The sequence below is a fragment of the Lasioglossum baleicum genome, chromosome 14 (genome assembly GCF_051020765.1).
Source record: "Lasioglossum baleicum chromosome 14, iyLasBale1, whole genome shotgun sequence".
NCBI classification, from domain to species: domain Eukaryota; kingdom Metazoa; phylum Arthropoda; class Insecta; order Hymenoptera; family Halictidae; genus Lasioglossum; species Lasioglossum baleicum.
Window position 1 is genome coordinate 6274037 of NC_134942.1, and position 847190 is coordinate 7121226.

At 46.8% G+C, this 847190-nt stretch overlaps 19 protein-coding genes, 1 long non-coding RNA gene and 1 other non-coding gene across 72 annotated transcripts; 15 read left to right on the plus strand and 6 right to left on the minus strand.

The window, feature by feature from the left end:
* Positions 1-5550: 5550 nt before the first annotated feature.
* Abi (tyrosine kinase Abl) lies at positions 5551-21487 on the minus strand. Of its 5 annotated transcripts, none has more exons than XM_076438344.1 (5): positions 21196-21487; positions 19962-20627; positions 19557-19889; positions 19210-19467; positions 5551-15269 (listed from the first exon to the last, which is right to left on the minus strand). In XM_076438344.1, the coding sequence occupies exons 1-5, from the start codon at positions 21206-21208 to the stop codon at positions 15265-15267; spliced, it is 1275 nt and encodes a 424-aa protein (XP_076294459.1). In that variant the 5' UTR covers positions 21209-21487; the 3' UTR covers positions 5551-15264. The 5 variants fall into 5 exon arrangements, with proteins under 5 accessions (XP_076294459.1, XP_076294456.1, XP_076294458.1 ...); XM_076438341.1 differs by lacking the exon at positions 5551-15269 and adding an exon at positions 17679-19152 and having other exon boundaries at positions 21252-21484; XM_076438343.1 differs by lacking the exon at positions 5551-15269 and adding an exon at positions 17679-19152 and having other exon boundaries at positions 21232-21484.
* Positions 21488-21781: 294 nt separating this feature from the next.
* On the plus strand, positions 21782-24217 carry LOC143215819 (TELO2-interacting protein 2). 2 transcript variants are annotated; one of them, XM_076438346.1, is made up of 5 exons: positions 21782-22951; positions 23018-23146; positions 23221-23379; positions 23450-23656; positions 23733-24217. In XM_076438346.1, the coding sequence occupies exons 1-5, from the start codon at positions 22433-22435 to the stop codon at positions 24000-24002; spliced, it is 1284 nt and encodes a 427-aa protein (XP_076294461.1). In that variant the 5' UTR covers positions 21782-22432; the 3' UTR covers positions 24003-24217. The 2 variants fall into 2 exon arrangements, with proteins under 2 accessions (XP_076294461.1, XP_076294460.1); XM_076438345.1 differs by having other exon boundaries at positions 21784-22951; positions 23218-23379.
* A 290-nt stretch (positions 24218-24507) lies between these two features.
* Positions 24508-27187, plus strand: Cyp304a1 (Probable cytochrome P450 304a1). 2 transcript variants are annotated; one of them, XM_076438338.1, is made up of 7 exons: positions 24508-24679; positions 24804-25228; positions 25293-25562; positions 25746-26035; positions 26097-26353; positions 26420-26644; positions 26725-27187. In XM_076438338.1, the coding sequence occupies exons 1-6, from the start codon at positions 24589-24591 to the stop codon at positions 26599-26601; spliced, it is 1515 nt and encodes a 504-aa protein (XP_076294453.1). In that variant the 5' UTR covers positions 24508-24588; the 3' UTR covers positions 26602-26644; positions 26725-27187. The 2 variants fall into 2 exon arrangements, with proteins under 2 accessions (XP_076294453.1, XP_076294452.1); XM_076438337.1 differs by having other exon boundaries at positions 26420-27187.
* A 500-nt stretch (positions 27188-27687) lies between these two features.
* Twr (signal peptidase complex catalytic subunit SEC11 homolog C twr) lies at positions 27688-29504 on the minus strand. The gene is made up of 4 exons (XM_076438351.1): positions 29317-29504; positions 29103-29212; positions 28652-28801; positions 27688-28568 (listed from the first exon to the last, which is right to left on the minus strand). The coding sequence occupies exons 1-4, from the start codon at positions 29374-29376 to the stop codon at positions 28334-28336; spliced, it is 555 nt and encodes a 184-aa protein (XP_076294466.1). The 5' UTR covers positions 29377-29504; the 3' UTR covers positions 27688-28333.
* Positions 29505-30520: 1016 nt separating this feature from the next.
* On the plus strand, positions 30521-398591 carry Kdm3 (Lysine demethylase 3). Of its 6 annotated transcripts, none has more exons than XM_076438307.1 (18): positions 30521-30571; positions 121069-121323; positions 123092-123205; positions 134564-134758; positions 135437-135521; positions 136169-136257; positions 168891-168990; positions 271901-274049; positions 362975-363122; positions 386816-387202; positions 387335-389506; positions 391178-391400; positions 392295-392704; positions 392795-392996; positions 393244-393392; positions 393600-395037; positions 395132-395387; positions 395468-398591. In XM_076438307.1, the coding sequence occupies exons 1-18, from the start codon at positions 30536-30538 to the stop codon at positions 395778-395780; spliced, it is 8721 nt and encodes a 2906-aa protein (XP_076294422.1). In that variant the 5' UTR covers positions 30521-30535; the 3' UTR covers positions 395781-398591. The 6 variants fall into 6 exon arrangements, with proteins under 6 accessions (XP_076294422.1, XP_076294417.1, XP_076294421.1 ...); XM_076438302.1 differs by lacking the exon at positions 30521-30571 and adding an exon at positions 66185-66341; XM_076438306.1 differs by lacking the exon at positions 30521-30571 and adding an exon at positions 66185-66341 and having other exon boundaries at positions 393262-393392.
* LOC143215815 (uncharacterized) lies at positions 30923-63011 on the minus strand. Of its 7 annotated transcripts, none has more exons than XR_013010452.1 (9): positions 62854-63011; positions 44703-44775; positions 43927-44006; positions 42312-42546; positions 37625-37742; positions 36902-37061; positions 36644-36800; positions 34729-36309; positions 30923-34210 (listed from the first exon to the last, which is right to left on the minus strand). XR_013010452.1 is itself a non-coding variant. In XM_076438332.1 (9 exons), exons 2-8 carry the CDS (start codon positions 45009-45011, stop codon positions 34906-34908), a joined length of 2463 nt encoding a protein of 820 aa, XP_076294447.1. In that variant the 5' UTR covers positions 45012-45143; positions 45722-46451; the 3' UTR covers positions 30923-34210; positions 34882-34905. The 7 variants fall into 7 exon arrangements, 1 of the variants encoding a protein (XP_076294447.1); XR_013010451.1 differs by having other exon boundaries at positions 44703-45143; positions 62854-63000; XR_013010449.1 differs by having other exon boundaries at positions 44703-45143; positions 62724-62865.
* On the plus strand, positions 168997-239918 carry LOC143215823 (uncharacterized). Its single transcript, XR_013010454.1, has 3 exons — positions 168997-199477; positions 201900-201944; positions 239834-239918. It is a non-coding gene; the product is annotated as an uncharacterized LOC143215823 (long non-coding RNA).
* On the plus strand, positions 392147-392218 carry LOC143216041 (small nucleolar RNA SNORD36). The gene has a single exon (XR_013010500.1). It is a non-coding gene; the product is annotated as a small nucleolar RNA SNORD36 (small nucleolar RNA).
* Positions 398592-401805: 3214 nt separating the features above from the next.
* Ptpmeg2 (Protein tyrosine phosphatase Meg2) lies at positions 401806-423903 on the plus strand. Of its 3 annotated transcripts, none has more exons than XM_076438335.1 (10): positions 401806-402291; positions 406074-406307; positions 406389-406478; positions 406704-406844; positions 413069-413332; positions 414064-414452; positions 414981-415220; positions 415581-415731; positions 415823-416030; positions 416551-423903. In XM_076438335.1, exons 1-10 carry the CDS (start codon positions 402259-402261, stop codon positions 416778-416780), a joined length of 1980 nt encoding a protein of 659 aa, XP_076294450.1. In that variant the 5' UTR covers positions 401806-402258; the 3' UTR covers positions 416781-423903. The 3 variants fall into 3 exon arrangements, with proteins under 3 accessions (XP_076294450.1, XP_076294449.1, XP_076294451.1); XM_076438334.1 differs by lacking the exon at positions 401806-402291 and having other exon boundaries at positions 416551-416829; positions 419332-423903; XM_076438336.1 differs by lacking the exon at positions 401806-402291 and having other exon boundaries at positions 413069-413260.
* Positions 423904-424309: 406 nt separating this feature from the next.
* Boca (LDLR chaperone boca) lies at positions 424310-426202 on the plus strand. 4 transcript variants are annotated; one of them, XM_076438347.1, is made up of 6 exons: positions 424310-424551; positions 424796-425058; positions 425146-425220; positions 425310-425470; positions 425547-425691; positions 425773-426202. In XM_076438347.1, the coding sequence occupies exons 2-6, from the start codon at positions 424906-424908 to the stop codon at positions 425824-425826; spliced, it is 588 nt and encodes a 195-aa protein (XP_076294462.1). In that variant the 5' UTR covers positions 424310-424551; positions 424796-424905; the 3' UTR covers positions 425827-426202. The 4 variants fall into 4 exon arrangements, with proteins under 4 accessions (XP_076294462.1, XP_076294465.1, XP_076294464.1 ...); XM_076438350.1 differs by lacking the exon at positions 424310-424551 and adding an exon at positions 424559-424653; XM_076438349.1 differs by lacking the exon at positions 424310-424551 and adding an exon at positions 424574-424714.
* On the minus strand, positions 425814-426797 carry LOC143215822 (mitotic-spindle organizing protein 1). Its single transcript, XM_076438353.1, has 2 exons — positions 426612-426797; positions 425814-426506 (listed from the first exon to the last, which is right to left on the minus strand). The coding sequence occupies exons 1-2, from the start codon at positions 426626-426628 to the stop codon at positions 426272-426274; spliced, it is 252 nt and encodes an 83-aa protein (XP_076294468.1). The 5' UTR covers positions 426629-426797; the 3' UTR covers positions 425814-426271.
* An 882-nt stretch (positions 426798-427679) lies between these two features.
* Positions 427680-448736, plus strand: Hppy (MAP4K3-like protein hppy). 17 transcript variants are annotated; one of them, XR_013010447.1, is made up of 22 exons: positions 427680-427957; positions 428032-428089; positions 429135-429290; positions 429366-429598; positions 429680-429943; positions 430040-430235; positions 430300-430400; positions 430714-430781; positions 431234-431317; positions 432244-432282; positions 432933-432986; positions 433778-433845; positions 434093-434239; positions 434922-435097; positions 435180-435384; positions 435658-435841; positions 436452-436729; positions 436806-436889; positions 436958-437050; positions 437976-438102; positions 438179-438408; positions 441306-448736. XR_013010447.1 is itself a non-coding variant. In XM_076438314.1 (21 exons), the coding sequence occupies exons 1-21, from the start codon at positions 427847-427849 to the stop codon at positions 438276-438278; spliced, it is 2826 nt and encodes a 941-aa protein (XP_076294429.1). In that variant the 5' UTR covers positions 427680-427846; the 3' UTR covers positions 438279-448736. The 17 variants fall into 17 exon arrangements, 16 of the variants coding, with proteins under 16 accessions (XP_076294429.1, XP_076294431.1, XP_076294439.1 ...); XM_076438314.1 differs by having other exon boundaries at positions 438179-448736; XM_076438316.1 differs by having other exon boundaries at positions 430300-430394; positions 438179-448736.
* Gefmeso (Guanine nucleotide exchange factor in mesoderm) lies at positions 447701-496899 on the minus strand. 3 transcript variants are annotated; one of them, XM_076438309.1, is made up of 13 exons: positions 496066-496899; positions 455989-456507; positions 454882-455093; positions 454573-454673; positions 454381-454497; positions 454152-454302; positions 453612-453950; positions 453452-453547; positions 452836-452965; positions 452603-452760; positions 452419-452523; positions 450954-452032; positions 447701-450297 (listed from the first exon to the last, which is right to left on the minus strand). In XM_076438309.1, the coding sequence occupies exons 1-13, from the start codon at positions 496145-496147 to the stop codon at positions 449220-449222; spliced, it is 4167 nt and encodes a 1388-aa protein (XP_076294424.1). In that variant the 5' UTR covers positions 496148-496899; the 3' UTR covers positions 447701-449219. The 3 variants fall into 3 exon arrangements, with proteins under 3 accessions (XP_076294424.1, XP_076294426.1, XP_076294425.1); XM_076438311.1 differs by lacking the exon at positions 496066-496899 and adding an exon at positions 478868-496050; XM_076438310.1 differs by lacking the exon at positions 496066-496899 and adding an exon at positions 466709-478841.
* Positions 496900-499301: 2402 nt separating this feature from the next.
* Positions 499302-506223, plus strand: LOC143215989 (serine/threonine-protein kinase 11-interacting protein). Of its 3 annotated transcripts, XM_076438666.1 has the most exons (18): positions 499302-499460; positions 499687-500480; positions 500720-501016; positions 501107-501303; positions 501407-502088; positions 502154-502232; positions 502311-502485; positions 502561-502684; positions 502748-502930; positions 503343-503420; positions 503797-503932; positions 504009-504133; positions 504213-504353; positions 504426-504616; positions 504689-504786; positions 504853-505058; positions 505136-505434; positions 505512-506223. In XM_076438666.1, the coding sequence occupies exons 2-18, from the start codon at positions 500048-500050 to the stop codon at positions 505704-505706; spliced, it is 3639 nt and encodes a 1212-aa protein (XP_076294781.1). In that variant the 5' UTR covers positions 499302-499460; positions 499687-500047; the 3' UTR covers positions 505707-506223. The 3 variants fall into 3 exon arrangements, with proteins under 3 accessions (XP_076294781.1, XP_076294783.1, XP_076294784.1); XM_076438668.1 differs by lacking the exon at positions 503343-503420; XM_076438669.1 differs by lacking the exons at positions 503343-503420; positions 503797-503932; positions 504009-504133.
* Positions 506224-506367: 144 nt separating this feature from the next.
* LOC143215991 (carbonic anhydrase 2) lies at positions 506368-509062 on the plus strand. The gene is made up of 7 exons (XM_076438671.1): positions 506368-506692; positions 506775-506813; positions 506887-507054; positions 507133-507289; positions 507397-507502; positions 507566-507793; positions 508059-509062. The coding sequence occupies exons 1-7, from the start codon at positions 506656-506658 to the stop codon at positions 508242-508244; spliced, it is 921 nt and encodes a 306-aa protein (XP_076294786.1). The 5' UTR covers positions 506368-506655; the 3' UTR covers positions 508245-509062.
* Positions 508611-527363, plus strand: Vps13 (vacuolar protein sorting 13C). 7 transcript variants are annotated; one of them, XM_076438659.1, is made up of 61 exons: positions 508611-508856; positions 508933-509200; positions 509672-509758; positions 509833-510030; positions 510103-510335; positions 510396-510534; positions 510604-510850; positions 510924-511158; positions 511240-511357; positions 511435-511681; positions 511760-512014; positions 512095-512194; positions 512397-512636; positions 512701-512884; positions 513097-513185; positions 513251-513371; positions 513436-513668; positions 513728-513865; positions 513925-514072; positions 514157-514374; positions 514451-514606; positions 514667-514801; positions 514880-515052; positions 515126-515424; positions 515498-515631; positions 515715-516003; positions 516075-516343; positions 516412-516534; positions 516613-516715; positions 516790-516939; positions 517026-517222; positions 517295-517432; positions 517497-517616; positions 517674-517853; positions 517926-518105; positions 518193-518354; positions 518427-518590; positions 518672-518792; positions 519023-519199; positions 519876-520100; positions 520174-520389; positions 520852-520893; positions 521297-521362; positions 522109-522312; positions 522391-522528; positions 522587-522733; positions 522805-522953; positions 523018-523129; positions 523193-523431; positions 523503-523665; positions 523738-523954; positions 524032-524207; positions 524355-524474; positions 524539-524660; positions 524728-525041; positions 525119-525240; positions 525310-525479; positions 525747-525861; positions 525933-526064; positions 526134-526301; positions 526372-527363. In XM_076438659.1, the coding sequence occupies exons 2-61, from the start codon at positions 509101-509103 to the stop codon at positions 526417-526419; spliced, it is 10005 nt and encodes a 3334-aa protein (XP_076294774.1). In that variant the 5' UTR covers positions 508611-508856; positions 508933-509100; the 3' UTR covers positions 526420-527363. The 7 variants fall into 7 exon arrangements, with proteins under 7 accessions (XP_076294774.1, XP_076294773.1, XP_076294775.1 ...); XM_076438658.1 differs by having other exon boundaries at positions 508611-509200; XM_076438660.1 differs by lacking the exon at positions 521297-521362 and having other exon boundaries at positions 508611-509200.
* Positions 526494-530212, plus strand: LOC143215992 (protein lifeguard 3). Its single transcript, XM_076438672.1, has 10 exons — positions 526494-526635; positions 527603-527747; positions 527818-528062; positions 528142-528195; positions 528267-528357; positions 528460-528585; positions 528658-528807; positions 528898-529030; positions 529811-529917; positions 530000-530212. Exons 2-10 carry the CDS (start codon positions 527664-527666, stop codon positions 530210-530212), a joined length of 1203 nt encoding a protein of 400 aa, XP_076294787.1. The 5' UTR covers positions 526494-526635; positions 527603-527663.
* A 97-nt stretch (positions 530213-530309) lies between these two features.
* On the plus strand, positions 530310-534978 carry LOC143215988 (tetratricopeptide repeat protein 21B). Its single transcript, XM_076438665.1, has 6 exons — positions 530310-532438; positions 532517-532833; positions 532906-533237; positions 533320-533527; positions 533836-534149; positions 534211-534978. The coding sequence occupies exons 1-6, from the start codon at positions 530310-530312 to the stop codon at positions 534841-534843; spliced, it is 3933 nt and encodes a 1310-aa protein (XP_076294780.1). The 3' UTR covers positions 534844-534978.
* A 9-nt stretch (positions 534979-534987) lies between these two features.
* LOC143215598 (malate dehydrogenase, cytoplasmic) lies at positions 534988-536866 on the plus strand. The gene is given in 7 exon segments (XM_076437869.1): positions 534988-534993; positions 535074-535361; positions 535364-535567; positions 535639-535791; positions 536113-536274; positions 536351-536557; positions 536643-536866. Coding segments are annotated over 7 exon segments (1119 nt in total). The 3' UTR covers positions 536742-536866.
* Lovit (loss of visual transmission) lies at positions 536778-540904 on the minus strand. Its single transcript, XM_076438670.1, has 8 exons — positions 540651-540904; positions 540284-540546; positions 539954-540202; positions 539273-539634; positions 538908-539195; positions 538382-538512; positions 538046-538220; positions 536778-537583 (listed from the first exon to the last, which is right to left on the minus strand). Exons 1-8 carry the CDS (start codon positions 540848-540850, stop codon positions 537353-537355), a joined length of 1899 nt encoding a protein of 632 aa, XP_076294785.1. The 5' UTR covers positions 540851-540904; the 3' UTR covers positions 536778-537352.
* Positions 540905-670811: 129907 nt separating this feature from the next.
* Bi (T-box transcription factor bifid) lies at positions 670812-791052 on the plus strand. Of its 4 annotated transcripts, none has more exons than XM_076438591.1 (7): positions 670812-673050; positions 687409-687727; positions 717944-718057; positions 722177-722330; positions 773867-774013; positions 775595-775671; positions 783734-791052. In XM_076438591.1, exons 1-7 carry the CDS (start codon positions 672333-672335, stop codon positions 784542-784544), a joined length of 2340 nt encoding a protein of 779 aa, XP_076294706.1. In that variant the 5' UTR covers positions 670812-672332; the 3' UTR covers positions 784545-791052. The 4 variants fall into 4 exon arrangements, with proteins under 4 accessions (XP_076294706.1, XP_076294704.1, XP_076294705.1 ...); XM_076438589.1 differs by having other exon boundaries at positions 670813-673050; positions 722177-722339; XM_076438590.1 differs by having other exon boundaries at positions 670813-673050; positions 722177-722339; positions 783737-791052.
* Positions 791053-847190: the final 56138 nt, after the last annotated feature.

An 847190-nucleotide genomic window follows, 5' to 3' on the forward strand; every position in this document is an offset into this window, starting at 1 on the left:
AGCTGGAAGCAGTTTTGATTTTTAATCGTATTTATTATTAATTCGTGGCTCTCAGAATTCGGTGATCATTTGCAAATTGATTTGGTTTCCGAAATAATCTCCACCATCATCGATTTGGTGGATATTGACGTAAATAACTTGCCTCAGAATTGACCTTGAGCTTGAAGAAAACTAAAATTTCAACCTTGCACAGGAACCAGGTGGCAAATAGTTATTTTATAGTTGGGTGAATAAACAACAATTTTCCTCGACAGCGAGGGGTTAAAGGGTCAGACTGGTGACAGATAAGTGTCTTCCGAACAGCACCGGCTGTTTTGCTTTTCGTCTTGGTCCCGAGGTGAAATCTCGCGAGATGAATTTCTGTTGGCTTCTTTCCGTATCTAACGAACGGAACTTCCGTTTTTCCTTTCTTCCGTTCTACTGGAGGATCCGCGGGATCCCGCCGGAAATTGACTTTGAAAGAAATGAAACACGTAACCCGCTCGCAGATACGTTCGTTCGTTCCGTGGGCTTTTCGACGCGTGCGTGAATGGCGTAGAGAACCCCACGGAATCCGGTTCCTTGAAAAGAACCAACGTAAATTGGGTCCGGCTGAAATCCTGGTGTTGCCCGGCGGAATGTAAATTCCTGGTGCTCGACGCGGTATTGTGGCCGTCGGGTGGTTCTTTAAATTTCGTCGGACGCGAGTGCAGAAACCACGCGAGACCGGCCCTGCGAATCCTAACGAGACTCTTAATATGAATATAGCACCGGGAAACTCGCCCTCGAACGGTGCAACCGGGTCTGGTTTGATCGCGCGGAAAAGTAAAGGGGTGAAGCTCCCCGAAGGAAAATCTGCCTCGAAAAATTGCGGAACTGTACGGGAAAATATCTTCCTCGGATTTCTCGGGATTATTCAGAGCGAGGTTTCAACTCTTACGATATTATCTACCAGCGATTATTCCATAATTTTCAATTGATCTTGTTCAACGGCAGAAGTAATTTCAATTGTGAAACAACCCTAGTTGAATCAACTTGAAGTTTCACAGTATTTGGAAAATGGATGAATTTTCTTCCCGAACAATACGAAAATGTTAAAATTGAAAGAATTAGATTTTTATGATTTTTGAAGACTATTCGAAACGCAGCGAGTTCGTAAAAATCGTGCGGAACGTTCCCGTTGATGAAATGTCGAGCACCTCTCCGGAGGCTGAGCGCGGAGCGATTTCCGAGGGAAAACAGCGCGTTCCGTTGAACAAGCGGAAGCGATTTGATCATCAGCGACGGTGATTAACGTTCCCGGGCAGCTCATTAGAGCTGGGAATGGTGCGGGCGCGTGGTCGGTTTGTCCGCGGGCAGCTGCGAAAAATACTTTGATGCCTTTGAAATGAATTTTGTTTCGCCGCGAGAACCATCGGAGCCGGAGATTTTCGGGTACGTGATGCTCATGCGAGCTGGTGGTGGTAGCGGGCCGGCACGGCGTGCCAGCATCGCAAACATCAAACTAATAAAATGTGTTGGCACGGATCCCCTTTCGGACGCCGCGCGTGTAACTGCAAACTGCACCGTGCACTGCCGTGCACTGCTACCCCGTGCTTTTTTCCCTGATAGTTGCGCGGGGGATTAGCAGCCGCCACGAGGAAAAAAAAACCCCGACGAGAGATAGAGAAACAGAGAGGGAGATAGTATTTCGCGAGCAGCGACGTGCGAAAAAGTGCAAAGCGTCTGATGACGGCTTTTAATTAATCGAGACACACCCACGCTTTTTTCCAGAGGCGAGATTAACAGGAATGGGGCTGATTGCAGGGAAAATACAAGAGGTGCAACGGTCGGCCGGGTAACATGATTAGCTTTCAACGAACATGCTTGATACAGGCGAACGCGTTTCCGGGAATACAAGTCGCAGATAAAATCAGACACTGTAGCCTCTGTTAGCATGCGTTTCGCTGGGTAAACGAGTTCTTTACGGATGTGTACAAATCCACTGTGTTTTGGTGTTGCTGCTACGGATTGTATGCATTTATGAGAAAAACGAGGTGCAATTCAAAAGAGCGGTAAAACTGAAACAGTTTAATTATTCCTAGCTTATTGAAGTTATGACAGGAAGAATAAAATTGGTCCGTGTTCCTTGACCTGAAAATCTGCAGTTTAGTGGTGACGAATATATAAAACATTGTATATTTATAATAGTTTCCTTCTGTATTATCTCCAAACCTTTTCGATACGTGAAACATATGAAACTGACTTTCATGTGTTTCATAATTTTGACAGAGGTTCGCGGTGGCATGAACCTGTTCCGACCCTCCAGCGACTCTGAATAGTTAATTCCCCGCGAAATAATCGAGAAACTCGGCAAACAGGCCGATGTTTAACAGGTCTACGAATCGCTAAGCAGAACGTTTTCGTCCGCCATTAGGCTCGTCGATTAATTAACAGAGTTCCGACGTGATTGTAGACTGTCTAGGTTCAGTTTCAATTTTTCTACACGAAGAGGTCGCTGTCAAGGGTCGAGATATCGTGATAATGCGTAAGGGGTCCCGAAAATTTGGCTGACAAATGAAAATTTGTTCGAGCGGTTCGGGGGTTGTAATGGCGAGCGCGAGGACCGTGACATGGTTTTTGATTTACTGTGGTGATCGAGCGGGATCCAATTCGAAATATCGGGGAACGCTGCCAGTCACGGTCGTGATCGCCACTTTGAAATATGGAATCCGCGGCGAACTGTCGTGTTTTAATCTATCGTTAAACGGAGCGCTTCGAAAGGGTACGAACGAGCTTCGCGATTCAGGAAATATAACTGTTCCTATTTATATCCAGAAACGATTAAGACCGATCCAACAGAGAAACTTCGAAGAGAGTTTAATCCAATCTTCATAAAGCGATCCATAAAAATCTTGTGATAAATATCCATCAGGTATCAATCGGTATAAATCTTAGAAAGATACCGAATTCCTCCGGATCTCTTCGAGTTCGAGTTCGAGTATCGACTTGGAGTCCCGACCGCCACCAATAAAGAGAAAAGTATCGTAAACGCGGAAACGTAACGGGCGTGGTTAAGCGCAAATTGCGGTCGTAAAGTCGGGAATCCATGGACGGTCTGTAATAACAGAAAGAAATGGAATCTTTATCGTTGTCGCCGGGTTAACGCTTCAATTACAAAAGTTTATCGCGACGATCCTCGGACCTATGAACTCACCTGGATGGAAAGAGGGCCGCGCACCTAACCCAGACCACCCCCCACCCCTCAGATCCGTATGATATATTTTTTAATCATAATAACTCGCACGCAGGAACAACCGAGCGGAAAGGGAGGGTAGTTTATGTACCGGCACACCGGTTCTCTCTTCCCTTGGCCGCGAAAGAAAGCCACTTTCTGACCTCCGCTATAACTCCGGCCGTCCTTCATAAATCTTTGACGGTGGATCGTATCTTTCAAAGGCTGACTACCGCTATTCCGGACCTTTGGAAAATAGTGGCCGCCCTGATACAAAATTTACGGCCGAGACCGCGCCCGGATCTCGCTACGCCTTCGCGAAAAGGGCAACTTGATCGACGTCGAACCTCCTTATCAAAAATATCCGTGAAACGTCAGGTTCCATTCCACCTGATTAATTGAACAGCTCGAGTAATAAAATGTTTGAAGCAGTCTTTGAAGTAATTCAATTATGCCCCGACGAATTTTCTCTCACAACTCTCGCTGAAAGTAAAGGCAGTTAAGTTGCTAGACCCCTAGCACTAGTAAACAAAATGTTTATTTCCGCTGGTAGGTAAGCCGAGCAGAAATCTCGGGTCCCAAAGCGTCCTCAGCATCTTAAAAATTTTTAGAGCCGCCCCGAAAGGGTAGCTAATTTTAAAAAAGCTGTTGTGCTGGTAACGCCGAGCGAAGTCTCGCTTCCACCAGCTGGCGTAATATCTTTTGTTGACTTCCGTTTATGCTCCCGTTGGGTTTACTACCTCACTGCGTCGTTACTCCCAAGCATACACTGAACTGCACGAGCAGCTGTATTGTGCGAATTGTATGTAGAAATTGATTGGCAGATGCTGGTCGCCGTGAATCCTTTTACTCCCTTAAGGACACCGAATAACGAATATACTGAAGCCCTTAACGAAATAACGAGCATAAAAATGTACCTGTTAAGCAGGTTTTTGTGGACGATGGTGCAACGGTGCATTCAACGAGTGCGGAATATGTTCTGCCGAACAGACATCTCCGTAGAATATTTTCTGAGGGCCAGGAAATAAAGAAGAGATTCATCCTTTCAGCTAAAGAATTCTTGACAATACAAATAAAACTGGTACTACACTTTTGCCTGTCAAAAAGAAAACAGAAGAAAGTCTTCCCTATTACAATAATTTTTGGACTGTAGTAAAAAAAGTCTCCATGGTGTGCGTTAACAATTAATTAATTAATACTAAAATGTGTGAATAACTGCCAGCAGAGAAGATCCCACGCAAGAATACACGTAGCTGACAAAAGACAGAAGTCTTGAGTGCCTAGGGGAGGCACTATCGCAGCCCCCGCCCCAGCTAAAATACGTGGATAGAATTGTTTGTAGCTCGGGAGAATCGTTTCCTTTGAAGGACCTCGTGCATTCCATCGAACAGAAGTGTCCGCGGGAAGCGCGAGACACGAAACTCCCGCACAGCGCGATCTCGCGCGGAATAAAGACGCACTCGGGCCTCCATTTTCATCCTTTTTCGAGGCCACTCCGACGTTCCGAGGGAAGTTACCTGTGAACGTGCACGCGTACGAAATTCCTGGCTCGAGTCTCGCGGCCTCGGCTCGCTGCGAAAAATTTCCGCCCCCGTTAAAATAAGAGTTGCCGATGCGAAAGTTCCTCGCGTCGCGTCGGGGGAAAAGTTCCTCCTCCAAGGGGCAAGCCGCCTCTTTGCCTGGCGGTCGAACCTGGTTCTGTATTTCGCATAATCGAGACAGCAGTTCTCATATTTTCTCTTTCGATCATCTTAAAACGTCGAAAATCGTACAAAAATGTCCTTAAATTCTTCTAATGCCTTTCACTAAACTTCTGAAGTTTCAAAGAGTGAAAGACAGAGGTACGTGTGCTCATAAACGTAGAATACCACAGACTCTCCTGAGTCTCACAATGGTCCTTTCTCTCTCTCTCAGCGAGAGAGTTCTACTTGGGAAAGAAACTGCCCGCGGAGACGTTCAAGTAGAAGCGTAATCAGCGTAATTACAGTCGAAGGCCATCAAGGAGCGGGCCCCGGCGTTTAAAAGTCATTTTCGCGTTATTAAACGGCTATCAGCCCTCGGCTCCCGTGTAATTAGTCGAACCCGGTGGCGGATCCAGGAATCAGAGCAAGAGCGGGGGATCTTGACCGACAGGCAGCAAATCGGATCTGGCTGTCGCTGGGAGCGTGTAACGCGATACACGGCACCCGGTATCGTCGACAGGATGCACTGTATCGATTGCTTGACAGTACTGTATACGGGTCAGGGATGTGGCCCGTGATCCACGACAGGGATCCTGTGGATGTATTTCAATAGCTGGCAAGGATATCTAGAGAGGGAGAGGGAGAGAGAGAGAGAGAGAGAGAGAGAGAGAGAGAGAGAGAGAGAGAGAGAGAAAGCTCGTGGAATAATAGCGACGATTCAATAACCGCGGGACCGTGAACAGCGGCGAACAACGGGGGAACCAGTCCGCGTTGGTTCGAGAGTTAGAGTCCACCAACCCGGAGCTTTTCGTCTCTAATTTCCGCGGGGCTCGACGGTCGCCTCTCGCGGCGCTCGTTAACTTTAATTAAATTGTTTATTTAACAGCCGGAGAATTTCGTTGAACGAATGCAAACGGGCTGCGATAATGAAAGAATCCGACCGGGGCCCTGCTGCAAAAATAGAACCGTTCCAGTCCTCGGGACCTTGAAGACTGTGGGTGTAACAATAATCCACATTATGAAGGTCGTTCAAACTCGTTCGTGATCAACTGCAATAAGAATTTGTTAAGACATGCTCACATACAATCACTGTCAACTAATGTTTGACAATTTCAGGATTGCGCGAGCTCATAAGCCGTTCGCTGCGAAACGACTTCGTTAACTCTGCGGATGATCGACGATCAATTTGACGGCGATCTCGGCCGAATGGTGCGGCTTTATCGTTTAATCGTCGCAATCGGATGTGCGATAATGATCCGAGAATTTCAACCAGGACGCAAGCACCGTGAAATACATTCGAGAACTATACTCGCCGGCTTGTTCGCCGTGTTGCACCCATGGGGGCGGTCTGGTTGATCGTTTACTATCACTGTCGTCTTCACGAGCATCGTATCTCAACCGTTATGCCAGCACCCGCGCGGACCGGACGATATTATTTTCCGTCGAGCACCCGCGGCAACGATCATCGCGCCGCTAACAAAAGGATTTGCGATTATTATCGCCATCGTGTAACTCTGTTAAAGTCTCGGCTCTGTTCGTCGACGAGATCGGCAGCGATTCTCAAAAAGTTGCAAGAAAGGGATTTGGGCTGTAACTGTGTCGTGGATTGTAAAGCGAGGGGTTAATTCTTGTTTAAGACTGTAACGTTGCCCGTAGAGTTCTACGGTTATGGTCCTCGGGGCGCAGAATTAATAAAAGCGAGGGAGAAACTATGTTCAAGAAGTTTAATTAACGGAACCCCCGGCCGCGCTTCGAGCGAATTAAAGAAATTGAAAGAGGGAAATCGAATAGTCGCCTCCTCGCTAGAGCTTCCGTATTTGCATAATGGGACCGGCTGAGATGATAATTAAAAGGGCCGGGATCAATTATCCGCGAGCGTTTCCGACAAATTTTTAGTCGGTGCTCGAACATCGGACGTAACAATTTCTCAGTTCTCTCTCTCTCTCTCCCCCCCGCCCCCCGCGGAATTCCGCGTATTTCGTCCCGGCTGAAAAATTATTGTTCCACAGTCCGCAGTGATAGAGATAAGACCAAAAAAATACGGAACATTTCCGGCGCAATATTCCCAACGTGTAATAATATTTTGACGTTATTTCCCGGGCAGCGTTTCCCGCGGCCAGGCCGAGGTGTTTGCAAACAAAACGTTCGAATTGGTGGACGCGCGTCGCAAATAAAATGTTTCATGCGAGCCAGTGCTGTTCGTCTCTCTCCCTCGGCATCTCTGTATTTCTCTTTCTGCGTCTCTCCCGCGCCAGCCCGTTCCATTTTTTCGTAGCCGTTAGTGTTATTTTTCCAACGGATTACGAAAATAAATCAGACCGCTAGAACGGCCGGATTGACAAATAAATTTAACGAGACCGTGCATTTGCATAGGTTTATCGTCGACGCCGACCATATTTTCCACCGCGGAAGCTCAATAATTTCACTGCATTTCCTATGCGACGTGGCTGCGGTCCGATCAGGGGTTTTATTTCCGTGTCGACGGACACTGGCTCGCAAGGATTTGTCGCGTTACTGCTGGACGCGTATTCGGTCGCCTGAAAAAGGATAATTTCAGCCGACTGCGAACATTTTCATTAATTCTCAAATATATTATTCGAGGTCCAAAATGGCCCTTCCGACCGACCTGGGAATAATCGTGTTAATATTGATGGTGATCAGAAACATTCTGATGGTATACGAGGCTAGACAACGATCTCCGACGTTCCAGATCAGAGTCCAGATCGGACTCGTTTAATTCCCTCTTTATTCTAATTCTTCCTTGGTCTATTCTTTTCTTGGACCACCTTAATCGGCGGAATTTGCTCTCTGTCCGATTGTGAACCCGACTCACGTCTAGATCTCCAGTGGACCCGGTCGATCGCGTTGCGGTGGGTTCCATCTGATGAAGCATCAAATTTGATTACCTTGTAGTAGATCCGTAAAGTTTCCCGCGGCGAGTATTTACGCCGACGATGCCCGTGCCGAGTTTACGAGTTTTATAAGACGTTTCACGTCTGAAAGTTTATTCATAGAGAGAGCGTAGTGGCTCGAGCAGCCGGAAAAATATTACAAGCCGAGAGAGCTCCTCGGGACCAGCAGATAATTAAAGGAGGAACGAAAAGCTTTCAAAAGTTCGAGCGTAAAAATTTCCCAAAGATTCTCTTATCGTGCTTCGGCGGATAGAGAGAAGAGGATCGAACAGACGAGAGAGAGAGAGGAGTAAAAAAAATGGGAAAGGGTGGAAGAAAAACGAGGAGGAACCGGAAGGAATGCACACGTAGACATCCTCGAGCACCTACCGGGATCTCTAGAATTCCTCTCTTAGCGTGCTCGAATGCACGCGAAAATTGAACTCGAATTTTCACGTCGCATCGATTTTCCAGCCGCCGCGGAAGAATCTCCTACACTTGCGTGTAATCCTACAAAAATTCATACGACATTCATCGATGGGTTCTACGACCAACTTATGCTGTGAAACGTTCGATTATCAGGCGGAGCAATCACGACGCATAGGACTAATTCCTACGCGTTTGTAATAATCCATGCGTTACAATTTCTACACGTTTCAACAGCGGCGCGTTTCAAACTCACCGCATCCTAATCCCCGTGCGTTTGTAACCCACGCATTGTAATTTCTACACGTTTCAAGTTCTGCGCGGTATAATCTGTACACGTTCCAAATTCTGCGCGTTGCGAATTCACCGAGTTAAAATTGCGGCGCGCCGAATTTGAAATGCGTCGAAATTTCGACGCGCTGAATTCGAGACACGTCGAAATTTCAACGCGCAGAATTTGAAATGCGTTGAACTTAAAGTGCGTCGAAAATTCAACGCGTTGAATTTGCAGCGTGAACAATTTGCATTTTAAATGCGTCAGAAATTCGGCAACTTTCAGAATTGTACGCGTTTTGGATGTGGCACTCGGCATATTCCGACGCGTTGTAAACTGGCTGCGCAGCAATCCATCGAATTTCGCGAATTCGGTCGGTGTACCGAGCGGGAAAACGCCGGGGCCGACCGGAGGGACGATTGTGGATCGTCTCCAGGAAATTAGGCTCCATGGTAAACTACCTGGTATTCTCTCCGGCATCAATTTCCATTCTGGCGACCGCCTTTCCATCGTCCGGTCACGTACCCGAAATTACTTACCGACTGTTCGGCCAATTACCACGGCTCGCTGCTCGGCCCTCCCCCTTCTTTTTCATTTCCCTTTGTTTCCGCGTTTTCCCTCGTCCCAACCTCCCCCACCCCAACGGTCGACCTCTATTTCGATCTTGTTGGCTCGGTTACACGGGGAAAACCAGTCGTCCTGAATCCCTTCGCGCACGTCTTCCGAAAACTCGAGGATTATCCGCGAGATCTTGAATTTCCGGCGTCTTCTTCTTCGATTAAAATGCTCCGACTGACGACTCTTCCGCTCGAACAGAGGGCGAGAACCAGCCAGAGTATCTCTTTGACGATCTTCCCACCGTGTGTAACTCGACATTAACCGTAGCGTGCTCCTCCAGCGAAAATTCGCACGTTTTCTGTACCCAAGTGGTGCGAATGCTGTTGCGTCTCTAGCATTGTTATCTCCGGTGTCGTGTCTCCAGTATTATCTTGGGATTTGATTACTTCGTATCGTATTTGTTTAGAAGACATTTTATTCTTTCTCTTTAAAAAGCTTCCGTACTATCATGTACGGAGAATTACCGAAAATCTAGAATCGACCGAATCGTCGCGAACAAAATGTTCTAATCGCATTCGCAGCTTCGTCTGCGGGGAGGACGTACGGAAAAATCTCGATTGCAGAGAGTGCAGGTTGCAACGGTCGTTCCGAGTGCAGTAATGCACGTTACCCGGCGTTCCCGAGCTCGTTAAGTGGATCGTCGCGATGATCGTGCGGGAAGGAAAGCCGATCTGCCGGCTAACAGTGTATGTATGTACATACCGGTAACCGGTGGCCAGGACTAAGTGATAACGCGTTACGATCGAACGTATACGCGAGTACACGGGGTGCTCGGTCGAGGATTCTAGCAGCCGCCGGAACGTTCTTCGAGATTAATCGCGCGCGATAAGAAGTTGATACGGCCCGGCTCTTAAAGGTCTCACGGGAGGCCGCGCGTCGCCCGGAACTTTTTCAATTCCGCAGATACGGTGCCGTGTCCTGCCAAAAATCGTGAGAAACCGGTAGATCTTATCTATCTCCCACCCCCACCCTCCCCCGCAAATTTCAATTCTCCCGCTCCGACTTTATTCTGATTTCTCGACCCATCGTTCTCCATCTTCCTGTTATTTCGTCGCATTACTTCCTCGAGATTCAAGACCAGTTCAGTTTGAATCGTAATTCGCTGAAGGTCATCCCAAGGTCTTATTCTCCGAGACCTTACGAACGGTTACGTTTGACAAGTTGAATATAATACACCAAAACGTTTTAATTCTTCGAATGTATGTACTGTTTTAAATGACACCCACTTATTTTTCTTATAAATCCGTGAAATCCTCATTGTAGCCACGAAGAAGATCATACAGCAGAGGGTAAAGAACAGAGAAATTCCAATCATTCTAGCTTTGAAGAAGACGATGAAGAACAAGTTTCAATCATCCTGTAAAGAAGACAATTCAGCGCAGGGTGAAAAACCGAGCGCCACGGGTCTTGAAAGATTCAGTTACCGGCAATTAATTCTAATACAAGAGACACTACCATATCTCGGGGAACAGCGGGGTCTGTGCAGGTGCTTCAGAAGCCAATCTGTATCAATTCCGGCGACGTCTTCATGCGCCGAGGCAATCCCGGGGCATGTAACGCGTAAAACCCGGGCGTAAGATCGCAGTATCACGTGGGATCCGAGTGGGATCGTTCTTTTCGATGGAGTCGGATTCTCGGCAGACCTGATCGATTCCTCTCGGAAAACGCGTCTTCAATTTCCGGGAGCGTTTGAGCGTGGCGGACCTCAAATTCCGCGTTTCTCCCGCCCTTCTCCCTTGTGTTCCGTCGACGTTGAAGGCCTGCCGAGAGAGACGGAGAACATGGGAACACTTTGAGGTCAAAGGGAATCCCGTGAACCGGGACACTCTGCGGCTGGATCGATGATCGCGATCGCAGGAACACCGGCCACGTTGTTATTTCGAGAATTCCAATTTTGACGAGCGGATTCCGCGCCCTGTCCCGCCTATCTGACGCTTTTCCGCGGGACCCGTTTGCACTGTCCGTTTTTTAGCGGACGTGTTTGCTCGGGACGGTAATAACCGGCAGCCACGAGCGAGAACCGCGGCCACAAACCTTCAAACCGTGTTTTTCGTCTGCCCGGATGGTGTAGTTTGTTGACATGCAGGGTAACTGCACCAGTAATCAGCCATTTGAACACGTTGGAAATGAAGAATAGGCTGAAGAGTAATTTGTCATTTGATCTTTATTTTTCAACAATTTGTTTTCAGGAACACTGACTATCGGATAGGGGTTGGAACGAAACAAATTCTGTTTTGTTATTGTCGTTCCTAATCGCCACAACCGAGAGGCTATGCTTCAGATGTGGCATATCGTTGGTATACAAAAGAGAATTGAGGGAGGACTTTAATTAAAATGAATAAGAACAGCTGCGCAGACTTTGCCGGAGGAATTAGGAAGACGCGAGGGATTCTTTATCGACACCTGTCGCCGACACGCAGTTCTTTCGCTTCTGGTTCTTTCCGCAGGAGGTATCAACCCCGGGATTCAGGGTCCTTAGTTTCTAAAGGGTTCCTTGACCCTTGTGATCGTTCCCGGCGAGGGACATTGCGCGCACCGGGCGAGATCCGTAGAGGATCGAGGAACTTGTAGAAAGCATTTGGCTTGTTTACAATGTTCTTCAGGGACGTTGCAATTTTTTCTCAATACTCCTGTTAAATTCTTGAAAATCTGAATTGACTGAACTGATTTTAAATCTGAATCGTGATAAATGTTGGATACCGAATGTTCAATCGAGGGTTGAAGGGAGACGTTTCCGTCTGATTTTATCTTTGCAAAATCGACAGGTACGCGAGCGTCAGGATAGTTATGTGTGTCAGTGAATAGAGGGGGCTGTCAGGCGACGATTAACCGCGAGAAAGGTCCGAGGGAATCTTTGGCTCGTCTGCGGTCTCCCGATTGTCTGATCAGCATTCAGCCAGAAGGCAGGGAAGAACGGATAGAAATCCGGTCCATTCGGCACTGTCTTTGGGTTTCCCGGAGACTTATAGTCCTTTCAATCAATCTGCTCGAAGACGTCCCCTTTATGCGGATTCCGGGATAGTCGGCGGATCCTAGATTAATGTCGCCGGGGCTGTACTGGACATACTACCGGAGGCAGTCCCGGATAGCGGACGATAGTGGTTTAGAGATCGAAGGGCCAACAGATGGGGAGTGTTGGGATGGAGCAAGGGGCGGGGAGGAACACGAGAGACGACAGAGTTAGTAGAGCAAGAAGACGGAGAGACAGCGGAGACATAGTAAGACGGAGAAACGTAGACGAAGAGGGAGAGAGAGATATATACATAGAAATGGAAAGAGAGCGGTGGTGTTGGCAGCGGGCGAATCACGGGGCCTTTGTGTTTCGATCAGCCGAAGGATTACGAAGAAACGGAGCCGGCTCAAGTGTTCGGGACAGCTTAACGCCGCTACAAACGATACGGTTTACTTATTTGTACCTGAGGATCGATCAACGCCCGGTCGCTTTTTACAAGCACTCTCGCGGAAAACGGGTCTTTTTGCGGGTAAGCTGCCGCGCGTCCGTTCAATGGGACGTGTGCGGCCGAGGTCCGTGTATCGAATCGATTTCCCATTAAGAGAAAAAGGGCTCGAGTGTCGCCGCACGACACACGGACAAAACGTTACCCCGCTCGCGAATGGATCGTCTTTTTTAATTGTTTCGCCTTGGACCGGATTTCTTCCGAAGACTGCGCACAGTTGCTCCCGTGTCTTCATCCCATCGGAAACGTTTCGAGAATTCCGCACGGCAGGTGGCAACGAGAAGTTCGGTCCAGGAATCGACCCAGCAGGTCCGCCCAGGACAGCCATACCTTTCTTTTCTCGGGCCACATACATATGAATAAACACCATAGCCTAAAAATTTAGATTGCCCGTTTAATTACTCGTTAAACCCATTTCATAAAAGCTTGGTGGGCCGGTGGTTGATTATGGCTGACCTAGGAGCACGCGCTCCCAGAGGTAATGTCGCAATGAAATCTGGTTTAGTCCCCCTTAGCCGTGCGAGGGGGCTGCGATACCCGATGGTTTATCCGTGAACCCGTCGTAATTCCGGGTACCCTCCGACTCGTAACACGGTACACGGTGTGCGTAATACAAATTCATGTCGGCGGAGTGTTCCCCGTCAAATTAGGGCCGACCATAACGCATATATTATGGAAAGCAGCGAGCGGCTCCCACTTGGACCATCTTGTCCTTTCACGATACCCCGATGAAATTGCGTTTCATGGCGGGACGGACCCGTTCGAAGTTTGTTCGGCGGGATAACTATCCTCCATTCCTCTCTCTCTCCTGCAGACCCCAGAATGCATATCAAGGAGATCCCTTTGAATACAGAAAGGAAATATATTTATTCCGTTTTTTTCTTCCACCCCCGTTGATCCCGGGGTAAACGGTAAATTTCTGTTGGGTGAATCGTTGCCGACTTTCTCGCGAGAGGGGTGGAGGCGAAGATGGATGCTGCAGTGGTCGCGAATAAAAGCAGCGGCGAAAAGATTGTTTAAAATACATGAATATTAATGGCTCGTGAACACCTCGGAATGTTTACGAGTCCGCCGGCAACGGAGGCGGCCAGCGAACGCATTGTGTTACAAATAAATTCCGGAGCAAAAAGAGCTCGGTAATGGACAGGGCTGTTTACGGGGCTTGACTGTATTAATTAACCGCGGGTCCGCGAGCCGCCCCGGACGCTGAATACATCTGCTAAACGATACAAACACGACTCTTCTGCTAATTTATCTTGAACCCTAATCTAGCTAATAGTTCCCTCCTTTCTCCCACATTCTCCTGCGGAGAAACAAAATTAAAACCGTTACGGAAAGTCAAAGCGAGTTAACAGTTTGACGATACTCCCTACACCTCGTCTTATAATTTTCCGAAGCCACGCAACGCGCCACGACGATCGTTAGTTTAGGAAAGCCAAACCGAAAGGCCTTTATCGCGCGATTAGCATACTGGATTCACGATAAAATTACGACGCACAAAGGGCGCCCGGCATAATCCGGCAAGGGAGAGCGTGGCTAGGTTCGTTAACCACGTTAGCGAACTAGTTACGTTCCGCGAAGAACCTGATATAAAAGCAATACGATTACCCGAAACCGAAGAAGAGCTAAGCAGATTGAATAACGCAGTTACGATAACAATTCGCCGCAGAAACGGGAGCATCGATTCTCCGTCGATTATCAGCCTTAAAGAGATTAGAGCGGGGCGGTGTATGCGCGCGCTAATTCCGAGCCGTCTTCCCCTCGCTCGTACCGTAAATCTCGTTAGTCTTCAATTATGGTCAAAGTTTCGAGATATGAAAGTGGAATTAGGAGACGGCTGAGCCCCCACTGCGCTGGCTGAGATGTCGGATGATAAATATCCGGTCGGATCGTAAACAAACTAATTACGAGATTGATGAATGAGTCCTAACGATCATCGAACTTTAGAGGATCCGAACGGATCCTCCGGGAGGTCGGAACGAACTATGAGACGAAATCCAGGCGACTTGGAAAGCTCTCGTATAGAGGCCACAGTGTTCCCAAGTCAGCCATTCGGGCTCGGAACTCCGGGAAACGCGATGACAACTGGCATCGCGTCTCTCATTCAGTCCTGCGTCGCTTAGGATCCCACAGGAACCCGGCTCCAGCAACATCTGGCCTCCGAAGCTTGGCAACTCAAACCAAGACCGATGACGCCACGAGACAGAAAGTTCTTCGGCTTGCTTTCCCCCGCGAACTATGCGAATTCCGTTCAGCCTTTCGACAGACCTGGGAGAACTGGCGACTGCTCCTTTCGAGACGGATCGACGAGTTAGAGAGCCAGGCCAGAAGCCACGACGAATATTAATCCAGCTCCCATCGCCGACACCGAGAACCTCGCATGATGTACCCCGTATAAATCCTCGATCCCGTCCTCACACCACCGCCCACTCACAACCATACGGGAGCCAGTATTATTGCAGTCACGTTACGACAGCAGGCTGCCAATAAAAAAGAGCGACGCTCCAGGCGGAGGATATAAAACCCGAATCTCTCGCGGATAAAGCAGACGCGAATTTGACGACCCGCCTTTTGAACTGTCTCACGTGTTGCAGGGTCAATACCGAAGTCCTGGGAATACGCTTTCGAAGACATCTGTGGGATCCAGGAGGTTCTCGGCTTTTTTCGCAAGACGACTGTTGAGACGGAGCTTGTCGGCAAGGGATGCTTCCCAGGTGAGCGACTAGTCTGAAAAAAGATAAGAACACATGCAGCTTGCTCGCCAGAGTGATTTACAATGAGCAGGACAGTCACGTTTGCATTAGGCAACTTTTTAGGCGGTCAAGTCAAAAATTGCCTAATGTGAATGGGGTTCAACACGTTCGCTACCCATCTTCACTGTTGAAATGTTTCATTAAATGCAATGCACTTCCTTTACGAAATATTGACACCAAATATAAATAATTTAGATCGTGGTACGAACGTGTTAAAGAATGAATACTTTGCGCGCTAGACAATTACATATTGGCCGATCAAACAGTACATCGCCCCCGACTTTCGTCAATTCCAGGAAACTCAACCAAGACAAATAATAAATTGAAGAATTGTATCTTTTCGCAACGAAGAAATTTGCATTCAGCAATCGGATTGCAATTTCCGCTGGAAGATCGAGCTCCCCCGAAAGCGAGTCGGCCCAATCCGGGCGACTTTGAAGGAAATTAACAAGCGTCGATCGATTAGGCGTAGACGGCGAAGACAAGGAGTGTCGGCAAGAAAGACTATTATTCACCGGTACAAAGGACTGCCCAGCTACTGTGCCTCTATGAATTGGAGCGTCAAGCAAAGATAGGGCTCGATGGAAGGAATATTTCATGATTCGATGGGGGGACGAGCGAGATGACAGACGGGCCTCGGGTTGAAAGGGATATCGAGGCCGAGAAGTTGGTCGCGGCTGCCCGGAAAGACGGTATTAATCAAATGAAGCGGTTTCTGTTACAAGCCGGGCGAGGATGGCTCCGAGGAGCCAGTTGCCTGTACCCCGGGGATAATCAATCTGGAGAATTAGATCAGATAGCTGGGACTGTACGTGCGCCGGCTCCGTCTCCTTAGATTTATCCAGTCGGCGGCGGAAGCCTGATAAAGCGTCGCGCGCTTCCTCGATATCGAATAAATTCCACGCTTTTCGCTTATCGGACAGGCACAATCGTTCGCGGTTTTCCCAGGGATTTATTAAGCGAAATTCTCGCCCGCCGTCGTCGCCGCTTGGCCCGCGCTGAAATGCCGCGTCATCAGCGTTTCTCCGTCGCCGATTTACATCCCGGCTATCCATGAATATTACACCGACAACCGGAATTATTGCTGTCTGCGTCCGATATCGATAAATTCGCGTTTCCCGCCGGAAACTCGAGCACACCGAGACGTGTTCGAACTGTTTCATCGACTAATTAGAATCTCTCTGTACTTCGTAGCACAGAACCTGTTACTACGACAATTTGCTAAGATATAAATAAATGCCAGATGTTCAGCTCAATACATAATTTTGCCGTTAAATGAATTTAATAACTCAACCACGCAAGAATCGCCTCGCCGACAGCCCCCGATTTCACTTAAAATACGTCGACACTAACAGGCGAAATAGAAAGCTCAGTAAACGCGCGATCTCGCCGGTCCTCGCTCGTTAACTCGCGACCGAGCGGTTTCCCAAATGGAAATTTCGAGGGGAACACGAGGTGAAAAGAGTCGAGGTATCTCGTATCACGGGAGTGAATAATAATAAAAAATAACGTTCCTCCGCTTCCTTTAGCGCTGTCTTATTTTCGCGCGACCTCCTTTCGCCCGTGATATACGGGGATGGCTCGCCGGGACGCTCTCAAAACGGCGCCCTGTTTTCATCTTTCCCGTTTGTACGTACGCCACGGAAATGAAAAAATTCACGAGGATCCCAGATATACGAGACCCGACTCTCCTCTATCTTTCTCTCCCCCACCCCCCTCCCTCGCTCTATCTTTCTCACACAAGTGCCGGGAGAGGACGAATCTTTCACGACCGAGAATTTGTGTACGGTAACTGTACAAAACTGGATCCCGGGGGTGTCATTACCGACTTAAAAGGGAGAACGTTCCCAACGAGAAACTGGTCCCCGCGCTATGCTTCTTATTCGTTTACGACCGGAAAATCTCGGTATCGTGTCCGGGAAATAATCTCTAGCTGAACGCGAGAGGAATTCGTCGTGAACCTGACTTAAAGTGACGTCTAATTGTAAGATGGGTCTTGATTTCTAACAAAATAAAAAGAATTTAAGATCAATATATTATCTCCAGCCTGTTACAAGAAGAAAGACATTTCTATCTCGATCATGTTTCTAATTATAACACATGTTAGGGGTTAAACTGTGAAATGAGGGATTAAGGAATCGGGACCCCGAAAACGCGCGTTTTCTCGTGAACGGTAAAAATTGGTTCTCCCAACGAACGGCTTCGATTCGCGGAAGCTCTTACACGCGAGTACACGCTGTTTCGTGACCGCGATCGTTCAACCTTCATTTCGCCGGTTAGATTCGCCATTTCCGGTGTAATTGCAGGCCCCCATTCGTTTATTTCTAGAGCGGGCGGGTTACGTGCCCCTTACGTGCACGCTGGTTGCGGGAGAATAATTCCGTTCTATATTACAAGTGTCTTTTTATTTGATTATAAATACAATCGGTACTGGTACACCAGTTCGCCCCGTTGCCACTGAATAACAACGATGAATGGAAGGGAGAAACTTCCTGTGACGACCTGGAAAAAAAAAGATCTGTTCGCCCGTCTCCCCCACGGACACACGGTGTCTCTCAGTTTCTTTCATCCGTATGAATCCTGCGCCGGCAGTAATTGCGAACTGCATAATCCTCGCGGAAAACGAGCCCCTTATTGTCTATGCAAGCATCTCGAAGCGTATAAAGAGAAATTTAAAGTACATCAACGGGGGAAACGAGGGAGGACACGACCGGCACATTACCTAGCCAATTACACAGTGCTTATGACTGTTTCAACGGTGTGCTAATGACTTAATTAGCACCGCACAATGTGCGAATATTATGCGAATTCTCTTGCCACCTCGGCGGCTGATTAAACCGAATCATTACGCCCTAAACGATACGTATCTCCTGGTGGGCGGACTAAAGAGTACACAACAAATTTCGAGATCGAATGCCTTGTGTATTTTGTAAGTTTAATGGAAGGAAACGTATGTTACTAACACCAGATCCATCGCACTTTAAACTATGCTTTACCATAATACTTCTAACTTGCACTCCTTCCCTCGCCCTGCATCACTCTAGTCGACGTAACGAGCAGGATTGCACATTTTCGCACTTTATTTTCGAAGAAACAGAATACTGGATACAGAATCGACTACCGTGAAACGAACTTACACTAAGTTGTTAAGGCGCCAGGATTCTCGTTAGCAGGACGTTTGGTATCTTTTGATTACGCGACAGCCTATCGCTGTCGCCGCCTCGATTACACTTAAGACGTACGTATAAATACAGCTAAGTGCTGACGTTATCGTATAATGGAGCGACAATTACATGTCCTTATCCGTAGGTATATAAATACGATCCACGAGGGCGGGATCGAGATAAAATAAATGTTCACCGAGGGGAATACTATTTACCGAAAAATACACTTTCTCCTGTTGATACAAAGATTAGTTTGATTCTTCTTTTTTCTCGTTTTTTGTTTTAGAAAACTCGCGTGATATCCGAGGTTCTTAGGAATACGATCGTCGTGGTTCGGGTACCGTACTGGTTGCACCGTGTTACGCACTGTCGCCTACAATCGACGTCGAGCTTAAATGCTACACCTGTTACACAGTGCTAAATACGACGCTAAAACCAGAGACACCAGAGGATCCCTTTTAATAGCCAGTCTTTCCGTGAATGATTACCGTCCACCATTTTTGATATACTCGAGACGTTATGGGACCGCTTAGACACATGGTTCCACGTAATTCCCAGGGAACAGGCCCGTTATGCCGTCCATAACACCCTCCCACCACCCATCGTCGTTCTTCTTCAATACATAAATTACAGAGCTCTCCTGGAAGCTCAACTCGTCCTCCTTGTCAGCGTAATAATCATAAATCGCGACCACTGAAAGCACAATATTTCATTCCGTTCCTGAAACAGTTCCGTAAACAACCAACATACCTTTCTCGATGTAATTCTTCGGCACCCATCCCGGCAGGTCCTCCTCGTCGGGAACGATAGGCATGATGGCGCCGCTGGATTGCATGGGTCTGCCAAATTGTGGGTGTTCTTCCTGCTCGGGAGGCGGGGGCGGTGGTAATGGCGGACTGCTCGCACCACTGCCCCGACTGATTTGATGGGACAGTCGGTGCGGTAGGGTATGGTGACCACTATATTCCGCCAAGTCACCCGTGATGCCGACCAACGGGGACGGTGGAGCTGCAAACGGACGTTAAAGATGAAGTATCGATCCGAGTGAAATGCATATACTAGTATCACGCAATTATTTCAATAAACCAGATACTTACGAGGCATGCTGCTGTGTGGCTCTTGGACATACCCAGCAGTCACGCTGGATGGTGCAGGGGGTGGAGTCTGTGGGTGGCTCTGCAGAGGGTGAACCGTTCCTACCTGTGGCGGGGAGGTGTGTTGGTTTAAGGTGCTTGTGTTGATAGTGTTGTGATTAGCATTATGAGTAGTATGAGATGTGGTGTGAGCATGTAAGGGTAGGGTACTGTAACCAGGGCCACGGTCCCTTCGAGGGTGGCCCAGTGGGTAGTTCGGAGCATAGTGACTAGGCACTTGAGGTGGGGCCACTGCAGGTGGTGTCCTGTACTCTCGTGATCCTTTGCTCAAGGTTCCTGTGTACAAAAAAAATCAGATTTAATATTCAATATACCAATATAATATATACATACAATTTTTGTACCTACCGGTTCTGACTGTCTGAGGAGGAGTGGGTGGCTTCGTGGTAGGTGCGGGTCCTACCATTGCAGCACCTAGTCCTGAACCAGTGGATGCAGCACCTAAACTCTGAACACTCCCTTGACTTCCACCCCGTTGCTTGCTCCTTGGAGTACCACTGTTACGTACGCCGTGCCCGATTTCATCCAAGACATTGTAATCAATACTCTTTCTCACATATTTAATCGGTTTCTCAGGGATCGCAGGTGCAATGATTTTATACTGGCGTACTGTGATCTTGTTTGCTGTCAGCACGCCTATTTCCCTTCTAGCCACCTTCTCCTTGTGTATCATGACCGTTTGAGCAATATGATTCATCTGGCTCTCCATTTCATCCAATTGAGATGATTGCAAGTCCAGCAATTGTAAAAAATTATAGGCAAGAGTGTTTATTTGGTATGCGACACTGGCCAACGATTGTGTCGTGAAATTTTTCGTCTCCTCCAAAGCAATTCGTTTGTTTTCCGCTTGGAAGTAGTTCGCCTCGCAGTAGTCGGCCACACGCTCCAAATTAATATGATTGTCGGCCAGGTTACTCCTCCCCTCGGGGATTTCCTGGCCCAGAAAAGCTGCTAACTCAGCCATCACTTCCGAATCACTGCCGACACCCGATGATACCCCGTAGGAACCAGCTCCTTTCAACACCAGAGGAAAAATTTTCTCAGACACCAAAAGTGACACATCTCACGAGCATGATTTGTGAACAGTGCTCATCCCAGTCACCCGCAATTTCCCGTCATCCTGCCATTCGATCTCACTCCCGATAGAGGTCGCGGTTGAGAACCGCTGCCCGTGACTTTACGCCAGACTAGAAAATAGTTCGACTTTCCGACACCATAGCTCGCCCAGCCCACTGTCCAACAGAAACGACTAATAACAAATGACAAATGCCATTAAAAAATTATCCGAAATCGCAAAAATTCGACAGATACCGTCAAGTAAGGTTATGTAACTCGCAAAATCTTCCACGAAGCAATGCAAATGAATAAAAGAGAGCTTCAACGAAAGACCGACGAACCAAACGAAGCGATCAACATTTTCTGGTCACGGTAAACTATAATAATCGCGAAAAGGGCGGTGTCGTAGCAGCAGGGAGCAAGATGGTGGCGCGACTAGCGCGGCCGACTTTACGGTTTATTAGTTTGTCCAGAATGAGACGAATGACAGTCGTAAATGATATGAGAGAATAGAAAATGAACTAACTGTACTCAGCCATATCGTAACTACCAGGTACTACACCTTCATTAATTCATAATTACCAAGCCTCTGGGTATTAGACGGTACGTAACGAACAACGTTTACGTGAACGCGACACGACGCTTCGCGCAAAGCGAGGGACACCCATATGGGCACGCTACTGGACGGCGTTTATGCGAATTTTCCACTGGTGTCGTGCCAGTGATCCGGAAATTCCACGATTTCGGAGCACTAGAACGAAAACAGCGCGGATGGAGAAAGGCGCGCTAACCTGCGCCACAGAATACACCAGAGGCGAAGCTTCAGGTTCCCAAAAATCGATTTCCAGTTCGCATGCGTCTGGAAGTTTGTCTGCCGTGAACATAGCCTCAAGACTCGGTATATCTGTTTTTCTGCTGTTTTTCTCAGAAACCCCATGTACCCAGTGAACATGCGTGCACAAACAGTGCCCAAATTTGTGGGCCATGAATGTGTTCTGATTTCTGAATAGAAAATTCGTCCTGAATGTATGAAAATTTCCTTTCCCCGCAGCCCTAAAAGATCTGGATTTACGAACTTGGAAAAGCGGCAACATTCTCTGTTCGTAGTACACCAAGGCTGTCCAATTTAGAGTCATGAATTCCGTAGGTTCCAATAGAAATTTCGCATTAGGCATAAAATTCCGCGACTCTCCGAGCCAAGGGAACGAAAAACAGAAACGGCGTAAATCAAAGACGAGGAACCCAGCTTGCAGAAACGCAGCCTGTTCCGAAAAGAGGAATATGACAGACACTTAGATACCTCGTAGCACCTAAATACAGATTGTATCGATCAGATTCCCGAGTCTTCCAGAACACGTCCGAAAATCGGAGAAAAAATCGCATCCGTGAATGATCGAAGAGAGGGCGGAGGAAATAATTTTGGTCGCGGTCGTCACCGTGAAAATACTTCGATGCTTCCCTAATTGCGAGTTTTGCGTCGAATCCGTCACATGCCCGAGCCTCCTACAACAGTCGGTACACTCTGCCGTTGTTGAGTGGTAACGTTCCGCAAAAAGGATTGTCACCAATTGTCACATTGTCAGTTGTCGTCGGTTTCCCATCGATCAGGTCTCGACCGTTTCGATTGAGGTGTTGTTTTTTCGATTCGGAAAATGACAGTTTCAACGTGCACCGCCGATTCGAGCAGATCATCGCAGGAAATTTGATTCGCGAGGCGGCGATCGTTATCTCTGGCTGGGACTGAATTGCAGACCGTTCGCAAAATGAATGATCTTCTGGGGGAGCTCGAGGCCATGCGAATCTCGGGCGTTCCGCTCGAGAATGGCTTTTGGACGGCGTGCGTCGATCTCGTACAGAAGACCTACGTTCCTGAGAAAACGATCGGTGCCAGTCGTCCTTGCGAGGAGAAGGACTACAGAGAGTACAGACAGATCGTCGACAGGAACCTGAGGAATATCAGGTCCATGCTCCCCCATGTCTCCCACAATTGTTGCCAGGAGAACGCGTCCTCTGTTAGGACTTTTACCATTAACTTGTTGTTGTTGATCGGCGAACACCATGAGAAAAATATTTGGAACACCGCAGAGTCTGTGTCAATCTCCAAAGAGCTGTTAAACAGTCTCCTGGAGTTGTACAAATGCCAGAGCATAGCTCAGTTTCTAATGGAGCAGGATAATTTTGTCACTGCACTGGTCACGTTAAGACCCAAACTGATGAAACACACTTGGAAATCTTATCCCGCTGCTGTTGCCTGTTATAAGTGGCTTTTGCATCAAGTGGAGGTCTGTAGAATCATTCGATACTTGTGGGCTTTGATCGTATATTAAAGCTGATTGTTTGTTCCACAGAAACCAGCTTTACACGACCATTTGGGCGATGTTCTTCCAACAGCTTTAATCATTATCGACGACTATGTGCCATACAATGTGGTGATAGGTCTTGAATGCTTACAGCAAATTATCCAGCACTCGCATTTAGTAAGATTGAATTTGTTTGTAATCTGTATATTACTTGTCTCGTTACTAATTGCTTGATTTCTTGTGTCTAGAAGAAAGGACTAATAGAGACCGGGTATGCCAAAGTAATGTTCCATGCTTTAGAGCGCTTGACTCATCAGAGAGAGGACAAATATGTGATATTGGTATATTCGTGTATAACTAGTTTGTTAGCTACCATGGAACTTTGGGACTATACATTAAAGGTCTTCGAAGTAAGCTCCATTATATTTGATAATAATGTTCATTTTAATGTATGTATTACCATATTATGCATTATCGCAGTGGACACAGCGGGACGATGTTCTGGCTGTTTTATTGGATAACATGGAGTTCGAGCAAAACGTAGAGCTCAGACGAGTTTATATGCTGAGTTTACCCCAACTTTTGACCAACATTGGTTGCGCAAAGTGGTGCGAGAGACTAACTAGAATACTGACTGAATATTGCGAACATCACACGGACCTTCGAACGTTGAAAGCGACATTGGAGGTGAATATTTTCGAACGCTTTCTTTTATTTACGTTCGCTTATCAACAGTACATAAATATTCGATTATGTTTTTCAGACGGCCAAAACGTTTCTGTTGATGTTCCATCAGCGAGGCGCGGCCCACTGTGTACCTCTGTACACCGCGTTCTTGAAATTACACTTCGACCTAACAGAGACCCCTGTATTCGACAATGAGATCAAGCGAAATCTGCAGGACTGCATCTGTTTGTTATACAAACTGTCCCCGAACGTGGGTTGCGCAGTCATGAGGGACGATCGTACACGCTCGGTGATAAAGAATAGTCTGCAAGTAGCATGCCTAGGCGATACCAAATATTTCGAGTGAAATCAACCATAAACAAGTCTGTTCTAGAATGAACTCCGACAAACTGTGTGTATGGGCCGCATTATTTAAAACCGGAAAGAAAACATTATTTTTTGTAGTTTCTTAGGGTATGATACAAAATAAAACATAACGAATAGTACTTAGAAATCTCATTTGTGATTTAATGAATAAATGTATAGCACTTTGTATTGTAAAATAAAGATTTTTGTTAGAACGTCTCTCGATCAAAGCTATCCTTTCACGGGGAATAATAACATTAAAACCGAGCGATTATCTTTTTCCGAAAACTGGAGCAACCATTTGCCAACCTTCATCAAGAAGCTCTTATCTAACGGAAAACACATGTGCGAAAATAATTTGTTCAATCTTCCACTGTTTATCCGTATTATATTTTTTGTATCACTATTAACGACTACCCACTATTAACGATAATGTCAAAACATTCGACTTTGCACGGGAAGATAAGGGTGGGAACTTATCATATAAACAGCCGGCCGACATACATATTTTTAATATTCACTCGTCGCTAGACCGTCGAGGTTGCCAGAAATTAAGGATCTATCGTTGATTCAACAGTGGCTTCGCCATGTCGCCTATCCTAATTGTTATAATACTATTAATCATAGGGTACAAGTTCTACGAGTTTCTTACGTGCGTGCCACCGAACGTCCCGCCAAGTAAGTGGAACTAAAAATCGGAAAACCTACTAATTTAGGAAGACTGGGGAAAGTTGATACAGGGACTGGTTGAGCCTCTTTTAGATGGACCACGATTTTCAATAATCTCTTCGTGCACTAACAGCTCTGCCGCGTGTGCCGTTCGGCGGGTCCTATTGGCACCTTCTTTGGGGAGACTACGCGTTCCCCAGCAACACCCTGCGCTACTACGTTGACAAATTGAAATCGAAAGTCGTGACTTGCTACTTGGGACCATACTTGGCCGTGATCGCGAACGACTACGACAGTATCAAGGAACTGTACAAGAACGAAGCGTTCGATGGCAGAGGGGTCGACGTGGACGTTCTAAAAGTGAGAGCCTTTGGAAGCAGTTATGGCATCTTCTTCACCGAAGGTTCGTTTTGGCAACATCAAAGACGTTTCGCTCTTAGGAACATGAGGGACTTCGGTTTCGGTAGACGACAGGAGAAGTACGAGGCAGATATGATGGCGGAGGTCACCTTACTGGTCGACATGCTGAGGAATGGGCCCATCAACAACCAAGAGAAGGTGTTCTGCGCAGAGCTATTTAGAAGGTAGCTTTTCGATCAGGGATTAACACGGTGTCTTTTAGACGTTCCTGAGGAAGGATGAGGCTTATTTTCCCGACATCCTGTTCCCATACTTCGGGAACAGCATTTGGGATATCATGACCGGCGAGAGGTACGGTCGCTCGGAACACCAGCGGCTGAGAAAACTCTGTGGAAGTGCCATGATGTTCCAAAGGGCCGGCGACACCACCGGCGCTGCCCTTTCCCAGCGAGCGTTCCTCAAGTACTTTGGGAACTTGTTCGGGTTCACTAATATCATCAAGGGAAACGCTGGCATGGTGGAGTTCGTGCAGGTACGTCCTCTGCTACATTGGGTGTGCGGAAGAGAAAATTAAAAAATCCTAGTTTTAGAAAATAAGTATGAAAAATTGGGATTCTTCTTTACGTAAATGAGTGATACAACCCTACGGGAGTAGGTAGTAAAAGTTGAAAAGATATTCGTTCCTATCAATTCAGCAGCGTTGTGATTGACGTAGGAATACATAGACAAGCAGAGGACATTGAACTCGGATGGCAGCGACATGGGGATGGTAGACAGGTATCTAACCGAAATGCGTAACCAGACTGGTCCGTCCGACTTCTCGGAGAAGCAACTGATCATGACTATGGTGGACTTCATGTTCCCATCGCTATCAGCGATGCCGAGCGCTTTAACACACCTCATCAAGTTCGTCATGCACAATCCGGAAATTGGGAAGAAAGTACAGGATGAGATAGATCAGGTGGTTGGGACCGGAAGGATCGTGACTTGGGAGGACAGAAAGAAGTAATGCACTTCCCGAAATGGAAAAATAGCAAACATATTGATTCGATATATGTTGCTTCAGCCTGCCGTACACCGAAGCCACCATAAGAGAGAGCATGAGATGCGAGACGCTGACGCCTCTCGGCGTGCCTCACAAGGCCATGAAGGATGCCACTCTCTGCGGCTACCATGTCCCGAAGGAGTCGTTTGTGATCGCGAATCTATCAGGCTTGAACTCTGATCCTGAACTATGGGGAGACCCTGAGAACTTCCGGCCCGAACGGTTCCTCAAAGAAGATGGCCAACTAGGCAAGGACCCAACTTTACCTTTCGGGTTCGGTGCGTATAGAGAATTTGGCAATTGCCAGCGATGTTTCGATGGGGAAATAACAATTCTGGTTTTAGGACATCGTGTATGTGCTGGGGAAACTTTCGCCAGGTATAACATGTTCGGAGTATTCGCTGCGCTAATGCAGTCTTTCAATTTTGGGTTCGTCGAAAGTGAACCTACGGGGATCAACGATAAAATTCCTGGGTTGATCGTCACCCCCAAGGAGACCTGGATTCGAGTGGAGCCACGGTACTGAAGATAGGAATGGAAGTGGACTTTCTTGTAACAACATTGATTGGGTAATTGGTAATAGTAGCAAATGGTAAAATCGAAATTATATCACTCGTCAATATTTTTGAGACGACTTATTGACTTATAGGTCTTGCTTTATCTTGTTTTTAATGTCGTATAAATCGGTCCCGAAGACGTCGCAATAAGGGTAATCTATCTTGGCAAAAATAGATAGTAAATAAACAAATTTTATCAAGAGGCCGACAGTATATCATTGCCAATGACTCATTGGTCATCTCTTTGTTATGTCAGGATAGAATGAAAACAGCACACTGTACGTTTTAACATGCTATAGATTTATTTTTATAATTCGTGACAGTCTGAGACAAAAAAATACATCGCATCGGACTAAATGTACTTAACATAGAAAGGTTCTCGAAATTGTTGCCTACAAGCAAGTACCCGTTTGTCGATGCGTACTTGCATTCTAAGAGACGTATTCTTATTAAAATATTCAGTGACTGTGAAATAAACGTATTATGTACAGATATTATTATGACGGAGAAGAGAGGGAAGATGCTCTTACTCTTATGTGCAGTCAAAAGTAAAAACTCGCGTGCAAAAGCGACGGTATTTATGTTGAGTCAATCGCGTTCGCAGAAGACACAATTTCCTATCCTTGACTAACATTTATACTCGATGTTTAATCATATTCTATAAAATCAAAATTAATTTCAAACATCGAGTACAATCGTCAGCGTGAAAACACAAGATTGCGAGTTCTCGTAACGCGAACGCACCGACACAAATGCCGACGCAGTTGCATATACACTTTATTGCTAAGCTTCCCAAATTTCCCATGTCCTCCTTTCTCCTGTTAAATACAGGAGAGCGTTCGTAGTTCTAAAATATTTGGTGCCACTCAATCGTAACTTGGTAATCATACCTGTTACAACGGCTTTGCATGTTGAGTATCTAATGCGTTAGAACTGTTAGAAGTAATCGAACGATGCCAATCGAGAGATTCCATTGTTGTGTATCATCATTGTTGCGCCGACAGAAGTCATTAACCAGCGATAACGATAGAAATCAATTAGATACACGACAAACGTATGAAAAACTTCATCGTTCTTTATTACAATTCGTTATGAAATTGATATACAAATAGCTTTCAATAATTTCATATCGATACAGGAATATAATTCGAATACTGTAATTTGTTCGTTAATAAAACTTTGCGTGCATTAACGACTCGCTGGAAGGAATGCGTCGTAAGTGTAGCACAGAAATGGCTGTAAGCTTCGATGCTGGATCTGACAAAAGTATCCATATGATCTAACATATCTTCGCATTGTACTATTTAAATGAGTTAATGAAGTTTGGCAAAACAACAATCGTAATATCTATAAATACGGTGTATTTGTACATTGAACGTTCGCTAGACGGCGGGCACGAAGCTTTCTTTCAACGCAATGTACATATAAGTACTGGAGCATTACAGACACACGTTAAATATGTTCTCGTTATCATGGATGCAAAGACACTTGTGCAGAACTGTTTTTTCAAGTACTAACTTGTCGCGCACAGAAGGTTCCTCGAGTATGGTATGAAATCAATAAGACATAACATCACATTGTACATAGCTCCACGTGTGTATTTGAATAACCAAGTAAATAGCATTTCATTTTACAATGCACTTCTCTTCGATAGATGTTCAATGGCAGTCTATTTCACAGAATTCCCTAGCCGAGATGCACTTATTCCCTGTGTGCCAAAATATACATCCCCAAGAATGCTAACACCGCACACTTAAATTTGGGATACTCGTTCATGTATATTGTAATCATCCCCACATATGGTAGGAAACCCTTTGCTTTACCAACAACATCTTTATTGGTCAGCCATAGCTGACCAGCTGCGTACAAACCTCTGTCATCGACAGAGTTGTTATCACCTTTTGTCAGAAATGTAATAGTATTGTTTTGGTCACCCCTAAAATTCATGAATTCTCGTTCATTGATTATTCTAGCTTATGTCCTAACCTTACCATTTCTTAGCAACTAGCTGATACTTACTTTTCGTGTAGTTTAAGTATTCTGTGGACAATTGGAATATCCCTACCCTCAACTTTAAAGACAACAATTTCTCCTACCCTGACTGGTTCGTCGTGGTAATTGGTTAAAAATAATAAATCCCCCCTATGAAATGCTGGCTCCATACTACCGCTATAACATAGTTAGGTAGAAAATGCGTAAGGACGGTGCATTAGCATTGTTAAATTACATACAAAGTATCCTAATGAAACTTAAAAATAATTAAAACCCTTTTCAAAAGACAACTAAGTTGCATTAAATAAGAACATAAGTTGGAAAACCAATATCGAGATGCAGTGACATTTAGAAGTTATTCGGAAATAGCGTGAATAAAATTTGACGCAAGTAAAATTGAAGATCGCCAGTTTCGTAAGTTAAAATTATTCGCGCGTAAGATGCGTTAGCAAAATGTTAGGTTAAGTGTTGGGAATACCTGAGAACGACCACGATCGGGCTTTCGGTACCTGTTACGACCATCAATCCTTTCCACATCATCAACGCTGAGGAGACGATCATAGCGAAACTCAGCACTTGATACAGACACTGTAAATAATAATACGAGAATCGTTGTTATACTCCATTCCACCGACCATATGTGCTTGCTCGCCGAAAAACTTGCGACGCTTGAACATGCAAAATTTCTTTACCTGACGTTTATTCATCCTCCGGACATCGTCGAACACAGACTGCAACGAGGCCACAACCATTTTTTTCTACAAATTACGTGAACCAACTAAACAAAACAGCCTCAAAACTACGTTTACGTTTCCCCTTGAACGCAACCGGCAACGACCAGTCGCATCACCACGTCACGTAAACAATGAACAGGGAACAATTGGAACAGATGGAAGGTGGAACTGACGGAACGGACCGAGTTCTATCGGGAATGGCGGGACAATTTCAAATGATAGACGTACATAACACAAACAATAATCAATAATTATTCATTAGTGGCCATTCCGTGATTGTAATTATTTTGTTTCAAATTGTAATTCTTACAGAATGAATAGAAGTCAGTACTATTAGGTTGATTCATATGAAATGTCCGATTTTAGAATGCAACTCTTAGAAAACGTTTCGATCAAGAAATGCTATTATAGTCTATAGGCACAGACAAGATATAAGAGTAGATCAATCACCCAACATATTTTTCTATCTCACGTTGTGAGTTGTGACACCATTCCGTGTCACATCCTACCAAAATTTGCTATTTCTGTTACAGACTCGTAAAATGAATTCGTGTCGTGCGATAGAGTTTATTGAATTTCCGTTAAAATTAATTTCGATTTTATGTACAAATTGAATTGTTTATTTACTATTAATTCTTATTTAGTTTCTGACTGTTTGTCAATTGTAATTAATGGATTTGTCCTTTCTGTTACAGATTCCGCGGGAAAAGAATCAATCGTTTGAAAGAGCATCTTGGTAGCGAGATCGATGCTTTCGAGAATCGAATCGTGACGTAGCATCATGGCGGACTTTCTTGAAACAGGAGAGGACGCGAGCGTGAGTACAAATTATTTTTTAAATTAAACTGTGTTATTCAACATTTTATTTCAAACCATTAATGAATAATTAATAAATATTCAAGTTGAATTATTTATTCTCTATTAATTCCAATTTACTCTTGTGTCGTGACGATTAATTGGCTTTGAATTCGTGTCGTGCGATAGAAATCGAATTTATTTAATTTCCGTTAAAATTAATTTCGATTTTATAGTCAACTTGAATTATTTATTTATTATTAATTGTTATTTAGTTTTTGACTGTTCGCCAATTGAAATTAATAAATTTGTTCTTTTTGTTACAGATTCCAAGGGAAAAGGATCAATCGATCGAAATCAATCGAAAGCCTGACGTAGCATCATGGCGGACTTTCTTGAAGCGGGAGAAGACGTAAGCGTGAGTACAAATTAAATTTCAATGAAAAATTGTACAGCATTTAAATTAAAATGTTTTTATATGCCAATGATATTGTACGAATCGATTTTAATATGTTTTTGTTTTATCTATTGATTTCAGGACAACAAGTAGTAAGTAAATAAACAATTTTTGATTGCTCTATTATTGCTTTCGTAGATCATTTTGGCAGTCTTTAATAGCATCTCGTCGGTGTACAGGGGCTGGCAGTCTTAATGTCATTGCTAAAGATCGAACATTTCGAAAAGAATCTGGGAGAGTTTAGATTTCCAATGGGAAGACATGGGGAAGACAGCAGATTTGCAGACTGTCGAATAATGATAACACGTAGAATCACTTTAATGTCACTTTATTGACTACAGACATACTTAAACCGAAATACTGTGATCCGACCTATCCACATCCTCCGTAGAAGTCTCCGAATATTCTTCACTCTCAGAACATGTTTTCTCCGTTATGCTGCCGGGGTTTGTAACTATAAAACAAATTAGAAAGTTCGCAGCACCATATAATTCGCGGCGCATCATCGTCGCGCCGGAAACGCTTAATAATTACAAAGAACAAAGCTCGAGTAATGTCGAGATACTGTAATGAGTCTAGGAGTTTTTTTTCATTTCTCTTTCTCATTCTCCTTCGAGTATAGGCAAAGAGATTCTTACTTGAGCATTTTCTCATTCTCTTTCTCTCTTTCTCTCTCACACATGCATTTGCACACTCTCTTTCTCTCTCTCTGGTACACCATATACAGGCACACGTATAGAATTCTCATTCACACCGAAATATCAAGGTGGCTAAAGATTAACGATACATATATTATATATATATATATAAATTGCAATTGTTTAGCTTTCTCTGACGAGCTTTCGAGCCGTTATCCATAAAATGCAGCGAACGCTATGAACCGAGAAACGTCCGAAAGTATCTTTACTCGAACATTTTAGACCCTATTTTGTCACAATAATTTTATAAATTTTACACAGTTTTCGCTGCATTTTCTTTCGGTGATCTAGCCGTGAACATCGCGTAGAACGTGCATGGTAAACTCAACAATTATACGATATAACAGATCCTAACTTAACGGTGCGTTCGAAATTCCTCGACGCGGCGATTGGTTCGTCCAGGACCAGTTCGGTTCAGAGGTGGCACCGCCCGATTGATTATTCGAGTTAAGTACAGGTTGTCCCAAAGAGAAAGATCAACGTTGAATCGGAAACAGGTCCAAGTACAAAGTAGATTGGAACAGCCTTATATGGCAACGTCAGCTGCATCCAGCTGGATGCAATGCACTCCTGTTAAAGGGTCCATTCCGATTCACGCATGATGCGCATACACTGTATAGTGTAGTATAGGAGTCTCTATGCATACACTATACAGTGTATGCGCATCATGCGTGAATCGGAATGCACCCAAAGTCATTTATCAGTCATTCCCACTAGGATGCTTGACCACACCTCTTTTATGGCGATAGCAACACTTTGAATGCCTTCGTACATACTAATTTCCCACAACTGTTACAATTTCAATTAATCGTAACAATCATCATTTAGAGCAAAAATTCTAAAATAAATTTAATACTTAATGGGTTAATATTATTCCGGTAGACAAACTGTTAACATTCTAATTACTCGTGGTCAATCTGTCCTCAATAGATGCGTTGAAAAGAGTGGCGAGGCAGTCAAAGTGTTCGTTCTCATGCACATCAACTTCGAACAGGACTGGCCGAGGGCTCTCGACGACAATTAGAGTATAGCACGATAAACTATATATATGCACGAACTGGTTAACATCTGTGATAAAACACCTTTCCGAAGTTCTTCGACGTAATTGCCGCACTTGTGCGTGAATCATCTGCACGGCTGGCCGTGCCCGATACAAAAGGGAATCTAAACGAGACGCAATTATCATCGAAAACAATAATCAACGCGTACAATGGTTAAGAAACACGTGAGCAAGAAGTGATTCACAGAGGCAACACTCTCTCCCTATCGAAAACGAAACGAGCTAAGTCTTCGACAACGAACACAGCTTCTTCAGCTTGCTCTTATACGGAAATTAAGTCGTGCAATTATCCTTCTCGAGACGTAACGAAACTCCGTTGCATTCGAACCCCCTCGAAAGCACACAGAAGAGAACATTCGCTGCGCGATTTGTTTAAGCGTTGTCGTTCACGAGCTGCTAGCTAGGATGATCTACTACGGTTTCGACAAACACGCGCGCCACGTCGACGCTAATCTCCATGAAAAAGGGGGATGCCTCGATATCATACAATCGATTACAGCAGCCACGGGCTGTCTTAAAGTTACCCGTGCCTGATTACGGATTAACCGGCGCACAGTAGGTCAGAATCGCAACCTGGACGAAATCCAAAGCTAGAGAAAGTTACAACATTCTCGGTCTGATAGAAAAAATATCGAATACTTTTCTTTTTAATTTTCATTTTAATAGGAAGTCAAGACACATAAGTAGACTGCGGGCCATTATGCAAATATATTGATACTCTTAAATGCTTGTTATCTTTCTCCAAATCCGCAGTCTATACATTACGTCTTTGAGGAAAACGATTCGAGAGACTAGCGGCTGTTTGTTTAACAAACGCGGTCAGATATACCGCGAGCAAGGTCCGTGCTCAGTGCATCTCAATCGAGTGTACAACTACATGAATAATCCTAATTTAAATTTGTTTCGTGAACATTTTTGGACGAATTCCGCCCATTTCATAGAAACTGGCCACTGTGCGCCGAGCGGATGTCTAGCAGCTAGGGTCGCGTACACAAAATCTAGAAAGTCAAGTGGCACTGGTTTACCAATAGTAGCCTGAGTCGTGTCAGGTGTGACTAGAATTCGTTTCCCCCCTTCTGCAACTCTAAGTTGCTCCCGTGGTTTCACGGCGCGCCGATCCTCAATACAAAGTACCAGAGAGCTACGGTTTTTAGAAAAAGCTTAGGAAACGGAACTCCGTGCGAACTCCTGGATGGACAACTGCATGATCGTAAGCGACACTGATCTAGGGCGCAGCAAGCACAGGTGTGTTGTCTCAGTCACGTATAAAAAAATGTCCGGCGAGTCGGGCCGCGCGATCAGAAGGCGTCTAACGAGTAATCTAGGATCGACGAGTTCAGAATTAATCGCATTCCGGATGACTGTGAGCAACGGTGTTCCCCGCGACCGAAATTCTTTTTCTTCGTCAAACGAAGAGCAAAAGCCCCCGTACCCGTTGTTTCGTCAGCGAATACTAATCAAAATATCGGCTAAGACCCGATTTACCCTCTCCCTCAGTTTGCGACTAGCTTAGCCCGGATGCTTGGAACAGAACCGATATGAACGTTTCGTTTGCCCCGCGAGATAGAACTATGTACAAACGAACCCAGTTTATGGCGCCTAGTGCTAAGACACAATGTTTATCAATGCGTGTTACGCGTCCTGTGTATGTATGTGTGTGTGTCTGTCTGTGTGTATGTGTGTAGCTCAACGGCGCTCGCTGCTGATGCCTTCAATCAGATGTGGTCGACAGAAACGTGGTTGGTCTTATTCCTTGATGCGATCAGCAGCTGTCCCCAAGTTTCATGCAACCTTCTTCTTACTTGTCTTCTTGCTGCGGGGTAGGGTGGCGGAGCTTGTTATCTGCAAACAAAGGAATGCGTCTCAACGATGTGACTTCGGATTAACTATCTTAGCTGGGGGCAACAATCCTCAAATAAAAAACCGGTCGCTGCTCCCGTGGGCTCTAGGAACTTCTCTAGTCCTTCCAAAAAAAGCAAAGGAACACTTATTTGGTTCGTCGATTGCACACCACACGCCAGCGATATAATTCGAACCTGGATCTTCCTCGTCAGTAAATCTTCTCGCGGAAGCAACGGTTAATCGTTACACAGCGATTCGCGGATTGTTAACAAAAATACGGCTGGGCCTCGTTTATCCGGACCCAGGGTAATCTAGGGTACCATAGAGAACATAGGATACCGTAGAGAACGTAGGGCAACCTAAAGAATAGCGTACACAACTCCACAACATACTAGAAAATGAAATCGCGCTCTTCTAAACGAGGACCTGCCGCACCAGCATGCAAACGGGACACTCGCTAGATGATTAGTGACTAAGATTACGGAATCAGAAAATCACTCTAGAAACCATATCCATACGATCTGAACGTGTTAATCCGTTTCTTCTCCCAGACTCGCCAGTGTTTAAACAATGAGAAGGATGTAGGGGGTGGGACAGGCCACAGAGGGTTCGGTTTAGTATGCCGTCAACAAAAAACCAGTCAATGAGACCCGCCTAATTCTTATCATTACGTTTTCCATCATCTCAAGCCAGTCTCAGAAGATATCTGACTCCAGTTTCTTGCCGGCTCTCGGCGATTGAGACATCTCTCTGATATCCGACTGGGAACTCTTCGCTGTCGTTTCAACCTTCTCTTTCGTCTCAGCTTCGTTAGTGTCCACGCTGGGAGCTAGGACGTAGGTATCCGAGCTGTTTGAAGTATCATTATCACTCTTGTCGTCGGTGTTAGTGTCCTGGCTCGAGATAGACAGCTTGGGAGCGAGTTCTATGATAGTTTCTTGCGGTTCACTGCTCACAGACCTGGACTCTGCTGCGCTGATCTCCGAAGCAGAGTCCTCGGACTTCAGGGAACCTCTGTGCTCTCTATGGAAGGCGCTGTGGAAGATGTTCTTCGGGATAGTTAACAATTTAGTGAAACCCTCTTTGGTCCTCTGTCTCTTAGACTTCTTGCTCTTCGATTTGTCAGCGACGTGGGCAATGAACACGTCCTTTGTCTGGCTGGTGTTCGAGAAGGTCTTCACCGTGCCAGTCTTGATCACCAGCGTGGCTTTCAGCGCATTTTGAGAATCAACCTCGGTCAGGTCGGCCTCCTCGTTCAGATCCTCCTCGCTCTTCGTCAGAGGCGCTTTTGGCGCCGGTTTCTTGTTGTACTTGCCAGCTCGGCTCAGACTGTCCGAGCTGTTTTGCAGCGCGTTACCATTCTCCGCTATTGCATCATCGACTTCTTTCGATTCGTCGGTCTCTTTTGACGTTTCTTTGGCGTCGCTCGGGCCTTCGTTAGTGTCTACGTTCGCCTCTGTTTGGGACAATGAATCGGGGATACTACTATTACTACCTTTCTGTTTCTCCTGCGTGTACACAATGTTGTTGACAGCCTTGTGAGCCTCGCTCAACAGCTGCTTCAGCTCGTCGAACTTCGTCTGGCAGAGCTCGTCGGTTAGGCTGCGGTCCGACTCGCTGGTGGGTCCCTCGGGAACAGTATGAGGTTCCTGATCAATTACAGAGGCTTCAGGGATTATCTCAGGTGTCTTCTCTTCAACTTTGACCACCTGATCATCCACCGGATTGTCCACGATTTCTTTGTCTTTCACTTCTTCTATCGCTACCACTGTCTCAGGGACAGTCTTCACCTCTATACTCTGAATTATCTGAACCTCAGCGGTCAAAACAGGGTCCGAGGAGTCTTGAACCGACTCCTTGGACTCTGTGCTTGTCGCTAGAGGTTCTAGGCCTGATTGACTGGTGTTTTCGATCGGGTCGTCGTTACCTGCGACAGAGGATCCACGATCGAGCCTGATATAATCGGCTACATTACTGTTTTGCGACAGCAGGAGCAAGATCTCGAGAGCTTGCTCGGGGGTGACATGACTCAAAGGTGTCGGAAGTGAGATGTTTATGGAAGGAGGGAGGTCGTTGCTGTCGGAATCCTCGCCGGTGTCCTTCAAATACCAAAAATTATCTGATTACAACCGAACGGAAGTCGTGGGAGCGCCGCGAAGAGACGATCGATGGTGATCGAGGCTGAAAATCAAGTCCGCCCATTTGCATCGTCCACGTTCATTCACAATTAAACACATTTGGACGTAACAATGTGCAGAACAACAATGTGCAAATCGCTGGAAATGCGATGCTGTAGCATCGCTGTTTGAAACTCTTGTGCTTGAACACGACACAGAAAGAATTGGTGATAAGGACAGTACTTTTCAGTCTTCCTTACGATGCAAATGAGTTGAGCCTTGATTTATATCGTCGCGTAGGGCTGCCATATAGTACCTCTTGCGTCTTCTTCGTGGTGGAGCGAGGTTTTGCGCGTGTCCTTGCTCCGACGCTCGCCGTTCGAACCAGAGAATCACCCTGGGACGAACGAGTCGATTGCAGGGCTTCTCCGCTGCTGTATCCGCTGGATATGTCATCCGAGGATCTTATGTTGCTGAAATTGATAGATTAAAGTTAGCATCTCGTAGGTACAGTTCTCAATTTATTCTCAAAGGGAAGCTTAGAGAACAAGGAAGTATTATAAAAGATACGCACGTTAAGCTGGCTGTGGGCTCCCTGGACGTGGGCTCCTTCACGTTTATGCACTTGTACAGGTCCACTTCAGAGAAGTACATCTCTACCCGATTGCTACTCGACTGTGTCCGACGAGGGCTATAGCCTCTCCTTCCAACGTGCTCTCTTCGACGAGGTTCCACTAGAATTGACAACAAATTTTCAATAATCTATGCAGGTCGTGATCTGTAATTTTAATGTCAGTTCGATCATGGAACTGATGTAGCGTTGGTCAGACAGTCCTCTTATACTTGTGAAAGTTTGCAAGCTACACAGTCCTTCGGTAGCAATAGCAATTTTAATCGCGATCCAACAATGAACTTTTCATAACATGATATAACAATTTCTTTCTTGAAATACTAGAAGACTTTCTGACCAAGCCAACACAATCTCCAGAAAGTGGTCGCCCGACATAGAACGTAGCAGCCCAGGTAGTCGTAATGATCGACACAAGTCCACCAGTGTCAAAGGAACAAGTAGATCAGCGAGTATAGGGGAAAATGAGAATGAATGGGCCTAAATACATCCCGCAAGTCCTCCGTCGTCCGAGGATTGCTTAGGAATCGAACTAGACGAGTTAAACCAAATGGTGTAACGACTAGATTGCGTGTTCCCCTCGTATCGTAGCATTCGAAAAATCATCTTGCAAATGATTCTCTATCTAAAAGTCACGCGAGAACAAGCGGTCTAGCATCGTCGGGCAACCTGCAATGTCCGTCTCGTCGTGCAAGTGCGACGTGTTTCTATTCTCGTCTTCCTTCTCGCCGGTCAGGTCGCTCAGGCTGTAGCTCTTCTTTAAATGCTGCACCAGTCCGCCGCCGCCCTGAAAGACCAATTTTTCGGTTGTTTCAGCGAGGCCGGCAGAACGCCCACGTTGCTTTTTTTTTAATACTGTTAAAGCGTCAGTGCAAAAAGAGAGAGAAAGAAAAAGAAAATCAACAAAACTCGACCGAGAGCAACGAAAGACAGGGTGTACCAAAAAAAAAAAGAAGAGAGCAAAATAGAGAAAAAGAAGAATGCGACAAAAAAAATAGAACTGTCTTACCAAAATACCCGGAAAAAATAATGAGGTGTTAATTGTGTTATCTCGTCAGCCGACCAGAGATCTACGGGACCATCGTCTCGTTGTTGTATAGTTGTCTATCGATCGATCTAGGCCGGGTTTGCCAGTCCTAAAGCTCTATCCGGATGCGTTTCTTTTCTGGCTCTCGCATTCTGGCACGGGTTAACGGGCAAGCGTGCTCTCGCGTGATCCAGCGACAGAAGAAGAAGAAGCGGGTTCTCTCGTTGATTAACTGGCCCGACCCGTTCGACGGGATATTCGACCGGCCCGCAGTCGGACGAAACGATCGAAAATCGATTTTCGTGATGTTGCGAATCGATGTTACTCGAGATAGAGAGAATTAATTGTATTATGTTATACGCTGAACTCCATTTGTTAATATTTGCTTTCGTTTTCTCGTGACCGATGCTCCACTATCCTGCTGTTTACTCGAAGGTAACTCTTTATTTTATCCACATACATATGTATCGCACGAAGGAGGAACGTTGCATTTATTAAAATCATTTTTGTCTACTCTTTTTCTCCCCAGGTGTAGAGGATGTAACAACCGTTGTGTTCTGGTTTGTTTTTTTCATCAGTAGAATGCGTTTATTCGTGAAAAAAGTGAAACGATCAAACATACCACATATCGTTGCGTAAATCTTTGGGATCGGGTATAAAAAGTCTTACTCTCTAATTGTGCGCATCAATTAGATCTCTCCGAGCGATCGTCGTCGGCGCACAAGCAACGAGAACGCGATCGAAAAAGAAATTGAGGGAGTCGTTCGTAAAATGTGGGGAACAGTGAAACTAAAATGAGTGTTGTCTTTGCGTTCTGCGTTACTTTTACATCGACGGACGATTCAACGTCGGACGCAACAGTCTTGCACACTTTCGCTCGGTTCTATCGTATAACAAACTTTCGATTATACTCTCGCTACGAATTCGGTTATACTCTTCTCCCTTGAACCACCCTGGCGCTAGGTGAAGTTTATTAAACATAGTCTTATTCTAGGCGTATGCTCGTTGCAGCGACTGCACAGTTGCACAGGATTTGTCGTACAAAACAGTCGTAAATCTGTAGAAACAAACTTAACGTGTATTATTCTCTTCATCGCTTGGTAACCAGGGCTTGAAAGACCTCGCTGTCAAAATAAGTGTTACAGAGAACCGGAATTTGCAATATTCAAATCGGCGCTTATTTATTTTCTGCATTGATGTTCAGACATCATAAATGATCTACGAAAAGCGCAGGACAATATCTGTATAAAGATTTTTATATTTCACGTTTCATATCGAGTACAATACAAAATGAAATACAAATTGAAAACGGGATATCGAAGCTTCCATTTATTAAACTTGCAATCCTGAATATAGATGATATAAAATTCATGAAAAATGTATGTACCTTTATCTATTTCAACGTTCCATTCGAAATCAATGACGCAAGTGTTTCTTCTGTTTCTACAACGATCTAGTAAAAAAATGTGCTCGAGTGAAAAATATGTAGCTTTATTTTCGTTTCGACGTTCCATTGCGAATGGAAGACATGTACAAACGTTTCTTCTTCGACAATGATTTGGTAAAAAAAACGCGCATAAATACAACAAGCCAGTACAAAAATTCACCATGGAATCATTACAGAGTGTATTAGATTGGTGCAATAGTTCGTGCCCGATTCTCCGTATTTTATTACGGAACGAGTCACGAGCTTTCGCACTGGCCTAATAAAACCGGATAAAGTAAACAACGCGTCTAAAACAGATAACAGTTGCAAATTTCGGATCTACCTAACAGCTACTCGTAGTAGACATTCTCTGTGCGCGTTTCCAAGCCCTGTCGGTAGCTCGCAAGTGGGTCGACCTAAATTCCCTGTCAACATACCGAAACGATTGCCCAAAGAAATCGGGATGATCCTTTGGTCGCAAGGGATCCCTTATCACTCAATGACTTATCCATCGAAACGGAGTCGGTTCAAAAAATCACGTGGCAACCCGAGGTCGCTAAGGCACCGAAATCTCGCCGAGTTTATCACGGCTCGCGGCGAGTCACGCGAGAAAAATCTTAAGTGTCGCGAGACAGAGACTCTAAATCCTACCGGTACAGCAAGGCACGTCACAATATTGCAGACATTATGGAAAGACACACACACGCACACACACGCGTACACGGTTCGAAAATCGTTCGCCTAAAAGAGACACCGGTCCAGGTCGCAACGGACCGAGTGACCACTGTCTCTATACTAACACGAATACCCATAATAATCCTTTGGAAAGATACCTCGGCGGCGAACTGGACCGGACAATAGATCTACTTAAATGTCGATACAATGGTAACACAATGGTTAAAAGTCGATCCTAACAAGCAAGTTCAAACGAGGATTCGCCGAGTTAGCACCGAGGGGAACGGTCACGATTTTTATTCGGTCATTCGAGTGCCACAAAACTGAAGCTTGGCACAAACTCGGATTTAGACACAGGTAGACGAAATTTAAAAATCAGTTCGCGACTCTGAGGACGGTACCTTTTACATGATTAGACCTAAACTAATTTTACTAGGATTTTTAAAATACGAAAGGATAAAGGTTTAACTTTCTAGTAGAAGTCAGGCTTTCGATAGGTTCCTGGACAGGAGAAGCTCGATCGCTGCGCGTGACACTCGAATGGTTAAAGGATACGTTTCTGTTGGAGTTGTGTAAAAGTGTAGAAGACAGAGCTGTGTGTAGGAGTACATTCTATCGTATCGAAGGTGTGTACATTGGAACAGCGAATATAGCCTTGCTTACTTGTAGCTGTCATTTCCACTTTTATCATTGATTAATAATTTAATCGATGATAGACGTAGAGAGCTGCACAATCTTCTCCGTTATGAACGCACAGAGACAAGAAAGACAGCTTCCAACAGCACTAATGAAGGTAACCTTCACTGCTGCATTAAGATCGCTAGGCTGCGGATTTAAGCCATTACAGAGATGTAAAGAATTGTTAGATGCAGACAATTGTTATTTTGTATAAAGATCCGCCAAGAAAGTACAATCTTCACTGCTCCATTGTGGACACACAGAATCAAGAAAGATCAGCTCTATGAGCTTCTACCGTAGCTCCAACGCAAGGTACCCTAGGAGACCAGATGTCCCAGGACTATGAAAGACCTCGAAGGGACCCTAGTCCGTGTAGATCGCGTGATGCTCGGGCTCGTCGTCGCTGTATTTCGCATAATTAGTGGGCCTCTTTCGGCTAGAGGACCTCAGCCTTCTCGCGGTTCCTCTGGACTGCTTTCCTCGTCCTCGTTGCCTCTTCGCCGGCACCTTGAAGCAGTCCTCGTCCTCGCTGACAGATCTTTCCAGCGCCATCTCGACCAAGCTGGTCGCCTCCTCCGCGGAATCGAAGTCTTCGTAGCTAAGGCTTAGGCGACGCCGCCCCGGAGACGACTTCGTCACGACGCTCCCGTCCGTTTCCGTCTTCGTCTTGGGTGTCGATGTTGGAGGGTACTTGGCTAAGCTAGAAATCGCCGAGTCTGATTGGCTGCCAGGGAGTACATATAGCACGCTTGGGTCTGCCTTTGCGATCAGCTGACCCGGTATGGTATTTTTTTTTTATATTGATGTTGTTGTTGGTGGTTGGTTGGTTGGTTGGTTGATCGGATGGTCGTAACAAGATTTTTGGTTCGTTTGATGGCGCACGAGTTTTTTTGGTAGATCGGACGGTAGACGCGGAACATGGGCACACAATTATGTAAACGCACAAACGGACACGGAGTTTGTTTGTTCGTAAGCGGCGACACGTGTTGGTTGTTTTTTTTTTTTATTTTGTTAAGGGAAGGTCGGTTGATGATTTTTTGGTCAGTTTGTTTTTTTTTTGTTGGACGATGTTGTGTGATGATGACAACGGTGATCGGCGTTGATGGTGGTATTTGATTAGAGGCGGTGCGGCGTGCAGGATAGGCGTGCGGGACAACGAAAACATAAAACCGAGAAAAAACGTCGAAGATTAGCCGCCAGGCTCTCCGAAGCGTTGCTGCTGAAGCGGGTTAGGGCGACGAAACGAGCGTAAAATGGGCGACGGTCGTCTCGAGCGAAGTATAATGGTTCTTTCGAATCGAATCGCGATAGAATCTCGTGTATCCACAAACTTTTGTTGTATGGAGTCTGAGCCTGTATCATCCGAACGGTCTATAGTTCGGCAACAGGTTTGGATAGACGAGGTTCTGCCGGAATCTTGAGAAGGAGTTGAACAGTTTGGTTCCCACCGAATCTACTTACAAAATGGTCGCGGCGTCCACGAGACAAGACGACCGTCCCCAACGTTACAGCGTGGCTTGAATCGTTCTAGACCTGGGTAAGTGACTTACCTTGATGGCGGTCTGCATGAGCACAGTGGTGGCATAGTTGACGCCCTTCGATCCCAGGTTCAGGACAGCGCTGTAACCCTGCTCCGTAACGCGCTGCAGGGTCTCGTCGATCTCAGCTTCGCGGCGGATCAAAGCCGGATGAACGAAGCGGCGATAGAGGATGCTCGAGCCCTTGGTGGCTGGGCTCAGCAGCCAGATCACCAGGATAGTCTTAATTTCATAGTAAAATGGGAACCTAGATCGGACACAGCGAAAATGCAATCTGTATTGGATCTCCCTTCCATCCACCTCGGGATTCTATTAATATATCCATCAGGAAACGATTGGGGAACACAATTCGGGAAATGGCAAGCTGTTCCAAAAGCGACAAGCTTCTGTGCAACGTACAATACTTATGGATCTCTTTGTTTCGCGAATTCTTATTCGTTAAGCTAGTCCTGCCTTCATGGTAAAGGGGGACTATTACTATAATCATTGAGAGAACAATTGGGGAAATGGTGGCGTATATCAAAACTTCTATACCAACTTCTGTAAAGCTACTTCTGTCGATTTTGAACTGCTGAATCCTGATTCGGGAGCTCTCGATGGTCAAGCGTGACGCATCCGCGAGTCTTCGAACGGAGAAAAAGGAGGATGATCGAGGAAGGGAAAAATCGACGGGGCAGGGGCGGGGGTGTGGAAAACGAGAGGGTATTCCCGGCCAGAAATACACGGGGTCCTCTCCGTTTCGGTTGTAATCCGAGTATGAAGGGAGAGATCTGGCACAGCGCGGCGGGGAGGCGAACGGTATGGCAGAAACAGAGACGGAAGGCGAGCAAGATAGGCTCGGTGGAGCCCTCAGAAGTGCATGTAAGCCAATATCCATCTCGGCCGAAATTAGACTTTCGGAATTCCCGGTGGCGAGCCGCGTGCGCGCCGGTTCACGTCGGTTTATTGGCCCCGAGGCTCGTCCGAAACCGAAAATTTCCTTCGCTTCCGCCGAAAAACGGGGCCGTGACCGACCTCACGCGCGTTAGACTGTTACACAGGCTCCACCAGACCTCCTGCTTCGCTCTCCCACTCTGCAAGAACGTCTCAATAAATTATTCAAATGCGATACGAATTTCTTCGAACGTTCAACAAACTTCTGGAGTTTACAAGAAAATACTGGCATTTCAAAGCCGGTTAAACCCATTGCACTGTAACTTATTTTACAGGCGCAGTGAGTGAAATTTCTTTGCTGGTCATAATTTCCTCGAAAAACAAAAAAGTTGATTAATCAAAAATATTTATTAGACCCTGTTCAGATGTTAGTTATAGTGCAGGTTCAGTTATAGTGCAAGGCGTTAACAGACTTCCGTTCGATAAAGTGTTAACAGAATATTGTAACTACGAAGGTTATTGCTGAACTGAGTGCCGGTCGTAACCGTGTTAATTTTTTAGCGAGCGCGACTCAACACGAAAAATCAATCGCGGCCAATTCGCGTTCCACTGTGAAATCGCTGGTAATTTCCTTTTCAATGGAATCATTCGACTGCGTCTCCGCTGACGATCCATAATTCGTTGATTCGAAGGGGCACGTTTCAGTTTCGTTTCGGACACGAGCAATAAAGCGTGCTGACTATAAATGTCTCACCAGAAGCTAAAGAAGACGTCGGTGAAGGTTTCCGCGCACGTGAACAGCGCGAACACGATCCAGTACATCATCCATTTGACCTGGAAACGAAAGAACGCGCGGCTTAACATAGCGACTGCACACCGACCGCTACCAATAAGGACATATTCATGGTCGAAAAGGAGATCAGGACGGTCGGACACGGGCGAATAGACCTCTCGGAATGTCTATTCCCGGCAATGGCGAATTCTCGGACACGCGAGAAACACAAATGTTATTCGCGGAGAGACGAAAGAAAGACGCGGTACTGAGCATTCGGAAACTATCGAAGTGAGATGCGACTTGAGACCTGTCCGAATTCGATTTTAACTTAGAGCTTCTGTGGAATGCTATACAAACAATTTTTATACTCATTAAAATCGAAGATGGACTCGAGAGAATTCGCCAAATTCACTGAACTCCCCTCAAGACATCAATGATCCTCAAGTCTTGCCGAGATTACATCGACATGCTAGCTAGAGTTCGTTCATGTTGAGAACGTGCTGAAGCTAGGCTGATTACAATGAAGAATTCGACTGGAATGACAAGTGCTTCATTATTAGACTGCGGATCTATTTATGATAAAACCAAGTATATTACTTTCGACCTACTAAAATGATTGAAAGAAGAAAGGAAATTGCAAGTGCTATTTGATGTATAAAGATCCGCAGTCTACAAATGAGACTGAAAGAAAGGAGTTATTCCTAATTAGAAACAGCTGAGACCAGGTTCACCAGGTGCAGGTGTGTCATACTCACGTATTCCTTGACATTCTTCGTTCTGACCGCCTTGTAGGACGCGTAGGCCGGGTACAGATTGCCGAAAACTAATCTGAAAATCGGATAGAGTAGAACGTAAGTGATCGTTCTCGGTAGAACGAAGACCATCAGCGCGGCCAGGACTCCCAGTCCACCGAGGGACACTTTCTTCGGCATTTTGTCCGTGCAGAACTGTACGCAAGCGAAAAAACATTGGGTGAACAATCGAGGAGCGGTTTTACTGAGCATCCGGACGAGCGGGTCTTCCACGAGAGCACCCGACGGACGTGCGAGCTCTTCGGCTTCCATTCCTTTTTCGCGATTTCAGGAAAAATCCCTTCTCTCTCTCCGTCTTATTAATCCGCTGGCCGCCTGGTCGCAACCGCTCGCTCTCTAACGTTGCTCTTTCTGACTCGCGTCGGTTCGACACGACGCATCCAACTGCAACATCGAAGCGCAACGTGCTTGAGAGACAAACAACAAAAATCAAGAATAGATCGAACAACCGAGAAAGCAGAGAACGAAAGACTCGAGCGAAACCGTCTAACACGAGAGAACGCGGATTTTCAAACATTTCAGACGGATTACGCATCGTTCAGTCTCGCAGGGCACATAAAGAAGGTAGAGCGTCGTTGAGACTCGACGATATATTTACAATAAAAATGAGTAAGTGCGATTTAAAGTAGAAAGAGTAGGCAGAATAATAGAAAGGTTCAGAACCCCTCGAAAGATTTTCAAAAGTATGAATGATAGGGAGAAATGTTTCAGACAAAAATTGTACGATGTCATGGTAGACGTATCGGAATCCCATTTATTTGACCTTGGAACGACCTTGGAACGTTCTGCGACCGCATATGTGCACTCTATCTAAATTCTTAACTGCACTGCGCACGCCTATATATTTTCTTGCGAAACCAATAAACAAATTTACGAATTGGTATTTCCTTGAAAATTTCGTGTTAGCGAGACAGTTTATGATTAAGCGGTTCCCGAGACTGGTAAAATCGAGCTGGGCTTACAGAGCGAATGTTTCGATCGTCGTCAAAATCGATCTCTCCTCGGGGACTGCATCGAGCGATCTTTAATCGATCATACGATCGAGGAGTCCTCTCCCGAACAGTTTCATTCTACTTCGAGGCTCGGATCATCTTGCTCTCCGAGACAATTCGCGAGTTACCGGTCTGTCAAATCGAATTCGAAGTTCGCTGCAGAAAGAAAGAGAGTGTCTGCGTCTCACGGACTAGCTCCAGGACATCGCGACGCACTTGTTGCATCCTTGAGTGTTCACATCCTTGCCCGAGACTGTCGATCTAGCCGAGAAGATCTGCCACTGGGATCGTCGAGTGACGACCAACGCGAAGCGAAGCGGACCCGGCCCGTTCCGCTCGCGGATCCCTCCAGTTAAAGACTAAATGCGCAGCGTACCGCCTGCACCGTGCACCGCTGCACGCTGCAACCGACGGTCCACCGTCTCTATTTTAGCGCCTTAAGCCGCCACCGTGCCGCCTGACACAGGGATACACGCAACCACGCACTGGAAACATCGTTTACGCTGGTCGATGAACCAGATGGGCTTGGTCGCAGCCTAAAGCCTCGTACGCACTTCGATCGGATCCTCCCGACGCGACTCGAATCGCGATTTTAGTAGAAATGATAAATTGGGGACCTTGCAAAAATCGGACAGACCCATTTGTTAGAGAAAAAATGATTACTGTTCAATGCAAGAATTTACAAGTTTTCCGAATCTGGACTCACCCGAACTTGCACCAAGGCTTTCAATGGAAATTTTGTCAGACTTCGGAACGAGACAACGCAATTGTCAGAGGCAGATTACCCACTCACGGAACAAATTTAGGCTATTTAAGTCACCGGGAGGTCCCAAAGTTATGCTCTTCTTAATTCCACCACGGAGACCCGACTAATCAGCGGGAAGCTCGTCCCGCGAACTGAGATCGCGCGGCGGGAATCGCGCGAAACTATGGTCGATTGCGCTTCGCAGGTAATTCGATGATTATCACCAATGTCGGTGTCGGATTGCGTAACAGGGCGTCCTTTGTCCGACGAACGTGGATGTTATTCGCGCGCTAACGAGCATCGCGGTCACGACTTTTTACGTTTCTAGAGGAATCCTGTTTCTTTTGGCGTCGTCCGATATGTATCGCGATCGCGATCGGATCTATCGTTACCGTCGATTATTATTACTAGACTGCGGATCTTTATGCATTTGTAACAAAATTAGAGTAGATGAAATTCAAAATTGTTGAAAAATTTGACAAATTGAAAATGTCGATAGATGATTTCTTCTCTATTATGGTGAAATCATTAAGAGAGTAAGTACAATAACATTCAATTTAGTTTCTGTTTCTTGCAATCGATGCAGACAATTTTTATGTTACATAAAGATCCGCAGTCTAACTATTACCATTCATCAGACGATTATTAATTTTCCACGGATCGGAGTTGTTGTTGGACTCGTTCCCTTCCCGAAAATCTGCACTGTTTTGAACTGTCTTTTGTCAGCGATGACAGACACCGTTTGATTGGGATGCCGAATATGTACTGACTACGAGTCGACAGTTTTCGAACGACCGGCGACCGTGTTTGTAAATATTAGACCCTCGTTGACTCGCTTCGATTGTCATATCTCGCTGCTCCGGAAGTATAATGACGCAACTGTAAGATTTTGTGAAATTGACTTTACTGTGTTGGCGGGCTCAAAAATGCATTTACTAGATGTTTGTAAATCGACATAATTGTACTTACAATGGTATTTATTATTTTATAAATTGAAATAACTTAAAAGTTGCAATAACAACCCACAATGTCTATAAACTACTTTCATAGAAGAATTAAATCGAATCTATAGGCCATTCTATTAAGGCAAATTGGAATTATTTTTCTTTTGTCATTATACTTCCGGAGCAGCGATATATAGATCGTCCATTCTATTGACCTGGCCAAAAAGTTTTCTTCTTTTGTTCCGATATAATAATTAGATTAATTTTATTCATTTATGACGAAAATGAATTGGTGAAAACATTTGAAAAATTTCTGAATATTGATACGCTATATTAGACCGATTAAAATGATTAAAACGAAGAGTTATCTAAATGTATACGTGGCTTCAATATTTCGTACGTGTTGCAGGGAATCCATATGTGGAACGTCGATTACCTAACACACAATTGACTGATCTATCGATTATCCAACACATAATTCAGTTGGCCGTGAGCGAGTTGTGCATTGTTTCTACGAGAATGCATGCATGTTCGGTATGCAGAAAACACATTGTCTACCATCTAAACACTGTCATGTCATTTTCCCAGAGGAGCAAACTCCAAAAACTGAGACTACCCTGTAAATGCACTAATGCAAACAGCGTCGGCAAATGCTGTTACGCAAACGGCGTCAGCGAAAACAAGCTAGAGGTTAATTTATAAGAAATTTTAATTTTTCTCCACAATCTCGTTGACTTGCATTATTATGCATCTTGAAAATGATAGAAGATTAAGGGTCACGAGAAACGGCGTCGGTAAACATAAGATGGAGGGTTAATTTACAAGAATTCTTTACAAAATCTCGTTAGTACGAAGTGCATTATTATGCATCAAGAATATTTCAAAGAGGTTCAAGGCCAACGAGAAATTAGAAGAAGGTACACGAGCTTCCGAGGAGGGCCAACGAGATTTTCGGCAGCGAAAATTATGGTTCCCGTTGGCGACAGCGGTGTCGGCGTGACATGCGCCACGACAAAGCCACGGACGCGATCCACGAGTGATTGTTCGCCTGGTCTGCGGCTTTCATGTTTATTAATGCAGCCGCGTAACCGAACGCGCTCGCGCGCTTACGCGGAAACGCGGAGAGGCGGCCTCGGTCGACGACGACGCGTTTATTCGTACGAGGTCAAGATCATTGTCGTTTGTTCGTTCGTTCGAGCGGATTCTGTCACGTTCCGCCGCGAATCCTCCTTAGCAGTCAGCACTTTCTTAGTACTCAACAATCTACGCAAATAGGGAAACTTGAACGCTGGAAAGCGAACTTGCGACGCAAGAATTTTCGAGCGTTCGATTAAGGAACATCGAAAAATCGAGGAGTCGTCAATGAACTCGAAAGAGGTTGCGGAGAAAGCGAGGAGAATAGTTATTGTTTTATATTGTCGCCGGGGAAAATTTATTTCGCCATTGTATTCCGGTAACAGGTTCCGACGCCGGACATGGCTGCATTGTGCGGCCCGCAAATCCAAAAGGGAGTAAACGCTGCCCTTTTTGTCCGGGACACGAATTTCCTGGACCTTCGATTTTCCTGTTGGCGACACTCGTCTGAGAGGGCGTTCCATTTTAACTTTGGAACAGTAATTAAAATTATCTTGTAGCAGTGTAAAAAAATATACTTTTGCTAGCTTTGCGATCGACGTCTGTTGAAATTTGTTTGGCGCTCTTTTGGAATATGAAGGGAACAAGAAAGATGAGAAATTTTTGTGTTGTGTACGGAGTGGACCAAACAGGCTGGAAGAAAATCTTTTACAATCTGTATAGAGTTAGCCAAGAGCTGGTGAATCAGAAAGAGGGAATTGTTAGCTTGCAGATTTTATGCATTTTTGCATGCCACACATTTCTTACAACTGAATAAAACCAGCAAAGAGAGAAATAAATTCCTATTCGTTTCTTATGTCATGCAACGAATGTCTAATTCTTATCTTTGTGGCTCGGCTAAACGAGGACAATAACAAGAAATACACTGAGCAAGCTTCACCTGGAGAGTTCACCTGTCCGGATCGGTAATGACTCGATGAATAATTGCTGGCCGGGCCAAGCAAGTTGGGGATGGCGAAGTTAAATGAAAAATCGTCGAGAATAGCTTTCGGCGACGGACAATAGGCACACGTGCTCGATACTCGGCCGCGAGGTGACTCCTGGTCGGGCTTCAGGGTCGACCCAGTTTTCTATTTTAATCGCGGCCCTTCTCGGACTTTCACAGTTTCCCTCGAGTCCCTCTTTATTATCTCTTCGCCATTAATTAAAAGCCTGACGGATACGAAAAATCCCTCGATCGCCCGGCTCTCGCGCGCGCGATTCCGCGAGCGAGTGCGCTGTCGGTATTAAGCGGACTGTTAACTTTCCTGGGGCGGGCCGCAGCGATTCATTTCGAGCGCTAATGAGCGGGGAACCGACGAAATCGTCGTAACGAGGGCGTGCCCGGTTATTTCGAGACGGGGACAAGGAGCATCAACCTGATCCATCTCGCAACGTGCTGGCGAACTGATACTGCCGACTGAAAGCGCGTTTTGAACTTCTGTTGCATCTTCCTTCGTGTCTTTGCTACCTTCTCAACTCTATCAAACTCTTTCGATCGTCTCAACTCAAAACGTGCTTTATAAAAAGAAATATATAACTCGTGTAATGTTTATTAATTTTATAAAAAATAGCCCGTGGACTTCAGATACCAAAAAAATATGTGTGCAAATTCATAATGCAAAACGTTCGGTAGATTTTCTGAAAGGTCCGCACAAGTAAGGACACCTCCTCAATGATTTCTTAAAACAAGAAAAAACATATAATGTTGCATTTTGGGAACTTTGTAACTAAACACAGCCGATCAAAATGAGCGATAAGGATAATTGCATCGCGATCGTAATTTCGATCGTGCCCGAAGCTCGACACTGCTCTCTCGGCCAAGAGGAACAAAGAATCGAAACCGCGTTTCTTTTTCTCGTTTTTCCAACGGGCTTTGTCATCGGTTTCAAGGACGATGAGCTGGCAGACCCTGGTGCAACGTCTCGGCCGCACTGTTCCGATGCAGTCGCAAAGTTCCATGGTCGAATGAGACACCGAATTTTGGAGAAGGTCCAGGTTTAGCGAAGAAGTCTTAGACGAGCGAAAGATTTTTAACATTGATCACCCATCGTTCGAAAGTCTTGTGCTATCTGGAACGTGTGTGCAGTTCCTTGGGCTCCTGTCAAGATCTGGGAGCGATAAATTCTGCAGTATTTGCATTGCTGTTAGCGAAACACGATTTGATACTCTAGCCATATTGCTCGCTTCTGTTTGGCACTCGTTTTTACGAGAATCGTCGTTTAGGAACTTCGACTAGTCAGAGATACAACATTACATTATTGCGATTAGTAGTCTGCGGATCTTCATGCAAAATAAAAACTTACTACCTCAACTTCAACAGCTGGGATGAAATAAATATTTAATTTCTTGCTGAACGTGTTTAATAGGTTGAAAACAATATAGTAATATGTTTAAATGCTTCACAACTTTTTTGCATAAAATCCGGAGTCCAGTAATTTTTGTGTAAATATCTTCAGAGACCTGAAAATAATAGTGTTTGAACATGTTTAAATGTCTTTCTCATTCGTGTCATGGATGCATAAAATCAGAAGTCTGGTTATAACTTATTTCATTTGTCAGCAGACAGTTTCATGCAAAGTTTGTGTAGGGTAAATGTTTCTGCGGAGATTTCATTGAAGCTCGTCGAATTTTTCGAAGTTGTAATGTGTACAAGTAAAATTCGATCCTGCGGCTGCCAGTAGAATCAGACAGCTTATGGGAACCGACAGGGCTTCCCGACAATGCTCGATCGTGTCCCGAGATTAGATTCTGCGCGTGTACCGCGAGATAACAATCGACGACAGGGAGGTATCTCGGCGCGACAGCCGTGTTCAGAAAAGATTGGTTCGGAGATCGTGTTCCCAGCGTTTCATTAATTTCGTGTTCCCCTACCCACCCCCCCTCTCTATCCGAAACATTTAATAACTTTCACCTTCGGGATGACGATTCGCGTTGGCGAGCTATTGCCGTGTCGCATGTAAGCAGTCGCTTAATTACTAAGATTAATGGGTGCGACGGGGAGACATGCGGGTAATCCATAATGACGACGCGATGGGATCGACGTCGATGAAACGGGCTCACATGGATCCACAGCAGGAGAAAGGGGAGACCAAGAATGGTAGTGTTGATCTTTCGTTTATCCTCACGATCGATTTATTGCTGTCGCCGGCGTCACCACATTGTTCGACGCTCGACTTCATCGACATTTACAATCTTCGGTAGAAAAATATGGTTGGACATGATCGTGAAACAAGTTGTTGGTACACATATAGAACAATATCATCTTTTTAACAGCTGACACGGAGTCTCGGACCCGGTCTGGCAGTGAGAACAATGTTATACAATGCTGTCCACTGATTTTAGATCAATGCCACGCCGATTCGGTGTACTTTGCGCTCGTTGCGCAATCCGATACATTTTTTTACGATCGACGCTAATGCTCGGAAACAGAGGCTTACATAAAATCGCGCGGTGATTTCCGCGGGAATAACGACATTTACCAACCGGCAAAGTCTCAGGTCTTCCACGCGAATCTCTCCAGAGTGGACGGTCCGCTATTTCCAACATGATTCGCGGATTCACGATTCACCTGCCACGCTGACACATTGACCTAGCGGTTGTTGCGCAACGAGATTTTCTAAAATTACGAGCGCCGCGAATACACGCGTTCTACTCTGGCTTTCATCGGAGCGAACGCACGCGCTCGAACAATAACGTCCGAGGCTCACGAGCCGGAAACGGTGCTCGTTAACACTGCTCGACGACACGTATACGGCTCTGTCGCTATTTTCGCACACTGACCGGTCCAGAAAGTTAATTGTCCGACGGTTTATGCGATATCTTCAACGGAGCAGGTAGGATCACCACCGAGACCGTGTTCACGATCGTCACTCGCTTGAAGATCGGCATGTGAATGTTACGCGAGTAGTAGCTGGCAATCGCGGGCACCAGCGCCGGCGGGCTGGACTTTGGAGGCAGGGGACAGGTCATGGTTGATACAAGTCTGCTAAGAAACTATGCGAAATCCGATTAGCCGCACCGCGAACCGCTTTGAATTGAAGTTTGGGACAATTGGAGTTGGAATCTCAGAAACTGGACAGTAAACAGGTAGATGTAATAGGGTTGGACGCTACGGAGTTGGACCCTAAGGAGCTAAGAGGTTAGAGCCCCAAATTACACCCTACCAAGTTAGATCCTAAAGAAGTTAGGCCCCGAACAGACGCTCGATGAGCCTCCGCGGCTAGATGCAAAGCATGTCAGACCCGAGAAAATGACGGAGACGCAGCGTCCGTGAAGCAAGCCTGTCGGTCGGTCGGTAGGGGCAGTCTAACGACTGCAACATTGGCCTGAATCGCTCGGACCGTTCACCAGCTGATCGGTAATCACTCGGTAACTACGGCCGATTAGAAAGTGCGCGCAGGATGTTCCCTGTAAATGGTCTCGCGAAGGATCTCTCGGCTGGAATCCTTCGATAGAATTGATGGAGTCTGGTTCAGCAGCTTGCAGCCACGTTCCCGTGCGAGTTGCGCAACGAAATCTCCCACGAAACGTAGTGGTCCTCGCTCGAGATCACTTTCGAGTCGTTTTTTCGGCTTCCTTCTACGCGGCGACCCGGTGCTTTAATCCTCAGACCCCCAGGCTTTCGATTCCGGTACTTGAACAAGCGCGCGAAGCTTTCCAGCCCCCGAATTCCCGCGAGAACCAGAATCAAGACCGCTTAGGGACAGGTTTCGCTTTCTCCCGACCAGGTCGCGGAATTTTTTTCATCCTAGGCTCGCGTTGTTCCGTCGTATTGCGCACGTTCGACCGGCCCCGGCCTCTCTTTATTGTCACGCCGACCGACGTCGTTCCGGTGCAACGACCGGCTAAGTGATTCAACTAACGTTTTCTAAGTGGCGAGTCGAAGGAGCGGTTCCTTTCTTGCCGAGAGCCGCACCCCTTTCCCTCCGGTCCTTTTCCCTGGCCGGCTATTTTTCTCCGGCCCTGCCGATCCTCCGGGACCTTGTCCCTGACAAAGACAAATGGCAGCCGAGGGGACTCGGCCCGCGAACGAATTAATCAGACCGCGCGCCGACGAATTTCGGGAATGTCACAGCCGAACTGCCACCGGTCCAAACAGCGATAATACTTCTCGGTGACGACGAGCAACTCTCTCCTTGGATTGTTGCTCGTGTCCTCGGATAGGGGACTCTCCTCAGATGTAGATCACCACGACCCCGTCGTGGAAGAAGATCGTTATGCGATACCGTTGCTTCACATTCGAAGACATTCTCCGGACCAGTCCTCTCGAAACATTAGCGAAGGAGCCGGCGCCGTTGAATGCAGCCCTTTCATCGGGCTGGCTCGATTGTCTCGCGCGCACAGTCCCTTTTAGACGCGGCACTTAGGCCACCGACGACAATCGGCCCCGACTTCCCTTTCCCGTGACGCGGCAATCGCGAAAATCCGCCGAGCGATTTCAGTCGGAGAGCTTCCTGCTCCGTCTCACTCCAGCTGCCGCTCGCAGCGCCGCGCGTTCGTTGGAACTTGGAAAACTTTTCAAAAAGTTCGACTCGCTCGGGGAGCGAGGTGAAAGCCGATTGAAAATTTCGTTGAACGGTCCGCACGCTCCCTTGATAGTCCGTTTCCGAACGCCGGGAACTCCGAGCTGCCAATTAAACTCTCTCCACTCGGAGATCTCGCATCGATTGTTTCACCCGGGGCTGTTCCATCGTCGTGCCGCGGATATTCCTTTCGCAGAGGCAGCAAATAGCAACGCGAAGACGAACAGAAACGAACCCAATCGAGGATCGACTAACACTCCCGAGACTCCCCAGCTGGTCGTGCACACAAGGGATCTTTATTAATAAACGTTATTCATCGTTCTCAGCGGCTTGGTCGACGAACTTCTTGGCGTGCGTTTAGGCGCCTGCCGATGATCCCACATCCGATCGATCCGCTATCTCGTCCACGTGGCTGACAGTCCGAGAATGATCAGAGAAGATCGAAGACTGCAGTTTCAGGGAGATCCACGAGATTCTTCGACCGAGGAAGGCACAATGATCGCAACGGGGATCGTGCAACCGAGCTTTCGGCCGACGACTGTATGTTCCACAAGCGTCGCGACGCCCGAACTGGAAGCTGGCCACTTCTGCGCTTGGGTTTATATTTAAACAGAGTGGTCGACGTCTACGACCGCTACGTCGACGCGTCTTTCTTCGGGGATACAAGAGAGAGGGAGTGTAGAAACAAGAGGCACGCGGGGCAGAGGAGGACGACGAAGGGCAGAGGCGGGATGAAAAATACCGAAGAAAAGAAAGATTTCGAGGCGGATCAAGCGAAAACAACCGACCGAGAAATATGGGTCCGCGTGGCTGATTTATTTCTGTCATTTCAGGGGAATAAATATACATTGCGAACCTTGTGCCCAATCCCGAGTCGCGCAGACTGAACAATGGCGGTAATGAATGCAAATTCGAGAATCTGGACCGTTGCGACTTGGTGTGATTTCTTCAGCACGTGGGCCTTGGAGTCAATGAAAGGTGAAATTCTTAGGACCTTTGAAATATTCAAGGACCATTAGATATACTAGACCCTATTGTCCAGGAGATCCTGATGGGCTTAGGACTCTCGTGAAGAATTCTTGGGACCTACCAAAGATCTATACACACTCTAGAGACCCCGTTGTCCAAGGGTCTTTAAATTGGTAAGCTCAGAATAGCTCTAAGAGTCGAGCTTTTGTGACCAAGACGAGTCAATGATCCTAGAACGCCCATGAAAGAGGAACGCATCATGTGCACGCGTGCAGAACACGCGCGTCCTGTTCCCTGATGAGGAATGCCGGGAAAACCGCGCTATAAAAGATCCGGCAACGCCAACACGGTGAATCGCGGACCACCCACGTAGACGTCCGCGTCTGAACTTTCTCAAACCCGAGCCAAGCCGCGGAGTCGCACGCGGGCACGCTCGTTTACGAATGTGCATCGCGTGGAGAGATTTAAGAACGGGTTGAAATTAATGCGGCCTCGCGGTCCCAAGATTTATTCGGGACGCGGCCAGCTTCGGTATCGAACACGCGACCCGCGTTTCTGCGGGATCGAGATAGACCGGTGGACGAGCCATTGGTCACGACACGTGTTCCAAATTAATTGCAGTGCGTCTCGCTGAAAAAGAGAATCGGTAACCTGTTGGAAAAGTCTACGGGACCGTCGCGAGAGCGAAAGTGGTCATAAACCACACCTCTTGCCCACAATGGAACAAGTTGGAGTGTATTTCTGGATTCTGGAGAATCTCAAGCACAACCTCAATGAATAGTATCAATGCAAGTATAATTATTAGACTGCGGATCTTTATTCAAAATAGAAATGTTCTGCATTTATCGTGGGAAGCAGCAATAAAATAAAAATTGATTTCACCCCTTAATGACTTCGTTCCATTAAAAACAACATTACGGAATTCTCAAATTTTTCGAATCTTTTACTGTTTTATATTTCGCTCAATTCCTTTACACATGCATAAAGATCCGCAGTCTAATATTTATATTCAAGAGGAACGTAGTCTTGTGTATTGCTCGCAGTGGCTCATGTTTACAGAGTGTCCTTTCCTAGTGTATTTCCAGGTTCTCAAAATTTGGGGAACCTCAGTGTCATGCTCGAACTGACTGAGGACTGAACAAAATCGACTACATCGAGAACGACAGTAAAGACAAAGAATCCATTTCCAAAGTGCTGTAGATGGTATACATAGGACGGCATTGAAAGTGTCTTTCCCAGCGGCAGATCCAGGGTTCAGGGATCCCGGAGGACTGAAACTCGGGCCCCTCGCCGCGGTAGCCAGACCGCGGGAAAAAAAGTCTCCTGGAAAAGGAGCAACGAGTCCAGCTTGCTAATTCTCTCGCGTGTCCCTCGGCCGTCAGCGCCGAAAACAGAGCAACGCGAAAAAGCGTTCCGGAGTTCGGCACCGCATTCCGACGCGTCGTTCGAATCCTCTTTCCCTTCGGTGATCTAACCGCGTCGATCCTCCGCCACCACCCACCCGCAAAACGGGTAAAAAGCCGTGGCGGAGGAGTGTCGACCGAAAAGGAGGAACACAATGATCCGGGGAGAGCGAAGGTGAGGTAAGATAAAGAGGATTGTGGAGAAAGAGAGAGAGAGATGGAGGTAGAAGGAGAGTGAAAGAGGGATATATATATACATATCGCAACGATACCAGGAGCGTAAGGTCTCAGGGTACTCCCAAAGGGTCATCACCCTGGCGAACCCCACGATGCTCTTGGGTTCTCGCCGCGCCACCCTCCTCGGTCTACGAGCGAGGTGCTCTTTACCACACCCTCGTGACGTGCACTTTTGCTCCCTGGCGCGTCTCCAGGGACGAAGAAATATGGGCTGGCCTGCGAGAAAATGGCGTAATTATATACGAGGGCGGGAAAAAGGAGGGTGTAAATCAAAACGGTGCGGTGCTCGGCTCTGTGCCTTGGTTCTGCGCCTCGGCAGCTCGGGGAGCCGGAGACCCGAGTGCGAGAGGAACACGAACTTGTTATCTGCGAACTCTCTAAGCCCCGATACCGCCTTCGATTCCTCGGGGAGCTCGGCTGGTTGCGCTGCGCCTCTCGCTTCAGCGATATCGCCCCGGCGAATCGAGCCTCCCGCGAGTAACGGAAATCGTGCCGAGTAATTTTTATCGACGACTTTCGCCTCGGTTTCAGAATCTATTTTCAGTCGTCGACGCGACGGAGGAAGATGGAAGTCGCCGGTGACCCGGTTTATTCGCCGGTGGGGCGATCCTTCCGTTCTTCTCCGCGGAAGAACAAAAGATCCCCTATTATGCGAGTAATACCTTGACAATTGGTCGCGAGGCATCCTCCTTGTGCGTTCAGTAATTATTTTACCAGAGAACAATTCTTTAGCCGTCGGGGATAATGGCGCCCGGCCTGGGAACAAGCTGACGCGACTAACAAACCGGTGAAAACAGATCAATCTCGCGGGAGCTTAGGCGAGCCCGTCGACGACTATGGTCGGACGATATTCGACTTTTCACTTCGGTCACTTCGGGAACATGTCGGGCCAACGACGGTGCGCGCGAGCAGCCGTATGAAAAAGTACCACGCGAGCCAACCGCATCGTAATTAGCGAGCGGCATTCTTAATTATTCTAATGAGGGCAATGACGTCACGAGGTCGAGGATCTTAAGTACTCAGGCATATTACCGTAACACAGACGCGACCTCTCTCTCTCTCTCTTTCTCTTTTCCTCTCTCTCTCGGTTGCTCGCCTTGGCTGGGGCGACGCGCGCGCGAACGTCGACTTTCCTCTTTTTTCCTTCCAGTCGCTGGCAGCCTTTTGAAATCCTCGAGACCTCTTTACCGCGGATTTCTCCACAACGAGAGAACCCGCGTGTCGTACGCTCGGTCGAACGCGACGTAATAACACGTCAGCCGGCTGGAGCTGCGATCGCGTCGAACCGTGGCAAATACAGTAGAACCTCGCTAGTTGGAACTCAGGGTTACCATGTGTATTCCCCGCTAAATGCTTCCCCCCCACTACGTAACGCTGTTTACACCTGCCAGCCAATCGCTGTCGCATATTCTCGCGCAGAGAGTCGCTGGAGGGAAGTGCAAAGACCTTTTCTAGCACAACTCTGGTTGCAACCTCGTTTATCGCAGGGAAAGTAGATGCTCGGAAGGATTAGGAGCTTGAGATGATTATAGCTGATGATCGCAGCGAATGGTAAAAGAAACCGCGCGCTTTCAATTTCCAAGAACGGCGTCGCAAGTTATGCGATCGGATCGTCGCAGGAAGTGTGCGACAGTGACGGTGATAAACGTGTGAACAGGGACAATGTTAGACGCACGTCCCGGTGCAAAAATAAATGTTGTACAAGTGCGGAGTATTGTATTCCAATGAGCCGCTGTAACCGCGCACAATCGCTGAACGAAACTGACACGAGTGTTCAATTGAGAATCCGGTTTGCAGCGGCCGCAACACGGAAAGAAACCGCTGCATCCATAGAAAATGAGATACCTTTCAGCAACATCGGGGATATGGGTCACGGAATGAAACACAGTGGCTAGGTAAATAGATTGAGCGTGTGTGCTTGCGCGGCGTCGAGGTGTGGGAGAGACAGCGGGAACAGAGTCGATAGGTTTTATCTCGACCCGGTTGGCATGGCATTTGTAAAATTAATCATCGCCCCGCGTCATTCAGACCGTCGCGCGCTACTGCAGTCGGTTGCTGGGGGCAAACACCCCCTCGGTATTTTCAAAAAGCTCGCGCCGAAACTTTCAATGGATGCTGGGCCCAGTAATTAAAACTTCAGCCGGATCACCTATGATGAAACTGGCCTAGAAAGCTAGGCATAGCCTCAGCATCAATAACCCGATGCCTGCTCTCTTCAGTAATTACTCGATTTACATTTGCGGTACAAAAATGTGCTGCTGGAACTGTGAATCGATGATTATGGGTAGATAGCGGAACTTTATGCAAAATAAAAATTGTCTGCATCGATTGCAAGAGATAGAAACCAAATAGAATGTTATTTCTTCCTTTAATGACTTTAATAGAGGAGAAATCATATATTAACATCTTAGATCTTTAAAATTGTTCAACAATTTTGAATTTCATCTACTCGATTTTGCTATAAATCCATAAAGATCCGCTGTCTAATTATGGGTATCGACCAGACTGCGGATTTTGTGTTCGGTTGTTACCGGTGCCAACGAGAAAATATAGAATCAACAATCATCCGCCATAGTTGGCTGGCCTTTCGCTAGATTATAGATAGCTCCAACGGCTGTAAAATCCGGAAAAAGTTTCAAGAAATTCTGAAGTGATTTTTATCTAGCACTGACTATCCTCTAGCATCGTGATGCGTAATGTAAAGGGGGAAGAATCAAGCAACAGCCATCGCTGGCAAACTAGCTGCCTAGGAGAGGTTCAGAGACGCCTGTGGCGTGCACACGCGAGAGGTTAACGCGGGATCTCTTCTGAAACGAAATATCGATTCTCGGCAGGCCGTCGGAGAATCGTGCCACCCTTACAGCTGTAACGGGAATACCAGAAGTGAAGAGAAAAGAAGAGAAGAGAGAAGAAAGAGAGAGAGAGAGAGCGCAAGAGAGAGAAAGGGCGGCGAAAGAGAGCGCGAGGGGTGCTGCACGGCCATCCTGCCTCGTGTACACCAGCAGAACCACCCTCCTGTTGCCAACCGGGCATCGATCCAACGGCCAACCACGTTCTCCTCTGGTCTATGAAGAAAGCATCTCCCGAGCTGCCTATTTCCTTCCGCCGGTAGATTTTCTCGCTGGATCCGTCGCGATTTTGTCGATACTGGACAGAGGCCGAGGGAAGGAAATTAATCGAGAGTTTGATTGCAGTCGATACACTTCGCCGTGTACTCGTCCGTCGCGGTTGAGAGAGCTCCTACAGATTTTGAAAGGCGCACACACGTGCACAGGACACGGCGCGTTCCGTCCAAGTGAAAGGAAAACGGTCTCGCGTGTGTTTCTTGATCGAGACAATGTGTCCCCGGCGTACAAAGGCGGCCGAGCAAACGTGAATCACACGACTTCGAGAGCACAATGAGTCGCGAGGAGAGATAACAGTCCTGCGTGATATTATTGAGAAGCAAAACACCCGTCAAAGAATGACGCCGCGATGCCCTAATGAATCAACCACCACCATGAAGCGCACCACGAAGCCAGGAACCTGCCTTTCCCTTCCGGTTCGCTATGGAACCGCCCCCCATACCTCAGAAGTCGCACCGAGTCCCCCGTGTACCGCAAGGAGAAAAATTCGGAGCAGAAGGCTCTCGGTTGCTTGTACCGCGATTTTATCCTGGACCCCGTACAAGCGTACAGGAAACGAAAGGAAGAGTGTCCGAGAAGTAAGCGTGCGATCGCTCGCAGTGCAACAAGGTCGTATTTCGCAATCACTCGGTGTCAGCGGGCTTTTTACCGAATCTATCCCGCAGTTTAGCCGAGGGAGCCTTTCTCTCTGCAACGTGGTTCGAGTAATTACGGCACGAAATCGACGACGATAGATCGTTCCGCTGAAAAACTGTAGCTTGTAAGCAAATTGTGCATGTCCCGTGCAGCGGGGCTAAAAAAAGAACAGATACCGGGATATCGTACGGTGGCGCAAGCACCGGCAATGTCCTCTGGACCGCTAGATAACTTCCCACGCGTTTTATTTGTGTCGTAGCAATAAGCAGACGGACTTTAGTATTTGGAGATTGACCCAAGGCAATGTAATCATCGCGCAAACAAGTTTCACGAAGAAGAAACGTCGGACCACCGCTCGGACCAAGATCAACGTGTCATCGCCTCGTTCCAGTTTATTGTCAAGTGCAGCGTGCATGAGTCACGGGCTCCGCGAGATCGCTAATATGCACACGTGTAGATACGACTGGCGGCGGCGCGAGGTTGCCAGCGTGTCAAGGAACGCCGTCAACAAAACGTGCTCCCTCGACGGGAGTCCGCGCGACGCCAGGGAGGAACGTGTCCCCGTCGTGGTGACGTCGACCGAATCAGCTGACGTCCGAGACGTTTGTCACCAGCCGAGAGCGTGTACATATGAATCTGTTACGCGTCGATGCCTCGTTACCATATGCGCGCACCGTAGGGCCCTGATAAAAATCGTCGACGCGGGAGGACCAACGGTATCTCGACAACCGATCCACTGTTTTTGTGTCGTCAAGCGTAAAAATCGTAGCCATGCTCCCCTCCGAAGCGACCGGGAAGCACTTAGAGGCTCGCAAATCTTCGGACTGATAAGATAACTGCGTCGATAGACTGTATCGCTTTGTGAGGCAACGGGACTCGATCAGCTGACACCGAGGCCACAAAGGAGCCTCAAGAGGATCACAAAAGAGCCCCACCCCCTCGGCCGCCGCGTTTTGTCCTCCTTCGAGCGCGTCCGGCTATTTTTAAACGCACTCGGCACGCCGCGTGGAAAATGGGTACGAGGAATAAAGAGCGAGAGCACATGCCTATATCAATCCAGAGCATGGAACATGTCCAAATGCGCCCGAACTAGTTCTATTATGGTATCGACTAGCGGGCACCCGACGTGCTCGACCGGGTGCGAGAGGAGCGAAGCAAGTCGTCATGGAGAGAGTGCTCCTAAAGGGCAGGCCAACATTCATACATACATCAGTTAGATTAGAAAGATATTCTGACAAAGCGGCGGTACAAGAACACGGTGGGTCCGAAGTCCCAAATTGACTACCTCTAACGTCTCAATCCCGAGGCATTGCTATATTTGTAACTCGGTGGATGAAGCTTTCGACACCACGGAAAATAGGAAATAAAAATAAGAAATTTTGTTCTCAGGGTTCTCACGTTTGTGCAAGGTGTTTTGATTATGAGCAAGGTGTCGCAACCCGAGGGGTACGTCCGCAATGGTGGAGTAGGCGCCTGGCGTTGGGACCCGAAACTCGGTGGTTAGGTTAGGTTCGCAGCGTACGAGCCTCCAAGTCTAGTAAGCGAAACAGATGTCGAGGCGATGATCGTGCACTTTCACCACCGTCGCAGAATTTCGTAGCTGTCTATCTAGAACTTCGCTCGATCGAACGTACACGGCGTCGGTTTTCCATAGGGGGAAAAAAAGATCCGTTTCACGGTTACAATTTCGCGCGGCCTCGTTAAAGGCGACGGACCTTGCTTGTTTACCGGCCGTTCTCCAAATAAGGATATGTATACGAAAGATGTTCCGCTTACCTTCGTTAACCTCGGCTACGCGAACACACGACCCCTGTGAGACAGAACTGTGAACGTACCCGAGGAGCCCTCGAATCGATAACCGTTCGACCGTTACTATTTTCAAATGTAACCGCAGTGCAACGGCTAGAGCTCGTCGTGAAGCTTGTAACCAAACATGGAAATCTTTCCAGCAGGATTGGACGCGGTGCGGCGACGCGATGACATAATTCCGTGGACAACGAAGCATCGGCTCCCCCTCGGATAGGGACACGATCGCTTTTTTTTCAACAGATCACTGGGAAAAAACACTGCACCCCGATTCGCGTATCGTACGGCAGCGTCATCTTTGCTCACCCCCTACGTCGCCAGAGGGGTGAATGCGAAAATGGACAACGGCCGTGGATACTCGGTGTGTGTGGGCACACAAAACCTATTTTTTTCGCGAGTTAGAGCGAGCGGAAAACGTGCGCAGACAGTATTGGCCGCAAGAGAGAGAGAAGCTTTTAGGTGAACTGACCGTAAACCGACAAAACAGACTCGAACAACCCTGGGTCAACGATGGCGAGAATCCAGGCGCAGCTGACTATGTACTTCTCCCCGCACTGTATTTCCACCGGCCCTCGGTCCGATTGAACTTGAATACTCACATGACGAGTCGCGAGACGATCGAGGATATCATATTAACGGTTCACGATGGTTAACGGGGCGCGCGCGATCGGAAGAAACTAGCGATTAATGCGGACAGCCGTTCGTAGCACCGCTGCTCACAGGTCAACCATGTTGGACTGGCAGCTGGCTGCTGCTGCGCGTGTGACGTCACGTCGTGTTTTCGTCACGTGACCGCAGGGACGTAGGAACCGCGGGCGCCGCGCACTGGGGGCACTCAGTGCCTGCCGCTACGATTCGACCAGTGAAAATATCTGTAGTTTTCATCGCTAATACATTATTGCAAATTGCATTATATTTTTGAGCCTTTCGAATTTATTTTCATGACTGTTTTTCTGGTAATTACGGAAATCCTATTTACAAATTTTTGCATACAATTATTATTGCGTACTATTTATTGTGACCGTTAAGGTGGGAGATTCATTGTTAGACTGCGGATCTTTATGCGAAATAAAAATAGTCTGCATCGATTGCAAGAAATATAAACCCAATTGAATGTTGTTTCTTCCCTTGATGATTTTAATAGAGGAGAAATCATACATTGACATCTTCAATTTTTTAAATATTTCAACAATTTTGAATTTCATCTACTCAATTTTACTATAAATGCATAAAGATCCGCAGTCTATACATTGTAATACAGATGGTTTGAAGTTTGCAGTAGCATAACGGTAGTCCGGTCTAGTAACACACGAAAATAGCATGCATCACACGGTATGTTTACACGTATGTACCTGGTGACTGACAAAGGAGCGGATAAACAATGTTTGTACACTTAACGCGAAGACACGTCGGGGGTGGATGGGTCCAATGAATCCTCTTCCGGGCCACTAACCCTGCGCAAACAAATAAATTGAGCGGCGAAAGCTGAGAAGAATTTCTTCATGCGTGATGTGTTTTGCCAGCAACGGCTACGACACCCTCTCTTCTTAACCCCTTGCCGTATTTTAACGAGTCAGACTCGTGACGAAGATTTTAACGAAGTCTAACAAGTATGAATGTTACGCCTTTCTTTTTCGATGAAGTAAAATTTGATTCGTTTGCGATCAATATTTAAGTATTCAAATAAATATAACCATACAAAAAATATAAATTTTCGTTTCTCTTCTACGACATTTTCGGGGATAAAGACGTTTTAATCACTGTAACCGCGAAGAAAACGTTACGGCAACGGGTTAAAACGAGAAAAACAATGCTGAAATGTAATTAGATTAGGGCAATTAGTTGGCTAGATTTAAGGTCACTGGCCTTCTAAAAAAAACATTTCCCCTTTAGTTCTCTGGGTCGGGGGTAGTTTTAAGGTCACTGAACTCACCGGCAACATTTCTTGACTTGGAGGTACAACTGTGATACTGAGCTTCCCGGATCAGGTATAGATTGAAGGTCATTGTACTCGTACATAAAAAAACATTTGTGGAGCAAAGATTATGGAACGAAGGGAACACAGCGGTAGATAAGGGAGGAGCGCGTCGTGTTCGAACCCATAGGCGCGAGAATCGCGGGGCCTGGCGCCGCGGAGAGGCCGAGTAGCCATGGCTAGCGGCGACAGCGTAGGCGCCGGATCCCCCCGAGTCCGCCCTCGTAATGCGACCCTCGAGTCGGCACTTCACCCCTCTCCGTTTCTCGCGGAATTGCGGCCCTGTGCGCCTCGTTCGCGGTCGGTCGGTGCTACGGCCCTAGACTGTCTCACCCCACACGGTCGGCGTGTGGCGATGGGTGGCAGCAAGGCGACAGAGAACGTCGGCGGTCGGGATGCCATGCCGTCATTGCGAGAAACAGAGAAACGAAAAGACTTGGAGGAAGAAAGAGGAGGAGGAAGATGAAGAAGAAGAAGAAGTAGCGGAGGAAAAAGAGAAGGAGAAGGAATAGTGAAGAGAGAACCGAAGGGAGAGCACGATGGCAGAGAGAAGAGAAGAGAGAAACGAAGAAAAGAGAACAGATGAGAGAAGAAAGATGTAGAGAGGGGTGGGGGGTGCGGGGCCGCAGGGTGCAGGGAGGACGAGGGGCGGTGCGCAGGGGGTGAAGGAGAGCGAGAGGGTCGGGAGAGGGAGGGTGTCGGTGGTGAGATGTGCGGCTAGAAGGGAGAGGAGTAGTGGGTAGGGGGGAGTATCGGTGGCGGCGCGGTGCGGCGTGGAGCGGTACGGCTTGCCTCGAGGGTGAGGCGGGGCGAGGGGCCGAGGGGGCGGCGAAGAAGGCGGCGAGGTGCCATGGGAGGGGGGAGGGACGATGGACTGGAAGGCGGGGGAGGGGGCACGAGCCGCGGGAAGGAGCCGTGCCTCCCTGCCGTCCGCCCGCAGTGCGCGCTACGCGATATCACTGGCCGGTCATGTGTGCGTCACTCTCACGTTCACACTGGTACCGTTCGGAGTGCTTGGTTACCGCGCTGCCGCCGTCACCGTCAACCGAATAGTGTGCGGCCAAGTAATACCACGGTGTGCGGCCGGAAGTTTGAAAAGTGTCCCCCCGGCGTTCGGTTCGGTCCTGGACGTGGTGAGGGACCGGGTAGAATTCTGTGTCGTTCCGGGGATCATCATCGTCATCGTCATCGGCATCGACACCTCTGTCGTCGTCGTCTTCGTCGTCCTCGTCGTCGTCGTCGCCGTCGACAACGGGGAGACGGGGGCCGCGCAGGTGGAACAGACTGTAAAAGGAGCGCGACCGAGGAAACGGAAGAAAAGAAGGAAGGAAAAGACGATACATCGCTCGCCCGGCAAGGAACGGAGCGCATCGTCCGAAACGGCCGGAGAGTTTTCGGCCGTCTTGTCCAGACGTGCATGTAGGAGCAAGGAGTGGCTGTGCCCCGCTGGTGTTGGTGCTTGGCCGACTGTCGAAAGAAGAAAGGAGGAAGAGGGAGAGAAAGAGCAAGAGGGAGTGATCGGGAGAGAGAGAGAAAGAGATAGAAAGGGGGATCGTGCGCGCCTCATGGCCCTGTTGTTTGTTGGTCCGTCGTGATCACGAGGAGAAGAGTTCTCCGAGTGCAACTGTGTTGTTTCTGGTGTTCTTGGTGGAAAAAATAACGAAGTGGTGATCGGTGCTCTCAGTTGTTCTTCACCGCGGTTCTGTGCTACGTGGGGTTTTCTTTTTTGGGGGAGAGGCACGCTCGCCGGAGGATCGGAATAGAGGAAAAGAGAACGACAGAGATAGAAGGGTAGAGAGAGAGGGAGAGAAAGAGAGAGAGAGAGAGAGCGTGCGAGGGAACCGGAGAGGGAACGAGAAGCAGATAGATAGATAGAGGCGGAGAAAGGGTGATTGGAAGACCCGGCTGGCGATCCGAATTCGCGGATTCGACACGCCGCGGTTGCCGATCCATAATATGGCGTACAAGTTTCGCGAAGAGATCGTGGGAAAGAGGTTTCTCTCGGTGAGTGGTTTCACCAAGCTAAAGGTGAATAAGATCAGTGAGTGGGGGTGGCGTGCAGGGGTGATTCGTGCTGCCAGTCACAGGGATAACGGCTGTCATGATCTGCAGGTAGGTCTTGCCGTTTCATTATTTAATTAGGTTGCCCGTTTCTCCGTTGCGGGCTAAGCGCGCGTCTTCCGCACAACACCTTCCGAACTATTATATGTACACAGAACAGTAGAGCAGACCCCGTTTCGATGCATCCTGTCTATCTGACATCGCGCGCGACACGCCGTTTCTGTTTACATTACCGACCGACCTTCCCAATATTCGAACTTCGCATTCTATCATCTATCACCTCGATCTGTAGACGCGATCCAGCTTCGAACTCTCGCATCTTGCGTAGCCTACGTTGGACGTGGTCAGGTTCCATGGTCAGCTGGAGCCTACCTCAATACTACAATTGTATCGCGACATTACTACGAAAATAGACCTGATAACCCCTCTACGCTTCCTAGAAACATTCTCTTACTTACATTCTCATATGTCAATCATATGCGTCGTATTACGGCACAGTTGTAGATAACTCGGCTGCGAGGGTTAAACCAGCAAATTTGTTCTCTCGTACGAACTTAGACTCGACATGTTTGTGCGAGAATGAATATTATCTTTACGCAACCGGGAATGGGGGTTGTTCATCTCTCGCGCTGTTTCCAAAAGGTAGCCCTGGGCTCGTCGTGCTGGGACTTCGAAACAGAAAGCATGGTTGCATAAACATCGCGTATTTTCGCGTATGCTCGCGTTCGTTCTGAATGTATGTTTACCTTCGGTGCGCAGAGGACCGTCTCCGCCGGTATTAATATTAATACTCGCTCACGCAGTGACGTGCCATTTGTTATTCAAATTTCCGGTGAAATTTCATGGCTAATCGTTTCCATGCACGCGCGCGCGGCGTGTATTCGGTTTCTTTTTTCGCGAGGCACCGAGAGTAGAATCGTGGAATTTTGTGATCGCGTCGAAAAATCATTCAGGGACGAAGGTTACGATAAACCTGAGCGAGGGGGGTTATAATTGAGAAACTTTACGACTACGGGAATTTCGAAAGAGACAAACATGTTGACGAACTATTTATTACTCGCCGAAAAAATGTTACTCCGCGTTCTACGCATCGAGGCGTGCTGGTCCCCGTTCTTTATCTGCTAAATACGTGCTCGAAAACGCGTTTATTCCGCGTCGAGGCGTATCAAACGAAATTATACATCGTCGTATCATCGTTTAGCCGGCTGAATCGGAAATAATTTGCGCGGGAAATGTTCAACGCGTTTCCTTAGACTAGCACATTCCTCGAAGAGCCGCGGCGAACGGTATAAAACGGCTCCGCGACCCTGTTTTCGTTCGATCATGGATTTGAAGCAAGCTAAACAGTGTTTGAGACGCACTCGTTCACGTTCCAGGGAAAAATACAAGCCAACGTCGATTCTCTTCGGCAAGACATGATCGAAATAGGCTCCTATAGTCGTGAAGTCGCGCGGACCACGTCCAGATAGCCCGAGCACAGCTCCGGGTAACTTGAATTCTTTAAACCATCGTTGAAGTTCTTCAGTCTCTTTGACTAGGTTCGAAGCTCGACGACTACGTCTTTGTTTTGATTAAATAATGGATTCGAAAGGAGTTATACGGAATTTCGGACGGACTCGTTCGAGTTCCAGTGAAAAACACAGTCCACCGTCGATCGCCTTCGACAAAACATGATCGAAGTAAGTGTCTATAGTCGCAAAGTCGCGCAGAGACCTAGTCCGGATAGACTCTACTGCTCCAGTATTCAGGGAATCTAAATTCTTTAAGCGGCCGTCGATCGTTGGCTCTACAGTCTTTTCGAATAATCTTGAAGTCTCCAGTACGAAGACGATAAGATCCAACAGCTGTCCACAAGCCCGCGTGCATCGTGTTTACCACGAATACGGAATTGTTGCATCATGGTGCGTGTCCTCGACGGTGGACAGATATTATCGAAGGTCCATTGAGGAGGTGGAGAGCGCCTGGTCGAACTTGATCGGCGATAAGCAAGGTTAAACGGCCGCGATATCTCGCTGCCAAAACGCGAAGTGGAGCAACAAGCTGCTACCAACTTACCAAGAAGCATAGGCGAACCGTCCAATCGCGGTCGTTTCTGTCAGAATTACATAATCCCCTGATCGAGCGACTTACCTGGGAGCTTCGTTTTTTCCATATTTTTTTTCTTCTCTCTTTCCTTTATCGCGACGCCAGGTCATAACTATTTCAGTTTTCGAGGACGCGAGCTGGAGGCGTTACGCCACTGGTATTTGTCAGGAGTGCGGGGCGGGGGCGCCGTGATTGTGCCAGTCCAGATGCGACTGCTGGAAAATTAGCATATCACTCATTTTCCTCCTCGTTTCGGCTGCCAAGAAATCCTACGAACATCTTCGCTTCTGGGTTTCGCAATCCGCGGCCTGTCCGCGGAAATTCTCGACTGCCTACACCCCGAAAGCTTCAGGGGTAGTTATTGCATTCCCCCCCCCCCTGTCGTGGGAATATTAAAAATTTATTTCTCGATTATTTACATTCCAACGAAAACATTGTTTCTTTTAAAAATATCGTGGACAAACAACTTCGTATACGGCGAAGCTGTTTGTCCTTGCATTGAAATGCTTAGAATACACCGACAACATTATTTATCGTCATTCGTGTCTCCAAGAACGATATTCGAGAATTATTTTTACCGAAGCAAATATAGTATCTCGTCTTTCATTTTTAAAAATCAAGGTAACGATCTGCGCAGCGAAGTTGTTCGGCCTTGACAATTGGTCATTCCAAACTTGAAATGCTCGAGCTATATCAAGAAAATTATTTATCGCTCTTTGTGTCTCCAAAGAATTACATTGACTCGAACAAAAATACTATTTTTCATTAAAGAATGAAGATAACGAACTCTGTACACGTAATAGTTGTTTGTCCTTGACAGTCGCTCGTTCTTGGATATAAATGTCTAGGACCTATCAAGAAAACGATTAATCGTCATTCACGTCTTCGAGAATGATATTGCGAAACTTGCATTTTACTTTCAATAAAAATATCGTGTCTTACAAAAACAATGCAGATAAAGCATCTCGTACGCAGGAAAGTTATTTAGCCTTGGGAGTATCCACTGTAGGAAAAAATTCTTTGAAAAGACTATACATTATATGTATCGTCAATGTCGGTAGATATACATACTTGAACAAAAGAATTTTTTTTGCATATTTACTGTACATTACATAGAATACACGTATAAAAGTATTTGTCCAAACAATTGTTTTTTAATATCGATATACAAAGAGCCACTATACCTTTTGTGTACAGCAATCTCGAGCTCGAATTTTCCTGGGTATTCGGCAACTTTTTATTTGCAGAAGTTTCGAAAATAGTACAGTTTTGTAAATTCAAAGGGGGGAGGTGTCCCTGGCGAACAATATCCAGGAATTGCGACCGAGACCACTTGCAATTCCCGGCGTTTCTGTTCGCAAGAACAGAAACCCCGGACACAGTCGAAGGAGATCGCGTCTCCCGGGGAATATTAATTTTTCCGTTATGCAACCGAGTCTGTCGAGCTTTTGCAATCACGTTTGTCCGATCCTCGAACGCGTCCAATTGTTCTTGCCGACACGATAACGGCACCACGTCAACGACGACGACGACGATGACGACGGAGACGTCGACGTCGGTCCTCCACACGATGCTAATTACAGTTGAAATTTACCACGATTATCTAAGAAATGTCACCGACGCATTCTTTGTCCTTCTTTTCTTTTCCATTCGTCTTTATCGTGGAATTTAGTACTCGATGAATTATTCATCGGCAGATGCTATCTGCTCACGGTTAAAGGTACAAAGTTCTTCGTTCGAGTGGCCTCCTTGTTTTCGGAAGCACGCCCACGCTCAAACTCACGATTTTCGGATTTGTCGTCGATTTGTTTCTTAAAATTTTCAGAATAAAAATTGATCGAGACCGCAAAGATCAGAGGGACATTCAATAAATCTATTTATTCGAATATACTGATCGGTAACTGGTGGTGCGGCTGAAGAGGTTGTAAGAGAATAGCGTCACTCTAATTTATTCTTCTATTTAATACCAATAAAAATGTTGGCATTAATATTACTATTTACGATTATATAACGGGAACATTAATATTCCGGGAACCTAGCCGCGCACGTAACACCGGCAATTATACGACCGACAAAATTGTTTTGTCCGAGGGACATTCGTTTCGAGCGCCACCGTTCAAATCATTTAAATGTAATTCAACGGTCAAGTATAATTCCCCGATCGGCCCGGTGTTTTCTATACCGGGTCGCGAAATTTATGCCGAGATGCTTTACGCGGTTAAATGGCTCCCCCATTAACATACAGACCGGCTTCGTTACGAATTTTATAGACACGCCCCGATTTCCATACGATAGCACGTCCGCCGGATTTATAGTTAAATTTATAGTTGAAATTCCCCGATATTGTTCCATGAGATTTCACCGATAATTCTTTTCCTCGCTCCGTGTTCGCCAGCGTTGAACGTTTACACGGGCGATGCGCGTTATGCGGTAGACGCTAACGTTTTAAACACTCGAACGATGTGTGCGCAGTGATTTTGTGAATTCCCGAGCAATGGAGTGCTCTTCGATCTCTATTAGTATAATGCACGGGAAATGCTTAGCTGCAAAGAGGCAGGAAACTCGAAATGTTCACCCAGTATTCTTTTCAACCTGTTAAGATTGTTAGAAAAGAGTCTAATAACTGGACTGCTCGGATCATTATGCAAAATAAAAGATGTCCGTATTGATTGCAGGACACAGGAGCCAAATAAAAATTGTATTCTACTTTTAATTATCCTACTATGTAAGCTGAAACTAATACATTGATGTCCTTAAATATTTTCAACACATCCACTGCTTTAAACTGTACGTGCCCATTTTTGTCATAAATGCATAAAATCCGCAGTCTACTAATAACAATAAAGCAATATCTAATGGCGTCTTAGGATTTAGCAAGAGGAGATCGATACGTTTCGGTTCGATGCAGTATTTTTATGTCCGGTTGAAAAATTCTTTCGTCCCCGCTGTCGTCGTGTTCGCATTAGCATAAGCTGCTTCGTGTTTGTATTTTTTTGCCCGGTGAGAAACGCAAAAACTTTCCTTTATTTCTTTTCCCGCGGACGGTTTTGCATGTTCATTGCCCGAACGACTAAACTCGAAAGCGGCAGAAGAAAATGGCTTTTTTTAAGAGCAATAATAAACGGTCTTCTTTTAAAGAGACTGCAGCGTGCTGTTCCACTGCCATCAGAAGGCGAACTACCAGCTCGATTTTTCTTTTAATAGCACTTGCCCCAAATATCTAGTTGGGGCATTTTAAACAGCAGTTCAGTTGCGTTTTGTCCAATCGAGTATTACGTACAAAAATAATCTGAAAAATGGGAATATGGTGTTGAAATATTTGTTACTTCGATTAGAGTCTTGCTGGTTTGGTGCGGCCTGTAGTCGGGCAATCTCGAGGATTCGCAATGGCGCCTAGCTGCCTCCGAGAATGTTCACGCGAGCCCCCGTGAACGTGTTCACGGTGGCGCCAACGTACCGTGCGTCTCCGGAATGAATTCAGTTGACATCTGCTTACTATTTACCACACGGAAGTCATTCGCTGCCGCGGCCATTGAGCCACTGTTCCGAGGTCATTGAATCGAACTCGCGGCGGATGTGTGGATCGCGTTTTCGCTTTCTCCTACCTCGAAAATGATACGATTCCTTGCTCTGCCGGTCGAATAAGAAATCCCACCTTCATCCGGCTTTTTCGCCTCGATTCATCAATTCTTCGTCGAACCTGTCAATTCTCCAATCCAATTTTAAAATTCGGCGTTCTTCAGACTTCCCTCGCACTCGATCGACACAACAAAAATATGTCGATCCTCGAGAAAGACAGCTCTTCGATCGTTTCCGGGAACGCTGTTTGAATTTAATTAAACCGCGGATCTTAATTGCTCTTTTCTAGCGGAGAAAGGTGTGTCGGAGATTGAACCTCCCGATCGATAGTTTCTCCATTTATAGCGGCGACTATGATCAGGTGCGGGAAAGACTCGGGGGAATTCGGATTTTTATTTGCTCGTTAGCGTCTGTGCTTCGAGGACTGCGTGCTCGTGTATAGATATTTTCTATCGATGAAAGTATCGATATTCTCGCCGAGCAGCAAATTGAAAAAACAAGTTTTCGATACGATTCTAACACGGGGTACAGGAGGATCGCTGGAAAAGCTTTGTCCGAGACGACCTCTCTTCACGAGTGCAAATTAGTCGGCGGAATCGTAAAATAAAATTCGACAGGTGACAGCCAGTGAGTTACAAGTCGCAGCACTCTCGATATTAATATTCATTCGGTTCGTGACATGCGTATATCTCGCAATTGACATTCTGCATCTAAAGTTCCACGTACATCGGAGATAACAGCGCAAAAAAAGAATTCCGATTACCCCCACCGTTGTCAGTGTACTTCGATCGTAACTGTAATTCGACTTGTTCGAGTCCAAAGATGGAGTCGACCGAACGTGGACGTATTTCAGGTAATCGAAGAGTGAAGATATTTTCGACGTGTTCATTTAAGGAAGAATCGTATAGCTGTCTCCGATCTCTTGGAATCAACAAAAACAATTTTTATCATGCATAAAACTCTGTCGGAACAAGTGCAAATGCCTAAAAATATCATGATCCGCGCCCGTGGAACTCTTCCCACGCATTTCACGAATTTCTTGTTGTGCTGTGTACGCGATGGCGAACCTCGTGGGCGATTCGGGTTCGTGCAAAACCTCGAAACGGTCCGGGAATTACGCGAAAGTGTTAGGTTCGTGGGCCGAGTACGTTGCCAACCGCAAATTTCGGGGCCCGTAGTTGCCGATAATTCCAGGGGATACGTTGTTTTTCCCTGGGCCGTTTCTTCCTGCGTTTGGAACATGTTTTCTCGGGCGGTTCGGTGCGCGTCGATGCACTCGATGCAAGCCCGGGCTAACGGTGCTTCCACGCGGGCATAGCAGGTGCACGAAAAAGGCGGTCTACCGGTGTTCACAGGTGGGGAGAGAGCGAGAGAGAGAGACAGACAGAGAGAGAGAGATAGGTTGTCGTTGCTGACCCATTTACGATTGACGGAACGTTGACACTCGCCCCGGGAACGGTCCTTGATGCCGAGCGAGCTTCTACGGAGGTCCTTGAAATTCTCCGCGCGTCCCACGAGCCGGAATATTCGTCCCTGATCGACGATGATCTTGACAATGACACTGGCGCTCGGGGTTTCGGCCCCGCTAACTTTGTCGCGCCTCTGTCAATGGAATTCCCGGCGTAAACCGACGACGCTCTGGGGTCTTTGCCCGAACAGCTGACTCGGCAGCCTCTCGGAAAAACGTTTGCTTGCGTTATGCTGCGCCTAGCTCTATCGCGCTGTCTTTTTATCGTCATTTATTATGACATCCCGATGAGACATCTCGCTTCGATTAAAAATGTGCGACGTTTACAGAAAATTTCTTTTTTTGATACGATCTAAATTGAGAATTTGTTCATAGGAACAAACGATTAAAAAGTTTAAAGGTTTTCTAACATTTCAAAGCTATATTGATTAATGTCATAATTAATTCAACTTGGGAATTTTTTTCTGCCTTCAACAATTTTCTCCAACAATCCTGTAATTTTGATCCTTCTACTCTCGGAAAAATGTTTGCTTGCGTTATGCTGCGCCTAGCTCAATCGCGCTGTCTTTTTGTCTTCATTTATTATGAAATCTCGATGAGACATCGCGCTTCGATTAAAAATGTGCGATGTTTACAGAAAATTTTATTTTGGTACGAGGTGGTTTATTTTCATAGGTGCAAACGATTAAAAAGTTTAAAGGTTTTCTAACATTTCAAAGCTATATATTGCTATTATTTTCCTGCCTTCAACAATTTTCTTCAACAATCCTGTAATCTTGATCCTTCTACTATTTTTAGTTTCTCCTACTCATGCTTCTTACAAATGCATGGAATCAGCAGTCTAATAATTACACGTTGACTACCGTCACGATATTCAGACATCGCAGAGTAATTTAAACACACTGTCGAATCGTTGAAAAACGTCTCGACTTTTGTGCAGATATACAGCGACATTCGATTTCTCGCAACGCGTAGAAACATCGCGCGTTCTGCTCCCCGTTTTATTGCACATTAAGGTGAATGGAATCTTGAAGCGCGAGTGGGGGCGTCCACGAGAGAGGAGAGGCAAAGGCAGAAGCAGAGGTAGAGGAGAGGGTCGTCGAAGGAGGACGAAGGAAATCTCGGCCTCCTCGCAAGCCAGGATTCTCCAGGCTTTCCTTCGGATTCCTCTCAGCAAATGGAGCATAAATTACGAAAGACCTCGGCCTCCTGGCTCCGTCGATTTTCCGAGGAGGACGTAATCGCGCGACACCGAGGCTGTCGAACAGCCGCGCGTGTCACTCGTGCTAACTTATCTCTCCTGTCCGCTTCTGTCCGCTTCTGTCCGCTCCAGATCAAGCTCGAAGGCAACGATCACCTTGTGAACTTTCTTGCGGTAATAACGATGATCCCTTGTTTGATCGAGCGGCTATAGCGCTTTAGAAACCTGCTAACACTTTCTATAGTGGGTCTCTAAAGTTCCACCTTAATAAGGTCTTTGTGCATCGTGGAAAGTTTCGCAAAGAATACGATGAAAAGGGAATTCACAAAGAAAAACCAGAAGAAAGAGAAGTACGATCTTGAATTTAATTAGCGGGTTGCTTATTGTCGAACTAATTTGAGGTGGCTTTGATCTTGCAAAGGCTGGGAGAGTAGTCGCCGAATTTCGGTCTCTGTTGAATCTAATTTATGATTGTTAGGTAACCAGTGCCATTAATAGCATAAATATTTTGTACAGCTACGCCAGCCCAACAGTACACGGATCAATACACAGACGAAGATAATCGGTTTAAAGGACGCCCGCAATGGAGCACTGTCGGGATAGTATTTTGCTCAAGGACAGAGCTTCAGATCGAAAGGAGAATTTAAGAGATCCCTTAGGCATGAACGGAGGTTCAACCAGCAGACAGAACTCGGTCTCTCCTTGTCGTGTTCTTCGACTAGGAAGTGCATATTCTGCCTTCTTCCCCTGTCGTTTGCGGACCGTGGAAAAAATCTCTGTCATTAGGTACAAGCCCCGAAGGCGATGGTTCAGGGCTTTAAACGGACCCTGCCTCTTTGCGTCACGAGTCTCTATCCTTCTCTTTCTCGATCCTCTCTTCTATCTCACTCACGTCTCTCACACTCTGCTGCTCAGAGGATTGACTCACCCGAACGATTCCGAAATTCTGGCCAAGAAAGAGAGACTCGTGGACGAGCACGCGGTTCGCTCCCTTGGCTCGTTAACATGATCGTCTCTCCGTTCGACTGAGCCTAATTAACGAGCTTTATTTGGAAAAGTAGAAAGGAACGGGACTCCTCTGCGCACTTTTCTCTTGACATGCTCTTCGATCATTCAGCTCCGCGCTAGCGTCGTCATTGAACGACGAGCTTCGGTGCCCTTAATTGTGCTTTATCCTCGGTGGGGCCCACTGGGCTGAATAATTATAGTTGCGCGACGTGCAGCTACAATTTCCCGCATTTTTGGAGGGTGCGCGACGTCGGGGATGAATCTTTCAATTTTTATCAATTTATCATCGAACATCTATGTCGAACATCATTCTGAAACTTTCATTTTATTTAATTTATCATCAAACGTCCGTGTCGAACGTCATTCTGAATGATTGACGTGCTGCAAGCATACGTAACTTCGTCAATTTTAGGAATTCGGGAGCGCTATGTTCTTTAAGAACATGCCAAAAGCAGATTCGATTTTCTCGGTCATAGTGTCGACCATCTTTCTGAACGATCAACGTGCTTCAAGAAGACGTAACCTCGTTAATTTTAGAAATTCAGGAATACGATTTCGCACGTGTATCTCCCAAGACATGTTCTTCAAGAACGTGCCTAAAGAGATTGATTTTCTCAAACGGCCCCCACACGATACCACTCTTAACAGTTTCGACCATCTTTCTGAACGATCAACGTGCTTCAAGAAGACGTAACCTCATTAATTTTAGAAATTCAAGAATACGATTTCGCATGTACATTCCCGAAAATATGTTATTCAAGAACGTGCCTAACAAGATTGATTTTCTCAAACGGTCACTCCAGGATACCACCCTTAACAGTGTCGACCATCTTTCTGAACGATCAACGTGTGCCTGAAACAGACCCAACTCCTTTAATTTTCGGGATTCACGTACAAGGTTCTGCAAGAAAATATGTTCTCGATCTGTCCACTGGTCAGTGTCTAAAATGGAGCCTCGTGGATCCCATCGCAAGTTCCGACACCGTGACTCCAGTCGATCTTAGAGTGACCGGTGTCCAAAGACCGGGTGCGGAACCGATATCGAGCGGTTGTCAGCTCTGTGCGTAACGTGTGTAACGCGTGTAACGTGCGTTCGAGATTCCGGAGTGCAAGTGGATTATTATTCTGTCGAGCGCGGCAGGCTGACATGACGGGGCGGGTACACCGAAATTACTACTAGATTCGACTCGGCAAGAAGGGTAACGGATTTCGCCACTTAACCGAATGAAGCGGTTAACCGACTAAAACGGCTTCCTGCCTAAAACGGTTAATTGGCCAAAATAGTTAAGCAACGCAACTATAATGCCCGGTTAAATAGGATTGCTATTGGTTCCAGCAGCGGCTGCGAGACGGAGAGAGAGAGAAAGAGAAAGAGAGAGAAGGAGAGAGGTACCTAGTAGGTATAACGTGTATATATTCCTGTACGCGGCCATTACGCCCCGGGAGAGTGAAACTCTTTGCAGCTCCTCTCGCGTTGTCTTTCCTTCTTCGATGACGCACGTCGTTAATTGATCGCCGCACATCTTATTATCCGCTCTCGTCGTCCGCCGGGGATTACGAGCTTATCCGATGAGATTCCACGTTCGAGAGAAAAAAAATTCACACACACGGACACACACACACACACACACACGGAGGAAAAAAGATTACGATGCGAGCACAGCACGATGCATCTCATCGAGGATTTTTTTTTACGCTGTAAAACGTTCGTTCGTTCGTTCGTCGGTTCGGTCGCCTCTCGCGCGCCTGGGAATCTTTCGTATTCATTCCCCGAGGCTACTCCACCGTGTCAGAATCACTGGGTCAGATGATTGAATACCTTCGCGTTGTCCTATATTTCTGTATTTCCCAGAAAAACGAAGCACACCTCCCAACGTTTCAATCTTACTGCTACGGCTCTGGGAAACTGGAATTTTCGTTCTCAGGTGAAAATGCACGCGGCCACGTCTACTCGTTTGCTGCCGCACCACCGTCGTATATATAGGTGATCTAATTTCTTTGTCCATCTTTAGAAATTAATTTTGCCACGTGGCGGCTCCTATCGAGTTCCATTACGATTCGTGGATCCTGGAAGGATTGAGCCACGGTAATATTCGGACACTTTTAAAAGGACGACAAACTTTTTAACCTTTAACTACCCGTGCCCTGAATTTTCACTTAAGTACTCGCACGGTGTATTTTGTACACCATATGTATCACTGTGTGATTAAGTACACATATCATTGTATTAGTACAAGAAAATACATTGTCTTGATGAATTATGATATTTATTGAGAAAATAACGATAAATGAATATAATAATTGTTAATAAAAAAGCAAATCTGGTGACATTCTTTTCACATTCGCTTTATTCGCTGCTCTGTTCGTCGATCTTGCACGAATCGCATGTAACAACGCTGGTCATATGTTGTTTACATACTGATCTCTTGCAACTGCCGCAGATGATAGTGGTTACTCGATTCTTCTTTCTACCGCAGATAAAACATCTCGCTCGTATCAAAATACCTGAAAAAGCTGGTGGCGGCTCCTATTCATCTCCTTCTTCTGTACGAATGAATACACGGACACAGCAGTTCAACGTGCCGCCACCAAAACAATACATACATACTTCGTTTTTATTTTGTGGATACATTGGGCGTAGGTTACATGAAGCGGCAGTGCTGGGGGAAGTCGCACTGTGATGGGACAGCATTTTTTGAAATAATGCTGTACTTTTTACACCAGCGCGGGTAGTTAAAGGTTAATATCGGATTATACGACTTGGACACACTTTTTGAGAAGTTAGAACAATTATTTGACTACAAGACGGGAAAAAATTTTTTTACAAAATTGCAATTGGTCGTAATTACAGGGAAAATACTAACAGGTACAGGTTGTAGTTTACAAATTCTTCATGGGGTCCTATATTGAAAATTTTATAAATACACAGTAGTATACGTTTAGTAGTATCTCTAAGAATTAATTTTGCATTACGCGTACTTGTAAGGCTCATTCGAGGATCAGGGAAAGAGAGACACGGGTAGAGAAGGATCGCTGAAACTACTTGGAAGACCGAACAGGTGACATTGAGCCGAATGCAAAATTTATCGCGTTTTATCTCGCATGCATAGCCGCGTCTGGGAAATATGCATGAGAGAGCGAAAAGAAAGGGAAAGATCGTATAAATTATTGAATGGCACTGAACCAAAGGCTCAGTTTTTTCACACTTTATCTCACGTGCACGGGCGTATCATATCTAAGGAGGCGCGATAAAGCTTGAAAACATTCGAGATCGAAAGTTAAAACAGGGCGACGAGATATAATGTGATAGATACACTTTATTCAGAACGTTGATGGAACACACAGGTATGTATGTACAGTGGCTCCAGAAAGTATTGGCAAATTGGAAATTCTGGAAACAGGTTCATCGTACATTTAAACTGCTGAAGACCGAACCTTTTCCTCGTTACGATACAATTTTTTAAAACTGTTTTATGAAAAGGAAACGAGGTGCATCTCACGTTCTTGTTAAGTTGGCGATACACTCGTCACTCGAAGCTCCGTAGAACGGTTAAAAAAAATCGTACATCATTTCTTGAGAGTTCGTTGTAAAGAGGATTCTTCAATCTTCAAATGTATGGTAGATTCAGTCTCGAGAAAAATTTTTCAAAGTTTTTACAGCAGCTTGAATTTGTACCACTTTCGACGAAAAACATGTCTTCAGTTTCCCATCTGCTGTATCATGGAAGAGCATCTCAGATTAATATGAACAATTTGTGGTAAAAATAGGTACTTCAGGCTGTGAAACAAGTGCAGATTCATCGTCCCACGATTTTTTATCTGGAAATTGTAACCGTCTGAATGTCGACGATTTCTTAAAAATTGAAGTCTCCTGTATATTCTTTGGTGCCCGACACTTTTCGGAGAAACTGTATTTTTCTGGAAACGGGGATCCAGAGGACGACAATGCAGCGAGCGGGGAATTGATACTTGAAACTTTAATCCGCACTGCCACGAAAGTGAAAATGTGCGAGCGCGGCGTCGTGTTGCCTTACGACCGCAGATATAGCGCTCTCGGAACTTTCTCCCTCGTTTCATTATCAGCGATCTCCGTGGCTGGGATATCCGGACAGATTAAGCATCCCCGGCGTGTCGGGCCAATTTGACACGTTATCCGATTCCTGGCGGCCGGGCCGGGTCCGCGAATTATGTCACGAGCGTCCAAGGGTCCAGAGATCGCTGGCGAATATCGTGAAACGTTCTTGGAAAATTGAACTCGCCAGCTCCCGGAGCCTTTTCGGCACGCACGACCCGCAGATAACTCGAACTGACGCCGGACGGACGATAAGTGAGAAAGCTCTGCCGGTGGCGAAAATTTTCTATGCGCGTGTTCTCGTGAAAATTGCACGGCTCTGACACCTCCTTCCGTCTTTGTGCAGGAAGTGTCGCGTCGGAAACCCTGTTCATCGAGACTCGATCATTTTAAAAGCTTTTGAAATCGAGTCTACGTTGAATGATGGCTTCGCGAATTTTTTTCCAGGTGTCTGTTGATGTTATCGAGATAAAATCTTTTGGAATCGAAAGAGCAATCCTTTGAGTTCACGGTAGAAATGATCCGCTCACTTCCAGAGATCTACAGATCTTGCTATGATTCATAAGAATGACCGAATTTCTTCGAAAACGATCGAGACTCGAGAGCTTCGGTGAAATTTGTGAATTTTTTGGGGGGAGATTATTGATGGTATCGAGATGACAATTCGTGGAATCGAAGAAGACAACGTCCGACTATGACAGACTACATTTTTGGTTTATTCTTTTCGTTATTTCTTGGATAATCCACTATTTTGTTAACCATCTTAGCGGCGGAAGGAAAAGGAAGCACAAATTATTTGTCCTTCCATTCGAGCACTACAATTTATCGAACCTCGTAAATAATGTAACAAGGAAGTTGAAATAAAGAGAACACGGTTTTGTCTTTCTCGGTTCGCGGTATCTCAGCTTAATGATCGGTCCTAATTCTACAGTTCTTCTTTATGCAGTCGCGTTGCTATATACGTAGTAAAAGTGGGGTCAATTAAGTAGGTTGGAAGATTCTTCTTGAGTTAATTGGGTCAAGAGGTGCATTAGGGAAGACCTCGATTTTATAATGGAAGTTTGTGTTTCTTGCCTGAATTTCGTGTTGCCAGACTCTTTTTAAGGTACCCGTGCTTTAACGTTTGCAGTTTATTCAGAAGATTGATTAAACCACTTCCCAACTTCTTCAATTATTATCCGAATCTTCGAGATTATCTTTTCAGTAAACTGGCATGAATGAATTTTATCTGTGGAAAGTATGAACGATTTTTGGACCCTTGAATGGCAATCTTTAATGAGTAATCTTCTGGTTGGACGGCTAATCACGTCGTGTTTGAGAGAAATTCCTCAACGCTGATTAATCTCTCCACTGAATATTTCAGTAGATCGTGGCTCTACTGGTCAGACCTCTACACAAAATTCACGCTAAAAATTTTAAAAAATTCTGGAGTGAGAGATGAAATAAGAACCAGCAAGGAGAGAAAATTTAGTCACGTTTAATTCAATGAATAATTTTTTCCATTCGAGTTCAGGAAGTTCATTCATGGACTTCAGAAGAAGTTTAACTTCAGAGAAATTCTTCAACGTTGCTTCCAGATGAATTTCTGCAGTCTTCGCTGAATTAGGTCGTTCATCAAGTAAGAGATCCACTTGTCCGTTCTCACCGCAGAATTTACAATAGCATCACAGGAGAATAAATATTTCCGCAGGATCTGAAGCACATCTCGGACGCGTCTAAAAATTGGTTGAACAGAAGAGAACAATTTTGCGGTGTGTTAAAATATAGAATGGATGAATTTTCGTTTAGCGTAAGCTGATGAGGGTTAATTTTGGCGATTGATGATTTGGAGAATTCGCGCGACGGAGGTACGCGTTCGACGTATGAAAAACGCGAGCCGAGGCATTCCTGTGCGGCGATGTAACGAGTCCGGGACAGATTTCGAAGCGGCTCGAAAGCCGAAACGCGCGCGGACCGCCGCCTTGCTGTTGTGTGGGTTCAACGGCCTCGATCGAATGTCGGAACCGCGTGAAATCCCGCGTCACGTTTCGCGTGGAGGAGAGTATCAATTTCGTTGTGCAAATATCGAGCTGGTAATAATCGACGTCGAAACCGATGGCGAACGTTATTTCGAGGGCCCTATCATTATCGGGAGCATTCTAATATTAAAATCCGGGTGCAACGGCCCGTGGCACGGCTAGAAGATGACATGGCTCGCTTCGATGCACGCCCTACCGGCCTACGGGGATATATCGCTCTGGTTCAACCAAGTCGGTCGCCTTCGTATATTTTCTCGGACCAAACGCTCTCTCGGCTCTTGCTGTCTAGAGTGGCTTAAAGGCTCTGCGATAGAAACATTTCGGTGCACCGCGTTGCGCGCTTGTTCGCATTGTGTTATGCAAGCGTGCGCACCCACGCGACTACGCGAACACGCTCGCGCGCGACTTTCTACCGCGCGAAAACCGCAGACTCGCGCCGAACCGCGTTCCGGAAAACGTTTGCTACACCATGATACCCTGGAAGTCGTTAGGTCACTGTCCGCGACTCGTAGATCCTGTTCATAATAATCATCAATTTCTAGCCAAAACTGCGAACATCGAACTCGACAGTTTTGCTGATCTTTGCGAATTATTGTTGGGGATAGTCGAATATATTGTTAAAGTTCGTTCTTCTTGTTACATCTTCTATCTTCTATATAATAAAAATCAAATGCTTTTCGTTGGTCACGACATCACGGGAGAACGGCTGGACCGATTTGGCTAATTTTTTTTTAAAACGTTCGTTGCAGTCCGAATCAGGTTTTTAGATTTAAAAAAAAATTGGAAAAGTTGCCCGGAAAAACATGAAAATTCTGGAAAAACTAAAAGTGCTATTAGAATCATATTTTAATACAACAAAAAAACGAACGTCGTAGCTTTTAATCAATATTTCAATAGAACGTCGCAACTTTTAATCAATATTTCAATAGAAATTTACATTATCGACGTCGGTTAAAATAAAATGCGTACCACTAACCCTCTCGCGAGCTCGTAAAGCGAGCGAGCAACAACTCCCCTCTAGTCTGAAATAATTTACTATTTTTTGAACCCTGTTTGACGACGTGCTTATTGGAGATCTATACAGTGAATCAGCTGTTGAAAATGCTGAAATACAAAAAGTTTTCTTATTGAAATTTGATAGCTTACGCAGAGACCATTCTATCTGCTTTAACTCTCTCACCGACGCTGTGCGAGCCCCTCTATCAATCCGACAGCAGCCCAAGGTAATTAAAAAGACCATGACGGTTTTTCCAAACGGTGTTCCCGTCGGTCTAAGCGAGGGATGTGTTCACGCGGAAACTCTTTCGGTGGCCAGGAAAACTCGGGCTGTTTGGGGGAAAATGTACGGGGGAGAAAAAGTCCGTGGAAAAACGTCGAAGTCGAGTTTCGACCGCAGACACGGTCCCGGCGGATTTCCTGTCCGCGAGGCGCGGCCGAAATTCCGCGATGAAAAATAGCGTGGGCTCTTTCAGCCGGGTGAACTGTAACGCGCGCGGACAATGCCGTTCCGCGGCCGCGTTTCCCTCGTTTTCCTCGTTTTCGTTCGCGAAACAATCCTGTTCGGCCCGCATAGTTTCGAGGGCCACTCCGTCCCTTCGGGGACACAAAGCTAGGGTCGGACAGCTCCGCGCGATCCGTCACGCTGCTCGACGCGTTTTAATCAACTTTTTCGAGAACCACGGTATCGAAACTCGAACCTGTCTTCCCGAGAACTGTACCGGATCCATCCCGAGAACTTGAATTCTGTTGGCCAATCTGTATGTAAACCCTTACCGGTTCTATTCAACACTTTTATGCAGTTATGCAGTATTATGCAGTTCTGACAAAATTGAGATGGCGAAACTTCAAATATCAATTTTAAGAAAATATATAAAAAAAACTTTAAAAACCACGCTTATATTAAAATGCACTAGAAAGGAGAAAATAATTTTTTTCCTGCTTCTCCATAACATACCGAATCCAGTTAAATGATTAATGATATATTTCCCAAAAATTTTAAGCAATTAGTTCAAAATTTTTGGTGTTATAAAATTAGTGTTGAAATAGATAGAAAAATGTAATATCTTAAATAAAATCATGACATTAGCGACTAGAAAAATAAAAGCTTGGAGCGCTAAACTATATTGACGTAATCTTCGTGAGCGCTCCACGCTTTTATATTTATAGTCACTAATGTCATGATTTTATTTAAATTTATATTAAATTTTTCTATCTATTCCGACACTAATTTTATAACAGAAGAAATTGTGAACTAATTGCTTAAAATTTTGGGCAAAGATATTATTGATCATTTAACTGGTTTCGGTATTTTATGGAGAACCAGGAGAAAAATTATTTTCTCCTTTATAGTGCATTTTAATGTAAGCGTGGTTTTTAAAAAGTTTTTTTTACATATTTTATTTTCTACTTTTATTATCATCGGAAGCAAGTGTGTATACAAAATTTCAGCAAGATTGAACTATGGGAAGAGTTTTAAAATTCGATTACAAGATTTGTCGCATACAACAACAACACGGCAAGTTAATATAAGCGTTGTGATAATAATAATAAAAAGAGGTGAGAACGTCAATACATTATTTTCAATCTATTAAGATTAAATATTGGAATTGAAGAACTACATTCCGAGTGTATATCGCAAATTCGGCTGACAACGTTCCGACAAAAGGGATTCACCAATTGTCAATTGCAAAGGGCTGCGTTCGCCTCGTGATCGTGGTTTTGTGTTTCTGGTACACGTGTTGTTCGTTATCGCGGGCCTGATAGCGCTGTGAAAATAGCTCGATAAGAATAGATACTCGTAGACGTGTGGAACTTTAATCCGTTCACAGCTTTGACGGTACAGTCTCGGCGGAAAGTCTTCGTGGGCAGGTTTGTCGGTGTTTGCGCGAAGACATTGAAAATAGGAGGCGTAATTCTTTTTTTTCGTGTTTCCACGCGTTCTAAAGTTAGCTGGCTAGTCATAAAGCACTCGTTGAGCCGTCAATTAAGCGATTCTTCGATTGTAAACACCTACGACGCAGGAGAACATTGTCGTATCTTGGATTTTTGCTCTCGTACATCGGAGGAAACTCTAAACTCTAGAATGATGGAGAAGACAAATTTGTTTTGACAAAATGGTGATCGTGTAAAGAGGAGATTCACTAGAGTTTCGCTTTTTCAAGCGATAAAGAAGTCGTCGATGTTGACATAATTTTAGTTTACCAAATAGAGGAATGTCAGCCATGGAAAGTGATGTTAAATGGGAATTGAGAAAATAATCCATCTACTATAATGAGAGGACTACAGCCATTGTAAAAGAGACTACAAACACTTGACTGTTGGGTCACGTGCGTGGACAATCGCGGAGGAATAAAAGCGTTTGCATCGTTAATGGATGCGAATATTAAGCAGCTTGTAAGAATGATTCGAAAAAAGGCATCGGGAGACACCGATGACGACGTCTTGACTCTTCTTCGCCTTCGAATGGGTCGTCGGCAAGTGTGTCGCGTCTCCTCATGTCCTTATTAATCGGGACACGAGAGACAAAGAGCAAAGAGAGAGAGAAAGAGAGAAAAGGGTTCCGAAGGGATTCTGTCGTCGTCGATCGTGCGGCTCGCGAGGTAGACTCGTTGCTCCGTCACATAGCATCAACCCACCTATTCAACGCCGACTCGTTGTAAACAATGACTTCGTGTCCGACCCAGATTCTAAGCCCACGTAGAAAGCGGACTTGCTTGCATAATCCGAACGCGCGGCGGCGTGTACACATGCACACGCAGGATGCAGGCTGTGCGTTCGTGGCTCGTGTGTCGACCCCACGGCACGACGACGAGGCTTACACCTGTGCAGGACACCCACATCGCGCCGGGACTCCAAAAGTTTGCCCATCGACAAACAAACTGCGAGTTTCCCCATAGTTCATACTCTCTTCCTTTTTCTTTGGCTGACTTGGAGCTGCGATGAAAAAGGGGTTACCCTCTGTCCAAAGTTCTGGGAGCGATTTGGGTAAATTATGGTTGATGACGTCGACGGTTGGTCGACCTAAACGAGCTTTAGAAGGGAACTAGTCTCATCGATCAAGAGGAAGAGTCAACTTTAAAGTGATTTTGGACGTTAGTTTTAGTTTGTGACGTTAGTTTTGATGCATTTTGGATCGATCATGTTCGTTGTGGGATCTAGGGTATTTAGTTGTTCCTCTAGACGAGTGCATACAATGTCCCTAAATCCAAGAAAGACCTGATGCTCTTCTAGACCGCAACCTTTCCAAAAACAGCTTCACCCTGAGAGCTCGCAGAAGTTCTCAGGTTTGCTATTCCACACCCACAGAAGACTCCTCCATCACCGATTCTCCAGCGTAGGATTCCTTTTCTACGTTGGAGCCGTATGCACGGTCGAGGCCGAATGTGGAGCGCGGAGGAATCTTCTAGAGAAAGAAGCGTTGCAGTTTCGCGGCTCCTCGCGTTCTATCGGCATCTAGCAGGGTGAGAGAGGCCGTTCCCGTTAGCTCAGCACTTTCACCCGGATCATCACGACCCAGATGATCGTGTCCCTCTAACGGACCACCTTTTCTCCTCTTGGCTTGGCGCACGAATCCCGTGAAGCGTCGGGCGTATGGGGCCCCATCGTTCCAGACCTCTATTTCATCCTGGCCGCGAAAAGCTTGGCGGGGTCTGCCCGGGCAGGGTTTCCAGCCGAAAGAGGGAGAGAGAGAGCGGAATATCAAGTGAGAAAGATGGTGAACGGAGAGAGGAGGATCACAGAGAGGATGGGAGAGAGAGGGAGAGAGAAGGAATGGTCGGGAGAACAGGTTCCCGGCAGACCAGGCGACTAACCGCCGTGGCCGGGGACCCAGGTCACTCACCCAGATTCTACAAACAGCCAAACACTGTCGGACCTCGACGTGGTTCTCCTCGTTCCTCCTCGGCCACGTTTCGTTGTCTGCTCCCCCACACGCTGAACATCCCCTCCTCGCGTGAACATTCTGACGTACGAGGTCAGACTCGCCTTTGGGGTCTACGCTTCTTTGACCCTGGCGACCAGACACGAACCCGCCGCGCCGGAGAAACCCGGAGAATTTGGGTGGAGGCCAGATTCGACGGACATACCTGGTCCCGAGACCTAAACGACCCCAGCACCAACAGTTTCGAAAGGAATCTCTCCGAACAGAAGACCCCTTCCCCGAAATATGAATTGAATCCTCTTGTGAAAAATATTTGCTGCGATTTTTAGCCTTCAACTCGATCGGCTGTCGTTTATTCCGTGGACTGTGTCTCTTTAACTCTTCGCAGTCGTCGAATGATGACGCTCAGTAAGCGCCGTAATAAATCGAAACTGTTTTGACATTATTAAAACGGATGAAAAACATTTGCGACGCGGGCACAACCGTTGATTATTTTAACCAGACTGAACCCCTCGCACTACGATTTATTTTACGGTTTCAGTGATTAGAACTTTTTTGTAGATCATAATTTCCTAAAAAAGGAGAAAATTTACATTAACGAACCCAAAGTAGGATTTTATTTCGGTTTAAAGGAAATTATCAACATTTTTATCAAAATCTGTGCACAGAATCTTAACAAGAGGAATGATTGAGTTGGCAAGAAAGTAATTTCGGTATTTTGAGATGAAATGAAACCCAATTTTGTTATTCAATGTGTAGCTGTTGCAGATTGTCGTAGCTAAAGCTTCATAAATGAAAATAGCCAATAACTTTATTAACCTATCAGAAAGATGGCAAAAGGTCATCGAACAAAATGGAAAATATTTGATCGATTAAAGTTCATTGCTTAATGAAATTTTGATTTCACTTCGAAATACCGACATTACCTTCTTGCCAACCCATTATGGTAATGGCTTGTTTCATGATTCTTCTAATGTTATATTCACGGTAATAGAGAAATATTGTACTAGTTGATCTTACCCAAAATTCTTTCCTGGGGACTCAGAATTGAAGACTGGGGTGAGTCAAGGTTCGCGCAGTTTCCATGTCGTCGCGGGCCCTCCCAGGAGGATTTTTATGAATATTACCTCGCCCGGGACACATTGCGAACCTCGCAGCTAAGAGCTCGTTTTAGAGTCTCAACGTGCTAGCATCTCCTCGCGAGATTGGGCTCCCCGAAGTCCGAAGATCGTGCTCCGCTGATCATTAGAATTACAAAGACGTCTCTCGGCCGTGTCTTACGACGTATCGTATCCTCGTCTTGCGTAATTCCAGGCCGAATCATTTTTTTCGCTTAATTACAAATAATGCGGGGATCGCGTGCGTGCTCTTCAGACGCTGTGTACTATATCGCGTTAGCGTGTCTTCTGCTGCGAGTCTGACGGAGAGGACTCTCGAGAGGAGACCTGGCAAGACTGTTTTTCACGTGGGATGAATTTCTGCGAGATGGAAGTTCGATAGCGAAGCTGTCAGTGAAACTCGGTTTCCATCTCTCTTTGCTGTCCACGCACGATCTGTCAGGCGACTCTGAAGTCCGTGCTCTGCTAGGTTCAAGTATCTCGTTTTGCTCGAGTCCATTTTATCTGGAAAATGTAGGATAGGTGGGGCACTAAATTTACATGCAGTATTTAGGAAATTTATGCATTTATATTTTAAGAAAATTCCAATTGGGTTACGGCAGACGTTCAATTTTAGAAAGAATGAGTGCAATCTATATTTATGCAATTGCGATCTATGTTACTGCGAGATAAATTGCAATTAGAATGCAGAAGTTAAGTTAACAGAAAATATTAAGGGGAATGGGCAAATTGTTTAAATTTTACGATAGCCTATATTCTCCGCAGAACCGTAAACATTACTTGTGCCTTTGGTCCAGATTGATTGAACCGTTCCCGAGTTATTATAAATTATGTTAAACTCATTTCTGATCAGCTGTCGTCGAGATCTCGATGCGCGTGCGTGATGGATCACGTGACAGTAACCCATTGGTTGTCGAGGTTAAAGGGAGATAGAGCGAAATGAGAATGGACAATCGGATGGATGTCTCAATTTGCAGCTATTCTGTTAGGTTTCGGTTTCTATGCCATAATTCGATTCAGTTTAGTTCTGTTTGCCCATCGTTGGAGCGCGCATAGCCCCGGGTAACTTGTTCTGTTGCGACAGTGACGTTTACTCGATGCTGTCTTGACATTTGGCCGCGGCTCGGGACCTTTACTATCGTTCACGACCTGGCCTGCACACTGACTGCACACGGAGGGTAACACGCATTCACCAGCCAGCCGGGAACGGGCGAATTTGTTATTTGTGTGCTCGATGCGTGTAAAATTTATTTGCGCAGAGTGATTCACTGATTCGGGATCCGGTATCTTCTGCGAGCAACGTGTTGAAACGAGCGAAAGGTTCGCTTGGGAATATAAAAGAAAGAGTTGTGTAATATTTATAATTTTTTAAATGTCATGTATAATTTCATTTTATTCAAGCAATGAACTTTAACGAATAAAATATTTTCCTTTTTGTTTGATGATCTTCTGCTGAAAAGAACAAACAACAAACCATTTTATTGATTAAAATTCATCGCTTGAATAAATAAATTCGGTTTTATTTCACCTTAAAATACCGAAATTACTTTCTTGTCTCAACCCAATATGTATATTCAAGTTATTCATGGTTTATTGGTGGCTGAAAGCCACTGCCGTGTGCAATATTTACTTTTAAGAGACGATTCCGAAGGATTTAAGCGAATTTGATTTATGTTAATTATTCACACGTGATAATTTCAGATTCCCGAAGCTGATAAAAAATGTCGAGGGATATTTATCGGTTTAAAGGAAAATGTGTATTTTTATGGAATTTCTATTCTTTTTCTAAGAAATGACGTTTCAAAATCTAGGTAACTTGTTAACGTTGATTATTCTTCATCATCTGATTAAGGTGTTGTAGTTTCTGGGGTGAAACTTCGGATTCCGAAAGAAGTGGGAAAAGCGTGGAGGGAAATGTATCGATTAGAAGGAAAGGCGGGTATTTTTGGAGGAGACCGAGTCCTCGTTAGCGACACACATTCTTTATCTGCCGGCTTATTGGTTCTAGGCTGGCCGGTGCTCGTTATCGGTCAACCGTTCAGGGATCGCTCGACGTTCCGGATCAGCGGTAGCGTGAGCCGCGTCTCTCCGGATCTATCGAGCCGCTCTTCCCCGAAGCAAGGGTTTCTCGATTTCATTTGTCTCTTTATCTGAACGCGTGCCAAATACCGCGCCGACCTGCCAGCGATAACGATAGCTTATCGTCAATTGCTTAACTTATCTCGACGACCTCTTTGCCCTTGCGTCTCGAACGACTTCTGTTGGTCTTCTCCTTCCCTCTCGTTGGTCTTCTCCTCTCCTCCGTTGATCGTCGGGACGGGGATCACCAAGCTCGACCGATCCCGAAATCACCGATGGATGATCGACCCGTTTAGACTCTGGAACGTCTACGTTCTCATCTCAGGGTCCATCCTCGGGTCCATCTTATCGCCTTCTCGGAGACACAGCCGCGAGAGCTTCTAATCGCCTGGCGCCACCGTGACTCTCCTTTTCGACGATTCCTAGTACTTTGCGAATTGACCGTCTCGACTCTGTCGCAGTTCGCCGAAAATGCTGGTTCGACATCGGGCACCTGAATGTAAAAATTGTTAGCTACTTTAACACGTTCACTCTATGGAAACAGTGTTTATTCAAAACACATGGAAAATAAAATTCAAATAATAAATAGAAACGCGTTTCAGGCAATCAGGTACAAAAATTTACCAAAATTGTACTTCGAGATGACCACCAAATCTGTGGCTTACAATACCGGATTACAAAATCGAATCTTGCGACATTCATGCAATAAATGTTTCAATCAGTAAATCCAATTCCAAGTAAAAATGATTTATTTCCTGTATCCTGTTCCTCTGTACGATAAAATGTTGTAGTTCAATGAAAAGAGTCGAATTGTACGATTCGTGATTTTATTCGAGTGATTTAGTTGTCCAGGGTTAACGTTCCACAGGATGCTGAATTCCTGTGAACCTGTTGACTTCGATTGGATATAAAATTGTTTGTGTTTCGTGGACGGGGCTTGTTTTTTCAAACCGCATCGATCGGTACAATTTCGAATCGCGGTCGGGAGGTAGTTCTGGATCCTGTGGATCTTCGATCGGGCAAGACAGCGTTCTTTGAGCCGGCCTGGGCGATATATATTCGCCGCGACAATAAAATTACAGGCCGCGCGGAGGCACGTGACTTGGAATGCACCGAGAACTGCATTCTTTCGCCGTATACACCTCTCTTCAGGCTTCTTTCTCCTCCTCCCGGCAATCCTCGTTCTGCTCTACCCTGTTTCTTCCGCTTCGACGGTGGTCAACACGCGCCGGCCCCATGGCGCAAGCCAATAAATACCGCGCGTCGGCGTGACGTTTTTATTTTTTAACGTTATCCAGACAAGGTCGAGTAACTGTACATCCTGAATATCTCTCTCCCAGGTGTGCGCGTGCGCGCGCGCGTGTGTTTCTCTCCGTGGAGAGCGCGCGCTCGCTAGCTGCCTTCACCGGCAAGCACCTTCGCCAGATAAGGCTGCGTTTATAGTTCCTGACTCGCGTGCTTTTCGTCTCGCGTGCTTTTGGTCTCGCGAGACAGCGGGTCAGAAATTTCGAGCGGGGTCGACGGGCCCACTGTGCCCCCCGCTGTGCGTGGCACAAAAAAAGGTCTCCGAAGATACCCTACCGCCTTAAAGGAAAGCTATCGGTAGTTTACCTAAACGAACCGTGAAGCCGTAGAGACCTTTTTTCGTGCCTCGCACAGTGGGCCCGTCGACCCCGCTCGAAATTTCTGACCCGCTGTCTCGCGAGACCAAAAGCACGCGAGACGAAAAGCACGCGAGTCAGGAACTATAAACGCAGCCTAAAGCCTACATAATCCTCGGACGATGCAGCGTGCACCGGGCTGCATCCAAGGGATCCAACGGATCTCCTCGATCCTTGCGATCCTCCTTCCCCCTCTTGTCGATCGTTCGCAATTTTGATCGATGCCACCTGGGACACGCCCACGCGATGAATCTTCTTTAGCTACCGGTCCTGTTCTCTTTTCTTTGCTCGCTCCAAAGCTGCGAACGAGATAGCGAGTCCGGCGAGCTCTAACTTCGAGCTTGTTCTCGAAGAGGGATTGTTTTGTGAACATTTTTTAACGCATTCCATGTTGTTTCGTCATTCCAATGCTGTTTAATGCGTTCGCTGCCACAAAATATCAACGTGACAGCAATTATTGAAACTATAGAAATGTTCCCTTGAGAAATTATTTATTCAGCTGCCTACACACCAAACAATGATTTTCAAGTAGGGAAAAATAATTGTGTTATTCATATACCACCAACAAAATGTGTTGACATGTTCAGTAAATCATCGCCACAAGAAATTCCATAAAATTAATGATTGCTCATTTGAATCTTTTCAGATCCAATCAATTCTAATGAAAATCGTCTTGTGAAATACACAAGCGCGTTACGACAAACATTAATTCTTGACTGTGGATAAAGAATTATGTCTCTTGCGTATAATTCATGCTGCAATCGAGGTGGTAATTATTATAAATTATTTGAAGACAGCGAGAGAGAAAAACTTCGCAATTTAATAGATCCATTTACAGCGATGTAGGTTACTTTAATTAGTGTTTGTTCGCTTATTTATTTGCCAGGAAATGCTGCAACCTATGTGCGAATTATAGTCTCTCGTGTGTTGTCTTAAATGAAAACAGTTTCACTCGTATTATCATGTGTGGAAGCGATTAAAGAATGATCCGAGTAGCAAACTGTCTGTGTAATTACAAACTCTTGCTACGGTACACCTTGTTGACTCGAGTTTCTTAAGCATGATATTACAAAAATTACGAACGAATGTTTTACTTTCCAACAGGGCCCTGAACGCTTAAAAGATACAATAAATGTAGTATGATCAATACAGTGCAACTGAAAACAGAATAGACATTACGACAAATTTTAAAATATTGTATTATTTGTATTATTATTCAGGTAGAAAATTTTAATTCTGCAAAAGATCCGCAGTCTAAAGATCAGTGTGGTCAGTGCGATCAAGAAAATGTTTAACACTTACCCACCATGAAAATGACCGGTTCCAAATATTTTATTTTACGATTATTGATATAACAAAAATAATTTCATAATGATTGTATAGATATCTTCAATGGAACACATGTTACAATAGGAGCTGCACGAAGTCTAAATAAAATCAATCTTGTCATTTTTATAAGGGAACATCTGCCAGCTATTTTTAAGGCTCGGTAGGTGTACTGTTAAACAACTTCGCCACCGAAATTAAAAATTGAACAGCTCAGCCAGCAGGTGGATTTTCTTCATTTTCCACTTTTCCCGCGATAAGGAGTCTCGTTTGGGAATCGATGACGACTATCATTTTGTAGAATATAACTGAAATATTTCGGAGGGTTAATGGGGCGCGTCGTTGAATTATTTCGGCGTCGTCGCCTCGAAAAACGCTCCGGAACCGGCGGTCCACGCGAGCGGATTTCGAGGGAGGTCGCGCGATTCGTGGCTGCGGCTGGTGCACGCGTGCACCGATGCACCGATGCACACGTGTCCCCCGTGTACGTCACGAAGCAAGCGCGAGAGCGTGTCGTTCCTGTGTGTGTATTGGTCGTTTGGTCTCGTGTTGCACGTGTGCGGCACCGCTTCGTATTATGTCACGGTGTGACCATGTTGCTTGCGACCGTGTGCGTGTACACACGCGTGCACGTGTGTGCAGGGATCGAGGTCAATGACCCTGACGTGTGCACGGAGCGTGCCGACGACCCTCGAATTTCCATACGTGGCGCTGTTAGCTCGCTTGCTCGCTCGCTCGTTGCAAACGCCGACAAAAATTCGAACGTGTCGTAGGCGTGCTGCCGTGTTCCGGTTTACGGGCGAGTTTTGATGGTCCGGTTGATAGCGAGCCGCTATATTCCGCTGGAACCGCGGCCCCCGGTTAATTAACCCCCGGTGTGCCACCGTGCGCCCCGGCCGTATTCCGACCCAGCTGCACCTCTCTCGTTGCACTTATTTATTTATGTATCTGGGTGAATATATGCCGGCTCTCAAAGTGCGCCGGAATTTTTTCTCTGCCGCTCCTTCTTCGCGCGACGCTGACCACCACAAGCTTGGCGCGGACATCCGTCTTTTTTTTTAAATTTCGGACACTCCGTAATTGCATCCAGTCATTTCAAGAACCTGAAAATATATGCGTGATCTGGTGATTAATTTTCAAGTTTAGTAAAACTACGCAGCCATCGGACAGTGTTAACATTGAAGTTACCGTTGCCGGTCAATCGACCGGTCTCTGGTTTTTTAGTTTATATTATGATAAAAATCACACAGAAAGTCTATATCGGTACAGAGAGAGTGCCTGAATCGTTCTTTATCTTCTCCGGAAGAGAATACCGTACCTGTAACCCAAAATTCCAAAAATCCACTACGAAACCAGCATTTCCAATGCAACTGCACCAACCAAAAATCGTGGGAAAATTCAGGCCAGCTTCTCAGAGCCTTCAAAAGGCCTCGCGGTAGCCTGAATGGCAGTCTGAATGGTATCAAAGAGCGCGTGTGCGTTTCGGGCACGCTTCTCCTCGAGCAAGAAACGGGAATGCCGGCATCGGCGGCGGCGCGTTAAAAGTGCACGCTCCAGTTTCTTCGGGCGCGTTTCCAGCGGAGTTTTTTTTCGCGAACAGTCTGCCTCGACTAGTCGCAGGAGAGGGCCGCTCGCGTATTCGCGAGGAATGCGTGGCTCACAGACGTGTGTACGCCTGCTGCGCGATATTCGACCAAGCCCGTTTGTTTGCGGTGCTCGCGAGATCGGAACGATCGGAAGCGGCCAACTGGAGGGCGCGCGACTAGCTTCTCTCTTCTTCTTCTTCTTCTTCTTCTTCTTCTGCGTCTTCTTCCCGGTGCTCATTAGTCGGCCTGGGCTTTCGCGGGCATTTGCAATTCAGAAGCCGAGCTGCACGCTCCGATCGTCCCTCTTCCGATGCATGTTTCGCGGAATCCCTCTGCTCTTCGCCAGCCTGCTCTCCTCTAGGCTACTGTTAACCGGCTGGGACCAGCCAACTCGTCATTCGTATTCGATCGCTGCTCCTCTTCCCGCTTGCCTTTTATTTACATCCAGGATTCTTCGAGTTCTCGTTCCACCAGACGCTGCAGTTCTTTTTGCTGCCGCTTTGCTAACTAGCTGGATTAGCGCATCGAATCTTTTTTTTTCAGTCGTACGCTAGCACAATATCTTCACTTTACTTAACCTTCTCTCTGTGTACTGCTATTCTAATGTTAACCGTGTACAGCGGTGTAATTGGATCTCGTAGATTTTCGGAGCGAACAGTACAGAAAAAATTTGTCTGCAGGGTATTTGTGGAATTATATTGATTTTTATAAGGTAAATATACAAAAATGTAGGATCAAAGATGTGTATTTCGTCTGAATATTCACAAATCTTCGTCTGAGATGTACAAGAACGTCTTTCTCTGTCAACCGTCACATTCCAAATCAAATCAATCAACATCTGAAATCCGCAATCAATAACGGTAACCACGTCGCGTCGTTACTGATCCTAATATCTACATTCAGCAGAGTTCACAACGGCATCACCCCGGATAGCATTCCTAGAAAGTCTTTGGAGATTTTCCCTTCGTCAACTTTTTATCACCCCATGCATAGAGAGAAGGTTAACATGAATTCACTGGTACCTACTATATTAATTTTTGTGACTTGGATCCATCCTGATCTAGAATGTCAATACGCTTCTCGAGAACAGTTCTATAAAAGAGACCAGGGTAATAATTCACCCATTATTGTTCTACGCGTTAAATCAACAAATTATGTTTCATTTATAACGTGACATTTTAAAGAAATACATTTGACAACATAGAGGTAAAGGGATCGATCACTTTGCAGTATGTGAAAATAGTAAATGGGTGAATTTTTTTCCCTGAGAAACGTAAATACGAGGGTTAAATCATTCAAAGGGCGGTGAAAGGCCACAAGAAGGTAATTAATGACGCTTGAAATCCAGAAATTCGCGAAAATCAGACGACTAAACAACAAAACTGGAAAAAGTCGATTTCCGGCACCGATGTTAACGATTCTATTTGCGGTTGTACCGAGTCGAGTGCACCGTCGACTGTCAGATTAAAAATCTAATCGACGAGGCGTTTCTGTCCGATACGGGGACGGTGACAACTCGATTCGAAACAACCGAAATCCAGGGCCCAAAGTTAGCGCTGTCAGTGTGTCTCTCGGCGGCCGCGGCCGGTCTCTATCTCGACGCCGCTAAATTTACCGGATCTCTGGTCACCCCTTTCCGATCCGGCGTTCTATTATTAATCAACATCTGCGCCTCCTTCTATTATTACAACCGATATCGTTTCGCTGTCATTCATCACTGGCACTAGGCCTTCATTACGCAACGCCGGCTTAATATTAAGCCAGCGTAGAAACCCGCGGCGTGCTAGTCACTTTCGCTTATTCGAGCGGTGTCGAAGGTGTTGATCAAGGTGTCAGGGTGAGTGAGTCACGCTCTACGTGTGTGACAGGTGGTTTTCACTCGTACACAGAGGAATTGTTTTTCCGTATCCGACGTCACGTTTCTATAAAATAGCTGAAAAACCAGTACTAAAAGCACTCGTATATTATTATCAACTTTTTAAACGGTACGAAAGAAAATACATTCCAGTTTGTATCGGGTGGAATATTTTTATTTTTGAATCCACTGTCTAGTAATAATTGTCGGAGATTAAATTAGGGTCCAGCTTTTCGCGAACGAAACCGTCTGCGAAATCGATCCACGTTGCGGTTCTACGTCGGCTCGCGATTAACTATTTAAAGCGGAACAATTATTTCCAGCGGCGGCACGCGACCCTTATCACGTAGTTCGTTTTTCTTTTCGCCGGACTATTCGTCTACCTGCGGTGGCAACATCTGACATTAGTCAACGGAATAACCGGTCCTCGTAGAACGGTCCGAGTCATCAGTCATTCTACCAGAACCGGGAGACTGTGAAACGTAGACGGGAATGATGATACTAGTCGGGGGACAGCGGGGAACTGTAATTTGTATCTATCATTCCGGCGATTCTTCGTTCTCAGAAGCTGTTGCGTGCGAGTTCGATGTAAGGCTAGTGATGAAGATTGTCTAGCTGATGAGTGATTGATGGTTACGAAGTTATGTCGGAGAATGTGATTGGGATGGCTTTAGGGGCTGGTTTTAGTCTTCTGTAATGATTCTATGCGAGGAATTTGTCGCCGGATGATGAGAAGTAGATTGTATGTAGTCAAACATTCCAACTATGTAATCAGACAGTCGGGGAAAATTATTTGCAACATCTTTCTTGGTTGTATTATTGTTGGAGTATATTATCAAGACGGTAGAAGAAGATTTTAGGAGTTGCGTTTTTATGAAATCGATCTGAGAAAAAATTATTTAGGATTATTCTTCTGTTCCATAATTTTTATAGAGATTGATTTCACTTCTTAAAAACAATTTTCTACAAAATATTCTCGTTCGTACACGTCAAGGAGCTGCACCAACCTCCGATTGCTTTCGACAGCCAATGAACCTGTCACAACGATCAACGTTATAATTATATATTTATTATGCATCACACATTCGTTGCATTTCTGTCCAAGCCATTAAATCACCTTCAATGTCCCACTAATATGAAAAAGCTGTTGCGGCCATTTAAAGAGACAAAGAAAGACAAGTTCCAATACCATCCACTTAAGAGTCCCGAAAATATTCGATCAATATTTCAAGCACAAAAGTCTCCGAAAATAGTCGTCGCGCCAGTCGGGACGATTTAACTAAAATACACACGCCACATCAAGCTACACAAAATCGTCTGTCATCCACTGCTCTTTCCACTTAAAACTCCTCCATTCTCTCCGCTATTTTCCAAAACTTCCCCAATTACCATCTTTGCTCCCTGTTCGACTGACTTCTCCGTCTCTCCGGTGCCGTTCGCCGCGCCGCGCCGGTCGGACAATACCAGCGGATGAGCTGCAATTTAGACAGCTCGAAGTCGAAGCGAAGTTTCGCGGGGAAGAAGGACTTCGCGCAACACCTGCCGTAAATATTTGACGAGATTACGACGTATTTCTCGGAGAGGTGGGATAGTGGCTGGTGGCTGGAAAGGGGCTGATTATTCTGCGTGAAAAAAAATAAAACAAAACTGTCATTTGAGGTATCATTTTCGAGAAAATCGATTTTGCAAATCAAGCTGGCGAAGTAGAACGGAGCCATGAATCGATTTCGGGGCTAAAGTTCGATTTTTTTCGGAAAATCGGGCCTCGTAAAAATTTTATTTCTACATTTTCAACATACAGTGACTCCCACTAATATTCGGACACTCTTAAAAACATCATAACTTTTTTAATATTGGACTATACGATTTGAACTTTTTTAGGAAGCTAGAGCAATTAGTTTACTACAGGATGTGGAAAGAAATTTCTTCAAAAATTGCATTTGGTCGGAATTGTAGAGAAAATACTAAAAGTTGCATCTTACAACTTTTTTATGCGGGCCTATAATGAAATTTTAAAAAATATGTTTTGTAGATCTGTGTCAATTACATATGCACTGTGAACGTTTCATAGAAATCGGTTGATGAGGGAAAAAACGACAGGCATTGAAAATCCTTAGAATTACTACAGTTGGGGGCCGAAAATCGTGAGAAACTGCAATTTTTACCATCTTTGAACTTTGTAGCTTATTACAACGTCGACCGATTTTGATGAAATTTTCAGAATATGTTTAATTGATACAGATCTACGAAACGTGTAAATTTTCCATATAAAACCATATAAAAAAGTTGAAAAATACAACTTTTAGTATTTTCTCTGCAATTCCGACAACTTGCAGTTTTTTTCAAAAATTTTTGTCACGTTGTGTAGCAAGCCAATTGTTCTAACTTCACCAAAAATTTCAAATAGTATATTCTAATATTAAAAATGTTATGGTGTTTTTAAGAGTGTCCGAATATTAGTGGGACTCACTGTATCTTTTTATGTAGAATCATCATCCCCTTTACTAGTGACCACCCTGTGTAGGCTCGCGCGTCTGTCTCCAGGTGAATTGGACTCTCGGACAAAAAGGGGAGGGGTTAGGGAAAACGGGCCAGGAGAAAGAAAGCTCGGGAAGACGGGCGGAGAGAGGAGGAGATCGTTATGGAAGGTATAAAAAGCTTCGCGACGAGATAATAGCTCGCGAAGAGCGACGGGGGCACGGGGGCCTCTCGCGATGCATGCAAGAACGACGACGGAGAAAAGGGGACCGGCAGAAGATGTGTACACGGACAAAACGTCCGGGAGAAGGAGAATAAAGAGCGAAACGAGGGATACGGTTTCGTATGTAGGCCAAAGGGCTGCGCCGAGATCAATAAATTCCTCCCCGCCCCCAACCACCCTCAACCGCCGCCGAGTTAGGCCTACCGGCTGGCTCCCGAAACGCTCGATACTCCTCGATCGTGATTCCCTAGTTCCGTCGATACGCTCGAGATTACATCGGTCGTCGATCGATATATCGGGAAAATTCTCCACATTTTTATTAGGACAGTCTTTAATTATTTTCTTCTTTCTCTTGTAAGGACAATAAGCAGGTGTCATTTAAAACAGTACACACATTGGAATAATTTAAAAATACTTTGGTACACTATTTTCAACTAATCAAACATATTAAGAAAGAAAATTAAATTCTACTTCAGTTTGTTGCAATAATGCTCTTACCATTGGATGTGAGTCTGTGATACAGGACCTAGATGTGCTGTCCTAACATGCCGTCAATATATCGACATTAGTCTTCAAAGAATGAAACGTCAAATCCAATCACCCGAGCGGACTGAAAAGAAGTCCACTTCACCTCATTCCACTTCTATTGGCTTGGTAATTCCAACGAACGCTCCCGCAGCATTTCCACCTAGTATATGGTCGATCATGAATGAAAGTGAAGAAGAAGAAGAAGAAGAAGACTAGCAGGGCTGTGAAGTTCTCGGTTGATTTCGGTGAATATTCAAGAAAGGGACTGTTCGTTCTCCGGGAGTCTACATTGGAAAAGTTTCGAACTATGTCTCGAAGGTCTGCGCTCACGTTCGGGCTGTAAGGGAGCGGATAAAAAATGGCCGGAGTTAAGAGGATGTAATATAGAATTCGAGCGTGTGGTGTAGAGATAGCGAGCACGCGATCCGCGGCTCCGCGAGAGACTCGTAGACGACGACGACGACGACGACGACGACGACGACGACGACGACGACGGTTCACAGGAACTCTTCGATCAATTATTCAAGCCGCGGAGAAAAAGATCTCTCCCGTCTTTCCAGCTCTCTCTCGTGTTCGATCCGTACCACTACCAACACCACCGCTAAGCAAGCACAACTACTACCACCACCACTCGGTGTTTCCCTTTCTTCGTTCCGCCTTTGTGTCGCGCTGCCTCTTTGTCTGGCTTCACTTTCTTCCACGGGCAACTAGGCTAGCCGTAACACACAGCAGAAAAGTTTCTGCTCGAGCCAGCCGCGAGACCGGCCGAAGTTCTTTCGTTTAATTCTCGCTCAGCTGACTACGGACTCGCTTTCACTGGCTCTGCCCGAACGACGACCACGCACGTGCTTCCTCCCCCTTCCCCAGATCCGTCCCATGCTTTTCCAATTAGGCCCTGATTCCTTCGTCGTTCGATCCACTGACGATTTTTGTCGGGGACGATTTCATGCGGTTCGGCTAAAAATGGTAAAAGTTGAGGTGCATACATCTTTCTTACTTTTTATGGATTTAAATGGTATAATCTAAGGTGCCTTGCATTTATTCTTGCTAATGTTAATGGTTAGGAAATATGACCTTGATGTTCCTAAAAATGGTAAAGCCTACGGTGAGCTTGCTATTATTTTTCTAAATTTTCATGGATTGGAAAATTGGATTGAAAATTTTAATGGTTAGGAAATAAGGGCAATTTCTAGGGGCCCTGACGTTAGAAGGGGTAAAATGGTGACCAAAGCACTTCGCATTTATATTTTTGAACATTTTCATGGACCCGTTTTCCATTTTTTTTAACTAGAGGCAAGAGCGCTACCCGCAGAAATCGATGCAGTCCTCAATCAGCGGCAGAAAGCCAAGTATCCGAGCTTGCCCACTTTCATTTTTGTCAGGGGATATTTCCGAAGCAGGGAAAGGCTTACGGTTAAGCCGAGGCCGACATAGTCGCGTGAAATATTTCGACGGCCTTATCCGCGTCTCCGGTGCCAACAGTAAAAGGTTTAGGGAACGTGCGGGCGCGCTGGTCGGGCTAGACTAGGGAGACCTAGGTCAATTTCAAAGAATGCCGGTGTGTGTGTGTCGTGAGTGCTCGTAAAAATTTACGAGAGCCTCGAACATTTGACTGACCTCGCGCGATATACCGAGGCTAGGAGACGACGACCACGAAGAGAGGCAGCCGCGTGCACATCCAGACGAGATTGGACTTCGTCACGGAGCGTAGAGAGCAACAAAGGGCCAGGATGAAGGAGCAACGGACGACGATGAAGACGCGCGGATGAAAGGACAGGAGAAGACGGAGACAGAGAGATAGAGAAGCAAAGTTGCCATGGTGACCATCAAAGGCGCCGATCAGACACGAAGGGATGAAGTCCCCTTTTACCGTCGACTTTGTTACACAGAAGCCACCACGAACCGGAAAATGGGTTCTTCCCTGTCACCCGCGCACCCTCGAGGTCCATCATAGCCCTGAGCCAGCCGTCCAACTGCCGCCGGAGCGGAAACTATTTTTGAAATTGAAAGGACTCCGAAAGCATCATCCTTGCAGGAAGACATCCGCAAGATGGAATTGTGTCAGACCTTTTCTACCAGTTCTCGCTTCCTCCCGATTCTCACTGCTAGCCCACTGCGGGTTCACACATCAATTTTTTGCGAAAACCGATGATAAGAAAGATGTGCGCTACGAGTTCGATAACCAGAAGCTCTTTAAACAACCATCGGGAACGTCCCTACTATTCTCACGTGACTTTAACGTGCGAAGGAACGGGTGGGGAGAACGCGCTCGCGATAAGCAACCGCTAGGAACGCCCCATGTTCTCAGACCCAATCACACGCGTCAGCTCCCTACTCTGACACCTAGATGCCTCTAATGCCTGCCTCCACAGCCCCAAATTCGCGCATCTATCGAGTTACCACTGTTTTTACGTAATTTGTACATTTCGCTTCTAAATAACACCTCGCCGGTAGATCCAGAAATTACCGAATAATTCGAGTAGATAATTTATTAAGACGCTTTTCACCCGTGTTCTCCCAGGAACATGCTAATACGGGCTCGCAGGAGCTAGCAGCTCGCGAAACTCGATTACAGGCGCCGTTGATTGAATTCGATCGCGGGTGCGAGTTCCTCGAAGCGGCATTAAGGAAATTGTCTTCATATTCTCGGAAACAATGCGTTGCAGTACGCGAATAACGGAGAACTTTTCCACGGATCCGACGGAAATCTTTCTGGTTATCACAATGGCGACGGGAATAGTCGAGCGAAAGAAAGGTTTCGGTCTCCCGCCGCCGGTTTCGCTCGGCTCTCGTCCTGATATTTTTCCGAGGAACCAGAGAGACGAGGGACGTGAAAAAAGTACAGGGACTCCCACGTAGCTCGCGGAGGGCCATCTCAAAAGAGTCGCACATAAAAATAGAGCCGGACGATGCACGTGCGCCCACCCCCGCGACCCCGACGTTCTCTTACCGCGAGCACTTTCACGACTATTCTCGTCCCGCCCGCGGACATCCTTGCCCCAAGTTTTTTCGCCGACTAGCTCGCTGAAATATTTTGCGCTTTTTTCCTTTCGCAAAACGACCGCTCGCTATTTTCTCGTTTGCGGCGATCTCTCCGAGTCCCGCCGAAAAACTTCAAACAGCCCCCCATCACAGTTTTCATGCGGAATTTCACTCGCTCAGATTCTTCAATTGATTATTTTTGGGTGATTTTTAGTATTCAAGAAATATTTCACTCGCTCAGATCCTGCAATTTATTTTTAGGTAATTTTCAGGTTCAATTTCTACTCGAGGAATTATGCTGTGTGATTCTCAGGTTATCAATGATCATGTCTCTCAATCCTCTGAAATGTTCAATGGAGACTTACTTTCAGAGTAAACTGAAAACCCAACAAAAACATCCTGTAAACAGGAGCCAAGTTCCTATGGTCGTAAAAATTTGTGAGATCAAACAAAATACGGCCAAGTTCGTTAGCTTAGAAATACCTCTTGCAATACTGAAAAAAGCGTTTGTAAAAATTAGTTGAAAAGAACGCTATTTAATTTTTAATCTATTTAATTCTAATCTGCAAGACAAAATCAAAATTCAATGTATCGTAGATTAACACTTTGCCGGCGACGTTTGGATCCGTTTGCCCCCCGCCGCTATAGACGATGCTCGGTGCAGTTTCTTTTGCTTACGTTCGGGTGATTGTTTTTTTCATCAGTATTTGTTGCGACTTCGAAGCTAATAAAACGTATACTCATGTACGTTATGCTGCTATGTTCTATCCTACGTATTTACCTATTTCGTAATTTTTTTTTTCAATGCAACCCCTTTAAGGTGTAAAATTTCAATCTTCGATAATTATTCTTTTGAGTGTTTGTTATGGTGGTCCTATGTACCAAATTTCAAGCTTGTAGGTCAATGGGAAGTACCCAAAAAGTTTTGATGATCTGTCAGTCGGTCAGTCAGTGACCAATTTAGCGATTTTTGAGGTCCTATATCTCGAAACCTACTAATGTTGGAAGATTAATGTTTTGTCAATATTGAGACACGAGAGCATTTAACAAGTGTACGAAATTACATCTCTCTATCTCCCTCCAGTGCCGAGTTATAAGCCTGTAAAAAACGGCTAAGTTGTTTCGTGTAAAAGGAGGTAGTGCGAGAACTTTAAACCACAATGCAAGAATATGCAAACATTCATGCTACGATCCTTCAGCAACGATTCTCGTAGGATCATGCAAGTGTCCAGTGACACATGAGTATTTTTTAATAGATTCAGTCCGCGATCACGTGGATGCGACCGTCACTGTTCGATGAATCACAGACTCGGTTCAAGGATTACTGGAAGACGGAGTGGACGGTATCGAGCAGGTTTCATGATTTTAGTTAATCCGCGTTCGGACAGGATAGGTCAGGGCTGGTGATAACAATGTTTACGCGATCGTCGCTTGATCATTATCGTTTAAAAGAAAAAGGAACAGGGTCGTGTCTCGGTACTGTTCACAGCGCCATTAGGTATCGTAAGATGCCATCGTCGTCTCAGACGGAGAATGACTCATTTGGGCATTGCTATTCAGTCGGCGTGCGACTGATGTTTTTTCGGTCGCGGACGAAAAGTCAAGGCTGCGTTTGCGAAAGAACGGTTCGGGGAAAGAGCGCCGACGAACGGGACAGGCCAGGTGTTCGTTGCAACTGCACAACAAACGGTGAAACGAGTCACGAACGTCATCACGAAGAACCGGGCGAAAAAATCTCGTTTTTCGGTCGAGAATGCTTTTTCGAAGCATGACGCTGACGCTCGTGAAGCTACTTTTCGTAAATCGACGACGAATCTCTTTGAGACGCCCGTAATCCCGGAATTTACCGAATGATGGGCAAGTCAATTTCATACATTTTGTTATCTAAAATACATGGTGTAATATAAATAATAATTCTCGATTATATAACAGTAATCTAATATATGGGAAATCTTGATTAATAATTTTCATTGTGACTAAAACAAATTATTCTTCCATTGCATTCATTCGAGGTTCTCTATTTATATAAGAAATAATTCATATATAAGAAAACTGGTTAGACAATTCATCAGAATTATCTGAAATTTGTTGTATATAAATATTAACTTAAATTCATACTGACCCGAACATAAATGTGCTGTTTAAATTGATACTATACCACCCTCAGAATTCAGTCGATTGAGACATAGTGGATGGAATTAATATAATATTGCAGCCAAGTCCAAGACTGCAGCCTCGAACGCAAATCATCTTAAAACCGAATAACCATTGAATCCAGTGGATATTGACATTGCACTCGAGATCCTGAACACCAAGTCGCCGCATAAATCCACCAATCCTCGATCAAACAGAAGGGAAGTGCTTCTTTAAAAATTCTTCTAGAGACCAAGTGTCTGTCGGAGTGATGTCTCCGTCATAGATCGAGAGATTCTCGTTAATTCGGTAGTCTACGAAAGATCTCGTACAATTTCATCCCCTATATTAACCTTCGTTTATTTCTACCGACGTCGTTCAAAATCGTACAATTTTAAATGCAAAACGACTCACCCTCTGGTAGTTCTTCTTTGAAAAAAAAAGAAATGGAAGCGTCTTCTCGGCCTGGTCGCAGATGGAAATATGCGACTGTAAAAATAGCCGGTTGTGTCGTAGCTGTTTCGTGGGGTTGGAGGACACGGCGTGGGGGTAGGAGATTCGATATTCCGAGTCCTATCTGGGCGTTGCCCGACAAAGCTTGTCGCGTAGCCGGACTCTGGGTGAGATAGGGGATTCCGGTGGGTTGAAGCGGGGGTGTCAAGGGTGCTGGATAACCGCGGCAGTGCAGGGAAGGGGATGTGTTCTACGGCCAAAGGCGACTGGATTCGTTTTAATCAAACCCGTGGCCGCCCAACACCACCCCTCCTGTTGCGGGAGCGGTCAAAGCCACGAGATGTGTCGGGGGTGTCCGGGCGGCGAGAAATTGTGTCTCGTTTTTTGCGTGAACAGCCCCTACGAACCTACTGCCGCAAAAACTTTCGTTACCCGGCACCCCTGACACCGATAGACATATTTTTTCGGGACGATTGATTTTTCAAGACGGTGGCTTCGAACAAATTGCGATGCACGAACATAAAAAAATGGGGAAAGGATTCGACATCCCCTGTGACACGCCTGATATATTTTTGCGATAGGGACGATTGATTTTCCAACCCCGAAGTGAGTGTCTTTGAAAAAGTCTCCGTCCAAGAGCAAAAATTAAAGAAACGGGTTGATATCGGCGTGGAATTTTTGCGGAGTCGTCGGTGGATGGTTGAAGAGTAACACCAGTTTGTTTTCGATGGATGGCGGCTTCGCAAATACCGTAACATCCCCTTTAAGGCCGGCTTCCTCCATCCCCCGCAAACACCAGTTCGCCCATTCACTCGCGCCGCGCCACCGTGACGAGCTCTGTCACGGGGAACACCGTACAGGGGTAATTTATTAAAGGTACGTCATTGGAAAACTCATTAGGCATATCAACCTTTTGCCCAGCTCATCGGACCGACACGCGGGAAGAAATTGACGGTGTCGGGGGTGAACGAACGCGATTCCTGGACCCACGATGTCTGCACAAATTTTCATTGGAAGTGCCCAAATTTTCTTCGCCGTGCGCTCCAGATCAACCCTCTGCAATATTCGATTAATTATTTTCCATAAAATGGAATAAACTCACAAATATGACTGTTTTTATCGAGCAATAACTAGGAAATTCGTTCAGATTGAGCAGAGAGAGAGCTAACGAGGAGGGAACGTTATTGAAACATTTTCCAGCGCAAAATCGGATCGTTTCGTGCGAGGAACGTCTCTGCACTGTGTGATCTACGTAATGTTTGGATCAGTGGATCACGGTTCCCCAAATGCAGAGGCAATTAAACGCAAAATTAGCACGTGAGTCGAATAGAAATCGCGATAATATAAAATTGAAGGCGTGGAACGCAGACACAGCAATTAAATTCCGTCGTGGACGACTTATTCGTGTTGTTCGATCACCGGCAACCATTCCCGACGTGCTCCGCGCCGTGTGCTCGGCTACGAAGCCATCGGAAGCGGTTTTTGCGCGAGCTTTTCGTTGCTTGTGTTCCCCGTCGAGTCGCTTTTTTCGCGAGCTCTAATTATCGAACGAAGCTGTCGTGACTCGGACAATTTCTCCGAGAGTCCACGCCTCGATCGAACCGTTTTTTAAACGGTCCGAGTGCTCCGAGTAATTCTGCGAGATCGTGATTAATATTAAAACGGTTATCTTCGAGCCGCGATTAAATGAAATTGTACTGTTGCGGAAAATGTTGACGGGAGAGTTTGTGGCCAAGCTATTTTACTCCGCCTCGATTACAGAGTACGTACGTGGAATTTAGGTTAGTAGAGTCATTAACTATCGGCGGTTATTTAATGTTGCTGATGTAGGTGATTTGAAGCAAGGATGTTCTCCATCGGGAACCGATAAATCACTGCCGATGACAAAATCTGAGATGTTTATACCATATTACTTTTTTAGAAGAATATTTTCGAGAACCTTTCTGATCTGAAGTATATTCATGGGAAATCTGATTGATAGACTACATGTTTTATTTATGGAAATTATTTACATTCATGACAGAGTCAATTAAATTGTAATTAAACTGTGAATTGTCCACCCCCTGTTTGGAGTACCACGATATTGAATTTTTTATCAAACACGTCCTTTTAATCTCACCACTATTTCAGAAAAATGAGTGTGTTTAACACACTGGAAAATTTAATATAGAGGATGTTCTCGTCCGCGAAGTGTTCCCTTCCATTTTTGCGAATCGTTCTGGGAGGAATCGGGTGCACAGGATGTTTTCGTGTCAACGTTGTTTTCGACTTGGATCTTTTTTTTCGAGTCTGCACCTTTCAACCCTCTTTACGTAACGAGACCACCCTGCCAGCGCGGCGTCACCGTTTTCGTCCCCTTTTCTGTGTGAACAGCTGTGTCTACGGACGCGCGCGGCTCAACCACGAGCGTTATAGCCTCGATCTTTAAAGCGCCGTTTACGTGCCAGCGGTTATCGATTGCCCGTCGAAACACACTTTCCCGCGGATTTTTATTTATTCACCGGTCGCAGCGCGTCGCGTTCCACAGCGTTCCACACCGTTCCACCTTGCTTTCGACATGCGAATTCACCGCGATCCGTCAGTGACTGACCGGACATACTCCAAGGGACGACGGGCTAATTATAATTTGTGTACAAACCTGTGTACAGCTTTCCTGCTCGCAGACTGCGATCAAATATCTACGGGGTGTCGCGAGAAACCTTCATTAGAACACAAAATATAGCGAGTAACTGCAAAACTAACAAACCAGGGTTAGGTGGTGTTAAATACTTCTTCAATTTCAAATTTAGTGAATCCTTCTTCGTACAAGTTTCGTGAAAAAAATGGAGTGATATATGAATTCGACATTCATGGTATTTTCATAAGAAAAACATTTTCAATTGGTTAAATATCTCGTTTTCTATTATATTTAATTGAATTCAATGTCCTCGGACGCTGAGCGGTTTCAAACAAGGTCCATCGTTATTTTTTGATGTCGTACGTCTCGATAATATGTACCATTCTCGCGATCACACCTTGTAGATCGATGCTGGAAAAAGAAACGGGCTCGGAGCCGAGACACGCGAGTCGAGAGATTTTCCTCGTCGATGCGATATTTCTCCTCGATAATTAATGGAAACCATTCGAAACCCGGCAATTTCCCCGCGGCGCGTTTTCCTTTCCCGTTCCCGCAGCCGTTTTCCAAAGAGACAGACTGCGGCTGCGATCGTGCGATCGTGCGCGCGAGGAAAATGGCAATTGAAGTGTCCTCAAGCGTCCGTCAATTTACGCGACCGACAGACACGCGACGCGCAGACGATCTCGCTCGCGGTTTCGAGATTGCGAAATTCCGTTTCGCGGGGATCCGATGCCCGCGGACCACGAAGAAATATTGTGCTATCGGCTTGAATGGCCCATATTACAGTTTCAATCTGTTAAAGGGGTCCATATCGGATCTTTCCGAGCTGGCAATGTTTTGTCCCTGTCTCTCTCGCAGCTCGACGCGGCGATAGTATTGGTCCCACGAACGTTGTTTCTCTTCGATCCCCCAATACCCGCGCAACGCCTTTCTAACCCTCAACCGGTTGGTGGATCCCTGCCCTCGAACATTTTCTAAAAGTCATTTAGAAATCATTAATGTAAATCTAGAGAGGCAGACGCTGAGGATAGATGACGGAAGAGGTGAACTAACGAAGAGAATGAAGAAAAACCAATGCGGATTGAGGTTAAATTAACTCTCAATTAACTTTATGGTTATTGTAGACTGCAAATGCATTTACAAATCATTCTAGATTGCAAAGTTAGAGAGACAGAAGAGGACGAATGACGAAGAAAGTGGAGGAACCACTTGAGAGTCAGATTTTAAGGACAATTGAGCGATAGGGTTACACCAGATTCTAGATTCATTTAGAAGTTATCATTTAAATTGTAAATCTAGAGGGGCAGAAGCTGAGGATAGATGACGGGAAAAAAGTGACGAGGAAAATGGAAAGGAACCAATTGGGACTCGGATGATAGCTAGACTTTTCTGGATCGTAAATCTAGAGGAGCAGAAGAGCAGAAGTAGCGAAGAAAGTGGAGCAACCAATTGGGACTGAGATTTTGTGGAGAATTGAGCAACCAACGATGATAGCCACTCTAGATCGTAAATTCATTTAGAAATCATTCTAGATTGTAAATCTAGAGGAGAAGAAGAGACCAATTGGGACTGAGATTTTGTGGAGAATTGAGCATCCAACGATGGTAGCCACTCCAGATTCTAGATTCATTTAGAAATCATTCTAGACTTCGAAGGCGGAGAGTTAGGAAAGAGGAAAAAGATCGGTGGGAAAACTCGAGATACGGATTTCAGGTGTGTGTGTGTGTTCAGGTGTCCCATGCCGCGGCGACCACCGAGCCAGCAGACGCCGCGCCAGGGCAAACATTGAACAGGTTTTTCCTTCCTCTCGGATGGCTCCTCGAGATTAGCTGTTCGTGGTTCTGAACGAGACCTGTAACCCTTTTCTGCTTTCCTTCCTTTCCCTTTTATTCCTCTCGCGCCGCGGTTCTTGTCGCATCATGTACCCACGAGACAGAGAGAGAGAGGGAGAGCGCACCGGCCCGAGTATCGATCATGCCAGCCGCAGTTCTCTCGAAGTGTATATAAAACGTCAAGGCTGTTTATAAACTTCGCCGAACGGGGTAGCTATAAGCGCACCCCGAACGAGAAGCAAATCGCTCGACGGATGGCCTGAATTATTCAGACGCACAATGGGAACCAGGTTGATCGCTTGTTCGTTGACTCGATTAGGATTTAGAAATTTCGATTCGCACCAGGATTGGACTGCTGTGTTGCTTGCATGAGTGACGCGACCGGCGTCTGTGGAAGTCGGTTTTATGGTTCGTTTTTGTATTATGCGTTCCATTCGTTTGTAATGATAGAAAATACTGAGCGAGAATACTAAAAATACTAGAGAACTCAATCATCTATCAGAATCTTTTGCTCGAGATGAGATATAATTTTTTGGAGACGAGGCTTCTCTAAAATATTGAAAATACTCTTCTCTCGGAAGAATAAATAATCTATCAGAATCTCTCTTTTGTTCGAGATAAGATCTAAATAATGTCTCAGAATCTTCTGGAAAGAATAACTTTGTCCTGCAGTATGTGACCTGGGGGCAGTCGATGACCTTTTCGCACCACTCGATTGCGACGTTTAATGTTCGATCGTTGCAAGGAGTTCACATTCAGGAGGAATCGCGTTCGCCGTCAACTTTTCATCATGAATGAGAGCCAGTCCCTCGAGTAGTCCACGTTAGACTGGCGTTTCTATTGGCGGCAAACTCCCGGGACACCCGGTACATATAATCGAGTGTTGAACGGGGCTGCTAGCCGGAGTTGAAACCGACCGACCGCTGCAAGGTCAGGCGGTGGCCTCCAACTTCCGGTGGTGGTATTCACACACATGGACGCATCATACGTACGCAGACATAAAAGGGGCCGTTCCCCTTCCCCTCGGTTTCCCCCGTTCCTCGAGATTCCCCCCTCCTTCCTTCTTCTCTTCATCCTCCTCCGCAAACACCCACACTCCCCACTTCTTCTTCGCCTCGTCCTCCTATCGGCGGCTCCTTCTCCTTTCGCGCTGCGTGTCCTTCTCTCTACGAAACCGCTCCGAGATCCTCTCACTCGCTCGACCACTTCCTAGAGATCTAGCCGTCTTTGTTCCACCATTCACTTTCTCCCTTGATCGAACCCACGCTCATTTTTTCAACACGGATCTTCTGATACCCCGCTGCCGAGGAGACGAGGCTTGTCCTAGTCTAGGCTCCAGAACAGTTCTTGCGATGGAGGATTGTTCAGATACTTTCAATGCTGACGAATCCTCTCAGCATTTTAATTGTTCAGCTGACCAGTTAAAAGTACAGTGACGACATAGTCAAAGTATCCATTTCAATTTATTGCAATTGGTTGTTGCAACAAGGTCTGGGTTAGGTCTGATACAGGACTGTTTGGATTTTGGATACTTCCAATGCTGACTGGTCCTCTCAGCAAATTGTCCATCAATTAAAAGTACAGCTACGACATACTTAAATTGTTTAATTAAATTTATTGCAATTGGTTGTTGGGACAAGGTCTGGGTCAGGTCTGATGGAGGACTGTTTAGATACTTTCAATGCTGACTGGTCCTCTCAGCATTTAAATTGTTCATCAATTAAAAGTATAGACACGATATACTTAAATTGTCTAATTCAATTAATTGCAATTGGTTGTAGCAACAAGGTGTTTGTTGGAAGCAATATTTTAGGGCCGTTGCTTGTTTCATAACACTTTTCACGTGCACTGAAATTTTATTGTCGCTCAAAATAACAATTCAAAGTTAATCATACAAATTCTAAGTGGAGCGTTTCTCGAGTTCGCGAAACAATGGCATATTGATTAAACATTTTCATTAAAACAATATTAGGTCGATACATATGAAATGTCACTATTGTTACACTAACGTTCCATTTTATACGCACCGATCTGATAGTACGATTAAAGAGTTCCACAGATTCGATCAGCTCCGCTTTTCTACAGAGTCCTCTTTCTGATCGCCAGCTGGTAGAGGGTCACGCTTGCACACGGTTGCTCCTTTCTCCTTGCGTCAGCGGGTCCGGACTGCGATCACCTGAAAAAAGTGACGCGGCCCGTTGCATGCCGATGCACCTGGAGCACACGGGTGCACATCGGCGCGGCGTTTGCCATGAGGTCATACACGGCGGCGGTGGTCCATGCGAACGTGAACATCGCGCACACGGTGCTCGTACACCACGGTCGACTTTCGAGGCCGGGCACAAGCACTACGGGCAATTTGTTTCGCGGTCGCTTTTCGAACATGCCGCGGAAAATCGAGCGGTGTATCCGATTAATTGGAAACGATTCGCCGAAATTGGAGGGCTGATTGAATTTTAGTCGCGGTTGATTTTCTGTTTCCTCGGATTACCGAAGTGTGAACCCTGTCGTCAGTTAATTGGATGCACGGCCCGATCGGCAAGGATCGTGCTGGCACTGGCTGGTTTCGATGGACCACGGCGGAGGCTGGGTCTGCGGCGACCCTAGCCTCGAAACCGTCCACACTGAAATGCACGGATCTGTAAACGAGAGAATTTTTGTTTTATCATAATATTCTATGCGTTTGTTAAGAAACGTGAGTCACATACATTTATTTTTTAACCCTTTGCACTCGGAGCTATTTGATCTCGAAAACGAAACATTTCCTCCGGCCTAGAATAATTCGATTCTATATCATTCTTTTCAATTTCATGGATATGAAACTCGAGCGTCTCGGAAACTCGAAAATCCTTGGCAGTTAAAAAAATCGGTTTGCATCGCGAGGGTGAAGAAGGGTCGAGCAAGATACGGAATTCCGCGGTCGATTTAAAAAGCGATCGATGTCGCCGAATTCGTTAGACTCTGTGTTCGGCTAGCCAGGAGGATTGGGGGTTGGCAGCAGCGGCAGAGGAGGGGGAAGGTAGGTGGTCGAGCAAATTATCGAAGCGTGCTCGAAACACGCCCCGAACGCAAGACACTTGATTATCGCGCGGGTGATCGATAAAACCCGTTCCCCGGGCGTCGGGTGATCCCATCAGGGTTTCGACTCGAGGGGGTGAAGGGGTCGATACCGATTTGGTCCGGGTATCTCTAGGCTTGGGCAGAGCCGTCGAGGTAGTCGCCGCGGGTGGGTATACACCGAGGAAGAAGCGAGAGTGCTAGCTGCACCAAGAGTAGGATGAAGAGGAAGAGGACGACGAGGAAGAGGGTGGGAAAAAGAAATAGCCCTTCGCAACACCTGCCAGTCGTCCGGCTCTCTCTTTCTCTCTCTTTCCATCGCTATCTTTCTCCGTCTCTCGCCGGTGTTCGATCGTTGGCTGTGGTGTGGAGCTCTGAGCCTGTGCCGGAGCCGGAGCCTGAGCGCTCTGGGCCCGGCCAGAAAGAGGTCACCGCAGCCAGAGTCACCGAGCGCTCTCTTTTCCCATCCTCCTTCTGGTGTTCGCGGTCCTCGTTCGCCGCTCCTCTCTCCACGCTCTCGGCCTATTTCCGCGGAAAATACACGAGCCTCCCCGGTGTATGAAAAGTGCGCGCTGCAGCGAAACAGGAACAAAGAGGAACGAGAGAAACTGTGCGGGCGGGGGTGGCTGCGGGAGCTAGACGAGCGGAATGGAAGGATTGGAGAGGGACCGAGAGAGAGAGAGAGAGACCTAACGACGCCACGAGGAATGGAAAAAAGATCTTTTGTCGAGAAGTGCGCGCCTCCCTCGTGTAACCACCCCCACATGCCCCAACCCCGGCCACTCGTAATTCCCGGGGAAATAGGGTTCACGTTTCGACGAGAGCTCGTCCGCGCTCATATATCTAGTTTCTACCGTGCGTATCACTGCGCTCTCATATCCCCTGTGCAACCTCACCCCCAGTCTCTCTCTCTCTCTCTCAACCCTCCTTCTCTCTTCTCTTTTTCTTGTTTCTTCTCGCATCTCGCGCGTTTTTCCCGCGAGTCTCCTCGCCGCGGCGCGGCCGCGCTCTAACGAGTTAGCTGGCCGATTTTTCCTAGGACAACTTGAGAATTTCCCGACGAGCGAACGGGAAATTTCCTCCCTTCAAACGGGTTCGGAAAAGTGTTTCTAAAATATGCAGTTTCCTTGGCTCGGCCGCGAGACACGACCCCGCGTTGATTAACCTCATTCACGGAATTGTGGAGTCGGGGATTCTGTCTCTCGATTTGCTCACGGATTCGTTTGCCGCGGCTGACCGTAAAAGATTTTTGACAGATGAAGATCAGAATACCATATTTTCGTATGAAAAATAGCTTTGACCCAGTGGCGAGGAAACTCGAGATACTTCTGGACCGTTAAAGGTTAAAAGTGCTAGAGAACTGTAAGAGTCGGGTATTCGCCAAGGGACGGGTGTGAGGTTTATCCGTAAAACCGGAATCGCTAGCATGAGTTCTGGCACTTTAATCTTCCGCCCGCCATTTTCCCGTCTCGCAACGGTTGAAAAAATTTTTAGCGATCCCGTGGCATTCGGCTGTGACTTCGACTTCAATGAATGCGAGGGAGTATGAGGGAGAGAGAGAGAGATTCCTCATTGTTTCGTCACGTTTCGTCTCGTCTCGTCGCGTTAACAACGTCCCCCGCGAATACCGGGGGCTGTTGGCATAAAGGGGCTAGAAAGGGGAACGTAGGATTCTGTCGCCGGCACCATTCTTCCGTTTGCTCCCCCGGCACCGGGGTTTATTTCGCGTCCTCGCTGCCCCGAATCCCTCAGTGTGTCATTAGTTTTGCCTTTATTCGCCGCACGTGCTCGCGGCTACGTCCCCTGCCGGCACACAATGCGTTCTCGCCCCCGAGAACAGGTCGCACAATGCACCACCGCACACGATGCTTTGCATCTCGATATTGCTCGACCCGATTCCCCGCGAAACCTGCGCGCGACCCACGATTATTTCGAGAGCCTGAATGGAAAGAACGATCGGACACTGGTCGAGGCACACCTGCGGGAAATCGAGCCCTGCTGCGGTCATCGGTCCTCGACATACCTGTCGCCCCTTCGTCCCATTAGATTCCCCATTTTTGCATTCTGTTTCATCTTTTGTTCGGTTCAGGGCTCGAATAGAAGAGGTCTCTCAAATTCTACAGAATCGCTGTGCCAATTTTAACACTAAATCTATCACAAGGAATCGAATGACCGATTTTACATTTTTTATTTGATAATTATTTAGATTGTAAAGGTGATTTCATGCAAATTGATTGAATACATTTTTTGACTCCAGTATACATATATTATAGTAAAAATCGCACAAAATATAAATAAATTTAATATGTTGTTATTTTTATAATACCATACACATTAGTCACTTTTGATGGTCGGTAGGTTTAGCGTTAATAGTTGAACAGGATTTGGATAGAATTTATTGTTATTTCATCAATATTTGTCCTCCGTTCACTGTTTTACACAATTGATGAAATAGTACAGAGGCTATACGAGAAGACAATAATTAATTTTCGCGACGAGTAAAACAATTATTCCGGAAAAAATATTTATTTCGCCTGAAATCGTACCTGTAACACAGGTAGCAATTTTTGATGGCTCGCGTTGGATTAGTCTCCGAAAATTCGCACAAAGATCCGCAGGTCTGGCGCGGATTAAAAAAGATGCGTTGAAAGGTGCATTCTCTGCTCGAATTTCCGCGTTGCGCTGGGGGGGGGGGGCAACTCTGAAAGCACGTGCGAGTCGAGCAAACAGCGTTGGAATTATTTGCTTCCTCCGCGTCGCGTCGCTACCGTTATTTAACCATAATGAAGATCCGTGACGGACGGTTTTTCCGGAGCGGACAAGAACGGGAGCGGATTCCATTTCTCGGACGGTGATTATTACCGAGCGTGGAATTACTACGTACCGCGAAGCGGCGGGGATAAGTCCCGAAATTAAAAGAAACTCGGCATTCGATCGTTCTATTATTAGAAAGCGGAGCATTATGGTATAAAACGCGCTAGACTCGGCGATTCCGATCGGAGGGGCGAGAAGAGGTTGTAGGAAAAGGGGGTGGAGAGGCGCTCATTGGTTCCGTGCTCTGGTTTCCACTATTTGACGAGGAACTCGATCCAATATTCGATCGACAGACGTCGGGATGACGCAAGCTACCCTTTGATGCTGCTTTCCGCGCGAGTGGAATGCAGGCTTGTTTGCCGCAGGAAGCCAACTTTCCCTATGTCCCTGTATTCCGGTGAACGACGCCCTCCTCTCTCTCCTAACCCTCCTCTATTTCCCCCCTTGCCATCCCAATACTTCCCCTCGCTCGCCCCATTTTCTTCGTTCGAAAAGTTCGAACTACCACCGGCAAGTTTGTCCCGCGATACGATCGAAAGATGCCGGCGCGACTCTTTCCTCCGTGAACTCCTCTAGCCGGGGTTAACGTTCAAGGTTGCCGGCCAAGGAATTAGGATACACCCCCGTGAACCTAGACGGCAGATTCTCGTTCCCGGAGAGGTCTGCCCGATATCGGTAGATCCGCTTGAAAGTTAAACTGGCATGGACAGTTACCATTTTCTATTGTTTTCGATTTATGGCGGCTATTTTTTCTATTGTTAATAATCTGCGATACTAGTCGCTACTCCGGATCTTTATCATGTTCTGTTACCAATATTTAAACAAGCACTATGCTTGAAACATTAACTACATAGAACTCTAATTATCCGAATTAATTAGGCTAACAGTATTCCGCTAATAGAACGGTTATTTAGTTACACAGCTAAATGAATGAATTCATTGATTTGTATAATATCAATTGTATCGTACACAGATCATTTTCGACTAAACTGTTGCCTCTTCGGGAAAGTACACTCGCCATAATAGAGAATACGATATGTTTGGCTACGGTCGAGGTTCCTACTGTGCTTGTAATTATTTCAATCGAATTTGTATGCTTATTGTTTGTCATTTCTACTTGTCGATAGAGTGAACACCTACTTACCGTACTTTCAATCATTTCTGTCGAATGCGTCTGTGCATGGTTTACCATTTCCACTTACTGCCAGAACGAATATCTATGTTTAATTATCTCAGAACTTGTCCCCATTCATTGTTTGCCGTTTCAACTGTCAGTGCAAGAACAAACGTGTACTGTACTTCCAATCATTCCAATGAAACTTTTCAGTTCACTGCTTACTGTATGAGAACGAAGAACTCTCAATAGTTTCATTTAAACGTGTCTGTTCATTATCGACCATTTCTACTTACTGCGAGAACGAAAGCTTCGCAAACACGTCAGAAATCAATTTCCCTGACAACGATCGTATTCTTCTGCAGGTGTGCATCACTTTACTATTTTATATTTGCCTCCCTGTGTACATTTGACCGATTTCATTCTTTGACTCCTGTACGATTGGAACATCCTGTATATCATTGGTTTCTGCAGGAAGAACCACCCACACTAGAATCCCACCGCGGTTGCTGTGAACGAGTCCGAGCATTTTCTGAGTTCCTTGCACCCTCGGTGCATTTACCCATAATTACCGAGCATGATCTGCGAAATCCGGAGGAACCCCGGCGCTCGCGAAAGGGCAGCGCGCAAAAGTGAACGTGAGCACGCGAGACGCTCGAGAGCAGCGTGCAGAGGCCGGAGAGCCGGCTCTAACGTAATTCTTAATGAGCCCTTACGCAACGCGTCGTCGTCGTCGTCTAGCTGTTGATTCGATCCCACTCGAGTCCAATTGCGACGGTCTTCACTCTCTAAAAATCAAATCCAGCCTAGCATTGCTCGAAACACATCCACAACTCGAGCTAAGAAAATCGAGGCAACTATAAAAAAACATATAAAACCGTAAAACACCGTCTCAGTCGCTGACCTAGGCGTGACAGGTCGAGCTTTAAAAAGCAAGGAAACAACGTGTCGGTTATATCGGTAGCCCGCGATCTAGGGACAACGAGGCTTTTTTCCACGCCTCCGGTCGTCGTTACGCCGCTGGAAAGTGGAAATGACAGTGATTAGAGTCACGGAAGGCTCTAACGGGGGTTGGCGAGCTTCCGGCGCACCGTCGCGTCGACCCCTCGTGCATTTTTCCTCGTGCACGGCAACAACACCGCTCGGAATTCAAATCTCGAACTTTAAAGCAGATTCTTCCGCAGCCTGTCCTAAAAATCAATTTTAAATTAATTAAACCTGTCTAATTTAACACGTCCAGAAACTCTAACAAAATATTTCATCTGTCATAATCTAATGATTGATGCACTACTCGCCAGCAATGGTTGTTCTGCCGAGGAGAATAACGATTGTATGGGAGTTGGTGTAATAATGTTGAAAAGATGAATACAAAAAATATTTATTTTCTAGGTTTTGTATGTATATTTATGCCCATAAATTTATTATTAATTTATGCCCAGAAAAATGTGAAAATAGTCGATTTTCCTGGTTCACACGAGAATCCCCCCTTAAGGGCCTCTTAATTTCTGTTCCCGCCGCTTCCCGATCGAAAAATCAATTCCGAGCCGGCCAGGTTTCGTGCCTGGAACGATTATCGGGGCTCTCCGGTGGAAGTCGTTCGGCCAGCGGATTAAAGATCCCGAAACTCGACGTTCGAAGATGGTCGATAACGAATCCGGGGGCCGCGCTGTGCGCCGGAGGGAAACAATAACACGCGTGCACCGTTCCGGTCCGCGTCCGAGACAAGAGGAACGCGAAACGAACCGCGACGGCGCGCGTCGCCACGAGGTCGAGGGGAAAGGAGGTGAATCGCGGTTCAACAACGCCGAATGGAGGGGACAAGGTTTGTCAGCTTGGTAGGGGAAGGTTGTGGTAGGTCGCGAGACCAAAATGGCCGACCCGCCGTCGCCATGGCAACCGGTGGGAGGGGCTAACTGCTCCTCGGAGGCGGAGCTTGCGATCCCGGCAGCCATTACGAATCCCCTCTCCGACAGCTATCGCCGTCTATCGGGCGAATCCTCAACTAGCAGGCTTTGGTTTCCCCGCGCTTTTAACGGACTCTCTGATCTCCCTTCAGCCGAGATTATCTTGATCATCCTGCCTGCACCGGTCTTTGGAGCCATGTTAATATTTTTAGGTTAGTTTGTGCTTGTTAATGGAAAAGGGGGAGATATTGCCAACCCTCGAAAAGAAATGTGTTACTTTTTTCTGTGCTGGAATTTTTATAAAATTGCATTCGACGAAGTAGAGGACGATTGTAAGAGTTGATTTCACCCACTTGAAATGATTTTTGACGAATAAAACCAATTTTTCTAATTACGGCAGACCATGAAACAATTATTTACAATGTTGTGCTGGCATGTATTTTTATAATATCGTGTTCGGGAAGGTAGGAGAAGGTTATAGGGGTTGATTCCACCCGTGAACAAGTTTTCCCTACATACGATCTTAAAGGAGATCGTTTCAACTTAGTCGGGGTTAACAAGAACAATTATTTACAGCTGTTCTCTGGGGTGTATTTTCATGAAAGCGTACCGAGGAATTCGATCAAGATTATACGGGGCAATTTCAACCCTCTACAATGATTTTTATCGAATAAAGGAACTCTCTCTTGTATACGAATTGGAAGTAGATCATTCCAACAATAGTCAGCCCGCATGAAAAATTACCACCGACTTATCTCTAGATTGTATTCGTGTAAAATCATATCGATGAAAGTAGAAGAAGATTATGGAGGGTGATTTCACCCTATTAAAATGATTTGCGCCGAGAACATTGTTCAACAATCAAGATCGCAAGTAGTTCATTCCAACGTAGTCAGCCTGCAAGAAAAATTATATGCTCGCGCGGGAACAATGATTTCGAAGTTGTGCGACCCGTGGCAAGAATTTTGCCTCGGTTATCGCGACATAATTATCAGCGATTCGCATAGCAATTAACCGGCGTGTTTGTACGTTAATTATCCGCGTCATCGTTGAACGGCGTCGCAATTATTCGACCGACCGGCCGGCCGGGCTCGAATTTCGAGTAGGGGCTGGAAAAAAGGGGAGGGGAGATAAAAATGCGAGCAAACAACAAACGGGGAGCGCGCATTCGCCGGCATCAATTCGGCCCGGGAGCGAAAGGAAATTCAATCGGTGGGCACGGTTTATAAATGAAAAAATCGACGACGACGCTGCCGACACGCCCCGGTATTAACATTTATGTTATTTGCGCGGAGGCACCGCGCCGGTCTCGATCGCGCATTAATATTTATCCGGCAATTAACTCGCGGTCGTCTTGCGGCTCCGCATACACAATATATCGACGTTGGCTCCCATCGGTCGGTTTTCATCGCGATTTTTGCTGCATCGATCCCGCGCCCGCGTTCACAAACACAAATGTGTCGGTGATTATGAATAGTGTATGTTGCGCATTTACAATATCAAATATTTAGAGACAACAATTATTTTCAACTTACTGAAATTCGTAGATGAAGAAAGAACTTTTTACTTGGCTCCTGTCTCCTGCAACTGATGCACGAAATTTTTATTTTTATTTTATTTTTATTTTGAATCAGAATATATATTCAAACGTATTTTCGTGGAAGGAAATGTTTCGTAAAATATGCGATCTTGTAACATCAAGTTTGTACATATATTAAATATCTAAACGACTTATGCCACTTTCACAATTACCGGAACGAATAGCTAAGAGGAAGAGAGAAAAGCAGACTGATGGAATTCTGTGTATTCATCAATCGGGACCGGTTTGTCGATGGCAGGGCGGAGCCGTGGAAAGACTCGGTCAATTTTATCAGGACAGTCGGACACGGTGATCGCATTTATTAGGCGACTCGTGGCCAGGCCAGGCCGACCTTCAATTAGCGAGCGTTCGGCGACGCCGCTCGCCGGCGCGGCACGGCGTCGAAATCATCGCGTTAACGAAGCCCCGCAGTAAACCGACCGTGAGAATCCGCCCGTAACACCCGCCAACCCCGCCAACCCCGCCACCGTAGCCCCGTTAACGTCGATCCAGCTCGCGGTTTATGAATAATGGATAACATTAATCGGACAACATCAACCTTCCGTCCCCCGACTCGTGTTTTCCGTCCTGCTGCCGATTTAAGGGTCGCGACCGGACATCAATTATTGTTACGCCGTTGCCCGCGATCTAGGTGCTCCCGAGCATATATTCGCGATATTCAAACGCTACTTCGTCAATTAAGCTTTCCTACGCAAAATTAAAATGCCCCTTTAACTGGCAGGTCCCACGGTGATTCCTAATTTACCCTCTCTGCGTATCATTTTCATCTGCAATAAATAAATCGCACAAATTTCGAGAAAACCAATCTAATTTCACTTCCCTTTGTGTTCTAAATAAACTACTGAATCTCGTTTAAAATTATTGCAACCCGTATTTGACAGACGTGACACTTAATATGTTAATAGAAGTACCTAGTGATTTTGGGGCGAGGTAATAAATATTGAAAAACTGTTCTACTGTCCTGTGTTTCCCCCATCTCTTTCGCTACATAAATCCAGCGATGATCCAGCGATATAGCTAGTCTAATCTAGCACTCATAGCTTGGATTATTTACAGTGGAGGATATTCGGGTTTCTTTTCTAACGAATTTCGACGGTTTTGGTTTCAGATCCTCGTAGAGTACGACGACGTCGAGTGGCAAAGAAGAGAATGGCTCTCGCCGCACAGGGACGCGGTGTTCTCGTTCTTCCTGGTGGAAAAGGGTCTGAATTGGGCCGAGCGGCCTGACCCCAGGCATGCCAGCCTTATCGCCATCGATCATCACAACCACGCGAATAATAACCACCACCACCATCATCGCATCAACGGGAAACCCTTGAGGGGCGCCACCGCAGTCGCGAACACGGTCGCCTGGCCAGCCCTTGTAAGCGAGCCCTTCCTCTTCTGTTTAACACGTGTCTAACTCCTTCCTCGCACAGGTACCTGCCCCTCTAACCCAGCTGGTTCATCCACAGCCTCTTCAACTATCGACAGTTCAAATTTTATGTTAAAAATTCATGGAGCTTCAAAATTGAATGGATGCCCAGTATAATAAGAGGATGTTACATTTTATTAAATTCGCGGAACGTAAAACAATTCCGTGTTCGCTGTAACAATGAAAGAATCAGCTATATAGCTTCGACAAACGAAATTGTCACTTTCCAAAGGAGAAGAAGGATTTATTCATTTTGTTATATTTAGCAACGAATTGTCTCATCTTATAAATTTCATGAAGTGTAACATATACATCCATTTAGACACCCATTCAATTACTTGGTATGTCCCGCTTCAACGGGTACAGTTTTCCTAAAAGAAGTACTTCGGTTTGTATTATACAGGGTGTCACAGCTGAAGGAGGCCACCTAAATATCTCCTTTATTTTTAATGGCACAAAAAAAATATATTTATGGCATAATTTAAATGGTATCGAAGGTGGATATTTTGTCCGGTTATTTTTACAGTTTTTTCAAGGTCATCGTTATTTTTTATCGGGAAAACTTATTCTTTTTGTTCCATCTCTTGTTAATGACTTAAGCTTATTCAAACGTATTTTTTCAGCCGCTATAAGATGGAGTAAAAAAAGTAAGTTTTCCCTATAAAAAAGATAATGATGACCTTGGAAAAACTATGAAAAAATAACCGGACAAAAGAAATTATTCTTCTATGATATTCCTCCTTCGATACCATTTAAATTATGCCATAAATATTTATTGTGCCATTAAAAATGAAGGAAATATTTAGATGGCCTCCTTCAGCTGGGACACCCTGCATTATCTTGGATTATCTCTATCTTACACATTCTTCCCGTCGTTCAATTTCCTTGACCATTCCATTATTCCTACCGCAATCTCTGCAGACTTACATTTTTATCCTCGCACCTGCAGAAACGTTCCAACGTTTTATATTGCCCGAACTCTATGTAAATTCTATAGTACGTGCGATTTCCTCCTATTCTGCTCGCAATTCCGATTTTTTAATAAAACAGCGAGCAGCCGCCATGCCGCGGTCGTCGATCGGATAAGAAACACGAAGTGCCGGTGTCTGGTGTGTCGTCGAAGCGATTTCAGTCGATCGGTCGCGCCCAAAGGTGTCGGTTCTCGCGAGAACGCGCCTGGAAGATTGCAGTTTCGAATTTTCCAGCGGAGCGAGCGCGAATGGTTCGCAGTTTGCATAGAAAGTGGCCCCGCGATCCCGGTGTCGTCTGAAGAATCGGTCGTATCCCCGGGGCCGCTATTCTGCAGCTGTGTTTCGCCACCCTTTCTCTCCCTCTTTTTCAGTCGACGCGAGTTTTAATCGTAATTAGCTGGAACTTTTAATTATCTGTCAGGCCGACACTCAAGCCCCGACGGTTATTTCCTCGGTGTCTGAGACGCGGTTTTGATTAAACGGCCGAGACGACGGAAACGCGGCTTAATAAGCGAAATACGGCCGCGCGAGCACCGGGCAAATTAGATTCGTTAAAAAATTACGCGTCGCCACGTGGTCGCAAATCCTGCACCTGCTCATGCTTTTACTTTTGCCACTGTCATAATCAATTCCGCCGGGATCTTAATTTGGCTCCATTGTCGCGTCACGATTGTGCCCGCACAACACAGAAAAACGAAGTCTAATTGCAAAAACTGAAACCACCCTCGACGCTGATTCTGTTGCAGACATTCTACCCCCTGGTGGCGCGCGCCGAGCTCCCCGAAGACGCCATGCCGCTCGAGTTCATGCAGGATCGACGACTCGACTTCGTCGATTACTCGAAACTCAAACCGTTCACCGTGAGTATCTCTGCATATGTTCTATCACCATATTCCGGGGCCAGAAACATGATGGAGCAATGTTTATCGGGACCTCTGCGCGAGATGAGCTTTCAACTTCGCGTTTAAATTTGTACCTGCAGCAACAAAGCTCTGTGCATCGTCTAAAAAATGTTTTGGGGCAGTTCGCGGCAATTAAACGCTCATACTGGTTCATACGAATTTCAACACGTTCCTCAACTACTCACAGAACGTGTACTGGGCCGCGTTAAAATGTTTTCGTGCGGCAAGCTCTGCGTTTAAAAAATATTCTGGAGGATTGCGGTGGTTTGTGCGAACCGTCCGAGGTGGTTGCGTTAATCAACGTCTAAGTCAGGTCCGAAGTTGTCTGGAACGAGCGCCGGTTACGTTGGCCCGTGTCATTTTCCTGACTGCTCGCGATAGAATTCCCGGCCGATTAAGAGCCGTGCGAGTTTCGGGGGCCGGGCTCGCCCCTCGAAACTTAGTTCGTTAGGGCGGCGGGGAAACTTGCTGTAGGAAGTTTCCGAGGCTGTTGACCTTCTCCACCCTCGCGCGGCCCCCCCCCGGGAGCCGTAGCTGGTTCGTCTGCGAGAAATCTTTCCAGCGGACGACGATCCCTCGTTGCCAGTCGAAGCACGCCAATAGGTCAGCGCCGAACTTGCCGACAGTTCACGAGTGTGTCACACCATTCTATCTCTCTCTCTCACTCTCTCTTTCTCGGTGACTCCGGCGCGACCTCCGTTTCCGAATGATGAGGGAGCACCGCTCTCGAATATTGGTAATTTTCGTTGGTTAGCCGTGAGACCGTCGCGCGATAAATCTCTGCGAGTGACGTGCGTGACAGTTCGTGCTTCAGCCCCCAATTAAATGGCAAATTGACAGCCCGAATGTCTCCTCGCTTATGCATGAGCGACAGGTTCTTCGCGATCCAGACGGAAACTGATGTCTCCGGATATTGGTCCCGTTGAACCCGAAAGAATATCTGCCCTGATAGAAGAAATTGTATTACTTATCGCGCTAAGATTCCTTATCAGACTGCTCGTCACTGTCTTCGTCCATTTTTCACCCCTCTTCGCTTTAATCTCGGCATACCTTCGTGTTCCTCCATTTTTCATATTATTTCCAAGTTCTTCGCTTCCTATTAGCGTTCGTTCAGTATCCTTTGATGGTTCATTATTCTACGCTGGTCGGTAATTCGCTGTTTGATAAGTTCTAGGATCTAGAGCTTCACTTATCAAACTGAGGATCTTGTTCCTGTAGAGGTAGTTTGATTACCTAGAATGGAATTCATTGGGAAGTTCGCTGACGTTTGACTAGGTTTGACTTCTGGATGCTGATGGAATCTTCAGTGGGCTCCGCTAACAATAAGTTTTATTCGATTCACTGTATCTATGTATCCATCACCGGTGTTTGCACAAGCATCCGTAATCTAATCACGACTTTCCACCCTCGACTGGACTGGAACACTTCTAAAAATGTTCGTGACTTCTTCTGACACAATCCTGGATGCATAGGACAAATTTCTCTGCGATTCTAAGCTGTATCTATGGATCCGTGGCAATCCATTTTTGCACAAGCATCCGCGGCAAGAATTGGAAAATTTTCCACGAAAAAACGCCGAATTCATTGTTTTATGACTTATGCATTTACAAAAATGAGTAGGACTCGGAGTCACCACTCAAAATTGCTGTACGATTATTCAAAATATTGTTTACACTATTAAATATGTTGGTAAACATTTAAGCATTGCATGAAGTACTATGTCAATTCCATATCCACAAAAAGAACAAAATCATATAGAATGGAATTATTCAGTTTTTGTATTTGTAAAATTAGAAAAATAATAAATTGATCCTAAAGTCTAAATGAAATCAATCTTGTCATTTTTATAAGGGAAATGTTTCAGTTATTTTAAAGGTCGGTAGGTTCAGTGTTAAAATATTTGGTTGTTGCAATTGAAATGACCGTTCTTCACATTTGAAACTTCCCGCCTTTCTAGTTTAATTTTTCCACGACAGATGAGATTGAATAAAAAATTAAAAAATTGTTTATATCGATCGTATTCTTGTTAACAAATGTTAAATGATATCGGCGCTACGGTTCGATCGTTAAATACAAAAATATAAATGTTTAACTAAGCAGTTTTGCTATTTGTCAAAAAAATCGACGTTTCGGTCCCATGATTTGGACCATTTTCAAGATTGAATTGAATTGCGTCTGTAAGAAAATAAAGTTAAGTAAAGTATATTATTATATGGAAATTACTTTATTTTCTTACAGACGTAATTCAATTCAATCTTGAAAATGATCCAAATCATGGGACCGAAACGTCGATTTTTTTGAAAAATAGCAAAACTGCTTAGTTAAAAATTTATATTTTTGTATTTAAAGATGAGGTTGAAGTTGTACAATTTGAAAAGTACATATCTCGTACATGAATTTGCGTGTATAAGATTATTAATATTATATAGTATACATGATTCAAAATCAATTTTCGTTCACCATGGAAAAAAGTAAATTCGTATAATTTACTTGTACGAGTTCAAACTTGGACATACTGCGTCTGAAGCAGCGAAAAACATAAATGCCGCTTTCGGTGAAGGTATAGTAAGTGATCGAGACATTGGTTTGAAAAATTTCGTTCCAGAGATACAAATCTGGAAAATGAGCATCATGGTCATAAGCCAGCAGCTATTAAAGATTTCGATTTAAAACAGATAGTTGAAAGAGATTCACGCGAAACCATAATTGCTGATAAATACTATCAGGAAATTGATATAATGTACGAAAAACACTGCTTGTTCAACAGTCGGCATTAGTCAATACACGTGGTGTAATATTGCTTCACGATAATGCTCGGCCACATATTGCGAAAGAAACAGTAAACAACTTAGCAGAGTTGAAGTGTGAAGTTCTTCCTCACCCTCATTATTCGTCTGACCTGTCACCTACTGGTTACCATTTTCTCAAGCACCTAGATGGCTTTTTGAATGGAAAAATATTCAAAGAAGAACGTGCTGTAGAAACTGCATTTGATGAATTGATTGCCTCACGTTTATTAGATTAGTATCACGATGGAAGAAGTGCATTGATGTCGATGGAAATTATTTCAATTAATGGAATATGAATAAAGCTTGTAAAATAAAAGTTTATGTTAAAGATTCAAAACGGCCATTTCATTTGCAAGAACCTAATAGTTTCGACTGCAAAGGGTTAAAAATACGATCGTTGCTGAAATTATTAAGAAAAGAAGTAAATGCCTATTGAGTTGCTATTATTTCGCAATGGACGCATAAAATTTTACATAAAAATCCGCAGCTAGTATCAACATCGATTGACAATTATACAGTGCGTCTATTATCCTCAAGTAGAAACGGTTCGCGAGGACCAGACACGGCCAGATTTGGTCGGACGAGTCCCGGACGGGATCGGCGATCGATGCAGCGATCGCAAAGACGTCTTCGCGATCCGGGCCAGGCCACGAAACCTCAACATGCTCGCGTTTCCAGCAATTTACATTGGTACTATGGGGGGCGGTTCGTCGGACGGGACACGCGGTTCGCGGCATCGAGTGGAACTAATTCCCGGGTAATCGCGTCTGCTACGTAACCGGCGAAGATCGGCGCACGAAACCTTCGACCATGCTCGCGCAGCTGATCCCAAAGCTATAGAGCCATGGTGGTCGGTCCTCTCTCCGTGGAAGTTCCTCGCCGCACGTGAACCACTTACCGCCCCGGCGTCCGCGAACACCCGGCAAACTTTTAACGGTAAAAGTTCCGTTAGTTTAATTACTTGGAAACAATTCCCCGCATCCGCGACCGCCCACCCGCCGACGGAAAAACTTCCCGGAGCACGTCTACGACGCCGACCCCGATCGATCGGACGCTATCGCGACTCCTACACTCGACAATCGACCGTAATTATCGATACTTCCACGATTTCCTTCCTTCTACACTTTATTGTCGAATTTAAGCACGATTTTCTCTTGAAATTCTTTTCCGAAGTTGTATTTGATTAGGTCAAACGGGGTCAAACCAGAAATTTTATCAACCGCGCTGGTTTCACATTTTTTGAAAGAGTTTGTTTCAGAAAAATTTTCTTGCACCAGAAGAAATCAGGAACTTTTGGGAAGCCTCGTACAGTTCAGTCGGGAATGGAAAACTTGTTGATGCAAAAGGAAATAATTTTTCACAGAACTCTCGCTTCCCCGAAGCAGAACATTTCTCGGTAAAGTAGCTGCATCGACTGTGCTTCAGAGAACTGTAACAAGGTTGTCGTTCCCCTTTTAGTTCTCAATAAGAGAAAGAAATTGCTCGATGAATGAATCTTGCTAAGTTATGCAGCCGCTCGAGAAGCATTTTCGAAAAATCGCGACCTGAAGCTTTTAACGAAACGTGTCGCTCGTTCCGGAATTATTTTTAAACCTGGTCGAACTGTCAGCCCGGCGCGGCGCGGCGTCTGCTTGCATAAAAATGTAAATGCTCGCGGGCTCGGAAATCCACCGACAAATTATTACAGGCTTCCCCGATTTACTTTTAAACGAGCCGTTCGAAGATTCGCGGAGCGTCCTGTATATTTTAAGCGATCCCGGATGAAAGGGGAAGCAAGTATCTCTCTCTCCGGCTGATGCGGCGGGAATAATTTTACCGGTGACATCGAGGTCACTGGAAATTGCTCGTGCGTGGGCACGGCGGCGGCGGATGCTGCTAGCACACGTTCGGCTATCGATTTCTGGTAGTTGTCGCCACACTTTCCCTCCGTCGGGCTGGAAAAAAGCAAGAGAGGCAGAGGGGAAAAAACGAGAACAAGAGAAACGCCGGAGAGAGACTCGCGGGACAAGTTTTTATTGGCAATTAACGGACTCAAAGGATGCTGCGAGTCTTCCACGATATTCGCGCAACTCGCGCTCTTTAACTCTTCAACTCTTCAAATGCATATCGTGAATTCACCGAGTCCCCTTCTCGCGGAAATCTACGCGTGATTATTGCTTTCAGTATCAGAGATACAGAAAAATGTTTCAGGTGAAAGTTCTCCTGTGAAGACATTTAAATGTTTCAAAAATAGAACGATGTACTTTTTATTGCACGTTCTTGTCGACGATCTCGGAAATGATTAAAACTAAACCTGCCACTACCGGTTCTATATTTTTCATTTCACAATTATTGCAATTATGAAGTTGTTTACATGGAAATTGATTCGATAAATTTTTTCATCCAATCGCATATTGCGATAAAATTGCACAACATCTAAATAAGTAGAGCCTTTTAATTTTTATAAGCTGAAACATTTTAATCGTTTTTAGTACTCTGTAAGTGCCACTTAAAACTGTGGTGCCACCGTAAACTGTACGCCCCTTCGCTTGATAACCAAAGCAGTTGAAGTAGCGACGTAAAACAATGAGACAAAAGTACTCTGTAGGTTTAGTGTTAATCGTAGAGGTAAAATTTCGATACTAACGTCACTCCTGAATTTCATAGAGCTGAAATGGTCCGTGGACACAGATTTCCAAAAAGTTCATTTGTTTCGAAGTTACAATAGAAGATAATATCACCCTTTGACCTAAGTTCGAGCTCTCGCTCATTAAATATTGAAATATCGTTGACGGCTACTGCAAGAGGACATGTCGCAGTGGTAACAACAGATCTTGTTAGCGAAAAACTACCAAAAAGAGTGGAGCGTGGAACATGGCGCTCGAATTTCTGAATAAGAGGGCACATCAAAGGAGAGGAGCAAACGAGCGTCTCGTGGAACGAGAAGGCGGAAAAAGACGGGCAGAAGCCGGGGCAGAATGTCGAGCGGAAAAAGGAAGACATGAAAAGAGGAAGAGAGAGAGAGAGAGAGAGAGAGAAATCGTAGGAGTAAGAGGAGCAACGTCGTCGTGTCAGAGGCAGAGGGATCGGTAGGCCGCGGTGCAGAACAGTCAGCGATGAGTCTGCTGACCCTGAACTATAAATGCAACGGGTTCTTTCTGCAGGCTGTTTCGAGGCGCATACCTAGCCGCACGCATACCGGAGGATGTTCTTGCGGACGAGCCGACACGTACACTAACGTCCGCAAGTATTTCGACTACCTCCAAAAATGCTTGTCCTCTCACTATGGCGTTCCAAGCTGCATCAATTCTCAGAGAAGAACATACTTCCATGGTGCATTTCAAACGTGAATTATTTATTAGGTGTCCAAATAAGTTCCCCTTTCCTTCCAAATTCAAGATTTTATTGCATTTTACATACATAAAAAGTAATAAAGTCTTGTCTGGTGACTCCCAATAATCTTTCTGCCAAGTCTTCTTGCGTCTGGGTCGGATTTTCGTTGAGCAATTCCTCTAACCCACTCGTGCACCTGAACGATCGTCGTCTTCCAAATAAAAATTTCCGGCTTTAAATCTTCGCTGCCACTTTTTGTATGTTCTGTAAGATACAGCGTTCTCTCCCAGTGCCGCACAAATCATATCAGTAGCTTCAACAGCAAATGATGCTTCTCACACGTCATATTGCTCGAAATTGTTGCTTAGGACTGGAACCTCTTAGAGCGCTCATCGCGACTCTACTTAAAACTATAAGAACGCTCTTTCAGATGGCACCAAAATCGGGAAGTAATTTGAATTCAGTCAGAAATTATTATCGTAGAAAAATGGGGGAAGGAACTTATTTGCACACCTAATACAATGTAAATGATTAGAAACAATCTATGATGAAATCGTTGAAGTGGCCCTAGTTGACTAAGAATGCTTCTGCAAAATAAAAATTGTCTGCGATCTTCTACAAGAAGACCGAGGACTTAAAATTTCGTTTATCAAGCGATCATTTAACATCTATGGCCCCCGAGAATAAGGGTCGGGTCGGGTCAGGCCCGTTTTTGCTCTTGTTCCCGGTTGGCAGCCGCGTTTGGTGACTCGTGTCGGAACCGCGTGCAGCAACATCGGCGAACGTTGGACGCGGGCCAACACGAGGCGCCAACATATTCCCGTACTGCCTAACGGTCCTTGGCAAACCACGCCAAACACACGGCCTTTATATCTGTCGTCTCGTTTCGTTTCTCCTGCTGTCCCACTGTCGCGTCGTCCTCCGTCCCCGCGGGAACAGAGCGACGCTTTGAAACGCTGTTTTCGGTCGGAGTCGCCACTGATCGGTCTTCAATCCGAACAGTAGCTCACTATAACGCGGTAAATCTGGATTGTTTAATCACTTTTCGGCTAAACGACGCCTATTTAAAAATGCCGTTTCTTGAGATTGAAACGGTGCTCGTGGACTTCGAGATTAAAATATGATCTACACACTCCGATATGTTGTCTTCAACTTGTCCAAACGATTGAAATTGTTTGTTGCAATTTTATTCTGGAAATTGAACAACAAGCAAAATTGAATCAAACTTGAAAAATTTCTCTATAGAATCAAGTTATTCTTTTAATTAGCAATCGATTTTCAGACGACAATTTACATTGTATTTTGCATAAAGCTCCAAAATAGTTCTGAAATTAAGTTTATAGAAGCAAGTTATTATAAAAATTCCTCAAAATTAGATTTTTATAATCAACGATTTCTAAATGGATTTCGTTGCTCGCACCTGGAGGAACGTTAGCATTCTTTTCCCGGGTGCATGACGCGTTGGAAGATCGCGCGAGGATGTATATTTGCATAAACAACGGCGGCCGGAGCTATCAGATGCGATGCCATCAGGAATGCGCAGAAGAGTGCAAACTGCGGAACAACCGGCAGCAGGGCCGGCATTATCGCACGCAGCCTAATCGCCGAAATCACAATGGCCTGTTTCCTCGTTCGCTGTTTAAGTTGCACGCATTCCGATCCTCGAGGCGAGATCTCTCGTCGTCGACGAAGATCGGTGGTAGCGTCGCGACGCTTACCGAAAAGGACGCTCGAAGAGAACCCCGGATTCTGTCGCTCTCGACGACGACATTACGCGGAACACGCCGCGAATCGTCGGGCACCCGTTAAGTGCTCCCGACGCTTCGGTAATAGCGTTCTAATTGCCGTTATATTACTGTCATTATCGTGCATCACCGTCGCGTCTCGCAGCCCGAGATTGCACAACCCGCCTGACGTAACGGGACGACGACGGTGACGTAACGTGGGATCGTGACGCAACGATCACTCGTACGCGTGCGAGCTTAGGGGAGGAGCGAGACGGATCACTATGATCGACGACTGCGAAACTGCACTCACTTTTGTTTTCTTCTAAATCATTCGTGTCTCATCTTCTTTAAATACATGCACGTAAAAATATGTTCTCATATTTATGATAAAAATGGGTACGTGAAATACAAACCACATGTTTAATTTAATCGTGGCTGACCAACGTAGTCTGCATCTACTTAAACATGTCGGTCCCTAAAACTTTTGAATTTATTTCATGCGAATAAAAATTATTAAGGGATTCTTGTACCATGTTTAACAGCATTGTTCTCATTTATGATCAAAATAGGTAGATGAAATAGAAACCACATGTTTAATTTAATCGTGGCTGACCAACGTCGCCTGGATCTACTTAAAAATTTCGGTCCCCACAACGTTTCAATTTATTTCACGTGAATAAAAATTATTAAGGGATTCTTGTTCAATGTTCCACAACATTGGTGTAACCTGCCTCATTTATTAAAAATAAATGCACGTGAAAATGTGTTCCCATTTATAATAAAACTGGGTAGATGAAATACAAACCACTTGTTTCATTTAATCGTGGCTGACCAACGTAGTCTGCATCTACTTAAACATGTCGGTCCCTAAAGCTTTTGAATTTATTTCATGTGAATAAAAATTATTAAGGGATTCTTGTACAATGTTTAACAGCATTGGTGCAACGTGCCACATTTATTAAAAATAAATGCACGTAAAAATGTGTTCTCATTTATGATAAAAATGGGTAGATGAAATACAAACCACATGTTTAATTTAATCGTGGCTGACCAACGTCGCCTGGATCTACTTAAAAATTTCGGTCCCTACAACGTTTCAATTTATTTCATGTGAATAAAAATTATTAAGAGATTCTTGTTCAATGTTCCACAACATTGGTGTAACCTGCCTCATTTATTAAAAATAATTGCACGTGAAAATGTGTTCCCATTTATAATAAAACTGGGTAGATGAAATACAAACCACTTGTTTAATTTGATCGTGGCTGTCCAACGTAGTCTGCATCTACTTAAACATGTCGGTCCCTAAAACTTTTGAATTTATTTCATGCGAATAAAAATTATTAAGGGATTCTTGTACAATGTTTAACAGCATTGGTGCAACGTGTCTCGTTTATTAAAAATAAATGCACGTAAAAATGTGTTCTCATTTATGATCAAAATGGGTAGATGAAATACAAACCACATGTTTAATTTAATCGTGGCTGACCAACGTCGCCTGGATCTACTTAAAAATTTCGGTCCCTACAACATTTCAATTTATTTTCTGTGAATAAAACTTTTTAAGGGATCGAGAATGATTATGCTAACTACAATCAACCGAGGCTCCACCTAGGCTTGTTCAATGTTTAACAAGATTGGCGTGACTCAGCTAAATGCATTTTTCGTTGGCATTCCAATATCGAGTTCGAATACGGTCACAGAAGTTTTTTAAATGGCAAGGACAGTTCCGCGAAGTTCCAATAAGAGAGACACCGACGATCGCAGCGTCTCAATTACCCGGTGACCCGACGACCCGAGTCTCGTTTGTCGGTCTTAATGAATCGCCGAAGGCCAAAGAATCAGGTTCCCGCGGCCGTTGATAAGATTCACTTTGTCGGGGCCAGGCGCGGACACGTAACGAACCGCCACCGCGCCGCCAGAGAATAATTAATCACGCCAATTACTACGCCAGGTATCAGACGATGCCTCGAGGAAGCCCGACTTGCCTGTGGAAAACGATCCGGGACTAGTTCGTCTCCTTTTTCCTCCTTCTTCTGCCCGGATCGATTGCTTTCCTATCGAGACGATAAAATTTGTAGAAGTAGGTGCCACCTGAAAATGGGAAATATGAAGGTACCTTCTAAGAAAGATGTTTAAGATCTTAGAGCAATACTGAATCTCACACACGCATTCATGATGGCTGGTCGTCTTATCAGTCTAATTATTTTCTGTTTCATTAACGAGGGGGCTAGAGTTTCAAGTTTTAAGAACAGCTTTGATCGAACTAGTGAAAGTAGCTAATTCATGAAGAAAAAGTCGTAGCTACAATTTCTAATCTTCTATAGACTGCTATTTTCAAATATTCATATATATTTACGATTGAAATTACAATTTGAAATATTTTCATATATTTCACAAATATATGAACTTTTTTATCGGATTTTAGTAGAACTTGTGTGATATAAACGCGCAGATCTAAATTGACGTATGTTTAAAGAATTCGAGATTGACATCCAGCGACTGATTACTACAAAAAATATCCATACAATTTCAAATTGAAGTTGGACGAGGTGTCTGTCAGTCCTCGCTTTCAGCGAATCAGCCACAAAATAAGTCGGCGATAAATTCCCTCGGCTATTCTATAATTTTTTGAAATTATAGAATAAACTTTCTTCAGTCTAACGATGACGGTGCAAATGCGGCTAACGATGTTTGTCTTTTCATCCGCGCGAGTATAGAATTTGTCGGGACAGCCGCTCGAGAGTGTTAGGCTCGAGTCATCCCGTCGAAAGTGGCCGGCACGACCTTAGAACGATGACTGGGTTGTCCACGCTGTCCGTCAACGACAGGAGAAAAGAGAAAGCCTAGCAGACAGCCTCTACCAAATATCAATCAGTGTTTTTCTGATATTTCGAAACTCGATTGACCGAATCGAGCGAACGCTTTTTATCGACCCTTCACAAATTGCACAGATCGTGCAACGTAGAAATAAACGTTTTTGCCTCGAGAATGAGTTAAGGGTGGTCAACCGTTTGCAGTCGGAGCTATTTTAACTCGAAAATTAAACATTTCTTGCGACCTAGAATAATTCCATTCTATATGATTACCAATATGCTCAAGGTTCAATTATGCTCCTCGCTGAGAACACTAAAACGAGAACACCTTCTTAAATATTTAGTAATTGGTTAGACACCAACATATTTAATAACGCAAACTATTTAAAATAATAATGGGTCGGCAAGAAAGTAATTTCGGTATTTTAAGGTGAGATAAAACCGAATTTCTTGATTCAAGCGATGGACTTTAATCGATAAAATATTTCCTGATTTATTCTTGTTGGCAAAAGATCATCGAAAAGAAGGGAAAATGTCTTATTCATTAAAGTTGATTGCCTGAATAAAAAAATTGGGCTGCAGCAATTTTTAGTGGCGCCTCGGAGTCACCACTCGATTGCTAAAGGTTAACTTATTTCTGACGGATTCCTGACCCCGTGATCGTCTTTGCAGCAGGACTGGGAGCTGACGAAGGGCTCGGTGTCCTGGGCGAGTGCGGTGCGACGCTGGGCGGAGATGCAGGACGGCCAGAGGATCCTGCTGACGACGCCAAGCGTGCTGGTCGGCTTCAGGGTCGAGGTTTATCGGGCCGAGGGCACGACACAATGGTACACTGCCGTCATTGTTGGTTACAACGAGTCCACCAAGGTGAGACTTACTCTGTGAATGTCCTTTTTCGTCGGGTCCTCGCCATAATCGAGATGAGGTGTCTCTTGCCTTTCGAAGCCAAACAAAATATACAAAAAATGACTGTTGAGAAAAGTAGTTGATTTTTTTTTTTTTAAACTATGAACGACAAAAAGGACTCGATCAGACGCTACCTAGAGAGACGACGGGCTTCCTCTCAGGTCGCAGGCACGTTGACAGAGATGGTGGATCGTGATTCTCGTTAACGAGGCGGACACGTCGTCCTCGCTGACAGAGATTGGGCCTGTCGCGCTATACCACCCGCAGCGAACTATACGCGTCTCGCTACGTGTCAGCCATAAATTCCGCGGTTCGCTAAAGATTTATCGGCGCTCGGAAGCCGCCTTGATGTTTCAATCGTTCGCGGACGACCGACGCGAAAATGAAAGATACCTCTCTCTCTCTCACTCTCTCCGTGTGTCAACGATTGCCTGTCGGCGATTCTCGCATCACCGGAACAGACGACAGGTCCGTGGCTCGTGCTCGAGTACCATTCGGTTCTCGATTTATCACTAGCTGCGAAACCGTTCCGAGGCGTTTCTGTTCTTCGATTACGTATCGATGTCGCCTCGTTGCTCGCATGATTCGATTCCCACCGGATCTCTCGATTGCTCAACTTGGACCCTGCGCATGTTTCAGGACTTGACCGTCACCGACGACACCGTCCTCGAGGATCACAACGAGGACCCCAGTTTAGTACAAATGCGGCTGATCGGCGACGGAGGTGAGTTGCGCCATTTTACTCATCAAACAAATCCGAAAGCTTCGATCCTACAAAACGTTTCAGTCGAATGGGTTTCTTCTTAATTTATCGTGCTTTAACATTTCATAAAACACACCGTAGAAAAAGTCTTTCACTTTCCAGTCATTTTCCAATGGAAGAATTGCCTATGTCATTTTCCGCTGGTTCTTATTACAATTCACGTTCGAGTTCTTTGTGCTCCTATAAAATTTACAAAACCTGACACAGGCCCTTCTTCCAGACACCCATTCAATTAACCTGACTTGCCTGTCTCTCTAATTCTCCCAATTAAATTCTGTTCTTCGTGTGAAACGCTCGGTTTTATCGACCATCGGAAATGCAACTTTCGATGCATAGAATTGCCTGTATCGTTTACAATTGATAAAACGCAGCTGCAAAGCGTATTTTACACTCGCTGTGTCCACAAACATTGCAAACCAACACAACCTACAACAATAATTCCGGTCGAGACACAGGGATTTACTATTTCGAGGGTTATTATTATAGAGAGAATGATTATCAAATAATTCTGGTACGAGGGGTTCGAAACCGATCCGAATAATTCGGCTAATTATTTGGACCCTCGAACGGTTTCCCGTTCTAAAGCGACGGCGAACTCTTTTCCGCAGTGGTCGAGAGCATCATGAGAGGCGAGGTCGTCGGCATGACACCGAGGAGGTCGAGGTCATCGACTGCTCTGACGCACGCGCTCGTCGTGGTGAGTGAAATTCAATTCCGTTCTATTATTAAATCGCCATGTAGTAGTTTACGATAATAAACGAGCAGCGTGTTAGACATTTTTGCGCTTGCGTGCTCTTACTCTCTCTCTCTCTCTCTTTCTCTTTCTCTTTCCCTCTGTTGAGAGTCTCTCGGAGGAATCGTAGAAAATGTTCAGTAGTGGAAAACGACGCGAAAGAGGAGATGATCCGAACAGCACCGTTAGCTTGATTAATGCCTGTCGGGAAACGTGACGTCGCGTTTCGCAACTTCCATCGACGATCGGACCTGGTTCCCAGTCACGAATCCGGCCGCGTCGATAACCTCGTCGAAGCAAACATGTAACCCAAGCCGGAGATTGCTTTAAATACGCCTCGGTCAGCCTGCGCCGATACCAGAGAACCCGTATCTTTGCCGACGACCGAGGAAATTCGATTGCACCAGCCAGTCGCCCTCCGAGACGAATTTTCATCGTAACGCGACCCACGGTCACTGCTCTCCCCGATTCTTTCCCACGGTAATCGTCCGAGAACGTTAACGCAGAATTTCTTTGCTCTCTACGAATTTGCTGGATTTCACGAGACTTTATTTTTCCACGAATTCATGAAAATTATGAAGTGCTGCTTCACGGAGAAAATAACGCGGATGTACAAAACTAATAATGAGATACGGAGCTGAATTCTAAAATGTCAGCTGTTTTTGTCAGATTTGAATATTATTGCCCAGACGATTTTTTGAAAGATTGAGGAGATAAACCTCCCTCGAATGAATTTAGTTTCGATTTTTGATCGAGACTTGTACTCCGTTAAATTTTATTTATACGAAATTAAAATTGTCTGTGCGAAGTACGAGATGCAGGAGCTGCCGAGACATTTATCATTAGACTGCGGATTGCATGGAATTAATAATGATGTACAGAGCCGAATTCTAAAATGTCAGCTATTTTTGTTAGATTTGGATCTATTTCCCAGACGATTCTTTGAAAGATTGGTGAGATCCCTTTCTCGAATTAATTTAGTTTCGATGCTTGATCGAGCCTTGCACTTGTTTATGCAAAATAGAAATTGTCTATGAATTACGAGATACAGGAGTTACCGAGACATTTATAATGATGTGCAGAGGTGAATTCTAAAACGTCAGCTGCTTTTGTCAGATCTAGATCTTATTGCCCAGACGATTTTTTGAAAGATTGGGGAGATCCGTCCCTCGAAATAATTTAGTTTCGATTTTTGATCGACACTTGTACGTCGTCAATTCTGTTTATGCTAAATAAAAATTGTCTGTACGAATTACGAGATACAGGAGCTACCGAGACATTTATTATTAGACTGCGAATTTCACGGAATTAATAATGACGTACAGAGTTGAATTCGAAAATGTCAGCTGCGTTTGTCAGATTTGAATCAGATTGGCCAGACGATTTTTTTGAAAGATTGGGGAGATCCGCCCTCGAAATAATTTAGTTTCTATTTTGGATCGAGCTACTGAGACATTCATTATTAGACTACACATTTCATGGAATTATAATAAAGATAAGTAGGTGCAATTTGAAAGACTGAAAGAATTTAATATGTTAAAATTAACTTAAATTAACTCGTTAAAGTTATCAATGACGAGAATAAATTCGTACCTAGCTCCTGCAGCCTGGAACTGACACTCAAAATTTTATTTTGCATAAATGAATACACATCGACTACACTGCGAAGTGATATCTACACAGAGATCTGCGTAATAACTATTTGTCTCGCGTCAGCTGTCTGACCACACACCGGCTGTATCTACTTGAAAGTTATCGCGGTCACCGCCACTCGAAAGTTTCAATTTAGCGGTGTCCTCGGTTTAAAAAATCTTCGAGCTCGTCCTTGACGAGTCTACTTTCGCATCCGTAAGATAATGAGCGAGGCAAGTTTCGACGTATCGAGCCGCTTATTATCGCCTTATCGTTCATTGCCGTGAACCGAGGCCGGTCCGCCTTTATGTTCGCGACTGATAGCGATTATCTCTCCCGCGAGATAAGCGGACGAGCCACGGTGGATCTCAAAAGAGAACGACTGGAAAAGGTGCGAGCAAAGCGAGGCAGTGTTGAACACACTGGCTATATAGACTGCTCTACAATGACCCGAATTTACACACCTGAACCTGTCCTAATCGGCATCATTTTCAATAATAAAGTGATTTCATAATAAAAGCAATCTCATGAAACACGAAAAAAATATTATCAGAGAAAAATGAGAAATTCCATCAATTCCAAAGAACAGCTGCCACACAGAAGATTCTTTCTATTCTCTTTAGATTCTCCTCTAATAATTTTAATAAGCTGAAAATAATATTGACATACGAAACAAAATATTATCAGAGAAAAATTACAAATTCCATCAATTCCAAAAAACATCTGCCACATAGAAGATTCTTTCTTTCCTCTAATGATCTTAATAAGTTGAAAATATTTAATATATTGGGGCATTTTGAAATCCATTTAATCTTTCCTTTGTTTTAAATTGCTATAGTTTTTGCCATAAATAAAATCCGCAGTGTAACAATTGAAACAGTGGTTCCATAGTCACATAGAAAATTCTTTCTTTCCTCTAATGATCTGAATAAGTTGAAAATAATATATGGCATTTTTTGAAATCCATGTAATCTTTCCATTGTTTCAAATTGCACTAGTTTTTGCCATAAATAAAATTCGCAGTGTAACAGTCGAAACGGTGTTTCCATCGAGCCCGAGCCGAATCGTGCAGAGATCGGACTAGACGCTTCCCTTTAAAGCGGGGAATCAATAAAGTCGTGTTTGCGGCACCCTCGAGCTTTCAGGAATCGGGAATAGAGTCCGTTGCTACCTTGGCGGCCGACTTCCGTTCCTCGTGAACACGATTGCCCCACCTTCGTGTCCTCCTCGCTCGATTTCCTGGCGAGACGGTAATCGAACGCACCAGACAGCCCCGGCGCGCGGCGTGCTCGGAGCTCTTTAACGAGCAGCCCGATCTGGCTGCTTCCAACTTCCTTATTTATTTATTCGTTTATACATCGCTAGAGAGATTGTTTTAGATAACAGCTCTCCGCGAGATAGGCGATCTTCAGCTCGTCATTTTCTACTGGAAAGTTTAAATAGCATTATGCGATGCTCGTAGGCAGCGAAACTCGCTGTGCACTTGGGGACTCAGTCTTGCAGAACACGCGCAACACGGTAAATTCTAACTACACTGCAAATGTGTTCGTGATAAGTTCTTATTTTATCTAGTTTATGGAAATGAGGCGAACGTTTATTTTGCTAGCTCGAAAATTCCTTGTGATAAATGGTTGGTGAGGCCGTTAGTAGTTCTTTTGTTATTGCACAGGTGTTCGCTTGTGTTTTACTATTCCAGTTGAATATTATTTTATCTTTATTGCGCTGGAATCTTTAATACAGGAAATCGAATCCTATTTGATCCTAGTCGCTCTGTGTATATTTTAAAGAAATGGTATTTTTTCGAATCTGTTAGCACAGCTAGATTCCTCATTAATACCATTCTTCTAGCTCTAATAATTTTCAAGATATTAAACCAAGTATAATTTCCACCCCCTATCTCAAGTATTATTATCATCCCTTCAAAATCTACCTGACAAATAAATAACATATCTGCCAGTACCATTCTCCTACAAAAATATCTTCCAAACGTCCACGTACGTCATTTCAATAACGAATCCACTCCCAGAAACAAAATTCAGCCTGTTCCAGTATTAAGTAGATTATCCTTGCCAGTAGTCAGACATGGAATTATCTGTGGCAATAAAAATGTCCCACTAAAATTACCTGATCAGTACCATTCCAGATGTAAAATAGCTTCATTCGAAATCGAAAATCCCCAGTCCCACCGATCAGGAACGATCATTTCTCGCCAAGAATCGAACTTCGAGGATCAAGCTCGTCCGGACGTGCTCTAATCGCGAATCCGCTCGCGTTTACCAGCCCAGATGGGGGTCGTCGAATCAGTGGGATGTTCGAAGGGGTGAAAGAGTTCGATCGGGCTCCCGGAAATGGTAATCAGAAGTCACTTTTCGAAGTTGGTGCGTCTCGGCCGGGGGACAAGACTGAAGCGTTAACCCCGGTTGGCCCGAGGCCTGCGCTTCGACGACTCGAAACTTTCTATCGTTAGCGAGTAATTCCGGGAAAGTTTGGAATCCGACGTGGCCGGGGTTACCGGCGTCTGCAGGAAGAGTTATTCCTTCTTCGAAATTTCTTCGTGCCCGGAGAGGAAAGTTCCGCGAACAACTCTGGGCTCCATCCGTCGACCTTACAATCTCGTTAATGCGAGAGAAGCCCTCCGCGCTTCCTCCCACCCCCACCCTTGTCCCGAAACCGGTTCTGGTTCTTCATAAATCATTTTCCAAGGCATTCCCGGCCGAGGGCTGCCATTAGATCGACCGGCAGTCCGCAGGACCAGCCCTTAACAATTACTTTCTTCCGTGACCTTTGCAGGACCTTCAGCTAGGACGAATTTGATTTTCTGCCACCAATATTATTTTTTAATGCCTTCCTTCTCGATCCTGAATAGGTTAGAAGTTGTTCTAGATTTTCGAAGGAGTTGTTGATCTAGGGTGAAGTTCCTGGACCCGGTCGAATCGTCTAACATCCCGAATTGTTGTAAAGTAGTTCTCGAATAAACTTATTTAAAATTACATTTATATTTCCGACAATCTGACCCTAGATTTTCAGTGAAACACCGTTGCAAAGATGGCTGATTTTCCTGTGAATCTTGAATTAATTTTTTAAGCTTTCTGGATCTTCAATGAGTTGGGAGTTGCTCTAAGTTCACGAAGAAATTGTTGATCAAGAGTGAAGAATTGTTGTAAAGTAGTTCTCGAATAAACTCATTTAAAATTACATTTTAATTTTCGACAATTTGACCTTTCAACAAATAGATCAATCTGCTCCATAGAATTAGACCTCTATTAGACGATATGATCTTCCGTTGGAAAATGATTTTCAGGCTACCACTTTTTCCAGCGAGCTACTTTCAACGGCGAGTTATTGGATTTACTACCCGGCGAGATCATCGATCTCCGTCGAGGATCCAGGGCTTGGCAGGATCGGCCCGCCGCGTCCCAGACTGTTGCAAAGTCTGCAGCAAGCCGGTTCCGGAAGCCTCGGCCCGGAAAGTTCGCGGAATTCGTGACTCGCGGATACTTGGCTCCTCGGAGCCCTAAGTCGGCAAGTTTCCGAGCCGGCTTAGACGAGTTCGAAAACTCGCCGAAAGGGATTAAGCCAACGAGTACACGGCCGTAATGGAACTCGCTTCTGCTCTCTACCCCATCCACCAGCCTCATCCCCAGTCCCGAGAGGATCCCTGGAAACGACCATTAGGATCGCTTTAAACGTGCACCGTCGTCGTCGATGTTCCTCGTGCAGAAATGCGCGCGTGGTTCTCCGACGAAATCGAAACGCACTCGTTGCGACGGTGATCGCGGACCGATAAACAACCTACTTTATCTCTCGCGTCTATCCGCGTGACCGAGATCGCGGAACTCGCGAGGAAGACGTCTTCAAGAAAATTGATCCCTCGTCTTGATCGTCCCACTGCATCTTGATATGATGCGAAACACGCGATTAACCCTCATACGTCCCTCATTTCACGAACTGAATCTGTCCCTCGGTGTTAAATTGACACAGTGGTGAAAGATCGATGGAATAACAAGGTAAACAGTTACTTTACAATGTTTTTTCATTCAAATTGATGAGTTACGACGATATGAGGTTTAAGAGACTTCTATGGCGAAGCGTGTTTGTTCACTTATTAAGTCGAGGAAATTAGCTAGAAGTGGAGGAGCAGAATTTTACTGGAGGAAGTAAAATGATTCCTGATCATCTATCAAAATCCAACACGTGTTGTAGTTATCCATTCGGGTTTAAAAATTACTACATCTGACGATATTGCTCCTCAATCTTCGATTTCGTGTCAATTTTTATATTCTCTGCCTGAAAGATGAATATAAAAGTCTTGCAGAATACATAATGCTGCTCCGGAAGTATAATGACGCATTTTCAGAAGAACAATGACGTATTTACATGGTATTGGTTACTGTGAGGCTTGGTATTTATTATTTTATAAATTGAAATAACTAAAAAGTTGCAATAATAACCCACAATGTCTATAAACTACTCTCATAGAAGAATCAAACCGAATCTATAGGCCATTCTATTAAGACAAATTGGAATGATTTTTCTTTTGCTTGTCCTGTAAAATTTCAATTTTTGCAGTTGTGTCATTACACTTCCGGAGTGTATATCGAACAAATACACGGATAAAAGTGTACAGGGTGTCTCGAACGACAGCCTGTTCTGCACCTGTGATTTAACTCACAGCTAGATTCGAGTTTTTCCAGCTTTAATATTATCTTAGTAGAACAGTTAGACATACGTCTGTATTAATTTGTTATATGTCAATTAGCTGGATAACTTCGCCTGGTCACAACCGGCCGTTTCCACATATAAACTCTCGCGCGATCCGCTCGGCTCGAATTCGTTCACTTCGACTTATTTCCGCGCGTTTCATCCCGCGGCATAGACAGCTGAGGAACACTCAATCCCAACTAATATCAGCGAATTAAATCCGCTGGCTGGAAAACAGGCAAGGTTACAGAAATAGTGGACCGAACGAGGACCGGAATTGGCATTGATTTTAATCAAGAGTTAATCCTACGAGCAGAACTCTTACGGACGTTTATTGAAAAATAATTGAACAAAATCGGTTTAATAGGCAGGGACGGAATGAAACCGTCGCGAGATGCCGTCGCCGAGCGTTTTATCCCTGATAATTTCGGGGAAGTGACATTCATTTAATTCCACGGTTCCATTTCGATCGCGCGATGGAATTAGAAACTTCCCTGGTATGGAACACGCCATCGAAGTTGCAAGAATCCTTGGGGGGGAGGGAGAAGAGGGTAGAAATTCGTTGAGGCGTCTCATTTTTCTTCAATTACGTTGAGGCGTATTGCACGGGGTCTCCGCGCGTCGCGCTTCCGTGTTCCACGCCATGGGATCCCCTAACGATATCGAGACTCGCGAAGGAGAGAGAGCTCGCAGGAATTCCACAACCGAGAGAAGAAGGTAGATTGCTAGTTGTGCCCCCCGTAGCGCCGCGCGCTCCTCGTGTTTCTCATTAAATTCACGAACAGCTTCTTTAAAAAGGAGCCTCGCCGGGTCGGAGCCGTCAATTAAACGCGTTCCCGCCTCGAGGGGAAGCATGTTCGCCTCCTCGAACCGTTCGCGTCTGCCTTCCTAATCGGGAGACGATGACAAAAGGGTCTCCGGTGAGAATAGAACATCCGATGAACTCCGTTACTCTGCTGGCATCCGAACATTCGAGTCGAGATCTCATCCCCTAAGATGTTGGCTTTGGCGCAAATCGCATGTATGATGAAATGAACGTTTAAAAACTCCTGGAACACGTATTGAAGTCGCTGTTTCGAATCGGAAAGGAGGAAATTCAAGGGTGAAATTACGATGAGATGGTTAAACTCTTATAGATCATTTAAAAACTCATTTTGCACAAAATGCAGTAAAATGGAAGACACACAAAATAGCTCCGAGTGCGAAGGGTTAAAATAGATTTCTCCTGCGTACCGCCGATGGAACCTCTATACGCGTTTCCATCTAGAATCGGCGATCTCCAGCAATCGGCGCAACAATGTTCACCCCGGGAGGGTGGCGCTCCGTGCGATTAACGTTCGGCGATCGACTGGCGTCCCGTCGAAAGCCAGACGTGGTAGGATCCTGGCGCTGCAGCACCGTCCGCGGACAGGTCGATTCATTCGAATGTAAATATCGGGCAAACACCCCGTCGGTGTCGGCACAGTGCGAGAGAGTGAGAGGAATGAAGATGAAAACAGAGAGAAAAGGAGAGAGAGAGAGAAAGAGAGGGGGGTTGGCAGTCCGCCAATCTCGCCGGGACTCGCTCAAGTTCACCGGGAACGTTCGACTCGTAAACTTCCTCTTGTTTCTGCCAGTGGTTCCTCTTTCCCGTCCGCGTCCCTCTTCGTGGATCTACCGAACCATCCGGGGCATCCACCCCCGGTATGGGGGTTGGTAAAGTCCGCGCGCGCGTTCCCCTCCTGGCATTTTCATCGGCCTGGTCTCATCTTTATACTCGCCTGGATATCTAGCCGCTTTAGAGGGTCGTTCAGCCAATAGGGGTGGTTGGCCGAGTCTGCACCGGCAGCCGGCCGAAGAAAACGAGCTCGCCTCGTGGCACGTGGGAGGATTGAAGGGGTTGCTTGGTAGCCGGAGGAGAGACCAGCACCGACGGATACAAAGCGAGACAGAGAGGAGAGGGCGGAGGAATGGAACGGAAAGAGATGAAGGACGAGGCCGTCGAGAGGGGAGAATGCAGGCCTGGGGGTTAGAGTGGCAGAAAGAGAAACGTCGGGGAAGAGGGTGCGCCGAGTGGAGGGTGGAAGAAGAGAGAGAGAGATGGTGGAGGGTTGAAGCTGCGAACCCAGAATGGGAATCGGCACTCGAGAATGGAGAAAGGGGGTGCGTAGCGTGGAAAGTAGGTGGGGCAGGAGGAGGAAAAGGGTGGTTTGAGGGACTGGTAGTGGATGGGGGTTGGGGCGGCGGTCGGTAGCTGTATTGATTCTCGGGCAGGTCAGGCTGGTGGGGCTAGGGCTTTGATAGTGGGGGCCGCGGCTGGTGGTTGGCGCGAAACACATCTCTGCCCGGCCGGAGCCAACGCAAAACATCAGCCTGCAAATTGGTTAATTTCGTTTGCCGAACTATCCGGAATTCCGGATTCGGCGGGTTCCGCGGCAGTTTCCGGGGGTGGATCCGTGAGACCTTGCTGCGTGCTCCCGGCTCGTAGCTCCCAGCTCCTGGCTCCTGGCCCCCGGCTCTTTACCTCGGGGACTTTCGAATAGAACCCTTTCTCTCGGCCAGCAATGCGCGCGCGCACAGAACACCCTCGCCGTCTACTGTCTCGCGTTCCCGTCTGTTTACGTTAGGGCGCGACCGGATCGCGATACGCTCTCTATCACACGGCACGAACGTACACCGGGACATCCAGTCGGACAGCCGGAGCGCGAGGGGGGCGATCGTTAACGAGCCCGTCCAGGAGCCGGCCGGAGCTGTCCATTTATTCCGTATCGACGGAAATACTTCCGCTTATTAATAGCTCGTTCTACGGGCCGGCGAGAGGATAGTGGATCGTATCGATTCGTCTGCCAGCCCCGTGGACAGGGGCTCTCCTCTCTCTCGCTCTCTCCTCGCCACTTTCAGACGGTAATTACCGGTTACCGAGCGGAGTCGCGGCCGGCGCGATGCGTCCTCGGTCACGCGCCACTCGCGCTCCGGAATTCCTCAGGAATCGATCAAACGAGGCAGACGGATGCCCCGCTCCTTTGTGCACGACTCAATTTCGCGGTAATTAAATTTGCATCAGAAGTTTCATGAAAGTTTAATCGGACGACGGGCCCGGAAGAACCGCTGCCCGCCTCCCCTTCACTTCCTCCTCCGGCGTCCTGCTCCGTTCCGTTCCGCTCCTTTCGCCATTAAGATCGAAGTATTACGGTAAAGGGCGACCCGGGGAGATGGTGATTCATTAAATTCCTCGATACAAGAGGCGAGAGAAAAAAGAAGAGAGGACCCGACATGAGAAAGCGAGAGAGAGAACCCGACGGAAATGGCCGGGTAGAAAATGGCATGTAAATTAATTGCGATACCGTTTGGCCGCGCGGAACCGACTCCTCCGTCGACCACGCTCGCGAATAAATTATCCCCGTGGCGAGCGCGTCCTCGGAAAAATTTGTTTCCGCGCCGCCGGAGTTCGCTGATGATTGCGCGGGACCCGACCCGATCGATCCGGATACCTTGAATTAATGCCTGGAAAATTCAATTTTCTTCTGACGGCGGCGGTCCCTGGTAATTAATGCGGTGGTCCCGGCGATCGTACCCGTTGGTTCTTCTGTCTTTGATACCGGATTTTTCGGAGTTCGTGCTCGAGAAAAATTCGTTAGCTTCTTATTCGCAAGATTCACAATTGTCGAGCTTGCTCGGAGATCTAAATTATCAGCAGACCGCGCATTTCACGGATTTGTGATAAAAATGAGTAGATCGAGTACGAAGCAGGAGGAACCTTTAATGAGATAAAAAATGCTGTTGCACTATTTTCAGCTCGCTAAAGTTGTTTATAAAAGAAATTAATATTGCAATTAGTATAGACAATGTTTATTTTGCATAAAAATCCGCGGGCACGAAGTACAACAGTCTACTTATCGCGAATACAATTCTACCGGCTTTCATCGTTCCACTAAGCGCATTAAATCGGCTTCGGAGATTCCCATGGAAGAAAGCATTGGAACATAATTCAGAGAAAGGAACTGTGGGGCGCAGTGAAATCTAAGATCCAGCGACGAAATTCGCGTGGAACAATCAGGCCAGAATCGAAACGCTCCCGGAGTGCTTGAAAATCATTCGCGAGGCAAGAGGTTAACAAGGATATCGCTCAACAGGCCACTCGAGCGCGTCTCAAGAGAGAAATAGAGAGAGAGAGCCAGCCCACGGTGTATCAGCTGCATCGATTGTAACCCGAAGCGCGTGTATCACTTTTCCAAGGGAATCCAATTAACAGTTCGCTGTTAGAGCCACTCCGGAGCACGCAGCAGCTTTGCGGAGATATGTATCCACGGGTTTCGCATCGAAATTAATTTATATCCGGACAAAGGAGGCCGGCGTTTCCATGGTGTATCGGGTACCTCCGATAAATTCACTAGAGGGATTTACTCTGGATCCTTGCTCGATCAGGATCGTGTTATAGTTACAGATATTTGTGTGTGATCATACAAAATTTCGTGATGCTTTTCTTAAAAGAATGAGGAGAATAAGGGTACAGGATTTGTCTGTGCGACACTGTTTTGGTTGGACGGCCAAGAACAATATAAAACATTTTAAACAGAATCTACTAACTATTGAATGGTAATGGAAATTTATCCTCGTCCTTGAAATATTTATAATTTGTCCTTCTTGACACAGACTTCCGTGTGGTTTATTCAGCTTAGGCATCATGTTATTTTGGTCTGGTGAAAAGAGTAATGCAGGGATGTTTTAAACAATCTTTGGAGGACCTCGTGCTGCCACAGGGTGCCAGAGGGTGGAGCCCAGAGCACATCCATGTGAATCAAAGCTCATTTGTGTCGTCTGATCCGCAAGCACGCGCGTCCTTCCGGCAGTTCCACCACATCCTCGCGTACCGAACGATCTCGCAGGATCATTTATTCCTCCGCGGGATTCAGCGATGGAAGGGGTTGACCCTGGCAATTTCTCCTTGAATCTCCCCATCTCTCGTTCTCTCCTTCCCTCTCTGTATCCCAGAGAGAGGAGGGTTGTTTGCGGTGCCTCCCTCGCGTCGACTCTCTCAATATTGTTGACGCGCGCGGAGGGTTGCGCCGCACGTGTACGTTCCTCGTCCGTGTGTCTCTCTGTTGTGTAGCGCGAACGGGGACTCATTGTGCGCCCCACAGTCTACACTTGTCTGTGTCCTAAGTATGTGCGTGTGTGTGTGCAGTCGAGCAACGTGCACGCGTACAAACACTCTCGCAAACACAGAGACAGAGGCGAACAGACACAGACACCTAAGGGGGAACACGTAGTAGCATTGGCTGGCGCCAGAAGGCCTCCGTCGCCCGTTCCACCTGTTTGTGCTGGAGTTTCCCCGCTCGGAAACTTTCAGTTCCCAACAACAAAGTTTCCCGGCTGGCCGAACTACTCCCGAATGACGTGCCGGATCGATAGTTTGTAAGCCGCATAAATAAAGCCGTCACGCTCCACTCGCCGCTCCGCTACGAACGGCTATCCGCGTTTCATCGCCCATGCATACCAGCCATGCACACCACCCTCTTCGACCCCCTCGCACCCTCGCCTGTCACTACGGACAATTCGATGTTTCATGCTGGCAAAAACCTGTGGCCAAACCCTCGCGTCGAGCTTCGAGAACGTACGGATTGGGCTTAATAATCGGCTCCCCTGTAAACATTCCTAGCCTCCTGACTGTAGACGCTTTTCTAGGATCCAATGAAATCACTGTATCATAGCTTTTTCAGTCCGCTAAAGGATCAGCCCTTGTAGAGATGCATCAATGAGGACCATTGTCCAACAAATTTATTTCTTTTGGTATACACTACAGAAACTGGATTTTTGTCATTTTTATAAAGCAATGTAAAGTAATCACTTAACCCTATGTGCTATTTTTCTATGATTAAATCCATAAAGTTGCAGACAAAGAATTGTAATTGTGTACATGATAAAATATTAGTATATGTATATCTTCCATGTTTCCCAGCACTTAAGACTTTGATACATGATGTATTTCTCCGAGCAATGTATCCTTTAATATTTTTACAAAATCTTCGTGTCAATTTAATCCAATTGCGTAGTTTCTCGAAGCACCGCTGTCTTGTTGATCTTGAATTCTTCGGAAGTCGAAGAGTGGTACCGATAAGTCCAGGACACGTCTGGAACAATTAAGGCGTCGGGCCACGCGACCCCGGTATCGAGTGAGAGATTTTCCATCGGGGCTGATCAGGATTGGCTGGACACGGTCCAGGAAGGCTAAAAAGCAACCGGGGCACACGAGCCCACGGTCTCGATGTTGGCTATCGATTGCCAATAAATTCCGCGCAGCCCGTGGCCGGCAAAGCGTGAAGGTAGCCATTTCGTTCACGGTTCGTCGACTCGCAATGAGTTTACGCGTACAATGCCGGCTCCTGTTCGCGTACACGACGAAATTAGCGAGTCGATTCTCTATTTCCCCCCTCTACAATCGCTAAATTCAAAGCAAACTTGTTCCAGATCCGCGAGATCTCTCGAACGATCCGTTTGTTCGGAATTTTAAATTCGATATAATCTGTGCATATCTTTATGCGAAATAAAAGAGCAAAGGATACACATTGGTGTATTTCCCTACCCTTAACAGTGGTCTTTAATTTCTCCGATGTTTTTATCGTTTTAAATTCGATATATAGACTGCAGATTTTTTTATTCAAAATAAAAAAGAATTCCCCTACCGGTAACAGCAATCTTTAATTTCTCCGATGTTCTTCTGTAGTTTCAAATTTGATATAACCATTTTCTTTGTACTAAACGTGTAATATCCAGGCTCGCGAGTGGTACCTGATTTTGGTTGGCTCGACGGGAGGAGAATTTTGCGGATTAGTTGGAGCCATTTTATGGAAATGGCCCGTGGCGCAGCCCCGTCGACGAAGAAAGGGAGCTTAATAAATCTTCTGGTCGATTCGAGCGTGGGCGCAGTGTTATGCAAACTAGCGCGACGCTTCCGCAACGCGGGGAATTATACTATCAAATGGTGGCCCGTTGAATTCGACGTCTGATCGGCCAGCGGAAATTCCGCGGGGGATCTTGATGGGCTCGACAATTTCCGAACGCGATTCGACGGATTCACGGAGCCTCGGGAAACTCTGGTTATTCTATCAGACGCCACCGTTGTCGTAATTGGAGGTTGGCTTCTACTACGGGTTTTTTTGTTGCATTTTCATGAATGAACGCCTACGCTGCCAGCCGGCCGGTCGATCCAAGCGCCTGTTAAGAGATTAAAGCACGCTAACTGTTTGTCTCCGACGCGTTTACTGTTAATAAAATTCTTGAGGCAACAACAAAGTGCTGTTAGCGTGGAGCGCTTTAGCGCGGAAATAGAATTCCACTGAAATAGCAATCTATAAAAAAAAAGAGTGTCGTGCATAAGTGGAATAAACTACGTAGAAGTAGAATAGGTACGTGGAATAGGCGACTATAAAAAGTGAATTTAAGTTCGTTTATAATACGCGACCCAGTTGAAGGAGAAATAGACCGGTTTACGATCTTACGGTTTCATTGTCTTCGATACGACGACATAAAAGGACACGCCGCGGTGACATAATTTTTTTAGCGTCTGCTTGGTTGTATATTTAGCGACGCTGCGCATCGATCATTTCACTGTAGAAATCCTCGCCAAATAATTGATCGTGCCGTGCAGAAACCCGTCTATAAAAAGCGAGCACCTTCTAAAAACGGACGAGAACTCGCTGAATTATTTGTTGCGACGTCGAGGGACGCGCAGAATGCTTTCCGTACCAATTTGGGAACAACCAAATCCGTCAAGAAACACGTTCACCCCTAAAACGGCACCAAAGATTCCAAAAATACGGACTAAACATTCAGATCGTACTGTGCTTAAAATTAAAAGGACACATTCGCGAAATCAACCCTTACACATCGGGAAGGTAAACAGGTCCTTGAGGAAATTAATTCGCTACAGAAATTCTAAAAAGATTAAAATCAACCCTTACAGATGAGGGGGTTAAACAGGCTCATAAAGCCATCAATTCAGTTCCGAAATACTAATAAGACAGAAGAAAGGTTGAATGAAATGAAAAGGACACATTCGCGAAATCAACCCTTACACATCGGGATGATAAACAGGTCCTTGAGGAAATTAATTCGCTACAGAAATTCTAAAAAGATTAAAATCAACCCTTACAGATGAGAGGGTTAAACAGGTTCATAAAGCCATCAATTCACTCCCAAAATACTAATAAGACAGAGGAAAGATTGCATCGCATCTAATATTCAAAATTGGAAAACTCGCAGAATCAACCCTGGCAGATTAGGGGGTTAAACAGGGGCCCATAAAGAAACGAGTTCCCTACGCAAACGCAATCGGAAGCCCTGCGAGGCTGCATCGGATCCGCCTGCAGCAGGCTTGCAAAATTCCAAAAGCTCAATATCCGCAACCCCCAGCCGGCGTGTAAAAATACGCGGAATCCTCCCTCCCGTTCAGAGCTCTCGGAACGAGCGTGCTCGGGCCGAAAACGCAATCAGAAATCGTACAAAAGAGCCGACAACCGGCATCGGAATCAAAACAAAAATTCGCGTAGCCACCCCCGCGCCGAGGGATGGGGTCGAGTGAATCCCCGAGCGATCGCACAGCCAGGAATCCTGGAACACAGTTTCGGAAGGAGGCTCGCGGAAAGAGAAACCGGGAGTTGTTCGTAGAGCTGGGCACGCCGGGGGTCTGTGCGGGGTGCGCGCGGGGCGTGGAGAACGCGGAGGAGAGACGAGGGGGCGGGGTTAGCTGGGTAGAACGAGAGGCGAAGGAGAAAGACCGAGAGAGAAAGCTCGACAGTTTATCGGGTATGCATCAACGAGAGCCACGTTTGCAATATTATCGTCGGTCGCGTGACGCTCCCGGTTTTCGAAGGCGGCTGCTCGTTGCCTAGGGTCTCGAGATGTGAGGGAGAGGGAGGGAGAGAGAGAGCGACGAAGAAGGACCACGAGACACGGTGAGCGGGATGATGAACGAGAGAGAGTGAGAGAAAAAGAGCGATCCTGGTTGCGGGGACCGAGGGGCGGGGGCTGGCGGCGGCGGTGTCCTAAGCGGAGCGAGGGGCGGGAGAACGATCTCGGTCGTGTCGTCGAAACAGGGGAACCGGGGAGGCGGGAGGAGCGAGATGGTTTGGCTGAGGACGGCTCGCCGGCGGGGAGGAGCGAGAGGTAGCGGGGTGGGTGTACGGTGGTGGGGGAGCCGATTCTACGAAGCCCTCGGAGCCCCAGTAGACGGCAGCACTGCGGGCCGCGCGTGTCGCAGTTCGTGTCTGATCGTCTGCGCGCTTTCGTCTCTACACTTGTCCCCCGACCCAGCGCCGCCGTCGTCGTCGTCGTCGTCGTCGTTGTCGTCTCGAGGGTGAAGGTGCGTCCCCCCACCCTCGTGGCTCACCCCACCCCGAAGAGCGGGGTCCTGTCTATTGTTGCCGTGGCGGTCGTATCGCGGGCGCGTACGAGCAGTGACGCTTCGGGGCCGGCGTTTATCTGTTTGGTTCGCGGTGCGAGTTCCATTTTTCGCCGTTTCTTCTATCTTCGGAGCCGCCTATAACCCAGTGAATTGTTGTTTGTTGGTTCTGGAACACACGGGGTGCACACGGGTGTGTAACACACGCGTACACAGAGATACAGAGATACGGAGGACGGCGGAGGGAGGAGAGAAACAAGGTGATACACCTGTGAGAAAAACCGTGTCCTTGGAGCCGACTGACGAAAAGAACGATTCTCGCGGGACCGTTTACTCTGCGATTTAGTTAGTCCGGTTTTGAGGACCCGGTGGTGTTGGTCGCTATAGTATAGACACGTGAAGCTCGCGAGCGGGTCGAGCCGGCACTCATGGGCGGGGGCTGATCCGAGCGTCCAGGTCCGACTCTGCCCCCTCTCTGCTCGAGTTTGACACAGTTCGAGGTTGTTTGATCCGCCGGGTCCTCAGCGTTAGCCTCTCTCTCTCTCTCTCTCTTTCTCTCTCTCTTTCTCTCTCTCTCTCTTTCTCTCTCTCTCTCTCTCTCTCTCTCTCGCTGGCCATATTCGTCGCGGGTACTTTCGCGTGGCTCCCGAGGGGGCGTGAGAGGGGGCAATCGATGGTTACTTGACCCGTGACGGATTCTTGGGATACACACGCCTACGCACACCGGATACCTTGTGTTTCACGGGATAGATCACCGCGTCGTATCGCGTCTCGTCTCGTCGCGTCGCCGCCGAGACACGCTCCGAATTGGCAGCGTTCCCAGACGCAGCGGTCTCTCTCTCTCCCACGGGAGAGCCGCCGCGCTGCTAAATCACCGCTGTACACGATCTCCGGGGTCCCGGGGGTCTGTCTCGAGCTTCCAACGGTGAAACTGACGAAATCCAATATCCGAGATTTCTGTCGCGATACGAATCCAACCGGGTAACTTACGGGATCCAGATTTGTTCGTTCATCCAGATCGTTGTCCCCGCGAGAATCGTTGGATCGGTCGGCTCGGGCTCGTTAGCCGCAGGCCAGTGGACAACGGGAATGATTGTTGCAGTGAAGGATCACACCGCCCGGAGGATCGTTCCAAGGATACCGAGTGAAGAATTGTCTCTATCGATATATATATATAATATATACATATATTGTATATATACATATATATACACACATACACGTAAAGGAGTATCGGTTTCGTGGCGCGCGTCTCGTCGCGTCGCTCGCGATTCGAGTTTCAGCCGGGGCTGATCGACGAATGGTTGTGTGCTGTGTCGAGTAAGTGAAAGTCGAGCGCGACGGACGCGCGCGCGGCCATTTTTCATGGATAAACCTGCACCAGGCTGGTGACCGGCTCGAACTGGTTTCTACCACAACGGCACACCGACGCGAGACGTAAGTGTTACCGCCAGAGATTCGCTTCGCGATTAACACCCCCGCACACCAGCGCCGGTCCCGAGCGATTTACCGATCTGACGCACTGAAAAATGGGACGTGATACTTTGCAGCGATCCCGGTCGCCTCTGCGCCCGGCGAATGTCGCTTGCGACACGCAACACCATTTAGGACTCTCGATTCTTCTTCCCGCGACTCCTGCGAATCTAGTTTTTCTATTCGCTTCATCTACGGAGACTCTATTGTTTGTGAGAAGCACGTTTTCGATCTTGAAAGTAAAAGAGACTGTAGAAAAGCTACTTTGATGTACATTCGATACTCCAAAATATACCAAGAGAAAATTGGCGCAAACATGACTCGCAGGAAATTCGGCATCATCCTACAAATTGATTCTATATTTTTGTTCATTAAACCGAATTTTCGCGTGAGAAGATATTCCTGGCTCTGCCACGAGCAATTTTTGCCCGGTGACATTTTCCTCGGGTGGGCGTGATGCATTGTTCCCCGAGCGGAGATGGCGAACTATAAAAACGTTCTCCCATCGGTTCGCACGTCGGGTTAGATAGATTGTGGCCAAGTTCACGGAAAAAACCTTCGGTCCGATCGGATGACCCAGTAAGCTGCGGGGACACACGTGCGAACACTCGGTCGGATCGTAATTATCGCGATAGCCGTGTCACCCCGGCGCTAATTATAGCCGGGGAATATTAAAACATAGCTCGCGGTTGCGATTGTTAAACAATGAGAAACTGTAATTAGCGAGCGCGTTATCTCCCCACGGATAAAATTGCCGGATCAGATACTCGATTAGTGGTGTACGGCTGGGTTTTGAATCGCGCGCAGACGAATAGATATGCTATATATGGAGCGCGAGAACGATTTTTACGTGAAAAAAAAATATCGAGACGATAGAAAGCTTCGTTGAATCGATTGTCGATACGATTATCGGGTTCTACCGTTCTTCCTGGCAAGTCTCTTTCCGGTTAGCTCGAGAGTACATGTGTAATGTGATTAACCCGAGAATCGGGATGCTGGCAGGGGGACTGCGGGTTCGCGTGTGGAGAGCTACAGGCTGCTCCGAAATCCGTGGTCCGTGACCTGCAATTGGCCTCCGTTCCTTTTCGACAGCTTTCTAATCTTCTAAACAGAAACACCCAGTGAAGTGGTTGAGATGATAATTGCGAGCAGGAAAAATTTTCAAGAAGCTATAGGGAGTTTCAAAAGTCATATGGTGCATCTTCAGGGTTCCATAACATCGACAGCTTTTATTATCTTACTACAGAGAGCTTCAAAGCTGATGGCACATCCTCAGGATTCTGATAGTATAGAAAAAATATTCAAACTATTGCAAATATAGGGGGACATAGGACTCTTCAACAGTTAGGCTGTGCCTACAGGCCCATATATCTGATATTTCAATTAGTTTCACGATGATTCAGACTGTAATACATACAGGAGAGTACAGAGGTTCAAAACTGTTGGCATATCCTCAGGATTCTGTACACTACAGAAAAAATATTCAAACTATTGCAAATATAGGGGGACATAAGACTCTTCAACAGTTAGGCTGTGCCTACGGGCCTCTATATCTGATATTTCAATTAGTTTCAAGATAATTCAAACTGTAATGAATAGAGGAGAGCACAGAGCTTCAAAACTGATGGCACATCCTCAGGATACTGTACACTACAGAAAAAAATTCAAATACAGGGGGATATACGACTCTTCAACAGTTACGCTGTGCCAACAGGCCCATATATCTAATATTTTAATTAGTTTCCAGATAATTGAAACTGTAATAAATACAGGAGAGTACAGGGCGTTCCAAAAATCGGATTACACTCTCAGGTCCCTGTACTCTGCAATATCGTCACACTAAAAGATACGTTCCGAGGCATCAAGGCGATTAAAATTCAGACCAATACAGGTGTTCACAAGTTGGAAGGACTAGCGCAAATTAACAGAAGAATGGAGGTGGGTATATTTCCACTGGTAGGCCAGAGCTCCATCGCTTTAAAACCCCCGTTGAACCGTGGGGTCTCGAGTGGCACCCACTCGACGCCGAATATCCGCGATAAATCCGCGCCGTAGCAATTTCCACAGCGCGCGCGCGCGTGTCTGAAGCGGTTCCGCGCCGCGGAAACGGTTCGGATTCCGTCGAAACAGGTTAATAAAACAATCCCCCGCGGTGGCGGGACGGTTCCGCGCGGACGACTTCGGTTTCCTGCGAAACTACCAACCGAACGGGAAAAAAAAGAAGAAAAAAATGGGAAAAAATTGGAAAAAAAGAGAGGAAAAACGGAAATTCAAGCAGCCCTTTCGCCCCGGTCGACATGCGTCGAGGGAACTTTTGAGCGGCGGTGTACGTGCGCGGGGGTCCATTATACGCGCGCGTGTGGGAAGGAGATTGAAACAGCGTGCCCGGAGAGGGACGAGGAGAGAAAGTTGGCGGACAGAGAGAGAGAGAGAGAGAGAGAGAGAGAGAGAGAGAGAGAGAGAGAGAGAGAGAGAGAAGAGAGAAAGGATGGGTGGGTGTACGAGTGCGGAGAGAGGAGAGAAAGAGAGTGAGAGAGAGAGAGGGAGAGGGGGAAAAAGAGGGAAGAGGACGAATTGGAAGGGAAAATGAATTCTCGTTGGCAGTCAGATAACCCGGTACGATCGATCGGAATATCTGCCGGTCCGTTGGCGTTACATACACGCGCCGCTTACATAGAAACCCGCTTTATATATAGAACGCATCGGCCATGTGCCGGCGCGGAACGTGTACGCGTCTCTACATATGTATGGAACGTCTACATAAACGCGTCTGCGACTCTTTGCGAACGACGGGAACGCATGTACTATGCATGAATGCGTATACGGGGTGGCTCGATTTAGCCGCGCCGGCACTTTTCAAGGAACCACGGAAACGAGGTCCCCTCGTCGCGTCGTCGTCGTCGTCATCTCGCTTTCCCCTGTTGCTGGATCCTCTTTCCCATTTTTTTTTTGCTTCTTTACCCTCTCCGCTTGTTCGCCGAGTAATTACTCTCCGAGCGATGCGATACGGGCCTCGCGGTGCTGATTCGCGAGCCCCGCTTTTCCACCGCTTTCAGAGAGCCTCGACAATGGGATTTTCGTTTTCCTCGCAGAAGTAGCTTCACGGGGAGTTCACTTTCTCCGGGGATCGACGCCGGCGAAATGTGTGCAAGTCGTTCGGGCACCTCTTGTAATAATTTTGTTAATGATGCAGCAGCAGGCTCGCTTCGAAGAAGCGTTTTGTAATTGTTGGATAATCGAAAATGTTCGTGATCGATTTTTGAGGAGAACTTCGTTGATGAATAGACTGTGTGCATTCATTTACACAAAGTATGAAGATAGAAAGATTTAATGATGTTACATTGTCTTCGTCTTGCTGAAATTGTTAAATCATCAAATACATGTTTATTGAATTTTAATTTTAGCAACCGCTAATATTCTATGAAACGTACGCGAAACAACGGCAACACGCGGCCACTTCACCGACGAAACAATGACCTCCATTGAACAGCCTAACAATCACGCGACTGTACAACTCCCGGCAACAATAGCAACAATCTCCATTCACCGGTCGCGGTTCTTCTAAATAATAAATCCGCGAGGGGCGAGTATGACTGACCTTTGCTACTAGATTGCACGAGCGCGAACGAAATAATGCATTAGGGTGAGGCCGCAAGGGGAATGGGTTCGCAATGGTCAGACTTGTTCGATTTTTACTTGGCTTATTGTTAGCCACGCCCGCCGATAAATCTTTCAGCCCCGGATTTTGATTATGCCATCATCGGCCGTGGAAATCGCGGTGCCAGAAACGCGAATACAACTGATTGCATTAAACAACAATAATAATTCACCTCGCAAATAAATTGTATCAATGCATTTATAACAGAAGTCGAGTAGATGACATTTAAAACAAGAATTAAGAGAAATTTATTTCTTGCTGAAATTATTAAACAATTTTTGTTCTGCACAAAGATTCGCTACTTATTACACTTGTATATTGCTGTAAACTGCACTGTCTCTTTTTGAAACGTGTTCGGATAACAGAGTTCTGATATCAGGAGCGTAGATAATAGAAATTCTATACAATCAGGAAATTGCATTTAGAACAAAAATGAGTAGATGATATTTAAGACAGCGCAAGAATTAAGAGAAATTAATTTCAGCTTACAACTAATCACAATAAATTGTGTTTAATATTGCTTTAAACTGCACTGTCTCTTTCTGAAACGTGTTCGGATAACAGAGTTCTGATATCAGGAGCGTAGATAATAGAAATTCTATACAATCAGGAAATTGCATTTAGAACAAAAATGAATAGATGATATTTAAGACAGCGTAAGAATTAAGAGAAATTAATTTCAGCTTACAACTAATTACAACAAATTGTGTTTTATATTGCTTTAAACTGCACTGTCTCTTTCTGACGCGTATTCGGACAACAGGAAATTCGGAAATTCTATTGTACTCGTATTGTCCTCGTATTGTCGAGGTGCCACGGGCATGGAGTAGAAAGTTGACGGAGCACGTCGCCGGAAAAACTGACATTAATTGATTTTAGCGAAGATGAACGTTGCCGCCGATGGAATTTGTGAATTTCACGGTGAGCTATCGCGCGGCCCGCCGAATTCCTGCGGGCCGCGGACGCGACGAAAATATGAAACCCGGACGCGGTTCGACGGACGGGCCATTATTCGTCGGGCTCGAACGAGAGCTCACGTAATCGGCGTACCGTTTGTTCGTCGGCGACATGCGACGACAGAGCGACTGGCTGAAGAGATACGGTCGTCGTGACGCGTTTTATCTATGCGCATACTTGACTCGCCATACAAGTCAAGTATCTCGCGGCGCGGCGGCGAGAGATATTGACAGTCCGGAGGAATCCGTCTGACTCGGTTCGAGTACCTTGACGAGCGATAAGCGGTGACTGCTGATAACGCTCGTTTATTCGCGCTCATTAGCACACCGGCGTCGCGTTGTCTGAGCCTCGGCTCGAGTCGCCGAAAATAGCCGGACAAAATTGCAAGTGACTTAAGCCTGTCAGAAAGCCTGCTCGGCCGACTTTGTATTGATTTATTGATGGACTATCTACAAATTTTCTACAGCGCCTCTCTGCAATTAAGAATACAGAGGTCCTTTAATTCTATTTATAAGCTGTCGAATTTCATCGATTATCTACATGTTTTCTGCAGTGCCCCTCTGCAATTAAGAATACAGAGGTCCGTTAATTCAATTTATAAGCTGTCGAATTTCATCGATTATCTACATGTTTTCTGCAGTGCCTCTCTGCAATTAAGAATACAGAGGTCCGTTAATTCTATTTATAAGCTGTCGAATTTCATCGATTATCTACATATTTTCTGCAGTGCCTCTCTGCAATTAAGAATACAGAGGCCCTTTAATTTTATTTATAATCTTTCGAATTTCATCGATTATCTACAAATTTTCTACAATGCTTCTCTGCAATTAAGAATACAGAGGTCTATTAATTTCATTTATAAGCTGTCGAATTTCGTCCTCATTTTAAATCGGAAATCCAATATCTGAAAGTAGAAACGTCTTAAACGATTTGAATAGCTTCAGCGCATCAATTTTTGATCGAAAGAGTATATCCCATTTCCTACGTACGTTCAGGATTCCATCAGCCCGAATCAATTGAACGAGAAAAGACTGAAGGGGTAAAATACTGTAAAACGATCGTCGGAGGGCAACGTTTCCAAGACGTTGATTCGCGGCGATTCTTTCGGAACTCGTTCGTCTCGCAATTAACAGGTGCCCGACTTCCGCTTCAGCTAGCCCGCCACGCCGGGACGTAATTGGATTACGCGTCTTGCAGCGAAGTCGCGGATCCGAGCTTTTCATCCGCCTCCCGAAGCGAATTTTCCGCTTCTGAATAATTGCCGACCGTCCGGGGTTCGTCTGAAGGAGAACCTCGGGAGTACACGACCGCCGGACGGTCGGAAACGGTCGATTAAATATGAACAAACCTCCTTTATTCCCTGCCTGACGCCGAAACAGCGTTCATTGATTTAGACAGATAAGATCTCCACGCGTGATAGCTAAACCTGCCACCACCAGAAGAAATTTCCAGATTTGTTATTCAACAATTATCGAAATTATACAGAATCGAGAATAGACTCAACAGATTTCTTTATCCAATATGTATATTATAACAAAAATCAAACTGCTGCCACCAGGAAAAATTTCCAGATTTGTTATTCAACAATTATCGAAATTATAAAGAATCATCTATAACAAAAATCGCACAGAATAAATAAAATTTTGTTATTTTCATAAGACACTACTAGCCAATTTTAATTATCCAGAATTAAGTTAATTATCTATCTCAGTAACAACGCAAAGCTAGATTTTACAGTCTCCCCGTAAACCAGTGCAGTCGAGTAACAGATTTTGTAAAGGTAACTCGCGAGTCGCGGCTATACACACCGACCGATGCGCAAACAGAGCGCAACGATAAGAAGTGCATAAATATTTTGACGTTCCGATGACGCAAGTGCAACGGGAAAAATATTGTTGCCGATCACGAGCTCGGTTCCAGCGGGTACCGGAGCGGACTAAGATGAGTTGGACGTGTTCGGAACAAAGGAAAGAGGGAAGAAATTCGTGAACGTTCCATTGGGGGGGACTGCGAAATGCAGAGGGGGATGCAGGGAGGGTCACCGGTGCATGGGTGGACCAGTTTACGGGCAGGAAAGAGCAACCGGTACCCGGAGAACCGGTTCGACGCGATGGTAGGCGGCAAAAATCGGTAAACAAGTGAGCTGGCCGGCTTTATCGCGACAACCCTCGCCTCCGCGCGCGCGCTATCGATCAGAAGAAGTTTGGTCGGGCTAGCGAGGGCTTCGAGCGGACGCCGAACATGCTCAACACATTATGAATTACTTCGAAACATTACGAAATCGAGCGTGAATTTTAGGGAATCAGTGCTTCGGTATTTCTGCAATTTATAATATAATTTGGACAAAAATTGAGGACACTATTGTGACCACACGAAATTGTACAGAGCCTGATTATTTCTCTTTGACTTCTCTTGATATGAGGAACTGGTGAATCACTTGACAAAGCTTTGAAATAATTGTACACATTGATAGAACTTTATGAAACAGCTATTTCTTGGAACACCACTGCTCCTGAACTAGCTTAAAATAAAAATAACAATAGTTAGATTACTTATTTTTTCAGCAAGCTTGAACATCCATTACAGTAACCTGTGCAACGTAGAACAATTTTATCGAGTTTGGACGTTTCGAACTTTTGGCAGGCAGTGTACTCACTGCAGCTCGGAGTGTCTTTCATTGAATCGGCAGGCAACCGAGCAGAAAGAGTCGGGGATAAAAACCGTGGCTCGTTTCGTATTCATCGATACCTCAAGAAAGACAATCGTACGCGACACGTAATACTCGTAGCATGCGTGCAGAGAGAAAGAGAAAGAGAGAGAGAGAGAGCGGCCATGATTGCATGCCGGAGCGTGCCCGGCATTGGCGTAGTCTCTCGCCAGTCTGTATTTAGGCCAGATCTTCCTCTCGGCTAGGAAGGGTTTTCTTTCGACGACAGGTGCATCGATCTATAACCTCGCTTCGTCATCGTCGTTCCTCGAACAGTATGCGAACTCCGGCAATCTTGACTAATGCATACGGGAACCGCGGCATCAGCGTCGCCTTCGACTTTCCGCGCGATCGGTCATCTCGAGCGGACGATTTCTCTTCTATCCGCAAAAACCGGAAAGGAACACCGACGTCGTTTCCGTTTTTAGCCGAGCTCCTTATTACCCGACAGCGTGCGGATCCCCGTGCATTTATGGGTCGTAAAAATTCTCGGGAAACTGTAAAACCGAACGTCCGATAGAATACTGCCGAAGGTTTTTCGGCAACTATTCTCTACGGGGAAAATTATTACTGCGGGAAATGAAATCCTACTTCACTTCGGCGAAACTGTGCGAACATTCGCAGGATTGTTACTGGACTGCGATGGTTCGGGCAAGTTTCATTTTTCAGGGGTGGTTTCTAGGGGGAAAGTTCTCTTGTAGTAACGTGTTTCGCCAGTGAGTCATTAATTGTCTACAGATCTATTTATTAAACGGAATAGATTTCTCTCAGGCGTCGTGGAGACTAAACACAAGGAGGTTGAAACTATGTCAAGATCGATATTAAACAGGGCAGAAATAATTCCTCACGATCTTCCAAGTATGAGCAATTGCACTCTCGCTTTTCTGACTCATTCTCCACGAACCATACCATACTATTTTCGAGCCTTACTTACCTATTTCGTAGACCATACACATAAATCATAATCTTTCAAACCATAGACACAAGATTCAGCTTCATCTGTATCACCAAACGCATTCTCACATTTCTAACCAACCTCTCTTTACCGGCACTACCGCCATGTCTGAAAATCTGCAGTAGATTGCAACGTAGTCGAAATTCGATGATCGATAATCGATCGTTGTCTGGGGGCTCCAGAAAATCATCGTGGCGTGCAGCAGGTCCCCTCGTTATCGAGACGGTCGCTCGTTAACGCGACACCGGTCGGTGGCTACGCCAGTGCACATCTGCGCGCTGATCTTTTCCAGTTACACAGGTAACCACTTAACCGAGGAGCCGGCTCTGCCTCTGTGCACGCACACGCGAGCGAGTATGCGAGGCGAAACGTTCCACGCCGCCTCGACCCGGCCGTACGTGTAGTCATTAATTAGATTAGCATATGCCGGAAAAAGGAGCTATCCGCTTATATCCGCCCGCGGCGACGATACACTGTCGCCGAGCAGGAGGATACCGTGCGTTAATGGCATTATGGGATCATCCGCGAGCGACTACAACCTCTAGCATCCTTCGACCGTCGCGTAGCTCTGCGACCTGCTCTCGCAAACCGGTCTACCCTCCCGATTATCCCCTCGGAACCCTGTCGAACTAATTTTAAAATGCCGATAGACAACCCTTTTCTCCGTTACCTTCGATTTTCGAGAAACTCTCTTCTTCGACTTTGCGAACTTTCCGTGCTTCGTGCGCGTGACACAGGGGACGTTTTTTACTGGAAATTGTTGTGCAGACTCTTTCGGATTTGTTTTGTGTTCGGAAATAGTCGAACGTTTTTAAATCATTTCGAAATGCGGCAATTCTCTACGAGTATTTTTCAACCTGTTTCAACCGTGCGATTTGATTCTTGATTGGGTACATAGTTAAACAATATACAACTTCACTTATGATGTTGAAAAATAGTAGGTACCATTTAAAACAGAAGAATGATTAAAATAATTGAAGAATATCCGCGTACTATTTTGCAACTTCTTAAAAACATTAAGGAAAATATCCGTAGTCTAGTCGCGACGTATATGACTATTACAAAAATCTGTTCGCGTGGACACGTCCGGAACAGCCGACAAAGCGCCACACAAATTTTCCTGTCACGGTCAACAGTTCCCGGAATAAACCCCAACTTCATGGACTATTCTCGCCCCCAGGGTCCCGAGCGACATCAAACAGAAAAATCGTGTCAAATCCGTTCCGGAGTCGCATGCAAGTTTCAGCAAAGTCGTAGAAGGGTGTGCAACCCCTTGTGTGTTCGATCGGACGCCCTTCTAGCGTGCTGGCACCGCGGCGATAGGATCTTCGGCAGCCGATTGCGAGATCGCGACAGAACATTAATAATTCAGTCGCGCGGGATTACTCGGTCGGCCCACTTATTCCGCATTCCTGTGACACGGGCGTGGAGAGAGAGGGTTCGAGTGCACAGGGGGGATTGTAGTTTCGGTATCGAAGCTGTGGAGGGGCTACGCCATTGGCGCGAGCGACAAGAGCGACACAAAGCCGGGAGCGACGGCGCAAACTATTTATTTCATGGGCTTCCCCCTTGTAGACGACTCTCTCTCTCACTCTCTCTTGCTCTCTTGGGGCCTCTTTCCGTTTCCATCTCCGTTGGCCCCTACACCCCGTTCCCTGCAGATCCGAGCTTTTAATGGCCGTCGGCCGTGGCTGTGTGCGTGGACGTGTGTACACGCGAGCCGTATATCAACGGGAGCGCAGGCTACATAAGGGGAAGCGGCGGTTCGGTATGCGAGGAAGGCGCACACCGAGCACCGGGCTACATAAGGGCCACATAATGTGCGTGGCCATGTGCATCCGCCGGAATGCGACGGCCTAGGTGAAATGCCTGGTCCCGTGCCAGATACTTTAACCTCGATTCACAATAAAACGGACTGGAATCTTCTTTTCTGGCACCAACGCGCGCCCGGAGGTCGTGACCTGGACCGAGGAATCCGCGCTAATGCTGTCGAGAAGCGATCGCCGACTTGCGCACTGACTCTCGAACCCTACACGCGGTTTTCCCTTGTCAACGATCGGCTTTGGAACACTTTTATCATCGGTTATTTGACCCCACTTCCTATTTAATGTATCTTCTTCAAAGACGTCTTCAAAAACGATTAACATAAATTTTTCATCTTAATCAATTTTGGAGAGGTAGATGTTAATTGATCGAAATATAAATGTCTGCGTTCTCTAATTGTGACTAGTCGTTCGACGGACTTTCGAGCGGCTTGGCGTACGCACAAGAAGTGAATCCTCACCGCGTTTTGTTGTATTCCGGATACTCAATATAAGTGTATTTATTAAGTACAATTTCTAAACGAAATACAAACTACGGACGTAATACAAAAGATCTTAGTAGTCTAGACAAGACTCGGTAAGAGACTGATCGGAAGCGAATGAAGACTGAGAAAAGAATGCTCGCGAGAGGAAGAAATCAGCAGGAGATATAGGTTTTGGGTTCTGTAAAGTGGGGGTTGTTTTAGGTCTAATGGTCAGTAAGGGATGAATCATGGGGATGAGGTTCAAAGATGAGTAATGGTAGATGGAATGTCGAACTGAAGATAGAGAGACGAACTGAAACGTTTAGATTACATGAGTGATTACTAATGCTAGAGAGAATCTTATCGTTGGTATACAACAGTTTTTCCCTCATCAACGATCATCATTGAAACCCTTTCATCGTCCCTTCGACTATTTAATACTGCGTCCCCATTTAGTGTATTTTCTTCGACCATATTCTTACATTTTGTTGGAGGTACATTGATAACGATCTTGCAAAGGCATATTCGAAAACGACTGACGTAAATCTTTTGTGTTAACCAATTTTGGAGGAAATGATAACAAGGGTCCAGGAAATGATAAAAAGTGAGAAGCGAAACGCGAGCTTGAATAGAATTTAGCGAACTTTTGTCTTGTTCCGAACTTTCTGCAACTCTCGACGCCGCGCGGCGGTAGCTAAGGCTCTATTTAATTTTAGTCCCATTCAACCCATGTAGAAAGTACAAAGCTTCGAATTTACATAAACATCCACCTCTTGTCGCAACGTCACTGGAAATATCTCCATGGAGGTGCGCGACGAAGTTTCAAACTGTAATTATGCTCTACTTTGCGAGTCTAGTGGAGGTTTGAACAAATCTTCTGAACACACGAACTGATAGAAAATTGCTACATAACTGGAATGAGGCGCCGCGTGCGTCAGCAGTGGTCAGACACGAGCCGACGTTCGAAATGAGTTATTTCCTATGACTCGTATGCAAAAATAATATTCACGGCCGAATACTTGACGGCTATACTTCGTCTCCATAATTTGAACGACCTCGAACGACCTTGTGCATTTACTGAATTGTCTCAAACTAAAAAATCCAATGAATTTTGTCTGAAACTGAAGTGACTGAGAAGGAAATAGTAGAAGGTACAAATTAGTTAATAATGATGCATACAATGATGCTACTTTTTTAAACAACACTCAGTCACATAAATTTGTTCGAAGGTAAAAATTACTTAATAACATCTTTCTGGGTTGGACAGGATGTCCCTACAATAATGCAATTTTTTTCTACAATGACTTTTCTCAAAAAGAGTCTCAACTCGGTCACATAATTTTATTCGAAGCGTTCCCCTTCATTTTTGATAAGGATTGGCCCCGTTTCCGGTTGCAGTAAGAACACTCAGGTCAAATGATTAACTGCAGATTCCCTACTGCAGAGGCAAGGTACCCAGTTAATCAGATAGAGACGACTCAGACTCGTGTCACCTCTGAAACTCGAGTTCGTCCTCGGAGCGATCCTGCTTATCACCATGGAATCTCCTCGGAGGCGATTCCCGATCGTCTTTTCGAATATTCACGAGCGATACCGGCTTTTAATTTCTCCCGAGGCGGTCCCTGGCCCTCTTCTATCCTCGAGGGCTTGTTCCCTGAGAATATTCACCGACCGATAATCCAGCCGAGTATCCTTTCCACGCTCGTAAATTCGCCTACGTCCCGCCTCCTCTCGGTTTCTTCGTCGCGTACCTGGTGGCCTGTTTGTGCGAAGTCTACAGGCTCCTTCAGATAAATAGGACCACTCGGTATGAAATCCTGCTGATCAAACAGCACCTTGCACTACGATCTTAGGAAATTATATTCGGTCTTGTATTTATTAATTGAAGTATCTGAATAATCTGATTCAAATGTTCGTCAGCTTTACGTTATCCAAAGTTAAGAATGCAGGAAAATTTGCAACGATTTCAATATTGATCTAGACGTTCATCTAGTTTTCACAGAGACATTTTTATCTTATATTCGGTCTTCTATTTATTAATTGAAGTATTTGAATAATTTAAATATGAATGATTTAAATATTGATCTAGATGTTCTAATTTTCACAGACATTTTGACAAAAAATAGAACACTAGAACGATCTCATGAGATTATATTCGGTATTCTATTTATTAATTGAAGTGATCGCATCATCTGAAGTCTCAAGATTCACATGATCGTCATTTTTATGTTATTCAGGGTTGAAAATGCTGAAAAATTTGAATTTTCACAGACATTTTAACAAAATTAGAACATTACAACGATCTCATGAAATTATATTCGGTATTCTATTTATTAATTGAAGTTTTTGATCACTTGAAGTCTCAAGATTCACATGATCGTCATTTTTATGTTGTCAAGGGTTGATAATGCAGAAAAATGTTGCATTTTCACAGACATTTGAACAAAAATGAAACATATTTGAACCGACTACAAGGGATGAATAAAAATATGGAAAACCTGCCAATTTGAAGATTGATTCGCGCAGTTTAAAGGGCTAAGCTAATGCAGTTCCCGGGCGGATCACCCAGTAGATGCACCACGTTTATCTCGAGCTTTGCGTCAGCGCTGTCGCGTTTATCTACGGTAATAAATGCGCCGTTCGAACAAAGACGCGGAGAAACCGCTGCTACCCCGTATCGGCCCTCGCAACCCTGTCCACGTTTGCCACCGGGTGTCCCACGGCGTGACTTTACGACCGACAACAAAGCCGCCAGACTGACGTTACGATCGTCCCACTGCGGGACGAACGTGACAAAGGAGTTCTAGTTGAATCGGTCAAAGATTCAAATGTATCCCGGGCCTCCGATGCAGTCCCTGCTGCGCCGCAATCAAATCCAGCGCAGTCGAGCGTTTGCAAAACCGTCATTGCCTTCGGAACATTGTGTTAGGCTAGTCGGACAATTGTGATTCTGACGGGATCGATTATCTTGGCCAATATGCTGCCAACCTTTGTGCTGACATAGATTTTCGACTCTATTATACTCCGAGCAACAAGGAAATCCATCTTCAATTGATTAAACATGTCTCGTCTTAGCAAGTGCACGAAAGTCATTGAATGAAAATTTTTTACGGAAATTGTAAGACAGTTATTATTAGATGATTGCATAAGTTTGTGTCCGATTTTCATAGATTACGTTCTTTTCTAATTGTAGAAAAGAATGGTGACTATTATAATCTTATTTTTATGATTGTGGGAAAGAATGGTGATTATATAATTGATTAATAAAACTCTTTAAAATTTAACCATTGAATCTTATTTTCAAATCGGCCACGAACTTATGCAATCATCTGATACAACAGTTTTCCTATGTTGTAATAAATAGACTGCGGATTTTATGCATTCACGACAAAAACAAGTTGGTGCAATTTAAAATAGTAGAGAGATTGAAAGAATTCAAGACTGTTAATACGGTATTTCCAACTTGTTGATGTTTTTAAAGGATCTTCTGTATGGCTGCTGTTCCATGTAATTGATGCAGACCATTTTTATTTTGCATGAAACGATGAACGTGAACTAAAAAATTCATAATAATTCATGGACAGAATAGATTGATGGCGGTGACTTTGATCGATAAGTCCTGTTCCAAAAAATAGTTCTGTCCGTTACAAAATTGGACATTTCACATGCAGCATAATGTCCGACTATTCCTGTCGGTTCAGAGTGGCTAAGCGAAGCTACTCGAAGACGGTGTTGCTATTTAAAGAGCAGGACCGTCTGGTAACGATCAGACGATCCGCCGCGGGAAAAATCAGGCCCGTGGATTTCATGTAACTCGTTATCTTCCTGACCGAGTCCCGCCGACACGAATCGAGAGTTCGCTCACGAATCGGGGCAAAGTGCAGCGACGCCGCGCCGTCGGCCATAATCTCTCGGCCGTGTAGCTACATCTTTTTCCACTTTGGAGGCTGGATCGTGACGCGAGAGAGCAGGACAGAGAAAGAGAGAACGAAGAACCGATATGCTCCTCCGACTCGGTTCTCTACCGATTATGAAACTTTTCGGTGTTCCGGAACAACCGCTGATAAACGAGCTCGGGAACAGTTCGAACTATTGATGCAACTCGTCTATAAACTTCCATTGATTCCTACTTTCTGAACGTCCTCAAGCTGGAACGAATTTATGTGGGAATTCGAAATTTCGATCCTCCCCCATTTTGATCCGTCGTTGCTTATTAATCCGGATTTTATGCACTTGTTCACAAGAAAAATGAACAAGTGCAGTTTAAAGGAGTGGACAGATTAAAAGAATTTATAAATATTGATTAGTATCATAGTCTAGTTCAAGCATCCCGGAGAAAAGTAATCTCTCAGTTTGACTTTTGACTCGTGTCACGAACATTTTTCAATATTTCATTGCTCACACTCTTCCATTTCTTCATTTCCTTTGCTTAGCTTTTGATTGAAGCTATTCGAAAGCGTCGGAAAATTGCTAATACGTTTTCAAGAGAATTAAAATCTAAGTGACGGGTAGTTAATTTTATTTTGTGAAGCTGAACGAAGAATCAACGTGTTCGAAAATAATTCCAGCCTGATAAAAACATAAAACGCCTGCGTTCTCGTTTGTCTAGCCGTTCAACGGACTTTCGAGCGGCTCGGTGTACAGAAAAGAAGCGAACGAGGCGGCAAATTAAGATGATGTAACGTGGAACGCGGGTCTGTTGAATAATTTCCAACAATTGTCCACGTCTGCCGTCGGCAATTCCGCTCTCGTGAAGCGTTTGCCCGCGTTTGACACAGTTTCCCGAGGCCCGTCCCGTCCGCGTTATTTCGCCGGCTGACAAATGACTGTATTCCATTTATATTTCAGCCGCGACCCGGAAGGAGGCCCCGAGGACGTCCTGGAAACACCGCACAGTTGCAGACTACGCCCAGGATACAGAGTCCCATCTCGCAGCATCTTGAGAAAGGTGAGTGTGTGTTGCTTCTCTCTTCCGCTCTTTTCTTTTCGTCATTCTCCTCCCGGGCTATAGTCTGCCGCGTTGAAAATTTCAGACGCGTCGCGTCCGCAGCTCCGTCGTCCTCGTCTGTCGTCTAGCCTGAACTTCATGCGAATTTCAGCGTGTTTTGCCACTCCCAAGCACGATTCCGAGACAGACAGAGAGAGAGAGAGAAGGAGAGAGAGAGACAGCTCGTGTCGGGAATAGACTAGAACTTCGTAACACCGTTATCGACGCCGGTCGATTCGAGGCTGTTCCACTTGGCTCTATTAATCGTCGACTAATTGCAACGAATCCGATCGATCCCAAGCTGTTTTCGACTTCGGTGAAAATCGCTTCTGTCGGTCGGTTCCGAATTCTGCTCGAGGAAATCTCATTTATCTTACATTCGGTCGTTCCGACGTCAGCTACTGGTTATTTAGCTGCTCGACCCCGATCTGACCCAAATTTTCATTCCTCACAGAATTTTTCGCACGTGAAAGGTCCTCGATCTGTTTGTCTGCCAATTACTTTTCTATATAGTGGACTGTCCGGGCAATGGCTTGTCCAGTTTGTCAATTCTTTAAACTCCCTCTGTGTCTCTCTGTTTTGGCCAGGTTCCTGTAAATTAATTGGTAGAGACTGGCCAATCGCGCGCGAATATAATCGCGGGGGGAATTTTTTAAAATATTCCACGGTCCATACGTTGAACCCAGAAAGTCTTGTAACTAGGCTACGGATCTGTATGCAAGATAAAAAATGTGTGCGTCATCTGTGAGAGACAGCAGCCACGTGAAAAGGTCGCGTTCCTGCTTTACTAATTTCGGTAACCTGGAAATAGTACATGTCTCTTAACTCTCTTAACCTTTCCACTATTTTTATTATAATATAAATCCACAGTCTAGTTATTTTAGAAGGGGAATCTTCAGTTTCTTAACACTAAACCTTCCGTCATCGGTCAAAATGACCGGTTCCAGATTTGTTATTTTACGATTACTGGTACAATAAACATAATTTCACACGAACTGATTGCATAGATATCTTTAGTGGAGCACATATTACAATAGGAACTGAGTAAAGTCTAAATGAAAGCAATCTTGTCATTTTTATAAGGGAATATGTACCAATTACTTTTAAGGCTCGGTAGATTTCTTACAGACGGGTCTTATTGATTACAGACCTCCTACCTTCTTCGATAATTTCAAGAAGTTAGGAATTACCTTCACAATTTGGCTTGCAGTGAATGGGGACAATTTTCATTTTGCATACAAACCCGTGACTCCCTCGCTTCAACGATACCCGGCGAAGCATTCGCATTTAGCCTAACTCCGGCCAGAGTCGATAGCTCTAAAGGTCATCGAAGGGAAAGCTAGACCCGTCTGCCGAACGCAGCAGCGACTAGTTCGTAGCCTAGGTCTACGTCTTCCGCATGGTCGACGAAGCGAGGTCAAGTAGGGTCGTGGTTGGTGGTCGGTGGCTGAAGCAGCGATCGACCGGCTCGAAGGTCGAGCAAGGAGCTTTCTGGGTGGTTCATTGACGAGGAAGGATCCTGCCGGAGGATCTGCTCGTGGAACGCGTTGAAATGCATTGGGTACTGTTCTCTCCCTGGGGACAGGATATAAAAAGAACGGCGCGGAGGAAGAGCGGGAGAAAAAGACCGAAAAGAGAGAAAGAGAGAGGAAAAAAGTTAAGCAACCGGCTGAGAGATATTCGGGGTGGAGCAGCGCCAGGGGGAATAAATGATTCGAGGAACGGAGAGGAACCGGTCCACAAACAAAAGACTCGGATCTGGCTGGATCGGCGAGAGAAGGAGGTGGAAGAGAGTCCTGGCTGGAGGGATTCAGCCCAGGAAGTGCTGACTCCGATAGGGAGGGTGCTGATGTTGATGAAACGGGGAGTAAGGGATTCCGAAGTCTTTGTTCCGGGACGAGCGCTTCTTAATCTCGCGGAACCGGTGTTCCTGCACGATGTTTTTCTGTTTCCTACGTTTATCGCGATCCTTCTTCTACCTTTTTCATCCCCTTCTCTACCGCGTCCCTCTCGTCTCTTCTTCTCATCTCTCTCTTTCTCCTTCTCTGGGTTAGTCGAGCTCTTAGAGATCGCCGAGGTCCCTTCGATTCTCGGCGTCCTCTGTTCAACCGACCGGGAAATTAGAACTTGTATCTCGCGGTGACTCGCTCGGCTGGGTCGCGAACGAGATGTCTGTCTTAGTTGGAAAGAACGCGAGCTGGGACCTTCCCTGTCCCGGAAGATCCCAGTTACCTGGCGAATTTATCCGGCAGAATCTGGAGCAGTCTTCAAGTCGTAGATCTTGAATGTGACGCAAGAATTCTTAGAAAATTTATTGAACGTATTTAGAATAAAGCTCTTCAGGTTCAGAAACTAACCAGGACAACAATTGAGAGTATATCTAGGAATAATCTCCCGAATCCTTAGCAGTCACCTTCAATCTAGCTTAGATGGTAAATTTAATTGGAAATATTTAGAATAAAGCTCTTCAGGTTCAGAAACTGACCAGTGCAACAATTGGGGAGCATTGTATCTGGAATAGTCTCCCAAATCTTTAGCAGTCTGCCACCTTCAATCTAGCTTAGATGGTAAATTTAATTGGAAATATTTAGAATAAAGCTCTTCAAGTTCAGGACCTAACCAGTGCAACAATTAGGGAGCATATCTAGGAATAGTCCCCCGAATCTTTAGCAGTCTGCCACCTTCGATCTAGCTTAGATGGTAAATTTAATTGGTTCAGAAACAAACCAGTGCAACGATTGGGGAGCATATCTAGGAATACTCATAGTCATAAGTAGAATACTTATAGAGCAACCTCAGTTAAAAATATTTAGAATCAGGTTCTCGTGGTTCAGAAGAGTACATTTTCGACTTGAAAAATATTTCGTGGACCATCGACGGACAAGAGTCCATCCCACAGTCCTCTTTCAAACTGGCGCTCTCTATGCTCGCGTTCGTCATCGTCGAACAGTCAGCCACTCGTCCAAGTTAGCTACCGTGACCAGGTCTTTTTTTCGTCTGTTTCGGGGATGCAGCAGGAAGTGAGAAGAGAAGCAGGCGCCGTCGCGAAAGTTCCCTTACGTCACCGGTCAAATATAACCGACACGATCGCTCCTCTATTTATTCATCCTCGTTTCCGACGCTGGCCGACCCCCTCCAGATCCTCCCGTCGATCTCGCGGAGAGATCGTTCATTGTTCGTTTTATTGGTGAGATCGTGCCGCGACTTTTTGATCGTGTACACTTGATCAGCCATTCCAGACATTGTTCCAATAAACGTGCTACCGGCTCGTCTGATATTCGTATGATCCTCACGGACAGTTTTATTACAGTGTCCAGCGGTGCTTTAATTATTTTCGGTTGCGGTTTAATTTGACAGGTCGCAGTTTATTCATCGGTTTTATATGTTAACGTGGAGTCAGACTCGTAATGAAAATTTCAGAGACTGTTAAATGTGAATGGTAAATTCGTATCCGAATGTAATATTAACACCAAAATAAAATCAATGTCATTTATTTAGCGAATTAGAAACCGAAAGGTTGAGATCCCAATAATTTGATACCAATATATAATAGTATTTAGGTTAATTTTATTACCAGACTGCGGATCTTTACGCATTTATAGTAAAACTGAGTAGATGAAATTTAAAGTTGTTGGAAAAGACTAATTGAAGAGGTCGATAGATGATTTCTCCTCTGTTGAAATTATTAAGGGAAGGAGTAACGTTCAATGTAGTTTCTATTTCTTGCAACCGATGCAGGCAATTTTTATTTCGCATAAAGATCCGCAGTCTAGTTATTACGTTAATCGCGATGTATTGAGAGTGTACCCGATCATGCTCGTCAGGCAAACGACGACTTCCGGCGGAAGCGGAGAATTCCTGAGGGAACGGGGCCGGTTTCCCGTGGAGAGGCAAAGAAAATCGCGAGTTCCCAGTAACTCTTCCAAAGATTCAAAGCCGCGATCTTTCTTTCGGCGAGCAGCGAGGCAGTGCGAGGCATAGCGAGGCAGTGCGAGGCATGGCGAGGCATGGCGCGGGGGCGAGCGAGAAAGCACGCGCTAATAAAGTAACGAGGGCCTCCTTTGAAGTGGGTCTTCTGCGTCGCTGTAATTCCTCGCCTCGTCGTGGTCGTCGTCGACGTCTACGTCGGCGTCGTCCTACAGCCGCCCCCCTCGGCTTTCTCTCCTTTTTTCTCTCCGGTTTTTCTCTTTCTCTCCCCTTCCGAAAATAAACGCGCCGCGTAAAACTCGGACCGGATGACACGTTGCTGAAAATACAACCCGCGTTGCGACGCGATGATATTTCGTAGTAATTACGAGAGCGGGGCCGGTGCCCGCCACCAGAGGAATTCTTTTCTATTTAGCCGTCGACTAGCGATTATCCAAGGGGCGTGGAAAGCACCACGTTAATTAGGGAAATGCGTGGTCACGACTTCCTGAGAGCCGTTCATATTGCGATTTGATGTGGACCTTGATACACTGACGTTGATGCGAAGAGTTTCCTCTATTCGACCCGATTTTTCAGAAATTTAATCTCCGGAAAATCGAATTCTCAAGTCTGAGAATTTTTCCTGCTGCAACTGTTACAAATGTTTGGACGATTTCTACGCGGAAAAATTCTGCAGACTTTCCCGAATACAATAGTATCTATTTTTTATTAAATTATGAAGGTTTCAGTGTATTTACACTTAACATTTAGTGTTGCCACTTCTAATGGATATTCTTTAACGAAAATTTAAATGTGCAAAAGTGTGGCACAACTTATGTGCTAAATGTTTCATGAAAAATTCTGAAATTTTTAACTTTATCTCTCTTTTGAAAATTTCCGAACATCGAGGACAATGAAGAATACCGAATCTCGATGAGAACGCGAAGTTGGTCAGCGTAATTAGATGGCTGCTAATCAAGAGACTGTCGGAAGAACTAGCGGAGCGGAGATTCGCGAGCGTGTAAATTGGACTACTATGTATCCGAGCGGTTGATATACAAAGATCGACCTGGTACACGAGCTGGGCTCTGACAAAGTGTCTGGCAGAGTCTCCGACTGCCACCGGAGTCTCTCTCTCGCCCCAGCAGATTTTTCTCTCGCCTCGGACATTTCTCCTCGAAATTCTCGGTGCCAATTTTCATCGGTCCGAGAGAAGAGGGAATTTCTCTGAAACCGTGTCTCTCTCCGCAACAGAGTTGCAAGCCGTGTGACTGGGAAATCGCGATTGCAACAAGGAAAAAGAGAAAGAGAAGGGTGCGAGAGACCGGCGATGCACAAGTGCAAGATTCTCAAATAGAAGAGAAAGAGAGAAAAGAAGACAAGATCGCGCGGAAACGAGATTGATAGCGGGTTACACTGGTCGTGTACGGCTTGCTTGGCAGCCTACCAATCCCGGTCGCGAGTCGTCGACACTTGTTCCGTCCCTCTTTCCCTCGGCCGATGAGTTTCAAAGTCGGCTTCTTGGCCAGCAGAAGGAAGGAAAACTGCTGAAACTATCTCTCCAAAGAAAGAAAACACATCCTAACATGTGTGCGCGAAGTGAATCCAAGAAAAAGAGGAAAACAAGAAGATAACTGGTTTGCTTGGGAGTTTGTAGAATGGAAAATCGAGAATTTATGGGAGGATGGATCGTCGGATCGTTAAGCTTTACAAGTTGCTTTATAAAAATGACAAGATTAAATTTATTTGAACTTTGCTCGATTCATATTATAATATCTGCTCTACTAATTATATTTATTTAATTTATAGGGTAAAGTGCCCCCAAATATACTACTAGTGAGAAAATCCTCAAACAATAGTTTACTATGTTTACTCAACAATGTGTAGTGGTATCGCACCATTCTACAGATTTTAGTATCGATCCTCCGCCAGTTGTGTCTCCACGTGTTGAATATTTTTATAGTTAGATTTTCGAGGGAGGTAAGTGATTTTGAAATGTTTGAACATATCTGTAGTTTCAGTTTATTTATATTAATGTTTGCCAACTGTTGGTTTGGCCTGAAATTCATTTTCTCTTTGTCAGTAGCTACATAGTATTATCAGTCCACGTGGAGTTCCCAATATGGCACTACCATAACTATTGACATTCTTGGTGTGGGTGCGGAATAAGGCACTAGGTGTCATATTAAGAACTCAAGGTGTACCATACTAAAAACCCCTTCCGCTGAAACCTGGAAATGACACGCCACAAAAAAAATATTTTTCGCAAGCTTGTAAGGAGGAAATGCATCTACAACTGGTAATTTTTTAGTAAAAAAAGAGCATTCTAAAATAATAAAAGAATGACATCAACAAAAACTGGTTCATATTTGGCCACTCCACCCTATTATATTTATTTGTGAAATGGGAAATCTGGAATCGGTCATTTGACCGGTGGTGGTAGATTTAGTGTTAAATTCCGTGACGCGCGGTGTTTCCCAAGAAAGAGAGAGAGAGAGGAGAGTCAGTTCTCTCTGCTCGAGTTCTCGCCCCGAACTTTCTGATTGATGATGACTGCCGCGCCAGAGGAATCCTCTCGCAGCAAAGATTCACGTTGCGTACAACCGAGAGATGTGTATCGCTCCGCGACACTTGCATCCCAAACGCTCGGACAGCGTAGATCCATCAGAATCACCAGCGACAAATGCGTGTGTCCTAGTTGGCCGGCAGGAACCCGCGTTCTCAAAGTTTCTGTGCACGATGCCAGTGCACTCTCTGCTGGTTATACTCGTGGTTATGTGTGTGCACGCCCTGCATACACAGCCATTTACTATACGGTTGTGCCGTGGCACACGTGGCCCGGCCACGCTGGAAACGGCGGATTAAAGTACCGCCGGCTAGCTGCAGCACGTGGGCGGTCGTCTGTCGCGGCCCTGTAATATATGCATTTAACATTAGGCGTGCAACGTATGCGCGAATTGCGAACGGCCGAGAGAGGCCACATGTCGGCATACTCGCATCTGGCGGCCAATGAGCGCCGCGCGCTTTACTACCGGTGATCACCTGGAACATCGTCTAGACCAATATCTCGCGACTACGAGCCGCGCTAAATCATTCTAATTGACCAAAATGTGTACCGGCCTAGCGGAGACCGAGTAATACGCCATTCTCGCGCGGTATAATCGAGCCGCGACCTCGTTCGAGCAAGTCTGTCTTGCGAATGGCGCGCTGGAATGCAAAAGTTGACGCGCCAGCTGAAAGATAAGGAAACAACTGGGTCAGCCAGTTTGTGGAAAACGTGCAGCAATGAACGCACTTCCAATCAGATTTGTTTCTCAGATCAAGTAAACATCATTCACAGCGATTCGACTTTTCCAGAGGTCCCAAGAACGTCCTCGGACACGAGACCTGAAATTATCCTAAATATTCCACCCGAAACAGCATTTTCTCCAAAAAAACCCCCAAAACTACGGTCACGCGAATTTCACTTGAAAATCTCTCGACTCCACGACCAATAAATGCATAGAAAATTATGTAAAAGATAGTTTTAACGATGACTCAGAAGCTGATACGTGTCCATCATTGAACAGTTTAAGTCGAGAGTTCGTGCGAGACGTGTTACGTTCGAGGAATGCATTATTTCGTGATCGACACCGCTCCCAGTGACACGTATGTCCACACATGTTCGCTTGGAAGAGAGTCAGTGTAGCTGTCCAAACTCTAGACCTATATCTCACGATTCCGACTCGAGATAAATCACTCTAATTGGCCAAATAGTGTACAGACGGTGGGAGGGTTGAGTAATAGGGCACTCTCTCGCTATAATCACCCGGTGACCCCATTACCGCAGTTGCTTACTCTAATGTGTCTCGGGAGTAATGCAAAACAAGAATCGAATTCCGAAAGAAACTTCAAAAACAAAAATGAGAAACACAATTAAACATGAGAAACATAGAATGAATATGTTTTCTAGGTTGAAGATATAAATAGCATGAATAATAAAAGTAGAAACTGCATTATGAATAACTATTGGAATTGATAGAGGAATCGTTAGAGGCCTTGGCACACCGGATTGTTTAATGAATGAATTTTTGGATCGCGACCCTAGCTCGTTATAGGCGCGCGGAGGGTCCCGACGACGTTCTAGTAGGGACGCAGCGGTAATTCCAGCTTTGGCCGTTTACCAGAGGTTTCCCTATTGGGCAATTCGCGTCAGAGTCGGCGAGACTCCGCGTGGGGAACGCCACGTCCGGGGAATGCATAATTTCATGATCGATATCGGCCCTGTTGGCATACGCGTTCACGTATGCGCAGTTGCGCAACACCGGCACGCCGTCGAAAGGCCGGGGGGAGAAGTTTCGCATTGCTTGGCCCGAACGGACAACGATATCGCAGCCTGTGCGAGACGAGCCGTGACTTTTGAATGAACCCGGAGGCGACGACGACGGTGACTCACCGTCGATCGTACGCAACGATCTATCGCACATGCGCGCTAATGCTCGTGTCTATCTTCTCCAAGTGTTATTAGTAGACTGCTAGAAAGTCAGTTGTGTTGCACGGACGTTAATTGAGTGTGTACTTCTTCTATTGATCATTTTCATAAGATAATGTAAAACACTCATTTGGTTTCGCAATGAATGCAGACAATTCTATTTTGCATACAAATCTGATATAATGAATTTAGATTATAATGGTATTTATTGATCACAGTGGTTCATAACATTTGAATGTCGGACGTTGCATTTATGACAACCAAATATTTTCTTCGTTTCCGTCCAGCAATTTTCACCAGTTTTCCGAGCGAACGAAAATTCGAGCCCCGGACTATCGATCGGAGGGGCAGCTTGTTTACGCGTTCCGGGCAACCAGCGAGCAATTTTTCGCGAGCTCGCGGAAATTAATTGATCGATCGGTCGGGAATTCTTTTTTTCCGCGGAAACCCAGCACGCCCGAGGAAATTCCATTAGCGGCGCGGGGGAGCCGGGCGATCGCCCGCGAATAACGCCTTGCTCCGTAATTTCAACGATAATTTCGCGGCCCTGGAATCCGACGGCACGATACCCGCGATAAATTCTACCCGCTTGAATATTGCGTGCGCGCCGCTGCGAGATACCCCTCGGGAAATGAAATTTAATCGAAATCATTCGCCCCGTTAGCACATTGAACGTTGCCACGCGCTCTCTGCGGCGTCAAAATGAATTCTCCATCCACCTCCACTTCATTTCTGCTCCATTTGATACTCCCGGATCCGAAGCGCGCTTCACATTTTTTCCCTGAATCCCTTCCCACAATGATGCGACCACTGTCGTCTGCAAAAATGCGAAAGGTCCAATTCATATTTGCCGGCTTCAGATTGGCTTGAAATTTTCCTAATGAGTTGACTGCCAATTTTATGCATACATAACAAACAATGCGTAGGTGTAATTTAAAATAGCAAAGATATTAAGACAATTCAAGTATACTATAATGGGGAAGAAAATAAATTTCTATTTCGCTCCAGTTTGTTGCAATCCTGGTAAGAAGTTTTCATTGTGTATAAAAATCCGCAGTCTACTAATGAGACAGATTATTTATTTCTAAAAATTAAGATTAGACGAAATATGATACAGGGAAGAGCATCAGAAAAGCTTGAAAGTATTGGAATGGATGCAGAGAATTGTTATTTCGCTGATTAAAACGGGTTTTTCGCTGCAGCCGGAATCCAGAACGATCTGTCTTGTCTTGAAATGTTCGTTTTGGTGGTTCAAGTTAGCGGAAACGAACGGGATTTTCTTTCTGCGGTATGCCGAAGTCAGCGACTGGTTGATAGCGTGTTTCCACGAAGCGGTGAACGCGCGCGGCAACTGCGAATTTGTTTGTACACAGGTGGATGGCGGTCCCCAGGTAATTAGGCGGCTATATTCGTTCCGGTTTTAGCTCGGCTCGCTCGTTCCGCCCACTAGTTGCAGAACTCGGATAATTATTGTTTCGAACTAACTTTCAGTTTGCTCGATTCCGCACCGACCGGGCCCCCGGTGTTTCCATGGAATTCCCGCCACCGGGTCTGGAATTCCCGTGAATTCGTTCCTCGCGGCGAATGTCGTGTCCGCGCGCGCACATAGAATTTCGAATTCCGCTTGACACTTGCCGTCAATGTTAGCTCCCCTCGAAAAATCCCTTCGGAATATAATTACGTGAGTTTTTGCTCAAACTCTGATCCTATCTCATAAATTAGGAGTGCTATCGTCGTTAATTAATGCGCCGGAGAACCCTTTTTACATTCGAGAATTATTACCGGGTGGAGAGGATGTTCGTGCGGGTTCGCAATTTTAAATTTTCTATTTTATTAAACAGAGTGTGGGCCAGACGTTATTTTATTTTATAGGGGATTCTCTGCTGGGTTTATTAAATCATGGAGGAGGCCGGAGGAATTTTAATCAGGCGGACGCGTATGCTAATTTCTCGGAATTCATAGAACATAAAAGCCATGTTAAAAATGTTCCGAACAATTTTGATTAAAGTCGCCCTTCGAGTGCAACGGTGTAATACTGCAAGTATTTTTCTGACAAAAGTCTTTCTTTCGCGATAAAAATCCACAGATTATTCTCTGAATCTCGCTTTTTGGGGATCCTCGTCAGCCGTGAAGAACTGATTCACCGGAGACCCTACCGGGAAATGTTCTTTCCTCGAAGACCTTTGGAAAATCCATTAAAAAATTTCCCGCTATCTCCGAGCCGTCAGTTCCTCGCTCAAACACAATCTTTTTAATAAATCGCTCGTTAAACGGCGCCGCCGTTGGCCGCGCGATTAATCAAGAACGTCTCCGAATGGAACGTCGTCTCGGGGTAGCAGTTTTTCCTGGTCGAAACGCGGCCATCGATCTTGCGGATTTTACGAGGCTGTCGCGAGATCCCATGGTCTTTGAAACCGCCGCTTTTAAAGGATCGTAAAGTGGCCCGGGCATTCTATCCCCTCGCGTTAGCTCCGGTGCTGGCTCCGCTGGCCGAGGAGCTTTTCTCCCCGAGGTATTTTATCGCGAGCGATCAGCCAGGCACCTTGAACGTTAGGAATATTGATGACGTCGACGTCTCCGGACCGTTCCAGCGGGAACCAGTCCCGTATAAGCCCCTTCGCCGGTTCACATTTCGTCCGTGAATTGATGAGCTTCCTCGCCGAACCGTTCCGCTCAGCTCTCTGCTCCGCTCTGCTCGACTCAGCTCTCTCTCTGCTCTTCCTAACCCCTATCTTCGGGACAACCCCGTGTCTCTTGTTCACGACAATGGAAATTCAGTTACGCTGCATCGGATTAGTCCCGGTCTCGAACGCAGTACCTCCAGCCGATAATCACGCTCGAAGTGTAACCGGTCATTCGATTACGAATTGCTTCCTGGAATTGTTATCGCTCCGTCGACGCCGCCGGCTCGATCGCAATTGTAGGTCAGTGGCATTGATCGATTACTTGTCGGGCAGCCGTCAATCGACTGTAGACCTCCGCGGTAGATATTTATAGCGCGCGAAGATTCTCCGAGGATAATCAAATATTTACTGGAAGTTACAATCTCGCTTTGAGCTCAATGAAAACGACCACGAAAGAAACAAGAGCCTCATTCAGCGCTAACTTCTTTTAGCTTCGCGAGGAATGTTTGAATTTAGTCTTGGTCGCTCTGTCTGACCTTCGGGATTGTGTAATCTACGTTTTCCTTAATTATTACCACAGACTCGGTGGGAAAAAGAGAGAGATGTGATTTTATCATAGATTTTAAGCCGTGTCTGATTACAGGCTGTGTTATTCTACTTAATCGGTGACTCCGCGTATTCGTTCTCTGAAGAACTTGATCGTTGCGTAATGATCCGGTTTGTTAACATTGACATTTCAGTCGACGATAAAAAGGTGTCGGCGCGTCTGATTACCGGCTGCCTCATTCCCCTTACGCTTTAGCTTATTTATTTTGTAAATACCACTGTAAATGACCACCAAGCAGACCGGTCTAATTTACAATTATTTAAACTAGTAGAATAAAAAATATGACCACCTAGAACACTTAGGAAATAGAACACTATCCTAGAAAACAGTCCCACAGGTGAATAACTTTCTTCTTGTGCAATACATATAATTCATACTAATTCAAAAAATCTCCCACTGGTCTGGGAATTACACTAACACCTTCTTCAACACACCCCTACCCTAGATTTCCCCCTAAACAATCCACTTTAAACAAGTCTTGAATTTCACTTGAGAATCTCTCGCCTCTAAAACAATATTTTCCAAAAATTAGCATACAGAACATAATTTCAAACAAGTGTCCGCAATGATTTCGAGTCTGTCAATAAAACCCCTCCCATAAGCCATAAGCCGAGCGCCCCGACGAAATCGACAGTGTGCTTGGTCGATTAGTAGTTTTTTAAGCGTTCCTCCTGGTCGACCCCGAAGTAAGAGTTTAAATCCCAGTCTCGGTCCGGGTCGAAAACTCCGCAGACGTCGGAGGGGTTAGGATTGGGGGCACCTCCGCCCCTAGGAATCCATAGGTTACGACTTTTCGATCCCCGGGGCACGGTGGCTCCGGGGTGGCGTGGGGAACTTCCTACGGGGTAGTTATCGAAGCTGGATCCTCCCGCACGACGCGCACAACTTTCCTGGGAAACTTTGCCCGAAGTAGTTTCTTCCTCCGTCTGGAGATCCTGGAATGTGCTGCCGCGAACTTTCCTCGCCTCTTATGAAACATTCTTCCCTTGCTGGCTAGCGATGGGGATGATCCTGAAACGAATGTCAATCGTCCTGGGACTTTGAAACAGCTCGCCGTAAAAGGCAACTTTATCATTGGTAATTCCCCAGTACTTTCCTGATACCTTTCTGGGATAAGTGTCGGACTTAGGAACGTATTTGAAACGCTAATGGGAATCGAACGATTAATGTGTGAAATGAGTTTATCCTTGAAATATGTAGCTATTTCGATGATTGACTACTTCATGAAGTAAATCGACTCTTTGACATACTGTGGCTCAAGCCATCAATTAAATACAACATTTAATAGGAAAATGTATACTTCCTGTTGAACAATAAGTGCCACCTCTATATAAAATACAGAACAATTAAAAAATTTGAAGAATGTAAAGATACTGTCACATGATATTCAACTCTTGCTGAAATTATTAAAGGAAATGAATCTTCTGTTCAACTGTTGATTGTTGCAATTTTTATTTCGCATAAAAATCGTCTATTAATAAATCCCTAAACATTTAAGCGTTGTACGTGTCAATCAGACCGAGAGTTCGAATAAAATAGAAATATTCTAGGTCGGAAGAAAAATGTTCAGAATGAAAATGGCAGTGCAAAGGAACAACTTGCATCGATTCTGGCCGGTAGATCGGTCGTTCCCATCGCTGCTTGCTCTCCAAGGAAGATTCATCTTTTCGAGGGAGGTCCTCAAAGGAATGCAGCAGCGTGGTTTATTTTCCCGGACTCCGGCCACTTGGTCCTAGAAGTTTGCGCATTAAGAAACTGGAAACTCGCGGCGTGGGAGTACGCGTGCACCATCCGGCACGGGGAGAAAACTTTCGGATACTCGACGCACAGTTTCGATAACTTCCGACGACGGCGGAACTTTTCCTTGTCGGATCGACCGTCGACTTCTGGCCCGCTTTGTTCCCCTTAATTAATCGCCGGGAACCCGAGCTCAGGCGGAGCAGCAGGCTTTTTCGGGCTTCGAGGTTGTCGTTTCCCGTTACTGCATCGGAATTGTTCGGATCGTTCGTCGACGAATGGCGGCTGTCTCGTTAACGGAAAACAAGACGGCAGCTCGACTTTCCGTCGAGTTGTCTAGACGGCGAACCCGACACTGAACCCGATTCGAATTACCATTTTCATAGGAACATTTCCAGAAACAAAGGTCCCCGTGTCGATTTTATTTGTCTCAATAAACCCGTTGAATGGGTGCTCTCTTGAGGAGCGCAATTCGCTCGTATGCGTATTGTTGACGCTAGGAAATGCAACAATACTACTCGGAATATTGATCTATTGTTCCACCGGTTTGCTGTAAATTTCTGCGCGGTTAATTAGTCAAGTGACGAAACGTGAAAGTCGATTCAAAGTGTGCAAACATAAATTGGATCAATACACCCGTATTCACACTTTTCTGAAAAATTGCAGCTCGCGAATACAATGGTGTGCTGAGTCCACAGTGGTGTATACTAGTTCGCAATTTTTCACGCTGCAATTGAAAAGCAATATTTACCAGGACTTCGGCCGGCGTTAAACGCAACAATTGCACAAATCCTCAATAGAACCGGAGCGTGTGTAAACCGGTCATGGGTAACAGTGTAATAAATGTTCATTGTGGAATTATTAGCCTGCGGATCAGCAGAAATTCACTATATAAAATGATTTCATCGCTGAAGCTTTTTGATAAATTAGAAATAAAAAAATGTCTAGTAATTATTGAGAGAAGATCGTGACAAAGCGAGTGATTTTTCCAGCGATGTACATCTGGAATGGGAAGGCTGTAGACGAAAGAGGCAAAAGAGACCCGCATTCCAGCGATCGCAGTGTCTGCCAAGGATAAATGTCGCCCCTTGTCCCGGCCCTCGAGAAATTACAGTGCTGCTCGATCGGGGGTGGAAATTGGACAGAGCCCTCCGCGTTCGTTTGTCCTCGTTCCCAGTCGGTAATAAGCTTGCCAGAGGGGCCGAAGAAAAACGAGGAGAAAGATGATGCGTCGGGGATGCCTCTTCCCCGCGGCCGGGCTCTCGATCCTCTCTCATTTAAGTGGCGTTACGACTCGGAAGACGAATGGCGGGCCGATCTATCTTGCCCGCGGAAGATCGATCGGCCCCTGGGCCTCGGGAAACACACACCCGAAACCGGCCACACGGAAAACATTCCGTCCCCCGACCGACGCGACGGGTTTTCCGCATGGCCGGAGTCTTGAAAGAAAAACCGGGGGCTGACGCGCGATCAACCGAGCACCGGGGAAACAACTCTTGGCAAAGGGAGAGGGACCTTTGAGGCCGAAGGTGACGCAGATCCGAATTCCCGAGGGTCATTGAGATTCTGCCTAGCGGATCTCGACAGCCACTTTCTTACACAATCATGATCTCGTTCCGGAAAAAGAGAATCGAAAGCTGGCCTGGCCTGGGATTAAATGGGTCTTCTGGGTTCAGCCATTTGGGAGAAGCTGGAGATCCTAATGGCTGTTGGACCTCTGTCCCATCATGTTTCATAATGGAAAATATTGAAAACCATTCTTATAGGAGAATGATGACCTACAGGACTTATAAGAGAATGAAAACCAACAAATATATTCATTGGCAACGCGAAGTCTGGTTCACAACGCGCTGAGGGTCGCTGCTAGACCTCCATTCTTCATCGCACTTCACGCGGGAAAAAAGTCGAGCACCTTCCCGGCAGCAGTTGGATCGACAATCCTGCTGAAAGCGAACTATAAACAAGTTCGCGACAAAAAGCACGCCATTAGCAGCGAAGTGTCTAGTTGGCGAGGCGCTAAGGGGGTTAACGAACCCCGATCCTATTCTATCAGTTAGAAACGCGGCGCGCGACAGTGAATGTGCGCGAGAGCTCAGAAAACGTTGAATTGCGCGATAATCAACGTGTTTCGAGCAATTAAAAACGCATTCTCCGGATTGGGCGATGGAGGCTCGCGTGTGCGCGACACCTGAACGAGCAGGGCCCGGTTTAAATGGCGTCGTCTGCATACAGGTTCGTTCCCCGTCCGTTCCCCCTGCGGTTGCATAATTGAGCGAACCAGCCAAAGGCGGTCGCTCTCCGGGAGCAGCTGTTCATCGTTGAATTCCAGCGGACGCGCACCTTCCGTCCGCGTGTTGCACGCCGCGCCGGGAGGGGTTGCGCGCGGTGCTGCACGCAGGTGCAACGAGCTGCACGGGCAGCAGGTGGTGCATGGACAGGTATCGATGAGACCTGTGTCCGGGGGATTTCTTCTGATTTCTCGGTCCCGCGATTATTCAAGGTGAGCCCGACGCTCTTTCAGAGAGAGGTCGTTCGGTCGGCTGGATCTCGATGCTCCTTTTGCGACGAGCCTGATGGCCTGCAAGCTGCACAACCATTTTTACCGTCGACTCTGATTCGATTCTCTTCGCCGTCTGCTACGATCACAGTCATCCTCCAAGACAACTGTACACACCGGCGCTAAGCTAGAGCATTCACTTTCCCAATTACAGCCGTGCAATTTAGAGGAATCTTCCAATACTCATCTGCGACTCCTTTGAACCACGTTGACCCTAACGGACACTGGTTCAATCTCCTCTTGCACGGGTTCCAGGCAACCTGTCTGCAACTCTAAACGACTGAACTTAAACCCTGGGGTTGAAGATCAGAGAAGAATCAAATATACCCTAAAACAGAGCGCTATACCACCCCAGACCTATCCTACCGCGCAATCTGAAGCCAGGGGCAAAACTAGCATCCAGGGACCCGACGCGCAACCCCTAATCTCGTATCTGCGGATCAGGCCAGGTCTAGAGCTCGTATTTATCCAAAGAATACCTAAAGCGAGGACTCGCCAGACCGTGAGCCAACCCAGAAGCTATCTAGCCTACGATCTAAGGGCTCGGGGAAGGAAACTAACGTCCGGGGACCTAGCACGACCCCTAATCTCGTGTCGGTTGATCATCCCATGGCCAGACAATGGCCACCCGCTGAAGTATTCATGTCCCAATCACGAGGCCGCGACGAAACACGCGCGGTAGAGTGAATCGAGCGGCCGGTCTCGATCGAATTCCAATTTGGACAGGTGGGCAGAGGCGGCGACGGCCTCCGACGGCCTCCGACGGCCTGCAGGCTGAAGGATGAAGAGGCGGGGAGGTGCAGGAGGCGCAGGAGGAGGCAGAAAACCGAAAGTGAGATTAGCTTCGTTCCGGCTGGCGGCCCGCCAACTTTCCGCCCCTCCTCGCCCGGTTTTATTGGACTCACGCACGCACGCAGACCACGGCCGGGTTTCGAGCGACCCGCTATTCCCGTACATCCGGGTCTTGCTCGGTTGCCGGACATACGGGGTGGCCCAGGTTTTCGCGACGAAACGTTCTATGAAACTGAACAAGAAAAAATCGTTTCACAGAATGGCCCGAATAAGGGGTTGCAAGCTGTTTTCGTAGAAAATGATGTAGCTGTTGCATTTATCTTCGCGTAACCCTACTGCGTTCTTCTTGATCGACATTTTCGCTTTTTTTAATAGTGGATTTTTATACGTTTGTATATTTAGAAATTGTGTAAAGATCGTGTAAATACGATTCCACACGTGCTAGTTCTTCCCGAGCTACTCTTCGCTTTTATAAATAGCCAGGTTTCACCCCCGGATTTATCAAACTACCTCAAGCACGCGAATCCTCGCCCTTCTCCTCGATAATTGGACACGCGAATCACGAATCCAACGCCTCTACCCTTGCAACTGACTTCGGGGAAGGAGCTCGATGTTTTTCTCGAAGGTTTACGGTCTGTCTTCGTGGAAAGAATTTGACCTTCTTCGAAGAAAGTTCATAGAGGGGTGAAACCGCCCCTTGAGAATCTTTTCTGTTGGAAGTCGAAGCGTGTCGTAATAATCGCGTGCGAACTTAATCTTGCACTTGTAGCGATGGGGAAGCATGTAGATTATTGTAGAAACATGTGAAAACTCTGGAGATTATTGTGGAATGAAAATAGACTCTATGTATATAAGGTAGCTGTAAATCAATTAAGAAAAATCAGAGCGCAATTCAATCGTCTTATAACGATCTTCTAATCAACAACAGCTCCAACTTTCAACCGATAGGAAAGTAATCTACTGCACAATCAAGTAATCGCTCCATAAGGTTACTGCAAATTAAAACAAACCAAATGTAATCGTCTTCTAATTGTCTCTGCTCGTCGAAAATCACAGTGTTTTCAAAATCTTCTGATCTACAATAGTTCCAACCAGAGACCAAAAATAACAGTTATTCTAAAATTTTCTACGATAGAAATCATTAATGAAAAGTTGATTATTATTGAAATTTAAGATAATCCACACAAAATATAAAGAAAAAAATTGGAAGAACAGAATGATTAAAAAATATCGACTTTTATATAATACTTTTTGGTTACAAGTAACAGTTATAGTTTCCAAAAAATTGGGTCCTCCTCGATAACTGTTATCGATGAAGAAAAACTCCAAGCAGTTATCGATGAGAGAAGTTCATCTCGATCGCTTATAACAGTTATCGATAAGAGAAATTGATTTCGATAGCTCATTACAGTTATTGATGATCGAATTTCCTTTCACTTGTTCATAATATAATTAATGATGGGAAAATTCATTTTGGTTGCATATTTATTGAGTTGCTCGGATGGAGCAAGCCTGTGAAATTCATTGAGCAGATTTCGTACAAGACGAATCAACCGAATTGTAGCAATTAATTTTACGAATAAAAAATTTATGAAATAATTGATTGTCTCTACCATTTGAAAGTTATACTATTTAATAATAACTATTACAAATTTCCTCCATCAATGACTGTTATGAGCCACCGAAATGAAGTTCTCTCATTGATAGCTGTTATGAGCGATCGAAATAAATTTCTCTTATCGATAACTGTAATGAACGATTGAAATAAATTTCTCTCAACGGTAACATTTACCAACAAGAGAAAAAATTTTCGCTTACCTATAATCCTTATTTGTAACTAATACGATTTTAGTCGATGAAATACTTGTTATTCCATGACATTTTTCTTTTTGGTTATAACAGTTATGGTCCCTGGTTCCAACGAATAGAAAAATCTTCTTATTACCAACTAATTGCATTAACCACTGCATAATATTACAGCCAATGAATATGAAAGAGTATAACAACGAAGCAAATCCCAGTGTAATCGTCGTCCAATTGTCTCTCCTCGTCGAATCACAGTGTTCTAAAAATCGTCTGATCTACAATATATAGTTCCAACGAATAGAAAAATCTTATTACCAACTAATTTCATTAACCACTGCATAATATTACTGCAAATGAATGAAAGAGTATAACAACGAAGCAAATCCCAGTGTAATCGTCGTCCAATTGTCTCTCCTCGTCGAATCACAGTGTTCTAAAAATCGTCTGATCTACAATATATAGTTCCAACGAATAGAAAAATCTTATTACCAACTAATTTCATTAACCACTGCATAATATTACTGCAAATGAATGAAAGAGTATAACAACGAAGCAAATCCCAGTGTAATCGTCGTCCAATTGTCTCTCCTCGTCGAATCACAGTGTTCTAAAAATCGTCTGATCTACAATATATAGTTCCAACGAATAGAAAAATCTTATTACCAACTAATTTCATTAACCACTGCATAATATTACTGCAAATGAATGAAAGAGTATAACAACGAAGCAAATCCCAGTGTAATCGTGGTCTAATTGTCTCTGCTCGTCGAACATAGCGTTTCCTGTCGCCGGGACAGGAATACCCAGGCGAGAGTAGGATAAATTGACAGCGAAGCGACACTATAGCGTAGCCGAGGAGCTCATTGATTGCATTCCAGGTTGAATAAGATCGATAACGGTGATCGAAGTCGAAGGTTCGTTAAAGGGCGGCCGATCACCGTGTTCGACTCGGCTCAGCTAAATGCATCTGCACTGCACGCTTGTCCCGCAGCTGCGCACGCTTTCGCGTGCATTATGCATGCACGCGTTGCCCGGCGACGACGCGAGCCTGGCACGCCCACCGTTTTCAAGCTCGAACCTCCACCGGAGATGGGCTGAACTTTTTATCTGGTTATTAGCTCGCCGCATAAATTCTGCCCACTTCTTTTTCCCATTATGTGCGCCGATCAACGATCCATAAACCACCACTTGCGAAATAAAAACGTTTGATGTGTTTGTCTACGACGCGCTCGGTTGTTGAGCCGTTCGCGGATTTTCTGTGCCATTTCTGGTAGCTTCTGTAGAGCCTCGTTTACTGTTAATTTGCTTCTTCACAATGAATGTTCGTATTGTTCGATAGAAAAATAGTACGAATTCTTTAATAATTTAATAGGAAACCTTTCTGAAACGTACATATTTATTTTCTGTTTCATTCATTCAATAATCTTATTCATCTTCATTCTGGCCTAGGGTACATTTTTAATAAATTTACAACTATACAGATCTCCTATTAAATTATTGAAAAATTTTTACTATTTTTCTATCGAACAATACGTTTCCTGTTCCATTCATTCAACAATTTTCTTCATCTTAATTCTGGTTTCCTTTAAGAGTTCTTATTAGTAGTGTATATTTTTCAAATATCATAAGGGATGTTCTTCCTTTTGAGGGTGGATTTTAAAGCAGCCATCTGTTGCACCAGTCCTCGATATTCACAAAAGGAAACCGCACCGTGCTTCCTATCAATCTATAAATCCCGTACCAAAGACAATGGTAAATCCGCCAGCAATAATCCAGTAATAAGACGTAAAAGGATTTACGATCATTATCCACCAAGAGAACAAAAGGACCACAAAACGCAGCCCGAAGCGGGAGCTTTGATGTCCCAGTCGCAGAGATACACAAATTAATTTAATGCCGAACGGAGTTCCAGTGAAATTTTTCTCATAATGGAACATCAGCTTTCATCCAATTTAATTCCGCGATCCATTACCGTAACTACCGTCTCGACCTATCCTGTACAAGTTCCGTTTCATTTTGCACGAGGTTGTACGAAATATCGTCTAACATATTCATGAATCAGCGTCGCGTACCGCGTATACAAGGGGATGAAAAACTGGTAAAAAAGAGAGGAGAGAAAGAGAGAGAGACGGGCCCGGTTGAATAACAGCTGAAAGTTCGGTCGGTTTGATCGAGAGAAACCGAAAACTCAGTCACTTTTTCCGGAGTGGCGCGGTGCGGCTTTTTTATTGCTCGCGCCAATGAAAGCCCGGCGTTAATTAACTTCCCGTCTCTCCCGGTCCCGGTTTTTATTCCCGCCGCCACGCGTCTTCGTTCCCACCCCTTTCACCGTTTCATTTCCGGCCGTCCATCGGAATTCCGTCTCGGACGCGGGGGTGGACACGGGAGAGAACGGGGAGAAACATCCCCCGGTTTATCCGGGCCGGGTGTTTCGATCACGAAAATCGCGCTAGTACCTCCGGAGAAATGAAAACCGAGATAAAATTTTGCTGAAAACATTCTATCGGCGCAATTGTCCACAGGAGAATAGCCGAAACAATGTTCACAAACCTTTCAACCCTTACATTGCGAATTTTTGTGCGAAATATTTTCCAAATCAATTTAAAAAAAAACAGGAACCAAATGAAACTTATTCGCCTACTCGGTTTTGTCACAAATGAAATCGTCCATTAATAAACATTTTGCAATTACTCGCGTAAAATGTTTTTCATACTCTGTACAAGAAGACTCGAAGCATTCATTGGCTAAAAGTTAATTGAAAAAGTTTCACACACACATGTTCTAGAAACAAATGCAGCATGGACATGTTCGATCGTGTTTTTAAAAGCAAAATACAACCCTTCCAGAAAAAAATCGAACGCAGACAATACAAGGGGAGAAAAATATTTAAAAACTTGGGCCATTCGCGGTTAGGTTCGCGCAGTCGATTGCCAGGGTTAAACGCGAGCTCGCCGCAGAAGCCAGACGAAAAAAGGAAAGCTCGACCACCCCCGTCACCGAAAAAAGAGCGTAACAAGCTTTTTAATCGACGATTTTTCATCGGGACCGGCCGGGAAAAACGTTGTTTCGCCGCGGCGGATTACAACTTTCTATTTTACGCTCGGAATGAACGTTTCGACGACGCGTGGGCTGACCGTCGACTGCTTTTAGCTGTGCCTTTCTGCAGTGGCGAGGTCTAAATATACCAGACATTGTTTACGAAACAAAAATGCCCGACAGAAACAATTTTATTCGACGCTGTAACCTTTGCCGGTCTCGGGGAAAATGGCGGAGGAAAGTCCGAGGGTGTGCAAGAAACCTGAAAAATGGGGATGTAAAATAATAAAATTAATACTTGGATGCACTGTGTACAGTTCACCTTTTCTTCAGGTTACAGTTCAGTCTTGTTGATCGTGGAATCAACCATTACGTGAGCAAGTTTTAGACTATTACGTTGGCAACTACATTCGCGACCTTTTGTTTCGTAATTCTTTTATTGTATCTAGGTGCACGGTATTGCAAGAGGTATTTCTAAGCTACCGAACTTGTATTTTGTTCGATTTCACAATTTTTTACGGCCATAGGAACTTGGCTCATTAGAACACCTCATTCAGTGACCATCCCTCTTGAACTGTACATCATTGGGAAGCTCTGAATTCTGCGATTAATTTGATATAAAATACTCGTGCTTGAAAAACACATATACGAATTGTTCGAGAAAATGTGGAGGTCGCGAACTTAGTTGCCAAGGGAGTATTTCGCTATTTCTTCGAACGGCAGGTATTTCTAGTGGTTCGGGAAGCAATTGAACACCCGGTACAGAAACGAGCGAACGGCCCGAGGACAAGCGCAACAAGAGGGCGAATAAAAACGCGGCGAATTGGACGCGACCGAGCAAAATAAACGCATCGAGAGCCGGCGCGCTATATATAAATTGGAATGCAAGAGATCGAAGAGCGTTGGAAAAATACCAATATTCTCGCGGAACGACAACCTTCGTGCATCCCACGAGGCAGCGGGACCAGTCTGGGTTCAAGAGTGCGACGGGGGGGAAAAATGCAAGACAGAATTTGATCGTGTGGGACGATTCTTCCCGCTGGGGTCCGCCCACGCGAATCCGCGGCGGATAGTGTGTTTCCACGGTGGGCTCGGTGGATAAAAGCTCGCCACGGGACACAGAATAGGCTGTCCTAATTGCCGGGCGACAGTCGTGAGTCAGCCCATTGTTGCACGGTCCCGATAGAGCCATAAACGAGCGCAGGAAGTCTCGAATCCTTTTGATCGGCGCGAACGCGGAAAACCGCGAGGATCGAGCGCGTACATTATGAATCACACGCCGGAATACAAGGTGATGGGCTCTCGGGGACTTGCATAAACTATAAGCCAACACCGGCGCATTTGGATTCTCGCCTGGCCTTGGAGCTTAGACAGCAAGACCGCCTCTAGCAGAATTTGCAACGAGAGAAAGCTACACGGTTAGGCTCGCCGCATGTTAAACGCTGCCGTTCCCGATGTCTGGATCCGACGATGTAATACTTGTCTACTTCCCAAGCAGAAAAAAGAACTGTTTCGCCGCGCGGAGAAACAAGTGATTTAGAACGACTGATTTTATCCGGCTGCAATGCGGCGGCTTGGGAACCTGTGGCAATGAAAGCGACCGCGCGGATCGCGCGAATTCGCTCGCACAGTTGCTAATGCATTTGCGTTATTCCGGGATAGAGAACTTTCTGCTGCCTCGGCTCGGTAGTTTTTGTTATCTTCAGCTCGAGTTCCCGACGATGTTTCAATTGCTACGCTGAGCGATCGTGCAATTTTGTTGGAATTTATCCGTTAGCACTCGGCTCCGAGTCACCACTATTCCATACCGGTATTGTATGAGGTATTATATCAATTTCATATCCATAAAATGGAAAATATCATATACATATGTAGAATGGTATTATTCTAGCTAGGAAGAAATGTTTAGACCATTGACATTCTCCAGAAAATCTAGTTCTTGAACAATATACACAGATTGCAGAGGTTGAACTGATTTAGACACTGTTCAACAAGAAAATAAAAGGAAAGCTTGTGAAATTGACTGGAACAGTGCGCGGAGATTAATATTATTGGATATTCATTTACAGTCATCGAGCCGACGTTTTCGTTGGAGAGGAAATAAGTAAATTAAATTAATTAGCGTGGCTATTTTTTCAGCTCCAAAGGCCGAGACGAAATTAGAGAAGACTAGCGTGTGTAAAGAGAGACCACGCGAACGCGACTCTCCGCGTCTCTTTGTTTTCATCGTCAATTAAACCACTAAATGCAGTTCAAATGATATCGTGCTTGGTCTTCTTTCAATCAGAAGAATGCCACGAATATATTTATCAAAGTTTCATAAAAAAATAAGCACGGGCCTTTGAACTGTGCCGACGACTGCGACTCTCCGCATGGCATTAGTTCACACTGATATACCCGAGCCGAGATCAGATTACTAAAGTGGAGGGGATATTTTTTCTGCGTTTATCTGCTACAGCTTTTACGCGTTTATAGAAGATTTACTGTATTTGAAATAACATTTAAATAGCTATATTCGGTGCTGCATCGTGAAATTTCGTATGAAATTTATATTAATCGGTTATTAATACGGGGCCGAGCTATTTCTTGGAACAGGGGTTTTTATTGTATAATTTGACGTCGAGTTTATTTTAGTATATAAGCCGTCGTTAATTAGCAATGCCGCGGAAGGTTGAAAACCGAGTGTGATCCGGCATCAATGAAGAAAAGTGTTACAAACGGCTCATTGTTCGCGCAGGAAGATCCAGAAGCGATTCGCGACGCGACGGAAGCCAAGAAATCGTTGTGCAACGGGTGTCGCACGCACACGCACGCACAGAAACGCAAAGACGCAGACTCGCGTACGCGTTGGCATAGCGCTCGGTTAAATATGCATTTATCGCGGCGGCCGTTGGGAAGAATAAATAATTCCTTCGGCGCAACAATACGAATTGTTCCATTGTGTGTAATTTCATTTATAAATTATGAGCGCCGCTCTCGGAAACTTTTTACCTCTCCTCAGCGGGGATCGTCGACAGTGCCGAGCTATACGAGAGCGCAGCCGAACCGTACAAAGCGAACAAATTAATTAACTAATAACAGAAGCGGCGAGGCAATTGTTAGGAACGAAGAGAGTGTATTTTTCCGTCGCGTTTTAAATTCAAATATCGTAATTTACGATAGAATTGTATCGCCGGTGTATTAATTGGCTGGCTCGCGGAGTCGCTTGTTCCCGGCCATTCAGTGAAAATGAATTTTACTTCACGCTTTCACGTTGCATCGCGCCGATAAAAAAAAAAACTCTATGAATTACTCAACATTGTCCTGTGACAAGAAAGCCGCGATTCGACGAGCACCGTTGCTGTAAAACTTTAAACAGTGGAAACACGTAATCTAGTTTGAATAGCTACGTTGACACAGCGGATAGAATCCCGGATTAACACCAAAACGATTCGGGTTCGAATCCCGAAGCTCCAAAACAAAAATTCGGTTCTCATTTTTCCGTGGTTTTTCCAACAAACGAAAAGCGTTCGCCATTTATCTGAACTTGAAATTCTTTCGATACAGAGTAAAACTGTGTTAGTTGGAATCCAAATATTAAAAAAAACCAGGCGTCACTGAAAACACCAGAAAATTCTAGATTCTAAGGTAACCACCATCGAAAAAATTGGTTGATACATTCCGCAACTTCCACCACTCTTCCTCCGTCATCAGAAAGTGTAAACAAGTTTCATCCAAACACATCTCCACTCGCAATTCATCATCCAGCGGATCCCCATACCCGTGTTGAAAAACGGATCCAAAGAAAATGAGAAAAAGGGGGGATGTTTGAAGCCCGGGGCCATTAAAGACAGTCTCGTGTTTACGAGGAGGGATCCTCTTTAAGGCAGCCACGGGGTTGGGGAAACCGGTCGATAACGCCGTCTCGAAACAACACCCCCTTCCGGCAACCCCTCGTGCATTGTAACTACCGCACAGCCTTGCCACGCGAGGGCACAAAGGGGATGAGAGGGAGAGGAACGAGGGGAAGTTGGCGGGGACCTGGGAGGCGAGGGCATGGTGGATGATGCTCACTCATCCAGAGTGGGCGCTCTGTGTGTTTATCGAAAGGGGTTGCTCGCGACCCCGCAAACACCCCGAACGGCGCGCTCCACTCCTCTCATTCTCTCCCTCGCGCTCTCTCTCTCTCTCTCTTCGTTTCTCCTACGGTTTCTCTTGCTCTCGTACCTCCGTCCTTATTTTCCGCGTTGAGTCGTGTGCGCAAACATCGAACTCGCCGCTCGTAAATTGCGTTACGGGGTCTTTCGTCGCCGTGATAAAATTCCTGGGTGTTTGAATGCGCCTCGCTCCCTGCGTCACGCGTCTCTGAATCTGTGTGTGTGTGCAGGCACGCGCGCACACTCTTTCAACACTGTTGCATTAAAGGTTGCGGTTCCCAGGAGAGAATAACACCGACGATGGCAGCAACAGCGACGCGAGAGTTCGCGTCCTGGAAATTCGATGGGAAATTAGTTCTTCCTGGCTCGGCCCCCGAAGTTGAGCTAAACGCGTTAATATCTCGCGACTGCCTGGTCTCTGACGATGACACGGTGGAAAATAGGGTACGCTCGGGTTGCCGAAAGCTCGCAGTTTCGCTGATCACAGACATCGAAACGTCGGCTGCGGTATAACGAAACTTTGAGGAACAGTTTCCAGTTAATTTCGAACCTGTTCTCTTCGTGTCTCTCTCTCTCTCTCTCTCTCTCTGTGTTTCGGTCTCTACTTCGCCAGCGACAAGGTTTCCGGACAACGAGCTCGAAAGGAAAACGGGGGTTCCGGAGAGCGGTGCGAGACTCGATCGAAGCGAAATTACGGTGTAAACGGGAAATTATCGAAGCCGCCGGTTCAGCGTCCGCGGTTGACCGCCAATCTCGCTCCGCCCCTCGATCAGGCTCGAAATTCTGCGGCAGGACGGACTTATTCGGCCGCAAATCGAGTTTAGATCCTCCTGCCCGCGTTCCACTCTCTGCTGTACCCTGTTCCTTTCATCGTGTGTAATCCCACCGGAGCTCTGATTGCAAAAAGTAACTTTGCGGGTCCCGTTTGCACGGGTACCAGTCCTCCCACAGATTCCTCGAGTCGTCGAATAAACCGTTCCCTCCCGCGGACCAGGGGTGGAAGGAATCTGCTACGAAATTTTCGAAATGTCAGGGAGGATGCAGAACCGGCTACAGCCGGAAACACAGGGTCGCTCGTAAACGATAAAATACTGGCTGCTAGGGTATAGAGCCATAAAATCGAAACCGGATTCGCCTCGTGGAACGCAAACAACCTCGGGATCAACCTGTCGCGGCGCGCGCTGCGTGTCGTCGTTCCAGTCCCCACTTTTTTGTTTCACCTTTTTCCCCGTTGGTGTTAAAAGATAGGCGCGCAATTATATAGTTCGTGTTTCTTTAAACTCGCGGGATATTTGTCTGTAGTATGTATGTGTATGTCTCATCTGTGACGGCTAACGGTATGTGTACTGAGAGATAGGGCTAGCAACTAGGGCCACCAGATAGGCTCAACAATTACGTCCAACACCCACGGCTAACAAGTCTTAAAAAAATTTACTAATTGTAAGACATATTAAAAATTGATCGCAAGCTAGGGCTAACACGTAAGGCCAACACTTAGAGCCCACAGCTAGGGCTACCAACTAGTTTTCCAAGACTGTTGGACAGCCTGTAGAATTGTTTGGAGATAGGGCTACCACCCAAGGCCAGCAGCTAGGGCTGACAAGTCTGAAAGACGTTTCAGCTGAAATATTGAACTCACGGTCCGTATAAAATTCTTCTCTGTCAGGATACTTTGACAAGAGGGACTTTGAAGGGTTCGGGCCGCTTCGGGCCGACATTGCGCCGGTCCTGGGAATCCGACACTGGCGATGACCGTCGCGCCGGTCCATTACACGGGACCTGTCCCCGGTGCCCGTTCTATTATCGTGAAACGGGGTTCTTCTGGACGTTATCGAGCGTTTCACGCGTGCCTCGTCGATGATCCGCCGTCGGTCGCCGGAAGTCTCGGTCGACTGCGCGCGTAATTGAATGGAAAACTCGAACTCTCGGCTGCGAGATAATTGCACGGGGATAGCACCGCGCTCGAAATGGGACCGGGAAGATTTAAATGGACGTTAATAGCGGTCGTCGACTATACCGGGAGTCTATTCTCGCTTCGCGGGACTCGGCTCCGTTCCGGCATTCGGGACTTTCTAAAATTACGGGTTTATACATAATAAAAACCCGAACCTGAGATATATACCCGGTGCTTCGCGCTCTGCTCCGCTCTGCTACCCCGTCCATCCTATATTTTTTCTTTTTTTCGTTCTTTCGCCTGTTCTCCGGTCGTACGCGACGCTCCATTTGCATTCGGGGTCAACTTTCGATCGAAGTCCCGTTTCCAACGACGCGATATTTTCGCACTCGCCGTTACGTGGCGGCAAATAAAAAGCAAGGATTCCTGTTGCGACGGCGCCTCCGAACACCGTCGCTGATAAAAACCGGCCGAAGTGACGGCGAATCTCCGCGAATATCGGCGCGGCACGCTCCACAAACATTTGCCCGCGAACGTTTCAAACCTGTCCTCCGATTCCTCTCGGTTTTGCTCTCGCGGACCTTCTCGCTTTCCGGACTCGTCTTCCTCGCTCGGAACTGTCCGTCGCGCCGTTGAAGTAACTTGTATTTGTTGTACAGAGACCGCCGATAGGGACGCAGTGAAGTAAATGCAAATTAAAATTACAAGGACTACCGATAAAACCATTGTTTTATTTTGAACTTTGATCTATGCCGTTTATTTAAAAACGATATCACTCAAATGTTCACCACGTTTGGTTTTACAGAAGTCGAAACGATGATCGAAATTTTCGATTGACATTTTCCAACATGGTCGCTCCAATCGCATTTATCTCGGCAATAATGTCGTGTTTTAAGTGTTGGATGGTAGCTGGTTTATTGACGTGAACTTTGCTCTTCAAAAACCCCCACAAAAGAGGTCAAGAGGTGTCTAATTCACATTTCAATTTCTTGAAATTAAGCGTTCACCGAATTTCGACCGCAATAACTCAACTGAATAACTCTAGCACGGTCTTCAATCGAATACGACTCCATACAGCGATAAATGGCAATCATTCAAGTAACAAAAGATTATATAGATGACGGAAAATAAACGTGGCGTCACTGTTAAGTTGACGCTCAGTTTACTGCGTCCCTATGATGACGCATGTTGATTAACGTGGTCAGAATTTTTATTTTTCCCAGCTGGATTCTGGCCCACTCTCCGTTAGGCTCGCGTTCCTCCTCGTTTCCCAGTCCTCGAGCCCGTTTTTGTCGACGTTCGTCCCGTATGACCGCATCGCGAATCGTTCTTGCCCGACCGAGAGAAAAACCACGACGGCTGATTTATGCGACTCCTCTTGAACCTAACAGCCCCGAGAGCAGCTGCGTTTCAGCGTTTACGACAGGAAGCTGCACGCTTCCGAAGGGACTCGCGGCTTTCTTATCGGTTCGAGTTCGAGGATCCTGCGGGGATCGAGTTCCCGGGAATCACGGCTGATCCCGAGCCAATCCAGACCTCGAGCACACGAATTAGAGACCCGAGCTTTCCCCGGCTCGCGCGAAACACGTTCGCAACCGCCTTAATGACCTTGTTATCCGCTTCCGTTCGGTCGTTCTAATTGCACGGCTCGGCGCCGCGCCGCAACGAGATGAAACTCGCCCGAGAGAGCTTCACGTTCTGTTTCGTTCCACCTTCCACCCTGTTTTTCCCTGCGGCGCCGATTAGGTGATTCGCGAAAGGAAAACTCGAATTCGCCATGCTCCAGAATCGTTCGAGTCGGAGAATTCAGCCGGACTAGAACTATAATCTTCATGCGAGATCAGAATTGGTTGATTCGACGTACAGGCAAAAGTTATTTCAAATGAATTTAGAAATCGCCCTGCCAGAATGGATTTTGCGGAAGAGCACATTGTAAACATGCACGTCTCTCTGAAAAGATTTTTCCCGAATTTCCAAACAGATTTGAAGCAGCGAACACAATAGAAGAATCTAAAAATATAAGCATTGGTTTGAACTTGTCAAAATCGTCAGATCTGGAGAAAGGAATTCGACTGCTGTTTCTCTGGCGCAGACAATTTTCATTTCGCATGTAGACCGGGCAATAAATTTCGAGCGTGTACCAAAAGGAGGAAGTGAACCTGTCTGGCGGAAAGCTCGGAAAATCGAGAACGGTCGTGGATCTGTTCGCGATCGTTCCGCGGCGAGTCACGAGAGGATCGATTTCCAAAGCGCCGAGCGTTCGCTGAATGAGACGTGCCTCGCAGATCGAGAGGAGAGCGAGAGGAGAGCGTGAGAGAGCCTCGGCACGATACCGCAGCTGCAACAGCGGCAGCAACCGGTTCGATAATGACGTGTTGAACGAGTAAACGAGATAGGCTCGAGAGCTCGAGGGCCTCTCTAGAGAGGGGAAGAAGAGAGGCAGACGTCGATGAAACGATAGAGAAAGAGCAAGGGGGAGTCTCGAGCAAAAAACGAGAGTCCGTGGTCTCCGTCGGCGCATATTGAGCGGGCACGACCGTTAAACCCGGCTGGCCGGCTTGTTTCCCGTTTCTGCCGAGGAAAGAAGCGCACAGGAACTCCGGAATCTCTAGTCTCCCAATGGCTGTTCCTCTTTCTACACGCTCCGGCACGCACACGGTCTCCACGCGGATAAAAAGGCCAACCGGTTGTTCTTCGGCCGCATTTATCGTTGGAAAAAATATATGTGCGCTCTGGAGATCGAAGGAAAAGAACTGGAACCTGTTGACGACAGCCAGTGTAGAATTATTATCAGTAGACTGCGGATTTTATGCATATATAACAACAATTGGTACGCAAAGTTTAAAGCAGTGGACATATTCAAAAAATTCAAGAACGTCAACGTATGTATTAGTTTCAATTTAATCAAATAATTAAAACAAGAAAGACATTTTTATTTAGGTTGGCTATAATTATTAGTTACCCGGGAAAATAATGGACCGGCGGAATCCTCGAGGCATTTCTTCAGCAACCTCGGTGAATCGCGCAGAAATTGGCCGAAATTCGAGTACCAATCTTGTAGATACTACCATTTCTCAGCGGAAATATTTCGAAATTTTTTTAAGCAACTAAATACAATGACTGCCAAAGACTGGCTTTGAATTACTCAACTTGAGAAACAACAGAAAGACCGAGAACGGGTCTACAAGAAGTATCCTCAAAGATGTACTTAAAAAATTGCTAAATATAGTCTTGAGCATCATCAATAGTACAGTCATAAAAATGTCATCCCAGGATTAGGATAGACCTCACCGCAGTCGAGGAGCGATTCGTCCGTGTAATTTTGATAGCAAATTCCAGCGACTTCGGAGCGTCGATTCACGTTTAAAAATATCGACGGAAGAGGAGGAGGCGGTCCGGACAGGTGTTCAAACATCTGGTGTCCCGGACCGTCCACACACATCGGTACTCTTACTTATCCGCGGCGTTCGTCCGAATGCGCTCGTCCAAGGATCCTTGACCGGCTTTCGAGCCCGCGCTCGTTCGTTATCTGCTCGTCGTATTGTCATGGTAACAAGCGCAAGATCGAGATCCACTGAAGAGACGGATCGTTCGTCGTCGGAGAGAACCTCCGCTGGTCTCTCTCTCTCTCTCTCTCTCTCTCTCTCTCTCTCGCGAGGACGTTCACTGTTCGCGTACGGTTCTGCCCGGGTAAGAATAACCTGGAAATATTTGTTCGCCTTGCGACGAGACTCGTTTCCGAACGCGAAACGGGTCCGGCGCGGCGCGGCGTTGCGTCAGACGCTGACAAGTTGTGTCAATATACAGGAATCTTGCTCCCTCGGGCGACTTTGGCGGTGTTGCTGGCGATTTTTTTGCGCTACGATACTCCGCGCGGTTATTTGTGGCCTGTTGGTAGTCTTTTCTGTAAATATTTGCGGTGGCTTCCGCGGGCTGAGATATTTGCTAAATCAATCGTGGCGGCTTCGCGATCCGCGGAAGTAATTTACGCTATAATTACTCAGGTGAGGTCTGCTGTATCTCAGTCTTTTTCGGGATGCAAACATTTTAGATTTAGACTGGGTATTAAAGTAGAAGGCTCCATTGAAAGTTGATTTTTCATGAACCGGCATGTAATGAAAATTCATCAGAAGCCAGAGCTAGCAACATGGACCCACAGCTAGGGCTAACAATTCATGCCTATACCTAGGGCTAACAAGTGTTAAGAATTGATTAAGGAATATTAAAAATTGATCACAAGCTAGGGCTAACAATTCAGGCCACCACTTAGGGCTAGCAGCAAGGGCCAACATCTAAGGCCAACAATTAATGCGAACTTTTGTGCAAAAACAAATTGGAAAGTGCGCTAAAGAATGCATACAATCTGCAGTCTGAATGTCCTTTCTATATTTTTAGAACGAGCAATTATCCTCGCAAAAGATCGGATTCGTCGAAGACCGTTTGCGCGCACGGTACAATTATCCAATAGCTAGGAACAACCATCGGATAGGAATCGCCTGAAGCGTGCAGCAGATGCGCACGAAGGAAAAGTTCCGTCGCGAGTCGGGTGTATTATTACAGGAGCGATCATTCCGTGCTCATCGTGTTTCAAGTTGTTTGGCATGTATACCATAACATTAAGCGGCGAAATAACAGCAACGTTAATCGCGAGTGTGACTCACCCGGCAACCTTGGGCACCCGAGCTGTTTCCTTGCGTAACAAGCGAATCGCATCGCATCGCCGATAAGCATTCCGTGTATCGATCCGTTTAATCGCTGCACTCGGCAATCCGCGTCGATGTCAATTACCTTAGATACCGGCGATAAACGGCGATTAATCATTGACCGAGAATGGCCTCTTAATTCACCGCAGCCGTTCGTGGAGAATCGCGCAGAACGGTCTCGAGACGAGAGAGGCGTGTAAACGGGCAGTCCTTGAAGGCAGAACAGGCCTTGCGGACGGTTTCCTGTTCTCAAAAGCCGCACCTGGCGGCGGCTCTTCGTGCCAGACATCTTTAGCCCGCCTCCGGCGAGAGAAAAGACCGTTCAGAATGTTTTAACCGGCCACTTTCACTCGTAATCGCTCGGCTCGCTCTGCTATTCTTCGCGATAATGTTCTGCCTGTCGAAAACCGCGCAATTTTGCAACTTAAGATCCCCTGTTCAGACCCATTGTCTCCGTTCGAAGGCTCCGAGGATGGTCTCGGGACTCGATCGGATTGGAAGCGAAAAGAAATTATACAGGGACATACAACAATATTTTACTGGTGTATTTAAACTGATTTGTTTGTTGTAACATCACTTTAACGTTGCGCTTTTGTTCCAGGTAAATATCCAGTCTTTTGGTGCTCCGTGATTTTCTTCTGGGTTGGTAAGTCGTAGGCTTTAATCGTTGCTCTTTGTCAAGTTTGTAAGATTGCCTGTAGAGTTGTTTGGGGATAGGGAACATTAAGAACTGGTTAAAAGATAGGGCTAGCAACTGGGGTCACCGCGAAGCCTTAAAAATTCACTAAGAGATAGGGCTAGCAGTTTGGGCCAAACAGTTCTAAAACCAGCCAAGAACTAGTGCCAACAGCTAGGGCCAACTTCTATTAGCGATTATGAAGAAGCTAGGGCTAACACCAAAGGCCTCTCAGATACAAAAATGGGTCAAGAACCAAGACCAACATCATTTCTATCGAGACTGACCTGAGCCATCGATCGCAGTGGTTCAAGGTCCCAATACCGATCCGATTGAATAAAATTTCTGGCCAAACGACCGTTGGCGAGCGATCACGTCGCCATCAGGAATTTCTCCGACGAGTAATCGTCGTTCCGTTTGTCCCGCGGCTGTTTTATCGCCCAGCCCCGTCGTAATGCTGAATCTTATCGCCTTGACGATTCATAAAACCGGCAATCACGCCCGTCCCTGGCACGTCCTCGTTTCCCGGGGCAAGCTCGTAAAGCGTAGAAAGCACGGAACACGTCTCGTCCAAAGTCCGCAGCCGATAACCCGTCACCTATCATCGATAGACACAATAAAACGCCGGTTATTTATAAAATCCTCGAGGGATCTCGAGTCCGCCGACCGCTCGAGCCTCTTCCACCGACTTCGAGGAACCTGTTGGTCTCTTTCGAGTGCAATGCTTATCGATTCGGCGAATCGTGGAAGGAAGGAACAAGATCCCCACTCGCGCATCCGCTCGCCGAATATTTCGCGCGCTCGAACAATCGGCTGGCGGGTCGGCGCGGAACACTCGCGCTGCAGCAGTTTTTCCCTGGCAGAGCTATCCGGAAGGTTCCGGCGTACGATGAACCTGACGTATCGCGCTGATAACCCTGCCTTTCTCACAGCAAATAGCGCGGGACTCGTGGGTTATCGGTGTCGAGCGTGAGCGCAGCAGATTACCGATTTCCGGGTGAAGATCGAGCAGGAAAAATCGCGGAAAAAGTGTGCTGATCGAAATGCCAAATAATATCGGTAACGTATCATTTTTATTTTCATTCGGTCGGTTGTGCTCGTGCATTCTTTATGCTGTGAAACGTCGGAATGACCTGAATTCAATATTGCCATTTACTCTTTTGCTGTTCCGCGGACTGAAATAAATTTCGATGGAATTAAACGTACACGAATTGTTATTTTTAAATGTTTTTAACCGGGTTCGGAGTGCTCGTCGCGACGTTTGATCGAGCGTGTCGCGGGCGTCCGTGAAAAATTCCCCGACCTCGATTTCTCCCTTTTATCAACATTTTTACTCGGTGTAATCCCGCCACTATCGGTTTCCTGGCCGAGGTATCGCTGGCACGTTGACTCCCGTTCACGCGATCGAACAGGCTGCACTGTCCCACCCCCGCGTCTTATCGCTCATTCTAATTCCATGCCATTCTGTTTATCTTCCCACTCGCTATCGGCGACGGTATTGATAGAAGCGGAACAGAACGAACGGCTAAAATAAAACTGAAACGCGTCGATACACCGCGGAGCCTATGTAATTCCGCTCGTCACGAGCACACTGCGGATCTTTATGCAAAATGAACGGTTTCCGCATCGATTGCAGCAGACAAGTTCACTTTCCAGCGAAATTGAAGTACCGCGTATTTTTATACACTGTCGATACGTTTCCCGCATCGATTGCAGGCCGGGCAAGTTCACTTTCCAGCAAAACAATATTCGTTGAATTTTTAAAAATATTTCTATGTTTCTCAGCGGAAATGTAATCCAATAAAATATTGATTATTTGAAGCGCGAATTAAACAATTTTTAACATTTGATTTTTGCGCTGAAGTTTTCGGCTGCTATTTAATAATTTTGATAAGCTGTTAGTAATACGACTGGGAAATGCTGGTATGTTACTGTTATGTGCTGCATCCAGTTATTACCATCGTAACTGCATAAAATCCGCAGTGTACGGATCGAGATTTTTGCTGGTGTGCGATGGCGCGCCGTTCGGTGTAGTTCATGACGGTATCGATTTCATTTGCATAATTTACGAGGTTTGTTGCGGAGTGTATTTTAAGTGGAACACTGTCTGATTTTAGTATTGCATTAATATTCGGTGTTGTTTAAAGTTTAAAATTGATGATTGGTGCAGGCTTTGAATGAGATTTCGAGTACATTGTCCCGAAATAATTCGGAAGACTTCGTTATAACTCTTAACGAATTTATGGGATCGGAAATTCGTGACTTTCGGTGAATCAAATATCGAAATGTCCAATTCCGTCAAACATAAAATAACACGAATTGTGCGCACAGAACAAAATCAGCGAGGTAACATCGAAAATACCGTTCCAAGTAGAATGAGACAGCCACGCGCAGACGTCCTATAGAAAATCGGTAAAAATCGGTAAAAATCGCGGGGTCGACCGCCATTAATATCGGAGTTCCTCGTCAGGCCTGGGGCGGGTAATAAATAGGATTCCGTACATTAATGAGCGCGCGCCGTGCGTTGACACATTTAATTTCATATTGTACCGATATCGTCCGGGCGCAATTAAAATCGTATCCAGCCGGCATTGAATATTACATGGCCGCGTCGCTGGACTGCCGTTCGATCATTTATCCGTGGTCGGGACGTAATTACGGCGTCGGACGCACCGGAATAAAATTGGCCGGGTCGTTTCTCACCGTTGTCACGTTTTAAAACCGATTTCCTCGATTTCGTTAATCGGCCCCGAAGAAAAAGCTCGCTTTGAAAACCGAGGCAGATGTCGCATGATTACCGGGGACCACGCGAGCAATTCCGGTAATTGTATTCGACTACCGTGTTCGGCGTTTCCTCGGGGACTGGTTCCGCTACAAAGAAACCGGTGCCGTGCGTGAACGTGAACCCGAACCCGGCCCGAAAGAAGAAGCGTTTACAATGCAGCCGGAAACAGGTTTCGGCCCTCTTAAATGGCTGGCACCTTGCCAGGCTCCGTAATACGTCTGCGACTAATGCCTCTCCCTCTCTTCTTCGGCCTCCTCCTCCTCCTCATTCTCTTGCTCTCCTTCATCGTCATCGCTTTCCCAGCCCTATCGTTTCTTTAACGATCCGGCTATCTGGCCGGCAGTTAATCCTCGTCGCGGCTTCAACGCGACCCGCTCATAAACAGCTCGTTTTTATCGCTCGGCACGATGAGGGTTGATGAGTCGGCGACCTTGACGGTGTCGCGGCCGCTTGATCTCTCTTTCGGACCATCCTCCGCGACGCCATCTTGAATACTCCGCGATTTTGGCGGCTGCAGATCTCGAGACCTGTTCCTTGAACTCCCGAGCCTCAAACCCGGGTCCGTTTCCCCTCGAACGGCATAAATTCAAATCAACGGCGTTCCAGTATGCAAACGGGGTCGTGCGCCTTTGACTGATTGAGTTTCAAGGCGATCATTGGAGGCCTAGGGTCCCGCGGATCTCGCAGTGGGAAACGCAGGGAAATAAAGAAGCTCCCCCGCGATCTGCCTCGAAGAGCAGAAAAGAGGAGAGGAAAGGTGGTCGGTGGTTTCGCGTGCTCGCGCTGCCGCCGCCGCTGCTTAACGATGTAATTCGTGGCGGCCGATAACGACCACCCTTACGCAACGCGGTGCTTCGAGTGCCGGCAATTACGGTAATTGCATTCCGCGTAGAAGATCGTGGGCGAACGAGGAAAACAGGCGAGCGCCGTGAAACCGGGTAGGGAGAACGCAAACCGATTTGCAAGTCAAACGTCTCCTTCTCTCTTCCCCCCCCCCTCTCTCTCTCTCTCTCTCTCTCTCTCTCTTTCTCTTCTTTTCTCGGTCTCCACACACCGAGCGGAAAAAATGCACGGAAAATCCGTGGAACGAGACGAGTTTTGTAACGAGCCGTGGCCCCCGGGCTCCTGGAAAAACGACCCGCCAGATTATTTCTACTTGACGTCGTTAAAGAAACGAGCCGCTCCGATGTGGGCTCTCCTTCTCTCTTTCTCTCTCGTTGCTATAGATCTTTGATTCGTGGGATAGTTCGTAATAGCAGGGTAGATAATCACGTTTTATGTGCCTCCTTCCGTTCGATCGTTTATATGCATCGCATCCAAACTGTGTGTGTACGTGTGTTTTTTCTTGCCACGCCGCGTTCTCGAGCCGCGGGGTGCCGAGCTAACGAGCCTGAAATTCTAATTCGCGGAGGTTAAGGGCTCCTTTTGTGGCCGCTGATACGGTATCTGATGGAAATCGGTGACGAGCGGCGCGAGCAGAGCCATACAGGCGAGCCTAACGTTCTGATATCCATCGTGATATCCCAGAAACTGCTCGCTGGCGACGTAATGGGTCGTCGAAGTTATTTCCGAACGCGACATCACGGGATCTGATTAAATAAACACGGTGAACAACACTACTTGAACCCTCGAAACATCTCTCATCTTCGTTGGTAAACAAGAATTCGATGAAATTGTTTCTGTCAAGGTCGTCGATGTTTGTTTCCACGACCTACAATACCGTATGTTTACGACAGCTTGTTATGTCACCTTCGGATGACATTGGGTGCGAAGAATTTAGGTTGAATCGTACAGAGATCTCGTGAAAAATTGTTGATTGTAGTGAGAAGTTTTCATCAATTTTCTTGATAGCGAAAAGCGATTAAAATGTTTCAGCTTACTAAACTGGCAAGGCTCTATTTATTTAGATTTTGTGCAATTTTTATTATAATACGTGCTTGAAGAAAGAAAGTCGAATCAATTTCCACGTAAGCAACTTCATAATTTCACCGGCAGTGGTAGGTGTAGTGTTAGGACTTTTTAACAGGGGATTCCGTTGAAGAGAATGTGAAGAAGAATGTTTAGATTATTTTCAAAGTTACGATCACGCAACACGTAAGAGAAGTCGCTCGAAGCACACTTCGAGGGACAGTTTTCATCGCAAGAATTTAATTTCTCGCGTCCGGGTACTTTATCGCGGTAATTTCGGCCCGATCTGCGCGCGCTGTCAAATTTAATTACAATTTCTACTTTACCGCGTTCCATGAATTGTCGCGATCTCCAACACCGTGTGACAGATGAAATGCGCCAACGGTGAAACAACGAACGTCCCCGAATTCCAGCGGTTCTTCCCGGAATGGTCTCCGATACTGGGGGACCGTTTCGGGAGCAGCGACGTAAACAAGGGATTTCCCCCGGATTCCAACAGTGGGGGGAGTTTCACGTTTAAAGGCGTCGTGTCTTGTTGCGAGGGAGAGAGAGAGATGTCTCTCTTTCACCCTGTTCCAGATTACTTGAGCCTCTCCCCCATCCTTTCTCTCCCTTCGAGCGTCGAATGGCGGCTCGTTAAAGGACACGAGAAAACGAAGGTCGAGGGACGAACAGGGTACGGGAGAGGGGGTGAAAGGAACCGGTTTTTAAATGGGCGCCGTAATTATTTCCCTTCGAGCACGGAACACCACACCGCAGGATTTCTGGCCGATGCGTAACCTGTCGGGCCATTAACACCGAACCCACCACGATCGAATCATTTTTGTTGTGCAATCGAACGAGCGTCTAGATTCTAGAACACTAGTTGATTAAAATCTTAATCAAGATTAATTGATTAATGTGTACGATTAAACAAGGGAATCATTGAAAAGTCCGAGACTGATTGAATCGATTGATGAAGTTAATCGTCAATCGTTGATTAAAAAAGAAATCATCGAAGAAAAAACATAAAAGTACGTAAACAGAGTTTGTATTATAGACCAAACGACAATACACCTAAACTCACTTTACATTTTTTGCAGTATTCATATAGTTTTGATTCCATATTTCATTTCGAAATTTCAGCAGTTAGTCATTAATCAATTAACCGATTGACGATTACAATTGAAAGGAATGTAATCGTTAATCGCAATTAACGATTAAACTAGGAGATTAATTGTTAATTGCGATTAACGATTGAAGTAGAAATTTATTCGTCAATCGTTGAATTAAATTTTTGTCCAACTCCGTTCTCAACCGTGTTCCGCAAATATTTCATATAATAAAAAGTGTTCCCTGACTTCAGTAATTTTAAGAACCATTGGTCTAGAAGGACGTGTGTTACAAATTTTTTAAAATCGATTTTTCTGCGAAATGAGAGCCGATGTAATGTACAAATTGCTTTGGCAAAGCGTTCAGCAGTAAACAATGATACTAGAGATCACTATAACTGCATCTCTGATCTTTATTCAAAATAAACATTATCTCTCTAAACAAATGCAAATACATTTTCTTTTTCAATCATCATAAAACGTCGAAAATCATCAATTCTTGTGTCGTCCCATTTTTATTTCGCACGAAGATCCGCAGTCGAGTAATGATCGTCAGTAGGCTTGCCAGGACTCAAAGGGAGCTAGAAGGAGTAGCTGCAGCTCCTCGACGCAGCCTACTCCAGTTAATGCCAGCTAGAAAATGCAGTCGCACGCGAGTTCGGGAACGCCTACGTACTGGTCCCGTACTTATTCTCGTCGCTTCAACGATTGTTTCGTCAAAGTATCCGAGGGGGAGAGCCCTCTCTGGGGACCCAGTCCCGGACGTGTCTGGTACACACGTGCGGGAAACACAATCCCAGTTGGGTCGAGAACCCGGCTCAAATGTCCTTTCTCGTCGAGAGGTCCTTCCCCTGCGAACTACTCACCGAGGGCACGCGGAGTGCATCGAAATGCACCCTGTTAAGGATGCGCGAGACGCATTCCCGACTATGTATGTATGTATGTATCTCGGTTCGCGTCAATAACACGCGATTCGCGGACGCGACAGGAGGGAACTGGACGTTTCACGTGCACGTAGAATGTGCCTTCTTGACGTCCAGCAATCGATACATGGCTGAGCGATACATTGTTTTTATAGATTAAATTAATTAAAAATATACTGTATCGATTGTGCGAACCATTTGACCTCTGAATGACCTTGTGACGTTGAAAACAACTTAACAGTTTTGCAATAAATGCATAGAATTTTTATTGATGAGAATCTATCCTCCACCCACTTCTTTATAAAAAAATATAAAATAGAGGATCTCTTTGGAGACACAATACTATATTTTGAACATTCGAGCCCACCAGCTACACTAAATTGCTTTCAGGTGAACTCTCTCGGTCGTCGCATACATTTCGCGCATTTCTGCTTTAATGCCAGTGCAATTCGCATGCAGAGTCGACGAGTGTATCAGGGCCAAAATTCGGGCGCGTCGTTATCGCGATTCGTTCCGAGATTACACGGTGCATCGGAGCAGGCAGAAACGGACCGGCAAACCGACCACATAATCGTCAAATTTAGAATGACAGGAAATACCGTGGCCCGTTAATTTCCCAGGCGTACGTATATACATATACATTACACATACATACAGGCAGACGCGGCGGCGGCTGCCGGACAAATTTAGAGCGTCACGATCGCCCCTGCGGGATGATCTACTTCGCAAAACGTTGCCACCGACAGCTTTCGTCTCGTCCGAGGATCGGCCGATCGATATCGTCGATCGTTGCCGCGCGAGAGACTAGAGAGAGAGAGAGAGAGAGATGAAGAGAGACAAAGATAATTAATCGTCGCTCGACCTCGTTTCAGCCCCCGTCATTCCGCTGTCTTCCGACCGGCGTTTCAGCGTCGATTTCCGTTCTCGTTGTCCGGCGTGTCATCGTTAATTCCGCGGGAATAGATTTGTTGTCCAATCGAGGAATTTTCATATCTACGCTCCGCCAACCGGGACCGAAATACCGTCGCGAACGGACAGCGAAATTATCATCGCTCGTGAATCCGTAATGGCCGTGACTCGAACACCGGCTGCTCTACAGGACGCTTCAAAACTTGCTACCGGACTAATCTGTCGTGATTTCTGCTATTCGTGTCCGTAAAATTATATCCGGTCGCCTGAAATGCTGGACAACCTCGAGAAGTTTCAACTCTCTGGAACACCCCTAACTTTGTAATCGTATTTCCCGATCCCCGTGCGAGATATCTGGACGAAACAACATGCAAATAGTAACTACGCTTTCCCTCTGTGTACTGTAATTTTTCGGGAATTTTAAGTCACCCGGTGGGAACAGAAAATAATTTATATTTCACCGGTGATTTCTGAAAGCAGTGCCTCGGTTTGGCCTGACTTCGTAATCACCTTTCTCGACCCTCGTGCAAGATATTTGAACGAACCAAGAAACAAAAAGTAGCTACACGTTCCTCCTACACCGCATAATTTTTGTCGAATTCCAAGTCACTCGGTAGGGGAACAAATAATTTATCTCCCGTCTGTGGTTACTGAAAGCATCTCGGTTTGGCGTCCAACAGAGTCGAGCTGGCGAACATCGTCGAAAAGACAAAATTGCGTGGGCTACACGAAAGAAGAGTGTTCAGAATTCATGTAGAAAGTAATTTACGGAAGCCTTAAATCACAGGGTACCGTAACGCCGATGTAACAATAATGATTTATATCGAACCGTTCATAGACAAGTTTCCCAGAGCTGGCGCGCCGGTAATTAAACTCGAGCGGCCTCAAGTATGGACACTTAACCGGTTCATTAATCACATCGGCGTAAGAAGCGAAATGTATTACCGCGCTGAACACGGGTTATAGCCGGGTTTCCGTGTGTACTCGGCGTGATACGGAATTCATGCGAGATACGACACGCTTAACGGGCTCCTTGGTCCTTGTCTACTCCTCGTTTCATTAAACTCACGCGATATAAAATTTTTTATGGCGTTGCATTTCATTTAGCAAATGTCAAAACGAGTGCAATCTCGCAACAAGTAAACTGTATAATACAGCTGTGGTCGAACTTCTCGCTCGAACCTTCAATTCGAACTTTCTTTCTTGTAAATATATCTTCGTTGTAAATAAATATGTCGACTAATTATTGCCATAAGAAACTACAACGAAGAGGGTACAGCCGATTTTGCAAATCGGTGGCGCCTTCTCATTGGCCATTGTCGTGGCATAGAATATGAAAAGCTTACACTGCAACACTGCCCAGTATTTTAGACTGTGATCCACGAAACAGTTCTCCGAGAAAAACAGATTCAATATTTCAGAAAATGCCCGACTGGAGAGGGTTGAAGAATAAAGCGGTGTTCCGGGCGAAATCGCCATTTGGTGGTAAACGGAATCACTAGCGCGCTCGTCGAGCAAATAAAGCGCCACGAGCTGGTCATCTATCAGGGAGGAAGATCTCGCGTTTCCGTTTATCGTTCCGCATGATCGTAAACGTCGGCGGTCCGGAGCGGTCGGTGTCGCGCGTGGCTAGCGTACTATGTAGCATAATCGGCCCGTAAATCGGCTGGATCGAGACCCGGTCGCGTAACACGCTCTCATAGAGACATTCTGCCGCGCCTGCATTATATTTACGATCGATCGAGCTCGTCGCCTCTGTCATTTTTCTGTTGGCGTGCTCTCTGCCCCGCCCGTTCTCCACCCCCGAGCGACGACAGTCGACTCGTTCTATCCAGATCGCGGGCACGGATATCTGACTAAAGTCACGCGATCGTAATGCGGTGCCATTAACCCAGAATTCCTGGGGCACGAGGACGTACGAGGAGGGCCGCCATCTCGTTCCCTCTGTCGACCGTCTGCCCCCTTTTTCTCTCTCTTTAACTCTCTCCCCCCTCTCTCTCTCTCTCTCTCTTCTTCTCTCCTGGAGTTGGCTGGTCGAGCAAGCGCGGACCTATTTCGCCGTGGATGGAATTTCAAGACGGAACGAGAGTTAACCTTGAAGAGGTATGCCGACTCCACTGACCGAGGAGGGTTTAGAATTACCTCTCCACTCTCTCCCGACCGGCCAGCAGGGAAAAAAGAGGAGCACGGGTCCCCGGGGACCCTCCCGAGACCTGACTGCGTTTCTCCTCCCCCTCTCGGGACTCTTTTGTTCCGCCCCGATCGTGCGGTTTCGAGCCACTGAATTTTTCAGTCGACCTCGGGAACACCACAATCGCAACGGTTTCGCTGCATCGTCGCAGAAACTGCACGCCCCGGTCGAATGCAATTAAAGACACTCTCGCCGGCCGGAGACAATGGCGGAGCAGATAACGGAGCGGCCGGAAAACTTTTCCAGACGAGGAGCAATTAAACGTAACACGGACGGAAGTTTCAATGACGCCCGGGCAACCGAGAGATCGCATCGTTCCCCGTTGCTGTGCTCCACGCTCGTTATATTGTAATGCGATTTTTTTGCTCGAGTCATCGAGGAACGACCTCCACGCAACCTCTGTTGTCTCGATCCGTTTTCACGGCTCTCCCGGCAGAAATGAGACTCTCCATTCTAACGCTCCGTCTGCGTTAGGTGTTGTAGACATTTTTTTAGATTTTTTTAGAATTTAGAACAGTACAAAATTTAGGGAAAATGACTAGTATTTTTAAATCTATATTATATCAAATAATAAATATCAAAAATTTTTGATAATCTATTTCGATTATTCAGATCATAAATCTATAACTTTGATTTATAACTATGATATAATATATTATAATAAAATTGATTATATTATCATGAATATAATGTATTATAACTATTACTATTTCGATTATAAATTTTCCCGCAAAAAACTGGTTTTCGGTCGACTGTGGGGCGCCCGGGAAGATCAGATCTCACGCTGCTGGTGCAACTTTGAAGGCACGGGGCCAGCGACGAGAAAATTCGAGAGACTAGGCCTGAGAACGGCGATGATTGCCCGGTTACCTAACCCGTGCGTAGGTAACTTCCTTATTGCTGGCACTCGCCACATTGTACATTTATATCGGACGATTATTGCGTGCGCGCTTCGGAGTGGATGATAAATAATGAAGCAGCACCTGCTAACGACGCGACGCGGCTCCCTCGGGGATTCGAAATTGCTTTCGTCGAATGTTTTTCATTTCTGCTCGGAATTGGTGATTATAGTAATCTCCGAGACAGAAACAATTGATGAGCTTCTGCGAAAGAAACTTTTCCAGGCACGTTCGTTGAGATAAGACGTCAAGGTTCCACTAGTGTTTCTGTGTTTGAACAAATGGCATGTTTAGCAATTCTCGCTCCAATAGCTTCACCGGTATACGGAAAAATGTCCTATTGACAGATGGCCAAAGTTTCACGTTCCCTCGGCAACACGTGTTCCCGATAATCCCGACCGGAAGTTGCGGCAATATCGTTTCACGCTGGCACCGACTCGACGGTTCCGTTCTCCAATTTCGCGTCGCAGTTGCAATAAGAACGAATAGTTTCCCCGGAGTTGCTTCTATACAGGGTGTCCTGCGATCGTGTGCTCTGAACATGAATCTATTTCGATCCAGCAGCGGTCACTGACAATCTTAAATGAAAACACATCTACACATTATGAAAATCCTGAAATTCAATTTTTGAAGTTATCTGGAGATCATATTTGTATAATTCTACGCAATTGTTCGTAGCACTTCCGAAGGGATATTGGCAACTTCCCCTTTCTGGCGGCACTAGCAAGGTCCCGAACCGAGCTTCGAGCTGTTTTCTTTTCTTCTTCGTTTTTGTATTAACTGGACACCTTCGATAAATTAAAACATGTATGTACACATTATAAAAACCCTGAAATTCAATTTTTGAAGTAATCTGAAGATCATATTCGTATCATTCTACGCACCTGTCCCTAACACTTCCGAAGGGATATTGGCAACTTTCCCTTTCTGGCGGCACTAGCAAGGCCCCAAACCGAGCTTCGAGCTGTTTTCTTTTCTTCTTCGTTTTTGTATTAACTGGACACCTTCGATAAATTAAAACATGCATGTACACATTATAAAAACCCTGAAATTCAATTTTTGAACTAATCTGAAGATCATATTCGTATCATTCTACGTACCTGTCCCCAACACTTCCGAAGGGTTATTGGCAACTTCCCCTTTCTGGCGGCACTAGCAAGGTCCCAAACCGAGCTTCGAGCTGTTTTCTTTTCTTCTTCGTTTTGGTATTAACTGGACACCTTCGATAAATTAAAACATGCATGTACACATTATAAAAACCCTGAAATTCAATTTTTGAAGTAATCTGAAGATCATATTCGTATCATTCTACGCACCTGTCCCTAACACTTCCGAAGGGATATTGGCAACTTCCCCTTTCTGGCGGCACTAGCAAGGTCCCAAACCGAGCTTCGAGCTGCTTCCTTTCTTCTCCGTTTTTGTATTATCTGGACACCTCGATAAATTAAAACATGTGTGTATGTACAGGTTATAAAAACCCTGAAGTTTTCTGAAGATCATGTTCGTATAATCCTACGCACTTGTCCCTAACACTTCCGAAGGGATATTGGTAACTTCCCCAAACTTCCAGCTCACCCTGTATGCCCACGGTCTGGTCGGCACGGTGGAAATAACAGAGGTACATAGAAGGCAAGGTCGATGCGGGCCACGGTCGTTAAAGTTCCCCGCGGACGTGGAACGATCGAGCGAATCGGGCCGAACGCGTGTACCCGGGGTCTACCTCCGAGATCCCTGGATCTCGTTCCCCGTTGTTCTCGCTCGCAGAATCACGATCGATCAAAGGGGATATATCGTGGGCGGTCCGGGGACAGGGAGAAAGAGATCGAGAGGGTGAGCCCGCAAGAGCACGCTCGGTTTCGCCGAAAACGGGCTCGGTGGCGTGGCAACCGTGAAAAAACTGGTTCCATCGCGCGGCTTGAAACACGAGGACGCTTCTCCGCTCCTACTCGCGAGGATCCTCTTCTCGAGGGTCGTGTACCTGCTCTGGGTGAAAAAAAAAATAAGCGGAACGAAAGCCGCGACGTCCAGTCACGAAGTCTCTCTCCTCCGGGGGAAAGAATCGACTGGGTTTCTTTCTCGGTGTACCGTACCGGCCATTACGAGTCGTTAACGCGCGGAGACGCTTCTTCTTCGTCCTCCTCTTCTTCGGCGCACCTCCTTTTGTTGCAAAGTACCGAGCGTTTCGAGAAAACGAGGTTAATTCGACGGTTGCATAACGCGTGTACCGACGTATTACCCGGGTAGGTTGATGCATGCTAATGAGGCGATGTTAGCACTGCAATCCCGAGTGGAAGAACATTAGATAGACAATTTCAAAGATTTTTACACAATTAGCCCTTTCCACTCGAAGTTGTTCCCAGTCCAAACCTGAGAGGTTTCATCGAATTCTGGTATCCTGATCGATCCAGGACATTTCAGAAATGTGGAAAAATAAAATTGTATATTTTACTTGTACAGTTTCTTCTGAGAAACAGAAAATTTGTATCGATTGGATGCCTTTGTTTATTCGAATGGCTAAACACTGACAACAAAGAACATCCGCATTTCGACCGACTCGATACTACAGCACAAGGGGTAAGCCAAAAAAAAATCAATCAGATTACGTCACCATGCTTCCCCCAGATCCGTAATTAGCCCTTCCCCTAATTTTCAACAAGATCCGCGGCCTCCCCGAGGGTTAATCAGCCCCCGGCCGCGATTTGATTAACCAACGTGTCTAATCCCTCTGGCCGGCGTTAAAAGCGGCCGCGACGAGAGCAATCTCCTTCCCGCAGCCTCGATAGAAATCTTTCAGGCTTACAAGCCGCTGTGCTCGCCGTCTTTTAGGTTTTGTGCGCAAGCTACAAGCCGCAATCTCGGCGGGCTGCGATCTTCGGGCCGATAGCGGTGACCGAAACAGGCCCGGCCCGGGAAGTGCAATATCGCGTTTAATGGAGGAGATCGCCACCGCTATCAGCGTCTTCGCGCAAACTTTCATCCTCGCGAAACACGATAACGTATTGCTCTTATCCGCACGCGGACCGCCTTGCTCCGCCGCTCAGAAAGCTGCACTGTGGATCGTCGTTCGAAAATCTTTGCGGAAATCGTATCTATGTTCATCGTACACTGTTGATTGGAAATGGAAAGGTTCTGGGGATTTTGGGGACCTGGAATATGATTCTGATATTTCTGACACTATGTACAGTGGCACCTCGGCATACAACCTTAATCCGTTCCTGATGTTTGGACTCATACCGAATAGGACGTATACCAAACCAACCTTTCCCATAAGAAGTAATGTAAAAATGATTAGTCCATTCTCATGTAAAAAAAACTACTGATATTAGGTTGTAAAGAAAGAAATGTAGGATTTTTTTTGTTCCCTCGTTTTAATCGCAATTTTATACCAATAAATATTTACCTTAATTTAGTAAGTTATATGTCATTTTGAAGCTTGTTTTACGCTCTATTTAATTATGATCTTGATATTTTGTTTTGTTCAACTTTTTATGAAATTATTTGGCTTTCATTTCAGGATGTCAAAACGCGATTTTCGCATTATTTTTTTCTATGAGTTGAAACTAGGTCGAAGTGCCGCTCAAGCGACTTGGAATATCAACAAATGCAGCTTCATATTTTTAAATAATAGTCTTTCTTCTTTCTTTTCAACCCAATATTATACCTACATTAATGGGATTGTAAAATAATTTAAACATTGTTTGAACACATTGATGAAACATGAGATTTCATGATAGATTTTTAAATTTAAACTCTGCTTAATTCTAAAATACAAAAAGAAACAAACGATATTCTATTCTGTGAAAGAAGAGTCCCCTTCAATAAAACCTGACATTCTGGTGTTTTTTGACTGTCCTTACTTGTATGATCAGTCAGTTAATAATACATCAACTCCGAATATAATTGATTACATTAATTTAATTTTTCCTCTCGATAATTATTTTAAAATGACGCAAAATTTACACAAAAATTATACCGAACAGAAGTCGTATACCGAGCAAAATTTGTCACGTCCAATTCCGAATTGGACGTACTCCAAAGCAGACGTGTACCAAGGTACGACTGTATGTATTAGGAATTTTGTCAGTGACAATCCTGAAGATCCTCTAATAATTTAATGTCAATCTTAACTTAGAAGCGATCAAGAGGATGGCATCGGTCTTCTGTCGAGATCAAAGAGCTCTGAAGATGAATTGCGATACCAGGGTAACAATGCCTTTTGGAATTGACTGCGCTTGTTTTATGCGAATGGTCCACCGCTCCTGATAACGGGCCCCGCGGTCGCAGTTTCGCAAGGCGTCCCGGTGTCGCAAAACCGGCATGCGGTTCGATCGGAATGGCAATTACGTAGCCGCGCGTCGCGTCGGTCCCGTAATTTGGCCTGGCGTGATTGCTCCCGATCTCCGGCGACGCGGAAGGTTCGGATAAGGGATCAATGATGAATAGCGCCTTGTCCATCGATCACGGGACAATTAGCGAAACTCTAATTGGAAAGTAAAACGGCGTTGCATTCTGCAGGACCGCCGAGAATTGTTTAATCGAATAAACCGGCGCGTCGATAAATAATTCGCCGGCGAGAGACGCCTGACAGTGAAGGAGAATATTTCAGGATTGTCATAGAACCGGCGCCCCCGAGTATTTGTAGACGCGGTTACACGCCGAGACGTGCACGTCACGTGGAAACGGATGCACTTAAATCAGCCCCGCAGATAAGAGGAGACAGAGAAGGAGGGAGACAGAGAGAGAGAGAGAGAGAGAGAGGGATGGCATTCCTTTATAAACACAGAATTCAATCAGTCGTCGATCGGTTGTATTAACGCTGCCAATAATACATTCCCGATCGACCCGGTTCTTCGAACAGGAACTGTCGGCCGCAATTAACGATGGAAATAGAATTGCAAATGAATTTCTTCGTATTTCGCGATCGGAAATATTTCACGCGAACTTGCCCGGAGTGACGGCAATGAGCGTCCACGACGGCGGCGCTCCGTTCGATTGAATTACAAATGATCTACATTCTGAGGTTTCGAGCGACCGACGCCGTCGACCCCTTCTCTCTCTCTCTCTCATCCTCGGGGCCAACCCCCTCGTTACACACCGCAACCCCCGGTGATCCAAGATTCTGCGCCCTGAATTGGTTCGAACGATCTTTATTTCCGCCGGACTATTTCAGCCCGACCCGGCTGAATCGATTTCGCTCCGCTCCGCTCTGCTCCGTGTGCTCTCTCGCCGCCGCCTGTTTGTGTACCTTGACGCGCGCACTGCCCCATCACTCATTTACCAATGACACTAATGTCTCCGCTAGTGCACCGTCACCGTGCACACTCCGGTGACGCAACCGTCTCCGCTTCGCTCGGAATCTGCGGTTACATAGGAAATGCATGGAAAATTCTCTAGCGACCTCCGCACCAGAGCCTCCGTTATCCAAACGCTGCGATGCACTCCCCGTTGCGCAAACGTCCAACAGAATACACCTATTCCCCGATTAGCATATTATATTGGATTGGCGAGAAAGTATTTTCGGTATTTTAAGGGTGTGAAATAAAGAAAACCCAATTTTTTTGTTCCATGTTCTTTTCTTCGCAATTCTGCGCTCATAAAACTTCCGGTCCTTATCGGCAAGAAACTTCATTCAATGAACTTCAGTTCATCGATTGAATAAAAAGATTGGGTTCTATTTCACCTGAAAATACCGAGATTACATTCTTTCCAGGCCAATACTATTTATACGATTTATATCACTATGTCATAACTCGGATTAAAACGGCTTCCGAAGTTGACAGGCTCGGGAAAACGAGATTCCGCTGATACAGTGTATAACAACATCGAAAACATCCAGCAGCTAAGCATGATGAATAGATCCGCAGGCCTGCGAAGACCGCGAGGGCTGTGTTTCTTGTGGGTTTATTTACGGGCTCGGCTGAAAATCGTTCCAAAATTATGCCCGACAGGTAGATCGAAACCGGTTCGATCGCATTCGTGTATCTCGGACTTGTTGCTGCGTCGCCAGCCGATACGAGAAAAGGTTAATCGAGCGCGGTGAAATAAGAGTACTGGAGAGGACGAGAGAGAGAGAGAGAAAGAGGAGGGAAAAAAAGGAAGAAACGGAAGAGGAGGAGATCCCGTCCGCGATCAATCGTCCGCTCAGGCATTCGTGTTCGCGCGACCGTACTTGCGCACCGATTCCTGCGCAGAAGCGAACGTGGCATGCTGGAAGCCGGCGACTTCAGGTTCGGCCCGCTTTCAGTCCACCGCGCGATACTCCGCGGGCGTTTTCGTCTCTTTCCCTTTCTTTCCTCTCCGAGGATCGCCCGAGGGGCGAGATCCAACCGGGAACGAGGATCGTTGATCCCACGGACAGCCTCTTCCCGCAAACTTCATCCAAAGAAACACAGACTACGGATTGGGTCGTTCGAACGAACCGCCAATTTCTAATCTCGAAGTGTTCGCTAAGTGGTTCAGGAAATTTCTATTTAATCAGCTGTATGGTTCGATCCATTGTCAATTAGACTAGCTGTTATTTATCTGCCGAATAGTAATGTACTTAAAACTGCCCCGAAGTAGTACCACCTTCAATCAAGTAGGATACGGTACTTTCTGAAGGTATACAGAGTGGTCCACCTAAAATGTAGCCACGTAAATATCTCCATTAGCTCGTATGGAGGAAGTATCTAATTCATGGACTGCGGATCTGCATGCATTTATGAAAAAATTTGTAGGACGAAATGTAAAACAGTAAAAGATCAAAAATATTTAAGAATATTATGATGTTGTTTCCAATGCAACAACGTCGTTAGGGGATGAAATCAATTTTTATTTTATTCCTGCTGCCCACGATCAACGCAGAACATTTTTATTTTGCATAAAGATCCGCAGTCTAGTAATTTATTAGAAATGAATTTCATGTTTAATTCTAGTTTTAGGAGTCGAAGAACATATACAGCCGAGATAATGTTGCCAACCTGAACTTACAATTTGCAAGCATCGACACTTCCTAGAGAGATGATAAGAATTGAAAAGATAACAAGAAACAAATCTATCAATGTATGCAGGTGTCTCTAATAGTCTGTTCCATTCAAGGTATACTTAAAATGACCTTGACATATAAATTATCCTTACATTTTTGGCCCATCTATATAATTGCATACATACTGTTTCTATACAATAGCTCTAAGTGGACCACCCTGTATAAGGTTCTCGTGCGACCAGTAAACATCGACGAAACTGACCGACACAATTAAACACACTTGTATAAGCAGTTTATCCTCCCTGTCTGTATTCCAGTTTCTTTCGCGCCCCCAGTGAAGTGTAGAGTACTTGCCTAGATGTACGAACGAACTGCCGGTCTGGTTTTCATAGATCAAGAGTCAGTGTCGTGTTAAGAACGGATTTAGCAAATTCAGTGGTTCCATTCCTCCGCGATGAAACATCCTCGGGATTGTTTGAACGCCGCGGTGTTCCATCCGGCGTGGCCGACTGTCGGAAGGGATCGGAACAATGTAGCGACGAAAACCAGGCGCAGGACGTAAACCGAAGGATGAGGAGATATAGTAGCTTGGAAAACAGTTGCCATGATCAAATATACGAAAATCGAGCGTGGGTAACCTGTACCATCAGCAGCACGGGTTCCGTGGCCGGGTACCTTCGGTTCGGTGCCGCCAGAATCTACTAAAACTGGTCGATTTTTCCTCTCCTCCTTTTCCCCTTCCACTATCCCATTCCAGCACCTCATGAGCATGCTCCAGCATCCCTCACTAAGGCCATAAACTGGTCACGTATTAATCTGGTCATCAGAGAAGGGTTAAACTGTATTCCCCTCGATATCCTCGATCTGGCGGCACTGCTTCGGCTCGACTCGACTCTGTTCGGGAGTGTTCGAGGATCTTCGGTGATCTTCGGCCGTCGTGCTTCCTCGGCTGTCTTCGGGTATAGACTCGCAGCCACGCGCAAACCTTCTATCTTGCGTTTCACGAAAATCGGAATCGTCGTGTGGTGCGTGCGCTCGGCTGTTGCTCTGGTTTGAACACGATCGTTCCTGTTTACTGTGAACGTACGAAGAGTGCTATGTGATGATGATCGTTCGCGACGTCAGTGTGTCGCGGAATGAATGTTGTTCGACACGGCGTTAAACGTGCACCGGTGGCCGGCGAGTTTGTGCTAAGTGGAGGCGAGCGTATTTCGTGACGTGATGATTACCACGACTAAAAGGGATTACCGCCGGCTGAAAACCTAGTCTGGGCTCTCAGGTAATGTGCTGCACAAACTCTTAATGCCGTGCAATCCGATTAAAAGTCAACGCGAAGCCCTCGAAGTCGTGGCAGCTGGCGAGAACAAGTGACAAGTTGCTGTCGCATCCTTAGACTGTATATACCTATAGACACGGCACAGATAACTTTTGAAGAAAAGATGAACTGAATTTGTCACGCCACATTTTTCAAGGATGTACTATAAGCTATGCTCGTCACATCGTACACGGAAAGAATGGACAGGATAATTTCATAGAATTTAGCGCTTTATCATGAAATAATCAATATTGTATATATATATATACCGGGTATTTCACCTAACTTGACCACCTTGAATATCTTTGTTGTTTTAAATGTCATTAAAATAAATTAAGGTGACCTTCATATCTCTGAAAAAAATTACATAAAAACAAAAAGTTTTTTGGTATCGTATGAGCCCCATTTTACCACGTTTTTATTAGCTCGCTTTCTTGTTTGTTTGTCTGTTCGGTGGCAAATTTTGCAATTGATTTTGAACTAACTTCCTGATGAGCTAGATACTTGAAATCGGTTGCATGGCTCAGAACTGGATGACAATGCATTATTAAAAAAAAAAATGTTTTAAAAATTACCATTCAACTTTGTCCTTCAGACATTTGACGTGTCTTTAAAAACAACAAAGATATTCAAGGTGGTCAAGTTAGGTGAAATATCTGGTATAAGGTATTGTATTTCAGTATGAAGTGATAATCGTATTAGGTGTTAACTATTTTCAGCTTATGACGTATTTCCTATACACATTCTATAAGTATATATGGTCTAAAGTCGCATCGCCCGGCAACCCTGTCCACCATAGTCGCCGCTGTCCATCATTGGGTCTCAATTCCGCGCCAAATTTAACCCGCTTTGCTCCCATTTTGATCAGCTTTACCTTCGGTAATCGATGCGAGATATAATGTGCTAATTCCATTCGCAGCTCGGTAAAAAAATCAAAAATGAGGTTCAGTCTTCGAATCTACGTTAGATTCGTTTACCATAACATTTTTGAACGATGCTACATGCGTTCCAATTTGCCGTATTTTCTAGGAAAGGAATAGAATAAGAGAAGTTTGAAATTGCAAGGACGCTGCAGCGATGGAGCCAAACGTAAATAGGTAACGGATTTGAGATGTGGAATATTGCGAGTGGTAAACACTGCGCCTAACAGTTTACATTCGGAGGTCGTTCACCTCGACGCGACGCGACGACGAGCTCGAACAGCTGATTGTAGATGTACAAAAACGATAGGTCTTACTCTACAAAAGTTATGGCCTGAAATGAATGAACGGTTTCAAAATCTTGAACAACTCGATATGCATTAGAATGCATATCATATGCACAGAATACATACACGTGCATAGAAAAGTATTCGTACGCCCTTTAAAATAGAATAACTTTATTATAATTGTACCCAAACACGCGACCTGATTTTTTATAACCAGTTAGAAGCATTTACGAAATGATATGCAAAACAGATTTACCAGAAATTATAATTTAAAAGTGACGATCGTTTCTTGTGTGATAGACATAGACATATAGAGATAGACTGCGCGGCATGAACGAAGCGCTGAAGCCCACAATGGCGGCGTGCGAGAGAGAGAGAGCATTAGCCGGGGTCCATAGCGCTCTCTTTCTAATTGATGTGTCGACACATCATATAGAAAGAGAGCGCTATGGACCCCGGCTAATGCTCTCTCTCTCACTCTTTGTACCGCGCGCCGCCATTGTGGGCTTCAACTCGCCCATAAGACGGCGCAGTCTATCTCTATATGTCTATGGTGATAGATTAATATTGTTTCTCAAAACATATGTCAACGAGCTCTCCCAAAATTAAATCTATTATTTAATAAAGAAAGATTAATTTTGTTTCTCAACAAAAAGGTCACACGCAAAAATAAAAAAGCCATTTTTCAAACATTTTTATTTGTGCCCATAAAGATAATTGAAAATATATGTTTTGTAAATACATATATGGGAGTTCCATACATGCTGAAAATTTCATCGAAGTCGATTAACATACATACATGTATCCTTGTAAATCATAATTTTTGGAAAATCTTGTTTACATATCATTTCATAAACCAATGCTTCTAATCGATTATAAAAAATCAGGTCGTTTGGTACAATTATAAAAAAGTTATTCTGTTTTAAAGGGCGTACGACTACTATCTACACCCACTGTAAATCATGTACAATGTTTTGAGTAAAGTCTTTGAATAGAATGAACGTCAAAGGGTTAATAAACTCACCGACGGAGCTCGCTTACGAGCCAGCACAGCTGACGCCAGCGCAATTACCGATGCAGCGAGCGGCCACGATTGCCAAATAAGACGCCAGCGATCGAAGTGGCGCCTATTCATTAACGCCATTTACTTATGAACACGGTCTCGCTTTCAACCGGGTCACGTAGCTGGCGGCAGGTGCCGCTAATAGAAAGTAACGGTATTATCCGTAGTTTCGTGTTCGTCCGCGAACAATACCGTCGTCGTTGGGGCCCCGGGTCGCGAGCCCCCGATCGACTTTCGATTGTTACCGAATTAACCGGCGCGGCGCAGGTTCGACCTCGAATTAAGTGTACGTGCTCGGCGGAGCACGAAATGAAAACAGTCCCCAGGGGATTCCGAGTGAAATCAACCCTCGCACCCCCGGCACACCTCTCTCTTCCCCTTCCGACCCCCACCGCTCGGTCACAGGCCTCTGTCTGTGTCTCCTCTCCTCCCTCCACCTGCGAGAAGAAACGGGAAAAGCAGCAGGTGGTGTTTGGAATTTAAAACGCGCGCCACCGGCGGATGGGTCTGCCCTTTTTCGAGTGTGTCCCCGTTTAAATTCCGACCGAGACGCGTCCGGGGAATGTTAAATGCCGACGACCCGCAGGGCTTTCTACCTGCGAACAACCAGTCGTCAACCAATTTTCACATCGCATGCGAACTCTGACCATCGGTTGCGAGGTTCCTTGTGCAAGACATTTGAAACCGTTTGTGGAGATTCTCAGAATGTTCCCAGGCAGTGTCATCAGAGTCGACCAAAGTTGGACGATTTTTCCTCTCCTCCTTTTCCCCTTCCACTATTAATCTGCGCATCAGAGAGAGGGTAAACTGTATTCCCCTCGATTTCCTCGATCTGGCGACACTGTTCCGAGGTTCGAAAAAACTTTGGACTTCATAGTGTGGTTAGAGAGATTCTTATATATTTATTATTATTTATTATAAACGGACCGAAGCCGTCTTACATCAATGTTTACAATAGAAAACAATAAAAGACTACTCGTATAATAACATAGAAGGGACATGCACGAAAATTAATGGTACAAACTATATGGTATTATCCTATAATCCCGCGTAATTGTTTTTCAAACATGTGCGAAGACTCGATGAAAAAATCAATACGATTATCGCAATAATGCGATTTATTGGATTAATTAATCCATAGGTAGATCTGGCTTTGAGGGTTTGAAATCCTGCTCTAGTTCTCAATAAACGTTCAGGTACATAGAAATTGATTTGCGCAAGTAGAGAGGGACAATCAGTATGATTATTAATTAAATTAGAAATAAAGCTCTGGTCGGATACTCTTCTTCGAGCAGACAGTGGTTCTAGTGTATATTGTAGAATTAAAATTATGGTTATTGAAGGGTTTTCGAACTTTTCGACAGAATGAAAATAAAATCGTTTTGGACAGTTTTTCGCGGGTCACCTCGACCCAGGCTTCGTCCACGGTGACTCGCAGACCCGAGCTCGTATTCCGGGGCGATTAAACGCATTCAATCCCCCAAGCCGCCCCCGTCAGGAGGGTTGAATAGAGTCGATTCCTCCGCGCGCGCCCCTTTGTTATTCAAAAACGGGTCGGCTCTCATAAAGGCATTAATGCGGAACCATTCCGACGAGAGACGCAGCAGGTGGAGTTTGAAATTTAAATACGCGGCGACGATAGGTGCCCTTTAAAAAGCCCGGCGGCCGTCCCCCGATCGGAAGAGGATTACCATGTAAATCACTGGCGGTATCGAGGCCTCTCGTACACATATACATACAGTATTCCGCTGTTGCGAGATCGGGGACGGTTCCGCTCATATTTCAACCGTACAGGTCGTGCCGGATCCGGCGTTTCCGCGACGAAATCGAGCCAATTAACCCCTAACAACGCCCGCAGGCTCCCGGGGGTCCAACGTTTCCAAATTGATCTACACACAGAATCGATAATATTCGTTTCACTGCAAAATCACTTCGCATAACAACTTCTTAACACATTGCCGATCGGTGATTATTGCATAATTTTGGAATGTCTATGGTACATGGCTAGACACTATTATAATGGAACCTTGAATAGCGACAGCAATTTTCATTGTGATTTAACAAGTAACTAGGGTTGCCAGATATTCTATATTTCATATGAGCCTTCTATATTTGATCTTGATCTTTACGTACCTATAGGAATTTTCAAAAATCTTTGTTTGAATAAAAAAGTTTAAAATGTGCTGTGTACCTCTTTTACTTGAACTCCTATAATTTGAGCCTATTTCATATATACATAATTGAAGTTTTCACTACTTCTTCTATATTTGGATAAAACACTTCTGGCAACCCTACAAGTAACCCTCAACAACGTCATCTAATAGTTTCGTTTAAGGTTGTAATGTATAAGAAAATGTCTATGCTTCCTTTCGGTACAGCACAATTATCGAAAATCCTATTAACAAGCTTTCGGTAGGTAAAGCGTTCAGAATTTTTATTTGTTGCTTTGAATTCTACACAATTCCTAAAGATCCGCAGTCTACTAAGAACAATTGTAGTATTTCTTCATTATGCGCGCGCGAGTTACGTGGGGATGGAGTAATACGACGCTGCAGCAAGTTCTATAATACAAGTTAGTGGGAACACCTGAGGTCGAAAAGGGTTGGCGACGATACAGAATCGAATTGAGTCGAGCTTGGTCGAGCTGCAGCGTCCGCGGGCCAATTACGGGCTCTTGTCCTCGCGGTTCATCGACGCCGGTTTTCTTATGAAGACATTAGCCGGGCCATCGGGGGGTGTGTTGCTCGTTTTTCCGCGTCCCGTTTGTTTTTCTCGTCCTCGTTCCCGTTCCCAGTCCAGGGACTCGAAATCCTGCACGCAGGCGTATGCAAGCGTGTGTGCAGGCATCGCGGACCCCCGGGGAACCCAGAAGCGGTCGTCCTTCGACGAAATAATTGCGGAACACGAGCCAGAGCTCGCGCACTCTCCGCCGTTTAATGGCGGTATTCGCCGCGCGTACACCGTGCAGTCGTTATCCTCGATTTATGGCCGTGCCTGGCCTGAATCCTTATGCGGCGCTCGGCTGGCTATACACAGAGAGCTAGCCCCAGACTATACGCGCGCCGATCCCCGCTCGAAAGGATGCCCGGGGAACGGTTTAAAGGAAGAACATCGCGCCAGAGGAAGCCGTAACTCGGGCACGGCCGTTACTCTCCATTTAGAGTGGCGCCTCCTCCGGCCAGATCAATTTCGAGTCGATCGATCCTCGCACCGAACACCGGAAAAACCCGACCCGGTTTATGCGATCCGCCTCCGGGCTATCGATCCTCTTTGTTCCTAGCGATCTGTCCAGCGAGATCCATAAAATTTCACAACCCCCGCTCTGTAAAAAATATTGGCACCGGTGTAGAAGGAATTTTTTAGTGGACGCGTAAACCCCGAGGACCATCTCTCGAGTTTCAGTATATTTACGATGCGTTGTCGATGGGAGTCCATTTTTATACAGATCTCGGTTCTAGCTGAATTTATCCACCCGTTACAGCCTGTTCCATTGTCAAGGATGTGCCCTAAGAAATTTACAGCCAGGATCTAAGCAAGGCATTGGTACTTTCAATTAAGCCTGCAGCTTTCGCCAGTGCAGCCTCCAATCTCTCGAGCCGTCCGTTTCGCAAGAGCGCAGCTTTCTATGAACGTCCAGGTCAACTTACAAGGAATGATCCCTTACCCGCAATTTCTAAAAATTATGAATCCTTAGGGACACGTAGTACGGATGTGTATCAAATCCAGTTCAACGGGGTGAAGTTTTATAAGTTTTGGAATTTTCCTGTTCGAAATCTTCCCGTGTGAGTTGTTCCATTGCACACAGTCATCGATTTAGCGATAACAAGAGATATCAAGGTTGAATCAGATAACCGTGGAATCTCCACTGACTCAGCTTAGTACTAATCCGTTCTAAAATGTAGCTTACTTTAAAAAGCTTGAAAACAGTTTCAGCACCTGGTGTTTTGTCGACTCGTGGCTTATTTGGGTACTAACTGTGGCATTCTATTTTTTCTCTGTTCGCCTCTTTTCATGTTTTTCCCAGCGCGAAAAGCAGCCGAACGTTGCGTTTCCGCCGCGCCGGTTCTCCCAGAAGGAAATTTGTCCGTTTATTTTCCTCGGTCCGTGGATCCCGTGCTCGGACCACGAGGATTTATTTCGCAGAAACTGGGTCTCGAAGCGTATCGCGGCGATAGCTTCCACTAGAAACCAGGCTTGCGAGGGAAAACCTTCGATTTCCATAAAAATGATCCCGAGGCCTGATAAAACGCGCGCGGGCAGCCTTCCGCCGACCCTAATCAACTCCCCCTTTCGTTCTTCTCTGTCTAGCCTTTCATGAATTACTAGCAATCTGTGCGAAAGTTTTGTTGTCATGCATCTTCTAATTTCTCCATTCCCATAAGCTCGCTTCTTCCTTCGAAGATTTCTCTTGTTTATCTGGACATTCTAGCATTCGTTTTAATGCGAAGTGAATTTTAATGGTTGGGGATCGTTATCTCCCCTCTTTTTAGCCGCAACGTTGAACGCGTGGAGCTAATATTAAATTGAACATTATTCAAATTCAAAAGATATATTTCTTATTTATCGCTGGCTAAATTATACATGGACGAGACTGAGTAGCAGTAATTGGACATGGTGTAAATATTAAAGGAGTTCGTACGGTTCTGTTGAAATACCGAAAGGAGAGCAGTGGTTCGGCACGGTATCGCGGATGTTCGGAGGGGGCCTTGAACTCGAAAGTCCGTCCAAGGCCGCGCCTATCAGGCAGATAGACCGCGACAGCGACGGTGTTGTTCGCCGTCGTGCGTGCCCCTTTGTGCGGCCGTTCTCGATGTGGATAAACACACGTATCACGACGTAGCGTTCCGACTTTCCATTCGGATGCGTAATGCTTGCGCAACGAGCGCGTAAATATGCAGCTCGGCGAGCCCACGCTCGCTTCGTTATTGACACGCGCGTATCGATTTAAAAATGCATTCGGACGCGTCGAGTCGCGTCGACTCTCGTCGAGGACGGAGCAATTAAACGCGATTAATTCGTCCCTTGTCTAACATTAGGTTTACGGAGCCCTGAAAATGACAATTTTGCATTAGTTTCTAAACATAACAAGAATATGCCTGTCCAAGATTTCCGCCATTTTTAAAATAATATTAACTGTCAGAAAATTCAGAATTTTCTGCGAAGCAGATCGAATAAAATTAGATACAAATCGAAAATCGAAATTTTTGCTCCGCGTTCTAGGAAGATTTCCGTTCGTTAAAGCTCGCGTTAAGCTCGGGATCTAGTTAACATCGCGGCTGGGGGATAATCAGCGGTGAGAGAAAGGAATTGAAGTCCTCTCGAATCAGATCTTCAGCTTCACTCGGATTCCAAGGGGGCCGCTGTATGTGCGGAGGCGCGACGGCCCTCTCGCGCAGGCAGCGGAACATTCTGCAAACAAAAAGCACCGGTTCGAGGGGCTGGGCGGGGTGAGTTTCACGGTCGATCCTCGAGGAAGAACCGGGGGAGACCGGGGGAGGGAAACAACAATGGCGGGCAGGTAAGTCCGCGGCAAATGTTTGCCTTTCCTAATTAAATGAAACTCCGCCTCGCTCGTTGCCGGTGCTTCCTTTCGAGCCGGCAGAGTACCGTGTGCAACTCGGAGAACGAACGCAGGGGGTGGAAACGGCTCGGCAAAAAAGGTGTCGAGACGCGGGGGGCGGCGGCAATTTTTTGCGGATCACGGGCTAATTTTCCCGGGGAACTTTTTCTCTTTTCCCAGAGTCTCGTCGAGGCTTCTTCTATCTCTGTGAATTTCTTTATCGATCCCCGTGGCTCGAAGTTCTCGAAGAACCAGGCGGCAGCGGCGGCTGTCGAAAATGGCAGAAGCGCCCGAGACGTGCGAGTCACACTTAGCTTATCGAGCAGAAAGTAAACCAGCCCGCTCCACACTTTCCGATAGACGCATACCGGGAACGCCTCGGGCGCGCTCCATATTTTTCCGTGAGTCGGCCTCTAATTAAATGTCGACACGAAAATACCTCTCGCTCGCGCCGGGACACGCGATGGCAACTCGTGCATCGTGCGAATATCGTGAGACACGAATAACATTAGCCGCGTATTAACAATTGCAACAACTTATCTCAAACCCGGTCTTACTTGAAATGATCATCTTCATAGCACAGCTTGGCGAGCCCATAATCAAAAATTCAGCATGGACAGCGAGGATTGTACACACTACGACGCTCTTACAGAAATGTTTAGTCATCGTAAATGTTCGTAATGGATTCACGGTCTCTGGGAACCATTTAGCATCTTTTCGACGAGGAAGCATCTTCTGTTGTAGGGTAGACGATGTCGGTCACGGTACGGCGGGATCGACGGTTACCTGCAGGCTTCACACGCGTGTCGGAGAGACGCGCGATGCGCTCGTGCACGTACAACACGGCCGCTACGCGTGCATGCAAGTGCGTGTTTTCATGCGCGGCCAAAGCGTAACGCTCGTGTAGCGCCGTGATTAGACACGCCACGGAGTTCGCGGAACCGGTTCTACATCGTCTCTGTTCTTCCCCACGTGGTCGGGAGGGACCCTTGTGTCTGCCTTCTCTCTTTCTCTCACGTAGCCCGACCGACTCGCTTATGGGTCGGCGGAGAAGCGAAGATGGCGAGGGAGACACCGGACTCGCAAAAAGAGTCGCCGTTTCTTTCGTTTCGCCGCCATGCTACTTTCTCCTTGCGTAATCGAACGCGAGAGACTTTCTTCGTCTTCTCCTGGCTGCAGGACTCGGCGTCTCTCCGGAGAAGATATTCCCTGCCGGAAAAGTATTGACATCCTTTCGCTTCGACTATAATGTAAAGGACGGTCAGGGTAGTGGGAATTCTATCTTGAGCACCATGACGAGAGGGCATTAAAACCAGACGGATACATCGCAAGAATATTACCGCAAGGAGATATCATATTCAAACACTGACTCGCTGGGTCCGTAGCCCTCTAACGGCGGAAGCAGGAACTACCGCTGCACTAGTAAGGCCCCAAGCCTGATTCGTACTTTCTTTACCCGTCCACATTTTGACTTGCCGGGCACTTCAAATGGTCCACTAGCAAATTTTAGAGACCGAGGGATGAGCTAAATTGACTATCAACTGTTAAACTTTCCAATTAAGCCCATTAACTATTGTAATTTCTGCATAAGGCACCGAGTAGCTACCAGCATCAGCATCTCATTCTTTCTCCGTTTACATTTTGACTTGCCGGGCACTTCAAATGGTCCACTAGCAAATCTTAGAGACCGAGGGATGAACTAAATTGACTAACAACTGTTAAACTTTCCAATTAAGCCCATTAACTATTGTGATCTCGGCATAAGGCACCGATCAACTAGCAGCATCAGCATCTTCTACTTTCTCTGTCTACATTTTGACTTCCCGGGCACTTCAAATGGTGTACTAGCAAATCTTAGAGACCGAGGGATGAGCTAAATTGACTATCAACTGTTAAACTTTCCAATTAAGCCCATTAACTATTGTAATTTCTACATAAGGCACCGAGTATGTAGCTAGCAGCATCAGCATCTTCTTCTTTCTCCGTCCACATTTTGACTTCCCGGGCACTTCAGATAGTCTACTAGCAAATGTTACGTCTTCACCAGCCACCGAGCAGCTAGCAGTATCATCTTAGGGCATCCCTAATGGCGACTACACAGAAGTCAAAAGCGAACCCGCTTACAAAATGACTCCACCCGAATTTCTAGTCGTAGACACACAAACATCGTGGAACAGAAGAGCAGATTGGACGTGTGCGTGCGCAGACACATGATCCAACGTTATACATATAGTCCTATCCGGCGACTTATGTGCCCATATAGATACAAGCCCGGTTCCGAGTAGCGTGTCTGGCATCTTTGTATATAGCGTGGTGGCGTGGGCTATAGCTCGCTCACTCGCTCGCGGCTGGCATGCATTATTCACGAACCAGTCGCAAGCTGAACCCGCTCTCCCGACTCCAGACCGACCCGCCAGTGACTCCACGTCGAGCATGCTGCTGCTGCGCTGCGGCTTCTACCCCTTCGACGGGTACATACACAGACGTACACGACCACACGAATTTGCTACAATGGGAGGCCGCTTCGCCCCGGAGATTGAGGCGTTCGGCCGAGAGCATGCCTCCTTTTTATCCCTCTCTCGATCCGTTCGTTCAACCTAATTCCTTTCACCGGCTCGCGTCGTTTTTCTTCGGGATTCCGTGGCGGTTTTAGTGGATCGACCCGTTCACCGGGATTCGGCTCAAGTTTAAGGTTCGGCCTCCCCGTGCAGCTACTTTTTGCGGTGCTATTTCAAGGGGCTGCCTCCTGCAGGCACCGGGGTGTCGGGTAACAGGGGGGTGGAAAGTCGATTTTATTCTAAACTTTCGCGAAAGAAAGTTTTTTTCTAATTGTCTAAATTATCTGCATCGCTTTCAGGAAATAGAAACTAAATCGAATGTTGTGTCTTCCCTTAATGATTTTAACATGTTCGCTACCACCGTCACAAATATGTGACATCCATGATCTGACAGTTCACTTAAAAACAGTCAAATTAATTTTGTACACTTCGTTGTTTAAAGTCATAGCAGAATGCATAATTTTCAGAGAATCTGTGACTTTCTTCTGCTAACTGCTAAACTGTTTTCATAATTCAAAATTACGCAACGAAACAAATGCTGGTAGCGAACGTGTGAATAAAAGAGAAATCACAAGAACTTCCGTATTTCATCTACTCAATTTCCCTATAAACGCATAAATCACCGCAGTCTATTCATCACAGAGATTTGATTTGAAACTTTCGGCTTATTTTCCGCAAGATGTGTGTCACCCAGTGCACAGTTCGCGACATCCACGGGGATTCTCGTGAACGTCCAGCAGTCCGCCGCCATTGAGGAAGTTTTAATCCGTTTGGCGATCAAAGAGGTCCCCCCGGTGCTGCGGTGGTCGCAACAGTTGCGTCGCGTCGTTTGTGCGATATTTTATTAAATTCCCCGTAACAAAAGCGTTTAACTAACGGCCGTTACGAACGTTGAAAACATTTTTAGCCGGCGCGGCGCACGGCCCCCGGGGAGAGCCTCCGCGATGCGTGAAACTCGGGCTCCGGGCACGGCAGTTTCGCCAGAAAAGCTATGAAAATTATTTCCGGCTCCCGATCCCCCGGTAATGATCGCGGAACCGCGCGCTCTTTTTCCTCGAGGATTATTTCATACCCTCTGCTCGTTAAATCGCCAATTAGAATTTCCAGCCGTTTTTGCCCGGCGTTCGAGCGACTCGTAAATCAAGCATCGATACCATAAAAAACACGTTGCAACAATATAGTGCATGCATACATGCATTCGGGGCGCATTGTCCGCGGTCTGGCCTGCGTCTGGCGACCGCCCGCGCGTTCCGCAGCCTGGTCGGTGGGGCTCGTCACACTTGGTCCGACTTAATTACGCTAATGAGAACGTTTTGGCTGGTTCTCCGGCATCGGGGACACCGCACCGCCTGTCACTGACCCTGTCTGGCTCGACTCTTGCAACAGTTTCTGCCCGGCCAACAGGTTTTAAGGGGGCACTCTTGTTTTCGAAGCTGTCCCTGCGCGAAATTCTACGATTTATTTCGGAAGAACTATTTAACCTTTTCCATTGAAATTTCGCACACGCGTCCATTGGTGTTCGAAGTACGCGTGTAATTTTTTTCGAGTAAAAATGATAAAAGTTGCGTAAGTTGTACATTTTTGAAAAACATGTGTCGATGCAGCCCGTCATTCAGTCGGGTTGATCAGCATTTGAATTCTCCAGAAAAAATGTTATTCCCACGGACGCGATGAAACGCATCGATCGGAAAAATTGAAAACGCTCCGAGCGGAGTCGGGCTCGCTCGGTCCAAGGAAAATAAGGATCGCGGACCGCCTCCTCTTCTCTCCGGCATCGCCATAAAGCCCGGTATAAAACGGAAAAAGCGACGGGTATCGTAAAACCGGCGGCGCATCGGGGCCAATTTGATTTACGGCCGATCCGGTCGCGTTATCGTATTGTTGTGCCGTTTACAGGTACACAAGCGGACCCATGCTCGTGCTCTGGCGCGCGCGCGCGCACACGCTTCGATATCGCGTCGCTTACCCGCTCCGGCTAATGATACACTTTCGCCTGTGATTCAGGCGGAAAGCGACGCTTAACGTCCGCGCCGGGGACTGCAATTACGGAGCATTACCTCGAACTTGCATCGGCGTTATTTACGCACGGACCGTGTTTCGCCGAACTGCTCGCGTTTTTGGCGCAACAATCGGGAAACCGTTGTCCCGTTCCTCGTTGCGCAACCGTGTTCCAAATACCGATTTGTACCGCTTCGATCCCAATTAGCGTCGCGATTGCAGCCTCCCGATAACCGCTCTTTGCTCTAGATTGCTCTTGGGGGCAATATTTTGCCGTAAATTATGTCACAGGACGCATGAACCCTCGATCTTGCTGGTTCCACACGGATAGAAGACTGTAAACCTTGGTTACTGTTGCAGAGCACTCTGTGTGGGCGTGGTTTCCTCGCACATCACTCCCAAGGAGCAGGAGCAATGCCCCATGGGAGAGTCTGTGCACCCACACTCAGTCTAGACTTCACATCCTCTAAAAATATAATTTGAACGATCACAATGCCTGTCTAATCTAAATATTCTCCTTCTCCGAGGATCCAGTGGTTTAAGTAGGCGTGGCTTTGCTGCCCTCCGTTTCTAGAGAGCCTCAGCAGTGCTCCGTAGAGCAATCTGTGCTCAAAATCAAATTCAAACGACCACAATTCCTCTGTAATCTAACTTTGCCATTTCCCTGACGACCCAGTGGCCAAAGTGGGCGTGGCATCGCTGCTCTCGGTTTCTAGGGAGTCCGTGCAGTGCCCCACAGGGCAATTAGTGGCCCTACTCGATTTGACGAACGAGTCGACGTCACGGAAACCCAGGACACAGGCAAACACTGTTTTTTACGCTGGTCGAACATGCAAACTGTGGAGTAGAATTCTTTTTTCCTCGTCGTTCGAAAGCAGAGCCCGGGAATTCTGCAGCAATGGCGGACGTCGTCTGGCGAAACGAAATCCAACGGATGGGCGGACGGTGATTAATTAAGGCAAATTATTAATTTCTGTCGCGAGCTGGCGCGCCGCGGAACTCCCGACGCTGCGCGAACGGGGAGCGGTGCCGAAAGTTTCTCGCCGGATTAACGAACCCCGGGATTTCCAACTTTTTCGCAGCGTCGTTCCGCGAACGAAATTACGAATCCCATTTTGAGAACCGCCGTTCCGGTTAATGAAACTATGTACTATCGAGAAAGTACCCGGCAACGATCGGCCAACTGTTTTATCTTATCGCCGCGAGTCAATATTTCTCCGCGATAACGATTCGAATTATTTTATACCGTCTTTCTATCGCTCTCTCCGTCCCTCTCTCGCTGTGTTTCGCTCGCGCGAGCATATTTACACAGTTGCATGGCCGAGTGTATCTAACTGTAAACTTTCTCGGAACCCGTCCGTCCAGTCCCGCGCGTTAAAAACGAGCGCCTCGAATTATTACATAAGCCGGTATATATCTTTGTTTATCTGCGTGGCGGCCTCGCGTAATCGCCTCGATCCTCGCGTACCCAACCGAGGAACGCTCCGCGTTTCCTCGGCGAATAAAAAGCAGATTCGTTCCGAGCCGTGCAATGCGATGCTCGTCGGCGGTTGCGCGATCTTTGCCAGGCCGGTTACGTACCGTCGAAGGCGAGTCGGTCGCTCAGAGTCTGAAGAACAAGGCGACTCAACTTGTTTATGCAAATCCGCATTTTTACAGCGTTGTATCTCGCGTGTCAAGGTGGAATATGATCTCATTTTTCAAACCAACAGTCACAGCCAAGCTTGAAAATTATATTTCAAGAATGAAATTCCAGCCAAGGTATCCATTTTTTCTTATTCGATTCATAAATTGCTTACTAATATTTGCATTTGTCGGTGCACGAACCAACCACGGTTGCTATCCGAGTCTTGAATGGATATTTGACGTGAAAAGAAAGGTATCCGAGTCTCGGACTCGTGAATACATATTGGACTTGATTCCACGGTCGGTGGAAACGCCAGGACCATGGGGGGCAGAGGGAAAAAGAAAACGAGAAAGAATATAGCAGTAGCGACAGGGGGGTTGGATTCGCCGGAGATGTCTCTCCGTCGGGACACGTGCAGGGAGAAGAGAACTATTCGTGTGCGTCTGCCGAGACGAGACACGATGCGATGCAACGCGACCAGCCGCGTGCACATTGTTTCAACTTTCCAGGCGGGGTACGCGAAGGAAAATGAGCGACTCCGCCGGGCAGGCTTCGCTCCCGGGAATCGTGTGCCAGTTTCCGTTCCGAACAATGATCGCCAGTGTATTGGGACTCATCCTATTGTTTCGGGTCCTCTGGGGGGAGACCGATCGGTCTGCGACACATCCACTTGCTCGGACCGTGATTGCTGGGTGTCTGCGAGACTTACACTTTTCGTTGATGATTCTCCCGCCGGGAAAATGAATTTTCTATGGCACAAACGAGTTGGTACAATTTAAAAGAGTAGAGCTTACAGTCAGCGAGGTACTTCTTCTGTTTGTTTACATGCCTTCCCTTGAATGTTTTGGCAACAGCCATAGATTATGAACTACAGTAAACTCTCATTTACTGTCCGGGGTTGCCTGTGCGATCACTGTCCAGTGTCTAACCGCTCCACTGCCGGCCAACGCCGCGATGATTGATCTCGGCTGGGTATATCGGTGTGAACACCATGAATTTTCATTATTTTTTTATGGGACTTTCGCTAACTTATTTCTGGCATTTTTCTGATCAAAATAAAACCAAACACGATATAATTTTAGCTGCGTTTCTGTGGTTTAATCGACGATTAAAGTTTCGGGCGCGAGGAAGGACAGCGAACACGCGGACTGTTGAACTGTGCCGGCGACGGCGGCTCTCCGCGTGTCTTTCTTTCCCATACGCTGTCGTTCCTTGCAACCGAAACTTTCATCGTCGATTAAACCACTAAATACAGCTGGAATTATATCGTGTTTGGTCTTATTTTAATCAGAAAAATGCCAGAGCTAAGTTAGTGAAAGTTCCATAAAATAATCTGTAATGAAGAATAAAGCATTTTTAATTGGCATTACGCCATTAAGTGGCGACACGCTTCGTATTTCTCTCTATTGAAGTCTCGGCGTGGTCGGCGCAGTAGACGCAGTCATAGAAAAATGGTGTCCCTATACGATCACTCTCCGTGCAGAACACGGCTGTTGGACAGTGAATGAGAATTAACTGTATTACAGTATCAATGTATTATCAACTTGTTGAAATGATTAATGGTAGAAAGAAATTTTTATTTGGTTCCAATACTTCGTAAACATCCGCAGTCCAGTCGTCAACGTTCCAGGAAAATCGTGTTGCGGCCCCCGAGGGAAGCAAACAATGGCTGTCTTGTTTTACCAAACATGTTAAATTAGTTGTTATTCGGCGGAAGACGTAGGGTGCACGGTTAGCCATCCGCGGCAGTAAATCAGCACGGGTAGCACGACATAAACTTTTTGAGCCTCGTCTCGAGGGAAATTAGCAACTTTCTCGCTGGCAACCGGAGCCTGTAAGAACGCTATCGCCGTGGTTCCAAATAGGAGAGCGTGATAAACGGCTTTCGCAGAAGTGCCGGCAAACAGGAACCAAAACGCACAATTAGACGGTTGTGCATAGGCGTATCGTGACATCGGGGGTATTGTTCGCGTACGAGGGTACGTGTGGACGCAATCTTCGCAACAGGCGCGTCCCACGGCGTGCAAAGTTTGCAAAGTTGCTGGCCCGGGTAGTCGGGGAATTTCAAAGGACTCTCGGGAAGTTTGAAGTTCCGTAGATAAACTAGCGTTAACTCGTGCAACAACGCCGTGACACTGGAGTGCACGCAGATTACCGGAAGAGGAATGTGTTTTTCGCCGGTCCGGAGAAGTTCCGTGCACCAGTTTCAGCCGGAATTGTAGCGCGCGACACTCCGCTCCGCGCTGCTACGCTTCGGAAGTTCGTCCCGTATCGCGCAAGTTTTCCGATTGGTCACGCCCCCCCCCCACTGAATCCCCATACCATCCGCAACACCCGGCAATCTCGGCCATCTCTCTCTCCAGACTCGTTGAAATTCAGATGTACACGAATTTCGTTCCCCGGGTTGCGGCTCCCGGCTCTTCTCGTTTGTCTCTCTTTCCGTCTCTCCTCCTCCCCTGTCTCGCGTAACTTTCACCGAAAAATTGCGGCGAAAAGTTTCGTCGTTCCGCGTTTCCCGGAACTTTCGCATTCCATTCGCCGGCACGAGACAATGCCGGGAATTATAGACAGCGTAACCGGCGCGGCCGCCTCGCCACGGAAAAATGATAAGATGGAACCGAGGCACGCCCCCGCCAATTTAAACTTTCGGATCTCCGCACCTCTCTCTAGGCGATTCGCCCGAATTGCGAAACTCTCGCTCCGCCGAATACATAGCACGCTGTTCATTCCCTTCCCGAATTAGAACGCGACAATTTTCGAGCCGGATATCCACCGTGTTCTCGTGAAAAATAATGGCGGAATATTTTTGCCTCAATTCCAAACGTGCCGGTGTATGCTACTTTATTCAATCCGCCGGTAAATCAATGTGCTGGGAACGAAAAAGAAGTTTACTTGTTCCGGCGCTGCGTTTGAAGGGCTCCAGAGTAAAATTACTTCGTCGGAAGGGCGCAAAGGGCCGTGATACATCAAACATTTTAATCCAGCTGAATGTGTGTATATGCCCTAGTATGTTCCTCCGATCAAAATTCCCCGATTTTCCGTTTCAAGATACTGTAGAATGCTTGATTTCTCTTTGACTGCGCTGTAATTGGTTATTTTTGTTTCGGATATAAAATTGCTGAATTTTGGTGTAAAGGGAGAGGCTGGATGTAATTCAAGGTAAATTATATTTGAAAATACCTGGAGAGATGCTTTTGATGATGTCAGCATAGTTGTGCAGTATTTTATTGAAATCATATAGGAAGGTCATAAAATGTTTAAAGTGGATTTGGATGAAAAATTTCGTGAAGCCTCGTAAAAACGAGATGGCTAATTTTTCGACATTTCAAAGGTTCCCTCCGGCGTATTTCCCAGCATTTTTTGCGTCGGGAAATGCGTCGGCACTCGGGGAAACGTTAATCCGCTCCGGGAGTGTCGCAGTCACGCTCGGATCGCGTTGGACGATCGAGAAAAGCTCTTGTCTCGCGTCGCAGGGTGGCAAGTTTCGCCGAAATCCTCGCCAAAGGTGAAAAGAATTTTTCAGTCGAGGTCTAGTGATAATGGTGCAATTTACACCAAGAATTTATCGCGGGAATATTACTTTTGTCCAGGATTTCGGCGAGCCTTTCCACTGCGCGACGCTTTTCCGCGGTACATAGCGGGGCTAGGAAAGAGAGGCGTTCTACGGGGAATGGTTTCCGTCGAACGAGAGCGGGCTCCTCGGAAAATGACGGGGGACAGGGATACAGAATGTCTCGCGTCTGGCGTGGAAAACGAGGTTACGCGCCGCTGGATCGAATCCTCGACGTAGAAAGGCTTTCTAGGGCATGGTAATCGGAGCCTGGGGACCGAGTAGACAGAGTCCGAGGGGTGGGGGTAGGGCTTTCACGAGGTAATTTCTGTCATGGTGAAAATGCAGGAGAGAGACCTGGAGAGGGGGGTGTATAAATCTCTCGCGACACACCGACGGCCGACGTTGAGAACGACCGAGAGAAGGAGAGCGCGAGAGAGGGTTCGGGTGAGATGACTAAATAAAATCAATTAAAAAGTTTCGCCACGCCGGGGAGCCCGAGAGTTTTCACGAAGTTTTCCGCCGTGCACGCTTCTCCTCCCCCATAGGCGGCGGCGGCGGCGGCAGCGGCTACACGGGCGTCACAGTAGCGAGCAGAACTTGTGCTATAAACTGGCGATACACCAACACCGACGACCAACTCGTGGTAATTTCGCTAACTTTCCGACTTTCGTGTCGAACTTGTTAATGGCTTTCTGTGGCGGCTCTGTTACCATCGCTTCGGCGCGATCCCAACCCCCTTCTCTCCCTTCCCCCCTACCGGCTCCACCCTGGCAATCCCGTGATTTCCATTTGGCCCGTTCCACCCTAGAAACCGTCTATGAATTTATCTGTCGTTCGGTGTACTTATCAAACTACGCCTATCCACCTCCACCGTCTAATAAATTCCCTCTCCCGCACCTTCTCCTCTCTTGCTCCTCAATTAGCGAGGATTTAATCCGACTCTAACCGTCTTTGACTTCCGAGGCGCGCTAGGATTCCCCCGATTTTCACGATTCAGCGATCCAGCCAGATCTACCGGATCTGCACGGTTATTCCTCCCTAGCGGCGCGGCTCTATCCCCACCACCTCGTAGTCGCTGGCCAATCCGAACGCGGGCTGCATAGCATCCGCTGCTCTCGAGCGTCTCACTGCTTCGCTCTTACGGAAAAAGGCTCAATTTTATAGGCTCAATCGGACTTTTACTTTGATTGACACAGACCCAAGAAAAATAGCACGATTAACACCCAGAACATTGTAAAATTATTATAAAATCCAAGTGTTTAATCAATTTTTATAGCGATTAACGAATATTCTCTCTTTCTGTTACAGGTAAGGGCGGGTTTCAATCATTTTGGTCTCTGCGAATGGTCGCGGTGAGTTCAGTCCAACAGCGGCCCCGCTTTTCGAAAGGCATCGCGCCTCGCTTTAAGAGAAACACCTTGAATTTCTGTGAAGTGCAGGCCTATCCGATTACGCGCGCAAAGTCCGTGTAAAGCGAAACCGTAGGAACACCGACCCGACCCGAACGCGCGGCGTTCCGCATCGCTCTCGAACCTGAGCGTTCCGCGTTTCGCTCAGCGAGAATCAGTCTCGAGCCAAGCTGTTCAGGAAGCGACCAACGAGATAACCGTTCCGGTTATCATCGGCGAAACGCGCCACGCCGCGCGTTCCTTCGATAACAACCGCCCCGGTTGCTCTTTCTGTCGTCAGCGTAAGATTAAACCCGGTTGACGCGATTTCGCGCGATTTTCTCGTCACGTGCTTCCTAGGAAATCCCGTTTATCGCGTCAGGCTTCGACGTTCCCCTCGAAATTCCTCGCGAACGTCTGCTGGTCTCGATTCTCACCGAAACGGGAAACAAAGTTCATTTCTCTTTCTAATACTTTTAATCTTTTTATTGTTTGAAATTGCAACCACTCATTTTATTGTTTGAAATTGCAACCACGCAAAATCATATTATTATTAAATATTCAGCACCATTTAAATGATTATACCGATGACAGCCTCGAATATTTTTGCAAACAGGACGTACCCCATCATACCGATGAAACGATATCCGCCAGAATATTTCTGGAAAATAAAGAATTGAAGTTGCAGTAACAGGTCGAACCAGAAATAGCAGAAGTGGCTGACAAGCATAAATTCACGATGGAGTTGTCACTGACGATTCGCGAGCGGCAGCGATCCCGCGAGTCTGTCGTCATCAGCTCGACCGAAAACCGTCCATTAGGATCGGTTGGCGAAACGTTAATTCCAAAGTGTCGCAGTGGCTCGATCCACGCGATTCCATGCAATTAAGAACGGGAACCTGTTTCGGACTTCGGCCGGCAATCTTAATTACGATCTCGCGGCGACGTTTCTAACCGAGAGCCGGCTGGCTCGTTCTTATAATAATTCTTCGTTCCCGCGAGCGCTTTCCCGATAAAGAGGTTGTTCGTGTCAAACAAAGGCGCACGAACTTTCGGACCTGGTTGCAGCCTTTGAAAACAGGCCATCTCGTTAAGATATCGGCTTCGGGAACACCGTGTTGGTTAACCCTGTGTATATCGGGTCGTTGCTAACCCGTACTGTTTAGTATTGTGAAAAATTCTGTTCGTCTTCATACATCTTTCCTTATATCCATTTGTGACAAAAATGGGTACGTACAATTTAAAACAATGGAGATATTAAAAAGATTTAAGGCCACCAGTGTATCAGTTTCACCTTAACAAGATCATCAAAAGAAGAATTAAATTTTTATTTAGCTCCTGTGTCTTGTATTCAATGCAAACATTTTTTATTTTGCATAAAGATCCGCAGGGTGTACAACAACTAATGGTCATCCGTCCTAGAGGTGAATCTAACCTGCGGATCGGTGGACATTTGTAAGAGAAACTTGTCGCAAAACTGTTTATAACAAAGAAAATTGTTTTCAAAGCCTGTTTTTACATCAAAACCTTCTTCTCGCCGAGAAGAGAAATAGTTTGAAAGAAGACACATGTCGCAAACAAATATGTAGTTATTGAGATATAAGCTGTTAAAGTTTTTGCAGAATTTGGTGTGGAGTTATACGTATAGAGAAAAACCTACTAAACTATAGTCCACACGACCGTGTCGGTGAGACGGAACATAATCGTGTGCGTGACTCAAGACAAACAAAATTTAAAGAGACATTCGTTGCTAGGCCCGTAGACGTAATCGTCTCCCTGCCCATTCGGATCATAAATTTGAAGTTGCAAAATATGAAAGAATATCTTATATATCCACATTGTTATAAGAATATTAATCCTGTATTATAAAATGTTACCGTACCTCACCGTTCCTCCAGCGGATTAGGCGATATACCTGTGAAGGACGTTACAGCAAATAAAAAACGCATGCGAATCTTCAACCCCGACAGATGGACAACACGTGGGATGAACTCATCGAAGCGACGAGCGGAGTACCCTTATAAACACGTCATTGATGACCGTAGACAATGCCAAACGGAATTTCTGTGACAGTTTCCCCGCTCCCACCACCGTCCAATTAACAAACGTAACATTTCCCCACATAAATCCACCCTTAACCTTCACAAAAAACCGAGGTGACAACCGCAGTATTATTTTGACCGTGGTCGGAGTAACTTCTTCCCGTTCGCTGTCACGATTTTGAAAATGTGGTGGTTTGTGCTTTCCACTTACTACGACGGATTCGCGGGAATGGCTGTGTCCTGTTGATCCGACGGAGTACAGAAGATTCTGAAAAATTTATAAGTACCTAGACATTAGTATTTTATAACCCAGGATTAATATTTTTATGTATAACAATGGATATAAGGTATTCTTTCATATCTTGCAACTTCAAATTTATGATCCGAATGGGCAGGGAGACGATCACTTGGTACGGGCCTAGCAACGAATGTCCCTTTAAACTTCGACACGATCATATTCTGTCTCATCGACACAATCTACACAATGTAATTCTACACGATCAAATTATGCAAGAACTTTAACAGCTTATATCTCAACAACTATTTGTTTGCGACATGTGGCCCCTTTCAAACTTTTCCTCTTCTCGACGAGTGGAAGGTGTCGATGTAAAAAACAACTGTACCAACAATTCTCTTTGTAATAACAATTTTGCAGCAAGTTTCTCTTACAAATGTCCACCGATTCAGAAGTGTAGATTCACCCCTAGGTCGGATGACCATTACTTTTTATACACCCTGCACATAATTCTAGAATGAAGTTGTGAATGTCTCGTGATCCTCGAAAATGTTGAACGCGTTCCTCGGAAAATTCGGTTTAGTGTTTCAGTTTTGAGTACAGGTGGAAAGCAACCGTGGCACTCGTCAATTCGCTTAGGACGGCTAGGTGTCTGGAATTTAAATAACAGGATTATCCGAGCAATAAATCCGCCGAAGCCATTTCCATTTTAATGTCTAGCTTATCCGGGGCCGATCGCCGCGCCCCCGCGCCGCGCCGGCCGGATATTTTAATTATCGTTCGCGTGGAACGAGTTAGGTCTGGGTTAGGCGAGTTTACCCGAGCAACCCGTGGCTTCCTCCTTTGTTGGCCGGGCCCCGCCCCGGTTCCAAGTAGTTCCACGCGGAGCAGAGTCAATATTGACTCGAGCCGAATACCGTGTACGTAACCGTGCTTAACCCAGATTCCCATCCGCGGTATCGAGATCGTTTCGCGAGATCGTTTCTATCCTCCTCGACACTTCTGGTCCCAGGAATTTTCAGTTTCGCCCCCGATTATCCATTAAGGCTCGCTTTGAAGCCGTCGCCCAGATAAATAAACGGTACCAGTGTTTATTTCCCCGGCTCGCGAAGACTCTCCCGGAGTCTCAAAAATAGAGGGGCTCTGCCGATCGGGCGCGCGCGCGCGTTCCGCAAATAATCGCCGCTGGAAATTGCTCAAGAGTAATTACCGTGTCACGATTATGTAAATCGACGCCGTTCAAGGCTGTGCCCGGGTGCCGCGGCTCCGCGGAGATTACGCGGACGTAAATCCGTGAAACGAGTCACGACTGTATACCTACGATAATACCCCGGTGAATTAAAGACGGTTCCCAGACACGACGACGACACAAGACGACGGCCCCGGTCGATGCATAAAATATCGGCGCTCGGACGCGTGCAGGCGCGACGGGAATTTACGATCGACCGGTTTCGGCGATCCTTCTTCGTCGATCGCCATTCATGCTGACAACCCAGCCGCTCCCGGATCCACGCTGCACATTCGAAATGATTGCTCGGCTGCCCGACCAGATACATACCATTCTGTCTGTTCTCCGTGGTTCTCTCGTACCGGGAAAACCGGGTATTTTATGTGCGATGAGTTTCCACGGGCTTCGTAAATTATCGCGATCTATTCTCCTGAGCTTAGCAATGATTTACGCGGACAGTTATTCAATTTTTCAATGGTTTGATATAAATTTTTAGTGGAGCGTTACGGGGAATTTAGGGGTTGTTCCCACCCCTTCAACGTTGCCATTTAACGACCCGTCCCCTAAATATGTACTTCCAAGGAACCAAAAACAATAGATTGCCGGAACAGTGAGCTCTCTTGGTCACCGACTATGCAACACTGTCTCCAACAAAACCAGTTCGTGACGGAGGTCCAGGGATCGAGAATAATCGAGAACGAGGAAAATATTCGAGCGGCCGTGTTCCAGTAATAGCAGCATTCCGCGGATTGCTTCGGCGTCGTTCAATGGTACTGCAAAAGAGAGAGAGAGGCAGTTCACGCAGGGAGGAGAGATAGGTCGAGAGGAAAACGCGGGACGGAGAAAGTGGACAATGACGAATAAGTAGTTGCGCGACGCGAGCGAACCAGCTGGCCCGGCTCCTCACGTTTACACGATGGTGATAAATTATTTATCCCGCGACGTCTGGCCAGCAGCCAACATTTTCCGTCGCGTTCCTTTTCCAGCCTCCCTCTCTGTCTATCGAACCAGCACCGGCAACAGAGAACCTCTTCCATTAGGACTCTGTCCGTTCACGCCGCGCCCGTCTCGTTTCTTTTTCGTCACACAGCTCGAAATTCTCTCTCTCTCTCTCTCTATCTCGGCTTTTTACTCGTATTTTTTGCGTAACCCAAATTTGTACAAGGGGCCCTTGCTCGCGGAGACAAAGAACGCGAAACGGGAGCGCAGTCACGCGGAAAAAGCAGATTAGATAAAGACCCGCACGCGGACGAGGCGTGAACGGCCCCCTACGCTCTGCTAGAGGAACAAGTGCACTCCGAGTTTAACCAGGTTTCGCACAATTTTGCACACCGTTGTTTGGACGTCGCGGCGAATTGAAATTTCTCGATTTTTAATCGTCCGTGCTTCACTGCATCCTTGAACGATTTTGGCGAAAGCGGTTTAAATTGCACTATTTTCTTGGAGATTCGGACCATGCGAAATTTTTCCCCAATTTTCTTTACTCGTTCTATTCACCTTACGCTTCGCAAAAATATTCAAGTCGTTTGACTTAATCCAAGAAGTAATTCCTGTAAGTTCGTAAAAATATCTCGAGTTGTTTGATTTAATCCGAAAACTAATTCCCGTAAGTTCGCAAAAATATTCAAGTGGTTTGATTTAATCCGAAAACTAATTTCTGTAAGTTCTCAAAAATATCTAAAGTCGTTCGATTTAATCCGAAAACTAATTCCTGTAAGTTCGCAAAAATATCTCAAGTCGTTTGATTTAATCCGAAAACTAATTCCTGTGAGTTCTCAAAAATATCTCAAGTCGTTTGATTTAATCCGAAAACTAATTCCTGTAAGTTCGCAAAAATATCTCAAGTCGTTTGATTTAATCCAAAAACTAATTCCTATCAGTTCTCAAAAATATTTCACGTCGTTTGATTTAATCCGAAAACTAATTCCTGTAAGTTCGCAAAAATATCTCAAGTCGTTTGATTTAATCCGAAAACTAATTCCTGTAAGTTCGCAAAAATATTCAAGTGGTTTGATTTAATCCAAAAACTAATTCCTATCAGTTCTCAAAAATATTTCAAGTCGTTTGATTTAATCCGAAAACTAATTCCTGTAACTTCGCAAAAATATCTCAAGTCGTTTGATTTAATCCGAAAACTAATTCCTGTGAGTTCTCAAAAATATCTCAAGTCGTTTGATTTAATCCGAAAACTAATTCCTATCAGTTCTCAAAAATATTTCAAGTCGTTTGATTTAATCCGAAAACTGTGAGTTGTCAAAAATATCTAGAGTCGTTTGATTTAATATGAAAATAATCGTTCGGAAGAGTACGCGGTCCAGCGTAAAAAATTTTTCGAAAAGAGCACACAGAGAAGTTTCATCGAATTTCTTGTAGCTCCTCGGGCTCGCTGCGAAACCGGACCGCTTTCAGCGTGTCTTTTCTCTGACAATTCTTCTCTGATTTTTTTCCTACGTTTTCTGTCGAGATTTTTTTTTCACGAGCCACTCTCACCGCTGCGTTGGTCTGATACTCGATACTCTTCTCTCTCAAACTACTTTTTTCTTGTCCTTCTGTCTCTTTCTCCCTGTCGTTCGTGTTTCTTTTTTCAAGTGAATCGGCCGACGACTCGCACGGCTTTGCGGAGCTTCGATAATTAGTCCGGTTATTTTTGTTGCGCGTCTCTTCTCGGACTTTTTCGACCGATCTCGGCTTTTGGACCGTTAGTCGGTTCAACGACACTTTCACCGTAAATGTGATATAATTATCGTAACTTCTTGGCAGCTTCTGCCCGGGATCCTCGATGCGATTAATGCACTGTGGATGCTCGCGTGGTCGCGTGACACTTGCGCTGGGTAATTATCGGGATCGTTTGCGTCGATGAGAAAGTTACCTTTGTAATCTACAATTACCCTTTTGTGTGGACAATCTCGATTTTGTTTAGACCTTTTTGTGGACATTTTTACTTTGGAAAATATAAACCAATGCAATAGCGTATGAAGAGTAGCGGTTCTAATAAGCCAAATTGCAATATATGTACAGTGAGTGTAAAAAGTATTCGTACGCCCTTTAAAATATGTAAAATAACTTTTTTATAAATGTACCAAACGACCTGATTTTTTATAATCAATTTGAAACATTGGTTTACGAAATAATATGCAAGAAATATTTTCCAAAAATTATAATTTACAAGGTTTTTAAATTTTTTTATTTGGGCCCATAAAGAGACAATTTCAAATATTAGTTTTGTAGATCTATATTAGTTACACACATGCTCTGAAAATTTCATCGAAACCGATTAACATACACACGAGCTACAAGCGGTTAAAAATTGTGAAAATCGTAGTTTTACACGACTTTTGATCAGTTTCTGCTTAAAATCCACAGAATCGTACATCTTTCGATGCGTGTCGTTTTTTCCTGCGTCAATCGATATCGATGTAATTTTCAGTGTGTGTATAACTAACATATAATAGATCTACAAAACATATATTTTCAATTTTTCATTAAGGGCCCAAATAAAAAAGTTTTAAAAAATGCCTTTTTTATTTTTGCATGTTACCTTGTAAATTATCAATTTCGGAGAATCTTCTTTTCATATCATTTCGTAAACCAACGCTTCTAATCGATTATAAAAAATCAGGTCGTTTGGTACAATTATAAAAAAGTTATACTATTTTAAAGGGCGAATGCATTTTACACTCACTGTATATTATAAACATGAAGTGTACAATAGAGTGCAGAGCAATTAAAAACAGAGAGTGCCTTTCAGGACCATTCAAAACCATTCAAAATAACCTGAATAGTCTTTGTAATATAGTCCTTGTCTAAGATTAGATACATCCTGAGACCTTCAAGCCTGCCGAGTATGTTGACGTTAAAATTTCTTGGTAATTGTCGCGGAATGGTGTCGAGATTTTTTCCGAAATGAATTTCGGGCACAAGGGAACGTTTGAAACAGCACACTCTTGTTTTCGAGCACACTGTATATGGATCCCCGAGCGGCTGCCAGCGGTACAAAGGCTCGTCGGTCTCTCTTTGACGTAACAATAGGTTTCGGAGAGTGTTTCTTACCGGGGGAATTGCTTTAAATAGAAGCGGAGGTATTCGAAGGTGGCAGGGCTCTTGAGTACGGTCAAGATCGTTTCCGTGGTAACGATTACGCTTAACCAGCGCTCGTAATTGCCGCTCGTAATTTACTAACTCCGGGGAAGGGAGTATCTCGAGACGGCACGGGGGGACTGAAACGCAACAAAAGAATCTGGGACGGACCATTGATCCCTTGCAGTCTAGCCTTGAAACGTTGCTAAACATTACCGTGCTCCATGATAAAACATAACACGCATACCAGAGATCATAATTTAATCCTTTGCAGTCGGAGAAGCTATTAGATCGAGTCGTAAATAACTTTCGATGCAGCTAGGTAGAATCTATTGTAAAAACGGAAGTTATTTATGACTTGATCTTTTATATTTTTTAACTTGAAAATTAAACGTTTCTTTCGACCTAGAATAATTCCATTGTACACATATATGATTTTTTTTTCATTTTACGGATACGACATCGATATAATAGCTCACACAATACTTAAATCCGTAGTAATTAATTAGATACTGTGTTGATTGATTGATACGCAACAATACCGACATTATTTAATAACTACTAACAAGGGAACTGCTGACAAGGGAAGGACCCGAAGTGTCCGACTTCGATTTTGATAACTTTTTGTGAGATGATGGTATATGGATTCCGAATTATGTATGCAAAATATTAGGTGTAGTTACTCAATAGTTTTAAAGATATAAACAATTAAAGTTTTATACCTTTTGAACCTTGTTGCGTGATTCACAGGTATGAAACTTTAATTGTTTACATCTTTAAAAACTATTGAGTAATTACACCTAATATTTTGCATACATAATTAGTGATCCATATACCATCATCTCACAAAAAATTATCAAAATCGAGGTCGGACACTTGGGGTCGTTCCCTTGTAAGGGTTAATACACGTGACAGCAAACAAAACATAGCTCACAGAAAAACGATGCAATAATAAATAAATTTCCACGGTGCTCGCGATCAAGATAGTTCAGCCTCCCCTGAAAGTTCCCTCATTTCCGATCGAAGCCGAACAATCGCTCGGAGCGCAGGAAACTCTGTTGCAACGGGGATTTAAAAAGGCAGCAGGTCGTGTTCCGTGTAATTTCATTACAAAACCGGCGCGCGGTGGTTAATTCCGCGGGGGTAAGTCAGCGGTGAAACAATTTCGCTTCGATATTTCAACGGGGAGAACACGAGGCGAGCTCGAGCTCTACCCGTTTCACGTTTGTAGCTGTTGTACGTGTGCGTTCAGTCGGGATAGTGTGGAAGCGAAGGTAGAGAGGAGAGAAATGAAATCGCTATCTCGATTGAAGCATCGCGTCTGAATCATCCGCGCGATATCTGCGTGCATATCGACGTGTTTTCCGAGGGCGAGGGCGGAAGGGCGAAGGGTTGGGAGGGTTTGAGGGGACCTTCGCTCCCTCCGATGGCTCTACCCACGGACGTTACACCGCAATTACTCGACGGCGTATTGATCCGACGAGTCGCAGTCCCACGGCTCGCAGAATCCCTCGTGCCGAGCAACCCTCTCTTTCTCCCTCTCATTCTCTGTGTTCGTGGCCTGTGGGCCGCGCGCGCGACACCATTGCACCCTTTTCGCATCGGGACCAGGAGAAAAAGAGCGTCACGGAAGGGCCAGGAAGTAGGGAAGCGAAGATACGCCCGGGAAATAATTGCCGAGGACGTTAGTGTCTCCCCTGGCCTCCCAATGCCTTCCCTCTCTCTTTCTCTCTTTCAAGCTCCATTGAGTCACGGGAATGAAAGCCGGTTGATGTCGCCGACGAAAAACCTTGTGTGTATGTCGCAGGAAAACCTGCTTCAGGGGCAGGGAGACTGGAAACATGCCCTCCTAGCCGACGACGACGTCCTCCTGGACGAGGGTTGTTTTCCCTTTTTAATTATCAGAGACCACTACGCTGTCCCCTTTTCATTTCTTCCGACCACGACGCTCCGGGCCTGTGTATTCTACTCGCAGATCTGCATCTACTCCGGGCTAAAGGCAAAACGGGGTGGTAGGGATTCAAGGACGCGACGGCGGAGTCGCGCGAAATCGAAAGGAAGACGAGTTTTGTGTTGGCTAGGACCTGTTGCCCTGTAATTTACATCGGACCTTGTTTACATTCAAGCTTGTTGGCCTTAGGTTGCTATCTGGGTTCGTTTGATCAGGATCTTCTGGCGACTAGACGCTAGGGGTGGTTTCGTCTTGAGGACGTGGTTGTCAGGGGTTTCGTATGAGGATGGAGGTACGCCCAGGTTGACCATTCGACAACAATGGTCTCGATTCTTCGCACTCGAAGCAATTTTAAAGTTGGAACATTCTTTCATTTTACGCAATCGAGTCCAGTTTCGTTCACACTATCTTCACCGCTCGAATTTTTAACGGTGAATAAAAGCCGTTTCAGTAACGTAAACAGTGGCTCGAGTATCGGCATCGTAATTTCTAACTGGAGGTGTGTTCGTGCAAAATAAAAATTGTCTGCACTCTCGCCATCGAAACACCGTAGTCGTCAATACCACCGGTTACCGGCTCTAACAAAAGACAAGTGTCCACGCGATTAGGTGGACCGTCATAAATCCACGAAACAGTCTCGGCATCTCGGTGGCCCGTTTCCCAGCCAGCGAAGGAATAAATCGCAGCGATATCCTCGGAACCGGGAAACGATCTCGCATCCAGCGTAACAAAGAAGAGCAGAAAGATCCGGACAGAGAAAGGGAGAGAGAGTTCCGGCGATATGGGTGGGGGTATAGACAGAAAGTTAGGGGGGGTAGCGAGTTTATATCACGACGGGACTATCAAACAGGGGCGGATACGGCGGTCGCCCGTTCCCCGCGCCATAATTCTCGACCCAGTGGTCGTGGGTGTACTCTCGGTTAAGGGGATTTCACGCAGACAGACACGCGCGCACACAAGCGGAATCCGTTGCGCGCGGGCGGCCGGGCAGACGCGGGTAAACACGGACACAAACACAGGCAGAAAGAGGCAAGGTTACAGAAAGGGAGAGAGAGAGAGAGAGCGCACGCGGAGCTAGCAGACGAGTGCAGGAGTCACTGACGGCGATCTGTGTCTGAGATATGCAGTCCGGGGAACGAGGGGGAGGAGAGACAGGAGGGGAAGCTAACCCACGGAGTCAGGGAACCCGGGTGTCAGGGAGGAAGAGAGGAAAAGGAAAGAGAAGGAGAGAGAGAGGTCGATATCTCTGTTCCCTTGTGCGCGAGCGCGAGGGGGGAAACGGCGACGTGGCAAACGGAGAACCAGCTGAACCGGTTTGACGGACCTCGGCTGGTTTCATTAAACCCCGGTTGTAACCTCCTCCGTCGCCTCTCCACTCTCTCACTCTCTTTCTCTTCTCTTTCTCTTCTCTTCATCGTCTCGTGGCTGTGTACACGCACGAGTGCGGCTGAAAAGCCAGCCGTCCGTGGCTCGTTTCGTTCCCGACCCGAGACTCCAGCCGATTTGCCTCTCCTCTCCTCTCCACTCTCCTCTTCCCGTCTCTTCTACTCACTCCTCGCCGAGTCAGAGAGAGAACAGAGACGAAGGTGCACACGAGCACGCGCGTGTGCGCGAGACGAGAAAGAGGCAAGGTGCAAAAGGAAAGTCCCGGATAATTGCCGTGGTCCCGTAATGCCCACACACCGGTGCAGTCGTTCCCGCGCTTCAGGGCCGCGCCACCATTGCGACACATACACGCTTTACTATACTCTCCGCCTGCAGCGTTCTTCAACCGGTGGTTCGCGGAAATTTCCTACCGGTTCGTGAAAAATTTTGGATCTCGCTCGTAAAGGGATCTCTCATGAGTAGACAGCAGATTTCACGCATTTCTGACAAGAATGAGGTGCAATTTAACACAGTGAATGCATGAGAGGAGTTTCAAAATTGTTTTAAATTTGGCCTGGTAAACATATTAACACTAAATCTACCGAGCCTTAAATGTAACTGGTACGTATTCCCTTATAAAAATGACAAGATTCACTTTACTTAGAGTTTGTGCGGCTCCAATTATAATACGTGCTCTACTAAAGATATTTATACAATCAATTCTTATCAAACCATTTTTATTATTTCAATAATTGTAAAATAATAAATGTGGAACCGGTCATTTTGACCGGTGGTGGCAGGTTTAGTGTTAAAGAAGAATGTAACAATTTTACTGCTCATCTTGTGTCCCCACTCTACCTTCCCCTTCTACGAAGGTATTCTCCACGCTTCGACCCGGTCACGTGACGCGTTTCGTCAGTCGTGCATGTGTCCGAATGCAATGTAGGGTAACTTTTCCCCTCAATTCACGCTCCCTCCCCTCACCCGGCGACTCTAGTCATCCTAGGAAGATTGTTGCTATTTAAATAAAGCTGCAGATCCGCGAAGGGTATAATTAAAACGCAGATTTCGATCGAGGGATCCCCGGAAGATCGCGGAATCGCCGGGTACGCGTGTGCACAGGTGTTCAGTGTTCGCGTGAACGTTGAATGGGCGCCGCGCCTGCCGAACAAAGTGGTACCGGTGTACCCGGTGTTCATTTCCGCGGTAATTAATCCTTTCTGCACACTGGCTCCACGTTTAATCGGGATTCAGCCGGCTCGCTAATTATCAGTTCTATTCCTTTAATTAACGGCGTCGTTAACTGTAACGGACTGTCCACGGAAAATATTTCCTGCGGGTTGCGTATACATACTGCAGAAGCTTTCGCGCTCTCGTCACCGCTCGTCTCCGCTCGTCTCTGCTCGGACTCGGCGCTCGTTCTCTCGAAAGCCTCTCCTCTCCCCGATGAAGAACCTCGCGCACAATGTTATCGGTGGAAACTTTCATCCGGCTGTGTGTTTGCTCTAATTGCTGGCTCAGCCAGAAAGATTGGCGGACGCTATTTTCCCCGTTAATGAGTAAACGCGAGCGGCAACGACTGCTTTTAATAGGGAACAACTTTCCGGGCTCCCGGCCGAATGAACCGCGCGCCTCGGCGAACGTAACGCAATTATTCCCGCAGATACAACACGTCTGCCACCTGTTCCATTCGAAACCGCGTCGACCTTTATTAGCTGAATTAATTATCCGCCGACGAGCGATCGCTCGATCAGCTCCGGAAATCGATCCGGACGCCCATACATTACCATTCGATCACCGGTTTTAATGCTCCCGACGAACACCGATTCCCGAACCACTGCACGCCGCCATTTTCCTTTTTTAGCCGCTCTTTAAAAACAATTATTTGAGAAACACATTTTTCGCGTATGTATACAGGGTGGAACATTTGTCCTGGCCACCTGGTATATCTCGAAAACTAAATTCCAGAGAAAATATATTTCAAATGAAAAGTTTAAATCAAGGAGGGGCTTCATCATGTTTTCAAGCTCATTCCAAGGTCAACTTTATTCTTTCAAATGGAATGTCCTATTTTTTATACGATAGATCGATAGAGTATCAAATTCTGAGTATGAAAGGGTTGACCTTCATATGTCCTAAACCTGATAGTTAACGAGATGTTATCCAAAGAAAAAAGAGAATTTTTTCGATAATATCTCGTTAACTATTAGGTTTAGGACATACGAATGTCAACACTTTTATACTCAGAATTTGATACTCTATCGATCTATGGTATAAAAATTAGGACGTTCCATTTGAAAAAATAAAGTTGACCTTGGAATGACCTTGAAAACATTATGCAAATCTAAAATGACTGCTGCATCAGCCCCTCCTTGACTTAAACTTTTCATTTGAAATATTTTTTTTCTCTGGAATTTAGCCTTCGAGATATTCCAGGTGGCCAGGATAAATGCTCCACCCTGTATATGTCCATTATCGTTCCATTAGGAATTTCATTTATCGGCTACATTTATCGTTGGATCGCGAATTTTATGCAGTGCAACCCTGCGAAGTACCGAACATTGCAACTTCTGTGTTCACCAAAAGTTAGCTGGTCGTTGGAACCTCTAATCTCAGAATAAAAATGATCTTTTTTAAATAATCAAGTCATTCTTAAAACACAGAATCCTGTTCGTGAAATTCATCATCGACGGAACCGTGGTCAGAGAGACATGCAATTTTGAAGGAGCAATATTTTCCCACGAAAATTAGTCTGAACAGAGGCAGAAGACTCGAGCGAATCGTCCCGTTTCGAGGCGGAGTTAATAAGCGGTTCGTATCGCGTCGAGTGTCCGATAAGGAAATGCACTTGACGTCCGCGTCGGGTCGAAAAAGTGGGCTGAGTTAATGCAGACAAGCAATCGGTATCGGCGCGGGATTTTTAGATTACGGAACGTCGGTCCTAGCTAACTCTGGCAGCGTTACATCGACGTGGGTGTGTACGCGATAAGCCTGCAGTCCGTTCGACCGGCGGACTGATACGATAACTCCTCTATCGCTACGTTATATCACTGGTTATGTCAATACGAGACGGCACGCGAAAAAAAAGCACCGAGTTTATTCACGGGGATAAAGCGCGTGTTCAACGTAGCAGAAATCGGGTTGGATCCGCGAGCTGTACGCCCGCCGCCATCTTCCCTCGCTAATTGCCCGCGCGACAATGTTACTTCGTTAATCTCGACCGTAGATAACCTACCCGTGACCTGAAACCCCAGTCATTCCACGGATAAATTTTCGAGAGGAAAATATTGTTTGTGCGGTGGAATTCGATATGTAAAAGGATTTATAAAACAAAAGCCGTCGACTCTGTGATCGTTCGCATGTTCTCCGTGAATCTTGACTCGATTAATTGTTACAGCTGTTATCAAGTCACTGAACAAAAGGACTTATTGTCCACATCCTGGGATTTCCGGCTAAGCTTTATCGTCCGTGAGACACAACTTGGGTAAACTTGCGGCGGAAAGTTTACTTGCGAGAAGCGCGCGCAGGGAAAATAGATTAGATTTCAGCACATCTTTTTATTTTCCATTCTGCTGACACGTGTTTACGCTCCGAGTGTTCAAACAGCGCGTGATAGGGATAATAAACATTTACCGTTTAGAGTTTGGAGTAACGCGAGAAGTCGCGGATCGGGAGAAATCGAGTCTGGTGTATTTAATCTTTGCGGGAACTGTGGCACAGTCGATGCTGTATCGGTCTGTGAGCTCTCAGTGATTTATAGGATGATGTCCAACGTCTTCTTGCGATATCCTACATTTTCCGATGAAGCAATCTAGGCTGGAAATTCACTCCGGACATACAGTCTGTCACGGTAATATTGGGAATTTCCTTTTTATAGTGAGATTAATTAGTTTTTGAGTTTTGAAAAAATTGCAATTGATCTTTCGGGGCCAAGGGGGGGTTCAGATATAGTGAACATGCGAGTGTGCCGAGGCGATTTCACGCGAGGAGGGGGTTCCTCGAGTGTCGGGTATCGAGAAACGAATCACGGAGCGGTTGTCTATCGCGTGGGAGGCTGGTTCCAGTCTGGAGTCGGCCGTAAAAAAGCGTATTACCGCTGTTGAATCCCTATTTCCACGCAGACACGGTCGGGTCCCTGCCAAAAACTACACTTCGCCCGACCGTTTGCTCGGGTCCGATACCGAGAAGCCTTTGAACCGAACACTCGTCGACTGCTTCTGCTCTCTCTTTCTCCCTCTCTCTCTCTCATTGAGGAGAGCGTCACGTCGGCGCAGTTCCAGAAAAAACAAGGGAGACTTTCCGGCGTCGAGACGCGACATTAAAGTGGCCCGTGTCTCTGCCCTCCGTCTTCCGTCGTCTCTTTTCCTCTTTCCCTCCGTTGCACGTATCAGAGGACCGTCTGTCTCTCCTCGTCCAGGAATAACGAGCGACACATACGAGAGAGAGAGAGAGAGAGACCCCTTGGCTATTGGCTCGTGTTAAACTCACGGAGTGGCCTCAGGGGAGGTCAATTGGTCGTGACGTCACCGACGCAACACAATAAAATATAATGGCCGTGCCGGCCTAAGCAAAACATGCGACCGCGGTTCGTGACCCGAACAAGACGCCGCCGTTTAGACCCTACCCGCTCTCGACGCTGCCCATATACCCCTCTTCCGTTTCTTCATTCGACCCGTCGACGTTCCCTCTTTCGAACTGGCCCCGCTTCTTACCGAGAAACTGGCCTCCTTTGCTGAAAACTGATTAATTACCCCTTGGGAACTGCTTGGTCGCCACGGATATTTTATTGAAATTCAAGGAATATGTGGGAGGAAAGTGTTACTCTTTTCTCTCATTAGCGCAGTGAACGTTTTTGATGGGATTTAGGCAGTTTCGACCTCCAGGAGCCTATCGCCTTGATCCTTGACTGTGCGCCATTGAGAACCACCTCTGACGCCAGTGGTTGTCAATCGACGCTGCTTCCTATCTCCAAACTCTTTCTTATAATCTGCTCATTTTCATCAAGCTCAATATCAAGCCAATGTGATATTAGTAGACTGCGGATCTTTATGCAAAATAAAAAATGTTTGTATTGATTGTGAGACACAGGAGCGAAATAAAAATGTCTTTCTTATTTCATTTATCTGATTAAGCTGAAGCCAGTACGCTGATGTCTTTAAATCTTTTTAATATTCCGCTACTTTAAATTGTGCTTCCGATTTTTGCCATAAATGCATAAAATCCGCGATCTAGTTATTAGACCACGGATTTTATGCAGTTTCGACAACAATGAGCAAGTGCAAATTAACGTGGACAGATTAAAAGAATTGAGAGACATAAATGTGGTAGTTTCAGCTGATTCGAAATAATTCAAATTATTATTAAAAGAAGAATGAAATTTATATTTGAACAATGTACAATGATAATGATAAAAGACGTCGATGTCCACAGTTTGATCTACAGTCGCGTTGTACTCCGAAACATTTCTCAACAACGATAGAAAGCATTCTCTATACCATCGAGTAAAAATACTAATAATAGGCACGTTTTACATTCAGCACCGTCCTTCGTTAATGTCGTTTCCCGCAAATAAATTTTTTGGTCGGGCTCGTTCAGAGGTTAATTACCAGCGCCGTAAAAACCGACGATTTTCTGTCGATGTAAATATTTTTGGACCGGTAATTAAATCGCGTGCAAAAACTCTCGCATTCTACTGGCAGCTCGGCGCACGAGAACCCGACACGCTGAACCCTTTCAAGGTCCCCCGGTCGCCAATAGTCGTCGTGGCCCCTGTTTACACAGCGCGGCGGATCGCCGAGAGTGGCGAGCCGTGTATCGCGAGCATTTCGCGCATACTTGTCATTCATTTGCGCTCGTTAATGACCCCTTCGACAGAGAGACAGCTGTATTTGCCCGGTGACTCCGCGACGAGATGAACAGCTCCGTTCCTGGAACCGTTGATCCTACTGTAGATCCGAAGACCGGTGATCGTTATGCAAATCCACGGTTTTATTGACCGATACCGGACGGAAGCCAAACAGATCTCTTGTTCAGAAAATTTTCTTCCGCTGAATCATGCACTTGAAAATGTTCAAAAGGATTTTAGACATTTCTGAATACAGATTTTCTGGATTTTATTACATTTTTTAATACAGGTTGACTGTCACAAAGGTATTTGAGACGATTGTAATGAAATACTAAACAATGGATCAAAGTAATTGGATACTGGTCACAGTGAGCACCGTGAAAAATGCAATACATTATTGATAAGCCTGCAATCATACATAATCACGTTGTTTACATAGTATTACCATCACAGTCTTGAATTATGAAAGTTGGCGTGACAGTCGACGAGCTATACGCTGTTGAAACTAGTAATTGTTTAATGTGTGCAGATCTATTATCATTATCACGCAGTGTTTGTCATACGGCGCGGCATAATTGATTTCCGTTAACATGCTCAATGGAAATCGACACTAGCTAAATGAAGTGAGCTGTTGCGCTATTAGCACTTTCAATGGCCTATTAATAAAATAAAACTGCTATCGTGTGGCTATAAATAAAATCGATTCTAGTGAAAATTGATTTTCAAGTTTAGTAAAGAAATCAAACGAACTGAAAATATTCTCCGTGGACTTGATTTTGCTGATGTGTCTTACACTGAAACAATTTGGCAAAAAATTGTGATTGGGAGGATATTAGGGGGTTCGTTTCGAGGGATCAGCCCCGAACGCCAGGATATAGGCAACCATGAAGAGGTATCACCGGGCGCGATTATCGATCGCCAGATGGTTATTGGAGGCAGCGTGTCGCTTGTGTTATGGTGTAACGGGTAACGTGTCGTCGGAAGGCGGTAGGAAACGATAAAGTCGAGGACACCCTGTAGATCGATCCAAGCCCCGGAGAGAGCTATTCGCAGGGGTTAGGTCAGCGTGTGCAGGTACGCGTCTAGGGCCTGCTGCGCCCTGGCCATACGCTATATCCGCGTTTATGGCTCGCCATAAACCCGAGAGGGCCAATAATGACTGGCTACATGGGGGGACACCCAGAACTTCTGCGATTCCCCGGCACACCGTACCGTCGCGTCGATTAAACCCTCCGAAGCTCCCAGAACTGTAACGAACCGCTGCGAATCGGGAAACCGTACACGAACTTCCGTATTAGCGTCCTGCGATAACCTGACTGCGAATCATCCTACCTGCAATAGTTCCTGCATTCGTTGCCAGCGACAGCAATCACTTAGCCATGGCTCTTTCGACACTGAACCTATCACTGCCGGTCAAATCATATTTTATTTTGCAATTAATACACAAGTAATACGGTTTTGTCTCACTCGTTTTTACGCACGAATCAAGTCTCGAACTTTGTTTTTGATTTTTTATTTTACAATTATCCAAATTAATACATATTGCAGCAGTGATACGGATTGCACAAAATCGACGTAAACACAGCCTTGTAATTTTTAAGACGATTTGCTGTTCCGCGACAGTAAGACAAAACTACTGTTCCTATTTGCGAAGACACGAATCAAGTCTCGAACTATTGGAAAACGTCGACATTCCCGTCATTCCGCGGAATAATCAGGCTTACAAGCGATCAATGTATCCCGGCCGCCATGCCCCTAAATGCCAGAGGGTGCTATTCAACACGCCCCAAGCTCTCCCAGCCCCCTCAGCAGCAGGACTTTAAGGATCGAAGGCCAGACCTCGGCTCTTCGACGTCTGCGAGGAAGTTTGCCCTTGTTCGTTGCTCTTCCAGGATTATCTGAGCCCATCAGGGGACTTGTCCGTAAGTCTAATGGAGCTGGATCAGGGGAGCGCTAGGTCGGGATGAGTTCCAGCCGACGAAATTGCTGACTCGGCTAAACAAGTCCGGGCGTAAAAAACAGAAAATTCCAGCGAAGTCGCCGATGGAAACACCGACCGGAAACGGTTGCGGGGACGTTGACGAGGGTTCGGTCGACCTGTGAAAAAATAATTACCGGCGCGGCAGGTTGGCGAGAGGAGATTTTCAATCCGGTCTCGGGGAATTAGCGGGGCATGTGCACGGGCGAGCGCGCCCGAGGCTCTGCATCCTCTCGAATTGCCGTTGAAACGCGACGCGAACGAACGCGGACGATATTTATCGGTCTATTACGAGCAACGGTGAACACCGAAGCCACCTGGTGTCTCCCGTCGACGTAATTATCAACGGTGATATATTATCGGCGCGCGAGCCCGCTCGATGGGAAGGAATCACGGGCAAGAAAGCAACGGTAATTTATTAATAGAACGTTGAACAGCGTGCTCGGTTACGCGCGGAAAATAGTATTCCGGTGAGATGGTCTCCCTCTCCCTTTCTCTCTCTCTCTCGCATGGGGCTGAAACACGACCGCGTTTGTCAATGCGATCGGAACACAGCGAGCCGCGTGATTTGCGAGAGCGGACCGCTTCATTCCGCTCCGTTCCGCTCCGGTTCGGTGATTTCGGCGTCGGGAGATTCCGGAGCCGGCCTGCCGTGACCGACGCGTCTGGTAGGAATCATTTTTACTGTTACGCTTTCAAGGCCGTCGACTCCGGGCCCCGATAACGAGCACCGGCTATAAATAAAGCCACAATTAAGCCCGGGGTGTTCCGAGCCTCGTCGCGTTTGATTTATCCGCGATAAAAGCGGAACCCGGTGCCGGACCGAGTCTCTACCCGCGATCGAAAGTTTTATTACAGGGCCCCTGCGGTACATCGGCAGCGAGCCAGGACACACTCGATTGTGTCGCTGATACTGCTGTTCTGAAATATCGCTGTTTCAAACTTCAGATTTTTATTCCCCGTTTGATTAAGGGGCCACGGAGCTGTTTAATACGATCGCGAGAGGATTAAAGCGGGATTTGGAGAATTCCGAGGACGGGTGGGCGTGGCTTAAGTTGCCGGGGGTGGTACCAGCATCCCGCGGGCCAATCTTCGACGGTGACTTGGTCTTGAGACTTTGTACATCTCAGAAATTTGTCAGCGAAGTTGCAAAATATTGTTTTTTGAGTGTGAAATGTCTCGAGTGGGCGTGGCTTCAGTTGCCGGGAGTGGGACCAGCATCCCGCGGGCCAATCTTCGACGGTAACTTGGTCTTGAGACTTTGTACGTCTCAGAAATTTATCAGCGAAGTTGCAAATATTGTTGTTGAGTGTGAAATGTCTCGAAGAGGCGTGGCTCTTGATCTTGGCGTGACCAGTGGGCGTGGCTGTAACGCTCTCGATTTTTCCAAGGTCACGCAGTACACCGGCGACAAATCTATGTGAGTAGTCGCCTTACGCTCTTCAAGAAGTCTGTAACTTTCAAGGACCATTTCGACCAATGATATTTAGGAATAATTACCTGGCAACCACCAGACTACTCCCTAGACAGTATCTGACCTCCAACAGTTTCGTATTTCGGTCGAGAATTGATGAGAATATTTTCACCGGGATATGAGAGGAGCTTTGGCGAGGCGGGGAATAGATTTTTATCGTTCGCGGATTGGAGGGTGAAACGAGAATAAAAGAATTTGTCGAAGAACACAATGGGGAAGCGAGGAGACAGAACCCGAGCCCCGGTGTTTTAATATTCTCGCGAGCGTTCCACTTTTTCGCACTCCAGCGTGCTTCGCGCGCGGATATGGAAATCGTTTTCCGCCCGAGAGAGAGAGAGTGAGAAACAGGGGGTGGAGGACGGGGTTCGCAGGCTTCGAAATTCTGGCAATAACCAGTGACAGTGCCATCAAATTGCATCGAGCCACCCTCTGTGTACACCCGTGTCGAGGGCCGTGCTCGTGACATTTTGTGTACGCTCCAAACACACACGGCCACCACTCTCACCCTCTCGCGCACGATTCAGCCGGACAATCTGCGCGTGTGGGCATATAGGTGTTCTCTGTGGCCCATGTAGGAGGTGGGGCATTCAAGCTTTATCGGTCGTAAACACGCGAGTAATTATCGTGGCCGGCCATCTTGGTCCACGGGCGCGTCACATCCGGTCACTGACCATTCAATCGTTTCGAGCCCCGGCCGGAGTTAATAAATACTGCATTGCCTCCAGAATCGCTCGTTAGTGCGGACCGGTGCGGTGGCGAGCGTGTCGTGTCGTTCGAGATCGTTCCAATTTCTCTTCCCCCTTTCCCTGCTTGCTATCAGAAATTTAAAGTTTCACCTCCCGAGTCAGGGGCAGGCCTGTCGCACGCAGAATCCGAATTGTTTCCCAGCCCCTCCCAAAAGTCGCACGACTATGCTGCGTCACTCCGCGGTGCTCGGTCAGGCCGTTAACCCCCTTAACGCTTGGATTACTGAATGGGAATTAACCATCGCCGCCTTCCGACTCTCCGTCAAGTTCAAGGCTTAGCCTCCCGCTGATCCCCGACAATTTCGTCAACGATTTAATCTCCACGCGATCGCTTTGATCATCAAAACGGCTGAAGCTTCGTTGGGAATCGTGGATAATCATGAATTTTCATTTCGTTTTTCGAAATTGGATCAGGTAGAGACAGGTGGACGGTTCTCAAAGGGATGACATAACTGCAAACAGGGTTTCGAGCCCTCGTTAATCCATTTCTTTCGGCCGGAGGTTCGACGTAACGCGACACGTGGCGAGTATTTTCGTCGACGAGACAAAGGCGACTCGGGAAAACGTGTGGCCCCGAGGCAGCAAAAACGCTCGACACACGTCCACCCTCCCCTCCGAGAGTCGCTGGAATTTTCGTCATGTGTCGCCCATACGGAATCGGTTCTCATTTCTTTTGTTTTTCTTTTTTGTAGGGACCTCTCGGCGCTCTCGTAACTCCTCGCGGAGACGTTCGGGTGTCTCGCGAACGGAAAAATGTGTCGAGGGCCATCGTCTCCCGGAGACGAGTGGCTTACGTGTCTCCCATTTCGACTATTTTTAAAGCCGGCTTCACGGTTCACGCCGCAAGTTAATCGTCCCGTGAAACAATAAACACTACCGAGTCGGCCTTCTCACCCGGTTCATCAAATTATTAGAGGCTCGTATATTGGGGTTATTTATAACGATTATTTTCGGAAACATCGCGAGTCCTCTCGGCCAGCACAATAATAACAGAAAATTTTTCTTTCAAAGCACCGAGCGGGTTGCGGCAAGTGCTGACAGTGACCTCAATCCCGTTCTATACAGTTGGGCACGTCCCGCCACATTTCTGGCAACGAATTGTAAAATATTTAGTTGACTGTGTACTTTAGGTCTGCGCACGTTAGATGCCCGGAAAGATTATTGAATAGAGGACCGAGTGGACTCGGGAAACTTAGTTGACGTTTTCATTGAAAATATCTGAGATGGTCAAATCCCATAGGGTGGACCTAATGGACCTTTCAAGGACGTTGACATTGCTCTGCCAGCAATTCTCAAATACTCGCACTGCTGGAATATTAAACATCCCAGACTCGAACGTCGTTGTCAGTGTCCTCGTAGAAAATCGCCTCCTATGATTAAAAGCGGTAGTTGATAGATCTACAGTCATTCACACTGCCTTTAAGAATATCCTCAACCAATTTAAAAAGCAACATCATCCTTCAGCCCCATTTGGAATTTTAAACTTCTGAGATTCATTTATCAATTGCGAGTTTCGCTGTGTCGAACAATGATAGCTATGTTCGAGGTGCTAAAAGGGGTAGCTGCGACGTATACATCGTCGTCAGTGTTCTTGTATACAGTGGGTGTAAAAAGTATTCGTACGCCCTTTAAAATAGAATAACTTTTTTATAATTGTACCAAACGACCTGATTTTCTATAATCAATTGGAAGCATTGGTTAAAATTATAATTTAAAAGGTTACATGCAAAAATAAAAAGGACATTTTTTAAACTTTTTATTTGGGCCCTCAATGTGTGAAAATTGAAAATATATGTTTTGTAGATCTATGTATAGGAGTTACACACATGCAGAAAAGTTCGTGGAAATCGATTAACATACGCACGAGCTACAAGCGGTTAAAAATGGTGAAAATCGTAGATTTTGTTCAGTTTCTGCATAAAATCCACAAGATCGTACATCTTCCGATGCGTGTTATTCTCTCCTGCGTCACCCGATTTCGATGTAATTTTCAGTATGTGTATAACTAACACAGAGCTACAAAACATATATTTTCAATTTTCCCTAAGGGCCCAAATAAAAAAGTTTTCAGCTAAACAAGTTACAAGTTAAACGAGTTAAGTTACAAGTTAAACAAGTTTAACCTTGTAAATTAGGGTAAAGTGCTGAAATATGAACCACTTTTTGTTGATGTCATTTTTTGATTATTTTAGAATGCTCTTTTTCGGCTAAAAAATTACCAGTTGTAGATGCATTTCCTCCCTATAAGATTGTGCGGTCAAGTTTGTTCAAAAATTAATACAGCCTGGGAAAAATATTTTTTTTGTGGTGTCATTTGCAGGTTCCAGCGAAATGGGTTCTTAATCTACTGCCATATTCGGCACCCACACCAAGAATGTCAATAGCTCTACTCTATACATACCCATATTAGGAAACCCTTGGTAGTGCCATATTGGGAACTCCACGTGGACTGATAATACTAGCTACTGACAAAGAGAAAATGAATTTCAGCCCAAACCAACAGTTGGAAAACATTAATATAAATAAAACTGAATCTACAGATATATCCAAACATTTCAAAATCACTTACCATCCTCGAAAAGGATACTATCGAAAATCTAACCACAAAAATAATCAACACGTGCAGACACAGCTGGCGGAGGATCGATACTAAACTCTATGTACAGTAGAATGATGCGAACGCAATGCACACTGTCGTGAGTAAACTTGGAAAACTGTCGTTTAAAAATTTTCTCACTAGAGTACGACTTCTCCCTTACGAGATATAAGGTAGTGCCATACTAGGGGACTATACCATATTTGGAAAATCTTTTTTGCATATCATTTCATAAACCAATGCTTCTAATTGATTATAAAAAATTCAGGTCGTTTGGTACACTTATAAAAAAATTGTTCCGTTTTAAAGGTCGTACGAACACTTTTAACACCCACTGTAAATCCACTCTCCATAATTAAAAGGGGTAGTCACTAGACTTACATTGACACTGCCTCTAGGAATATCCTCAACCAAAAGTAACACATCATCATTCAGCCCCGCTGGAATGATTCATTTCCGAGAATCATTTATCAACTGCAAGTTCTGCTGCGTCGAACAATGAAAGATATGTTCGAGGTGGTAAACGCTGACAGCTAGAGAGCTCTCGCGATCCAGGTCGACGGCTTGACAGCAGCCGAAGACACCCGCGAAAGAAATCGAACTCGGATTGACCTAATTCGCGTCCGCGGCGATCGTCGATCCCATTATAAAAGACGGTCCGCTTTAATTCGAGCGACGCCAGTGTCGCGTAGCGTATCCGCGAGGTCGGCCGACTCTCGTCACGCTTTATTTTTACCCTCGTTACCGTTTGTTTTTGCCGGACGTTTAATTTTCTGTGCCCGGCCGTGCGCGGGACTCCGCGTCCGCTCTCGCTCGCCGAACAAATATTTATGGGCCTCGGTCTCGCGGATAACCTTTCAGACGGAAGGAAGAGAGCGTAATCGAATCTCTCACGGTCCAGGTAACGTTAATTAATCCGATCGATACGTTTTAAAAGGCGAGCCTCGGATTAAATAAATTACAACGGTGTCCTCGATACGCCGCGACGCTTCGTCTACCGAGCAGTCAGTCTGCGAACCAATTACGACGTCTGCTGTTACACTAATCTTTCTCCGAACAATAACACACTTCAACAAGTGGGACCTGTTAACGCTTTCGTATATTGACCATTGGATACTCGAGTGTCTCTGCTCGAAGTTTATGTATTTGTTAGTAGATTGTTCCCAGTTGGCATACATTGTCTTATGACAACACAAAATTACATTGATTTAGGTGTCGTACCAGTTTTGTTTAACACTAAACCTACCGAGCCGTAAAAGTAACTGGTACGTGTCCCTTATAAAAATGACAAGATTGATTTTATTTAGACTCTCTGCAGCTCCTATTGTAATATGTGCTCCACTAAAGATATCTATTCAATCATTTCTTATGAAATTATTTTTATTATATCAGTAAGCGTAACATAAAGAATCTGGAACGGAAGGTTTACTGTTAAATAGAGAAGTTCGCCAAAAAGTGTCTCAGGAAAACATATTTATAATTTCAATATTTCTAAAAGAACATATCAGGAGCAAGTCATTTCGACTCATCCGGTGGTTCTAATTTTAAAGTTCTGCTATCTGATTATCAGCAAAATAAGAAGTTTCTTCAATTAAGCTTCTGCTTTTGATCATTTTAGAAAGCCGAAAGTAATGTATTATCCAATTGTTTTTGTCGCGAGTGACACGAATACGAACGGAGGATTATCGAGTGTTGATATTAAATGGATCGAAAGCAAGAGTCGGGAGTACCAGGGCGAGGCGAGGAGTGTAACGATGATCTAGCAGGTGCAGCGGCGGCCGTTCCCCGGAAAAATTGGGTCTGCAGTCTGGAAGATACATGAATCCCTCCCAGTGATTGTAAGGATAAACGAGGAACGCCAGTGGGGAGGGGTTGGGGAACGGCATCGAAATAGTAGGCGACTGAGGAGAGAGGAACGGACAGGTGGAGGAGGTAGAGAGACAGCAGGGTCGCGGAGGGGAGACAGGGGAGAGGGATTTATTACTCAGGATTTACTGTTATTACCCGGAGGGGGAGAAGCACTCAAGCGGGCAACGGCGTTGCATACGTGGGGTGCGTTTATCCGATGCGCGGACCTCGGCTCTCCGTCCCTTTCTCTCTCGCTCTTATCCTCCTCTCTCGCTCTATGTATGTATCCAGAATACATGGGCGCATGTAACGCGAGGATGGGCGCGTTTGCAAACTCTCGACGCTCCGCGTTTCCTGGCGACTGCGGTTTGTCCTCCTGTCCTGGCTCGGTCCGCATGCATTACGCTCCGCGTAATTGAACAGCGCCGACGTGCTTTGCTTTACATTTTAATTCGCCCGGCCATTATTTCTGGGCAACGCGCGCGGGCAAAAGCGCCGACGACAGGGACAGGGAACGACGACGTCCAGACGATTATTGTTCGGAACGGAGGAGGAACGGGGATAAAAAAGGAATCGGGAAACAGGGACAGCGTAGAACAGCTCTCTTGCTTCGCTGCTGCTGCGCTGTTCTCTCTCTGTCTCTCTTTCTGGTCTCCCCCGTGTTCGTTACGCGAACGATCGAGCCCGCCGCTCGCCGGTGAAATTGTATTGCACTCCGGAGGAAACGGAACCGTCGACGACCCAGCGTTACCATAACTGGTCGGGCGAGTCGGCGCTGGGAAATCTCTCCTGCGAATCGTATTTGTTTGGACTAGAAAACGGGTCGCTGGCTGCGGGTCCTCCAAGCCACACCGGAAACACCGGTCCCTGACCGAGCTCAACTCGACGGTGCACTTTGGGATCCGACATGAAATTCCTCTACATCGGAAATTACTCGCACTGATGAAATACGAAAGTGTGATACTTGCACTCGATTTAAAACTAGAATATTTCGTTCTGGAATTGTTGAGGACTGGGTTACTCAAAAAGGACACACGTAAATTGTGTAGTTCGATATAAGAGAAGAGTCGTGATGTTGTACACTGCACGGACGAAAGGCGTGTGGTACGTCAGATGAAAAGATAACAGAGTAGAATCACATGAAATAAAACGATATCGAGCACAACTCATACGTCACTCCAACAGAAATAATTGGAGGAACAAGTACGGCAACCTTTTACATTAGAAATCATCGTGGCGTCGAGCTTCCGTTTCTGCGAATTTGTATAAATTGTCCCGGTCGACGAATCAGAGATTGAATGCTCGCAGGACCGAGCGTTACATCCTCGCCGTCGAGGATTGCGGGCGTGTCTTTTGCGGAAGAAACACGGAATCCTGTTTGCCCGGGTTTGCTTTCGGATTAGGATAGAAGTTGGCCGCGCGTTTATCGAAATTGAAGGCTCGGGGCCGGAAGCCACGTCGTAGCGCTGATAAACGGTCGAATGGGAAATCGAACACGTAGATCTGATCCGAGGGGATCCTCGCCTGGATCCTTGCCTGGCGTGTCCAGGCCGACGACGCCATTTCCAAGATTCCAGGCCAGACGGATTTCCGCGTTTAATTCCAATGTTCGCAGAGACAGAACGACGAGAGGAACAGGATAATCCGGCCAACGAATTTCCCGGGGATGGTAAGCGGATTCCTGGAGGAAGGTCGGCCGGGGCCGTGTTAGAATATTGAAAGGCGCGGGGATTACGCGGTCGGAGATTTTCACCGCTCCAGGGGGAAAAGAGAAAAAAGAAATGCCCGCCCGTGGACGGGTTATGAATTTTCATCCCGGCGGTATTTTTATTTGCGTTTCGGGTTGCGTACTTTACATAGACATTTTCGTTGAAGTTGGTAGGCAAGTTTTCGCGTCCTCGATTTTTCGATGACTTCATTCCCGAACAACAATGGTTCTCCTTATCTTCCAGCGAGTTTTGTCGATTTCCCAATTTTCACCAAGGTTCCTCCATTTTCCTGAAATTTTTTCTAGGTTCTTCCTCAATTTTTTTATGGCGTACTGTTTTCCTGGGTACCCCAGTGGTGTCTTTTTCCTCTCACCGCTTCTATCGAAGTTTTCCTACTTTGCCAATGTTTTTTAAGGTCAGTCCACGTACAACTCGAGCACAGTCATTCATTAATTCATTTACCCCTTGCCCTACGATTTTTCATTCTTTTTGTAGTTCGTAATTTCCTAGAGAAGGAGAAAATTTATATCTATTGTATATGCCTACATGTTCTCCAATAACTATACATTAACGAAACCAAAATAGAATTTCCTCTCGGTTTAAAGGAAATTAATAACTAGACTGCGGATTTTATGCATTTATGACAAAAATGGATACGTACAATTCAAAACAGTGGAGGTATTAAAAAGATTTAAGGCCACCGGTAAGGTTCACCTTGATAAGATAACTAAAAGAAGAATGAATTTGTTATTTGGCTCCGTTCAGAATCTTCATCACAAGTCTGACACGATATTGTTAGAAGATGTAATGCTAATATTTTCAAAGTCGGAAAAGTTCGAAGTCCCATCGACGATTTCATAAAATGCCAACTTACTTTTCGTATATTCAGTACACAGGTACCCAACAAACTTGCATATTTACTTGTACCAGACTATTTCAATAAAAACTGGAACAATTAATACAAACGATCGAATAACAATGAATATACCAACGTGGAGAGCGAATATAATCCAGCTTAAAAATTCCGACGTGTAAAATGCATGGTGTGGAACCAGTGGAGCTGGTATTTCGTTCGAACAACAAAACATCCAATACATTATATGCCATCGATACATAATTTCCATTACGTGGCGTTACTTATAGAGGCTGGGGGAGCAGTTGCCATTTCGGAAGGGTAGAGTTCAGGAGAACAGCTTTGTAGACAGGGTCTTTGTCGCTGCGGACAAAGCAACCCCTACGCCGATCGATATCGATTCGTCCTGACCCGGGGTCTCGCCAGGGGTGAAATTAGACACGGCTGGCCGAGTTTGCCGGTCATTTAAACGCTTTGTCGAAATCTGAATGTCGCGCACAGGTATTCCCATGCACCTTCTTTCCCATCGATCGACGTCATAATCCTGTCGCCGTTCATTTTCGTGTCTTTCGAACGCTAGACCGTGGCGTTCACACCTCCGCGAGCAGAAACATTGGCGAATCAGTGGCTCGGCTATGATTCAATTAGACGTTCTATTTCAAACGCCGGACAGTCTATATTTGCATAAAGATCGGCGGGGCGAAAAGTTGGCGGCTCGCTCCGGGAACAACAAACGCCGCGTGAATAATTAACCGAGCCGTTTTAAAACCGGTGGAATGACATTCCGCAGCCTCTGGGCGGCGGCCGCTCTTTATTGCTCGTAAAAAGCTCGCGTCCCAGGAAGTTCAAGCTTCTGCAGCGGGTCTGCGCCAAAGTTTGCGGAATCGAAGCTGTAGAACGTTGGATCAGCCCCCTGCCTAACCCAGACAGGCTTTCAAATAGTTTTCTTGAGTAAGACGAGTATATGCAAATCTCCGGAAGCACTTGAAGAAGTTATGATGATAGTGTCTTCAACCTGTACCATTATTAAAAGTATTGTTTACATTATTAAGTATTGTATGAGGTATTATATATCAATATTCTATCCATAAAATGAGAACAATCATATAGAATGGAATTACGGAGAGAGTTAAATTTGGGAAGGGAGGAGATCTGACTCCTGTTTGATGGTGATTCAGATAGAAAATCCCGGTTTCGCATAAATATTCGCAGGCTGGAAATAATGTTGCTCGCAGGTACGGACAGGAGAATCTATCGGCGGAGGTGTATAATTCGGGCATGAATCGGAAAGCGATTGTCGAGTAATTTACGAGCGGCTCGCGGAGTGGGAGAGTGAAAAACGATAGCCGGTGAATGAAGGCAGAGAGAGAGAGAGCGAGAGAGGGGCTAGTGGATCGAGTCTCCTCTCGCGCACGGTTATTTTCGAGCCGCTCTATTTCTGCCGTAGCACCCTGCAACGGCCGCGAGGATCTCCCGCGGGCGCGTTTGTTGATAAACTTATTTTGAACGGGACGTCGGAGATTTTCGTGCGAAAGCGGGGGAAAATGGCGATCGCCGGCGGGGGCGAGGACGAGAGAAACGACACCGGGGTCCCGGTGTAAAAATAAAAGCGTTGGCCGGCCGCCAGAGACCTCCTTCCCGCTCTTCTCTCCGTGTTCTTCTTCTTCTTCTTCTTCTTCCGAGACTCGCAGGCCCCATGCCAAGCCGCGCGCACGGCGACTCTCTAATTTACCCGTAAAACGACCATCGCCGTCGACCTCCGCGCCCCTTTGATACAGCTGACGAGGCAACGAACGACCGATTTCCTCGGCCCGAAACCTCATCGAACTCTCCTCACCCTGTCCGCAACAGAACCGCGCTAAAAGTGACTCGCCGTCTCATAAAAATTGCTGGAGCACGCTACCCCAGTCGATAAACGAGCCGGTCGCACGCCAACGCGTTTAACACCTTCACATAGATCGTGTACACAGGTGACGTTCTTTGGTTCGCTTCGGAAATTTGTTTCTGAAGTTAAATCGAAACCTCATGATTTCTTCTGAAGGAACCAATGCACTGTGCGACCAGAGAGGACTTTGTGGACTTTATTGCGCTATAAATCGGCGGGGTATAAAAATATTTTTACATTTAATTTTGATTAACTTCCGTCGTTGATACAGAACACTTTCTGGCCCGCTGAAAAACTGGCACACTTTGACGGCGTGCATCTTAAAAAATTTAATTCCCGATTTATAATTTTTGAACATTCATTTTTTAAGGAGGTACAATTTATAGTCTACTGTCAGAGTCGGTCAAAAATTTTACTTAATTAGAAATTTCGAATAAAGTTGGTTTAAAGCCCACTTGGAGAAAAGTCCACTTTATAAAATCTTTGCCTACCGTCTGATTACAAGCTGATAGCGAACAACGGTACAGGAGGAATCACTGCGATTTCGCGGATTCCGATGAAAACGCAGGCTCGCTAAGGGTTCCCACGCACGCCGGCAATTTTGCGGTGATTTTATTGGCTAATGACTGGCTCTCTCTCCCTTGCCACCGGTTTCTGTTGGCAGGTCGATCTCGACGGCGCAACGCCATAAATTATTCTCGTATTACTACCGTGTTCATAGCGGATTAATCGAAGACCCTTGAATCGCCTATATGGGCTGGCACGAACATCGGCCGAACACCAATTCCCGGGATGCAACGTTCGCTCCCTATTGAATATTAGAGCTTGGCGAGACCGATCGAGGTCAAGGAGATGAAAGCGACCACGTCGGCGCACTGCGCATCCCGAAGGTCGGTCCCGAGAACTATGTGCTCGCAGGATTAGCCGGCGGGGTTGGCCACTTCTTGGTCGCGTGCCCTGATCGATAACTTGAAACTTTTATCGCCGGAATATTTTCGGCGTTCCTCCGCTTCACCCCATCGTCTAAAAACAGAAAAATAAAGTTCGAGATCATGTTTGTTACTACGGGCGACTCGACGGGCCATAGATCTTCGTCCGTTCGCGGCAAATGCTTCCGAAAACAGCCCGGGGAGACGAAAGTTTACGGAGCTGGTCGAGGAAATGGGATACGAACTGAGAGGTGACTTAACAGATTCGATTTAGGTGAACTCGGTGCTGTTTTCCTTGCCGTGTACTTGATTCTGGAGATTTATCCACATACTTTTCATGTAGAAGCCTGAAACCAGTCGGCGTGGTTCGTCGTTTCCAACCCATTAAAATGATTAAGGATGTGTGGCAACTATTTTTATTTTGCACAAAAATTCATGATTCCCGAAGTGCGTCATCTTCTCTTTCTGCAGCTCAGTTTTCGAGTTCTCTGAATCTGGGAATGGTGGAGATGGTTTGTTTGAACGGCGAAGTTTTGTGCCAGTTTCCGCGAGTTCGCTTAGGGTTGCGGGGATCAGGGATAACAGCGATAATGCAACGGATGAATCACGTACACCGTCGAATTCAGGCCAGCTGGAATTCCCATCGCAACGGGGCCGATTCGTTACCCGCATAGTTCCGGTGTTGTACCGGTGGTGCGCGGGGGTTGTGGCACCTTTTCCAAAGGTCGCGTCGAATTATGCGGCACGTTGCGCGCGTGCATCAAAGAGATTAGCGAATCTCCAGCATAATTGCCGGCGGCGGTGATAAACGGGCAGCGCGGTGCGATGCGACGCGACGCGACGCGGCGACCAGGCTACGCTGAATCGATCGACCTTAATCGACAAGGTTGAACAAGGCTATGCCGATAGGCTCCTGATTACACCGCATAGAGCGTTCAACACGAGTGCGTCTAGCCTGTGTGATCGATAACCGTGATTATACACCGGACAACGTAATCCGATGTCGACGTGACCCTGGAAAATCGGCCGGCCCGTTGTTTACATCCCACACCAATTGGCAAAATAATAAATCCTTCATCACGAAAGTTGTGTCACAATCCTGCCGGGTTCGGGATCGGTTCATGCATTCATTCAGCAACCCTCGCATACCGGAAGAGATCCGAAATAATTCTATCTTCAAGTAAAAGCTACATTGATCTAATCGAACTGTATATCTTCTTTTCCAGAAAAGAACACCGCGCGGAACAGTCGGCGAAGACGCGTGAGCGAGGGTGCAAGTCGCGACAGGCTCGAAAAGGACACCGAGACCGGTCTGTCGACGCGGCAGGAGGATCGGGAGAACAAGGGTCCGCAGTCGAGTCGTCCGAGCAACCGGATACCACGAACGGTATTGGAAGAGGCGAACAGCGCTTCGAGCAGCGCGTCGAAGCTCCGGAAGCGTGGAACCGCGGTGAAAAGTCCGGTTGAGACCGGGTCTCAGAGACCGGTGCGACGGAGGCCGAGGCCGCCGGCCGTGCAGGAAGCGAAAGCAGAGCCCGAGGTAGCGGAGCAGCAGGAGAGCAGTCCGAGGAACTCGAAGTCCTGCGAGAAAGAGGAGCGATTAGGGAACAACAGAGCGGAGGTCGAGGAACGTCGAACAGAGTCGCAGCAGGCGGGTGAGGAGGAGGAGGACGAGGATCACTGCGATCCCCTGACCAAGAGACTACGGACAAGTCCGATCGGTAGGAAACTTAGGTCCGAGCGGAAGGGGAAGGGAAACAGTGAGGAGGTAGCGTCGGATCAGGAGGAGGCGGAGGAGGACGGTCGCAGGAAGCGCAGAGACGGAGCAGAGAGGGAGGCCGAGAAGCTCGAGGAGGACGAGGAGACCAAGTCGAGAGAACGGGACAGGGAACCGGAGCCTCCACCTCCGGACAAAGTAGATCCCGGAGGCGACGTAGCAGCAGCTCCCGAAGGGAAACCGGCGGACTCGGACGAGGAGAATCGGGGAAGGCACGGCAAGGATCAGGTGTTCGTGAATGGCTCGTCGCTGGTCGAGCCGTCGTTGGTCGGTGACAAAGCGAGCAGCGTCCTCCTCGATGCCGAAGCCGCGCTGCTGAAGCCTGCAACAGCAGCAGCCGCCACCGCCGAACCAAAGGCGAAGGGCGTCGAGGAGGAAGAGGAGCCGGAGCCTGAACCGGAGCCGGACCCGGACCCGGAACCGGAGGAGCACGACGAAGAGGAGCCGGAGGAGCAGGAGGAGGAAGAGGACGAGGACAGGGGCTCGAGGAGGACCGAGCTGACCACCGAGCTAGGCACGGAGGATAGCGTGGGCAGCGTAAGCGGCGCGAGGGCGGCCAGCGTAGAATCGGTCGTCGAGCTGCTGGAGTCGAGCAGTCAGGACTCAGGCTCCGTGCTGGAGAGGCTGAGTCCGCTTAGTGGCACCGGCGGCGGCGGCTCTGGCAGGCAGAGCCTGCTCCTGGAGCAGCAGCGGGAGCAGGAGCGGAACCGTCACAACGAGAGTCCCGTCATCCTAGCCGAGAGACTGAACAAGCCGCCACCGCCGATCGCTGGACACCATCACCATCATCTGCAGCAGTACCATCAGCACCATCATCAGCAGTCACTGCAGCAACACCATCATCAGCAACAACGTTACTCGAGTAGTCCGGTGATCCACCATCACGCGCAACAGCAGCAACACCAGCACCAGGTGCAGCAGCAGCTTCACCAGCACCGGGTAGCGAGCAGTCCCCACCAGCACCACCAACATCACCACCAGCTACCCCCGTCGAGCCTCCTAGAGGTGCAACAACAGTCGCACGCTGGGAGGGGCGGCGATGAGGCCGGCCTCATGGAAGTGGAGGCCGGGGCCGGTTTACCTGGGACTGGTGTGCTTGCCGGTGTACCGCCGGCCATCGGTATCCGAGGTGTCGGTCCCGCGGCTGGCAGCATCGCCGCGACCGCAACCTATGGCGACAGCGGCTCCGACAGCGGGGTAAGCTCCCTCAGGAGCGCCGGCTCCGGCGACGAGAGGAGCGGCAGCAGGAGCTCCGCTCTCAGCGTCGACGAGACAACCACCTCTTCGACACCAACCGCGGCTGCAACGCCAGCCCGCGTCTGGCACGTGCAGAGCGTACAGCACACCTCCCTGCTGATGGCGCATCCTCAAGCACCGCCGCCCAACACCGGGCCTAGCTCCGCCGCGGCTGCGGCCTCAGCCGCACAAACCGCACCGCCGGTCGCCTACCAAACCGCGGCACCACCGGGACATCATCATCCGGCGGTCGCCTCCGAGATGCTATGGAGGTCGCCGAGGTACCCGCCCTTGTCCCATGCTCTGCTCGGACCTGCTCAGCCCAACCCCGAGGAGCTGCTCGAGAGGGAGAGGATGCTTCGGTGAGTCCTCGTCATCTGTCTCCTTACTTCTTTGTTTCTTGCTGCGCAGGGTCACCGAGGTCGATCCGGAAAAGTCATTGTGCAAATTCTAGGCAAGTTGAACAGCCAACAAAATTCCGGATTCGTCTCGACGACCCCGTGCATATATCATGCTCTGATCGTCCGCAATGTAGATCGACGATTTAGTAGTCTGTCGGTTTCGCTGCCAATGCTTCCGAAGAAAGTCGTCGGTTTGTACCTAACTGCCCGAAACAATAATAGTCCTCGGCGAAGCACCTTGCGTGCGGCTCGGCCCGACGAAACGGAATGCCGTCGAGGCGTCGAGCAGCTCGAGGCAGCTGCGTGCATAGTTTCTCGCTCAACTTCGAGCGTCTCTTTGTTTGCTCTCGCGTGACTGCCGGCCGTAAGAACGCGGAGACGAAAAAGCGGCCGGCAGGACGCAGCCGCGCGTGTACCTGCGTGCGTTTCCGGGCGCCAGCTGCGAGCGTCGAACTTCCGTCGGATTACTATTGCGATAGTCGACGCGAGGCTGGCGCGGCGGCTGCCTCTCCTCACTCCGGAACCAATGACCCGAAACACGCCGCGTCTACATACGTGCGAACACAACACCTTCTATACGACGAGTCTGGCCCGTCATCACCTAGGAACTAAAGTCAGAGAGTTGACATCTTATGACGCTTATCCTGTTGTCAATTTTTCTATGAAACTATTTTTCACTTCATTAATTCTTCTTCACATTTCTAAGCTAATTCTTGACTTGCTTGACATGTTGAGGTGCCGAAGGTATTAGACAATTTATTATGCCATCCTTTGATTGCTTTATTTGTCCTCGAAATTATGCTACCGTTAGCTTGACTAGCTGGAAGTTCAGCAACTAGAAGCTCAGCAAAGGGGTTAACCACCTGCAACGATGCTGATAAACCTGCAAAGGATGACCTCGCCGAAGGACAACGCGGTTTTCCGCGAATCCGTATCCGAGGTTCGCGAATCTTATTTTCGGATTACCAACGATTCCAGTCTCTCGAGAATAGCACGGTGAAGTAACTCCGCGTTTGTTTGCACGCCGGACAAGAGTGATTCATCGTCGAAAGGAAAAATGCGGGAGATTCGGGGCCCCGATGCACCGGGGCGCGTCCGGTTACGTTTCCCCGCCATGACATTGGTATTGAACAGTCCTCGGCGCTCGTTTATTTGCCGCGAGATCGCCCCGGCGAAAATAAACCGCAACCTCGCGCCGTTTATTTGCTAGCGAAGACAGAAAAATCGCGGAATTCCGCGAACCGGTCGAGGACGGGCTCGATTCCAGCAGCCAAATCCCCGACGAGCGCATACGATTCATCAGGGAAACCGTGTCGGAACACGCCCACGCACAATTTTTCGACGCCGCTGTCATTCGCGTAATGACGGATGTCCTCGATTTTCGAGGCTGCGGGAGTAGGCCAGAAGTTTTCTCTAAAGAAATTATTTTTGTTTCATGGGTTTATTCTGATCGCTCTATCCTGAAGAATAGTTTGAATAAGAAATTTGTTCCCCTTGTATGAGAAAGTTTAGGTCAGATTATCCTCCGAAATATCTTTGCTTTTCAGGTTACTCCCAGCGGGTCTCGGTACTTTTAATCTGCCAGTCGTAATGACTTTAATATCTCTGTAGCAATCGCGAGTAGGCATGTGTTCTTAAACATTTATTTTCTCTCCGCTGCTTTCTGGGGTGATCTCGCCCCCAGAAATCGCTCTATAGCACGAGCAAAAAGAAATAGGTTTGTGTTACGGGTGAATTAGCCGGTTTGCACGCAAACTTCCACGATTTTCTGACCGTCTCGAGCCTCTCCGACGCTCTCCGAATTATTTGCGTCCGGTCGGTGAGGAAGCTTTATCCTTGAACAGTTTTTCCCGCGAGATCGTTGGAACACGTACGGGGGAATCGATCGTGGCCGCGGCACAGATCCCGGCCCGATTGCCCCGGCCGTATTTTCCGATGTCACGCGAAATCTTCATTAGCCGGGAGATGTTCGTGTCGACTCCCGGAACGCACTTGGCTCGGAGCTTTCCCCGGCGCGGTGCGCTGGCGATCTCGTTTCGTTTTCGTGCACGCCGTTGGATGCATGTGGCCACGAAACCTCTGCAACGGAGAGCCGATCTTAATCACCACCGGCGGGGAGCGATCGATGAACCGAGAGCGCGCGCGCGACCGTGCTCGATCGACGCGTGAAATTCGCCAGGCCTCCTCGAACCACGTAATCGCGGCCGACCGCACGAAACCTGGCCCTTTACGAGGCCCAAGGCTCTATTAACGTTCCTCTGTTCCGTGGAATACCTAATTAAAGGTCCGGAGCTGCTCAATCTAGTTAGGGCTGACCGGCTTGCGCCGTTTACTCTGCTAGGACATCCTCGTGCCGAGCTGCCGGTCGATTATGCGTTCACGGCTGCAATTATCGTCATTGTGTCGTCTTAATACGCGATCTTAGAGAAGGGTTAAAGAGTTCGTTTGAAATGAAGTGTTGAGTCTTAATGAAAGAGAGGAAGGTTGCCTTATAAACGATCCAGGGCGCAGACCAAGGGTGAATAACGCGAAGAAACCCGGATTTAGGTGCGCGGATGCAAAATGAGCGATCAAAAGCGTGTTCCGAGGAGCGTAACCGACAGTTCTGTTCCGATCGACCAACGCCGGTGCCGGAAGACCGCGTAATCCTCGACTTTTCCTCGAAGGAACACGAGGCTCGCGGTTCCGCGCTGTTATTCTGCTCCAAATACGTCCAATTACGTGGCCTCTCCGTGTAACGAGCACGATTTAACGCTTATGCAAGCCTCCCTCTTCTCCCCGGTCGACCTTTCCGCGCACACATCCATGGTGTGTGTATGTGTGTGTGTGTGAGAGAGAGAGAAGTAATCGGCGACTGTGGCAACAGAAACTGGCATTTGGGCACAAGGTCAGGCACTCGGCAACTTTTCTGCCTCCGACTTCTCCTGCGTCTTCGCAGCTGGAAGACCTCGTCCAAGATCGTTCGGTAACCGGCACGGAGGGAAAGGACTGGCTGGAATGCTCGATAGGAAGCTGTAAAAATTGTTAGTCACTGTGCCTGCGAGCGAAACGAATGATCGATGCATCTTGTGTTCAGACTGTGGCCTTGTACGGATCTACGCCTGCTATCCACGCTGGACTCGACTTCTTCTTCCTGAAAAAGTTCTTCTGGTATAAACCCTGAGTAGTGGTACTGAGTACTTGCTTTTAATAGAAAAGATTGATCACCAGAAATGACTCTAGACAGGTCCTAAAGATCATTCTTCAAGGAATTTGCTTTTTCCTTTCTGATCAATGCTCTTCTGTGGATGGTCAACTCCGATTCCGACAGTACTTGCTTCTAATAAGAAAGCATGATCACCAGAAATGATTTCAGACTGATCCAAAAGATCATCTTCTTCAAGGAATTTGCTGGTTTTCTTCCTGATCAATGCTCTTCTGTGGATGCTCAACCTTGATTTCGACAGTACTTAATTCTAATACGAAAGCATGATCACCAGAAATGATTCCAGACTGGCCCAGAAGATCACCTTCTTCAAGGAATTTGCTTTTTCCTTCCTGATCAATGTTCTTCTGTGGATGCTCAACCTTGATTTCGACAGTACTTGCTTCTAATACGAAAGCATGATCACCAGAAATGACTCTGGACTGGCCCAAAAGATCATCTTCTTCAAGAAATTGCTGTTTTCCTTCCTGATCAATATTCCTCTGTTAGTGCTCGATCATTACGCTGATAGTGCTCGGTTCTAATAGAAGTCCATCCTCTTTACGAATTTGCAACCCGATCTAATTTCGATTTCGGTTTGCGAGCAGTGTGGGACTGATTAGAGCTTAATTTCTAGCCAAGCCTAGCTACCTATCCCAGACAATGTGTCGCCGTGTTGGTCCGACCGATCCATCTTCTGGTGACATGGTTTTGGTGGTTGTAGACGGTCTCGTCGCGGCGATAAGCCCCGATAAGAGGTTGTAACGGGGACGGAGACGTTCATTGAGCTCTCCGGTCGGTCTGTCCTTTTACCTCTTTGACATTTCGAACGAATTCATTGCGCAACCAATTGGCAGCCGCGGCACGCAGACTTTCTTCTTTCGTCGGGCCGGGTCGGGGTGTCATTGAACACTGTTCGCGCGCGGATGACCAATTTATCTCGAGGTCATCGCGTTATCGTCTCTCACGGGGGGGACAAGCGCGTTCAAAGGCCGAGTGGGCGAACGGTCAGCCAATGATCGCCACTCATTATGCGGTTCACGTGGCACACGTCCATCAGCGCCGACAGTTTACACGCTCGTCACGCACATGCGTGCAAAATCTGTCTGCTGGATGACCGTACTCCTCTCTCTCTCTCTTTCTCTGTCTCTCCTCTTCACCAATCCATTCGTGTCCTGCCTTACCCGCTCTGTCCCGCTCGCTCCTTTCTCTGCGGCCCCGTAATTACCTATCGGTGCTCGCGAAGCCACTCGCTGTTCTGGATCCGGTGTAACAGATTATACGCCACCGTGAAAGCAGAGAGCACGCGGTACACCGACCGAGTTGTCTGTGGTTACGTCGAATAGCGGCCCGATTACAGCTGCTCTGCTCTGGCGGATGCTCTTTCAATCTAGCCGGGTTTCCTTTCGGAGAGCGCCTGCCCTGTCCAGTTCATTTTACGATCTTATTTTACCGATCGCTCCGCCACTGGATCATCGTCGCACGTAATGCTCTCTTCCAATTAGCGTGCCCGATCGACTGTAATCACGTTTTTAACGCAAACTCACCAGTCCCGATCCGTGCGAATTAAAATTGAATACGGTCCACGGTGCGGTGAAATTGCTTCAGACAATGAATAGGTGGAGCACAAAATCTGTGAAGATTTTGCACTATTTTCAACTGATTTCTAACCATTGTACTGTCGAGCTTTACTCCATTCAGCAACTGTACTGTTTCATAATCTGTACGCTTCTATACAGTCTATGAACACGTGGATATTCCATAAAATCGAAGTACAAATTTAATGTAAAAATTTGTTTGCGAATGTAGACAAATAATTCCGTCCTTATTTTTCAACTTAACGTGTCAACCACAATGGTCCAAGACTTTCATTGTTTTTCCTCGAGAACAAACACTCGGTTCATTGTCATTATAATCGACCGAGAGAGAAGATTCAGTGCAACAATAGCAAGAATACGGCTTCCCAGCGCGAATAACCAAATTCCAAAGGAAGACTACAAGGAAGCCCTAAACAAAGTTCGAACCGCTGGATTAGAATTATTTCGCGCGGTGTTGGACCGTTCCCGTGGCTCGGGCCCGTTAATTAACGATCGCGGAGCGGCGAGAGCAATTAAAAAGTTCGCTATCGGCTGGTTCGGAGGTGGAGCAATTAACTGCTTCGGAAGAAAGACGACATTTTGTTGGCCGTTACTAATTATCCGACTGTGGAAGACGTTCCGGGGCGTTTGAAACGGTGCCAGGTTAGCAAGCAACCGGCGGAAGAAAAAAGTGAAAAAGAGAAAAGGAACAGGATCGTCGTGGAGAGAACCAGAAAGGGAGTGAGTGAGAGAGAGAGAGACAGAGGTAGAGGGGTGGTTTTAAAAGGCCGAACACGCTGGCCTGGAGAGGAAAAAGGAAATTCAGCGTGCAACCGATTCCGAAGGTTTCGTTCGGCTTCATTGAACTCTCTCGTGTCGGCAGAAAAATCAACGTTGCGTCAATGACTTCCCGTTTCCTCCTACGTGGGCTCTATTCGGGTCACTGACTTAACGAGCAGAATCCAGCTAGAGCGAGAGGGAAGGAGAGAGGGAGGAGGAGAGAGTCTGTATTCTCGTCTCGAAATCGCGTACACAAATAGCGCCGCGTATAATAATGTGTACGCCGCTGTAATACAGTCCCGGGCAAGATGCTCACTGTCTGCGAGAATTTACACACACATTTTGTGATTATCTCGAAAAATTATTCGATGCTGCCGGAGTCTCCCAAAAATTATTTAGACTGCGGGACTTGCATAATGTTCAGCGACTGCATCGTGCAATTTCAGGGGACGCGTCTGCAGCGACGAAAAAACGAGGGAAGGTACGTCGGTCGTTTCTAACACGAGAGACCATTAGAAAGACAAGCGCATCTTCCGACCCTTTTCTCGTCCGGTGAGAGGCCTTCCACGAGTGGAAGAACGCGAAACGAGATTTGCGTGGCCGAGAGCCATAAAACGCGACACGCACACGCGTGCGTGCACCCGCCGCGTTCGCCGGGCCCCCATTAGCATGGATCATAAAGGTCCTCAACCTAGTGAGTCACTGCGGGTTAATAATTACTAGCGAGAGAGAGAGGAGAGAAGAGTCCCCGGTCCCTCTCTCCGTGTGTGCGCAACGCTCTCTCGTGTTATTCAGAGCCCCGGGACCGAGGAACGGTAGCGAGATGAAGCGCGTCCCAGTGCTTCAATTACGACGCTGAAAGAACCGGTGACAGGGAGAGGAGGACCACCCGTATAATCTCGCTTTCGTCGCCGCGATTCGGCAGATTTAAACGCTTGGCAAGAGAGCCGGGCGATCGTGATTAATCGAGGCCCCCGGCCGAGGGCCGCAAGCTACATTAAACGCCCAGCGAGAAAATCCCGTCGTCGTCACGGTGCACGCGATCGTTGTCGCAGGTTCGACGAGTGCGAGAGAGAACGAGAGCTTCGCGACAAGCGACGGACGAACCGGTGACGACGCAAGGCAGGTGCGCGTCACGTGGAAACACCCGGCCAATTATATTTAGACGCCGCGTGTCCCCTTTCTCCGGCGATCAAACTTTCCGCTCGAACTCGGCGATACACGTCTTCAGAACGTACAGCTACGGGCTCGTTTGGCCTTGCCTCGGGGCAGGAGCTTGCCCTCCGGGGCACTGATTCCGCTCCGTGTACTGCAAGAGCGTGCACGAAGTGCATACATAGTAAGTCTACGTGGGGCATTTCGCACTGAGGGAACGAAATTAGAGGATTCAGAAGTAGATCTTTCTTCGGAGGATTCGGGACAGGCTAGGTTTTTCATAGATTGCCCTCTGGAGCACTGTCGTGGCTCTGTTGGGGACGTTCACTCCTAAGCCACGCCTACTTAGGGCACAGGAAAAGCAGGTTTCGAATACACAGCTGGATTTTAAGGAGATACAGATTGTCTAGGTCAGACGTAAGTATGTGGGATGCTCTGTGGAGTTTATGTTGTAATGGTCTAGCTCTATGAGGGGCTTGAACACTTAAGCCACGCCCATTTAGTACTTTCTGAATAGTAGAAGTTGGATTACATTTCTCAACGTAAGATTTCAAGGGGATACACTGTCTTTTAATAGAACCTATATTTTGCATTGATTGGTCTATGGTCCTCTACACTGACCTTGTCAAAAGCGTGAGCACTTAAGCCACGCCCTTTTGAAGTCCTCGCATCGAAGAGGTCGTGTGAGGCCTCTACCACTTGCAGATTAATATTGTACTTCTCCATTATTGGAAAACCTGTATCACGACAGTTCTCATGATGTGCAGCATAGAATTGATAGAATTCAAAAACCGAGAGATTTGAAAATTCAAAGAGCAGCTTTATTTTTTTAGTGTTTTTTCCCAACAAGAGGTGATCGGTCGGAGTTCACAGCATCTGCTCGCCACATCCCGTCCCGAGGAATTCCGGCGCCGATCTGCGAAGGACGTACGCGCGTTTATCGCCGGTTTTATTGTGCTTTTTACGCGTGCCCGGTTTCCGCGTAACAAAGCCGAATAAATATTTATCAGCGGCGGGACACGTGGCCCCGGTTGATGCGCGCGGAGCTCAGCCTCCGATCGAAACTGCTCTGCCTTCCGGGGCTCTCTCTTTCTGGCAGCTATCGAGAGCACCCATTGTGCTCTCTCCACGTTGTATCGCCGTCGTATAAAATGCGTTATCGGCGAGAGCCCGTTGCTCCCGGAACCCGCCACTACCCGTTACGCAAAATTGGAGCGTTCTGTCGTTTCTGGTCCAAAAACGTTCCGCGGAATGTCCGCGGAACAACGCCGAACAAGATGATAAATAAGTCTCGCCGCGCCATTGTCGAGGAATGGCTGGGAAACCGGAAACAATCGTGTAACCCTCCGATGAGCATTGTTATCCGGAGCCTGCCCGTTATTCGGCGCCGCAGTGAAGTCCACGTGCACCTATTCAATTTGAAATATTTCATTTAATTTCCACGTGTTACAAAATAAAAAAAATTTTCTTTTCGAAAGCTTGATCCCGCATTCGCGAGACCAGACCCGATATCAGGCCCACTTTTAATCGCCCTGACCCCTCTCGCACACTTCCCCCTAGTCTTCCCGCGGTGTAACGACGGCGCGAGGATTTTTTACGAGGAAAGTAAAACGAAACGGCCCATAAAACCGGCGCGGTCGCAATTCCATCTCTCCTCGGGTTCGGCCTCGAGTCGCATAAACTTTGCAACAAACTTCCTCATCGCGCTCCAGCCCCTCTGCTCCCTTTGCCCAGCTATCTCGTCCCCGACCGGGTGCCCGAAGTTAACGAAACGATCGTATCCGGGGCAAAGGGCCGCGGCGTTTAACGACGCCGAGCTTTACGACCGGAGTCTGGACCCTCAGGAATTTTTCCGACCCGGGAACCGAGCGAGTTTCCGTTCGCGAAAACGCCGCTTCTCCTGTCGGATCGTCGCTCGTTCGGATTCCGCGAGCGGAATCGTCCCCCGGAATTTGTAAAAATATCGTTCCTCTGCCCACCTGTGGAGGATCGACCTCTCTCTCCCCATCTCGCTCTGATGAGAATCCGCTTTCGCGATCTTACCGGGGAGGAGGGATGAATACAAATTCCCTGGAAGCCTCGCTCTGCTCCACCCGGAACTCCTTTGGGGGTAGTTCGCTGAACCCTCCAGCCGGGAAACTTTGAATAAGAGCCTTCTCTACCGCCGGAAATTCGCAAAAATTGTTTGTTCTTCTTCTACCACGGCTATTCTGGTCTCGGCGACAAACTTTCCCGAGTTTCAAGATTTTCCTCCGGCCGAACAGAATGGCTACGATGTCGGGCCTTTGTTTAGACTTTTCGCGGCCTTTTCACGAGCCGAGACGGGCTCAGAGAAGTTTGAAATGTTCACGACGATCCCAGTTAGTAGCTGTTATGGTTTACATCCCTTCGGACTGCCTTGTCGACCTGTCAAGAATTTTGGGGGTGCTCAAAACTAATTGAACTGAACATTTTAACAACCTTTATGAGTATAAAGAAATGATGGTTTCTTAAGAGATAAAATTGAAGAATGATAACTAGACTGCGGATCTTTATGCATTTAGGGCTTATGAAAATGTACAAAAAGGGCTAGAATATAAAATTCGATCGAATCTTGTATAATTTTTTTCATTTGTGTTTGATCTACAAAGGCTGTTTCCATTAAAAATATGATTTTGTCTCATTTATCACATTTCATTTCACTGTCTCATAAACATCCGCAGTCTAATGATAACAACACATATTCTGAAGACGCAGTTCAAAGATAAAAACTCTCTACCCATTAGTTTTGAAAGACCATAAGAACACATTGTAGCATACCCCTTCGTGACACTGCAAACACTCGCAGCTCGAACAATCGATGCAATTTTAAAGAACATATTCTCCGGAGTGTAAGGGCTCCGAAAAAAATTGTTATCGTCACGGGAGGCAGCTTTCATCGGAAGTATTCTCAGTCGAGGGTTCGAAGAGAGCCACCCCTTCGGAAGCTCCTGGGTCCTGTCTAAAGCAGAGAAGTGAAATTACAGTGGCGCGATCGATATCAACGGAACAATTCCGCTCTCGCAGATCCTCCCTTTCTTGCTCCACTTGGAAGAGCGAGTGCTGGGGCGCAGTTTCTTTCGGTGTGAAACGCGATCGGCTCGTTCTCACCGAGTGCAGCACGAGGACGTTTTTCAGCGGGCGTCGGGAGCTGTTTCGGTCCACGGTTTTTCCTACACGGAAGGCAAACAGCCGGTGCGCGCCACCGAGGTACGAACCCGGTCTGATCTGTGCTGGCTTTTTCCACTTCAACCCCGACACGCTTCGGAATTTCACCAAGCCCTTCATTCTTTTGGCGACCTGGTTAGCCGTGAATCAATTCTACCCTGTCCACTCAATCATTCTATTCGCCTATCATTGGCTTTATAAAATTGTATTTCAAGTAAGGATGCAATTGAAAAATTTATCAATCTTGATGAATAATCATGGGTTGATATGTATGATATTATTTTTTACTCTTCCTTTTACGATGATCACAATGAAGTGACGAGCGTTGTCCACATTCTTACTCAATCTTCATTAAATTTAATATTTTCTGACATATTAGTCATGAATCCATTCAACCCTGTCCACCCAACCATGCTATGCATCTATTGGTATTTATATTGGTTTTATAATTGTATTTCAAGTAAGGATGCAATTGAAAAATTGATCACTCCTGATAGTAGCAGTAGAATGTTTTTTTTTCAGTCAATAATTATGGGTTGATATGTATGACATTATTTTTTACTCTTCCTTTTACGATGATCACAATGAAGTGATGAGAATTGTCTTCAAAGCTGTGCCCATGTACAACATTTATTCTATGTAACTCGATTTCCATTAAATTTAATACTTTCTGACATGAGTCAAATTTACAACCCCAACTTTGTAGAACTGTAGAACAATCTCCACATTCCAGACGTGAACACAGATCCCCAAAGAAGGCACAGGTTTAATCTTCGCTCCAATTTCTAAAAATTGAAGCGCCCCTCCCAAGCGCCCGATCTCCCTACGACCATCGATCTCGTTTTTCCAAGCCAGCAGAGGGTTTCGGGAGAGCGTTCTAGATCCAGGAGAAGATGCTCGGAGATTCTCCGGTAACTCCGGGGAAGTTTCCCGGAAGGTTTTTCTCGCCCTTCGCGTCGACCTTCCAAGTTCCAGAGCGAATTATCTCCCTCTTTTTCCCGCGCTCTGGCAATCGGTGATGGTAGAGTGTTGCTGTGCGCACGGCGAACTCACAGTCTCAGCGTTTTTCCCCCTGCGACGTGCTCTTCTCTCTTCGATCGTTCCCGTCCGTCCGTGACGACCTCGATGCTAGGCGGCTACCGGGTATTTTTAGAAGCGGCGGTTAGGTCCGCGGAGTTCTAGCGAAAAAGTTCGGTTCGATTCATCTTGCCGCATCGATTCCGGTCTTGGAAGGAGGTTACGGTCGCTCGGCGATGTCGTCCTCGTAAACCTGCCCTATGGACGATGGAATGGAGGATGGAGGATGGAATATGGGACACGGGGAACCTCCCCGGACTCACGGTTTTAATAATCCAACCGCTGGACCGTCTAATCAGACGGCTTTTTATGTTCGGGTCGTAAAGTTCTGACGTTTGGGACGTTGCGGACTTTGTGGCACGAACTCCGCTCGCTCGACCCTCGCTAGTTGTTGAGCCTTATGGTAGTCGTTGCTAGTTCTCCTTGAGACCTATCATGTAGCTCAAGTGCGGTCGTTTTTCGCACAATTAACGACGACGCTCAATAAAAAATATATGTTGAATATTTTTTTAAGAACTGTCTTTATAACATACCAGTCCCCAAAATTACAACTTGAATATGCTCCCTTATGCTCGCCCACTATAGTGACCAGGGACAAAGACGTTTAATAAAGTTCTCAATGTAAATAATATGCCAGCTCTCTAAACAAGAAAAATAAATATAGAGAAAACCATTCCTGCTCACAGACGACCGCACAAAACAGTAAAAATCGTATCACGGAACGATCGTTCGCAGCCGGAGTGTCCCAATAATCGTCGCTCAAAGCAGACTGTCTGAATAAAACGTTTAAAGAGCACGTTCGGTGCTCAATGACGCACGAAATCCGCATCCAGGTCGTAAACAGTGAAAGAGAGATCGCACGGTGTCTGGGCGTCCAATATTTTCATTAAAGTTTTCTGTGTGACGTGTACTGGATCCACGTCGGGATACGGTGCAGCGTCCACTTCCATAGAAAGAGATGCAGAGGAACGGAGAGAGAAAGAGAGAGAAGAATCAGCGAGGAGAATCAGCTAGCCGAGAGTATCCGGCGTTAAACGTAACGCCAGAAACTGGAACAACCAGTTATTCGATTCGCCTCTCGACTCGTCTCTCTGCGAACTTTCCCCCCGCCGTCGTCCGCCCTTCTCCTTCCTGAATGCTAACCGCGTCGTGACTAGAACCAACCCGACGAGCCGGGGTATTCTGGGTTACAGCGGCTCCGTAAAGTTCGCCGGCGTCGTCGTAAACTCTCCGGGGCTGTCAGCACACTTATTCGCGGCGAAGAGCCGCGCCGGGGACCTGTCGCGTAGCACAGGCCGTTCCGCGTCGCGACGCTGGCAAACCTTGGAGAGAACGATGCTCGACATCGATCCCGAAGAAAGCTTTTCGCCCGCCCGCACCCGAGACGTGTCCATGATTATTCGGGAGAGAGACGCTTCCTCGATCCTCACCGTAAACGACCGCTGGAAAAACAGGAATTTCTTGATGGAACCGCTGCTCTGCCGTCGCGTTAGGTATCTCTGACCTGGATCTTCCCTTTGGAGTTATTTGCCTCCTCGTGACCTGCTCTCGTTCCCTTTCTACGCTAGATCAATCGCGTCTCCGCGAGACTCCCGAGAATGCGAGATCGGAATCGAACAGATTAGGCTCGTGACTCAACGGAGCCCGTGATTCGTTCTCAAGATCCACTACAGCAGTCTCAAAAGTATTGGTCGTAATAAACTCTCCTTGTGGATAACGAAGATGCTTGTCTTCAAAGAGCAACACGGTTCAATGGGAAACCAAGAGGAAAACCACAATCAGATGTGCCCGAAGATTCTAGCAACTTAGAGGATGTTATCTCTGTATCCTTAGCTCTTTAACAATCAATATAGAAGCTGTTAATTCACCTAGCAACGTTAGGAAACCAGTAGGGTCCACCTGCTTCGCACTGTATCGATGTTTTTAGCTACAACCAGATGTGCCCAAGGACTCCAGCAACTTAGAGAATGCTACCTCTATAGCCTCAGTTCTTTAACAATCAATATAGAAGCTGTTAATTCACCTAGCAACGTTAGGAAACCAATAGAGTCCACCTGCTTCGCTCTGTATCGATGTTTTTAGCTACAACCAGCTGCTCCTAAAGGCTCTAGCAACTTAGAGGGTGCTCTGCCTTTGTATACTTGCTTCTTTAACAATCAATATAGAAACTGTTAATGTACCCAGCAACGTTAAGAAACCAATAGGCTCCTGTCCACCTGTTCCACATTACACAAACGATTTGATCCATCAGCGTAGAGAATGCTACCCTGTCTCCACCGATTGATCTCCATCTCGAGTGTGAAATTGGGAGCCAGACGTCGCAGTGTCCTCGTTCGTGACACCAGAACGGTGCTATCGGTCTTTAAGGTGGCGAGGGGCCGCGAAACACACGGCAGCCTTCCAGAACCCCAGCCCCCGGGGTTGGCCTGTGCCATTTGGTATTCCGCTCGGCTCGGCCGGAGCGGCGCTCGCGCAGGCATTCCTCCGGAACGTGCTAGGCATCGGGCCCTGCCTCCGTCAACTCAGCTCGCTCGGTTGTGCGAACGAATTCTGGATTCTAAGCGCGCGTCACCGAGCGGTTCCCTGAAAGAGGCGTAGAAGGGATTGCTAGGATGGCCGGATGAGCCAGCTTCTCGGGGAACTTCCGCCAGTTTCGGACGCGCCGCCGTGAATTCTACGATCGGCGACGCGACCGTCTCGGCCAGGAATAAGCATGCGCAACCCAGAACAACACCGCGCGACAAACTGACAATTACGTTTCTGCGTTTCTTCACCACTCCCTTCCGCAAGAGTTCGTCAAGCTGATCGATTCCGATTGTTCGTCTGCGGATTTGATTCATTTATCACAAACATGGATCGGATACAATTGAGTGGGTCAAGTTTTATTTCGCGTAAGGATCCGCAGTCTACTAATTGTGCTCAGACTCGAACCTGATGGTACCTCTACTTTGTCCTCGATTCTATAGAATGATGTATAGATGAAACTCAGACCTGACCCAGACCGTCATCGAGGCACAGGACGATTCTGATTGTTGGACTGCGGATTTGATGCATTTTTCACAAAAATTGATCGAATACATTGACTAGGTGAAGTTTTATTTCGTATAAGGATCCGAGGTCTACTAATTGTGCTCAGACTTGAACCTGATGGTACCTCTACTTTGTCCTCGTTTCTATAGAATGATGTATAGATGGAACCTAAATCTTCATCTAGTTCCATTAGCAAGCAGTTCGCACTTAGAGAACCATGTCCACTGAGGGTACCCTCTAAATTGCTAGACCCTCCGTCCACCTCTGACCAACTACACTCAATACAGTAGCATAACGCGCTGGAGAAGAGCCGGATTGGCTCCCCAGAAGACTGGCATGAGTCCCCGCGCACGCGCCCCGTGATCCCACCTCGCTCAGCCGAACTATACTCCCAGCTGATCGCTGTCTGACCAGTTAGTCTAGCCCGAGGCACAGATGGGTTCTACGGAATCGTTCGCGAGCCAGTTTCCATGTTCCAGGAAGGGCGTCACCGGGCGTTCCGGTTTCAGATCTCAGTCGGATAATTGCCCGGCTAGATGATAGCGTTGATAGGTGTTACCAACCGAGCATCTCCGTTCCTTTTTTCTTTTTTTTTTTGTTCGGAATAACACGATAGAAGTTGACGCGGACTTCTGCCGCGGTAATTGACGCGCCGATACTATCTTTCTGGGGTAAATTAATCCGGAGTCGGTACGCCGGCCAATTAACATAACGGCGCTTTTATCGCTCGATCGTTCGCGTTCGTAAGTAGGGGAACGTTTTCGATTTCGTCGGGCGACAACGCGTGGACCCTCCCTCGTTTCTTCCTCGATCGTTTCTGGCGTGTGTTGATCCTCGATCTCTCCTGGATCGAGACACAATAACAAACCGGGCTCGATTAGCATCGCAAATCATCCTGTCCCGATGATCCGTTTATAAACACCGAGCCAAGGGAATTCTCGGAGAACGTGCAGATACGCGTTCCACCGGCCTCATTAATTCGAGAACGTTGGCTGCGTTACGTGCCGCAGTTCCGCGAATCGATCGGAACGCAAAAAGGAGATACGAACGCGCCGCTTTTACATTTTTATGCAACCGCCGTTTAATTCTATTCGCCTGTGTCGACGCTGTTGATCTTGCCTGATTTAAATCCTGGAATTCTGGAGAGCGGGAACGATGGTGGTCGACGAAATATATCCGAAACCAGGACCATATTACTACTGGCAGAGTAGATTGTGGTTGGAATTTTACTACTGACCATCGTATCAATTTGGCATCGAGGAGCAAACTGTGCAAACCCTATTCTTCAAGGTATCCTACGGGCCTGAGGCAAAACGCGATTTAGTAAGCGCGTACAGTCCTTGTTGCAACAAGCTGGCAGCGGGTCGAATTAGCGAGCGGATCGTGGGCAGAGGCTGATGGTCGATGCCGATGGCGATGGTCTATCGTCGAGGAGAGGCAGCGAGGAAGATGGAGGGAACACATACTCGGCGCGTATCTACGTTCGAGGCAGAACAAGAGGAACGCTGGACGAGGGAAGGGAGAGGAGAGGGGGGTTGTAGAGGGAAAACCGGTTCGACAGGTTCGGCTCCCATTTACCTGACCATGTAGCGCCTGCCTACGTTCGGACATTATGTATTATGCAGTCCTGGGTGTATGTGTAACGCATAACTACGCTGTGTATCCGCCGGACCCGGCCAGCGGAAGAAAAAGAGGCGGCGGGGACCGGGACCGAGCGAAAACGAAGAAAAGGAGCAAGCACTCGGGGGCCCCGGAGACCGCAAAGGTCCGTGCCGCACCATGAAAGCAGGCCGGGCCTGACCTCCGGCCCGGTCTTCACTCTCGTCCGGCAACGTTCGATCTCCCAGCACGATGGGAATCGCTGACGTTACCGCTGTTCCGTTTCTTGCGCCTCCTGGCTGCGGGTACCGTTGATAACCGACCTGAAGAAATCGCCTTTCCCACCTCGCGAATCCTTCCTCCGACCATGAGAACATTTTTGAAACACCTCCCGATCCCCTGGATCGCGTCGAATCGTCATTTGTGTCAATGCACAAGTCTAGTCATCAGGATGTGCACTTTCTCTACAGCTCCTTTGTCTCAATTCTTTACTGTCCCCATAGAAACACAGTTGTGTCTCGCACATTCAACGTACGCACACCAGAAGAATTTAATTAATGCACGAACGTTCAGCTCAATAACCATTGCTATTCTTGTCTAGCGTTTCTCCTCTTATCACTTTCTTCATCCTCGTTATATCCCCGATCCGGTAGGAATTTTATTATCGTCGTATAAATTACATTCGCGTTTCCAAGCAGCGTGAACGCGCATTCTCGCACGCGGTGCTCGGGAATCATTTCCATTTAAACGTCGCGCCACTTATCACGAGCGAGATTTATAGAGTCGGCCAGTTGATCTGTTCCAGATTGGTCACCGATTAAATCTGCAGCGATATATTGTCCGCGCCGATCACACCACAGATAGAGAATTATTAACATTGTTTTTCTCGAAGGAATAACTCAGTCGTTCGTCGAGCGTTCTAAGCTCCGCTTTTTCGCTAGATCCTGAGAGTACTAAGTAGCTTACTGGAACCCGAAAAATGTTCGGGAAATTTCGGGCCTGTAATTTGCCCGTGGCTAATGGTCGGGGTCATTATTGACCCGCTTGATCTTCTGCAGCGATTTCTCGAATTTCGAACCGGGGCCCCATTAGCTGCCCCATGGCAGATTGCCGAGAAGGGTAGCCTGATTGCGCCTGTTCGGTCGAAGCGTCGCTCCTAAAATGGAACGAATTACGAAGTAGGTAAACTAGTTTCATCCAATTATGTGAAATATCGTTAACCTCGAGGCGCACAGTCTGGTCCGAGGTAAACACCGCGTGGAAAAACTTCCACAACCGGCTGAATACCTACATACATATATTATATAATCCTCTGCGCACTCGGTGTCCTATAGTAAACGCTCCGACTGACTATTCTGTGAACCGAAGTGAGACGAACATGAACACAGCGGAAAAGTCAACCACCAAAAATGAGTAGATGTAATTTAAAACAGTAAAAGCATTAGAATTTAAAAATTCCATTATATTGTCATATCTGTTTGCTATAGTTCAGGTAGAACGTTTTTATTTTGGATAAGAATCCGCTGTTCAGGAGTTAATTTCTACTTTAATTTCTAAGCAGCATGGCTACTTTTATATTATTTATCAACGTTCCGGTCATGTTGAAACTTGTATGTATAGTGGCAGATTTTCTCATTTTCTGGTTTGTTTTCAAACATCACCAAGAACAAATTATTTTCGTTCAACCCTTCAACCCAAAATTCTGAAAACAATATCCCGAATAAAGCCAGTTTTTGTAGCTTCATTTTCATTTGTGTTCCGTCTAAATATCTCAAGTAATGATTGACAAACTGAAACATAAAGTTCAGATAGAGATTTTACATAGTATTGTTTCCAGGCAAAGAGCATCGTTTGCAACCGAAAAAACAGATGAGAAACGAGGCCGATTGGCCACCGCGTTTTCTAGTCACCCGGTACGTAAAAGGCAGAGTGACTCACCGCGAATTACGGTGCTCGCGAGTGCTCGCGACCACACCGGGAAACAGTGTAATAGAAGTGAAACTGTTGTTACGCGAAAAGATAGTCAGCGGGGGAACGGGTTAACGCCGTTTCCCTCTTGCCTCGCGTTAATTACACCTCCCGCCACGCCGAGGGACCCAGGCTAACTTTCTACAGAGGTAGGTAGGTCCGGTGCGTTTGACAGCGTTCTCGCCCACAAAGACTCTGTAAGTTTTCGATTATGTTTTCCGGAGTTATGTGTGTATGTTCCCGTGTAGCCCTTGTCTCTGTGCCGCGGGGCTTCCAGTTTCGGTGTCCGGGCTCTCTTTCTCTCTCTCGGTTTTGCTCCGACGACGATGGGAATGACGTGTTTACCACTTGACGCGAAACAAAAGCGTTCCGTACACACCTCGCCGATCCTTTCTCTATTTTATCGTGTCCGACACACTCGTGCGCGCGATCCGCGGGCATAACTCGCGGGACAGTTACACGTTACGTACCCAACCAGCCGTATGTGGAGCAACGAATCGGTGTCTGCGGTTACGTAAACGGAGGAACGAAACTGACGCCTCTAACGGCTAATTGCATTCCTTGCTCACCTGCCTCGTCCCGTGCCGTCCTTTTTGTCATTACGTAATCCTCTGCTCTAATCCCTGCGGAAGACTGCGAAGCACCTTCGATCAAACGCGGACGGAAGCGCTTCTAAATACATTGCAATTGGCTGCACTCTGTTGCCGGTGTCTCTGGAACTGTCCCACTTTTAGACCGCCATTCCAATCTCATTTTCACGCTCGAACCACCCGCTGCTAAAAGCGACTGGCATAACAAACAATTATTCAGACATTGCAGAATAAATAAATCCATTCTGCAACTTCCCACAGAAGTATATTCACAATCTCGATAATTCTACAATGAAGAATCTCAAATCTTCGTCATAAACTTCATGGCAGGGTAAAATCTCGTTCCTAAAGAATGAATTTTCATACAACTCGATGTTAATGTAATATACATACGCCGTTAATTCAACATACGACCGCGTTAAAGGCAAAGGAGACCCAATTGTAGTAACAATGAACACGATGCAGGTGTACGTCCGACCACAAAACCCGAAGCTCAAAGTAGCTATAGCTCCCAAGAACACAATTTGTATCTGGTCCATTCCGAGTCCCGACGCGCCCAGTTGCCGTTTATGCGACTCGAGCTCGGAGCCTCGTAATGGCCACAGAGGGCCAGGCAGAATCAGGAGGCAGAACGTAGGGTCGAAGTTGCGCTGATTTACGCAAAGGCTAAAAGAGAGAGAGAGAGCGAGGGTTAAATTAGTCGTAGTGTGCGATAATCCCGTCGCGTCCCGGTGTTCACTGACCGAGGTACCAGTTCCAATTCTCGTTGCAGGTCTCGCAGAAAGCCGCCCCTGGGATCCGCCTTGTTTCTTGTCCCGTGCAGCTTGCTCACCAATGGGCCGACCCCTTTTCCGCTTACCGAACGCACACGCTCTCTCGAGTCGAACAAAGCGCAAAACTCTCGAGCGCCGTTCCCCGTGTACGAGCGCGTACGTTCCAACGACGTTTCCTCTCCTTTGTGCACGCGGCGCTCCTTATTCAGCCTTCTGTCCCCTTCTCTCTCTCTCTCGTTCTCTCTCGCAGTTTAAAGTGGTCGGACAGTTGTTCGGATAGGAGAAAAATGACAGACCGCAAAGGGGTGACGTTGACGAACGCGGATCGATGGGAACGTGGCCCGCGCAATTTCGGCCCGCCCACGTGACTCTGTTCTCCACTTGACCTTGAGCACGAGAAAAAGGTCGGGACGCGACAGCGTGCTAAATTGCCTCTTTATTATCTCTTAATAGCGGCCCTTGGACTCGTCTTCTTCTCATCTCCGCTTCTTTTTATTCGATTCCGACGCTCAAACCAGCCAATCCTTCGATTCGAGTCCTTTCTGCAAAAACTGGAACATCTTCCTGCGTTTTCGAAAATTCGAGGACAAACAGACGTTCTTTAGCTACCGTGGTGCCTCCTACGATGTTACACAAATTTTTCTTTCGCCGCAACACACAGACGTTCACAAACATGTGACATCATGAAACATTTCACTGAAAAACAGTCAAATTAATTTTATGCACTTCGTTGTTTAAAGTCATAGTAGAATGCATAATTTTCAGGGAATCTGTGACTTTCTCCTGCTAAACTATTTTAATAATTCAAAATTGGGTACGTTGCATTCAATAAAACTTTCGAACAAGGAAGGTAAGCAACGAAACAAATGCTGGTAGCGAACGTGTTAAGAAAAATGAGTAGGTGTAACAGAGAACAGTAAGGACATTAGAACAATTTAGAAATGTTGTTAATTACTACATCTTTGGGTTTTAAGCATTTTTGGTAAAATCAAGTAGGTGAAATTTAAAACTACGAAGAAATTACATGAAGAAATTACATGATTAAATGAATTACATTTTGCATGAAGAACACAAGTCTAATTATCACGTTTCGTGAATTGATGATGGACATGGGATGACGTTTAGGTGGATCTCATTATCCTTGGAAGAGGTGGACCTCATTAACCTTGCAGGAGGCTCCAATTCCAATTTGCGATGGTCCATCGTCCGAACCGGTTCGAGGATGAACGGCCGGTGGCATTGTTTGCTGGATGACGCAAATCGCTAAGACGGATCCCATGCAAATCACAGGCGACTCGCAGTCGGACAGCTGTCGCGGCGTCATCGTCGCATGACTAGACTCCGAGGATCGCAGCAACCCTGCCTTGGCCGAGTTTCGAGAAATGGAACGGGCCGAACAAGGCGACACGCGTTTCCGAAACGCGGAAGCCTCGGCGGGGCTCCTTATTCTTGATGCGCGTCGCGTGCACCATTGCTGCACCGGCTTTAATTACGGAACGGTCGAAATACACTAGGAATTTCCTTGTTTGGCCCGTTAATAGACCCGATGGGAGGGATATACCTTTATGTAACGATGCCTGCGAGCGAAGCCGCGCTGTATGCTCCTGACGTCAGAGGATCCTCGTAAAGGACTCCCGTGACGTCAGTTTGGCCGGTTTTGGCCTGGCACCGGTTATTTCGAACCCCCGGAACCATCCTTGCATACAAAATCTGTTTTCGAGCTGGACAATCCAAGGAAATGCTGCTTTCTTTTATTTTCTGAGCAGAGTTGGACATAGACGATCTTTGCGCAAAAATCTTTCGCTTGAATCGAGCTCCTTCGGAGTCAAGAAGAGATTTCTTTGAACAGGAGGTCCCATTAGGAATTAAATTAAATACGAAGATCGCGAGACCTTCTCACGCTTCGTCAAACTTTGCCAAACGTTTGTTTACTGGATATACATAAAATGACCTGTCTAAGAACTACATATGTGGCGTCCTCAGACAATTAACACACTGCACAATGTTTAAGAAATTTATACAGCTCAGAATCTCTGAGAATCCTCTGCCGAGAACCAGTTCAAGAACCAGGTGGCTAAAAAATGGTAAAACACAGTGGTGAAGTAAACCTCTCTTTGCCAATTAAGCCCCACAGCTCTTCGTGCAAACGGTAGAAGAAACAATGTAGCAGCCTTCAATCTCACGGTGTTTCTCCCCCGTTGCCTTCGCCCGATCATAAGTATGAATCTTCTTGTTCCCCGATCGAGAAATCGCGGCAAGAAGCATAGAATTCGAAGAAGCTCGTCGAGCAGGTCCGAAAAGATGCAATTACTCGTTCCAGGGTTCGCCGAGCCAGCGATCACGCGAGGTCGAGCCACCTTAATATCGTGTCAGACCCTTATCTATCGTCCGGACCGTAACAAGCGCCGTGCACGTCCAGCTCTTGCACGAGGTTGTGTAAGCTATTCCCGGTCCTGACGACGCGATCGCTCCGTCAGGACATCGTCGTCCACTCCTGAAGAATCTTCAGGGCCCCCGAAATACATCCTTGCACGTTTCCCGACCGCTTTTTACGGACCAGTGCTACGTCATCCTGAATCACTATCGAGCTCGGCAGCGTTTCTCGTCTCGTTCCGACGAACCAGTTTTCGATTTCGTTCGGACGGTGAGTCAGCCCGTCCGGGAATTCGACGCTGAAGGGAATCGAGAAAATTGGACGAGGATCGATCGCGATTAACAATTCAGATTTGGGGACCGAGAGGCGATTCTCCGAGGAATCGGGATGAAATTTTTAAAATACTGAATTTTAGAATATTGGAAATATTATCTCCAATAATTATTATCTCCCTTGTACCTGCAGCAGTCTTACTCACCGAGCTACGGAAGTAACGACGCATGAAAATTTCTCTTTCCTATTTTTACACCTTCTAAAAAATTGCAAAATGCATTCCGATGTTCCTACGAACCCGTGAGAATCCTTGCCACATGGTACTTCAGGTGCTTCAATTTGGAATGCAGGGATCGAATTTTTTCGCCAGCACAGATCCGGAAGAACTGTCTGTTGCGTAACAGAAAGGAAGACGCAAGTTTCACTATCGTTTCCTTTCCACGAGTAACAACGTTCGACGGTACGGTTCTGTCGCGTGATCCTCCTTGAGACCCTTTCAGTCGCATCGGCTTGTTCCGCTGGAGCGATCCAGACGCGTTTCTATTGTGTTCTGGCCGTTGACCGTGACAGATCCTCGGCGCTTCTTTTTCTCTCTCTCTCTCTCTCTCTCTCTCTCTCTCCAGCTCGCGGAGACCTTTTACCGCTACCCGTTTCGGCCGAGTCATTGTCTGGCAGCAACTTTTAGCCGTGCAGGAAAAGGATTTTTCCCGTTCTTCCTGTCTCCCCTTTTTGCAGGCTCGGTTCCGTGTTCCCGGTGATTTAGAGGCGATCCCTACACGTGTATCAACTCTCAGAGCCGCTTGTTCGCCACTCTGTGCCTCCCTCTAGGCTGCAGCAAATCATCAAGCATATTTCCGACAGCTCAGTTCTCACAATTTTGAATTTTTTCAAAATGGAGTTACATAGTAGGAAATAGCTATAGTCAGAACCTGAGTGACGTTACAAACCTATAATGTCGTCCGATAGTTACATTGCCATTCGCACAATTTTTAATTTTTCCCAAATGGAGTAAACTAGTGGGGAATAACTATAGTATAGTATAGCATCACTATAGTATAGCCCAACCAGTGACATTGCGATTCTTGTTGAGCGCGTCCGCCAAGGGGAAGAAAAACGAATTCGCAGGAAGAACGTAGGAATTATATTTCCTCGAGAGTCTCTCGAGTCTGTCGACGGTGATTTACGTGGAAACGCGGTCGAGGGACAGGAAACCGCTAAGCGGTCTTCCCATGGCTCGACTTTCGGGTCATCTCAGGCTTAGCGGGTCGAGAGGGAGAGAGAGAGGGCGATCTCGTTAATCCAACGGGCAGGATAATTTGCCGCGATGCAGCCGGTTAATCGAAGAACACCTCCGCCGGACGGGTCCCGAAGATTTATAGCGCTTCGTCCAGGTGACCTGGCCTCGTTCCCGTCGGCGTGGAGGTCAGTTTCTAGTCCGAAGGACGTGAGACAGGGTCGATTACCCCTATCGGCGGCCCGTTTCATTAGCATTCCTCAGTCTTCCTGATTTATTGGGGACGTCGCCGTCGACGCTCTACGATTCTCTACGCCTTAGCCCCGCGAGGGAGGAAGAAGAGAGATAAAGGGCACGCCAACTGAAACCCCTTTGAATAACGGTTCCTCGCGGAGAGATAATTACGAGAGGGTGTTCCCAAAGCGTTCCGTCGAGCTTCGAAGCCATTCCGGCATCCGTACGAGACCGGATCCGCCTTATTCATTAGCCACAATAACTTCTAGTTCGCCTGCCGACACGACACGTTCTTAAAGACGTGTCTCGCGAAGAGGGCGGTAGACGAGTCTTACTACAACGTGCATCGCTCCGAAAACGTTTCCGTGCACGTGAGTCCCCGGTACACTCTCCGAAGATAGCAGAATCCGTTTCCTAGTCGACGGAGATAGGGTTCGCAAAGTTTCAAGGTCGCGCGAAGATACGCATCGAAGTTGCAGTCGTCGTCGCCGCTCCGCAGGGAACTTTCGAGCCGATCTCTTGAAGTTGAACAGACTGGCCCTGCTCGCACAGCGGGCAACTTTTTCAAGCCTGTTCCGTTCTTCGGGGTCCATCCTCTCCCCATCTATACGTTCGGAACATTAAAAAGAATGCAGTACCTCTTCTGAAACTGTGACTCCGCAGACCCGAGGTTTTCACAGTTACGGAGAGAAAACACTGTATCTCCTCCTTTCTCTCGTTTCTTTCGTTCGAAATAGACGCTCACGGTCCAAAGATACCGAGACGATCGCGGTAAAAAGTCTCCGGTACTGAGTCACCGAGTCTGGCGCGCGATGGAGAACCAAAGAGATGGATACACACCAAGGGAGTAACAGAGCGGAAGAGGGGAGTGAAAGAGAGAGAGAGAAAGAGATGGGAGGGAACCGCAGGCAATAAATGTTGTTGCCGTTCCGCTGGAACCAGCTCCGAGCGCTGCTTGCGCAACTAACCGCCACCGCTGTCGACCGACTCGGGGGGCCCCCTTCCATCGTGACGCTCCTTTCTCACACACAAATCTCGTTTTACAACAACGCGCAACCCGCAAACCCGTTCCAGATAGCCGGAACGCCGCTCGATCGTAAAAACAGATTCGCCGGCGAAGGCCCGATCACTTTTTGGGGGTGGGCACAGACCGGACCGGACCGGCCTGGACGCTCTCGACCGGTTAGGAATGGGTCCCAGGCTTCCGGGAGCAAGGAGCTAGTCCCCGGGGGCGCAGCTAGCCTCCTCACGGCCTGGCACCTTGACAAGCTGCTTGCTAATCCTTTTTAGTCAAGCATTTTACATCTCGAATGAGAAAATGAAGATTTTCTTCGTCAATTACAAGACACTGGAGCCAAATAAAAAGTTGCTTCGTCCTTTCAGACTGTTGGCAAGACGAAAGTGATGTGTCGACACTCTTCATAATGGATTCACAGCCTACACGGATCCTCCGAACGTTCTTGGACAACGGTTCCCTTTCTGAAAAAGAATCCAGTGTCATCTGGGGTTCTCCCGAGTCGCTGACTTCATTCAGCCGCATCTGGCCGCTCTCATTTTCCTCGAACCTCTTAGTCACATGTCCCCTAATTCTTCCTCGAGCATCTCCATCTGCAGCGTTTAATGGACATCACCATTCCTGTGGTTTCTGTTCTTTTTTTTCTGAACGTTAGGCTGTCGATTATTCATGGATCGGCTATAAGGATGGTTTCCCGTTAGCAGCTGACCGAAAGCAGAGTCCTTCGCAGCTAGATCTATAACCCGACGTCGCCCGTTTATTGCTCATTGACAGCGCCTCTCACGCGTGATTGCGCAGGGAGTTAATAAATTACGGCTGTGAAGTTTATGGGCTGACCTAGGACACTAGATCGCTGGAGTAGGTGTTCCACTTATAGAGATAAATGAGAGTCAGTCGGGCTATTGCGTATCGCCGAGCCCGAGCCAGCTCGAGCATGATAGCGCTCCGATCTTCCTGATCCGTGACGTTTGCTTTCGTGTCTGGTACATTTTCTACACCGATCACGGCTCTGCGAAATCGGAGGAGGAAGTGTCCATCTTTTGAAAATATAGACCACGAATCAAATTGTCCGAATGAATTCCAACAAATTCAATTGGTGCTTTTGATTCACCTTAGTAACTGGTGAATGATACTCCTGTGATTGTGGATGATGAAATTCCTCTAATGTCCATTCAGTTTCGTATTTGACTGCGAAACAAATTGTCTAAATCAATTCTAACAAATTCAATTATAGTCTTTGAATCACCTTGAAAGCTGGAGAATGATACTCCTGTAATTGTGGATGATGGAATTCCGCTAATGTCCATTCAGTTTCGTATTTGACTGCGAATCAAATTGTCTAAATTAATTCCAACAAATTCAATTATTGTTTTTGAATCACCTTGAAAGCTGCAGAATGATACTCCTGTAATTGTGGATGATGGAATTCCGCTAATGTCCATTCAGTTTCGTATTTGACTGCGAATCAAATTGTCTAAATTAATTCCAACAAATTCAATTATTGTTTTTGAATCACCTTGAAAGCTGGAGAATTATACTCCAGAAATTGTGGATGGTGAAATTCCTCTAATGTCTATTCAGTTTCCTATTTGACTGCGAAACAAATTGTCCAAATCAATTCTAACAAATTCAATTCTAGTCTTTGAATCACCTTAGTAACCGAAGAATGATACTCCTGTGAAATGAAACTCCTCCAAAGTCCATTCAGTTTCGTATTAGACATTCATTTTTGTCCCGAACGCCTGCCTCGACCTGTGCCATGAACGCATGGTAATATTCGCAGTCTGGTCGAGGGAAGGAAAGTCGAGCGGGATCGGGTTCCGTGCGGCGTTCTGTCGCATCTGGAGGGTAGCAGGTAGCCGTGACCGTCACCGAAAGAAGTCAGCAGGCTTTGCGAGGGCGGGGGGACCGTAGAAAAGAGGGATCCGACGAGAAGCACGTTCGTAGACACGCGAGCCTTTCCACCCTCGTCTCTGGAATGCATCGCGTCATCGCGTCAAACTCGTTGGGGCGCCCGAAACAGAATGCCCTTCCTCCCGGTGTCCCCCCTCAGCCACCATGTTCTCATGATTCTACACATCGTTCGGTGGCACCCTTCATTGTCCCATTGTACACACAGCTTCATCGGTCGTGTCACAGCTGGACCGTGTGCGCTATCACGAGCAATTTTAACAGCCTCGTGTTACCGTGATACTCGGGGCTGAGGGGACATTTAATTTTTTTCGTCCCGCGTCCTGCAGCGTTCCCGATCTACGGGAGATCGGGATCTCGTGTTTCGCATTTCTTTTTTATTTTTTTTTAATAACCCCGTATCAGCGCACGGGAGGCTCCCGTGAAATCGCGATAAGCGTTTCTTTTTTATCGAGGAGTGGCGTGCAACTGTGACATCATCGATTCTTGTCGCGACTCCGCTCGTTTATGGAAAAATCCCGTTGCGTGTCCCGTGACGCGACATGAGTTCGCAGCTTTATCGAGTGCGCCTTTCTAATCAACGTCCATTGTGATCGGGAAACGTTTCATCCCAGAAGCACCAGTCGCCGACTAGGAGTTTGTAGCGTTCCGGAATAACATTCGACTTAATAATAGGTTTATCCGAGTCTAAAGAGAGGTATGACGGTCTAATAGAGGCACGGGAGTGAAGCTGTCATCGGGAATTTGCGACGCTTGGCCCGCGCGAGATCAATTTGCTTGTGGCGTTCTGGAGTCGAGCCAGAACGAAACGAGTGTTTCCTAGCGGTGTCCGAATCGATTATAGGCTCGAGCCGGCAGATACAACGGACAACAGAATGATTATTTGATAGCGGGGGCGGGAGAGGCGGAAGCAAGCTGTAGACTCGAGAAGATTCCCCAGAAAGTTTGGATAGTTGAAACGTTTGTTGTAATACCCGTCGTTTTCACCGGGTTTATCGCGCCCCTCTTCGGGGGCCTGTGCTCGTGAACAGCTGCCCGTTATCGGGCGTATACTTTGGAATGTCCCGCGCCACTCGATATACGACGTCGATAATGACACAAACAACGGTCGCCCGGCGTGCCTTCCGCAAGCTTTACAGCCGGCCTTTAACGTAACTTTACAGCGCCGCGCAGTATGTATGCCGAGGCTTCGTCCGCTTCCTGCTTTTACCTCTTCTTTTATTGCGCATCGCTCGTAATGAAAACCGTCGTCCTTGCTATTAAAACGCGTCGTTTATTTTTAGACGGCGGGCCGCGCGGCCCGCGCGGCCCGCGCGAGAGAAACCACTTCTTCGTCCATCCCCATGGTCCCCTTTCTTCGCTTTCGCTCGCCCTACGCCTCGCTGAAAGCCCGGAATCATTTATACATATATCAGCCATTCAAGAAAGTTCCTCGGGTTCATTGGGGCGCGCGTCCCTCCGGTATTATTCAAGAGAACGCTCGAACTTGAATAAAATAATCCTCCGTGTTTCTATTATCTAATAATATTCAAGACACCCTCGAGGAACTTCAGGGAAATTAATACTCGCGAGTTTACAGCTTTACTCTAGTCCCTGCAGAAAGTCGTGCGAACCCCTACAGTTCGAATATGGCGGCCGTCGGCGCTATCACCTGAGACTTTTGACACCATTTTTCATACGGAATTCGTAAAATATCGCCGGGAAAATTGAGGTTAGCTTGAAATACGAGCGTGAACATTTCTGAATCTATACTTTTTATTGTAAAATTGTCAAACGTAATGAAATTAATGACAATGCTCGTGACCTGTGAGTCACTCCGAATTTTTTAGCGATTATCTGTGCCGACGCGTGTTCGAACCGTTTCGTTCGCAGCGAGTGCATCACCTTGAGGTTGGTCAAAACCACCGACGCTGCAATCGCGCGTTGACAATGCATACGGGTGCCAGCATGCACCGGCCGGCGCGTACACCGTTTCCCATCAGGCGATACGGTTCCCCGGCTCCGCGCGCACGCTGCTGTTCCCGAGAAAACGAATTCGTTGTTCTCTCCGGGCGTCGATTAAGGCAGCAGGATGTGGGCCAAAGGTCACGACGATATACGCACATCGAAAAGCGTGCGCCGCTGAGAACCGAGCTCGTTCAAGGCTATCGAAACATTCCTCCTACGCGCGGTTTCCGATCGCGTTCAGACGCATACCGAACAATCGCGAGCGCCAAGGACTCGCGGGACAACAGATCGTATCGGGAGACTGGATTAGATAGTCGCCGACCATAATTGTCAATTACGCCACTGACTGTTTCCTACCGCGAACCGAAGTCTGCTATCCGTCACACGATCAGTTTCAGTTCCTCCGTCTGTCATTTATGTAAGAGTCGTCAAGTTTACGAGTCATTCTCATAAAACAATGGTTTAAAAATCGTCATACAATCGCTCAATTTCGCACGAATAAATTAAACCAGCTGTAGGAAGATTAACGTGTGTATTTCACTGTTGATCTCCTCAAACTTATACGAAGGAAATTACAGTAAGGAGCAAAACTGATCACACACACTTTAAATCAGAATCACTTTTTCACGAATGGACCAAACGACTTCAATTTCTCTGTTTAAAAACTATGTTGGAAAAAATGCAAAAATTGATTTTTACGATTTTTTTAGCCAATAACGAAACTTTAAAAGATGTGTTCGGTCAACTTGTATAAATTATATACGCTCCGAAAATTTCATTGAAATTGGTTTACGAGTTATAAACGGTCAAAAGTGGTAAAAATTGGTAAAGTGGTAAAAACTGCAATTTTTACCACTTTTGATCGTTTATAACTCGTAAACCGATTAACCAATTTCAATGAAATTTTCGGAGCGTATATAATTTATACAAGTTGACCGAGCACATCTTTTAAATTTTCGTTATTGGCTAAAAAAATCGTAAAAATCAATTTTTACTATTGTTTTCCACAATATTTTTTAGACGTCATTTACTAAACTAATTCTTCTAGCCTTACAGAGAAATTGAAGTCGTTTGATCCATTCCTAAAAAAGTTATTCTGATTTAAAGTGTGTGTGAGATCAGTTTTGCTCCTAACAGTATATGTATTCGGAATGGTCGCGAATGCTTTCGGATCCGTACGAGCGCCACACAATGCGGCGGTTTTGTTCGGTCAACAGGCTAGGAATATCGATGACGATTTTGGAAAAATATCGAGCCTCTCTCTCTCTCTGTTGTTCCATGAGAAAATAAACCTGCGGTATTTACCGAAGGCCGTAGGGAGCAAAAACCGCTCGCGATTGTTTGGCGTGCGCGTCGCGAGCACAAACCTCGCCCCCCAATATTACCGGATATAGTATATCGTCGGAGGGTGATATCGTCGGGAGAACCTCTGCAAATAGCGTTGACTGATAACCCTTTCGCGATTGCGACCGGGTCGTCGCTTATTTTTGGGCTGCGCGCGACGAAAAGTAATACGATCGGCCCCGATGCTCCCGATTATCGACGACGCACACGCACAGAAGTCGTTGTCGTCGCGGACATGTTGTAATTAAAGATAATGAAAGGCGACGTGGATGGATGGCGAACAAATCGGCCGGCACGCCGACCAAAGGCCACCGATATTATTCTCCCTCGGACTCTCAGACAGCAGCACGCGATGTCGGAATATGTACATACTTGCGATCGATCCGCGGCACTCGTTCCCGCGATCTCTCAATACCGGTAGGAGGAGAGAGATCCGATCGATCCGGCCGTAATTCGTGGATTTTCAGATCAAAATAGAATGTGCCGTCACTCGCGTCACAGATATATAGCTGTTTCTAATTCCACCACCACCGTTCAAATGACCGATTTCATATCAGAATTATTAAATTACAGAGATGAAATCTAAATAAGTATAGCCTAGCCATTTTTAAAAGGTACCGCAATTCGGTGAACTAGTATAAATTCTTGAGACCATCTCAATTAATATATTGGCGACCTAAGAATGGACATTCGATTGTGTGACATTTTTAAAGACTTAAAAAATTGAAACGAGTCCACACAGACGCTTCCGGCGATGGAAAGTATACACGAAAGTGTCTTTCGTAATATTAACGCCCCGAGCAAACAGAAAATGAGGAAAGATAGCGTCGGGTTCTACTCCGCGAAGCCATCAATGCACACACGTTGCTCGCACATAACGGGCAAAACAAAAGCAAAGAGCTGCATAAAGTAGCTGCAGCCTGCTCCCAAGCCAGCCCGAGAAAGGTTACAGAATCGATTACCAGTGGCCGACGCAGGGTTTCAATTAACCAGAAGCAACAGCGTTCGATTAACTCGTAAGCATCGCGATAAATCCGAGAGCGGATACAGAAGACATCGGTAATATCGGTGGGCAGCTGTGTCGAACGACTGGTCGAGCTTGTTCCCAAGGTTAAAAAGTATTCCGACGACAATATTATCGCGTAGCAGGTGAATATTAGCTGGCTGATTGGAGCCGGTGGTGCAGCTACAGAATATCGATGATTTTTGGAAACGTAGAAATTGACATACGGCTCTAATTAATTTCATTTTACGCTGATATTCCTCAGTCTTGCAATGGTTCGATCTGGAAGCGTCTGATTTCACTTTCGAATGCAATTGGATACACAGTGTGCAGCTGGGTGCGTCGAGAGAAAAGAAAAATGGCCGCGCCGAAACTATAGCGCCACTGCACCGACCTAGTCAATCACCAATTACATTTCGTGTCTCGTTCACAACTGCAAGAAATGTATGTTTTAATTAGACTGCGGATTTGATGCATTTATGACAAAAAGGGGTACATACAATTTAAAACAGTGGACATATTAAAAAGATTCAAGACCACCAGTGTGTTAGTTTCACCTTGATAAGGTAATCAAACGAAGAAACAAACTTTCACTCGGCTCCTGTATCTTGCAATCAATGCAAACATTTTTTATTCTACATAAGCCTAGTTACAATTAATTCGCAGACATATCTTGCAGTGGTGCACGGAATCTTCGGCGAATATCTCGAAAAGTAAATGTTGAAAATAAGAGATCGAAATACCATCGAAATGGGAGGATGGATAGACGTGCTGCAGGTTGATCGGAATCGGAGTTCCCCTATCGGTTCTTAAAGAGGTTGTTCTTCTCTTTGCGCAACAAAGCCGGGACAATTAAACGCGGCTCGACTAGTTGTAGCTCGACTATGTTGGTCTCGGTTGCGCTAGCGCGCGAGCGAACTCACGTTGCCCGAGCAAATTGCGCCATTAACGTGCGCCCGTTCGCATATCCGCGTCTCGAGACGCGGCTGACGCCTCGAATTGAATTTCATTCAAGCCCCCACAGCGCTCGGAACACGTTCCGAAGCTGCCGAAGCGGTTACAGTTACCGGACTCGAGCCTCTCCTCACCCTCCCACGTTCCTCTCCTCTTCGTCGCCACCCCGCTGCCGGCACGAGATGGCACACACCGATACCATCCGCGGGGATAATCGGTTCACGATATTCAAATTGAACCTGTTCGCAAAAGGGGGGCATAGCGTGCAAGGAGTATACGGGAAGGGGGGGGGGGGGTGCGGGAGAGGGCCTTTGAGCAGAGAGTGGGGGCAAAAAAGACACAAACCGGCGAGGCCGTTTTTCACCGGTCGAACCAGTGGAACTGGTTCCGCAGGCCGGACCTCGACGAGAACCTGTTTCTCGTCCCGCGGCTCTCGCTGACAGGTCTTACTGGTTTTCACGCGGGCTCGTAATGTCCCGTCATCGCCCCGCGCCAGTCCCCTCGCTCGCCCCACCGCGAACGACGACGGGCCTCGATCGATCCCGCCAGATCGATCGATCGTTCGGCATTATCGCCGGAACGAGGCCGACGTAACCGCGCGATATCGAAACCATCATCGGTTGGGATAATTGTCGTGATACCTGCGTTTAATACAACCTGCACGGCGAAGCCTGCCGCGCGGTGCTTGCTCGTCGACGAATCGGGGCCATCGTTGATGGACTCGTGCTGCGCTCCTCGCGTCTTTCACGGGTTTCCTCGTTGCAATTAATCGGGATCGTGTAGCAATTTTTATATTCGATTGGTTTTCCAAGAACGGTTCGTCAGCATTAATTCTCCAGCGAAGGTCGTCATGCAAATAGTAGCATCGATTAAACGGAGCCAGGTGGAAAACACCGAGAGCCGCACTGAGTTGAGAAAATTGATCCACTGGATCCTCGTGGAAGACTAGAATTTTCATTAAGAAAGCAGTCTTCACAGATTTTCAGAGGATGCACAATCTAGGTCAGTCGTGGACCTCCATGCTGTACTATTAGTCGCCCAATCCAACGAGAAGGAGGAAAATTCAGGTTACAGAGTCGCCTGTTCACCGCAGCTAGATTTTCAGGGCATGTAGAACGTAGATTCTCGAACGCTCGAGTCCTAGATCTGAGGCTAGCGCAGAAAATTCTTCTCGAAAGGGATAAACCTGCAGCGCGAGCAAACCAGGGCAAAGGTCGTTGCGGGCAGAAGCGTCTCAGCATCCCGTTGCATCCTCTCTGAATCAGAAACGCCATGTGTTTCGTTACGCTTTCACCTAGACCGGGCGTTCCACGAGGAAGACGATCCTGGGTCGCGTGTGCGTCTCGTATTCGGCGGTGGAAAAGATGCTCGTTCGAAGGCGCCGGTCCTCCGGGAGGATCTGGGTCGTTGCCTGTTATCCTAACGGTATATCCGCGCGGCGGAGAAGAGAGGAGTCGCGCGGGAGAGGACGAGAGAAGAGAGGATGTTCCTCGCGTACATGCACGGTAGACGTATACACACGTCTCTCTGTTTCGCTCCGCTTTGCTCCGCTCTGCACCGCTCTGCTCGGCTCGCCTGTGCTCGCTTCTATACATACCGGGCATGTGTGTATATGTCGCGGGGAAAGGAAACTCGAAGCGAGAAACGAGATTCTGCCGCGTCGCACGGAACGATTCCTATCTAACAACCCGGGGACAGATATAGCCGGCTGAATAATTTATGGCGACGAGCTGGAAACTGCGGACGTGGCCGCGCCGCGTTTGTTTGCAAATGTGGAAAAGGAAGATATTTAAATCGGCACGCCGCGCCGCGCCGGGCTACCGTTCGGCCAATCTCGTTGAGAATTCACCTGCGTGCGCCCGCTCATGCTCCTGCTCCGCCACGGATCGATGCCCAGGCGAGCAACGATCGTTTCGACCCTCTACACCGGTCGTATCAGCTCATTGTCCTCTGCAGGTCCTGCGGCTCATCGTTCAAGGGACCCGAACACCCGTGTGGAACCTTTTAATGGATTCCAGTTAACGTCTACCAGGTCCCTCAGCGGCTGCACCTCATTTTTCAGAAATATTCAGCCTGTCAACATGGACAAGATCGTAAAATGTAATTTTAGAACGATTCTGTCGCTGCATGATTCAGTTACGGTATCTACCTACGCTCGATCTTCCTAGATCCGCGAGAACCAGTTTGCGGAACAACTCCGATGAATTATTCCTCCCGGCTAGAGTCAGGGTGCAAAGGGCTGTCGCTGAAGTTTCGCATAAAGTTTGAAAAGGTCGAGCATTATTATCGCCTGGTGGACAGGAATAAGGGAGGGTGCGGCGGAGGGTCTATCGTGGGACATGGAGGATCGGTGACTCTAGGCTGGTCTCTAGCCTCTACCGGGCCGGCATTGTTCGTGACAGCTCGCTGCAGCTCGCAGCAGCGCGGCGTTTCGTGCCCGATACCGTTGACCTTCTCCAGAAAACACTCTTGCCTTCATTCTCGCTCGCTGGGTCGGGACACGCATTATATTCGCCGGCGTTGTCCCCCACCGGTGGGCGATACGGCTGGACGCCATACGAGCTCCCGTAAATGCGGGGAACGCTCTTGCTCGCGGGAGCACGTCCCCGGGAGATGCTTAAATGCGCTCCCGAGCGTGCAAACGCGCATGCGTTCTCGTCTTTCGAGCCGAGGAGGTGCTCTCTCCCCGGTATCTCTCTGCTCATCTTTCTCTCTGTTCCGCTGATGATCCTCTCTGTCTCGTCCTTTCTCCGCTACGCGCTCGGTGGAAATAGCGATGGGAACGATGCCGGGGCTCACCACCAGTGTCCTATGCTCCCCAACCGATGCTCGCCTTCGTCAAGTTATCTAGGAAGCTTCGCACTCTCAGCTGGCAGCGTCAGCCTATGCTGGCTCGTATGTGGGTCATCATTTTGGAGTCTTCAGCTAGCTTCAGCCTGGGTTGAGGTAGTCTTCACTTCATTTCGAGCTCGACGGAACCCGTGACGTCGACGGAATGGCTCCTATAAGTTTGTCCAAAAGAATGTCCGAGAAAGTTCGATGATGCTCGACTTCGGACTAAAATGAACAGAGTAGAGCAACGATCAACCTCCTACTGGCACATGCCGAAAAAAAGGACACGCCAAACCGCGGAACACGAAACCAAGAACCGTTTCAAATGAAATGTCGCAGGATCCCCGAGTGCGAAGTGCATTCCCGATAAAATTCCGGTAATTAAAGCGCAGCATCGAACGCGACCCGTTCCAAGGCCACGCGTCAGCTCTCCGAGTTACTTTTTTTCATCGAACGTGCCCGCGCAGGCAGTTCGCATAGTCGTGAAACGAGGCGTGGATAGATTGCGAATTTATCAAGTTCGGTATGCCGGGAGGATCATCGAATTAGTCCCATCGCTAGGTGTGTAACTGGTTTCTCGGCTGCCGATGCGTGCATCGTGCGCGCTCGTGTGCACTCGGCTAGGTACGTGCATCTACGTGTGCGGTTGTGTGTGCGCGCGCGCGTGTGAATGTGTATGCAGAGGAATACGTTATCGACGAGCACGGAGGGAGAGCGGCTCGCGAAGCGTTTGTAGTGGTGCCAATGCTGTGTGGAGTGGAGTGGCTCAGCCGGTGGTTACTCATGGCACATTGGCGCTGCACGGAGGCCTTTGACCTCCCGTTTCTCTCTCTTTCTCTCTCTCGCTCTCTCTCTCCCTCTCTTACTCTCGCCTGTCCACCCTCTCTATTCTCGTCTCGGTTCCTCGCTTGTCCTTCTTTTTCCCGGTGGTTCGCGCTTCTCTCGCCGCCTCTCCTCGTCTCCCTTCTTCGTATTATACAGCCCGCTGTGGCAGTTCATCGTCGCTGTGTGTTCTCCTCTCTTTCTCCCGAGCACGCATTCTAACGGGTGTCCTCCGCGCGGACAAACGACATCCTCCTACGTATCTCTCTCCCTCGAGCAGAAACAGTTCCTCCGAAATAAATTTTCAATGTTTCCTCTGCGTCTCGATTCTCCTCTTCTTTGAACGGGGCTTTACTGTTCGTCTGCCTCCCAGCAGTGGGAGGGGGTTCAATAGTTTCTATCGTCGATGCATGTTTGATGGATTCCACTCCGAGGACACCCTGTATGCACGCGCAACCGTGCGCCCCCACCATCGACCCTCTCCGCCGCTGTCTGCTCGTCTCGTTTCCGCGTCCCTCGACCCGAACACTCTCCCCTCACCGCCCAACCCCCGAGGACCCTGTACAGCCGTCCTCTCCCCGTTCCCCTCCCCCCATCGAACCTCCCCTCCCCCCAAAGTCGAGCGAGTACAGCCCGCTACGACCTGCATTCATAGCGCAACAAAACCTCCACGGCTCTCTCGACGATAAACGAAACCGTACACTAAGTGTATTATAACCTCCCACGTTCCCGCCGCTAAAGGTCATGCCTTAACGAGCTGCTTTTTTCCTATCTTCTCTTCTCTTCCTTCACCTTCTCCGGCTCCGTGCACCATCTCCTCCGCCTCCTCCACCTTCTCTACTCGTCATCCTCCTCATCCTCCGTTTCCCCGTTCTCCGTGTTGCATCGCGCGCAACCGATCCCTCTCTTCTTGTTCCGGACGCCTCCGCGTTTTCTCGCAGCAGCAGACGACGACGACGACGCCTCGCTGCTCGACGCACGTCGACACACCTCAATCCAAGGCTCCGTTAATGATTCCCGGCCGCCTCGAACCTGTCCCAGCCGGTTCAATCTTCATTCAGATCTCGCGGAAAATTTCTGGTTGGAATTTCTGAACGATTTACTGACTGATCCGAGGGTTCAATCAATCATCAAAGCATTATGATCAAAGGTAGAAGGAGGAATGGGGCTTAGCCAACGTGCACTCCTAGAATTGTATCCGTGCTTCAGTATAAGCGCACTAGTAGACTCTATTGAGAGGTCTGTACATAGGGAATATGATACATCAACACCACCCTGTCTGTGACAGATAGAATTCTAATCCCTAGCTACCAATATGAACTCACAGAAATCCCTTTCAACAAGCCTGCTAACCACCCCGTCTACTTCATCTACAACCAGGTAACAATCCTAAAAAATGAAGTGTTACCCGGCAGTCATACTAGGCACAAGCAGGACGTTCTCCTTGAGATTTCTCGCTTCAGATTAGAGTCTCTAACTCTGACCAGTACATTCAGCTAACAATCCCCGGTCTATCCGGAATCCGTGTTCGCCGCATTGGCTCTCCGGTGTCATCTCTCTGGCCGGCAGACACGCGGGGCAGAAAAATCGATGCTGCGCTCGGCGCTCGTATGATTTTTCCCGGATCCCCGGCCTGTGGGAAACCTGGCTGTTTCAGAACGCGAAAAGGGACGAGGAGAGGCGAGGTGACCGTCGGCGGACAGGTTTTCTGCGGCGCGATCAATTAGCTCCTTTTCCTCGGCGCGTTTTTCTCTCGTTCCCCGTGCGAGAGCTGCTGCACACCGTGCGCGTACGAATCGATAAGCCCCGGCCAACCTCTCTCTCTCTCTCTCTCTCTCTCAGTCTATGTGTATGTGAGACCGGGGAACAACCCGGGTTCGTGCTGCTTGCTCTTCCCTTCTCTCCCGGCCATTACATAATAACCAGGCTGACAATGAATGACGGAACAAAAGAATTCCTTCGCGCGGATTCGCCATTCAGTCGCAGCCAGCCAGCCAGGAAGAAGAAAGCGGCGAGGAAGCGCAACGTGTGTCTTCGTCGTCATAGTTGTCCTCGTCAGTCACTGGTCGTCGTCCTCGGCGAACCTCTTCTTCCACTACGAACCGGTCGCGACAGGTTGGAGAGGATCGAACAGGACCAACTGGTCACGCGACACACAGCGACAGTCGTCGTCTACGTTTCTGTCGCTTTTCGAAACCCGAGAACCCCGCGAGAGGACCTCTCCTCCCAGCGACAGCAGCTACTCGACTCTCGAGTTTCAGGGGAGAGTTTTTAATGGGGTGCGCTCCACGGGACTCGTTCAAGGCTGGCAGGGGAAGGTCGTGACCCAAACCCGAGCTGATCTCCAGCCAAAATTACTCCCGCTCTTCCTCGTGCGCCCGGGATCGTTTTGCTCGCTCCACCGACGCTCGTGACCCGACTGCGGGTTTCTATGCGAAAGAAAGATTCATTCCATCAGTTGCAAGCTGCAGGATCTACATTGCCGTTCGTACCCTTCGTTCACGATTTTAACTGCAGCTTGTTCAATTATTTATCCAACGGCATCTCCAAATCCATTGAATGCTTTCATAGCTAAACATCTACTTATGACAAAAATGAGTACATTAAGGAGCATAACTGATTCCACACTCTTTTAACAAGAATAACTTTTTTAGGAATGAATCAAACTACTTTAATTTCTCTGTAAGGCTAGACGAATTAGTTTAGTAAATGATGTGTAAAAAATTGTTGAAAAAATGCATTTGAAGGGAATTGTGAAAAACGATAGGAAAAATTGATTTTTACAACTTTTTTAGCTGGGCCAATAACGAAAGTTCAAAAGATGTGTCTGGTCAACTGGTATAAATTATATGCGCCCTGAAAATTTCATTGAAATTAGTTAATTGGTTCGCGAATTATAAACGACCAAAAATGGTATAACTTGCCACTTTATGGTACACTACAAATTACCACTTTTGATCGTTTATCATTCGTAAACCAATTAACCAATTTCAATGAAATTTTCAAAGCGTATATAATTTATACCAGTCGACAAAACACATTTTTTAAAATTTTCGTTATTGTTTGTATTGTTTTTCGCAATTCCCCGACCAAATGCATTTTTTCAACTTATTTATTAGACGTCATTTACTAAACTAATTCCTCTAGCATTACAGAAAAATAGAAGTCGTTTGGTCCATTCATATAAAAGTTATTCTGATTTAACGTGAGTAGAATCAGTTATGCTCTTTACTGTAGCTGTAATTTAAAACAATACAAATATTAGAAGAGTTTAAAAATACTGTTATATTGTCTTCAACCTATTAAACATATTAAGACAGAAAATAAATTTCGATCTCGCTCCAGTTTCTTGCAATTCAGGAAGAACATTTTTAATTTGCACAGAGATCCGCTGTCTAGTTATGATCAAACATCCTACTCGCCACTCGCAATATTAACACTTTACCTATCGGTAGCCTATTAATAGGCTCTACAATAATTGTGCCGTAGCAAACGGTAGCTTGAAAATCTTCTTTTACACAATAATTCCGGAGGAAATTATTCGATCATGTTACTGAGGGATGAGTTGTTGGTTTATGATTACAGTTACTGTTGCTATTAAAGCTTCAGCCATGTACCATTGACTTTCAGCAGTTATGGGATAATCACCGGTAGATAATGTGTTAAAACTGGTAAACGAAAGTCGTTCTCTTAAAGGGTTGCCGTTGGGACAACAATAGGCCGTGGTTTCGCAGGAAGATTCCAGCGTTTCGGGCGCATACACCGTGCACCCGGAAGCCTAAACAAATCCGACTGCCTCGGGCGTGCGCGTTTAAATGCCAGTTTCCGGAGCGTGGAAGGTACCACACGGTCCAATGTCGTACGGAAGGAAAAATGCCTGTCCTGAACGAGGACGTCCTGCGTTATTTTCCCGAAACATTCCGGGCCCCGGAATATATGGGTCATTTGGTATGGACGGCGTGGCGCATACGTCGGTGAAAAGCTTCGAGGCGAAACGAGGAAGGAGAAAAAGGGCGGTGAGACAGAGAGAGGCTAGAGCAACACGAAGGCCGCGAGGCTAGGGAGCGCGTACGACCACAGGCCAGAAGAAGAAGAAGAAGAGAAACAGAGACAGTGAGCGTTTTATGCTGGAGCGTACGCTGGTGTGTTGGCGACGTAGCAGGAAACACGTACGCGGCAACAAATGGTAATAATAAAAGGGGCTCGTTCGTCGGCGATCCATACCAAGTAACAATGCAGGAAGCGTGTGCGTGAGAGGCTGGTGCACACACGAGACTTTTTCCCCCTTGGTAGCTGACAGCGCCGACGCAACGCGCACGAAACCCACCACCGCGCACCGGCTGCTTAATGGGCTAACTTTTCGGCGGGTTTTTCCGCCAACAACTTGCCCGATTATACTCGAAAACAGGGACGACGTACGCGAAGATGTAGTGCCGCAGCTTTCTGATTAGTAGGACCGGTCTGCCAGGACTATCGATCATCCGCGGAACAGTGCAGGGATCTTTTGGATAGCTTGGGGCGAGGCCCTCGGAGGGAGCCCACGGTGCTCTTAGATCAAGGAGCCTGTTATCTGGTCTAGAATAATTGGTAGCTATACAACAGTTTCCTATCCAAGATGAGAATTCGATTCGACATAAATAGTCTTTTGACCCGATGCTTGGCCCTCGGAGGCAGCCCTTTAGTAGCACATTTTTCGAGACAGACTGGAGAATACCCTAAACAACGGTGTTAGAGCTAAACAGAATTAGCCTAGATTCAAGAGATCACTCCATTGACTGTGGCGAAGTATTCTCTATTTCAAGAAACACTGAAGCCCATCTCCCCGCAACCAAGGGAAATCCAGTGGCCGGGTATACGAGGCAGCGTTAACAAGCCTGTTTCCTCGGAGGATCATATTTTCGGCGGTATGGATCCCAGATGTATCGGGGCGATCGAAACACGGAAGCGGCGCCGAACAACGACGTCGTGGAATATTTCGAGCGTGCTCGGATCCGAGAGCGAGCTCGTGAAGCGGTACCACGACTGGCCGTTCGATGAGACGATTTATCAGAGGCTGCTGACACCGTATAACAGCTCCGCTTTAACAACGCAAATTTATTCGCCGGTTGAACCGCGCGCGCGGCTCAACCGATCGATACAGGCGATTAGAGGAACGGGCAATAACGGGCAGCGATTTTCTCGGTAGTTCGACGCGACTGACCGATGCCCTCCAGCCATTCAGACTGCGGAATAGCTACCCACTTATGTCGATGATTTTTGAAGTGAAAACTTCTTCACCCTATTCGAATAAATTCGGGGAGCCGGATTTAGCTGGGCAGCGAATGTGTCTCATCCGTCACGCTCAGAGGTGAAACGCTATTCGAGCAAACTCGGGAGAGCTGGGTTTAGCCGAGCGAGCGAGAAAGACAGGTGTGCGATCGCCATAGAAGCACAGTATTGATCTGTTCTTTGGATGATTTAGATCGAACAACTTTTTCAAAATGTTGAAATCGGAGGGCAGCTGTTGGGAAGAATCGCCGCGAGTAGGAATCGTTTCGTTTGGTTGGTTGGAATTGTGTAACTGGCAGGCGTGCGTCGTCGGTGCCCCGTTGGTATTCCGGCGGCGCACAATGGGTGTCCCACGCGAAACAAGATACTCCGAACGGCGGAGAAAGAAGGAGAAAGAGAAAGAGGGAGAGAGAGAGCGAAAAAAGTCGTACCGGACAGTTGTGGGAATTCGAGGCGAGGAATTCGCGGCAACGAAGTTTCCCCGTGCAAAACGCGCCGCGCCGCGTCGGAGGAGGCCGAGGGCAACAAGAAAATCGAGCGCGTTCCGTACGGTTTCGCTCGGCGCGTCCGTCTTCGTCGCTCTTTTGCCCCTCGGAGCAAAGCAGAACGGAGCAAAGAGGAGCGAACGGAGCGGTGGGCACACACGCATGGTCACGTGGCGAGTGCGGGCTGCGTCGGCCATCTTGGAAATAACGATCCGTGCATCTGCCCTTCCGCCAAGTACAACGGGAACAGATTCGACGCTGAGAAGACACCAGCCTGAAGAACCCTGAAGAGTGCTCCGGCGTTTCACCGGCGATTCGAAGAAAATCACTCTGCTCTTTCTCGAAAGAGGAAGAGAGAGAGAGGTCTCTCCCCGCTTCCTCGTGTGGGACGAACCAAATTGCCCGCTCGGACGCCGCCGAGAGTAATTGCCCGGCACAAGGCCTACGGGGCTTTCAAATGATACACGCGACGATTCATTTATTTATTTCCCTCGGACCGACGCTGGTAACCAACCTCGTAAATGTCCCGGAGGAACTGGCCCATTCTCGCACTCCAACGGGAACCGGCCTGCCACGATGATCAACTACATGATCCGCGTTCCGTGCTTTTGTTAATCAGCACACTGTGGATCTTCATGCAAAATGACGATTTTCTATCCGAATTCCAGCCAACTCGAACGAAATAAAAAGTTATTCTCTGTTTTAATCCTTAGTACTCGACCTTGAGGCGCCACTATATTGTTTCCATTATTAAATTTGTATTCAACCAATTACCTACTAAATATCTCAGTGTTGTACGAGAGATTATATCGGTAAAAAGAAATACATTTAATTTGGTATTGCAGTTAAAATAGCTCCGAGTGCAAATTCGCAGTCTAGTTAATATATAATTCTTCTTCTGCGAAACTATGAACGACAGAGAAGTTGTAATCGGCGCAACCGTGAAATAACAGCAAGGGGTTGAAATGTCTCCACCTAGTTCCCAATAAATGGTTCTCGGAGCATTCCCCGGAGGTTCGTAGCTCAAGGCTGCGTCGGGCTTTCGAAAAGCGGTTTCTCGGCTGGCCCAGTGATCAGAGGAGTCAGCGATCGCTTCGCGGAACGAATCGTCTCCAATGAAGCGGCGAGAGGATCCGCCCACGCTGTGTAACCGGTCGTTGCGCCGCAGGTTTCGTCGGAGCCTCGGTTCGTTAGCGGTCGAATGACTTGTTGCTCGGCTGGCGCGAGACAAGGTAGACGATTCTAGGTGAATTTGCTGGCGACGAGGTCGAAAGACGAGACCGTAAACGAACCGAGACAGAGATACAGAGGAAGAAAGAGGATGTTGGGTGCTCCGCTTTCTCTCTCTCTCTCTCTGTCTTGTTCAGATGGAGCTGGTTCTTCGAACTCCGGGCTCGCCTCGAAAACGGTGCGTTGTGTTGGTGAGGTCATGGCACGGTCCCGGAGCAGCACAATATAACCGAGAACGTTTTCTCTCTCTCCATCTGTCGAGTCTCTCCCACAAGTTTCATGGAACTCGAGGCTCGCGCGGATCCTCCGTCAAGGTCGTGGTTCGGTGAATCCGCGCGGAATGCCGGCGAAGGCTGCCGGGATCTCCGAGAACCTCTCCAAGAAGCGCGGGGAACTCGTGGCACGAAATTAGAAGCGCGCTAACGAGCCCGGTAACTTTCCGTTCGGGCTAACGAGCTCGCGAGAAAATCCGATTCCCCGAATTCCGTCGACTTGACGGACTCGTTACCCTCCTAGACGCCGATCAAACTTCTCGCGGTTCCCGGCGGCTCACCCGAAACCATCCTCGAGACCGTCTGCGACGAATTTCAAGGTTCTACGAGCGGGACTGCACACCAGACTCGAGATTCTCCAAGATTGATGGTCTCCAATGATGTAGAATGTAGAAGATGGGCGCTGCTCTTCAACTATTCTTTTTGCTGCACATGATCTCCAAGACTCCTCGGCAAGCAGCCTCAATTGCTGATAGAATGAGACTTGGAGCCACTCTAGAGGCTGTGGACAATTAATATTCTCAGAGCTGCGGGAAAATAATATTTTCAAAGTAATCTGTAAAGGATAAGATTCGAGATAGAATGGTAGCTGAACGTAGAGGAAACCATTCTTGAGTAAATATACTACAAGCAATTCTTAATATACATTTTCTGGCAAAAATGAGTAGGTGCAACTTAAAACAGCAGGAAGGTCAAACTGATTTAAGAATACAATTCTGTGGACTCGGACAATTTTTATCTTGCATGAATATCCACGGTTCAGCTGCACCGAAATCGAAGCAGCTATATTTCGTCGAGCAAGGTTTAGAGGATCCAAGAACCCGAGAAGCAGCCCCGATTCACGAATCACGAGTCCGGAGTCCCGAGGCGCTTAACGACCAGTTCTTCCTGCAGCTTTGAAAAGAGCACGGTCGATGGAAGTTCGGTCAGCGTGGCATCGTCCTCCGCAGGAACAAGTTTCGCTTTGGCAGGGCACGAAAGTCGATTACACGGCAGCGAACTTAAAAAGTTGTTCCGCTTAGACGACCGGTCAGTCGGTTGGTTCGTTGGTTGGTTGGTCGTTGGTGTTCGGGTCGGTTCGCCTCTCTTTTTTTTTGCGGTTTCTTCGGGGCGAACTTATGATTGGAGGCGCGCTAGCCCATCAAAGTTGCCGAGCGAACGTAACCCGGCTCATGCATAAGCGATCGCGCGCCTGCGACCTAACGCCGATAATACTCGGCGGAAGGCAGCGTGGCAGCCCAGGCCAGACGTTTGTCAACCCTACAATTACCCGCGAAGGTTGTGTGCACGAGTTAACCCTAGAAACGTTCAGCCTCGGGCTGTTGCGCGAGGGAATGGGAGAACTTCCTCGAAAATGTCGTAGTAATCTTAAATGAAGAAGTCAATTCAGTCATCTCCAGGGGTTTTTACCAGTTCAATGGTTTTAACAGCAGGGGATAATAAATGAAGAAATCAATTCAGTCATTTCCAAGCGTTTTTATAAGTTTAATAGTAGGTTTAGCGTTAAAAGCGATCTTGAAGCAGCAGGAAATAGTTTTATGAAATTTTTTCGAGTGAGAGGAAGAAGGTTCTCCAGACGTGTTCCATCCGGTGGCCGTTTCTAGAGCTAATCCAGCGAGACACAGCAATGCTTCTCGCCGGGCGACCGCCATTGCCGTTCGAACACGTCACTGGCTCTTAACCTCGACTCTATAAAACCCTCTTTTACGGTCGTAGCCGTGCATCGCATCGGCTAGAAATTACGGAAGAAACTTTTCACCGAGTTCGCGGCGCGCACGTGCACACTCTCAGCCGAACGCGGCACACATACGTTATACCCACACGCAGCGATCGCTTTCCTTTCCTTTCCTCTTTCGCCGGGAACTTACTCGACCCGACGGTTTAATCGATCCGCGTAACTCGCGGCCCGACTCGGCCCGATTACATAAATCGCGTTGCGAAACCTCGACGCGGGGTGCACGCGCGTTACGCGACACTTGTCGCGATGAATGTCGAACAGAAGACTGCTTAGGGGAACGTGCGAGCCTATTTCGGGGCTTGCACCAAGTTGGCGGGAGTATGTCGAGGTCTTCGTAAACTCCGGCTGCTCTAGAGTTTAAGGTGTCCAGTGGAACGAGGCGAGTCTTGACTGTAGAGAAGGTTTGAAGGTCTGAAACTGGCACAGATTGACCTCTGGTACGGTTCGTTCGAGGTCGGGGGCCACGAGGCCACGCCTACTCGGGATATTTTACACACGGTTTGACTATTTCGACTCCATCGATGATTCAGATTGCTATCTGAGGAACTGGCATGGCTACCCAGAATTGCAGACATGCCTGAGCTGTATCAACTTTGGCAGAGGGATTGCTCTATAGATCATTATCCCAGCTCCAACATGTACAGATTGTCTTCTGGAATGTGTGGCTCGAGATCGAGAGCCAGGAAGCCACGCCTACTCGTTTTTCCTATGACATATTTCCTCTAGAATCGTGGATACCAGGAGCAATGCTCCAGGGAGCAATCTGCTCCGATACAGTCACCGGGATGCGCCGAATGGAATAGATGCGGTAAATGGGATGCATCATCAAACGATAGCGCGGAAGCGCGGGGATTTTTAAAGCGCAACGCAACCAGAGCTAACCAGCCGAGGGTATTATTTCGAGAGAGAAAGAGAGACGCTCGCGGAAGAGCCTATGGTCGCTATGAAATCCATCCCAACGGAATGAGGTGGATATAAAACGGACAAAAGCGGCGCAGAGGTGGAGACGAGCAGAGACGAGCGGTATCTCGGGGCGGAGAGGGGGGGGCGATGGAAAGTGCATTAAACGAGGGGAAAAGGTGCAGAAAACGGGGTGAAATACCTGGGGCCGTGAGTAGCTGCGTTCCACGGACACTGGCAGCAGCTCCGGCACACCAGATAAAATCGATAGTCCACCGGTCTGAGCACGTACAAAGGGCTTTTGTGTACGGCGCGCACGTGAGCGTTACCTCGAGCCGTGTTTTCGTGCGCGTGTGCGTGCCCGGCCACGTGTACACGTGTGCACGCCCGCTCGCGAGCGCGACCCGTTCCTCTTGTCTCTCTCTCCCTCTTTTTCTCTGTGTGCGTGTGTACCGGCTCAACCTCGATCAAGGCCATTTATCGTTTATTGCGACGGAATCGAGCTGTGTGTTTCCAATTTACTTATTCCCGCCGCTTTTATCGGGTGACACGGCGCGTTTCTGTGTCACGCAGCTGTTTTGCACGATTCCGCCCCGCCATGGTAAACAGAGACCGCCCCTCCCACACCCTACACTCTACTCGATTAATCGCGGCTCCTCTCCATCCGTTTAATCGTCACCGATAAAACATTTCGTTTCCTTTTTTTGTTTGGTCGAACGATAACGCGATTTTCATTGATAAGAGAACCAGCCGGCTCGCCGATTTTGTCGGTTGATAGTTCGTTTAGAGGTGGAACACTCAATCGGAAAATTCCTCTTGATTCGATGGGCTGGTTGAGAGGGGATCGAACGAGTTTTTCCATTAGAGAAATGTGGGCGGGGCTTCAATCCTTTAGGTATGGCTCTTGCCAGATTCATAGACGTGAGGTAGGGCTTTCGCCAGTCCATATGCAAAGTGGGCTGCTTTTGCTTAGGCACTCTGTGAACCTTCATCTGATTCATTAACCTTAAAGATAGGGGTCTCAAAATTTTCTAGGGCTTTCGCCAGACCATATGCAAAGTGGGCTGCTTTTGCTTAGACATACTGTGAACCTTCATCTGATTCATTAACCTTGAAGATAGGCTATCAAAATTTGCTAGGGCTTTCGCCAGACCATATGCAAAGTGGGCTGCTTTTGCTTAGGCACTCTGTGAACCTTCATCTGATTCATTGGTTAATATTGGTTAATTTAAGGTTTTAAAGATAGGGCTCTCAAAATTTGATAGGGCTTTCGCCAGACTATATGCAAAGTGGGCTGCTTTTGCTTAGATATACTGTGAACCTTCATCTGATTCATTAACCTTGAAGATAGGGCTCTCAAAATTTGCTAGGGCTTTCGCCAGACCATATGCAAAGTGGGCTGCTTTTGCTTAGACATACTGTGAACCTTCATCTGATTCATTAACCTTGAAGATAGGCTCTCAAAATTTGCTAGGGCTTTCGCCAGACCATATGCAAACTGGGCTGCGTTTGCCTAGACATACTGTGAACCTTCACCTGATTCATTCATCTTCAAGATAGGGCTCTCGCCACACCACATTACCCCCTGTAAATATTAAGTAATAGATTGTTTCTAATACCACAACTTGAGGTCCAAAAATATCAAATCACGGCCATGTGGAACTCCGTCGATCTCGCAGCGAGGCCGGAGGTCGACGCGCAAGTTCATCGAGACAGTTATTTAAAAAAGCACGATGACTCCGGCTGATAGGTCCCTTATCAAAGCGGCCGAGCGCGAGGAGTATGCGGAGCCGGCTTATCGATCCACGATTGCCGGGAATTCTAACCGGCATTCTCGCGACACGCGTGAACACGTTGCTGATATAGCTGAAGCGACAAGGTCATCGCTGACACCGGCACGGCGCGGCGGAAAAATGACGGTGTTGCACATTCCCGTCGATAAGCGATCGTACGTGTCACGAGGTGTGAATAAAGAACCTCGGAACTCGCAGCTATTGACATTACGACGACGGTTGAAGCAGTCCCACTAATTTCCAAAGCCAATTTACCTTGTAATGAGGAAACACCGTTCGAGCAACCGGGGAAAAACAATTCTTCAGCAGAGCCGTGGGTTTCAATAGTAATTTTTCTTGCTGAGATTTATACACGGACAAATTTAGCGTCAACAGTTTGCACACTGTGCGTGAGAAATTGAGAAAAATAGTGTCAAATGAAGTAGCTCGCGAGGAGCACTGCAGTGCCTCTGCGTCAGAATGCAGCCGGGATCGGACTCTGCCTAAATGCAGCAGTGCAGCACGGGGAGCTAGTGTAGCTAGCGATTTTTCTCGTGAATATAAATAATGGAGGCGACAGTGACCGAGATCGGCCGTCGAAAATAGTGAATCCGTGGGACTGAGGGAATGATTCGAAAACGAGGCTCGATCGATGCGACGCAGTCCTGCGGGCGTCCTGTCCTTGAACGGGGTACGCAACGAGCGGAGTGGACACGCGTGCATCGGAGTGCAGGCGGGCAACACGGCGTGAAGGATGCAAGAGCGTGTGCGTGTGCACGCTGCACATGCAAAACGCCAGCCAGCCAGCCAGCTGCCGGGAATGCGGGAGACGACAGGAACACAGCTCGGAACGGGCATTAATGTCCCTGCTCCCGGCCGGGTTACATAAACCAAACGGGGCCCGGAGTTCCTCTTGGATATCTGGCCACCGCGTCGACTCGCGATCAACGCGCGCCGCCATTATTCACCGACAGCCTGGATACATCTTGTTTGTTCCTCGGATTAAATAGGTCTGCCGGAACAACAGGCCGTAAGTCTTTCTCGACCCGCGATTAATCCCCGAAGGGACTCGGCTGTGTCGCGATCCCAGCTCAATTTCCGCAAAGCTCGTTAACACTTTGCCTACCGGAAGCCCACGGCAACTGAAAAAGCCTACCAGTAACCTTTCACCCTGCTGTGACGCAATTAAAAGCATTAAAGAGATCAGCATGCCGAACTCCGAGGAATATTTCAGAATTGATTATAAGAACATCCCTGAAACTCTTCTTTTTCCTGGCAAACAATTTTTATTTCTTAAAAAAATAAACATATTTGCCCTTGAAAGGTCACCTTGTCACCAACCGAGAGGTTAAATGGTCGTGATGAGCCTATTTTATTGTTACTTCATCGTCGAGGGTTTTCCTTCTGCGATTTTCATTCATTTATTCTTCGAAGTATTTTCGTCTAGAACTCTTCTTGTTCTTCGACGTAATCTTGCAGTGCTGCTCGCCGATATCCAATACACGCTAGGATCGCAGCATCTCTGGATCGACAGGATCCCCGATCGGTCCACCGCGATCGTCTCCCTCGCTGGAGCACAGGGTCTTAGCTCCCGGCATTTGAAATTCATCGAGATCCATTTATTCATAGCGCGATACATACCTACTCTCTCAAATGGAAGAAACATGAGGCAGGCCCGCGCGCGCGCGTGCATCCAGAGCGCATATGGAGGTCAAACGATTTCAGATAGGAGGACTCTCCTCTCTCGGAGAGCGGGCTTTATCTCTGTCTCACAGGCCACTCGTTTTTACATTGTCCGACTGTGCGTTCGGTTACGCAACTGGGTCGGTTGTAATCGAGACGCACGCAGACCCGGGTTCATTCTGACCCTGCATCCCCCGTTTGGTTCTGTAAATTCCTGCATCACCTTTCTGAACACTCTAAATTTAACTTGGAGCCTTTTCAATCAGAAGAAACCAATTCTAAAAATATATTTAGAAAATGATCAATAGTTGTAAAATGAAGTATATAAAACCGACCTCGTCCGAACGTGACCTCTATCTTATCATACGTGAGTGGAGTGTCCCAAGTGGGCGTGACTTAGCTGCTCCCATAGGAGCCAGAACTGTGCCCCACGGGGTAATCAACGTTACTTGCTCTAAATAGCTCCAAGGTACCATGAAACTAACTTTCTGAAAACTTTAATGATCCCTATCTTATTGTTTCTGCATGCAGTTCATCCAATGGGCGTGGCTTTACAGAACTCTGTAAATAGCTTCACGATACATACCAAATTGTACAGCAGTGGGAATCTTGCTGAATCCTGCTGAATCTTCCCAGAGCTGTGTCCCTAACTGCTCCAAATAGGTCCATGGTACTATTAACTACATATTAGTAGGAATTGTATTGTTTGTGCGTAGAATGCCTTAAGTAGGCGTGGCTTAGCTGCTCTCGCCGGAGCTAGAACTGTGCCGCAGGTGGCAGTAAATGCTCCAGCTACTCTAAACGACCCAACAACATCACCAACTGTATGGTAGTTAGAAATAACCATTCTCTGAAGCTTGCAAGCTCACAAAAATGATAAAAATCCAAGGAACTCGGCAACTACTAGTTCGGGCAGCCACGTAGTGGTTCAACGACTTCGAAAACCCAGTTTTCCGGACTCGGCGCGCTCCTCCCCAAATCCTCTCACAGTGATAAGCTGATAGCAAAGCGAGTCGCCGCGCAACACCCCCGTTCGACCTGGAATTCGTGTACGAGCGGCGCGGCGGCCAGACTCGCTGCATAAATCGATTCTCGCGAACGCCGCTCTCCGGGGCCAGAGCACACACCGCACCGGCAGAATGCTAAGCCGCGCTGGAATGACTAATGGGCACGAAACATTAGTCATCCGGCAATAACGAGTACACGCCGGTGTGTCGATTCGTGTGCGAACCTTCTCTCTCTCTCTCTCTCTCTCTCTCTCTTTCTCTGTTGCTCGTGTGGCTCGCTGCACGCGCGCCTGCGCTCGGCCGGGGTCGACGACTACACGACCGTCGTGTCTACAATTAGGTTTTACGACTTGTTTTCGAGCGATTCGCCGCCGTTCAGTTATTACCACCTGCAACGGCCAGAACGCTCCCGGCTCCCGTCGATCAAACGATCCCGCGAAAGTTTCCACGAATTTTTCTGCGGACCAGGCGCTCTTGCATCGGCCGCAAGGTGCTGGACAAGATACAATTTTGACAATCATCAAAATATAATCTTTAATGATATATTAACAGTGTCTAAAAATGTAGTTCACTTTGTTTACTCTTTTGGTCCTGTACCATGGCTTGGCTGTGACCCTTTGCAGTCGGAGCTGTTTTAACTTGAAGATTAAACATTCCTTCCGGTCTAGAATAATTCTATTGTATATGATTAATTTTTTTACCGCGTTTATATTAACTTGCCGTGTTGTTGTTGTTGTTGTATGCGTAAAATCTTCTAATCGAATTTTAAAGCTCTTCCCATAGTCTAATCTTGCTGAAATTTCGTATACATACTTGCTTCCGATGACAATGAAAGTAGAAAGTAAAATATATAAAAAAAAACTTTTTAAAAACCACGCTTTTATTAAAATGCACTAAAAAGGAGAAAATAATTTTTTTCCTGGTTCTCCATAAAATACCGAATCCAGTTAAATGATTAATAATATTTTCCCCGAAATTTTAAGCAATTCTAAATTTCTTCTGTTATAAAATCAGTGTCGGAATAGATACAAAAATTTAATGTAAATTTAAATAAAATCATGACAATAGTGACTATAAAAGAGCGTGGAGCACTAAACTATATTGACGTAATCTTGGTGGTTAAATTTATGTTAAATTTTTCTATCTATTCCCATACTAATTGTATAACAGAAGAAATTCAATCATTTCACAGGATTCGGTATTTTATGAAGAACCAGGAAAAGAATTATTTTCTCCTTTTTAATGCATTTTAATATAAGCGTGGTTTTTAAAAAGATTTTTCTATATATTTTTTATAATACCTCATGCAATACTCAAATGTGTGATTGATTAGATACAACATTTTTAGCAATGTAAAGAATATCGTGAATAATGGTACAGCAATTTCGAGTGTTGACTCTGAGTCGTCCCTCGCACTGCTAAAGGTTAAGCTTAAAATAATGCTGAAATAGCTTTGACCGGTTGAAAATTTCGTTCCGGGGTGCTGGTTCTTGCAGAAGGCAATTAGAATATTTGTTATCATCGGTAGAGTCACGATTGACGTCCCCGATGGCCTTGTAAAGCGTATCACCTAAATCGGCGTAGACTAATGAATTGAATTTTATGTAGATTTCAATCTGCTCGATAGAATTGTTTCAAGTATTCTCCGGTATCGGTAGATAGTAATATCGTCTTTAAAAACATACGTGGAAGGTACTCGTTAAAAAGCACCGCTAAATGGAGTTGCTTGAAGATCCACTTTAGAGTTAACGGGGGAGACGAGTTTCTCTTTAAAGCAGCGAGATGAGCAGATACCGCGGGAGCCGGTCATTAAATCATCGAATCGCGGTGAAATAAAGAACGGTCGGTGCTCGAGGTCTCGTCGTCGGCGAAGCGGAGAAACCGACCGGGAGAGGATTCGACGGCGAAAAGTGTCACGGTGTGGTTTCCTCGACGGTGTACTAAAGTCCTCCCCGTGCAGAGTCCTCCGATCGAGTCGCACGATTGCCCGCCATGTGTAACTCCCACGTTTCCCGGTCGCGATAAGAATCAGTTCGGAGCGAGGCACGGTCCCTGCACGATACTGGCTCGCGATACTAACCTGTTCAAAGCACCGTCCGTGGAAAATAATTTCGCTTTACGTAACTCGCTCGCATGCCAATGAACAGACGGAAGAAGAAGATGAGGAGGATGAAGAAGAAGATGGAAAGGCGAGCTAGACGACGTAAACGAGAGAGGTGCGTGAGCTTGGATACGTGATCGAGCGTGTCCATCTTGAAGCCGAGAGCAAGGACAACCGCAAAACGTACCATAAAACGCAACCATGCGGGCAGAATCGAATAGCACGCCAGTCGACAGCGAATTATTCTCGCATCGGAAGCACACGGCCGACGCATACATACCCAACCTACACGCTCCTACGGACTCGCAATGATCATTTACGACGTGCAAATGCTTTCCCTTTAATCGACTGCTTCGAAAACGCATTGTTGCTCCTCGTCACACGAGTCAATCGAAAGCAAACGTGCTTGCTGCGACCATTTCGTACACAGTCGCTCCGAGAAGTATATTTCTTACGACAACTAAAAGAAATATTCTCATAAGAGCACATTCGCCGCAGCGTTTTATAAAATATTTGATAAAACGATAAATAAAAGAAACACACTCGTAAGAAAGTTCTGCATAAGATTAGCTCTGGTTAATTGCAAGGTCGTGCTCGGCACGCGTGATTGGCCTTCGCAAGCTCGCAGTTCACTTGAAGAAAACCAAACTAGTTTTATAGACTTTGTTGTTCAATGGCACGACTTTCTAAACTGTTTTGATATTTCGTGAAGCTGGCAGTCTTCTATAAACGGTGGTAGCTATCACGTGAAACACGTCGAGATTCGCGGGCGCATATTAAATCACACAGGGTCGTAAGCAGAATTCCCAGTCAACAGAATTAGGTAATGTAGAGCGTCCCTCAATTGCGCGCGATTATAAAGACCGATGAAATTAAACCGAACACAGTCCGCCCAGCGCACGTACGAACGCCCACTGTGGCCGGCTCCCACCGCAATGGAATTATTCAAATTCTCAGAAAGCCAACAACGGGGGGCAGTTCGCGAAATTGCAGCCAGGGAAAAAAATGCGTTCCGGAAATTCGGCAGGAAAGTTTCGCCGCGGTGTTATCAATATTCCGGTTGGCGGGCTGGTACGAGCTGGGAGGGAACGCGGGCGAGATTTTTTCCCCGGGGCGTGGAAACAGTGAAAACCTACGCAATTAGGGGCTTAGAGAGCCGCGCGGTGGACCGATGGGGTATAATTTGGTGCGGCGCAAGGTGTTTCGTGGTTCATTAACAGCGATTAACGCGACGCCGCTGAAAAACGAGGATCGCGGGAGGCGTGGAGGGCTGAAAGGAAAACAGAGAGAAATGAGGGGTCGAGAGAGAAAGAGAGAGAGAGAGAAATCGGTCTCGTCGCGCGCGCGTTCCGCCGCTGGCAAAAACCGAGAGGAATCGGGTTGAGGAGCCAGCGGCGGGTTCGCGGAGCCGGGGCAGGCTCGTGCGAGCACGTGTGCGTGAATGCACGCGGAATATTTTTTCGCCGGCGGTCGGTAGTGTGGTCGTGGCTGAGTTGGCCGAGCTCCGGGCGCTCTTGCCTCGCGCTCGCGCGCTCCAACACACGAGGAAAGAGAAACGGAGCTGGTCGGAGCTCGAGAGAGGGTCGGCGAGAGCTGTGGAGCGAACAGGACCGAGCACCAGGAGCTCGGAGGGGCAAGGGGGGCGGGGATTCGCGGGGCTCGGGCAGCGGGGAGGTGGTAGCGACGTTAGGTGGAACCGTGGGTGTCGACGGGAGGGGGGCCGCGGCGACGTAGCGGCGGTTTCCCCGGGTGGGGAGGCCGGGGGGTGGAGAGGTCGGGGACGGGAGACAGAAAGAGAAAGAGAGAGAGAGAGAGAGAGCGAGTGAGCGGGGGCAGGACACGTCGGGGAAGTTTGCTCGCTGTGGGCGTGGTGGGGGGCGAGCTTTCCTCGCTGCCGCAGTAGAGTAGCGGCCTTCGACGCGATCTGATCTCGGTCCGCGTCGTGTTCTCTCCTTTGCGTGTGTCAATCTGTGCGCGTGTGTATGTGTGTGAGAACGTGTTACATACAGGCCATATTTTCACTACCCCTCGGATCTAGCCCCCAAATTCACTCATCTTCCGACACTGACACCAGAGACCGGGCGGTGGTTGCTTCGAGGGGATACTCTAGCCCGGAGGAATAGAATAGTTCTTTGCCGCGAGTGTGCGTAGACAGTGATATTAGTGATCGACGAGAGAGCCCTCCTCTCTCTCGGGGTGTCGTTCAACCCCGTCGTACGTGTATAAACGACAGTTTCCTCTATCACGGATCTACCATGCAGTGCTCCGAAACGTTTGTCGCGGCTGCCTCAAGGACTCGCCGCTAGATCTCCGGGTGAGCTGGAGCAGAGGAACGCAGTGCCGCGACCGCAGTGCACCGTTGTTTCCCGAAGGAACAGTGCAGCCTTGAATCACTTCCCCCTTAATGTCTCTTTGTGCTAGCCTCGCGGAATGGAGCGAGGGGTGTAAACGCTTCGAAAGCTGTGTGTAGACAGACGCTGCGTGTGAGCGAGCGAGCGTCCGCGTAGGGGGTGTAGGGTGAAAAGAGAGCAGAGTAGAGAACAGAGCGTCCGGGACGCGAATTCCAACCGGAACGAGAAAAGCAAACGGATCCTCGGTACCATTGTTCCGTCGGTCGATCAACGTCTCTCTGTCGGCGAGACTGGGTGTTCGTGGCCGTTCGGCAAGCTTCGTCGTCGATCGTACCCCCGTGGCTGGTTGTTCGTGCGGTTCTCTCTCGCGCGACGACGACGACGACGACGAGCAGCGATCTCTCGCCGTGCGCACGCAGTGCGCGCCAGGGTGCTGCCAGTCCCTACGCAAAAAGGGGGAAGCCAGATAGATAGATAGAAAGAGGGAGAGAGATAGAGAGATAGAATACATAGTCGGTGGTGTTTCTTTGTTTTTCGGTGATCGTATCGGTGCCGTTTCCGCGGGCCCAGGATATACCCAGGAAAGGGACCAGGAGAGTGCTTATTACACGGTTGTTTGTGAATTGTTGTTGAGCAAAAGTGGTTGGAGTGGTGGTGGTTGGGTGGGTAGTGGTGTTGAGAGCGCGCGCGGCCCTATTCGGTGTCCGCCCAATCGAACGGAGGAATACAAGCCTGTAGCGCAGCGCATCGCATCGCATCGCACCGCATCGCGCGGCATCGTTCCGCGTCGCGCCAGCAACCCGCTTTCCCACGAGCGGGCGAGCGAGGATCGTCGGCGCGCGGGTCCCGCGACGATCCCACAAAACCCCTCTGTTTCGTCTCTCCCCGGGTTCGTCTCCCCCCATTCTGTCGCGTCAGATCCCGTGGTGTGTCAGATCCCGTGTCACGTCCTCCCAGGTCATCTCCGGGAAAGAGATGAGCCTCGTAGCCGATACCGCGGCTCCAGCGATGAAGAGAACGTGTCTGGCGATCTGTAACGCAGCAACAGTCAGAAAGACGACGGTAGAAGCATGCCACCGGTGCTAGGAGGCGCGGCAATGGCGGTCCTTCCGGTAAGCCCGCAGACGGCCACGCAGGGTAACCCGCACCACCATCATAATCATCACGTACACCAGGGACAAACGCAAGTTCTACTAGCGGCTGCCGGGCCAGCAGCGAGCCAGGCCCAGCCGCAGCTGCTCTATCAGCCGTATAATTTGATGCCGGCGGGCAGCTCACCCTCCCACCAGACGGCCGCCGCGGCCTTTCAGCATCATCCTTCTCATCATCATCAACACCACCAGCAACAACAACACCAGCACCAACAACAACCTCCCCAACAACAACCGCAGCAACAGCATCATCATCATCATCAACAACTGACGCCCAGCCAACAGGGCAACTTCCTGCCCGGAGACGTCGCCAACGCCGCCACAACGCTCGCCCTGTAAGTCCGACATAACTACCAGCTTTCACTGTCGGAGTGTCTCTCAAACAGGAATACATATACATACGTACTCTGCGACGCCTTCTCAGATCGAGCGAGACTACGCGACGAGGAAAGTTTTACGCCGACGTCCTGTTTGACCTTGATTCCACCCGGGCTCGCGTTTCAGCTCCGAGCTTTCCGAGTTGGCTAGGGATGTGGGTCGATAACGCTACGGAATATTTATTTCAACTGTCGTCTCGCCGGTGTATACGCGAGAAGTTTCGGAAACAGTGGTCCTTTAATTGCATTTCTTTGAAGTTACACTGTTCCCTCGGTCTTCGCCAAGTCTCGAACTTCGTTTCTATCGTTCCCAACTCGACATCGCTGCAATAAGTCGTTTATCCCTCGAACGCCGTACACAACTTGGAATTACATAGTAGTTGATGTACTTGTTGAAATATTTAGGTTATCCTCTATGTTAACCAGTTTCTCTCTCGTTAGTCAACACAGTGCTCCACTTTCGAAGCTCAGTTTAGATTCTTGACCTTCTGAATATGACATGACATGACGAGTCGGTTCGTCAAACTTTTCAGTTTCTTAATTCGAGGGATAGTTCCGTTGCTTATAGTTAGGCTTTATGTATAAGCATTTATACTTGGGAAGTCGCTAGCAAGGTTAAATACGATGTCGACGAATTGACGATGGTTAAAATAGCTCCAGGACTACAACTAGGGCGTCTGGCGACAACCTACCGATTCTACTTACTTGAACAGATTATAAAATTGTTCTCGTAATTTTTCTAAGCCAATTATACTTTTAATGCTCAGTGGGCCTAGTGTTCAGATAGCTTCGAGTGCAAACGGTTCGATTCAGTTTCTCACGATGAATGGCACACTGCTTCGCAAAGCAGTACTTCTGAGCCGTGAGCAGTGTGCGGGCTTTGAGTGACTGCAGAGCGAGATGCAAGTGCAGCAAGGCTAGGAATCGGCAGAAAATCCCAGCCGAGCAGAGCGAGCGTGTAGCAGGAGCCCGGGCAGGGTGTGTTGACCGGTGCAGGTGCGCCAGGCGTTCGTTCAGGTTGACTGAATCCTCGGGCCGTCAGGCGGTGGAAACTCGTCGAGGCCTCTCTCGAGGATCCGCGTTGTTCGCTCTTTTTCTCTCTCTCTCTCTCTCTCTCTCTCTCTCTCTCTCTCTCTCGGTAGGCGAATTTCTGTCTCGCGAACGAGCGCGTATCGGGCAAGCAGGTAATAGGCAGCTTTGTATTCGGTGGAAGTTCCGCGTGAATTACGGCCCGCTTCTATTTCGCCCCGGCAGTTTTATGCAGGCCTGAGAGAAGCAGCGTCAGAGAGGCAGCACACAGTACAGCACAGTACACTGCACGCTGAATATAAATCGGCCGCTGCCCGGCTCTATATGGGAACACCGTTATATCTTTCGGATCCGTACTGGCCGACTGGGAAACGTGTAAACGCTTTGAAACTTCCCCGAGACCTCGAAGTTCTCCGCACCACTAGAACTTTAACTATCGGACAACGATCCGACATCGGAGACCTATAATAATGATAAACGTCTTTATTGCACCAATCAAATAGTTATAAGCGTTGGACGAGCGGTGTATAGACACCGGACTGCTCTCTCTAGCTTGACCTAAATCGCTGAAAGAGAACATAGTAGTGACGTAAGGAGTGTAAAGTACGCTGAAGGCGCTCGAACGCACCACCAATTCTGCTCGATACTTTCTCGTGCTGTCGCTAAACTATTCGCGCGATGTCGTTCTCCGAGGCGATCTTAGAGAATTTTTTTCAGAACAACCACTCGATCTGTCAATTTCAAATTTGGTGGAGGGGCTTATACGTGTCTCGAGAATACACGGTATTTTTGTCGGGTGAAAACAGGCACTCTCGGTCCGAAGTTATAAACAAAATTCGAGAGGCTCTGTTTGGAAAGTGGTGAAAATATTTCGTTTTGTAGAGGTACTGTCTAAATAGAACTTTTTTAAAACAGATTGAAGGTATCTCGTTCGAAAGATCACGAAGCACCGAGATTTGGCAGAACGCGAAATTTCTCGAGGCCTTGAAAATCGCTCTCGCAGTTTTCGCCGCATTTGTTTTGCTCGGCGTGGTCGGTGTGGGTTTCGCAACGCGGTTCTCCGCGCGCGAAACAAGTTTCATCGCCGATCGTATTTCTCCGTTCTCCTATCGCCTTTCTCTCAATCCTACAAACCCGATACCTCGATGATCGAACAATGGCTCATCGGTGTATCGCGATGCGGCCGTGCATTGGCTCGGCCCGAGGCCGCCCACGCCATCGCATTCTGTCGGCTCGTGTTGTACACCGGGCGACTCGTAACTTCTCCGAAGTATGCGGGTCATTCCGAGCGAAATCGGACACTTTTTCAAATACTGTTTCGAATTTAGTCGAAGGGATTCAGCCAGTAACACCTGGTACATAATAAATCCACATTTTCTCAGTGTTTCTCACAAGCAAAATTTTGTTCATAACTCTGACAAAATGGAGCACGAACTAATCGTTTCACTACTGTCCTTACAGATAAGATTTATCTTTTTACCCTTTTTATCTGGTCGAATAATTCAGCGATTAGTATGAAAACTAGCAACATCGATTCTTTATCTATACTTGAGAATAAATTTTTGTTGTTAGAAGAATGAAAACAAAAGATTATACAAAAATTCGGAAGGAAGATATTTCTATTTTCTATTCATATTATAAAGAGTGGTGAAGTCTAAAAGAAATTCAAACAAGACTTCGTGTCCAGCAAAATCAGCTTCGGCGTTCATGTTCTCGCGCATCGATAAGTTCCAAGTAGAATCAGTGTGTCATGGTCAGACACGTCAGCCGAAGTCCAACTCCAAGTTTCTCGAAAACAAGAGACCTGGCAGGGAAAAACTTAATTCCACATTTTCGACCGATTTTTGCCCGCAGATACTCTGCTTTTCCTTGCGACGCTTTTGCAACGGCCTGTATATTCTCGAGAAAGACAGTGGAATCGGAGCGCGATCACAGCGTTCCGGGAATCCTAATCGCGAGACGACGCGACGTAGTCGAGGAACCGGGACCCACGGGTTTACGGTTCTCGTAAATGGGTAAAATTAGAGCCGCAGTGTCAGGAATACGTGGCGAGAGCCAGCTTCTTGGACGATCGAACGCGACCGAAATAGAAACGGCCGCGACTCCGTGCCGCATAAATTCGAAAGTGCCCCGCGGAAACGGTGCTTTGTTCCCCGAGACAGAGCTGTTTTAAACTTTCCCCGCGAACCGTGGAACGCGTGTACCCGCCATCTCCACTCTGAAAAGCGTTCCTCTCGAGTCAAGGTCAACGTTTCCGCTCGCCGCGACGAGACTCTCTCGACGACATTTCCCTAAGAAAAAGCGGCGAGACAGGCTTGATTGCGTCAAGAATAGATCGCGAATCTTTTATACACGATTCCACGGAGTCGGACTTTTATTGAATTGGAAATTTGTTTTTCTTGGAATGGTGTTGAACTTTGAAACTGTTGGAATTTTTAATTGGTTTGAAGTTCTGAGACAGTTCTAACGGGAAATGCTAGGATATTTACGAGCTTCCTGTCAGTCTTTAGATAAAAAGATAAAAATATACGTTGAAGAAAGAATTCTTGTTTCTTCAGTCTCTGCACTAAAATGACCAACTTCCTCCTGAAGGTCTCGGTATTATTCTTTCTGGTACCAATTTAAAGAAAATCCATAAATTCTTTCCTCTAGTACGTTTTTCGATGATCAACAAACGAGTCACATTCCCCAAAAACGAGATTATAGATCAACAACAGTGACGAAAATCGTCAAATAAATTCTTCTTCGAACGCAAAGCAAGAATGAGCGGAGTATTATTTTAGAATGTCTTGCACAACTATTTCCGAGAGGCTCGCACGAGGGTCAAGCGTGTAGAACGGACCGCTCGGAGGAGAGAGAAGAGGGGATAGAAATTCCATAAAACGTGGTCGGGTCGTTGAATATTCACTTTTGCCGTCGATCACGATCGACCAGCTGTTCCGGTTCCACGCGTTCCCCTCGGAATAACGGTTCGTCGGCCGAAACACTTGTCTCGTCGATTGGATCTCGGATTCCCCGAGCGAAATACACATCCACAAACGGAAGAGAACAGAATGGTCGGTAGCTTCAGCCCCCTCTCTCTCTCTCTCTCTCTCTCTCTCTCTCTCTCTCTCTCTCTCTCTTAGATCGCCTGCGTTCGATCCGAGCCAGCGAGAGGCGGCTAGATGTACTATGCTCTCGCAAACTGGTTTCACTCGCAATGTCGACAACGTTGCGTAATGTCCGGCAGAACGCGAGCCTGATTTGTAATCCGTGTTATTCGACGCGCGTCATTGCGCGTAATTAATTGGAATTCGTTTCGTCGCCCGCTCGATGCGCGCCCGCGATTCCAACCCAGAGAGAACGTTCTTCCTTGAACCTCCATTTTGATCGATCAATGTGCTTCGTGTCAATCCCAGTGTATGACAACATTCATTCCTTTTTCGATCGATCTCCTGTTATGTTTGCGATCTTGCCGGATCCTTTAATTTGTAATCTGCTTAAGGATGAGGCTCCTTGATTTCATTCTCGGTATGACGCTAACATCGAATTTTCCTATCGACAGATTTCCTCTCAATTTTTCAATCTTTTTCCGGTATTGTCTCGAAGACGAGGCTCTTTGATTTCAATCTGTGTCTTTAAACATTGAATTTTCTATTGACACGACTGTTCGATGTTTCTTCAAGACAATACAGGATGAAAATTGCATGTTTTTATCGATACAACCGTTGATAGAGATCTTTAATCTCGTGTATAATTCTTGAAGCTCGAGGATCTAGAGCTCAGTGTATCATTAAACGCTGAATCGTCGAGAAATTTTCTTGATCGTTGTAAATTAAACTGTGCGTCGTTTCCTGCTTGTATCTTTACTTTGATCTTTTCGGAACAAGGATCAGCTTGCATCCATCTTAAATCCATTTCTTCAGTAGCTAACTTCCAACGGTGAATGCTGATTTATTAAAGGTTTAATAAATCCGCCTCTGAAAGAGGAGCTTTTCTTTTTCTTCCCCCGGTGCATCTTTGATCCTTCCACCCTAAGGGTAATCTCGTCGATCCCTCAATAAAATATTAAAAATGAAGTTTCCCTCTTCCTGGATCAAAGATTCGTCCCTTTTCACAGCGTCTCTTACCTGTCTGCAAGTAGAATCGAATCGCTAAGATCTTCTAGGTAGATCCTTCTCTTCTGAACGACCGAGCTTTATGCACACTGGTTAAGGGGAACGCGCCCACGTACCTGGGATCGAGAAAAATACACTTCCCTGAATTTACCGGTCGCATTTAGCCGACCGTGGCATGACAGACTCTGTGACTGGTCGGCCGTTCGATCAGCAAGTTTCCGATCGAGCAATTCCATCGAGTCCCTTCCTCGATCTTGCAAAGAGTCGCCGCGGTAATCGATCGGAACGTGGCTCTCGATCGCCGCAACCCTGGGACCGGAACACTCGAGAGAGAAAACGTTTGATGGTCGAGTAGTCCGGTGAAAACCGGGACTGGTTCAGACGGGCACGCTTAATTAGCCGGCCGCCTTTCGTTTTCTGCCTGCCGAGTTATTAACTTGACGATTAAATGAGTTTCTTTCTCGACGAGGAAATCGTGGAAAAAAAAATGGGAAAACGACGACGACCACCCCATCAGCACACTTTCCCGCTGAGCTTATTAATTCCTGGCTTCGTAAAGCAGTTGACATAGAAACGTTATAGATCTCCGTCAGTTATGCAAATAATTAATGCTCTCATAAAATTGTCGATCAGAAAATTATAACAGTTCAAAGCCAATAGAAAAACGATCAGCACAGTCTAATCTTATATAATTTTATCGAATAACTAGACTGTGCGGATCTTTATGCACTTATGAAGAAATTGGTTGGGTGAAATATAAAACAGTAATATCGTTTTTAATGTGACAAAGTCATTAAGGGATGGAATCAATTTTTATTTTATTCCTGCTTCCCACAATCAATACAGAACATCTTTATTTTGCATGAAGGTCCACAGTCTACTAATAACTGTCGTGACTAAACTGCGAATGCTTCCCTTAATGATTTGTTTGCGTTAAAGACAACATTCTTAAATTTCTACCATCTTTTACTGATTCCTATTTCACCCAGCTATAGTTTCTTCACAAATGCACAAAAGTCAAAATTGCAAGTTGCTGGTTTACGAATATACAGTTTTTTTTTTCTCGAAAGAGAAAAAGGAAGGATGTGTGTATACGGGTTCGGCAAAAACGGAGTCGCGTTTCCCGGTTTTTACGAGGCAGATACTCCGCGTTCCGTTAGAGAAGGGACTGCTAATTGGAAACGGTTCGCGTGTGCGCACCTGCGAGATGCGTTCGATAGACCGTCGCCGTTGCGAGTTGTAATCCGCGAAGGATGCGTCGGTTTGCAATCCTCGTCGCTCGATCCTATCCTCGTCCCGCGGGGCCTCGTTAGAGGATCGCCGGCCCGGAACGTGGGATACAGCGAACGGTACACGCGATTTAAATGGATGAATTATTTCCTCGGAGTGCGACGACGACGACCTTGGAAGTCGCTCGAAAGTGCAACCCGAGAAGCGTAGCGTGCACCTGGAACAACCGGATTTATGGGAACGCCGGCAATTAGAAAGTTTTTGATCAGCTATGCGTCGAAAGAGGAAACTGCCAGTTGCACGGCAAATTAGATCACTCCGGACGATGCTCCGGGATTGATGTCTGGCTCTGCCTTTGAGTCTCGGGGGAACCAGCCCCCGGGGACTGTGAATAAATGCATCCAGGAGAAATCTGGGGGACGGGTGTGGCTGCATTCGACATTATTTTTCAAGTGCGCTCGGCTGGGCTAAACAGTTCTCAAATTCGTTGAAGATGTTCAGAAAAGATCGCGCTTTCTATCTATGAGCATATTTTATTCCGGGTGCTTTGAAAAATTTTACGATTCAGCTAGTTAGTTCTAGTTAGTGACAGTGAATTTATTATCTTCGGACTTATTTTTTACACACTCACGGCTATCCAAAAAAATGTTTAATTAGCGTAAAATCTTGAGGAAGAATGCCGCTAAATATCGACAAAGATGGCTTCAACGTGAGAAGCCTGCACGATTTTAGAAACTCGATCAAACTTAAGGGTTGCGCAGGGGTCCAAGGGATCGCTTATGTTGGCGTTTAGGGTTCCCCACGGCAGGAAATCTGTTTCGATCGGTGTAGTCTCTGGGTTTTCGCGAAAACTTGTTCCATCCTGGTTGGAGCTGGTGAAGAGGGGAGGGGGTAGGAGGGAGACGGTGGTATCTGTTGGCGCTATAATGGGCTCTGGGAAAACGTAACAATGCGGTTAATCGGGCGCCTGGCTCCTTCGCAGGGACCAGCACGATGGAAAGAGGGATCGGTAGGGCGCGGGAGGAGAATGGGGATAAAGGAGTGGGGAGTGACGGAGGGGGGCAGGGAGAAAAATTTCGAGACGCCAGGCATTGCTCCCTTTGTCAGAGAGCGGTGGTTCTCTCTGGCTGGCCTCAGGTAGAAAGAGAGGGAGAGAAATCACGAAAGTCTGCTGCCGCGTTCTATGGAAATACACAAAGGCGCGACTGGTCCTTTTGTTATCCCGAGGGTTTCTACCTGCCCTTCTCGACCGTGGCTCGCGCGGAACAATGTAACGCTCCGCGCCGGAAGAAAGAAGTCCGTCGAGAGGGAACGGATCAGAGAGATGTTCCCTGTGACGCACACACGCATACACGCTTCGAGGTCATCCGAGGTCGAGCAGAAAGCCCCGAAATGCCCCACACACGATTATACTGCACGCCTGTTCCGCACAGGAAACCGAGGATCGCAGGGGCGGGGCCCGATCGATCCACCGACTCTCTTCACTCGATACATTTTCTTACCAAACAGATTTCAGGTTGCAACCCCTCTCCTCGATCTCCCCGAAGAATTACTACGATTGATCTCAGGGGCTCTCAAGCTATACCCGTGCTCGATCATGTTCGAAAACCTCCCTGTAATCATTCTGGGTCACTGGCTGCTCATTTGATCACCTCATTCTACTTTTACTGTTCCAGTAGAGGGTGGCTTTCAGCTCAGAAACCTTTTCGGGGTCGACCCTTTGGGATCGTTGAACCTACAAATTTAGCTGCGACGAGGCTATATGAAGATCCAAGGGATTTTTTTAGCGAGATATTTATAATTCCGTAACGCTGTGAACTTAGTTACTTTCATGATGTTTTCCCGAAGAAGTTTGCTTGAAAGACGGTATGAAGTACAGGGACAAATGCTTGCATCTTCACGACTGTTTATGGAGAATATTTCCTATCCCCGATTTTTGGGACACTGGGTGTGCACGGTTTGATCGTCTGAGCAGATGATGGGGCGCCGTCAGGGCAGAAAGTGTTACAGCAGCGTCGAATTGAGAATCCTCGATCCTATCTCGTTGCGTCTCCGCTCGAATCCCCTGGAATCGTTCCTTTCAGCCACGCATCCGCCGGATCATTGCGGTCTTTGGTTTTCTTTCTCGATTCTCCGTCGAGTCTTCTCTCTCTCTCTCCCTCCCTGGTCGACGCTGAATCACAACCGCAAATATCCTTCTCGGGTAACTGGTCTCGCTCTACCCGAACGAGAGAGGATCTCTCGCAGTATGTACCCGTGCGAACGAACGCTCGAGAGGCGTTGCGGAGCGTTCGCTGAGAGAGCCTCGGACGGGTTCTTATACACTTTTACAATCGCGCTCCACTCCGCTGAGGCCACGATCTAGGTCAACCGAGATGAGGTCGGTCGGCTCTCTCGTTTTATTGTCCCGTCTTGCGTCCGACGGCGATTCTAATTTCGTGCCTCGGTTGATGATCCGACGACGCCATCTTGCTCAATCGCCGAGACACCACAGGCACCCTCTGTCCGAATTATTGTCCCATTCGTACACAAATCCCTGACAAACTTATACGGTCCCCTATATCATTGTTATATCCGGAGGAAATTTTATTTTCGCGGTCTTACAATCAATTTTTATTTGAACGAACCAACCCGTTGTTTCTCTCTACTCAATGTATTCCTTCATTCCGTACAATGTGTACAGTGTACACAAAAATGGAACTACCCTTTTCGTTTGAATTAATTTTAGCAAGAGAACAATCTCAGAAAATGTTTTTAAAAAAATCTCCAACGAAATCATCGTCGTTTCTTACAACGTCTGGTGATCAGGGAAGCAAGAATGAACGTTCAGGGGACATTTCACAAATTCCCGTGTCCCTGTCGCCGGAATCTCGATCGGGTTTCGTAACGGCCGCGAAGTTTCTCTATGTCGGCGCAATTAGACGCGGTTCTTCGCAGCGCCGGCGTCTCTAGGCGCACAAAGTGAAAAGTCGATCTCGATCGAGCGACGTTGCGTCACGATCAAGGGAAATCGAGCGCCGTGAGCCCCGGTTAGGTTCCCCGGAGTGTAGTGTGCCGCCATCGATTCAACCGGCTAATTAACACAGTTCCAGCCATGCGAGCGTGATTCAGACTCTCGGTAAACCTCTCCTCTCCACGTTTCGCAACCCGAGAGCAGCGTCGTCGCCGCAGAATCTTCATCAGAGTCCGCGGAGGCCGTGGTTATCATTGGTCGCTTCCGTATCTCTCTCGAGTTTCTTGTCAACCTTATGACTCGGGTCCGAAGGTCGCTTGACACCGCTCCTCTTCTTCTTCTTCTTCTTGTTCGCCCCCGAGCTTCTAATATATCGGCCACTCGAACGCTATCGCAGTTTCGTTAAGTTATCCGGAACAAGAATCGCCATTGTGTGCGTCAGATTCGTGCCGATCGCCCATTGGCGGCGCCGGAGACACGCTCGGACGAATGGAAATCGTTCGACACGCGTGATCGATCGCGTACGAGATTAACTGTGTCAATAGAATCGCGTAAATATTTGCGACTGTGGGCGACAACTGTAGTCGGAACCGGAGATACTTTTTCGCAGCTCGCGATAAGAGCTCGTCGGCCCCTCGGATATTCACTCTAGATCGACTAATACCGTCTCATTTGTAAATTTATCGTTTGTTCACTATATTTTTCTTTAAATCTGAAATTAGTAGCATTTCTAGTAGACTGCGCAGTTTTACGGGTTCATGAAGAAATTAACCGAGTGAAATATGAAACAATGCAAAATATAAAAAAGGCTATTGAGGGATGAAATTAATTGTTATTTAACTACTGCTTTCCCGCAATCGATGCAGAATATTTTTATCTTGAATAATGATCCGCAGTCGAGTGATAAGCCCTCGTATCTTGAAAATTCATTGTAAGTACACATACTGTCTCATTTATCCGGATTTTTATGCATAAAGAAATTAACTGGGTGAGACATAAAACAGTGAAACGTATTAAAAATGTAGGAATATTGTTTTGGTTGGTTTCGACGTAAAATTGGGGGATGAAATGAATTTCTATTGAATATTTTTATGAGATCAATTATTAATACTTCTTTATTTGTTATTTTATATTCCACAAATCTTAGAATCAGAATTATTAAAAACACTAGCGCCCATTATACAGAATGGCATTTCTGAAAAATGAACATTTCTTGGGGACAAACGATTCAAGAACGTTTGTAGAATAATTTACACTTTTCCCAGTTATATATGGAAATCAAGCGGCATGTATCGTGCATATCTAGAAACAGACAATGAGTGAATCTTCGCCGTGAAACGAGTTCTAATCTGTGACGCAGAATAGGTCAGTCGTTGGGTCAGACATGGAAGCACAGTGTTTTATTTTCTGCATGCAAGTTGTGTTGAATATTAATGGAAGCGTTCTTGATATTTTTACAAGCAATTACCAACAAACCAGACGGTTACAGTTCGATGCTTCTAACGTCAATATTTTCCCTTTATCGAATGAGGAAAACGGCCAGTGGAACAATAAACAAGCAGTGTTTACAGAGAATTTGTTACGTACAGGAAGATGTTTTTGCCAAAAATTTACGAGTGTACAACTTCCACACTATAAACGTCAGTTGTTTAGCCTGAAAGGTTCGATAGTGGAAAAGTGTATTACTGAAAAATGGTGGAATAAATTTCTTTATTCCATCCTTACACACGTTCACATGTAACACATGTTTTGATTTTAAGAATTTAGTTGTGAATCAATAGAAAAGTTTCTTCTAATGAATAAAGGACCATTGAATATAAGAGAATTTATTTATAGGTTACGTTCTAATAATATAAAACTCGCGGGCAGTCCAAATAAATGTAATGTCCTCATTTTTGTTAGGTCCCCTGTTTGGTAGAGTCGAATATTAGAGATCGAGGCCACCAATAAATAAAATAATAGAGTTGCCCGAAGCTCGTAATCTGCAGCGCCAAAATTAGCAGAGAATTTATTACGACCCGAGAACTCTCCCTCTTGTTTTTTAAAAGCGTTCGCGATAAAGCTGGACCGTGTACAATTTAAAAATCGCGCACGAGCCATCCGGACAGCCGAATAGTATCTTCCACTGCCTTATCTTATCAGTGTCGCAGCGCAGGTTGCGTTATCGGTGTCAGAGGCAGCTCGGCCATATATGTACATATACATCCGTATATCTGTCTGAGCAGGGAATATTCGCACACGCAGAACCTCGTCTTCCTCCGACACATCCGCGTGTCGATGAAATGGTACCAGAACGATTTTTCGTTCGCGTAATCTCGAGAGCTGTTCGACGCAATTATTCGTCAACTTGTTATCAATGTTTTGCAATTTCGATGAATCGGTCGAATTTAATCGGTCGATCTGCCACGCGAGGCTCGCGGACTAGAAGCTTCTCCCGCAAGTTTCGCGCCCCTAATCGATCGCGTTGCTTTCATAGTTCGTCGAGTTTATCGATCGACGTGTCACACACTCCGAGACGCTTATCTGAGACCGTGTTTGTCATCTCCCATATAACTGCGGCGCTATTTTTCGACGCGGCAGCCGCCGTTATCTCTGCGAGCTCGACGCACGCACATGCCGCACGTATGTACCTACATACATGTATCGTGTGCTCGCGAAAATTTTCGCGTCGTTGCGAAACGACCATCGCGCGAGAGCGAACGTTGCGAAACCGCCGGACGCTAAACGGACCGGTACACTTCAAATCGTAACGCACTCGTTGACCGAATCCTTTAGAAGAATCATTCTTTTCGATCGCAGGGGTGACTCGTCAGCAATCGTAAATTTTCCGAGACCTTCGTGCGGGAAACGCGAACTCTCCTCCATTTTGTTCTCTTCAGTTCCAACTTCTCAACACTTTCGTAACAATAGTGGGAGCTGGAATTATTTGTTAATACTAGACAAACTGAAACGAAAGTTTATGTTTATTGTATACAACCGACTACAACAACATTTCATTTCGGTTTGAAGGAGATCACTAACATATTTATTAGACTCCGATCAGAATCTTCATCACGAGCCTGACTTGATATTATAGGGCAAGTTTTTAGAGTCATTCTTCAGCTTTCCAATTTTTATTTCACTCAATAAATTACAGCATTTTTGCTACGGAGATACTCAGCGTGTTAATTGAAGGTACTTTTTAAAATTTTCACATGAACAGCATGTAATCTTTTCGTAAAATCATTGACATTCTAATTTGACAAGATCTCCAAAGACTGAGGATAGACAGAAGTGCATTTTCACCGTAACAAAATTCATTTCGGTACACGATTTTCAATGTCTGTGTTCTGGAATTCGCTCTCCCGATCAGAAGAGAAACGAGAACGAGATACTTCGCGGAAGTATGCGAACCAGCGAGACGTTATTGCGTTTTCTTTCCGCGAGCTTTATCCCAGCACTTGTTACTCGCAACGAATATCGCCGAATTTCGCAATTCGTGAAACGGAAACGGGCGACACTTGAACAGATTCGGCGTTCCTTCGTTTGATTCCAATTTCCGTAAATTGCTCCATAAATATTTATATTTGCCGAAACATCCGCCAGAGGAAACACCGGCGAACAAATGCGTGGTTGTACCTCGCAGAGTATCGCAAATTGTTTATTTATCCACGATCTGAACAACAATTTTAACGACGATTACGGGCTCCAATGTTTCGAATTTCAAATTTCGTGCTTGACCTCAATCCCCTTTTCACATTTGCGTATTCTATTTGGGACTGTGTATGCGCATTAATTTAATATACTAATATAATTAGAATAGATTCCATTTGATTTCCAATAAAATAAATTTAGGTACAGAATTGACTTGACTCTGACGAATTTAGTTGGACATTTCGCTCTTGCAGTGCCTGGAAATAGAAAAAAATAGAAAGTTTCAGGAACTCGGAGGATTGATTATTAATCTTGTTTATCTCACTCGAGAGAAGCGAAGTTGAATGCATATACGACTCCAAAAACAGACTATACAAACCAAAATAGCTCCAAGAAATGAATAATTGAAGAGACCGCCATTTTTCAAATATTTATGTCCCATCAGGAATTCTTATTAACGTTAAAACTACCGAGCACTGAAAGCGATTAAAATGTTTTAGCTGATAAAAATGACAAGGCTCTATTTATTTAGATTTCGTGCAATTTTTATCGTAATATGCGCTTGGATAAAGAAATTTGTCGGATCATTTTCCATGCGAGCAACGTCATAATTTCAATAATTATAAAATTAAGAATGTAAGACCGGACATCTGACCGGCGATGGTAGGTTTATTTATTCTCAGATATTTCCGCAGACGCTAATTGATAAAATCGTTTCCCACGGGGATTGGCAAGATATTTGGTCAAATAGGGGTGCACAATCCAGGTTAATCTGACGAGGATCGGAGATCTATTTTCGACGGTGATACGCGTTGGATATCATTGGCTGTCGCGATAATTACGTTCGTATAGGCGCGTTCATTAGGATCGGATTGCATGGAATTCGAGGAAGAAGATGAAAGAGGTAGTTCTCGGTTGGCTCGGCTCCCAGCTGGCTCGCGGATTAGCGGGGGCGAAATGATTTCGCGTTTGGAATATCGGTGAAAGGCGGCGCGGGGGTGGAAGGAGCGGATTCCGGCGCGAGTGGATTATTTTCGACGACGCGTTTTGGCAGTTTCGATATTCGGGTCAGCCGCTCTTTATCGCGGATTCCCTGAGACTCCAACCTTTCACTGTTCTCATTGTTACACGAAATTCCAACTAACAAACACACTTAGCATTTTATGGATGCATGATCGAAATGAGTCGATGAAAAAAGTAAAAATATGTGAAATAGTTGAACCGTGGCAAATCAGCTCGTACGCTGAGACAATTAAAATCATTTGCGACAAACTGGAGTGAAATAGAAATTCATTTTCTTCTTTGAAATGTTCAATAGGTTTGAAAATGATATAACAGTATTTTTAATTCTTCTAGAATTACAAAAATACAATATTTCGCTTACCACGAGACATAAACACACGAGATAAATGTCTCTGTAGCTTTCTATATCATGCAATTATCGCAGACGATTTTTATTCCGCATAAAAATCCACAGTCATTCTTGTCGTGCTCCATTTAGTTGCAGAAATAAATGTGGACAGATAAGGATTGTGTTGACATTCGGAATACTTTTCGGTTCAGCCTCTTATCGTTCACTGTCCACAGATAACCGGTCGCTTGTCGGAGTGTGCATGCAGTCTCCTAACCCTCGTACGATCTTCAGAGACAGCTAGACAAAAGATTAGACTTCGCTCAGTTTCCAGGCCTTTCGAATATGAAGAGAGAAGAGACACGTGTTTGCAGATACAGTTCTGACCAAAACTGCAGAGCGTTCCCATCGTATTGATCGATCAATTGGATCGTCGATCGCGAATTCCACGGGCTCGCCTAATTGACCCCCGAAGAAGGCGTTCGAGATCTCTCGCCGGAGTGGGAAAAATGGGGAACGTCGATCCAGTTTCCAGATCGCCTTGATTTCTCGTTGAGCAATTGACCTTCGCCGCTGACTCGGCCAGCACAGCGTGTCGTACGTGTTTTCATGTTCCACTGGCGATAAAACCGGACTCGCGGGTGGTGGGCCATCCTCCTCATGCTCCTCGTAAACCCGCAAAGTCTTGAAGTCTCAGAAAAGTCCCTCCAGAGGAGAGCTAGGAGGATGATAGAGCCACGTTCAACAACCTGGCGACCTTCCTCGACGATTCCGCGACGCATCTCTCGCTCTATTTTCGAGGCGAGCACGCTTACGCAAGCAGGCCTCGTTTAGCAATTGCTTAAATATCAGTCACAAAAGAATTTATTTCGTCTTGGAATAAAGGGGCACTCGTGTTTAGTGAATTCTGTAAATCTTCGCCACGAGTCTAACTCGAGGGGTTGGGCCATGAGTGGAAGAAATAATGAAGTGATGTAGGATGCTCGTGATCTGTGGACTCTCTGTAATTGTTTGATAACGTTAGACCCAATCGTCCAAGTGGATGCTTATCTAGAATCTTCGCTTGCTTTAGATAGCGCGGGCTATGGTTGCTCGACAAATATTAATTTTTGCATAGCGGTTCGAGAAAGCTGCGGCCATGAGGAAATTATTTCATACTCTTCAGGATTCTATCGTGCTAGGAAAAAATTCGCGATAAATCCCGAACTGAACATTTGACTGCATTTTAGCGGCAAGAGGCAAGGCTAGCAAAGGTTGATCATTAAGCGAAACTGTTAACCCTTTGAGTGGCGACTGTAAGACACCGTTAAAAAGTACTACAACAATATAGAAACCACTGTTACCAACTTCCCGATCGTGGCAACGAGAGGGGAAAGGAGGGAAAGGGACAGGAAACGATCGGGTCGTGCAGGATCTACGCGGCGGGATTTCAAGAAATAATTACTCCGGCTCGGAGCCGCGGGTTAAATCGACCGTGCGGACCACTGGGAAGCGACCAAAGCATTCTTTCTCGCTGGCGGAATATAATTAGACGCAGTCGAGGAGCAATGGAGCGGTAAATCACTCGCCGCGAGTAAAGATCAAGGGGAACGAGGAACACGACGTGTTTCGGTTGCCGAACCCGTGGTCTCCTCTCCACCAGAGGATCACGATCTAGATCTCTGGGTTGGGACCAGACAAGTCTCTCCTTCTTCACTAACGAATCCCCGTTGAACCAACTACTCTAATCGCGAGAACGATCGAGCGGAACCAGTGATTAAATCGGCCTGGTAACTAAATCGGTGTGGCGACACCGCGGAAAACGGCGTCGGAGGGATCTTTGTGCGTTTATGATGATTCAGAACTTGCGAAATCAAGGAAATCATTATGATTCGTCATCGTTTGTTCTTCTGGTTATAGATTCATACGTGTTTCAGTTCGTGATTGCATGGTATATGCTTAAAATGTATAATCATGATTGAAAATTGACTTATTGCATTAAAACGTCGAGTGCAATAATCTGTAAGGGATGTTGAGGGTTGCCATAATTTACAAGTAAATTACACCACAAGTAACACAGCTAAATTGTCATTAAAAGTCAAACATCATTGTGACTTTCAAAATGGAAGTAGTTATAAATTTTGTGTCATTGTTGCCGTGAACGACCTCTTAGTGTGCAATAAAAACTGTTTACGTCTTTCAATCTGCATAAAACGGCCATCAAAGCGCGATAAACGAAATTCGCATAACGGTGGGCGTGTCTAATCGTCACGCAGCGGCGTAGGATCATATTTCCCCGGTCAACATCGAAAATAGCGTTCGAGTCACGGCTTTGCGAGGCCTCCGTGATTTGAGAACCGTTTCCAGGAAGCGAGGCCCTTGGCTGGTCGGCAAAAACGACGGGAAAAAAACGGTCTCGTGTAAAAAGCGACGAAAAAAGCTCGGTCCACAAGGCTCGGTCGCAGGCCTGTCATTGATACCGGCGAAAAAAGAACCTCGGTCATGCTCCGAACGGTTTTTATGGGCGTGCGAGTGATGCAGTCTGCTTCTTTTTTCCTTGCCCTCGGCTCGCTTAGAAGAACCAGCTCTCGGTTCTCCGGTTTCACGCGAAAAAAAGGTTGGCACCGTAGGGACAGACACTTTTTAAAAAGAAAAATAGTCGGGACGGTACTGGAAGCGTACTAGCGATGCACTGCTCTTTGTTTTTCGCGTCGTGGCGCCTCCCATTAATAGGAGTGGTCCAGTTTGGTGGAATTCGGGGCATGACCGTAAAATTCATTTATCTATCTTCGTCGATTAAAAGAATTTTCGAAAAATGAATTCCAGCGTCTGTTTAACAAGACGAGAATTTATAGGGACAAAATTTGAGTAAACATTGTAATTAAGGGTGGTTTTTCCTCGCAGTCAGTTTATAATGATTATCAATGAATCAGGAAAATTTAACTAGTGCGTGGTTAAAATGTTTTTTAGCGAAGTCAGTGGAACGAGGTTATTTTAGTTCGAAACGGAGCAGAAAATGAAAGGAGTGTGTTCGGTGGGCGCGGAACCGCGTTTCGCCGTCCCTGACAGTATCAAGCTTTTGTCTCGGGGCCGACGCATCCGTAAATAGAGGCCGTCTTTCGCTCAACTGTGGTCTCCTTATCTCCGCTCCCTTTACCCCGTGATTTCCGTAAACATATAGCTGGCGGTCGGCCAACGTGGAATGGAATACATTATTCGAGAAATTGCGGCCGGCAACGGAGCGTGGCGCTCGTTACACGTCCCGCGTGTATTAATCGAATCGGACGCGTAATCGGTTACCTTGCCGTGTACGGGCGCGCGGTTATCGCCCTGGTAATCGTAACAGTAAGATAACCGCCGATGCCCTTTGTGTTCTTCGAGTGCTGATTACACATAATTAATTGGGTCTCCGATACTGGCGCCGCCGTCGAGCTCAGATAACTTGTCCGAGATTCTCAAGTAAAATAAACGCGAAAAACATTGCCTCGAATCCCCTCCACTTTCAAAAGATCGAACGATTTATCTATCGAGGGGACGTCAAACAGTGTTTCGAACCCCGGTAAATTTGTTAATCACTCGAGCGATCCCCTGGAATTACAGTTTAATGAAAACCAGGGAGGTTCTATCGATCGCAATCTCTTAATGGCGAACCAAATTTCGCCGATAATTTACTTTCGTTTTTCTTTTCCACGTCTCTGTTTCTCTCTCTCTCTCTCTCTTATTCGTAGAAAAGGTTCACTGACACAGAACGCGCCGCAGAAAGGGTTGAACCGGAGGCATATGTTGCCCCCGGCGCACAAAGTGAATTGCTTTCGCTCTCCGTCCCTCTGTATCTCCCTCTTTCAACCCCCTTCAACCCCCGTTTTCGACGAACGATTACCGGTGCACGGCTGTTGGAAACCCGACCCTCCCTCTCGTCTCCCTCCCCCTCTCTACCTCTCTCTTTATCTCTCTCTCGCCCTCTCCCTCGTCATTATTCGATTTTTACGTCGTTTCCAGTCTCCATTCAAGCCCCGGGTCCGGACTCACCCCGTGGAAATCACCCTCCTACGATCGATCAACCGTATCAACCCTTGGAAGCGAGAGACCCACCCTCGCGCGCAACCGTTCGACCTTTTATGCCGCGTTTCGCCGGATTTATTGATCGTCCTCGGGCTTTCGCTGAAATATCCATGTCGAGGACCAAACTGCCGCTCCACCCTCTCTCCCTCTCTATGTCCTCCCTCCTCCACAATCCCCGGCAACCCCTGTCGAATGGCATTTATACGCCGGAGAAATATTCATTCCTGTGCCAGCCGCGTGTATCGCGCGCAGATTCTCGGACAGACGACTCGCTTTAATACGATGACCGCTCGACCACCGTCTGTGACGATACCAGGGGGGTTGCCACCCCTTTTCCTAACGATTCCACGATGTCAACGGCAAAAAATTACTGTAATTCGTGCCCCAGCAATTTTCACGTCGGTATTTTGCTGAATTGCCTCGGTATCGAGTTGGGGCTGGTTCTACCCCCATCGCTAGTTGGTTCAGCATTTACTATTATTATTAATACATTATAAGTATTCGTGCAATTTTTCCTGTTTTATCAGAGAAGGGGTGAAACAGAATTTCATTTTAGAAAGATATTTTAGATCTACCGACTGTCAAGTGACGGTCTGTGACACTTCCGAGGGATTACCACCCCTTTTTAACATTGATATTCTATAAATTGCTTTGATTTGGTATCCAGTTAGGGGTGGTTTTTCCCTTAGTACATACAGTCGGTCACAGAAATATTGGGACGCTCTTAAAGAGACGATAACTTTTTTAATATTGGAATATTGGAAAATCGTGAAAAATTGCAATTTTCACCATCTTTAAACGTTTGTAGCTCATTGCAACGTCGACCGATTTTTACGAAATTTTCAGAATATGTTTAATTGACACAGATCTACGAAACGTATTTATTTTTTAAATTTTCAATATAGGCCCACAAAAAAAGGTTATGAAATGCAACTTTTAGTATTTTTTCTACACTTCCTATCTATTGCAATTTTGTCCCAATATTTTTGTGACCGACTGTATATTAAACTTAGTCCCTTAGTCAAGCTTCTATATTTGTGATCAATGAATTGTGAATATTTATATAATTTTGCTGGATCTATTTAAGGGAAGAATTACGAATTGAATTAAAAATAAAAAATTGAAAATTTGATTTGACGTGTACGGAACCTTGACAGCAGCATACCTCCAGCTTATATTTAAAACTGGTTGCGTTGTATTGCATCGTGTTCTCGTTGAAAGCCGGAAAAAAGAGCCACGGATTTCAATGTGCCCCCGGCCAATTATAAATCGTGCTGTAGGTAAAAACCGCATCGCAAAAGTTCTGTTAAGACCGCATTAATGTCTACATTTGTTTGTAGATTAAGTACAGTTTTAATTGGCCGTGGATCTCGGCAAATATTTAACGAGCCGCATTGTGCTCGGTAATGATGGGAAGGGAAAGAGATCCTCGAATCTGTTCGCTGCCGTCAGTGATACCGAGAGGGTGAATCGTGAACGCGTCGAACCCATTAACCGAGAGCCGAAGGTTGAAGAAACAGGTATTCCCATGGACGCACGAGTACGGCAACTATAATTAGAAGACGTCGTGTATTTATGTAATCGTGGGAAGAGCCGTTCTCTCGTTTTATTTCGAGCCATCGAGTCGATCTCTCTCTCTCTCCCTCTCTCTTTCCCAGTTATTTGTAGAAATTCTTTTTCCGTGGATCGTCGTGTACAACCTCCTTCCTCGAATCCAGACTTACATCGTTTCGTAGACGAAACCGAGACCCGGAATTTACTCGAATTGCATTTCTCAAAATTCTACATATTTCTTCAATCAATCACTTGGCGCAATTAAACAGCTTCGAAAATCTGGAGTTGCTCAATTTCTGTAACAAGACACGTCTGTGATTTGTGACTGTAATTGATAACAGTTTGAATGTTTTAATTGGTCAGAAAAGATTCAGAAAATCGACGAGCATTGGTATATCACTTTTGACCTACTGAAATTTATCAAAGGAAAGAAGAAACTCCGAAGTGGCTCTTGTTTCTCGCAGAAATCGGTCATAAATAAATGCCCCACTTAAAACACTCGTTCTTCAAACAGATTAAAAAAAAACCGGAAGATCAAAGGCACCGCGTATCGCAACAAAAATAATTCAAAGAGCAATCTGAGAATAGAAACGGATACACGTTACACCATTTCGAAAGACAGCGAATATTGTTGTGCGCGTTTAAGGAAAATGTAACGAGCTCGCGGCATTGTTTTCCCGAGCGGTTGCGTCACACGTTACGGCTTCAATTAACGCCCGGAATAAAATGAATTTCACTATTTTTACGCGGAATACGAAATCACGGTTCGTCATGAATATGCGATCGTGATAAATGCGTTGCAACGATCCCGAGGCCGAGTGAGGCCTGGCCGCCTGACCATCAATATTCAACGACACTAAATCAGTCATTTTAAGCATCGTTAATGCGCGACAATTACGGACTGCCCGTCGATCGCGTATTTAGAATCGATTACTCGGCCTGCCCCTGCAACAAGCATAATAATTGGATCTAGGAAAAAGTTGTTTCTGCGGCGAGAGAGACTCGTTCAGCAATTTCTGCCACGGTGCCTCGTCGGTGTCCCCTCGCTTCTGTGTGGGAAACTTTCGCTGAAAACAATTAAAGCGACAGAAACGATACCATCTTTGGAGCAATAATAAATCAGCTGCTAAATTTACCACCGGGGAAAAAACCGGAATTTCTTCTTTTTCACCTTCGGACACTCCTCCGGGTGAAAATTCACTTCTGGATGCCGCGAATTCCCAGTTCTCTATGATCTGTCGCAATTTGACATCGGTTCACGTTGTCCGATGTTGCAATTTTATGTTGAACCCTGCGATCGTTTTTGTTCCGATCGTGCCACGACTTCCAGATAATCGATCGTCGGAGCGTGAAACGGAAATAGCCGAGAACTATCGCGCAACTATTCCTGAGGAGCGCGCGAGGGTTAAGAAAACGTTCCTCCGCAATCGTTAGGCTCCGAAATAGCACGATCCGGCCGCGGTAATATTTTACTGTAGCTATAATTTCATCTTAATGGTAATATTCTCGCCGCGCGCGATCTCCCGAAGAACGCCAGCTATTTGGCAGCCCGTCAACCCATAATTCAATTATTCCGAGCGGCGTATATTTTAAACATCCCAGACGAATCCGGAGACCAAGCATGCCCCGGAAGGTTAACGAGCGGAACTTCCGCGCGGTATGATCTTTGACCGTTCCGGTGTACCGAGATCCGTTTCGAGGACGAAAAAGAGCGTCGCGAATTTCGAACGTCGAGCCACGGATTTCCCAGGCGAATCCCGAGCCAAACGGGCGCTACTCCCTTGCTCCCTCTCTCTTTCGTCGTCTAATCCCAGCGAAAATAGACGGTAGTAAGACGTTTTGGCACGTGGTCCTCCCACCAGGACCAATTTTACAAGCGTCGTCCACTCGTCAAAGCTTAAGCGGCCGGAGCCGCGAATTCCGTCTGCCGTATGCTGCCAGCAAAGTCCCCCGCCTCCCCCCCGTACCGTCTCGCCGATTTTTACACCGATTTCGTCCCTAAAGATAGCGCCTGCCAATTACAAACAAGAATTGCCTTAACGTCTCGCGTGTGGAACACTGCGAGACGCTAGGGAGCGGTTTAGACCACTCGTCCGGGCGCCGTCTTTCAGTTGGCTGAGAAACTGGATGATAGGAATGGAGACGCGACGCTGTGGAGGTCTACAGACCAGTTTATAAAGAAAGTTTGCAAAGCTGAACTGAGTAGTAAATTTTAGTGAAGGCGCAGTTGTAGCATGAATAAACGTTTCATGTTTTACTCTATCCCTGCGCCCAGGGAAGGCCAGCGAGTGGTTGCATCATGCGGAGCGAGGTTTGAAAAAGTTAATTGTCCGGTGCGCGGCGATGTAACAAGTTAAACGGTCCGCAGCTCTGAATATACATCTATACTGGTGCTCGCGGACGATCGCGGAACGAGAGGCAATACGTGGCCGAGTCAACAGGTTAATCCCGTGCAACATTAACGTGACGAGTCTCAATTACGTTCCCGCGATAAAACGCCGCCTCGACCAGAGCCAGTAGTCACGGCGTTCTCCCTGGCTCTCCGTTTTCCCCCCCCTCTCTCTCTCTCTCTCTCGCACACACTTGGTGCTGCTCGGCTCTCGTACTCGAACGCAGAAACTAAATCCGATTCGTATTATTAACGGCGGGGGCTATCGCGGTTGCGCCAGCCGCTGCCCGCTGCCTCCGGATATATTAATGGCTTCCGAGTAAACGTGGCAGCCGGTAGCCGTCGCCTGGCTTTTGCAAGGTTAGTGACATTTACCCGAGTCGCTTTAGACCCTCTACACAGCGGTCGATCTCGACGCTCGCCCGGATTCTCGAGACCCTTCTATCTGTGACGCTCCTGGGCGAGCCCTACGGTCGATAATATAGGAAACTTCGACGAAAATACACGTTAAAAATCTGTACAAACTTTTCTGTAACGTTGCGAAGTTTCGAACCAGGTTTGAAATGTTGTTCTCGGCTGGAAGAAGGGGACAGGCTTGTTTGCAACTGCCTGGTAATATTACAAAGGTCAGTATAGGTCTATGGAAATAATTACCGACACCATAGAGAACTTACGTATACCTGTGAACTGACAATGCACCACAATATTTATTCGCAAGAAACAAGGATAATGTAAAGTACAATGAAGATAGAGGAGTGTAGGTTGCCGAAGTATCTCGAAGGGGTTCTCACGATCATCAATCGTCTACATCGACTACCTATGTTGCTTGCTCGAGGTTTCTTTCCCATCGACAAGTCCAGAATCGTGCAAGTCACCGAGAATCTCGAGTCCGTTCACGGTTTCCATTAATCGTGCGGTTTCCTGGTTTCGGACATGGGTTTTTACGAGGCGCAAGGTCAGGATCAAGCACGTCCTGAGTCATCGCGTCTGCTCGCACGAATAAAACGAAGAGAAAAAAATGAGAGATACGGTACGCGATGATCGTAATCCCGTGGCCTCGATCGTCAGCCATTGTCTTGCCCCGAGCACCGGCGAGCTCGTGTGTTCTTTACGGCGAACCGATCAATTTGCATCCGCAAACGTTGCATTAACGATCCCTGCTCAGTCGGAACAGAATTCCTCGTCGTCATCGAGCTTCCTCCTTCTGCTTCCTGCACTCTGTGCCTCATAACAAAGGTTAATTAAGGTTAGCCTAACAACCGCCTTCGGGGCCGTGCCTCTTATTCGCAGTCTTCTTCTTCCTCTTGATTACCAGCCGTCCCCCCCCGAGAAAACTGTACATTAAAGGCGAATAATGACGATCGCGGTAATTAGTCGACGATATCGCGTCGGCCTGTGCTTTCATCAACCTGCTCCGGAAACAAATAAGACTCGTCGCATTAGCATTCTTTGGCGAACTTCTCGCGAACGCGTTTTTGATTACTATTTGATTCTTCGGCCACCGTCGGACATTATCAACCTAGATTACGGCGATTCGTTGCCTTCCCCAGATGGCAGTCAACGTGTCAACAGAGAATATAGTAAATTCGGTGGTAGTTTATCGTTGACAGAGGACTTGAACCATTTCCGGCGCCCAATGAATAGCAGAGAGGGATGCAGTTTTTGCGTATCGATCTGATACGTCGAGCTGCAGGCTTATGTTGTTGCGTGCAGCTCGCGAGGAGGATAATTCTCGTCCCACCCGGTACACGTACCCGTTACACCGTATATGCCTGGAACGACGACCGTGTGCCCAGCCTACCTGTCCAAATGATGCATTGGCCGAGCGGATAGGTGTGCGCCGGCCCGGCTGTCCGTGAGACGGGCTCTCAACCAGCACGTGTGCGTCACGAAAACTCGTTTCGTATCTCTTACTCGTTTTTTCTCCCCTCCCTTTTCTGCTCCTCTCTCATTCTCTTTCTTTCTCTCTCTCTCTCTCTCTCTCCACGCTCTCTTATCCGTCTCCCGGGTTTACGATACCTGTGTATACGTGTGCGTGCCTGTAGATGATTCGTGCACGCTCGCGCGCGTCAGAGCTCCGTCTGCGGTGAAATTACGTCACGTAGAAATCATGGTAATCACACGGTGGGTGCAGAAAGCGTAGGAATGCAGCCGCTAATTTGCACCGAGCGATACACGTTGGCCGAGCACAAAGCCGCGCGTCGCGACAACAGAAAAAGAAAGAGAAAAATAGAAAAACCCCGAATGCGGGCCGAGCTGGATTTTTCACTTCGATTCGCCTCGGTGTTTCGCTGCCGTCGCCGATTCTTTTTTTCCCCGACTGGTTCCCGTCGTTGAAATCCGGCGAAACTGCGCCGCGCTTTTCGTCCTTGATCGTCCCGGGAATATTTATCGAATCCATATTTCACACACAGTCCTCCAGTATTCTTTTTTCGTGCGATCAAAAAATTCTCGTAATTGCCTCTCGTCGCAGAGAGATTTTTATTTCACAATGGAGAAGAACAGAAAATTTAAAAAAGGATTTAATTCAATATTGAAAGTAATATCAAGTGTTCTAACGTTATAGAAATGTTGTAGGACAGTTCTAGACACTTCCCAGAACCCAGTATTAAAAACAAAATCGAATTCGGGTAGATTTGTTAACTGAACTTCAAGAAACTCGGGGCTGCAGCGAGGCAGTCGATGCCCAATAGGATTTCAGTCGAGCGAATCGTCATTCTCGTCCAATTACGAGGGTGACCGAACGCAGAAACGCGATCGTCGAGCAGACGGCGAATGAAACGCAACGTGCGGCGCGAGTAATAATCCAGTGACCTTTGCCAAGCTGGTTTTCCAGTCCAATTACGCCATAAAGAAAAGCCGGGGACACGTCAGTCGACTAAGATACCAGCGCGACGTCGAGGTTGGACGTGCCTCTTTAAAGAACAGCGGTGACTAGTGCACTCGCCATTGTGCATCGCGAGTGCATTGATATGCGATCAACGGCACGACTTTCAGAACTTCTAGTCATCCGAATACATTTACAGCGGTTCGACACTTTGTGCGTTGCATTGTTTTTCTATAAATAACTTCTGCTCAACCTGCAATCGTCTCATCAGCAACGATTCCAGATATGTGCTCGGAGGATTCGATTTGGCGAAGAAAATTACTGTGCAATCAAACTTCGATTGTTTCAGCGATTGTCTTTGGGTCGACGAGCACAGGGGTTAGGTTGTTGTACTTTTATTGCAATTGTCTGCAGGAGTCTGTTAAAGAGTTAATTTAGATTTTTCTTGTATACTCAGGTCGGCTTTACAATTGGCTTACAAATTGTAGCTGACAAATTTCTACTACAGGAATTTTGTACTGCGAAAATTAAACTTCTACTGCAAAAATCAAGTTTGAAAACTGAAGTTTCGGCGGTGAGAATCAAGTCCGTCCTGCAAGACGAGCTTCTAACGCAGGAATCAAGTCTGTACTGCAAGACAGAAGCTTCTACCGCAAGTTCGTGAAGCTCTACTGCGTAGATCAAGCTTTCACAGCAGAAATGAAGCTCCAGGTTAGGACATGAAGGGTCGCAACGCCTACAATTGCCTAAACCAGCCTCGAAAATAAGCAAAATAGCGCCCAACAAGCAGAAAATCGTGGCACCTATAGAGATTGCTATAGAGCAACTCCGCCGGAGTCATCGGCGCCTATACAGAGGCATCGACCACTACCATCGCGGCAACGAAAGGAAAAATAGTCTTCGCAGAGTATCCGACCGGGGGGAACATTAGAGCTCCCCGTGGCGAGAGCAGGTCAGCTGAAAGAAAGAAAGAAAGAAATAAAGAAAGAAAGGGAATCGGAATGAAAGGAAGAGAAGCGAGGAAGAAGGCGGGCAGACAGGTGTCTGGCGGCCATCTTGGCCGTCTCGAACGCCTCAGAATGTCAGCGTCGTAAGGTCGAGCCGAGGAAAGCGGTATTCAGCGCATCCTACAAAATTCATGAGCCGTAAAATTCGAGGCCCCGGCATAATCGAGAGACTCTACGGGCTCTGCTCCGCTTTGCTCTGCTCTGCTCCGCTCCGCTTCAACCACAGCTCCCCGGATAAGAGTGAAACATCGTCGTTGTCTCGGCCGGGGAATCGCGGCCCTCGGGTTTCCGTTCGTACCGCGATTACTTAGCGGTTCGCCGTCGATCTCGAAAGTTTTCCAGCGTCGACCAGATAGCGGCGAGCAATGGGTTTAATCGCGGCCATAATTCCCGAGACACGGCTTTGTTTTATCGAGAGCTATCGACCGCTCGAGAGCACACCTCCTCGAAAGCACCTCTCGCTGATCCGAGCACGGGTCGAGCCTCTTATCCGATGTGTGTTTGGAGTTTTTTGCGACACCAGGCCTCGTGCGAATTCGCCGAGCTAAATTACCTTGTATGTACCCTGTTCCTGAAACTAGAACGTTTGTGTTTTGGGGAATTGTAGTGTTGCTGTGGTCCTGGTTGTGATTTCATCAAGCTCGCATTTGTCTCTAACTACTGGAGCCAATTTTCGTGACCCAGAATATTGCAATACAAAGTCTAAATAAAATCAATCTTAACATTTTTATAAGGGAACTTGTTAATAAAATATTTTAAAAGGACTATTCGTCCACGGGAAATTAATCGGAACGAAACTCCCGAGGAACAACATGGTTTTTAAAATCCCCAGCTCGAAAAAATTTAAAGGACCGCTCCGAATTTCTGGAAATCGATCGGAAACGATCGATACGAAGAAAAGAGCGTTTCTTCGTGCTTGGGTGTGTTTCCAACGGAGCTCGGGCTCTCGCCTATCGCGCGTTACGCATACGTGTCACGATTCGTAAACAGTCGGCGACCGATCAATGGCCCTTCCAGGAAATTTGTCTCCGCGTCTGTTTTCCGAGACGCGAGATGATTCCCGCGTGTCTGTTGGTCTCGAGCGGTGTTATGTAGCGCGTCTTGTTGACTGTAGCGTGTGTTGTAACGTGCTCCTCCCGGAGGCCCCGTGTTTGGTAAATACCGAATGAAAATAAATTCCTGGCCAGGGCCGGGGAAAGGGAAAGCGGCGAAGGTCGAGGCAGATACGCGCACGACACGAGTCCTCGTGGGCCGCGTTTTAGCCTGGATCGCGCGATCTATCGCGCATTTCCGTTTACAGCGTGCTACAGGCGATCGAGCCGGTCTCGTTCCCTGAAAATCTTGAAATTTATTTCGACTGTTCGCACAGTTTCGGCTTTCCGGGTTGTGAAATCAGTTGCTCGAGAATCGGGAACGTGCTACAGTGTTTATACCCGTGCTGGGAAGAAAAGCAGCAGGACACTGCGTGTCAAGCTCGGTGACTCTTCATGGTGTCTCGAAGACAGGAATTGTTGGGACGATAGTACTGCGAGCAGTATAAACAAGTGCTGGAGTTTGTTCTTTCCTTCTTTGCCAGGAAGTGGTGGTCGAAGTTGGAGCTTGATGAAGCAAGAGGCTTCTGGAAGTTTTAGAGAAAAAGTAAGGAATGTGTTCGATTATTTATTGGAATTTCTACACTGTGCTCTGACCTGTGCCATTCCATTTTATTTCATTCACATCGTGATATTGGGAACGGAATAAAGCATACGAATACGTTGGCGTTATTGTAGGAAATGTTAACAGCTAGCATGGAGCACGTGTGTGAACTTTATTGAAAAGGAACGGTGCTAACGCGGAAATAATATACTTCTATTGGTTCTGTTCAAACAAATCGATTTTGTCGGCGGGGCTAAAATTGGAAACAGAATGCTTCTCATTGTTACACTGATTAATTAGACTGCGAATTTTATGCATTTATGACAAAAATAAGTACGTACAATTTAAAGCAGTGAACTTTTTAAAAAGATTGAAGGGCATCAGTGTATTAGTTTCAACTCTACAAGATAATTAGAAGAAGAAAAAATTTTGTAGGTGGCCCCTGTATTTTCCAATTGATGTAGACATTTTTTATTTTGCATAAAGATCCGCAGTCCACTGAGATAATAGTTGGAATTCAACTCTCTGTGCTCGGTGAACATTTCTATGTTCTTCAGAATCGATCTAGACGCAACAGTGATCATTAGACTGCGTATTTGATGTGTTTATGACAAAAATGGTACAATTTAAGGCTGTAGAAAAATTTTTTTAATTGAAGAACGTCAATGTGCATTGACGAGAAAGTCAATGTTTTCTTGTTGAAAAACACCTCGCAGAAATGTTTAATTTTGGTGAAAATGTGAACTGGAAGGCCACCGATGCACCCGGCGGATGCAATAAGCTCGTTGCATAACGCCGGCACATCGAATCCATAAAAAGGGATCGGTATACCTATATGTATATTCAGGAGAAGAGGCCCTCGACGACTCGTCATCGAACGAAGAAAGAAAGAGGGAGAGAGAGAGAGGAGAGAGAGAGACCGGGCAGCCTCGAACGAGCAAAACAAAAGAGGCCGCGAGGCAAGGATGCGTAAGGCCTTTTTTGGCGATACTCTCGGCGTATGTCGCGAAGAAGTGAGCAGACTCGGTCTTCTGGTCAGGCCAGTTCCGAGGCGACCGGATTTTTCAAAGGTTGCCTGCGCACCCCGAACCTGTCCTCCCCTGTTCCCATACCGGCGACTGGTTTATCGACCGGCCGTTCCTGCTCTGTTGCTGTTTGCTATATGTATAGCTGTAGCTGTAGCCTGCCTGCCACCTCTTTTCTTCTCTCGATGCTCGATTTCTGACCACCGTCCGAGAAAAAGAGACACGCGGCACCAGGAATTCCTGTCCTGTCGGCCTTCGAACATCCACGCTCTGCGATTAATCCCCCTCTGTCTCTCTATATTCCCCCCTCCACGTCGTCCCTCCCACGGGAGAATCATTTTGTCGGCTCGATTAGAATTGGACTGCTACCTGAAACCATCAAATATTAAACGTTGCGGTCCGTTGTATCCGTCCGATGCTCCACCATCTTGATAACAGCTATTCCGTGTTCTATCAGATCCAATTGCTGCTTGATATCTTGTTCTATGAGTAGGGTTGCCAGATCTTCTATATTTGATATGAGTCTTCTATATTTGAACTTGATCTCCTGTATCATACTTGAATTTTCAAAAATTTTTGTTTGAATAAAAAAGTTTAAAATGTACTGTGTACCTCTTTTACTTGAACTCCTATACATGAGCCTATCTCATATATACATAATTGCAGTTTTCACTACTTCTTCTATATTTGGATAAAACATTTCTGGCAATCCAATCTACGAGATATTTCGCGAACTGGTTTGCTAAGTATACAATGAGAGACAGTAAAAATTCATTTCATTAATTGCACAAACGTTGTTCCTACAAGCGTATACGATTTCAGTGAGTCCCCGAGATAATTCATTCAGATTCCAGCCTCCAGAAATAAAATTTCATAAAACTACTAACTTCGTATGAAATATCGATTGGGGATCGCGTCAGCACTTCCTGCGGAGCAAGTACCACGTTGCTAACCCGCTAAAAACCGGCACCGATCGTCGCTAAAGAGAGTCGCTGAGAGAACTCGTCGAAAAAGAGAGAACGAGAGATAGAGAGAGACAGAGAGAGGGACCCAGGACCAGGTCCCAAGAAAGTCGTCGCAGCTGGTTCGAGCTGCGGCGGTTTTTCCGCACGGGCGACTCGTGTCATTTGTATGGAAAGCAGGTTCGCCGAGTTTCGCCGTGGCGTTAATAAACATCAAGCGGCCATGTTTAAAATTAACGTTGCCCGATCAGTTCGTTACCGGCGTGTTCTTTTTTATATCTCGGGCCGCTGCGCCGGTCTCTCGCTGACCGGCGACGAACACGCCTTTTCTAAAGTTTTTCCCATAAAATTAAAAGTTCGCCGATCCAACGGGAAAGAGAAGGAAACTTGTGCCCGTGATTTATGCATAACGCGTTCTTTCGCCGGAAACTCGGCTCTCGGCTTCGAGAGAATCTCGCCCCGGGAAATTGCTCTCGAATCTTCCGCTGCAAAGTGAATCCCCCTGGGGCCCGGAGAATCCATCTTGAACTGGCGGGTACGCGCGGTTTTCGTGTACTGGATCGTTCTACGATTCTCTGATGGTTTCCGCTGAGAGAGGTCGATGAAATTCGATTTTATAAAACAGTTTCGTGGTTATTCTTGCGTAGGGACTTGAAAAAATAATTCACTCTTTAATCCTTTGGAAACGAGGATCTTTTAAAATGTTGGAAATTTTCTTTTTAATTTGGCCTAGATAATTCGGAATAGGTAGACTACGGTTCTTCGTGCAAAAGAAAAATTGTCTGCATCAAGAGATAGAAACTCAACATACAATTTACACTTCTTTCTTTGATCATTTGAACACATTGGAAATAATATATTGTTTTATTGCTGAATTATTATAATTATTCTACTTTGAAATTGTGCAAACTCATGCTTGCTATAAATCCATAAAATCCACACTCTAGTCGCAAACGAAACTATCATTGAGATCGAAACAGGGCTCGATAAAAATCGTGGGCAGCCATGCAGACAATTTCTTCTACAGAGTAGCACAGCAAGGCTTTACCACCGACGAACGATCACTGCAACCTTGCACACAGATCGAGAACCCGGCGATTCACACGGCAGTGGCAGCAACAAAGCAGATACCGTTTAAAAATCGGCGATTCCCAGCAGCGCAGGAAGTTACGAGCGGAAAAAAGAGGAGGAAAGAAAAGAAAAAGGAAACTGGGAACGGCAGCGACGCTTTCACCGAAGTTCGGGTCCGTGCATGGGGGGTATCATTTGCGGTAAACGTTGCAAAACACGGGGCCGATTTATGCAGCGCCGCGGCCGACTGAATAAGTCAGCCTCGTTTCAGAGATGCAAATCGCTCGGATGCAGAAACTGGTTGTTCCGGTACACGTCGTAGCGTAATAATAAGCTCCGCTCCGTTCGCGGAACGAGTACGAGAGAGGCAGCAAGTCTCTCTCCTCCAGGAGCCTCTTTCGATCTCCTGGAAAACGATCCCATCGGCTCGCCTCTACTCCCGGTTCCCCACGGATTCTGCATTATCCTCCTCTGAAAACTGCACCGGCAAATTGTTCCTCCTGCTAACATTTTCTCTGGAAATGCTGCGGAGGAGTGGCGCCGATCGTAACCTAACCGATCGCACGATCTGCAATCTCTTCCCGGAATTTCGAATTCCGGATGGCTCAATCGGATTTTTATCAGTTTTACGAAAGACACGTTTTCCTGAATCATTTTACCATGAGGCGGAGTTGAGGAGATATTTATTTTGTTGTCTGGAAAATTCTTTGTAGCAGGAATTATTAATAGAAACATGTTGCTCACTTTTATTAATGCACCTGTCTTCTTTAATAGACAGGTATTTTTATGCAAAATAAAAATTGTCTGGCTGAATTCCCACACACGATTATTTCTGTTCTTATAACGATTCCACGTAGGTACGATATTCTCGCATCTCTAAACGTTTCTGCTGTCTTGCATATAATTTGTCGACCCATTACTGTCGTCCACGGATGAAATCCACGGTCTATTAATAACGTTGTTTGCATACTCAAAACATACACAGTTGTGACAGGTTTTTACGATATAGGAATTTTTTCACAAGAAAAAAGTATTCTCCATTTTGTTAAGATTCTCGTCAGAATGACGGGTTCTGATATTTGTAATTTACGATTGTTGATTCAACGCTTTTTCAAAATAGTAAAAACATTAGAGGAATCTAGAAATGCTGTTTCACTATCTCCGACCTGTTAAACATCAATAAAGAAAATATTTCGCTCCAGTTTGTTGCAATTCCAGAAAGTTTTGCACAAAGATCCGCTGTCTAATTATTGCTATAAAGCAACGTGAGTAGGTGATCTCGATAGCTCCACGATTAAATTGCTAATTTACGGACAGTGTTCTGGTGTGCGAGAAGCGAGCAGCAGCCGATAAAAGATAAGGCGATAATAAATCGCCTCGGTGCGGCGAATTTATTCACTTGTTCGCGGAACGATCGTTTTTCTTATTTTCCTGTTGAACGTTGATTTTCAATGGGAAAATCGTGTCCGGGGTTTCCCCGGGACAGAGAGAGAGAGAGAGAGAGAGAGAGAGACGCTCCCACGAAAACTGAAAGACACTGGGTATTCGAGCTCGAGCACTTATTTATTGCGTGAATCCAACGCGTGCATAGTAAAGTCCGCCGACCGAGGAGGCGAGATAAACACGCGCGTTCCGCACGTAACAGTATAAATAACTTGCGCAAGCATTAATGAATGCTTATCTGACCGACTCCGTTAAAAAGTCACGATATGTACGCCGAGCTGCCACCGTCGTCGTCGGTGTTGTTGCGTTATCAAGGCTCTTTTTGTACGAGCATCTACGAGCACCGCCGGAGACATACTGATTTTAATTGCGCTATTTTAACGCGCTTTTATCTAGTCTGCTATTTACTATCTCTCTATTAATATAATAAACAAATGGGAATAGTGCTGAGCGTTCACGTTCCGACGTAATTGCCACAGAATACCGAGAATCGAATACTTAATTTTATTCATATGTGTCGGTGGAAAAGATGTTGGGAATAGACGATGTAGATGGTCGCTGATCAATTCAGACGATCCAGCTGCGTTCGACAGTATAAGTAGTATTTTTAATGACAGCCTGATGAATATTTGATTACTAAAGTGCCGCATTTATGCATTCAGGAATGAATAAGCCACAGACAAAACAGTGGAAATATCGGCCGGAATAATTACTGTTGTGCTATATTTATCTTGCTGAAATTAGCCCGAGGGAGATGACTTTACATGAACCATGCTTCTCGGTTCTTATTTTTACGTAGCGATCCACTTTCCATTTATGGCATTTCTAAATCATAATAATACCTTTTTTGTACCCTTGCCTCAATATAAAATCGACTAACTCCAGTGGTGGTGCCTTAATTTAAAAAATTATTCACTTGAAGTTCGAAGAACATGTTTGTAATTTTTTTTTAAATCTGGAGAGCTCGCCCCAAAGGAAAAATAATTCCTTCCGATGTAAAATCGTCTAACGAGGCGAGCTAAATTACGAAGATTATTTAACCCGAAGTTAGAAGAATGTGTCTGTGATTTTACAAATCTGGAGAGCTCGCCCCCCCAAAAGAAAAATAATAAAATCAATTGCAAAATTTGCCAACGAACAGACAAACAGACAAACAAACAAGAAAGCGAGCTAATAAAAACGTGGTAAAATCGCGTACAATTTTCGTTCCCTTCCGATATAAAATCGTCTAACGAGGCCACCTAAATTTAAAAAATGATTTGATCGAAAGGAAGCAGATCTTTTAAAACATTGTCACAGTCCCTGTGTTTGTTGGGGTGAATAGAATCGAGAATAGATTATCGAGAGGTAGACTCGACGCGGAGGATCGACCGAGAGCATCTACTCCAAGTTGAACCCGAAGAGAACCGTGTGTAACCTTGAAACTTTTGTGTTCGTTGCAGGGAGCGGCGAGAAGCGGAAGTCCGGCTGGATCGTGAACGCGAGAAAAGGGAGGCCAAGATGGAAAGGGAGAGGCTCGAGAAGCAGAGGGCTGCCGAGCAGGCAGTTCACAAGCACTTCGAGGAGTCCCTCAGGCTGGCACAACAAAAGGTTAGTCAGCCTTTACTGCCTGTTTTTCGCCGGCGCGCGTGTTTTTAATGACCTCCGGCCTCGTTCTGCCGGTGCCGGTGCCTGCCGGCAGCGTGTCCGACAGATGCTCGACACAAAAATTCACGGGAATTATAGTCGCCGGCACTCTCCGAAACCGAGGCCCGATCTCCGAAACAACCACTCGACTTTTTCCCTTTCTCTAGACGTCGAGCATTCCCGGTGAATTAATCATCGAATTCCACAGAAAACCTTCCTTGGTAGCTCAACGAAATTTATTCACGACGTTCGTAATCTCAGCGGCCTGCGAATGGGCTCCGAAGTTGCTCAAAATCTGTAACATCAAATGACTCTGAGGAAAATTCGAAGAGTTTTTGTTTTTTTTGGGAGGGGCACTATGAAACAACCCATAGTGGTTGTATTTTTATTTTAAACTTCTGTGGAGGACCGTACTAGCCAGCACAGGCTATAAACCAATTTATAAACGTCTGTTGAATGTCAATTTAGAAAAATCAACCCTTGACAAAGGGGATGAATGTTTCTGTCACACTCCATGCGATTATTTTCAAACATTCTGTGTCTGTTAGCATTATGTTTTTTAAAATGAGAAGCGATCTGTCACAGCCTGAGAAAAGTGCATCGAACTATGTACGGCCTGAAAAATGATTACGGAACAGTTTCGCGGGGTACTGGGCAAGGGGGGGAATGAATAACAAGGAAAACGGAATCTGGCCCCAAGGGGAAAACCACCCCAGAGCCTAGTAACCCAACGATCGTTGCTTTTCAATTCCTATCCGGGCAGCCGAGTTTTCCGGGAAATTGTCTTGGGGTGAAAGCGTGGGCGAGTCGATTAAGGGCGCTCGATGGGAATGAAATACAATCGAGGGGGATCCTCGTTTCGAAGTCCCCGTGATTCGACTACAACAATCACAAATTTTTTCCCTTCCCCATAAGCTCCGCAAAAAATAAACAATTGAAATCTTCGTGCTCAGACCCGGACGCAAGGTTTAGCTTCAGGAATAATATTCTTGATATTGAATCTACGTGTTAAGCTGTTTTCAAACATCTGAACTTCCCGAAAAAACAAGTTTTCTTCGAAATTGCTCTCGGAGCAATATCCACATTTCCGACGAGAGCATGTGCTCGAATATCTCGCGCGCAAAAATCCAGCAGAATGTAATCGGAGTTTCGTCAGCGGCGGAACTCTGTTTGAAGAATTCGCGCAATTATGTAGAGAGTTCGGTGGAACGCGTTCCGCGACTGTTTACGCGAAAACAGGATATTTCCGGTAGCAATCGTGAGCAAAGAGACTGCGCTTCATTCCGACTGTAAAATATAGACGAGCCGACGGTCGTTTCGTAGCCCACGCGCGGAATAATTCAGTACATTTCGAGGCGCGCGGAGTCCCGTGTAGAAAGGAAGTATTTCTCGGGGAAACCGCGACCACGGTTACACGAAACCTAGGAATTCCCTTTGCGGAATTTCGCGGGAAGTTTGCGCTTACTGCCAGCCGCTTCCAACCCCGTCTCGACGGAAACCCGGAAATTTTCCAAAGCCGGAACCGGTGCCCTATTAACATCTCATAAAATTGCCTCGGATTCCTTCGTCGATTCCGCGAATTCCTGGAAACGTGTAACCGCCCCCGATGGAGAAAGATCCACCCCCGCTGCTGTTTCACTTGGTCCGGCCAGGGTATGCAAAAATGATCAAACATTTTCTGCATACTTCGGCAACACGGTTTTACCAAAAGGTATTTCGTAATAGGTACACCGTGTCCGTTCTATTAGAAAGTGCGACATTATTCGAATTTTATGTAGGATAACTTTTAGTGGCGTTCAATTACAGCCCATTGTCTCCATCAATGGCAAGAGACCGCAGTTCGATCTTTAAAGATTTTAACCAGGACAGAATAATGGCATTGTCAGTTTACTATAACCATAAAGTAATAAATGCCATAAACACGTAAAATCCGCAGTCTACCTGCGACCCACCCCTAATTACCCGACGGCGGTGTCCAGGTCAATTTTGACCCTTAGTCATTCGCAATTACTCAGTCCCTGGTGAATGGGTTGAGTCAACGACTGCTGTCGAACAACAGAAAGATTAACACGCCCATAAAAAGTATCTTCAAAAGCATATTTCGAAAGATTTCAAAATAAAAAACAAGCAAAGACATCCTCAATTAGTTATAAGAATAAATCATTTTCGTTCGACAGCTGTTTTAAGAAAGTTACAACATCCTGAAGAAGTACTTCGCGAAATCATATACTCAAGCTACAGACAGAGTGGGGATGGAGTTTCCAGGTAGCTCGCGTCGATCAGCGTAGATCGTCTGATCCGTAGGCCGTCGATCATCGTGTTCGAATAACAAATGCGACCGATATGGAAAGCAAAACGAAAGGAAGAGGAGTGACGTATTTGAGGGGAGAAGGGGGGAAGCAGTGGATCAGCGGGGGCCGCCCTCGTGTCCCGAGAAAAGAGGAATAATCCGAGAAGAGAGCGAACGAACCGAAGGAAAACGAGTTCTCCCTGGGCTCGAGGGGTCTCTCTCCTCCTGTGTTCCCTGGGAGAGAAGGGTGGTTGTTCCCAGACCAGATACGGGTGGTAGGGACACACGCGGATGCTGGCTGCGAGCGAGAAAGACGACCAACAACACAGGCTGGGAACCAGGGATACCGGGAGGGGGAGGGGGACAGCAGGCAATCAATGCATTCCAGCACCTGCCTTTTGTGCGTGTTACAGCCCTGACAGTCACCGAAAACCTGCCCCGCACTTCTGTGTACTTGGCTGCCTGCCTCGGACTCTCAGGGTCTCTCATTTTTTCGTCGGTCTCAACGTATGGTAACCTTTAACATCTCTCGTGCATCCTCTTCATACTGCTGAACATTCACTGGAAAAATCCAATGCGTGCAGGTTTAACCCTTTTGCAGTCGGAGCTATTTCAACTGGAAAATTAAACATTTCTTCCGGCCGAGAATAATTCCATTGCATTCGATCTTTTTCATTTTACGGATATGAAATTCGTGTTCTCATACAATACTTGCAATCAGTGAAATAAGTCTCCATACACCCTTTAAAACAGAATAACTTTTTCATAATTATATAACGAAGAGATCTACAAAACATGTATTGTAAATTTTTATTAAGTGCCCAAATAAAAAAGTTTTGAGAAGTGCCTTTTTTATTTTTGCATGCAACCTTGTAAATTGTAATTTTCAGAAAATATTTCGCACATCATTTAGTAAACCAATGCTTCTAATTGCTTACAAAACATTTGGTCATTTGGTATAATTATAGAAAAGTTATTCTGTTTTAAATGGTATACGGAGACTTATTTTACTGAGTGTAAATGTGTAGGAATTATTTAGTAATGTAAATATAGGATCGTGGAATTATTGAATGTAAATCAGTGAACTAATTTTTCATGCAACAGTCGAATATAATCTGAGTCACCCCTCGACTGCTAAGGGTTAACAGCGTGAGACCTGGCTCTGTGTCACGATTGATCAATTTGTCTAACAATCCTTTGGGGTTCCAGCGTCAGCAGTATTTCCATTAATTAGTGTTGTTTCTTGGCGGCGTCTGTGTGCTCCAATTTCGTATTTCAATCTGTCGAGTGACCGTGTGCGATTTCCCGCGTTGTTCGCATTTCCACGCGACATGTGCTCGATAAAAGAATTGCTCGGCCTTGGTAGTATGTAGCCGCGATTGCTTCCGATAGAGACCGTCGAGAATGCGAGGCATGAGCATGAACTCTCGATGACATGGAATTTTTCACGGTGTCTGTGCGGCGTTCCACGAGACCTTACGCAATACAGATAATTTCGAGACGCGAAGCTCCTGCGAGCCGACTCTTATCTTCGTATCTCCTCATCGAGTCGTTGTATAATCTCTTCCTGTCTTCCCCATCGAGTAAACAATTTGACACTGTCGAAAAACACAGTTGTTTCAACCAAACTGCTCCGCGTCGACTTTTTTCCGAGTGTAACGTCTCTCGGGCGAACGAACTATTTCGGTGATGTGTTTCGAAATCGTGGGTTACAAAATTTCTAGATCGAAAATAAAACGGTTTGGTTACTTTCGTGTTCGGTTCGAACTTCAGGAAGAGAAAACAGCCGCAGGCGACGATGCCTTTGAGGTCAACAAGCTGCAAACACTGATATCTCCGGGAGACTTGTGTAATCATTGTGAATAATGTGTTTCTTCTGATGAAGAAAATAATTCCCGAGCCGTAGAGCTCCGATAAGATTGCGAGGTTTTTTTTTTACGAAAATACGATGAGTCAAACGCCGCGCGAGATGTGCCATCAATTAAGCCACTGTGTTTTGTCAAACTGCACTACAATTTTCCTTCGCTCAATTCTTGCGAGAAATATAGTAATAATATTCTACTGTCTATATTTAAGGGTGGCAAATGACGAAGACACCGGATTACCCAATTTTTACAAGGAAATAAAATAGCAATACAAATTCTAGAATCAACGAGGTCGCAAATCTCGGAGACACTAAATAAATGTTTTCGCTCATTCGATTTTTGTTAGAAATGAAATTCCACAAGATGGGGCATTAAATATATTTTCCTCGTCGAAGGGTTCCAAAAAAAGATAGAAAGATCTCAGAAAGATCGTTAATCTTTCGGTGGGCCACGTGACGGGTCCGCAAGAGCTATACCGAAGGAAGAAAGTGACGGAACAGGTTGAGAACCGGCGGGTCGCATGAGTTGCGGCTACGTATGGGTGCATAAACCCGAGAGGATCCTTTCACGCGGGGTCCCGGGTAGGACCTCTACCTGCCCTTCTTCCACCCTACGAAAACTGTGTCCTGCCAGTCCTTGGCGAGCTTTCGTCCCGCTCGGATCAGTGGGAGAAAGAGTACCATCTCCGGTATCGTGTCTTTAATCTCGTGGTCTCTCTCGGTTCGCAAGTTCCCCGATGGGTCTTGCGCAGGATCTGTTCGTCAGCGCGCAGATAATTCTCGATAACCGGCTTATCATCGGCCGAGTGTTTTCCATTTCGCGGCTCCGATAACGCTCGCCCGCCTCTCGGCTGCTCGCGGATCCAGAACGTCGTAGTCTTTGTGAAAAACTCGAGCGATTTGGCCGCGGTCAGTCTACTCAGTTTTTTTTGGAAGAAGATCATCGAAATTATTACCTTCGATCATCGAGTGACTTCCGGTTGTGATAACGTGAATGGAAGCATAAATCATACCTAAATCTTGGAAGAAAATCATCGAAATCCTGCGTTGCTTCCGGTAGTGATAGAGCGTCGTTGGGAACATGAATGGAGGCCAGTCGGATCTTGGATTTAGGATCTAAACCAGCGTGCTGCTTCCGTCACGTCGCTCGAAGGTCAGTCTAATCGCTCGGCGCTTCCTCCCGCGATAGATCCTGCGTGGATCGCGCGACCTTGCCGAGCGTTGCATAAAAAGGAGCGCTCTTTTCAAGCGGGATATCGTGTACGTCGATAAGAATGTGTATCGAGTGTCGGATTTTTTATCTCCCGTCGTCGGTTTTCCTCTTCCTGCGCAGCTCGATCCGCAAGGACGAGATCGATAGATCGAGAGAGAGAAAAACGCGCTTCTGGGACGCCTCGAAGGCTGCGCTGATTTATTCTCGCCGGCGATTCCTAGAAGCTTTCCCGATACCTTTTTCTCTCCTCTTTCCACGTACCGGGTGTTCTCTGTGAATTGTCGCGGCGAAGATTTGTTCGCTCGCGGTGTGATAATTTATTTGATCACGTACGAGCGATAACGATCGGCATTTAAATTTCGCGGAACTGCTCCGCGGTTGAATTTCGCGTGAATTTATTGGAGCTTTCGGAATATCTCTGGATCTCCTGATGCGTATCTGGTGAATTATTCGAGTCGTGTGCTAATGCGAAGAAATATTGTAGCAGAGATTAATTTCACGTTAAGTGTGCGACAGAGTAATCGTGTCGGGAGAGGCGTGTTAAGGGATTTAAAAATGGAAAGGAGGTGAATGAATTGCTAAATTACAGTGTATGTCGCGGCTGACGTCGAGGCGATCTTCTCGATCACCGGCGGATCGATCGAGGACCGATCGAGAAACTTTCACGGTGTTTATCGGAGGAAGCAGCAACGGGGTCGGTATACATGCATGCGGCGCCCGTTTATTTCTGCGAAAGGAGAGGGGAAGGAGAAAGAGGGGGATAGAGCGAGCGATTCCAACCGGCATTTGCATTGCAAAACTCGACCGGCACGAAGGTCATTAATTATGCACTCCACGGTACGCAACAATAGAGCCCGACGGTGTTTCGTTTCGTGCCACGACACCCTGCCTCTCTCGATGTAGTTTCTTCCTCGTCGATGGGCTTAAAGCGGATTAAAGCTGACGCTGCCATTTTAAAAAATCATCTCCCTCCCTCTCGTCTCCTCCTTCTCCTTCTTCTTCTTCTCGTTCTTCTAGCTCAGTCGTTTCTCGAAACTTGAAATTCTTCGCGTCCTCGTCGCTCAAGCCCCCGAAGTCGTTATTGGATTTCATTCCGACGAACTTTCGCTCCACTTTTCTCTTTTTCTTCGCCGCTTTTTATTTTTCTCTTCACGCGAGCAAACCTCGACTGGAGAAATTGAATTTGCCAAGCTTCGAGTTTTCCCCAAGTTCCCCGTGACCTTAAAACTTCCTAGAAATACCGGCAGCTTCTGACCTTTCCGCGAGCATGACCTTTCGGAAAATCATCGCGTCTCGTACATCTTCTTTTTCCACGCTTCGCTTCTTATCTCGGAATTGGTTTCACGACGGCCCTTCTGCTCGGCCATGGTAAACGAACCAGAAATTAACGCGTGGGACGCCGTTGATGAACGTCGTGCTATCTTCTTTATTTTCAATTTCTCTGGATACAGATATCTAGGGGTTGCGCTCTCGATCAATCCTAGGCGAAAAGCAATTTTCTTTAAATCAAATCTAGCGACACAATTCTAAGCAACGTGCGATCTTGCAATCTTCATATCTTTTTTATCAATTTTGGTGAATAAAAATGTCTAGGGGTTGTATTTCGGTCATTTTTAAATAAAATTTAGTGATAGAAAATTCTAATCACCGTACCGTTGATAAATTTTTGGAGGAAAATGAAAATTGGATCTACCTTGGTAAGATTTTTATGGGAAGTTTAGCGACAGAAAATTCCAAGCAGCGTAAAGAACACCTTTTAAATTTTTGGAGGAAACTGTAGATGTACCAACCGTGGTAAAATTTCTGTGGGAAAACGGTCGAATAAATTTGTTCGAGTACAAGTGCTCGTTAAGGAACCGTCGAATGGTAAACTCGAAGATTTGATTACCTTAAAATGGCAGTGCAGGTTCGTTCGTGTTTCGGCTGTTAATCTCCGGGGCCCGTTATGGCGCGAAGTTACGGCCGCGCGAGGAACGCGAACTTCTAATTGGAGCGCATTATTTATAAACGCACGATAAACCCGAACGCGGCCGCGCGAGCTTCCTCATAAATTACCGGAGCTAATTAGTCGGCGGGGTTACCGAGCCGGTAATTAACCGAGGCTACATGCACTTGTCACGTCCCTGTGAAGCCGTGCCACGCAACGACAATCGAAGTGACACACGCAGAGGGTGGAGGGGGAGATCAACAGGGGGTTGGTTGTCTGAACCAGAAACTTTTTTTCCGCGTACCTCTGTGCCTCGATGATTCTTCATTAATGATTGAGCTGGTGTGCGCGTGATTTCGACGTGTTAGCGGTTAACGACCGGTGTCACGTAGGCGTGACTTGGCTCTCGTTGTCTGTCGTGGCATCCTTGGCACAATTTCACTACTTTAATGCTCGCTCGCAGGTAGTTCTCTGCTCATAAATATTCACGTAGCCGGAAAAATAATGCATTTCACGGCGCAAATAGCAACGCGACCGCTGAATTAATTGACAGATTTATAACTGTAGAGCGAAAATATCTTCTGTTGTTGTACTTTTCCCTGCGTAGTTTCCTGTAAACACCGAGATAAGAAATTGAATATCGAGGAACTCTCGGTGATCCGAGAAGATAAAACGGTGCCCGTCGATTTTAATATTCGTTCCGTTGGCAATTTCGAGAGTCGATCAAGGGAAAAAACATCGGACAAGTAGTTCGGCGTGGTTCGTAGTGCTCGTTACAGTTTGTTGCGCCCGTTGATGGCGGTGTCCAACGTGGAGCGCGGTGAAATTGACGGGCAAGTTGATGTAACGCCTCGGTCGTCCCCGGCGCTCCGAGCGCCTAGCATTCCTCTCGACTTTCTTTCTCGCTGAATGATACTCGTACAGGTTCCGGCGATTCACGGCTCTCCATTCAATGGAACAGGCTCGGTACTTGCAGTTTCTCGGGGTTCATCGACATTCGGGATGCTCTACTGGGTGTCCTTGGAAGTAGGCGTATTTCGGCTAGCAATAAGGAAGCGAGACGGGCGAAAGAAGATTTTTACAGCTGGTCGGTTAAAGAGGCAGGTGTGAATGTCGAAGCGATTATAAAATATGGAACAGTTTCTTTCCCCTCGTGGAACTCCGTGGCGAATAAATTTCGCTTCTATTAACAGAGCCGCGATTGTGATCGCGCGGGGCCCGTTAACATTTATGAGATGCCGGCGAGGCAGTTTTTTAAAATCGTAATTGCATCACTCGTCCCCCTTCGACGGCGACCGTGCGGCTTTTAAAAGCGGTTCCGAGACGTTTAAAATTTTATGTTTATCGGGTCGAGTGAACTTTTCCCTCGGAAAGATTCGAGCGAGGCGATCCAGCTGGAAATCGACGGCGATAAGATTATCTCCACGGCGAGAGGGGCGTTAGTGTGTGTGTGCGCGTGTGTGTATGTGGTTCTCTCGGATGCCTCGCACGGCCGAGGAAGTCGATGAAATTAAAATGCACGGGACAGACCCGATCGTGGTTGACACTCGAGCCTGTTTTTCCGTTCGACAGGAATGCCTCGCGTTGCACCTGCCTCTCCTCTCTGTCTTCTCCTCGGCTCGCACGAGTATCGGCGCGGGTTCGTTGCTGGTCGATGTCCCTGAACCGTCGAGCTTCGTTTTCGAGCAATAAATTCTAGCCGCCGATCGATACGGTGTCGCTGGAATACCTCCGACCGACCCACTTCGACCAAACAGGCTTACGACACACTGCCGACGATGTAACAGAACATTTATCAACCGCTAACATTACTTTCGTTTGATCCCCAAGATGGCCGACGGTGAAAGGAGCGATCCTCCATCTTCGTTTCCTCAAAACCAGTCAATTTCGACTTCGACGATCTACTGGAACTTGAACCGATTTAACCTTTTGCACTCGGAGCTATTTTAACGCGAAAATTAAACGTTTCTTCCATTCTATATCATTTTATTTACTCAGTTTATGGATATCAAATTGATGTAACACCTCATGCACTTAAATATTCGGTTATTGATTAGATACCAACCTATTTAATAATCATTTTTAGTCGGTCACCACCGGAGTACTGAGGGTTAAAATTTTTTTAGCAACACTATTTCACTGTACAAAAATAACAAGAATTTTCAGGCGTCCTTTTATATGTATAAATGCATCTCTTTGTAATCCCAATAATCGTAAATTGAAAACATTAGAAAACCCAGGGTTGAAGATTGTGTTCTGTCTCGATATCGAGTGGACAAGAAGCACTTTCGCACCGATCGATCGCGTCGATTTTGGTCAAGGTGATTTCATAGATCGTGGACGCTCTTACGACGCTCCCCGATCTAATAATTTAATCCCAATCCCCTCGGTTAATCAAAGAGCTGAGGGCACGGGAACGGTAAAAAAGAGGCGGCAGGGACATATTTACCTCGTTCTACGCTAGACAACGCGGCTCCCCGGCTAGGGAATCGAACAAATTAACTCGGGAACCCGCATAAGTCAGCTTCATGACGCTACGCTATTCTCGTATCGACCCCTGCATTCACTTTCATTCAACAATCCTGGCTGGAAGAGACCAAATAAATACTCGTATCAAATCAGTTCGATATCCATCGAAAAACAATGATCTCACGAAAATAACTAATATTACACTGCTAATAAATATCGAGAAACCAAACTCAGTTCGATATCCATCCAGTCTGCTTTCAACTGCAATCGCTGACAGAAACAACGAATTGATCTCGTCAGAAAAACATACCAGTAACTCGAGAATCTGTAGAGGTTGTTCAGAAGTAGAATCGCGTGCAGCAAGTGTCTACGAACCGGGCAACGCTGTTTATTAATTACTTCGGTTGTCGAACTTCGTCGCAGACGAAGTTGCAGAACCGAGAAATTCATCTACTTGAGAGTTCGAGCCTCCCCTTTGATTGACTTTCCAGATTAATTCTCCAATTGAGTGCAAAGTTTCTACAAAAGTTGTGCAAGGGCGATGGATTAAAGGCCTGGGTAGGGTCTAGGGATAGATAGAGAGAGAGGGAGCAGGTTTACCGAAACATTTTCTCGCTCCCTCGTTCGCCCGTAAATTCGCTCTCTGTACCCACGCCTTCCAATCCCGCGCGCGGAGTTAATTACCTTCTTCGCTCCGCGGAAACTCCTCCGGCGTGCTCTCCGGGGCTCCGAGCGCGAGGGAAGAGGGCGTATATAAATCCCGACTGTCTCCGCGTACACGCGGCCAACCGCAAGCCTCCGTTGACGGTACAGTTACTCCCGTTCTGTGTACCGGGTGCTCGCGAAATGTTTCGGCGAACTTGCTGATTTAGAGTCGCCGGAATCCCCGAGACCAATACGCTGGAACTCGTTCCCCCTCGGTGAAACGGGCGAGGCAACTTTGCAGACCTTCGGGAAGGTTCTGGGACAGGTCGTAGGCTCTTGTCAGAGGTTTGAGGCTGTCCTCAAAATGTGAAAGAAATTTTGAACGACGGTCTTCCTGGTTTTGCAAGACTTGGTTCTTCAACCCCTTGGATCACCTGTACGTGGCATTTTGAAATAGCTTAGAATTGGATAGTGGATTGTCTGAAAAATTGACTAGCTTCTGCAAGAACTGGATAGTTATTTGCTAGATTAAATTAGTGAATGAAGAATTGTGAATTTTGGAGCTCGCAACATCAATTCCTAACAAAGATGGAAGCCAGTTTCAGTAGATGGCAATCGCATTTCCGATTAGGGTATTGCATAAAGGATGTCTTGATGAATTCTGGGACTGGAGGCAGCAATTTTCAAGGAAGATTGAGAGTGGGTAACCAGATAGCCGGGGATGCTGCCGGCGAATCTTGGCATTCCGAAGCAATTTACCCGAAGAAGAGACAATACAAAAGACCGAGGGGATCAGACAGGGTTCCTTTTCAGAGAGTATCGCAATCGCCCCGAAATAATGGAGCAGCCTGACCAGAGGAGGAGAGAGATGGACCACTAGAGAGCAGGGTCGAAGGAATCCAAAGGGCGAGAGAACGGGCGAGCCCGTCGCGCCACACGGATCCCTTTGGATCCTTTCGGTTGTATCCTTTTGTGTCTGGGCTAGCGAGGTCTGTCCCCTCGGTTCCCGTCGGTTCCTCATAATTGGGGAATAAATCGTGGTTAGGACACGGCGCGCACGCATTCGGCATCGGCCTGGAATGATCTCGTTTCTAAAAGCACGCATCGCACCACGGCAGGCCGCGCTACGACCAAGCCGAGCAGCCACGCTGGAAGTAATAACAGACGTCGAAACGGCGGGGAATGCGAGAGAGCGGGCCGCGTGCACGGCATCGGATAAATAATTCATGAAACGATAAACTAAGGCGCGGGCGCGCGCGCGACCCGATGGACGGACGCGTTATCTGTCATCACGACCCGCTGCTCACCTGCGCGAGTCATTTCGACCGAGATTTCGCGGGACCGTCTCCGTACTTCCACCATTCGCTACCTCCAATTTCCTCATTTCTTTGGGGATAGCTAAAGTGAGTCCGGTTTGTTCGGATAGACGAGAAATTCTTTGACCTAGGACAGAGATGGACAAAAGTTTTATTGAAATAAAAATTTCGAATAAAAATCGTGGGGTCTTCGAATAAATCCTTCGAATAATTTTCTGTCAGGCCTGTGGCAAAGGGGTGCAATAAACACAGCCAGGCAACCCGACGCCCGCTCAGGTATATCGGTGTGTAATTCAATTGCAAAACTTGTCTATTTTTCATAATTTTTGCATGGAAGTGGCGCCAGCCAGTTCGTAGCGTTCTTCCGATTAAAATGACACTAAACTCGATAGAATTTGGACTTTGTCCAGTGGTTTTAGTGGTCTTCGAATAATTCTACGAGTAAACCCACTTTATTCGAAATTTTAATTTAAATAAAATGTTTGTGTCTGCCTATCTCTGACCCAGCAAAGTCGGTCTCCAGTTTCGTTACATAACATCATTTTTATAAATCACTGTAACACATTAAAGAATCGTCTCATTAAGCCTAACTCCAACCTCAAGGTTCCCAGGGCTGCCTCCAAGAGTCCGCGACTCTCCGCATTCGCATCGATCGCGACCATACTACCACAGCAATGATATAATCGCAAGTCAAGAATTTCCGAATTAGACTTTCAAATAAAAGAATAACCAGTTTCCTGAATGGCAGCGAGCAAATATTTACGACCCGCGGCGCGGCTCCCTGGTAGCCATCAGTTCGAACGTCAATGAAGTCGTCCTGAATGAATATTGAATAAACATCGAAGCCTATTATCAATCGAGGAATAGACATCAAAGAAACTAGCGGAGGATAGGTCGTAGAGGGAGCGTGGGGTCGTGGAAAAAGAGTTGGTCGAACGTTGGACAAAAAGACGTCGTTCCCGTCAAGGGGGAATGCAATTTGCAATTCCCGTTCTTGCGAGCCCGTACCAGGGACGATAAAACGCTGCTGGAAACCCGGACGGAGGAATTTCGAAATTACTGGAATACCTGTCCTCCTCCTCTTTTAACGTTCTCTCTGTCTGTTGGTTCTCCCTTTACCGTCGTGTTTCTCTCTCTCACTCTCTCTCACTCACTCACTCGCCTAACTTTCCGCGAGTGCTTCCTCCCGTTGCGCGCGCGCGCGCGTTTCAGCCACTTTGTTTTCCAAGCGTTACCTTTCAATTCGACGGAGCGAAACGCGGTTACGCCGCGATGGAGGGACAGAAATGCGGATAGTCAGCAAGTCCCGTCGTCTGCTGACCGGGCACGTACATAGGAAACCTCGAGAGTAGTTTCTCCCCGCAGCGTCGTCAGCAAGTTCTATCGGCGGGCTCTCTTATAGTCGTTTCCCGTGGCTCGTCTGAAATTTAATGCGCCGCGACGCGACTCCGACAGTACCGGGTGGCCGTTAACTATCGATCCGTTCTACTAAACCTCTTTAAAAATGTGACGTACATTTCACGCTATTTTATCACCCAATGAATTCAGTGGATTCGTATGTCGAACATCAACGCGTGAGAATCTTCTTGATCAATTGTTCGATAACTCTGGTCGTTATCGAAGACCTTTATCTTGAGCGATTTAATCGAGCAACTTGTTCTGACAATGTTGACCAGATAAGATGCAGTCATTAATAGACTGTAGACTCATTTCTTCTCTTCATAGCTTTAATTATTAAAAAATCACACGATATTCTGAAATTTTTAAATATTCGTAGACTCCCAATGGTTTATTTGGTTAAACGACGCACTACTGTTGAGAAATTCTTTGATCTGGGGCTAGAAAAATGGATCTCCAGTTTCGTCGGATTAAACGACCTGGGGCTAGCAAAAGTGGCGATTGTAAATATCGCTGGAGCAGAAGCGCTGATAGATTAATCCAAGAAACCCAGCTCGAGTATTTCATGTTTTGCGCTGCTAGATCAAGAGCAGCAAGAAATTCTTGAACACCGAGTACACAGATGCAAAGGGAAGAAAGAGGATAAAAATCGAGCGAGAAGCATGGTTGAAAAATGCATAGTTGATTACAGTATCGCAACGGATAAAACAAGATCGATCTCGGCTGGCTGGAAGAGCAGGACGATCTCGAGCGCAAGAAACCGATCGGGAATGATCGTGAAAGTGGGTCGAGCTCGAGGAACTCGATCGTGCGCAAGGTGTTCGTGGCCGGAGAAGCGGTCGGGACGAGGATCGACGTATTCTCGCAGCTGTGATCCGTTCGATCGAATCGTTATCGAGGTCTTCGGACGATCGAATCAATCGGATCGGCAATGAAAGATCGCGAAACACACCGCGGGTTGTTATCAATACAGCAACGGTGTCGAGCATGGATGTAAAAAGATCTGCGGCGGCTCCGATTCCTACCACCTTATCGCCTGTTATCGCGCTATCTATTTTGCTGGAACTGTATGAATACATTTCTCGCGATAAGATACCGTTTCGCCATATTACTCGCAAACAGCCGACGCAGTTTCGAATTCGAGACCCCGTGTCTCGAACGCCATTCGATCGTATTGCTCGAACAAGAACCTCGTGAGCGCTTCTTGCTTCAAGCTCGTCAGCGAAACGGCCATTTTCTCTGTTTACGTTATACGAGCTCGCTGAGGAATCGCTGAGTGGGCGGCTGGATTTAATGGCCGAGCTGTTTGTCGAGTATACTTTCGAGTTTCCGTTTTATTTGGAGGTCGTCCTGAACCTTTCCGCTGAGTACACAGACTCCGAAAGCTGAAGGTCCTGTTGACCTGCGCAATTCGGTTCCCGGTCGACTGGGTCGTCGAAATTAAATCTGTCGAGAATTGAGAGGGATTAAATTAAAATTTGTATTATCAGACTGCGTCCAAAAATGTGGTATAATTTGAAATATTGGGACCGATGAACTATTTTCACATTAATAACGTTCGTAAAAGAAGAATTAACGTTTCAGTTAACTCCTGATCGTTACAGTGCCAAACACTATGAACTTTGGAACCGTGGCCAGTGCTAAAAAAATCGCGAAATGTCAAAATGGAAGAACGTCGTGGATTTCTCCGGGCGACTGTGTGTCAAGGTCGGCTCACCGAGTCACCAGATAAAATCCATCAGCAGCGATGAGCACAGGAGGAGCACGAGGACGATGAGAATTAACGGTGCGTGCGGAGACGGAGGGGTGGGAGGTGGCACATGGAAGAAGAGGAGTAGTAGGAGGAGGGCTTTAAGCAGCCTGTCGAGAACAGACCGCGAATCTAATTATAGTCTCATCCGAGAAGAAGGTTTACTATGCTAATCGAGCCGGGGCGGTCGAGAAAATGTCAACCCACGTGTTCTGTTTACCCGGGCGATGACGCGTCATCGTTCCACGTGCCTGTTTGTATTCGACGCGTGTGACCTGCGCTGCGGACGTACACAACAATCTTTTTCAATGATTTCTGACGCAACGATCAACGATATGAATCCCGTGACACAGGGTTATCTGGACAGGGGGCTTTGTCCTTGATAACGGGCAGAAACACTCGTACTTAGCTATCTGGGCCGGTTAGGCGACTGCTTTGTCAATTAGCTGTCTCCCTGAATTTCTGACCGCAATATTTAAATCCTAGATTCGCAAGAGTGTCGTAATTTTACACGTGGGAAATTAAGTTTGCGCATATCGTTATTTATGACCAGACTGCGGATTTAATTTCCAGTTCATTTAGTTTCCAGAATTATTTCTTGTTAAAGTTAGTCGAAATTCCTTGAAATTAACGTAGAAAATGGTGGCGTATAACTGTCACGCATATGTATAATCGAATTAATAGAATATTGTGATTACGAAGAGGCTTGTCATTTGGATTCGAGTTGCCTCGGAATACGAAATCTCAGAGGCGGCAAGTGAAACGGACAAATTAGAGTAGCTTTCGCAAAGATGATCCAGCGAGGAGCGGCGTGTAAGCTGCTGGTGCTCGATCGCACGCACACGCCGACCAACAAAAAGCAGATTAAACGTCACGGGTTAAGAGTTCAGGAAGAGAAAGTCAACGAACCAATGGCAGCCGGCCCCTGATTGAGCCTGAATGCCGCGTTCTGGCTTTTATTACGTGCAATCGCTCGGATTCGGACCCTCTCTCTCTCCATCTTTATTTTTCTGGCGCGAATCGCGCGTGTCTCGCGCCTTTAACAAGCGTTTTACGAGCTTTTGTCCGTGACTCTGCGCTCGCTCTGCACACCTTTTGTCAGGGGGCTGCAATATCACGCGCACAAAACGCCGCGCGTATAATGCCGTTGTACCCGCGGACAAAACGCGTGCGCGCCTGCAATCATGGCTGACACCGAGAGAGAAGAGAACGCTCTCTGTGACAGCGAACACACACCGTCAGCGATGTCTACTCGCCTCCTACTCCTCCACAGTTCTTATTGTCTGAGAGCGTTTTATCCATCGGCGGGACAGACACTGTTTCCGCTGAAAAGAACCGTTCGAGGAACTCTGTTCGGCGAGTCCTGGAAATGGAGCACCGATATGCCTGCTGATCACTGTGGATCTTCATGGATTTATGGCATTTATCAAATTTCCAAAGTTACGAACAGAATAGTATTGTTCTTCTATTTTTAGCATAAGACATTTTCATCTGATTTTTATGAAATGGCAGTCTACCGATGACTACACTGTAGATCTCTATACAGAATGAAAATTGTCTGCGAAATTACACACAATTCCCCTCTCCGCGACGCCTCTTCTCTCATGATTCATCTCCATTGAGAGGCCTCAGCATTTTTAACCTTAGTTCACGCGTTACCTACCGGCGATTATCTCGCAATTTTTCAAAGCCCCATGGTCCATGGCTAATGACTTTTTAATGACTCCTTCAACAATTTCAATTGTGAGTCAACAACTCGCATCCATAACGTAAGAATTTCCAAATAGCATTCTTGGTAAACTGTGCGCACTTCAACGTCAGTCCTGTACAAAAGACTGTCCCGTATTAATTGGAAGAAAGCGAACTCTCACCGGATACGAGGCGGAGCACGGTTTCCTACTGTGCAAAAATTGCGAAAGCAACTATGTAGGTGGTGCGACAGGGTATCGAAGCGAATGAACAGCGTTTCGTCCAAGGATAATAAAACCGTGCTGGTTTTATTGATTGCCGGGTGTCGGCCGGAGCGATATTCCCGTAGACCCGTGTCTCGTTCCCTCTTCTTCCTCTCTCTTTCTGTGTAGCTGGCGGTTCTTCCACGTCACGCTTTTTAAACGTGCATCAATTTGCCCGTGTTTCGCAACGAGCAACGGCGGCGGCGGCTACGTGCATGTGTTTGCATCGTCGAGCTCGTCTCGTCTTAACGAGCGCAACGATTCATGCCGTGCGAATTACGGGCGAGAGAATCTAGCCTGGAACGGGCTGAGTCATCGCGCGCGAATTTCTTGTCGGACATTGCGATCGGATCGGATCGAATCCGGCGAGCGTGTTACGCGTCAACGTCGACGACGCGTATCGCGTTCGGGAAACACCGATGAACGATCTTCCTCGTATAGATGGAGCACCGGATGACCGTGTTGTTTTCCTCGAAAAACTACAGTTGTACAGAAATCGGCGATTTCCGGCTCTCAGAACGGCCCGATCTCCCCGATACACAATTCACGAAAGCTGATAAACATGAGGGACCACCTCTGCTTCGAAAACAATGGGAGAGTAACAGATTAGAAGTCACCTCGAATTAAATACTTGCTGTGTTGAGTTCAGCAATTTTCATAATTAAAACGTGCTTCACGATTTTCTGTATAAGCAGATAGTAGACATATTTCCAGTTTAGTAAGATTATTAAGAGAAATATAGACGTCTATGTAGCCAGATGAAGGGAGGGAGCACGAGTGCGAACGGTGGGGAGCAGCGTCGTAGAAGGGGAAGCTAGAGTGGGGACACTAGTCTTAATCTGGCTCCTGTAACGAATGGAATATTTATTTCCCATAAAAATCCGCTGCTGACAAGGCAATCAACGTGTTGACGTTAAATTTAATTGAAGATTGATCTGCTGAGAACATGTTCGAGAGGCAGTATCTCGTTCACGCGAACCCTTTTCGAGCAGGAAAGGTTTCGGTTTGTTTATTTTCGTGGCTGACTCGTTTTCACGAAATTTCCAGAGAATCTACGTGGACGAGTTCTACCCGGTATGGTTGTTCAGCAGTTAATTAACTCGTTCGCGAGCGGTCGCGTGCAGTCTGCGCTCAAATACCGGACAGCAAGACGACGTAACGAGTCTGAACACGCGGTCGACGCTCATGGTACATAGTACAGTGACTCACACGTTTGTTCGCATGCTTTCGAAACGGCAATTAAACGTGAAGATTGTTCTGCGTTCTTCCCATCACTGTTTACTTTGTCGTTTCTCTCTCTCTCTCTCTCTCTCTCTCTCTCTCTCTCTCTCTCTCTCTCTCTCTCTCTCTCTCTCTCTCTCGCTCTCTGTGTCATATATTTCTCAACGTAAACACGAAATCTCCGACTTCATGGGCGAATTAGGCGCGAACAAACGTGTGAACAAACGTCGAGACTCGTTGAAATTGTGGCAGAGCACTTTTGGTGGACCGAACTTTATTACTGAACTGCGGATTTCGTGCGTTCATGGCAAAAATGGAAAGAGTACAAATATTAACACAAACTTACCGAGCACTAAAAATGATCGAAATGTTTTAGCTTACAAAAATGACAAGGTTCTATTTATTTATGTTTCGTGCAATTTAATACAATATGTGCTTGGATGGAGAAATTTTTATTTTCCACAAGTGTCTAGTTATGAATACGATCATCGGTCTAGTCGTCGTCTTCGAGACGCAGACGTCTCGATCTCGACGGCAGATCAAAAGCGTCGAATATACATATGTAATGGGAAAGCGGAGGACCAACGCGGAATGTTCCGCTTCTAACGCGCGACGAAAATATCCGGTGGTCTCGTCGTAAATGACGGGACGGGAGAAGAAAGTCAAGCCAATCGCAAGGCGAGAAAACGTGTGTAATACCGTTCACTCCGGTCCCCGCTGTACATATATAAAAGTATAAAAATGTCGGACAAAAATAGAGCGTGAAAATCCAGCTAACGAGAAAGAATCGCTTTGTCCGAGAAAACCGTGGAGAAAGTAAAAATCCTCGCAAATAACTTTCCACTGACTGATGAACACAAGCTTGGCACACACAGACGCACGTACACACACAATATAAGGAACAAATGAAATTCTGTAAAACATTTTCACACGAAAATCCAAAGGGATTGGTAAACAAGAATTTAGTAGCGAGTCGTGTGTCAATCGCGAATTATTTCATTAACTTCTCCGGCAGGGAACATTGACATTGGCCGTCCGGCAGAAATACTCTCGGCGCTTTCCAATTAATGAAACCGAGTATACTTTAATCGTTATCGCGGCTCCCTCTCGAATCGAACCGGTCGCATCGAGCGAGAGACAGCCGCTTTCACATCTGCGAGCGGGCCCCTGGTTTGTTCGAGGAATTCGAGGCCTTGGGGCCCGGCTCGATCGAGGAGAACAGTGCGCGCCATTATTATCGGCGGCGAGCTACTGCTGCTACATTAATTATGTAATTGCATGCCTGCCCGATGACAAGCTCCGGCGAGAGAGCCAGTGACATTTTCCAACGATGCAAATGCACGCGGATGCAGTTCGTTTTTTTTCCCCCTTCTTCTATGCACCGCCGGTCGGTCGGTCGGTCGGTTTCGCCTCGATTATCCAACGATCCCGAGCAGCATTTCCATTTTGTTTATCCGGGCGCGACGCTAATTGAGCCCCGGGCTCAACGTTTAATCACACCGCCCCCGTTTCCGCGCGTTCGATTAAAATCGCACGCTCCCGTTCCCGCACTCGCCAACACGCGAACACGTTAATCAAATGCTTTCGAAAACACGCTGTTTTCCGAAGAACCATTTTCTTCGATCATCTTGTTTAATTGCTGCACCGATGTTCACTCCTTCGACGAAACCGGTCGTTATAGCTGCACTTCGACGCCTACCAATCTTCATAAAAGTTATTTCATTCTATCAAATGCTACTATGTAGCAGTATGTGACGCTAGTAGGTAACGTGTTAGACCAAATACTGTTATAAGCATAACTGATCACACACACTTTAAATGCGAATAACGTTTTTATGAATGGACCAAACGACTTCAATTTCTCTGTAAGGCTAGAAGAATTAATTCAGTAAATGGCGTCTAAAAATATGTTGAAAAAATGCATTTGGTCGGAATTGTGAAAAACAATAGTAAACGATTGACGCTTCGTTTCCGAGAAAGACGAGTTTGAAAATGCAGCGAATACACGTGCTATTGCATAGGAATCGTCTGACGTGTCTGACCATGATCCACCAATTCTACTTTTTGCATATACTAAAACGCGCGAACCTGGCGCAACTTTAAACTCGATTTTACTCGAAAACGAAGCGTCAAACGAAAAAATGTTATTCCTTTTTTTCGACTCATCTTTACATGTAGTATCACCCCCTGCATATTATGTATACGATTATAATGTTACTGTTAGTAGGTCAGAGCATATCTAGCATATACAGCTATTTATTAAAAAACTATTGAGCCCTATTACTAGCCCTAAACTTGAAAATCAATTTTGACTAAGATCTATTAAGCAAACCAAATTTTATTAAGATCTACAGAATGTTAGATGTTACAAGATGTTTCTATTCTTGTATTATTAATAGACTGCGGATCTTTATGCAAAGTAAAAAATGTTTGCATCGACTGCAGGACACAGGAGCCAAATAAAAATTGTATTCTCCTTTTAATTATCCTATCAAGCTGAAATTAATACACTGATGTCCTTAAATCTTCTTAATTCGTCCACTGCTTTAAATTGTACGTGTCCATTTTCGTCATAAATGCATAAAATCCGCAGTCTAATTATTAACTAAGTTGTTCCAATTTTCGTGTTAAATAACCTGCAAACATCCTCTCTCTTCTCGCGCCATTAAAACAACAGCTGCAAGAATTCCCGAACAAATTTCCAAGGATGCGACGAGTGTTAAAGCGATTAGCTAGATTGAAAACGCCGGCTTTCTTTTCTTTTATTCATAGATTGACTCGAAACTGGACGCGAAAGCGAAAATTAATTAGCCGAGCTAAACGGAACGTTTAATTACGAGATCATCGAGGCGTCTCGCCGTGATCCATGTATCGCGAAGACGACGCGTAAGAAGGATATCGACGGTCTCGAGAGTCCCTTTCACCGAGTTGTTCAATCTCCCGTTCCTATCTGTAAATAATTACTTAGTTAATGGGTTAAACAATTGGTCGCTTTGAATCCCCCACGGCAGTCCACGGCTTCCCTTTTCTTTTCGCGGAGGTTTCGCTCACCCCTCGAGGCCACCACGTTCAAAATGGCCGCACCCGATAATATTCCGGCATTTGTTATTTACCGGGCTGCGGGCTGCGTGAAAAGGGGACGTATTAACGCCGGGGGTAGCTCGCACAAAAGAGGAACTCCGAGGCAAGTAAATCAACCCCCATCTCCCTCTCTGGCGTTTCAACCCCCTCGCTTCAATTAATCCGCGTTCGCCGATTCGACCCTCCGACCGCAGAAAGAAACTCCTCTCGCTGGTCCGTTTCGGTTTTAATGTCGCGGATGTAGGGAATGGTCGGATTGTATTTTACACCTGCCGGTTCGTTTCGAAAGAGATCCGGTAATCCGAAGCTCGGGGATTGAAATTTGACTTGTTCGTCCACCTATTCAATTTTCAATGAGACTCGATAGAATTTAGCTTCCAATGAAATTTTGTAGACAGGAGTCTTGGACATAAATTACTTCACTAAATTTATATTCAGTAATTCTACGATCACACGATACATGACAACGATCACAGTATTTCTCAACTGTTCGAAATGGGTTTAGTAGTAATAAAAACAACACAATATCTATCACAAAATAAAAATGCTCTACCCCAGTTACAACAAACTGGAGTGAATTTCATTTTCTGTACTTCTAAATGTTTCTGTCATGTTTGCTATTTTAAATTACACTAATTTTTCTCACGATTGCATAAAAGCCGCTCTAAATAGAGGTCAGGCTATACTACACATACACGGGACAGACTATGATTCAGAATTCCGTGAGTAATAGAGGTTCAAGGGCCGGATGCAGTTTGATATCTCGCCTATTCAATTTGATCATAGCCGAATAAAAACCGCAGTGTAATTATAATTAGCCAATTTCAATCGTTCGGCGAAACACGAAGAAGAGAGTAAATTAATGAAAGACACGTTGCTGAAGCGATAAGAAGAGGTTCGATCGTTTCTCTTGGTTTTAATGGGGTTCGAACGAACCAATCGTCGAGACATTATCCACGTCGAGGGGTCTCTCTCTCTCTCTCTCTCTCTTTCTGCGAAGAAAACATGGTTGTTCGATCGTAATCGGGAACGTGACACGGTAGTATTCGGCGTGTCGAAGCGGCTCTCACCGTGACTCACTGGCCGCTGTTTGCGATTCGTTTTATCAGCGTCGAGTCTCGTGGCCTGATATCTCGACAATTTGAATTCCTGCTAGCCGCGTCACGCGGTTTTGTCTTCCCTGATCGTGCACAGTTGGCCGATGATTCAGCAGACCGGCGAGGCGCGCTGGGTGTGCTGTTTCAGCCTCGTCGTGTATCCTCTATTTAGATTCGCTGAACTTTGAGATTCGCCGAAGTCACGAGGCGTTCGTCGCGGACGTGCAAGAAAATCCTGACGAACACCTTCTGTTTCCGCCGACCGGGATTAGGAGAGCACTCGTGTGCGTATCTGTCTGTGCGTGTATGTGTCTCCATGCGTGTCTCTCCGTGTGTACACTCGTATTTATCACTGTTGTGTACGTGTGTCTATCGGTTGCACGTGGAAAGTACCAGTCACGCAGACGCGTCTTATCGGTTTCGCAAGTTCCACATAATACGATTCCGGCTCGTATGGCACGCACATTCGTGCATATCAATGAAAAACGATAACAGTCTGCGGAATAATAGCTGGCAGGAAATATGGAGTCGTTCGCGAGAACTATTCGAAGCCATTATCTCCTTCGAACAGCGTGTGTGTGTACAGGTTTCTCGAAATAAAGTGTCGCGGCAAAACCAGTCGGGAAACAAGACCGGTGGTTTTCAGTTGAAATAGTTGAAATAGTAAACAACAATTTTTCCCGGTATAAATGAATTTCTATCGGATCAGAATCATTTTCGAAATTGATCTAGAGTGTCGCTTATCGCGAACCACTCCAAGATCTCGGCGAGGCAGCGTGCTCTCGGTGGGTGGAGTGTCGGATCGAGGCGTTGCACTCTGGTCCGTGTCAGTGTCAAAAATAGTCCGGCCGAGAATAAACACATATTTGCCGTCGAACCTGGCAAAACGGTCGCGTCAGCTCCCGTAGCACGCTTTCGTCGTGTCAGTATCGCGGGAATGCGTTTCCGTGGCCGACGCGTAGCGTAGTCGAGGCGGCCCGACTTGAATTCAGAAAATGAAGTGGTGAAACCGGCGCTGAAATTGCAATGTTCTATTCTGGATTTCCGTCTTCTATTTCCTGAGGAATCGCTCCTCGAATGTTCTCCCAACTGTAATCATACACCCTGAAACCCATTTTCCCCTTTTAGAAGCAATCTGACTTGAACTGACAAAATAAAGTGGTGGCAATCGAGAATAGAACATTGCGCTCTCAGCGTTCTATTTCCTGAAAAATCGTTCCTCAAATTTTCACCCGACTGTAGTGTCGAGCACACGGCGCAGTTTCAAGCCTGAAATCCTTTTTGCCCTTTCACCGCGTGACGAATGACAACGCCGGCGCGAAAATAGCGTGCGTTCGGACGACTATACCGTACGAACAGGGAAAGGGCGTGACGAGATGTTTCGCCGTTGACGCGTCGAACCGCGAAACTGATTGGCAGTATTTATTGAAGTAGGTGTCTCATGTTCCACAGAGAAACATGCAGTCGACCTCGATGGCGTGGAACACGTTCATCCCGCTGCCGCCGCCGGGTAGCAGAACGCACGGGGCCCCACACTCGGGAATGACGGCGCACGTGGGTCATCATCATCCAGGAGCGGGCGCTGGCACTCCGCATCAGGTCACCGTAGCGCAGCAACAGCAACGGGAACGAGAAGAACGAGAAAGAGAAGCGAGGGAACGGGACGCGAGGGAGCAGAGGCAGAGGGAAACCGAGAACCTGGGTATGAGGGAACACCTGGCCGTGGCCGAGAGGCTGCAGAGGCAAGCCGAGGCCAGGGATCATGTTGCGGCTCAGCAGAGGGCTGCTTACTATGCAGCCACAGCACCTCAGACTCAACAGGTATGCGATCTTTACATGCTCCTTAGTTTCGACACGAGATCCCACTCCTTCGAGCTGAACGAATCTCAGACCAGAACACCACGAAAATCGACCGAACTCGAGTACCCTAACTAGAACACTTTTCTGTCCCAGGTGTCAAGACCATCGAGCGTACCTGGCAAAGTCGACTACCCACCTCCGCCGGCGCATTCGAGAACGTCGAAGTCGTCGCTTCCAGTCAGTGGTCTTCACGAGAAACCGCCGCAGGTGGTAGGTCCGTCGCACAGTTCTCTGCCGAAGGTGGAGCCGAACGTGGGCCTGTTCAGTTACTCGACCTACCAGCCGCAGACGACGTATATGCACGACATCAAGGTGAAGAGCGACGTGGTGCAGTCGCACAAGTCCGGGAACAAGGGCGGTTTGGCCGGAGGTCTGGACAGGGACCACCACGGCAGAGAGGTACTGCAGAATCCGCCGTCGTTATTGTCGGACCACAAGAGCTCGGTGATCGTGAAGAACGAGGGTAGAGAGTTGCCGAAGACGCCGGTGTCGCAGCAGCACTCCTCGCCGAGCCCGAAGATGATGCCGTATCTGAACGTGCAGTCGGTGGCACCTCAGCACAAGCCGTACGAGTACCGGAGTCCCACGCAGAGTCCTCACCACCTGCACCACCTTGACGGCGCGATGCAGGCAGCGAAGAGCATACCTCAGGGCCACCACAGAAGCGGCAGTGGCTCGACGACCACAGCACAGTTACCGAGCCCGCACGGGCACCCACCGCACTCGCACAATCGACAGTCACCGCACGCCCAGCATCCTCATCAGCCACCGCATCCGTCGCCGCCCGAGCCACGTTATCTGACAAGGCCGGAATCAGGGTTACCTTACGCCGCTGCCAAGTCCTCGTACCCGTATCCGCATCCACATCCGCCCACGGCCTCGCCGACGTCCCATTACACAGCGCCGGCCGGCTCGAAGCCAAAAGTGAGCAGCCCGGCGCCGCCACACATCTACGGGAAACCGACCGGGATCATGACCGGCACGCCGGTCTGCCGGGCCTCGGAGCCGGCAGTCGCCGCGCCGATACCTCTCACCTCGAAGGCCGGTAGTTCGCCTTACCAGCAAGTGCCTCATCATCACGGGGCGCCACCGCCACCCCTGCCGCCGCCAGCTCACAGCAGATCCGTCTACGATCCGAGAGGTTTCACCGGGTCCATGCCAGCAGCGAAGCTACCGCCCCCGCCGTTGCACGGTTCACCACCTACGGCGGCATCCGCGCCGCTTTCGAGGCCGATCGCCCATCCCGCTCATCATACCAGCCCTCATCAGCAGCCCGGACAAACGGTGCAGCACGCGCAGCCCCCGATCAACACCACCTTCCAAACGCAGCCGCTCGACCTCGGCGTCGAGAGGTCCGGCTCGCCGAAAAGGAAGGCGCCAACCCCTTCGTTGACCGAAAACTCGGGCCAACCGGTGTCCCTCGAGGTCTGCAAGAAGCGCAGGACCGAGGAGCAGCAACCACTGCCCCTACAATGCGTCGGTCCACCGATCTTATCCCGAGTCAGCGAACCCAGTCCGCTGATCGCCTCGGCTGCCACCTCGATCACCACCGTCGTCAACACGGCCGCTCTCCTAGCGCAGCCTAACAGCCAAGCTCAAGAGCGCACCATGGCTGCTGTCAGTCCCGCGCCAAGAACAGCTAGTGGTGACGGTTCCGTCAGGCCCGCCAGCACAGGCAGCGTCAGCTCGCTGAACCCAACAGTGAGCGCGGCCCCCAGTCCTGCGCCAATACCCAGCCCTGCCCCTTCAACCGCACCCAGTCCTGCACCCAGCGCACCCGGAACCCCGGCCAAGGCGAACGCCAGCACCGTCGACAGCGAGAAGTCCAACAGCCCCGCGCCCAGACCACCGAGCAGCACCAGTTATCCCGGTCACAAGCTGAAGAAGGCCTGGTTGCAGAGGCATTCCGGCGAAGACGGTACCGAAGACACTACCGGCGTCGTAGGCAGCGGATCCTGCGTCACCTTGCCCCTCAACATCTCCCAAGCCACCTCGCAACCGCTCAACAGCAAGGAACGGGACTCCTCGTCGAATAACAGCAACACCACCACCACCTGCATGCCCTCCGCCGTAAACTCAATTCATAATATCGGTAGCATGGCGGTGAACAGCATCAACAAGAGCAAAGTAGCCTCGAAAGGAGGCCGAAAGTCCACCAACAAAGAGTCACTCAATGGTCACGCGACCGACTCGAAGAACCTGCAAGAGGACTCGTCCAGCAGCGACCCGGACCGGAAGTCGCCGCCGAAAAGGAAGCCACCCAAGGTATCTATATGGATCGTATTTAACGGGACGTTTCATAACTGGCTAAAGAGAGCGTGCACTGGTGATCGCACTGTTCAACAAATTGTAAACCTTATTTTACGTTTCCATTGGACAGAGTAGATTTTCGTCGCCTAATTTTGAATATGTCGAATTTTCGAAATTTTTCTGTCCTGTGTTGCCTAATTGGTGTTGAACAGTGTAATCGGATCGTTGACAATGCGAAAATCGTGACAATGTATCTTTTATTCCCGTTATGAAACATCCTGTGTTCCAGTCTTGGCTTTTCTTAGCCGGCTGTTTACGTCTAGGAAGACTATGATTTCGCCGTTGCACGCGTTATAGTACCATTGCATGTGCGAATAGATTATACCTCGTTAATTGCCAGGCCGAAGTAATTGCCGCTTCGTCGGTACAGTATTTGTTCTCGAGCTCCTTTTTCTTTCGCGCAAAAGAAAGTAAATTGGGCGTGCAGAAATTCGTATATAGCTCCATTTCCAAGAAAAACAGACATTCGACTGTTTTGGTTGGTCATTATTTATGTACTATTGCAGAAACGAATGTGCACGTAACAGGTGGATTTTTGAAATTCATTTCCTTGGTAATGTAGGAATTTCTTTCTCTGCTTTTTACTTATTTTTTCGTACGAAATCACCTTCTCCCTATTGTTCTACAATTTTACGAATCACCTATATGTAAAAAGAATTTAAAAATTTTAAATCATAATTATTCCTCAATGATAAACAGTTTAAATAGGTGTTTGTCGTGAAAACTTTGGAAACAATTTAATTGAAATACCAAGTAAACACGTACAATTTTGAATTGAATTTTTTCGATGCTTTGATGAATCTTGTACTTTGAAATTTATTTAGAAAACGGAACAGGTGTCCGACCACGTTACGTAGTTTTTATTTGTTTTTCATATCGAGTAGGTATTTTTGAAAGTATAGGATGGTGATTGTTGTCTGAGCTTGGTAGAACGGTTGACCGTCGAAAAAATTGGAACGAACTGAAACGACCGTTATCGCAACTGTCGTTTCTCTATTGCGTGTTTGAATTTTCCGCTCGTTCCGGCGCCATTTTGATAACACAAACCACACGCAGGAAGAGGCGGTCTGCCTACGATATATCGGTGCAGTTATTTCTCGTTGATTAATCGAGCTTTCGAATTAAATATATGTGCCTTACGCGTTGCCATGATTCGTGTGAGGAGTGTGACGCTGAACGGATAAAAATGGTAATGCATAGATCATTTTTAATTCAAAATATTCGCTTTCTCCGAGAGAACATAACCTATCTACACATTGTCTAAAACACTCTCTCTTGCCGATTGTTTCCGCAGTCGTTTCTCGTCGATTGTTGTCTATAAACATTATCAATGCTAATGATGTTCGTTCAAATAATGTTTATTTATAAGAAAAACATTAATATTTCGTAAATATAGATTACCTATATATCTTCTTTTAGATTTAAGTTCCAATTTTTCTGCATGTGTTTAGAATAAAACCTATTTAGTTTCCCATTTCTTGGAGTTGCTTGTAGTAGGCCACTGTAAACAGAGTACACTAGTAAAGGAGCTAGAGCAGAAGCCACACAAGTCGATAGATTTTTTGGCAGTAGTTACGGCAAGAGCATGAACTTCCTGACTACTTAATAATCTGTGCCCTGTGGTAGGTAAAACGAAAGAAGGGCGCCGCACGGAGGCAGCAGACTACCGCGGAAGATCAGCGGAGACGAAAGGAAGACAAGCAAGTAGTAGGAACGGGTGTGGGCAGCGAGTCTAGCAACGAGAGCGAAGCTGGTTCGGCTAGTGACACCAGCGAACAGTTGGGTTCCATTCAACCTGCATCGAGGGTGCGCCATACCACGGCCAATTCCAACAATTCCTCGGGAAACGGTTAGTTGACGTAGCTTGTTGTAAATGGACTTCCCATCAGGTGAACTAACTATTCACTTGCAGGGTAAGTGGTCCGCGTTCCACGGTCATACGTTTACTCCTATCTATAGAGCTGTACGGGAACCCTAAAAACTCAGGAGTAAATGTTCAAATGAAATATATAAATATCTTTTTATCTATTCGCATGGGGGAGGCATGGGTGTAGGAATTTCTTTTGCAGCGGCAGTCTATAGAAGGTATGCATTTATTACAAAACCCCCATTGGGCTTCCCAGAATGGAGTCCTCTTTAAGAAAATTTTAATTAAAATTGTCAAGGGAATACAGGGATTTAAAATATATTTAAAATGTAATATTTTGATCCAATCACTGAAACTTTCAACATTTTCGATCGTCGAACATAACATCTAACTGTAAGGAATGGTTTTTGTAAGAATGGTTGAATGCCAAACAGAAAAGAAAACAGTAAACAAAATTTACACGACCTTTGTGATATTTGAACTTGAACAGGTAACACAAGACAAGCCAATGAGGATTTCATAACACAACAAACGTATTACACTTTCCATAGATTGCCATTCCAAAAGCGATTTTCACACCTGTGTCTGCCCCTTGAAACAGAAAACATACTGCTGCATTCATAATATTTTAACTCTTAACTTCCTGATACTCTTTAGGTTCGCGATGCTCTCTTTGTAATCCTGTTACGCACTTACCCTATTTCTTTGAATATTTCTTATTCCACTAAATTTATATGATGACATCAATTTCAATTGATATCCATGAAAGATAATACATGAGCTTTTTAACACTGAATATATTTATACACCCCACGTAAGCGATCGAACGACTGGTAGACAGCGTTATTTGAAGGAGATATGTTTTCTGTTTTGTAGGAAACAACAAGGAACCCAGGAAGCGAGGCAGGAGACCAAAGACTACGAAAGGTAATGAGTTAGGAGGCGAGGACCAGCAACCGCGGCAAAAGAAAGAGCGTAGAGATGACAGCACGAGCGGTGGTAATAGTGGGCCAGGTGGTAGCGGCGGAAGGGGTGATCCCTTTCGCAGGCCACCGATATCGCAATTAAAGAAAACCGGTGACAGCTGGTTGCAAGATGGTGCTTGTTTCGAGGTCGCCCCGAAATTGGCTAAATGTCGTGAGTGCAGATGGACACCGCACCAGCGCTCGAAAAATCTTCCACAAAATATTTTCTGCAGATTTTATGCATTCCGTAGATTACGGTACACCAAGACTGGGCAATTGGCTATAGCTGGGTTCAGCGACCCGCACAAGGATGCGTCTGAGGTGGGTTCACGGAAAATGGCCCTCAATATTAACCTTTTACCAATAAGAATTCTTGTAAACTATATTCCTTGTTTTCTTTTCGCGTTACAGGTAGATCTTCGGTTGTGGTTACCAGGGAAAGATAGTGTAGACTCAAAGAAAGATGAGAAATCTGATAAGAACGATAAAGAGAAAGCAGACAAAGAGGATCTGGACCTGGAGATGGCTCACCGACTGCTTCGGCAGGTCGGGGATCAGTTTTGTGATCTACTGCACCAAGAGAAAGACGCTCTCCAACAGCACAAGGCAGAAGGTAAGCATCGACCACTGAATCAATACCTTCCTGATGAGCAACGTCTTAAAATACAAGTCTGAAATGAACCCCGCATGTTCGGCAGTACCGTTGAAAACGATTCGATTGTCATAATATAATACCTTAATACTTTTGTTTTATTATATTTATCATTATACGTGTGTACCCACTACGTTCGCTTCTTTCGATTTCCTTTGATCGCATGGTTTAACGCTTCGCATATTCGATTGTTCCTTCACCTTGACAGCAAATTCGGGACTTGTAGACGGAACGGTAGCTTGGAAGCGAGTGGTTCAGGGTGTCCGAGAGATGTGCGACGTGTGCGAGACGACACTTTTCAATTATCACTGGGCCTGCGGTAAATGCGGTTTCGTTGTGTGCATCGATTGTTACAAGGTAAGAATCCTTTTGTTCACTCTTCTTCTACATTCCGGTATTCTTCCGTGACGCGATATCCGAAGAACGTGATGAAACGCAAAAGAATCGATAATTCCGTGATACGAAATTCAACGAGCTTTTTAACACTGAACGAAATAACAGTGTCGAACACGATACCGCTAATCTCCGGAGCACGATTGATTGATCCAATACTGTTCCAATCAGGGACGCAAGAACGGAACGACCAAGATTTGGGGTGAGAGCGGGAAGGACAGAGACGACTTCTCGTGGCTCTTGTGCACCAACCGACAAGTACACGAACCGGAACGGCTGATGCTCACGCAAATCATCGCCGGCGACAGCTTGGTACGTCTCGGGCAAAGACTGCACGAGTGCCGAGGCGAGTGGGGGATTCCTCAGCACTGCGGCTGCTCGTTGGTCGTTCAAACACCTACGAACGAGTATCTGCGTAGCCTGATCAAGGGCGACACGATGCCGGTGATGAACGGGAACGTGAAGCAGGAGGTGAAAGAGGAGAAGAAGGTGAACGAGTCGAACGGGTCCTCGGAGAACAAGACGAACGGGGAGGACAAGAACTCGCCGTTGAACTGGCTGGCGGACGTCGCGCTGCAGAACCAGGACAAGAACGAGAGCGGCTCGAGCTCGGACTCGGATGAGGATCGGGACGGTAACTACTCGACGTTACGGGAGCTGTTAATCCGGCCGTCGCACAAGTCGAACGGTAACGGATCCAGGTCGAACTCGCCGACGAACAACTCGAGCAACGCGAACGCTGCGTCCGGGAACAACGCGCAGAACAATGTGACGAAGTCGAGCAAGAAGTCCAAAATGGACACCCTGGACGAAGTGATCTCGAGCGTGATCGAGCACAGCGTGAAAAAGGAGAGGGAAGGTGGACTGGTGGATGACGAGAAGCCGCGGGAGTTGAAGCACTTCGTCAGGAGGTACAAATGGACGCAGAAGGGAAGGGAGCCGTTGCCAATACGGATCATGACGCTCACCGAGAGCAAGAGCCTCTACCCGGACGTGCCGCACTCCTGGCTCTGCGACGGCAAGCTGCTCAGGCTAAACGACCCGAACAACCCTAACAACTACAGAATATTTCAAGATCAGTGGAAACGGGGCCAGCCGGTGATCGTGTCGGACGTCGCCAAGGCCTTGGACATGAATCTCTGGCACCCAGACTCGTTCGCGAGGGACTTCGGCGACGAGAAAAACGATCTCATCAACTGCATGACCGGCAACCTGGTGCCGAACCAGCCGATGCGCAAGTTCTGGGAGGGATTCGAGCACTTCTCCAAGAGACTCAAGGATGAGAGGGGAAATCCCATGCTGCTCAAGCTGAAGGACTGGCCACCCGGCGAGGACTTCGCGGAGCTACTACCCTCGAGGTTCGCCGATCTCATGAAGGTCCTGCCGCTGTCGGAGTACACCCATCGGAACGGGAGATTGAACCTGGCTAGTCGACTGCCTGATTGTTTCGTCAGACCCGACCTCGGCCCGAAAATGTACAACGCCTACGGGTCAGCCCTGCATCCGAACAAGGGCACGACCAATCTTCACCTGGACATCTCTGACGCGGTGAACGTGATGGTTTATGTCGGGATTCCGAAGGACTCCGACAACGATGAACATGTTAAAGGTATGTAGAAGTAGTCTTCAGCTTTCATTTTTAGAAGTCCGTTTGTAGACATACGTTCAATGAGCTAACGGTACGGTGTATTTGGTGATTGCAGAGGCGTTGAGAGCGATAGACGAAGCAGGCTGTGATATCTTGACGAGGCGACGTGTCCGCGAACGTGCAGAAGCGCCCGGCGCGTTGTGGCACATCTACCAAGCCCGAGACGCCGATAAGATTCGAGATCTGTTGAACGCCGTGGCCTTGGAACGCGGGGCCCGTTTGGAACCTCATCACGATCCAATCCACGATCAGAGCTGCTATCTGGATGGACCGTTGCGGGAACGGCTGTACCGCGAATACGGCGTCGAAGGGTAATTATCTATTTGATTTGTGTAGGTTTTGTTTCAAGCCGCTGAACGGTTTAATAATGATTATGTTCTTTGCGTTGCAGGTACGCAATCGTTCAGTGCCTAGGCGACGCGGTGTTCGTGCCAGCAGGCGCGCCTCACCAGGTCCGCAATCTCCACAACTGTATCAAAGTGGCGGAAGATTTCGTCTCTCCGGAGAACGTGTCGCACTGTTTCCACCTGACGCAGGAGTTCCGAGCGTTGTCGGACACCCACACGAACCACGAGGACAAGTTGCAAATCAAGAACATCATTTACCACGCGGTGAAGGATTCCCTGACCGTTCTGTCGAACGTGAAGGAGGAGACACTTGCCAAGCCGAAGAGCAACAACGAGATCAAGAAGGAGGAGACGTAGCCCTAGGCCCCCTGTCGCGGTCGCAAGAGCCGTTGTTGATTACTTTGTTCGACGAGGAAATCTCACTGCGGTCCAGTGAGTGAGAGAGGAACCTGTTGCCGCCCCTCTGTGCTCTCCCGAAACGCGCGTTGCGTGAATACACACATTATACACACGCCCAACGCGAATCGAGAATTCGGGATGATCTGGGAGGATCCACGATAATGATTCGCGTATTTCCACCGGGGGGTAGAAAGAAAATAAGAAAAACCTGTACCGAGGTGCAAGAATTTGTTGTGATATTTGACGAGTAACTCAAAAGTTTGATTTAAATGGTTATTGGCTGAGCCAATGGAGTTGAGGAGCGTGATGATAAAATACCGCGACGATGGAAAAGGAGTATTCTCGTTGTTTCATTTGAATGTCCTTTTTACATATTATATATACATATATATAAATATATTTTTTTTCTGTTTCCTTTCTCGAGTAAACGCGAGCTGGGCGGACATGAAGTCCCCGGCGAGTATTTTGCATTGAAGCATTGGAGGCCGGTGACATAGACCGAGAATCGCGCACCGCGGCGTCCATTTACCATTGTGATACCGGGAATGAGGACTTTGGATCATACATTATTTGTAATTACTTATATCGTGCCTGTATTCAATACATACTGTCTATATTATATAAAATGTAGATAATCGATTTTACTGTGTAATGAATTCTTACTATAGCGAGTAAACGAGAGGATTGTCTAGAGGTACCTTTGTGCAATTAGATGTCGAATTATAAAAAATGCAGCGAGAACGTCGCTGAGCGATTATAAAAAAAAAGAACACAGACACATACACTGACACGAAGATTTGAAAAAAAATGAATACTTACAAAAGAAACAGAAAAAAGAGAACGTGTATACCGTTGTTTAGATTTTTTGGATCAGTGATAATCGTCGATCCCGTGACCGTGCTCTCGTGATCTGGTGCTTTTGGTATATTCGATTGTATTAAAGACAACAAAGAGGAGGATGATGTGGAACGATGATGATATTTCGAACAAGCGCTTTGCCAAAAAATGGCCGATATATGTTTCTCGCCTGCGATGCTCTCGCGAGCCGAGCGATAACGGCCGCGAGAACTTAAACACTGCCTAACCCGTTGTTCGCGTCAGTCCAAGATAACAGATAAAGTGACTCGGAAATTCATCGCGCGTTAATCTGTCTCTTTCTCTCTCTCTCTCCCTCCCTCTCTCGTTGCAGTGTTCGATGCAAACTCACGTGCGCGCGCGCGCACGATAAAAACGCGTCGTGTTTCGGTTTTTTGTCCTTCTTCTTCGAAAAATATATCGGCTATACGGAAGCAAAGTACGCGTTTCGCGGGAGGAAAAAGGTTTGTATCGCTTGTCGTTTTTAAAACAGAGGCATCAGAAATTTAACACAAAAAGTTGAATAAAAAAAAAAGCGGAACGCTTACAGATGAAGAAAATAATGTTCGTCGATATTAATTATATGTATATACATATACATATATATATATATATTAATCGTCTCCGAGACGACGCAAGATTGAGACACACGCCCTGTACAGACTATTGAATTTAATGTTTTTATAGATTGGATTTTGACGTTGTGGCCCAGTGATGCGACCCAGTAGCGAGGCTGGTGAGACAAACAAACCGAAAAAAAGAAAAAAACAAAAAAGAAAACTAAATGAAATGTGGAAAAGAAACGTGGAATCTGTTATTTTTGTCAAATCACGCAAATGAAAAACCGTCTATCCGATAGAACAGCGATAATCTAATTGTATTGTAATTAGTAACTAATAACTGTCATAAACGTTATTTAACGCGAGGTGTGAAGGGTGTGACATGCACACACACGACTCTCGAAGTGCCAATGTTTTGAACGACGTGGACATTCTCGCGTGGTTTGCGCGATGCGAACACGGATAAGAAGGGAAACGGATTTAGTCATGCAACAAAGCCGCAGATGAGAGGGCTCAGTTCCTATCATTTTTAGAACCGACGTTGTTCGCGTTATTCGCGTTCCAACGCGTCCGCCTTCGAAAGCCATCGTCGGCCTTGATGTTTTTGTTTTACTATTTCTTTATAAACCGTTCGTCACCAATGTCTCAACAATAAACTTTCGTTTCGTTCCTTCGTTTTATTTACAAACGCAGAAGTTTAAACGCAGCTGACGTCTTTCGAATGTCGAATGGTTTACATTTTTAAAAAAAGAAGAACGACGAGAACTTTCGAGAGCGGACACTTGCGCGTAATTCACCGTGACACGCTTATCGATCGTCGAACGATAGAACCACGGCTGGTAATCTCGAGACCTCGAGCCTCGCGGGCGAGAGAGGAGAACGAACACGAAGAAAAAGAAGAAACCGAAGAACAAATCACTGGAAAATATCCTGGAGACCCGCAATTTCTTTGATCTCAACATTCGTCTAGCATACAACGACTTGATTAAAAGTAATATTTAACGAGTAAATTTTTAAATATCCTTAGTGTCGATAAGAGTAACGTTAATGTTTACGGGAAATATGTAAGTGAACGGGACAGAGCAAGAAGAGGAACCGGCAGAAGTACCCTTTTATTGATTCACGAGCGTGTCGATGATGATGTTGATGCTGATGAAACGATGAACAATGATGATGATGATGATGATGCTGTATAAAGTTATAGAGAGGATGAGAAAGAGAAGCATACTCTGTGTATTATTGCTGCAGACAAAGCTATTATTTGTCCCCCACCTAAACCCCCTGTCCCCCCTACCCCGAAACCCGCTACGTGTATGTAAATACATTTATACATACATATATGTATACATATATACATATATAAATACGAAGAAAACCGTAGGATTAAGGGATACACACTCCACGAAACATGGACAAACAGGAAGAAGAAAAAATCATACACTTTACACGCGTAGATAGATAGTTTATTATACCATTATTAATTATTATTAATTATTATCATTATTACGATTAATTATTACGGAGGAATACCGATATTTAAATGTTGCTGAACTACGCGGCGAGATGAGAAGCACGATTTAAACGAACGAGCGAGAATATTGTGTAGTGTGTGCGAGCGAGCGAGCGTAAAAGAGAGAGAGAACGTTTCGAAATGATTGTTTATGTGTGCGAGTGAATTCGGGCGTGCACGTGAGTGTATGTTGTTTTTTTGAGCGAACTTCCGGAGGAGGATGCGCGAGAGAACAAGGGGCCGTGTATTGGGGGCGGAGTGGAACGGATGATCAGACAAATTGTACAGCCCTTAGCTCCTAACGAAATCTATCCACCCCCAAAAAAGTCCCGCACTACCCCACCACCGGCCGCCCCCAGTCATAGCAATTATGAACCGCGGGCCGGCAGGTCTGAGTATAATTTTTTGTACTGTGTAAATGTAAGAACATACGTTTGAATAAGAAAAATGTTTATATTACAAAAAACATGAACCGTGCACCAATCAATCGACCAGCCCCCTCATAGAGCCCACGGCGGATCCTCTAAATAGAAACCATGCGACAGAGGTGTGATTCGGCTGCTTAAATCTATGGTTCTAAGGAAGAATGCCGCACGTCATATATTTTCAATTTCGAGATATTGCCATTTAAAGTTTTAATCACTAATTCTGGCCTTCGGTTAAATTGAATTATTTTTTTGACCCTTTCGAATTTGTTTTCATGACCTGTTTTTTTGGTAAACACGTCAACCCTATGCTCTACAGCTCAATTAATGCATAAACTCAAATTTTTTGAAATCGTGACACGCGGCGTTTTTCCTTGCAACCACAGAAATGATATCTACCATTTACACAAAGTCCAAAATTGGTGAACGCTGCCAATCGCACTAAACCGTGAAAGACTATGCAAGAGTCCTCGTTATATCGATCCGAGTGAGCCACGTGTCTCCACACCTCTGTACGTTCACTCCTCTATTATCTTTTTTGCAGGAACCTCGTTAGCGGAGGTGGTCGATAAATTTTTCAGAGGAACCAGGCCGCACACGAACTTCGAAAGTTAATCTCATTATGGGACTTGTTGCTTCGAGACGACGACGCGGTAACTTGTTGCTCGTTGGCAAGGATTCAATAGCAATTTCTCACTTCTTTCACACAGCTCGGTAGTAAGGTTTCCCGAGACGTCAGTGACCTTGTAGTGGCTCGTGCGCGAAGATACTTGGCGTCTCACAAGTCCGGCCGTCATAAATGAATTTACAGCGATACACGTGGAAAGTGTTTCTCAATACGATATAAATAGTAGTGCGGGGGTGGTGAGGAGTTGTTGAAGCAACGCATCTAAAGTTAACGATGACGATAAAGAAGAAGAAGAAGAAGGGATAAGGAATCAGCTGGCATCAGTGGGAGTAGCTGTAACGTAAGAATGAGCAGAGGAAGAACTCGTTTTCCATTCATAGATCCCACACGTGTCCGCGGCGAAACTTTCTGATTCGAATTCGGGAAGCGTTTATCCGTCGAAGAAAAATGAGAAAGCTGACTAATCAATTCGTGAACGCAGCCACGTGCATTCAAACACGTGTCGATGTTCAACACATAGTAGTCTAATGTGTTCTCATAGTGCTCCCTTTGATTTTACACGGAATCCTACGATACTGAAGCAGTGTGACCGTGGAGCCTTTTGACGATGGCTATACACTGCCAATGATAGCATATATCCGGCGTGAGCAGGACAGACAACCGATAAAACTCGTGTAAATCTGTAGCTAATGGTATGTAGCGCGTGACAGACCTAACTGCTTTCGAAACACGATGATTACTCATCGCGCTCACTATTCCCAAGGAAGTGACAAATTAACCGAAGAGAAAAACTCCTCTTTATTAACTCAGCCTGGTCAATTAACCGTGAACTGTAACCATAATGCCCTTCTATCAATCTCATTAATCACGCTATTTTATTTTTATCGTGTTTATTTTTAATATTACACGGAAACCGTGGAAAAACGTTATCTTCCACCTCCGAAGCACGTGCAGGTCCTTAATTTGTCTTTGACGATTAACAGGCTGATTCATCTTTGTTCAGCTCTGGCAGAGAGATAACGAAGCGAAAACAATTTTTACTGGTAAATGTATATGTTCCTAAATGTATTTCAGAGACAGTCAAGTTTTTAAGGGGATATTGTTTCTGTGGGAATTGGAAAAGGTAGCCCCTGAATGCATGCTTCAAGTTGCTCGAGTTGATTCAAGGGTGACACAAGTAAACAACGATGAGTTTTTAAATAATTTCTACTGGAAAGTGTGCGTAAATCTCCACTGTTCCAATGCCTGTAAACAATTTGTTGTTGGAAACCTTACATTAATAAATAACATTTTTGTTGGAGGTTGTACTAGGCCTGGTCGGCCCCTGAATTCAGGCTTCCCAGCCACGTTTACGAGTCCGGTACAATGAAACAATGACGAGCTAGGAAATTTTTTCTACTGGACAATAAGCTTCGATCTGCCCTTTTTCACAGTCACGTCACAGTTTTCGCTTAGAGAAATGAATAACATATTTTTTGCAGTTCTAGAGCCGGTCTGCCCCTGAATTCGCGTTTCCCGGTCGACAGAGTCTCGTTTACGAGGCTGGCACAATGAAGTAATGAGAAGCTAAATAATTTTTTCTACTGGACAATATACTTCGGTCTACCTTCTTTCAAAGCCACGACACAGTTTTCGTTTTCAGAAATGAAACTATCATAATGACATCATAAAATTATCTTTCCGCGGTTGTAGGGCCGGTCTGCCCCTGAATTCGTGCTTCCCGGTCGACAGTGTTACGTTTTCAAGGCTGACAGAATGAAACAATGACGAGCACAGAATTTTTTCTACTGGACAATATGCTTCGATCTGCTCTCTTTCAAAGCCACATGACAGTTTTTGCTAACAGAAGTGAATAACATCATAAAATATGTTTTCGCGGTTCCAGGGCCGGTCTGCCCCTGAATTCCCGTTTCCCGGTGTACAAGTCAATGCCCCTACTCTCCGGCAATCGACTAATGCCTGAGGTATGCCCCCCACTCTCGAATAAAACATCGTGACACCCCTTATGGATCAGGCAGTAGCGCGTGGTACAGTGTGTCGCCTACACGGGGTTGTGCAGTCGGTGCGTTCAAGATGGCGCTGAGCCTGTGCCGAGAAAGACGGCGATCGAGCGTCTGAACGGACAGAGAGAGAGTCTGTGGTGCACGGCGTTCGTGTTCATCTATATCGTGGTGTCGAGCGTCGGACAATGAACGTGAGCCGGACGGATCTATCAGTCGACGAAGTGACTCGGACCGGCCGTCGATCGCGAGGATCCGCTTGAAAAATAGAAAAACGGAGTGAGAGATAGAGAGGGGCACTCGTGGAGGAGAGGAAAAAAGGGAAACGCGCGGCGGCAGCAGCAGCTCGCGGGCACAAAATGTGGCAGTGGATCGTGGGACTAGCCTCGAAACGAAGTATCCGTTAGCGAGTGGTGTGCGGCTTTTTTGTCGGTTATGTCAGTGCGCGTCAAGTCAAAATGGCAGCCACGTTAACCGTCGAGCAGGAGCAGGTAAGTGTCTGGCTTTTGCGATCGATCGTTGTTTCGACGATGGTTCGAAACCGTTTTTGGTCATCGAGAACGGTCGCCACGATTTCAGACACACGGACGTGTTTACAGGGTGCTATATAAACACACGTCGCTCGTTTCCTCTCTGTCGTCTGTCTCTCTCTCTTTTACACATACATTGTCCCTCTCTTTTTGATCCATGCCTCTATATCTACGTGTTTCAGTCTGGCGGCCCGTCCGGTCCTTTGAGTCCGCTCTTTTTCTCAATAAAATTCGAGCGGAAATCGTGGGACAATAGGAACCGGTATCCATTTAAACCGCTTCCACGGATATCTCGCCGACGATTATTCCAGCCGCGAGGCGGCATATGTACGTGATGCTTGTTGAATGCGCGCGACGGAACGGACTCGCTCTCTCGGCTCTCTCGCGTGCGTACGTCGACTTTGGATCGTCGACGTTTCCCATTCAACCGGAGACGACACTGTCATCGCGGGAATATAATATTCAACCGTGGCGACGGCGACGGTGACGGCCGGTTCCTTGTCTCCCTTCTTGTGCGCTCACACCGGGACCGGGAATTGGCTCGAGGAAACGAGCTCGTGATAAATTAATGGCCAAACGGCCCCGGACTAGAAACTAGCTCCTCTTTTTTTCTTCTTTTTTTCACCCGTTCCGTAAACACCGACGGAACACCGGAGGGGAACCGCGGGAAAGAGAGACGGAGGACCGTTTCAAGAGGGAAATGAATGTGCAGGAAAATCGATACGCGCCCGCCGGCACGCGTACACTGCCGCTCAAAAGTAGCCAGACACGATTACGATGCTCGGTGATCTGTGATGCGTACCGCATCGATTATTAGTCGATTCTTTTCCGCTACGATCTTCTGCATATTTCTATTCCGGGTAGACTGTATTGACCGTCTTTTTATTTTACAATTAGTGAAGTAATAAAAATGATTTCGTAAGAAATGATTGCATAGATGTCTTTGGTAAAGCATGTATTATACTACAGTAAGAGTCGCGCAGTCTAAATAAAATCAATCTTGTCATTTTTATAAGAGAACACGTAACAGTCACTGTTAACAGTGAGCCTGCCGATCGCGTTAGAAGTATCTGGCAAATGTTGCCTTATAAAAATGGCAACACTAAATTGTAAACATAGATGCTTGGACAAGAACGTTTATTCCATTGTTCTCTATAAATTAATTTTTATAATTTCAATAATTGCGGAATAGAAAACCAGTTGTTTGACCGTGGCAGGTTTAGTGTGAACGAACTACCGGAAGTTGAAGGACTGTGGATCTTCCTTGGATATTCGAATAAATGAATTCCATTCATGGATAAATAGACTGCAGATCTTTATGCAAAATAAATATTGTTTGCATCGGTTCGTAAGAAAGAGAAATTCCCATTCTTAAATTCCATAGATTGATAATGATGTGAAAATATTTGTAAACTCTTCCCACGCACTTACCGTTTTGCATTCTACCTACTCACTTTTGCTATGAATACATAAATTCTGCGTTAATGAAAATTCCTTATTAATGAAAAGCAATATATATTAGTTAGTGGTGTGTTACGGAATGAGTAACTCGTCGACACCGATGGCTGTTCTCGGAAAACGACGACGCAGTTAAAGGTCCGTTCCGAGGACAGTCAACCCTACTGACGATTCAGTCGATCACCGAAAGTTGCACGAGCAACAGCGACCTGTGCATCGTAGCCAATGGCTTGCACACGCTTGCAATTACGACTTATTGTTAGGCGTACGTTTACTCTCCCACAATGCAATCTATTGATCAGTTCGTCTTAAACAGTAGTTGTTAAATTATCTTACTGGAAGTAACTTGGTTTACGAATGAATTGTTGTTATTGCACAATTTATTGTGTAAAGGACTATTAGACACTTTCGAAGATTGTAAATCCTTTCTTCTTGCAATTGTTGAAGATTCGTAAAATTATCTTACTAGAAGTAACTTGGTTTTGTGAATGAATTGTTGTTATTAAACAATTTGTTAAAAGACCCCGAATTTTATTTGTTTGTGACTATTAACACTGAACGATTTCAAAGATAGTTCATTCTTCTTGCAATTGTTGAAGATTTATAAAAGATGATTACAAGACGATTCAACATCCTATGTTCTGACACGTGCGGATAGTATCTCCGATGATGGTATAGAGCCTGAGTCAGCTGTATGTATACCTTGATGAAAAATGTTTACAGTATTATCAGCGGTGCTAATTGACTATGAATTGTAGATTCGGGTTCAATCTGGGCTCTGCTCCAAATTTGGAGCAGCCAACTTCTCTACAATTAGAACAGTTTCCACATACAGGGTGGCCCATTTTTCGCCAAAAATTACCTACATGCTAAGAATAACAAAAAGATGCTCTGATAAGCATCGACTCCTGGATGAACTGACCGAGAAACCTACCGAGTACAACTAAAAGCAACTATTCTTAATTGTTTTGTAAAAACGAAACGATTGAATTCGTGTAGTTTGCGCGATTTTAAAATTCTTAATTTTCATCTAATCTGTAAAAATTGACTCGGAGTAAAAAGAATTTTATCTTGCATAAAGATCCACAATCTAGAGCCTTCGCTTGCATAGCGTTTTCTCTCTTATCTTATCTACTCGTCATAAGTTTTCGATTTCTGCTTGATGTATCTGTGGAAATTGATTCGGAGTACAACCGCATCCGTTTCCGTAGCATTTGTTTCTGATTGTTGCTCGTGGATTTTGCAGATTATCGAGGGAGAAAAATTTGGAGCGGTCTGTAGTCGAACAACGTTGAACGTCGACGTTTTCCGTCGACGACGCCGGGCGCGATCGCGTCGAGTCCGTCGGTGCAACGAGTAGAGGGGAATTTAACCAAAGTATCGATTCGCGATATTAAGTTTCTTCTTGACCCTGGAGCGAGCCTATCCATTTACCGTGGCCGCGGTCCCCGGCGAGCGTACTATGGCGGAAGTGGCCGGTGGGGAGGCAGTCGGCCACCGGAAGTCAGATCGGTACTCAGAGCATGTACACAAATCATTGACGAACGACTGTCGCGCGTTTCGAAAGCGGTAGAAACGCCGTGAGACCGTTCGATCATTTTAAACGCCCGTGGACAGACTTATTCGCGATTAATTAGCGGTGGAACCTCGGGGAATGAATGCCCACTTCCGGTGATTGTTGATTACGCGCGCCGTGCTGTCGGCTGCCAGGAAAACTAACTTTTCTTCTCGACTTCGCTCATTCTTTTCTTAGTTGCTCTCCCGCTCTCGAATAAAACTCGCATTTTGTTCGCCGTCTGCTTCCTGTCTGCGAATTCTAATCGCTCTATGCGGCTTCCTCCAAACACACCTGGCCAGGAGTTTCTGGCGCCGTTTCGAACCGTGTTGAAAGATAGATCGCAAGACGAAATTATTAAAAAGAGAACCGATTGTGTATGTAGCTCTATCACGTAACTTTTATTTGCATACAAATCTGCAGTCTAATCATCAAAGCAAATTATATCATATTATATCAAATTATATCATATATCAAATTATATTATATGATTGCGTAAGTTCGATCACGATTTGAAAAAGAAATTCAATGGTTAAATTTTAAAGAATACAGCTTTATTAATCAATTATATAATCTTTTCCACAATTAGAAAAGAATGGTGACTATATAATTTTTGTTTTTAAATCGGGCACGAACTTGTGCAATCATCTGATAGAACGCCCTGTAACCGCATCCATGCAGCTTCCGCTAATTTTCTCGAGTGTAACGAACACTGTATTTTCATTTAAAGGCCACGAAAGAGTTTATAGAAGCAGTGAACAAGTGTCGGGCAGGCAGAAGGGCCGGTCCGGTGTCCTGGAGCACAGCAGTGAAGTTCTTAACAGCCAGGAAGTTCGAGGTAGCAAGAGCGTTAGCTCTGTACGAGCAGCACGAGGCCACCAGAAGAAGAGAAGGCCTAGCTCTTCTGCATCCCACTCAGGAACCATTGCTCAGCGAACTACGCACAGGAAAATTTACGGTCCTAGTAAGGAGACTCGCTCTAGTTAACCAGAATGATTCACGCCTCGATATAAGTAAACATCTACCATGAAACTTCCAATTTCAGCCTTCCAGGGACGGCACAGGGGCAGCCATAGCGATCTTCACGGCGCATTTGCACCTTCCACAGAACACCACACACCAGACAACCCTGCAAGTGAGTAATTCCACGATCGTCGTACCTCGACCCGGTCCCTCACCGCCGCCTGATGATGCAAATTAGACCGGTGACAAGAGAGTTTACAATTCCCATTTAGCATCGGCAAACACACAATGCACTTCAATACTGAATAATAAGGGATGATGCAACAAGTCGACGCCTAATGGCCGCTTTGTCACAAGACGCCTCTAACAATGGAACTTTCTCTCTGTTGCGTCGCAGGGCGTTGTGTATCAATTGGATGCGGCACTCGAGAGCGCGGAGACACAGAAGCATGGTCTGGTCTTCATCTACGATATGTCGGATAGCAAGTACCAGAACTTCGACTACGACCTCTCGCAGAAGATCCTCACACTCTTGAAGGTGAGTTACGCACGCCCACCTGCGACATCTACTTCGCAACACATAATTCAACGAATGGAACGCGATCTTTGGAGCTCTACACCGGTGTTCAAGGCACTACTGGCACTTTAAAAATCCATTTTTATCATTCAGTCTGAAAGCCTCGTTCTTTGTGAATATTTCAAAGCAAATTACATTTAAATGCTCGCATAATTGCGGGAGGTATACAACTAAACGTCTGACAATGGTGCACACAAGAGTTTGACGAAACTCTGGGAAACGATAGTACTCAAAAGATGTACGACATAGATTTTGTTTAGTTGTTTAGTGTAAATACTGAAGTGGTAATTATACTTTTCTACTGTAATATATAAATAGATTTTTCACCTTCTACATTGAGGGCTGTTTCCTCCCTCTGAACACCGATAAAGGTCACGAAAAAAGTGTCAGTCAGATTACTTTACGAGTACTACCTTGTCCCAAAGTTTTATCGAGATCTTCACACATCGGTGTGCATTCTCGAGAGTGCTAGAAAAGCTTGATCAATTGCACTCCGGTCCACCTGCACCGTTCCCGATGACGTTCGAGGCTCGGTGTCCGGATTCGACGGAGCCTCGTGAAACAAAGGGGCTTTCGTCGCCGCCAATTGATCGCTCCAAATATGGCCCATTATCTTCACACAGGAAATTTAATCAACATCTTTGGCTTTTATTCTGGCTGCGAACGGAATCAGGACGCGTAACGCACGCGTGCCGTCGGTGCGCGAAAGCGCTCCGAAATATGTAGAAATCGTCGCGGAAAACGCCGGCACGCCGTTTTCTTTCCAATTTACACGTTCCGGTGAACGGACATTGTTCCACGTCGTATAAACACGCGTTCGCTGTTTCCTGAACCCTCGACGCACTTTTTTTCACTGAGACATGTTCATAGATTTGTGTAATGCAATATTATCAGTGATACTGTTAACAATTTTAGCCCTTCAAAGGCAGCCAGGGTTCCCTAAAAATTCTGTAAAAATTCCCTATCACACTTCGAAGTGTATCCTTCAAGACTGCAGGCCCTAATTTCTCAAAGGAAGTAAAACTTCGTGTTTGGAATTCATATTTCACGATGCAGCGGGGAAAGTCAGTGAAGGGAAAAATATCGCTAGGGTCCGTGGATTGTTTCCTGGAAGAAATGAATCATGAAGGGAGGTTTTCAGGGGCACGATCCACTCAGAAATCATCGATCGGTTCTCGGGGGGGCGCGATGTCTTTCGAAGACACCGTGTATAATGGAGGGTTAGGGGCACGTAAAGTGATTCCGGAGCGTCTCGTGCATGGAGGGGTGCATCTCAAAGAACAGGAAAGCTTTAAGGGGGTTGTTCACGCTCCACGAAAACCTCTGGGCTGCGATTGCCCAGTGAACCGCGACGGCAATGGGCTCGCCAAGGGTGTCTCAAAGGTTTCGCCGGAATGACTCAATTATAGGGTACTTATGGGACTATTTATAACGAGGTGTTTGCGTCACCGCACGCTGCGATAAAAATACTAACTCTGTTCTCCCTCTCTCTCTTGCTCTCACAGTTCGTTTAGCCGATTGTTTACCAGGAAGCTCGCCGACCGAGGCTATGAAAACTATGGCTGGACGCCGGCGTCGCGGCCGGAAAATCGTTCGTGGAAAGGGAAACGCGACGACGTCGACGCCGCGACGGCTATTCCCCGCTTTCCATTCGGATAATAGCCGGCCGATACTCTTTCGGTTCCGCTCTATTATTCGTATTTATGCTGTGGCAATCGCCGACCCACGCCCCTTCGCCGACTGGAACTTCCACGACGATGAAACTCGTTCTTTTCACCGGCCACCTGATTGATAAATTGCTGTCTGAATCGCGACCGCCGGACTACGATCACCGTTTTCTCGGTATTTCCACGCCACTGGAACTCAAGTTCCTTAGAACTCTACCCTAGTCATACGAGTTCAATCAGGAATGACGTTTCAGCGATGATCTGGAGGGCCAAGTAGATTCGGACGACCGTGGTCAGACACGCGCGTGGAAAGAGAACGTTCGAAAGTAGTAATTTTTTCGTCGACATTTCTTCTAACAACTCGGAGCATTTCTTACACAATGCTGTTGTTACTATATTGCATAAGATTGTTCATAAAACAAGAATTCATTGAGGAGTTACAAGATAAATGAAACGGGGTTTTAATTCATGGGTCTTACTCGCTGCAAATCTTGTCATTCTTATGGAGCAATACGTGTGAGTCACTTTTTGTGCTCTGTAATTTCAGTGTTAATCGTAAATCTCTTTCGCAGGCAGTGGGGCTATAAAGTTGGTCTTTTTCGGGCAAATTTGTTGGTCGGAGCTTTATTTGCTCATTGCGTGGGCGGAGGAGTGTTTATTTATACTTCGTTATTTCAAGATGTTAAAGGGAATGTGCAAACTGAGTGCATACACGTGGTTTGTTAAACCAGTGGTAAATATAGATATTCTATGAAAAATGGGGAATGATATCGAGAGTTAAACAAATTCTTCCTCGTGTCGATCCTATACGTTTCCAACACATTAATTTTTTCCATTGCGTCGATTTTACACGGAAGGACAGATTCTGTTGGAAAAATAAGGAACGATCGAGGGTTAAAAAAAGGTGTTGCTCAGAGCCAAGGTTCTCTATAAGCGTTCCAGCAACAGAGATCGATATTCCGCCGAGTTTCACCCCCTTGCAGAACAGTCCTTTAAAACGGGGCAAGTTCTATCATTTTTAGAAAAATAATTTATTTAAAAAGGCTTAGAAATTATTTCTGTTGGCAGAGAGAACGTAGTTCAATTGATTTTCATCCCCCTGAAGTTCCCTTTTCTTCGGGAAAAATAATTTATGGGCTTAAAAAAAAATCTGCTCTCAGCGATGGTTCTGTATAACCGTTCCGGCGAACGCGATCGATTATTCCGCCGATTTTCACCGCCTTTCAAACCACCCTCTGAAAAAAGGCGGATATCACCGTCTTCGGAAAAAACAACGTACAGCTGAGGCCTGAAAAAATTCCCGTTCTAAGCAAAGCCATTCCACAACCGCTCCAGCGAGCGGGATCGATATTCCACCGATTTTCACCCCTTTTCGAACAAGCCTCTAAAAAAAGCCGAGTTCCAGCGTCTTCTAGTCTCTAAAAAAAACCGTATCGTCCTCGAGAATCAATAGTCTTTCCGCGAGGCAGAGGGAGAGAGAGAGGGAGAGTGTGTGCGTATGTATGAGTGAGAGAGAGAGAGAAAAAGCGCCCCGCCGGCGAAGTCTCCTATTTTCGAAAAATCGATTTTTCGAGCGGCGTCGAGCCAGGTGCAGGCACGCACGCACATCCCCGTAAATCTCGTTCGAGTAAGCGTCGCGCAGGGGTTGCTCTCGCCGGTTAGGGGTTGCTCGGCGGTCACCCCCGGGTAAGTGTCTCGTTGAGAGACCCTGGTAGCGATACGTCACCGCGCGCACAGAGAGGGAGTGAGAGAAAGATAGTCGAACGATATAGACAGGAAAAGAGACAGAGAGAGAGAAAGAGGGAGGATCGCGAACCCCGCCGGGCAGAAAGAAATTCGCATAAGGGATGTTGGCAGCGGGCGAGTGGCGGCGAAAAGAAGGGGTCGGTTTGCGCGCATGCGTTTCTACGCGGGAGAGCATCGCGACGCTCGCGGTCAGTAATCATCGTGACCCCTTTGCGGCGTTATCGCGGACGGATCGAGAGAGCGAAACAGTGAGACCGACAGATAGAGAGAGAGAGAGAAAGAACGAAGTCGCAGTCCGATTTCTTTTTCCAACGGCGCGTTGCTCTCTCTCTTCCTCGTCCTCTTTCGAGCCAGATTTTCACCTGGTCTCAGCTCGCGAAGGTGTCGTCGTCGCGCGATGTTCGACGAACACGCGTCATCGTCGTCGACGTTCGTTCGATTCGTGTCAAGCGTGCGAACACGGTTACGCTAATTCCGCGGTATCGATTGACTGACCGAGTGCCGGCAGTGATTATTCGATCGCATCGACGCCTCTCAACCGTCTCTTCTAGAGTCGTCTAGATTCTATCCCAGGATCTAAAGAAACCGAGGACTAAATCAGTGTTAGTGATCATCGACGGGTTATAGACTGGGACTTGGACGAGCCCGTTTCGAATCGATGCCCGATCAGAAAGTACTCGGCCCCGGTGTATTCACGCACCGTCACCGAACGCTCTAATCTATCGATTGACCGTCTCCCAGCTCGCTATCTGTCCGGGTGACCGAATCTACCCTGCTGATTGTCTTCTTTGCTCTCAATCCTCGACGAGATCGCATCGGAGAAAGAAGAAGCAGAATAATCGGACATCGAGGCGTTTTCTTCGTTCGCTGACTGGCTCGCTGGCTGGTGGCTGGTTGTCGACGTAACCGGGTTTGTGTGCTTAAGATCGACGGAGATATGTAGTGGTGTGCTGCTGACGTCGTTGCCGTTACGGTTACTTCCGCCCTCTATACATACCGCGGAGGGGGTACACCGGAGGGTTAAGTTCTCGTGCCCGCTGCATTTTGCATGCTCCACATCGGGAAACATTTTTTTGTCCACCTCTTCCTCGCTAACTCCTACCTCTTCTATCGCGGGTGCTCTGTTGGTGATGTTGGTGGTGCTTCATTGTCCTCGAGACTTTTTCTCCCCGTTGACCTGAAAATTTCATTGTGCTCCGTTTCGTCGACTGAATTATTCTTCTCGGGCATTTACCAGCTGGGCGGCTGTTTTCTTATTAATTTCCACGCCGAGGTTGCTAGGACCACGGACCTCTGTCCGCGCATTTAACGTGCACCGTGCATAGCCCTGCGAATCGCCTCGCAGTTGGCACTAACTCCCGGCTTATACATATACCCTGTTATGTGTGTCTGTGTGTGTGTGTGTGTGCTATTATTGCAACGTCTTTGAAAGGTCGCTCCGTTTCGAAAATAAATTATGCAGTCACCTGTACCGATCGCTTTTTAATACCGCCGACAAAAGCCCAGGCTTCTTCTGCTTCTTCCTCTGCTTCTTTTTTTTTCTTCTCTTTTTTTGTTATATTATCTCTCCCACCGCCGCCGGATGTGCGGTGCGTACCACGTCGGCTCGAGGAAGATACATCGTCGCACACCATCACCTCGAGAGCATGCTCCTCGTCGCATTGTGCGAACGCGCATCGCATTAGTGTCAATTACTTCGCGGGACTCGAGCTTTTTCCGCTTCTTCTGCAACCCGATCCCTCGGGAACTGCAGGCTCCGCCGATTGCGGGGCTTGGGTTCAGCTGGATCCGTACTTATCAATCTTTTTAGTCGTGGCTTTCGGGTGGTATCGGTGTTAGTGTGTCTCGCTGGACAGCTGTCGATTCCACTTTGCCACTGAATATTAAATAGCGTCATTAGTGTCAGCTCGTCGAGCTTCCTCTGCACTTCAAGCCTCGAGTAACTGCAGTTTCCGACGATTGCGACTCATCTTCACTTATCAGTAGACAGTGGATCTTCGTGCAGAATAAAAATGTTTCGCCTGGTTACAAACTGGAGTGAAATAGACATTTATTTTCTTTTCCAATATGATTAAAAGGTTGAGGATAATGTAACGATATTTCTAAATTCTTCTAATGTTTTTACTGCTTAATAATTACACCTACTCATTTTTGTCGACATGCATCAAATCCGCTGTCTACTTATGTAAACGCATCAAATCTGTAGTCTACTCTTCTTATTGAAATTTAATTGTAGGATTGATTGTCACTCGTCGAAACTGAATAGACTATATTTCGAATGCACTAGGTCAAACCGGACCTGGGTACCGTAGTCCGAGGATTGACGCACAGTCTGCCAACCCTTTTTGGCTCACGGCCTAGTCGTTTTTCTCGTTTGAATAAATCATCTCTGTCATCGAAACATTTCATACGTCGACTGCCGTGTTAAGCCTGCGGCACACTCTTCAAGTTTATTCGACCCACATTTCTACTCCTCAAACCCTAGGTGACTAGGCTCTGCCATGCATGTAAATGATACCCTAGCTCTGCTATAGATTTCGTTCGTCGACAAAAAATTATCAGGACACTGCTGATAGATGAAGCGATAGTCACTTTTATACCAGATGAATATTACAGTGGCTTCTAAAATAGTCGTGTCGAGTGCAGTATTTGGATCTGGAACAGTAACATTGAAGTTTCAACGTACCGCGTGATCAGCGGCCACCAGTTAATTGTAAAGATACGAAGTTGTGTTGACAAGTAGTTTGCAACATGGACAACTTGGTGTTGCAGGGCGGCTACCCGGCGAAGCTGAAGAAGGTGTTAATAGTGACCGCGCCGCTCTGGTTCAAGGCGCCATTCAAGATCCTGCGGCTATTCGTCCGCGAGAAACTGAGGGACAGAGTGTTCACCGTATCGATTCCTCAATTAACGTTACACATCCCACGGGAATCATTACCGCACCGCTTGGGGGGCACGTTGGAGGTACAGCATGAGGCATGGTTGCTCCACTGTCTTAAATCCATGACAAACAGAGGCGGGGGTGAACTTTGCGAGGTCAGTTCTTGCTCCTTGCGGTCCACTTCGACTGCCGAATTCCCCTAAAAACGCAATCAAGTCACAGACCAACACTGTTTGCACTCGGAGACATTCCTTAGATCGCCTGCCTGCAACTCGAACCCATTTCGTCATTTATTATTTAGAGAAATATCAGACGATTGCAGAGGTTCGTGCCCGATCTTCAGAAATGTCGCAAACTGCGACGACGGGGTGTAAAAGAAATTTATGTAGTCACCATTCCTTATTTTCAAATCGCGCACGAACTTGCGCAATCATCTAATAGTTACTTCGTTTAAATTGGGCGTGACATTTCGTCCGTGTTCGATGTTTAATTTTTTTGGAGAGAATCCGTGCCATCTTTTCTAGTTCTCTGGGGTTAATCGATTCGGCAAATGAGCGGCCAATTATCCCAGAGTTCAAGATCTCTCTCCAGCGAAGTGAATTAGAGGTTCTTCTGGCTCCACGAAAAAGCTACTCTCTAGGCTCGCACTCGGAGAGCTGCGAGAGCGGGAGAGAGTCTTCAATAGAGACCTCTACTTGTGGACAAAAACGTTCGCAAGGTCACCTTGAAGAGAGTAGTCCTCTCGTGGTGCGAGAAGTTCGCTACCATAGCGATGACCTTTTTGCTAAATGGTTTCGGGTTAGCTAGAATTACTAGAGCCCATCAAACCCCACCTAGAACACGTAAGAAGGTCATCGAATGGTAACAGGGTGGTTTCGTTGCGCAGGTTACCCCCAGAGTGGGTAGTCCTCTTTCGCCCACATCGAAAAACCACACGGCTGCCCAGAATCCGAATGGAACCACGGTCAGTAGCTCGACTAGTCCTATAATCGATAAGAGCAAGGTGAAAAATGGTATCTCGAATATCGGGGACATCGAGATCACGAACGGTGACGTCTGGATGGGAACCGATGAGGCACCGTCTCCAGTCCAACCTCCGTCCTCAGCTAGTTCAGGGTTCAGCGATGACGACAGCCTTCACGGGGACCTCGGGCTTCAGGCAGTCAGCATGGAGCAGCTCATCGAGGACATACACTCGAGAGGACGCGCTGGACTGATAGCAGAGTACGCGGAAATCAAGCAGAGACCCCCAGAAGGATCCTTCAACAACGCCAAGTACGTTGCTTTTCGTTCAATCCCCTTTCGACGAGACTCTGCTGGCTCCACAAGTCTACGATATAGTTCATTAACCCTTATGTAGCCAACCAAAATGTATAGATTACTTCAAAACTTTTGTGTTTAACATATTTGCATACATTCTCATTTTAAGACTGAGGAAATTTTATTTTTAGAGGAACGTTAACAAGTTGTTGGCTACACAAGCATTAAGGAAGTCTATATGTATAAGTTGAATACGATGGTTAATTCGTTAATGATTAGACAGCGGATCTTTATGCAAAATGAAAATGTTCCATCTGAATTGAAAATAATATAATAGTATTTTTAAATGAATGTTTTCATGGTTTTGAATTACACCTACTCATTTTTGTCATAAATGCATAAAATCCGCTGGCTATTCATGATTAAATGGAAATGTAGGCTTATAGGAATATCTGAAATTGTCTCGAAATGTTTCATCTTGTTGCTGACTTTTTGCGAGCCAGTTTTGATTGTTGTAACAGAGTTAAAATTGCAACGTTTCAGACTAAGACCAAACCAGTCGAAGAACCGGTACACAGACGTGCTCTGCTACGACCACAGCAGAGTATGTTTGTCCCAAGTGGACGGAGACTCGACCTCCGATTACATAAACGCAAATTTTGTCGACGGCTACAAGCAGAAGAATGCGTTCATCAGCACGCAGGGTCCCCTACCGAAGACCTGCGGCGATTTTTGGAGGATGATCTGGGAACAGCAGACCCTCGTTGTCGTCATGACTACTAGGTATTTATTCAATTACCCGAAAAATGTCCACCAGCTTGACTTCTCCCAGAATATATTTCTGTTGTTGTCAAGAAGAACGCCACATGTCACGTACTTTCACTTTCGAGGTATTGCCGTTTAAAGTTTTGATCACTAATGCTTTGACATAGGACATCGGTTAAATTGCATTATCTTTTTGAGCCTTTCGAATTTATTTTCATGACTTTTTTCCTGATAAATACATCAATTCTGTACCATAAACTCAAATTTTTTAAAATTGTGATTAATACGGCGTTTTTCCTTGCTACCACAGATTTAACACTTGGATAGCTGCAGTATAAAATTGTGAACAGTCGATTCAATGAATTCTTTTCATTTTAGAGTGGTGGAGCGAGGACGTACGAAGTGTGCACAGTATTGGGGCCCCGAGCCGGGCGAAGAGGTTCAAGCGGGTGGTTTCACGGTGACAACGTTGGAAGTCGACACCAATCCCGATTACACGATATCTATGCTGCTCCTGACAAATAACAAGGTACGGCGAACAGTGTGTTACCAAACACGGTGCTGTAGTTTGAAGCGGCGCGGCCGGGACGATAAGAAAGCAAAATATGTTATCATTTCAGACTGATGAGGCAAGAGAGGTTTGCCATATGCTGTACACAGCGTGGCCGGATTATGGCGTTCCACAGTCGGCCAGGGCTCTGCTACAGTTTCTAGCCTTAGTAAGACAACAACAAAATAAGTTACTCGCGTACAGAGGGGACACATGGGCCGGACATCCGCGGGGACCTCCCATTGTTGTTCACTGCAGCGCCGGAATAGGAAGGACAGGTAATCCGAGAACTCTGATCCATCACCCGTAGTTTCATATCATTCTCTAGATTAACGAAAGATTAAAAAGTTGCATTTCTTTATTAACCTGTTGACCAATTCGTTTTGTTGACTCGTTCTCGGTGGTTAGCAGGTTAGAGGATTCTAATTTCAAAGATGGGGTTTTTCAGCAGTCAGAAGCGCTAGATAAAAGATCAATCTATGCCGCAGTCGCCCTCCAAATTCCTATTTTCACGTTTACGAGGTATAACTTGCATTATTCGGCAGCATGTAGCTGTCGCAGCTTTGTGAAAATAGCTACATGCGCAGCATTGTGCTTCCGAATAATGCGAATTACACCTAATCCTAAAAATAGGACCTTTGACTTTTGATCTAGCGCTTTTTACTACTAAAAAACCATCTTTTTGCATTGTCGAGAAATGAGATAGCGCATCCCGCACCCTTGCAATCCTGGAAACGAATGTCTATACCCCCTTAAACTGAAGGGTAGAAGTGAAATATTGTTGTGATTTTTGTGCAGGAACGTTCTGCACATTAGACATTTGCATATCGCGGCTAGAAGACACCGGTACGGTGGACATCCGTGGCACGGTGGAGAAAATCCGAGCACAGAGGGCCTACAGTATTCAAATGCCAGACCAATACGTCTTCTGCCATCGTGCTCTGGCAGAGTACGCACTCTCCAGGGGGATGCTTAGTCCGCAACATCTCGCTATGTTACCTCCACCCATAGAAGAAGATTCCGACTAGAGGATAAACGCTCTATTATCATGTACCAGAGATTGATGTTCTTCCCGAAGTATGCGTAATAGTTCTCCTTACATAGCCTATCTCTAGCTTAAATAACTGAAAGTTATTTTTTGCTATCATCTCCATCGATGTAATATTTCCGATTTCTACTCTTACGTTAGGCTACGAAGAAATACCGATCTAAAAATAGGGGGGGTATCCCGACAGAAGAACTAGACTTTTTTCAAGGCCAAATCCGCGGAACCGGAAGTCCTCGAGAGGATTATCCGCGTTACCGCGATATTTTCAAATCCGTGTGAGAGAACGAGACGAGGGGAAAGAAAAGAGTGGATAGAGAGATTTAAAAAAAAGAAAACAGGATTCGTTATCGTTTGAACAAAATAATATTTAAAAAAAAACGGTGTGCCGCAGACACCGATTCTAGAAGAAACGAGAAATAACTGAAAGAAAGATGGCTGTCGGTCGGATACCGCCGATCCTACCTTTAACCCTCTCATATGTAAATTTTATTGTACATTCTGTGAAAGATGTGTGGCCGCGAATTTATTAGAGACGCGCTCAGAAACGCCTCGACCTTGTAAACATTCCATTGAGAGAAAAAAGAAAAATGAACAAGTACTAAGTCAATTAAATTAAATATATATACATATTTATATATACATATAAATATAATATATAGACGGGTACGACGTTGTGTCCTGTTTCATAGATTTTCAACGATGCCTCTATGAATCTCTGTTGACGTGTTGTTCCACGGTAAACGTGTTCCCGAACGATCGGCGCGAGAGGATTGTTTATCGAACCGCCACGAGAGAGAACGGGTTGGAAAATTAACGTTGCTTCCGTTTTAGAGCCGTGGAAACGCTTTGTTACGTGCCTGTGGCGGTGCGCTGCGTACGCATACTTTTCATTCTGGACACGGTCGATCTGCATTCTCGATTTACGACGCACCGTGGTTCCAGATGTGGCTCTGGCTCTGCAGAATTATTTTCATTCGTACCCATTTGCCGTTGAAAGAAATCAGTATTAAAAGTAACAGGAAATCTATTTGTCAATCTATTTACATGGATCTTCAAATTGTCACTGTATCGTTGAATTATTTATTTGGAAGCTTGTAGAAAATTGATTGAAAATGATTTTGTATTTTTGCTCTGCCAGAACTGCATTTCAAACTAACGTGCGACGCTCAGCTGCATTTTATTTGGGTCTCATCCGATTTCGGACGACTCGACGACTATTCCTCGTTGCAACGTTTCGTTCGCTTCTCGCTGAGGACTGCGAGCCGAGTCCCCTTCTCGAAAAATATCTTATTCGCGAGAACTGCAGCCTCAAACAGTAATTCATAAAATGGGAAACTTGCGAAATTGGGAATCGACATAAACAGTTTAACGCTGTGAAATGTGTTTGCAACAAAAAAGTATAAGTTTGATTGAATTATGAATTTGTGAAAAGATGCTAACAGAGTGCTGTACAGCGGGATATTTCTTCGAAGGAGTCGGTTCGTGGGAAAAAGCGATTCTCGAGCGAATTGTTCCAAGATGGCCGGTCCCGCGCTTCCGGGCCCGCCCGAGCCTGAATTTCCGCGAAGTACAAAGCTCGTAACGATAGATTGTTGTAGAATCTTTATATGAGAGGGTTAAAACCGGCGAGTTTTTCGCGATGGTCGATCAAGCTCGAGCGAACGAACCATTTCTAAAACGGGATTCGTGGGAAATATCAATGTTAGGAGGATATGGAGGTCATTTAAAAACGGGGTGAGGGAATGTGATGTTTTATCGGTGTCCAAATGGGATAGTCGCATGTGTTTCTGAGAGAATCCTTTAATATTATTATCATTATTATTATTATTATTACTATAAACGTGTTACGACGCACGACCTTCGTCGCGCGGAAAATAAATAATAACCGACACGATCGTGTTGATGGACAGTTTTTTGGGTGACCAAAGATTATCTCCTAAAAACCATCTCAGAACATTGAGGTAGAAACTAAAGCTCGAACGCGCGGAAACTAAATTTCGCTGTCATCATCGATCTCGTCGTAACTTCTCCATGGTGTCCCACCGGAAGAATACAAGCTAGTTTCACTATTAAGACGATAAGCGAGAGAAGTTTCTAGAAATCACTGTAAGGAATATTTTCGCAGACTTATTTTTGCTGAATGTTTACACCGAGAGAAGTTCGATCGAGATCGAGGATCGCAGCGCTGCTCGCAGAAGAGACGATTTCGCGGAACGATTCCCTTCGCAGGGATTGCCAATCAGGGATCATCGTATTATAGTTATGGAACGTACGGGTTGAACGTTTCCACGGCCGAATCGATGAAGTTCGTTGACAGTTTAAGTCGAGAATCAAAAGCGCTTCGTTGCGGTGACGCAGTCGCCTCGGTGAACAAATTAATAAAAATTTTAATTCTCCTGATAAAAGGGAGAAACTTGTTGTTTATCAAGTCTACGAAATTTTAAAAATACCATTACGGTGACTGAACTCTCATACGTCCCTCAGTATACAAGTTCACGCATTTTATTACATACTTTATTTATCGATTTTAGGGCGAAAGAAAAAAATGGATGCAGACCAGATGTAACTATTTCTGAGGAGCGTACGAGTGTTAAAGCATTCGAGATTTTCCACGTTTGAACAGCTGTTAACTTGTTTCTCGAGGAGCCGACTGTGGAAGTTGTTTAAAGTTCTTAGCGGAATGACGTTCGTTGATTCGAAGTTTACGTTCTTCCACGAAAGCCTTCTAGTGTGCGAGCGAGAGAGAAAGAGAGATTACAAGGGGAAGGAGGTGTGATTTCTAATTTAAGGCTTTTACCGAGCGAGCTCTGAACAGAGAACCACTTGGCGTTGACAATGTCAGGGTTGCGCGAGACACGTGCACCGCCCTGAGCTTCCCGCAATTTATTTTTCGACGTTCTCGAGCAGCGTTTCGAGCGGAGCATCTGTCGTTAACGGATGTCACTATCTATCCTGTCTTCAGTTTTTTAATCAACAAAAAGTAGACTGAGGGATCGAGTAGAAATTCGTTTCTTCCTCAGTTCTTGTATTTTTAATAATTCCTCGTTCAATTATATTTCGACAAATCGAATTCTTTTAATCTTTCTACTGTTTTAAATTGCATGTAAAATTCACAATCTGTCAAGGAGAATGTAATAGCGTTCTTAAATTTTTCGTATGTTTTAACTGTTTCATATTTCTCCGCAGACTTACTATTCTACTGGCAGCAAAGATTATGACTTTCGAACTATAGTTACTCCGAACGCATGATGATTCTCATTTACGCGAGGAATAATAGTAAAAGAGCTTCCGGCTTCCGAGAGTACGGACATTTCACTCGAAACAGAACTATTGCGATCCTATTCCAAGCTATATAAACATCTTAAAAATACAAATTTCATATACAGCGACTTCATAGATCCACGACCGCACACTTTTATGCATTTACGGCCGATCGAAATCTCAAAACACAAAGTTCCATAAACTCTAACTCGGTTTTGCTACAAAATCGACTAGAATCGTTAACATCGTAAATTGTTCTCGAGGGCTGTAAATTAGTACAGAAGGTTACGGTTTGCGGATCATGATATCGCGAACAGTTCCGCGAAAAACAGCGCCTGCACAAAGTTCCGCCGTAGAGTATTTTATCGAGCGATTCGAGTACCCTAAAATATCGAATGAATGAGTGTTGAAACTGTCCGATATCCAGCCACCCAATGTCTGATTATCCGTTTGTTAAATGTGTGTCGAATTGTTGCGAAAGAGAGTGAGAGAGTGAGAATGAGCGAGAGAGAGAGAGAAAGTTGCGACGCTGGATCGTTGTTGGTACGACAATATGGCGTCGTAGCGTGTTCCCCGCGCCTGTGCGATCGTGAACGACAACCGAGGCTCGATTATGTGATGGCCGATTAGAATTCCTGTTCTTTTCGTTTCACCGATTCGCAATCTTTCCATCGAGCCCTGCCACGGCCTCGGAAATTCGCGGTTCTACTTAATTATCCCTTGATTCTATTCGATTTGCCATAAACGACGTTGAGCGACGCGATTATTCTCGCCGGGGAAATCAACGTCGCGCAAAAACCTTTGTCGTCGATCCATATACTGAAAACAGAGGAAACAACCTCTGATTACCACTTTACAAAAACTCGCATCTATTCAAAATTACTGCAATTTTTTAAAGTAATTCTTAATAGCTCCGGGTCTCTTGCAAATTAATTTCTGACCAAACAAAAAAAAGAATTATTTTTTAAGTCCAGTGACGAGGAAATGAATCCAATGAATTGCTAGAAATTGGAATAATATGTACGTTTGAAAATTGTAGTAACTAATGATTGAACCGAGATTGAGAAACGGCAACCGTTTGCGCGTCGTTGCAGCTTATATTGCCCAGAATCCACCGCGTGTATTTTTCTGTACAGAGTCTGTGTATATTAAACGCGCAAGAAATTTTTAGCACCGTGATATCGACGTCTGTCGACGGTGAGCGCTGTTTGTTAGAGAGATCTTCGAATTTTATATAACGAGAGGCGCTGTTGTAAAACGCTTAGTCAAAGTTAAATAAGTTCGAACATTTGTCGATGTACGCACGTTCCTCCTACTCTTGGGTTACCTTACGAAGGGCATGTTATCGGTACAATCACGTTTATTATTACTATTTTATTACTATTATTAATGATTATCGCTATTACTACTACTATTATGATTATTATTATTATTATGTCTCTAACGTTTGTAATTAGTTCACGATGCCCTTTTATATTATCTATATACGATATTTATTAAAACGTTTATCTGAAAGTACTCGTACGATGTATATACTATATATATATATACATGCGCACATACTGTTGTCAAATTGTAAGATTCACTTTTCAACCTCCGTGTCCTCAGAGTTCGAGGAAATAAGTATTCATTCCTCTCGAGATCATTCAGTTTGAGAAAGAGGTGTGGGGATTAAAGCCACGCCTATTTTAGCCTGAAAAATTTGTTACATTTCGCAGTATTTTGGTTTACGAGTGTCGTCGATGAATTTTGAACGGAGGTTGGATCGCGGTCGAATTTTCTTTGAAGCGAAACGGAGATTCGGTTTTTCCGTTTTTTCCATCCCTCGCCACGCCCTCTACAATTCCCCCGTTCAGTGTGAATGTAACAAACGTGTGATTTTATAGCAAAACTTGTATGTGTCTATCTCGTAATATCCTCAGGCGTGTGAAGGGTCCCAGTAAGCAAAATTGCTACATTTTGGCCATGGCACATAAGCTCGCGTGGGCTCGTATTCTTGCTTCGGCACAATCCTGGCCGCTCGGTCCATTTTAAGAAGGCAGCACGGTCCCTAGTGTTAGAAATTTTTTTTCATAAAGACGTAATCAATGCAATTCTAAAGAAAATGCTACGGCGAGAGGTTAAGAGGGAAGAAGTAACATTCAATTTAGTTTCTATCTCTTGCAATCGATGGAAAACGTAAAACGGACCCTAAAACTAGGAACCGTGCTGCCCTGCTAAAATGGGCAGCTTGTGCCGGGCTGGTGCTGAGAGCAGAATACGAGCCCACGCTTGCTTAACTGCCATGGCCAGAATCGAGCCATCGTGTGCTTTGAGCAGCTTCGAGCGACGTTCGGCCAGTATAATGCCCGTTAAATGGCCTCCGCACGCTGGGCTCGATTTCTGCTACGACAGGCCTGGTTGACTGGGGTAGCGAGCGAGAGGCGCGTGAACGATTAGAGAGAAAGACAAAGCGAAAACAATAAGAGAAAGAGACCACCATAGAGCAGGTACCAAAGTTCTTCTTCTGTTTTTGTTCGTTTAATAAGGTGTTCGGACGAGTAACGTGCACTCTACACCTTGTCCAACAAGACGAGGCAGCAAAATGCCAGCGTGCGTTCTTTGCTGCCTACCTGAGAAGAGTAATATGTAGATCGCGGATCTTTATGCATTTATGAAAAAATAAATTGCACCAACCAAAGTATTGGCTGGGTGAAATATAAAACAGGAAAAGATTAGAAAAATTTAAGAATAATGTAATGTCGTTTTTAATGTAACGAAATCGCACGAAGGGGTGAAATCAATTTTTATTTTATTCCTGCTTTCTCCACAATGAATGGAGAACATTTTTATTTTGCATAAAGATCCGCAATCTAGTAATATGTTTACGTTGACTGCCTCATCTCGTTGGACAAGTTATAGACCCCAATTCGTATAGAGTTCTCTGCGCACATTCAAGCAAACTGCAGGCGGATAGATCGAGCCAATCGGTCTGACAGTATTACGAATTATGAGTTTGTATCTACTGGCTGCTTCAAAATGTGTGGTCCGAATCAAAGGAGGGCGTATCACTGTTTTCAATTGACCATTTACCTACAGACAACGCCTCAATAATCTACTCACAGTGAAATATCTATGCTGGAATTATCGAGCACTAGAAGCAAGGTACCAAAACATCTAGTAGAAATTGCAAGACCGTAAATCAATTTATTCAATAACTACCCTGAGATTGTCTACATATTTTCAATCATTATAAAACGAAGAATTTAAAGTGTTAATTGTTCTGAATCCTCTGGTAGCCGTAGTGTTGACAAATGAGGAATTTTTACGAGTTAACTTAAGTAATGTAGTTTAATAATATCCGTTGGAGTTGTTGCTTAGAAAGAAATTCTTTAGCTCGTTTAAGGTCTAGGTAGGTAAAGTGTCGCGTTCAAAATGCATAAATAGTTGTTTTAAAACGAAGTTCATCTTTGGACAAACCTCGGATTTTGGAGCAGCCTGTGTATCGTCTTTTTCGTCTGTTCTCCCTCTGTTCTCCGTTCGGTTACTTTCAAATAAAGTCTCGAACAAGGTGGGAAACACGGAATGGAACAAGATGAGTAATATCAAAAAAAAAAATAAAAGTCGGAGAGAAATATTTTAGCGCGTAAATCGAATGCACGCGATATTCCTGTCGTTTGATTCGTTGATTTTGAACGTTTAACGCGAAGTGTGCTAACACGTTTGTCTGGGAAAACGGAGATTTAAATTAAGAAGGAGAAAATAAAATGTACATACGAGTGACATGACTTCGAAACGACTATCGCACATAAATGTATCTAATAATTATTTAATATATTGCAGATATATATAAATGGCATTAACTTTCTTCGTTCTCATTTTCCTTCTTCCAGAATTCACCGTAAGAGAAGTACCTTTATGGGAAACAGATTGAAATATAATAATTTAAGAGGTGAAAAATATTCTGGGGGACAGAATTGTCCAGGAGAATTTTCTGCGTTGATATCATGCAAAGAAGTTTATTTTATTATTCAAATGGGGATTCAAAATTGCCGCGTTTGTCATCATTTGCTCCGGAATATGTATAGCGCCAAAGGACGTAGCGGCTAACGGCAAAACGTTCAAACTGTTAGCCACATTTTAATTCGACTCACTGACGCAGGTGGCGCTACGTGCTAATGCTGTGTGGGAATTTTTCCATCGTTGGCAGCACTATTAGCAGCACTGCTAGTAACACTACTAGCGACTTATGCCGCAGTTGGTAGCTCCCCAGGTGTGGGGATATGCGTCGCATCATTCGAAGTGTCAGGTCTATTCCTATATCTCGTCTGTGATAATAGTTGTTTTCAATAACAGACAACAACAAATGAGATGGCAAGATAGTGAAGGAAATGTTTGATAACATTGCTGATAAATGAAATGTCCTCTCTGACAGAAATCAGTAGTTCCGAAGCCATGTTCACGGCGTAAACTTTTGTTTACGCATGCGCTATCTATGTAAACCGCCAAGTGTAAGTATTGAAGTATATGCATTTACCGTAATCCGTAATATATGTATCAGAGACAGAGAGGATTGGAGAGGATACCAAAGGATATACTCAGATATACTGCATGTATATATGGAGTTTGATTATTTTCGTTTCGACTGGTTTCGATAATCAAATAGGATTTTCGGTGGACTAAAAATTGTAGAATAATTTGTAAATATATTTTCTACCGAGAGAGAGAGTAAATTAATCTATGTATACGATTTAGAAAGAAGATCGATGGTTTTCCATGTACGTTGATATTGGGGGATCGTGATAACAGAGAAAATCGAGTGTTGCCCGCCACAAGATTTGATAAGATCACTGTACGACTCGAATATGAAGCGAGAAATTATAATTTATAGCATATTTCTGGTGTTTTACGTGACTGCCGCTAACGACGCAAAGTCAGGGAAAAAGAAATCATGGAAAGAAAAAGATATACGCGATATGACCGACGCAGATTTAGAACATTTGTTAGACCAGTGGGAGGTGTGTTTTTCTTCTTTGAATTTCTTTAATAATCTGACTTGTAGTCCTAAACAGAGTTCCATTTACTATACCATATTTGCATTTTAGGAAAACGAAGAGCCTTTAGAACCGGATGAATTACCAGAGCATCTTAGACCAAGCCCAAAGATCGATCTATCGCAGGTACAGCAAGAAAGGAAAATCTAATTTTCTGTTCATTTCCCATTTCTATTATACTAATAGTCTTGTTTTATCATTATCATGCGGTGCAGCTTGATATGACAAATCCTGACAATGTTCTCAAAATGACCAAAAGGGGCAAAGGTGTAATGATGTTTGTCGATGTCAGCGAGGATGTTACAGCGGAAAATGCTGATGTAATAATGAAGATTTGGCAAACCAGTTTACAGAATAATCATATTATCGCTGAAAGGTAGACCAGGTTACTATAGTTTTTGTACATGTTGATTTAGCTACATCAGTTTAATGCAAAATTATTCCATTTACAGATATTCTATAGATCTGAAAAGGTCCGTGTTTCTGTTTCGCGAAGGATCTCAGGCAGTAGATGCAAAGAATTATTTATTGCAGCAGCCGGAACTGTCGCATGTTACATTAGAAGGTCAAATCTACTACAGAGATCAAAACAAGCAGGTAATTGTGTAATACAGTTTATACAGTGATGTGTACGTAAAGAATTTAATTAAAATTAATGAAATTGATGCATCTTTGCAGAGTGCAGGGGCAAAGAAAATAAATAAAAACAAGACCAAGAATGAGGAATTATAATTTTCTAATATCTATTTCTCAGGAATCTTAAATATTATATTTGTATATTTTTATAATTGTATATACTTACATATAAGCGAATTATGTATAAAAACAACTTTACATACTGTTTCTCCATTTTCGAGAATAGATTTGCAATTATTTTGATCTATATTTTTTGTAAATTCTACTGAATATATCATAAATACATTCGATGCTCACAGCAATCTCATGTCACTTCTAATTTCAGTTAGCCTATAGTATTCAAATGTGTTTTAATACCAACAATGAAAGAAACAATCAACAATGCTACATCCATTAAAATGATTCAACAGTGTTTCATTATAAAACAGAAATTTCTATGCAATATATTTTAAGAAGTGTATGCCAACAAATCTATTCTATCAGTACGAAGAACAAAACTTAACTACTCATTTATTTTTAAAAAATTCAATGGTAGGAAGATTTACGTGGGTGGATTATTCATAGCATTCACTTCTCTCTGCAGTTCTTTCACCACAGTTGCAAGTGCATACGGATTCACTCCGTTCTCGCATAATCTAATGCATATGCCTAACGTAGTCGGGTCCAAGTTCGTGTTTAATAATTTCGAGATTTGGTAGAGTGTTTGGAATGTTTTTCGAGCAGCGTTTATTTGGTGATGTACAGGCTCCGGCATGTTGGCTCGGTTCCGTTCCTTTCTAAAAATTAAAGCAACGAACATACAATCATTTTAACAGTTATGTTACAACATAAAACATCGAAAGAGGTTAAGTTTGCAAATGATTACTTTATAAAATACATACTCTCCTGTGTGAGACATATTTGCCTTTTATTATAGAACGGCTTCTAGAGAGGAATATTTCTCACAGATTTCAAAACGATCTTCTATTCGAAATTATTTCGAAAGTCATTGTTTCCATAACAACCAACAAGGTCAAGGGCATATTTTTCCGAAACTCGTCCATTTCACAGACGACATGTATTTAGGAATAGACCTGACCTGACACCTTATGTCTTATGGGACTAGTGTCCATAGGAATCTGTAGTACCGGCACTATAATTTCCAGTAACTTGATCCTCTACCAGGGAGTATATGAGAATGCTCATTTTCGAAAATTAAGTAGTACAACTCAACGACAAGTCAGACGCTCGAAAATTTTCGAAAATTCAGTAGTACAACTCAACGACAAGTCAGACGGGCGAAAATTAAAAAGTGGAACAAGTCAACGATAAGTCAGACGCTCGAAAATTTTCGAAATTCAGTAGTATAAGTCAACGACAAGTCAGACGATCAAAAATTGGTGAAAAGTTTCGAAAATTGAGTTTTGTATTAGGAGAACATGATAGCGAAGGAGGTGGCACAAAATTCAGTAGTACAGCTCAATGACCAGCCAAACGGCCGAAAATTTTCGAAAATTCAGTAGTTCAACTCAACGACAAGTCAGATGGGCTACGATTAATCGTATCTTCTCTGTAATTAATTACGGTTATGCATCGATACAATGAAAAACCTAATCTTAATCGGTCGCAATAAAACATTTAAATTGCGGTCGTTTATCGTTAATCGTGTGGAACATTCCGCAACTCTGGTATTCAGGGGTCTTTAATACTTCTCAATTTACAGATTAGATCTGCGCAATCTAATCTGCCAATTTCTGTTATCTATTAGCGACGATATGGTTATCTCTTTGTGTGACCCGAATTGTTTTCCCGTGAAACATCGGACGCAGTGACTGGATACGATTTCGAGCCCTTCGAATCGGTGGGAGATCGAAAGTTTTTCATTTCGGTAAAAATTCAATTTAAAACTTTGGCCCTCCCCAGGGAGGTAGCGATCGATCGCGGTCCCGATCGATGTATCGCGGAACCGCTGGTCGAGTACGCGGCCAACCTCAGAGCTATTGTGAACAATGGCGACGTTTCGACGAAAGTGACATTCTAACGAACAAATGTGTGTCCACGCGTTAACGTTAATTCCTTCTTTGTAGATGTTAATCACGCCTGTTAGGTGTTCGCTTGGACACGTCTCTGCTCGACGATGGCTTTGAACGCGAACGCATTGTCCAGTGACATAAGCCGACGAAATCCTCAGGATGAGTACGAGCTCATCCAGAGGATAGGTAGCGGAACGTACGGAGACGTTTACAAGGTTTGTGACCCCTAAAATTCTTTATCGAACACCGTCACCAGTCGCCGTACACTGCACTCGACTTATTTTCACAGGCCAAAAGACTTTCCATGAATGACCTCGCCGCTATTAAGGTTATCAAATTGGAACCAGGTGAGTAGTCCCACATTTTTTACAGCCTTACTGACCTCCTACCCACAATTCACATCACCGAACTCGTAAAACTCCTCTCCCAATTTCGTACTTTCTTCCATGCTCGGTACCAGGCAACTCCTATTGCTTCTTCGTATCCTTTCTTTCATAGTCCTATAGTCAATACAGTTAGTACTCGACTCACACATATTCATGTTACATGTATTCTTAACACTAAACTACCAACACCGGTCAAAATGACTGGTTCCAGGTTTTTTATTTTATAATTATAAAAATAATAAAACTAATTTCATAAGAATCGATTGTACAGATACAGTCCTGTGCAAAAGAAAGAAGCACCTGGCCATATTTAATAGAAAAGCGTAGAAAATCAAATAAGAACACAGTAAGTTTTGAAAAAGGATTCCATTGCTTAATTGAATAATTCTGAGAATATATGTTATTGCGTATTATCTAATACTTTAGATTCAATAAATCAATCATTGTACAACACAATTTCTACATAAAGATATTGTTTGTCATTATATCTTATAATTATACTGGGTGCTTAAAGAAGCAAAAGAAAGATTCTGCACAGTAGTGTATCTTTAGTAGTGCACATATTACAATAGGAGCCGCACAAAGTCTAAATAAAATCAATCTTGTCATTCTCATAAGGGCACATGTGTACATGTAATATGTTTTTGCTAGACAATTAACCCTTTGCACTCGGAGCTGTTTTAACTGAAAAACTAAACATTTCTTCCGATCTAGAATATTTCCATTCCCTATGACTTTTGAAATTTTATGGATATGAAGTTGGTATAATACCTCATACAATATGTAAATGTTTAGTAATTGATTAGATACAGATATATTTAATAATGTAAACAATATTTTGAATAATGGTACAGCAATTTTTAGTGGTGCTTCTCATACAAGATGCGAGGCAACTCCTCACTGCTTCATACCATTCTTGAGTCCTATAGTCTCGATACAATAAGTAGAGCATCCATCTACTAAATATGCTACATCCATTTCATTCTTACTTCCTTGTGTATTTTAGGGGATGATTTTGCAATTATTCAACAAGAAATCTTGATGATGAAAGATTGCAGGCATCCAAACATAATTGCATATTACGGGAGCTACCTGAGAAGGGATAAATTATGGATTTGTATGGAATACTGCGGAGGTGGTTCCCTGCAGGATATATATCACAGTACGATTTCTATCATTGTATCTTCTTTAGCCTAATACTTACATCGTACATTTTTAACATTTCAATTGTTTACAGTAACTGGACCATTGTCAGAAATACAAATAGCGTATATGTGCCGAGAGACCCTGTTGGGATTGGCTTACTTGCACAGTATGGGGAAGATGCATCGTGACATTAAAAGTGCCAATATATTATTAACAGAAGCTGGTGATGTGAAATTAGCCGACTTCGGAGTTTCAGCACAGATTACAGCCACTATTAATAAAAGGAAAAGTTTTATCGGCACACCCTATTGGATGGCACCAGAGGTAGACACGCTTCGCTTATCAAACGCTGTAAATGCGTCCAAATAAATATGTATAGAAAATTTATGCGTATATGATTCTCAGGTGGCAGCTGTAGAAAGGAAAGGTGGCTACAATCAACTTTGTGATATTTGGGCATGCGGTATCACCGCGATAGAATTGGCGGAATTGCAGCCTCCCATGTTCGATCTGCATCCTATGCGAGCGCTTTTTCTCATGTCGAAGTCCGGTTTCAAACCGCCGACATTGAAAGACAAAGACAAATGGAGTCCGACATTCCACAATTTCGTGAAGGTCGCACTCACGAAAAATCCTAAAAAACGACCAACGGCTGAGAAACTCCTACAGGTTATTCTTTCTATTGCAATTTCTGTTTTCTTACGAGCATTAAAAAATTGTGTACGTCTACGCAGATGACAATTTCAACGAATGCTATTATTCCAGCACGCGTTTTTTCAAGGCGAGATGAGCAAACGTTTAGCCTTGGAATTGTTGCAAAAGGTATCGAATCCTAGTCATATGTTTACTGATTTAGAAGCTGATGAAGACGGAGCCGTACCGAACGTTCCGCAAAGAATCGCTTCGCGTCATACTGCAAGACCTAGACCAAAAAGCCCCGTACCGCAATTAGATAGCGACGGTAAGAGATTGTACCACCCTAAATGCAATTACTCGTTTAATAATAAACTTCGTACACGTTCTAGATCAAATTAATCTAGATGGAACATTACAAAGGGAAGTAGTATCGCCGTCTGTGGATGGTAGTCTAGGATGGGATATTATGGATATCATGAATAATGTAAAGGTACCCCTTATATTTTGAGCGTTATTATTCATTTGATTCTAATCAATTTTACTCCGAATTCATGTACTGCGAATTCTCTAATGTTAAGGGGGCAGTCTCGTTTCTAGAGTTGCAACAGTGCGGGATGCTCCTTCTGTTAGATAAAAGAGGACGACTGCAGCTTAGATTGATCTTTTATCTAGCACTTTTGACTACTGAAAAACCCCATCTTTGCATTATCGAGAAATAAGAAGGCGCATCCCGCACTCTTGCAATTCTGGAAACGAGTGTACCCTCTTAACGATGAATTCTACTTTCATATCCACTTGTGTAGACTGTTCATAACTGTGATGCGCATCCAGACTGTGGTATTGGTACTGCATTCGAAGACGAGCAAGAGAAGTAAGTAGACCTCTAAGACAGACGTGTATTAATTATTCTGTAGCCCTTGATGTTTCTCTAAAATGTGGGGAGGAGGGTTGACGCTTTAAAGTCCTTCCACTAATATGGTAATTGCTGTTTCACTGTATGTCCAGTGGTCGTCTGTAATTAGAACTTGTCCCGCTTTGCAGGAAAGATTTTTCCGAAGCGCAAAATTAATTACAGTATTGTTTGGAAGCGAGTCAAGTGAAACAGCAGTGTTATGGTAACGGCACGTCTGCTTTTGCTTTGCGTATGTTGCACTAGTTAGGAACGATTTTCGTCTCCTACAAAAAGAAATAGTAAATCCTTGTTAATGTTAAAACGTGGTAACGCATTACCTGTTTTTTTTATTTTTTTTCGAAACGATACCTCTCTCGGTTTATTCAGCGCTGTACTCTTCCAAAACATGATATAGTTTGTTTCTGTGCCAGTATTGTTGCCGCTTGCGAGCCAACAGATAATAGAGAATCGCGTCGAAGTAAAACAGGCACAGAAATATTTCATATGAGTTTAAGGTAATTGTAATACGGTACAAGTAGTTTGGTGTGGACATTTTACACAGCTTTCGACTACTCTCGAATCAAATTAACGTTTTTTGTTGTTGGAAATGTTTGGTAATTATAGGTGATATTGTTTTTGTTCGATTTGGAGTAATTTTTCGTACATGTGTATGTAATGGCATGGTACCTCCTTGAAAACCATTGAAGTTCAACACTGTAGAGAACCAGTACGTGGAAATTGTCTATAGAAAATCCTTCTTTTGTTCTATTTTATTTTGTACGTGCACGATTGAAGGTAATAAATACGCAGAGACGACAATAGTACAGTTGTCTTAACATTTTATACTTACAATTTATTTACACTTCATTGTTTGATTACGTAATCTTGCTTGTGCGATTTCTGTACGTCGTTAAATGCACCGTCGATTATGCATGCCAGTGCATTTGCAATGTATATCGCATGTTTGGAATATAAAATTTTAAAAAGTCTTGCTGTGTTGAGTGCACCTTCTACGTAAGTACGGCAAATATCATTTTCTATATTTGACACACTAGATTTATTTTCCGTTCAAGTACTAGCGATTACGACAGCATTTTGTGAACAGCTTTTACATAAATGTTGCACATCCGGTAAAATAAAGAAACAAGTTAGGTACTTTACTGTAAAGCGAAAGACAAGTTGATTACACCGGACGTGAAGCATGTATACTTATCTTAAACTGCGTAAGCGCGATTGGAAACTGAAATTCTCTTTTTATATGGGTGTTACATAGTAATTTTGACACAGTATACATATGTAATACAAGATACTTGATACTCGACTCTTATATTATGCCTGGTCCTTGCCCAGATTTAATTTTCGCAACTTGTTCCTATTTCAATACTTCATAAATACCTAATTTCTCTGATCAGTTTGTAATTTTAATAATTTCTCCCAACAGGAGTCTATTGCAGTACATTGATGAGGAGTTGTTGCTAAGGTATTGGCAGGTAACCCTTTTCCCTTGCACCTTGCACCTTGCACTTACGTTTCCTAATGCTACGCATTGAATTTTTACTTTCTTTATATCGCAGCGCTTCACGATTAATTTATCGACTGACATTCCCCAACGTCCTTTTAACAACTTTTCTTTTATTGCATCGTAGAGAAGAGGAGCATTTGAATTGATTCGGCTATTTTGCATTATGCATTTACTTCATTCTTACGTTCGTTTATTATTAATTATTATTATTCTATTTTGATTCGCATTTCTACACACACCTGAGAAACGGTAAAAAGCATATTAATATACTTGTCACGCATATACAGATACTTTTTACGTGACATCTCACATTTTCAGAGTATGCTTCGATGAAAGAAGGGTATTGTTAACGCTGTTCATTGCATGTTAGATTTTTATTAGACGATTCCGTTTCGAATCCGTTGACCATATTGGTGGTGGAAGTTTTCATGTGCCTATTATAATGATTGCAGGAGTGTACAGGAATTTACGTACATATATATATATATATATATATATATATTTATTGTAATTAATTCAAATATCAACGAGTGGAAGTTCAACAGAATTTCTAAGACAAGAACTGTGTAATCGTTTTATAGTATATGATTATAGTTTCATGTGTGCAGGGGGAATGCAATGTCGATGGTTGGTGGGCATTGCGACCAGCTATATTCCCTGCAGTAAGTAATTGACCAAATGTAATAGTAGATTGTTTTGCCTTTGGTTGTAGATACAGCTCAGTTATTATTTTAGTTACTTTTATTTGTAAAGTAACGCAAATGGGCTTTCATTTTGAAACGAACGATCGGCAAACGTGTACGCGAGAGTATGGTTTCGATCCCTTGAAGATTTTACACTAATTGCCTCTTATAATCTGTTCCCGGTCGGACGAGCAATATCATTAACAATTAAGGTGACATAATGTACTGACTTAACCATAGGTAATATGTCTGTATTTTTGCGTTCCCCAGTTCTAGTAAATGTCCTGTACATTTAAACGATACCATTGTACTTTCTGTAACATTCTCTCCCTGGACGTCTCATTCTTCTGCTTAAACAATCGGATCTCGCAATTGTCATTATAGCGTTACATACAATCTCTTAATATTATGATCATTAGACGGCGGATTTTATGCGCACTTATAACAAGAATGATTAAAACACATTCGAATTTTCAACCTGTAATTAAGAACAAAAATTAATTTCTCAAAATTCGCAGTCTAACAATCGTAATCAGTTTTGCACTACCTCCCTTTCATCCGCTAATATTTTCTACCACACCTTCTTTATTTACAACACGATTGGTGTCTCGTGAAGGTCTCGCGTGAAATTATGTCTCCAAGCTTCGAATTCCAAATCAATTGATGTTAATTTATCATTTATTACGTACTAACCCAGTAACGCCTATATTTTGGAAGGAGATACATATCCTTGGTGCGTACTAATATCGTCTACACATTTCTTTTTCCAGAGCTACGCTTCCTCTGGGAGAGACATCGAATGATTGCGAATTGCACTGCCCGTACTACAACATGTCAGGTAAGAAACTAGCTTCGTTGCTGGTACATACCATCAGCACACTAGAATGTGTACAAAATAGCACACTACATTCAAGACTTCCATATCAAACAACGGCATTGTACATACACTTTTCCATCGATATATCTGTTAAAAACTACAGCAGAGCATTGTAACGCATAGATTCGCGTCACATGAATGATGTGGAGGTTCTGAACAGGTTTGAACGAACCGTGGCGTTAGTATAAACAGTAGGTTCGGTGCTTAGGATCTCAAGCAAGCCCCAGGCGTCACAGCTCTGTGGACGAGTTGTATGGTCTGGTGAGCAGTTCACAATCCCTAACTGCTGCCAATGGACAACGTCAACGGTCTCTCTCGGACAGTGGTCCTAGAGACGAGTCCTCACAGTCTAATGGTAGGAGCACGACAATCTTCGAGTTCGTTTTCTCTAGACCTCCCTAATGTCATCTCGCCTCCTTCTCGAAGTAATAGTCCAGCGCTAATTCAAAAGCATGCCCATCGAACTTCATTTTTCATGGACACACATTTACCGTTAACAGACTCTAACAGGTACAATTAGCTCCTAAGATAACGACCTGAAGGGGGTAAACTCGTTTTGCTAGGAGTGCAATGGTGCGCCTTCTCATTTCTCGATAGAAATGAGAAGGCGCATCCCACATCCTTGCACTCCTAAAAAAAACGAATTTACCTTCTTTAACGATGCATCGACTCTACTCATCATTTCTGTACATACTAGATTTCAATTAACAATTCTTTGTCAGACCATCCACTGTTGGGCTTCTCGTACGGTATAACTCATTAATTAATGTAAGTAATTACTAGACTGCGGATCTGTATGCAACGGTTCATTTGTTTCTAAAGGGTGTAGTCGGATAGTGTGGTCAGATTTGCCTCCAAAACAAATTGATCTTTCATCGTATCATTCGATAGCCCACCTTATCCGACTATACGCTTCCACGCATTCAATTTTTGTCGTGAATGCATAAAATTCGCAGTCTATTAATTGTAGGTCGTATAAAACTAATCAGCCAAGAGAAATAACGAGACTCGCAGTTAACAGAAAAGCTTTTTGCCAGGCCAAAACGAGACGCCGGGTGACGGGGACAGAGAAAGCATGAGTCCGGACTTATTATCGGACACTCCGCCTGTCCCACCAAGAAGAAGGGACAGGAAACGTCATACACCGCCCAGACCCATCAGCAATGGACTACCGCCTACACCCAAAGTTCACATGGGGGCGTGTTTCTCAAAAGTGATCTCCTCATCTTTATTCAGTCTGCTTTTTAGCATTAATCAATTTGTAACATTTGTAACACAAGAACGTTTCGATTTAGGTATTCAACGGCTGTCCCTTAAGAATACACTGCACCGCAAGTTGGATCCATCCGGACACAAGGGATCAACACCTATTGATCGCAGCAGAAGAAGGAATTTACAACTTGAACCTAAACGAACTTCATGAAACTGCTATAGACCAGCTGTACCCCAGACGTACGATCTGGATGTACGTCATCAAAGACGTTCTCATGTCTTTGTCCGGTAAGACGATATTCCTTGGTCGATCGAAGGGAAAACCAGTTTGTCATATCTGTAAAAATTAGTGGTATGCGAGACCGGGTCGGGACGGGATCTTGAAACTTTCGGGATTCCTGGGAATGATCGGGTTTCCCGAAAATGTTTGGAATTTCTTACTAAAAAACAATATTTATTTATTCGGACACCGAACATTTTCGGAATCCCGTTCCAAGCGTCGGGTTTCGGGATTTCCCGGGATCTTGTACACCACTAGTAAAAATGAATCTACCTTTCTAGGCAAAACTCCGCAACTATACAGACACGACTTATTAGCGATGCAGAGCAAACAGAGCCACAGGTTTTCACTGCACATGAACAAAATACCAGAGAGATTAGTCCCGAGGAAGTTTGCGCTGACCACCAAGGTCCCGGACACCAAGGGATGCACCAAATGCTGCGTTGGCAGAAATCCGTACAATGGGTGGGTGAAACTTTTTGTCGCACACACATAGTCAGCATTGTACAGTACCATTTTTAATCTGAAATTTTTATAGTTTATAAACCAATTAACCCCTTGCCCTACAATATCGTGTCAGACTCGTGGTGAAGATTCTGAACAGAGTCTAATAAACATGTATGTTATTAATAGACTGCGGATTTTATGCATTTTAACAAAAATGTGTAGGTACAATTTCAAATAGTGTGAAGATTAAGAGATGTTAAAAACACCAAATATTATTTTCAACTTACTAAAATTATTGTAGAAAGAAAGTATTTCTAACTTGACTCCTATTTCTCATAATCGATTCACAACATTTCTCTTTTGCATAAAAGTCCGCAGTCTAGTTATTAATTTATTTTAAACCGAGATGAAATTCTATTTTGGTTCCGTTAATGTATATTATTACCGTTAATGTATGTATGTAGGCATACAATAGATATAAATTTTCTCCTTTTTGGGGAAATTACGAATTACAAAGAAAGTTTTGATCACTGAAACGGTAAAATAAATCGTAGGGCAAGGGCTTACTCAATTTCGTTGAAATTTTCATAAAACCAAGTTGATAACATTGAAAGGAATAATGATGCAGGTACAAGTATCTTTGCGGTGCGATGCCTACGGGAATATTCCTGATGCAATGGTACGACCCACTGAACAAATTCATGCTCCTGAAACACTTCGACTGCTCCCTCCCTTCGCCGTTAAACGTATTCGAGATTATTATCACGCCCGAGATGGAGTATCCGATGGTGTGCGTGTCCGTGAAACAACCATATCAACAGAACAAATTGAAATTAGACTTGATCAACATGAATTCGGGGGCGAGCTGGTTTCACAGCGACGAACTGGAAGACATGGATGGTTCAGGTACATTCTGGTTTATCCTAATTATTGGATTCGCTTTAAAACTACTCGAAAACCTAACGGAGACGTATTTCTGTAGCCACTGTGATACCAAGAAGAGAAAACCTTCATGTCATCAATGTAACTCAGTTGGAGAAGAATGCTATACTAGTGTGTTACGACAGTAAGTAAACGGAAATAGTCTTTGTACAAGATTGTACGACAATTTTCACTTGAACTGTGATTTTTCAGACGTAGTGAAAGTGGTGACACTGCAGGGGAAGCCCAGATCGACCAGAAAGCAAATGTCGGAGTTGCATTTTAACTTTGAAATCGAGTCCATCAGTGAGTATCCGATTTTTTAAATGGAACATATAAAGAAGGTTGTTAAATAATACGATAGCTAATTACGAAAAATGTCAGGTCGGTGCCAAAGTTTGTGTTCTACAGTATTCCCTCGTATAGTGTGACTTTCGTCTTTTTTATATGTATATATGTATACAAAAAATAATATACTCTCGAGGTAGTAACACTATGCGAGGGAAGACTATTTCATATTAAGTATTTCATATTAGGAGGTTATGCTCGTTTTCAGGATTGCAAGGGTTTCTGCAAGGATTTCAAGATGGGGGTTTTCACTAGTTAAAAGCGCTAGATAAAAGATTAATCTAGGCCGCAATCGTCCTCAAAAGTCCTATTCTTACGTTCAAGAGGCGCAATTTGCTGTTTACCTCGTAAACGAAAAAATAGAAAATATGGGGGCGGCTACGACCTAGATTGATCTTTTATCTAGCGCTTTCGACTAGTGAAAAACCCCATCTTTGCATTATCGAGAAATTTCGAAGGCGCATCCCGCACCCTTGCAATTCTGGAAGAACGAGTCTACCCCCTTCATCCCTTGCTGTATCGTTTTCTTTAAAGTTACAGTGATTAAAAACGTCTTTATCCCCAAAACTGTCGTAGAAGAGAAAAGAAAATTTATATTTTTTGTATGGCTACATTTATTTGAATGCTTAAATATTGATTACAAACGAATCAATTTTTATTTCATGTAAAAAGAAAGGCATGATATTCATATTTGTTAGACTTTATTTAAAATCTTCACGACGAGTATGACTCGTTAAAATATGGCAAGGGTTTAAAATACAACGAGAAATTGGGCACGAACTTTCGCACTGACCCAAACGTGAGCGTGTAAAATCTAGTTGTTAGCTCTAAATGCACAAGAATCAGCAGTCTAATAACAACGCATACTAACTGTTTGCTGCAGTCTGCTTGCCAGATAGCGTACTAGCATTCCACAAGCATGGTATGCAAGGTAGGAGTTTTAAGAATGGCGAAGTTACGCAGGAGATCAGCGACCCGAGTAGAACGTACAGATTGCTAGGATCCGATAAGTATGTGATGCCTCTTTCAACGTGGATAAATTTCGAGGATGGTCGATTGTAATTGACTTGGCAAATTTGTCTACAGGGTGGTGATGTTGGAGAGTCACTTGGTCCAGTCAGGCACGCTGACAGAATCCGAGGGAGCAGACTTGTACATACTTGCTGGACACGAGGCCAGTTACTAGAAAGCAGCGTCTTCCAACTGTGAACGCGCTCAATCGGTGTGTCGCAAGTGATTACGTGATTGTCACAGAGACTGGGTGTAAAGTAAATAACAAAACGAGACTGTACTGATAGAGGCAGTGGTCGACGTTGGTAAGAGAATATTGTTAATTATTCTATTTAAAAACGAACGAGACAGAGAGGGAGAGAGTAAGAGTAAGCGTGCACGTTGTTTCGTCACTGTTCTCCGTATAGTCGATGCTGCATAAACTCGGTCAATTACCGAGGAAATTTTTAAACGAAAACCAGATTTAGGATTTAGGGATCGAAATCTAAAACACACAAAAAAATAAATATGAGAGAGAGAGAGTGAGAGTGAGAATATCGGAAGGAAGCAGGAATATATTTGAAGTAATGTGTAAATTCGCCCTTATGCCTGACAAAATAAAGCTTATACCGATCGATTACTCTTCGAAGGAACAAACTAGTATGTCAAGCAGAAATCTGTAGACTTGAGTATTCGTTTTAAAAATTATTCGTTCGAGTTTCAATTCAATCTGATCGTATAAATACATTTTAAAAGTATGAAAACCGTGTGTAACGCGCACGGCCAGTTGTAGATATACGAATACTTATATTTTTAGAATGATTTTTAGATTGTACCATAATATAGAAAAATCCTCTACATCCTGGATACGAATTCATTGAACGGGGAAGTAAGGTATTGGCCAAAGATATAATCTAAGTAGTATAGACCAGAAACAGAGACAACGATTTAAATAGAAATTAATCACGGGGTATGGCCAATTCTATGAGATTTAGGAACGGGCGGTGTATTATTTTCTATGCAAAATAAACTATTGGAAAAAGCAAATCACGATTGTTTCCGTATAAGTTTTGCTTTGGTAGGCATCGGGCTGTTGCATCAAAGTTATTTTAATAAGACATTGCGTTCATCAGTGTCTCTAATTTTGGACAATTGTACTATGGAAATACAGTATACACGGCAAAGTAGTTTATGATGGCAATCATAAATGATTTATTTTAAGAAGCGTATATGTGGGAGAACGGCTTAGCAAATGACACTTCGTTTGATCAGATCCGAAAAGCGTTTTAGTACATAAACTGACTAATCTATATGTACAACCGTGGAACATTTTTAATTACGTGATTAATTCTTAGCATTGATAATCAATCCTAAACGAAAACAAATTAGAAACGATACACCTCGTGTTTCTTTCGATTAAGATTCACTTAAAGAAAGAGGAAGTATTTTATGAACACGATCTCATGCGGTCTCATGCATTTCGGGGAGAAAATATATTCTTTTCTCCGGAACGCGCGCAGATATATCAATGAGACGTGTTGGTATTTTTCAACAGAGACGACGGAGTTGCGTGATTGGCTTCTAAGACTGGGAGAAATGATAATTTCTTATTCGCGAAAGACTTTCTTAAATACGCGAGACAGTGTATTCAGGAGGAAGAGTGCTGGATGATGTATAGTTCAGAGTAAAACATTGTTGCGAGAGTTGCATGGCGCATTTTCGAATTTACGTTTCGCTTCTTGATCATCGAGATTACGTTGACTTTGTTCTCACGCAGTATTTTGCAACTCGCCGAGTTGGAGAGAGAGATTTTACGATCATTTTACAATTTTACTATGACTCTACGCTGAACTAGTGTTAATCGATACTATGTGATATATTCCATCGCACGAGCAGCGTGCGATATAGTTTCTGTTTGTAAGTAACGTTCGTTCGAAAAAGATGGAGAAGAAAAGAAACGAAAAAATAACTTCGATCTGCACTGATATTAGGAGTAACATTTTAATCGTTTGTAAATAGACTTTTTTTATTTATCAAGGGAACTGTCTTATGTTGTCTATGTAAGTTAATAATACTCAGTTAACACGTAACCGTCGTGAAGAAAATAATTCGGTCTTGCTCGAGACAGACATCAAGACGTGGAATTTAAACGCGTATAAATAGGGAAATCGACGATGAGTTGCATGCAGCAATTAGCATGAAATAAAAGACAAGATAGCGCTTGTACACGTTTGTTTTTAGATTTATATAATTGTATTACATACTATTGTTACGTTAGGTTTAGAGAGTACCAACTTTCGAAATTTAAGTTTCTAGAATTTTAAACGAATCGATTGTTACGCGCATTGATTCTTAATTGAGAAAACGAAAAACATTCGAAACTAACCAGAGAATAATAGATCTCGCTTTAACGTTCGCTTGAGAAAAAAATAAAAGAACATTAATCGGATTTAGACGTAATCGATACAAAAAAATAAAATAAAAGTCGTAACGAGTAATCTAGGTTGTTAGTCGTCTAACTACTGAACGTAATCAAATTAATCGAAAGCAAGACATTCGATGTTGAGAATTTAAACGATTAGGGAGACTAATTGAAGAAAAATGCTTTTTTCGTGTAGCTAAACAAATTCTGTTAGACTAATTGCAGATTTCTATTTTAATATTAGTACGTATATCTAATATCACGTAATTCTTCATTGGGCCTTTGAGAAAGAAAACAAAAATATTAGGTAAATAACGAAATAAGTAGAAAGTATAATTAAATATAAAGAGATCTATTAACGATTCGTCACACGTATACCGCTTGTCACGATATAATAGAGAAAATGATTTGATACCGATTCTATTCCATTGAAATTCGATCCTCGCGTCCGTGCTCTTCCATGGACGCGGGATTAGCAGTGTTCTAATAATTATGGTATCTGGCACTTTTCCATCCATTGTAGATACATTGATTGCAAAACCGAGAGAGCCACTGATTTGCAAACACCAAGAATCGAGATGTAAAAAAGAAAAGAAATTGAACTAGGAACGACGGATGGACAGAGTAAAATTATCTTGGAAATGTTGAGATATTTTGGTATTTTATATGACGATTTGCTCTGTAAATAGGAAGTAGGTTACTAAAGAAAGTATTACGCTATTAAATGTTTACTATAATAGTCTCATATCCGACTGCTTATTACCGGTAACTAATTACGTTACGTTTGTTGTGTATATTTAGCGTCGAGGCATCGATGGTCAATTCATAACTTTCATTCTCGAATGCTCATCAAGATGACAGAGAAACATTGAAGAGGATTATGGCACACATAACGTTCTCTCGGCACAAACACCATCGATGTTGAGACACAGTCGTATCGCGGGAATTTGTTACTGCAAAATAGAACGGTGGTTGCGTTTCAAAGATCGGAACGATCCGCGCTGACGATTCTTTCGACGAACAAATTGAAATGATTGTGTTCAGAACGTGTCCAAGATAGATCACTTCGCTGCATCGAATGTCACTCCTGTCTTGCATACTTAGTTTAGGCCGGTTGGACAAGCTTGTTTCTTCAAACACGACGTTTTAGTCAGGGGTTGGAAACAGTTAATTTTAGTGCGTGTCATTTTAAATACAACGGGTACACGTGCATTTAAATACACATGCATTAATGCATCCTGATTTGAATTTGTATAATTATTAGAACATGATATTAATTTATGATCGAGACTATGTGGTTTCCTATCAGTGACTGTATCCTAAAAATTAATACGAATTACAATGCAGATACGTTAATGCAAGTGTATTTAAATATGCGTGAATTCGAATGAACACTAAATTAAAGTGTACACGTGTATTTAAATTTTAATAGGGATCTCTAGTTTCAGCCCCTGATTTTAGTACGTTTCACGTTCTGGCAACGCGTCGGCTACCTCCAGATAAGGTGCGAGCCTTAAAAATAGAAGACAGCCCTTATCTGCCCTTACACTGATTTCTTAAAAATTAGTAATTGATTTCTTAAAAACAATTAGTAATTTAGAGTCATCACTAAAAATTCCTATACCATTATTCAAAATATTTTTTTTGTTTAGTTTATTAAATAAGAAAGATATTTCTATTTGGCTCCGATATCTTGCAATCAATGCAAACATGTTACAAACAATTACTAAACATTTAAGTGTTAGAGTATAGAATGAAATTATCCTAGGTAGGTAGAAATGTTTAATGTTTTAATACAGATTTTGGTTTTCCATGGGGCAGCTTGCGCAAGAGGTAGACGACGCGTTACATTCCAAGCACTCGAAGTAGAGTCGAACCGTGCACGCACAAAGTGAACGAAATAGCTCGAGCGAACGATTGAATACGCTGTTGTACACGTTGATGTGGCATTAGATAGTGATAGAGACGTTTTTCAGGGAACCAAGCAGGTCCACGTCGCGGTGTGTATATTCGCGTGTTGACGGCTAGCTCGCGGTTACAATCAGTGCTTAAGCAATCAAACGCTGTAGAGAAAAGAACAAAACCACTTGTAATCAAATCGTACAACTTGTGGAGAGAGAGAGAGAGAGAGAGAGAGAGGGTGCTTGTAAAGAAAAAAGACCTTGTAAAGAAAAAAGCGAAACGGTGTAAAGAGATGTCTTCCCTGTGTCCGCGACTTGTGTACCATTAGGAGGCGTTCTATCGTCGCTATACAGAAGGAAATCATTTATTTTGTAATAACCGAGTCACCGACGTTCGGTCTTCTGTTTAGGGGTAGGCGGGTGCCCGGAAATTTTGGGTACCCGAAGTCGAAATCGGGTCGGGAATCCGAAAACTGTTCGGAGATCCGAACGTGATAGATTTTCGGGTTCCCGACTCGACTTCGGGTATACAAAAATCCCGGATACCAGCGTGTCACTGATTTTCGGGTACCCGCCCACTCCTACTGTTTAGCCTGTACAGAAAACTGTCCGCGGAGCCGAGTTGTGATCTGCAATTTAGTTGGCGAGAAACGCGCACTCTACGGCACAGAAAGTAGTGCTCGCGTTTCGTTTCCTGCGTTCGTGTAATGTGTAATTATTACCGAGAGGAATTAATAACGGTTTGCGAGAGCGGTAAGCGTGGGAAATATTCCGGTGGATGTGTAACGGTGTGATATAGGCGATTAGAACCAATTCAAGACGCGAGGAGTCTGGCGAATGCTCTTGGAAAAAGTATGTGTATAGTGTATAATGTACAAAGGATACATTTGCATTGGTGATATAACCAGGACACCGTCTTCGTTGCATTCGATCGCACCTTTAACGATTATTCAGCTGATTTTACGCACAATCTTGCTCGCACGTCTTTTCAATGGAAAATGGTGTCGAGGAATGCAACGAGACTGTTCGTCTCCTGGATACGTTACCGATATTCTCGACGCACGTTCACGGGAAACGTGAACGTGGAACGTACGTGTACTGAGTTCGGAAATCTACTTCAATAACGTCGTCAGTATAGCTACACTCTGCAATGTTACCTGGCAAAGTTTTGTATTATTATCAAGACAATAATTTCATTCACAGCGACGAGCGCACGCGTCTCGACGGAACGTAATCGGCTACGTTCGACGCGAGCAAAAAAACGATGAAGAGTGCGAGAGTTCGAACAGGAAACCCGGAGAAGAGAGTACAGTCTTCCCTCGCATAGTGTTACTACATTAGAGGTACTACTGTTCTTTCAAGTTTGGCGAGCGTAGAGAAGGACAGCGCGTAAACGACGAAGAGTATACAGTAAATGCTCGTTCGTTGCGAAAAGGCCTGGGGTTTGAGTTCGCAACGAGCGAATAGGGAAGCCTTTTTTGATTTATGACTGCGTCTAGATACACGCCGACCGCGCCGAGCGAGACTTCAATAGAGAGCCGAACATAGAGAAGGACAGAGTGAAATACGGATCGCGTGACCGAAGCGTGTCGCCGTCGCCGGCACAATTTAAAGGCCCGCGAGTTCTTACAATGTATGTAATGGCAGTGATGGAATTGTTCATTTTCCATTAGGGTTTTATGGGACTTTCACTAACTCATTTCTGGAATTTTTCTGATTAAAATGATACCAAACACGATATAATTTGGCCAATATTTAGTGGTTTAATCGACGATGAAAGTTTCGAACGCAACGAAGAAGAGCGTATGGGAAAGAAAGAGACGCGGACAGTCGTCGCCGCCGTGCGGAGAGACTCGGCGTTGACAGGCAGTGGAGTGGGTAGGCACTGTAGGCACGTCGCAATGAGCACATAGTAGATTCTTCGCAACGAACGAGCATTTACTGTAATTTCAATATCAATGCAAATAGGAAAGTTTTTTAGTTTTCATTATCTTTTTACAGAACTTTCACCGACGTATTTCTGAGATTTTTCTAATTAAAATGAGTCTAAATACGGCAGAATTTGGATGATATCTACTTATTTAAAGTGCGATCATAACTCACTATGATATATAGCTAAATGTGATCGAAACTGTGTCGAGTTTGGTCTTTTTTTAACAGGGAAATCTTACAAATGTGTTGGTAAAAGTTCTGGAAATGAAGAATAAAGAATAAAAATGTTTTGTATTTGCGTTACCATAGCAATCCATACTTCATAGCAATCTGTTCTTTTCTGTGTTGGAAACTTTCGTCGCTTATTAATCAAGTAAACATAATCGCATTTCCATCGCGTTTGGTCTCGTTTTAATCAGAAAGATTTCACCGATCCGTTGGCGAAGGTTTCATCATTGCATTAGAATCGTGTTACATTGTAGCGCGATAAAGAAGTAACACTATCCGTAGGGACGAAAGTGATACTATGCGAGGGAAGGCTGTATATCGTACTCCCTGACGCATCTCGCACGCAGATTCTACATATCCGTGTTCCATTGGGTCGTCGGAGGAACTTGGAACTTTAGTGAAACAGCTCGAAATCCCTCCGACAGCCTGATACTTCGACCACAAAATTTTAATCACATCCCTCAATAGAGTTTCGTTGAATGTAGTGCATAGCTGAAGTGTATTTCGTTTATATGGGGTACTGTGACGCGTACACGGGGCGGGGCAGAAATTGTGGCACACACCTGGACGATTCCACGGGGTGAAACGAACAGAAAATCAGCTTTGGAATTTTTTTCGTACGGTCTCTGGTTTTCGATGAAAATTTTTTAGAAAAGTAGAAACTCGATGCACACACTTCAAAGATTTCACGCTTTCGCGGCTATAATGTTTGAATTCATTTCGTACGTTGAAATTGATTTGTGTTTCTGGAAGTGACGAGTTTTTTATAATTCTAATTTGCCACGATTTCTGGCTGCCACGTGTATTTAGTGGAGTATCGTGTTGAGATCAAAGTCGACGATTCCATGCAAGAGTAGTTTATGGAATTGAGAGGTTGATCGTTCCCGTGTTCTTGAACCATTCGTACAGTTAAAACAAAGTTGTAGATCTCTGTAGCAGTAGGACAATTAGTACAGCGATAACATGTACCTGTCCATATTGACCAGATCGATGTCCTTGCCTCTACTCACGGAATCATTTCAGTATTACAGGATACTTCCACTGTTGGCGAAGGCGAACATTGTGTTATTACTAGACAGCGGATTTTATGCATTTATAACAAAATTCAATAGGTGTAATTTAACACTCGGTTTATTAATATTCTTAATTTGCGATTATTAAGATTGTAAAGATGCTTCCCTGAGGAATTATTTATTTATTTATTTAGGTATATATTATTGGAAAAATGGCCAAAAATTTGGACAAACACATTCTTGTTAAGTCTATAAAATAATGTGAAATAGTTATTTCTAGAGCTCCATAAACCTAGTGTTAAAACAGTAAAAGCATTAGGAGAATTTAAAAATATCGTTAAGAAAGAAAACAAATTTCCATTCCACTCGAGTTTGTTGCGATTCAGACAGAACATTTTTATTTTGCATAAAGATCCGCTGTCTAGTTATTACATTCGATTAACGTAAACATTTAGCTGAGCAAAGTGGACGAAAGGAGGCTGGCATTAAATAGAGGCGCCACTAAAAATTCTTTACATTATTATTGTAAATATGTCGGCATCTAATCAATTAATATGAAATTGAAAAAAAATCGTAGGGAATGGAAATATTCTAGGTCGGAAGAAATGTTTAATTTTCGAGTTACAAATAGCTCCGAGTGCAAAGGGATTTCACTTTGGGAGAAACATCCTGTAAAACTTTTCTGCTTCGTGCTCCACGTGGTTTCGTTTCAAAACTATCAAGGTTCGAGTCGACTAAATTTTAATTGGAGATGTTCATTTTTAATTCTGTCGGTCAGGGTTCATAGAATCGATTGGCCCTCGATTTTCGATCAGCTATGTATTGTTTCCGGTGGAAGTTGGCTAACGCAAAGAATCTTTTGAGAGGCAAGTTCGTATTGTAGACACGACGAGCTGGCGCGTAGAGGAAACGAAACAAAATGAGAGATACGCGAAGAAGAAACAGAGAGAAAGATAAATATATATATGAATACAAATATTATATAAATATATATTTAATAAAATTCTTTAAAGAGGAAATGTAAGTTCAAAGAGATATAAAAATCGGCGCGGATTAAAGATGGAAGCGATTTCGTAGTTGGTTCGCGCTCAGGGGAGGAACTACGAGGAGATTGTCAATATGTCAATAGCACGTTATTAACCAAAGCTTTAGCTGCGAATAGGTACGACGATTTAATGAAATTATTCTTACAAGTGGAGTAGGAGGACCGCGCGTTGTTATCGCATAAATGAACTTTAGGTTTAAGGAGACGTCGCATAGGAGATCGTACCAACTTTTTTCCAACCCTCTCGCCTGTATGGTGGACCCTCGAAAAAAAATATTAATACATCGGTAGCTGCTCGTAAAATTACTATGCTTATATCTTTGGTGTCCTAGGGCTCTTTGATTTCCAATTGGAACTTTGAAAAAAGTCAAGGGTTGGAGAAACGTTGGTCCCACCCTTTCGATGCGAGAAATACCACGTTTAAAGCACAGGAGACCAAATACTATCGAAAATCGCGTTCTCGATTTGGTTTTTCTCTGGATCAGTGATATTAATCCGCATCGAAACGGACCAGAATTGTACCACTGTATCGAAAGGGTGTATCGAGAATGATCGACGCCTATGCAAAACGCGTCTCAGCGACCGTGGAAACTCTGTAAACGAGAATCTTAATTTATTCTTTATATTTATATTCGTAACCGGGACTAAAGAAGCTTGGAAGATCCTCGGAGGCACACGCTCCCGATTCGAGAAGCAACAATATACGGTTTAAGTGTATCATAGTCGTTACGGTTGTATATAATGTGTATAACGAGTGGATCGTTTTTCAGTTCACGCGAAGCTTCTCAAACACACACTTTAGTCAATTCTCTTTTCCTTTTTATAAATACAGTATTGCGTAGCTAATTTATGAACGTTTATGTATCATTTCACTTGTATCTGTATGCACGTCTAGCCAAACACCTCTGTAAATAGACACTCTCGTAATAAAACCTACCTGAAGTAATCTCGGTGTCTTCTTGTGAATCCTCTCGTCGTCTTCGCTGCAGGCGGAATTCGTCGATTCTCTTCTCAATTGATCGTGAAGATCAGACATACCTGTGCGCAGTGTATAGTCTAGAAAATAAATTGAATGACTGAATCGTAATCATTTTAATTGGAAACATAAATGACAAACAAATGAATACTGATAATAATCCGATCGATTCGTCGCTAATTAAACTTACGAGCAACGAACTCGTTTGGTTTCCCGTATAAATAACAAAATAAAAATCTGCTTGCATCTCTGTTTTCCATTCGCTTAAACGAGTCTGTTTATTGTTCAGGGATAATGCGACTCGTCGAAACCCTAAACGAATTGCTTGAACGTTCATTCATGTTTACAGTATACAGCCGATGCAACGATTTACGATAAGTCCAGACCAACAACGCGATAGCAACAGCATTCATTGTTCAATTCGGTAATAATACAGGGTGATTAAGAACCTCTCCTTAACAAACTCCGCCCCTTAGTGCTCCTAGAAATGTTCGAATAACAACAAACAACGCAACGATTATTTAAATTTCTCATCGAGATCAACATCGAAAAGTCTTCGACAGTTACCCTGTATTATTCGCATAAAATTTCTATGACAAAGATTAAATATGATAGAACGTTAAGATGAAAATTATCACGTATAAATCATTTCTTCTAATTACCACTAGCTCACGTGATACGAGGAAAGTCGTACGGCAGTATTCGTTTCGATCTTGTACAAGTGTACGCGCGGTCGAACACCGGAACTTCGTGTTTGCGTGAGAAATAGTTGATGTAAGGCACAAGTAGCATAAAGGGAAACGTAATGTGTACATATAACGACTACACGATCTTCTCTTTTCCTTCCTGGATCGTTCGAACCGCTTGCAGCATCATCGATAAAAGTAAAAAGAAAAAGGTATCGCGGCGTTCGTAAGAGGAAAAGACAAATTTCAAATAAAGAATGTTACCTATGTATGTACATATTATGCTTGCCAATACAGTGTCCGAGTCTAGATCAATGTTACTCATTCACTCTCGAACAACTCGCTCCCATCGCTATACCGCGGATTTTTATGCAGAAATTTTCTTTGCCACGATCTCATGATCCAAAGAAGTTATAACTGTGGCAATTAAACTTTATAGTATATGATTTACGTATTTACCAGAAAAAAAGTCATCAAAATAAAATCGAAAGGCTCAAAAACATAATCCAATTTAACCAATGTCCTACATCAAAACTTTAAACGGCAATATCTTGAAAGTGAAACTATGCGACACGCGGCGTTCTTCCTGACAACTACAGATAAATGTCACGAGACTTTTCAAACGCATAAAATCCACAGTATACTCGTCATCTTCAATCTCTTCCACCTTCGTAATAAAATATAATCTCAAAAATTGTGTGTACTTTATCGCAAAACTTCGGCGAGTATCATTTATCTGGACGTGGATCTCTTAACCCTTTCAAGATGTCCCATCCAGCAACATTTATCTCCTCCGTTCTTGACCATCCCCCATAACAGAAAGAACCAAATTTTTCATCAAAAAACGTCCGTCAATGTCAAAAGGGTTAAGAACGCGGACAAACGTGAAATTCGTGTTCCCCGGTGGGGTTTTGTACACATTCATTGGTATAAATTATGTCTCGACATGACCTTGCAGCTGACCCACGATCTTCCTGACCCAACCCGCTTGGCTTTGGCCGGCAGACACATCGTCCCTGTCCTCCCCATTCCCTATACAACTAGCATGTAAACCAATGTTAGAGTACTGACACGCTGCACTATCAGGCAAAGGGGACTTAGGGTAATCAAAGTCCTTTATCACGGGCTTCGCCTTCAAATAGTCTGGCTTTTGTGCGACGTTCGGCTTGCACTTCACATTGAACGTCTCTCGGTTCACTATCAAGGTGGAGGTCTCTGTCCTCCTTTTCGCAGGAACCGGAGGTGCTATTTTGCTCTTGAAGGACGCCTCCTCGTGTCCCGAGAAGGGTCTAGCCACCAGAACCTCCTCGATGTCGCTGAATATTGCACTGTCTCTGAACGCGTCGTCGACGTCCGCGTCCACGTAGTTCTCTATCGTCTCGAAGGAGCGCTCGTAGAAGCTGTCCGTCTCGCTCTCCCTGCTCTCCACGATCTCATCGTCCTCTTTCTCCTTGGTCTGACCAGTCGTGATCGCCGATTGAAGTCGTTTGCTCTCGGAGAACAGCACAGAAGGATCCGCATAATCTGATTGAGCGATTCGAGCACCCAAACAGGAGCTACCTTGTTTGTAATACAGCGACGGGACTCTAGAATCCGAAGATCCTCTGGCAGCGCAGCCAACAAGCTCTTCGACGTCCGAGGACGACTCCCTCGAGTGTTTCAACTTGCCTTTCTTCTTCAATTTGCCTGTGCTCAACGACCGGAAATATTTCGTTCGTTCCAGCTCCTCACTGCATTCCAGAGTCTCCGTGCTCATCGTGTTTCTTAGACCCTGCAAACGGCTGCCAGCCTTCGACAGCACGTTCTTGAAGATGGTGGAACTGCCGCTGGGGTTGGCCCTGTAGATCTTGTGGTCCGGGTGAATGTTTGTAGTCGCGGAAGAGGAAATGTGGATCTCCGAGTACGCGTCCGTCAAGGTGTCGTCCAGGGAACAGAAGAAGGTCGACGTGGAGGTGGAGACAGACGTGGGGAACTTGGCGATCCTCCCTTGAGGCTGGCACGTTGATGCATACCTGTCGTAAATTTGATAAAAACAATTATGGCTGAGTTCTTGAGGCTTAACTTTAAGGAGGTAGACTCGTTTCTAGGATCGCAAAGGTGCGGGATGCGCCTTTTCATTTCTCGATAATGCAAATTACGTTGCCGAATAACGCAAATTACGCCTCGTAACCGTAAAAGTAGGAAATTTGAGGGCGACTGCGGCCTAGATTGATCTTTTATCTAGCGCTTTTGACTTCTGAAAACCCCCATCTTTTCATTATCGAGAAATGAGAAGGCGCGTTCTGCACCCTTGTATTCCTAGAAACAAGTCTACCCACTTAACCCTTCGCACTCGAGTGGCAAACAAAACAATTTCTGCAACAAGATTTCTGAGATCGCCATAACCTGCGAATGCTGAAGTTAAAAAAGCTTCGAGTGCAAAGGGTTGGCGGTAAAAATATAATAGCGCGTTCCTCGGGACTACCTTCATTGATGCACGACTTTAGCAACTCTGAACATGCAGAAAACTTTTCTCCGTTTAAATTACCCGTAAACGTGCTCGTAATTAACTGTAACAAGTATTAGTAGGTTCGTAAAATCTTGAACAAAGCAATCCGATTCAGCAAGCAGATTAGTTCCATTGCAATATAATCTTGAATTTCTTTCGAACACTTAGATACCGACGTACCTCTCCATGTCCTCCAGGTTGATCTCCGCAGGTTTGTCCGAGGCTATCGTGAACGGTCGCTCGCTCATGGGTTTGCCGTCTCTCTGCAGGAATCGGGACTTGGTTACGTTCTGGTTCGAATTCGGATTGATTTGAAAGCTGCGCGGTAGAGAACCGCATTTCTGAGGAGACGTGGGCAGACCTTCGCAGCGTTTAGTGAGCCAGACGGCTGGCCTAGTTGGACTATCGTTATTCTCCAAGTCCTTTTCCTCTTGGAGACCTTCCCAGACGTGCTGCAGGTTGTCGTAGTTGCCGAACCCTTTGCCAGTCTCTTCCCTAGCATCTTTGCGATCTCCGTTCTCGTTCTCCTTCGTCGGAACCTCTGCTTCCTTCGGAACCAGAACAGGGTCCTCACTTCTGGACGTCGAGTTCTCCCGTATCCTCAAAGCAGTCTTGATCACCTTGCTCTCCGTGACGATGCTCTGCCTCTTGAACGCCTCGAATAGCGCCTTCTTCTCCTGCACACGATTCACCTTGTTCTTCAGGCCAGCATCGTTCAGCTTGTTCTCAGTCTTGTTCAAATTGTCGTACAGCAGCTGTAGCTGCGTGGGCTGATGGTCCCTGGTGGAGGACAACGAATTCCACGTGTTATTCGTCCTGACTAGCCTGTCTCTTTGCATCGTTCTCAGCCGCGTCATTCTATTGTTCGAATTCTCCGCGATGTAGTTCGTGTTCTCGGAATCACTTTCGTCGGACGTGTCCGCGGACATGTGCTTGTTGAAACGCTGCTGTTGCCTGACGTTCAGAATGCTGTTCGTCCGTTGCTTCTCCAACAGCTTTTGGAACTCCTGGTTCTGCATCAGGATGTGGCCGACTATCTCCTCCACCGTTTGCGCCTGGGATTGTTGCTCGGTGTTCGGCTCTTTGGCTTCCGGTGAAGGGGAGATTAACGGATGCTGATCGCTCTCGGTCATCTTGGTCTCAACAACGGCTGAACCCGAGTCGCAAAGGTCCTCCTTCTGCTCTTCGTCCGATTGGTTCAGGCACACGTACGACTGGAAGCCTGGCTCTGATTTTCTCCTCCAACCGGTGAAACGATCCTGAAGAACAAATGCCTCGATTAGCTTGCTGGTTAACACTAACAGAATCTTTTGCTGTAAAGAACAATTCAATATCTTTTATAATAACATCACAATATTTGTTTAAAGTTAAAAAATGTCTTTTTTTTTCAAAATCAAATTTCTCGAAAACTGTGTGCGTGTGGCTCGGGGAAAAATTAAAATTCAAAAAAAGTTGAAATTTGTTGGTCAGTGTTATTAGAAATTATTAAATGAATTTCTTCATTCAAGCACATATTGTTATAAAAACTGCAAGAAATTTAAATAAATTCAGTGTTGTAATTTTTCTATAACAGTCGAATTTTGTGCTCGGTACGGTTAGCGTTAAGAGTTTAAGATATCCTGAGATTACTGGGCAAACTTTTTACCTTTACTTTCAATCCCCGTCCGTCAGAGACTCTGAGTCCTTGATCCTTAGAGTCGGTGACGCTCGAATCCTCGTTTTGGTTCTTCCTCGTCGATGCTGGAGAATCCTGTGAAGAATACACACTCGTTCACAGTCACTAAAACGAGGCACAGTTCTCATCTATCGTTTTAAGACGACTCTCTTACCTCGGTTGTAATCTCAGACTTTCTGACATTCTTCTTGAATTTTTGCCTAAGTCCTGTCTCCGAGCGCCGCCTCTCTCGTTCCTGCTTTCGCTTCTCTAAGTACTCTGGCGGCGCGGAGTATTGCTTCTTCGCCGATCCTTTGTCTGCCAGAGCGTCATCTATAAACGTGCCATCATCTTGGTTTATCGAATGTTCATTAAATTGTGGATTTAGCAGTTGAAGATGTAAGTTACCCTCTGGTTGTGTCTGCCCGAGCTGCAGGACCAACTGCCTCGCGTGAGAAGGTATCACTGCATTGTAGTTCTCGAGGATCACCCTCTTGATCTGCAGCGTCCATTCTCTTTTCTGCTCTAAGTTTCTCGCCTGGTAACAATGAATGATTAGCATCGTCGATAGACAAGGTGTAAAATCGAGTGGGGCAGTCTCGTTTCCAGGACTGCAAGGGTGCGGGATTATTTTTACTGTCGCAGTTTTATACTCGCGAATAATGCAAATTACGCCTCGTTAACGTAAAAATAGAAAATTTGGGGGCAATCGCGGCCTAGATTGATCTTTTATCTAGCGCTCTCGACTATCCACTCCCTTGCAGTCCTGGAAACGAGACTTCCTTAACATTCTTTCTGTGTATGAGGTGCAAGTGCACCCCAGGATAATAAACACGGAAATACAAAAATATAAATATGTTTCTTTTGTAAAGATTGTATGCTTATCTTTCAAAAATCAATAAAACTTATCCAGACAGATTTTTCCTTTACATTTTCCTCCGAAAATATCTGGAATCTAATTACACCCTTGTGCACGGTTAACATTAGAATAGCACGGAGAAAATGTTAACGTGGCGCCTCTTACCTGCAAGGTATACTGCAGTCGAGGATTATCGAAGGGAATCACATGGAAGCTAAGCGGCTCTCCCGGTATGCTTTCGATGAGCATCAGGTTGGAACACTGTTCACAAAATAAAGACATTTCTAGACCCGTGGATAATGAGTTAGGCGGATAAGGATCGTACCATAATGTGAGCCTTGTAGACTAGAAGTCCATCTTCTTTCTTCTTGGTGAGAAGAAGCATACGATCGAACAAAAAGGCATGCCTAGGGGCTTTCGCCCCTCGCATTCTGAATCGGCCTTCTGCGACCAGCTCTCCGCTGGTGGTTAAATCTGGACCAGGCCAGCCATACAGAAGGGACTGGATCTCTTGAACACGCACAGCGTGCTCGTGTCGTCGTTTCATGGCGTTGATGTGCTTCGCGATTCCAGTCGTCGCAATCAACGCCGCCTCGATCGCTTTCCTACCTTCAGCCTCGTCTTCTCGCGAATCGCAGTACGCTCCGTACTCCTTCGACAGGTTCTAAGGAGACAACAGTTCGACCAATCAGTTCCGACACTCATTAACCCCTTGCCGTATAATAACGAGTCAGAAATGATTAAAGACAAAGAAGTCGTAATCATTATAACCACGAAGAAAGTCGTACGGCAAGGAGTCTCGTAATTTACTCAAAGAATGAAGATCCTCAAAGCCGATTGATAGAAAGGTACAATAGTGACTTGCCTCCAGGAGTAAATGGTACTTCAGAATCCTCTGGACCGGCTTCAGAAGGAAAGATCCGAGAGGCAACGCGTGTCCCAGAGCCGCTTGCCTCTCCCGAAACGCGCTCGCAGCTTCCTCTTGACTCATTAGATCAGTCAAAACGGAAACTGTCCTGAAATTGGCTGTATTAGTGCCTAGCAATTGTAGTCTGCACCCCCTAAATCGCTTAGAGTATCCCTCGGCGACTTACCGTGGGTAATTGGTGCAATACTCCGTGTACACTTTGAATCCTGAGTTGTGCTTTATAAATGTGTTTGCCATGCAAACAGGGTCCAAGCCGCACTTCTCTATTTCTTGAAGGAACTGACTGAAACGAAATCGCGTCGCCATTAATCCCCGAGGACTCTCAAACGAACGTTTAATTAATGGAGGATCACGCTACCTGTTGAACTCGAAGATATCCTCAATATTACTAAATAAGTCGCTTAGTTGCATTTGATGGGCGAACGATGCCGGATCGTTTCTCCAGAATATAAGGTAACCCTGGAAAACACATACAGGCGTCAATTTCTATACGATTCTGAAGAGGAGAGAGAAACGAAGAATCATGAATAGACGGCGGATCTTTATGCAAAATAAGAAATGTTTTGCACTGATTGCGAGAAGCAGGAATAAAATTTTTTAATCTTTTACTGTTTCATATTTCGCCCAATCAAATTCTTCATAAATGTATAATAAATGATGAACGTACTTGGATGATCTGTCGCAGGTGTTCCACGTAGATCGCCTCAGTGTCGACAATTTCGAGGAGCACCCTTTCCATGGGGTTTCGATGGGGGTCGCAGTAGCGCGACCTGTAGAACGGTGAGTCCTCCTCCGCGCTGTTCCTCCTCTGACCGCTGCCATCGTTTCCGATTCGACAGTTCGATTCGGAAACCGTGACCACGCCGCTGTCGCCGGAACCTGTCGGAGTAGAAAATGTCCGTTCCATTTCTATTCGACTAATCGTCGACAAAACGTCGATGGAAATAGTTATTGTTGCGTAACTTCTTGCAAGGAAGTCGATCGAACCTCAATATTTTAATGAAATAATCGTTTGCCCGGAGCCGACGGTGCTAGCTCGCGAGCAATTAGTCTGGCTCTTCTAATTGAGAGCTCATACGGCGAAACGTAACACCGGAGGAAGCGATCCAAAGCCAGAAATATTTTAGAAATCCGTTTCCCAATGCATCGGTCGGAGGAGATTCCAAGGACTCTGACTTTCTCTCCGCCGTAGCGTAATAACCAGCAATGACAGTAATGATAGCAACCGTTGGCAATAAAGTTCTCTCTCGGCGTTCCGCGATCATCGTGGAAAACGTTGCTACGCGGCCTGAATTGCGGCTCGAGAAAATGCACGCCGTTAAAGATCTACGGACGTGGGTAACCTCGTAAATAAAAGGAATTCCCTTTTGTTTCGGGAAAGTGAAACAAGAGAAGCAGTGCCGCTATGATCTCAATTGGTCTCCGACTGCCATCGAAACTGTGGAGATAGGATCTCCGAATGCGCCCCCGAGTAATCTACGGAGGGCCAAGGGGTGTGGCCAACCGGTACAATGGGAGGGGTTTCCGTTGTACCGATGAAACGATATTTTCTATTGAATATAAGCAACTAGACAATTTGGGGACTCAGAGGAGGGCCAAGGGGTGTGGTCAAGCGATACAATGGGAGGAGCTTCCGTAGTACCAATGGAACGATATTTTCTATTGGATCTAAGGATCTAGAAAATTTAGGGACTCCGAGAAGGGCTACTGGCTAGATGGCACAGTGCCGGAGCACCACTCTATTCGACATTTCGAATCGAAATCTCGCGTTTACCTTGAGAGCTGGCGCAAGTATCGGCCAGGGACTCGACGGACGCCAAATAAGGATTCACGTTGCAGGTGTTCCCCTGGTTGCTGCATCCGCTGGAGGACGTGCTGGACGCTACGGAGCTCCCAGAGAGAGGTCGACCGGCGTTTCTGCATCTTCGGTTGTACCTCAACGGCGAGAGTCCATTGCTCTCTCTCCGATAAGGCTTCTCCCCGATCGTGCAATCGGTTCGATCCTCTTGCAGACTCCCCAGAGTGTCATATACGGCGCTGTCCTTCTGAGCTTCAGCCACGATCACTTCCACCCGGCTTTGCGACCCCTCGTCCAAGGTCATTGCTGGGATTTCCTCAGGCTGCGAGTTGGACACTTCGGAACAAAACTGGCCAAACATGGAGCCTCGATGGGACACCAAACTCAGGCGCTTCTGCAGTACCGTAGGGAGGACCACGTCGGTATAGCCATTTCCGCGACGCGCGAGCTCGTCGTACATTCCCAGCATCTGGGGCACCAGGTCCGTGCTTGACCCTGCGACAGAAAAATTTTAGGTTACAATCGGTCTTCTTAAAAATGTATAGTCCCGAGATCCAGAGTCGCCAGATTAAGTCTTGTCTCCCCACTCTACCTTCCCCCTCTACGACGCCATTCCACTACGACCTCGTCACGTGACGCGTTCCGTCTCTGTCGTGCACGCGTCACAATGTCACGTGACTGACCCGGTGCTGACAAAGAGGGGGTAACTGTTTCCTCTGAATTGCCCTGATCTGGCGACTCTGCCAAGAGCTCTCGCCTCGCAACTTTAATACGCGGTAACTCAAAGATCATGCCGTGCAGGAAGCTAGTATTTCGCAGACATGGAGATGACGAGTGAACTTAGACGAGGCTAGTCTTTAAAATTGAATATCATGGACTGGAACGATCGCAGACACGCTTCGAGGCTCGGCGTTTAAGGTATCCACACGATACTGCATATTACAGAAGCCGAAGGGGTCTGACTCGAGCGAGTCTTGCATTCCATTACGGGGAACCGCGTTTTTCTATTCACATCGGAGGGTTTGTTTATTGCGAATATCGCGTGTCTGACGCCGATGCAGTCTGCCTGGCAAACAGTGAGCCCGTTTACTCGGACGACCCGCGAAACACGAAGATATTGTATAAACAAACCGGCGAGCCGATGGTTCCCGATTCCCCTTCGAGGCAGACGTGAATCAACGTGCAATGAACTTGTCCGCGGCAACATGTGCTCCGACGCTTCTGCGGTGAGCGTCTCTACAGGATGATCCAGCGAGAATGTTGCAGCTTCCCGTTCGCCCATTAAATAACTCTGTAGACCGATTGTACAGTTTAAAACCGATCACGCACACTTTAAATCAGAATAACTTTTTTATGAATGGACCAAACGACTTCAATTTCCTGTAACGCTAGAAGAAGGCTAGAAAAAAAATATGCTGAAAAAGTGCATTTGGTCGGAATTGTGGAAAACAATAGTAAAAATTGATTGTTACGACTTTTTTAGCTGGGCCGTTAACGAAAATTTAAAAGACGTGCTCGGGCAACTCGTATAAATTATATACACTCCGAAAATTTCATTGAAATTGGTTCGCGAATTATAAACGATCAAAACTGGTAAAAAGGCCGAAAATCTTGAAAAATCGCAATTTTTACCACTTTTGATCGTTTATAACTCGTAAACCAATTAACTGATTTCAATGAAATTTTCAGAACGCATATAATTTATACGAGTTGACCAAACACATCTTTTAAATTTTTGTTATTGGCCCAGCCGAAAAGTCGTAAAAATCAATTTTTCAATGCATTTTCTTAACATATTTTTTAGACGTCATTTACTAAACTAATTCTTCCAGCCTTACAGAGAAATTGAAGTCGTTTGGTCCATTAAAAAAAAAGTTATTCTGATTTAAAGTGTGTGTGATCAGTTTTGCTCCTAACTGTATAGCGGACAAATTTTCATAACAATTTCCAAGGCTGAAACTTTGACCCTATTGGACACTCTACGAAGATTAACAAATGTATACATATATATCGTAAGGATCGCCATAGATCTGCAAAGATCGGCAGGGACCTGTATCGAGGACGAAAGGGTTCGACTCGAGGGAGGAAGTTATTCTTTCGGAATTCGCAGCTGTCCGTCAGCCGTGAGTGCAAACAGCTCCCATAAAGAGCACGCAAAGAAAGCACGGTATATTTTTGCGTGGCAAGATTTATCGGTGTAGCGATTTGCCCGGCCGGTTATTTATGTACGTATCGACGGCAAAAACCGGGCGCGAGGCTGTTCTTCCGAAAGTTGCTAGCCATCTTTGAAACAGGTTTACAGCGCAGGAAGTGCTAAACTGGAACGGTTTGTTGTTCCCCTCGTTTTCTGTCGTTTTGCCGGCCGGGGAATCGTTTGTTTTTGGAAAACTCGGGGGAACACCGTGCCCGGCCTTCGATGAAAGCTGTCGATTAAAAATCGGGCGCACCCGAGCATTTCCTGCGGACTTCCTTACCCTAGAATCGCGAATATTTTCATCTGAATCAAAATAAAAGTCAGATTTCGAACAAAATCTACCAACTATGTGTGTTATTAACAGACAGCGGATTTGATGCATTTATCACGAAAATTAATAGGTGCAATCTAAGACAGTAAAAATATTAATAGAAGAGAATTTTAAAATACTATTTATACATTAAGAAAGAAAATTAATTTCTTGTTCTTCTAAGAAGTTGTAATTACTGTAACCACAATTCGGCTAATTCGAATAGTTTTTTTCGTCGAGAACGGTTTCTACGGTCTCGTTAATGGTTCGGATGGGTCTGGGTCGGTGTGGTTAGAGGATTCGTTTCTCTGGCGCGATTATGGGAGCGGAGTGAAGGGCCCGGGAGTGTGTGGCAGCCGGTAGCCCGTCACAATGTGTCCTTTGACGGTAAAAACGGCCTAAATGTCACCGTAGCCGGCGGCGGCGGCGGTGGTACCGTAGGTTCAATGTACTCGCGGCCCAAGCCGATTTCCAACTTTTCCCACGACCGGAATCTAAAAGTTCTAGGGTTTCCCCTCGAATTGGAGCGAGTCCGCCCGATCGTTCCGTGCGATCTACCGAATCGTTCGGTTCTCTAAACGCCCGGTGGAACAACGCGTTCGTGGAACACGCGATCGCCTCGACAGCCGGGAGACACGGGAACACCGTGAGTGTATCGTTTATGGGACGGCTGGGCAAAAGAGAGACGAACGCGGCAAAAGGCCGAACCGTGTCATCGGTTTCCAACGTGACAGGCCGGAGGAAGCTGGTGCACGCGAGGCCGAGACGAAAGTTGGTCCCGGTTCTATTATTAGCCGAGTTCCAGCCAAGTGCAACATCTCGATCGGGGAGGAACGCATATGGCCAGCAACGAGCGAAGCGGAGCAGAGCAGCGCAGAGCGGAAAGCGGCGCGCCGACAGAGAAAGGGAGAGCCTCTCTCTTCATTCCTCTCTCGAACCGCCGCCGCGGATTTTCTGAAAGTTCCGTGTTTCTTAAATGGCGCGAGAAACCGCTCGCACGATCCTCCGCTAATTTATTCGATAATAAACTTATCGCTCTCGGCTCGTCGAGGTGTAAAGCGTCTTATCGCTGGCTTCCAACCGTAATTTTTATGACGTCGGCCCGTGAGAGCTTCGAAGCTCTAATTAGGATGAATGTTGTCGTAGAATTGGCGATGTCATCCTAACATTGTTGTGTAACGAGAGACACGGGATTCGAAAATTGATCGTCCTCGTTGAAGAATTGTCCCATAATTTTTAAGCTGGTTTACAAGTTTTAACGGGGTGTTGCGAGGATGATTATGAAGACGTGGGGAGTAGAAATCGAGACGGGACGAGATCGATCGAGATCGATTCAGGTTTGGGAGCGTGCGGCTCGCTCGATGCCATCGTCGATTTGGATTCAATGAACCGGCGGGCAGCGTGGCGCCGTGCCGGGCAAAAATAGCGTACGTGGAGCCGAAAGAAAGGGAAACGTCCGTTCATTGACGAAAAGCAACGAGGAGCTCGGCCGCTGAAAAGTCTCAAGAGCGGCCAGACCGCTTGATCCCGCTTTATCCCGCTTCGTCTCACCTCGCTCTCTGTACGCCGGCCACGTTTCTCTGACTCACTGCCTGCTAGCCGACAGCCGGACGATCGACGAAGAGAGAAGATCGCTAACAAAGCTCGCGATTCAAGCTCTCCCTCCGCTCGGAAAGCCCAGTGGAAAGACTCTCGTGCTCGTGCGACCACGATGGGAAACTCGCGTTTTCGATATGGAAATGCGTCTCATTTGCGCGCATTTCTATGCAACCGGCCACCTCGTTGCACTCGCTTCGCTCGATGATACCATCGCCGATCCTCCCGGGATTATAATAACACGCGCATTGTGTTCGAACGATCATGCTTCTCGCGATACCGCGCCGGAGATCATTCATCGATGATAAATCGCCTCGCGGCCAACACGCTCGACGATCGCGGTAACGAGCATTGTTAATTGTTTGTAATATTATGCACACGTCGGCTCGAAATCGGAGAAATTCTGCCGTGGGCAGATCGGGGAATATTCCGCTAAATACATTTTGAGTGGAGATTATCAAGTTAACACTGAACCTACCGAGCACTGAAAACGATTCAAATGTTTTAGCTTGGATAAAGAAATGTATCGAGTCAACTTCATAATTTCAATAATTGTCTCACTAATTGGAGATGAAAAATATAAAACCGGTCCAGTTAAATGCCGATCTGAAAAGAACCCGCGTGTAGAAATTGAAGCTAAATAACATTTAATCGCAGGAAGTTGGCGAAGAAATTAGGTCGAACATTGCGGCAAATAAATTCGTCGTGATTTGCCTCGGGAATAAGTTACCGGTCGAGGACCGATCGCAGAAGAAGTGAATAATTCTCGACGGCGCGACTTGAAAGAAATTTGATTTCCCTATGGATAGTCGGCGGTGGTTTTACGGCGGCTATTCTGGTAAATAGATCCCCCATAACTCGCGCCACAAACGAATACATAACGAGCGGCGTTTGGAGTTGAACTCTGACCGGCTCGCTATCGGCCTGGCGTCAGAGTCTAAAATAAAATCGACTGTCAAGTTATTTCGACCGTGCACGAGCGGGAACGTGTGTACCGGGGTCCCACGGAGAAAATCGTGCCCGAGATAATGCGTACGGTTTCCGCGTAATGAAACCGTGAACGGGCGCGCGCCCATTAATACAAACTACGGTTCCGGCGATTTGAATGCGTGGTAATGGCGGCGCGATTACCATCGCCGTTTGATGCAACCTTAATATACAGGCTCTCGGTCTGCGTGTGGTTGTGGTTAAAGTAGCGCTCGATCTGAGGCTAATCGAGCCTAACCCAGATCCGAATCCGGTGGTGCCGGGCTCCACGGAAAAGTGCATTATAACTTCTCAAAGAGTTAACGACCGCCTATCTCTTTTTCCATTGTCAGGCCGCGAACAAAAGTGGAACGCGCCGAGAGGGTGTCAGTCGAGGGATCGGCGTGCTTACTGCAGAGCTCTGGTTACGAAATCGTACGCTTTCTTCGTGCGCACAATGTCGAAAAGAATGCGTTCTCCCCTCTTCTCCATGCACAGCGTAAACGGTCTAACGACGACGGCCACGTGCGGTTTGTTTTACGGTGTCCAGGTGCGAGGCACACTCACCGAAACGCCATAGAGACGCCGTTTTGCAAACCACGCTTGCGACACCGTCGGATCGATCGCCTATCGAACAAAAGCGAATAAATCCCGGTTAATTTCGCTGGCCGACTAATTTCGCGAACGATCAACCGTTCATTCACAGCCGAGCCCGTTCCTCGGGATCAACAAGCACCTCACGCAGGTATCCGACCTGTGAAAAATCGGAGCACCCCTGCGGCACGTTGTTAGCGGGTATTTGAGTTTCTTTCAACTTCGAATGGAAAAATCTGTAGCTTCAGTAGAGTAATTTATTTCTGAGCCTTCTCATCGCTGTCAAACAATTTGTCGAGCGATCGATCCTCAAGTTGTAAGTCGCGGAGTTTTAAGAGATGTTAAGGAACGTCCTTCGAAGTGGTTTGCGTTAAAATTCTCGCGTTTGCAGGAATCGCGTCGACGATTTCGCGACCGCGGCGTTAATTAGCGGATTCTGATGCAAACGGGTCAACGTGCCAGCGCTCGGCGTCCACCTAAACGTCTCTCGGTCACGCACGTCTCTTGGTCGTGACTCGCTTGGCCGTAAACTGTCTCGTTATCGTCGCCGGTCGTCGGAAATCGCGTTCGCGAATCTCGCGAGTCGCGCGATCGACCGCCATTCGCCGGATTATTGCGCTCCCCCGAGGAAACACGATATGCCGGCTTTCCCTCGGCGGCGTTCCGGAGCCTTATCTCCGGACCCGATGTACCCGGAAACCTGCTCCGAAGTTGTTTCTCGCGCGCGCCCAGTGTTCCCCGGATCGGTTTCGCGCCGATTTCCGTCGCCATCCTCGTCGATCTCGATCGGAACGATTTCGCGGCTCGTTCGGAAGAAAAGACACGATCCGGCGCCAAGATCCTGAAGAGATAATATCCACGGTCGATCGGAGATCGTTTCCGAGGAGATCGACGATCGGTAGACAGGATATACGCCACGTTCCCGGGTAATTATACCGTTAGCAGGCGCCACCAAGCGCCGTGTGATTTGTGTTAACGTTAACACCTACCCGGAGGAGAGCTCACTTTCACTGGTGACGCTGGTAAATCACCTTTTCGAGGCGACGCGCGCGCGGTTTCTATTTGCGCGAGCCGGCTGATATAAGCTCGAATCATGGCTAATCCGTTACAAAATACCCATCGTCGAGGATGATTGACTCTGCATCGTACAAGTATCCACCTTCAAAGACTATAATCTTGCTCATTTTCGGATAAAATATGGGCGTGGCTTCGCTGCCCTTGGTTACCACAGCACCGGAATGGAATCCCAATCGACAATTTGTACTTGTAGAGCGTGTAGATACTCTGGGTCACCTAACAGTCTAGCTTTGAGGATCACGATGTTACTTTCTTTTTGTGTCGAGTGCTCCGAATGGGCGTGACTTCGTCACCCTCGAAGGCGGAGCGAAGCTAGTGCCCCGGAGGGCAACGGCCAGCTGGCCCGCGAGGAAGATTGCCCTTTGTTTCTCTATCTCGGTGCTAAATGATTGCACGATCGACTAGGCTCTCGGTCTGTCCCTCGGAATGCCATGCATCGGAATGCGCCTGCATTTCCGGGTGCATCTCCGGGAACAGATAAGAGGCACAAAAGGCAAGCAAACAGCGACAGCCTGGAATTCCGGGGCAGAGGAGTCTCACGTTGGCGGAACGTGATCACCGTACTTGTCTCTCTCGCTGTGGATACGTGAGCCGAATGCGATCTCGTTCCTTTTCTGGTTGGACGCCGGTTTTCTGCTTTTCCGGCATTCCCTGTGACCTGACGACGCGAGTCCACAGGCGATTCCGAAGAGACGCACCACGCAAGACGCGACACGGGTATGTACCACCTCCTTCTACGTGAGCTGGTTCGCTGCCGGCGGATTTGCGGCTACCCATTAGCCGATACCCAAGAGAAGGCTTGAACCGGTGCCAAACGTGCTGCAAACTATTTCCCCTCGATACCATTTACCTGCCCTTCGAATTCCCAGGGTACACGGTTCACCAGTTGCCCCCGACAACCAGAGACATTCCTCCGAGAAATCATTATTTAAATCATTCTGCTCCACGTGTTGCAACTGAATCGAGCATTCGCTCGTTCATTTCGACACACGATTTTTCCTGTCGCCTTTCGCTCTCGAATTCATTTCTTCGTCTCATTCAGTTTCATCTGACGCTTCTTCCCGATCTCCTTTCTTATTTGGATTAGATTTAACAAAAGCTTCTCGACGAGAGACGTCCGTCGGTCTCGATCCACAGATAAAAATCCAAGTCGACACTCGACTCGGCCGGAACTGGGTCGCGATAACGTCGGAAACGAGAACTGGAAGCAAACCTTTCGATCTCGATCGATGGCCGCCCACGAGCAAATATCCCGGCGATATTCAAATCGATAGCTTGAACCGACTCTCGGAAAAGCCTGAAGAGAAGAAAGTTAACGAGATATATGTTCGAAAAGAACACTCGGTCTTAATTCGATCTTGAAAATCTAGGATTCGAGAATCAGTCCGACAGAATGAACGAGTGGACACGAATCATCGAACAATTAGGTCCTTTTCCATTAAACCCCAGAAACACGCTAATTGCGCAGCTCGGGAGCAAGAACTGCAGCCAATTGCGGTCGAGCGGTATCTCGAGGATTAATCTTGATTGTCAGAATAATACAGCCGGCTCGAGGTGACGATATTACGTTAGCCAGCTCATGAAAAATGTCTGGCATTCGACCGGTAGAATCTCGGGCTCGCTTTTTCTCCGCTACGTCGATCGATAAGACGACCGGGTTTCCGAGTATTTTTAGAAAGGATAAGGAGCACTCCACTTCAGAGAAATCCTAAGAACTCTCACTTGTGGTAAGAAAATCGATCCACGATCGACGAGTTCGATGTATGCCTTCATCTGGAGCACGGATTTTATGAATTTACGATAAAAATGGGTGAGTGTAATTTAAAACAATAAAAACATTAGGACAAATTAAGAACATCTATATGTTGTTTTCAATTTGTTAAAATCGTTTAAAAATAGAAAGAAATGTTTGTATTGTTTCTGTGTTTTGTAATTGGTTTTGTATTTTTCATCTTACAATTACTGAAATTATGAAGTTGTTCACATGAAAATTGACTCGATAAATTTCTTTATCCAAGCACATATTGTAATAAAAATTGCACAACATCTGAATACATAAATAGAGCTTTGTCATTTTTGTAAGCTGATACATTTTAATCGCTTTTAAGTACTCGCCTGGTTTAGCGTTAACGAAGAAAATTTTTATGTCGCATAAAAGTCTTCAGTTTAATCATAACAGAACGCATTTCCCTAACAATCAAAATTGTTTACCCAAAAACCTAATAACGGAGCTTCAATCGGCGATTAATCTTATCGTGAGTCGGTCTGCGAAGACCGTATCGATTTCCAAGAGGTTCGATGTATAAATTGAATCATCTGCAGACTCCGTCGATAATGTTCAATTTATTACGTGCCTCGTGTGAGTTACATGTCACATAAACAAAAGCGGAGAACCTCGAGGACGATAACTCCGTTGCCTGGTGGATCGACGCGTTCATGAAAATTGTTCAGAGTACCAATTGCAGCTTCTCGGAGATCGTATGAATGAAACAGTGTTCGGTCGGAGGAGCGGATGATTTGCGGTAATCGGAAACGTTTTCCACGGAATCGTTGTGCGTCGATTTCGCGAGAACTCGCCAGCGTCTCGCGATTGTTCACGGATCTACGCGATCCGGTGTTTGTACGACGATAAACGCGATTCGATTTGGCGGCCGAGCAGGTGGATATCAGATCAAACACGCGGATAACCACGCCGTGTCCGCGAGATAATAGCTACGCAGCGTTTCTGCGAACGAGCGGCTATCTCGACTTGCGAATTACGCCTAATTGCAATCATTTCTCTATGGAAATTCTGTCGCGCGCTTTTACACGCTCGAAAAATGGATTCCGAGAAGGTTGAACGATCGACGTTCAATTCGACGCGTATTAATAACTGTGCTCAGAGGAAGCACGGTATCACGGTCTTCCCACTAAAGACCGATTACGCGGCAACTGTTCGAATGAATCATTTCGTCAGCGAAATGAACGTTGGACGGCGACACGATGTCCTGTTTTCCTTTATCCTATCCTATTGTTTGCTTTTTCATGAAACCACGGTTTCACGAGGTCTTTTCTCTCGATATCTGCGCTCGATAATTCAATAATAATGGAGTGTACAGAGGCTCTGTGTACCTACCGGGTACTCTACTGCCCCACTTCCACACTCATCGAGCTATCAACAGTTTGATTGCTAATTCCCCTTGTACAGTTCTCTCTCTCTCTCCCTCTCTACTTTCTCCCAAATAAGCACTCCGACAAGGGCAGTTTATACGGGGAGTACTCTCACGCTTCGCTTCGAGATTAATCAAGCTGACTGAGCCTTTATTACTGTCTCGCAACAGGATTCCATAAACTTCAATTTTGGGGGTATTAGTCGCCAATCTTTGCGGGCTCAGGCGCTCCAATTTAAACGCTATGGCAGACGAACTCTGTCTACTTTAAGATCGCTGTTTCAAGTTAACTTTAACCACGCACCAGAAGAACTCTACTTCAATGCTCTATCTACCGTAAGCCTGTTAGTAAGATTTTCAATAATTACGCTGCACCAAAAGAAAACTTGAAAATCTTCAACGCTAAACCTACCAAGGGGTCAAATGGCCGGTTCTATATTTTCCAACTATTGAAATTATACAAATTCATTTATGGAAAATAAATTGCCACATTTATAAGGCAATATTGACCACATACCAGATCATAGATTTTCCTGATACCGGATCATAGATTTCCAAAAATTAACGATACGATATTGCAAAGATTGGTCTAACGATGCTCCAAGCACGGGGTCTTCGACAGACTTTATGATGAGTGACTACATCTTTCTCCAAAATCACTGTTTCAACTTGAACAAAGATGCTCTATTCAGCAGGTCCTCGACTCGATTCGTCGAGTCACCAAGTCAACGAGAAGGGCTCGGTTCTCCTCGGACGCATTCCAGGAGCGTTAATCCGGTGTTAAAGCTTCACGAGCTTGAAGAGACTCACCGGTGGCTTGTCGAACGGCGTGTGCACATGCACCGCCCGTCCAGATTGATCCGGCAACGAACACTGATGCTTGGTCCACCGAGGGACCGATTGATTGGAGCTCAACGAGGCTCAACGATCACATCCGTCACGATCACTGCATCCACCGATCGACGATTCGCGGAATGGTCGTGAATCGATTACTGGGAGCATCGATTTTCTCGCGCGAACTGTTTCGGAGGAAAACGTGGAACTACGTTCGCTCGAGAGAAGCAGTTAGCGTAGCCTTCGCTGCTCGAGCAACAGGTAGACACTGGCCACTGTGGAGAGAGGCGAAGATGGGAATCGAGCGAGTAGTGGCACACTCGCATAGACGGATCCGAATGCCGACGAACGCCGCTCGGCTTAAAGCGACGTTCACAATCGCCCCGATAAAAATCATGTGTCACCGTCCACCGGATTCCTGAGCGCTTTGTTGCACGCTGCAGTCTCGGCGATCTTCTTTCCGGCCTTGTCTCTTTCTCCCGACGATCCTCCTCGTCGCGAGGAAGTCTGCGTGCAAGGTTTTCCCGGGCAATTTTATGGAGATCGACAACGTGGGAGAGAAACAGTCACCGAAGTTACTGAAAATTATTATTTCTTTCAGCGGATATAAGCGGATCAGTTGAACGAAGACGTTGAGAATTACGTGGAGCAGTTTAGAAAACAGCGAGGCCCGTGTACAACGATTGTAGCGCAGTAAGAACTATCTGTAACAAAATATTAGCAAGAGTATTTGTTGCAAAGTGCGCGTAAAAAGCGAGGCTAGTTGCTAAACACCGTTGCACACAGCCTCGAGAGTCGAGCCACGAATTAAATGCACCTGAGTAGAAATTAACGACGGCCCTCCGCGGTTGAATAGAATCGGGCTTACGTAAGGTCGTTTCGGATTACTCGAAATTACGGTGAGCCGCGAGCAATCCTTAGAATCCGAGTATAAAACCGTAATGGAGCGGTTACGCAACCGTGCCGTGATTCCCTGACTTTGCGTAAATCTAAGCAGAATTTGGCAAGTTGATCGAGGGGCGGGTCCACGGGTCGCAGGGATTACCAAATTTCGTGACACTTGCGACACGCGAGGGGGAACTCGTTCTCGGGACCCCGCTCGCCCAAGTCCCGAGTCTTATCGGCCTTATTAATCATTCAACGGGTGTAACGCAGTTGCATAAAATGAGAGGAGCGTGCGACGCGAGACAACGCGTGGTAAAGCGACCGTTCCACGTAACGAGAAGGTTAACAAATCGCGACGTAGAGGATGTCGTCCCGAGACTCTGGTTACGATTATCGTGCAATTTGTCCGAGACGTCGCCGCGTCGAGTCTCCATCGGGAATCCTTGATGCTTGACCCGATTTAAACCGTTCGAGCGGCATGCGAATCATGCGAGAGTCTCGGCGAATCTTGCCTCTGAAATGAACTGCAATATTTCCAGTCGGAGTCCCGTAATTCAAATATTTTTCCAACGCGCTTAAACGTTCACAACCTTACCAAAAAATATATCGTTGTATTCGGCAGGGACCACGGAATAATTCTACGCGAAAAATACTTGCACACAAAGTTTGATGTTCTCCTTTAAAATGACGTTACTGAAAAGCTGAAAGAGTCGGTTCTCGGTGATCGAAATGCAAAGTGCACGCTGGAAATGTACGACCGAAGTTGCAAGGATCCCGTTAGGGTCCGCAGAGGAACGCTCGCGGTCCAGGGTCATCGTTCCTCCAATGTGAATGAAGCCGTACTGGGTATAGGAATGGTGGGGAGTTCAATCATCGCAATGAATTACAACGAGCCAGTCACCGAGAGTGACTCACTGCGGGTGCTCTAGCTGCAGCGGTGGCCGACCGATCGGTTTTTTTCTACGGTTTTTGTTCCCTCAGGCCGCGGAGCCCTGTTCACGGCCGAGGAATTCGAGACACGGAGGAAAAAGAGTGGCGTCCTTCTCGAGAACACCGGGGCCCTACAGCGGCGAACACCGCTTGTGAATCACCGGAACACGCGATGCACTTTCCGTAGTACTTTCGTCCGCCGGGAAGAACCCGCTGAGAGACGCTAACGGGACTCATAGTGCTCCTAATCGACTCCACTGAGTAATCAAGGGAACTCGTCGGCGTTAGACTATGCTAGATCGTTGTGCATCAGCGCAAATTGCCCTCCGGGGCACTGGTTCCGCTCGCTAGGAGCCACGAGCTCTGTAACCACGCCCATTGCCTTCTTGGAGCCAACAGTGAACATAAATTGTAGAGAGAAATCAAAGTTAGAAGAACGGATTGGTTTATTAAATTACCAGAGTTATAATACGATAATCCTCGAAACTGCAAGTTGATTAAACAGGTAAGGCTCTTCGATAAACCACGCCCACGTTCCTGGACCCGCTCATCAACATAAATTGTAGAGAAAAATCTGAGTGAAGAACGGATTGGTTCATTAAATTACCAGAATTATAATACGATAATCCTTGAAACTGCAAGTTGATTCAACAGATAAGGCTCTTCGATGAGAGAGAACCACGCCCCACGTTCCTAAACCCGCTCATCAACATAAATTGTAGAGAAAAATCAAAGTTAGAAGAACAGATTTGTTCATTAAATTGCTAGAATTGTGACACGACAGTTCCTGAAATTACGAGTTGATTAAACAGACGAGGCTCTTTTCGATTAACCACGCCCACTGCTCCCTTGGCCCCGCCCATACAGTTAGAATGATGAAAAACTAGAGTTCTAGAACTGCTAGAACCCTGCCTAGCCTTTCGAGCTAATGGAATTGGAACGTCGTCGCTGTTCAAAGCCATCCAGAAGATTATTCTGTAAATAAATCTGCTTCCGTTGCGCGAGCACAGAGCCCCGGTGAACTCTGCTCTCAATCGTAAGACTTTCTCGCGGCGGAATGGCAAAGCGTGCGGCTCCCATGATCGTAAGAATGCACGTAAGACGCATCCACGTCGTGTCGGATCTCGCGCGTGTAACATAGGTCTCTATGCAACACGTGTTCCGTAGAAATAATTAGTAATTGCGAGCGCTCGGCACGCTTCCACCGCCGATTATCTCCATGAAAGTTCATTTCGACGAATTGGTCTTGAAAGTGCATCCTGTTGACCTATTCCTGTAATATTCATCCTCGAACAGGCGACGGCGGCGGTGCGGCGCCCTAGAATGTCTGACGGTTCCCGTGAGAGATGCATCTTTTTAACTCGAGTCGAGAAGCGACGCGTATCGATTCGGAACCGTTCAATCCCGATTTGGGACCGCCTCGTGGAACAGGGGCGGACGTTTCGGTTGTTTTCTTGTCTCCCGCGACATCGCGGGGCGCCGGGTACCTCGGTTTAAATATAATTTTCTTATCGGGGGCCCGGTGAAAGGTATGAATAAAACATGTACAGCGCGGAGTGCATCGACTTGCATCAATCTCTCAGGCCAGGCCGTGGAACTTCCGTGCAGGGAATAATTGGCACGGTATGCGAGAGCGGGAGAGCGTTCCTTTGAAAAAGAAACTAGACGCTCCTCCTCTCCTCTCCTCTCCCGCACACACCGTGCCTCTGTCGAAGATACACTCGAAACCTGCTTCTTCTGGTGCCGTGGAACCCGAGTTTTCACGGTTGCTCCCGCCTCCAGGTGAATTCTGGCCTCGAGCCGGGTGCATCCTCGGCGCCGGAACAGTGACACGCCCGGGACAAGGTCCGTTACGATCGATTGGGATCTTGGGAACGCCCATGGATCTTCGAACGAGATCCTCCGCTCCGGACTACTTCTGCGACGCTGATTCTCAAAACGTGAACGAGTTGGGTGAACGTATTTCAATTCGAGGGTAACATTTTGACAGTTCGCGTAACGCCCTCGGTGGGGGGTGGCTTAGTTGCTCTTTTGTTGGGTGGAGCCGGGACAGTGCCCCAAAGGGCAATTATATTTCCTAGAATATCTAGGTATCAGGCTCTGAGCACTATACATATTCTGACCTCGTTGCTCTCGACTTTTAACAGAGTCAGTGTTTCGTATTTCTACTAAAGTCATCTAAATTTTTAGGCGCTAATCGATCCAGGTGTTCCTCATCTCCGGCGACCGAAGACGATCTCGTCAGGCCAGATCGGGTCCGTATAGATCGCGGGCTGTTAACGCGACGATCGGTCAACGTCGGATAGACCGCGTTAATGTGTATTACAGGCCGGTGCGTATTCAATCAGGGGGCGCGACGTTAATGGCCGCTCGGAGCTCGATTTCACACGCTAAAGTTCCCTGGAACAGGTCAACGAAAAAATCGGACCTCCGATCAGGCCCGCCCCTTCGAGAGCATTACACACACGCCGTGCGCCGCGCCACGGTAGTTCCCGGGGGGCTAATAAAGCATCTCGTTCCCGCAGCTTTACTGTTATTTACGAGGATTATTTAACACCGCGCGGCCGAGTGGACACGAAACTACATATAATTTCGTGTCGTTTAAGCGGCGCTCACGGCGGAGGCGTGCACGCCTCGATCGCCGCTCGCGTGAAAATGTCCCGACACGCTTTATTTAGAACCCGAGAGAGCCGGGATACGTACTTTCCACGCTGGGGAGATCTATCGCTTGAACGGCACCCGTTATCGCGCCTTCCAAAGGTCCGTCTACGTGCCCCCGAAACCACTCCTCGGCCCGTGAAACGTGCTGCTGAAGTCGCTGCACTTGAAAATCCACCGACAATGAAAATACTCAGATGTTCGACGAGTATCTAGCTTTTTCATGTTGACACTATGAAGTGCAACATCATTGAATATTCTAGAAAATTTGATCGTTCATTCTAAAGGCACGTGTCCATCTGAGAGTACGGTACATCGCGCAGTACAGTACATTATATGTATACATATGTTTACACATGAAAGACTAATTAACCAAATTATTATTATTATATATTGTTAAATATTGCCCGAGGAGTAGTATTGTTTGTACAATACACTCATTAGTTAGATCCGACCGCAAGCACTATCCACGGTTTAGTCCTGCATTTTCCCTCTGAAGAATATTTCTTTTTTCTGATTAAGTACATTGCAACAATTGCAGCAAACTTTCGCGCATCCATTCTGTTCACGAGTATTCTTATAACTATCGAAATTCATTTGAGAGCTACACGCATAAAATTCACCTGAGAGGACTTTCCGAGAGTTGACACTCACGTCAATCTCCGAGAGGGCAACAAATTTCTTATGGACATCCGCAAGATTCGGACGTTGGTGCTCGTGGATTAACGCACGGCGTAACGATGGTTCCTCGATCGCGGAGAGTCTTACGCGCGGAGTATGTTGTATGTGCCGTATCTCGGCGCCCCTTAATCGCGACAACCTGTTATCCGAAGGATCCGGTGTGTCGGTCGAGTGGAATTCAATCGGGCGGTGCTTGGTCACGTGCCAGCGCGTAGCTTCTCCCAGAAAGCGGGCTAAAGCCTCGTGCCGTGCCATGCCGCGGCACCGATCGACGCGGAAAAATGCGTGCAGCAGGCCGGCGCCAGTCCGCGGCGCCCCGCGTCCTCCTTTTCTCCGTCGTGACGCCACTTCGCGTCGCCGTTCCACGCCGCCAAGATCCCCCAGCAAGCGAGAGAAGAGAGCTGTCAGAGAGAAAGAGAGCCGCGACTCGATCGGAGAAAGGAAGACGGCGCTCGAGAGAAAAGAAGACAATCGATCAGACGCGGTGGTTGCAGAGAAAGAGGATGCGCCAGAGAGACGGTAGATCCGCGAAGAGAGAGATACGAGGATACAAAAGGGAGACAATAGATCGGAGAACGCGGAGGAACGACGACGAAGAAGAGAGTCCAAGGGTGAACGGAACGTAAGAAACGAGCCGAGAGACACAAAGGAAGCAGCCAGAGGGCGCAGAAGGCATCCTTTAACCCTTATTCGGATTATGGGGTCCACGGCCCCACGTAACGCTGTTCTATAAATGGCCACTACCCGGCATGGCACCCCGTTGACGTAATTCTTTCGAGGATGCTCGTCTTCCCGATAAAAACTTATTTGTGGATGCGGTCGATCGGCTGGATCGAATTCTTATCCAACGGAGTTGACTCACAGTCACCACTAAAAGTTGCTTCGCCATTATTCAAAATATTGCTTACATTATCAAATATTTTGGTATCTAATCAACTACTAAACATTCAAGTATTGTATGAGGTATTATATAAATTTTAAAAAAAGATGGAAATAGAATGGAGTTATCCTAGGTCGAAAGCAATGTTTAATTTTCGAATTAAGATAGCTCCGAGCGCAAAGGGTTAATATGATGACCCGTCGTGGTCCAAAATGGACCCACTCTTTCATTCCGAAACTTGTTGCAACGACGACGACGCGGCGTTTCACGGGTTCCGGCGACGAACTTGCACCTTGAGGGCCACCGCGGTCGACCGCGGGCCAACTCGGTCCACTTGCGGGCCTCGAGAAGGTGGCTGGAAAGAGGTGACCGGCTTTCGTGATTGTGGGTTAACGAGGCGGGCGGCTTTGCGACCATTTTTGGAAACCGGCGCGACTCGGCGGCTAGGTGGTCCCGCGAAAAATCGACTCGGGTTTATTTCGGTGATGCTCGTTCCACGGGGCCGAATTATGTCTGACGCCGCGCCGGTGAAAGTGACGCGACCGACTCCCCGCGCCCTTTTTTCCTTGACAAATTTCACCTCGTCCTGGACTCGGGGCCGTTTTACGGCGCACGGTTACGCAACTCGCAGCGTTCAACTGTTTGACGAGGCCCGTCGAGGAATCTCGAGAAGCCGCGACACAGATTCGTTAGACGGTGGGGCTCCGTTCTATCGTGGGGATGGTTAGATTCGATGGATTAGGAACTGGTTCGAAAAAACGCCGCGGCGAACGGAGTCGATCGGAGATCGTTCAAAGGAACCGGGCCGATCCCCGCGAATTCTGCGCTCTCGACGGCCGATCTTGAACGGATAACCCTTCGATCCGAGAGCAACGGGACACACCATCGATCACAACCGAGAGCGGACCATTTGTTATTCTTTCCACCTTTCCACGGGACGGAAGAATAAAAAACGCACGAGTGAACGTAACTTTCGCCCGGGCAAAAGTCTGCGATACGTTCCGCTGGCGCGTTTTAACGATCCCCGTCGCGACGGCCGAAAAGAAACGGCGTTAGTTTTCGATGCCGTTCGACACCGTTCCGCTTCATCCGATTCATTCGTGGAAGCAGCGTCTGGCACCGCAGATGTATGAATAATAGGGGTGGGCGGGTACCCCTAATAAATACGACAATTGGAGACGTCGCGATTTTTATTGCTCGCTCTCGTCTCTCGCTGGAACATCTGACGGAACCGAGATCGTTCTCGCTAGTGCATGGAGGATCGGTCAGGAATGCTGAAAATGCTGTTCGAAATTGGAAATTCGATAACGAGGCGATACCGGGCTCGCTCGAGCGGAATGAAATTCGATCGACTGGCTTCTTCCCCTTAATAGGAAGTCGATGAAACGCCACCCTTTCCTCGTTTCCAACGTGTCACAGTCGACTGAACTTCCTGAAGCGACTATATAGGTCTGGGTTAGGTGCGTGGTTCAACGCACCGTCGCAGTAAGTAAGCGGAGAAATAGAAAACTGGTCGTTCGGATGAAATTAGCCTAAGCAGTTTCCGACTCTTAGTAATTCGATCGGCTCGTTACGCGAATGCGAGCACTCTCTCTCTCCCTCTTTCCGGCGCTTCTCTTTTCCGTTCGCGCACACCGTGAAACAGGAGCGACGAAAGTCATTTCTCCTGTTATGTCTCGCGATGGATTTTCTGAATTTCTAATGCTCGCGTGTGGCACTGCAGCTTCCGCAAGATGGCGCACGATCTTCGCGACAAATTATTCCTCCATTATTTCTCGGGAACCTTCTTTTGCTTTTGCATTTTACTTTGATCTGACTTCTATTCAATTGTTCACTTGAAGTCTAACGTTTCCAATAAAAATCAAGTTCGCCATTCAAATATATTGCTGAATGTTAAATGTGAAAAATCTGAGCTGGGACGTCGTGAAGGAAACAATATGGCGACCTTCGCTCGCGTCTCGTGTTACGGTGTCGTTAAAAGCTATTATTTCTGCGAAAGAGAAAAACGATCTCCCATTATCGTTTTTAAACTATCAAATGTCAAAGCTCTGGGTGTGCGACAGCTCGAGTTCGTCAGAATTCGAAAAAAACCACGAAATGCCAGGTTTCACAACGAACGGGCGGCGATCGGTCGAGCAACTATCGCGCCTCGAGGCACGAAGACAATGAGAGCCGGCCGAAGCTGATCGAAGAACGAGACCGATAATTATCCTCCGCTCACAAAGCTCATTGTCTCCCGTCGTCCTCGGGTATGAAATATCGTGTCGCGTCCTCTTACGCGACAGGGATTTCGCTGTCAAACAGGGCCGCCGCGGCCGTAGCAATTCAATTGTTCGGTCTCGCGTAATCGAGTTAATCGCATAACAAATTGCCGTTTAACGCGCGGCGATTCCGCGTAAAGCCTCGCTATCTAATTAGGAACGCGCGCCAATTCCGTCGATATTACACCGTGCGCTCGAGAGCGATCGAGATCGATTCTATTTCCGAAACTGGAGCCTCTCGTCTGCATAGTTTCGACTCACGGTTTTCCGCGTCTGCCTCGCAATTTGTTGGTTCTTATAATTAGCGGAGCCGACCGGCGCGGCGGCTGCTGCTGCATCGCGATCGATCTTTCCCACAGAGAGCCGGCACAGAGTGGTGCTGGCGGTATGCAAAATTCGACATTAGCCGCCGAAGCGTGATCTATCGGCGTCCTTAATTAGCGGCTCGCCACATTTATCTCGGGTATTTAGCAATCCTAATCGTTGCTCTTCCGGTGGCCGCTGGATCCTTCGATCGGATCTCGAAAAATTGACCCCGCCGACCTGCCATGGGCGGGACCGCGCAAGTTCAACGAGGATCGAACCCGTTTCTACGAACCAAACACGTAAGATCCGATCTCGAAGCTGATTCGGTGTCTAGTCGAGTCGACAATTTTCTACAACGAGAATATACGTTACATTTAGTTTAAGACGTTTAAGCAGATGGCGCTTGGAACCGTGTCAACCCTAAGACTGCCGACATTTTTTCACTAAAAACATAATATTTTTTCCGGAATATTCGTACATAAATCGACTTATTATATTGCATGAAGTGCTGCAGATTTTAGCTGGAAAATTGTCAAATTTAGAAAAATGGTACTTATTTTGAATAAAATTATTAATTTTACTATATGGCAATGCAAATTATATTAACGACTGCATATAGCAACACGCCAGCAGTCTAAGTAAAGTAACTAAATCAATTTGTTTCGCTCTAGTTTGGCTGCAACTGGGGTGCAGCATTTTTGCATAAAGATCTGCAGCCTCGTAATGACGTTGCACAAGGCAACTCAGTTATGTGGGCTCGCGGCTAAGCAGCGTCAGCTTCAAAGGGCTCGAATCTCCGCAGGAATGGACCGCTTTAGACGAATTTTTGGTGGAGTGCCGGTGACCCAGTGTATTTCTAGGACACCGCGTGTATTGGTCGAAAGACGGTCACAATGTAACGCGTCGGAGTCCACAGCTTTCAGGCCTCGTTCAAGGGACATTAGCTAAGCGAGCTCGCCGAGTACATATATGGAGGTGAAACAGCCGGTTCACAAAGGACATTCCATTCCATCTTGCGCCGGGTGCATTAGCTTTGAGCCGAGGCACCGTGGCCACTCCGACTTCGATTCGAGTCTTGGTAGAGTCTCTGGTGGGGGTCCGTCTCCGGGTCTCTTGTCCTCCTCGGTTGCTAAAATATTCAGAGGGTTTCCTCTCCTCGCGAAAAGTTTTTCGAGCACGCGGACGGCCTGCTCGCGCGTTTCGCTCGGCGAACAGCTGCGCTCGATTCCGCACGGTAAACGCGCCGTTCTAATTACGGACAATTGGTCGTCATTGTTCTTAGGCGCGTACGTAAGACGGGGAGGATGATTAACGTGACTCCCGGGCCTCGGGCTACTCGGAAACTGGGCCCCCGCGTCTCGACGATGCGAACAACCGCACGTGAAATTATGATCGATCGCGAGAAACCGAGCCAACTTATCGGGACGGCCCGATATTCCACCGTGAAATCATTAATCTTCCAGGCTTTCACGGAGTAAGGTCCGCGTGGCATCGCTGTTCAGACTTTCGTGTGCAGACACTGTCCTTTTGGAATTATTTTCACGTTTCGCAAACCTCGCACGAAAAAACCCGTCAACAGTGAGAACCCAGCACCGTCGAAGGTCCCCGACGCGACTACGTCGCGATCAAAAAACACAGAAGTTTAGTGTCGAGCGTTTCGAACGCGTGATTCACCGGTGAAGTACCTTCGGCCAGCACTCGAGGGTCCCACACGGACAACAACGGGCCGTAATCATGCAGTTGCAGCGGCCAGAAAGTCAGAACAGCTCTCTCGAGCTTTCTCACGCGTCGCCTTTTTCCCGTTACCATTTTTAGAAACGAATCTTACGGAATCCTCGAGAGAGATCAGTCATCCGAACAATTCAATTCGCACGGCGCTGACGACTTCTTCCAGAAACAAACACCGGCGCGCTCTGCAATAACGATAACATCGCTCAAGAGATCAGTCGATCCCGCAGGATCCCGCGTCACTTTTTGGTCCCGCATTTCTTAAATAGGTGATGCGAAATTCCGCGAATGACGACGCGTACGATCAACTACGTCGACGTTGCATTGATACTAACTATTCGAGCTATAAGTGTAGAGGCTGAACGAGCTTCTTCCAGAACGATTAATACTCTTTACTCTTTACGGCGATATTTTCAAAGTTCTACACACGAAAATGAAAATTTTGTTTTATAATTTGGACATTTTTTTCTGCGGGATTGCAAACCCTAAGCATGATCTTACCGGTGGAGAAAATTCTTCAACGTCGAGAAACGAGGGATCCCGCGGCGATAGTTATACGAACGACACGAGCTACCAGTGAACGAGACAACTCTTGTGGCTCCCCCACTCTGCTCGCCGGATCGCTTTCGAATAATGTCAAGCGCGAAAGAATACCCCGAAATTCCAAATTACCGGATAGCTGGGCCCGTGCGGCCGTAGTCTTGGCTTCGGTTGCAGCACCGGTTGCGAAACGCGTTGTGTTTACAGCGCGGCTCTTTCGGACCGGTGTAATGTATGCGCGTGAAAGTCCTCGTCCTCGTCGCCGTTGTCGCGGCTGGTTCACAGAAAAACCGACACGCGTTTAGTAATGACCTAATACCGTGTCGACGACCATTAAATTTCAACGAAACCCGCACGACGGTCATTCTACACCGGACAGGGGTTTTCGTTGCCCTCTGGGGCACCGGTGAGGCTCGATGGAGCTCGGAGCTAGGGAAGCCACGCCTTCTTTGTTTGGTGGCACCGCCCTTCGACTGAAGGTCGATTGTGAACGCACGTGAAAGAATGAGCAAGTTATGTACACTGTCCCAGATGTTTGGAAGTTGGGGGCAACAATGCCACGCCCACTCTACCCCATGGATCCTCCCAGAAAGTTGGATCTCGTGTTCGTGGGAACGTCGGACCGCTTTCTCCCGGTTCGATTTTTCGTGTTTTCGATCGGACACGCGGAAGACGGACGCGTTCCACGAAATTCGCTCGATCGTTGCTCGTTTTGTGAAAGCGCGGATGAATATTGTATTTCACGGGGCGCACAGAGGCGTTCGAAGCGCGACGCGCTTTTGTATCGTGTTTCGTTTCGTTGGCGTTGCCGGCGGGTCCGCAGGCGCGGAACTCACGCGCGTCCCGCTCGAGAATTTATTGGCCCGCGCCCCGACAACAAATAGAAAATTGACCCACTCGCGGACACGGACGCGAAAGCGGCATGAATGAAACATTAGCCGGCCGACGATCACCATAGACGATGAAGCTCCCGCTTAGTGGCCCGCGGAGCCCTGAATATTCATCGAGGACGCGTGCACGCGTTATTAACAACAATAACAACGCCGCGCAGAAACGGCGAAATAAGGCCCGGATCGGCCCCGCAGCGACACCTTGACGGATCGCCCACGGTCCCCGTGACAATCGCAGACTATATTCAACCGTGATCAACACGATGGAGCTTGTCACCGCGGGGAATGCGAAATTAGCTGCGTCGCGATTATTGTACAGTGTCTTACCGACATTCTACTGCAATTAGAGTCCGATCTACATGCCGGACACACTCACCGTAGAGAGTTGCTGCTGTGTCCCGAGGGAACCGAGTTCTTCAGAATTTTAATCGAAGAATCTCAAGCTACCGACCCTGTAGAGGCGGTACGTACATCCTCTGGATCGTTATCCTCTAAAATGCTAAGCAGAGGATCTAGAACTACAGGGTACTTCTGGGCTGGTAGATTCACTGCGCAGGTTAGAACTGACCAGACGAAAGGTAGAGTCATCCATTGAATCGAGCAGTTCACCATTCTCCAAAATGCTCCACAATGCGAGAAGAACAAAGAACCGAATCGTTCAGTTGATCAACAGGTCATCCACCATCCTCTAACGTAACTGATCATCCTCGGAACTAGAACTGTTCACAACCTGTTCAAGTGGATGCACTGATTCGATCGAACTGACCATCCCACGTAGACGAGAAGTGTCGAATCGCTCACTGACTCGGCAGGTGTTCCATCCCTTAAAATGTTCAACAAAGCTTCACGCCTTCTTTCGGAGACGAGAGGATCTGCTAAGTGGACCTGGACAGAACCACCCAGGTCCAGATGTATCGATGGATTCACAAAGAGTCGGAGGAGACTTCGTAGAGATGGAGGACGCAAGAAGAATCACGGAAAAGAGACACGGTCGCGGCCACAGCTCGGCTAGACGTCGCGGTAAACACTGAAGGAGGATGCACCAGTGCGGGAGAGTTCTAGACTGCACTCGGTGGAGAGACCTCGTAAGGTTCACGTGGGACAGGAATACCACCGCGGAGCCACGGGGTGCGGTCTCGTTTCGCCGCGCAACTTTTCTGTCTCCGCTCGGACACGGCTAGAAGAACCGGTCTCCGCAGAACAACCGACCAGCGAGTCCGCGCGGATCGCTCGCTCGCTCAAAACCGCTCCGGATCGATGGATCGCTCGCTCGATAGGGATCGGAGATCAGCTGCTGCCCGATCGCGTTGCTCCCGAGACGAGGCTTCTTCAAAGTTGAGGGTCGAGAGTCAGAAGACATTTGATATTGCTCTTTCTTTCTTAGTACACCCCGAGTAGGCGTGGCTGTGTCCCGGAGCCAAGCCACTGCCCCGGAGGGCAATCCGTGTCCACGGCTGACCTAGAGTCGACGGAGACTACGACAACCGGAGAAATCGTTGATGTATATGAATTGTTCGGCCGTCTGAGCCGCGGCTCGGAGGTTGGATCGATTTGTCATATAATTGGCTCGTGCCCGCACTGCTCGCGCGATTTCTCCGCTCGAGATCGCTGGTATTTCGATCGGTACCGGCCGCAGCACGTGGGAGGCGAAATAAACGCGATCCTAGAGCAGCGACAGTGGCGTAACCGGTAGACAAACTCGGAAAAGAAGGACACCGCGTACGAATAAACCTGTTCAGTTCGGTTCGCTCGTTATCGGCGAAACGTGAAACGGGTTATTAAAAGCGATCGCTTTATGCGCGCGCGGGCGCGGGAGCGCGGCCGGGAGATGAAGCAGGCCGGGAGATGAAGCAGCCCGCGCGTCAAGCCCATTGCTGTTTCCATTCGTTTCGACGACGACCGAACCGATAATAGGCTGTGTACATCATCCTGAGTTATCGCCAGCTTTCCGTTCAACCCTCCGAACGAGAGACCGCCCCGGGCAACGCACCTCCGGCCTCGCGGAACACTCTTTCTATCAGGAAATTCACTTGGTCGCGAGATATTTATGGCCGGAATACATATTCGAACGAGTCGCTAACACCTTAATCGCGTGCTGCTCGGTCACTGGATATCGGCAATTTGTTAAACGATCGACGACTTGCTCTGACCACGCGAATCAACAGAATTTCTTGCGCTCGCACGCGAGACCCTGTCTAAGGGAGACAAGATGGCGGTTAATTTGTCGGAAATATTCACTCCTGCTGGTACGGTGTCGCACAATTTTCATTCTTTCGTCGTACTATTTTACGGTGCCATCGAGAGCTATCGTTTCACTGGAAGAACAATGTTCTACCGTGAATCATTTTCAGGATTTGAAACTTTAAAGTTTCGAAATAGATTTCGAAAAGCGACCGGTCGTAAATTATAAGGTGTCTGGTCGAAGTCCTCGATCGCGAGTCGATCGGTGAAGAGTTTATCGTCTCGACCGAACCGGAAGTCCTCCGAAGACATCACCACAGGCCCGTTGGCTGTGTTTGCAGCACAAAAGGACGGCGTAGCTAACCGAGAAAGAAGCGAAAGAAAACGACGACAGTCCCCGACGGAATAGAAAGGAAAGATCCGCGGCGACCGATTGTATTGCGACGCGTCGGTAAACCCAACAAGATGGCGGGACAGACGGTGGAGAGAGACCGTTAGGCGAATCTTTCTCCGCTGAGAGAAGGCTGCCGCGTCTTCCTAGCGGTGCCGGCTCATCGAATCGTCGCACATTATCGCAGGAAATCGCCAGGCCCGTTGCGGTTTCCTGGGAAAACCGTACACGCGCCGCGAAAAATCCCGGACATGCACACCGGATTGATTTCTCCGCCGTTCTGCAGGAAACGAATCAACCCCCTCAGCCAGTTCCTTAACCGAACCTTACGTAAACCTTCGATTCGCTCGCTTATCCACTGTCTTCACGAATCTACAGTCTCGAGAACCTAATCAATCTTCGAGTATCTACGAAACTGCCCGAACCGGAAGATCAAAGGACGTGTTGAATCAGTTGCAGGTGTTCCGAATGATTCTAGCGATCGAGTGAGATTTGGATAAGTGTATTTCGGTGGAACAAGAGACAACAGCTGCTGCGTTTAACTGCCGGGGAAATGAGGATAGCGATCGAAGACTGAAAGTGGAAACCGCGGCGTCAGAGGTTTTTGCTAATGCGACGCTAATCACGTCGTCGCTCTGGCGTCGCTTATCGTTCGCGCGAACAAAGAAACGAACGCCGTCGTCGGGATAACGAGGTTGACACGCGAGCTCGCGCGGGAACGTAATATTCCGTCTCGTTGTTTCTGTGTTCGGCGACGGAGATTTTCTGATTAACCGAGCCGCTCTGGCCTGACATATATTTCCGTCTATTAATAGTCGTCGGACTAAGATCCGACTATTCACCAGCGGTCTGTGAAAACGAGGGATCCAGATGCGGCTCTCTGGCTTCATTGATCCCGCGATTTACCGTTCCATTAATTCTCTATCAATTTTATAAACCAGGGACACGCTGTTCAATTCTCGATTCTTCGAACTCAGTAATATGACAAGAACAGAATGAAGAACAGACTGCGCGGTCTCTTTGAAATTGATGATCGATTTTGTCGCTGTACGACGTTTAATTAGGGCACAGCCTAAGCTCGTCGTCTCTCGGTGCAAGGAGCAACGTCGTTTCCGACAGTGATTGAAGCGAACGATGGGAGAATAGGTTAGAAAATGGGAAACGTTTTATTTGATCTTACCTCATCAAATCGGTGAGTACAGAGCGTGCACGAGCTGCCAAGCCCATTGACCGGCCGTCGAATGACAGTTTTTCTCGTGGTGCCCACTTTCCACCCATATAATCCACGAGATAAACGCAATACTGGCGCACCGATGCCCACGCGGTATTAAATAACATTTTTTCCCGAAAACACCTCTATCGGACATTCGTGTTTTGATTGCCTCCGTCCCGGCAGCATTATGACACGGACGTGATTCGAACGATGGAAAGCTATCCGCCTATAACTTCCTCTTAACCTGTAAACAGACCAGACGAGTTGTTCCTTTCCCGTAGGAGACCAAAGTGCTCGTTCACAAAATTTCTAGAACAAATGCTACTTTAAATTATTCGTAGCTAAAAATTTCGTAGAACAGCTTATTGATTCTTGAATAAACGACGGCCTAAGTGGAAGGCAGAAACAGGGTCCGTTTTATCAGCTGGGTAACGAGAAATACGCCTAATGGCGAAGGGATGAGAGAATTACAGAGGTCGAACGGTGTCGGCCCCCGGGCGATAGCTTAATGAATATTGTGAGAACCCATTGTCGAGTCTTATTTACAATTTGTCTTCCTCCCACGCGTTAAAGGGCACGGCTTCCGTTTGCTCCTGTTACAGTCCCACACGTTGACGTTGACACTCGGCCGACTGTCGACTGTCGACGGCTCCGCTCACGTTTCCTCGAGATCCCATGAAACTGTGCGAGGGCAGACGTTTTTCCGATTTCACGGCGAGTGAAAAATCCAGCCTTCGATCGAACACCGGACAACCCGTTTTCCTTATCGCTTCGACTCCACGCCTTTCCCTTATCGCGACGTGAAAAACTGTCTTATCGGTTCGAAGCGTGCGTCCTAATCATTCACACTAAGTCCACAATAATCCTGGATAACTGATCTTGTGTGAACAGAAAATGGGAATATATTCTTTCTACACTCTCCTTATAACTAACGTGACAAGATATTTCCCAGCTCAATTGGATGAGAAATTGACGTTGCCTCGATACTTGCTCATCTGCGGAGACCCTCGCGCTACGTTTATCGGGGCAAACAGTAAGATTTGCCAAACTACCTATCCTCGTTTAAATCGCAATACTGACCAGGTATTTTAGACTTCACCGAGTCAGAACTCTCGTCGAATTTTCCACGAATCTTCGAAATTTTCAGAGAATCTTTTCGCTTCGAGGATTCGTGTTAAAATTTGCCGTGACGCTTCCGACGAAGTGTCCGAGCAGAACAACGGATTCGTCGTCTGTAGAAGCAACGCCCACGACCTGGATCGGACACAAAAGCTTCGCGGGAAACCGCTTTGTTGGCAGAACGCTTTGAGCAAAAGTTAGCGGGAATTCGTAGAAACACGCGGTTGGGTGGCCACGCGGCTCAAACTTCTTCTTGGAGACTGGACTCGTCCTGTCGGCTGTAATCGGTATCCCGAATTACATCGGTGACAGTGGTGAGTTACGACGACCGTCCCTGTACCTGGAAAGGTTTCGGGAAAGCCCGGCCGTGTACTCGAAGAACGACTCCGAGTTAATTTTGACGCTGAAGGGTTCGAAATCGCTTGAAAGAGCCCGACCTCGTTTCGTACCGGCGCGTCGAGAGACCCCGGGAGGTCGCGCAAGCTCTGTCGAGCGGAAAGTGAGTCTGCCAAAGGAAATTTCGGTACTGGTGAACACGAGATGCGCGATCGATCGCGAACGAGGTCGAAAACCTGTCGACAAAAGCCCCCGGTAAAAATCTTGTCGGTTTCGAAACTGCTGAACCAACAATGCACCTGACTGTGTACTTATTCTGTCCGAAAGAGTAACCTTAGATATTTCGTTGAAGTGAGACATCATTGTACGATTGACAGTCGAAGATTTGTGAGAAGATTAAAATATCCTTCCTTCTCTAATAACCCAGGAATAATATTCCCAAACTTTTAAATCGTTTTAATCATCCGGTTTTTACATCGTTTAAGAAGCAGGACACATCGACGTTCGAGTGCGGTTATCTCGAAGCGGAGGCGCCCAGTGCAGAATTCCCATTGGACGTTTCCGACGTGCTCGTTACTATGGAATCACGTCGCGTGTTTAAGACGCGATTCGCCGAACGATTTTCGAGAAAACGCGGCGCGAAGGGGCGGCTCGAATAAGATATTCTTTGTTCGGCCCCGGCCCCGGGCAAAGGGGACCGTGCGTGCTATCGCTCTGCTTCGCTAATTATCGCGGCTCAGTGTAGCAGAACGCGAACGCGAACGCGTAGGACGCCTCGTAACTAATACACGAGAGACCGACCGACCCGACCGACCGCCTAAGCGGCTTATGTTTTCCATCGACACCGTGAAACGTTCGAACGACTTCATTTCCATTTTAAATATCACGCGCGCACGCCGCCCCCCGATCGATCCGCCGGCATTATTTGGATTACGCGGCTGAAAATGCCGTTTATTCCGGTGTCTGAGTCATGCTCATTAGCATCACCGACGCGACGGCTCCGATGATTTCGAAAGCGATCCCGATTTCCGGAAGATTCGGGAAATGCCTCGTCCGCTAAACTGTGGATTTTATGCGTTTGCAAGAAAAATTAATAGGTATTTAAGGGAGTAAACAGTATGGAAACAGGTTAGTTTCATCGTCGATCTCAGAGATCCTCGGGGATCGATCCCGAGGAAGAATCGAGCGATCAACGTCGCGAAAATAAATTCGTCGCCACTCGCGGACGGGTAATTGCACAGGGGCAGCAGGATAATTGAATAGCGCGCCGGGGGGCAAATAAATGAAACAATCCGTAGAAATCGAGCCCTGGTACACAATTACGCGCGCATACTTGATTTAGAGGTGCTCGTTACCCGAGCAACTCGATCTCTCTGTCTCATTCGGTTTCTTTCGTGCGCAACCGCGGCAAATTTACCTGTCGAGAGACTGGCCGTGTATTGACTGGCCGAGAGGATCGCGATCCTGCGTCCCGTGTCCTCCCTTCGGCTGATCCCGATAATTGGCTTGTCGCTGATACGTCGCCCCGGCGGCGCCCGACACAATCGCTCGGAACGAATTAGACTGCTCTATCAACGGACGGAAGTCCCTGCCGATCGCTATCGCCGACGATGTTTATGGAAATTTACGTCTTTACGCTCGAACTCGGAGTCGACCGAGCAAAGCAGATCGTTCCGCCACGTGCAACACGCCCGGGAGAATCTCCGTCGAACTCTCGATCCTTCGATCTTTGCACGGTGTCCGAAATCTATTTTTTATTTTCATCGTGCTACCTCAATCTTTGCGTGAACATTTATTGCAATGTGTACACAATAAAGAAGTTTATTCGATGGAGAATTAAAACAGATGACGTGCATTTTTAATAATATCAATTTCATAAAATTATTTAAGGTAAGAGAACTAATATTTCTTCGACATTTTCCATTAGCCCTGGGTGTCGTCTCCTATTCGAATAAAATATCCGACGACGAAAAAAGGAGGCGGGTAATTTAGAAAATAATAACGCCGAATATTTGCGAGCGTTATCCGGCTGTATCTCGATCAATTTCCCGAGCGAGCAGGCTTTACGGCCCCGCGGAGTTACGAGCGTGCTGCGTCGGTGATTTCAATGCGTGGTAATGCTATCATAAAGGCTCCACGTACCGTGTACCCTTATTAGAGCGAACGCGTGCGCCGCTAATGCGTACACGGACAGAAAAGTGTCCCGACGTTCACGATTTACGAGTTCATTCACACTCTAGCTGCATATTAGGACCGACGCGACGTAAACGACGCTGCAACCGCCGCCATTCCGCTGCTCTCTCGGAGACAGACACAATGGGGAGGAGAGGCCTCCTCTCTCGTCAGGGTTTAATCTCGCCTGGACGACGATTAAGCACCGTGAAGATACAATGCGATTTATCTGCCGCTCGCGAGCATAATAACCACAATAGAGCTAATTTTAAATTAAAATCGTTTCCGTAACTCTCACGCTCGTTTATCCGCATGCAGCCTCCTTCTTCTCTAAATTCTCCCAGCAACAAAGACGAACCTGAGCCAAAATGAAATTCTATTCTCTCGCTAGCAATATAAACATTTTCACTATAGCGTTATACTTCCGACTCATAGTCCTTTGTGCTCATATGGCGACTCTGAGACACCACTGAAAGCTGCGATTATTCTTGAATAACATTTGTACAACAGACTGTGTTTTTTGTACAAATTGCTAAAAATTCTTGTCGAACCGATGTCTCGAATCGCTTGGGAAAACGCCAGTTTCCACAAACAATGACGCAACGTCGTTTAGTTTCGCGTGTTTCGGCGTAACGTCACGCAGAGTTTTGCGGACACCGCAGAAATCGTGGCTCGCGGACGTGACACGGCTTTTCGACGACGGATAACAAATTGCAAAAGTAACGAGCTGAACGTTGCGCGTTCAACTCTGCTCCACATATTTGTCGCGTTAGTCAGATCGCGTCTCGCCGCGGCATGGCAGCGCGTTGCACGTTACAACGTTACACGCATGGGCCCGGAAAGATAAAGGGTAACGCGGCCCGTGATAAATCCCTCGATGCATTTACACGAGTCGATACTTGACACGAAAACCTTCCTGAGCGTAACCGAGGCCTCCGACAACGATTCCAATCGTCAATGAACGGAAATAACTCGATGGGAAATGTCTTACTGGTTTTACACTCCAAATTCGCCGTTTTGCAAATCAATTTCACACAGTGCACAGACAGTACCGGCAAGTTATCGCTCCAACAGGTGGCGGACACTTTTTCGAATTGAATGGACGTGGATTTGTGGAAGCTAACCCAGTCCTTGCTATTTATAAGAAAAATTGATTAGATTACGTTACATGCAATTTCTATTAACACTAAACCTACCACTGAAAGCGATTCAAATGTTTCAGGTTATAAGAGTGACAAGGCTCTATTTATTTCGATTTTACGCAATGCTTATCACAACATGTGCTTGGAAAAAGACATGCTTCCACACAGTATCAATACAAATTGTAGGTGGGGCCGCTGGACCATGCTCATCCTGCTATGTAGGCCGTTTAGCGAATCAATTTCCATGTAAGTAAACTTCGTAATTTCAACGATTGTGAAATGAAAACTGTAAGACCGGTGATTTGTCCGGCAGTGGTGGGTTTAGTGTTAAATTCCTTAGCCGAGGACTTTCAAAAATTATGAAGTACATACCCAGTCGCCGGTAAATAATGTGTTAGGTCGAGATAAGCTCGAATCGAGAGCGATTAAGAGGAAAATAATTATCATCGGCGACTCGTTAACGGCGTTAAGGCCGAAACAATGGAGTCCAAGGGAGGACTACCGGCACAAAGGGAGTAGCAGCGCAGAGGCTTCCTGCTAGCGGGTCAATTTTTCCCTCATTAACGGCATCATCGAGAGCCGATCGGCTGCAACACGCGGACGAGGCGCGGTGTAAACGAACCTTTATCTGAATCCACGTTCCCCGGGCACGTGTTACATATAAGGGAATCGTAACGAGTAACGACATTAGGCATCGACCGAGTCGGGTACAGCGGGTACGGTGGGTATCTCTACGCGGCAACGGAGAAGCCAACCGCTTCAGCTTTAACCCCTCGCGTCGTGGAGAAGCAAAGATCCGGTTTGATCGGCCATATTGGCTGCAACAAGAGTCAATTGTGGACTCGCGAGGAGCGTGGGTCGCCGAGCTGACCCGATCGGGACACATCGGGACAGCTTTTTTCGCCGATTCGCCACCCTTCGAGACCACTCGCCTAACTGTTCACCGATCGACACGGTATTGCCTTGTTTATTCGTGCGACAAGACCGATCGGTTAAACGCCGAGTGTAATTGACGAGTCGATCGTGAAAGCGCCCCGTTTCGAATCAATCGGCTCTGCGAGCTCGTGAAATGCGCGGACGTGCCCCTTGATCGATTAGATGCTCTCGTGAAGACTCCTCGAATTTTTATTCGCAAAACAAATTTCCGAATATCTATATTTGCTCGGGAAGTTATCTGAAAGATCGACTATTTTGAATTTGGAGATTCCGAAGGGTTGTTATTTGAGAGAAACAAAAATTTTGTTGTAATTTGAGATTCGAAATATTGAATTTTGACCAGAAAAAGCGGGCTCCGGACCACTGTGCAACCCGGAGAAGAACGATCATCCCTTTCGAGATATTCCGACGGGTCGAGACGCATGGCAAAGGCTCGATTGCGTAATTTTTGCGAGAGGGGAATGTATCTTGAAAATCCGCAAGACCTTCGCGCGACCCGTTCCCAAGATCCATATGCAATTCGAGGCTTAGAATACGTGAGACGCCGGCGAGGTGCAGCGCCGTTCTCCTTTAAAGTTTCTGCACGTGCAGTCTCGCGAGGATCCACGGTGTCGGGAAATCAAGTTCAATGGCGTCGTCGGCCGGCCATCGAACGGCCACGTTTTCGTATTACACGCCGCGATCTCTCTCGATCGTTCCACAGGTTGCTCGGGTGTACGGCTCCCCCGAGGAATTCCTCGAAAATCTTCCCTTTTGCGATCGCGACAATAGAGAGTTATTAATCGCGTGGAAAGTCCGTTCCACGAACTCCGTTGCTCGTATTGTCTTGTGGTCACTTCTGTCTCTTATGTTCATTATTTTACGTAACCGAGTTTCTATATCGAAACTTAATACATTGATTATAGTAGATCGAATGTCCTTGTCGTACAGGTTGCTTCAAACACCGTTGCCCTCGACCGCCATGCACAGGCGCGATTCCTCGGCCGAGAAACCAAAGACGAACCGTTTGAAACCGTTTCGAACTGTTCGTTCTTTCCTCTTTTTCGGAAGATAATCGTTATCCGAACGGAATCGCACGACATCCTCTCCCTCCACGTTCGTAAATGCGGACTCGCCCAGAGGATGTTTACGGACCTCGTTCTGCCACCCGGACCCGTATCTCCTCGGATTTTTTCGCGAGGCTCGCCCCCACAAGTTGATTCACAGACACGCGACGCAAAAATCATTCGCTCGCTCGTTCGCGTGACGTCTTCGTTTGAGGGCGAACTGAATCAACGAGTGAGCCGACGAGATCGCAAAAATTTCGATTAATCTCGCCGCGCAGCGGGAACCGTAAACAAATTCCAATCGTTTGTCAGTTGTAGAAATGAGGTCTTCCAGGCATAATTTACGTCATTTAGCACTAAATGACTAAATCTATCGACCATCAAAAGTGACTGACTTGCATATTGTCTTATAAAAATTATTATACAAGTTTAAATTTATTTATATTTTGTGCGATTACTATTATAGTATATACTGGAATAAAAAAATGTATTCAATCAATTCTAAAACCGTTCATTTCGCATCTTGTCACAAAGACGGAGCTGTTGCAATGATTTTCTAGTAAAATTTTTATTTCACCCCAAAGAATTCGAAAGAATTTGTTTCCACAATAGCTACCGAGCTTTCCTCGACCCAGGGTCAAACTCAACGCGTGTTTCCGACCACCCCATATATAGAAGCATCCCCGAGGAGTAACGTAACACCGTGCGCCTCGTTAAGGGGTGCGAGTAACCCTTGTTGATAGAGGGTAAACCTCTCGGTGCAGCTATCTTCTTCTCGGTGCATATTCATAGTAAGGCTTCCGAGCTTCAACGGGCTGTCCAGCTCCGTCGAGGCTTATATGCGTTTTCCGGGTGCATCGTGTCGACAGAAACGAGATTAAAATCCGTCGGTAACCGATCACCGGTGACTCGGTTGTTCTTAGGGGAACCGTGCAAGAAGAAGAACGCCTGTTACATTCGGTCCTGAGACACGAACTATTTTCGTGGCGGCTATTGTGGCGAGATTACGGAGGATAAATTGAATGCAGGTACGTTCCACCGGGGTTTATTAACATTTTGATAGATAACATTCCGAGATGCGACACCTGGGTCATCGACGGTTGTTCGGCTCGTGTGGGCTCGGCAACACCACGCGTGGGCGTATCGTGGTTCCCGGGCTGCATTTGTAACGCCAAGTGCTCGTGCCAGGGACTCGCAGTCGTCGCATCTACAGGCTGATTCACGCGGTGAACTCGATCGCGATCGTCGATGGAAAATTGCGAGATATCGACTCCTCTCCGAAACTTTCGACTCGAGCTCTTTTATTACGATCACGTAATCATTTTCCGGCGGGATTGCACAAAGGCATCGGACGATTCCGGTCGTGTAACACTTGTAAAGTGAGTCACCTGTATGCACACGAGACTCGGCCTTTATCGCGCGGCCCGTTGGAAAAAAAAAGAAAAAAAAGCTTTATCGCGGGACGCGTCACGCTCTTTATCCTTGTTGCTTGCACTATTATTCACCGCCGCGGTTCCCAGAGCCTAGAGAAACGCGATTCGACGTCTACGACTGCGCCTATTCGAACACCGGGAAAAGCAAACAACAAAAATCCTCGGATCATTGTTATTATTACGGGGGCTACATATGCGTCTAGGAGCTATTCAAACACCCGTTCCCGGGGGCCGAAGAAGACAGTGAAAGGTACCATTACGATTCTATGACCGGTGGAAACGCTGCTCGAGTCGCCGGTAACTTGCCAGAATTATTATTACTGTGGACATTACGTGTCCGGGAATCATAGAGACGTCAAATTCTCGGGTCAAAAAGCCAGTGAAAGTTGCCATTGTTATTCCACCGGGGACAGCCCGATCCCAGAATTTATCCGAGCCTGGGAATACGGATATTATTTTTGTTGGGACCGCATTGTGCGGGAAAAGAGGCAGCAGCCGCGGTTGCACTGGAGAAGCTAAAGCTACGTCCACATTGGAGCAGCATCGAGCAAATTTTTAATTTTAATTTAGATTTTAACAGTCAGATATGTTTAGAAACACCGGAGGATCCTCATCAAAGGAGCAATAGTTGTTATTCTTGTTGGTCTACGGGAATTTGTCTCCCAATTGTGAGACGAACAAGATAAAAGAGATGTCCCCCCCCCCCATGGTGCCTCGCGGTAAGTTTACATAGGACCGAAAGCTAGGAAACTGGCGCGAGTATCTCGTGTACGCAAACGTGTCCGAGATCTAGGGACCGGGAAGAGACAACCTGTATATCATAGCTGGAAACCAGTGGGCGAGATAGATGCGCGCAATCTCTCCCGGTCTCATACTCGGCATGCCGGCGCGCGTATGAGTATGAGCCGCTCGTGTAATAATGCGCCTCTCGGGCGACCGGCCGGTTGTCAGCACAGGATAGACAACGCCTGATATTGTCAACAACCAAGGATCTCTGCCGGCTGCGTCTTTTCCGTGTCAACGTTCGCTACTGTCGCCTGATCGATCCGATCTTACGCCTCTGTGTAGGACGATGATCGCCGATCCAGAAATTCCTGGTTCTTGGAACTTCACCCTTGTGTAGCCAACCAAAATGTACATGATTATTTGCAACCCTTTGTATGCAACATATTTGCATAATTTCTCGTTTTAAGACTATTAATTAATATATTGGCGAGCAACGAACGGACATTCAGAGAAATTTTGTAATATTTTTAAAGGAACGTTAAGACTAAACCTACCACCGTCGATCAAATGACCGGTTTCTGGTTTTTTATTGTACAATTACTGAAATTACACTCGTATACACTTCTGTATCCAAGCACATATTATAAAAAAAAATCATAGAGAATCAATTCTATGTATCATGTCATTGTTATAAGGCAACATATGTTATGTAGTCATTTTACAGCTCGCTACACAATGGTTAAGACAATTGTAAATTGTCGACTCGGATTGTCGAAATGTCTTTGGAGAGAACATCAATGCGTGTAGGACAGGAAGGGTTACGCCCACCCATTGTTTCTAGGCCTAGATCGGGCCCGTTGGTGAAATTTTGGAAATTTTTAGGGCTCGGCAACGTCGCCCATGTCCGGGCCAGGCCCATAAAAATCCAGACGGATCGAGAGAGCCGGTTGCTCGATTTTTGGGCGTGTGCACACGGAACGGGCATACACACGTGACACGAAAGCAAGCCTCGTCTCCCTTTCTGTCTTTGTGTCTCTCTGTTTCTCCGTGGCGACGACCAAAGACGCACACAGGTCCGAGGAAAACACAGGCTTCTCTTCTCTCTTTCCCTCTCTTTCTCTCGAAACCGTCTCTCTAAGCTGCATCCGGCAGAGCGAGTGTTTTTTGCGCGTCGTATCGCATCCTTAAGTTCGCCACTTGTCCCGCGAGCTGCCGGGACGAGCGTATTCGTGACTGTCGTGCGCGAGCACGAGCATGCAAATGAAAATCGGGAATTTTCACGAGAGTCACGAGCAGAGGCGACGACCAGACCCTCGCGGATCCGCTGCATCCTCTTCGGAAAGCGAAAATTCCGCTCCGAGGCATTCTGCACAGAATGCAGTCATAGATTTCTATGCAAAATAAAAATCGTTGTTCCTGTGTCTTCCTCTAGCGAAATCTTGAATTCTTTCAGTGTTTCAGCTGTATTAAATTGCAACAAGTCGTTTTCGTCATAAATGCATAACATTCGCGACCTAATCGTTACCTATTTATAACGTGGAGTCGTTCGAACAATTTCCAACCGGTACCGATAAGATTAAACAAATTTTTAAAAATACGGATGTATTATTTTTAGATTGTCGAAGTCATTAGAAGAAAATTTCTACTTGGTTCCTGTGTCTTCCTCTAGCGAAATCTTGAATTCTTTCAGTGTTTCAGCTGTATTAAATTGCAACAAGTCGTTTTCGTCATAAATGCATAACATTCGCGACCTAATCGTTACCTATTTATAACGTGGAGTCGTTCGAACAATTTCCAACCGGTACCGATAAGATTAAACAAATTTTAAAAAATACGGATGTATTATTTTTAGATTGTCGAAGTCATGAGAAGAAAATTTCTACTTGGTTCCTGTGTGTTCCTCTAGCGAAATCTCGAATTCTTTCAATGTTTCCACTGTACTAAATTGCGACAAGTTGTTTTCGTCATAAATGCATAAAATCCGCGACCTAATCATTACAATTTCCAACCGGTACCGATAAAATGAAACAAATTTTTAAAAAATAATAGGTTGTTGAAGTCATTAATTTCTATTTGGTTCCTGTGTCTTAATCTCGCGAAGTCTTTTGCAACGAGAGACCGCTAGTGGGTACATAGATGTCTCTATACTCCATAGTTCTATAGTATCGAAGATAAAGGATAGCACAAGGCTATAGGAGCACGAAGATAATTATCAGGCTTATCTGGCTGTACGTAAAAACTCATAAATTCTCGGATCGGGTGCAACGCGTTGAAAAATTACGATATAGATCCGAGATAAGGAAGGCCAGGCCGGGACGTAACGTCACTTTCACGTGTGTACAAGCTTGCACACCTCTGCGGCATAGCTGAACTAGCGGACAAATCGAATCGTAAGAAGTTCACGTTTTCTCTTCCACGTGAAATTCCGTGAAATATAGTACTGTTACTCGCCACTCGTGTATCTCGCTTATCTTCGTTCCGACGCGACGGGGCTCACGTGTACTCGAGAGCGGTTTCGTTTGTTTTTTGTCTCGTGTCGCGTGGATTTGTGGGAGCTAGCTCTCTTCGAAAGGAGAACTCTCGAAAAATCCCAATGTTTTCGACGACTAAACAGAATGAAATTTTTCAACGATTCAAATGTCCCACCCACGAGAGCACGCGCCCGATTGGGAACCGCTGTTCAATCTGTCCGATTAATGTTTGCCGGAGCACCAGAGAACGTCAGCGAATATACGGCTGGCAACCTGTCGCACACGGATTTCTACCTTTCCGCGAACCGCGAGCGAATGAAGTAAATACACGTGCGATTTCTTTCAAATCAAAATAATCAAAATTATAAGTGTCACTCATACATACTATTTTTATCTTCCTATGTAGAAAAAAAAACGTTTTTCACCAATTATACTTAACACTAAACCTAACGAGCACTAAAATCGATTAAAATGGTTTACCTTTCGAAAATGACAAAATTGTATTTACTTGGATTTTGTGGAATTTTTATGATAGAATGTGTTGGAATAGAGAAATTTATGAATTTCAATAGTTGAAAAATAAAAAATTAAAAGTAAGTGGTATATTTCCCTTATAAAAATAACAAGATTGATTTTATTAAAACTTTGTGTGCGGCTCCTATTGTACTAAAGATATCTATATAATCGTTTCTTATTAACTTAATAATTGTACAATAAAAAATCTGGAACCGGTCATTCTGACCGGTGGTGATAGGTTTAGCGTTAAAGAAAAAAGAAAAATCGATTTATCGAAGATGAAAAACCAGATCAACATTAGCGCGGAGAATCGGCTAATGCCTCTCGCCTTGTCAATTTATTTATTACGCTGGTATGCTCGTCTATAGAAAGATGTTGACATGTGATAACCGACCGCTCGTTATCTCCCTAGCGAAATGTGACTGTACCATGAGGCATAGAAAATGCAACGATAAACGTAGCGGATGCTTTTCTTCTTTGCAACATTCTATTATCTTTCAAGTATTCTTTAATCATAATTGGAAGATAGGATTTGGATCAGGTAAACTGTAACAACTGCGATAACGCGTTCCGTAGTCTTTTGCAATCGTCGATCGATTAATGCGACATAAAACTATAAATCTAAAAAAAAAAAGAATTGGTCGAACGCTGAAATAATTCGCCATATCGTTTGCGATAAATGATGCATATTTTTGTTTATTTTACGGCACGTGTTGACCCTCCGGTTAGCCTCGGTTTAAATTGGGTGTATTATCCACTCGAGGTAAGACGCGCGAATGCATTAGGCGCAATCAACATTAACGCGCGGCCATCGCTCACGAAGCGTCACGATCGTCGCAACAGATAGGACAATTTTCGGCAGAATCATAACAATTTTAATACATTAATAATGATGCTTTTAAATTTTTTTAATCATTTCATAATTTTATATTTCACCTAGCCGTTTATGTTCTAAATGTACAAAACCCGGAGTTAATATGTAAGTATGTATGTATATAACTTGTTGGTAGGAGAGAGTACGTCAATGTGCGAACAATGTAAAAATATGGAACGAGTCGATCGAACGAACCGCGGAAATAGTTCTGTTTCTGTGTGCGACCTCCGTCCCTAAAACCTACGCCTCATTTGCATTTCCTAGCTGTATTAACATACGGCCTGTACACGTATTCGCGATAACAGCGTTCCGAGCCACGCAAACGCAGTGGTGGTCAAAGAAAAGGAACGTCATATAACAATTAAACGTTTTACGACCACCACCGCTATACCGAGAGAAACCTAAAAAAATTTAAGCTGGTCTATACAAGTTCGAGCAACAATGCCGACGTCTCGAAGCACAACAATCCCCGACCACCACCATAGGGACCGTCTAGTCACCTCTAGAACACCTCTACATATGGCGTTCGGTGGTCCCACCTCGTCAAAATAAACACCCTTGTTTACATTCGAGCTCCGCTTAACCCGCTCGCATACAAGAAAAGGATACACAGCTTCCTACTTCAATAATTTGTACGATTGTTTTTCTACGAATAACCTGTCGCGCGAATTTACCATTATGTGCGGACTAGTTTTCACGATTCTTCAATATAAGAATTTTATGCAATTTAAAACAGTCCATGGATGTCAATGTGTTATTCTCAATTTACCAAACTCATTAAAGGAAAAAGAATAAACAAAGTTCTAATCACTGTAACCGCAGAAAATAAGTGACAGCGCAAGGACATATCAACGATGCATCGTTCTTAGGCACTACAAGGATTAATCCTTCTTTCTTAAGAAAGGGTCTTCGGTAATAGTGAAACAAGAACGAGGGTGAAGAAACGCAAGGGCCGCAACGGGTAAAAGGGTACACGGTGCGGCGTCGGATACGGATTAGAAAATAAAATATCACTCACCGAAGAAGTTCTCCCAGCTATCGGACTCGTCCGAATCCACGGCGTTGGTACCCGTGGTCTCGGCGTCGGCTTCACTGCCCATCTCGTTGCAACAAACAAACACTCGCGATCTCGCCAAAGCACCGAGGACACCGAGAGGACACCGGTACGATTCGTTTTGTCTCACTGTGGAGGAGGAATGAACACGAAATGTCTCACGGTTCGGGACTTGCGTGGTCGCATTGCGCGCGCGGCAACGTCCCTGTTCCCGACGTTCTGATGTTCCGATGTCCCGCTGTCCGGCCCGATCTTGATCGAGAGATCACGGGACGAAGAGACGAAACAACACAACGTCCATACCCTTGGCACGCGGTCGCGAGACGGACTGACTGAGACCAACTGAGACTCTGAGAGAGCCGGGGGCCGGGAGCCCTCGACCCGACCGACCGTCCCGGCGAGTCAACGAATCGGCAAACAGCTCACCAGCAACAGCGACCCATACCAACGCGCTGCTCGCGCTCGTTCTCCCGTTTCACGGGTTCGTTGGTTCGTTTCTCGCTCCTCGGCTCTCTGCTTTTGCCTACCCGATTCTTCTCTGCCTTCTTCGTTCTCCGGCTTCTCAATGCGCCGACTGTGCTCGCCTTCCTCTCCGCAGTCGCCGTTCATGTAAAACGCGCCACCACCGCACAGCGGCCGCCGCCGCCGCCTGGTCATTGAATTAGGACTGTCCCGATATATTTTTAACCCTTCACGGTATGCTCGTCGTCTTCTTTTTCCACCCGCCGGTTTTTAGGAAGCTGCGCTGGCGTCGCCTAAGCCCTACGCGATCCGTGATCTGTATCCACTCGGACCGTGGACATACGCCTGTATACACCTGCATCGATCGACGATCCTCCCTGTTTCTTATTTATCGCGTCCTATCGGTGGAAAATTGTTTTGTAGTTGTTGTTATTTCGTTTTCTATAAGGTATTTGTGAATTATACCCTTCAGGTTCGATGTATGTATATATGTATTTTTAACCCTCCGCGAAGAGCGATCGTCGTCTTCTTTTTCCACCCGCCGGTTTTTAGAATGCTGCACCACCGAGACTCGCACGATTCTCGTAGATCGCAGGCGTTCTTTTGCTTCGATCTTTGCTGTTCTTCATTCGCTTGACTCTATTTACATATGCATGGAAAATTGTTACATGTTAGCTGCGATTGTTTAACGTTCGCGGAGTATAGTTGATTACGATTAATGAAACTCTGGAACGGGAATATATCTTGATTTTCATGTAAATATGTATTATTATGCAAAATATTTAACAAAATGTCAACCGTAATATTGATTTGTAAACAGACGTTTTACGAAATCATAAAATGTTGATACCTGCCTCAGACTCGATACAGTGTATTCATTGTTCATGTGTAATCTTCTTATATATGGAAAGATATAGATAATGGGACAGCTAACGAGTACGATTATCATAGTTTTATCTGACTTTCTTGGAGCTGGATCAACATTTTCTATTTGCAAAATGAATTATACCTAGAAATGCGATCACCCGAGGATTTGATATGCACTATCTATATCTATATAGACACAGACGTGATACATATACGAATAGACATAGACTAATATAACCCTATTGGCTTTCGTGCCCCAAGTTGAACTGTTTTATCGATCGCAGTTTTTACTTATTTTTAATGAAATTTTACCAACATATTTGTGACATTTTTCTTACTAAAATGATACCAAACAAGATATAATGCGGCTCATATTTACTGTACCCACATGTGAAGCATAATGTATACAGTTGAAATTATATCGTGTTTAGTGTTTTTTTAAGGGGGCCGTCTCCTAGCAGATGACGGTCGCGCGTGAACACTCACACACCGCTAGAATACACTCACACACCGCTAGACCACGTATACGTACGCGAGAATTGCTAGGATCAGGGAAATGCGTTCTGATTTCTCGATAATGCAAAGACGGGGGTTTTTATTAGTCAAAATCGCTAGATAAAAGATCAATCTAGTGCGCTGTTTGCTTCAAAAGTCGTTCTTTTACGTTTCCGAGCAATGATTTTGCAATATTCGGCTGCATGTTGCCCGTCGGAGAGGCTAGTACGCCGGCGTGACTGCAGCGCCATCTAACGGGCAACATGCGACGGGCAACATGCAGCTGAATATTGCAAAATCATTGCTCGGAAACGTAAAAGAACGACTTTTGAAGCAAACAGCGCACTAGATTGATCTTTTATCTAGCGATTTTGACTAATAAAAACCCCCGTCTTTGCATTATCGAGAAATCAGAACGCATTTCCCTGATCCTAGCAATTCTCGCGTACGTATTCGTGGTCTAGCGGTGTGTGAGTGTACTCTAGCGGTGTGTGAGTGTTCACGCGCGACCGTCATCTGCTAGGAGACGGCCCCCTTAATCAGAAAAATTCCACAAATAAGTTGGTACAAGTCCCATAAAAAAAATAATGAAAAGTAACGAAGATTCTCCCCAAAAATCGAACAAACCTGCCCTGTTGTAATCTACAATGGACACACAACTTAACTGCGGCGGTAATTTACATTTTTCGTAAAGGCAAGGAATAATCTTTCTCTGGCACTTTTCTGGAATGAATGAAAATGTAATATTATGATATTATACAGGACCGTATAATTTTACTTATTAATAGCCAACAATGCCATCACCTCTCCACCCAAATTGGATAGGATAGGCAGACCTCTTGAGGGCACCGCCGCCGCGGGAATCGAACCCCGGCCTCACTACTAGTGGTAGCCGATCGACTAACGCGCTCACCCACGGAACCCTCCCATTCTTCCCAATCTCCTATAGTGTACTTGATCTGGGGGTCCTGATCCCACAATAGTGAACATAATATAAATATTCAATCCTTATACAAAATTCCTTTCATTGAAAGAATTCTGTCCATCCCGAACTCTCTTCAAGAGTATCATATATGTCATATTTTATAAATTTTCAAGAATCTCGAAGTCCCGACCATCGGGTTCCCGAAAAAGTAGGGATTCCCAAAATACATATTATTGTATATTTTACGGATTATTATATATAATTGATTATTATATATATAAAGGATTATTGTATATTTATAAATACATCATTAATAGTATCTCGTCGGTGATACAACTACATAATCAATATTACAATAAAGATTCATATTATCGACATCTGCCTACATTATCGACATCCGCTATCCACCGGGCAGTATCTCATCGGTGCCACGTGACCACACGATCCAAGCAGTGTCTCCATCTAGCGTGATCGAGAATATGCCAACGGAGCAACAATATTTACGTTCTAACTTGATGATGTAAATTGTACAGACAATATGTCATTTATACTATTGTTCAGCCCTTTTAAAGGTTTCGAAATCGTGATTCATTGAAGATCCTACAGCAAGGTATGACTCATTCGTTGCTTGTTTTAATAACAAAAAAATTGGAATATCATTTGTGATGATTGTCTTACTGCTTTCGAGACGAATCAAAGATGTTTTCGTATTATGTATTTCTATAACTAATCGAGTTGGTTCTCGATGATTTGTACTGCGTATATTCGGAAATCACAAATCGTAATGGTTTCATACGAAACGTTTGATTGGTTTGACAATGACAGATATGTTTTAGGAGTTATCCAAAGAGGAGAGAAGGACTAACAAATTCAGGTTATTGGGTTGCATAACTATGGATAACATTTAGAGGGAATAATACGCATCGATTCTCTTGGAAATATGTATTTTTCGTTGCGTCTATTCACAGTAACATGCATAGAGTTGTACCATTTACTTTGCTTGTGACATAGATCTGTGTTCTTCCATGATAACATGGATAATTTGGGTAACACATATCTGTATCACAAGTTCCTTTTTCTTTTGTTTACAAATCGCTCTATTTATAGCTAGGACCTGTTTTCTTTCAGAATAATATGAGATTACGATCGGTTACATTTTGAAGAACCATTGGAATTGCTTAGTAGATATTGTAAAAGATGGATGTGCATGAGATAGTGAAACTTAGGAGATTGTTGCATGAAAATGGAGACAAAGTGTTGAGCGCGTCCAGCAAGCTCTCCTTATCGAGCACGTTGCTCTACGATTTAAACGAAGGTTTTACTTTGATCACGAACCAACTGGAAGACTTGGAGTCTTCTTTCCAAGTGTGCAGCAGTTCTATGATCGATCTGTTCGAGGACCTGAAATTTTTACATGATTTTGTGCAAAAAACAGTAGGACTGAAAGTGACCTACTGGCCAAACAATCCCTTGATTCCTGTCGATATATCAAAATTCAGGCATTTAAAGCATTTGGAGCTGAAGAAGATTAATATTAAGTCCGTGAAAGGGTTACAAGGTGTCAGAGGACAACTTGAAAGTATTATCTGTTCTGGAAGAAACGGTGTTTCTACAGTGAAACAATTATTAGGTAATTATTAAGTATTATTTTATAATGGCAATTTATTAACCCTTTGCACTCGGTGTTATTTTAAGTCGGAAATTAAACATTTCTTCTGACCCAGAATATTTTAAACGTTTAGTAATTGATTAGATGCTAAATAATGGTATAGCAATGTTTAGTGGCGCCTCAGAATCACCACTCGAGTGCTTAGGGTTGAAAATATTTCCAAGGTAATGCATATCGTAATTTTATTTATACATACACAGCTAAATGCGGTGGAGATGCTAGTTTTGGATTCGTCTGGAGCTCGTTAATACATTTAGCATTGCCTTATAATGCTCTAAAAGAATTGGACGAGTCTATGGAACTAGCACTTTGGTTGCAAAGGCTAGACCTGAGTCATAATTTAATAACGTCCGCGGACCAGTTGGCTTCTTTACCTAACTTGAAGTATGTTAATCTTGGGTACAACAAACTGGAGACAATACCTGCCTTCAATAAAGCTGTATCTCATACTTTACAAGTATTAGTTTTGAAGAACAATTATATAGAAAATTTAAATGGTATTTTTTTTGTTGAATCTTCTAGATCTTCATACTTTAAAAATATCTTACACAGTAGCTGAAATCAATGCATTATTCTTCTTGTTATAGGTTTACAAAATTTAGGTTATTTAAAAGAATTAGATGTATCCTTTAACTGTTTGATGGACCACTCGACGTTGCGGGCCTTGGAAAAAATAACCACGTTGGTATCAGTTTCGTTAGAAGGGAACCCTTTATCGTACCACCCGAAGCATCGGTTATTATGTATGCAATATTTACATTCGAGCTTAATGAACGTCAATAAGGTAAGATATCGAGGATAAACATTATATTGTAAAGTGGTATTATACAAAAATACTCGACCGTCATCGAACGTAGTATAAACATGAATAAAATTGTACGATTTAGTTCGTTTTAGACCATTTGCCACTGTCCAGAACAGAAAAGCAAACGATTGCCTACAACCAATCATTGCGTACAATGAGATTTGAACAATCTGCGAGCTTCGAGCTCCCAGCTTCAGTGCCAAACTCGATGAACTCCAGTATCTTATCTACGTCTATAAACTCGTCTACATTGAGCGAGGATGCAATGGGAAGGTCTATGGAAACTATCACGGGAAAGCCCCTCATTAAGACAGCGATCGTGAAAGAAGCTGTTATTTCGGAAGATGAACATAAGTTGAAAGAAACTTCGAAACTCCATCTGGAGACGAAAAAGCAAATTCTAGACTTAAGGGAAAAGTTTGGCGAAAAGAATTGGTTGAAAAGCTATGGTGGTATATTTGTTCAAGATATGGGTTTGGAACCCTCTCCGTATTTGACGCTGACGCCGGAATCTGCAATCAAAATCTTCGAAGAAACAGAAATCGTGTTGAATGCTCAACAGTCTGAAACACCTTCAACAATTAATTTAATTAATAACTCAGAAACTGGTACCTCAGATTCCGTGACAGAGTATAATGAATGCAATAGCATAGAAGAAACTCATGAGACATCGAATAAGCTTGAGGAAACCGTTTCTGCAACAACCTCGACTGAAACAACGGTTATTTTTACAGAACCTGAATCTCCTTACAACTTAGAAGAAGGTAGGCTACGAATAGGATATAGGTCAAGATTAGAGGATTATATCTTAATTGTCATTTGTGTTTAGAAACGGGAGATTTGTATTTAGTTCAGAAGAACAAAAACGATCATGAATTAGAGAACTTATTTTTGATAATAACAGCAAAGTAAGTGTATCGGTAATAAGTTAAAGAACTCCTTTCTTTTTTTACTTTAGTGTGTTAATCGCATTATAATTATTACAGCGACATCAAGGAGAGAGATTCAATTACGGGAAAACTGTTGAACAGTTGGTCTATGAGTTCAGTGTTATCGTGTGCATTGGGTAGAAGTGAACCGGTTACAGTAGATATAGTATTCGATACGACTAGGGAAACTCGTCGGAACAAGAGATATATTGCGGAACCAGAGGATGCAAAGGTAATCAACCGAAGAAATGTATCTTGTTAAGTAAAGTGTATACGATAATATTTTACATACATATCTGTTTTCTAGAAAATAGTGACAATACTCGAAGAAAGATTAAAAAAGCGGCCAATATCATTGAAAGTTTTCAAGTGCATGAAATGTTCGACCCATTTTTCTGAAGACACAGAATATGTTACTACATTAAGTATAGGTGAGTTTGCGAGCAAACCAGTACGCAGAATCTGATTGCTTTAAAATGTTTGCTTCTCTGCAGGCGCAAAACAATTAAAGTGTCCCACGTGTGAAAGTACTTTGGTCATAGAGACGGACGAATTGTCGACAGTGGATGCAGAAAACGATGTTTCCGAAGATTCATCCGAGTCTTTGTCTAAAGATCAAAATTCGGAAAACGCTGCAAAGACGAAATTACGACATTCTGATTCTTACTCCAGCATCGGTAAGTAGTCGTTCTAACTGTTGCATGCGTTTTGCGATTGCAAATAATAATCTACGAATAGACAAGATGTTTGTTAAAAGATTTGTACTCGTTGCAAGCGGGTAACGTTAGCGTTAGCATTTCTTTTTATTGAAATGTAACCCAGTTTCTTTAACGTGATTTTTTTTTCAAACTTGACGAGTTGAATAAAAAATAATTACGACGTGTATAGTGATGAAGTTTCTGTAAAGATTAACCATATACATATACATTTACATATATAATACTGAGCTCTCCATGAGATTAGTGTCTTTCGAATTTTAATCAGGATAATATTTATGATTAATTGATTGATTGCGAACGCACTAATTATATTGCTGACATACTACATTTTACTACCGACTGGGACTTTAACATACTAATGCCGGTGCAGGTGGAACGGAGGGTGGACCTATATCCGTCACCACTCCTCTGGTGCACTCCGAATCTCACACTCAAGCTCAAGTCTGCTGTAAGCTTTAGCCACAATAATTTTATTACTGCACTTTCTGTTCTCTCAGGCTTCCCTTACGTTTACATCTTGAAACAGACATAAGCTATCGTACTAAGCTGCTTAACTATTTACAGTTAGTTGATATCGATTCTTATTGTTAGCATACGCTGCCTATACTTTTATTATTTTGTCGATACGATCTTGGAATACAATGAATCGGAATGTAACTAATTTTCCTACTCAGTATCACTACAATGGCGTAAGAAACGAAAAGTGTAATTTCTTATCATGGTACACATATCAAACCGACAAACATTAAGTTCAAGTTATGTTAGACTTTTATACATGTAAACCCTTGCGAACACCTGTAAACAGTACGCACTGTTATTAATAGGTTCTGCTACAAGTTTAGAAGAATCCAGAGAATCTACACCCTCCGCAAATGCACTGAGTAAAAAGTATGAAAGCGATATTGAGATACTTAGCAATCCAAGTCAGAGTAGTATTGAAGTTTTGGATGACGCCTCAAGGTTGGCAATATTTTCTATATTATAAATGAAATTCTAAATAAATATTATCTATTCGCCTTTCTTGTGGTTGTCACAGAACTCACCTGACACCGTACAGAAAGCGTTCTTCAGAAGAAAGACGCACTGCCGTTGCTCCGTCTCTCTTAACTATACCCGATGCAACATCAATTATGACTGGTTTAACCGAGAGTAGTTCTTCTGGTTCGATGCTGCCTTTGATATTGTAATCCCAGCTGAATGAATTCGAAAGTAATTGGTATTGAATCTATTGTTGTTGCAGGTTCTCTAACAGACAGTATTTGTACAGCGTATGAAAATAAAATAACTAGACAAGCTAACACGGACGAGAAATCCCTTAACACTGGTAACGACAAAGAGACCAAATTCGCGTCTGTAACTAATTTAACGTCTCTACTAGGTGGTAAGTGAAATTTATGATACATGCTTTCGGTACTTTAATCATAATTTCATCGAACGTTCGATCTACTTTCAGGTCTGCTTCAAAGTATAAAAATCGACAGTAACAAGTCATTGATGATGAAAGCAGAAGAAACGTCACATTTCTTGGGCCATAATATTCAGTATTCTTATACAGATTTCAGTAGTGTAGATCACAGAATAAAGTTACATATTCTTTTGAATATATTCGAGCACGAGAACGAAGAACTTATTCTTCTGCTTAGGGTAATGCGAACGAAACCTACTCCTTGTATTGTTATTCGAATTTTCTTAATTTATCTACAACTAAACTTTCAGGCGGACATTCTAATGCGGAATATGAAGGATCCGTTTCCTGGTTGTTTCGTTCTATCCACATTGAAAGTTTACGTTCTTCAAATCGACGGATTAGAAGGGTAAAAATAATGTTTATTTTATAATAGTTCCATAATTTCTGTTTATGTAATTATCAACTTATACAGAGAAGATCCACAACGTTGGTTGCACAAGGAAGTCAGTTGGACAATCGACAGACTAAGGTCCATCGCACCATTGCCGTTCAAGCAGGGTGTATTGATTGAATTGGAACAGCCTAACAGAGTAAACGATCAACACCCTACAACCATTCAATTTTTATGTATTCTGCAAGACTTTCAAAGAACATCGAACTTTCTATTTTATGTCACTGGTAAGAGAAAAGCTTGCTCAAAGATTTACAAGCAATTTCGTTGCAACCCGGACCTTCAATAAATTGTTTATTCGTAGATATGTCTTTACCACCCAGTTGCGAGGTTGAATTTGCAGTACCAGAACATTGCACCGCGTCGATGCAACAATTACTAAAAGATTGCAAAAATCATCAAGACGGCGATACCGTGAGATTGTTAGCGTTATTCTGTTCTGGATCGCTGAAGTGCCAAAATGCCGAAGTGCAACAAAAATTGTCCTCTTTAATCTTAACTACAACCGCGTTAGTGATATGCAACATGCACTGGCTCTTGCCGGGCAGCAAAGAAGTGCCACATGTAATAAAAGAGCAGCCTCTGAGCAATGTAATCGGATTAGTAAGTAAATAATCGTTCGTTGATTGTGATTTTGCGATCGCAGGTTAATCATTTTTAATTGCTGTCGTTTGTTTCAGGAACATAACAATTTATCGTTAACTTTCAACTTTTTGGATGAGATAGAGGGACAGGAGGAATCGTGGACTCTAGATTTTGTGTCCGTAAGTGCTGCCGAGACTGTTATTAATTCTATACGGCCACCATGGGAAGAATTGTTCTCGATCCCTTTGCAAATCACCAGTTGCAAAACACGCGACACCATCGACACGTGAAACGATCTTTAACACGTATGATTCTAGTCGAATGAAACACACCAAGCCACTATCAATCAAATACAACAGATTGTCTCGTCAATTGTCAGTTGTCTCGTTTGATTCTTCATTTTACTTTTTAATGTATGTATACTTCGAGCACTGTGATGCAAATGAAACTTCAACTGGTGCTATTAATGTTAATGTATAACACTAAGTCTCAACTATTTTATCTGAAAAAAGAACTTTTTATATCACACTAATTAAAAGCTCAAATGTCACAATGAATGTTGTAATCTTCTTGTTTTTCTCGGGGCACTTCTGGAAACCTAATATATATAACGTAGGAATAGCATAATATTTATCAAAAGAATCATACAATGAACCATAGTTGTGTATTGCTCTCAGTCTGTGATATATATTTTTTAATTTCTATTGCGAATATGTTTGTGGCCTTACGTACATGTATGTTGTAAAATTGTACAATATTTCTATTTATAATAAAATATAGGGGACGCGAGACCCAATTTTAAGCAAATTCTCAAGTTGAAAGCAATGAAACATTTCCTTTTATTAATCACAAAAACAGTTCCACATTATTGAAATATCAGTAATGCAATTTGCATATACATATGTGAATAAATCGTTATCATGTCTGTTGGACATGCGAATACCGTTTTCATCATAATATCATACCAACAGAAAATAGATAAAACTGTTAGAAAATAATTGTTCGATGTATGAAATTAATTGGAGCGTGCTGAATTATGTAAGCGTAATAGGTAACATCTGTACGATAAACGTTATGCATAATGCGAACACTTCAATTTCGTGTTACTAGAGTCCTAATTGAAAAGAAACACTCAAGAAACTGCGGGCGTTGGTGACTATAAAAGAAGATGTAATATGTATGTGAATTAGTCTGGCGTATGGTTCTCGGGTCTGTACACGAACTGTATCTTAAGCTAAAATGAATATCATTAAGCTTATTAGTTTATTGATGACCAGTAAGTTTAATAATATGTTAGAAATACTTGTTATACAACAAATAGATCGTGTAGAATATTAATATTTCCACTGACTTTGTAGTACCGCTTGTTACGGGACATTTTCGGTACAGGAAAAGAGGTATGTAACAACGAATGAATGGATTCTTTTCTTTAATACAAAATATATTTCATAAATGTTATAAATATTATAGATCAACATAAATGGCATCAAAAGTTCAAGTTCTGCAATGGAAAGCGACAGTCTCCAATCTCCCTATCATCGTCAAAATCAATCCCTGTTCCTTTACCTGCACTGGAAATGATCGGTTATCGTAATTATCTCCAAGGCAGGCTGCATTTAAAGAACAATGGCCATTCAGGTAAACGAATTCGATCCCTTAATTTCTTAGTATGTCTCGTGTGACGAGAAATTTTCAATTTTCGACTGTTTCTTTCAGTTGCAATGAGTTTGCATGATCATGCAAGCAGCCAACGTTTGCCCTATATATTTGGTGCCACGTTTCCTGAAAATGAAGAGTACCAAGTAGATCATTTACACTTTCATTGGGGTGCGAAGAACAGCAGAGGATCCGAGCACATGTTGAACGGTGTCAGGTACACTAGAAACAAATGCATGCAGTAAAGCGCAAAGTTATTTATGCAGAAGAAGTCCTACTGTTTTCAATATTTATTTACGCATTTATTTTGTATATCTTCTTCAGATACCCAATGGAGATGCATATAGTTCACAAGAACAAAGCGTACTCGAATTTATCCGACGCGTTAAACCACGAAGATGGACTTGTTGTTCTGGGTATATTTTTTCAAGTAAGTAGAAAACCAACAGTACAAAAACATTAATATTGACAACGCGATAAAACTCGTGATCAGTTGCAGGAAGAAGACAACCAGTCGTTGTATCCCATTCTGAACGATTTAAAGAAAGTGCAATGGTTGAATAAAACAACAATATTAGGCATTCCTATAACATTAGCTTCCCTACTGCCTCGCAACACAGATATATTTTATGTTTATAAGGGCTCGTTAACAACACCTCCGTGCAACGAAGTGGTGACATGGATAATCTTTCCAACTCCTGTACCGATATCCTTTCGTCAGGTACCTTCACAATGGTTTGTAAATAGACTGCAGATCTTTATGCAAAATAAAAATATTCTGCGTCGATTGTAGGAAACAGTAGTTATATAAAAATTCATTCACGTTGAAAACAACATAACAATATTCTTAGATTTTCAATATCTTTCACTGTTTTATATGTCACCCAGTTAATTTCTTCATAAATGCATAAAGATCCGCAGTCTATTCATAAATAATAAAAACGATCAGTGTTTCGCTAATACAGCGAATACAATAATACTTTCAGCTGAATCAGTTTAGATTTCTTCACAACGAATACAAAGTGCTGGCGGATAACTACAGACAGTTGCAAGACCTAGGGATGAGAATAGTATACGTCAGAAGATTAGATTCAATTAGAAATTACAATGAAACAATATGTAATGTAACGAATTTAAACTGGTTTAATAATAACAAAAGCTGTTTTCCCTGAGCAGAGTACAACATATTCCTAAAATAAATTAGATTTATTATGTGGAGACTTCGATGTTTTATTTTTTTAAACTGACTGCAGAGTCTCAATATAAAGTTTTTATTTATTCTACTTTGTAAACGCTTCGCACATACATGATTATGATTGCCTAACAAGATATCTACATATATGCATATGTGCACAGTGCACGCTATCATTATCATATCAGTTTCGTACAGTGTTTGCGTTCGCGGTGTACGGTGTACGGTACTAACGGTACGCCCATGTGAGGTGGGGTGGGGTGGGAGTGGGAACTATACTGAACTATACCAAAAGATATAGTGAGTGTGTGAAGTGTCCGCGAAGGTGAAAAGAGTGGTTGCAACTTATATACATTATCGTAGTATGCACATCAGAGGAAGTTTGACAGTATCGCGCTTCTGTATGATGTCATTTAAATCGCAACCGGGACCGGGACAATCATTGTCAGTTCATTGTCTGACGTAATTGATGATCGTTGAAGTTCGGCGGACGATCAGATGAAGAGTGGCACGCGGTAGTGTGTTCGCAAAGATTTGAATCGATAGTGGCCGAACAATGACAATAATTAACAGCATACGGAGCCCATAAATCGTAACAATTCAATATTACGTTTTGTAGACGTTCGTAGCCTTGTGAAGCATATGTGTAAATACAGAATTCGTGTCAGGTTATGCGGTAATTTTTCTTATCGATCGACTTCACGTTTATGCGCCAAACGTTCGACAACTCGTCGATTTCACGAATGCAAATGTTGTTAAACATTCGTCGTTCGTTTCGATCGTGTTCGTAGATGCTACGGTATTAAGTGCGCGTTGTTGGAGTAAAAAAATCAACAATGGTTTTCGAGTCGATCGTTACCGAACTTTTGAACAAGGTGTTGGGGGAGTATATACAAGATTTGGATCATACGCAGTTAAAGCTCAGTTTATGGGGAGGTAAGATAATTTCTATAACATTTCTGTATATTGTCCGAAGCATTCGAAATTGTATGTAAATAAACAGATCGGTACTCGGCGAAAACGTATACAGGTTGCAAGTTCGTCGATGCCCGGGAAAATTGAAAAGATACGAAAGCATTGGCTGCTTACTCAACGCGGTACAAATTTCGTAAATCCTAAGAGATGTATCTTATTATTAGTACATCGATATGACATCACCTTCTATTTATATTGCCGAACTGTTCATCGTGTATATCGCATTCCGCAGGGGCTGCAATTGTTTGTATTTAGAGGGCGGGACGTGTCTGATTTAAAAAATGAATTCAAAAAATCAAACTGTCTCCTTTTCCATTCCCGTACGATAAAATTCACTACACTTTGCAGTTGCAGAATTTACATGTTGACTAGAATGCTTTCTGCACAATTCCAGGATCTACATTTTCTCACCTAATAAAATTTTCTTTCTAGGGGATGTTGTGTTAAATAATTTGTTGATAAAAGAGACTGCATTGGATGTATTGGATTTGCCCATAAGATTAGGATATGGGAAACTGGGTTTGTATGATTTATTTATTTGTTTGTTATTTGTTCGAAAGCAAACCAACTAATATAGTATTCCCTTTCCATAGGCAAACTTATATTAAAAATACCATTCAAGGATATGTGGAATGGTCAAATAGATGCGATAGTTGAAGAATTGTTTCTACTAATAGTACCGACGAGTCAGGTCGCGTACGATGCAGAGAAAGAAAGCAAAGTTCAGCTGGAAGCTAAGAGGGCAGAGCTGGCAAGAGTTGAGAAAACAAAGCAGTTGGCGGATACTAAATGTAAATGTCCACGACAGTGTGACATGTTCAATGTGTAGTCAACAAATGCACATTTTTTTCTTTCTGTTACAGCACAAGAAAAATTGGATGATTCGATGATCGAAAAGCTCGTTGCCCGTATGATAAAGAATATACATGTTGAAATTAAAAGGATACACGTACGATACGAAGATCATGTCTCTTTCAAAGATCATCCATTTTCAGCTGGCTTTACACTTGATAAATTCATTTTGGAGAGTTGTACAGACACTTGGAAAACGGATGGTAACATGAAAGACATGTATGCCATTCTTCAGATTTTTAAGGTGAGTGATATGAGCAAAAGTATTATGGTATTATACATAATAGCAGTGTTCTGTTATTAGTGTTGCACACTGGATGGCCTAGCCGTGTACCTTAATACAACTGCAACACAGTTTAGCAGCAAACCACAGTCATACTATTCGGATCTTTTCTGCAGTGGTATCGCGACCACAGATCATAATCCACCTGGTTACCAATATTGTAAGCAGATAAATCATAGAATATTGTAGGTATCCAGGGAAACTATAGAAGAATTTTCGATTTGTTTAGTGCTGGGTCCAATAAACGTGAACGCGAAATTGAAATTAAACCCAAAACCAGAAACGGACGGCAGTAATTACACTATCCCCAAAGTGTGGTTGGACTTGGAAATGCAGAAATTGAGGATAGGACTGACGAAGAAGCAATATCATACTCTGGTTCAGTTAGGCGAAGGTTTGGATCATGCGCAGAAAAAAGCACCATATAGGAAGTACAGGCCTAATTTGACGTCGTACCGAGGACACTATAAAGAATGGTGATCATTATAAAATTGTCGTTAGTTCTAGCAACAATTCAATTATAAATGCCATGGAATTTTGCATTTTCAGGTGGCATTTCGCGTACGAATGTATTCTGGAAGAAACGGTACGCAGAAATCGTAGGAATTGGGACTGGAATCATATGAAACAACATAGGGATCTATGTCGCGAATACGCCAACGTATATCAGACAAAACTAACAGCGAAGAAAGTTGCGCAAGAGATAGAAAATCGTCTCACAGAGTGCGAGAAAAAATTGGACATTTTCAATTTGGTGATCATCAGGCATCAAATTGAAATGGAAGTACGTGTTACCGTTAATAAGACACACGCTCGTTTAATTTTTAATTTACTTGAACATTTATATTTAGTTTGTATTTTACAGGTAGAAAGATTGGCAGAAAAAGAAAAGAGTCTGAAAGCAAAGCGCGGGTGGTTTGGATTCCTCTGGTCCACTGCGCAAACGGAGGAAACCGAAGATTTGAATTCAGCGGCAGCAATAAGTAATTGATCAAATGTTTGGGTTGCGATTAAGTAACTTCGTCGGTTTGCTTTACAAACAAGAAAATGTTTGTTTCAGTGCGGAAGTTCGAGCAGGCGATGACGCCACAGGAAAAAGAGAAATTGTACAGAGCGATCGATTATCAAGAAAACAGTGCGCCAGCTCATTATCCTGAAACATACGTGATGATCGACACCAGATTCCTTCTCCATGAACTTCAGATAGAATTTCTAGATACGGATAAAGAGTATCCGTGCATATTGGATCTTCAACTTCACGTTGTCGAAGCTGTTTTTAATTCGAGGCCAGCCGCGAATGCTATATTGTATATATAATTTTTAATAATTATTTCCAACTGCGATAGAATTCAATTACAAAATCCAAATCGTTTGTCTCGTTACAGAGTCACGGCATCAATCAATGAAATGAAACTTCTGGGAACGAAACAGGACGATCACGTTCCTTCGCTGTTTAATTCACACGAACATAGCGCAGAAAAGGTTCTAATATATGTGTCCTACGAGAAGAATCCTCTGGATAAATTATGTGGCGATCGTGTTATAGTGAGATCGACATCGGTAGACATTGTTTACGATGCACAAACTGTGATAGAATTGGTTAATTTATTCAAATTACAAAACTCTTCAACTTTAAACCAGTAAGGCTAACTATTATCTGTTGTAGTGTCGTTGCGCGAGATGTATCTGATTCGCGAAATTTATCGGTTTATTTGTGCAGGCTTCAAGCGGCTGCTGCAGAACAGCTTGAAGGTTTTAAGGAGATGTCTGCTCTCGGCCTAGAACACGCCATTCAAAAGCATTCAGCGCTAGATATACAGGTGAAACGATATACTGTACACTAAACACTATACACTGTGGCGATTGTAAAGGTACGTGTCCATCTGAGAGTTTCAATTTTTGACTCTCGAGAGTAACTCGCGATAGTTTTACTCTCAGATGGACACGTACAACGACATAACACTGTTCAACGACAATTTCGTTGTGCTCAATACTGAAGCAATACTCTGTATTGTTGAACAGGTCGACATGCAGGCGTCACAATTGATCATTCCGCACGGTGGATTCTACAACAGCACAAAGGCATTGTTAGTAGTCAATCTCGGTAGTTTAAAAATACACTCGTTAGAGAAGCCAAAGGACGATAAGACGAATGTATCTGTTAAACAGTTAATCAGCATGGGTAAAAGTGAAGAGGACGTCTTGTTGCATCTCAGAGAGCACACTTATGACAAATTTGTTCTGAAAATAGTTAATGTTCAAGTACGTATTTTGTTAAACATTCAACGAGAAATGGAAGAATCACGCATGTGTGTTTTCCTTATAGATACTAGTTTCTCTTCCGGGGGAAGAGTGGCGCACAATTTTATCAACGGTTCACGATTCCATGACACTACTGCATCCGACAACGCTTGAAATACAGTTTCACAAATGTTTAGTTACTGATGATCCCCTGCTCCCGAAGTTGAGGCTAATTGGCCAATTACCGTCGCTTGTAATCAATATTACCGGTACGTCTGATTTACATTTTCATACTAATCAGTACACAGCGGATCTATATGAAAAATACAAATTTTTTACCTGAATTTCAACAAACTCAAGTGAAGTTAATATGTTTAATAGATCGAAAATAATGTAACAGTATTTTTAAATTCGTCATAAATGCATAAAAGCTGCTGTCTACTAATCAGTCCTGATTCTAAACCATCTTTCTATTCCGTAGACAATCGCTTGTTACAAGTCATGTCCATCGCTCAGAGTATACCATTGCCGAAAGAGGAAGAGCCCACGGAACTTCAGAAGTCCTCACTTGTACGTTCTATATTGTACTTGTGTTAATCGAAGGCTAACAGAATTAATCGGCAAATGTTTTACAGAGTAAATCTACTTCGCAATTGTCCCTGTTGAAAGATCTGACAACGATTTCGGAGAAGAAGAAAAAGGAAGGCACGACCGTTAAACAAACCACCGATCTAGAAATGAAATTTGAAATGAAAGGTAGAGAAGCACCCGTGTACTGAATTACTACAGAATAGCCTAATTACTCGGCTATTAATTGCAGAATTTGCGCTGCTGGTTTCCTCCCAAAAGGATGATGTGGTAAAGCCGTTTATGAAATTCGAGATACTGCAAGTGGAAGCAGAATTGTTGCAGCGAACGTACGACCAAGAGATAATGTTAAGATTGGGTGGTGTTCAAGTGAAACAGCATTACAAAGAAACAGAAATATTTATGGTGAACACACCTATGACATCTGGCAAGCACGAATACCTAATAACGATGCAATATATAAACGTAAGTTACGGAAGAACATCTGTAATACCGGTGGAGTGTTAATTATAATATTACCGTAGGTGAACAAGCGATCTCCAGATTTTACAACGAGACACGGGTCCGTTATTAAATTGCTCAAGTTGGAATTCACAACGTTGGACGTTTTACTTCACCAGGAGGGGTTAATCAATCTTCTGCAGTTCGCAACATACATGCAGGTAATCGTCGAAGTAAATAGCATATACCATTCTCGAAATTCCGTGCATGTTTGTTGCAGGATCAAATGAACGCGATAACAAAAACTACGATGGATACGGAGCGTCCAATACGCCCAAGGGTAAGTCATTTGGCTTCCATACAAGAGGAAACATCCACCTTCTTCAAGGAACAACTTTATAAGCAAAAGCTTCGGTCAACGTCATCGCGTAGGTGTTCGTTCATATCTATTTTCTATTGTAATCCAATTTATAAATGCATTGTCTTAACATATTTGTGTTAAACACACCTAGGTCGAAAGAGAACAATGATCGAACATATAGATTTGAAGATTCAAACGAAAGTTGGAACCATTCGTATGAAGATAGCTAGTGAAAGCAAAGATATTGCTGTGTTCGACGTCGACGGTATCACAGCAGGATTTATAATGAAAGCTTCTTATTCTCAAGCGAACGTTAATTTATCCTCCATGAGTATTCTAGATCTTAATGCTGCGTCAATTTACAGAGACGTGAGGCGTTTTGCTTTATTAACGCGTTCTCTTTTCATTTACAAACTTCGTTCTGATTAATTATTCGTGTCTACAGATTGTATCAGTGACAGAGAGCACCGAGTCTTTACAAGTTCAGGTTATAATGTATAATATCGATCCATCAGAGATCGACAAGAATAATATGTCTATCACCGTTGTGATGGGCTGCTATCGTATCGTGTTCTTAAATATGTTTGTCACCAGCCTAATGGTAAGTGAACAATTCAAAATTAAATTAGAGATTAGTTTGTAAATTGATTTATTGTTTTAGAGTTTCTTAAATAACTTCCAAGCAGCTCAGCAAGCCATAAAGGATGCATCGGCTGCAGCTGCAGAAGCTGCGAAAACAAACATTAAAGATGTGCAAGAAAGTGAAACACGTATCGGCCTCGCAGTGAAAATTAAGGTTTGCAACGAATAAGGAATAGAACGTCCTCGTATTTCATGTACTGTACGTGTTTACACACAAATATATTTCACTTAGGCTCCTGTTATATACGTACCGATGCATTCGAAGAGCAATCGTTGTTTATCGCTGGACATGGGTAATCTGACGGTGTGCAATGTATTCAAAAAGCTGGAAGTCACAAACGAGGCAGGAGATTGTCCGATTGTCACTGAAATGAAGGTCGAACTGCAAAACTTAAAATTATCTAGGTAGTTTATTACGGAACTGAATGTATGCAAGATTGTAGTGGATAGAACGCTATATTATTCTGTATTTTCATAGGGTGAAGCTGAACATGGACCAGTTCACAGTCGAGAATGAAATATTACTGTTAGAGCCAGTTAGTTTCACGTTACTTATTAAACGTAATTTATCAACCTCTTGGTTTACCTCTATTCCGGATATCGACATGTCCGGCAGACTAAACAAAATTAATCTGCGAATTAGTAAGGAGGATTATGTGACCACGCTGAAGGTATTAGAAGAGAACTTAGGTGAGAAGGTTGAAGAAACAAAATCCATTCAAAGCGTTACGCAAGGTGACAAAAAGCTCGAAGTAGAAGTTGAACATCATCAAATTGGTAAGATCGAAAGATACTTCGTTGGATCGACAGTTGAGCGTATAGTGAAACAATCGCATTTTTCTTTGAATAGACAAAGTTGAAAGGATTACCGCAGGTGTTGAAAGCGCAGATTTACAGGAACAAACTCAAGTGCACACTTCCATCAAATTCGAATTTGTCATGGACAGTCTTGTAATTAGTTTATTTACAGGCGGTTCGAAAATGGTAATTCAGTGTCCACGTACAATTAGCGTTGTTCGCTCTCAGCCTGAAATGATTTTAGCTTTAAATATCAAAATAAATTGCAGCTACGGTCTGAAAGTTCCCTGCTACATCTGCCGGAGAATGGATTAGCGACGTTTTGTTTGACTCATTTCGCATTGAAAGGTAGAATATTTGCCGATGGTCTAATAGCAACTTCTATTCTCCTGATGAACTGTACTTTGGACGATACAAGGCAAAGTAGACATGGTTTTCTGACCAGAATCATGGGAAGAACGACAGCTGTACCGACCATAAGCGAAGGGGAAACAGAGCCGAAGATGGCTCGCAGTATGTTGGACGTGACTTTTAGACAAAGCCTAAACGATACTTTTGGTAAGTTTTATTAGAAATCTTTCGATTCGATTTAAAGTGAGTTAATCAGGAGAATACTTGTTTGCTTGCAGTCGACGTTCGAGTTTTCTCTTTCAGTATAATCGTCTCCATTGATTACCTAATGAAAGTGAAGGATTTCTTTACCATCGAAGAAGCATCCACCAGTAAAACAACATCCCAAGCAGTATCGAAAAATTATACTGAAACGGTGCCGAGGAAAAGACAGACTCCTGCCCCACCGAATAAGAAAATGTTCACTATTAATCTGCACGTTGAGAAGCCAGATATTATACTACTCGAAGACATGGATGACATCAATTCAAATTGCGTCATACTGAATGTAATAAATGTTTATCTGAATATTTTACACGTTCTATACACTGTATATCATTATTATTATTCTTTAAGACCGAGCTGATCTTGAAAGTACGGCTGATGGGCGAACACCAAGTGATAACAGGTTCTATAAAAGATTTGTCGATTCTGGCTGGTGTATACAATCCAGCGAAAAGAAATGACTGGATATACGAGGTACAATTTTCAACAAGCTTCCTTGTTAAAATGCTATAATTGTCCGGAAGAAAATCTGTAGTTGATTATTGTCTGAAGGTTCTACGACCATGCAGTATTAGTGTAGCTGGCTCTACACCGGAAGGGAAAGGTCTTCATATAGATGTTTGTTGCACCGATATTCATGTATCTGTATCACCAGGTACGTCAATCGCGTAACGAAAGAAGTTGAATTTCTACAACATACATTATAATCTTTTAATGTTTGATTTGCAGGTGTGATAGAGATATTGAATAAAGTGGTTCACACTGTTACGAAAACAGAAGTAAAGGACGAAGAAGAAGATCATGTTGCTGAACCAAATTATGAAGGATTGTGGATTATCACGCCGTTCGAAGAGAGTGATTTTTGGTTCCTGAAAACTGGTAAAATAACAGCATACACAATTTTATAATACTACTTAATCGTATTAATGTTAAAGTTAATCGTATATCCTTCTCTCTTCTTTTAGAAATTGCAGTGGAAGCTCTAGAAGATTTTGTATATTCTGGCGACGAAGTTGTTGCAGCTTATAAACCAGAAATGGCAATCATTTCTGCGCCTACGATTTTATTCACATTAGAGGCAGGTGTTGGCAACAAAACCCTACCTATGCTACTGCTTCATATTGGATTTCAAAGCAATATCAATGATTGGAGTTCGAAATCGGTAAGAAACATAATAGTATTCTCGGTAACAACATTTTCGTTGCGTTCATTTGAAGAATGCGAACGCTTTCAGATGAACGTGGAGGCTACGATGTCGTTGATTATGGCATATTATAACAGTCGTCTCGCGTTATGGGAACCCTTGATCGAGCCTGTAGAAGGGATCAAGAATGGCAAACGTGTTTCTACACCATGGGAATTGAAGACAAAGGTAATGCATATTTACATTATTTACATTAAGTAATTCTGACGGGTTTTCTACCATTGTCTGATAGGTACAATTTAACGAAGTCGCGATAGACTCTAGAGGGGCAAGCGTGGCTAGCCCGACTTCTGAGAATGAACAAGATGAATGGCACCAGACAGCGAAAATGTCCATTGACATAGAGTCTTCGGTAAGTCGCGCACAAACGACTATACCTGTGCGTTCTAACGATATGCTTCTGAAACAGGAAAATCTCGAGATAACTGTGACCAAGACTTGTCTCGACGTGCTCAAACAGCTTGGCAATGCATTTTCCTCTGCGATTACTGCCGGTGAAAAGGGAGCTGCTAAAAGCGTGGCACCTTACGTGCTTAAAAACGAAACCGGTTTGGCCATGGTTTTAGATTTGGAAAGCAGTCATTTTAAGGTATTTCTTATCGATATATCTAAGTCATGATGTACGTGTCGATGCTTAGTACATGACAACATATTGTTTTAGGTATTTGATGATAGGTCGAAGATGCCAGGAGAAAAAACGAACTCGTATATGGAAGTAATCCTTGAATCTGGAGCGTCGGTGCAGCTCGCCTCGAAAACTACGAAAATTCAAACACCGTTGCTAGATCAGCTGAAGACTGATTCGATTAAAGAAAAAGAAGACGATAAATTCGTTATTTCGGTAGCATAGATTTCATTTTAATAATACTATTGTTTCTTGTGAAGTTAAGTGTGACAATCCTTAATTGGTGTACAATATTTCTTCAAGTTCAAAGAAATCGATTGCACGTTGGCTATACCCGTTCTAAGAGCCGACAAGAGGTTCTTTTCTTTGAGATATCGAAAGGGAAGTTCCGAAGAATGGGGAATCGTATCTGATGTTGTAGTGGACGAAGGTAGCACTATTGTCACTCTTCGAAGCATTCTTCAGGTAAAGCGCTTCTCTTTTATTAACTTTTACCAATTTAACAAACTTCTTGAAATAATATTAAATGCGTTTTAGGTGCACAATCATTTCAGCGAACCGATATCGGTGTATTACATGACTAAACGTGGAAATGAAGTTGAATGTGTGGGCGTTGTTGCTCCGGATAACAAATTGAACCTTCCATTAGATGCAGTGTACACTCCGACAAATAGTTACTGGCTGTTTTTCAGCGTTGAGAAGTAATACGATTGAATATTTCTTGTTTTATCAATCATTTCTAATTCGTGTTTACATTTATATTTGGTTTGAATTATTTTTAGATACATGGTTTCGATAGAGCCATTCGTTTGGAAAGATTTGCAAAAGACGGTATCTATGAGAAAACTTTTGAAATGCGAAAGCCGCACGGAACAGGAAGTAGTAGAACCGTTTTACATAAAGGTAATTGTACAAACTTCTCTAGACATTGACACAGTCTTAGCCGATTCTTTTATTACGTTCCGATTACTTTGATAATATTGTTATTAAATTAAAAGTGCACACGGTGCATCTGATTAAGCACTGATTATATAAATAGACATTTGATTTGAACATTGTGTACATACAGACAGTTTCGTTGAAACACTGTTCACATACTTCTATGTTACATAAGCAGCAGTTTTTACTTTTAGATGTTTTGCGTGATGATTGTGGTTGGTAGTATTTTCTATAATAACAACACTATTGGCTTATTATTTGATGCTATTAACTGGCGATCCATATTCTGTCGTTTCATTGATTATGTCAAGCACTTTTGCTTGAAAAGTTTATCCTCTGAACACCCAAAACATGTGGAAGCACCTATTCAGGTACTACCATTTTCCTAATTAGCTTTGAGGAAGGTTTGTGATCTAGGTATTTGTTTGGGTATCGAACAGATATGTCTTTTTTTTTAAATCATTGTTAGATAGTTTAATACTACATAACTTAAACGTGAATGTGTATTTACAGCAGACAATACAATAGCACATACTGCAGTTGTTAGTTGTATATTCTTATCATAAATGTAACACAACATACAAAAGGCGGAGAGGAGAATAAACATAAAGAATGAACAACGATTACTCTTGATTCTGACGTAATTCTTCGAAATTTGTTGTACAAGTTTACCAGGCTGTTCTACCATTCTGTTTTATTCTTCTTCTTCTTTTCTTAACAAGAAAATCTTTTCATTATTTATCTTTTGTTTGGCTTTTCACATCACGATCTTACGAATATAAAGCACCAACAAGCCAATATACATAGATGTTGATGATACATTCGGTATTGTTCATGTTTACTGTAATATGTTAACTGCATGTACTTTGCGTTTTATTCGTCTTACTTAGAATGTATACTTATACTGCAACGTTGGAAGTACTGTTACTGATGTAGATAGTTGTATAAAGAATGATAGAGTAACATAGCATTACCAGTATAAAATGTAAACGATGCGATTCGCGTGCAACAAGAACTGTTCTAATAGTTTATCGATTCCCCTTGCAGGTTGTAGGAGAAATAGAACAGGTTTACTTTGAGAATACCAGCCGACATACGATGGCTAGTACAATTTACAATGTGCATTTATATCCATCCGTGTACTTGAAGAACTTCCTACCGATTGACATTATCGTGTCCATTCCTGGGACTTTCCAGGACAAATTATTGGAAGCTGGCACCTCGTATCAAATTCCTACAATCGATCCCGGGAAATCTCATATAATCATCAAGGTAAATTTATAGATTTACATTTCACAACATCGATCAACGGCTAAATGTTTATTTCGCTTGTAACGTGTTGTAGCTACCAAATTATTTAGAGAAAGACTGGTCATGTAGAGGCGAGATACTCGCAAATCCACCAGAATTCTCAGTATGGTCCTTTGAATCATTCGATAGCGCGCAAAAAGTTGTAATGGACTTGGGAATGCATACATCCTACAAGCACGGATCTATCGTTATGGCATTGTACTGTCCATTTTGGATGTTGAATAAAACAGGTTTAATGTTGTCTTATCGGGTGAGTATCAACGAACCACGTACTTAAATAATATACCTTTTACAACGACGTAATTGGCCATCATTTCCAGTTGCTGGCTTATGTATATTTTGCTTATTATACTTGTACGTGTTTCTTTTTGAACAACCAGATTTTCTGCAACTTTCGTACATATGTTTGCTTACACTTTCTTAGAAGTTCTCTTGAATTTTATTTAATAATTCCGCGACATCGCAGCAGAATATCTTACTTTAGAATGGTATTATGTATATGTGAAAACATGACCACGACGATTACGACGACGATGATAATCTTAGCAGTTTTAGCGTGTGTGTTAGGCATGTTACTCAACCTCCCTATGCTTGAATTTGAGAATTGATGCTACCTATAATCATTGTGCCATTCCGTGCATGCTTGAAAGTAGTATAATGTTGCGATACTGTTTCAATCTGGTCGTATCTTAAACAATACATTATTTTACAGAAATCAAGTAAGGGTGGCAAAGAACACTCAAGTCCAGCCAAGGTAGTGATTTCATGTTACAGTACCTTTTCATGCTTTTGAGCTAAATATCTATTAAGTGAACACTATCATACAGTGGCGGCAATATTTTTCTATGTTGTTTATTTTAACACGAAACTTCCACGTAGATATATATATATATATATTATTTTGTAAAAGTATAATAATCCCTTTGAAAGCGAGGAAACTTTATGTTTTTTTGCTGAGCTCAATTCTGCAGCATGCGAGTATTTATTATAGGTTTCTAAACGGTTCGAATCAATTCAGTTTTCATTTACGCCACATAGAATGTAACTAGCTTGTGAACAGTAGAATCAGAAATTCGAGGAAGCTTTTTATTTAATCGAAACGGTCTTAACTCGATCTTAACCGGTGTCATGGAAATACATAGAAAGGTATCTTTCAGAATTTGCTTTGTGTCAGGAAACCCCATCGACAACGTGCAGAGTACAGGAAGAAGAAAGCACGTTCGGTGATGATACACACATTATTTTCATTTTCTATCGGTGACGTTGATTTCACGATCTTACACGCTATGCGTCCAAACGTTTTATGTAATTCATAGGAGTGGGTTGACTGTGCATAGTCCCTTGTTAATGTATAGTTGTCCATGCTCTGTCCTATAATCGGTGCTTTCTTATTAACCAAACTTACTACTAAGACTAACAACAATTGCATACAATGTGAAAATTCACAGCACATGTACATATACGGCATATAAAAATTGACAAGAAAACACAACACCGTAGTACCATTTGTGATCGATTCATCTTGCAAGTCGCATCGTCACTTCAAGCTCTCTGAATAATTGCATTTACTCACATTCTTTTCGTAGAGGCGTAATTAACAAGCATGTTCAGAGCCCTAATGCTTCTACACGATTACCGCAGTTAGTTTGTTTGTACGAAATTTTTTGATATATTCTATATACGTTCATAAACGAGAGAAAAATAATTAGGAGACCAGGAACAATTAGGTAAACTAGTTTGCAGGATTATAAAATGTTGACTGGTGTTGGCAAATTTTTATGTACATTGCAATGATTTGTGTAACAATGTGTAATAACGTGTATAACACTGTTCCCACAAATGAACGATGTTATACAACATAAAAAGAATAAAACCAATTGCGTTCTGTTTGCACGTCTCAAGTAATTTGCTAAACAAAGTGTATCCAGCAACACTTATTGCAGGCATTTCATTGTGTTAATATTTTCAGAGCGGGGATGACTATTTAAATGTGTTGTATCACCCTGAGAATTTTAAAGGACCCATACTATTCTCGTTCCGCTCGAAAGTTTTCTTCGGTAAGAAAAAGGCGATGATCAGAGTGGAAGACGGAGAATGGTCCGATAAGTTTCCAATCGATACTGCTGGGAGCGAGGGAATGGTTGCTTGCAAATACAATGGAATGACATACCAGGCTTGTATTTTATTATACAATAAACCAAATTTGATTTCCAAGTATCGAAACACCAATGAAACTATTTATGTTTCACAGATTGGAGTCCACAACCAGCTGACCTATAATTCTCTGACAAAGCAGATTACGTTCACGCCGTACTATGTAATCTTAAACAATTCGAGCTTCCTTATCGAATGCCAAGAAGGTGATCGACCAGCCGATCCCATGTTCAAGGTAATTGTTGCACAAATCAAAGCTGTTTCCTAATTAAAATTAAAATTACATGATATAGGTTCCTCCCGGCGAATGTACACCTCTGTGGCCTCGGACGGAATACGAGCAAAAGACTCTGAGGGCCAAGATCGTAAGTGAACCTGAAACAACAGCGCCATTCATTTACACCGAAAGCCATACAACTTTGCTAAAGCTGCAGAACAAGGTTCGCTCTTAAATGGTAACTTTTTAACATGCGTTTTGTTGGCACATCAAGCGAGAGGTTTCTTTTAACAGTACGGAGGTATCAACGTGGATGTACAAGTAAGCGAAGGAGGAGTTTACATATCCTTATCCGTTTACACTTATGGAAATGCTCCAGCGTTGATCGTCAATCATACATCTCATACTATTCACTTCTGGGAAAAAGGCTCGTTGAATGTCAGGTATGTATCTGAGTTAAGAATAAGTTATTTGTGAAATTCTGCTAAGAGAACAATCATTTGCCAGATCTGTACAATCGTATAACAAAATGTTCTACACTTGGGAGAAACCAGCAGGCCCGAAGAAGATAGTATGGGAGGACCATAATAAAAAGGAAATCGAAAACAATTTGAGAAAGGTAAACAATACAATTCTAATTAGCGTGTGTGCTATTACTATTGTTCTGAAATCTATCTTTTAGGATACTTTAGGTGCTTTCCAACTGCCAGATCTGGAAGAAGAAGTATTTTACGTGTCATTCTTGGGCGGTGCTCAACGAATACTTTTATTCACGTCGAACATGAAAATCGCAGAAGACTGTCAACTGGCCGGTGATTTCGAAACGATAGAGCAAGAAGTGACGATTAGTATTCACGGGGTTGGACTGTCGCTTGTGAACAACATAACGAGATCGGAGCTGTTGTACATGTGTATAGCTAGGTGAACAGTCGTCGTACAAAATTGTGTACAACACAGTCGTCGTACATAATTTAATTGTGAAATTATTGCAGTTCTGGAATCATTTGGGAAACAAGTAAAACCACTGCTCAACGCTGGCGAGGTCTCAGCGCGCACGAGGTGAACACAATAGAAGAAGGTTACCAGAAATATATCCGAGAATTGCAAATAGGAAGAGATCCTTCGCAGAAAGTAATACTCGAGCCGAAACTAGAGGTAATCAAAATTCTGGATTCAATTGCAAAGGATAAATTTAATAGGATCTGGTACAATAAAGCATGCTTTCAGGTCGATTACATGACCATGGAAATGTTGAGGCCTCACCGCAGATTTCTGCGACGAACCTTCCAAACCGGATTATGGTTGCAGTACCGAACATCGATGCATCAAGTGCAATTGCATGCGAAGATCAACAGACTCCAAATCGACAATCAGCTCTCGGATTGCGTTTTCCCAGTGATTTTAGCTCCAGTTCCACCTCCGAAAAGTGTCACTCAAAGCATTGGTAAACCGTGTTCTCTTTCTTCGAATTGCATATGTTTTCTAGCCAGTTATTAATCATTTGATGCTTGCATCCAACAGTCACGAAGCCGTTCGCTGAACTTAGTATGGTGAAACAGTTGTTAGAGCACAGCAGTGTTCAGCAGTTCCGGTACTTCAAGGTTCTCATACAGGAGTTCCATGTGAAAGTAGATATCATATTTATCAATGCTATAATGGGACTGTTCGAGGCGAACGAAGTGAACGACGCGGAGGAAGTGAGTTACAGTTGTATTATTTTGTTATTAAAGGACCTATATTATGAAATAAAAATGATACTTACCACGGAAACTGGAACCAATGGAAAATAAGTAAGACATCGACGATCAAAGTATTTCTATTAACGTTTATGTCGCGTATTTCAGAACGAGCTGTTCAAAGTGGACATGAAACTGGTTGACGAGCCGTTGATGTATCACGTCAGCCTAATCACAACGGCAGAGCAAAAGAACTTCTTCGATTTACTTCATTTCTCTCCACTGAAGGTTTGTTCCAGGACGATTTTAAGAAAACAGGAGACTATAACTGGAATCTTTTTACGTTCCTCAGATACACATAAGTTTCTCGATGTCTGGAAGCAACAATGCACCATCCGCAGTGCCTCAAGTATTAAACGTGCTGTTACAAGGGATTGGTGTCACGTTAACTGACATCAACGATATCGTCTTCAAGTAATGAAATATCTGATTCGACCACCAGAAAAGCGAGCTGACATCCTAATTCTCTTTATTTTTACAGATTGGCATATTTTGAAAGAGATTACACTTTCATGACGAATAAACAACTAATTTCCGAAGCAACGATGCATTACGCGGGCCAAGCGATTAAACAAGCCTACGTTCTTGTTTTGGGACTCGACGTGATCGGCAATCCGTACGGACTTGTAGTTGGCACCGTGAAAGGAATCGAGGATCTATTTTATGAACCTTTCCAAGGTGCTATACAAGGACCTGGAGAATTTGCGGAAGGATTGCTTCTTGGTGTGAGAAGTATGCTGGGCCACACTGTTGGTGGAATGGCAGGAGCTGTGTCGAAAATTACCGGAGCCATGGGTACATCTTTCAGTTCGATTATCTTTTTTATCGTTCGTGACTGTGCATTTCACAACAAAATGATATCTGTATATTAGGCAAGGGCCTAGCTGCTCTAACATTCGACAAGGACTACCAAAAGAAACGACAGGAACAACTTAACAAACAACCCTCTAATTTGCAAGAAGGTCTCGCCCGGAGTGGGAAAGGTTTGGTGATGGTACGTGTAAAAAATGATAATTATTAAAATATTTTTTGAATACATGAGAGAAAATGATGAAAACTGTAGGGAGTGTTCGATGGCGTAACCGGAGTCGTAATGAAGCCTATATCGGGTGCTAAAGAGGAAGGTGTGGAAGGCTTCTTCAAAGGATTTGGAAAGGGTGTCGTTGGACTCGTTACCAGACCAACTGCTGGCGTTATAGATTTCGCTAGCGGATCGCTGGGTGCTGTGAAACGGTATCGGAAAGATCATATATTTTATCAATTGTTACGGGAGTAGTCTCGTTTCCAGGATTTCGATAATGCAAAGATGGGGGTTTTCAGTAGGTCGCCCCCAAATTTCCTTAAAGTTTTATCCAGCGCTTTTGACTACTGAAAACCCCCATCTTTGTATTATCGAGAAATGAGAAGGCGCATCTCGCACCCTTGCAATCCTGGAAACGAGTCTACCCCCTTAAAGAGCGTAAATTAAATCAATCGAATTATACTTTCGCTTATACTTAGAGCGACGGAGTTAAACGAGGAAGTAAAGAGAGTGAGACCGCCTAGATTTTTCCAGCCGGATAATTTAGTCAGATCATACATAAGGGAAGAAGCCGAAGGGCATAAGATTCTGAGTGTACGTATAGTATGTCTTTTTAGTGTAATCGTATGATTAGGAGGAGTATCACAGATTATTCGTTCTTGCAGGAATTAGAGAAAGGAAAATACGCGTCCACCGATATATATTTCTATCATGTGTATATTTCGAAAGACGTGATATTACTCACCGATAAGAGGATAGCATACTTGGAACACTGTGATTTGTTCGGCGGATGGAAGGTTCGTATATTTCAACAACGCGTAAAGCTTGTAAATGTAAACGGGATCGAATACAAAGTAATCTTCTAGGTGGATTGGACTCACACGTGGCAAGAGGTTGGTGATTTACCAAGGTTAGTCGACAGGGGTATCCAGATCTCTGTTAAAGATGGCAGTAAAAGGAAAACGTTCGGGAAAATATTTGGTAGCGCAGATCAATCAAAAATACTTTTAATACAGGATCATACCACACGACAGGTCAGTCATTCAACTTACGTTACAATCAGAGAAAATAAGTTAAACATTAACGCTGTTCTATCGTTCACAGATTTTATATAATAAAATACAAGAACAAGTTAATCAATGCGGTCTGTAACGTTAACACCGAAAAAAGGATAAAAGTAGAAAACACGTACGACGCATAATTGAATATTTAAATACAACTTAATTAAACCGATAATTCCTGGCATTCTAAACATATAGTAAGCTTAGCAAGCTTCGTGGGTCTATACGTTGTAAAAGATTTTTCTACGAACACTGTTTACAAGACTGATGTTTAATCGGGATCGACCGAAGTTAGAGAGAAGAGTCAGTATGTAGAACCTTTATTCTTATTACAATCTGATGTTGATTGAGAGTTTCTATATTTTTTATTGTCTATCGTGAGATATATTTTGTTTCTATCGAACATTGCGCTGATTTTAAATTCGCGTTTGTGTTATACAGCATGAAACCGTTGTTGTACTCTATTCTTTATTGTTGAATATACTGTAACACACATAACAGAGAGACATACATATTACTATATAGAATTCAGCAGCAATGTATATATGTTATACGATACATGCATAAGAAACCAATGTTGAACGCACACGCTAAATTCGATACACACTTCTGTAGGTACCTGTTCAACTGTGTTAGCGTTATACATAATGTGTACAAAACGAATTGAACTACTTTCATATACAGTACTATATAGTATTTGATACAGTTTATTACTTGTTACTTGGTATTTCGACCAGTTGCGTACCAGTGATTTATGTCAGTCCATGTTTTCCACATTGTATACTACATACACGTTCTCGCGAATAGTCTGTACGACTAATTGTTGAAGATTTAGCTCTAAAGTGACCCCATCTTCTTCCACGGCTTATCAATTTAGAATACCTCGCCATTCAAAAAAAGATATATAAATATATATACATATGCATATGTATGTATATACGTATATACACACATAGATGTATTATTCCGTATTGTTTGTATAAATGAAATATGTACTATACGATAATAATTAAAACGCCGTTCGCTTTCTATTAATTTTACTGTTTCCTTGCATCACTTCGACACTACACAAAACGATTTCCATTCTACAATACCATGCACATTCTATATGATGTATTGATAATGATTATGTTCGTTCACTTGTTCATTTGCAAATGTTTCCAAAGTCTGTATTCAGTCAGAACAGATTAGAGAGGGAAATTTTGCAATTCAAGAAAAGAAGTTATCGTTTCTTGTTCGCCGGCTGAGTAAATTTGACTTATGCGTTTATTCAGTGCTTCAGATGCAGTGCAACATTGATATAAATATACGGTAGTGCCGGTAATCAATTATTCGATGCAAGGGAATCAAGCAGCTCAACAACTCGTACCGGGCCCTCCGCAATTACCGCCATTGTACAGGGGGCAGCAAATTCGGACGGTAAATACGACAACAACAACAAAAAAGGTGGCAGACATTATCTTTAACACTGACAACAATTTGTTATTAGGGACCGTATAACGTTACTGTTACCGATGAGATGGTGGCACAGAGAGATAGAGAGAACCAGGAATTGTATAGAGCTTGGCGCGAGCAACAACGACGAAGAGCAATGGGACCAGATGGGGATGGAAACGGTTATGCGGGCGATTTTAAACATGAAGACGTGAGGAGAAGCTTCGTTAGGAAAGTCTTCATAATATTGACGCTTCAGTTAATATTTACAGCGGCTGTTATATCAATTTTTCTTTTTGTGTCAGTATCATAAATTCTACACTAATATTTCAGCACTGTTTTCAATGACCTAACACAATCTTTTCTACTTATACTTCAGGGATACTGCAAGAAAGTTTATGATTCTACATTGGTGGATATGGATTATAGCATTGTAGGTAGTGACAATAATTTCTTTACAATTAATTTTTCTAATCGGTCGATCGATTTCATTATCTGTTTCAGTCTGTGCTTCACTGTTTCTTACTGCGCTGTGTCTTGTTCTACACGTGCTAGACGCACGCCGCCTTTAAATTATATATTGCTATGCAAATTGGTGAGGCAAATAATAATACTAAAAGGAATGACTGATTGATAGGATAAGCTCGTAACACATCATCGAAAGAAAGAAGCAAAAGTTAAATGTTATCATTTGCAGACATTGGCCCTTTCATATTTAGCTGCGTTTGCGTCTGTCTCGTACGAGATTGAAATCATCTTACTGGCATTAGGTATGACAGCGGCAATTACGTTTGGAATTGGTCTTTTGGCAACGTTCACGAAGGTACATTCAGCATCGTTAAGGACAGGAAAAGGGAACTCGGAACGTTTTACTTAATTTTTGACCGCATTACAGTTTGATTTGACTATGAGATCTGGACTGATGATGATCGTTGGATTCGCTTCTATGCTTGGCATTGTTGTGATGATAATAGTGCTTATGTTTACGTACATTAGGATATTGCACATTTTGATTTCTATTATAGGAATGATCATGTTATCAATGGTTAATATGAAACAAATATTTCCTATGAATGATACGCAATATTTTGTTTTAACAACGACGAAACAGTACTATCTACTTTGTATATTTTAGTATTTATACTTCGATGTACAAACAATTATGGGTGGACGAAGACTAGAGATACAACCCGACGAAGTTGTATTTGCAACGGTCCAAATTTATGTCGACATTGTATTGTTGTACCAATACGTTCTAATGTTCATGGGTTTAATGCATAATCAATGAATGCTATGAACAACGATAACAATCCTGCATTTGGAATGTACCTTGCTTTTATTATTATCAACGAAATTAATAAATACGGTAATACAAAGTTCATACTAGCGCAAGTAGCGAGAGAGAATGCAGAGAATTATTATTTATTATTTTGGTTTCAAAATAATACTATTTGAAAATTAGTTTTTTGAATTAATTCAAGTGTTTCACCGCTAGATGACTATAGCGTTTCGAATGACCGTGGGAAGACTATTTTCGAGAAAAACCATAAGCAGACTAAAAATTATGGAAATCCGAGATGTAGGATTGATGCGCAGGATCATTACGAACAAATTGAGACCAAAACTGATCATGATAAAATTATTATAATTTTGACGTTTTAGCTGGTTTCATCTTTCATGTCAATCACGTAGAAATCGAAATGACATTCTACGACCTACGTCATGGTTGCCGAGCAACAGCTTGTAAACAGAAACATAACCTGTAATGACACTGAAATATTTATTCGATGAAATGGAGAAATGATTTTTTATCAACTTTGTTTCATATGATTCGGATGGTATGAGTTATACGACTAAGATACTATTTACATTAAATCGTTTCCAAAGAAATCAGCATGTGAGACTCATTTCTAATTTCACTGTACACCATAGTCAGAAACGAGGCCTTTTCTATGTAAAACTGGATGACAATTGTAAGTTACATATAAATATACGAGCAGGTGTCATATTTAATATCCTGAATTTAGAAAATATTTTTCTCACATTAGCAAGAGCTGTGCTACAATATAGAGCGGACGGAAAGATATTGGATATGCAAGCGATTAATGTGCCTTATAGATATACAGGACAAGGTTTAGCTCGACTGCTCACAGAAGTAATGAATTTTGATCGGTACAAATGTACAATGTAAGAATATCTTGTGATACAAATAGTAATACTGAAATTCATATTTTCAGACAGCATTTACATACGCGATAGTCAATTATCATTATATGTTCTTGACCTGTGACTACATGCAAAAGTACTATCTTGCAATTAAGAATCCTGATCTAGAAGAATTGATTGTCGGTCCGACAAATATACTGGAAGGACCCGATTCCGAACCTTTGGATCCCAACATTATTTACGAGCTACCGGATCCTGAAGATTTTTTGATATATTCTACATAGCATTTTTGTTATGCACATGTTTTAAATGTATTTACACGATCTGCATTCTAGATAGAAATTTACCGGTCGATATTCAGCATTTTATACCGTTTGTACAATGGAGGAAATAGAATATACGACCATTATCGAGTGGTACTGTCGTCAATTTTATTACACCGGCATGTTAACGTATTGTAAAGAAGCGTGCGAAGCATATCCAACGAGCGACCGTCTTCGAATTCTGTTGAGTCTCGCGTATGCATTAACCGGGAGAACTCACGAGGCGATTAAAGAATGTTCACCTGTGTTGGGCAATGCGGATGCAACTTTGGCAGCGTTGGTTCTCCAGAACATTGCATACGCGAGCAGCGACAACGTTGAAAGGACTACGCTGATGCAAATTGAAACCAGGATCAGAGAAGAGAGGAGAAAATCATCACCGAATGCGTTGTCACTGGCAGCATTGGTGCTGCTTTTATCCCAGAAAGCTGAGAAAGCTAAAGATTACATAGGGAAAGCTTACAAGCTAGATCCGTCCAATACAAATGTTCTTCTCGTTAAAGGCTGGGTAGATCTATTCACAGTGAACAAGACCACAGCGGACAGGCCTAACACGTTCGAAATGGTTTTAGAGGAGCATCCAAAAAACGTGTACGCTCTCCTCGGCTCTGCAAAGTACAAGCAACAGCATGGCGACAGTGCTGGAGCAATATTATCATTGAATTCAGTGATAGTAGGTTACCCTAAGTTGCACCTGCCTTTGGTAGAGAAATTGCAGAATCAGTTGGCCATGAAGGATTGGGACCAGGTTCTGGAGACGTCGAACAGAATCTCTTCCATCGACTCGAACAATCTGGACTCTCTGAAAGCACGAGCGTTCATCACGTTTTGCAGAAACGGGAATCACGAAGACGGACTGAAGGATCTTCAGACGTTCCTCAGGCATTTGATCCTGACGGAGACGCGGAACGTTGCCGTGTTGATTAGCAACGTCCAACTGTTCTCGCGATTGGCGTGCAAGGATCACGAGATCCTGTCCGAGCTTGCGAGAACGGTGGACCGAGCGATGCACCAGAATCCGAAGAACGCGGACCTGATGGTCGAGCAAGGAAATTTGTTCGTATCTCAGGGAAACGCGAAGGAGGCTGAGCATTATTACAAAAGCGCTGTAAAGATAAACGAGTCGTCCTTCTCGGCTCTGATAGGTCTGGCGCAGTGTCAGCTCTTGGACAACTCCATCGAAGGACTGGACCTGGTGCAACAGCAGATCAACTTCCTGATGGAGATGAAATCGAACTCGATGAACGCGGAGCTGCTCTTCATGTCCGCCAAAGTGAAATCCGTGGCTCCGAGTCTGGCTCTGACTGACTTGGACAACGCGGCTACCATTATTCTGAACAATTGCAAGTACATACCTTACGGATACGACTACATGAAGAAGTTGAATCCTGACTTGTGCCTGGACATCTGCAAGCAACGTTTGGTCTACTCTATAACGAACAACGTAACGAATCTAGAGGAGAAGGTGCTGAACGATCAAGAGCCGTGTTTGTATCTGTTGGAGCAGCTGACGAACGCCTATCCTGGATTAACAACAGCGCAATTGTTGCTCAGCAAAGCTAAGATACAGAGCGGCGAGTTGGAGAGCGCTAGCGTGATACTGAAGAACATTCTGAACAACGTTGATCCGTCCAACGCTGAAGCACATCTGTTGATGGCTCAGATCTTGGCCTGCCAGGGGAACTATCAGCTAGCTTCGCAGAGTCTCGAAGTCGGTCTCAGCTACAATTTCAAGATCAGAGATAATCCCATTTACCATTTGATCGCGGGAATTGTTCAGAAGGAGAATAAGGATATCGAGGCTGCTATAAAAAGCTTCCAGACTGCGATGTCCTACGCAGGACTGCAGCCTCACGAGAACAACCTGGAGACTGTGCGCATCTCGGCCTCGGATGTCGCAACGCTGTATCTTGAACTGATCTTTGCTTATGGGAAAATGAGACGATTCGACGAAGCTGTCGCCGTGATACAGGAGGCGAATTCGAGGCTTGGGAACACTGTTGAGGAAGGTAGAATCCTGATAGGAAACGCGGAGCTGCTTTTAGAGATGGGAGAGTTGGACGAGGCCATCGATTGCTTGTCCAAAGTTACTCCGGATCAGCCTTACTACCTGCAAGCGCATACTCGTTTAGCTGAGATCAATCTGAAGCACAAGAAGGACCGGCTCGCCTTTGCCATGTGTTTCAGGTTTCTCTTTATCATACCACTTATCATACTTACTTTGACTTTGAGAATACGACGTCAACGGTATTCGTTTGCTTACAGGGAATTGGTGGAGCACTGTCCAGGTCCGAAGACGTACAGCATGTTAGGCGACGCGTACATCTCCATACAGGAACCGGAGAGAGCCATAGAGGCGTACGAGCAAGCCTTGAAACAGAATCCCATAAATAAATTGCACATCGCCAGTAAGCTAGGCAAGGCTCTGGTAAAAACGCACCAGTACACGAAGGCTATCAATTATTACTGGGATGTAATCAAACAAGAAAACTTCAAGGGGTTGAAACTGGACTTGGCCAGGTTGTTTGTCACGATGAAGCAGTACGACAAAGCGGAAGCAACATTAGTACAGGAACTGCAAGGCAGGTTTCTTCGTTTATATTCGATATTCTACGATGGTGTTTTTGCAAATGATTTTCAAAATATATTTTTAGATGGACGCCGGGATTCCGATTTAACGAGCTTGGAAGTGCGTGGGCAGCTGTTGCTACTGCTGGCAAAGACCAGAGAGAAAGCGGATAATATCCAGGGTGCTCTGTCCGCGTTGAAAGAGGCGAAAGAGAACCAGCACAGGTACATACAGCGTTTAGGAAGCTCCTCGTTGGAGGACGAGAAGCAGATCGTGGCGAATATTTGTCTGACCATGGCCGACTATTCGTCGTCCCTGAGGGACTACGACCAAGCTATATTGTACTACAAGGAGGCTTTGAATTACAAACCCGCGGACGTGCAAGCTCTTCTATCCTTGGCAAAGATATACATGCAGGTGAACATGATCGCAAAACTCTCTTTCGAGTCTAGCCTCCTGGTAGATCGATCGATAGTCAACGAAGATCTTTAATCGGCAGACCAATAGCTTGGACAGATGCGCTCAGAGTTGTACAGCTCTGCTGAACGCCGATCCGAACAACGAAGCTGCCTCGATCATGATGGCCGATCTTGCATTCCGCAAGGTAGACTTCGACACCGCAGCGTACCATTTCAAGCAGTTGTTGATGAAACAACCGACGTATTGGACTGCCTTGGCGAGGCTCATCGAGGTCTCTCGCAGAACAGGTAGTTACAATTTGCAATTTATTAGACCAGGGTTTCCTGTGCTCCGCGAAAAAATATTAATAACAAAGCTTCTTTTCTACATTTTGACTATAATAATTTTACGTATGAATAATTCATAACATTCATGTTGGCGCCACAAAACGCCACACAACAAGAAAAAAGTATTTTTTATTTTTCTAAGATTTATTATTATGTGTCATTACCTACTCTTCAAATTACACAAGGAGCTCCGGCTCCATCAGAGAAAAAGTTTGGGAAACCCTGGATTAGACTATTAGACTGTGACTCGTCCGATTCGTCTGATTCAGGGAACATGGACGACCTGGAGGAATGGCTCCATCGTGCAGAGCTAGAGTCGAGCGGGTCTAATTTGGCAGCTGGATACTACTATTGCGCCGGCTTACTGGATTGGCGCACGGGCAGATTAAATTCCGCGCTTCGTCAGTTTAATTTTGCAAGACGCGATCCCGAGTGGGGTCAACAGGCGATATACAATATGATCGAGATTTGTTTAGATCCGGACGACGATTCCTCTCTGCCCAACGAAGTGTTCAACGACGAGGACGCCGAGTACCAAGACTCGAGAACGATGGCTTTGAAAACGGCCTACCGGTTACTGCAGGTAAAATTGATCGAAGCACATACATTCCAAGAAGTTATAGATAATCGTCTCTGTGATTCAGGAGTTGAATCCCAAAGGTAGTCCCCACGAAATGCTGACTCACAGGCTGCTGAGCAACTTCTTCTTGCTAACTACCAAGCAAAAGTCGAACATAGAGAAGGCTCTGCAGGATTGCACCGCGTTGGCCAGCCAAGAGGCATTGAGGGACCATGTAGGACCAGCCCTTGGGATGGCGATGGCCCATATTCTTCTGAAGCAAACGCCCAGAGCACGGAACCACCTAAAACGAGTCAGCAAGAACATATGGACCTTCGAAGACGCCGAGTATCTCGAACGCTGTTGGCTGTTGCTCGCCGATATCTACGTGCAATCGAACAAGTACGATCTGTCGAACGAGCTGCTGAAGAGGGTCCTGCAGCACAATGCCACCTGCGTTAGAGCCCACGAGCTGTCGGGTCATATCGCAGAGAAGGAGCAGAATTATAGAGAAGCCGCGCTGCAGTACTGTCAAGCTTGGAAGTACGGCGGGAAGTCTAAGCTCTCGGTAGCTTACAAACTGGCCTACTGTTCGATGAAGGCGAAGGCGTACGCGGAGGCTATCGACGCTTGCAACGAGATCGTCAAACAGAGTCCCGACTATCCGCGCATCCGCAAGGACATTCTAGAGAAATGTATCAACAATTTACGCACCTAATAAAGATTGCTTAAGTCACTGTGCTGCATTTTTTCACTATAGCGAACGTCACATGTGTGCAACAACTACAATTTTGTATATCACGTTAAGAAAATGAAATTGATTTCGTGCAGGTCGTTATTCAAAATTGTAATGCATAGTACGATGTTGGTTCTATGAAGATAGCGTAGACGTGCTTTTCGAAGTAAACTTCAAGGACTATTTTCATTCTTTCGAGAATGAACGCGTAGGATATTTCCTCGAGCAGCACGTCAATGTACTGTAGGGACGACGAGAGCGACGAGATCGTCGTGACCCATGCGTCGCGAAGAAAGAGCGATATTCTAAATGTTGTGATCACCGATGGATCCAGCGACATCACGCTCGATCTCATCTATGGGATTTTCTCCGACGATACATTCGGACCCGACCAATCGGTTTTCCTCAGGATATACGAATTCCCAGCCAGAGCGGTGTTTCTGGAGAGCGTCGCTATCGAACTCAGTCTGGGCAGCCCTAATCGCCTGCACGGTAAAATAAACGACACCTCTCTCACTTTCTAGCGAAAAATCAACACCTTTCTCTTATCGTTCCTGCAGACGTTGCATATGATTCCGACGCGTCGGTCGCGTTCAAGAACGCGGATGTAGTAATCTGTATCGGTCCGGCGAGAGAGTACGTGTTTCAGAAGGAAGAGTACAAGGGTCCGTTCTTCAGGGAATTCGTTGAAGTCTGCAAGTCCTACGTAATTGCCAGCGTTTCCGATGACCCGTATCCTCGATACAGTTTGCAATTTTCTGACAATCGTTGTCACAGGGCGAGTTCATCGAGAAGTACGCGAAGAAGGACGTCAAGATCATAGCGCTCGGGAACACCTCCGCCACCATAATTTCCCGCTTCGCGACGACCACCCCCAGGGAAAACATAACTTCGCTGTCGTTGTTCAATTGGCGGATAGCTGCCGCACACGTACGTACACGCAATCGACCCAAAAATTTCAGAATTAGTACAAATCAAGTTAAATTAAGGAGTAGACTCGTTTCCAAGATTGCAAGGGTGCGGGATGCACCTTTTCATTTCTCGATAATGCAAATATCGGTTTTTTTACTAGGTAGCCCCCAAATTTCCTTAAATTTTTATCCAGTGCATTTGGCCACTGAAAAACCCCATCTTTGCATTACCGAGAAATGAGAAGGCACATCCCGCATCCTTGCAATCCTGGGAACGAGTCTACCCCCTTTTTCATAGAAATCGATCCTCGCGTTCTAGATGACGATATAATCGTTTCAGATCTCAGCACAGGCGAGCTGTCAACCGAGGCACGTCAAGAACATCATAGTATGGGGCCCAAACAACAAGTACTGCTTCACGGATTGCAGGTACATGTACCTGGCGAACGGCCAGCCCGTCACGGACGAGTTGATGTTGTGGCTGAGGAACGAGCTTCCGTCGGTAAACACCTTCTTCGTCGTTCCGAAAAAGCTACGCGCCGGCAACAATCCACTTTGAACAGGTCGTTCTTCGACAGATCATAGAAGCTAGTCTACACAAACCTAGGTATGTAACGTCCATGGCGTACGCGCTGGCTGAGCACTGTAAAATTCTATGGAACGGCACCCCGGAAAATGAGTGGACCTGCATGGGGGTGATGTCTGATCATTCTTATGGCATCCCAGCCGGCATGTTCTTCTCTTATCCCGTCTTCTGCAGAGACAAGAAGTACGAAATCGTGCAGGTACGTTCTACCTGGTTCTACTCAATGAACCGTCTCGATCCCCGTGGCGTTTAATATTGTCAAATCGTTTTGAAATTCGATACAGGGTCTATACGGCAACGAATACGTCGGGAGATATCTCTTGGACCTCAGCAGGCTAATGATGAAGGACGTCCAAGCCGCTTTGAATTTGTGCGCGGTCTGAACAATGTGGATACCGTTTGAGCCTATTTTTCAACAGTTATAGTTTCAACTCGAAGAGTCACGCATGTTCTGCGCGCTTTATTACGATTTTACAAGATACAGGTTTATTTACAAGTGTCCTGGAGAATGCAGTTTCAAGTTAGAGGGATAGAGAAAGAGTTTGCTGTGTCGCGAGTCAGTGGAGCCATTTATTTGTGCATCGTTAACATGGCACTGTTGTTAAGCGAACGAGCGCTCGTCGACGAAGGGTCGGTCACCCTCTGCGAGTGTACAGACTGTCCCAAAGACTATAATTCGTTCCTTACGTCTCTTTAGGACACTCTGTACATGGCAATGCGACCGACATGAATCTACAAAACGTATTATCGAAATTTTCGTTACCGTCTCGCGAAAGCATGCAATTCTCGACAAAATTTCGTTACAGCGTCATCCAGTACTGATCCTTTTGAGAAACCTCGAATCGTATTGTAATCTGTTTGGAAGGGCATTCGATCGATTAAGCGAGTCACTGTGTTTTACAGAAATGGCCCACTGTACGCCGCGCTGTTAGGTAGAGTGTTGTAAAATTAGTTGTAGAGCGGTTTCTTGCGAGCAGGTTCTGCGGGATCGTCTTCAGAGGTCCAGGTACATGATCTGAGTGGCGGAGACGGCTCCGCAAGCAGCCAGGGTGCTCGCTACGCAGACCACGGCGGTGGTTGTTCCCGATTTGCTGACGATCGTGCCGAGACAGCAAGAGAGCAGGAACTGCGCCAGGAATACCATCGACGAGACGATGGCAACGTCAGTGCCGAGGCCACGCACTCCCTCGCTTTGCACGGCTTCTCCGTCGGCTGTCACCTCGAACTGCAAAGTCGATCAATTCGATTAGCGTCGTGTATACACCTGCACATACGTCTCGGACATCGTGGAACGTGCGCCGAGAAAACGGGATGCGTCGTTGCATCACATTCCCGGGATACTAATGGCATTATACTCCGCTGGAAATACTTGTCGTGCTTCGCACACTGCCTTCGCAGACTTTTCTTGGATCGCCGCTTATTCGCACCGTTAGCAATATCTTTCTAAATACCACGTCGCATTACCCTCGAGTTATTCAAACCAATTAATAATTGTAAATCTCGACTGGTTCTGTTTCTGTAGCAGATGCCATTTCTAATTGTCTCCAGCTAATTTGCTGGAGTGAATCGAGACATTTATCTTACGATATCTTTCGCTCCTCCCGGAGAACTTTAGTCTGATTGTTCCTCCGGGAACAATGACAAACAACGCTCAGAGACATTGAAATAGTTCTTTCTCATTACTCACCGTCGACGAAGCATGGTAATGGGCAACCAACAAGTACGGCATAGTGAATAGAGTAGAGTACATCACTCCGGCTGTCCAGGAGAATACGATCACCCCCACGGGGTGCTTGGTCAGCGCCATCATCATCATCCCTGTGCTGTAGAACAGTAGCCCGCAGACGTAGACCCTTCTAGCCCTGGTCCCCAGAGAACAGATTTAGATTATTGTTTCGTCAACGTTGACAGACAGCGGATTTTCATGCAAAGAACAGTGTATCGCAAGGTTCCTCAAGTTTCTCTACAGAGATGGTTATTTGCACGAACATCCATAGATCGTTGGACGAGAAGAAAATGTTACTTGTAGCGTTCTATTAGCCTTTCGATGACCAGTGAGTAACAGGAGCAGGACAAGGAGTACATGGACATCCCCCAGCAGCCGAACCTCACTCCGCTTTCGTAAAGCTCTCGCTCCTTGCTGCCGTCCGGCGCCTACGAAGCAAAATTGAGTAAGAGTCTTTTTCCATGCACCTGATGCGTATCTTGCAAGCATTATAGTGGAGGTATAACAGTTGGTATAAAGAAATAAGGGCGGAGAAAACAGCAGAGTATTGGGAAGAGGAAGATGACAGACGGCGCAGAAGGTGTGGACACGAAGCAGAAACATGGAAACACGTCTTGGAAAGATGTAGGGAAGAAGAAGGAATGGTTGAAGGGGTACAGCGGAAGTTAAACAAGATATTAGCCGAAGACGGACAGGGAGAGGGATGGATGGCAAAGTTAGATAGAGAGAGGAAGGGAAAAGTAACAGGATCCCTTTGTAATCTATGAGAGAACAAAAATAAATATATACACATCTTTTGGGAGCAAATTATTTTGCTACTTACTTGCGGGTTGCCGCCATAGACAGCTTCCCCGACGAAATCCGTGAAGTATAGGGAATAGCAGACGTGCGCCATCCAGCAGAAAAGGTTCGTCAGGCACACCATGCGAAGACTGTGCGGCATGTAGACAATGGACATCAGGTACTCTCTGAGCGTGGCCTTAGGGTTCGCCGCGGGATCCTCGGTTCCTGGTGCTCCGTAATTGATGTCCGGTATCGCGTCCGGCACCATGGGCACCTGTCCTGCCCTTCTCTCTGGCTCCTGCACTGGCAGCGGCTTCAGCATGAATTCCTGTTTGTCGTTGGTTCGTTGATTATTCGACGGTCATAGACTGCTTCGTGATCTATCAAGAATCGTTCCTCGCTTACGTCTTTCTTCGCGGTGTCCTGCTCGGTGTCCAAGGTCCCGTACGACACAGACTCGTCTGTCGTGATCTTGTCGTGCTCCTTCTGCTCGTCCTGTCTCTCCTCGCCGGACACCATTTGGTCCCGAAGCTGCTGGTACTCTTCTCTCTCCAGCAGCTCCAGAGGGATCTCCTTGAAGCTGGTGATAGTGCAGAACACGCATATGATGAAGATGATGGTGATCAGCGTGAAGGTCGCGTGGAGATGACCGCCGAGCATCACGCCGATCGCTGTGGCGTCCCAGTTGATTCCGCCCAATCCGTAGCCCATGAATCCGCCCAGGCCCGCCATTATGGTGAAGGTGCTCAAGCCTTTCGCGTGGTCCTCTGCGACAAGAAATTATTCAATTCTCCCTTCGAATTATCCCGCCGGCCGTCGTTCACTCTGCGACGGTTCTTCTCGCGAAAACTTCTGATAAATGTTATTGTTAGACTGCGGATTTTATGCATTTATGACAAAAATGGGTACGTACAATTTAAAACAGTGGAGGTATTAAAAAGATTTAAGGCCACCAGTGTATTAGTTTCGCAGTAACAAGATAATCGAAAATAGAATGAAATTGTTATTTGGCTCCTGTGTCTTGCAATCAATGCAAACATTTTTTATTTTGCATAAAGATCCGCAGTCTAGTTATTATTTACTTGCCAGGTGTAGTGACGTCGAGCAGATACGCCCTGGCAGGGCTCTGGCAAGCGTCGGCGTCGAAGTCCAGCAGCACCGTGCCCAGGATCGTGAAGAAGATCCCCCAGGAGTGCGAGGGTGGCTTCGGTGCGTCTTCCTTTCCCTGTTTCGCCGTGGTCCGGTGTCCGAGGGGCGCGGTATAATTCGAGTGAACCGCGGGGATGTCACCGAAGGCGTATCCCATACCCTCGCCGTTGGGAACCAGGATCAATCCTGAGGAAAGTTGAACAGTTGCGGAGCGACCGGTTTCAAGTTCTAAGACGGTTGTTTAATAAACAGGAAAGAAATTGTTACCTATTAGCACTCCGATCGCGAGCAGGAAGATGAACGGTCTCCGTCTGCCGTATTTCGATCTGCATCGGTCGCTCAAGCTGCCTAAAAGCGGGGTAACGAAGAAGCCGATCAGAGGACTCAGCGCCCACACCAAGGTCATGTGCTGATGGTCCACGCCGATCTTCAACAGAGTTGGCGAGACGAACGCGGTTTCCGCCGCGTACGAGAACTCGATACCCATCACGGCCGCGGACACGCGAACTAACTCCCCTCGCGACTTTTTCCTGGAGAACAAGGCCTTCTTTTAATCACTGTTTCTATTACGTTGTTGCAGATGAAATGTGGTAAGCCTGAAAATTGAAAAATCGGTGCGGAAGTCCAGGAGTACCTGTAGACGTGAGCATAGTCATCCAAGGTCCTCTCGAGTTTCGGCGGGCCCCGCAGATGATTGAGGACCCCTTCGACGCCCTGATCGAGGGGCACGCTGTTCTTCCATTCTTTCCAGACCTCCCACTTCTCCTTGATCTTGTCCCGGACATCGTGTACCCTTCCGGCGAACCCCTCATACTCGTGCAGTTTGTCCACCATGGCTTGCGAGGTTCACGATGATTCGTTTCGAACGTCGATCAGGGATCGTTGGATCTCATCGCTCGATCGGCTTGACTCCGGTCTGCTGCCTCATCCCGAACTAGTTTGTTGTCGTGGTTCTCTTTTTAGAACGTTTGTTTCACAAGGACAGAGAACGAAAGAGAGTTTAATCGAAGGACATGATCGAGATCGTTCGCAAGCTCATCCCGGTCGAAACTCCGAGAGATCGCGAGAGGGTGTATATAGCGAATGGGTGGTTGTATGGGTGGTGTGTGCTTCGCCGTCGAGACACGAGACCCGACTGACGGTCCCGCAACCTCGCCGCCAAGACGAAAGCTCGAGCGACGTCGACTTTCACCGAGGGCCAGGAGGGGCTCGGTCGGCTCCTCGTCGATCCTCCTCGCTCGCCCCTCGTTCCCGGAGGATGTAAAATGAGCTTTTCGTGTACCGAGGGAAACCTACTTACCCCGGCCAGGACAGCCAGGATGCTCGTTAGAGTTGATTGAAGTCGCTTCTGTCGGTTGGAAAAGCTCAATGGAATTTGTTGCCCGACCGCCATCCGATCCTACTCGGACTTTCCGCCTTGACGAGCACGCTCGCAGAACCTCGCGCTCTCGGCTTGGACGATGTGGCCTTATTCAAAGCTTCCTAGGACAATTCCCGGAACGGTCGAACAGGACAAAGGACCCTCCAGCGAACACATCAGCTGATCCGGACTTGCTCAAACCTCGACTCCATCAATTTCGCAATTAAATTGTTCTCTTGTTTTCTAGCCCCTTAGCCGACATATTGTTTTTTAAGGGGGCAGATTCCCTATTTTTAGTCCTATCTTTTCATTTACGAGACGTAATTTACGCTGCCGGATAATGAAAATTACGCCTCAAGGAAGCGGGATGCGACTTCTTATTTCTCGATAATGTAAAGATGGGGTTTTCAGTAGTCAAAAGCGCTAGTTAAGAAATCAATCTAGGCCGCAGGCGCCCCCGAATTTCTTACTTTTATGCTTGCGAGTCGTAATTTAATTGCATCATCCGCATAAAGGTAGCTATTGTCATTAAGCTGCGATAGCTACCTGCTATCGAATAATGCAAATTGCGCCTCGTAAACGCAAAAATACGAATTTTGAGGGCGACTGCTGCCTAGATTATCTTTTATCTAGCGCTTTTGACTAATGAAAACCAGATTTATGACGGAAGTGAACCACCTACCCGACGCAGTCGATTAATCAATTTCTTTTTCGGTGCACACTTTGACATTCATTCGAGCGTTTTCCTTCTGGTATTTCTCTCCGGTAAAGATTTCAGGGGAATTCAGGCCGATGGACTTTAAACGTTCGCGAGAGCTTACGGAGCGCTTTGCGTCGCGACGCGACGGGGGCGGGGGCGCGTTGTCCGAATGAATTCAGGTAGCCGTGAAAATGAGTTCGATCAATGTGCGATGAAGTTGTCGATGCGTATTGCTGTCGTAAGCTCTGACAAGGGAAAAGCTCCGGCCAAGGCCACATACGCAACAAGACCTAGTTTGTAGGATTTCCCTCGGCGGAGGCAGTTAATACATATAATACGATGACTCGTATCGTATCGTTTCTCGTTAACTAAAAACAATTCAATTACCAAGTGTTCAACGTGCCGGAGTAAATCATTCATCAAAATTCATCAACGGAGAAGAACTCCGTGAAACATTCATTTTCCACGGCGACGAGCAATCGACCGACGTCTCCATCAACGACAACCCTCGATGTTCGAACGATTCCACAATCTGTTCGTGGCCTCTAGAGTTTCATTGCATTTACAATATTTCAAAAGCACGGATTGTGTTTTGCGTTCGAGCTCCGAGGTTCTACTGTATTACGATGTCTTGCTTGGAAATGTTCAATCAATTTCGCCGTGTACTCGCGAGATCGTCGATCGCCTGTATCGAAGCGTTCCGTGAACGGTTTGCCGTCCTGGTCGGGATTTTATTATCTCCGAGGCGGATTGTCAACAACAATGAAGCGAACGAGCTTCCTTTTCTACGAAGCCGCCGCTGTTTGTTTTGCCGTTTGACGACACGAGCGTGTCTGCGAGCGTGTTTATGCGTGTGCTCGCCCACCACGATGTCTCTCCGCAAACGGAGCGTCCTCGACGAAGCTTTTTCCGTCGCCAACTCGCACCCCACCGCGCCGATGTAATTTCCGGCCGGGAAATTGCACTTTGCCGATTCGCCCGTGTTCCTTTCGAAGCGGATTTTCAATTCGATTTAACGCGCGCCCGGAGGAGGAGGAGGTTCCGCGCGGTTCCGCGGAGAACATAGCCGTCTGCCTCCCTTGTCCTCGTCGCTTTCATTATCCGGCTCGATATTAACGAGTCCGTGATAATTGAACGCAAGGCGAGACTGTTACTACGTCTTCGAGATTCTACGCGAACGCAGCTGATTGTTCCCGTAAAAATGCGATGGAAAATCAAAGGTGTCCTTAAATCAATGTCCTTCCGGAAGGTCTTGAAGAATTCCTGATATCTTGCGAGGACAACTTCGTAGTAGTTTGCGCATCCTTCTGATTCAACTTTACCCTTGGACCTTTGAGATCTCCTCCTTCTCCATATAGTGGATCCTAAAAATACATGAACATTTTATATATTCTGTATAATTATTTATATATTCTTATTTATATTTTATATATTTATTATATTCAAACTGTTATAATTTTGTGAATTCGGCCCTGAGAAATACTTTCCGATGTTTCTACGCAGGCTGTGGAAGTCAGCCAAACGAACGACGCGCTCGTTCTTCGAAAAATTGAAAATTTCTCTTCGGAGAATAAATATCGAGGAAACGGCGAATTACATCGAACGAATGGTGTCACGTTGGACCGATGAAATGGAAATTGAAGCACTGAATAAAGCGCGATTCATCGCACCACCGTTACTATCGTCTTTCCGTCGCGGAAATTGAAACGAACGGACGTGTGCGCGGATCGAACGCGAAAAATCGCCGCAATAGGGATCACCGTTGATCCAGCTGATCGTTCTCGGCAGTCCCTCCTATTAGGGAAATGCCTTCCAACTTCCAATAAAAAACATGTCTACGGGGGTGAGCCTGTCGGTGTTCTAATTTCTTCATTGTTGTACGATAAACCCCTCTGTCTTGGAGAACGTTGCATACAATGAATAGTGCCGTTGTCTCTCTAAGCCAGTCTACATTATTGTTATAAATGTTTAGAATATAGGTTATGCATATATCAAAAAAAGATGTTAACATTTTACGCATGAGTCTGCAATGAATAAGTAAAGACAATGTAATAAAAAAACGTATTCGTTTCATAGTATTCTCCTAATACAAATCTTAATTTCTGTCTAATTTCAAAACTTCTTCATGATACAAGATATTTGGATTCCAAATATTGCGAAATGTATCCGTGCAGACAATTACCTGTTGTCGGTAATGTGTGGCGAACAGTTTGGGAGTTTTGCCACCAACCATGCGAATACACGTGCACTTCACACGAACTCCCATAAGGCTGGCAGTCTTTAATAGTATCTCGTCGGTGCCCGCGCCCACTTACTGGTCCCGCTGAATAACACAGGGGCTGGCGGCTGGCAGTCTCGTCGGTGGCTAGTGGCTAGTGGCTACTGAACTGGCTAGGATCGCTAATTCGCTAGTGTATTTCTGAAGTTTACCACCGACGAGATACTATCAAAGACTGCCAGCCTTATGGGAGTTGGCGGGACTCGAATTTTTCGGTATTTCTTACGCCCTCTAGGATATATTCTGGCTCCATCCAGAGAAACAGAAGGCCAACGACAGCATTTTGTCGGTAAAGAAGACCACTGAGGAGATTCTCGTCGCGATGCATCGGTGAGAATGCGAATTATCACGAAACCATATCGATTATTATTAAATGTTACATTCTCCGCCATATTTCAGACGATGTTTTGACACTATTTTGGCACTATTTAGAACTTTTAGCGATGTGGTATATCAGATCACTGTAACTTTCACGTTATCCCCGCGCCCACTCGCGCCCACTTACTGGTCCCGCGGAATAATACAGGGGCTGGCAGTCTCGTCGGTGGTCCAGTGACGGTATTGCCAGATGTTTGTGGAGATGGTACGTTGCTCCACCTGGATGAGTGGGTAGAACTAAAATTTGGCGAACAGTTTGAGCGTTTTGCCACTACGTCGAATGGCGCTATTTTGAAATTTTCGCGAGCAGATGATTCGAGCCGATTTTTCGAAATGCGGCACGAATCATTTGTAACTTCATTTACTTGTGAAATATCTAATTGATTGACTAATTTCCTGCAAATATTAGGTGTACAGTTAATAGCTCATTTCATGTTATATAATCACCTCGGTTTTCGATATGTTTTTTCATTTATATAAGGTAGACTTACCGTTTTATGTAGCATTTGGAGTCGTAAACAAAAGTACTCCGCAATCTTGAGGCCGCGAGAGTATTAAACAGCGTTTGGGATGGTTTTAAATTAATTCTGAGAGGTAGATGTGTCAATTAACAAATGATTTATTGTAAAACAAATTTTGAGGGTCCAGTTGGAGTGTTTTGCCATGAATGGTAGTGCCGGTCTTGTACACATCTAACAATATGCAATCTTTGAATCTTTAATCCTGTATTTTTTATAGGAAGCTACTGAAAGGCGATCAATTTGTTAGGACTATTAGGTATATATAATTGTAGGATTTCTTAGGATTTTAATCACTGTTCATTAAATTGTAGAGACTGGTACAGACATTTTCACATTATCCTGGTAACTGCTTACGGATTCGGTACGGATCCTACAGAGGATCATTAAGATGGCCCGTTTTCAGTGGACCATCGTGTGCGACGCGATCATAAACAACGAGAACGATCTTTTCCGGGGGGTTGGGGGTGGCAATGGTGGTGGCGATGGTGGTTTGTCAAGCGTGGCCGAAGGAAAGCACCGCGGTTTCGAGCGAGAAAATTTATGGGTCGCGACGTGTCGACGGAAACCTTAAATTTTAACGTCCCTGTCGCGATCTCTTGCTGCCCCCCGCCCCTACGCTAAGGACTTTGAGAAAATGCGGGCGGAGGATTACGACTTGTCGACTCTCTCTCTCTCTCTCTACGAGAAGGAGGAGAGAGAAGCGTAGGCGGTGTTGCAGGAAAAGGTGTAGGGAAGAGGGTGGGTTATGGGGTATAACGCGACGAAGAACATCCGAATAAAATAATAATAAACTGTGGATACGTTTCAGCCTCGCCGTTCCTTGCTGCCTTCAGCTTCCTTCCCCCATTTTTCTCTCTCTTTCTCTCACCCCCTTTCCACCCTTCGACTTCTCTCTTCCTTTGAAATAGATTCGTCTCAAGTCGCAACTAGTCTGAATTTTCTTCTGATTTTATTTATTTACTGGAGATGCAGAAATTATATAATGATATATATTAGCAGGGTTTCTGATCCGTATAATTTGATTATACTCATTTCAGTGACTTGCTACTTGCTACTGCTACTTGTTCACGCACCGTGATTATAAACATTGCTGACTAGCGAGAAGGGATTGAATGGTTCAGGAAGCCAGTTCATTGATTAAGGGTTAAAGTCGTCAATAAACCATGATAGGTACAAAACGAGAGCGTGCGAGTTCCAGCCAACTATCGGAGGAGGGTTTGCTTGGTTGATGTGTGTTCGTGCGACAATAGACCTCTAATCAACTTAGTTGCAAGGCTAGCAGAATTATGTGGCGTGGAAGCCTCGGATACTGTAGCAACCGGCGCACACGTGACTGCACCTGAAAAACTTGTACGTCTTACCCGGCAGTCGATAATTCTTAAAGGGGAGAGGCTAACGAAAATCATCGAGTCACCGGGAGAGAGCCCGTCGCCGCGTGTGCGCGCCGAGTCGATCGGGGAAAAAGCGTATTTCCAGCAGCAGCGGGCTCGTATCGCATGTATAATTGATATACTCGCGAATAATTTATTCATCCGCCTGTCCGTTTCGCGAATGTAAATGAACGTGACATGCAAGACACCGATGATGCTGACCGGCGAGCGGCGCGGAGCTGTTTGGAGCGGTGCGGAGCGGTGCGGAGCGGGCACGGTCGTGAAACGGCGACGTTTTAAGGCTCGCGTGTCACCGATTGATATAATTTCACATGGTTCATGTCGTTGTAATAAAATGTGACTTTAATCGCTGCCACCGATGTAGAAACGCAACGTTGACATGATATATTAATGATCGGTACGGGACAAGCGACGCGACGAGAATGCCTCGAGTGCTGATACTCTGCCAATGATTTTCATACCGGTTCGAGAGCGGACCAACGGGAGGTCCGGCCGGCACAAATCCTCGTTAACTTCGTTTACGAGGATCATAACACGCCACGATCATGGTGGCGACCTCGTGCCAGCGGCGAGAACCTCGACGAAAGAATGAAAGCTTGGAAATCAGTTTTCCGGTGCATGATCGCGGATGATCCTCCCAGAATTCAGCCAGTCCTAGTCGTCATGCATTTATGCCTGAATACAAAGTGCGAGCTGCCAGCCTGCCTGCTTGCCTGGTTTCCCCTCCCTTCTCTGCTTGCTTCAACCCTTTGCCCGAAAAAGGAAAGGGAGAGAGAAAGAGGAAGAAAGAGAGAAGAGAAAAAAAGCGAAGGGAAGAAAGGGGAAAGAAAGAAGAAAAGGGAAACGCAGACTCTCCGTAAATCTTCCATGCGTGTAACTCCTCTGACGAGGAAGCCACGCGGCGCGGCGCTCTCGTTGCGAGAGAGCCACGGAGTTGTTTATGCTTTCCTGTGCAGCGCTTTCTGAAATATGCAAATCGCGAATTCGCATAATGGCGTTATCGCGGTGGGATGCCGCCGGCGTCGGCGACGAGCGACGACGCCGAGATAGCTGAATCCAGCGGGCCGAGAGAAGAGAGCTCTCTTCCCTCGACATCAAACGGCGACCGCCGCCGCGCTGGCCAGCCCCATTGATTTGTCCCTGAGAAGAAACATCCAGTCGCGTCCTGAAACCCGCGATAAATATATGATCTGCGAACCTGGCCGCCGATCGCTATGACTCACGATCATCGGCCGACCACGCTCGACAGTCGATCCTCCGCGACGATTCCTCCTTAAAAAGCTCGCTGTGAACGTAGCCAGGAATTTCGATTCTTCAGAGCCTCCTGCAACGTCCAAACACAACGATTTATCAAGAATCTCTCCACCTGAAGACTTTCGGACGCTTGTATTAAACAATTAGCGGTCGTACTTCATTGTTCTCAGACGGAGAGTATTCGTCAGCAGTGAACATTTCTGTACAGTGCTAAAAGATCACGATTATCTTCCGCATTCTGCTGAGAAACAGTAAGTATGTGTATTTTCGTTGAAGGAACCGCAGCCATTACTGAATCACGTGACTTTTAGATCTCCGGAGTGGTATATTTGAACGACGACGAATCTGTATGCGATTTTCTCTGTCGAATTTTGGTTTCAACGGGTCAGCATAACTTCTCAGATAAATACAAAGCGTTCCGGCACGAGCCACGCCGCGATAAGTGTCGAAGTGCACTAACCGCGCTCATGCTTACACAAGTACTATAATTGATTCGTTACAAGCGCTGCTATACGACAGCTAAGTTTATCTGCGACGCTCATCGACGGAACCGGTTAGATAACGAGCAGCGCAACATCATATAATAAGGTTTAATTATTCGGATAATCAGCCGCGCCGTCTTCTTCCCATGACAAATGGCGTCGCGCGACCATAAGCCACCTCCGACGACGTGTTCCATTATCCTTTGAACGAACTATACCGATTCTCGACAACCGGGGCCTCTGTTCTGAATTATCCTCTTGGGAAAAAAACGATCGGAGTGTAATTATTCGCGAAAGGGGGAAAGCCTACGCGTTTTCGAACGAAACGGCGATTCTGTCCGCCGATTGAATTAAATCGAGCCGAAAGTGGGCACTCTATTAATGCGAAGTTCTTGTTCCGGCACGTTTAATGCCGTTATAATCGCGCAATATCCACGGACCCGATAATTACCGGCGCTCGCTTTTGTTGGTTCCTAGTTGTAGTCGGCCTGCGATCGAACGCGAGCATTTTTACAAATCTATCGGTGGGGAGAAGGTTGTCGAACAGGCGCGCATCGCAACGGCAGCGGAACGAGCCGTTTGCAACAATTATTCCGGTCTGTTGTTATCAAGCGGCATTCACCGCATGCCCGGAACTCGCCCGAAAATACACGGGATCGTCCATAAAAATTGCAGCGGGACCGAGCTACACACCAAGCAGAACGATGGACGCGAATAAATTTTCTTTTTTTTTCGGTCGCGTGCGCGCCAAATGAAAAACGCTCCAACAATGATTACAAAAGGTGTCCCGCGCCCGGGTTCCGCGGGGCCGTTTAATAGGTTTTTAATATCGAGCGCGAACAAATCCTCCGTTGATTCGCGGTTTCGCAGCCCGTTGTAACTTTTATTCGACGCGGCTGCGGCCAACAAATTCGAATAATCGATTTGTTAGCGGTTTTCCAGCGGTTTTGTATTACTATTCGTGGGACCGGCATTGTGGCCGAGGCGTTCCAGGAAATACAATCGCCTGTGAAATCTCTTGCCGAGGATTCTCCCGATGTTGAACAGCACCAGTTTCGTGTCAACACCTTGAACATCGTCTAACGACGAGCTACGAGAACTGGTAGCTTTTTCTTGTCCAGAGATCACTATCTGGGAGTCCCACCATCCCTCGTATGGGGTAGTTGGCGTACACCTAACTCGCTCGTAGATCAGTTGGCTCTGCTACACCTGTCCAAAGAGTGTACCTGGCTTAACTCATTTGCGTCATTAACACGCTCGCTACCGGTATGTCTTTCGATGATCATCTTCATTATTGTGTCTTATTAAATGCCCGTGTAAAATAATGAAAGAATTTAGTAGCAGAAGAAAGCCACAGAATTTCAGGATATGTTTCAGTCACGTCAAAGTCTGCACAACTTAACTCTTAGCTGCCCAATGTTGGTACATATCTAATCAGATTACACATTTAAATATTGTATAAGGTATTAAATCAATCTCATATCCATAAAATGAAAAAAAATCATATACAATTATTCTAGGTCGGAGGACATGTTTAATTGTCAAGTTGAAATAGTTACGACTGCGAAGGGTTAATAGAAAAATGCACACAAAATGGCGTGCAAATATGCAAATCTATACATGTACCAATACGAAATTGTTTAACCCTTAGCAGTCGTGGGGTGACTCAGAGTCGATGCTATAAAAATTGCTGCGCCATTATTCACAATATTGTTTACATTATTATTATTAAATATGTTGGTATCTAATCAATTACTACATATTTAAATATTGTACAAGGTATTAAATCAATTTCATATCCATAAAATGAAAAAAAAATCATATACAATTATTCCAGGTCGAAGGACATGTTTAATTTTCAAGCTAAAATAGCTGAAACTGCGAAGGGTTAATAGAAAAATGCACACAAAATGGCGAGTTGGGACGAATAGGTATTCGTCCGGATAAACATGGGGTGGTGTACATACACTTGTTCGTGTTCATTGTCGAGAAACGCGTCGGGGAAACAAAAGGACGCGTGTAATCGTGGCGAAGGCGAGGCACGGACGTAATGGCCGGTCGAGATGAAGCCCTGGCGCCGTCGAACACGGTCAGGAAAACGCCCAGTCTAGGTAAGATGACGTTGTAAATATTTTCTGTCATCGGCGGGCCTCCGTCGGCGGGGTTGGGTCGTCTCGGTTCTCCCTCGGTCCTCGGTCCTCGTCCTCGGGCTTGTCACCGCTTTAATAAAGGTACACACCACCGCCAGCCCTATGGGTACCTCTTTGGAAAGCGTGTCACCTGAGCCTGGTATCGGACACTGATGGTGCGGATAGCGGCGCTTTGTGTCTTTCGTGTGCCCCTCTCGCGGGCTCGAAAAGATCACCGGTGTCGGTCTCTCTTTCTCGCTCGGCCTCCTGAAAAGACCTACCCGCGCCATTCATCACTTCCGCTCTCCTTTCGGTCCCCGGGGCAGCGAAAAGTCAATCTCGCTGATTCTACGACGAGACCAGATCCTCTCTCTGTGTCCCCGGCTCTCCTCGCCGCAGACACATCCTTCGGGGATGAAACGCCACCGTAAAAAAACCGCATGACGCGCGAGCGTGACCGGAAATTGAAATGGCACGTCGGTTATCCGATCAGATAGGCTAATTCTCATCCAGTTGATTTTTAGTGAAATTGGCCGACAACGATTTTAGTGCTGATATTTTTCTATTTAACTATTCTGCACTGAAATTTTTACTTTTGTATAGAAATATCATTGTTACACTGCAAGAAGTTGGATGCAGTCGGTTAACGTTGTCGTCGAACGATGTTAATATCGTATAATACTGTCGTCGACTAAGGACAAGAATCTCGGTGAAAACCGTGTTGGTGATTTTCATGGCAGCATTTTCAATTTACGATCTACAATTTACAACAATTTATTTATCGGACAGCGGCTAGCCTCGCGAGGTTTTTTCATCGAAAATGCCACGGAGTATTACCATGGACGTGTTAATTTGCATCGGGGACAAGGGTCGAGAGTTTTCCGCGGCCTCGGCCGGCGCAAACACGGTTGTTCGCGCTTGCGGAATCGCCGCCGCGTAAAAGGCTCGGTCTCGAATGTGCGCCGTCCTTTATATCGAGGCGGCAGAAAAGGTAATTTGCGGATTCCAGCGAACAGGTTCCGCCGGGCACCCAGTCGGGGTGCTAATTTGTCCCGACGCGGAGATAAGAATCTGGCAAAACGATTTGACACAAAACGAAGTAATTAAAATGATAATGTGGTCCGGCCATTATAGGCCTCTAGCCGCGAGACCGAATGAACACCCTGAGTGCCGGCGGACTCTTCTCGAAATGCACTTATCTTTCTAGATCCTGCCAGATCCCATGAAAACATTCGAAAATCTAAAAATCTACCATTTTCTCTAATAACTCGTTTTCCCTCGGTCAAGAGGGTTTTATTACGCTCCGAGGCAGATAAGAATCTCTCTCGAAGTTTTTCCTGTACCGAGATGCGGAAGTTGAGAGCCGTAAACGCATAAAATCTGCAGTCTACTAATTACCACTAGCGCATCGTCTTCACATCGTGCACAGAAGCAACATACGTTTAACGCAAGAGTGCGGTGCAGCCAGCGGCTGTTTCCAATTTCCTAGGCCTAACCAGGGAACGAAACTCCGTAGCATAAAGCTCGTAGCCATGTGGGAACAACTCGTAAACACGATAAACCGAAACAACGGTGGTAGAAAATCGTAAAACCGGATGATTTACAGCGCGAGAGACATAGAGTCGCGTCTCGTCTTCGTGTTCTCGGCGGTGTTCCGTAGGATCGATTCGGCCCGGGCATTTCCATACACGGGATCGACTAATTCCGAGGATTCCTGGTTACCCGGGAACCGATACGTCACAGGGTTCCCTCGGACGCGGTTCATCATCCTTCCCGGTTTGTCCAGGGAGAAGTCCCAGAGAGAAGACAGCAAGCATGTATACCTGACAACGTCGGATGCCTTTGTCTCCGGGGCACCGAGGATAATTAAAAACCGAGTAAAACCTGCCTCCGGAAAGCACGGCAGTCGGTAAATCGGGCCGGGCGAGGGACGACCAGATCGTATCTCGAATTTACACCCATCAGCCGCCACCTTGTTCCAGCCACCTTCATCCATCTAGTTGCGTGTAACCAGTCTCTGGACCCCCTTGGCCCCTCTTCAGGGCCCCGATGATGAGCACGAGAGATACAAGGATACCCCTCCTCTGCTTGCCGCTGTAAAACCCGGTGTTCGACAGCAGTTCGGCTATCACCGGCTACACGTAAATATCCGACGAAACCTGGACGTCCGACACGATGTCCCCCGTCGTCGGTATCATGGCGTACCCATGGAATTTCGAGGGGTTCCACACGTTTTTTCGTTTCCTAGATCTTCCGAGTCGATTCCAAAGTCCCATGGTTTCTCGCGTGAAAATTCAAAGATTCGCCCAGATGAAGGAGCGCCGGTCGTATCCGACCCGTGACGAGTTCATTAAAATGGCGGCTAGTTAGCGGTACACTTGTTTCTTCGTGCTGCTACCTCGTCCGCCTTCTTTTCTTCCACGTCGAGATCGCCTTATCTTCCCTGTTCCGACGACTTTCTTCTTTTGTCGGCGGCGAGCCGGTGTTCCGCAGGAATGTGATAGATCGATTCGATAGGCGATCACGGAGAGATCGCTCGGATCTTGATTTTGATGGATCTGTGCGACGAGAGGCGAACCAGCAAATGAAACCCATGAAAACAAAGCGATTTGTAATCCTGAGGATCTACGATTTTTTACTCACCTCAGATTATTTTTGAGGGGAAAAATTGTCTTTCCAAGGGAAGATCGCGTTACCCTGGACAGGGGGGACGATAACTCAGCGGTCCAGGGGGATTAATGTCTCGGGAACGCGGCCCGGACCGTGTCCCGTCGGTAAATTCAAGCGGACGCATCCAGCTTCGATCGATCCCGCGATACGATCGCGGAGGATCATCCAGGTAAGCAGTACCATCGACACGCGCGCTCGATAATGAACAAGCGCCCCCTCCCTCTCTCTCCGCCAGGAACGGGCCCCGCGTTGGAATCGGTCCCCGTCGAGTCCCGTTGTCAATCGTCGCCGACGCGGCGAAACGAATCTCGGATGCCGGGGACCGGCGCTCGGGCCCCCTGCTGGGGTATCGGTTACGCTTAAACCGCGTTTAGGGCCCTAGAAAGCCGGCTTTTCGGGCCCCGGCTCAAACCACTCGGAAACTCCTTTGACGAAGTTTTATCCGGCCGAAGTCAACCGTACCAGGTTGATCCTAGATCGCCGGTGACAGTACCAACCTTTTGCGTTTCAAGTCTCTTCTGCAATGTCTGTGGAGCTTCCTTCTGCTTCAAAGTCTGTGTGGATTTATTCAATGCGGATCTTTATGCAAAATAAAAACTGTCTGTATTAATTGCGGTACACAGATGTGACTTAAGAATTTTTTTCTTTCTGTAATGATTTAACCCTCGTGTAGTCGAGCAAAATCTATAGATTATTTGAAACCTTTCAGTGTTTAACATGTTTGCACAAATTCTCATTATAAGATTATAAAAAAATATATTAGCGAGTAACGAGTGGACAGTCAGAGAAATTTTGTAATATTCTTTAGAGGAGCATTAACAAATTGTTGAAAGAAATACAGACTCCGCAAGGGTTAAATATTAGATAGTCTCCAATGCTTTTAACGTTATAAAATCCTCCTACTCGTTTTTACTAGTTTCGTCCACATAAAGTGGACAAATTCTGAGTCGAAAGAAATGTTTGGTTTCGGAGATGTTGTTCGGACAAACAACAGTCGAAGTAAGGGGCACAAAAGGAGCCGGCCGGCTGGAACATAGGATCTACGAGGATCGATAATTGCAAGGTAATCCTTTCAAACTTGACCGACTCGGGCTCGTCTGCAAGAGAAATTGTCGGCAATAGACTTATCGCGATCTGAAAGGATTTTCCTGCTTTCCGGTGAATGGTGTCCCTCTGCGCAGCGCAGGATCATTGCCCTACGTAATCCTGCGAGCAGGGTTTACCGAACACGAGCCGCTGTCCTTCCGATGTACCCAACTAATCGGTTGCGGCTACCGCAGCGTCGTGTTTCGGGAAAATGCTACCCATTTCGAATCGTGTCGCCATTAACAGTTCGTTAAAACGGTAGCGACACATACATAACGTAATACCTCCGGTATACATAATACAAGTCGTTGAAAACAATAACGTTGTATGTATGCTAATCTATATAATTGTTTTGTCTGATGCCTCTATGCTTCGTGATAGTAATTGTTGCAGCGAAATTAATGTTTTTTTTTCGGAAGATGGCGGGTTCGAGTGTGCCGCGTCATCGAGAACGAATTCCTGGGAATGAGTTCCGACAACGAAGCCGGTTCGATTCCTCGGCTGTCGTTAATTACGATGTTCGCTCGTTAATTCCGGCCGTCGATCCGCCATAACGGATAACAACGGCCGGAGGAAAGTGGGAGAGGACAAACAACTCCTACGAGGAATAACTCCTCATTTCCTACTTACTGTCAATTATTTGGTTAGAGAGCGAATTAACTCCGGGCTCCATGCGAGAGACGGTCGATCAACGAATTGAAGAATGTCTCCTATTCTGCTTGCGGTTTAATTAATGCGAGCCTCGTCGTTTCATTGTTCTCGATATTTGCATGGAGAGAAAGAGAGAGAGAGAGAGAGAGAGAGAGAAGGAGGAGAAGAAGGAGAGAGACTGTGGTAAATTATACTTCGTCTGCGCTGTCATGGCGGCACGCTCGCGGGGAGCTCCACCCTTTTGTCCGATTATTCGACGAGATTCGAATAAGGATGGCCGAGTATTTGTTTCATCTAGATATTTCGCGGCACGAGCGAAATATCTCCAAGATGGCCGTCGAAACGGTGATTCGCCGGGTTTACGGGAACCCCGTTGTCTCCGGTGTTCTCGGTCCACGTCGAAACCAGAATCGCGTAATTTTTAATTATCGCCGGTGGAACGGGGGTCAATTAACGCCTCTTTCTTCCCCGGAAATTGGATAATGGACGGGGCCCGGTGATTAAAAATTATGCCCGCGCCTGTTGACGCTTAACGGTGAGATGACACGTAAGTGATCTCTACTGATCGTTACTTAATGCATTTGCATCATCTGAAATCAACTTCACTGTCCCACACCCTCTAGCTGCCGGATGAATAATAACACTTCTTTAAGAACCATCTCTTTCATGAATTGGTTCACAATTGAAATTGTCGTCGCTGTACCAAATTATGAAATCATCGCCGGTAGGTAATGTGTTAAGAATCAGCTGCGACCGAGGCCCGCGTTTGTTGTTCAGGGCCCTCGGAGCTTTTAGCGACTCCAGCGAACGGTAAACCGGCGGGACTCGTGCAGTTGCATGTGCCGTTTTCGTGGCCCTCGGAAGACAATGGAGTTCCTACCGTAATAGAAGAATCTTTTTATCTTTAATGCGAATACAAACTGGTTGGGCGGTGGTGCGGCTAAATTGCTCGAAAAAAAAACAAACAGACAATAGAGAGAGAGAGAGAGCGAGAAGAGAGGCAAACGAATGGGCATCGCTACTTGCGTGGCCCCGTGGAAGGGCCCAGAAGACGGTGGCGCCAAGGAGATCCGTATCTTGACGCGGGGCACCGAGAAAGGGCCCCTGGTCCCCTCTTTTCCCTCTGTCCCCCCTCCTGGCTGGGCCCCTCCCCCGCCACCGGCAGCGCTCGTCAAAGATAACATCTGATTCGGAATCGTCCGTTCGCTCGTGTAGGCTTCCATGTAGCCCGACTCGTTTTCTCGGGCCCGTACGAATGTCATCGTGTTCGCTTCTTACAAGGCGGAACGGGCCCCGGCTTTCGGGGCCTAACTTCTCTCCCTCCCTCTCTCCTTCTTTCTCTTTTCTACCCCCGTCGTCAGCGCCGAATTAACGACCGCGGCATGCTACGGGGAACGAGATCGAGATTAATTGCATAGCCACGGATCGAAAGAAAAGCCCGATCGACTTCTGGGACCCTTCTCTTTCTCGCTCGGCAGCTTTGCATTCAATCCGATTGTCTCTTCTCGAAGAGGCTTAGCTAATTTATTGGTTAATTTGGAAACGGGCCCCGACGTCGCCACGAACGGAAGCAGACGTTTCGGATGACAGCAATGGATATTCTCTTTTTGCCTCTTGTCGACAGATAGACAGAGGGCTGGCTGGCTTGTTTGTTTGTTTGTGAAGGGCGTACAATGCAGTATTTGGACGCTTAATGGAAGATAATCGAGAGCTCTTTATTGTTATTGTTTGGACCAGGGTTGTGGCAGACTAATGCACGCAGTTGGGCCCTACTGCTAATCTTCACGATCTTGCTTTCTTAATGGCCCTGTCTTCCGGAAAATAATGGAACAACTTTCCTTTTCCGAGCATCTGTTCTATTGAAAATCACGGACGATCTTAATAAATTCAGTTAACATACATTTTTCAATTCATTTTCAAAAACAGATAAAAATTTCGCCGACGATAAGCGGATCGTGGGTCGCAAGAGGGAACAGAGGGGGGTACAGGGTGTTCCGACACGATTAGCATATCGTACACCGTGGTAGAACGTCTCTGTTCCCGCGGGGGAGGGAATCGCGTTGGTAGCACGAGGCCGACAAGGAGCGAGCGCAGTCCGAAAAAAAATCGAGCATTTGTATTCCGCGGAGATTTTTCAAGCTGGCCGGCCCCGGACAGTTTTCTCATTTCGTTTATGGCCGGCCGTAACATAACTCCGGGGACCCAGAGCGCCGCTGACCGCCTCGCCTCGTCTCGAGGCTCTCGTCTCGAGCCGCTTGAAATTTCGGCGGGCCTAGGGGGACAGCTTTTGCGTGGGCGGAATGGAGTAGCGTCCTGGGAGCTGCCACGAAGGACGTTCTCCTCGTTAGAAGGACCGGGTAATTGTTGAATCAGCCTGGACGATCTGCTTCCGGTTGGTCGACGTCGTCGGCGTCAATTACGTTATCAAGCAGAACACTTTCTTTCTTGCTAAACAATACATTCTGTTTAAATTGTGAAACATTTGGGAAAAAACAGGAATACAGATATAAATTTTCTTTTTCGATATTGAGTGACCTTGAATCGCCTTTACAATAAGTCATTGTATTCATCTTGATAAAATATTGTTCCATTTAAAAAAGCAGAGTTGACCTCCTTGACGCCTCCAACTACATATAAAAAAAAAAATAGTAACATCAGATTGTGAGCCAAATCATTTTCTTCAAAAGCAAGCGAGTTGTTCACGTGAGCTTATTTAAATGCCCCACCTTGATAGTGTTTCCTGACAACTTTCTTTTTGCCTAATATTCTGCAGCGTAATGAGTGGTTTTTCCAGAGTACTCCGGAAGCACAAGCGTTTGAAGATCGCGGCGGCCTGGAATCTGATTTTCGTGGTGAAAAAGTGCTTCAGGTTCTAAGGAGGCGCAGCACGAAAGGACAGGTTCACGCTAAATGGCGGTCAGGCGAGGCATGTCGCGCGCCACGGGGTTCCCCGGTCAAAGGCGCCGTCGATCCTGCTGACCCCTTCCATTTCACGATGTCACCCCCGTTTCCTTGGCACCGGTATTCGTTTCGGGGGCCCCGGTATGCGGCCACGATATTCTAATGGCGTCAGCGGTTGCATTTACGCGGCCTCTCGCCGGATAACTTGATTTTTATCATGGTTCCGTGCAGGCATTCGCAGAACGCCCCTCCGAGACACACCCTCGTATCTTGGCGATTCGCGTGCAAAAAGGAGACTATCTCTCGTGACTGTGGCGAGGTGTCACACCGAGATGCATCTTCTTGGTCGCAGTCTGCGATCTGTTTCAGTACTTCTCCCCAATTTACCCTCAACCCTCGAATTGCGATACTACAGCGTTACTAAGATCATACTATTATTTCAAACAAGTTTTACGTCACTATATTCGTGTTTAAGAAATTGATAAAGATTTACTTTGCAAAATGAGAATGTTCTTAGTTAATTGTAAAACCGGAAGTCAGATGTGAGTGTGCCTCTTCGTTTAATAATTTAACAAGTCGAGAACGATAACAGTAACATTCTTAAACTCTTCGAACAGCTTCACGATTTTACATTTCATGTAGTGATTTTTGTCATAAATGCACATAGCTTACTGTAAATATTCAGAAGACAATACAAGATTGTCCTGTAAGGGTGTCGACGCGCAATAAGAAGCAGAGACAAGACACCGTGTATCATCACAATGCGAACGCACCGTTCGACATTCCTCCTGCACAAAGTAGAAAGTAATGAACCGGCCGTCGATTGTGTATGCGTTCATGAAAGGAATGAGCAGGTGAACGAATCGGATAAAAATACCGCTGATTGTATTCAGCGTATTCAAATGAGCCGGAGTGAAAGTCTGTTAATCGACGCGGAGAATATTCATGGTTATCGCAAGATGACCGACGTGGTCATCCTAGATCCTCGAACACACAGATTTCCGATCAACAAGCCCATCGACCGGGGACTCCTCGTGTCTCGGATTGGTCGCGGAAATTCTTCGGCAGTTATTCGATTGAATAAAAAACGCTCGAGTAATTAAAATTCCGATAGAAGCGTACCGGCCACTGGAAGACAGAAGCCACCGGGGTAATTACCGATATCAGCGTAGTAGGATCCATCGCGGCGGATTAGCCGGGGGCGGAAGAATGCTCGACCACAAATTCAGCGTCCGTTTGGCGGTTTATCGGGGGGCAATTTACAAATTGGCTTCCGTTCCAGCCGGTCCCGGACGTTTCTCGGACCCCGGAATCGACTAGACCCTAGAAAGAGAGAACCGAAAACGGAGGCTTCTATTAGTATTTTTGCCCCCGCCGGCCACCCTCTTCTCAACCTGCGCAGGAGCATATGGTTAGCTGCGATCTCCCGAGCGTCCTATTAACATAACGCCGATACGCACCTGCTCCACGAAAAACGCGAGACGATTCGATCCGATCCGGCCCGGTCCGGCCCTCGACGAGTTCTTGCGAGGTGCTTTCCGTCGAAATTGCCCGCGTCTAGCGTCGGACAATCACGCTCGAAGGGTTAACAATTCTTGAAAGAATAGACGAAGGATGATTCAACTGGGCTTATTTCGCAGCGTGAAGATTCTACTTTCATCACCTTGATTACCCGCAGGTTACTTTTGTCGATTCAGATGCAAGTTCCTTGCTAGAGAAAATCCTGTTTGGAAGGCTCCTCGTCGGAAAACACGGTGTTTGATCGCGCAGGCCGCGTGGTTTCACCGTGGAACGAGCGAGAGTAACAGTCTCACCGGGGGAGAGGTCCAATAACGTTCCCCCTTAACGATCCCCGTCCCATTTGCCGTCGAATCCGTTCTTCTCCGTTGGTAAGCCGATTTTATCTGAAATCGATGGTTTCGTCGCGTCCTGTCGCGTCGCGTCCCATCCCTCTCGGTGTCTCGCGGTTGATCGGGCCCCGCTCTTTTTCTCCGGGGGCCGACATAAATACAGGAAGATTAATACGCGGCCCACAAATCCCAAGCAGCCGGTAGTTTATTGTCTGATACATCTGCGGGCCATCGCGGGACAAGCGTAATAAAACGAGGAGGTGGAGAGGGACAAGGACCGGGGAGCTATAGACAGAGATATAAACACACACAGAGAGAGAGAGAGAGAGAGAGAGAGAGAGAGATAGAAGGAGAAAGATGAAGGACAGGGATAGAGGGAGAAGAGATCTCCGGGTGTCTCCTGGCCAGAGACCGGATCGAATGTGTGACAGACTGCCGACGATATTGCGCATTCCTGGCCGTCTATGAATTCGCTAGGACTCCGACGACCCCTCGACCCCCTCCCCCACGGTTCTCGCTCGTCTATTTGTCACGGAACGTCCGTCAGGGACGTTCCTTCGAGTTCTGGTTATCGGCGCACCGTGACGAATCCGCGGCTCCGATTTCTCTTGCGGTTTTATCGCGGTATTCCGACCGGTCTCTCGGTTTTATTGGGGCAATCTCGAGGGGCTGCTGCTGGTCTCCGTGATGAATTTTCGCCGACCTCGGGGGGTGAGTCGGACACGCTGATTCCCGGATGGATCTCGGGGATTGCCGGCCTCGGAACGTTGATCGAACCTTGTTTCCCTATCTACGAGACCCGTGGCGTTACATGTGCCCGACGATTCTCTGTTCCTACGAACGAGGGGGCGGTTCGAGCCACCCTCAACCGCCTATCTCACCATATTTCCTGTTACAGACGTCGCAAAGTGAATTCCTCGTTTCTTTTCAGGGGTCGAGAGCTTCTTTGGTTGGACATTGAGAGGGTTTTAGAAACAGGAATGATCCGATGATAAACGATTCACTGTGTTTTGCTAGTGACGAGGTGGTGGATGGATTCTTCAAATTAAAAACAATTTCCAAAACGAAGATTGTTTTGAGAAAATAAAGGAATATAATTGTCGGTCGGGTTTCAAACGCCACCTGCTGCAACGATCGACAGCCTCGTCTTCGCTGGATCGTTCCTCCTACGGCGATCGAGCGCGATCATTGATTTACAGCTTGGCTTCACGCACCCACGACGCAGTTCGTTCGAATTACGAGTCTGCGAGTGGTAGATGAATTTCCTGGTACACACCCCTTCGTCTTCCCACCTGCCATCGGCCCACGCGATGATTCTGCGAGATCAGAAGTTTGAAAGAAATTGGAGGTGGGTACCCGGTTATTGACATAAGGGTTAAAAAATCCGCGACGGATAGACAGGGTGCGCGAGTCCTGTCACTGATGAACGTTCGAAAGAGGATCCTCCGGCGAAGAAAAGGATCGTCCGGTAGCCCGGGGCAGGAGGGAACGAGGGAACGAGGGGTGTCGGGGGACGATTCTCCCTCGGCGTGGTTGTTTGCGCGGGGCAAATCCGCCGCTGACCCGACGATTATCCTGTCGACACTGCTTCTTCACCCCCTGACACGCCTCTCTTCGGCCGAGGCAGTCAGGGAGAGAGAGAGAGAGAGCTTCTGAGCCACAGTCTGCTCGATCCGCCATTGCGTCCCACCCCCCTTCCGAGACGCGGCACCCCTTCCGCCGCACGCCGGCTGTGATCCCTTTGATATTACCCCTTTTTTCTTGCTGGCCGGCGCCCCTCCCACCCCCGGGGCGTCGTTCGCGCGTTACTTAACCCGCCGGGGCCACCACCTTTTTCCTCCCCCGGTGTGCGACGCGTTCAAATCGTTGGCGCGCGCGAGCCAAGACTGTATAGGTGTGCGGGGCTGTAGGGAGGCCGTTGCACGCGAGCAAACCGAGAGTGTGGGTTGCACGAGGACTGCCGGGGGGCGTGGCGGCTTCCTGGTGGTCCCTCACTGGCGTGGGTTCCGACTCCCGGGTCGCCTCCGCACCATGAAGCCCCCGGGGAACCAGATCCGAAGCCTATCTGTCCTTCTGGAGTCGTAAACAGACTTCCAACGTCCTGGATCAGACCTATTCAGAAGCTGAAGACCCATCCAGATCTGCTCTAGTACGCAGCGATCTCTCATCATCATTGAGGGTGCTGGTTATATGGATTAGGTCTGGCTTAGGTTATGGGCGTAGATGTGGATCAAGGTAGTCAGAAGCCATGTTTGTACAAGAATTGTCCTGAATATTTGGGACCAATCACAGTTTATGCTATTTTCAAACTTCTGGCTGAAGTCACGGAGGATACCAGTTATCTGGATCAGGTCTGGTTTAGTTGAGCAGCCATCTTTGTACAATGTACAAAAATTGTCCTGAATATTTGGGACCAATCACAGTTTACGCCATCTTCCAGCTCCTGGCTGCAGTCACAGAGGATCTCTCCTTCCCAACCCCTAATTACGCGAAATAAACAGGAGAGCGAGGCTCGTTCCATCGATGGGTTTACCTTTTACGATTTCCAAGACACGGACCGTGGACCCGGTCGTCTTTCTGCACTAGATTGTCAGTAAGTAGCGGACAGGTGACTCGGCTCGGAAAGTCGAGGGAAATGCCCGGTAGGACGATCTGATGGACTGGATCGTGGTCAATTAGGCGACTCGGCTGAGCTCGCAGTTATTAATACCGTCCGCCATCTCTAGGCTGCAGAGATTCGGATCTCTGATGGCCGACAGGCGTTGCGATTCCAGGTTCTGGTATCGTACTGGCAATCGAAGAGTTGGTTCTTTCCTGAGAAACGCCTTGGGTACCTTGGAACAGTCCTTGACTTGCTGGAGAAGTGGAATCGACGTCTATTCGTTGCCTCTCCACTTGCTCGCTGGTTGGGGCCGTCGATAGACAATTAACGAGGCAAGGTCGTTGAGCTGCTCAGACTCTATAAGTTACACAAACTGGCTTAGTTTCCCAAAAATGGCACTGCCAAAATTCTTCGAGGTTTGCAAAATCTATTCCCCAGCGGCGATTACGCCAATGCCCGGTTAACTATCGCGTAACAAGCCTCGAGTCTCGATCCCTGGGTACTCCGGCTGGATCACGAGTGCAGGACCTCACATCGCGGAAAACTTGCTCGCCTTGTTAAGACGACGGCGTTAGCGAAGGGATCGAGACGCCTGAAGTCTTGGACGTGTCGCCGAACGTTCACAAATGTTTGCGAAACTAAAATATTGTTCTCATCGTATTAGTCAAAGAGAACCAATCGATGACTGCAATCAAGAACAAGGAACCCCAAGAATAATCGTGATCTTCTCCTAATGACAATGTTATTGTTACCGAGTTTTTAATGCCGTTGATCCTATGGGCTCGCCACTCAACTCAATTGCCTTCGAGGGGAGTCCAGCCTCCTCGTTTCCGAAGAAACAATATAATGGAACTATCGCCACGACCGAAGCCACGAAGCCTCGTAAAACTCGGTTCTCGAAGAGGTTCGCGGAACACCCATTCAAACGAGGATAGGCACCATAGTCTCCTTTTCCTCTGGCGATCGTCTCCGAGATCATCGGAAACCAGCCATCGTACCTGGACAGCTTAGTCGATCGTTCGTTAATTAGAGATCCTCGGGATTTGCAATTTGCGAGCGCGATTATCCTCCGGAAGCAGGGACGTAAATGTTACTCGCTACTCGGAACTAGGGCTGTTACTTTCCTTCGGAGGTCGAAGATTTTGAAGCTTCGAAGCTTCGAAATTCGGAGCATCGATTTCAGAAACTTCGAAGGTGATGAGAATCGAAGTTTCGAAGCTTCGATGTTCGTAAATTAGTAGAGGATTAAAAGAAACGGAGATTCGTAGCTTTGAACTTCGACATTTCTCTGCTAAGTTATTATTATTATTATTATTATTATATTTATTATAAAGAGACCGATCGTAGTCCTTTTACAAAAGTGTTTACAATAGAATAAAAAAGAATTAACATAAATTAACTAAGAGGGGACATGCACAAAAACTGTTGGAATATAGGTGTGGTATTATCAGATAATCGTGCGTAATTTTCTTTTGAATGTGTGTAATGACCCATTAAAAAATCAATACTATCATATAGTGTGTAAGTAGTTTGCAATAATGCGATTTATAGGATTTAGTAATCCATATTCGGATTTGGATTGAAGTGTTTGAAATCCTGCTCTAGACCTCAAAACACATTCAGGTACATAGAAATTGATTATAAGTTATATTTGATACAAATACAGACACTCTTACAGTTTGAAAAAAAAACGCCACCACGGCTAAAAGACTGATTAAGTTACAACTTCATACGATTCGAACACTTCCAAGTTCCCTTCGTTCCTTCGAATCCTTCGAATCCTCGAAGAGTAGAAGCTTCGTAAAAGTAATAGCCCTACTCGGAACTGTGTTCGCAACACTCTCGATCCTTGGAGAACATACCTTCTTTATCATTTCTTGAACAGATCCTCGGTACAGGATGGTCGAAACTTTCGGGTTCTCGCGCACCTCGCTCCTCGGACAGGCCGGTGTCCTCCGGTGAAGGACTCCCATAAAATTAATTAACGTTGCTTGTCGTTCAGCTACTCGTAAACACGAGGAACCTAGACCACCTATCGCGTAGCCTGGACTCCATAAAAGCAGGTTCGCGCGCGCGATCGTCTGCGTCGGGTCTGGGTCAGGCCCGAGAAGCCTGGGCCCGCAACTCGGTTTTCCGCAAGCGGTTTCGGGGTCTGTAGGTCCCGGAAAGAGCGAGAGGATAAGAGAAGAGAGGAGGCGCCGCGTTAATTTCACTTCGAAAAATCGTAAAATGCAAATGGACGATCGACTCGGGGCCCGGGGCCCGATTGGCAAATTGCGAGAGGAGCCAGGCTCGCGCCACGGCGTCCAAGGTGGTCGAGTAATTTCGCGTGCGCTCTCTCTCTCTCTTTTGCCTTCTCTCGCCGAAGAGGATCGGACAGAGACGTCGAGTGCTAACGGGGAGATGAGAGAAACGAGAAAAACGAGGATCCAAGGAGATGGACCGGGGAACGGTGGGACGAGGGACGCGCCATTCAGCTGAGGAGTTTGGCTGCGGGACATAAAAATGTGTTGATTATATGTTGCCCGCGAATCCTCGAGCCCGTGGTGTCGTTAAGGGAACACACGACCTGCTGATCCGACGAGTCGTTAAACGGTGAGATGTTCGGGACTCTACCATTAGCAGGATGATGCCGGTGACTGGCCAGGATGACGGTAACGACGACCATAATCATGTGGTGGGGATGAAGATCCACTCTTTTCGACGGCCGAGTGTCGTAGGTGGTGACAATTCGACGGGGCTCGGCTTCATTGCCGTGTTCGACAATTGGAATCGACTGTGAGGGAATTAACAAGTGGCTTTGTGCATTTATGGAAAAATTGGGTGGGTGCTATTTGTTGCAATTCAAAGTTAATGACGGAAGTTAATAGACAGGGGATGAGGATCGGCTGATCAAAATAAGTGGAAACAATGAGGGGGAGGTGGTGAAATCGAGAGATCCGGTGCGTTAATCGGTCGCAAGGCTCGACGGGGCTAATGAATCGCGAAAGGGGCCCAGGGTCTGGTTCTGGGTCCTCGCGATCGCGGTGGCCCCCGGGGTCCGGATGTAGCCCCCCGTGGCACGTCCATCCGTTGTCTGTCTGTGTGGCGGGAAGATTCCAAATAAATAAAAGGCAATAAGTGCGGGGCCCCGCGCGAAACCCGTCATTACGCGAGGCGGGCCCACCTTGTTAGCCCGGTGGGCCCCGCTGACCATATTCAGTCGCTCATTCAGCGCCCGTTCTCGCAGGAGTGCTGGCGCCTGCGCCGTTAAAATTGCTCGAAATTCGAGGAATTCCAGCCCCCAACAGCATCCGTGATCGTTCCCTTCGTTCATCTCTTCGCCCCCTCTTCTGGGAGCGCATCAGCCCGTGCGTTTCAGGGATAGCTTCATAGCCTTCCTTTTTCCCGGATGATATTCATTGATAATTTTTCTGCGCCATCCCTCTGGCCACTGATCTCCCCACCCCGTTCCTACGGGAAAGAATACCGCAAACTTCATTAGCCTCGGTAGAAAAATGTTTTAACAGACAGCTCGCAGTAACTTGGCGATGCCTGTTCCGTGTCTGTGAACTTTCTTCGGATTTCGACAAGTTCCCCAACCGATCACATTATTTCCAGCTTCGAGTTCGCCAGTTAATTACCGCTGCTTCCCCGGCGCCGAGCGTCGTTTCCATTTGCCAGCCACTATCGAGACGCGAGCACAAACGCGAGCCAAAACGCGTATCCGGCCTGATTATCCGGCTTATCGAATTTACGGCGAATCCGCATGCAAATCGGCCTGACCCGTGCCAACTCGCGCCGCCGATTCGAAAGCGGCTGCAAGAATGGCCAGGCTGGTTAGAACTTCTTTGCTCCCGGTGCCTCCTGGGAACGCGGTTGCATCGAGAACCCATTAATAAGTCCGCATTCGGCTTTCTCTTGTCACTCGGGTGAAAACGCAAGAAGCTAGACGATTCTATAGCGAAACGATCGAAGTCCTGGCTGAATTTTCCCACTACACTTGGGGAAATTAGGGTATAACAACTAGCTAGAAGACGGATCCTCCTTTGAGGACCCATCCTGAAGACCACGGATCCCGTGGAAACTCGCGACCATATTTCGTTCGCGGAAGTGCCGAGCCGGAGCCCAAGTCATGCAATGGTCCGATGTCCAATGATCTCTCGACGGTCTCGTTGCGCAATCCAATAGAAAAGCGGTCAGGAGGCATCGAGGAGAAGCTCGCGAAGGCAGAGAGCGAGGAGGAAGGCTACAGGGCGTCGGTGAAACGGCGTAGGAGTTTTACGACAGCATTGGTAAATGGCTAATGGCTTGTAATTGGACAAAGCAGCCGCAAATTGGACCACCGGCTGAGGGGTCGCGGGGTCGCCGGACGCTAATCGTCGTCCTCGTTATTTGCATCTGCCGATACGCGTGCACGTACACGTCCTGTGCGTGATGTAACCCCGTAGGACCCGCTCTCCCGTCGCCGGACAGAAATAGAGATGACCGGAGACCGTCTATTCGAGGAGCAACTGCGACGTTCGCCGTGGACCTCGACGGAGACGCGAGGCGATTATGATCCGCCGATTGCCCAATATCCACTGCCGTGACACGTCGACGACGGTAGAATCTCTGGAGAATGCACGTTTCTCGATTTTCTCCGCGAGAGAGCGAGTCTTCCTGTCGATAAACGAAACTAGGTTTCTTCTGTATTTTATTCTGCTTGGAATAGATTCGTGCAATGTTCTTCGATACCAGCTTCAGGAGTACAGCACGCAGGTGGAACTCCAGCACACACGATCGCGACCGACCCATTTTGTTTTCATCTTAATGGTTTTCTACGACTTGGCACGAGGTGATTAATGCCGAGGCTGCCCGGATCGGTAATTCGACGAGAAAGAGGAAGAGTCGGCGAGCCTTGTCACCTTTTCCGGATCCAGACACGCGACTCCCTCTGATCTTCTTTAACTACCACTGACCCGCTCGGCGAGATGCTGCGCCGAGATCATCGTCAGGATTCTAATTACGGTAATGAGGGAAGCTAGAATCACGGCAGGTAGCGATGGCCTCGAGACCGCGCTCAGAAACTGTGCGAAATGTCAACTTCATTTCTCCTTGACAATCTCAAGCGTCCGGAAACCAATAGCTTTCATAAATATTGAATAAATTGGATCAATCATTAATAACAATGTAACGTGTAATTGATTTTGTTTGGAGCATTGTCGGGATTCTTCTGGAATTCCAATGGAGGTTCTGCAAAATTCGTCGATTTCTAAGTTTTCCATTTGCACGGTCCAAACAGGAGGATGATTAAACAGGTTTGTTCAGAAGTTGCAAGTCGGTGGTTCTGTCGCTTGAAAACGGTAGCCATCGCTATCTCGAGCCGCGTTGGCTAGGCCTAGCACTTTGAGCTCGCCTCGGAAGCCGCCCTCGATCTGATAAGATAAACCCCGTCACCCTTTCCTCTCCATCCCCAGGCCTGGGAACGTTTCATCCAGGTCCACCGAGTCATCGAGTTACAGCCGCGTCACGACGCAGCCTCTTTGCGTCGTCGTCGACGCCGTCGTCGTGATCACTGGCGGAGATACGATGATCTATGTCGCGCGGCTTGCTCGACGCTTTTGCCCGCTGTCCTATACGACTCTCTGATCACTGGACCGCGGATGTCTATCGCGTCCAAAGTATGCGCGATACAATCCACCTCAAAATGCAACATTTCTCCGTGAAAATCCGTTCGTCTTTGAGAAGATAAATCGCCCAGTTGAATAGCTATTGTATATTTAATTTTGCGTTCAAATATTATCGTATAATAGCTACATCTAATAAAAATAAAACATTAAAATCAAGCTGGAGGCTTGTATTCTTTAATTACCATTTCGATGAGTATATGTAGGTTCATGTTCTGGTGAATTAGGGATTTTTCCCAGATTCCCCACTCACAAGATTGTAATAAATTTATTTACAGCGTAGGATCGAGAAAGGACCTAGTGTTGAAATGACTCTGGTGTTGGAATTTTACTGGGGATTTGGTGGTCTCGCGGACGTGTCCCTAGGAAACGGGTTCTTTCAGCGAGGATCGACCAGAGGATCGATTAGTGTGATTGTATAACCGGACTGGGTTCCGCGGTGCAACCGGTCGAGAGGTATTAGGTCAAGTAAGTAATCTTTTAACGGTCACGGCACTGGGAATCCCTTCGATAGGTACATATCCTGATTGGTTTCTGTCCCTGCGATCCTCCCTCGTCCTTAGAGGTTTTCGCTGCGCTCCCCATTTTCGATATTAACGCTAATCACGGCCGGGGCTCGTTGTCCTCACCGGGGTCCCTCCTTCGGAAATCTTCTTCGACAGCTACGCGGACCATCTCGGACCGAGAAGTCTTGCTTGGTGTCCTAAACCGTCTGTTTCACAGCACACATACTAAGCTGCATGTTCTATACTGCATCCAGTTCCTGGAAGTCGCCAGTTTCGATGCAGATGCACTCTATGCGAACGAAATAAGCGACAAAAAGAGAGATTCTACTTGCAATATCGTACGAAATGAAATTGTACAAAATGTCCCGATTTCAATTGTTCCAGGACATCGAGGAAGCCTATGTGAGCTTGATGCGACTCTACTATTGTGCTTTAAATCCACGCGAAATTTTTCGCTGGTAGACGGAGCTTGCCACGGTGTCCGGACAAGGATCCAGGTAGCCGGCGGGCATAATGCAATCGGTCCCATGCCCATCACGAGTCAGCGTGCCGCATGCGGCCGGACGACGCGGCTTGCGTAGGAGCGACGTGATCCTTTGATCCTGCGCCGCGGTTACGTGGGTCCTCGACGGGGCCGGCTATTAAACGCGCTCGAAATTCGGTGAAAGGTCGCGGCACTGGGATCGTCCGGGGAATACGAGACTCGATCGGCCAGGTGACGAGAACCAGCTCGATCCTAGACGCCGTCGTCCCCCCATCCCCTCTCGTGATCGTGACCGTCATTTCAACAAGGTGATCACGACACCGTGTGCCCTCGTCCCGTTCGAATGCGATCGCCGACGTCGATACCGATCCGGCGAGACGATCCCGAGCGGAATACCACCAAAACTATTGACACTCATACGTTATATTAAAGAGTCACGTAATTATTGCGAGGTTCGACATATCCTGCCCACTAGAGGTTCCTGTTTCACGTGTATACATATAAATACACGTGACACGTGAGCCATGTAGTAACCGTTCGGGAACTGATGCGTTATTGTGTTTCGATTGACCGTGCCGAACGGATCCGTATTCGCAGATCTGTGTACACGGATCCTTAAATTCGTACCACACGGTTCACGTACCACGTGTATTTTAGTACACGTTCGAAACCGCTATCTCTACTGCCCACCTTGTTCCTTCCCACAGTCTCTAATAACGATCGTCTTCCTCTTTTCTTGCTTGGGGTGTCTGTCGCAGAACTTCGGAAGATCGGATAGAGTTCTCGTGGGAGAAATCGGCAACCGGAAGCAGCGCCGGTGGTGTTCGATCAGCGAACTATGCACCAGAGAGAGGAGCTGGCTTCAACAGTGTTGGAGAGCTCGGCCGATGAGTCCGATTTGCATGCGTGGCAAACGAGCCTGGTCCTGCATGAATCCAAATTTGAGCAGGGCCTCGGGGGACTCGTCCTGGCCCCGGGCGGCGTCCTTTCATCTTGGATCATACTTCTCCCGGGGCTACCCGTTGCCTCTCTTCGCGTCTTTTCGGACTTCGGCGGATCGCGAGACAGAGAAAGAGAGAAACCCGGCAACGACCCGGACGTGAAAACAGGGACCGGGGACCAGGGACACAGGATGGAGGGGGAGAAGAAGCGGGAACCGAGTGAAAGAACGAATCAGGCAAAGAGAGAGCCGCACATTGTCCTGCACGGGATCCGCAAGGATCGCCGGGCGAGTCTGCTCGTTGCTGCCGCCGGATGTGCGGCCCGAGCACAAACGCGAAATGCTCGTCTATGGGGCCATTCGGCCTCCTTTTTCTTTCCCCTAGCAACCCCCTTCGGTCAACTGCCCCGTCGATCATCCTTCATGAATAGTTATGATACCGTTCCCCGGGGACCGGCGATCGTATCGGACCCGGGACCACACATGACGCCTGCGCGTTGATTGCCGACCGAGGCTGTTGTAATTAGTCGGCGGACGGGCTCGGTAACGTTTCCAGCTGTACCCGCCACGGTGATTGTACGCTTTTTACTGGCATCCGGCCCGATCATTTGCTCCCGATCGACTCCGCGATCCCGCTTCCACGAGCTAGCCCGATTTCACGATGCCTCGATCAAAGACCACGCGCGGGACCGCCGGCGAACATCCAACGAGGCGCGCTCCGCACTGCGTCCATCTCCGGCTGACGCTGCACGACGTTGCTCGGGCCCGAAGACCTTTGTGATATCGTGGATACCAGGCGAGTCCATTTTTTGAAAATTATTTATTCAAGCTTGGGAGTAGTATATGTACATAGAAGACAAACACTTGCAGACTGTACAGAAAATATTTATAGTGTGCAGATGAAAGTAGGAGTAGTAGAATTCACTGTTTGGAAACTGACTTCTCGCGTTCCTCGCAAAAATTGTGGAAAGCAGTTGATTACAGTAAACGAGGAACTAAATTAATTATTCTTGTTTTCAGAATAGTGTCATTAGCGGACTGCGGATTTTATGCATTTAGTAACTTGAAACTCTGCAAAGGTTGGCCGAATCTAAAAGTAAAAATGTTTGCACAAAGATCCTTAATCCAACTAGAGTTTAGTACGGTTTGCACACAAGACCAACAAGCGCCTGTACGTTTCGTTTCCGATTTCAGAACGCGTGACACAATTTCTGCGAATCGGTTGCGCCTTAGGAATCGCTGTTCCCAGTTTGATGTGAACGTATCTAGGTGGTTAGTGAATATACATAAGCCTCTGAATTTGGCCGGGACTTTCACTCGATCCGGGGAATTTCTCACGCGACGAGGACATGGTTGAATCGTTTTTCGATCGGCTTTCCAATTTCGCGCAAAATCACCGGGGTCCTCTCGCAGGTGCAGTCGCCGGTTCTGCCGGCAAGAAACCCGCAGCCATCGGGGGCCCAGCTCGCCGGTTTTTCTGTCTCCGCGTCGCGTCGCGTCGTTCTCCTCCGCCATCAATCAGCCTCGTTTTCGATCCCGTGAGAAACTAGAGCAGAATAACGACGCCGTCCGCGCGCGTTCTTCTACTACGATCGATCCCGATCTAGCGCGAGTTTCTTCGTCGTTAACGCCGTTCCCCGAATCTGTCGCGGCCTGCTCCCCATCCTCGTCGGGAAAACCACTGTCCGTTTCCGCGCACGTTCCGTCGCCATGGAATTCCTATGCGCGAGGCGTCCGCGGACAATAGCCGATTGTGCTCGGGGCCATCTTCGCCATCTTCAACGGCTAATCGTCTCGTCGTCGCTGCAAGTTTTGCACGCCTCCACAAAAGGCCCGAGAGGCTGAAGCGTGCTTTTTCTCGCCTCTGCGCGAAGTTCAGGATGGTCGTGGAACGTGCTCTTCACCTTCTTGTACCTTTAAAAAAAATGAAAAAATCGTTTTGATATTAGAATAGCTTCGAGTGCAAATGCAGGAGAATAGGAGACGCTGCACAATCCGAACTATCTCCGAACTCACCCACGTTCGTCCCTCAATTTTCTCTGAACTGCATCTTGAACGCAGCGATTCTACGGCGAGCATAGTTCCGTATTTCCGGTTAGCTCCGTCGAATATCGCGGCGGAAAGTCAGGCAAAGTCTCCGGGATCGGGAATCGGCCTTTCTGCCAGCCCTCGTGTTGTGCACGGAATTAGAGTATGAAGAGGAGCGGAGCCGAGCTCGCTAATTCCCGCCGGAGCTCGTGTAAAGGGTAGTTCACGAAATTACGGGGTGGCTCTGCCAGAAGGATAATAACCGCGCGCGTCTATGTGCCGGGGCCGGGTCCATTTCGCGGTGCGCACGCGAGCTTTCGAGCGCTCGATAACCGTCGATCATAAATCCATCAAGTCCCTGGTCCTCTCTCTCCTGCGTCCGACGCAGCTGCTCTCCTCTCGATCGAGCGTTTCCTATCGAAACAGATCCTGGAAACGTATAGAAGCACTCTAAACGGTCGCGACTCTCCGCTTAATAATCGGTGGCCGGTCGACTCCGCTCGTTTATGGCCGTTCGACGTTCGAGTATCGCCAATTAGTCAAGTCGGACCGTCGAAGATGCTTCCACCGACGGTCTTTGCGGGCCCCGTTCGCATGGAAACCGTGGTACCATTCATGGAAGCCCGTCAAAGGCTGCGGAAAATAATGAATTCGTCTGGATCGACGAAATCAACGACTCGCGTCCATCGAATCCTGTCGAGAGTGCATAAAAATCAATAGACCTTTGAAAAACTACCATTCCAAGAAAAGTACCAGGAACAAGTTTCTAGTAAATGTTGCTCAATGTTGTTATTGACTTATAATGCAAGGCAACATCGGTGAAGCTACATCAAAATCAATAGGCCTTCGAAAAAGTGCCATTTAAAGCCGTAAATCCATCGTTACTACAAAAGAAGCAAATAAGGACCAATTGTAAGACAGAAATCCAGGAACAACGTTTCAGTCAATACTACTAAATGCTCTGAGTATAATTCAGGATACAAAAAGTGCCATTTAAAGTCGTAAGACTATCATTACTACAAAAGAAGCAAATAAGGAGCAATTATAAGACAGAAATCCAGGAACAACGTTTCAGTCAATACTACTAAATGCTGTGAGTATAATTCAGGATACAAAAAGTGCCATTTAAAGTCGTAAGTCCATCATTACTACTAGAGAACCAAATAAAGAAACATTTGTAAGTCAAAAATCGAGGAACAAGATTTCAGTAAATGCTGCCAAATAATTAATTCAGGATCTAGCACATAAAACAACGATGGATGACGACGATCTTTTAAAAAGTGCCATTTTCCTGCATCTGCGATTCGGAAACTGTTTTTCCCCGCACAGAGAGGGCCCGTCCGGCTAGGACGTGTAACGGGAAGGCAAAAGGGTTGCAGCTTTGCGCAAACAGCGAAACGAAGTGCCGGTCACGAACCCGTTGGTCCTTCGGCCACCTCTGCTCGCCGGATTCGCAATCAAGCAGCGTAGCCCGGTCAGTTTGTTCTAATCAGTGCTGACCGCGAGCCGGCTAACTCGATCAGCTAACGAACCTAATTCTGCGCCGTCGAACCCGAGCCGATTTTCCGTTTCGCGTCGGCGATCCTAGCCGTTCAGGATCACGATGATCCTGCTTGTTGCTGCTCTCTCTCTCTCCCGCGGGAGATCCTCGATCTGGGAAAATCGGTACCGCGGTCACGTGGCTCGAAGACGAAAGAATATGCCGGGAGCAGCCCGGTAAACTATTCCGGACTGATCACGGACAAATATGTATACACCGGGTGCGTGAACGAGTGCCCACTAGCCCCCGGGACTACCGTCGTGTTTGTGCAATCGTTAACGGTGTTTGACAGGGATTTTTCGGCTTTGATTGGAGCCAACAGCAACCCTGTCAACCCTTTGGATTCGATCTTTTGTCATTCCGGAGGCGTATGTTTCCTCGTGGTTGATTGGCCCGGCATGGAAATCTTGGGATACCTTTTTGTCAGTATTCTCGAGAAGACAACGACTTAAATAAGCTGCTCGTTCGCTAAATCGATTAACACAGGACGTTACTAATTTGCTGAATAATGGATGGATCTCCACAATCTCAGTAATCGTGGATTGAAAATGTTATTTTAATGTTACTTTAATCTTATCTCAATGTATTATCTCAATGTAATCTTAGTGCTTGTCATTTCAACATTATATGGAACTCATTTAGCGTTAATATCCTTTTCCTTTAAATATCTCGAAACAAGAAATATGTGACTTAGATCACTCTCATGATTATGGGCACAATTGTGCTTCTTCTTGAAGAAATATAGAAATGAATTGACCGTCGAGGGTTGATGTATATGCAAAAATCGAGAATATTATTAAGAGGTATAATTTGTTCGATTTGTAGGCAGATGTCTGATAAATCGTCTCTCGAAAAATGGTATGCTGGGAGAGGACGACTGCAAGAGAGGATAAAAAGAGAGGGAGGAGGTCCTCGTCGACGGTACCGAGAACCGCCGGTAGCCGTAGCAGGGTAATTGGTAACGCTTGCCCCTGTTAAGTGACCATAAACGATCGCGTTCGCCGGAAAGGTAGCTGGAATTAAACGTAAAGACGCGGCGCGGCGCTGCAACGCGCTGCTCTCCATCGGGGAGTCTCCGAGATTCATTGCACGTTTCCACGGCCTGGTTCGCAGGAGGTCTCGAAAGAAGCATTATGAATCATTCGAGAGAACGGGCAAAAGTAATTCGATGGATTTATAGTCGGGACATATTAGGAAAATGCGACGGCCTGGCGGAGACCGTTTAATCAGGACGGCCGGAAATAATGGGCGATGACGTCGACGATCACCTTCCACCGACAGGGAATCTCGAGAACCCTCTTCGGTTTTTTCCGTTTACTTCTCTTTTTGTCGGAGAGACGATATTCGAGAGAACTTCAATTTATACTCCCCGATACATCGCGCATTTGTAACTAGACCGCTGCAACAACATTCGGTTATAATTTCAACCCTGTATACGTTCACTGCTGACCTGCAACCCCAACAGATTCATGACATTACTGTAGGTTGAGTTCAGTCGCCGTAGACAGTTCTGGCATGAATGAGCGGTTAATAACAATATTCTATAATAACAATCGCTCCGTCACCGGTGCCCCAGATAAACGTCGAGCACGGCAATTTATGCGCCGATTTATGCAAACTGGACCAAGTCTCGACCCCCTCTCTGTTAACACACTTTGCAACCGGTCTTCTATTTTACAATGCAAACTGTCGGGGCGTTCCGACGATGACGCGAGTCGCAGAATTTTACAATCTGCAATTAAGATCTCGAAATGCAAACAAAAAAGGAGAACGAAAGAGAAAGAGAGAGAGGGATGGGGAGTGGGAGGACGAGAGGAAGAAGGGAGACAGAGAAATTTCGCGGAGGATTCTCGACTGTCCGGAGGGCGGAGAGTCGATAATGAATTCGATGGCAGACCTTTCGAGTCGTCGGCCATGTTTTTTCATCGTGACTTAGGGGATGCAGGCCTCGAGTGCATCACTCTTCGACGAACCTCTCAGGACTCGCCTCGTCTCCTAACGAAGGGGTTTCTCTTCTCCCCTCTTCACCCTTCTCCACCCAGTTTTCCACCCCCTTCGTTCACCCACGAGCCGCCATCTCTCACTCTCTCACCCCCTTATATTTTTGTCGCGCACACCACCCTTCCCTCAGCCGGTGGTGTAATCCTACTCTCTTTCTCGCAACCCCTTTTTCTTTTTTCTTTGTGATTTTGACATGGCCAAGCGAAACTCTTGCCCTGCTAATAGTTCTTTTTATTCTCCTTTAATTAGCACCGCGATCGGCGCCCTTTCATGTCGGCGACGACGCTCCGCAGACAGGTTCAGCTGGTTTTTTGTCCTGGCCGTGTGTCCTCGAAGCCGACGTCCACGGATTTGCATACTCCACTGACCGAAACTTGCGAAACTTTCTTACTCGCTGATCTTCCATCTGAAACTTCAACTTCAGCCGACTTGCTCAGTGAATCTGAACTTCAGTGTGGACTGAACAGCCAACAACTTCTAGGCTGCCATCTTCTTCGACACATATTTGGAAGTGATCCTTTGAGCTCGATATTGATCTTCTAAAATCCTCTCAGATCCTCTGAATTTTTATATCTGTGGGTCACACAGAGCCTAAGTCTCATCATTGGATTAAACTTTAATCCATTAAAGGCTAGGCTAGATCCATTGGCAGACAACGTATCAATCTGCTTTTACACATTTGTGAAATTGTAATTAATCCTCTTATTGAACTCGATATTGAACAGCTAATAATTTCAACTATTAACTGCTAGAAAACTAAAATTTAATATTCGTGACTCTGACTAGCTAGAACCAGTTGCAGACAACGATCAATATTGGTTTACACTTTTGTGAAAATGTAATTAATCCTCTCTTTAACACTCGATATTAAATAGCTAATAATTTCGACGATTAACTGGCAGAAAATGAAAATTGAATACTTACGGCTCCGACTCAAAGGACGTGCGTCGTCGAATAAAAGGGGTTGGGGTGCAAGGAATCGTAGAATCGCGTTTCGCGGTCGCCGCTCTGCGGAGACGAGAAAGGACAGGAATCGTACGTGTTCCGCGGCAGCCCGTAGGCCTTTTTGCAAGCGAGCAAAGGAGCCGGGGGAAGGGGGGCGGCTTGCGTACTGGTCGTTTATTTGAATTCAGAGCACACCGTGCTGAAATACGCTAGGAAAAAGACGGATTCCCACACTTCGGCCGGACCGACGCGACGTGCTCCATTCAGCAGTTTCGCGTGTCCTCCGGCCTCTGGCGGCCCCGCCATAGTATCGTTCCACGTATATCTACGATTTCTTTTTGAAACCGAAACCCGGACAACGGAGTAGTCTTCGTGTGGAACGTTTCCGTCGCGGCCGTTCTCGCTCTATATTCGTCCCACGGACCTCTCTCCCTATCGGGCATCTTTATTGCCAAAAACCGCCTGGGAACTCACCCGCCCTGTCTCAGGTGGCGCGCGGTGTACATTCTTCCACCCCTTCTGCACTATTGCAATTTAACACTCGCAAGACGAATTGTTTTGACGTTAATATTGATCAAAATTATTGCTCCTTGAATGGCTGCAGCCTGCATTAATGGGGATGCAGTTTTCGCAAATATCATGGACATCTCTTGCACATGTATCGAGGCATTACTGTACAACCATAACTGTTTCTCTGCGTCTTGGAAGGATCGTACCAATTTTCCTTCTCCGATAGCAGCTCGAGGGGTTAATGAAGAATCCCGGGAGATTGTTTTCGTGCCGAGAGGAGCGAGTCCAGGTAGTCACGTCCGAAATAGATGTTTCGGCGACGGCGTCCGTGGCCGCGGAATGGGAAAGACTGGAGCCGCGTTCTGTCAAACGCTATTTGGCCCCGCGGCACGTATCAAGATACGCATCTTATGGGAACGTTTCAGCCGGGTCGCGCCTAGAGAAAAAGGAACACCAAGTGGGCAAGGTGGCCGGCGTTGAAGAAGGACGGTTCGAGGCGAGTCCGTGTATCCCAGAGGAGGAGGAGAGAAGAGGGCGAACGGGGACGAGGAGGGAAGAGGAGCGTATTACGAGCGGCACGGTCGACGTAATATTCATCCCGGGTCCTGGCCGAGGTCAGCGGGGCCATCAGCGGACTGGAGATGAATGAAAACTAGGCCCACGCCACGCCGCGCCGCGCCACGAGGACTATACATATGTATAGTGGTGGACGCGGAGAGCTGAATGGGGCCGCATGGCGGAGGGTAATGGGGCCCGGCGCTCGTAAACGGCTGCGTAAGCTGCCGGGCCAATGGGGAGGGGGCGAACGATGCGGCTAATTCAGCGACAATGAAAGTAGTTGGTCAATGGTAGTGAGTCAAGGGTAGCGAGGCTACTGGGACCACACGTTTCTGGGCCCACAAGGCCCATTGCGCCGATACAAACCTTATGTCCAGCCACAGACTGCCCTCTCAACTCTTCCACATCGGCTTGTATTGGTTTTATAGGATCTTTGTGTTTGTTGGGTTGGTCGCAAAATGATAAAATTATTGAGTCGACGACTGTAATTTTATTTTAAAAGAATTTAAAACTATTAATGCGATCTTCTCTTTCTGTGTTGTACAATTTACTGCGGATAATTTTTATGCGAAATACATACAAATTGTCCAAGTCAGTTGTGAAACACTTTCCCCTCCTCATAATTTTAGTAAATCGAAAATATTATGTATCAATTCAGTATCGACAGCTCCGCCGCGTGAAGAATAAGGGGACGAAGCATTCACGCTCGAATCCCAATCGATTCGTAAATTTTTGTGGGATCACGCAAAGTCAGAGGAGATTGAGAGATACGGATCCCGTCGATCGCACGTATCAATTGATAAGCCGAAACGAATTGGTTGCTAATAGTGGTATCTGGCCGCGTGTGTTTCTCTCTCTCTCCGTCGGCACTGTTCGCCGGCTGAGTCGGCTGCCCTTTTCCTGTGGATTCGAACGTTAGACAGGCGGATCACGTACGGCAGGTGTGCCACGGATCCGACGAATAATATTTTATTCCCGGAATTTGATTCGCGAAAGAATCGCCCGGCCACGCAGCGCGAGCGCGCGCGCGTTGGATCGAAAAGAATGCCGGGAACCGAATTTACATAGCGCGGCGAAACGCATCCCGAAAATGCGGCCTGGCCTGCTGGCTGAATAATTCCGCTTTCCGGATTATTGATTGGGTCCTGGATCCTATCCCAACCGCAGAAATAGATCTTAATCCTCCGACGATCCGATGTGGACTGCACCTGTGAAACGTCTTCGAACGGAAATCGTCTTCTCGACTGACACATGATTCTCTAAAATTGTTATCTTGAAGAGTCCCTAATGACAGATTTCAGATCTTCTCCTCTTCAGTTTGCGAAGTTATAGAAATATATATTTGAGAAATTAAAAAAAAAAAATCCCTCGAAATCTGCCAAAATTTGATTCTGCGACTATCATGAAGAAATATACATCAGTCTAGTTTGAGAAACATCCCTCAATCGAAGGAAACCGAAAATAGAGGGGTACGAGGACGGGGGTGGCATGGTTTCGTCAAGATCGAGTCAGAGGCCGAAGAAGATCAGGATGAAGCCCGAAGACGGATGACAAGGTGAAAGAGAAGGCCGAGGGGTGCACCAGGAGGGAACGAGAAGACCAAGACGAAGACGAAGAGAAAAGGGGAGGCGTACGAGGGCCTCGGGGGCGGGGGAACGTGAGTATAAACAAGAGACGGTCCCCGGCCACCCAGCTAGTCGGCTCCTCTCGCCCTTCGCCATTCTTTGGCCCGTCTGCGGTCGTCTCTTGGGCCCCGTGCCCCGTGCCCGAGCCCGTGCCCGCTCCTCTCTGCTCGATATTCAAACTAATAAATTAGGAGGCCCTCCGGGGCCGGGGCCGCGTATGAATCATCTAAAACAATGGAATGCAGACTAAGATGGCGCCTCCGACTACCCCCGGCCCACCTCGCCCCTGGTGTGTACCCCCCTCCCCACCCCCCACCGAATTATACGAAAAGGCAGACGCTCACTGACAGCCCGACGACAGACAGTCCGTCCGTACTTGGTATCGGGGGGTCCTTTTGTCTCTGCTACGTCAGAGGTTCTCATCCTCGCCCCCTCAAACGACGGGCCCCCTTTTCCACGATCGGGGACCGACAATGATACTTATATCTTCGATTCTGTAACTGGCGGCCCGTTTCCCCCCTCTGGGGGATAGACTCTTTTATTCGCCTCCTGTGTGGACCCCCTCCACGACTTCATGAAGACCTCATCATTTTCCATTTCGACATGTAGAGCAATTGTAATTGTAGAGGGACTTTCGGAAATTGTGGAATAATCGTCGGTAGAGATAATGTGTGAAGGATAAGTTCGTGCACAGAACGAAGACTTTAACATCTCTGACAGGGTGCTATCGATTTGCTGGGAACAAGGGGGTGCTTAGAGCGTCGAGTTAGCGGAATAAAACCTTAGCAGATTCCGGTAAATTGCGTGCCGTGCTGCGAGAGGCTGTTATCCATGGACGAAAGCGCATCCACGCGACACAATCATCGTACAGCTGTTAACGCGACGGGGCCTCGTTGTTACTTCCCACGGGGCGGGCAACAATAACGGCCTATTTGGACAGCGAGAGACGGCCGGGATCGTCAAAACAGAGGCATGCCTTCATTGTTGCCGGGGCACAGAAAGGCCGAGTGTGGCGCGGGTGGCGCACTAAAAGCGAGGAAAAATAAATCATGCCTCTTCCTTCTACCCCCTCCCTCTACGGCCTACCTCCGGTCAGTGTTCCGCCGGCGGGGGTGCGCAATCATCCCCCTGCGAGACCGTGTTGGCCAACAATGACCATTGTCCGGCCGATACGCGGCCACTCGAAATGATCTCCGGTCACAAGTCATTACCTTTTCATTTTAAACCAGCCCTTCAGCTGCCGCAGGACCTTGCGCGAGCCGCGGGGGTGGCTTTCGAGGGATGTTCTGGATTGCCCTAACAGTCTCTGGTAATCCTCTCGAGGCCGTGTGTAGTTCATTTTGTGGAAAGCTATGGTGGTGTATGTTTCAAGAAATTTATTATCAATCGTAGCGTATGAAAAAATCTTTATAATTTCAACAATTCCAAAATAAATAATTTGCTTCAGAAAAATATTCAGACACTGCAGCGACGTAACGGGTGCAGTAACGACTGTGGACATAACTTTAGGGGTAGACCACGGTTTAATTAACTTCCCCGGCGATAAAATTGCGCGAATGAAATTTCCACTCGCGGATCGACGCAACAACAGCAATCAGTTTGTGAATTTTTCAACGGTGGTGGAACGCGCGTCGGTGCTAATTACCGTCGGTGAATTATTTATAATGGTCGCTGCCGATGCTCGTTTTCGTTCTGCACCATCAATCCACGATAATGGACGATCCTGGGCAGCGGTTCACTGTTAATCGCGTAACAAATGTTATGCGATAAATTCCACCTATTACTCTTTCTCTCTCTCGTATTTCTTCATGATCCTCATCGGGTTCGGACTCACCGGCGAAACAGAATATTTTCGCGATTTCCTTTCGGCGTATTCGAGCCGGGAGAACGGGCGACAAACATTCCCGAGAGGGATCGCGCGTTTCCGGGACGATTAACAGGTGTTCGGGGCAAACGGTATTTTGTAAACGCCGCGGAAACGCTGTTCGCGTCGGGGTCGGTTCGCGAGGGTGGTTTTCGGGGTGCGTGAAACTCGCCCCTGGCCGAAAAATTTGTATCAAAAACGGCTCCTGCGCGATATTTCACTGTTGCGTTGCCCCGTTCCCATCTTTTCACAAACATCGAATTACGTTGCATTCTTTTGGATGTTTTTAATGTTTTATTTATGGAAAATGATGAAATAAATTTTTTGAACCTGTGCCTGCAAGTCCCCACTATATTTCACGACTTAAATTTCGCTCTTGAAGTTCTCGATGACGGAATTTCTGCATTGGCATTCGCGTTTGGACGGAGGAGATCGAAACGAACCTCGCGGTCGAATCGAATCGTATCGTTCGCGGACGGTTGGAGGATCGTTCACGGAACCACAGAAACCGGAAGAAGCGTGCAAGAGACAGTGCTCACGAGGATAGTTCTCGAGGGCGTTCATTAAGAGCCATGCACGCGGAATTTCACGGTGGCTAGCCGGCAATGGGCCGACAGCGGCCGACACACCACGCATAGTTATTTCCACGACATCCGCGCGGCAAAAGAAGCGACTATTCGGCACGGTCCGGTGAACGGCGATGATAGTGGTTCGGGTGAAATTGGTCACTGTGCTGGCCAACGGCGAAGGCCGTTGCTTCGACCGCAGTTACGGTCAAGCAACCCCGCGCCATTTCCATCGGACGGCCTTTTTCTTGCGGCTCACAGCTTTCCGTTTGCAACCATACCCTCTGCTCGACAACTCCGCATCCGTTTCTCCAATCGTTTGTACAATTCAAAAAACAAAAAGTTCGATTGCCCAGATGACGGAATCACATCTGAATACAGCAATTTTGGTTTAGTTACACAGTCATTGAAGGGACTCTTCATTCGCGAATATTTGATTTTTATTTATTCGAACACAAGCATGAACGAGGCTGTGATTTAAAATGCTTAGTGAAAATGAATCGAAAAAATTCAGTTCCAGCGAATTTTCGAGCACGCCACGTACCGTGCGAGTATCGAGCGAAAGGAGGGATGGAATTCACCTCTGTGTTGGCCGTGTGTCGTCGGGTATCATTGTCTCGCGTCCAGAAACACCGTTGAATCGTTCACAGGCGGAAAACCGGAAACGGGGGCGTGACGGCCACTGCACCGTGTCCGCAAACGACATTATAATCGCCGGGAGGATTTTTCGTGGTCGTTTAGAGTGCTCTGCCCGCCTTAATCTCGAACGGTCGGCTGTGGTCGTGGCGAACCTCGGCGACGAACGGTTGTCGACCGTTTTTAATCGACAGGAAATCGTTGTCTCGCGTATAAGAAGCCTGGTTAACGAAATGACAAAGGGGAACACTGTGGGCGACACATTATGTCGCTGGTAATTGCGTAGTGGTTCCTCTCAATTTTAGGTTCTTCCGCTGGGAAGATCTAACTTTTCAAACACCTTCGTTTCTTTCCATTGCTTCTCCAGTGGATCGAAGAAGTAAGAATTTGTAAATTCGAGAAAACCTGCAGAACTGCGCAATCACCATATTTTTTCATCGCGATACCCTTTCGAAAGGAGAGGGTGGGAAAAAGCCATCAGGAGAACATTCTCTTAGCAGTCGCGGAGGGAAACGAATTTTTTCGTGGTCTCTGTGGAGCAAGTGATCGATCACTGACAAGTCCGGTTGTTCGAAGATCGTCTAGAAAATTGTTGGCCCCTTCGAACGGGTTTTTCGAAAGGACCGTAGGAGCAGCAGGCAGGCAGAGCATCTCGGATGCCAAAACGCGCGGGCACCAGCAGCAGCAGCAGCAGCGGCCTGTGAAACTCTCGTAAATTGTCGATTCATTAGCGAACCGAGGGAAAAAGCATCCCCCATGACCGCGAGCGGGCGCTAGCCAGCCAGCGAGTGCTTTTTCCCTCGGACCACCCCCTCGAATATCGAATTAAACAAGCCGTGGCCAGGTCATGCCCGCGCCGCTCGCATTAACCCAGCTGTCCGCGTCCGTTTTCCTCCTTTTTCCCTTTTTGCCCTGTCTTTCCACGCTCCCTGGCTTTGCCCACTGTTCGCCTCACCCACACGCTCTGCCAACGACCAAGCCACCCCACCGGTTCCAGAGGCTATCCTCTCTCTCTCTCTCTCTCGCGCGCGCGGCCGAAACAGGGTCAGAAAACGACCAGCGGAATTTCGGGGAAAATTGCTCGCGGACCAACGAGACTCTTGTTTCGTCCTCCGGTGGCTGCGGATAGTCTCGAACCGACTCTATTTTTATGGGGTGGAGAAGGAGTCTGGATTCGTGGCTTCGTGCAGTTGACGTCGCGGAACGAAAGAAAGTCTCTCGATCTTCGCAGCTGAAATTCTGTTTTATTTTATCCGAACTCTGGGAGGCGTGACTTCGTGGTCCTTGTCTTCTAGGAAGCTTCTAGGGAACCGGGACAGTTCTCCGTAGGGATATTTTTGCTTTCATGTAGTATAACATAATACCTATATTTTATTCTCATTGCTCAGTGCGCTCAAAGGAGGCGTTGCTTTGTCGCCCTCGATATTCATGATGACGTGTATGAGGTGTGCGAGGTGCCAACGTTTAAAAATCGAACGCAGCCCTCGATCGGCAGATACCCGATCGAACCTTGGGCAACTCGCACGCAACTCGGTGCCATCTGCGCTCGTTTCGCTGATAAAACGAGCGGCTCGGTCGCGTGACGTAATAATAATGGTCCTAATATCTTCGGGCAGAAAACAGACGTGCTAGGACAAAAGACCGGCATGACGTTTCTGCGGTTTTGCGGGCGTCAGGCAGTCGCTCGTTTGTGGGGCACCGAATTTTTGCGACCTGGCCCTCGAACGTCTGCCCGAATAAACTACAATGATCAATTTCTATACACGTTCGTTGGGCTGCCTTCGAACTGCAAAGAAACACGTATCTTAATTTTAATTTTCCGAGTGTCGGCAAGAAATTTCCCGAGGAATGCGCACCGAATATTCTGTGTGTGTAAAAATAAATTATTTATCAAAGACGTGCGACGATAGATCGAAGGGATAAAAATCGAGAAGTGTTCAGTATAGTCGTGCTCGGGAGTAGTTCGCTGTTGAGTGCTGTTTTCTCGTAGAGGGGAATCGTGCGATCCGATGGGACGATACGGGGTACGCGTCGGTTTAAAGAGGCGACGTAAATCTTGCTCCCGTGGAACGCGAAGTGTTAACGTAACCGGCTACAACTAGATATTGTAATCCGTAGCAATAATAAGAGGCGGTGGTTGTTCGTCCGCGGCGGCGAGGCAGCGAAACGGTTGCCATAAACGTCGGAATTCATTAAATGGCGGGCTCGAGACGGTCTGATTCCGTGGCCGTTTTCTCAAGGAGAGGCCCGCGAACCGTGACTATCTCGGATCGCGGTGGTCGCGTGGTACCATTTAACGAATGACGCACGATGCAACCGCCGCATTAGAGTAATTTAAACATTCAATTAACGCTCGAGGTGTATCATTATGCTGTCCGTCACCGCTAACAGATCTTTTTTCCGGGCATGCACGTATACCTATATCTGACGGTTCAGTCCACGAGTGGAAAACCGCCACGTCGGAGATCGCTATCCCCGTTGTTCTTCCCTCTCGCGGTTTCCTGTTCTTTCCATCACGTTGTCACTACTTTATCCGAGATTTCACTCTTGACAAGCTTCGAAAACTGGTTCTCGCCGCACCGAGCCGGCTCACCGAGCAAATTAATGAACCTACCGCGAGCTCCTGCAACGCTACATCCGAATTCCCTCGAAAACATGTCCGGAACATCTCCAATTCACACTGATACCACTGATGTTCCCAATGTCTCGCCAACGGGAATTCGAAAATCGACTGTTGCATCACAAACAGCAATATTCAACCAAACAACGAAGTTACAACGATCTACAGGTTGAGTTACGAATCGTGATCAGCTTAGATTACTCTATTGCTGGCGGTTCGAGTGTATTGCTGCTAGTGGACACCATTTTGAGCAACGATTCAATTAGAGTAAATAATATTTTTTTAATGTTTCTTTGGTTCCGATGAAGAAGAAATACTTTTTACGGTGCTTGCCGAATTCGTCTCAGTATCTCCTAAAAGATGGCTATAAAAATATTGTTGATAACTCTGGCAAGAAAGGGTTGACAAAAAATTTGGTATGGTTGCCTTGAAGCTCTCCTCGTACCATGTTATTTCAGCTAAACAAATTTCCGATCGGACCGCTGCACTGTGGTCTAAAAGTCAGTTCCAGCGCGAATAAATTAAAAATACCAACTAACGCAAATCTGTTAAAATTTATACTTGTATGATAGTTTGATATGCATACTACAATAACAAAAGCAAGATTAGTAAATCACATCACCGTATTATTGTTGGCAAGACTGTCAACATTCCAGTAACCACATTTTGTTTTTCTGCGTTAGAGTCAATTGCTACAAATTATAACCTCAACATATCGAGTTCTTTCTTGAAGTGTGCTTAAATTGTGTTAGTATCTTGTTATTAATACATATATGATATTATCAGTATGGCTGTAACTGGAAATGGTAGGTTTACGTTTCCTTCACACACTTTATGATATATTTTATAAACTGATACTTTTTAAGATAAATTATTAGAATGTCGTAAGTTTTACAAAATTTGCACGCATCCATCTCCATAAACGGCAAAGAGAAAACGCGATCCCCCGTAATCCCATATTATCATTTTATTTTAATATTTTAGTAAACGTATCTACGATCACCCGCTTAGAGTTGTTCGAAGAATGGTTCAAATTGAAGAATTTGAAACGAAAGGATTGCGTTAGTGGATTACTGGAGGCTATTTTTACCGGAAGGAATGTGAGCGGCCACAATATTGAAGGAATTTTAGAGAACTTTATCAAAAATATTGAGAAACGTTGGAAAATAGGCAATAATTATAAAGATAGATTTCTGTCAAAAAATAAGACTTGGTTAGAATCGACCATAGTATTCCCCTTTAATGAGATTGGCATTCACGAACTTCAACCCGCAAGAGTTGGAAGGCCATTAAAAAATTTTAATGAATGTAGTATTAGATTAATAATTATAATATTAATAAACTAGTAGTCAGTATTGTAAATTATGTTTTATTTACTTTACTAAAATATTTAAAAGTAATTTTTACACAAAATGTCAATTTTTTCCTCGCACAATAATTAATTCGCACTAGAATTGACTTCTAGAGACCACTGTGCGCTGGCAACAGAGTAATCTAACAATAAGCTGATCAGGATTCGTGATTCGCAATGTCGCTGTGGAAAAATTCATAAACGTGGGTCACACATGTGCAAATAACAGTGTTTTGAAAAAATACGAAAAATTCGCTCATCCTCGAGACGGTCCGGCTGATTACGTCGGTTCCTTCCGCTCGTTTGGCGCACGCTCGCCGATGAAAGAGGCGAATCCTGCGGCCGGAAGGATACTGCGGTGTCCTTTTCCACGCGCGGCATCAAGGTCACGCGATGTTCGGCGAAATTCCGACGGATTTCCGGCTGCGATCGGTTGCGAGCGCGCGCCCGCTTTTAAACGCTCCCAGCCCGCTCCGGCCGGCCTGTTTCCGGGTGGCGCGCGTGTGTCGAACTGTTGCGAATTGTGGTCGCGGCGGAGGAAGTGGCGGAAACCGTGTTTCAAAAGCGGCGAGGAGAGACTCCTGCGGTTCCACGCGTGTCCGTTTCCCGAAGAGCAGCCGAGGCCGCCTGGCCGAGCCGTCTGCCAACAGTTTTTTCGCTTTTGCCCCCGATCGTTAGCCGTTTCATAGTTGCGGATTTCGAAGGATTTCGCGAAAATCCCCGACAGAGATGTCTGCGACTCTGCGGTCACCGCGGACCGGCCGGTCCGAGAGTTCTATTGTGCTTCGAGTTATTTGCGAGTTGCAGGGCCATACGGTGTCCTATGCTTCATTCTCCGATGTTAATTGAACGCCCCTTGAAACACTCTTTCAGGGAAAGTTCCACATTCCATTGTTAGACGCATTTACAGCATGTAGACAATTTTTAAAATACAAGAGAAAACGAGCAAGTCTAGTTTCAAACAGAAGAAAGCTTGAAACAATCTAAGAATGCCAATCTAGTACTAAAATTAATAACAAATATTGAAATTCTCGTCGATGAACTGATTTTGTTCATTATTCAGATTTTTATGAAACAATCCACGAATGTGCTGGAGTTTCTATAAAGATCTGCAATCTATTCATTCTGAATATACTTTTGGTACAGAATTTCGCATAAAACCTTGTATAAAATTCTAGAACTCGTGTACAATTTAACCGTCAGATTATGAGACTTCGAGCTCGAAAGTTCGCATGTTAATGTCTCGTGCGGAATTTTTGCAACTCGCGGAACCCGGATGCCAGAGCCGTGGTTCCTCGCATGTCCAAGGGTGAGATCACAGTTTCCGCGAGAAACTATGACTTAATTATGCATCGTGACAGCGCGCAAACGTGACTCACGGCGGCGCTGAGCGTTCTCTCGTTGCGCAAGTATGTTCCGCGAGGGAAAACTCGAAGACTTTCACAAGCCTGCCGAACCTGGTCGACAAAGAACTAGCTTAATGGAACGCCGGAGGTGCACCGTGGACAATGCAACGGGGCAAGAAGGTGTCACTTAAGGAAGAAGTTCGCCGGTTATGATAATCAGTAGTTTTCGCCTGGGCAAAAAGGCAGAGCCGAGTGAACGATGAGGATCGACCGAAAATTATAGGGTAGCGAGTCTCTCTCTCTCTGTCTCTCTTTCTCTCTCGGGAACTAGGCGACCCATTAGCGACCGTCGAGTCACCGGAAAGCTGCTCAAAACTTTTTCTCCGCCTTGTGGTTTGAAGCAGGTAACGATATCCGCGCGCTAATCGATCGGACTTCCTCTCTCTTCTGGAGCCCGAGAGAGAGCTGAATTAATCTAGCGGACCGTTTGTCCATTTGTTCGTGCGAAACTGGCCAAGTCGGGAAACTATGGGTTAGAAGATCTCCCCCCGGATTTGTGGAGTGCAATTACAGTTCGGTAATTTAAGGGCTGCGTGAAATCGACCCTCGGGAACTACCAACAGAGGAGCATCGGCTTTTCGTCCTCTCCTGAAAAACAAGCAGAAAACGGCACCGTCGCTAACGAGGAAATAAATGCCGGCCAATATCTCAGCTACGACAGCGCCACGCCTTCAACCCTCCGATAACAAGGGTATGAATTTTTCATTTAATAGTTCTGCGACCTGGCATCCGGGACGCGATCCTCAGCGGCCATCTTGTTCCACGCGCTCCTTCGCGAACAACGATGCCGCATACAGGCTACTCAATTTATAAACTATAGAGTTTATAAATGTTGTTCTGTGTACTATAGAAATTTAACACGTTAACTGCCGGGATCACAATGCTGAAAATCTAGGAAACCAAAAGAATTGAATCAATGGGACCAAAACTGGAAAGACAAAGTTTATCATGTTGGTTAACTGTTTTAACCCTGTGCAGAGTATGAACGAAGCCATCCTCGGAGTCGCAATCGAGGGACTGGAGGTTTCCGGAGCAGTACGCGGCGAATTTCTGCGGAATCGGTGGCCGCGGTCGGTTCGAGCCAGGAAACGAAGTAATCCTCGCGATGCAGAGGATTTATTTTCTCGGTCGCATGTGCCAGAAGAGGGGCGTCCGAGGGGGTCGTTTCGGCGACGCGACGCGACGCAAAAACGTGGGCGCCGGCGCTACGCAGAGGGCGACACCGCCAAAGGCCCTGTTCCCGGTATTATTTTCGGCCGTGAGAGAAAAGACTCCCTTTCGCGCAGCGTTCCTCCCTTAATACGGCGAAATCCAAAACGACGAGATTTATCGGCGACAGAGCGAAGGGGGGACGAGCGAGAAACGCGCAGAGCGAAACGTGCGAGGGAGAGAGAAAGAGAGGAACACTAGCCGGGGCCCTAACCGGCCAAGTGTTGAATCTTTTTGATTGCTTCCGACAGAGCCGGCTGTCGTTGCCTTTGAAGGCTCGTCGATGAAGGATTATTCATCCGCGATGGATAATTCGGCCGCGTGGTAGGGGAACAACGCGAGGTTCTTTCTTTGTCCCGGTTCGCTGGAAGGGAGGGCTCTCTCTTTCGCGGCTTCTGGGGATTGAAGACTATAACTCCACAGTCTTGAACCCTCCGACGCTGTTTTCCCCGTTTTATTTTTATTTTTCGCGGCTCGGAACTGCTGTCGCCGCAAACGACACAGTCCTAACCGCGCGACATGTTCGTTACTGCGACTCGGGCTCGATACTTCATTTTTATGGGGACGACTTTCCTCTTCTGGCTTCCTCGTTCTAGAGTATTAGGCGCTGGAATGGCTCTAGATCGTAGGTTTATGTATTCGCGGCTAATCTGAAAAAATAACTAGCGTTCGATCCAGGTCGCGTATACATTCACGGAAACAAGAACGAGAGATGCGTTTTCGTACCAGATGAATGCAAACGCATATATCAAGAGGGTTGGCTCGAGCTCCTCCTCGATGTCGTCGAGCTCATTTCACTTTATTCGACGGCCCACCTTGGTCCGAATGAAAATTCGAAAACGGGGACGGAGAAACCACGGGGAAGCTCATTATCTCGTGGGTCGATGGAGTCGTGATCTAAGTACAAATGAATTCTGCGGGGACGTCGATCGTGAATGAAGATGTTCGATGTTAATCGAAAATGAATGATCAAGTTCCTGCGTCACATAGAATTTCCTTTTGGGCTTAACTCAATTCAGACTAGTCTTACCAAAAAAATCATATAATTAATGAACTTATCAAGCATAAATTCAGTTTGCGTTTCACCGGCTCCGTGTTGTACAGGTCGCAAACAATTCCGCCGAATTTCGTTCGCTGAATCTCGGATCCGGATCGGTAATTGATTCGGAAAAAGGCAGGCTGAACCGAGAGGCGATGTTCACGCGGGGGGAAAGTAATTAAGAAATACTTTTCGAAGCGGGTATCGGGGGCTTGACTGGAATTGTCAGCTCGGCCGCGATCTTCCTTTCGCCTGGTTCCAAGAAAGACGGGTAATTAACACTGCGCCGGACGGGCCAAGATGAAAACATAAAGCGACTTCCGTTCCGGTGGCCATTAATTGTCACGTGCATCGGCCGCCGATACGCCGCGCCGGTAACCGATCGGTTCGCTTTTTATCGATTTCTCGTGCCGGGAATTTTTAATAGTGACACCCGGGTTCGGGGTACTCATGAATGGCGACCGCGAAACGATTTACCCGTGTAATTAAGGGGCTCCGCTTCTTCCTCTCTGTGTCTGCTGTCTCCTCTGATTCTGATTCCAATCCTGCACACCGGGGCCGCCATGTTGCCGGCGCGACGCGACGACGACGCTTCGACTAGTTATGCTAAATATCATCGCCTTTCGAGCGAACGCTAATTAATATTCATTTCACCATCGAACTACTTCTCCACCGACTTTTGCTTAGTGGATGTCGAAGCATTTTTGACATGCTATGTATTTTATTTCGAGAGATTGTTGAGATTGTTGAAACAGAGCGTTACGGATGCACACGTTCTCCCAATTTCGCTTTTCACCTGCAACAAAGCTGAGCTACTATTATTACTATTATTTATCCGTGACGCGTCCGAGGCTTTGAATTTCAGGTTGAGGTACGGGAACGCAATTTCGAAGGCGTCCGGACGGGTCTCGCGCGGCCGCAACGCGCTCAGCGCGTCTGACAGGCTCAAATAGATTTATTAAAACCCGCGAGTCCAGTTTCGCCGGGCAAAAACCGGTGGAAAGAACCGTGTCCCCGTCGCGAACCGCCGATTTCCAGGGAAGCAACGAGGCGGTCGTAAAATCGATTCGGATTCCAGAGAAGGTATCGGTGGGTCCGGTGTGTGCCGGGGATCGATCGGGTCGCGTTCCACGGGCCGCGGACACCTTTCTCCCGCCATTACACCGCTCGCTCGGAAGCCATTACACGAATAAAATTAGGCGAGCGGGACAGAGGGCGGGCAGCCACTTGGTTCGCGCGGCTTCTCCGTCGCAACAAAACCGCGGGGATAAATCTTCGGGAAACGTAAGAAGCGGCCGTGGGCCCCGAGTACGTTCCTCATTCTCGATCCCCGATCAACAGCTGATTCGAGAAACCGTGGAACAGACGGAGAGAGCGAGAGAGAAAGGGAGAGCGGAGGGATCGAGACAAAAAAATTGATCCTCTCCGATTCCGAGTACCGGATCCGGCGCAGCATCCCCGTTTCCGATCGGACGATCGGTTCGCGGAACGGCGAATCGAAGCAAATTTACGATCAACCCTCGCCGACGATTCGTCCCCGGGAGCCAATGCGACGGGAGAAAGAAACGCGCGGAAAAAGGATCGATCCTTCGTGTGCGTGCCGCGTCTCTTTCTCCGCCACCCTTATGCCTAATACATCGAGCACACTCGCGAACCAGCCCGCGCTTTTTACCCGGACCCACCTTTCTTTCCTCGTCCCGAGGCCGCGAGTCGTAGATTTCGTCTCCTGGAAAGGTGATCCGCTCCCGGAGATCCGACGATATCTCGATCGATCGACGATTAACCGAACGAGACTGTCACACGGTCGAAGAGCGCTCCGAAGTGCCCCTGGGAGCAATGCTGGTCAGCCGAAGTCACGGGAAACGGCACAGAATCGGACGAAAGACGCTCTTCTGCGCGGAGTAGGCGTGGCTTGGCTGCTCTTTATTGTGTCTAATCAATCATATACTAAGCTTATCAAAGCAAAAGCAAAATCAGCTCAAGTCGACTCGACGATCGCTTCCAGCTAAAAATTCAGAAATGAAATGAAAGTGGCGTGGCTTCGCCGCTCTCGCTCCGGTCGGAGCAAACCAAGAGCCCCACAGGGCAATTCCAAACCACCCAGCCCTCTTGATTCAAGGAACCCTGTTCTCCAGCCAAACCGGAGTCCTCGCCCGGCGCTAAATCGAGCCTCGATCGGCAGTTTCGCTCGTTTCTCTCGCGTGGCATGCACATTACGCGTTTCCTGGTGGCGCGGCCGCGACTTTTCGAGAGGCAATCGAGAGGGAAGTCTGATCGCGGCGACAACGACGCGAACCACCGAGTTTGTTGGCCGCGGCCGCCTCATTATTGCTTCCATTGTCGTCGTTAACGTGGCGACATTGTGACGCAAATGGCCTGTGAATATTACGGTGTCCTTTCCCCGCAATGGAGAAACGCGAAACGGCGACGGAAACCGGGGGAACGAGAGCGAGAGGGAGACTTGCTCTTGCTAGTCGGCCCGTGGCAGGTTTACGACGATCGCCGAAATTCCGCGCGAGTATTGGAACCCGCCGGGATTTACGCGTTTCCGACTTCCGGTACTCGCGACGGATTTACGGACCAGAGATAGGCGACGCTTCGGACGTCTTTCCTGACGAGCCTCCTGCGTGGAGAACTTTATTCCCTGAGAAATCGTCGATAGGCGTCCATAGCAATTTTATTTTAACCATTTTTTTGCAATTTTTACTCGTGTCAGACGTTCTGCAGGTATACATATTGTAGTTTGAATACGGACAGACGGATGTTGACTCGGTGCTGGAACAGGGTACGTACGTCTGTCCGGAAAGTATCCGACCTTGTGCTGTAGCGGGTGGAAGTATCATTCCTGGGGTTGCTATCAATGGTGATCCCTTCAATGTATTGTCCGTTAGAAGCCACAATTTTCTACCAGCGATCTTCCCACTTACGGAAACAGTCCTTAAAATCATCTTTAGGGATAGCGAACAGCTGCCTCGCCGAATTCGAGGCAAACAGAATACTGTTTCATTACTTCCACGTCCGCGAATCTTTGTCCTTTGATAGGTTTTTTCATTTTGGGGAACAGCCAGAAGTCGCAAGGAGATAGATCAGGACTGTACGGACGATCGTACGAATGCTTTCCGAACAAGAATACCCAAGTTTCTGGCAGAATTTAATACATATCCGTTGTTCCACGCGTTCGGTTATTATAATACGCGACGCTCACTTCACTCGATGCTTACAAAACTGCGTATCGTTTTCAAATGACAGTATGTGGAGATTTGTTGCCACTTATTACAAGATCGCCTCTAATAATAAACATGCGCTCTCCGGCTTAGCCCACTTAAGAACGAAGATATAAGCAAAGGCAGATTTGGAAAGATTGTTCTCCTCGAGCAGGCGTGCCAACCGAATCAGCCAGCTGCCCTCCGAGGACCGCCATGCCCGAAAGAAAGAGGATCCCGCCGACAGTGGACCGGTCAAGATGAAAACATAAAATGATTTTCGCCCGGCGGTCATTAATTGTCGCGGTCTCGAACACTTGGCGGCTTGGTCGAGCCCGGTTTTTGTCGTTTAACCAGCCTCGCCTCGTCTTACCTCGTCTCGCCTCGTCTCGCCTCGTCTTGCCTCGCCTCGCCTCGCCACGACCGTGGAGAGACGGCCATCTTTGCGAACGGCCACCGGCCCGATGGAACACAATGGACGATCCAGGCCGGTGCACCGTTGCATCCACACGTATGCAGCACCGCCGCGCCGGTAGGTACATACGTGTGCGCGAACGCGCCGTACACGCTCCACTCCGGTGCAGTCTAATTGATGCTGAGAGAGCGGCCCACACGCACCGAGTCAATCTTCCTTCGTTCGGACGTTTTGCCGCCTCTTTTCCGCCCCTGATCCCTTCCCCCCTCGTGAACCGCATCACCCCGTACCTTGGCTCCTAAGGGTCTCCGATAGATCCTTGATCACGTCGAACCCCGTCTGTATTATTCTTTGTTCTTCAAATTATTTTCCTCAGCCATGCGATATCGAGGTTGTAATAATATTTAACACTAAACCCGATCAAATGACCGGTTTCAGATTTTTTATTCCACAATTATTGAAATTATAACGATGCTTTTGTGGTAAATGATTAAATAGATATATTTAGTAGAGCAGATATTATAATATGAATCGCACAAAGTTGAAATAAAAATCTAGTTATTTTTATAAGTCAGAATGTACCGAGTTTTATAAGTCTGAATGTTTAGTGGTAATATTATTACCAACCTGCTAAAGTTGTCAAAGAAGCAAAGTGCTTCCTGCAACAAATGCAGAAAATTTGTATTTTGTATGAAGGGCAGTCTGCTAATATCCCTGCAATCGTAAAATAAATAGAGCAGGGGTGTAAATTTTGCGACAGTCGGTGGTTTGATGCCTCCGGACGTCAAAGTCTGTGGAAATCGAAGCTCCTCGAAATCCGTCGCTTCTCAGACGGTTCCGAGCGAGCAGGGATTACAATCCGGTTGGCACAGTCCGCGATTAATGTCCCGCATCGATCACCGGGGGCGAAAAACGAGCGCGAGAGGCGTGTCACGGTGTTGCGCGTTCGCTATGAATAATAGAGCGTGTCGTTATTTAAATCGGCTCGCCGGCTGCTCGCGCCGTTAATAAGAAACGGAGGTGTGCGCCAGGGCGCGACGTGATTCGCCGGTTTGTTCAGGCCGGTTGTTCCGCGGCCGGCCGACGTGTAACTTGCGAATATCTGCGCCGGCTGGATGCTGATGATAATATGAACGACCACGAGATAATCGAACACGCGATGCCGCTGACGCGGCCGAATAAATTATCCGGCTCCGAGTAAATTGTCGCCCTTGTGTCTCGTCGCGTCGCGGGAACAGGTTCGGTGGACACCTCCATTTTGTTTGTTGGGTCCAGGGATTGGGTTCTAGCATTCGGCACAGGGATTGGACGTGGTTGCGTATCTCAGGCCCGGGGACTGGGCATAGTTACTTGTTTGAGGGTCAATTTTCGATGCTGCAAATACTGACCGATTGAAATCACTATTTTCTAGCTTGGATGTGATTGATTCGGTGTCTGAGAAATTGTCTGTAATTTCGGTAATAGTGGATATTTCCTGATGGAAAAATTATGAGGAGTAGCTGGAATTGTGGCCTTTCGAACCCAGGACGGTTCATTCTGATAGGATTGCTAGTGTCCCAGAGAAAAAATCGCGAAGTTAACGTTTTTCTATGTGTGAAGAATCCTGACAAAAGTTCGTACTCCCGCGAATGTATCGCAACAAAGGCGAATTCGTTGAGTCTGTATAATTAATGCTGAAGCTTTCTAGTAGGTATTGTTCTCGGTATAATCCTGCTGTGTGATGCACCCGACACAAGGGTGCAACGTTAGGGTGCTCGCGAGACAGAGGCGAGGTTCGACGTTTCTCGCCTCGTGCCGGGAGTCCGGGTGAAAAGTGCAGTGGAAACGAAGTGCTACCAGGCGTCGCGTCGGGACGCTTCGGGAGGCTAGACGGACTCGGTGGGCAGTCGCACGCTCGCGAACCGAGCCGTGCAGAGCCGTGACAAGCGGTCACGCGAGTTCCCCTGGCCGCGAAGCGAGCGGGTCTCGCGCGGCTGCTCCCAAATTGCCCGAAATTATTGGCTTCTCTTGTTTTCCCGTCATACACGCCGCATGCTTCGTCGTTCCATGTCATTTCTAGCTGTCCCCGTGACGCGTCGCGGCTCCCACCCGCCTTTTCCTCCTCCACCGTTCCTCTCCTCGCGCTTTTTCCGTCTCCACCGGGACCTTTGTGTCCGCTCGCGTCGCCTCTTCATGTCCGCCCGGTTCCCGCGCGCTCTTTTTCCTCGCGAACACGATACCCCTCGCCCCGAACCCCGCATCAGTTCACTGAACCTTCCGCTTTCCGTCTTTCTGGGAGCTTCGGCACCGTTTTCGACCACGATCCTCTTGTTAACACGTCCCAGCGAAATTGTCAGCGGTGTGACTTCGTTTGTTGTACAATTGTACCGTGGTACCTACCCTGCGAAGCTTCCGCGGGTGAAGCATGTACTGGCACACTTAGCCGTGACAATTTAAATGAAGCATATCGGTGAGACTGCGGATTTTTTGTGCGAAATAAAGATTGACCAAGTAAATTGTATGGAAGTGGAAACGTCTTTCCAATGGCTTCGAGACTTATTATTGCCGTAAGTGTATGAAGTCCCCAGTCTGTTGATGAGACAGCAGGACCTCCAAACAAAAATGTAACCTACGGCGATTAGGAAGTTCGAATTATACGGTTTGCACAGCATAATGTGCTAGTTTGGAAACAACTGTTTGCACTTGAGAGGAAAGTAGAGCTACAGTGTTTTGAAAAGAGTGTAGCGAAAAAGATACATAGAAAGGGAGTATGTAGAGTGAGAAACAGAGAAAGAGAGAATAGTTGCGCCGCCATGATCGGCACGGACGTTGCTCGACAGCCCCGCGCGACCATTTAAACAATCGCCGATGCATTATTCACCGCGTGCATGCATTTCGCCGCGTTCCACGGTGAAAAATCGATCGGTCGCAGGGTACGCGCAGGTGTGCCGGTCCACAATGGTGCCGTGATCGCGATCACGTTATCGACGAAAACTCGACCGGTTTTGGCCGCGGGATGCTGCGGCTCTCGGCAATGTCCTTTCGCGACGATGGCCGCAAGTGATCTACGATATTTCACGGGATCGACGGGGCCGGATTCGGGACGGCGTTGCGCAAATCGCCGACGAAACCAGCAGCAAACACTCTCGTCCAGTCGATCCGCGTGCCCCGTAGATCACCGGGACCGGCGTGCACGCTCGTCGACGCGTCGATCCGATTGTGTCACCGATCGAGCGCCGATGCACCGGTGCAACGGCATTCTTTCGAACCGAATAAAAAGAAGAAGCGTCGGGAAAACGGCGACAACGGAATACGAACGATCAGTATCGCGATTTTAACGCGTTCGTAGCAAACAATTATCCGATTCTGAGAAACTTCGGGCAGATCTTTCAGTAGAATATTCTTATACATTGCTGATCTTCTGCTGCAAGAATAATTAATTTTCGATATACAACCTCACTTGTTCTTAACAGAGCTTTCAATTTCTCTCGCGAGAACTTATCCTTTTTCTCTGAATAAACTTCGTTGGAGAATAGCGCTTCTGTCAATGTCACATCAAATTCGAGCGAGTGTCGACCGCGAATCTGTTCCTACGTGTATGGAACAGAATGATCTCAAGGAGGATCTGAGTATAGTCCAGTGAAATCGAGGATTACGTGCGCCGTATGGTCTCGATCGTCGAATATCGAAACAATAGCGTTTCAACAGCTTGGCGTCGCTGGCGAACGGTGTTATTTGCTGTCGGCACCGTTCGATAATAAATAACATCCACCCGCTGGGGGCCTTCGCATCCTGACCGAGCGCGATGAGTATAATAGAGTGAATGTATCAGTAAGTGACCAGTTAAGAGTCAGATCATGCTATTATACATATAATCATTCAGAACTTGTTGCCCTTTAGTGTAATGAAATAGATAACGATTCTTACCTTGTACAAACAGCTCGCATCATCTATTAGAGTATACCAAGGATTTCAAATTTGGAGTCAATCCTCAAAAATGGAGTCAGGTTTGAAAATGGATGGCTCTTTTGACAACCCATGAAAATCCTGGGGAACTGGAAAATTCCCCAGCAAAAGCGATAACTCTGATCGGGGCCCTTGGGGGCCGAGAAGCCGTCGAAGGGGCACGGCCGAGTCTCGTGGGTGGTCACTATGATTTCTTCAGGGCTATCTGCCGATCTCAATAGCCGAGTAATTCTGCTCTCCGCGACTCTTGAAAGAGAAAGATCTCTCCCTTTCTCTCTCTCTTTCTTCTCGGTCTCCCCAAGTTTCTCCGTCCCCGTGTCCCCCCGGACGGGCCCAGGCGCATTCTGACACCTACGACTGGCCATGAGACACGGCCAGGCAAAAAGTCTTGAAAGAAGGGAAGCCCGGGTCCGGTTCCCGCTGGTTAGGCCTCCCGTCGGCCGTGGAGCCAACCAGAAACCAGAAGAACCACTCTGAAACACTCGGCTAGCCACACCTCTGCGAGGCTGCCACGATTCCTCCTCGCTCCCTCGTGTTCCCACCTTCGGCCTGGCCTGTTCCCGCCCCCCTTCGCATTTTTTCGTGCCCCCGCGACGAGAGCTGGAGCCCTCTGCTGGCGATCTACAGGAGATCAACCACGTCTCTCCTCTCGCGAACACGGGAACACGATTTGTGCCAGTGTCTTCCACCAGACGTCGATTTTTTACCAAACCTTCGACAATCCCAGCGAAAGATTTTGCCTACAAAAATCTGCCGCGGATACTTCTTATTGGCCGTCGTTTACAACAAGGGGGCGAAAACAACCCCTAGAGACAGGAGCTAGAAACATACTTTCGGATGCACTTCAGAAAGTGCACAGGGTTTGTGAAATTCATAATTCACGTTAATGGAATTCATAGTCCTTTATAACAGTGTTTTTACATTGGAAGCAACGTAACAATAGTCTTCGAGTTTTCTAATCGTATACTGTTCTTCATTTCACCCGTTTCTTCATGAATGCTTCAAATTCTTCTAAGACGATGAAAAGCAAAAGTCCTAAGAAATGGATCCAGAGATTAATGGACTTGAGGATTCGAAGATGGAAGATCAGTGATCGTCGCAATGGGATTTCGAAATCCCTCGGCTGACCAGCAACAGAACACATTTTAGGTATTCGTCGTGCAGTTTCGTACTCGTTACGGTCTATTGAACGCCGAGCAGCATAGAAAATTGCGCGGGCGCACCCGCTGGAAATTCGAACGGCTGGCACCGGATCTTGGCCGAGAATTAGGAAACTTGGCGTCGATCTCTTGCGACACTATGCAAATATGCTCGAGAGCCTGGAATTGTTTCTAGCCTGCGAACAATTGCAGAAATAGCTGCTCGTCGAAATCACATTCCGTTGAATAATAAGTTCGCAATTTTCTTTCGACTTGAAAGGAGATTTTTTCCGACGGCTGTCCGGTATAGTAATTTCCGCGACATTCTCGTCGGCCAATTAAAGCTCTCGCCGCGCGACTTTCCGTACACGCGAAAACAATCGCTTGTTGATCAGCGTTGGAAGCGTAAGGCCGGTTCTGTCGCGCGGGAATGCCGTTCCGCGTCAAAGGCGGAATATCGTTGCACAGGTGGTCGTGTAATATTCTAATTAGCAAACGTTCTAATTATCCGGCTCGCGTTTCGCACCGATAATTACGAGCTACGCGGGCTGAGGCAGCCGCAGCTACGACGAGAGAAAGAGAGAGAAGGAGGGAGAGATTCCAAGTTTTGCGCGATTGCGCGCGACAGAATCGTCTCCGGGATCAAACGCGTTCGTTCCGCCGGAAGTATAATAATGTCAATACCCCTCCCCTGCGCAGACGTTCACCGTCTAATAAGTGCCTGGCTGTTGTATTCGTTGCTTTTGTCAGGAATCAACCCTCCTTGCCACCCACGCGAGCTCGCTTTGTTCCGGTTTGGTTCAGTTCGGATTCGTTTTGGGACGATAGTACTCGAAATACTGGCATTGTTCCGAATTAAACAGCAATGTTCAGGAACTGAAAAATGTCGCATGAGAAAATCACTCTCTCATAATTTTCAGAGAATCTGTGACTTTCTTCTGCTAAACTGTTTAAATAATTCAAAATTGGGTACGTTGCATTTAATAAAACTAAGCAACGAAACAAATTCTGGTGGCGAACGTGCTAAGAAAACACACACAGCATACCTACCATCACCTAGTGTTTTATTACGAGACAGCAGATTTTTTGAATTTATGACAAAAATGAGTAGACGCAATCTAAAAAGGTAAAAAGAACTCAAAAATGTCGGTATACTATTTTGAACCCGTTAGAATTATTAGCGAATGAATTTGTACCTCAATCGATGCTTAAACAATTAATTTTGCATAAAGATCCGCAGTTTGCTCGTCACAAAAATTCTTTAAAACCGTGAAGTTTGCTGTGGTGTTTCACAGTGGTGTTTCTAAATCGAGAAAAAGAATGTTATTCAACAGCGTTCCCTATCTGCGAGTCTCTCTGTGTCTTACAGAAACGGTAAGACGAGTGACCGGTGAGAACAGGAATTTTCCAAGCCTGAATCATTCGAGCTGGCAGCACCGGCTCGTGCGAGCGAATAGAGAACGGTCCTAATAGACCAATCCAGATGCTAATTGACTGATCCGAATTTTTGTCGGAGCCTGCTAGGGCGATTCATAGTCGAGATTCTGAAACGGATTTGCGTGGCGAGGTTCGTAAGTCGATTGCCAGGGAGATAGTATCGGCGATTAGGTGCAAAGTGTTCGAAGATAATCGGAGGGTTTCGGTGTCGACGACGACGTCGGCGGTGTGTCGCCGGTGGCAAGAAAGACAAAGAAATGAAAACGAAACGGAAGCGACCGGGGACAGAGAGATAAACAAAAAAACAAAGCAGATGAGCAAACGACGGTTGTGCGCGTGCGTCGATTCGAAAGCGCGTTGAATATGCGAACGCGATACTGTTCCTGTTGGCCGGCGGTCTGCGAGCTGCCTCGAAACTGACGAAAAACTCGTCCCTGTGTGGTCGTTATCTTGCAATTTTTTTCGCATTAATTAGTAATTATAGAGTGACTTAATTAGCTGGGGGCTCGCGACTTAATTAAAGACGAGCTGTGCCGTTTACCATTTACTGACACCGACGCTCGAACGGATAAGTGGGGCCCCGCATTTCCGGCGTGTCGACGCTGTCAAATTCTTCTCCGTGATGTCAATTCCTTTTTATTTCAGCTCCCCCTCCCGTTATCGCTATCTTCTTCCCTCTGTACTGTTCTCTTGCTCTTGCACGTTTGGTTACGCCATCGTTTTCGAAAACTGACGAGATTCAAATCCGAGCAGAGATTCGGCAAGATAGTCGCGGAACAACCGTCGGAGCTGCAAATGGCTCTCTCTCGCTTCCGGCTTTTTTCTCTGGCAAACTCCGAAGCCCCGAGAGAGACAGCGCAAGACCTCGCAATTACGACCGTTATTAATGTTTCATTATTCTTACCGCTTAATTATGATGCGCCTGGCTGCGTCCAGCCGTGACGCCCGGACGATGTTTATGACTCAATCGGAGAAACCCGTTTTTCTGGAAACCCCCTTACCTAATTGAGTAAGCGTAACGAGAGTCTCGTTCGATTAGCGCTCGATATTAATTGAAACGCGCTCGAGAGCCGCGCAACGACCAACTGCTCACCGAAATTTGCAATCGTCGCAATGCACGGTATTTTACACCGAGGAAAATACTCCTGGAACAATAGCAATGGTTTATTCCAAATTTTCTGAAATGTGAAACCATCTTCACCCTCAACGCTTCGCCGATAGATGCCAGACATAGATCACGAAATAAAAATTCTAGTGGTTGCAAAAATGCGAGAAGAACGCGGAGGGGCAACCTTCTATTTTATTTACGAGAAGAATCCCTTAAAAAGCACGGCAACAGTTCCGCGTCCGCGATTAGGGGTCGAACGAAAAATTCCTGGGAATTTACGACTTCCACCCCCGGGATTTGGGGGATGGTCGTTTTCCCAAAAACACCCTGGAAATCTCGTCCAGGCAGGAACGACCCCTGTCGGCGGCGTTCGACAAAAAAGGTGAGAGCAGAGAGAGAGAGAGAGAGAGAGAGAGAGAGAAAAAAAGGAGCCGAACCACGGTCGGAATTCCGAAACGAGGCCGTTCCTTTCTTTCGCCCTTCGTCCCCAGATTTTCAACCCCCTTCGGAGGACTTCGTCGGCGAAAATAAACGGCGGAGACGCGTCGGCAGTGGTAGAGAGGAGGTGGGGCCAGAGGGGTGGGCGGGTGGTCGGGTGGTCGGGGGAGCGAGAAGGAACGAGAGAAATTAATTAGCTCTTTTGCGTGGCCGAAAAAGAGGGAGAGAGAGAGGAGAAGGAGGGAGAGAGTTCAAAGGAAGTGGCGCAGACTACCGAGCCTCGACTTCCGACCTGGCGACGACGGTGTGTGTAATTCCTTTTCCAACCCCCGACCCACTCCTTCGTCCTCTGACGCTGCTACCACCCCTCGCTCCACCCCTCGACACCGATGTATACGTGGCACCGGTTAAAAATGGCGACATCCTTGGCGAGAATCGCGAGAAGAACGCCGGTGTTCCTTTGTCAGATCGCGACCCCGGTCCTTTTGATGAACGCCTCGCTCCCCGTACCTACCCCCCACAACCCCTACTGCAACCCCCTCTCGGTCATTATTCGACCGGCTCGCGGCCATTGTTCCTGCGAAATTACTTTTGAGATTTTTCCGGCGGACAAGAATTTCCTCGAACTCTTGCAGCTTCGGGGGTGAAATGTTTGATCGGGGATTTGGGATCGATTCAGGGTTCAAGGTTGAATCAGGGGATGATTTCTTGATTGGTCAGCTGGAAATGCTAAAGGATTGGAAATTGTTAAAGGAAATACAGTGAACGGGTACAAGGGTTGTCACAGAGGGGTTGGAACACAATGGGAAATCAAAGACTTCTCAGGATCTGAGGATAAAGAATACTAAATGAATTTGTAGTTGTACAGCAAATATTTATCTTATGTCAGAAATTTAATATTAAAATGTATAAAGAATGGGAATGTCGAGCGATCTTATTATTTGCCCTCGAGCACCGAAGACAATTAAACCTTCTGTGCACTGTTCGAGTCTGTGAGTGCTATGAATTGGATTTTTGTATGACTGAAGGGTTAGAGAAAACATAGGAACGATTATCAACGCAGTGGCGTGGGGTAAGTTTGAGATGTTTCAACATCTTTTGAAACATCCGGGGGATCGTCGCGAGAGAACAAGAAGCAGCAGCAACAGCAGCCAAAAAGGATGTCGGTCGTGGCCGATCGAAATATCCGGAGCCCTTTGAGCGTATCTGGCCGATAGGGGGATGGTCGAACGGGGCAAACAAATGGAAATCTGTATCTCTAATCCGATCCACTTTGTCTCCAAATAAGACCAGCCAACCTCCTCGCTTTAAGCCGGGCGACTGCTGCCAGGAGGCTTTACCTATGCTCGCGTTTACGTCGCCACCCCCGTGTGTCTCTCCCACGTCCGTGTGAAAACGTCCGGGCGGATCTGCGCGTGTGTATGCCAGCGAAACGAGTATGTGGTCGACTGCTGCGGGTGTCTGTGGGTGTACTTACATAAAGGGTGGCGGAAGGATGTGCCGGGCAAAGTAAACCCCGCAACCAGCTCGGTTGCCGGGGCCAGGCAAGCCGAGTTCCACGCGGGAAGCGAGAGAGAGAGACAGAAAGAGAGAGAGAGAGAGAGAGAGAGAAACCCGGTTCCATCCCCTTCCGCGTTCCGCGGTGTCATCGTCAGAGGGCGCTGCGGTTGACACAGAATGACACCCACCCCCGGCGAGAGCCGCCGCCACAGGAATAGTCGTCAACGGCAGGGCCGAACACGCACGGAAAATCGCCGAGGAGAGAACCACCGACTCGGTTTCGGGGCTTGATTGGCTCCGGATGGTAATGAGGGTGAGACGACACTTTCAGCGACGGCCAAGAGATTCCAACAGGGGATACCCTTCTTCCATCCACCCCCGTCCCCCACAGACTCGATCATTTTTTCGCTTGCAATTTTCGACTGTCGATGTTCCAAAAGGGGATGGCACGTTGATTAATTTTTTGTTACCCTTGTGGTCTTCATTCTCGTCTGAAACTTTTTTAGAGGGTAGTTTAGGCATTGATGTATACGCACAAAAATGTTCAAGTATGTCTCTCTGTTAATAGTGTGTCTGAAAATTGTCGAAGGCGATTAAAGAAGTACACATAACGGTGTTCGAAGGACAAAAGCACAAAAATAATCGAAATCGACGGAAACCTTTAGAAAGCGTCGAGCGTAATTTGGAGTGGCTTTGAAAAGCCTTCGAACCACTCAGCATCCACTTCGACCTCTATAGGTCCATTTCCGAGGCGTGTACCGCTAAGAAAATTCGTGAAATGTTGTCGTCGAGGTGACTGGGCCCTTAATAGCGATCGTATACCCTGGGAGAATGAATTACAGTGGAGAGTAGAATATTCACGAGGATGGAAACGATCGAGTCGTTGACTAATCCACTCGTTGGGGCCACCCCCGCGGCACCGAACCAAAAGCTTAGAGAGCGAGAGAGAGAGAGAGAGAGAGTAAAAGAGAGAGCAGTGTTGGACGAACAAACAAAACGGTGTTCTCAATCAGGCACCCTCTCTCGTTTCGACTTAACTTCGATCCTCTGGCCCCGGGTTTGACCCGTTAAATCTCGGATTCAGGGGGTGGGTTTTGCGGGGTGATCACGGGGGACGGAAAGGGGGAGCGAGGGGGCAGGAAAAAGAAGAAGGAACGACGGGCCACTAAATTTCGCGTGCTGGTTCCTACGTGCATGTATAGAGCGCGCGCGGAGCCAAGACAGATTTAAAATTTAAATTTTATTTGATTATATTTGAATTTAATTTCGTTACTTGTCCCCGAGGGGTGGCTCTCGTGATCCTCCTCCTCTCCCCCACTCCCTCGGTTTATGTGCCGGCATCCCCGTCGCTGCGAGCGTTCCAGACTGTTTCGCAGAAGTGTTTCCCGCGCGGTGGAACGATAGGGGTAGTTTTCGGATCGAAGGGGTGTCGCGGCTATTTTATTAGCAGCGATGTTCCGGGCAACGGGGTTGCACACGAGGGTGATAGCGACTTCCATCTGGGGTCGCGTGTCGTTGCTATACCCTACGGAGAGAATTTTGTTAATGGATTGTTAATAACATCGTCGGCGAGGCTAGCGGAGCCGAGTGCTCGCTAGTCGAGGAGAAAATCGATCCACCGCAATATTTTGACAAGCGGGGCTTGCCACCCCTAGCCTGGATCATTCGTGAACTGCGGATGTTTATGTAAAATAAAATTGTCTGATTCTGAATTTAATCTATCAGTGTACTCTTTCAAATTGGACATTCAATTGGAAAGAAAACAGCTTCTAACTGGTATCACAGTCAATATGGCCGCACCCAACCCTCTATTTCGCAACCGGAAAATTCGGATTGTTAGAACAACCCCTGAAAAACAGGCTCGAAGGGATAAATCTCGCGTGACACGGAGGATCAACATCGCTGACAAATCAGCGTCAGAGGCCTGGTCTCTGCAGTTGGTAGCGGATGCCATGACCAAGTTGGCGGGGCCCCGGAAGGCCAGCCGGGTCCTGGCGTGGCGATAGTTGCCGGCAAAAAGGACATAATGGAGGCGGTCGGTGAGCGATGCCGCAATTAGCCAAGATGTCGCGCACCGCGGCTGTTGTTGGTTGCGTCTCGGTAGAAAGAAAAAGGGCTGGGGGTTCGCAGAAGAGAGAAAGTGCGCGGGGCTGTGCGTCCGTGATGTTCGCGTTGGCGTAACACCTGGCGACCTAACCGCGGTTATTGCCTCTGGAAATTTATGGAAAACGCTGCTCCGGCTCTCTCGAGCTTCGGCTGATTAATGCGCGCGTATTATGCGGCAGCGCACGATGCCACCGGGATCGCTGGATTCCGGCGAGATTGCTCGTGGGGGTTAATTGGGGAAGCAGGTAGGGGGAGGGAGGAACGGTAGCCGGAGAGATGGTCTGCGCGTTGGTATACTTGGTATACTTGTGCCAGGCGATGTTGCTCGGACGACTTCGGTAGAAATTGCTCGGGACGAAAGGGTTAATCTCTCTCGAGGAGATCCTGAAACGGGTACCGTTTAATTGTTGGTTACCGACGTGCCCAGGACGCAGGACACTCTGCTGCAACGGTGTCCCCAAGATGCAGACTGCACTAGGATTTGCATCTACCACGGCTGGACGGTAAACCGAATTACGTCGGGTCAAACCGAGAGCTAATTTTTACCCCTCGGTACTCTGGTCTCGGACGAGACGAGACGAGACGAGACTCTCAGAGCTGGCGCCTTGGTTCTTCCAGGATTCTTGCGAACTGCAATTACGTTGAGATCTGCTGTCTTTGATTCATCAATCTTCGAAAACGGAGGTTTAGTTAGATCGGTCTAGGTGAGGCGAGGGTGGAATTCAAAGTGCTGAATTTTCGACAATACAAGTACTTGCGAAGATTTTATAAAAAATGAGGATGTCAATTCCGAATGAATGTTTCACAGTGTAAACGATGCACAACAGCGTCGAAAATCAAATTTATGAAGCACAATCCCACTGAGAGAGGACAGAAGTATTTAGAGGAGATGCTGTACAAAAGTTCTGAGATTTCGCCGTGCCTCCTCGCATTGAGAGACACTGGTCCAGCTTCATCCGCGGCTGGACCGTGAAATACCATAAAATTAAACAGACGTAAATCCTGTCGAGGATGCTGGCCCCGCGCCAAAATTCACTGCCAGCGTCGCCGGCGTCGCCACTCCACCCGCGAACAATGTAGAAGGGGACTCGGAATTGGCTGTGAATTTTCAAACACCGTCTTCAATCCCGCCTTAATAAACTTACCACCTACCTCGAGCCTTGGGTGACTGCGCAACACACGCACAGCACGCGCAGACATTCTGTTTTTTCTCCCATCCGGCTCGGAATAATATGCAAATTTCTGTAAATTATTCGACGCGCCGGCAACGCAACGGTACGAAAATTGACTCGATCGATTCTCGCCTTGCCAAATTTCAAACCGACCTCAGAAGATTCTTCTTTCTTCGATTGGAACGTATTTAGTTTTGCGACCGAATGAACTCACGTTACAGCCCAATATAAGAGAATCCTATTCAGGATCCTTTCTCGTGGAGATTTATGTTCGATAAAATCAGAAATCCGTATTTGCGCTACGAAAAAAAAGGTTCCGCGAGAGTAAATCGTTCGGGGATCTGTCTGAAGCTCGCCCCCTCGGCGAAGGGCCCTCAATTTTCACCCCAATTTACCGAATTTACCCACCTGCCGTGCGGCGCGCCCTCACGGCGCTGCCACTCAGCAGAATTCTCGATTTCGTCGGTGGTTCCGTGGCGCAGCCGCTTACCTCGTAAAGGTGGAGAAGCTATCGTCCCGATTTTTATCTAGAACCAACCTCCTACCCCCTTCACCAGCCCATTCGCCGTCGAGCTCGCAAACATCCGGCAGATTGCCAGCGTGTGCGCGAGTTTAATCTATGCTAAGTCGAGCTGTGGGGTCTGCGATGCTGATGGCGGCGGTGGGTTCCCGGCCCGGACATGGAAATCCCGTGGCTGGCTCTGGAATCAGCGATAATGCAGAGTCATCCTGATCCTGGCCGAGCTTAAACGGTATCCTTGTTAAAGGCGCCTCCGCCGATCCGAGGAAACTCGATTCGCTCTTGCCGAACGATCCTCGCTGGCTCGCAACCCCCATCGATCGAATCGTCCCACGTTTAACTCCTCGCCTTATGTATTATCTCTGGGGTTGCCAGGAAGAACGCCGCATGTCACATACTTTCACTTTCGAGATATTGCCGTTTAAAGTTTTGATCACTAATGCTTTCACATAGGTCGTCGGTTAAATTGCATTATTTTTTGGAGCCTCTCGAATTTATTTTCATCACTTTTTCCTGCTAAATACGTAAATCCCATGCTATAAATGTCAATTAATGTATAAACTCGAATTTTTTGAAATTGCGACATGCGGCGTTCTTCCTGACAACCACAAATTTCATAGTTGAAACTGAACGATCTAATATTCTCGCACGAGAGATGGAACGTTCGTATTTGTTGGTTACCCGATATATTCAAGCTGTTTTCCCTACGATTTTCCACGAGCAACGGCTCGAAGGAGAAAGACAGATGCACGCGCGGAGTCTGGAATACGTGGAGCGAGAACCCATAGACGAACCCGAAAAAGGAGAAGTCCATTTGACAAATTAGTACTAGGCGGCTTCGGGTAATTCCCTCGGAACTTTTAGTGGCCGTTCTTCTTCCTGAAACCGCCCTTCTCAATTTCCTCCTCACCCTCTCTTTCTGTTTGCCGCGGGTGCAGTCGCCGCGCCATCGTCTCTCGCGATTCTTCACGGAATGCCTCTCCGGTGCATCGCCGCGCGACGAAACTCCCGTGCACCCGGCATTAGACGGTCGCGCGCGTACGTGCAGCGTGAAATTTCACCCTCAGACCGGAAACTTGGTTCGTACTCTAGTCGTGACATAGACGGCAGGTTTCCTTTGCTCCTGGGAGCAATGCCGCGAGCTAAGTGACAGCGAAACAGAAAACAGATCCTCTGTTTCGTGATAGAAAAATATTATTATACGTCCAGATGTATTGCAGATCTCGAGTAGGCGTGGCTTATTGTCCCTCGACTTAGGTGAGGCTAGAAAAGTATCCTACATGAAGGCCATGTCCTTACTTTTCCCAGGGAGATGTATTTATTAAGAGCGTACGATGTCAGAGGAAGAGATAGAAGTCTATGTGGTCTTCTTCGTATGGACTTAGTGGGCGTGGTCTTCGACTTTGACTATCTATCTGATCTACAGAGACGATTTAAGAGTAGGAAATAAAATACCGTTTCATTGCTTCTCTAAACTGGCCTGAGTGGGCGTGGTTTGGTGGCTCTCGATTTTGAAGTTTAGCCAGAGTACCAGCTGGATACATCATCTCCAAAAATGGTATCTCTAGAAGCCACAATTTTGCTCGCAGTGGGAGGATCGCAACGAGTAGGCGTGGCTTAGTGGCTCCCACGGTTCCCTAGTGTACGGAATCATAAAATTTGATGTGTACCTTTTAAGCATCTCCGACAAGAAGTAACTCTCAATCGCGGGAGTGAGTCTCGTCACCCGATCGCCTAAAAGACGGCAGACAGTGCAAACTTTTTCGCGATGGGATTCGAAGAAAATCGACACCCGTTCGATACCAATTCTCAGCGATCGCAGCGGTCGGCCGTCGACAAAGAATCGCAGCGGCGCGCGATCGGTCCCGAGGCAAAAAGGAAGTTGAACACGAAGCCTGTAGAACGAGCGGGGCACACACCGTTGGGGCATTGAAACGGGGGGCACGGAGGGAGGGGCGGTGTTTCGATCGAAAGGGGAACGTCCTTGGTCGCGGGCGGAATTCTCGCGGCTCTGGTATATCGGTTCTTGTTACGCGACGCGGCTCGCGGCCCGGTCAAATAATTCAGTCTTAATTAGGATTTACGCGGCGGCGGCGGAGAACAATTAAAACATAAGACACGGTCGCCACACGGGAGACAATCGACCGGGGCCCCGGCGGATCTATCGTGGCCTCGGGGCCCCGTGCGCCCGTTGCAGGGCCCACGGGCAGCAGGAATTCGATTTTTGATCGCGCCGCCTCCCTCTCCCATAGGCCGCTGCAGCCCGTCGGCGCCGATCCCCATAGTCCGGCTAATAAATACGTCGGTGGCACCGCGGCGGGCATCAATTCCGCGACGTGACAATTGCGTCTTTTAATTACCGGCCAGCCAGCGGCGACACGTCCCGTCCACCACGGGGGACATAAACTTCCTCCACGGTTTTTGCCGCACCGCCAGCCCGACCGCTCACGACTCCCTCAACCTTTCCAAGGATCGAACATCTTTTTTCCTTTGTCCTCTATCGGCCGCATCGCGCACCGAATGCTCGATTTCATAGAGCCTAACCCCCTTCTTCTTGCCACACGATTTTCTCCACGGCTCCGTTAATTGGAACGCCTTCGGCCTTAATAATTTCCCACAAGCAAGAGGCGACTCGCACACTCGATTGCATATTTTCAGAATTTTTTACGGAAATTTAAAATAAAAGTAAAACTTCACCTACCGACAGCCTATTAATAGGATTTTCAATAATCGTGCTGCACCAAAAGAAAGCATAGAAATTTTCTGTTACATTACAATCTTAAATGAAACTATTGGATGACGTTATTGAGGGTGACTTGTTAGTTCACAATGAAAATTGCTGTTGCTATTGAAGGTTCCATTAAAAAGTGTTTAGCCATGTACCATAGTTTTTTCAAAATTATGCAATAATCACCGGTTGTTATTTTTAAAAAAATCTGTTTACATTTATTCTAAAATGATTCTGCTACATCTTCACACGCTCTGTACCTTAAAACTATTGGAGATATGAAGAGAGTTTTACACGGTTTCTGTGTCCTGTATGTCGAAGAAAATTTTTATTTCGCACAAATCACGGTGGAACAAGGCAGATCCTCTTTCGGAGAACGATCTACCGCCGTCAGGGGTGGCTCTCAATGGCTAGAAGCATGATTAGCGATTAGTCGGTTAATCGTCGCGAGCAGCACGAATCGGTCGCGCAGCTGGCAAGCAGGTGCAATCAGGGACACGGGCCAGCCAGTTCTATGAAACCTGTTCTCCTTAGGCAGGATCTCTGCGAACTATTCGGATTGAATCAACGAGAACGAAGATTCTGGACGCTTCGAAACCGCAATCTCGTTCGTTCCTCGGCGCTAACACGATGGAAGACCTGTCCAAATGGCTACCCACTGTCTTTAAACGTCGTTCGCTGTTTCCGGTCGAGTTTATCTCATTTCGTGACTGTGCTCGTCGAGCGAGCTAATTTAACCCTCGAATGAAGGGACCTTTTTTGACTATTACTTACGAGTTGTTAGTTGACGACCATTATGGACTTTGATAACTCTATCTCGAAATTCGTCCAGCCATATTTTTAAGGTGTTTCTTGTGGACGTATTAATCTTCCCATGGAACAACTACCAATTTAAATGAACCGCTAGAGATTGAGCACTCTTCCTTCGTTTTCCCAGAGTCGTCCACGAAAATGGACATAGCCAAACAATCACGGCGTGATCGAAAATCGCGCGTGACAGCGCGGGTGCCCCTATTCACCGGGAACTGACATTTCCCAGCAATAAATTCCAGCTGGTTAGCCGGGGGTAAAAATCGGCGGGGTAATGCGTATGGTAGGCGCTGCAGAAAATTACGTGTTCGTGGTTATTGGCGGTCGGGGTAAGGTTAGGACCGTGGCGAGCCTGAGCCGTGGAAAGTCTTCGATGCCGGGGAACGAGCGAACGAAGGCACGAAGCAACGAAGAAACGAAGGAACGATGCCGTAGACGCCGGGGAACGTGGAAGTAAAAACGGCGAAAAAGAGGGCGCTCGGGGAACGGTGAGGGTTCACGGTAGAACGGAGGGGGGGGGGTGGACGAAGGGGGTCCACGATGGAAGAACAGAGAGAGGAAGGGGCACCGGAGGAAACGAGGAGGAGCTGTTGGTCCGGAGTGTACTCCCTTCTTTCACGGTGGTCCGTGGCTCCGAATGGCTCTGTTCGTCTCTATCCGCCAACGGGGCCCGTTCAGCGCGAGGGGGGACATCGGGCGGGGGGAGCTGAGCCCCCGCGGCTAATATCCGACGCGGCCGTGCCCTCCCCGTTTTGGGGCCCACGTCGCGCTGCCGCTCTCTTCCGACGGCATAATAATATAGACGTCTCGTTAGCTCGTCCGCCAACTAGAATTGGTTTTAGGAGCGTGCATGGGTAATGAGGTGGTGGTGGTCGCGCGTTGTTTCTTCAGCTGCCGACCTGACCAAGGGGGCACACACGGGGCCCAGGAGAAACCGATCTCGGTCTGTCTCTCGGTTCCTGTTAATTGATCGCCGGCGCACCGGTTCACGGTTTCGCCCCCTTCGCAAACTCGCCTCTGCTGCGAGTCAGCTGGCGAGTATCAGCGAGATGACCCAGACCCCGCGGTTTCCTGAACGAATGCTCTATTGTACTCACTCATTTTTGTCATAAATGTGTATATGCTTGCAGATGGCTTGCAAAGTTGCCAAGTGTGTCGATGAGCTTCGGATGGTAGCCGCGAGATTCGATTTCCGCGGGGAGACGGGGACGACTAGGATCATAGTATTTAATTCGTGGTTCATAAATCGAGCGCGTTCGTGCGGGCCCCACGACCGCGAGTCGGGTCCCGTCGGGCTCCGGGACCACCTTGTCGCGGCTCGGCAGAGCGGCGCGGTAGAGCGTGGGCCCCAGACGCTCCGTGCGCCACGTTACGACCTACCTGCTCCTCTTGTTCTTGCTCTTGTTCTCGCTCATGACCCCTCCTTCCCGGGCCCCCTTCGACTGGGCCCCCCTCCTCCCCCTCACTCGCCGAGATTCCTTCTCCTTTTCCGCGTGTACTGGGTGACTCTTTCCTTTTTGCTCGTGTCACGGCACGCTCGATCCTACGGTCGATCCTCGCGATCGATACCGCGCTCCGCGAGCTTCTAATTGCGACCGGCCTCGACTCGCGAACGAATTATTCCCTGCTCTTTTGCTGGACTGACAAAATCGTCTGCGGGGACCGTGGAAATGACTCTACGGCGCATTATCTCGTGTTGCTATCTCCTGTTGCTTCATAAACTAAGTAACTTCCAAAAATCAGTTCAACTATATAAAATTGTCAAAAAAGAGCACAACAACATTTCTATTTTTAATTGACATCGTTGTTTCGAAGATTGGCAACTCATCTAGGGTTAAAGAGAAAGTATTGAGGAGGTCTTTTTTGGAGTCCTGCGACGAGGAACATACTCTGCCCTAACCTTGGCCATGCCGGTGCCTGATCGGCGATGAACAAAGAAGGTCACCCAGTATGCAGGAACCTCGAGTAGGCATTCAACCTTTCCTCGTTACTCGGTCGCGGGCACGATTATGATTTGTTGACCTGGACCACCGTGCCGGAGTCAACCACCGCGGGGTACAGGGCCCCCTCCCGGGTCAAGGAGAGCCGAGGTGCCCCCCACCAGAACCCCGTATCAGGGCCCAACGCGTCGCGTCGCGTCGACGGGGTACACTGTTTCTCACAATCGCGGAAACTACCGGCAGCCTTCGACCGCGCGCGTCTTCAACCTCGGTTTCGACTCCATGAATCGCTTCGAGGGTGGTCTACTATACTCTACTCTAGTCGGAGCTTCCCTCTCGACGGCTGCTCGTGATTGATTCAAGCCCCGGGCGCAATTAATAATTCGCCGCTGCGAGTTTCCTGGCCAAGCGACTTCGTTAGGTAACCGCCGCGGATCACGGCTAGATGATAGATGAACTATCGAATCTGGAGCAGGCCTGATCGCTCGGCCGACGCGCGATCAATTACTTCATTGTGGGAAACGAAGATCCTTCTCCGAAGATTTTCTACGAATTCCCTTCGCATCGAACTGTATCCGAATATATTCCTGCGATTTTGTTTGCTGATCCCTTTATGTCGGTAACCAAAATTTCAAAAAGAACTTGAAAGTGGCTACGTGATTGTTGTCACAAGGGTGAAATAATCGCTGTCGAAAAAACATGAAAGTTTGTGGACTTTTGTGTTTGTCGATTGTCGCGTCTCCGAAAGTTCTTTTTGGCGAGCGTCCCTACGTTTAGTTAGACGTTCGGACTATCGATTTCCCGATTCCCACGACGCAACACTAAATTTCGGCGGCGCGGTCGTGTCCCAGCCGGAACGATGGTTTTAGTGGTTACAGTGGCTACACACCCCCGCGATACACTCGAGCATTCGCCACGCTGGTGCGAGGGGTGGCACGATAGAAAACCGAAGTGCAGATCCGTCGCGGTATTAACATAAGAACACCGTAACCGATCGGTTAGGCACACCGTTCTCCCTCTGATCTCTCTATTGCGACGATCTTCTTTACCCCGGAAGACCCACACGTTTTTTCTCGGGGAAATCCAGGAAAACCTGACAGAGGGATTAGGCCACTGAACGATCTCGAGGAAGGGATCGGGTTAATGTTCCGTTAACGGCATGGATTTTTTCCTGACCTTTGTGGAGCTAAAATCTCGAAGTGGCAGGTTTCCTTTTTTCTGATGAAAATAATTTATATCTATTCTATTCTATTAGGTTGGAGGGAAAGTTCTGTCGCATTTTAAAAAAGCAAGTAATTTTGCTCGTACATCAAAAACACATGTTGCTAGTGAGTCATTTGGAAACAGGAATCGACATGTTGTTTGAAATATGGCAACAAGTATAAATAATGAATATTATATCATAATAAAGAGACTTAGAATTTTTATAAATTGATTCAAATGTTTCACTCCTACCGAATAAAAGAAATGTGCAACATTCGTTTCTGACAAATTCTGTTTGAAATCAAGGTAGCTAGTCCAACTCGATATTGTAGGGCAAGGGGTCAGTATTGTTAGATTCCCTGTGGCAAAGCTAACTGGTACGATCATCCTCCGAGGATCCAGCGATCCCATCCAGCCACCCCAGGCTTCTCCCTGCTGACAGAAAGGGGGTTGGCCGAACGATCTAGTCGGAGATCTAGTCGACAGACATAAATCAATGGCTCCTGGACTACTCCTGGCCTGGGAGAGAGCACCGTCACGTTTCCACGGACGGATAGGAGAGCCAGCACGATGCTTTATTATGCCGGACACAATTGCGTGTTGCCTAAGCCACGTGACCGGCGACTTCCGGCCTTAGTTTGGGTTCCGCTCGGCGACGTCCGCCGATATTCCCCTCTCTCGCGGCTGTCGTTTTTCGCCGACGACGACGCGACGGAACGGGTGACGATGATCGCGTGTCAGGTCCACGGAGGAGAGGATGTTAGCTGCGAGTAGCTGCTACTGCTGCTACCGGCACGTGATGAGTATCGTCACTTCCGTCGCGTCGTCCCGCGGATTGTCACAACATCGATCCCGGGGAACATGACCGATCATACTGTTCGTGGGGTGGCTCCAGACTGAAATTCTATTAGCTTGGCATCCATAAATCCAGACCAGTTCTCGCGATCCGGATCCTCCTATAATTATTAGCTCGAAACGAACATCCAAATCCTGCGGAAAAATTATGGAACCTCTTCTGTTTCTGCTTGACCCCTCGTCTCTTAGGGTACAGATATGTGTAGTGGAGCGGTGAAGTTTATGACAAAAATGAGTATTTGTAATTTAAAGTAGTGGACATTTTAAAAATATTTAAGGACATCAATGTATTAATTTCAGCTTAATAGGATAATTCAAAAAAGAATACTATGTTTATTTGGCTCCTGCAACCAATTTTTGCAACACATTTTTTAATTTTGCATAAAGATCCGCAGTCTAATTGTGACATATGATTCTTTCCTCTTTAATTTTTTTTGCCTATTTTTACTTAAAAAAGAGCAGTAACTTGTCCCAGTTCCCAGAGTCACCCTGTACTGAAGCGGTATCGCATCCTGATGTCCTTATGCCAAATCCATTACCCAATTCCTTTGTCTCCCTCGCAGCACCGTTTATTGGGTCACTGCCCTAACGAACGTTGCTGCGATCCTAGGCGTTTAATTTCAAAGTCCCCACTCCTTATTCCTTCCGAAACCGATGGCCCACCAGGGTATGAAAGCGAGCTGCGTTTGCCGTTCGGCGTTATATTTGAGCAAATTCTGCACATCTTGCCATACTGACGTAGCTTTAAACATTCTTCATTTACATTTTGTACTCTTTTCCTTTTTGTATCTTCCGTTTTCTTTAGATACATTTTGTCAACCATCTTTTCAACACCTTACATCTTTCTTTCAACTAGAGTTTACAACACCAAGAGACGTGATTGGTATCGGACGCCAAGCTCCATTGTGTTTCACTCTTCAATGTTAAATCTAACATTGAGAATTTTGTGTTGGTGTTGATAGCAACCGGTTGTTTTTTCAGTGGATTCTCTGAAGCGACCGTGTCCCACCCCGTACATGTCCGCGGCGTAAAGCAGCGCCGAAAAAATGAGTCGAATCGACACGTAGCCCCCTCGAGCCGACAGGTACACAGAGTTATATACAAGTGCAGGCGTCGCGGGCCGCAATTCGGTCCTCGATCGCGGCGTGTAATCACGTATGCAAATGGCGAACGGTGTGTGTGGGAGAGTGCGTGCGTGCCTGCGTGCGTCGCGTCGAGTCGCGTCGACCAGGGACGTCCGAGTAATGCGTAACTGTCGATATCGGGGCCGTTTCGCACGCTGACAGAACAATGTGCACGCGCGACCGCCCGCGAGCTGGTAATTTGTACCGGGAGAACGTCCGGTTCTGCTCCCTGGTTAGACCCGTAGGTGTTTACTCCGGCCGGTGCGTTCTCTATCGCCCTCTCCCTGGCTAACTTTCACCCGATTCGTTCAATTAAACCGGTCACCCAATTTTTCCCATAGCTTTCCAACGCGGCTCTCGGCTTTGTCTTTCGTCGTCATGTTTTTCTTGCTCTTTTCTTCTTCAATCTTCAGCTCATTCTCGAATTTTCCGCACTTTCGACAGAGGGCGACATTATGGGGAGAGATTATCTTTCGTACCGGACGTCGGTGTATTACAAATTACCGATCCGCGGCGGGATAAACGGCCCGCGGAGCCCGCTCCACGACGAGCTGCGGTTCCACCGGGCACCCTCGCGAATCTTTATTGCGTAATCGGATTTCGACATCGACCCGATCACGTGGCGGGTTGAGTTTCCACGTAAGAACCCGTAACTAGGTAACCAACCCCGCGATCGGCCCTTAACAATGCAACAGTTGCATACTGCTGCTCGGGAAGATCGAGTCTAGGTGTCGGTGAAAACTGTTAGGTCAGTGCAAAAGATGGATTCCTTGTTATTGTAGTTTAAACACAGAGATGGTGAAATGACTTCCAATAAACCTACCGAGCACTAAAAGCGATTAAAATGTTTTACCTTGTAAAAATGACAAGGCTCTATTTGTTTAGATTTTGTGCAACTTTCATTACAATATCGCTGCTCCGGAAGTATAATGACGCAACTGTAAAATTTTGTGAAATTGACTTTATTGTGTTGGCGGGCTCAAAAATGCATTTACTAGATGTTTTTAAATCGACGTAATGTAAATCGAGGCTGGTATTTATTGTTTTATAAATTGAAATAACTTAAAAGTTGCAATAATAACCCACAATGTCTATAAACTGCTCTCATAGAATAATTAAATCGAATCTTCAATTTTTGTAGTTGTGTCATTATACTTCCGGAGCAGCGATATGTGCTTGGATAAAGAAATTGGTCGAATCAATTTTCATGTAAGCAACTTCATAATTTCAATAATTATGAAATGGAAAATATAAAACCGTTCATTTGACCGGCAGTGGTGGGTTTAGTGGTGCCAGCTCGCAAAAGAAAATAGTCTGATTGAAACTGTGTCAAAGAAAAGGTGAAATTGTTTATCTTCTGACCAGCTCGGTGTATTCTTGAGGAGAACGTTGATTTATCGAAAGACGCAAGAGATCGTTCGCCGGTAGTTCACGAAAGAAAATCGCCGGAATCGAAGGGATTAAGGGATGATTGATTGATCGGTAGTAAGTTCGGTTCGATTCGGTCCGGGTCGGCCCGTGGCGCAATCAATTCGGGAAATGCACTCGGACGTGATGCTGCACCAGTGGCGGCGGGCAGCCGTGACTCGTTGCGTTGCACGCGCGGGCCACACTCACATTATGCATTATTCCCCGGGCTGCATTACAATGACAATGACCGCAATAACGATCGAGCGCGGATCGGAAGAGACGCGGCGCGGAGGGGACAACGGCAGTCGGCCGACAGCTCGGAAAATTGCTAACAAATAATGCAACTGTGTATAGGGGGAGACAACGATATGGGGTGTCGTCTTCCGCGCACCCCACTGTACGAATCAAGCCGGTGTGCATCCTTTCGCGCATAATCGCCCGTGAGACACCCTTTTTTCGGACGGGACACCCTGCTTGCTCGAAATCATTCGATTGCTGTGGGATAGGGACGACGAGGTTGCGAGTAGAATGGAAAATGCGAGCCACTGACGATTTCTTGAAATATTGTCCCAAATATAGTATACCCTAAATATTCTGGAGCCACAGTGAATTTCACAGACCCCCCTTTAATACTTGAGGTTTAACATTTCTTGAGAGATCCTTTAAGGGGCTTATTCACGATCAAGCATGTTGCGCAACAATTATTGTGCAGCATGATGTTACGCAAATCCAAATTGTATTCACATTGACACATAACTTGAGCAATCGTTCAGTTTTTCACTCCGTAGTGATGAGACTCGTCTGACAATATTTGTGCAACACTGCCATTCACAGTACAACACAGTACAAACGCAACCCGTTTGTTGTGCACAAAATATCAGGAAATTCTGATTTTACACAACAGGTTGCGCAATTAGTCAATCACTATTATTCACAATCAATCATGTTGCGCAATAGTCATTGTTGCGCAAAATGCTTGATTGTGAATGGGCTCCTTTAAATATTAAGTTGGAGGGAGAATTCTGTCGTGTTCTGAAGAAAACATTTGCATCAATTTATGAAATAACTTTTCAGTTCCTGTTTCCCAATGACTTATTAGCAACATGTGTTTTTAATTTACAAGCAAAACTACCAGCTTATTTAAAATACGATAGAAAATTTTTCCTTCAACCTAATAATTCCACCAAGGGTTCGTTTTTTAACTCTCGGGCAAAGGACGATTTTTATAGGTATATAATTGACAATGCTTAAGACCGTCCGCAGCTCTAATTAACAATCTAAAAAAATGTACTTTTGATGACACGCCGTGTAGACACATTAGCCTTTCCAATATCCGCAACACAACAGTCCATTTAGTTCCATTGCCACAAATTGAACACTTAAATGACAATTTGGATGTTCCGGGTCAAAATAGACCGAGGCGCTGTCATCGGTGGGTTAACGAAGTGCTTATCAAGATCGAACGTTTTACAGAGGAACGCGAGATTGTGTGAGCAGATTCGTAAAATGGCAGGGACAGTTTTGATTAGGGAAGAACAAGCGCGTTCGCGCCGAGCATCGAAATCAAACATGACAAAGGGACGATAGGGGAGATCTGTGTCATCGTACTGTTTCACTTACCCCTGAAACATTTGGAAGTTCGGGGGATTGTGGAGCGACTAACTACCCCAGTCGAAAGCCGCACGAGCCGCTAGCAGAGTAAACAATGTCTGTCGCCGAAAGTCTCGGCGGTATCGATGACGCTGTGGGGTGCACCAGACAGACAGAGGAAAGACTGTAAAATTCAGGAAGGAAGATTAGGGAGTTGGGGGTGGGGCGGTGGTAGTGGTGGTGGCGGTGTGGGATCGGTTCGTTGATCATCCCCCCGTACCCCGTCGGGTGCCGGTTTGAATTAGGGCCGAGGCAGCGGGGTGAGCCCGTGTTTATTGACACAGGAAGTGATTGCTGCGCCCATGGGCCGAAGGGAGATCGTGGGCCACGGAAGGAAACGGGCGAAACGGAGACGGTGAACGACGAGAGAAAGCAGGAGAGAACCGGTCGAAAGAGGGAGAGAAAGAGAGAGAGAGCGCGCGTGACCAGGGTGAAAAAGGGAGGAGCCGTGGCTCCCTCGGTTGACGTATTTGCACCGTAATCCCATGATAAATTGCCAAAAGGCCGGGGATAAGCTCTATTAATTTTGCGTTATAAAGTCGAGAGAGTCGAAGCGTTTACGCGGGTCGAACTTACGTATAGAGACGTAAAACGTTCCGTAATAGTTTCCTCCTTTTCCATTTCATTGTTTTGCGCCTTCTTCTGCGCGAGGAGAGGGCGTTGCGTTTACTGGGACCTGGCTTATACGAGGTCCCGTTTACGATGCAATTTAAATTTAACCCTGCCGCTTCGGGGGTGGAGAATCTCGGGGTCTCTGGATTATCTGTGGACTTACGTTTGTGTGCGGGAATGCAAAATGCTATTGTCTGAAATTAACGTGATTCTCAATTCTTGCCAAAAGCTATACATCCCCACACATTCTCAGGACTTCCGGTACCACTTAAGTCTTCAACTCTATGGGAACCGGTGTCTCGGTGACGTCGACATGGGAACTAGCCCGATCGCGTCAGTTACGGACGAAATAGGCCAGAGCCCGATGAGATGTCCGGGCATCGTCAGAAACGCGAACTAATTCGAATATCCCGGCGAGAGCGGGCCGGAGGATCCCCGACGAGATCGCAATCGGAATTCTCTCAAACGGTCTGAAAGCGAGACGCGGATCCATTTTGACGGGCCGTTATCGGCGATCGGAGTAACCGTGAATGACAAATGCTGCGGCCCGACGAAAACGCCTCACCCGGACGTCTTCTTCCGACGAATCTGATCAGCGTCCGGGGTCGACGTGCATGCCTGTTTCGCATGTCCCGGCTAGATATCGCGCGAAGAACAACCGAGAAGAGCTTGTTTATCTCGTAGCCCGTTGATAAATTAATCGACATTAAGGGACATAACGCCGGCTCGAGTCCGGCCCTCTTGGCTCTCCCGAAAACGCTCGATGGATCAGGCCCCGAATCTCTCCCGAGGCCTCGGGCTCTCCTCTCACGATAGATCATCCGAGTGCCATGAGATCATCAATAACGTATCTAGCGGAGCATCTAGAGCTGTACCAGGAACGGGTGGAGATTTCCTGGCTCGGCCCTGGCTTGGGGCCCGTTCATTTTTATACAGTTAGATATGTAAAACAAACACGTATCAGCACAACTATTACAAGATCTGGTTATCCCAGAGGCTGTCCGAATGAAATCGAGAGGTAGCAGCTATGATTGAATTATCGGCGAGAAACTTCTGATCGCTTTTCCTCTTCGCAGCTCTCGCCGGTCCTTCTCCCCGTCTCCAGAGGCGGGTAATTCGCTATCCTTGTTCGCGGCACTGCCCCGCAAGGAAACGGCCGAACGTTTAAAGGTGAAACGCTTTATTTCATTCATTTCCTGTTTCTCGATTTCACCCTGGCGATTGTGGCGGCCGCAATTCTCGCGACACGGGCGTACCGCGGCGAAAACCAAGCAAGAAAGGAACCGTTCCCCCACGTCCTCGTCGTTTTTCCCTTCTTAATCAACGATTCGGTGCCGTGCTCGCGGCCGCCAGTTTACGCCGACACGAACGTTACGTGGTCTCGCGCCGACCATAATTATCGTCTTCGCCGGCGTGGCGTTTCAGAAACGGCACACACGCGAGTATCGGCGGAAACTCGGCGTTCCCATCGAAACGCGACCGCCGTTAACACGTTCGCTGCCACGCGAATTTTATATCCTTCGGCCGGGGCGAGCACCGCTTATTTTATTCGCCGGTGATACGAGCGCTATTAATCACAATTATCGGTCACTAGTTCTACCTACACTTCGTGCGACCAGAAACGAACAGATTCTTTGGTTTATCGAATTTTTTTGATGTCTTTCCAGCTTCTTTCGCTCGCGTCGCTTCCTGATTTTTGACATTTTATTATGAATACGCTTAACATTTTACATGTGTACAACAGTAACAAAAAGAATTATTCTGAACGAATAGGATTGGCACAAATGGGCGGTCCGTTTATCTCCCGGTGTGGCGATTCTACACGGAGATAAGTGAGTAAATTTGTAAATTCCTCGCCGGCGAATAAATCATCGGGAACGCGATTTAATAGGTCGATTATTCCGGGGTGATCGCGACGATTACCAATCAGTTTCTTTCGATGTCCGCGAAATAGCGAATTTGCACGGCCGGAGTCTGTTTGTATTATTCATTAAAAAGCTCGGACGGAGGATCTACTTTCCTTAAAGGGGTCGAGGAAAGAAAGGCGGAATATCGAGGATCGGCCGGGACGAGGCCCTTTGAAATCAGCCGAATAAATTTGCATGGATCACGATAAAGTTGCGCGAGAGTGCATCGGCTGTTGCGGCCGACAGACTTCTCCCTTCCTCTCCCTTTCCCTCTCTCTCTCTCTCTTTCTTTCATCCGACTGCACGACATTGTGCGGAATAAAGGCACGGTAGAACGTCGCACAAAGCCAGACGACTATGTTGCTTAAACCGTAGACAGAAGTATTCTCGGACCCGTGCGCGAGACGGAATTGTTTAAACGTTGCATGTCTCGAGTTGCTTTACAATTTTCGCGAATCGATATCTGCGGGGCTACCATTTTGTAGAATTGAGTTCTTCCCCCGGTCTACGGACCGAGACTTGCCTCCGATTCCGATAAACATTTCACTTCATGTTCTCGAGACAAGTACATCAATTCTTTCTTTGTTCGGGGGTTGAAGAGGCGGTAGAAAACGCGTTTTGGATTCTCGAAAAAGACTGTAAGTCTTCGAGGAATTGATGAACCCGTACAGAAATTTTCAAGTTCGTCCTTCATTTGTCTGTCGACACACGTTCCTGGGGGTTGGGGAGGTTTCGGGGGGCGAGAGGCGGTAGAAATCGCGACACCGGGCAACGCCGCGGCAAAAATGTGTCCTTACGACTCGGAGGACACGTCGATTATATCCTGGGAGATAATATCCCTGTCGGGCGTGCTGGACCTGGCTTAGGAATGCAGCGGGGCCCGGGGACTTACATCTTTTTCCGCGGTTCGCCGCATAAATAAACGCTGTCGGACAGTTTCGGGGTCCCGGGGGCCCCCGTGGTCCCCCGTCTAGGCGCCGCTCTTTTGTCTTAGCTAATAGAACACGCGTTCCTGCGCGTCCCTTTCGTAAAAATGCCCGAAATGTCCAGTCGTATAATCCTCGCTCGATCGCTCTTCCCTTCCATCTTGCTCGAGCCGCCGCCGTTGCCGTTCCCGTCGACGACGAAGACGACAACGACGACGACGACGGCGACGACGACGCTGCCGCCGTCACTGACGCCCCCTCTCACCCCCTTGCTTAGCTCCGCCGACCTGGCCACTCCTTTTTCGGCCTCCTTCCTGCGCTCTCCTCGTCCCTCCTTTTTTCTGTTGCTCGATTCCCCTCTCGCCAGGGAGAACCAGCTAGCTCTGGGATCGTTAGCGATTATTACCATAACACTGTTAATTGCTTTACGACGCGGGAGGAGGATTCTCCGGCCCGGTGAGAGCCTCTGTCGCCCGGAGACTCTACTTTGACTCCGGAGGTCAGAGGTGGCATCGAGATTGAAAAATTTCACGCTCCTCTTTTTTTTTCTCGCAATTATCTTCATCCCTCTAGTTTTCATTTAATGATATTTTTCTTCGATACAGAGACACGATTTGTTTCAAACGCATCTCCATCGTCTAAATAGAACATTTGTTGGATCCCACGTGTTCAATCGACAGCTGTACATGCAAAATCGGCGAACTCCAATTATAATATTATAACCAGGATAATAATGGAAATTGGAGCTGCGGACGGGACAATGCAGCCGAATAACGTACGAGCCGCGCTACATTGATAATAATACTACTTGCCCGTCAAATCCGGAGCCGGTTTTCTCCGTGGAGGACCGGTTACAAGCAGCAAATTGCGTAGAATAATGAGAACCGCGACTGAAAGTGAAACTCGCGAGTGGTACGGATTAGGGGATGAAGCGGAAGGTCTTATGGCTCTACAGCTACCGCGCTGGCGGATTGAAACGTCACTCGCAGAGGGTGGAAACGGGAAGAATTCTCTGCGGCAACTCCGGACCTGAATTTTCTCCGAAAAATTCCTGGACAGACTCGAAATCAAAATTTCTCATTCCTAATAACGTTCGTCATTGAAAATCCCAAATGTCGCTGATGCTTCTACCGATTCGTTCGTTCAAGTTTCGAGAGATCGTCGTAAAAACACACAAAATCGTCGGAGCGGTAATTACGCACGGCATAAAGGCAAGCTCTCGGTGCCCGGGCGTAATCAAGACTTCCGGGCAATAAAGTTCTCTCCTCGGATCTACGGAGCCCCCCGCGACGCTTTGGCTCGCGTGAAAACTGTCGGTGTCGGGGGGCTCTTCGGGGTGGTTGTCAGGGGAGGAGGGGGCGGGTTCGGTGAGGGCGAACCGGCATGAATAAACGAGCCGTCGATATTACTATGCATGAAGAGTGTCCGATAGAGCCGGAGTGGCCGAGGCATAAAGACCCCGATATAATACCGTCGGTATTCCGTTAATATAATATAATATAATACGAGTCGATAGGCCGGTATCGTTAAGACCCTTTCACGACGGATCTCCTTTAATTAGTCAGTCTTGAAGGGAACTGACGCCGGCTACATAAGAATCGGAATCCACGACGCCGTTCACGCGGATTCCCGTCCTTAACGAGAGGAATGCAGCCAGTTAGAGTGGAGCGCGCCTCCTCGCCGAGATTATTAATTTCTGTTCCCCGTGGTCGAAACCCGGCTCTTTCTCTCTCTCTCTCTCTCTCTCCCTCTCTCTTCTCCTTCTTCTCCGTTGCTCTCTGTTTGGTTCGTTGTTCCCTCTCGCACAGCCACGGCAGCCTGCGGAGAGAATTGGATCGACGGTGTTTCGAGAGGGACGCCGAGGGAGATAGCGGTCCTCCGGCTTCGGAGGATAATGGCCCAGAGAGTGAGAGAGACCCGACACGGACCCGGGGAACCAAGCGGGAGAGACGAGGAGAGACTTCTGGCGCCACTCCGGGCATACCACTTGCTTTCGTCCGGCATTGGGCTCCGATCGCTGTCCTCCCCTCCTACCCGTGACCCCCTCGGTCTGGCCAGCTCTTGCGTATATACGTCTCCTCTGTCCCGCATTTCGATCCCACACTGATATCAACCGGGACCAGACCCAGTACGCCCTAACTTATTGTCTTATTATTGGACCACCTAGAGAACCGATCTTCTTTCCCATTCCGGGTATCGTGATCGACACCATCTACGCCGATCCGGGATCTCTCGACAGGCCACGTCGATTGCCGATCGTCCACGGCTCCCGACCCCTCCGCTCGTCTCCTGCCTCGAGATACGAGGACATTTATCATGGCATTCGTCACTTTACCATCTCTGCAAAATAAAATTTTTTTTTACATTTAAAATTGAATTACGTACCCGTAGAAAATATTTCAGGAATTTCAGAGCATCAGTGTGTTTGATTCAGCCTATTTCTTATGTGAACCTCAACGAATGCTGCCCAGAAAATCAAAACGATCGCGTTCTTCGCATCCCTGCACCCTCGGAGTAGTCTCCAGTTCCTGCACGCTATTTCCAGCGATTCTTTCCGAGTTCCACGGATCAGAAGACGAAAGAAAAGACTGAACAGAGTGTAGGGAACGGTTGAATGCGAACGACACCCGTCGATCGTCGGCTTCCATCGATCCGGAAGGGTTAACTGCCCCCGGCGCACCGGGATCGAAGTGTCGCGGCTTTCTCGGTCTCGGCTCGCGCAAGTTTTTTCCCCGGCCTCGACTGCCGCGCGGCGAGTTTCGCACAAGACCAGAGATTCACGAGACGATCACCGAGAGAGCGGTGCGGTTGTTCCGTTCTCCCGACAGAAGGAGCCGGCGCCCCTCATCAGACCCCCTCGTTGCCCCCCTGGATCGTCTCATCAGCGTAACTTCGACTGTCAAGCCGGACATCCCGTCGGTTGAAGTGTTTATCGGCGCTGGCCGCGGCCGAACACGCCGCCGTTACAAGCGCCTGGCCGTGTCCGGCGTGTCGTACCGGCAAACCACCGAATCCGCCTGCGATACGCCGTGGAATCCGCAGCATCCGGCGCCGAGGCCCTCCGGCATCCGGGAACCGCCGCCAGGAGCCGCCGAAAACGACGGAATTGCGACGGCGACGTGCCCCGAACAGCCGAGGACTACCGCGAGACTCGTCCGCATCGATAACCGACCCCGAACAACCACGTGTTTCGCGTGGCATCGACGATCCGTTTCCCGATTTCCGCCATCTTGCCTTCCCGGGCCCTGGAAACAACATCCCCCGACCAATCGATCACTTTCCGCACCGATTTGCCACAGATATTGCTCGAATTGAAACAGTAATGACTAGAGCTTTTCAAATCTAGCTGTGCGGCTGACCAAAACATAAGAATGAGCAAACAAATACAAAGATTCCCCCTTGCGGGGGACATTCAGCCGCACAGCTAGATTTGACCAGCTGTACACAGCGGATCTTCATACAAAATAAAAATGTGCTACCTGAATAGCAATAGCAAATTTATTTTCATTCTTAAAATGTTTAAGAGGTTGAAAATAAGATAACAGTATTTCGAAGGTTTGCTAAGTCTTAGATTAGCCAAATCTCTTGACAGACTTAAAAGTCAGTTCATATAACTTGATAAAAATGTTTGACGCACCGAAAGCAGAATGCTGAATAGCAGCAGACAGATAACAAATTGTCCCGGCCTCTCTATGAGAACAGGCCAAGATGTTTGAGACGAGAAAATTCTAGTGGGCCCAGGAACGGGGCCAGAAAGGGGCCCGAGAGATCGGCGCGACATAAAGAAGAACAGAGCCTAAACACGAGCAGCAAATGAAATGCATGTCCCGCGCTTTTTACGCGGGCCGAGCCGACGACATCTTCGGGGCCCTGAAACGAACGAGCCGAGGGGCCGGTGTCGGGTGGTGGGGGACCCGACGAGGACAGAGTCGGCGCGTCTCGTAGCTAGGAGGCCGAGTTAACGCGCACGGAAGAAAGAGGCCGATGGCTCTCGGGGCCCCATGGAACACCCCGGAGATCCAAGATCGAGTTAAGATAATTGCTCGTTTGTTTAAACATTTGACCGGGGCCCCGGTCCTGGCTCACGGCGTTTTTGCTCGATTTTTCGGGGCGGGCGTACGCGGCCGTTTCTTCCTCTTGCGCTGCTGGCCCTCTTTTTTTTCGAGCGGGTTACATCGATTCCCGATCCGTTCTTGCCTCGGCTCGAACGTTCCTCCGTGAGCCTACGGAAAGGCGACCTCCCACCGCCGACGATCGAAATGAGTCAATCAGAACCGCCAGCCGATCGAATCTGATCGAATCCTCGCCGATCCGGAAAGTTACACCGGGCCGAATCGTGACTTTGACCGGCGGCGATTACAACGGCCGCCTGTCATCCACGATCGGAACCACAGAAAGCAACTACACGGCCCCACATTCGTTCCCGCCACGTGAAAATAGCCGAATGCGTTTTTCTCACCGCCGAGCCGCGCGGTTTCGGGCCGAGCGGTCGGAAGAACCAAACAATTTCGGTTTCGGTCAGCGTTTCGAATCAAGCAGCCGACGCAGATTTTTCGATTTTCTTGCCGATCGCTGTGCAACCAGAAAAGAAATGCGGTGTGGTCTTAGACAGATAAAATAAATTGTAAAATGCGTCAAATTAATTGTATTTCGTTTCGATTTAATTTCAATCGTCCAGCGCTTTCGAAAAGGAAAATTCAAACGAACCATCTTCATGGAAAATTTATCACTATACTGCGGATCTTTATGCGAAATAAAAATGTGCTGTGCATTGATTGTGGGCGGCAGGAATAAAATAAAAATTGATTTCATCCCTTATCGACTCTGTGGCATTGGAAACAGCATCACAAGGTTCTTAAATATTATTAATTTTTTACCGTTTTATATTTCGACCGACAAATTGTTTCATGAATACATGAAGATCCGCAGTCTACTTATCACTCATAGTAAATAGCTGAATGCCTACGCTGTACATAAGCAAACGCTTATCTTCTGTCACATATGTACCGATAAAGCTTTCCCGTTTCGCCAATCAAAAACCGAATTTCACAGTTCGCAAATGGTTTTTTGATTCGCTTCTAAGAATTACTGTACCCGATTCGATTAGATGTAGCCGGTGAAACTTTAAATGGCACCAGCGACAAACGGCAAGATGGCGGGCAGGGGTTGAATGAGCCGCGCGTGCATCCGCGCCATAAAGTCCTGGCGAACGAGGAGCGATTGCTTTGTGTGTCGGTTTGTGCGGCTCGGTCGCGTCTTTCCGTGTCGGTTTATCTATTTGTACGGCACAAGAAGATCCCGCAACCCTTGTCTAGGCGGTCGACTACCGGCTGCAACCCTTATTCATACGATTTACGAAGCGCAGAGGCGAACAGCTCAATCAAGAGGCCGTAAACACCCGAAAGCGGCGGATCGAGCGACCGGTCGACGCTAGAAGAAGGAGCGAAAGGAGGAGAAAAAGGGGGATCAAATAAAATCCCGGGTGGAGACCGGTCGGATGCGCTCGGCAACCCCGAGGTCCCCGTCGATTCGGGCAAAAATCATCGGTGACAGAAATTCTATAAATCCCAGCCGGGAACGTGGTTGGCTCATGATTCGTGGAAGGCTCTCGTGGAAGCCGCATTCCCGTGGATTTTTTGCCGGGCGAGACGGGGACGAATTAAAGGATAACGCGCGGCGAGCACAGGACGCGCGGGCCCAATCCTTTCGCGGAGATTTGCCTCGGGCCTGGTCGGGCCTGGTCGGTCTACGGCTGGTTGCGCATACTCGCGCGCACACTGCTCCCGAACAGAAGGAAGATACTGTGTGTCTGTCTGCTGAAGAAACAGGCCAGACAGACAAACAAACAGTCCTAGAAACGATCTCAGCGAGCGGTTGACAGTAACAATGAGGCAAGAGGACCGGGGAGAAGAATGGACAGGAGTAGAAGTAGCAAACCGGAGCCTCGGGGATCTGTTTAACGGGATGATCCGGTCAGAAAAGAATAGGAGCGTCGGCTAACGCCGCGCGCACCGTCGATCATTTTCCCGGGGAATTTCAGGCCTAATTTCCCATTGACAAAAGCGGGAGATAGATACATTGAGAGGAAAAGAGAGAGAGAGAGAGAAATGAGAAACAGTCTCGCGGCTTAAGGCCGGTTTTCGCCTATCGTCTCTATTCCAGAACCCGGCGACGCTTTTTGTCTAGCCGAGAGCAAGTCCTCCGTTAAAATATCGCCAGCAACCGGTGCCCTCTCGAGCGGACTCGTTCTTCTCTCTTCCTATTTCCCTCCTGGAGGACTCTCTTCTCGTTCGGGGGACCGGCTCTCCTTTGATCTCTCGCTGTTCCGTCCCCTCTACCAAACTCGTTGCCTCTCCTTTACCTCCTCTTCTGTTTCTTCTCCTTCTTCTTCGTCTCCTTCTTCGATCTCTCGCAGTCTATATGCCTGTCTCTTGCTCCCGTCGACGTTCGTTTTTCTGGCTAGCGCCCGTTCCCGATGATTATGGTGATGCCGCGTCCTCATGCGTGCGCTTCTTTATGGCTGATTGGCCTGACGGCGGACGTATATTGCGCGAACGGCTCCAGGAGCGCCGCGATAAAGCGCGCACTCGGTGGCCACGGAGAGACGGACACAGGCCCCGATACCTGCACAGAGAATTTTAGTCACGAGATCGGGATGCCCTGGATGCAACGTAACAAACTGCACTTCGATTTGTGGCCTCCTATCATTCTCATAAAAATTCCTCGTCTCTTCAAATTGCAGAATCATCGGTGCAACCATTTTCTTAAAAATCTTGCTAAACGATGCCATAAATGGTGCCGAGCATCAAGATCCGCCATCCCGTTGAGAAGTTACCAAACCGCTTCGTATCTTCATTCTCCTGTGTTGTCATTGTTATCTCTGTTTCTCGAACAGGATTTCGCTGACGCTGATCCGTCGACAAAAGGGGCCCGGCAATGGGCCCATCGTTTGCTCGATTTCCGCGACAATGGCCCAGCAAACGGCGCTGATCAAGCAAGCAAGGAGACAGCAAGCAAACGTAGCCGAGACCGGTCGTCTTAGAGTAGGCCTAATTTTAAGCAAATTTAGGCCCCATTCAGGCCGAAATTGGTTAAGCGTGTCGCCCGTCTTCTACCTGGCGGCTACGGAGGCCTATGGGTCCGTCACGCTTATCCAATATTTCTCGACATTGTCACGGCCCCGCCCGGGCCTGTGCCGCGTCATTGTTGGGACTGGGCCCCCGGGGCCTGTCCGTCGTCCCTGCCCAAAATTGGATTAAACGTATCCATTACTATTGTCGTGACCGGCACTCGGTCCACCTAGACCGGGCTCGTTATTCGAATTTCGCAAATCCCCACGACAGACAATGGGCCCTGCGGACCCACGGATCATCCGTGTAACTTTCCGGAAGAGGAATTAGAAGGAACAAGTCTCTCGGACCTTCTTTATCCGCCTCTGTTTTCCGAGCTTCCGGCTCGCTGGAGCGACCACTCGAACCACGCGATTGTTGCTTCTAATCTTGTGTCTGTCCTTGGACCGTTTCCCGGTTGATAGCGGAAGAGAGCTCGGTAACGAATCTTCGGCTTAAAATTTGTCCAGCGATGTGCTTCTACGGTATCGATCAGGACCGACCAGGCCTGTTTGGACGCGCCTTTGTGCGTTAAACGCGTTGTGCACCCTTCATTTCTGCCTCTCGGCCGCTCGACCTAGAAAAACTGTCTAATACGCCGCAAGCTAATGCTGTTAGCGCTGCAGTGTCCTCGGCGATTGCGGAACCCTGTCATGGATACTTTAGTCCAACAATGGAATAGAGGAACCCAGGTATACTTGAGAACGGAGACAGAAGAATCATTTCTTCGAGATTTGTCCACTGGTTTTCCTCCACTCGGAAAATTGTACCCTAAAATTGATGAGCTCTCTGTGCGAGTTTAAAGATTGCTGCAGTATTCTCCGAAAGAAAGAATCGATTTGTCGTCGGGACCGGCATCGGCTGGCGCGGCTAGCAAAGAGGCTGGGTCCGCGTAGGCCGGTCCCCGATCACCAGGATCGCGCGGATTTATTCCGTCAGGGCGACGAGTAGGCTCTGCCCTTTGTTCTCGGTGACTTACATCGATAATCCCGCTCGGGGCCCGACACGGTGGCCCCCCCTGGCCCCCACCGTGGCGCAATATCTCGACGGCTTAGCTGGCACGCATAAAGGCTGGGCCCACGGCGGCGCGGCGGCCAGGCCCGCTGGGCCCAGGCTCCGTGAAACTGGCGCGCTCGGCTCCGCTCGGCTCTCGCTCTCCTCTCTCGGCCCTCCTCTCTCGGCTCCGCTCGGCCGGCTCCCATCCTCCCCCCACCCCCCCGGCCTCTCCCGGCGTGGCTAACAAGAGGATTCACCATTCACCTGTCACCGGGTCCGAGGGCGGTTAGTTATAGTTTATTTATCGTTTCCACGTAGGCTGGTGTTTGAAATACGTTTACATCGCTCGTATGTTCACCCGCCGGTTTCGGTGTGCGGGTATGGCGCCGGCGTGTGTGGTCCGGCGCATACCGATGCACACCGGCACATCGCCGACCGGCAAACTATTGTCCGGCCGCGGTGCAACGGTGCACCGCGCGACCGTCGGACAGTTGCAAGCCGCCGCCGAACCGAGATGTCTTAAGCAGATTGGCTGGAACGCGCATGCACGGCCTCCTCTCTCGACCGGGAATACGCGCGACAGCTTTCCGAACTAGGGACCTCGAGCCCTTTTTGCCAGCCGATCGCAGAAATCCCGAGCGATCGGCGCCCTGGCCCTCCGAGGCCAACCGGAGCGGCGCCCCCGAATTGCCCGCCGCACCGGAGCAACGGTTTCCAACCGGTGAGACCTCTGATCTTCCAACAGGGAACTGTCTACGTCACTCTCTCTGCGCGAAGTGTCCCAGTGGGCGTGGCCTAGTGGCTCTCGAACTCGAGGAGAACAGAAGATGACGCTAATACTCTGCATGACCTAAGATTCTAGCTATTGTCTAGTTGAAAAACAATTGAGTGGGTCTATAGTAAATCTAGCAATCTATTAAAACGGTGTACGTTTCACTTCGTGAAATTCACAAGACGCAGAAACAATTCGTTGTTCCGTGGAACAGCCGTAATAAGTCTTTAGCACCAACTGACCGTCTGCCCTCTATTTACCGAGAAAATATGACCGAGGAAGTGTAACGGTTCGCGGTTCGAGGAAAGTTCTGCTCGGATTTCGGTCCGCGCGAATAGTTCCGATGTAATCTGGCGTTGTTAGCGGTCACTTAATAAGCGTCCACCCCCGCGATCGTTGTCGAGCGACCGGTATCGATACACGCAACAAGATCTAGCTGCCCAGCAGGCCTCTGTGTCGTGCGTCGAGGACAAGGGCGAGCACTCCACCCTCGTTTACCGAAATAATTAACGTTCGTATAGTAGGGTTGGGTACGGGGCAGCGGGGAGGGTTCGATGGGGTAGAGAGAACTGTCGAGAGAGAGAGAGAGAGAGAGAGAGCTAGAACTGCTCGGGGTATTAACGGGACGCGAACATTAGGGTTATCTGACCCGGAGATCTTGCCGGGAGGAGGACACAGGCCTGGCCTCGGTGTTCGGTATTTCCAGGCCTCGAGGAGAGTCGGCCTCAAGGAAAGGGTGGATCTCTTGCTCCTTGGGGTTGGACCTACCTGGATATCATAGCTGAGCGTTCGACACGTGATGACAGCCGATGGCGCCACCAACCCCCCGTAGATCCTCGACTCTGCGGGGTTTCCGCCTCGGGAACGGCAGATTCTTTTGTTTCAGGCTCATTAACGTGTTGCCAAACCCTCGTCCTCCATCCACGGGAACATCGTTGTCCGTCAACGACCTGGTCGAGGGCCCGTGCCGCGTGTATACTGTATATCTCTACGCTTCTAACGGTCGTTGGGCCGGAGTCACGGATTTTCAAGCATCGCCCCAGCCGCTATCCTGGCCGGAAAACCTTACAGAAACCCTGCATACCCATTCTTCCCGCAGGACACACGATTGTTTCGACAGACACGGCTGTTTTGCGGCCTTCGAACAACGCGGTCCCGTGTTTCAGGTATTCAATTCTTCCGAGCTGCTTTGCACGATGTAGATGAGACTTGTTTCCTGAAATTGAGAACACTTGAGGGAAAAATCCAGCGCGTCTATTTTTTGGTGAAGACCGTCACACAACTGGGGTAGTAATCGTTATCAACCTGCGAATCGAGGAAATAGCGATCGGCCACCCATCGAAGTGTCAAATAAGCTCGCGGGGGTGAGCTTCGGGGAGTGTGATTTAATTTGTGAGAAAGCAGCTGGCTGGTCGGGGCTCTTCCCGTCCGACTTACCACCTCCGAGGAATCAGCGTCGTCGAAATTTCAACGGAGCATATAACGAGACCCTTAATCTGGTGCTCGAGCCGCGAGCCTCTGCTCGACGGGCTCGCGCAGAGCTTCTTCAGGGCCGTCGTCGTCTCCTCATCCACCGACTGCCCTCCACGCTCTGATAACTTCTCCCCGGTCGACTCACGACCCCGTGACTCCGAGATATCTGCTCCTCTCTATTTCTCTCTCTTCGTTCTTCTTTCATCCCCGTGTGTTCCAACCCCCGCGTGCAACCCCTCCCCGCGAGCGCGACATTACGGGGGGTGATAGATGACGGGAAAGGCGCCTCGAAGGGACGCCTAGCATCTTCCATTCCTTTGGAAGGATCCGAGTGCCGCGGCACGCACGAACACGGACAAAACTCACCCCCGGATACGCTCTCGCGGGGCTGTAGCCGCGCGCGTGCCGCACCCCCTCGCGTATTTCATGCGGTCTTGGGGTTGCTGAACAACGTCACTTTTCCCGGGAAGGAATTACTATGGGAGGAGACCACGGCGGAGCTCGTGGCTTGCGTGTCACCGGCCCCCAAACCCCCTAAGAACCATCCCCCCAAGAACAACCCCCCGAGAACCCCATCCCCCTGCCTTCTTCTTCTTCTTCTCCGCCCCTCGAACTCCCCTCTCTCACTCTCTCTCTCTCCCGATGCTTCGCCGAGAATTAGTCACTCTCGTGTGTACAACGGTCTTTTTTCTCTTCTCTCCTCCACCCCAACCCCCGCTACTATACGGCTCTAGCTAGCTCTGGCTCACACCGGAACACGCTCCGAGGGTGCTTTACAACCCTCTGGATTCGGTTTTTTCCGCGCTGCACTTTTTCCTCGACCTCCACCTCGAGGCTAGCCCTCCTCCACGGATCCTGCGAGATTCTTTACCCCTGGTCCACCTAGACGCGCCGATCCGAGGGTCTATGAAGAGCGCTTTTTTAATCTAAAATTTGGTACAATTTCAGTCAAAATTGTAGTCAGTTTGATTGAGTGACATTTCTCGGATTTCTGTGCGAAATATTGTAAATGACAGGAGCCAGATAGTAAATACTTTTTTTTCATTAACAATTTTAATAAGTTAATAAGGTAATACTATTTTAGTACTACTACCGTCACACAAGTGCGACATCCACAATTTTACAATTTGCAGAATGATGGTGTCTCAGGATCTATATCTCAAATCGATTTCATTCAAAATTGTAGTCCGTTTGAACGCGCAACATTTTTCAGATTTCTGTGCGAAACATTGTGAATGACACTTTATTTCATTAATCAAAATAATTAATACTATTTTATTTAGCATTACCATCGTCGTGTGATATCCACAATTTTACAATTTGAAAAATGATGGCGCGTCTCAGGATCGATGTCTCTCGATTTTCTTCGAGGCGACTGTATCACGGAAAAAATTGTATAAAGTTTTTCCATGGCACGCGGCGTAAATGTCGTGCAGGTTTCTCGAGCGATCGAGGCGGGAGCCATTATCGAATCTGTTGATGGGATCGATCGGCGTGTGCGGCTGTTATCGAATTTGCGTTGCAGGGACGGTACGCGGTCACAAAGTGCACCCACGACACGGAATAAACAAGGTTGCAGTACAGCACCGGCGTACGAAGTTACGCGCACAGGCACGCCGGAAATTCAGGCCAACTTGGTGAAACAATATTGTCCTGTGGCCGACGTAGACGTTATTGAATCGAGTTACCCTTCGGGAGTGATCGATCCTTGTTTTCGAGGACTGTGGACCATGACGACGGACCCTCGACGCTTACCCAATGGAAACGGACCGGAACTTAGAAGAAACGGATTGCACTGTCTCGTCCGAGCTTCGTTAACGCGTAAACTTCAGTTTCCTGCTGCTGAATACGTGGAATCTTGTTGTTTAACAATTTGATTAAATTCTCGGATCTTCGTATGTTGACTGCTCGAGCGAAGTAGTGAATTGCGCGGATCTAGAGGATCAATTAAATTATTTCGATTCTTTTTTTAGGAGCGTTGGGATCAATGCACTAACTCCTTGCGCAATGATTAACATATGCATTCATGAGAAAAAATTTAGATTAGGCATTTATTTTCACTGTAGAAAAATGTGCAAGAGTTGGAAACAATTTTCTATTTCATTTCTGCCGCTTGTAGTTTACTACAAAAAGAACATTTATATTTATTGTACAACCACCTGACCTTTTTCAATTTTTTCAATTTCAAGTCAATCCAATGGAAATTAATAACGTAAATATTTAGCAGATTCTACTCGAGGTCTGACTCGATATTACAGTACAAGGATTCGAACAACAATTTCGAAACTCGTGGGAACGGCAAATGCTTGCAGGTTGAAGAGGGCACAAAATCGAAGGGATGAATTTCGAAGCTGTTTAGACAGTTTGCCTGGAAAAATGTACGATCTGTGCTGAAAGATTTGTTCGGTTTTGGAGAGCGAGGCGTAGCGGCCTCGCCGTGAAATCGCAAGATGGCGATGCGTGTGACAGGACTACGGGTTAATTTGTTGAGTAACAATGCAGCGGGCGGGTTACGTGACGACAGGACTCGCAGCCACCATTAGGCCGGCACGCCCGGCGAAAATAGAGCTCGCTTGGCTCGTCCCTGCATTTCAACGTTTCCGTCGCGGAGGGAATAAAGACTCGTTCCCGCGTGACGGTTGCGACGATTGGCCGAGCTGTATTGCACGCTGCCACGTGAAATTCCACGGTTCGTTTAATTATAAGCGAACGGAGCCGCACACGCGACCGCGAATCACGTCTTCGAGAGACCGAATACGGCGCGGAAGTTTGACATCCATCAATAATTTTAACAATCCCGGAACTAGAAACTGTCTCAAAGAAGTAATCTAAACAATTTCCAAAAACAGAAAAAAATTACATTTCCCAATAATTTTTACAAACTGGAAACAATGTGCAAGTCTCGCCTCATACTTTTCACAGAAGAACGAAAAATAAAAATTTTCTGAAACGCGCACAAATTCGCGATTAATTACTTAGCAGCTCTAATGATACGGGGAACGAGCGAAAAGCGAAAGAATTATGGTCGGATGAAGGTGAAAACGTGGAGCCATGCGTGAACGAAGAGTCGAACGGTTATCGGGGTGCAGGCCGGGAAAATTCCTGGAGAAACGAGCGCAGGTAGGGTGGAGGAGAAATGATCGATCCCGGGGACTATAATGGACGATAAATCGAAGGTTGAGCACGGGGCAGGGGACAGGCCGGAGTCCCGGTGACTTTCTTGTTTAAATATTAGCGGTCGTAGTCACGACACTCGGATCACGAGCACTCGAATGGTTCATTATGGACAGTTGTATGGCGTATGGTAGCCGTGGCAGCGCCGCCGGCGATCTATTCGAATACCGGTTCGAACGATAACGATATCTTACAACGCGGATAATCGTTCGGGATCGAGAACGTGTCCGTGCAGATTAACGGAGTGTTCCCTATCATCGCTCTCTCTCTATCTTGTTATTGTTTAATATCGTAGCTTGTACTTGGTACGCTCGAGCCGATTCGTTTCGATATTTCACTTTCAAACCTGGTCAAACACCCTCCTACTACGCCGGTCTCGATTAGACCAGTTGCACCTATCCAGGCCAGTTATTGTCTTCATATTTCCATTTGGAACTGGTATCTTGATCGAAGTGTCCCGGTCAAACGGCCTTCTCCAGCGTCAAGCGCGGCCAAACTTGGATTTGCTGTCAAACAATTGTATTCTAATCAATTCGTATCTTGCTATTGTCGTGGGACAATCAAAATTTACACTAGAGCTTGGTTTGTGCACACATTACTCTCAAATTTGACTAGGAACATTAGTGTATCTAGTACGTACACACATCTAAATTAATTATGGTCTTCAAACGGCCCTCTTCAACCTCAAGCGCGGCCAAACTTGGATTTAGCGTCAAGCAATTTTATTCCAATCAATTGGTACCTTGCTATTTTCGTATTTCCATCAAAATTTTCACTGGAGCTGGTTTGTGCAAACATTAATCTCAAATTTGACTAGGAACTTGACTAGGTGTATCTAGTACGTACACACATTTAAAGTAATTATGGTCTTCAAACGCGGCTTTTTTCAACATCAGTCGCGGCCAAACTTGGATTTAGCGTCAAGCAATTTTATTCCAATCAATTGGTACCTTGCTATTTTTGTATTTTCATCAAAATTTACATTCGAACTTGGTTTGTGCAAATACTACTCTCAAACTTGACTGGGAACATTACTGTTTCTACTACACACACCCAAATCAATTATTGTCTTCAGATTTCCACATACGCGATTGCTGTCTTCATGTAAATTCACCGTCAATCGCAGTCAAATTTCAATTTACCCTTTCAGGTTTGCATCTCGATCAGAACGAACACTCGAGCACTCTCAAACTCGATGAAACCCGACCTACTCCCACGGCAAAGGATCTTTCTCCAACCGCTCGAGTACAAGAGAAAACGAACTGAAGCTTCTTCAAACAGGAGCAAACGGGAGCGTGGATTCGAAAGCAACGGATCGAATAAAAATCGGTTTGCTGATCAGGCCGAGAGGAAATCGGCGAGCTGTTCGATCGGCTTTAGAAAATCGCTCGTAAGCTAAGTAGCTCCATTACGAGTGTATCCCGATCGGCAATCTAAATATCTCTATCCGGCACGACTCGCGTATCAGGCCGCTCGCTCACGCTCGAGATCCTCCTGGCGCGGACACGCGAAAAAATCACAGCCGAGCAGATATCTTACATTGTGTAACGGGTCTGCACCGAGCATTATCTTACGTGCTGGCATTCACCGCATAGGCTCGGGCTTGCAACGCATGGGTGGCCCGCTGTTCGATCTCGCCGCGATTCCCGATGATTCAGCGCCGAACGAAATCGAACTCGCGGACGTTTTCACGAAAATTTACGTCGACCACGCTGTTCCCGGGGAGAATTTCTCGAAGTAAGCTTGGATTGGCTTAGGAACATTTTCCTGAAGCGAATAGTCGTCGATTTTAAAGTTGGAGCACAGTTATCGAATTTGGAAATTCATTTTTATTCGACATTTCTCCCTTTAATTCACAAAGAAATTTTTAAGGGCTGATACCTAACGATTGCTGTCTTCGTAAATTTCGTGGTCACAAACAATTTACAAATCATTTACAAAAAGTTCTTACTTTCTGACAGTTTCTAACGATTACTATAGGGGTTATGAAACGGTAGAATTGTTATACATATAGTGTACACAGAAAAAATTCGAGGGAGCAAGACGATTCGTGAACACATCGAATCGATGGGATTGGCCGAGATTGCGTCGCGGACGAACGGGTGACGTGACGGAGCGATATTCCGTTAAAAAAGTGCTTATCATTCGCGTCGGGCCCTCGACAGATTATGATCGTTGCCGATTTGCTGGCCAGCAGCCCGGCGAGTTTCAATCGCGCGCGATCGAGCACGAAAAAGACAAACAAGGTGGTAATAACGCGGCCCCGGCTCCGATAGTTAATGGAACTGTCAACGATTTCGCATTATAACTGGAATTGTCACGCGAATCGGAGCAGCGGGGGTGGTGAGGGGCGAGGGGTTGTCGCGTGGCGGATGGCGGCGAATTTCCAGGCTTCGGGAAAATCGATCGGTCGATTAATCGGCCTGACGAGTCGCTGCCACTGAAATTCCCCTACTTGTCACGTGACCACCGAATTTTCACCGATACCCAAATCAAACGCTTCTCGAACCATCTCTTCGAGAGGTCCTCCTAGAAGTCTTCCATCCACGTATTTTCTTCGTAGCAATCTTGAAGTGTCTGGGAGCCATGCGTGCAATGGTGAGAATTAAATATGTTATTAAATATACATTAATAGAAATCTCGGACAATTTTGCTACTTGTCAAGAACGCACACAAGATTTAAACGCAGAAATCCGGAGTACCTATGTACATGTATTAGATGAAAATGAAAACAATTTATAAAAATATATGTTTAATGTTACTCAATGGTATAATGTCCATTGTTTGTAACAATTTGTTGCCATCTATCAGATAACCCGTCAATTCCTGTTTCCCAATGACTCACTAGCAACATGTGCTTCTGAATACAAGCAGAATTACCTGCTTACTTAAAAAATACGACAGAACTTTCCCTCGAACCTAATGGTAACATAATGAAAGAATGGAAATAATAAATAGTTGAATCGACCAGGTGCACAAATTCGTAAGAATTCGGAGGGATCGTCCCCGGAAGATTTGATATATTTTCGTTCTTCCAGACGATCACCTTCGCTCAATACCCGGTGTCCGATAAAGCCGCGTGCGCGCGCGAGGATTCACGGGAAGTCCGGCGGCCGCGCGTCCAAGTATCCAGCCGCCCCCGGGGGATGGAATAGCCGCCTCGAGCCGTTTTCGCCGTCTTTTGGCCGGCGGGCTTATGGTTGTGTTCGTGTGCACGTGTGGAAAGTGTTGCGTGTATGTGTGTCCGGGTGGTCTCCACACGCGCGCCACCCCGAGATGGGTTAGGGGTTGTGTCCAGTCCACTCCAGTGGAGCCCAGGCCGGTTCGATCAATAGAGGGTAGAGGCTAGTACACGTTTCCAGGAGGTGGACACCCTGCTCCTCCACCCTCTCCGCGTGTGCACGACGTCGTCGAGCGGCGTCGTCGAGAGAGCCACCTTCCAAGCGATACCCGGACCACGGGACCAACGACGCTGAACTCCTTTTTCGCGCTGGAACGTTCCTCTTCCACTGCCCCTATCAATCGAAACGCGTATCGCATTATCAACTTATCAGCTGACCTAATGATAAAGACAAGACACAGAACCTGGATTTCAACAGTTGCGATTCACCTGACATTTATGATAAAAATGAGCAGATCGAATGCAAAATGGAGAAATTATTTCGAGAATGTTGTAATTAAATGTACACAATGTTTATTCTGCTCTAGAATCCGCAGTCTAGTTACTTAAGATTCACCTGAGATTTTTGATAAAAATGAGCAGATCGAATGCAAAATGGAGAAATTATTTCGAGAATGTTGTAATTAAATGTACACAATGTTTATTCTGCTCTAGAATCCGCAGTCTAGTTACTTAAGATTCACCTGAGATTTTTGATAAAAATGAGCAGATCGAATGCAAAATGGAGAAATTATTTAGAGAATGTTGTAATTAGATGTAGACAATTTTTATTCCGCACGAGAATCCGCAGTCCAGTTACGGTCATGTAATTATTCTCTGCTAAACCGTGAACTTGTTTCATCAAAGGGACGCGCTTCGTGTTCGAGGAAAACATAACACCCTGTTAACTGGCGATTTCGAGCCAGAACTAGTGCAGTCAAAGACTTTTCCTCGTTCGAATACGCGGTTACAGTCTAACAATCTAAGCTCAAATTATGCTAACCTAGAAATACCTGAAACGCTCCCATAAAGACCTATACACGGACCGCTATCAAGCTTTGCTCGCAGAGTATACTCGTGAGCGGTCAGCAGGGTGGTAAGAAAATTGTCGCTAATGTGCTAATGTTACTCTTGTCTTGACATTATTCCGATTGTACTGATTGTACAGAGTGGCGACTCGAAACTATTTCAGCACTTGGATGGCGGCAGCTGGGTCCACTTCGACCCAGTATTGACTCCCATAAATAAACTGGGTGAAACCATCCGCCTGCTAAGTGGTAGCCCTTTGCAGTCGGAGCTATTTTAACTGAAAAATGAAACATTTCTTCCCACCTAGAATGATTCCATTCTATGCATATGATTTTTTTCATTTGATGGTGTAGTAATTGATTAGACGTCAACATATTCAGTAATCTAAACACTATCGCGACTCTGAGCCGCCACTCGAGTGCTAAGGGTTGAATAGAGAATGAGCAGAAACAGAATAAGTCTTGGTTTTTCACGATTCCAAGCGCATTGACTTTTCGCGAGCGGCTTCTCGAAGGATTCAGAGGTCCAACGAAGAAACGGGAGCTAATTCCATCATTGGGGTTCTACGAGGTCTCGATTTCGAGGTAACGGAGCGCGTTGTGTGACGCGGACGTCGGATCATTCGGAAGAGGAGTCTCTCGCGAGGTTTGCGCGGATTGTCTTGGCGGAGTCAAGGTCGTCGACCTTGGTCCGATCGAAAATTACGAGGCGATCTTACGGGACGCGGTCTCTCGCTGGGTCTTGATCCAATTATCTTGTGTCCCTTGTCGGGATCAGCGTGCTACGCCATTGGTCTGCGCGGTCCGGACCGGCGCGGCGGGCCGTTTGTTTTGTAAGTCTAATCGCAGAACGGCTCTCCGGTGGTCCTCTCCCGTTCCTCTCTGTTCCTCTTCGTTCACCGCCACTCCCGCCGCTACGGCCAGTTCCTTCCTCTCCTCTCTTCTTCTTCTTCTTCTTCGTCTTCTTCTTCTGCGCCGTTTTCTTCGTCCCCTGCGAACGTCGTCGTTCGGCGCGTCCGCCATTTTATTTTTAAAAAAGGACCAACAAGCGCGCACTTTCGTCCGTTCTCGTTCCCGACGCGAACCGAGGCTACGGGGGCCTCTCTTTTCCCTCCTCGCGTATGGTGGCGCCATGCCCAGGGCTCCTGACAGCCATATGCGAGTAAAAAAGACTCCGTGCTCGGATAGAAACCATGGGGAGGTAGAGGGAAACTGCTGTACCGCGGATATCTCCACCGGGAAAATCTAGGATCAGCCTTTCCTTCAAGGATCAGCCTCATCCCTGCTTCTGGAAACCCTTGGAACTATCAATGCGTTCACGGTGCCATCCACATGTGGGTCACGCAACGATCTTACGCGATCTGTGGCTTGTTAGGATTTTGGAGCTGGAGCCCATCGGCCTTGAAATTGAAAGGCTCTCGATGATCACCGCCAAGCTCAAACTGTGAGCAAAAATGTCCTAATCGTTGTAACTAGACTGCGGATTTTTACAGAAAATAAAAATTGTCTGCGTCATTCACGAGAAATGGGGGTTACACAAAAATTGATTACTTCTCTTAAGAATTTTAATAGATGTAAATAATGTACCAGTAATATTAAATTTGTTTGATGATTTTCCATATTCTATTTTCTTTATTCTAAAATAAAAATTGTCTGTTTTCACCCTCTCATTTTTATCACAAATGCATGAAATCATTGCATACATATGTATAACTCTTGTTCTTCAAACAAGCAATTTTTTGTTGCTCCATAAAATTCCTGCAAAATTAGAAAGGAAATCGATTTAAGTTAATTAGGTATTTGTCCCGCGAATTTCTCAATTAGGTATTTGGACGAACTTTCGCGGACTTTCAAAGAGGTACGCGAGCAGCTTCTCCAAATAACAAAGCAACGTATCCAGCAAAGAAGCCCAGCTTCAATCTAGGGGATCATAGAGGAAGATACAGGGTTCCAGGAGAATCCGACGTATCTCTTCCTGGCAATCTGACACTTGAGAAGCTTCCAGCTTCCGGGAGCTAGATTCGGAAAATCGAGAGATATCCCGGTACCAACGATATAGGATACGTACATAGGTGATAGACTCCGGTGACAGGGTGTCCTGTCAGTGGCGCCTCCATCACGCCAGTTCCGAACCAAAGCGATCGTTCGAGAGCAGAGGGGTGGCGCGAATATTACCGTGACTCATTGTACACCCCGCCCAGATACAAAAGCCACCCCCTGGATGCAAGCTCGGAGAGGGGAATCACTAGAAATATTTTTGACCCTTCAACCGATTTGTGGGAAAAGGCCTGACCCGGTTAAAATCCTGTTTAACTCTTGAATTAACCATCCCTGTTACCGTCGGGTCCCAAGCATGGTCCAGTCTGTGTAGGTCCACTCTGTGCCCCATAGAATTGTAATCGACCAAGCAAAATGCTGAGGAGCTCCATTATTAATTATTTGGTTATTCTCTGCAGCTAATTTTTAGTGGACGATTTTCTTTAGAATTTTTGCTGGCTTCATCCAAATACGAAATAAACTAGAAGTTCGATTGTCCAATAGAAGCTCGATTATTAATTATTTGGTTACTCTATGAAGATAATTTTGAGTGCACAAATTTCTTTAGATTTTTCTGGCCTCATTCAGATAGAACATCAACTAGAACTTCGAGAATTCGGTTAACAGTTTCAATGTTAAAATTGTCCCATGTCCCATCATCCCCAAGCTATGGATCGTGATCGTTGAAACCGGAAAGCGGTTCACTGAACGTCTCAATCATCTCGGATAGACGATTTCAGGGCTGAGTGACGCTGCGAAAAACCGAGAAACCGCAGGCATTATTAATTCCCGTGTAACAGTGATTAGGTATCCAAAGCCAATAGGATCACGGGCCACCTACTAGAGAGCCGGAGACCTCCTCCGTTCGCTGGCTGACCACAGCTGCCCACGCGGGAACCTCGGTCTCGTTTTGTTTCGACGTTTTGCCAGACCTGGCGCCGGAATAGGATCGTTCCTCTGCCCCCGTGCCCTCCCTACGATCCACCACGAAATATCCCTTGCAATCCCGTAGAAAAACTAGCCTTCGTTCTTCTCCGCCCGCCATCTTTCCATCGCTCTTTCGTTTCGTTCGTTTTCGTGTGTCAAGACGAACCTTAATCATTTTCTTCCCATTGATATATTTCTGAAAGACTATTTCGCTGATTTGTTCTTGCTTGTTTAACGATCGGAGTTGAAGAATTTGTAATAGAATTGAAAGATCAGCGAATACTTTTAACAATATTTGTAATGCAAGACAGTCCGTCATTGGAAATTGCAAATGATTAAATTTTTAGTAACATTAAACGAATATATTGAAGCTTATCGAACAGTGGATCTAAAACTTTGAATACACATTGTTGTATTTTCTTGTGCTTTATCGTGATGGGTCATTTTTTACGTTTTTAAATTTTCTTGTATTTAGCAAATTATTTACTAATCATTTTATACGAGTAAATTGGACCAGTTTGGATGGAACGTAATGTTATGGTCGACAAATATGTTTAGTTACGAGATAAGAGATCTCGGAGTGCAAAGGGTTAAATGTTAAAGCAACTCTCCAAAGCGCAAACAATTTCTCCCCGATCTCGGGAGGGCTTTTTATTTCAGTATTTTTCCTTTCGTGCCGGACCGAAAACCTCCGGGGGCGGGGGGTTAAGAATTCCAGAGGGGGTGGGGGGGCAAGCCAGCGGGCTTCCAGAATTCGTAAACCCGGCATGAGAACCCGCGGAATGCTTTCACATAAAGACGCAACCCCATAAGACTTCATCCCCCTTTATGCGGAAGGTTCTCGCCGGCCGTGCACCCCCTTCTGGCCCCTCTCGCCCCCTTACCACCCCCGAAAACCGTGGAACGGCGACAACCGGCGTGTGTGGGTGTCGCGTCCGTGTGTTAGAACGCGCGCTGCTCACCACGGGGGATCGATGTTTCCTCCTTCATCGGGGAGTGTAGCTCGTGCGTAAAAACCAACCCCCCTTCACCCTCGAAACACCCCCTGCCAACCACCCTTACGGCTATCCGTTTCTTTTCGACGGAGAGGAAAGCGCGCTGATTATTTGCTGATGGGACCCGCGGGTTCGTAAATATTTATTCCTTTAACGGCCAGCGAAACCGAGATCGGATTTTCAACGCGACGGTTTTCATCCGCGAATCCGCTCCCCTTTTTCATCCGGTGAAATCTCGCCGGGTTTTGTGTAGTGAAAGGGTTGCTGGGGCTTTTGGAATTTTATTCATTTATAAGAAATAGACCGAGGTTTCCATGTATTGTAATTTCAAACAATACGAAGTTTAAGGAATTTGAGAATATCGAGATACTACTTGCAAATTGTCAGAACTATTGAAGCAGGTAATGGATTCCAGATTGGTTTTCGTTCATTGCTATTTGAGCCAATTTTTATTTCGCATAAATGTGTGCGTCGTTGTTTTGACTATTTCTTCGTTCGGGAATTCGATCGGCGAACTTATTCCCGGTCTATTCCGGGACTTGTTCCCGGAGGGGTCGGAAAAAGTGTTTCGAGGCAAAGATAAACGAACGAGCGGAGCGTGCCGAAGGATTTTAGGAGTTTAGGCTTGGTCCAGGCGGGCGAACAGGCAAACGGGCAAACAGCCCGAACGAGCTCCACTCCGCGGAAAACCCTCGAGCGAGAGGCCTTAACAAAAGTTTCACAGTCGAGGAGCTAGCGACAATAGGAAGAGGAGAACACGGGAACGATTTAGCGCTGAATGCGGATGTCGCTAATTTTCTGGCTCGTCCACGCAAGCTTCTGCTTAAATCTGCTCTTTCACCGATCGCCGGCCGGAAAACGCGAACCGATGTCCCTTTGGCCACGTCACGTCTCGCCGCGCCGAACTCTCCCTTTGAGAAACGGCCCTTGTTCTCGCCGGAAATCCTCAAAACATCGCCTAATTCAAATATCATATGGATTTACCCTCCGACGGCGCAGGCCGGGTCTTTTTTGGCCCGGAACGTCGAAATCGTCATTCAGTTAAACAGTTCCTGACCAATTATTTCAATGAATGTTACATTAGAAAAGTAAATAACGTCTCTGCAAGTGGTATCTTGAAAAATATGTTTAAAAAATTGACAAACAAATTGGACTGTACGAACCACTGTATTCCTCTTCTCTAAATCTTGGCACTTTGCAGGGAGAATTCTGATCCTGCTGCGAACACATCGAGACGTTGATTCAAGCAACCATGATTCCACAGACTTAATGACTGCTTTCCTTTCAAAAATACGTTTAAAGCATTGACAAACAAATCAGACTGTATGAACCACTGTATTCCTTTTCTCTAAATCTCGGCAGTTTACATGGAGGATCCTGATCCTGCTGCGAACACATCGAGACGATGATTCAAGCAACCATGATTCCGCAGACGTTTAAAAAATTGACAAACAAATCGGACCGTATGAACCACTGTATTCCTCTTCTCTAGATCTTGGCACTTTGCAGGGAGAATTCTGATCCTGCTGCTAACATATCGAGATGATGATTCCCAGCAACCATGATTCTTCGGGACAGAAGCAAGGTGGGTGGGAGGGAGATACCGATAAATCGCCGGCGATATCGGGATTATTCGACGGCGCAAATATTATGCGAGGCAAATCATGCAAATTCACGCGGGGCGGTTTATAACGAAGAGCCGGATCCGCGGTGTGGATCCCGGCGCATCGATAAAGAAACCACGGTTAACGAGTTATGTGTGTGTGATCGAATAATGATAAATTCCGTGAACCACCTCGGCCAGCTGCTGGCGATCGTTAAAGCTGGCCGTCGTCGTCCCACCTTCGGCAACGAGCCCGAGCTTTTTCTCGTCGCGTCGTCTTCTCCGAGCATAGCGATTAATGTCTTCATGAGGGACGCTGTCCTCGCGCTTCTTTTCGCGAGCGAAAACACGCTGCGAACGCTCGGAGAACGGCGCGGATCCGGCTGAGAACACGAATAAAGAAGTAAGGTAAAACCAAGTAGCAGAGAGTCGAAACAAAACGAGGAGTTAATAAAGATTGTTCCCCTGGCGGGTGGATAAAAATATGCAAGATAAATTTTCGCTAAATTATTAGGTTGGCAACTACTAGACTCGCGACCTTCGCAATTTTCTTGGACAAGAATAAAAGATATCGGGAACAGAATAAGTTGAAACGACGTAGAAGAAGAAGAAATTAAATTGTTTATTTGACGTAGAATAAGATTGAAAAGGAACGAGGTGATGAAGATATAGTTTTTGGGTGGACGAGTGCAAGAGAAATTTTGGTGTAACCATTATTTTCTAGCATTTTCTTGATCAGAAGTAATTTATTAAAGTTATGCAATTCATTTTCGAGGCGGGTGTGTTATTCGGACAGCCTTTAGAGACCTCGTGGTCGAAGATAGAGGTAATCAGATTTTTTGAAGATGTGGGTACAGGTCGCGTTATTCGTTGGAAGTAGGATGTTTTCTGGAGCGGTTCGGTTCCGCCGAAAAAGGAAGAGGAAAGGGAAGCTCGCGCGATTCCGCTTGGAACGAGTCGCGTAACGCGTTGACATGTTGGCCCCCCGCCGCCCCCGCGGCCCCCTGTCCCGGCTACTGGAAATAACCCCTTATTATCCGAGCGACTCCTACCACGATACACCGCACAACTGGTATTCGCAGTCGTAACCCGCAGCCCGGTGCCATTGTGAAACCGCGGGCTGCGTTTCCACGGCTGCTCTTCGACGTCTGTCATTAATTCTGCTTTGGCCTGGTGACGCGCCTTTGTAATAAACACGCGCGAAAGAGGAATAGAGAGAGAGACGGAGTCACAGGGGAAAAAACACGTCGGAACAGGCGGACAATCGGCGTGGGAGACGCGGTGAAATCTGCCCGACCCGACCCGACACGGCCTTAACCCGAATCGGATTCGCTGCGTTGATCGTTCCTCGAGATCTTCTCGTTTATCCTCTTGAAAACGATACAAGAGTATTCTTGAATCCCTTATATATTCCCACTGATTTGCATTTGATCAGATTCAAATTATCAACTCGTTTTTGTCGTGAACGCACGTCTTGTATTTCAAAGCAATGCACACTCAAGTTCACATTCACCGCTCCTCATCTAAACTGTTCTACCTACGAGTCCAAACAAATGCATTTTCCGCCGTTTAACTGTGTTCGAAGGATCCCTTGTGCACGGAGCAGTTCGTAACCACTCTTCCAATCTTCCAGAAATATTAGACAGGATACTCCAACAGGAGTGCTCCGGTCCCACCGCTCGTTAACAAACGGTGTCCTCCTCGGGACGAGAAGCAAACGCGCAGAAGGTCGGGCACGCGAGGACCGAAACAAAAGCAAATCCGAACCGGGTGAACGGCGAACCGGAAATCCTCGCAGCACCGTTGAAGACGTCCCCGTTCCGAGGAAACATATCCCCGGAGCCGCAATAACACCGGAGCAAGCGAACAATTTATTTCGAAAAACAAATCCCGTGTATCCCCGTGGAAACCGCGGCTGTGGTTAGAACTCGAAAAGGGGAAGAGAGAGAGAGACTCCTCGGGGGGGGGGGCTGCTCTGGTCGAAACACGATCCACCCCCGCCCCCGTGGAAAACCGGGCGACCGCCGCCACCGTGAAAACACTACGGGAAAGATGGAGGAAGCTACGAAAATTCCGGCCATTCTTCGCACGACAATGGGCCAACGTATATATGTATATTTCGGAAATTCCCAATGGTGCACGCGTCGTCTGGGGGGGGGGGGCAGGCGGAGGGGCGGGTTTCCATTATGAGCGTCGTCGCTTTTTCCTTTTTTTCTCTCTTCTGTCGTTCCATCTCTCTCGCTTTCGTTCTCTTTGGTTCGGTCTAGCTCTCTTTCCCAGTTCGCTTTTCTTCTTTTTTTTCTATTCGAGGGTGTGCTCGTGCATCAGCGCGAAACATTTCGTGCCGGCGTGCACAAGGGCTCCTTTCTTCGGGGCAGCTCGGCTAAAAACCACCCCTGAGGTGAGCGCCAATAGAAAACCGGCCGGCCAGCCTCCCCGTGGAACCCCCGAAACACCGACAACGTGCCTAACGCCATCGTGACGCGTCTCGACCCCGTACCCCCGCCCATGGGAACACGAAACGAGCATTGCGAATCCGTCAACCCCGAATGGAACCTCCTAGGAACACGAATTCGACGGCATCGACACGGACTCGCTCTCTACCCCTGTGGAAATGAAACAGTTAAAAATGAACTTTTGTTCGACCAGCTGGAACTCCAACAAAATTATTCTCTACTTCGCACAAAGTTTCTCTCCAACCCCTTCGACGCAAGACGGTGCTCAATTATCTCGGATTATTACATAGATTACGGATTTCACGCATTTTAGACGTAAATCGGTTGGTGTAATATCAAACGGTGTGAAGATTAAAAGAGTTGAAGGACACCAACACACATTTCTTACAACTTAATAAAACCACCCCAGAGAAATAAATTCATATTCAGTTGTAATGTCTTGCTTATCTTTCCAGTAATTGTTTTGTGCTTTCAGAGTTTGGAATTCGATTGTCAGGTAGGTAGCCGTCTGTCCAGCACAATCCATCTCCGTCCAGTTTCTTTTTCCAACGGATTCGAAATTGCGGTGGAAGTCTAGATGGTCTGGTAGAACGAAGTTAGCTCAAAGAAGGTGTTCAGGTTGAGTAGACGGCTTAGGCCAGTGGCACCATTTTGTCCTCGCACAGAAACCCTGGCCGTTCAGCCCCCGCTCGATCCAGAGGGGGGCCAACGCAGTCGCAAATGGGCGAGAACAAGCGAACTATCGAGTCGAAGCCGCCACGACGAGGCGTCCGCGAAACAGCCGCCACTCGGCCTGGACTCTCGCGATTGGTGTCCATTTCACCCACTTACACCCTTCCCAGCCACCCGCCAAGCTCGGTGTTCACCTATGGTCGGCCGTGTTTCGCGACCAGGCTCTAAATAAATTAGAGGGTGGCTCCTCCGCGAGTCCAATTGTCCCCGTGTCGTATCCACCACCTGCGGCGAAAGGGGTTTCTCTAGAATCCGCTCGCCACGTAACCTTTCCTGGTGACCTGTGATTATACCCGCATGTCCGAAGGGTTCCAGAGACTACCTAACCCAGACCTTTCGCCAACCGAGTTAAAACTAGGTTGGAACTCAAACTTGCTCGGAACCTGACCCATCGATTTTTCACAAGGGTTGTTTCACACCCCTTTGAGAAAAGGGCCTCAGTTTAGTTGCGATTTCTTGATGAACATTTTGTAGAACATCCGCTAAAATTCTCTTCGGAACGTCTTCTAGAACCTCTTCTACAACGTATTTTAGAACGTCTTCCAGAACGTCTTCCAGAATGTCTTCTACAACGTCTTCTACAACGTCTTCCAGAACGTGTTCTAGAAGGGTTCCTCCAGTTGAATATTAGTAGACAGCGGATTTTATGCATCTACGACAAAAACGAGTAGGTGTAATTTAAAACAGTGAGAACACACGATGAATTTAAAAACACTGTTATATTATTTTCAGCCCAACAAACATATTAGGAAAGAAAATAAATTTCTCTATCGTTCCAGTTTGGTGCAAATCAGGTAGAATATTTCTATTTTGCATAAAGATTCGCTGTCTAGTTATTAGATGTGGACCTTTCTGAAGGGTAAATTGTGAACGTTTCAGAGACTTTGATGATGTGTAATTTTAAACAGTGAGAACACACGATGAATCTAAAAACACTGTTATATTATTTTCAGCCCATCAAACATATTAGGAAAGAAAATAAATTTCTCTATCGTTCCAGTTTGGTGCACAATTCAGGTAGAATATTTCTATTTTGCATAAAGCTCCGCTGTCTAGTTATTAGGCTGTGGACCTTTCTGAAGGATAATTATGAACGTTTCAGAGACTTTGATGATTCTCGAGCAACCCCCAGCCAGGGAGTTTCTATTCGCGTGGAAATCGAAGGCACTATGGTTCGTGTCTCGACAGGAAGTCGGTGGAAGGGTTGACTCGGTGCTAGGTCTCGGGTGGAAATTTCTGTTCACCGAAGGGTTGTTTCTTCATTGGACGTAAGCGTTGTCGATGTCGCGAAGACATTAATATCCAAGCACGCCGGCGACCATCGATAATTCAATATCGCACGTAGGAGAGTGAGCCCCCTTTGTCGTGGCACGTCACGCCATAATGACGCGTTTCATTCCTCGTGAAAATTTCATCGTCCTCGCGAGACCTTCTTCGCGCAGCGCACTGTGAAATCGGGCTCCTATCGTTCCAGCATAGCGATCGCTATTCAGAACCATTTCCATCTTCTTCTGCATTTTGAAGAGTGGCTCCAGAAAATGATGGACAACGCGAAGACGCTTTTGTCGGATAATTTCGGCAGTGTAAATCTAGTTGGGACCTGGGGTGTTTCATTTGGGAGAACGTGGAAAGATTGCTGGCTGACACACCGTCCAAAAAATCGAGCGAACTGGAAACCGAGGAGGAGTTTCGGTCCAGAGTGGCTCCAGCAGGTTTCCTCTGCGAAACCAGTCCGAATCGGTTAGCAGAGGCCGCGCGGGAACTTGTCCGAGAGGGTCGATCAAAAGTTTCGCCGGGCAGTTTCGTCTTCCTCCCTCGAACACCTGCGATCTATAGGTCGTTTTACGTATTCACTGTGAAACGATCGAAACTCCGCGAGAGCGGAGTCGTTAGTCGTGGGACCGAAGTTCGGCCTAAAAGTGTGACCGAGTAGTTTCGAAACTGGGTCGCTCGAGAGTCCGTTTCGGTCGCTACACTCTGTCTATCTCTGTAGCCAGGCGATCCCCTCCTGGGTACAGTAATTTTTCATCGCGTTGCTAGTTTGCTAGTTAGGCTGAACTTTGCCTGAACTGCGATTTCCTTCTTCCTATGAAGTACTATGAACTATGACGCAAGCCGCGCCACAGTTTGCGCGACGGTATTCCGGTGTTAGGGCAGCCAGCTCGTCGAGCAAATTGAGCGAACGCGACGACGACGACAGCTGTGCACCGGTGACTACGATCACCTCGAAAATTGAACTGTGTTTTCCTTATTGTTAGACTGGGACAGACCACGGACGCTTAACGATGAAGCTAACGACAAAGTTCGCGAGGCTAAAGCTCATCGAGTAGGACGAGCTGTACGCGAAAAAGATTCTCAAGGCTTCGAACCCATTCCGTGGATATTGCATGAAGGCTGAACGTATAAGCTCGTCGAGGCCGAATTTTTCAGTATAGTAAAATATTAGGTCACACCGTGAGTCGTGTCGACAACGTCTTCCTTCTGTTTTAACGAGATTGTTGTTAAATCATCGAGTGACACGATGATGTGATATTCGATCAGGACACAGCCTGACAAAAGAGAAGTTACGAAAGGAGCTGGCTCATTCCATTAAAGAGGAATAGGCGTTCGACGGACGCCTCGATTTCCATGCAGGATGCCGAGGCTTTCCCGAAAGTGGAGCAGGCCCGGGAGGAGGCGGACAAAGAAAGTTCCCTTAGGTCGGCGTTCCCCCACAAAGATTAATCACCGGCACCCGGTAGTGGCCCCTGGGGCTAAAAAAGAGCCCGAGAACGTCGGGGATCGTTGCGCGCGAGCGAGCGATCCCACTCTCGAGCGTCGGTTGGCCCCGGTCTGTCGGCGTAATCCGATCCAAGACATCTATGTCGATAGGGCAATAATTAGGCTGCTTAAAGAGCTAGAAGAGGACCAGGCGGTGGCGGCAGGGGGAACAAGAGGAGGAGGTGGAGAGGAGAAGGAGGGTCTCAGCCGAGCATACAGGGGCCCGGCCGGTCCCTTTCTGTCGCCCCGAACCCGGGGGCCCAGAGAAGTGGACTATCGTCGGCGGGTTCTGTCGGTTTGCCGTGGCCTTTCATCCCTTTCGACGTGCGCGCCGCCGTGAATAGGCGAAACTAGAGGTAAACCGTGAGGGCACCAGTCCTCTACGCGGAGGCCACGAGGCGCACACGTTTCCCAGTGAAAGGGTAGAAAGAGACCAGCAGACGACGACGACGACGACGACGAGCTAAGCGTCGACTTGTCCCAGCCGACTGACGTCCCTTGTGAACTGCACTTTACGTCTGTGTCCGCGGTCTGCCAGCTTCCAGTAGCGATGGCCTCGAGTCCGCCACCAAAAACTCTTGTTCTACTAGAAGTTCCTGCTACCTCCTAGCTGCAGATGTGTATCGATTCTATGTAATACTTCAATCCCGAATTATTGGGATCCTGGTACCATTTGGACAGGGTCCAACTGACTAGAAGCCGTCCTACCTCTTGGGTAGCCTGATTTTCTGATCGTACGATTCAACAGACTGCTTCCAATCCTGGTAGCTTCTGGATAGCCTGGCTGCGGATGTGTACTAATTGTACGCACCACTTCTATTGCGAGTTATTGGGATCCTGATAACATTTGGAGACGGTCCAACTGTCCAGATGCCTTGCTACCTCTTGGATAGCCTGATTTTCTGATTGTACGATTCCGAAGATTGTTTTTCCAGCTTCTCGAGACGTTTGAGCCAACTAGATGCTTTGCTACCTCTTGGATCGCTGGTCTGCTGGTTTGCTGATTACACCGTCGCAAAGTTGCCTGTATACTTTGCCACTTCCTAGCTAGCCAGATTTGCTGAGCATATGATTGCACACCTGCCTGCGCATTTTGCTACCTCTTGGATGACCCAGTTCGCTGATTATACTGCTGCACAGGTGTCCGCGTACTTTGCTACTTCCTAAGCTGATTACAAAGTTGGATATGTATTAGGCCAGTGCGAATGTTCTTGACCGATTCCTGGTTATATTATATTTTAATACTCAGCACTGACTTAATATTTTGGTTCCTCTTGGATCATTTTTGTTGTTGAGCGCTTGATTGGGCTTGCAGTTTTTCTATTTGCTACCTGTTGGGTAGCCTAATTTGTTGATTACACGGTGGCAGAGTTGTCTACACACCTTGCTACCTCTTGTAAAACCTGACTTGCTGATTATACGGTTGCACAGTTGCCTGTATACTTTGCTACTTCCTGAATACCTTGTTTTGCTGATTACAGAGTTGCACACTTGTCATCGTTACCTCCTGGATAGCCTGACTGTATTATTCAGCAGTGTTTCTATTCCAGCCTATTGGGATCCTATCAGATTTTGGGTCAGTCCAAGTGATTGGAAGCTTCAACACCTCTTGGTTAGCCCGATTTGCTGACTGTATGATTCAACAGTGTTTCTATTCCAGGCTATTGGGAACCTAGTAGCTTTCAGACACGTTTGAGCCGACTAGATGCTGTGCTACCTTTTGGAACGGCTGATTTGCAGATTAACAGGTATGTATTAAAGCTGCCTTTGGAGTTACGATCTGACATCGTCAAGCCTGTTGCAAACTTCTGCGCATAGAGTCTGTATTATCTCCTGAAACTCACATCACCTAGTCTCTCTCAGCATCTTATATCTCGCTGCATCTCGTACACCGATTGTGTATTAAATATTTATTCGACGGCAATCGAATAAATCCTGACGATCGCATAAAGTTCGCAGCTAATTTGCTGCACAGCCCACCGAACACCTTCGGCTCCGCAATACCATTCATCCATCTCCCGTGTCATTTATACTCGTCCCGCAACAAGTTCCGCAGACAGCATTTAATATTCCGCGGACACAGGCGTGTTCGCGGAGACATCGGCAACGCGCTTCTTCCCGTCTGCGATCGGCGAATAATTCATGCGACAAGAAAATAGCTGGAACTTGAAAGGTCACATAGAATGTTTGCTAAACTTTATGTAAACTTTCCTCGGCTACGGTATAACCCGTGTCTCCTCGGGTTCCGCGCATACCGCGACGCAGGCCAGTGCCAGCTGTCACAGACCGAAGAATCCGACAAACTACTACTAGCCGCAATCAAAGGGACTTAGGGCAATCTCTGAACACGGCAGTCCAATTCCGTGAGACACTCGCTGATAGTCAGACAGACAGTCGGCACAGTCTTTGATTGTAAACAGTCCTCACCGTATTAAATATACAGCACATAATGAAATTATTAATGAAGAAATCAATTTTATTTTGCATGAAGATTCCAGTCCTCCGATGACGAATCTCTCGGCCAAGAAGTACGAGGATCTACAAGTCCCAGAGAAAGGGCCTCGTAAAAGTTCAGCTGCAAATTAGTAAACTCGTATCCCACACTATCGCGGAAAGATTCGGAGGCGCGCGCGCGAGACAGAGCGCATTGAATGCCCATCGCTAAATAGGGCCCACGGGGCCCGTCGGCCGCGGAGAGGGGTTAGGGCCCCGCCGGTATAATGGCGGCTTCGGCACAGGCCCCAAAAGAAACCCATAGATATCGCATTGCGCGGTCGGGACTGACGGGACAAAACAGCCCGACAATAGGGGGCAGGGGGGAGGGCCTTTCGGTCTTCTCCGCGAGATTCGGGGCCCCAAGGGGAGGAGGCGAGGAAGCGAGAGAGTAGCCGCATGTCCGCCGTGGCGGGACCGATAGAGGGGGAAAAGAGAAGAGACGCGTTTTCACGTCACCGGGAGCTGGAACCGAGACGAGACAGCCCCTCTGCCCGTTGGGCCTTCCTCGCGTGCCGATCCATTAATTAACCATCGTCGTTTCTTACCCTCTGCCTCGGGACGCCAGCTTTTGGGCCCGATGGGAAATCCGTCCAGAATAAAGTTCAGACTCGCGGAACGCCATAAGTCCCACCAACCCAAGAATACGAAATAATTGACCCTGACTCTGTTCGCCCAACTTCAGAAGAAAATCTTCTGTTAACCTTGTCTCTGTGTACTGCTAATGTGAATCCTGTACAGGGGTGTAATTGGATCCGATACATTTTTGGGGCAAAGTGAAAAAGAAAGATTTGTCTGCATAAGCATTTGTGAAATTTTATTGATTTTTAAAAGATAAGCATATAATACTTAAAAAATTTGAAAAATATCACAGATAGAGTGTTCCTAGAAAATTTTTAGAAATTTTCCATTCGTCCACTTTTTATTACTGGATAGACAACCTTTATTTATGGACACTTTGAGCAGTATTTTCGAAAATCATTAACCCCTGGATAGAAGATAATGTGAGATACCTTTGGCCGATCTTTTGAGCCTGGAAGAAATGTTGCACGTCGCGCGCGCGACTGGATGAATAAATGCGCTAATGGTTGCAGTTAGGTGACAGCCAAGCTTATTTGCGGTGGGATGATCGATCGACGAGTCGCGGTGCTGGAGAGAAGGCTGGATCTTCCGCGAAAACGAGCTTTCGTCAACTCCTAGAGCAACGGGGCTCGGAATAGTGGCGCGGTTAGGCTGTCGGGTAGCCTGAAGGCAACGTATCGATTAAGCGCCGCGGTTCCGAGGGAAGGGAACAGTGTGTGCGTTGGAAGTGAAATTGATCGTGAGCATTAACGTAACTCGAGAGACTACGTTGCTCGCAGTTAGACTCGCGGCGATGCATCTATGTATATGCATACAACGCCGCGTAAATGATTGAAACGTTCAATTACACCGCGAACGATTCGCGAGTTATTTGACTGTAGGTTCCCGTGATCACTATAGCTGGCCTCGAAATAGACCCCTATCATCCCCCTAATGATGAAGTATCTGTAAGAAAAATTATAAAAATTGACGGACACTTAGAAAATTGGAGGTAAAGCGGAATTTCGAGCGTGTGCTGTATGCGAGCTAGATCGTCGGTCGATCTACCGTTCGATCAGATCCGGTCTGCAAGCTGTTCGACCGTGAGGAATGGAAAAACGACGGGAAAGAGAAAAAAGGCTTGATTAATCACGGCCACAGACGAGTGCGTCGCGGCGCGGCGCGCCGGCCGGATTTCGCGGACACGTCCGCCGTGACAAAGACCGTAATCGTACACCGGGTACGGCGACGTCGCGTCGTCGGGCCGAGTATTACTTACCGGCGAAGAAACTGAGGTAACATGAACTGAAACACAGCCGCGGCGATTCCCACATTCCCGGAATAGCGTCACGATCGCCACGTGAACGCGGTTCGTCCGGTACGGAAAATCAAAATGCACCTTTTTGCATCCGTCGCTGAACAACACGAACGTTTCACACTCTTCTATCCGTAGGGTGAACTAATATTGTTCAGCAATTAAATTAAATTAAATTAAATCTAGGTACCCCATTGGTGGGTTGAAGGTTGAAAAGAAAACAGTACCGATTTTTCCGAAATCAAAGTTCAGCAAATATCCTCGAAGGGCTAAAGAGGGTGGCGAAGGGTGGTAGGGTGCAGGGCTCGATAGAACGCATCGACGAAAACCGCGAGAGCAGCGACAAACCAATTAGCTGCTCTGGCGAGCAGGGGTGGCGCGTGACAATCGGATGAAACGATCGGAGGACGTTCCCCGACGAGTTCTCGATCGTCCACGGGAGGGGTGGTTGGCGGAGGGTGGCTCTCGAGGAAGACAGTGCAAAATTCGTCGACGAGTCGGCGGGTCGCGCGCGTAAATTCCCGCGGATCGATCTCTGGAGATTGGCTGGAGCCGGCGGCTGGGAACACGGAAGACGTCGCGTCGGGACGTGGATGGAAAAGTGAAAAAGCTGCGGGGGTGGTGTGGAGTCGAGTACCGAACCGTCGGAACGCCCGGAACAAACAAACAAACGAACGAACGGACAAAAACGCGGTGCACGGAGCCGTCTGCGAGGCGCCTCCGCTCGCGATTTTCGAATTCCCGGCTGAATGATCCGCGCCGACACGCGCCGGGGGTTGGCTCGCGTGCTCTCCTAGAGCGATCGCCTGATCGAACACACCCCCGTACCCCCCGAACCCCGAGTTGCGAGACGATTCCGCGCCTGGAGACTCTTTTAGAGCGACTGCACTTTGTAGATCGGGAGTATCATCGAAAAAGCAGGGGCAATGATGGCTCTTTGCTCTGGGAGCACTATGGGTTGCCCTCAGGGGCAATGGTCCTCGGAGAGCCCCTCGATCTTGCGAGTTTGCTATCGACAGGTAGCTGTCTCACTTTTGCTTTGCTTAGACACCGTACTTTACTAAAATGGAACGGTTTTATGAAGATTTTAATATTTTATCAATGGCAATTTTCTTTGTAGAGGGCCTCGAGTAGGCGTGGCTTAGTGGCCCCGTACAAGACTGTGCAATTGGTCCAAGAAAGCTTTTTGTAACGTTTTAGAAAATCTTCCTCAAAGGGTTGGAATATTGTCGATATCCGTCACCTTTTCCAGAATCACTCGAATTCCATGCCACCCACACTCACCGAAATTTTCCATCTCTCGCAGTCACCACCTCCACGCGTTTTGTTTCCCCGCAGTGTGTCCCGATTAGAGAAAAACCCGTATAAGACAGGATCGAACACCACTTCCCATTAAAGGCAAACTTCGAACAAAACGTCGAACCTCCCCATTCAAAGTATTCGTATTTCTCGCCCCCCGGTGCACGAAAAACTATCAATTGATGTCGGAGCACAAACACAACGCAGCTGCACCCCCGAAACGTCGAAATCCAAACGGGCCGGATATATCCGCTCGTCCATCTGTCGTTGTGTAACGGAACACCGGCTAATAGTATTAGAAATATATATTATACGTATACATCTCCGAGTAAACTACCCTACTGTCAAACCACTCGATCGACGCGCCCCTGTCCCCTCTTTCTAGCCGCTGCAGATTACGTCTCTGTAAACGCCTAACCTTTCGATCGTTGCCTCGAGTACTACCCTCGAAGATCGACTAAAACGCTCGATTCTACCCGAACGAGCCGTGTTGAGTCATTCCGTCGCCCGATTGTCGGTTCTTTAGCCGAAGTCCATGCGACTATAAACGAGGCTGTACCGCACTTGGATATATCAAAACATTGACTTTGATCCCAGAGAAAATGTGATATTAATTCTTTCAAGCTGCAATATAGATTATTTTGAGAGTTCCGTCTTGAACAAAGCAACGGAGTAGCCTCATAGGAAGTTCACCCATTACCGAGGCATTCCAGTACTTGTTTCTATGAACCAGAAAATCATTCTACAATCTCCATATTCTCTCCTGGCACTAAAAGTAGATCTTTTCAGAGATTCAATTTGAAATAAAATAACGGAGTAGCCTCGTAGGAAGATCGCCCATTACCGAGGCACTTCAGCACTCCGTCCACCGGTCCAGAAAATTGCCTCTGATCCGTAGAAGATAATCACGAGCCTCCGAAATGCGAGAGAGGCCTGAATTGATCGACGTCGAAGAGCAGTTATCTAAAAATGAGAAAACCGTGGGAGAGATCCGAAGGTGGAAATTCTCGCGAGTCTTCTATGGCGTAGGAGGCAGGGTAGGTATCACGAATCGGTATAAATTTCACGAGGACCGAATCCCATCGGTCGCAGCAACAGTATTCAGATTCTAATGGAATATTGCGGGTTGAATGGGCGGCGGCGTGCATACGTACACGATAATTCAATTAAAGCCGCCCCGCTCCTAGAAATACACGCGTTCTCGGGTTCTCCGGGCGTGTTGTTGCAAGACTATTCCGATCCCTGGCGCAGTTACGGATAATTGTAGATATCCCCGTCGAGGGTTCCTTCACCGGAATCGCTAAACAATTAGGGGTTCCCACTTTCGCTTCGTTACTCGTAATCAGACTCGCATCGCTGCGCCGATTAATGTGCCTCGTTCCACGGTGCACGACTCCGCGGGATCGAGCCCCGGGTATCGATCATTTTTAAACGGTATCGACGACTTACAAACGATACCATTTTCTCGGGAATATATCATTAGTCCCCTCTCGACTTGTCCGCGAGAAGTTTCGCCACCCTCGACGCACAAATAAATCAGCCGCGGCTTCTTTCGCTCGCTGAAGTCAGTCGTTGATATTTATTCTTCGCTCTTAATGCTTCGATCACTTGAGGTGTGCCTTGCAATAAAACATTAAATCGCAGATTTTAACGTAACCTGCGAAATATTATTATCTATCTTTTCTCTCTGGTAGGAAATTATTAATGGCATGGAAAAAATCATACGGCGACTTAATAGACTTATTCAGTAAATCCCCATATAACTCGTATACGAAATGATTACCGTCCCTGAAAAGTTTATGGAGACATCTGCGATTGTTAATGATCGATTGTTGAAGTATTATTTTAAGCTCCGCAAACTGTGTACAGAGCGGAGACGAGCTTGCGCGAGCTTTCTCGCATAAGCAGGACAAACTATGTATACTTGGATTACCGTTTGATTGTACACTTTATATTCGGACAGAGTTACTATGATCTTCTATATCCGAAGAGAAGTTTCCGCGATGTCCCCGATCCACCGTCTTCACGACGAAACCATCTGTCCCCCACTGGTGGCCAGGGAAGTCGATCTCTACCCTGCAATTTCCCGGACTATAGCAGCGTACCCACCCTCTCGGGTTTACTGTTTATAAACATAAATCCAGGGGGTTACTGACGGTCGCACGGAACCTCGTCTTTCTTCTTTAGCTCTGTCACGATCGGGTTGTCGTGCAAGTCGCGATTTTGTCCTATGTCATTCGCTTGCTGAAGCGGCGTAGAACACCGAAATAGGAAATTTGTATTTTAGATCCTCATACACTGATCGGACACTTTGATCGACAATTTTAAGTAATTTCTATGATTCGTCCCTGATAAAAAACGCTAGGGTGCGACTTTTCGAGCACTTCATTTCCTAGGGGACAATTCTTGACGTTCAGAGTGCCGGGAATTTTTGACCAGCAAATTCTAAACCGAGCGAATAACACGCACCCGACGACGGAGGAGTGCATCGGCGTGCAGCAGCGTCGGGTCCGGTCTCGTGCAGAGGCAACAAAGTGTCCGCGGCGGCAGGGAAATCCCGATGCACTCGCCTGTGACCAGTTTTATCACGCGATCCTCATTAGCGTCGAGAGCGATTCCGCGCGGCGGACGAGTCACTCGCCTTGCCTCAGCTGGGCACTGATGGCTAAAGGGTACGGTTTTGGACGCAATTCTCAATCCCATACTAGTCGCCTCTACCAGCCTCGGCGCGTTTCATACTCCGTTCAAACTAGAATAAATTCATCATCGTTTCACTTGTCTGATCTAGCCATGTAATTATCCAGACGCGTTGAAAAAAATCAGCCGAACCAGTTCGTATCAGTGTTCGATATAAAACCGCACCTTAATCAACTCTCGCGCAATGGGTCCGATTCGAACGATCCTCGGACACGTTCCAGGCTTCTGGACCGGCTCGAACGATTTGGAGCAACGATCCTGATCGGAAGTTCGCGTAGGTTCGTCGCGGGCGAATTAAATGGTGGCTCGGTGTCTGGTGGTGGTGCGTTCGGGTTCGTTCGATGTGCTTGCATCCCTTGCTTGCATTTTCCAGCGGGGAGGGTCGCGTCGGCTGATGACGATGGCAAAGATCAAAAGCTGAACGTTCGAGCGAGCGTTCGAGCCGAAGCGAGGTTCCCTCTCGCGGCCCGGCCGCACGCGATCGTCATCGAGAACCGGGTGGCAGGCTCGCGGAACGAAAGCACTTCTCTCCGCTCTCCTACGGGAAATGCGAACGCGAGAGGGAGCGGGAGAGACAATCCGGGAGGCGAAGGAGAACCAAAGCAGGAAGGAGAGCAAGAGAGAGAGAGGATAACCGCGGGAAAACTGGCCACGTTTCTGCGCCGCGGCGTAAAGGCTGCCTGTTACACGCTGCCTTGATGGCCCTGGCGTTAAATTCAGCCGTCAGAGCTTTCAGCGGGGTTCAGCAACAGCGTCAGCAACTCTGTTCCCTTTCTCTCTCTCTCTCACTTGCTCTCTCTCCCTCTCCCTCGTTCTCTACCCCCGGCTCTCTCCCCTACCCTATAGTCCTGTTCTCTCTTTCTCTCCCTGTCTCTCTATTTCTCTCGTTCTCTCCGTTCCCTCCTGTCCCCGCAAAACCCGAAGCTCGCACATCCTCCACCTCCCGCGTCCGTGTTCCTCGACTCCATTCGCGCTCGCTCTCTCACCCCCTTCCTCCGACGAACCCTACCCCCGGTATCTCGCGCTCTCGCGAGAGAGCTAACCGACGAGCTCGTCACGCACATGCTGCAACGACCTTTTGCATCAAAAGCTTTGTTTATGGGCCGAGGAGAGATTTATAGGCTGCGCGACGATATGCATACAACCAGCCGGACCGGTATGCCGCCGGTGCACCGCGGCCGTTAGATCGTCGGCCAGCTTCTTTTTCGGACCGCGACAGGTAGAAGCGGCGTACCTGCCGCATAATCGCGCACGATTCGCGCCTAATTCTGGCCCCGAAAGCGCCCACTAACTCGATTATATACATATATGGGAAAGCGTGTTGCATCGGAACCTTGCACTGCTAAGTTTTGTGGAACTCTATGTTTGAGAGCGAGTTGCATCGTTTGAAGTTGTAATCTTCAAACTTTGAAAATGTGTCGTGTTGCCTGGAGCAATACACTAGCAAGTTTGTTTAGAACTTGTTCAGAAGTTTATTAACTTGCAAGTTTGAAGCCGCGTTGTCTGAGTAGAAATGGATTGCTAATTTTGAAAATGCACGGCGTCTTTGAAGCGAGTCTCGCAAACACGAAGCTGCCAGATGCGTATCAGCGTCGCGACTAATTTGAGGATGTTTAGCGTCGTTTCGGGGGTTGCAGAGTCGATCCCCGAGCGAGGCAATCGCCCTCGAATTTTCCTCTCTGGGAATTAGAAGCGGTTTGGTGGGTCGGTTGTGGAAACAAAGGGTGGGAAGGCACTCGAACAATCCCGCGTAGCGGGATACGCAGTGTCGGCGGTACAAGATCGTCTCGCGGACTGACGCAGCAGATCAAACGTTTTGCTGGTCTCGCGGCGGCAATAAAAAGCGATACGGGCGTATACAGCGACGCTTTATCATCTCCGTAAATCTCCCCGCGCGCGGTCGCGCTCGCGCTGCTGCATCTCTGCTCTGTGCATTTCCTTTGAAAGTGTTTCCGTCGCTTGAATTACCGAGCTCCTTGGCTTCTTGCGCTCTCACCGGCGACTTTATTTATCGCGACGCACCTGGACTGGATCCACCATCCGGCTCCGGTGAAATATCGCCGCGTCGCGCGTCGGCCTCGGCGTTTCGCGCGAAACAACACTTAATTAATAAACCCCGGGCATTCTGTCGCGTCCGTTCAATGTTCCGCGTATAGGTACAACACACACACACACACTTCGTTGTCTTGTACACTGTTGTTGCGATCAACATCTTTGGAACATTCCAAGATTCGTGGACAACGCGAGCGCGCGTGTTCGGAATGGTCGCGAGAGAGTACGCGCACGACCGCGCGCGACCGGTCTGAAAAAATGCCCTTTCGATACCTTATAGCGTTCCGGCCGGCAAGTTTATAATTACCGGCAATTATCTGGGAAATTCCCGAGAATTTGCTCGCAGACCGGCTTACACGATCCAAGTGTCCACAATTAGATCAGCCAAAGAAGCCGAGGTATCGGTACATCGTCGATTCCCGGCGAACGATTATGGCGAGCTCATAATTGGCGTTGGCGCACGATACGGTCCGCGGCCGGGACCGATGTTGCCATGGGATCGCGAACAGGATCACGAACCGCGTGTTCTCCTCCGCAAAGTGTTAACAACTGGACTCGGTTCTCGCACTTACAATTACGCACTAGATCTTACTCGTGGTAGCGTGCCGTGGCCGCCGCGATCATTACCGGCATTAAATTCCCGATCCCGATCCTGATCGGGCCGCGGCTGATTGGATGGTCGAGAGCACGCTGCTGCGCTGTATAGCGTAAGCTGCCGCTGTTGTTGCTGCGGCTGGCTGCTCCGATCCGGTCGCCTGGAAACTCCTTATTTAGCGGGCCTGTATTATACAAGAAAATACGGAATAATCTGGCGCGGTCTATCTCCGCCTGGCCGAGGCGAACCGGCCGCTCCGCTTCGTCCTAATAAAACCTAACCGATCCTCGAACGCGGAGCCGATCTCTTATCCGCTCCGCCGCCTTTCGACGGCGTCTGCTTTAATCTCCTATCACCTGAGCGGCCGCCCGATCAACCAGAACCGACTGAACGCAAGTCAATTTTCTCTTTCAAAAGACCCCGGGAACGGGTACCTGTCGCACCTCCCGATGGACTTTCCTTCGCGTCACATTTTTCGAGCAGGACGCCGCAATCAAGCTAAATCCTGTTCGTTTCCACCGCCTACTATCTCACGATTTTATGAAACATCTATCGAGCGTATAGTTGAGCAGCTGTACTTTGAGCATTGGCAGGTGGGTAACTAGCTTGAAACCATCCTTAGTTGATTGAGTGGAGGGACATCCATAACGTTGTGAGTCAAGAATGGACCAAGAGGATTTTGTATAAAAAGCCCTCACACAGTTCACAATTGATAAAAAGAATAGTATTAAATAGGAAACAATTTTGAAATTGAATGCAGTGCTTTTTCAGCTTGAAACCATCCTCAGTTGAACCATATTGATGCTCCTTCAATGTGGAGTGGAGGAACATTCATAACGTTGTGAGTCAAGAATGGACCAAGTGGATTTTGTATAAAATCCTTCTTTTGTATAAAAAGCCTTCTCACAGTTCACAATTGATAAAAAGAATAGTATTAAATAGGAAACAATTTTGAAATTGAATGCAGTGCTTTTTCAGCTTGAAACCATCCTCAGTTGAACCATATTGATGCTCCTTCAATGTGGAGTGGAGGAACATTCATAACGTTGTGAGTCAAGAATGGACCAAGAGGATTTTGTATAAAAAGCCCTCACACAGTTCACAATTGATAAAAAGAATAGTATTAAATAGGAAACAATTTTGAAATTGAATACAGTGCTTTTTCTGTTTAGTTCTAGTCCGAGTTGCACACAGATCGTGAGAACCCAAATACAATGGCCGTATACGAATGTATGTACATTATACATAAATGTTATAAAGTAGGAAAGAATTTTAAAACCAACAAAACGCTTCTTTGAATTGAAACGATTCAGCAGCTGCCTGTAAGAAGACTGTCTATAAGTATAAACACGTAGTACGAAGTTTAAGGAAGTACAGAAGAAGATCGAGTGCCAGGAATGCAGTGAATAAGGAGCCTACGAGACGAAGAAACACGAGTACGAGATACTACATCAGCTCTAAGATGGAGCAGCACGCGAGTACCACAGGATTAATGCTCGAAACAAGCTGTAGAGGCGAGAGCGAAGCTGAATTCATTCGTAGAGACCGATTTTGTAACCGAGCAGCAAAAACGAGTAGAGATGGTAAGAATGTGGCCTCTGCGGTACGCTTTCGATGATTCTAGCATGAGCGAAGCGATTTGGCGAGCGATCCGAACGAGACGACAAGACTTTCTCTCTTGGACGAACTTCTGAAGCTTCGGGATCACTGTATACGTGATGAGAACTGTGGCCAGTCGAGAGGATTACTTAACACTTTACCTGGCGATGGGTATTCGATCGATTTTTGAAAATGAACGGTATGCAACTGGGGATTATTTTATCAAATATTTCACTGGCGGTGGCAAGTTCAATGTCGAGAGCGATGATCTCTTTTTAATATTCAAGCATTAATTTTGTTCACTGTATTTGTCCGAATATTCACATTGCTATAAACTGGATCTGTATTTGTTGTAACAAAAGTGTTATTCATCTCTCGAACAAGATTACTGACTCCTCTGATAGAACACATTGAGAACCCTACAAACAGGTCTCTCGAGGAGATAAACTATTAAAAATCAGGAGCCGGGATCGTGCGAAGCGTAGCAAATTCTGGAGTATGGATAGAACGGATCGACCGAGGCGGAGACTGTGCTGGATCGCGTATTATTTTGAAAACGGACAACAAAGACGACGGCGGAGCGGTGTTGGTGCTCTGTATCGGCGATCTTGGCGTTCGAACATCGGTAAACTGGCCGCCGTAGGTGTCCATAGGCGGTGGCGCGTCCGCGGAGGTACGGTGCTCGGCGAAAAAGCAAACAAACGAGAAAGAAAGGGGGGAAGAAAAGAGAAAAAGGTCTTGTGAAAGAAACGGCAGGAAGCGGCGGGCGGTTTCTCGGTGGTGCTCGGATCGTGGTCGCGGGACGAATGCAGCGCGAGTCTCCGTCCTCGTCTGGCGGACCCCCCACCCTGTATTCCGGTGCGATAGAGCGCGTCTCACGGGGCCAAGAGTTCCCCACCATCTCCCCACACTATGGTGGGGGTCGTACGGTCACGTGGGCGGCGCTATAATCGGGCCACGCCCAGTCGCGTTGCCCGTTTACCAGCCAGGCGCGCTCGTCAAATGTTTTTCGTCGCGGATTATGACGCGGTCTGCGCGATTATGACCACCTCTCTCTCCCTCCCCGTGGCCTCTCTCTCCGCGGCAGTCGGTCTCCGTCGCGCTCCCTAACCCGATGCCGCGCTCTTTGTCCTCTTATCCCTGTTCCTTCCCTTTTTTCTTTCCCTTCCTCTATCTTTAAGCGCTTTCCTCCTCGAGGCTGGATTTTTTACCCTCCTCGTTCCTCTCGCTTTCTCGGCTCTCCTTCCAGGACGAAGTTTGCTCTTGCCCCAGCCCGTCGGACGACCGCTTAGCTGGCCACCGGCTCGGCTTCGCTCGGCCTGGTCCGGTCGGTCCGGTCCGGTTCGACTCTACCCGACTCTACTCGGCTTGACTCGACTCTCGGGCCACCTCGTTCCGTCGTCACCGTCCGTACCCGGTGTGCCTCGCGACTCGCTGAATCGCGAGAGAGGATCGTGTCCTGTTCCGTCTCGGCTCGAGACGCATCGATCCTCGGACTCGAACCCTGGCCGCCTCTCCTCTCTTAGATCGGACCCGGTGGAACACGAGCCGTCGACTCAGCGTTCTCTAGCGCGCGGCTACAATAGGACAACCGGGGGAATACACGGCCAATCGGTGGTACACGCTCCTGACGGTATAGCTCGTCGCCTGGACAACTTGAAATTGAAGCGATACCCTTACCTTCCCTCCCTTTCCCTCTTGTCGCCCTCTCCTACAACCAACGTACCTACCCGACGTATACACGCGGTTAATGGAAGTCGTCGGCCACCTCGAGTGCGCGTTCCTCGGCTCGCCGATCGCCGGATGCGAGATCGATCAATATGATTCCGAAGTAATCGCACGAGAAGCTCGGCCATCGATCGGCAAACTTCGGCGACGCGACGGTGCTGCTCTTCTATACGGTCGCGCGAGTGCAAGTATTACCTACAGCGAATCCCTCGCCCGTGGATTACAAAGTAATGGCTCCTTGATCGCAATCTCCTTCAGGGTGCAAGGCGCAGTTAGAATCGCGGAAGTTTTCCTTCCCTCGACTTCGCTGGCCAATGATTGATTAGGGGGTGGGCTAATTGTTTAGCGGGGCTTAACACCGCGGAGATAAGGACTTGCCGTTGCGAAGCTGTTATACGTTTTCTCCTGCGTAGTGTCGCGCGATTTATCTTGTTCACCGGTTCAGAGACGCTATGGAGGAAATGCTTGATACTTTCATAATTCAGAAAAATGGCAAAGTGTGTTGCGATGCGCCACGTAGGGAACAGTTTCTTCGAAGCTGCGAGAAAGTATGAACGGAGAAACAGAGAGCTTTTACCTGCTGCATCAAGTATCATCGTGCACGGCGCGCCGAATAACTTTTCTCGCGTTACTTTTCCTTTCGGGCTCGCCGCCGCGGATCCTCGCGGATCTCGCGGGAGGGTAATTGCCCGCCGGAAAACTCAGGCTTGCGGTTTCTTCTGCAAATATCGAAAGTGAAACGACCGGTCTTGTAAAACGAGACAGAGTTATCCAGGCAGCGTTGCTCCAATTGCATTTCGATTTCTCTGAACGCGATCGATGCGTGACAGGGTGCAATAGTTTGCTTGCTCTGATCGCATTTTGCCCGCTCTGCTCGCTGTGCGAGGAAGCGGCACTCGTTCGTATCCGCTCGTTGCTGTCCAGCAGAGACTCGACAGCTGACAATGCTTGTTATTAATATGCGCTGCGTGCCGGCTATCCGCAACACTTGTAGCTACAATACGGACAATAGTCGGACACGCGGGCCCCGATGCGTTCTATTCGGGAGCAAGAAAGATTGCCGTGCGGCGTTCTAAACTTGGCTTCCGACTCGGCGGAAAGGGGGCGGATTACGGGAACTTGATTTTCATCAGTCGCTCGAGTCGCTATAAGATAAATATAGAGACGACACGTATTTTAAACGCGATTTTACAGCGCAATGCCCGCGCGAACCGGATCGAATCGATATTATGTACACTGTGATGCGTATCTGTTTTGCTCGAAATGGAGCAATCGAAATAGAAACGCGCTGGTAGATCGACCCTGTTTCTCGAGGATCTTCCTGAACTTTACAGATCACCTGCAGCCATAACAATTCCCTTTGATGAAGTAAACACTTCAATTTGTTATACATATTCTGTGATCGAAAAGTCTGTCATTGAATCAAGAATCAATTTATCTTCAATTTAGTCGCGGCGTGATCTGTCCAATTTTACAAGAACGTTGGAACATTCGACTACTCTATAAACAAATGGGAAATCGAAGAAGGCTAATCAGAGCCCTGTCACTGAAGTCCGAGCGCTGGTGAGCGTACGTTCCCAAACGAACCGAACTGGCGCAGCGGGTCTCGGTTTAAAGGGAATTGCATATTAGCTCGGATCGCTTTCTCGACGCTCCTGCACTCTTCGGTTAATTGTCTCATTAATATTTCGTTCGCTTTCGTTCGCCGACCGATCGAACCTCGTGACCATTCAACGGTGAAGAACTTACTTGTGCCTTGCATTGGTGGAACTGGATTTTTCCCAGATTTGCAGAAACATGCAGAGCCTGAAGAGTCCTTTCTCACAAAAAGCTAACAATTTATTTCGCAGTGATTAGAATTTCTTTATAGTTGATAATTTCCTACAAGAAAAAATTATTTAACCGTTGTGAACCAGTATGTTCTCCGATAACTGTGCATTAACAGTAGCACACATATTTATTAGACTCTGTTCAGCATCAGGACTCTAACTCGATGATGAGAGTGTCAGAGAAAAGGCTCGATTTTACTTCTACAATGTAGAAAACGTATAAAATTAATGTTACTTGATTTTGGAGTTGAAAATAGCTTCGAGTGCAAAGGGCTAAAGTACAGAAGTTCACCGCATTGTTTGTTCGTCGTTAACGAATCCTGGAAGACTGGTTTCCCGAAGCAGCTCACTTTGATTTCGTGGGATTCTTCTGGCGCGTGTTGGAGTCGACTGGTTTCCGTGAATGTCAGAGCGGAAGTGCGAGGTTTGCGATGAAATGTCGGCGGATCGGAGGCGTTGGAGTTGTGCGAACGGTGCAAGCTTTTGCCGTGCGCGCACGAAACGCGGACAGCCTGGTCGAATTGATCGACGTTGTGGTCTAAGCGGGCTCTATTTACAGGAGCGCTTGATCGCAATGCCTGCCCCAGGTTCGACCAACGGTCGCTACGAGATTCCCTGTTGAGGATCGAAGGGAGCCAAGGGATCAACGGTTCTTTCAGATCGCGTGAGACCCGAGTCCACGGAATTATCTTGCTTCCGCCTCGACGGGCTTCCTGTTAATTTCATTAATTGAACGGCGGGGGTGGACGTTTAAAAATTCACCGTAGACTTTATAAATAGACGAAATAAACCGACAGAAGAAGAAATCGTTTTGTAGTAGCAAATCTGTACGAATCTTGATTCTACGTTGATTACTAATTTGCTTTTGTGATTTCCGACGCTTTTAGTAATTATGTAGCGGGACATTTATAAGAACGAATATTGGGTAGGAGCGCGGAATTGTTGATGTCGAAAAGCGACAGGAGCTTGGAACTTGTTGAACGGCAATATCCTGCAGATTGTATGGGATCGACGAAATAACGAGGCAAAAATTAGATCTCGCGGATTTTCCATGTCACCGGTCGAACCCGAATCGTGCCACCGACCCGGAGAATCTCGCATCGATCGGATCCATTATCGTCGAACGCTCCGCAAACGAAAGGATTTCCGAGGAGCGGAGAAAATCGATAGACCTACTCCCTGCAGTCGGTACTTAAAGTGTTTCCTTAAAGTATTCTCGCAGCCAGCTGCTTCACAATTCCATGGAAACGATCGCGGCGCTTCCTCCTCGCCGATCGAGGCGACGCTGGATCGTTTCTGCGATTTCTTTCGAGATATTCCATTTAAAGTTTCTACAACTCCTATCTACAAATGTCCTTTGTTAATATTTTCCACGATGTGGTCGAATTTACGACGGAAATAGTGTCGGGTGTGTTCGAAGAACCCTCGAGGATAGGAGGCTAGCTAATTTCCGACTGGAAACGGAAAAAGTACATTTGTTAGAGCAGCTTTTACTGGAAAGACGAAAGCGTACACCTCGAAGAGCGATTTACGATGCTTCCCGCATGGCATGGAGCTTGTCCTAACAGAGGGCCGGTCTCCTAACGACGTACTAATTCCAAAGGCAACGGTGCTTGATATTCTAACGAGGACACCGGCGCGTCTCCCGCGAAATCAAGGGACCTCGCGCGGTCCATCTTTTATTCATCGCTCGGGACTGTCTGCCGAGATAATAAATATCCTTATCTGCTCGAATAACAAACGCCGCGGAGGAAAAATCCCGCGGCGAAGATCCCGATCTCGGAATTGATTCGCCGGTGTGCCCGGTTCACCGACGAATGAGAGCACGGAGTAAGTATCGGGGCCCGCTTCCGTGGATTTCGCGCGTAGTGTTTCTAGAAATGACGGCGAGCCGCGCCGCACCGGTGGAAAAGCTCTCGCGGATTTGGCAACACTGTGACGCTCTGGGCGTCTCGCTAACACTCGACGGCGCGAAGGACGAGGGGGCCACACGACGACCGAGCGGCCGAGCGAGCGAAAAACCGTGGAGTAGCAGTAGCTTCCCCGGCGGAGGTGGGGGATGGAACCGGCTTCTAGGTGGGGGAACACAGCGAAGAGAGTGACGCGGATTAGCGGAGGGGGTCGTCACGTGAGCCGGCGACGTGGGGACGAGGGACGGCGGTGGGAGCCAAGTGGGCGGGGTCAGCGGTTTCTCCTTCACGGCAGAACCGCGCAAGTCAACTCCTCGACGAGTCTGTTGGGGCGGCGGGTGGGGGCCGACCGGGGGGAAACCGACGGTGGGAGAGCGGAACGGTGATGCTCGTGACGCTGGCTAGCGCGAATTTTGGCACAGCTCGCGAAAATTTCTCACTCGGCTTTTCGCGGAAAACTTGGACAGCCCTCGACACGGCCAATCGGCTTGAATTATGACTGATGAAGTGCCGTGCCGGATTAATGGAGAAACCGGGCTGTCGAGGCGCCTCGGTTGCGCCGAATCCGCGCGGTTTCGCCATCCGGTCGACACCGGCCGATCCGGACGGGTTGCGCGGGACGACCGGAACGGATTCGCGATTTCACGAGCAGTCTCCGATCCGTCTGAACCCGAATTTGTCTCCCCCGAGTCAGAAATTAGAAAGGCGTCCTTTGACTTTGTCAGCGATAAGAAAGCACGATTCATAGACTGGTGGACAGCTCAGGGGGATACTGAACATATTTAATCAGTGATTTCACCGGTTCTAAGCGACGTCGTGGTTAACTTTAGAAATAGAAATCGTTTAGAAACAGGGCCAAGACGAGTCGACGAACCTGGCGTTTGAAAATTGATCTTCTCGCGATACGAGCAACGGAAGACGTTCAATCTAGCGAGCAGGCAACGGCTTTCTGTGCGTGGTATCGTAGGTTGGTTCGGTGGTTGTCGAGCGCCGGTAAAAATCCAGCGTGTCAATCGACACGACACGGTTCTCGACGGCAGCGAAGCTTCGAGCAACGTCGATCGCAGTTTCCCTCTCTCCACGGATCCCCCGCCCTCGGAGTCGGATACCGCGGGGAGGGTGGTGTTAATGGGCGTACTCGCGGTTAACACCCTTCGACGGATAGCGGTGGGGGAACGGCTCTGTTGGCGGGACAAAGAGATAGAAGGAGAGAGCGAGAGACAGTAAGACATCGAAGGAAGACCGTCGGAAGCGTGGTGCAGAGCCGGCTGAAGCGGTGGGGATACCGGAGAGAGAGAGGACGTGCTCGAGTAGAAGGAAGACGGAGCGAGAGGGGCGAAGCGCGAAGGGTGGTGGAGGGACGTCGGGAAAGGCGTCGAGAGCAACGCCGCTGGGATTGGCGCCGGAACGCCAATCCCGACTACGAGCGCTCATTATCGCCCGTTGGACGCCGGGGAAGGGCGCCTCTATAGCGTTCCCTTTCTCCTTCTCGAGCGGTTTGGCAAGCGTATTCCCCTCTCGCTCGCGCTCTAGCGAGGTTATAGCGACTCGGCCGGCTCGGCAGGTTCTCCCACCATGACTGGTCGTGTAGGGGACGTAGGGGAAGGGAGGAGGAGCCCCTGCACCGTCTCAGTCTTCGCGTCGCTGCCCTCCAGCATTCACGCCTCCCGCGTCCGTTCGTCGGCGCAGGCACACTCCGCTCGTCTGTATACACGCACACACGGCCGGCCCCGTACACGTAGACACGCGTACACACGCCCTGAATCCGGACGAGGACTTTAGCACACCAACACCTCCGCGGGAGGTGTGGGGGTGAGCCCCCAGAGGAGGTGTCAATCCTAGCGCTGCTCAGTGACCATCGCGGCGCCACCCAAGTAACACCTTTCGTCCGCTCTCCGGCCCAGGTTCGGGAGCAGAGCAGCCGAGCCTCTCTAGAGCTCTCTCTCTCGCTCACTCGCTCTCTCCCGCCCTCTCTCGTTCTCACTCTCTCGCTCTCTCGCACTCGACTTTTTGTCGACTTGCGTCTCGCGTTGCGGGTATACACACACGGCACACCGAACTGTCCGCTCCCCGGCTTCGTCGTCGTCGTAGCCGTCGTAGCCTCCGCTGCCGCCGTCGTCGTCGTCGCCGTCGCCGTCGGACAACGTTCTCTCCTGCACACCGCGCCGGTGCGCGCGGCCGGCTTCGTTTCGTTTCTCGCGCGTCGTCCTCTCGGCCGCGTCTCTCTTCGCGCGACCACCGGTTTTGCTCGTCTCAGTGAGGTGATCAGAGTGTCCACGGAAGAACTACCCGGTGAAGAGCACCCGGTCAGTGCGCCCACAGTGAACAACAGTGAAACGCAGGATACTCGAAGCACAAGTGAATCATTCCTACAGAACGTGCGACCCAGTGGACTCTCCAACATTCTCCTGTCTGTCGCCGCGCTCCGAGAAAAGATTCACCGAATTCTGTGTGTCTCTCTTTTCTTCTGTCTCTCCCTGTTTCTAACCCTCTGTCTTTCTCTCTGTGACGCGCGACCAAAGTTGATCGGGATCAATCACAGTGTTTGTACGTTGGCGTAACAAGCCCGGTGCATCGCACGGAGTGTACCCGTACGTTTTATTCGGAGTTCGACAGTCACCGTACAGAGAGAGAGAGGGAGAAAGAGTGTGCTGTTCACCGGTGGTGCCTGTCCAGACCCGTCGCGACGTACAATGTCCACTGGCGGGTTCGCGACGGGGTCCGTGGCGATCGCAGGATCCCAGTGGGACCGCGAGTCCAGCGAGGATCGCGGGATCCGCTCTTGAGCGACCGGATACTTCGGAAACATGTCCGAGAACGAACCGAACAGTTAGTCGAACGGTGCGGTTGACGGGTCGGATGTTCTACTACACTACCACCAGTGACTTGGACTAGTTTACAAAAAGAAAACACGATCGACAAAGACAGCGTATTACATAAACAGACATCCATCGAATCTTCCAGTGAAATAAAAAAAAAAGAAACAGAAAAGAAAATATAGACGGACAAAGTGTGTTGCGAGTGTTTCTACGTGCGTGCCAGACGACTCGGTAATTCCCGGTAATCTCGAGTCGTCTCCTTCTAGTTTGAGTCACTCGAAGAGGAATCTCGCGCGACTCGGCAGACCCGGCCCGTCTCGATGAGATTCGAACAAGACACGGCGTGCAGGGGTACCCACTGCGCCAGCACTCCGCAACCCTCCGCTCTGCAGCAGCGATCACGGGTCGAGGAGGTGGTGGAGGAGGAGGAAGTGGACTCCTCCGCGAAGGACATCGAAGGTCAACGACGTAGACGAGAATTGGAGGCTAACGTGGTCGAGGGTGCAAACACGGGGCCGAGGGCCGAGGCGGGGGGGCCTGGGATGGCGTACCCCGCGTCAGCGACGGCTCTGAATCAGCACTCGCCATTCGCCACCTCGATCGCCGGCCCGCCGTCAGCGAACCCGAACGGACACATCTCCGGCGGCCACCTGCCGGCCCCGGCCGCCCCGAGACCGACGGATTTCAGCGTCTCCTCGTTGCTGACAGCGGCTAACACACATCCGCCGATCTTGGGCGGCTCGTCATCTCAAGGCAGCGCATCGCCGCCGCCCGGTGGACCAGGCAGCCCGGCTGCCGCACCGGAAACGCCACCGCCGTTGCCCAGCCAGAGGGAATTGTCCCATCCGTCCTCGGCGGTGGTCGTCGCAAGCTACTTCAGCGCTGCCACCCTGGCGGCGGCCGGCTTCTACAATCCGGCGGCCCATTTGCCCGCGACAAGTTCCCCGGGCCCGACGGCCCATCATCTGCCCGGCAAAGGCATCCTCAGCACCGCCCACCATCATCCGCATCTCAACCCCCACGGAATCACGCCACCAGGTGAGCCACAAGTGTTTCTACCTAGATAACAGTGCACCCCCTCAGTGTCTTCGACGTGAAACACTCCGCAGACCGTGCTATCCTGTAAAATCGCGCTGAACGCTCGTTAGTGTTCTCGCGAGACTAAAATTCCGCTCCAGAAAGTCTTACGATGTAGATGAAACTGTAGTCCGTAGGTAGAACAGGGTCCCCGGTGAGTGAAACTTGCAGTTGAAGAGTCAGTGATGTAGCAAGCTTCTGTTCCCCGGTAGGATTCTGCTCGAAAAATCTTGGACTGTAGATGAAACAGTATTCTGACCATAGAAAGGAGTAGGCCCCGTGCAGACAGTGTTCTTCCACCTTGCCCAGGGTCCCCGATAAGTGAAACTTGCAGTTGAAGGGTCAGTGATGTAGCAAGCTTCTGTTCCCCGGTAGGATTCTGCTCGAAAAATCTTGGGCTGTAGATGAAACAGTATTCTGACCATAGAAAGGAGTAGGCCCCGTGCAGACAGTGTTCTTCCACCTTGCCCAGGGTCCCCGATAAGTGAAACTTGCAGTTGAAGGGTCAGTGATGTAGCAGGACTCTGTTCCCCGGTAGTATTCTGCTCCAAACATCTTAGACTGTAGATAAAACCGTATTCTGACCGTAGAAAGGAGTAGGTACCGTTCAGACAGTGTTATTGCACCTTGGCCAGGGTCCCCAATGAGTAAAATTCGCAGTTGAAGGTTCAGTGATGTAGCAGGCCTCTGTTACCCGGTAGGATTCTGCTCGAAAAAGTCGTAGGCTGTAGATGAAACAGTAGTCTGATGATAGAATGGAGTAGGTACCGTACAGAGTGCCCCTCCACCTCACCCACAGTCCCCGGTGAGTGAAGTTTGCAGTTGAATGTGTAAAATCGCGAGAACAGTGCTCGATTTTGTGAGTCCATGTTCTGTTCACCAAGTTTGGCAACTATCATCCTCCCCAGAGGATCACGCCGCGCGTTTATCCGTTGAAAACGCCAGGTTGAAATAGGGAATAGTTTCTATCTTCAAAGGGAAACCTTCGCTCGATTAATCCGAAGTACAATTAAGAGTTAAAGACCGCCGGTCTTTAAAAGCACTCCGGGTCTCTCCCGCTCTTTCTCTCTCTCGGTGGAAAATTCTCTGTATCGAGTTGCTTCGGAGCCGAGACCGTAAAAGTTGATTCGCGGAAACATCGCGGGGAGAGGGAGAACTTGCAACCGAGATAGTTGAGACTTCCCCGGCGCCCTGGGGAATATTCAAAAACTCGTTACTCGGACCGCGCGCGCGCTTGCTCGCTCGCTCTAGCTCGCCGGACTTTCCGAGAACGTGGCCGGCAACTTTTATCGCCCCGCTTCGGATAAAACGGAGTTTATTCGACCTGGAACCCCGCTGGGATCGGGAGCCCCATGCAAACCGCTGCGAACCATCTTAAACCTTCGCGAACGTACCCGAACTCGCTCGAAAATGACGTTGGACAGTCATTCTCTTTCTGACGCTCTGATCTATCCGAATTCGTTTGATAAAGTTTGCTGCAAGTTTGTAGAAGCTGCACGAGATTTATTCCAACTCGTCACGAGAGGAAAAATTCAGGGTACTGAGGAAATTGTTGTCTCTGGACATCAATCCTCTTTCTAGCGCTCTGATCTATCCGAATCCGTTTGATAAAGTTTGCGTCAAGTTTGTAGAAGTTGCACGAGATTTATTCCAACTCGTTGCAAGAGGAAAAATTCAGTGAAAGATCGCAGTGATTTGAAATTGTTGTTTCCGAACATCAATCCTCTTTTTAACGCTCTGATCTATCCGAATTCGTTTGATAAAGTTTGTAAAAGTTGCACGAGATGTACTCGAACTCGTTGCCAGAGGTAAAATTCAGTGAAAGTTCGCGCTATTCGAAATTGTTGTTCGAGGCCGAACTTGTTGCGTGTTTGCACAAACCGGCCGGGTTTCCCGCGAATTTTCCCGGTCTCCTCGTTGATCGCGGAGATGATCCGAATGACGATTCTAATGATGGTCCGAGGAAGACGTACGCGCGGCACGCGAGAGAACCGTTCCATCGCTTATTCATCCGGCCCGATCGCCACGGATACATTCGTTTCCCGAATCGACGATCGGTTTGTTAACGTGGCGAGCCGTGTTTTCGCTGAACCGGCCGTTCGTTCGCCTGTCAATCGTTCCCAACGACGTTGTTAGACGTCGGCTCTCGGGTCGTTGATTCTGTTTCGCGTGGAACGGGATGATTTATCTTCTCACCGATGATACAGAAGCCTATCTTCCTCGCGAATGGAAAATTCGATGGCGAAAACCCGTGGACGAGCCAGAACGAACGTTTCAAGAGAAAGGGTTGTCATCTTGATTCACGTTTGATTGTGCAATACGTTGAGTTCCCTCTGAAGGTTCAATCGAGTTTGTATTCTGGAGAAATGAAGTCTACAAACGTCCGGCGTTATTCTTTCAATAGGTTGTCCTGACTGGTATTCGTGTGCAACAAATCTTGCACACGTCAATTGTTCAGGTTCTTGCACGCTACGTGTTTGTTACAAAATTTGTTCGGAAGGTATTCCTTGGACGATTATTTATCACCGAGGAGCAGGAGTAATTATTGTACACGATGAAACTAATAGTTGGCCACAGTGTACCGTCTGTGCTCCATTTTCTGGAATGAGGGAAGTTGAAAAATGATAGTAGCTTACAGAGTGACGTTTACCTGAAAACAATTATTGTGCGCTATTCCCAGGTGCATTGTACACACACGCACAGTTCCATTGCAAATCGAGCGTCCCTGTTCTTCTAGGAACCGACGAGATTCTTTGCCGATCCGTCGAATCCGAGTGGTTGAGGTTAGGATTGTCCCAATCGACTTGGTTCGCTAGGAGTTCTTTAAGGAAACGTCATAATTACACTGCTTCTCTCGAAAAAGTTCCGTGCAGGATCGTTAATTTACCCGTAGTCGGTGCGTCGATTCGCGATCGGAAATACAGAGAGACACCGCGGGTAGCTTCATTAAGGTCGTGATCGGATGTCCGCCTCGTCCATTCATTAAATGAAACCGAGCAGCTTTTCCGCGTGTATTCTATGTTGATTCATTAATACGCGCCTGTGTCAAACGCCAATTAAAATCGAATTAAACCGGAAGGGTTCGTGTTTCCTCGCGCGGCGGACTAGCGACGTCCACGCGCTACACTTCGTTTCGGAAAATTCGTTGGTTCTCCGATAGGGAAAAAAGCAAGAAAGAATTGAAACGACCGTGCCATTTCGCAAATTAGTACGCAGGAAAATTCCGTCGTGAAATTCGGAATTTAGTCGGCTGCTCGTTCAGCGTTTTCGAACATATTCGACTGTGAATTCGCGTTTAGCAGAGATTGTTCTAGATACGTATGAAAAGAGAGCAGAGAAGAAAAGTTGATCGTTTAAAATGCGCGACGGTGCTTTCCGATGCTCGACCACCGGGAAATCAACGCGCGCGTCTTCAATGTAGTAAATTGAACTAGCACGTAGGTCCGAGCAGACTCGTGACAAAGGAAATTACACGTTACATCAGGATCCGAACGAACTCGGATCACGTGCTTGAGCAGCTAATAAACCGTCAGGCTTATTAATGCCAGGCCGAGGCAAATTGTTTCCTAATACAGACCGAATCTGAATTAATTCTCATCGAATCTCGGAGAAACGTTCCGAACTGTCCGGTTTATCGAACGTGTTCTTTCGGACACTGTCTCTTCCGAGCCAAGATGGCCACCGTGGTCTTCGCAGATTGCACCCGCTAACCCTCAGCTTTCCTCACAATCTATGCACTGAACCAGTCACGATAATTCCGTGCTCGAGGCGCATAAATTTCCATAAGGTCCCCGCGTTTTCTTGCTCTTTCGCGAAAGTCAGTTTTCAAGATTTCCTTTAAAACGAATGCTGTCTCGGTGGCTTCTTTCCTTCGCATTGTTCGAATAGAACGTCATCATTGGTCGACGAAGTTCATATAAATGCGAGAAATAGATGTAGGTACGTTTGAAAAGAGTTGATACTGTTCGCAGTTCAATATTCCACTACTGGAATGACCAACGCAAGAAATAAACTTTCCTTCAATTCCATTATATTCATGAATCATACCTAGAAAATTCACCCGTGCATAAAACTGTGGACTATAATTATTAGACTACAAATTTTACAGTAGAAACACCGGAAAAATTTATGGACGCCATTATGTCATTGCTTTCAACATAATAAAGTGGTTACAAACGGTGTTCTATTTAGCAGCTGCTGCTCAGAGTTAACGCAAAAGTATACTAATTAGATTTGAAGGAGAAGCAAGATGGTCCGTCAAACGAGTTTCGAGTGGACTCTCCGAGCACTTCTTGTTATCATTATTCATCGCGAATTTTCTCGAGGAATCCAGGAAAAATCGTGGCGATCGCGTGGATTGCTCATCAGGCTGGCACTATGCCATTGTCGAACCGGAAGTGCGGCCGCTTTCCGCGGGAACACGCGCGTCTCCGCTTCTGTCCGCTTCTGTCCGTTTGTCCGCGTTGCGCAACGCATCCGTCGGCCAGAAAATCGGGGAAAAGACTGCGGCTTTTGTTCGGCGCACGCGAGTCGATTATGCTTGCGAAACTGTTAATTGCGGTCGAAATCGCGCCTAAATAGAGCCATCAAATCCCAGAGGAGTTGCTCAAATCCTAAATCATCTCGGAACCTGTCTAAAAACAAACATAACCTAAAGAAGAAGCTGTCTTTATCTATCCGCATGTTGTTGGGAAACCATCGTCCAGAATCTGTCCAAAAACAAGCGTAACATCTAAAGAAGAAGCGGCTATCCTCATCTACCTGCAATCATTGCTAGAAGACAATTGTTCAGAACCTCTTGAAGAACAAACGCAATCTCTGAAGAAGCTTTCCCCAATCGTCTATCTGCATTTATTATAGAATCTGTCTAAAAGCAGCCATAAGCCTCGAAGAACTTACCCTGATCTATCAGCATTCGTTCTAGGACCTGTTAAAAACCGAACCAACAAAGATCTCTGTGATCTAGTTTGTAGATTAGGATCCTTTTAGCAAACCAACTGGTAAATCGTGTGGAGGTACGATTGCCGTAGAAGAGTCTCCATCTAATTCGCTTTTGAACGAACCCAACGCGATCTAAGACGAGCATCAAGTGCCTAAATGCTAGCTAGGGTTGTTTCCTGCATTGATCGTGTTTGCCAAGGACAGTCTTGACATTTCAATCAAGTACGTTCTAAAACAATGTACTACGACGATAGCGTAACACTGTACTTACAATTCCCGAACAATATTCTCCTCATGAAATTGTCGTTCGATCATCGAGGAGAAGATCCGTTAAGTAGATCAAGTCGACGGGTTCGCTGATCGTCAGACATAGTGGATATCTTCGGAGCTGAACCTAGGATGAAGCTGATTCCTCGACGAACATGATCGTGATCACCTGGAGACTTGATAGAATAACAAAAAGGACATCCTGTGTGAACGTCTCCCATTATCTTGGAAAAATGTTTCGCAAGAAATCAATCCGGAGGGTGCGTCCAGCGTCCATTGATCATCCCCGATGATCCTCGAGTGGTTCGCTGGTTTCGAAATGGACGTCGGTTCCGCGGGTCAGCCTGGAAAATACAGAGTCTGGAGTCTCATTGGGCAACGCCTGGAACAGCGCAGGAAAGATGATAAGGATCGGGAACGCGGCTGCGAACAGCTGAGGAAGGAAAAATCCTGGCCGCACGTCGGCAATACATTACGGGCCGGGCCCGGCCCGATAATGCAATCGATCCGGCATATCTTTCGCGTTAAACGAGCAACGCCACGGAGCACCGATATCATTTCCAGAACGCATTGTCTTTGTTTCCATCGAAACGGACGTGGCCTGTCGGACGCAGGGGGACAGGGGATCGCTTGCAACACGGTGAACCTTCGGAAAATGTGTGCGGGGTGTAACCTGGTTTTCATCGCGAGTGACTCGCGGATACAGTGCGCCGATTATGTCAATCGTTAGAGCCGTCTTTCAACGATCGTGTTCCGGTTCATGGTAAATCAAGTGTAAATTGTGAATCGACTCTTCCTTTAATATTCTCCATCGAAAACGAGATAATTGTTCCCCGGGAATAAAAAGCAAGTGTCGAGCAATAATGTTTGTCGCGTGAAGAAAGGCGTTAGTCAATGTATATTCAGCTTTCGGAAGGGTTCGACGTGTTTCCGGCGAGGTTCGACGTTTCAATCGGATCCAGTGCGCGCAAATTAACACGTTCGCTCGACAAAGTTGTGCAAATGAGAATTCGCACGGTTCTCGCCCGTGGATGTTTTCCCCCAAACTCCTCGGCACCGAACCCGTTGACTCGTGACGACCCATGTTCGCGTGAACGTCTGGAATTGATTGCGAGAACACGCGAAATTGTCGAGGAGAGCGAAAGGAAGCTTCTGTCTGGAAATTAATCTCGCTGCAGATAGTATTACGCCGCTGATTCTCCGAGTGATAAATCGGCGTGTTAGCAGATTTTCGCTCGTGACTGTCCAATGCTCTTTTCTAGAGAAACACCGTGTTTCTGCGAACACAAAAATCGTGTCAAATTGTTCTGCGAATTTCAATGACAATCAGTGTACTCATTATTGGTGCGTTCGGCCTTAGAACATTATTTTACACAGTTTCGATTATGAAGAACAATTTTTTAGTAACAAACCGAATGAGATTTTTTTATGAAACTTGACAAGCAGATTTACACAGGTTCGAAGCATATTGTTGAATTTTTATATACTATTATTTTCAGAACTGTAGAAACTACAAACATAATAAGACTTGAGCAGAATTCTCAATCTACATGATGTTAATCTCGCGCCACGGAAACGGAAGGAAAATAATATTTGACTAACAAATTCAACAAAATTCCGCGAAACGTCGCGCAAAGTCCTGTGAGAGGAGTCTGTGTTTCTTCGACGAATATTCGCCAGAGTTTCGGTGGTATCGGCGCGTAAAAAATTGAGAACACAGCTGAAGCGTTCCTAAACAAGTCGGCAAAGTTTCCGGAAGATGCACGGGCTGGATGTACCGGGGAAAAATTCCGCGAGCGTGCCCTCGAAGCGTGTCGCAAGGGGGTTGGAAGAAAATGCCGTGACCGATTTCGCGAATGCAAATTCTCGAAGGTACCCGTTCGAGCTCTATCGACGACGATAGGGGCAAATGTATTCAGCAGGCTCGAAAGCAGGACAGCCAACGAATTCGAAAGATCTACCGCGATCTGTTCGTTCTAATAGGTTTCGAAAGCCGCGCGGAACGGATCCGTAATTATTCATTCCGGGCGCGCGGATTCCACATAATTACGAATAATTACAGTAATGAGTGTGCACCCGAAAGAAGCACAAACGAGGAAGTTCCTGCTATCTTTGGCAACGGACGTACACGTAGACTCGTGGCTTTACATTTCCGATCTGATTCGAGCCATTTAAAATCTTCATTGTCGCGGATCGGTCGGGGTCCACGCGTGTGTTCGGTAGAAATATTCAAATTAACACATTAATTAATGACCGCCGTTCGGGATGCAGCACATTGTAGCAGGTCCGATAAGATAGAATCGGTTTGTGATTCACCGAGTTGCGAGGCCAGGGCGTCCACGATTTTTAATTACGTCCGGAACAGATTTTGAAAAATTTCGATCGAGTAAATTACCCGAGAAGTCCGAGTAGCATACCTTAACGAAGTTGCAGCTTGAAGTTGACAATTTACTCGATGAAATATATTCAGTGCGCATCTCAGCACGAAGCCTAACGAGTAATTATACCTCGACGTAATTTCACTTTGTACTTGACAATTTATTCGATGGAATATATTAAAAGCGAAATCAGAAAATATTTTATCGAGCGTTGATTATGTCGATAAGAATACAAGAACAGAAACGAGCATTCTACTCGATGAAATATATTGTTTATATACATTTTACCAAGTTGCAGCTTGTCGTTGCGACAATTTACTGGCTGTATAATACGAAGTCAGAAAGTAATATTTTGTACAAGAGGGTCGCGTACATCGATAAGAGTACAAGAACAAAGTTGACCAGGGAATGTAAAGTTGATAAAACATCGAAGTTGTGGAGTTTATCTTCTCCGATCGAAGTGGTAGCCCGAGGTACGGGGTACCGGAAGCTAGCTGTCGTCGGTAAAGCTTCGTTCCGTGATCCAGGTCTCGTCCGAACTGTTTTTATCATTCCTGACTGGCGAACAAACGGATGATTAGCACCGTGTATCGTCGGGCTGTATCGTATCGCGGCTGTGTCACGCCAGCAGCCGCGTGAAACAGCGAATCCGACTGGCGGAGAAACGATTTTCAGCCGGCGGTGTCTTATCTGACATCTGATTATTACACGCGTCCACCTCGTCCGCTACAACTAGTTATTCCCTTCGTTAACTTCAATGATGAATTAATTCGCCGCGCCTGTTGACACGCGTTGTCTCGCTCTCTCTCTCTTGTTTTCTTGTTCCCTTTCTCTCACTCTCTCTTTGGCTGTCGTCGCACGGCGTGTCCAATGGGAGTTCGAAGCCGCAGCTGCCACCTTTAACCGCCTTCCATCTTCTCTTCCTTCCCTTTCGACGAGAATTCGTATAATTGGACGAATCCGGGACGATCTGTATATACATTCTTACTGCGAACCGATCGAGGAGGCTTCTGACACTGATTCGAGTCGAAGTGGAACAATTATTTCGTGCTTGGGCTGCCGAGAGCCCCTGCGCCGACGCCATCTTGCTCAGGTAGCCGCGCTTCAGGTGCGCCGTGGCAGCCCTACGACACTGCTCGCGCTAAACGGAATCTTCTAACAATCATTCAGAAGCTCCAGTCGAAGAATATCGTGTCTTATAAAATAGAATTTTTCGAATCTCGATCTCCAGGTTCGTTGTAGTAGCCCTACGAAGTGATGCGACTAAAAGAAATTTTCTAACGATGATCGAAACACTCCAAATTTATTGTAGAATTAATTCTCGTAATGTTTTTGATAAATCGTAGAATAATCTGTCCATATGGTAGTTTTCCCTGATTTGCAGGAGGGATTTTCATTCGAGGTTTACCCGTTCCGTGGTCTACGTCGTCAACTTCACCCTGTATTTATTCATTCTGCCCACGGTAATATTATTTACAATCGTTTTCACAATCGCTGCAGCAGGAATTGTATTTTAATGAGCGTTACACCAGTCGAGGCAACGAAAAGCAAACGTTGCCTCGCGTCATTGAAATTACATCCAGCACGAATATTACAGATTACTGAAATGCTCGAATAAAGGAATATTCGATCCTGAACCCCGGACGCTTCGAAATCCACTTTTCAAAATTGACGTAAATGATTCGGAAGATTGGGATTATTAAAAGAGGAAAAAGGAATTATCTCAACAACACTCAATTTTCAAGGACATTCAATTCTGAATCTGAAAAGCTTTAGTACACTTCTTCTTTGAATATATAATCGAATTGTAATAAAGAAAACATCCCAACGAGACAACTATCACACAACCAGCTCTCCAGGCTTTATGTCACCCAATCGAAATTTTGTGTCAGCGCAGTGCGCGTCGAAAGAGCTCTCGACCTAATCGCGTGCACGCTTCTCTCGAGTTACAGTGGCCCACAAAGGTGTTCGCACACTCGGATCGAATTGATTCAATTGAATCCGATCGGTTCCCTGATTAGCCTCGTCTAATTAAGAGAGCAATAGTTCAGTCTACTCGAATAAAGTCTGGAAGGTGGTACGAAGTTCCCGCGGTTTCGGACAGCCGTCTCTCGCCTTCGTCATCGGAGGAACGTTAGACGTATTCTTCGCACGTTTCAACGTACACGGGTCGAGAGGAGATAGCAAGCGACGAATGCAAACTCGATGTCTCTCGAATCGCAACAAAGATCTGTGGTCGAGCAGCGTGCGAAACGCGTGGATTCAGCAATGTTTTCGATGCAACAGTATTTCCGAAGACTTGTTAAAAATTAATCGCAGAACGTTTCTGTGAGATTCCAGCGAGAATTTCTCCTCGCGTCCGCGACGTCCACTTGTCATCGCTTTCCCGAGTCATTTTCGAACTCTTCCACTTTTCCAGTCGGGCTGCCGGCCAATTCGCGGCGATTAATCTCGCGGAGACGCGACCGGGGTCCGGCAAAATTCAAAATTCGCGGCATGCGCCGGTAAAATCCAGGAGAGAACGGTCGCGAGATCCGCGTTGAAACCACTTTGACCTGATTCTGCGAGAAAAACCGAGATAATCGAGATCAAAGCGCTATAGTTCACGCGCTTGATCGACGAACAACGCATTTGAATCGAACGAATGAATACAATTATATATTTTTCACTCGGTTTTTAACGGGGATTCCTTCGCGGTAAGATTTACAAGTGTTTTGAGCCACGCGGTAGATAAACGCGAAAAACCGTGGCAAGCTCGCGTCCGATAGAAAGCGGCACAATTAATGGCGGCCGGTATTGTGGTCCGCGTTTCCAGGTGAAATTTCTCCCGATAAAAAATGAACCGATCGTTTATCGAGCACGGCCGAGGCAATTTTTCTTGTTTTCCGCGGGGAACGAACGGTCGACAGCCGGTCCCGATTCACTGATGTTTTATCGCGATGATCGAGCAGCAGAATCGGCCGAATTTCTATCGACTGTTAAGAGAGAGAGAGAAAGAGAGAAATATAGAGCGTTTGTCGATCGTTCGAGTACTCGTTTCGAGGATCGCGCAGAATATTTTCTAGTGTTTCGACTGACGAACGCATCTCCGGATTAAAATAATTGAAATAGTGGAGCCAACAAGTGGTTCGCAAAATTGAGACCAATTCGGACGAGACGGATCGCCGTAATTAGCGTTCGCTCGTCGAAACAGAAAAATCAAACGGGGGCGATGTGCACGGTATGCGTGAACGCGCGCGCACCCGCGCCCGTGATTCGGGATTTATTATCGATAAATACAATATCCCGAATCGCATAAAATCTGTTCGGCGAAAATCGATGCGCGTCGAACGCGCCCCCGCACACAATCTCTCCCGAGCAGATTTAATCATTGCCGATACAACAATACTCCGAACGATGGGATTCAATTAAGTCGTACCGGGGATCGCTCGTTTACGTTACAATAATATTATTCACGTCGATAATAACAACGTTTCCGTCGTTTGTCCGGCGAACATGTTTACCCAGGGATGCAATTACGGAGGGGGTGAATTTTAAGGGAGGTCGGGGCGCGCCATTTTTGGCGGTCCCGAACGATCCCGTGATTCTCTCCCGACCGATACAACATAAATATAGCAACGAGTTGTTCGATTACATCGCTCGGAAAATTACGAACGCATAAACCTCGTAACATTCGCGGTTCGAACTCGCGCACGCAGTCGGACGAATAATTAGACTGGCTCGATGCTGAACTAGGTCTTTACAGGGTTGTGCAATATTTATGTGTAGATGTTCAGTTGGATGAGTCAGATTTGTGATCGTTCAACTATGGATCTTTGTGCGAGATCAAAATTTTGTTAAGGAATTGTTAGAAACGAGGATTGAGTCAAAATGTGCCTCTTCTTTTCAACATGAAAACAGGTGCAGGTCTACTAATAATGATGTGGATTTTGGTTGATAATTTTCGTAAATTCTTCTTGTCGTTTTATAAAGCTCGAGTCAGATATACGATTTTATCCATTCTTTAGCAATTTTAATGAATTGGAGTTGTATTCAAGAGCCAGATAAAATACATACATTTTAGAGTCAGAAACTACAAGAAGAGGGAACAGAGTTGAACTTACAAGAAGATGGAGTAGAATTGGAACGGGGCCGATGGGAACTCGAGGCTCGCAAATTTCCGTTTCAAACGTTGCAGCTCGCGTTTAATATGCGATTGGTTGGTTCGCCGATTCCGGTCGAGCGATTCCATTTTAATTAGCATATTTTGGCCGGCAGAGAGCGCAGTATAGCGAACCGACACGCCGCGCGTCATCGGCGATCATGAACCGAGAGAACAAGATGGAATAGGTCTGCCCTGTAGACACGGCGAAATACGAGACAGATGAACGGTATCGATTTAATGATCGGCTCTCGCGGGCTTTGTATGTATGATAACAATCATCGAGTCATTAAAGTGGCAACAGGTTCCGGTTGGTTTTTTCCTCCTCTTTTCCCACCGGTTTTTCTTTTTTTTCCCCACCACCTTTTTCCCTTTCCCCGCGGCTCGATTCTAGGCGAGGCACGTTGTGTGCAAGCGATCGATCGATCGAGACCGAGAGAAAATACCGGGAGCCCGTGCCGCTGACTATTAACCGCGTCATTAGTCATAAACGCGCTCGATCCTGATTCGCCTATATCGTTCGATTAATCCGCGGATTTCGAAATCGTGGGAACGAACGATTCCCAAGATCCGAGGAGAAGAATCCGGGGGAACCGTTGTGCATTGGGAGATTTTAGGATCGATTTTATACATATCGTTTCCTGCGTGCTCTCACGCGGTCGGGGCCCAAGGAGTTTCGCGAGGCCCCGTGCACTAACTTCGTGGAAAAGTCTATCCGTACGTTATCTTAATCGTCGGCCGTTTATTGATTCCGTAATTTCGCTGAAAGGGGAGCCGAAGAATTTACGAGGATTTTATGCAAATGCCCTGCGGCGCTCGCATTCGGAAATAATAAATACGCTCGCCGTTTCGACGCGCGACCGACGCGCACCCGTCACGTGACCCGTTTCGTTAACCGACCCATTAACGGCCGGCCTGCTAATTGTACTCGGACGAATCTATGGCCGTATCCAATTGTAAATAAAATGAACGAGCCCGCCCGCACGGAAAACGGAGACATTTCTCCGTCGAACCATTTTGAAAATTGAAATTTCAAACCATGACAGACCGTAATGGCTTGTAAAAATATTTCTGAGGTGCTCTCGCCAACCTTTTGAAAGTAGACGCAACAATTTATCGCAAAACAAAAAGCTGACTCTTCCGTCAAACCATTTCAAAAAAATTGAAATTTAAAATTTCTGACCCTCCGCACACGTAACAAACAAGATAAACGGGAAAATTTAAATTGGCAAGGTCCCAGATAATGTCCCAACCGTTCGATATCGCGGTTGCGAAAAATCGACTGACAATGTCTCGAAAATGAACGCGTTGATTTGTCGAAAGATAAGCCGATACTTCTCCGTGGAACCGTTTTCAAAGTCGAAATTGGAATTTTACGAGCTTCCGTAAACGCGAAAGCAATCATAACAAAATTGCGAATGTCTCATACAATATTTTCTAAACAGCGCAACGATTTTGTTAAACATTTGTGAGCCCCTGTGGAGTTAATAAAGGAAAAAATTATAAAAGACTGTAGGTGTAGATATAATATGTTCTAGGCGTTCAAGGCCTCGATCGCGAAAAATCGCGACTGGATCACGAGCTTCGATATTCCCGGATCGAACAGACGTAGCACCTTAAAAATAGAGTCTGACGCTGTCCAAGGGTTAACAAAGCAATCTATGCTCTGCAATTGTTCTCTCGGAATCGATTCGATTGATCGTGTCCGGAACGGCTCAAGAATCGCGTCGCGAAAAATTGGCTCGTGTCCCGCGCACGGTGGAAATCGTTGAATCGGTTTTGTTGCGGCGCTTCATTTACAAATGAGATTAATCAACCGTCTTTCAACGATGATTGCCGTGCGGTCCCGCGACGAGTCGGTAATATCGGCGAAACGCTCGCGCGCTCCCCGCGAAAATTGATACAATGCCCGATTGTTTTCGAACGCGTCGACATAAATCCGCTGGAACGAATGATTAATAATATTTTAATTAAGGAGCGCGGCAATTGTAATCGAATATTGCCAATTCGAGACCCAGCCGCTGCCGCCGCCGCTGCCGCTGCGATACGCCGAGCTCAACAGAGTTTATCGTTTAATCATATTAAATCGTTCAACACCTCGTTCGATAACACCGTGCCCTGCACCCTTCGCGATTTTATTTGGAAAATTTCCCATTCAACGGTAATCGGCGGTTTCTTTGTGAAACATCATTTGTAAGACGATATTCCACCGAATTTATCGAATTCACGAGCCGCTCGAACAATTTCTGTTTTGCGTAAAAATTTGCGGTCTAATAATGATTGACTGTTGATAGTGTGATTTTGTAAACGATTTGAAGAGTGTATTTTTTAGAAATTCCTATTTCACATGTATTAGGTTGGCAACTAAAAACCTTTTGTTTCGTAATTCTTTTATTGTATCGTTATAACCTCATGCATTGGGAAGCTCTGAATTTTGCGATTAATTTGATAGAAAATACTCGTGCTTGAAAAATACATATATAAATAACTCTGTTTGAGAAAATGTGGAGGTCGCGAACTTAGTTGCCAACCTAATATTTAAATACACGTGTACGACACAGAGGATAAATGAACATTGACGATTGTTTGCAGGATTAGGCCTCGGGCCCCACACCCCCGAAGAAGCAGCCGTGCTGGCGGCCGCAGCTGCAGCGTTGCACCACCACCACCAGGGTGGACCTGGTGGGCCTACGATGAGGCCGCTCAGGCCCCATCTACCCCCGGGGATGTTGCACACCTCGCCACATCCCCTGGCACCCCATCACCCTCTCGCCGGCCCTCACCCTGCTCTAATGCCACCACCGGAAGACGACGGTGTTGTTGATGACCCGAAAGTTACCCTCGAAGGCAAAGAGCTTTGGGAGAAGTTCCATAAACTCGGCACGGAGATGGTGATCACGAAAAGCGGCCGGTAAGTCCCACAACCCTTCAATCATTTCATCCTGGAGACTTTGCTGCAGAAATGGAATGGATCCACCACATAAATCCATAAAAACTTGTTCAATAAAGAGCTTTCAAATTCGTGCATAAAAATAGATTGTATTGCAACGGGCACAATTTTATCAAAAAGTGAGCTTGTCCGATTTTTGCAGCAAGGTCTTCAATTCTTTTCCTCCAACTATACGGTACCAAATTTCCAGAACTCTCGAAATGTAGAAATATCCGTTGTTATCTCCGGGAAATAATTTTATTTTCCATGGTCGCATGTAGAAAGCATCGAGGGGAGTTTAAAAAATCTAAATGAAATAATCCTTAACCCTAGTTAATTTAGAAAATAGTAATTTGTATAAGCAATTTTTAAATATTCGTCAGAGTCAGTCTGATGTCTCGGAAGGGTTAAAATCGCGTAGTCTTCGGACGTGATCGATTCGATCTGCGGCAGGTTTCGGGGATCGACCGCGATTTTCGGCGAGTGACGGCGTCAATCGCGAGAGGAGAGCGTCGCCTCTTGATAGAAGGCGACGATGCGACGTAAGGCAAGAGCCGTGAGAAAAATGACGGGCTACGACGGGCGAAACACGAGAAGTCAAGCGGGGCCCGCGAAACCGCAGGAAATCGCGTCGCGCCGTGCCGCGCCGGTCCCCCGGTTTGAGTTGGTTCGCGAATCGATGATATTTCGGTTCGAGGAAAACCGAGCGATCCCGGGACACAATGAATTTTCTCATTGGCGCGGCGTCTCTCGCACACGACCCCTTTTTCAAAAAGGGATCTCTGAGTTCAGCGGAGTTCAGAGTGTCTCCTTCACTGCGTATCCCCTAAAAAATTCAACGGTTCTATGGCCGCCGTGGCTCACCGACCGTATTGAAAGTTTGAAAAATGTTCTTCGATTGTAAACCCCCGAGTTTTATCTGTTTGGACGCGTCGCATCGGCGAGGGTGGAAGTTCGCGGGGCTAGTTCACGGGACGCGGACGAAACGAAGCACAAAGTAACGTCCGACGACAAACGAGGAAACAGCACGAGCTGTGGACGCACAGCCGTCACTGGGAAACTGTAATAGCACCGGGTACACGATTGATTACGAGCCGAGCGAAAGGGTGAGCATGTATGTTTACATATTTCATATGCGACACGTCCAGCTGAGTGTAAAAAGTTACGCGCGAGTCTAGCTGGATCGCGAGCCGTTTCGAACACGCTCTGTCTATACCTCGTGGCAGACGGATTTAGTGCGCGGGGGGCACCTTTCCGCTTTTTATGGCGCTCTCTTTCAAACGGCTGAATAATTGATCGGACTCTTCCTTCCGGACGACTCTCACGAAACGGAGCAGCCGTCCAGTCATTAGCGTCAATATGACGAGGAAGTATAGTAGAATCTTGCTATTTTTAAATTTCGGGCTCCGCGGGAAAGCTGCACTCTGGGCCCGCGGAGCGATCGCTCTAATCCGTCGATCACTATCGACATTGCGCTGAGAATCGCCTCGGAAAATATAGAGCGGAAAGAAATACATACGGAGGAAAATAAAATTCCTTTCTCAAGAAGAGAAAGAGTAGTTCTTTCGCGGTGGAATAAGCTAAAAAGAAGTTGAATTAGCTGCGCGCCGTCCCTCCAACGATATAGGCGCTTAAAGTTCAGAAACGAGTATCACATGGTAGCAGGGCCCCGAACGAACGGCAACCCCCACCACGATCCTCAGGCCCAAAATGGCAACGGTGACGATTGTAGTTAAAAACGAAAGTGAAGAAGACGGAGCGCAGGCTGGCATCGAGTAGCGCCGTGCCGTAGCAAAAACCTCGGGGACCCGGGGCCCAACCGACGAAAATGAGCAGGGGGCCGTGGCTCCGCTCTAAATCAATCTCCATCGATAAATAATAAGCAGTCGAGTTAAGGCTGTCCCAGAGGGGCGCAGACGACGATCACGGATAATTACACGCGCGGAAATTGTGCCTGGCCCAATCTGCGTCCGGTGGTCTACGTCTCAATACGGTGAGGCCCTTCGCAAGGAGGCCCCCACTCCTCTTTCCGGTGGTGGGTTCCTGACCTACCAGGAGCGCCACGCATCGAGCCCGGAGGGTCCAGGACTCGGTCTGGAATCGTCCAGGACTCGCATAATACCCGGGGCCTCGGAAACAGGGGGTGGAGGGAGGGAGGGCCTAAGTATAGGGCTGGCTTAACGATGTTTGTTTTATACATTGGCAGCCTGTTCACGAACCTGTAATCTGTCTAAACGAGATATTACCCGGGCCCATCGCGAACACGGCCCCGGTGGGTGTGGGGCCCGGGGACAGGGGTTTCGGTGCTCGTGGGCCAGCGGGCCCCGAAATTGCCCCACCGGAGCCACAAATTGCTGCCCATTCACCAGTTCCGCTGCGCCACGCCGCGCTGTGCGTGGTCGTGTTTGAGATTTCTGAACGGAGAGACGCGATGATCTCTCTCTCTCTCTCTCTCTCTCTCTCTCTCTCTCCTCTCGTTTCTTTCCTCGAAACGATCTTACCACGATTAATGAGCTGCTGAGTCTCCATTAGAATCATCTGCACCAGACATATGTAGTCTGTGGTGCGTCACCGGAATCGTCGATACTTCTCCTCTATTTTTCAGTAAAATTCTACTCGTTAGGGTCTCGCACATTTTTACATATTCCTGATAATTAGACTGTTGATCTTTATGCAATATAAAAATGTTCTATGTACATTCATCGTGGAAAGCAGGAATAAAATAAAAATTCACTTCATCCCTTAATGACTTTGTTACATTAAAAATGTTATATTTCACCCAACCAATTTCTTCATAAATGCATAGAGATCCGCAGACTACTGATGACAATCAGGCCGTAGCTGGTTTTTCCACAAGTAGAAAGAGATTTTTGTGCAGCGTCGTACGGCAGCACCAACACAATTGAACCTTCGGAAGCAGTAGAATGGCGACTAGATTAGCACGCGCCGTTCCAGTCGCGTCGAATGTTTCTGCGAACTCGCCGCGTAAAAGGATTCGCAGCCGATGACGATCGTCTATCCTACTCGGCCGGTGATCGTCGCGTCGTTTCGCTCGCCTCCGTATTTAGACTATAAAGGATCACTAATTGGCCGGGCTCTCGGTCGCGCGCATTAAATTTCAAAACAGTTTATCAGCGGTGGAACAACGGAACGCTTAAATGAGTCAATTAGACAGTGAGTGAGCACACGCGCGGGACGGAGGGAGCTATAGCCAGCGAGAGAGTGAACGAGTGAGCGGCGTAAATAAAGAGAAGTTTCTGACGATTTGATGCGGTTAGCGGGGCCCGGTGTTTGCAGTCGTTTAACGCCCGCTTTATGGGACTTGATTTCTCGGATTTTTATAATCGAATGAACTCGCCGCGGGACCGGCTAACCAGAAAGCCGCCGCCCGGCCCGCGCGGACCAATAAAATCTTTGCGCAACCTGCACATTCTTTCCCTTCAGCTACAGCTTCCTTGCCGGAGAAAACAGAGAATTTATATTTGCATCGCTATATCGTAATTATTGGTTAACCCATTGCAGTCGGAGTTCATTTCACATGAGAATTAAACATTTCTTTCAATCTGGAATAACTCTATTTTTCATTTTATGGATATGAAATTGATGTAATACTGGTAGAAATTTTAGGATACTTCAGTATATACTTTAATACTGTTATCGACAACTAAATTGACGGGTTGAATTTGATATTTGACCATTGATCCCCGTAAGTACCAGAAAATTGAAGTCATTTATTCCAGGGTTTGAAAGAATTGTGGAACTTGTTAAGAGGCTCCATTCAAAACGTAGAATTCTCTTTAGAAATGTGTAAAATATAGAACGGCGGCGCCGAGAATTCGAGGATTTTTATTACCCGTTCGAAAGGATACTTGTTGCACACATTGTTCCGGAACGCCAGAGCTAATCTCGCTGACGAAGCGTATTTGTGACACAATGGGGACTCGTTTTTTCGAAAGAACGGCCATTAAACGGTTTCGACGGATTCCTCAATTTAATGGGCTGGCTCGCGAAGTTCCCCGGAGGAGGAGAAGATAAAGATTATCGTGGAGCTCGTGCTTAAGGTACGAGGATAGAGGCGGTTGCGCAACAGAACTCGACATCACGCCTATCGCGCGATGAAATATGCAAGTTCACATTTGACGTCTAAACTCGTACTTATCGTTAACACTTTTCGTCGCTGTTATCGTCGACGAATGTTAATTTCCGCGTTCGTTTTGTCGGGTAACTGCCACTTAAAGGAAACCGAAGGGGAACGAGGGTTGGGAAACACCCACACGATGTTCAATGACTATGCGATTGGACGTGATACATACTTCGTTTCAACGAGCTACGTCTCGAATGTGGCTCGTCGTTACATTTCGAAGGTGACACCACCACGTTTCACCAACGTTTTCTGTACATAATACTATAATCGCTAGAACTTTATGACAAGAATGAGCAGGTGCCACTTAAACCAGTACACAGATTAACGGAATTCGATGAGAATATCAATTAGCCTGGTCGAATAATTTGCAATCATTGAAATGATAAAAATTCATTTGTGGAGGAGGATAGAATCAATTTCGTTATGCAGTTATTGTATTGAAAATTAGGAACACTTCCAATAAATTAAGTGTTGCCATACAATAAATTTAGTGATGCCATTATTATATTGTACAAATTGCAATCACAGAGGACCACGAGAGTGAAAATTTGAGAGAATAAAATTTCGAACCGAACACCTGTGTTGTTCAGTCGAGAACAAAATTACAAAAATCCATTTATGGATTAGAAGAATAGAAATAAGGGACAAACCCAATAAAAAAATTTCCCCAGATAAAAATGACAACATGTTAAAGGAAGAAGAAGAACTAACGATAAAATATTACTGAAAGGTGTGTTCGCAGATTTTAGTGTTTTGTTTACAATTTTAACTATAACACCAGATGTTCGGTCAATGAAAATCGAATCGAACACATTTGTTGTTCAACCGAGATTGTGCGAGCGGGGTTCGGAGTGAATATCGAGCAAGCAACCTTGTCGCGAGGCGATCTCGAAGGTGTTTCCAGGGCTCGGCAGGCTCGCAGGTGCGTCACACGGGGTGATCGAACAGGACGATTAAAGAATGGTAATTCCGCGTCAGAGTCAAGGCTGAAGTCGTCACCTTTGATAGCTCGCGGCAGAGAACACGGACACGCGGGACAACCGGGCGCGATCAGGCAAACACGCGATATATCCACAGCCGCAGCTCCGCCCCGCTCGCTCTCGTTTCCGATGGAATTATTACGTGAACCCGTCCGCGCAGCGACGATTAGATTATTCGAGTGGCGGACACACACCGAGCGCCCTCGATCAAAAGCAAATCGCATCGATCCGGACGCGATACGCACGCGAACGCGTACACACGGAAACCACCCCCGTTTCAGGGACCACGACTGTGCGTGATATGGATATCATTCCGAAACTTGCGCGAGGATTCGATAAGATGTCCGCCATCGATTCGATTCTTAGTGTGCTTCGTACCAGGAAAGTTTCAATTTTGCCGAACCTCGTGTGAGAAATTTAGGGAATGATTTCCAAGTTAGAAGGTTTAGTAGACTTCACGAAAAAATCAGTACATGAAATTTGAAACAGTGAAGCAGTTGAAAAAAATTGTTGAGAATATCAACGCACTATTTTCATCTCGTCGAGGTCGTCGAGAAGAGCGACAAAAATCCTCAGTCTACCCGGAGACCTCGCATCGAGACTTGCTTTCCACACGGAGCGGAGAGATTGATTCGCCGCGAAAATTTTCCCCGACTCGCGGGAGGGCTCTGAAAGGGGGAAAAAGGCTAAAAAAGAATCAGTGTTCGGGTGCAACAAGGTCACGCATCATCGGTCGAAAAATCGCGGTTGTTCGTCGTTCCCCCGCCCTTCAGCGAGCACTTCAGCCCCGTTGAAGGGTCTGGGCACACACGGAGCGTGTACCCTGCGTGCCCCTTGGTCCCCTCGCCCCGTACCTGTGGCTTGGTCCGGAATCGGTGTGTGCTCTTGTCCCCCCTTGCACCTCGGCAGCCCGCGATTGGGATCAGTCTCTGTCGCTCTCGCTGGTTTCTGTTGGGAGAAAGGAAGACAGAAGAGACTGAGAATCTCTCTGTTCTGTCAGCAGAGAAAGAGAAGAAGGAAGGGGGTCTCTGGTTGCGTCTTCGTCGGTGTCGCAGGGTAACGCATGTGTTCAGTTTCTCTCCCTCTCTCTCTCTCGGTTTCTCTCTTGTCCTGTCTCTCTGTCGGCCGCGAAGGGAACGCTTTCTGTGTTCAGGGTCGGTCTCCGGCGGTTGTCCCGCGCGCGTGTGTCAGGCAAGAGAGAGCGCCGCGCCGGGGTCTGGTAATTAGCCGTAGTGGCCTGAGCGCGCCTGAAAATGCGCTCTGCGATTGTGGTGGAAGTGTCAGAGTATCGTACACGCCGCGCCGGCCCGAGAGAGCCGTGTATCGACGTTTCCTTCGCCCCCGCGAGCCGAGGGAGCCTTTCAAAGCGACACCCCCTCCGCGCACCCACCCCCGTCAGCACACGAGCACAACCACCCTCATCCCCCGACACACAGCCCCGGCAGCAAAGCATCCTTTCGTTTTTCACCCGGTTCTCTCTCTCTCTTTTCTCTCTCCTACTACTTCTACTACTACTACGACTACTCCTCCTTTTTTCCTCTCTATTTTTCTCTGCGCCACTGTGTGCGCGCGTGTCATCGCGAACCACCCCTTCCTCTTCGCACACCCTCGCAAACCCACGCTCTCTCTTCCCCCCTCTCTCTCTCTCCCTCTCTCGATGTACGATGTACGATGCACTGTCTCTCCAAGCTGCAATTCCCACGTGGTGTCGACCCCGGGATATCGAGGTGTTCCTGCACTGTCAACCGGCGAGCGAGATGAACGCGGTAAGTGCCGGCTACTTACGGGGCTTCCTGGTTTCTTCCCCGGCAATCGATGTGCTGCTTCACCACCTCTTCGAGCTCTTTTAGGTTCGTGCACTCTGATAAGGTTTTGGGAGTGTAGAACAGTTTTCAAATAAACTTCGTGCCATAACGGCAACATTAAATCGATATAAACAGTGGATGTTATAACGTTGCGAAATCATCACAACCGATTGCAACACGAGATCACGCGGAACATGTTTTACACACATCGTAATGCACACGTGTTATCGATTATTTAAATACAATTGTTATCGGTCGAGTTAGGGTGTACGTAGTATTTTTAACCCTTCCGCTCTTAATGTATCGTTCATTTTTCCTGCGATGTTTCTGCATGACCTAGTGAATGTGGTCACGAATGGGTGAAATGATACTGAATCAATTTTAACACTGAACCTACCACTGCCAGGCAAATAAGCGGTCTTAGATTTTTAATTTTATAATTATTGAAACGATGACGTTGCTTACATGGAAATTGATTCGATAAATTTATTTATCCAAGCACGTATTGCAATAAAAATTGCATAAAATCTAAATAGAAAGAACCTTGTCATTTTTATCAGAATGAACATTTTAATCGCATTCAGTGCTCGGTGGGTTTAGTGTTAAACGAGCTCCAACTGAACAAATTAACAATATCAAAAATTCCAGAGAAAAATCAAATTTCATGAAATAACTAAAAAGTTAAAATGTACGACAATGTCCATCGACCTATATTTATAAAAGTGGTCTGTCATATATTTCTTGTTTCGAGAAAGGAAAGGATGCTAACACTAAATGAATTCCATAACGGTTCATTTTTGACATCTCATCTTTTTTTTAATTTTCACGTAGACCACTTTCATAATTCTGGGTGCAAGTAATTCCGTCCATATTTTCCGCCAGAATTTTTTCGACCGTGACGAAGAAGAATGAAATTTCGACAGTGTCCCCGTACAGGTCATTGAACCTTCGTGCCACCCCTCGCGCAAGGGTTTGCTCCTCGGTGTCGTCCCCCACCCTGGTTATTGGGAATGATATCTGGCGATAAGGCAACGCTTGCGCGTTTTCCAGCAGACTTGCGCGACATTGTCGTTCCGGGCTCCGCCCCAATTTTCATCGCCCTTTCTCTCTCTCATTTCCGATTTTCGCAGTGAGAACGCCCTGTTGCTCGCGCGACAGTCTAATTTCAGTTGTATTACAGTTGGTGGGACATGCGCGAAGACGAGTCGAACAAGGCGGAAAAACGCGGTCTCGATAAATAGACGAAACGCGCGGTGACCGACGCACAAGGTTGGTTGCTCGAGTCCGGTCGTTAATAGCCGGTAATTAGGTCCTGTCGACTTCGCTGAATATTTATTTACTTCCATACTTATGCGAGCCGTTCAACATAGATATGTGGCATAACAATTAGCTCATGAAATACGATTCGCGCTGGAGGTCGGGGGAACAAAGCGTCCAATTTCTCCAACATTTATTCGAATCATCTACACGAGAAAAATCTGTACCAAATGATTAGAGTCCCCTAAGAAAATAATTAAAAGTAAAGAAGTTCTGTAATTGCATTAGTAGTGTTTCACAGAGATATACCCGCAGTGGAAGGGGTTTTCGTTTTTCTTAGATCAATTCTTTACTGTACAACGTTTGGTATAATACATTTCCAAACGTATTGAAAACAAAATACGAATATTTACTTACGAATTTTCTTACGAATTATACACCAGATACATAATTGTATCAACTTTCCCCTGTACTATTTATCTGCGGACTCGGAATTCTCAAGGTTTTGATCGGGAATTGATATTGAATTGGCGATTTTTCGAATGGGAGGGTTCGACGAGCCGATCGATATACGGTCGGGGAATAAAAGAGGGAATTTTGAATCGCGAGCATAAGCCCTGGGAAACAGGTGCATGAAAAGCTGGCTGAGTCACGGTCTGAAAAGCTGACGAAATCAATGGCAGACAGTCATCCCGCGCCACGCTCATTCTCGCGCCGAGGTAATCGTTCGAAACGGAGCACGGAATTCGACGAAAACAAGGCGAGAACATTTAGCGAATGGTAAACGAATCTGGCCGCTAATTGGCTTCGACTAGCGAGCGCTGTCTGCTAAAATATATCATTCGATGCGTATTTATTTCGCGAGTGGGTACCTTTTTTTATACTTTCGCTCGTTCGGTTTGTCTTACGAGAACAGGGAGCACAGAGGAGTGGATTCGCGTTGCGAGACTGGCTACTCGGTACGCGCACTCAATTATTTACTGCTTATCGACGCGTTGTATCCTCTGCCTCGCGGTAGCCTGCAATTAAACGTCTCGTCGTCGAATGCAACAAGTTTCTTGCACTTTGCATGCGGTGTACCGGATCCGCCACCCCGCGCGACAGTTGCAAGACACTGAATTATATGTATACGTTTTATTTTCCCGTTTCCATCAATTTTTCACGGACCAAATAGGAAGCTATTTCTGCGGGGGAAAAATGTGAATAGAAATGTACAGCGTGTATAAAAAATTAATGGTCATTCTTGAGGTGAATCTACACCTCCGGATCGGTGGATATTTGTAAGAAAATATACTAACAAAAACAATTGTTGTTAAAATTGCTTTTTACATCAACACCTTCCACTCATCCAGAAAAGTAAGTTTGAAAGAAGGCACATGTCGCAAACAAATAGTTATTGAGATGTAAGTTGTTGAAGTTTTTGCAAAATTTGATTGTGTTAAGTTATACGTATAGACAAAAGCCTACAACTACAGTCCACCTGACCGTGCCGATGAGACGGAACATAATAGTGTGCGTGCCTCGAGAGCAAACGAAATTTAAAGGGACATTCGTCGATAGGCCCGTACCAAAAGAGTGATCGTTTCCCTGTCCATTCGAATCATAAATTTGAAGTTGCAAAATGTGAAAGAATACCTTATATTCATTGTTACACATAAGAATATTAATCCTACATTATAAGTACGTAGACTGCGGATTTTTGTGCAAAATAAAAATGTTTTCCATTGATTGTGGTAAGCAGGAATAATATAAAAATTGATTTGGTTCCTTTTAACGACTTTGTAACATTAAAAACACCATTACACTATTCTTGAATTCTTAAAATCTATTCCCGTTTTATATTTCATCGAACCAATTTGCATGTCCAAATGGAACATAAGTTGTTGATTTCACGTGTAGAGCAAACATGGGTGAATTATTATCCTAGTTTCTTTTGTGCAACTATTCTTGAGGAGCGTACGAGGGTTAAAGAGCGTACGAATACTGTATATCTCAATAATTATTTGTTTGCGACATATGGCTTCTTTCAAACTTTTTCTCTTCTGACTGAGTGGAAGGTGTTCATGTAAAAAACAACTTTAACAACAATTTTCTTTGTTATAAACAATTTTGCGGCAAGATTCTCTTACAGATGTCCACCGATCCAGGGGTGTAGATTCACCCCTAAAACGGATGACCATTACTTTTTATACACCATGTACAGTGAACCACAGTAATAGTCGGACACTTTTAAAAGGACGACAACCTTTTCAAAATTGATTTTTAATGACGCTCACTCCCTAAAAATTTATTCGACGATAGTCAAACGAGAATCTCAAGAAAAGAAATAAATATTATGTATACTAGTATAGGAAGCATCGTTAGCACATGAATGATCTGAAGAACCCAAGACTCGGAGCACAAAGAAAATGATTTCGATACAATAAATGCAAACCGAGGAACTTTGAGCAACAAACTCGCAGAAAAAGCGGCGATTACGTGTCGCGAGAACACCGGCCCGGTGTCAATTACGGGAACGTCAGTCTTGCAAGAAGAACGCGCCGATAATTACGGAAATCGGCCGTCGTGTCGGCATCCAGTCGATCATCCTGCGAGACGGCGGCGGCGGCCGGAAACTGTCGATTCATTACCCTGCTGACATTATAACACTGTAACCTGCGTATGCGAATTGCTTCACAGAAGAAAGAAGTGTGCAAATTTGAACCCTCCTTGTTGTCTGGCCTCGTTTCTCCTCCCGGGATTCCTTCGATTCTCTTTCCCTTTTCGTTTCGCTGGAACTTTCGTGCGCACGAACGAAAGTATCCTTATCTTGGTCAGTGCTCACCGCGTCGCGTTTCAAGGCCACGTATGTACACGATTACGGAAGATAATGCGTGGTCGCATCGTCGAGTATCGGTCCGCACGCACGCGAACCCTTTTCATTCGCAGTCGGTGGGAAACTCGTTGGCCGTGGTTTCAAGCTCAATAAAACAGGGTGCATCCTTTAGGAAGATCTTTTTCAAAATAAATAAAGATCGTGATGTTTCTATTTTTTTTTTTATTGATACTACAATGTCTGTCGAATTTAACGCCCGTTGGTCTCGTTCAAATCGCAGCACCGGAAGTACTAGAAATAATTTTTCTAGCAGATTGAGGAGAGCAAGTTACCCCCTCTCTCTCTCTCTCTCTGCCAGTAGTAGTCACGTGACGTTGTGACGCATGCACGACAGTGGGGGAATAGTGTCGCAGAAGGGTAAGGGATATCCACACGATTTCTTTTGGGTATTCTGACAGGATAGGTGAATATTTATAGCCGTGGGTTTTTTTTGTGTTTACCAATCGGAAGAGAAATTTATTTGAAGATGTCGGGGACATTTTCAGCGGTACGTTTAATCGGTGACGCGGTCCACAGAGGCGGCCGCCGAGCAAGAAAGGCTGCCGCGCAGCGGTGCGATAAATTAGCCCCGGCGGTTACGGCAAGAAATAATTAGCGTCCCATTATCTGGTGCGCGTAATGCAGGCTCGCGAGCGTGTAAGTTACGCGTTGCGTCTCGAACCGACGATAACGGGGCGGGCCGTGTCGGAACGTCCACCTTCTATCTCGCAATTAGGCGCCGAGCTGCGACGAGATTCTCGCGTGGATGGGAAAATTCCAATGGTCACATGAAAAATGAAAATTGTGGAACACTTTCCGACCGATACGCGAAGAAATCGAGGTCTGCACCAGTTAGATCGACTTTCTCCAAGGATCACGACTACGGATTTTCTCGAGACACATGCTCGCGGTTGCACGGCCGATCGATCACCCCGTGGATCGCACTTGGATCATCCGGCATGGGGGATGCATCGGCTCGAATTCGACACGTGCTGTAGCAGATGATTACGTAGCGCACGGTGCACCGTGCGCGCATCGAGTGCAGGCTCATGCAACCGTCCAGCAGTGTTCTCGCTCGCACCCGAGTGCGCCCTTATCGATTTACGCGTAACCCCGCGACGCCTCGTCGATATTCCTAGAACAATGACGCGCCTCTCGCTCGCCGATACAATCCGTTCGGTTAATTTGTCCAAACCTTCTCCTCGAAACGCTGACGATGCGAAAAGAAAACGGTTCTCGATCATGTCGAAAAATTGCATACCAGGGGAGAGTTCGGTAAATCGAGTGGACCGGTTGCCGGGCCATTCAAATCCGGCGACTGTAAACGCGTTAACAGGACGAATCACTATGCTTTTGCGTCCGCACCACTCGAGGAACGCTGATGAGAACATGCTGCAACTGGAGCCTCTTGGTGGCCTATTCACGATGCAACAGATCTGCACGAGTTGAAACTGGGTAATTAGTACTCGAACCTTGTGGCGAGTGTGAATAGTGTTATGGTATTAGCTTTCTTGAACAGCCTCTCTTCAGCGAGGGGTGGCTGCTCTTCAAGCCATATTTAAATTTAACTGGTTACAATCTTCTTTTCGACAATTTCGATCGATAATTGAATTACAGAAATACATTTTCGTGTTAGACTTCTAGGATTTTCGAGAGTTCGAAACTCGAATGAAAATGGAAATTGAGAGAATCTTCAGGGGAGAATTTATTCTTGTATTATCGAACCTGCGAAAGTATCACACTTTTGTCCATTATTGAACCCACGAAGAGTGTCATTAAAAATACAAGAATGGTGTTAAAAAATTTAAAAAAAAATGGGAATAATGAGCGTTTTCGTCGAACGTCGATCATTGTCTGATGGTAGGGTCACGCGAGGCAATTACGCGGCCGAAAAGTCGAAGCAGCCGGGAACAGCGAGAGGTGCCATGTCGAAAGACCGATAAAAACGTTCCGTGGAACTGGCGTCGCAACGACGTGGTACATGTTCGATACGAGAAAGGAATTACGAGGGTTGAAGCCCGGGTCTAAGCGGTGCGCGTAAGGGCGCGCGACCGCTGAGAACACGTGTACAGGTTGCCGGTGTGTGCTGTGCGTGTATCCCACTTACCATTTATATTGATGTCCGAGCGAGTGTGAATAGATAACGACCGTTTACCGGGACGAGACCGCCTCTCTTTCTCATTCTCTCTTTCACTGTCCTGCTTTCTCCCTCTCTCACTCTTTCTCTTTCTCCCTCATTTTTTTTCTCGCTTTGTCTCGGGCTGGTTACGCCTATCAGCATATCTGCGAATATGTAACGCGGGTGTTACGAGCTCGTGCTGCTCGCAGCTCGTCCGACAGATTGTCCTCGACAGGATTTCTCCTCGCGAATCGTCGCCGCGCCCCTTATGCGATTCCCTGCAATTTCCAGCACCGATTTAGGGCGGTTATCTCTGGTAAAAGATCGCTAGACCATTCAAAATTCGAATCTGTTTATAAATGTATAAATGTGAATTTCTAAGCAATGGAAGTTCTAGTTCTAATATTATGGAGTAATCAAATTTGGCGCAGAGAAATAATAAATTTGAAGAAATAGTCTCAAATTAACAACCATTGCAGTTCAAAACGATTGAATCGAGAAATTGCATTTTGGTAAAAAGTTCTAAAAATTTGGTGATGAAGTGAAAATTCGAATCGAGTGGGGGGAGTGGAGGCGCGGACTTCGAGAAAATCGGGGATGGTTTGTGCAGGGGTGGTGGGAGGTAAGAAAGGAAGGAGGTCGCGGCGTCGGTGGTTGCCGGCCAATTTCTGAATGCAAATAACGCCGGTGTCGAAAGGGAGCTCGCGGATGAAAAGGTAGAGGCAGTATGCAAATAGAAAGCTGTTACGGCCGCCTTCTTTCGCCCTCTTTTCGACCTACACCCCTCGGATACAACTCGCCTACACCCCTTTCTTTTTTTCACCGAGTGTGCACGCGAGACGTGTGAATTCCATGTGAAATGCAACCAGATAGATGGAAACCGGTGGTAGTGGAGAGAGGAGGTGGGGGCAGAGGAACGGGATGTAGTGGGGTGGTTGGGTAGCAGGCTGCCACTGTAATAGAAAGAACGAAAAGCCGAAGGGGGTGAGAAAGCGAGAAAAGAGACCAGGGGCGGTGGGTGGCCCGCGGGCCCGAGGGGCGGAGAGCGAGATTTCTAGACGCACGAATTCATTTCGCTCGCCTCCGACCGCGACATTCTTCCTCTTGTCGACTATTCTTCTAGACGAGACCCGTCTTGGCGACACCCTTTTACTTTTCATCCCGTCGTCTTTTTCGCCCTCGCGAATTAATTGATATCGTCGTCGTAGTCGTCCTCCTCTCTGGCTTCTACTCTCTTGTCCGGCCCCGCGGTTCCCCGACGACACTTTTCCACCTTTGAGTTTCACACTTCTTGCCCCGGCAATTTTTCATTCTTTTTCTTTCGTACTTTCGAGGTTTTCGGCCGGCTTAAAGAGATTTGTTTCTTTAGCGAAGGGTCGCTGAAAATTTAAATATACCTTTTACCCCTTTCTTTGTTCTGCAACGTTTCGTAGTCTCGGGGAGGTTTATTTTTATCAGGGGCGGTGGAAATCGTTTTTTTTTTATATTTTCTCGACAACCTTCAATTGTATTGGCTCATTGATCATTTGATTTTCTAGTGCAGGGGTGGCTGAGAAATGTCACACGTCTCAGGGATGTTTATTTTTGTGAGGGCTAGTATGAACTAAGTTTTAAATATTTTCTCGACAACACCTTCAATTGTATTGGATCATTGATCATTTGATTTTCTAGTGCAGGGGTGGCTGAGATATGTTAACGTCTCAGGGATGTTTATTTTTATGAGGGCTAGTATGAACTAATTTTTTAATATTTTCTTAACCTTTTGAATTATTTATTGGATAAAAAAATGATGATTGCACCCTCATATATTTTACGGAACAGAACGGAAACGGACGTTCTGGAGAAAAAAAGAATGATTCGATCGGGACATTGTGCGCGTTACCCTGAAGTCCACGTGCACCGCAGCCCCGTTGGAACGCCACGCCGCGCCGGCCAAGTACTGAACTGGATCTGATCAATTACCCATTGCATGCGGGCAATTAATCTCGCGCTTTATCTAGAGGACTTTAATAGGTACCCCGCTATTCGCCAGCTGCCACAGCAGCCTGCACGGGCTGCGGCCGGCATACTTTTAACGGGGCTGCATTAATTCGACGCGTAGAATCCATCGACGTGTCGGTCTAATTTACCCTCGATTTTCCAATCAACCGTTTCCTCAAAACCACTACTGAAACCGTCTTATTTACCTCTTGATTATCTTCCTGGCGCATCAAAGTGTCTCAGATGGGAATTTAAACGACTCCCAGTTAGAATTAACCATGCTCAATCGCTTGAGTTTGACGATTTTAAAATGTTTCTCCTGATTTGTTGAGCGAGGAAATTATTTGTCCGGATTTGTTGACCAAGCAAAAATGTTTTCCCCGACTCGTTCAGAAGAAAAACCTTTCTGTCACTCTTTCTTCGTCGATCGGTGAAACACGAACAATGCAGAGACGAATTTCTTCGGAAATTTTCGCGGAACGATCGTCAACGGTACTTTCACCGGTCGTAGAAACTGCTCCATTCAGTCGTTACCCTAATTCAATAGTTCCATGGAACGCGGCGCGTACGGGAGTCGGCGGATGCCGGTGCACTTACGCAAACCCGACAACAATAGTTATCGATCGTAGCCCGCGATAACCGAAGAAACAGGTAGCAACGTCGTTGTCCATCGGCGCGGCGGCCGGCGAGCTCTGCCGGGCTTCGTGGAGAGCTCTGTGTAATTGAATTACCCGGTGAAAAAGAGCGAGATGGTAATCGAAGGATCGCGGACACCGATTTGCACTTTTCATCGGTGCGTGAAGCGACCGTGACGGGTGAAATTTCACGCGAAGACATAATTGCACGGTAGCCGGGAACGATTGTTCGTGGAGTGTGCCACACAGCTGAGAGGCTCTTTTTCTCTCTCTCTCGCTGTGTACGTGTGTGCGTTGTGTACGATTCGAGTTGTCCCTAGCACAGTGTGCCTCCCAGTGTTGTGTGTCGTGCGTTCTGTGGCGCATCTAGCCTCGGAACGTTCGTTCCCTTTCGTGTCCGGCTCTCCTTTTATCGTAGATCTTAATAACACGGAACGCTGCGAAATAATGCCCGGTTGGGCAAACGCCGATTCCACTGGCCACGTATTACGATACTAATCGCGGGATTATGCTACTCCGTGGGCCGAATGGACTTTAAATCGATACGATCCGGCGATCCGAATTAATTGACTCGTTTCGGCACCACCGTTACGTTTCGACGCTCCACGAAACACTCAGTTCCATCGCTCAATCATCTTCTGCATATGCATCTCTGAGAAACACAGCTTCTGAGGATTTCGAATTTTCTTACATTCCGAAGCTCTTTCATAGTTGTGTCAAATTACAGAAGAGATGATTAATTTCAATCTTTAGGGAAGAGCAGCTTTTGCGGATTTGCAATTTTTTCCATTTTATTCGGGAGCATTGATGAAGAGATTATTGATTTTCTGCATAGCCACTTCGGGAAAGAACAGTGCAGCAGCTTTTGCGGATCTGCAAGTTTTTTTTAGAAAGTTTTCTTAGCTTCTTAATAATTTGGTAGACTAGGGAAGTGGTTGTTAATCATTCGTTCAAGTCGTGACTGAACTATGCTACTCCAGATGACTTGTTGCTTCACCGTGAAATTGTTGTTCCCATGGGGAAGCTTGTCGAGAAATTCTCAGCTCTTCATCATTGCATTTTTAAGGACCATTAATATTATCCTCTCGGTTAAAGTGTTTTGTGATCCTTGATCTTATAACTCGTGGCTGGGTAGATCGTCGGAGATGAATAGGAGATGTGATGCACTTTCTTTCGAATACGATCTTTCAACCAGTCGCTTAATTATTGGTGCCGAAAATAAAATCGTGTTATTATCTTATGGAACAGAAACATTTTCATTAAAATTGACAGTTCAACAACGCAGAAACGTTCTTTCCGAAGAACGATTTTTACCCGATTAGCTCGAGTGTTCGTAAAGGGAGAGACGAAGAGGCTGCCGGCTCCAGTCGACCGTTAACGCTCCACGTCTTTCTGTTTCAAGCCCACCCGGTACATATTGATCCCGTCATTATAATTCAGAAGAGGTCTCCGCATTTTTCGCACCTTCGGGTCGGGCAACCACTACCAAGAAGCGAGGATCAATAACCGGGCATTTGTTTCCGAAGCTAACCCACTTAAATCCGAGATGCGAGCACTCGCCGTGAGGTAGCTGAGGGCTTGCAATTTCGCGGTCTGTGGATCCGCTATGAAGCTCTTTACTTCTTGGATCTAATTTCGCTTTCTACGTCGAGTAGCAGGTTTTCTTATTGAGTTGTCAAGCTTAGGGTACATCCCGGTAGCAATTCAAGGTCGAGGTACTAACCTGTGGCAACTTTGCCAAATTAAATCTCGCGATTTAAAAGAAATCATTAGAGCAACGGATCTCCAGATCTCAACGGATCCTAGATTTTAGCAATTAGGGGATGAAATCCTTTAGAGTCCCACTAGAAATCGAGTGAAAGTCTGTAAATTCCAAATCGAATCTCGCACTGGAACATGTCGCTGCATCGATCAGTTTCGAGAGTGAGTGAATAGGAGAGGGGATCGGTTTCCGGGCTTCCAGAGGACACCCGGTATACCGATGACCGATCTCCGGGTTTCTCACACCTCGGCCAGCCCGGAGGACTAATAAGAAATCGTATAAGGCCGAGATCGAGACGCTAGAGCTTCACCTTTTCACACGGACGAGCGACGGCCCGTTCGTTCCATGCTCGTGTGCGTGAGTCCGTGCGTGCGTGCGTGCGTGGATCGGGCCTGGACGGGTTAATATAATGGTGAGCCGTGGCGTGTGTAAACCATAAGAGATAATGTAACAGTGGAAGTTCGGCTGGCGCCACTCGTTATTTATACAGTGTGTTCAGGCCGGGAGGGAGCCGCCGCGCCGTTCGCCAGCTATCACCGGGGGGATGAAGCCGGTGGAGACGCCCACTAAATTATTATTTGTTCTTGGCGAGTCATAAACGCCCGAAATTATACCGGGTCGACCGACGAAGGGAATTTCGCCCGGGCAACCTTGAGAGAGACCCACGAGATCCCGAGTCCCGAGAAAATCGAACGATCTCTCGACCAGGACCGTTTTCAGGGAACGATTCGTCCTCACGCCCCTCCACAACTCGTTTCTACCGAATCGTTACGCTCATTCATCCCATCGTTTCCACTGTTGTTCCAATCGTGGTCCGACCGATCGATCCGTTTAACCCTTTAATTCAACCCTTGTAGCAATTTCATCGCGTTCCTCGTCGATTCTGAATAAATTTTCTGACCACCAATGTCTTACACCTCATCTTATACGGTGCAAACGAATTGAACAATTTTATACCTGTCTCACTTCATCTCAGATTTTCATTTCTGATAGAGCTGTTCACGAAGGTGATCGTTTATATTCCAGTCACATTTTTTAGCATTGCGTCGGTTTAATAAAATCGTGAATTTTAATAAAATCATGTAATAAAGTCATCAATTTTAATAAAAGCATGTAATAAAATCATTTATTACACAATCACTCAATAATATCATTTATTACACAATCGTTTAATAAAATCATTTTTGTTACACAGTCATTTAATAAAATCATCAACTTTAATTAAATTGTCAATATGCAGCCGAGCAAATGAAATCTTGAAAAACAGAGGATCGAGGGAATGATTAAGAAATCGACTGGAGACGATGGCCGGTGGTTTGCACGGTGAACCAGTAATTAGTGATGAGCGTCGAGTAGCAGTGTCCCTAGATTCGTGGAAACGTGCGATGGTCGAGCGTCTGTAATTTCGTGGTGGGTTTCTAGTATGTTTCGGAATCGCGTGGAAGCTGTGGGGGCCTCATGAATATTCGATTAGCCGCGTTTCGTCGATGATCGGGCCCAATCATTCCGCGGCGGACACGTCGCTCGGTCTCCGGGCCCCGATACGGCGAGTGTTATTTTGTTGAGGGAGAGGAGATTTCTTTCGTGAACGGGCGCGCGGGTCTGGTAGTCTCGCATGAATGAGAGAGGCGGGTAATTATTGTCCTCGGGCGTGAAAGGTGGACCTCGGGATCCCCTTTCAACCGTTCAAGTGGATACGCTGCGCCGAGCCGAGCGGAGCGGAGCAGAGCCGAGCGGGTCTTTGTGGAACTGATGCATGCGGACGTGAATCATTTTTCAGAAGACCTCGCGTTCGGGGAAATTTATTTCGCCAACCCTAACTGCGATATTCCGCGCCGGATCGGAGCAAAGTTGAACAGAGCCAGCCAGGTTGAAGCCTGATGCATTCAGAGTGGGATGTGCTCATTTTTCTTGAGCCCTTGTGTCCAGGGAAATTTATTTGAGCAACGCAGGGTCAAGCGGAGTCGAGCACTGTCATGTAGTGAAGCGGAGCCGCGACTCACCTACGCTAACGAAATGTAAATGGTGAATTAGTATTCCGTCTACCTGGACAGAGGTTATGCCCAGCAGCCGTGCGCGGGGTACCCCTCGAATATTAATTTCATAATTTCGTTAGAGCAGTCTCTTTCTCTCTCACTCTCTCGCGAACAGTTTCTTCAATTAACTCCGGGTTCCACGGTGAACTTCATTAACCCCTAAGTGGACTTTCCATTTCGGGTTAACTGTGTTCCGAGGGTGCAGCTGTCTGGAACTGAAATCAATTCTGCTTTTCACTGATCATTTGTTTTTCTTCGGAGCGGTCCGTGCAGGTGGCTCGGGAAGGAATGTGAGAACCTGACGAGGGACCAGGGAAAATTGACTTGGAGATGTGTGGTAGGAAAAAGGTCATCGAATATCTTCACTGTAATTTTATGTTTTTTTTTTGGAATTAAAGTTCAAGGGACTCTGTCCTTCCAAATAGGAAAGAATTACGGGAGTTATCGCAGCCTCTGAATCAAATTTCCCGCGAAGGTCCGGCTGTAATCGGGGCCCCAACGGAAAACCATGAAGAAGAATAAGGTGCAGACGTAGAAGGAAGACAGAGAGCGCAGTCCCGGCTATAAAGGGAAGGATAATAGGAGTACGGTTCGGAAGAAAAGGGTTTTAAGAGACAAGAGGACGGACGATCTGTGCTCGCGACAGGGAATGCCATTGCGGAAAAAGGGAGTGGCGGTACAGCCGAGGGGGTGCGGGAGGGTGGTGGTTGTATGCCCGGTTCGTTCACGGGGTCCACGAGAGTCTTGTCGAACAAATCGGTACAAACGATCGTCGTAAAGCAGTTAAGGCGAGTTTATATACGCCTATGGTTCTTCGGGGACCCCGGGCCCCGTGGAGGCGGCCGAACGTAGAGATGACCAGCTCCGATAGGGAAACCGATAGTCGCCGGGGCTCTCCTCGGGGCCCCTCTTGGGCCCTCGTGGGTCCCTTTTATCCCGAGGCCGCGGCTCGGGGACCCCCGCGGCGAGGAACTTTTTTAACTGGATCCCTGCGACGGGGGCGAACCGACGAAGGGCCCCTCTTAGGGGAACGGGAAGAGGACACGGGACTGTCTCAAAGTTGCGCTCTGTTCCTCCACGCAATTTACGTTTTACGTTTTCTGGGGCCCTTCTTCAGGTACCCTCGGGCCCCGAAGAGGGCGGGCAAGTCGATGGATCGTCGCACCGGACGATTTAATTTCACTTTTCACGTCCCCACCCGGAACGAATCGCTCTTTTGTTTCTCACCCGGCCTGCACGAATCGTCCACCTCGAATCCTGTCTCGTGGAAAGCGTGTCGAGATGATTTTTAAACTTTGACCACCGTTTTCAGACCCTCTAGCTTGTCTCTCACACTGTGCTGGATCCTGCTGAATTCATGTACACATTCAGCTGCTGCTTCTCGCACAACTAGCCCATTCCACCCGGGGAATTTATACTATGTATACCTGCTCAACTTACCTTGTAATTAGTGTATGGAATAAACTTTCTCTTGCTCCGGTTCTGTCGAACTTCTCCACCCCGACCTAACTCGAGCAGAATTCAACCCGTACGACCAAGATTCGAGCGAACCCGATTCTTCCGCGGTGCACACGTGGAGGAAACTTTTCCTCGAAGGTTACCTGAAATATTCAATGAGAGGTGTCCATTCTATAGAAACTACGTGGTGCATCGTTTCTTCGGAACGATAGGACAACCAATGACAATAACGAACTCGAGCAAACGATGTCAGCCATTTTGCTTACCTGGCTCCACTTGCTTCTCCATATAATACAGGAAATGTCTTGATTTACAATTGATCGAGATTTTCATTTTTCTCGGTTCTCTCGGGGCCATCGATCCCAGCCGTGAAACCAGCCTTTCCGGTTTTTATTTTGCGACGAGCCCATCTAGACGGGATCGCGCCTCGCGTTCGCACTTGACGAGCTTTTCTGGGGGGGTGTGACGCGTCTTCCACCCCCGTGACAATGCGGCTTTCCCTCGTAGAACAGGCGAGACCCGCATTATCCGCGTTTACGATGCATCGCGGCTTGCAACGCGACGCGTTTCCATCCGCGACGCTCTTTCACACGTTCCCGTCTTATGGAAACGGTTCTCGTCTGTTAGGCTCGCGATCTCGCCGCGCTTCACGCTCCTGGATCCTTTAATCTGGCCCTGCGATCTCCTGAAGCGCCAGACAATGAAGCTCCGGGACAATCTCATTGTCCTCCTCCTGAAAGTTTTGTCCCCTTTTACATTAATAATTCTAATTCGACTATTTTTCTAGTAAAACCAGTGGACATAACACGCAACCTTGCGCACCTTCAAGTGTATATTCCTATTGGCTGGACGTCCACAACAAAGAGATAGAACTTTATATCGACAGACCGGAGCGAATGCGTTAATTCGGCAATTTTTTCGACAAAAGTACCGTCACGATTTCCATAATTAATACTAAACCCGCCCCGCGCTTAATACAACCAGCGTATACTGCCTTATAAAATCGGGAAGATTGAATCCACGAAGATTCGGCAAGGTTCTTACGATAATATACGTTCGGATAATGAAATAAAGCGTGTTTATAACTCCGATAATTACCGGCCGACTCTGTGGTAGGTTCGTACGAGAAACAAAGAAGCCGGGAGCGATCGGCGCGTTGCGAAATCGAAGCGTCGCGAGTTCCCGCGGCGCCTTTGTCGCGGGGAACGGCGAGGGGGGTCCGGGTGATTTCGATAATTGCGAAACCGGGAGTCGAGAATCTGGTTCTCGGCGGTTTTAGTAGCGCCGTGCGGTTGTTCGGAATTGAGCGGACACGCCGTTCGGCAGATTCTTCATAAAATTCGCCGGGGCCTCTTATCTCCGTGGCGGATTGCCGCGTTCTGCTCCGAGGATTCTGGTTTCGGCTTCGGGAAGGAGCAGAAGGATGCGAGCGACGACGCGCGTTGCACGCCGCAATCGACCGGTAAGCCAAACGTGTTTTTTAATCTCGCCATAAAACGCAGCGGGCTTTCAATTTTATTGTCACGGGGACCGAAGAGTAAAATGCGCGAGAGAAAGAGAGAGAGAGAGAGGTAAGAGGCCGGCTCGCGGACCGAGGCAAATCATCGGTAGGCGAAGCTTAGCGATAAAATAAATTAACTGGAAAGCTACCGGGTTGCGGATCTGCGCTTTCGGCGAGCGTCGCGCGTAATGACGGCCCGTAAATAACGATTGAACGTTCGATTTATCGGCGCGGAACGCGCGTAAAACCGCGTCAATCGACCGCCTCTCGGACGCAAGCCTCCGCGACGACCACGCGGTCTCCGCTTACGAGATCCAACCCGATAAACGCTTTAATAAAGCCGCGTTTTTCTCGACCGAGGATTCGTCCCGGTCTGTCGACGCGCTCCAGATCTTTCGGATCTCTGCTCCTGTCACTACCTTTATCTTTGATGCTCCATTCCCTAAACCCATCAACTTTATCTCGTTTTTGAGAATTATTTTCATCACTGTGTCTTCGACGAATGTCCACAGCGGTAAAAGCCGGTTGTGGTTAAACGGTTCGGTTCGATAATCGTTCACCCCGGGAGCCGTTGGAGGCAGAAGTCGAGCGCGACGAGGTCGCAATCTTCGTCACCGATCTCTGCTCAGAGAGACCGCGGAGAGGCTACGCAACGTAGCGTCCTCTAGGCACGCAAGGTGTTCTACAGGTGTTCCACGGGGCTAGAGAGACACGTCGCGTTTCGCCAACCTGGATCCCCCCTCTGTTCCTTCGATTCTCGTTAACGAGCCCGGTAGGCGAGCATCGAAATACCGAAACGACAGAACCAGAGAGAGAGAGAGAGAGAACCGATTGAAAGATGGAAAGAGAACGATCGAGCCCGAAGCGATCTCCAGATCGGCCTCGGCCGATAGAGCCGTAACGCCGAAAATTAGCGCCGTCTGAGAAACAAATATGGTGGCGGCGGGGAGGGAGAGGGGTTGTAGTAGTCGAGACTGTGGCGCGGAGAGGACTATCGAATAAAAAGAACGACAGGACATGAGGCCGTGAGGTGGAGAGGCAAGAGAAGGATAGAGAGCGTGGCTCGGACCCTGGACGAAGGGAGAACGAGCCGCGCGGAGACAAAGGGAAAGGGAGAAGAATTTAGGGACGTGGCTGGCTCTGCGAGCCGCGCTTATATCCTGGGCCCTTCGTCCTCGCACATCACCGCGGGCTCCTGAGGTTTCCTGGAAGCGAGAGCTCGCTTCCACCTGCCACACACTGCGGAAACACGGCGACCGCGTCGTGTACACCGGGTGTCCCGCAAGTCGCCACGCTGCTTGTCATCGTACAACGGACAGTGGCGCCACGACACACCGAACCCTTCCTCCTCGAAGCCCTTTTGTGTTCTTCAACTTTTTCTACAATCGTTCAGGCACATTATTTCATTGTAGGTGTTGGGTTTCATAGTTCTGGCGCTGCGCCATTCAGAATTGTTGCTCGACGTTCTCTACCGTCATTCAGTAACGCTATTTCATTGTCGATTTCTTCAAGCCTTTCTTCAAAACCTTGCGATTTATACAATTTTCGTTTCTCTTGAAAATCTGCAATTTCGTCAAGAGCAACGATCATAGTTGGCCTGTTATACGAACGTTCAGCAGCGCCCTCTACATAGACGGCGCTGCGATCGACGAAGGATGATGGCAAACACGTCTTCGGACTCGCTGTCGACTCCGGGTTTCTGAAACATAGAGTCATATGAAATTTCATAGCTGAAACTGATACAGAGCATTGCGACAGGGGAATGATTATCAGGAGTCACTTAAGCATAGAGTATTTCTCGAGGAGTGGAATTACAGAGACACTTTCTATTCGGTGCTGCGAGCGAATTTGGTACTTTTCCGTAGAACAGCGGCTGGAGTCCTTCGACCAACAATATACCCTGACTTGTAACGAAAAGACCGGGTTAAATTGCAGAAAGAAGTAGAAAATTAAAATTTGTCACATGGCAACGATTCTCTTAACACGATCACTGTCACGCGAATGATATGTGGGTCGCACAAGATCCACCTCTGAAAACTAATTTCTGCCACAAGCAAATTGCTCGAGCTAAATCTCATTAGTATCAGTCTCGTCTGAACGGCTTAAACAAGCAATCGCAGCACTAAACTTCAACCCTGCGGTCCCAGTTTTATTAGCTTAATTAGTATGATTTTACGAGATCTTTTAAGATAATGGTCTCGCAGTGATCACGTTAATCCTCTGGGGGCTACAAATTTCACTAAAACGCAACACGGTGAAGCATTTTTAAACCCGGAGTAGAGGCTCGTTAAATGTCAAAGTCAGAGAAGAATGACAGCGAGAGGCGCCAGCTTAGCGTCCGGGTCACCGAGGACCCGGCGCCGTGCAGCGAGGGTCAGGCCGATCGTTTCGACATCGTAGCCTCGAAGAAGTGTTAATAACTTTTTCTCCACGCGAGACGTAACTCATTCCCGTGGAATAACCGGCGTCCGAAGGAAATATCTGTCGGTGGAATTTATTCCCTAGGACGGAGTGGGAAACAAGGAGGGTACCCCGCGAGGCGAGAAATGGTACTCGCTTATAAGATCGTAAGCCCGAACACGTGTCGGCGTTCCGAAAAACGGCGCCGCGCCGCTCGGGCCCGAGCTTCTTTTCCCGTAATCTGTTCGAGCGCGGGGCCATTAAACCGGAGGACGCCTCGTCTTCAAAGGAATGTCACGGGGTTACGCCCTTTCTCATCGACCAAAAACTGCCCCCTCTCTCCCCCTCAGTCTCTCCTCTCTCTCTTACTCGGTTGGTCTCCGTGCGCCTCGGTTCTTTTTAATGTCCGTGGCATCATCGGTCCAGAGAAACCAGCCGCCTCTTCTCTCTTCTCTCTTTCTTGGCCCCCGTTCTGTCCCTTATCGGCCGGGCTTAAAAAGTTACAGTTTTCGGTCGCTCAAAGAGCTTTATCAGACGATTTACAGCTTTCAGCAGCCTCGTACGACGTCGTTCCCGGCCAGATAATTTGCTCATTGCCGCGGCACGCGGGCCCCCGGTGAGTTATGTGACGGGAAATTGGTGCAACGCCGTGCCGACAGCGTCCAGGGAAGCCGGTTTATCGGGATCGCTCGTTACGAAAGCGCGGGAGTGCGTCGCCGATCGGTTTAGATACGCCGGATTAATTCCCTCGATCGTTCGCGATCGCTCCCGATTTTCTCCCTCCGCTCTCCAACCCCCTGCGATTGTTCCTCGCGTCTCTGCGACGATGCTTCTCTGGATTCTTAATAAGTATATTCATGCAAAGAAAAATCGTTTGAATTAATTGCAAGATATACAGGGACCACATAGACAACCATATCGTTTCTTAACCATTTTAATTGTGCACCTAGAAATCCAATTCATGGATTCCCAGAATTCGCGAATTTTACAAGCTCCATCCAGGTGGACGTCGGATAGATTTCTCTCGCTTTCTACTTGGACGACGAGTCTCCTCGGAGCCTCTCGAGAGGATCCTTTTCTCCCGAGAAATCGGCGTGCGTAATTTTAGGCTTCGATCCAGACACGCGCGTCGGTATCGCGTATCCTCTCGCGGGATGTTTTGGCTCGCATAGCCGGGATAATCCGGCTTAGCGTCCTTCAGCGTGCTCCACGTGAATGAGAATCGATCCGCCCTTCGTCAGGATATTCAGGACAGTAGGCAGATGCTACCAGGATCCCTAACAGGCCTTTAAAATCGACCGATTCCAGCCCTCGTCGAGCCTCGGATTTTCGGGTGTCTTGTCCGCGACTTCCGCTGGGAGTCTCCATCGATTGCGTCGACTTACTATGCAACGTTTCTGGAGTCTTTGTTGCCCGAATCTGTGGGAAATTGTGCGCCGAACGATCTCGTTGCCCCGAATAATTTTTTAGTAGGAAAATAACAGAAGAAACGGATCTTTTTTTCAAAAAATTCTTTTCGCTGTCGAAGCCGCAATGAACCTCTTGCTGTATTATTGTGTTCGCAGCTAGTACATTGGAGCTCCTTTGCTCCGAATAATTTTTTAGATTTGAAAATTAGATTTGCAGTGTGTCTACGTTAAACATTGTGCAAACATAAATCTAAATCGGGAGCCACGCATCGACGAGCCGATGAGCTTCCATTCATCCGCTCGGCTTGAGCAACTCGCTTTAACGAACCGCGAACCTGCCGACATTCACGCCGAAAAATCCCCTTCTGAAAAGGGCGCGGCGCATGGTGCGGCGTGGCGGCCGAGCAACCGGCAAGAAAGTCTTTTTCTGAATGAGATTAGTCGAGTCTTGCGAGAACTTCGTTATTCTCCTTCGCGCAATTACGAAGTTCGCGTGGTTGAACCGACCCGTGAGCGCAAGAGCGAGGAGGAGGCCTCTGAATAAAAATCAACGCCACGTCGTCGTCGGGCCTCCTTGTGCCTCCTTCGTTTTCTCTCGGTTCTCCTTCCTCGTTCCTCGCGTTCTCTTTCCGTTGTGCCTCTACCCCGTGCCTCGAGGAGCTCCCTGAAGTTCGCGGGCGGAGCCCTGCCACGGCCTCCGTGATGCCAAAAATTGGCCAATTACGAGCAAAGATTGCGCCAGACAGCTCTCCGCGATCCGTTCTCTCCTTCCTCGGGGATGTAATGTAATTACAGTCGCTCACACGCTCCGCCGAAACACCGTGCGCGCAACTAAGTTCCAAAATCGTCGATCCGATCCGCCGTTTACGATCGTCCTCGGCCAACTGCCTCCTCTGACAACCGATCCTTAATCCTTCCCGCCGCGCGGATTTTAATCGCCTCTCCCCGATCGTTCGGGGCCCGAATCTGGGAACGGTGGATTCTAGTTTTCGTTGAACAACTCTGGCAAAAACGTGATCATTTTTGCGATCGTGTCTCTCCAGGATCTTTGGAAAATTCTACACGAAATAGGGAATACTGAAGTCGCAGAATAATTGTAGCCTCTTCCAAGAATTCCGACAAAAAGGAGCACAGGAAGCTCGATTATTCCGAGCCTGTAATTTTCTGCAATCTCTCCAATGCCCGCGAACTTCTAAACGAAATAGATAAGACCACAAGTAACTTCAAAGATTTCGGAATTGCAACGGGTGTTATCAGTCACTGAATTATTGTAGCCTCCTCCAACGATTCTCGCAAAAAGGTGCACAGGAAACTCGATCATTCCGAGCTTGTAATTTCCTGCAATCTCTCCAATGCTCGCGAACTTCTAAACGAAATGTAGAAGATGATCACGAGGAGTGGGCGAAGTTACGTAGTATAAAGCGAGTCGATATCAGAGGTTTCCAAATCGGCCGAAAGGTTCGAGTGAAATTCCGCGCTCGGTGTCCTGATGAACTTTTAAATTGGACTTGGATCTTGCTCGATCGCCGGGATTAAAATTAAATATCCCTCGTCTCGCTCGCTCTCTTCGGAGAAGTACAAAGAGCCTCGTCGAGAGAGGGGAATGTAGCAAACATTCCAATTTACACGGAGACTCCGGCGAGCCAAACCGAGATGGAAATATGTATAGTCTCGCGGAGTATAAGTCCGAGAGAGCGTGCACGTTAGTTAGAGCTCTCTAATTGGGAACAATGGAGGATATCCCGAGCGTCGGATGTCCACGGAGAGACGCGCTGTCTTATATTTATCGGGGAACCGCGGCCGAGCAACAACGTATTGTTCGCTCGAAGGGGGCGACCACGAGAGGTGCTTTCTCAGACACTACTCGTTTATGGCGGCTAATTACCGTAATTGGTCTCCCCCCGGCCGTTATAACGGCGACGTTTAAGGGATACTCGCGCCGTTAGCATACAAAAGTACAATAATTCGACGACGGGGACCGAGGGGCGAGGGGTTCACGAACAGAAGGGTGGGGAGGACAGACACCGGCGATTTCTCTTTAGGGAGTCGCGCGGCATCCATAATGGCGAACCGTTTCTGCGAGCATAGCGCCGCGTAGCTTCTCTTTTTTGCGAACGTTGCTTTCGAACCGAGCGGAAGAGAATTTTAATTCGTCCATTTATCGACCAGGATTTCCCATAACGGATCGGTCGTCGACGTTCGAGAGCCCTTTGGCTAACGGTCCTCGCGGACGTGTTCCCTTCGCCGCTTCTTGTTTCGCGATGTGTGCCAAAACGCGAGACAACTACCTTCTTGCACGATCCTCGATCCATGTTAATGTAAAATTAATTGATTTGTGATGTATGCAAGAGATTTCAACGTAAAATGCTGATTTTATGCATTTGACGCTTGTACATTGTCTAGCTTTCTGGAAAACAAGTGTTTTCAATATTTTAGAAAATTATGGTTGGCTGAGGGACAGGTGGCCGAGGCAGAAGGGATCTAAATCGCGATCGACGGGCCCCAGTCGCGGTGTTGGCTTGTCCCTGACACTCGACGGAATGCCGAGAGGTCGGGATAGAAACGTGCACGAGTCAATCGTCGCCGCTGTCAGATGCGGGCCCGCGCGTTCCCCGGAATAAAAAGCAGATCCTTCTAGAGCACAAGAGAGACAGAGAGTCGGAGAGCGAGAAACGACGATCGCGCAGCACAGCACGCGGCGAACGCTGGCAGTGCCGAGCAGTTAGGGAGGCACTTGGTGCACGTCGGGGAATTATAATCCCCGGCGTGCACGAAGAAAAGGCGCCTTCTGCGATGCGGCGCGATGCTACGCGATGCAACGCGAGATGCGAGACGCCGAATGCCGCACAAGGCATTTCGTGGCCCGGCGTGTTTTCACTTTTTCCGCGCGGGCTTTGTAAGACACTGGCAGCGACAGGAATGCCGCGGCTTCGTGAAAATACCGCGCGAGCCTCGGCCACGCGGAATCGAACGTCGTTTTTCGAAGAAACCGCTCTTGTTCTTGCGGCCCGCACCGCGAAATTCGACCGACCTGGCCCAAATGGCCCTCACCAGGGCCACCGACGCCCTTGCTTCGATGTCCTCCATCGCTCAATTGCTGATTCATTACGCCTATAGTACATTTTTTCCCATAGAACTCGATACCATTATACACGGAAGTTCGATGACCAATAATATTCAACAGACCAAGCTACATAAATGATGTATGGCTACATATATGATGGAAAATTAATTTTATATTGTGTGTGAAAGAAGTAAATTTATGTAGAATTAATATTATTTGAGAGGGGTAATATTATTTATATAATTAGTTTAATAATAGCATATAAATTTTATATAAAATTAGTGGGATTTGTGTAGAATTAATATTGTTGAATGGGTTAATATTATTTGTATTAAATTTAATAGTTTGTTTAGGTTTAGTATAATAATAATAAAGCTTAATATTATAAAGGGTATATTAAATGTTTTGAAAATTATAATAAACTGGAAAAATTTATATAAATTTCATATATATTTAATGAAACTAAAAATGAGGGATTTTTGCTTGAGTAATAGGTTTTGATTAGGTAAAGATACGTAAATGATGTGATACACGTGTTCTTCGAAACGAGGTTATTTGCATAGGTTAACACGATGTAAATGACACGCGAAAGACAGTTAAAAATCGTCTAGTATTGCCACAATAAAAACTGGTGTTGCACGACGCGTGCATTAAACGGTTTCATTAAATTACGGATTAATCCTGCCACGACTCCTTGAAAGAGAGTACTCAATTCCTGAATATTTTCTAATTTTAGTTACTATAGAAATATTGCTAATATCTAATCGAAATGTATCTGTTGATCCGGGGTCTAGGCAGATGTTCCCTCAGATGAAGTTCCGAGTTTCCGGGCTGGACGCGAAGGCCAAATACATGCTGCTGCTGGACATCGTCGCGGCAGATGACTACAGATACAAGTTCCACAATAGGTGAGTAATTTAATCAGGTCCACTCTCGTTAATAAGTAGATTGCGGATGTTTAATTGAAATTAAAATTTTCTACCTCGATTGATACATGCAGCTGTGAAATGAAAAACATTTAAACGGGTTGAAGTCAATGTAACAGCGGTTCTAAATTGTTATGCAGCTTTTACCAGATGTGTTTGGTCTATGTTGTCTCGTAAAAATGAAATTTATTTCTCCATAAATGCACGAAATCCGTAGTCCACTAACAAATTAAGTGAATTGATCCTAGAAAAATAGTCGGGCAGTGTGTGTAACCGTTCGCAAATGTCTACGCTCTCGCGGACTCATAAAGGTGTAATTGTCACGGGCGGGACGCGTTAACGATCCCGACCGTTCCCCGAATCGCCTCGGCCCTCTCGGAACACGTGAATTAATGCAATTATCTGATTATTCGATGCCTTCGTGGGTCGCTACAGCGTTGGTGGCGCGTTCTGCGATCAGCCCGCGGAGATGAGTTACTTTTTTCCTGTTCTGGGACGAACCCCGGCGATCATCGTCGGGGTGATGATGATGATGACGATAATGATGATGATGATGAAGTGAGAATCGGCGTTCGGTGAAAGTCGTTTTACTCGAGTCAACACAAAATTCGCTGCCCCCTTACGCTCTCCTTTTTCTTCTCCGTTTCAAATTTGCATGCCTCGATCATTTCCCTTTTTATTAAAGTAACAAAGTGCGGGCAATTTTTCGCAAGAAATCCGCTGCTTTGTGAAAACATTGGCCTAGTCATCTTGTTCTTTTATCTCGAACCGTGGGAACAGAAATTAATATATACAACGCAAAAATTCGACGTAAAAATTTCGCACAGATGTCGCTAGTGGTGCCGGTTGTTTGCAAGAGTTACCCTGTTTCGAGGAAATCGCGATTGTCCGGCGCGAAACTTTCCACGGCGACGCGGCGAATAATAAATTTCTACTTGTAAGTTACGAGTTGCAAACAGCGGAGAGTTGTCTTATCGCCGAGGTCCGGGGCACTGTAATTCAACGCCACGGACTTTCTCCGGAGGAGATTTATATTTCGAAACGATCACGTTCGAAAAGTTTGATTATAGTGACACATTCGCGGGGAATTAGCAGCGGGGGCCTCCGAGAAAAACGAGAAGCCCGGCCCGAGACCCAGCCCGAAATTACACGCTCGGACAGTCCGGGAGGCGTGATTATCGCGTGTTTTCGGACTTAACGCTTCGGACGTGGCCCGTCAGAAATTTATGCGCGCGAAATTGCAATACCGATCGGGCGTCTCGATCCGCCGAAAACGATCTCCGCGAAACGATTTCCCGCTTTGAACTCGGCTGCTCGAGTTACCTCCCTGTTAATTGCATGGTTACCTTTTGCCTTCTTTTTGTCGAGGCTCTCGAAACCGCTAATCATTTCATTTCGATTTCTCGCCTCTGCGTTAACATGAAAAATGAAAATGGAGGATTGGGGCTCGATTAAAACAGTGTCGATCATCCGGGAATATTCTTTTTATCTGTTTGGACTCTCCTCCTCGCAAATTTAGTCGTTGAACGAAGATGATGAGACCATAGGTGTTTCAACTGTGAAGAGGAGTATTTATTTCATTTTATTTTGATTGATTCAGAGTGTTAGAAGTCATTGTTTCGATTTGGTATAACAGGTAGCTTGTCGTCTGCGCTTAGAGTGGGCGTGGCTTGGGTGCTCTCGATGCCTACAGGCTACAGAGTCTGTCTTACAAGGGAAGGGCCCCATGTGTCCGACTTCGATTTTGATAATTTGTTGTGAGACAATAGCATATGGATCCCTAATGATGTCTGCAAAATATCAGGTGTAGTTACTCAATAGTTTTAAAGATATATACAATTAAACTTTCATACTTTGTTGATATTTCGTTGATAATATTTGTCAGACATCATTAGGGATCTCACAAAAGATCATCAAAATCGAAGTCGGGCACTTGGTGTCCTTCCCTTGTTAGATTCTAGAAAGTAACCTAGATTCAATCTTCTAAAAATCCAGCTGCAAGAAGTCTAGAACCTTGGTTGGAAACTTTGCTCGGTGAATTTGCTTGCCGAGCCGTGCGAAGTGGGCGTGGCTTGGGCGCTCCGCGGGGCAATCGGTAGTCGGGCGCGGAGCAAAGCGTTCCGCGGGTCGTTTAGCCGTCATCAAGGCTTCCCGGAAGATCTCTCGCGGCCTGGGGATTCAGACACGCGTTCTCACGAGGCACATCGGCGAACAATCAGGCGCGTTTAGCCTTTTGCCGGCCGGTTTTTCCTTTGGTTCTTGTTCGACGCCGGCTGTGGTTCGCCGGAAGCGGCGAGCGTACGCGTTCCGACGCGTCGCGAGGGTGTTAAACGGAACATAATTGTCCTCCCGGGAAAGCTGTCGGGGAAAATTCGTGCGGCCGACTTCGAGACAAAGCGGCGGAATCCGAGGAAACGCGTCAGCGATCCGGGCTCCTTAAGCGGACCCGTGGCACCGGAGCAGAGGAGAGCGTAAATGGCGAATCCGCGGCACGGCGTCGATTCCCACGCGAATGAATGAAACGGGATCCTATTCCGTAGCCGTTCTCGGCGTCCGATGGCTTTTTGCAACCGCGAAATCGTTACCGCCGTGCCCTCCTCCCCTGCATTTCCCGCGATTCCAGCGAAATATTTAGGTCCTTCCGCGAACCACGGTTCTTGTTCCATTGTCACCGGTACACGCGCCCAGACCGTTCCGCTTTTGCGGAAACCGCGAGAGGTACGCCTACGCGGCCGACCATAAGTGTACCGGAACAGATACTGTCTCGGTTAGGTTGTTACGTAGAACATTTCCCGTTTTATAATACTCGCCGAGCGGTTTGACGCGAGACACGCTAAGGTGTCTGCACACAAATTTTGATCAGACTCGTATAAATCTTCGTCCTTAGAAGAAGAATGTTTCTAAATTAACATATAAATCTTTAGACGAAGAAGAAACACATGTTGTCCAGAATCTAACACTTGATCTCGTGTCACAGTTAAATGTGCTTTGTCAGCGCAACTAATAATTCATTTGATTATACTCTTTCTCTCGTCCACCAGAGATATATCATTTCAAAGCCTGGACTCTAATCTTTCAATCTTCACTGTTTTATCTAGATCTAGCGAACCCCGTTATTAGATAGATTCCATCTCCCAGTATCAATCGTCATAATATCTTAATGATACACCGAGATCTTAACACCAACACTGTACTCAAGTGGAGTTAACATTTTGACTGCCACCGTGTCAACATGTTAAGGCAAGTACGAACAATGCAGTATGAGAGACAGAAAATTTTGTTGCCGGTATTACGAGGATTGAGTGGTATCCAACGCCTCGAACGATCGACAGTGATTTTTCTAACAAGCAGGCAGATAGAAACGTCGAGACTGCGCATCGAAACGCGGAGACCACAATGAACGTGATTACATCACGCGACCGCAGCCACTTTGGAACTCGTCGAACGAGTTCCTCTTCCTTCGGTCGTTTGACCCACCTGCGATGATCAGACTGCGAACGGTTAGACACGCCTCCCCTTAAAAGACAACAATCGCGGTAGCCGGTGCTTAGAGGGATCGGCCGGACGAGGCAGATCCTCGGCATCGACACCTTCTTCCTTCCAGCGATCGAGAGTTAACGAGACCTCGCAAGCCTCTGAACGGAATCTATGTTTTGTGACAACAATGATTCAGTAAACTGTGTTTTTTATTGTGCTAGTTCCTGCAAAAAATAAAAATAAAAACTGATCAGCTGGATAACTACTAGCTTTTCTACAAAAGTATATGTCTGAATTAGTGTTCGCACTTTAATTTATAAACAGTTCTTCCTAATTCACTCGAAGTCGAAAATACAAAACATACAAACACGCCAAAAATAGAAATGAAAACTGATCAACTCGATAACTGTTACTTATCGTGTAAAAATATATGTATATTTCTGAATGATTGTTCTCACACTAAAAAGTCCGAGTAACAATTTTATAAACATTTCTTTCCAATTCACTCGAAGTCGGTGAAAATGGAGCTGCACAAAGCTCGCTGCACTGTCCCCAATGTTCCTATCAGTGCTGTAACGGTGTTCCCGTGTATGTCTAACCATAATCTACGTGTTTGTCGAGCAGCAGGTGGATGGTGGCGGGGAAGGCCGACCCGGAAATGCCGAAGAGGATGTACATCCATCCGGACTCGCCGAGCACCGGCGAGCAATGGATGCAGAAGGTCGTGAGCTTCCACAAGCTGAAACTCACCAACAACATCAGCGACAAGCACGACTTTGTAAGTATTGTACGTACCGCCAACCAAACAATTACTTACTTACTTAGCCACTAAGTCGGAGCTCCGAGTCTCGCAATTAATCGCCTAACTTTCGCCCAGCTTTACGACCCCCCCTAACGATCGGCCGATTAGAAGCTCGTTAGCGGCTGTACTCACGACGATGACGAGAGGCGTACACGCACTCTAAAAATCGACGATCATCTCGCGAATCACGTTCGATCAAAACACGCGTTCTGTTCGGGATCGGAACGATTATATTTTTAATTTTTTATCGGGCAGCGTTTGGAAAAATTTCTGCTTGCTAATAATGAATTTCGACCTTGGTCGAATCGTACTCAAAGAACAAGGAGAGTATACTATCAATTTTAATTAAAATGTACGACGCAGACACAATTTTATTTTTATTTAAAATTTACCATGATCGACAGCAAAGGTACTCTCACAGCTATAACAATTAGGACTACTTAAACTATAAAATTCGTTTTTGTCTACACTTACTACAGAATTAGATTAAGATTAAACATAGGTGACTGCGGATCTTTGTGCAAAATAATTGTCTATATACATGGATATAAGAGGATCGAATAAAATCTGCATGCAGCAGACTGAATTCGAAATCTTGGTCCAGAGTCGACCCGACGCGGTATGCAGGGGGTCGAGGTTAAATTCGCGCGAAATTCCGCAGACGAGCGGTCCTGGCCCGGAAACCTGGTCCGAGGGTCCTGCGAAAGGACCGGAAACGCGGGGTCCGTGTTTCCTCGGCGAGCAAGCAAGCGACCGACGAGAAACACAAGGATTTGGTGGTGGTTGGACGGAGGGTATGCGGGGACGGGAATCGACGATCGGATTTCCGCGAGGATTCGTAACCGGCGCGGCGGGCTAATCCGGGGATTAAGTTATCGCGATGGATTTCGCCGTCAAGTAGTTGCGTGTCGTTCTCCCCCTGTTGCCCCGGCCGCCCCCTGTCCAGCCCTCCCTCCCCGTTCGCCCTCGGTTGTTCTATTAGCCCCCCGGTTCTCTCTCACCTTTTCTCTTGAGAAAAGAAGAGGGGCCTGCGGAAGCCAGCGTCTCGCAAAGAAGCCTGGCTCTTTCAGCGTGTCCCCCACCGCTGGTCCCTCGGCTACCCCCACCCCCCGTCGGTTCTTCTCTCTTTTTTTTGCGAATCCTTTTTGCGGCAGTCCGTGTCGGCGTCCTTTGAAGGATCTTGCATCGCTGGCTCGTGAAATCTAGTCCTCTCGTGAACAGCCGGGGCCCAGAGCGATGTCAATGGCTGGCACAGCCCGACCTTTGTTACCGGCAGCCTTTTTCTTCCTCGTAGCCTTCGTCTTCTTCTACTTCTTCTTCTTCCTTCTCGTCTTCTTCTTCTTCTTCTTCTCGTTGTTCCCCCTTATGGTCGCCGTGTATCGGTGCACCACCTTTGCGCAAGTCCTCGTCCCCTTCTCTTCGTGGGCCCCGGACAGGGTTGAAGGGGGACCATCGAAAGGTAACGTCTCGACGACGTTAGCCACGGTTCACCTACGATCTACCAGGGGACAGCCTTCGACCGCAAAGCATCACGAGGGATCCAGTTTGTGCACGAGTCCAGAAAATACCCCTACGATCAACCCCCGGCACTCGAACAGGCTAATAGCCCGTCCAGCAGCCGTCAACCCTTTCCAGATTCGGGGAAGACGCGGATTTACCCGGGGATAATGCGGGGACACTTTAGTCGACAGGATGTGGAGCGGAAGATAAGGTGGCCAGGATCGACGAGATCCTTCAGCTGGAGCGTCTTTTCAACCCCAGAGGGGATGCGGTCGGGGATCACGCTACGGCTGATGCCTCTTAGAGGATTTTTCATCGGCGACCGAACCTGAATTAATTAGACTCTGAGACGTTGCTAGCTTCGTGATCTTCCCCATGGATCGTTGATGCAAGCTGCATGAATAATAAACTAACCGTACTGAAAATTCGTCTCTGATGAGGCCCTTGAGTGATCTATTTACATTGTTGATAGGACGTCAGAGTAGAACATGCTTGGTTAACCAAGTGTTTCTACCTCGGACAGCAATTATAAGAACGGTTCGAAAATTCGTTTCGACTCTTCAAGGTAGCAGATTGGGACCTTTCACAGAGCAGAGTGAAAGCAAAAGTTTCGGCTGGCCGTGTAAACACCGCTCCGAATGTTCCCCGAGGATGACAAAGGGTCCGAGAGACGTTGGACAGTTTTCATCGCGTTTTCGACGAAGAATTGACCCAGTACCGATCCATTAACCCCGGACAAGCATCCGGTATCCGAAAGCCGGTCACTTTAAGCTCGATTCCCACGCAGCTTGCCGGGCTATACCAATCCGACGTCGAAACGGGAGCAACAGGACGCCGAAGAGGACGAGACACCAGAGTTCCCCGTTTTTCCCGGTGTTTGCTGACCACCCCGTTGTTTGCTCGTGTGACGTGGGCCTGGAGACGCACTCGAGGAAGCCGTCTCGAAGGACTCGACTCTCGTCGAGTGTCTGATTTTTGTTTGCCGCCTCGGGATTTTCCCGACAAAGGGACCCGGAGCCGAGGATTAGAGAGATCTAGCCGACCCTCGGACGGATTCCGGAGTCTGTTTGCGCTAATTTCGCTGTCTCTCTGCGGATGGCGGAGCGACGGGAGGAAATTAGTAGGACTCGAGTCGTTCTGGGACTTGTTTTCTTGAGACCTTTTTCCGTGTTTTCCGACGGCGTTAGGACTGACCGGAAGTCGCGTTGTGTCTAGACAGATTTTATAAATTTATGACAGGAATCGGCGATTTAATTTCACCCCATTTTGAGGATAAGTTTGTCAGTGTTTTTGTCGCTTTTAGAAGATGATCTTTACTTTAGGAATTGTTTCTGACTCCTTTGAGTAACTGTTTGATCAACGAGTGCTCTTCTGCCAGAAATCGCGTTATATCTAGACAGCGGATTTTATAAATTTATGACAGGAATCAGCGATTTCATTTCACCCCATTTTAAGGATAAGTTTGTCAGTGTTTTTGTCCCTTTTGGAAGATGATCTTTACGTTAGGAATTGTTTCTGACCCCTTTGAGTAACTGTTTGATCGACGAGTGCTCTTCTGCCAGAAATCGCGTTATATCTAGACAGCGGATTTTATAAATTCATGACAGGAATCAGCGATTTAATTTCACCCCATTTTGAGGGTAAGTTTGTCAGTGTTTTTGTCCCTTTTGGAAGATGACCTATAGTTTTAGAATTATTTCTGATCCATGTGAGTACCTGTATGAACGACGAGTGCTCTTCTACCGGAAGTCGGTTTGTGTCTAGACAGCGAAGCTCATAAATTTATGACAGGAATCGGCTATTTAATTTCACCCCATTTTGAGGATAAGTTTGTCAGTGTTTTTGTCCCTTTTGGAAGATGATCTATAGTTTTGGAATTGTTTCTGATGCCTTCGGGTAGCTGTTTGATCGACGAGTGCCCTTCTACGGAAAATCTCGCGGTGTCCAAGCCAGATTCTTTGTAGGTTTGGAGCCGGAGGCTTTTCCAGCGACTCGAGAGGAGGTGTTTCAGCGGGATCTGTTATTCTAGGAAAATTAGGGTGTCCGTGGGCGGCAACAAACGGCTGAATCGCGTGGTGTTGCGTCGAGCCGGTGGTTTTTCCCCCGATTTAGCCGTTCTCCGCGGCACTCGAGTCGGCTTTATCAAGGATGCTTGATCTCGCCGTTTAATCCGCGCCGCCGAAAAGCGGCCAGGCATTCGTCCTTTCACCCAGATCGACCAGCTCGTTGCATAAAGAAGATCCAGCGACTCCTCGTTTCGAGTGGTTCGACAAAAGCGCGCGCCTTGACAGCCTCTCGACGCCCGGCGTCGATACCTCTCTCACTCTCTCTTTCTCTCACTCTGTCTCCTATCCTGTCCCGTGTCCCAAGCTAATCGCTTTTAGATTTTCTCTATCCCAATTTATTTCTCTTGTCGGTAATCCAGCGATCGGCGGCGATCAGCTGGAATACTGGAAAAACCGGAAGATAATCTGTTAAATAAAACCGAACATTTGGCCTCAACCAACTCGATCGCCACGGAAATAATTAACAAAAATCTAGAACCCTGTTCGCAAGCTATGGAAACAAGAAACGTTGATTAAACGTAGAATTCGCGGAATTCTCACTTTTCTAAATGACAACTCGCTCTATTAAAAACTGGAAACGAAACGTGATCCTGCGGTTTCGAATGTATTTCGACATGTTTGCTATTTTGAACCATTCGGGGACTCGGTTTCAACTTTTATCATATTTTGAAAAATATTTCTCTCGCACACCCATTGATCTTTCTGTTGTTCCTCACCGCTTGACATCGACGCTGGTACCATGGTGTCTGTAATTTTTTTATCCACGTTATTATTTCGAAATGAACGTGACCTTCAATATGTTAGATGAACTGCTATGTGTTTTTTAATATCATATTTTAAATCGTGTGCCAAAACAAATTCATCCGTATGAGCGTCATGACCTTCAAAGTAACACAATCATATTTTTGTAATGGTTACTACTTCCATTCCGTATAGATTGAAACTGATCGAGCGGTTTAGGGGTTGAGAACACGGCTCCAATGAAACACCATTAAATTTCGCCATGGACGAAGCCAGGCATGATCAAAATATTGACGTTGCTGGTCGAGAAAAAATCGGGAGATTAAACCGTCGCAGTGGCGGCTTTCCATTTCGAACTTCCCCGCGGAAAATCAGTTTTAATGCAGATCTCCGGGGAGCGTCGCGCGGCCTTCTCCTTTTTTTTCAATTTGCCGAAAATTAAAACGGGGAAACAATCAGCGCGGCCGAACGAATCGAGCCGAAACCCGATCAAACGTGCCTCGCAGCTTTAATTATCCAGTGTCCGGCACGCGCGTGTCCGTGTACGTGGGAAATTGCGCGCTCCCGACCGACCCACCCCCGCGCGACCCTTGATTCGGTTTTTGCCAGGTTTTTTTCCCCTCCTATTTCTCGTCGGTAGCCTAGCTGCAGAACTGTGGTTACGAGCGTCGCTGACATGTCGCTTAGTGTTCCATTACCCAGGTTTTTAGCTCGTCGGTTTCCGCCTCGATTTTTCACCCCTTCCGCGCGCACCGTGGAAATCGATTCGGACGAGACACACGCGTAACATCGGAAGGAGAGTAATCGTTGCTCCGCGACGACAGTCTGTTCTCGCCGTGTTCGTCCAATTTCAATTCCATCTATGAAATGATGACGATTTTATATAAAAGATTCTTAGAGTTGCGATTTAACCCCATGCCGTAGCATTTTCTTTATAGTTACAGTGGTTAGAACGTCTTTATCCCCAAAAATGTTGTAGAAGGGAACAGAAAATTAAATATTGATTACTAGATTGTGGATCTTCATGCATCTACGGCTTCTGAAAATTTGCAAAAAAATGCCAGAATGTATCTCTCGACAGAATCTAGTGAAATTTTGATGGTATTTCAGCTTCACAAAGGTTACAACCCAAAAAATTGTCTCGAAAAATTGCAAATTGCATAAACCACCGCAGCCTATCGATTACAAATAAATCAAATTGTATTTCATCGAAAAAGAAACGCGTAACATTCATATTAGTTAGACTTTGTGAGAATCTTCGTCGCGAGTCTGACTCGTTAAAAATACGGAAAGGGGTTAATGTTAATACTAAACAAGCCCGACAGATCTTTGAATTACAAAAAAAGAGATCGCGTTGGAAAAGAGCAAAGTGGGTTTCCTCGGTGGGCCGCGGGAAAAACTGGCGCAAAAGGGTGGAAACAACGGTCAGTTTTCTGGCCGAGGGGAACGAGGCAGAAAGGAGAGTTGTTCGGTGGTTAGTCGACTCGTTTCTGGTGTTTTTTCGGCGGTCGTCCCACGCCTCGCGTCGCGACGCGGCTCGTTGCGTGCGCGCACCCATGCACCCGTGCACCCGTGCACCCACGCGGTCTCACGCACACATATCCGTACGCGTACACACACCATGGTGTCCGGGCTCATTGCGGAATCGCGTGCGCGCCGCTGAGGTGTCGTGCGTGTGAGCTTCGACCGGGGTCGGGGGCCATTTTGCTGTTCACCGAGCAACGAACACCGATCCGATTCGTGTTCAGAGCACGAACGTGTCCTGCACTCGCGAGCGTGTTGCACGCGCCATTGATGCACCACCTTGCTTCGCCTCGGTTCCCACTAAGACCATAACCCGTCTGCGACCAAATTGCAGCTTTCTCTGATCGACGTGACTGCTGGATCCTTGTCGATCGTCACTGATAATCAAACTCTCAATTTGGAGTCGATCCTTAGATGATACTTGTTGGTCAAGAATGAAATTCTTATAATGAAATTGATATTCTTTGATATTAATAGTACGAAAAATTTCCGAAACATCGAAATCAACTTCCAAGGGATGTCAGGGTTGAACGTCGCGCGCAGGTGTCTTCGGGAAAGGGCTCGGCCGGCTGCGACAGATATTACGGGATCGTTTGGCATGACCACATTCGGCACGCACTCCTGCAAATTTCCCTCGGGGATGCCACTCTGGTAACGATCGCGCGGAAATTTCTGCGGCAGATTCCGAGGGCTGTCGTGTCGGGGACGGATGCGAGGGGGTTGGACCCCGCGACGACTCATTCATACGTCCCTTTTCGCATGAAATGAATTTACATGTCCGTCACTGGCTTCCAATCGCACTATGGGAACACCTATCCCGAGATCTTGCACGAAAAACCCGTCTCCGAACAACTGATGTTTTCTACGTTATTAAAAATCCAACTTTTCGAGAGTGAATTTTCAACCCTTCGCACTCGAATGGCGACTGTGAGGCGTCGCTCGTTATATCAATATTCCAAATAATTTTGTGCAATATTAAATTTATCTGTATTTAATCAACATATTGCAGTATTGTATGAGTAAATTCGAGCGGTTTCACGTAAAACAAACAAATCGTGTAGAACGGAGGGGTGACAGATACAAAATTGGACCGTTCTGGATTTCAACTTCAAAACGCTTCGATAATATAGAATAAGAATATTCGGCAGAAATGTACGTTTATGGAGTTAAAATATTCCGCAAAAATTTAATTCCGATTTGAACTCGCGAATAAAAAAATAGTTCGAGCCGAGTTAGCGCAAATTCACTTTCAGCAGTCGATCACGGTGAAACGAGTCGTGTAAATCGTTAGATCGCCCGATGCAGAGGGAGAGAAAACCGGTAGGAAATCAGCATCGAATTCAGCGCGCCAGCTGATCGTCAGTCGGATTTCTCTACCGTTGCTGTTTTTTCGCTCGTTTTTCAATTAAACGCGGCGATCAGCGTTCCCGGGGGCGAGACGTGGCATTACGTCGACGGCTAGGTTCCGTACTCGATTAACGATCGCGCATTCCGTATCAAGACATCATCGGTGAGCCGATTCAGTGCCGGGCAATTTGCGTTCGGCCAGCGAGAGAGAACAGGCGTGGAATCCGGTCCGCGGTGGCTCCCGATCGTTATAATAAATGGGATAACGACGTAACGGGCACGCCAAAGGCAGAGAAGGGGCTCTGGATCCTCTCCGCGCGTAATTATTGCGTTTGGCGCTGGCGTCGCGCTCTCTGTTCCATGCCCTCGAACCCTTGACCGTCGCTCATTCTTTGCCCAGTCGACCAACGATGATCCATATAGCTCTGACAACCACCCCGAGGACGATCGTGTCCATTTCATTAAAGAGACGCGTTCGAAATTCGGAGAAAGTAGCTTGTTGATCTATGATGGGAGGTTTTCTGTGAGAGAAACATTTTTCTATATTTTTAAGAAAACAACAAGGAAGTTTTGCTTGCACCAGAGTCTTCGGAATTTGAGGAATTTATTCTTGAACTGTGGAGATGAATGCTATCTCAAGTGTTTACCTTATTAATACTTTGAGGATGAATGAAGATATATTGACATCATTCAACATTTTCCAAATTTTGAAAAAACAACAAGGAAAGTTTTGCTTGCATCAGTCTTCAGAATTTGAGGAATTTATTCTTGAACTGTGGAGATGTCATCTCATTAGTACTTCGAGAATGAATGAAGACATATTGACATGATGCTGAATATTGTTCTAAAGAGTCCGACTATACCGAAAGGTCAAAGATTTGGAATTCGCAGCGAAGTGGCATGCAGTTCTGAGTGCACAATGATGGTTCGCCAGTTCGCCGAAGGGAACGTCACGGCTCCGTCGGGAACCTGGAGTGTATGTAATCAGTGATTGGAGCGTCTGCGCCAGTTTACGAAGTTGCTGGATGAGCTTCGGAGTTGTTTCTAATTGATAGAGTCCCGCGCGGCGTACGTAATCAGAGGATCTTGTTAGATCCTAATCCCGGTAGCGCGTAACGCGTTCGTCCCGGAATCATTTGAAATACGATAAACGTGGAGAGACGCCGTGCATCTTCTTCATTGGGTCGTGGGAAAGAAAAAGAAAAATAATTCCGTGGGGACGAGGCACTACGGAAAAGTCCTTAACGCCGCGCCGTTGCCTCATTACCGTGGACACGTTAGGTGGGCGTAACGAGAGGGCAGCCAGCGAAATTACGACAACGGCCGCTATTTATTCTCCTCTATCGGCCGGCCAGCGGCGAGGAGAGCGAGCGGGAGGGACGAAAGACGCGCGTGTAGGTAGATTGAACCGTGTTAATTTCACGATAAAATTGCTGTGTCGACTCGTTTCATTATCTCCTGTTTAGCGCCTACTCCTCCGGCTCTAACAACCCTTGCCGTCCATCGCGGTGACTGATTATAATCTTTATAGCGGCTGGTCCGTGCGTCGGTGTGTCGAGCGTGTGCACGCGCGCGACGAGCGAGTCGCAGAACGCGGACACACGCGGTCCCGATATGAAACGGTGTCGCGCAATTATCCCCACCGTCCTCGCGATTCTAATTGGCGTTTTCGAAGCGACGCCACTGCACAAGCTTATTACCGATCGGATCTCTCGGCCGCCGGGAGCTTCTATCCTCCGCTCGCGCATTCAACCGAGTTCAAATCCTTCTGACCTAAACGCACGCCAGATCTGCGCGAATCCGTCCACCGAGCCGATCTTAGTTCCATCGGTATTCCATGAGCCTTTGAAGTACTTCGCGAAGCACATTAAATAGCATCTCCTTTTCTAGCTTGTGCTTGAATTCTAGCATTTTTGAGTCGACACAGAGTGCCTTCGCGAGATCAAAATCGGTTTGGATCCGGGAATCCTGAAGTCCCAGTTTCCAAGGACAACGCGGAGTCGATCTCCTGTTCCAAGTAACTCCTTGATCCACCAATTTGCCGATTCGAGTGGTCACATCCGCCGACAGATGGCGAGGCTCGCGGATCCGAATCGTCGACTGACGATCGACTGGCGGAGAGCTCCTCGGAGCCTCAATTTTTGGAAAGCATAGGCTCCGTCGAGCGAATTGCACGTGTCGAATGCTAATGCGTGCCGGCACCTGCGCGCCCCGCCAATAACAACCGAACAAGAGGCGAAAGGTAGTTATTCATGAACCGCAGCCGCGTGATCGGGAGGGACAGAGAAGGGAAATGAGGAACGCCGCCGCGCCGGTGCGTGTATGCGGGCGCTGATTAACGACGCCGGAGACGAGGGCTGTCGCAGTCTGGCGACACACGTTCACAAGACGCATCGAGAACATCGGCGAACGCTAATCTCCAGAACCGAAGGAATTGAGCCCGAGCTGCGCGGGTCCGCTCTCATCCTCGAATCCGTACCTCACCAGGAGCGAATTTTCATTCTTGAAGTTCATTCGACGATTATTTCAAATAGAGACTTCAATACGTGTTACAGAACTTTTTTAGATTTTTTGGAAGCCTGGAAGCTGATTATTCTTAACCCTTAGCACTCGAGTGCCATTATTCAAAATATTGTTTACACGATTAAATATGTTGGTATCTAATCAATTACCAAACATATAAGTAGACTACGGATCTTTATGCAAAATAAAAATTGTCTGCATCGGTTGCAAGAAATAGAAATTTAATTGAATGTTATTTCTACCCTTAATGATTTGAATAGAGGAGAAATCATATATTGACATCATTAATTTTTAAAATTATTCAACAATTTTGAATTTCATCTTTTCAATTTTGCTATAAATGCATACAGATCCGCAGTCTACATATAAGTATTGAATGAGGTATTATCTGAATTTTATATTCACAAAAAACAATATACAGAAAGGAATTATTCTAGATCGGAAGAAATGTTTTATTTTCAATTTAACATAGCTTCGAGTGCAAACCGTTAAGCAATGGCGTCGCTCCCCGCTGATCACAATGGCGTCCAACGTGCCAATTGAGCGACTCGAATCGACCAATCGCCCCAACCATAAGTCGCCTAATGCAAGCTGGGTTTTAGCCCTCTGACTGCGTTAAAATTGATGCACTGACAGGTCTCGGGAAAGATCGATGCACGATGCACTGTAAAGACTCTGATCGCAGAAGATTGCAATGCAACGACCCATGTACTGTGTGCCGCGGATTGTTTTTTCTCGGTACAGAGAATGCCGGGGATCTATAACAGGACTGACATCGGGGATCGCTGTCCCGATCGCGCCAGCTGACCTCCTAATTCAGGATTTATAGCCGCGCGTGTCACCTGTCGCGTTAAAGTCTGAAAAGAAGAACCGCCGCCGCGCGATGATCGACCGGCACGGCACGGCCGGCCAAGCGAGCCCCCAGCCAAACAGCTGTCGCGGTTTCGCGCTTGTTCCTCGATATACGAGTGTCCGTGTCCGACTGAAAAGAGCGTCGGCGTGTGACAGATGTCAGTCAATCCTCCGCCTCGCGGTTTCCTTTCGCAGCCCCCGGTTCCCACTGTAATTTCGGTGTTCCGCGCGCTTGTTCCGCTCGCCTCCGCTTCCGTGGCTCAACAGTTCAAACAACTCTGCGCCGGCACCGCAAAAATCCCGTTGAGACCAGTTCTTTTCTTGAACCTACTCCAGACAATTGGATATTATTTGGTCGGCAGACGGAGAAGTCCGTTAACGTCGTCGTTGCACTATGATTTATTCTATGATCGTCAAATGCGTAAGAACATCAACAGAATTCAAGATTATTTCTAGTAACTGATACAGATAATTTTTATTAAAGGATTAAAATCATTGAAAACATACATACTACTGTATACAACTTGCTGAAAGGATTAAAGAACGAATCAAACGTGTACTTGGCTAGGGATATCATGCATCATTGTCCTTCCTAACGAACCTGGTACACAAATATCTGACGATTTGAACTGGCTACTAAACAATTAGAATTTAAACAACGCGTTTAGATGCACGTCAGGTTCAAAATCGATATAAATCCTGCCATTGGAAAATGTATTCTGACGTCAAGTTAAAGCATCGGAGGAAGTTACGAGGTTCGGACGAAAGATACATCGACTCTCCAAGTTATTTACGTTCGTCCAGTGACAATTTTTTTTATAGACACAGTTGCTGACGCCGCTTGTCTCTAGAACGCGATGTTATAACCTCAGTCAATATTCAAAGCGCGATTTCCATCGTGCACAGAGAATCACATACGCGAAATAGACTCTAAAGACGTTATCAAGACAATGAGAAATTCTTGAGAGAGAGGGAGAGAGAGAGAGAGAGAGAGAGAGAGAGAGAGAGGAAGATGTTTACGTGGACAAGCATTCCGATTGTCGGACGACCCGCCATCCCTTAGATCAGAATGCCCGACCTCTTTCCCCTTCGCAAATCCATTAATAACCCCGTCGAAGCCGAACCCAATCCCTGATCCAACCCCGGCGACACTAGCTGCTTGATAAAGTCCCGAGGAAGAAGCCGTAGATTGATTCGACTGCCGCAAGGAGCGGGTTGAACCTCTGACATGGGGTGGCTTTGGCGCAGAGGGGGTGAGAAAGTTCATTGATTCAAAGTGCGAGTGAAACTGAGCCAAACTCAAAGGTGTTCCTGATATGGTATGAATTTTTCTGGCGAGGAGAAAATGCGAAAACAAGACAGACTCGTGATCACTGTGACTCGCAGAAATGTTTATTCGCAGTCCAATAATAACAGACGGGTATAAAACAATTTTGTTCGGCCAGAATCGCATGTTGAACAATCGGGAATCTATGTAACCGTTCCAGGAGGGTGGTAGCTCGATTTAATAGAATCGAACGGGCGGTAAGTCGATCCCGGACGATCTGTCTTTCGTCGTCGAACGGCCCAATCGTGTCGGGGGTGGCGCGTCGCGCGACGCGACACTCCTTCCCCCTGTCGACATCGACAAACAACCCCCTGCCCATCCCCCGACGGACGTTCCGGTTCGAGGGCGAGCCGAAACTGATGGATTCCTAACGGGATCTTCTTCTGATCCGTAATGGCGTCGACCCCGGGCATCGTTGCTCTTCCTTTCCGTCGCCCCGATGCTCCGACGACGCCACAACCACCACACCGGGGGTGAAAGACCGTCGTCCGACATGGAAAATGGCCTCCGGAGGGGTCGAACGGTTTTTCAGAGCCGGAGTCGCCTTCGTTTTTCGAGGGAAACGCTGGGCACACGAGAGTATTGATCCGTTAGTTTCGCTACGTGGACGAGACGAGGCGGTCGCCTCTTCCTTTCGGCCTCCGAAAACGCAAAGGAAACCGAGGGCTACTCGAAAGCAAGAGTACACGAATAGACCTTTCGATACGATTTGCTCCCGTCCGTCGAGCCCTTCCGTCGGAATCGAGAGGAGACGTAACACTCTATCCCTGTCGATCGCATTTAACCGAATTGGTAGACTTTCGGAAAGTTAGTTGACGTTAGTTGCGGTTGTAAACAATGATTCACACTTTTGAACAAAGGCTTTCCTACTGCGTTTCTCTCACGTTCACCTGGAGGCAAACGGTGAAAAATTCAGATACTCTATGTATAATCTTCCTCCGACAAGTAGAGAGATAATTATTGACTCAATTAAAATTGACCTGAACAATAAAACTATTAGGTGTGCAAATAAGTTCTTTCCCCTTTTCTTCCAAATTCAAGATTTTCTTACATAAAATCTAATAAAATCTTGTCTGGTCACTCTCAGTCTTTCTGCATAATTCTTCTTGCGTCTGGGTCGGATTATCGTTGAGCAATTTCTCCAACTCGCAGTCGTCGAACATTCTCGGTGCACCTGAATGATCGTCGTCTTCCAAATTAGAATTTCCGGCTTTAAATCTTTGGTACCACATTTCGCATGTTCTGTAAGATACAGCGTTCTCACCCAGTGCCGCACAGACCATTTCCAAAGAGTAAGCAGTGACGCAAATGATGCTTCTCGCTCGCCATATTGCTTGAAATTGTTGCACAGGACTGGAAACTCTCAGAGCGCTAATCACGATTCTTCTTAAAACTAGAAGAACGCTCTTTCAGATGGCACCAAAATCGGGAAGTAATTCGAACTCGGTCAGAAGTTATGATCGTAGAAAAAAAAAGGGGAAGGAACTTATTTGCACACATAATACAATTTCAAAGAATTGTGTCCCTATTGCGATACTCTCACGTCCACCTAGTGGCGTGCAGACACAAATTAGTTACAATAATAGTCTTTCCGTGACGTGTACAGAGAGTACGTTTTCGAAGGGACGGTTCTCCCAAGAGCATCGATTCGATTCGCATCAGCGAGCTCAGCGACGGGAGCCGGTTCCTCGTTGAAAGAGTCTACTCGCCGACCTCCAGACCGCTGCAAGCCCTCGAAAACGCCTTCGAAACTACTTGGAATAAATGCAGTGCATAGCTGTTGCCTAAGAAACCAACCACCGTCAGTCGAGACGGTGCACGGAGTCTCGAAGGAGCCGGTCCAAAACAGGATTCGGGTGCTAGGCTCCTCTGTGGAGATCCCGAAGCCAACCTCTTCGGCTCCATTCACCGTCGGAGGCTTTATTAGCGCAGAAATTGCCCGCCCCCCGTCTCACGTCGAGGAGGGGGGCTAAAGAACGCAGCTAGGCGAAAAGGGCCGAAGACGAAGAAGCCTCGAAGGAACAGCTTGGATTCCTGAGCGAAATGATTTGCAAAGCGCGTTAACAAAGAGCGAAGGACGACAACAAAGCCGAGTGGGACCGAGTGGCCGAGAGAGCCCCACCCCTCCGTTGTCCCACATTGCGTGCGAGTGCGAGCGAACGCGACGAACTTACGCGCGAGAGAGAGTAGGTGTAGTGCGCGACACGCTCGCGAGCGCGCTCGCCTTAAAAAGTACATGCGCGTGCACATATTGCACGTACGACGCGGCATATGCGTCGGGGGAGCAAGAAGGGCGTTTCTGGAGGCGGTCGTCCTTCTCCCCCCACCACCTGCACCGCCGAGAACGAAGGGCGCAGGAGGGGGCAGGCCCTAAGAGAGCGAGAGAGACGGAGAATGGGCTGCCGTGTCCTGGGGAAGGGCGGCAGCGTGGCTTCCTCGGCGAGAAAGTGTCCCGGCTCCTTGCCCGTGGCTCCTGTACTAACTCGGAGGTGGCGACCGGCTCGGGGGTTGATTCAACCCTTTCCGTATCATTTTCCTCGCGACCTCGACGATCCCTACCCCTCCCTCTGCGAAATATTTTCTTGGAGATACTGAAAGTCTGTGTTGCCTTGTGGAGGATTTCAGAGGAAGACTCTTTTATACATTTTATGTACAAGAAACAGAGTTTTATTTTTACCAAATTCATATTAGACTGCGGGGATCATTCGGGTTAGAAAATTGAACGATACTATGAACAAACAACCAACGGTTTCATAAACGAACTGAAATAAACTGATATTGAATCGATCGTTCCCCTTGTGTGGAATAATAGATTAATTTTGTTTCTCAAAACATATTTCAACAATTTATGCTTGTATAAACAAATTCGTATTTCAGTGTACTTTTAGAACAGCTTGCATCAGTGTTTCCAGAATACCGTGTTATAATTGCACATTTTACGCATCTACGGCAAACATGGGAGATTGTAATCTCGAGCGGTAAACAGATTAAGAGGATTTAACATTATCAACACACTTCGTGCAACTTCGTAAAACCACTAAACGGAGAAACGAATTCCTACTTGGATCTAGCAATTGATGCACACGACTTTTATTTTGCATGAACATTCTATTTATAATAGAGTTGCCTGTATTATCATAGACTATTAGGATAATGGAAAGGGAGAATACAGCGAGAGATTCTCGGGGATGACTCACGCATTTTCCGGCGAGGCATTCGACAACCGCGAATTTCGGGGCTGCGCAATTCGTCGGGTGTATCTCCCAGGGAATTTCCTCGGTGTTTTCGGGCAGCACTCGTTTCCGCGAGAGCCACGCGCCGCCGTTCGTCGCGAAAAAACACCGGCGAAGGAAAGGGAGCGAACGGTCGAGGGACAAAGTGGTGCACGCGGCGTCACGAATTCTCGGTTAGGGAGACGGGAATTCTTGGAATTGTTGGGGCGAGCGTTTTCTCCGCGGCCTCTTGGACGCCTCGTCGGAAGAAGGGAACGTAGGTATCGGGGCCCCTGAAAGAATTTATTTCTATCTCTAGAACGCGGCGGGTACACTGGAAATTGCCGATGGAATCCGAACGATGTCTCTCCCGATATTACGAAGTTCGAGGAACGCGTCGGAACGGTGTTAACGATATTTTTTCTTCTTCTTCTTAAGAGAACCGAGACGGAGGAGGGAACCCGCGAAATGTGGGTTGGAAAGTTTTCTTTTCCGTGGAAAATGGCTCCGTCGACCTGTATAATCGCCTGCAGCAGGATGTTCGTTTAAATGAAAAACAGAGAGAGAGAGCGACAAAGAGGGAGAGCAAAAGTGGTCGATGCAATTACCGGGTCGCTCGACTCGGAACTCGCACTATTTTCTCGTCGTTGCGGTTATTTTTCGGCGCTGCGCTGCATTTGCGCGCGCGTTCCCCGTCTCTCTCTCTCTCTTTCTCGTGTTCAGCTCGAGTTCGTGATGGCGGCGTGATGTTGTCGGAGGGTAAATATTAATTAGCCCGGCTCTGTGTTCATTTCGTTGTACCAGCCGCGCGCTTTCGGGCTCGTTTACACGGCGCCGGGCCTCCTCGGAACGGCGTTAACCCGAATAAACACATTTTCGCCCGGCGCCAGGGTCACACCTTCCGGGATTTTGGCTCTCTCGAATAATTAAACGAGCCCGAACGCGCCACTTCCGGTCGCCGAATTTCCGTGCGTCGTTGAAATTTCACGCGGTATCGATCCTGCGACCGTCTCCCTCTTCTTCTATTCCTCTCTCTAGCCGCCGCCGCCACCACCGCCACCCCCGTCCTCGACGAGGATTGGCCGCTTTCCGAGGTTAGTCCCTCGTAAATACACCAGCCTCGTAAAAAGTTACTAGACTCGGTCCCTCCGTATCGCGCAGGAAACGTTTCTTCTCCTTCTTGCCACCGCTCCTTGCTCGCCTCTACTTCTCTACTTTGACGTCCCTGGCTTCCAGACATTTATATTCTGCCCACCCTCTATATTCCGAATAGTCCTAATCTTCCAGCTGAAAGGAAAAGGTTACTAGACTCAGTCCCACGAAAATAGCTCTACCATTTCTTCCTTATCTTAGTTCAGTTGTTTTTTTAGAAGTTCCTGTAAATTTTTGTTTTATATACTCGTCGTGTTCGACAATACGGATCTCCATCGCTAGAATGCGGACATTTATATCATCCAATTCTTTTAATCTTTCTACTATTCCAGATGTCTTCGACACATTTATCGTATAATTGGATAAAACCTGCAGCCTAGTCGTACTGTTAGCCGCCGCGCTATATGCAACTGCGACTAACATAATTTCAGCACCCGCAGACTATTAACCCCTTATCGTACGACTTCCTTCCATGCCTCGAGGATGCTAGAGTTCCTTTATCGTTAATAATTTACAGAAAACCCGAAGAAAATTTACATGCGCTGTACACTTACTCCACCGGATAAATATTCATGACAGAATGAAATAGAATTTTATTTGCAAACCATAAATTCCACTCACTTGGAATCTTCCGTCTCCATCTACGACAATAGCTAAAGCATTCTCCACACTGACGCAATACAATTTTTCCTCTATGTTGCGTCGGTGTGGACATAGCTTTAGTTACGAACGAATTGACATAAATACCGAAGTTAGGAGGGAGAATCGACTGTCTTCTGACAGTCGCGCAGCTGTTGGAGAAGCTAGACGAAAATATTGTGTCAGGGGCGGCTCTTAGCAGGGCCGTTATAAAATTAATTGGCTCCCCGGTTCAATATGTTAGAGGTAGTTGAGAATCGACTCGGTGTAGGGCCGAGCGTTCCCGAAATGCATCGGCGAAGCGCCATTCCAGGAACCACTTGGCGAGCGGTCCCAATCGAAAAACGAGTCATCTGGCCGAAAGACACAGCCCTGTCGTTCGCTTTTTATAGCTGGACGTCGGCTGTTCGAGCGTTGACCACCTCGTGGGTCCGTTCCTTCGTTTATCTCTGGTAATTATCGTCGGCTACCGTCAGGGAAAATGGCTCGTAGCCGGTGCTAATCGGTCTAACCCGTGTCGCCTGTCTTACCGCCGTGTCGTCGATCTTTCTTCGCTTTTTTTCTATTCCAACGTTCAACACATTTCCCCTAACACGTCTCATTCGTACGAAATTCTGTTCGAAATTTTCGCCATTAAGTGCCAGGAAACCTGTTAATAAACAGGAATTTTTTTGAACACTCGTTCTTCTTGATAATTACCATAGCATAATTGCTAGTTCAAAAATTGTTAAGCTTCTTTTAGACACAGCTCTCCGACGGCGGAGCCCGGGTCTATTTCAACCCACATTCAATCAATCAACTGTCAGGGAATTAAAATGAACAGATGCAATAAAATGGTATTTTCAAAAATGTGTTTGAAAAAATCGGTAAACAAAGCCGTGAATGATCGAGAACGTCATCAATTTCGCGAGAATGGTTCGCCGAGTCAACAGACTTCCTGTAGATAGACACATAAAGATAAAGTGTTAATCCTAATAACACGATAAGGAAATTGCAGAAATCGCCGTTAGCTCTCGCAGTCATCCAAGTTTATTGAGCAAATAGCCGGTCGAATTTTTCGAAGATCCACTTGCCTTGGATCTAGCTGTTCGCAAAGGGGAGCAAAGAGATCGCGTGATCCCATCGGGGAACGCGCAGTTGCGCATATCCAGGTGCAACGATGAAACCCAGTTCGCGGTAAGAACGGAAAAAGGAAAGAGGAGCGAGACGAGACTCTTATTAAAACGTTGCGTACCTTCCCCTGTAATTATCCCAGTCTTTTTCACTTTTCTTTGCGAACAGCGATGCATCTCGGCCGGTTGCACGACTCTGCCGCGCCGGTGCAATTAATTGTACACCATTCCTGTTAACACCTGAATATTTCCGATGCTGCTGGCCGGCTCCCACAACTCGCGCTGTTGCGCCTTTCTACGGCTCTTAATTGTCCCGGGACTGGCTCGCGATGCTCAGACAATTAAAAACGCTAACTAACCTTGTTGACGGCTCCTCGGTGACATACTCTTACTCGAAAAATTGCATAAGCTCGTGAAGTGCGCTGGGAGACAGAGAATCGTGAAAAAGTAAAAAAGTGGGAGCCTTTCTTAGTACTTTAGCCACCGGAAGTCTATTGATAGGATTTGACATGACTATTAGACTTGAATGTAGTGTGTTAATTGTTTCACCTAACTGATAGTTCATCCTTTCCGAAAAATTGTGTGAAATGCACATAAACTGAGCAGAAAGAATGAAAGAATGACGAGGCAAACGAAAAACGAAAGGACACCAATGGCAATTGGAAAGTCCGCAGGCGTGCCATGTGGAGCGATTCCTTTCTGCCAGGGTCGGGAACAAGAGCAAAAGAAGGAGGATCAAGCAAGAACCGACATCGGCTTCGAGATCCGGGGGCCGTCGTAAAATTCCCTAGCCGTGTGTCCCCCGTAAGCGCTTAGTCTGGGGGATTGCGTAACAAGACGCAGCGAAGGATGCAGCATGCCAGGACGAGGAAAGAGCCCAAAGGACGTGTCGTGGTTTTCGAGATGTCGCGCCGGCTTAACCGGGACAAACGTGGACGAAGAGCCGTGGACTTGTCCGCCTCACGCTTCGATGGTGAGCGACAGAAAACTGCTCCTCCATCTCGGCAGCCCTCCTCTCCAACCCCTCTGCTTTTCATCGTCACCGGCCATTTCGTCTCCTGTCTCTCTCTCTCTCTCCATCATTCTCTTTCTCTCTTTTTCTTTCTACCCTTCCACCCCCTGGGCAAACGTTACACGTTGTTTGTCATACAGCCTCGATTTTATTCTCTGCTCCCGCGAAACTTAGCTGGAAGTGTCCTAGTTCGACGGAAACAAACAGAGAAGTTATGGGGGTTCCGTCGAATCGTCGTGGCGTCTCTCTGTCCCAACGTGGCGGTTCCTCCTTTTTTCCGATGAGGGTGATTTTCAGTTATTTAGGTTGAACGACGGATTTTCTGTTCATTCTAGCTGTTCCTTGTATCGAGGTGTTTTATCCTGGAGAAAAATTAATGTTTCCCGAACTTCAGGACATTGGGGTTCCACCGAGTCGCCCTGGCGGTTGTCTGTCCGGGTGATTTTCAGTAATTTTGTTTCAATGTCGGATTTGCTGTTGATTCTTGCTATTCGTATCGAGGGATTTTATTCTGGAGGAAGATCAATTTTTCCTGGACTCCGGAACATTGTCTTTTGCAGAACATAATTGTCTCCAGGTCCTAAGACAATCTCTTTCTAATTCATTCTGGAGGAAGATCAATTTTTCCTAGACTCCAGAACATTGTCTTTTGCAGAACATAATTGTCTCCAGGTCCTAAGACACTCTCTTTCTGATTTATTCTGGAGGAAGATCAATTTTTCTTGGACTCCGGAACATTGTCTTTTGCAGAACATAACTGTCTCCAGGTCCTAAGACAATCTCTTTCTGATTTATTCTGGAGGAAGATCAATTTTTCCTGGACTCCGGAATATCGTCTTTTGCAGATAATAATTGTCTCCAAGTCCCAAGACAATCTCTTTCTGATTTATTTGTCTTCGTCGAGTAGGCATCGCGAAAATCGGCGCGCGAAGGACGCTTGTCCTGCGGGACGTCGTAACGCGGACGGCCATAACCGTTAGAGGATCCTGAACGAGCAGAAAATTACCGGGCGGGTTTCCTATCGGCGAGCCGGGGGCGACGGGTCCGCGGTTTCTCGCAGCTCGTTCCCATTTTCCCCCATTAATATCGTGTCCCTGGACCGAGAGTTTACGAGCCTCGAAACCGATTTTTCGCGCTTTTTGCACGGGGCTGCGACCGGCCCTGGCCAGGAAGTCGCTATTACCTGTGGTTATCCTTTAATAGCACGTTGCCCAGGCCATCGGGACCACCGAACGAGAGGAGAGCCTCGAAACCCTACGCGTAGCTCAAAAACAAGCTATTTAACTATTTACCCGACACATTTCTTTCACCGACGCACGGCGTTACGGAAAACTCGCGATCGCGGAACCTCGGATTTACATTCCCGTCCGGGGAGCTATCGAATAAAATTCCACTTGGTACGAGATTAATTTAACATAAAACCATGCTGCTACAAGACTTCTCTTTTTAGTGGATTTTTTTACGATACGGGAATCCATAAACAACCGTTGTCTATTTACGAGTGCGCGCCGGAAGCTCGCTCCATTGCAAAAATTCTAACGAGCTTCGATGGCGGTTCTACCTGATTCGAGGTTCTGCGAATTATATAATGATTATACAATATTTCTCTGTTGACGTCTGATGGGAAGAATGTTTATGCTTATTATTATTCTGATTGGATTAGTCGAGCATCCTCCAGGAGGTTTTCTCGAGTACCGGCAGTTTATCTGGCTTTCGTTGCTCCTCGAAGCAGTTCCCGAGAAACGAGATGTTCAATAATTATTTAACATTGCGAATTATTTGAACGTCTTTCCACGTTTGAGACCTTTTGAAAAATCTGCAAGTGTTCGCAGATGGTCTCGTCGAGCGGTTTTTCACGCGAGATATCGGTCGTGTCTTACAGAGAAGAAAAACACTATCAATTACGCCCGCCAGAGACAAATATGGTTCTAAGAGGGATCGGGCGAGAGGGGGCAATGTTCGCGCGGAAGAAAAAGGAACTGGCACAAAGCAAATTATATACCGTAGGACCCCTCGAAGACAAAGGGTGTGTAAGAATGGTATGGCTTGCGCCGCAAATGGAGAAAGAACCGCGGCGCGGCGCGCGGAGTGAGTCACGCAACTCGCGCGTTTCGTATCTCCATTTCGGTCGGGTCTAGGGAAAAATGACAAAGGAGAAAGTCCGCGATGGCTTAATAAAGCTCGATTCGTGCTCGTCCTCGAGCCTCTGCTCGCCTGAAACCAAACGATTCTGCAAAATTCCTCCGCTGGCAGTTTTCGACACTCGAACGAAGATGTTCCGTCACTTTGATTCGCCTTCTTATTCTTCTTCACCGTTCATCAATTTCTATGGTGTGCATAAACAATATTTAACATTATTATAAAATATTTCACAACAAAACCAGCGCACAGAAGATCAAGATAGACACACACAAAATTAAAATAGTCTCGTCTGCAAACTAATTACAGAAGTGCGCGTGATTATTTTGAACATGATCATAGCTAATTTCCGGTGCAGTTTTATCGAGACTAAAGACTTCCAGGGCGATGAAATTCGAAAATCGTCGGAAACGAGTGAATTCAGAGGCGGTTCCGGCGCTGGAGGATGTTTCTCGGCGATCCGGGGGATGAAAAAGCGGAGGCTCGACCGGCACAAAGCGCCGCGGAGGATTCTTCCCCATTTGTGTTTAACTTTGAAGCTCTCGTCGCCAAGCGTTCCTTTCTCGGGGTTTTTTCGCTCCTCTGGGGGTGGCTCTGCTCTGGCTTACCAGGGGGTTGCTCGCACCGCGACCGGTTACGCAACGTTTCACGTTGATTGAACGTGGCCCACGGAGCTTCGATTACTTTACACTCGTACCGTCCGATCGATTTTCCTTTTCTACATTTTCCTCCCTCTTCGGTATTAAAATCCGAGGAAGGGCGTTCTGCGAATGCCAATCAATTCCGTCGAATACGAAGCTCTGGTTGCACCCTTTTGGTTCCTCAAACGCGTACTTACGGCCGCTTCTTTATTTCACTATTCACATTCCTAAAGCAGCATGATCAATTTTATATTTTCTCCCGGACTTACATGGACGCAGAAATAAATTGAACTGAAACGATCATACTCGATTACGATGCACCGCACGCACCGATTCGATCAAACTAGTCAGAACGTTCAGCAACCAATCAAGACTTCATGTTCACCGTGTTCCACGGGTCCGAGCCTCAACGCCGGCGATCGTCTTGCCATGAATCAAAACTATTTTATAGTTCTCGATCCGGCGTTTCAACCGTGACAAACGGGGGGAGGACGTTCCGGCTTTCAGCCCAGAGCCACTTCATTCGAATTTATCACTGGACGTATTCGAAAAGAGTCTCTCTCTCTCTCGCTCTCCGAGTCTCGAGTCGGGTAAATTGCCGTTCGAATCGATCGTTTCGGGAACGAGGGCCCGTGGGCCCGGAGCCACTAATTTTTCTTAACGAATCCCGTGGCATCGTATAATTTTCTCGTGGGACGGGCCCCGGTCGAGGTTGTCGCTGCTCTGGCTGCCGCGTCTCGTCACTCGGGACCCGCCTTTCGTGTACCTGCGCGAAACAATCGAGAAAAGCTCCGTGGTCCATTCATAACCCGCCGGGAGAGAGAGAGAAAGAGAGGAAGAGAGATGATGCCCGGGGCCTAATCGTGCAGCCGCGCACGGCGCCCGGGAACGGCGCTCATCAATTTTATGGGAAATCGGCCGTCAATTCTGGTGTCTGACGTGGGTTCGGCCTCTGCTCTTCCTTCTTTGCATAACGAATCCTACGGATATCGGTACCTTCCTACCCGATCGGCTCGGCGGCTGCAACGATCCTCCAGATACCAATCTTCTTCGTCCTTGGCCCGAAAACCGGCCCACCAAATCGGTTTCCGACGCGGTCCCCAACTCTTTGCTAAACACAACTCTGACCCTGTGGAACAAGCCAGCCTCGCTCTTCAGCTTCTACATTTTCCCAATCTCGTAGCCAATGCAGACATTTTCTCGATAATTTTCAAGTGACAATTTTTCGACACCGATCGCTATTATTAGTCATAATTATGATAGAAATGGGTTGGTGCAGTTTAAAACAGGAGAAAAATTAAGATGATTCTATTTTCAACGTGTTAAACTTATTCAAGCAAGAATTAAATGTGTATTTGTCTCCCATCTTTTTCAACTGGGGCAGCAAATTTTGATTTTGAAACTTAGCTACTCCTCACTACCTCGTGCGCCGCGTGAAACTCGCATACGCACTTCCTCCGCAACAACGGTTCAATAATCATGCATCAAAGGACGAGTCCAAGAGGCAGGTACCCTAATTTCTCGCGTACCCCGTAATTCGGCGCAGTGCTCGAAATTAGCGACACGTTCCTGACGCGACACTGCGGGCCCGGACTTGGCCCAGTTTCGGTCCGGGCCTGCAAATTGCCGGCAATTTTCGGCATCGGTCGATAATTCACGGGGCGTTGCGGGATTTCTGCGAGACCCGCGAATAAATAACACCGAAGGCGAACGAGACCGTGCCGGCTGAACGAACGACATATGGCTCGTGTGCTCTCGGCGATCGACGAGCGCGATAAGGGGCCCCGCTGACGATGAGTTCTATCGTATTACCGGGGAACTATCTCTTACGGTGGCTTTATATGGGGTTCCGGGATTACGGTCCACCGCAGGGACCTCGGGGGATCGTAGATCCTCGGATACGATACATCGAGAGGGTATAACTGCGTCCTTACTCTCTCTATCTCTCTCTCTCTCTCTCGGCCTCTCTCCCCGCATCCGTCGATTTCACCGGTTTATCCTGAAAAGAATCGACCTATTTCTCTCCCGGGATTTTTCCGCCTTCTTGGGCCCGCGATCCAATCGAAAATTTCCTCGACGGCTCGCGGTTTATGGCAACGACGTGACCCCCAACCGTTGCTCGATCGCCGCTGACGATTCTCTACGTTCCTACGCGATTGCGATCTGCCGCCGTTTTCCACCAAGGTTCGCCGAAATTCCTTTCGCTCGAGGACAGAGTGGATTGGATTGCGCGGAGGCGGGTCGCCTTTACTGCCTCGTAAATGGAATTAGCCGTGGTCTCGCGGTGTCCCGACTTTTCGACGGATCCCGCCCCGAAAACACGACCACCAAACGATAGGATCCCGGAGAGATGTCTCCAAGCAAGATCCACCGTGTTTGCGGCTTTCAGAATGCCTCCGTAGCACGAGGAGTCGAAGATTGTTCGGTTTCTGGGAACTTTTCGTGAAAACAATAGGGTAATGTACCTACTACCGCGGGTGTAGGTTTTACTGCGGTATTTCTTCCCAATGTGATTAGAATACGACTAAATTTGTACAATTCGAGGAGAACGTATTCTCGTCGGCGAGGCAAACAAAATTGTCAGAAAGCGCCGGTCGGTCGTAATTACGTTTTTCTGCAGATTATTCGAGACTCGTTCGTTCGCAATGAATCTGCCGGGGTAATGTCTCCGTGCAGCACGCCCCGGACTGGTTTCGGATCTCCGGCCTGATTTATAACAATGTTCGATTAAACCGAGCGAAACCCGGCTCTTAATTAAAATATATTAAGTTCCCGGGCGGTTCGAGCCTCTTAATCTCGGCGAGGGCTAAGCTCCGCTGTTGTATCGACACACCGCGAGCTTGTACGCGTAACTCAACCCGTATATCCTGGCTCTACATGCTCCGGCCGAGGAGACTCGTTAATCGTGGATGAGGATTCGTGGTCTGGAGGCTGCAAGCCTGCAATTAGAAGTTGTCCGAAAGATGTGGAGACTCGTCCTGGACATTTTTAGAAGGTCAGACATGTTCTTAGAAATGTTTTCGTTGGGGAGGGACAATCCTCGTACCATTGACGCCAGGAAGAATAAGATCTGAGATCCAAGAAGAACGACCTGTACAAGAATAAGATTCTACATGCTCCATCTGAGGACTTATTAAAAGAGGATGAGGTGAGCTAGGTGTTCTCTATTCGATCAAACTTGGCAGAAAGACGGAGCAAACCAAAAGGCGTATCCTGGACACTTGCTACGAGCATTTAAACAGTTTGAACGTTATCGAGCCCCCGCAGAAAGCAATTTTCGTCGCGAGAGAACAATTTGCCGTTTTCCGGTACCTGTTGGAGTGAGACGTCGGCCGAGAGGACGCTGTGTCGATTCTCGCGGATCGGAGCGAAGTGGCGAAGCGAAGGGAAGAGGATCGGCCTGTGTAGCGCCATAAACATCTCCGGCCGCAGAAGAAGCTAGTCGAGAGCGGATCGAGTCGCGAATCCCGAAGAAAAAGGAAGGGGGGGAAGAAATCCATCTAAGTTGCGGGCGCGTGAGCGCGTTAGGCCCATAGCGAACGCGGCAGAGGAGAAAACCGCGGGTTTCCCGGCGTCGGGGCGCGCCCTACATGGGAATAATATGTGGCGGGGACACTTTTATGGTCGCGGAGGCGAGCAGGCCTCGTTGGTCCGGCCTGCCTCGGCCTGCCTGGTAATTTACAGGGACCTTCGATGTCGATTGAGACGTCGAGCGGATCGCGTGGAGGCATGTAACGACCGCGACCGCCTGTCTCCAGAGCGGCTCTCCTCTTTCGATCCCCTCCTCTCCTCTCTCTCCCCCGCCCCTCTCTCTCTCTCTCTCTCTCTTTTGCACCGCGAGAAAGGAGATTACGGTTGTTTTCGCGGTAACAATTAGATCGGCGCAACGTGCCACACTCGGATTCTCTTCCTAGGCGAGAGCAACGGGGAGATAGAAAGAGAGAGAGAGGAAACCTGTGCGCGACGTTCTACTTCCCTACAGGGCCCCGCAGCTGCGGGCCCCATCTGCATACAGCTGACTCGCGTGAGTGCATTTGCAAGTCGCCGATATCAAGCTATATCGGGGCAACGCGCGAGCGGAATGCGCCAAGAGAACCGGGGCCCCCTCCTGCATTTCTGCGACCGAGTCCCACCCGGCCGACTGCGATTTTTCCGTTTCGAGACGGCCGCATCACCGCGCCATAACTGGCCCTGCCGGCCTTCGCTTGCTGCCACGATTTTGGGAGAGCTGGCACATCTGGGTGACGGAATTATTTGTTCATCGTCGAAAATGTGAATTTTTAGCTAGGAGAAGCTAGCAGAAGAATCTTTATGTTTGGAAGGTCAGACTACGTCGTCAATTTACATTCCGAAGATGATGCTTCGAACATCACGCTCGGCGTGCCAGGGTGTTGAATCTCGTGAAGTTACGTGGCCCAGTGGTTCCTAAGGTTTCTGTTTGCCTCGGCAAACATCTAAATCAACTCCGATCGTCCCAGTGAACACACAAACGCCGAGTGCTGAAACAAAATCGGTCGAACAGAGTTATCAACCTGGCGAATCTTTCTTACACAAAGGCATTCGCGTAAGCGCGACGACATTTCTATCTGCCGCTGATAGAGCAGATTCTCAGCTTCCAATTTCCGCGAATTAGTCCGTAAAAATCAATGTCCACGCAGCGATCCGTGGAGCAGTCGGTTCAGCCACATTGCTGAAATCCTCGATATCTGAGATATCCCACGATAGAGATATGCGATGAGTCAGAAAATGGTGAAGGGGGAGACGGTCGTTCCACTGGTCAGTTAGTCAGTATCTCTAGGTAACAGTGTGGCATTTAGCGTGACGGCCCAGCTAAATGCCAGTACTTAGGCGAACGGAGTTTTCGAAGTGTTTCGAGGGACCCAGAAAGAGGGGACTCCCTTTCCGGCCCGGAATTTTCTGGCCGGTAGGTGGGCATCATCCCCATTACACCGGGTCATTATACTCCGACGTATTTCCATAAGGACTCGTTAGCCTAACTCGCTCTCGTCGCTGCCCCGCCGCGTCTTTCCAGCCTCGTACCTATTTACCTGGACGAGCACCCCGCCGTGGGTGGCGCCCCCGTGGGAAACCGAGGCCGGTGGTTTTCTCCTTTGCCGATTCGCCGGCCTCGTTCGCGCGTCGTTCGATTTTAATTGGGGATCATCCCAGCCTCCGATCGACTCGCCTCGTTATGGCTTTTGATTAACCCTGCGCGCTCTGCAGGAAATTGGGACGTTTATAGTCGCCGAGGTAAATTGGATCGGGGACGACCTTCGGTTCTCGAAGATTTAGCCCTCGGCTCGTCCGCAGCTTGCGCAAACTGTCGATGCTCGATCAATTTATTTTATATATTCTCTATTCTCTAGAAATAACTATATCCAATAGAAAACATTTTTATATCGTTCATGACTATGACACTATGCTATTTTTTCGGTCGGCACTCAAAGTGTTAGAGCAGAGTAATTTTTTAAACGAGGCCAGAGTAGTTTTTGTCACAATATTACATTCAGTAGCAAGATCGCGTTTCTAGGTTGTTTCCAGTGTCGAGTCAGCTATCTTTCGGGCTCGCGAAGATTACAAGCAATCTACAGTAATTATTTCTGTGGAGCTCGCTGGAATCAATTGTCAATCGGATGCACCGGTTTGCATAGGTCGCGCAAGTTTCTGGGACACCGTACGGCCCAAAGATGGCCGCCGAGTGAACGCAACCGAGTTCCACTTTTGCTACAGGCATCCCGCGATCTCACCTTCAATCTGAGGACACCGAGCGCACAATGGGCTCCGGCATTAATGTTAATGCCCGTGGCTGCCAATAATGGTGGTCTGCCGCGTTAGACGGACCACCGTCGCGCTATTGGCATACTGATTGGCAACCATGCGGATGCTTGCGTGAACATCAGCGACAACGAAATCTTCCTACTCTCTTCCAAATTGAATTCCGTAAATGTTGCTCTTTGAAAAATGATTTATAAAAAATGAATGATATTCTATAATATTGCTATTCATTGCCGCTCGTTGTGTGAAAATCATATATATATGAATGACGCGGTAGAAATCAGCGAATTTAATAAGATCTTGCAGAATGAGGTGACAAGTGGAGACCAACTGATCGGAATTGACTGATGTTGGGTGCACGAAAAAATGGAGTGGGTTTTCCGAGGGACTCGGAATAGCAAGAAGCGGCGCCCCCCGTGAACCGCGGGTTCAAAGAGTTAATCGAACGGGAGCACGCTCGCGGCAGCGCGCCCGGCACAAAGTAGCCCGCATTAAAATTCAATATCACGCTCGCCACTCGGAGCAAAGTATCGAGATTAGATCGGCAGGTAACAGTCGAGGCGAGAAACGCCGTGGAGAGAGCGGTAGCCCCCGTGTGTACCTACCCGGTGGGATTTAAGGAACGTGAACACCAGAGAGCGAACCAAAGCCGAGCAGAGAAGCGAAGATCAGAGAGAGAGAGAGAGAGAAAGAAAGACAGTTGCGTTGGACAGTTTATCGAGGGCTCCGGGGGCCATGAGGCGGCGCGATGAAAGGCTCGGTCTTATCTACGGGGTGTCCCGGGGCTTTTATCTACGCGGTAAAGGATTCCCGTGTTCCACGCGAGATAGATCTTATTTATGCGACCCCTTTCCCGGCTACCGATTAAATCGACGCGCGTCCCCGGCTCGCCGGATCCCGTTTCCATCTTCCTGGAAGGACGGGAGAGAGAGACCCGTACCCCCGGCGACCAAGGAATCCTGAAATAGATAGGAGACGCCGACGTCTCCTCCTATCGCGATTATTCCTCGACGCCGCCTGGATTCGAATTTCGCGCGCCGAAGCGACGACATTTCGCGAACGACCCGAGAAATCGATTGTTCAGAGACTCTCCGAGGGCTCCGGAGATTCCTCAGGGAATCGATCGAGTATTATGTGCCACTGGAAAATTCTTGCACGAAGCATCTTGAATTTGTACTCTGAAATTCGTCTCGCGGACAGGTAATTGATAAAACAATCGTGGAATTTTTCATTAAATCATAAAAGATCGAATATGTTGAGTTACATTTGTACATATTCAGAAGGAACGTTTCAGCAATCACTGCACAATGCCCGAATCGCGTGCGTGGAGTGTAAAAGACAGTGGAAAGTGCGTAAAGCAAGAATACCCGAGCGTATTTGTCAAGAATAGAAATGCACAGGTGCAGAAAGCCAGCGTAGGTTTCATAAACGCGGGGAAAAGTATCGAGTACAAGCGATAGGCTCTCCCGCGTCGATCGGACACGATCTCGAAATAGCCGCGATATTTCTCGCGAGAGTTCCACATATAGTATTCGCCGCGCGCGCGCGCGAGCGCGGGACAAAGGGAATGAGAGGAGAGCAATCTATTATGGCTTTGATAAATGATTACCTGTCGCCGGCACTTTACATACGCCGTCACCTGAAAGGAATCGGCCTGTCGGCGCTCGTGAATAAACCGTTGATCGGCTGCCGTGCGTTATTATTTTTTCATCGCCTTTAGCACCGAGCCTGTCAGCTGGCGCGTCGTCACCGCTATAGGTGCGATTAAAAATAGAAAAAAAAAAACAACCGGCGGAAAGGCGTCGCGATGTAAACGCTCGCTGCCGTTCGTTCCCACCGTAATCGAAGCGGTCGACGCGTCCCTGAAATACCTGCGCACAAAAAAGATAAACTCCGCAGTTCGGATGGCGGAGGTCCTTCCCTGAATTAGACCTAGAAACTAAAATCGCAGAGAAATACCATCGCAGTTGGTCATAATTAATCCTGGACAAGATATTGCTCCTCATCGATCTCGGTAACCTTGCAAATCTCAAGGTCAAGAATTGTTGACACTTCACGGAATTAACGTTTCTGAGATGTACTCAGCAAAGAGAGTACACTCTGTGAGGTCCGGGGAATTCGGATAGCGGAGGTTCGTGGTGCGCGCGTGCTCCTAAAACGACAACGAAAAGGTATCGTCGGTTGCGGCGGGGACCGATCGAAAATAGAGAAAAAGGGCTGTAGGCCGGGTCCATATTCAAATTCTCTCGGTGGACCAGTCTCGAGGACGTTCCTCCGAGATCCTGGAACCCCCAACGCGAGCCTCTATCAAGCGAGCCCATCCCCCTCGCCGCGGAAAGGGGTCCCCCGGGGTCGTTGTATACCTGGCCGCGACTAGTTAAGGGCCTGCCGCCGCCGCAGCTGAAACTTTGAACAGTTAAAACAAAGCCCTCAGGGATCGAGCGCGGAGAGTCGGTGGAGGTAGGGTACCAAGAGGGGGTGGAGAGGAGGAGGAGGAGGACGGGGGTGGGCGAGAGCCAAGCGAGCGTTGTCCGGAGGTGAGCTCATCTAAATCACAAATCTCAGCCTCCATCAGCACACCTCCAGCGATAGAGTCCACGGTTAATAACCGTGCCGGTGTCGGTGTGCGGCCTCCCCTGTTGGCTCGCGACTGTGTTGGTCAGAGTCCTCCGGCTCGTGTATCCCAACGTCGACACGCTCACCGATGGAGAATGGTTCGCGTGTGGGTGCCGGGGACCCCCCGCGACATGGCGCCAGGGTGCTCCGCCTTCTCGGGTCCCCTTCTACCCGGCCGTCGAACAACGTCGTGCGACCACCACCGATCCTGGCCTCTGCTTCTCCTCGCGTCGATGCCAATTTGATGGAGCACCGGAGAACTTGGTATGGTACTCCTGGATCGAGGGACTCTGATCGAATTGCCGCAAACGCTAGCCTGTAAACGTATTGAAATAGTTAGGGGATAGGCTTGCTGATAGGTCTGCTAGGCTTGCTCTTGGCTTGTAGATGTTTAGATCCAGTCGAACATTATGTATAAATCTATTGTGAACTAGCTTCGGGGACTAGCTTAGGAGAAATGTAGAATACTTGCTGATTGAGGGCGGTACGACGATGGGGGCTTGCTAGCTAACAGAAGCAACCATGTTTTCGGCGAGGTAGATAGTTCCGCAAATGCTCTGCGAATTGCCAAACACTAGCCTGTAAACGTTGGTAGATCGGTAATCATTGAAATAGTTAGGGGATAGGTACCTCTGCTAGGCTTGCAGCTGGTTTGGAGATGTTTAGATCCAGTCGAGCAATATAAATCCATTGAGGACTAGCTTCGGTAGGATAAATGTAGAATGCTTGCTGATTGAGGGAAGTACAACGATGGGGGCTTGTTAGCGAACAGAAGAAGCCATGTTTTCGGCGAGGTAGCTAGCTCCGCAAATGCCAGCACGGATCCCCGGCAACGTCGGGCTCGTTCCACGCACACTCAGAAATTCGTTGCGGGTACTTATGACTACATTACGGCCGGGATCGGCCGCGCAACAGGAATTACTGCGGCCGTTATCGAGCGCCGCGGTGATCCGGCCCGTTCCCGACGGAAGTTGCCTTATCATCATGCATAATTGCGAGAGAGGAGAGGCATGCCGCAGCGTGGCGAGCTTCCCGATTTCTTCCGTGGAATTCCAGGCTTTACTGCGAAACCGAGTGGATTGTAAAAACCGGGGATCGAGGGTTACCGATCGCGGGAACCTACTTACTTTGCTTCGCGGCCGCCGTTGTGTTGCACGCCGACCGATCTTCCATCGACTCTGTATCCGGGACATGTGAACAAAAAGTTTCAGCGAAGTTCTCATTGTTCGTACAAGTCCATCGGCACCGCGCGAATTAGAAATAGTCTAAGCTAGACTTGAGGATGTTTGGAAGTACACTATTCTTTCCGGCAGACCCCCGGATGCAAATATTGTCCTTCGCGTCAAAGTGTTCTAGACCGGATTCGTTCCGAGGCGAAGCGTGAAGCGTTTTCTCGAGCAGAGAACATCCCGGTTTCACGGTGCTCCGGGGGTTCGGTTTCAGGAGCGAGCGATGGGTGCGTGAAAAACGCGGCTAATCCGTGTGGTTCACGGGCGCCAGAGACGCGTGAAATCTCCGCTCCATTAATGCGCGCCATGGACCGAGGTCATCCATCACTCTCGGCTGGCGCCCGAAGATCGACCTGCGTCCAACTCTTGCTGAAGGAACAAGGGAGTCTTCGAAGGGGTAAAGCGGGAGGGGATACCCTATAGGAAAGGGAAAGGGCGCAGGATACAGGCGCAGGACGAGGATCGTCGTCCGAGGAGGCAAAACGACAAAGAAGAAGCGACATCTTTGTTTGCGAGCTAGGCTCGGGGTGGCCCGGTTCTGGGCTGCTCGAGGGGGCGACTCGAAAGATGAGGGGTTCTGGAGGTTAAACAAACATGTGATTACCGACTGCCTACAGCTGGCTACATTATATCTGCCTATGCACCAAGCCAGCCATCCGAGCCCCCCTCCCCTACCTCTCTCTCTCTCTCTTCACCTGGATCCATCATCTCTCCGGTTGCCCTCGCTCGCTGGCGGACCAAGGGGGATAGAGAGAGAATGAGAGAGGGAATCGACGAACCAGTAAACCATAGCCCCGTAGGCCACGCAGCACGCCATCATCATCGCTGGGAGACGAGGAACAGCCCGGGAGAAGGACGGAGACAGGGTTTCTGGTTTTTCGAGTAGCAGAGTTGATTGGGCCACCTTCGACCCGTGGCTGATTCCTCGCCCGGAGATTTCTTTCGGTCCTCTCTCTCTCTCTCTCTCTCTCCGCTGATGGTTTTCGGGGCTCTCATTGTGTGTCCCTTAGGGGCCACGGGCTTCCGGGTTCTCGGGCCTATTTGGGATTTGATTCATTGTGCAGCCCCGCTGGAAATTGATTCGCCGCTGATGTATACCTTCATCAGCGCTACACGCGATGGCATCCGACTCGACCATCCAGTGGCTCGAATGATTAGCTGGAACGATGTAAACATACTCTACCAGAATCTTACCGCAATTTCGCTATTTATTATACTCTTTTATACACTGTTCCGTGTTAGATAACTGGCCAGATCAGTCCCACATTGGTTCCCCGTCGATTATTCGGAAAACAGGTTGATCGCCGCGCCCGACGAACGAAAACTCGCATATGGTCTCTTTGGTGGCAGTCGGAGAGCTCTGTCGGTGAATCCTCGAGCGCGTCTAACCCAGACCCGGAGACCACTTCTTCTTCTCGTTTCTTGCGCGAGGCTTCGCGAGTGGCTGCGAGCCGAGCAACAAGCCGCTTAATTACGCGGATTCCTCGCACAATCGCGGCTGGGAAAGGTGTGCGACGAGCGCCGCTTCTTTGACGCGCGCCTCGCTCTTCCGGAAACCACCCTCTGACCAAGCTTCCCCGTCTCCCAGCCCCGTTTGCCCCCTTTTCCTGTACAACCACCCCCGGCACTCTTCCCGTACCAGCAGCAGTTCTCTCTCTCTCTCTCTCTCTCTCTCCCTCTCTCCCTTGGTACTCTCGAGGAACAGGCGAGCAAGGTTTTCCGTGACGAGCTTGTCTGAAACAGCGCGATGAATGGGCGAGTTGGCCGCGATTCCACGGTGAAAGCAGCGAGAGCCGACGTCACCGGTTGCCATTTTCGCGGTCCGGCTGGTAAATCGGCTAGAGGGTTGAACGCCCCCGCCCCCGATTCCAAGCGATACGTTCTCCTTTCTCTGAATCGCTCGTCTTCGTCGACAGTTGCTCTTCTTCGTCTTCTTCAAGGTTCTCGGAGGGTGAAGGGAAACCTCGACAGCCCTCCGACGGCCGAGTGCCATTTTACAATTAGGGGAACGAGCCGCAGTTGTCCCTGCTGTCCTCAACGGCTTTCTTCGAACCGTTTGCCTCCGAAGCGAGAGTGGAGAATAGTGCTGTTCACACTTCATCTACTCGGAAGCCTACTAATATCATTTTTACTAATTTCGATGCACACGATAGCCCCACAGACTAAATTATTAAATTAGATTCTCTAAGAATTCATAGAATCGCTAACCGGGCAATACTATAGTAATGAAAGTGTATCCAACAATCTGACCCCGCGTAATCAATTTCGAAGCATTCGTCAGCACTGGGCATAGGCGTACCCCAAAGAAGTAATAATCACATAGGCGTGAACGTTCGCCTCGATTCTGTCTAGTTCGGGATTGTTTCCGATTTCGTGCGATCCGAAAAATCAGCGAGGGGACGGGCATCGTTCCATGGCAGCTGTGCTGATGGATCGTGTCAGCCATATTGAAAAATGAGTTGAAATGATAAAATGCAATCTCGTGGCAGAAGAAGGGGGACAGTTAATGGGTCCGCTTCGTCGGGACGGCTTCCTGCTTAACGCCGAGCCACTCGGCCACGTCCGCTCGTTCCCCAATTCGTTCTTTCCCTTTCTCTGTCCCACCGTCTCCCTCTCTCTCGCTCGCTCACTATCTCTCTCTCCTTCTCTCCTCGGTCGATCAGCCCGCCAATCATAATTTCTATCAGAGCCACCTCCGGGTGACGATAGCCGACAATCACGAGATTGCCCGGACGCCTTTTGTCTCCGCTGCTCCTCGTCACTCGACCAATCTTGCCACGCGTTCCATCACCCGTTTCCACTCCGTCGTTCGTTCTCCGTCGTCGACGAACCTCTTTCGACGATTCGACCAGAATCCTCTCTGGCTCTTTATGCCACCGAACACACACTGTTTTCTTAGAAATCAATCGATGACACGTTACGCTGGCTCTTGGTCTGCCGGAACGAGAAGCTGCGCGAATATAGTTTTTTCCCTAGCTGCTTTGACCCTTTGAACAGAGAGCCGGATTAGCTGGTTCAATAAATTCGTATCGACAAATTAAGATTCGATCGGAGAGCACCTGGTGAATGCAATTCGTTCGCGATCATACGAAGCCCGCTGAAAGCGAGTCATTCGCGTGTGCGGTCATAGAGGTTCTAGAAAACGCTATTCAGTCTGGAATTTGTTTTGGGGACACTCTTTTAAGAATATAAATAGACCAGAACGATGAAACACGAAATAGGAGAAACACGTAAATCATTGTTTGAACCATTCTCAAAGGAAGTCAATCTTTTCATTTTAAGAAACAAAACTATATACGTTAGCAAATAACAAGGAAGAGCAAAAAGCTGTAAGAAACATTCTGAAGAAGAAGAAGACTATCTTGTTCATTATTGCGTCGCCACTGCTCCTCGCGGTATCAGCGGGGTTAATAAGCAATTTGTCAACGAGACAGATTCCGTCCGCGAGCAAAACTTTCGCGGGCGATTACGCGGCACGGGGAGGGAGAGGGACGAACGGAAGAAGAAAGTTTTCGCCACGAAGAAACAAACATTGTTGCAGCGATGAAACTAGTCGAGTGGAGGGCTCGAACTTCCCGCGAAGTTCGCCGACACGCAACGTGAAAACGAGGCGAGATAGAGAGAGGGGGTGGGAGGAAGGGAGAGATGAACACACCCTCCTTCCCTCGGAAACGAAGTTTATAGCCTGATTTGCATCGTGCCGGTGTTTACATGCACCCGCTGTTCCATTGTAGCCGCCTATGGAATATTGTTATTTATAGAGTGTATCGTGTTTATCGAGCCGGGCATGCCGGCAGATCGGTGTTTAGAACGTTTCAGCCAGTTATTTCGAGTTAGCGCGATTATATTCCGAGAGGAACAACCGGATATCGATCGAGGCCTCTTCCATGCTGAGGCTACAAGTGGATCGTGCACAGGAAAATTTCGACAGCGACAACATTTCACTTTGTTATATGTGTTCTCCCTTCAAAGTTCCGAGGCCATCTTTCACCCTTATCTGCTGTCGCATTTTTTGAACACCTCGCCCTGTACTCTACTTTGATAAGATCTTGCTGGAACGCATCTTTTATTCTGTTGCGTTTTTAACACCACACCACTGTCGGTTTTATCATTCTTTATTTTGCAATTGTTGAAATCATGAAGCTGCTTCCATTGGAACAATATTTATACATACTTCTCCGATCAGGCACGTATTTGCATGAAAATCACACAGAATCTGAATTCAACTGGGTTATTTTACCCACGCTTATACATATGCATTAACTTGTCGTGTTGCTGTTGTATGCGTCAAATCTTGTAATCGAATTTTAATACTCTTCCCATAGTCCAATCGTGCTGAAATTTTGTATACACACTTGCTTCCGATGTCAATAAAAGTAGATTATAAAATATATAAAAGAAACTTTTTAAAAACCACGCTTATATTAAAATGCACTAAGAAGGAGAAAATAGAATAATTTTTTTCCTGGTTCTCCATAGAATACCGAATCCAGTTTAATCCAATTTATAAAATTAGTGACGGAATAAACTATATTGACGTAATCTTCGTGGGCGTTCCACGCTTTTATTTTCATAGTCACTAATGCCATGATTTTATTAAAATTTATATTAAATTTTTCTATCTATTCCGTCACTAATTTTATAAATTGCTTAAAATTTTGGGGAAAAATATTATTAATCATTTAACTGGATTCGGTATTTTATGGAGAACCAGGAAATGAATTATTGTATTTTCTCCCTTTTAGTGCGTTTTAATATAAGCGTGGTTTTTAAAAAGTCTTTTTTATATATTCTTTTATAAGTAGGTGAATCTTATTCACCTTCGACGAGAAACTGCTGCGACATCATACAATTTATTTTGTATAATAATTCATTAAATTCCGGTTCTAATTATTAGTCAAGTGCAACGTGCAGTGGTTTTCATAGCTTCGAGAGATTATGAGAGATCCGAGGTTAGGGACGCGTGTTGTCCTGGTTTTTTGGGGACCAGGGCCCCTCCCCTTTCGGCCACCTACACCACGCACAAGCGGCGCCTTTGAGCAAATTGAAAACATCGGTGGATTCGGCCAATTACCGAAACATAATGCGGCCCGGTCTTGTTCCATCTTTCTCTTTTTCCCCGTGCGATTTAGACGTCTGGCGCGCGGATCTTCTCCGGCGCCATCCGAATACAGGGAACTCGCCAGTTCGTGGATTTCCGGTTTCGCGAAAACATGCGGAACAATCGCGCTAAACCTCCGTCAAATTCAGTGCACATCCATTTGCACCTCGACCAATTTTTTCAAATAAATTCTTGAAACCATTCCTTGGATACAGGTTACTCTTCTTATAGCAGCAAACAAAACACTTGGAAATTTTAATTTATTGCCACGAGGTCAGTCGTAACTGCAGGTCTTTATGCAAAACAACAATTTTCTGCATTTTTTACTAGATATCACACTTAAGCACTCTCTCCCTCTTCTTTAATCATTTTACTGGGTCAAGAGTAACATACTAATGGTATTCGACTGTTTTATGACATTTTAAGTAGTAACAAATGGAAGCAATGCCTCTCTACACGAAAACCGAAATTACTTTCCGAACAGTCTAATCAAATCCCTAATCCAATCAGAATTTCTGCTTCATTTGTCAGGTGCCTTGTACTAATAATTATTACCATTATCTTGTCGACCCAGTCCAACAATAGATACACAGAACGCATAGAATGCTCTGCAAACAGTAAAGTTCACTCAGGAATTGTTCACTGACAAGTTGGAAATAAACTGCGAAGTTGGAAAGTTCGCAGCAGAAATTCCGATTTTGATCCCCGGACAAGTTTCGCAACAGATATTGTTGAAAAGAAAAAGGTATGAACGTTCTTCGGGAAGAATGGCGTCTTTTGGGAGATTGACCCCGCGAGATGAGTCAGCCGACCGGGATAAAATGGCTGGGAACAGCGAATCCGTAAAAATTGGAACTGCCGGGAACGAAGACAGACTCTGCCGGCCTTCGAGCCTTTCGAAGAAATCCCGACATCGACGGGGATTTTCATCGGGATCCTTCGGATTCCACGCGTAGCCTCCATTCCGTGGCCGCGGTTACCGTCGTCGGCCATTAGTCGACGCAATAATGGGACGAGCATTTTTTCGAGTTCGATCGCGACTACTGTTTTCACTTATCTCTTCTCCCGGGTGCTCTGTTGTAGCGATGGGATCAAACCCAGCTGTGCTGGATCATCACTGCCGATCTTTATGCGAAATAAAAATAGTTTACGTCAATCCTAAGATACGAGAGCCTGATAGAACTTTCTTACTGAAATAGTTTTACTGATGACCTTATTAAATTATTCTTCATCGATCCCGTTTTTCTACTTTATCAGTTGCATTTTCCCTTCTCGCTGGATCATCACTGTCGATCTTTATGCGAAGTAAAAATCGTTTACATCAATTATAAGACACGACAGCCTAAAAGAACATTCTTTCTTCCTTAAATAATTTTACTGATGACCTTACTAAATTATTCTTCATCGATCCCGTTTTTCTACTATATCAAGTCCATTTTTCCTTCGCGCAGGATCATCACTGCCAATCTTTATGCGAAGTAAAACTCCTTTATACATCAATTCTAAGATATGGGAGCCTGATGGAACTTTCTTCCGTAAATGATTTAACGAAGCACTAATTAATTCTTCATCGATTCTATTTTTCTACTTTACCAGTTCCATTTTCTCTTCGCGCTGGAACCTAGACCAAACAATTTGCTGACAACCTCGACTCATTCTAAGGAATCATACTAATCCACCCAATTCCCCTAATTATATCCAGTTGTCCTACGATTCCACAGCAAAACGTCTCCGGATCGATTTGAAACCAGAAGCTGACAGTTTAGAGTCGACGCGACTGTTTGGCCAGCCCTCGGTGTCAAGCACCCGCGCAGCCCCCCCTTTTCTTTCCAGGAGGACCCTGGGGACACAGGGTACGATTCGACGAGCGGACATCACAGGGACCGCCACGCAAACTCCATTAACGAACCGCCGAACGACAGTCGGACGAAACGCGACTCCTTGCTGTTTGTCGTTCGGATGTTTTCGAACGAGCGACCGGCCTCGCTCACTTACTGCCTCCGTGGGAGACGGCCCGGTGTTTGCACGGGGCCCGTTCTCCACTTTCCTACCGGAGCCCCCAGGGCCTCGGGGCCCAATCGCGCTTCCTCGGACCCGCGGACACCTTTTGTGCCACTCCGCGGACGCCTCTGCAAACACGTTTAATTACACACGCTGCCGCGCCGGTTTCCTGTTCCCCACGGGACTCCTGCGACAGCCTCTTAGTTCCTCCTCTGCCGTATAAGTCTGCCAAAAAAGTTGCCAACTGCTGTCGAAAAATGAAAGTCTCCGTACTCTCAGGAATGTAAGACCGTTTATTAAAAAGTCGAGATTGTCAGTATCACACGTTAGACTAATTAGACCGTGGATCTTTATGCGGAACAAAAATTGTTGGGAATTTCATCGTGGTGCACGAACATTTCGCAGCAGCTTCATCAACGACGTTCCATTACCGATTGGATAGTAGTCGGAAGGGGAGACTGTTCACAAATTCGCAGAAAAGTTCCATTGAAATGGTTGTCAACTCCTGGGGGTGTTCAAAATGGCTGAATACTTCCCTGCCGTACCCGACGCGTCCTTATCCCCTTGGTCGGCGAGCAGCAATCTTGCTGGCGTGTAATGTTCCACGATCGATTGAAGATAGTTGAAATTATTTTAACTCATTAGTACTGAACGTTCCTCTATTCACAACGACCGGTATAGCCATCTGGAATTGGTTTTAGAGAATTTTTGTCGCCTTCGGGGATCTCGGCTACCGATGAGCCACCGCCTTCGGCCGAGGTCCCGGGGGAGTTTCGGTGTCCCGATAAAAATCGGCCGTTCCCATGGCGGTAAAAAAAGTAGTCGACACGTCGATTACGAGCGGACAACGCGCATCTCTCTCCGAGCCGAATTATTGAGACAGATTGTGATAGAGCGTTCTGAACTTTGAGGTTATCCGAACGTCCGCCTGCCCCTCTTCTCGGAGGTCACGGATACCGGGTAACGATAAATCGGGTGCCACGAAACTCTGTCCGTCCGTCCGGTGGGGAACGATGAGAGAAGATGAAAAAACGCGGCGAAGTCGTGTCGAACGAATCTCCGTTTTCTCTTTCTCTCGCTCTTTCTCTTTCTCCGTCTCGAGCCACGGGGACACTTAATGCACGCTTCAATTCCCGATCTCTCGCCCCTCCTATTTATCTTCTTTACGAGCGTCGGCTATCCATATTTACGATCATTTTCGGCCGATCCTTCTGGAAACCCGTGGGCCCCGCACGAAAACGGACGTCTTGTAACTCTCTGTCAACGCTTTAATTGTTAACGAGCTGGCCTCCTCTTTTTTCCTCGCCTCCTTTTTGTCGGCACCTCACTGTGCTCTTCTCTAACTCTCTCTCTCTCTCCTCGTCTTCCTCTCACCGAGATAAATTAAAGCTAGTTTTTTTCGCATTTAAATGCGGAAGCACTGTTTGTTCTTTTTCCTCGCCGCTTCCTCCAGTGGACAGTGAGAGAGAGAGAGGAGACACCCCGCGGCAATTAAATATTGTCCCGCAGGAAATTGTAAACAAGCTTATTGGCCGACACGGTTTTCGTTTCACGGCGGTGTCTTTGTCTCCGGACGACTCCTGGATAGATTTTCGAAAATCAACGTCGTCGTCGCCGGTGTCTTCGAACAGCCTTGAAAAATCAATGGAGCGGAACGGTCAGCCGCGTCCCAGGAGAAAACATTCGGGGGCTCTCTCTCATTTGTATTCGAAAAAAGCGGCTCGGTCGATTACCAGCTGGCGGGGGTGGACAAAGCGGACTTGGAAACGACGGGGGTGGGTCTCTCTCTCGGTCGTTCGACGACGGCATTCAGGAATTCTCCTTCCGTCCCTTGTTTTCCTCCCCTTTTCTTCGTTCCATCGCTAGCTGCCAACCGCCCCCAGGCCGGCTTCCTCGTTTCTCGCATTTTTTTTTCTCTCTCCGCTCTCCCTCTTTTTACGTTTGACCCCGTCACCCCGTGAAAATCACAGGGTCGCAGCATCTCAAGCGGAAACCGCCGCGGTAGCCCAAGGGTGTCACCGGCACCGCGCGCGCGGCGGCAGCGGCAGCAACTTAAAAAGTAGAAGGAAGAAAGGTCCGATAATTGGTTTCAATCAGCACCATTGTTGGTCAACCGGCGATATCGGATCGGGGAACGGTGGACGCTGTTTCGATGGGAAAAACCGCCCCGGGAAATTGTTATGGTGATCGGGAAACGATTAGGGAACCGCCGACGGAGAATCATTCCACGCCTATTGTGCTCGGTCGGAGAACAGAGCTCGCGATCTCTAGTCTTCCCCCGCACTGCGAATTTTCTCCCGCTTCCACTCTTGAAGGATAGAATCTGCATGAGATACTATTGTGTATACATATAACAAGTATAACAATATTTGTGATACCTAATTTACACAAATGGGATAAAATTAATATTCACGATGTTCCTGAAGGCAACTTACTGCGAATTTTCTCCTGCTTCCATTCTTGAAGGAAAGACTCTGCACCAAATACTACAACTATTAGATGATTGCATAAGTTCGGGCCCGATTTGAAAATAAAATTCAATGGTTAAATTTTAAAGAATACAACTTTATTAATCAATTATAAGGTCACCATTGTTTTCTAAGTGTAAAAAATTTAACCATTTTTTAAATTTTAATTTAACCAATCTTTGACCAAATCTTTAAAATGTAACCATTGTATTTCGTTTTCGAAAAGGACACGCACTTATGCAATCATCTGATATTACATATAACAAATATAAGAATTTTTAAAAATCTAGAGCAGTGATACCTATTTCACACAAATCCGATGAAATTAATATTCACGAAGTTCCTAAAGCCTGCACAGAGACTCCATATAATAAATCACCCCTCGCGAGAAAAATCAGCGGATCGTTTTTTCGATCGTCGTGCGAGAATCGACAACGCAAATGCCGGAGCGAGATCATTGCGTAATTCGGATCGGCGAGCCAGTCAGCCGTCGAGCGATTTATCTTGTTTGTCACGCGCGGCAGATAAAGAACGTTTTTTCCCCGCGACACTCGGCCGTTTAATAACTTTATTTGTCCGGGTATCGGGCAAATTTGTAATTGATTAGCTAATGAGGAAAGTTGAAAAGAAAGGACGGCCTCTGTCGTCGACAATGCCGAAGCGCATTTAGATAACTCGATGCTCGCTTAATGTCCACCCGGTACTAATTGTTCGGAGAAAAACGCAGATTGCGGCATTTGCGGCGCAGTTTATTTACTCGCGACACGATCCTCTTCGATCTCGGTGCGTGTCGACGATAAACAACGGAATTTCACGAGATTTAACAGAATCGCGATAACGATAGTGAATTGGCGGAATTTCACTAGATTTTTCTACAGAATTTCTATTCGTTGTCGAATTAGCGGAATTTTTGCGGCAGAACCGAAATGAAGTCGCAATGACGGGAGTGATGGAATATTGGCGAAAGCATTCCCGACTCGGGGATGCACTTTCCAGGGCCAGGGTATATCGAGGAAATATTTCCGCGGATGCGTCGCGTCCGTCTGATACGCACCCCTGGAATATTCCGGGTTTGCCGCGCGGAGAAGGGAAATTCCGGTTCTCGCGGAGCAGCATCGCCGGCAATTTCACACTTACCCCGCCCCGCACACCAGTTCCCCACGGTATTTTCCATCTTTTCGAGCGTGTTTCAGCTCGCAGAGACCGACCGACGGTGCAGCCATCAAAGAGGTTTTTTTTCCACCCCCGGCCCGCAACTCGACAGTTCTTTGTGAGCGGTCGGCTGATTTCCGTTTAACGTTTTCCTTCGCCGTGTGTTTTCCTTCTCTCTTTCTCTTTTCCCCTCCCTCTCTCTCTCTCGCTCCGTTCTCTGTACTTTTCCGCAGAGATCGAGCGACAGCGCGACGATCCGCGACGATCGGGGGTGGATTTTTCTTTCTGTCATATATTTTTTTCCCTCCACAAAAGATCTTTGGGGGATGCTGAACGATCGTCGCCGCGTTCTCCTCTCTTTCTTCCTGTCCCTTCGGAAATTGCTGTTCTCTCGATTCCAATACGAAATCGAGGGTTGGAGGAACGCCAACCCGTTAACTCTTCGTTCGGGGTGTGGCGAACTCCGTTGGAATATTGCAAGACTGGTTGATAACAATTTACTTGTAATTATAAAAGTATGGGTTCTCAGATTTTTTTGGCAAATTATTATACGATCCAGGATAGAAGATCGAGATTCCTCAGCGCGTAGGATGAAGCGGCCGATGGACCGGGCTTACAATTTTAGTCCCTCGACTAAGGGAATTGCAGAGTCACGACCGTCCTCATTATTATTAATTTCCGGTGATTTGCTAATTAACTTATTCAGCAATCTTTGCCCCGGCACAATGGGGACAAATCGAGTTAAGTAAACAACGCTCGAGCAACGGTCCGCGCCGGGGGCTAGACGCTCCGGTCGCTGTTTACGCCGGAACTGTCTCGATCCCATGGAATCGTCGCTGATCATGCGATTTTTCAAGCTGTTTCCATGTTTATACTGACGTAAATTTCGACAGAACTTTTTGAAAGTCTAAATTGTAAATAATGTAACAGTACAAACCCTTAAATGTTTCTAATATCTTTTCTGTCATTAACCTGGTGCATCTTCGTTATAAATGCATTATATCCGCGGTACGCGTAAACAACTTTTTCAGCGATTGCAGTGTAGAACAGAGTTCAAAAAGCCCGCGACTCGCACGTTAATGGCCGTCGCCCTGTTCTCCGCGTAACGACGGAATTGCGCGGAATCCGAGCTGAATGGGTCCACTGTGCTGCGGCCAGATAAACGTTATCGGCTTGACGCGGTTCTTTGATCATTGAATAAAAGTAAATAGGTACTATCGTCGTCCGTTAACTCGACACCGGCCTGCTAATTTACGATTAAACGGGGCATCGATATCCGAGCATCCTCGCTATTCCATCCGATGATACTTCGTGTCTGAAGTCGATCGACTTCTCTCCACTCTCGATATGCTCTTGCATCGATTCTTTGTTGTTCCGTTTGATAAAAGAACGCTGCGGATAACGGTTTAATAAATAAAGGAGGAAAGAGTGAATGCAATTATACGGGGGATTACGTCAAGGAGCAATTGGCGAATTGAATTTCGCGCGACTTTCACTGGGGACGCGTGCAGACTTGCCATACACTGTACTCACTAGAAAGAATAGACCCTTTATCGATAGATTTTTGTAAGTGACACTTATGGCCTATGAAATTAGTCAAAAAGACCGAAATATCAGTTTCTTAACCCCTTGCCCTACAATTTATTTTACAGTTTCAATGATTCTTCGTAGTTCTCGTAATTTCCTAAAAAAGGAGAAAATTGATATTTATTGTATGCCTACATGTTCTTCAATAACTGCACATTAACAAAACCGAAATAGAATTTCATCTCGGGAGATTAATAACATACATATTTATTAGACTGTGTTCAAAATCTTCAACACGAGTCTGACACGATATTGTAGGGCAAGGACTTCATGCAAAAGTTGCATGAACATCCACAGTCTACGAATTTTGTGCGTTTCAAAGTCTATTTTTCTTTCTATTCAATCTCAATCGATTGTACGCGATATACGTATTGACCTTCTTCAATCTTTTTAATCTCTCCACTATTTTCTTAGAAAGAAAGAAGATCTTCATAGACTCACTATGCTAATGGTGGCTGCAAACTGGTAACCTAACAGGGTACGATCCCGAGCGAGCGTGCTGGACACTCTGTTACCCAGAATCGTCGGACAATCCCGCGATATGAAGTAATTGAAAGGGGATCTCGATTGATAACGAACTAAGACGTTCTTTAACGCGGTCGCGCGTCCCCACTTCGTCTGAATGAACACGGCTTCCTATTCATCAATAGTAATTCATGGAAACTATCACGCGGGCGTAGGAGGAACTGTCATGCGAACTGGTTTCATTGGTAAAGAGGCAACAACAAGAACGACAGTGAGCAGGACGGTGGTTATTAGCCTGGCCGAAATCACGAGCGCACTCCCACGCGAATCTCGATTGAATCTCGGGCTGAATGGAAACGACGCGGCTACTCGGAAGCGGCCGTTTATCGGCTCCGACAAACTTTGACACCGAGCCGATTCCCCGGAATCCAATTAATCCCCGGATTGGATCTAACTTCGGGGAAGAACCGCGGGAAGGAGGTTCGCTCTCGCCTTCTGCTTCTTCACGTTCGTTCCGGGAACGAATTAGGCTGGTGTCGTTGCTCGTTCGACGGTCTGTAGTAGTTCGACTCTCTTTCTCTTTCTTTCGGTTTTCCCAGAGCCGCCGCGCCGGGAATTTCGTGAGCAGAAAAGAGGGAAAGAAATGGATCCTCCTGGGGAGCTTTCTCTGCCACTTACTCGGCCGGAAGCTAATTGGCCCGAATCGAGGGTGGCTTTTCCATCATCCGGTTCACGGCATTATGGCCGACTCGCACGTGAGCTCGGCCTCGACCAATGGGAACGCGAGTCGATGCCCGAACACCACCGCAACGGGAGGAACTGCTCTTCGGACGATGGTTCCTTCTCTCGTTTTCCTTCCTTCCTTCCTTCCTTCCTTCCTTCCTTCCTGGACGATCGCGGCCTAATTCCCGATGGCTGACAACCGACGATAAAACGCGATGCGAGATGGATAAAGGTGTCGAGCCTCACCCGCCGCGCCGCCTGAACGCATTTTCCCTTTCTACGATCCCCGGGGAGCACGGGTGTGCCCGTGTGCTCTTCGGCTCCAGGATCAATCGAGGCGATTGCACCAGCCAGTCCGCCTGGAAACGTCTTCGAACTCGGTTCTAGCCGACAGCAAATCCTCCTCAACAGCGACTTTTATAGTATCTCGTAGTGAAACAGTACTGAAAGGTCATCAGCAAAGACATCGAGTCGGATGATGAGGATTTCCCTATAGGTTGAAATAAAATTCTATTTTGTTTGCAATGAAGATTAAGAACGTGACGCGGAAGTTCTGCTCACACTGCGATCATAAAATACATTGTAAAGCGAGGGGTGAAGTAAATTGCGAAATTGCGAACGTCGCGTTGCATGACGTTGGCAGTGTTAAGAACAGCAGTCGAAGATCGGGGCTGGTGGTAGGTGTGTTTCCCACCCGGAACCATGAACCGCAGGCTTGTATCTAATCGGCGTCGGCAACCCTAATCTACGGGCAGGGCAGGGGTTGCACGGCTCGGTGTTCCTCGGTCAAATTCCGAGGACGAAGCTTTTAAGGAGTTGCCCGGCGGGTATCGGTTCGGCGAAGAAACACGTTCGGAGGAGGGAAGGAGAGAGCGAGAGGAGTATAAGGGAAATAAAGAGGAGGATGGAAGGAAAGTGAAAGAACATACCCCAAATAAGCAGTGCGAGGAAGTTGGGGGTAGAGGGAAAGTTAACCGAGCAGAGGGTCGGTTTCCTTGCGAGGCCGGGAGAGATCAGAGGTGGGCCAGCCGCAATCGAGTCCAGAACACGTCCCCCTAACGCTGGTCCTCCGCCCAGGGGTAGAAAAATCCACCCCTTTTTCAGCCGGTCGATACCAGGACGACCACCTCCTTCCTTCTCCTCTTCCGCGTACCATCCCCGTCGCCGTTGCCTCGCCTTTTCTTTCTCGCACCCCCGGACACACGGATAGAGGACCCTCCGTTTGCCTGCCAGCCGCCTTCCAAGCCTTGCCTTTCCGTGTGCTTGCTTGCCTGCTTGCTTGCTTTCGCTCCTCTGCCGCTTTCTGCCGAGGTGGCGCCACTGTTCTCGCCACCCTTTCACCCTGCCCTGCGTCTGACGCGTTCGCGTCTTTTCTCCCACCCCCGCACACCCTTCCTTTACTTTACTTTCTTCCTTTTAGCCTTCGTCTTCTTCTTCTTCTTCCTCCGCTTCTTCTTGTTCGTCTACTAGTAGTTCTTTTTAGCGTTTCCTGTGTGCGCTCCTTTCGGCTGGTGCCGCTTTGCAGCTCCGACGAAGAAGAAACTTCGGCTAGCTCCAGTTTGTTAATCCCTTTTCGCCAGGAAAACCGCCTACGACCTCTCGAGATTAAAGGGAAACGCGCCCCCGTTCAACCTCTGTCGATACCTCTCCCTACCGGCGATTATTTCATTGCAGTTTTTCTTCTTAATTTCTGAATCATTGGGAATGGATGTATAGCTATCGAATGTCTGCTTTAACGTAGACGTTTTTCGGTTGGAATTGTTACCGAGTGTTCTGGAGACGTTTCACTGCGGGTCGGAGTTGGTGGAAGTTCGAAGCAGGTGGCGAGGTTAATCTTGTTTAACCACTCGAATCAATAATCTGCACTGGAATGTCTCGTGCGAAGTTTGTCTGACAACTACAGGGTCATACCACTGGAGACTATTTTCTGGCGACATCCTGCAGTCTAGTTAGGTCTCTTGCAGTCTTACAGTCAATTAAGGAATTAAGAGAACAGGGATAGATATCTATACATTCCTTGTACCTGGCAAGTAGTTCAGACAATTTTTATTTTAAAAATCCGCAGTGTCTAGGTTTTCCATATAAATTCTATAATTTTCTAGCAACCGGTTTAGATTATTATTTCTATTCAATTCGATGAGAGAGGATTGATCTGGAAGAATTGCGCTGAGTGTAATGTGTAAAAGAAAATTGATGCATAAGAATTTGAACGGATTAAGTGGTGGCTGCCACGACATCGCCGAAAGCGTCCGCCTTGCGAGGGTTAATACCACTAATCCTATCATAATATTTCCCCTCGTCAAGACACATTGCGATTCAATGTAGCAGCTGCTCTAAATTCGACAACTCACCCCTCGGTTCCGCAGCGATCCCCCATCAAAAAGGTTTGTCGATTCTCCGAACAGAATTTATATAGCTGTCTCATAGGAGAGCCGAATGTTAACCCTTTGCACTCAGAACTATTCTTATTCGAAAACCGAATTTTTCTTCAGGCCTGAAAGATTTCCATTTTATATGATTTTCTTAATTTTTCATCGATATAACACTAATATAATACCTAGTACAATGCTTTCAGTAGTTTAGTGATTTATTAAATGCAAATTTAATAATGCAACAAATAATATTTGAAACAATGGTATCAGAATGATTAGCGACGCCTCTCTCTCGAGTGCAAACAGTTAAAAAATCTTGCGTTATCCCTGCCACTAGTTGACACCGTCAATTATAAATTAAATCTGAAAAATCGGAAGAGAAAACTAAAATATCGAAGAGGGGTTTAATAGGGTATTAGAATATTTCACGAACGATGCAAGAGCATGACCACCGGAAGGAGTAAAATACGTGGAAACGGGAGTTTGTTCGTGTCGGAGATACGGAGACCTCCGAGGCCGGCGAAGATAGCGAGTCAATAGCGAGGAATTCGACGAGCACGCCGTTGATGCACGCGAGCTTGTCGCGAGCCAAGTCCTGACCGAGTTGTTTGGTCAACTGATCGTACAGAAGGGCAAACAAGTCTCTCGGCTGCGAAAGGGTTTGCCGGCCTCCCGTTCTCAGTCATCGACGACTCCTTTTCCGCGGCCGCACGGAAACTCTCGCGCGTCGAAAGAACCGAGCCGGCGAACAAACGCGAGACAAAGCGGCTCTCCTCCTCTTCCCTCTTCCTCTTAAGTCTTTCTCTCTCCCTCCCACTCTATTTCCCCTCGTCCGCCCCCTTTTCTTCTGCTTCTTCTCCGTCTTCTTCGCCTGCAGGCGGCCCTTTTCACTTTGAGGGTTAAGAAGTTAGCTGATGGTTCGAGGATTACTTAGACTCCGTACATAAGGCAACTGTGCGCGGTTAGTTTGCGGTGCACACAGACTCCGAGAGACCGAGCCGAGAGCTTCCTTCCTTCTCCCCGCTTCTGCTTTTCTTTTTCACTTCGCTTTCCTCGCGGGAACTCGCCTGCCGAGCAACGGCCGACCACTTCTCCCTCTTTCTCACTCTCTTCGTCTGCAGGACTCTTTAATAAGGTGTGCAAGCCTTCGCTTTCTCTTCCCGACCTCCTCTTCGTCCTCCCACGCTCTTCGCTCCTTTCTTCACGCGGCTAAATCCTCAGCTTCCGGTCCGCGCGAAGTCGATGCCCCTGATCACTCAAAATTCTTAGCTGGGAACCTTCGGGCGGTCCAAACCATTTACGTTTATAATCTATCATCAATTAATCCATAACTTTTGGGCGTCTTTCGAATAATTTTACTCTCCACATAGTAACAGCGTGGCTTCCAAATTTTATTTCAATGGCAAAGACGAGTCGTCAAGAAGGATAAACATTATTGACAGTACGAAACGGTATCTAGACAGCGGACACTGCAATTTATACTAAAAAGACCGGTCGATTTCTGAAATGATTAAAGACGGTACAGCGACGGCATAAAGATCCGGATGGGAACGGATCGAAATTTCGCGAGGTTCTCTGGGTCTCGGTGGCTCGCTCGTTCGGTCCGATGTTGACGAGGCAGCCTGGCCAATTACCCGCTCCAGACCTCACAGCCGGCCGGATCCGTTGAATTCCAGCGGTCGTAACGCGAATCAAATCCTCTCGACGGAGGATCCAAGATGCCGCGACCGGATCTCTTCTCTCGCCAGGCGAGACCCGAGTCTCCGATGTTTCTTCGCGCTCTCTCGAAAACCCATTCTACTCCTCCTCTCTCTCTCTCCCTCTCTTGAGAGAGACCAATATCATCCGGCGACGTCGTCGGTTCGTTCCGGTCTCTCGGCGGCGAACGGGGAGAGGAGACGTCCGATGCGCCGCAGGAGCGTGTGCAGCTTCGTGATTCGAAGTAGGTGGGCCTCAGGTAGCCAGGACAGATAACACCCGGAGATTACCGCGGACAGAGTCATTAGCAGCGTCGGCTTCTGTGTCGGCCAGGATATTCTCTCACTTTCCTCGCCGTCCTCTCTCCCTTCGTATCCCGCTCTCTCCTTCTATCTCTCTCTCTCTCTCTTCAGCCTCCTCTACCTTATCGGGCCGGTCAATTCACGCGGCACGATATGTACCCTGCTCCCGAGTCGTTTCGATGCGTCCACCTTGCCCCCCTACTTTAAAACGGAGACAGAAGTCGGACCCTCTCAGCTGCTTCGCCGCTTCTTTGTCCCTGGAGCTTCGATTTTCTGGAGAAGAAGATCCCGCGGAAGCATCGGATACACCACCAAAATCTCTAGGTCTTCTATTCCGCCTGCTATAAAATAACCAAGGATTCAGTCTGTAATCCTGTTCCACTGAAGTACACTAAAAAAGTCTCGAAAGTTCAGAGTCTAAACCAAATCTCGAATCGAACGATCTTCGATCCTCTGTCGATTCCTAGCGATTCGGAAGTTTGGGTGGACAGTGCACATCCTGCAGATGCGTCGCTGCAAAGCGTCAGGACGCTGGCAGGCACGGGCTCGTCGAAACTTGAAGAGTCCGCCCGGAAAAGTTTGAGAAACGTGGCGTCCGTGTAAAAGCAAAGTCCTCGAGCGGCTTGTTCTTCGTTTTGGCAGCGTGCGCGGTGATCTTCGGCCAGAGGAACAACGAGGATGAGAAGAGGAGGATGAAGAGAAGAGGAGAAGCAGGAGGAAAGAGAGAAAGAGGGCAAAGGTCCGTGCGGCAAGAGGGTCGCGATAACGACGGGAGCAAAGAGAGAAACGGTGTCCAATCCGCGTCCCCCGGTGGGGATCCCCTCGATCCGGCAATAAATAAAACCGACGCAGACCAACGCAACGCCAACGGTCGTACGTGGAAATCGCGATCATACGGGAGAAGCTGTCGGCCCGCGGCGGTCGCCATTATGCGCGCGGCTCGGTACAAAGGGGAAATAATTAGCGCTGCTCGGCTGATAAGCCGGCCAATCTAGGCGTTTGTCATTAGCCTATCAAAGCTGAATACCTCTCTCTCTCTCTCTCCTCTTTCTCTCTTCGTACTTCTCTTGCTATCTCCTTTCTCTTGGACCTTCGGCCTCGACACGCCTCCGGCGCCGTGGAAAATATGTGCGAACGCCGATCCGAGCAATTAGTACTTCTCCGGAGCGTAATCGGAGGCTGCTCGACCGCGACAAACGCAAGTCTCTCCAACATGGCGGTCACGCTGCCTCCCAAACATTCTACGCTCCGAAGCTTTATAGTGCATTTTCATATCTTCCTATCTTTCTATTACTAAAAATTAATTTTCTCCAACATATAAATTTATAAACCCCATGAAAAATAGTGACAGCCGTTTCTGATCATCTTCAGACTCGTCATCGACGAATAACACGTTAATATGAACATGATAGGGTCGTTGACAACAAGGCAGACATGTTTAGACTTCAACAACCACTGTAACCGGTCTCCGTGATGCCATACAACTTTGGACAACGAACGATAACCTTTTGTCGCTTTGCTATTCTTTGTTTTATGACTCTCAGTAGCAGAAGCGTTGCGTCACGTCGCGGCGGTTTCATCGACGATTTCGACCAGCGAATTACTAAAATTCCGTCACGCAATTACGCTGATTCCCCGTGGATTTATCGAGTGGTCGGCAGAGGCGCATCCATTCCGCGGTGGAATGTCCCGTGCAACCTTGTTAGCCGGTGCATTTGCATCGCGCGCGGCGGACGCGATGCGATCCATGCGTCGCGTCCAATCCGGTCGACTAAAAGCGAATCGATCGTTTTATTCGCATGGAATCTTGCTGAAAGTGTACGTCATTGAATACGCATACGGGATTCGCGAGAGATTTTTCGGGACATCGTCATCGTCGGGATCGAACAGAAAGAAGCGTTATAATTTTGTCTAGAATTCGCATATTTCTCTTTCGCTTTGTTTCTCTCTGTTCATCCGATAACGGCTTTTATTATCGGCCTGGAAAAATGACAGCTAGGTACTTTCACACGTTGGCAGCACTGTCTTTTCTCGTTCTAGAAAATGACGAAAGATTTTCGATGCAGTGCTGCCAATACGGCCGACCCGTAGCCATCCACATGGAAGTCACTGTGTACCAAGCTGTTGTTCGCGATTTCCCCTTAGAAAATTCCCGCGGCTAGAAAGAAACAATTGCGAGCATGAGCTCTGTCCTCGGAACAGTCTGTCCCAATATATGCTCGACTGGTTGTTTCAGACGATATTGAACTCGATGCACAAGTACCAGCCGAGGTTTCACCTGGCGAGGGCCAACCATATCTCGCAGCTCGCCTACTCGACGTTCAGGAGTTACGTTTTCAAGGAGACAGAGTTCATCGCGGTGACTGCCTATCAGAACGAGAAGGTGAGTGAACCCATAATCTCCTCCCTGTTCCTCGAATGGAAAATTAGCCACCCCAAGGATACAATTCGGATAGGACTCTGCGGACATTTTTGGTTACCGTCGGTGCATTTATGACACGAAGGAATAGTGTAAATATACTTCAAGTCTACCCGTAGCTCGCACATTTTGCAATGAACGCGAATAATTTTCCATAGAAGATCCCAGTTTGGTTGTTATTAGGTTGTAAAGAAAGAAATGCAGGATTTAAACCTATGTTTTTAAAGTGTTATAACTCACATGAAAAACAATTTTATTAAAAACAATTTTATTAAAAAAATAATGCGAAAATCGCGTTTTGACATCCTGAAATGAAAGCCAAATAATCTGATAAGAATTTAAATAAAATTAAATATCAAAAGCATAATTAAATAGAGCGCAAAAATTGGTATAAAATTGGAATTAAAAGAAAGGAACAAAAATCCTGCATTCCTTTCTTTACAACCTAATACTATAATTTTGTAAGAACTTGTCACCGGAAATCCGCGTCTAGGAATATTATTGGAAATATAAGATTCACAGAATTTTTATTTTGCACAAAAGTCGCCGGTTTCATTGTAGTTATGATTTTGCAAAGAATTGTGGCCGGAAATCCGTGTCTAGGGACATTATTATTGGAAACCTAGGGTTCAGAGAGACGCTCGAAGGCTAGAGCGCGTCTGCTCACGCGCTGATAATTAAGAAGAGTTTTCACTCATTAAAATATTATTAGAAGCGACTGTTTTCGCCGAGGAGTTTTGCGAACCATAGAACAGGTTCTCGTTAGTAGCGCCGCGTCCGTTGTGTATCAAAATGTAACATGTTGAACAGCACCGCGGCTAATTACACGTATACAATATATATATGTGCGTATACCGTCGTTAATTAATATATATTTAGCCGCGTTGTTCGCGTAGAAAGGTGTGGAGTGCAACAACGTTGTCTGCGCCGCCACCGAAAAGTTATCGCCGAGCCATCGCCACTACATTAATTATCGAAGTTTAGCCGGGCACGCGGCGTCCTCTCAGATTAACTACGCTAATTAAAGCGAACGGTATAATTATCGCGCGTGTGTTGCGTAAAAGAGTCGCTGCGTCGGGGAAACTGTTCGAAAAAATACGTTTCTGGTTTTTAAACAAATTTCCCGGTCACCGACGAGATTGGATCACGATCGAGGGGTGAAATTGATAGAAAATACGAGCGGAACGTTCGAGGAAAGAAGAGCTTGTTTTTTTTTTATTGTGTTTTGGTTCGCGTTAATTAAAGTCGCCGCAGTGGCCGATGGGCCGAAAGAGTTCGGGGAATCGGAATGGTTCCCGGTACGCATTATTTTTGATGTTGCGCCCGCGCAAGAAGGGCCCCTTGTGCGGATTTTTCGTCGTGCCCGTTCGTTATCTCTGTTCCCGGTAGGGCCGGAAGAAGGATAGCCTTCCTGTAAAAAAAACGTAATGGCCGTTCGTAAATGTTTTTCACAATTTTGTTCGTGGTTCGTGTAAACGCATAAAATCCACAGTCTAGTTTGGACGATTCCGTCGTTGATTGTATTAATTGCATCCTCTGTTACAGATCACACAGCTGAAGATCGACAACAACCCGTTCGCGAAGGGGTTCCGGGACACGGGGGCAGGAAAGCGCGAGAAAAAGTGAGTATCGCTTTCAAAACTGACGGTGCACACAAACGAGACGAAGTTGAAGCAATTCCTTTATATCCTATCCTCAACCGATTACAACAACTTTCATGAAAGTTCAACGAAGTGCCGAAATATGAAAATGGACTTCCATGGGTCTTGACCAAGTTCGTCCGAAAATACTCACGAAGAAAATGAAAAATTTAGAAAGAAGCGAACCACCCCCTTCGAAGCCAACTCTACTCGCGGTGAAAGCAATCCAGGGTTGTGTTCGAGGTCGATCTAATTGATCGCGTATCATTTCGTTCTCTCCCCTCGGGCCAGCGCTATTAAGCGGCGTATCGACCTCAGGGTCAGCCCCCAGGACTCGGGGGTTGGTTTCACGGGGCTCATTTGCACCCCGAACGGCCGCCGCGCCGGGTATCGTCCATTTGTATTCAATATCGCTGGTTTATGAGCTTATGTCAGCGAGGGTTCGTCGAGCGGAGCCGAGCTGGGATCGGGCTAGACCCATTTCAATTTCATTGGTCGCCGAAAGAGGGTAGGCGCGCGGGGTGGTTCGGAGGAGGCTCGAGTGGATTCTGACGAGGTTAAGTTGCTATGCATAGGTCTCGTGCCGCCCTCGTTAACGTCGCTAATCCTCGTTACACGCACTTACTGCCTTTTGGCCTCGAAAGCTTGCGCGCATAAGCTCCGCCAATTTATCTACCCGCTAGCGACCCATTAGAGGATGATTCGGGTGCGATGACCGAGCCTCGCCGAGACACCTGTGGCCAGAAAGGGTTGCGATCGAGGGTAAAATCGTTCGGCGATGCTTTGACTTTGATACGGCAAGCGTTGCCGAATACCAGTCACGCTAAGAGGATATTTCAAAGCGGATATCAGCTCGTCAAAGATTCCAGTTTGGCTTCCCGTTGCGTTGCATTGACAGCCTCGCATCTACTGATTCCGGAACGAACACCTTTACCCCGGCAAATGCCTGGATAAATGAACATTATTCAACATGCGTGTGGATGTGACGTCATTGACCAGCGTTGATTCTATTCATCCATGCTTAAAATTCGAAATCTCTTGAAAGCTGGAAGACTCTGATCATCCGGATTCATACCTATTCGAGATATCACTAGGCTGCGGATCTTCGTGCCAGTTAAATAGTGATTTATTTCTCCTATTTATAATTTTCTTCTGTGTTCGACCTGCATATGTGTTTCCTAGTCAGCGCGTAAAACTCGGATTCCAAGATAAATGTCCGTGAGATCGTTTGTCCAGACTTGTAAATTCGCCGTGGAGTCCTTAGCGGTTCCGGGAGCCACCGCCGCGGAAGAGTTAGTTTGCCGGACCGTGTTCGAGCGGTGGCTTCGGATAAATGGCCCGGGAAATCGCGGATACCGGAAAATTCCGCGGAAATTGAAGCGACGCCCGTGGGCCCGGTCGGATAAAGAAAGGGCGAGGTTTAATCGAGAAAATATGCAAAGCAGGGGCGCGTCGTGGCGCCGCCTAATTAGAATAAGGGTTAGTTTTGGCTTATGGTTTCGGTTAAGGGTGGCCGGATCCCATCAGGAAGCCGCAGAGAAACGGGAGATGGAGCCGCCCGAGAGAGAAATAGAGAGAGAAAGAGATAGAGTGGGGTGGAAGCAGGGGCACAGGAGGGGGGTTGGAACATAGCCAATCATCGGATTAGCATACTGATGCTCAGGGGCGGCGCTGTCGTTAGCGTGGAGGGTGCCACTTGGTGGCTTTGAATTTTATATCGCCGCTACAGCCCGTAACCAGCGTATAAAGGGTGAATTTGCGACCGTGGGGGTTGACTTCCGGCGTCCGAGGCCTTCTATCTCTCTTCCTCCCTCTACCCTTTTATTTTTTCACCGATCCTAACCGCCTGACCCGCTCGAAACGGTTCCGTGAGAACGTGGACCCCCTGTTCGACCCCCCTCGAAATAATTAAATCTCTTCGCTTTTAACCCTCGCGCGCCGCTCCGGGGAAAATTCGCCTAGTTTTTATTGAAGTTGCAATTCGATGTATTTGTTTAAACCTTCTCTTTCTCTCAGCTCCCCTGATCAACCCCCGAAATTATTAAATTTTTTGGCTACTCAACCCTCTACATCCCCCAAGTAAAAATTCGCTTAAATTCAAGTTTGAAGCAACTCGAGGCCTTTGAACTTCTATTCCCAATGAAAAATGCTTGCACTGTTCAGAATCGAGGGAATCTCCGGTATCCGATATGCAAAGGGTTGGTGAAGCGGACGTGACCGTTCCGAGACGCATTATCTCGTCATGTTTTTAACGACGCCGGACGTGGCGAGTCGATTCGTCGTGCCAGTCAAAGAGAAACATTTCCACGCGAAAAAAAAGAACAGAGAAGCCATTGGTCACGGCTCGTTGCAACCTCATTTATCACCTAGCGCCGCGTCGCGTCGCGTCGGAACGATGCTAATCGAGGCGCACGAAGAATCAATCAGCCCGCGAGCAGATTTCCACGAGGTACCCTGTTTATTAATTGTCGCGCGCTCCCCTGTTATCGATATTTCGATAATATATCGTCGACAGACCCCGGACCTCGTCCTGTAAATAACAACCGCGGTCGGACACGTGGAAAACATCGCGTGTCGTATGCTGCTTGCGAAACAACAATTATTTTCGTTCTCTCTCTCCTCGCTGCTATGGAACACGACAATATTAAAGCTATCTACAATCTTGTTTCACGGTCGTTAATTTACAATGGAATTACAACTTCGTCGCTTCCGGGTAGGTTGTTGGTAAATACCGATTGGTCAATCAACGTTCGCCTGAAAATTCGAAAGTCCTGATGATCCCTTTTTGCATTTTGCAAATGTCTGCCTCAATTGTAATACCACGCTGACAGCAAATAAGAAAATAAATGGTCGTAGGAATCTCCCTTCCGAGTATCCGTTCATTAAAAAATTCGTAAACCTTACTGAAACATTAAGGAAGACACCCACGAAGGTCCTTCTGCATTTTGCTTGATTCTTCAATAAAGGTTCGTGAAAATGTTCCAATGAGATCTGCCTCAATTGTGATACCACACTGACGGCAAGTAAGAAAATACGTGGTTGTAGCATTCTCAATTTCAAGTATCCGTTCGTTAAACAATTTCTGAAGATCCTATAACAAAGCGTCTCCTAGTTCTACGTGAAAAAAAATCGCCAAGCTAGCAATTAGGGCGACAGCAGATTCAATAAACCTCCGAAACGATCCACAAAATTCGACCCTCGTGGACTGATCACCCGTTCCATCTGATCAAGAAGACTCGCAGCAATCTGACCCCTCAGCCCCCCCTGTTTAAAAGGGTGCTCGCACGCGCCTGCCGAAAAAAGGAAGCCTAAAACAGGAGCGGAGTCAAAGGTCCCGTATAATTTCGCCATAATTATGGGAGAACGTATAGGAAGGCTCGTCGAGCCTGTTTCCCAGTGGATGATCGACAGAATGAAAATTCAGCCCCCGACGCCTTTGACGCTCGACTATCGGTGTCGTTGCCCACCCCAGCCTCGTCCTCGAGGATTTATAATCACCCCTTGAACCCGGGTCTCCGGGTCGTACCCTCGTGCCGATGCAACTCGAACCCCGCGGTTTTTTGTTTCCAGCCACCCCCGCGATCGCGCGCAGCCACCCCCATAGGCCGTCCTCAGTGGCATCGAGTGCACCGCGCGATGCGGCAGCGATTCCCTACGAGCAGGTCTTCGGGGGCTGACGCGATGACTCTGTTGGCGAACTGTCTTAACGGGTCGTTGACGGTGAACTGTCTTCCCGATGACGAACACCGGTTTCATACCGGAATATCGCTAATTTAAGGGTCGTTGCCGAAGGGCTGACAAGTCAGTCTGACAGTCAGCTCGACAGGAGGGTGATCGAGCAGGGTGCATTTCCTTCGTTTTCCGTCGAATCCCTTCCTTTGTTCGATACCAACGCTAACGAGGAATGGCAATCATTTTTCATCGCACTTCGCGCGTTCTTCGCACTGCCAACCATATTTGACACGTGTTTTCCTCGTTGACGGGCATTCCGGCTCGGGGGGTTAAACTACCCCTTCAATTTCGGGGTTGAGGAGCTTTTGACAACTCGGAAACCGGCAGGAGAAGATGTTAGCTCTTCGTTAACCTTTTAGCTGGGGTAAATCCCTGTAGATGTATGTATATCGCGAGCTGCAAGAAAATGACACTCGAAGTTCTCCGACGTGCAGGGAGTTTGATTTTGAGATGCATCGATTTTTGACGTTTCAACGATTATAAATATTAAAATTGGGACTCGATGAATATTCTAAATTTTTTGTAAGTTTAAATAGTAGAAAAGTTAAGATTATTTCACAACGTTAAATAGCAAAGTGTACGAAATTAATTACGCGTATCTTGGAGTAAATTGCAAGAATGTGGTAGCGAATGTGTTAACTCGATTTACAGTCTGGACGGATCAGGAGCGCGATTTTCGTTCGATTCGGTGCGAAGCGGGGATCGATATATAAGATAGGGAATCAGGTGAAAGCGATCCGGTCTCGGTCCGAGGAAAAACGGCAAGAACCGTCGCGTCGCCGCGGGGAACAAAGGGCACGTGTCCGATCGGCGATCAAAGGGATTCCGTTTGGACTCGAACAGGCGCGAGAACCGGTCGGTCGATAGTTCACCGGCAACTTTTGGAATAGCTCAATTTAGCCGCGGCCGCGGTGGATTTCCGAAGGGGGTAGCCATGCATAATTCATCGTGGAAAGTCGGCCGAAACGGGCGTAGGCCGTTGGAAACGCGGCTGAATCGGGATCGATACTCCTGTTGGGCGGGATTAGCGAGAGAAATTGCGACAGGATGGCAGCGTTAACGCGCCGCCAACGACCGGCAGCGATTCGGACGTGACCGACGATCCGCGGGGAACGAGCCGAGCCGAGCCGACCGCGAGCAATCATGCAAAACAGATTTTTATGGGCCGATCTCGCTCAGGAAGTATAATAAAACACGAATTTATTCGGTCGGCTTATGAGCAAGAGCCCCCACACGATAAAGTTCATTAAACCTTTTTTTGCGAACTGTCATCTCGAATAGGAGGCGCGAATTGTCTCGAGGAATTCGAAAATTCCGCTCGCCAGTGCTTCGGGCAGGTTTCGAATGTGGAGCAGCGCGACAGAAGCACGCCTAGGCAATCCAATTACCTGATCCGACCCGTAAATACAAATAGTCGAATCGATTAGGGAAGCGCTTTCCGCGGATTACAACGGGATTTCGAGCCGTCTTAACGAATCGCTCGATGTCTACTGCCGTTCCCACACTATCGCAGAATCCCTTCCGGAATCTTCGAAATTTTCGAACGTTCTCCAACTCGGTCATCGTTAAAAGATTGTTGACTTCCCACAAACTGGTCCGATGGGTCAGTGACATTATACAGGGAGTATTAGCTCAAGCAATGAGTTCAAAACAGTCCATTTTGTTCAGGAACATTACTCTAGATCTGTTACAAAAGTTCCTAAACTCATCAGCGATGAACTCCATAGTGTTCTAGCTTTCGATATCTAAATACTATACCGACAAGAAACTCAATTTTCCTTGGAAGATGCAACTCAAACATTTCCAAACATCAGAATCTTCGACACCACAGCTCTTCAGCGACTCGATTCTTCCCGGAAGGGAGAGTCTCGCGACACTATCGTCCCAGCGTCTAGAAAATCCGCGGCAAAGGGAGGCAGGGAGAGGAGACGACGCTCACTTGCCAAATCCCGGTCGTCCACGCAAACTATTGATTTTAACGTGCTCTCGCACTTAAGCGCGTCGGAAACCGGAGAACCGTAGCGTAACACCCTTTCGAGGCTCACGGATTCATCCAAGCTCCGTAGTAGTCTGTCTTCGTCTCTCTCTCTTTCTCGCAGCACTGCGGTCGTTTTGCCGTCGCTGTGTGTCGATGCATTGATCGCATTACACGGCATTAAGGTATCGGTAAGCCTCTCGTTGCGTCCGGCTCTCGAACAGCTCTAGCCGAGTCTTACACGATACTTAGGCTTGTTCGCCGCTTGCAGTGCGCCGACGCGCGATCTCTGTCGTCCCGTTGCTTCGTTAATCGTTGCAAAGGATAACGTGTTCGATCCGCCCATCAGTGGAACTCTGGATCTAGATCGAGAATGGTAGTAACCATCCGAACACGTCGAATTCAGAGAGTCTATCGAAAATTGAGCACGGTTCAACTGTGTTGCGAGGAACTTCCAGAGCAGTGTAGATTAAACTAGTGGGTTAGGTTATCTAGCTCTGGGTAGGCTAGAGATGGACTGAAATTAGAAGTCTAGGAGGTCTTGGTTTTGGTGCAAAGGATATGCTCAAACTAGAGGTCTAGGATGTCTAGGTTTGGAATAAACTAGGGAAGGATTCCAACCAGTGGTCAAAGATGTCTATGTTTGGATTAAAACCAGAAGAGGATGTCTAGGTTAGAATTTGGCTACGAATAGGCTCAAACCAGAGGCCCAGGAGCCTTCGTTGGTGGTATTTGATTTTTCTAATAGAATGCAGGGAATTATGTTGATGGGGACAGCTTGTCAAGCTTCTATGTAGAACTGTGGAGTATATCAGGCCGTTCTTTCCGTCGATTACCGGTCGTCGCCGCGATATAATCGATCTAATGACACGTCACGTTGCGGCGAGCGCTGGCCGGCAGCGAACGGTCGCACGAATCTCGGCCTGGCGATCGAACGCGATACCCGGAACGCCTGTAATTTGCCAGAGGTGTAAATTGCCTCGATTACGGGCTACGTTTCACGGGCTTTCCCCTTTCTCGTTCGACGCTCGCTGCAGTTTGTTCAGCGAGCGGGGTCGATACAAGCAAACAGACTGGTCAAACTATCGCCCGGCGGAACTGACGGTCGGTTGTTAACGATACGGCTCTGGGGATGGCATTTTTCATAGAATTCGCGCGATCGCCTCGCTCCACGCTTCCACGAGTTGATCCGGATCGAAGGATCATTCTGTATCTGCTCCGAGCATCCTGAGATCGTTCTTCATTTTCTCTGAATACCATTCATCCGAAATTGGTCTGGGTCCAATTAAGATCACTCTGCATCTGAAATCGTTATTTCAATAGCTGCTTTTAGCTAATGTCCCGAATGAACATGGTAGCTCATAGTTTATGTTGGAGCTGTAAACATGCCTAATTGCTGCCAACATGTAGCAACGTCAAAATCGTTATTATCCAGTGGATTGATCCGGGAGGAAACAGACAAAGTGCATTCTACAATCCCGTCTGAACGACGCGATGTATCAACTCCGGATTAACGACACCGATTTTGTCGGCTGCACGACATTCATTCATCCCGCGGGCCCAGAGTTCGCAGATAGGCCCGACCTCTTTGGTCCGCTATATCGGCCGCAGAACAGAGCAATTCCCTTGCGGAAAGTTCGCGATGCCGCCGCGCCGATGCTATGGGAATAAACAGCGCCGCCGCGTTTCAAAGAGGAGGCGAAGCGTAAACGATAACGAACCGTTCCGCGGTGGAAATATTTAACGCAACCGAAGCGTCGTAAAGTTTTACTGCGAGCGTGAGCCCGGCCCGGCATTAAACCGAGAAATTCGTGAGCATTAACGGGCCCATTCCCGCGCGAACGAGTTCCCGGCCGCCATTTTTCCACCCCTTTTACTTCATACTTATCCGGCCGGCGGGCCGTCCGCGTCCCCGCGCCGCACGGTAGAAACCGGGAAACGATTCGAGCGCATTAAAACGGAACGAGCAACGTAGATAAGGTGTTCCGCGTACTCGACGCCGGCCAAGGAAATGGCGAGCGCACAGTAGAATCGGACGGAATGGTCAGACCCGTGGACGTCTTCAAGGCGAACGGAAGACTTGATGGTATACCGCGGTCTAAGTAGAACCTAATCCCCTCGGATTTGATCCCAACAAGATTAGAAGGTTAAGAGGGTGTTCTGGCTGGAGTATCCGATTGTAGAAGCATTTTCTGCGGGGAGGATTAAACGACTTCAATTCTACTAGAACCTTGATATCAGAATACTCAGCCAACCTCTCGATTACCTTCTCCTATTAAAATCAATCCAAATTCCCAAGAACCCTAAAAGATTGCTAACTCGGCGTCGTTGTTGCAGAAGGCAGGCGGTATTGACAGTATCGGGAGGCGGTTCTAGGCTGTCAGCAAGCGGTCCGGCATCCCCGGAGAAGCGGCGCTCGTCGAACTCGGTGAACGACCTGTTGGACGACGAGGACAAGCTATTGGACGTGGTGGGTCCGGACACGCCTCATCCGGGGCACCATCAGCGGGAGCGGGAGCATTCTCGCGAGAGGGACGACCGGACGAGCGATCGAGGGGAAGGAAGCGAGTCATCAGGATCAGAAAGCGGAGGTGGACCAGGTCCAACGGGGTCTGAAGGCCCCCGACCAGAAGTCTCCGTGGGTTTACCATTGCATCCACCATTGCTACCGTACCTCTATCCACCGGTCCCAGGTCTGTACCCCGGGCCAGGTCCTTTGATACCCCCCAGCCATCTGGGGATCCATGGAGGAGTGTCTCCAGGGATGTTGTTCAACGCTCAGCTGGCGCTGGCGGCGTCACAACATCCTGCGCTATTTGCGCACTACCATCATCCTCTGGCGAGTCCTCTGCATCAGCTGAAGGGGCACCGGTACGCGCCTTACACGTTGCCAGCACCTTCGCACGGATCAGCTTTCGAGACGGTGACGCCAGGCAGCAGGACTCTCAGTCCAAGGTCCCCACCTCCAAGGCCACCCACAGGGTCTCCAACGCCTGCAGCAGGACTCACGTCGACCAGCAGCTCCGCGGGCGAGCTGAAGTCGATCGAGAACATGGTGAACGGCCTCCAGGAAAAGAGGAGGCGCAGCCCCAGCCTGACGTCCCCCGGGCACAGGGGGGACGCGGATGCCGGCGGAGGGAGTCCGTGACAGGAGAACGAGCCCGTGACCAGCACGAACCCGGACGACCCGGATGACAAGCGGTCCGCCGAGCCACAAGACCCCCAGGAGCTCTACGGCGACGAGAGGGAGCCGGACTCGACCTCCGAGCTGTCGTAGCGGGGCCGAGGCTCGTCGTCGCGACCACCCGGGACCCTCCGTGATCATTCCCGACGTCCCGGGCCCCGGCGACCCGGCCCAGGGACGATCCAGACTACGAAGTGCAATTTTACCAGTGGGACCGGGGGCCCGCGGTCCCCGGCCTCCGGTTTCCGGGACTCGGCGACGGGCCTGGTCCCCTGTGAGTGTATATAATGTCCGCGGGGCGGGGGGCCCGGACGATGCACGGATCAAGGGACGTTCGTGGTGTACATTAGACGGTGGGGCACCGTGCTACGCGGGGGTGGAGATGCGTCGATCTTTTCGAACGAAATACCGTGGGTCCGTTTGCAATCCTACCTGAGCGGAGTTGTTTATTTTTCGTATTCGTGGGTGAGTCGATGAGGAGGATTGGCGACAAGCACGTCCATTTTATCTCAGAATATCAGAATCGGAATTTACTTTTTCTTGAATGTCCTTCAACTGTCTCTTTGTCTCAGGTTGACACACTTCCTTTGTTCTTCGGCTCCTTAGACAGATTCCACCGTTCATAAAATCTCCTCTTGAAATTTGATGCCTCGCAATACAAATTCTCATCGATTTATTTATTTGTACATTCACAATAAATTAACAATCCAGACATAAATCATCGTTAAAAAGTCAGCAATGTTTTACGTTTCTAACGTTGCTCAGCTAGAACTGCATATTGACCGAAAATGCAACGACGAGCTTCGGGGCCCTTCGCGTGTCTTTGTCGCAACACCTCGAGTAGCCTCGGGATTAGGGTTGCCAGAAGTGGGGTAAAAATGACCGCGTAGGGACCACGATGACGTAGTAAATGGTAGCTGGAGGGCAGAGAGAAGGTATGATGTATTCGTGTGGATAAGGTGACGTGTTCGCGACACTGTATCCACACGAATAAGTGTACATAGATGAACGAGACGTCACCTTGTCCCTGCGATAGGGGTATTCTTCTGGCAACGCTGTTCGGGGTGATTGAAAAAGGCTCTACTTTCTGTTCCACTCGGATCGAGATCGCCGGCGATACTCGAAGCGTCTCGAGGCCGAGCCGTTTTCCATCGGCTCGAGCGGAGAAAAACGTCTGCGTACCGCCCCGCGTGCGTGCGTTCTAGGTCTAAGAGAGGGAGACATTGCAATACGAGAGCACCTCCTACTATTCGCAGCCCCTGTACATATGTACCCTAGTGATATTATATTATATTATATATATATTATATATATAAATAACTACTCTCTGTATTAATTATTGAATATAATATTATATTAATTATTAGAGAGACGTAAAAACAGAAAGACGCGTAAACGCACGTTCGCCCGAGACACTCCCGGAGAAGCAGAGCGAATGGAACCCGTGAATGTGAGAAAAAGTTTCGAAACAGAGAGAAAGGATCGAGTTGCGAATTCGCGGTGCTCGGAAAGGACAGAAAGGAAAGAAGAAGAAAAGGAGAAAGGTCGAGCGTCGTTCTCCGGTCCCGGGACACCCCGCGCGCGGGTGGCGCCATCTTCGGACACACGATCTATAGGACCCCATTCCCGAGACCGTCGCTTCGGGAAAGGGGGCGCCGCTGATCCTGACCCCGCCACTGGCCCCCAATGCTCCCGTATTTGTATAAAATTTAGCGATCGATGTAGATAATTAACGGAGGACGGGGCGAAGCACGGAGCGATCGGCCTCGAAAGTCCGAACAGAGAACCAGCCAATTGCGAGAACGAAAGAGATACAGAGATCCGAATGCTCGCCCCCTGCTTCTCGTTCGCCCGTCGTTCCCTCGTGTTCCTCCCGCGATTAACCCTTTGAACGTTGGCGGCTCCGAATCTCCGCGCTGATTCCGCAAATCGCAGGGGAGAAGCGCGACTCGTGTTCCGTTCGCCGGCCGATGCGTCGCCGACGGCTGCGGTTGTACAATTGTATTTTTATAAAATTCGAACGCGCGGGGATCACCCCCCACTCCCTTAACGGGCGCATCGTTTCGTTCGACCCCCTCCGTTGCGACGCGGAATTACGACCGCGAACTCGTCTCCGCAACGCGATCACCGCTCGGCCCCAACTCGCGTCCACCGCTCTTCTCTCCCGTGTACATGTCGGCCACCGTGTTTTGTAATGTTTAATACGCAATGTACAGAATACGAAATTGTAAACGCTCACCCCGCCCCCTTGCCCCCCTAACCCCGCCCACGACACTGAAGGAAACGCGTGACGTCGCCACGAACGACGACCAACTCCAATTCGGACGCTTCTCTTCGTTTCTTTCTCGTTTTCGTTTCCTCCCTTCTCTTTCTCGTGCTCTATCTCTATCTCTCGTTCAGTTCAGTTGTAGAGTAACTCGTGATACCTTCGACACTGTCAATTTTATTGTATAAATATGTGAATACATACGAACTATACATTATGTCTGTTCCTACTTTTACGTTTCTCTCTCCTTCTCTTTGATTTGACGCTACTTCGACCAGTTGCAAACTGTCAAAAATGCGATGATTTTACAAGATTTTTTTCGAATATTTTTTTTTTCCTATTTAAAATTTTAAATAAATACGATGTCTGTTAAACATTCCTCGGCATCCTTTGTTTGTCTTTTTTCGTTCAACCTCCCCGCCCACACCCCCCCCCCCCCACTGTCACGCTCCCGAAACACGGCACACCCCCGGAAACGAACCCCTGCGCGCCGAACACGCGGTTGCGAGACCAGCCGCGTCGCCGATTGAATTTTTGTAACAGAATCGAAGTGAAGGTTGAATAAAGTCCAAGTCAAAGGGTTAAAGGCGGTGAAATTCATGGAAATCCATTTTGTTTCCGACGATCGAAGTCGATCCGGTCAGCCGGAACAGAGTACGCTTTTTCGATCGATGCGAACGGAACGTGGCGATAACGATCTAGGGATCGAGGGAAGAAGAGGAGGGGGGATCAAGACGATCCGAGCTGGAACTTGGTTGTCTCTTTGGTTTCGAGGCTAAGGAGGAACCGGAGAACGCGAGAAAATTCGGAGGCGAAGTTCAGAAAACACAATACGCGTGGAGTGTGCAGCCTCCAGGGCCGTGCCCCCGAGAACCGGGGCGCCCTCGACACGCTCGCCCCTTTTCTCCAGCAGCAAAGCAGACGTCGTCAACAGAAAAGCAATAAAACACAAGGAGAGCGAAACGCGGCGAAAATCGAAATCGTTCGACAACGTCACGAGAATCCGTGATGTTCCGTGGCTTGTATTGTATATTGTACACCCTCCCCTACAACCTGCTCCCTCCCCTATATCCTCGAGATACCCTAACTCACGCGACTAAGAACTCTATACATATATATATATATACATACATACATTAATTTAAAAATACAAGCATGTCTGTTTTCTGGCTCCCCGGCGACCATCACTCGAACTCGTTCGTCCATTCGCAGATTCCGCAATTCGCACTTGCCGGACCCTCGTCGTTAACTCCGGAATTTTACCGGCCGACAATCTCGCCTGGCGAGATCGCATCTCGTCCAATTTTCCCCCAGTCGATATTTTTATTAATTAAGGGACAGCGGGGACGCCAGGTGCGAACCGCGCTCTCGGCGAACTCGAAGTTAACGAGACAGGGAACGACGACTGTCTCCTTCCGAGTCTACAGGCCGCTCAAACGCTGGTGGCCCCCACTGTTTTTTAGCCAGACTGTACTCATCCTGAATGACTTTTCAAAATGATTGTTTTCTATTTATATAATTTTTTAAGAACGAGCCTTTTGGCCACAGGGACCCTATAGCTTCCAATCAGTTGTTCAACTTTTTCGGTTCGATCATACATTTATTTCTAAGGGAATTTTCGACAACACAATTTTTATTCTGCATAGAAATCCGCGGTCTATTCATTACAGTCTGCGCTTCGAAAGAAAAATTGATCGAATCAGAAATATTAAACAAATGCACAATCCGAGGTACACTCCAGAAGATTTATAATATAAAATAAGCTCGCACGTATCCTCGCCGAGAGTTTCGCGCGATTAAGTATAAAATGCGATCTACGGCCTGTGGATCGACTGCATCTCCGTCGAGCCTCCAAGCGGTAAGTGATCAAGTTCTATTCCCGGTAATAGCTGTATCGTTTAAAATTTAATCAAGTGGACGATTCGACGCGGGCATGAATATTCATTCGATCGGCCGCGTTCGGACAAATTCTGGTGGATCGCGCGATAAAGCGATCGGAACGAACCAAACGGAGTAAAGCCATGACGGTGGGGATGTGTATCAGTTCGCTGGCATAATTACTGTAATAATAGTCGTCGCGATCGGGGTGGCGCGACGTCGTTGAACAAACAAAAACGGCCCCCGGACGCGAAAAAATCGTCGAGCGGGGGCACCTCGAGGCGAGCCTCTTAATTTTTCCGTCGCGTACCCCATAAAAGCTAACGACTTAATCGCACGTGAACGTACAAATTGCATGATTGTATAATTAGAATCGATCGGGGCCGCGTGTAGGCCGGTACAGTTTATTTTCTCGGTTCTCTCTTTCTCCTTCCTCCTCCTTCTCACTGTTTCTCGCGCGTCTCATTCGCTTTTTTGCCCAGGCTGTATTTCGTACGAGCAGCATCAGAAACGCGAAATTCTACGGCTCCTGTTTCTTCTCGTACCGAGAAATATCGCGAACGCGCTGTAAACAAGCGGCGCGTACGTGAGCATAAATAATTCATGCGCGCGCGCGGGAGACCCGTTTCTGGACACGAGAAAATGCTTCGAGAAGGATTCGTCGGACCCGCTCGAGAGGGCCTCGGCTAACGAGCCGGAAGAAGCTGTTTCGCAGGCTCGAAATCTCGACCGTGTCGTTCGTCACCTGGATGGACGGCCGCGGTTCTTAATAAAAGTCTATGCAAAACGTTCACCCGTCATTACTTCCTACCCCGACTCTTCTACGAGTTTCAAATCGTCGATGGTTCAATCGTCAAGATTTCTGCGAAAGAATTGAACAGCGAGAGAATCAGGTGAGTTTAATCAGCTGAACTACTCGCGGTCCTGAAAAATGGCCTAAGCAAGCGAGTCGCCACACCGGAAGCCAGCCATACGTATTCCTCGTCGCTGAAAAGAGTCATGATCACGAGGTTTCGTCGTAACCGTAGAACGCAATCGCAAAATCTGCGAAACGTCGCTTCAGCACGTTCGCCTGGGTGTTCCCCATTAATTTTACAATTTTTGCGAGACGACGATCATCGTAATCGATGTTGAAATTTTTAATGACTTCCTCTCCCTCCTTCTCTGTCTCGTCCTTTCTCTTGTTCTCCCTCTCTCGCCCTTGTTCGAGACCGGGAGACGTGCAAGAAAAAACAAGCAAAAGAGGGAAATAGCTTCTGAGCCGGTCGCGCCGACGAAAGAAAAAGAAACGGAAGTTATCGGCGAATATAATGAGGCGGACGGGTATCTATCAAATTTATTTAAATAACGAAACACCGAGCGAGCGGCGCGATACGAAAATAAATATCGACGGTCGTTAATGGCCGCGACAACGACGTGACGCGGCGGGTCGCGTCCAACAGACAGAATCGACAAGAACGGTATAATTTTTCCGTTCACCTTGGCTACGAATGGTCGCGTGATAAAAATGTTAATCCATAAATGTTTAAACGCTCGCCGGCGGAATTCGTCGCATGCTTAACCTCCTTCGATTATCCTCGCTGGCGATGAATGTTTCATGCGCGGCCACTTTTGCGCTTCGTGCGCGAACGTCCCTCGGGGCGTCGCGTTGCTGGAAATCATTTCTCCAAAGGAAAACCTCGCTCCCCGCGGGAAAACCTCGCGACGCGTTTCAACCAGGCGAAAAGAAATTTTCTTTAAAAACTCTGCGAAGCAAAGAGGTGCGAAAATATAGCAGATTCTCTGAAAAAAATGTTGAATCCCATCGCGAAGGGTGTCCATCGGGAAACAAATTTTTTAGAGAAACGATCCAGCACGGGGTTTAAAGGAAAATGATCGCCTCCCTGTCTCAGGAGATGAAAATGATCGTCCTCGGCGTCGGCTTCGTGGAAAACCACGGGAGAGTGCTATCGTCGGACAGATCTCTCATTTTCGCAGTTGCACGGCGACGCGACGGACACCGCGGGGAAAATATGGCGACGCGCTCGCAGCCTGAAACGCACCGCAGTCACGGCAATACCTAATCTGGAAAATCTACGAGCCGTGACATTCCATTTTCATGGTCAATTAATGCAACGCAATCGATTCACCGTCTGTGACACCAATCCGATCCTTTCACTGCCGTCCCCCGCCATTTTTTCTTGTGCGTGCCCGATAATTGCTCGATTCAGACACCGATCCGTTCGAACATGATTCTTCCTCCGTTTCACCTGATTCTCTATTCCGATACCGACAGTATCAAATATCAAATTATCAAAAACCGACAGTATCAAATTATCATTCGATAAACATATTGTAGCATGTTCAGCAGAAGAAGTAGGACAATCAATTATAATTTTTATTATTTCTATATGATCGATTAGAATGCAAACAAAGCCTTTTTTAATTTCAAGATTGTACTTGATTTTAGGGTTTCTAGAACAGCTCGGAATATAGGAAATGTTTGCGGCTGAGAGTTGACTTCGTTTTGTGCAAGTGTGCCGAAGAGTTCGGGGGTGTACTATATCGGCCGGCTCGTTTTTCGATTTTATTCCGCGAGCAACCAACCAGTCTCACGGTAATCGATTCGATCACGAAACCTGCTCGTCTTTTCGTTGTCTTTCAGCAAGATAGAGCCCGGGCTCCGACGGTATTAGCATAGCCAACCCCTCGGGACTGGATTAGCGGTTGCTTAAAAAGTGATTCGCGATACCAACTGTTCGTAGCTTGTGCCTCCGGCTGGTCTTTCTATCAAATTTCTGCCATTCGATTCCCTGTAACGAGAAAGGACGTTTAGTCGCTCCGCCTACGATCGATTCACAATTCTCCTGGAAAAAGGAACAAATATACAACCCTCCCTACTTGAACGTTAAGGAACATGGTTATAGACTGTTGGTGCAAAGTTTAATTTAATCGAGTGTGTCCGACATAGGAAAGGGTTAATCAGTACAATTGATGAAACTCTTGTCACGTTTCGATCGTATAATAATGTGCAGTCGTTCGGTGCGAACCGATTGCGCTTTCGCTTCCGAAAAATCGACTCCAGTGAAACAGCGCGAAGGGGTTTCGCGAGAAGCTCCGCGACGGTGTCTGTGTGCAGTGGTTGAGAATTGTTTCCAGAAGCGGGCATTAATTCCCGTGTATTGGCAGCGTGTCTGGTGGCAGAGCGAGCGGCTAGACACGAGGCTTCGTTGGAAAAAGGGAACCGTGCTCGAAGGGAATCGAAAGGAAGCCGAGAGAGAAAGAGAAAGAGAAGAAAGCGAGAGACAGAGAGAGAAAGAGAGAGGGAGAGAGCGGGGCGCCCCGAGGTCCCGGCCGAACCAATTTGTATGCTGATGGCTATCTCCGCGGAATAATTTATAAACGATATTAAACCGTGCTCTTTGGCCGGGGCACGCTACACGCTTGGTACCGGGCAGCTCGCTCCCCCCGGTTTCCACCCCCCGTACCCACCCCTCAGCGAACCGGGGGTTGGACGTGAATTTATCGTCGGGAATGCAATCTGTCATCGCGTATCGGCGACGCGGATACGACTCCTGGGACTATTAAACCGTGAATCCGTTTCGATCAATCGATGTTGTTACTGGAAAACGATTCGCGAATGCCGCCGGTTCCCTTACCTCGATGGATAATTTACTGCAAAACGATTCCCAGCCGGGTCTCCAAAAATTGATTTCTTCAATCAAAGACGAAGCCGTCCACAAAGACCGGCAGACGACCTTGACACACGAGGCTTCGCCTGATTTTAATAGACCTCCCGGGACGAACGATTAATGGGCCGGAGAGCTATTAACGAACTTTTGTAACGCGACAAATCGCGTAATTAACGGCGCGGCTGTGGTCTGTGTTTCGAATGCGATCCTCGGCGGAGAGGAAATTAATAGGCTCTGTGTGTCGGCCATCATCGACGACACGAGAACGCTATTAGTAAGTTCGCCGGCGGAAACGCGTGCTGTTATTATACACGTATGTGTAGCTACTGTTTCATACCGATTGCAAATCAGCAATTGAAGAAATATTCCCGATTGGCAACGACGGCGTTCCTTTTCCTGCGATTCGTGATCGCACATGGACGCGGTACGCAATGGGTTAATGATCAACAGGCTTGTTGGGGATCGAGGCGAGGCTGGATCGTCTTCTCGGGCGGTTTCGATCGCAGCAGATAAGAAAAACTATCGGTTAACGGGTCAATCTCGTAGACGGGGCTGGCTCTCTTTTCGGATCGGCCGAGGGGCCAATCGACAAAAAGTCGAGCGCCGCGCGAGGACGTTTCTCGCGGCGAGTCAGCTGGCCGGCTTCAAGCTTTGAGGACAGATCGATCGATCAGCCGGGGGAACACGCATCCACGGGTCCGTAGCCTTAATTTCTCGGCGTCTTCGACGGCCCTTCGCGTTCCGGAACGGTTCACAGAGCACGGCCTCTCAGAAAGCAAAAGCCGCGCCGGCCGGCGAGCCGGGGCCACTTTGCATAGTTTAGTGCTGCGACACCTCCCGGTGTCAATTAAATCCTCGTCGCTATCGGGCTGTCGAGTGGCCCCTGGCTCCCTTCAACTGCCAGACTGGCCAACCTCCTACCCTCACCTCCCTGCCCCCTCCCCAGTCACCCCCTTGAAACGGACGTGTTCCGACGCCGATCAAAGGCCACCGGGCATTTCGATTGCTTCCTAATCTTCGTTCCTTCCACGTACCCTAACCTGGCCGTCCTCTCCGAGGGGACTGTTGCCCGTTGCTTTTTTCCATGACGAGACCGTAGCAGATCCGCCACTAACGTCGTACGCAAGTTAAAATCAGTTAAGTTCTACGTGTAGAAAGCCTGTGTCATTGTTAAGAACTTAGTACCAGATTATAGTGGACGGTGATATTTGTTTCAATGTGCACCGCTATTCTCGCGTCCCCGCTCCACTATATTTGATTTTGCCGCGATGTTCACCTCGTCGCTATCCGCGATCTTCGCTGCTCCACTATGATCATAATGCTGAAGTTAATTAATAGGTATTTCTGTGATAAACGAATGAACACTTAAGAAAACGCCCTTCCTCGCTGAAGACCGAGCAAATCGAGATTCAAAGACCATCTCGAACCAGTCTGCCGCGGGAGCACTTTGATCGTCGAACGTGTCGCTCGCAGTCTCGCCCTCCGAGGCCTAGGGAACACCCTGTAGATTCCAGGTTGCCGGAGGAGGATGGTCGATGGGTTCTAGGAGCTAGGTTGTCGATACACCGTCGGAGCAATTCCTCGGACAATCAGCGAGTCCCTTGGACCGTCAGATTCCCTCGATTCCAGGAGCCGCGCCGCGGGCTAAACGGCACGGGAGAATCAGAGAGGGAGAGAGAGAGAGAGAGAGAAAGAGAAAGGTGAGATGGAGTTTGTTTAATCGGAGAGAGAGACGGCGAAAAAAATCCGGCGAAACGGAACGGCGAGCGAGAGAGGAGAAGGTGAGGCGGCAGGCTGGAAAAAAATGGCGAAAAATGCGAACTTCTCACCGCGGCCGCCGGCGACAAAGGGCTGGTTGCGTCCGCGGGCCCGGCAGATAAATCTTTCCGTCTCTGTTCCACCTTTCCTCGCTTAGTTGGTAGCTCGAGAGGAGTCCGGCAGAGAGCCCCTTTCTGCTCTCTACCCCGGGCCAGCTTGCCTCTGCTGCAGTTTGCGAGAGAACCAACCGCTCTTGCTCGCTCTCCCCGCCCCGGCTCGCTCTCATTTACACTACGAGCAGCAGGATTTACTGGCCGGGGAATACAATGCGGACCTGTCCGTGTCCATCCAGCGAGACCCGGCAGCCAGCCATCCTCTAGCCCGCACCGTGTACCTCCTCTCGCCGTGGCTATAGATATCCGGGGGCTTCGTTTGGCCCCGGCAAGGCGTCTTCGTCGTCGCGCCGATGGAAAGAGGAATAATGGGAACCGGAGAGAGTGTCGGCCGCTGTATTTCGAGCGGATTTACGACGCCAACCGACGCGAGATTGATGCTTGTCGCTCCTACCCCCGCCCCGCTCACCTCACCATATTCCCGCCACAATGATCCCCTCTTCTCCTTTCGGTTATCAACGGCCGGCCATGGAACCTGATTAATTGGACGCCGTTCCGGATGTTAATTGACACCGACGGGAGACCTCGCTGCTAGGGCCAGCGACGACGCTCCGATTTCGGACACTTTGACGATCCTAACGAGCACGGATCTTCGATGCCCGATGGACGACGATGGACGATGCTTCCGTCCCTTTGTTGTTCGCCTGAACCGTCTTCTTCCTTCGATCACGGGGAAGTTGTGATTCAGGGATTGCTGCGATCGTGCCGAGGATCTTTGGTCATGAAAAATCAATAATAACATAATTTGTTGTACCTTCGTGATTTAGAACAAGTTCCAGTAGTCCAGGTTGAGTGACTAGCTACAGGAAGATTGCTACAATGCAAGAACGGAGTATACTCGAGGCTCAAGTCCCGAAAAGAGAACTGCGGACGAAGGCGAGCCGAGAAGCCGTAGTTCAGAGAAAGAGGATAGGTTGAAGCATAGCAGCGGACGTTCGGGTTGTTGGCGCAAGGACAGTGGGCTAGACCGGGTCTGTGGTATAACGTCGGGCTTTTTCCATCAAGCTGAGCCGCGGACGTCTCTGCCCACCTGAAGAGAGCGGGTCTGCGTTCGAACCTGTTCGAGGCGGCCAAAGGCTTCGGGACGTTTACAAGCTATCCGATTAATTTCTCGTCGGCTGGGATGAATGTTTGGTGGAACTCGGGGCCCTCTCGACGCGCCTTTCATGGCCAGGAGACGCTGAAGAGGCGCGCACCGCTCGAGAACCGAGAAGAGGTACCGGAGAAGGAGGCTCGCCTGGCCGAGAGGGCACCGATTGTAAATTAGGGCAAATTGATCGCAAATCAGCCGCGGAGGAGAGTCACTCCCACACGATTCCCGGGGCCCGTGAGAGGCGCAGAGACGAGAGAGGAGAGAGAGAGAGAGAGAAACGAAGAGGCTGGCAGACTTGTGCGCGAGGGCCAACGGACCACGATGAAAAGTAATGCCCGGCGACTCGCGGTTTTATTGGCCACCTCCGTTCCGAGCTGTTCGAGCCTCGGTAAATCCTGCCGGTGGTAAATTCGTTTCGGATTGGCACCGGTATTTCAGGGAATGTCCCTTCGACTAGCCCCCTCGACGATCATTCCCGACGCGGAGGACCCGAGCCGCGCATTAAGAAGCTTCTTAGGGAATGAACACAGCCCCGACGCAGACTCCACCGTATTTCACGGCCGTTTAATCGCGTCCCTCGGCCTTGCTGCCTCGAGAGCCTCTAACTCGCTATCCACCGAGTCTATCGGAATAATTACGATCTCGAGACGGAATATTATTAACACGTTCCTTCGAAAGTTTCGCTATTCAATTGCTTACGACCGTTAATTGTTCGAAAATATTTGCTTTGTTTCATATTGTCCTCATTTAACAAACCCAATCAGCGCCTTCAGTCTAGGATCCCTCCAGACGATGAATCACTGCTATCTAGATCCTCCGATCTACACGAAAAACTGATAAGTACAACGAATCATTAGGCTTACTTAACGGGCAAACGTTCAGAAAAGAAACTACTGGGATCAAACAGTCCCAACTCCGATTTTACGATGGTTGACCATGCTCTATGGTTTCCTGGTGCTATCAACTATAATCTAACCCGCGTGGACGTCTCCGGTTCAGCCGGAGTAAACAACGAAGTAATTAAAACGCTGCGGATTTCGAGTCGCCGATAACCAGTCCGTTATCCGGCAATCACAGCGTGCCGAAATTTATACTTCCTGCCATTATTTTTGCCAGGGTGCCCCGGCAACTCCGTAAACCTCTCTTTCGTGAACGGTACCGCTAACTGGAAATCTTGATAGCGTTTTTCGTCAACTGGCCATTCGCTAGGTGCGAAGAACGCCTTCGAGCTAGTTCAAACCTGGGGCTGCTCTTATTATCCGGATATCAGCTGGTGGTTCCTCAGAGTGAAAGAACCGTACCAAGTGCCGAAACTCGGTGAGATTCTTTAGCAGGGATCCTCCAGCGTCGTTTAGGCGGCGTCGGTGCCCACAAACGAGCCGACAAACGTTGTCCCGCTAGAAATCCCCTCTCCCCTGGCAACCCTTTCCCCAAGGTACATGGTCTCACCTCGTTCTGCCGGTGAAACTGCGCCCGGTGGACCGTCCTCGAGACCAGGTGCAAATGGAGGATCGGTTCTCGTCGAACCTCTCGCGTTTGTACCCTTGTTAGGTCCACCTGAAACGAGCATCGGTCCCTGAACCAGTCGATAAGGACGATATTAGGCCCAGTTGTTGCGATAGTTAGTTTGTCTCCAAGGGAACAGTCCGGAAACAGAAGTCGACAAGTGTGGGTCGGGGACGAGATAGAACAATTAGTGTGAACAGCAATGTAACAAGTGGAACAATTTTCTTGTTATAGTACAGTGAACACTATTGAAACTGTTTTAATTTTGGGACAGAAAGTAACTGTCTATGGCTGACACTAGAAAATTGGAATGTATTAGGTGTGCAAATAAGATCTTTCCCCCTTCTCCCCAAATTCATTTTACGTAACAAAATCTTGTTTGATGACTCTCAATCTTTCTGCCAATTCTTCTTGCGTCTGGGTCGGACTTTTATTTGAGCAATTCCTCTAACTCAACAAGTCATTATACTTTCTCAGTGCACCTGAACGATCGTCGTCTTCCAAATAAAAAGTTCCGGCTTGAAATCTTTGGTACCACTTCTTGCAAGTTCTGTGAGATACAGTGTTCTCTCCAACTGCCGCACAAACCATTTTAGTAGCTTCAACAGCTGAGTTCCTAGGCTGGAATGCAAAGAGTAAGCAGTGACGCAAGTGATGCTTCTCGCACGCCATATTTCTTCAAATTATTGCATGGGAACGGAAACTCTTAGAGCGCTCATCACGGCTCTTCTTGAAACTGAAAGAACGCTCTTTCAGATGGCACCAAAATCGGGAAGTAATTCGAATTCAGTCGGAAGTTTTTGATCGTAGAAAAAAAGGGGAAGGAACTTATTTGCACACCTAATAGAAATTGTAACTCTGAAGCGATCATGAGGTCCTATCCTCGGTGGGTTGAGGCGCGAGTAGAGTCGACAAGTGTGGGTCGGGGACGAGATGGAACAATGAGTGTGAACAACAACGTAACAACAATGTAAGTGGGTGGAACAATTTTCTTGTTATAGTACAGTGAACACTACTGTTCTATCTTGCCCTGAACTGGTACTTGTCGATTACTGTTCGTAGACTGTTTTAATTTCGGGCACAAAGTAACTGTCTACGACTGGCACTAGAGAATCGGAATCTAGGAAGACCGATTGCAACCCTGAAGCGATCGTGAGACCCTATCCTCGAAGGGTTGAAATTGCGTTTGGATCGAGCGGGATTGATTTGGAGGTTTTTTCGGCGCCTCGTGGCAGAGTCTCGCGGCCTGGAAAAAGGATGATCGAGAAGGTTGCGGCGTGTCGCGGAACGAGAGAAAAGGAAGATGGCGGTGTAGGGAAGGAAGGGCGGAGGAAAAGAATCGACGCGACGCGGCGCCTCGCGCCGTAAATCCTGTTGCTCGGTGCCGGCCGAGGAGAGCGCGGCGCGCAGGTGTTGCCGAGGTATCCTCGTTATTTATTGATTTACTTAATTCGGCCAACGGAGGACCGCGGGCCCCTCGTCGTTTGAAGAGAGCCGGCTCATTTCGTGATTAAAAGACGTTACGGACGCCTCGGCGCAGCATGTGTGTGGCGGCGGCCCCCCGGCCCCCGACCCCTCCTTCTACATCGTCAGTCTCTTACTCTCTCTCTCTCTCTCTCTCTCTCTCTTGCTCTCTATTCCCCGTTTCATTCGTTCCTTCCTCTACCCCCGTCGCACGTCGTTTGCACCCCTCCGTTCGAATCCGGGTGTCCATATTTTTCTGCTTAACGGCTCTCGCCTCTCCCGGTTTATTGCGATCGCACGGAACGGCGATCGGACGAGATAAGTGCCACGGGATGCCAAAGGTCGGAATTATTAGCGGTGACGCCAATGGAAGGCCATCAGCCACCCGAATCTCGAAACTCAAGGTTGCCAGATCCTGACGAGTGGTCCTTCAACCCTAATCCGTCCCTCGTGTGAATTTGACAGTTTTCCCGAAATAGGTTGTACTGTTCTGTTATTTATAGGTAAATTTGCCTGGTACTTCGTGACCTTTATTCTTCTAATGCGAAACAGATAACCGCGGAAAACCTAAGGGTGGATTTATAGTGGAGCAGCGAGGTGAGCTGTGCGGTGAAAAAAAAGAAAATACATATGTACTTTTTCATTAGTATGTGTCGAAATGTTGTCAAGAATGTTGGTTTGTTTTCACAGCGCCGCTATCATCGATGCTCGCAGCTCCACTATAAATCCACCCTTACATGCAAATGTTAACTCATCAATTTGAATAGAAAAACATCGAAAATGTGTCAATTTGACACCGAGGGACAGGTTCAATTCGTGAAATGGGGAGCGCATGAGGGTTAAAAATTATCTCGCCGGATCAAAGTCTCCGTCATCGAATTCTGCTGGTTCTAAAGGGGAAACGATTTCTGAGCGCTCTAGGCCGAGGGTCTGCTCACAGATCTACCACAGAGAGATTCCATAGCGAGTTCTTCGTGGTCCGAATGGGAAAACGACTTTTTCAGGAACTTTAGCTTCGTTAGGCCAAGGATCTCTGGCCGTGACGGCGCGTCCTCCGTTGGTGTCCCAGGCCCTGTCCGCTCTACGACGTGGACTGCAGCGTCGTAAAAGGAGCCGTAGAAGGTACACTAATAAACATTGTTGGGTTTAGTGCCGACGAGCGATTTACTTTTCATATTTCTGCACGGGATTTACGTTCTGCCTTTATCGTTGTAACCCGTCCTGCTTCCCCCCGTGGCTCACGTTTTCAGCGGCGATATACCCGTGCTTTACGCTCTGTTTCGTGCGGCGCGCGAGCGCCGCGCCGCTTCGAAATAACTAGTGTCGGACACACTTAAACAATCGGCCATTGTGACCGCAACGGATCCAGCCGGCAGATTAATTCCACGCGTCCGCGGAGACCCGGGCACACGATCGATCTTGTCCTCGATCCCCTGGACCATCGATCCGTCGCGATCCGCTTCGAGATTCAACTATGGACCTCTATGATACGATCGTGTTTTGTTCTTTGCGCCGTTATACAACAGTAAAATATATTTTCTTAAAATAATCGCACTCTAATTCCTAGCCTGTTGAGATAAATCACATCCCCGTCCCACGCCTATGATTTATAATTTTTCTCGACTGGGGTGCATCCGTTACTTTTTGTAACAAATGAATGACAACGAGAAGCAGGCGGAGCCGCGCTGAAAATCGCCGACGCGCGGGAGACATAGGGCCCAGTCCGAGGCTCCCGGGGGTTCCTATTAATGCCCATTTCGCGTTTAATCTGACCGGTGATCTCTCGAGACGCGAGTGGCCGAGCAGCGCGGGGCCCGGTCGCGACCAAGCCAAAGGCAACGGATACAGCGCGAAAACCGATGAGTACAGTGTGGAGATAAGGGCCCAAGGAGAAGGGGACGGATGGTAGGAGGATGACGGCTCGACGGCCGAGCGAGAAGGACGCAGGAAAACCGGCGGGCCCCGGACGCCGGCGGGCCCGACGCGACGCCGCGGGGGGCCTCACACGCATGGGCCAACACACCGCACCGAAAAACCAACATCGGCGCCGACAAATAACTACCCATATTATCCGATCTTGTAGGCTACCATCTCGCCACGAGTCCTTTGTGAGGGGGCCAGCGTTATGTATGGCGGGCCCCGTGGAACCGAGACGGTGAAATACAGCCGTCCCCTCTCCACGGATTTCCTCCTGGGCCCATACCTCGCCGCGTTTCCAATGGGAATCTTCTCTATCAACCGTCTGAACATAACGCCGCGGTTGCGAATCGTTTCAAATAAAATTAGCTGACACAGCGATTTGAAACTTTGCAGATCGACTTGGCGTTTTCTAACGAGTAAAATGACACTTTGACCGTGCGGATACAGTGATCCCTTCCAAAGTTATGCCGCTTTGAACAGAACCTAAATCTGACTTCTTCCAGTATTTTTGCATTTGTTGTCTGCCGACGATGAATTCGCGAATTTTTCCAGACGAAACTAAGAAAGGTATCGAACTGAAACTTCTTTACTCGGATTTGACGTTCTTCGAATAATACAGAGACATTTTTTTATGCAAAAATACCGCTCGCGTCCAAAGTAACAGCCTTCTGAACAGACCCTTATTGAACACATCCTCTACTGAAAACGAATGACTATGCAGAATAATTACCGTCGTGATTAATGAACATTCGATGTACCGATTCACGAATACGTCTCGACCTGTTTCTCACCGGTGCGGTGTCGGCACAAATAAATGATTTTCTGGTCGGATTCATTGGTCGCCAGAGGCGAAGGACTGTAGAGGGAATGTCGCTCGCGCAGTGTCGACTTTATTAGCATGGAGGTCACGATTTCACGCGAGAGGACCTTCGTTTATTCGCGATCGGACTCTGATCTGACTTGCAGCTGCACATCGTTCGCGACCTCACTTTATTAATTTTAATATGGGACAGATAAGACGTTAATGAGACTGCGCGCGGAGAGAGAAAGAGGGAAGAGGAGAGATTCCGATAAAGAGCGGACGTAGCGAAGATCGTATCGGGCTGGCAATTAATCGGGTTAATTTCGTGGTCCCAGCTGTTTCTAGACGGACCTGGCCAGCCTCTTGACACGTTGTTTCCAGTTTCCAGCGCCGGCCGATTCCAGTCGGGGCAATTAAATTCCCAAAATCGACAAGCTCACTATCACCAACTGACCACCTCTTCGATCTGCCAGTATATTCTATTTGATTATTTATTTAATTTTAATGAGTGATCTGTAAAAAATGTTTGACTGATCTATTAATTTGTTTCACAAACTTCGTTTCCAGCGCCGACAGATTCCAGTCGAGGCAATTACAATAAATTCCCAAACTCGACGAACCTCTCTATCACCGACTGACCACCTCTTCGATCTGTTAGTATTTTTTATTTTATTATTTAATTTTAATGAGTACTCTGAAAAAAGATTTTTTACTGATCTAATAATTTGTTTCATAAACTTTGTTTCCAGCGCCGGCCGATTCCAGTCGGGGCAATTAAATTCGATCTATTATTATTTAATTTTAATTAGAAATCCGGCACGAGCTTTTGCCTTGACGTAAAAATTTCATTTTGAAAAATGAACTCTATTTAAGAGCTTATTTAGGTTCCCGCAGAATCCGGGAACGATAAAAACGTCGAGATCGCGGTTGATCGTTGTGGGAACGTGTTTCGGCGAAAACCAGAGGAACAGCTCGATGAGAAACCGGAAGCTGCAGAAAGCCAGACGAGGTAAAGAGGACACATAAAGACATGAGTGAAAAAAAACGATCGGAGAATAACGCCGACGGCTGCCACGGATCGCATAAATAATAATTATCATGAGAATTATCGAGGAAAACGTAGACGCCGCGGAAAGAGCTTTCGGTCATCGACGATTTATGCGGCGGCGTTCACAATGGACCTTGGATCGGCTTGGAACGATGATGGGAAACGAACTGTCTTCGCCTCAGACACGTCCATGGAAAACTTCGCGGTGTTCCGACCATTAAAACAAAAAAGAAACAATTACACACGCGGGAGAGACAAAATGGCATTACAGCATTCACAACAATCTATATCAAAGAATAATGAATAAAATATTCTTTTCATCTTCTCGAAATCTTTAAGAACGAGCTACAAAGAAATATATTGTATAAAAAAAACTTTGTAAAAACGACGCTTATATTAAACTGCACTAAAAAGGAGAAAATAATTTTTTCCTAGTTCTGCATAAAATACCGAATCCTGTTAATAAATGATTAATAATATTTCTCCCCAAAATTTTGAGCAATTAGTTCAAAATTTCTTCTGTTATAAAATTAGTGTCAGAATAGATAGAAAAATGTAATATAAATTTTTAAAAAATCATGACATTAGTGACTATAAATAAAAGCGTGGAGCACCCATGAAGATTACGTCAATATAGTTCAGCGCCCCACGCTTTTATTTTTATAGTCTCGAATGTCATGATTTTATTAAAATTTATCTATAACTAAAAATATCAATTACTAATAATATTAATTTTATAACAAAAGAAATTTTGAACTAGTTGCTTACAATTTTGGGGAAAAATATTATTAACTAGAGGGGAGTTGTTGCTCGCGAGAGGGTTAGTGGTACGCATTTTATTTTAACAGACGTCGATAATGTAAATTTCTATTGAAATATTGATTAAAAGTTACGACGTTCGTTTTTTTGTTGTATTGAAATATGATTCTAAAAGCACTTTTAGTTTTTCCCGAATTTTCATGTTTCCGGGCAACTTTCCCAATTTTTTTTAAATCTAAAAACCTGATTCGAACTACAACGAGCATTTAAAAAAAAAAATTAGTCAAATCGGTCCAGCCGTTCTCCCGTGATGTCGTGACCAACGAACAGCATTTCATTTTTATTATATAGATCATTTAACTGGATTCGATATTTTAGGGAGAACCAGGAATATAATTATTTATTCCAATACCTGGAAATAAATTTATTTCCAGTGCATTTTAATATAAGCGTGATTTTTAAAAAGTTTGTTTTATATATTTTATTTTCTACTTTTATTGCCATCGGAAGCAAGTGTGTATACAAAATTTCAACAAGATTGGACAATGGGAAGAGGTTTAAAATTCGATTACAATATTTGACGCATACAACAATAACACGGCAGGTTAATATAAGCGTGGTAATAAAACATTGTGGTCCAATTTTCTAATTTTCTGGGGTCGGTGCTCCCATAAGCGGGACGCTTCTTTTCTGCAGATGAGCCTGGGTGTCGGGCTCTCCGGAGAGAAAAAGGGCATAGGAAATTCCCCATCGATGCGGGGGAAACGTTACAGCCGGCATCTTCCGCGATCCTCGGCGATTCCGAGACAAAGCAGCGGTATGAGCAGAATGTTAAACGTGCCGCAGCCGGTTGGAAACTACTTAACGAGGATAATTTAATAACGTGGCCGGTACATTGTCGGCCAGTTTATGTGCCATTGTCGGGGAAAGAGCGCGGGAACCGGGAGCGGAAACCCCGTGGAAAAGGCAGCGCTCGTGCCCTTTTTCTGGCCGGCCGATGCTCATTGTCACGGCCTGATAGTCATCACGGCATAATCTTCCCGATCGGGATCGTCTCTTTGTTGGAAACGCCTCTCTCGCCACTCTTTCTTGCTTTTCTTTTGAACTTCGCCAATTGCGGCGAAGACAACTACATTCGTCTTCAGCCGAGCGAAATTTGCATATACGAGTTTTTGGTCTGGTCGGAAGCAAGCTTTTTATCCGTGAATGATCTTCGAGCTTCTGTTTTCTAGAATGATTGTAAAGGGAACAGCATGATTGGACAGAGTGGTCCCTGAAAGCCTCGTTAACGATCTCCTCTTCCTCGTCCGATCGAAATCTGTATCGGTTTTTCGGCGGCGGCTTGAAATTTATGCATTAAAATCAAGAATAATGGAAACATAATCTTCGTGATTACCATGAAGAAAAAGGGTTCGTTAATGAGGTTTCGCGAGCAGCATTTTCATACCGCGTCGGATCGCGTTTCTTTTTCGTAGCAGAGTGGCATAACGAAGCCTTGGATTTTATATCTTAATAGGAGGCGCTTTTAGCGGAAATAATTGGAGCACGATCGATCGGCGATTTTTACTTTCTTCTTTTTTGGCAGGCCGATGATAATTACGATAAGGGTGGCGACGATAATAACGATGCCGATGATCGGCGCTGTTGGTAACGGCGACGTCGATACCCGGCAGATCGTTATAGTGTTCCGCGAAACCTGTGGCTCAAGAGTTAACCCCGGTTACTTTGTGGGTAATTGGGAGCCGCGGGCTAAAATTAATTAGGGTATCTTTGGCTGGTATCAAGTTCGCGCGCTTCCTCGCGGCGGGAACATCAATTTGAGCAGAAGCAATTATCAATGACTTCGATCGCCCGTAACTTCATTAGAAATCACGGACTAAATGCTCGACAGAGGAATCTTCATCCGAAATCATCATGGATCTGAAACTACCCGATCCTCACTGAAAATTTATCTTCACAATTTATTTTGCAATTATGAAACTGAGTGTCTGAGATTCCAAACAGTCCAAATACATTTATTATACACTTCTGTATACTGAATTGTATACAGGGTGAATATTATAAAGCGTAACAGACGAATATCTCCAAAAATATTGATTATACGCAAAAATGTTTCACATCATGTGGTGGGATTTTTATTTTTCTCAATGGACACTCCAAGGTGAGGAGAAGATCACCTTGATTTTTTAAAATGGAAAGACCAACTTTCGGTATCATGAATCGATTGACTATCGAATTCTGAGTAAAAATGTATTGACTATCCATATGTGCTAAATCTAATAGTTAACGAGATAGTATCGAACAACACCTACAATTCCTTATTTTAGAGAAATTGATGAAACAGTATTTTAAGGTTTTAAGATTATGGTAGGGAGACCGTTATTTTAAACATAATGCCAATATCTGCTTATATTTCTTTATTTTAAATGGAACAATACATGAAAAAACATCATTTTGGATTAAAAAATTTTTTTAAAAGTTTATTTGTCCATTTATAACATAAATAGAAATCTGTCGTTATTTTTTATCTACTTTGAACACTGCTCACTAGATGTCGTAGATTACTTTGATAGGTTACCCAGTTTTTACAGTAAATTCTACTTGATTTCTTCTTTAATACGAAGTAGATAACTCAAAATGTTCAAATTTCAAGTTACTTAGTTCTTACATTCAAGCGGCGAATTTCTTACCGCGTGTGAAGTATTTGAGAAAATCCTGCGCGGTGCCAGGAGCGCTAGCAAAGCTATCAAAGTCGCTGGCAATTGGGTAATGTTTGCGGTACGTAGGTGATAGGATCAAGAGAGCGAGAGGGAGGAGAGGGGGACAGCTCACGTCCAGTGGGAGTTGGTGGCGGTCGATCGAATCGATGCCAGTATTCAGGGAATGCGAGATATGAAATCAGCTTTCAGTGGCCGGATCCGAAGGCAAAGGAAGCCGCGGCGACATCAGCGACAACGCGGCGAGCAACGATCCGCGCCGCGCCGAGCCGCGACCGGTAGCTGCGCGCCATTTCGCAAATTGAAATGGAACGGGCGTGCTTTTATTTTCGTCCTTTTTGCCTTCTCCTCTTCTTGGTCGTCGTCGTCGTCGTCGTCGTCTTCCTCTTCGTCGTCCGCCTTCTCTCGTCCTTTTTCCTTGTTGTTCCTTTCTTCTTCTTCCTCTCGTTTTCATTTTTTTTCTCGTCGACGTTTAACCGTAATACGCAGCGCGTTTATCCGCGTGTACCACGGGGACCCCGGGCAAAAAGAGAAGCTGGCGCGTACAAACGGCAAGGAAATATTGCTCGGTGTCGGCGCGCGAAAATTTATTGCCGCGCCGCCTGCAGAAAGAAAGAGAGAGAGAGAGTCAGAGACCGGGAATCGCGAGCAGAAATTGTAGGGAGCCACGAATTGCGAGAAACCGGAGGGAGAAATTGAGGGTTCAACGGAATTAGGAAAAAGGAAAAGACTTTCCGTGGAGAGGCCGGAAATTTGAGGACTGAAGAGCACGTTGCGGGTCGCTTTGTCGGAAGATGTAGAATCATGGGGAATCTGGAGGATTGATTGTTATATAAAAGGCTGAAGAATAGTTACAAGCATGGTTAGACAGAGTGGCTGAATTAGGTTAGGTTTCCCTGTGCTGCACTTACAGGAAAATGAATTTCTCGAAACTTGGAAACTTGTGGTTGTTGTTTGCGAATTTCCACTGTCAGTGTTTTCTCGCAATAACTGGGGAACACGACTGGGGAAATAAACAAAAATAGAAGAAAAATGGAACAGCAATGTGTTGTAAGTGCAAACAGCGGCAGGCTGGAATGAATGAAAAAATAGCAAGGAAAAACCCGAGAACATGGAAAGGAAAAAGCCGGAAAAAGTGTACTAGAAACGGAAAGAAATTTGGAGGATCCAGAGCACCGAAACGGTGAAGGGAAAATAAGAGAAGCATAAGGGCAGGCAGACGAACATCCGGATAAGCGAAAGAGCAGAGAGGAGGAGGAGGAAGATTACAGACTCCCGCTGACAGGAAATAGAGAAGAGAGGCTTTAGCTGCGGGAGAGTGGACAAGTCGCGGGGGAGAACGGTCGTGTTTCGGCTAATCGAAAATGTGAAATGAAACACACGAGCGAACGGTCCGCGGCGTGCTCGCGCGCGGCCTTTCAGACGTCTGACGGCCCGTTAAATTATCGCGCAAAACGATGACAATGTCCGTGTGGCCCGCGGTTTCTTCTGACCACGCGGGCCATCTGCTTTTTAGACGGCTCGTTGCACGGCGAATCGTCCTCCGTTCAGTGTATTCGTCAAGTCCGGCACTCATTCTCCTCGTCCTCTAAAGTGGAACGCCATGATTTGTCGTGGCAAATAGTCCGAGCGAATCCCTCCGCGTGTTCGCTTTTAGAATCGCTGCCGTTGGATCCTGAAGCGTTCGCTTCGCGCAGAAACAAATCGTAGCGGATCCATCCTTCTCGCACGGAGTCGCTCGAGACTTCCAGCGAATTCTGACAATTGAATGCGGGCAGAATCGACGCGACGCGTGGGATTGGTGTCGAAGTGTGCCGAGTCTGCCGCGTATCCAGAGCTCGTTCTCGGGGTGTCTAGAAAAATTCTGCCAAGGCCGAAGTCGCGGATCTACATGAAGTATCTCGCGGCACTTAATCTTCGCGGTACAAGAGAACGTCCTCGAGCGAGCACGGACCGATCGACGGGGCCCTTCTCCCCCGTGAAAAGTCCACGTGGAATCGGTCGCCCGAGTGCTCTCCGGCTCGCATAACGATTTCATTCACGGCGCGGCAGCGGCGGCGCGGCGTCGTTTCGCGGCGTGCTACATAAATTTCGCGAATAATTCCAATCTATCAGGCTTACGTAAACGCGGTAGGAGCGAGCCGTACGTTCCGCAGCGCGCCGCGCAAAACACCCACGTGCGTTTTCTTGCCGTGCGAAACGATGCTATCGGCCGCTGACAGGATGCATTACAAAATTATGCAAAGCGGCGACGCTCGCGATTAATATCTCACGGGGCACCGTACCCAAGGCAGCGCGCTCTTACGCCGAGTGATTTTCAGCCGCAATAAATACGTCGATCGTTCTGGATCACGGGAGGGAGAGTAATTCCGAGGCGAACTAGTTTTATTCTTCGAGCGATCGCCAAACTTTTATGGACAGATCTATAAAAATCTTATTGGGGACGTCTTGCTGCACTAAATTCTGAGGAATTAACAATAGTAGGGTAAAGTGCCCAAATATGAACCACTTTCTGTTGGTTATTTTTTGATTTATTTTAAAGTGCTCTTTTTCGACCAAAAAATTACCAGTTGTAAATGCATTTCCTCGGTGTAAGATTCTGGCGTCAAGGTTGTTGAAAAATTAATACAGCTGGGGAAAAATATTTTTTTTTGTGGTATGTCGTTTGCAGGTTCCAGCGAGAGGGGTTCTTAATATGGTACACCTTGTGTCATATATGAACCTCTTTTTCGATCAAAAAATTACCAGTTGTAGATGCATTTCCTCCCTATAAGATACTGGGGTCATATTTGTTCAAAAATTAGTACATTTTCTCACTAGAATGCGACTTCTTCTTTACAAGATATAAGGTAGTGCCATAATAGGGGACTATACCATATTTGGGCACTTAACCCTACAAATCCGTGAAGACTTTTATGACAAAAATGCAGAATTATTAAGGGACGAAATTCATCAATTCCTCATAATTAACACAAACGTTTATTTTGTCTGCCGATCAGCCCGAAGCGAATCATTTTCCACATTAGTCGGCCGAGTACGGCACTGGATTATTTGTTTACCCGCGTAGTCAGTGATTCCGTTTATGATGAACAGATATCTGAAAAGTGCGTGTTACGAGCATTTCACCGGCAGATGCGTTCGATCATGTATGTGTCCGTACGTACGTGTCACGGGGATGTTCTCGCGAGCTGCAATTTACGAAACTCCGGCAGAAATCACGTTATTTATCGTAGAGCACGGCTGTCCAAATTTTTGTCTCGGCACGTATTTGCCCTTATTCCAGATGAAAATCACTCTGGTAAATAAATCGCTTTGATTTCACGGCGGCACTGTGTGCCAATTTTAGCCCGCGCGACAACAACGCTCTATCTCGATCGCGCTTAGGGTCGGCCAACAAAGGAGCGTTTATTTAAGAGCCGTGCACACGCTGTTTTCGCACGGCGACGCGAAAATTAACTAACGATCGGCTGCGCGTGCGAACGGGTCTCGCGGAAATTTGAACAAAATTGCGATCGCAGTTTCGTTCCGTTCGATCGATCGGTGAACACGATCTCGCCAGAGCTCGTTCGGTCCAGCGCGATGAAAAAGTGGCGCGCGTGTGCGTGCAAACGTTTACACGTTTAAACGTTCGCGATGATTTGTAAACGGGCGGCAGCGGGATATCGGTGCGGCCCGTTTCCGTCGGCGGATTTATGAGCGCGCGAACGTTTAACGTTTCGCCGTTTTTAATCGTCGATGCATCGTTAATAAATGCTTTCTGAAAAACAAGCGCGTGGTCCTACAACGGTGGCAGCTTCGAAATTCAATGAAATTCTGAAAGACAAGAACACGGGCAAGAATCTTAGTTGTAGCTATAAAGATTCTATTTATTAGGTTGGCAATTAAGTTCGCGACCTCCACATTTTCTCAAACAATCGTAGATCGTAGATAGTGCAGATAAACAATTTAATGATTTCGGCGCCACAGGTTCGATCAATTGTTACTCACTAAGCCATTTTGCAATTTAAGTTTAAGTTCAAGTGTAAGTAAGTTAAGTTTAAGTGTTTTATATCAAATAAATGGCAAAATTCAGAGCTTTCCAATGATATACAGTTCAAAAGGAATGCTCACAGAATGAGGTTGTAATGATACAATAAAAGAATTGCGAAACAAATGATCGCGAATTTAGTTGCCAACCTAATACATTGTGGAGTAGCATCGATTCTCCTTCAACGAGAAATTCGTTTTTAAGGTTTTGGCGACGTTTCGGTGCCACGGATGCGAGGAGCGCGCGCGGTTCCCGTTTTCGCGATAAATTCAATACTTAGTTCTCGGGCTCGGGGATCGAATTACGGGCGCCTAAAGGCTAGCGCGCGGCGATTAAATCTTCCTCGGGCTCTCTCGTCCCTTGACCGCGGTCCGCTCCACGCCGGAGACGGAGACTTAATCAACTCCGAGCCGATGAACTCCGCAGACAAGCGAAAATCGTTACAGAGCCGGCCCGAAAATGTCGGCGAACCTGTTCCGGCAACATCCGCCGAGAACCCGAGCGCGAAAGAGGACAGAGAAACCAACGCGGCACCGTGCAACGAAAAACAGAAAAGAAAGAAGTAACAACGCGATAATCGAACGACGAGGACGGCCGGAAGGTGCTAACGGAATTAAGCCAACGTTTCCTTACTCCTGGCTAATTTCTTGTGTGGTCCCCCTCCTCCTCCCGACCCTGTCCCGTACAGGATGGTTAAACGAGTCGATAAATCTTACCCGCGTTCGGTGCATGCACGCCGCTTTATATATCGGGCCCGCGTAATTAGCCCAGAGACAACAGGTGAGCCTGACGCAGCTGCCGCGCCCGGCTTCTCTTGCGATCGGCTCTGACGTGAGCCTAGACCAGCCGCGTTTCAACATTTACGCACTTTCAAGACCTCAGGTGCTGCGTCGTGCACCCAAGAAATCTAATCGATTTTTTAATCAGACCTGATAAGCCAGGATTTATTACAGTCGCTCTGAACTGTACTTTGTAGATCCCAACAAAGTTTTGATCTACTTTCAGCTTTCGCTGTATGAATTATTGGAACCTAGCAGCATGAACGTGTACAGGCATGTACGGCTATAGTGGCAGGCAAAGTGCCGATCCCTCGACGTCGGAGGCCGGGTCTACTTTGACTCAGATCGTCAAAAATGACATTCCAGATTTGCATTTATGTCGAATTAATCAAGTGTTCTGGCATGCACTGGACAACCCCGGTGAATTAACCATGGAAAATTAACCCTTTCGTAGCCAACCAAAATGGATACATAGGTTATTTGAAATATGGCGGTGCCCTTACCTGTCAAAAACACTGTAGATTGCTCAACTTTAAGCAAGCATAGCTCTGAACCATTGATCCTACAGGATCGTACATACCTAATACATCATAATTTGAGAAAGCCACCAATTCTGAGTCCGGTAAAGCAAAGATCAGCCTGACTAGTAATAATGTGAACACCCTCTGGAGAGGGGGTAACTCTTTCCCCTAAAATCGAGTCAATTCCCCCGATCTGGTGACTCTGACACCACGAGATCAGCGATACTCTTCGTTTCGGTGATGTTTAGGGCTCGGTAAGGTGAAACCTCGGTGAAGATAGAAGCCTACGCAAGTCGCGAAAGTTTTCGAACGCAACCCTGGTTCCCAAGAATGATCGCAGTTTAGTTACCCCAATATTATATTTGCGAGCAGAGAATAGACATTCAAAGAAATTTTGCAATATTTTTAGGCTATACAAGGGTTAAAAAAACATTTGCAACGCCAGAGTGATGTCCAACACACAGATGCTACCTCAAGACTGAAGCATCCACTGGACGAAGTCTCTTCCACATTCTCATCAATGAGTTAAAAACGATGAAAGAGGTGCAATCGCTCTGCTGGTCGCACCATCCTGTTTCCATGGCTGTTTCGCCGCATTCAGCGGAAACGGTTGGACGGAATCAGTTTCTAAAGAGGAGTCCGTTGAAGGCCAATTAATGCGACCGATTACAAGTGGCCAGCAGGTTAAAATGTCCCGTAAAAGTTGTCGCAGCGCAGTAAACGCGTCGCCCCGTTCTTTCCCCGGACCCTGTGCGATAGCTCCTCGGGCCGATCTTATCAGGTGGTGCGCGGATGTCGGCGGCGGAACACCGCGGCGACGACGAAATACGGCCGTCTAATTTTACCGACATGCCGCAGTCGGCTAATTAACTCGGATCTGCCGCGCCGCTCCCTCGATTGATTTATCGCCGGACGCGAATCGATGATCGCGACAGCCCGCTACAAATTTTGGTACATCCTCGAGAAACCTGGGAACCAGAGTCGCCAGGTGAGGGGAGGGAGCACACGAATCGAGGGGAAAAGGTTACCCTCTCTCTGCCAGCATCGGACACACGCGCGACGGAGACGAGACACGTCACGTGTAACGTCGAAGAGGGGGAAGGTAGAATGGGGACACAAGAATGGGCATCATCCTCTTTTCCTCTCAATGCAGAAGCATTAGTGATCAAAACTTGAAACGACACTATCTCGAAAGTGGAAGTGTGCGACGCGTTCTTCCTTACAACCACAGAATTGAAAATTCAGCAAAATCAGACCAGAAAAGATCAGATTTAGTGTAGCTAGACAGCAGGTTTTATGCATTTATGCGTGTTTCGCGTTGCAGATGGATGGGTAGGTGTAATTATTGCGCGAGATCGAAGCCACCTGTTCATCGGCGGTTTACGGAATCGATTACCAAGTCGACACAGGTTCGCGCAGAGCCGCCACGAGCGGACTATAAGACGCTGTTTCACTGTCGGCTTAGAGGCAAGCCGATTGTCAGGGACGTATATTCGGGCCGGTTGAAGCATCGATCCTCCTCGATGATCTTCGGCGACTACTTATGCTTCGTTCTATGAAACAGGCGAAAGATTATAAAGAAAAAATATAAAATAAATAAATGAAGGACTAACATTCCGTAATAGACGGCAGAGTCGGTGTGGCGTGTTCTCCGGCTGGCATCGATGGGAAATCGTTTCTCGTGACGGCCCTCGGCGATTAAAAGGGCCTGGATCGATCGAAATCGGCCGGGTTGCCGGGAGAGAAGATCTCGGACACGCGTGTACGCGGGGATCGGCGATCGAAGGATCGATAGCGACTAGCCCGAGAGAGAAAGAGATAGAGACCGGCCACGGTCAGGCTGGGCCCGGTTCGTATAAAGTTGTCCGTGCGCCTTCTTCGTATAATCCAGAAGCTGGAAAGCCCCTTATGGCGGCCAGACACACTTCCTCGCCGTTTGTTACGTCTCCTGCCACCTCTCCAGCTGGAGCGTGCGCGCGCGAGCGCTTCCCATCGCCCACACCCCGTGAACCCCTCGCGCCGCGTACCCCATAGCTTGTCGGATTTTCTGCGAGCTGAACTGCGGGGATCATCTGATTGCGTGCAGCAGAGCGGAAGATCCAATTCCTCCAATTAAGCTTTCGCACTTTTTGATGGCGAGGGAAAACGGGACGAACACGGGGGTGACGAGGGGGTGACAGAGGAATGGCTGAGGAGCGAGGAAGCAGCCGAGAGCGCCGACTCGGAAGAGTAAGGGAAGGTGGATCAAGGGGTGGGAACCGGTGAAATTGGCGAAAGGTGAACACGATAAAAGGGGGTGGAAGAAGAAATCGAAGGGGTGGTTTCAGGCTAGAACCACCTGGAAGAAGAAGAAGAGGCTGAGGAGTCAGACTTTGTGAAGAAGCAGACGACGAGGCGGTAGAAGTTGGAAGAAAAGGCTGGGGGTAGTTTAAATGTAAAATCGCCTGAAAGAAGAAGAAGGTGGGATGGAAACTTGGAGAGGAAGGGACTGAAAGGTCAGACTTGATAGAGAAGAAGGCGAGAAGGGGCTAGAAGTTGAAAGATACTTAAGGGTTGGGGGTAGCTCGGGCTTGAGACCACCTGGAAGGTGAAGATGTAAGAGAAACTTAGACAAATGATTAGGGGTAGTTTGGACCTGAGATTTCCGTGACATTAAAAACGCATCTAAAGCTTGAATTGAAGCTTGACGTGAACGTGGACTACAAATACGCAAAATTCCAAAGAAGCGAAGAAATTGGGGTTGGTTTGTCGTCGAGACGATCCGAGGACTAAAGACACAGCCAACCGCAGGAGGTAAGCAGAGAACAGGTTGGAATTATCGCGGTGGTGAACGATAAGCAGTCGTTGGTGGGAACAAGGGTGAAATTATTTGAAAAGAAGCGAGAAAGATTGAAAGGGGTAGGCTCGGTCTTCAGACCGGAGCGAGAAGACGCACGGGGATCTTTGAAAAGATCGGGGATAGAGAAGAAGAGAAATTGAAAAATATAGGAGTCCGAGGAGCTAGAGAGTTGTGGAAAAACCGACCGGAATCTCAAGGCATGAAAGAGAGAATGGTTTATAGTCGGTGGGGAGAGTCGGAGAAATGGCAGCAAACGGGTAGAAGCGCCGCAGGGGAGTGAGCACGGCGGCAGGGATTAAGCCGCTTGTTAAAATCCGACATTAAGGGCGTCGCCGGTCGATTGGATTCAGTCAGACCGCGTGACAATTGACTCACGTCATCAGCGTGATCCTCAATCTCGTTCGAGAATGAGATTGCTCTGCAGAAATCGCGACGTTAGAAACTTTCACTACCCGGGGAGCCCCGGCTAAATGGGATTTCATTGTGCGACCGGGAAGAACCGAGGCCGCTTTTTCGACCCAGCATCCCCCTCGATATTCTTACTTTCCGACGATTTTTTAACCCGCACGCGAGTCCGTCTGTACTGTGACATTGCTGCCACTGTATTTCAAACCCTAGGCTCAGATAAAAAGACATAATTCCTCGGGAAATCAGAAATACCGTGAACGCAACTGGGTCGTGACATAGATCCGTTCGAATACCTGCCTAGCATCCTTTTTCATTTATTAATAAAGCACAGAATTATGTTCGAGCTATTGTGAAATTCCAGATTGCAACCTTCTTTTCAATCACATTTATGTAGGACTACAATCAGTCAGAACTGGACGGATTTTTATGTGGAATTAACATTTTCTAAGCCGATTGTAGGATAAAAGTGCCCAAATATGGTATAGTTGCCTATTATGGCAACCTTATATCTTGTAGAGGAGAAGTCGCACTCTAGTGAGAAAATCCTCAAACAATAGTTTACCATGTTTACTCAACAGTGTGCAGTGCAATGGCACCATTCTACAGATTTTAGTATCGATCCTCCGCCAGTTAATGTCTCCATGTGTTGAATATTTCTGTGGTTAGATCTTCGATTGTATCTTTTTCGAAGAAAATAAGTGGTTTTGAAATGATTGAACATATCTGTCGTTTCAGTTTATTTATATTACTGTTTGCCAACTGTTGGTTTCGGCTGAAATTCAGGTTCTCTTTGTCAGTAGCTAGTATTATCAGTCCACGTAGAGTTCCCAATACCTTGGCACTACCAAGGGTTCCCTAATATGGGTATAGCTATTGACATTCTTGGTGTGGGTGCTGAATATGGCACTAGGTGACATAGTAGGGACTCAAGGTGTACCATATTAAGAACCTCTTTCGCTGGAACCTACAAGTGACACACCACAAAAAATGATATTTTTCCCAAGCTGTATTAATTTTTGAACAATCTTGACCCCAGAATCTCATAGGCAGGAAATGCATCTACATCCGGTAATGTTTTGGTCGAAAAAGAGCATTTTAAAATAATGAAAAAATAACCAACAGAAAGTGGTTCATATTTGGGCACTTTATCTTATTATACTTGGATATTTTACCGTTTCAATAAAATAGCGTTCTACTGGAAATGGGAATTTCCACGATCATTTCGAAAAGACACAATTTTCCAAGCAGAAACCACCCGGCATTTCACTTTCGTCATCACTTGTTCGAAGAAACCTTGTTAGAACAACCGAGCGTGGCAAATTCCGCAGAAATTACGAACGCCACCGCCGATCCAGAAATGCAAAGAATCAGGGTGTCGCAGCCCGTCGTAGATCACGGGCATAAACGCGACCCCCTAACCCGAGTGGTCGAGGCACGACAAAACCAGCACTAATTTCACAAACGAATAAACGCGGCGGGCCGTAGAGCACGAGAGAGAGAGAGAGAGAGAGAGAGAGAGAGAGAGAGAGAGAGAGCCGAGGGGTGGTCAGAGAAACGGCTCGAGCGTGGAAAACGAGGTACGGGGGATGAAGTTCTGCGAAAGGCGGCCGAAAGACTACGTTGGTAGGGGTGGAATGTGATAACGCATGGGGTGATACCGATACACCCATGGAGATGAGTCAGCTGCGCCGACAGACCGAGCTCTCACCCCTGCCGTTCACCCCCGACTGACACTGAGGCTGTCTCGACACTACTACGATCGATCATCTGGATCCTCGTGTCGAATTTCCTGATCCCTCGATCCCTCTGTCCAGTGTTTCTTTCATTTATCTGCTCCGTCGTTGGTTTATTTTATTTCTAGTTGAGTGACTTCTAAAATTGCTTTCATTATAACAGAGACTCAATCAAATTAATTATTTTTTATAGATGTATTCTACGGTTGTCGAATAAAATACCGATGATCTTCGCAGGAAGATCGACCGATCCCCGCGATATTTCAGATTCTTGTGCAACGATTACGAAGAGGAGAGAAGATCGAGCGGATCGTGGAGGAAATATTTAGCCGGCACGGCGATCGGAGAAAGGCATCGGACTCGTTTCGGTCTGGTTCGCGGAGCGGAATCGACTTGTTATCGGGAACACGCGAGGCTAATAATTTTCGGCAGCATCGAAGATCGAATAATATGCAAACGGAGTCGGACCACCGTGCGAGCGCGGTTCGACGAGCCGGAGAACGAACGAAAGAGGCGAGGAGAAAGAGAGAGAGAGAAGAGAAGAGACGAGAAGAGACGGCACGAATAGAGAGATCGGCCGGTTTCGGCCGCGCTCGACGCCAGGTTTTATCGGTAAGGGTGTCGAAAAGATAGACATCGCCGGGGAATACAGCGACCAAAGCGAGATCACCGCCACCGGGCCGAGATAAGATCACGTCGCGTCGGTCCCCGGCAATACAGATCGTTTACCGAGACCGATCGGAGATCGGCTTTACGGTGTCCCTGCGGGATCGTTTCGAACCGATGCAATTAGATCCGGCCAGCTCGACGTGGACAGAGGGAATCGATGCGTTTTAGACCCGTGAAACGCCGCTGAAACGTGCTCCCCGCATCCGAACCGCATTTTTCCGTGATCCGTTCGGTTCAGGGGTGTCCGTTTTCCCTCGCCCCTGCCCAAGAATTCGGCTCCCGAACAACCATACAGCGAGAAATCTGAATTCTTCTCCCATTTTTTGGACAGCACAAAGCTGTCCGAAGAGAATGCCCTTTCGGTTTCAATGGGAGTCGTGAAATTGTTGATTTCTGTACAAATGGAATGTATCATGCGTAGACTTGCGGATCTTTATGCATTTATAGCAAAATTGAGTAGATATAGGTCAAAGTTGTTAAAGAATTTGACAAATTGAAGATGTCCATGGATGATTTCTCCTAATAAACATTCAATTTAGTTTCTATTTCTTGCAAAGATCCGCAATCTAGACGTTCGCTTCTGCGGCTGTCTATGAAAAATAAGAATTGTTTAGTCTAATGATAAGGCCTAATGACAAGCCTTCCCAGTTGAAGTGCAGCTCGTTTATCATAGCGATTCGCGAAACGAGCAGCGGACAGGGTGGATCTGGAACAGCCGTGGACAAGAAATAATCGTAAAGGTCGAGCAAGGAATGATAAACAGGAGATAAATCGTAATTATCTGTGCCGTGAGAAAAATCGTGCGGCAGGGGGTTAACAAGAAGACGACGAGCTCGTAGCGAAAACGAGGCGATACGATAATACCACGGGCAGTTGAGATCAAGAGAGCTCCTCCCACCGGAACGATCATAATCCGAGATGCTAGTCGGCTGTGATCGCGAGGAGTAGGCTCCGATCCTCGATCCTCGCGTTTCGATCGCGCGGCGCTCGCCTCGAAAACGAAGAAGAGAGGTGGGCCCCTCGTCTCAGTCGGCACGGAGATCGGCCTTAATTAACTACGGAGTCGACGAGGGGGCCAGCTCGTTTGCGGGGCCCCGAGGACGACCGGGCCCTCTGGGTGGCCACGGATTCCAGTTTCTCGATAATTGGTCGAGGTGTTTCGACACCCGACCACACCGGCCTCCGAGTATGAGGAATAAATCCGTACCCCCCTCTTCGAGTCACCGGGCCCAAGCTTTTACTCCCACCCCTCCCCCCCTTATTTCCTCGGAGGCCCGTTCCACTGATTTAAGGGCCCTCGCCGGAGGGGCAGCGGAGGGGGACCCAGAAGATGGCACGATACGGCCAGCCGATGACACTAAGAGAGGCGCCTGCTTACGATCGTTATGACGCCGAAAGCAGACGATTAATTTGCTGGAACTGCTCTCGACCGGTCTTTGTGGAGGTCCGCGACGGAGGGGCGCGGGTGGATCAACCAAAATAACGACCCAGGCTAGGGCTCTCTTCGATTCGATCGCCTAATCGCCCACGATGTCGATTTTATCCCGCCGTTTCAGGTTTAAAGCATTATCGTATGTATTAAAACTGCATTATGATACTTTATAACATCTGGTTGAGTCCCACAACATCTTATAACACCGTATTCTGTAATTATTCGAAGCAAGAATGAACTATCAGACTGTTATTTATCGCGAAATCGAATGATAGAAGTGTTATCAGAATATCACATAGTTTCTAAACCGAGCTGTTGAAATTTGCCGGACGCACGGGAATAGGGAAATTCTCGAGCATGCGGTACCAAGTGGCAACAGATACACAACAGGCGCTGAAGACAGAAAACGCGCGTTAATCACCGGTTGATTACGAGAAAGAGAGAGAGAGAGCCGAAGAGAGTGGCTTCCTGTTGGGTCCACCTTTTTTCCCGGCTGCCTCGCCGCCTGCCGGTAATTACAGAGGCCGGGGACTGTCGCGATTAATGCGCGTGTCGACTTATTCCGATCAACTGTTGCCGCTGTGATCAAGATATTCTTGCTGGGCGGGCCATGTTGGTTCGTTTACGGTCGATTACGCGTACGACGCATCCTCGGGACCCGGCTAATACCCTTAAACGCAAGTTATGCACCCCTGTCGCGTGAATTCGTTCCTTGAAATTAAAGGCAGGGCGCGTCGACGCGTGCACCTAACCCAAAACCCGGAAAATCGAGCTGACAACATTTCGAGGTCTTCAATCTTCGAGAAACAGCATCTTGAAATTAATGAGGACAATTTTTATTTCACGTATAAATCCGCAGTCTATGCAAGGTTCATCTACAATCGCAAACGTACAGTTACTCGAATTAATATTCGGACGCTCTAAAAAAGACGATATCTATTTTAATATTGTACTATACGATTTGAACTTTTTTGGGAAGCTAAAGCAATTAGTTTACTACAGGATGTGAAAAGAAATTTTTTCAACAATTGCAATTGATTGGAATTGTAGAGAAAATACTAAAAGTGGCATTTTACAACATTTTTATGTGGGCCCATATCGAAAATTTGAGAAATACGTTTTGTAGATCTGTATGAATTAAATATATTCTGAAAATTTCGTCATAAATCGGTCGACGTTGCAATGAGCCACAAACGTTTAAAGATGGCAAAAATTGCAGATTTTCCAATGCCTGTCGTTTTTTCACGCATCAACCGCCTTTGACGAAATTTCCAGAGAATATGTTCAATTGACACAGATCTACAAAACGTATTCTTTAAATTTCCTATATAGGCCCACATAAAAAAGTTGTAAAATGCAACTTTTAGTATATTTTCTACAATTCCGATCAATTGCAATTTTTGAAAAAATTTCTTTTTACATCCTATAGTAAACTAATTGCTCTAGCTTCCCAAAAAAGTTCAAATCGTACAGTACAATATTAAAATAGTTATCGTCTTCTTCAGAGCGTCCGAATACTAATTCGAGTAACTGTATATGTTCAAAATAATTTCAGAGAATGGACAAGAAGAGACAAGAAGCGAGAAGAAGCGAGGACCAGGTCCAACTAGCAGAAATTCGCGATTCAGTTGCAACGGACGACTTTTTTCTTGCCCGCGGTTTTTGCAGGACGACTCCGGGCTTCCGGTGGACCAGTGGACCCTTGTGCCCAGTCCCTAAACGCGCACGTAGGACGTAGGGACACGCATGCGAGATCTACGTATCAGCGGGAGAACGCGTCTCTCTTTCTCAGTGGAGGAGGCGCGGGTGTCAGATGCATCCGAGATAAAAGCAGCTCGCACGGTTTCCGGTGCACGTACTTGTTTTCGACCGCACGAAAACCGAAAACGTGGCGAAACTACGAAACATCCTCTCAACTCTTTCCTCCGACCCGATAAGATCGACTACCCGTGGACCCCGTGGGCCTCGAGGAAGAGAGACGAGTATTGCGCTCGGTCTTCTCGGGGCCTTGTTCACGGAGATAGACACCGTGCCATGGGAAAGCCGATTCCCGTGTCCAAACGACGCGACGCGACCACGGGAATAACCCGCTCGTCGATGGTTTTGGCCACCTTTTTGCCACCGACTACCGTTTCCTCCTTTATCTCGCTGCTTCTCGCTTCTTGCAAAAGATCACGCCGATAGCTGACTCAACCTGCTAACTGGCCGACGACGGCCAGTTATCTCGGCATCTGCGATTCGACTTGCTCAAGGTGGCCCGACGTCCATTTCGCTCGAACAGCCTCCGCGTTTCGCAGTTTGATGCTTCTTATCGAGGAAATTATGATCACGAGCTACCCATTGCTTTAACTCCAAGACATTTTCCTCACAAAAATAGATCTATTTTAACCTCTTGCCCTACGATTTATTTTACGGTTTCCGTGATTAGAACTTTCTTTGTCGTTCATAATTTCCTAGAAAAGGAGAGAATTCATATCTATTGTATGCCTACATGTTCTCCGCTGACTATACATTAACAAAATCAAATTAGACTCTGTTCGGAATCTTCGTCACGAGTCTGACACGATATTGTAGGGCAATGGATTAATTTCAATTGATGTAGATTTAGATTTAAAGAAGATAAAGATGATTATATCCCGTTAGGTAATATTTGTTTGTTTACCTATATAAATAATTAAACATATATTAGATTGAAGAATTAAATTGTTAGACCCGCGGGTTTGCAAACCGTACTAGGAGGAGATAAAATTTGTGGCGCGGTCGGATCGGCCAGGAAGTTAATGGCGGCGAAGAAGCGAGCTCGGTGAAGGGGAGGGCGGGGTACGGGCGACTGGTAACAGAAAATTTGTGAGAGTTTTTTGTGAGATTCATTAGAAACGTACTGGCCGGCCGTGGACCACTCTCCCTCGTAAAAGTAATCTATAATTGGCTCGTAAAACAATAAACTCTATTAAGGATGGACGGGGTGGGCGCGGCACGGGGAAACAGGCCGCGTAATGGCCGACGCGCACTTTAATAACTAATAACCGGCCGATCGTGGCGTCATCAAAATCCGTCGGGCCCGATGGGCTCTGGCGTCTTAATGCGACGGAGTCCCATGGGAACCTGGAGGATCCGGAGACAATGGACCGTCGCACGTCGCACCTGAGGAACCGACCGTGTGTAACTCTTTTATGGGTGTCACGACGAACAACGGGAACCCTTTTTCTTTATTCCCGACGATCCGCTCATCGAGTTTTCCGGGTGGACGTTCCTGCGGGAGCCCTTTCCTAGAAAACGTTTCCTAGCCGGTTTATATTATACCCTGGAACAAAACGGTGAACTGCAAAATGAAATTAACACCAAACCTACCGAGCACCAGATTTGGGCAAAAATTTAATCAACGATTGACAATTATGTTTGACGAATGATTGACAAATATCAACAATTAATCTCCTAGTTTAGTCGTTAAAATTGCGATTAGCGATTAAATACTTATTAATCGTTAATTGCGATTAACGATTAAATACTTATTAATCGTTAATTGAGAATAACGGTTAAATTTCTACTTTAGTCGTTAATTGCGATTGACGATTATATTCCTTTCAATTTTAATCGTCAATCAGAAATTGATTAATGATTAAACTGCTGAATTTCGAAATGAAATGCGGAATCAAAACTATATGAATACTGAAAGAAATGTAAACTGTGTTTAGGTGTATTGTCATTTGGTCTATAATACAAACTCTGTTTACGTGCTTTCATGTTTTATTCCTCGATGATTTCTTTTTTTAATCAACGATTGGCAATTAACTTCATCAATCGATTGAATCAATCGTCAATTTTTCAATGATTACCTTTTTTAATCGTACACATTAATCAATCATACTTGATTAAAATCTTAATCGATTAATGCCCAAGTCTGCCGAGCACTAAAAGCGATTAAAATGGTTTCGCTTATAAAAATGACAAGGCCCTATTTATTTAGATTCTGTGCAATTTTTATCCCAATACGTGGTCGGATAAAAAAAATGACTAAGATAAACAACTTCATAATTTCAATAATCATAAAATGAAAAATATGAAACTGCTCATTTGACCGGCAGTGACAGGTTTACTGTTAAATAAATTGTATCCAATGCGTTCAATAAATTGTATCGAATGCATAAAATCCGCAGATCAATGACACCGTTCCGCACAAACGCTGTGTCATAGGTGTTCAGCATCTCGCGTCTGTGGATTGAACGCCAGAGGTCAGCTCTGGAGGTAAAACTAAGAGCACCTCGCGGTTCGTTGTTTCTGCTAGCGATAACCGTTGGCCCTCGGTCGCTTTCCTTCGGCTCTCTCGTATGGTGCACACTGGCTGCCGATACGATCCGCAGCGATTCGGCGCGGCGAGGCCATAAGCGGCCGTTTATGCGAGCTGGGAGACGCCGAAGAGCGAACACAGAGGCACACGAAGGCACACGGAAGCAAAGGGGAACCGGAATTTCACCGGGGACTGCCGCACCGCGCCGTGACCTTATACGAGGCTACGCCGATCTCTCGCAATCAATTAGATCGCCGATAAAGACGACACCGTTCCGGAAGCAACTTGTCAGCTTTTTGTTTATTCGGGCTCGATCGGGCCACGGACCACTTTCCGAAGCCTTTCGCTGGGTTCGTCGCGATCGAGCTGCCTAAATCAGGATTTGATGGTAACAGCTTGTTTGAGACTTTCGAAAATAGTTGAGCGATGCTAGAAAGTACCGTCCTGAGATTCTGAACAATCTTTGCGCTGTCTAATTTGTTTTATGCATTTAAAGTGAAAATGGGTAGGTGCAATATTTCAAAGAATTTCAGGATTAACAAATTTTATTTTGCATGGAGACCCGCTAACAGAACAGGGTTAACTTTCTGGTAGAATTGGAAGGGTCCCTTTTCTTCGGTGAAGGGTTGCGGTTGCGTTTCTTGCGAAACCTCGCGGTCAGCCGATAACAGTAATTGCCGGTCGAAACGGTGGCCAATTAAAAGCGGATGATGGAAAACGCCGGGCTATACTAACCGGAGTCTTCGAAAGCGTCGACAAAACCGAGCGAGTCACCCCCTCGGTGTCCACCCATGAAGAAACGAAATCCCAGCACAGCTTCGGCAGCAGCAGCCTCGGTCTCAGCGGCCACAGGCAGCAGTAGCAACCAGCCTCCTTTAAACAAACCTACCAAGCAACAATTTAATTAATTCCTCTTTCAGCGGCGACATGCCGGCAGCGGGATCAAATGGATGAAGCGGATGTCAGGCGAGGCGAAGCCGAGAAAACGACCTCCGAGTCGTTATTACCTGTCCGACCGGCCGGTGGAAGCACGTCACCAGTCAGAGGATCCCTCTGGAGCAGGTAGCACACGTGAACGTGGTTTTCGCGAGGGGGCAATGGTGTCGGGCGACACTTGTCCCTTCGTGAAAAACTGGACGTTCCTGGTCGACGCACAGTGGCGTCGCCTACAATGGACCCGGACGCCGAACGGTACTCTGCACTACTTTCCACACGAATTTCTATCGATCCGCCAGGTTCCAATTCTTTTCACCTTGGCGTATCGATCCTCTGATTGCATTAAGCAAGTCCGATCTTTTTTTCAGCTCATAATCAACTGGGATGCAAGATTTTTCAGTGATGCGTCGACACTGAAAGAAATTCTGAAGAATTCGTGGAAGTGCATCAGTATTTGAAGACACCACTTCGCGAGGTGGGCCACCATTTTGCCGCACACCTGTCACTTTACTTGCTGACACGATCAGACGATTCCAAGACTTTGTAGGTTTGCTAGGAAATTTTTTTAAGGGGCTGGGGTCTATGGATTCCATTGAGGATCCACATAGATGACTATAAGACTTTGTAGGTTTGCTAAAAAATGTTTGTCAGGGTTCTAGAATCAACACTACTCATTGAGGATACTGTAAATTTACTATAAAAATTTTTTGGGGACCCATGTCTTTCGTTGAGGATGCAATTGAACAACTCCACGCGAGCAACAACTCTTCTGCCTGAGAATGTGATGTACCTCCATCGACGGTGACCAGGGAAATTCCGCAAAATAACGACGGACAATCGTTGTGCCGCAGAAAACTGGTCGTTGTGGATTCGACGCCACTGGGATCCGTGAGCTCCATCCATCAGCAGTGAACGGTCGTCTTCTGGCATTCTCCACCGATGCCCCCTGCACCCCCTAGCCGCGCTGGACCATTCCTGTCCTCATTCCCCGTCCACCATCCTTCATTCCTGCTGAGCCTTAATTCCAGCCGTGCATTCCCCGTTACGTCCTGCCTTCCGTTTTTACCGGTTCGCTGAATTTTCTTGTCTGCGTTTTCCTGGTCCAACGTGGACACGGGCACTCCGCGTTTCGGGTACGGCACTGCCACCGCGAACCCCTCTCTCTCTCGAACACGTTTCGCGACATTACGGAAGCATTACCACAACCATAAACCTATCCATTCGAGTGCTGGTAAAAACTGCGGCTTTCTTCACTGCGATGATCTTTTCTTCCAAGTAGATCGTGTTGATTTACTGGTTTCGGAAAATATGTCACTAGCTATAATTTATTAACTTGAAGATGAACATTTTGCAGGAATTTAAAATCAACAGCAGTCATCAATTTTGTTTGAACACCTCGAGTTGCAAAAAGCGAAACTGCAATTAAAGGAGCTCCCTTTGATATGGTGGACTTGGAAATCAGTAGGTGGGAAGAGAAGATGCATTAATATGCGAAAGCATGTGGAAGAATTTAAGGATTTTCGTAATTTCCAGTGTCGAAAATTTTCAATTTTTCGCCGCCTCCGAAAATATTGTATTGTATTTAAGTTCGTGTGTATTCACATAAATTAAATGGAAATTGTTTCATACTTTTTAGTGCGTTTTTTCGAAGTCGGTTTAATTCTTTTTTTTAATTCGAAAGATTGTGGAGCAGCTCGAGGTATGACTTCTTCTAGAATTCTAACGTCAGCATCCGCCACGACATTGTCGGACAATTCAATTAACGCTGCAGTAAAAAGAACACCGTCAGAAATTCTGTCGCGACCTCGAACAATCGCTGTTTGCGGGAAACACGCTATTAAATCAATTAACGGGGTAGCGAGCGATTTCAACGTCAGCCGTCGTAGCCGAGGATAAAAATCGCTGACGAGTGTCTCTCTGCGCGTGTGTGTATAGGATTCATCGTGAACAAAAAGCGATGTACGTATCGTAACGAGCGCGAATAAAGATCAACCGCGGCGAACGATTATGGGAAATTAGTCGCGCGGGGATGTAACATTTAATTTTCTTGCGTGCGCTGGCCGCGAATCACGATTTAATAAATTGCATTAAATTGCGTTTCGTTGATCAATTCGATTAATGTGCGACGGGGAGATATCGGCGCCGGAGAGTGATTGGATTTCACGCGGCGCCGTTTTATCTTTTTAATTAAAGCCGGCCCGGCAAATGAGCTCATACGGATTGTTCGCGGTCGTTATAAATGTTCCGCGTCCGCTTCCTTCTGTAACGATCGTTCCTCCGAGCCCGGTGCTTCCGCCATTTTTCACTGAAATTCCAAAATAGGTATCGATCATACTCGCTCTATCATCCGATTAAATATTTCATTTCCTGTGGAGGTATAGCAGAAAAATGCCCCACCAAGAAATTTTTACAGAGAAAAGAGTTCGCACATTTTCAGCACCAACTCGGATGTCCCGGAAATGTTCGTTTCACGGGATCCGTCCGTGAATAACGTCTAACGCCAAACTCCAATTAAAACGGCGCAATCATTTTCGTGAAGAATAAATAAAAAAAATTCCGTCGAGTTGCTGACAGATCAGGAAAAATTGTGCACGTGCAAAGAGTCAAGCAAAGCGAGAATTGCCCGGGCGAATGATTAATTGCTCGGGGCAATGTTTATTTCAGCGACGAATTCGCAGCGAATGCGTGAAATAGAGGGCCCGAATGAGGAGAAGGAGGAGTGAACGATGAACGCACATTCAGCACGCTGTTATTATACATACATATATTGCGTTCGCGGATACTCTCGTGAAGAAAACTGCGCGGCATTCAATTACAGCAGCGACGCCCAAGAAACAAGAAGCGGCGCGGCGGCAACGATCGGCGCTGAAAGGTTCCACGGTTGCGCGATTTTTGCACACTGTTAATTATCCCGTTCGCGAGAAAAAGAGTGATTTACAATCCCGGAGTATCCGTAATAAATTAAACACGGTGAATTACGCGGGCCCGCGCGCCGCTGATTGCGGAATCCGTTTAACGGAAAAAGGCAAGGGAAACAGAGGTGAACAGAGCGAGAAAGAGAGAAAGTGAGTGTGTGTGTGTAGCAGTCCGTCGAGAAGAACGCGTGGAAAGCGTCGAATGTCCCGGCTTTGTACGTCGAACAGCGTCGCGTTATTTTCCTCGCGCGGAACGAACGCATGCGAATATCGCCGCGATTTAATTCACCGCTAATTTGATGATAACGATGTGCGAACATCAACTCGTCTCGGAGCGCCGTGGTACAGCAGGAAGCAATCTCGTTCCCGTTTGTTCTTCGTGCGTTTCGCTTTAATAATATAGCATTAGGATCGATTTAAATTTACAAAACGCTCCGGCGCAATTATCCTTGTTCGACGTGCGGCCTAATAGTATCAGCGCCACCGATCCATCCGCCAGCGTGGAGATCGCGTAATCGGCGCGCGACCGGGAAACTGTTTTATAAATATAGACCGGGAGGACTTGTCTAATCGTCGAGTCTCGCTCAATTAATGAAATTTTTATGAGAATATACGCTCGTTCTCGTGCGCACAGCCATTACATCAATCCCGGCTGCCGGAGCGATCGTGCAATTAGACAACCCCGGCCAGCCCCGCAGCTTATTAAATCGATTCGCCCGTTCGTGCGACAGTCTTTCAACTCGTCGCTCGATAATAAATCTCCGCTTCGAACGCATTATAATATTCCCATCGAGACGTCTCCTTCGAGGAACTCGAGCGCAATGCTTTCCGAACGGTGTGGTGCGCGAGACTATTTAGGATTGATCATCCCCTGAAATCATCCCTTAAAATTTTGTCTTCTTCACAATATTTGAGTTCATAAAAGATGTACTAATGCTCTCGGCGCACTGAATCGGCGCAAATTACATCGAACCAATACGCCGAGAGCAGTGTTTGGCAAAAAATTAATCAACGATTGACGACTAAATTTCTACTTTAATCGTTAATCGCAACTAACAATTAATCTCCTAGTTTAGTCGTTAAAATCGCGGTTAACGATTAAATACTTATTAATGGTTAATCGGATAATTGATTAATGATTAATGCTGAAATTTCGAAATGAACTACGTAATCAGAACTCTATGAATACTGAAAAAAATGTAAACTGAGTTTAGGCGTAGTCATTTGGTCCATAATACAAATTCTGTTTACGTGCTTTTATGTTTTTTTTCGATGATTCCATTTTTTAATCAACGATTGACGATTAACTTCATCAATCGATTGAATCAATCGCCGATTATTCGACGATTTCTTTTTTTTAATCGTATACATTAATCAATCAATCATGATTAAAATTTTAATCGATTAATGCCCAACACTGACCGAGAGCATTAGTACATCTTTTATTAACGATTATACGATCGATATAAAAAAGAACATTAATATTTGAGTTCAGCTGTTTTTTCTGATCGATTCAGTGTCTGGAAACGAATCTTCCCTTAGAAAATTAATATTCTATCGATCACAACCATTGTGGCACGACAAACTGAAGAAACCTACTCTCAGAGATGCAACATTTTCGACTGAGCGGTTGTTCTCGTTCTAAAGAAAATGTTGATAGAGATCCTGAGCGTGACGCGGAGGTTTATAAATGTTGCTAATCTCGATCGCGAAGTACGCGGCACGACGTGGTTAATCGATGAAAATTGAAACTCTGAAGTAGACATTCGCATTCCGAAGAGTATTTTAATCAGTTCACAGAATTCTCCAGGAAATAGAATTCTTTCTTTAGTCTCGTCTCTCAAGTACGCACCTTGATTCTATCATCAACCCGGGACAATCCTGTTCGTTTCCTGTCCGATAACCGGACTGCAATTGAAAATTGAGAAACAGGCCGTGTCTCGAGGCTCGCGGCGTCATTAGAATTCTCTGGTCGTGGTGTAGGAAGAGGCGATCGTCTAGAAACCCTCTAAATAACGACGCCGAGCTTATCCGAGAGGATCGGCCGGGGCACCCTTTCGCCTGGTGGCTGGGAGCTCGTTAAAAAACGTGCACGCGCGTTTCTGGGTATCAGGAAAAGGGCCGAGGTGTCGCGTGTTATTTAAGGACAGTCGTGAACGGCTCTTCTGACACGTTTACGTGCCAACGAGCTCTCGAATACGCGGAACGAAGACCAAGGAACCTGGAAACCAACCGAATATTCATGCCCGACACCTGGAACGGATCCTCGCGGACGAAAAGGTTACCCTTGGGACACACTCCGCTGTTATAGAAAATTGTTCATGCAGATTTATGACAATTTCTTGACCCGCATCCGTCCCTCATTTCGCGAACTGAATCTGTCCCTTGGTGTCAAATTGACACAGAGGTCAAAAATTGATGAAATAACAATTTCCTATTCAAATTGAAGGTTGTGCTTCGCATTAAAAAAAATGAAAGTCATGAGGTTTCAGGTTTTATTTCGGGGAAACTGGGTGAAATTTATATATACGAGGAACGGATGAGGGTGAAATCTTCGAATTCCATCTGAGATGACGAACGCGAGTTGTCATAAGCGGGAGGAGGAAAGCGGGGTGTCGGTTTTATAGCGACAGCTGTAACAGCTCCGGTGACTTACAACCCTCGTTTCGCGTCACGTGTTAATTGGTCTCTTCCCAGATCCCAGCCTCCTCGCGGCGGCATCTTAATCGCACTGTTTTACAGCTCGCTCGGAAACCTTTAATTCGTTTACGATCGCACCCGCGAGTTCGCGAACAAGCCGCGCCAGGTGTGACAGCGAGTTATTTCTCGCGAACGGGTCGAAGTTTACAGTCCTCTGAAATTTATTGAAGCCAGGACCGAGGTGGACGATTATATGGTCGGTACACCTCTGGTGTGGCCTGGAAAAATTACACGAACGAGCGAAGAGAAAGCAGCAGCGAATTTCCGACGAAAAATTGTCAGTGCACATTCGATTCGAACAGGAAACGACACAGCATCGAAGTTGAGGAGCGAAGCGGTACTCGGAGATGGATTGAACGATCAAAATGAGCGGTTCGCCGCACCTAAGGCGAAAACTGCCGGTGTTTAAGGCGGTCGCGACTCGAAAGTGCAGCATCCCGAGCGAAATTGTACGGGGAAAGCAGGGTGGGAACGAGGATAATCGGTTCTTCGACAGTTCTGGCCGTTTGTTGGAGCCGCGTCGACGCAGGACCGACGACGCGTTCTTGCCGATTGCGTGCATTCCCGTGGCGAGGAATACACGGCACGCCAGCCGTGTAGCTGTGAAACGCGCAGCTGTTAACCCGCAGCTAAAAAGCATACTAAATGACTGCCATAAAGGCCGCGTAATGACTACCACGGGACACGCAGGGTGTCGTTTGCTCGAACTTTGTCCGGCGACCGCGCCCGTGCTCGCGAGTAATCGTCGATCGTTGTAATTCCGGCAAAAATCGACAAACCCGAGCCACTTCGATCCTTTCTTGCTGGCTGTTTCGTCGCTCCCAGGAATCCCTCGGCACGAGAAGCCGAATCGTTAGCGATTCCTACGCTCGATCGGATCGTTCCCGGCTTGTTCCAGGATTCGGCAGATTTTTTCGAGGCCTGGCAAGAAAACGCGGCCTTTGAAACGACTCTTCGTCGTCGTAGAACTCAGGAAAAGACAGTAGGGTAAAATACCCAAATATGAACCACTTTTTGTTCATGTCGTTTTCTGATTATTTTAGAATGCTTTTTTGTCCAAAAAAATACCAGTTGTAGGTGCATTTCCTCCTTATGAGATTCTGGGGTCAAGTCTGTTAAAAAATTAATACATCTTGAGAAAAATATTTTTTTATGGCGTGTCCTTTGCAGGTTCTAGCGAAAGGGGTTCTTCATATGGTACACCTTGAGTCCCTAATGAACCACATTTTGTTGATGTCATTTTTTTATTATTTTAGATGCTTGTTTTCGTCGAAAACATTACCAGTTGTAAATGCATTTTCTCCCTATAAGATTCTCGGGTCAAGTTTGTTAAAAAATTAATACAGCATGGGAAAAATATTTTTTTGTGGTATGTCGTTTGCAGGTTATAGCGAAAGGGGTTCTTAATATGGTACACCTTGAGTACCCCACACCATTCGGCACTCACACCAAGAATTTCAAAAGCTATATCCATATTAGGGAACCCTTGGTAGTGCCATATTGGGAACTATACGTGGACTGATAATACTAGCTACTGATAAAGAGAACATGAATTTCAGACCAAACCAACAGTTGGCAAACATTAATATAAATAAACTGAAACGACAGATATGTTCAAACGTTTCAAAATCACCTACCTTCCTTGAAAAGGATACTGTCGAAAATCTAACCACAAAAATATTCAACACGTGAAGACACAACTGGCGGAGGATCAATACTAAAATCTATTGTAGAATGGTGCGATTGCACTGCACACTGTTCAGTAAACATCTTCTCCTTTACAGGATATAAAGTAGTGCCATAATAGGCGACTATACCATATTTGGGCAGTTTACCCTACGTGAACAAATATTTCGTGGAACGTACATTGAAGAATGATGAACACACATTTATGACAAAAATGAATACAAGTCAAGACCTGTAGATTATGTTCTCTCCAAGGAATCGAATTAACGTTTTTCTATTCCTTGAACATCTGCTTATGACATTCTCTCTGACGATCCGGCCGGTTCCAGATTGTCCGTCCGGTTCCTCCAGACCGATGGCCAGAGTGGCTCGTCCGGGAAACCGATAGGCAAATTTTCGTACCGGATGCAAACGCCCCGTATCTTGGCTGGCTGGGTTTTCCGTTTTTCCGGCCGTGTCGACACGCAAACAGTTTTAAGGGGTTTCCCGTTTACCGGCGCTCCTCGATGCAACGGCACGAAATCGCGAGGGGGCGAGGTCGCTCCGGCACAGTTTCTAACGAGCGTCGCATTTGCACGACACATTGCCGTTTTTGCATTGCAAATTGCGCAGCGTCCAGAGAGGCTTCCGTCAATCGAGACACCGCGCGGTTGTCTGGAATTCTAACAAACGCTTCCTCGCCCTGGAAAGTTTTCGGAAAACTTCTTTCTTCTTCGGCGAAACTTGTTCTTCTTGGTGAATCCTGTGGGAATAATTTGTACAAAGTATAATTTAGGATTGATTCGAGGTGATCAAGTTTGGTAGATCGCCCTGTACGACGACAGTTTTAAAGGTTCTTCGGCGGTGTTTTGATCGGAACCTTTGCGCAACAGTTTAAAACAGCTACTTTCAGAGCGGTGGCGGGAAGTGTCCGCGGCTGGACCGGTCGAAGATCTTGCCCGCCGCTCCTGAAGTCACTTTATTAAGCATACCCACAGGGGGGCTGAGGGGGGTCCGGGGGCACGGTGGCTGCGGCAGAAGCGGCTCGGCGAAACGGCAGAAAAAGCGAAAGAGTGCCGCGAACAAGACTCGGTGTGAATCTCATCTTTTATTCAGCCGGGCGGCGTTGGTGTGCGCGCGATCGGACGCGGGCCCGTTTAGCTGTGTGCGCTCGGAGAACAGAGGCACCGCGCCACTTAGGGTGTGAAACCGGCGACGTGCCATCGAGAAATCCGACGGTGAGACCCCTCGCCCCACCTGCTGTTGCTCCGCCACCGTTCCGATCCAGCTCTCAGTCGATTGAAAGAATTCACCGAGAATCTCGGCCTTCGAGGCCCCGGCCATAAAGTCGTTGTCGTCCTGGTATGCGGACCGCGTACCATTCCGCGTCAACTCGTGCGAGCTTTGACACCGGGGCTAGGCTGATCCTCTATGTGCCTTTTTGTCTCTCGCCGCGCTTCATTGCGGAGAAAACGCCTCTCGTTAACGAAGAGCAGCTGAGTTTTGCCCTGTGGGGCACTGCGGTGGCTCTGGAGTGAGCCGGAGCCGCGAAGCCACGCCCACTCAGAACACTTTACAGAGAAACGTCGCTAAACTCACCGGGTCTGCATCCTCTCTGACATAATTGACTGCGGAACCGTGGCTCCGGAGTCACTCCGGGCTGCTGCTCAGGACAAAGAGGATTATCTACTGGCGGCAAGTCTCTGCTAAGCCGCGGTAAGGTATAATAGCACCATAACCGGCAATCGCGCGAATAAACGTCAAGAATTATCAGACGAGGATCATGTCCAGGGGTTTGGCGGGCTCCGCGACAGATCCCGGAGCGTCCCGAGTCCCGAATGGTACCCCGTGGGGGTCGAATCGGCATCTTTGGAACCGGTTCCGTCCGCCCCCCCCCCCCCCCCGTGCGCCGAGTCCTCCTCGCCGCGTTCCTTCGTCCTTTCGCGATATCGGGAGATTGCATGAGACACGCCACCGGGTTCGGGAGCGACTATTACGAATCAATAAGGGAGCGAAGACGAGGACACAGAGTTTCCGTGGGACGTTTAATTTGCCCCGGGAGATCACGGGCCGGGCCGCCGGGTCGAGACCAAGACTGCGGAGTCGAGACGACAACGTTCGGAGGTGGGACAGGCCGGGGCTCGGCTTTTAACGACTGAAAACTGCGAGGACCCTGGCACCAGCTGTCACGGGGCTGAGGAGCAGGACGACAGGTTAACGAGACGTTGACGGTCCAATTAGGTCCTAGACGCGGGCGAAGATTGCGTCGCGAGACCGCCGTTCCTCGATTATGAGCCGATTATGTGTCCCCGACGATTCGGACCACCTATTCGCTCTTTCTCGACGCTCGATTGTGACCAATCTCGAAAAAGTCATTCCGCTTTAAAAGGGTATTCGATTGAGTCAGTGGTGGAATATAGATAACAATTATCGTAGGTACCAGGAGCCGGCGTTGACGAGTCGACATGATGTCAGCGAAACTCACCGTTGATGAAATGATTGTCGACGACCCCCGAAAAGCGGCACCGTCAACGAACGTGTCCTGGTCATCCCTACCAGTCGCAGAACCCCACGCAGAACTTACAGATAGACATCTGTAAAACGAGCCGGGCAAACTTTCATGCGACCGTCAATCACGATCCACGCGCAAAGATCGCGGTACCACCTGTCACGGTGTCCTTAGCCCCAGCCCCTCTGAATATAAGGAGAAAGAGACAAATATAAAAAGGAAGAGGGAGGCTAGAGGAACGACGGAAGGGTGGGCCCCCGGGAGACGGAGACAAGATAACGAGACGTTGACAGACCAATTAGATATTTTGAAACGTGCCAACCGAGCCGAGTTCCCGTGGGATGATGCGTTTCGATGCACTGGCTTATAATTGCCCAGGGAAACCCACGGATTCCCCTTCTATGGGGAAACCGGGCTCTATTAGGGCTGGCTGGCTACCTGCTGCTATCGCTTCGAATTTTTAACCTGCGATTAGGCTGCGTCTGGACGATGTTCCTCATGGGAGTTCTGGCCCCGACGACCACGCACCCTTTTGGGGCAACGGAACGCGAGACTTGGCATTCCCTTCCATTTCGGACGAATTATCCAAACGAATTTTTAAATCCGATTCCTAGTTGACTGCAGGCCGATTTTTCTTCAGGCCCCTCGCGCGGCGTAAAATGGCGGACCGGCGCGGCGTCGCGTCTCGGAATGTCCAGATAAGACCGAGGGAGGCGTGTCAGGTGAAAATCGGCGGACGGAGCTTTTTCCGGCGAGGCGTAATCGCGGACCGGCTGAATTACCGTGGTCGCACTAATGGCCAAATTAAGCGGCGTTTCTATACGGAATTACGGAAGCCGCCGCGCCGATATTTCAAGCATTCGCCGCCGTTAAGGCGAAGTAACGAGGCGAGATAAGGCGCCCCGCCGTACTTAAGGCCCTTAGGGCCCTGCTTAGGGCCCACACAGAAGCCACCGCCAGCTGGCTCCCCACCATCGGGCCCCGTTCTTCGCTCGATCTTCGTCGCTCCCATCCGATCCTCCCCACTCGCTGTCCTCCTCGCTGACAAAGTCCCCGGGCGAGTGTGTGGGGCCACGCATTTATTTGATGGTGTTTCACGTTCTCCGCGGAGAAATTATCGCTACGAGGTATGCTCACTTACTGTGACCAACCGCACGAGCAGCGACGGCTTCGAGCCGCTCGCGAGTTCAAACCAACCGAGTTCTCCATTTGTTCTCATGAATTCACAGCAAACGTGTTACGCCGACAGAAAATGGTCCCAACAGTCCCCAAACTACACGATCGGCTTACGAACTAGAGATTGCGGATTCTTATCTTACAATTCCTAAAATTATAGAAATTACAGAAGCGGGATAAATTCAGTCTTGCCATTTTCAGAAAGCAATATGTACATCGTTCACTTTCACTACTTGGTGGGTCTACTGTTAAAACGAGAATGTGTGTGAAGAAATGTTTGGACAACGAGGCAATGAATGAATTCTGAATCCGGAATGAATTTTTAGCACGTAACCGATCGGTTCGGGGATCATCGAGCCGTTTTATTTCTGGATCAGCACCTGGAGTCCCACGGAATATAATCCGTGCGGGCCGGACGCGCATCTGTGTTTATCAAAGTTCGAGGTAGGACGATTAGCATCGACCACGCAGGAAGCGTAATTTACGCGCACGGTACAAATGGACGGGCCGATTAAAAGGGGCCTGTCTCTTCGGGTCCCGACCGACCGCAGCTGTCCCCGTCCTGAGCTAAGCTCGGTTTCACCGAAATGTGAACCTGCGCAATCGCGACTACACTTTATTACGGAAGCGAGCTAATTAATTGAATACCGTCGATTCCCCGAGGACGCTCGCATCCACTCCCACAGATAAGTTTCTTAATTGAACGCCGGACTTGATCGAATTTTATTCGCATCAATGCGACAGTTGCCTAGCTGAGCGGTTTGCTAGAGTCTACGATCTTGAAGAAATGATAAACTCTGCTCGCAATTTGCATAACGAAACACATTTCATAACGCTGTCTGACACGATATTATAGCACAATGAGTTAAATGGCTACCATTAGTGTATTAATATTTTCTTCATGTGTCGCACTAGGTTATCAAATACTATTTCTATTTTTCGTATAGAAGGCACTACAATATAATAACGGCAACATCGTAGAGTCAAAGGAAATAATAATTTCGGTGGGCCTGACGCGCGCGTCGTGGAAGTGTTAATATCAATAAAATGCCAGCCTTTATTTCTGCCGCGGCTTATTAGCCGGTATTAGGTGGACAGTTTGATTGGCGGTCGGTCGGTTATCGGTCCGGGTGATCGGGCTCAAGGGCGGGGGCGGGGGCTGGGGTTGGGGCCCCGGGAGTAACGGGGCCCGGTGTGTGATGCAGCGAAGGATTAAATTTCATGACGACCGTCTACTAATGACTCCGTCCGACGAATTGGTCGATCGAATCGATTATAACCAGTCACCCGAGGCCCCGGCCGAGTCAGAGCAAAAAGTCCTCGGGGCCCGGGGACCGTTTTCGTTCTGCCGATCGAGATCCAAGCCGGGGATCGTAAACAGGAAACAACCGTATAACCTTTTTTTCTGTTCTCTGTTAGGCCAGAACCGCCACCGCCACCGCCGCCGCCGCTGTCGTCGAGAGTCCGTTTTTCTGACCAATTTGCAACCATTAACGCCGGGGCCCACAGGCCCCGACCTTTCGCTTGCTCGCGCGAGAATTATAACCTCCTCCTTCTCCCCTTCCTAGTGTGTCTCGCTTGCTCCTCGAGGACCGTCCTCAACGACAACCGGGAATCGACCGTTCACCCGTCACAGACAATTTAACACCTGGCCTAAATGGTTTGTTAGCGCATAATATCGGGCCGGCCGACAGGATACGGGGCATTACAATATGGAAATGACGGGGACCCACCGATCGGCCGGGTACTATTCTTCAGGCGCGGCCAATTTCTGTCACTTTAATTCGCTGGATCGGTGACTCGCGCCGCAGACACGAGTTACGCTGTCATCCTTGAACCCCCGGACCGGGCCGGGCCGGATGCACGATGGGAAATTAGGGGTCAACCGTGTCCACCACGGGAATTCGAGGGGACCATGCAACCCTTCCCGCGCGTTGCTCCTGGCCGAGGCACGAGAGCATTTAATGAGCCTGATTAGGGTATCTGCTGCGTTGTCGCGAATTTTCGTTGATCCTTCAACAACCAACGACGCGTAGCCTCTTCCCATAGAACAATTAGCTGGACTCGCAATGAAAATTCCAAACATTTAGTGCAAATGTTTCCTTTACACGTACCAACTACATCAATATGACTATCTATAACTTTGAATTTTTAAAAAATATGAAACTGCGGACTCTATACAGTCATGACAGTCAGCGAAGAAGAACGAATGCGTGGGCGGCCAATGCTCACTGGACGGGAGAAGCGCGATGGATAATTCCTACCCGGTCTACGAATTTCTCACAACGAGGCAGGAAGGGACACCTGGACAGCGGCGTGGAACACACAGGTGAATCCGTGGCATTGCCGCTCTTCGACACCGCGCCGGAAGCCACTTCCTGCGAATCGTAACCTGTAGAAATTTCGCCTATTATTATCCCCCCGATCGCCGCCTTCGTGGAGAAAGGACGTGAGTGGGAGAGACAAAGGGACAGGACATCCTTAAAGAAACGAAACGACACTGGCAATGATAATAACGATGCCTAACCTCCAACGATGGATGTAGTCCGGAGCGACCGAGGCTGTGGGCAGACGCGCAATTTATCACTGAACCCGCAAATGTCTCCGTGGAAAATCATTCGAAGACTGACATTTTTTCAAAATAAAAATTATGCATGTCAACTGTAAGAACTACAAGTTAAATAAAAGTGTATTTCCCTGTTTAACAGTTGAAACAGAATTTTCCATCGAACTGTACGCGCGACACGGTCGTCGACGAGTCAACGACGTACGGTGACAGAAGAAACCGAACGTGGTCGTCGGAGTATCGACAGTTCGACAGCTCGTTGATGGCAGACAACGCACGGTTGACCCACTTAGCCGTGAGGCGCTTGTAAAAAAAGGGAACGAGTATAATCGTCGCCGAAATTACCCACCTGTCGCGGGGCCGCATGAAACCGCGCGCACGAACCCCGCATATTCCCCGACTCTTCGGCCCCGGCCGGTTTCGTTTCGCCGCTTAATTTCCCTCGGAACGATAATCCAATTCACGTCCGGCAGGCAAGCGTGACGCTTATTGGCGTGTAGCTCGGCCGCGCGTGCACGCCCGAGACGCGGAATAATGACGGTGGATCGACGCCCGTAGGAAGTGTCCCATATGTCAAATCGTTGCGACCGTCTCTCCTATCGGGCGCATTTGCGCGGACCATACGGGAAAGAGTGTCAGTTATTGCCTTCGCAACTATCAATATCGCTTTGAAGTCTCGCGTCAGGTGCGAAAAAGACTGAGAACACGTCACCGATTCCTGCAATCGCATTTGCATTGTAACAGACAAGTGTGTAGATTGGGACATACAGCAGCGCGTGCACATTTTCCTGCGTAGCGTCACGCTGCCCCCTCCACTGTCTCGTGACGCGATCGACCGTCGACCAATGGATGCAGAGGCACAATAGCCTCCGCTGCTCTCGAACGTCCCGCTCGGAAGCTTTACATCATAATTTACCTCACAATTACCTCAAATATAAATTTCTTTACATCAATAATAAGTTGTCCTTTTATCCTTGTTTATTATTTCAAATTGATTCGTAGACAAATTCAACTGGTTAGCACCAAAACATAATCATAAATAAGGAAAGAAGTTGAAACTTCGTACTTAGAACCCGATCATAGTATTGGTCACACATTTTCATGGGTTAAGAAGAACTAAAGCCGATTCGGGTTGTGTTACGATCCCTGTTATAATGCTTTCCAACCATAACCCACTCTTACTCCGCTTCGGCTTTTGATCCTTGATCCTAAGGCTCAAGGCGTATTTTTTGAACAGACCTCGTACACATTTGCAGCTACATGTACAAATTTTGATGAAAATTTCAATATCCTATTTTCTAAGTTTCTTTGTTTGTAGAATTGTTGTAGCTCGAAATGAAAGAAGGATAGCTACAACTAGGATGTCCTTAGACCCTGATGTCCTTCGAGAAACAGTGTTGTACTACAGCTGGATCGCCGGGAGCGGCCTGCAGCTCGTTATCAGGGCCGCGTACGATCCGTCTCGTTCCGCGTGCAGAAATACGGTAGTTACCGCGTCGAAACTGCCGATCGGAATTGGTAACAAGGTTGACTGGTCGGGGCACGGTGTAGCGTGGCCGGAAACGTTGGCGGCGGCGGGGGTGGCGCGGAGCGGTGCCATAAATCTTGGTACAATCGAGGGTGTGGTCAAACGCAGTGTCGAATGGCCATGGTCTCGTCTACAAATCTATAGAGGGCCGTTGGCCGAAGGGGTGGCCGGGGGTTGCCACCCTCACTCTGCCGTTCGCGGTAGCAGTCAGCACGCGTGTACGGTCCGGTGCGCGTGTCTTTGCACGGGCGTAGGGACAAACGAGCCTGCGGGACCGCTGGTCAAACACAGGACACACACCTCACTCTCTCTCATTCTATATATCTATCTTTCTCTGTTCCTCTCCTTCTCTCTCGCCGCAACTCGTAATATGTTCTCGTCACTGGCAACGGCTGTTTTCCCCTTTCGCGGAAATTGCCGTTTTTCGGTGATTTATCACGCTCGCCTCACCCCCGCGCAACCCCCCGCACCAGTTCACGGCCGATATTCCGGCTTTCCGTTGCACCCGGAGCCTCGGCCAGTCGGTTTTCTGATCGGCCGAGTGGAAACGAGCTCTGGCGACCGAAACGGGGAGGATTAAGGAACAGGAGACGACAGGCTAGTATGCAAAATGGGGGTGGTTTGATAGCGGCGTGGGAAGCTTCTTCCCTTAGAATCGTCGCTAATGGTTTCGTTTAGGCTGCTCTCTTTTGCTTCAACCGTCCACGGTCGCGAAATTAGATGCCAACCTGATATCTCATCCCTGAAAATATTTAACCCTTGTACGATTCTCAGGGTAAAAATTCACCCATTTACTATTTTCACATACTGTAAAAATCATTGATCCCTTTATGTCGATGTTGCCAGATGTATTTCTTTAAAATGTGACGTTACAAATGGAACATAATTTGTTGATTCTACGTGTAGAGCAAACATGGATGAATTGTTATCCTAGTTTCTATTATACAACTATTCTTGAGGAGCTTATGAGGGTTAAGGATTAAGTAGATGTACGTTCAACTACTCCTCTGACTCTCGACTAGTCGATAGTCGTGTCTCTATCCGCATCATGAGCTTCTTCAAACGTATCACAAACCTGCGCAGACGAGGATCGAATTGATTCATTTTCACCGCAAACCACAGTACCACTTAAGGCTCGATAAACCATAATCGTGCGCTACCGATAGAACAGCAGAGATGATTTTTGTATTGTGCGGGGGATGATTGCAGCTGTTTGTTTCATTCAGGGACAGATCCACGGGGCGGGTAATTACGTGCCAGGGGATTAATACGTTCCGTGAATTTCGCGGGTTTTGTTCTGTCGCTTTCCAGTCGCGGAATACAAAAATCCACGGGGCGGCGGCGGCTGTCGGTTCCACGCGAGTACCGCACACGTTATAAACGTGTGTCCTTCTCTCCGCCGCGAGGACACCTGGTCGTCGTCGCACAGGTAGATATGTGACGAGCCTGTTAACAGAAATCCATGTGAACGCAGACATTCAATCTTTTCCCCCGATGAATGCGAGAGAGAAATCGTGCGACAGATAGACAGACTGGGAAGAGAGAACGAGAGAGATATAGAGAGAAAGAAAAAAGCGAAACGACCGAGGAACATGGCGGATGATTTTTTCCAGAATCTCGTCGGTCTCATTTCCGCGGACCTTCATTATCTTTGCCAACGATTCATCGATCCCTCCTCGTGACGAGAGGAGAGTGGGTGACGCAGGGAGAGAGAGAGAGAGAGAGAGAGAGAGAGAGAGAGCAAGAGAACCGATTCGCAGTTCTTTGTGCGACATCAGCAATTATCCGCGGGAGAGGGCTATGTGGGAACGAGGAGCGACGTTAATGCGCGGCCTGTATTGTAATGGTTATTAGCATCATTTAATTTTCTGTCGACGTTCGTTAATCGTGGTCTCCCCCTTCGAGGAAATAGCCGATCCATTTTGTCAGCGGCGCGCCGGAAGCGGGAAAAGATCCGTCCGATGGACGGACGCGCAAAGGACTTCCTGGATATTGAACCGCCCCGGCGCGCCGCGGCTCCGGCTCCGGCTCCGGGACGCTTATTCCACCCAGGGACTATTTATTCCAATGCCAATAAAACGCTCGGACCCACGGCCGACCCGTAAACTATGCGATACTATTACGCCATCCCCGAAAAGACCACGGTATTTACCGCTTTTTACGATTTTCATAAAAATAACCCGCATGCTCCAAGCTGCAGCGACCTCCTCTGCCGCTCCTCTGGCGCTCCTCTATTTAACACTGGACCTAAAATTGTTCATGCAATTTTTCATCTTCGCGAATTTGCAAAAACTGGGGTCAATTTGAATTTTACTGTCAGTAGTAATATCCTCTGTGAATCGCGATCACATATTCACACGTGTGTCGCTGGTAATATTTTGAACAACGTTTCAAAATATAATTTTGCAGGAACGTATCAGAGCGATCGTCTCGCTTCGAAACAATTAAGAAGCGGGGTCCCGAGTGACCGAACAAATTAACGTCTCCCTTCTCCGGATGGAAGGAGCCTGCTTCCGAAAGAATTTTCCTCTCGAGCGGACAGTTTAAACGCAGCCCTGGTTTCCTCTCTCTCTCTCTCTCTCTAGGTCTTTGGAAGTTTCCCGACTGGGAGAGGCCCCTTTTTCTTTTCGGTCTCCGGGAGTACGATTATATTCGTGCGGACGCACAGATTGGCCCGTCGCGTCGTGTCGCGTCGCGACCCGTCCCGTCGGCGACGGTTTGTGGATCGCGGGCTTAAGGGGATCAACCCCGGGGATTAGCCCCCGGTGTGGATGAACAGATTATTTCCCGGAGATAAGCCGAGAGATCGCTTGTCGGACGCTGAAGAGTGAAACGGGTATCGGTGAGAGCGGTCCCAATAGGATATCGCCGCTTAAACCTAATCGTATCGCGTGACAGGGAAAAGTCGGGAAGATGGGACGTGTCCTAGTCCCATTAAAATAGTTTATCAGCGGGGACGACAGGTGCGTCCCATCCACACTTTTTCCTTCCACGACCTACGACCTCACCGAGAGGAGGGGACACAGTTTCACTCCACAGTCAAGTATCTGAGCCGAAAATCCAGCCAAAATGGGATTATATCGAGTTCATCAAAAATGGAAAATTTTTGTTTGCTAAGATTGTTAATACCTGAGAAATATTGTTTTTTCCATGTACTTATTTTCCATATTTATAGACAGATTTTAAGAAAGCGGAGTCAAATCGTATCCGATTTACGTAAGAAACAAAATTTAGGTGGCAGAGTTTGGCAAAAATTTTATTTGAATAAAAATTTCGAATAAAGTAGGTTTAAAAACCACTTGGAGAAACCCTCTTTGTTCGAAATTTTTATTTCGATAAAATTTTTACCCGACTCTGTTAGGTGGCAACTGGTGATGGATGCCATGTGCACCATCCTTTTCGGCCCCCGGCCCGGATCGCCGAGGAAACATCGATTACCGTAATTATGCTTATCTAGTTTATTGCTCGTGTAATCGATCCGGCTACCAGGGACCTCGCTTAACGCAAAAACTTTATTATCTGGCCTGGCCATCCGGGGAAAAGCTGTAAAAAGTTTTATGCCCCCGAGCCGAGAGGCGAGACGAGACGAGGCGACGCGACGCAGAGAATTTCGTACGGGGACACGCCGCACCGGCTGACGCATCCCGGACGTTGCTGCTGCATTATCAACTTCTTTCGCCGGTTTATGCAACCGACGCCTCTCGGTTACCGGCCGAATACCGGACTTAATTGCCAAAAACCTTCGAAATGAATTTATCAAGAAATAATGCGAATCATACGTGTTCGAGGGACTCGCTTTTAACCCCTCTCTACTTTCTTGGACTGCTCGACACATTTAAATTGCATTGCTTTTTTTTTAGACAGGTTGGGACGTGTGGTTTTATCCTGGGGTTTTTGGTTAAAAGTTTCCTAGAGCAGTGTTGCTCCCCACTCTTTTGAGCGTATAGTAATTTTATCTCGAAGGTTAGATTCAGCTTTAGCTATCTTGATTGTTATTTAACAAGAAAATTATCAAATAACTTGTTGTGGCTTTTGAGCTATATTATCAACTTTATCTTGAGGGTGATGCTTATTGTTGTAATTTTGGTTAGTGCTTTTCATGAGTGTGAAAGCAGCCTTGAACACATTTAAATTGCATTGGTTGAAAAAATTGAAAAGGAGAGGACATGCCTGAATATTCAACATCGGTTAAATTGTATTATTTTTTCGAGCCTTTCGAATTTGTTTTCGTGACATTTTTCTGGTAAATACGTCAATCCTATACTACGAAGCTCAATGAATGCATAAACTGAAATTTTTTGAGATTGTGACGTGCAGCGTTTTTCCTTGCAACCACAGATTTAAGGGTGGGAACAAATTGGGCTTGCTTATATCTGGTAGAATCGAATGCTTTCTGTAAAACGATGGAGAACTTGAAAATAATGATGCAAGTATTATATAAATTCTAATGGATCAATTTGCGGACACTGTGTGAGGGGGTAATAAAATTGAGTCTTCCGGTAAAAGGAGGGAGAATCCATAAAATCCCAGAGTCCAGTTACAATGTACGATCCTGCTTGTAAATGACTTCGAATAATCGCGCGTCCCGCTGCGACAATGCAGCAGCGAACACCCTCGCCGCCATTACCACCCCGTTGACTTCTGAGGAAGACTGTCCAACCCACCGTGACCAACTTATTATCAGCGGGAAGCGGATACGATCCGAGCATCTACACGGCTCGTCTGTGCAGCATCCTAGCCACGCGTCGACACGAGTCACCCCATGTACACCCACCCCATCCTCGTTTCTGTTTCTCGCTGACCCTTGACCTCCCTGCTGGATCCTGCGATTAATCTGGAATTGGATAGGACGTCTTCCGTGCCACGAAAATATCGTGGAATCGTGGAAACAGTCTGAAAGGTACGGGGGTTGTACATCGTGGACGAGAGAAGGACGAGGCGAAAGTACTGGGGATGAGAGAGGGATGAAAAATGCTGGACCGTGTCGGACAGAGAGATCTAAGGACGAAGGATGGCCAAGGGTATGAGGGGAGACCAAGCGATCCTGTAGGAAGAAAGCAGGGGGTAGAGTTCAGTCGAGTGAGAGAACGGTGATCACACAGGACATTGAGCACCGTGACGCCGACTGCGCCAAATTATAACTTATTTTATGAGTTTTTGCACCGGCCATTTAACTTCCCGTGCCGGGAAATTCGGAAATGAAATCACACCCTAATCACTTCCACGCGAGGTGAAAGCAGTTCGCGAGAAAGTCACAGCTCTCCGAGGTTTTACATGTGACCTGGTATGCGGAGTATGGCTGTTCAGCGATTTTTGTCGGCGGTCCGTTTGACGGGGCTGGAAAAAATCGGCAACAACGCTTTGATGGAAGCTCGAAGGCGGTTACACGCGCGAGGCAACCATAAACGACCGCCCGCTGCCGCGATAATGAATTAATAATAGGACCGGGCCGATTATAAAGCGGGAGGATGCGATAAAGTATGAAAAATTAACAGTGTCCAGCGCGTGACGAGCCGGCGATCGCGTGCTGATACGCGGACCTCCGATGCTCCGATGGTTTTACGCGCACGGGCGTAGCCGCCGCCGCCGCCACCGCCAGCGTTTATGTCAGTACCGTGGAACAGGGTTAACGAGCGAAGAAAAAATTGCCGCCGATCCTGCCCCGTACAGAATGAAATCGCACACCTTCTGCCTCGTCCTCGCTTTCTGTTCGTTCTGTTTGGAATTCGCGCACGACTCGGCTCCTGCAAAACAAAACGAATCTCTCGCGTAACGCGCGTGGTTATCATTGACACCTTCTCGCGCCCGCTAACGAATGCGCATAAATGAACGCGTATACGACCGAACATAAAATCGTTACTTCCTGAATAAGTCACCGCGCGCGAGGTGGCCGCTTCGCCGGCTGTGCAATTATCAAAGCAGCGGCCTCCGAGATCGCATGTGCAATAAGATAAGCGTCGCCGGGCTGAATTAAATACTTTGTTAAGAAACCAGCAAGTAATTGCGCCGCCTTCACTAAATCAAACCGGCACCTTCTGTCCGCGTTAAATTAATCGCGTACCCCCACGGAGCCGCGAATTAACCCGCGGCGTCGTTAATCACGGAAATCGACGGTAATAAATACCCTGAAACTATTATCGCGATGCCAGTCCCCGCTCCGCGAAGTTTAACTCGCCACTCATGGAGTCTCCCGAATCCTTTAAGATTCATAAACAATCGATAATGTGCACAGATTCTAGCTAGTAAACTAATCCTTCTACATAACGTCTAAAAAAAAAACTGAAGCTGTTGGGTCCAATTTTGAACAAGTTATTCGTTTTTAAAAAGTGTACGATTGAGTACTTGGTATATATCCACTGAACGTCGCACAATGTTGGACAATAGTTATTTATACAAAGGATAAAGGAAAAATAACGGATAAATTCAATGTAGCCGCGATTCGCGGCTAACGATAACTTATGCATTCATGGTTCATTAATAACAAATACATTATTATTATTCAAACAAATAACTCGACTAATAAACGACGATTGATTATTCATACGTTATTCCTATTCCAATAAAATTCGAACACGACGATCAGTGGACTGCGAATTTTTCTAGAGACTGAAAGAATGTTTTTATTTATTTGGTAAATCAATTTTTCGAGGATGTTTTTTTTCGTGTTTCCTTGTTGGCGCGAAGCAATGTTTACAGGCGTTTCAGAGGGTCGTCGTCGCATCCCGCGAAACAATGTCTCCGCGGCGCGAGTCGTAAAAGAAAAAATGTCCCTCTAATGTCCCCGCGAAATCCGAACAAGGCACCACGCTGGGAGCACACGTCCTGCTTTATGGCCGTTCCGTCGTAGAAACTAAACTTATTACGCGACGGGGGTTCGTCGGCCCGCTTCCACACCCCTTCGCCGTCGACGGGAAGCTTTTTTATTAAATCACACATCTCGCGTGTGCTCCTCGCCGGCCGATTAATTCGCCGTGACGCTTTCTTTTGTGGCGCGAGACCAGACTTATCCATATTTCATGGGCCAACCATCCCCGCCACCGCCCCGCGCACGCGTTTTCACTTTCGCAGCCGTGTACGAGGAATGTCAGACAACGAGGCGCCTTCTCTACTGAGTTGCGGGAGCCGAAACTGTTCCTAATATTTGATAGACCCTGCGAGGGGCCATTTAATGGCAACCACCGCTTCTTATCGACGCCGCGACATTTTTCCGTCCTCGACACGCCCTCTGCTCCGAAATCGAAGCGGTTCGCCAATCAACCAGAGAAATTGCGTTTTCACTCTCCAGAGAAATGTCCTTCGAATTTTCTACAAAACGCGTGAAGTCCGCTGGCTGGTCCCACCTTTCGTCGAGATCGATGGAAGACTGACTCGGCCGGTGGCTGAAGGAGTAGGGGACGAAGCAGCTCCGGAGTCCTGCAAGGGACGGCTAATTCCAGCGTGATCGCATCTGATCGATGTCCCTCGGCCGCCCCCGTGGAAAAGTTATTGTCCGCCGGTGCTCTCGAGCCCACCTTTAGCGACCCTCGCCATCGGTGCGCAATAAGGATCGGACCGAGTAGCTAATAATTACCTTTCACCGAAAGAAAACCCGTAGTCCTGCGCTACGGAAGGATTCCGCGCTCGGGAACAATCCCGGTTTCCACGAATTCCACGTCCGGGAACTTTCCTCTTTTACGATTTTCCACTTGGTATTTTATATTTCGAGCCGGGGCCGTTTTAAAATTCCAGAAACGCCCGCCGTTTTACGATCCGGCGTCCGCCCGGAATGCCGTGCGCTTCGAACTCGTTCAAAAATTACAAAATTTTCGAGTCTGTTTCTTGGACGGAAATATTCCGTCGCGTCGACGAGAAATCTTTACACCCGTTTCTCGGTTTCGAGATCGGTACACGATATCGAGTCGCGTTCGTCGTCGAAGCTGTTCGGCCCCGGAAGAAAGATTCGTATCCCTTTCGGCAACAATCCTTCGGACTTTAAGGGTGATCCTGGACAAAACATATGCATCCCGTCGGGGGCTAGCTGGCACGGGCTACACATGGACAGTTTCGCTCGGTCCCCAGCCAGCATGATTCTTTTATTTTACTTTCAGCCGTGCTCCTGGACACGACGTACTCGATTCTCGAGTCCCCAACCTCGCCTCCCCCGTGTCTCGCCGGGGCGCACGTCTATTTTTCCCGTCCCGTAAGAACAAAGAGGAAAAGTCTCGATGAGGAGAAGAAGCGGAAGGAAAGGATAGAGGTGGACCCTTCTTTCTTTCCAACCGGGCTACTACGCTGGGAAACCGTTCTCTCGCATATGGTGCTCTCTTCCATCCCCGAAAACTTTCGTCCGTATGGGGGTGGCTATCTACCCCCGTGAACTCTGACCCCTCTTTATCTTATCTCACGGCCGATAGATAAGCACCGGCGATAAAGCTGCCGGACGAAATGAAGGCACGGCCAGCCGTGTGGAGATGCAGTCGCCATTCCTTAATTAAGTCCCGACGACCGTTTGTTCGGTTTATTGGCTTGTTTGCCCCGGGACCAGGCCGGCTTTACCCTCGGTGACGAACACCGGTCTATACTACCGGGCATTTATGGAATTGTTTCTCTCTTTCGGCGACCCCTCCCCTCCTTGCGAACTCGAGTAATAGTCCGTGAGCTGAACGGGTCACCGGTGACCTACGCGAGGACCTCGCACAATCAGGAGTCGCGTGCATTATGATGGAAATCCGCGTCGAACAACTCCACGGCCGTAAAGCAGTTAGAGAGCTCTGCGTTCCTCCTCGGCTGCTCCATGCTCGGAAGAACATCGACATCTTCTTAAACGGAATATTTCGTTAAACAACACTCAATCTGTTAGCGAAGGTCTAGCTACAGTTGGATTA

Bases quoted from the DNA above. Each gene is read 5' to 3' on its own strand.
- Lovit (XM_076438670.1), bottom strand. From the start codon at position 540,850: ATGGTGGACAAACTGCACGAGTATGAGGGGTTCGCCGGAAGGGTACAC. The intron at 539,196-539,272 runs GTAAGCGAGGAA...AACGACAAACAG, and splicing joins AGGACACCGCGAAGAAAGAC to GAATTCATGCTGAAGCCGCT. The intron at 538,221-538,381 runs GTAACATTTTCT...TCTGGGGACCAG, and splicing joins AGGCTAATAGAACGCTACAA to GGCTAGAAGGGTCTACGTCT.
- Abi (XM_076438339.1), bottom strand. The intron at 19,890-19,961 runs GTAGGTACAAAA...TTTTGTACACAG, and splicing joins TCCTCAGACAGTCAGAACCG to GAACCTTGAGCAAAGGATCA. The intron at 19,468-19,556 runs GTAAGTATCTGG...GTCCGTTTGCAG, and splicing joins GCCACACAGCAGCATGCCTC to CTCCACCGTCCCCGTTGGTC.
- LOC143215819 (XM_076438345.1), top strand. From the start codon at position 22,433: ATGAATGATCTTCTGGGGGAGCTCGAGGCCATGCGAATCTCGGGCGTT. The intron at 22,952-23,017 runs GTCTGTAGAATC...TTTGTTCCACAG, and splicing joins GGCTTTTGCATCAAGTGGAG to AAACCAGCTTTACACGACCA. The intron at 23,147-23,217 runs GTAAGATTGAAT...TCTTGTGTCTAG, and splicing joins TTATCCAGCACTCGCATTTA to AAGAAAGGACTAATAGAGAC.
- LOC143215988 (XM_076438665.1), top strand. From the start codon at position 530,310: ATGGAGGAAATAGAATATACGACCATTATCGAGTGGTACTGTCGTCAA. The intron at 533,238-533,319 runs GTGAACATGATC...TTTAATCGGCAG, and splicing joins TGGCAAAGATATACATGCAG to ACCAATAGCTTGGACAGATG. The intron at 534,150-534,210 runs GTAAAATTGATC...TCTGTGATTCAG, and splicing joins CGGCCTACCGGTTACTGCAG to GAGTTGAATCCCAAAGGTAG.
- Boca (XM_076438347.1), top strand. From the start codon at position 424,906: ATGAAGCGAGAAATTATAATTTATAGCATATTTCTGGTGTTTTACGTG. The intron at 425,059-425,145 runs GTGTGTTTTTCT...TTTGCATTTTAG, and splicing joins ATTTGTTAGACCAGTGGGAG to GAAAACGAAGAGCCTTTAGA. The intron at 425,221-425,309 runs GTACAGCAAGAA...CATGCGGTGCAG, and splicing joins CAAAGATCGATCTATCGCAG to CTTGATATGACAAATCCTGA.
- Cyp304a1 (XM_076438337.1), top strand. From the start codon at position 24,589: ATGTCGCCTATCCTAATTGTTATAATACTATTAATCATAGGGTACAAG. The intron at 26,036-26,096 runs GTAATGCACTTC...ATGTTGCTTCAG, and splicing joins ACTTGGGAGGACAGAAAGAA to CCTGCCGTACACCGAAGCCA. The intron at 26,354-26,419 runs GTGCGTATAGAG...TTCTGGTTTTAG, and splicing joins AACTTTACCTTTCGGGTTCG to GACATCGTGTATGTGCTGGG.
- Bi (XM_076438589.1), top strand. From the start codon at position 672,333: ATGAGATTCGAACAAGACACGGCGTGCAGGGGTACCCACTGCGCCAGC. The intron at 673,051-687,408 runs GTGAGCCACAAG...GATTGTTTGCAG, and splicing joins CCACGGAATCACGCCACCAG to GATTAGGCCTCGGGCCCCAC. The intron at 718,058-722,176 runs GTGAGTAATTTA...TTTGTCGAGCAG, and splicing joins AGATACAAGTTCCACAATAG to CAGGTGGATGGTGGCGGGGA.
- Vps13 (XM_076438658.1), top strand. From the start codon at position 509,101: ATGGTTTTCGAGTCGATCGTTACCGAACTTTTGAACAAGGTGTTGGGG. The intron at 511,682-511,759 runs GTATATATAATT...GTCTCGTTACAG, and splicing joins CCAGCCGCGAATGCTATATT to AGTCACGGCATCAATCAATG. The intron at 525,862-525,932 runs GTACGTATAGTA...TCGTTCTTGCAG, and splicing joins AAGGGCATAAGATTCTGAGT to GAATTAGAGAAAGGAAAATA.
- Twr (XM_076438351.1), bottom strand. From the start codon at position 29,376: ATGGTTGTGGCCTCGTTGCAGTCTGTGTTCGACGATGTCCGGAGGATG. The intron at 29,213-29,316 runs GTAAAGAAATTT...TATTATTTACAG, and splicing joins GGAGGATGAATAAACGTCAG to TGTCTGTATCAAGTGCTGAG. The intron at 28,802-29,102 runs GTATTCCCAACA...ACTATGTTATAG, and splicing joins CCGATCGTGGTCGTTCTCAG to CGGTAGTATGGAGCCAGCAT.
- LOC143215992 (XM_076438672.1), top strand. From the start codon at position 527,664: ATGCAAGGGAATCAAGCAGCTCAACAACTCGTACCGGGCCCTCCGCAA. The intron at 528,586-528,657 runs GTACATTCAGCA...ACCGCATTACAG, and splicing joins TTTTGGCAACGTTCACGAAG to TTTGATTTGACTATGAGATC. The intron at 529,031-529,810 runs GTTTAATGCATA...TTCTCACATTAG, and splicing joins ATACGTTCTAATGTTCATGG to CAAGAGCTGTGCTACAATAT.
- Ptpmeg2 (XM_076438335.1), top strand. From the start codon at position 402,259: ATGGCAGCCACGTTAACCGTCGAGCAGGAGCAG. The intron at 406,479-406,703 runs GTGAGTAATTCC...GTTGCGTCGCAG, and splicing joins CACACCAGACAACCCTGCAA to GGCGTTGTGTATCAATTGGA. The intron at 415,221-415,580 runs GTATTTATTCAA...TTTTCATTTTAG, and splicing joins GTTGTCGTCATGACTACTAG to AGTGGTGGAGCGAGGACGTA.
- Hppy (XM_076438314.1), top strand. From the start codon at position 427,847: ATGGCTTTGAACGCGAACGCATTGTCCAGTGACATAAGCCGACGAAAT. The intron at 432,283-432,932 runs GTATTGGCAGGT...TCATGTGTGCAG, and splicing joins GATGAGGAGTTGTTGCTAAG to GGGGAATGCAATGTCGATGG. The intron at 436,730-436,805 runs GTACATTCTGGT...GTATTTCTGTAG, and splicing joins GGAAGACATGGATGGTTCAG to CCACTGTGATACCAAGAAGA.
- Kdm3 (XM_076438302.1), top strand. From the start codon at position 66,186: ATGGCGTACAAGTTTCGCGAAGAGATCGTGGGAAAGAGGTTTCTCTCG. The intron at 168,991-271,900 runs GTGAGTGTGTGT...CTTCTTTTCCAG, and splicing joins CTCGCAGCATCTTGAGAAAG to AAAAGAACACCGCGCGGAAC. The intron at 395,038-395,131 runs GTATGTAGAAGT...TGGTGATTGCAG, and splicing joins CAACGATGAACATGTTAAAG to AGGCGTTGAGAGCGATAGAC.
- Gefmeso (XM_076438309.1), bottom strand. From the start codon at position 496,147: ATGGGCAGTGAAGCCGACGCCGAGACCACGGGTACCAACGCCGTGGAT. The intron at 454,674-454,881 runs GTACGTTCATCA...TGTGTTTTCCAG, and splicing joins ACCTGCGACAGATCATCCAA to GGTTACCTTATATTCTGGAG. The intron at 452,524-452,602 runs GTAAGAGAGTCG...TATTCTTCACAG, and splicing joins AGTCTGAGATTACAACCGAG to GATTCTCCAGCATCGACGAG.
- LOC143215991 (XM_076438671.1), top strand. From the start codon at position 506,656: ATGAATATCATTAAGCTTATTAGTTTATTGATGACCA. The intron at 506,814-506,886 runs GTATGTAACAAC...TAAATATTATAG, and splicing joins TTTTCGGTACAGGAAAAGAG to ATCAACATAAATGGCATCAA. The intron at 507,055-507,132 runs GTAAACGAATTC...TGTTTCTTTCAG, and splicing joins AAAGAACAATGGCCATTCAG to TTGCAATGAGTTTGCATGAT.
- LOC143215989 (XM_076438666.1), top strand. From the start codon at position 500,048: ATGGATGTGCATGAGATAGTGAAACTTAGGAGATTGTTGCATGAAAAT. The intron at 501,304-501,406 runs GTAAGATATCGA...TGTACGATTTAG, and splicing joins GCTTAATGAACGTCAATAAG to TTCGTTTTAGACCATTTGCC. The intron at 504,617-504,688 runs GTAATGCGAACG...CTAAACTTTCAG, and splicing joins AACTTATTCTTCTGCTTAGG to GCGGACATTCTAATGCGGAA.
- LOC143215815 (XM_076438332.1), bottom strand. From the start codon at position 45,011: ATGGAAGCCGAAGAGCTCGCACGTCCGTCGGGTGCTCTCGTGGAAGAC. The intron at 44,007-44,702 runs GTGAGTATGACA...TTTCGTTTCCAG, and splicing joins CGAAGAATGTCAAGGAATAC to GTCAAATGGATGATGTACTG. The intron at 42,547-43,926 runs GTGAGACATTTA...TGTCCGATCTAG, and splicing joins GACGTCTTCTTTAGCTTCTG to GTTCCCATTTTACTATGAAA.